This window comes from Lissotriton vulgaris, chromosome 1_1 (assembly GCF_964263255.1).
Source record: "Lissotriton vulgaris chromosome 1_1, aLisVul1.2, whole genome shotgun sequence".
Taxonomy (NCBI): domain Eukaryota; kingdom Metazoa; phylum Chordata; class Amphibia; order Caudata; family Salamandridae; genus Lissotriton; species Lissotriton vulgaris.
The window spans coordinates 1,655,940,185-1,656,985,273 of NC_141685.1; the positions used below are offsets into that span (position 1 = coordinate 1,655,940,185).

The window sequence follows — 1,045,089 nt, forward strand, 5'->3', positions numbered from 1 at the left end:
GTGATCGTCGGTTGAGTGCTGAAGCTGTTGTGTATGTCTGCGATCTTGTTGTGGAAGTAGGAGGCGAGGGAGTTGTAGAGGTCTTGCGAAGGGGTGATGTCGTTGTTTCCGGCGTTGGGGTTGGAGAGCTCTTTGACGATGTTGAAGAGTTCTTTGCTGTTGTGTGCGTTGTTATCCAGGCGTTCCTTTAATGCAGTTTTCTTGGTGGCGCGGATGAGTTGGTGGTGTTTTCGGGTGGCGAGCTTGAGGGCAGTCATGAGAGCACACCCTGTCCAACCCCGGGGAGAGGGGGCATGGGACCCAGCGACCCGCTCTTAACACAGGTCGTAATGTCTCCCTTTTTTAGGTCTCGCCTGAGCCAATGCGCTCACCCTCACACTCCCTCACCCTCACACTCCCCCACCCTCACAACCCCACACCCACACAACCCCTCACCCCCACACACCCCCTCACACCCCTTACCCACACACACCCTCACCTACACACACCCTCACCCACACACCCCCTCACCCCCCTCACCCACACACCCTCACCCTCACAACCCCACACCTTCACCCACCCTCACCTTCACACCCCTCACCCTCACACCCCCTCACATCACACCCCCATCACCCTCACCCGTCACCCTCACCCCCCTCACACCTTCACCCTCACAACCCCACAACCCCACACCCTCAAAACCCTCACGCCCCCTCACCCTCACACACCCACTCACCTCACACACCCTAACCCTCACACACCCTCACCCCCCTCACCCTCCCTCACACCCCCTCACCCTCACACCCTCTCACCCTCACACCCCCTCACCCTCACACCCCCTCACCCCCACACCCCTCACCCTCACACACCCTCACCCTCACACACCCTCACCAGCATAGCATAACAAACATAGCATAGCATAGCATAGCAAAACATAGCATAGCATAACAAAACATAGCATAGCATAACAAAACACAGCATAGCCTAGCATAACAAATCAAAGCATAGGATAGGAAAACATAGAATAGCATAGCATAACAAAACAAAACATAGGATAGCAAAACAAAACAAACCATAGCATAGCATACAGCATCACTCAGGGGCACCACAGCATCACTCAGGGGCACCACAGCATCACTCAGGGGCACCACAACATCACTATGCTCTACTACAGCATCACTTAACGCCACCGCATCACTCGTTCGCCATCACATCACTCACCCCCACCACAGCATCAATCTGTGCAACCACTCAGCAATAACTGGTTCAAATATGTTCTCTCAATGTTTTAAACTTTATTACAAATGTAACAAAAAGATGTTAATATTTCACTACTGTTCTTGGATGTTCGTCACAATAAAATACACTTAACATAATCTTCACAAACGTTATTTACAAAAGTTTAAGCTAGTGCCATTATAAATTACAATAACTTTCATTTAAGTATTCATTATTAAAAAAAAGTTAAAAGCCATTGTTATTTGTAATATCAATACATGTAAGTCACGTAAATACAACACATATTGCATTACAAATGCTATAGGTGTCACATTTGCAAAAGTTAAAACTATTGGCATTGTAAATGACAAAGCTATTAATTTCCCTATTTTCAAAATCAAAACATAAATAAAAAATGTGTAATTTACAATACCAATAGCTCAAACTTTCCTAATGTGAGACCTATTGCATTGCAAATGCTTGTTTAGTAAGAGCTATTTGCCTGAGGTAAGACCTGACTGTATTTAAACGTTTAAATGAATCATGAGCTGACTATGGAGCATCCTCATCAAGGACAGTCCCTGTAGGAAATGTAGTCTACTCCCTTTTCTTAAGGGAACTCTGTCTCCTATTTCAAGTTGCCAGTTACTGGTTTTAGTTTCTTGTGCGGAGATATGAGCATATTGGTACCAGGAGTTTGTGATCACCAGCATTTATGATTATCTGCCCCAGTTTCTCAGTTTGGAAGCAGTTGAGCTTAAAAATGTAATTCTCTGTGGAATGCATGCTGTTTGAATTTAGTGTATGTTTCCTCTGCAACTCCTTAAATGAACAGTGTAAATTCAATAGTGACTGCAAACCCCCTTTGCCAATAGCTACTGAATTTCCCCAGGTCGCACCAGGCAACCTAAGGGGCAAAAAAGTGCACACTATAAACAGAGGGCCGTTTATAGTTCGCAATTACAAAGACAGGTCAAAAAGCAAGGTGTTGCTGCATCCTGACTCCCCCTTTGAATTGCATTCAATTCTCAAATCCTGCACAGTATAAAGGGTCTGTTTGCAAAAAGTCATTTTTCATCCACCTCATAAAAATGTGTGACGCAGAATCAACTTATGGCACATTGTGAAAAGTTACAGATGCTGGGAAGGACAACATGGCAGATCTTCATCCCTGCATTCACCTTTGCAATAATCCTGCACTGCTGGGCTGTAGATGCCCTGTCCCCTCAAATACTCCGTATAAGCATTTGCTGGTTTTCCCAAGGAGTTACAAACCAATTCCTGCCGCATTAACATTAATAAGGTGGGCTGGTCGTGAAATTCTGGGAACAATAGTTTGCACTGCAAAGGATTCAAGTATTCCTCACTCTGCAAAGAGGAATTTGGTTACAGAGCAATGCAAATCACTGCGTTTCTACCAGCCTATTTTGTACTTGCGGCCTGAGGAAGTATGTAACACAACTCAGAAATTTGCAGTTTATCGACATAGAGCTTGGGATGAGTGAATACTGCTGGGGTTAAAATCTGTTACGTGATCATCGTGGAAGGATCTCAACACTTTGATCCATCTTATTGACTTCCAATATTTTTTCCATTACTGTATTTGAACACAAGCTGTGTACAAATAAAATATGTTTGAAAAGGTGCACTAACCTATTTATAAACGATCTATATAAGGATTTCCTTTGCTGCACTACATCTATGAGGTGACACAGTGAACAAATTAACACACATTTGAGAAAGGCACTTTGGCATTGGGTAATAACATATGCTCTACCCACCTAACAGAATGAGGAAGGGAAGGAATGTCTGGCGATAAGTATATGTATCAAGTACTTACCACCAGAATGTTTCAAGTTGTTTGTTCTTATGCAGACACATGGCATTCTTCTTCTTTTTCCTGATCCCTAACTGATGATTACCCTGGGCCTTCATGAAATTACCTGAGGGAATATGAGTAGCTGCAACTGGAATCTACGATATTGAGCAGCATTATGCAAAAAATGCAGCCAATCCCAAACTGCTAAACCGCTTGCCATCTGATGGTGAACAGAAGAATTCCCAGACATGGACCTCATAGGTAAAATTCATCTTTGGTCCCAAATGCAAATTCAAGCTTGGAAGGCAAGTATTGATCTATAAGGCTTAGGGCGAGGGAAACATAATTCACACAGCTGATGGATGGATAAACTTGAGTCAATCTATATCACTGGTATTTAATTTGGGCACAACCAATTTCCGTTATTTTTACTTGTCAGTGCAACTACAGATAGGGATAAACTATTTTCAAATCAGCCAGAACCTGGGTCCAGTAAGTGGCATACTAGACCAAACTGCATAGAAGGAATTGGAGCCAAGGCTACATTGTGGTAATAGGGCTTCTTGTTTTAACCATGATACTGTTTAACCAAGTAACGCTAATCTGTTGAATAAAAAAGGTGCCCCTATTTTTCTGCACACTGTTATAAATAATGAATTTCCTTACATTTGATAAATACGTTTTAGAGGGATTCCATTTGGAATGTCCGCAGAACTTTTTGGACATTTCCAATAGAAAAATCATATTTTAACAAAAGGTGTGTATCTTAAGTAAAACTGCAAGGTCTGTTCCTTTTAAGCAAGGAGCAGAGAGATGTGGGGGAGCTATATAAAGAGTGAGGTGACAAAAGAGGGAGAAAGAAAAGAGGAGATCGAAAAGAACTGGTGAAAGGTGAAGGGTTAAGTTTAGGAGCATGGACAGCTAGAGGGGGATGATGAAGTGGTACAGAGGTCAGGAATAAACTGGCCGATTCATAAAACTAATTTAAATCAAAATCCTAAACTTACTACTTTTGGTATTCACAGAAGGCATTTAGTAGTCTTAAATTAGGATTTTGTCTTAAGTTAGGATTTTGTCTTAAGTTAGGATTTTGTCTTAAATTGGGATTTTGTCCTAATTTAGGATTTTGTCTTGTTAGGATTTTGTCCGAAGATAAGATTTTGTCTTAAGTTAAACTTAAGACACACTTAAGTTAAACTTAAGTTGGAAATGGCCAGGATAAACTGCCCACTGGAATGCAAACATTGTTTAGGCACAAAAAGACAGACGTTTGTGGCTATAAAGTAAGAATCATTTCCGCGAATAGCCTGATGCACAATTGTAAGTAAGAGCTTTAAACAAAACTTTCTATTCTTTAGGTAACATGTTGTGGTGTTTAAGAAAAGGCACTATGTGCTCTCCACTAGAGATGCCTGAAATAAGCTGAGTAGTCACAATCTGCAAACAAAAATCAACAAGCATTTACAATGCAACGGTCTCGCCTTTGCAAAAGTTAGAGCTATTGGCATTGTTAATGACAACATTTTTATTTATGTGTTGGTTTTGAAAACAGTTAAATAAATGGCATTGTCATTTACAATGCTAATAGCTTACTATCGCAGCCTACACAATGGATACATTCTACGTACATCCTCCAGATGTGTCTGCTATGCATGCCTTCACACCACCCAGTACCACCTTCACACCCAAATCAATTCAACAGGTGAGCAACACGCCATCCAGAACTCTCTGCAAAGCTTCCTCACACCATCTAAAGCCATGTGCATACCCTCACCTTCACCAGAGGAGTACATCCCCCAGAAGCTTTGTACGGCCCCTCACACCTTCCAGTGCCCTGTGCACACTCTCTTACATACCCAACAAAGGATACAGCCTTCAGAACCCCGTGCGCGCCCAGTTCACAATATCTAGTGCACTTTGCGCGCACACACACACACTAGACCTGGGGTACAGCCCTCAGAACCCTTTGCATGGCCTACTCACACCATCTAGTGACATGCGCACACACACACCAGACGAGGGGCAAAGCCTCAAAAACTCACCACAGGGCACCCTGTACACACCCTCTCACGCGCCAGATGAGGGATAGACAGTGCTAAATTTGTAAAAGAAATAAGTTCCACAGCCTTCATCAGGAGGCCACTGCAGCTTGCACCTCCCGTTACCCCTGCCTGCTCTTTCAGTGACGGATAGGGAATGGGATCAAGTCTTAGCCAGCACTACGCACATACCACGCATTGCAGAGACTTGGGTTGATATGTTCAGAATTCTTACACGTTCCAACGCCACACTGCGAGCACCTCCTGCACAGCAGGCGGAACCTGCCGCCAGACGTGTCACCCAGACGTAGAGAGCACGCTATACCCATATGTTATCCTAACTATGACCGTTGTATTAGGCGCAGAACTCACGTTCCTTAAAGATACCACACAGTCGGAGCTCTTGTCACACGATACCCTAACGTCCTTGCAGTCGTATAGAACGCAGAAGTAGCGGCCCACATTCACTGTCTGCAACTTAGCCTACTCGTAACTACACCCAGATGACACGCCGGACATTACTTACATGCTCCCTCAGTCAAAGGATATCTCTTTTGTTTTGATATATGATTTGTCTTTATTAGTTGTGGTTGGATTGTTTTAAGGAAAGGTATCTAATAGGCAGATACGGCATTTACATATGTATTGCTTTTGTTTGCCTATGAAATGTTATATGTTGCAAGCTAACAGTTGAGTCACGCAAAAATAGCATACTTCTGTAAACATCAATGTATTAACACATTATCAACCACTGTTATGAAGGGGCGTATTTAGCGGACTCACTCTGGCCCCTGTTTGTAGATGACAGTATGTTCAGGCCATTGGTGCCTAAGGTGCTTTATAAATGCACGAGCAATCTTATACCACAGATGCGTATAATATCACGATTATGAGAAGGAAATGCTTGGAATCATATGCACAATGTCTTAGTACTAATGATGTTATTATAAATGCTGAAATGTATCGATGCTTGGAATTAATGTAATAAGAACGATAAAATGCAATAAAGATATATATTTTTTTTTAAATCAAAAACTCTGAAATATGCCACACTGAAAAGGACGCTTTCGCCTACACGCCACCATTTTACAACATACTCTTAGAATTTGAACTGGAGATTCAGAAAATGCTCTAGTAACTTACGCTCAAAATCACAAAACAAACTATAAATGGGTAACAAGAAGAGTGGGAGACCATGTCACAATGCAGAGAAGCTGGAAAGTGGTCAAGAGATTTAGGTGGGCCAGTGGTCCATGAAGGAGGATGTGTTCACTGGAGGCATGAGAAAATATATCTAAATCATTCAAACAAATATATGTCTCAAAGCTATCCTTTCCCCAAAGACGAGAATCATCATGGTCTACACAGTTTACAAGGCCCTTATAATGGGTGGTAAACGTCAAGAGTATAGAGTGGGAATACTTGTGACCAAAAGGAGCAAACAAATGAGAGACGGATGGAACAAGTGTCAAAAGATCAGAATACGTAAAACCAAACCCTACTTCAAGAAAAGAAGAGCAAGCATACAATGTGGTAAGTAAATTACTCTGTACTTCTCCTAGCAAAAGAGATCAATGACTGGGACTTCAGCAGTAAGAAACGATCACAAGAGAAGCCCATCCTAAACAAACGTAGTAGCACAAACAGCAGAAAGAGAGAAAGCCGAAAATTACAATGGGTCTACAAAACATGAACAAACAGTGGTCAATGGGCTGGAGGTAAATAAAGCGGATGTCTTGTTCACTAACAGATGTTTCTAATAAAAAAAGAAACTAACTAAATATGCAAGTATAACTGACTAGGCAATTTCTAATAGAAGTACCACATTTCCTCTGGTTTTAAAAACAGTCATGTCTTCCAGTCGCTGTTGGTGACGCTGCACCTTTCAGTCACATGAAAAACCAGTTACAAATCTACGTCTAAAAACATACCTTGGAAAACTTTAGAATACTCAAAACTGATGTGTTAGGCAAACGGGGGGAGGGGGGACAATGCATTTACCCACTAGTTTTTTTTTCCAATGAAAAATAGATATTAAATTAATTTTAATAAGAAACAGCCTTCTCGCCCTTAAATTGGCAAGTCACCAAAATGGAAAATGTTGTACCAAATAGGTCCGGAAACAGGAATTAGGTAATCTCATTTTACTGTCGATCAGGAAAACCATATTTTTTTCTGTACAACTTCCTCTGAGCCACCAAGTGACAGAAAACACTGAAGTAAAGGTGTTACTAAATGCACACCCATTATCCAAACCTTTGTGAGCAAGCTGGCTCTGCCGTGGACAAGGTTTGTATACGATCGGGGTTCTTTGATTTTCCAAAAGGAGGCCCCGTGTGCCTAATTGCTGCGATATCATGACTCAAACTGAAGTTTAAAAAAAATCAAATAGATACTGGTGGGAAGTGCACATGTTAAATGTAACTATAATACTAGGGTTCATTTTATTGTTAAGAATATTGGGTTTGAGTGAGGGGGTGGCGATTTGATTTAGCCCCCAGCCCGATATACTAAATATAATTGATCAAAGGTCTATTTCCAGTTAGATGAAATGTCTTTTAACTCTCTTCAAATAGTTATTGCTGTAACCGAGCAGCATTTCGTCAATGTGCTGGCAACTCGTGCGGTTTCTAGAAATTGTATTTTTCCAATTCTCAAGCCTGCTTTTCCCGGTCCTTTGTGTGCAGTTTTGCAACAGGGAAGGAAGCGTGAGGAGTTTCAGAGTACCGCAGGGGAGGGGAGCTGACCGGAAGGAAAGATTTCCGAGTAATGTCATCCCCAGCAGGGCACGCCTGCCATAGTGAGGGCAGAATGAGGCATCTCGATCCTAATTAATCCCTGCTCAGGATCCACCCACGCATGGTCCCACGCGACACAGGCAACGTGAGGGAGCGTGTGCAGCAGGATGGGGGAGTACGGAAATAATTTCGAGTGTTCCTGCCTCTTTTTACCTTACGATTATCAGACACCTTTTATTTTCATTTTACAACTTTACGTCTCCAGTCAAGCTGGGGCATCTTTATTTGTATGAAATATTCGCCAACAGCCACGTCACGCAGCATAAAGGCCGAATCTGGGGCCCGCTAATCGTTTCCAGAAGCGGATCGGGCAAACAATGAGGCGCACTTCTGCACAGCGACTGACAGGAAACACTATGCAGCCAGCCAGTTCCTCTGGGACGAGAGCACAAGAAACCCGGTCTCAGCAGCAGCCAGGACAACCGCAGCTGTACTCTCGGGCTACAGCGGCCACAGTGTGTAGAACGCAGAGTATATCGACGCACAAGGGGGTTTGTTTCTTAAAATAGACCCTCGCCTGTACCCGTAGCATCAACGGCTGTGCACGCCGCACCCCGGATCATCAGAGACCATCACAAAACAAGCTGAGGTGCTGTGACAGCGGGAGGGTGGGCGGGAACGTGCACACGAACAGCGGGAGGGGGTGGGAACGGGCACACGGACAGCGGGAGGGGGGCGGGAACTGGCACAGGCTGGTTCAAGACAGCACGGCGGAGCTTCTCAATTAAGCTACTGCCCAGCCGCCATCTTCGGACAAATGACCAAAACAAACCTTCAAAAAAATAAAATAAACCATCGCCCACCGCCGCAATGATGTTCACAAAGGGGCGGAAAGCGAAAAAAGCGCTGGAACGCCCACGAATCTGCTCGGGCAATGACTGACGCATCTCTGTTCCAATGGCTAGCCTCCATTTATGGAGCTAGCCAATGGAACAGAGAGGCGGGACAAAGCCCCATACTGATTCTCAAAAGATTTCGCCTGCGCGAACACTGCTTTGCAGTGCTATGCCAGGCGAAACCTAAAAAGGGGGAGTGAAGAGGTGGTGCTGGAAAGCACCAAGGTGGATGCACCCTCCTCCAGTCAATGGTATCATTGAACAACAAGATCCACCTCTAAGATGTCATTTGTGAGCCAAGGTGTAAGAGGCATACACAGTATTTGTTAAAATACCCCTCACACACCAAAAGGGCCCTTAGTGTCATGCTTCATCATCTGGGTCTTCCCGTCCCGCTGCGGGCGGGGCGTGCTACGACTAGCGACTATGCTGGCGCACTTAAATATTGTAAGTGCTATGTGAGGTGTACTTGAGTGAGTGCAAGTAGGGTCAGGGGTGAATGAAAAAGTGAGATTAAAAAATACCTGGCCTTATGGTAACAAAAACCTTTCATTGGTCATAGGCTGGTATTATTAAAAAGATGTGCGTCGGAGAAAAACAAAGCTAACAATGAGCTAGTTCTCCTGGTGATGTCAACATGTTTCGAGGCCTTGCATGCCTCTTTGTCAGGACGGAGTTAGATCCCTCTGTCACTCACTACGGTTGCCATCAAAATGTGCAAGTGTATATACAAGTGAAGAATACAAGTACAATACCTATGTGGTATGGAAGTAATTCTAGTTATAGCCCTGTCAGTATTTCTGTATCATGAGCCTATAAGATAAAATGAGAGCACAGTTACTCTCCGTGCACTTCCCAATGCGCGTATACACCTCACCTGCGGAAGGAAGAAAGTGGTGACATACGGTGACTTATTGATTTGAGAAAGTCATACCTTAACACTAAGTGCTGTGACCGGTTTAAGGAAGAAAGACACTACATGACAAAACACACACATAACAGAAAACACACACTCTATGTCGTGATGATCTGCATAAACAGTAGTGAGCTGCAAAAAGTTACGCAAGGTAACAGGTTATTATTTTCAATACATACTGAAAAAGAAAGGAGTCAGTGCCCCATGAGCCGGTCAGGACGAAGAGTAAAAGAAACTCTCATCTGTTGGTGTGGGAGAGAAGTAAGGTACAAAATATGGAAAGGGATTTAGTTCCGGTGGGATGAAAACCATAGGTCAGGACTATGACCAATAAAAAGTTTTTGTTACCATAAGGCCAGGTATTTTTAAACTCACTTTTTCATTCACCCCTGCCCCTACTTGCACTCACTCAAATACACCTCACATAGCACTTATAATATTTAAGTGCTCCAGCGTAGTCGCTAGTCGTAGCACGCCCGTCTAGCAGCGGGGCGGGAAGACCCCGATGATGAAGCATGACACCAAGGGTCCTTTTGGTGTGTGAGGGGTGTTTTAACAAATAATGTGTATGCCTCTTACACCTTGGCTCACAAATGACCTCTTAGAGGTGGATCTTGTTGTTTATTGGTAACAATCTGCACCAATTCAAGACGTTTGGTAAACTTATCAGGGAGACCCAAATAAAAGACATTACCATATTTCAGGCAGGACTGAATAAAGGCCAAAACTATGGTGAATGGACTTAAGACATGATGTGTGAGCTGACAGAAACATGTGCTGGCCACCATAGAATCATGGAAAGATGTGGGTCTAGATAGATACCCAGATTACATACAACTATTGATGGTATAAGACAATTGTCCCCTATATCGGGTCAAGTGATGAAGCTAAACCTAATGATTTCATTTTTGGTAATCAGCTTTTCAGGATTGAGCTTTAGAAAGTGGCTGCCATCCAGGGGTGAACTGAGGTGAACTGTCATTAAGGCGGAAGCAAGGGCACAGTAGGTAGGAGCAGAATCAGGTGGGTGTATAAAAAAGCTACAATTAACTGGGTATCATCTGCGTGCATAGATAGAATAGGATTTGCTTGTTCAGGGCTCATAGATAGATGTTAAATAACAGGGATAAAAGGACTGATCCCTAGGGTACCCGACAGCTGATTGACTTAGTTCCGGCTTTGAACTGTGGTAATAAATTTGTCTGTGTGTGGGAGGTGAGAAAGGTCTCAAACCATTTAATAGAAAGATGATCACAGCATGGAATGATCAAAGGTGTTGAAGGCTGTAGACAGGTCTAGCAAACACTTATGTGCTGGTGCCTCCATTATCAACAGTTTGTCTTAGAATATACAGAACAGAGGTGTCCTGTTTATTACTGTAACCTGGTCCAAAACTTGAGGCATTGACAAAATGCTGTAGTTGATTAAAAGCCAGCTTTTCAAAGACTTTCCAAGGCTGTGACTAAAATTGTAGTACTGAAATAGGTCGGAAATTGTTCAAGTCAGATGGAAAAGTATAGCCTTTTTAAACTAGGGTTTGATCATTGACTCTTTCCAGTAAGTGAGTGGTTGAACAGTACAGTTAAATTATTGGAGAGAAAGGGGACCAGTTGTTTCAAACTATTGGCAGGGCATATTTCCTTTAAAAAAATTGTTTTCTTTTTTCTTTTATGCCGTCAGGTACATCTTAAAAAAAACATACAGAAAGGATATTTACATTTCCTAAATTCATAGATTACATTACAGTATACTCTTGAAATTTTCACAAATCACAGGAAAGGAAAAGTAGAAAAAAAGGAAGAGGTATAAAACAAACACAAAACAAAAAATCAGCAAGCTTTAATTAACCCATTCTTATCCCGCTTGTCATCTCCCCTGATTTCCTTCAAGCCAGTCTGTCATAGGTGCCCAGATCTTACCCCCTTTCGCTTTAGCTCGGTGGCTCTTGTTTTTATAAAGTGCCATTTCAAGAGTATATATGCTCAATAAGCGATATAGCCAAGTTGTAAATACTGGGGGTTCCGAATCCTTCCATGCAGTAGCAACTAGTAGTCTTGCTACCGCGATAGAAACAAACACAAAATCCCGATGTATTGATGGTAATCCCATTTGGCTATTGTATCCAAATAACATCAGTGGTGCGCTAATACTAATTACATGGTTAATTGAGTTTTCCCAGAATTTCTCTATTCCCTTTTTCAATAAAGTCAAAGATTTACACGCATAAAACATATGTATAGTATCGGCTGGGCTATGCTGATATCTAGGGCATTGATCAGATTCTCGTTTCCCCCAGCTAAAAAGTTTGGCTGGTGTACAATATAGATTGAATAGGGTTTTATAATGTTGTGCTTTAAGGTTTGCTGCCCCAAAAATATTTTTCCCTAATTCTAATGACATATCTAAGTCTATATCATTATCCCTAATTTTTACTGCCCATCTTGACTCAGTTTTACATACATCATCAGATAATGTTTCCATCAGCATATTATAATAGTCCCCAATCCGTCCATCCCCCTGATATATCTCATCCATTAGGGGTATTAATTGAAAGTTGTCCCGTTTACCGGCTACATTTTTTAGCCAACCCCTTATTTGGATATATTTAAAATACGATCTGCTATTAATTCCAGGTTTTTGAGCTAATTCCAGGAATTATAGTATTTCCAAATGATCATTGATTAAGCTTGCCACTGGATGTATACCAGCCTGTGCCCAAGTTCTAGACCCAACATCCGATATTTCTGGAGGAAAAAACGAAGAGCCCCTTAAGGGGGTATATATATACTACATTTGGGGATCTTCATGATTGAGTTTACTCTAACCCATGCCCTTCTGGCTGATTTCACACACTTGAAGCATACCTTTTTATAGTAACTGTGCTTGATTTGTCTTAAAAAAAAGTCCAGTTGCTTCCTTTCCGATCGCCAGATGATATATTGATGGTAAGTCGTCCTACCATGTAGAACTTTCTACCCCAAGCAAAGCACCCATTTGTTGCAGACAGACTGCCCAATAGTAAAAAAGTAAGTTTGGAGCAGTCCAATCACCTCTCGCGGAAGGGTTAGCAATTTTAAAGCAACGTTTTTTGATAGCTCCATATAAAGATTGAAAAAATAGAGTTAATTCTCTGAAATGCATTACCGGGTAGTTCTAAGGGGATGGAGCGGAATAGATATAGAATTCTGGGAAAAATCTTCATTTTTAAAACATTTGTTCTCCCCACTATCGATAAATGCAGCTTATCCAACCTTCGGAGCTCTGAGGAGACCTCATCCAACACTAAAGTCAAGATTATTTGCCCACAGTGTATTTAAATCTGGACCTATCTTTACCCCTAGATATGTTCCTGAATGTATCCGTCACTGATCCCTTAAATTGCATTGTTCTGTGCTAATTATCTGAGTCTTTTCCTTGTTCAGGCAATAGCCTGACCTGCTCCCAAAGTTTTCCGCCATACCATCGAGTCTAATCTTGCCGTTATTGGGTTTGGTGTAACCACCGCGATATCGTCCGCGTATGCGAGTACCTTTGTCTCATAGCCATTTGTTTTGAAAGGTTCAATCACCGTGTTGTGGATTATCTGATTAATGAATGGGCCAGATATATGGCAAACAGAATAAGGGAGCACGGACATCCTTGTCTAGTGCCTCTTGCCACCGCTATTGGGTTTGATGTCTTCCCCATCACCTGTAGCTTTGCATACGGTTCACGATAAATCGCCTGAATAGCAGTAATTATTTTAGAGCCAAATCCTCTCTCCACTAAGGCTCCCACAAATATTGTCATGTCACTCTGTCAAAGGCTTTCTCGGCGTCCAAGAGGATGCCGGGTACGAAGCCATGTTGCGATTGCGAAACCAAACTGGCTATGAACCTCCGAAGCCGAGTCACTAAAATTTTAGAATACATCTTCTGATCTGAGTTTATCAGTGAAATGGGGCGGTCCGAACCAGGCAGTGTGCTTGATTTCCCCTTTTTATTAAATATTATTATATCGGTTTCCTGCCAAGATTTGGAAGGAAGTCCTCAATATTGAACATCTAAAAACAGGTCGTGCAGTATTATAGCCAGGTCAGCTTGGAGTATTTTATATAACTCCACTGGAATTTTGTCTGGGCCTTCAGCCTTATCAGAAGAGAGGGAGTTTAAATCCAACAGTTTCTTATAACGTGAACTCTTTTTCCAACTCAAAACATATAGCGGGGTCTAATCTACTAGGCTGCAAGTGCTCCTCTGTGGGTTCTAACTGATTAAGGCTAGGATCCGCCTGATACAAGTTATTGTAGAACTGCTAAAAAAACAAACAGTATTTTATTCGAATTTGTTTCCACCCCCTCTATCCCCCCTCAGCATTTTTAATTTCCGTTATAATATTACAGGAGACCTTTTGTCTAGTCCTAAGGGCCAAAAACCTACCCGTCTTTTCCCCATACTCATACAGCTCTCTGCGATGTGCTTGATATGCCTGCGCAACTTGTGTCTGGAAAAAGCTATTTAACTCAGTTTTTCGTAATATTTACCTGATCTTTAACCATAGTTAATCTATCTGTCTCTCCCAAATGTAGCAGCTTGATGTGTTTGTCTCTAGCTGAGCCAGCTGGGTCATAAGGGAAGTAATTTGACTCTTCCTCAAGTTCCGTTGCTGGCCTACATAGCTTAATATTTCCCCCCTTAAGCACCCATTATATGTATCCCACACAATCGTACGAGAAGCACTATATTGGTTAATTTCAAAGAATTGTCTAGACCAATTTTTTATATATTTAATAAAATCCTTGTCTATTAACAGCTTCCTATCAAAGGACCATGATCGAAGTTCCCTTTCTAAGCATTGACCCATTATTTCTAATAGAAGTGGGTTGTGGTCTGAAAAGATTTGAATCATCTTTGTTATCTCAACCAGCCCTAAAATACTTGCAGAAACCAACAAATAGTCTAAATGAACATACTTTTGATGGGGGCATGAAAAATATGTGTACCAAGGATCCAAATTGTGCTTGGCTGCCCAGACATCTACCAAACCATGGCTAGATTTAAAGGTATTTATGGCCCGGTTAACCTTGGGTTTTCTCCCCTTATACTTCGACCCAGTCTCACTTGAGACCCCGAAATGATTATTAAAGTCTCCACATATTATTAGGGGTGTTGGCCATGCAGCCAACTCCACCTCCAACTCTTCCCAAATCTCAGGATAATCCTGATTTGAAGCATATATTACCCCAACCGTCATCCCTGTATTTAAAGTGACAATTGCCCATCAACCCTATGTATATGCCAGAGTATGTTTAACAATTGCCACTTGTCGTTTGATAAAAATCGCTACTCCCCTGATCATGGACATCTGTGTGGAGCAAACTCCCAGGTATTATCCTGCTATCTGAAGGACACCCCTATTATTCCACGGGATGTGGGTCTACTGTAAACAGATGATTTCAGGATTGATAAAGTGCAAGATCTCAAACACCTTAGCTCTTTTTGGCCTGTCATTCAAGCCTGCCGCATTAACTGAACAAATCCGTAATTTATCCATACCCTTCTCCTAAAGTGGAGCATCTACTTAGCCTACTTTCCCATTTTTTATTAATTCTTTCCTTTCCTTTTTCTTTATTACTGAATCCCAACATTTTGATGCACCAAAACCGGCTTTTCTTACCCTTACTCGCAGTCCCGACCCACCCAGCCTTCCCCCACCTCCCCTCACCCCTTCCTGCTTCTCCCCCCCTTTACCCCACCTTTGAAAGATACGAGACCGATAGTCCAGGTCTGATGGTACAACTCTTAGCATGTTCCGTGAGTCCCCCCCTTAGTACATCCCAAAGTGACCACACTTCCCCTATCAATATAAAAATATACTTTACCCCACACTCCTATGCCGTATAGCATCTGCCACCCTACTGCCCACCATCACCAATACCAGTGTGAACTAAATAATGAAAAAAGAAAACAGGCAAACAAAAATTCCCCATCGGCGATATCTAAAAAAAAGAGAAAGGAAATCCCTTATCCGTCTCATAATCTCATAGTCAATTTCAGAAGCCTTCATAAATTTAACCTTCTTAGCCTTTCTTGTTTAGTTCATCCAGAAACTCTTTTGCTTTAACTTCTGACGTGAAGTAGCAAGCACTATCCCTAATTATAACTTTTAGCTTTGCTGGGTTCAAGAGGTAAGCCTGGGCCCCCCTTTCCTTAACCCCTTCGAAGCTAATGACGAGCTGGGCTCGTCATGGCGCTTACCTGTCGTGCGCGGATGACAAGGCCAGCTCGTCATGGTGTATAGGATTTATGTTTTTTTAGCGCAGGACGGGAAAACGCCTAGCAGCCATGTGGTTAAAAGAGTTTATCATCTGATGTAACCTCCTGTATCTTTCGATCGTCACATGACAGAAGTCAGGTCTTATGAAAAACTCAACATCATCCAGCGTCATTTATGATCAGGTCTAGCTTTCTCAAAGATAATCTGACTAAGGAGATAATTGCCAAAAAACACAAGAACTGCTCGAGGTCTGGTGTCTGCAACTGTTTGTTGTTTCCTCACCAAGGGGACCCGATGTGCTCGTTGAATTTCTTGGGCCCAATTTCAACCTTCAACCTCGGGGAATGCTTTGGCTAAAAGATCGATCATATAGCGTCGGATATCCGTACCACCTTTATCTTTAGGGATGCCCAAAAAATGCAGATTGTTTCTTCGTTGTCGATTTTCTTTCTCTTTGAGTTTCCACTGCACGTCTATGAGTCTAGCTTCATGTGACGTAGTTTGCAGCTGTGTTGATACCATTTCAGTTTCCATAATACCAGTTCTTGTTTCAAGATCAGTTAGATGATCTGAAATTTCACTGCATGTTTCGGCGATTTTCCGGACTGAGCCTTGAACTTTACGAATAGCGGTTTGAGAGCGCCTGCTACCTTGTCTAGCTTCCTAACAATGGGCCATAACTGATTGTAAAATTGCCTCCAGCATTGGTAAGGGCGCCAGTTCCATATTACAGGGAGATTTTGTTATATCTCCCACTAACAAGCTCCTTTCTTTGACCTTCGTATAGTCGCTGCGGAATCTCTCCCACTAGTTTTATGTGGGCTTTCACTTTCCTCCTCTTCCTCGCTACCACTTGTCGTAGATGCTGACCCTACTCTTGATTCGGTATCTTCAGATAGTGAATAATAATTGTTGTTTCTATGTCTGTTTCTTTTCCCAGCTGTTTTTTTTTAGTATGAGTTGTTTAGCCCGTGCATGTAATAGGCCGCCCCCATAGCACCTTTGCGTTGTTTTCTTTCCGCGCATAACATTTTCCGAGTCCTTATTTCTATTGGAGGTTTGCTTCTCTTTTTGGCTCGTATGTCCCTCTGTCTGGGTTATCTGGGCTGTGCTATCACTGTGCTGGTTTGGCGCGACCTCTAATTGCTGCACCAAGTCTCTTCCATCTTGCACACTCTTATCATTAGCATTAGTATCTTTCATGTTTTTCTCTACCTGATCACCCCAAGCAAGAACAGTCGCAGCGTCCTCCGTTAGGCCAAAGTTTGCAGGGTTAGTAACATTTGGAACCTCGGAAATATCAAGTCCCTCGGCCGCAGTAGGCAGTGTCAAAACATCCCCCCCTACCTCTTCCGCTACCTGCCCAGATTCAGCCGTAAGAAGTCTCTGGGGTCTTGTTGGGCTGCATCACCTTCTGCCGCCCCTGTCACATCATTCTCCAATGTTCCAGCCGTTGCAACCGGCATCTGTGCCTGCATTGGCTCCGGTTGATTCCTATGGCCCTTTGATCCAGCGAACATCTCCCTGAATGTCACGCTGGCCGGGTGTTGCTGGGGAGTCATTTTCCCTGGAAGATTCTTCCAGGTCGGATTTTGACCCCGCCGTCCAGGTGCTCGAGTTGCTCCTTCACCTCGATCCGTCATGCTTCAATTTCCCGCTGACCAGGACTTCCCAGGCGTTACAGCAGTGTCCCTCGAAAGCGGGCTCTCAGCAGCCTGATCCTGACCCTGAGTAGTTTTTGCCCGTCTGAGCCCCCTTCGGCTTTATCTCGCCTTGCACCCAGTATCACAAGCGTGGCTCAGTGCCCGCCAGATCGGCCAACAGGTTAGGGCTAATTCTTGTCATAGGTCTTCTCTCTCTAAGATGTAGGCTCTGTGCTTAGTCTTATCTTCTGTGGTTTTAAGCAGGTTCAGCATTGATAGAATCATTCTTGGGGCATTATCAGTGATGGTTAAAAGCATTTTCTTGGGGTGGCTCAGAAGATCACACCATTGAGCAGCTACAGCAGCCTAGCCTGCCGCCATCTCGCCGCCATCTTGCTTTCGTCCGAAGGCAGGGCAATTTCCAATGATGAGCCCAATGGTTTGGAGCTGGCGATAACTTGAACCCCTTCCAAAGCAGAGTTTCAAAAAGAAAATGTGTTGAGTGAAGCGGAGGAAGAGAAACTATTAGGGTTGAAATATCTGATTGACGAAGAGGGTATTTTATGATTGTAGCACTAATGTTGTTAGTTTTGTCATACAAGAAAAAGAGACCGTATCACAAATTTGTTGTTAGTCGGTTATTTGGTCCTGCTTGTCAGAAAAGCTCGTTGCTAGATTAACGGCTGTTCCAGATGAGTTAGGTTAGGGTTTTTTCATTAGACCCTGAAAGAAATTAGATCTACTTACTCTTTGGATTAAGTTACGGGCTTTAGAGATAATTCATTGATGCCATTTCCTTCATTTGTAAATTGCATTTGACACAGTGTAGTATAAGATATTGTCTGAGTTCCTTTGTGCATGTACAACCTTATATTTTATTTTAAAATGATTTCTTGAAAGATATTACTCTGCTCATATGGATATTTCCCTATTAGATCACTTATAGAGGTCGTTGTGGGAAAGTAGCCCTTACACAATGCTGCAACATAGTTCGACTGGCCAGCAAATGGGAGTGCAAGGTCAGCAGGCAGGCACCTACCTGGTGGGGAATCTTTCTAGGGTGAAGTGTCCCCTGCTTCACCGGTGAGGCCATGGAGAGGAAATTATCTGAGCCCCCACCAACCAGCGGTGAGTTTGTGTCGCCGTGACGTCACTGCTTGCTTGAAGTAATTTATTACAAGATTGATGACATAATTAGTGAAACGTTCTGATGTCGGAGATATCAGTTTCACACTTATTGTACTCAAATCTGTGGGTCATGCATATTGTTGTGAAAACTTATTAAAGAGATTCTATGACACTGAATCCTGGAAGGCAACCAGTTGGCTTCGATTCAGTAACAAACGAGGTCAAACCCAATTGTTTTGACTTTTGTAAGTACAGTTGCTCATGTTTGTTTATGATACACCGGCATTTGAAATCACTCCCATGCATGTTGTTCTTAGAAGGGACAGAAATCATCATGCTCACATTAACTAACTCTGCATTACATTACAGGATATTGCTTTAAAACAGTACAACATAAATACAATAGCAGATAGCTCTGATTACACTGCATTTAATAAAGAAGCACAGGCAAAGACAATAGATCAGGTTGTATAAGTGAAAGTACTTTTTAATTGACTGACAAGTGTGTATATTATCTTGTAAATCTGTCAGAATGGGTCAACGGGAGGGTGGATGGTTGGATGAGTGCAGAGCTTGGTGAATATACATTTCTTTTTAAAAATGGCCCCTGGGTCGCTGTGAATTTAATAAAAACAAATTCCCTGGCTCTAGTGGTCTTTTCGACCCACCCTGGGGCCAGAAACACAAAAAGAAATTGGGCAATCCGTAGAGAACACTTAATAAAACTCAAGGGGGTGAGATCTTCCCCAACTGCTTTCCCTGATGGTGGGGCAAACAGAGCCGCCTGTACTTCTTCAGGTAGTATAGCACCCGGTCAACGATCTCTCCTCATCAGTGATACCGCTCGGCTGACCCGAACTGTCTATGCAGCGCGGGGCAATAGTCGGGGGTACCCTTATATAAAGATCTGCCTAAAAGCCCTTGAAAGCATCTCTACTTTTGCCAGGATCTGTAAATATATTACCATGCATATTCCTTACTTTGTTGATACAAGCAGCAACACTCTGTTGCTGTGCCCTAGCTGAGAGGAAGCGCCCAATGCGCTCACTATACTCATAGAGGTCCTGATCTTTGGCCAGGTACTTCCCAGCTGTTTTGTCTGCAAATGTTCATTTAAGCGAGCCCTGGTAACAGCTATCTGGTTCAAAACAGGGGCAGGATCCTTTCCAGTTTCTACAACCATGCAAACATTCACCCCCAGTCACAAGGATCTGGGTTTAATCCATCATTCTTTTGCTCACCACACCAACCTAGTTTGGACCCAGCCATATGCACATCAGTCTTGACCCTGTTCCTTATGGGAACAGTCCAGCCCGAACTGCCAAGCCAGGTCCTCCCTGGACCAGAAACAAGCATCCTGGGACCGGTTTCGGGGCATCACCCTTCCAACAACCATGCTAGCTTCAATCCAGTGGTGGAGAGAGCAGGGGACCCACATCTGGGCAAACCCTTCCCGCTTAGGGCGACATATGCAAAAGAAACAATTGATGGATGGAATGCTGGACAATGCAAACATTCACCCCCAGTCACAAGGACCTGGGTTTAACCCATCATTCTTTTGCTCATAAACACCACCCCAGTTTGGACCCATCCATTTGCAAATCAGTCTTGGCCTTTTGCATATGGCTGGGTTCAAACTGGAAAGGCATTGGGAGCAAAAAACAATGAATTTATGTCCAGATATTTGTGCTGGGGTGAATGTATGACATTGTTCTGCATTCTGTTCATCAATGGTTGTTTTGCTTTTGTCACCCCGAGTGGGACGGGTATGCCCAGAGTGGGTCCTCTGATTTCCATGCCACTGCAGTCAAGCTATCCTGGCTGATGAGGGGTGAAACCCCAAAACTGGTCCTAGGATGCTTGTTTCCAGTCCAGGGTGGACCTGGCCTAGCAGTTCGGGCTGGACTGTTTCCATTGGGCACAGGGTCAAGACTGATTTGCATATGGCTGGGTTCAAACTGGAATGACAAGGGGAGCAAAAAAGATTGATTTAGGCTCAGATCTTTGTACTGGGATGAATGTATGACATTGTTCTACATTCTGTCCATCAATTGTTGTTCTTGCATTTCCTAAACTATTACAGCAGGTCGGCTTCCTCTATTCAGCTAAAAAAAACACGATCCCAGGTTATATATGTTGGACATAATCAGGATCCAACAGCAGTCCCTCTCAAAGGTCTATTTTCTAGGGACACTGTACGGCCCTGCTATAGAAAACTCAAAAATAATTGGGTTATATGGTCAGACACTGCTCTAGGGAATAATTCAACCTGAGCCCCAGTGACCAATATGGGTGATGTGGTGCGAAGGATCCTCTTTGGTATGTGGAAGGATATTCTCTCGTTGAGGTATTTGGATCCGATGTTGTTGAGGCATTTATAGGCGTGGGTGAGGAGTTTGAAGGTTACTCTCTTTTCGACGGGGAGCCAGTGGAGGTCTCGTAGGTGTTGGGTCATGTGTTCGTGGCGTGGAGTCCCGAGGACGAGTCTGGCGGCAGCGTTCTAGATTGTTGGGAGTCTGCATAGTAGAGTTCTGTTGATACCGGCGTATAGGGAGTTGCCGTAGTCCAATCTGCTGGTTATTAGTGCGTGGGTGACTCAGGGGTTCCATTTGAAGATCTTGCAGGGGATGTGCAGGTAGTTGAAGCTGGTGGAGGCAATGGCGTTGATCTGGCGGTTCATGGAGAGGGAGGAGTCGAGGATGATGCTGAGGTTACGTGCGTGGTCCGTGGGGGTGGGTGGCTTTTCTGAGGGCGGAGGGCCACCTGGAGTCGGCCCATCCAGTCTGCCACATTCTTCATCCCTTTCTGGAAGCAGAGTCTGGTGTCTTCTGGATTCTTCCTGAGTGAAAGGATGAGCTGGGTATCATCGGCATAGGATACAATGCTGAGTCCCTGCTTTCTGACGATGGCGGCGAGGGGGGCCATGTAGACGTTGAAGAGCATGGGGCTGATCCTTGCAGTTGATGTCGGTGGGTTTGTAGAGGAAGGGAGGGAGTCGGTTCCTCTGGGTTCTGCCGGAGAGAAAGGATTGGATCCAGTTGTGGGTGGCTTCTTGTATCCCTGCATCGTGAAGTCTGGCTGTGAGTGTGTGGTGAGAGACGGTGTTAAATGTTGCGGGGAGGTCCAGGAGGATGAAGGCCGCGGTGTGTCCCTGGTTTAGTAGTATGCGGATGTCGTCCGTGGCTGCGAGGAGGGCGGTCTCGGTGCTGTGGTTGCTGCTGAATCGAAACTGAGAGGTGTCTAGGATAGAGTTCTCTTCGATGAAGGTGGTCAGTTGGGCGTTCACGAGTCTCTCTGTAGTTTTTCAGGTCGGTAGGGTCGGCCGTGGGTTTCTTGAGGAAGGGTTTAACCTCCGCCCGCTGCCAGTCGTCTGGGAAGATGCTGGACATGAAAGAGGCATTGATGGTCTGACCTAGTTTTGGTGCAATGGTGGCGGTGGACCTGTGGAATATGTGTGGTGGGCAGGGGTCCGTAGGGCTCCTGAGTGGGTTTTCTTCATGGTGACATTGATGTGTTCGACGGTGGTGGGTTCCCAGGTGGTGATGGTTGGCATGTTGGTGGCATTGGGGAGGGGGGTGTAGTCCGTCAATGGTTCGTTGAAGTTGTCGTAGAGGTCCTTGATCTTCAGACGGAAGTAGGTGCTGAGTTTGTCACAGAGTTCCTGGGAAGGTGTGATGTCTGTGGCTTCGCTGGGGGGATTTGTGAACTGTTGTATGACGTTGAACAGCTCCTTGGCGTTGGTTGCATTGGTCTGGACTTTGTCTTTTATGAAGGTTTGTTTGGTGTCTCTAATGCGCTGGTGGAATTCTTTGAGGGCGCTCCTGTGGTTGTTCCGAGCTACTGTGGTTTTCTGGTTTCGCCTGGTTTTCTCTAGGCATCTGCAGGAGAGTCTGGCTTCTTTTAGTACAGTGGTGAACCAGGCAGCCTTTAGGGGGCGTTGCTTGGCGGCGTGTCAGAGGGGTGCGAGTTTGTCGGCGCAGCGGGAGATCCAGCTGTGGAATTCTGTGGCTGCGGATTTGGTGTTGGTTGTCTAGGAGGAGGGGGGTGCTGAGGGGTTCCCTTGAGACCTTGCTCCAGTTCCTTTTTGGTGGTTCTGGTGCGGGTGCGGGGGCGGTGTTGAAGGAGAAGTGGACGCAGTGGTGGTCTGTCCAGAGAGGTGTGGCTGAAGCTGATGTTTGTTCCTCCAGCGAAGATAGGGTTGAGGGTGTGTCCAGCTCTGTGAGTGGGCGTATTGGGCAGCCGCTTTAGCCCAATGTTGGCGAGATTGTCGAGGAGGGTGAAAGAGTCGGGGTCGTTGTAGTTGTCGAGGTGGAAGTTCAGGTCCCAGAGTAGAACGTAGTCCGTGGAAATGATTGCGTGGGGTGCGGCGAGCTCGGCACCTCCAATCCAAGAGTTCAGCATAGCCCTGTCCTTACTAGCAATGTGGGTTTCCTGTAGACAATACAAATCTGCTCTTAAAAAATGTAAGCCCTCCAGTACGCGCTTTTCTTTTGCTGTATCATTTAACCCACAAATGTTAATGGAGGCAATGCACAATCTAGCCATAACTCATAGAGACTGTCATAACTACCCGGTTATACCAACCCAATATAGGAGATACCATGCTGCTGCCCCAACTTATATTTTGTACAGGGTCTGCTTTATAATTGACTGTTGAACACATATTCTCCTGGTTAAATCCATATTCATAGTGCTGCCGTTCTTTTGATAAAGAAAAGTACATAATCACACTTACATCCACTTGCTGTTTATAGATTGTCACACCAACACTCAACCCGCCACCTCTCCCTCCCCAACTCCGTCCCCCTTCCTGACAAACCCCGGAAGCTCCCAAAACCCCAGCACCCCCACCCCCTCTCACCACCCCCCCCAACACTAGTGAAAGCTGCCAGGCCAAACAGGTGTGTGTGATGGAGACCGGTAGCAGACACCGTGGGCTCTCCCTGGCCCCTCTCAGATGTAACCCCCTGCTCCCGCCCCAGAATCGTGCGAAGAGGAAGAAAGAAAACAGAAACTAAAGGAGAGCTACGAAAAAAGGAAGACATTGTTAATATTACTGATATTAACAATAATCAAGCCAATTCGTAAGGAGAGCCCCAGCTGTATATATTTCTGCTGCCTGCCAAGACCTGGCCCAAATATTCCTTTGGTTGAATTTCTGATGCGAAGAATTTAACAGACCCTCTAACAATAGTTTTTAGTCTGGCAGGAGCAAATGCCACCTGCGTTTGACAGTTGTTTGGCAAACGTCCAGGCGCACAAAGAATGACGATTCTAGGTATTTCTGTCAATCAATCAATCAAACCATGTACAGAACGCGGGGGTGCTACTACTGTTCGAAAAGCCAGGTGTTGAGGTGTTCCCTGAAGGAGAGATGGTCCTGGGTCGTTCGTAGGTGTGCGGGGAGGGAGTTCCATGATTTGGCCGCCAGGTAGGAGAACGACCTTCCTCCGGTGGTGGTTCTGCGAATCCGTGGGACGGTGGCGAGGGTGAGGTTGGCGGAGTGGAGCTGGCGGTGGGAGTGTAGAACGAGTAGAATCTATAAGAAGCAATTCACCTGCTCATTTATTAAAGAAGCTCTTCCTGACTGCGAATGCGCCCGATTTAAAATTACAACTAGCCCACACTTCACAATGTCTGGTTTGTACATCTACCGCCCACCTGGCCCTGCTTCCAGGTTTATTGACGCCCTTCTCGAGTTGACTACCGCACTTGTGACCAAATCTGCCAATTTTACCATCCTGGGCGACCTCAACCTTCATTTTGACCTATCTAACGACCACACTATTAAAAATCTCCTTACGGATCTCTCTGCCCTACAGCTTAACTCCCTCATCCAGGCTCCCACCCACCTAGCTGGACATACTCTGGACCCGGTCTTTACCAACATCCATGAGGCCACTACAGAGATGCCCATACCTATGGGATGGACGGACCATTACCTCGTCAAATTGACTATCCTAGTCTCTGGACGACCGCAAAAAGTCGAATCTACCCGCCGCCTTAAAAGACCATGGCATAAACTATCCACCGCTGTTTTCCACGATACCCTAGGAGAATTCCACCGAGAAGCCAACCAAGACATTGATACGACCTATAACGCCTTTAATGACTGGATCACGGGTGGACTCGACACTCTTATTCCAGCTAAACTGTCCAAAGGACGCACCGCTCCGTCCAACCCTTGGTACAATGACACTCAAAGCCATGCGCAAGGAATGCAAAAGAGCTGAGCGTCTTTGGAGAAAAGACTTTGACTGTCAGGACAAAATCAACTATATATCAAAACTTAAATCATATCAAAAAGCCATCCGTACGGCCCGTGCGGCTTTCTATGCTGACAAAATCAGCTCAAGTCCAAATCCTGCTAAAATAATCTTCAAACTAGTCCAAGAACTTCAGAGCTCTAGGTCACCCTCTCCCAACATTGCATCCGCTGAACAGTGTGAACAACTCGCTACGTACTTTGTAGAGAAAGTCCAGAATATTTGCAAAACCTTCTCCCAGCACCCTCTCCACCCCATCAAACCCACCAATTTCACCTCCAATTTCACCCCCCTTACTCAAATCCCCGATATTTCTGCTGATGACCTAATCAAACTGTGCAGAAAGGTGAAATCAGGCTCCCCTGCGGATCCTATGAGCCCTACCCATTTCATGGACTCGCTTGACTTCTTCCTGCCCTCCATGATTGACATACTTAACCTCTCTTTCTCATCCGCTACTGTTCCGACAGCCTGGAAACAGGCATGGGTGTCACCCATTATTAAAAAACCCTCCCTGGATCCATTGAAACCGGAAAACTTCCGACCAATATCCTTACTCCCTGGGCTGTCTATAATTGCTGAGGCCCACGTTAACGGCATCCTCTCCAAACATGTGGACCTGAATGGCATCCTGGACCCATCTCAAAATGGTTTCAGACCAGGCCACAGCACGGAGTCTGCCCTTTTGGCCACCACCGAATATCTCCGGACGATCTTAGATTCCGGTCAGAGTGCTGCGCTGATCCTTCTAGATCTCAGCGCAGCCTTTGACACGGTATCCCATGACATTCTTCTTAAGCGTCTGGAGATGACCGGTGTGTCTGGCCTCGCTCTGACCTGGTTCCGCTCCTTCCTTAAGGACAGATCCTTCCGGGTGTCAGCCCCTCCTTTTCTTTCCAAACCCCATCCCATAACACAGGGAGTTCCTCAGGGCTCAGCGTTGAGACTTCCCTCTTCAACCTATACGTGCAGCCTCTTGCGGAGGTGGCCAAAGAGTGGGGGCTGACGCTGGTATCGTATGCCGACGACACCCAGTTGGTCATCACCCTCACTGAAAGCCCCTCCATCGCGGCCTCCAGGTTCAGAAATGGCCTGGCAGCAGTGGCACAATGGATGACGGACAATTACCTACAACTGAACGCGGGGAAAACCGAAGTGCTTCTCCTTGGCAGAAACACCAGCCTTTGGAACGAGCACTGGTGGCCGCCATCCCTTGGTTCCATCCCACTCCCTAAATCCCTTGTAAAAAATCTTGGAGTCTGGATGGACGCCACACTCAGATTCCAGACACACACCAAAAAGGTGGCCGCCACCTGTATAGGTCTTTTGAGAAACCTCAGCACTATACTTGGCTTTTTCGACCCGAAGGTCCGCCAGCTGATTGTCCAAGCGACTATCCTTTCTCGCTTGGACTACGCGAATGTCCTCCTCCTAGGCGCAAACAAAGCCGAAATTGCCAGACTTCAACGAGAGCAAAATGCGGCGGCAAGAACGTTGGTCGGTCTCCCCCGCAGATGCTCAGCCAGAGCTACCATCCGCAAACTCCACTGGTTGCCTGTTCAAAATCTTCAAACAGGGAAGTCCCACTCTTCTAGAAAATCTCATCAGCCCCTACGTTCCGGGGCGTGATCTGCGTTCCTCTAACCAGCTCCTCTTGAGTGTTCCCCGTTCAAAGCTTTGCCGCACTGGAGGTCGCTCCTTCAGGGTCCTGGGACCCAAGCTATGGAATGCTCTGCCCCCTCACATCCGTTCCCTAGACAGCCTTCCTACTGTCTGAAAAGCCATCAAGACCCTCCTATTTCCCTCCGGTTAGCTCTTCACTCCCCCCCTTCCCCTTCCTGGTAGGTTCTGTGACTCCTCTCAGCGCCGGGACGCCCCTTTGCTGGGGCAGCTGTCGCGCTTTACCAAACCCAGAATAGAATAGAATGTCGTGGAGTGCTGTGTGTGCGTGGGTGAGGAGCTTGAATGTGATCCTCTTGTTGACGGGGAGCCAGTGCAGGTTTCTCAGGTGGGCGGATATGTGACTGTGGCGAGGGATGTCGAGGATGAGTCGTGAGGAGGCGTTCTGTATGCGTTGTAGTCGTTTCTGAAGTTTGGCGGTGGTTCCTGCGTATAGGGCGTTTCTGTAGTCCACTCGGCTTGTGACGAGGGCCTGGGTGACCGTCTTTCTGGTTTTGGTGGGGATCCACTGGAAGATCTTTCGGAGAATGCGTAGGGTGTTGAAGCAAGATGACGAGACGGCGTTGACTTGCTTGGTCATCGTGTGGGACGAGTCCAGGATGAATCCCAGGTTGCATGCATGATCCGAGGGTGTTGGTGCGGTGCCCAGCGCCGTGGACTACCAGGAGTCGTCCCAGGCGGAAGGGGATTGTCCGAGGATGAGGACCTCCGTCTTGTCCGAGTTCAGCTTCAGGCGGCTGAGCTTCATCCATTCTGCGACGTCTTTCATTCCTTCCTGTAGGTTGGTTTTGGCGGTAGCTGGATCTTTGGTGAGGGAGAGTATCAGCTGGGTGTCATCGGTGTATTAGATGATGCTGATGTTGTGTTTGCGTGCGATGGCGGCGAGGGGGCTCATGTAGATATTGAAGAGGGTTGGGCTGAGCGAGGATCCCTGGGGTACACCGTAGATTATCTCAGTGGCTTCTGAGCGGAAGGGAGGGAGGGGGGAGGACTCTCTGGGTTCTGTTGGAGAGAAACGAGGTGATCCAGTCCAGGGCCTTTCCTTGGATCCCAGTGGTGAAGAGGCGGGTTATTAGGGTGCAATGGCATACGGTATCGAAGGCTGCTGAGAGGTCCAGGAGGATGAGTGCGGTTGTTTCTCGGTTGTCCATCAGGGTCCTGATGTCGTCGGTGACTGCGATGAGGGCGGTTTCTGTGCTGTGGTTGATCGAAATCCGGTCTAGTGAGTTGTTTGCCTCGAGGAAAGCAGTCAGCAGTTTACTGACGGTTTTCTCTATGACTTTGGCCGGGAAGGGAAGAAGTGAGATGGGGCGGAAGTTCTTCAGGTCTTTGGGGTCCGCTGTGGGTTTTTTCAGAAGGGCAGTGATTTCTGCATGCTTCCAGCTCTCGGGGAAGGTGGCTGATGTGAACGAGCTGTTTATGATGTTACGGAGATGGGGTGGAATGATGGTGTCGACTTTGTTGAAGATGTGATGGGGGCAAGGGTCTGAGGGGAACTGGAGTGGATGGAGTTCATGATGTTGGTGGTGTCTTCAGAGCTGATGGGGGCACAGGCGCTGAGGGTGGTGGTGGGGGTCGCTGGTTCGGTGACTGGAGGAAGAGTCTGGGGTCCGAAGTTGTTGTGTATATCTGCGATTTTTAGGTGGAAGAACGTGGCGAGGGAGTTGCAGAGTTCTTGTGACGGTGTGAAGTTGTTGTTGCTGGCGCTGGGGTTGGAGAGCTCTTTGACGATGTTGAAGAGTTCCTTGCTGTTGTGGGTGTTGTTGTCTAGTCGCTCTTTGAATGATGTCCTTTTGGTTATGCGGATCAGCTGGTGGTGTTCGCGGGTGGCGATCTTGAGGGCTGTCATGTTTTCTGTAGTTCGTTTGTTGCGCCAGGTTTTTTCAAGGGTTCGGCAGGATTTCTTTGATTCTTTGAGGGTGTCTCTGAAACATGAGGTTTTCCTGTTGCTGGTCACGCTTGGGGGGTTCTTTAGTGGTGCGAGGTTGTGGGCACAGTTGGTGATCCACTGTGTGAGGTTGTGGGCTGCATTGTTGGTGTCAGCGGTGTTGGCTGGTGGGTTCTGTCACAGCGATGAGAGGAGCTGGTCTGTGGTGATTTTGTTCCAGCATCTGCGGGGGATTTGCTGCCTGCAATGGTGGGAAGTATTCTTTTTGAAGGTGAAGTGGATGCATCTGTGGTCGGTCCAGTGTAGTCTGGAGTAGTGGCTGAAGGAGACGTGGTTGCTGGCGGAGAAGATGGGGTTGAGTGTGTGGCCAGCGATGTGGGTGGGGTGCTCACCAGTTGCTTGAGTCAGAGGTTGGCGAGGTTGGCGAGCAGGGTGGTGGTGTTGTTGTCGCTGTTTTTTTCAAGGTGGAAGTTCAGGTCCCCGAGGAGGATGTATTCTGGTGAGGCTAGGGCATGCGGGCTGATGAAGTCGGTAATGGTTTCGCTGAATTGTGTGCGTGGGCCCAGGGGTCTGTAGATGAGCGTTCCTCTAAGGGTGGTCTTGGGGTCGGTGTGAATCTGGAAGTGTAGGTGTTCGGCGGAAGAGAGTGTGTCTTCAGTGATGGTCGTGATGTTGATGGTGTTCCTGTAGACGATGGCGATTCCTCCTCCGGTTTGGTTGACGCGGTCTTTCCAGATGATCTTGTAGCCGTCCGGGATGGCTATGGCGATGTCTGGGGCCAAGGAAGCGTTCATCCAGGTTTCCGGGAGGAAGGCGACGTCTGGTGCTGTTGTGTCCAGGAGGTCCCATAGTTAGACGGCGTGCTTGTGGACGGAGAGTGTGTTGAGGAGGATGCACTTGAGGTGGTTGTTGTTGTTGCGAGGTCTGGTGGGTGGTCTGCAGGATCAGAGGCATGTGTATTTGCAGGCTTGACAGGTGAAGGGTCCATGGGTTCGCTTCGGGGTAGCTCGGTAGCATGCAGTTGTTTGTCCGGTGTTGAGTGCGTTGAGGGCGGCGAAGTCATATCTCAGTCGGGTGTTTTGGGTGCTGCGGGGGCTAGGGATTCTGGCGCTAGGCGCGGACGGGTGCAGACGGGCTTGCCTTTGGCGCATCTGCTGCGCTTCCGCGCGGCTTCCTCCATAAGAGGCTAAGTGAGTTGTAGGAGCAGCTGGGAGCGGGGCGGCCAATGGGCGAGGGAAGGGTTACAGAAAGCAAAAACGGGCGGGCCGCAGGGGAGCAGCGGCGGGAAGCGTGGTGCGGGGGGTCAAGGGGCGCAAGGAGAAGCCAAGGGAATCAGGAAGAGAACAACAGTGAACAGCACAATGAACCAGACAGAATACCAAACAAAATAATGCCACAACAGTTACAGAAATACCAGTCCCAGAGGAACACCAGCGGCGGGCTCCAGGCAGCAGGAGGGAGTCACGGGCGCACAGAGGGAGCCATGCGGTGTGTGGGGTGACCAGAGGTCAGGTCAGCGTCTGGGCGAGCTTTCTCAGAAATGGCCTGGCGAAGCAAAAAGTTACCAAAGAATACTAAAATAGCCCTTGGTTGTCTTGCTTCTCTGCTAGCCTGCACAGTGTTATTAGGGAAGCCAGAAACAGGTGTACTCTTTGAACTTCTGAGGCCTAGTCCCATCCTGACAGTTCAGGGAAGCCATTTTTTAAGAGAGCCAACATAAAAGAACGGATATTATCCCCCTGAAGGCCTTCGTCAATCCCCAGAACTAGAGGTTATTCCTGCGCTGTCGGTTTTCCATGTCCTCTAGCTTCCACTGCACATTGGTTAATTGGGACTCATGCAACTTGGCTTGCTCTTTCACCAAGGTGACCTCTGCCTCCAATGCTGTGGTCCTGTCCTTGAAGCAGATAAGGCGCTCCCCAATCTGCAAGCATGCCTTCCCCACCTTCTGGACGGCGCCTTCCACCTTTTTTGTAGCGTTTCTTGCCCTCTTACTGTCTACCCAGGTCTAAGCCCGATGCTCTTTAATAGATTCTAAGATTAAGTCTGACTTGGAATTTAAGGACAAATTCACTCTCGGCTGTACGGCGGATGAGGCTGTTTCATTCAGGGCTGGTGCTTCCTCCGGGGTCCCAACCAATTTTGTTTGGGAGTAATCCCATTTCAGGCTACTGTCAGCTAAGTTCTTCGTTCTCCTCCTCCGGGATTCTGGGTTGCCCTTAAGAGTCTTCTGGTGCTCTGAATGATTAAGAGCTGTCTCAGGTGTTTCCAATGTGCTGGCGCAGAAGTTGATGAATTAGTGCTGAGATATGAGTTAGAGGCCTCTGAGTCTGAACCCTCTGTAAGGGAGAAGAATGTATCCGCCCCGCCCATGGTGAGATATGTCACAGCCGTTGCTATACCCTTCCTTCCCAAGAGTAAAAGGCTGAGGAGTATAGTTAACTCTAGCAGCTTTGCAGAGAGAGACCTGCCCCACCACTAGGGAGTTACCCAGACAGTTACCCTGCTCTTCAATCTCCAAGTGTGAGGGTCGTTCGGATAGCATCAGCAGTATTCCCCCAGAGTTGGACTGGTCTCCTTCTGCAGCATTTGGCGCCGAGGCTCCCCCAGCTCATGCATAAGCGGTCAAGAAGGCACTAGGGTCTGACTTGCCCTGCTTCTCAGAGGAGCCCGGATTGCTTGTACCACCACCAGAGTTCTTAATGGAGAAAAATTCCGTTATTACAGGCTGTAGCTGTGGCAGAGCAGCCATAAAAAGACCCATAGACCCAACCTCCATGCCAGCATTTTTTATGTCTGCTTGGATCTTCCTTGTTCCTGCTCCTATGCCTTCCGCCATATCCCCACCACCCCTCTCCAAGCCTTGAGTCAGCTGGATTACCTGACCCTGCGCCAGCCTGCTTAAGAGTAGAATCCAGTTTGGACCCCAGAGTATGGGCGGCTAGTCTTGCTGATGAGGAGAGCACTTCTCCCCTGTCTTTTGTATTTTTTGCAGGCTTTGGGGGCATGTTGACAGGAGTAGCCAGCCAGGCAGTACCAATAAAGCGATTCCTCTAGTAAGCCCCGCCGAGAAAGGATCAGCATCGACGTGCAGCGAGCTCCAGCAAAGAGGAGCACCAGGCCGCAAGCCCGCCATCCCTGGAGCAAGAAATAAGGCCAGCATGCCAAGTCCTAATGGCAATTTCCATTCCATTTTCCCAAGATTTAATAAAACCTATATAAGTGCTCGAACTCTGGGAGCTCAGGAAATTCTTCTATGGCACTCCCTTCATAACCAACCTCCAACATTACTAACAGATCTTGAGATTCAACAAAGGGCTTAAGCAAACTCAAAACCACAAGTTATAAATAAACACAGATATTACCTCTGCAACCTCACTGGGTCTTAGTTAGTCGCATCATGTCATTTCAGTAATGTATTTTTCTATCTTGTAATGGAGAGAAAAATAAATAAACATGGCCAATAATAAGGATTAAAATGACCTTTGAACATAGTACTTGGGGTGGCTGGTGTGTTAGCCACTTCCGCTCAGTAAAAAGTTGTCAGTTTACAAATCTGTTATTACAATGAACTTTTCGCATGGAAAAAGCAGACTGTCAATTTTGAAAAAAAATAGGCAAAATATTAAGACAATTATGAAACAGCAAGGTTGGCATGAATGTGTCCATGTATATTTTTTCAAACTTCACTATTCATTTAAACACTCTTTATGACATATTTTCAAATTACATGTATATGACAGAATGTGTAGCATTAAATGTATAATGTTGTAGTTAATGACGACAGTCAATGTTAAACAGGGCAAGAGGACGTTACTGTGCTAAAAGAAATGAAAAAACTTTAAAGAATGGAAGCAGATTTAAAATGACCTAATAGTATAGTGTAGGGACTATGCAAAAATAAGTGGGGAGAGATGAGCAGGGGCTAAAGGAGGAACAACAAGCTCCTCAATCTTCAACTGTTGGCCTGTAAAGAAAATTGCCAATTTTCTCTTGACCCTTCACCCTCGCTCACTTCTTACGAGCCAAGTATTAAATTATTGTCTGAACTTCACTTATCACTGAGGTCAAAGGTTGTAACATTCACGGCTGATAGTAATTAAATATGCTAATTAGCCCTCACTACTAATAATTTTTAAAAATGCAGTGCTCTGGTTAAATATATTGTGTGAAAAAATAATATACACGATTGAAATGTGGAAAGATTGAAGACTTACAGCCGTGCAATAATGTTTTATAGAACAATCTTTACTGATACGATCATAGATACAAATTAAAGTGAAAGGTGTTCGGGGTTGGATCAAAATCACTGAATACATCATGAATATTCCGATACATAGTTTGTGTGGCTATAAATGAACGGTGTGGTTGAATACCAGCCTAGCAAAGCTTGTTTTTGTGAAACAGTACTTACTAACTTTCCAAATGACTATGAATATTTTATGTCCAAAATAGTGCAGCGCGAAAGAAGCTACGATACCTACACTTTATCGATAATGAGGATCGCCCTACTGCTAGTCTCATCGAAGCCACGCATTGAGAATACGCACACCAGTGGCTCCAACTAGGTAACTGAATGGAAGCGTTCGCTTCGCTCCTTCCTAATATGCCACTGTGGTCAAAGGTGTCTAAATGAACGAGGTGAGTGTGGTAGCCATCTTAAAGAAGCATCGCGGCATCAAATGCAATGCTAATATTGCCAAAATATAGAAAGCTAAACGTTTTCAAGTATAATGCCTAAAAAGATAATAATATGTATGTCACGGATAAGTACTATAAACGTACTGTAGATTAAAGTATTACGAAATTCATATTTTATTAAACCCCTGTGCATTAAATGTGTAGTTTTCTGTCTTGCAAAATGTAACGGTTTGCTGAAGCCTATTCCAAAACGTACTCGTTTTTATATTGTTATTGTAACGCCCTGTTCCGTATGAGCGAATTCTAAGATGACTACCACTATCCCAACTACTTCATTGTCCGTCTTTTGTCTCCAAAGCCATCATTGCTTGTCTTCTTCGTTCACCTACCGCAGCCATGTTTGTAAAGTCAGTCGAGCCCTTTTAGAAGGAAACCTACCGTGTTTTGAGATGGAGGTGCCCACCGTGGGCCCCGCCGGAACGGCTGGGGCAGGTCCACCGCAGGAGGATGACGATGACGATGATGAGGAAGAAGAGGTATGAATAGCACAGGCATGGTTGCCTCACAGTAATATTTTATGCTGGCAAGATGGCTTCCGTGAGTTAACGCAAGGCTAGTATTCCGTAGGTCATGAGTTCGAATCCCGAAAGCGCCCGTTTCTTCCCCTAATCCTCCAATTTAGTAGAATTGTGCATCGTTAAATAGGGATAATAACACCGTGTATATACAGCGCATATATGCGTTAGATAAAAATAAGTGTTATTACGCATAGTTCCTGGAAGCTCTCGAATTAAAAAAGAAATAGTTTAGTTATTTCTGTGCTTTTCCACAACGTAAGAAAGAAAAGTTATTTCTGTGCTTTTCCACAACGTCTCCTTGGTAAGGTGTCGTCCACCCCTTTCATACCGTACTCTAGAATAACACTCAGTTCATAAATAGGGGACCTACTATATAGCTATAAGAAGGACCTACTAATCCTCTGATCTGGTTCTGGGTCTCATACTTCAGCAACGAATAGACAAGGGAGCAAAGCTGATTAGCAGACCCACAATTCTAAGTAAAACAGGTTGAGATACTCACATATGGACGAGGGAAACTTGAAATCTGTGAGTGGAGTTCAAATGTCTTCCCAGATAGGGTCTAAATACATCCTGCCAAGTACCGCGCATTAGGGGTTAGACTAACACATTTTAGAGCTGGTGTCCGCATCACCGTTTTAAAATGCCTACGTCAAGCCAATATACCACCCCAGGGACCACCCACTAGGCGTGCTGTAACTAGGGGAGGCTGCAATACATATAGGCAGTATAAGCTCGATGTGCCGCCCAAATTTTCACAGTGAGAAAATTGAATACATTGCAAAACGCCCAGTCCCGGGAAATCACCCAGTTACTGAGGCGGTTTAATGAAGTGGGCCACACGGCTAGAGAGTACCAAGTGATCTCTCTCAGTTGTGAATAGAGACAATCTGGCTTTGGTCCCTCATGTGGAGTACAGCAAGGTGCCTGCCTCACTGTGACCATGCTATAGGATTGGCTGAGAGTAGTCACACTGAGGTGGCGGGCAACAGTTTTGTTTTTCTTTCCGTACCCAGTTTGCGGCCCGAATAGCGCCTCAAGGGATCCATGTGCAACACAAGAGGGTATCAACTCAGGAAGGTAGCGCTCATTGGTAACGAACACACGGTGGTCAGTTTTTTACTGGTCACCGCCAACTGATTACACCCAGCTGCCGGACCTCTTCCTCCCACAGAGAAGCCAATGAGCGATGCTGTAGTCTCCTTCTGGCCTGAAACGGGAGGTGCAGTAAAAGGGAGCACTGTTCCATCTGAAGCCAGGCAGGCAGCGCTGGGACCGGACTTTCTCATCTTCAGTACTGTAACACTCCAGGGCACTGCATGATCATCCCAGCCCTTTTGGCTGAATAAAAACACCTAAGCTCTACCTGGCAGCGAGTAACTGGGCTGGCTTTTATGACTTTTGACACAGGAAAGTTAAATGGGGCTGTGAATGGGATTAAAGTGAAACTGGGATAGACCAGTAGCGTTCCCACCTTTCCCAGAAAATAATACGCTAGTGGTTCTTATTTTAGGAATTAGCAAAGGCCTGAATGCCTGCAATGTACAGTACAGGGCCGCACTGCGGGGGTTAGAATGGCTTTGAAATGACTGGGCCAGCTCTGGTGGATTTAACGAGCATTAGAGCACCTCGAGTATGGGTAGATATGCTAGATGTGCAAAAGGTGTGAACACATTGGCTGGGTTTGCTTTTTCTGATACTTTTAATGGAGTTAGGAGGAACTGGGTTGGGTCATGCTTCTTCTTGGGTGTGTTAATGGGGTTAGAATGGACCATGTATTCAGGCTAGTGCTTCTCATTGCTTAAAGAGTGGTATTTTGTGATATGTAGGAATTTAAATGGACTTTATTGCTTGGTTTTGCTGGTAAGAAAGTGCCACTCGAGGTGTTGCACATTAGATAGTAGTATGGGACTCATGACAACACTGAACCTACGGAAATGTCACACATAAGCAATCTGAAAACTTGGCAGCTATGTACATATCCTCCTTCCTTACCCCTTTCCTCATTTTATGCATAGCTGCCAGGTTTTAGCTTTGGCTATGTGTGACATTTCTTTATTCTCAGTCTGCTTATGTCTAACTTATGTGTAACACTTTGAGTGGCACACTAGTGCCATTAGAATGAGTAGCATCCACATACAGAAATACATTTCAGAAATGAACCCTCATTTGTGAAATTCAGTGGGCTTAACTAATACCCACACTACTAACCAGAAAATATGAGTTTGACCCTTCCAATAACAATCTCTTCTAGCCATATCAGATACAGAATTTCACTCAGTAATAAGGTTTACTACCCTGCATAAATCCCCAGCACTACAACTGTGCAACTTATATAAACAATAAGGCGAAAAGGGACTAAAATATCTATACCTAGAAAATATCTTTGCAACACCACTGAGCTACAAATGGACCCTGACCCCTAATACAAAGGATATATTCCAAAATATCACATAGAAGCGTATTTCACCACCACTTTACAGCAAACTGTCATGGTATCATGTAAACACCTAAATAGATAGCTCTACACCCCACACATAACTGTTTGTTATACTTAGCATCCTTGGCCTGGTTTCCCCTAACCTTTTGCCTTTACCTCCTGTATTTTTGATGCTGTGCTGGATTGAATTGTTGCTGGCTTGGATGCTTTGGGCACTTTGCCACTGCTGATCAGTGTCAACTTGCAAGTGCTCCCTTTATAAATTGATTGTGGTTGTAATTGGTTATCCATGATTGACATATTTGATTTACTTGTAAGACCCTAGTGAAGTGCACTGAGTGTGCCAGGGCCTGTAAATCAAATGCTACTAGTGGGCCTTCAGCACTGATTGGGCCACAGGAGTAGCCCTGCAAAGGTATCTCAGACCTGCCACTGCAGTGTCTGTGCGCAGTTCTAAACTGCCATGTCGACCTGGCAAGTGCACCCACTTGCCAGGCCCTAACCTTCACATTTCTTACATGTAGTGGGAGTCTGCAGTGTCTCCTATGCACAATGCTGACTCCACTCCCTGTAGTGATGCTGCCCTGAAGAGGACAGAACTGGTTTGGACTGGGCTCAGAGACCCTTGACACAAAGAGAACAAAGACAAAATGGTTACAAGTAGTGGACCTTAATCCCCAGCTAATTAGATTACTTTTGGGTTCAAGAGGAACCTTTGCCAAGGAGAAGAGCCGGAGAGCTGAAGGAGGAGTACTGCCCCTTTGCTGTATGTGCTTTGCTGGGTTGGCCTGCTTCTGCCAAGGAAAGGACAAAGACTGGAACTTTGCAGTGAGCCTGCTTGAAGAAACCCAAAGGGCTTGTGTGAGCTCATCTCCTGTTCTGAAATCTCAGGGACATAAATAATTCACCACCAGCTCCGCTGAACTCAACTACTGGACGTTCTAAGCTGCAGGAGATGCCTATTCCTGTCATGGGCCTCGGGAGGTTATTCCTGATGTTGGGAGCTGGAAGGAACTTCAAGAAAGCAAGAAAAACAACTCATGTGGCGTCAGCGCCGCTGGCAGTGATGCAGCAACCTGCACCGAGGCTAGGGGCCCCACTTGTGAAGTGCACTACACACCACCCCACCTGCACTGCCTTGCTGCCGACTTTCCCGGCCCTGGACTCGAAATGTTGCCTGCTTGCGGACACAACGCCGAGCCGCTCCCGATTTCCCCCCCCCCCCCGTGGCAACCAGGGAACTCGTACCCGACGCATCACCTCCAAAACGCCATGCATCGTCCATAGACTTTGTTTCCTAGTTACTGTTTGGGAGTCCGTGTGACCCCTTGCCCGCCGCTGCGCACCTCGTGATCAGTGCCGTACTTTGGATCTATGCCTGTGATGGTGTTGTAATAGCCCCAGGTGGAACGATTTGTTTTCTTCAAGCTTTTTTGGGGGGAAAGAACAGTTTTTAAGTGCTATCTTGATGAGTGTATGCTGGATCTTTGTCGATTTGGTCTTGTTTGGTTCAGATATTTCTAAACTGGTGAGGTGTCAATTTGTGGTGTTTTCACTGTGTTACTGTGTGTTTTGAGTACAAATCCTTTACACATTGCCTTTGGGATAAGTTTATTTGCTCGTGCCAAGCTACCAAGGGGTTGAGCAGGGGTTATCTAAAGTGTGTATCTACCCCCTTACACTGACAATAAGCAAGTGTCCCTACAAAGGTACCTACCTCTGCCAACTAGAGACCTCCATCTCTAGCACTCTTGCTCACAGGTAATGGTGGATTAGTAATAGGGGTAATGTATGGCACCACACACATAATTTTCCAATGCCATTCAAAACACACTCAACATGCTTTAAGAAGCAAGAAAGAAGGTATATACCAAAAGGGTAATGCAATATTTTGCTATTCCAGAGTTAACTGCTACTGGGAGAGGTATTCTACATATGGCAGTAATAAAAGCTCAGGGAAAGTAAACAATTGCTGCCATAAGGGTAATTCTCAATACTTTAAACATGTACACCCTAGAGAAAATGTTAAGGGACACAACACAGAAATAAAGCAAGCGAGAACATAACAAGTATAACGATCATTTTATTTCAGATAAATTATAATAGTCCTCAAAGATAATGACTACATTATACTTCTGTTTAGAAAAAAAGAAAATTACTTGAAGGTACATGGACGATTGCACTCTGAAGCAGCTTACTGGCTTTCCGCAACTGTGCAGTCCAAAACCTCGGCACGCTGTTTTTTTGCTGTTATCTCGCAAAATAAAATGATCAAAAGCATCTCTGAATGGGTGGGGGAAGAAACCGCTCCGGCTTGGAGGGTAGTGTGGAAAGCCTCAGAGAGACAACATATCAGCCCCCCACCCTCCGTGCCAAAGACACGTCTGGTGTCAGAAAAATGCCAGGCGCCTTTCTTTCAGCCTTTCAAGTGCCCATGTGAACAAAAGAAGCCCAAGGCTTTAACTATCCATAGCAACCTCAATTTACCCCGCTCGAGCCATAAGCTGACAGTCACTGCTTTCTCACTGAGCAGCACTGTAATCTGATAACTCGTGCTGGCGCAACACCTCAAGTAATAAAACAAGGACTGGGGGATTGGCACTGAAATGCGTAATTTTAACCTGTGATGCGTGGCATTTGGCAGGACTGTTTACTCATGTGCATTCTCACATCCCAGATAGGGGACCGAGGGCATAGAAAGCAAAAAATGGGGGGGCGTCACTTAGAGCTTCACCAGGGGTCTGATTTGGCTCTAATAGCCAAAGGCAGAACGAGCCATCGTAAGTCTGGTAACAAATGTCATGACAGAATGTGTTAAAGACTTTAAAAGGAGAAGAATGTGTTTTTCAACATTCTGTGTCTCAATTAAGTGCATTTGTTTATATAACTGAATTTGACTGACATTTATTGAATTTTTTTAAAAATACGAAACAATCAAGAATACCTACTTCCCTAATGTTGTTGCCACTAGTTACCCAAACGCGTCAGTTTGTTATGTTCTCTATTTTTATAGCCTGTAATGATATCAAATGTGAAGGAAGATTATCTTGTATTAACCATTATATTCTAGTGCGTTTTTTGCATAGCACAGCTCCTCTACTGAATTACGTCAACATGCTCTCTAACATGTTGGTTAAGGGAAAAGGTATATATTGAAGTAAAATGGTAGGCCGTGGATTACTCAGTGTCAATGGGGTAGCTGGTATTCAAGCCCAGGATTCCTGATTTCACAACATGGAATTGAGTCAGCATGGTTACATCCTTCTCTCTTCCATTTAATACTAAAGGTCAGCGATTTGCTTTTAGTTATTCAATTATTGTTATACAGTTAGTGTTAGTATATGGTGTAAAAGAAATACACTTGTAACTCCTCAAACTGACACTGTACATACACATATACACATGCCTAGCCATAAGATTTAAAGGTGTGCTTTCCTGTTTGAAATGCTTCTGCAGACACTAGATCAAACAGTGGCAAAACAAACCTGTCTGAAATCTTGCAGAATATCGCAAGTTTCTGATTGAAGAGCTATACACTAAGGAGCTAACTCTTTGGGGTCCAAGACTTCTTTGACTTTTCTTAATTGCAGTCATTGAGGTGGTGAGCCTCTCCAAAAATGGTTGTTTTTCTCAAGTCAGGTTAGCCATCAGAGTCATCTATAACATTAGCATAAGATAGCTTTCCCTGCTTTCCCTCACTCTGCTGGCTCGCTTGGTTTGACAAATATACCACGTTTAGGAGAGGTCCAACACCTCAATTGCTGCAATTATATATTTAATAAAACCAAAAACAAAAAGCTCTGCATCCCTCACAGAGTTTGCTTCTCAGGTTACAGCATTTCAGGGAGACAGGCTATGTGCAGCATGGCTCCAGGGGGTTATATATTCTTTTTTAGGTCTCGACTATTCTATCCCGCAGGGATAAATAGACAAGAGTAATGTAGTTGAAACAAACTCTCTGACCAAGCAGATTCCATGCGGATTTCTCACAATGCATGTTAACTCTTGAAGCGTGACACTTCTCCAGCGCACGCTTGGCCTCGCACAGCATCAAAGGCTTCTGCTCCCCCTCACTCATACTCCATCCCCATATGCTCCTGTCCTCCCTCCCACTCACTGGCTACCCCGCCCCCCCACCAGGTTCTTGAAGAGCGACGCTTCACCAGTGTTTTCCTCCCACTCGCTCACTCCCCTTCTCCCCCGCCCCCTACCCCCATCCGACTTGTTTTTGGGAGTCGAACACTGTTTCCTACGCCAAAAGTCGGCAGCTCGCTTCTGCCCTTCTCTGCTCTTCAGGCCCAGATTGTTTTGGTTGACTCTTCACTTTTGGAGCTCACACACAGCATATGCATTTCTAGGTTTCCTGCTAATCCGACTCAGTCAGAGGACATTTCTAATCTAAGGTGGTTCCAGGGCTTTTTCCCATGCATCCCTGCACTTCCCCCTCCCGCTTTGGCTTTCAAGCAGCATTTGAATGTCTTTGATCAGGGCGGTTTCAGGGCGCCTGCTCTGTGCATTGCCCCAACCCTTGTTTTATTTTGCTCCAGAATGTTTGTTTACCGGATCCTGGTTGCCTTTAAATTTAATTATTACGTCTGCATTTTTAAAATAGAGCCGGCGGGACTCGAACACTGTTTCCCACGCCCAAAGTCGGCAGCTCGAGCTACATCCCTATACATGTATACTTGCAGCCAATCACAATATGGCCACTATTGACGGCCGATCCTTTCAACTCCTCTTTCCATGTCAATCATGTTGGTATTTATATGACGTCTGAGGTTTAAACAATCAGCCTCGGAGTTATCTACATTTTGTGTTTACTCTCGTACATGTCTTCAGTTTCTTACACTTCTGACGGGCCTAAGACAGGCGTTTTTCAAAGGTTGACAGAACTAGATCAGTGATGTGCTGCTCACTTGGGTTAACTCTTGGGTTCACATGTTAACTCTTGAAGCGTGACGCTTCTCCAGCGCGCGATTGGCCTCGCACACCACATCTAAGGCTTCTGCTCCCCCTCACTCACACCCCATCCCCATATGCTCCTTCCCTCCTTCCCACTCGCTGGCTCCCCCGCACCAGGCTCTTGAAGCGCGACGCCTCACTAACTAGATTATGTTGTATCCTGAAGAAATGATTGACACTGGCTGACCCTCCCACCCATCTAACTTGGAAAACCAGATATATACGCACTTTCTGTGACAGCTGCCCAAAGGCCAAATCATTTCTCATTGCTGGGTGTCTCTTTAACTCGCTCCTATATTCCGCACCCAGTGCTTTCCCCTCCGGTGCTGGCATCTGAGCTCCCCTTTAAATAAGAGAATCTAATTTTCATTCCTGTCTGACACTTATCTAGATGTCAATTACATGCAGCCTACCGACTCTCATTAGCTTCTCATCGAACGGCCTCTCTAGAGGGACGTGATGTAAACAATGTTATTTACGCCTCAAGCTCCCTCGGCCCATTTCCAAAGACTAAAAGCATATTTACAGCCAAATCATTTCTCATTGCTCTGTGTCTCTTTAACTCGCTCCTATATTCCGCACCCAGTGCTTTCCCCTCCGGTGCTGGCATCTGAGCTCCCCTTTAAATAAGAGAATCTAATTTCCCTTCCTGTCAGACACGTATCTAGATGTCCATTAAATGCAACCTACCGACTCTCATAAGCTTCTCATCGAACGGCCTCTCTAGAGGGACGTGATGTAAACAATGTTATTTCCGCCTCAAGCTCCCGCAGCCCATTTCCAAAGACTAAAAGCATATTTACAGCCAACATGATAACTTTCCACAATTTCCCACTACTGATCTTAAGCACTCCCAATAGCAGAGGCACAGGCATGCTTAAAAAACTCTTTTTTTATTTGGTTCGGAGCCTCTTGTTTTATATTGTCATATGACTATTGCAATTCTGGAAAGTTGGCATTTTCCTGCAAAATAACATTTGTGGCATGCTTTGAGGGGGAGCCGGCAGTGACTACTTTCAACACATTTTTAAGCATTCTAAGACATACAAAACATTATTCTTTACATTTAGGTTGCCACGTCACAAAAAATGGGAAGACGATCTAATTAATCTATAGGTGTCCACAGTCCGCTCCTGCGCAATTAAACCACTGGATATTTTCTCCAATAGAATACCTCCACATCTGTTTCCCACATGAACATATCTTGTTTTATTTATGTGTTCAGGCGCCACCCAAGATCCCCTCTCCGCACTGATGCATCTGTAAATTCAAACCCCCCCATTCCCTGCCAGGTTCTTCTCCCCTTTCACTTCTGGCCGCTTTTAATTATTTATTTAGTTGCACGCATTGCTTGTTTAGTGGAGCCAGCTTTTAAAACAAATTTGTTTGTGTTTGAGCGGCATCCAAGAGCACCTCGCCGCACTGCTGCATCTGTAAATTTAAACCACCCTTCCCTGCCAGGTTCTCCTCCACTCGTGTTTCCCGTGACTGCCCATAGTCCCTACAGCTATTAGCACTCCTACAATACGGCCACACAAGGCAAAACCTTCTTCAAACAAGCATTTACAATGCAATAGGTCTCACATTTACGCAAGTTTAAGCTATTGCCATTGTAAATGACAATGCCTTTTATTTATGTTTTACAAACAAAAACCTAAATAAAAGGCATTGTCATTTACAATGCAATAGCTGAAATCCGCATAATTGCGAGACCTACTGCATTGCATCACTGAACCCCACAGCACCACTCATCGCCACATCATCCCTCAACGCCAGAGCATCCCTCAACGCCAGAGCATCCCTCAACGCCAGAGCATCCCTCAACGCCAGAGCATCCCTCAACGCCACTGCATCCCTCAACGCCACAGCATCCCTCAACGCCACAGCATCCCTCAACGCCACAGCATCCCTCAACGCCACAGCATCCCTCAACGCCACAGCATCCCTCAACGCCACAGCATCCCTCAACGCCACAGCATCCCTCAACGCCACAGCATCCCTCAATGCCACAGCATCACTCAGCACCACTCAATGCCACAGCACCACTCAATGCCACAGCACCACTCAATGCCACAGCACCACTCAACGCCACAGCACCACTCAACGCCACAGCATCACTCAACGCCACAGCATCACTCAACGCCACAGCATCACTCAATGCCACAGCATCACTCAACGCCACAGCACCACTCAACGCCACAATCAATCAGTGCCACAGAATCACTCCGCACCACTGAATGCCACAGCACCCCTCAACGCCACAGCACCACTCAATGCCACAACACCACTCAACGACACAGCATTCCTCAATGCCACAGCATTCCTCAATGCCACAGCATCACTCAACGCCACAGCATCACTCAACGCCACAGCATCACTCAACGCCACAGCACCACTCAATGCCACAGCACCACTCATCGCCACAGCACCACTCATCGCCACAGCACCACTCAACGCCACAGCACCACTCATCGCCACAGCACCACTCATCGCCACAGCACCACTCATTGCCACAGCACCACTCAACGCCACAGCACCACTCAACGCCACAGCACCACTCAACGCCACAGCACCACTCAACGCCACAGCACCACTCAACGCCACAGCACCACTCAACACCACAGCACCACTCAACACCACAGCACCACTCAACACCACAGCATCACTCAGCGCCACAGAATCCCTTAGCACCACTCAACGCCACAGCACCACTCAACGCCACATGCCACAGCACCACTTAATGCCACAGCATCACTCAAAGCCACGGCATCACTCAAAGCCACGGCATCACTCAAAGCCACGGCATCACTCAATGCCACAGCATCACTCAATGCCACAGCATCACTCAATGCCACAGCATCACTCAATGCCACAGCATCACTCAATGCCACAGCATCACTCAATGCCACAGCATCACTCAATGCCACAGCATCACTCAATGCCACAGCATCACTCAATGCCACCCACAGCATCACTCAATGCCACAGCATCACTCCGCGCACAGCATCACTCAATGCCACAGCATCACTCAACGCCATAGCATCACTCAGCACCACTGAACGCCACAGCATTACCCAGCACCACTGAATGCCACAGCATCACTCAGCACCACTGAAAGTCACAGCATCACTCAGCACCACTGAAAGTCACAGCATCACTCAGCACCACTGAAGGCCACAGCATTACTCAGCACCACTGAAGGACACCGCATTACTCAGCACCACTGAAGGCCACAGCATCACTCGGCACCACTGAACGCCACAGCATCACTCTGTGCAACCATTCAACAACAACTGGTTCTAATATGTTCTCTCTATGTTTCAAGCTTTATTACAAATGTCACAAAAAGATTTTAATATTTCACTTCTGTTCTTGGATTTTCATCACAATAAAATACACTGAACATAATCTTCCCAAAAGTTATTTACAAAAGTTTAAGCTATTGCCATTATAAATTACAATAACTTTTATTTAATTATTAGCTATTAAAAAAAATAAAAGCCATTGTTATTTGTAATATTAATACATCTAAGTCTTGTGAATACAACACATATTGCATTACAAATGCTATAGGTGTCACGTTTGCGAAAGTTAAAACTATTGGCATTGTAAATGACAAAGCTATTAATTTCGCTATTTTCAAAACCAACACATAAATAAAAAATTTGTCATTTACAATTCCAATAGCTCAAACTTTCCTAATGCGAGACCTATTGCATTGCAAATGCTTGTTTAACTGGTTATTCTTCAGTTTCCACTTCATAACCTTGGGAGGGGAGAGGGGGGTGGGGGGGTATTAGCCCTTTATCCCCCGCTCCAGAAACTGGGAGATATACATCCTCCCTCTCCCCCTGGTTTATAAGACCATGCTGGAGACCCAAACTCTCTAAAGGGACCAGATTTTGACAATCGCAATCCTGTTGTTGGGTCAACAGATTTTGAAAAACAAAATATGGAACAATCCATGAACTTAGAAATAGGACTGTAATTTTGCATCAACTGAGGTGCACTAAATGACTTAATTGGGAACGCTCACCAATATAGAAAACACAGGCAGTGAGTTACCAAGGAAAATGATATGCATCGTGTGCACACTATATTGCTTTCTGCTATGGGCAGTTTAATAATTCTGCACTCAAACACATTAACTGTTTGGATGTTATTGACATGACCTCCACGTCAACAGCGGCCCAAGCTGGGTGCATTTGATATGGATACCATGTCAAAGGTCTAAGGTCAGGTAATCAATTCCCTTTGTAGGTCTCGCCTGAGCCAGCGCATGCGCTGCGATACATTTAGTTAGGGCTTTGAAAAGTGCTGCCACACTGCCTACCGCCTGCGTTCATGCACGCGCGCATCCGCCAGCTTTTAGCGCCCTGGTTTTCCTTTGTAGATTTCCTTTGCCACACAGGCTCACCTCCTGCTCCCCCTCCCGCCACAGAGCGCGTCTTGTTTTTTTTTTTACAGTAAGAGCCAACGAGCCGTCATGGCTCATTAAGTGCTTTCACGCGCACCACTTGTGTTCCACAAAACAAAACCGCACCCTTAATTTGCTTGTGCCTCGGAGTATGTGTTTTTCTTCCCCATAAGAGTATTTCAATCCTAGTGCCATACCCGGCTCCCCTCAAGTTGCTGGGAATTTTCTGTACATCTTGACTGCGAAAACCTGTGCCAGTCCATCCACTCCTTGTGGGGCTGCCATGGGTGTCTGCTCCTGTTCTGAAGGTGCCTGGGTGAACGGTGTCTACTGCTGTGGCATGACCTTTCTCGCCAGCCCTTGGCACAGGCCTACCCCTGGAGGTGTGAGCAATGACCACCCAGCTGTGAACCGCCCGGGTCGCCTCTGCTGCTGCAGTGGCAGACCCGGTGCGGCCTGTTTCGTTTTTTAGGAGGTCGGCCGAGTGCGTGACAGCAGCTCGTGCCTGTAGGCTCTTGACAGCAGCTCGTGACTGCAGGCTCCTGACAGCAGCTCGGCCTGCAGGCTCCTTACATCAGCTTGTGCCTATAGGCTCCTGACAGCAGCTTGTGCCTGCAGGCTCAGACGTGAGTCCCTTGCTCACTTTGCCACTGGATTCAAGCAAGCCGGGCTGAAGACGGATGGAATGCCAGAAACCAGTCCTCGGAAGCTTGTTTCCGGTCCAAGGAAGGCATGGCTTGGCAGTTCGGGCTGGACTGTTCCCATGAGGCACAGGGTCAGACTGATTTGCATATAGCTATGTCTGAACTGGGGTGGCAGAGTGGGCTAAAGAACGGTGATGGATTAAACCCAGATCTTTTGACTGGGTGTGAGTGTTTGATTGGTTCAGATGCTCCGTCCATTACCACACCCTTTTGCACCGCTTTTGGCCGTCATAAGTGTGGCAGGGTATGCTCAGACGTGAGTCCCTTGCTCACTTTGCCACTGGATTCAAGCAAGCCGGGCTGAAGACGGCTGGAATGCCAGAAACCGGTCCCCTGAAGCTTGTTTCCGGTCCAAGGAAGGCATGGCTTGGCACTTCAGCTGGACTGTTCCCATGAGGCACAGGGTCAGACTGATTTGCATATAGCCATGTCTGAACTGGAGTTGCAGAGTGGGCTAAAGAACGGTGATGGATTAAACCCAGATCTTTTGACTGGGTGTGAGTGTTTGATTGGTTCAGATGCTCCGTCCATTACCACCCCCTTTTGTACCGCTTTTGGCCGCCATAAGTGTGGCAGGGTATGCTCAGACGTGAGTCCCTTGCTCACTTTGCCACTGGATTCAAGCAAGCCGGCCTGAAGACGGCTGGAATGCCAGAAACCGGTCCTCGGAAGCTTGTTTCCGGTCCAAGGAAGGCATGGCTTGGCTGTTCGGGCTGGACTGTTCCCATGAGGCACAGGGTCAGACTGATTTGCATATAGCCATGTCTGAACTGGAGTTGCAGAGTGGGCTAAAGAACGGTGATGGATTAAACCCAGATCTTTTGACTGGGTGTGAGTGTTTGATTGGTTCAGATGCTCCGTCCATTAACACCCCCTTTTGTACCGCTTTTGGCCGCCATAAGTGTGGCAGGGTATGCTCAGACGTGAGTCCCTTGCTCACTTTGCCACTGGATTCAAGCAAGCCGGGCTGAAGACGGAATGCCAGAAACCGGTCCTCGGAAGCTTGTTTCTGGTCCAAGGAAGGCATGGCTTGGCAGTTCGGCTGGACTGTTCCCATGAGGCACAGGGTCAGACTGATTTGCATATAGCCATGTCTGAACTGGGGTGGCAGAGTGGGCTAAAGAACGGTGATGGATTAAACCCAGATCTTTTGACTGGGTGTGAGTGTTTGATTGGTTCAGATGCTCTGTCCATTACCACCTTCTTTTGTACCGTGTAGGCTCCTGACAGCAGCTTGTGCCTGTAGGCTCCTGACGGGTGCTTGTGCCTGACAGCAGCTCGTGCCTGTATGCTCCTGACAGCTGCTCGTGCCTGTAGGCTCCTGACAGCAGCTCATGCCTTTAGAGAGTGGCTCGCCCCTGTAGGCTCTTCTCTGATTGTATCTGGTCTTTTTTTCGGCTCCGGTTCCCTGGCTCTGTCCTTGGAGCAGCTTAGCCTGTACCGAGGCCCTTTCGCGACCTTACCGTTTTCATATCTGCCAGTGACACTAGCACTGCACTTATTGTTTGAGGGACAGGGTCCAGATCCTCCTCCTGCTCCAAGAGAGACGCGTCCCATTAAGTGCAGAAGATTTTACAAAATGTCACACAAGGCCTTTAGCTTGGCCTAACAGTCAAAAGGAGTACAAATGTCTGCCCGTTAGTGATGGAACGCGCGCATCTGCACTTAGATGGAAATGTCACCCTTTTCACTCTCTCTCTCTCTCACACACACACCTACACCTTTATACACGTCTCATAAATGCACACAAATGTTCTTCTATTACGCATAAATGAACACAGACATTCTGTTAAAATATCAAATGTACTTTTTGATCTGGAAACATGACGCCTTCTTTCCAAAAGAACGCGTTTCTCTTCTGAGGCACAAACGGCACTGGGTGCTAAAAGTCTGTTGATGTTACTTGTTGCAGGTCTGTAGTGCGTCCTCTCCTGATAATGCTGGACACACTCCTCACTTGGTTCCGGGGAATGAGGCCCCCCATGGACCACAGGACTGCGAGCTCTCCGCACTAGAAGTCCACATGCACGACTCGTGGTCCCAGGCTACCCAGCCCACGGTGCCTATTCTTCCATGCTTCTCACACCACCTATTCCAGTCAGTGTACCCCTAGATATCCACCCTCTGTACACACCAGTGCCCCAGCCCCTCACACTTAAAACCCCAGTGCGTTTCATATAGACCTGGTCAAGCTCACATCAATCTCTCCGGCAAGGAGGAATATTCTACTGAGAACATTTTTATTGTAGCAGGAGCATCAGAAGCACAAGGGGCTGTTCATGCGAGGGTTCGGTTGTTATCCAGTTTATGCATTAACATTATGTACCCTTTTGAAAGAACCAGGTGGAAGACGAAGGGCATTAATTATTACATTATTTAATTGTCTATTCCATACTTAAGCCATTTGTATAGCTACATAGTACCCTCAAAATCTAGCATCTGTTGATTCACCCCAAATAACCTTTTGCTGCACAAATTATAATTCAGATACTATTTCCCAACCTCTTCCCTCCTGTTGTTTATATATTCCTGCTGCCCAAAACAAAAAAAACCTATAACAACCATTTAGAAGAGGCAGGCAAAAGTTGGCAACATCCCGCCCCCCTCCAAAAAAAGACTGAGCATTTTTTTATATCAATAATTTTTTTAATAAGTTTGTTCACTTATACATAAACTCATCTTAATTATAGACAAAGTAACAAATTATTATTACACTTTTTGTATTATAACTTTGCAAGATGCTGCAGTCATGCCACACTACTCTAAAACATAGCTTAAACAGAATAGCAAAGCCAATATCTCTGGCTATGCACTTATGAGGTCCCAAAGGCGAGACCTATTGTTATGTTATGTTATGTTATGTTAGGTGAAACTTCTTAAGCGCACTAACACCAGAGGTTTCTTGGCGCTAACTGACAGAGCAAAAACAGAATCCCAAGGCAGAAACTTAACCGGTGCTGGAGAACAGAAAAGTTTTTAAAAGCTTCCTGAATTGGAGTAAGGAACCATTAGATTTAATGACTATGGGAAGAGAATTCCAGAATTTAGGTGCGAGGTGGGCGAAGCGACGGCCCCCAACCTTGCTGGTTTTGACTTTCGGAGTGACAAGTAGGTGATGATGAGCTGACCGAAGGTTACGTGCAGGTTGGTACGGAGTGATCAGTGAGTTAAGAAAGGCAGGACTGGTGCAGTGGAGGGATTTGAACGTAAGACAGCCCAACTTAAAGGCCGTCCTCCGTTCTACTGGCAGCCAATGGAGCTTATGGAGCAAGGGCTTCGCAGACTGCCATTTTGGGACTTTGAAAATAAGACGGGCTGCCTGGTTCTGCACAACCTGGAGACGGCCCACAAGAGAACATGGGAGTCCGTGATATAGAGAATTAGAAAAGTCCAGGCGGGAAAGAACCAGGGACATGACAACCTGGGCCAGTGCCGCATGTGGTAGTAGGTGCCTGATCTTCCGGATCTTTCGGAGCTGGAACATACATGAAGAGATCGTGGCACCTACTTGGGCTTTAAGCGAGAGCTCGGCATCGATTGTCACTCCAAGGCTCTTCACCGTCTTGGCCGGAGCAGGAGGGGGGCCGAGCTCAATGGGCCAGAACTGCGGACCCCAGTAAGCAGCACTGGAACCAGGGAGAAGGAGCTCAGTCTTCCCAGGATTAAGTTTTAGTTGGTTGTGATTCATCCACTGCTGAATGTGGGTCATAATTGAGTGAAAATTATTGACAGCTTGTGGGGAGTGAAGCGGGAGGACGATCTGCAGATCGTCCGCATAGTTGAAAACTGTAGCGTCCCAGCTTTGGAGTGAGTGAATGAGGGGGCGAAGGTACAAATTAAATAATAAAGGGGAAGGAGAGGAACCTTGGGGGACACCACAGGTGATGGGGGTTTTGGACGCAGTGAATGATCCCAAACGAACGGCTTGGGTTCTGCCGGTGAGGAATGACTCCACCCACCCAAGAGCGAGGCCCTGGATGCCAGCCTGTTCGACACGGTGGAGAAGGATGTTGTGATCCACTGTGTCGAACGCGGCAGATAGATCCAGAAGTACCAGGGCCTGAGGGCTTCCCGCATCAGCATTCCTCCTCAGGGTATCCAGAACAGCCAGGATTACAGCTTCCGTGGAGTGGGCCGGTCTAAAGCCCGCCTGATTGGGTTCAAGGAAGTGTGAACTCTCGATGAAATTAGAGAGACATCTGGTGACATGAGTTTCGATAAGTTTAGACAGGTAGGGCAACAGAGATATTGGGCGATAATTGATGAGTTCTGTAGGGTCCACGCCAGGCTTCTTCAAAAGGGGCACGAGAATGGCCTCCTTGAAGGAGCTGGGAACCATGCCACTGGAGAGAGATCTGTTCAGCAGGGGTAGTATACACTCAGGTAATTTTAGACAGATGTCTCGCAACACCGAAGGAGGGCAATGGTCACTCAGGGAGCCTGATTTTACCCGGATAGCCAGTTCCGCTAAGGTGGTGTGATCCAAGGCAGGGAACTGCGTGAAGGACAATGGGTTATTACAAGAAGTGTCAGGTGGTGGTGGCTGTGAAGGGGACATAATCGAATCTTTTATTTTAATAATTTTTTCAATGAAAAAAAGATTGAGGGCATCACAGGTCTCAATGGTAGGGGTTTGAGCTGGGAGGGTCCTATCGTCTGAGGTAAGCTCATTCAAGATCTTAAATACCTCTCTGGATTTGTTATTAGCAGAGAGAATTCTATGAGAAAAATGCTCAGATTTTGCTGAAAGGATGGCCTGCTTATACTCTTTGCGGGCAGCCACGTATCTCAGTCTGGATGCCACAGAATAATCGCGTCTCCATAAGCGTTCCCGCTGACGAACCTCAAGTTTGTACTTCCTGAGGTCGTCAGAGAACCACCTATGGGAATTGGGGTGTCTGGTGCTAGGAAATGTGATTAGGGGGGCGAACTGGTCACTGGCTGTCTTCAGCCAGTGGCCAACGTTAGCGTCCATCACATTAATATTGTCATGGGTGCAGATGGTAGGACGAGTATTTGCCAATGCTTGCTATTTTACAGGTCAGGCTCTAGGGAAGAGCTTACCCAGCAACCTGTGGCGGTGCTTTGTTTTTTTTTTAAATGATGAAAATACAAGTAAAATGACGCTACTGCTACTGGCTTATGTTATTCTTACTTGCATTGGTGCTCAGAGGCATATTCCAACCTCCCTCCCCCTCCTGAGCACCAATTTTGATGGTAGAGATATCGTTACAATGCTATAACTCTCTACTGGATTCATATTCGGGGATGGGAAGAGGGGAGAATTGGCGCACTAGAGCCTAGGGAGGGGTAAAGCGCCCCCCAGGCGCTGGCTCAGAATAAACAATCAGCCTTTCTGCCCCCTCTGGTGGCAATTGAGGGCGTTCTACCCATCGTCCATCCCAGGGGTCCAGAAAGCCCTAGACACCAGGGATTTTACCTGGCCAAAACTCAAAAAGGGTTTGGGCAGCCCATCCATGCATTTAAACCGTGCTCTAAGCCCTGAATGGCCACAACATTCTTTCTGCACTCCCTTCGGGGGTTCACTCCCAATCAGCCTTCTAAAGGGGCAGATAAAAACACTTGACACTAGGGAGAAAATAGGCCCCAAAAAAAGGTGTGATGGTGATCTAACCAGACTTCGGGCCGCCCCTCGTGGGCCAGGTTGATGGTTCCTTGTCCCAGTCGTTGAGGAATGACTATCCTCCCCCCTCTTAGCAAGAGACCATCCGTGCTGATTGACAATTCCTTCTGGACATGTCGGAATGCTACCAGTTCCTGGGCATCAACGGTTGTGTCTTGATGGTAGTCCCTGAGATGTCTCCATGAGTTGGTACGGATTTGGACCATAACGTCCTGAATAGTGGGGTCTTGACTAGATGCTTCACAAATGGCTTCCAGCGGTACTGCAGGAGGGCATGCACTGTCGATGACGAAGTGAATGTATTTTTCAGCTACGGAACATCGCTCCAGGGTATCCAATTGCGGGTGTTGTGACATATAGTCCGCTGGGTTCTCTGCTTTCCCAGGCTTATGGACAATGGTGTAGATATAGTCCTGCAATCGTAGGCCCCATCTTTTTATGCGCGGGGGTATCTTCGCTCGTGGGTTGCCAAAGATGGTGACAAGTGCTTGGTGGTCTGTGATGAGCGTAAAATGTTTCCCGTATACGAACAGGTGGAAGTGCTCGCAGGCCCATACAACCGCGAGGCTCTCTTTCTCGGGTTGCGAGTAAGCTTTCTCCGTGTCGGTGAGACTACGACTGGCATAGGCCACCACATGACGTTGGTCTGCTTCTTCGTCGTATTGTGCCAGGATGGCACCTTGTACAACCGGACTGGCATCCACTATGATTTCAGTTTTCCGTTTGGTGTCGAAATAGGCTAGGTTAATGGCAGATCTCACAGCTTTCTTGATTTTGTTGAATGTGTGTTTACACGCGGGTGACCATAGGAATTGTTGGCCTTGGCGGGTGAGTTCTCTGAGCGGGTAGCTGATGGTTGCGTAGTCTTTAATGTAGCGAGTGCAGTAACTCGCCATTCCCAAGAACGAGCGAAGGTCGCTGATGTCCTGTGGTTGTGGGGTGTCCGCAAGGGCCGACACCTTCTCAGGATCTGGTTTCATGCCATCTTTGGAAAAGATATGTCCATAGAATTTCAATGTGGACTTGTGGAATTCACATTTGGCTGAGTTCAGGGTGAGGTTGGCATTGAGTAATGCATGGCACACTCGGTCTAATGCTTTGTTGTGTTCTGTTTGATTTTCTCCGAAGACTAGAATATCGTCACTATAGTTAAAGGTATTTGGGATCCCTTGGATCACTTGTCGAATGGCTTCTTGAAATATCTCAGCAGCAAAGGATATTCCAAAGTTTAGGCGTTTGTAGCGGAACAGGCCTTGGTGAGTGGTGAAGGTGGTGATGTAGCGAGACTTCTCGTGCAGTTCTAGTTGGTGGTATCCCTTGTTGAGATCCAACTTCGAGAAGACGGTCGCTCCATTGAGGCGGGCAATTATATCGCTAATATGAGGTCCGGGATGTCGCTCTCTTTCAATGGCTGTATTTGGTGCGTGCATGTCCGCACACAGGCGCACCTTATTGTCTTGTCCTTTCTTGGGCACTTCCACTACGGGCGATACCCACGGAGTGGGCCCTGTGGACCGTTCAATGATGTCCGTCCTCAACAGGTCTTGTAGTTCGTCGTCCACTGCTTGTTGCAGGTGAAACAATACCTTTCTGTGGTGTTGTGCTATAGGTGACACTTGTTCGTCGATATGTAGCTTGACTTTGAACTGGTTGCATTTCCCAAGACCCTTGAAGAGGTTCGGGAACTTGCTGATGATGTCTGGGGAATCATCTACCATGTATAGAAGTTCGACAAGCTTGAGGTATTCTGCCGTCGGCAGACTGAGAAGACAATCTGCTGCATCCGGACCTTCAACCACATGGACGTAGGCTTGAATCTGTTGGTCTTTATAAGCTAGGGTCGTGCTGAACCGTCCCAGGCATGGTAGCAGTTTCTTGGACATCCAGGCATAGACTCTAACAGATGTTGGTTCCAGTTTCGGACGGGGTTTCATGCTTTGATATTCCAGGGCGCAGATGTAGTTCAGAGACGCTCCTGAGTCTAGTACAAACTTGGCAGGATGATTTCCTATTTGAATGTCCAGTTTCGGATATCTTTTCAGTCTGTCAGGATCTGACACCATGGATATGTATTTATCACTGTCCTGTGAGACATGCGTGGGAGATGATGATTCCCGGGATGTTGACCTCTGGGATCTGTATGAGCTGGCTGATTGGACGCTCGACCTCGACGAGCTAGGTGAGTGGCTTCCTCTTCCTTTTACCGCTCTGGCTTGGTGATGAGTGTCTGAGTTTGACTTGGTTGCCCTTATCGCTGATCTTCGTGTTTGACAGGTTGCTTCGAAATGGTTTTCTCTACCACAGCGGTGGCATTGTTGTCCGATGGCAGGGCACTGTCCTGAGTGGGGATAGTCTTGTCCGCACCTATAGCATTTCGAGGCTGGTCTGTTTGTCCGACTGCCTCGAGGTCAATTGCGCGAAGACGTTCCCTGGGAGGTCTGCGTGGATCTTCCTGACTTGCTGTGATCTGACCGGCGCTTCAGGTCGGTGTGAGACTGCATCCGGAATACTTGCTCTCTTTTCTCAGGCTTATTGGCTTCCATCTTCTTAGCGTGGTCTTCCGCTTGATCGTTTATGCGCGTTAGTTCATCTATTTCTTCAAGTGTGTAGTGTTTTTTTAACAACCGGCGGCGTAATGATTCTGACTGGCATCCTGCAATTATGCGTAGCGGCAGCGCGTCTTCTGTGTTGAATGTGTCGAATTCGCAATATCTGGCTAGGCGTCGAATGCGAGCAATGAAGTCACACATCGGTTCATCTTTTTCTTGCGACGCAAGGTTGAACGTGTACCGCTCGTAGTCCAAGTTTCACTTGTGCAGAAACTTCCGATCTAGAGCTCCTTTCACGTTGTCATATGAAGTGGCGCTGGCGGCAGGCAATTCTTTGATGATTTGTGCAATGTCCTTCCCTATCAGGTTTCGCAGCGCTATCAGCTTCTGCTTGGGGTCTTGCACTTGAGACCCTGTCATAAAGTCCTCAAAATCCTCAGCCCAACTCTTCCATTTGGGCCTCATGCTGTTCCCTGACGTCATCTCCAACGGTTCTGGCGGACGCAGATACGACACTCCCAGTAGCATTGGTTGTGGTTGCTGGGGTTGTATGTCTGATCTCATGGCTCCTGGGCGTGAAGTGTCAGGTTCTACTGACATTCTGGGCTCGGGTACACGCTTTCCAGGGCAGGCGGTGCTTTATTTGCTGAGATTCTGGTGATATTGAAGGTATTTTGGAGGTTGCTTGACTTAAAAATGGCCGCCGGATAACTGCCAATGTAGTTCTATGTATGGCGCCTGACTTCAAGATGGCCGCCAAAAGGGACAGGAGTATCTGTCTTTACTCTGGCTCCGGTTTCTTATTAGCCTATTTCTTCAAGGGTAATCAATACTTTAGACTTGGACTCGCCCTCTGGCAGCTCCAGTCTTCCTGGGATGGCACTCACACAGCGCTCGTCTCTCTTCGCAATTTCGATCGCGTTTTCGCGCTCTTTTTCCATTTTGGTGCTCTGAGAGGGTTGTTCTCTGGCTGCACGATCACAGCAGGGGGGCAGCAGCAGTGGGTGGACAGGATCCCACCTTCGTCGCCAGTGTAGTGGCCCCGTTAACCCCCAGAGAAGAGGTCGTGGCAGTGCATCCGGCATAGGACCATGACTCCAACTCCGAACAGACACCGCAGACTTTCTGTGTTCTTAAGGGGCGAATTGTGTAGTATACCGCAATCTGTTCAAACTGGGGAACTGGAAGGACGCTAAACACCAGGGGCAAGCGGCCCCAAAAAAAAGAATGAGCGAGGGCCTCTACACATCAGGCCGTGTTCCCACCTAGAAGGAGTGCAATAGTTTTTCTGCCAACCCAGGGACAGTTTAGGGAGTTTGCATCAATAGGGCCCTCCGACCCGTTGGGGCAGAAAGCTCACTAGACACAAGGGAGAAAAAGTTCAAAAACAGGAAGGGGATAGGGGCCCCCCATGCACAACAGGTACAACGGCCTAAGAGTTTAACATACTCCTGGAATTTAGCCATACTAATATTATTTTTCAACTTAGTGCCCAAAATTTCTGCGTGAAATCCTAGATAATCAATGACTATTTCAGAAGAAAATTTATAATCAACCCCAATCTTTTTTTGGGGCCATTAGCCATCGTGATAGTAACTTGTAGTGTATTGTGCTAATTTGAATACTATCATCTTTTTGTATGAAATCTCTAGTTTGCAAATACTTTGAGAATGTTTCTTTTGGACGGCTGTAGTTTTCCTGTAACTGCCAAATGGATATAGTGAATGATCAGTTTATATATGACCCAGTGGCTTAGTTCCAGACTGGTTCCAGATTTTGGTATAATCATCCAGAAAAATTGTAGGCAACGATGGAGAATTCCATAATGGGATTTAATATTTTTTATATTTTTGGAAGTTTAAACATCTCTTTCCAAATTTTCCATGTCTTAATATCAACTTGTACAACTTTAAAAAATACTTTTTTGTACTAGTTATTTTCCATAAGCTTAGTTAATAAAAAATACTCACCTTGCATAAGCTAATTCATAAATAGAGGGGAGTATTTATATAATTTTCCTATTAGTAGATTGCGATTAAAGAGCTCCTATGTTGAATTATGGCAGAGAAATAATAAAATCTGAAGATTGGAAATGTTCAGCTACCTCATGCTATCCGAAGTCTAAGATATTTCAGTGTCCCATCTGTGCGTCCATACTAACATAAAAAGTTGACACATATAGAATCATTTTTTTAAAACTAAATGGCATATAGATCAAGAGGTACTTCTTGAATTTTGGAAGTATCATTAAAATTAAATTACTTCAGCCAATCAAAGATGCATGTGGACTACTCCATCATTTTAAACTTATGTATACCCGATCATAATTCATTTTTTTTTACTCTTTTCACAATCAGCCATTAAATTCACCCCCAGACACAGTGCACTAACAATTTTCCTTGGATCTTGTTTTTTGCTTTACCCTGATATTAAGCCAAATCTAGATGCCTCAAATTCTATTGCTATGTGGTGACTTTGTAATAATAGCAACATCCTTTGTGTATGCAAGAAATTTTGAGGGGTGTCCATTATAAAGAATCAGGTTTATTAACTGATTCTTTAGAAGTATGAAAGTAAAGGGTTCCAGAGAGATAGCAAGCAAAAGTGTAGTGGAACAAAACCCTTGCTGAGTCCCACGCATCATCTTTGTATGTTCTGACTCCTTAACCAGCAAAGTGATATGGGCAAGATCAACTAATCTTAACAGGAACCCTGAATTTGGGGTAGGCAGGATGATCAGGGCATGCGCATGCAGCCGCGGCCTGTGCAGGTAAGAGCGGTGGGGTCATATGGGGCGGGGGGGAGGTCTTTCGATGGACGATGATTAGGGAAAATCAATTATTTAATTTTCCCTCATCACCTTCTGTCGAAATCCCGGCCCCACCACCCACCACTCTTACCTGCACAGGCCGCGGCTGTACACATGGTAGTCCAGCAATCTCGTGATCTGCGTGACTTTTTTCTCCTAAGGGATGGGTCCTTCTACGGAGGATCACTTGAGCACGGGGCGTTAAGGTTGGGGTGGGATACATCGCTATTGGAGGCTTGGTGGCTAGGAATGTAAAATGGGGTGTTCAGCAAATGAATACAGGGCTTGACAACCCATAATTAAATGGAAATCGAATCATGTTTATATATGTGATGTTAAGATTGGTAAGACACACAGAAGCAATGGCTACAGGTAAGGTTAAAATCCTTTCTTTGAGTATCAAAGGACTCAATGACAGGGGAAAAGGCTTGTTTTCACAAGAACATCAGCTCTTTTATTGTGATTTGATTTTCATTAAAGAAATACTTCGGCGACCGGCCTGTACAAGCCCTCCGGTGACCTTGTGGGACATTGTGGGACATTGGCTGCGGACTTTCCTTGATTACTGTGCCCCGGGAGCCGCCGGTGGTCTTGCCAACCCAGGCCGCCCTCCCTGGCCCCGCCCTGCTGCCATCTTGCCCCTGGAAAGCTGGCGCTGGCGACCTCCACCCGTACCTCTGGCGGGCGGGTGCTTACTTTTGCCTCGGCTCCCGGACTAACTTCCCGAGGGGAGCACTATGGAAAGACCCTGACTTTGGCCCCCGGTCGCCACCTTGGCTGGGTGCCGCGACTGGCTCTGCCCGGGCCGGACCGCCATTTTGTCGCTTGTGACGCAGCACCCCTGCTTTCGGTGCGGACTCCACATCTGGTGCCCACGGACGACTGGGCGCCTCTGCGGCGGCCGGACTTGAGCTTTGCCCACTGCAGCGGTCGAGATGGCTGGAAGAGGAGGCTCGAGGAAGGGGGACCGCACCCTGCCGGACATGCTTGGCAGGGCCCAGCAGCTTCGGGACAGAACACAACCGTCGCCGGGATCCTCCCGGGCCTCGGCAGACGCAACTGGAGGCGAACCGCCGGTCACGAGGTCCTTTATGGAGGAATTATTTAGCTCCCTCAAGGAAGACTTCCAGACCTTAAAGAAGGAAGTGGCCAGCGAGGTCCGCGAAGTGCGCAGGGAAGTAGAGGGCCTTGGCGAGCGAGTTGACACGGTGGAAACAGCGGGCCAGCGCCGAGATGAAGAGATAGTCCATCTTCAACAGGACGTTCTCCGCCTCCGGGCGCAATGTGTCGAGCTCCAGGCCCACTCCGAGGACCTCGAGAACAGGTCCAGACGGAACAACATCCGGGTGCGGGGTGTCCCGTCCGCAGACGAGGGGACCGACTTGGTGGCCTATCTACAGGACTTGTTCCGTGAGATCTTGGGGGAAGATACAGATTTCCCGATCTGCATCGACAGAGCGCATAGAGTGGGCCGACAGCGCCAGTCATCGGCGCCCCCCCCCGGACATCTTGGCGTTCTTGCCCGACTTTCCTTTGAAGGAGCGCATCATGGCAGAGGCCCGAAGGAAGCAGCCTTTGACTTTCAGGGAGCGGCCTGTGGCACTCTACCAAGATCTGTCCGCCATCACGCTGCAGAAGCGCAGGTCCTTCAGGATCGCCACTGACTTTCTACGTGAACACGAGACGCCCTACTCCTGGGGACACCCCTTCCGTCTGATCTTTAGATGGAACGGAGCGCTCCACCAGCTGCGCTCCCTACAAGACATTTGCGGAGTATTGGGACTCACAGCCACGGAGGAAGACGGAGCGACACCGTCGTGGAGGCGCCCAGAGAGACGGAGTCGACGGAGATCGACGAGGCGACAATCACCGGCGAGTGCGAGTCGCCCTGACTCCCCCACCATCAGGGCGGATATGGCGGAAGCTCTGAGAACGGTGGCGAGGAACTTACCTGACTCCGATGGCATGGCCTTGACGGCCTAACTTCACTCCGGGGGGAGAGATTCTTAGCCTCTACGATGCTGGGTTGGGGCCGGGGGTTGGGAGGGAGCGGCTAGAGGTAAGTGGCTGAACGTCCACTTGGTTGGTTTCTACGGACTTGCCCGTTCGGGCTTGGCTGAGACAATGGGGTGTTTCTGCTTGTTTTTGGTTTTGGCTAGTTGCCATGAGTATGTTTTGGGAGGGTGTAAGAGTTGTTTTGTTGTTGGGGGGGTCCCGTCCGATGTTGCCCGTGTACACGCTCGGCCTGTCTTGGCCTTTCCCGCGCGCCTGCCCCATGCGCCCCCCCCCGCTGATCCCTTGCTTGCTACATAGCGCTTCTGTTCCCCGGGTGGGATGCCATCCTTAAAGGTAGTGACCCTTAACGTTAAGGGTCTGAATAATCCTGTGAAACGCAGAGCGGTCCTATCCCTGTTGGAGGGGACGCAAGCGGACATATGCCTGCTGCAGGAGACTCATCTGCTGCCCAAGGATTGCCATAGGCTGCGCTCTGCCAAATTCCCCACCCAATTCTTCTCCTCCGCAACGACCAAGACTGCAGGCGTAGCCATTCTTTTAGCTAGCTCTTTCAGGGGCGAGGTGCTGTATAAATATGCCGAACAAAAGGGGAGGCTTCTAGCATACCGCATGCGACTTGGGGGAATTGCTTTCACGGTTGGCTCCGTTTATAGCCCGAATGATCACCAGGATCGCTTCCTGGATTCGGTGTTGGTGGACGTCACTGCCTCGCCCGATCGCCATGTTGTCCTGGGGGGAGACCTGAACATCGTCTTCGACTCGACTATGGACAGGTCTGCACAACGCTCCCCACAGACGGGGGAACTTTCCCGCGCGGTGCAAGACCGGATTGCAGAGCTGGATTTGCACGACCTCTGGCGCGCTATGCACCCCACCGATAGGGACTATTCCTATTTCTCCCATGCGCACCGCACTTACTCGTGGTTGGACTACCTCCTGGTGAGTGGCCCGCTACGCACTGCCGCCACGGCGGCGGACATCGGGGTTCTGTCCCTGTCCGACCATGCGCCGGTTTCCGGCGTTTTCGCATGGCCAGCGGCCCCCCCCTCTCGAGGGTTGTGGCGGCTTCGTGATACTCTTCTACATAAGAAGTCTGTGGTGAAGCGCGTGGGGGAGGTCATTCAGGATTATTTGGTCCACAATGGCAACTCCGACACGTCTCAGACGACTCAGTGGGCGGCCTTGAAGGCGGTCCTCCGAGGGGAATTTATCTCCATCTCCTCGGCCGAGAATAGGGAGCGGCAGCGTAAGAGGGACGAACTGACTGCGCAGGTCAGAGAACTTGAGCAGGTTCACCGCCGCACGGGGGCTCCTCGTGTGTGGAGGCAGCTGAAAGCGGCGAGGAAACTCCTGTCTGCACTGGACCTAGATCGGGCGGAATATACCGCTTTGCGCCTGAAGCATGCCTTTTACACGGGGGGAGACAGGTGTGGTAAGCTCCTGGCCCATCGGCTCAGGGTTGCTCAGCAGCGTAATGTGGTGAAGGAACTAGTGGGTGCGGACGGGGTTACTGTTTCCGGTGACGCGGAGGTGGCGGACTCCTTTCGTAGCTTCTATGAGGCATTATATGCCGCGGAGCCCTCTTCACCGAGGGACGCCGAGGACTATTTGGAGTCAATGGCCCTCCCGATGCTAGAGCCCGCCCAGGCGGACCACCTAGAGAGGGACATCCATGTGGAGGAAGTCATCTCCGCCATAGCCCGACTGAAGCACGGTAAGGCCCCGGGCCCGGATGGTTACACAGCCTTGTTCTATAAGACCTTCTGCTCCGCTGTAGCACCAATCCTGACTCGCCTGTTCAACTCCTTCTCCGAACCGGGCGCTATCCCACCGGACCTTCTTAACGCGACTGTGTCGGTCATCCCGAAACCCGGGAAGGATCGGACCTTGTGTGGTTCGTATAGGCCTATTTCACTCTTGAATGTTGACCTTAAGCTCTATACGGGGATTCTAGCGTCCAGGCTTGGACTACACATACCGGGCCTAGTGGAGGCGGACCAAGCTGGCTTTGTACCCGGTAGACAGACGGTTGACAACACCAAGAGAGTGACGCACATACTGGAAAAGGCTTCACGCGTCCCGGGGGAGCGGATGTTGCTGTCGGTTGATGCGGAGAAGGCCTTTGACAGAGTTCATTGGCCGTACCTTGAGCTGGTTCTCAGGAAACTGGGAATCGGCGAGAAGTTCCGCACCATGGTCTTCAACTGTTATAAAAGACCATCAGCGTTGGTACGGGTCAATGGGCACAGCTCTGGCAGTTTTGTCATCGAGCGCGGTACGAGACAAGGCTGCCCCCTCTCGCCGCTTTTGTTCGCCCTCTATATGGAGCCGTTTGCCCAGAGGATTCGCAATAATCCTGACGCTATTGGGGTTAAGATGGGTCAATATGTCCATACTGTCAGCCTCTACGCGGACGATGTCCTGCTGACCCTGGACGACCCCAGGAGGTCACTCCCTGCTTGCGTCCAGGAACTGGATGCCTTTGCACGTGTGGCCGGCTTTAAAATGAATATGGCCAAGTCGGCAGCACTGGACGTGTCGCTAACCGCGGACACCAGGAGAGACCTTCAGCGTCTTTTCCCCATGCAATGGTCCTCGTCTACGGTGCCATACCTGGGGATCCTGTTAGCGCCCTCGCTGCCTGAAATGGTTACAGCAAACTACTCTTCCCTCAGCAGGAAGATTAAAGAGGAACTCGGCCGATGGAGCAAGGGCCTGCTTTCGTGGCTGGGCCGTATCGCAGCGGTGAAGATGACGGTGCTGCCCCAGATCCTATACCTCTTTCGCGCTCTACCTCTCCAGCCCCCTGTGGGTTGGATACAGCAAGCGCAGGCTGACATCTCCCGCTTCGTTTGGCAGGGTCGCAAACCACGGATGAAGAGGGTTCTCTCCACGCTCGCTCCGGAGGCGGGGGGTCTTGGTATCCCGGATCTCCGGAAGTACTTTCAGGCAGCGCAACTCCGATATTTGGTGGAGTGGAGCAGGTGGGAATCCGACAGACACTGGCTCTTTCAGGACCAGGCGGTGGCGGGCCGTACTCTCCAGGAGGTTCCATTCCTGCGCCGTGCGCATCGCCCGGCTAATCTTTACGCCTCTTTTGTCACCCGGGTCCCCCTGCGGGTGTGGGACGCGGTCTGCGAGCCGCGTGAATTGACTACCTTCCCCTCACCGTTCACGCCCATCGTTGGTAACCCGGACTTCGCCCCGGGCTTAGAGCCGGGAGCTTTTTCCCACTGGGTGAGCGCAGGCTGCAGGGCACTTTTCCAGATTTACGGGCCGGAGGGCGTGATTCCCTACCAACAACTCCGACGGGAATTTGGCCTGACGGAGATGGACAGATTGCGCTACATGCAGGTCCGACACTGGGCTCTCCAACCCCAAGTGCATGACGTCGCTGCCCGTCAAATCACACCTTATGAGCGGTGGCTGGTGACCCGGGCCTCGGACGCCAAGCTCATTACCGACCTGTATAAATTCCTCCAACCCCCGACGTTTCACTATCACAACCCGGGAAGGGAGCGCTGGCATAGAGAACTGGGCAGGACGCTAAGCCACAAGGAGTGGGACAAGATCGCATATCGGGCGAGGCATTCTGCATACCACACTGGGCTTACGGAGACCTTTACTAAGGTGTCCACTTATTGGTATTACACCCCGGTGAGGCTATATGAAATGCACAAACACACAGACAAGGGATGCTGGCGGGGCTGCGGGCAGGAGGGTACCCTGTCGCACATTCTTTGGGCTTGCCCGGTGCTGACTGCTTATTGGAAGGAGGTCTTGGATGAGGTAGATAGGCATTTCGAGATTGAGCTGCCGCGCTTCCCAGCGTATGTTTTGTTGGGCCTTCCCAATGACCTAATGTACCAGTTGAAGTCCCGCAGGGGTAGACAGATTGCTATTGCGCTAGGCTCAGCGGTCCAAAATATCCTTGTCCACTGGCGCACCTCCACTGTCCCCTCCATTTCTGGTTGGCTACATAGACTCTGGCAGGTATTGGGTATGGAGAAGATGTCGCTTACAGTGGCTGGGAATGTAGATCAGTTCGAGGAACTATGGCAACCCTTCCTGGCACTACTGTCCACGGAATTCCGGGAACTCACCTGCCCGAGGTACCTTCGTCTTCTTCGGCTAACGCCACCGGCGGCCCCTGCGGATTAGGACAACTAGGGAATAGGGGATTAGGGGATTAGGGGACGGGGGTAGGCTGTTTGGGGCGGGTTATTCTACTACGGGCCATTGGATGGGGGTGTTGGGGTATTGTTTTTTTCTCTTTTTTCTTTTGGGGATGGGGGGCTCGGAGGGACTGAGTTGTGCTTTGTTGGATCGCTGCTAGCTACTTGCGCTCAGCTTTGGGTGGGGGGTTGGGGAACACGAGAGGGTTATGTGCATTGCCTTATTGCCTTACAATTGATATCTTCCCCTCCTGGACCTCTGCCCTCCCTTTGACCAGAACTGTTGACACACGCTTCTTTTTCTTTTCACTGTATTGTATGTAACCTTAACCTCCTACTCCCCTTCCCCATGTTCCTTTTGTTTCAATAAAAATGCTTTAAACCTAAATGCAGAAGGAAATCAGCCGATCAGTTTGGAAGATGGGCAATTGCTGATTAGTCTTCTGCAGCCAAGCGATGTTGTGGAGGTGGAGGGAACCAACAGGGAGGTAAAAAAGATAGATCATCCAGTAACATATCTGCGTAGCACTGAAGAGAGCTGCAACATAGGCCACATGCTTTATATTAATAGACATTGAGTGTTTAATCACTTGACCACATATGCAGCTGGGAGGGGGGGTGTTGGGGAATGTACGTTCAAATCTGTAAGGATATCATCCTGTGTTTCTGTACATATCATATGGTGACAATAATGGTTGTGAAGTATACTGTATTGAGATACTTATAAAAAATATATTAAAAAAAAAGTCTGCTGCAGCCACTTCTTTTATTCTATGTATGATGTATGGCCCTAATGCGGTGATCCTGAGGTACACGAGTATCTAAATCTGGAACTACACAGTTGCTCTCTCCATTAATTGTGTGTGGTGATTTTAATTTCAAGTATAGAGAATATTAGTATCTTTATGGGAAGAAATCCAAAAGTAAGAGATACTATACAATCACTTATGTTCACACATGGGTTAATAGAAAATTGGCCTGTCTTACATACTGCACAGTTGAAAAAATATCCAAAGATCATATCTGATCATAACCCCCCAGCTCTCTAAATATGTATTGGTAAGACAACTAGATTAATATCAAGATGGCATTTTAAGAGCACTCTTTTACTAGATCTCAAATTTATTAGGTTTATTGAGCAATGGATCTGAGATTTTTGGTTGTAAACGTTGATTCTGCCAAAGCACAAAATATATGGGACACATTTAAGGCTGCTATTCAAGGGATTACACTAAGCTACACAATTAAAAAAAAGCAAAAGGTGGCAAAAGCTTTGTTATAAAACCTCTATTTCCAATTAGCTGAGCTAGAAAGTAAACATATATGCGCTAGTCATAGAATTATCCAACTAAAAAGCAGTTACAAAATTAGATTACAGCTTTGAAAGTAGATTTAACGAAATTCTATTCCAAGGAATTGGCACAGTATTTTTTATATGAACAATTCAATTTAAAAAAACGTTATTCGTATTTTAGTTCCAACCATAAAAGTTACACAAAATAAACAATTTAAGCGACAATGCATAAGTTAAGATGGCAACCCAAACAGCAATCGAAATTAAATAATTAAAAAGCCTGAGGAAACAGTCTTTACAAATCCATATAACTCCTAGATTTAACAGTAGCTTTTAAAAACCTGAATATAAAAAATATACAGTCCTCTTTCAGTAGTTGCAAATACACCAATGCTGGGCGGGCCTGTCTAAAATTCATCCTTTTAAAAATTGGAACCAGATAGTGTTTGCGAAGAAATTCATATAATTTACATAAAATCATAAAATGCAGCAAGTCCTGCGGAGACTGTCCATCGCAGCCGCAGGGTGCTGCCACTTTACCACTAATAAAACCTTTAGGTCTGGCGAGCAAAAGGTGAAAAAGGTTTAGCCGAAACCTAGTTAACAGGAGCTTCTCATGTGTGGACAAAGACCCCATGAGGTATTGTTCTGGCCTTAGGATTGTTTTAAGCATTATATAGGTCCGCACACTAGGTTTCAGTACCTCCTTGGCTTCCCTTTCCATATTTCTTACTGACAAGAAGGCATCTTTAATCGCTTCCACATCAGTCTTTGAGATACTTTCAGGGTTGGTGAATAGGTCCCCCCGCCCTAACCCCTCAAAGCTTTTGTTTAACATAACTCTGCCACGAAATACGAGCCGAGTTCTCAAGAGACAGACAATCTCTTAGAATCAAGTGGGTAAGAGGGAGGTCTTTATTCAATCAGCATTTTAACCAAAAAGTCAAGGGACGCAAAGAAAGTGCATCATTTACATAGGGGACCGACCCCCAGCTCCTCATGGATCGCTAGATTGAATGTACCCCGAGGGACACATAGTAGGCGTTTCAAAAAGTCATTTTCCACAATCTGGAGGGTTTCTCCAACACTGCATCCCCATATTTCACTTCCATACGAGGCTATGGCCAGGCTTTTAGCCCGACACACTGTAGGTTTCGTCCCTAGTTTGGAAGCAAAATGAAATATTGCTGAGTTCACCCTAACCAGGTCCCCTTTTTTTCTGTAATAGGGGCCATTTGAGCTTATCATCAAGAGAACCCCTAAATAGGAAAACACATTTGTACGGGGAATTTTAAAGTCACCCACTCTAAATTGGAAATTCTTCTTCCCGGATGCCCTACTTGCATGACATATGATTTGGAGTTATTAAGTGCCAAATCCCTGTCTGACATAAATCTGAAAAATCCGGATAAAAGCGATTGTAACCCCACTTCAGTCCTGTATATGAGAACGGCATTGTCCGCATATAACAGAACGGGGATCCCTCGCTGTCCTACACTTGGGTAATCAACACCTGTTGCCCTTAATACGCTATCGAGTTCATTAATATAAAAATTAAATAAAAAAGGAGCCAGAATGCAGCCCTGCCTGACTCCCTTTTTAATGCTAGAATCTCTTGTGACCCGCAATTCCTGTGAGAACCTAACATTATCTTTAGGATGCATGTGCAGGTCCTCAAGGAAATTAACAACACTATTCTCCACTCCCATTGCCCTCATAGACTTTTGAAGCTTATTACTGTTAACACATGCAAATGCCGAAGACCGTCTCTGACAAAACCGATACTGAACTTCTGACATAAACAAATTGTCCTCTGCCCAGGATGATAGTCTCTGAAGGAAGACCCGTCCCATGACTTTTACCACTGAGTCAATAAGTGAGATATGTCTATAACAGTGGGTACTGTTTCTGTCACCTTTTTTAAAAACAGGAACTATGATAGAGGTTGCCCAAGACTGGGGACAACCATACTTTGCCGATGCATTAAAAACTGACTCCAGTATCGGAGCCCAAAAGGAGGGGTCTGACTTAAATAGATCTGGAGGGATCCTGTCAGGGCCGGGTGCTTTTCCAACAGATAATCCTATAATGCCTTCCATGATCTCGCCCCTCTCAAATATTATTTCTGGCTCCTTCATGTCATAGGACTTCCTGTAATTTGCTCCGGCGGACAATCAAACATAGTTTTAAAATGAAGCTCCCTCTCCTCCTCCGTGATCTGTGATTCAAGGCCCTCCTCATGATTGAAAAGGGGCCTGTTCACAACGCGCCAGAACTTCACGCTATTACTGAGAGTGCTGGAGTCGATCAGTTCCCTCCAAGCTTCATCCTTCAGTGCTCCCTTTCGTGTGGCAAGGGCTGCCTTATATTTCCTGCGACAAATGGAAACATCAGATTGAATTCTGGGTTTTATAGACAGGGTTTTTCCCTCAACCTCTTGGCTGCTTTAGAGTTAGGAGAGTCAAACCATGTAGGACCAGACAAAGATTGACCTCTGGCTGGAGCAGATAATAACTCAGCCACCTTTTGTGAAATAGACTGAAATGCGCCAAGGATCTCTGTTGGCGAGGACCGTTCCTTTATACATAGAGACAATTCATTGGCACATACTGTTTTAACCTTATTATGAAATGTCTCTAGGGATACTTGAGACCATTTTAGTCTGCGCTTTCCATCGGTTGGTCGCAGGAGGCCCTTCATTGTTGCATCCCCAAATTTTCCTGCCAATGGGCCTGTCATATAAAGTGTTAGGGGGTTATGGTCGCTAAATTCACTTACTATAATTTTAAAATTATCAATAGAAGATTGTAGGGAGGACGAGATTAGAATAAAATCAATAAACAGAGTTCAGAATTATGAATACAGTGAATGTTTTAGTAAAGACATGACGAAATGTTACTAGAAATAGAATAGATGCTTTATGCATTAAGGATGGTTTATTCTATTATTCAGGTATTTCAGATATGTTATCAGGACCTTTTTTTCAGAAAACAAGCATCCTCCCCTAGAGTTTACATACACCTAATTGTCTGATGTACGAATTTCCACTTAAAAAAACTAGTGATAAAGAGATGCTTTATGTGCCTACAACTATGCAAGGGTTAAAATACTCAATTGATAGTTTGGTACGAGAGAGGGTGGTAGGACCTGATGCAGTCTCTCTCAAGTTCTGAAAAACATTTTTTGTGTCATTTCAACAGTTTTACTCCTCTTAGTGAGGGATGTCCACCTGGATGGGCATATATACTACAATCATGAATATCAACTAATATTGTAGTTTTTTAAAAAGAAAAACATCACCCTACTGTTTTTGGACCACATCATCCTATCCCATTAATTAATTGTGACTCAAAGGCCTATTCTAAGCCTTCTTTCAGGATATCATTGTCACAGTAGCATCACCATAGCAACATATTTTCCCCCGCTAGAGGCACTGTTAATCAAACTGTTTATGGTACCCCCTTCTCAATGCTCCTGCTTGATGCAGAAAAGACCTTCAGCTTGGTCACATGGATGTACGTATGGGGAGCTATGTAAATAACTGAATTCGTGTTCTAATAAAGAAAAATCAATACAGAATCTTTATAATTATCTCGATGCTAAACTGCAAATCATCAGGGCAAAAAATAAAATACAGATTAAAACATTGTCACCAGTGATATTTTTTCCTATTTATTAACCTTATGTTTGAATTTCAATGGTTAGGAAACCCGTGAGCAGTCAGCACAAGTGACCCCCTGCTGGATTCAGAATGTTGTATATTTTTCAGAAATGTATAGCTTTATGGGTTCACCCATAAATTTCACACTTCGGTTGTAGAAGCTGCAAAAAAAAAAAATGCAAAAATGGTGATGGGCTGGGGTCCCTGTATGAGCAAACACGACGAGGTTTACATGTTACATGTCATATGTTGTATATGTGAAAAATACCAATAAAAATATTTTGGGGGAAAAAAACGTGTTTCCTTTTACAAGTCTGCTTTGTCCTGAAAGCTGGGAAGGAGGCGATCTTAGCATAGTAAACCTTTTTGTTGCTGCCATTTTTGCAGGGAAAGCATATGATTTCTTGCACAACACTTTCCCCATTTATCCAACAAAAAACACGCAATTTGCTATATTTTGTCTGTTTTCTCTGTTCCCTTCAAGGAGAATCCACTAACTTGGGGCACCTCCAAAAATTCCAGAATGCGGGGGGAAAAACACAAAATTGACCTTGGATAACTTCTGTGAAAAGAAGATATGGTAGCAAGGCGTAAGCCATAACTTCCCTAAACATCCAAAAACGGGCTAAGCACAAAGTGGGAAAGCCCTGGCAGTCAAGAGCCCTCTCTGTTTAGTCAAGCCACTTTAAAAAACAACTTGCTGAAATTAACAGGCACAGATGGTGGAAACCAGGACTGTACCTCTATACTTTTTGCTTGTTTTTAGTGGAAAGGTTTTATCGAGCTTCAAGAAGACATAGAACACATGTGCTATATGGGTGCCAGCTTCATTTACACACAGAACAAGTAGCATATGAGACGTGTTAGTGGTGCAAGCTTCTGCAGAGCTCTCAAAACAGACAGCACATGTACTTCTGGAGTAAACGCTTCCCTTTACACACAGAATGGGTATAGTAAACTTACCAACATTTGGAAGCATGGAAGTTGAATATTTTGAAAAATAAATCGGGAGAATTGATGTTCCTCATTTACTTGTATTGAAGCGGACAAAATATTAGGACGTTAATGACAAGGTACAACATGTATGGCTTTAAAGTTAGAAGTGCTGGAAATTAGACACAACTAGCACATGAAACACACACACACATGACACACACACATCCCCTGCCCAACACTACCCTGACACATACATCTTACAGCAGGCAGTTACAGGGCAGGCACTCACCCGAATGTTAATGCACAGCAGAATATGGTAAGGAACCTGCAGGTGGTGATACCACTATATGTAATTTGGCTGCAAAAATATGCAAATCAGGTAAGCATAGGCTGTAAACTGATAGTTTACTAGAAGTAATGTAACATAACATTGGACATACAGAATAATAATAGCTTCTGCCCCTATCATTCGCACCTTCTCCATCACCCACTAGGCAATGTGCTCAAGACAAGATAAGAGCACCTCCCTGGTCACTACACATTGCACCAAATGGCTTCCCACAATGGACTGCAACAAATACAATACCTTGCCAACCATGTAATCCTCACAAGTGTTGCAAGGTCCCGATCTGACAATCTGTTTTCGCTCCCCACAATTCTATATAAATGCTACAATACAATAAAGTACAATACTGAGTCTAATCTTTAAAGTTACTGGTTTTCATTGTAGTTCAGAGACCTTTCACTGTTAGTATCATGTTTGCCTGCTACATTTGTGCCTTTTGGCAGAATCTTTTCAGTTGGGGGAATCTTCTCCTCACTTCATGAGATGTTTGTTGTGCCTAGAACATTTTGCATTGACATTTTATGCAATACACCACATTTTTAGGCAGATGTTCAGAAATGTAATTTTGCATTTCCTAAATAGCCACTTCATTGGAATCGCGATTTAGGAAATGCAAAACGACGTGTATGAAATAACCGATTTCCTAATAGCGATTCCTACAGAGTAGGAATCGCTATTAGGATATCCCAATTGGGAAATCCCATGCCATTTGTACCAATGGGCTGGTCTTGCATTTCCTAAATAGTGATTTCTAATTATGAAATTGCTATTTAGGAAATGCTAAACCAAGGATGGCTATGGGCATAAGGCCCCCCGTAATGCACCCCAAAACTAATGTTGCACATGTAGAGCACACATATGCCTTAGGGGCATGTGCGGGATCTATTGCACTTTAAAAAATGCATCTTGAGGTGCTTTTTAGGTCTCGCCTGAGCCAGTGCATGCGGTGCACTGGCGAGACATGTAGTAAGTGGGCTTTAAAAAGTCCGACCACATGCTTTTGCTTGTGGCCTAAAGCTAGCGGTTACGCGCACAGCCGCCATCTGGCTTTCCTCTTCATGGCTCATTAAGCGCATTGCTCACAGGCAGCGCGCGATCACTTTCAGTTTCACTGCCACGCGGCCCTGTCACTTTCATGGCCGTGCAGCTAATGCTTGTTTCAAATACAGACTGTCCTATACTTATGAGGCGAAGCAATAAGTAGCGCCTCTTGTTCCCCAAAATGACACCATTAAAGTATCTTCCTCAGAGGTTGATATCTCGGCAGGCCAAGAATCCCACCCGTGGTACCAGAGCCCTGGCCGAACCCCAAACACAACAGGAGTATTCCTACGTAGCAGTGTAACCACTGAAACTACTCAAATGCAGGCTTGTTCTTCTGGCATTCATATTTAGTAGGTCACTCTCAAACCACAAAACCACCTACGCAGGCCGCTCTCCCATTGCACGCCAAGTTTCCAGGTCTCGCTCCTCTACGACGAATCAGGATTGCACAAGGAAGAGCAGGAAAATTGTTGCCATCTGACTACCAGAAACACTCACCTTCTCTAGACGTGCCCATCAGCTAGTCCAGCAACGGCCGCATCTAAGCCCGGGCCGACATCTTAGAAGGCTCACCAGCCCGGCCAAATCCGAACCTCTAAAAAACACTCCCGCTCGTAACTCCACAGAGGCCTACGGGTCTGTTCTGACATGGTTTTTGGCTCTATTTCTGAGTGATGAAGACTTTAAGCTTGCTAACATCTATAATCTGTATTCTTACCTTGTGTTGGCCCTTTTAAGCCCTTTTTCCAGACCTAGAAGAGGATAGCTGCTTTATATGATGATAGATCCCTTATTCTTGACTCTAATCCATCTATTGCTTATTGGCTTTGACATAATTATGTGTTCTTTGTAGTCCTGACTTTATATTACATATTGGTATGGTTTGTGTAGGTACTCTGACAGAGCTAAGGGTTATTTCATCCTTCTCAGGCCTACAAGGCCCAGAACTAGAGAGACTCCATTTTGCTTTCTATCCCTGCAGAGCTGAGATGCTTGTAGGGTAAAGGTAATATTTTAGTTTTGAGCTGTTGTTCGTCCTAAGCGAACCGGAGAGAACCGGCCAGAGCTGAATCTAATCAAGAAGTGTCCCTGGGCTCAGGTCTCTAGACGAAACAAGCAGTTGATCACTGTGGGAGCGTCTAGAGCAAGGAGCCTGGTGCATGGACCTGGTGGGAGGAGGCTGATGGCTGGAACTTTCCATGGGGAAACAGCATTCCATATTAGTGAAGTGCAGAGGCGGAGTTAGTTAGTTGAGCTGGAGTTGCAGAAAGAGCTTGAGCTGGAGAGAGTTCGAGCGAGAAAGAGTTGAGCTGGAGTTGCAGTTAGTTGAGTTGGAGGGGCGGAAAGAGTTCGAGCTGGAAAGAGTTTGAGCTGGAAGCAGTTGAGTTGGATTGAAGCAGAGGAGAGGAGTGGGGTTGCAGAAGGAGTGGAGAATCAGAAAGAGTTTATGTTGAATTGGAGCAGAGGAGAGGAGTGCAGTTGCAGGAGGAGAAGAGACAGAAGATGCTTGGAACAGAGAGAAGACAGACAGACAGTCAGTGAGCTGGAACTGAAGGAAGCAGTCAGAAGCAGTTACTTATCAGGAGGAGTTGTGAATAGCTGGAGTCTGAAGTAATGCCTTTTAGAAGAGACTGAAGTTATATCGTGGATTAATCTCTGGGAGCAGCTGGAGTGAATTGGACATTGGCATGGAGACAATCAGATAGAGTGACGAAGCTAGTGGAGCGAACCGTTATCAGAGCGGCAGAAACCATTAGACTGAAGTTGGAAGGTGGAGAGAGTTCGTGGGGGAGAGGAATCCAGTGCAGAGTGATCAGCGCAGATGTGTGTCCAAGAGTGCAGGAGAGGATCTAAGACGAGCTAAGGCACAGACGAGAGAGGAGCCCAGATGACAGCTAGAGCAAGACCTCACACCCCTCAGGTGATATCCTTCTGTATTTCCAAACATTAACCTTGTCCTTATACTGTATGTCTAATCCTTTTTAGGTCTCGCCTGTCGATGCGCATGCGCATCGAGCTTGCGAGACTATGGGGGCTTAAACAGTCTTTAACCAACTTGCAAGGAATCGTGGCGATTCCTTGCAGTGCCCGTGAAATTCAAGCTCAATGCGCATGCGCATTGAGCTTAAAAGCGCGTGCACATGCCCCCAGCCGCCTGCCTTGCATGTATTTTCCCTCAGGCGCACTCCTCCCACACCCCCGCTCCGCCCCCTCCCCTGCCTGCCGAGTCGCATTTCTCCTCCCCCCTCCCCTTCTGTGCCTTCCCTCCGTCTTGTCTCTTTTGGCCCCCCTCCTCCTCCTACTCTCCTCCCCCCTCCTCCTCCTACTCTCCTCCCCACTCTCTCTCTCACAGCCTCCCCCAGCTCCGCCCCCTCACTTCTTGGTTGCACGGCCGCTAGGCCGTGACTCCCCTACTCTCCTCCCCCCTCCCCCTCCTCCTCCTTCTCTCCTCCCCCTCCTCCTCCTACTCTCCTCCCCACTCTCTCTCTCCCAGCACAACCTTGTTTTATCTCACTTTTTCTCACCCAAGATGGCGCCCCTTGACACCTAGTTTGCGGTATAGTGCACAATCACGATCGTGTATAGGCACGGACAGCACACACACACCCCGTCAGTCGGGTTGATCGCTTGAGGCATACTGCGGCTTATCTGGTAAGCGTTCGTTGTTGTTGGCCCCCGAGAATTCCGTGAGGTTTTAACCAGTAATTGACCCTTCCTTATATGCCTTGCTTGTTTTTGCAGTGTATCAGCACACTGCGTGTGACCGTCTAGCAACATGAAGCATACAGTTCAGAATGGCATTGTTACACCGCTCCATTGAGAACAGTAACTCCTTATCTTGAAGCTTTAAATTGAGCGCACACTCGCAATTCTTCTGCGTTCATTTTATTCACTTAACTTCCACAAGGTAAATGCCTAACCTTGAATTTTAACCCCCTTCTTAGTGCCTGCACTAGTCCTCACTTTGAATGTGGCGCAGCACTGATTGACGAGTGCTGTTTGTAATTCCCGCCACTTTCGCCTGATACCTCCAAGTAATTGCGTACCGGTCTTCAGGTCTCTGTGAAGACCAGTTCAGTGACACGTTTCCATTGTTTTGCGGTCCGCCCACTGCCCGAGGTTTGTGCTCCATCCAGAATCCTTTACGCATGGTTGTCTACCACAGCACTGCCCGAACTCTTCTTGACACCAGCTCTTGCACATTTGTAACAATTTCTCGGCGTTATAAAGCGAACATTAGATCACTATCCTTTCACCACTCACAGCGGCAAGTTACCTTCACTCCTCATTCTACAGTTGTAAACAGTTTTTAAACCAACATCATCTGTTCACCACTCGCATCGGCTGGTTAACTACTGGCCTTGCAATCCGCGTATCACAGACTTGCCCAATTGAGCACTCAGTCTAACACTCTTCCCTAGACATTGTTGAGTCCTCACGCATGACACTAAGTGTGGCATGGCATAGATGTTTTCGTCGCCACAATGCCAATCTAATGTTGTCTTCCTTAACCTCTCCATTCCCCCACCCACATCCACCATGACATCCACCACATGTTCCACCGCATCCACCACCACCACATCCACCACCGCATCCACCACCACCACCGCATCCACCACCACATCCACCACATCCACCATCACCTCCACATCCACCATGACATCCACCACCACCACATCCACCACCACCACATCCACCACATGCACCACCACCACATCCACCACCACATCCACCACACCCACCACCACCACATCCACCACCAGGTGCAAATGCAATGTTCTTGGATTTTCGTCACAATAAAATACACTGAACAAAATATTTACAAAATTAATTTACAAACGTTTAAGCTATTGCCATTATAAATTACAATAAATTTTATTTAAGTATTAATTATTTACAAAATTAAAAGCCATTGTTATTTGCAATATCAATACATCTAAGTCACGTAAAGACAACACACATTGCATTACAAATGCTATAGGTGTCACATTTGCGAAAGTTAAAACTATTGACATTGTAACTGACAAAGCTATTACTTTTGCTATTTTCAAAACCAACACATAAATAAAAAAGTGTCCTTTACAATACCAATTGCTCAAACTTTCCTAATGCGAGACCTATTGCATTTCCAATGCTTGTTCTTTCAGTGGTGTGTTACAGTTCCTGTTAGTTACAGAGACCCCGCAGATCTGTGCATGTGTCTATTCCCATTTTATTGTTATTGTAATAAAGATACCCCATTTCTTAGTGAACCAGTGTGCATGTGTTGTCCTTATGATAGAGCTAACCTTTCTCAAAAGGAAATAAGAGCGTTTAAATCAGGGAATAACTCTTGCATACAGTGTGTGTCTCTTGTTCTTAAAGCACAGGTAACCTTTCCTTCTAGTCAGGGGTTACAGCCAAACAGATGCTGCCCCTGATCAGGTAAGTAGCCACTGAATAATTAGGGAGAGAGAGGAGCCCTTGAGCTAAAAGAATAGTTACACACTAAGTAATTCGGCCATTCCATAATATTATTGTAGTAGTGAACCTCTAGTGAATAGTGAGAGAAACTTCCCAACATAGAGAGAGAGAGCTGAAGGTATTCATAGGAGAGTGATCGTCATTGGTAAGCGGCGTTAATGAGAACACCAGGTGGGACACTGGTGCATAGATCCACCGGATTGTGGATCGGGCTGTGAGTTAGAGAGCACTAGGGCTGCAGACCAGTGTGTAGGCACGCAGGATTGCGGAGGTGCCGAGCGAGCACTGACTGTGGTCAGTGTGTAATGGTAAATAATCAGAACTGCCCCAGGGTAGATTAGTCTGGACCCATGTGGTCGCGAGACTATGAGGTATGAGTGTGGTGTAGGGCATGGACGTCCTTAGTAATCAGTGAGTATTCTTAGTAAGCCCTATAGATTTAGTGGTGTTTCTAATGATATGAGCTTGTATATTGCGAGTTCCCCATCCTCAGGTAGGTACCCAGGTGCCTGGATAGATGGGTCCTGAGGAGGGAGGTGGTTACGTTTTGGCCAGGTTGGTGGTGCTCTGGTGAGCTGGTTCTATCTGGTCTGAGAATCTGGTCATAACAGGGTCCAAACGGCGAGCAGAGAGGTAGAAATTCACATCAACATAAATGAAAGACTACTATTTCGAATTGCTGTGGAATAAAGTCCAGAACGCGTGGATACGGCAGCTACATTGGAATGGTACTTTGAGTTAAGACTCGAAATACAATTCAAGGTGTTGGGTATTTTCATCTTGGAACTATCATAACTGCTTAGTTGTTAAGTCAGACAAGTCAGAAAGATGTAAAACGATAATGAATGTAGCAGGAATAGAGACGCTTGATCATTACATTCCGTCAAACTTGAGTAGCACCCTTCAATTCTTCAATGAGGGCGTTTTGCTATATTTCAATTACCGTAGCGCAGACATGAATACGGCATCTTTATTATTTCACGATACATATTCCAAACTATAGAGGCGATAAAGGGACCATAAAAAGATTTAAGGGACCCCTCTACAAACGAGCCTCTACTTGGAAACGTATACGTGATAAAAATCATACACTGACTTAGAAGACGCAAACACGTCCATATACATTATAGGACTAAAATGATACATGTATTCTTTAATGTATTGAAGTTGTATTTATAGAACGCATATTACCCCTAAGGAGGTGTTCAAGCTTTTTATACTGAGCAGCTTACTGCTTCAGATCGTTGTGGTTAATTCAGCTGTTATAATTGATTATTGGGGTTAGTCTTCTGCTCTCAAGGAAACCTTTCCATTTGTGTGCTCCATTTTCCTTGTGGTAGATCAAATAATTCAGGGTTAGATGTAATAATGATATATATGCCAACATTTTGGAAGAGGAAAATATAGGAAGCATGATTTCTGTTGCAGTACCCCCCCCCCCCCGTCCCCTAAAACGCCTCCTAAATACTGCTGTGGAGGGGGACATTCTTGAACCAAGAAAGCAGAATCCCGCAACCTAAGAAGACAAGCATTGGCATAGCCAATAGGTCTTGCCTTTGGGACCTTATAAGTGTTTAGCCATGCAACATTTAATGTTGTTGCAGTAAGGATATTCTGCTGCATAACTAAATACTTATACGGTCCCAAAAGCGTGAATTATTTACTATGCCAATGCTTGTTTAAAATTGCACCTGGTTGCATTTAGGAAATACTTTGTACATGTGCTAAGAAATTGCAATTAGGAAATCTTTATTTGCAAATTCCTTGCAGGTAATCACTACTAGAAATTGCATTTTGTGATTCCTTAAAGTCCTTTGTACATAGAAAAGGCTGTTTTGCATTTCTTAACGGGCCGAAATTGTGATTTGGCCCATTAAGAAATGCGAAAGGCCTTTGTATATCTGGCCCTTAGTAGCTGCAAGTAATGTGACATTCTAGTGTCCAGCAGGATTAGTCAGTATTGAACGTTTTACTGTTTGTGGCGTGACAAGGGTTACTTATTTATTTATTAATTAAATACAAGTAATATTTGGAACAAAATAAATAAATAATAAAAACACAAATTTCTCCTCCTAGTCTACGACAAGTAGGGTTGTTCATATTCCACCAAACAGATTTTGTTGTTATTCCACCAAACATATTTTGAAACAGAAATCCAAAAAAGGAAGGGGTGATTACAAAAATAGTTTTGAAGCCAAGTAATAAGCCAGGTCCGATAGTTTTAAAAACATGGGTAATTCTAACTGTGTTTGAGATATGTATCACAGTTTGCGTAGGACAGCACGCGCTAGATTTTTAAGGCAGAATGGGCTGTTTGGAAAGCAAATTTGCTCGGCTGCAGAAATCAGTGGTACCTCTTTTTAAGTTAAAATTGCAATGAGCTTATTCTATTAATCGGAAAAAAGAACAATTGATGGACAGAATGCAGAAAAATGTCATACATTCTCCCCAGTTCAGAAATATGGGTCAAAATCCATTGTTTTTTTGCTCACTATGCCATTCCGATTTGGACCCAGCCATATGCAAATCAGTCTTGACCCTGCACCCAATGGGAACAGTCCTGCCCGAATTGCCAGGCCAGGTCCTCCCTGGATTGAAAGCAAGCATCCTAGGACTGGTTTCGGGGGTTCATCCCTCATCAACCAGGATAGCTTGACACCAGTGGCATGGAGAGCATGGGATCCACATCGGGGCATACCCATCACACTCAGGGTGACAAATGCAAAAAGAACAATTGGTGGACAGAATGCAGAATAATGCCATACATCCACCTCAGTACAGAGATCTGGGCCTAAATCCATCGTTTTTTTGCTCACCATGCCATTCTACTATGGACCCAGCCATATGCAAATCAGTCTTGACCCTGCACCCAATGGGAAAAGTTCAGCCCGAATTGCCAGGCCAGGTCCTCCCTGGACTGGAAACAAGCATCCTAGGACCGGTTTCGGGGTATCACCCCTCATCAGCCAGGATAGCTTGACTCCAATGGCATGGAGAGCACGGGACCCATGTCTGGGCATTCCCGTCCCACTCGGGGTGACAAATGCAAAAAGAACAATTGATGGACAGAATGCAGAACTATCTCATACATTCACCCCAGTACAGAGATCTGGGTGTAAATTGATCTCCTTGTGTTTGCTTTGATCGCCCTAAGTTGACAGGGTGTGCCCAGATGTGGGTCCCTTGCTCACTTTGATTCAAGCTAGCCTGGCTGATGATGGGTGTTATCCAGAAACCGGTCCCAGGATGCTTGTTTCCAGTTCAGGGAAGACTTGACTTGGCAGTTCGGGCTGGACTGTTCCCATGAGGCACAGGGTCAAGACTGATTTGCATATAGCTGAGTCTGAACTGAGGTGGCGAAGTGAGCTAAAGAATGATGATGGATACAACCCAGATCTGTGACTGGGGATGAGTGTCTGAAAAGTTTCAGTGCTCCGTCCATCGTCTCCTTGTGTTTGCTTTGTTCGCCCTAAGTTGGCAGGGTGTGCCCAGACGTGGGTCCCTTGCTCACTTTGATTCAAGCTAGCTTGGCTGATGATGGGTGTTATCCAGAAACCGGTCCCAGGATGCTTGTATCCGGTTCAGGGAAAACCTGGCTTGGCAGTTTGTGCTTGACTGTTCCCATGAGGCACACAGTCAAGACTGATTTGCATATAGCTGGGTCTGAACTGAGGTGGCGAAGTGAGCTAAAGAATGAAAAATGGATTCAACCCAGATCTCTGACTGGGGGTGAGTGTCTGAAAAGTTTCAGTGCTCCGTCCATCGTCTCCTTGTGTGTGCTTTATTCTATTAATTGGGGCACATTTTTGTTTTGGGAATTTTTGGCCACTAAGCACTTTCAAAAAGTTACACCAAAAACCTAAATTGAAGGAGAATTAAACGTAATTCTACTACATATTACTATTTTTTGAACAGTTAACACGTATACAAAACTTGGGCTAACCCACAGCAGGATGCATTTGTGTGAATCACATGACTACTGTTTTTTTTAACAATGTGTGATAAGAAAGAATGAAAGAAACAGGTGTCACAAGTATCAGGGATAGGGTTCAAACGATTGCAAGCACCACGATCAGTTATGGCATCACAAAGAAGTGAGTGTCCTAAAGAATTAGCCCATGAAGATGTTGCTAGTGGAGGCAGGATTGCTGTTAGTCCAACAATGATATTCAAAAGGAAAACTCCAATCGTGTTGTAGGACTGTATTATACAGTGGTTCTACCATCCAAGAGATGCATGATTCTGGTTGTCATTGAAATGAAAAGCAGTATGGTCATGGGTATTACTCCATGTTACATAAGATGTGGGTCTTCAGTGACTGAAACATACATACTCTAAGTGGTTGATTGTGAGAAGAATATAGGTTACCCCTTTTTTCCCAAATCATTTGCTGTCTTACATTAAGATTGTTAGAAGAAAGATTGCTCTATCATTTATCAATGACCAGGATACTTTATGTACCCCGAGCCCACATCAGCCATGTTCGTGTGCACAAAATAAATTGAGTCCTGCAAAAGATTTGAAGCAGAGGAGGTGATAACCGAGGTGGTATAAAAATATTTAGAGAGAGAATCCATTGTCACTAACTTTGAAAGTGGTTTGCATTGTTTCCCTGTCAGCTTTAATCCTTTTTGCAATTTCCCTTTCGCAGTATAACTGTTCTTCTTTTATAGCCACTCAGATTATTGTAGCTGTAAACATTTGATCCTTTACAGAATGTAGTACTAAAAGAAAATCACTCAGATTCATATCTTCACTTATTATCAACACATGCTTTTTTCACAATATTCAGACTAGATTGTGTCAGTCACGTTTGGAACAACTTCCCTTAACTATAGGTAGTTACTGTCAGAAGAGAAAGGGTCTGACTGGTGTCTTTAGACGGAAATCTGTACATACACATCAGTATCTATTGGCCATAACACTATTCCATCTAAAACAAACACTGTTAAATTCCATAAACAACGTTATAACCCTTTCATTTAATTCAATAACAGTAATGTTTTCTTTCCATTTTCTAATCTGTAATGTTTCAAATTGATTTTTGCGAGTGATCATTTTTTTTATATCTGAGAGGGACGTGAACCTCATGAAAGTTGTCTGCTCAACAGTATTATTTCACAGTATTATTTCTCTTGGAATAATACATGCTTTGAACAAGATATCAATGCTTTGAATCTGCCAATATTTAGTTCCTCAGAGGCTTTGTTCATTATTATTTTCCTTCCAATATGTATAACCTTGTTCTAGAAATGAATCGATAAATTGTGGTGAATAGATAAAACTAAGATTGGTATTCAAAATCCGTTTAAGATTTTCACATTTTTTTAAATAATAAAATGCAGGCAGGTCTGATCTGTCATTGCTATTAACATCGGAAAATCTTTTCTGAAAAAGTTTAGAGCTATTTTCAGGTCTGTAAGAAAAATAATGTGCAATTTCTTAACCATTGGAGATAGAGTTAAACTTTCAGAAAGATAGTGCCCATGCACCATTAGTAAAATCATATTCAACATTGTAAATTTGAAAAGGAATGACGATATTGCACCAAAAATCCAAATGTGGGTGGGTGGGTGTCTATACCTATCGCAGCCCTGCAAGAGTTAAGAATCCAGCCGTACAGTTGGCTAATTGTAAGAGTGAATGTTTCTTATAGAGGTGGAAGGAAAACTGCTCCCATTTCAAGCTAATTTCCAGATAGCAAATTTAAAAAAATCTGTATCAATTCAATAAACGGGTATTCTTTCAGTGGTGCACTTATGATTGTAGTTGCAGGTATAGTATTAGTTGCTGTGGTTGCATCAGGTTCACTTGTTGAAGATGATGCTTGCCCCATGTCCAGGCCAGCATTTGATGATGCATGTAAATCTGGAGACATCGGTCCTGTTTGCACTTTTGTCCAAGTTTACATTTGTTTTGGAATTCACAAAACTGCATTTTAAGTTTACAAGTACGGAGACTTCGCAGTTGGGGCAGAAAACTCAGCACATAAAAATTAAATTCAGTTTTGTGAATTCCAAAGCAAACATAAACTTAGCCAAACGTTTAAGTTTAGCTTTATGAATAAGGGCATAGTATGATTCTTCTTGAGGCATTTTCAGAATTCGTAAGCAAACTTGTTGGGAGAGTCTGGAGACCCTTTAGTGTTGGTGGGGGGCCACTGAACACAATTGGCACATAGTGCTTCTTGATGTGATCGATTTAGACCTTCCTATTTTTCTCAGGAAATGTTGGCAGGATTACAGTACATGCACCTTCTACCCCAAAAACTGGAACTCCTGGTCCGTAGGGTGATCTGAAGACTTGCTTATCAGGGATGTGTTCCTGAACTAGCAATCCGACTTTGAGCTAAGTGTCAGCAGCTTTATTTTCAGTGGTGAAGTCTTATTTAGTGGGGAGGGTCAACTTTTTAAATGTTCTGCGGTAAATCCAGTCAAAGCTTGCTTTAGCATGCCATTGATTTGCTAGAACCCGTTGTTTTATTTCAGGCAGAACGGGTACTGGTATACCAATGGTACTCTAAGAATAGATGTTGCATCTATAAACACCTTAGTGACGAACGCAGGGCCATTGTCTGAATGAAAAGTAGGAAATACTCCATTGTTTGCAAATCTGTTATCTAGAACACAAATTCCCTGCAACCTATATGTACTTTGTATTGCTTGACTATTGTCAATTTACCATCACGTTTGAGGAAAAATACATTGAAGCGTTTGCATATCATGAGAAGAGTAAGCAGTTGAATGCTTCATTATTTGCCAAAATTACATTGCACCTACTTTTTTGCCTTCTTAGATAAATATAGCGACCAGAATTGTTGCTGTAGAATTGAAACAGTAGCATTGATGCCAGCATGAGCCAAAGGGTTTACTTCATGAGCTTTCCCAATCATATCTAAACTACATTGCTCATTTGGTATAAAACCTATAGGCACATTGGGCCTTATTTAGAGTTTTGCAGATGGGATAATCTTATCACAAACGTGACAGATATCCCGGCCACCATATTACAAGTGCATCATATCATTTGGCACTTGCAATACAGCATACGGGATATAATGTTTGTGATGAGTATCCCATCGCCAAACTCTTAATCATGCCCATTGTCTTTGGTGAGGCTGTAAAAGTATTTGGAAGGGGAACTGTTGGACCCGGCCCTTTAGGCAGGTTCACCCCTAGACTTTTTGCTTTTTCCTAGCCTGTTTATGGAACCTGGTGTTGGTGATTTTAGGCCTCTGCGCACTTTTTCACTGTGGTACAGTGTACAGTGCTTGAGCTCTCTGTGTATGTGTGGTGAGTGACCTGCCCTCCCATAGGAATGAATGGGGAATATGTATGCCCATGGTAGTTCCTGATGTGTGGGGAGTGCAGGGTCGAGTTTGATATGTACGAACTCGTGAGATTGAATGCTGCGTAATGGTATATGCGGCATGAGTGTGTCGTCTAGAAGTACCACTTTTAGAAGTTGGCATATTTGTGTAAGTTGTTGCTGGCGTGTGATTAGCTGGTGAGCCTGGCCCAGAGTGCCTGGGCCTGGTTGTGGATTGACTGTCTGGGTTGAGGATGACAGGGTCTGCAGAGCCTCCAAGGGGTTATCTGAAACCAGTCCGTGGATGAAAGGCGGCATCTGCTGCCAGGGAAGTGGGAGGAAATCAATCAATCAGTCGCATCTGATAGTGCAGGGCTGTGCCTGCCTGACCACCCTGCTGGCTCCCCCTCCTGCTGGCCAACTGTCACCTCCGACCCTGATACTGACAGGCAGAAGGAAACCAGAAACACCGCAGTGCTCCAGCAACCCCAGAACTGGTTTAGACCGGGCTCAGGGCCCCCTTGCACAAAGACTTCAAAGGACTTCAAAGACTTTTCTGTGTATAAGAAGGGGCTGTGTCCCCTTCCAAAATGTTCTTGTTTCTGACTTGAATCTACCAGGGGCGGGCGCTGCCCAGCCCCTGGATGCCTGGAGGACTTCTGGGGGACCCCTCTGCCTGTCCTGGAAGGATGGGGGACCTTGCTGTATCCCCTGAAAGACTTTTGGCTGGACTTAGTGTGCCTTTAGCGCTGGGAGCGCTTTAATTTCACTTTTAGCGCTGGGAGTGCTTTACTTTCGCTGCTAAGCGCTGGGAGCGCTTCATTTCCTCTTTAAAGCACCTGGTAGAGCTGTTAGGGCCTTCGGCGGCTGCCCACGCCGCGTATTCGCTTTTTATTATTTTTATCGAGGGTGCCACCCCTCGGATCGTGATCACCCGCCTGCCTGCCTAAGGAGAAGGGCCGCTGCGCTGCCCGCAGCGACCCGGAAGTAGTTGGCCGGCCGGCCAATTGCAGCGCTGCCGGCCGGAGGTCCCGCCCCCGCAGCCCGAGGGAGAGAAAAGGTGGCGGGGAGAAGAGGCGGAGAGGAGTGATGGCCGCCCGGGGGCTCCAGTGAGCTGGGGAGTGCCCCCGGGGCCGCCAGGACCAAGTGCCGAATATCGCGGGGCTCCCATGACCAGGAGGGAGCCCCGGAGGAGAAGTGGAGCTGTGGCCGGTGACGGGGCTCCCGTGTGCGGAGGGAGCCCCGAGAGAGAAGGAAGCTGAGCTGCGCGAGTCCCGACGCCGTGCAGGGCCGCCGGGAAGCCAGAAGAGCAGGAGCTCTTGAGCTGAGCCCCGCCGCCCAGGACCGCCACCGGAGGAGTCAGGAAGCAACCGGTGAGTGCGGGAGGGCCGGGGGCTCAGTGGCGGTCAGAGCGGCCCCGGATGGCAGTGGGCCGCTCCAACGGTGTGTCGAGCCTGAGAGGCTCCAACGGTCTGAAGGGGTATTGCGTGTTTTAGAGCCCCGTGGGCTCTCCCGATGGCCCGTGTCCTGCCCTCTGTCTAGGGGGGCATAGTTGGTACCAGCAGGGCGGCCCCGGTTGGCAGTGGGTCGCCCCAACGTTGAGTAGAGCCCAAAGAGGCTCGTGGGGGCATATTCTTTGAGCCCTGAGAGGCTCCCTGCCCACGTGCTTGTTTTCAGAGCCTGAGGGCTCCATGGGGCCTATTTGTTTAAGAGCCTGTGTGGCTCCAGCGTTTGGCCATTTTCAGTTAGAGGGGGCGTCGGGGCACATTGCCGGTGCCCGCCCTCTCCTACCTGCGAGGAAAGTGTTTTAGAGCCTGTGTGGCTCCCACAGTGGGTGCAGTTTGCGCCCAAGGGTCAGTGAGGACCCTGTCGCAGTTTCTTTTATGATTCTCCAGCTGCCCAGCAATTAGTGGGCAGCTGCATCGTTTAGGCGCAATTTCAGGAGAGAGTCCCTATGTGGGACACAGAGGGCACAGTGGTGCCAGGCCTTCACAGCTGCGCAGCACTTAGTGCCAGCTGCTACGTTTAGGCTTGTTCTTGGACTGGCGCTGCATGGCAGCGCGCTCTGACATTGAGACTCAGGGCATCTGAGCCCCAACAAGGCCAGTTGGCCTAGGGACTGCCACAGGTGGTGGCTTATGTAAGTTGTGCGCAATGTGGTTATCTGATATGTCTAGGATGGTAACTGCCTACTGTGTGTTCTTGCGCTATTGTATTGTTCTGGCACCTCTGAATGTTTTTAGGCATCATGTGTCTTTCTTTCCATGCGCTGCACCTCTGAATGTTTTAGGCATCATTTGTCTTCTTGTGCTGCACCCCTGAATGTTTTTTAATGCATCATGTGCTTTATTCTTAACACCTCTGAATGTTTTAGGCATCATGTGTTTCTCTTTATTACTCCTCTGAATGTGTTTCATGCATCATGGGTAATGTGTTCTTGTGTATACCCCTAAATGTATTTTATTCTAAGGTGGTTGTTCTTTTTAGTACAGGTGGTCCTAGTGAGGTCCGGGTTCCCTGCGTGACATGCTCCTAAGGTGTTTAGGGTTGCGTAGTGTGTACTTACCTGTTCCCAGTAGTTACTGGATGTGATTCATAACTGTTACTTTGTGCTACAGTGATTTTATATTCTTTTATTCTAATTTCTGACAGTATTTCATTTCTACTAAGTGCTGATTATGACAGTGGCCCATGTGGCCCTGTCTTGTGAATAATCCCTTGTAAATATTGCCCGTGCCAGTTGGCACAATGTACCTGTGTGATTCTATCTAATGTGTTTTTGTAATACAAAAGTTATTTTTATAATAACCTTGTGTGGAGTCTCTTTTGTGGTGGGCCTAGTATGTTGTTGCTGTTGTGCGCTGGCGCAAATGCTTTACACATTGCCTCCGAGTTTAGCCTTACTGCTTGTGCCAAGCTACCAAGGGGGTGAGCAGGGGTTATCTTGGCGTGTGACTTCCTTGCCCTGACTAGAATGGTGGTTTCCGCCTGGCTTTGGCGTCAGCCTTAGCCTACCAGAAATAGCCAGTTCTAACAGGAACCATAAGGTCCTTTCAATGCTGCTTATAATGCCACCATTATGTCTGCATTCATCTTTGTCTGAAATAGAGTTACAGTAGCTACCTTAAAGGTTTGCACCAGTGCCTTTGCTGCTAAACCAGTCGCTCAGTTCTGTTTTACTAAATTACTTCATTTTTTTGGGCCATGAGCCCAAAGACGCTCTGCCTGTAAAGCAGCTACCTTTCCTAAAAGCTGCTTTGTTTATATCTTTTTGAATCTCTGAATCCATTCAGTCACCAATGTGGCAAGTCCGTTTTGTAACCCTGTACACAGAATGCTGAATCTGACAAAATGAGTGTGAGAACTGATGGATCAACCTTCTTCTGAAGGACAAGGAAGAGGGCATTTTGTTTTCAGCCATCTTTGCAATGGACTCACCTAAAAATTAAATTTGTTTATGTATCCCCTTCACTTTGGCATTGACAATAATTCCCTGCACTGCAGCGCAAGCAGTGGTTATTTTTCTTGGTCCAGATTGTAGGCTGCAATTTTATTGGTTCCGATTGTAGCCTGCACAGAGTTGTCCATGTAGAATACATTTGTGTACTTATGAATGGGTAAGATGTTCAGATTTTGTGAGATTGTTTGTACTGGAGAAATTCCTTACGTCCTAAGTGTAGGATCGTACTCAAATTTTATGTCAGTTGTATTTTGTGTCGCAACCCACTGCTCCCAACGAAGGTGTATCGTGCATGTACTGGAATTACTTGCTTTAGTAGCCACCACAATAGGGCATTACAGCTTTCTGCCTTAGCTAGAGGATGCTCCTTGAAGATGGCCATCAGCTCTGCCTTGAGAATTTTTGGAATGCCAGAAACCGGTCCTCGGAAGCTTGTTTCCGGTCCAGGGAAGACATGGCTTGGCAGTTCGGGCTGGACTGTTCCCATGAGGCACAGGGTCAGACTGATTTGCATATAGCCATGTCTGAACTGGGGTGACAGAGTGTGCTAAAGAACGGTGATGGATTAAACACAGATCTTTTGACTGGGTGTGAGTGTTTGATTGATTCAGATGCTCCGTTCAAACACCACCCCCTTTTGTAATGCTTTTGTCCGCCATAAGTGTGGCAGGGTATGCTCAGACGTGAGTCCCTTGCTCACTTTGCCACTGGATTCAAGCAAGCCGGGCTGAAGACGGCTGGAATGCCAGAAATCGGTCCTTGGAAGCTTGTTTCCAGTCCAGGGAAGACATGGCTTGGCAGTTCGGGCTGGACTGTTCCCATGAGGCACAGGGTCAGACTGATTTGCATATAGCCATGTCTGAACTGGGGTGGCAGAGTGGGCTAAAGAACGGTGATTGATTAAACCCAGATCTTTTGACTGGGTGTGAGTGTTTGATTGATTCAGATGCTCCGTCCATCACCACCCCCTATTGTACCGTTGAGAATTTTCCCAGCAGGACTGAATTGTTCCTCCACAGTAGTGTCATCTGTGAGCTACTGGGGTCACCTGTCCATCATGGTAACCTAATATGTGTAACCCGAAGTACTAGGAACAACCCTAATTACTAAGTTACTTGTCCAAGTCTGTAAGTATTTTGTCTTCAATAATTTAGTTTGAAGTCCAGGAAATATAGCAGTGTTCATGTTCATCCACTTTTTCTCAGAACTGTCACAGTAATTGGTTCATATAAGGGTTTCCCTTGCTAAGCATAACACAGCAAGTAAGTTGTTACAAAGTTCAAAAACCACACCTAGGCTTGCAACTTTATCACTGTGCTTGGAGGTGGTAAAGTAGCACACTTCTGTAGGAAGTCCGGTGCCAGTCCTTTTCCCTCAACAGATAATTTATACATAAGAAAGATCACATTAAGATATGCAATTTTAGTTGTCGGGCTGAAAGAGTCACTGTTCTGCCCACCCTATGTAAGTGCTCTATTTAATCATCATCTGTGATGTAGATATCATCAGATTTTTCTTGCGAGATCTACATATTTTTTGCTGCAAAACGCCATGGGCTATTCTTATATCCCATAAGCCATCACATATAGGCGTAATTAAATTTGCTGAATGAAAAAGCAGTTAGGTATTGTGATTCAGGTGCCACCATCTGTTTAAAGGACCTGTTTGAGATAACCCTAAGTTTGTTTTATATTTTGTCCTGAATGGGTTTGTCATAAGTCCAGTATTGTGAGCATTTTACACTGTGCGTGTGTGTGCATTTTAACTTCTATACTCTAACATGATTCTATATGAATCGTCGGGTTCCAACAGCAGAGAAAAAAAAGGTTCATAGTTTAATGATAAGGCAATATAACACCCTGATACTGTAGATGATCTAGTATGTTTTGATCAAATGGGGGAGAAAGAAGCTATGATCCATTCAGCTTCCATGCAATAATCGGGTAATCAGAGGAGAATGGATCACTTGTCCTGTTTTTACCAAGGTCTAGGGGTCTTTTCGTCTAAAAAAAAAACCCTTATAGATGAAATGCTCGTGATAGCGGATAATCTCCCATACCACTAATTTGGTTTCTAGAATTTACAAAGTCAGCATCAAAATTCAAGAAAAAAGTTCGCCCCAGGGGTAGACTAGCACCGCACATACATTTTCTGCTTGCATATTGAATCAGAAGAGCCATGGCTTCTTGCTGTTAAAATAGTATTGCAGGGGGAACGACAACCATTCTCACTGATAATTATCAACATTTATTTACAGTCGACACCTACTGAGAAGCAAAAGGCATTTCTTTACATTAACTCTTTAATAACAAAGTTAAAACAGGATATCTTGATATCTATCAGGTTTTCTTCTCTTTCTGGCGTGCTTCTGTCCATTCCTGCCCCCGTCACTGCTCGGCTCCGGCTCCAGCTCTGTTCCGTTCTACGAAGCAACTCCTGGCCGGGCAGCGGTCGATCCTCTGCATTCCTGATTATGCCTCCGAAGCCGCCAACGAAAGGAGCCGCGGCTGTCACAAAAACCCGCGTCTCCACAAGAAATGTTCCCGATGTAGAAGGGAAAGAATCCCTGGCTCCCTCCGGTAGTGGTACTGAAAAGTTGACGGCAACGAAATCAGCGTCTATTACCTCCTCAGCATCAAGGAAAGGTCAGACATTGCCGGATTTGTTTAATCGGCGAAACCTTAAGGAACAGGCTTTTGCTGCCGGTGAAAATTCGAAAGCTTCAGAGAAGCCGCGGGACTCTAAACAATCAAAAAGCTGTTGCTGGTAAGGAGGTGGCAGTGGCTCTTACTCCTTCAGCATCACAGTTGTTATCATCACCACAGTCAGTATATGGAAATTCTGACCTACAGACTAATATTGTGTTGTGCTCTTATAGTTTTGATACCATACAAACTGTTAATGACGATTCTGTTACTGGTGATGGGACTCTGTGTATTTCAACTGCACCACTATCTGCTAACTATTCCGGGATTGATGCCACTTCTCCCTCCCAATGCATGCTGGATGATGTAGTTCATCCGATTTCACAGTCAACCACTGCTTTATCACATAGTATTAATCCTGTGGCTCCATCTATAGATGCTGTTTCGGATGTAAGAGAGTCGGAGGTTACTGAAGCTACCGACAAATTTTACTCTATGTCAGACCATACATCGGATGATAAAATATAGTTGGAACGGTCTGAATATGACAGTGAATCTGGGGATTGGCGCCTTAGTGAGGCCTCTAAGGACCGAAGTGCTTCTGGTACTGTTCGTAAAGCTCTTCGACCTACAGCCATGTCTGTAGCTCCAACTGAGATGGACTCACACCACATATCTTTAGACCAATCTGCTCCCAATATTGAGCATGCACCTGGTAATTCTTTATCTACTACAACAAGAACGGCTGGTGAAATGACTCTCTCAACAATATATCATACTATTGTAATGCACAGGGAGCAAACACGGCAGGAAAATATACGAACTCAAGGTGCATGTTGTAGAATGCAGAATTCTTTACGAAGGGTAGTTAAAACATGTACGGACATCGCCTCCAGGATCGGAGAAGCAGAGGAGCGAATTTCTGCCCTTGAAGATGCAATAGCTGCTCAGAAGGGACTGTCAACCGAGATTAAGGAGCAAAGAGCAGATATCGTATGGAAGCTCACGGATTTAGAAAATTGTGCAAGAAGGAACAATCATAGAATTCTTGGTATTGACGAAGATAAGGAAGGCGATGACGTCCGACAATTAGTAGTTGAGTTATTTACTGAGGCCTTCCCGGATGTTTCACAATGGGACTGGAACTTGAAAATCCAGCGTGCACACCGATTCCCATTCAAGAAGCGCCAATCTCCATTGTCATCAGGTTAAAAAAATAACTTTCCACGGGCATTTTTGATCTGTTCTAATAATTTCTTGGCTCGTGAGAAAATATATGATTTAGCCAGACCTGATAAAAAACCAGTGGGGAAAGGCTGTCAATTCTTTGAAATATTTCGAATCTGAGGTGCTTGCTAAGGAATTTTTGGGCTCTATTTAGCTAGATCTGGTATAATTCATTTATCAACTCGGGATCGGGCCCGACGTTGCAATGTCTGTGTGCCATTAGTCAACCCGCATACTCTTTTTCTTTTAGAATTTTGTCACTGTTTAATCCCTTCCATGCTCATGACGAGCTCAGCTCGTCATGAGGCACAGTTGAGCTGTGCTGATGACGAGCTGAGCTCGTCATGAATATAGGAGAATAGCAATTTCCAGCACAGGGGGAAAAAAACCCAGCAGCGATGTGGTTAAATCTTGAGATGGGTTGCCTCGTAGTTTACATTTGGGGGGTTATCGAATCCAGGAGAGCGGTGGTACCACCAACCTAAACCGTCATAGGGACTACAGTCCTGCTGCGCTACAAGGAGGGTGAGGGGGGGGGGAGCTTGGGGGTGGGTTCCTGGGTGGTTGGGGGTAGGGTGGTGGGGGTTGTTTTGATGGTGTTGGGGGGTGTTTAGGAGGCATTATCTGTTGCAAGAATCATGCCTGAGTGGCGGAAACACATTTTTTATTGCATCAATGCATATATTCTTTGATTTCAGTGCTATAAAATCGAACTATCTTTGTATCATCAACATGTGTGCGTGCTGGTTTATACTATTTTTCAATTATGGGGGGTAGACTTCGACTTTGTACCTGGAACATCTGTGTTCTAAATGACGGGAAGAAACGTAGGATCTTCTTTAAAATCCTTCAAACTATCCAGGCTGATGTAATGTGTTTACAGGAGACCCACACTGCATGGCACAATCGTGTTTTTTAAGATTTTCTGGGTATGAGTTAGTCGCCTGTTCTCGACAAACTTCTACGATAAGGGGTGTTGCTATCTTGCTTAAGAATGGGGTTGGTTGTTGTAAAAGAGTCAAAGAGGATAAAGCAGGTCGGTGGGTGATTGCAGAATTATTGGTTAATTCTTGTCCTCTTTCTATCTGTTCTGTATATGGTTCTAATCTGGACGACCCTGAGGTATTTAGGAACTTGAATATAGAACTAGCGGCCTGGTCACACCCATTGGTATTTTGTGGCGACCTTAATATTAATTTGTCTAGTCAAATAGATCTGATAATTCATCGTAGCTATATTGGTCGTAAGCCCCGAGTGTTCAAAGCCTTGCAGACATTAGCTGTTGAACACGGTTTAATTGATGTATGGCATTATCATCATCAAAATCAGGAGGGGCATACATTTTATTCTATTCCGCACAGCAAAATGGTCTGTCTCGATTATATTTTGCTGTCTGATCACTGTCCTGGAGCTGCTAAAATTGAGATCGCTCCAAGGACGCTATCGGATCATAATCCCATAATTCTTGATTTGCCATGGGATCGTCCTACCAAATTAGTTAGGTCATGGACATTCGACAGGAAGCTGCTTTTAGACCAACAATACCAGCAACATATGAGTTCCTGGATCTTCGAGTTTATGGATATCAATCGGGGGACCGCCCAAGACTGCGTTGTCTGGGATGCATTTAAGGCCGCGTTACGTGGTGAAACAAAAAGCTTTGCATCTTATCGATGGAAGCTTGCCCAGTACCAGATTAAAAATAGGATGGATGAGTTAAGGATAGCAGAGCTTGAATTAAGTACTAATATTCGATTTATTATTATTATTATTATTATTATTAACAACAAATTTTATATAGCGCCTGGTTACCCTTGGGCATCCCCGCGCTCAACCAGAAGGATACGCTACCACAATGGGACAGGAACTAAACAGGGAATAGGTAAGTTTTTAAAAGTTTACGGAACCGAAGGAGACTCTCTTCCGAGCGTAAGTGCAGAGGGAGGGAATTCCACAGGGTGGCCACATTTATGGAGAACCTTCTGCCACCGGTTCTTGCCTTCCTCACCCTCCGGATTAGGGCATCCGTTGACACGGAGTCAGAAGGCGGTCGCTATATTGAAATCCAATTTGCTCGATCCATTTTATCAAGACTTGGCAGCTAAATACACACGTTCCGTACATCAATGTATGAATTTGGGGAAAATTCAGGCAGGGTCCTGGTGAAAAGATTGCAACAAAGGGCTATGGCAAATCAGATTATTCGGGTGAGGGACCATCAGGGTGACCTTCAGGAGACCCCAAACGGTGTCTTGGATGTCTTTGTGAGCTTCTACTCCAGCCTGCACACAGAGGAGCCCAGTATCATCCAAAATCAGGCCCGGCTAGACGAATTTTTAGATGCTGTAGATACTCCAACGGTAACAGAAGAAGAAAATCAGTCATTATCAGCACCTAACAGCTGGGAAGAATTTGAAAACGCTATTAAATCCCTGGCCAACGGCAAGGCCGCCGGCCCTGATCTCATCCACCTTGAGTTCTATAAGACCTTTTTGCCAATATTAAGACAAGATCTGCTCACTATTTTTCGGGCGGCTCAAGCTGGTGATATTCCAGATTCTTGGTGATATACTACCATTGTCTTATTTAAGAAGAAAGGAAAAGACGAGCTGAACCCTGCATCATATAGGCCAATAACGCTTATCAATACTGATAGCAAAATTTATTTAAGGATTTTAGCATTCAGATTGATTCAAATTATAACCCCTCTTGTTTCTAATCATCCACATGGGTTTATCCCTGGTAGGGATACAACTGATCATGTTTGTTGCGTTGTCACCCTTCTCGACTGGGCGCAGGTCACCGGGACTCCCCTCGGGGTGATCCTGTTAGACGCCGAGAAGGCGTTTGACAGGGTCTCCTGGGGGTTTTTATGGGCAGTATTGCATTGGAAAGGTTTAACTGATGGGTTTATCCATGCCCTTCAAGCGCTATATCTCTCTCCGATGGCAGCTATTCGCATATCAGGGAAAGAATCTGGGTATTTTAGCATTAGCAGAGGGCCTAGGCAAGGTTGCCCTTGCTCCCCTCTGCTATTTGCTTTATTCATCGAGCCCTTTTTAAGTATGATTGAAAACTGTCAGGATATCTCTTTAGCTACAGCTCAGGGGATGGATTATAAAGCATTGGCATATGCCGATGACATCGTCGTTTTAACGGATGATGTCGATTTCTCCTTTTCCGCCCTAGAGTCTTTGGCTGGGAAATTTGGTGCCATATCTGGCTATAAGCTTAACATCACAAAGACTCAAGTGATTCAATCCGCTGGTGTGTCTCCTTCATTCTCTTCAGCTGTTAGTGTGGCTACGTACCTAGGGGTGCAGATTACGCCGGAAGTGGACTAGATCCCTGACTTGAACTATCTTCCCGTAATTGACTCTCTCCATACCAAACTTGAGAGATTGGATCATTTACACCTATCACTTCACGGGCGCTGCAATATTTTGAAGATGATTGTTTTACCCAAATTTGTATACCTTTTCAGGTCTATTCCTCTTTTGATTCCCCAGGTAACCCTGGCCAGAGCCGAAAGAATATGCCAACGGTTCCTATGGGGATATCGTCAGGCAAGAAGAGCTCCCAAGTGGACTCACCTACCTCGGGATCGAGGTGGTTGGTCCGTTCCCAGTTTGTTGTATTATTATTGGGCAGCTATGATCCTACACTTTGGCTTGCCGTTGGTGGGCGATCAAGCTAATATCCCTTTGAGTTGCTCTCCCTCTGTTTATGATATTGTACTTGGTGATGCTGCTAAGGGAGTTTAAACGTGAGTTTTAGAACCAAGCTATTTTAGGAAAATTAAATTTAAGACTTGCTGGACCTTGTTTTCCATCTGGCATAAAATTTGTCGTCGCGTTGCTATTTCCAAGCTTAATTACTATACCCCACTTAGTACCTCTGGTTTGTCACCATTAATTTTTCAGGATGGGATAATGCTTAAATGGAGGTTGTCAGGCTTGAAGGAAATCGTGACTTTGCCCAAGATGGGCAAATGGCTTCTTTCTCCTTTCTTTTTTTTTTTTTTGTAATTTTTTTTTATTTTGCATAGAACAAAAGGAAACACAGGAAAGAGCACTGAGGTGCCGCATATTTCCCCACGCAGGGGGATCAATTCAAATTAAGATGATGGCGTCTTCATAGCGCAGAGATAGGTCTAGTTCGACAGCACTGGATATAATCAAGGAGTGGTAAGTCACTAGCTCAGGCAACCTACCATCGGTGCCATACAATGTAAACAAATTAAGTTCCAAAACGATCGGGCCCACGGACCTGCGTAGCCAAGTCAGATGTACCTACTGACATTGTCGTGCACCTCAGTAGCCCAAAAGAAATAGAAAGGTATAACTCCCATTCCCCCCTCCCCCCCTCCCATGGTGGTGACACACACATACCCACACTCATTCATAGGGCCGCACTAAACTTGGAAGAGATGTAGAGATCTCAAAGAAGCTGGGCACACAGCCGATGGTAAGCCCTTAGATAGAAAGGCAACCAAGGGTCCCCATATGAGTGTAAAGTTCTTAAAATTACCGAGGAAGATGTCCGCCATTCTTTCCAAGCTCAAGAGCTTCCACAATCGTGCGTGCCACAGAGAGATTGCTGGTGCCTCCTTCCGCTTCCATGCCGCCGCCAACGTTAGTTTGGCCGCCCCCAGGCAAAGCCACAGAATCTTTTTGTCAGCTCGCGTTTGATGTTCAAGGCCAGGATCTCGCAGGCCCAACAGTACCGAGGCTATAGAATCCTCTATAGGATATTGGAGGATATCCTTGATATGTGAGAGGATTTCCTCCCAATAGGGCCGGATCACTGGGCAGTCCCGCCAGATATGGCGAAAGTCCCCTAGGAGTCCACATCCCCTCCAGCATTTATCAGATGTCGCTGGGTATATGCGGTGGAGCCTGGTTGGGCATAGGTACCATTGCGTGAGAGTCTTCAAATGTGCTTCTCTCAGATGGAGCGAGTGATTAAATTGGGTCATGTCTCGCCAAAGCGCCGACCATTCATTATTGGTGATATCTCTCCCCACCATCTCTTCCCACTGTTCCATATAGCGTGGTCTAGGCGACATTTCCGATTTAAGCAACAATTGATAGAGGAAGGAGATAACGCCCTTCATGGCAGACGTCCGCAGCAAAAATGCTTCAAACGGCGTGGGGGGTCTCGTGGCTGCCTCCAGTATCCCCGGCGATGTGGCCCAGTGCAACAACTGTACATGCCGGTACCGATCGGATTGCGGTACCTGATAGTCCCGCACACAGTTAGCAAAAGTAAGGGGGTCTGGTCCATGAAACAGGTGAGTCAATGCCCTACAGCCACCCTCCCTCCAGGCATCAAAAGCCCCCTCTCTAAGCGCCGGTGGAAAGGCCGGATTGAAATGTAAAGGTGTAAATGGTGAGGGGAATGTTGTCCACCGCTCATCCGCGACCAAGGTATCCCAGACCTTCAACGTGGTACCCGTGGGGGTACTAATATAAGCATTCAAGGGTCGGTCCCTATTCGGCTTCCAGGCCAGGCCCCATATCGACCGGCCAGCCACACTCCGGTCCATGTGCAGCCAATGTTTTTTTGATAGCTGCTGCAACCATTCCACCAGAACCCTCAATTGGGCCGCCTTGTAGTAAAGTTGCAGATCCGGAAGCCCCACCCCGCCCTCTAATCTAGGCCGGCGTAGAACTGCAAAGGATAGACGAGCTCGGCCCCCCTGCCAAATAAATCGCAGTATCTGTGTCTTAAGTTGCCGAAAGTAATTGCTGTCTAGCGGGATGGGCAAAGCCTGGAATAAGTACAGATATTTAGGAAGAAGAACAATCTTAATTGCATGTATCCTGCCCAACCATGACAGGAATTTGGGTTTCCATCTCTCCAATTCAGCTCGAGTCTTCGCCAGAAGAGGTGGGAAGTTGGCCGAGAACAATTTGACCACCGTCGGAGTCAAGTGGACTCCCAGGTAAACAATTGAACCAGTGGCCCAGGCTAGAGGTGTCAGTGTCCGTACGTGGTCCACTTCCGCTTGCGAGAGAGTCAAGTTCAAAATATATGATTTGCTATAGTTCACCTTGAAGCCCGCCACTTCTTCATATTTTAGCAAGAGCTCCCTAATGCAGGGTAATGAATGTTCCGGGTCTGCTACAGAAAACAAGATGTCGTCCGCGAATAGCGTGATCTTGTGTTGCTCTCCTGTGAACGGTAAGCCTCGCACCCCCTCATGTTCTCTCACTGCCATCGCTAGAGGTTCAATGCTGAGCGCGAACAGCAAGGGAGAGAGGGGGCAGCCCTGCCTGGTGCCCCTCGAGTGCGGGAAAAATGCCGACATCTGGCCATTCACCACCACTCTCGATCTGGGACTGCAAAAATTTGCCCTCACCATGGTGATAAAGTTTCTCGAGAACCCAAAAGCCGATAGCGTGTTAAACAGGAAGCCCCAGTCCACCCGGTCAAAGGCCTTTTCCGCGTCCAGACCCACAAGCACTGCTGGGATGCGGAACCTGTCCGCCTTTTCAATTAAATTAACCACTCTGCGGGTGTTCTCGTGGGTCTGGCGCCCCTTGATAAATCCGGATTGGTCAGGGTGTATGATCGCCGGCATCAGATCTTGTAATCTGCGCGCCAGGATTGCTGAATATAATTTAGCGTCAATATTGAGCAATGCTATGGGGCGGAAGGTAGCACAGAGTGCGGAATCCTTCCCCGGCTTCGGCAGGACCGTGATCACCGCCTCCGCCAGAGACCCTGCAGAAGACCCGGACAGTGCCATATCGTTAAAAAGAGACACTAGGAAGTCACATATCTCGGCAGCGTACGATTTATAAAAAACAGCGGTATAACCATCCGGCCCCGGTGCCTTGTGTAACTTCAAATTTTTAATGGCTTCAAGGACCTCCTCCCTAGAGATTGGCGCCTCCAGCAACTCATTCCACTCTTTAGATATCTGGGGTAGGGGCAGGCGTCGCAAATACTCCCTTTGGGCTTCCGCTCCAAGACTATCTCCCGTGTAAAGCTCAGCATAGTAGCGGCCAAAAATGTCCGCCTTCGTTTCATCCTGATGCTGCAGTATTCCCGCGGCATCTCTAATGCCTCCTATATATTCTCGTTCCCTCCTATCACGTAATTGACGCGCCAGATGCCTGCCCACCTTGTTCCTACAGGAGTAGGACTGTCGCCCCAGTCTCAAGAGCGTGAGTTCGGCTCTGTTGGTGTAGTGAGCCCTCAGCTTCCCCCCCACCGCCGTCAATGGTCGGAGGGTCACTCTCGAGGGGTTGAGCTTGTGGGCCCGCTCGAGGCCAACCACCTCAGCCTCTAAGGCCTCACGGTCCTTCCGTCGCAGTCTGTTGAGTTGCGCATTGAGGCCTAGACACGTGCCCCTGATTGATGCCTTAAAGGCGTCCCACGTGTTCGAGAACGAGGTATCCGACGGGGGATTAAGCTCAAAGAATTCCTTAATGGCAAGCCGCAACGCTTTATTGGAGGTATCATCCCTGATCACCGATGCCGGGAAGTACCACTTCCGCTGTCCAGCACCGGACGGCGACCAACGGAGGCTAAGCACCAGCAAGCTGTGATCCGAAACGGATATCGGGAAGATGGTGGCATCCACGACATCTCCGCGCAGTGCTTGGCCGAGAAAAATGTGATCTAAACAGGAGTAGGAATGGTGTACATGGGAGAAAAATGTGTAGTCCTTTGAAGTAGGATGAAAAAACCGCCACCCATCAATCAGCCCCAGCTCCCCCACCACCTGCTGCGATGAAGTAGAGAACACTCCCTTGCCTGCCCTGTGACCCCCAGAGCTGTCCATCTCCTTATCCCACACCAAATTAAAGTCCCCCAATAGAAACAGGTTCCCCTCCGCAAAATCCCCAATTTTTTGCAACAAGCCTTGTAAAAATTTATTTTGACCAGAGTTGGGGAGATATACTACCACAAAGGTGCACAGCCACCCCTGAACGAGCCCCTTTACCATCAACAATCGGCCATCCTTATCATTGCGCACCTCTACAGGTTGGAAATGGAGTGCAGCGCGGAAAAGGAGGGCCACCCCTCTATGCTTCGTGGCAGCAGAGGATCTATATATAATGGGATATGCCCTATGCCGCAGGCGCAAATCATCCTTCCGTGCCAAATGAGTTTCTTGCTGGTGGTCAACCACATACTTCCATACCTTCTGCCTCTTTTGCGGTGAGTTCATACCCTTGACATTCCAAGTCCCTATGCTAACCGGCATAATACAATAGAACCCCGGGACTCTCAGCCGCCATCTCATGAGTTCCCTCCCCCGCACTCGGGAGCCCTCCAGTCGGAGGTAAAGTCAGTAGGCCAACCAAGTCTCTCCCCATGTATCCCCCAGCCCTCCCCAGCCTGTAACAGTCTTGACAACAACTCCTCCCAGACCACGCCCACCTAGAACATTCGCACACAACCTCATCCAACCATTCAACAGACCCCCCTCGACACCACCACGGAGCCCCCCCACACCCTTCACCCCAAAACCCCCAACTCCCGACCTCCCCTGTAAAGGAAGAAACAACAGGAAGAAAAAACTCAAAACACTAAAGTTGAAGAGAATACTCATCAGTTCCAGTAGTCCAATGTTCGTGAAGGACCCTCCGGACTGGAATTGGGGTAGGGGGACCAACTCGGTGACCCCCTCGGCCACGGTCCGGGGTGTCTCCTCCTAAAGTACATCCATACCCCCAGACCGAAGGGTCGACGCCCCTCCAACTCCAGGTGTCATGCCGCTCCGAAGCTTTGTTGGGAATCTGCCAAAGTTGCCGAGGCCACCCAAGCCACCGCATTACCCCTTTCCTGCAAGCTAGTATTGCGATCCGGCCGCCGCCGGTCCGGAGATGCGCCTACTCTGTGCCAGGAGGAAGAGCGACGGCGCCTCCGAGATGGGGATGTGCTCGCTCCCTGAGAGGGCGTGAGGTCGTTCAAACCCAGGAGGTCCTTCGCCACTTGGAGAGAGCGAATCTGTGCCAGCCGATTCTGCCATCGGAAGATGATCCGGAAGGGGTGACCCCAGGAGTAGGCGATGTTGCGTTCCCGCAGGAAGGAAGTCACTGGACGGAACTCCCTCCTCTTCTGTAGCGTAGAGGCTGCCAAATCCTGGTAAAGCTGAGGACGGTGGTCCCTGAACTGCAGTGATGTGATGGCCCTGGCTTTACGGAGGATGCGTTCTTTCACTTGGAAATCATGCACACAGACGAGGATGTCAGGAGGGGGCCCCCCTCCTCGCCTGGGCAACCCCACTCTATGTACTCTGTCCATCCTAATTTCCCGCACATCCTCCTCGTCCAAAATCTGCAAAAACAGCTCCTGAACGTAGCCGCGCAGGTCGCCCGCCTCACCATCCCACGGCACTGCTCGGATGCGGATGTTGTTCCTTCGGGACCGGTTTTCCAAGTCCTCAGCGTGGGTCTGCAAATCCAAGTTCTGTTCTGTGAGACGGATGATATCTTGCTGCAGCAGGTGTACATCATTAGCCACACTCAAATCATGGTCCTCTAGGGTCGCCACCCTCTCGCCAATTCCGTCCACATCTCTCCGTACTTCCCGGAGGTCCGACGCCAATTGTGCGCGGAGCTCAGAAATATCTTCCTTGATGGAGGCAAAAAGCTCAGACATAAAAGCCTTGGTTACAGGTGCCTCGTCGTCCGACTGCTTCGACGAGCCACTGGCCCCTGGGGATGCCGGTTGCTGTGAGGACTTAGATGCTCCATCCTTCCCTGGGTGCCCCTTGCGTAGCGTATTGGACATCGTGGCGGGCAGCACTCAGCCCGGGTGACCTTCACTCCCCACACACTCAAGGGCAGGTCCCTATGGGATCACCGGGTCCGCAGATGGGCAACGTCCCCCACTGATCAGTCCAAACGATCTCCTCCCCTCTATCCAGGAAGCCCTCAAAGCTTCCCCGCTCGTCTAATACCCAGGTGGCAGTTCTTTAGCGAGTATTCCGCACCAAAAGGTCAAGGAGCGCCCATCCCCGATATCCGTGCCCAGGAAGGCAGAGCGTGGAAAGACAATGCAGCTTCTTCCAACCCAGGTGCAGGCGATAGCCAACCAGTCACACCAGGGGAGGCCAGACAAAATGGCCCCGCGACGTTCCCTGCCGGGGTGCGCTCATATGGCGGTCGATGCAATGTCCCAGCGGCAGCAGCTTACTCCACCTCCTGCCCAAAGTCGGGGTCCGCGTTCTTCATGCCCCTTCGCCGCAATCTGCACTCCGAGGCATTACCGGCCCGCTCACGCGGCCCACGTGGTAGTGCAGGCGTCCGACCTCCTCGTGCCGTTATGCTTCCCAATGGCCGGCGCTAGTATCACCACGTTGATCTGCAGGCTGATGTTGGGCGGTCAAGATTACCGCAGCTATCACTCAGGCTACGTCCACGATGCGGGCAAAATCAGCGCTCGGCTCTGCCCACCCGCCGGGCCCTCTCCGCCGGCACCGGCACCTCTCTCCTCCTCCTGTGTCCAGTGCGGGGCCCCCACCAGTCGATCCGACTCACCCCAGCGGCCCCCGGCGTGTGCAGCCTCCGCGAGCACCCAGGCGCCTCCGACCACCCCCTCGGGTGAACACCGCGGTGTGTCTCTGCTCCGCCGCCTCTGGGTCCCTCTCCACGCCTCAGGCCAGCACCGCCGACTTCCCCCGAGGCAAACCGGTGCCCAGGTCTGCCTCTTCACCGGTAAGGCGCGCTCCTCCTCCCTCGTCCGGCGAAGGGGAGATCGAAGGCGGGCCCCTCCTCCTCAACAGCGGGTGCCGCAATCCTCCGAGCCGGCCTCTGAACCACGCGAGGCCGGCGCTTCTAGGCCTCAAAGCGCAGCTGCGCCTGCGGTCGCTGCAAGTGCCGCTCTGCTCCACCGACGGTACCGGACCTCTCCGCTATGCACCGGTGACCTCCGCCGCACTTTTGGAGCCAGTCCGCTCGCCCAGGACCTTGCTATTAGATGCTACGTTGGATCGGCGCCGGAGAGGCTCGGAGAAGCGTCCTACTCCGACGCCATCTTGGCTACGCCCCCCCCTTTCTCCTTTCTTAAGGAGAAATTTCAGCTTCATTCCAATCATTTCTTCAAGTATTTGCAAGTCAGAAGTTATTTGGATAAACAACTTTCTCAAAATACTAATATGTTTGTTAAGATTCCCCTTGTAGAATTGATCAAGAAAAAATCTAGTATAGGTGTTCTTTATCAATATATGCTATCCGAACTTCCGGATGACAAGGAGGCTCAGAATATCAAACTAGCTGCTGAATTTGATGTTCCAATAATAGATCTTACATTCCCACTTGAATTAGCCAGATCTGTTTTAACCTCTGGCCCTTTAAGAACTCAAAGCTATATGGCTTTGTTTGATCTTTATTACACCCCTTCCAAGATTGCGAGCTGGGGTGGTGCTAGAGGATCTGGGGCGACTCCTGCTCCAAATGTAAATTATTTGCTGCAGACGCAATTCATATGTTTTATGCATGTCCGGATCTGAATATATTTCTGAACGAAATTGAGGTTTTTCTTAATCAAGTACTTAAGATTCAGGTTCAGTTAACATCAGAGTTAATTATTACCGGATTTGAATATTGAAGTGGTATCGAAAGAACAAGATATACCCGTTCATTTTTGTTTATTGTAATGGCTATGATCAGACTATGTATAACATCACAGTGGTTAAGTCCTGAGGCTCCTACTTTTAGTCATTGGAAAGCTAGGATGCGTGCATGGTATAAATTAGAATCTTCTGTTTATTTGTTGAGGGGGATGAGAAGACGTAAAATTGCATCCAAGAATTGGGCCCCTTTTGAGGACTGGCTCTCACACTGAGATATAGTGTTTTTTATTTTTTTCACTGTCTTATTTGATTGTTCTTTTTCTTAAACTTATTTATTGATTTACATAATATGTTTATGTACCTATTTGATGTAATTTTGTGTTTCCTTAAACCTACTGTTTCTTTGTTTGCCTCCTATTAAATTGCAAAATAAAAAATAAAGTAAAAAAAAAACAAAGTTAAAACAGGCACATAGTGAATCCCACTTTATAATATCTGGAGACTTCAATATAAATCTGTTTAGGAATCACTTACAGATGAACAATCAGCAGAACAGGATCTACTATGGAATACACCTTTACAAGCAACTCCTCCAGTAAATCGGCATGATAAGTCTCAAGAAAAGCTCTCAGACAAATTCATTAATATAGGGTTCAGAATAGTAAATGGCAGGTTAAAGGACGATAAACCGCCAGCGTGGACATGCATCACATCTGCTTCTAAATCGATTGTTGATTATCTATTAGTTATCCTTTCTCTTTGGAGCCCCTTAAGGCAATTTCCGATATTTGCCTGAGCAGATAGCGACCACCTTTTGCAGAAGGTTGAACTATCTTTTGCAATGCCTTTGCTGGCAGCATCGAACTGTCCCCTGGTCTTTGCTCAAACTGAGCCATATTTGGATTTGTGTGGTGAAAGGCCTTTCCATGGCAGAGATGCTGCCATGGAAAGGCTGGCGGTGTATGGCTTTGGGGGCCCGTTGGGGGGTGCGCTTGGGGGGTACCCATGATACCCCCCTGCAGTTCACTGCACACGTGGTGCCTGCCACGTGGTGCAGGGAAATACTGTGCATGCCCTTCTGCCATTTCGGACTGCACTGCAGCCAGCAGCACCGTCCGCAATGTTAAAAGGGACGGATGGAGGGTGCATCCTAATTGGGCCGATGGGACCGCCACACGTCTGGCGGTCGCTCCCATCCCCAGTATCATAATGAGCCCCTAAATGTCTGAATTTTGCCACAATTAATCCAATAAAGCTCGGCTGTTTGTCATTTACACCTTTAATAAACCATAGCAAACCAATGCAGTTCGCCATAATAAAAGTAAATTAAACCAGGTATTGAAGGTGGTTGAGGAAAAATCAGTTGGACGAGAAACTCTCTCACAATGAAAAATGTCCTAGCTATTGTTACAGAAAGTTTCAATTCTGTTAAGGACATTGAGATGAGGATTATGCTGTACTTTCTTCACTTTTTATTACAGCAGGCAAGTAAAAAACCGAACAAGACTTCATTTCCCAAAACCCCTGGTATAAAAGTCTACTTAAGGTCCCTCCCCCTCCCTCACCTCCTGCGAACTCATCTGCCTCGATATTTCTAGCGAGGGCAAACCGGTATGCTCCCTTCATGTCATCTACCATCCACCCGGGGACAACCTCACCTTCTCCCAACAACTCATGGACACGATAACCACCAACGCCGGTCGACAGATCACTCAAATCTACTTGGGAGACTTCAACCTCCACTGGAACGACCAGAAAGACGCTGTGGTGAATAGCCTTAAGACTTTCCTCAACGCGCTTGACCTCACCCAAATCTGCAACCGTCCAACACATGAAAAAGGCTCTATCCTTGACCTTATCATCGCCAAAGAAGACTCTACCCAGCTGGAGGCAATCAAACCCTGTGACTGGTCAGACCACCACATCATCACCTTCTTCATCAACGAAAAGGTCAAACTTAACCCGGCTCAACCTTCCAAAACCAATATTTGTAAGAGGGACATGAAGAATCTTAATCCAAGCTCCTTGCCTGCCCACACAGGCAGTCTCCTTCTTCCCCCGACGGGCGTCTCTGATGTACATTCTCTGACCGACCTCTACCTAGACACTATGACTGCAATAATCAATGAAGCCGCACCCCTGCAAATGAAGAGAGTCGCCACCAAGAACTCGAACCCATGGTATGATGGTAGACTCAATGAAGACAGACGTGCTATGCGCATGGCAGAGCGCACATGGAGATCTGACCCCTCAGCACTGCACCTTAGAACGCTCAAGAGTAAGAGAAACGCCTACTTCAGAAAAATCAAACGCACAAAATCAGTCTTCTTTAGCCAACAGCTGGATCAAGCAAAAAACCGACCAAGAAAGCTGTTTGAGTTAGTCAAAATCCAAACCAAGACCCAACCTCTTCAACCTAACAGCTCAACAAAGGATATTCCAAGTTGTGAAGACTTTTCTGCTTTCTTCAAGCAAAAGACTGACAATATAAGAAGTGATCTCCTCAAGGATGTAAGTCGATACTCCTGCTCCACATGCATTACTAACACTCAACCTAAAAGCAACGCTTCACGGACGTCCTTCGACACGTATACTGAAGAATCAATTCCCAAGCTGCTCGGCACCTTGAAGCCCGCCAATCACCTCACAGACCCCCTACCTGCCAATGCTGTTAAAGCCTTCACCCCCCTGCTCCTCCCACTCTGGACTAAAATCATCAACTGTTCCCTTCAACAAGGACTCATCCCAGACTCCCTCAAGATAGGGCAAGTCACGCCTATACTCAAGAAACCCACAGCTGACCCGGCCGACCTAAACAATTACCGACCTATCACCAATATCCCCACTCTGGCCAAATTGCTAGAAAAATGCGTACAACTCCAACTGACAAAACACATTGATCAGTTTGACCTCCTCAACCCTCACCAATCAGGATTCAGAGCAAAACATAGCACAGAAACGGCTATGACACACATAATTGATGACGCCCTCCAAATCCTTGATCACAATGAGTCCTGCCTCCTCATTCTTCTTGATCTCTCCTCAGCATTTGATACAGTCAAACACGAGAATCTACTGGAGCTGTTAAATACCAGAATGGGCATATCCGGGACTGTTCTCAAATGGTTCACGTCCTTTCTGCACAACCGGTCTCAGAAGTTCGGGATCAACAACGCATTGTCCTCACCTGTGCCCGTAACACTAGGCGTCCCTCAAGGTTCCTCCCTATCCCCCACATTGTTCAACCTCGTCATGGAACCACTCACTACCTTGCTTCAAGCATCAAATGTACACTTCCATATGTACGCCGATGACACTCAACTCTACCTCAAGCTACAATCCCCTGAAGACATCAAACTTTTGAATGCCACACTAAGAAACACCCAAGCATGGCTGGCCGATAATCACCTCAAACTAAATGCTCTGAAAACTGAGTTCCTTCTGATCTCACCTCCTGCGAAAAAGGCCATCACCCAAACCTGGCTCAATCATCTAACCCCACTCAATGTCCAGCCCACCATCGTGGACTCGGCGAAATCCCTTGGCATCACACTTGACTCCAATCTCGACATGCAGCAGCATATTAGCAAAGCAACTAAGGGAGCCAACTTCCAAATCAACACGCTGAGAAAACTCAAACCCTTCCTACCGACCAAGGACTTCCAAACTGTTGTACAAGCCCTAGTCATTCCTCGCATAGACTACGGAATTGTGGCTCTCAGCGGGCTCCCCCTAACAACAACGGCACCCCTAAGAGCCTCCCTGAACGCGGCCGCGAGACTCATCACTGGTTCAAGAAAACACTCGCATATATCCCCTGACTTAAAAGCCCTGAACTGGCTGCCTTTTGAAGCCAAAGTTCAGCTGAAAATTGCCTGTATGACACACTCGGCCGTACACCACAAGTCACCCAACTACCTCACTCACAAGCTGACTATATCAGGAGGCTCTAGATCCAACAGAAGCACAAAAAATCTCCTCCTGAAACCTCGTAGATTCCGGAAGGAAAAAACATACAAACGCTCCTTCTCAGGAATGGCACCCAAGATCTGGAATGCACTCCCGCCAGAAACTAGGCTTATCCCCTCCACTGTACTCTTCAAGAAAGAGGTAAAAGCCATCCTTATGGCTAAGTTCACCTGAACCCCATTGCTACTGGAACAATGACATTACACGGCTCCTATATTATCGGCTACCTGAATGTTTATCTATGTTAGACTCTTTTTTGGTTGCTACTGGATCAAAATCATTGCACGGATGCTATATTATTGGTTTCCAGATTGTTTATTAGGGTTTACACTGTGATTTGAGTGCTCTACTAACTTGCAATTGACTTATTACTGACTACTATATTGTTTTCAACAGTGTGTTTACCCACCCTCTGGGGTGCTATAATATTATTCGATTCGACATTGCACGGCTTCTATATTATTGTTTCCTGATTGTTATTAGTGTGTATACTCTTGTGCGATTGCTACCCTACTTTGCAACTCACTCACTACCGAATATTATATTGTTTTCAAGTGTTTGTCTACCCTACCTCCTGCTTCTGTAAAGCGCTCTGATAGCTGCAAAGATCTTGTCCCCACTATATAAAACTTTTAAAATAAAATAAAATAAATAAAAGTCAAATAGCAACATTAATCATAGTCTAAGCAGTCTAGAGTTCCCTTGATAGTCCCTTGTCTCTGCAGCTGGCACCTCCTCTTTCTTCTTGCGACCGAAATCGAATGACAACGTCATCAGTTTTGTTTAGATTCGACGCATCCTGAAGAGTACATAAACAAAAGTCAGGGAACATCCATACTCTTAAGCCTCTCAAGCGAAGATATCAGTTCCAAACAGAGAGTTAAACATTTATGCGACAATCATTCTGTATATATATAATATAAATGTGTGTATATATATGTGTTTGTGTGTGTGTGTATATATATATATATATATATATATATATATATATATATATATATAATACATACACCCATATTTACGAACATTAGGTTGCCCTAGGAAGGGTGCAATCGTATGCCACTTGGGTGGGCTAATCCTCGCCTCCGTGTCCTTAATAGAGTTGAAATTTTCTGTTATGATAGCTAGAAAATGTTTGATTCTATATCAGAACCGTGGGCAAGAAGTATGCTGGTTTAAAACTTTTCGATAGCCAATGAAGCCATGTTTTGGACTGGTTTAAAGTAGAACCTTTTGAAGGTAGAATTTGACCACCAGTCTACAGCATTAAGAATATCTTCCAGACGAGCCCCAAGAGAGAAACCTTTGAAGCCATGGCCCCTTTAACTGAGTGGGTTCCAAATACCTTAGTATCAATTCAAGTTTCTTGCATAGTATCCCTCCGATCCACCGTCCACTCCGCTACTTCTTTGGGGGTCTGGAAGACGAAAGAATTTTAGGGTTAAAAAGTACCTTTAGTTTTGTCGTGTATAGGAGCACGTATCTCAGCAGCATGTCTTCGAGTTTCATTTTGACCTCATCAAAGGGCTTCCTTTGCTTTAACACCAGTCTAGTGTAGTCTAGAAAGAACATCACCTGTGCTTCACAGTGCATCACCTTGCCTGGTCTACGTGCAGCTCTCAGTATTGCCTTTATATCTGTAGTTAAGTAGTTTGACAATTAGAGTGTGTGGTGGGCAGCCGGGTGGGGGAGACCAGGGGTGGCTGCTCTGACTGTGCCTTCTGAGCCCTCACCATCTCAAAGCACTGGGACAGTTCATCTTTTGTGACTAGAGTACGGATCCAGTTGTCTATGAATTGTAGAAGCTTGGACCTTTCCAAGACCAGTCTCCCTGTCATGATCTCCTTTATTTCAATTGACCTCTTGGCCCCTTTATCCCCCAACCACCTCGAAAACATTGTCCTCCGGGTGTTCGGGGTGTTGGTCCTCCGGCCAGGGTCACTCAGTGGAGAACTGTTTAGCCTCTCTCCCTCTGGCGGAGAATGCCTTTTACCCCACTTGGTTCCGCACCATGTGTGCGCTGTTCTATTCCTTTTGGCCCATCCCACTGAGTGGAGAGGCGGAACATAGTGATATTCAGGGCATTCCATGGTCCCATTGTGCACAGCAAAAACATAATTTGCATCGTAATTGTTATTATTCAGACTTTTCACAGCCATTTCTAAATGCTGTACTAATTCACCAAGTAAACCTACATATGACGGCTAGGCAGTGGCTTTTCTCTTTTTTCTTTAGAGTACTTGTGGTGTATTGGAGTTGATTGAAAGATGCTAGACGTGTTGTCTATTCTTGTTCGTAAGAGAAACAAGCATTTGCAATATAATCGGTGTCTCCTTTGGGGCCGGGTATGTATTTAGCTATGAAGAACATTGCCCTGGGTGCTGAAACATCTACTGTTCTTTAACATGGAGGGAAAGTAGGCTCCAAACTGCATGACAGGCCAGGTATGGGAACACATGGAGAGAAATATTGCCTTTCACCTGGAAATGGTATAGTCCAAGGCTCTGTTTTTAATATAAAATCAGGGCCTTCCGTGGTCATATCACTGCACATACAAGATTTGAAAAAATATTATTATCTACGTGTGCACATGGAAGACAATTTCTATGGACTGGACTCTAGAGAATGCTAAAGTGAATCTGGTATTTTACTGACCTCTGCTGGTCGTTTTCTATCAAAAAAGTAAAATAGAGGCAGTTGCCAGAAAAATTAAAAAAAGAAAGTCCCTCAGCAGAAAGCAATTCTGCGAGTTTACTGACCTCTACTGGTCATTCTCTATGAAGACAGGTAAATAGAGGCAGTTCAACAAGCAAAAAGCAATTCTGGTATTTTACTGACCCTTCCTGGTAAAAAAAAAGTCACTAAGCAGAAGCAGACAAGTCCGAGGGCTGTTCTCCAGAGCCCACAAAATACATACACATATAAGTATATACTAAAGTATATACAAGAGGTCTAGAAAAAAGATGTTCGACCAATAGGATGAAACCAATAACTGACACAGAATTTGCAATCTTAAAAAGAGTTGGGGATACACATGAAAAAAGGCTGCAAACTGTGGAAGAGTACAGAAACGGAAAGCCCCTGTCATGGCTCTGGAGCGCTTGCTCCCCTGCACTGTTATTTCTTCTGTTTATGGAATCACTGTGGTATTCCTTTAGAGATACTGACATTCAAGCGTGCTGACAGTGCCACTGCTCTCTCTGCTTGCAGTGCTTTGGGGTCAAGATGGACACCCAAAGTGATAACTAAGGGAGTGACTACTCAGCCTAAATCAAGCTTTGTAGAACTTATATTGGTGCCGTGCTATTTTGAGTGAAAGACAGGACTTTTCTCTCGTCTGTTTGTAGAGGAAATGCCAACCGTACTCCCCTTTGCAAAAGGTCCTGCAGTTTTCTTTAACTGAGTATTTCACTTCCATCTGATTGAGTATGAGTAAAAGGTTTACGTATACTGTCTGTATGGTGTAAGACAAGTGTGAAACCTGGGTGCTTGTTTGTTAGAATGCAGGAGGGACCCTTTTTGGGTTATCTCTGTGTATGCATGGCAACGCTAAATGGTAGTGGGATTTCTGTAAGGCTACCTGTGTCTCCAGTGACCTGGGAGTCTGCACCCTTTACATGCCTTACAGGCTTGTGTAGGCGAGAGTGCCAGCCTCCTTGCTCCGAGTCCTGTCCCCACTTCCTGCCCGATCCATATTGTCAAAGGATTTGCTCTGCTGTCTGACCCATTAAACATATTTATATGGTTGGATACAGCATAGGAATCCCTCCTGGTGTCCATGGCTCTGGTGTGAGCTGATAATGCAATGGCTATACAACTTTAAATTGGAAGAGCTCCTTACAATTTCCAGCAATCCAAAACAACTGCTTGTTACCTTTGGTGATAACTACCAGCCAGCTTGATCAGTACTTTCCTCCCGGATCCTTGTTCAATCCAAGGCGGAACTGCACACCAGTGTAGCTAAGAGATTTGAGTTCCAGGAGCATCACTCTGCTGATGTCTGCTCTCCTTACTAAGCTGGGCTCAAGCTTGGACCGAAGACTATTCCTTGGAAGAGTTACTGTTGAACCGCTTTCCAAGGAAAAATGACCTGTTTGCTGTGTTAGGAATTGCTGGTGCTGCACCATGCAGTTAAGAGCCTACCTCGATAAGGAGTTTATCAACCTAGCAGACTGAGGACATTTTAATCTCTGTTGACTAGTCTGGTTCACCTCAGGAATTGAGGTCGCCAGATGATGTGTGGGAGGAAGATCACTAATGACTGTCTGTGCTCTTCATTGTTTAGTCAAAAGAACATGCCCTGTGTTTTGTTTGGTAAGCTTGCCTTTGTCCCTGACCTGACCAGCACCACAGGAATACCTGTATCTGGTCAATCTTGTCTTCTAGGGATATGGAGTTCCTCCTGGCATGGAGAGGTAGCTAGGTAAGGCATTATTGAATCCGTTACTGTAAACTGCGTTTAAATCCATTGAGGAGTTGCATTGATGTTAGCATTTGAAACCCTAGCCTGTCACTGTTTCTGTGTTGCTAAAATCTGGGTGTGTGGGTAAAATCAATCTGCACTGGAGATACTATGCTTTTAATTAGAATCTGTAAAAGAGTAGGGATTCCCATGGATGGGCAATGGAATCCTTTATAGTTCCTCAACATTAAGGACTCTTGTGAGCGATTCCTGGTCAATCACCATCTTACCATTGCTCTTCTAGTTGGGAGGGGAGCATTAATTCGAACCTGTACGGGTTTCCTGTGAAGTCAAAGAAATGTTGTAGCAGCTTATGACCCTTTGAAGTGTTGCACGATCCCCCAGTCAAATAAAACACAATAGTTCCCTCTTGAGATGTAGCAATCAGAACATGTTGCAGCTAAACTCTACCTAGTGAGAACTGACTGACCTTGCATGTTGTATTTTTGACTGTATGGTCTGCAATCTGTGAACTCCGTATTTGTGAGCACCATTGAAAAACATTTCCCTTTGACTAGATGCTAAAAAAAAACTAGCACTTAGCGCCTACCCTTTGTAATGGCATTTGGACATAGATATCTGGCTAGGAAGGTGCAAGAGAGTTCTGGTTTTCATTGGTTTTATATGTACTATTTCCTTTTGTGATATTACAGTATATTTCATTGTACAGAGTAAAGGTTTGCAAATAACATTACATTATTAAGAGATTTTGAGAGAGTTGTACTGTGTTCCGACACCACCTCCTCGAGGAAGTTTTGGAGTGCTATCCCTCATTACCATTTATAGTCCAGTACTAGAGAGTGGTACACTCCTCAAGTTTGAGTCCAGTAACCTCTCACTATTGTGGCACCCCAGGAATTAGGTCGTGTACATAATACTGTATTAGTGCTATTGCACCTTTTGAACAGTTCCGCAGCACTCTCAAGCATATAGATACTCTGGAGCTGTAACATTTGTCCCTCATGCCAACATTGAGGATATTTTATAGAAGAGTGGTTGTACTTACACAAAATAAGTTAACAACTTTGTTAAAGTACAGTCTTCGATCATAAAAAAAGTAAATGTTGAACCGAAATGAATTACTTATTTTGGGAAATGTGTCACAAGAAAATACATTAATCTTTTAGCAGTTGGGTAGAGTTTCTTATTGCTTTTTGTAGGCTAGGGTTTAATTATATGCATTTAAGGGGAGTGAATGTCCCTCGTTATACATATTGGAAAAGGGCGTATTGCAAATAAGCCCTGGATCCTTGTAAGAGCAAGACCTTATGTGCCTTACTTATGTTCTTGTTGCAGTCAAGATGCCATGTTTGTTTTTATTATACAAGATTGACTCTTTCATATATGCTTTTCTCCTCATTTCTTTTTCAGGAGCAATTGGTTTTGGTGGAGTTGTCCGGCATTCTCGATTCAGATTTTCTAGAAAAATGTGAAAATCGATGTAAGATATTGGTGAGTGTGATGAAGTGAAATATGATGCCATGAAATTCTACAGCATAAACATTTAGCAAAAGCCTTCAGAGTTTATATTCACTCTCTGGAGATCAATTCACATGGGTTGAAATCTGCAGTTGTTTATCATTGTAGACTAACACAATATTGCATATTATGCACCATAAAAAACCTTTTATTTAAAAGTATTACTTTAACATGGAGTATCATGTCTTTATAATTTAACAATGAGATTGTGGTTTGGTTCGAGTTGGAAACATTACCTTTCACCACAGCTGTTGATGTAGAGTATGACATTTAAAGACTGGTCTGCGCAACTTTGGAACTCGCTTCCCGGGTCAATCGGAACAATTCAGAACCATCTTGCGTTCCGGAAAGCCATCAAGACCTGGCTTTTTCCAGCATAAGGCTGGTTGTTGCGGTTAATGTCCAGGAGTTGTTGGTCTGCGCTGGGACACTCCGTTGCTGGGGCAGCCATGCGCGTTATAAATCTAACAAATAAATAAATAAATGGTCTACAAGTTGGCAGACAGATATCCCATCTACCTTATTTCAAGCGCATTGTATCCGGTGGCACTAACAATAAGTTGGACGGTATATCTAACACATTGTCATCGAGTAACCTGTGCACTCGAGTCCACGTAAAGCCCTTATACTTAAAATGACAGATTGCTAAATTATCAGCATGCATGAATGTGCCCCAACACAAACTTTGTGATATGCACCAAAAACTGTCTCCTGGATACACTAATTGATTAATTAAAATAGTAAATTATCTCAATCTTCCAATATCTGAGAAATTAGTTTGGCTAGATTGAAAGTTCAAAAGTACATCTTTTAAGTTTTATTAAAACATAATTACTTTTAATGAACGATATACATCACTTTTAATAAGTAATATAGGAGGAAATGTATTTCTTAAGTTAAACTTCAGAACAAAAAATTCATGTAATTCACATTAAAGGTTTAATCCAAATTTAAGTTCATACTGTTGTAGCATTTTTATTATTTTGATCTACATTTAAATTAAATGTACAAAGTTTACTTATAGTAATTTTTAGCATTACATTTGTTGTCGTTGTTTTTTAGTTTAAAAAATGTTTTACATTTTCCATATATGTTACCATGTGGAGATCACCGGCCCAACTGTGGAGCCCCCCTACGGTAACGTGCGCGGAAATCTTTACAATTTAATAATGTCAAAACAATTATATTCAAAATATTTGTATGATTTAATCTAATGTAAATACATTTTACTTATTTATTTTAAATGGAGAATTGAATAAAAAGTACTACTACACTATTGACTTCATTTGAATTAAATCTTTAATGAAAGTATAATACATTAAATTAAAATTATTTTTCTGAAGTTTAAATTAAAAAATGAACTCCCACATAAGTTTATAAATGTGTTTTTTATTATGCTTTAAAAGTATCCAAATGGATGTATATAATTAATTAAAAGTCATTTAAATATGTTTTATTATAATGTATTGTTGCATTAAGTTTTACCTGTAAAAAAAAGTTAGTAAAATATTATAATTAAATTACAATGGTCAAGTATTTCTATGAATCATTTTAACATATTTATTTATATTTTTAGCTACTTAAAATATTTTAAATTAATGTAACATTATTTCCGAAGGGGGATTTATTTTAAGTCCCTAATTCCTTATGTTCAATCCGAGACTGCTTGGCCATATGTGGAGCTAGACTTACTCCAGTTCTGAGTAAGTGTACTCTGCAACTATTTTGTGTCCTTTTTGGCTGTCGTAACTATAGAAGCGCAGTTTGTAAATAGCTATGAGCTTACTGTTTTGTGGGTGGGCTGACGTCCCAATACTCCCAAAACTCCTCCTTAATCCTCTCTACACCCCTCCCCCTTATTTGTACATTTTAACTAATTCTCAATTCACTCCTGTGTCCCTTCCACATTTACTTCTGAAATGTATACTAACGTGCAGTGATCACCTCACATATAGGTAGAGAAATGGCCGAGGCGTACATTCCGTACCTAGGTTTGTGAATAGCATATTGTGGTACGATTTGTAGTACTACACATCATACTCAAAATGCAGTTTGTTAATAGGCCCTAACTGCCTAACTTACAGATTTTTTAAACATTAAAAGATCTGTAAGTTAGGCAGTTAAGAATACGGGTGTTTTTTAGTAGGCAGTTCTCTGTTTTCTCTTAGACTTTATGAATATATTCAGTATCAGACTACCACTTTACAGAAAGCTAAAATATTAACTTTAGTCTTCCCAGGTTCTTCCTTCCCTTCTAAAATTATGAATGGCTCTTTCATAAGAGCAATGGATCAGTATTCATACAAGTACTCCCAGCATCAATGGTACTAACTATTACGATTATTTTTAATTTTGCCTAAGATACATTACTACAGTAAAGAGATTCTGAACTGCAACATAATTCTTCCGTAATGTGCACGGCTGTCTATTTACAGTCCTTGCCGTCTATGCCTTGGTCTCCATTTCTGTTGGTTTTATGAGATATGCAAGGCTTGTAGTTGTATGTTTTGCCCTGCATTTAGCATTGGACAAAAAGGAATGCCTTATTTACCTTAGCCTGTTGGTTTAGAGAGGATAATAAATCTCTAAACACGTCAGAAACAGAAGGATGATTTGCTCTGCATAATAAAAATAGCTGTCATTATATGCTGTCTGGCCCAATTCTCGAGGAAAATATTGCATCCACACCTAAATTTCATTCCCTGCTTTACAAATTCAGAATCTACAGAACATTCTGTGTGGAGATGTTACTTATATGTGCAGGATTTCCACAAGATGTGCAACCATGGAGTGGAAAAGTGGGTATTCCTGGGTAGTAGGCATTGCTAATGGGATAAAAATCCACAAAGACCTAAGGGCCTCTCGCAGTGACGCAGCAGTGGCGGTCCACCGTCTGCAGTATTATGACTCTCACTGTCGAACGGGCGATGGAACGCTGCCTGTGCCAGGGAACCATCGTTCCTTTGCACTAGTGTGGTGGAGGGACAATGTAATATGCTGAGCAGGACATGTGCAGTCCCACCCAGCATATTACAAATTCCTCCACCGCCTGCCTTTTCAGGTTATTGAGCCCGCCATGAAAAGGCTGGCATTGGGGAAACTTCATAGGGATACCTTCAGGGGTGCACAATATGTGTCCCCTGTCTGATTGCACTCCCCTGTTCCATCACGGCATGGACGTCACAGTCCATGGCATGTTGGAACATTTTTACTGTTCCCATTGCGGTGCCCTTTTTCAGGGCACTGTCGTGGTAAAGGCAAAAAGACTGTCTGCTTGCACAAGTTGAACTCGTGATCAGGTGGGCGGTCTTTGTCCGGCACAAATGCGCAAAAGTCGTAATTAGCACGTAGTTTCTTCATGCAACGAATCTTTGCAATACCTTTACAATCTTCCACTTCCAAACTTACTCTTCGAGTCAACCAACTGTGGAAAAGTGCAAGCAACAATCCTGTTTTGCGGGGTCTTCAGCAGAAGGGAAAGCTTTCGCATTCAAATGTATTTTCTTTGCGGAGAAAATAAATAGCTGAAATTTCACATTAATCAGTTATTATTTTCCACTATGGGGACAATCAGCAAGCTCTGTACATTGTCACGGTAACTATAATATAATAGTTTTCTCTGGCATACTCGGCTCCAGTTTGGTTTAATGCAATGATTGGTGTGTTTTGTAGACTATAACCTACACTGAGTCAGTGACCTAGAGCACTTTAGTTTTTAATAAATTAAATACATTTGCTTTATTGGCATACTTGTTATCAGCGCCATTCGTTTTCTTACATTTTATTGTGGTTTTGATGCCTTACTATTGCAACTGAAGACTACGATTGCTAGTATGTACACATTTATATTTCTTGTTCATCAGAATGCTTTATTGTGCGAAATGTTTGCATTGTTTTGTAAACTGAAAAGTCAAGTGAGTGGTTTTATGCATCAAAGGAGAGCGAAATAAATCTTAGAACTGCTTTTTAGATTTCTCTGTCACATTGAAGGGTCATCTTCGTAAAGTCACTGTGGCAGGAGATTGTACTAATTTTCGGATAGATAATGTGAAACCATCTCTTCTTTCTGATGGGTCTTGCACACTTGTGCCTCCGAGTAAGAGCCATGTACTGCTCTTTTATTTGCAGGGAATAGACACAGAAAAGCCCATCTTACAAGTTGACAAGTATGTCTTTGCTGGGGAGTATTCAGGTATGAGAAAATTACAAATGAAAAGGCCTCTCTGCCCTTCCAACCTCTTGTTTTTAAGACATTTTTTTAAATGATTTTCACAGAAAAGAGAAAGGTCATCACATGTGGCAGAATAGTAGGTAATATCTTGTAATTCACATTAGTTACGTCATTTACAGTCAGCAGCGCCGCAACAGGCGTGACTTGTGCAGCACGTTACGTTGCTAAATTCTTGGCTCCTCTCCCATGTCATACTGCAGCTGCACTTGTCAATGCAATGGTACTTCGCCCAAGGACACTTTACTGAATTTATCTGGATCCTCTCCAATTTTTTTACACTCCTAAAATAACTCCAAATGACATGTTTAAGGTCGTCACCATAATACATAATAAAAAATGGCTGTTCTTTGCCAAACCTGCTTGCTTGTCTCTGTTTAAGAACACCTTAGTGCACACAAATCATCAGTGTTGGAACATAGAGCAAGAAACTGATTTCCCCTTGAACTCACAGAAGAAATAATGTTTTTGGAATTTTTAAGTAATGTGAAACCTACCTATTTTCCCAACGAATTTAAGTTACTCACAGGTTGTCAGGAGTGTCTGATCAAGCGTCCTATTTAAGTGCTTTGGCTCATAATAATGTGTGTGCTCTACATTAAAAACTAGAGTTATTTGACGTCAACGTGCATAATTTGTGTAAAGTTGCTGTGTTCCCAAGTTTCTTGGATGCTTTTACAAATACGTGGGGTATAACTGATGCACATGTTTGAGTTGAATACCGACTTAAAAATAATAAAACATTTATGCTACGGTTTAAATTCCGCAGCTAAGGAGATCCAAAATATGTTTCCTGCCTCTTCAGTGAACTCTTGAGTTGGTGGTTGCCCCTTTTCCAAGTTGGGAGATACCCACTAAAACCTCAGTTGGCATACTTGTTAATCTGAGCAGAGGTTGCATTGGAATTATTTATGCATTTATTTGAGGAGTTTTATATAGCGCAAACATGACCCTTCAGGGTATCAGAGCGCTATACATATAGAGGCTGATTCCGATGCAGGTTGGAAAGCATTCCCACCCAGTGCCCAATTATGATGCGGTTAGGAACATGTGCTCCCATTGAAGTCAATGGGAGTCAAAACAAATCGTATCTGGAAGCATCCGGATGCATCGTACTTGGTCGGTCGGACTCTCCCGATTCGAGTGGGTGGGAACCATTTCCAACCCGATTCGGTCGGGAAGCATTTCCAACCCTCATCAGAATCAGCCCAATAGTAGTAAGGTCATACATACAAGGGAAACCCCAAAAAGGAATATGGAGCTTGATTTCCCCTCACACCTTAGAGTCACAATAAGAATGTGGACAAAATTTGCTCATTTTAAAAGAACAATTATTCTCCCTTCAGACTTTCATTCGTTTCTCATTCACTGGTGCTTATGTTCTTTTCACAGATACTCTAGGCACCTGTGTGATCTTTGAAGAAGATCCAGATCATGGTAAGCATCAGTTTTCATCTGAGTTTCACCGCCAGTAATGCCTTTGCCTTCACTCCTTTCAGTAGATATTAATGGTTACTCGTAAAAATAACATTAATAAATTACTTTTCTCACCATATTCTTGCAGCTGCATGCCGTTTTAATTAATGAGTGCCACCATTAAGCTTCCCAACGGTCCTCATTTTCCCATCTTTTAATTTGTTCCCATTTTTGCTTCCTTTTCAGTGGAGAATGAGGGCAGTGCACCCCAGTTGAAATACAAGTGTCACACTATGAAGAAGCTGAGCATGACACGGACATTCCTAGTGGAGAAGAAAGAAGGCGAAGAAAGCTCAGGTCTGCCTCTGTACCCAATAATATTTACTTTGATTAAAAAATTATGTTTGGCATGGACTGGGGTGTGAACTTGCTCAACGAGCGTTTAGTTGTCATTGGCATTAGGGTTGGCATTCTAATCGAGCTACAGACGAGGTCAGTCATTTATAGGGTACACTATTCATCCTCAATGCTTCTTAACATTCAAACAGAGCATTCAAACGGGGCTCTTGTGACAGCCAGCCGCAACCCCTGCCAGTTCCACCCACTGCACAGCAGCCTGAGTGCTACTCAGAGCCGTTGAGACAAGCTCAGATTAGAGCACTTAGGGCCATATGTAGGTAATCTACATTTACAGATTCTAAAATACCGAATTTTACAGATTCGTATTTTAGAATTGGTAAATGCTATGTAGGAAAAAATTCGGTACAGTTTACCGAATCGGTAACATTCGGTAATTACCGATTCGGTATTTACCGATTCGGTATTTCCCATTTATTCCTATGGGTCTGGAGGCCCATAGGAATGAATGAGAATTACTGATTCGGTAAATACCGAATCGGTTATAGGGGGAAGACTTACAAGGGTGGCAGGGTCTCACATTGGCACCCTGTTGCACCCCTGAATAGTGCATGGGTACACATGTGGCACACATACATGGCCTAAGGGCATGTATGTCTGCCACATGGCACTTTTGGAAAAGCACAAATTTGCTTTTTCAAAGGTTTTCGATATTTACCACCAATTTGTAATTGGTGGTAAATACCGAATCCTTAAATGAAAAATGCACTCACTTGAGTGCTCCCTACATTAAGGATTCGGTAATTTACAGATTCCTTAAATTACCGTTCTGTAAATTACCGAATCCTCAAACCTGCCTCCTACATCTCAAATGCCCAATACTGGTCGGTATGGCCGAAATTCGGTAATTTCGGCCGTTACCGCTGGGCTACTTACATCTGGCCCCAAATCGCTACTTGGCTTAAAGCAATAGTCGTTATGACTATAGAGTGGATACTCCTCATCTAAAATGGCAGCCAAGTCAACCTAATAACGCGCTGGCAGGTGTAGGAGCCTGCAAGGGAAATCCTTCCTCCAGAAGGGCGAGCACCACTCAATTATTCTTCAGTTTGTGGTAGTCTGAGAATGTGCAGCAAGTTCTCCAAGTATTATTGCACCCCTGTTTGTGCTGTCTTGTATGTGCTCACACTGCCTAGTGTGTCCCAAGTTACCTGGAGACACCATTTGAAGCAAGGGCGCTGAAGGCACTATGATGGTTCCTGACAGCTATATGCCAGAGCACTCAACAGTGTGCTAGGTGCATGCCCAAAGTCAGCGACTCCACTTCTTGATGTGACCCCCAGTATAAAGCCTTCAGCCAGCTACCGCCACGAAAAGGGAACTCTCAACCCATTGCTCCTGCCCTCCCACTGTGTAACCCATGGTAAATTACAAATAAGTTGTAAAGCATGTTTTCCTTTCAATTAGTAACTTCTCTTCTAGAGGAAAAATTCCCAGAATCTGTTGACGGAGCCTGTCCAAGAAAGTCTGCCGAGCCTACAGAAAAGATTTATAAAGGTTATGCTCTGAGATCAGATGTACTCATATCTAAGGCTCCTGTAATAATCAATAATGTAGTTCCTACAGAACACTTTTTTGTATCTTCAACAAGGGAAATTGATGTTGATACAAACAGACAATCTCACCACAGTGTTCTGTACCAGAAACTTAGAAAAACAATTTCCCCAGTCTTCTCAAAAGAAGCTATGATAATGCACCCTTTGTAGATGTTCGTACAGTAAAGTCACACTTTCCCGATGGTGGTATTGTTTGGTTTTAGGAAAGAAAAAGCAACTGAAACGCACAAACATGCAAGAATGATATTTAGGTCTGGCATGTCATCGCCTTTTTTTGATGCAGATGAATTTTAAGAGGAGATTGAGTAAAGAAAAACAGTGATGTTCCGCTGAAATTGGTGTACATCATAAATGTGTAATCGTTTTTCAATTAATTTTGCATCAGCTGAGAAGAAAGTGACTCCCAAAAACACAGTAGAAACAGAGACTGAGCTTTAGCAGAAGCTAGGAATCTCAGTATTAGATCACATGATCTTACAATGCTAACTCAAGACTATTGACTATAAAGTATTAATTAAGTCTAGGGAGTGACCAAAATCCCACAGTTCAAACTTATTTAGAACTATGTGGTTTTCAGGGCATCTCTGCCTTGAGTAAAGTTATTAATTGATGATTCTTATAGCACAAACTTTACAAGAAGTTTATGGTAAGATAACTGACTGAGTCAAGTGCTCGTTACTAACATCATTGTGTGGCCTGCAGGTCAACATCTGCAGAAGGCCAACTCAGACACTCATAATTAGAGCTCTCGGTTTTATGGTATTTATTTTTTTGACATTTATGTCTGTATTTATCCATATTTATCTATTGGCCATCTCTTTGGTATTGATCCATATTTATTCTGTGTATAATAGGATTGATAAAATTGTATATTTCTACATTTATTTAACTCTTAGACGTGCACTCATACATGGATGCCTGTCGCATTTAAGCAAATTAAACAGCCACATATAACAAAACAGTACACTCACAGGTACATATTAGCCTTATATTACAAATATATGTTAATGTGTGCCTGTATTTAAGGAAATCTCATGCTGTTATTAACTTCCCAGGCTGTCTATCAGCATATGCCTTGAATTCATGAAAGACAGCAGTGAGAATCTCTCACAAGAAGCCCCATTTTTGCTTTTAAAAATAAATACAGACAGGAAACACATTGTTTTCTGTCTGTATTTAAATGTAAAACTCTGTAAACACGGAAAATTGGGAGCCTTATTAATAAAGTCGATGAATTGAGTACCATTAAACTATAATAGTGATGGGATTTATAAACAGGGATCCGAAACTGCAAAACTGTGGCAATAAGTGCTATTTTAAAAAGCTATGATCATTAAGTAAACATTTCAAACAAAACAGTTTATTTATTTGAGTTTTTTATAATGCAAACTTGACTCGAAGGTATCAGAGAACTTTACAGAGTAAGCACCACAACAAAAAAATCTATATCACGTAATTGACCTGAAGGTATTATAGCGCCGCACAGAGAAAGCATAGGAACATGACATGAGGTACATATAGAATAGATAAAATATAAAGTAACTGTGAAAAGAATGAATGGTTTACAGTGGGATATGTGAGCAAATAGCAGCAAATACCAAGTTATGTAAAGCGTAGATAAAAATACAAAGCATGTGTAGACATTAGGGTGGGGAGAGTAGGTGCATAGTCCTCCCCGAGGTGGTGAACATGGCAGCTTAGCACTCACGATCAAGACATCTTAGCACTTTACAGAATAAGCACAACAACAATAACAGGAGGTACGTAGGGAGTAAATAAAAATATGTAATCACAGTAAAAAAGAGTAAACAACCTACGGTAGAATAAATAGACAGAATAGTAGCCAGAACCTGAGTTACATAAAGTGTCAATAAAAATACATATCAACAATAAAGAAAGAGGGGAAAAATATAGTGTAGTTAAGAGTCCGAAGTAGTTGTGGAGCGGGATGCAAGGGTAGGGAGAGTAGATGCACATTTTTTTCCAGAGGTAATGATGCATACATTTATGCTAGGGGTGTAGAGTACCACAGACCCAAGACTCAGGCTTGTTACAGTGTGGCTGGGGGCAGTGGACAGAATGGCCTATATTTCAATTATAAACTCTACATAACCTATCTATTGGCAGACATTAATAACATGCATTTTGGAGAAATAAATCCGATATCACAAGAGCAGCCAGAGGCCAAGAAATCTGTGAATGTTGTACTGTACAAATACCAGGGACATACTGGAAATATGAAAGCTCAGGCAAAAATACTCAGCAATGTTCTACATCACAGGATGCAGCAGCTAAAATGGGGCCACTGTGCTTTCACAGCAGGATAATGTTAGCTCTTTCAGCTCGTATAGGCACTGAGAAAATGCCAGAGTAACAGAAGGTCCAACCCTGACAAACACCATGCAACTCAATACATTTCAGCGTTTGTAGAAAAATCATTCCTCCTGCTTACTACAAAAACCAGTGTTGTACCAAACATTGTGCAACTGGATCATCAGCTTAATCCCTATTATACATTTTTGAAAGCATCCAAATCTCAGCCTAGGGAACCGTATCCTAGGGAAAATAAATATGAAGGTAAAGCCGAGATGGAAGGGAGACAAATTTCAAGAGGATGCGAATTTCAACAACAAACTCAAGATTAAACCAGCCGCCAGCACCACTACTTTACACTTTTCGCAGTATGATACACTGATTAGTTATTGCTGCGTCATTTTCCCTTGGTACATGCTGAGACTGGACGTGTACCAGTGAGTGTCCAAATGTACTATTGTCTGGATCCCTAATGCTGTTTTATTTTGTCAGAGGCGAACATAGATCATGCGTGCGCACCATAACATAGGCCTGTCTCACAGATTGTGGTTGTGTTGGACTAGGAGGAATTCCCGGGTGCTACCTTAATAGTGCTGGAAGGCTACCACCTTTACCAGGAGTTAAGCATCACAAGTGCAGTGGTGGCAGCATACCATGTAGTGATCAGTAGTAGTGAACAGGACCGTCGTACCAGTAGTGACTCTGTGTTGGCTGTTTGTGTGCCTGGTAAGGGAGCAGTACACGGATGGAGCAGTACTATGCAGTGCATGTGTGGTTAGTAAACATTCTAGCTGTATTTATGCCGGAGAGGAATACATGACATGAATGTAGTGCTGTGCAGTGCGTGCACATAGAAAGCATGTGGTGAAGTACAATAGATGGAGGGTGAAGTCTTGTGCAGCACTCACATAGTGAGTGTGTGTGCTGGCAGTATGTGTGTTTTAAAATAATAACGCCTGGTTTAAGAGAAAAGATTCAGTGCTGAACAGTGTGCACAGACTAAGTGTGTTTGCTGTGTGCATGTGTACACGTAAGGTATTAGTGCTGGACAGTACGTGTGCTATGAGTGTACATGGGGATCCTGGGTTCCATTTTGGGAAGGTCAGACCTACTTGGGTAAGACATGAGGCGGAAATGAATACCCCCAGACAGAGTTGTGGATTACTCATTAATGTGAGCTGGGTGAGGACTCACTGTAGGGAGAATGAAAAGACTTTTCTTTGATTCAATGATAGATCACAAGGAAGGAGCCTGAACACATCTCAGGAAAGGTGATGGAGCTGATAAGGGAATCATAAAGAGTAAGGCTGATGGTATGGGATTAACCTTTCGAAGTACATATAACTGTGACTGACATCCAAGCGTGAACTCTGGTCACTCTCTTCGGAGTCCTCCCGGCTGTGACCGATATCTTTCATGAAGAAAGATGAAAAGGATAAGTGCCCACTTGAAAAGAAGCAGAACCCCAGCATAAAACTTCAACGATCCAGACCCTAGATCACATTTGGTGTCGGGAAAAGGATTATAAGAAGGGGTAGTTGAGTCTTCAATCATTTGTCTTCTGTCAAGCACCCAGATGAGCTATGTGAGAAGGGGAAGCTTTGCAAGACTTCTGCCTGTGAATAGGACTGGACCCCATAGCCTGCTAGTCTCCCTGCTGAGTTAGGAGACATCACCCAGGGAAACCAAGACCACCTGCCCTGGAATGGCGCACCACCGCCTGCCTGCTTGCCAAGACCTGTGTGCCCTGTGAGGAAGAGGAGAGCATTGGAGGGAGCAAGGTTCAGTGGGGAGCCCTACTGTGAGGACACTCTGTGTGAAGTATGAGGATTCAACTGTGCACCCATCTGGCCACCACCCATGGTCAAGATTGTTTTTGGCGACCCCCCCCGTATGCCTGGAGAGGGTGGTCCTTGACCGAGTCGTGTGTTGAGTGCCATGCAGGTCGTGCTACACCTGTATCACCGCACTGCGGTAGCCCTGTATGCCAGAGGAGCCACCGGTAGAATGCCATTTCAAGGAGTGCCAAAACATGTGACCTTCTGGGCTAGGGTTTGAAGTGTCTGTGCCCATATCACCACATACCGTGGCACCCCTGTATGCGAGGAGGGGCGTCGCTACCAAAGTTACCAAAGGATTAGGACCACTGCCCAAAGGGGAGACTGAGGGTAAGGCTCGCAGGTTGTACACGCACTGCGAAGGAACTGCCCCTGACTCACTGCGAAGGCTGCCGGACATGCTGTGGATGACGTTGCATACTTGCTTACTCCAACCGGGAGCCGAAGAAAGGATTCCCACCCTGTTGAGCAAAGTCAACTTACTGTATCTTGCAGGCAGAGAGCTGCTTCTACATCTGAGAGACTTCTAGCAGCACCGCTCAAGATAGAGAGCCTGTGCCGCCGTGTGGGCCACGATCAGCCCGACTTTGCTGAATTGAGCAGGACTTGCAGTTGCACATTGAGAATGGGTAAGAGGTGAACAGGGCTAGTTGGGCCCTAGGGACACTCTGCTAATGGTGCTGCCACACCATAGACCCGTGGTTCCCAAACTGTGCGCCGCGGCGCCCCGGTGCGCCGTCATGAGGTGCCAGGGGCGCCGCGCTCACGTTGTGGGAAAGTGAAGTTTAGTGAACAGCTGCCCAGTGCAGCCCTCAGTGGCATCCTCCCCGCAACAACTGCCAGCAATGCAAATTCCAGGACTAAATGTGCCCATATGTCCAGCGAGCGCGAGTTAATCTTTAACACTCACTCCGTGGAGCCCGCCTTTTTACAGAACAATTATTAATCAAACGTCATCCCGATCTTCGCACAATTGTTTTACACCCGTATCACCAACATTATTGTTACAGTAACAATAATGTCGGTGATACGGGTGTAAAACAGAGGTTGTGCGAAGATCGGGATGACGTTTGATTAATAATTGTTCTGTAAAAAGGCGGGCTCCACGGAGTGAGTGTTTTAACTCGCGCTATCTGGACATAGTATTGGAATTTGCATTGCTGGCAGTTGTTGCGGGGAGGATGCCACTGAGGGCTGCACTGGGCAGCTGTTCACTAAACTTCGATTGTTTCGGATCCCGTGTAAGTGTGATGGGCCTTATCGTAAACTACAACACTGTGGTGACAAGTTAACCTCCCCAACACAGTAAAAACCCACGTGTGCCTGAATGAAGAAGTGGAATATTCGGAGTGCACATCCACAAGTTGCTGGGGAAGTAACCGGATTTTCTTTAATAAATCTATGCCGGCATTTGCAGAAAGTGTTTAAACTTTACGTTAATTGCCCCTCTGCTTCAAAGTACGTTGGTGTTGAAATTGCCATGGTAGGCTTGATGGAGTGGATGGGGGATGCACTCCGAGGTAGTTCGGCCACTAAAGTTCCGTCCACCGTTTAGGATTGTTTCCGACGACTAATACATTCGTCTTTTTGCCATTCCGTTTTATGTTACTTGTGGGCATCCAGTCTGTTACCTGTTTTAGACAGGAGTTCAGTTAGTTGGAGGTTTCCCTATTTCTGAAGAAAGAGATATGCTGATCTCGATGTAATCTGTGTAGGATACTAGTGCGACACCGAGTTCTCGCACAATCTCTGCTAAAGGGAATCACATATAAGCTAATGTGCACAGTTAAGAGTATAATTCAGAGAAGGGTTGTTGTGCAGAAGAAAGCTTAATTGAAAGGCATCTGTCTTAACTCTGAGCTTCACAGCACCTTGCATAGGCATCAATTCACCAAAATGCCTGCAGTTAGGTAAGTAACATCACACATCATTTGAGCTTTACTTTGAATCACACACACACAGACACGCACATGCCTAAACATACACCCACATTTTTCACATTCTCAGATAGACAACGTCACCTAAAAACATGCTTACAGCATACATTTAAAAGCATTAGTTCTTACCTTATCTGTCAGATGGCGTCATATTCCACCTAATTATACTCCATTTTTTTTATAATACTAATAATGAATGATATTATTAACTATTTGTGTAATAAACTTTTTGTCAGAAAACCATGAAAATGGAGCTCCAAACCACGTCCATTAGGGTGAGCTGCTTCTGTATTTCAGGCACTGAATTTGCCACCTATTTAGGCCAGGGGTTGAAAAGGCAGTGGCAGGGGTTTCAAAGGGCAAGACAGGGCTCGCAGCTGTGGCTTCTGGTGACCCCTAATTTCTTGACGGTGAATATAAATTCAACTTGAAAGACAGGTCTCTCTTCTATTTCTATGCTAATAAATTCTTTCCATACTCTCAATATGTTGCATCTGAGACTGTCGGTCCCTTCAAGTGGTTTCATTTCATGGTTGTGTTGTTTGAGCCTTTGAATTCTGTTTGACAACTAAAATCTGACAGCTCACCTCTACTTCTATCATCAAGTGTCCTGAGGAGTTTGTAATGGGTGTTGTTTTACATCTTTAACTGGGGGAAGTTGTAAGGCTTCAAAAACTCAACTTTTAGGCCTGGGTGCAATAGGAGTCTGTAACTTTTAAATAAATAAATAATGAAAGGTGAGTGCCCCCTTCTGATTCTGCTTCACGTGCAAACTGTCAGCAGAGCTGCCTCATACACACACCCCTAACTCATTTTACTCAGGTAGGACCAGACGAGCTTTTAGGCGCCTCAATGTCTGAAAATGACTGCACCTGAAGAAAGGGGGTGTGGATACAAAGGCTAGTATCATGACTGGTAAAAAAAAAAGGAAACTTGACTGAATTTACACACTAAAAATGAAACTAATCGTATATAAGAGTTCTGAAAGACGTAAACAATGTCCCATCGTCGGGCCCTTACTTCAAGGACATGGCTGCAGGCTGGAGAGTGTACATGAACTCTCTGGTGGTCCAGCGCATTGGATTTATGGCTTGCTAATTAGGGGTGATAAGGTGAAAAAGAGAAATAAACATCTTAATTCCAGTAGTACAGGCGTCACAGTCAGTTGTCACTTGGAGCCAGGGATCTATCCAATTAACATTCCCCCTACTCTGGGATACAGGCCATTTTACCAAAGGATGCTCACACATTCCAAAGATGCCTTCTTGGTTGTGAGATAGAAGAAGACACCTGCCACAAGCCTGCCACTATTATTTTTTTATTTTGTTACAAATATGATTATAATACCTTAATTGCATCCCAATTACTTTAGGAAGCTGACCGGAAGTACTCCAGAGGTCGTGCTTACACCCCCTCCCACCCACCGGTAAAAAAACGGTGGGGAGCCACGGCCAACTGCCAATTAGGTCAAGGGAGCCACGGGTCAAAAAAGTTTGGGAACCACTGCCATAGACCCTTATGACTGCATTCTAGAGTCACAGGGAGAACTCTTGAGTACGCCCTAATAGTTTACATTTCCTGATGCGGCTACCAATGAATGTGGAATAACCCTCAACACATTACATGAATAAGGGTGGGACAGGGATTCGCCTGACAATTACTAGAGCCCTGACCTCCAGGGGGTTTGTGTTGTTGCTTCTGAATGTCATACTTCATTGCATGCATAGAGTTAGAAATAAAATGCTACTGTGATGCTTCTAACTTTGCTTGAGTTGTACACTCCGACCCCCTATTGTGGTGTTTTCGGTTATTGAGATGCACCTTCTCCACTTCATGGTTGGTCCCAATTACCCACTATGTCGTCATCCTTTGGGTACACAGCTGCTGTTCCAGAATGGACCTGTCATGTTTCTTATATAAACATACCCAGTTGCCAGAAAATGTAAACACAATAATGTAGCTATAATAGGTAAATGTAAATGTGATTCCGTCTCTCACACACCTCTCCGCTATATGTCATACTTTAGTGGTGTTTACTGCTGTGTGGCAAATTTGGAGCACAATTCCAAGACTCGTGAAAACACCAATATTCTGGGCAGATACACACTACTCTACCAACTACGCCTGACCAACAGAGTAGATACTAAGCTGTTCAGAAAGCAATCTCATACTTGCTGGGAATAGGAAAGCTCTAAACGAATGGCAATTTCATGCAGTATAAATAGTGGGAGGTCATTTAGACTTAAGGGCAAAATTAATGAACAGAATCTCACTGGCACAAATACAATTCTCACCTTGTGATCTGAAAATTTGTTTGACCAAGTTAGCAGTTTTCTCACATTTTCAGCAATAAGATCTCAGTTTTACAACTTTATTATGGCTGGTAATAAAACTGATGTATAAACCCAAACTAAAGCAGTGAGCTTTCAGCTCCTAATTAGCAAAGAGCACTGCAAAACCCACTAAGTTCTGCATTTATAATGTAACTTCTGATATTGTTGGCTTTGCTAATGTTTGCTTGTAATGTATTGTTGAAAAAAGTATTTTAAAGAATAACTGCAAAATACTGGAGGAAAAGCTAGTACTTATTTTATAGTTTCCCAAAGCTATACTTTGAATTTAATGTTTTTATTCTTCTTGAATGGCTTTGTTTATTTCTCAAATATGTTTCACTGAGAAAACTCTAAAAAGAATTAAAAAAGAATAAGGAAGTGACGGGATGTAACACTTGCAAAGGCCTAATTTATTTTCTACAGGACTCATCCGTTTGGCATTCAGTAGCAGTGTATGGACCACCATGCGAAGTGTCACACAAGTTATGCCTCAGATGGCTGCTGTCTGAATGCAGTAGATGGCCCTTTCCCCAGCACAGTAAAACCTTTTGTGTGATAAAGCTTGTGATTCCATGCAATCTGTTAAATGCAGGATATAAAACAAAAACAACTCTTAAAGTTTGTTCTGTCACCATACCACAGCAAATACATTCCTGTTGCTGGTTATTTTCAGAGAAGCCAAGAAGGATCCGGAGCACCACAGAACAGAGAGAGGTTAGAGGGGGTCGTATTTGAGGATGTGAACAAACAGCACAAGAGGGACAGACCTAGAAAATACATGCACTTTCAAGGAATGATGAATGTAAAAAGAAAAATAGTGGATGCAGTCACTTAAAAGAATTGTTAAGAGGCAATGCTCCAGGAGATGGACAAACACAAGAAGAAAAATGCCAGCCATCTAATAGCAAGTTAGTTCACAAGAGTGACAATAAAGCCTATCAATGGTAAGCAATTGGTGGGTTGTAAGTCCACTGTAAGTACACGTTCTTCAGAGACAAAAAGTAAAGTTATACATCTATGCCTACGACATTCAGTTACTGTTTAACATCGATGACTCACCAGAATCCACTGAATTCTTCCCTAACTTCATGATCGTTATGCGTGACTGGATGAATTGCCATCAACTGAAATTGAACTCGGATACAACCGGGGTGGTGATGGTTAAAAACAACCTGTAATGTTGGAGTCCATCTTACGGGCCTCAGGGGTTGCCCCCCCAAACCCTCATCCGAAAAACAGCGGTCCAGAGCCTTGGCATACTTGTTGATGAAGACTTCTCAATGAAGCTGCACATTGGGGCAGTGACCTCTTATTGCTTTTTTCAGCTTTGTGAAATAAAAATCCGGAAATTCTTTTTTTTTTTTTTTAGGTCACCATCCAGTTTTCACAGGAAGAGATTGGGTGGAACCAGGTTTGCTGTGCTCACTCTTGGTGTTTGGAACTCAGCCCCTCTCAACTTGAGAAACGAAACCCCCTACAAGCATTTCAGAAACCTCTTAAAAAACTGGCTCTTTAGTCAAGCCCATGATTGATGCCTCTTCACTTTTCCTCTTGTTCTCTCAGCGCCATGAAACCTCTTTAGTGAACGTACACTTTAAAGCTCCTTGTAACATAACATAATAGTCAGTCTTTCGCAACCAGACAGCTGGCTTTGTCTGGTAGGCAAGACCTAAACAAGCATTAAAAATGCAATTGGTCTCGCCTTTCATTAAGTTAACGCCATTTGCTTCGCCATACACTACCATTAGCAAAGCAAATGGCTTTAACTTAATCAAAAGCGAGACCTATTGCATTTTCAATGCTTGTTTCTCAATGTCATCTCTCTAATTCACCTGTCCCCAACCTCTAGATAGTAGGGTACAAAATATTTTACAATTGCATTATTTCTCTTACTACCATTAACATTCTCTTTGTGAGTTATCATTAATTTAAGGGAGTATTGACAATCAATTGTGATCTAACTATTCTTGTAAATGTCTACTTACTTGTCCTAATGTACTCATATGGATGACATGCTGGGGTCATTACAGTCTGCACATATTGTATACACTTGGATGTTCTTTCATTGTTTTGTTCTTTCTTAAAACATTTTTTAATTCTTTTAAATGCCTCAGGATTCTCACACTAGGCGATATCATGCAGGGTCTCACCTCAAATCATTTCAACATCTGCAAAACGAGTTTCAGCAACACAAGTCGCAGTTCTACAAATATCTACAGATGAGGCACGCCCTGACCCCTCTGATTCATCCGCTGGACAAATTTCCAGAATTTCACCCCCTAGAGGGCCGTCTACTGATGAGAGACCTGGTAGCACAAAAAATACGACAAATATACAAGACCCTAACAACTCACACCCAAACCACATTACACAAGACCAGGGAGGCATGGCCGATAAATTTGCCAACCATGACGGATTATGACTGGACCGAGGCCCTTTCCAATCCCCGGAGTGCTGCTGTTTCCACACAATACTGCCTTATTCAGTTTAAATACCTTGACCGCGCATATTATACAGGGTTTAGTCTGTGAAGAATGGGTGTCATCCAGTCCCCCATATGCCTTAGATTTGGGGACGGAGAAGGCACATTCCTACATGTGGTCTGGAGCTGCGAGGCACTACAACCATATTGGCAGAAAATCTCGTCCTGCCTGGTCCGTGTCCTGTCCTGGGATCTCCAACTTGACCCCTGGCTGTTTTTACTCCACAGGACTGAGGAGATTGTTGGGAATCGCTCCAAACAACACTCACTGTTACTGGGCCTCACACTGGCCAAAAGGGACATCGCTCAGGCGTGGAAGGCGACCTCCCCACCGAGGGTGGGTGGGTGGAAGACGGCTATGGGCATATGTATAGAGGCCGAGATTCAAGTCTACCAGGCAAGGGGCTGCCTGCAGAAATACAGGAAGATATGGTCCGGCTGGGCGTCATATCGGGGTATTGATCTACTCCCTTTGCCATAAACTGACCCCTCGTAAATTCACCAGGTACCATGCCCTACTTTCTACTATGACGAGTTACTCTGGAGTTGATACACATACGTATGTCATTTGCGTATCAGTATCTTTTGTGATGATCTGTGCTTCATTTCAGTTGTTAGGCCAGCTGTAAGGCAGGCTAGTTTGTTGAGGTATTCACAAATATGGTACTTTCTACATCAAACTGTATTTGCAATGTTGCTTTGGGCATTGTCCATCCCGTACCTAGGAAAATGAATAAAAACTGTTTTGAAAAAAACTATTTGGAATCAAAAACAAACAATGAGGGATGAATATCATCATATCCCCCACAGACCTTTGCCCTCACCACATCTTCAACAAAGCTGACTCCATCATAGCACCGCACCTCCGAGACGTCATCAACTGCTCCCTCATCTCCGCCACCTTCCCGGAAAGCTGGAAACACGCAGAACTTAGCGCCCTTCTGAAAAAACCCACAGCGGACCCCACCGAACTCAAAAACTACCGCCCCATCTCGCTCCTTCCATTACCGGCCAAAGTCATTGAGAAAGCTGTCAACAACCAGCTCGCCGCCTTCCTTGAAACCAACAAATCCCTCGACTCCTCACAGTCCGGCTTCCGAGCCAAACACAGCACGGAGACCGCCCTCATCGCAGCAACAGACGACATTCGAACTCTACTGGACAACGGAGACACAGTCGCCCTCATCCTCCTTGACCTCTCCGCAGCCTTCGACACAGTCTGCCATAGCACCCTTCTACAGCGCCTCAGAAACATCGGAATCCAAGGAAAAGCACTGGAATGGATCACCTCGTTCCTCACCGGAAGAACCCAGAGAGTCCGCCTCCCACCATTCAAGTCAGAGGCCACTGAAGTCATCTGCGGCGTACCACAAGGATCCTCACTCAGCCCCACCCTCTTCAACGTATACATGAGCCCCCTCGCGGCCATCGCACGCCAACACAACCTCAACATCATCTCCTACGCCGACGACACTCAACTGATCCTCTCACTCACCAAAGACCCTAACACCGCCAAAACCAACCTACATGAAGGAATGAAAGCAGTGGCCGAGTGGATGAAGCACAGCCGTCTGAAACTAAACTCAGACAAAACAGAAGTCCTTATCTTAGGTACCTCCCCCTCCTCCTGGGATGACTCTTGGTGGCCAGAGGCCCTTGGAAAAGCACCCATCCCGACGGACCACGCACGGAACCTGGGCGTCATCATCGACTCCTCACTCTCTATGAACAGACAAGTCAACGCCGTTTCATCATCTTGCTTCAACATTCTTCGCATGCTCAAAAAAACATTTCGCTGGATCCCCACCGAAACCAGAAAAACGGTAACCCATGCACTGGTTACAAGCCGCCTGGACTACGGAAACACCCTTTACGCCGGTATCACCGCAAAACTCCAGAAAAAACTCCAACGCATTCAGAACGCATCAGCCAGACTCATACTAGACATCCCGCGTAAAGACCACATCTCTAGTCACCTGAAAGACCTTCACTGGCTTCCCGTCAATAAGAGGATCACTTTCCGCCTCCTAACCCACGCACACCAAGCACTTTACGAACTTGGACCCGAATGCCTCAACACACGACTTTCCTTCTACACCCCCTCCCGCCAGCTACGATCCTCCAACCAAGCCCTTGCTACCGTACCTCGCATCAACAAAACCACCATGGGAGGTAGATCTTTCTCCTACCTCGCAGCTAAAACCTGGAACTCACTCCCCACTCACCTTCGTCTCACTCAGAACCACCTAGCATTCAGAAAGCAACTTAAAACTTGGATATTCGACAAGTAATTCCCCACCCTCTTCAAGCGCCTTGAGACCCTCCGGGTATGTAGTGCGCTATATAAATCTTTTGACTTTGACTTTGACTTTGACTTTAGGATATGTATATATTAAAAAATATATGGTATGTTTCTACACAGCGCAGCAGTTGTATCTGTGAACAAAAGACAAGTACACTAAGCAGAGATTTTACCTGCTGCTGCTTTCCTAAGTTCTAAAACAAACTACACCCAATTTACTGCCTGTGGGCACCATGAAAACACCGAAAACCCATAATTCTCTGGTACATCCATGCTCAGGAAATCCAGAGGAACAAAGTTGTGTGTCAATCCTATAACATATGTCCTAGGTGGGTATCAGCCCACTAGTGCTGACAGAAGGTGAGGCGCTCCTGGAACTCATGTTGTCAATTGGTGCACTCATATTTAGGGGTGAGGGAGAGAATCCTACATTAGTGACAAACAATTCTGTTTGCTGGCCTTTAGGGGTGAGACAAGCTATACAGGGGCTAGGGACATAGTGGGAGTATTGTTATGGGCACTCTAGCATGCCCATTTTGGTTTAGTACTTTGTTGAATGGTCTACAGCTGGGGTACCAAGATTCCAGTGCGTGTTCAATAAGAGGATTGGCTGCATAACCTTCCTAAAAAGGTGATGTATTTTAATGTGATTATGATCTTTCGATAACTGTTTACTGTATTCCTGAATCTAAGCTATTCCATTGCAATTAGTGTGAAGATACACAGTATGATAAAGTATGAGGTTAAGGAGTGGTGTAGTTTGCATGGTAAATCAAAATAAGTTGAAAGCCCTGAGAGCAATGCATGTTTGCATGCTTGGAGGCATAAGAGAGGGCCTGCGGAGCATAAAATAAACATCCAGGACACAGATTGTATTCACTATTCAAACAAAGGGAAGCCAAGTGGATAAGCAATGTCTCTCAGCACTACAAGGAATCAGATACAGTTTTCATTTGAATTAAATTAAGAACTCTTTCGGATAACCTAGACTTAAATTAGAAACAAATCATATTTGATGCACCACCTTTTTCAATTATGTTATTGACCTTGGAATCCCCTTCTACTTCTGTCAGGAACGGATTACTGAGACGTATGCGATGGGATAACAGAGAGAGAATTCTGTCGCAACAGATCTACTTGTATAGCAGCGCACTTGCTCGATTGTGTACCCTCACGTGGGTAATTCTTACCCATTTAGCTTCAAGCGTTCACACATTTTGAGATCAGAAAGGGCAGTATGTGCTGTAAAGTTATTTCTGCTATGAACAAAACAAAATATGTGTCACATTGCACCTTGGGGTGAATGATGGAGCTTCGCGAAAAACAGGTCAGTTTGCGAGTTACTTATCTTCATGTTCATTGGACATCTGCCAGACCTCTGAGGTGCAACTTCAAGGGGTCGTTCGAACCCAGCTGTCATTGGGACATGCAGGGTATATATTTGTTCTGCTTTTCAAAGAAGAGCACTGTAAACATGTTCAAATTAAAATGTTCAGTTAAGCTCAATGGCATTTCTGCTTTTCAAGAACCGAGTATTTTATGTTGCAATCGCAGGCGAGGGCACAGTTACTTCACAAACTCCCTTTTCTCTTAACGAGTAAGCTTGAAAAAAGAAGTGAAAATCAATTAACAAAAAAAGTTGAGTTAAAACGTGACCTTAACTTGGGGTCCTGATGCCATCACATTTAGACAGTGGGGTGCTTAGGGGTAAGCCAAGTGTACTCATAACACACATATAGTTTATGACCACTCATGAAGAAGAAAAACAAATGCAATTTATTTCAACAACTTCGGGCATGGGCAGTCCGTTGCAGATCATCGGTAATGGTAAATGAACAGTTTCTGCTATGTTGCACCTTCAAACGATGGGGTTAATACGTTGTTATTGGTGGCGAAAATCAGTGCTGTGTGTCCAAAAAGAAGGCATGGAAGGACCTACATATACAAAAGTTTGCAATCCTGCCAGTGCAAATCGCACCACTTGGACCATTTCTACAGGGCACTGCTCCAGATGTATCCACCAGAGTACAGTTGTAAACCCCCACCTCTCCCATTTCACTAACAGAAACAGTTTGCAATTGTGTATGGATACCCGATATCCCTAATGATTAGAAGCAGAGTCATGTGTGCATTACATACATCTAAATTGCAGCGTTTGAAAATCTCCCATCGACCAAAGGAGACCCACTCTCATTGCTATGCCTGTTACTGCCATTGCTGTATGCGCAGTCTGCAATACTGAACAGAGCTTCTGCAAAAACGGTCGCCCTAAAAAGGTGTGATAAGGGAGAGACGATGTTGCGCGTACACTGGACACAGGTTCGGTGCTCAAGCAAGAGTACAGAATGAGAAGGGCCAGCAGTATTATTCAAATAATGCTTTTCAGAGACAGCATTTACAAACACCCAATACTTTTGGTGAAACTGCAGTGATGTGCATGTACTAGGTGCAGAACAAATTCAAAATTGCAACCAAAACATCCTTCGACTATTTAATGCCACTTGGAAATTTGCACACATTGATTATAAAATGACTGAGAGCCAGGGACGTTGATTCACTAGACAGAACATCACAGAAGGTGTGTATATAATAACAAGCACAAGACCTACCAGAAGAGCCCAAAACAAGAAAACGCTGGAGCACGCACACCGCAAGTCGGCCTGGAGCGCGCCTTGGAACAAACACGGTAGGACAGGAGCGTGACGCAGTGAGCATGCACGTTGGCGTTCCCTGCGGCACGCGCGTTTACAGACCGGTGTCTGCTCGTGCACCGGTCTATACCACTTGGGAGGCCTTCACAATGACAATAAGGCTCGCTAGCGGCAGCGCTTCGCGCTGCAACTCTAGGTGAGCCCTAAAAATGGGCACTTTTAATATATACTTAGCAAATAATCAGCAGTACTAAAGTGAACCACTGCCATGTGTTAAAGAAAATACTTTTTTGAAATGTTTTAATTTGAAAACATCTACCGTACTTTACCATAATATGATATTTGTTGCATGATTTACATGCCAGCTATTTTCAGGACTCAGCTCCTGCACAAGCTATGAGAGCCAGAGACCACCCTTTACTCAGCTGTCCCAGTTAATTTGTTGGCTCATCCATCTCTTTTTAATGGATGAGGAACACTTACTGTAAATCCTTTGCCTGGTCTTAGCCACACTTTTGAAAATATACATAGAACATATACATCATACATAGAAGGCTTTTGGTCATTCTCTCCATCCATTGGTTCGTTGCAGTCATCTACATTTTGATTCTGCCCACCGCATCATAGAACATAGCGCAATGAGTATGCCCACATCAGGTATTCACTCGCCTCACTGTGAATGATGGCATTCTGCACGTGTACATTGTGATTTTCCACATTTGTCTACCCGCCGGAATATAAAATAACTTGTCTCGCCGGTGAAAAACTGGCAAGGTGGAAAACCTAATGGTCAGCCATCTAAGAATAGAGCAACGAAAGCAAGCGTTGAACGAGCCAATAGGTCTACAGCCAACGTCCGGCCTATTAGCATTCCCTATACTTAACATAGCATATTTGCCTCTCTTTTAATGTAGAACGATTAAGACAGTCCTAAAATATTTCTAAGTGAATGTGGCACATATTTACTTTTCAGGTTTCGAAGAGAGGTAACAACCATCTTTTGCTAGTTTCCCAAAACTTTTAAAGGACGTCACATTACAGGCCAGGAACCAACTCAGCTCAATAAGCCAGAACACTGGCAGTTAGTTGCGCTTTGGTCATAAATGCTCGTGGTTTCACAGTAGCTGCACTTAACTCTGTAGCTGCCCCCTCCAGCTGAACATGGCAACTGCTAGGCTTACACCTGAAAGCTGATGGGTAGATTCGAGAATGATCACCTGAGTAGGAGCGTAGAGCAGGCACTTTCCAGGCAGCCATTTGAAGACGCGCCATCACAGGCGCCGGCGGAAAACTTAGTGGGACGACTCGCTGAAGGACAGATAACCGTCAGCTCGCCCCGCCACTCTCACAGCTGCGTCTCACATTGGTTGGTTGCTGCCGCCTCGCGGGAACGCGTGCGCGCTGCTGCAGTCAGGCACCAATTAAGGTTTGACGTGCCACGTGTGGACTAGAAAAACACTGTTCTCACAGGCGCCGTCAGTGCGTCGTTCCACTGATGTTGCTGCTCCTAAGCGTTTCCTTTGTGGAGAAAGAAGATGTTTCCTGTCACTACGATGTGATTCGTCTTTGATAAATTCCCGTTAGGAACTCCTTGCAACCCTTACGGGCACCCATCTCCGATTATCTTGGGGGAAGTGGATTTGCAGTCTCCTTCAAAGCAGCACTGGAAAAGAATAACAGCAAGGTACAATGGACATTTATTGGTGTTTTTTGTTTGAATGTCGTGTTGACAGTGCTGTGTACACTGGCGTGAGTTTTATGAATTAAGAAGGCACCAGGGTTGACGCCTCTTTCTTGTCAGACACTGAGACGGACATAAGAGTGTTCTTTCATACATTTCAACAGTTGTGATTTAGCCAGGAGAAAAACAAAGTTTGTAAGCCAAAAATTACTTTATTTTTGCTTTTTTATGCTCAAAACCTCCATTTCTTCAGAGTATAAGGGGAAATAGCTTTTCCTAATTTTAAAATCCCCATTTATTCTGTTCCTGATTGTTGCTATAAATGAACTCTGGTTCCTGGGGTGTAGTTATGGAACTGTTTAAACCATCTGCTTACAGTATTGTTCATGTTCTGGAGGGATAACGTTTAACTCTTGTGCTACTTCCCAGTGCTGAGCCCCTGTTCTTGATGTTAGGAGAACTTCTTGCTTAAGCCTAGACTGTTTTGTAGGAAACCATGATAATAGCCAAACTATAGCATCTGTTTTTGTGTAAAAGGTGTTTTATTCTTCTTTAAAGTGACATCCACAAAAAGTTTACTCTGTTAAGATTGCTCTTCCCTGGCGACTACATCGCCAATGTGCGAGACCTAACAAGAGCCCAGTGAGGTAAGAGAGAGGAGGGGTGTGTGTGCCTGCGTATGTGTGTGTGTGTGCTTCCATGAGTGTGGCTGTGTGTGCGCGCGTGAATGAGAGAGGCTGACGCTGTGAATGTGCAACAAGAGATGTGCTGAGGTAAGGGGGAGGAGGGGTGTGTGTGTGTGTGCCAGCGTGTGTGAGTGTGTGTGCGCGCGTGTGGGTGTGTGCTTCCATTAGTGTGGCTGTGTGTGCGAGCGTGATTGTGAGAGGCTGCCGCTGTGAATGTGGAGCAAGAGATGTGCACGGCGCCGGGCTGGACGTGCGCGTCCACACACCAGAATCGCCGCGCGTGCCCTGGTCTGTCTCCCTTGAGAGGCAACTCCACGACAATAGGTCTCGAGAGTGAGACCTAAAAATGGGCACAAGGCCTTCTAGCTCTAAATATGCCCCTGGCAATCGAATGCACATTTGTGCTAAATTTTATTTTGCCTTTTTAAGTAGTCTATCAGACAATGAGATATTAAAACATTTTAAGGACATCTTTCTAAAAATTATTATGACCACCTAAAAAGTCCCATTTATAAAACACTAACTGTTTCTCAATCTATTGTATTGTTTATTTCAGTGAATAATACAATGCTACAGAATTGACTTCTCAGTATCATAAGAACCAGTGATTTCACATTATTGTGACACCTTCGGACAGTTTTGCATTTTAAGCAAAAAGCATTATGAAGTCTCTCAAATGTACTATAAACTTTTCCAGAATAAGTATGGGCTACGAAGTTCCAAAATACAAACTGTTGTTAGCCAAAAAGCTAGAACTAGCAGGTGTCACTGACCATGGAGCTGCTGATTGTTATTCCCATTCACTAGTATCAGTCACAAATGTATGTAATTTTTCACGCACACACATGTATGTATATCTTAGTTTCTAAAGAGTGTTGGCATAACAAGAATTACAAAGTATGTCTCGAAATTTCAGAATATAATAGCTTTAAATGCATTCTTATGTTCGATGTAATTTGTTTACTGCTTGCAGGTGGTGTGGAATATATCCAAATCAAAGATAACGATTTCTCGCGGAGATCCAATTTGATTTGCAGCTTCATGCACCAGGAGAATGATGATGAAGCAACAGCATCACGTGCCTCAGATGATCAGGTGGACGATTCCCAGGACGGTATGGGGCAAGAGGGAAACTCTGACCTTAGTTTTGAACTCGAGAAACCAGACTTTGAAATGGAGGATGCTTCTTCTAACCAAGAAAGTTTGCTAGTTAAAACAGAGGATTCCGTTACCACTGAAAATGTGGCCAAAACTGCAGAAACGGCCTCTGAAGACTTAAGCTAGCATCATGGCAGAGAGATACATTTCTGACCTCTATGACTCCCGTAGACTGGAATGGAAGAGTCTGTTCTCTGAGCTGGACCAATCACGGATGGTTCTCATCTAAATGTTGTTGAGGCAGAGCACATAAATCACTGTTTCCCCTTTAGAAGGGAAGACAATCTTGGAAAACCTGACGAGAGTCAAAGGAACAAACACCAATGTATCTTCTGAAATTCCATGACTACAGGGAGACAAGATTTTTCACTTGAATTGTAGTATTGAATTTTTTATTTAATGTTTGTATCGAGTGTAATCTGTGGATAATTAAAATGGTATTTACATGATCTTTGAATGGGCCTCTATGCATTAATATTGTTTACCAAATGTCAACTTTGGAAAACACAAGGGCCTTTTTAAGCACTCTGCTCTCTCTGTGTGAATGGTTAGTGTTCGTCAAAAGCAGGGACCTCAAGTTGGCATGCGGCCTGGGGTGGGGACACGGATAAAACTCATAAAATTGCTTCTTTAAGAAACCCTGTTCAAAAATATCCCTTCGCATTATTTTTAAAGATTATACATAACTATGAGTCCGCTGAAGTTGCAACTTTGTATACCCTACTTTAAATCCCAACTGTTTCGTGCATAAACAAAGGTACTGGTTGAGTGTGCCTTAAACTTCACCAATTTTAATCGTTTTTTTAAAAAACCTCAACATATTGTATAATTTTCATGTACAAATATCAGGGAGGGAATTAACTCCCAACGTACTTGAGGCGTTATTGCTGGGGACCATGTCATCCAAAAGATATAGTCTCTACTATTGAGCTGTTAATAAAGATAAAGTATTGTGGCATAAATGTGTTTTATATCAGCAATTTTTGTGATCAAAGATATTTTTCAGCCCTCTTTTTCATTATGTAAACTTATGTCGCCCCCATAATAAGAAATAAGCAGTAGTTCTGAACTTAAACAAATGTTCTTCAAAAGAGAAAAGTTTGTATCTTTTTTGCATATCTGTGCATGTACATAGTCTCTGATTTGTTTGGATTTTCTAATCTGGTCAACTTCGAAACTCTAGGCTTAAGAGGTATTGGCAATGTAACATCCAATGCACCTTTCAGTAAGGTTCCTATCACACGTTTGCCTCTTACTGGTATGTAAACTGTTGGTCGGTGATAAGTAGTTCTCTTCATATGAATGGCTGATGGAATCATAGATTCCTGCTTGCCTTTCCTACTACAAGCTCTATTTCTTGCAAGTATCTAAATCCACAAGAAACCCAATGTTGAAGCAATGTTGTCTGCTCTCCGATTCCAAGATGGAGCAAATGGGAGTTGATTCAGCAGCGGAAGATATCATGTATAATTATGGCTTGGCAACATTGAGTGGATTCTTGTGATGTTAGCAAAGTCCAAATATTAACACAGGGTTGATTGTGCCAAAAACATTATTGATTAATTGATTTTAGTGAACATAGCTACTTAATGAAGGGAGGGTCTTGAAATTCTGTGGGCGATATCATAAAACTTCCTAAATGCTTCTTACACTTTGTCCTGTGCTGCTCTTATACAAGGGTATCAATGCCCACTTCTGTAATTATTCAGTATCAAAGGATTTCTTTGCAGATTAAATGCTAGTATCTACATTCTTGATTCTAAGAGTTTTATCAAATATTCGAGAATTTTGGAAGTCTGGGGATCAGTGAATCATCAAGAGAATATCCCAGAATCTTAGTTCATTTAAATATTCAACATTTCACCATTTATAAACTGTTCAGTAGCAGTTGAAAAGTCCAGTACCAGTTATATTAACTTCAGACTCACTGCACGTCCGCTGTTTTCACTGGGGGTTCTTTTGTGCGAAACCCCACAGTATGGCCAGTTTCCAGTTGACAGTGGTAATTAAAGTTTCAAAGCTAGTGTTTATATGTTAGGTATTCGTCATCATTGACAAAAGTAACAACTACCAGTGGTGTACAGTGAAGTGACACAAATCTTGCCCCAGTGTAGTGTTGTGCAAAGCAGAAACTTTAATGTCCACAAACCAGCCTCGAGTGAATATATTTTTCCAAAGGGCTAATGTTGTGCTCCAAAATATTTGGTAGCTGTTTTTTTAGGTTAGGTTGACAGCTCAGCAGTGAATATACCCTTTGCGTACAATGCATTTCCAGTAAACATATTGGGTGTGCGCCTTCAACGATCAGCTCGTTTGACCAGCCTCTTTCCGCCATTTACCTTAGACTTTATCAATCACATTTAGGGTTAGTCCAGAAGAGAACATCTTTTGGCAATTATGGTATATCTTTCTGCTCCAATGCAGTGCTTACATTAAACTGCATGAGGGACTACTTTACAACTATAGCCCTGTCTGACTGCACCTGATGGCTCTCTTGTTTCTTGCTGTTCCTGCTCTTTCTTCCACAGGATAGCCACCACCATTTCACATTCCCATCACCCCTTTCTCTTACCCTGTTTGCTTCTCGTTCTCCTGACTGCCACCCGCTCTTGATCCTCCCTCCAGCCTACCCTTCTGTCCCCATTGTGTATTTGTTCCCTGTCCCCGCGACCCTCATTCTCACAACCTCTCACGTTCTTCCTTATTGGTGTCGCTGGAACTATGTATTTCATTTTTTTCCTCGTTTTTTCATAGAGATGAAAGGTCTATATTGAAGGCTCCCATAATTTCAATACGGTCCTCTATTTTTTTCTATGTCACAATAGGATCGGTGGCAAGGGAGCCCCCATTGCAGTCCTTTCTTTCTGTCTGTCATATAAACTAAAGAAGGACTATAATGAAGACTCCTCTGCCATCTGATCTTTACTTGACTAATCAAAAAGCGGAACTGTATCAAAGACAATACAGTTAACTTTTCATTTTTTTGTTTGCCTATAATGTGCTTGGGTTGGCACATTAAAGACAGAACTATTCGCTTTGCCAGTGCTTGTTGCTCATTTTGTCTTGCATATTTAACAATCTACTCAGAGTATAAGAAGAAAGATACGCTTAAATAGTGCAACTTTCACTTGTCACCATAAAGGTAAAGTATAAGGCCATAAAAGTACTGAGGGGTAAAATTGTATTTTCCGAACGAGAAAAAATGACATCCGTTTCATTAGATCTTTCAGAAAATCTATCTTTGGTATCTCTGAAATGTGTGAATTCAACAAATGGTTTGAGTAAACACAAGAATGTATAGCACAGACAAAGGCCTCCTAGACAAGCCTGGGGGTAGGTAGTAAGCCTCACGCCCACATAAGGTGCATGCAAATGATGTTCTGTGGAAGCAAGGAACATCAGTGTGTGTGAATATATATATATATATATATATATATATACATATATTGTATGTGTTTATAGATTTATATGTATGTGTTCGGGTTTCCCTTGTTCAAAACCAGTGACATTCAGCAGGTGTAGTTAGCTGAGCTAACTATAACTTGGGTCCACGCAATGCATTGCTTATGACCTCACATATTACATCACTCATGATCTGGTCAGTGACATCACCAAAGACATCTCAAATGACATCACTGATGACATCATCCAGTGAATGTGAGTCTTTGTAAAAGGTTTATGATTGTTAAATATATATACACCAAGGTGTATTGGTGAATCAGTGGGTGTATATGTGCTTGTATGGATGATTCAGTGGGTGCATGACTGACTGTATAAGTGAGTGATTAGGTGTCTCAGTGAATGCCTGGTTGTGTGAATGTCTTATCAGTCTGTCAGTTGGGGTCTAAGTGGCTGTATGGCTGTGTTTGATTAGGTATGTGACTGGCTGTATGGGTTAGTGATTGGTTCCATGGGTACCTGTATGGTGTCTGAGTGTCTATGTGACTAGGTGAGCGAGTGTGTGACTGCCTGTATAGAAGAGGGTGAGTCAGTGGCTGTATGGGTTAGTGATTGTGTGTGTGTGGGTGAGGGGATGTGCCGTGGTATATGGGTAAGTAACTGGGTATGTGAAAGGCAGTATAGGTGAGTGATGGGTTTATGAATGACTGCATGGATGAGTGAATTAATGTGAGAGTGGCTGTATGGGTGAGTACGTGTTTGTGTCAGCAACTGTATAGGTGAGTGAGTACCTGTTAGTATCTGTGTAAGTGAGTGGGGGTGTGTGTATCTGTATCAGTGAATAAGTGGCTTTGTGATTACTGTATGGGTGAGTGACTAGGTGTGTGAGAAGCACCCCATCCCCCAGGTCCTATTTTGTTTTAATTTTTTTTTTTACACTAAAAAGGGAAAGAGGCTGACACTGACTCAATGTGTGAGTGTGTGTATGAGTGTACATGTCAATGGCTGTATTAGTGAGTGAGTGGCTGTATGGGTCAGTGAGTGGATGTGTGTGTAGATCTATGAATCAGTGAGTGGGTGTGTAACAACTGGTATGGGTCTGTGAATGGTTGTATGGGAGTAGGTGTGTGAAAGGTTCTATGCGGTGTGAGTGGGTGCATCAGGGATTCTGAGGATGTCATCAGAGATGTCATTTAAGATATTATCAGTGATGTCACTGATCAGGTCATGAGTGATATAATATGTGAGGTCATAAGCAGTGCATTGCGGGGCATGGGTTATAATTAGCTCAGCTGACTATAACTGGTGAATTTCACTGTTTTTTTATACAAATGAAACCTGAGCCTAACTAGAACTTCCCTGTAACCTCTGTTTTTTTCAGTGAATTTCTACGTTTTTTAAATTCCATTTCCTAACTTTAACGTCCCTGCAACCCAGGGGTACTCATAGTACGGCCCGCGGGCCAGCGGCGGCCCGGCAAGCCTTCCGCTGCGGCCCGCGGACCATGCAGACACCTGTAATACCCACTGTGTGTTGGACCCCTGGCCACCCTGCCGTGTGCACGATTATTATTTGTAGTGGTGTTCACGCGCCAAGCATTGCTAGATATGTGCCATTTATCGCTATAAAGTTCCACCCCATATGAAATTCAAAGTAATTTATTTAATTGAAGCCGGCTAGTAATTCATAACTTCTTGGCTGTTCTTGCAGTGAGTGTTACAGAAGCGAGCGAGACGCACAAGGGGTTGAAATGCGTGCACATTAAATGATTCGCATTTGCGTCGCCCTCCAAAAGCTGTATTTGTTTTACTCGGAGGCTGGAGCCTCGGCTGGCAGCAAGCCCCGTGGGACCTTTGAAAGCGCCCGGTGCCAGGGCCTCTTTCTGCCGAGCTGTGCCCTCGTGCTGGGCGGGGATTGACGGACCATTCCACCGTGTGTTTTTTTTTTAAATGTAAAAAGAGTGTCCACAAACACTGCGGTTGATGCAGCGCTCTATGGGGGCCGGAAGGTCAGAGTGGTAATGCAGGGGCCCTAAAAAGAGGCAAAATACAAAAAAGCCTCATTAACAAGTAAGTGGTCTATTAAAGACCTGTGAAGTAGGGCCGGCGAGCTGCCTCAGCCCTGGGTGACACACAAGCATGCCAGGTCAGGTGACAATGGGAGAGAGAGGGAGGGTGGGGGAGGAGAGAGAGGCAGAGGGAGGGAGACAGAGTTACTAGTGAATGTGGGTCTGCAAAACTCTGCCCAGCATCACATTCTTATTGTTTAATCATTTTAGATTGTACCTTACTCAGTGCTACAACACTAGGTCTTTCTAGATTCCAGTTGCTTCTAAACTCTGCTGTGCCAATGATTCCAGCAAGGAATTCATTTGAAAATGAGCATTTAGAGCCAATGCGATGCATGCCACCAGCATTACTATTCAGTTTCTTACTTTTCTCACTGTTAGAGATTGTGACTTGTAGTAAAGTAGAAACAACCATAGTCGCTCTGTTTAAGTTTAAACCTTTTCCATCGTTACATTGAGAGTTGCATCCAGAAAATTCGATATTTGCAAGGAATGCAGATGTGACTTTTTGACCGTGGTATTAAATCCAAGATTCAGTAGCAAAGTTTTTGAGCCAGTAAATGGCATTTTTGAGTTGTGCTCTCTTACACCAGCCATCTAATTATGGACTTGATATACATGGGCACTTTCACAATGTAAATGTGCCACAGCAACTACCAAACAATTTGTAAACACCCATGTAGTTGATATTATTCCGCAACGCAAAACTAAATTGGGGATATGTTCGCTTGCCACAAAAAGAAGATAAAACTGACAAATTAATGCACTGCAATGTGAAAATATGCATCATTTAAATCAGTGGTGGTCGTGAAGTCCCTCTCCTATCACCTTCAATACTGGATCACTTCCTGAAGGTCTATCATTTAGAAGTGTACTGTCTTTACATAAAGGTTTACTAGCCAGAAGTCTGTAAATTGAAACAGAGAGGGAGGGGGAGAGGGAGGGGGGGGGAGATAGAGAGGGAGGGGGAGACAGAGAGGGAGGGGGAGACAGAGAGGGAGGGGGAGACAGAGAGGGAGGGGGAAGACAGACGGAGTGAGGGAGGCAGACGGAGTGAGGGAGACAGACGGAGTGAGGGAGACAGACGGAGGGAGGGAGACAGACGGACAGAGGGAGGGAGGGAGGCAGAGGGAGGGAGAGAGACAGAGGGAGGGAAAGAGGCCGAGGGAGGGAGGGGGGAGACTGAGACGAGGGAGACTGAGACAAGGGAGTCTGAGACGAGGGAGACTGAGACGATGGAGACTGAGACGAGGGTGGGAGACAGGGAGGGAGACAGAGGGAGGGAGACAGAGGGAGGGAGACAGAGGGAGGGAGACAGAGGGAGAGAGACAGAGGGAGAGAGACAGAGGGAGAGAGACAGAGGGAGGGAGGCAGAGGGAGGGAGACAGAGGGAGGGAGACAGAGGGAGAGAGACAGAGGGAGGTTAAAGAGGGTGACAGGGAGAGAGACAGAGGGAGGTTAAAGAGGGTGACAGAGGGAGGTAAAAGAGGGAGACAGAGTGAGGAAGACAGAGGGAGGGAAGGAGACAGAGGGAGGGAAGGAGACAGAGGGAGGGAAGGAGAGAGAGGGAGACAGGGATAGAGACAGAGGTAGGTTGAAAGAGGGTGACAGACAGAGTGAGGGAGACAGACAGGGAGGGCGAGAGAGAGAGACAGAGTGAGGGTAGCAGAGGGTGAGAGAGAGAGAGGGAGTGAGACAGAGAGAGAGAGAGAGACAGTCAGAGTGAGAGAGACAGTCATAGTGAAGGTGACAGAGAGAGAGAGAGAAATGTGTATGTGCCGGGTCTTGTGACTCAGTGGACGAAGGCGTCCACTGCAGGGGCCTGTGTTCAACCTCATGGTCACAGTTTTTATTTTGCTCTAGACCCGCCCCCTCCCCCACTGACCCCGCCCCCACCAGTGCGGCCCTCGGCCACAAACCACACTGTAAATTTGGCCCCCGAGAGAAAGTTTGTGAGTACCCATGCTGTAACCTTTGGTTTTTTAAGTGAATTTCTAAGGTTATTTAACTAGTAGTCACGTTTGCAGAGTGGTGGAGAAAGGGGACGAGGCCTCCAACCAGTTCTCAGCAATCCCGCTATCTGGGACTTACTGTAGATATCTGAAGGGGTTCCAGGCCACCAAGGACCCTCAGCATCCAGGGGAACTTCATCCCCCAACCAGCAGTGCGCCAGGAGGCGTGTTTTCGGAGTGGTGTAAAAAGATAGCGTGGCTTCCAACAACCTCTCAGCAAACTCCCACTCTGGGAGTTACTGGAGGTAACAGGAGGGGTAGTTGGCCCCCAGGGACTCTCAGCAGCCAAGGTGACTTAATCCCCCAACCAGCAGTGCGCCAGGAGGTGCATTTGCAGAGTGGTCGAGAAAGGGGGCGAGGCCTCCAAAGACTTCTCAGCAATCCTGCAGTGTGGGACTTACTGGAGATAACAGGAGAGGTAGTTGGCCGCCAAGGACCCTTTGGAGCCAAGGGAACTTCATTCCCCAATCAGCAGTGCACCTGGAGGCACATTTATGGATTGGTGGAAAAACGGGGCGGGCCTCTGGCGACTTGCCGGTCTCTTGTTTTTTTAATTCATTTATTCAGGGAGGGGGTCGCGTGGTCCTCCTTACCTGGGACAATTTTGGCCCCAGAGACCCCATCCCCCGGGGCCAAGTCTATTTTGAATAGGGTAGGGGACTGCGTGCCCCCCATCTCTGGGTGATTTTGACCCCGGGCACCCCATCCCCCAGGTCCTATTTTTTTTATTTTTTATTTTTTACACTAAAAGGGAAAGAGGCTGAGCGGCCCCCCTCCTAGGCCGATTTTGGCCCCCAGGGACCCAATCACTGGGGCCCGGCCTCTTTAAAAAAAAATGTTTAATGAATAAATAATGCGAGGGGTGCTGCACGGCCTCCCCCTTCCGGGCCGATTTTGGCTCCGAAAACTCCATCTTCTGGGGTCCGGCCCCTAGTGTGTTACCCTTGTCCCACCAAGGGCACCCACTTTCTAGTGTTGGGGATAGCGGAGGAGTGAAGACAACAAGGACCCCCTGGGTAGTATATAGACTCCTAGGGCAGGGTAACAACTAGTGTGAGGAAAATCCCAGGACGTCTAATGTACACTGTGATCAATAATCAAGTAGGAAAATCAAAAAATCTTAACAATATCTATATAAAATATATATCTTTAATGAGTATTTGTTTAAAAACAACATGTAAAATATGACCACGAGGTCAAACCACATAATAAGAGTAAAAAAATATAATTCAATGACATACAGTTCTAATAATCAAACAACATAAAATTCATAATCAGTACATGAAAATTGGACACAAAAATGCATGTAGTACATAAAATATTAAAAAGGAACATAAGAACTCAAATGCATGTAGTATGTCAAATATTTACAAAGGAGCATAAGAACTCGACGCGCGTTTCGGCAGTAACCCGCCTTCTTCAGGAGACATAGAATAAATCCTGAAAATACATATATGAGAGAAAAATGTCTATTAAAATACAATCCACATATTAACACATCAAAACATGACATTCCTTACTATCATACTGACCCTCCATAACAATTTGTTCACTCAGTGGCAATGATTAGCTGAAAGATGTCTATTGATTGTACAGTACCTTTAGCTAGCTAGAACTGTTCATAGATTGATCCTTCATATCAGGCCTCAGCCTTACTCCTAGAGAGACATAACTTATAGCCTCTTTTTAGACTGCTATATATTAGCTATATTTAAACGTTACATTATTACACCCCATTGGTGGAGGTTGGAATTATAAAGTAGATTGATTCATCATATATAATATACAAATTGTGGACATACAATTATGCTTACAGTACATGAAAGATTACTTACAGACAGTGGACGCTCTATCCATGCAGTAACAATATTGGAAGGTGACACCTTCGTAGTTTGGATGGGATAAGTTTAATTTCAAGGAGAGGATTGTCCTGATAATATAAGAGGAAACATGATTTAAATAGGACAACACCTAAGATATAGTTATTTAACCTGCGATTGAATGGGTCAGACATACTACGCAAGACATGTGGGTAGTTCTATAATAATAAAGCCTGTAGTTGATGGCATAATAGGTTACTGGCTAATCTTATAGACTGTCGAGGATATATAATTATATATTCACCACGTTAGTGCATGGCAGTCAAAACAGATTCTAGACCAGATGTGGCTTAATAGAGTTTTCAAGTACAGTCATATAACTGGTGGACAAGTCGATACGAACAATATTGGAAAAAATATATATAAGGGGAATGGGTATATCGAAATTAGCCGTTCAGATTTATAGTTACATTTATATGCACAGTAGATAGTGTGTATTACTGATACCTTTGGTATTTATGCAATGCACCAGTTAAGGATAATACATATACTTCCAATGATGTCTCGCCTGTAGGAACCCCCGTTTCCTTGTTATATAGATACATGTCTGAATTACATATATACTCATAAATAACACTGCTATTGTCCTTAAAAACGAATAAATCCAAAATATATAAAGAACATTCCTAATAACATATTATAGTACCTCATAATATCAGGTTTCATGTTAATTATATATCCATTTAAAATGGAAACGCTACTATCTTGAAAAAGACTGCTAAACCTAAAGTAATCAAACAAACCCGATAGTATTTAGGCGCCATTTTGGATTGGGACGAGTTAAGTTCGTCTATCTCCTGAGTAGTCCTTCGTTTAGGTCTACGGAGACTAGTAACAACGCTGGGATTTTGGCGCCAAAATTACATTTAAATTGGATCCCAATTATCAGGCAGCTATCCTCGATTTCCGTGGAGGTCGGGTCCCCACAACACGAGCGTAGGAGCAGCACCATCCTGCTGCCCGCCCTTTGTCTATTTGCGTAAGGTAAGGAATCCGCCGCGTTGAGCTCTCTGGGCTCGCTAAGATCGCGTCCATTTAGCTATAGTATGGATTGAAATATAAACGTAACTGTGTCCCAACCGTTACTCCCTTCACAGAGACGGCTGATCTATTTTCTGTGTGGAGGTTGGATCCCCACCAAACGAGCGTTGGAACAGCACCACCCTGCTGCCAGCGTATTGTTCATGTTTTTAAGGTAAGAATTCAGGGCACCCTGTAATTACTATTACTCTATCACCTTAGCTGTTATTACGGACTAAGATGTAAACTTTACTGATCCCCAACCGTGACTCTTTTCACAGAGACGGCTGAGCTACATTTTATGTGGAAGTAGGACCCATACACCTCGAGCGTCGGAACAGCACTACATTGCTGTCCGTCCATTGTTTATTTATTTAAGGTAAGAATTTAGACTTACCAGGCACTCTAAACATTCCCGTAAATATTATGCTTCAACTCGGATTGCGGTTGTAACCGAGATTTAACCCGCATTCATAATTTTATCCCTAGAAACTACTTGTATCTGTCCTCGAGTCTACTAATATCGACCAAGAATCACCGGATCATAATTCTGGTGCATTGCATAAATACCAAAGGTAATTTAAACGCTTTGTAGTTTCTAATGTCAAATAAGTTCAACTAATAGATAAAGTCCTCAAGACCTATCCCAACTACAGTAATTATCAATCTCTTGTAAGCATTACAAACAATATTGGCTTTTTATACACGCTTCTATTCTCTGTCCCACCAGTATCAATTGTGATCATCGCTTTTAGAACCGCCTATATCTGCGCTACGTACATCGCCTACTTCACTGAAAATACTAAGGTATTTATGTGACGCACTTGTATGTAACTGTAGAACTGTATTAGGGTTTCAGTAATACACACTATCTACTGTGGATATAAATGTAACTATAATTCTGAACGGCTAATTGACGCACTTGTATGTAACTGTAGAACTGTATTAGGGTTTCAGTAATACACACTATCTACTGTGCATATAAATGTAACTATAAATCTGAACGGCTAATTTCGATATACCCATTCCCCTTATATATATTTTTTCCAATATTGTTCGTATCGACTTGTCCACCAGTTATATGACTGTACTTGAAAACTCTATTAAGCCACATCTGGTCTAGAATCTGTTTTGACTGCCATGCACTAACGTGGTGAATATATAATTATATATCCTCGACAGTCTATAAGATTAGCCAGTAACCTATTATGCCATCAACTACAGGCTTTATTATTATAGAACTACCCACATGTCTTGCGTAGTATGTCTGACCCATTCAATCGCAGGTTAAATAACTATATCTTAGGTGTTGTCCTATTTAAATCATGTTTCCTCTTATATTATCAGGACAATCCTCTCCTTGAAATTAAACTTATCCCATCCAAACTACGAAGGTGTCACCTTCCAATATTGTTACTGCATGGATAGAGCGTCCAATGTTTGTAAGTAATCTTTCATGTACTGTAAGCATAATTGTATGTCCACAATTTGTATATTATATATGATGAATCAATCTACTTTATAATTCCAACCTCCACCAATGGGGTGTAATAATGTAACGTTTAAATATAGCTAATATATAGCAGTCTAAAAAGAGGCTATAAGTTATGTCTCTCTAGGAGTAAGGCTGAGGCCTGATATGAAGGATCAATCTATGAACAGTTCTAGCTAGCTAAAGGTACTGTACAATCAATAGACATCTTTCAGCTAATCATTGCCTCTGAGTGAACAAATTGTTATGGAGGGTCAGTATGATAGTAAGGAATGTCATGTTTTGATGTGTTAATATGTGGATTGTATTTTAATAGACATTTTTCTCTCATATATGTATTTTCAGGATTTATTCTATGTCTCCTGAAGAAGGCGGGTTACTGCCGAAACGCGCGTCGAGTTCTTATGCTCCTTTGTAAATATTTGACATACTACATGCATTTGAGTTCTTATGTTCCTTTTTAATATTTTATGTACTACATGCATTTTTGTGTCCAATTTTCATGTACTGATTATGAATTTTATGTTGTTTGATTATTAGAACTGTATGTCATTGAATTATATTTTTTTACTCTTATTATGTGGTTTGACCTCGTGGTCATATTTTACATGTTGTTTTTAAACAAATACTCATTAAAGATATATATTTTATATAGATATTGTTAAGATTTTTTGATTTTCCTACTTGATTATTGATCCATCCCGAGTGTTCACAGTGTACATTAGACGTCCTGGGATTTTCCTCACACTAGGGGATAGCGGAGGAGCCTCAAGGCCCCTGCTGACCCTGCTGGTCCCTCCGGCGGGAGCCGGCATTGCTTTGTCACAGAGGGAGCTGCTAACATGCAGCTCCCTCTGTGTCAAAGCAAGTGTGCTCTGCTTTGAGCAAGTGTCAGTAAAATGCTCTTGCTTGCTCAAAGCGGAGCACAGTTTGCTATGGCTTTGCAAGAGCAGTAAAGCACCTGCCAAGTCATAGCAAACAGCAATGTCCCGGTGGTGGGCACCCCGGTATATAGCTGGAGCCGGCCCTGGGGGTGCAGTCCCCAGGGCCATCTAGGGCTCCAGGAGGGGGGTCTGTGGCCCACCTCCATTGCAGCTCACAGCTCTGGGGAGGTAGTGGTTCCCCAATTTTATTATTACCATTTGTCCCAGGAGGTAGCAGTCCTCGTGGTTGCTGTGGTGCCTGAGCCACCCCCACATTAATATTACATTTAACCCCAGGGAGTGGTGGTCCACAGGGCTGCAGGCTTGGCCCCCTGCATTTATGTCAAATGTCACCTCGGGAGGTGGCGGCCCCCCTGCATTAATACATCATTTGCCCAGGGGAGGTAGCAGTCCTCAAGGCACCGCTCCCATGAGAATCTGGAAGGTTTACTTCTACCTGACGTGACAGTTTTCTGAAAGTTGTTACATTCATGAGATGCCTACAAGGCGTGGTTCGGTGTTAAAAAAAGTCTCTCACCACACCGTGCTGTATCATTATTAAGAAATCCCTGAGCAACGATTTTATACAGATAGCTGCATCATACACCTGCCTAGCAATTATGCAAAATCCCAAGCAGTCAAAAGGACAATCAAGAATATCTGCCACTTAATAGCTTGGTAATATCGTAAACCTACCCAACAAAGAACACACAATTATTGTTTAGTATAACTGATAGCGCCAACGTTTATAAAGAGAAAAATAAACATTATAGAGAACACCCCTCCCTCTCCAAGCCCTCCCCTGTAGCTTCTGTCCAGTATCGTCACATATATCAAAAGGAGTAGGTTTTACTTTCCTTAAAATGAAATCTGCAATACATTCCACATAGAGATAAGAATACTTGGCGAATGTCTCATAGGCATTACAATGTACAGCGGTGGACAAATTACACATTTGCATTCCCTACATCTCATCGTCCGAACCATGGTCTGTAACAGTGGGGGTACATATATATCCTCTGTATTCATTCCATTTTGCCCCACACTCTCCCCCATTTATTGGGACACCCTCTGTGGACATATGTAGCTTTTTCAGCCAGCAAGATCAGATCCATGTCGTCACACCAGCCTGTCACTGTTGGGGTCTGCGCTGCTCCCCAGGATCGAGCTATGTTCCGTTTTGCTACCATCATCCCCGTAGTTGCCCACTGTCTGCATGGTTGAGGTCTGTCGGCTCCCATATGTTCAACAAGCAGCATTTGGGAGAGAGCGGAACTATGTTCCGGCTAACTTCCGTGAAGGTATCCATTACTGCTGTCCAGTACAATGTAATCCCCTGCACTCCCATAAAGTGTGATAAAATGTGCGGGCACCCTCACAGTCGCGCACACAGTACTGGTCCGAGGCCTTGCCCATCTTATGAGGAGTTCCCACTTCTGTTCACAGTTCTGGCGCTAGAATATATTTTGAATATAGTTTTTCACACGTTGAGGTGCACAGATTTATTCAATCAGGACCACTCTACACCTCACCCCCAAACTTCTCCCTCTTCAAAGCGGTTCTCCCCAACAGACTCCGCTATTGCTTGCGTCATTGGGCGCCAGTCTAACAGGGTATCTGTTGCCTTCACATCTCTGCGTGTTTTTCTCATATGTGCCTCTTCCACCCCGACCCACTCAATTAGGGGAGAGGATGTGGCCTAATGGTTAGAGCGGTTGACCTCGAAGCTGGGGAACCAGGTTTGAGACTTGGCCGGGATGCTCAACATCCTGTGATTCCAGCCAAATCACGTAATCTCCCTGTGCCTACCAAAATGAATGTGTCTGTCAGAGGCGCAACTAGAGCCAAATTTCAGGGGGGGGGGGGTGAGGGGCTAATTCTTCCAGCAATAGGCAGAGTGGAGATGCAGGAGCTCTAAGAAGGGGTGAAAAAACAACAAAGTCTCGTTAACAAGTAAATGGTCTTTTAAAGACCTGTGAAGTACTCAGTGCAGCTGCAATAAGAGGGACGGCAGACCAGCCAGCCCACAGCAGCTCAAAAACTGTCTGTGTGTGTTCCCGGGAAGCTGTCAGCCCAAACTGACACACACTGGGGGCTGAAGCCCTAATAGCCCTATGGACGTTGCACGCTTGCTGTCTGTAATGCAATTGTTGCCCATATAAGCTCTGATACTTTCGAGTCAAATTTGCTCTATATAAACTGCAACAAAAAAAGTATGTCTCTTTCCATGCCTCGGCCATCGAGGTTCGAGGACTCTGCCTGTTGATCGCTGTACACTGATTTAACACAGTAAGCCCCAATATCGTGTAGCGCCTACTCAGTGTCTTATTTGGCTGGTTGAGGATCAGTCCCAGGACATGCTGGGCAATCCGCCGGCGCACGTTTCAGCCAGGAGTGCGTTTGATATGGGACTGTACCTCATCCTATCGGGTATAGTAGCTGTACAGTACCACAACATATGTAGGAAATTGGCTACCACAGCTGGGACAACACTGCTCCCTAGTTGGGTAAATGGAATGCACTCTCTTAGGAGATATGTACACCATATGAACAATATTATACTGAATCTGTTTGAATAGGGCACAAACTGACACCCCTTGAACCCCAGCATGAATTTTGAGCCAAGCTTTGGGGGTGATCGGCTCATCACTAACGCGTTGCTAGGCCTCTTCTGTGAGTAGCAGCGCTAGCTGCTTATCTGCGCGCAGTGGCCAGTATACGTGTGTAAAGAGGCTACACCCACCCACCACAGACAGTAAAGTCACCAGTGTGTGTGATGGCTCGGGAGGAATATAGGCCTTTACATCACATGTGTTTATTAAGCATGCCATTACAATGCGGTCATTACGACTGCGTTGTTACATCGCAGAACCATTACAACGCAAGTCTTTACATCAACTTGCTGTAGGGCGACGCGCTGGACTTAGGAATAATATAATTTACTATTCCAACTCCAGTGTGCGTAACAGTAGGGAAGGTGTTGGAATAGTAAATTCTACTATTTCTTAGGTTAGCGCGCCCCCTACAGCAAGCCGATGTAACGACTTGCGTTTTAATGGTACTGCGATGTAACAACGCAGCCTTGTAACAACTGCGTTGTAATCGCATCCGTTGTAACACATCGGATGTGATGGCTGTTTCCCCTCAGGGAAGGTCGGCCATAGCTGGTGTACCACACCGCTTCTTGTGCCCGGTGAAGTTATGAAGTGTTAAGATTTGCACCGGGTTCTTGGGCGCCCCTTGGGATTTGATTGTTAAATGGACGTTGTTTGTATGTGAGATTTCAGCTGGAAGTAATGGAAGCACAGAGCGCCTAACCGTGGGGTGTATTGGAGAGTGTAAGAATAGATGCTGTCACACTTACAGGATCATAGTGGAGGGTATGAAATATTGAAGCTGCTGTTAACCTGAACTCCCTCATGTGTGTTCAAATGTGTACTGGTGTGCTGTGATGTCTTTTCTTACTCTTGTATGGAACCATTTCTGAAGTCCATTTTTCTCTTCTTATGATGTTCCTCACAGTTGTATTGCCCATTTCTGTACTACACGAAGAGAGACACTTTGCTATTGAGTCTGTCAACTGTTTTTCTCTGAACATGCCATTGTATGACGAGGATACCTCTGGATTTATCAGTATGTCAAGTCATCTACCTGGGAGTCACTAGAGGAAAACTAGAGGAAAACTACAGCAACATCTGTTCTCTGCCAGAAGCAAAAAGGCTGATCTTTTTTTATATATTTTTGTGTAAAAAAGCCAGTCGATTATGCTCCGATTACAGGTAGATTGTAGTATGTTATCTTGCCTCTTATCTATAATTCGATCAAGATTGGATCTTTTTATGGCAAAACAAAGATAATGATTGTACAGAATTGGGATTCAGTAAGTGAATAACTTCGATACATTGCAGAGTTACAGAATGTTAAAAATAATGTGTCGAAGGCCTCCAAGTATACTGGTTCACAGTCCTGGCCTCGCTTGACTCTCTGCAAGATACCCTTTATCCACCTCTGGGGCACAACTCAATACTTCATGCTTCCAAAATGAAGGCACAATGTTTTCGTTTCGCCTCACCAACATATTGACTTCTTTTTTTGTCATCTGAATTTCCTTGTCACTTATACTCCCAGAATTTTAAGCGAGAATGTATTGAGCCTTCCAGAGGAATCAGCTGAATGGGCCCTTCTGCTTTTCTCTCCGTGGGATAGGTCCTTATGCTTGTACGGGCTCTGTGCTCACTGCTGAGTTCTTGATACATCGAGTCAGCTACAAGCTAATTTGCGGCCACCACCTTGTTTGCAATGACCACCAAAGAACTGCCAACTAGAAAGGTATTTGTATTGCTATTGAACCGGTTCGATTTTGAACTGGATCTGCCAGAGGAAGGCTACAGAGTAGGGGTGTCCAACGCAGATCCCAAGCGGCTGAATCCATCTTTACCAGATTTTCAGGATAACCATAGGTTACAAAAATAAACTCCTTTAAGATTCGTATAATGTAAATGTGTTTTAAATGGATATCTGGCAAAACAGACATAGATTCTGCGCTCCCGAACCTAAGTGGAAATGCATGGTACAAAACCAAGCTGAATGTGCGTATCATACCTGTGTCTGGGCTCCCTCCTCCTGCACTCACACTTCGTAAAAGGCTTTATGAGTCTTGTTTGTGAACCCCTTGGTGACTGACACCTCCAGCTATTTTCCAGCAGAGCGCAAGTTCTCCCAGGGGCGAGCACCTTGGCAACATGACGGAGACGGGACTTTATTTCAGCAGCTCGCAGAGTAGGAAAAAAGAAAGTTGTTTGTTACTGGCCCCTTAGAGGGCAAGCAGAAGAAACACGTTAACAGGCGAACACCACGACACAAACAAAGCAGGTGACGTGTCCTGGGGATTTAGGGCCTGCCTGGCCAGAGGAAAGTCTGCAATGATGCTCCTTCTGTTGGACCAAATTAAACTACCCAGCAACAGACTATTGGTATTTCAGAAATGGCTTCTCTGCTAGTCTTTTCTTGGGTGTGCGGTGTGGGTGTGTACTCTTGCCTTTTCTATTTGAATTTCACCTCGAAGGCAAGTTCTATTCTTCTTCCAAAAACATTTAAACAACAGTCTTTCTCTTAATTAATAATCAATTAGTACGTTTGCACAGCACACTTTATAAATTGCCTCGTCTTAATTTGCTCTTACGCACAAATCATTACCCACATCAGTGGTACTCACGCTGTCCAGGTGATGGGATCATGGTGACATTTAAATGAAAGAAAATAAAAATGTAAATGTCTTTAACAATAGTTGTGTCGTAGTGCCACCCTAAGGCAGCATTTACCCTTTACATTGTTTAGGACTGGCGTGAAAAGGGAGCTGTCACCACACCTTATGCGCTCAACAAAAAAAAGCTTCAAGAAGCACTACTTGAGAGGGGTGTTGCCTCCTGCTACATGTTTGTTCCCTTAACCAGCCTTTGATTGGGCATACGTTGTGTGATTCCACTGAAATAGTGCTTGTATTCCACTACATGTCTTGTTTGGAAATCTTGTGCTCCATACAATAAGCCTGAATTTGATTGTGATGACAAGTCAATGATGCTGTTTGCCTGATGCCATAGGTCCAGTGTGTTATTTTGAAAAGTTATGACAAAGGTAGTAGGCCTGAATTAATTATGGTGAAAAGCAATGTTAAAGTGATTAGGCGTGTAAGAGAGAATGATTAATGCACTGTGCACAGGTGTTTGTTACGTGGATCTTTCAGATTAATGTAGGAGGCAAGGAGTTTGGTGTTGGTTACTCTTCCGGCAAATCTCTGGAGTAGGACATTTGCACTATGAGAATCTCTCCTAAGCCCTCTCAGGAGGGTTTATATGGTTTCGTAAACTCTAATGTTGTACATATTTTAAACGTCATGACTATATGCAAATGTTTCTTTGTTTGAAAGCCTTTGTTCAATACCGTAGGCCTATATTGTCTATGGTGGCAAACTAACTGTGAAGGTTGTAGGCCTGATTTATTCACTGGGAATAATGTAGTGAAATGCCATATGTCCTATCGGTTTATTGTGAATAAGGATGACTCCGTTATTGTAAAATGCATATGGTAAAGTCAATAGGCATGTTAGGATGGATTGTTGGTACATGAAATCTCACAGATTCCAATAGTAGACAAGGATTTTGGTGTGAGCTACCATTGCTTACAAACCCCTGGGGTACATGATTTTCATTTTGAGGATCCCTGTTAGACCCACTTAGGAGGGGTGTACATTGTATGGCAACTCGAATTTTGTATATATTTGTAATTTTATGAATGTATGCAACTGGTCGCCTTCAGGGAAAGCCTATGTTCCCCACAGTAGGCCTGAGTTGATTATGTTGACATGCCATTGATGAAGGCTATAGGCTTGGTTTGTTCATATGGGGTTAAGTTTCTCTGTCCTTGACCTGTTTATTTTGAAAAGTTACAAAGAAAGTAATAGCGCTGACCGATTTAAAGGGAAAGCAAAGATCAAAGATAATAGCCGTTTAAGAGTGGATTGTTATTTCACTGTGGTAAAACATAAAACAGGTATTTTGTTACATGAAATCTCACAGATTACTGAGGTGGTCCAGGATTTTGCTGCTGGTCAACCCTCACCCCGAGAAAACCTCATGGTAGAAGATTTGCTCTTTGACAATTTTAGTCAGGCCCACATAGGAGGCCTTGGATATTGTTTTGGCAATTGTAATTTTTTTACATACGTTTAATTATACACATGTATGCCTGGTGGCTGCCTTGTGGCAAAGCTAATAGTCAGCACAGTAGGCCAGCTTTGATAATGGCGACAAATCTCTTAAATCTCTTGAGCTGGTCCTGAAGATGACCTGAAATGTATGCAGGTCGAAACGCTGTAGACAGTACAGCATCGATCCGGGCGCAACTTTTGTGGTCCACCACAATCATTAATCTAATTTAATTTCTTTGTTAATGAATTGGAACCACAAAAAAAGTCATTTTGTATATAGTGACAACCTTGTCCTTCCTGCTCCATTTTTCGCTACATTTTACACTTGTTACTTGCGCCGTTCACGTTGTTTTGCACGATCACTATTGTGCACAAGACTGTACAGATTATATATACATTTAATGTATTAGAGTGTTATTATTGTCTTTTTTTAACCTAGCTTTGAATACAGATCACTCCTTACATTTAGTGACATAACAATGTATCCCTCCCCCTCTTGTTTTTTATGCAATTCTTGTGCATTTTGTTACAATTGCCTTACGTATTTCCTGTTGAGACGTTGTTTGCTATACTAATCACTCGGTCTCAACTGGATTTAAGGAAACCCTCCTGTAGCCTGTTCCTAGTCCCAGTTGGAACACAGATCCATTCTATAATGATGTGAATTAAGTAAAGGGACTAATCTTTCCACGTTGATTTCATGTTTGCATACCTGTGATAATGACGAAAGTCATACCTCAAAACATCTTTTTGAACTGGGTGATTGTGAGCTCTTCTATAGGTGGGCCATTCTTATTTCTCACATGGCCACTGCATTGGATCTATCCACTCTGACTGCTTTCTGAGCTCCCATTTTGAATTTAGATAACGTACCAAAAATACTATCAACCAAATCGGGGACACTGCCCTCTCTTTGCTAGAGACGAACATTCAGCCATGTTATTTACTAAGACACTGACCTCTATTCAATGAATTCGGACTTTCTTCATTTTCGAAATTGTGTGTAGAAGCAAATGATTGCCCAATTAGTATCAAAGCTCTTCTGTCCATACCTATGAAGTATTTACTTAAGGCTGGCCAAGAGCAACAGTGGAAGTGTAGGGCATTCCTTGGCGCTTCTGGCAAAGCAGAACTTCTTCTTGCCGGATGGAACTCCTGGAGAATAGGAGGACACCTTTCATAGCTGCTTAATCCGCAAAGGACGGAGCAGCTAGTACTGATACCATGTGGCACTGGAGAAAAGTGGGTAATCCAGGCATTGATGATGATTGTGGGCACATCATGCAACCTCCTGTTAGATGCTAAGCAGAGAGAGAATGTATAATGCCCCCATAAGTTTCGGGATCTCCTTGAATATACTTTGATATCACTAGTGGCGTAGCTAGTGGGTGAGGGGGGTGGGGGCGGTCCGCTCCGCCCCAGGCGGCACAATTTTGGGGGCGGGCGCGCGGCACTGGTGGCCCGTTGCGGCGGCCTTTATAATTTTTGGGGGGTTCCCAAATAAATTATATAGGCCGCCGCGGCCACAACTGGCCACCAGTGCCACACACGCGGCCCATTTTGAAAGTGCGTACTGCGCGCACTGACCTACTGCTGTTAATTATAACTGCTAGTGCGCCAGGTCACAGTTTTTCCAAAATTCTGGCCATGACGACCCGCGTTTGTATTTGCTCAGGCTCCGCTGCTCTTGACTGTTGGTCCGTCCCAGCCTCCAGGGCCATCAATCAATCTTGTAGCGCGCAAGCGCTACCAATGACGGCCCTTGGCGACATAAAAAAAAATATTTATTTTTGCCAGCCCTGCCCTCTTGGCGATTTGTTGGCTCTGGAGACTGTTCTGGCTGCAGAAACATCTACCCCTACCTGCCATAGAAACCCTGGAGCGAGTCACGAGTGAGGTAAGATTGGAGAGTTTTCAGAGGGGATATTTATTGAGTGGCAGCATAGCTGCCAACAGGGCCTTGAGTGGGATGAAAAAACTGTGGGGGGTCTCTCAAAGGGGGGTGGCCAATTTAAATAAGGGTGTGGCTTTAAAACACTTACGCTAAAAATCTGTATTTAGCAAAGTGTGTCGCCTGACTTCTATTTTGCTGTTTATGTCATTGCATCCAGATATGTGATACAACAAGTAACATCATACCTACAACCAGGCCTGGTTCTAGAGGGTGGGCCAGGCCCACCGAAGGATTGCCCTGGCCCACCCTAGGCCATTGTGAACTGGAAAATTAGCGTTTTTCATTCTAATGTCTCACAGTGGCTCGAAGCCCCATTGTGCCCTGCCGCGTTGTTTTATTCGATTATTAACCATTAACATGCTCTAGTTTCAGGCCTAGGCTCTAGTTTCAGGTGTGAAATCAGCAGGGATAGTAGCTGCTATGATGTGATAATGAACTGCACAGACATCCTAAACACTTTCACTCAATCACACTAAAGAGTAGTTGCAAAAAGTGATATAACATACGCTTTGCAAAGGATTTCCTTTTCCCCAAAAAGTTAGTGAAAATGTGTTTATAATTAGCATGTAGATTTACTTAGGTTTTTTTTATTTCTTCCTACTCTGAGGCCATTACTAACTTGCAGTATTACATACAAAATAAATTAATAGAAATAGTAAAACTAAAATATGTTTTATCTTTCCATTGGCTAAATGAAAAAAACATTCTATTCATCATTAATTCACCCCACAATAATTTGTATGTCGATTGTTACAAGTGATAGAATGATTCCTTGAGCAGGGACCTATGGGCAGGGCCACTGGAATTATGTGATTGTGCAGGTGTGGAGTTTTTCGCATAGCTATGGATTTGCTGCATTTGCCACATAATCCATTATCTTCTGCATAATCTGCAGATTTTTAAAGAGGTTGTTTTTAGCTCAAATGGTTCAAAAGGTATAACATTGCCATGTGGTGGCGCTGAGTGGCAGGTTCTTTCATAAGGTTGACTGGTCACCTTCTGATTGCTTATTGCTATATTCAGATGTTAAACTGGTCCCAATGAAGTGCAATCTATGTCTAGTGTTAGCAAGCGTAAAAATATCAAAATAATGAACTAATACTATCACATAATGTGCCACATTATGCTGCATAGTTTGCTTTTTCTTGTGACACAATATAGTCAACACTGCTGCATAATTTGACTCCTGCTTCAGCCTGAATTTTCCGCATCTACATTTTAAAGTTCTGACAAGCAAAGTCCTTCCCCTTTCCCAAAGTTATAGTTACAACAGAGAAAGCAAAGTCAGTAGCTCTTTGGTTGGTAGTTATTGTCTTAAAAATGTTGTTGGACTTGGCCCCTTTTCCCAAAATGTTTCGTTTTTCGCCCCCCTAATTTAGGATGTCTCCCCCATGGTAAAGTTTACTGAATAGGCCATGTGAGGTATGAGAAGCCCTGTGTAATGTTAAATGCAATGCAATGGTGTGTACATTTATTTTCCCCCATTGTAAACATGTATCCTGGTGAAATGCTGCATTTGTGTTTTGCAATTGAAATGGCTGCCATGGCTGTGCGTTGTGCCACCTTACTGCTGGAGGTTAGCAGTCTAGTTGTTAGGTACCCAGCCATCCAGCATTTGGAGGGAAAGTCTGGCACCCAGGGTGCTCTACTCCTCCCCCTGAGCCAGTTAGAACTAGTTCGCCTGCGAATTCTAGAGGCTTCCAGCCTTTCTGATATAGGTAGAGCAGTAGAGTTATCATGTGCTGAGACAGAGCACGGACATGAATGTAAGGGGACCTGCTGCCAGGGTATACCGCCATTTGGGCCTGTGTGCTGGGCCCTGCACCCATCTAGGACGCCCCTACTGTCCTCATGGCTTGTGAAGGAGGCTGTGTAGGAGGAGGGCCACGCTGCAGTGGAGGATGGTGTCAGCCTACCTCCCTGTTTTGATGAAGCCCCCACTGACTGTTGACCTGGCACAGTAGTGCCTGCTGCTCTGTCCCTCGGGCCCCTGAAGAAGGAGGGCCCCCATAGGTCCCTGAAGCTGCCGGGACCCTGCGCCACGCCAGCGCTGCGCAAAGAAGCGCCTAGAAGGGAAGGAGCATCTTGGACCCCCCCCAGGAGGTGAGGAGTGTTACCCTGGGGCTTGCTGCTGGAACTGCCCGCCCCCTTGCGCTGTGTGCCTGGAAGTGCTGGCCTGCAGAAGACTGCTTGTGTCCCAAGAGCGCTGTGACCAAGACTGCCCTGCTGATTGCCTGCCAAGCACTATAATCTGGGAAGCGCTGGCCTGTTAAAGAACTGAAATGCTGAGTGCCTGCTAAGCGCTATAATCGTGGAAGCGCTGTGCTGCAGCAGCCCTGGGTGGTCTGAAACTGCCTGAACTGTACTGCCTGCTGCTGGCCTGAGCACTGTCAGTGCTGTTAAGACTGCTCCCAAAGCGCCGCTGTGTACTCTAAGCGCTGTACCTGCTGAGCGCCGTGTTGGGAGGATTGTGCCCTCAAGGAGCTGTGGCGCCTATATGCAGAGTTGTTCAAGGAGGGAGCCCTCCCCTCATTGCCCCCGGGACTAGTGTTTGGCTGCAATGAGTCCGTCCTGCCCCCTGGAGACTGTAGTTGGGCCCCGTTGGCCCCTGGTAAACTGAAGCGGCCCGAAAGGAACTGAGGCTCCTGAGCTGGGCATCAATAGAACAGATGCCTAGGGTTGATGTATTAAATGGTGTACTCCCATCGAGGAGGATGCCCTGAGTTAAGCCTAGTGGTTGTATGCCACAAGGTTCATCTTCAGTACACCCCTGAGGTATAGGGAGATATATGCCCCAGGTGCTGATGTTGAGGTCCCTTGTTAAAGGTGTTTTAGGCCTGAGAGGTTTTTGATTTACCTCCTGTTGTTAACGCTGTTTATGCCATTCATATTTGCACAGTGTTGCTGGCCTTAGGAGTTTATCCACAAGGGGCTTCCATGACTAATGTTTATCTTTATGCAGAAGGCTGTTATATACAGCCTGATGTTACCTATGAGGTTAATATTTTACGCCTATTGATTGCTTGTATGATGATGCTATGCATGAGGGTCTTCACGCCTAATGATTTATTTTACGCTCCAGCCTTCTACCCAGGTGATGCTAAGGATTAATAGCTGTGTTGGCCCTGCGATATTGACCCTATGTTTATGCATTTGCTAACATCCTTTTCATTTCAGCTGGACACTAATGGATTTACTTACCTTTTATTCTTTTTCCCATTTTCTGCTTGTAAATAATCCCCCTGGTATACTTTGCTCTGGCGCCAGTTGGCGCCCCATTGTGATTACTGCTGTTATTGTGTTTTACCTTTGCGGGTTGGAGACAATACAAAATGTATTCTTTTTCCAACCAGAAGCAGTGTCGTGTTTCTTTTGTGGTGTGCCTGGTGTGTCGTCTGTGGGTACTGCGTGGATGCTTCACACATGTCCTCTGAAGTTTGGCCTGCCCGCTCTGCTCCATGCTACCCCCTGTAGAATTGGTAACCCCATTTCTAACAAATGTCACAAGAGGACAGATGCCAAACCCTAAATTATCGATTCTCTGAAATACTTACTGGAACCCATTTGTCTTCATGGCCAACCAATGCTTCTTTATTGCCTAAAAAATCCTAGAGCCGGGCCTGCCTACAACAAGTCAGGACTATTGGCTTTGTTAGTGGTTATTAGTTGCATAAGGTAAATAAGCTGCAACTATGGCTTGTTACGTTACATATAATATTGAAAAAGCTTCCACTTAAAGCCTTGGTGACAATACCACAATTTTGCAGCTCTTGCGTTTCAAAAAGAGAAGGGAAATCCAGAGAGAAAATTACTCTTTAAAGGATTTCCCTTCCCCCACAACGCTCATCTGGCATGACGTCATTCCGTAACTGCTCCACTAGTGAGAAGTGAGCAGTGTGAGCAGCACACATCAATGTGCTTACTGTCTCGAAATGGGTATCTATCGGGCTGTTTTGCACCCTAGCACTTTTTTCCGGACTGCAGTGACCGGAAACTGCTGTCACTGCACTCCGGAACACAACGGACTGCCTGTGCCAGGGCTCTAAACAGAGCCCGATAGAGACCCGTTTTGAGGCCCGCTTTAAAAAAATTCAGGTGCTCAGACATCATGAAACCCGGCCCGCTTACAGCTCTAGCTGCCAAGGTTTCAGATGTGTGACATGAAGTGCACGATTTTCTCAACCTAATATAAACTTCTTTTGACTTGTACTCAAGTGGTTGTCTATTTACTTACTTTTATACTTTCACGCAACTTCCTCTGAGGTGTCTGTAAAACGTACCTTTTGTCCCGAAGTTTTGTCCTGAATTTTTGTCCTGAATTTTGACCCTTTGTCCTGCAGTTTTTCACTTACTGTCCTGAATTTGCACCCATGCCAGTTGGTCACCCTACCCTGAAGTGATGTGGCTGCAGTTCGGGGTGAGGGCCATACCCTAGTCCTGAACCCCCGCTCCCCCTCTCCAAGATGCATGAAACTGGAGAGGGAGCTTGCACTGCTCTCGGCAGGCCGAGAGGAGGCGACAATGAGGCGGCGGGACTGCCAAATCCTCCTCGTGAGTAGTGGTCATGCAAGGTTACACTTTGGTCTTGGAGCAACAGAGATTGAAACGTGAAGCTGCTAAAGCGCTGGCGGAGGTAGTGACTGCCTCCAGTTCTCACGAGAGTGCTTGGGATGTGGTGGTCAAAGCTCCGGAACTGAGAGAGGCATGACTTTACCTTTGCCTTGGCAAATGCGGCTGATCCTCCAGCCTGGTACACCGCAGGGTGTTCACTGTACTGCAGGTGCACCTATTTGACTTTACCGACAGGATGCGAAGTCAAGGGGCCCCGAATGGCCCAGTCGAGGTGGACTGGTAAAATGGACCCCTTGTTCTGAGTGAGCACGTGCGAGTATGGGTATATGGATGGCATGTGCTGTATTTAACAGGGTGGACCACCTCTCATCCCCCGTAGTTTGTTAGCTTTTCTCGATTTGGGTTCTAGTTTTACTCTCTTTTTATTGGCAAGGGGACCGATTGACCTTGGTGTGTGTAGCAGGAAGCGATTGTATGTGCTGTCAGTGCAGGAGTGGGACAAAAGTTGTATAGGTGAGTGCGTGCAGGAGTGAGCTGCGCTCGGTGACAGCAACTATGGCTGCTGTCACTAGGCGCAGCGACCCCCTCCAATATTATTGAGTGTGTGGATTGCGTGCTGGCTGTGGGGGTTACCTGAGGGATCAGGACCTTGGTGTGGAGTAAGAACATTTCGTGGGGTGGGAGTAGTGGGGTTGAGATGCTTGTGGAGACATGTGTTATTCACTTGTGTTTATGAGGGATGCGTTGATTCCTGTTAGTTGTATTATGTGTTGCAGTGGTGGCTGTAAGGTGTATGACCGGGGTGCAGCTGGGCAGGGGTGCATGGAAAACTGTGTGATCTAGGAGTTACCATGGCTGCCCTATTTAAGGTGGTGACTTGGAATGTGCTCAACTCCTATGTCAAGCGGTTCAAGCATATCTCCACTGGCAAGCATTCATTTTGCACTGTTACTGGAGTCTCCACTGATGGAAAGTGAGGTACAGAAGGTGCAAAAGGAGTGAAAGGGGCAGTTGTACCCTGCCACGTATTCTAATTGCGCCTATGGGGGTAATATGAGTCGTCTTTCAGGTCCGCTTTCAGGTCCAGGGCTTTAAGGCAGATGTGGAAGGTAGATATCTATTACTGCATGGTTTCTTAGATGTGCCTACAGAACGTGTATGCGCCCAACACGGATGATGAGACATTCTACCCTGCCATAGAGAGAAATGTAAATGTAAATGTAATGTAAATTGATACTTGTATAGCGCACTACTCACCCGCAAGGGTCTCAAGGCGCTTGTACGAATACCGCTGTGGAACCCATCCTGGCTTTCCCTGTGAGGCGTCCACTCCTGGGCACCCCCAAGGTGGAGGCCAGGCATCCTTAGCATTGTGGGGGCCGTTGTGGAGATTAAGCAAGCTATTGCCCAGAGTTGCAGAGTGGGACTCCATGATTGGAATCGGCACCGAGGCGAGAATTATCAGGTCCGTGGAATTTTGAGCACAAAACCCACCGAGGCGGGGAATTGAACCCTGGTCCCAGGCTAGACCTCTGCATCAGAGTCTGCCACTCTAACCATTGAGCCACACTTCTCCGCCCTACACCGGGACTTCCTTGTGGGCGGGGGACTTCAATTGTGCATTTGATGGCGACCGGGATCGCTACCCCAATGGCCCAGCGCAAAACCAATAATGGTGGCCGCCTTAGAAGGGTTTGATGGAACACATGGGTTGCCTGGAAATTCAACACACCCTGAGGCCAAGGAATTCACATGCTATATGCCTGCTCGCGAGGCACACAGTTCCCTCAACAGGTTCCAGGTATCGGAGGATCTCACCACTGAGATCGTGGAAGTTCAAATATTGGGTGGGTTCTTCTCTGATCATGCCCCACTGCTCCTGGAGTGGAGAGTGTGGTGACAGACCCAGGGTGCCACTCTGGTGCCTGCGTCCTGAGGCGCTCAGGGACTCCCAGTTCTGCGAAGAACTCGGGCAATGATTGTCAGCTACATTGAGATCAATTGGTCAACAACGGCACGTAGGGAGGTGGAGTGGGATGCTCTGAAGGGGGTGACCCGGGGGAGTGCCTCTCCTGTATTTAGTGGTACTAAACGCCATCTAGAGGTGCAGCTAGTTGAGGAGAAGCGAAAGTTGGTGACCCTCCAATGGAATTCCCCCACTTTCGGTGAAAGGCGTAACACACTGCTGACTGCCCAGAGAGCACCTGGGATATACTGAACAGACTATTTAGACATGGTTATCGCCAACTACCACATATGGAAGATGATGAGTCTAGATGCATTCTAGTGTGGCTGCTCACTAGGGAACTACCACCTCGTGATACTCTTGCTGCAGCGTCAAGATGTCTCCATTGCTGGATCACAGGTCAGAGTCAATCTCCTCCTATGGGAACACCTCACAATGGTTTATAAAGAGGTGGGGGTTGACAGACTGCCAGAGGCCTGCAGGTTCTTGGGCCACCTGACACTCTCTCGCCTTACGGCGGAACATGAGGAGGAGCTGGAGGGGGAAATCCTGGTAGATGAGCTGCTGGAGGCAGTCTAGGACATGGCGCGCTGCTAGGCACCCAGTCCAGAAGGATTCACTGTGGAATACCACCAGAAATATTCGGGGCTACCCCTCCCCTGCCTGCTGGAATCCCCTTCAGGTGATACGACGAAAAGAGATACTGCTGTTGACTATTCTGGAAGCCCAGATAGTCATGCTTCCCAAACAAGGTAAAAACCTCTTGAACCCCGGCTCATATAGACCCCAGTCTATGCTAGGCATAGACACAAAAATACTTGAAAAAGCTCTTTTGACCACTCTGTGGGGTGGGGTTACTCACTTGGTGCACAGTGATCAATATGGATTCATGCCAGGTTGGAGGAACACAGATGAACTTGCAGAGACTATCTCATGTACTGCATTCGATCCCTGATGGGATGCTGAAGGCAGCGATAATCGCTTTAGACATTGAGAAGGTGCTTGATACCCTCAACTGGGACTACCTCTGGGAAGTTCTCCAGGCCAATCGGACTACGACCAGTCTTTATGTTGAGAGTGCGGCTGCTGTATGCTGGTCCAATTGAGGGCATCTGAACAGGATGTGTAGTGTTGGAGGGCTTTCCTATTGAGAGAGGCATGAGATCGGGATATCCTCTATCACTGCTCCTCTTTGCCTTAGCAATGGAGCCGCTGGCTAATTGGCTCCACCACGATATGGTCGAGTGGGTTTTGAAGTCAGTGGAGTTATTTACTTTGTCTAGCTTTATGCAGATGACGCGCTGGTCTACATCACACAAATGGAGTGATCGGTAGGAGAGTTGCTGCAAATCATGATTGACTTTGGTGCTGCTTCAGGCTTATGGGTCGTGTACCGTATTGTTCTTCCTGGCCGTATTGGCACATACTCAACCAGTTGAATTCCCTGCGACTGAGCTTCAGTGGGGTAGAGATCACTTGTTTGGTCTACACCAAGTCCAGTTTCTGCAATATGCTAAGATGTCCTGCACATTCCGTGAGATCTGGACAGATGAGGTTCTGCGGGAGGTCACAGAGATGCCAGTGGAGGCCTCTGTTAGCCACTGCCTACTCGCGGCACTGCTGACACCCAAACACGCCCAAGATGAATCACCGGTTTGTACTCCTGGATTTGTTGCTCACTAAGAGGTGGGTGGCTATCCATTGGATACAACTCACTGCACCGACGGTTCATAAATGGAAGGAGGATATGAATGAAAGGGGAATGGCAGAGGAGAGGCAACGGCATGCAGTATGCACAGATGATCATGCTGAGCACAATCTAGAAATCTGGGAGGACATGTTGAACAGTCTGACAAAGGTGGATTTGTCGATGGGAGGCCCGCGCTTGCAACTCAAGACTCAATACCGGTGGCCCCACGGGGAGTAATTTGAGAAGCTAGCAGCATCCATTTAGATAAGCCCTACCAGAGGGGCTCTTACATGGCGTCATGGGCACCCGGGGGGCTCTATGATCACCCCTCTCATTTCACCACACCCCGGTCCCGTTACACCACACTTACATGCTCTGACATCCCACCCTGTGTGGTGTGTGAGATTGTTAGGATCCTATACCATTAGTAGTCTGCTGATACGTCTACCTGCTGCCGCTGCTCACTGTTAAGTTTTCTTGTACTGCTTAAGTAGATTTTTATGGACTGCTTAGTATAAATAATTGGACACATTCCACAGGTATTTAGTTACCACTGAGATGAGAATGGACATTTCTCTGCTTTAATATAACCATATGTACTTTCCTACTGGGCCTTGCTTTATGTTGATTACAATAAAAACATTTTTTTTGAAAAGGCTCTTTTCTCCTTGAGGTTACCTTATGCTCCTAAGAACCTGGGTCAATAGCATAACATAAACAATGGGTCTGTCGGCTTAAAATGATTTTGATTGCATACACCTTCGAAGGGAATCCACCCAAGCAGATCTACCCAGCCACCCACTCCGGTTTTTAAAAAAAGATAGGGATGTAACATATACAAATAAACATCACAGTCATATTTCAACAAATGTATTGTCTTCATTTACAAGTTTACACCATGAAATGGCATGACTTAACAAGATACTCAATGAGTGGTGCATAGGAAATGCTTGTGCAGAGAAATGTGCATGTGATAAGAAAATAGTGATAGTTATAATGGTGACAATATTCAATCTGTCTACATGGCATTATACAATGGAATGGGCTAATCCATATCTCCAATCAGATCTTTTCAAGGTAGTGGTATAGACAGACATTCGACATTTCAACCCCAAAACTGCATGTGGGAACAACTGATCAACTAGGGACTTCTTCAGGACAAAAAGTGAAGGATAGCACCTTAAGGGCAAAAATGAAGTGGAGACATTACTGTGCGTATATGTTAGTCCTAGCATGAGTAGAGAAAATGCTCAAAAACAACTCACCCAATGAGGAGAAAATCAGGAGAAAAATGACAAAAGATTTCAACCGGTTCCCTATTGTGTGATACCTCTGTATCAAAAACAATCATAAAATATAAGCAAATGTTTAAATGCAGTGAAATCCACAAGAAGATGTGTAAGAGAGGAAAAAATAGCACTCACTTGTGCTGCAGCATTGGGGTTATCTTCCTCCAAAAACCAGTGTCATAAAGGCTCCAACCGGTAGCCTGTTGAGAGTAAAAAAGCAAAACTGACCTTAAAGTTCAATGAGTAAATTAAAAATTCCAGAAAATGTAGGGAAAAAACAGAGGGCGCAAAAGACTCCACTCACCACTCTAATGGGCATGATGCGTGTGCATTACATGTATATTTTTGCATTCACATGTACACATCGACTCTCTGAGTGAAAGACAAAAGTTGTGGTTGGAAAAACAAGTTCCAAGAGGCTGACAAAAGCTCACCTAAGGCTATTTCCCTCAGACCAGTCTTACCACCTTGGGCGCTTCTGCCTAACTGATTCCTCAAATGCCACTCCATTCCACTCTACACCACTCTACTCCACTATACTCTATGCCGCTCCACACCACTTCAATCAACTCCCCACTTAGCCGCTTCACTCTATTCTACTTCACTCCACTCTAGGCCGCCCGATTCTATGCCACTGCATGCCACCCCTCTCTACTCCTTTCTTCTCCTCTACGCCATTACTCTCAACTGCACTCTACGCCACTTGACTCTACACCACTTATGCCACTCCATTCTATTCTACTCTACTCCACTCCATTCTATGCCACTCCACGCCACCCTACTCTTTGCCACTCCACGCTTCACCACTCCATTCCACTCCACACTTTGCCACGCTACACCACACCACTACACTTCTTGACACTATTCTTTATGCCACTCTCCCGTCTATGCCATTGCACTCTACACTTTGCTACTCCACTCTACTCTAGAGTGGCACAGAGTAGAGTGGCATAGAGTGGAGACACCACTCTATGACACCCTACTCCACTCTATGCCACTCCACTCTATGCAACTCTCCTCTATGCAACTCTACACCCTACGATACTCAACTCTACTCTATGCAACTCTACTTTGCACCACTCCACTTCACTCTATGCCATTACACTCCACTCTGTGCCAGTCCGCTCTACTCTGTCCATGCCATTCCCCTTCATGCATGTCAATCTACTTCACTCCACTCTGCTCTACGTCATTCTACTGCATTCCACTCCACTCTATTCTACACCACTCCATGCCTCTCTATACTGCAGCACTCTTTTATATTATGTGCCTCTCTACTCTGTGCCCTCAATCTACCCTACTATAGTGTATACCACTCCACCCTACGCCCCTCCCCTCTACTCAACGCCATTCCATGCCACTCTATTTCACTCTCCACTATTCATTAGCAAAACAGAGGGGGGAGGGTCCTGGGGACAGTTTAACGACCCTACAGTGCTACTATCCCTATAAACAGTTTAACCAACAACAAATAGCAAGGGGTCGATTATTGTGCAATCCAAATTTCATTACTAGGAAAACGGAACCTCATTCCTATAACACGAAAAACTAATGATGTGCTGCTACAGTCACACAACGGGTCTCCCTCTTTGTGAAAAGATTCCCATCAGTCACCACTCGGATCCGCCCTTCATCATCTGGGATCCTTCACGCATGAAGGTAGAATGGCAAACCCACTGCGGACTGGCAGATGTTAAAGCCTAGACCTACACGTGGGACCCAGTCTATGTGTCCTAAACTCCCTTTTTTATCCAATTTCGAAATATAGAGCGGTGCTCCGTTTTACCTGAGCTGCAGCCAGGTGAGGTGGGGTTTTTCTCTCCTGTCACAAGGGTAAGTGAGCATCTGTAATAGATGTACGGTAGATTGATGTTAAAATATAACACATTAGTCTAATTTTGGAACACTGTATATATGAATCAATATTCAAATCAGTGATCCATATTTAATCATATGCGTTCCACGTTTCCTTTTATGTGTGTGTCCTTTTGGGAATGGATCCATATCCCGTTGAACTTTGAAGTCAGGAGAAGGATGCTATCACTGCATGTCAGGTGATATTTTACCTTTTATTCTTTCACAAAGCAGAAGCGTTATATGGTCCTGAGGAAGCAGCATGATACCATTTGGATCAAACTAGTCTGCAGAAACATTTCGACCTTTAACCATCAATAGTGGTTATTTGTTAGTCCACTACGCACTTTTTATTATCTTAGGATTGATGAGAAACACATTAAAATTCTTTTTTCTTCTTTACCTAATTTTATGATTATTCACATTCACGTGTTATCACTTTACATTTCACACTTAGAGCACTGCTTTCAGTCACCCTTGTCAATATTAGTCACAACTCCATCACTGGGTCCCACGTGTAGGTCTAGGCTTTAACATCTGCCAGTCCGCAGTGGGTTTGCCATTCTATCTTCATGCGTGAAGGATCGCAGATGATGAAGGGTGGATCCGAGTGGTGACTGATGGGAATCTTTTCACAAAGAGGGAGACCCGTTGTGTGACTGTAGCAGCACATCATTAGTTTTTCGTGTTACAGGAATGAGGTTCCATTTTCCTAGTAATGAAATTTGGATTGCACAATCATTGACCCCTTGCTATTTGTTGTTGATTAAACTCTCCACTATTCTACTCAACTCCACTGTACTCTGTACAACTCTACTTTGTGCCACTCTACTCCATGGCACTCCACTCTAAAGCATTCTACTCTATGCCACTACACTCCATGCCACATCACACCGTTCTACTATACACCACTCCACTCTACGCAACTCAACTCTATTCCAGTCTACTGTAAGCCACTATACTCCACACCACTCCACTTAATGCCACTCTACTCTATGCCACTCTAATATATGCCACTTCACTTTGTGCCACTCTACACACTTTACTGTATGCCACTCCACTCTATGCTCCTCCACTCTATGCCACTCCGCTCTATGCCACTCCACTCTGTGCCACTTTATGCCACTCCACTATATGCCACTCCACACCACGCGAATCTACTCCACATCACTTCATGTCTCTCTACTCTATGCAGCTCTACTTTACACAACTCTGTGCCACCTTAATCTACGCCCCTCCACTCTGCGGCACTCCAATCTATGCCATGCCATTCTACGCCGCTCTAATCTATGCCACTCCATTCCACTCTACCCCACTCTAAGGGACTCCACAGCACGGCTCTCCACCCAAATCTATGCCTCTCCACTCTATGCCACTCTACGCCACCCTGCTCTATACCACTCAACTCCACTCTACACCGCTACACTCTGTCACTTCACATCACTCCACTCTATGCTACTCCAATCAGCGCTACTCTACTCTCCACCATTGCACTCCACTCTTATCCACCCTATACCACTCTATGCCCGCCACTCTACTCTACGCCACTTAACTTTATGCCACTCTACTCTACCCACTTCATTCCACTCTTTGCTACTCTATGCCACTCCACGCCACTCCACTCTACAACACTGTACTCCATGCACTCTACGTCACGCTACTCTTCGCCACACTGCTGTACAATATGCCTAAAAGACATTGGCAAAGCTAGAAGCTTTTGCATAGGCAACACCTATTGGTTTTGCCAATGCTCGTTCCATCTGCAACAGAAGCTAAAACTTTACAAATGTCTCAATATCCATAAGCCTCAGACTTGTGTTAATTTAATGTCTCTGCGGAGACTACATATGGCTTAAGGGGTAGGTTTAAAGATAAGTTAAAACTTAGCGCCCATTTACTATGCATTGTAAATGTCAGCGAACGAGGTGCAAAAATGAGTAGCACCACACAAGCGACCGCGCATACATTGTTAAATCCATCCCTAAATATCTGAATTTAACCATGGGAACACCTCTGCTTCAGAACCCATTGGCTGTATTTACAGAGCGTATCTCACTCCTGTGTGGCGCCATTACTGTGCAAAGATCACACAGTGCGTAATGAAACAAAAATCATCTCCGCTCATAAGGGTGTCCAGTTTTACGCATCTCTGAGATCAGGTGCATCCGTACTGTACTGTATGACGTAGCCATCTGGTGAGTGGCTCGTTCAGTCACTCTGTTTCCTACCATTCAAGGTTTGTTTTCGATGAGAACTGGAGGTAAGGACACGTGCACGCATTCCTTTCCCTGGCTTCCGCGTGGTTGCTTGTTTATAAAGCTTTGCCTTTCTGAGATGCAAATATTATATTTGTTTTAACAGGCCTCTAAAATAGCCATTGCGTTTACCCGTGAATAACACGTGTGCTGTGGGGAAATTCACTGTGAAAGATCAACAACAGAACTTGTCCCTAAGTAGCGGGTGCAGCAAACTCAGCTACGGAAGATCTCTGTAGGGATAGTGTGTGGACCAGGTGTCTGGATGATGCAGGGCCTCGTGAAGAAGAATCCAGGATCTTTAACGACCCCCTGAAGTCTTAGAATCCACTATTCTACAGAAAACTGGCTATAAAATGCATTAGTTGCTCAGTTCAGGCATACGTCACAAAGCTAGTAACACTTGAACGTTTGTCTCACACATGCAAATGATCTTTTTACGAGTTTCAAAACTCTTACAATTCCCAAAAGTTGGATTTAGGCTTGAAAAATGATGTATCCATACAAAACTTTCATGTGAATAAATCTACTCCTAGGGCGGGACGGTAGGAGATTTAATCCTGTCAAGCACAAAAGTGAATCCTTTTGAGGGAGGAAATAGGAAGGGAGCTCTCCTAAAACGTGTGAGGCCGAATAGGAAGGGGGTTATCCCTGTGGAATACATAGTTTCCCAGTGAAGAAAATAAAGAACGGAAATATTGCAATGCACACACGTAAAGGTGAAGGCATTGCCCGTGCACAACTGCATTTTTTGAGGTGTCAATTACAAACAGAGGAGATAGTTAATAGGATTCAGTGCGCAGCAGAAATATAATTGATTGATCTTGCACTGGGTTTGGCATCCTCAAACTAGGCAGTGGAGTAAACAGATTTTCTCATTATAAACATTTACAGAAAAGATTAGACATAATCTGCAGCAAAATCAAATGAAACGAGCAGGAAACTAGCATAACAGTGTGGCGGTTATGTATAACCCATATGATTATAACAATGACCACATATTTAAACTGATGGATGACACCTCGCAATCAAGGATGCTGTCGAATGCTTTTGGTCGGTGGTATTGAAGTAAAATCATAGGGGAAGATTTACAAGAAAGTGACGCATCTGTAGAGATGCGCCACTTTCCCTGCGCCACCCTGAGAAACCCTTGCGCCACCATGGATGCGCCGTATTTATAATACAGCACACCATGGTGCAAGGATTGATAGATGCGTCAGAAATTCTGACGCATCTGTTGAGGTAAAAGTCATGCATTGCTGGAGTCGTGTCGCAAGCTTGATGCAACTCCAGCAATGCATTTTGAGGCCTATAGCCACTACACTGGCTCACTCATTACGGCTGCTTCAAGCAGGTGTAAGGTTTTGACGCAGTGGTGTCCTAGAATCTTGTAGATTTCACTGCGTCACTTTTACGAGGCTTTCCTGCATGTGAACGCCAACCCTGCATATAATATACCTGACGCAGGTATAATGTGACGCAGGGCTTTACGTGACGCAGCTACCTAGATGCATCACGTTGTAAATTGCCTGCATTTTTTACACCGCTGCTGCATCACAAAAGTGACGCACCGGTGGTGCAAAATTGTTGCAAGGGGCTTGTAAATATGCCCCATAGTTTGAGCTTCAGGGCTGGGAAACTGCTAGCCTGGAGGCCACCGGGCAATAGAGTGGAGTGGCCTGCCTTGGGACGCTCATTTGTTTTTGGATCTGTTTATTGTAGTTTTTCTTTTTTATCTTAAACATTTCCATACAACACAATAACAAGGTAATGGCAACTAACATCCCATATAATGACATCACAGCGCAATATGGTTGTATTGTCAACTATAAAATTGTGGCATGGAGTCTATTTGCATTCACTTGCCCATGTGGGGGAAAAACTTGGTGATGAGTTTCCCAGCATGACATGAGCTAGCGGTATGGACTTGCGTAGGCAAAGTAACTCCCTCATGGTAAACCTTGCGATAAAATACAGTACCATCGGGTGCCAGTGAAGCCATACCAGAAAGCAAAAAACAGAGCTATACATTTTTATAAATGTATTGTATCAAACCCAAACAGAACAATGTAACAATCCCCACGACTCAACAGCACAGCACCATCCCCCTGATACCCATCCTTGATAAAAAGTATGTAATGCAGCCATCCTCACAGTACTTGACAGATCAGGCAGCGGTGTACGCGAGGGGTATCAGTAGAAATACTATGAGCAATGCTGCCCTGGGACACTCATGATAGGAGCTAGTGATGATGTGCAGTGTTCACGCATATTTAAAATACACATTTTCAATGTGGTATTAGGACCTCACTAAAATGTCTTTTGGAGACAACTGGTGCAATACTGCGCATTTTTTAAAGAAGAAGATTTATGTAATCATTTGTGTCCTCAGAATGACGTGACCTTTGCCATTTTCGGAATAATATCTGTTCTCTGTGTCCATTTCTTGCATTACCATTTTTAGCCCTGGGTTTTGACAGCTCAGCTCTCAAACAGACTTCCTCTTTTTAATATACGTAAAGTGGAGGTTCCCCTTCTTCAACTGTTGGCTTCTTTTATCGAGCCTATTTAAGCAACTCGTTTGAGACTTTGTAAGTAATGTCTTAACTCAGCCCAGTGGAGTATTTCTGTCTCATAACCAAAATTTTCTGTCTCACAACCAAAATTCTCTTTGCTTTTTGGGTGTGTTCTTTTGCTTCCAACCAAGTGCTTGTATTGCACAGCATGATGGACTATTTTATATTTCAAAAGTAAACTCAGTACATCACATTGTTTATCACATTCAGATATGTGATCAGTTATTAGCCTAGCGCAGCGCGCATGCGCTGCACTAGGAGAGGGCCTCTTAGAAACATTCCACCCTTTCCTAAAGCTTGTGCGTGTGCTTTGCACATTCTTTTGGCCTTTGTGTGTGGCATTCAATAATGAAAGCACGCAAATGGCCAAAGACGGGTGCATGTCCCGCCTTTTCTGTAAAAGTTCACTCCCATGGCCTTTGGGTCTCTGGAGGGAGCAGCTGCAGGGCAGGGTGCCAGCTGCATTCTTTGCATTCTTGGATCATGTTACTAATTTACAGAGGCTTTCTTTTTTCTCAGCTTCCCCTTATCTTATACACTTGTGACCTCCGCTTCTTCTCTCCCCTCTACATAATGGGCCCCTTTCTCTGCCCTCTCTGGAAAATTGACCTTTTAGATCAACAACACGGGCGTAGAGTTCCTTTTTAAACTTCAATCAAAGTGCAGCTGGAGGGCGCTGCGGCCGCACTGTGACCGTGTTGTTAATCTAAAATGAGAACCATATGTTGTCTTTCGGTAAAAAAGTGACGGCGTTTCGTTTTGCAGATCATTCATCTGTAATCCAGCATATGTGACTTCTTGTACAAAAAATTATTATTACCATAAAATAAAGCCCCACAGCACACTCCTCGCAGCATTCGCTTCTCTGATTTAACCTCCAACCTAACTCCTGGCGGTCTCCCTGCTCAACATGGCACACATGTACACCTTGCACTTTGTAATTGCTAAACTCGTGGCACCCGCCTCAGCGCTGGTGCTTAGTCACCTATTTTGTTATTAGCAGACTCCTAATAGCTCCTCAGGACCGGTGCCTCTCCTCGCTTCAGCCCCCCACCCCCAGCCTCGGAGCGCACATTTCCTGTTCTCAGACACTCGCATCATGTTCATGTTATTTACCTTTAACACGTCTCTGCAATCCCTAATTCACCCCTGCCGTTGCTGCTCTGATGTTTATGTTGGTTCCCAGCAGTTTCCGCTTGCTTTCCCAGCCCACCCCGTCCAGCTTTAATTCCGACCAACATTTCTTCCCTCTCCCTCGTGTTGCTGATTACAGCTGGCACAGTAGTAATCACTGTAACAACACCAAAAGTAGAAAATGCATTTTTAGCCAATCTTTGAAAAAAATATGGGCAAACACAGCAACCTGTTAATTGTTTCTACCTTTTAATTAAATCACATTTTTAACATGAAGCATCAAGCAGAATATAATACAATTCATCTTTTTATAAGAAAACGAGGTCAGGTGAATAAAAACTCTCAAAACAAACATCTTCCACCTGCACAGGCAACCATTTTATGTTCTGCTTATAGGCTTTTCTTCTTGCTATTACTGCAGAGTGGCAGATCACCCAGGATAATGTGCAGCATGACTAACCACTTATACGGTCCCAAAGGCGAGACCTTTTTGCTATGCCAATGCTTGTTTTGTTTATTACTTTACAGAGTATCAAGCTTCTTTTATCACTTTTGCCAGTGCTCAGTTTTTAGCCTGACTGTCATGCCATTCAGTTGAGGGCTGTCTCGGATCTTAAAGCCAGTTCACGAGCCAAGCCCTGAAAATGTTTGCTATGTAAATCATACAACAAACATGGCGTAAAATATGATAAAGTCTGAAAAAGTGTATTTCTTGAACATGTGGAAGATTTGTCAGTAATAGGGCACATTATAGCACTACACTGAGAAGTACTTATTAAAAGTGATATCCTTGTACAACTGGAAGCCTTAACTTCTGTTTTTGAAAGTGCTTTCATACAATATAATGAAGTAAAAAGAGTTTTCCAGAAATAAATCATTTGCCTAAGATAACACAATTTAAGCAGAGAAGCCTCAATTTGTCCAGGTTTTCTGGTTTCACTTTGTGCAAATCAACCAATAAATGGGTATCTATTTGTGTTTCCTCATGCTGAAGCCTTGTTTTTAACTCTCAGTGCATTTTTCTGCATTTTTTAAAATGTAACGTAAACTCGACCAAAGGTGATTGGAGCATTTTACATGAGCATCGGTTATATTGCACATGGTCACATGCATCGTTTATAGGCACGGAGAGCTTAAATGATTTGCCCAGAATCACAGGATGCTGAGTCAACGCTGAGACTGTCAGCAACTCTGGCTTACAGTGCGCCAGATGAAAGCTCGGCTAGTTATGGGTTGGAGGTCCAACAAAACCTCGAGATGAGCCAGAGCCATGCTTCAGGCTCGAGTCTGGTTCGAGCTTTCATTGACTCACCCACCTCTACATAATATAGCGTGTGTTTGTAGAGTGCAGAGGTCTCTTGGAGCCTTTGACAGCTAACAGATCTGTATTATTACCCAATTCACTGATACTCATTTCATCAACCTCAGAGGGAAGAAAGGCTGGTGGATTCACCAGGGCTCGAACATGTGTTTGACCATGGGGGCAAACACGGATTGCTGGAGTGGACAAATTAACCCACAGAACCAGCAGATTAGGATTCTACCTGTCTTTACAACCTGCACAAGGGGCATGAGTTTACTGGACCTATCCACAAGTATTCCCTATGCCCAAAGCTCGCACCATCCATTCTAACCTGTTGCCACCACAATATTACTCTCCTCGATGATGAGGAGATAGCCAGTTTATTGAAACAGGATCCGTCCTTATATGTCATCACTCACAGAAACCCTCTGTTAATGAAACAGTTTTACATACGCAGTTTATGATTGACTCAGTCTTTTTTAGGTCTCGCCTAGCGATGCAGCGCATGCGGTGCTCGCTTGTCGAGATCTATTGTCGTCGATTTTTCTTCCGAAGGGGGACTGGAGATGTGCACGCGTACGGACAGGAGATGTGCACGCGCACAGCGTCTCTTCTCTAGCGATCTCAGCTGCTGCTTGTTACAGCAGACATGGCCACAGAACATGAGCTGCCTGTCTCTGTTTTTGCATGCGGTTGCCCAATTTTTGTCTGTTTGTTCACATCAATGACTTGTGGGGGTTATGTTTGCAGATTCCCAAATTGTCAATTTTTCTTGAAATATTACATTTCTCAGTCTGAGCGCAACATGCGAAAACATCAAAGCACGGCTCAGTCTTTATCGCTTCCAGTGGCTGATTTGAACAGCCTAATAGTCAGTTTGTGGAGTTCCATCGCCCTCTATTGGGGAGCGTTTCCTGTCCAACCGCTCCCAAAAGTGACACGTATACCAAGCGACCCAACCTTTATATTTTTTTTCAAGCTAGCAGACTGAGAGCAAAAATTAAGGATTTCATGCAGAGAAACAATGGATAGGACTTGAAAAGTGTTTTTATTGTAACTAGACTGTGTGTGAGTATTTGTGTATATAAATACATTGTTATGTATCATTTTAGGACCCTATTGTAAGTTTCCCGATTCATGCCCCTACATAGGTATAAATCACCATATCCTTATATAGGTATAGAAATCATAACCATATTTCGGCATAGCTCATGCAGTCCAAATACGGCAGGGCTACTTCCACTAGTTCCGAAAATCCACAACGATTTCTTGGAAAAACCCGCCTTCAGCAGTCGGGGACTTCCCCTTGCTTGAGTATTGATTTATCCAAGAACTCATGGGATTTTCAAAGAACTGAGACTCTTTGATGATGTTATTATGTCCAACTATACGTCAAAACGGGCACCTTCAAGGTATAAATATGTCCACACTCGCCCAAGCAAACACACAGTGGTTTGGAGCAGTTCGACTATCTACTTGCCTGACGCGCCCTGCTACAGCAAGTGCCGAAGGAAGCCGACCCTCCAGCAGACGCACTGAGAGAGACGCTGTCTTTTCTCCTGCCGAGAAATCCAGCTCCGGTGTTTCCAAGCTACCCTTGCGGGTTGTTGGGAAATCGAGTCCCAAGACCAGCCTTCTCCATTCTAAACTAAGGTACGAAGCTGATTAGACACTTAGAGAAATCTTTAGCAGATTCTTGGCAAAAGAAAACTACATTTATGCTACACCTCACTTACTTCCTCCCTCGTACTAAGCTTAGGTTAGGTACACCAGGGTAGGCGTATTTTAGAAGCACCAGTTGAGTACTTTTAGCTTCTGTTATTTATGAATGTATTTATATATGGTTTAGGAACCATACAATGCTCTTACAGTATTATTTTATTCTACTATTTATACTGTACGCATTATATTTTAAAAACAGTGTTACGATTGTAGCTGTTCATTTCTTATGCTTGAGAATGAAGACTGTTCAATAAAACCTTTTATTGAAAACGCCTGTCTTTCTACTTTCTCTGCACCTCTAGTGAAACGAAGCATGCATGATTAACTAAGTGAAATATCTATCTATTGTTTCCACGACTCTGAAGATAAGTTTCATCTTGGGGAAACAAAGTTGTCATGTTTATGCGGTTGTCAGAGACTAATCCCTTCTTGTGAATTCGAGAAAGTGTCTAGTGACCTCTGAGCTAGCTGGCACCCACAATTAAGTCTAGTATAATCAATAGAGACCTAGTCGACCTCAGTCCTACGTCTAATCTATAGGATATATTATTCCAATGCGCAGAGCCTATTGAGAATATAGGAACTACACTACAACATATTGCGCACACAACAGCAGAAAAGCATGCAATTATTAATTCCCTCGAATTGCTGTGAATACATTGGGTTATTTAAGAGCAATTTCATTAGTTTTAGCATCGGTGCCAAAACGTTTTAGTCACAATCCAGCATTTAACTTATCATTTAAATAAGAGAAAATAGCTCTCTGTTTAATTCCAATAGGGTTGAAGGGTTGCACTAAACCTGGCTGTTCCCTCATTCGGGGACTATCGGTATGTCATGTCACAGCTACTGAGGGACCCCATGTCACATATGACACCTGCAAGCCCATACAGCTTTTTAGCCAATGGGTCTTTGCGTTCTTGAACCTGTAGTTTTGTTCTTGCTATTACATGTATGGGCTCAGTCGGCAAAGAGGCACTGATAAGAAAGGCGTCACAAATGGCATGGGGCCACTTGACTGGTATATAATATGCTGCTTATTTGTCCAGTGCTTTATGCCACTATTAGAGTCCATAGTCACCTCAATACTGTCTCTCAAGTGACTCCGGTGCTTGTTTTGTACGATTCCTGCGTCTCTCAGATTTCACTTGCGCCTTTTCATACTAAAGTACATATTTTCCATAAGCTCTGATTGGAGCTAACAAGAAACAGAAGGAAGTCTTTTGAGAGAATGGTAATGGATGACCAGGGCATCCAGTGAGTCTTTTCCCCGTGAGCAGGGTGTGTCCACATGGGAAATCCAGAGATATCCCTTCATGTGCAGATGAATGAAGGACATTCTAGTGATGTCACTTCATGTGCAGATGGGTGATGGGAAATCCAATCCAGTATGGCAAGACAGGTACCTAGGACATGAATTTGGGGGGAGCATGCATGTCTTAAATTAGATTGTGACATAATACCTCTCACATGAGGTTCCTGCAAGGGTGTTGGACCTCTCCTTTGTTTGGTTAAATATTTGCATAGTCCAATGCTGAACAGATAACCAAATGTAAGACCAAGGGTTATTTAGGCTTCAGCATTGCACATTGTTTCAAATAAATTGGCCTCAATGCCTTTCTGGGTCTCAGCCACTTGCATCCTTTACATGGGTGTTTTTTATGTCCTCAGCAAGCACAATACCTGCCAGAATCTAGTCTAGCAAATGAAGAAATAACAGATCTCCCAAATATCTTCAAGAACTCATCTACCAGGCAGTAAAAGAAAGATTGATAGCTGGGATCAAGAAGACTATTACACCCTCTTCAGACAAGCTTCCTTCCCATCTAAAAGCCTGCAAGTTCAATGCATAGAATACATTTGCCTTGTAGATCGAGGTACATATTGTCCTGACCTTTCTTCCACATCACCACACCATTCCACCATAGGAAGTCATGCACTTTTACTGCTACTACAAAGACTGCCTGGCTAGGACTCCTTTCCCTTGATTGGCATTAAATTTAGAATGTATGACATTACAACGCATACATTTACAACGCATGCCTTTACAACACAGTTTTTACATCGCAACATCCTTTACAATGCACTCCATTACATCACATGACACTACATCGCATTTTTAGAAACTACCTTTACAAAGCATGCCATTACATCGCATTGTACCTTTACAACGCATACCATTACAATGCATACCATTACATAGCATGTAAGGTAAGTATTGGATAGTATAGGGATAAAAATTACTATTCTAACTCCAGGGGGTGCAACAGTAGGGTAAGTGTTGGATAGTATAGGGGTACTATGCGTTGTAACGGTATGCGTTGTAATGCCTGCATTGTAGTGACATGCAGTGTAGTGTCATGTGATGTAGTGTCATGCGGTGGAATGCCTGCGTTGTAGTGACATGCGTTGTAAATGATGTTGCGATGTAATGACTGCATTGTAAGTGCAGTGCGATGTAATGGTTGCGTTGTAAAGGATGTTTCCCTTGAATTTCATCCACCACATCTCAGCTCTTCTCTTTATTCTTGAATTGTCCTTAAACTTTGGAAAGCAAACCCTGACTTTGTCATAGATGATTTTTTTCTTTGTGAAAGTGAAGGACAGTCAGGTGGCAATTACTTTTTAATCTCTTAAGAGCGTGCTGGCTCTTGGTCATGCCTCGGACCATTTATCATCCCATTTCAAATGTTGGTACCAAAGAGAAAGTTCCAGAGAGCCTGTTCTAGTTATCCTCACTCTTCCCATAGAACATCACCCTACTTCTTTCCCTCCTATCTGCACTCAGGACCATTTCCTACTCCCTGCTTATCATTTAGAGCTGTCAGCCTCGTCGAGGTCCCACGTTTTTTAGGTCGAGTCTGGGCAGCGCATGCGCTGCTCTGCGAGGCATGCTGTATTCAGGTAGGGACTTGAAGCTTAGCCCACTCTCCACCCATATTTTCTACTGGCTTGTGTCATTGTCCACTATAAACTGTGGCCGTTCATTGGTCAACAGGCTTAATTGACACTCCTTAGTCCCCCCTTATCTCATTTTGTGACCTCTCATGGTACACCCCCTGTTAAGTGTGTTGCTACTCAGTAGACTTTAATTACAGCCTCTGAGCACTATTTTCACAAATAGCTTTGTTCTAGCTGCTGTTGGAGGTAGGACACGCTCACCTAATGCCAAAGATCTAGCATGGCGCGAGACGGAGCACTATAGCGAAGGAATTGAAGACTGCAGCAGAAATATTCCTGAGAAAAGGCGTGGTACTCGTGTTTTTTCTGTGACCCCCATATCGGTGCTGAGTGGCCCGCTTCTAATTGAGAGAGCGGCCAATTTCATATCTCTCGAGGCACGTTGATATTTACAAGGAATTTCCACAACAGGAGCCTCAGAACTTTTTCGCTGCCTTAAATCAGAACTAAGAAGACATCTGGGAATTACTTTTTAATAAGACCGTTGGAGTACACAGACTACCACGGATTTCCATTAGCCCTTGTCCTAACGAGGCCCGTATTCAATGGGATGAAATGCGTCAACATTTACGAGAAGACACCAGTTTAAAAAAAAAAACTTACGCTGTGTAAATAAAATCAAGAAGAAGGAGTATAATAAGTAGAGAGGTTGAAATAATATAGACCTTTTTTGCTCCTTTTTCATTTCTTGTTAGATCTTGTTTTTAGTAATGCTCAGCTGTATATGTATAAAGCATCCTTCTTTCAAAAATTTGGGCTAGCATACTTGAAAAAGATAAAAAACGTCAATGTATTAATGTATGTATATTGTGGATATATATATATATGTGTGTAAAAAGTGATGTACATATGTGTGTTTGTTTGTTTTTGTATTTAAAGATGTGTTTGAAAATCAACAAACCTTTTTGCTAAAACCTTTCTAATTGACGTAAAAATAAAATAGCTGGTAGAAATTTGTGTTATGCTTTGGATTGGGTGTGGAGTTCTATAAATGAGGTAGAATTTGTTTCGAGGATGTGATACATTTCTTACAGGAGGTGATAATTTATTTTTCTCTCGCCCCTTAAAAATAGATTATGTTAATTAGGCCCCAGGCATCATTTTTTGAATAGTATGTTATTTACTCAGATGCCATAGGCTTACCGCGTTCCCCCTTTTTTTGTGATAGTTAAAAAAAATTATAGCACAGGTGCCGAACGCATTTGCAATACAATAGGTCATGCTTTTGCAAGAGTTTAAACTATTACCGTTGTAAATGGCAATGCCTTTTATTTTTATCTGTTTTAAAAACAATACATAAATAAAAGAAATTGTAATTTACAATGCCTATAGCTCAAACACTCCTAAATGTGAGACCTATTGCATTTCAAATGCTTGTTCTCTCTATGCCTGGATAAACAGACCAGCAAAGGCAGTGTCCATAAAAAGTAAGCCATTTTAGACAATGTAGCCTGGTTTCAGCAACAGGTATACCATAAAAAAATATTCAGTTAAAACAATTACTTATTTTCATCTTAGAAGTCCTTTAATTTGTCAACAGGCCCATGGAAGAGATCTGGGTGTGCGCTGCACAGCATACAACTCGAATCCTAGCGGAGGTAACTCAGCCTTCCAGCCTACCAAGATTGATAAAATGAGTGCCACACTGTAATGGGCAATAGTCATACCTCCCAGGTACTGTAATCATAAAGTACAAGATAGTCAGCAAACCTTATCTCCTTCTGCCATCAATGTGTGCATTCAACCATCGAGAATTTCTATAATGTTTCCAACAACCGTTCTCGACCAAATGCTTGGTAATCTGAAGGGTACTCCAAGATGTGAACAGTTTCTGGTAAATGTAACAAAGAGCATCCTCACAATGTTTTTAGTCTGTTGTTGATGATTATGATCACTGTTAAAAACATGTGTGGACTTCAGAGATATTTTTGAGAAAGATCATGTTACAAAATTATGGCTTATTCCTTTTTTTAGCATACATAGCCTTTGAGGGCCTCACTCCCAAAAAGTATTTCTGTCAAAAAAGAGGATTTCGTACTCCATTTTTGTAGCTTGACTTGATACCGCAATTGTTGTCAGACCTTATTTTATAACATGAAAAATAGCTTAATGAGGTAGTACTGTGAGAGAGAGCTATAGGGTCCGATTACGACTTTGGCGCAGTTACTCTGGCTCTCCGTCGATACAGCTGTGCCAAAGCCACACAAGGACCGCCTGCATTATTACGAGTTGAACTTGTGTAAGGCGGACAGCCCTTTGTCTTTACTGTGGCAGTGCTTGGAAAACAGCACCACAATGGGAATGGCATAAAAATTCCAGCACAGCATGGACAGTGACATCCATGCTGTGCTGGGAATTTGGGGGAATACATGTTGTGCCCCCCTGAAAGTATCCCCATGGCAGGGGTGCAACGGGGCCCCCTTTGTTCCTCCACCGCCAGCCTTTTTATGATGGGCTCCCACCATGAAATGGCTGGCAGACTAATCGGGACTGCATCAGTCCCACTGAGCATGTTATATTTTGGTGTAGCTCTACCACCGCCCGGGAACGACTGTTCTCTGGCACAGCCGGTAAGCCTAAACGATTTTTGAAATCGTAATGAGGCGGATGGACGACTGCCACCTTGACTGCGGTGGTCGGAAGACCCTTAGCCTCTACACATGTGTTGTTCATCCTCCCTACAACTTAAGATTGGGCAGATAGTGTCTGCTTCCACTCAAAACAAGTGCTTGTAATGCACTTTTCCTGCTTTGTGGGAAAGCTTATTTTCAATATCATAGGTCAAGCCAGTTAACACAGCAGATGTGTTTATTATAAAATGTTATGAAAAAGGCAGTAAGCCTGACATTTTGAAAAGTATATGTTGAAGGGGATAGGTCTTTATGGGTGGATTGTTAATACATTGTGTTAAAATCTGTGAACTGGTGTTTCATTAAATGAATCTCACAGCTTGAAATTTTAGGCAGGGGGTTTGGTGCTGGATGCGCCCTCTGACAATCTGAATATAGAAGATTTGCACTGAGGTAATCAATGTCTGGCCATTTTAGGAACTATAGTATGTATTGTTTTGCTAACCACAGTTGTGTATATATTTGAGATTGTATGAATGTACATCTAGTAGTTGCTTTGGAATAGCCTATGATCAGTACAGTATACTTGAGTTTTTTATGGTGACAAGTCAATGATAAAGGCAAAATACCTAATTTTTGCATTAGGAATCATTATGTAGATGCCAGTGTATTGTGTTTAATATGAAAAATTATGAGACATTCAGTGAACCTGCAATATTTAGTGTGAAAAGCATTAGTTAAAACTATTAGGGCTTTAAAGGTGGATTAGTATTACATTGTGCATCCACTATGGACAATATCATTCCAAGATGGTTTATGGTGCTATGTTTAATGTTGTAGTTATGTATTGCAAGTACATGCACACCACGCTTATGAGAGGTTTTTTTCTTTTTTTATAATTAAATACTTCACATTTATCTGGCATGTGCTTGTTGAATTTATTGGTGTCATTGTGGATGGCTGAGTGGTAAATGCTAGAATGAGTCACTGAGTGGATGAATGGATCTATGAGTGAAACGATGAGAGACAGATTGCATATATGATGAGTAATTAAGTGCCTAAGCTCACCACTAGCTGAAAAGGCACTTACAGTTATAAGCCAGGCCTACTGGCATCGCCAAGACTTGTTTGCATGTGATGTTTATCCTGATTATTTTAATAATTAACAAACTGGGACCATCTTTTTTCTTCCTAGTTTCACTTTTTGTTTTAGTCGCTGAGATCGATTTTAATTTCTGAAGTAAAAAGATGCCAAGTACCAGCGTTGTAATAGAGAGGGGTCCAGCTAGATTCCAGATCTGAAAGCTATTTTTGAATCAGGTCCAGGATCTGGGCTGGTCCCAGTGATTCTTCCCATCAGTGTCCTGGTGAAGTAGTCGCACACGGGGACACAGCACAGCACACATTCACTGTCTGTTCCTCTTTGAGCAGCAGCAGTAGCCTGCGGTTTTATGCAAATGTCTTCCATATTACCTATCATCTGCTTTTATTCAGGCTCAGGGCTGGTGGAGCTCACACCGAGCAGAGCTGAAGCCTAATGCCTGCCCATTAAGGTTAACTGGGATATATCACAGTGTCACTAAACAAGATGCCAAGGGATTTTTTTAGATTTTATTATGTTCAGTATGTATGTAGGTTGATGCATGCTCTGGGACAGGTTGTATGACAGAGATACGAATGGCTAGAGCACGTGTACCTCTACAACGCTGCCCGAACAACGAATACATCTGAACAACGCATTCTTTTACCACGCATGCCTTTACCACGCAATTTTGTGATAAAGGCATGACTGGTAAAGGGATATGTGGTAAGATCACACCCAAGACCCCTGCCCTGAGTACTAAAAATTACCTGTCCCCCACAAGCCCTAAAAATGAACCTGCCCCCCCTTGAGTCCTACAAACTACCCCGACACCCCCTGCCCAAAAAGTACCCCAACCTCGTTGAGCCCTAAACACTACCCTGACCCCCCCCCCCCGCCTCCAGAGCCCTAACAACTACCTAACCCCTCCTGAGCCCTAAAAACGTCCCCGAGCCCTAAAAACTAACCCGACCCCCCTGAGTCCTAAAAACTACCCCTACCCCCCATTGAGCCCTAACAATTACCCAGACCCCCCAAGCCCTAGAGCTACCCCAATTCCCCCGAGCCCTAAAAACTACCCTACCCTCCTGAGCCATGAAAAGAACCCCGACCACCCCGAGCCCTAAAAATGACCCCCAACCCTAAGCCCTAAAAATTACCCCAACCCTTAAATACTACTCCCAGCCCCACTCTCCAGACCGTGTCCTCTCCTGATCCTTCTCCTGTGTCCGCCCATGTGTCCGCCCATCACAGCATCTAGACCGTGCACTGCTTTAACCACGCATGTGTGTGGTTAAGGCATATGCGCGGTTAAGGAAAGTGTGGTTCCGCTTGCAGGGAAACTGCATGCGTGGCTCAGCCCGCGTTGTAAAGGACGTTTCCCTCTGCCACAATGTCTTAGTTTGTAGACTGTGTTGCTACTGAGCATACTATACAAACTGAGGGTCCCTTTTTGAGTTTGATAGACTCCATCACAAAAACAATAGAGTACCTTGTTTGCCAAGCCCTCTGTCCGCCCGCTTTATTTTTTGTCAAGCAGACTGTTAGTTTTCCATTGGCAGTGCCCAAGCTGGCTCCGCCATTGAAAACTTAATCTGATGGCCCGACGGAGTAGGGGCCGTCCGAGTAAGGGCATCAGACCACCCACTGTATTTTTAATGTACAGTCATGTCACCTTGCTGAGCCGCTTATCGGACGTAGGAATAGTAGGCAGGGCACTGCAGTGGCTCGAATCATTCTTGAGCTCTAGGTCTTTCCAGATTTTTGATGGAGATACTGTCTCAACAAGCAGGCCATTGAACTGTGGAGTCCCGCAGGGCTCCTCCCTAAGCCCTGCGCTTTTTAATATCTATATGAAACCACTGGCTGAGGTTGTTAGTCCGTTTGGCATTAAAATCATCTCATACGCAGATGACACTCAGCTAGTGGTTTCTCTGGCGCAGGAGGATGGCCAATCATCTTCATCAGGACTATTGAAATGCTTGGAGGAAGTTAAGGGATGGATGACATCATCCTCCCTTAAACTCAATGGGGATAAAACGGAGCTGATGCTCCTGGGACCCACATCTCCGGTACACTTCAACTCTCTCTGGCCTCCCTGACTAGGCAACCCCCCAGCCCCCAAAGACAACATAAAGAGCCTGGGGGTCTGGCTGGATAAGGCTCTCTCCTTCAACACTCAGGCCACAAAACTGTTCCCAACCTGTTTTGGTCTTCTCCGGATGTTGAGGAAAGTCCTCCCTCTCCTGCCTATGGAGGCCAAACAGGTAGCCGTCCAGGGCCTGATTCAATCTCGGCTGGACTTCAATAAAGCCTTGTATCTCGGTGCTCTGGAACACAAATTACGAAAGCTGCAGATAGTGCAGAACTGCAGTGCCAGAACACTTCTCCAGCTGCCTCGCAGACAATCAGCCAAACCTGGCCTGAACAAGCTGCACTGGTTACCCGTACGACAAAGAATCGCCTTCAAGGCGATCTGCATCTCCCACCAGGCATTTTGGCGCACAGGTCCAGCAATTGGCCGCCAACTAATAACCCAGTACCACCCCACCAGAAATCTTAGATCATGTCAGTCTTTTCTGGCCTCAGTGCCCAGAATAAAAAGAGCAAGAGCTGGTGGCAGGATGTTCTCCCTCAATGCCGCCAAACAATGGAACTCCCTTCCCCTCCAACTCAGGTCCAACCCCAACCTCCTCTCGTTCCGGAAACAGCTGAAAACCCTCCTGTTCAATGCCCACCATTAATTCTCCTAGCAGAATCTCTTCTGTTCAGCAAATACACCTTCTATCAGTGCTTGGACGCCCCAGGGCAGCAACCGCGCTTTATAAATACATATTTCATTTTATTTCATTTTCTTTCTGTCCTTTACAAAAAGAAAAAAATCGAATAACTCCGCACACCCTGAGAGAAAATTCTCAGGGTTTGGAGGTTATTCGTTTTATGTTTTTTTGATGCAAACTCCACCGTTGGGCGTTTGTTTCTGAAAAACAAAAATGTTTGTTGCGCGGCCGCATACAAAATGGTCGATATGCATCAAACATTCAGTGCCTACAAGGAGCCGCCATGCTGATGGCTCCAGTGAACGCACAGAATTCACAGCTGCCAAACTCAAAACGTGTCAGTCTTCTGTCTGTGAGGGTGGTGGATGTAATATCCTCTTCCGCCCTGATAGATAAAGGAAAGATCAACTTGGCCTAAATCAGCCCCTAAGCTATTTTGGAACCAATTCATGTTTATACTAACAATAAGAGCCCAATTTTTCCCTCTTTGAATTAGAAAGACTCAGTTTGAAGGAGCAAGTTCAAAATATATGCAGATTGCATGGCCCTTTTGAAGCAGCCTGATTAATAATTCCACAGTTTTACAACAATTCGACCTACACTACCTTAGGATCACTGTAGGAACAGCACTGGGGCTAGGAGAGCCAGAAAAGAACCAGTGCCAGGAATAGCATCCCGAGCAGGAGGCGCATGACCAGAAGCCCCAAGACCAAGGGGTTCACCAGGATGACAAGGACCAAGAAAACCAGGGAAGGGAGAGCCAGGGCCATGAGGAACTTACCTCGGAGGACCATGACAAGGAAGATGAGGAAGAAGATGGCCAAGAGGACCAAGACTATGAGGATCAACTAGCTGGGACTCGAAAACAAAATCAGCCCTGGCAAAGAGGCCCAAATGAGCCTCACACTGCCAGAGAATAACTAGCACTAACAGAGGCAATAGTGGGGTCTTGGCAACCCACCCAGCTCTGGTGCCTGCATCCAACCAGGAAAATGCCACAGTGGCATAATGGCCAGTCCTGCTCGGAGACCAGTGCCAAGGGGACCAGGACAATCAGGAACATAAGGATGACAAACCGGACCAAGACCTGGAGGAAGACCAAAGCCAGAAGGCCCAGCTGCAAGAGGACTGGGCGGGCGGTACCAAGAGACTAGGACCTGGAGGACCAGAAACAGAAAGCAAAGAATTACTAGGAGGACCAGGAGGAACAAGAGGATCCTGAGCATGAGAACCTGAGGGCTCAAAAGCAGGAATACCAAACGGGCCATGGCCTGAAGGAAAGGTAAACCCGTAGGATTGGGTGTGCCAGGGCAAAGAAGATCAATTGAACTAGGGTCAGCTGAACTAGTGTTGGGAGTAATACAGCAAGGGGGACTAGGACCATGGGAACCGGCGCAGGGAGGTCCAACATCAGGAATGTTAGGACAAACAGGACCAGGAGAAACATGAGCAGCAGAACCAGGCCTGGACATGTCTGATGCATGACCAAGAGGAGAGAGAATCAGATCTGTACCTGAAGGACCTTGACAAGGAAGATCAAGGCCTGGAGGACCTGAACCAAAAGGATGAAAGGATCAGAAGGATCAGGCACTAGGAACAGGACAAGTGGACCAGTGAGAAGTGGATCATGGAGATCAGGAGAAAGAGATCCGGAAAAATGAGGACCAAGAGGACCACAACTATTGGAACCAGGTCCAGGATAACCAGGACTGGGAGAGGCAGTTGCAGGGTCAGGAGGACCAATAACAGAGCCAGAACCAGGAGGAGGACCAACATTAGAATGGCCTAGCAGACCGGGAGGCCCAGGACCAAGAAGACCAGAACCCCCTGAGCACCAGGATCTATTAACTCCTTGGACGCTCATGACGAGCTCAGCTCGTCATGATGTACACCTCCATACACTCATGACGAGCTGAGCTCGTCATGAACAATGGGAATCAAGAAAAGTCAGCATCCTGGAGGATTACCTTTAGCATTCAAGGTGTTAAAATGAGGAGGAATGGGAAGACCGGAACACAAAGGACCAGTTCAGGACCACATGGTGGAAACCAGGAAGAGGTTTGGAAGGTAAATGATGACCAGGATACAGATCAGAAAGAGGACCTGGGCCAGGAGTATGAAGACCAAAACGAGGAGAGGGTCAGAGCCAAGGGGACAATGACCCACAGGAACAGAACCAGAAGGATGAGGATCAGTACCTAAAGGACCAGGACCCAGAGGAGGACTAGGACTGTGACTATGCTCAGGAGGACCAGGACAAATAGGACCAATACAGGACCAGGACGCTGAGGAGGACCAGGAGGGGGAATAAGAGGAAAGTAAAGAGGAGAGGTGGACCGGGGGTAGGGAGATGAGGTGGACAGGATGTAAAACAAGCTTTTGCAATGCAATAGGTCTCGCAATTGTGAGATTTTGAGCTATTGGCATTTTAAATGACAATGCCTTTTATTTATGTGTTTAAAAAACCTGCAATAGTGAAAGGCATTGTGATTTACAATACCAATAGGTCAAAGTTTTTAAATTGCGAGACCTATTGCATTGTAAATGCTTGTTGTTTACAAGTGCCCCATGCTGCCCTTTCACAGTAATAGAGGCCACGCCCCTTTCTTTAGCCGACTGTATCTTAAGAAAGGTCAGTGGACGCTATTAAAGCAAAAGCGCATATGGGACGGTTTTGCTTTATTTGAAATTACCAACATTTACAAAACTGTTTGAAATGCTTTATCAGGAACTGCATGTCACTTTGCAGCGCCCAGTGCTCCCTAACGCACAGTTATTTTTCTCTGACATAATTGACAATATTTCAAAGCTACTGTTATCTATGTGAGTTGATTGAAATTACATTGCGCACTAAAGTACCTAAAGATCACAAGTTGCTGTTCTTTCTGCATACGTCTTTGTTACCGCATGTACTGGCCACATAGCTGATCTCTTCATCTTCGCATTCAAACTCCCTGACGTATCTGAAGTAGTTTGTGACCACGGCTTGCTTAATCAATTTTAGCCAAAAGGGCCACTGCCGGTCTTCACCAATTTGTGCATCCTTTTTTTCTGTCTCATATCTAAGCAACAGCACCATGTGTAATTTTTGGAAGAGGGCGCTGCAGATGCAGGCCGGCAGATGGCTCCTGTTTGTGTGTCTGCACCGCCTTGTAGCAGTGCGTGTGCGCTCCCACATCCCTTGCCTACTTCGACTGCGCTTTCGCTCCTTAGTACATAATAATGCATAAAAAATTAGATGATTGATTAGATCAGCTGTTCTGGGACTAACGATTCAGAATCTACGTCCCTCGCTGGAAGCGTGATTTTCACCTCTATGTGCCTCCTTGTGAAGATGGAGATCCATGCTTGTTACTGCCGCGGCAGCCGCAAAGTTGGGAGTCATGCTTTGAAATTAAAAATGTTTGTCAATCCAAAAATAGATATGATATATTTTTCTTTTTTAAAGGGAAATTGCAGTAACTAATGTCATGCGCATCTACAGACAATAGATAAATTACCCTTTTCCATAGGTCTATTTAGTTAACAAGGCGGAAGAGACGTCGTGCGCGAGCAAAAGAGATGCCGTGCGCAAGCTAAATCTCCAGTCCGGGTGGGCGAGTCGGAAAGGAGACAGGGAGGGGACCAAAAAGTCTCACTACAAATCTAGAGCACCCGTTTAACATAAAGTGTGACGTGCGCCAATGAGAGCTTCCACCTCACTTCCAAAAGAAACCCGACGACAATAGATCTTGCAGAGCGAGCAACACATGCGCTGCGCCGCTAGGTGAGACCTAAAAAGGAGACATAGCAGGATAAAGAGTAGCAGGAAGATTATTATGACAATGAGGAGAAGGATCAAGAGTGCGAGGCGAACCAGGAAGAAACTGAAGAATAGGCCCAGTAGAAGGTTGAAGCGGAGGCTAATGTGATTCTAGGCATTGCGCTTAAGGACATGCCTTTGGTTATTGAGGTTACACCTCTTATAAATGACTCTTCGTAACTCTTCCTAGGCCACAAGTTCCAGTGGCGGCTCATTCATAATGGGCTTTTGGACCTCGCCTCGCCAATTATGAACAGAAGGACTGAACAGATCTATGTAAAAAAACAGCCTGCTATTTTTAAATCTGTAAAAGGTAACCCTGCTATTTAAGCAAAGACTATAACCTTACACTCTTTGCTTAAGTGTGCAGCTGCTGATAACAAAAACGTTTTGTCTGCATGTGTCAGGGCTTTGTGGGGGGAACGATCTCTAAATAGAGAGACTGCCATGGAAAGGTCCAATGAAGAAGGGGCTTGGGCGAGTACCCCATGTATTCCCTGGGCCTTCTGTGCAACAGTCACCATGCCCACAGTTCTGTGGGCATGGTGTGGGGTTTCTGAGTGTACAGGAAGGTTGGCGCCTGTGCTGGTAGCGGTAATCGTAAGTTGAGGAAAAGTAATATTGGACGGTGCTACAAGTCAGAGGAGACCCCAAGAAACCTCTGCCGAGAGTGGCCATGGCCCACTCCATGAATGCAATACAACGAAAGTCTTGTGCACACGTTCTATCAAATACGTTTTGGAAGTCATCAAAGATACAAAACAGAGTAAAATGAAATGAAACAAGGTAGTCCCATATGTATGGTTTCTTTGCAAAAAGGAGTGTATTGACTCCTCCTTTCTGGAAGAGTGACTTGAACCAAAAACCAACAACCAGCCGACACATGTTTTCGTCAAGCGGGCACTTAGCCCGTGACTCTTCAGGGCTGTGTAATTCCAATGATACAGAGTTCACGTTGACGGTGATATTTCCAACCCGGCATTTATGGGTTAGCGGAGAGTACCATGGCGGATAATCTTGGTACAGGGTGAAGAACGGCGAGTGTAACCGTTTTCACGGCGATCTGGGTAGGCGCCTGGGAACGAGACGGGTAGTGTCTCCGGATGGAGTAGGCGCACGTAGGCCCACGTCAGACATGTCTGGAAAGCTTTTGAAATGGAGTATTCTTATTTTTCATGCTATGGTTTGGGTTTCATAAGGGTATCGTTTTGCTACCTTGCAATGAAGCTAAGATCCCATCACTTTCAAGGACCTGTTACGGCAGAAGATCAACTTTCAAGCTGGTAGCGGATCAGCACACCCCTCTGTGAATGGGTGAAACCGATCAGTTTTAGTTTTATTGATGACAGGGACATCTTAAGGATTTTGGGGGTCTCGGTCCAAATATATTTTGGGTCCCTGGTCCAGAACAGATTTATATTCATGATCCAATTTCAGCTCCTTCATGCCTTCTTTGACCAGGACACTGATAGTACAGGGGCACATTGGTCCAAATTCAAAATGTGTTTGCGTCTAATATTCAGGGATATGGACTAGTGATGTGTGCTTTCAATATTGTAAACACAGCAGCAGCTCACTAATATTTTTGTAAATTATCTCTGTGACCCCCTCTCATTTCTCCTATGTGAGGTCCTGTCCATGCTCTAAAGGAAACTTTTTATATGGATGTTGCATAAAAACATAAACACAACATTTCTCTACAAAATGTCTGTACTGGACTCTCACACATCACCCATATTGAAAGTTAATTAAAGAAAGATAGTATTTAAAACAATTTGTTGAAGAATTATTCAAGGTCATCAGGATATGACCCAGCAGAACCGAGCTGACTCTATCTGGAGGCCCCTTGAAATGTTGGGTGCATGGCTCACTTGGCCCATGCATTAAAACGCCTCTGATTGGTAAGCCAGGGAATTTGGAGGTCTGATGAGTGCTCATTTAGAGACCTGAGGAACTTGTTTGGATTGTTTTTCCACCGAGCAAATTGTGAACCTGGCCAGATTGCACTGACAAATAAGTAATCTCTCTTTACTAATTTGTAAACAAATGGGGGATGCTTGGCGCGTTTCAATTCTGATTTTACCTTCTGCAGGAAACACAATGAATGAATTCTTCATTTAATGTGATTTACAGTAGTTGTGATACAGCATATTTTTTACTCAATACTCACAATACTCAGGTGGGGCAATATTGTCAGACTGAGTGCACTGTTAAATGAAGAAATCCCTACATAGCACATCGGACCAAATGCCAATAGTCATTGTGTAATCCTGCTTTAAAAATAATGGTATCGAAATTCAACAAATGAAAATATCTGCGGGCAGTGGTCTGACAGTTGCAATCATTTCATCTCATCCACAAAATTGAGAAAACTGAGGGCAAAAATCCGATCGTATTTTTTTCAATTATAAGAGAATTCCAAAAACTAAAAGGCATATTTGCTTTCATTTCCTGGTGATTTATTTTATCCCCTGAATCCCGCATGCACACTTAACACTATTTTGAAGTTTTAATATTATTTAAATGAGCTTTTCGAGCTAAAGCTCAGCATCATTGTATTAGAAAGTTCCATCTAATAGGACTGTCGGCAAGACACAGATATCTCCAAACAATGGTCAACAATCACAGACAGGATTTGCCTTGCTTGACTTTTTTTTGTATAGGGCTTTCTTTTGATTCAACCGGGTTGGTAGTTTGCGTGCTGGCGAAGGGGGCTTTATTTGCGCTGGGGGTCACGTAGATAATGATGATTTGTTTTTATACATCACGTTTCTGGTCTTGCCAGTGTGTGGGGAGGGGGGCACGGACAGCCGCTGCACCTCTGAAGTTCACAATTGTGAGAAAGGAAGAGATTCTTAAGATGTTTAGCTAATCCTGTTCTGCAAAACATATCACTCTGCCCTCACGCGCCAGAATTAGAAGACTTGGCTCGGAGCCCTGCAAATATTTCTGGCAAAGGCACAGCACCTACCAATAACTTGCGACCTGGAACCCGACCGGCCTCGCTATACAAAAATTGACTGGAACTGCGGTTTTAATTCCCCCTTCGTGACGCCGCGGATTCTATTTGCTTTGTTGTTTAAGTTGAGATGTCTCTCATGGAAGGGAAGGCGTGCACTTGCTAATCTTGGCGCATTCTTGGCATGTCATTGGATTTCACTGATGGGGTGGGAACGCTGTTTACATGCTGTGTATGTGCCAGGCTCTGAGGGCAGAGCACTGCATCAAGAAGTGGGCAAGCAAGTGGGTGCTGCATGATACCCAGGTGTTAGCGAGCGAGTCTAAGATGGAAGTACCTTTAACTGCACTGTAATGCATTTTGCATGGGAGTTCAGGAGTTTTGGGTGGAAAGCTACTGGGAAGTTTTGGGTTTAGGTAATACATTAGGGCCCGTGCGTAACTATCAATGGTGCTTCAGGTGCAGGTGCACCTTTGCCCAAGGGTATGAGAGGCCCTCTCCACCCAAATTACGGCTATAAATGACTGCTTAGATGGTGGTAGAGCTGTGGGCATTTTTTTCTCGCTTGAATTAAGACCCTGGCTGGGGACAGGGACTATGCCACTGAACCGTGGAGTTTACACGGGTGGAATTCCAGTATATTTGGGTGCAGAATACAATATTGGTAATCCTCCATCATGAAATAGTTTAACCAAATAATGTCTGTTCTGATTGTAAAACATGCGCTCCAAACAAGTCATCAATTAACTCTTTCATGCTATACACTGTTAGAATAAAAAGATAATTTTCTATATAAAAAATTGTTACAAAGCTGATAATGTTTCAACATGCTACTTGTATATATGAACGGACTATATACTTGTCGAGTATATACCAAGCATGTTCAGTGGTAACAATTTTACATGCATTTAATGAAGACGTTTGTATTTACCGTGTGTATGAATCAACAAGTCTAATACATTTTACTAGACATGGAAATATGAATTTGACTTGAATGACAACTACAAACTGTAAGCATCAACTGATATGTCTACCAAAAAACACGAGTGATAGGGATCGGTAAATCAGCTTATGCCAGCGGTACCTCACACTAAGGAGCTAATTACGATGGGGTCCCGAAAGGCTCCGACCATCAGCCCCTGGTTTTACTTTCCGACCGCCGCATTACAATGCTAGCGGTCGGAAAGTAAACCGGACGGTCATTCCGGCTGGCTTCCGATGGGATCATGGAGCCTGTCGGCCAGTCGGAGCTGGCTCGTAATCCCAAAGGGTGGGCCTTTCCACCCTTGGAATTATGATGCACGGTTTCCAACATGGTTACAATGACAGCCTGTCCGACATGGTGTTTAGGAACCCCCAGCAGGGCCTCTTTGTGCATCCGGCTTCCGGTAGGGGACCGAGGGGCACCAAATTTTTACCTCAGCAGGCTCCACATCAATAAAAGGTTCGGAGAACACCCTGCTGGTGGAGTGGCGTCTCTATGCTCTGGGGTAACTTGGGAGAATATGTTACACGGCGGCCTCGGCCGTGGGAGATGCACCGCCTGATCAAACAAATGAAACAGGTCTGCGGAGCTGCACACAGGACGGCAGCCCGATTCCAGCACAGTGGGGAAAGAAATTTGAAACTGCACATCTTTCCTCAAAGCCCACTGGAGGGCTAGAAAAGAGACTTGCTTTTAACATTGGGGTGTTTTGGAATATCGGACAATGATGTGGAGCCTGCTGAGGTAAAAATTTGGTACTACAACCCCCAGCATGCTTTTCATTGGAGAGGGCATGCTTAGGGAAAGAGTAAGGCTGTGGTGCATTATCCACGTTTGTCTTCGAAGCCCCGCCCTATGATTAAGATGAATGATCATCGAAACGCGTCAGGGCAGCTTAAATGAACGAGCTAAAGGTGTGCTGCTTCTTGAAATAAAAGGCTCGGAGAACACCCTGCGGGTGGAGTGGCGTCTCTATGCTCTGGGGCAACTTGGGAGAATATATATATATATACATATATATATAACCTTATCCATCCCCAACACCTATACTCAACCACCCCTAAAACCTAAATATACCCTTACCACCCAATACCTCTGCCTGACCTAAACCCTAAAGATACCCTTACCACCCAATGCCCTTACCCACTCCTAAAACCTAAGAACCGCCTTACCACCCAATACCCCTACCCACCCTAAACTCTAAAAACATCCTTACTACCCAATACCCCTACCCACACTAAACCCTAAAAATGCCTTACCACCCATTACAGTGCAGTTAAAGTTATTTCCATCTTAGACTCACTCGCTAACACCTAGAAATCATGCAACACCCCTTGCTTGCCCTCTCTTGATGCAGAGTTCTGCCATCAAGAGCCTGGCACACCCAGCATATGCATGCAGCCTTATCACCCCATCACTGCAATTCAATGAGATGCCAGGAATCTGCCAAGATTAGCAAGTGCACGCCTTCCAGGTGAGACAGTGCAACTTAAACAACAAAGAAAATAGAATCCATGGCGTCACGAAGGGGGCATTAAAACTGTCCGGTCATTGAAGTTTCAATGTTTTTATAGCGAGGACGGTGATTGGGATCCAGGTGGCAAGCCATTGGTAAGTGATGTACCTTTGCTAGAAATATTTGTGTACAGCTCTGAGCCAAGCATTGTTCTAATTTTGGCATGTGAGGGCGGAGTGATATGTTTTGCATAACAGTATTAGCTAGCATTTTAAGAATCTCTTCCTTTCTCACAATTGTGAAATTCAGAGGCACAGCGGCTCTCCTGTGCACTCCTCCTCAGACACTGGCTTTGTCTTGTGGCAAGGCCAGAAATGGCTTCTTATGCTGAAAGTAGCAGAACTGTAGTAGCAAGTGATGTATGAAAACAAATCATCATCTACATGCCCCCCTCTGAAATAATCCCTCTTCGTCAGCACGCAAATCCCTACCCCGGTTCAGTCTTTCCAGCCACTGATATGGTCCCAGTCTTGCTTTGCGCTGGTCTATTTAGCCAGAAAATTTTCATCTTTTTTCTTTGAGCCTGTGGCGTTTCCAGAAGTGATTAAACTGGCGGGCCTCCTGCAAACAGCAATTGTCAAAAGTGAGTATTTTACCAAGTGACTGTCCCCCCGGGGTCAGTATAGTTTCCACAGTAAAGGCATTTATTTGTTTGCTAATATTTTTATCACGGTTTGACGGTGACAAATCTGCATGAAACAAAAAAAAAAGTTCAAACAAGTTAGCTGCTCCTTTCTGAAAAGTTTCAGGGTGATCTGTCAGCGGGGGCAGAGAAACAGGAAAATTAGACACAGCTACAGCCAAAACTGCTGCATGGAATTACACCAATTTTGCCAGAAAGCAAGATCATTTTGGTGTGAATACGTTCAGTAGTTTTTGAGAAGTTAAGGGTTAAAATGTACGTATATATCACACCACAGAGGATCCACAGAGTCAACAGATCTCTAGATAAGATGTAATTGCTTGCAACCACACCAGGAAAGATGTGGTCGCAGACATCTTAGGAAACGGAGACTCAGTCCCCTTTCCTAGAAAAAAATGAAAACAATATATAGGGGCCTCTTTGAGGCTCCACAAACCCCACCCTCAGGGCCAATGTTTTTTCAAGGGAGGGCTGCCGCTCCCCATCCCTGGCTGTAGATCAGCCCTCAGGGAACACAACTCCTGGTGCCTGATCCAAACAGTGTCCTGGGGACCCCATTGTCTGGAGCACTACTGTTTCCTTCCCTGGTGAATTTTGTTGGTCTTTTGAGTTTAAAATTTTATGTTTTATGCGTTGCAGCTCTTTGGCTGATAGGGCACTCTTGCTTTGGGGTGCTGGTTGCAGTGGCGGAGCCAACCATATTGTAGCTTAAAGTTCTGATGCTGCCATATAAACCATAATAATATGCATTTAATTAGAGCTGAATAATTTATTTTCAGTGTGTGACACAGTGTAAAACCCCCCTGAATACGTTTTGGCGTGGCGTGGAATTAATCACGGAAGCAAGGCCATGTCGGTCCGAAACGTATCACTTGCACCGCTGTGATGCTCTGCTTATGACCTCAATTTTAACATCACTGATGACATCTGAAACCTATGGCAGTTGAAGTTATTCTTGTGTCACTTATAAATACATGGACAATTTGCAAGTTTTTAGTTTTTTTATGCTGTAGTGCTTTTTCAGTGAATTTCTAAGTTTTTTTAACATAAGTTAAAATTTTACCACCTTCCTCACGTATAAGTCCACTTAAACCTTTGTATTTTTTCACTCTCCACATATATGTATATATATATATATATATATTCACTATAGTTATAGTTATAGTTATAGTTATAGTTAGGTTCAAAATTTACACAAATAAAACCAAGTTAGGTTCAGAATTTACACAAATAAACCATGGAAATTCAGCAGTTATAGTTATATCAAGAAACTACAAATCGCACACCCGCCATGCACAGTTTTATCATCAAAAATGTTATTGCAAATGGTTTGGGGAATACTTTAGAGCAAGGCGAACGTGCAGTAATGAGGAAGAGTTTGACAGAATAGAAAAAGAAATGACTCAGAGATTTATCCAAAGGGGATACCGTCAAGATGTTTTGAAAGGTGCATTAACCCCTTCCATGCTGATGACGAACCCCGGTCGTCATGCACTACGGTGCTCGTGTGCTGATGACGGCTGGGGTTCGTCACGGCCCGCCCCTGTTCGTGCTGTTTACAGCACACCAGGGGAATCGCGGCCGCATGGAAAGGGTTAAGTAAGGCTAAAAAACTGGAAAGACATAAAATACTATTTGAACCCTCTAGAACTAAACGACAACAAGAACAGAGGGAGAAATCAAAAGATCAGGTTAGCTCTAGATTTATAACAACCTTCAATGTAAAACATAAAGAAATTAGATCAATTCTGAGCAAAAACTGGCACCTGGTAAGAAATGATCCGGTGTTGGGTACCAGAGTTAAGAAAAACTCAGAGATTACATATAAATAATCTAAATCTCTAAAGGACTTGATTGTCAAGAGCGAATTCCAAGAAAGAGGGGTGCCCCCACTTGGCTACATCAGAAACCAGGTTTTAAAAAATGCACTAAATGCAAGGCATGCCAGAATGGCAAAAATCGCACTGATTTTAGAAAATGTTTTAATAAAACAGTAACCATTAGAAGTTTTCTGATTTGTAGAACCAGTTTTGTTGTTTATTTACTACAATGCTCCTGTCCAAAAATGTATATAGGAAGCACTACTCTGCCCGTTTATCAACAAATCCTCCAACACAGAGAGCGATTGTAAACCAAGACAGAACATATCCTATTGCTAGGCATTTTGAGTCCCACCACCAAAGTAACCCTATGAGCCTGCAGTACACATGTATAGCTGAGGTCCCAAAGAAAAGGAGAAGGGGGGACAGGGAAAGAGAACTCCGGAAATTAGAAACATACTTTATTCTGGAATTCAACTGCATGGAACCATATGGGCTTAATGTTGATGAAGACCTATATACCTGCCTGTCTTGATGATTATGATGAAGAGTTAAAATAGGAGAATCCGCACAAAAGACCATGAATTGATTGTTTTAAAATTTTTTTTTTGCAGTAGTGGATATTGAGATACATACAACATAGGATTGGTGTAATTAAATAGAGATGGGTAGCATATTCCGTTTGGATCATTATGCACTTGCACTTTTTGAGATCTTTTTACTGTATTTAAGTATGCCCAAATTGAGGAGAGTGATATGTTTACATAGAGAAGATTTATCTAGTTTACATATGCACTTGCACTTTTTTTTAGATCATTTGTACTGTATTCAAGTATGTTTACATTAAGGAGAGTAATATGTTTACACAGAGAAGTTTTCTCTAGTTTACATAAGCACTAGCACTTTATAAATGTCAGGTAACATTACTGTTAGAGGATATAATTAAGTAATGTTGTGCCTTTTACATTTTTTGAAATGTTTTTGATCTCTTGACATATATCTTCAGATAGATATAAGAAATGACCTGTTTTTTTAAATTATATACAGGCCATGAACAATTATATTTCTCTGTTTTTGCACTCTAAAGTGAAGCAATTGAAAGTTTAAATAATAATCATTGAACAATGCTTATTTGCACAATTGCACTTGCACTTTAAATTTGTCTGAATTTGCACCTAATATGAATAAGGCACTTGCCGCCATATTGTGTTATAAGCTGAAAATCCCCATTGCTCAATGCACTGGCACTTTGAAATTAGGAAATGCACTTTTTTGAAATTTTAATGATTTTTGTTTCAATATAAATGTGCAATGGAATGAGGAAAGTGAGGAACTAATATTCCTGAGCAATTTTAATGAATGATGGTTATAAACATCCAGGAATTCTAAATTTTATTCATAAATGAGTAATTGTGAGCATTTGGGAAAGATAGCTGAACCAGTATGTCTCTGAACACTAAGAGAAACATATTCAAATATGGCCGACACATTGAGATAAATAACGGTGATGGATCAAGCCCTGATCTTTGGACTGGGTAAGAGTGGTCTGCTCAATTCAGACACTCTGTTCATCACCACCCCCTTTTGTAAATCGATTTTGGCCACTATAGGTGTGGCAGGGTATACTCAGACATGAGTCCCTTTCTCACTGCTCCATCAGGATTCAAGCAAGCCGGGCCGAAGAGGCTGAAATGCCAGAAACCGGTCCCCGGTAGCTTGTCTCCTTTCTGGTAAAGAATTGGCTTGGTAGTTTAGTCTGCCCTGTTCCCATGATGCACTGGGCCAGGGACAGACTGATTTGCATTTAGCCAGGTTCTGAGCTGGGATGGGGCAGTGAGATAAATAACGGTGATGGATCAAGCCCTGATCTTTGGACTGGGTAAGAGTGGTCTGCTCAATTCAGACACTCTGTTCATCACCACCCCCTTTTGTAAATCGATTTTGGCCACTATAGGTGTGGCAGGGTATACTCAGACATGAGTCCCTTTCTCACTGCTCCATCAGGATTCAAGCAAGCCGGGCCGAAGAGGCTGAAATGCCAGAAACCGGTCCCCGGTAGCTTGTCTCCTTTCTGGTAAAGAATTGGCTTGGTAGTTTAGTCTGCCCTGTTCCCATGATGCACTGGGCCAGGGACAGACTGATTTGCATATAGCCAGGTTCTGAGCTGGGATGGGGCAGTGAGATAAATAACGGTGATGGATCAAGCCCTGATCTTTGGACTGGGTAAGAGTGGTCTGCTCAATTCAGACACTCTGTTCATCACCACCCCCTTTTGTAAATCGATTTTGGCCACTATAGGTGTGGCAGGGTATACTCAGACATGAGTCCCTTTCTCACTGCTCCATCAGGATTCAAGCAAGCCGGGCCGAAGAGGCTGAAATGCCAGAAACCGGTCCCCGGTAGCTTGTCTCCTTTCTGGTAAAGAATTGGCTTGGTAGTTTAGTCTGCCCTGTTCCCATGATGCACTGGGCCAGGGACAGACTGATTTGCATATAGCCAGGTTCTGAGCTGGGATGGGGCAGTGAGATAAATAACGGTGATGGATCAAGCCCTGATCTTTGGACTGGGTAAGAGTGGTCTGCTCAATTCAGACACTCTGTTCATCACCACCCCCTTTTGTAAATCGATTTTGGCCACTATAGGTGTGGCAGGGTATACTCAGACATGAGTCCCTTTCTCACTGCTCCATCAGGATTCAAGCAAGCCGGGCCGAAGAGGCTGAAATGCCAGAAACCGGTCCCCGGTAGCTTGTCTCCTTTCTGGTAAAGAATTGGCTTGGTAGTTTAGTCTGCCCTGTTCCCATGATGCACTGGGCCAGGGACAGACTGATTTGCATATAGCCAGGTTCTGAGCTGGGATGGGGCAGTGAGATAAATAACGGTGATGGATCAAGCCCTGATCTTTGGACTGGGTAAGAGTGGTCTGCTCAATTCAGACACTCTGTTCATCACCACCCCCTTTTGTAAATCGATTTTGGCCACTATAGGTGTGGCAGGGTATACTCAGACATGAGTCCCTTTCTCACTGCTCCATCAGGATTCAAGCAAGCCGGGCCGAAGAGGCTGAAATGCCAGAAACCGGTCCCCGGTAGCTTGTCTCCTTTCTGGTAAAGAATTGGCTTGGTAGTTTAGTCTGCCCTGTTCCCATGATGCACTGGGCCAGGGACAGACTGATTTGCATATAGCCAGGTTCTGAGCTGGGATGGGGCAGTGAGATAAATAACGGTGATGGATCAAGCCCTGATCTTTGGACTGGGTAAGAGTGGTCTGCTCAATTCAGACACTCTGTTCATCACCACCCCCTTTTGTAAATCGACACATTGAGTTAGGCAGAGTCCTACAGGTTCAATTTTGTGTCCTATGTTAGTTTCACCCACTACTGCAGAATGTATTTTAATTTGAAAAAAATTGTGTCTCGACATCGCGAACAAGGAAGCAGGAGACTTCCGAAACGCGTTGATGTGATTTCGTCAAATAAAACTAACTGAGTGCTTTTAAACCCTATCTCGGAGTGCCGGATGACTGTTTATTTAATACTCGATGGTCCTATATTCGATATATATTCACTAAAAAGGCCAAAGGTTAAAGGGACATTATAGGTAGGTTCAGAATTTACACATATAAAAACCAAGTTAGGTTCAGAATTTACACAAATAAACCATGGAAATTCAGCAGTTAGAGTTATGTCAAGAAACTACAAATCGCACACCTGCCATGCACAGTTTTATCATCAAAAATTTTATTGCAAATGGTTCAGTGATATTATCAATGATGTGAGATCAAAAATGACTAGCCTTTTTCTGAATTTACATAGACTCAAGACTGTAAGACAGGGTATAAACCCTTTTGGTTGTTCATTAAGCCCTCACCCACCAACCTGGTTGGTGGCATGCTTCATCATCGGGCCCACCGAGTGACACCGAGTGTGTCTCGGTGTGCTTCGATGCCTGAATACAGCGGAGCAGGTATGTTTCTGAGTGTGCAGTGCAGTGACGTACGCTTACGGAGAAAAGAAGTTCAGTAAATAATTACAGCTCAAAATTATTTCATTATGGATGTTCTGTTAAAAACATAACTTATTTTCCTTTTCTTTTTACTGTAACAATGGTATCAATCATTATATTATAATAGATTGTCCTATTGCTACAGAAGAGAAATGGGAGATTTTTCAGCGCCATCTGTAATATAATTATCAAATATTTTTAAAAACTTGATCAGATATTTTTATACATATTAAAATATAGCTATCATGAATACTTTGTTACTTTAAATATTTAATAAACCCTACATTTCTGAATGTTATTTTCTAATTTCTATTCTTATTTGCGATTCCTATTCACCTTCTCCCTAAAGGATATATAGGACCTGTACTATATATTATAAGAGTAACATTCTATATATTCTTTGGTGAGTATGTGATTTATTAGCGGAACAGTCTGCAACTTATAAACACTACGACAGCATGTTTCTGAATTGTACACAATACAAATTAAAAAAATAATAATGCATGCATTTCTATGTAATATGAAACAATTTAGATTTTAATGTTTTACTTGTTCTCTTGATCTGAGATAATGTAGTGCGGGAGTGTTTGTTGTAGCACTTCTATTCTACTTTATCTAAAAGTAACTGATGCCCTCTTACATCAGCAAGAATGTGGGGCAACACTTTAAAAACAATAGCACAAAAATGAACTATATAGCCACGCTTAAATGATATTTTATGAAATTCCATTTTTAATTATCACCCCTTTCATATATACTACGAGTTTCTGAAGAAGGTTTATTTGTATTTGCTTAATAAAAACTGTTTCAAACCTAGACTGAATTTTTTGCTGCGCAACCACACCTCCCCATCATGAAAGTAAACACCACATTATAATTAAATAGTAGTACTAAGAAGTATATCACCTACAAACTTGATAAAAGAAAACAGCGCAAAACACTGTCATTTTTCCGCCGTGATTTATACACCACACTGCAATTATATAAATGTCCCTTAAAACATATATAAAAAATTGTTTACCTCATAATTCCTCTCCACCACCTTATGGGCACTAAACACAGTTTATAGTTTTCCTAACCTACCCTCTACTACTTTCTTTTCCCATACTCCTTTGGAAAATGCATCACAATATCACTGACAACAGTGAACCGTTTCCACCCAATAAGGAGCAAACTTGTGTTCGGAACACTTTACCTAATAAAATGTCCATGTTCTCCAAAGACGAGCAAGGAACGACTGCTAAGCCTTCTACTTTTAATACTTTACAGCCAATGAACATTAAACTTCGTAAAGTCCTGCTGGGAGCACGTTACCCTAATACTCCCCTAACAGGAAGGAATCCTTAATAAAACTTTTCCACAAACTTCTTCTACGACTAACGGTTCCTATGAAAAAAATAAATATAAATCTCCAGCACAGTAAGTATTTCAAGTACCAACATATTGTGGTGAACTTCTAACCTCTGTACTCACACAACTGATCCATGAACTGTTACTATAGAAAAGTAATGGCTGTACAAAAAAACGTTATATTTCCCTTGGATCCTCTACAAGACAGAAACGAAACCAAAATACCTCATATGCAACACCTTTGCACAGTTATTTTTAATAAAAAGAGGCCCCGGAGGTGGGGAGGGGAGAGGGAATCGAGTACAGGAGAAAGCGGTCCTCGGAACTCCGGGGGCCATGAGTCTCCCTGCATACATATAGTTAAACATCCGGGGGGTAGCGATCCCCACACAGGGAAGACCGTCTAGGCCCCCCATTATGAAAAACAAATAGCCCCAGAGATTTGACCCCCCGGAGGCTAATTAACAATAAAGCGTGTTTCACGTTTTTTTTCTTTTTCACCCAAAACGCGTACCCTGCGTTTTTTTAATTAAAAAAAATATCCTGCGTGACGTCATATACGGCGCCCCGTAAACATACTCTATGTAAGATTCTAATTATTCATAAACATATATTTATGTATTTAATGTACATATTAAGAGAAGAAAATATCTGGGATAATCATAAAAATAGTTTTTTAAAACTGTAAAAAAGTGTATATTACTTTTAAAATCAATTACGGAAATATCGCACGTACATCGTAGGAGTAAAGATAGTTTGAAGACTTATACATTTTATAAAACAATATAGCACTGCACACTAAAGAAGAAAAGTCAACACAATTATTGACCCCTCTACCAACATTTAAAAGCCCCTGGGGGCGGTGATAAATGAATCGAGACTGAATACGTTAGTACAGGCCACTCTTACGCTACCAGAAAAACACAACAACAGTACAAAGCCCAGATTTCCATTATAGTGATTTGTTAGTTGCAGGTCTCGTTGTTAGATCGACACACATGCTCTCATGGCTGGTATACACCCACACCACACCTATCCAGCACGTCCGTCACTACACATGTGACCCTATGCATAAAAAAGACGGGCGCACGTGTTCTACGCCATTTTAGAGTTGTTCCCAAAGCACCAAACAAGGGGCCCACTACCACATGCGAGGCCTCTTTGGTCACTGAGTTAGTGGTGCCTGAAGCACTGAACGGGTGAAGAACCTGCGATGATGATGATGGGAGCACGAATATGTCGTTAGCCATAGAGATATCAAGACTCGGCACCATATATGAGACTTCTTTGTTGGAGATCGCAACTACCTCATGAAGAAGGTGTCTTCCACGAAAAGGTAAGTAGTGAGGCTTGAGTATGCATCCGAAGGAGTCAACGGGTTGTAGCTGAATACATACAAAAATGCGACTTAGTATTTTAGAAGAGTGCACTCCTACATAATGTATTATTTTATTTTTTTTCCCCAATAGCAGTAACGTTTTTATAATCGCTGAAATGTCCGGAATATATTCACAATACAAACAGTTCGTAGAAATCTGACAATCAAACGTCTATAAAAGTGCGATATTATCTAACTCCAAATTAATATAGCAAGAATTACCAATCATAACAGCTTTCTTTTAATATCTTTTAGATGTAGAGCTTCAGGATGGATTATGTAACACGGACAACGGCAATAGCACAAGGTGAGCAAAGAAGCTTGTTTCTGAAACAACGACAAGTTATCTGTCAAAGGAGAGAATATGAAGTATGCAGCAGGCGCAAAAAAAAATTGGGCTAACGGGGCTTCACCTAGGATGAGATAGCTTCCTGAGCCTACACACAGTCGCATCCCAGTATGTCACAGATCTTTTAACCTCTTCCACGCTCGTGACGGAACCCTTCCGTCACGAGCCACGGGTGGGCTGTGCTGGTGACGGAACGGTTCCGTCACTGCCCGCTCGCGGCGCCTGCGTGGTGCGAATTCTGCACCTGCGCTGAGCGTTCTGAAGAGCGGGTGGGGGCGGGACGGAACCATTCCGTCACAAGCACAGCTCACCCGTGAGCCGTGACGGAGCGGTTCCGTCACAAGCACGGAACCGCCGCGCAGCCGCCCCACCCCCTTAGCGCTCCGGCGGAATAGCCGCTGCAGCGGAGGGGTTAAAGACATTTTAGTTGTTAATAAGGCTTTGATAATCCCCCCCGCTTACAGCCCCTGCAGCTCCACTCTTCTTTTTGCTTGAACTAAACACCCACCACAAAGTTTTTTCTAGCCCCTCCCACCCCCTATATTTTTCACTGTGGTTGCGCCTCTGGCTTCACGTACCCCTCCCTTATCGTGTGTGTCTCTCCCACGTTTTAATGTCCTTTTTTCCCTTTCTTTTTCTTACTCTCACACATCATTTCTCTTTCTTTTTTAAAGATTTGGACGCTGCTATCTCCACTCTGCTCTATACAACCATATCTGAATTGAAATGATTAACTCTCATGATTAAAGTGAAAGCTTCTTCCACACGTAGAGCACCATCTTTCACTAACACCAATGGCACTAGGTGACAAAGAACTTTGCTTCCGAAACAAAAAATTATCTATGAAAGGAGTGAGTGGGTAGTGTGCACCAGCTTCACTGTGTAAAATATATAATTACTTCCCAGCAGTGACACAGATAGGTTACAACAGTCTGACGAACAGATCTACAAGCTGATTACACCACTTTTGTATCACTTTTAACATGGGAAAAGTGACGCAAACAGCTTGTAAATCTACATCTAACTTTTCATGAAAAAATCTCAACTCTAGAGTCTGCGAGACAGTTTTAATGTTGTTTTCTCTGTCTTTCTCTCTCTCACTCTCTATGACATCATTTCTCTTTCTCTTTTAAACTTATAGAAAATTCTATCTGCTTTGACCTGTAGAAGAAAATGTGTCTTCAAGTTGTGACTTCCACTGGCCACGGTGTTTGGACGCAGTGTTTATACAACGGTAAGCACAGAGGCCTAAATATACAATGCCTTCATTACAATGCATTAGAAATAAGTCGGTATATTTACAATCAGTTGAGCCACTTTTGTGTCAGTAACGCAGTAGGGACTTCCATATAGATACCACTTGAACGTGGCACTATAACAGAACTGAAATGTACTAGGCACACTGAACATGTAAAACTGTAGTGTTACCTTCATTTGTGAAAGAAGACAGTGGGTAGTGTGTAGCAGTTTCACTGTCTAAAATGTATAATTACCCCCAAGCAGTGACAACAGATAGGTTACAACAGTCTGACAAACAGATCTACAAGCTTATTACACCAGTTTTGTGTCACTTTTAACATGGGAAATGTGACGCAAGCAGCTTGTAAATCTACGTCTAACTTTTCAAGAAAAAATCTTAACTCCAGACTCTGCGAGACAGTTTTAATGTTGTTTTCTCTCTCTTTCTCTCTCTCACTCTCTATGACATCATTTCTCTTTCTCTTTTAAAGTAAATGCCGTCTGCTTTCACATGTAAAAGCAAAGAAGTCTTCAAGTTTTGAATTCCACTGGCCGCAGTGTTTATACAACAGTAAGCACAGAGGCCTAAACATACAATGCCTTCATTACAATGCAGTAGATATAAGTCGCCATATTTACAATCCCGTTGTGCCACTTTTGTGTCAGTGACGCAGTAGGCACTTCCATATAGACACCACTTGAACACGGCACTATAACAGAAGTAAAATGTACTAGGCACACTGCACACGTAAAATCGTACTGTTACCTTGACTTGTAATGCTTCATCTCATTGACTCACATCTACATAATTCTAAACTCTAATTTTCTTTTTTATTTTGCAGATTACCAATTCAACGTCCTTTGGAGTCCACTTCACAATTTGTTTATAATATTGTTTTTTTAAAGTTATTTTTCTAGTTCTTTATAATATAGTTATCATTAAGTTTCGTTTACAGTTATTCTTTTAATAAAAGTTAATAAACAAAACTACATACTTCTTTTTTTGTGGGGGGTTGACGGTCCACAATAAAAATAATATTTATAATGTTCAAGTACTATAGTAAGATGTTCAAGAGTAAGATTGAAAAGTACTGACTTATATTTTCTTTGGGTACACTACAACATGGTAAAGAAATGAAACTAATACGAAACAATGTGTACCACATTTACAAACCTCTTGCGACATTTTCCCATGCAAACCTACCACCCTACAAAATTAAGTGTGGGCCTCAATGACGCCCCTCAAACCACGGAAACAATCACCCCACAAAAATTTCTATATTGTATGAGAGGAACTGCGTGCCCTCCGCCTGGTGCCCGGGAGTCCACCACGCCCAGACCCAGTTCCTACAGTGTCCTGGGGGAAACAGCCATTACAAAGCGGTCATAACTAAGCATGGGCGGAAAATCCGTTCCGCTCGTGAATTTTGCGGATTTTCGGTAAATTCGCAATCCGCGAACGCTCGCAAATTTACCGAAAATCCGCAAATTCGCACGCAGCGGATTTTTTTTTCTAGGTGATACAATTTTGCGGCGTGCGGTGTAAGTTCGCAATTGCGAACATGTAGGCAGCAACAATCTCGCACTCGCGAAATTACAAAAATTGAAATTCTGCACAAGAAATCCACTAGCAAGCAGCATAGACCTTCTGAAAATGATGATTTTTATCAGAATAACTCCTCAGGTTGACATTTGCCTGCACTTTTTTGGATTTGAGGCCTTTTGACTTTCTTTGGATCACTTTTGGATTAGAAATCAACTTTCACAAGTAAGCTTGTTTGGGGCATTACAGTTGCTGTAATGCTGTTCTGCAGAAAAACGAGTTTTGCAAAAGTGAAAGCATTCAGCAGGTTCAAAAGTTCAAACTCATCATTAGTAACCATTCCCTGTCGTGCTTCCTGACTGGGGCCCCTCCAGAGTTCAGTTGCTAGTTGCAACAATTGTATGACCCTGCTCTGACCCTCACAGCAGGCTCATAGAATAGCTACAAGTAGGCCATAAAAGGTCCTGGAAAAAAAAATTGCACTGCAACAGAAAGCAAATTACAGATAAGGAAGCAGGTGCCAGACTGGAATTTTAAAACAGTGACACATTAATAAATCAACCCCAAATTAATTCATGTCAGTTGAAGCAGGGCAAGTGTGCTCGCTTTTTCCCCCCATAATCTACAGTGATGATGAACCAGAGGGTGGCATTGATGTACCAGAGGGTGGCATGGGTGAAACAGAGGGTGGCAGGGGTGAAACAGAGGGTGCTGGGAACCTGTGATGATGAACCAGACGTAGAAACAACATAATCGCGACCGTTGCGAGCCGACATGTAAGTTCGCAATTGCGAACTGGTACAAACCCTCGCGAACTGGTAGAAATCCTTGCGAACACAAAAAAAAAATCCGCAAATTCGCGAGAATACTCGGATTTTGCGGATTGCGAGTTCGCAAATTCGCAAAATTCGCGAACACCAGATTCTCAAAATTCGCTCATGCTTAGTCATAACCATGCGTGATTGTCACCACGAAGCCATTAGCCCGCGTATGGCTTTACCACACATGCTTTTACAACTAGTATGCATTTACCACGCATGTTAAACGCATAATCTTAATAATATCTTTGTGTTGATGAACACGAACATGGCTCTGGCTTACGTCCTTCAAAACAGTTTTTAGGTATACGTGTGACCGACTCATAAGATCGGAGGCCAAGGACAAACACCCTGGTGCTGTGCCAGGAAATCTCATGGATCTTAGAGAAGAAAAGCGGAGAGTAAAATGAAAGTAACAGGTATAATAAAAATAACGGAGAAAAACTTCTAAAATGGTGGTGGACAGAGTATGTAATCAACGTTTGGCGCCTCAACACTAAATTTCAAATAAACATAGATACAATATGTTTACTAATATATTACAAAAGCATAGCAGCGGATGACACACACGGCCCGGGAAAAGAAAGCGGCAAATTTAATACCTGAAATGAGCAGAGGTTTGTTTGGCGAACTTGAAGAAAAAGAAAAAAACGTGGGCTTGGAAACGAGGCTGCGCATGCGTAGAGAGTACAACTGGTGTACAAAAAAACCCGGAAAGTTTTACATACTATCATAGAAATATAGCTCTTTTTTTGACCAGTAAAGTTAGTTCTCAAAAAGAACTGTTTTTTTTTTTTACCCCAATGCCCCCACAATCGCAGACGGCTCCCCGTGTCCTTCATAAGCCCCCATTGCTTTATCAGAGACATCACCTTACATGCTGCTCTCTCTTTCGAAAAACAATCTGCTTTCTTGAAAGAGAGAACAGATTAACTTGCTCTCTTTTTCAAATAGGAAAGCGGTACCAAACAGCAGTATCCCGGAAGTACGCACCCGAGACACTGCAAGAACCGACCCTGGGAGATGGTGGACCCCAGGACCATCAAGGGTTCCAGTAAGGGGGCTGCGCGACCCCCTCCCAACGTTAAAAAACCCCGGGGAGTCCACGGACCCAGGGCTTGAAGGTCATTTAAATATTACTGCCCCAGGAAAGTGGCGGTCCCTGCAACGTGTACGGGGAGAGAGAGAGGGAGAGCTGAAAACACACTTTTTAAAAAAAATATTATATTTTTTAAAAAGCCTCGTCGGGGTGACGGTCCCCGAGACTGAGGGGAAGAGGATCAGAACCCCCCCCCGCATACTTCAAAATAAAACCACAGAGGGGTGGCATTCCCCGGTGCTCGGGGCACCTTACAAACCCCCACTATGAAAAACATTGCCCCCGAAATTTGACCCCCCGGGACCTAATGAATAAAACGTACTACTATTTTTTATTTCCCTTTTCCACCGCGTACGTATACCATATGCGTACCCCCCCCCCCCGATTTTTTTATTTAAAAAAAAAAAAAAAATTTCGCCTAAAGATCCATGTACGATCCCCTGAGCAACCCTAGAGAGTCAGGATGTTTCTACCCTGCCCCTTTTCCTTATTTCTCAACTTTGTTTTACTGTTTTCTTATGAGTCACTTCTAGCGACGAACATGATGGCTGCCAACACTTCCTGGTTTGGAGTTTTCATGCACAGTTGACAGCCAATCAGCATGCAGATCGTGCTCGTAATTGTACGCATTTCCATATGCGTGCTGTACTCTGTCTCTAGATATCGCTATGATTTTACTTGTAATTTTCCAAGGAATTTCTGAACGGATTTACACCATTTAACAATAAAGCACAATCTGCTAACCGAACTCTACCACTCTGCCAAATTTGGTGTAATTCCGTTCAGCCGTTCGGGCTGTAGCCCTGGCTAAAGGTCCTTATAGAAAATTGCCTGGGGAAAACACATTTTGGGACCCCCTTTTTTTCTTGGCCCCCACTTGACGAATCACCTCCAAACTTTCAGGGAAGGAGAGGCGCCGCGCAGGCCATTTTCTTGGAGAAATTCGTGAAGATTCGTCCACCGACGCAAAAGTTATTCCAAATAGAATGTTATGGATTTCCTATGGAAAGTAGGTCCTAACTATAACTATCTACTGGCGACCGCCAGTAGGTAATATATATATATATATATATATATATATATATATATATATATATATACTGAGAAAGCACAGTTAAAACTGATTTATGGTTCTACCCATCATTTTGCTCTTTATGAGGGCTATTTTTTGTTTTCACACCGTTGGCAAATTGCCGTTTGAGTGATAATCCAATATATATAGGAAATTTCTTTAGGTTTAACAAAAGTATGCAAATGCACTCTGGAGAAGACGGAATTAGACAAACACTGGTGTTTTGTGTCAAAGGCCTGAAAAATAATATTCCCACTAAATTGTGAGCCAAGAAGAACTTACTTTTTGAAGGTTATGAACTGCTGCTGTTTCTAGAGAATTGTATATCAGAATATTGAGAACAGAAATATTTCCCTACAAAAATATTGTGACCAAAATATTGAATACCAAAATATTGTGACTGCAGGTATATAAAGGTAAGCATAGATTTGCTTTTCACATCGATGTACCTGAAAGATACATATTTCATGAAGGTGCATTTATGTGTAGTTAAATTTAATAAACCTAATCTTACATATATATACTTCACTGCACAATATTTTGGTACTCCAAATTTTTGCCACAATATATTTGTAAGACAATATTTTTTCCATAATATTCTGATAGTATCCCTTTTAGACTGGTCTCTACATACCGTACATAAGCAACAAATGCTAAACCTGATTAAGTATAAATTCTTGGCTAAGGGTGTGAACGTGTGTTAGATGCAGCTTGTAAAGCTGAGCATCAAGAATGAGGGGACAAATTGTTTTTTTGGATTCCAAAAGGCTGGAGAACCTTTATGATGTGGTGTGTAGCTTAAAGATGGTAATAGTAGCACTGTTTCAGTGATCTCTGGTCTGCCCATTCACATATCAGTAGTTTCAGTACGTCTGTATTTTGCCTACTAATCACTGAACCAGTGCTGTTTTCTATTAAGAAGGGGAGTGTCAGTCTTATGCCGTGATTACAAGTTTGACAGAATTTTCAAACCCTTGGGAACCCCCTGTTTGCGTTGGGATCAAAATTCCAAGTTGGGTGGTACATACTAAATCTAGTAATTACCAGGTGTGTTAAATCTCACTGTTTGTTAAATTTCAGAAGGTCAAGTCTGCCAGAATTTTACAGGGAAAACACAAAGTTCCTTGCAAATTCGATTTTGGGGCAGTAAGCATCAAAAACTGCTTATTATTTCCCAATAACTCATAACAGATGTTATCTCACCCGATAAATAACATACCCCAGAGCATCGTTATTTATTGAGTGCAATACATAGCATCATCATTCCCACAAACTCATAACAGGGACCTTATTGTTTATCTAGCCTTGATAAATTATCTGTGAGTGTGGGATTATACATGGACCAAATATGTATATTTGTTGTTCATTCAAAATTCTTATGATGTGGACTGCAGCAGAGACTCCAATTCTACTAAAGATATTGTCCCTTGCCTGTGCTTATCTTACTAGATGCATGGAGCTGTGAGAGGAGGGTTTTGGACCCAATCCAAGATCTGTTGTTGCTTGGATGTTAGAGTAAAACAATAGAAAGAAAATCCAGGTATTTGCTTTAGTGATACTGTTTATACAGGGCAGGAGTATTCACCGTACGCAGTTTCAGAGTACTTGAAAGCCTGGAGGTGAATTTAAGGGGCATATATTTACGAGCCCCTACTACCACCAGAGCGTCACTTTTTGTGGCGCTGTGGTGACGCAAGTCACAAAATCATATCTATGATGCCACGCAAAGCCACTATGCGTGGCTTTGAATGGGCTCATAGATATGGAGTAAAGCTAGGCAGTGCAAATCGCTGCATTTCCTTACTCGGCACTCAGGAGGCATTCCATGGGTATTGCAGTGGGTTTTTCCACACAACACCCATAGATTGTGGCATTATTCCAGATTTTCGAAAGCATGTGAACCTGGGTAAGCATCAAAACATTGCACCTCCTAAGGTAAGGCACAACCTTGCTGTGGTGCCCTAAGCCAAAGTGAAATTCAGTGCATTCCTGTCCTTTCTGCCTGCACTTGCGCTATTTTGGCAGCCTAGTGCCAATGTAGGCACCCTTGCACCATGGTGCTAAGGTGCCTCCATTGCAGGCAGGATTGTCTTTGTGCAGGAAGGAGCACCTTTCTGCACAAAAACAGTCCTAAAAGGCATTTTCCTCTTTCTAGGTGTGCGGCAGTGCAGCCCACCCATATAAAGGGGAATAAAACTAAGAGAAATAAACATATTTATTCTCCTTACTACCCACCTCGGGAGGCCTACAGATTACACGCTTCCCCAGGTCTACATCACTTTGTAAATCTGGGGCAGCATCAAATTCCATGGGTGTTGCGTGGGAAACCTACTGCAACGCCCATGGAACGCCTCCCGGACACAGAGTAAGGCAACGCAGCGATTTGCGCTGCTTCGCCTTACTCATGATTTATGAGGTCACTCAGAGTCATGCAGGGTTGCTTTGCGTGGTTTCGGAAATCTTTATGAGAGCCCTGCGTCACACAGGCACTTCTTTACATTGTGCAAAAGTGATAGATAAGGCCCTATGTGTGCTGCATTCTGAAGCACAACTAGAGAGAGGAAAATGTCTCTTCGGATTGTTTCTGTGAAGGAAGGTGGCCCTTCCTGCACAAAAGCAATCCTGCGGCAACACAGGCACCCTTGCACCATGGTGCAAGGGTGCTGCGTTGGCACTAGGCTGCCGAACAGCGTCAGCTCAGGGGTAAAGGACAGGAAAGCACCCTATTGCATAAATACGGTGAATTCCTCTGCTACGCCAGATCCCCATAAATGAGGGCCCTAGAGTGCTGAAGAAGCATTTGTGGAAAGCCCTATAATGTGAGCAATGTACAACAGATATCCTACGTTGCTCCTTATCTTACCTACAAACATGGCTACGTGACTTCAGCAGGAAAGGAAGCTGCTCAGCTCAGACCGACACAGCACGTGCTGCCTCCATTCGGCTTTGACCTGCCCGGTGCGCTGTAGGTAATGGCAACCTAGGTGTTGGCTACTGCCGACCATTTTGGTCCCTTAACATAACATTGCGGCTGAACAGGCTCCGAATGGCAATGGATTTTGATCACTTTTGAGGTAAAACGACTGTGCTGGACCTCGGAGCCTTTCTCAAGCTGAAGCATTGCGTGTAAGCTAAGAGCTTAGTATAAAAAAGCTTTCATCTGATATTTTGTCATTGTGAATAGCTAGACCAATAGAGAATGAACGTCAGGAAGGCGAGATGCTCATGTGTGCACTCTCCGTGGATGCATTTATATGAGAGATGCCCTAGGGGTAAAACAAGTCCGTTGTTTCATGCACCTGCTGCTGAGAGAGCTCTATGGAGCCTGCAACATGATCGGCCCAAGGAAGACAAACATCTTTCGATGCTGGAGAAAAAAACATGATATTTATAGAACTATCTGCTATTTATAGAGCTATAACAGAGGAAGCACTTCATTTTTAAAAATATGATCTCACATGTTACCGAAGCATTTGCCTTTTAATATACTGTAACCCTGGTCCGAGATCTTTTTCATAAATGCTATATTTTGTGTGTATTCGGTCACCTACGCTGCTAGGGTCCCTGTGCTTCCTCGCCAGTATATTTCATTCTTCTGACAGTCACAGTAGGTGGCCGGGGGTAGACCTGGGTTATCCTGGTTGCACAACGAGGCAGATGGCTGGTTCCTATGCAGGCACTCGACTAATTTATTAATAACGGAACCGAGCTGGTAATCCGGTATTGTCCCCTAATATTTCCGCTGCCACATCTGTCGCACATTTAAGTCGCCCTTCTGGGAATTGTGCTTTTTATTCTGCAGAGATCAGCTTAGAGACGAGGCAGCCTTAGGCCTATCTGGTTGGCTGGTTTAGCCGACAGTGCTGTGTGCCTTTGTCGCGCTTCTCATCCGAAGGCTCGCGAGCACCCGGATGCAGGGCATGGCATCCATTTGCCATGATATGGCTAACGATCACCGATGACAGCAGACACTGGACTTTGCCTTATTTGTCACATGGCTACAGATCACCTGGGACCACAGTCCATTTAGAATCTATGGTTTCATATGGCCACGTGTCGCCTGTGACCGAAGATCACGCTCAGTCTTTAATGTGCTTTAAGTATTGCTTGACCATATGTCACATGTGACTACAGACCATATGGAATCTTAGCTTCACCCTTTAGATTATATGACTAATAATTACATCTGACTGTTAAAGATAAGCTAACCTGTTTTTCACTCTCAGAGGCTTTACTCTCAGGGGCGTAGCTAGAGCTTGTGGCGCCCGGGGCTACCCCTCAGGTTGCCGCCCCTGGTGGGGGGGTGCTGGGGAAGAAGGGCGGTGAGCACTTGAAAGATGTCAGAGTCTCCGAGGAGATACACGTAGTATTGCTGCTAACAGTTACCTCGATTATGCAAGTTACATTTATTTATTTATAAAGTTTTATATAGCGCAAACTTGATCCCGAAGGATATCGGAGCCCTTTACAGTGTGAGGCCTATCTTCCACATGGTGCGTCACACCTTACGTCTGCTTCATGCAGGCACAAGGTTTTGGCGCACGGTTGTCGGAAAAGTGACTGAGTGAAATCTTGTAGATTTCACTCAGGCACTTTTCCGAGGCGTTCCTGTCCTGGAACGCCCACCCTGCGCTGGTACGCCCACATGAAACCTGACGCAGGTTTCATGTGGCGCAGGGCTTTACAACGTGACGCATCTCCCAAGATGCATCATGTTGTAAATGCCCCGCAACATGGCGCTAGCTTTACGACGCCACTTCATCACAGAAGTGACGGAACGGCGGCGCAAATGTGGCGCTTGAGGCTTGTAAATCTGCCCCCATGAATGTACAGTCTGCCTTAGCATTCATTTTTAGGTGTCCCCTACCAGACACCACTGGTTGAGATATTTCACTTGTGAATTATCCATAAAAATTACAGTAGAATTTGAGCCCAGCGATTACTTGTATTTGTTGGCTTTATGGTCATTCTTATTTCTTTGCTTTTTAAGTCCGTGGATTTCCTTTATCTTCTGTTTGCCTCTCCCGTGGAGCATAGCTCTTTTACAATACATTTGATTTGATGGCCTGTTTTCTTGTGCTGATCATTTTTAGGGAAGTACTTGTTTCTATTTCTTTAAAAAATCCATGACAGTGAATGTGTTTTCCAGGTCTCCAAATCCCCATTCTCCCACCCTCTGTGTTTCTTGTAGCTCTCTTTCAGCTCTCTCCTGTATGCTTCTCTCCTATCAAATTCCCCCACGCTCAGTTTTGCTCTCTCACGCCTATGCTAATCATTCCCAATGTTATCCCTTCTCCCCCCACTCAACCCTAGTTTCATTTTTAGTTCATTCCCTTGTGACATCCTCTCGTACGCCTCTGTTGCTTGGCCACCCCTCGCAGTTCTTCAACTTTTAATTTATCTTATCATGTCTTGAAGGGGACGCCAGCTTTGCATTTTTGCCAGACTGCACCATTTGCTGAAATGTGGTTTAGCACAATCCAAAATGTATTGTTTTATTTATTATACCAAGTGACGTCCTCCATCTTGGATCAGAAAAAAAATGGTTGCTCCTAACAAGAATTTTAATCCCCAGCACTTATTGATTTATTTATTTATTTTTACAATGTCAGTATTGCGTAAACCATTCTTGTAGTCCCCCCCCTTCATCGCATTAGTATCCCTTACTGCCCTCCTTCGTGTACTGTTATGATACGCCAAACTGTCACATTATGGGTGCGGATTCGATGCCCCCCTTGGCTCAGCCAGACTACCATTTTCAATCTGATTCCGATTTTTTTTAATCGCTACTCCATTCTTACTCTTTGACCAAGAAATTGCCCTTTTACTGCCTACCCCCTGAGCATCTCAGATATCCCCAACAGGTACACTACTTTGATGATGATCAGGCCAGCAATCATCCTAGTCAGTCTTTCTTACATTAGGCCTAGTGTATGACCCTATCACATTAGCTTCTTAGCACCGGCACATCGAGGCATGCAAATGTGCTCAGACCCTCTATTCCAATCTACAAGCTGGCAGATGCCCCAGCGTAATGATTAGTCATTTGAGAGACTTTAATTCACGTCATCAGATAACAGCTTCTGCTAAAAGGTTAGGGAAACTGTCTGCTTTCACTAAACCCTCGCGGAGACCCCTTAAAACCTCGCTGCTTCACAGAGAGAGCCTGATTTCACTTTGACAAGTTTCCCCGAAGAATGAGCATCCTCACTGAATACAAGGAGGCCAGCTGCCAGGCGGGCCACGGCAGAGTGCAAAACGGGTCTGGGTGCGCCGGTGCGTGCGTTAGCGCTTCTTGTTGGAATTTATTTTGGAAATAAGACTCTGACTAAGAGTGTAACTTAGTGCCGTCGTGCAATCATTGTAATTGGGCCACCACCACGGACGGATTCTTTCTTTCTCTCAGTCTGTGACTGTCTCACCTTGAATTAAGCTGCACACTGCCAGCAAGTCACACTACAGAATGGTGGTCTCCGAGTCCATCGTCCACGCACTCCGACTCCAGCGAGGGGCGAGCGAGCCGAGCATAGGGGGCAGTGAGCGCGTAACGCGTCACACTGCTACGGTGCGGCGAGGGGGCTGGCCAAAAATGTCCTACAGGGCCGTCATTGGTTGCGCTCGCGCGCGCTGAGCTTGCTTCCACTGATTGACGGCCCTGGACTAGTGTAGCGAGGCTGGGGGGTTGGGGGGCGCGCCCAACAACGGCCGGGTTCACTTCAAAATGAATATTTGTGTGTGATGTTAACGACACAATTTGTTATAGTATTTGTTCCATATATATTCTGCAATCCCTAGAAATTGTCTACTCTGTGCTAACTCCGGCCGGGTTTATAATCAAAGTGAATGCCGGCCCGCCTCAGGAAAAGGTGCCGCCTCAAAAAAGGTGCCGCCTGGGGCGGACCGCCCCCCCCCGCCCCCCCCTAGCTACGCGGCTGTTTACTCTTACACACATTTTGCACCAGTTGATGCATCTGATTGTCTAGCTTGTTTGTCCAATCTCTGTTCCCTCTTTTCCAGGCTATGCACATGTGTACCCCTATTTATGGTTCAGACCATGCACTGTTTCATTAGATCACTGCTCCCTTTGCATTGTCCTGGTTGTCCATTTGGTGTGGCCTCTAAGGGTGGAGACAAAACTTTTAATGAGGTCTGAGTAATGGTTACCCTACATAATCTTATTCATTGTTATATTTACCCCATGAATCTTCAGTTTCAGATTGAGATACCGGCACCATCTCATTGCAGAAATTGGTCCTGGTGCAGGGGTTATATCCATACCAGTGCCTTGTTTGCTGCCTATAAGGTATAACCGTTTTTGCTCTTACAAAGACTTTGGAATATATATAACTTCCTGGTATAATGTAGTCCAGCAGTAAACTCATTAACCTGAGCCTGATGACACCTTTGGTAATCTCTGTGCTGTCCGTCAGGGTGGCAGAGCAGGGCCGGCTCTAGGCATGTGCAAGCTGTGCACCTGCACAGGGCCACCAAACCCCAGGGGCCACCACGCCAATATATATCCTTAATATATTAATCCTCTGAGGATGGATACATATTTGCGTGGTGGCCCCTGGCAGGGATTTGGCAGCCTCCGGCTCTGTTCCACTTCTAAACTCCCTGACCCCCTCCCCTCTTTACTGGCCTGCGCGCTCCGCCCCGCCCGGACCCCCTCTTCCGGGCCCCCTACCTACGCTCCCTGCCCAGGGCCACAATGAGCCTAGAGCCGGCCCTGGGCAGAGGACCTTATGGCTGCCATCATGACAGACAGAAGCCCACCATATTTTGAGATCACTGTCAGCCCAGCGCTGACCTCTGTGCGTTCACAGGATCGCTGCCATGGCGGCTCTTGTAAAGACATGGAACTTTTCTTGGATGGCCACTGTGTTATAGGAGGCAGCGAACCAAACTTTGCTGTTTTTCGGCAAGCAAAAACGAATGACACCCACACACCTTCTCCCAGGGTGGAGGGAGCTATTATTTTATTTTGTTCGTACAGAAAGAAATGGACATCACTCACCCTTTAACTTTCACTTTCACTTTCACTTGCACACACATTCTCACACATCCTTACACATTCACACATACATACACTCTCTCTCACATAAACACACCCTCACCCACAAGCACACACTACATGCATTTAAAAACATTTATCTTAGGAGGTGCAATGTTTTGACGCTTACCCAGGTTCACATGCTCTCGAAAATCTGGAAGAATGTCACAATCTATGACCTCAGCAGCCGGGGAAAGTCGTATTCCAGCTAACTATACTCGAATTATTTTTGCACTAATAATGTATAATTTAATTTTATTCACTATTAGTGTAATAAAACAATTGAAAGGAAACACGCAGAGATAAACCCCAGCCGATGTCCATATGGATGAGCCGCCCCTGTGTTCCTGGTATTAATTTTTCCACCTCTGGGGCCAGGGGCTCACAAAGGCAGTGCCAAGGGTCGCAGGAAGCAAGCAGCTGTGACCCCTGGCAACCCCCAAATCACGTTTATTGCCGCCATCAGAAAACTGACCATCCACCCAACTCAAAAGAGAATGGGTGGACCAAGGGTTTGGTGGACAGGGTACTCTGTAATATTTGTGATGGAGAACCTTATCCACCAAACTTTAAATTAGTCCTTCTAATAACTCCTGGATAGCTTCTTGTAAAAGCTAAGAACAAATATAACATTCGCACCTGATTCGTAAGTCTTTATAAGGTTCTACTTCTACCTGACGTTGAAACGCAATGGTGATTTTGCCTGACATTCATCTCATTCACTTAAGAATCAGGGGTATAGCTGTGATTTAGAGATCACCAGTGGTCACATTTTTCTCCCGTGATGTTTCAATAGTGATCTTCAGACATAAGTAACTCCCACCTTTCTAAAAATCTAGGCCCTCATTTATGAGGCTGTGCGTCACTTTTACGCCGCCGGTGCGTCACTTTTTGTGACGCACCAGTGTCGTAAAAAATGCGCCTTGTTGCGCCATATCTACAAAGTGACGCATCTAGGTAGATGCGTCACTTTGCAAACCCCTGCGCCACATTATACCTGCGCCAGGTATAATGTATGCAAGGGGGGCGTATTGACGCAAGGAAGGGTCGTAGAAGTGACGCAGTGAAATCTGTGAGATTTCACTGCGTCACTTTTAGGACACCGTTGCGTCAAAATCTTGCGCCTGCCTCACAGCAGGCGTAAGACTGACGCGGGCCCTTTCACATGGGGCTTGCCCCATGTGAAAGGACGCATTGCTGGAGTTGCGTCACTTTTGTGACACACTCCAGCAATGCGTCACTTTTGCGCTTACAGATACGTCGTTTAGGACTCTGTAGAGACCCTTGATCTAAGTCGCATATTGGAGTCCGCCTCACTTTGTATTAGTTATTTGCGCTCGTGCCTCCTCTACCACTTGCACTGTAAACCTCATTTCCATTTGCTCCTTTATAATCTGCTAAATGTTTAATACATGTAAATGTATCATTTGCTTACCAATTTTATAATGCTCATCCTGGGATTTCACTAGGGTCAAAGGCAACATGCTGTCTGATATGATGTTTTTTCCTGTGATTCAAAATGATCAAAGGGCATATGAGATCATTTTCGCCTGCATTGTGATGTTTTTGATAGTATGTGTTTGGTTTGTTTCCAGGAGGAAGTGTGTGTTAGTGTGACCACTTCTATAGTGCACATTTAACATTATGCAGTGCTCATGTAAAGCGATCCAATATCCTTGAGCTGATTTTGCTCTATAGAAAAAAAATGCAACACAGAGTGGGGGAGGAGTTGGGGTGGTCTGCAAAGAAATGGCCTCCTATGTATTGTATTTGTTAGACCTGGCATCCTTGGCGTGGTTTTCCCCTATCTTTTTGCCTCTACCTCCTGCATTTTTGATGCTGTGCTGGATTTCGTTTTTGCTGGTTTAGATGCTTTGGGCACTTTGCCACTGCTGTTCAGTGTCAAAGTGCAAGTGCTCCCTGTGTAAATTGTTATTGTGATTGGTTACCCATGATTGGCATATTTGTGTCACCAAGAGGTCATTAGTAAAGTGCACTGAGTGTGCCAGGGCTAGTGATAACACATGCTACTAGTGGGCCTGCAGCACTGATTGTGCCACCCACATGAGTAGCCCTAAAATGGTGTCTCAGGCCTGCCACAGCAATGCCTGTGTGCAGTCTGTGAACTGCCACGTCCTCCTGGTCAGTGTCCCCACTAGCCAGGCCTAACCCTTCCCTTTCTGTACACATTGGTCACCCCTATGGAAGGCCCAAGGTCCCCCCTTGGGCAGGGTGCAGTGTATGTGAAAGGTAGAGCATGTACTAGTGCAGGTGACATGCCCTGGTAGTGAATTACAGCCATTTTCATTTTTCACTATTGTAAGGCTATCTTTCCCCATAGGGTATCATGGGGAATGCTGGCTACAGTGGCTACCAGCATATCTTCCCATAGAAGCAAGCTAGGACATAAAAGTCTAGTATCCCTGAACTCAGAATTTAATAACACATCTTTTAGGAAAGGTTATTTTTAAATCCTGTGTTTGAGAACAGCACTTTTAGAAAGTTGCTGTTCTCTTGTCTGACCTTTCTGTGTGCCTTGGCCTGTTTGTGAATTGGCTGTCTGGTTTGAGAGTGACAGAGTCTGGGAGCCCCCAGGAGGGTGGCTGAGTCAGCCATAGGCTGAAAGACGGCATCTTCATCTTGAGTGGTGGGAGGGGATAGCACCTGGGCCTGAATAGGGGTGTGCCTGCCTCCCAAAATGCTGGCTCCACCTCCTGCTGGGCGGCTGACAACCCTGCCCCTCTCCCTGAAAAGAAAGGAGAGGCCAGGAAAACAAAGTGCTCAAGGAACACCCAGAACTGGTTCAGACTGGGCTCAGAGCCCTCCTGCACAAAGGGATCAAAGACTTTTAGGGGTATAAGTACAGAACCCCTGACTACAGAAAATTAGATCATCCTGGAATCAAGAAGGAACCTCTGCCAAGGAGAAAGCTGAAACTGAAGAAGGAAGACTGTCCTGCTTTTGCTCTGCTGGACTGACCTGCTGTTGCTTTGCTGCCAAGGAGAGAGGAAGGACTTTGCTTTGTGCTGGGTCCCCTTGCTTTAAGGAATCTGCAAGGGCCTGAGAAGAGCTGGCTCCCTGTTAAGAAGTCCCAGGAACTAAAGGACTTTACCCCCAGCTTCCCTGAACTCTGCTGAGAGAGTTCTGTCCTTCATAGAGTGCTTGGGCTAGTTGTGGTGCCTCTGGAAGTTGTACCTGTGTTGGGAAGCTGGAAACCAAGATTGTATAGACTTTCTGCAAGTTTTATCGCATTGCTTGCTTGCGGAGCGTATCCCCATCAGTGCGAGGAAATTCCCGCCGCTACGAAGGCCGAGATTGTCGCAGCGCCTGTTGCCACTGCCAGAGTCATCGCATCCTTCGTTTGCGGGACGCAGCAGTCCGTTGGGGGAAGATTACCATTGCTGCGAGTATTGTCGCAGAACCTGTCGTCACTGGGTGAGATCGTCGCACTGCTTACTAGTGGACCGCATCACATCGCTGCAAACATCGTCGCAGAGCCATCGCATCGAGGAGCTGCGAGAGGAAGATCGCCGCTGGACGGCGCTTCGTCGCCCTGGATATCTGCGCAGCCCCCAAAGATCATTGCATCGTGCCTTTGCGAGATTTTTCACTACGGAACCTCCGCACCGGAATCCATACAAGGTATCGCCTCCCTCCCCATACAGACCGGATTAGTCACAACACGCCCGCTACATCCAGCGGGGGTGTCGCATCGCCTCCCCAAGGTCTCAGGAGTGACGCATTGCTTGTTTTCCAACGCACCAGATTCTGTTTTGGAACTTTGTCGAATTTAAAGGTACTGTTGGCTAAACGAGACACAACTGTGAACTTTTCACGCAACTGTGGATTATTTTATCGCAACTTTAAGAACTCTTTTGAAACCATATTTTGAACTGTGTATGTTGGATTTTTGTCGTTTTCGTCTTGTGCAGTTTAGATTAAATACCTTTATTTTTCTAAAATGTTGTGGAGTCAGTTTGTGGTGTTTTCACTGTGTTACTGTTGGTACAAATACTTTACAATTTGCCTTTGATATGCCTTGCCTGCTCGTGCTAAGCTACCAAGGGGGTGAGCAGGGGTTATCTCAGAGGGTTTCCTCCTTACCCTGACTAGAAGCAAGAGTCCCTATTTGGACAGTGGTACCTACCTCTGCCAACTAGTGACCCCCAGTTCTAACATTGGTGGCAGCGGTGGGATTTAAACTTGTATTTGTACTAGACCCACAGTGATTGGTGTACATCACTAGTGAGTGCAGACCACTACGCCACCTCATACTATTGTTTTTTTTGTTGGTTCTGTTTTTTAATAACTCTGCAAAGCATCATGGCTCTGAGTGGAAAGGCACCCAGTGTGGAAGCAGAATTGGAGTTTGTCATTGAGGATTTGTATTCCTACAAAGTTGCACAGCTTAGACAATTCTGCAACAAGTTTGAATGCCCCATAAAGAACAGCCTCAGGAAGGAGGAGCTGCAGAGCATCTTGAAGGCCTATTGGGAGGCCCAAGAGGGAAATGATGCAAGTGGAAGGAATGGTTTTCAACCCCAAGATCTGCCTATGGGCGGACCAGGCTCAAGGCCTAGCAGTCACCATTCCAGTAGGGGTTTCAATCCATAAGAGTTAGAGGAGATTCAAAGAGTGAGAGAATATGACTTGGAAGTCATGAGGTTAAAGATGAAGCAATTGGAAATGGAGAAAGAAAAGGCGGCGCAGGAGAGCAAAAGTGCCCGCGCCTTAGAGAAAAAGAAATTGCTTTTGGCTCACATGCATGATAGAACTGGATCTCAAGGCCAAGCAGGGGGATTCCAGTTCAAATGGTGGTAGCGCACAGCCAGTACAGGGGGGTAAAGTATATATTCCCAAGGATCTGGTACAGAATTACCATAGGAGTGAGGATATTTATGCCTGGTTTACTTCTTATGAGATTGCATTGAGAATGAATGGTGTTCCTGAACAGCATTTGGGGGCGGGCCTGTGGAAACAATTTGAGGCTTCTAGGAGGAGTGCTTTAGAGCCCTTATAGTTAGCAGGTACCATGACCTACCCCAATATGAAGGAGGCCTTATGTCTCAGGTATGGACTTACCCCGGAGCAGTACAGACTGCAGTTTAGGAACTCTAAGAAGAGAGAGTATAAGACTTGGATGGAGTGTGTGAATTTGTACTCGAGTGCACTGGAAGGTTGGATGAAGGGCAGCAAAGTAATAGATTATAAGGGATTGTTGCATTTAATAATTTGGGAGCACTTGAGTAGTCTTTGTGTTCCGGAGCTGCGCCAGCATCTTTTAGACAGCAAGCTGACAGACCCCATTGAGCTTGCCAAGGAGGCGGACCGCCGGACCATTACCAGGGTCCACAGAGGAATTAAGGGTACCACAGCCAAAGGTGGGCAGGGTGCCCAGCAGAAGAGTGGGGGGGACAAGGGTAACCAAAAGGAGTTCTCTCAAGGACCCCAAAATAGTTCCCAGGGAAAGGAAACCCAACCCCGAGACCTAGACAGCCATGGCCCCCTAGGGGCAGGCTGGACAATAGAGAGAACCGGGACAACAGGGGTCCCCCTACCTGCTATCAATGCAATGAGGTGGGCCACTTTGCTACTAAATGTCCCAAAAAACCTCCAGCACCCACTGGTGCTCCAGCCCCAGGGTTAGCAAGTATAGCTTTGGGTGAGGATTTGATGTCCAGTGGGGAGGCGGGACTATCAGTTATGACCCTTGTCTCTTTAGGAGACCAAGAGATGGTCCAGGAAAGCTTACTGCCCCCTAACACTAAGAAATACGGGCAGAGGGTGATCATTAATGGGAGAGAGAAAGAGGCTCTGAGAGACACAGGAGCCAGCGTGACATCCGTGAGGTGTCAGTGGGTGTCTGAAGAGCAGGTCATTTCCAATGTACTCCACCCAGTAGTTGCAGCTGACAGCTCAGTGCGCTTCTGCAAATTGGCGCGTGTTCCCTTTGAGTGGAGGGGGGTCTCTGGTCTCTTGGAAGTTGTTGTCAGTTAAGACTTGCCTGTAGACTGTCTGCTAGGTAATGACCTGGAGAGTTCTCCATGGAAGGATGTGGAGCTCCAAGATCATCTGGAGATGTTGGGTTTGCCTGCGTGGTTCTGTGTGACCACGCGTGCTATGGCAGCCAGTAAGGGTAATTCAGCAGAACTGGAGCCTGAAACAGTGGCCCAGAGACCTGCCAGGAGAGGAAGAGACAGGGGGCACGGGAAACCAGCCCCAGCCGTTCCCATGGTCCAGGAAGGAGCAGAATCTGAGCGGGATGCCTTGGAACCTACAGGGGAACAGGTGGCCGAACTGGGCGACCTACCTGAGCTGACCCATTGGCAGCAAGAAGGTGGGCCCTCCAGGGAGGAATTTTGCAAGGCGCAGAAAGAGTGCCCTTCCCTCATTGGTGTGCGGCAACAGGCTGCAGACCTGGCAGCCGGTGGAGGGTCCAAAAATCATCTCATTTACTAGGAAGATGAGTTATTGTATAGTGAGCCTAGGTTTGCTGAGCCCGGTGCAGCCCGTGTGCTGGTGGTACCCGAGCGCTTCAGGAACTTCCTAATGGGTCTGGCTCATGACGTGCCTCTCACAGGACATCTGGGGCAAGACAAGACCTTCCAAAGGATTTTCACCCACTTCTACTGGCCCCAGATGAAGAAGCACGTCGGTATCTTTTGTAGAACTTGCCAAACATGTCAGGCCAGTGGCAAGAGCAGAGGGAAGTGCAAGGCACCCCTCCAACCTTTTCCTGTGCTGAGCACCCCTTTTGAGTGGGTGGGCATCGACATCGTGGGGCCCCTGGAACCCAAGAAAGCCATAGGCAACAGGTTCATCCTGGTCTTGGTAGACCATGCCACCCAGTACCCGGAAGCAGTCCCTCTCAGGACAATCACAGCACCGTGGTGGGCCGTGCATTGATGGGGATCTTTTCCTGTGTGGGGTTCCCCAGAAAGGTGGCTCCGACCGGGATACCAACTTCATCTCTAAATACATGAAGTCTCTGTGGGAGGAGTGTGAGGTAACTTATAAGTTTACCACCCCTTACCACCCTCAAGGGAATTGGGTTGGTTGAAAGGTTCAACCGTACCCTGAAAGGAATGATTATGGGCAAAGAGCGGAGCCCATGAGACAGAAGTGGGATGTCTTTCTACCATGCCTGTTTTTTGCCTACAGGGAGGTTCCTCAGAAGTGCTTAGGGTTCAGTCCCTTTGAACTCCTGTATGGCCACCCTGTTAGAGGACCTCTCACACTGGTGAAGGAGGGGTGGGAGAAATCCTGTGGGAAAACCCCTCAGGATGTGTTCAACTATGTGCTGCCTTCCGCAACCAGACACAACGCTTCAGGAAGCTCGCTCAGGAGAACCTAGAAGCTAGCCAGGAAGAAATGAAAAGATGATCCGACCAGAATACCACTCTGGTCGAATTTCAACCTTGGAAGAAAGTGTGGGTGATGGCGCCAGTGGAGCCTTGTGTGCTACAAGACAAGTGGACTGGGCCATATGAGGTGGTGGAGCGCAAGAGCGAAGTAACCTACCTGGTTAACTTGAAGACTCCCAGGCAGCCCCTGAGAGTCTTGCATGTGAACCGCCTCAAACCCCACTTTGGGAGGTCTGAAGTGACAATGCTCATGGCTACAGATGCTGGAAGGGAAGAGGATAGTGATCATCTCCCTGACCTCCTGGCAGCCCAAGAGAAAGACGGGTCAGTGGATGGTGTGGTCCTCTCGCCCACCCTGACTCCAGAACAGCAGAGGCACTGTCGCCAGGTGTTGGGTCAGTTTGCCTCCCTGTTCTCCCTGACCCCAGGTGTCACCAATTGGTGCGTCCATGATGTGGACACTGGAGATAGTCTGCCTGTGAAACAGACATTTTACAGGGTAGCTGACAAGATCAGGGCCAGCATCAAGGAAGAGGTTTTCAAGATGTTGGCGCTAGGGGTGATTGAGCCCTTCAGCAGCCCCTGGGCTAGCCCAGTGGTCTTAGCGCCAAAAGCTGCTGCACCCGGTGCCACTCCAGAATTCCAGTTTTGTGTGGACTAACGTGGGCTCAATGTGGTCACGAAGACTGACCCACACCCCATCCCCAGAGCTGATGAGCTTGTGGATCGGTTGAGAGCTGCCAAGTACCTCAGTATGTTTGAATTAACTTCTGGGTATTGGCAGATTGCCTTAACTGAGGGGGCCAAAGAGAGGTCTGCATTCTCAACGCCAGAGGGGCACTTCCAGTTCCGAGTCATGCCCTTTGGTTTGAAGAATGCCCCAGCCACATTCCAGAGTCTGGTTAACCAGGTACTGACCGGGCTGGAGGAATTCAGCGCCGCATACCTGGATGACATTGCTGGGAAGAACACTTGCAACACCTCTGTGAAGTGTTAAAAGCTCTGCAAAGGGCAGGCCTCACTATCAAGGCCAGAAAGTGCCAGATAGGGCAGGGATCTGTGGTGTATTTGGGACACCAGGATGGAGTGGCCAGGTGGCGCCCCTACAGGCAAAGGTTGATACCATTCTGGCTTGGGAGTCCCCCAAGACCCAGACAGAGGTGAGAGCCTTATTAGGTCTCACTGGGTATTACAGACAGTTTGTCAAGGGATATGGCACCATCGCTGAAACCCCTTGACAGAGCTGACTTCCAAGAAGCAGCCCAGGAAAGTGAATTGGACCGAAGCCTGCTAAACTGCTTTTGATGCCCTGAAGACTGCCATGTGCACAGCACTGGTGCTCAAGGCACCAGACTTCTCCAGTGAGTTCATAGTGAAGACAGACACTTCAGAGCATGGTGTGGGAACAGTACTCTCACAGATCAACGACGAGGGCTGGGACCAACCTGTAGCTTTCATTAGTAGGAGGCTACTCCCCAGAGAACAGAGGTGGAGTGCAATTGAATGGGAAGCTTTTGCTGTGGTCTGGGCTCTGAAGAAGCTGAGTCCCTACCTGTTTGGGACTCACTTCCTTGTTCAGACAGACCACAGGCGCCTCAGATGGTTAATGCAGATGAGGGGTGAGGCTTTGGTGCAGGTTTGGTGCAGGTTTTTCCGCCTTAGTGAAGAGAACTCCCAAGGGGGTGGGTAGTTCTCCCCACTTTCAGCTGAAGGGGACACGTGTTAGACCTGGCATCCTTGGTGTGGTTTCCCCCTATCTTTTTTCTTCTACCTCCTGTATTTTTGATGCTGTGCTGGATTTCGTTATCCCTAGTAAAGTGCACTGAGTGTGCCAATGCTAGTGATAACAAATGCTACTAGTGGGCCTGCAGCACTGATTGTGCCACCGACATGAGTAGCCCTAAAATGGTGTCTCAGACCTGCCACCGCAGTGCCTGTGTGCAGTCTGTGAACTGCTATGGCCTCCTGGTCAGTGTCCCCACTGGCCAGGCCTAACCCTTCCTTTTCTGTACACATTGGACACCTCTATGGAAGGCCCAAGGTACAGCCTTGGGCAGGGTGCACTGTATGTGAAAGGTAGAGCATGTACTAGTGCAGGTGACATGCTCTGGTAGTACCACAGGGCTCGGCGAACAGCCCAATTCTTTTTAACATTTACCTGCGCCCTCTATTCCCCATCATTAAATCTTATGGGGTAGACCTGGTCAACCATGCAGATGATACCCAACTGGTGTTCTCCCTAGAGGGGAAACAAGCGGTATCTATGGACACCTTTCAGGAGTGGATGCGCCAGACTGCTGGTTGGCTTGGGAAAAATTCCCTACAGTTTAATGGGGGGAAAACAGAGGTGGTGTACTGTCCTGCCACTAGAGTGTCTCGTCATCTATCGGTGGAGTTCAAACTTACCCCCATGGATGAACCATTGATCCCGGCTAAAGTGGAACGTAATCTGGGGGTTATGGTGGATGGAAATCTTCAAATGGTCTCGCAAGCCAATCAAACGGCTAGCGTTTGTTTCACCTTGCTGCGTATGCACTCGATCTAGGGACCCCTGGTTTTGTGGAGTACGGTTTGGGCGAGAAAGGTGGGGTATGGATGACATTAGTTCTGTTTTGAAGGTAGGACGCGATCCAGTCTAGAGCAGTTCCCTCTATGTCGGCTTCATAGAGTCTTTGTTTCAGAGTGTCATGGTCAACCATGTCAAAGGCAGCTGAGACGTCCAAGAGGACTAGTGCAACAACCCCGTTGCAGTCAACTGTATTTCTCAGGTCATCCCAGATGGCAAGGAGGGCAGATTCAGTGCCTCTTCCCGGTCGGAATCCTGTTTGGAAGTCTAAAAGTATGTCATTCTCTTCAATGAATTGTGACATCTGGGCGAACGCTGCTCTTTCTATCAGTTTGCCCAGGAAAGGTCCATTTGTAATGGGTTGTAGTTGTCAGGGTTCAATGGGTCCAAGTTTGTTTTCTTCAGTAAAGGGCATATGTATGACTTTTTGAGTTCTTCTGGAAATATTCCAGTAGTTAAGGAATCGTTGATGATTCTTCTTACTGGAGTGGCAGCAGAGGTTGTCAAAAGAATTGTCTTGAAAGTTTGTGGCGGACAGGGGTCAGAAGGGCTGCCGGCAGGCCTGCTTGCTTTGACCAGGTCCATAAATTCATTGTGTGAGATGTGTTGGAAGGAACGGAGGGGCTTGATTAGAGCAGTCTTGGACTGTTGTTTTGTACAAGAGTTAGTGCTGGTGCTTTGTTTCTGTTTTAAGTATGAGTCCAGCGTCTCTGCTTTGTCCGTGTAATGATTTGCCAGTTTGTCTATGAAATCTTGAGTAACAGGATGAGTTCCTTCTAGGCAATTTGGCTTGCAAAATTCATTGGGTATTTTATAGAATTCTTTATTTGCACATTTAGCGTTTTGAATTCTGTCTGAATAGTACCTTTTCTTAGCTTTTTTGATAGGCACTTGTATAATCAGTTAATTTTCTGTAGGTGAAATTTGTCTTGTTTGGCATTTGTTTTGAGCCAGGTACGATGCAGCTTTCTAATTTGTTGTTTTATGTCTTTTATTTCCATGTTTCTCCAAGGCACTCTTTTTCTTTAGTTATGTTGTGTGGTTTTGAGTGGTATCAGGATGTCAAAAGCTTCCTGTAGCCACTCATATAGATTCTGAACAAATTGAGTTAGGTAGATGGATGTAAGGTAGTTTTAGGTGAGTCGCTTAGTGTTGTTTTATGTTGGAAAGCAAGCAAGTGGTGGTCCAACCCTGTGACTGGAGTTATAGTTTGAATGATAACTAGTTCAGTGTTAGCAAAAATGACATCTAGGATATGTCCAGCTGTGTGTGTCGGATTGTGGACAATTTGATGCAGGTTCAATACATCTAGGCCAGTGAATATTGTTTTTGGATGGTTCATATTGGGCTTATCAAACCAAATGTTAAGGTCACCCAGAACGCATAGGTTGGAGTGTATTGTTATCAAGTTTGAAACTGTGTCTAGAAGTGCGTCTGGGAATTTTGCCTTGCTAGGTGGAGGTCTGTAAAGGAGCAGGAAGTTACAGGAGGAAGACAGTGTTGGATTGCATCTTGTTCAAAGAACCTCACAATTCTTTATGGAGATGTTGCTAATTTCAGTGATATGTATTGTTTGCCTGAATACAACAGCTAGACCACCTTCTTTTTTGGCTATACGATTTTGGGTGATTGTTTAATAGCCTAGAGGAATGGCCATGCAGGATTGGAGCCATATCCTCTCCCAACCATGATTCAGTTATGAATAGAATGTCTGGTTTTGCATCGGTGAGAAGGTCGTAGATGTGATGCTTGTTTTTAGAGAGGGGTCGAGCATTTATTAGTAGACAGTTTAGTGAGTGGCCTTTGGTGATAGTGGGACTTTGTTTTGTAGAAGAGTGATCAGTATTGTGTAGCAGGTGTGTTTTTAGCTCTGGTATTAGCTGTATTAGGATAGCAATCGTGTAGCTGTTCTGAATTGTGTTCCTCATCCAGCATGCAAAGAAGGCATTTTGATGGGCCTGCGTGTGTATGTGTATGGAGATGGTGTTTAAGAGTGAGTTGGAGTGCTGTGTTGCTTTTGTGGTGTAACATTGTTGTGAAGTAGACATGGGGAAGCAAAGTTCTGAGGTGTGGCATGTTGCTTATATTTTTTGCGTGTGTTTAAGGCGGAAGGTGTATGAGTCAGGGGAGGTGGTGCAGCATGTGGGTCATGTAGTAATGTTCTAAATTGTCCAATGGATGAGCGGCGGTTAGAAGAGAGTTGCTGTATTGCTGTATCTGTGTTAGGTATGGTGGAAGAGGGAAAGCTTGGCATTGGAGTTTGTTCCTTTGTGTGGTTTGAAAGGTGGGTATATGTTTGTATTTTGTGATGGTAAGTATTATGAGGTGTTGCGCTTAGTAGATCTTGTTGTGCTGGTGTGTTTGATATGTTTTGCTTTTGAGGAGTAGTGAAAAGGGGTGCTGATGTATATGTTTCAAGCAATGGATTTGGTTGTATAGTATTGTTTGTGAGAGGAGGTTGTGACGTAGAGTGGGTGGTGATGTGTTTATGAGTAGAGTGTATGTTGTGTGTAGGAGGGAATGAAGTAGAGGTGAGAGTGTTTATCTTAGACTGGTTTGTTGTAAGAGTGACAACGTGTGGTGGTGTGCAGTGGTTGTGTTGTGCATTAGTGTTATTATGGTAGAAGGGAGAGGAAGGTGTTTGTTAGACAACTGATGGAAGGAAGTAGGTCAGAGAGTGTGATCAGGGGAAGAACACTGGACAAGGAAGCCATACTTGGGGAATGCTCCAGGGGAGAAACAAACACTGGAAGAGGAAGTGAAGCCTAGACGCGCTGATCAAAGAGAAGCAAGGAAATGAGGATGACGATGAAGCTAACCAATGGTAAGCAATTGGTGGGTTCCAAGCCCCCTGTAAGTAAGGAAAGTTTCATGCAAGCAACAGAGCATGTGCTGTCTCAGGCTAGACCTAAAAATGCAACACATTATTGAGCTTATTTTATATTTTAAATATTTAATTATTTTTCATTTATTAGATTACATGAAAATTATTTTTCTTAAGATTTATTGTAAAAAATCCCACCTGAAATATAAATTGAATTTATATTTATTATGTAGTATACATTATTTAAAGTTAAAGTTATATACAGAATACATTTAAATTGATGTAATTAATTTTTAATTAGTTACGTTATTGTTTACATAAAAAATTAATATTTTTTATAATAAATGAATAAATATATATTTTGTATATGTGCATTCATTTTAATTAATAACACACAAAGAAACCCCTGGGTCTGATACAGAAAGGAAGGAGTGCTATCAAAGTAGTCCTTTTATAGGACTGTTTCCCTCACCCACCGGTAGGTGGCATGCTTCATCATAGGCTAACTTCCTTGCAATGTAAACCTAGTCACAAAGTGGGCTACAACCCCTTTACTGAGAATGTGGAGCACGGGATGTTTTGATAGACAGAGGTATACAAAATACCATGGATGAGCTGGGAATAGCAAGGGGTGCAAGCAAGAAAAATAGTGATCTAAAACTAGCTCCAACAAGCGCAAACAACTTTATTGGGGTGTTCCTGGGTCAGGATTAAAATTAAGCCTCAACAAGAGGGAATTCAACCTGTCATTGTGTGAAAAAATAGGTCATCTTTCAGCCTGATACCCCCACTCGAGGTATGGCGGGCTTCTTTAGGACCTAATAGAACATTCTGCAACAATGTGAAAAAATGAAGGCAGTGCTAAATACAAAACCATTGGTGAAGTGGTCTCCACTTAATCAGGGATCCACAGATTGATTTGATGTATCTGAAATAAACAAATATATCTGTATAACATTTGTCAGCATGAATTACTAACACTTAAGCATAGTACTTTTTCACTTTCTAAGAGTTGCTGCAGTTAACACTGATCGGCAAACTCACATAGCCATTTGCCAAAGAAGAAATATGTAATGCTATGACAAAAATAAAATATGTGCTTAACCGCAAACTTTGGCACAAACTCAAGGCAGTATAGCACCATGCAGTGATCAAAGGACATATGTGTATCAGCTGTCACAGGACATAAGTATGTCAGAGGACAGAAATTACAAAATCATGAACACGGTTGACTCAATCACAACCCTTCCCCCCATAGAGAATATGTGTGTATATGTCATTTTTGAAAAAAAAACTTAAAAAGAACACAGGTACAATAAATGACCCGAGGAGGGCTGCTAATGGACACATCTGAAATCAGAAATAGAACTTAACAAGATACTATATTTCCACCTCTCAGCATGCATCGTCACCTCTAAAAAGTCCCTCCTGACGTGAGTTGATGAGGCCTAAAATTGAGTTATCCTCCGTTTACCTTCTGCCGTCCTGCAATATCAATCAATAAGGTCTACTATTTGGAGTCTCTACGGTCATCAGCTATATAAAGTAACTCAAACAAACCCCCAACCTCAACTAACCCCACCTTCCTCATCCCGAGGCATGTCGCTGGGTTAATGATGTTATGCTGATGGATCTGTTAGTAGGACTGTGACGTTTTGTGTCTTATATATCCCAAACCTCAAGTTTCGGTGTCAGGGACAGATGCTTTCTCAGGGTCATCCCGCCCTATCTGCTCTTAGCTCTCTAATCTATGACTACCTCCCAAAGTCAGTCGTCGGCTGCAGGGTCCCTCCGCTCAGGAGTGCCAGCGGTGTTGGCCGTTGGGTGCTTCACCAGCTCCACTAATGCTACCCATGCGTGTGCTGTCTCTAGGGCCTTGTCGCTCCCAGTTCACCTGGCCATTCACAATCTGTAATTCCCCTCCGCCTCTGCCCATTTCACTAACTCCCTGGACCATCGCGCTACGCTGGGGCCATTCTTTGCCTTCCAGTGGCCGGTAATCTCCCTTTGGGCTAACACCAGCCCCAGGTCTATAAACTTGCTGGTGACTTTATTTATTTATTTATTTATTATTAAGATTTATAAAGCGCATACGTATGCCCGTGGGCGTCTTTGGTCTTAGCAGTATGTGGGAACCAATGTAATAAGCAACAGCCTGGTGTCAATGCCATCCCTCTCTCCGTCGCTGCCGCCAGTTCAGATGTCACTCCTCTCCAGTACTCTCCCAGATGTGGGCAGTCCCAAAGCATGTGGAGGAACCCCGCTCCCTCAAGTTAACACCGTGGAAATGCTGTCGAGCCCCCGAAGTATTCATTCACCTTGCCCGGGGTGAGGTACGCCCTATGCAACACACAGAAGTGGATCAGCTGGAAGCATGCATTCCTAGAGCACTTCCAGGCCCTTTTTTACCAAGTCCCCCCATGGCTTCTCCTCACTGGGTACACCCAAATTCTCTTCCCACTTGAGTTGCAGGGACGTCAGGGCTGTCTCATGCTGCAGGTGATCCTCCTGAAGAGGCACATGATCGCCTTAAAGGTTCCAGTCGCCATTACAACATGTTGGCAGGCCAGAGAAGTCTGAGGTTCTGCCATCCCCTCTCGCCAATGTTTTCTAATGGCTGCTGAAGAAAATCCCCCCGTGGCAGGTCGTAGCGCTCCAATAGGTCGTTAAAAGGTAGAAGGGTACCATCCTCAAACAGGTCCCTTATAGTAGTGATCCCTACATCTTCCCAGTCCCGCAGCCTGCCCCAGTCCCCATCGTGAGCTAAAACCTCACATATCGTCAGCCTGATCTCCGGAGCGTAGGGGGTACGCGTACGTGCTCTTCTAGCCAGTCAGTTTCAGCACTGGCGCACCGCCTGTAGGTCAGGCAGGACCATTCTATTACCCTTGGGCAAGCAGAGGAGCACCCGGGAGAGCAGCAACAAGGGAGGGTCCGGCCCATCAGGTTCCTCCCAGTGTCGGGTTAAGCTCGCCACCCATTTGGTGAACGATTGTAATTGTGCTGCGTGGTAGTAGGCCTCTAAGTCCGGCAAGGCAAAGCCCCCTCCCCTCTGGGCTGCTGCATGGTTACCAGAGCGACCCTACGTTGCCCCGCACCCCACAAGAATGCAGAAAGTAGTGTGTTGAGTTGCGCAAACCCCTTAGTTGGGATCCAGATCGGGAGAGTCACAAATTAATTAAGGAGTCTGGGTAGTGTGGCCATCTTCACCAAGGCAACCCTGACTGCCACCGACAGCGGGAGCTTTTCCCAAAACTCAAAGCAGTTCTTGACCTTACGTAGAGCCTGCCCTATATTGCCCTCCAGCATGTTGTCAGGGTCATGATATATCTGGGTTCCGAGGTAAGGCAAGCATCTAGTTTCCCATGGGACTTCCTCTGCCGGCTACATCCCATCCCTGTCTGGGTGTGCGGGAAAAAGACAGGATTTGGACCAGTTTACGCGAAGCCCAGCAGCCTCTCCCAAAGAGTGAAGCAGTCCCTTAGCTCCCCGGAGGGCTTCCCCTGAGTCAGCTAGAAACAAAAGGATATCGTTGGCATACAGTGCTATGTGTTGTAAGTGTCCCTCCACCATCAGCCCCTGGTAGTAACGGCCCGACCTGGCATGAACAGCCATTGGCACCATTGCCAGCGCGAAGAGCAGGGGTGACAGCGGGCAGCCCTGCCTTGTGTCCCGAACTACTTTGCAAGCACCAGAAATCAGCCCTCCCATTCTGATCCTGGTGGTGGAGTTGTTGTAAAAGATCGCCGTCCATTCCACAAAGCTGTCCCCCAGGCCAAACGCCCTCAGGACCGGGAAAAGATATGGCCACTCTAGGCTATCAAAGGTATTTTCGATATTGACTATAAAAATATAAGCCTCCTCCCTGCAATAAGTGTTTGCTCTCAAGATACGTAGTAGCCTCCGCACGTTCATTGCCGTGTTCCTAGTTGGGATAGATCCTGCTTGGTCCACGTGAACTAACGTCGACATGTGGGCCAATAGCCGACTAACCAGGATTCGACTCAATATCTTGTAGTCCAGATTAAGCATCGAAAGCGGCCTGTACCGTTCGGTCCCAGGCCGGCTTACACAGTATGAGGTTACAATGATTGCCTCTCTCGTGGGAACATGAAGACAACCTCCCCCAACGTGCTTTGTTATATAATATCACCAGTTTCGGGGCCAGGATCTCTACAAATTCAGAATAGAATTCTACTGGAAGTCCGTCCATCCCTGGTGTCTTGTTCCTTGCCATATGATTGATGGCGCTACGCACTTCTCCCACCTCAACGTCTTTACCAAGCTCCTTTGCCGCCTCGTTATTTATCTGGAGAAGCTCTATCTCCTCTAAAAAAAACATTTCATTGGCGCTCATGTATGTATATGTCATTATGTATTTGGACTTGGAAATCCCTTCATAGTCCATTTCCATATCCATTTGGTATTGTCAAGAAAAAGGACAAGAAGAAGAAAGGAGAAGGACCAACCAGGAACTGTGAAGTTAAACCCCCCCCCATCAGTAGGTTTTGGTAGGAAAATCACCCAGTGCTGGTGTACTCGAAGGGCCGTACACATGCACAAACGTTAACATAAATAACGACAGGGCTTAATTTGTGCCGGTGCTTGCCGGTGCTAAGCACCGGCACTTAATTATTAGGGCCGGGTCTACACGCATTTAGTGCACCACATGTAATTGATTTGATACGATAGTAATTAGTTGAGTGCTGCTCTACCGCGTAAGGTTAGAGTGTTACATACTGGTTACGTTGTGTAGTTTTGTTTTTTGACTGATGACTGATGTTGAAGTACTGACGAATTTCTTCACGAGTCACACACGTTCAAGTTAGTAACTCATTCTCTCACTTAGTAACTGTTCGTTCGTTCTTAATCACTGTTCAATCCAGTGGCACTGTGGCAGGCACTGGCGGCCGCGGCTCAGTGTTGCCGGCCCAGTGGGCGGGACACTAAGAGTTAAGCAGGGCAGGGCTAAGCCTTTGGTTGGTCTTCTGCGGGTGCGGGGGTTGACTTGGGGCTGTGCGGGCGGTTGTAATGCGCGCGCATTCACTGCTTTTTGCCATGCCCCAGCAAACCCACACCCGGACCGGCCGCACCTCACAGTCATCGTGGCACTGCGGCCGCTGCCGCCCTTAGCTTCAAAGTCTCTGAGTGAGAGGCTGATTACGATCTGGACGACGTTGACGGGTAGAGTACAGTAAATGGTTACAACAGCACCAGGTGAGGCACGGCCTGGTAGGCATAATTTATTTTAAATAAAGCTGCCCAATAAGAAGCACCAGGTGAGGCAGGGACCAAGCAGGCGCCGCGGCCTAATCAGTTAAAGAGGCTGCGCAGTGCGCAGCATAACAGTGACAGAATTCCGAGCCCAGTGAGTCAGGTGGTCCAGTCCTAGAGAACTCCCACAGTCCCATTTTACTGGTCCGGGTCCCGTCCCACATTAGTGTGTTGCGGGCACAGTGCACACTCAATATCTCAGACTGTTTATGATTATTAGACTGATTATATGTTGATTGACGGCGTGGCGATTATGATTATTCAATCGACTGATTATGATTGATGATGGCGTGGTGGCCGGCGGCTGCGGGCCCGCACAGCACTTAATTTGATGTTACGAGCCGGGCTGGATGGATTCAGTTACTTTTGGTTTTGGTTACACTTAGTTTCTGGTTCACAAAGGACAAATCTCATTCTGCAGGGGTTTGCCGTTGAGGCTGTGCGCGGCAAGCAGCGTGCGCAGATTTATTTTTATGGTAATGCGCGCACATTTGCTGCTTAACCACACCCCAGCATACCAGCAAGGCCTCACCTCGCTCTAGTCTAACCACCACCGAGTCATCATGGCCATTCACGTTCAAGTGCAACTTACAAGAACTGTTCAGCAGCGTCGGTTTCAGTTCTAACGTATCTGTGCAAAGTGAGCCAGCAGCAAGCACGAACGGCCAGGCGTGACGATGTGCATTGGCGACTTATTGGTGTTGAGGACTCAGAGTAGCCTGCACCCCCAGTGACGTAATCGCTGCCAGCAGTGAGTACTACTACTGGCCAGTCTGACTCTAGCTAGTGCCGCCCGCCAGTAACCGCACCAGGTGAGGCAAGGCCTAATCAGTTAAAATAAAGCTGTGCAGCAGCCTAAGTAAGGCTGCAGCCTGTGCACTACTGCAGTAGTCGGTGTGTGTGTGCATTCTGTCCCGAACCGACCAGTAACTTAAGTTTTAATTGACACACACTGTGACTGGCTGCACTGTTACAGTAAAGTAAGGTCCCTTAGCGAAGCTCTATTTCATTCTTTAATGTAACACTGTGGGGGCGTCAGTTTGCCACTATATTCTTGTTTTAAAAGCACCTCCTGCGGCCGAGTTCCTTCCTGGCCTCCGGGAATATTCAGGCATATATTAAAGTGTCAAGATAACTCTGATGCTTAATGGTCTTCCTGGAGAGAGCCAGGGGTTTTGTCTAGGGGAGGTTGTGACTGCTTGTAAGGTAGTACAGATGGTTAGTATACTTGCTGCAAAGAACGTTTACCATGCAGATCAAAAAGTGCATATAATGTAAAGTAGGTCGATGACTTACTCCTTCTGTCAGAGAGATCCTTTTGTTACATGCAGTTTGTAAGTTAAAATCTTATCATAGAACAGCAAGCTATTAACTGTCATTAAAGAGCTGCATGCAAACTGCAAGTTATATATTAGAGCTATATTTTTTTTTGTCCATTCTTTCATTATCCTAATCTTGCAAAAACGTTAATTTGGGTAGAAATCAATTCTTATTGGAGAGAACCCCTAACAATGCTGTTGTTTTAAATTCTGAATTTGCACTTCTCCAGACTTAGAACTCTTAAACTATATTTCTTACAATGACAATCATGGATGACGTGTGACTCCTATACCTCGTAGTCCTGTCTGGTGTAACATTCCTTATATACTGATTTTCACACGTAGGATTGTATCTATGCAGTGTGTATGATGATACAAAGTGCTCTGACACCTTACACTGGTATGAGAGATGATGTGCAAAAAAAAAACTTACAGGAGTCGGTCAGCCATCCCCCTCTCAGTGACTTTTAAGTGGGTGGAGCCAGTGGAGGAAGTGGGTGGAGCCAAAGAAAAGTAGGTGTGGCCTCCGACAAACATTTGAGCACCTGCACTTCATATTTTACAAATTAAGCACTGAATAACGAGAAAGAGAACCACCCACAACTATAAAGGTAATCCCTCCCCACCAGGTACAGGCAGGCAGAGCAGGCCAAGTGGATTGTACAAATGCACTGCCGGTAACAGAAAGTGACACACGATTAGCCGAGTGTAACACTAAGTTCAGCACTCACCCATAGGGATTAGTCAAGATGAACTCAACCAAATCCTAGACATGCGTGCATATTCGCACCCTCAGCACTGAGTACTTAACTTCCCCATCCTATTGACACCACCTACTCACAGCGGTTACCCTATGATGAAGCATGCCACCTACGGGTGGGTGGGGGAAACCATCCGTTAAAAGGACTACTTTGATAGTACTCATTCCTTTCGGATCCAGACCCAGGGGTTTCTTTGTGTGCTATTTTTCACTGAATAGGGGACTCAACCCCTGTGGGTCTTCAAAAACTTCCTCTAGCCCTTATAATGGTGTGATCATTTATTCTAATTCCATGCCTCCATTATCTATGGGGTATTGCAGTACCAGTGGATGGCCATATGTAATGCTGGCCATATTTGTAGTATCTTGTATTTTCCTTTAATTGTCTCGAGCTTGCATGCCTTCATTCTTTGTGTATCCTTTTAAATGCTGGTGTTCTGTGTTCTACAGAGCACTGTTAGAGTTCTGTAAAGTACCATGATGTCATTCTACAATCTGACACTGAAGTACATGGATGTGCTTTTCTTCATGGATTAAAGCTACCACTTATTCATTCTTCTTGAGGTATTAGTGAGTGACAGAGAATACTACAAATTGGCGACGAGGATGGGATAAAAAAAAAACAACCCTTTTGGATTCATAATACCAGCTCTTCATTTATTATTACCTGTTAATGATACTGATTCTTCTGATTATGATTCTGACTTCGATTCTCCGTCTACATCTGAAAAGTCTCAATGTAATATGGTGATATGTAGTGATAAGAGTGTTAAAAGCTACTGTTAAATATGGTGCATTGTTATAGATAGTGAAATTTTCCATCTGACTGGAGAAAAAAAATTGTTATGTTTTGTGGAACATAATCCAGAAATTTGTTTTTTTTGTTGTTTTTTTTGTTTTAGAAAAAGGAGGATGGTAGGTATTTGTCATTTCAGAAAAAGGGAGGATTTGTAGTATCTTGTATTTTCCTTTAATTGTCTCGAGCTTGCATGCCTTCTTCCTTTGTGTATCCTTTTAAATGCTGGTGTTCTGTGTTCTACAGAGCACTGTTAGAGTTCTGTAAAGTACCATGATGTCATTCTACAATCTGACACTGAAGTACATGGATGTGCTTTTCTTCATGGATTAAAGCTACCACTTAGTCATTCTTCTTGAGGTATTATTGAGTGACAGAGAATACTACAATATTCCAGCTCTGATGGACACTTTAGCTGTAGTAACTATAGAAGGGTAGTTTGTGAATTGTGATGGGCTTACTCTTTTGTGGGTGGGTGCAAGTCCCTCCCCAAACCAATCTCTACCCATCCTCTAACCCCTCATGAAACGCTTTCCATTTATGAGTAAGGATTCCTTATTCCCTGCCACTCCTCCCTGTCCTTCCCACATTTACCTCAAAAACATATGAATATGTGTGTGGAGATCTCAGCAGTCTGGGCGGAGATCTACGCACAGAAAAGATAGGAGTAGGCGAGGTGGGGCCCTTCGTATGGAGGTTTGTGAATTGCATGTTGTAGTACCTGAGCAGTACTATTGTAATACTATTAAACGTACTACAACATTCAGTTTGTGAATATGCCCCTATATATTAGGATATGTGCAGTGCTGTCTAATTACCAACCTTCTCATAACTCCGCATATTCAAATTTGTGGTCTGGGAGATTGTGTTTTATTTACAGGCTCTGGATTCATTTGCTGGTGAATACCCATTCTCATCATCTTTTTCTGGTGTGAGAAGGTTCTTAATTCTATTCTTTTAGGCTGTCCTTGTGAATTGCAGCAGATCAGGAGCCAAATGTACAAAAGCAGTTTGTATTTGTAAAGCGAGTAGCAATAAATTTTGGTCCTCGTTATATTTATGCTACAATATTTGAACATCAACATTTTTCACATGAAATTCAGGTGTTATATTATACACAGCCATCTCTCAGCCCAGCGGAAAGCACTGCACTGCCAGCAGGGTCTACATAAGTAGATCTCAGACTTGCTCAGCATGCTTAGTGAAAGTGCCTGGAGGTCATTTATTTTTACAGTATTGCACATTTTAAATAATCTGACATACTACCATGTTGGAGACTGTATGAACCATTCACATGCCTATGTGAAGTTTGCACAAGTTTACTCAGACAAATAGGCAAAGTGCAATATTGCTATGCAAAGAGGAAGCATGTTCCAAAGGGAGTAGCCATTACATTAAAATACCTCCCACTCTGAACCAAAGCTCTTATGGCACAATGCTAACAAATCAAGTCATCAAGATCCTCCTTAGAAGAGCTCTCGTGCCTCTTCGGCCCAAGCATCTATCCATTCATCATTCCACCCACCTGCTGATACCCACAATTCCATGTATATATGAGGACCCACTGCTACTGATATCATTCCGCGCGCAGGGGAATTATAATTGTACAAAACTAATCCCATGGCAACTACAGTCCTACTTAACAATATAGGAAGTTATTGCTAAAAGATACTAAGGAAAGGCTGAGGATGCAAATAAAATAACTTATAAAATACTTTTATTCTTACAAAATATCTAAAATTCTAAGATAGACCATGTCTGTAAAGTTACATGACAAGTTGAAAACAACATGCTTCACAATCCAAGTGTCTTTCACAGGGATAAAGGCAACATGATCAAAGATAATTAATGTAGTTTCAACAAGTGGCCTGATATTGTTTGATAGTTTGAAAACAATCATTGCAACTATGAAAACAATTTAAGATAAAGTCATAACTGCATCACAACATGATTAACAAGAATAACTATTTCATTCATTTAGTTGACAAAAAAAGGAAAATAATTTCCCCAATGAATATATCCTTGATGAGAGACACAAGGGTGGCTTTGGTATCCACAATTCCACCTTTATATTCTGTCATCCATTCAATCTTCCATTTGTCATTCAGTCTTTCACCATTTCGTACTTCGACCCATCCATATCAAAACCTATGCATCCATCTCCAAGCCTATCCATCCATGTATCTATCCATCCATCCACCCTTTCACTTATCCATCTTTCCATTAACCCATTCACTCATCAATCCTTCCTTTCTGTCATCCATCCTTGCACTCCATCCATCTGTCCTCCCTCTCACTCATCCACCCACCCACCCTTCCTTTCACTCAGTGATCCAATCATCCATCCTTTCACTCATCCTTCCACCCAACTACTCATCCATCCATCCCTTTCATCCATTCATCTACACACCCATCCATGCTTTCACTCAACAATCCATTCTTTCACTTATCCATCCATCCAAACCCCCTTTCATCCATCCACCCTCCCTTTCACTCAGCCATTATTTCACTCATCCATTCATCCACCCTTTCATCCTTCCATCCAACATCCCTTTCATTCATCCATCCATACCACTCTTTCATCCATCCATTCTTTCACTCATCCATACATCCCCCTTTTCATCCATCACCCGCCCTTTCACTCGTCCATTCTTTTATTCATCCATTCATCCCCCTTTCAACCTTCCAGCCTCTCTTTCATTCATCCATCCATCCACCCTTTCATTCATCCATTCTTTCACCCAACCAGCTATCCTTTCATCCATCCATCCACTCTTTCGATACATCCATCCATCCGTCCGCCCACCCTTTCACTTCATCCATCGGTCCATCCTCCCTTTCTCTTATCCCATCCATCAATGCATCCACCCTCTCACTCAGCCATCCATCCTTTCACTCACTCATCCATCCACCTTTCACTCATCCATCCATTCTTTCACGCATCCATCCAGCCTTTCATCTATCCATATACACTACCACTAATGCACCCATTCTTTCACTCATCCATTCTTTAAGTCATTCATCCATTATTTTTATTTATTTATTTAACTTGTAACGCGCAACAACTACCCACAGTGGGTTTCCCGGCGCTAGGGATAGACTCAAGAAGAAAGGAACATATCATCCATCTACCCATTGACCAGCCTTAAACTCATCCATTCACCCACCTCACTCATACATCCATCCTTTTACTCACTCACTCCCCTTTGAGGCCCATTAAAAACTCCACCCGGTGTAGCTTATAAATTTGGGGGTTCAGGGCATCCCAGCATCTATCCTTTCACCAATCGATCCATTCTTTTGCTCATCTATCTATCCATGCTTTCAATCATCCATTTATCCACCCTTTTTGCTCATCCATCTATCCTTTCACTAATCCATCCATCCTTTCTCATCCTTCACCTTTTCACTCATCCATGAATGGATTGGATGAGTGAAAAGGTCCACCCACCCTCCCTTTCATTCATTCATCCATTCTTTCACTTATCCATCAGTCCACATTTTTATCCATGAACCCACTTTCACTCATCCATTCATTATTTCACTCATCTATTCTTACATCCATCTTTGCACTCTTTCATTCATCCATCCATTGTTCCACTCACCCATCCACCCTTTCACTCACACATCTATCCATCAGTCCTTTGACTTACTCGCACAATCAACAATTCATCCTTTCATGTTAATTAGAGACTTTTTTCAGCCGATTTGCAGACAGAAGAGGCCCATCACGAACTCCACCCCCGCTTTAGCTGCTGAGGGGGTTGGGTGGGGGGAGGGTCGTGGTTCACGACCCCTCTGCATGTTCCCCTCTATAGCAGTGAGTATCTAATGCTAACCCCTCCCCAATTTGCATCCTTTTAGTAGGTTTTCTTCATACATTGTTTCAAAGGACAGTACATGGGACAGAAACCGAAACTGAGATTAGCAGGTGCACAGCTTTCTCGTGAGAAAAACGAAAAAGAACCTTGAAAAGGATGCAAGAAATGTAAACTTTCAGGCTGAATTAGTCATTTATGAATCCTCGCCTCGCCTCGAGTGAGGCTGACTAGGTCAGAAGTAATAGAGCATAAAAGGGTCCGTATGTCTGGGGCACAACACAAAAGTTTTCAGGTAATTCCTCAAAAGTCATACATTTTGTTCCTAATTCAGCATTTCTTACTTCTTAGAGAGTATGCTGCTTTTGCCACTACTGCACTTCTATTTTCCACTTGCAGTCACACATCCTGTGCGTCCTACAAAAGGTTTGTCACCTGCATCATGCTGAGTCAGGCCAGAGAGACTATTGTACCAGAAGCCATTATTGTTATTTCATCCTTTTCCTTGGGGCTTGATTCAACCATAACAGAATAAATTGAAAAATATAAAGAAACCTGTAAACGTTATATATTTTGCTACTTGGCTACAAACGTCCCAGTCACATATTATAAACCTCCAATCTCAGTGCCAAGAAGTGTTCGCCGGCACAGATCGGGGGTGGCGGGCAGGGGTGAATGGAATGTAAATAAAACAAGCATTTGCAATGCAATAGGTCTCGCATTATGAAAGTTTGAGCTATTGGTCTTGTAAATGACAATTTTTTTATTTATGTGTTGGTTTTGAAAATAGCTAAATTAATAGCTTTGTCATTTACAATGCCAATAGTTATAACTTTCGCAAATGTGACACCTAGAGCATTTGTAATGCAACATGTTTTGTATTTACGTGATTTAGATGTATTGATATTACAAATAACAATGGCTTTTAATTTTTTAAAATAATTAATACTTAAATAAAAGTGATTGTAATTTATAATGGCAATAGCTTAAACATTTGTAAATAACTTTTGTGAAGATTATGTTCAGTGTATTTTATTGTGACGAAAATCCAAGAACAGAAGTGAAATATTAACATCGTTTTGTGACATTTGTAATAAAGCTTGAAACATTAAGAGAACATATTTGAACCAGTTGTTGAATGGTTGCACAGATTGATGCTGTGATGGCGCGGTGTGATGTTGTGGTGGCGCTGAGTGATGTTGTGGTGGCGCTGAGTGATGTTGTGGTGGCGTGAGTGATGCTGTGGTGGTATTGAGTGGTGCTGGGTGGTGCTGTGGTGGTGCTGGGTGGTGCTGTGGTGGTGCTGAGTGGTACTGTGGTGGTGCTGCGTGGTGCTGTGGTGGTGCTGAGTGATAATGTGGTGGTGCTGAGTGGTGCTGTGGTGGTGCTGAGTGGTGCTGCTGAGTGGTGCTGTGGTGGTGCTGAGTGATGCTGTGGTGGTGCTGAGTGATGCTGTGGTGGTGCTGAGTGATGCTGTGGTGGCGCTGAGTGATGCTGTGGTGGCGCTGAGTGGTGCTGTGGTGGCGCTGAGTGGTGCTGTGGTGGCGCTGAGTGGTGCTGTGGTGGTGCTGAGTGATGCTGTTGTGGTGCTGAGTGGTGCTGAGTGGTGCTGTGGTGGAGCTGAGTGATGCTGTGGTGGTGCTGAGTGATAATGTGGTGGGCTGAGTGATAATGTGGTGGTGCTGAGTGGTGCTGTGGTGGTGCTGAGTGGTGCTGTGGTGGTGCTGAGTGGTGCTGTGGTGGTGCAGAGTGATAATGTGGTGGTGCAGAGTGATAATGTGGTGGTGCAGAGTGATGCTGTGGTGGTGCAGAGTGATGCTGTGGTGGTGCTGAGTGTTGCTGTGGTGGTGCTGAGTGTTGCTGTGGTGGTGCTGAGTGTTGCTGTGGTGGTGCTGAGTGTTGCTGTGGTGGTGCTGAGTGTTGCTGTGGTGGTGCTGAGTGTTGCTGTGGTGGTGCTGAGTGTTGCTGTGGTGGTGCTGAGTGATGTTGTAGTGGTGCTGAGTGATGCTGTAGTGGTGCTGAGTGATGCTGTTGTGTTCTTTTCCAGAGTGCTGAGTGATGCTGTGGTGGTGCTGAGTGATGCTGTGGTGGTGCTGAGTGGTGCTGTGGTGGTGCTGAGTGATAATGTGGTGGCGCTGAGTGATAATGTGGTGGCGCTGAGTGATGCTGGGGTTGTGCAGAGTGATGCTGGGGTTGTGCAGAGTGATGCTGGGGTTGCGCTGAGTGATGCTTGGGTAGTAGATGGCTTACCCTATTACCTAGCACTATTTTTTGACAAATAACTTGAGTTGCTTTCAAATAATGGATATTTTTACAAAACGTGAAGTTATTTACAAGTTAGAACTCATCTGCAGGCCCACTAGTATCATTTGAATCACCAGCCCTGGCACACTTAGTGCACTTTACTAGGGACTTCTTGGTAATAAAAATATGCCAATCATGGACAACCAATCACAATAACAATTTACACAGAGAGCATATGCACTTTAGCACTGATCAGCGGTGGTAAAGTGCCCAGAGTCCTATTGCCAACAACCACAGGTCAGGAAAAATAAAGGAGGAAATATCAAAAAGTTTGGGGATAACCCTGCAAAAAGGGCCATTTCCAACAGGGAGGTAGTGTGCGTAGTCAGCGCCACTATTCAGCTTTCTTCTAGGGTGACGTTTACGATTACCTGGTGTATCCTTTCTTGGGGAGTCAGTTCCAAGAGTCCTTCTATACCCTCTGGTGTACCCTTTCTTGGGGAGGTAGTGTGCATAGTCAGCGCCATTATTCCGTTTTCTCCTAGGGTGTATTTACTATTACCCTTTGGTGTACCCTGTCTGGAGGAGGTGGTATATGTCATCATCCTGCTAGTCACTATGCTCCAGACGAAGTCCACCTGCATGGAACTCGTGGCCAAGGGATTCACGCTCATGGGACTTTGTGTGAGAAACTGTCTACCGGAGTTTAGAGCTTTACCGTTACTTTTAACGGATCTCAATCTTACAACACTTGCTTTAATTTTTATGCATTTTCTGTTGCTTAGATTTCGGTGGTAGCATACCATTTACCATCCTCAGGGGAGTTTGTATGGTTGTCCGGGAGGGGGGGGGGTGAGTACCCCGCGTTGTACCGTAATCAGAGGAAGTTGCGTTCTTTTCCAGAGTGTTTTCTCTCTGATGCACTCTTCTTGGGGAGGTTGTTTTCCAGTTTCAAGTGCAAATACCCTCTGGAGTACTTTTTCTCCTTTGCTTTGGATTTTGTCCATCTAAATCTTTCCTTGTTCTCTCTCAATTTTCCCTAAGGGAGGAAGATGGGGCGTGTAGTTTTGATATTTTCAACTTTTAATGTTTTCAATTATTTTTGTATTTTTAATGCATTTCTGTTCATGACAGTGGTATTTCTGATACCTCATGTACTACAACATTTGATATTCGCATCTCATTGTTTTACCTTTCATGCTAAAGTTATTTCCGAGGTATCGTACTTGTCTTTCTCTTTATTTCTGCTGTCGTTCCCCAAGGAAGGAGGATGTGTGGTAAACTACTTCTCTACTATTTCCCACTGTACTGCTCTGATGGAATGTTCATGACATCATAGAATGCCTGAGTGCCTATCTGTGTCTTGAGTGTCAGTTGGTCATCTCAGGCTGAGCTGCTAGGCGCCTGCTCCCGGTGAGGCTACGCTTGTATCATCTATCTTCTCTTACTCTCCTATCCTGGAACCAAGTTACAATAAAGGATTACTCAACTATACAGCTGAACTCTGTATCATCCTTTTACCACATACAATATTACACAAAACATAAACTTAACTAATTTTGAAAATAATCCTAACGTGAAAAGATTATAAAAACTGCATCGCGTAAAGCAAATTATGCAAAATTATAAAATGGTACATTAGTATAAAGGACAATACAATCATAAAATGGTGGTGCTCACACAGTTACACAACAAACATTATAAGAACAATTGACAATGTAAACAAAAAAACTGTGGCTGAGGAAAAAGAGAGATTCAGATAAATACTGAGTGGACAAAACACAACATCTGATTATGTAACGCAGCAATGTTTACACAAACTAGATCCTACTAAATCGGAGACATGCCCGAAATGCAAGTCGATAGTGCGCACATACATACCAGGTGGTGGGAGTGCCCGGGGATACAGAAAGTTTGGAAAGAGGTAGCCACTACACTGTATAACCTCACCGGACTGCTGCTGCGCTACACAGTATAGTTGTACTTACTGGGATTGGTGCCATGCTCCAAAAACACTAAAGGTTGCTGAGCTAGGATTGGTTGAGGCTAAAAAGTGAATAGCAATAAAGTGGATAACTAGCTGACTTTCCACTAAGCTGCGGTGGGTGAGCGAACAAACCCGATGGGTGCAGGCAGAGTGTGGGGTACACCACAGACTGATCTAAGGGAATCCTGGCCAGGGTGGTGTCATGAAGTGAGACATGGTAGATATTAGCATACAGCAGGCAATGGAGAAATCGGATGGGGAAACTGACCCGCAACAGGATGTTGAAAAGACTGTTTGAGGAATATATGGATTGCTTTTGACATGCAAAGATTGTGTACAAAGATTCTGTAACTGCACGATAGCGTCTGCAATGATAGGGGCCAACTGTAATTTGTACACTACTGCTGTGAGCTCAACTGGTGGTTGGGTGGTGCACTTAAAGGGATGTTTTGTAAGGGTGGGCGTAGTTCGCGAAGTAGCGCTTTGCATAGCTACGCGAAGTGCACTTCGCACTACGCGAACTATACGTATCTATGCGAACTGCGTAGTGTGCACTGTGCAAAATGCTGTTCACACCGATTGCACAAGACCGGATGCTTGTCCGCACTGTGCAATCAACTGCATCTTGCTCAGTGCAAGCGGTCGTTTTCTGCCGCTCGAGTAGATTTCTACTCGAGCGGCAGCTTTCTCAACGCGTACTGGTAGTTTCTCATCGCGAGCGGTAGCGAGCATATGCGACCACTCGCAATGAGACACCTGACCTCCCCGCGTTGAGAATCTCACCGGGAGATTTACTTTCCACGCTCGCGATCTGCAACTTGATGTTGCTGATCGTGAACGAGGAAAAAGTCTTGCCAGGATGTCATTTTGCTTGCTCGCGGTCGCCAACTTGGCGTTGAGAACAGCAAGCAAGCAAAAAATGACCGCTGCACTACGCTACGCATGTTTACACTGTACTACATGCAAATCGCGTAGTGCGAAGTAGCGCAAACTTCGCAAACTACATGAGCGTAGCGTAGCGCTTTGCCCAGGGTTAGTGTTTTGTTTATGTTGAAACAATAAACAGATTTTTAAAAAACATGCAGCTTTCACCTTCTGCTAAAATGCCTCAAATGATCCTTAACATTTTGTATCAGTGCCTCCTTGGACAGGGCAGTCATTCCCATTGCATTTTGACTCTGCCAGCTCCCTGTATCTTGCTCTGCTTTTGCTGTGAGATGCCAGCTCTAAACAAAGCTGCAAAGCTCCCTTTTAAATCACAAATTACACAATCGCACCAGCGGGACATCGAAAATGCTGTATTGGCTGCTTGTAGAGGCTTGTACAAAAGTAATCTGCCTGTGCCCCATACCCCTCCTCCCCCCAAGGACTCTTCAGGACAAAAGTACCTTATATTTTAGGTTTACTGAGGGCACACTTTCTAAACAAGCCACCTCCAAGGAGTCCATGATTCTGCCAGGACAGGTTGGATGGATGGGCTCAATGTTTTTTTTAACGTTTGGCTCGGAGGTTGAGGAAGAGCCAGCTCGAGAGGATGATCACGGCCTCTCGTTCATTAAAACACAATAATGATGACGTAATTGCCTGTTTCCCTACCTTCATAAATCCATTTAGCCTTTTCTCACCATAGGCACTTTAAAGCAGCTGCAGGCCTGTCAGATGATTTAGTGCAAGGAAGAAAATGGCTGCATTTCGGCTGCAGTTTGAATCGTAAATTACAGCAATAATCAGAATTTGGAGGGCACCTCAAGTCTCTAGGCCCCGGTGCCACTGCACCTGCTTCACCAGTGAAACTACGCCCCTGATGCAGAGGAGCTCCTTGGCTTGACGTTCTACGCCGCTGTTAATTGTTTTAGAAAATTATTGTAAAGTGCATTTTCAAAAAAACTAACGCCTATACCATCTGGCTAATAGGGTCTCCATAAGGGTTGAATACTTTCACCAGTGCTCTTTTACAGGCGGGCGCTCGTTCTCGTTGTCATTCCATTCAGCCTTTTTTCTGTAGCGGGGAGCAAAGATTTCTATGAGAGTTAAAAAGGGAAATGTCCCTTTTTTAAGATATCTATTGGTATTTTTTTGGTAGATTACAACATAACTTATAATAGTGACAGAGTTTCTCCTTTGCATAGCTAGATCCCACATTGTTACAAACATTTCCATAAGTGGCTGTACAGAGGGGAGAGGGAGCATTCAACCCACATCTCTACCTATGGAGAGCCATGGGCCCCAGACTCTCTCCAATGTTTAGCCGCACAACCCCTCCATAAATACACCATTTTTTTCAGCTGTCTCACAATGGTTTATTCCACGGCATGAGCCTCTAAACGGGGGTGTGTTGATGTTACAAGAGAATCTGGTGATGTGTCTCTTCGCCACCATAAATCCCACACCTGCAAGAGTTCTCTGGGTCTCCCCTTTGCCCAACCATCCTTAATGCCAAGCAGTGCCATGTCAGGTGGGGTGCTCAGGATGCCGCCAATAAATACATCAAGGATCGCCTTCCAATATCTCTGAATAGGTGGACATTCCCATGTCACATGATAGAAAGTACCCAGGGCCTTCTTGCACCTCTCACAAAGGGGGTTACTGGCAAGGCCCTTTTCCAAAGCCGTTTAGGGGTGAAATGAATTAGGTTAGAGGTAATCATTAATATTCGAGAAGTCATCTTCACGTCCTGCTTTCATCATCATCCATTGCCCCCACATCTATTCCGCCGGCTGATCACGTAGGCTGTAGGGGATCTGGAGTCTTGTTATGTTATGTTAATTTAACTTAATTTAGTGCACAAATCACCCAAGGGCATCTTGGCGCTGTTGTGGAACAAAATCAGGCAGCGAAGAAGGAGTTTAAAATAAGTGAGCTTTGAGACGTTTCCTGAATCTACAGTAATTTGGACAAGAACTAACATGAAGGGGAAGCTTGTTCCAGTACACAGGGGCGAGATAGGAAAAAGCCTTTCCACCGCTACGGGTTAAACGAATGCGGGGGACCCACAACAAGGCTTTCGAGACGTATCTTAGATTACTGCAGGACGCATAGGCTTTTAATCTTTTCTGAAGATATGACAGGCTTTTGCCCTTTAAGGCATTGTATATGAGACAGCAGATTTTAAAATAAGCATGTTTCTTACCCTGGCTGCCAGTGTAGTTCTTTCAGCAGAGGCGCTGCTGAAGAGCCAGAAGGGCAGTTAAGGACAAGTCTAGCTGCCGTATTTTGAACTACCTGAAGTTTAGAGATCAGCGTTTCACTGACATCTGCCAAAAGGGCATTGTCATAGTCCAGTCTGCTTATTACAATGGCCTAGAGTTCTACGGGCAGAGATAGGGAAAAAATCTGCGTTTAACTAGGATAATCATGTCACCAAGGAATTTGACACTGTCACCAGCCACCCTCATGGATATAGATAACAAATGGTATTGAGCGAGACATGTATATGCATGTAGATGAACTTAGTCTAATTCACCACCACAACCGAAACTTCCCTATAATCTCAAACGTCCACATCATCTGCGGGAGGGAGGTTGTTAGATTCTGTAGGAAGACTAGGACATCATCTGAGTATAGGATTTCTGATTTTCCTGCCCTACTTGACCATCGAAAACTCATGAACTGCGCATCCCATCAGATCCACTATGCCAACGGTTCGATCACCAAGAAGAAGAGGAGCAGAAAGAGGAGACATCCCCATCGGGTACCTCCTGATATCGGAAACAAGTAGGAGAGAATCTTATTGACTAAGACCTGGGCAGCTGGGGCATGAAATAGGGCCTGCACCCAACCAAGGAACCTTTAAAGTATTGCAAACAGAAAAAGCCAACACTCGATTTAAAAACCTTCTTGTAGTCCACCAGAAGCAGAGCCGCCGGGTGCCGCTAACATGGTGCCCTAGCTAGTGCCGTAGGTGGCACATGGAGTTCCCATGTTTCTACTGCGCATGAGCCACTTTTAGTGTACACATACCAACGTTCGCACTACTTTTACCAGTCTAAAGGCAAGTAATGTGTCAAGAAGCTTTACATCCACATTATGCAGAGAGATGGGTAAATGCGACTCACAGTTCTCCCATGGTCTGTTTGGTTTTAGAACAGAGACAATTGTTGCCGCCTGGAGGACCCTCGAAAACAGTGTCTTAAACCCTGCATCTGTTAGAGCTATAAGAGATGTGCCGAGAGTAGCAAGGCAAACCTTTTAAAATTCCTACAGGTAGGCTGTTAGCACTAGGGTTTTTCCTAATGGCATCTCTGTTATGGCTTTTTGGATTTCCTCTACAGTAAAAGGCTGGTCGAGGTCCTCACTGTCCTCCCCATAAAGTGATCCAGTAGTCAGGTCATTGACTAAGGTGTGTGCTGTTTCTAGTTGAGGAGTAAGTTTTGCTCTGTAAAGTTTTCATATTAACTTGCGAAGATTCCTGCAAGCTATCGAATCATTTACCCTCTGGGCCAACTAATTGTGGAAAATTGGGCTTATGCAGACCAGCCGTTTGCTGTGTACCAGCCAGTAAAGCTATTTTGCTGCCTTGTTGCCCAGCTCATAATTTCAATATTAAGAAACAGTCCAAGCTGCCTTGGCTATGTCCATGATCTTTTGCTTCAGAGCCAGTCTGATCTGCTCCACTTGCCTTACATCTTACTCAGAGATCCGAGTCCCCTCCCTCTGTTCCAACGTTAGGAGTTGAGCGTCATATTTGGTAATCTCTCACTCCCTATCCATCTCTCTGCCTTACACATATTCACATGCTTTACTTCTAGGTACAGTTTTAAATTCCTCTCATAGCATAACATGTGACAATACTAAAAGGGTGTTAATCTAAACTATTACTCAACAGTATGATATAGACAGTCGTTGAAGATCTCATCCCTCAACCAACAAACATTATGTCACCATATACACCACATTTCAACTGGTGCATGGTCTGACAGGCCTCTAAGAAGAATCCAGGACCCAACGATGAGGTCAAGGTCAGTCAATGGCATAAGCATATAGTCTAACCGGGACTAACACCTGTGTGCCATGGAGTAATATATATACTGCCTCTCAGCTGGATGTCTTCCATGGAACACATCTGCCAGTCCCATGGAAGAAACCCACGTATTGAAAATAAGCGACCTATTACCAAAGGTTGATCTGTCCACATCTAGGGTTTGATTCTGAACTCTGTTAAAGTCTCCTCCAAGAATAAAAGTCCCTGTGAAACCAGCGAGGACCCATATTCCGCGTTTAGCATATCTCTTCCCAATGCATGCTACCAATTGTCAATGGGGTCCACATGCCCTCTACAATAGTGTAACTGCTCAGTTTATCCAGGTGGATCCCAGAGACCACCAAGGGAAGTACCTATGTAATAAGACAGCAATTCCACAGGATCCCCTGAAGAATTGGGCATAAAACATCCTCGAATACCCATAGCTGCCTAGGAATCCACATGTATTTCCCATCAAATGAGTCTCCTGTAGTAGCAGTATCTCTGGGGCTGAGTGCTTGGAATAGCCCATCACAGCTCCTTCTTTGATCTTGTCCAGGAAACCCTAACATTTTCAGGTCAGTAGCCGGCAACTCTACAGACATCCCACTCAAGGCTGAATGACACATTTCTCTTTCCACTTGTGGTCGATCCAGCCATGGTCCCGGCTCTTCTAAAGAAGTACTAGCTAGACAACCCCTAACTCCCTCACAGTTGCTCTCCTCCCATACTTCCTATCTAGAAGCATCTGTCGCCCTAAAAAAAAAAACAGGCTAAGCTACAGTACACTGCAGGCACACACCACTCCCCACTACAGTGCCCATCCAACTGTATCGCAGGCACACAACTAATAGCATTACAAAATGAGCTGACTTATTGAGTGGAGCCTCTCATCTAGGGGGGACCCAGTCCAATGCAAGGCAGATGGATCATTGGTGATATCAGTGTTCAATGAGAGTACTTCTATAGTTTCTCTCTCCCCCGCCGGTACCAATTCTGAATGAACCATCCAATTATTTTCTGACAGATGTCAGGTACAATGCTCTGTGTATGTAGATGCCATATTTTGGAGCTGGGTAGTTCCACTGCCCTACGTTTAAAAAATCAACTACATCAGGATCCCCATTTGATCATTGTCGTCCCTTCTCTTTATATTCCCTGGTTTTGGAGATAGGAGGCCAGGAGCAAAAAGAACTCTGTAAAACCTCTCTTTCTGCTGCAGCATTTCCTACTCAGTGGCAACAAGTGATACATGCCTACTGGCATTCTCTGAAGATCTTCAGAGCAACCTTCATTCTATGAGCCCTGAAAACACCATATGTCACAGTTTCACATAATGACTTGATTCAGAGATTGCATTGTATTTTTTTTTAATATTAGAGTCAGTGATCACTCCTGCTACCAATCAATTGGAAACAGCCGTCAGTAGGCATTACATCTAAATCTGTGCCAGTGTACCTGTAAGTGTCTCAACTGTGGTCTGCCAAATGGCTCCTCCGCCAGCCCTATGCTGTTCAATCTTTACATCTGTCTACTTATCACTTTAGTCAAGACTTCTGGCTTTTCCGTGAGGCCTTATCCAAATGATGTTCAAAATTCTCCCCAATAATTTTTGTTTTGACTTTAAAAAGACTCTATTCTGTAACTTGCAATCTGTTGTCGATATGACACCAAAAGACTCTATTCTGTAACATACATTTATCCAACACTGCCTTTGACATTGCTTGCTAGTATAAAAATCTTTAAATAAATAAATCATTGTGCTTTTAAATGATGGTCATCGGGGGCGTGGCCAAGATGGCGGGGTGAGCGGACGCTTCTTCCCGCAGCTCCTCTGGCCCGACTAGGCCCGAGCCCTTTATCGATAGCTTCTCTCCCCCCGCTGGAGCTCAGCGGCTGCGTGGAGGGTGGCGGAGACCTTGGTGTATGCCCAGGTGCTAAAATTAGGTCCCGAGTGCCGTTGTGGAAGACTACTTGAGCGATGGCGAATTGACTGCGGAGCGCCACCGAGCCGAGGCGGCACGAGTTGCCGGACGCAGGGTCCTGGGCGAGCCCCGACACGGGGGCTTCGGCTGAGCAGCGAGACGTCTGTCTGCCTCCTTGCAGTAATTCCGTGCTTTTGAGGCTGAAGCTAGTGACCCAGACGGACAACCTGCGAGAGACGCTGCTAGGAGGAGCGGCCGCTTCCCGGCATAGTGCCACTCGAGACCGCGGCTGCGGCTTGGTACGCCACGCGCTCCTCGGCCCCGTGTGAAGTTTGGAGAGAAGTACGGAACTAGGGGGCAGGACGCCCGGCCTCCAGCGGACCGAGGGGCTCCTGAGAGGACTTATGGTTGTGGCTCAGAGACTATATGCGACCCGCACAGTGGCCATTGGAGCCGGAGGGTCCTATTGAAGAAGCCTAGCCGCCATTTTGTCCCCAAGAAGACGACGGTAGCGAGCCCCTGAGGTAGCGGTTTGGGTTGCCACGTACGCCCCGGCCTCGGGCGGATCATCTAGCAAAGGTGCGGTTCGGTTGGTGGTGCCTCGGACCGGGAGATCACTGAGCTGGCCGTCGGTCTAGACATTGGTTGGAGAAGGAGGAGGGCCCTTTAAGCGGCACCCGGCAGCCATCTTGTTCTCGACGGTGGGGAACACTCGACGGCCTTGCCAGGACGGGACCCACCTTGATCGCACGTGGTCCTTGAGGGGAAACCCGGCAACACCGAGACCTGCTGTCTGCGGCCTGGAATTACATCTTCCATTGAGCAGCGTGCCCTGGTCCACAGTGTGCAAATGGCGGCCGGCCGGAACGTGAAGAAAGGGGATCGCACGCTCCTGGACATGCTTAGCAGGGCCCAACAACAGCGTGATAGAGTGCAGCCGTCCCCGAGCTCTTCCAGAAATTCGGGAGAACCGACTGGAGGGGAGCCCCCAGTCACGAGATCTTTCATGGAGGCCCTATTTAGCTTGCTTAAAGAAGACTTCCAGACACTGAAGCAGGAAGTGGCCAGCGAGGTGCGCGAGGTTCGCAGCGAGGTGGAGGGCCTTGGTGAGCGGATGGAAACGGTGGAGACAGCGGCCCATCGGAGAGATGAGGAGATCGCCCACCTACAACAGGAGGTACTCCGACTCAGAGAACAACATGTGGACCTCCAAGCGCACAATGAAGACCTCGAGAACAGGTCGAGACGAAACAACATACGGGTCCGGGGAGTCCCGTCCGATGAAGAGGGGACTGATGTTGCTGGCTACCTAAGAGACATGTTCAGGGAGATCCTGGGTGAGCCAGCGGACTTCCCGATCCGGATTGACAGGCCCACAGGGTCGGCCGCCAGCGTCAATCAGCGGCGCCCCCACCGGACATCTTGGCCTACCTTCCTGATTTCCTCGTAAAAGAGCGCATAATGGCGGAGGCCCGCAAGAAGCAACCACTAACCTTCCGTGGACGACCTGTCGCGCTGTTTCAAGACTTGTCTGCCATCACGCTGCAAAAACGCAGAGCCTTCAAGATTGCGACAGACTTTCTGAGGGAGCATGAAACACCATACTCCTGGGGGCATCCTTTCTGCCTTATCTTTCGCTGGAATGGTGTGTTGCACCAAATGCGCTCCTTGCAGGACGTCTGTGGAGTACTGGGCCTCACAGCTACGGAGGAGGAAGGGGCGACGCCGGGCCGGAGACGCTCAGAGCTCGGAGGACGACGGCAGACGGCGAGACGGAGGTCGGTGGCTAGCGCTGGGAATCCAGATTCACCTACCATCAGAGCGGAAATGGCCAACGCGTTGAGAGAGGCGGCCAGGGACTCTGCAGCCACGAACGGTGTTGCCTTGAAGGCGTAGCAACGCTGCGGGGGGAGAAGGACATAGCTTCTGAGGATAGCAGGTTTGGGGCCGGAGGGGGCTGGGGGGGAGGCGGGAAGGACGAGTGGCCGGACGTCCACTTTACGAACTTTCCACGGACTTGTCCGTTTTTGGGCATGACCGGGACATTGAGTTGTTTGGGTTGGGGGTTGGCCAGTTGCCATGGGGTTGGTTCGGTGGCACTTGGGGGAGGTTGGGGGAAGGGGGGAATCGTCCAGTGTCTTACATACTTTTGCCTTGTTTCACTTCAGCTTCCCTGCGCTGCCGCCCCGTGCCTTACCCTCCCAGATTGGGTGCCCGTTGCTTAGCGCACACTGGCCTTCAGGACTATGGCGTCACTTAAAGTAGTAACCCTTAATGTTAAGGGGTTGAACAATCCAATTAAACGGAGGGCAGTCTTATCTTTGTTGGAGGGGACACAAGCAGACATTTGTCTCCTGCAGGAAACTCACTTGTTAGCACAGGACTGTCATAGGCTACGCTCGCGCAAATTTCCCACACAGTTTTTCTCTTCCACTACTTCTAAGAAAGCGGGGGTGGCCATATTGATAGCCAGTTCCTTCAGGGGGGAGGTGCTGTACAAACTTGCAGAGGAAAAGGGGAGGCTGTTGGCGTACCGCCTTAGGCTGGGTGAGGTGACGTTCACTATTGGCTCTTTATACAGCCCGAACGACCACTAAGAGAGCTTTTTAGACTCGGCGCTGGTGGACGTGACTGCCTCCCCAGACAGACATGTTATTCTAGGGGGTGCCTTAAACATGGTTTTTGACTCCACACTCGATAGGTCCGCGCAGAGACATCCGCAAACTGGGGAACTTTCACAGGCAGGAAAGGCCCGGCTCGCTGATCTGGACCTACACGGCCTCTGGCGCACACTACACCCCACGAGTAGAGACTATTCTTACTTTTCACATGCACACCGGACATATGCGCGGTTGGACCACCTGTTGGTCAGCGGACTGATGTGTGCCGCCGCTATGACGGCGGACATAGGGGTCCTCTCGTTGTCCGATCACGCGCCGGTCACGGGTACATTTGTGCTTCCACCGGTCTCCCCCACCCGTGGTGTCTGGCGCCTTAGGGATACCCTCTTACATAAAAAGACTGTTGTGAAACACATTGAAGAGTCGATCCGGCAGTACCTAACACATAACGATAACTCAGATACCTCGCTAGCGAGACAGTGGGCGGCATTGAAGGCGGTCCTGAGAGGGGAGTTTATTTCTATCTCCTCGGCAGAGAATAGAGAGCGACCGCGCAAGAGGGAGGAGTTGACTTCTAAAGTTAGAGAGCTGGAGCACGTACATCTCCGTACGGGGGCCCCTAGGATATGAAAACAGTTGAAGGCTGCTAGAAAGCTCTTATCAGCGTTAGACATGGACCGAGCGGAATACGCGGCGCTCCGACTGAAGCACGCGTTTTACACGGGAGGGGATAGGTGTGGCAAACTCCTGGCGAATAGGCTTCACGTGGCGCATCAGCGTAACTTAGTTAAAGAGCTGCTAGATTCTGATGGGGTGGCGGTCTCTGACGACGCAGCTGTAGCGGAGGTGTTCCGTAGGTACTATGAGGACCTTTACACAGGGGAGCCCCCTTTGCCGCAAGATATAGCGGACTATCTGGAGTCGGTGGCCCTTCCGGCCCTGGATCCAGTGCAGGCGGAGTACCTGGAACGTAGTATTCACGTAGAGGAAGTAATAGCCGCGATCTCCAGGCTTAAACATGGGAAGGGCCCGGACGGTTACACGTCCTTGTTTTACAAGACCTTTTGCCCGGTTGTGGCACCTATCCTTGCTCGCTTATTCAACTCCTTCTCTGCACCGGGAGCCATTCCGCCGGACCTGTTGAGAGCAACGGTCTCGGTAATTCCGAAACCGGGAAAGGATCGAGCTCTCTGCGGCTCGTACAGGCCAATATCCCTCTTGAATGTTGACCTTAAGCTATATACAGGGATTCTGGCGGCCAGGCTGGCTTTACATTTGCCGGGACTGGTAGAGGCTGACCAGGCTGGATTTGTCTCAGGTCGACAAACAGTCGATAATACCAAGAGGGTGGTACACGTCTTGGAGAAGGCCTCACGGATCCCAGGAGAGAGAATGTTGCTGGCGGTGGACGCGGAGAAAGCATTTGACCGGGTTCACTGGCCCTATCTTGAACAGGTGCTTCGGAAGATGGGTATCGGAGAGAAGTTCTGTTCGATGATCTTTAACTGTTATAAGTCCCCTTCGGCTACGGTTCGAGTTAATGGCTGCAGCTCCCGCAGCTTCGAGATAGAAAGGGGCACGAGACAAGGGTGCCCTCTTTCCCCGCTTCTCTTTGCCCTCTATATGGAGCCGTTCGCTCAGAGGATTCGCCAGAACCCGGATGCGATAGGGGTTAAGATGGGACGATATGTCCATACGGTTAGTCTCTATGCGGACGATGTTCTATTGACCCTGGATGACTTGAAGCGGGCCCTCCCGGCATGCATTCGGGAACTGGAAGATTTCTCGAAGGTGGCGGGCTTCAAGATAACCATGGGCAAGTCAGCGGCCCTGGATGTGTCCCTGACAGCGGATACAAGGCGAGATCTGCAGAGGCTCTTTCCCATGCAGTGGTCGGCATCCCAGGTGCCGTACCTGGGGATCTTGTTAGCACCGACGTTGCCGGCAATGGTAACGGCCAATTACGCATCTCTGGGCAGGAAAATCAAGGAAGAATTAGCCCGCTGGGGTAAAGGAATTTTGTCCTGGCTCGGCAGAATAGCTGCGGTCAAGATGACGATCTTGCCCTAGATCCTGTACCTCTTTCGGGCCTTGCCACTCCACCCGCCCGCGGGATGGATTAGACAATCGCAAGCAGATATTGCACGGTTCATCTGGCAGGGTCGCAGGCCGAGAATGAAGAGGGTCCTATCCACACTGGCCCCGGAGGCGGGAGGCCTCGGCATCCCAGATCTCCGTAAATACTTTCAGGCTGCGCAGTTGCGCTACTTGGAAGAATGGAGCAGATGGGAATCTGATAAGCATTGGCTCTTTCAGGACCTGGCGGTGGCGGGGCGTCCCTTACAGGAGGTACCATTTTTGCGGCGGATCCACCGCCCTCTTAATCTATACGCTTCCTATGTCACGCGAGTCCCCCTGAGAGTATGGGACGCTGTTAATGAAGTTCATGACCTCACCACATTCCCCTTGCCTTTCACACCGATAGTGGAGAACCCTGATTTCTCCCCGGGTCTAGAACCGGGCGCGTTTACGCGCTGGAGAGCAGCTGGTTGCCGTGCGCTCTGCCAGATGTATGACTCGGAGGGAGTAGTTTCTTTTCAGCATCTGAAGCAAGAATTTCACCTGACTGAGGCAGAGAGGTTAAGATACATGCAGGTTAGGCATTGGGCGCTCCAGCCACAGGTACGAGACACTGCAGATCGCCAGATGAAGCCGTATGAGAAATGGTTAATAACTCGCACCTCTGACGCCAAGTTGATCACAGACCTCTACAAATTCCTGCAACCCCCCCCCCCCCATTTCACTTTCATAACCCTGGCAGGGAACGTTGGGATAGAGAGCTGGGGAGGACGCTCAGTCATAAGGAATGGGATCAGATTGCACACCGAGCGAGACACTCAGCATACCACACAGGACTCACAGAAACATTCACAAAGGTGTCCACGTACTGGTATTATACCCCGGAGAGGCTCCATGAAATGAATAGGAATATTGGAAAGGAGTGTTGGAGGGAATGTGGACAGATAGGGACTCTCACGCATGTGCTTTGGGACTGCCCCCTGTTGAAGGAATACTGGAAGGAGATCATTGACGAGATAGACGCTCACTTTGAAATAGAATTGCCACGCTTTCCGGCGTACGTTTTGTTGGGTCTCCCGAATGGGCTGATGTACCCGCTGAAATCCCGTAGAGGTCGACAAATAGTGATTGCACTGGGATCGGCGATACAGAACATATTGATACATTGGCGCACAACTACAGTCCCCTCCGTCACGGGCTGGCTCCATAGACTTTGGCATGTCCTAGGCATGGAAAAACTATCGCTTATGGTAGCAGGGGACGTAGAGCAATTCGATGAGCTGTGGCAATCTTTTCATGCGCTTTTAACCACAGAATTTAGGGAACTTACCTGCCCAAGGTACCTTAGACTCCTGAGACTAACACCTCCTATAGATCCAACCAACTAAACAGTCATGAGAGGGGGACTCATGGGTGGGGGGTGGGATGGGGCAGCAGAACGCGTCAATGCTTAAGCACTGGACGGGGGGAGGTGGGATGGGTGTTGGGGGGAGTTGGGGAGTTGGGGAAGGGTTCAGGGGGGAAGGGAGGGTTGGCTTCTTGCTTTTCTTTGCTTTAGCTCTTCAGCCTCACTGACAGTGGCGTACATGTTTAGCTTTTTCTCAACAGACTCTCATTTACAATTGCCACTGTACAATACCATGCTTTGATTACTTTCGCTCTGAACATTTACTTGTCTGTAATGTGCATAACCCCCCCCTCCTTGTCCCCTTCCCTCCTGTGTTCTGCCTTAATAAAAATGCTTTAAACCTAAATGATGGTCATCAAAAGATGAATCCTCTAAATTTTAAACCTACATGTCTGAAGTTGCTGAGTTAGTTGATCAATATTCTTTGAAAATGTGAGAAATTGGGCTACTGACAGTGGCAGCTCATCCGCTAAGGTGGAGGAGCATCTCCCCACTGCTTTAGAAGCAGTACAGCGGAAGAAATAACATGATAATAACCTGGTTATTATCATTTTATCTTTCACTAAGGGGTGAGTTAGGGGAGGTGTGGGGTTACGGGGAGGAGTGGTTTGGCCACTCCAAGTGCACATGACTGCTTGGCCAGCCCTCTTTGGCCGGCCAAACAGTAATGCACACTTTGCATCTTCCCCACCTGGCTTGCTTTACGCAGTCTGGCAAAGAATATGCAAAGCCTCCCAGCCCCCATCTGAAAGCCGAACCACGGTGCTCAGACCAATCACAACCCTGTATTGCAGCGTTGTGACTGGCTTAGGGGAGGGAGCCTGTGTGTTTCCTGCTTCCTTCCGCTACGGAAGCAGAGGAGACGGCGGCTGAGGGGACCGAAGGGGAGAGGCGGCCGGCCCCCCATCAGCAAAAGGTACGTGTTTTTTTTTGTCTCTCCACTCACCCTACTAACCCGCCCACCACCCTCGTTTCCTGCCATCCACCACTGGGTACTGTTTGACTGAGGTGTGAGCCCTGGTCAAGCAGCAACCATAATCTATGTCAGGGTAAGGCACAAGCAAACTCCAAATTAACCTGTGCTCATCCCCATGGTAGCTTGGTGCAGAGCAGTCAGGCTTAACTTAGAGGCAATGTGTAAAGTAATTGCGCAACACTTCAAACAGTAATAAAATTAAAATACCACACAAAATAGTATCCCACATCAATTTAGAAAACTAGAGTAAAATGTAATAAATAAAACAGGACCAAAACAACAAAAATTCAATCAATGGAACTAGAGTTATGAATTTTCAAAGAATACAGTGAAAAATAGAGCTTAAAAGTACAAAGCGCCATCCAATTCTTCATACTACACCAGGCTTCTTGGGGCTAAATGCAGTATGTTTGAGCCCGCCGGCTCCTCGTAGCTTCACATGCTCAGATCGTAGCGGGTCACGATCGTGACTAGGAACTTTCCGATCGCTTTGGCTGCATTGTTGATGACCTGTGGGTCAAGGTGTTTGGTGCGCTGTACAATGGTATTTACAACCAGCGCCCAAGTGTTTTACCTTTACTAGGGGGTATCAACTCCAGACAGTAGTTTGTGGGGTCAGCGTTGAGTGTATATGTCACTTTGTGCTCAGTCTGGAGCACAGGTGCAATATATATGAGGTGCTACGGGGCACAATAGCACAATGTAAACTACAATTGTGTATTTGTTTCTTCCATCCGCAGATAAAATATTTTTATTACAAATCAAGGGGCACACTTACGTCTGAAGTATCTAGGGTCCCTATTTGATACCGGAGTGGCTGGTATGCAAAGCTTTGCTGCTCCTGGGTAAATATTCCTCACATTACCACTCTGTACTTCCCTGCATAGTATGCCTCTGGCCAGCCTTGAGTCTACATGTTTTTAATTACGTACCTGTTCTCCATTGACAGCACGTTACAGAACTGAGTGTCCAAAAAGAGTGAAGTGGCAGCACTTGAGTGCAGCCCTGATGAAACTGCTCTACGCTATACAGCAGTGAAACATGTCGGCACTGTAGGTAATGGTATGCATGACTAGCAACCAGCCTTTTTAATAATCAAGAGCACGCGATCACCACCCTACGAATAAAAGTGGATAAGGGATTGGTGTATTGTGTGTGGTTTTAGGCACTCTACTATTATGTTTGTGTGTGTTTGTCACTAGCAGAGTTTTCTGCACTTCACTGTAGCACTTTATACGTTGTTTGTTTTGGACACGTCTTCTTTCCTTTCATCTTATTTTCCCCGAGGAGCGAGTGACCACCGATGATGAGACAGGGGCCTGTCTGGAAATTGCATACCAGTTACCCCGCTTGGTGGTGTTTCTGTGAGGGGTCACTTGCTTTTCGCACATTTTTCCTCTATTTAGAGTAAGGTCCAATGTGTGGTGTGGACTGTTGTGAACCACTACGATTTGGGTCACCCTGAGCGTTTCGTTCTGATGTGTTGTCTTGGAGAACAGATATTTTAAACAGGGCAGAGCACAGTGCATTATCTCATTATAATGTGGATAAGAGAGTAGTGGGGAGTAGGATGTGTTCAACCCCCCCTTGAGTCACTGATACATTAGCTCGCTATTTGGATTGGGTCTCATTGTGTATTATTGACTGTGAGTGGAAGGCGACCCTTTCCGTATTCCCTCTGAGCTCCATTATTGTTTGAGAGTTATATTTTCCCAGCTCAAATTAACAGATACTTTCTCCATACGGATGCGGCCTGCTCTCGTTGCCAGGAGTTATATACCGACATTCTCCATATGCTGTGGCATTGTCCTGTCCTGGCCGAATACTGGAGCACTGTGACGAGCACTCTGGCCGCATGCACGTCCTGCGCTGTTCCAACCAGATGAGAAGTACACATATTACATTTATTTAGCAGGAATAAAAAACACAGGGCTACCACCCGCCTCCTAGATTTGGGTCTATTAGCAGCAAAAGGCTTGATTACCAAGAGATGGAAATCCCCTCAGTCACCTCACACACTGGCCTGGTGTAGATCTTTACTTAACTGGGTCAGAGCGGAGGGAGTGGCGTGGCACAGGGAAGACCTGCTTGGTATCCGAAGGTTATCCGAAGGTACCCCCTGGCGCCTCAATGGGACACCATGGTGTCGAAATGACTGGAATTGATCACTAACACAGGGGAATCCCGAGAGGATACTCAAGACTGACAAACACAACCCATTCCCCTTTTAGTAGAGGTGGTGTGTAGCCCCGATTTCTAAAGCAATATGCCCCCCCTTTTTGTTTAGAATCCCATTGACTTTGAGTTCTGATAGAGTTGGCTTCCCAGGCTATACTAAGCACTGCAGCAGACCTCATGCAACTCCCTCATCCTTCCTTGCTTAAGTTGCCTCCTTTTTGATGTACCCTATGTCCACAGTTTGGCCTAAGATATACCATGTCTGAAATGTCCACAAGCCGCCCACGGGTAAGACTCTTAGGTGCTGCTACGCCTTCTATGCGGGTGCTGTCATGAGATTCCTTTTAGCCTCTGTTGCACAACTCCTCTGTCCCCATTCCTTTTGGATGGGTACTGGCTAATTGTAACACTTGCAAATAACTGCTCACGGTGTATAGGCATTGTTATGGTTGTATGCTGTAAAATGTGAAAAATGTTAATAAACAGATTTAACAAACAAAAATAAATTACAAAGCGCTAACCACAGCTATCCAGTTGTGCTGGACTGGGTCAAATTCAAGAGTTAAGGCTGACCGCGATGGAGAGCAGATTGGATACAGTCCCAGGTTTGTCCTGTTGAAGGTTTACCTTCTCAAGTTTTGTAGCAAGGTGTGCGTCGCGGTAGGCTGTCGGAGTGGCACAAAGAGCAGACCGGGTGTTGCGGATGGGAGGGCTGGAGCTTATTTTGGAGGTCCCCTGTGAGTGGTCGATGCTGCAGTGTGAAGAGATGGGCTGGTGGTGGCTCGCACTGTTTTTTTATGCCATAGGCCTGGTCTCAATGCAAACGAGCCCGTTCACGGTTGCAAAAAGCTCAAAAAAGCTTGATTTAAGCTCACTGAGCCACACTAAGGGTCCAGGACAAGTGGGGCACCACTGGGGGGTCAGGAACCTGCCGCAGCAGAGTCCAGGAGCTGATTGGGGAACCTTTCATGTTCTGATGCTCAGATCAGGAGGCCAGCAGACTAGCCGTTGAATCTCATTTTGGGATCCTGGGTTCAAAATGATGTTGCAGGTCCAGTGATTCTTCCCCAGGCAAAAGGGCAGCATCAGTGCTTAATTTATCAAACACTAAGTGCCAGGGCCCTTTTTGAAAGACCACTGCAGTGTGCACAATGCAATGCCCCAGGAAGTGCTGCCAATGGCAGTACCAACATAACACCTAACCATCACACTCCTACAAGTGTAACAATTCAAACTATTTAATGGCACACAAAGCTATAATAATGTCATTAGACAGACCCTCCAGCTTATCGCGATTTCGCGATTTGCAAAAAAATCGCGAAATCGGCCGATCTCGGGAAATGCCGCGATATTTGGCAAAAGGCCCGCGAAATTTGCCGTTTCCGCCCGTTCGCTGTCTTTCCGCCCGTTTCCGCTTTCATTGCCCCCCAGGATTGATTTGCGGCGAGAGAAGAGAAGGAGCCAGGAGGTCGAGGACGGCGGCCGAGCGAGGGAGAAGACCAGCACCACACCAGCAAGAGGGGGAGAGAGCAGGAAGCGGCAGCGACACACACGAAGACTCTTCCCCAGAGACAAGGGCTCGGAGCAGGAGGAAAGCCGGCCGGTGAACAGAGCACAGGTACGTCCGTCCTTCACGCTGGTGGGGGCCCGCCGCACACATAGGGGAGAGCGCTGCCCGGGTGGGAGGGGGGCAGTGGAGATGTGGCTGGCCGGCCCCGGACAGGGCTGCGTGTTTGTGCTGCAATATGTGTATCACACCCACATATTTAACAACTTTCTTTGCCAAACATTATGTTCCACCTGCAGGCCTTTGTTGCTTATCCTGTGCACATGAGTGCAGGAACAGCAGCCAGTGCGGCATGATTACATTCAAAAGATGGTCTGTATTGGGTCTACCTTAAGGAGGTGGGAGTGAAATTAATTCCCACGACCTCAGTTGGTGATTAAATGGGAACGTGACTTTTGATTACGTAGTCAAGCGCTAAATCGAGGTTTTCCCCACTTTACTCTTTCTCGAGTGAAATGAGCTTGCATCGTGTTGTTGAACTGCCAAGAATGATAGTTTTGCTTTCATAATGGGCGTGTGGGTCCCAGTGTCCTTATAGTGAATATTCGCTTCAGCATCTGTACATAACAAGGGCTGCTCGCTACTGAATAATACCAGCACGGTTTCTTTAGTCATTTTGTCACCTCTTCTGTGCACAAAGCTGCAATTCTACCCAATGCGCAGTGCTGTGAATTAACCGAAGTGCAACTTGCAGCCCTCTGTAAAAACCTCAAATAAATTAATACTAGCGAATTCAAGCTGAGCCGGCGGTAACATACATGTGTAGGCTGCCCCCTGCTGTCGCCCTCCAAAAAGGGACAGGCTGGGACTCCTGAAGGTGACTCTGGGCGAGTTATGCCTTCCTACAAAAGAGTGATGCAGTCTTCTTAACAAGGCTGGCAGCCTTGTGCTTCAGGGTCCATTCCTGTACTCCGCCAACCTCTTGTTCAATGATGTTTCCCAGGCCAGTGTGTGTGCTGGTGAAGTGACGGTCTTAAGCAAATTTAGCACACATTTCTGTAGAACTCAAAGTATAAAACATTGTGATGTATGTCATTCCATTATTAAAAAAAAATGGGTACCTAAAAAATGAAGGCATTTATTCATGACAAAATAGAATAAACGGGCAGCTCGAGGGGAGCAGCCCGTAAGTCTCTACAGTATAAATAAACCCCAGTTCAGAGATCTGGGCCAAAATCCATTGTTATTTTTTTTGCTCACATGCCATTCCAGTTTGAACCCACCCATATGCAAATCAGTCTTGACCCTGTGCCCCATGGGTACAGTCCAGCCCTAACTGCCAAGCCAAGTCCTCCCTGGACTGGAAACAAGCATCCAAGGACAGGTTTCGGGCTTTCAGCCCTCATCAGCCTGGATAGCTTGATTCCAGTGGCATGGAGAGCACGGAACTCACGTCTGAGCATACCCGTCCCACTCGCTCAGAGACCTGTCTCTGCCTCCAGCATGCCTAGTCTGAAACCTGTGGGGGCCTGCGGACCCCGGGGGGCCGTACATCGTTTTGTTTATGCTTTTTGTCACAGGGTTGACCACAGATGAATGCACTATTATATATGCCTTTTACCTAAAACAAATGGCCTGAATTGTAAATAAACAAAATGTACATAGCTCCATGTTGTCAAATAACTCAAACAGTAAGATATCTGTGTTTGGTGTTGCAAAAAACCCAAAATAAAATGCCGCTAAATTTTCATTTTTGTGCCGCTAAATTTTCATTTTTGTGCCGCTAAATTTGCCAATCCATGCCGCTATATCCTGGGGGGTCTGATTAGAGGCTGGTATTATTCATTTTCAATGCTTCTTGACTTAATAAACAAGGCTGTTGTGCTCATCTAAGACAGCGCCGCCATGTGGTGGGCTGTCACTAGAACCAGTGTTGACAATTAAGTGCTGGTTCCATGCACCAGAAACCACTGGCTCAAATTATGCACTGGGCAGCATGCAGCAGGTCAGCAGAGCAGAGCATCAATTACTTTAGAGCAGCAGTCCAGCAGAGTGGCAGTCCTTGTAGCAGCACATCAGTCCTTCTTCCTGGCAGAGTATCCACAGGTCCAGAAGTGTACTGATGAGCAGGTGTCTGAGTTCCTATATTTAGACACAGTTGTGCACTTGGAGTGGGGAGAAGCTTTTAGAAGCATGCACTTTAATTGCACAGATGACCTACCTCCCATGCCCTGGCTCCAAACTAACTACAGGGGGTATGCAGCCCTTTGTGTGGGGGCAGAACATAGCCTATTGAATATATAAGTAGGGCTGTGTCCAGCTCCTTCTGCCCACCATGCCAATGATGGCCCATCCAGTCACACCTAAGCTCCCAAGTGCATGTGGCTGTCTAGGAGGAATACAAAATGCCCAACTGCCAACTACACTCAGTCATGTGACTCTGAGATAGGCTGCAGGCACCAAATGGCTAAGGCAAGAAAATGGCAACTGTCTAAAAGTGGCATTTTAAAAATTGTAATTTAAAATCTGACTTCACCATGAATTAGGGGTTTAAATTGTTATTACAGAGACACTAAAAATGAACTGGTTATCTCTTACCATTTGGAAATTACACTTATAAAACGTAATAAGGCCACTCCTTTGTTATCCTATGGGAGGCATAGGCCTTTCAATAGTAAAAAACGAATCTAAGAGTTTTTTACTAGCAGAACATGTAAACCTTTAAAGTATATGTCCTGCTTTTTAAATCCATTGCACCCTGTCCTCTGGACTGTCCAGGGCCTACTGTAGGGTTGACTTATCTATATAAATAAAAACGAAAGTATGTCTATTTGTCCTTTATGCATTACTACACCATTTATCCGATCGCCATGAAACTTTGGGAAGTTGTTGAGTACACTCCTGCGAAGGTTTCTGGCAAAATATAAAATAAATAAATAAAAAATGTGTTAAAAGTTGTTGAGTACACTCCCACGAAGGTTTCTGGTAAAAAAAAAAAAATGTGTTAAATATCGCCCCCCCGGTCCCCCAGGGCCCTCATACTCTTTCCAATACTGAACGTTTACAGTTTACGGTGCGACTCGCTTTTGCAATGACCATCAACAAAGCACAAGGACAATCGCTGCAAGTGTGTGGACTAGATTTGGAGAATCCGTGCTTCTCACATGGACAACTGTATGTGGCCAGCTCACGTGTCGGAAAACCTTCTGATTTATTTGTGTACGCACCAGACGTGTAAAAAAAGGGGTTCGAAGACAACCAGTAACCAAAGACCCTTTTATGTTGCCCGGCGGTGTCGCCTCTATGACCCACCAATATTAATCAATGAAGAAGCAGGCGCTGGAGACTGGAAGGCAGGAAACGAGGATTTTATTCTCTCCGGAGGAGAACACATCAATTCAGACAGCAAGTATCATCACGAGGTGCTCTAACCACATTTCTGAGGCCTGGCCTCTTATACTAGGGTTTATGACCTTTATTGCACGTAACACATTCTCGCAACACTTTGATATTTGAAAGAACATCCTCGGAATCTCCCCTACAGGCCCGTTCCCACATACATTTACAGTTGAATTCCCCACCCCGGTCACAACAGGTGATGATTGTCGCGCAGCAGGGCATTCCGCCGATTCACGGAATGCATGGGGTTGATCGGATCTCATAGGGTGGGAGCTTTGATCGGCTCGAGGGTCTTTTGATGGGGAGGGGAAGCTTCCTACTGTACGGGGTAATAAACAGTATCCGCAGGGCCAGGTGGTGGCCTGGGAATAAGGAAGACAAACGGGGACACAGGAAAAGGGGGTTTGCATCAAAAGGATCTGAGACCATGAAAGGAATGAAGGGAGGTGTCGCGCTGGGAACAGGATGGGATTCTGTGGCGGAGCTGCGCTGAAGAGGGGTTTATGACCCAAGGCATGAGAGAGCGGGGGTTGTCAACGTGCGGGGGATGTTTGCGAGGTTAGGAGAGAGAGAGAGAGAGACGCGCTGGCTATCAGCGAGGGGCCGGGAGACCATGATGCTCAAAATGGCTGCTGCTTACGCGCACGAATGGGCTCGAAAGGGGCAAGATGGCGCCGATAATGTTGACGTTTGCAGTCTAATCTTTAACAGTCCTCCCTTTTCAACATATCTTAGCCAACTTGCTTACTCAATGTCAATCTTCATCAAATTCCTAACCTCGGCATCATATATTGCTCTCATATGTTCGTTCCCAAAGTCCACAGTCTTAGGGCAAATACAATTTACGCATAATGTACACAGAGGTGGCAGACATTGAATTCCTAAGCGTAGACCGCATATTACAACTATAGGAATCAGGATAATGGTGAATAGTCTCCAGCCCCAGTTCTTAACGGTGCTCCAGAACCAACCACCAAGCGACCATTCTTCTTGTTCTTGGTGGACTTCCGAAGAGAGCCTATGAAGATGTTCGATGGCTTTGTACACTGAGGGTGAGTTGTCCGGTATGTACGTACAGCAGCTGGACCCAATAATGCGGCATGCTCCACCACGATCCGCAAGAACCACATCTAGGACAAGGCGGTTCTGGAGGGCCACCAAGCGGACCGCTTGAAGTTCAGCGGTGTTGTTAGCAAGGATACCAGCCGTGATGTTCATTGTTGTCTCAACTGCTTGAGTCAGATGTCGGATGGCACGGCTGTTCGCCATCGGGCCCCAGAGGGGGACAAGTCCCTTCATAGCATCGAGGAACTGCGCTCCTGTTGAGTCGGCTTGTTCAATGTCTTTGGCTCGTTTTTGTCTGTGATGATTTGCTGGTGCCACATATGTCGGAGGAAGGATGAAGGAAATGAAACAAGTGCCCCCCCAGCCTTTGGGGAGCCAGGTGTAAGCCTTCGTGCCGCAGACGAAATACGTGTTTGGAGATGCCACAAAGGAAGGTGGGTCGGTGGAGTCCAGAGTTCTGGAAAACCGGCAAGCACTGTGGCCTACCAGCTGAGTCCCAAGCCCTTCCATGCACATGTGGCCGGTGACGTTGATGACTGACAGGGCCACAGTCAGAGTGGCAGCCGTTCGTTTTCGCAGGTAGGAGAAGGTGGCTCTGGTTGGATTATTGAACACTTGCATTTCGATTTGTTCTTTAGCCGGGATGTCCAAGTGGATTGTGTTGTTGGTGGTCTGCGGGCAGAAGTGTGTCTTTGTTCTGTTCCGCCAGGCCCCGTGGTAGAAATGCGTTACGGTTTTGCTGGAGGTGGCATTGTCCTTAAAGCTTTCTTGCAGAAGCATCAGCCAAGCAAGACAGGAGCCGTGAACTGAGAAAGGTGAAGGGATGAATGGTATCGAGTGTCCAGTGGCGTGGGGTAGCAACCCACAGATCCAACAGTTGGTGGCATTGGTGGCGAGGTTGTGCTGGTGAAGTAGTTGTACGAAAGAGTTATTCCAAAATTCCTTTCGCCTCTCTCTGAGTTGGGGAGAGAGCGAAATCAGATAATGTTCCTTCATGGTGGTAGGCTGAGCAGTGGTCAGGAATGTTTCGTGAGCAGGTGCATTTTCTTCCACAATCCAGAGTGTGGTCATGAGGAGAAAGCAGAAAAGGATTGTGATGAAGAGTGCAATTGTCTTTGAGCTGTGGAGTCTGTCTGCTTTTGGGTTTCTGTGGTGGATATTTCCTGTTGCCTTCATCATCTTCTTATTTGGTGCTTCCATCATCTTCTTATCTGGCGCTTCCATCATCTTCAAGGTGCTCGGTAGCGGGCAGAACCACAGATTTTGTTTTGCTTCTCTCCGGGTAACCCTTGGTAGTGTTTAGGTCACCGTTCTGAGATTTAACTCAGTCCGTGGTCTACTTAGCCGAGGCTCCCTCCTTTTGACGCAGGAAATACCCTTCTCTCGATGGCACAGTGGGATCAGAGAATTTTGAAAGTTCAAGCGTTTCGGTATCAGGATAGCAGGTTAGTGACGGTCGGTCCTTGTTCAGGAGCTCTTCTTGGTTGTCGATGTTTTCGGTCGAGGTCAGGGTCGAGGAGACCTTCTTACAGTGGTGTGCATGCAGCCAGTTGCGTTTTCCCTCCACTCGAAGTGCTGTTCGGGTGGTGATGAGGACTTGCCAGGGGCCCGTCCACCGGGGTTCCAGACTCTTGGCGCGCTGGAAGTTCCGGATCAGGACGAAATCCCCAGGCTGGATGGTGTGTCCGGGACCCCTGGAAGTGTCAGGGATGGCATGCAGCACCTGTTGATGGATAACAGACAGTGTTTTAGTCAACTGGCATAAGTAATCAGACATTAGGACGTCCGGGACGTCATGAATGGAAGTTGGTTTAGGTGCAGACCAGACATTCATAGGCCGGCCGAATACAACCTCGTATGGTGTCAAGTGGTGTTTGGTAGGGGTGGAACGCATTGAGAGCAATGCCAGGGGGAGTGCGTCTGGCCATTTCAGTCCTGTGGTAGCCACTATTTTGGCCAATTTTAGTTTCAGTGTGGCGTTATGTCGTTCAACTAGTCCGGCAGATTGGGGGTGGAAGACTGCGTGGAACTTTTGTTTTACACCCAACCCCTTCAAAATGAGTTGGATAACTTCGGCTACGAAGTGGGGGCCATTGTCGCTCCACAAAATTCGACAAAGGCCGTAACGGGGGAAAAACTCCTTTAACAGTACTTTTGCTGTGACCATAGCAGTGTTGTCACGGGTTGGGTATGCTTCCACCCATTTGCTAAATGCGCATACCACAACAAGTACATATTTCAGGCCTTGACATCTGTCTAGTTGGATGTAGTCCATCTGCAGGACTTCAAACGGGTGATTTGGGACCCCAAACCCTCCCCGGGATACTACAGTTCCTTTCCCGGGATTGTGTTGCAGGCATATCAAGCATTGTTGGACCAGGCGCTTGGCGGACTCTGTGATCTTATCATTGTGCCAAACTCTGGAGACAAGTTCAATCATGGGGGCTGATCCTATGTGGGCAGGGGAGTGTGCCATAGTCAGTATGGGAATCAGATACGAGTCAGGTAGCAACCATTTGTTTGTGTCTTTTGTCCGCCAGCAGCCTTCGTCATCTTTCAATCCCACCCGTGTCCATTCAGTCAGTTCGTGTTGTGTGCTAGCCATTTGAATGTCTCTAATAGTGTCCCTAGCGTCAGACCATTTTTCTGCTTGTGACCTGGTCGCGTACATGCGTGTTGTCGTCCTATTTTCAGCTGTCGTTCGGGCAGTGATGTCGGCTAGTGCATTTCCCTGTCCAATAATGTCTGTCACCCTTTTGTGTGCCTGGCATTTGATGACTGCAAGCTTTTTGGGGAGAAGGACGGCTTCGATCAAGGCGGAGACTAGATCCCCGTGCAAAATGGGGGTGCCGTGTGAGGTCAAGAATCCCCTCTCCCTCCAAAGGAGCCCAAAATGGTGAACCACCCCAAAGGCATACTGGCTGTCGGTGTAAATGTTTGCTGTGGTTCCTGCTGCTAGAATACAGGCCCGTGTCAGGGCAATCAGTTCCGCTGCCTGGGCAGATCGTTGCGTTATGCGGGCTGTCTCGACTACAGTTCGAGCCGTGGTGACTGCATAGGCAGCTGAAGTGGTGCCATCGGGGAGTTTGATGCAAGAACCGTCCACCCACAGCTCTCCGTCGGGGTCGGGAAAGGCCGTGTCTCTGAGGTCAACCCTACTTCTGGTCTGTTCGTCTGTGAGGGTCACACAGTCGTGTACAGGGTGCACATTGGGATCGTTTTCTGGTAAGGGCAGCAGGGTTGCTGGGTTCAGTGTGGTGCATCTCTTCAGAGTGATGTGGGGTGCGAGCAGAGTCAGTTCGTATCCAGTCAGTCGTGCACTCGTCAGGTGTTGCGTTTTGGTTTGGTTTAGGAGGGTGTCAACTGCATGGGGTACCAGTACTGTGAGGGAATTCGAGAGCACGATCCCCTCACTCTGTCGGATAGAGATCGCAGCAGCAGCTACGGCTCGAAGGCAAGCAGGCAGGGCTCTGGCTACAGGATCAAGGGTGGCTGAGAAGTAAGCGCATGGTCGTTGCTTTGAGCCGATGGACTGGGTCAGGACAGATAAAGCGCACCCCTCCCTTTCGTGAGTGTAAAGGGAGAAGGGCTTTGTGTAATCGGGGGTACCCAACACAGGGGCCGAGCAAAGGGCATCTCGTAGTTGCATGAAGGAAGCCTGACACTCAGGGGTCCAAGGGAGTGGGAAAGGGATATCCTTAGCTAGCAGTGAAAGCAGTGGTTTTACTACGAGGCTAAAGTTGGGTAACCACTGTCGGCAGAAGGAGGTGAGGCCTAGTAGGGAGCGGACCTGTTTCTGGGTCCTAGGGATGGGGGTGTCGAGAATGGTTTGGATTCGGTCAGGAGTCAGTTTCCTTCCGTCTTTGGACAAAAGGTGGCCTAGGTAAGTGACCTGGGGTTGGCAGAATTGCAACTTCTTCTTAGAGACCTTGTGGCCCTTTTCTGCAAGGAAGTGCAGGAGTTGAATGGTGGCTGTGACAGCTAGTGGAGTGGTGTCGGCTGCCAAGAGGATGTCATCGACATATTGCACTAACACCACTCCATCGGGTAACTGGACTTGATCCAGTTGTCTCTTGAGGGCTTGGCTGTAGATGCTAGGGCTTTCTGTGTAGCCCTGGGGTGCTCGGCAGAACCTATACGAGCGGGCTTTTAGGGTGAAACCGAAGAGATATCGGCTGTCTGGGTGGATGGGGATGGAAAAGAATGCGTTTTTGAGGTCAATGACAGTGAAGGTGGTGGCAGTGGAGGGAATCAAAGTCAGGATGGTGGTAATGTCCGAGACCACAGGGTACTGGGGTACCACCACTTTGTTGATCTCTCGAAGGTCAATGATGAAGCGGTATGCTTTCTCATCTCCTTCTCCCTGTTTCTTAATGATGGGCAAGATTGGGCTGTTGCAAACGTTGCTAACCACTTCCTCTACCACTCCTGCGTCTATCAGTGATTGGATGATTTCTACCAATGCCTTCTCGCCCTCGGGCGATATCCGATATTGTGGAAGTTTTGGGAGTGTTGCATCTGGTCGAACAGTAATGTGCACTGGGTCAATCATCATGCGCCCTACATCCGAATCCGTTTTGGCCCACAGATACGGAGGCAGAGTGTCAAGCAGGGAAGTGTCAGCGTCGGTGATGGAAAACATGTGTCTGGGAGGGCAATGTCTAAGCAGAACAGGATTGTCGTAAAGGAAAACTCGGACTCCATCTTGGGAACATCTAATCGTTGCTCGGAAGTGTTTCAATAAGTCGAGTCCCATAATTGCGTCAGGGCTGTTGGAGGAAAGCAAAAACGTAGTGTCAGTGGTGTTGTTTTCTAAGTCAAAGAGGATCGGGGCGGACAAAGGGTTAGTGGAGGGCGTTCCATCGAAACCTGTCGATGTTATTAGTGAGCCAGACAAGGGTGCCCTTGGAATCAGTCGTTTAGATAATGCACTACGTGTTGCGCCAGTGTCTACCAGGAATGGTGACTTTGTACCCAAGACCTTAGCAGTGACATAAGGGCCTTGCTGGTCAACATGGAGCTCGACTGGATCCCTCCCTTGCCCTAGGCAGTCCTATGCAAAGTCATGAACATCATCGTAGTCAGATTGCTGGCATTGGTTCTGTCGGGGTCGATCAAATGTGTTTGGCCTACTTGATCTATCATTAGTTGCGTTGTTTGGGGGCCCTCGCTGTGGTCCCCTATTTCTTGGTTCGCTTGCTGTATCTCTAGGATCTCTATTTCTGATGAGTTCCAAAAGAACTGGGCACTGAGATTTCCAGTGGCCCGTTCCTTTACAGAAAGCACACTGGTCCTCTCTAATGTCTGTACGTCCAATGTGGGGAGTCGAAGTATGGTCTTTGGGAGGTGCAGTTTTAGGGACGTTCATCTGATGGTTTCCCCGGTATTGGTCTCGTCCCAGAGTCACCCCTTGCAGTTGAGCCATCATCACCCTCTCTTTTAAATCTTTCTTCTTTCTCTCTGTTGTCCTATCGTTTTCGTTTTTCTGATGTTCATAATATTGGGCCATCTGGAGGATAGCCGTAGGTTTGGAGGCTGCCCAACTACTTTCGCTGGCCTGCAGTTTCTGCGAGACCTCCGGTGATAAACCCTTAACGTAATTCTGGACAAACAGATGGTGTCCGGTTGCAGTGGTCAGGTCCTGGCCGCTGTAATCGGAGAACACCGTTTCAAACCGGGAGAAGTATTCCGATACATCCTCCTGAGGTTTCTGGCGACAAGCCGTTACTATCGACCAGTCCACTTTCTTTTCTGGGATCAGGGTTTTTAATTTCTGTACGATTTTATCCGGGAGGTCTAAAATGGCTTTCAAAGGCTTTTGTCCGGGTTCTCGTTGTCTGTCTATGCCATCGAGTTGTGACCAGTTATGTCCAAACAGCTCAGAGTGGTCGACTTTCCGGATTTGTTTCCACACATCAGCTGGTAGACATAACCCGAAAAACAAGTCGATGTCAGCCAGAGTCATAATCGTCGATCCTAGGGCTGTACCCAACTCAGTATAGAAGGCAGTGGGGTTTTTACGTAGGTCAGGCAGAGATTTCCGGAAGGTCAGAATCTCTTGCCGGTCCCATGGTTGGTAGACCCAATTGTACACTACCCGTCCCTTTGCGTCTTTGTTGTTTGCGTCATCGTGAGTCCCTTCACCTCGTGGAGGAACCCAGTAAGGGGCAGCCTCTCGTATCGGCATCATGGTGTTAGATCGTTCAGTCTGTGGTTCGGTTGCTATGGATGTTGTGGATTCGATTTTCGGCTTTTGTTCAGTGAGGTGGCGGAAAACCTCAAGCGTACGCGTAAGGAGGTCCGTCACATCACTCTCACTCTCATCCCCGATATCGACCTTCCGGTACAGAGTCGTTAGGCTCTGGGGACCTTTTTCTTGATATCGGTCCTCGTATGCGTTTAAGACGTGGTAACACAGTTGTACAGTAAAGTGTCGTCTGTGACTCCCTGTATAAGAATTAAACACATCCGTGACGGACTCTTCATCTTCCCTCTTCTCTACCAGTATCTTTGCTATCTTGTCGACCCCTGCTCGCTCATTTTTGTTTAGTCTATATGTTCTTGCAGGACCAACCCTTCGGGCCTCTGGGTCGCCCAACGTTGTCGTTTGCGTAGCATCTAATACAAGGAGTTCAGCCGGCACAGAGGCCATGGGGGCTGAAGCCGTGGTGCTACTCTCGCTTGTACCTGGGGGTAGTGGGTGCTGTGCTAAGGGTTGGGAAGGGGCATATGGAGGGGGCATGTGGATGATCGGAGGACCTAGCAGCAGATCATCGTTGGTTCGCTGTTTCGAGTGTAATTCAGGGTAGAGCGTGGAGGGTGTTCTAACCAGACACTGGCTTGACGTTTCTATTTCTAGTTTCTGTTTGGTATCCTCTCTTTCTTTTATCTCTTTCTCTAGTTTCTGGGCCGCTAGGTGGGCTGCTTTCCGCAGCTCTTTTCCCAACCTACTCTCAGTTCTCTTTTTACGTTGTTCGGCTTCTTTTCGCCACATGCCGAAGCTGTCAAGCATAGTGGGCGTCGTCTTGTTTTTACCAAGGGCTGTTTCTAGTGCGTTTATTTTATCGTCTTCAAAGGATCCTACCAGTGGCCACTGACTTTCTCGATCCTTTTTCGTATATTTATGCCACAGCTGGCTATAGGCTATAGCGATTAATCCATGCTTCATGAACATGTCCTTATTAGGGGTGCCTTCCAGCGGAGCCGGATGGTTCATCCCTAATAAGCGGTCCGGGCTAAAAAGGCTACTAACCAGTGGGGAGAAGACAGGCATGACGGATCACAATGGGATAATAGTCAGCACTACCTATCTTATCACTGCTTGCAAAGACTAGACAGAATATTTCTATTCTACGTTGTTTGCAGGTAGTGAATACCTCATGAACCAATCTTGAACAATCAATGTTAGGTCAAAAATAAAAAATCAATATGGTCAATGGGGAGAATAAGTAGGCTCGCAAAGGTCCGCGTCACCTACCCTTTCACTATCTGCAAAGAGGGGACCTATTCTTCCCTGTTTGCAGACAGAGAATCTCCAGAAAACAATCTATAACAGTTAATCAATGGGGGAGGGGCAATTGTTCAGTGGGGGAGAAAGATAGGTCCGACGGATGCGTACCTATCCTTCGCTGTTTATAAAGGGAGAGCCTGTTGTTTCTCCGTTTGCAGACAGCGAATCTCCAAATAAATTAACAAAAAGTAATACTAGTATTTTCTCATCAATTATCAATCACTTTCAATTATCAATCACTTTCGCAATTCGTCGTGTTTACACGACCTTACCCGGACCGCTTGGACAGTTTCTTGTCTTCCGAATCCAGCGCCCGATCGTCCTCTTCTCTTCGTAATCCACGTGGCACTCCTGATGGTTCCCAGTCAGGACCGCAGATCACTCGAGAGAGGTCTGTTCGGAACCAGTGAAGTTCGGATGATCGGCTGTCAGACGAGGGTCTATCGGACAGGGTACCTTCCGATCGTTGCAGTCGTTCACTCTGTCGTCAGGACCTCTCCCACTGGATCCACGAGTCGCTGATGGGCCCCACGTTTGGGACGCCAATTGTAAAAAAAGGGGTTCGAAGACAACCAGTAACCAAAGACCCTTTTATGTTGCCCGGCGGTGTCGCCTCTATGACCCACCAATATTAATCAATGAAGAAGCAGGCGCTGGAGACTGGAAGGCAGGAAACGAGGATTTTATTCTCTCCGGAGGAGAACACATCAATTCAGACAGCAAGTATCATCACGAGGTGCTCTAACCACATTTCTGAGGCCTGGCCTCTTATACTAGGGTTTATGACCTTTATTGCACGTAACACATTCTCGCAACACTTTGATATTTGAAAGAACATCCTCAGAATCTCCCCTACAGGCCCGTTCCCACATACATTTACAGTTGAATTCCCCACCCCGGTCACAACAGGTGATGATTGTCGCGCAGCAGGGCATTCCGCCGATTCACGGAATGCATGGGGTTGATCGGATCTCATAGGGTGGGAGCTTTGATCGGCTCGAGGGTCTTTTGATGGGGAGGGGAAGCTTCCTACTGTACGGGGTAATAAACAGTATCCGCAGGGCCAGGTGGTGGCCTGGGAATAAGGAAGACAAACGGGGACACAGGAAAAGGGGGTTTGCATCAAAAGGATCTGAGACCATGAAAGGAATGAAGGGAGGTGTCGCGCTGGGAACAGGATGGGATTCTGTGGCGGAGCTGCGCTGAAGAGGGGTTTATGACCCAAGGCATGAGAGAGCGGGGGTTGTCAGCGTGCGGGGGATGTTTGCGAGGTTAGGAGAGAGAGAGAGAGAGACGCGCTGGCTATCAGCGAGGGGCCGGGAGACCATGATGCTCAAAATGGCTGCTGCTTACGCGCACGAATGGGCTCGAAAGGGGCAAGATGGCGCCGATAATGTTGACGTTTGCAGTCTAATCTTTAACAGACGGAAAAACAAAAAATACTGTGTATCCACAAGCACTCGAATAAATAAACTGAATTAAAATTACACTTTAAAATGTTTCCCATATTAAAATGAATGTTTCAATAAAAATGACACAATGTAAATTGAGTGTTATCATAACAAGTTTCCTTAAATTTCCTCTCTTCTGAGATTGCAGCAACACGCGACGGGTAAGCTAGTCTATATATATAAAAATGAAAGTATGTCCGTTTGTCCTTTATGCATTAGTACACCATTCATCTGATTGCCATGAAACTTTGGGAAGTTGTTGAGTACACTCCCACGAAGGTTTCTGGCTAAAACAAAAAAAAGTGTTAAAAGTTGTTGAGTACACTCCCGCGAAGGTTTCTGGCAAAAAAAAAAAAGAAAAATGTGTTAAATATCGGCCCCCAGGGCCCTCAAAATCTTTCCAATACTGAACGTTTACAGTTTGTGGTGCAACTTGCTTTTGCAATGACCATCAACAAAGCACAAGGACAATCGCTGCAAGTGTGTGGACTAGATTTGGAGAATCCGTGCTTCTCACATGGCCAACTGTATGTGGCCAGCTCACGCGTCAGAAAAACCTTCTGATTTATTTGTGTACGCACCAGACGGAAAAACAAAAAATACTGTGTATCCACAAGTACTCGAATAAATAAACAGAATTAAAACAACACTTTAAAATGTTTTCCATATTAAAATGAATATGTTTCAATAAAAATGACAATGTAAATTTAATGTTATCATAACAAGTTTCCTTAAATTTCCTTTCTTCTGAGATCGCAGCAACGTGCGACGGGTAAGCTAGCATGTATTAAAAAGGAAGGTGTGGGACTGTCAAAAGGTTTACATTTCAAGGTCGAAATGGCAGTTTAAAATTGCACACACAGGCACGGGAGAGGCAGGCCTGAGCCTTGTTTAAGGTGCTCCTTAAGTGGGTGACACAACCATTGCTGCAGACCCCCTTGTAGCATTTAATTTACAGGCACTGGGCACATGGAGTCCCACTTTGCTTACAAGTAAATTAAATATGCCAATTGGGTATAATAAGCCAATACTACTATGTTTTTGGGAAAGAGCACAATCACTTTAGCACTGATTAGCAGTGGTAAAGTGTGCAGAGTCCTAAGGCTAGCAAAAATAATGTCAGCAAAACAAGGCGTTTCTAAGGCAAAAAGTTCGAGGAAAACCATGCTTAGGATGGCAGGGCCAACATAAACTGAACAGTGACAAAACTGAAATTTGATCTTTGGAGGGCTCCCCTCATTTTGGTCCTCAGCGTGGTGGCCTCCGGAGTTGGTGTCTACCCTGTAGCCAGTGATCTCAGCCCACAACTTCTTCGTTACTTTTGACACATCAATAACATTCTCTGGCCATGTTACAAATGGTCAGTCTGTTGCTTTTTTTCTTATCGTATTCTTCAGAAAGTTAAAGCTCTCCTGTCACCTAACCATCACAAAACTGTTATTGTGTCGATTATCACAGCAAGAATTGCCTATTGCAATTTTTCAAATTCCTAGATCTGCCAAACTACAACAATCAGTGCCTCTTGAACCTACAGAAGGCTGCTGGTCGCCTGATCACTGATCTTCGTCATCTATCACAGACCATCTGCTCTGCCTACACTGGTTGCCAGTTGCCAAACGGCCAGTGTTCATGGCACATTGCCTTTGCCATATAGCCAGGTAAAGGACTGGCCCTTACTATCGTCAGTCCCTATTTTATTCTTTTATTTCACACTGTTGCCCATCAAGATTAGTGTTGTATATGGAAATATAGACGGGCAGGCAGCCACAATGCCCTGGTTGCTCCTAATGAGTGCAGGAACTCTTCCAATAAATGCATTGCAGTAGTGGTGAGAAGTGCAGGTACTCTCCCTCTAAAAGTAAAGACATGTAGAGATACTCAGTACCAGCTAGTACCTGACCATTTAAAGCACTGCTCCAGATTCCTCTGTTCAGCCGCAGCCAATAGTCTTGTGGTACCCAGGCTTTGGAGAGCTTGGGCTTTGGGACACATTATACTAAGTGCTCCCACAAGACACTGGAATTCTCTCACCCCAGACATTTCCGCCTTTTCAGCCCATCTTAGTCTCAGCAACAAACAAAAAGATAATAAAATCTGCTTTGTAAATTGTAATTACTAACCTATTTGTTCCCTGCCGTCGCCATGACTCCCTTTCTTAGGGTATCAGTGAACTGTATCACTATTTCTCATTCTGTAACATACTTAACTTAGGCACTTTACGAAGTAAAACGGACTCTTGAAAACGCAGTGCTTGATGCCGTGTGGACAAAAAACCTATGGCTAATCATAGCTTCTTTAATTGTGTGATCGTGGGCAATTTCCTCCGTTTAGCTGCACCCCAGCCTCCTCTCTAGCAAGACTAACAGCTTGGAAAAGGGCAAACCAGTGCTACTAAACGCTATATTTTATTTTATATATATTTACATCGTGTTGCATAAACTGTTTATTTCCTGAACACTGTTAAATATGCTCTTCGCAATTCTGCATGTTCACGCTGCCTCGAGAGGCCGAATGGTGACTTGTTGATACTACGTAGAGCTAATAAAGTTACCAAACCCCAGAGGGTGGGAACGTGCGACAGCCGCCGTGCATGCCCGAGTGCAGACCTTGAAGTCTGCCTCCGGACTCTCCAGCCCGCGTGCCTCCAGCCTGCACGTGGCCGCGCGCCCTCTCTTCAGAGAGCAATTAATGACACGTCCTGCTCCGTCGAGTTCCTCGCCCGTGTCGCGCGGCCACGGTCTGGAGTTCACTCTCAGGTGCAGCTCTGCTTTGTTTACCTCCCTGACACCTATTTCTGCTGCGGTGTGAGCTGTGGGTGGAGACCCAGCGTGACGCTGACTGCTTGTAAGCAAAAGAGGGCAGGGAAACTGCAAGTGTGCAAATTCCCCAGCTAGCTGCAGCTTACACGCAGAAGAGCCCAATCCTCTTTGGCAAACTGACGTTTGCAGCCCGGAGACTGAGAGGAGAGGAGAGGGGGCTTGGAAGCCAGGGCGAGCTGACAGCAGCCTCAGCCCTCCTCCTCGGCTGTTGAGGCTTCGTTCCCCTTCCGTCACAGACGCCCCTGGAGGAGGGCAGCGGAGGGCACTCTGGGTGGAGCAAGGGGGCCGACGTGCCCCCAGAGAGCAGGACCGGGTAAGAGTCCAATTTTCCTGGTGGAACTTTTTTTTTTTTGCAAAACATATTTACACAAGTTCGTCCCACCATCCTCCCCTCCCATAGCACACATTGCTTTACAATGAACTACAAACTTCGTGCAAGAAAAACAACAGGACTTCTGAGGATGATCACAGGAAAACGAATGTTCAACTAATATATCACAATATTTTAGGGGATTTGGAAATATTTTTTGAAGGAAGCTTGTGTTGGATTACGCCATTCCACCTGCAAAAAGTACACAGAAGTTTGCATTGCGCGTAGCTCAGTGGGCTATGGATGGGTATCGGTACAATCGCTTCCCCGCTAACCAAGAAGAGGAGCTGGCAGGGTCCCAGCAACGGATAGCGCCACAGTCGCTGTATGACTATCGCCTAATTGTTGGGGACGTTCAGGAGCCACCACCATTGTCACCCCCAGCACAGCCTTGTGTGCCTGCCCTGCACTGCTTCTCTCCATTGCACCCACATGGGCATGAAACTGCAGCCCAGCGGTACATTGCCACCCGCCTGCAGGCAGGCTATGAGCCTGAGAGGTAAGATATGATGCACTCAAACTTCAGAAGGAGGAGCCTGGTCTGGGTGTGATTGATGCATGAAGGCAAACATCTTGGGTTGATCATGGTTGGTGTCAGATGATATTAAATGAGCAGCCAAGATTTTCCTAGATGGACTCATTAGTCTCCCTGATTGGTAATAACATCCTTAATCTAATCTTTTGAAAGGAGAGGAACATAGGTAGCTTACAAGGTGCTTTATTCTGGGCATTTCAACTCCACTGTATCTGCATAAGTTCTAACCGTGATCTAGACTATTGATTGTTCAGACTGCTTCTTCACTTTAATTCAGTTTAGTCATCTTAACATGACATTTGATGGGTGTCCTAAGCCTGTGTGGGCACTACTATGTCATCAGCTCACAAAATATCCCCCATGGCGCACATTGGAATTGGGTTTTCTGTTTGTTCCTAAACTTTAACAGAGCCTTCATAGTATGCAGTCCAAGTGGTACATTATTCTAGACCACCGCGGACAGGGTTTAGTAGGAAGGATTCGTAAGAAAAATTGATAAAGTTGACTGGATCTTAGAGTCCCTTAGTCCACCAGGGAGTTTTAGATGCCATGTTAAAGGAGCAGGAGTAGCTAATTGCAGCCTCTTATGTGCAAGGAGGCTTTGTTAAAGAGCGTCTGAACCTCCGGAGCAGGTCAATGGAGTTCCATAAAGATGGAGGTACTGTGGTCAAGCTACGGGACACTTGGTTGGGAAGATCTCTACTTTCTCTTGTTAGGAAGGCACGCCATTCCAGGGTCTCTGAACCATACATGGAAGGGAAGCAATCTAAAATCACTTGAAGTTGCTAACTGTAATGTAAAGAATATGGCTGTTCCCTAGGAGGAGGTGAGACAGCTATCATCATCTGGCTGATCCATAGTTGGTATAAAAGCGTAATAATTTTTCATGCTAGTCCTACAACATTTTTCTGAAATAGATAAATTACTACCGCAAGCAAAGTTTTACTTCTTCTTTCCCGAGCAGGACAGGTTACCAATACAGTTGATGTCATCAGGACTATTGAAATAATGTTGTCCCTGCTAAAGCCCCAATTGTGTATTTCAGAATTATTCTGAAGATTTAGGGCCTGATTAGGAGTTCGGACCGCTGAACCTGTTTTGGCGGTCCGACCACGGCCGCACTGCGGGACCGCCTGCGTTAAAATGACTGTGGCAGTTGGCCTGCCACAGGACTGCTGTGGCTGGTAAGGATCCAGGATCCCACTGCGTTCGCGCAGCGGTCAGAGGCAGACATATGCTGAAGATGCCGCAGTGGGACCACCGAGCATATTTCGAGTTGCGATCGAGCCCGCCATGAAACAGGTGGCAATGAGACAACTAAGGAGGCCCTAAAAGGTCTGCCTCTGGGCCCAGGGGTCCATGCAGGGGGGCACATGTAGTGCCCCCTTGGATTTGCACCCTCAGTTCCTGCATGGTGTGGCATGTATACCACACCTTGTAGGAAGGTGTAGTCAGCGCTTTTGGAGCGGCGGTCTGCATCTTAGGCTCTTCTGTGAGCTAACAGACTGTTGCTGTCAGGCCGTACTCCAAACCAGGATTGAAGTCCTAATCTGGCAGGCGGTCACACCACAAGTTTGGCGTTCCTACAGCGGACGGTGCTTTGCACTGTCCGCGTTAGGACCACCATACTTATAATCAGGCTCTCAGTCATTTCTCATTCTCCTCTCATTCCCCTAGGTATTACTGTTGTACATGCTGATGTATATTCAAACATGGTACCTGATAAAAGCCAATAAATACAATAAACACAAAAAGTATCCCCTCGGGAACCAAAGCGGTACCTGTGGAAGAGAAAAAGGCTAAGGGATGGTTTGCACGCAAACCCGTTATTTTGGGTGGGAAGGAAAAGGGATCCTTTCCTTAATATAACCCTCACTCACTCTAATAGTGTCATGCTTCATCATCGGGTTCAACCCAACTCCTAAAGGTCTATGGGCTCAACCATATTTCAGGGAGCACTTATGCAGACTTGGTGTATGGGAGCGTAACCTTAAAGATAAAATTCTTCTCCCACTCCAAAAGTATCATTTATTCGTAGAGTGGGAGGGTAGATTAAAAAATATATGTAGGGCTATAAAAATGGGATCGTCCTATGACCCTAAAGCACCAACATGTTTTATCCCTTACCTAACGGCCTATCTTAGGTCCTGGGCTTTCGTCAGTGTGGGTAGTGAAAGAAGTCAATTCCCCCAAAGATGTGAATGATGTGTGCATGCAAGCAGGGGAGCAGAGTGAACAGTAGGTTGACCACAGGGAAGGGACTCTTGATGAATGTGTGACTACAGGGCCCCCGTGAAAGTAGATGCCCCTTTTAATACTGGGTAATTCCCTGAAAACGCTGTGGCAAGTATACAGCCTTCCTTAAATTAAAATGTTCTCACGTGCAAATTGTATGCACACATCATTCACCCTTAGCCTTTTTCTCTCCACAGGAACCGCTTTGGTTCCCGAGGGATACTTTTTGTGTTTATTGAATCTACGACAGGGAGGACATATCCCTTCCATCCTCTCCATTCGAGGACCTCTCTACCCTTCTAGGGTTCCCATTTGTGTATTAGCCTTGTGTATTAGGAAAGCCAATAAATAACCTGATGGGGTTGAAACGTCAACCACCTCTGGATTCCACATACCTTTCTAGTTTGTCTGCAAATGAAAAAAATTCTGTATCTAATCAGTGTTGCATGTATACCAGTAAGTTTGTTGTTCACAAACTTTGTGCATAGATATGTATAAAGTACTCTTTTTAACAAGTCTACTGCACATATATGTATATAGTATCCTTCTTAACAAGGCTACTGCTCTTATCATGGATCACAGCATTGCCTTTTACGTCCCCATTCAGCACACCTTACTGTCTGCCAAATTGTTATGAAATATTTAATATGTCATGCATTTTAATCATTTAAAATAAGAGTAAGTACGGTAAGACAGTTCTATAAGATGTAACTACTGAACTAGAAAGTCGTGTTTAGGGGAGACAGAAGGTGAGACGAGCTGCCAGAGGATGAACTGTCCCAAATCCTCCACGCTGTGCTCAGCTTGCAGACTAAACCCGGCTTATGTGTATGCCCTCGAGAGTGCCACCTGGCTGATTTTGTCCTGGACAGGTCAGGTGAGTTGTATTCGGATCAAAGGAAGAGCCATCTCTGAGAGAATGTAAGTTGTGCTTAGCTGATGAGAAAGCATATTCTGCGTTCAGGCGAAGGGAAAATGTGTCTTGAAACTGAAAATGTAATGGCACTGGAAACATACTTTCATCAATTGGCTCGGGTCATAGGCGGAAATCCTGTAAATGATTTTAACTGAAAATAATAAGCCAAGAAAGCTGAATGTCTTTAGAACTGAATCCATTTCGAAAGGCCTTATCTTTTTATTTTGTGTATCGTGTCTATTTCTGGAGACCACAGTTGGTGCATTAAGCCCACTTCTGAGTGTCCTAGCTAAAGCTTTCTGAACAATGTACCATTCTGGAGAACACTTGTTGGTCATATCACGTCTAATCTGCGTTGGGGTGAAAAAGGTGCATTCAATTCTGCATCATTTTAGGCTGATTCCTTTAAAAAAGTTTGATCAAACACATTTTGATCAATTTTTTGACCTAGCGAATATCTACACGTATTGTGGATACAACCTACTTCTACAGTTCCACTGCGACCCCCATCTGCTGCTAAATTAAAAAAACATGCATTTCCCAAGTAAAACCATGACAGAGGGCCCCTTAAACACTTTAGGAATACATGCAATGCAACAGCCTATTCCATGACCAGCAGTGAGGCGTTCAACCCTCTAGAGGAACGAATTCGTGCCCGAGGTACAAAGGCCTGCCAGTAACCTTTCTCTTCATTAGTTAACCTACTGACAGTGACATGACTGAACAGCCACAGTTTCCACCTCATTGATTGCTGGGGCAGGTCAGAGGATCAAACATGACCTGCAGAGGGTCTTATCCCTGTTGTCAAATCAGATCTATCAGATGCGAAGAATTCCAGAAAATCCGTCAGCAAAACAGCCACATGGGGGATCCACAGGGTTCCTGCTGCCTCTGTCCTTACAGCGTGTGGGAATGTGATGACTGGCCCAACTCTCCAAGATGTATTCCTAGGATGACCTGGTCCACCTACTGCTGGAGATTGAAACTGGGAATGAAATGAATATGACAGTTCTCTTCAGCAAGTCAACTTTGGAAGCAGGAACACTTCCTTTGTGTGAATGGAGTGAAAACAGAGGAATGTACACTTAGCAGAAAGTTTACTTGACACTTTACCCGTATATAGCAACATTCTCGTTTACAATCCTGATAGAACCATTTGGACAGTCATCTCTGGGCCCTTGAAAGCCTTTTGATGCCATACTAATGGCAGGTTGTGCACAATGCAAACACCAGTAAGACTTGTATACCAACAGGCATCTTCCTTGGTGTCAGCACTTTCTCTAGAGCACAAAACTAGAATTTTGTAAGCCTGGTTGTTTATAAACCCCTAGATGACTTTGGTGGTTAGAGGGATAAGCTTCCAACTCTCTAAGCAATAACCAATGTTGGCCCTGCTTCCAGTGAAAGACAGCTTTGGAATAGGCTAAATGTGGATCCTATTAAGTCTTAGTGAGAACGTGTGCCTTTCTCATCATACAAATGTCCATTTTATTTATTAGCTCTCATGCAATGAAAGAGTTCCTAACAAACTTGTGATAGGTGGCAAAAAAACAAAATCCCACCTTGAGAACCAACTCACATTCAGTTCCCGTGACAGCCTGACACGCGCTCACACAGCTCAAGAATATAAAATATTGTCTCACAGAAAACAAATTCCGGTACCTCGTGCCAAAATGCATCCTATTTGGTAGAGAAGGAGTGGCACACACTTGTCACATGCCTCCACAGTTTTAAGAAGGCTCCTTCCTTGGCTAAGATCAATTTGCTGCCTATAAGCGCAGACAGGCGGAAAAAAAACAAAAACTTTTGACTTTTACAAGGCCCTGATTACCACACATCCTTGTCGACAAGTTCACAATTTTCGGAGGTTCTCTCGCGGAGACAAGCTCCGCCTACACTTTACATATACAAAACTGTTAAGAAGAGAAGGCCCATGAAAGGTTCTACATGCATGCAATGAGAAACTGGGATGGCGTTCCCACCCTACAAATCCCCCTCACCAAGGCATGAACTCTTGGAATCATGACTTGACGAGGACCTCTGACCTCCCCACCTGTGTTCATCTCTCTGTCCCCATTATTCGTCCGGGTCCCCTCTCCAGCGATTTCACACTGGATACATACCCCCCCTTGCCTCTTTGGACCCGGGACTTACCCTAGCTTAACCTCCTTGAAGCTGTTGTCTAGCCACAGCTGTATCACTAGTCTGTACCGTGCTCCCCCTCCCCCCACCCTCCCCTACTGCCATGGTGCTGCATTGCTTCTGGGAGCTAGTTTTGTGTTTTACAAACACCTCTAGTCAGATAAACAAATACAAAAGGAGGACTCCTACTACTCGAAGTTGAACTGAAGGGCAGTGGGACAGACAACACATTACAAGAGCTCATAGCGGTCACAGACTAGCATTGGGGCATACTTATAGGGCCAAAGCTTCCAAGCTTCACAGACCCATGGGTGGGTATTTCATCTCGTCCAGTTTTTTTTTGTTGCTTTCTGGGACTTGTAGTTCTGACTTAATAATGGGTTGAATCAACGCTGTAGGCTGACTGGATGAACTACGGCTCCATAGATCTGGCAACCCATACCTCTGTAGAAGGCAGGCGACAGTAAAGCTACTGTCCTTCTCAATGTTGGCCAAGGCAACAGTGTATTCAGTTTAGGTTTCCAGGATAACCCCTCACCAGGTAAAAGTGGTTTGATTAAATTAATTGCATGTAACATGATCTTTTGTGGGTAATCTGGAAATCAGGCTTGAATCCGGACACCTTGTTGTAAGTCGGATACCCCTCAGACAGATTCCTAAATATTTTACTGTGACTTACTCCCATAGTATTCCGGGCTTACTCCTTAATTCAGAAGTAAGATGGAGTACTTCTAGAATACGCTGAACCTACTTATAACTAAATCTTTGTAAATCAGGCTGTGTTTTCTTTCTCCAGATTTCAAATATTTGGTAATGAGGTGCTTGTAAAAATATGTCTACCTTTGTCTTCTGGTGTGATAGTTTGTGAAGATCCTTGAGCTGCATGCCAAGGGAAATGAACCCTTGTATTCAAATCCTTCAGGATTTTGCCATCCCTCCAGCTGCTTATAAATGGTGCCACATGAGCATTTTTCAGATCCGTGAAACATTCCGATGTTTGATTTGCAAACAAATCCAGCACCACCTGCCCTAGACAGCTACCTGCATCCAACGGTCTCATCACGATGGGCTGAGCTGACCGCATGTTTTTATGGACCTGCAGTATATAAAGTGAGTCCATTTGTTATTTATTTTACACAATGCCCAGCTATGAAGCAACGGAGAGCTGTGCTTTAACTCAGAAATTTCGGGGTGACTTATACTCACTGAAAGCGCATAAAGCAGGAGTTCAGCTCTGTCTGGACTGGCTGTAGCGGGTACCGGGCGTTTCCCTGGTGGGCCGCCAGGGCGGGTGGGGGCGGGTTTTGGGTCCCTGAGAGGCCATTTTTGTTAAGGGGGCCGGCAATATCGGCCGCCTCTAACAAAATAGGCCGAAACCGGCCCTAGCAAACAACTCGGTCCCCACCTCACCCCTGGGGGACCGGCCGAGCAGTTTGTCAGGGCCGGTTTCGGTTCCCAGTCGGAGTGGAGCCCATCACGTACCGTACGTACCATGGAGGTCACATTCTCGAATCCCGGCCAGTGTATGCTCAATGTTTCATTTTTCTAAGATGAATACAATGTCAAGCTTTAATTTTGCAATTGTAACTTACAGCTGCAAGCGCTGAATAAAGAAATGTATAACTGATAAGGAGTGTCCTAGAGTGTAAGGTTGGTGCTCTGCCAGTCATTTTTAGTGCAAGTGTGCTCCTTGTCATTTTAGTGCACACCAACAAGCTTAGTACTCTAGATGTTCTAACCAGTTACTTTTCAAAATACATCATATTGGGCCAGATGTATCAAAGGGTTTTACCCATCTTTGTCTATGGGAAAATGTGTTTAAACATATGGCCCATAATAACTTGATGAATGTTTCCAAAGTTTGCCATGTATCTTGAGAGTCAGTGTGTGCAGTTGCCTGGGACATAAATAGATAGTGCTGTTCACATGGCCCTAGTCCTGACCTTGCAATAGGGACCTGACACTGAAATATTGAAACACCCCTTTTTCTTATCCAAATGCAGCACTTGGTGGTCCCGAGACGACTTAAACAGACTCCATTTGGATAACTGCTTCAGTGACAGGCTGGTATGTACAGAGGTGGGCGAGCCATTGAAAGCTCGATCAGGCCTCGTCCGACTCGAGCCTGAAGCCTTGCTCTGACTAAGCTCGACGACCTATGGAACCTGGAACTCATAACGAGCCGAGGTTTCATGTGGTTCCTCTTTGCCATTCCCACTCCACCCAGGATGTGGGATTACGGTCAGACCTCACACTAACTCTCCTCCTTACTTTTGCTTGAGGTTGCCAAAGGGAGTGGAAGCAGCCATGGACCCATGGGATGGGCAATTCAATGCCTCCCGGAGTCGTGGATGGCCACTGCCATCTTGTTCCTCACTCTCTCCATGCGCCTGTCCGGTAATCAACTCAAAAACTTGGCAGATACGGGCTGCAGGCAGCACATCAGGACTGCTGATATATTCTGATTGTGGTTATGGCAACAGGACAAGTCGCATAATCAATCCGTTGTGTTCCGTTTCCCTTAGGCTGCAGGCTGGGAGCCGAGCAGTCGACTTAAGCGGCCATCTTGCTCAGGCTCTAGCCATATAGTTAATATATACACACCAAACGACAATGCCGTAACTTTCTAGAAAGACATAGACAAACAACTCATCGAACTCCTGAATAACTTGAGTGTGAGTCTGGGTGGAGGTTTCAACCTCTCAATGGATGGGAACCTTGACGGGACCTCATCCACAAACATTTGTAGGTAACAGCTCTGACAAACAGATGAAACTCTGCTTTAACAACAGTAATCTAGTAGACATATGGTGCCTTTACAACCCCACAGGATCCGATTATGCCTTCTACTCATCCCCTCACGACTCTTTCTCGAGAATAGAATATATTCTAGTGAGCAAATCCCTTCTCTAACTTGCACACACCCCAAAAATTGAACTGACAGGGTTCTATGATCGTGCATGGTGACCGCGCAATTGTCCCTCAACAACCCAACACCCCCTCCCAGACAATGACACTTAAACGACCAACTACTAGATGATACTGACTCAAAAGTAGAAACTGCACAGGCATTGAAAACATCCTGAAAGCCTGAAAGATAACCCCCCCCAGCGACACATCCCCCACCATAAGATGGGATGCCCTCAAGGCTACCCTGAGAGGCACACTGATTCACCTTATGTCCACCAAAAACAAAGAAATATCTAATCACCTCAAGGCATTGGAGACAGAGACACGTACCCATACCTTACACAGCTCAGACATACCAGAGGCTCGGAGATCCTAAACAAACTCGGCTCAATTCAATTCGAGTACAATCAATTTCTTAGTAAAAGGGCGCAGGTTGACTTAATGAACACAGGTAAACTCTGCAATAGTAACAAAGTAGGGAAAACCTTGGCCAAAAACATAAAATATACCAAAAACAAAAGTCTCATAGCCGCAAACAAAATACCAATGGAGTGATTACATCGTCAAACCAAGGTATCCTTGTGACCTAGCAAGGTGGTGCGGTAGAGGTTGAAATAGAGTGAAGCAATAATTGCAATAGTGTAAGCGCATGTGGAGATTAAGTGACCTGCAGTATTGATACAATATAGTTTAGTATATTTCATTGTATGACAAGCTTTTCTAGACTTGACTATCTGGTGGTGGATGGTGTCAAAGGCTGCTGATATGTCTAAGAGTTGCAGTGTTGCCAGTCCTTTATTGGCCACTGTTAATTCATTGTCTTCCCAAATGGATATCAAGGAGGATTCAAGGCCTAGACCTGGGTGGGACCCAGCTTACCATCCAGTAGCTAATTGTTTTCTTTAACAGAGTTGAAGATCTGGGAGAGGATAGCTATTTCAATCTGTTCTCCATTAGAGATTGGCCTGAGTATCTGGTTTAGACTTATTGAGTTTTTTTAATGAGTGGCCTGATGAAGGAGGTCTTAGGATTTTAGGGCGAAAGATTCTGAATCATGGGAGTTTTCCAGTATGTTACTTTCCTCAGACATGTCTTTGATGCTGAGTAGGCTATTTTTGAAGATACTAACAGAAGCAGGGTCTGATAGAGATCCAGATGGCTTGTTTGCCTAAGTTTATTTATTTATTTGATTTCAATTTGTAAAGCACATGTGAAGAAAGTACCGTATTAAATGGTGGAGTTCTGCGACCTCACTGTGTAATACACTCAGAATACCTACTTGAGTCCAGTCAGATTTGTTTGTTAAACCTTAGCTCAACCCTGGGAAGCTGTGACTTTGAGCAGTGAGGCTTAAACAAAGGAACAAGTGTAAAGCATTTAGAAGCACCAAAACAACAAAATAAGAAAGTCATGTAACATGAAAGAAATCCCACACCAATTAATAAAAATAAATCTTATGGATGTTTATACATCAAAAATGAACAAAGTCAACCGAAGGGTTCCGGAGATATATATATTTTTAAGCAAATTACGAATCAATGCTTTGTAAGTAACATTTCCACAAGCACTGGTAGGCAGGAAGTTTGGAAACTTTGTAAAACTTTTATAAAGTCTTTTTCAACTATTCTGGCCCACTTTGGGCGACAAACTCCAGCATGGAGGAGTGAAAGGAGGTCAGTAAGGAATTGTAGAACAGTTACCCTGTCACCAAAGCAGTCTCAAGTCTAGCTCCAGGCTCTATGGGCGTACCGCCTTAGACTTTAATGGAGTGATCCTGATGAAAAAGATACAGGCTGCTTAAGATGCTGTAAGATGTTGAGGATGATGTGTGGTCTACAGGGGCCTCCTGGGGGTTATCCTCTGTCAACCGTCCAGGTGGGGAGACTTTGGCCGCAGGGGTCAGTGTCCCTAAAGTCACTTTGGTCCAGTAAAAGTCCAGTTGCCACTGGACTATTCGTCCCCAGTCACATCGAAACCAGCGGTTCTCTATGGTGAAGGCTACTGTCCGCCCTGGCAACCAAACTGCACTTTAACGACTCTCCCTGGTCAAGCACACTTGGGTGCAACTTTTGAGTGTTGGGACTTGGCGTCCCTGACTGTAAGTCGGTGGTCAGTGGCAACCAGGTGATTGTGGCTACTGACTGTCCAAGACGGCTTATTCAACTTTTGTTGCCCTGGTGTTGTAACTGGGAGTCAGCCAACTGACTCTTAGAGTTCACCTGTTCTGTCTGGGGCTTGGGAGCAATTTAATCAAGCTAGGCACCACAGGCACAGTCCTTCCTTGGTAGCCCAAGGATCAGCAGGTAAAGTCCAATGGTCGGTGCAGCTTCTCTTGCCAAGTCGATGGAACAAAAGAGCAGTCGTTCTTCGGTCCTCTCTCCAGTTCAGATATAAGGTGTGCCCTATTTATGTCCAGAGAGTGTCCTCAGGGGATGCAGCAGTTACTAGCCAATGAACTACTAGGATCTTTCCCATCTGATGACGACTTACTGTAATGTGAAGCATCTAGCTATCTGAAAGTGCTCTATTTTGCCCACTCCCAAGATGGCAGAACCCCTCTCTCTCTCTGTGGATTTTGGTAGCCCACCCTAGAGGTGTGACTAACTGGTGGCTACATACCATGGAAAAACGGTTTAGCAACTGGTCTTTGCTGTCTGTCCCAGATGCCAACTCGTCTACCTGCACAAAAGAGCAGCCTCGCTCATGTGTGTCCAATATTTGCCCTTCAAATGTGGCTTCCCCTATTGGACTCACGCCCTGTGTGGCTTCCTCCACGGAAAGGTAACACCTCTTTCAAAGGCACGTCTCTATTGAACCCTTTCCTGGGAGTCGTTTAAAGGATGTATTGTGGCCAGCGTCTGCAAATAGCCACTTGAACACTTGGGCAACAAAGTGACAATTTCTCTAAAAGTTACATTAAAATCGACTAGGAAATCAAGTTGGGTTTAATGTGACAATTATTTTGATAGCTTGAAGTATCAGCTTTAGTACTCTCATTCAGAAGTTAGCACAGCTGAGTTGTCAGCTTGTAACCCTGTACTCGCCAATGGGGCTACTAGATTTTCAGCAGTAAAAATGTAAATTTGGAACTTTTTAAGTTAGGACATATAACATACATGGCTTACTTTTTATTATACAGCACCCTGACTTAGCTCTCGATAGCCCTGCTGTAAGGTGACTTATATATATGAAAAAGGGAGGCTTAGGCTTTGCCTTAGATTAAATGGCAAATTCGAGTTAGCAGTTTAAAACTGCTCTGTCAGTCTGCACTGGCAGGCTGGGGGACATGTTTTCACATTGTCCCATCCAGGGTGGCACAATAAGTGCTGGAGCGTTGGTGGGACAATTTAACTTACAGGCCCTGGGAATCCCTGGCATCATATATCAGGGAATTATAAGTAAGTAACTTTTTTTCAATTGGGCATACGCCAATCAAACATATACTTTAAGGGTCGGAGCACTGACACTGAGGTCTGAATAATAGGCCTCAGTGCACTTTCAGATTTGAAAACCAGCAGTATCATTCCTAAACTTTGAGGGTGATCATGCAAAAAAATAAAACATTTCCTTACAGCATACAAACCTCCAGAGGCATCCTGGTGCTGCAGATTCAGTGCCAATTATTTGTATAGGCTAGTTGTTAAAAATCCAGGTCTTTAATCTGTTTGCGCAATAGAAGGTAATTAGAGATTAGTTTGATCTCTACTGACAGGAAGCTCCAAATGCATGCTGCCAGACAAGAGAAGGATTTTTGGCCTTTCTTGGAAAGTCTACTTTTGAGGATTGAGGCCAGAGCTTTAGTTAAAGAGCGGAAGGACTGAGAAAGCTGGTGTCTGGAAAACTTGTAAGTTCTCGCCTAAGGCAGTGCATTCTCTGTCTCTTGCAAGACCTTCTGTTATCTTACAGGGGGGGGGTTAGAGGCCGGCCAATGCTTACCATGCTTAGCTTCATTGAAACTCTCATTTGCTTGCTTCTTATTGGTCCGCTTCCATAGGCTTCCTTAATTTTTTTGTGTTTGTCCCTTCTCTGAAGCTTGGACACAATATTTGTGTTCTTCCACTGCACATTTTTTTCAGGCGCAATTTTCTTGTGTTTTTTAAACTATCCCACAGGGCGTGCATGCTTTTCGGTGGTCTCCCTCATGAACTTCTCCCACCTCCGTGCAACTCCCCTATTCCCTCCCACCCATCACCCCTCTGTTGTCTGTCTACTTGCCCCTGATCCCTCCTGATCACCTACCATTGTCTGTCTGCTTGCCCTCAGCCCCTCCAGATCACCTTAATTGTCTGTGTGCTGCCACAGCCCCTCTCGACCAATCTCCATTGTCCTTCTCTTGCCCACAGCCCCTGTCTCCTACCTTTCATTGTCTACAAGCTAGTCCATAGCCCCTCCTTCTCTTCCTCTGTTATCTGCCTGCTTATCCGCAGCCCCTTGTCTGTATGCTTGCCCCAACCCCTCCAGTTCACCTTCATTGGCTATGTGCCGGCCTTAAACCTAATGACCACCCACTTTTGTCTGCCTGCTTGTCCCCAGCCCCTCTCTTCCACACTTCCTTGTCTGTCTGCTTGTCCACAGCACCTTTATCCCACCCTCTGTTGTTTGTCTGCTTGCCTCAGCCCCTCCCATGCACCCTCCTTTGTCTGTTTGTTCTCTTCCTGCGGGTTTTCTGCGAACAACCCTTCCTCTGGGTTGCCTCCTGCCCTCCATCTCCAGTCCACGTTGCCTGTTTCCCTCAATCTCTTACTTTGTGTTTCCTCCCACCCTCTCTCCATGCTGCCCCCTCCCTCACTCGGTGTTGCCTCTGACCCTCCATCCATGTTGACTCAGTGGAACAATAAAAACAGAACTATAACGGGCCATGTCTTAGGGATTTTCTGTATTCTTTCCCCACCAGCGTCATTGTCTACCACCCTTTCTCTCTCTGTGTTGCCAACCCCGTGTTGCCTCAGGGAGCAATAAATAAAGCTCTATAACACAACCAGCATTGGCTGCTTCATATCGCTTTTTATAAGTACTTTTAGCCATGCTATACGTGTTGCTGTACAACATGGCTACAAAACATTGACTTCCATAGACAAGACATATTGACTTTACACATTATGCTTGTTTTTAAGGTAGGTGGGACCATAGTTGTTGAAAGCCCGAGGGACACAAGCTTGTTCAGGGAGACAGTGTAAAGTGTGCAGATGGCCAAACACAGAAGTGCACAGGGGTAGTTGAGAAGCAGTTTGGCAGCAACATTTTCTATAATTTGCAACCTATGCAACCACTAAGAATCGAGTCCAAGGTGAAAAGAGTTGGCGTAATCCAGATGAGACAGAATTAGAGCCTGGAATATGATCCTCTGGTAAACAGCTGGCAGCAAGGGAATGGAAATGACCTTCCCAAGTGTATGCAGCGGTAGGCAGCAAATGCATGCCACCGCTGGAAAAAGAGAGCTTATCATCAAAAGGAATTCCCAGGTTCTTCACATCTCTGACAGGATTAAGAAGAGAATCCGGCTCATTGGACCAGCAGTGAGGGTGAGTCCCAAAAATAGGAGGGTTTGCCTAGCAGGAGGATCTCTGCATTGTCCCCATTTCACTTCAGACAGGTCAGATGCATCCAGGTGACCACCCTGGACATACACTGGCAGAAAGTAGATTGGAAGAAAGTCTCATCCCTGGAAACAGAGGCAACTATCTGTGTACCGTAAGCATAAGTGTTGATTTTAAAACCAAACACCCAGATCAGCCAAAGGAGATGATTAAACATTAAAGAGAGTCGGGCTGAGGGAGGACCCTATGGGCACGCCAGAGTGGACTTGGCATTCTTGTCAGAGAACATGAAACTCTGGTGACTCTTTCCTATAAACTGGATATAACTTTTTGAGTGCATTTTTTCTGACCATGAAGTTTGAAAGACGCTTTAAGAGTATCTATTGATTCACTGTTAGAAATGGGGTCTCTAGTTGGCAGAGGTAGGGACCTTAGTCAGGGTAAGGGAGTTACACTCCTAACAAAAAACCTGCTCACCCCCTTGGTAGCTTGGCATGAGCAGCCAGGCTTATCTCCGAGGCACTATGTAAAGCATTTTCACATAACCAACAGTAATACAGTGAAAACACTACAAAAAGACACCACACCAGTTCAGAAAAATATCCAAAAGTTTTATATATCCAAAACAAGACCAAAATTATAAGAATGCAACATACAGTACTTAAAAATATATGCTCTTTGCAAGAATACTTTAAAAGCACAGTCCCTTTAAGTTGGTAGCTCCGTCCGCTGAAAACAACAGAATCCAACAGTTCCATCTGACCGCGTCGGTCAGGGGCATTCATCAGACTTGTAAACAGTACCTTTTGTGTTGCGGCCGGCACGTTGGTGTGGGCTGATCGTGGCAACCGTCGCAGTTGCGATGTGAAGCGGAGCAGAGCGGTGCGGTGTGCAGTGCCCTCCAGTCGTAGTGCAGGCAGTGGCTCAGTGATGGTTGTCCAGCGACATTGGTGAGACCAGGGCTGCAGTGCGGAGTGAAGGCGGTGCTCGTTGCAGTGCTGACAGATCATGGTGCAAGTGACAGAGCCGGTTGCGGGAAGATGGCGTCGGTCAGTCCGGACTGCAGTGTGGGATGGGGTGGTGCATTGTGTGACTTTACGAGCGGTGCCGCCAAGCCACGATACAGTCTTGGAAGTCACGGTAAGCGTGCAACGATGGCGTCGGTGAGGCCAGGATGGCGAAGTGAAGCAAGGCGGTGCAGAGTGCGGCGCCCACAGGTCACGGTGCAAGCAGCGGCGGCGACATCGGTTGTCGTCATCGGTGAGACCAGGATTGTGGTGCGAGATGCAGACGGTGCCCTCTGCGGTGCCTTCATGACACAGAGCCAGCGACGGAGTCGGTGACGGAGTCTGTTGCTTGTCCCTTCTCTGTGGCAACTGAAACAGTGGTTCCAGAAATGGTACCCAGAGATTGGTGACGTCTTTGCAGTCCCTGAAACTTCAGAGCAGGAGGCACGCTCTACTTCAAGCCCTTGGAGGCACTCAGCACAAGTAAAGAAAGTTCAGTCCAGTCCTTTCACTGCCCAAGGCACAAGCAGCAACTGCAGGCCAACCCAGCAAAGCAACAACAAAGCAAAGGGGCAGTACTCCTCCTGGCAGCTCTTCCAGCTCTTCTTCTTGGCAGGTTCCTTGATTCCAGCGAGTTCTAAAGTTCTGGGGTTTGGGCCCCAAAATGTATACTCAAAATCGATTTTTTTCTCTCAGGCAGAGAGTGTCTGTGCTTAGTCCAAACCAGTTCTGTCCTCTCTGGACCAGCTTCCCGGCAAGAGGTGGAGACAGTATTGCTCAAGGCAAACCAGGCCCATTCAGGTGCAAGGAAATCTCCTCCCACTACTCTACATGCAGCCCAGGTCCAATCAGCCCAGCCCTGACTCATCCGGGAAAGACAGGACACACCTGTCTTGCCCCGCTGTCTGAAGAGAATGCACATACTCAGCTCTGGTCATTCCAAAGCCAGTCAATCTAGAAACCCAGCAAAGGCGCACAGGATGGCTAAGCAAGACAATACCTACTTTCTAAAAGTGGTATTTTCAAACACAGAGCATAACAATCTTCTTTAATATAAGATGCATTTGTACATTCTGAGTCCAGGAATACTAAACTCCATCTCCCTTTCTTGTCCCAATGGGAAGTTAGGCTTATAAGATGTTATAAGTAAAACTCCCATTCAACCCTATGGGACAGATAGCCTTTCCATAGTGAAAAACAAAATGCACTGGAATTCGCTACCAGGGCAGGCCACACACATCAATACATGTCCTACCTTTAGCATACACAACACCCTGCCCACAGGGGTACCTTGGGCCTACCTTAGGGGTGATGTATATGTAAGAAAAGGGAAGATTAGGGCCTGCAAATGGGTGCACTTGCGAGGTCGACATTGCAGTTTACAAACTGCGCGCAAACTCTGCAGTGGCAGGTCTGAGTTACATTTCTAGTGCCGGGACACCCCCGCCGGAGGTAGCCGCGCGCTCTATAAGCTTCACAATAAATAAATAAATAAATAAATACCGGGCTACTTCTCTGGGTGGCACAATCAGTGCTGCAGGCCCAGTAGTAGCATTTGATTTACAGGCCCTGGCACTCTCAGTGCACTGTACTAAGGACTTACCAGTAAATCAAATATGCCAATCATGGAAACACCAATCCATAACACAATTTACAACAGGAGCACTTGCACTTTAACACTGAACAGCAGTAAAAAAGTGCGCAGTGACACTAAACCAGCAAAAACCGAGTCAAAACCAGGAGGTCAGAAAGCAAAAAGAAAGGGGAAACACGCCAAAAGGTGCCAGATCTAACATTCACCATATGATATGTAGCCGAGAGGACCAGGAGGACCTTGATCCAAGATGTTTCTGAGTTTGTTTGTGACAATTATTAAGGAAGATTCTGTTCTGAAGGCAAGTCTGAAACTGATTTGAGAATCATCTATCAATCCGTTTCCTTCAAGACAGGCAGATATATGATTGGTCACTGCTTTTTCTTGGATTTGGAAAGCAGAGGGAGGAAGGAAATGGGTCTAAAATTAAAGAGAAGTTTTGGGTCAGAGTTAGGCTTTTTTTTTAATAAGGTCTGACTATAATTTTTTCCCCACATAGTTGGTACTGTTGCAGAGGAAGGAGATGTGTTACAGAGTGAGGTAAGGAGGATAGGAGTGATGAGGTGCTGTAGTAGTTGAAAGATGTTCAGTGGTCAAGAGGGGAACCCAATTTGACTTTAACTAAAAGCTTTACAACAAGTCCTTGAGAGGGTGGTTTACATTCAGGAAGGGAAGTGCCCGTGGTCTTCTAAGTATTTTTGTTTAGCAGACTGTCAGTATTGGAAATGTGTGAGAATTCAAAGTTATTTTAAAGAATTTGTCGCAAAAATATTTCACCAAGTCATTACCAAAGATTGAGAGTGGGAAGTTATGGACCAAGTCGAAGTAGCATGAACTAAATGATTAACTTTGAAGAAGTGTTCAAATGCCAGACAGTTAGATTGAGCAACTGTGTTAGAGAAGTAATTGTCTTTGACAGCTGTTCTGCTCTGTAAGTTGAGGATGGCTTCTTAATAGATTAATCTGGCTTGTGAGTCATGTGAGATTCACTCCCTGGCCTCGTGTTCCTTACAAAATAGTTTTATCTTCTCTTAAATGGTAAGAGTACCATTCTAATCGGCTCCGGTCTGATAGTTGCGAATGGCTTCTTAATAGAATAATTTGGCTTGTGAGTCATGTAAGATTCTCTAACTGGCCTCGTGTTTCCTACAAATTATTTCAGCTGCTCTTAAATAGTCAGAATACAATTCTAATCTGCTCTGTTTAGTTGCGAATGGCTTCTTGATAAAATAATTTGGCTTGTAAATTGTGAAATTCTCCAACTACCCTCGTATTTCTTACATGGTCAGTATACCAGGGTGCACTTGGCTGGGGTCGATGTATGGCCTTCCCCCTGAAGGGGGCGATGGTGTCAAGAGCAGATGCAATCAAACACTGAAATTAGTGTCATTGGATTCAGTTTATTACAGTGATTTCCAGGTGTTCCGTTGCAGTGCTGTTCTTAGTTGTGTTACTTGGTCGTGGCCTAAGGGCGAAGGTAGATGGTATGGTGTTAGGAAGAGTGAGAAATCTTGGACTGAGTTAGTACCACAGCTTGGAGGTAAGGGTGATTTCAATTAAATAAGTTCATTGTTAGTGAATAATGTATCTCTTGTTTGTTCAGCTGAATGGGTGGGCGGAATTACTTTCTAGGTGAGACCAAGTATTGATGAGGTTCGTGTATCAGAATTAAGGTAATCATCACAGTAATACTTCAGGCCACCTAAGAGAATGAGTTAGCAACTTTCAAAACATAAGGTTTGAGGTATTGGGTAATAGATTTAGTGAAGTCAGTTTTGAGGCCAGTTGGAAGATATATAAGGGCCCCAGTTACTTAGACCGTGGGAAAGATACTGAGTTTGAAAATAAATCCCTCCACACTGGGAACATCCGTGTTAACAATAGAATCTTGTAACATAACAAAGGGTAACAACATTCCCGCCTCCCATTGTGGTGCATCTATCGTGGAGTATGATGGCATAGGTACAGAGAATGGCTTCCACTAAGTCAGGGCCAAAGGAGTTATTCAGCCCAGTCTCCACGATAAAAAGGATTTTAGGCTTTAAGGGTCAGATGTAGGTAAGTATATTTTACCGATTCATAAATACCGAATTTTACCGATTTGGTATTTAGGAATCAGTAAAAAGGGGGGAGATGTAGAAAGAATCGGTAATTGAATTACCGATTCTGTAAGAATCGATATTTACCGAATCGGTAAATACCGATTCGGTAATGCCCATTGATTCCTATGAAGCATTGAAGCCCATAGGAATCAATGGGCATTACCGAATCGGTATTTACCAATTTGGTAAATACCGAATTTTGCAAGGGTGCAGGGGGTGTCACTTTGACACCCTCTAGCACCCCGATTTAAGGCATGTGTGACATGTGGCACACAGACATGCCCTAAGGGCATGTCCGTCTGTCACATGCCATGGGTGTGCATGCACACCTGGAATTGGTATTTTACCACCCAATTGGATTGTGTGGTAAAATACCGATTCGGTAAGGCCTGTGGGACTCAGAAGAGTCCCACCTACATTTCAAAATTACCGAATCGGTAAAAATACCGATTCGGTATTTTACCGATTCGGTACATTTACCGATTTGGTAAATTTACCGAATCGGTAAAATAGCCCACCTACATCTAGAATAGCCATTTACCGGTCGGTAACGGCCGAATCGGCCGTTACCGGTCGGTAAATGTCAACCTACATCTGGCCCCTAGTTCTTAACACATTCATACACTGCCAGTTTCCGATTGGGCAAAGATCTAACATTAATGAAGAAGGCTGTTAATGAAGTCCATTTAGTATTAGGAGTCAGATTGCTGTTGTGATTCGGTATGCCCTCAGTAAGTGGTGCCCTAGGGAAGGACAAAGGTTTGATCTAAAAGGGCCACAGGAGACTACAAAGACATAAATAATGCTTCTCGTTGTGAAGGGGAGGGCACTGAGACTAAAACTATCTTGAGCGATTGATTTTCAAGTAGTCCTCAGTGCAACAGCAGATCTTTTCTGAGGCGGGAGAGACAATATTTCTGGTGCTGTGCATCGTCTGGGCTCAGATGGGCATGCCTTTGGAGTGCCTTTAGCGCGCCGCCAAGGCAACTGCTGGGCGCACGAGCAGTGTATGTCATAAAAATAGTCCACTTTAGGCGCATGAGTGTGTCTTCACAGAGCACTAGAGCGCATAGTCTAAAAAACTGTGTGGAAAAAGATAACCACTAACTAAAGCTAAGCAACTCCAGCCTCCAATGAAATGTACCCCTTTCCTTGAGGATACTGAGAAAAGAAGCCTAATTAAAATGGGGGTGCGTATCTATAAAACACGGAAAATAAGTGAAACTCCCAAGAATCGACGAATGAAGTAGGCAAGCGCTTTTTGAGCGGTCTCTCAGGGAGCTGGGCAGATTCAAATACAACGAAATCAGATCTTTGTGGAGAAAAGGTAATTCGTTGTAGAGCTTCCTGCTTTCAAAGAACTGACAGGCAGGCTGAATCTATTGCAGAAGCACAGTACTTGTCATAAATATGGCCGCCTTAAGAGGATTGGAAATTCTTCAGAGAGCGCTAGAGCGGTTAGTACCATAAATAATGTGAGCAAATTAAAACATTAACTGCTGCTCATCGACTCCAGCCTCCTAAATACGTTTATCACATGACTTAATGTCACCAAGGATGCAATGCTCTAGTAGTGGGAAACGTGTCTACAAATCATTGTTTTCAAGCCTGTTAGTCGAATCAGCTGAACAGAACCAGGAATAGAGCTCCCAGAATGCACAGGGTTGGTAAACAAAAATACATTACTCTGTCACTTTACCCTTGGTGATCTCTAGTCATCTGGTAACCTCACCCATAAAGATTCTTTTGCTGCATGACTGCCCAAAATTGAGGGTTCGGTTGAAACTGAAAAAAGGCCTGAGGACTAAATAAAATTGGTCCAAGTTGTGATTTGTGACTTACTGAAAAACTTTGCTTGGTTAGTAGGTAAAAGGGCCGATGATAATGCACAAAGTGTTCAAAAAGGGTAAGAGTGTGAGTAGGAGGGTTACCCAGGATGACTGAGGGTGTGCAGAAAATGAGTGAGGGAATGGAGCATAAATGAGGTTGTTGATGTAGATCAATTTTCAAAACTATATACGAGTGAGTAGCAAACCTGCGCACAAATAGCAATTATATTGAAACTTATATAGAGAGTGTGGCGGAAATTAGCAAACCAAAAAGTTATTTCCTTAACATCCTTCGATAGCATCCTTAAAAATGATCACTAGCAATTAGCAGTGCAAGGTTTAGCAAGCTACGTGTAGCTCACTTACCTCCTTACAAGAGGGTAGACAGGGAAATGCCACCCCATGACTTCGGCCATTCCCACCAGCTTTGCACAGGGACATCTCAACTCCACTTCAACTTAGTCACCCACTGTTTAGTGCCACCCGCTTGTCAAAGGACTGACCCCATCCTCTAAAACTCGGTGGTAACCTAAAATCAGCCAGAGAGGAGAGCTGGTGGTGTGAGACGTCTCGCAGTAGTGTTATTACCTTTATTTGAAGAAAATCTGGGCAAGATGGAATAGAAGTGAGGGGGGGTTGGGAAAGAAGGAACAACGTTATTGGGCAAGGTAGCGGGCAAGTATATCCCCCATGCAAAGTCAAGGCAGGAAGGCTTCTACACATACACCCTCTGCGTTTGGGCAAGATGGTGGTCGAGAAAAACATGTACCACCTAATCCTTGGGCAAGGCAGAGGCTAAAAGTTTCAATCATTTTTAGGAGTGGTGCATATCAGTTTGCAGTCTTTTAAAACTCTAAAAAAAGGGGTACAAAATGTATTGATAGATTTTCCCTCACTAGTTCTGCAACTCAAATCCCACTTGCAGGTCATGTTTGCTGTATCTGAGTGGTATGCAGCATGGCTGCATAGAGGGCACGAGGTTCAACACACACCTGTACCAAATATAGTCTGAAGTCAGAGGCTGCAGGTGGCCTTTAATAACAATTGTGCACTGGGGATCTTAGACATAGTCACTAAGTAGGCCATAGGTTTTTCAGTCTCAGTGCTTTCCACAGGACAAGCCCCATGTCTTGCAACAGTTTTTGAAATGCATTTGAAAATATTCATGTTACGGATTATCCAAAACTTAAATCCACTCTGCTGCATGAAACTTGTTTTATGTTAACTTGATTTCCTTTAGGCCATCGCTGTTTGTGGCGGGTAAACCTTATTTCAATTTGGTGTTCTTCACCACTGAACAGTTACTTGCCGTTTCTCTATTTTCCATTTTCATTTTACCCAGAAAGCCCCAAAAAGCCCCACTGTTTCTATATATGACCACAATAGGAGAACAAACAATGGTTTGTTTGTTGAGCATTGCTCTTTGCTGTTGATGAGGGAGACGTGTTTGTACTTGCATTGTTAACATTGTTGAACTGAATTTCTAGCTCTGACAATCAATCTGCATTCCTAGCCTCACCATGATTTTAGTGTCACTCAAAAATTTGCTGGGTTACCACTTTTAGGTTTCCATTGTGATTGAGTGGTAACATCTGCTGATCCTTCTTTTAACTATGAAATAGAAAATCAAACGCAATTAAACTGAGACCAAAAAATAGGTAAATTGTTGGGTTTTCTATCACCATAGTCTAACTGATATTATGTTATGTTATGTTATTGAAGTTTTATATCGCGCATAATTACTCGAGAGTATCCTGGCGCGCAAAGTTACCGTGACCTGGCGGGGCAAAGGAGTTTAAACTGGAAGATTGAAGAAGAAGGTTTTGAGTTGTTTTTTAAATAACCTAGAGTAATGGATGTCGCGTAATTCCAAGGGAAGAGAATTATATGCTTTAGCTGTTTTCACAGAGAGGGACTGACCTCCCAGCCGCATCCAACGGAATCTGGGAGTCACCAACTGGCATTGGGTGGATGAGCGCAGCGCCCTGCTCGTAGCATAGAAAGCAAAACGCTTCATAAGGTGCATTGGTCCAAGGCCGTGCAGGGCTCTGTGGGCCAGAGTGAGAGCTTTGAATTGCACTCTATGTGCCACAGGAAGCCAGTGTAGATCTCGCAGGTGCTGTCTTACGCTTGATCTTCTGGAGATATTAAACAGAAGTCTAGCCGCGGCATTCTGTATGGTCTGCAGCTTTTTAACCAGATAGCCTGGAATGCCGATGTACAGAGCATTGGCATTGTCAATGCGAGAAAGGATAAGAGCCCGAGCGACCGTTTCCCAAGCTGGCCTGGGAAGCAGAGGGAAGAATCGTCTTAGGGATTTAAGAGTGCCAAAGCACACTCCGGTGAGTTTCTTAATTTGCGTCGAGAAGCGAAGGTCTTTTCTAAACCATACCCCCCAATTCTTGGCTGGAGTGCCCACAGAATTTGGTTGGGGGAAGTCAGGAGTCCACAAAGATTCTCTAAAGGCAGGAGGGAACTGGTCATACAAAAGGACCTCCAACTTGTCCTCATTGCAGTTCAGTTGAGCAAGTGCAAGCCACTGAAACACCAACGCAAGACATTTCTGGGCCCCTTCGGTCGACAGGTCAGAGTCTTTCCAGGTGAAGAGCAGCTGGGTATCATCAGCATAGGCTATAGTTTTGCTCCCAGCTCCTCTGCCAGAAAAATCAACAGAGTCAGGTAAATATTAAAGGGCAAAGGACTCAAAGTGGAACCCTTTGGGACTCCCGTAGATACATTCCTGGCAACCGATGAAAAAGGTGGAATCCAGACCTGCTGGGTGCGTTCTTCCAGAAAACATTTCAGCCAATCCCAGGCAGGGCCCACGATGCCAATGTCTGAGAGCTGAGTGAGAAGTAGTTGGTGGGGCACCGTATCGAAGGCGGCAGAGAGATCGAGTAGCGCCAAAGCTGCTCTGCCGCCCGTGTCCAGACATTCCCTTATAGCCTCAGCCATTTCCACCAGTGCTGTCTTCATGCTATATGAGGCCCTAAAGTCAGATTGCGCCGGGTTTAAAACACCGGATGCTTCCACATATGCCTCAAGCTGTCGAAAAACCACCTTTTCACAAACCTTGGACAGTGCCGGGAGGAGAGAGATGGGGCAATAACTGGTAGGTTTAAGCGGATCCAAGGAGGTTTTTTTTAAAAGTGGTAAAAGCTTAGCCTGTTTCCAAGTCAGGGGTACAGTGGCAGTCTGTAGAGATAGAATAATAATCGTGGTAACCTCTGGAAAGACCACCTCAGCCACCCCAGCCAAAACTCTAGCTGGGCAAGGATCAGTTGGGGAACCCGACTTGAGAGATCCAAGAATGGCCAATGCATCAGACCCAGCTATGGGCATAAACTTCGTAATCACATTCTGCATCACATCTTAGTCTATCACCAATAATATGTAGCATTTTCAATGCTAAGCGTACTGATTAACTTATTTGCGTATTAATGAACCTATTTGCGTATTAATCCACCCATGCTTGAACATTCTGCCACAGTTAATCTGCCTTGAAGTCATATCTCAATACCTTTAAAGTGTGTACACTGCTGGGTATCGTAAGTGTCCCATTAAAGTTGTAGGAACCCTACAGAGAAGACCAGGGCACTTTTCACACTTCATACCAGCATGCCCTCTACCTAATTAGGAGGGTAAAATAGATTACAGACCCCATGTTTACACCATCCCATGTCCAGGGCGCGGAGACTACCAAAAAGTGAAAGAGCCCTCTTAAATTATCCCAGATAATAGTACCTTCCTCCTTGACACACAGTGATAGAGCGCGCAGTTCACCCGGGTCACTGGGTTTCCCGATTCTCACACGCACTGGGCCCTGGCGTGCGTATTTAGACCAATGACTCGCGTTTGGCGTGAACCGGGTGAGTTTCTACACGCTACTATCAGTAATCCGGGGGGTGACTTCACACCACTGCTGATCATGTACCTGACTTACCACAGGCACATTATTCCAGACGGATCAGGAGCTAGCAGGGAAAAGGTAACAGGGGTCCTAGAAGAAAATTACACTTTATAACCCAAAATACATATGTCCACACTATGCGCAAAAATGACCACAGACACCTGATAAATTTAGGAGTTTATATAAGAATTTCAAAGTGAATATGTCAGAATTAGCAAAATACAAAATAACACATCAAGCATTAAAATCACAACCAAAAGGTAGCCATGTATCAAAGCAAGAACCATTGAGTATACGTGAATACTAGGGGTAAGAATATTAAGAACCAACTAGTCACTGCGAGTTTATACTAGGACATGGGATATGAACGGGACCTATAACATCTATCTAGGCTATTATGCTAACTTACTAAGTTCACAGCAACCATACTAAGGGAAAGGGTGCAACGGGAACATGCTAAAATATGACAGTTTGATAATTTCCTATAGGTGGGGAGAAAAGTGGAACAATTCTAATAGACAATAGCATATAACTTGCTTTTCAAGATGATAGAGCAATATCATGGGCAAGAGTGCTTTATTAAGAAAAGAGAGAGAGAGAGAGAGAGAGAGAGAGAGAGAGAGAGAGAGAGAGAGAGAGAGAGAGACGCAAACCCACAGACTAATAATGACCTAATTCAGAATGAAGACCAACCCTGGCCACGGGTCAGTTTGGAAGGACGGGGACAAGGACCCTCAGAAAAAGGAATGCCAGAATGCGAGCAGGTACAGCTCACGGACGGTCAGGACAGGATACCCCTCAGGATTTGGGATCAGGACTGGGCTCACCAAGGTACGACCAACACCCACAGCTTCAGGAGCAACACCTGCGTTTTCCCTTTCTGCAAGCAATCCGCCAGTAACCCCGATTGGATTTTCGAATTTCCCAGCAAAGTGCTTCGCCAGCACTTAAGACTATTTCCACCCCTAGGAGTTTGTGGAAAGTATGGACAGAGTGCTCCGCAGCACTCAAGATTGGATCACCTATAGAGTTCGTAGGGTCAGTGACAGGTCTGCTACTCGGACAAGTCGGACAATTTTCCTAAGCTAAACTAGGGCAGTTATACTGTTTGGGGACCCTTAGACCACCCACCAATGTTGCAAGTGACAGTTTTCCACATTATGATTGGTCAGGAGAGGTGGCCTGGGCAATGTCACCTCCTAGAATTCAGAGTTCACATAATACATATTTAATTTTCATTATCCGCCCCTCGGGTTCACGTTCCCATCATAGAAAATACAGTACTACAGTGCAGTTCATAGTAGGTAGCAACAGTGTTGATTCTTTCAAGGTGAGATTCTGTCTCTCGGAGGAGTTTTCTCAGGCGCATTGGGCTTCAGGAGCCAGCTGGCTTGTTTCAGCTTCTGCGCCGTAGGGTTTCTCCCTGGTCACATGACGGTGCCCAGCAGAGCCTCAAGTATGGCTCCACTCCCGATTTCCCAGCCCCAGAGACGCGATACATGAAAAGTAAGCGAGAACAAATTAGAAACACATATAAAATGATCACACTGTATACCAAGCTAAAATTCAACACACCCCTTACTTTATAACTTCTATAGTATTAAGGTTTAGTGCGAAAAGACAGATAGGCGAAAGCAGCAGTAGCAAGCAGAGAGCATGGTGAGGCACAAGCGCCATTTTAGCATCAATGCGCATGAGCACAGATTCCCTCCAGAATGCGAGTGCGTCACATCACATGGGTATGACCGACGCATGCGCAGACTGAATTTCAGCGAAGCAGCCATTTCTTCTAGTGCAAGCTTTGTTAGTATGAAAAAGACACACAGGCAAGCCTCGTGGGGACACCCGCATGTGGGGAAAAATGCAAAATAAATGACGAACAGTTGGATTAATATGATTATATATTAAACGAGGTTCATGAGTGGGAGCAAGTCGCTTTTCGTGCGAATCCTTGCTCCATCAATCCCCTCTTTGATGATATTTACTATCATCACTACAAGGAAACAGATGCCAACTTTCATTCTTCCATATCATTCATTTCTATTTCGACGAACTTATTATTGATTTTTCTTTCAGCTTCTCTATGAGAGTGGCGATTCTTTACTTTTTTGTAGATTTCATTCCTTAATTCTTCTAATTCTAATTCATCAATGTTTCTCTTCACCCCTCTTTTGTTTACAGTTTTTCCTTAGCATTTTTTACATTTGCAGCAGATGAAAATTATCAACACAATCACACCTATTCCAAATATTGGCATCAGTGTTTTCCACAGGATGTTTCTACCTAGGTTAGAAAACCAATTACCTATAGAGGAGAGACCTCCAGTCAGTCTCGTCCAGGCACTGTCAACCTCTAATGGTTTGAGCTCTTTTTCCAAATTAGTAATGTTCTTCACATATTGTTTTAATTCGATACTTTTGTCAGGAATGTAGGTGCAACAATGTTGCGCCTTCAGCATTCTACAGACTCCGCCCTCTTTTGCCAATAAGGTATCAAGAGCAAGGCGATTTTGCAAAACCATTGATCTGATCGCAACCATTTCAGTATTGACCAGCAGGAATCCAGCAGCAGTGTCAGTAGATAACCGATCCACTACTGTAGATAATTTGCAGATTCTATGAGTGTTCAGAACTACCCCCATTCCAGGTATCAGTGCACTAAAGATATCACCTATAATTTCACCTACGCTTTCACGTTTTCTACGCACTGAGCCATTAGTGTCTTCATCATTGCTTCCAGCAGCATTATTCACATGGTATATTTTCGGGAAGACAATGCCAAAGTAGCAGCTTCCATACCAGTGATCCGGCAATTTGAAATAAGCCTTGTTCCCACATATATAATATATTCCGGGAAACACAGGTTCTGACCCATTTTGAAACCCCAACCTCCAATTACCTTATAATTATGTTCACACTCGCTGGAACCAATGAATACATTGTTATAATATTCTGTCCTTTCTCTATGGAGACAAAGTTTTCCTTTCCGTTCAAAATCCAGCAACAAAGCAGGATTAGCTTCGCCTTGAGAGGTGTTATCCATGTGCTCAGCCCACCTAGGGACTCTATCCTTTTCATCATTTGCTTTCTTCTGAAACTTTTCTCTTCTTCTATCTGCCATTTTTATGAACATATTTTCCTGCTCTTGTAAAGAACAGGTCAGATTTTCTTGTCGTGCTTCATCTAAGTCTATGTCACCTATAGTCAGGAAGTATTCTCCCATATAACGGGTTACGTCACTTTTAATATGTACAAGGTTCAGATGTCCTCTAATAGGGAGTTCAGAAAACACTATGTCAGCATTTGAATAGTAGTACTGTAAAGTGCTTCTATAAAACAAGCTAGCTAATATACTACAGGAAATTCCATAGGTTAGGGGCAAGTGGTGATATGTCACACCTTCAGCTACAGAGGTAGGTAGCTTCATGCAGACATAACAGTCTTCTATTTCCATAGCTTCTACATAATGCACTAGCAGGTTAGCAAAAACATTTAAATGCGTCCGGTTTCTCATCTTGTGAAAGTGCAGTTCACCCTCATCTGATGCTTCTAAATTCTGTCGTGCGTGTCTTTGCCTATCTAGAGTGTCATGTCGTCCTAAGCTCCGTGGAGTTTCTGCAGTCCGTGCAACGTCTGTGTCTAATATTTCAGGTTCTGTAGGGGACAGGTTTGGATTTTTACTTATCATAAAAGGTAAAAAGACGGTTAATCCTATCCACATTACTACTAGCATTGCTATGCTACACAAGCATATCTTACAGCAAGTTTTAAGACACCCACATCTGGATCTCCCAGTCACGCTTGAATCAGACATTTTAGCTTACAGGTGGCTTTTGCAACCCCTCTTCTCTCTATGCAAGGCTTCGCTCTGGTTTGTCTCAAGGAGGGTCTTCGTCCGAACTCTGATCAGTGACGGACTCCTCGTCACTTTTCCTACTGTGATTGGGCTCATCAATTTCTTCCAGCACCAGGTATGTCCATTCGGGGCTCCGATACAGTTTGTTCTGTTTCTTCAACCTGTCGCTTTTTCTCAGAAACTTGCCTCGGGCTGGTTTTCATTCACTTTCAGCCCTTTCACGGTCTTTCAGTTTTTTCTTCGACTGTTTTTAGACGGAGTCTTAGCCTCTTGACGTACCTGGGTGTACTTTTGTTTCTGTGACTCTTAGTAGTCGAGGACACTTGACCTTCCTCGTGCACTCTTTTATTTTTCTTCTGGTGCTTGACAGAGTCTATTTCCCTCCCTGTCTGACTAGTTCCAGGTCTTTCATCTATTTCTTCTGCCTGGTCCTCTAACTGGTCCTGTTCAGGTTCGCTTTGTAGGTTTTCTTTGCTGTTAGGTGAACTGGAGTCTGATTCCTGAACACGTTCATCTATTTCTATCTGTTCTGATTCATGCACTTCGTTCTCTTCATGTCTTCCGCATGAACCTCAGCCCTTACCACTATCTGTCCCTTTCCAGGCTCCTGAGTTTCAGGCGGAGCGTCGACGTCTGGATCTGTCCCTACTTGGCCTATTTCCTGATCAGGTGTGATGTGTGTCTGGTTGACCTGATCTTCTCCTTCTAGTTCTGTCTCACCTGGACTATCCCACTCACTGTCTAGGTAGGAATATTTCCTGGTTCGTATTGGATCATGAACCTGGTCGTCGGCGGGGTACCACTCAACGTCTCGACTTGTGCTTGGCAGTTCGATGTCAGCAAGATCCGGACTCTCCTCGGGAGTCTCCTCAGCGGTGCTGCCTTCAGCTTCAGTCGCGTTTTCTCCGGTTACCCGCTTTGTGTGGCTGGCATGGATCCACTTCGGTACACCAGCACACTTCACAGCAGTAGTGGTGACAAGAATCACTTGTCTCGGCTTTCCCCACTTTGGTCCAAGGCAACTCTTCCGGGTGTGTTTCTTTAACACCACCCAATCGCCTGGTCGTAGCTTATGTGCTGGAGTCTTGGGCCAGTCGTCTTCTGTCTCTCCGATCTGGTGGGAGATAGAACGCACTTGGTCACCCAGCTGCTTGCAGTATTCTAGCACCAAATCATCAGTAATGCTTAGCGGTTTGTTTCCAGGTACCCATGCTTGTCGCATCACTCTCCCCATTAGCACCTCATGGGGGCTCAGGCCAGTTTTTCGATTTGGAATACTTCTCAGACTCATCAGCACAAGGGGCAAAGCGTCTGTCCAGTTCATTTTGGTGGAATCACACATCTTCGCCAGTCTGGACTTTAGCGTGCCATTTATCTGTTCAACCACCCCAGATGCCTCGGGATGGTAGGCACAGTGCAGTCTTTGCTTCATTTTAAAGGCCTTACAGAGCTCTTCTAGGACGTTGTTGGCAAAATGCCCACCTTGGTCCGTTTCAATCGTTTATGGGATCCCAAACCTAGGTATCAACTCCCTGAGCAATAGCTTGGCTGTAGTTAGGGCATCATTTTTCTTCGCTGGGTAAGCCTCCACCCACCTGGAGAACAGGCAAACTATGACTAGGACATATCTATATCCCTTGCAGTTGGGCATGGTTATGAAGTCTGCCTGCATTCTAACAAAGGGACCTACTGCCTTACCGATGGTACTCTGCTCTACTACAGTCCTCTTTCCTGCATTGAATTGCTAACACACTAGGCACCTCTGGCAAAGCCTTTCCGCCTGGTTCCTGAACCTTGAATTATAGAACACCTTGTCAAACACACGACACATGGCATCCCTTCCCATATGTGTTGGTTCATGTATCATTCGGACCATGGGATCTATCAGACTGTCGGGTAGCACGGGCATTCCATTTTTATCTACCACCACACCGTCATTCCTCATTCTGCAGTCATTTTCACTCCATCTAGCCTTTTCTTCCCTGCCTGTTGACTGTTGTAAGTCTTTCAATTCATCCCACGTTGGCACATTATCAAACAACATCAGTTGGCAGCTGTGTCCACCCCACAACCCAATTTGGAGGGACATTCTGTGTCGGGCGCAAAATTGGGCAATTTGGTCAGCGTATCTATTTCCGGCTGTAACATCATCGTTTCCTGATCTGTGAGCCGCACACTTGACCACAGCCAATTCTTTGGGCAATTGAATAGCTTCCAATAATTCTTGTACCACCTTTCCGTTTCTGATAGGGGTACCTGAGGAAGTTATGAATTCTCTTTGTAACCACAGTTGGCCGAAGTCATGAACAACCCCGTAACAGTTCTGACTGTCGGTGTAAACAGTTATTCTTTTGTTCTTTCCCCTCTTACAGGCTCTGGTCAGGGCGATGAGCTCGGCTACTTGGGCCGATTTCACCTCGCATAGGTAAGATGCCTCTATGGTGTCAGTCAACGTGACAACAGCATAGGCAGCACACAGACCCCCACTCTCATGTCTTAAACACGAGCCGTCCACGAACATTGTAAGTTCCCCATCAAGCAATGCTACTTCTCTGATGTCTGGTCGGGGCTTAGTGCTGTATTCTGTTAGATCAATGCAATTATGTTCCATCTCACCTTCGTCATCTGTCTCCAGGGGAACAGGTAACAGAGTTGCTGGGTTTAGGACATTGCACCGAGAAATGGTTACATTCTCAGCACCAATCAAAATTCTCTCATACTTAGTCAGCCGACTAGGTGTGAGATACTGGGTTTTGGTTCTTGTCAGTAGAATTACAACAGAGTGTGGAACATACACAGTGACAGGATGTCCCATTACAATATTTTCACTCTGTTCCAGGCTGACACAAGTAGCAGCTACTGCTTTCAGGCATCCGGGCAGTCCAGCAGCCACCGGATCTAAAGTGGCTGAGAAATATGCTACAGGACGCCTGACCAGCCCATGCTCCTGGGTCAGGACCGAGAGTGCACAATTTTCTCTGGTGTCACAGAATAGCTCGAACCGCTTGGAATAGTCTGGCATACCTAATGCAGGTGCGGTGCATAGACAATTTCGCAAGGTTACCCATGCGGACATGCTTTCGCTGTCCCAACCGACTGGGTCTTCCACTCCTTTCTTGGTCATTTTTATCAAGGGTTTGGCTAGGTTTGCAAAACCCACAATCCACTGTCTGCAGTACCCAACAACTCCTAGAAACATCCTCACCTCTTTTTGAGTTCGGGGTAGGTCCATTGCTTTAATTATCTTGATCCTCTCTGTGGTGACTTTCCGGATCCCCTTTTCTATCTGGTGCCCCAGATATTTCACTGAGTTTTTACAGAACTGCAATTTGTCAGGGGATACTTTATGTCCTCCCTTTCCTAGGTGATTCAGCAAGGCGATGGTGTCGGTGACACAGTCATTTTGAGTTTTGGATGCCACTAAAAGGTCATCTATGTATTGTACCAAAACGGACTCTCCGGGCAATATTAGGGTCTCAAGACATTTCTTTAATATCTGGTTGAAAATCGAAGGACTTTCAGTGTACCCCTGGGGGACACGATTCCAGACATAGATATGGCTGTCAAATTCAAAACTGAAAAGGAACTTGCTTTCTGGATGCAATGGGATGGAAAAGAATGCATGGCACAGGTCAATGACAGTGAACCATTCTGCGTTCCACGGAATCTGATACAGGATCACTGCAGGGTTGGGCACAATGGGACAGCAAGGTACAACAATTTGGTTTACCTTGCGCAGGTCCTGCACTACTCGGTATTTCCCACTAGGCTTTTTAATCCCAATGATAGGTGAATTACAGGGACTGCTCATTACTTCTTCTATGATCTCTGCTTCGAGCAATCGGGTAATTTCGGTTGCGACTCCTGCCTTTACTTCTGCACTCATTTTGTACTGCCTTGTTTTGGGGTATATTGCATTTGTCTTAATTGCTATTTTAACTGGGTCCACATTTGCCATTAAGCCTACATCCCTTCCTGAGAAATCCCACACTTCTGGAACTACTCTTAACTGAAGCTCTTCAGGTAAGTCTTCAATGGACATCGTTTTAATATCAGCATCTGGTCGTACTAACATTAGTTTGTACAAACCATCTTCATCGGGGGTCTGAACTTCAACACCCTTTGGTGAACAAAAGATGGTGCAGTTCATTTTGCACAGCAAATCGCGACCTAACAGGTTCACGGGACTGGAATCACAGACCACAAATCTGTGCATTTCTTTAAAGTTTCCTATGGAGATTTCAATAGGCTCGGTTACTGGAGTACTTATTATCTGATTTGAGACACCCACTACTTGGATAGCTTCTCCCGAGAGGGGTAGGTTAGGAACATCCACTGTTCTCACAGTGGACCGGGTAGCACCAGTGTCCAACAGGAAGGTGATGTCTTTTCCCTCAACCTTCCCTTCAATGTATGGTCCAGTCTGGTCTACCGGTAAGGAGGCGCCAAGCACGCACTCCTTGTCCTCCCCCCTCAGGCCCCGTCAATCTTGTTCATCACAGAGGAAAGAATCACTCAACAGGTACTGTGGAATTGCTGCATTGCTTCCATTCTCTCCCTCCCATATTTCTGCCCTTTCATTCTGCTGGCCCTGGTTCTTATAATTCTGTCTAGGAGCGCGAGGTACTGGAGGTAGCTTTACCTGTTGCTGGTTCCTTTTCGTCCCCTCTTTCTGCACCTGTGGATTTAAACCATTTATAGGGGCATTACCGGCCTGCAGGTGTGGACACTCGTCTCTCCAATGCCCTAACTGGCCACACCCGTGGCAGGGGAACTTTTTCATAGCCTCTTCCCGACTTAATTTTGCCCGGGGCTTCCCTCCTCCCCCAGCAGTGGTATTTTGAGTATTATTATTGGAATTCAATTTACTTAACTGTTTCTCTTGCTGTTCAGCCAACTTTACTTGTGCCCACATCACTTTCTCCTTGAGTGCCTTCTTTTTATTTTCTATTTCATCTTCGCAGTATTTTGCGTATTTCAGGACATCATCTATGGGCTTTCCCTGCCAACTTATCTTATTGTCTCGAATCCATTGAGATATTTCAGGCCTTAATCCTAGCACGAATCTGTAACTGAAATGGGTCATGTCTTTCATGTCCACATTATCAATACCACTGTAAGTTTTGAATACTTGCAGTAACCTTTCATAAAAAGAATGGACAGTTTCATCACGTTCTTGGGTGGTTCTATCTATTCTGGTCCAATCTGTCTCCTTTGCGGGCACCTTTTTCTTGAGGTATTGTATGACTTGCTCATACTTCTTCATTACTTCAGGTGCGGGAGCTCCTGTTTTCTCATCTCTGGGAAATTCTTCACTGGGCCAATCAATTTCAATTTTACAATCGGTCCACAAATCTACAGGGACCACAATGTCGAAAAACCCATCCAGGTCTTTCAGAAGACATTTCTGAACCTTTATGAAGCGTTCAACCTGTCGGTACCAGTCGACAGGCTTTTCCCTTCATTTCGGGAAGTCATTAGTAAATGACACAATATCCTGTCGGGACCAAGGGACATGGACATATTTTCCTCCCGGGACCTCTCTCATGGGACATAATTTTTCTGTCGGGGTTACCTCTTTTAACACGAATTCTGAAGTCTGGGACTTAGCCCTGCTGTCTTCCTTTTTCTTTGCCCACCGGGTTCTCCATTTCCCTACCTCTCCCCATTTCTGCAGTAGTTTTAATAATTCTCTTATCTGGATCTGCTTTCCCCCCGTGTTCAAGTTTTCTAAGTCTTTGTCCGAAAAGTCTACTCTGTAGGGTTTCTGAAGGATTTTGGAGCGACTGACATCTATTCCCATTTCTGTGGCTGTGTCCATTATCCTTTCATGGAGCAATCTAGCATTTCGGGTAAGATTCTTACTGATAAACAGTAGCTCTTCTTCACTGTACGAGTTTAGGCGCTCTAATCCTACGTTTCCAGCCATCATTTCTTCTATTTCTATCCTTAATTTATAGATCTCTAACGGTCTGGATTGGGGAGTGGTCTCTTTCTCCAACTCTTTGGTCCATCTGTCTAATTCTTCTGGGGACACTACTGTGGCACTCCTAACCCCAGATGCACCTTCAATCAGCACTTCTTTTGGCCTAGTCTGACTTCTTACCCCCGACAAGCTAGTCCTAGGTTCCCTAATGGGCAAATCCATCAGAACCACTGACTCACATTCACTTTCTTGATCGTCATCTATGAATACCTCCTTTCTCGGAGGTGGAATGCTAGGAGTAGGCATTATTGGAGAGATAACAGGAGGATGAGGACTAACCAGGTTATCCCTATAGAGAGGAATAGCGGGTCCAATGGTCACTGGGATAGTCAGGGAATCTGGATGGGGATGTATCTGGGCTATGGTTCGGACTAAATCATCTCGCTGCCTGGCCAGGGCTTCCTTTTCTTGTTCTCGTAAAACCTTTTCTGCGGAATTATCATGCAATACTTGAGGTACCAAGGGGGGGTAAATACTTGGGGCAGTTGGAGTAACCAATCGTGGTGGCCCCTCTCCAAACGGCTGATAATTCGGGACCTTGGATTTTGGTCTGCAAAACCCATCCCCTTCACTGGTTTTACTGTCTGTACCCGTTCCATCTGTCTCGCTATCCCTCCGACATCTGGGATACTTGGCAAACGGGTTTGGTGAATTCAAAGGCTCAGACTCGGCTGCATAGGGAGGGGGGTTTTTCATCAATAAATCTTCTAGGTGCTCATCTTCTGAGTCCCCTACGGGCATTAAGTGATGGGTCTTTTCTGTGCTTTTTCCTTTTCTTTGTTCTAATACTCCCATCATTGGAAACAATCCCTCCGTCATCATGCTTTGTCTCCACTGTTTCATTTTCTGCTCTTTGGTTTCTTTATGGACCCTCGGATACCATTTACTCACTCCCTTGTCCATCCGGGGTCTATCTCTCTCCAAAGCCTCAATTTCCCACTCTTCTAAGGCTTCGTACTGGGTCAATCTGGGTCTGGGATGCAATTCATTCATGCGGGTCCTTAAGTTAAACAGGATCCTACCATTAAAGGTACCATCAATAGGGAATGCCAGAACTCCGTCATCTGCAGTATACTTTACCCAATTCTCTAGCCAAACACAGGTATGATACCCTTTTTCAAACATCATGAAGGAAGCAGGAGTATTTGGTGGAGGAATGATCACACCCTCTCTCGTTCTAATGGGTTTGTCTGTTTTAAAGAAATTCTTTATCTTGTCAGCGAATGACATCTTTCTCTTAATTCCGTACATCATGTGCGGTCTACCTCGTATAAGCTGTTCCTTATAGAAGCCTGAGTTCTGTGGATTAGGTAAGAACTCAGGGTACCACATGTGCCTTTCCAGGCTCGCTTCTAACTCGGCCTGATTAATTTTGTTTACTCGGGCACTTCCAATGCTAGCGCGACTTTTATTTTGTAGACACCAATCAACACTGTGAATACAAAAAATCCTTGTCCAATGGGTGCCCGGCCTTTCGCGAGACCAGGTCTCACGCTCCGGCACTCACCCCTCCCTTACAAATTCGGCTTCACTACACACCCGCTGTTCTGACCAATACCAGCGCGGCACGGAGTGACGTCAGAGCAGCCTTCCGCCCGACTCCCTCCTTCACAAGGTAACGGAAACTTTTAACTTTTCCTAAAGTGCGGGTGTAAAACTTAGTTACTAACACACAACGTCTGCCACTATGGTTGAGTGTTCTAAATAAGTAGAAAAACTTTCTCTCATTACAAGTAAACCACTTCTGTCTACTTTTCATTTACTCTGGATAGACTTCTTTGTCTGACCCTTCACACTAGTAATATAGAACCCGTTATTCTTCTGACTCATCCACCTTAGTCGGGGATATGTATTTAGCCAGGATTTCACCAGCGAACTATTTTACTTACCAGACAAGCCTCGGAGACCCTATTACTCCTCCCACATGTGACCCTTTCTAGGTGATATCACAAGGGAAGTTTTATACAAAGGACTGCGTGGCTATCAATTATACAGATACAAAAAGATCCTAATTAGTGCTTCCAGGTATTTATTCACCCTACACTAATGACTTCAAACCAGTGACTTTTCCAGCTGATCGGATTCTACTCACCGTCAGCTATATACTTCCCCGGGGATTCGGACTACACTGAACGCTTACAAACAATTCTTTGTTAATGCAACATGTAACCTTTATAGCAGCAATGCAAATTCATATATATAGACATATAAATCCTTAAAACATTTAAAAATTTTAAACCAATACAATAAATCTAGCAGCACATTTTTATTCTCACGGTTTGTTTATTAACTATCCTGTCTACCTAGTTTAACTAGTCCTAACCATCACCTCTGCTACCAGAAAATTACTGATAGAGCGCGCAGTTCACCCGGGTCACTGGGTTTCCCGATTCTCACACGCACTGGGCCCTGGCGTGCGTATTTAGACCAATGACTCGCGTTTGGCGTGAACCGGGTGAGTTTCTACACGCTACTATCAGTAATCCGGGGGGTGACTTCACACCACTGCTGATCATGTACCTGACTTACCACAGGCACATTATTCCAGACGGATCAGGAGCTAGCAGGGAAAAGGTAACAGGGGTCCTAGAAGAAAATTACACTTTATAACCCAAAATACATATGTCCACACTATGCTCAAAAATGACCACAGACACCTGATAAATTTAGGAGTTTATATAAGAATTTCAAAGTGAATATGTCAGAATTAGCAAAATACAAAATAACACATCAAGCATTAAAATCACAACCAAAAGGTAGCCATGTATCAAAGCAAGAACCATTGAGTATACGTGAATACTAGGGGTAAGAATATTAAGAACCAACTAGTCACTGCGAGTTTATACTAGGACATGGGATATGAACGGGACCTATAACATCTATCTAGGCTATTATGCTAACTTACTAAGTTCACAGCAACCATACTAAGGGAAAGGGTGCAACGGGAACATGCTAAAATATGACAGTTTGATAATTTCCTATAGGTGGGGAGAAAAGTGGAACAATTCTAATAGACAATAGCATATAACTTGCTTTTCAAGATGATAGAGCAATATCATGGGCAAGAGTGCTTTATTAAGAAAAGAGAGCGAGAGAGAGAGAGAGAGAGAGAGAGAGAGAGAGAGAGAGAGAGAGAGAGAGAGAGACGCAAACCCACAGACTAATAATGACCTAATTCAGAATGAAGACCAACCCTGGCCACGGGTCAGTTTGGAAGGACGGGGACAAGGACCCTCAGAAAAAGGAATGCCAGAATGCGAGCAGGTACAGCTCACGGACGGTCAGGACAGATACCCCTCAGGATTTGGGATCAGGACTGGGCTCACCAAGGTACGACCAACACCCACAGCTTCAGGAGCAACACCTGTGTTTTCCCTTTCTGCAAGCAATCCGCCAGTAACCCCGATTGGATTTTCGAATTCCCCAGCAAAGTGCTTCGCCAGCACTTAAGACTATTTCCACCCCTAGGAGTTTGTGGAAAGTATGGACAGAGTGCTCCGCAGCACTCAAGATTGGATCACCTATAGAGTTCGTAGGGTCAGTGACAGATCTGCTACTCGGACAAGTCGGACAATTTTCCTAAGCTAAACTAGGGCAGTTATACTGTTTGGGGACCCTTAGACCACCCACCAATGTTGCAAGTGATAGTTTTCCACATTATGATTGGTCAGGAGAGGTGGCCTGGGCAATGTCACCTCCTAGAATTCAGAGTTCACATAATACATATTTAATTTTCATTATCCGCCCCTCGGGTTCACGTTCCCATCATAGAAAATACAGTACTACAGTGCAGTTCATAGTAGGTAGCAACAGTGTTGATTCTTTCAAGGTGAGATTCTGTCTCTCGGAGGAGTTTTCTCAGGCGCATTGGGCTTCAGGAGCCAGCTGGCTTGTTTCAGCTTCTGCGCCGTAGGGTTTCTCCCTGGTCACATGACGGTGCCCAGCAGAGCCTCAAGTATGGCTCCACTCCCGATTTCCCAGCCCCAGAGACGCGATACATGAAAAGTAAGCGAGAACAAATTAGAAACACATATAAAATGATCACACTGTATACCAAGCTAAAATTCAACACACCCCTTACTTTATAACTTCTATAGTATTAAGGTTTAGTGCGAAAACACAGATAGGCGAAAGCAGCAGTAGCAAGCAGAGAGCATGGTGAGGCACAAGCGGCCATCTTAGCATCAATGCGCATGAGCACAGATTCCCTCCAGAATGCGAGTGCGTCACATCACATGGGTATGACCGACGCATGCGCAGACTGAATTTCTGCGAAGCAGCCATTTCTTCTAGTGCAAGCTTTGTTAGTATGAAAAAGACACACAGGCAAGCCTCGTGGGGACACCCGCGTGTGGGGAAAAATGCAAAATAAATGACGAACAGTTGGATTAATATGATTATATATTAAACGAGGTTCATGAGTGGGAGCAAGTCGCTTTTCGTGCGAATCCTTGCTCCATCAACAGCACATCTTCATACTCATTCCACCCAAGGTTTCCATTGTACAAAAGCAAGACGTACTGGTTTTGTCAATCCATGTTAAGAAATGCTCCTGCAGCAGAGCAGGCAACCCATCGAATTTAAACACAAAAAGTAGATAGTATTTAGAGTAAAAACCACGATGATCTGAGGTACATTTTGGGTGACTTATGTTTCTCGTAGTAACTATCAGCTGAGTACTCAGCTCTCTTTCATGTAGGAACAGAATGTTGCCAAACACAAAAAGGTGCCCGAGAGTGGTAGGCATAGGAGAGGCGGGGCTGGAAGATAGAAGATGCCAATTTTTCTTCCACTTTTTCTTCCACTGTTGGACCTAAGACTGGCCTTGGAAGCCTACGAACAAAGAGGTTTCAGCCACTCGACTTAGAATACTTTTCCAGCAGTTTCCTGCTCGGATAGCTGAAGATTGTTTCCTAGTGCCGAATATCAGTTACCTTTTCCTTTATCTCTTGTATTAATATGTATATGTATTACATTTATTAATTATTTTTATGCTCGCTATCCTCCCCCTTTAAATATTTCTCTAGGGCTAATCTGTCAGCTTGCAGAACATCAAAGAAGGTTTTGCGGGGGAGCCGGAATTTAGCTGAAAACTAGGTTGGACCTCCAGGCTCTACAAGGGGGATGGAAGCAGGCACGCTAAACATGCCTGAGGCCATTTTTTCTGCCAGGAGAAGCATATATGAACACACTCTCTGCTGCTAAAAATATCCCTTGAGGGTGGCCATTGTTGTAATGTTGGTTCTACCCAGTTCCCTTTGGGTATACAGGCTGATGTAGCTAATGAAGAATTGCAAATTTAATTTTAAAGCGATACAAAATTAAGGAACTATAATACATTATTTGAATTTGAATTTGCAAAATACTTTACTGTAACTCACAAAATATGTTTGTTTTATTTTTTTAATAAAGTCTGTACGTAATTTGTAAGTGTGTGTGTTACAGCAGTCATTAAGCACAGTGTACTGCTAATGAGTCTGTACTGAGCACAAGTCCTGCAAAAATAGTGATGCTAATAACTCTTCATCCATTGGTCTAATCGGTTATGCCTTCCACATTTGTCTTCCACCCACTACTACATCATAGGTTAATGGGTCAGTTCACATCTGCCATTGGCTAACTTCACCGTTAGTAATGGCATTCTTTCACAAGGACCACATCTGCACACAAGGTAGTTACCTTCAGTGTCATGATGACACCTTTGGCAATGTGTGCTTTTTGGGACCAAATTTAATTTGTTTGTATTTTGCACACAAATGTACACCAGCTTCTCCTCTAGTGACAAGGTTAAAGTCAGCCACATTACTCCACACACATGGAGCAACCATTTCACCGTCCAATTCAACATAAGAAAGAAATCAACCACCACTACAGAGTCTAACAACACCCCATGCCGTTGCTAGAAGAAAGTTACAGAAGCAGAATGGCTCAACGTCCTACACCTACAATACCTAGACCCCACCAATGCTTCAACTGGATCACCACCTGCATTAATATCCTGGCACCCCTGAAAAACACAAAACTCAAAAGATCCAACAAACAAGCAAGCTGGTACAACGCTGACCTCAGACAGTCCATGAGAGTTGCACTTAACTCGAAAGGAAATGGAGAACCACGCGAGGAACCACCTCAAGAAACACATATAAGTCTGCACCTAGACACTATCACAATCAAGGGAAAGAGACCAAGAAAAAGTCATTGACCCTGAGAATGAAATTTAGCTCCAACAACTGCAAGGAAGTTTTCACCATTGTCAAGGAATTTACCAGCTCAGCAGCTGCAACCAACACCATCACCCCTACACAAGAATTCTGCAACAACCTTTCGGACTTCTTCTACAAAAAAATCAACAAGATCTACAACAACTTTGAACCACAGCCACCACCCATCAGCCATCCTAGCCTGCTAACCTCTTCAACCAAAGACTACCAACTGACAGCATGGAACCCTCTATCCTTCGAGTACACAGCAGCAATAAGGAAGGCAGTCCACTCGGGGGCATCCACAGACAACCTGGAAAGAGCCACAATCAAATCACCCACAGGCAACCTAGGAAGAGCCACAATTAGCGCTGCACTCACTTCCTTCATCAACACCTCCCTCAAAACAGTCAAATGGCAGATAGCTCTAAAGACACTGAAGTCACTGCCCTCCTTAAAAAACCCTCAGCCGACCTTGAAGGACAGTGCAACTATCTTACATTGTGCTATGTTCTTTACTTGTATTGTGCTTTCCCTTTAATTCCTCCTGTATACTTTTAACCCTGGCACCTGCCATGCAGTTAGATGTGATTCCACTTGGAATTAGAATCCTTGTCATTATGCTGCTGGACTTGGACTGAATAGTACTGTGCCCCTTGCAAATACACCTCTTCAATCTTCACTTGGATTCTCTATTTTAATTATTTCAAGGACATTGCAAACTACCAACCAATCTCGCTACTCCTCCTCCCAGCTAAGATCATCAAGAAGACCATCAACAGACAACTCTCTGACCTCCTAGAACATCTCAAACTCTTGGACAACTTGCAATCAAGATTTCAAAACAATCACAGCACTGAAACATCCATCATCACTACCACAGATGACATACGAACCATCCTCGACCATGGACAGACCACTGACCTCATCATCCTCGACCTCTCTGATGTTTTTGACACTTTCTCTCACCACACACTCATCGCAAAACTACGCAAAATGGGAAAACAAGGACCAGCACTCAAATAGATAGCTTCCTTTGTCTTCGGAAGGACATGAAGAGTCAGGTTCAAGCAGTTCACATCAGTACCTAAGGACCTCATCTGCAGAGGCTCACAGGGATCATCACTCAGCCCCATTCTTTTCAACATATACAAGACTCCTCTGGCTAACATCATCAGATCCCATATAATCAACATCATCTCCTACACCGACGACACCCAGCTCATTCTTTTCCCTCTCGGGCGACACATCACCTCCAAGTCAAACTTAAAACAATGCATTACCAGCATGGCCAATTGGATGAAGGAGAACTTCCTCAGGCTCAACCACCACAAAACAACTGAAGTGCTGTTCTCCTCAAATAAGAGCTCACCATGGGACACTACATGGTGGCCTGCCCAACTCGGAGCCACACCCACCCCAGTCGACCATGCTAGACACCAACTCATGCTCATCCTGGACACCAACCTCACAATTAACTTCCAGGTCAACGCTGTTACCGCTGCATGCTTCCATTTTCTCTGCATATTACGTGAAATCTTTAAGTGGCTGCTACTGGACACCAGACGCACTATCATGCAGGCCCTAATGACAAAGAGATTGGACTATGGAAACGCACTCTACACCGGCAGCCCAACCCATCTTCTTCACAAACTTCAAACTATCCAAAACACCGCTCTCGGACTCATCCTTGACCTCCCTTGTCGATTCCACACGAGCTCCACTGGCTCCCATCCAGAAATGCTGCCAGTTGAAACTTCTTGCACACATATTCAAGTCACTGCACAATATGGGACTTGCATACCACTTCCACCAACCCACCAGACAAATTCTCTCAGCATCACTCTCACTTGCACACACACCCCGCATTCACAAAAGCAGAAGGGTAGGTCAATCTTTCTCCTACCATGCCGCCAAATCCTGGAACGACCTCCCCCAACACATCAGGGCCTCCTTCTCACTTCTTGAATTCCGCAAAAAGCTGAAGACCTGGCTTTCGATTAAGACTTCTTGCAGGACCATCAAGACAGCCTGTACTCTGGCCCAGCCTCACCACAAGCCTACTTTCACCTCCTCAGTGCCTGGATACCCTCACGGTTTTCAAGCAGCCCTCTAAAAATCCACATTACATTAAATTGGCCAATGTATTTATTGTTTGGGGGGTGGGTGTAGAGCCTAGCACATCTCCCAAAAGGAAGTTTTTCAAAACCTATGAAATAATAAAACAATCATTGACAAAGTCAAAAGGCTGGCAGCCAACACCAGACCTCTTGATCTTACCAATGCTTGTGTATTTTCTTTTCCTTGGATAGATACGAATAGAGGGTTTGGTGGGCACCATTTATAATATCCATCCTTTTTCCTGCTGTGTCTGAGCCCTGGCAGAACCTACTCCACTTATAGCCTGGTAGTGATATCGCAGGAAGTGATAGTACAAGACGTAATGTCACAGAAAGTAGAATTACAATCTTAGCACATCTCACATGTACAAGGGAATTAATATACCACTTTTTCAGTCAAATCTGAGTTACAGTCTATTATATATATATACATATATATGCCCTGCCCTGTCATTGCAAACACTGCTTTGCTTGTTGGAAGCGAGAGCAGGAAACCTGCTCTCGTTTCCAACAAGCAAAGCAGAATTGCTTTTGGGCAAGGGGAGCTGCCTGTTAGCAGCTCCCCTTGCCCTGAAGCAATGCCGGATCCCTCAGGAGCTGAGAAGCTGGCAGGGACCGGGGGGGCATTGGGGCTCCCCCCACAGTCCCCAATGTATGGCGAGGCCCCGGGGGATGGGATCACCGGGGCCAGAAATGGCCATGGGGAGGAGGGCATTGCGGCCCCTCCCTCCCCAATGAACGAAACATATTTTAAAAAAAGGCCAGGCCCCGGAGAATGGGGTCCCCGTGGCCAATAGTGGCCCAGGGAAAGTGAGCCACAAGGCCCTCCTTCCCAATAAATACATTTTAAAAAGGAGGACATGCCCCGGAGGATGGGGCACCTGGGGCCAATAGTGGCCTAGGGAAGGAGGGCCACGCGGCCCTCCTTCCCAATAAATACATTTAAAACAGAAGCTAGGCACCCGGGGATGGGATTCCCAGGGCCAATAGTGGCCTAGAGAAGAGGAGCAATGCGGCCCTCCTTCCCAATAAATACATTTACAGAAGGAGGCTATGCCCCGGGGGTTGGGGTCCCCAGGGCAGAAATTGTCCTCGGAAGCCGTTTATTTTGTTTTTAAAGGGGTCAGGCCCTGGGGGATAGGGTCCCCACGGCCTCACAAATACTGAAAGAAGGGGGGCCACACAGCCCCCTTCTAAAAAAATATTTTTTTAAAAAGCTGGCATCTCGCCAGAGGCCCCGCCCCCTTTATGCACCACTCTGGAAACGCGCCCCTATAGTGTGTTCTAAGTTGGGGTGTTACCCTTCATTCCTGAGGGTCCCTCGGGGCCAACTAGCCCACCAGGTACTTCTAGTAAGTGCCACACAGCTGGATTGGAGAGAGGTGGTCCGAGGCCATGCCCCTTTTTACAGCACTCTGCAAACACGCCTTTTGGCACACTGCTGGTGGACACAAGTGGACTTCATCCCCCGAGCAGCAGTGCGCCAGGAATCGCGTTTGCAGAGTGGTGTAAAAAGGGGGCTTGGCCTCAGACCACTCTCAGCAATCCAGCTGTGTGGGGCTTACTGGAGGTACCTGGTGGGCTAGTTGGCCCCCATGGACCCTCATGAGGAAAAGGGACTTCATCCACTGATCAAGAGCGTGCCAGGAGGCGTGTTTGCAGAGTGGTGGAAAAAGGGGGAGTGGCCTGTGTCCACCTCTCAGCAATCGCACTGTGTGGGGCTTACTGGAGGTAAGAGGTAAGCTAGTTGGCCCCTATGGACCCCCCAGCAGTGAAGGGGAATTCAAATGCCATCGGAGAGCACGCCAGGGAGTGCATTTGCAGAGTGGGGTAAAGAGGGCGTGGCCTGTTATGAGAACTTAGCAATCCTGCTGTGTGGTACTTACTGGAGGTAATAGGAGGGGTAGTTGGCCCCCAAGGATGTCCTTGGGGGCCAAGTACCCCTCTTGTTACCTCCAGTAAGTCACACACAGTAGGATTGCTAAGACGTCTTCAAAGGCCATGCCCCCTTTTTCCACCCCTCCTCAAACACGCCTCCTGGCAGACTATTGGATGGAGAATGAAGTCCACTTAACTCCTGAGGGACTTTTGGGTCTAGGAAACCCTCCTGGTACCTCCTGTAAGTCCTACGCAGCGGAATTTTTGAGCGCTGGGCGGAGGCCAAGCACCCTTTCTCTACCACTCTGCAAACGTGACTACTGGTTAAAATAGAATGTTTCTGCACCTTTGACTTAGAGGTAGTTATAATCCCCCTGCCTTATTATATACTAGGGCCTTAGAGGGGAGGTCATGCCAATCACAGGGGTATCCCAACCCATAGTGTACCCTAGTGTATGTAAGTGCTTTGACTGTATTCTAAGTGTCTTTTAGCATAGCACTGGCTCAAGAGTTGGTTAGTCAGAGTCAGTTAGTGCCAGTACCCATCAGCAAAAGGTTGGGAGCACAGGATGACTTTGCAACAAGGCCTCTTTCTGCACCTCTGTTTATTCTTTCTGCATATCTGTTGCTTCTTTGTGCACCGTTCTTTGTCTTTCTGGACTTCTGTTGCCTCTTTCTGCATTTCTCTTGCTTCTTTCTGCGCCTTTCTTCCTCTCTTTCTGCACATGTCCTACCTCTGTAGGCATAGTTAGAAATTAGCATTTAAAAAATCTTAGAAATTCACTGAAAAAAACACAGGTTTCAGAGACGCTATAGTTAGAAACTAGCATTTAAAAATCCTTAGAAATTCACTGAAAAAAAAATAGGTTTCAGGGATGTTGTAGTTAGAAATTAGCATTTAAAAAACCCTTGGAATTCACTGAAAAAACATAGGTTTCAGGGACATTATAGTTAGTTGGACATTTCACTGGTACAAAACCAGTCAAATTCGGCCGTTATAGTTAGTTCAGCTAACTATAACTCGCACACCCGCAATGCACTGCTGTTGACGTCACATATTACATCATTCATGACATGGTCAGTGCAATCACTGATGACATCTCTAATGACTTCTCAAATGACATCACTGATGACATCATCCATCTGATAATCAGATGCAACTCCTCACAACCCAATATAACCTTTGATACACCCAATGTAAAATACGGCCAGCATTTTCAAAATCATACACACACCAATACCAGTTACTACATACCCATTCACTGATTTCTAGGTCTACACACACATCCACTTATTCACCTATACAGTCACTTATACATGCAGTCGCTCATCAATACAGCACTATCATATGCACTTATACACCTATAGAGACACTCACACACCGCCACTCACCCATAGAGGTACTCACACACCTAGTCAGTCATGCAAAGAATCAATCACACTCCCATTTACTCACCTAAACAGATATACACACAGCACCTCACTTATTCATATATATACTGATACATACTTACTCTCTTATACAATCACTGATACAAGCACACACTCATCCAAACAGCCACTCTCACAATCACTCATTCACACATATAGTCATTCATATACTTCAACACTCACATATACTGCATTTCACATATGTAGATACTCACACATGTACCACTGAGACATCCATCCACTCACCAACACAGCCATACACACACTCACCCACCCATACAGACCCTCACAGACTCACTCTTGAACCCATACACCCATTGAATCACCCACTCACACATCCATGTAGGGAGTCATACACCCCCCACCCACACAGACACTCAGGCACCCATACAAATACTCAGACAAATCTCAGAACTAATGGTAACCAACCTAGAGATCTCTATCCTGCAAGCCCTGGATGAGATTATCCCTGAGACGAAGGTCAATGTGAAATCCGTTGCTTCCCCATGGTTCACCGCCGCTCTAAAAACTGACAAGCAATCTAGTCGAGCAGCTGAACGGCAATGGCGGAAAACAAAAAAAAAGGAGGATCATACGAATTATAAATTGCTGCACTCACTTTATGTAAAAACATCAAAATGGCTAAAAAGACCTATTTAACCGCGCGCATAAACAACGCAGCTAATTCAAGTAAAGAACTATTTAAAATATTAAAAGAATTTTCGTCACCCCGGGCCGAACAGCATCCGTTTGCACCCACCCAAGAATGGGTCGAGTCTATGTCCATTTTCTTTGATAATAAAATTCAATCAATTTATTCCTCCTTCTTGAACACTGACTCCAGCCCACTCCAGCAAAATAACCTCCCACCAATAAATTCCCTTTCTGCTAATTGCAAGGATATTCCTTGTTTGACTGAATTTGACCCTATCACCGTTACCGAAATACTTGAGGGCCTAAACAAGGTAAAATTTGGTTCCCCTCTAGACCTCTTCCCTCCCCGCCGCTGCATTAAAATTACCCCATTACTGGCTGACTCTCTCAAGGAAATTTTTAACACCTCACTAGAGCAAGCCATTGTGCCAACCAAATGGAAACATGCACAAGTTAAACCTATCCTAAAAAAAACCTCTACTGATCCCACATTACCAGTTCACTCTCGGCCCATTTCACTGCTACCCTATTTTGGGATAGTATTAGAACATCTAATCAACAGACGGCTTACGGCTTTCATCGAATCCCATGGGGTTCTAGACCTCTCACAATCCGGTTTCCGTGCCGCTCATGGCACGAAGACAGCAGTCATTGTGATCATAGATAACATCAGGCTAGCGGTGGATAGAGGCGATTCAGCTATTCTCATCCTTTTGGACCTATCCGCTGCTTTTGATACAATCTCCCACAGCATCTTGAAACATCGACTGTGGGAGATAGGTATCAGAGGAAGGGCCCTCGTTTGGATTGAAAACTATCTCACTGACCGCCTCACCACCGTGCGAATAGACACCCTGGTCTCAAGTAGCCGCCCGGTAACTGTGGGGGTACCCCAAGGATCGATTCTCAGCCCTCTACTATTCAATGTATATCTAACTCCGTTGGCGAAGAGCATCAATTCATACGGCTTTGTAACCGTATCGTACACCAACGATACCCAAATGCTTATCATATACGGTACAGACTACTCTGGTTCCCGCTCTCGTTTTAAAAACTGCATGATTGAGATTAGTAACTGGATGAATAACAACAAACTGCAATTGAATGCTAGTAAAACCGAAGTCATTCTGTTTGGCAATGCTGAAAAATCTTGGTCGCAAGACTGGTGGCCTCCTGAATTGGGAGCATGTCCTTCTCCAAAACCAGCTGTACGCAATCTGGGAATAACGATTGACCACGCTCTATCCATGAAAAACCATGTCAACCAGTTCACAGGAACCTGTTATGGTATCATACGCAATCTTCGGAAGATCTTTAAATGGCTTCCTATTGAAGCCAGAAAACCTCTGGTACAGGGCCTGATCATCAGCCATTTGGACTATGGCAATGCCCTGTACGCCACACTCAACGAGGACCTGCTCTCAAAGCTGCGGACCCTCCAGAATGCTGCAGCCAGATTAGTTCTGAATCTCCCTACCATAGTAGCTTCTGCTCCATGCTTGAAAAAGCTCCACTGGCTCCCTGTCCGTCCGAGAAGCCATTTTAAGATCCTTATTATGACACACACAACTCTGTACAACACCGGTCCCGAAAATCTTCGAAAAAACTCAACTGGTATGTACCCAAAAGACCCTTAAGGTCCAGTAACAAATCATTCTTGATTCAACCACGAGTCCGTACCTCTCGTTATGGCCATTGTTCCTTTTCCTATCTTGCTCCTTTGCTTTGGAACAAATTGCCTCCTCACCTGTTATTCATCACCGAACACAAACAATTCCGTAAAACTCTCAAAACCTGGCTGTTTCCTAAATAATCCTGACACATTCCTCAACAGCTATTAACTTTGTCTACCGGTTTGCTGCAAGCGCCTTGAGACCTCACGGTGAAAAGCTGCGCTATATAAAAACATGTGACATGACATGACAACCAATCAATAACCCATATAGACACTCATGTAGCTACTCACCAACCCATGGAGCCGCTTACACACCAATTGACAGACTGATACAGACATTTACACAGTTTAGTCACTAACCTATGCATCCACTAAGGCACGTTTAATCACTCACTACTGCAGACAGTCACACACCTACTAAATGATACATTCATACACTTATACACCCACTCATTCTTCACTACACCTTGGCATATTTATAAATCATATTTAAACTTTACAGAAACACACGGTCACTGGATGATGTCTTCAGTGATGTCATTTGAGATCTCATCAGTGATGTCACTGACCATGTCATGAAGGATGTAATATGTGACATCATCAGCAGTGCTTTGCGAGGGCATGAGTTATAGCTAGCTGAACTAACTATAACAGTCGAATTTCACTGGTTTTGTACGAGTGAAATGTCAAACTAACTATAATGTCCCTGAAACCTATGTTTTTTTCAGTGAATTGCAAAGGTTTTTTAAATGCTAATTTCTAACTATAATGTCCCTGAAACTTATGGTTTTTTTCAGTAAATACATACATATATATATATATATATATATATATATATATAGTACCTGAGATTCGTCCCCAACATATTTGTAGTAAGTAACTACAGATACACATAAATCATTATGAAGATTTGCCGTAGATAAACAGGTACTGCGCAGCAGTGTTTCAGAGTCAATGCTCGCTCCAACAACTGATTTGTCACAGTGCAAAGTCTCAGGCACAGATTATAGGACCCCCGTTGATTCAAAGCGGCATTGGCGCATTGGACACATAGAGAGAAGCACTGCTGAGACAAACACTAGTAGTATAGTCAGTGCGCATGCGTATGGCAGTGGTTTCGGGATATTCCCTGGTCTAGTTGCTGCAAGTTGCTCACGGCGGGAATAAACTCTGTGCCGTATTACGCACATCTATCGTGGTCAGACATATCTGATGCAACAGCCATTTTAAGAGTGTTGTTATTCAGCATCAGAAGCAGGCCATGCTATTTATCACAAGCTGATAACGTTGTGGCCAATTTGGCAAAATTTCAGTTAACCTGGTACAACTTATGAGGACGATGCCCATTGCTCAAGGACCCAGCACACAACGTGTTAATCTGTGCTAGTCGAGGTATAGTTGCCAACAGCAGTATTTATGCAGTGCACTGATGCGCACACCTTGATATGTGTGTTAAAGTGGTGCATTCACGGCCAGTTCACAGGGAGGTAACATGCACAGCTCAACGCGGTGATATGCACACCTCAGACTTTTTTTACCAATCAATTATTAGTTCGTCTCAGGCAACACTTTTTCATTTAAAATGTATATTTTTAGTTTTTTGCATTTTATATTCTTTAGCAGTTCTACAATTAGCATTTGCATGAGTACATTTGTGATGCTATCTAGTTTTATTGCAAAGTAACTATTGGCTATATTGTGCAGAAATGAAATGAAATAATGAAATGAAATACCAGTATTTGTAAAGCGCACAGCTACCTCTGAAGTGGTGTCCCGGCGCTGGGGGCCCTCGGGAAGATTAAGCAAGCTTTTGCCCAGAGACACATGGTGCTGGGCTAACCTGCTGCCGTCACCAGGGATTGAATCGTGAACCCTGTAGTCCGGAGTCAGGCACCCTGGCCGCTGCTTTCCATCTCTTCCACTAGAGTCTACAAATGCAGTCTGGTGCAGCACCCCCATCCTTCTTAGAGGTACTAGGCGTTCTACCTATTGCCTGGAAGAATTGGTACCATGCCATTGTTACTTACATAGGAGCAATAGAAGCGTTGTGGTGCAAGCCTGAGAGGAAAAAATATTTGTTACTTCATTCACTGGGTTTTGAGGGCAGATCAATTTTCAAACATTTTCAAACATTTACCACCATTGGTATGAGATCAAGGAGAGGAGGATATTGATAACTATGTGAAAACAGTAAAACAAAATTGGTTTTACGTTTTGATGTACAGCCAGTTTTGTAGTCATTTGCCACAACGTTTTCAAAATAGAACAGATGACAGGAGAAGATGAGGTTTCTGCACTCAGGAAATTAAGTGCAGACTGTCAATTGAAGGTGTTATGGAAAAGCTGGTCCGAGACCAATATATCTGTAAGAGTTCAGACAAAACGATATAATAGAAGTTGTTATCAATGGGGAACCCATCACTAAAGGAAACTATTCGGACTGCAAAAAGCATTGAGTTATCCAAAGTATCTGTGAAAGAGTTAGAGGAAATGAACAATGAGGCTGTTGGAGCAGTTAAGGTCAGAGACCTCAAACCTAAAGTTTTCTCACGTATAGAAATAAAAAATGGGGAGCTGCACAGCTGTGTGGAATTACACAGTGTGAATTGAATCATGTGGATCAGTTCTCTTCCCTTGCCTAAAATCACAGAATTGCTTACAACACAATGATAAATGAGTCAAAGTGGTTAACAGAATTAGAACTGGCCTCTGCTTACCATCAGGTGGTGTTGGACCCATTTTCCAGACATTCGATGGCATTTGTATCACCTATTGGTTCATACCAGTACTGTTGGATGCCATTTGGGCTAAAGAACAGTGATGGATTAAACCCAGATCTGTTGACTGGGTGTGAGTGTTTGATTGGTTCAGATGCTCTGTCCATCACCACCCCCTTTTGTACCGCTTTGTTCGCCATAAGTTGGCAGGGTATGCTCAGACGTGAGTTCCTTGCTCACTTTGCCACTGGATTCAAGCAAGCCTGGCTGAAGACGGATGTAATGCCAGAAACCAGTCCTAGGAAGCTTGTTTCCAGTCCAGGGAAGGCATGGCTTGGCAGTTCGGGCTGGACTGTTCCCATGAGGCACAGGCTCAGACTGATTTGCATATGGCCATGTCTGAACTGGGGTGGCAGAGTGGGCTAAAGAATGGTGATGGATTAAACCCAGTTCTGTTGACTGGGTGTGAGTGTTTGATTAGTTCAGATGCTCCGCCCATCACCACCCCCTTTTGTACCATTAGGGCTGGCGTCAGCATCAGCAGTTTTTCAAAGAATCATGAATCACATGTGGAGAGGAGACATTATCCAGGATGATGTGCTGATTTTTGGGGACACTCCAGAGAGTCATGACACTGATGAAAGTCTTGAGGATTATGCAGGACTAAGGTTATGTTCTTAAGAGCGAAAAGTGTCTTTTTCTAAAAGAGAGAGTAGAATACTTGTGACACGTGGTGTCAGAACATGGAGTTGAAGCAAAACCAGGTTTAGTTAAAGCTATAGTGGATGCTACTGCACCTGTTGATAAAGATGGTTTTAACTCCTTCATTGGTCTTTATGAACTCTACTCGTCATTTGTGCCAGACTATGTGTCCCCAGTAAAGCCACTCATTAACATGCTAAAAAAAAACGGGCCATTCCAAAGGGACACGAGCTGCCAGGATACGTTCGAATGAATTAAGTCTCAGTTAGTTGGACCTAAGATCCTTAAGCCCTTTGATCCGAAAATAAAATGCACCATCACTATTGATGCTAGTGAGCATGGTTTGGGGGCAATACTCACACAGGACAAGGGAGGTACTGAAGAAACATTAGGTTATGCCTCAAGGGTGTTGAGGGGAGCTGAAATAAATTTCTCAGTTGTTGAGAAAGAACTGTTGGCCTGTTGGTGGGATATCACAAAATTTCATCCCTATATCTGGGGAAGCCATTTTGTTCTGCGCAAGGATCATAGCCGTTAGTTTAAATATTTCTGGTGATCAGATTAAGGAACACACCCCAAGAATCACCAGGGTGTCCACTAAACTTTTGCAATATGATTTTGAGGTAGTGTATCTGCTTGGGAACAAGAACGGCAGTGTAGATTTTCTATCAAGATTCCCTTTTGAGGCTGGTATAGATTTAATGGAAGACGAACATCAGGATAATATATTTATTGGTCTCTTTCCAACTAGAAATTACAGAGGAGCTGAGAAAACCAAACGAAAGTCAAAAAAGAGCCACCTACCCTGACTGGTCTAAAGTCAACTCCCACATGCTGGTAGAGACATTGAAGTCTTCATACCCAATTCTGGATAGCGACTGTAACACAGCCTATACGCAATTTAATGACTGGCTTAAAACAGCAATCCAGACTTCAGTACCTCAAAAAAGAGTGACATTTAAAAGAAAATACCCTTTGCAACCCTGGTACTCAGACGCCTTGAAGACACAAAAACAGACCTGCAGAAGAGCAGAGAAAAAGTGGAAAACACATTATGACCCCAAACTAAGAAAAGACTATAAAAATGAACTGGCTACTTACAAAAATATGACTAGGGCAGAAAAAAGCAAATTCTTTGTACAGAAAATAAATGCATCAAAAAACTCAAGCAAAGACCTATTTGCAGTAGTCCAAAAACTTGCTAAAATTGAAAATAATAACCCTGAGGATATATCATCCGACTTCTGCAACACACTAGGCCACTTTTTTGTTAGTAAAGTGTCATCAGTCTATGAGCTGTTTAAAAATAATCAAGCAGAAAAAACTACTCAAGACCCCATTATTGCTGTAAAACCAACCAATCCATCCGTCTGCCCACCATCTTTTCATTGGGCCCTACCAACAGTGGAACAAATTAGCAAAGAAATAATGGTAACTAACTCGGGCAGCCCCTTAGACCCTTGTCCACCTAAGGTGATGCAAAGCTGTTCAGAGCAAATAGGACTGGTACTACAAAAACTGTTTGCTATAATTTTAGACACTAACACATTTCCAAACGATTGGAAAACTATATTGATCAGACCACTCCTGAAGAAACCCAACTTGGATTGTGAGGTCCCTAGCAACTATAGACCCATAGCTAGGATCCCTTTTGCCGCAAAAGTATTACAGCTATCACAATATCTATTGGACAATAATTGGCTTGACCATTCCCAATTCGGATTCCGTGAAGGGCACGGCACAGAGACAGCTCTCCTCACAGCAGTTGAAGAACTTAGGAAAGTACTGGACAATGGGGAGAAGGCCGCCTTGGTATTGTTGGATCTCTCGGCGGCCTTCGACACGGTCAGCCACGAGATTCTAATAAACCGCATTAGAGAAGCTAGAGCAAGCGAATCTACATGCAATCTCATCACATCATACCTGAAGGATAGAAAGTTTACAGTGGAACTAGGAAACTCAAAATCAGACTCCTTTGAGGTACCATGTGGTGTCCCGCAGGGCTCATCATTAAGCCCAACGCTTTTTAACTTGTACGTGGCCCCCCTTGCAGAAGTAATGAGGGAAAATGGCTTCACGCCAATGTCGTACGCAGACGATACCCAAATCGTCATATCCATAGATAAAGACACAAAGGTAACAGCCGACAAATTCCAACACTGCATGTTAAAAGTTAGTCATTGGATGCAACAAAATTGCCTTAAACTCAATGGAGAAAAGAGTGAGGTGATGTTTTTGGGAGGTAATGCAGACATCTGGTCCCCAGACTGGTGGCCTGACAAGCTGGGAACATGCCCAGACCCCTCGGAGAAGGTGAAAGATTTAGGATTCATGATAGACACCAAGCTAGCATACGAAGCCCAAGTAAACAAACTGGCATCTTCTTCTTTTTGGCTAATACTAAAAATGATAAAAAAAATACTACCATATTTGCCCCAAGATGCACGTAAAACGGTAGTCACAGCTCTAGCATTATCCCGCCTGGACTACGGAAATGCACTGTATGCAGGAGCCAGAATAAAAATCATAGATAAGATGCAGCGCCTTCAAAATGCTGCAGCAAGACTGATCCTGGACATACCAACGTTTCAGTCCGTCAGCCATAAATTAGCATCACTTCATTGGCTTCCAGTCGCCAAAAGAGTCAAATTTAAATCACTATGTTTGACCTATAAGGCCCTGCAGGGCAAAGGACCTCTTTTCATAAAGACGCAGTTGAGGAAATACGAACCATCCAGACTACTTAGATCTGGCCAACAAAAACTGATAGCAATACCCAAGTTCAAACGAGCGAACTGGGGGGGGAAGAAGTTTCTTCGTCCATGCAGCAAGGACATGGAATCAACTACCATTAGATATAAAAAACAGCCCATCTTTGGACTTGTTCAGAAAGCAAATTAAAACATGGTTGTTCACTGCATAAACCTAAGACCAGTTCAGGACTACGGACATGTCATAGCGCCAAGACGCCTCCGGGCATTCGTGCGCTTTAGAAATAGATAAATCAAATCAAAATCAAATCATATCCATTGATATCCGTCCATTGATGTGGAGAACATGTGTAGGGTGAAATGGAGTGGAGGAGTGAGGTGGCTAGATATGAGGTAATAGGACAAGTCATAAAGTATGTTAAGGAAGTCTGGCCAAAAGAAAAGAATGTAATGTACCAGTTCCAAACCTTCATGAAAGTATCACAAGATCTCTCTGCTGAAGATGGCATTTTGATACGTGGTGAAAGATTGATACCCCCTGAAAGTTTAAGAGCTAGAATAATAGCGCATGGAAAACACTGAAGCTTCTTTTGTTACAGTGGGCTGATATTGCAGCTATGCTGCAAAAACAGCCCCCAGTAGCAACATGGCCCCCCAGGGGTCCAAATACGGCCCCCACCCTGGCGGTCCACCGGGGAAACTTCAGGAGCCTTTGTGTGTCATCTGATTCCTTAATGTTTTAAGTAGAGTGACCATTTGACAGTTGGAGTGAGTATTGACTCATTAACACTGCTGCGCAGTACCTGTTTATCTACAATAAATCACAATGCTTTATGTGTATCATTACAATGAATGTTTTACAAAGCGAAATCCATTACAACGCATGATCCTTCACAACGCATTCCCCAAAGTAGCGCCCCAGCGGAGTTCGAATAGTAATTGTGTTGTAATGGATTATGCCTTGTAATGACATGCATTGTAAAAAAATGCATTGTAATGGATTTTGCGATGTAAAAAATGTGTAGTAATCACACGCGTTGTAACTCGTGCGTTGTAAATTGTCATATTCATTTGTAGTGGCTTACTATAGTATTCATATATTAACCAATTATATATGCACATCGACTCGTCTGCAAATGCAAGGCAATTAATTTTTATAAAATAGCTGAGTCCACAGTTAAAATGTAGCCCTTGAATTTATAAACATACTATCATTAATAAATGATGAGGTTATGAATATACATATGGTGTGCAAAAAATATACACCAAGGAACGTGAAACTCTGTGCTTTTACAGTTCTCCATTGAAATTTGCAACTCTTCAAGCTAATATCAATGATGAACTATGGAATCAAAAGCATTATTGGTGATAAGTTAAAATGCGACACATGCTTACAGAAACAACAAAGTCGCCCCGAAATGTGAAAAGAATATATTTGGACTTCAGCGTTACTTTTTAAAAATCACCTTTATGGTCTTTACACATCAACGCGTAACAGCTGAGAATTTAAGAAGACAACATTTTTAAACAGTGTTGTGGTTTTTGCTAATACCACTTAAATGTGTTCGCAGTTTAAATAAAACATACAGTGTGTATTTTAAAACAATGAATAGTTTGCAGTGAATATGTTTGTTTCCACATGATATTCAAATTTTAGTGCATAGTTCTCAGCATATGTCTTTACAATAAACCCCATCACAATAAATACACAGAAATATATACAAGTACATAAAAAAGCACTGGATATTGTTTAACCAGCTAAGCACAATAATGGTCCACACTCCCAGCTTGTTAAGCATTAACGCGTCAATCGAACGAACCTTCAGCTGCAATTAAGAGTTTGAAAGATAAACCCCTCGAGGGCCATCTGCAAAAATAAAGAGGACGCTGCCTGGGTATGAGGTCTTAAAAATATGCTGAGGGCCCATTGCAAGTGCCGACTTGAGTCTTGGAGGCAGAGCCAGGGGAGGACAGGCACTGAGTGGTAGTGCCTTAAGTGCGCATGTATGTTTGGCCGGCAGTCTCAGGATGGTCAAACTCACATGTGCACTGAAGTGGTCTTCAACCCGAGCTGCATTGCCTGGTTGGAGGCAGCAGGCACAAGCTTCCAGTCTCCCTGGGAGCACGAATCGAGGGTGCTCAGGCCAATCCTGACGCTACTTTCATGTTGTGAGAGCAGCGTAAGGATTGGCCGCAGAGGATTCTGGGAGCCTGTCTGCAGAGGAGTAGAAGAGCATGATGTGGCTGAAGGTAAGTTCTTATTTTCTTTTATAATAATTTTTCCGTCCTAGTCCCATTCCCCCCTTCTTCCCTGCCTCGCCACCCTGCCCTGCCACTAGCCGCCACTGGCACCCACTCTCTAAAAATAGGGGGTGACTCAGTCCACTCCCATGCACTTTTGAAGTTTGTTCTTTTTAGGGGGAGTGATACTATAAAGGAGTTGGAGGGAGGAGTTTAAAAGAGCTGCCTAATCTGTTTGTGCCAGAGATTGGCCTAAGGAAGTGAGTTTTAAATCAGTACTACTGGAGTGGTGTACTATTAGGCTTTCCAAAAAGGTGCAGTTGAAGCTGTGGGTGAGGGTGACTGATAAGAAAAGGTTGTTGATTTCACCTATCGGCGCAGGTAGTAACACCTAGCTTTTGAGTGGACGTATTGATGAGCCATTACCGCAGCCATTTGAAGATCAGGCAATCTACCTTGAATCAAAGCAAGCATCCTCTTGTTCTCTGAGGTGTGCTCCAGTTTTCGACGCCAGCATTTTTGATGGACTCGAGTCCTCTGCAGCAAGTAAGCAAGAAAGGTCCTGGAAGATCAACTATTTTTTTCCAAATACTTAAATGATGTATGGCTTCTACACGTTCTTTGACTTTTTCGACCCTTAAGAATCCCCTCATGTAATTCTATTAAACGTCTACTCATAACATGCAAAGTGCTCGGATACCTTCGGGTCTAGCTAGCACTATTTAAAACTTAATAAATGAATAAATAAATCAACTATGATTCCACGTGCAACAATACACTTCGGATAAAATATTGTTTTACATTATTTACCACCAGTTCCGAAGATTTATAGTGGTGCAATTAATAACCGTGTTATATTGTGATGGCCATTACGAACACAGTAGTCTAAATCTTGCCAATATGAGGGTAAGAATTGTCAGCTGGCCCCATTACAGCCCCTAAATCCAAGTTCTTAGTGGATAACTTAGCATAGCCTCAAGTATAAAGGAACAACCAAGTTTGGCAATTGTTTAACCATATCTCTGTTTCCTGAAATGGCCACTCTTTACATGCCCTGATGATGTTTGCACAGCAAGCAACGTTTAATCAGTAATGCAAATTATCATTTTTGGAGTCCTGTATGGAGCCTCTTTGCTGTCTATCTGTAATTCCGTGCTTTGGTTTGCTTTACTGCCCTCTGTTGTGGAGTTAAGGGAGGTTCAGTGTCAATAACCACAAGGAATAAGAGGTACTTGTCACTGCAAATTTAGTTCGTTTCCTAGGGGCCAGTTGCAATAAGCATTGTAACTGTCAGAAAATCTCAAATTCAAAATTTGCAGCTGTTAAGTTATTTCTCCTATGGAGGAACCCCAATTTAGCTGAGAGAAAGGGTTTTTCAAATCCTACCATGGTATTCTTCATGGATTACGAATTATTATCTAGTAGGGGCATGTTGTAGGCATGCCTTCGAAATACTGGATTGGTATCTTATGTATTAATGATTTGCGACTGAAATCTTCAAAATTTATAGACACTTTAAAGAAGTTGGTAATCCATCCACAAAAGGGAACTGGTTTACTTGGGATTGAGCCCCCTTCTCCTTTGTGAATATAACAACAAAAGTTGTAGAGTAAGCAGTGGTCTAAGAGACCCCCGCCAAACTTAAAGCAAGCTTAAAAAGGAAAAAAGTCAGCCCCTTTTCCTTTAAGGAAAAAGTGCTGCATTTAAAAGAAAAGTTTACCTTATTGGAAGTGGATCACAGACCTGGTGGCCTGCTGACCCTTGCAGGCCCCAGCCCTGTGACTGTGGCCAATCTGACTCAGTCTCAATTTGCCTCCTACCTAATAAATATTGATTAGTTGGGGTGGTTTATAACTTAATCCAAATCTTTTTTTTAAGGAATCAGCCTAAAGGCACATAGGTCAGTTCATACATTTGTAACCAGAATGTTGCAACACGTAAATATTACTACTGGCCCCTAGTCCCCACTTTCTGTCTACATGGTGCTCCCTTATTTTTATCTTCATCTGCTGTCCTGAGGATTTTAGAGCACCTTAGTGTGTGTCAGCCCAAGCTGTAGCATGGTACTGTCAAGATTCCACTAACCTGAAAGCCAGGGGTAGCGGAAAAGATGATAGTCCTCCCTCTCACATCCAGACCAACCCTCCACACTAATTACGTAGCACGGGCGGTTGATTCCAAAGGCAAAAGGAAGTGGGAGGGATGCCACAAACTTGGGAGAAGTCGTCAGTTCCGTAGGACCACAGGCACGCTCATAGAAAGGGCCAGGATTCGGGATGGGGTTGGTCTCACGTCTTTGAAACTGAGGGCGTCGCCATTGTCTGGAAAACACAATACACCCAGGAAACAGGTGAGTAACAGGAAAGCCTAAAACACATGGAAGAACAAGCATTTACAATGCAACGGTCTCGCCTTTGCAAAAGTTAGAGCTATTGGCATTGTAAATGACAACATTTTCATTTATGTGTTGGTTTTGAAAACAGAAAAATAAATGGCATTGTCATTTACAATGCCAATAGCTTAATCTCTTGCAAATGCCACACAAAAACACATAGACCCACACACACCCAGAGCCCCCCACACACCCAGAGCCCCCCACACACACAGAGCCACACACACACACTCAGAGTCACACACACACTCAGAGCCACACACACACTCAGAGCCACACACACACACTCAGAGCCACACATCCACACTCAGAGCTACACACACACTCAGAGCTACACACAGAGCCACATACAAACATAGAGCCACACACACACACACTTGCCCCCAACATTAGAGTTGCCTGCGCACTTGCAGGGCAACTCGAAAGCACAGAGCTGTGGTATACTTTGAATCATACTAATAAGAGAGTGAAAGGAATGATTGAAATATTAAAGTAGACTTAACACAATTAAAACCAAGAGGGACGAGATGGCAGAGTAATAGAAATGATGACGAGGGGAAAACATTAAGGCTTGGAATTATAGTGTTATGGGAGGCTTTATGGGGGTAGAGCAGCCGCGAACAAATTTGTAGTGTAATGAAAGCTTTGGCAAAGGTAGAGCAGACGGGCCCGAAGCTGTAGTTAAATGAGAGACTCCACAAGGGAAAAAGAGAAGCACAGAGGTATAGTTGAATGAGGCCATAAGAAGTAGACAACAGGGGCACGGACGAAGTGCATAAAATAAAAAAAAGAACCATGACATACCAAATCGAACAGCATACACAATAGGCAAAAGCAGTGATTGTCACAGGGGCACGCCAATAGGAAAAGCATACACAGCGCTAGTAAGACGGCCGCCATTTGCTGTTTGTTTCTAACAGTGGACACGGGTACGGACCTGTAGTTTGATAACGCTTAACACGGTTAGAATATACAGGCAGCAAATTGGTATTTAACGTGATCAATTTGCAATTTGATGGGGAATGTGTTATGGGAGGTTTAATGGGGGTAGAGCAGCCGCAAACAAATATATAGTGTAATTTATTTATAAAGTTTCAGGAGTTTTGGCAAAGGCAGAGCAAACGGGCACAAAACTATAGTTAAATGAGAAGCTCCACAAGGGTAGAAGAGAGGCACGGAGTAAAAGTTGAATGAGAGGCATGGCAAAAATATACGACAGGGGCAAAGACATACACAACACGCCAGAGCAGTTATTTCCACGGAGGCACGTTAATCGAAATACCATACATGGCGGTAGTAAGACAGGCGCCGCACGCGGTTTGTGTTAACAGTGGGAACAGGTATGAACCTGTAGTTTAATAAGAAGGTTTATAAGAGGCTCCACAAAAGCAGAAGAAAGGCACGTACTTGTAGTTTAATGGGGGGCATAAGAAGTAGACGACAGGGGCACTTGCCTTGGGGAGCCCCGCAACACTTCGGCCATCGGTCCCAGCCCTCGCGGGCCTCATTTCCATTTCCGTCTGCAGGCACGGCCAACAACCAGGCGGGCCGCGGGCAGTACGCCAATAGGAAAAGCATACACGGCGCTAGTTAGGCGGCCGCCATTTGCTGTTTGTTTCTAACAGTGGACACGGGTACGGACCTGTAGTTTGATAACGCTTAACAAGGTTAGAAAATAACCAGGCAGCAAATTGGTATTTAACGTAAGAGATAACGGGAGGGTATAGCACCCCGTGATCGACTTGCAATTTGATGGGGAATGTGTTATGGGAGGTTTAATGGGGGTAGAGCAGCCACGAACAAATATATAGTGTAATGGGAGTTCTGGCAAAGGCAGAGCAGACAGGCACGAAACTATAGTTAAATGAGAAGCTCCACAAGGGTAGAAGAGAGGCACGGACTAATAGTTGAATGAGAGGCATGGCAAAAATATACGACAGGGGCAAAGGCATACACAACACGCCAAAACAATTATTTCCACGGAGGCACGTTAATCGAAATAGCATACAGTGCGGTAGTAAGACAGGCGCCACACGCTGTTTGTGTTACCAGTGGGAACAGGTACAAACCTGTAATTACGTGCTGGAGGCATTACACGGCCATGAACCTCGGACCACGCCATGAACACCACCATGTTTCTCCGAGGTCCAGCAGAAATGGATCGGAGAAACCCCCCGTCATTTTCAGACTGGGGACGTGTTTTTCTTTCTTTCCTCTTCCATTGGCTGGAATGTAAAATTCAACCCAATGGGAAGAGGATAGTAAGAAACTAAAAAACACACCCCTCAGTCCGAAAAAGACAGGGCTTAAATGGAAAGACAAACCTCTTCTCCAATGGCTGGCCTCCGTTTAGGAAGCCAGCCAATGGAGAAGAGGGGCGGGTTTAAGCCCCATACTCTAGAAACATAAAATCTCACCAGCGAGACTGCGCAAGCACAGCCTACGCAGGCCGAGACCTAAACAGTAGTGTTTCCTATTATAACCCCTCTATTCCATCCCTTTTCTTTCTATGATAAAAGAGACTACTGACCAGCTAATCATTCAGGGAAGGTAAAGGGGCGAGTAGGGGACTTCCCCTATTGCACATCATAGGGGACAGGTGCCCAAAGCAGAAAAGAAGTAGAGACAGCGAGAGTTCCAGAGAGTGACCAACACCGCACTTGTGGCAGATCTTTGGTAGCTCCCACAAAAGAAAAATAATACCTCACTATAATGTAGGTCTAATAGTCCAAAGGGCAGTGTTCTGACCCAAATAAACCTATAAATAAATAAAGGCACCTACTGCTTGAGGAAGGACCATTGGTATCATGAGAGAACAAAAATAGATCACCAATCTTGGAGCGTAGACCTGATCTATTTAGGGCATCCAATCAGGATCTGCAAATGGTGATGAACGGATATGCGCCAGCTCACAAGAGGTATCAAGACAGAACTACTCCGGTAATTCCAACAGATGAAGAGATTGAAAATTATGAGGGAACCACTCCTGTGGTTTTCTTCTGCTCCTGGAAGCAAGCTTAGCCAAAATGCAGAGTTCTCGCAGTCCTCACAAAGGCAAACCCAGAGTGCCTCGCGGAACGCCGAGAGCATGTGAAGAAGAGCCGCAAGTAACTGCTTCTGCGGTTACCTGCGAGGCAGAATGGTGAGCACGGCTGATTGCAGACTCATTAGCTGCTAATTAAAGAGGCACTGCTCCTTTGGTCCTCACACGAGAGGTGTGGCACAACAAAAGTCAAACAAGGAAACTGAATCCAAAAGAAAACCACTCCAGTGTTTTTTTGACAAGAAGTAGGATAAACACGGTCGATTACCGCTCCCCCCGAAGCCTGGAAACCTTTTTTGGTCGCTCTCCAAGACCCGGAAGGAAATCATGTAAGCCAAGCAGCTGGTGATAGGAGATGCGCGTTTTTATATGCGTGCATCTCCCCTGTGGCAGTGAGGAGGGGGCGTGTAGCTGGAAAAGGAAATGCTGTACACTCACAAAAGTACGAGTGTTCGGCAAGAAGGAAGGGGGAGAAAGAAGACAAGGAAGGGCGCAAGAATCGCCCCAGCTACGGTAGGTAACCCTGGGTATACCCGCTACACTACTGCATCCCACCTATGAGAGAATCATATGTTAGGGGACTGCCGTGACTCTTATAGGCTCCTGGAACCTGCGCTCCGGGTGGTAACAGGTACCTACTGGCACCATTGGCTTTTTATATCCGTGACGTGATCCTTAGTGAGTTCTCTGCGTTGACCTTTGGACAGACATACTGCAATTGATTGGGATCTCGGGGTCGCTCATCCCATTCTGTAGGCAGAGACCATGATATCACATTATAATACTGAACTCATTGCAAATAAAAATCACAGCTTTAGGATTACCTGACCCATCATAGTTTCTACTATTTACCAAAGAGGTTCAACTGAAGTTCAAAATCCGCATGGGCCTGATTTGACTAGAAAGTGCAAGGTTTCTAAGGTGCATGGCTACCCGTTGGATTCCCTGCGCAGGCTAAGACATAGCGTTGCTTCGGGACAAGTGGAGAAATAAAAAGGGCTATTAATTTGGATATAGACATGCTTTTAGCCTTTTTCTGAACTAGGATTCGTTGTTTAGGCATCTTAATTCTAAGGGAAATGTGTTCCAGAGTTTGAGGATGAGATATGAAAAGAACCTACCACCCCATATGGCCTTGTGAATTCTAGGTACCTTCAAGAATCGACAGATAGAGGATCTTAAATCTCTACTGGATGAGTAGGGGGTCAAGAGTGCCCTTATCATAGTGGGTCCTTTGGCGTTATGCCCTCTATGTGCCAGACAGAGTGTTTTACATTTTATCTTTGCCTCAGTGGGGAGCCAGTACAAAGAAACTAGAACACTGTTTGCTGAGAAAAAAATTAAGACCTTGTATAGGATCTTTGCTGCCGCATTTTGGACAACCTGGAGCCTTTTGATAACTTATTTGGGGGAGACTATGTACAGAGAGTTCCTGTAGTCCAACCGGAGAGAGAACAAGAAATTGGTACAATTCTTCTGGCCCCCTCTGGATAATGTCTAGGATTTTATTAAATGTTCTGAGGGTGCCGAAACAAGTCAACATGTGTTTTTTGGCCTGTGTATCCATGGAAAGTGACTTGGCCAGCCATATCCCAAGGCTTTTGATAGGGAAGGAGGGGATAGGTTGCTTCCCCTCACATGCCCTCTCAAATGGTTTTAACAGCAACAGATTCTTAGGGACCTAAATGAACTCATGAAGAGATTAATCAATCCTCACACATGTTGCTTTAGTTCAGTTATATCACCAATATATGTATTATTATTATGGTATTTATTATTGAAAAGTCAGCTGTAACGTGTTGCCTTCCAGCCACTTCATAGCATTGTGTTGCAATTAAGTAACATCTTAATGTCAAATTTTAAAGTTTAAAAGGTAACTCTGCTATGGTTTTTATGGTGTTATTGATCTTGATGTAGCAACTGTGAGTAGAAGAGAAAGTGGGGGCGTTTACAAGGGGGGGGTTGGGGATAACTGATTGTCTGCCACCTAATTGCTCATAACTGATTAAGTCTGGCACCAAGGTTACTCAGTTTCGGGTTTGGCTATATATTGTACTTCAAAAGCTATCATAGATTCCTTAATTTTAAAGAAAACCAAGATGTCAGATGTCATATGCAAACTATCCCTCTCGCCGCCCTCTCAACCCCTCCCAAACGCTGCCTAGTGTCAAAGAAAGCTTCAGTTGTGTTCTGCATTAAAATGGGTCTTCAAAATGCATTTATCATAAAGAAAGAGGGATCACATAAATATTTGACAAAAGTCTCTTTGGCAGTTGCACAGAAGCAGAGCTTCCATAGGGGGGGAGAGCATCACCCACATTTATACTCAGCTTGAGACGTTTTTAGAGTAAGGTCACATGTGTAGATTTTGCTCTTTGAGGAGAAGTCGGAAGCATTATGTAATGGGAACAGAATTTATGCTTCAGGGGCGAAGTTACAAATTCCTTTTAGCTGTGAAGCAATAACTTCCTGTTAACAAAGTATCTAAGATGGCTATGACATGTTAACTATTGTGTCAGGATGCACTAACTGTTCGTAAGATCCATTGGGAGCGATGCTATTTTCTGTCTCTCACTATCCTCACTAGTGACCATATACATAGGAATATGAGGTACAGTGGAGGAAGCAGGAAAAGTGGAATGAACAAGAGAGAAAACAGAGACAGAGGCCTTCACCACTTTGGCTCGTCCCTCCTGTTGATCAAGGATGTCTGTAGGGACCTCACACAAGCCGAACAATCATGGGCAACAATGGGGTGGGGAATAGCGAAGCGAAACATAGCTCAAAAGTGGGGTAGAGATACCCTACCGCTGCTGAGAGACTGGGCAAAAGATATGGATCACGCCATGATCGCTGAAAAAACTGTTTATAAAGATAAGGAATGTCCACGCAAGTGGGATCACAAGTGGGGGCGCTGGAATAAATATAGGGGGGAGATATGTATCTCTGCGACAGTTGAATTAAGAAGGGAAAGACTCCTGGTGTTGCAAGAAGAAGTAGGTGATAGCACGGCACATAGGGTGGGCAATCAGAATTAAGTGGACATGGGTGAAGTCTCCTGATCCGAGAACATAAACTTGACCATTCCCGGATAGTCCTGTAATTGTTAGAATGTGCTTCCCCGGATCTCTGCTGAATAATATTGTGAAGATAGTGTTGTAATCTCTTGAACATCTTAACTTAATCTGTCGATGTTATGCCTTTATTGCTGCTCTGGTATTCTAATAAAGATTGTTTAAAAAAAGGATGTCTATAAGAAGTAGTAGATATCTGATATCTGGTTGACGTTATGCTGGACGTTGACTGTGTACAGCACTTCATTGCCTTTTGGCTAGGTTTGCACTATATAAATACCACACAAATACATATCTTTAAGTAACGAATATGTGATGTAACAACGCAATCAAAATGATCGCGGTATGTCACATCTCAGTTTTTGCGCTGGAGGGCGCTGGACTTAGGAATAGTAAGATTTACTATTCCAACACCAGTCTACGTACGATAGAGAAGGTGTTGGAATAGTAAATCTTACTATTCCTTAGGTTATAGCGCCATCCAGTGCAAATCCATGTAAGGACTTGCGTTGTAACGGCTGCTTTGCAACTGCATCGCGGTGTACTCACCGCGATGTAATGGATGTTTCCCTTAAGTAACCCGCCATGTAGGTTTCTATGCTTATCTGTAATAGTGATGATTGTACATGATTCCATCAGTGACAACACTGATCACATCACATACAGCATCACAAACTACTTCATTCATTTTCACATACAGGCACATCCTCAGGATACGAATGTATGTGCTGGGTCAGTCTTGCCCTGCCACATAGTTGGGGCAAAGAGTAAAGGATACTCAAAGAAAGGAAGTGATGGACTGAGCACGGTACTCTCTCATCAGCACATTTACTCACAATGATCCCCAGTGGTGTATGCATCTGCCAGATCTATAATGGTCAGAAAATCCCCAAGGGAGGTCATGGGGATGACATATTGTAGGCTATTGTTCGAACTTACCTACTTGACATTTATAAGAAGCCAGAAGGCAACTGACGGTTTAAAGACTCAAAAAAAAGTTGAGAATAACCCACAATCCACTCTTCCGGCACCACAAGGATTAATGTACTCTCTTTAGTGGAATTTAGAATCACTTGTGAAGAGATAGATTTTTCACCCTGCTTTTAGGTCAAGGAACCAGTATTATGCCAGAGTACTGTGAGACTGATAGGAACTCTATGGTACAGCCTTCTCTTCTCTGATCACTTCAACTACCCAGGCATCTGAAATACATGCCTCCCTAGCTGAAGCTCTGTCAATGCACTACTAAAGCCAGGTTTCTAGTTCTTAGCATCTAGGGGGGTTCTCTGTGATTTTAGCCGAGAACAGTACGTTATGAACAAAGGGTTAAAAATGAAACACTCTAGGGGATAGAAACCGCAGATGCTGCTTGCACATCCTTTCATTCAGATGCTGTTGACCTTGTTTCATCACTGAAGTAAGATGGGGCCTTTCCTTTCCATGAACCAATTAGATCAAGACAAGAACCTGACTAACAAATCTATTATTCCAGTGCCACACTGGTCCCAGGTGTGCACCTCAGAGCACAGAGCTGTTATCCCAGGGAGACTGCGCAAAGCCAAGCAATGTATGCGCAGAGCCAGGGACGTAGGAGGTTACAAAATATATAATCACATCACAGGACATAACAACAACCATCAAAAGATTTTTGCATCTTCTTCAGTCCCGAACATCAGTGTTAGATTTTTAAGGATTTTACTAGGATGTCTGTCTCCTTAAGCAAAGTGGAATGTCTCTGCCCCCGTAATGACCTTACGACCACATTAAAGAAGGGTTTAAAGGAAGTCTTTAATCTGCCTCAGTCAGAGGAAGGCGTCATGTCCCTTTTATCAGAATTAGCCACTCTAATCAAACAAGATTATCACTCATCCAACTAAGTGTTTTCTCCAAATAGATTTTGCACAGAAACACGGCCAAACCTATGTGCTGCTGGCCTACGGCCGTACCCAGATCTAATAAATGCACTTTTATGTATGAATTATTTATTCTTGCATTTTTCACACTGAAAGTTGAACTGCTTTAAAGTGTTTTCTTCTTGTGTCAGGCATGGGATCAGAGGCAAAGGCAGAGTAAGGACCTCATTTAGCCCTTTAGATCTCTGTCCTCCCCTCCAGCCTGTCGCACGAAATGTTTCACGCGGGGCTTTAAAGCTTTAATGCTTTGCCCCCCACCACCTGAAGTGGCTCCAAAGCGCCATGGTGTATCTGTCAAAGATGTTTTTCGGAAGACTGAGCCTCTTCAGGATAAACAGATACTATTCATGGTACGCTAGCAGTTTTATCCCAGTGCATGTGGGATGTGTGTGCACTATTCCAGTCCAGAGCAGCCATGGTATACATGGTGCATCCAGAAAGAGGGCATGGTGTTGGAAGGGCCACCTTTTACAAGGCCCTATTGATCCCACACACATCATCAGCAGCCCCCAGGAGGGTGTTCCTGATGGTGGAGCTGGGGGTGACTCTGCTTTGCAATAACTGCTGCCCACTGCACTCTAAGGGCCATATGTATCATACTTCCGTTTTGCGAATTTTAAATAGCGAATCTTAAGGAATCGCTATTTAGAATTCTCAAAACGGTATGTATGTAGGTAATCTAGGAATTTTAGCGATTCCTTACTATTCCTAATTTGCGAATTCGCAAAATGCGAATTCGCAAATAAGGAATACTTCCCATTCATTTCTATGGGCCAGGAGGCCCATAGGTATGATGGGGAAATTTGCTAATCGCAATTTGCTAATCGCAAATTGTGCGAATTTTCAAGGGTGCAGGGGGTGTCTCAAGAACACCCTGCTGCACCCCTGAAAATGACATGTGTGCGCATATGGCGCACATACATGCCCTAAGGGCATGCATGTGCGTTACATGCCACAATGAAAAATGCCAATTTGTGCTTATTGAAAAGGAATCGCAATTTACCACCAACTTTCAGTTGGTGGTAAATTGCGAATTCCTTAAACCAAATTCGCAAGAGAAAAAAGCTTCTTACATAGCAATTAAGGAATCGCAAAATTGCGATTCCTTAAATGCTATGGCAAAATAAGGAATCGCAAAATTTTGCAATTCCTTATTTTGCTACTTTTTCATACATTGCAAATGTGCAAAAATGGCCGTTTCCGATTCGCAAAGGCCGAAATTCGGCGAATTTCGGCCTTTGCGAATCGAAAATAGCTTCATACATATGGCCCTAAATGAAGCAGGGGGGGTGAAAGATAGATGAACCGCACAACTCCATTTAAGTGTCAGCTGTCCTGTTACTGCCCACTTGTAAAAGAGGGGGTTAACGGTTTCCCAAGGAAATCACAATTTGATCATTTGCAGAAATAGGAATTCAAAGCGAAGTCTGTGGGTTTCACATTAAGCTAAGTGGCCACTATACAATCAATTACAATACAGTACAGCACAATGCAACACAATGCATGCAATACAAAATAATACAATACAGTACAATGCAATACAACACAAGACAGTAAATTACAATGCAATATAACACAAAACAATACAATATAGTACAGTATAAAACAATACAGTGCAATACAATACAATACAGTACAATGCAATAAAACACAATACAGTGCAATGCAAAACAATACAATACCAGATCCCAAGACAGACGTAACCTCACATATGTGCAAGACACTGGGGAGACCACACAGTATGTCGAGTGGATACGTCATCTCCAATCTGCGGAAATGTTTAGCGGCACATCCTGTTTCACTACACACCACTCACCTTTCCACCTTCTTTCAAAATACCACCTCAACACCAATGAACCGCTCCTCCCATTTCACTAGATACCGTCGCCAGACTCCACCTTATGGCATCTCCTGCAAGACACAATAGCTCCTTCTCCACTGGGGCACACATCTTTCCTAGATGCTATGGGCCATGGTGTTTTTGCGTGTGTGTGTGCTCGTGTGTGTGCGCTCGTGTGTGTGCGTGTGTGTGTGAAGTTACAATTCAGAACAGTGTTCTGCTTCATCTGAGCAATAAAACCTCTGTTGGGCACGCCTGGCAAGTCCTCCCTGCATCCTTGCCCTCCATGGGTTCTGTGTGAGTGTGAACAGTCTATAAGCTTACCACTTCCATGCTTAAGAAATGCATATTGTCATTCAGAAGCGAGCAGTTCTGTGCCCTCTTCCTGCTCCTTTAGGCATCCCTGTTTAAGAAACAGAGTGAGCTCGTCAATTCAAAGTTGTCTTTGCAATACATTTTATAAAACGCACTTCCTTTTGTGCAAGACCCAATGTACACCCCATGAACCCATGACCAGTACCAGTGTCAGCTTTAACATAATAAACAGAAAAATTAAATACACATCAACATGAGTACAAACATGAACCTGTCTCCTAGAAGGAAAATATCTCCTGTGCCTTTTCCCTACTGACGATGACTAGATACAAGTGTGGTGCCCTAGTTACACATGCAAGCACTGATAATGAAAGAATGAGGGAGCGGTGCTTCAGCTGCACATGCACACACAGAGTAAATGACAGCCCTGCCAAGAACACGCTTCAGGAGTTAGACTAACGCATTTCAGTGTGGTGATCCGCATCACTGCACTTAAATGTAAAGTCACACATATTAGGCATAGCACCTGCCTAGGCTGTCAAGCCCTAGCGCTGCTATGTTGACTGAAACTGTTAAGTTTGAGTGGCAGCGCGCTGTGGCGAGTATGCTGCTCCATGCAGGCTTGATGTTGAGCTGCTAACTCTCTACAGTGTATCAATATAGGAAGGTCGGGATTACCGTGGCACGTCTGACTCGGCGCTGTCAGGAGAGACAGTGTCTAATGACTACTAAAGAGACATCAGCTGACCGAGTCAGGTTGTGTGTGACACAGTGGTATGTGCAGGACCGTGGACGTCACGTTCTGCTGCTGCGTGTGGTGACGCGAGAGGGTGGCTGCAGTTTTGAAAGGAGGCTGTGGGACTGCAGTGCTGTGGCAGCAGCAATGTCACTGCTCGCACCACCGCGCAGTAATTAAAATGTAAGATCCCTGGCGTGACCGCCGGACCCAGCCCCACGTGGAGCCGAACACAGGGCGGTGTGTTTCCCAAGGTAGTCGTTCATTGCAGCCTGGAGGACTAGGAGGCAGGTGGCTCTATGTAGTCTGGTCAATGTCACACTGTTTTCACGAGTGGCTACACAATGTATTTGAAATGATACAGCTCGCCCAGCTCACTCTGTCACCTGGCTATGGTAAACACCCTTTACAACGAAACTTTTACAACGCACTACCGTTACAACGCGGTCATTACAACGCAAACCATTACAACGCATTGCGCTGGGGGGCGCTCTAGGATAGGGAATAAGTTTAATTTTCTATCCAACACCTTCCCTAGTGTCCACAGAGACTGGAGTTGGAATAGAAAATTAAACTTTTCACTATCCAGCACCTCTAAGCGCTATGCGTTGTAAAGGTATGCGATGTAAAAACCTCGTTGTAAAGGCAGGCGTTGTAATAGCCTGCGTTGTAACATCATACATCCCCAGGCTATGTGTGTGCCTCAGTCTCTTGCCCTCAATCAATGCCCTCGGTGGCGGCTGACAAGTGCATGAGTAAGTGTGTTGACTCATTACTTTGGCAGCTCATTTGGGCCACTGACTGTGGGCTGGACTGCAGGTAGCGACACGCCAACCTGGGCGGACCGCTTTGAGTTAATTTATTATTAGGGTTGATATACTCTTAGCGCCCTGACTGTAAGAAGCAGTTTTGAGTTGTCTCACCATATAGTACGGCAGAGGGTTACATGCCTACACCAAAGAACGTTTATCTTGACATCACCGAACTGTACTTCATGTAGCTAGGTCAGAAGGTTATTGCTTTTGCCACAGAGATCCTTTTGTTACTTGTGTTTTAGCCGCACCGGCAGCTGAGCTTGGGGAGGGGGTAATGTGCTTAGACATAACTTATAGGTCTAAAAGCTCCTGCTGAAGAGTAACTTCTTTAGTAGCATTTTTGACTCATCATAAAGGAGTGCAGAGGGTTAAAATGTATGCTGCAAAGATCAGTTGCTTTGCATCAGTTTCAAAATCTTCTTAGAGTTTCTGTTGCTCAAATGAGTGTAATTTCTGAAATGTATCTGTTTCCCTCGTCATCATTACTTGATTTTGCTTCTGAGAAAGTGTCACTCATAGTCTTTGAAATGTCACTCATAATTACACTGAAATTATGAAAATGTAACACATAGCAATCTGAAACCTTGGCAGCTATGAAATGAACGGAGGGGTGCTAACTGCGATCAGTGCAACATAGACAAATGAATGGACGTGCGATGCTCCGAATGTCAAGACAATGAATTGAGTTTAGCTAAGTTCCAAATGCAATCACATACAATGGAGGAGGCGTGTTGTCTGCTGTAAGTGCTAAAACAAACAATGAGTGGCCTTGTGCTAATTAGGTTCCACACAGAAACACAATAAACGACTGGAGGAATGGTATCTCAGTATCAAGGTAGTCGCAGAGATCTGACAGGTGATGCCTATCCCTGATGCACTGAAGGGCGACCTCTTCCTGGCACACCACCAGCAGCAGAAGACATCACAGCCAGGTCATAAGCTGCTGGCTGGGCTCCCTCCCTCCAGGCCCGGACTGGCCGTTGCGGGCACCGGGCAATCCCCCGGTCGGCCGCATGGGTGGCGGCCGGTTTTGGGCCCCCGGGGGCCGTTTTTGTTACAGGGCCGTTTTTTGCAGCATAGCTGCAAAAACGGCCCTGTAACAAAAACGGCCGAAAACCGGCCCTGGCAATGAGTGCGGTCGCACCCCCAACCACCCCCCCCCCTCTCCCCGGGGAGGGGGGGCCGGCCGAGCACTTTGCCAGGGCCGGTTTCGGTTCCCAGTCCGGCCCTGCCTCCCTCCCTGCCCCTAAGAAGCTTTAGACCGTCCCGCCTGGCATGTGGCTTTCGCCCACGGATCTGCGGGCCAGGGAGATGATTTCAGAGCCGGATGGACCTGCCAATCATCTCTGGGAAAGGTTTACCCTTCATCACTTGTCGTCACTGTGCAGGAGGCAGCTCGCGCCCTGGGTGACCAACTTCTGCAGATAGCGCTTTCGCTTCGCTACTAGAGACAGTCTGGGAGGCAGCCATGTCTGTAATCAGTGCTGAGTGCTTTCACTTTCATCCTAGTAACATGGTTTCTGTGTTCAAATCTTTTGCAACTACAGCACAGTCTGTAAAGTAACAATGTTAAACATAGCAACTAGGATTTTTTAACTCCTGTTTTGTTCTATTTGTAGTTCAGCAATGTGGCATTTAAGCCTGATATAAATTACTGCCACTCAGTACCTCAAAGGAAGGCAAGTATGACTGCCTCCATGGTACATCTGCCACTCCAGTAGAGGCAGATGTGACAGCAGGCTTTGTGTGAAATTAGGTAGAGGGTGGGTGCTAGTATGTGAACAGCACAATACTGAGGTGTATTAGGTATGTGTTGCAGCATGCACCAATCCAAGTGAAATAGTGTGTGTGTGTATGTGTGTGTGTGTGCACGCACACTGGTCCGGCTAATTACAACACCTGTTTGCCGGAATGCTAAGAGCCACTGCCCTCCTACACTGTGTCACACTATACTGCCTCTGATTACAACTGTTCTGACCCCAATCACCCCTGCCCTGCACACACTGAATTGAGACACAGCTATGAGACATACACAACATGTTATTTGTGTGTGTCTATGAGTGTATAGGAGCCATGCTCTGTACACATTAGAAATGTGTGAGATTTTGCATGGTGCGTTGTCGGTGGCACACTTTGGGTGTGTGTCGGAGTGTGAACAAATCAAGAGTATACAGAGTGACTCAACATTGTTTATAATATGCACAAAGGATGTACTGACCTGTCCCAGCTCTACAGTGACTGGGGTATGAGTGGCGATTGAGTGTGCACAGTAGCTGTACAATGTCCAAATTTAAAGTAACTTTCAGGCAGCAGGAAGAACCGACTCTTTTTCTGGATGAATGATTGTAGATGAGCGGTGAAGGGTAGGTGCTGCCAGTGGCTACCTCAAACAGGTCTCCCAGCCACCCCCTTCAGCCTCAAGACTTCTGCATTTTTCACCTCCCACTAAAATCTGTCCTCCTTCCATACACTAGACCAGCAATAGGAGCTCCAGCTTTTTTTTACATGTGTTTGCCACAAAAATAAGCTAGAAAAAGAGTAGCTGACAGAAGCAAGCGACTGAGATATTTTGGTTATAATTGGTGGCGAATGACTGGGAGTCCACCACATCAAACACCTTTGCCTTTGCCAATCACACACCATCCACATCATGACACAGTGTGAATGTTTTATGAATTCAAAGTGCAGTCTAAGAACACCTGGGTCAAGTAAATACTTTTAACCTGTCAGTCACCTCCATAATCCAGGGCTCACCATACAGGTAATATAATCAGGAAAAAGGTTATGCACCGTTTAGTCTAGTAAATATATGATCAAGTCATGCTCTCATGATGCCAAACACAAGTCTGAGCGTGACGTCAACCAAACCGATTGAAAATTTGTAGACCAGGGAACAGGGTTCTCAATTTTCAATGTAAGCTCTTCTCTTCATATAAACTAAATTGAAAGCTTAGGAGAACATGCTGTAGTGTTAAATATGTATGTCCAGCTAGGAGAAAAAGATCATAACATCCAACTAAGATACCCAGTCTAAAATGACACCACCACAAAGAAAGGACAATCAGCGTTCCAAAGGGGCACACTTCCCATTGAAACACTGCTATGCATACATACACTAAAAGCTGGTTTGAATAGCTGCGTGAAAAAATCCTTGAAACACTCCTTTAGCTTCTTTGGATACAGAAAAAAGAAAGCAGCAATGTGTTTCTGACTTGGAATAAAGAAGAATCTGAGCTGCAATTTGTTGTAATCTATTTGTGTTAGACCTGGCATCATTGGCGTGAGTCTCTCTTCCATTTTTACTGATTGTCTCCTCTATTTTTGATATGTTTTGCTGGTTATATACTTTGGGCACTGTGCCACTGCTATTCAGTGCTACAGTGCAAGTGCCCCCTATGTTAAATTGATGTACTAATTAGTGATACCATGATTGGGTTATTTGATTTACTTGTCAGACCCTAGTACAGTGCACCCTGTGTGCCCAGGGTTTGTAAATCAAATGCTGCTGGTGGGCTTGCAGCACTGGTTGTGCCACCCACGGAAGCAGCATGTAAAGTGTGTCTCAGGCCTGCCATTGCAAGGCCTGTGTGCAGTCTGTGACTGCCATGTCGACTTGGCAAGTGCACCCACTTGCCAGTCCCTAAACCTTCCATTTTCATCATATCAGACACCCCTATGGTAGGCCCAAGGGCAGGGTACATGGTAAGTATAAGGTAGGACATGCCCTGGTGTGTGTAGCATGTCCTAATAGGGAATTACAGCAATTATCGTTTTTCACTATTGCAAGGCTACCTGTTCTCCATAGGCCAGCATGGGCAGTTAGATTATTACATTTTATAATCCTAACTGACTCAGGGAACATGGTAGAAATTCAAATTTAGTATGCCTGAACTCAGAATGATAAAATACATCTTTAAGTAAAGTTGGTTTTAACATTCTGTGTTTGAAAATACCACTTTTAGAAAGTAGGTATTTTCTTGTCTAACTATCCAAAGCCTGTCTCTGCTAGGCTGTGTATTCCTTGTTTGGAGTTTGAGTGACAGGGCTGGGGGATTCCAGGAGACAGTATGAGTCAGTCCAGTGGTGAATAACGAGATCTGCATCTAGATGGGAGGGAGGAGTTGCACCTGGGACCTGAATAGGGCTGGGCCTTCCCTCCACAATGCTAGCTCCACCCCCTGGGGTGTGGCTGCTGTCTCTGCCCTGCACTGTGAAAGAAGAGAAGGAATCATGTCAACAAAGTGCTCCAGGGCTGTGCTTTCCCTCCACAATGCTGGCTCAACCTCCTGTGGGGTGTCTGATGTTTCTGCCCTGCACGGTGAAAGGAAAGAAGGAGTCCTGTAAACAAAGTAATCAAGAACTGGTTTGGACTAGGCAGAGGCCTCTCTGCCTTCAGAGAACAAAGAGAAAAGTAGTATAAATATTGGGACCCAGAACCAAGGACTTTAGATCACTTCCTGGGAACAAGATGAACCTTTTGCCAAGGAGAAGAACCAAGGAAGCTGCAGGATTTTGGGCTGCGCCTCTGCCAGTGTGCTCTTTGCTGGGTTGGCCTGCAGTGGTTTCTTCATTGCCAAGGAAAGGAGAAGGAAATTTTTAAGGACCTTCATCATCTTGCAGAATATTACTCCAAGGTCTTGAACTTGTGCTTGCCTCCTGCTGAAGTCTCAGGAACAAAAGACTTCATCTCCAGCTCCCCTCTGAATTTCCCTGCTGGGTATTCTAACTGCAGAAGCCTGCGTGTCGCTGGGAGCTGGAAGCGCGACGCACCAAGAAGAAGCGTGACGCCGCCGCAGCTGTAGTTGTTGCATCACCGGAGAAGCGTGCCGCTGCTGCATCTCCCAGGAAGCGTGTCTTCGTCGAAGTTGCCTGCTGTCGCATCATCGGAGAAGCGTGATGCCATCAAGATGGTCGCCATCGCATCGCCGGAGAAGCACGTCGCTGGGCCTTTCGTGGCTCCAAAGTACAGAGTCGTCGCAAGGCTGCCAGGGCGTAAACGCATCGCCATCGCATTAAGAGCGCCATCTTCTCTCATCGGACCAGGATTGTCGCAATCTAATCGAGGCGCCATCTTGCGCATCGCAACCGGGCCGCAGGCTGAGAACCTACGCATCACTCCCGCATCGGTAAGGATCACAACGCATCCCCTACTCTGCTCAGGCATTGAGGCGCAACGCATCATCTCCCCCAGAGCACGGAACCAACGCATCTGCCTTTGCAAGCCTTTTGTTTATTTTGCGTTATGCATCCAGGTACTTTGTTGAGAACTGTGTCGCATTTATCACCAACTTGAACTAAGCAACTTTTACCATCTTTTAAGTCAATCTTAAGTACAGTATTGTGGATTTTTGTCATTTATGGTATCATGTTAAGTCTGTATAAAGAATACTTATTTTATAAAACCTGTGTTGTGTCCATCTGTAGTGTTTTCACTGTATTACTGTGTATATTCACAAATGCTTAACACACTGCCTCTGAAATAATACTGTCTGCTCGTACCAAGTTACCCAGGGGGTGAGCAGGGGTTATCCAGGAGTGTAATTCCCTTATCCTGACTTAGAAGCAAGGGTCCCTATTTGGACAAAGGTGTATACCATTGCCAACTAGAGTCCCCCAGATCTAAATATTTGCTAATATAATTCATCCTCCCGGTTGCTGTTCTCTGCCTTGCTGTTCAGCCAGGTGTAAGGTCATTAGAATGCTGAGAGTGTGCCTGAAGAAGGATCAGTTGAAGTGTATGGGCTGAGCAGCAGGGTGGCTGCTTCTGGGGGGGCATCACATGGAACTTTCCATCTTCCTGTAACCTGTAACTGAAGATACAACTTGAAGAATAAATATATAACCTTTTTCTACATAACATGTCTATGTAGCATACTTCATTTTAAGACTATTATTGTGATCTCATCTTGCCATGTTAGATGACACCTAAGGTACTTTCCTAATATCTGTAATTTGTGAGAAGGTTTTACTGTTTCCGTGAAAGCTCTCATGGCGGCCTTGTACGCTGGATATGATTTTACTCTACCACAGGTCAGTATCCAAAAATAAAACAATATTAGATGGATACTGAAAATGATGCGTTGCACTTTGACTCTAACCTGGATCCTGGAAGTTCCTCCCCTTCTACTCACCAGTTAAGAGCTAATCTGTAGCCCACGTCCACCCTTTTCCTTTCCTCCATTGTCCTCTTTTGCTATGCCTCCTCTCCGCTGCTGGTGATAAGTTAGTTGGAAGCCTCATTTGTAATGAAGGGCTGTTGATTTTTCCCTTAATGACAGCCATTTTATAATATTCGTATTTCTTAAATGTGCAGCATATTCCCAGCACTTTCTCCGCTCCTCGAAACTTGCACGGACCCGCTGACATGTGACTCCTTCCAGATCTCGTGCTGTGTCATGGGGCAGCACACCACATCCACGACAGCTTCAACTCTGACACCCCCGCACCAACCACCAAGACCACCACCCCTGCGACCACCACCCGCACCAGCCGCCTGACCGCCTGGTCCAACGTCAGCGACTAAGACACCATCAAAACCATGAACTCCATCCACTCTGGATCCCTATCTGACCCCTGCCCTCACCACGTCTTCAACAAAGCCAGCACAACCATCGCGCCCTACCTCCAAAAAAAAATCAACAGTTCCTTCGAGACAGCAACCTTCCCGGAAAGCTGGAAGCATGCTGAGATCAACGCCCTTCTGAAGAAGCCCAAGGCGGACCCCAAGGACCCCAAGAACTTCCGGCCCATCTCCCTGCTCCCATTCCCGGCAAAAGTGACAGAGAAGATTGTCAACAAACAGCTAACCCGCTACCTCGAAGACAACAACATCTTGGACCCCTCCCAATCCGGTTTTCGCAGCAACCACAGCACCAAGACCGTCCTCATCGCTGCCACTGATTACATCAGGATCCTGATGGACAAAGGAGAAACAGCCGCCCTCATCCTCCTGGACCTATCAGCAGCCTTTGACACAGTCTGCCACCGCACCCTATCAGCACGCCTCCATGACGCCGGAATTCAGGAGAAGGTCTTGGCCTGGACCACATCCTTCCTCTCCGGCAGAACCCAGTGCGTCCGCCTCCCACCCTTCCGCTCGAAATCCACATAGATCATCTGCGGCGTCCCACAGGGATCCTCCCCCAGCCAGAAGCTGTTCAATATCTACATGGCACCGCACGCCCACGTCGCCCGACAACATAACCTCAACATCATCCCCTATGCCGACGACACCCAGCTGATCATATCCCTCACCGAAGACCCCCACACCGCCAAAGCCAACCTCCACAGAGGAATGAAGGCCGTAGCTGACTGGATGAAGGACAGCTGACTGAAGCTGATCTCAGACAAGATGGAGGTCCTCATTCTCGGACCCACCCCATCAGCCTGGGACGACTCTTGGTGGGCCACATCGCTAGGCACAGCCCCGGAACCCACAGACCACGCACGCAACCTGGGGGTCATCCTCGACTCCACCCTCTCCATGACCAGGCAACTCAACGCCGTCTCCTCGTCCTGCTTCAACACCCTCCGCATGCTCCGCAGGATCTTCAAATGGATCCCTCCCGACACGAGAAAAACCTGTCACTCAGGCACTCATCACCAGCAGACTCGACTACGGAAACGCCTTCTACTCAGGAACAACAACCAAGCTCCTGAGATGACTACAGCGAATCCAGAACGCCTCAGCACGACTGATCCTCAACGTCCCCCGGCGCAGCCATATCACACCCCACCTGAGAGGCCTGCACTGGCTCCCCGTGAACAAGAGGATCACCTTCAAACTCCTCATCCATGCACACAAAGCCCTACACAACACCGGACTTACATACCTCAACAACTGACTTAGCTTCCACACCCCCACCCGAAGCCTCCGCTCAGCCAACCTCGCCCTCGCCACAGTCCCTCGTATACGGAAAACCACCGCCGGCGGCAGATCCTTCTACCTCCCCGCCAAGACCTGGAACGCTCTCCCCATCAGCCTACGACAGACTCAGTACCTGCTGGCCTTCAGAAAACGGGAAACAACCTTTACAACGCAACTTTTACAACGCACTACCATTACCAACGCAACTTTTACAACGCACTACCATTACAACAAAACTTTTACAACGCAACATCCATTACAACACATGCCATTACAACGCAACCATTACAACGCATGACACTACAATGCATACCACTACAACTCATGTCATTATAACGTAGTCATTACAACGCATACCATTACAACGCATAGCATTACAACACATAGTACCCTTACACTATCCAACACTTACCCTACTGTTGCACCCCCTGGAGTTAGAATAGTTATTTTTACCCCTACACTATCCAACACTTACCCTACTGTTGCACCCCCCTGGAGTTAGAATAGTAATTTTTACCACTACACTATCCAATACTTACCTTAAATGCAATGTAATGTTATTCGTTGTAATGGTATGCGTTGTAAAGGTAGTATGCGATGTAATGGAATGCGTTGTAAAGGTAGTTTTAAAAAATTCGTTGTAATGGCATGCGTTGTAATGGAATGCGTTGTGATGGATGTTGCGTTGTAAAAAATGCGTTGAAAAGTCATGCGTTGTAAAAGTATGCGTTGTAACGTCATACATCCTCAGAAAACTCCTCAAGACCTGGCTCTTCGATCAGTAGCGGCCCCCCTCCCCCCAGCACCTTGAGACCCTCACGGGTATGTAGCGCGCTTTATAAATGCAGTGATTGATTGATTGACCACATTAACTTAATGCAAGGAATACTGTTATATTTTTTTAGGTAAAATACAGTGTCATTGGCCTTTCAATATGAAGTGACAGAAATTATTTTAGAGTGTTTTCTGTGCCCTTTTAGGAATTGCATGGACTTACTGAGAAATTTAATATTTTTCATGTTCTTCGGGCTCTATCCTGTGATTTGATAATACTTTCTGGAGGGTGCTAGTATCTATCTAGCTTTTATAAGATGGAGATTGTTTGGTGTTGATTGCTGTACGGATATCCTCAATGACCATCCATCAACCTTGTATAATGCTTGAATAGTACACGTGTCTAGGCCCGCTGCTATTCTGATCATACTCTTCTTGGAATGTAGTTAGCTACACGAGTGTTGGGAGGCCAAGGTAGGCCACCAAAGCTGTCCCAGGTTGTCAGACTCAGAAAAACTATGATGATCAATCCAAAGAGGTATTGCCTAGACGGGCTCTGCATTCACCACCTGCAGCATTTATGAACAGGCTAGCTGAACTGCAGCTCAGGAAGGGAGAAGACAAGGACTGGGACATGCAGATTACTGCCATATGAGCCAAGAGATGCTGACTGCAGTATGGACTACATGTACATGAGATTTGAGAACTGGATAAATGCACTTCACAGATGCTATGATCCAGAGTACCAACAAGCAGAAATGGTTCTAAAGGATTAAAGGACGTCTTTTTTGTGGCTAAAACCCGACTAGACAAGATCAGCGATTTTGCATATTTTGAAGCAGAAGCAAAAAACGTAATTCAGTTCCAAATGCAACCAATAATGAATTACTAAGTCTCTGATACAGTGCACTGCATGTGCCCAGGGCCTGAAATCAAATGCTGCTAGTGGGGCTGCAGCAGTGATTGTGCTACCCACACAAGCAGCCTTTCAAAGGGTTTCTTTAAGAAACTGACGCAGCACCTGCCCGCGGCTGAGGAAACCGCTGCATGCTGAGTCTCATACACTGATCTCTAAAGTCCAAGATCACCGTCCGACTCTGACGCAGGCACTGCTGTGCGGCTGCAAGAACTGATGCATTGGGGGGCCGTGGTTGAAGAGATCGACGCACCGCTGTTTCTGCTGCCGCATCGAGAGCTGCCATCTCCCAAAACCCCACGTATTGCACCGGGCACCAAGTCTACAACAACTCAGTGCTGCAGTACGAAACCAACGCACCAACCTTCACGCACAGTAAGAAACCAACGCATCACCTCCTCCTCAGTAAGGAACCAACTTATCACCTCCCCTGCGTGGCAGTAAGGAACTGACTCATCACCTTCCTGGAGCAAGGAACCGACAAATCACCTTCCCTGTGCATAAGGAACTGATGCCTCATCTTCCCTGCGGCTGTTTTTGCTTATGATTTTGACGCAGCCAAGGACTTTGTGTTGAAAGTGTTGCATCTATTGTTTGCTATGGACAGAACTGTTTTTACCTTTTAAAAGTCATATCTTGATAACTGTATTTTGGATTTTTGTTGTGTTGTTTGGTTTAGATAAAAAATACTATTTTCTAAACTGGTGTGGTGTCTATTTGCAGTGTTTTCACTATATTACTGTATGTGTGCACAAATGCTTTACACACTGCCACTGAGATAGCCTGTCTGCTCATGCCAAGCTACCAAGAGGGTGAGCAGGGGTTGTCTAAAGGCGTAAATCCCTTATCCTGACTAGAAGCAATGGTCCCTACTTGGACAAAGGTGCAAACCATTGCCAACGAGAGACCCCCCCCCATTTCTAACATGAATGCGATCAAAATAATATAAACACAGCAATTTATGGAGTCAATAAGAAAGAGAGACACAAATAAGGCAGATAATGTTTCTCTCAGATTCTGCACCAGCATTGAAAGTTGCTGACGACGCTGTGAAGTCTTAGTGAAATATACAGAGAGGGTTTTGTTCATAATATCAGGTTAAACAACCACAGTTGATAATTTGGAGGGAATACAAGTGGTAATAAATGCCTGTCATGCTAATGGGTAATTTTAAATTGTTCCTAGTCTCATAAGAAAACAAATTGATCTTAGTGATTATTATCTGCATGTCTCAGCAAGACAACAATATCTCAGGCCGCACTTGTCAAGCATGCTCTTGTAAGGTGAGTATAGGACATTCGTCCTCAGAACAAAACACTTCACACTGGGAGCGTGGCTTGGCCGGCTGCAAGATGGCCGCACTGTAAGTTGGCTCTGCCAGCCAAGCTCCAATTTCCGGCAGTATCCAGCAGGCATCGCTGTCTCACCCGCATCACACCACGATTTCCCAACACCAGGAGCCCCTGGGCATCTGTTGGCCCGACCCCAGTCTCGCTACGTGCCATAGCAGTGGAGATACAGCTCCCGGGTCTGGCGCCGCAGACCCTCGCCGGAGGCCTGCTCCTGACACGCCCGAGGATCCCTGGTATGCGCTGTGGCCTGCGGCGGAGACAACCTGTGTACAGCCTTCCGTCCTGGTGAGTGGCGCATCCGGTGTGGGAACTACCGGCGAGGTTGGGGGCCGTCCGCTGCGCTGTCCGGGTCGCGGCCGCCGCGGCCTAGTTGCGGCCTACTGCATCCCTCCGGCCTGACGTATCTGCCACGGAGCTCGGGCCGGGCTGTGGGAGCGGCGGTCCCCCTTGCATCCTCCGCTGGTGGCATCCCCCTTGGGGGCGCGCTTGCGGCAGCCTCCGGTGCACCCCCTGCCATCGCCCGGTGGAAGGGCCTTACCATCGGCTTGCCCAGGCCTCACCAGCCCCTACCTCGGCCCCGGGCCTGCTGGGGTCCCCGGCTCCTGTTCTGGCGTCGCTGCCTCGGCCACAACGTGGGGGCCTGCTGCTGTCCCGCGATTTCCTTCGAGAGAGGCCCCAGCCCTGCTCGGACTCATCCCACCCACTGGGCCCGGCATCACCCTTCTCCGCATTGTGCGGATCCTCCCTCTCCAGCGGACTGTCCTCCACGTGTCCCCTGGAGTTTGCCTGCCTTTCTCCCCGCGCTCTGCCTCACTGGATCTCCTCTGGGCCCTTCCCGCACCGCCATCTTCCTGCTGATCTCCAGGGCCTTTTGGCGTCTTACCTGCGGCCAGCATGGGACATCGCTCCGCCGGCCACCGTTCTTCTCTTCAGGCCGAGACCACCCTGCTGAGAACCTTGGCCCCCTCTTTGGCAGTGGGCGCTTTCTCCCTCATCAGTTGTCGTTGCTGCACCTACTGCGCACTGCTCCTGTTGGGACCCTGGATGCACTTGCCCGACCTTCCCTGACTGAGGTGCCTGGCACTGCTCCCCTCTTGGGGGGCACCTTCTGCAGACGCTTGAGGGGTGGACTAGGCTGGGGGCTGCCTGCCTACTGTGCTGGATCTCTAGCTGCATTTTGCGCTGTGTGCCTTTCCATAGACTTTTGGGACAGAGGGTCCTGCTGGTAGCCACTTCCCACCCTCTGTGGACGTCCCTACTCTGATCTGGTTGCTCCCGGCACCCCCTTCACCCCCTCCCGACTCCCCCTCTCCCGCAGGGCTGCTGGGACCTTCTGGAGCGCACATTGCAATGGGGAAGAATGATCCCAAGCAGCCTAAGATCGCTTTTGACCCGTGAAGGTCTTCGCGCAGGACAGCATTGGCTCAGAGGGAACCGACTCTGCTGCCTCTATGGTGGCGGACCTGAAGGCGATCATGCTGGAGGTGAAATCAACGGTCACTGGCATTGCGCCCCAGCTCGACCAATTATCGGCCCGTCTCAACTCGGTGAAGGCTGGGGTGGAATCCCACGATAACCGTCTGCTCCATCTTGAATCTCGGGTGTCGGATGCGGAAGATGCTTCTACTTAGGACAGGCCGAAGCTCCTTCAGATGGACAAAATCCTTGCGGTCATTCGTGAAAAGAACGAGGAATGGGTGGATTGCTCAGCCTGATTGGGGGGTTGGAGTGGGCAACCCCATGTGTGGGGTTGCGGGGTTTTCTGTTGCCTAGGGGTGTTCTGTATGGCTTGGGGTGGAGAGGGTGGGGGGTCGGCTGCTCTGTGGGCTTTGCGCAGCAATGGGTCTGTTGAGAACGGGTGGCAGGGGGTGGTTCTGTTTCTTTTGTGGGGTGGTGGCTCGGTTTTGCTGCCTTTCTGTTGAATCTGATTTTCTATATTTGCTCCTTTATAGATGCTGTGCTATGCTCAGTGCCATGTTTCTTTGACTTTCGTGCTAGGTGCTCCAGTCTATGCCTTGGCTTTTGCTCACTGCTGTGGCTCTATTTCCTTCCCAATATGTCAACTGCATTACGATGGCGCGTATGTGGCACCCTTAGTCCTCCTTATCCCTGGTGCGCGAGGCCTCTCTTCCTGGGTTGGCTTATGTTCCCCTGGGATTCTGCGGTCATACACCTCCCAATAGGTCTCCTGACCTCCCCGCTGTGACCGGGTGTTGGACACGATTGTGTCCCCTGCGGCATGCCCCGCGCTGCGCTGCTCTTCTTCTCACCTCTTATGGCTAATCTAACTTGCTAGACATGGAATGTCCGTGGCCTGAATGATTACCGCAAGGCTCGCTTGACCCATGCCCATTTACAGCGCCATAGCGTGGACATTTGTCTTCTACAAGAAACCCACCTGCTTCCCAGCTCGGTTTCTAGGCTCTACGCGCGTTACTGGGGGGAATCCCACTCCTCCACTTATTCCTCCTATGCCAGAGGGCTCTCTATTCTGCTGCGCCGTGGCCTCCCCTGGCAGACTTCCAGTGCCCTTACAGAACCGGAGGCTAGATATGTGATCTTGCACGGTCTCTTGCTGGCTCAGCCTGTCACCATTGCCACGGTGTATGGCCCGAACTCCAATGATCCAGATTTCTTCCACCGCTTCTGGCATCTGATTTCTTCCTGTGGTCCCGCTGCCGTGACCTGGGGTGGGGATTTTAACGTTTCCCTTTCCACGACGCTGGATTGATCGGGCTCTCACCTATCTCACCCGCGGGCCGCTACTGCTCTTTCCTCCATCTTGGCCGACAATTCACTCTTTGACGTTTGGTGTCATCTTCGCCCTGAGGCCCTGGAGGGAACTTGCGTTACGGGTGCGAGAGGCTGCTAGTCGAGAATCAACCTCTGGATCGCCTCGCCGGACGTCCTGTCATGGACCGTTGATGCCACCCATATGGCCCGCACGCTTTCCGATCATGCGCCAGGCCGGCTTCTTATTCGACCCCCCCTGTTCTCAGCGACGGGCCTTCTTTTGGCGTCTTTCCCCCCAACGCCCTTAGGGACTCTGTCTTTTGTGACGAAATCCAGACCGACATCACTAACTATTTTGAGCTTAATGTGGGTTCCGTTGACTCTGCCTCTACCCTTTCGGAGAGCTTTAAGGTATTTTTTCGGGTGAGTGCATCTCTAAACAATTGGGCGTTCTCCGGTCTATTCGCTCCGCGCTAGCCAGATTGGAGGGAGAGATTCGTGAGCTGGATGCTGCTCTAGTGAATGGCCCTAGTCATGACGCGCTGGCGCTCCTGCGACAAAAACATTCCGAAATCTCGGACGCGGCTGGCCGCGAGCTGTCCTTTTTGGGCAGGGAGGGCCGAGCTCGCCGTTTCGGGGAGGGGGACCGCCCGGGGCGTACCCTTGCTAACTTATTGCGCCCGCCGCGTGCTGCTTCTTACATCACTGATTCAGAAAAGGGGGTGGTGATGAACAGAGTGTCTGAATTAAGCAGACCACTCTTACCCAGTCCAAAGATCAGGGCTTGATCCATCACCGTTTTTTAGCTCACTGCACCATCCCAGCTCAGAACTTGGCTATATGCAAATTAGTCTGACCCTGGCCCAGTGCATCATGGGAACAGGGCAGACCAAACTTCCAAGCCAATTCTTATACTGGGAAGGAAGCAAGCTTCCGGGGACCGGTTTCTGGCATTTCAGCCGTCGTCGGCCCGGCTTGCTTGTTCATCACCACCCCCTTTTCTGAATCGTTTTTGGCCACCACAAGTGTGGCAGGGTATACTCAGACATAAGTCCCTTGCTCACTGCACCACCAGGATTCAAGGAAGCCGGGCCGACTACGGCTGAAATGCCAGAAACCGGTCCCCGGAAGCTTGTCTCCTTTCCGGTGAAGAATTGGCTTGGTAGTTTGGTCTGCCCTGTTCCCATGAGGCACTGGGTCAGACTAATTTGCATATAGCCAGGTTCAGAACTGGGGTGATGCAGTGAGCTAAATAACGGTGATGGATCAAGCCCTGATCTCTTGACTGGGTAAGAGTGGTCTGCTTAATTCAGACACTCTGTTCATCACCACCCCCTTTTTGAATCGTTTTTGGCCACCACAAGTGTGGCAGGGTATACTCAGACATGAGTCCCTTTCTCACTGCACCACCAGGATTCAAGCAAGCCGGGCCAACGACGGCTGAAATGCCAGAAACCGGTCCCCGGAAACTTGTCTCCTTTCCGGTGAAGAATTGGCTTGGTAGTTTGGTCTGCCCTGTTCCCATGAGGCACTGGGTCAGACTAATTTGCATATAGCCAGGTTCTGAACTGGGGTGATGCAGTGAGCTAAATAACGGTGATGGATCAAGCCCTGATCTCTTGACTGGGTAAGAGTGGTCTGCTTAATTCAGACACTCTGTTCATCACCACCCCCTTTTTTTTTTTTTTTTTTTTTAATTTTTGAAAACCTTTATTGTGCATAAGAAAAATTACAAATACGGGCCTACAACCAACCGGCCGGCCACGAACAGCTGGGTAGCACAACGGCATACTTTATGGCGACACAGTACTGTAGCAGAATTGCAAACGATTAACGGAAGAAGACTGAAGGGTATCACCACATCGTGTCACAGGATGACTGTAGGTTTAATTTTAAAGTTTTTTTTTATGCAACTATCAAATCAGGTCGTAGTGTTCCATACTAATAAAGAAGATAAGAGCAAGGTCCATGTAGACGGGACTTGACTTTAGCGCCTGTGTCAAGCAAGTCTCAAATCGGAAACCAAGTCCCCGCCAGGCAGGATGGCCACACAATAGTTATGTCACATAGCAACACCCATAATCTAATCGCCTAACCACTGCCACCCTACACCCAGCACTCTCATACATGGACAAGAAAGTGAAAATCATAGAAGAAACAAAACAGGTCCCATAGAAACTAACAAAAAATGAATGATAACCCCCCACCCTACACACATGCAGAGGCTATGTCCTACCCCCCCCCCCTAGCAGCGTGCCTGTCGCCCCATAAACCCGAAATTTAGAAAGAAGAAAAGTCGGAAAAAGGAGAAAGAACAGCAAGAAGTGCAGATTAAGAAAGAAAGGAGACGAAAGGAAGAAGAAAAAGAAAAGGAAAAACATCACTCATGACATTCAGGGAGGGAGAAAAGAACAAGCTAATCTACCGCTCCCCGAAAGGAAAAAGGTGGGGGGAGGAGCCCACTAAACATCAGAATTCCCGGGATCCCAGCCGTCCACTGCGTACCCACACTGAGACCTCCCATTCCAAAAGCGGCTGCGCTGTATTTAATTGCAACGACAGGAGTGAAGGAAGAAATCAGTACACGATATGTGCACCCAACACACATAAAAGCTGCCTCCATCCCCGGCCAACCCGCACAAAAAGCATAGCGTCAATAATTACCCCAAGAACGACATGATAGCGGGCGCACATCAAGGCTGGGCATTAATGATTACCCTTTAGTCCCCGGGCCCGGACATAACCTCCCTTCCACCACCAAATATCACACCAATACAGGATAGACACAAGTTAAATCGGGAAGGAGGCTGCAATTACCAATCAGTCAGTATTACAAAACGAAAAACAGTCCAGGTCACTGCCAGCCGATTAATCTAGCCGAGATGAGGGTCCCCATCAACCCTGGCCCGATCGACGAAACATCTCCAGGCATGACCAGTTCAATGGAAACCCGTCCGGCAGAACAAAGGAGCAAAATGGCCGCTCCCGCCGGGAAAGGTGCAGAAGAGAGGAAGATGAGCGTCCCCGGTCTCCAATTAAGTCAGTGTCCAGGATGACGAGCCCCCCCTGCCATGTAGGATGTCGCTCACTTCGGCGATACTGGAAGGGGGCTACGCCCGCTAGGGGGGCAAACAACTGAGAGGGCACCAAGCGAAGCCCCGCTTTCAATCGGTCCGGCAGAATCAAAGGAACCGGTGTGAGGGAAAACTGCGTAGCAGTAGCAGCATCGGCAGGGAGGCGCGCAACATTGTAGCCAGGATTGTAACTGTCTTCCACACGCTCTTGTAGCAACACTGTAGTCGTTGAAAAATCACACACAGGCAATAGAGAGACAAGCAGCCTCGGCCGCTGTAAGGAACTCACAGCTTCATCGATCTTATCCCCCAGTTCCTGAGCAGTGCGCCGCCATGTTGCTCGTAGGTCAGCAAGGGCGTCGAGAACATTGCCATAGGTCGGGTCACCCTGCCACAGCAACCGATCTTCACTACCCAGCGCCGCCTCCGAATCCTCGCCCGGGTCAATTGCAGGCAGGTCCGCGCAGGCTGGGAACAAGGAACCAGCTCTCCGTTCCCGCTGGAGAACGAGCGCCATTGTTGTCTCTCCCACGAAGTCACACTGGAGGGAGAGGGGGCGACTCCGTTATGGAGGGCAGCCGTCGTATCCCGGGGGGGCAAGCAGCTCTCAGCGCGGAGGGTCCTGCACAGTGAGAACCCACTCAACAATCAGGGGCACCCACAGCGCGCGACCAGAGGGGCGCCACAAGATGGAGACCGCTCAGGCTAGAGGCAGTGCAGGAACGGAGAGCGAAGAACAAAAGGATCTCGTCTCCCCGGCACACACTCGTCAGCCGGCTGGAGTCGCTCCTCACAGGACAGGAGGAATTCTTTCCGCCACTCATAGGCGGGTCAGTCCCATACGCCGGTACCTCCACAGTCCGGCCGCCCGACAAAGAGCCCCAATGACCTGCAGCAGCAATCGGTTTGAGGGTCGCGGGCAGCCCCGGTGAGTGGCTGATCCCGAAATCCTCGTCCAAAACGGCCGGCGATGGTCGCAAATGAAAGCGACTGTCCACAGCGCACACAAATCGTCGTCCCAGCGCGGAACAAGCAAGGATTGGTGCCAGGATATCCAAGTGGAGCAGACGGCCTCGGGAGCCGGGCGCTCACACGTCCGTCCCGTCCGCCATCTTGGCTCCTCCCCCGCACCACCCCCTTTTTGAATCGTTTTTGGCCACCACAAGTGTGGCAGGGTATACTCAGACATGAGTCCCTTGCTCACTGCACCACCAGGATTCAAGCAAGCCGGGCCGACGACGGCTGAAATGCCAGAAACCGGTCCTCGGAAGCTTGTCTCCTTTCCAGTGAAGAATTGGCTTGGTAGTTTGGTCTGCCCTGTTCCCATGAGGCACTGGGTCAGACTAATTTGCATATAGGCAGGTTCTGAACTGGGGTGATGCAGTGAGCTAAATAACGGTGATGGATCAAGCCCTGATCTCTTGACTGGGTAAGAGTGGTCTGCTTAATTCAGACACTCTGTTCATCACCACCCCCTTTTTGAATCGTTTTTGGCCACCACAAGTGTGGCAGGGTATACTCAGACATGAGTCCCTTGCTCACTGCACCACCAGGATTCAAGCAAGCCGGGCCGACGACGGCTGAAATGCCAGAAACCGGTCCCCGGAAGCTTGTCTCCTTTCTGGTGAAGAATTGGCTTGGTAGTTTGGTCTGCCCTGTTCCCATGAGGCACTGGGTCAGACTAATTTGCATATAGCCAGGTTCTGAACTGGGGTGATGCAGTGAGCTAAATAACGGTGATGGATCAAGCCCTGATCTCTTGACTGGGTAAGAGTGGTCTGCTTAATTCAGACACTCTGTTCATCACCACCCCCTTTTTGAATCGTTTTTGGCCACCACAAGTGTGGCAGGGTGTACTCAGACATGAGTCCCTTGCTCACTGCACCACCAGGATTCAAGCAAGCCGGGCCGACGACGGCTGAAATGCCAGAAACCGGTCACCAGAAGCTTGTCTCCTTTCCGGTGAAGAATTGGCTTGGTAGTTTGGTCTGCCCTGTTCCCATGAGGCACTGGGTCAGACTAATTTGCATATAGCCAGGTTCTGAACTGGGGTGATGCAGTGAGCTAAATAACGGTGATGGATCAAGCCCTGATCTCTTGACTGGGTAAGAGTGGTCTGCTTAATTCAGACACTCTGTTCATCACCACCCCCTTTTTGAATCGTTTTTGGCCACCACAAGTGTGGCAGGGTATACTCAGACATGAGTCCCTTGCTCACTGCACCACCAGGATTCAAGCAAGCCGGGCCGACGACGGCTGAAATGCCAGAAACCGGTCACCAGAAGCTTGTCTCCTTTCCGGTGAAGAATTGGCTTGGTAGTTTGGTCTGCCCTGTTCCCATGAGGCACTGGGTCAGACTAATTTGCATATAGCCAGGTTCTGAACTGGGGTGATGCAGTGAGCTAAATAACGGTGATGGATCAAGCCCTGATCTCTTGACTGGGTAAGAGTGGTCTGCTTAATTCAGACACTCTGTTCATCACCACCCCCTTTTTGAATCGTTTTTGGCCACCACAAGTGTGGCAGGGTATACTCAGACGTGAGTCCCTTGCTCACTGCACCACCAGGATTCAAGCAAGCCGGGCCGACGACGGCTGAAATGCCAGAAACCGGTCCCCGGAAGCTTGTCTCCTTTCCGGTGAAGAATTTATTTATTTATTTATTTTCTAAACTTCTAGAGAGCGAACAAATACCACGAATGGTGTCTCGGCGCTGGGCAGACAGAGAGGCACTTCCTGTGCATTATTGAGTGAATAACCAGGTCTTCACTTGCTTTCTGAAGAGCAGCAGTGAAGAGCTGTTTTTTATGTGATGGAGCAAGGAGTTCCAGAGCCTCGAGGCGGCCACCAAGAAGCGTCTGTCTCCCCAAGTGACTGTTCTCACTCGTTGAATGCATAGGGATGCGGATGAGGCAGATCTTAACGCTCTCTTGGGAACATACAGCTGCAGTGATTCCCTAAAAAAGTCGGGTCCTTGGCTATTCAGTGCCTTGTATATAATACACAAAGCCTTGAATTTTGTTCTTTTTTTTACTGGGAGCCAGTGCAGTTGGTAAACGACGGATGAGATAGGCGCGAACTTGGGAGTTTTGGTCAAAATTCGTGCAGCGGCGTTCTGCACCATATGTAACTTTTTGAAGACCTGCTCCTGAGCATTAAGCAGAAGCCCATTACAGTAGTGCACCTTGGATAACACCAAGGAGGACATCAGGGTTTTCCCTGCAGACAGGGGAAGGTAAGGTAGTAGCTTTTTCACTTTACATAGCGTAAAAAAGGAAGAGGAGACTACTGCATTGGCATGATTAGTGAAACTTAGTTTGTTGTCAAACAACACTCCTAGGTTTCTGACCTTTGAGACTGGGATGGGTGGATTGCCCATTTCCGGTGGCCACCAGATCGGAGACCAAGATGGTTTTAGGTCTCCAAACACCATTACCTCGGTCTTATCGGTGTTTAGTTTTAGACAATTACTGTCCATCCAATGACTGATGGCTCTCATGCCCGTCTGAAAGTTGGCTGCCACTTCGATCCCGTTTTTATGCACTGCCAACACCAACTGAGTATCGTCGGCGTACGAAGTCACTCCCATTCCATAGGTTTTAATGACCCTCGCCAAGTCCGACACATAGATGTTAAAAAGTGTCGGACTCAGCGAGGATCCCTGGGGGACTCCGCAAGGCAGCACAAACGTTGGTGAATAGAAGTTCCCCATCTTTACTGACTGTTCTCTGTTAGCCAAGAAAGAGGCCAGAAGCTCCGCAGCCTTGCCCTTTATGCCCATGGCTGTGACACGGTCGATCAAGATGTTGTGATCGACCGTGTCAAAGGCCGCTGAGAGATCAAGCAAGATCAGAACAGCCGAGCCACCCTGGTCCATGATCTGTCTGATCTCTTCAGAAGCCTTGATGAGCGCCGTCTCCGTTCCATGTCCTCTCCTGAACCCAAACTGGGTGTTATCTAACAGGTTGTTATGATCAATGTAGCTAGCCAACTGTTTGTTTATAACTTTTTCAAGTATTCTTGATGGATAAGGAAGGGCTGCTATAGGGCGATAACTTTTTAATTCCAAGGTGTTAAGGGTGGGTTTCTTTAGAAGTGGCTTTATTATAGCAGTTTTCCAACTTTGAGGATAATTTCCTGATTCACAGATGGTACTGCAGATGTTCTCCAGGATTGGTGCTACCACATCAGATGTTAGTTTGATGATGGTTGGTGGGCAAGGATCCAGAGGGGAACCTGACATAGTTGTTTTAATGAGATCTTTTATTTCTGATAGTGATGGAGGCAGAAATTCATTCAGAGAGGAGGATGTGAGTTGTACGTTCTGATGGTATTGCACGATTTAACCGCACTCTCTTTAGAGGCGCTACTTGATTAAAGGTGTCTGTAAGCCATTGGTTGTAATTATTTGCTGCTAGTTGAGGGTCTGACACTTTGGATGGTTTAGTATTTTCAAGATTCGCGTCTAGTGTATTCATATCTATGTTTTTCCAATCCCTACTGGGCCTCTGTTGCTTTTTTGCCGAGGGTTGATTTTTGTGTTTCTTGACACAGGCGTAGAAAACCACCACTGCATGATCTGACCATACAATGGGAGTAACAGTAGGGGGGGTAATGGCCGGGTTATTCGTGAACAGTCCGTCAAGAACGTGACCTGCTTTGTGCGTGGGTGAGGTAACCAACTGGTTTAGGCCAACGGCCTTGAAATCCTCAATCAGGCTCAGAGTATCTTTGTCTAATGTGTTTTCTAAATGAAAGTTAAAATCTCCAAGTATTGTGAAGTCAGAGACTTCTGGCACTGTTTCTAATAAAGTGCTAATGGATTGGAGAAAAGGTGTTCGGGCCGCTGGGGGACGATAGAGCAGAACTCCATTGAACATTTGGGTGGGGGAAAGCGTGATAGAAAAGGATAATGTTTCAGCAGGGATGGTATCTGAGGTTCCGGTTTTTACTGCTAGGTTTAGCCGTAGAATTATGGCAAGGCCGCCCCCTTTTTTTCCAGCCGGTCTATCTTGTCTGACAATATAATAGCCCTCAGGGACGGCTGTCACAAGATCGGGGTCGGTAGCCAAGTCGGCCCATGTCTCTGTTATAAACAGAATATCCAGTTTGTGTGCTGATATTAATTCGGCCACCTCTTCTCTATGTTTACACATAGATCTAGCGTTCACAAGTGCGCACTTAATGCGTGTTGTCTCATTACATGGTGCCCCTGGAATTAGAGGTATCTGAGTAAGGGAATTATTGAGTTTAAAATTGCATTTAGGGCAGGCTATATGAATCACGTTGGAATACTCGTCTAAGTTAAGATGTGGGCAGTCCTGCCAAAGCATGGTGTTTTTAATCTCTAACAGATCGGAGGAAGAGTATTTCATTGACTTACTAGGATGGTGTGGTGGCTGGCTAGGAATTTGGGCCCTGGGCGCGGGTCCGGCGCGGACTGGCGCAGACTGGCACCCCTTTGGCGCGGCTTTGGCGCGCCATCGTCGCGCCCGCTGCGCCCATCCGCTGCGCTTCCGGCAAGGACTCATGGTTTTATAGTAGGAGCTTGGGTGTCGGAGGGGGGTGTGGCCAACAGAGATGGGCGTGTCTCTAGGCTCCTCGCTCGTGGAAATGGCGGCAGAGAAACGAGCGTTTTTGCCGATTCCAGCAAGTAAATCAGCTGATCGGCGTAGCTGAGGTGGGTGTCAGGATTTGATAAATGAGTAAAGCAGTTTTAAAATCACAGCATACAATTTTTAAAAATACAATAGTTTCTGTTCTAGGGCTCCCGGCTTCCGCCAAGAATTGGCTTGGTAGTTTGGTCTGCCCTGTTCCCATGAGGCACTGGGTCAGACTAATTTGCATATAGGCAGGTTCTGAACTGGGGTGATGCAGTGAGCTAAATAACGGTGATGGATCAAGCCCTGATCTCTTGACTGGGTAAGAGTGGTCTGCTTAATTCAGACACTCTGTTCATCACCACCCCCTTTTTGAATCGTTTTTGGCCACCACAAGTGTGGCAGGGTATACTCAGACATGAGTCCCTTGCTCACTGCACCACCAGGATTCAAGCAAGCCGGGCCGACAACGGCTGAAATGCCAGAAACCGGTCCCCAGAAGCTTGTCTCCTTTCCGGTGAAGAATTGGCTTGGTAGTTTGGTCTGCCCTGTTCCCATGAGGCACAGGGTCAGACTAATTTGCATATAGCCAGGTTCAGAACTGGGGTGATGCAGTGAGCTAAATAACGGTGATGGATCAAGCCCTGATCTCTTGACTGGGTAAGAGTGGTCTGCTTAATTCAGACACTCTGTTCATCACCACCCCCTTTTTGAATCGTTTTTGGCCACCACAAGTGTGGCAGGGTATACTCAGACATGAGTCCCTTGCTCACTGCACCACCAGGATTCAAGCAAGCCGGGCCGACGACGGCTGAAATGCCAGAAACCGGTCCCCGGAAGCTTGTCTCCTTTCCGGTGAAGAATTGGCTTGGTAGTTTGGTCTGCCCTGTTCCCATGAGGCACTGAGTCAGACTAATTTGCATATAGCCAGGTTCTGAACTGGGGTGATGCAGTGAGCTAAATAACGGTGATGGATCAAGCCCTGATCTCATGACTGGGTAAGAGTGGTCTGCTTAATTCTGACACTCTGTTCATCACCACCCCCTTTTTGAATCGTTTTTGGCCACCACAAGTGTGGCAGGGTATACTCAGACATGAGTCCCTTGCTCACTGCACCACCAGGATTCAAGCAAGCCGGGCCGACGACGGCTGAAATGCCAGAAACCGGTCCCCGGAAGCTTGTCTCCTTTCCGGTGAAGAATTGGCTTGGTAGTTTGGTCTGCCCTGTTCCCATGAGGCACTGGGTCAGACTAATTTGCATATAGCCAGGTTCTGAACTGGGGTGATGCAGTGAGCTAAATAACGGTGATGGATCAAGCCCTGATCTCTTGACTGGGTAAGAGTGGTCTGCTTAATTCAGACACTCTGTTCATCACCACCCCCTTTTTGAATCGCTTCTTACATCACGGCCCTCAGTGATGGGGGTCCAGATCGCACCACATCCTCGGAGGAAATCAAGGCCTGCTTCGTTGCCTTCTATTCCAGTCTCAACTCCGCGGGTTCTCCTCCCTTTTAGGTGGAGTTTGACCGATACTTTGAGTCGATCGCCCTGGTCTGGCTGGCGGATTATCGTCGTAAATTCCTCGACGAGCCCTTTTCAAAAGAGGAGATACTGGCAGCTATTAGCAGCCTCTTGAGCGACAAGGCACCTGGCCTAGACGGCCTGCCTGCCTCCTTTTATAAAACGTTTGCCTCTCTCCTGGTCCCACATCTGGCTGCCATGTTCAACGAATCCTTCGATACGGGCATGCTGCCGCCATCTCTCCGCGAGGCCTCGCTGACTTTGCTTCTTAAGCCCGAAAAACCTGCTGATCGATGTGAATCCTATCGCCCCCTCTCCCTTATTAACATAGATAATAAGATCTTCGCAAAGCTGATTGCCTCTCGCCTTTTATTACTAATGCCCACCATCGCCCTCCCGATCAGTCTGGCTTCATCCCCAGCAGAGCCACCTCCCATAATCTCCGCACCATTTTTTCTGTATTACACCAAATTAACCCTGATCTTCCAGCCGTGGCGGAACTGCTTGACGCCACGAAGGCGTTTGACACCCTGGAATAGCCCTTCCTTTTTTATGTCCTCTCGTATGGGTTTTAGCACCCATTGTTTGCGGAACATTCGACTCCTAACACTGACCCCACAGCTCAGCTTCGTATAAATGGACTGGTGTCTGATCCCATTGGCATCTCTCGCGGAACCAGGCAGGGGTGTCCATTATCGCCCATGCTTTTCGCCATCGCCATGGAGCCCCTAGCGGCCCGGCTGCAGCAGCACCACACCCACAGGGGTATTGGCTTTTCATCACGCTCCCTCCTGGTCTCCATGTATGCTGATGACATCACTCTTTATGTTCCCCATCCCCAGGACAATCTCAGCCCTCTGGTGCGGGAGGTTATTCGATTTGGCAGGCTCTCGGGCGTTCAGATCAACTGGGGTAAGTCCGTGCTCTTTCCCTTAACGGACGCCACTCACCCGTTTGCGCCTGACTTTCCTTTTGAATGGGCATCTGGCCCCACGCGATACTTGGGCATTTGGCTGAGCAGGGACCCGGACAAGCTCTGGAGATCCAACTTTGGCCGCTCTGTGGATTGGTTCGAGTCTAAAATCCCTCATTGGAGTCGATTGCTGCTATCCTTGGCTGGTCGTATTGCCATAGCCAAGATGGTGGTTCTCCCCAAATTCCTTTATCTCTTCTCTAACATATCTATCCCCCTCACCTCTTATTTTTTCTGTCGGCTCCGCTGGTGGTCTCGCTGGTGTGGGCCAGGCGACAGCCCAGGATTCACTACGACATCCTAACCCTGCCTATGTCGGCTGGAGGGCTGGGTGCGCCGGATTTTCGTCTGTACGCTCTTTGCGCTCAGGCTAGTTTTCTTCACTTTTGGCTGCATCCTACCCCTTACCAACCCCACGTCGCGGTGGAATCGGATGTTGCCTCCCCCTGGCCCTTGTTCACGGCATTGTTCGCTCCTGCGGTGCGGCCCTGGGCGGAGGTAAATACTGTGGAGACTCTGCGCTGGGCATGGTCATATCTGCGCCGCCTTTCAGGTCTTTCTTTTTTGTGTGCCAACGCCGTACCCATTGTTGACCACCCGGATTTTCCGCCCCTTCAATCAACTAGTATGTCTCTGCATGCGGCGTTGCGGGGTCTCAAGACCGTTGCGGATCTGTACCCGGATAACTCCTTCTACTCCCTTCCCGAGTCCCCTTCCTTAATGGACACTCTCCTATTTTATCAGCTGCGTGCTACCTGCTGGAAATTACACCCGACCTTTCCGCAACCTCCGCCCACTTTCCCGGCGCTGGACTTCGTGTACACTTCTGCGACCCCATACAAGCTTGTTACCAGATTGTATGCCTTCGCTTTGGTGGCCTCTCCCATCTCTTCTACTCGGGCACGCGAGGCGTGAAGTGCGGACCTCGGCGTGGATATCTCGGACGCCGACTGGCTTTACTGCTGCGGCCAAACTACGAATCTTTCCCCGAACTATCGGCTCCATTTGATTCACTTCAAGTTTTTGCACAGGTTCTATCGCACTCCATTGTATCTTCATCGCTTGGGGCTAATTCCGGAGGACTTCTGTACTCGATGCTCTGCACCAGCTGCGGACTTTGCCCATCTGTCCTGGCTCTGCCCTAGGGTGCAGGTGTTCTGGCTGGAGGTATGTTCCATTATCCCTGAATTTACAGGAGCAGCTGTGCTTCCGGACCCCCTTCTCTGTCTCCTTGGCTTTGTCAATCTGTGTCCTGACGCTTCACGCCAGCTGATCTCAATGCACCTGGTACTGGCGAGACGCACGGTTGCTATGTGCTGGGCCGTCGGCCCACCCCAGTGGTTGCGAGCTGGCTGGAGGATGCCTCATGTTGTCAGACGCTGCTGTATGAGTTTTGGGACCTGATTCCTGCTAGTTCTCGACCGGTCGACATTTGGGACCCCCTGGTCGCTTACCTTCTTTCCCGCTCCTCTCGGAGCCACCTCCCTTGCGCTCCCTGCCGGCCCTGGGCCCGCGGCGGCCGCGATGTTGGCCGATGCCTGATTCCCCTTTCTGCTCCTGTCCGGTGACTGCGATGCCCGCAGATCCCTCCCGGTGTTGCCTCCCCGCGCTCCCTGCCGGTCCTTGGCCCGCGGCGGCCGCTGGTGCTGGTTCATGCCAAGGCCCGACTATTTTATTCCTGACTGTTTCCGCGCCTCTGCTCCTGGGGCTCCCTCTTCCCATGCTAGCCCGCCTAAGTGACTTTCTTCCTAAGAAGCACTGTGCTGCCACATCAATGTTTCAAGATTTGACTGCCGCCTTTTGGGCATGTATTGTACTGAATACGAATATGATAGAATGTGACCTAAAAAAAAAAAACACTTCACACTGTAACGCCACCATTTTGAAATCAGGGACGACTTACAAAGCAATGGTAGCTGATCTCCACAGCTTTAGCAGCTCAACTCTCCACAACACCTGTAGGACTTCCACTCTATTTACAAAACTGGTGAAACTTGCCTACCCTAAATTTTCCCAGAGGAAGCAATGAATAAATGGTTCTGCCCGTAAGGTAAACGTTAAAGTAAGACAGATGTGGGTAAAATCTCACCAAAAGGAGCTATTCAAACCCTGAACTCCAGCCACAGCCATCATTAATTTAATTTTATGTCCCATAAACTTTTAATAAACTCCTCTGATGTCGATATTATGTCAGCCACAGATCTTCCTGTACCAAACACAGCTAATGTGATGATAACAGGCAGGAGAAGCTGTGTCTTCTAGAAGCCCAGGTGAATAGAAAACCAGTGATTGTGTGGACGTATCACAAGAAACTTCTTTACATCATATCAATAAACTGTGCTAATGCAAGACATGCAAGAAGGTCACTGTTTTTCTTGGTGTCTAGTATTAGACTACATATTGATCTGGAAACCACTAAGGAAGGTAGTACATGACCATATCACAACAGAATTAATTTCTAGCATTTTTACCATCTCCAATCCTTGGGAGCATGTACTGGATACCTTCCTCTCTAAGATCAAGGAAAGCGATCACTAAATAAATCAAGAAGCCGGGCTGTAAGAAGAGTCAGTTTCAAGACGCAGAGTAAACATTTTGTTGTTTCATAAAAATGACTTGTTGGTTTCTAAGAAAGATTTGCAACAACAAGAACTGGAAGGGTGTCATTACACACCTGTATTATGACGTACAGGCAAAGGGAAGATAAAAGAGCTTGTAACCTGATCCTTCTGATGGTTCAAGTTAAGGATGTCCATTAATAATTCTATAGGGCAGTGTGTCAAGGTTGTTGAGGCCAAGAGTTCACACACAAAACCTGAAAAACTGTTACAACTGTTGACCACTTCTCAACAACCATGGACCACGATTTTGATGAATATATTGTACAGCATCGTTATTCTCATAGGTATCCCGCTTTGCATCACATAAACAATCGTAGGCAATTTGCTGTTTCTATGTGTGCTGCACAAAGCAGCACACACGGAAACAGCAAAAAAGAGGAGAAATAAAGCGTTTCTCCTCATTTCGCCTGTTTAAGACCAGGTCTTCGCTGGTCTAAATGTTGGTGCTGCCTCCTATTTACGCTGCCCTTGTAAATAGGAGGCAGCGTCAAAATCAATGGGTGTTGCAGTAGAACGCCCACCACAACACCCATCGACCTCCCCTTTCACGCTAAATACTACAAGAAAGTATGCCTACCCCGTTAAGTGGCTTAACGTTGCCTTGTAAATAAAGACGTGGCCCCTATCGCCATCACAACGCCACTGAAAGTGACGTTGTGGTGGCGATAGGGGCTTGTAAATATGTCCCCGAGTTTGGCTGTTCCCAAGATTTCTATGGCTCACAGGCATATGTAGAAAACTCACCTCTAAGTTTATAGAACTCTATCAAGATATTAGAAGGGGTAGGAGCAGTGATAGTCACAGTAAAATTCTCTGAGAAACCGAAAATTGTTCATGTCTTAGGGGTTCAACCAGCAGGATCTATTGAAGATAATGCACCTCCTCCCATGATAGCAGATGGGGTACAGGAGTATGAGGTATAATCTCTAGTGGATTCTTAAATAAGACACGGTGAACTGCAGTATTTATGGGCATGGAAGGGGTATAATGTCTTAAAAGCGTTCTTAAGAACCTGATTCCTTCCTTTGTGCATGCCCTCATTTCATTGGAGAATTTCATGTCAGACATCCGGATAAACCAAAGTGCGCCAATTGTAATTTAGAGTTTACAAACCGCTGATACTGTGATCAAACAAAATAAGTATTGCCTAAAATAATTTGCTAAGGAAAGTGCATCTTGTGTCAATATCAAATTCAATGCGGTATTATTATTTTACCAATATGGAAAAGTCTTCATCAGTTGCAGAACTAAACACACAAGGGGCTTATTTATGAGCCCATGCGTCACTTTTGCGCTGCTGGTGTGTCACTTTTTGTGACGCACCAGCGGCCTAAAAAATTAGTCTTGTTGCAACATATTTACAAAGTGACGCATCTAGGTAGATGCGTCACTTTGTAAAGTCCTGCACCACATTATACCTGCGCCAGGTATAATGTATGCATGAGCGGCGTTCCGACGCAAGAAAGGGTCATAGAAGTGACGCAGTGAAATCTGTAAGATTTCACTGCGCCACTTCTAGGACACAAATGTGTCAATATCTTACGCCTGCCCTCATGGCAGGCGTAAGACTGACGCAGGCACATTTCACATGGGCCTGGCGTATTCTCGTGGATAGTGGCGTCCATCCACCTTGGAGGACGGCGCACCAGTTATCCGGCCTTATCTTTCCGACCACTACGCAGTATGGAGATGAACCCCCTCTGTAGACCCCCTATGCATCAGAAGAGGGACTTGCCGGCCCTATAGAAAATACTCCTCTATGAGTGGTAGCCTTTAGGGAACTTACAGATACCAGTCTCCTCGAGTTTGAACTTTATCCTCCTGTGATCTTCACGAGCCTTCCCATTCTGGTGCTCCTTCATAGAAGCATTCCTGATACTCCCGTCTACAGAAAAAACATAGAATTGAGACCTATCAGTGAAAAGATCTGGAGATTACGCGACACTGTTTGCTAGGCTCCTGATAGAAAACATCCATTTAAGAGAGCCACCCTAAACTAAACCTGCAAAAGATGGCCAGGGTTTTTCCTGAATTCTTTCTGAGTAAATAAAGATACTCGGTTCCCCCCCTCCTCTCCCTGCCCTGTGGTTCATCATCGCCCTGACGAAGGTGTGGCCTGGTTGGGCCTGTACACCGAAACGCGCGTTGGCATGGTTCCTGCGGGCAACAGTATTGTTTAATGCATCATCAATCCCCTCTTTTGTTGTTTGTTGCCCAGCATCCCTTTGTTTTATGAATGGAAATTACATCTCTACCGATTCATGTAATGGCGTCTGTGCATCAGTGGGAGTATGCCTGTTTTGAATTATGAAAGAATGGTTGTATGATTGTGTATAGAGTATGTGGAAGAGTGAGTATGAGAGTGGTCTGGGTTTTGTGGGACTGTATATATGGCATTGAACCATATATATTTTAATTGATATTTGAGAGATGAACTAATATTTATTTGTATTTTGTTATATCAATATATGAGATTTTGAAAATATAAAAATAAACAATAAATATAAAGTGTATGATGTATTGCTCTGAATTTTGGCTCTAGGGGACAGTGCTGGCTCCATAGGTAACCTAGGATCCCTGTGCAGGACCTTATCTTAAATCCCTAGGCAGGGTTTCTTGTTCTTATTTTTCTGGCATCTAGGTAGATGCGTCACTTTGTAAACCCCTGCACCACATTATACCTGCGCCAGGTATAATGTGGTGCAAACTCCCCGAGCTGAGCAGAGTTCACCGCCCAGACTTAGTAAGAATCCAGTTGTGGAATTACTAAAACCAGGGGCCTCATTTATGAAAAGTGACGCATCGTTGCATGAAAACAGCGATGCGTCACTTTTCATTGCGCCCTCCTTGCGACACCAATGATGCGTCATATTTACAGTATGACGCATCATTGCGCAAGGAGTTACAGATATGTCAATACTTCTGACGTATCTGTATGGCGCAAAAGTGAAGCATTGCTGGAGTGTGTCACAAAAGTGATGCAACTCCAGCAATGCGTCCTTTCACATGGGGCAAGCCCCATGTGAAAGGGCCTGCGTCAGCCTTACGCCTGCTGTGAGGCAGGCGTAAGATATTGACGCATTTGCATCCTAGAAGTGGCGCAGTGAAATCTTATAGATTTCACTGCGTCACTTCTACGTCCCTTTCTTGCGTCAATACGCCCCCCTTGCATACATTATACCTGGTGCAGGTATAATGTGGCGCAGGGGTTTACAAAGTGACGCATCGTTGCATGAAAACAGCGATGCGTCACTTTTCATTGCGCCCTCCTTGCGACACCAATGATGCGTCATATTTACAGTATGACGCATCATTGCGCAAGGAGTTACAGATATGTCAATACTTCTGGCGTATCTGTATGGCGCAAAAGTGAAGCATTGCTGGAGTGTGTCACAAAAGTGATGCAACTCCAGCAATGCGTCCTTTCACATGGGGCAAGCCCCATGTGAAAGGGCCTGCGTCAGCCTTACGCCTGCTGTGAGGCAGGCGTAAGATATTGACGCATTTGCATCCTAGAAGTGGCGCAGTGAAATCTTATAGATGTCACTGCGTCACTTCTACGTCCCTTTCTTGCGTCAATACGCCCCCCTTGCATACATTATACCTGGCGCAGGCCTAATGTGGCGGAGGGGTTTACAAAGTGACGCATCTACCTAGATGCGTCACTTTGTAAATATGGTGTAACAAGGCGCATCTTTTATGCCACATGTGCGTCACAAAAAGTGACGCACCGGCGGCGTAAAAGTGACGCACAGCCTCATAAATGAGGCCCCAGGTATATTATCTGAAATGTATTATCTGTTGCTAATTTTGACATGCGTGTTAACTGGCAATAGGAAAAATAATACAAATTGAGATTGAGAATTGGTTGCAAGACATAATGAAGCATTTGGGAATCATTTCTCAATTTCAAACAGGGACATTATCCTATCACATGATATATTTCATGAGCAGAGGCGGCTCGTGAAGTTTCAAGGTGGTGGGCGTTAGATGCACCATGAATTTGCTTGAGAGAGTGCAGCGACTGAGCATATCTCTCCTCAGGGTGGTGCTGGGGGTCTTTTCCCTGAGGAACAAAAATAAAAATGGAACAAAATGGTGCTATTTTCAACACAATTTCTTTAATAAAATGACCTACATTTGTTTTCACAGGAACACTTGGGATCACCCCCATAAAACTTTAGTAAAAATGTGTTATCATACTCCATGTGTGTGCAGATTAAGTGACGTGAGGCTAAGGGGAGCTGGTCAGATAGGCCAGGGCTGCTCACTGAATTAGTGAGTTGCACAAATAGGCCAGAGTTGCCTAAAGTGCAAGCGAAGTGAGAGAGAAAAATGACTTTTAGGCTAGTTCTAAAGATTCTGTCCATATTTATTGCAATAATTACAGATACCACCTTGACAAGTCTCTGAAGAACTACATTGCTATGCCAGATTACGCGTTGTTGCAAACTACATAGACATATGTGCAGTGGGTTAATTAATTCTCTTGAGCAATCCTCAATCCTTGAATCCTAAACTACGGCAGAGAACAGAACAGAAAAATAAAATACACATGAACATGAATGAACCTGTCTCCTTGAAGGAAAAAATCTCATGTGCCTTTCCGTGCTGACGATAAATAAATGCAAGTGTTGGGCCCCAGTTACATTTGCAAGCGCTGGTAATGAACGAACGGTTGCACATCACAGAGTGAGTGAACGGAGGGCTGTTATCTGTTATCAGTGCAAACAGACAAATGAGCGGACACACGACGCTCCGAATGACAAGACAATGAATGGAGTTTTGCTAAGTTCCAAATGCAATCACATACAATGGATGAGGCGTGTTGTCTGCTGTAAGTGCTAACACGAACAATGAGTGGCCTTGTGCTAATTGAGTTGCCACAGAAACACAATGAACGACTGGAGGAATGGTATCTCAGTATCAAGGTAGTCGCAGTGATCTGACAGGTGATGCTTATCCCTGATGCACTGAAGGGCGACCTCTTCCTGGCACACCACCAGCAGCAGAAGGCATCACAGCCAGGTCATAAGCTGCTGGCTGGGCTCCCTCCCTCCCTGCCCCTAAGAAGCTTTAGACCGTACCGCCTGGCATTGTGGCTTTCGCCCACGGATCTGCGGGTCAGGGAGATGATTTCAGAGCCGGATGGACCTGCCAATCTGCTCTGTGAAAGGTTTCCCCTTTAAACACTTGTCGTCACTGTGAGGGTGGCAGCTCGCACCCTGGGTGACCAACTTCTGCACATAGCGCTTTCACTTTGCTGCTGCTCTGGAGGCAGTCTGAGGGGCAGCCATACCTGTAATCGGTGCTGCGTGCTTTCACTTTCTTCCTAGTAACATGGTTTCTGTGTTCGAATCTTCTGCAACTATAACATAGCATGTAGAGGAGCAATGTTAAACATAGCAACTAGGATGTTTTTAGCTCCAGTTTCGTTCTGTTTGTAGTTCAGCAATGCAGCTTTTATGCCTGGTGCCAGGTTGACCATGTTTACTGTTATTCGTGAGCATATTTGTGGTCACCCTGGTTGCCAACGTCATGCAGACCAGGAGACATGGTGTATTTGTAGACACTCAAAGCTCACTTGTTGACATAATCTTCATACTATGTAACGTTAAAAACGGAACAAATTTCTACATTGTGTTTGAGTGTCAGCGCTTTTAAGAAAAACTGTTTTATGCTCAGCAAAGAAGTCCCAAAGCAAAGATTGCTATACATTAATGCCACTCAGCTATTCCAGTAACACAAAGGAAGGAAAGTGTGACTGCCTCCATGGCGCATCTGCCACTCAAAAAGGCTTTATGTAAAACACAAATATTGTCATGTGATGGAGACAGATAAGGCAGCATGCTTTGTGTGAAAATAAGTAGAGGATCTATTCACATAAGTGTGTGCTAGTGTATGGACAGCACAAATACTGAGATGTATTAGGTGTGTGTTTCAGCACGCACCCATCCAAGTGAAATAGTGTGTGTGTGTGTGTATGTATGTGTGTGTGCGCATACACTAGTCCGGATGATCACAACACCTGTGTGCCGGAGTGCTACGTGGCCCTGCCCTCCAACGCTGTGTCACAGGGTGCACATAGTAAAGAGAGCTGCACATACTGTGTGAGTTAACAATAGTCTGTACCTGATCACACCTGTTGTGGGCCTAAACACCCCTGCCCTGCACACACACTGAGTGGAGACACACTCACGAGACATGCACAAAATGTTATTTGTGTGTGTCTATGAGCCATACCCTGCACACATTGGAAATGTGTGTGAATGTGCGTGGTGCCAGAGAGGTGGCACACTTTGGGTGTGTGTCTGAGTTTGTACAGATCCAGAATGTACAGTGACTAAACATTGCTCACAATATGTGCGAAGGAAGTACTGCCCTGTCCCAGCTCTACAAAGGCTGGGGTATAAGTGGCGATTGAGTGTGCAGAGTAGCTGTACATTACACACATTTAACGTAACTTACAGGCAGAAGGAAGGACCAACTCTTTTTCTGGATGAATAGCTGTAGGTAAGCAGAAAAGTGTAGATCCTGCAATTAGCTACCTCAATCAGGTCTCTCAACCACCACCCCTTTCAGCCCCAAGTCTTTTGCACCGTTCACCTCCCACTAAGATCTCAGTCCTCCTTCCATACACTAGACCTGCAATAAGAGATCTTTTTTTTTTTTTGTTGGCCACAAATGTTACGTAGAAAGAGAGTAACTGACAGAAGCAACACACTAAGATATACTATCACAATCTAGTTATATTTGGTGGCAATTGACTGGGAGTCCACCACATCCGACACCTTAGCCAGGGCCATTCACACACCATCCGCACCATGACACAGTATGAATATTTTTTTAATCCAAAGTGCCGTCTAAGACCACCCTAATCAATTATAAACTTTCAACCTGTCAGTCACCCCCATAATTTGAGGCTCAGCATAGGTATTCAGATAATATTCTCAGGAAAAAAGGCATGCACCACTTTATTCTAGTATGTATAAAATTTAGAAATGCTCTCAAAAATGTCAAACAGAAGTCTCACATCTGAGCCCGACTTCATCCAGACCGATTGGCTGAAAACTTGAGTGTACTCCGGGTTTAGAAAAGTACAGGCCCCTTCCTATACAGAGCCGGGCTAGGAACCCAAAGCAGCCATGGCAAATGTTGTCAGACCCGGCCCCATACTGTGCATAGTGAGCACGGCGTGCAAGCCTGACCATTACAAGGAGTGTTTGGGGGAGTTTTGCCCCAAGAAAATTTGGCATAAATGGTACATTCTACATAAAATGTTTCATTACATATTGTGGCGGGGTTGAAGGGGAGAATGAGGGGCACGGAGACTAGATCGTGGTATATAGGGCTTTATTTTTATAAAGGTTTTCTTTCTTCTCAGGGAAGTTCTTTCTCTTCCCAGAATCGCAGGGTTGACTCCTTTGCTTCCTGACTTGGGATGTGGAGTGCTGCTTTCTTGGTCTGGGTCCAGGTCGTCATCGGTTGCTCCACCGAAGTTCATGCGGGACCGTAAAGAAATTAAATGGAGGACTAACGTTAGGACAAAGGAACTAAAGCGTGCTTCCCATTAGGGATACCAGGGGGTGCAGGGATCACCGTGATGAGTGCCACGTACTCTAGTGTGCAGGGTGCCGGTATAATTATGCTTGCAGAACGTCCTGACTACGCGTTGTCTGCCCGCCTCCCAAACCACCCAGTAACCCGCTGCCGTTCCTGGTGTAGCCACACTCCCTGGTGAGTGTGGCTGGGCGGCTCGCGATGTCGTTGGCCTCCTGGCTTCTCTCCTGGCGCGGTCGCGGGCTGGATCCTCTCTCCGTCGTCCTCCTCGGTGCTGAGTGCACCGCTTTCCGCTTCAGCTTCTTCTCTGTTCGTTTTCTCCTCCGTCCACTTCCACCCGAGCTGTCTTCTCTCTCCGACCGGCATTCGGTGACGTCACACGCCGACTTTTCTGCTTCCTCCCTTTTCACCAATCCTGTGGTGAACACGTGAGACTGGGGCAGGGCCTCTTCCATCACTGACTCCCAGTTAAAGGACCCGTCCCTGGCGTTGTCATCTGGCCAGAGATACCGCGATTCATTGTCCTGGTGTGGGGAACAAGAGGGAGGGTCATCTACGTCAGAAATCCACCAGTCTATTATGTGAGTTCCTTCTAGTGGAGGTACGCTCTCCCCGCTACACACCTCCCCCTCTGGCTTCTCCCGATCGGGGAGAACACTAGCACGGGAAAGATAGTCAGCATTTCCGTGGTCGCGTCCCTTTCTGTGTCTTACCTCAAAGGAGAAGGTTTGTAGGAACAGAAACCATCTAAGGACACGGGGGTTTACTGTTTTGTTCCTATGCATCCACTGTAGTGGACCATGATCTGTAAGAAGGATAAATTGGCGGCCCTCTAGGTAATATCTGAGTTTCTCTTTTGCCCACCTTATGGCTAATCCCTCTCTTTCAACTGTAGGGTATTTTGTCTCTCGTGGGTTTAGTTTTCCGCTAATGAATAGTACTGGATGTTCCATCTCATCTGGTCCTATTTGGGACAACACTGCTCCAATCCCTGTGTTTGAGGCATCTGTGGCTAAATAGAAAGTTTTAGTGAAGTCGGGGGCTATGAGAATTGGACTGGTGGTAATTGCTCTCTTAAAGTCTTCGAATGCTTGTTTTGCTGTATTAGAGGGTTTCTGTATTTGGTGGGGCCAAGTTTCCTTTTTCAGCAAGTCTGTCAGTGGAGATGCAGCTTCTGCAAAGCTGGGTATAAACCGGGGGTAATATCCTATCAGCCCTAGGAAAGCTCTAAGGTCTTTTTTGTTGGTAGGGAAGGGAGTATTCATTATGGCTTTCACTTTCTCCTCCTGGGGAGCTATTACCCCGTTTCCTAGCAGAAATCCCAAGTACTTTACTGTGGAGCAGGCGGCCCTCGATTTTTTTGCATTGATGTGCAACACTGCTGACTCCAGGGCTTGGAGTATTGTTTGGAAGTGTTTCAAGTGCTCCGGCCAGGTTTTGCTGAATATCGCAATATCATCCAAATACACAGAGCAAAACGCTTTATGGGGGTGTAAAACATCATTCATCAAACGTTGGAACGTGGCCGGGGACCATGAAGCCCAAAAGGTAGCACATTAAATTCGAACAGGCCCTCATCTGTAACAAAAGATGTTTTGCATCTGTCTTCCTCTCGTAACGGCACCTGCCAATAACCCTTAGTTAAGTCCAGTGTGGTTATGTAGCGGGCTTCCCCAATTCTCTCCACTTATTCATCCACCCGAGGAATAGGGTAGGCATCAAAGGAGGATATTGCATTTAGAGCTCGAAAGTCCATGCAAAACCGGGTTGAGCCGTCTGGTTTTGGGATCACCACTATAGGAGAAGACCAATTGCTCCTAGATGGTTGTATAACTCCAAGACGTAGCATTTCTTGTACTTCTCTTTTAACATCCTGTCGCCTTGCCTCGGGTATTCTATAGGGTCTTATGCTAATTTGTTTTCCTGGTACAGTGTCTATTGTATGTTCAATCCTGTTGGTGAGCCCAGGAATGTCTGAAAAGCTGTTCTCAAAGGGCTTTAACATGGTCATCAACTCATCTTTCATGTTTTGTGACAGTTCGCTATTTATCGGTAACTGCTCCAAAGTCGTGGGACAGGGGGCTGTGGGTACGCCAAAGTGATCATTTTTAGGGATGGGGCCTAGCCACTTTTTCAGGAGGTTTATATGGAAACATTGTTTCCTGGTGGGAGATACTTGTACTCGGTAGGTAGTGTTGCCTATTACTTCAGTGACTGGATAAGGACCCAACCATTCGCTTTGAAATTTATGGGTGGAAGAGGGCAAAAGCACTAAGGCCCAGTCACCTACTGCTAACTTCCTCCACTTCTTTCCCTTATCGTACTGCACTTTTTGTCTCTGTTGACCCCTGTAAAGGAGCAGGAGTAGTGGGAGTAACCGAGTCCGAGACTTTGATCAGTGATTTTAAAGAAGGTTTTATTTTTATATAAGCTCTCCGGCTTCTACTGGTAAGTCTTTCCCTAGCAAACACTGCAGGATCCGTTCTGGTGTTCTTAATAGGCTCCAGGATGTCTTCTCCTGTCAGGATCCGGTTTCGAGATGGCCCAGTGGTCCGGAAAGGCAATCGACATGTAACAAAAGGGAACACAAGGAAATGGTCACTGGGACGTTCACTTCACGTCAGGCAGTGGGGCCGGGGGTGAGGGATAACCAAGTGCTCAAGTGACAGGTTTATACTGCGATGCCGAGTGCTCTGGTGCTCGTGAAAGGGAGGGGGTTTTGCATCGACTGTACAATATTTACACTAGCGCTCGGTTTTTACTCTGGAGGGTGCAGACGCCGTCCCACCCAACCCGCTACCTTGCCCCGTACCTCTGAAAGCCACACTCCTCCCCCGGGAGCGTGGCGGGGCGGCTCGTGGGGTCGTTGGCCTCCTGGCTTGCTGGTGTCGCCGGGGCTCGTCTCGTCTCCTCCGTCCAGGCTCTCCTCCCGACTCAAAGGTAGCACTCTCCTTCTCCGGTCTCCGATTCCGACTCCTTCTTCCTCCGGGGATACGCCGTCCGTCCACTTCCTGGGTTGTCCTTCTTTTGGCTCGGCAGGATCCGCTACGTCATCAAGGGGAGGAGTCTCGGCAATCTGAGAGGCGCAGTTAAAGGCGCCCGGTCCTTTAATGTTCTCCTCGTCCCAACTGTACCCGTAGTCTTTCGATAGCCAATCGTCCTCCTGACAGGGGGTTTCGCGCTGTTGAAAGGGGAGAGACATGGGTGTCAAGGGCGTCTCAGTCCACCACTCCCGGTCCTCCCCGTCACACACCTCCCCCCCTGGAGTCTCCCGATCGGGGAGAGGAAAGACCCTCGACAAATAATCCGCATTCCCATTCTCCACACCCTTTTTATGCTGTACAGTGAATGTGTAGGGCTGCAAGGACAAGAACCACCTGAGGATTCTAGGGTTGCGACTTTGGTTCTGGTACATCCATTTCAATGGAGCATGGTCCGTTTGAAGGATGAACGGCCGACCCTCCAGATAATATTGCAGCTTGTCAATGGCCCATTTTATTGCTAAACACTCCCGCTCCACCGTGGAGTACTTGCACTCTCTGGGGAATAGTTTCCGACTTGTGAAGAGGATGGGGTGTTCAACGCCGTCATCCCCCAGCTGAGACAGGACGGCCCCTATCCCAACGTCTGAAGCATCAGTAGCCAATGTGAACTTTTTCCGGAAGTTCGGGGATTCAAGGACAGGAGCCGATGTGATGATGGTTTTGAGATCCTCGAATGCTTTGATGGCCATTGGTGACGGGGATTGGATTTCACGGGGTTTTACATCTTTTCTGAGGAGATTGGTGAGGGGGGTGGCAACCTCCGCGAATCGGGGAATGAAGCGTCTATAATAGCCAACCAGCCCTAGGAAAGCTCTTAACTCTTTCTTGCAAGTCGGAAAGGCTGTGTTCTTGATGGCTTTTACCTTTTCCGCCTGAGGGGATATGGTTCCATCCCCCAAAACGAATCCCAAGTATTTTACCCGGTTGAAGGCAGCCCGCGACTTCTTTGAATTGATGTGAAGCCCGGCATCTCGTAGTGCCGTAAGTATGGTCTGCAGGTGCTCCAGATGTTCCTGCCACGTTTGGCTATAAATCACAATATCGTCCAGGTATGCTGAACTGAAGGTGGGAAAAGGTTTCAATACATGGTTCATCAGCCGCTGGAACGTGGCAGGCGCCCCGTGCAAGCCGAAGGGAAGGACCGTGAATTCGTACAAACCTTCGTCTGTGATGAAGGCGGTCTTCTTTCGATCTTCTTCACGGAGGGGCACCTGCCAGTACCCTTTCGTAAGGTCGAGGGTGGTGATGTATACCGCGTCTCCGAGCTTTTCCACCAGTTCGTCGACCCGAGGAATGGGGTAGGCATTGAAAGTAGAGATGTTATTGAGGGCTCTGAAGTCCATGCAGAAACGCTTGGATCCGTCAGGTTTGGGTACCATGACAATCGGGGAAGCCCAATTACTTTTGGACGGGCGGATGACCCCGAGACGTAACATCTCCCTAACTTCTTTCCTTACTGCCTCTCTTCTGGCTGCAGGAATTCGATACGGCCTTTGTTTTATTGTTTGCCCTGGAAGGGTCTCAATATGATGCTCCACCAGATTAGTCTTCCCTGGGAGATCCGAAAAGATCCTGGCAAAGGGGCGTAATACTGTGTTCAATTCCTCCTTTTCTTGCCCTGAGAGAGCGTCATTAATAACCAGGTGTTGTAGGGTAGACGACTGCTCTGCATTCGTGGGGACGGTCAGGTTGTTCCCCTTTGGTATGGGACCGATCCATTTTTTAAGGAGGTTAATATGATAACATTGGGTCTTATTGGGGGACACCTTAAGTCTATAGGTGGTCTTCCCTATAGTATCCAGTATCTCGTAAGGTCCTGTCCACTCGTTTTTCTTGGAGACAGAAGGGAGGAGTACCAATGCCCAGTCACCGACTTGGAGTCGCCTCATTTTCTTTCCTCTGTCGTAGTATTTCTTCTGTTTCAATTTCTGTTGCTCCAAATTGGTATACGCTAAGCTTCTGAGCTTGCCCAACTTAGTCCTCAGCTGTAAGGTGTATTCAAGCAGGGACTTCTGTTCCTGTTCATCTTCTGTCTCCCAGGCATCCTTAGTCATTTCCAACAACGACCTCGGAAGTCGGCCATACAGCAGTTCAAAGGCTGAACAGCCGAGACTGCTTTGTTTTTGTGCCCTGAGGACATACAGGGCCAGTGGCAGCAAGCGGTCCCAGTCGGGACCCTCTATGGACAACATTTTCTTCAGCGTGGCCTTTAAAGTCTGATTATATCTTTCCACTAGTCCGTCGGTCTGGGGGTGGTAGACCGACGTCCTAATATGCCGAATGTCCAAGGACTTGCATACTTCTTTCATCAACCGGGAGGTAAACGGGGTGCCCTGGTCGGTTAGGACCTCTTTGGGGAATCCAACGCGTGAAAATAACTCCAAGAACTTCTCGGCAATGTTGGTGGTTGTAGGTGTTCTTAGAGGAAACGCTTCAATAAACCTCGTGGCATAATCCACAATCACTCGCGCATATAAGTTTCCTCTCGAGGACTTGGGTAGTGGGCCTATTAAGTCCATTCCCACACGTTCGAAAGGAACCCCGATGATGGGCATCGGCTGCAGGGGTGCTGCTGGTGGGAGGTGGGTGTTCCTCCTCTGGCAGATCTCGCACTTAGCGCAATATGTCTGTACGTCTTTGTAGACTCCTGGCCAGTAAAAATGGCGTAAGATGCTGTCGGTAGTCTTTTCTTTTCCAGAGTGACCAGCAGTGAGATGGGCATGTGCAAAAAATAGCACCTGTTCACGGAAAGACACAGGGACTACCAATTGGAGACGACCCCCTTCTTCAGCTTCTCTGTACAAAAGGTCTTTTTGAATCACAAAGCGGGGACATCTCTGGGGCTGAGAGCTATGATGTACGTGGGCATTTTCCCAGGCGTTGTATAGGGTCCTATCATCCGTCTGGGCAAACCTAAAACTACGGTCTAGGACCCATGGTTCTGGGGTTAAGAGAGTCGCTTTGGGTCCCCCTTCTGCCTGGAGCTGCTCCTCTAGGGTTTTTTTAAACAAGTCAAGGAACTCGGGATTGTCCACCCCCAATATAACGTCCTCGGGAAGGGAGTCAACCACCCCTACTCTCACTACACAGGAGTCTTTCTGGTTTGGGCTTAAGGAGACTTGAGCTAGGGGGTATGGCTTGACATCCCCATGTACACACCTGATGTACACCAGAGACTCGGGGATGTATTGGCTGGGATGTATGAAGCGCTCTTGGACCACTGACTGTTTACACCCTGAATCTAGGAGGGCTTTGACCACATAGCCATTCATCCACATACTCACATAAAAAGAGGACCCCAATTCGGCGGAATAGAACACTGTCTTGGGCAGATACCCTACTTCCATGGGTTCTTCGGTGGTACGTTTCTTGGGACATAAACGAGCGATATGCCCCCATTCGCCACAGTCAAAACACTGTGGCCCACGCATCACAGGGGATTCCATCCTCGGTGGTCGTGGTCTAAATGGTTCCATCAGGGGTTTCGGTTTCTTCTCCCGTTTGAGAGGGGGCAGGTTCTTATTGGTTTTCTTGTGGTCCCACCCTGTGATCCGGGGCTGGGCCCGTGCATAATTCGCTGCCATTTCTATGGCCTGTTCGATGGTAAGTCCCGAGTGTTGGCGTAGCCACCTTTGAGAGCCATAGGGTAGAGCATCCATAAATTGCTCCAAATATATTTTCGCCATCACTTCTTTTTTGGTGCTAGACTCGGGTTTCAGCCATTTGTCGGCAGCCATCTTGAGTCTAAAAAACAAAGTCTTGGGGTTCTCATTGGGGCTTCCCTTTTCCTTACGGAAACGCACCCTGTAGGCCTCTGGATCTAAGCCCAAATGATCTAGGATGACGTTTTTCACCATCGTGTAGGGGGCATTGCCCATGGGGTTGGCCACCTGATACGCGAACTGTGCCTCACCTGTCAGCAGTGGAGCCAGAAAAAAGGGCCATTTTTCCTCTGGCCACCCCAATGCCCGAGCGGCTCGCTCGAAGTTCATCAGGAATGCATCGGGATCTTCCCCTTGGACGTATTTCTGCAAAGCAATCCCAGAGGGGTTTGGGACATGACTCCTGCCCTCGACAGGTGCAGCAACGATTGAGGGTGGCGGGGTTTTCTGCAGGCCTTCCATATGAGCCGCAATGGTATTTTGGAACATTTCGCGGTCGGCCTGGGCTGAGGTGAGTTGTTGCTGTACAGCCCACTCGAGTTTCTCCTGCCCCTTAATGATGTGTTGAATTAGGGCGTCCATCTCGGTTTCACAGATGGGCTGCGGTGTTAATCCCACTTCTGACACCAGTTGTAAAGGAGCAGGAGTAGTGGGAGTAACCGAGTCCGAGACTTTGATCAGTGATTTTAAAGAAGGTTTTATTTTTATATAAGCTCTCCGGCTTCTACTGGTAAGTCTTTCCCTAGCAAACACTGCAGGATCCGTTCTGGTGTTCTTAATAGGCTCCAGGATGTCTTCTCCTGTCAGGATCCGGTTTCAAGATGGCCCAGTGGTCCGGAAAGGCAATCGACATGTAACAAAAGGGAACACAAGGAAATGGTCACTGGGACGTTCACTTCACGTCAGGCAGTGGGGCCGGGGGTGAGGGATAACCAAGTGCTCAAGTGACAGGTTTATACTGCGATGCCGAGTGCTCTGGTGCTCGTGAAAGGGAGGGGGTTTCGCATCGACTGTACAATATTTACACTAGCGCTCGGTTTTTACTCTGGAGGGTGCAGACGCCGTCCCACCCAACCCGCTACCTTGCCCCGTACCTCTGAAAGCCACACTCCTCCCCCGGGAGCGTGGCGGGGCGGCTCGTGGGGTCGTTGGCCTCCTGGCTTGCTGGTGTCGCCGGGGCTCGTCTCGTCTCCTCCGTCCAGGCTCTCCTCCCGACTCAAAGGTAGCACTCTCCTTCTCCGGTCTCCGATTCCGACTCCTTCTTCCACCGGGGATACGCCGTCCGTCCACTTCCTGGGTTGTCCTTCTTTTGGCTCGGCAGGATCCGCTACGTCATCAAGGGGAGGAGTCTCGGCAATCTGAGAGGCGCAGTTAAAGGCGCCCGGTCCTTTAATGTTCTCCTCGTCCCAACTGTACCCGTAGTCTTTCGATAGCCAATCGTCCTCCTGACAGGGGGTTTCGCGCTGTTGAAAGGGGAGAGACATGGGTGTCAAGGGCGTCTCAGTCCACCACTCCCGGTCCTCCCCGTCACAACCCCTTTCTAAATTGGAGTATGCTAGGTCCCTTAGCTTCCCTATCTTACTTTTCAATTGCTGTGTGTATTCCAAGAGTGACTTAGTGGCGTTCACCTCTTCTTTTTCCCAGGCCTCTCTCATGATTTCCAGTAGCGACCTTGGCTGTCTCCCGTATAAGAGTTCCAAAGCCGAATATCCTGTGCTACTTTGGACCTGTGCTCTTAGAACATACAGAGCTAAAGGCAACAGGAGGTCCCATTCCTTATGCTCCACTAATAACATTTTTCTTAAGGTGGCTTTCAGAGTACGGTTGTATCGTTCCACCAGCCCATCCGTCTGAGGGTGGTAGGCGGAAGTTCGTTTCTGGTGTACACCCAACATTTTACAGACTTCTTTTATAAGTCTGGACACAAAAGGGGGCCCCTGGTCTGTTAATATCTCTTTGGGGAACCTGCCTCTTGAGAAGAGTTCCAAAAACTTTTCCGCAATGACTTTCGACGTAGGTGCCCGGAGGGCGAAGACCTCTGGAAACCTAGTCGTATAATCGACTATCACTAAGGCGTATGTGTTCCCTTTTGCTGTTTTGGGCAAAGGTCCTATTAGATCCATACCCACCCTCTCAAATGGGTTACTGATTACTGGTAAAGGTTGTAGGGGAACAGCTGCGGGTTTATACAGGTTCTTTTTTTGGCATACGTCACATGTCCGGCAGTAGTCAGTGGCCTCTTTATAAATGCTGGGCCAGTAGAACCACTTGAGAATATTTTGTAAAGTCTTTTCTGAACCCATATGTCCAGCTGTTAGGTGAGAGTGGGCATAAAAAAGAACCTGTTCTCTAAAGGACTGAGGTACCAATAATTGTTTTGGTTCTCCTGGTTTCCCTTCTTTATATAACAAATCGTTGTCAATAAGTAACCTAGGATACGGTGTATCTGACCTGTTGGCGGTTCTGTGGGCCGTCTCCCAAGCGTTAAAGAGGGTGGAGTCATTGGCTTGGGCGAACTTAAAGTTTCTGTCCAGTACCCATGGCTCTGAAGTGGTTAAGGCTGACTTGGGACTTCCCCTACCTTCCTTCCTAATTTCTGCCTCGAATACAGCTAAGAAATCTGGGTTGTCCACCCCAATAATGAGGTCTTCTGGTAGTGATTCTATCACTCCTACTCTGACAGTGCAGGGAGATCTTCCTTCAGGATGTATGAGTATGTCTGCTATGGGGTAAGGCTTTACGTCCCCGTGAACACACCGTATGTGTACTTCGCTATTAGGTAGCAACTGTTCAGGGCTTAGCAGGGATCGTTGTATTACTGACTGACGACACCCTGAGTCTAATAACGCTCTAATCATCTTGCTGTTAAGCAATACACGTACATAGAAGGAGGGTCCCATCTCAGCTGTATACATCACAGTTCGGGGTATATGCCCCACTTCCATCGGTTCTTCTGTCTGTTTTCTTTAGGACATAGGCGAGCAATATGGCCCCACTCCCCACAGTCGAAACATTGTGGTCCTTTCATTAGGGGAAACTTAAGTTCTTTGTCTGGAGGCCGTAGTTTTACCGGTTCAGGACCCTGCTTAAACTTTTTCTCAGTCTTTTGTCCAGCCGCCTGTCTAGGTTTCTCAGTGTCCCAAGGAAACGTTCGAGGCTAAGCCCTGGAATAATTGGCGGCCATTTCTATGGCTTGTGCCGGTGTTAAACCTGAATGCTGTTTCAGCCACCTTTGCGTTCCATAAGGTAATGCCTCCATGAACTGCTCTAAATAGATACACTCCATGATCTCTTGTTTGGTTTTGTTTTCTGGTTTTATCCATTTGTCTGCAGCAGCTTTTAAGCGGAAGTATAAAGTCTTAGGGTTTTCCCCGGGGGTTCCTCTCTCTTTCCTAAATCTGACTCTATATGCTTCCGCATCCATCCCTAGGTGGTCCAGAATTATCATTTTAATGTCCTGATAGGGTGTTACACCGTTATCTTTGGCTACTTGGTAAGCTGATTGAGCTTCCCCCGTGAGTAAAGGAGCCAGGAAAAATGGCCACTTGTCTTCTGGCCATCCACACGCCCTTGCTGCCCTTTCAAAGTTCGTTAAGAAAGCGTCCGGATCTTCTCCTGGGACATATTTCTGTAGCGCTATTCCCGAGGGATGGGGCACGTGAGGTCTTCTATCTGACACAGCTATGGCCCCTGGCTCTTTCATCGCTTTTTTGTAATCCGTCTAACTGTGCTGCCATCGCGTTTTTGAACACTTTACGGTCTTCATGGGCCGAAGTCATCTGGCGCTCTACCGCCCACTCCAACTTCTCCTGTCCTTTTAATAGATGTTGTATTACTTGCTCCATCTCGATTGCTGAGATAAGGGGAGGGAATCCCACTTCTGACACCAGTTGTGGAGGGGTTGAAGGGGGAGAATGAGGGGCATAGAGACTAGATCGTGGTATATAGGGCTTTATTTTTATAAAGGTTTTCTTTCTTCTCAGGGAAGTTCTTTCTCTTGCCAGAATCGCAGGGTTGACTCCTTTGCTTCCTGACTTGGGATGTGGAGTGCTGCTTACTTTGTCTGGGTCCAGGTCGTCATCGGTTGCTCCACCGAAGTTCATGCGGGACCATAAAGAAATGAAAAGGAGGACTAACGTTAGGACAAAGGAACTAAAGCGTGCTTCCCATTAGGGATACCAGGGGGTGCAGGGATCACCGTGATGAGTGCCACGTACTCTAGTGTGCAGGGTGCCGGTATAATTATGCTAGCAGAACGTCCTGACTACGCGTTGTCTGCCCGCCTCCCAAACCACCCAGTAACGCGCTGCCGTTCCTGGTGTAGCCACACTCCCTGGTGAGTGTGGCTGGGCGGCTCGCGATGTTGTTGGCCTCCTGGCTTCTCTCCTGGCGCGGTCGCGGGCTGGATCCTCTCCGTCGTCCTCCTCGGTGCTGAGTGCACCGCTTTCCGCTTCAGCTTCTTCTCTGTTCGTTATCTCCTCCGTCCACTACCACCCGAGCTGTCCTTCTCTCTCCGACCGGCATTCGGTGACGTCACACGCCGACTTCTCTGCTTCCTCCCTTTTCACCAATCCTGTGGTGAACACATCAGACTGGGCGGGGCCTCTTCCATCACTGACTCCCAGTTAAATCTGGCCAGAGATACCGCGATTCATTGTCCTGGTGTGGGGAACAAGAGGGAGGGTCATCTACGTCAGAAGTCCACCAGTCTATTATGTGAGTTCCTTCCAGTGGAGGTACGCTCTCCCCGCTACACATATTCAATTATATTAGCTTTTAAAGCATAGTAAATGATGACACCAGCGTACACCAGGAATCAACAATCTTTGTTGGGGCTCTTCAATGATTCTCTTACTATTACTCTCCCAACAAGGCCTCTCATCTTTCCACAGCCCCTCTTTCACATGTATTTCACTTGTTTTACAGCACCTCTCATACCAGTGTAGGGTGTCGGAGCACTTTACATCACACACAGATACAGAGATAATAAATCATACGTGTGTAAATCAGTGTATAGAAAATGTTACATTAGACAAAGTGGACTACAAGGTGTAGGATGCATGTCATCTATTCTGGTAGGCATTTTTTAAAGACTGCGTGGTCAGGAGAAAAACAAACTCAGGATTTAGAATGTAACACAGTGGTTAGGGTTGGCTTTACTAATAAGAATTTATTTATACTCAAACAAACCCTTTTTAGCAACATCAGGATAATGAAAGACTCATAAAACACATAACTTTCTAACCTACATCATGTAGTTTGCATGCAGCTCTTTGATGACACTTATAGCTCACTGTGCTAGATTATGAGTAACTTATGAACTGCACACTAACAAAAGGGCCTTTCTGTCAAAAGCAATAACCCACTAAGCTATGCACATTCTGGGATCTGCATAGTAAACTTCCTCTGCAGCAAGCATTTTAACCCTCTCTTTAACCTTAGATGAGTCAAAACTGCCACCAGACAAAACTAAGAGCTCTCTCCGGCAGGTACACTAATCACCAGAGTTATATTGACACTGTTATTGTTGCCTGAAACTACTGGATATACGTACACTGGAGCACACTCCTGCGAGATACCTCGCTATTGAACCCATATAGTGATGTTTTTGAATTGATGAAATTGCCCAGAACAGGGCAGGCAGCCACAACACTAGATCTGGATATTGGAACTTAGCAATTGCTGCAAACACGCCGTGTCTTGGATCACATTTGATAATACTGTTAGCCCTGAGGAAGTCAGTGGTATACTTGCCACAGACGAAACATGTGTTGGCTACATGTTTGTTCTGGATGTATTGGATTAAGAAAAATGGAAAATAAATTGGAAGAATATATCTATATCATAATATGTGGAGATTTTTGGAACGGAGCTCAGGATTTTTTGCGTGTGATTAATGGGCAATTCGTGTCTTCTATTTTAAAGTGCGAGTGGCTGCCTCACATCCCTTGAGAACCATTTGGACTTACTGTGCTTTGGAACTTTGAATGCGATTGTGTGCAAGAGCCACCCTGCCACTCAAATTGTCTCTGTTGGATATACAAGGAACTCTGCAGTGGGTGCTTTCAAAACTCCTCCACTGTTTGTTTACTGCTGTCGCAAATCTTTGGTAACTATTTCATAGAATTGGATATGGTTTTGAATGTTGCATTGCATTGAAATTAGTACATTTTGGAAGACGTTGCACAGTTCTGTAAAAAGCACCAAAGCCCTGGGAGTCCCCCCTGCTCTTGTGCAAAATTGTCTTTAGGTCAGAGAGAGAAATTATATAGAGACTGACATTTGTGTTGCCAGCCTTGACCCTAATTCAGCTGAAATGCCTGGCATTGCGGCTACACCTGCTGACTCAGGTACTGGAGAATTGGCTCTAATCCTGACCTTGGCTCAACATCCTGTGATTCTAGGCAAGTCACTTACTCTTCCCAAGCTGAAAAGAAATATGCAACAAATCCCAGTGCTCATATAAAGCACCCTAATGACTTCTGGTTGGGTTCAGGCTATTTAAAACCGCAAAAGAAATAAAAAAATAAAAGTCTCATCAAACTATGCTGAAAGGGAAGCAAAATCACCAAAGATCCCAAAGAAAGAAATGTTGCAGGCTCATGCAGGGAAGCCCCACACGGCTGTTTAAAGAGGGTCTTGCAAACACTGTTCTTGCCTTCGTCATCCAATCAGAGAGTTCAGAAAGCGCATTTAGGCGCTCCAAATCGCGATACTCCTGTTTGAGGCCAAATGCCATTTGGGGCACATAGGCCCCTGTTTGTACCTGAGGGGCTTACAGGAGCACTGTCACTATGCAGTGCAGCATCCCGACAGAAGTGGCTCTCTAACCCCAAAGGGCCTTCATGACCACTCTGACCATCATCTGTTGATGTTGACACTATTGTGACAGCCATTTGTAAGTTTGACTAGTGCTATCGCAAGTAGTGTTGGGTAGACTGCACTCTCTTCAGATCGCTGACACTGCTTCCCTGCTACAAGCAAATGACCGTTTTTCGTGCTGGTCGCTCATTTTAACTCTCGACCAACCTAAAAGAGCCTCTACGTGGTTCCGCAACACAAAAAAACATTGATCTTGGGACTCTAAGTGATTCTGCTATGCGTTCACTTCCTTAGTCTAGACCACATTATGGATGTCAACGATCTCACTCCCCATTGCCTCTCAATTCTTGCTGTCGAAATCGACAAGGTTGCTCCACTCCAAAGCAAAAGGAAAAGACCCATCCCATCAGTACCTTGGTTCAATAAAGCTCTCTATGACGAAAGGAAAAATCTTAGAATCTTGGAGAAGCACTGGAGACATTCTCCATCCACCTCCAACCTCTCCCTTTTTTTTGTAAAATTTTTATTTGTAGTTTGCAAAGTTGAAAGTAGAAAAAGAGAGGAATAGAAAGAAAGAACAAGAAGAAGGAAAAGGAGAAAAATGGAACAGGCGACATTCTGCCATATAACCCCACACAGGGGGTGCTGAAGTACATTATTGCAAAAGAAACCCAAAAGTACAGCAAAAGGGACGGCATCCAGCAGAGTCAATAGGAGTGCTAATGATATGGAACTTCAGTCTACATTGTCCGAAATGCGCACCCATGTCTCAGCAGCTAGTGCAAAGTTCTCAGAAGAAGAAGGGTGTTCCAATCTCGACCATAATCATAGACGAAAAAAAAAAAAAAAAGGGGCCAGGCCGTCCGCCTGTAGAGGTGCATCGGGTCGCAACTAAGAGAAGAACAACAACCCCAACTCAACACCCCGCTCCCCCCCTCCTCCCCCCTGCCTCCCACCCCCCCCCCAGTGGCGGCGACCAACATGCATTCAGAACGTCATCATGCACACAGGTGGTTAAATCTGAAAGAGATGAAGCGCACGTAACGCCGAAGGGCAAACTGCGGACGGCAAACCACGTGACAAAAACCTAACCAAGGGGCCCCAATTGAACATGAAGTTTTTAAAGTTCCCTAGGAAGATATCTGAAAGTCGCTCCATACTCAGTAGTCGCCATAGCCGTGCATGCCATAAAGAAATGGCAGGGGCAGTCGGGCTTTTCCAAGCGGCTGCCAAAGTCAGCTTGGCCGCTCCCAGACACAGCCACATAATGCGCTTATCAGCTCTAGTTTGATGTTCAAGCTGCGGATCCCTGAGGCCCAACAAGACAAAGTCCATTGAGTCCGGGAGTGGGTATCCCAGCACATCTTTGATGTGGGAGAGGATCTCGGACCAAAATGGCCGGATGGTGGGGCAGTCCCACCAGATGTGGCTGAAGTCACCCAACATCCCGCAGCCTCGCCAACACTTATCTGAGGTAGTCGGGAATATTCGGTGCAACTTGGACGGATACAAATACCAATCGAATATAAGCTTCATATGAGCCTCTCTGAGATCAGTAGAGTGATTATGTTCCGTCACATCCCGCCATAAGCTCCTCCAGTCACTGTCGGAAATGTCCCTCCCAAGTGTACTCTCCCAGTGATCCATATATCGGGGTCGAGGGGACATCGCAGTGTCCAATAGCAACCCATACAAAAAAGAAATCGCCCCCTTCATGGTGGATGTGCGAAGAATAAAGGTTTCAAATTTCGTCAAAGTTCTAGTAGCTGCATCCATCACTCCAGGGGACGTCGCCCAATGAAGGAGCTGAAGATGACGAAAACGTTTGGTTGGCAGAACACCGTAGTCCCTCATACAATTATGGAAAGTAAGGGGTGTGGCACCGTGGAACAGATGAGTGAGGGCCTTACAGCCACCCTCCCTACAGACACCAAAGGGTCCCTCCGTCAATGCCGGAGGGAAGGCCGGGTTGAAATGGATAGGGGTGAACGGGGACGGGAATGTAGTCCACCGATCATCGCTACTGACCGTGTCCCAGACCTTTAACACCGTGCTGGTGGGGGTGCTAATGTACGCGTTTCTGGGCCGGTCCACCTTAGGTATCCAAGCTAGATCCCAGATGGATCGCCCCGCAACGCTCCGATCCATATGGAGCCAGTGCTTCTCCCAAAGCTGCTGGGACCATTCCACCAGGACTCTCAATTGGGCAGCCTTGTAATACAAGTGCATGTCCGGGAACCCCACCCCCCCCCCTCCATTCGTGGGCGTCGGAGAACCGCATATGAAAGTCGCGCCCGACCACCTTGCCAAACGTATTTCAACATCAAGGTCTTAAGCCGACTGAAGAAATCTACTCCTATCGGAATGGGTAGGGCTTGGAAGAGGTACAGGAATTTAGGCAGGAGGACCATTTTAAGCGCATGAATCCTACCCAACCACGAGATATAATTCGGTTTCCATCGTTCCGATTCCGCACGTACCGACGCCAGCATCGGAGGGAAGTTGGCCTGAAATAGTGCGCCTATGGTAGAGGTGAGCCGTACACCCAAATATAGCAGGGAGGAGGTCGACCACGAGAGTGGGGTAAGCGACCGGATCCGGTGTACCTCTCCAGGCGGTGGGGTTAAGTTAAAAATGTATGATTTAACAAAGTTAACTTTGAACCCCGCCACTGTTTCAAACTCAGAGAGCACTGCATGGATATGGGATAACGACAGCGCCGGATCCCGAATCGACAGTAATACGTCATCAGCGAAGAGTGAAATCTTATGCTGCTCACCCATAAAGGGGAGGCCCAAGATCCACTCGTTCTCCCGAATCGCTAACGCCAACGGTTCTATGCTAAGCGCAAAGAGAAGTGGCGAGAGTGGACAGCCCTGACGTGTTCCACGGGAGTGGTGGAAACTCCCGGACCTGTGACCGTTAACCAGTACCCGAGAGGTGGGACTGCTGTAATTGGCCTCAATCATTCTTATGAAACAGGATGAGAACCCGAAGGCTACCAACGTGCGGTGTAAGAAACCCCAATCAACGCGATCAAAGGCTTTTTCCGCGTCAAGCCCTACCAACACCGCCGGTATATGAAACCGCTCAGCCTTCTCAATCAAATGGATTACGCGCCGCAAGTTGTCGTGAGTCTGTCGACCTTTTATAAACCCGGACTGGTCCGGGTGGATCAGAGCCGGCATCAAGTCCTGCAGCCTGCTAGCAAGAATAGATGAGTACAACTTAGCGTCCAGGTTAAGGAGCGCTATCGGCCGATAAGATGCGCAGTTGGTAAGATCCTTCCCTGGTTTGGGGATAATAGTGATCAGGGCCTCGGCCATGGTGTCCGAGGTTCTTCCCTCAGTAGCCATCGCGTTGAAAAGGGAAACCAGGTAGTCGCAGATGTCTGACGCGAATGTTTTATAAAACAGGGCTGTGTAACCATCAGGACCGGGGGCCTTGTGTAGTTTCAGAGCCTTAATGGCGTCCAGTACCTCCTCCCTAGAAACGGGGGAAGCCAGCAACTCGTTCCATTCCCTGGAGACCTGTGGGATAGGAAGACCACCCAGAAACGCAGACTGGGCCTCTGGATCCAGGGCGTCGCTCGAGTAGAGATCCGCGTAGAAGCGACCAAAAATGGCAGCCTTGTCTACATCCTTATGTCGAATAGAACCTGTATGGTCCTGTATGCCCCCGATGTAGTCCCTCTCGCGCTTATCTCGCAGCTGCCGGGCAAGGTGGCGCCCAACCTTATTCCCCTGGGAGTAGGAGACGCGTCTGAGACGCAGGAGGGTAAATTCAGCCCGGTTGTTGTAGTGGGCTTTCAATTTCCCTCGTACCGCCGTAAGCGGGCGGAGGGTCACCCTAGAGGGGTTCGACTTATGCGCCTGCTCCAGGGCCGCAAGTTCCGACTCCAGAGCCTCCCGTTCCTTCCGCCGAAGCTTATTAAGATTCGCGTTAAGGGCGAGGCACGTACCCCGTATTGAGGCCTTGCACGCATCCCATGTGGTATACACTGACGTATCAGAAGGTGGGTTAAGAGCAAAAAAGTCCCCTATAGCCTTTCGCAGCTTCTTACAGGACACCTCATCCCGTACCAACGCAGCCGGGAAGTACCACTTCCGCCAGCCGTCCCCCCCTACAGACCAATGCAGCCCAAGCACCACTAAACTATGGTCCGACAAGGAGAGCGGGAAGATGTCAGCCATTCGAATATCTCCCCTGAGGGCCTGGCTAACAAAAATGTGATCTATGCGGGAGTACGAGTGGTGGACGTGAGAAAAAAAAGTATAATCCTTGGCCTTAGCGTGCACGAAGCGCCAGCTATCCACCAGTCCCAATTCGCCTACTTGACGTTGCGTTTCCTCCGAAAAGATACCAGTATCAGCCCTGCGCGCCCCCGAGCTATCCAAATCCCTGTCCCACACCATGTTGAAATCCCCCAGCAGTATCAAGTGTACATCCACAAAGTCTCCCATCTTGTCCATCAAGCATTGCAAAAACCTATTTTGGCCCGCATTCGGAGCATAAACCACAACAAATGTACACAGGCGGCCATATAATGACCCCTTCACCATTAGCCAACGGCCCTCCTTATCACCGCTCACCCCCAGGGGTTGAAAGTGGAGAGAGGCCCGAAAGAGGAGGGCCACCCCTCTATGCTTCGTGGGCGCAGATGCCCTGTAGATAAGGGGGAAATTCCTATGACGGAGTCTCAGTTCGTCTCTCCTGGCCAAGTGGGTCTCCTGGAGGGCAACTACATCTAGATGGTGGTCTGAAAGATACTTCCAGAGCTTCTGGCGTTTCTGCGGGGAGTTGAGACCCTTCACGTTCCAGGTACCTATACTAACTGGCATGATGACGACATGAGACTCCGTTCTATGCGTTTGCTAAGGTACCCAGAGTCCAACCTCCGAGCCCCACCATTCAGCAGTCCACACTCCCCTGGATCAGGGCCCCCCCCCCAACAGTCCCCCCGCATTCTGGGCCATCCCTCCCACCTCAGTAACTCCAACGTACCACACCTCCGAGCCTCCCTGGCAAGACGACAGGCTAAATTCTGTATACTGAAAGCAATTGTACAAAGACAGCAAGGGTAAAGCCCCAAGTATCCTCCGGTCATGGGAGACCGCATACACCCCTCTCCAGCGTCCCAGAGAGGCCCCACCCGTAAATCATAAGAAATGGAAAGAGCACATTGTAGTGTAAGATAAGCCGTGCAAAGAAAAACACCACTAGTGCCAACAACTTCACATTCACACCATCTTTGGTCGCCACCACGCCCCCCTCCCCCCAAACCCAAAAGTTCCCTTGCAGTACCAACCCCCAGAACTCCCTCCTTCCCACCCCCCCCCCCCAGCAAACAAAAAAAACAAGAAGACAGAGCTCAAGGCACTAAACCTGAATCAAGCACTCAGCAGTTCCAATGGGCCACAGGCCACAAGGTCCACATCAGACTGGAATCGGGGTGGGGGCACCAGTTCAAGGGCCCCCAGGACCACGGCCCGGGGTGTCTTCTCCAAAAGTACCATAGTACCCCGGGACCTTAGGGCCAGAGATCCTCCGGCGCCCAACCATCAAGTAAGTCGGGGATCATGCTGCTCCAGAGCTCTGCTGAGTATCTGCTAGCATGGCCGAAGCCACCGATGCTACCGCAGCTCCCATCTCTTGCAAGCTAGCAGTGCGGTCCGGATGCCCCCGGTCCGGGGAAGAGCCAATTCGATGCCATGAGGAAGATCGATGCCGTCGCCTAGATGGGGAGGGATGCGCCGCCTGAGAGGAGGGAATGTCTTCCAGCCCCAGAAGATCCTTTGCGGCCTGCAGGGAGCGGATTTGCACCAGCCTGTTCTGCCATCGGAATATTATACGGAAGGGGTGGCCCCAGGAGTACGAGATGTTACTCTCCCGCAAGAAAGCAGTTACTGGGCGGAATTCTCTCCTCTTTTGAAGCGTAGATGCCGCTAAGTCCTGGTAGAGTTGCGGACGGTGGTCTCTGAATTGTAAGGAGGTGATGGCTCTAGCTTTCCGTAGGATACGCTCCTTCGTTTGAAAGTCATGCACACACACAAGGATGTCCGGGGGGGGCCACCCCCTCGTCTAGGCAGGCCGACTCTGTGCACCCTCAGGGCCTGGACATACTCTCGCAAGTCCCCAGCTTCACCGTCCCAAGGGACCGCCCGAATACGAATATTGTTTCTCCTGGAACGATTCTCCAAGTCCTCCGCGTGGGCCTGCAGGTCCAAATTCTGTTCCGTAAGGCGAATAATATCCTGTTGTAGTTGGTGCACATCATTCGCCACACTCAAGTTGTGATCTTCCAGGGTCGCCACTCGTTCACCAATGCCATCGACATCCCTCCGCACCTCCCGGAGATCCGACGCCAGCTGGGCTCGAAGCTCAGAAATGTCCTCCTTGATAGAGGCAAACAGCTCCGTCATGAAGGCCTTGGTGGCGGGTGCCTCCTCGTCCGACTGCCTAGACGAACCACTGGCCACCGGGGAAGACGGCTGCTGTGACGATTTGGAGACCCCGTCCTTAACCGTCCTTCCTTTGCGTGGTAGATTAGACATCCCGGAGGTCCGGTTGTGCAGTGGGGTCAAGGCTATCGTACCCTCACCGGGGACGAGGAGTGCCCAGGCGTAGCGTAAGGATTCACTAGGAATGCAGGCCTACCCGCCGCCGCGCAACTGCGCCACGGGCAGCAGCCGCCTGATCAAGATGGCGGCGCAGAAGCCAGAGTCCAAGAAGCAATGCAGGGACAGTGTCGTCCGGCAATCGGTCCCGGGGTCTCCTCCTCTGTAACTCGGGCCCACAAAGGCAGGCCCCCTGCTTCAGCCACGTGCCCCCGCCGATCCTCCAAATGACGCTGTGGCCGCCGGTGAGGGGACAACGCGGGCCAGACAGTCAGCTCGCAGGGCAGAATAGGCCTCTAGTCCCGTTCACACGTCGGGCCGGGGCCCACAGCGCAGGGCCAGTACCTTCGGTTCGTAGCTTCACGCCATGGGCTCCACTTCAGGGTGTTAGGCTGCTCGCAGGGGCGAAGAGGACACCCCGCTGCATCAGTGGTCGCAAATAGCCTTCTCTGCGCCGTCCAGCAATAGCCGCTCCCGGGTGCACACAGCTCCGCTGATAGTCCGAGGTACACCCTCCACGTGGCCGGTCGTCCGTCGGGGTCCTCGGGTCCGTTGCAACAGAGCGCCCAATACCGCCTCAGTGCTTCGATAGTGCGCAGCAATACTGGCAGCGATAAGAAGGCAGTAGTGGTCCGCTGCTCCGTGATGCCACGCCCAGCCGGCGTCGGCTCCTCTGCACTCACAGGCCGGCCTCTCCCTCACGCAAGACCGATGCTTTGTAGGCCGGGCGATGACCCTCCCGCAGTGGCGCTCTCCGGTCTCCTATGGCCTCGCCGGGGGCTCCGGACCCCTCCACTCGATGCCGGTGATCTCTGCGGGTACCTCGGAGTCGATTGGCACCCCGTAGGCGATGCTATACAATGCTTAGCAGGTCGGGCGCCGGAGCGACTCGTGAGCACGTCTTACTCCGACGCCATCTTGGCCACGCCCCCCAACCTCTCCCTTTTACGTTCAGTAAGATCCAAATACCACAAGCACATCTTCCAGGAAAAAACATCTCCCTCAATTCAGCTAAAAACAGACCACAAAAACGTTTCGACCTATTCAAAAACCCAAATTGCTCTCCCCAAACCATCAAGCCTGAGGATGCCTCAAAGAAAGCAACTGAGTTTGCTTTATTCTTCGATCAAAAGGTAAAATCTCTGGTGGAACAGGTCACCCATCTCACCCCCATTGAGGAGCGAAAATCCTTAGTCGCTTGGCAGAACTTTGCCGCCATCTTGGAGGATGATCTCCTCAAATGCATCTGCAAAACCAAACCCTCCAACCATTCTTCTGACCCCATACCCAGTGGCATCGCCATTGATTTCTATACTAACACTCTCTCCTACTGGACCAGACTAGTCGATGTCTTCCTCAGTCAAGGATCCCTCCCAGTTGTCCTCAAAACAGGACAGGTTACCCCCCTTCTAAAAAAAAACTCTGAAGATGCAAACAACCTCAATAACTTCCGCCCCATCACCCATCTCCCTTTTCTTTCAAAGATCACAGAAAAATGCGTTGCAAAACAACTTTCCCAACACATTATGGACAATAATCTCCTCGACATGTTCCAATCTGGCTTTATTCAAAATTGCAGCACTGAAATAGTCCTGCTGCGAGTTATCGATGATGCGCTGCATATTCTCGATTCGGGGGAATCATGCCTTCTGATTCTTCTTGACCTCTCTGCAGCTTTTGACACGATCAACCACAACACCCTCCTTAACATTCTTCAACAGAGAATGGGAGTGGATGGCAGAGTACTCAAATGGTTTGCCTCTTTCCTCTCGGACAGATCCCAAATGATCAAGATTGAGATCAGTCTCTCGGCTCCACTGGTGATTGGTCAAGGCGTCCCTCAAGGTTCTATCCTTGCTCCCATTCTGTTTAAACTCTATCTGGAACCATTAGGGAACCTTCTAAGCAAATCTGGAATCCTCTATCATCTCTATGCGGATGACACCCAAATCTACCTCAAGGTGTCTTCCCCTCATGATCTCTCATTACTCAAATCTACTCTCAACTCTATTCACAACTGGATGTTAGTTCACCAACTCATTCTCAATTCCTCCAAAACGGAAATCCTCCTCTTATCTAGCTCTCTCTCCCCGCCTCCTGTTTAATCCTGGATGGATCAGTTGAAATTACTCAACAGTAAATCCATCATTGTGGACTGCACTAAATCCTTTGGTGTCATACTTGACAAAAGACTCAACCTAATCTCACACATCAATTCCATTGCCAAGAGCGCACGTTTTCTGCTGCGCCTTCTATGGGGGATTCGTCTGATCTTCCTGGAGAATTACCTAAAATTCTTGGCCCAATCGCTAGTTCTCTCTAGACTGGATTATTGTAATTCTCTTCTGACTGGCCTTCCCAAATCTCACCAATCCCCCCCTCAAATCAGTCCTCCACTCAGCAGCTCGCTTCATTTCAGGGTCCAAACGAAGTGATCACATCACTCCTATCCTGTCTTCACTCTGATGGCTTCCCATCGAGGCTAGAGCTATCTACAAAAACGGCGTACATCACCCACAAAGCTTTGCACTCTTCCTCCCCTCGCTATCTGGCAAATAAACTGAAATTGCCTGGAGGCTCAAGTCCTTCTCAGAATGCGGAAAAGTTCCTTCTTGAGCCCCCCTCCTTCAAAAGGGAAAAATTGATGACACAATCATTCTCAGGTAATGCGGTGAGAATCTGGAACTCGCTTCCTCCTTCGCTCCGTGCCATCACCTCCATCCAGATCTTTAAAGCGGACCTCAAATCTCTTCTATTCCAAAGACACTTTCAAAACTAATTCCCTCCTTCTCAGACCCCACCAGGAAGTTCTTTAGTCATTGTAAATTTGTCATATATATTTATATTTTGTTTGTACATTCTGTGCTTGCGGTGTTTGATATTGTGTTCCTTTTGCCTGCGTTATTTTGATTCTATGGCCTGCTACTTTTGTTTTGTTCCATTCCTATAACAGTTCTCTCATGTAACGTAACTGGTTCTATTGTACAGTGCTCTGACACCTCCAGGTAAAGTCCGCGCTTTATAAAAATGCATCAAATAAATAAATAAATAAATAAATAAATAAATAAATAAATAAACAAAATTAAAAGCAGCTTCGTGAAACGGTCTCTCGCAGGATGTGATGCACAGTGAAGTGTGTGCGTGCTTCACACGAGACACTGCACGCTTGGGTTAGCATTTGCGCGTGCTAACCTGCTAACCTTACAGGGAACAATGCTCCTCTTCTACTCCAGTTAAGGGCTTATCTGTTCCCAAACAGACAAGGGCTGTGTGGCTTCAAGGTTCTGTAGCCCATTTCCAGCCTTTTCCTTTCCTAATTGTCCGCGCTTGCTATGCCCCTTCTACGCTGCTTGTGAAGTCATGTTTGTAATTGAAAGGCTGCTGATTTTTCCCTTAATGGCAGCCATTTCATAATATTCGTACTTCTTAAATGTGCAGCGTATTCGGGTCATTTGCTCCACTCCTTAAAACTTGCAAGGATCCTCTGACATTTTACCCCTTCCCGTTCCCGTGCTGTGTCATGTGTCAGAATTCCACATTAATGTAATGCACACTACTGTCATATTTGAGGTAAAATCAGCCTTTTGAAGCAACTAGAAATTTTTTGGAGTGTTTCCTGTGCCTTTTTAGGAATTGCATTGACCTACTGAGGAATTTGATATTGTCCATGTTCTTCTAGTTGGGCTCTATCCTGTGATTTGATAATACTCTCTGGAGGGCGCTAAAATGTATCCAGCTCATCTAAGATGGCGGTCTTGTGGTGTTGTGCAATGTGGAGAATTCCTCAGAGTACCGTGGACCGTCCATCAGCACTGTATTATGTGTGAGTAGTACACTTGTCTAGGCCCACTGCCATTCTTGTCATACTCTTCTTGGAATGTAGTTAGCTACACGAGTGTTGGGAGGCCAAGGTAGGCCACCAAAGCTGTCCCAGGTTGTCACACTCAGCTAAACTATGATGATCGATCCAAAGAGGTGTTGCCTAGACAGGCTCTGCATTCACCGTCTGCATCATTTATGAACAGGCTAGCTGAACTGCAGCTCAGGACTGGAGGCCAGGCCACAAGGACTGGGACATGCAGATTATTGCCATAGGAGCCAATAGATGCTCACTGCAGCATGGACTATATGTACAGGAGATTTGAGAACTAGGTAAATGCACTTCAAAACTGCTATGACGAAGAGTAACAACAAGCAAACATTGTTTCATAGGATTCAAGGGCGAATGTCTGTTGGTAAACCATACTAGACTAGATTAACAATCCTGAATATGTTGAAGCAGAAGCAAAAAACATAATTCAGTTCCAAATGCAACCGATAATCAATGCAATTGAAATAATATAAAGACAGCAACCTATGTAGAAACAAGCAAGGGAGACACAAATATGGCAGAAATTGAGAATGTTTCTTTCATAATCTGCACCCGCATTGAAAGTTGCTGATGACGCAGTGCAGTCTGAGTGAAGATTTTGTGCATAGTATCAGGTGTAACAACCACAGTTGAAATATCTGGAGGGAAGTGGCAGTAAATGTCTGGCATGCTATTGGGTCATTTTAAATTGTTCTTTGTCTCGTAGGAAACACGTCGATTTTAGTGATTATTATCTGCATATTTCAGCAAGACACAAATATGTCAAGCACACTGCCCTTGTTGACTGCTGGCTAAAAGCTTATCCTGAACACGCACATAGCATTAGAGATCGGTCCAAAGGTTAGCTAGGTCCAGAAATGGCCACTGCTACAGCGTTTAAACATACAAAGAAAGACAATCGTTTATCTTGAATAGTGCAACTGGATAGCCGACACAAGGTGACAACTTGCAAAAGAAGGACCACTTGGGAATTAGAAGGTCACTCCATGAAAATGCTGTGTCCATTCACTAAAGAAGCAGCCACTTTGAATACCAGCAGATACATTATTTTCCTCTTTCACTGCTTTTGTTTTCGTTCACTCTATTTCCCTTATAAAGAGTATTAAAAGATCGATGAACCTGGAAAATTGATGTGATTGTTACAGATATATACTTAGGTGGACCAGTGACTTTTTCCAGGGGGGTGTCCACCTCGCAGCTGGAAGGATGCCACACCTGTCAAGCGTGCTCCAGCAAGATAAGCAAGAACCGAGCCTCACAGAATGTCTTTAGATTTAGGGAACCCAGGCTATTCGTTCTCAGAACACAACACTTCACGCCGTGGGGCTACCATTTTGAAATCAGGAATGACATACAGATCAATGGCAGCTGGGGTCCACAGCTTCAGCAGCTCATCTCACCACAATACCTGTAGGATTTCTACTGTATTTCCAAACTTGGCGAGACTGGCCTACCCTAAATTTTCCCAGAGGAAGCACCGAGAGGATGGATCTGCTTGCATGGTAAAAGTGAAAGTAAAAATGGGGGTGAGCAAAATCACACTAGAAGGAGCTCTTCAGATCCCGAACTCCAGCCACAGCCACAATGTATTTAATTGTATGCACTGTAAAGTTAAAATAAACTCCTCTTGTGCCGACATCATGTCAGCCACAGATCTTCCTGTACAGCTAATGTGATGATAACAGGTAGGAGAGACTGTGCCTTCTGAGAGCCCAAGTGAAGAGAAGACAAGTGACTACACAAGAATCTTCTCTACATCATGTCAATGAACGGTGCTAATGCAAGACAGGCAAGGCGGCACTGTTTTTCTTGGTTTCCAGTATAGGACCACATATCGATCAGGAAACCACTAAGGAAAGGCAGGTGCTTTATCTTGGCTAGTGAATGATTTTATAACAGCAGAAATAGTTCCTAGCATTTTTACCATCTCCAATCCATGAGAGGAAGTACTGGATACCTTCCTCTCTATGTGCAAGGAAAGCTATCAGGAAATGGATCGAGAAGCCTTTGTTTGAAGACACAGAGCAAACACTTTGTTGTTTCATGAAGACGCCTTGTAGGTTTCTAAGAAAGATTTGCAACAACAAGAACTGGGATGGCGTTATAACACTCCTGTGATAGGACATACAGGGCAAAGGCAGATATAAGAGAGCTTGTAATCCAATCCTTCTGCTGGTCCAAGATGAAAATGTTCATTAATATTTATACAGAGCAAGGTGTCATGCGCAAATCCTGTAAGACTGTTACAACTGTGATCACTTTACAGCAATCAAAAGTCACGATTTTGATTGATTGTATTGTAGAGCATCCTGATTCTTATAAACATGCAGCCTTGTTGAAAGATAGCTTCTCCAAACTAAAACAATGTGTCCCTCTGAGAATACTGCGCACAGCCCTTGAATTCTTTTCAGGTCTCATGGTCTCCCAGTCATTGTTATCACAGACTATGGTTCTCCATTTGTGGCCAATTTCTGTAGAAAGGTAATGGAAAACATGGATTGTTCGCTATAAATCCACAAGTTACCATCCACAAACTGACAGAGAGACTAAGAGGCTCAATCAGTCAATTGAGCAATATTTGAGATGTTTCCTTATAGATCATGCAGCAGAATAGAGCAGATGGATTGCATTGGTGGGATTCTCTTACTATACTGCTCTACATTCCTCCATGGGTACATCTCCATTCTTTTGTATTACTACATCTACAGTTCTCTGAGTCTCCCATGTTTTGCAATGCATTCAACACATCAGGTATTACAGACATTTACTGCCCACCAAGACAGCTTACAAGAGAACTGCAGAGAGACATAGACAGGTTCCTTCACAGGACAAAGTAGGAGACCACGTTTGGCTGTTCGCAAGATGTCTATGACTCCCAGGCATGTATAGAAAAGTCACCTTTAAATTTATAGGACCCTTTCAGATATTAGAATTGGTATGGGTACAGGCAGTCAGACTAAAATTGCCTAGAAAATTGAGAATTGTTCATGTCTTAGGACTTAGGGGTTAAACTGGCAGGAGCAGTTAAAGATAATGCACCTCCTCTCATGATGGTACATGGGGTAAAATGGAAGGGGTATAATGTCGCTGAGCGTACTTGAGAACCTGCTTCCTTTGTGTATGCCCACGTTTGATTGGAGAACTTTATTTCAGACATCCAGATAAACCAGGACCAGCAAAACATCCTGGGCAGGGTGTCTAAGGAGGATACTGTCAGGATTACAAAAAAGAAGCTCATAAGGCCCAGATAGACAGTCTGCATGACCAATGAGATATCAAGTGTAAAGAAAAACGCAAAAGCAAATAAGACTACAAGTCTGAAGACCATCTGCACATAAGCGGTGGTGAGAGTTTAATGGCAATGGAGAATGGGTTAGTGGAAACTAGGGAGGAGAGCTGAATCACTAACCTCGAAGCACACTCAATTCTGGGTTAGATCCTCTAGTTCCAGGGCTTGTTAGCTAGAAAGAGTCAAAAGCTCAAGGATAGCATGCAAATGCTAAATGGATACTTTTTGGATTGTTTTATGGCTCCCCCTTTATATATTTAAAAATATATATTGTTAGTAAACATGTTCTGATAATTATACACACTTCACATAGGCGAAAGAAGGGATACGTGGCAGTATTCTCCAAGTATTTTACTAATCTCACCATTGTCAAATACAATAGTTTTACCACATCATTGTCCAAGAAGCTCTCAATTAAGAGGGAAGAAGGGGGGGAGGGGGGAGGGGAGAAGAGGCGGGGTAAAAATTTTCCCTCCACATACATTCCATTTTTCCCATTATTTTTTCGGGCATCCTCTTCACACATACACTGTTTTTTCCTTGAACATGCACCAGCCCATGTCTGTTTTCCATGCACTCAGTGCTGGTGCGTCCTGTGAGCCCCATAGCCTGGCAATATTTCTTTTGGAAACCATCTGGCTCAGTGTCACCCATATTTTGTCTTTATTACCTAGATCCGTTGGTTTCCAAATATTTAGCAGGCAGCGTTTGGCCCAGGGTGTCCTCCATAGTCAGTGAATTTCTATCCAATATCTATGGGGTGCAGCGGCAGCACTGCTGAGGTAGAACCGCCAAACTCATAATCAGGCCCGAAGTGTGTGCATTGTATGGTAGTGCTTAGGAAAATTAGGATTGGCATGTGAAGGTTGAGCCTAGGGTGTGCGCGTCTGTGCCTGAACACTTAAAGCTCTTTTTAAGAGGATGGTGGCTGCAGGTGGTCTTTGATGGCATTTCCGCTTGTCACCGCTGATGGCTTTTTTCTGGTTGCACTGCTGAAACATCATCAAAGAAGCCTAGTAAAAATGTGGCGGATGGCTAAAGTACAATTTTATCTACTTTTGTATATGTTTGTTGTTTTTCATTATCACTTATTGTAGTATTTATTTTTCATTTCACTGATATCACTTTTGTTAATGACAACAGTGTCAATGACTTCCTGTGACATCACCAGGGTCAAAGGTCAAATATGTCACTTTCTATGATGTCACGAGTTTCAAAGGCCATCCAATGTCACTTCCCCTACCCCAGGCCTTTTGGTGAACCAACATCCATAAATAATACTGCTTACACTTGTGCCACATAATTTGCCTTTTCTTGCTGTATAAATTAGTTACCAATACTATGTAATTCGGTGCTCTACCGACACATAAATTCAGAAGGCCTACTTACCAGTGACATCGTGGCATTTTGGCTGTAACGCTTGCTTATTGGGAGGAGTGCCGTAGTGGCAGGCTGTCTGTTGCACTTGTTGCTTAAGCAGCTTTTGGAGCTAGTCCTGTTGCACGCTTGTGTGGATTATTCCCTTTTCACTGGAATAGAGATTTGACAGCTGTAATCCTGCCGTTCCTGCTACAGCTAATTCCATGCAGTGAGCCCCAACGAAAGACTAGCGCAAAGGGTATGCCATTTTTTTTGCAACATATAGTCAGACATTATGATTTCCCTTCCACAATAGAGGTGGGAATGAAAAGGCCTTCACACAGCCTCAAAGAGGTGCTCTTTTTGACTTGATAGGATCAAATGGTTGTATTTTGTTTCTCGTTGCATGCGTCTAAAAATAGGCATTGAATGGAGTTGTTGATTTACAAGCAATCAATTAGGCAGCATAACAATAAGGAGTGCAATTGTAAGAGTGGTATAAAGAGGAAAAGTGCGGAGACTTTTATCTCCAGTGCCAAGCCTTTTTTTAGGTCTGGTCTATAGACAGCCAGTCACTGCTGGCATGATTCGCTGGCCGGTGGTGGTGGGTCAAGGGTTCGCGTGGGGAGGGAGTCATGTGGGGGGTTTAATTTGAAAGATATTTTTAAAAAAATGTTAACTTACCTTTGCGGTCCAGTCCGGTCCGGTCCGGTCCTCTCCTACACATAGAAGCAGGCAGACTCCCTCCCCTCCTCTAAGCCAATCATAACACTGCAATGGCAGCAATGTGATTGGCTGGGACGCCAACCCCACAGGCGTCTATGGGGAGGCCATTTTCTCCATGTAGGCTGGAGAAAAGGGCAGAGTGCGTATGGCTGGTTTGGTCGGCCCTGGGGCCGACCAAACAATCAGCGCCCTCAGACTGGGCAAGCCACTCCTCCCCTGGAGCAGGACCACCCACCCACCTGTCCCCAACCAAACTCTTCAGCTTTCTCGCAGTGTGAGAAGCAGAAACATAAAATTGTATTTATAATACCATTTTATGTTTCTGCTTCTCGCACTGCGAGAAAGCAGTGGGGCGACGCTCCTCAGCCCACATTGAGGAGCAGCCCCTGCTTTAGCTGTCTTGCCAGCCTCATGTTTTCCAAAACAAATCATAGTAAAAATATATACTTGTCTATATACAAAGTGGCTCCCACTGGACACCAGACGTACTATCGCGCAGGCCCTAATCACAAGCAGATTTGACGTCCTACACAGAACCCACACACCCACCACTCCTCAGGAAGCTCCACTGGTTCCCCATCTAGAAGCAGTCTTCTCACACACACATTCAAGTCACTACACATCACGGGACCCACATACCTCAATCACTTTGCTCAGCATCATTCGCACACACACCCAGCATTCACAGAAGCAGAATGGGAGGGCAATCATTCTCCTTCCAAGCAAGAAGCTGAATAACTGGATATTCAATTTGTCATCTTGCTGGACCATCAAGACTGAATGTATTCAGGCCCAGCCTCACCACAAGCCTACGCTCACTGACTCAGCACCTGGATACCCCGACGGGTGACGAGCAGCACTCTAAAGATCTACCTTACAACACATTGCAAGGGATTTCAGCCAGCCATCCTCACCTATTGATCTGTTCAACTGTCATTCACAGTTTGTTTCCACCAGGGCTGGACTGGCCTTAGCGGGCACCGGGCATTTGCCCGGTGGGCTGGAGGGGTGGGGCCGGTTTTGTGCCAGGGGGGCTGTTTTGTCACTGGGGGCTGGTTTTGCAGCAGTGCTGCAATATCGGCCCTGTGTAACAAAAGTGGGAGCAGCACTTTTCCTAGCACCCCTACTCCCCAGGCTCCCAGGGCCGGTCGAACAGCAATCTGCCAGGGCTGGTTGCTGTTTCTAGTCCGGCCCTGGTTTCCACCCTCCACAGCATACAGTAATAAGGTAGTGGACCAGCACACTTTAACAGCTTATTGTCTTTGATTGTGAGTGATGGCATTTTGTCAAATTACATGGGCACATCCAACCGAAAATTAGTGCACTTCGATTCGCACTTTCTCTGAAGGGACTGTTGCATGTTGCACTGGTGGTGAGGAGCTTGCATTGTAGAAAGAATTAAAATGCAGGATACATTTTTATTTTGAGCATCCTAAATAGCATTATATAGACGGCACAGTGAAGCACTGATTACTGACCACGTTGCTGACCTAATGTTCCTGACAGAAACTTGGGCATCTGATGCCTCAGGCCCCGACTGGAATGTTGCAGCCCCTGAAGGCTACTCTGTAGAATATGTAAACAGATTAGGAGCGCTGGGTGGTGGAATTGGGATAATCTACAAATCCCACCTAAAAGTATTTGCTCTCCCCCAACAGGACCTGGAGGCCGAAGCCATGAGCTTTAAAATTAAAGATAATAACTGCTTGATATTCTCGGGCCTGCTCGTGTACCGCCCCCCCGGTCTAAGAGCCCCTTTTATAAGAGCATTACAAACTTACCTAGAAACTACCTCTGATTCAACCACCTACACTGTTTTCGGTGATTTTAATTTCTATCTAGAAGCGAATAACGACTCTGACTCGACCACATTAATTGATAACTTTCTTAGCTTTGGCATGAATAAATTAATTTCGAATCCCACTCACACGGCAGGACATACCCTTGATGGAATTTTCACGAACAACGATCATATTAAAATTATTTCGATCCAACCTGTTCCTTGGTTCGACCATAATGCTATCCTTTTCAATTTGCAATTAAATAACCTCGTAAATCATCGAAAAGGTCTTACGCTCCCCGAAAAAATACGCTCTTGGAAGAAGCTTGAACCCAGTCTTTTAGCTAACATACTTGCTAAGGATCCCCCAGTATTTGAGCTTGGTAACATTGAAAATGGAGCGATTAAATTCCATAATTGGATTAGCCATGCAGTCGATGAGCTTCTGCAGAGGTGAAATTAATAAAACTGAAATGCCGGCGACTGGAGCGGTTGTGGCGTTCAGACTACAGTCATCAAAATAAACTAGAATACACCAAAGCCTTGCATGAATACAAGTCAGCAATAGTTCAGGCCAAATCAGCCTATTTCACAAATAGAATTCAAGTAGCCTCCAACACCGCCAGAGAATTATTTAAAACAGTCACCCATTTGACAAAGAGCCCCTGTGATACAATCTTTAGTCCCAACCAGAACTTTGTGACAAGCATCGCTACCTTCTTCCAACAGAAGGTCCAGGCAGTTTATGATGACCTTAGCACCCTAGCAGCAGATTCAATTACTGACAACAGTGAGAATACCACTCTGGCTGCCTCCAGATACTCTTGCTTCCCTCCATTAGAGGAGACGCAGGTTGTGGACCTACTCACACAGATGAAATCAGGATCCCTGTTAGAACCCTGTCCACCCCATCTACTGCATATGATTCCAGAGACTGTAACAGCTGTCCTGACACCCCTGTTAAACGAGGTTATCAACGTAGGTGAATTCCCCAGTAGCTGGAAGAAAGCCTGTATCCGGCCCATCCTTAAGAAGGACACTCTGGATCCTACTGAACCCAAGCAATATCGGCCCACATCCTGTCTGCCCTTACAAGCTAAGATTCTGGAGAAAGCCATGAATCGAGAGATAATGAGATATGTAGACCATAATAAGCTACTAGACCCTTCACAACACGGATTTGGACCCGCTCACTCAACAGAGTCTGCCTTGATCATGGCAACGGAAAACATACGCAGGACAATGGATGAGGGTGGTAGAACGGCCCTGATTTTATTAAACCTAACAGCGGCGTTCGACACCGTTAACCATTCGGCCTGTTAAACAGACTAAGAACCTTAGGCTTCACCGGTACGGCTCTGGCCCTTTTAACATCTTTTCTGGATTCTCGAATTCAACAAGTGCATTGGGAAGGTCTTCTATCTGACGAATTCTCCCTCCCGGGAGGGGTTCCCCAGGGCTCGGCACTTCGCCTACATTGTTTAATCTATATGTCACTCCTTTAGCCGCCTTAATTCAATCTCATGGCCTGAGATTAGTGTTGTATGCCGACGACACACAAATAGTAGTGTCGGTATCCCAGTCAATTGAAGCTACAGCAGAACGCTTCAGGAACTGCCTCCTTGGTGTAAAAAGCTGGATGAGTCGTAACTTTCTAAAGTTAAACACGGGTAAGACCGAAGTAATTGAGTTCGGCCAGAAACCTTCCGTTTGGAGCGACCGCTGGTGGCCTCCTGAGGCGGGTTCCTGCCCCAGTCCAGCAGATAAGGTTAGGAATCTTGGTTTTTTGTTAGATAAAGACCTCTCCTGTAAAGCGCAAATCAACCAGGTGACCTCCGTCTGCTTCTACACCATCAAGGTCCTTAGAAAAATCTTACCATACATCCCGCCAAAACACTAAAAAAGACGGTGATGGGAGCCCTGGAAATGTCCCGAGTGGACTATTGCAATTCACTCTACCTGGGCACGGGAGAAAAACAACTGACCAAGCTACATGCAATCCAAAATGCCGCAGCTAGGGTCCTGCTGAACCTACCAACGCGTCACCCAACCTCTAAAGTCATACGCGAACTTCATTGGCTCCCAATTAGGCGCAGAATACAGTTCAAGGCCCTTTGCCTGATCCACAAGTCCTTGCATGGCAAGGGACCTGACGACCTTACCAAACTCCTTCCTCAATATACACCATCACGAACCTTGAGATCAGCCAATCAGGACTTAGTATGTCAGCCAAGAATAAGGAGAGCCCGATGGGGTGGAAAATCTTTTTCCTACCAAGCCTCCAAATCATGGAACGCGCTGCCCCCCACGTTGCGCTCACAAAAATCCAAAATATGCTTTAGAAAGGCATTGAAAACCTGGCTTTTCTCCCTGCAGTAAACCTGCTCTCACCGTCTCTTCTGTACTATAGCGCCAAGACGCTGCGGCATTCGAACGCTTTAAAAATATTTCAGTCAGTCAGTCAACTCCATTGCCATAAGTATTTTCTTCTTAATTCAAAATGGTCGCTGTCCTCTTCCTCTTGCGAGATTACAGGGCGAATCACAGGCTCAAACGGAAGTGCTATGAGGCTTGAGATAATCTTGTTATAACTCAAAGCCTTATTTTGCATGTTTTTCACCATTTTATTCATGCATAGCAAATGCTATTCAAATGTACACAGAACCGAGTCATCTTTTCAACTTGGTCCTTGCATCCACGCTCTCTCTCCTGTATGCCCAGCCAATAACGATCAATGGACAGGTGGTACCCTGCAAAGCTATAAACTGCCGTCTTGGATTTACCTATCTACATTGGGCAATTACTCAGATAAAAGACATATAAATACAACATATTTCGCCATGTATTTTAATTCATGTCATTTAACCATATGCCGTTTTACCTAATTATTTAAAAACATCTGTACACAAATAAAAATAACTTTGAGTCCTAAAAACCTTATTAGTGTTTATCAAGTAATATTTACCAATTGCATGATAAAATCCACTTTTAATTTTTAAGAGCTGCAAAGAATTGTCTTCTCACTGGCACGATGTCGGTAAATATCTCCATTCAAAGATGCAGATGAAGGCAGAAAGGGAGTGCTCTGATGAAGTGCTTTACTTTCAAGTTTTTTAGGTCTCGCCTAGGCAGTGCATGCGCTGTCTCGTCGAGAGATGCTGTATACAGTATAGAGGGGGAAGCCCCGCCCACTTTCCAGCCTTATTTTTGATTGGCTTGAATCATAATTTCGGCATTTAGGTTGGTGCTTGGCTAGGTAATCCCGACTCTTGGCGGGCATGTCATCATTTCTTTCCATCCGAGGCTATCGGCCAATTTACTGTAAAAACAGTTTGGTTCCCCTGCCTCTCTCTGTTCCCTCCCATAGTCTGTGACTTTTTCAACCACCACCACCCCTCCCACCCACTCCTGTTCGTGCCTTCTTTAATGCCAGCATCTCACGTTAATGCGAGCCCTATTGCATTTTAAATGCTTGTTTGTCCTCTGATTGGCGGGTACACATTTGCAGATGTTTTTTGTTTTGCATGCGTGCGATACCTCTGGGACTGCGCCTGCGCCGAACACACCGTGTTGCATGATTTAGAAGGAGACCCGGGAGGAGAGCGTTGTCAGTGCATTAGCCTAACTAAGAGTGATGAGAGGCAGCGACGAAAAACTCAGAGCGGCCAACTTGCTTACTTTCAGTGTTCCCCCGTTCATGCCTCATCACCGCACGCAGTGTGGGAACCTCTTGCTGACCCTGCCCCAAACCTGAGTTGCGGGAGCTGCTCGTGAGCCAGCCTATAATACCCGGGAGAGACGGAAGAGGCGAGGGCAAAAGAATGGAATACAAACCCGTCAGCCAGCAAGACCCAAAACTAAACTGGACCAGGTGAGTTAGTCCACGCTTCCTTTCCCGCTCTGAAGATTAGCCTCAGCACCGGAGCAGCCGGCACGCAGCCAGCATCAATGTGGTACGGACACAGGATGATGCTGGTAAGTGCTGGCCTCCTCTGCAAATGCATGTTAAATTTCTAATGAATGGCATCCGAAATATGTGTTTCATGACAAATTGCAGCTGCTAGAGCACAAGAAAATGAATTATTTGTTTTGCAAGGGCTTTCACTTTTAATTTACAGAGCTGTGAGTGGCAGAGCTGAATGCTGAGCACAAGAAGTGAGAGCTCGCCTTGTTTTTATTAACACATCAGGATTCACGTCCGAGACACCCCCTCACCTCCACTTCCCTCACTTGCCTCACATCTCCCAGCACTGAAAGTACAGCTAGGGCCCAGCCCCCTTCCTGTTGTGCTCATCCTTGTACTTCGCTCCACTGCCTGCACCCACCCTCCCCCATGTTGCTTTCACTTTAATCCACACACTGTCACTCGTATTGCTTCAACCTGGCCCCGTTACTCTCCTCTACCATCAACCGCCTACGCTCCCTATTGGTTCAGGAACACTGAATTGCTGTTGGAATCAAATATTGTAAATAATAAAAGGAAATGGTGATCTAAATTAACCTTTTGGCTGCAAGGCATTGCGTTATTTAATCCTTTATTTAATTACAGCTAAAATGTCATTTTTGTTCCTAAAAGCACGTGTATGTCATCCAACAAGTGTGACTTAGCATGAATATTTTAACTTTATTTCTTTTACGGGAGATAGTCGGTACTGCGCTTCTGTGAATCCTCTGCCAGCTGTAATACCAGTTTTCTTAAATTCTGGCCAGCTTGTTTCTCTGTCCGTGCCTACCTTTCCCTACTGCTGGTGGCTCCACGGCATGAACCGCGGAAAAAAGTTAATGAAACACTATACATGCACTTTATTTATTTATTTTATTTACCATATTTGTAGAGCGCACAGCTACTCAGAAGAGTGTCCCGGCGCTAGCGGAAACAGAGCGATAGAAGGAGGCGGACGCACGGTGCGGAGCCAGAATTACTGCTGAAACAGCCATGTCTTTAGTAGTTTCCTGAAGTGCAGAATGTCTGGGGCTTGTCTGATTGCTATAGGGAGTTCATTCCAAAGGTGAGCAACCCGGACTTGAAAGGAGCACCCTCCTAGGCGGGCGCGATCGAATTTATGCACACTCATCCGATGTTGGTGAGATGATCTGAGGGCTCTACCAGGTGTGTAGTAGCTCACTCTTCTCCTAATATAAGTGGCCCCAATACCCTGTAAGGCCTTAAAGGTGATGGACAGGGCTTTGAACTAGATTCTGCGGCGGATGGGAAGCCAGTGTAGCTTCTTGAGGTGGGGCGAGATGTGGACTCTAGGGCTCAACATAAGGATGGTTCTGGTGGCCGAGTTCTGCACGACTTGGAGTTTATTGAGGAGGCATTCTGGGAGACCCAGATAGAGGACATTAGCGTAGTACAACCTGGAGGTGATAAGGGCCTGAACCACAGTCCTTCTGTGGGAGAGGGACAGAAGGGGAAGAAATTTCCGGAGCATTTTCAGGGTTCCGTAACAAGTACCGACCACTGATTGAACTTGGGTCTTCATGTTCAGTGAGTTGTCCAGTTTAACCCCTAAGTTTTGGCTACTCCCACAGAGGTCTGCGGGGGGGGGACATATCAGGCGGCCACCACTGTCTCCAGACTTCCTTGTCCGAAGCTCCGAAAAGAATTACTTCTGATTTAGCGGAGTTACACTGAAGCTGATTGTGACTAAACCAGGAAAAGACCAGTTCCTGATTTTGTCCCCATCCAGAGCCTCTCCCAGAGCGATCCAGAGCACTCAGTATCTTAAAAGAAACATCCAAATAAGGACAACATATAATAGAGGGAAAAAAAATTGAGCAGATAATTACTCGAGCTACACACCACATACGTACACTCCATAACCCATAGGTAAAAGACATTGCCATGTACAATGCCAATAGCTCTAACTCACACAAATGCGAGACCGATTGCATTTCCAATGCTTGTTTGTAATGTTACTGCCTCCCGGTTTCTGGATCGAACAGACTTCACCTAGTGAGAACTATCACACTGCTTCGAGAGCAGTTAACAGGACACCAGGCACAGAACGAAGAATAGAGCTGTGGTTTGTTCGCTTGGCATTTTATGTTTACCCTTCATCCCTTTTTAGCCTTTGTGTTCATCCGTTTTTTCTCTTCCCTTTCTTCCACGTATGCTACTTTTCTTTGAGGGTTTTAAAGTCTTTCTTCGTAGTTCTCCTTCCTACTATTTAATGCTTAATTTACAATTTCTCTTCTCCTTTATTCAAGGTTTCCTTCTCACATCATCACCATAGCTGCTGAAGGTGTGAGCCCAACTAACTGCAGTTCTGGCTTTATTATTTTACACAACTGCGCTGCTCCTCTATTCAGTTACCTTGGTCCACTAGTCTGTTGAATACCTTCGGGAAGTGGACGTTAAGGTTTCGAGTCACAGCCTCAAGCCTTGCACTTGCTATTGAAACTAAAAAGTAGAAAGCCATCCCTTTCATCTTGTTAGTGGTCCTTGCCCTGCGTGTACCTTCTGTCAGCTGTACTCATCGGTAATATGATTTATCGGAGAGATACTACAGGGGAGGAAAAGTCTTTAATGCTTCATGCACAGTATAGACTATAGAGGGACCGGTGGGAAAAGCTAACCTCGAATCAATCTAACTTAGTTTGGCATTCTCTGCGGCAGGGGCCGAATTTTCTATTGTATTCAGACAGCCAATGTTAAAGAACTTTAGGAAATGCGTTTGAAACATCTGAATAAACACACTTTCTTTCCGATACAAAGCTTGTTTCCAACCTTAATAATTTGCACAGTGTCTTAATACCTTTTGTAAAGTTCACTTGCTTTTAAAAAGGGGCATTAGCTTAATTTTAAGCATTCCTAATTGCCCTGGTAAGTGTTTTATTTTCTCAGGGTCACACACTACAGTCAAGTGGAATCTAAGATTAACATAACAGCTAGGTCTCTTTGTTCTGCAATCAATTTATAAATAGTAGCCCACATCGCCTGTTGCAGTGCTGTGCACGGCAATACATTTTTCATTGGAAGCAGAGCTTAATTTGAGCCGGTGGTTTCCAGTGCTCGGAACAGACAGTTAATTGCCAAAACCAGAACTTGTGACAGTCTGACACAGTGGTGCTGACAGGCTAATTTAGAGATGACCACAACAACAGTCAATTATTAACTCAATATACATTAAAAATGACTGTTACTTGCCGCCCAAGCCATTCTCATAGATTTGGGGGCCTGAAATAGTCTGAATTGTCCAACTTGTAGGAGTGTGATGATTAGTAGTTGTGTTTTTACTATCAATGGGTGCATGGCAGGGGCAATGTGTGGTGCACGTTGCAGTGGCCTTCTAACGATAGCCCTGGCACTTTTATTTTTCAAATTAAGCACTGCTTGTAAGCATATGTCCACTATGCAAAATTGTCTCTTTTTTACTATTATGCTTTTTCATTTATCTAGTAAATGCTTGCATAAATAAAAAAATAAAAAATATTACACAAAATAAATGACATAGGTCAGGTCTATTGGCTTTGCCAATGGTTGTTGAATGTGGGGAAGTTCTAAGGCTTCATGCCATTTTCCACAAAAGGTATCTAGGCCAAAATTGTATCTTTTTTGATTTTGCCTTTAACCCTTTAAATGCGGCAGAAATTTTATATCCTGCGTGCGCTAACCAGACGGCTCCCGGCCATCCGACGCACACGCCACCCGTGACGTTGGACGGCCGGGGGTCATCTGACGCATCCAAAGGGTTAAGACATCTCTAGCTCTTGTTTCTTACGAACGATAATACATAATTAGGGCTCCCAGTTTTATGGAATTTTTTTTTTTACATTTCTGTCTGTATTTATCCATATTTCTTTTTTGCTCATTTTTTCGGTATTTATCCACTTTTATTTTCTGTTTTCAGATTGAATGAAGCTGCAATGGGTATTTTTCCACATTTATTTGACTGATAAATGCATATTCACATTTGAATGTCTAAAAGGTTTCAGCGGTATACAGTGTAATAGTGTTATCTGAAAACACATGCATTGTAGAAAAGCATAAATAACTGTAGATCTACACTTAATAAAGCTTAATTATGAAATCCATTGAATTTTTTAATCTCCCCTACCTCTCAATCTGTACACCTACTGACTGGCATTTATGATTGACAGTCGAAAAAAGCATCCAAAGAAGACCTATTTTCCGTATTTTCGTGTATTTAAAAATAAATACAGACAAGAAAATAAATAGTTTTCTGTCTGTATTTATCTGTAAAAATCAGCAAAAACGGAAAACTGGGAGCCCTATACATAATATACAAACATAGAAGAGCTTTTGGTCAGCATGAGTCATCTTTTGGTCTGTTAAATTGTAATTCAAATTTTGCATCTACAAACCACAGCATACGACATTAGGAAGTGGGTCAGCCCATTTTACATTTGGCTTCCCTAACTTTGATTGACTGCACACAGCTGGTGCACATTGCTCACATCTGCCTAAAATAGTTCTTTTCACTTCAGTTCCAACTCTACTTCAAAGTGTGATTTTTGTTTGTTTTTTATTAACTTTAAATGCAGGTGAATTATTTTGCCTACACTCCTTTTTAAAGTTTGTTTTAAAGTGTTTAAGTGGCATTGTAACATTGCAGCTGCATTGATTAGGTGATCTGTTCTTGTCTGAAACACAAATAATGATAACGTGTATCACAACTGAAAGGTTTTTTGAAAAAAATCACTAGTAAAACATCAGGGAATGTCTTAGGATTTACATTTTTATTTCAAGTAGGCGGGGCTAACCGTTAGGCAACCATTTTTCTTTTTATTTTGTCCCATATGCTTGCCATCATATAATATAAAAATGAACCTTCATCGTGGCCTAATGGCTTTGCCAATCATTTTTTTCTCACATGTTCATGGGTTAAATCTTCTAAAGATACCCAGGGTTTGTGGATTTTCCTGGAGGGAACCAGACACATTAATAAAATGTAATCTTTTTTATATTTTGACAAATGGGAAAAGCCCTGTGAAAGAAAGTGAGTATTTTGTTTCTAACAATGGACCTAGAAATGGTCTGTTGTGCTGATTTCATCCTTCTCCCAGTTCAGTTTTCAGAACACTGTAGAATTGAAAAAAACATGTTTTTCATTAGACTTTACTCTTTTCTAAGTGGTTGCCAATATTTTCATTTTTGTGGTTTACACCTATTTGCATTTTGTAGGGAAACAGAGGTGTGAAACACATGGATGGACCCAGAAAGCTGTGTATTTCTGAAAATTTGACAAAAGTCTGAATTAAGGAAGGGGTCATTAGTGTAGATCACTCATAGTTTATCTAAAACACTTAATATTTGAAATTTTAAAAAACAATGACAGTAAGTAGAAAAAATAGAAGTTGGTGACAATGTTTACATCTGTATTTTTACCCCAATGGCTCAGTTACAAAAGTAACATAACATTACGCCAAGATCTGAGACCAGGAAGAACCCGCATTACTTAAAACCCTTTGTGCACTGTTAATCCTTGGTGTCTGGTGTGATTCTGCACCCCCAGAGGGCAGGCTGGGAGTAAATCCCTCAATCTGCCCAACCCAGGGGTACATAAAAGCTGTTGTGGAATCAGGGAGGGGAGGGTGTAGACCAGTGCCAGTAGAGGTCAGCCACCACCCACTGTGTTTATTATATAAAAATGTATCCCTGCAACCAGTGGAGCACCGATTGTGGGTAAATTCACCAATCTGCCTACACCATAAGGCAAAAAGACTATTGGTACTTTAGGGTGGGGGTGCAGCATGATGACAGGATGCACCAGCCGTCCTCTATACCATTTTATTTAAATAAAAAATGATTCTTGGTGTCTACCGTGCTTTCCACCCATCGGGGAGGTGGGCAGAAAGACTGTGCTTTGGTGATCGGGGATATTTCCCACTGCCTGGCCGGACCTGCCCACACCTCAGGGATTTCATCCGTTTAGTTGGCTGGTGGGTCAGTGCAGAGGATGTAAACGGCTCGTCATACACACTAAAGCAATTAACGAAAAAACAAATGGAAATGGAAATAAACCAGAGCGTGACAAAATTTATATTTTTTCAACATTTTATTGTTCTGTATTATAGAGATATTGAATACACTCCCCTAGGGATGTCACATAGGTTATGCTCACCACATATTTATGTTTACTGCACATTAATAATAATAATAATAATCATAGTTAATTTTGTAAAGCTTCTGGTTACGCCATGTCGGCGTGTCCCCCCGCTAGGATAGGTGGGAGAGGCAGAGCCACAGTATCTAAGATGGCATCAAAGCATAGCTATTATTGTGAGAACAGGTACGTTTGGAGATCCTTCCTAAACTTCATCTCAGATGCCTCCAACCGGGAGGTTAAGAGGGAGTCTATTCCAGCTCTGGGCCGCCAAAAGCCGAAAGGACCTACCACCCATCCTTGCCTTCTTGACCTTCGGGACTAACAACAGGCCAGTTCCGCTAGATCTAAGAGGCCATGCAGGCGTATATGAGGTGAGGAGACTGCGCAGATACACGAGGCCAGTGCCCTGGATAATGCGATGGCACGTGCAGAGACTTTAAACAGCACTCTCTTCCTAACAGGAAGCCAGTGAAGCATGTTTAAGGCACTTTTGGAGGCAGCCCTCCTGGGTGGCATGAGGACTAACCGTGCCGCAGCATTCTGCAGCACCTGAAGTCTGTTTACACATTTAGCAATGGCGCCAAGATAAAGTGTATTGCCATAATCCATACGCGAAGTAACAAGTGCATGCACCAGCGTCTTCCTGGCCTCAATGAGGAGAAGATCCATGGTTTTCCGTAGGCTCTTGAGGACTCCAAAACACGTCCCCACTACACGTCTAGTATGTGGTTCAAAGGTAAGGTCAGAATCCAACCATACACCAAGGTTCTTCGCCTGGGTGCATGGTATAGGGATAGGGCCCAGACTTGACGGCCACCTTGCTGACGACCACACTGACGGACCACCTCCTAGCACAAGCACCTCGGTTTTAGCTCCATTAATTTTCAGGCAGTTGTTTGCCATCCAGGAGGCAAGCTCCTGCATGTATGCCCTGAAATTGGAAGCTACCGAATCTGGGGCCTGCGATAGGGAGATCACCAGCTGTGTATCGTCGGCGTATGACACGACCCTGATTCCAAAACCCTCCACTATTTCCGCCAGGGGCGATACATAAAGATGAAATAGGGTGGGACTCAGAGCAGAGCCCTGTGGCACACCCTGTTCCAATTTAAAGACCTTGGAGTAGTGGACGCCCTGTCTGATCTGAAAACTGCGCTCCACCAGGAAGGCTTGCAGCCATTTTAGAGCTGGGCCTGAGACGCCGCCCTTATTCAGACACTGCAGCAAGGTGTAGTGTGCCACAGTATCAAAGGCGGCGCTCAGGTCCAGGAGAATTAGAGCCATTGTTTGCCCTTCATCTGCTCCCTGTCTAATGGCCTCCTTGGCCATAAGTAAGGCGGACTCAGTAGAATGTAGAGCCCGAAATCGAAATTGAGAGGGATGTAGGAGACCGGCCTCTTCCACATGACCCATAAGCTGTTGATTTACTACCTTCTCTGCCACTTTGGCCAGGTACGGCAACAGCGAGATAGGTCGTAAGTTGTCAAGCTTCTCAGCGCTGATATTAGGTTTCTTCTGTAGTGGAAGAACAATTGCATTTTTCCAACTAACAGGTACCGTATGTGTACTAAAAGATACCTCCAAGAGATATCTTGTATATGGCTCAAGGATGCCAATACTCTCGCCAAGCAATTTAGGTGAGGCAGGGTCTCTGGGCGAGCCAGACTTAATGCTTAGGCAGATTCTACTAAGCAGCTCGGGGGAAGGGATAGTGAAACTGTCAAGTCTCCTACTTTCCCCGGCTCCTCCAATCTGCTCCACAAATTCTGTGCCCTTCTTTACAGTCCCAGGAAAGGAGGAATACATTTTCGCTACCTTTCTGAGAAAAAGGTTGCAATGCGGTCACATGATTCCACCGATCCCTCCATTGGAGCGACAGACGCTGCCAAGGAAGAGATCTCCTTATAGATCCTAAAAAGTTCTTTTAGTGGAATTTCCTGCTGCACTTATTCTGTCCACATAGTGCGCGGCTTTGGTCCGTCTAATAAGCCCATGATACTTTTTATGTTTATACAGGTATTCTAACTTCCCTCGATTTAAAAAACCCTTTCTCCATTGTTTTAACCCCATTGCGTGTGGGGCGTATTTTCGCGCTGTGAGGGCGATTTGAATAGTGGGCGGGATTCGGACAGCCCCCGGCCATATTCCGCACACGCCCACCGTGACGCATGATGGCCTTCCCGAGCATGCAAGGGGTTAAAATATAAGTAATTGTTTACTGCAGCCAATGAATTAAATCACAAGTTATTTATCGTAAAAAACTATTTTTGTCAAACATCCATCCACAATTAATCATTCATTTTCCAAACAGTCAAAAAAATATTTTTGGTCCTCTAAAATCTTTCCTACTTTCTCAATTTCAAACATACCAGTTATATATCGCCAGAGAAAATCTTCTCTTCGCCTCAATCCTCAAATCATCAAAGATTTAAAGGAGCTCTGCTAGGGAGAGTCAGGCTCACTTGTTTCACTTGCATGCTGACATCAGTGCTTTCATGCAGAGTTGGTGGTATTAACATTTTCTGGCTTCTCCCCTGAGTTCCATGCTCACTGGAAATAAAGGAAGGACTATTTTGCTGCCTTTCATTGCTCAGACAGAGACCAGGGGGCAGTGCAGGAGGTGGCAAAGAGTCCCAGTCCATTGAAATAAGTGCAGGTGGTGCCCAAAGGAAACCACCAACACAAAATAGCGACTGGCAGTCATAGCACAATTTCACTGGTCAAATCAGGGTCTGCTCTGTGATGGAAACCCCAGAATAATTTGGAAATTCACAGCCGGGCTGCCAAAAGTGTCATAATACCATACCAATGACAGGTAAGGCACCATACAAATGCCAATAACATAACATTAGGGACTTTTTTAGAAGCCAGGTGGTGCTGGCTGCTTACATAACGAATGATCTCTATTCGGCGTCTTTTTACTTATTCTTGAGTTCATTAAATAAAGTTTTAAAAGAAGCGTTGATGCTGAAGTGCTAGTCTGTGCAACACCGTGCACTGAACAGTATTCTTTCACCTGGAAATTGCCAGTGTACTTCCTGATGTCATGGAGTCTTGTCCTCGCGTGTCTACCGGAAACGCCACAAAAGGGAGTGTGCCACATGGCGTGCTATGTAAACCCCCAAACACGAAACACTACGTAGCATAGCAAAGAATAGATAACAAAGAAAAAGCAAAACAAGACACTACATAATCGAGCATAGCATAGCATCGTGTGCAATGGAATAGAAAAACATGGCATATCAAAATATAGCAACATAACATGCAATAAAAACATACAAGTGAAGGCTTGATACCATATAACATAGTAACAACTGATCGATGGAACACATGTTTAGAGACCACTCGAAGTAGTTGACAACAGATTTCTAATTAGCAGATCCATGCAATGAATCAACTAATTCTTGATAATAAAGTTTGGATCTGTGGTGATTACTAAAAAAAAAAGATAAACTATTTTTTTCATATCTTCGGTAGCTGAACAAACAGTTATCAATGAAACAGAAAATGTCCCGCCATCCTGGACCACTTCCTAAATGGATGCTCACCAGCTTTACCTCATATTGTGGAAGTCTATTTTTTGCCGGTGATTTTTAATGTTACCTGTCTTCTCCACTTTTGTCCTTTGCTGAGATCCCCCAGTGTAGAGCGCCGCATTGTCTTTTAGCAGTTACTAACGGATACAATTACTTCGTGACATTAATTGAATGGCCTCTACATGGCCAAATACTAGGTTGGTCCTCATGGTGAAAAATATTGTTCTGCAGTTTACACATAAATCTGTGCAGTTGGCGCTCGACCCACTAAGCTAGTCTAACGGCCAAAACAAATGGTAACGACCATTCTTGTCACTTGTGTGAACGGGAGATGCCGTCCTGTCGTCTCCCGTCTCCTCTGCTGCTTGGATATTCCCAGATGTTGGCAGGTTTGTGTGTAATGTCCTTGAGGGCTGTGGGAAGAAGTCAGGAGGCATTCATTGTCCAGGGACAGTCAAAACAAGCAGCCTTTTCTCGGTCCTTGTTCAGACGCAAAATGGGCGGCAGATAAAAACAAAAAAAGGCCGTGATAAGACCTAAAATTGAAAACACAGCTGAGCCCTGCTGCTGCTTGGAAAAAGAAAGTGGGAACAGAAATGTGTTATGTAGTCTGTGCCAGTTGAAATAATCTGGAGTGCGAAAAGAAGTGAGTAGTAATATGTGCGTACCTGCACGAGCCACGTCTGACTCAGGAACCTTGACACGTGGGAAAGGGTTGGCATCCAGTCATCGTCAGGGCGACAGCAACTTCTACTGCTGGCTTTCTCGTGGAACCCCGGGCACTGCCCTCGCTTACCTACTATAAGATAAATATTAGATATCCAGATGCTACTTTTTTGATTTGTGAAGAGACACACGGTATACAATTTAAAAGGTGCATTATCTCATAGCTTTTAATACTTGTAGAATTTGATCAGCTTCCATAGCCAAAGACTCACGATTCACACCTAGCCTCTGAGGTGCAGAACAGTGAGCAGTGGAAACAGAATGTGGCACATCACCAGCACTTGTGAGGCAGTGTGAGCGATGGCCTCCAGTCATCCATTCCCACCTTATGTTACCAGGAAAAGCAATATCAATCGTGAGAAGCTCGGGGTGCAGTAGATTTTACCCCTTACTTCTTTGGTGCTTCTGTGAGGTGTGGTTCATAAAGCAAGATTCCTTTACTATCTCTACACACCTGGACTAGGAGACCACGCTGGGTGTCCATACGAGACGACTGCAGAGCGAGGTAGGCCGTAGCCATGATAATTACTGGAATATACGGTTTCCGCCACATTCTTCTGAACTTTTTATGATCTGACTTTACCAGACACTTATGGGAGCATCACTAAACGGAACTTAGGCTCTGCCCAAATGTTGGGAGCCAGTAGTACATGTTTTGATGGGGCAGAAGTTGTCTGCTTCAACATAAAAGTGCTTGCACTCCACACAGCTGTGATCCTTTTGTTTATTTATCCAGCTGCCTGAACTTGAAGTTTCAGAGACACACACATAACATTGTAATGCTATTAAAGTGTCATAGATACCTAGATCATTAATGGATTTTTTTTCTGGCAGCAGCACAGATGGGAGTAGGACAGTCATTAACCTTAAAGGATGTTTAGGTCTGGCTTGACAGTGCATATGTACCTTACCTTTTACCCTACATAATAGTATTTAACAGTCCTTTGCTTCCACAGAAAAACATATCCATTCCCATGCTATTTACTTGTACTGCTTTCACATTACCATACGACAATCTTTTCAAACCAGACCTAATGGCATTGCCAGTGCTTGTTGATGTTATTACTACCCTTGCTGCCCATGGAGTCAGGTGTCCAGAAGGCAGCAGGGGCATAGCTTGGTCAGTAAGATTGGGGGAAGGGGGTTGTGAGCTCCAGAATTCCCAGCAATCACACTGGCATATTGTGTTAAAATTCATTGAGAAGCAAAGTGTCATGGTCCCAACCAGAGGGTTCTCTTTTGTGTGTGTGGTGGGTTCCGATATCTGGAGCACAACACCGCAGGTCAGCGGTCTAGTGCTCGAAACACAAAGAATCACTTCCGGGGAGACCGCATATTGCCGCGGTGCTTATTCCCGTCAGTGCTTCCAGTACTGAACCCTAGCTGCTGCCTGCCGCTTTCACCCGCACCTCGGATCTTCGCCGGCAGCTCCTCTTGCATTCTTGACCAGTGCTGACGCGCGGAAGCGTTGACCTTTGGGACAGACTCCCTCAGGAGCACTATTGCAGGTTTGTGACCGCGACACGCCTTGGGAAGCGTGGTCGCAGCTTTTGCCCGATTTCTTCACGCCGCCGATACTGCTATCTGCAGCATGCCTTGGGAAGCGTGGTCGCGATCCACTCCTGTTCCTTCTCGGCGCAGGATCGCCTAAAAGCCTGATTTGAAGCGTGATCACGGATATTCCTTGTTCTTTCTCGACACAAGAGCTCCTAAAAGCCTGTTTCTCCCAGTGACATGCACAGGAAGCGTGATTACGGATATTTCTTGTTCTTTTCCCGCTCAGGAGTGCCTGAACACCTTGTTTTTTATGACACGCAAAGGGAAGCGTGGTCACGATTCATTAATATTTCTTTCTCGGCGCAGGAGCGCCTGTACATCTTGTTGTCCGTGACACGCACAGGGAAGCATGCTCACGGTTAGTTCTTGTTCTTTCCCGGCACGGAGCTCTTGAACACCTTGTTTTTTGTGACACCCAAAAGGAAGCATGGTCACGGTTTCCCTTGCTTAGTAATCATCGCGCAGGAGCACTCTTGTTTTTCTTCACTGCCTACTGCCGTCATGCAAGTATGCGTGACATTCCTTCACCTTATTAACAAAAGACGTTGGGAGTCCTGATACAGCCCTCTTCCTGAGAGACCTCCTATTGGAGCATAACCTTCATGTGCCAGGTGACTATTGAATCTTGATATCAACTCTCCATACTGTATGGTTGTTGCGTATGTATGTATGCTCCAGTAAGAAGGGAGGGCAGATGCACTAATTGCTTATTGTTCCTCTGTTTAGCTGGCGATACCCAAGAGAGCGTCCTCAGTCTAGTGAGATTCCTCACCTGGTCTTCTCCGGCGACGTCCTTTCCCAAAACCATTAGGCACCTTCCCCTGGTTCCATCCTTACCTGGGTCTGTATTTTCACCTTAATCAGGTAGGGAGAGAAACATTGGAGGTTGTTCACGTCGTCCCTGCAAGATAGCTCCACGAGTAAACCAGGTAAGACTTGTGGGGTCCTGGCACAGGGCATGGGGATTGGGCGCTTCAGAGGCAGTGTAAAGAGAGGGGGTGGATTGTTAGGGGTACTTAAAACACATTAGTTTTCGAACTAACCATGTTTAAGACATACCAGAGAGGGAGAGTGTGGTTTTGTCAGCGTGGGCATGTAAAAATCGAGGGTAAAATCCAACAGACACCTTACTATACCCAACTGAAAGCATCTGCATCCAACTAACCAACTATTTGCTACAGAATAAATGTTTTATGGTGTGTAACACCCCAAATCCCTCCCTGAAGCTATGCCCTTGGAAGGCAGCGCGCAGAACAGAAAGTAATCAGGCCTGTTTATTGTTTCCATCCGTTGTCCTTCTTCTAGAACGCAGCAGCAAAGCTGTTAAGTCGCTACGTTTGCAGCCAGGAGCTGTGTGATGTCATCCTAGGACAAACTGTGTATCTTGCACATCTGCTGTCCAGACATGTTTTTAAGTTGACATCAATTCTTCCAATTGTTCTTGACTAAGTGGTATTCGCCTGTTAATCTCCTAAGTAGATTTCATAAGGGCAAGGGTGTGACAGATCTTAGATTTTCAGTCAACCGGAATGATAATGGGTTGCCACATTTCCCTTATGCAGCTGATCACCCATGTTATCATTTGTTTAATCCGTGGTAGCCGACACACAGCATTCTTGCCTTTTGGAGGCAGCAAAAACTAAAAAAATCTTGAAAGCGCTTGACCTCAGTTGACATAGTCCTGAATATTTAAGGATGAAGACTCGGGACTGACGACCTACCCTTCCTGCTCACATGAAACACAGCATGACAGTAGCAGCCCTTCAGCCTGAAGTGACTCTTGTTAACATAATGTGGTTAACGCCCACATGATTTTGGTGCTGTCACGGCATATGAACTCAATTTAATACCCATACTTTGGGGCATATGGAACTATATGACAGAAGTCTTCATGCACAGCAAACCATTTCCAGTTCAATGGGCTGCCTGTCCTCACAATCTTATCCAGTAACACTGAGTCTTATGACCTGGCAATGCCTAAAGCCGCTACCACATAACTTCCAACTGATGAATATCTTAAAACTAGGACCACTGGAATGAAGCAACCTTGTTGTTTGCTGCATAATTACGAATTTACCATTTTTGCCACATAGTCCATAAAAATTATTTATAGTTCAGATGGATCAAAAGTTGCTAAAAACGCATCAACCGGTGTTGTCACACAGTTTATGTCCTTTTGCAAAGGTTGACTGTCGCTTTTTCTGTTGCCTATTGCTGTATTTGGGGGTTAAACTTTTACAGCTTTTACCTTTGTAAAAATGTCAGAATAAGGGTGTAATACTCTCACAAAATCTGCCGTATTAGGCTGCATAATTTGCCTTTTCTTGACCCATAATTTAGGCAACCCTGCTGCATAATTTGGTCAGATAACTCCAGTTTCCCAGCTTAGAACCATTTCCTACTGGTACATGCTGTATTCTTTTGCCTAGTGTAAATGTATCAAACAGTCTCATGCTAAGCCAACATTATGACTGGTAAAACTCCTTGAAGTAAGCATCAAGTTGGCGATCTGCGCAGAAAAACCTGCTACAATATTTATACTTTTGCTCCCTTCTGTCCTTCTTCCTTGTACATGCTTTCATATCCCTTCCTTCCCACTTCACTCTTTCAAGTCCTTTCATCCCCTCCCTTGTGACTGCCCTCTCACATGCGCCCTACTTTCTTCTTTCATGTACATTTTCTCATCCCTTGTATTCTCCTGTCACTAAAACCTTCACATACCTGAGCAGTCTTTTGGGGCTGCAAATCATCGACAAGAAGCCTGCAACATGAAGTGCCTTTCCTTTTCCTCCATTCAATCATACTTGCACTCCCTCCTTCCCTTATCCCTCTTTCTATCTTCTGACCCTTCTTCCTAGCTCAGGGGACACTTTAAAGTGGTCCCTTTCATGCGATGTTATATAATGTTAAATTTATTTGTGAGATCATGTTCGCAGAAGCCTTTTGGCGCTATAGAATAAAACTTCACTATGTAGGCTAAAAGAAAATAGGGAACCTAGAACACAGATAAAGTAACACATCTACTGATTAAAATCCAGGATTTCAGAAGTTTCCTAAGGGATGTTAACAAGGATCCATGCAAAGGAAAAGGACCAGTATTATTTTAAAACAACCTGATTATGTTTGTAGCGTGACAAGACTTTTAACCTGCCATTGCTTGTTTGCACAATTGTATTCCTTGCACAGAGGACGACAGCGAGTTAGGCTGCTCCTCCTATTTTTAGACTTTCATTGTATTTCTTGTCTCACGCTGCTTACTGGCTCATATTCACGAGGAAGTCAGCGAGTTAGGCTGCTCCTCTGATTCATCAGCTACTCTGGTCGCCGAATCCCGAGCTTTGGTCCACCACGGCTGGGTGCCGATTGAGTGGAGAGCTCATGGGGAGGTAGGCGGACCAATCAGGGTCATTACAGCAAGCCGGAGGGCGGAGACAGGTGACCGCGCCTCCCGCTACCCTTATTTTTTTCTATTTATCGGCATGTGCTGGTGGGGGCGCAGCGGGCGGGCGCAGCGGGCGCGCCGAATGCGCGCCGAAGTCGCGCATAAGTCAAGCCCGTCCGCGCCTGGACCTTGCCCAGTGCCGGTCCGGCTGCCCTTTCTCCCTTAGACATCTTGAGTCCCCTGTCTTATAGTCGCGACACCCTGATCTCCTTGAACCCTGGCTCTCATGTGGATCTGCAGAGGTGTTCGCTGAGCTCCGACACTATATGGGACTGCAAGGTCTGTAATTTCCACCTCCCTTCCTGCCTATCTCATTCTTCTCCCAAGAACCAGAGTGAGCATCCTATCAAGGCAGCTCTCATAAATGCCCGTTCTATGGTGAAACATGCAGAGAATGTATTCGAGCTCATTACAGACAATATCCTAGACATTCTGTTCATCACAGAAACGTGGCTAAGCGATTCATGTGCCCCTGTGGTTGCGCTAGCAGTCCCAAGTGGATATCGCCTGGCTAGAGCCGATCGCTCCTCAGGTAGAGGGGGCGGCACTGCTGTTATATTTAGAGAAACATGGGCTTTCTCCTGTGACAAATCGTTGAGTGTGCTGGACGGTGAAGCCCTTGATTTCTCCTTTACGCTCTCTCCCCATTTTACTCTGGGAGGGACCTTGATCTACAGACCGCCGGGGCCGATCGGCTCCTTCCTGATCTCCTTGGGTGACACCTTAACGGACCGTGCTTTACGGTTCCCAAAGTTTCTCCTTTTAGGAGATTTTAACATTCATTTAGACTCCATTAGTTCCTCGGACACATTGGGTCTGCAAGATCTGCTGGCCATAACGCACCTAACTCAGTGGGTCTCTAAGCCGACGCACTCACTGGGACACGTGTTGGACTTGGTTTGTTCCAACTTTGCTTTGGTTCTCAAAGATCCCCAGCCTGTTACCTGGTCCGACCATGCTGTGATTATTTTCTCTTGGTTTGTGACACTGTCATCTCGCCACCTTCCTACCCAGTCAGGCCCTTCAGCACGAAAAATTAATATTCCTGGACTGGTGGAAGCCCTCACGCACTCCCAAATTGACCGGTCCACCAACCTAGAGAGCCAAGTGGATCTTTTCAACAGTTGGGTCAGTCGGGGGGTTGAGAATGCTTCCAAACCGGCTCGGAACACTTCCCAACGCGGGCTACCTTCCCAACCCTGGTACACGCCAGCATTAAAAGAACTAAAAAGGTCGTGTAAAAAATTTGAACGACTTTGGCGGGTTGCATACTCCCCGCAAACTAAAGCAGACCTTCGTGTAGCCCAAAGAGAGTACTACACTGCAGTCAAGACTGCGAAAGGAGCTTATTTTGCGGCTAGGATCCTAAAAGCAGATAACAATGATAAGGAAATCTTTGCCATAGTTCAAAGTTTTCTTTCACCTATGGCGGAGCATAAAAAGATCCCGGTTTCTGCCGAATGGTGTGAGGAGCTCTCTTCCTTCTTTATCAACAAAATCAGGCTTATTGAGGAGGGATTAGCTATGAGCACTGCTGCCTCACACCCCCCGGAGCTGGCTCCTGGCTCCCCCGCTAGTAGCTGCCTTACCAAATTCACTATGGTGGATCAACTGGACATCCTAACGCTTCTAAAATCTTTAAAATCAGGCTCCCCCTCGGATCCTTGCCCTGCAAGAGTTCTGGCGGGAGTAGCAGACTGTGTAGGTTCTGAGGTCACTACTCTGATCAATTGGTCTTTACAATCAGCAGTGGTACCTAAGCAGTGGAAGCAAGCCAAACTCCTGCCTCTCCTGAAGAAACCTTCGGCAGACCCCGCCACTGCAGCCAACTACCGCCCCATCTCCCTGCTCCCTGCACTGGCGAAGGTCTGCAAAAAGGTTGTCTTTCGGCAGCTGAACGCCTTTGTGGAGGAGTCTGGTGCGCTACATCCAGCCCAGTCGGGCTTTAGGTCATCCTTCAGCACTGAGACAGCTTTGGTGGAGGTGGTGGAAGCCATTAGGGAGTGCACGGACAAGGGTGGCAGGGCGGCGCTAATTTTATTGGACCTCTCTGCCGCCTTTGATACGGTTCCTCACCAACTCCTCCTGGCCCGCCTCACTGAGATAGGCATCACTGGGGCTGTGTGGTCCTGGCTGGAATCCTTCCTGGACTCCCGCTATCAGCAAGTCTGGATGCCCCCGTACTCCTCCTCGGCCAGGCTTGTTCAGACCGGGGTCCCACAGGGCTCTACTTTGAGCCCACTTCTTTTTAACATCTACATGACCCCGCTGATCTACCTGGCCGAGGAGCTGGGTGCAAAAATTATGGCCTACGCCGATGACACCCAGCTCCTGTTTACATGGGGCAACTCGACATTAGAAACTGATGTCGCACAAAAATGCCTGGCAGCCGTTTTCACCTGGTTAGCTCATGCAAAACTCAAATGCAATGAGGGAAAATCAGAGATTTTACTATACGGTCAATTTCCATGCCAATTCACTGAATTAATTTGGCCACCTGATTTTCCCCGTCCCCTTTCTGAAGGTGGCCCAGCTAAGAACTTGGGCATATGGTTTAACGCAGATCTGAGGTTTGCAGAGCAGATCAAGCGATTGACGGGTGCCTGCTTCGGAACCCTCAGATCTCTGAGTAGATTCTTTCCTCTCTTACCCCAGCCAGCTAAAGAAACGGTCGCTAGGGCCCTTATATTGTCCCGCCTGGACTATGCCAACGCTTTGTATCTGGGTTCCCCTTCCTTTCTGGTTAATAAACTTCAGCTTATCCAGAATGCTGCCGCAAGACTCCTGCTGGGTATCTCTAGACGAAACAGCATAACACATCAATTGGCTACTCTTCACTGGCTGCCGGTGGCCCAAAGAGTCCAATTCAAGGTCCTGGTACTCACGCATCGTGCCCTTCATGATACTGGTCCTGCCTACCTCAGGAAAAGAGTGACTTTTCATGTCCCAAGCCGCCACCTAAGGTCGGCTTCCCAACGAAGGATGGTAGTTCCCCGCTTCCGGCAAACCAGACTGGGCGGTCAATCCTTTTCGTTCAAAGCCGCTGCCCTCTGGAACTCCCTCCCTTTCACTCTCAGGGACACCAGAGACCTTGGTTGCTTTAAGAAGCTCCTTAAGACCCATCTTTTTAACATAGCCTATTAAAATTGCTTGTTCGGCTGTTCAGCGCTCGATTTCTCTGTGGTTATGTTTCGCGCCAGGATACTCTTGAGTAATTGTGCGCGCAATAAATATCCTTATAACATAACATTATAACATAACTTGTGTTGAAAATCCTGGGTGCAAGGTTGGAAAGGATCCTTATGAAAAATTGTCACAGTCAAAAAGATGGTTCGGCTAGACCGCATTGCTGCAGCCCAAACGGGGTACAATAAGGGTATTTATTTCTGGCATGTGATGACATGATTCCATAAATATAAGGAAAAACAACGATTCCTGTGGATTGATAAGATACCTTTGTAATAAAGGAGGCAAAATTGCAATATTTTAAAGGGTACCTCAATGACAGAGGGTGAAAGAAACACTAACACAGGAGAATTAATGTAACATTTTATACATTTTTGGACCAAAAGCAATATAAACATAATTTGAAAATCAAAAAACATTAGTGCATTGTGTCCCAAGTGAGAACGGGAACCCAAAGTTAAGTGACAGTGTGAATTTCTATATACTAGGTTTCCACAATTTTTTAAGTCGACCATTAACAAGAATAATCTCTATGTAGACAGCAGAAATATGCAATGACATGCGCTGTGTAATGGTTCCCTTCTTCTGTGTGTCGACGGGGTTTCGACCCTATAGTCAGCGTAGAATCTCTTCAGGACTAACAATGAAGGGACATCTGAGGATGTAACTGGGCAGTTTCGTGAATTGTGTGCCATACGTGGAAAACTAGAAGAAAAGAAGTTATTCACATGAGAACCCGTCCGGGTACTCAATATGAGGAAAAACTGCCAGTAAAATGATTGGAATGTGGCCAGATTGGCTCAGGGCGTACTTTGCTACAGCTGTGTCTGGTCACTGTACCTCACAAGGCTGACGGAAGCAGCCTTGCTACTCGAAAAGGCGGAGCGCTGTCCCACAGGATATTTATCTACATTCTGGTTACAGTGCATTGTCACTGGTTATCATTTACCAAAGGGATTTCCCCCGCTACGGCTGTTGCGAAGTATGAGTATGGGAAAATAGTGTGAATTGCAATGATTTGGAACAGCTTATTGTATTTTATTGCTCCTTTCTACCTGATTTTCTTTCTCTTGGAATACCCCCAAATTTCGTGGTATGGTGTACGGGAGCAGCTTTTACATGGCAGCAAATAATGTATTCCCCCCCACCCACCCTCTCCCTCCCCCCCCCCCCTGGAAAGAAGCATTTCATATGTAACTGACGCAGGTTCCAACACTTCTAGTGGGAATGTTGGTGAATTCCCAAAAGTCCATAGGAGTACATCTACATCTATTGGTATAACTGTAGGAATTTGTTTTGTGAATCTGGCCTTATATGTAGAGATAAACTTCTCTTGAATTATGCTTGAAGTATCCTGAAGTATGTTGTTTTGCGTTTGATATTTTGACTGTGTTTATATATACATTTTCAAAACGATGTGACATTTTGTTGTTTAGTTGTGGTGATTCTATGCATCTTTACCATTTGCAGAGTCGAGTTGTCTGCAACAATCAGCAAGCTGAATGTATTTAGGAAATAGTCTGCACTGAATACTATCAGCCATTTTTACTGGTTACCATCAGTGCATTTAGACTGCTCACTTCGCCTCTGTCTTTCACCTGGATCATGGTTGGATCTGTGCCTTATCCACACAGTTTCTAACAGACTCGAACCAAGATTCCTTATTTAATGCACTATGCGTATTCTCATTGGATACATTTCTTGCTATTGCACATTCTAGAAGACTAGAACTAGAGGTATGGTCTTAGCTCCATTGCCCTTAAATGCAGTTGTGAGCCTCTTTCCATCCATTTCACATTGCACCACCTTAACTAAAAAAAATGCTTACAACCTGGTTAATCAGTATATCATTTTGACAAATATATAGGCTGTTCCAAAAGTAAGAGACCACAAATGTATTCATGTGCGCTAGAAAAACTATAAAATGATCCAGTGCAAAATAACTTTACATAAAATACTATTTTTAATTAAAAAGGGATTTAACAAAGAACATGTAGCATTTGTCTCAATCCCGTGCTGGCAATTAAAATTATAACATATCATGAAGGCAAATTGGAGTATTGAAACTGGAGTCTGGAGTATTCATCTCCTAATAAGACACTGTTATAATGCACATACAAATATACACTTTTTATTTGATCAAATTCTAATTTAATGTAAATAAATCTCTTGCAAGCAAATGGGAGTCATTATTAATGGTCACAACTTTAAGATAATTTCAACATCATTCAGTTGAATCAACAATTTGTCCTGGATTATATTAATTCACAGAGTGGGGACTTCTGGGGGTGGGTGGTCTTGGTATTTATTCAAGATTCAGATTCAGGCTTTAAAAATAGAAGTTTCCATTTGTATATGAGCTCTACTATCTGACCTGTTGTCCGTGCCAATCCCACAGGGTGCACAACTCATCAGATCCTCCCACATAGGTACACTTGAAGCAACCTCCAGAGTAATCCTGTACTGAAGAACCAATGCTTGCTCTAAAATACTAATTTATTAGTGAAGAAACATATTTTCTATGTTGGTTGCACTAAGAACATCCAGATGTATATTAAATTATTGAAAGGCTTCATGTACAGGATTTATCTAGAATTATACTATGGGGTTCAAAAACATTGTTCAAATACCTCATGCCATTGGGATATATTAAGCATGTCTGAGAGGTTACTAGCAATTTATTTACTTTGGATTGAATTGCAATTCCTTTTCTATTTTAATTACTGCCCTCGTCCTCAGAGGGTTGAAAATCTGAGTTGATCTCACTTGGATGCACACATATGATCTGATTGCTTCATGGACTAATACATGCACTGCAGGGATCTGTGTTTGACTTATGATCATAGGTTCAAATACTTCCAGGGGAGAGAAGCATTTCAGCCTCAGTGAGTACCCCTGAGCTGAATAACATTAAACATCTGTTATCCAGCCTCAAGTTACCAATGTGTGAACATGCATTCTATGTTAAGTGATGTTATGTTATACACAGACGTGTAGTAGGCGTTTAATCCACTTATCTGCATTACCAAAATCAAAACACAGTGATCGTGCTGCTGCTTGTAGTCAACTCCAACAACGAAAGAGAGGCATGAATTCATTCTGCTGCAGCCGGGGTCCGTATTTTTGTTTGTGTAAAATCATCTGCAAGCATGAATTCACATGGACAGGTAAAGCCATCTGCAGGGATACACTCCACTCCTCTGATGAAGGAAACCTCTCTACGCGGTGAACTCTTCCATAGAGGTAACGGTGTAGGCACTAATGTCAGAGTATTTTCACCTACAAGAGTTTAAACTCTTCTGAAGTATACAGTTTTCATAGTGGTCCTATTTCAATACAAAGAACCTCATCTTGAAATGATGGCTCTCCAATTTGCTTTATGGTGAATGTACTAATGGAGATGGTGATGAGTGCCACGTACTGTATTGGGGAATATAAAAAAAGATTAATATTGGGGAATATAAAAACATCAAGTGCATATAAGATTTTTCAATGGCACTAAGTTTTTAGGTCTCGCCTGTCGATGCGCATGCGCATCGAGCAAGCGAGAGTATTGCGACTTATCCACTCTTTATCCACACTGCAAGGAATCGTGGCGATTCCTTGCAGTGCCCGTGACTTTTAAGCTCAATGCGCATGCGCATTGAGCTTATGCGCATGCGCATTGAGCTTAAAAGCGCGTGCACGTCCGTCTTTGTTTACCCGCTCCGCCCCCTCCCCTTCCCGCCGTGTCGCATTTCTCCTCCCCCTCCCCTCTCTTCCCTCCGTCTTGTTTGCCAATGTGATCCATTTCAAGATGTCCGCTATGTTTGGCCTCGTCGCTCGCCATTTTCAGACCTACCCCAGCTGCAGTACGGAACCGGGCCCTTTCATTGCCAGGTGTGCAGTCCGTCAGCGTTATTTCATCAGCCCTCCCCTTCCCGCCGTGTCGCATTTCTCCTCCCCCTCCCCTCTCTTCCCTCCGTCTTGTTTGCCAATGTGATCCATTTCAAGATGTCCGCTATGTTTGGCCTCGTCGCTCGCCATTTTCAGACCTACCCCAGCTGCAGTACGGAACCGGGCCCTTTCATTGCCAGGTGTGCAGTCCGTCAGCGTTATTTCATCAGCCCTCCCCTTCCCGCCGTGTCGCATTTCTCCTCCCCCTCCCCTCTCTTCCCTCCGTCTTGTTTGCCAATGTGATCCATTTCAAGATGTCCGCTATGCTGCTGTGCGTCCCGAGGGGGCGGTGCGCTCCAAGAGTCCTCTCTCCACCTTCCTATGTTTGGCCACGTCGCTCGTCGCTCGCCATTTTCAGACCTACCCCAGCTGCAGTACGGAACCGGGCCCTTTCATTGCCAGGTGTGCAGTCCGTCAGCGTTATTTCATCAGGGCCCCGGTCGCAGCAACCCCCTCAGCATGAACGTCTTCAGACTTACTGGAGATCTGTCTCACCTGGCGGCTATTATCATCCTTCTGCTCAAAATATGGAAGACCCGGTCTTGCGCAGGTAAGAGGGGCCAGCAGGTGCAGACAGTATTACTTCGCAGATCCATAGGACCTTCCCAACCTGCAGTGCCTGACAGTTCCAGGGAACTCCAGCGCTGCAGGATATTCCCTTCCAGGAACCTCATTACTCTACACTCCCTGCAGCATCCAGGAAATCCTCGCGGCTATTATCATCCTTCTGCTCAAAATATGGAAGACCCGGTCTTGCGCAGGTAAGAGGGGCCAGCAGGTGCAGACAGTATTACTTCGCAGATCCATAGGACCTTCCCAACCTGCAGTGCCTGACAGTTCCAGGGAACTCCAGCGCTGCAGGATATTCCCTTCCAGGAACCTCATTACTCTACACTCCCTGCAGCATCCAGGAAATCTCCAACACTTAACAGTTTTGTGCAGCCCCAGACTGCACTGCCTGCTACGAAAAGTATAACCATGTCTTTTTCGTAGGGCATTTGGATGCCCCAGCCTGTTTTTTTCTGCTAAATTAAGGACACAGCAACTTGCTTTACCTGCCAGATACCTGAGCCACCCAGTCAGTGTCCGTTGTGTGCAAAATGTCTTGCCAACTTGGATTAAGAAGTAAGACACTATCTTTCAGACTGCTTGACTGTATGCCAAATACCATCTGGAGATTCCCACCAGTGCCTGTCAGGTTCTTAGATTCGATCCATCACTGCACAGCATCTTTTTGTTTCAGCGTAACCACCCGAGACGTGGGTGTGTTAAAATTCTGAGATCCCCCTTGCCTGTAGACTTCCAGGAATGTGTATCATGACCTACAACTTACATCACCTTAACCCTTTCGCTGCTGATGACGAGCTCAGCTCGTCATCACCCACGGGTGTCGTGTGCTGATGACGAGCTGAGCTCGTCATAACTGCAGCAAAAGTGCAATCTGCAGCACAGGGGAAAAATCCCCACAGCAGCCATGTGGTTAACTACCTTTTTTATTACACCCTGCTTTTACTCTACGTAGTCTGTCTGGTACTCCTGCCTCTCCCATTGCGGAAGTTTCCTACTTGTGACCGGTATCCAAAAGATTGCCTCTCTCTTGGAAATAATTGTGAGATTCAGAATGTACAAGATGAACTGATTCCTTTTGTGTACATGCATCCGGCTCAGGCAGGATTGGGGTCACGCCTGGTTGAAGTGGGAACCACACCTATTTTAAGATGTCAGAGCCACTCCTATGCTGATTGTAGTGCTCCTGTTGTGTTAAGATATTGTGTGACTCCCGTTATTTAATCAGAACACAATAGCTGACCCTAGACAGTTCTGCGGGGCGCTGTTTAAAATTTCAAGTTTCCAGTTCTATGCAGGGGTTGCGCATTCATTCTATTTTTGCTTTGCATTCTGGGACTTGTAGTGCAAGTTTTACCATTGTGATCAACAAGACTAGAAGACCCAGGATGTAAAGTAAAACCCTGAACTGTATGAATTACCTTTTTAATACTTCCCAAAGTGTGACACAGCACTCACCCTCAACCCCTCACCCTCACTCACCCTCAACCCCTCACCCTCAACCCCTCACCCTCAACCCCTCACCCTCAACCCCTCACCCTCACTCACCCTCACTCACCCTCAACCCCTCACCCTCACTCACCCTCACTCACCCTCACTCACCCTCACTCACCCTCACTCTCACTCATCCTCAACCTCCCACCCTCACCCTCACTCACCCTCAACCCCTCACCCTAACTCACCCTCAACCCCTCACCCTAACTCACCCTCACTCACCCTCACCCTCACTCACCCTCACTCACCCTCACCCTCACTCACCCTCAACCCCTCAACATCAACCCCTCACCCTCACTCACCCTCACCCTCACTCACCCTCCCCCTCACTCACTCACCCTCACCCACCCTCACTCACCCTCACCCTCACTCACCATCACCCTCACTCACCCTCACCCTCACTCACCCTCACTCACCCTCACCCTCACTCACCCTCATCCTCACTCACCCTCACCCTCACTCACACTCACCCTCACTCACACTCACCCTCACTCACCCTCACTCACCCTCACCCTCACTCACCCTCACCCTCACTCACCCTCACCCTCACTCACCCTCACTCACCCTCACTCACCCTCACCCTCACTCACCCTCACTCACCCTCACTCACCCTCACCCACCCTCACCCTCACCCTCACTCACCCTCACTCACCCTCACCCACCCTCACCCTCACTCACCCTCACCCTCACTCACCCTCACTCACCCTCAACCCCTCACCCTCACTCACCCTCAACCCCTCACCCTCAACCCCTCACTCACCCTCACTCACCCTCACTCACCCTCACTCACCCTCAACCCCCCACCCTCACCCTCACTCACCCTCAACCCCTCACCCTAACTCACCCTCACCCTCACTCACCCTCAACCCCTCACTCACCCTCACTCACCCTCACCCTCACTCACCCTCAACCCCTCACTCACCCTCACTCACCCTCAACCCCTCAACATCAACCCCTCACCCTAACTCACCCTCACCCTCACTCACCCTCAACCCCTCACTCACCCTCACTCACCTTCACTCACCCTCAACCCCTCACTCACCCTCAACCCCTCAACATCAACCCCTCACCCTCACCCTCACTCACCCTCAACCCCTCACTCACCCTCACTCACCCTCAACCCCTCAACATCAACCCCTCACCCTCACTCACCCTCACCCTCACTCACCCTCACTCACACTCACCCTCACCCTCACTCACCCTCACTCACCCTCACCCACTCTCACCCTCACTCTCACTCACTCTCACTCCCCCTCACTCACCCTCACTCACCCTCACTCACCCTCACCCTCACTCTCACTCACCCTCACTCTCACTCACCCTCAACCCCTCACTCACCCTCACTCACCCTCAACCCCTCAACATCAACCCCTCACCCTCACTCACCCTCACTCACCCTCACTCACCCTCACTCACCCTCACTCACCCTCACCCTCACTCACCCTCACTCACCCTCACCCTCACTCACCCTCACCCTCACTCACTCACCCTCACCCTCACCCTCACTCACCCTCACCCACCCTCAACCCCTCAACATCAACCCCTCACCCTCACTCACCCTCACTCACCCTCACTCACCCTCACTCACCCTCACTCACCCTCACTCACCCTCACTCACCCTCACCCTCACTCACCCTCACTCACCCTCACCCTCAACCCCTCACCCTCACACAGTGCAATAGGTCTCGGAGCATTTGAGTTAGAGCTTTTAGAAATGTTTATGGCTTTTTTTTTTTATTCTTTAGCATTGGCTACAGGAAACAAAAATGCTAAAGATTTACAAAAAAACCCATAAACAATTCTAAAAGCACTAACTCTAATGCTGCGAGACCTATTGCATTTCCAATGCTTGTTAAACTTTATTGTATGAACTTCATTGTAGTGGATGGATTTTACTGATGTGCATAACATGGTTATAAATTCCGTCTAAGTACGTAAGTAAACATGACTCCCTTTCTCAATCTTCAGTGTCTCTCCCAAAAACAAATATCACATAAAGAATGCTGTCCACTGGAACCTAAGATCAGCAAGCACAAGATGAAGCAAGACAGAGGCTTTATCATCAGGCTTGGGTGTGCTGGATTGGACTAGATGGTGGGGTTGATGTCAGATTATCAAGCATGAAAAACAGAATGTAGCCAAAATACCAAGGCCTAAATATCAAGGACCAAAATGTTGTGAAGGTAAGTGCATAGAGGCAAGTGGAGATTTACTATTCTTAACCCCACATCTACTTACATTGGAGAAATATGTATGTATTGACAAAGTACATATATTTGAAGTTAAGTATGGTAAATCTATACTTATCTTCATAATATTTTGGTTCTCAATATGCTGGCCTCGATATTATAGCCCGCAATATTTTGTAGTCAAAATTGTGGTGGAATATGGAAAAATGTCATTTTGGTCTTCAGGTTTAGGGATGCTGCACAGAATAAGATCCAGCCATCTATAGTAGAGAGCTATTAGTAAGGGAGATAAAAGAAATAATTCAGGAGCTAGGCACATGCCGGCTCACAAAGCACATCAAAAGAGTTGTGACAAAATGAGGCACAATTCTTCCATTACTTATGCATATGTAGGACAGGATGCCTGCCAGGCAGGCTCAAAAGCAACCAAGAAGTATTTGCCTGTGCATGGTTCAGAAACGGGTCTTACCGCCATGATAGTGTGGAGGAATTTCAGTGAACAATGGAATAAAGCATTACACGTCGTAAACTATATATTCTCTGCCACTCTCAGAGATGCCAGCAGTCCAAGCACCAATGCCTGAAGACCTTTCTGAACAGTAGAACCAGAGAAGGGCGATGCTGGTCAGCCCAAGTGCTCAGTGTAATTTCGCAGGTTTTGATTTCAGGGCAAGTGTGTGGGTGTTTCGCCATTCACCTGAGAGTATAAGGAGGAGGGGTGGTTGAAATCTAACCGTAATAACACACAAAGGCCCTGATTATGAGAGGGCCGGAGATTTCTGACCCGTTTTCAGAATTTCTCGCTGTGCAGGGTTTACTGCACCAGGTAATTACCAGGACAAATTAAGTTTGCACCTTTCATTACACTTCTGTTGGTCTAACCTGCTAGAAATTAACAGGGGAAAAGAGTGCAGTATGCAGTTTGACATTTGAGCTTTTGTGTGGAAGGTACGAAAGTCTGCGTGTTATTCCGAAAAAACTTGAAACAGGTGTAATTTATTGCACCCAACAAATTGTGAACTCCAAGGGAGTCGGATTTAAATGGGTTTGTTTAGGATTTTATTGCATGAAATAAATAGCACCTCACCCTCTGGGCACTGGTAATCAAGTCCAAGGACTCCCAAGCGCACGTGCGCACACACACGCACGCACATACACATTCACTATATACTCTACTCCCCCGGTTGTCCACAACACGCATGCCAGGCTAACCTCCTCAATGGATGGAAACAAGCTGGAACGACAACACCTTCCGATTTCCAAGCAGAACTCCTGTTAAAAATGATTTGACCTTCCCCACCTAGCAGTTCATCGAATGAGGCTCTGATTTGGTACTTCTATTAAGTGACACCCACACTGTCTTCTCTGATCATTAGACTATGTTTCCTCTTGCACTGACTGTAATTTGATTGTAAGGTATATTCTTTCCTCTGTTGCCTAAGTAAAAATGATGGCGCCCCCTGCAGAACAGGCCCAGTCCCAGGAATTTGTATTTCGATGGGCCAGGGGTGTGTTTGGGTAAGACAATGTGTTCTCAATTTTTGACAATTCTGGAGGCAGCCCACAAGCGCGAGAATTACATTATATGTTCTTCCAAGCCGTCATACATAGCTCGTGGGGAGTTATTTGAGATTAAAAACTGATGTGTATACTCGTCGGGTTCAACATCATAATTTCCAGCTGGGCAGGCTTCTTTATAAGCACCTGAATACCAAGCAGATTGCGATGGTAGTTCACATTTAAGGAGGTCCCTGTAACCACAGCCAAGCCATGGCATCTTTGCACTCAGAAGACTGGCTAGTTACTTCTTGCACTTTACCCAACACCTATTTCTTTGCACACTGTGATCTGTGTAAATGTTTATTTTCATGTCATTCTTGTGCTTTCTTCGATAAAAAAAGTTTTTTAAAAAAACAGTAACACATTTGGAACACAACAAAGCAGTATTTTTTTTATACCTGAGAGCAGTTTTCATGCCTGGAAATTGTAAAACTGGTAATTGCAGTCAAATAGGCAACCTTCTGGGACGTATCACACAACACCAGACATGCAACAGCCGCTTTGTGCGCCCTGGGGTACTATAGTGTGACAGAAGGGGGCACTTGTGCAGCCACTTCTGTAATACTAATAGTGCTGGTGCAGATGTTAGGCTAGGTTATGATTTCTAAAGCGCACGGCTGCCCTGGAAGGGTACTCCGGGCGCTAGCCACAGGAGAGGCAGGGCAGCAGCCGGGCAGTGAGATCATCAGCCTAGCTGGACAACAGCCAGGTTTTCCGTCGATTCTGGAATTGCATCAGGGAGTTAAGGCTAAATGCTCCTTGCTTATATAGGATTTTGTGGGAGATGTAAAGTGCCTTGAATTTAGTGCAATTTCAAATGGGTAGCAAGTGCAGCCTGACTAAAAGATGGAAGGCAGAGCTGAATTTAGGGAGGGGGAAGAGAAGTCTGGCGACGGTGTTTTGGACAACCTGCAAGTTATTCAGAACATATTTATCTGAGCCCAGATATAGGATGTTGCAATAGTCTAGATGAAAGATGACCAAGGATTGTGCAATCAGTTGGCGTACTTGCTGGGGAGAGTCCCAACATTGACTTGAGGTTCCTTATGATGCCAAAACAGTGACCTACCAGCAACTTGACTTGGGTTTCGAAGTATGAAGAATTAACCATCCATATCGCAAAGTTTTCACAACTGATTTTCGGGGGGGGGGGGGGGAGGGGGCGGAGGGAGACTTAATATTTTCAGCCACCAATGGTTACTTCAAAAATGGGTATGCCTACCCAACAAGAGGATCTCCATTTTATTGGCGTTAAGTTTTAAGCAGGTGTTGTGCATCTATCCAGCAACTACTGTTAGGCAGTTTTTAACCACATGGCTGCTGCGGGGATTTTTTCCCTGTGCTGCAGATTTATTAATACCATTATTCATGACGAGCTCAGCTCGTCATCAGCACACGACACCCGTGGGTGATGACGAGCTGAGCTCGTCATCAGCAGCGAAAGGTTTAAAGCTTGCAAACCTGCTGGTCGATTCTTCACACAGGGAGATTTGCAGCTGAGTGTCGTCAGCATATGACACTGGTGACATTCTAAAGGATTTCACTGCCTCAGCCAGAAGTCTAATGTAAATGTTAAAAAGGTTAGTGCTGAGGGCTGGACCCTGGGGGACGCCATGTACCAGTGCCCTTTTGGACGTGAAAGGTGGGGATATAACTTGAAAATACTGCTCTCTTTTAGAAAGGAGGCAAACCAGATCAGAAGTGGAGAAGTGTGGCTCAATGGTTACGAGCGGCAGACCCTGATGCAGAGGTCTAGCCCGGGCCAGGGTTCAATTCCCCGCCTCGGCTGGTCTTGGGCTCAATAATTCCACCGACTTGATAATTCTCGCCTCGGTGCCTATTCCAATCATGGAGTGCAACTCTGGGCAATAGATTGCTTAATCTCCACAACGGCCCCCACAACGCTAAGGATGCCTGGCCTCCACCTTGGGGCTGCCCAGGATTGGACGCCTCACAGGGAAAGCCAGGATGGGTTCCACAGCGGTATTCGTACAAGCGCCTTGAGACCCTTGCGGGTGAGTAGTGCGCTATACAAGTATCAATTTACATTTACAACTTTGCCCTGTACACCCAGTTCAGTGAGGCGAGATAGTAAAACTGTATGTAAATGTATCAAAGGCCTTACTTAAATCTAGGAGTATCAGAGCCTGGAATTTGCCAGCATCTGCAGAGCTGAAAAGGGCTTTGGTGACTGTTTAGAAGAGCAGTTTCGGTGCTGTGTGATGGTCTGAATCCATTTGAAGAAACATCAAGTATTTCATTCTGTTAAAAAAAAAAATAGTTAGGAGATTATTTGCATGTTTCTCCACAACCTTAGATAAAATGTCAAAAGGGAGATTGGACAATAGTTTTCTGGCTGAGTGGCATCAATCAATCAATCAATCATAGAAATTTGTGTAGCGCGCTACTCACCCATAAGGGTCTCAAGGCGCTGCGGGGGGGGGGGTCGCTACTGCTCGAACAGCCAGGTCTTGAGTAATTTCCTGAAGGAGAGGTGATCCTGGGTCAGCCGTAGGGGAGTGGGGAGGGAGTTCCATGTCTTGGCGTTCAGGTAGGAGAAGGATCTTCCTCCGACTGTGGATTTCCGAATTCTTGGGACGGAGGCGAGGGCTGGCTGGCGGATCGGAGCTGGCGGGTGGGTGTGTAGAAGGTGAGGCGGCTGTTGAGGTACTTCGGGCCCAAGTCGTGGAGAGCCTTGTGTGCGTGGGTGAGGAGTCTGAACGTGATCATCTTGTTGACGGGGAGCCAGTGCAGGTGTTTCAGGTGGGCAGAGATGTGGCTGCGGCTCGGGATGTCCAGGATGAGTCGTGCTGAGGCGTTCTGGATGCGCTGGAGTCTTTTCTGGAGTTTGGCCGTGGTTCCAGCGTAGAGGGTGTTTCCATAGTCCAGACGGCTGGTGAAGAGGGCCTGGGTGACCGTCTTCTTTGGTTTCGGTGGGGATCCATCGGAAGATCTTTCGGAGCGTGCGCAAGGTGTTGAAACAGGATGATGAGACTGCGTTCACTTGCTTGGTCATCACGAGGGAGGAGTCCAGGATGACGCCCAGGTTGCGTGCGTGGTCCGTTGGTTTGGGTGCGCTGCCCAGGGCAGGCGGCCACCAGGAGTCGTCCCAGGCGGAGGGTGATGATCCCAGGATGAGGACTTCCGTCTTGTCTGAGTTCAGTTTCAGGCGGCTGTTCTTCATCCACTCGGCGACGTCTTTCATCCCTTCGTGTAGGCTGGTTCTGGCGGTGGCGGGGTCGTTGGTGAGGGATAAGATCAGCTGGGTGTCGTCGGCGTAGGAGATGATGTTGAGGTTGTGTCTGCGTGCGATGGCTGCGAGAGGGCTCATGTAGACGTTGAAGAGGGTTGGGCAGAGTGATGATCCTTGTGGTACGCCGCAGATGACTTCGGTGGCCTCTGATCTGAACGGGGAGAGGTGGACTCTCGGGGTTCTACCCACGGGAACGAGATGATCCACTCCAGTGCCTTCTCTTGGACTCTGATGTTGCTGAGGCGCTGCACTAGGGTGCGGTGGCAGACAGTGTTGAACGCTGCAGAGAGGTCCAGGAGGATGAGGGCCACTGTTTCCCCATTGTCGAGCAGGGATCTGATGTCGTCAGTGGCTGCGATGAGGGCGGTCTTGGTGCTGTGGTTGGCTCGGAAACCGGACTGCGAGGGGTCGAGGGACCAGTTCGTCTCGAGGAAGGCGGCAACCTGTCTGTTGACGGTCTTCTCGATGACTTTGGCGGGAAAAGGGAGGTGCGAGTTGGAGCGGTAGTTCTTGAGTTCGGTGGGGTCCGCTGTTGGTTTCTTCAGGAGGGCGCTGAGCTCGGCGTGCTTCCAGATCTCCGGGAAGGTGGCGGTGTTGAAGGAGGTGTTGATGATGTCCCGGAGTTGGGGTGCGATGATGGAGTCGGCCCTGTTGAAGACGTGGTGGGGGCAGGGGTCGGTTGGTGATCTGGAGTGGATGGTGTTCATCGTGCGGGTGGTGTCTTCGGTGCTGATCGGGGTCCAGGCGCAGAGGGTGGTGGTGGGGGGCGTTGGTTCGGTGGTCGGGTGCGTGGTAGGTGCGCCGAAGCTGTTGTGTATATCGGCGATCTTGCGGTGGAAGAACGAGGCGAGTGAGTCGCAGAGGTCTTGCGAGGGGGTGATGTCGTTGTTTCCGGCGCTGGGGTTGGAGAGCTCTTTGACGATGCTGAAGAGTTCCTTGCTGTTGTGGGCGTTGTTGTCTAGTCGTTCTGTGAATGCTGTCTTCTTGGTGGTGTGGATCAGCTGGTGGTGTTTGCGGGTGGCGTGCTTGAGGGCAGTGATGTTGTCTGTGGTCTGGTCGTGACACCAGGCTTTCTCGAGGGTGCGGCAGTTCTTCTTGGAGTTCTTGAGTTTGTCGGTTAACCAGGAGGTTTTCTTGCTGCTGGGTCTGCTGGGAGGGTTCTTCAGTGGTGCGAGGTCGTTTGCGCAGTTGGTGAGCCACTGTGTGAGGTTGCTGGCTGCTTTGTTAGGGTCCGTTGTGCTGGTGGGAGGGTTCTGGCGGAGGGAGGTGGTGAGCTGCTCGGTGGTGATCTTGCTCCAGCTCCTGCGAGGAATCTGTTGTGGGTGGTGGTGGGTCGTTGTTCTTCTGAAGCTGAAGTGGATGCAGCTGTGGTCAGTCCAGTGGAGTCCGGTGGAGTGGCTGAAGGAGATGTGCTTGCTGGAGGAGAAGACTGGGTCAAGCGTGTGGCCGGCGTAGTGGGTGGGGGTGTTCACCAGTTGCTTGAGTCCGAGGTTGCCGAGGTTGTCCAGCAGGGTGGTGGTGTTGCTGTCCTTGTTGTTCTCCAGGTGGAAGTTAAGGTCCCCTAGGAGGATGTAGTCAGCGGAGGGGAGGGCGTGCGGGCTGATGAAGTCTGCGATGTCTTCGCTGAATTGTGTCCGTGGTCCCGGGGGTCTGTAGATGAGGGTGCCTCTGAGGGTGGTCTTGGGATCGGTGTGTATCTGGAAGTGGAGTTGTTCGGCGGCGGTGAACGTGTCGTCGGGGTTGGTCATGATGTCGATGATGTTCTTGTGTACGATGGCGATGCCTCCTCCAGTCTGGTTTACACGGTCCTTCCGGCTGATCTTGTATCCGTCCGGGATGGCTATGGCGATGTCAGGCGCTGAGGAAGCGTTCATTCAGGTTTCTGTGAGGAAGGCGACGTCCGGCGATGTAGTGTCGAGCAGGTTCCAGAGTTCGATGGCGTGCCTGTCGACGGAGCGGGTGTTGAGCACGATGCACTTGAGGTGGTTGCTGCTGGTACTCAGTTTGTCGGGTGCGGTACAGGTCCGGAGGCAGGTGAATTTGCAGGCTTGGCAGGGGAAGGGTCCGTGAGTGTGTTTCGGGGTGGCTCGGTAGCAGGCGGCGTTCCGGCCGGCGTTGAGTGCATGGAAGGTGGCGGCATCGTAGGTCCTTAGGGAGGGTTGGCGTTGACATGGACCAGGGGTCCTGGCGCTGGGAGCGGTCCTGGCGTAGACGGGCTTGCCTATGGCGCGCCTTCGGCGCACAATCGGCGCACGCGCTGCGCGTGACCGCTGCGCGTACGCGCGGGCTCCATATAAGGCGAAGTGGGAGGGAGGAGCAGCTGGGAGGCGGGAGCGGGGCGGTCAACGGGGACACAGAAATAAAAGGGGGCGGGGCCGCGAGGGAGCAGCGGCGGGAAGCGGGGAGCGGAGGGGGGGTCACAACAGGGGAACAATACCGGCAGAATCGCTGAGAAACACTACGAATCCAACACTACTCTGAGACAGGGATGAAATACAAATGAAGGCACAGATGGGGGAGGTAAAAAACGAAGTACTAATGAAGGCACAGAAGGGGGAAATACAATGAGGCACAGATGGGGGCAGCAGCGGTAGGGAAAGCAAGCAGCAGCGAGGGGACGCCTACAGCTGGTGGGTCGTGCGGCGTGGGGGTGTCCTGAGGTCGAGACACCTAACATCTAACGAAGGCTTTTTAGAAGAGGAATAACCTTAGCGTGTATCCATGACATTGGTACTTCTGCAGTACTCTGCAAGAGGTTGGCTACTTCAAGAAAGATGGCAGTGATATTGTCCTGATATTTTAAAATGTAGTCAGGTTTTAGTGGGCCGTCCAGGTATCCAGATATTATTTGGCGCATTAAGGTGGAAATATTATCTATGTCAAGCAGAGCCAATTGGTCAAGGGGTGCCCATGGCATGTGCCACATGTAAAGCCAGCGCTATCTTCAGAGCGCATCCTCTCATTTTCACGGGAGCATGGCCCCATGTGAATGAGGATATGACTTTGCCTCTGTGCCCGCCCCATATCATGGATGCAGGTTTAGGGCCATAGAGACCCCAGGATGAGCACTGACAATGTGCCACAAAAAAGTGGTGCACAGTCTATGTGCCTCCTTAAGCAAACCTTCTGGAGGATGCAAAGGGGCTACCATGGACCCCTGAGACATCGGCCTGCAGGCAGATGCAGTCATTAACTGCACTTGCCTGCAAGGGGATCTTTCTCCCCTCTTTAAATTGAATTGCTCTGATAGTGTTGTAACCGTTGTGAGAAGTTGGCCTGGTATATGGTGTTCACTATTCTAGTGATCACCTTGCACCAGTCCAAACAACCCTTATGGTGATGGTTGTAAGTCAACCTTATAGACCAGCTATCCTAGTGGTAGCGTGGACAGAACAGCCTTAGGCTATAAGACTCTTGAGGGCGTGTAAAGCCAGCTGTTTTACCATATGTAATCCCTTAAATATCAAATGAAAGGACACCACACAGGATATATATAAAATATATATGTATTTATTTCTAACACACTCCTCTGAACTCTTTATGAGGTCAGAGGCCAAAGCACATAACAAGACACTTAGTTAATATACGTTAAGTTGCACAAGTTACGGTTAGGCCCTAGGAGCGAAGCAAACCATATACTAAGAAAGTGGTATAAGTACCACGTCACGAGAAAAGGAAAGGCCTAGGGCCTAGGGAATTGCTGGGGCTACACTGTCTTAACAATAGCTTAGAAGTAGGAGGCCCACAGGCGGCGCGTGCAGTGTCTTTACACACACACGGGAGTCAATGCAAAGTCAATGGGAACTTAGAAGTTAGATTTAGAAGGATTTAGGACACTTCCGGTTTGGCTAGGAGGAAACAACTAGAGACTTAGACACTTGGATAGTCAATACCCTTGGGAGCACCGAAGTACTCGCGTTACCTCACCCACGGACGGCGGGTGCATAGGTGTGAAGATGTGTCGGGTTTCGTCGTTGAAGCCTTTGGAGACCTGAAGAAAGATGCTGCAGGCGACCAGGAGGAAGATGTCCGGGTGGATCGAGGATGGAGAGGACCTGAAAGCAGAGGGGACAGAGTCTGGGTCACTATCCAGTGACCGGGTGGAACCAGGAAGGAACCAGACGACGTCAAGGAGGAATCAGGTGCTATCTTGAAGTTTGTATTGGTAGCCACGTGGACCAGGAGGCGTCGACGATGACCAGGTGCTGGAGACGGGCTGTCCCACGAAGGATCTCGCAGATGGAGGGGTTGACTTTCGGATTGGAGTCAACAAGCCTTGGCAAAGGCAACCCACACAGGATACAACAAAGGCTTCTGGTGCAGACCAGCAAGGTCTGAGGTGCTTCACCTTTGCGGGGAAGCAAGGGCCAGTCTGGAGCAACCAGACCAGCGAGGTGGTTCAAAAGGATTGTCGTCACAGAGGCTGCTAGCCAATGGGCCAGCAACCGGACAACGCGTCGAGCAGAACAAAAGCAGAAGGGCCCCACGCAGAACTCGTGGAGAGTGGGGGCTGATCTTCGTCGCAGATGGAGCTCGGGATCGGGGCTTCTCAACCCCCAGTGCACAGCTTTGAGGGTGCCTCAGGAGCTGCACAGGTAGCAGGTTGCAGGCTTTTCAAGATCTCCGGTCCCACGTGTCTTGTCGCCTCCACCGATCTCAGCTGTGCTACAGTCGTGAAGAGAGGGTCAGAGAGGTCTGGAAGTCTGGAAGTCTGGGTCTTGTCAGGCTCTGTGCTCGAATTCCGGCGGGAACGTCGACAAAGCAAGCCGTTGATTTGTTGGATGGTGCCTGGTTGCCCAGGGTGGTCACTCCTTGGCGACAAGGGAGATTCTTCAGTCTTCAGCTTCAGCAGAATGTCGAAGGTCCAGAGTTTCGTTTCGGGTTTCAGTCAGGATCAAAATCTAAAGTCTCAGGACTCGGCTCCAACCTTTATACAACTAAAAGGGGCTGGATTACTGACTAGGTCCCTCCTGGTGGGACCAGGAAGGGGGGTGGTTACACCCCCTCTCCTTTGTCCAGTTTCGCACCAGAGCTGGGGCTGGAGTGCCCCAGCAACCCGTTTGAACTGGGGTATGCATGGAGTACCTAGTGTGCCCCAGGCAGTGTCTCATTCTATTCAGCCCTCCCTGTCCCAATACACAAAGTCCTGTCTGGGGTGGTGCTCGCACCTCCCTAGGCAGGAAACCTATTGTCCAAACCTCCGTGACTGGAAGGACTCCCAGCAGCAGGAGGTCAGACTTGTGTCGGTGGCAGCAGCGTCCATTTTGTGACGCTGGGGCTCTGGTTAACTTTAACCGGGATAGTCAGCAACAACATGTCTTCTCCCTCTAGTAGGGTGAAATGCTACCCCTGTTGCCAGAATTGGCAAGGGGCTAGTATTCCAAAGCGTATGACACCTTACACGACATGTTTGGATAAAGCCAAACCAAAGTTAGCATTTAACCGCGAGGATTATAATGCACTTAAGAGTATATGGTATGGTGATATCATAGAACAGCTATAAGGACATGGTTACGAAAGCTGCAGACAGGCTCAGCTCATGCTAGAGCACCATCTCACACATAACCAAGCACTCTGCCTCCAGGATTGTTAAGGCCTGCCATAGGAGTGACTTATCGGTTACTATGTGTCTATATATAAGTAGGTATAGGAATACTATACCTAAGCAAGGGGTGATTACACGGCCTTGCCCCAGCTGAGTGATCAGCCAGTTGTGTCAGTTTGGATGGCCAGCCAGGGGTGGCATAATACATGCTGCAGTCCCTGGTAGGCCTTGGATGCACCTATGCCCTGGGTACCTATAGTACACTGTACAGGGGCTCATAAGGTGACCCAATATCCAAATGGAGATGTACCTAAAGTACATGGAGTCCATTTTACAGTGAGAGCAGATAGCCTGGGGCCCTGATTAGCAGGATCCCAGGCCAACTAAGTCGAAAACCAGCTAAACATTAGGCAAAAAATCTGGGGTAACCATAGTCAGGTATCCACCTTCCTACAACCATTCTTGATGTAAATACTGACAACTTAATGCAACAGTGCCAGTTGTTAAAATGTTTTTTTAAACTACATGAAGGATGAAAAAAATACTGAGAGGCTGCAGATAAAGACTGAGAGTGGGGCGCACTGCCTGTTACACATTATATTAAGGGTGCAAGTAATGTTAACCTAGAGGAAACTCTAATGCAGTTACCGGGTTTAAACCTAGGTACCAGCCAGCCACTCTTGACGTGTTCTACAATGGCAATCTACAATGTGAAGTAAAATATTACAATTATTAGGGCACAATGAAAGAGGGTGGGTGAGGGAAGAGCAGCTGTATGGCACAGGGTCACAGGAAATGTCAATAAGTTTAACTTCCATCTTTTCTCTCTTCCTCACTTTTATCCACATGCATTATTCCCTTCCTCTCTTTAATTAAAGAGTGTAGCAGATTCTTCCTCAATTCACCAGTTTACCCTTCCTTTAAGGTTGAAAACACAACACACACACTCAAATCCTACATTGTAGTGTGTTTAGATGGATTTAATGGATAGTTTAGAGAGTAATTTAAGTGGAATATCGAAAAGAATCACTGGGAAAAGTTATACGAATCCGTCTTTTCTAGAGAGCAGTGGTGAGAGCAGCAGAAACGTCACCACTCCTTTTCTGATGTTGCTGTGACTATGGTTGCTACAGTTGACAAAACTAGTGACTTTTTACATAAAGCACACCATGAACTGAAATGTCTCTTGGTTTTAAAATACTGGGTCTTTCCATTGTCTAGCGCATTAGTACCCACTTAACTGTCTTCAAATGATGTAAGGCTGAGTTGGCCCTACTAAAGTCCAGTCCCCTGACCTCTAGTTTGCACACAAGCACTTACATCACTCAGTAATTTTGCAAAGTTGTTTCTATAGATTATTCGCCCTGAACTGGGCCACCAGTTTTACTCATAGGGGAAAGATTTGCTGTCTGAAGTATGCCTGCTTGTATCTATTGCTTTTTGTCCAAAACACTCCATGTGCCGTGTGACTGGGTCAGATTATGCAATAGAGCCAAAGAAGATTTGTAGGAGAGGATGGCCATCAATGTCTTAGCCAGTCTCTGTGCTCCACTGACAAATTATCCTACTCTAGGTAGCCACGCAGAAGGGAGCTAGCTGATCTTATATCCCCCCGTGAGAGGGTGTAAACAGTGAGATCCTGAAGAAGTGCTACATTACTGGATGATAAGAAGTTATCCTCTTTCAATGAGGGCATGTGTGAGCCAAGACCTAGGAAGTAAGCAAGCGTATATTTGGAGACCATGTACAATAAACAGATAAGCAGGGATTTGGGGATCACCAGATAGTTAGCAGGGGAGTCGGGGAACTGAGAGTGAGGCCACAGCCATGAGGACTTGAGGGTAAGCTGGAGCCTTGGACAATTGAATTGAATATGGCCACTGCTGGGAACCTAAAAGGAGGCTGTAGAACTTAGGGACATGCAGGAGCTTTTGGAGATCTGGTGATGAATGGGAATGTCAAGGCCCCAGTGTGGGCAGAGCATCAGGGAATCTCCTGTTGAACATGGAATTCGCTTTCTTGAGTGTGAGCAGGGCTCTGGGTAACAATAGTAAGCAAGAGCAAGAGACACAGGTCCAAATTATGAACATGGATAGAAGGTTACCAGAGGGTGAGCAGGATTGAACAGGATGAGGAGTGTACAGTAGCCTCTGGAGATAGTATGACCAGGAGTTTTAGGGATTTGCGTCTTTGTAGGAGCCTCAAGGGACCTGAGAGTGGAAATGAGAATAAGGGTCCTGAGGGAGAATGGGTAGTTTGTGAATGACTAACGATGAGCAAGAGCCTCGCTGTCTTAGGATACGCAGAGCATCCAGGTCATTGAGAGTAAATAGAAGCCAGACCAACAGGTAAACATGATCATCTGAGGACCTGTTGGCCAATGGACAGTAAGAATCCCGATGAGCTTGTGCAAAGCTTCAGTGCATCCTGGATGGGAGGGGACTCAGGGATCTGAGGGTGAGCAAGGTTTAGGAATTTGAGAAACCTGACCTATGAATGAGTGTAGACGAATAATGGTGTTCCAGACAAGACCAAAGTTACTGACCCTACAAGTCATAAATTGATTTGTGTACCACAAATTTCCAACAAAGTTAGCTCTAGCACTAATCAAACAATACTTCGCAAAAGGTTGCAATCCGTACATGTGGGCCACTGTTTTTGGGTGTTTTGGTCCCAATCAGACTTTGGAGGAGCCTACATTACACCCGTACCTGTACCATGCCCTCTCCAACTATCCTTCACACAAAACCTTCACCTCTGGGAAAGATGCGACCCTTTTAGTCCTAGCTTTTGCAGAGAAGCCAGTGACATAGTGGACAAAGCTTCACAATTACATTCTCACCAGCTTTGTTTTATGTGAGTGGTTTGAAAGTGTGAGAATTGCGAATGCAATCTCAAACTCATACTGATGGGAGGCGGCAGTGCTGTCGCTCTCAGGTGTAGAGCTCTACAGCGCCTTTCATTTTCTCCCAACAGGTCACTCGTGGATTTACACATCATATCGTCTCTGGCTTCCCTCTGACCCGCAATTTTATGCCTTTGTACAAAGTTCCTGAATTTTCTTTAACCCCCTTCACATCAATACATTTGTAGACGTTGCTTCAAAGAATGTACAAAAACAAAACTTGATGTTTACCAAAAGTAAACTGACAAGAGTCACAGCTGTGCGACATAAAAGATTATCATGATAGAAGTGAAATTAAAAGAAAATCGACCTGTGCTTTTAAGAAAAGGAGGCCGTGTCTCCCCATCATGTGAGAAAATTGTAGGAGAAGCCAGTCTCCATTTTTTTATTTTACATATAAACGGAGAAGTGACCTGGCTTCCTCTGACCCATAACAAGAACAAAGATATTCAAAGGTTTTTTTTTTAAATGCGGCAAGTTATGGAAGCACGAGGCAGGCCCTCGTGTTCGTGCGTGTGGGATCAATGTGTTACGCCTATCGGAACCAGAAAGACACGAGAGCAGATGATGTCATGGCAAATGTTTCACTTAAAAAAAATAAAAGCGCGTGGGAGCCAGGGTCGTAGTCTGGATGTCACGGGCCCTAAAGCAAGAGAGAAACTTGGGTCCCGTGATCCTGCTCACCAATCAAGGCAGCATTCAAATAAAAGTGTAACTCAGCACTGTGGCCCCTCAAGCACCCATGCATCGGTGTCATTGCTCTTGCTGCCCTAATGATGGCTGTGGGCGTTCGAGTTCCTCATTCTGTCTGCTTTTCTCCTCCGTCTTTTCTTCCCTCTCGCCTCTCTTCTCACTATTCCCTACTTCTGTCTATCTGTTCCCCATGTTCTGTATCTCGCTCATATTCTTATGGCCTTCCTCCCTTTTCTCCGTGACATCCTTATTTATTGCTCCTTTCTATTTCCTTGCCCTTATGCTCTTCCTTATCTCTTTCCTCTTTCTTTTTCATTTGCCCCTTCTCACATTCTGTCTTTTTATTTTCTCCTTCCTATTTTTCTCCATCTTCTTTTCACTGCTTTCCTGTCTCTTCGTCATTTTCCTCTTAACCTGTACTCTGCCCTACCACACACTTGCCTTAACATAAACAAGAAGGTTCCGTGTTTAATAAAACATCTGAGAAAAAGGCTACTGTAATAACCGCACTGGTGCAGGGATGTCTATGTTCCCATCCCACTCATGGGCCCAGGTCCTACGGCGCGGGCAGCACCAGTGATGGATACCTTCCTGGTGGGAACTTGACCTTGAGACTTCGCCTTGATAAAGGTTGCAACATGTCCCTCTATGATGGCGACACCCCTTTCCTCTCACGACATAGAGAGTAAGATATAACCTTCTTTCTTTCAAAAACTCACTTTGCTCTATGTACACCTGATGCAATATAAATGTATGCTAATCTTTAATTCTAAAATACAATGTTACATTTATAGCAATGGACTGAATGTATTTGAATGAATTCTTCACATGCCCACTTGTGAAATGTTAGGTCCCTGGATAATGTAAGTGTCTCTCAAGCTCTTCTCTTGAAACCCTTACTTTGACTGGACTAAATGATGGATTCTCCACATGTTCCTCACATCAGCACTAAGAAAGTAGCATTTATATAGGATTTATGACCCATGTTTTCCTTTCAAAGTGCTGCAAACAGCAGGTGTTTATATCCAGTAAATTGTTCTCATTTTATTAGCCTTGCAAGAGTAGCCCAGTGTGCACCAAACGTGTAACCCATGTTTGTCTTTTGGTGCACTATATAGCCCCCCTTGGCAGTACTCCCACTGCAGCACAGATTAACGTTAACCTGCATAGGAGCAGGCACACATTCTAATATTCTTGTAAGGTGTACAACAGCGACATAATATGATAAAAAGTACACTGATAGTTCCTTCCCTCTCACTGTGGGTCCCGGAAACCCTACATCTTAGGCCCCCACAACCTTAAGGTGTCCCTGGGGTGAAGACATGGAAGTATAGTAAATTTACACTCGTAAATCGTGAACAGCCAAAAGTAGTAAATTTACCACAAAGTGTAAGAGTAAATTTACATGGGTAGGTTTACTCACATGTAAATGTACCTTTATGAATAGGCCTAAATTATTATCAATGCATAATGGGTGCATGGTTCACTCTACACTACTAACTTTTTCTGTACAGCTAAATACCCACATAGTACAACTTTTGAAAAGAAATAAAGGGTTGTATTATATACGCATTTTGCTTTAAATTAAAAATCTTGAGCTTCAGAACGGTACATTTAGGTCTAATACATTTACCACGTAAAATATTCCATTTAATAGAAGTGGAATGTACACTCTTCGTGCAGTAGGGTATCAGTAGAGGTTCTTTGCTACTTTCAAGGATCCGATTTAGAATGCAATCTTTACAAACATGCACTTAGGCACATGGTCAGGGGGGCTGCATGGGAAATTACTCCCCTCTAACAAATGCATTCTCTCGTTTGTAGCCAGGTTTCTGGACTCCACTCCAGTAAGGCAGAGTCTGTTGAGTTACACCTGGGACCAAAAGTGCTCAAAGCGCAGAAAGACATACCCCTGAAATGTTGAAGTGTTTATTTAGTTCAACACTCTTTAACACTGCAACTCATCAAAAAGAAGGGGAGTACAATGCGACCTGATGACTCAGTAACAGATGATCTTGAGAAATCTGTGAATTTTGACACTATGCTTCTAACACTTTCTACATTGAGAAAATGTTACTTTTGTTTCTTTTTTAACGATTACATGGAGCTTCGCAGAAACCCTCAAAATTCTATTCTCCTAATATATTTCACAACCATCCTTCTACTCTTTTGTCATACCTTCATGTTTATGTTGAGACACCGCAGTTCAGACGTGCACCTCTGCAGTTTTATGCCCTGATTAAGCAGATATCCATGCAACATATTCCTCTGTGTCCCAGATTACCTACTGTATTAGTATTTTTAGTGTGGCTGTCATCTGTGTAATGGCACATGAAGAATCCCTCAAAGAATCTCACCCATAAAAGAATTGAGTTGCGCAGTTTGGCGGTAATACTTTTGCGGTCTCACATAGCTGGGGAAAGAATTGAGGCTCTGGGGAAATCCACTCATGTCTTAAAACCCTTTAACAGGGGCTTATAAAGTAGATGCTCTTGCTTGTAGAAACTACTTCTCTGCAGTACGCCTTTGTTTATATTAACTATTACAAAATACTAGGGTAACCCACAAAAATCTGAAGGACCTGGGTACAATGCGATACAAAAAAACAATGGTCCTAACGGACAGCAAGGATAGAACAATTCAATTGGACTATCCTGAATCAATTATTGAGTGAATACACAATAACAGGGAGCGAGCATATAAGTTTTAAAAAAATCATCACAACAGACGCAGTATTATTCCAAAACATAAAATTCAGTTTATATTGATGCTAAACATCTACTATTTACACACAACGATTGTTCCTGGAACCATAAAAATGTGCTCAGGAGGAAGTGCTTGTGCATCAAAAATAGAAAAGAATAGAAAGGGAAAGACCCATAACATTTACAAATGTATTTCAACAGTACCTGTTCGTAAATATTTCATACACTCAAAATATATATCCACTCAAAGGAGGTCATTGTGTTCAATCATCATTCCTTCTCTGTCGCAAAATTAAACAATCCAGGCAGTTAAGAACATGTCAAAGTTTCGAACTGAAGTGGGAGGGAAGGAGCTAGTCTAAGCCTCAATAGCGGGTCTTCTTCAGGATAGGGTAAACAAATAAGACAGGAGCAACCTAAGGGCCAATATCAAACAGCTGATGAACACAATGATTCATACTTATATAGGGGAAGGTCCAAATGGTATCTTCTCACTAAAGAAACCTCATTCTTTGATTCAAAGAAGATAGACTATACAAGAAAAATGGGCCAGAATCGAAGGACTGGGTCCACTCACAAGCACAGAATTAATCTGTACAGATTAGTGAATCAAAGGGTGGAGAGCCCTGAAATGAATGAATCAAAAATGATCTGCACAGTTGTAAAGTATTATGGCAAACTTGTTCGCAGGCGATCCCGCTGCTTAAATTGACTGATACATTGTTGCACCGAAGAGCCCCGGCATTGATTTCGTCAAAGATATTGCCACAGTAGTTTGGAATCAGAGCTGTCCTTGATGGACTTTGCCTCTCTGGCTTCGGCTTGCTTGTCTGTGAACGAGTTTGCAATGATACTTTGTAACTCTTCAGATCATTTCTGATTCATTCTTTAAGGGGTTGATGGGTTATTTAAAACCATTGCGATAAATTATAATATTAAAACACATATTACAATTTTGTTGCGTTAAAATAGACTTAGGTTAGGTTCTAAATCTTGTTTGAAATTGCTAAGTGACAACTTTAAAACTTTAGTCAAATCAATAGTAAGAACCAAAATAAAAACCTGTGTGCAAAACAGATTTTAAATTGACATTAATAAGTAATATTAAAACTGATATGAAATTCCATGGTTCACATCAGTCTCATTGGTCCCACGTGAAGGTCAGTATTTCCTAAATAGTACAGTGAGGTAAAGTGCAAGAGGCACATCAGTATTATATTAAGTTACATTAGTTTCGGGCTTTAAAAAGGGTAGCTCAGTTTTAATCCTTCAATTGTGTTTGTCTCAGCAAGCCTGACGTGTTACAATGCAGCCTTTCTTCCGCCTTCAACAAAAATTTGACAATCAGCAATTCAGCTGGGTATCCCCTGGGATAAAACAAGCCAGAACTGCATGCCTTCTTGTGATTTTTACCCTTTGGTTGAAGGCTCTTTTCAGTAGCTGACTCCTTTCACCCTATCCTGTTTTGCAAGTGCCGACTAGGTGGAGGAGATCTTCCTTCCCAACTCAGCATAGATGACAGGTGTCGGGGAGATTATCTCGTTGCCAGGAGGAAGGTGATCTCTTGTAGGTAGTCAGCACAGCCAGTATTCTTAAAAACTGCAGTATCAAGTGTCAAAATATTTGAGGGGGAGGAGGCAAGGTTTTTGTAGTTGTTTAACATTATCTAACTGTGCGTTCCGTTTGATAACAAGGCCTTATCATCTATAACATAGCAGATTTTTAGGGCCTTCCAGGCCATCCGCTTCAATACATGGTGGCTCGTGGGAGTATACCATGGTTGTGTGAGACCTGAGAATTCAAGTGATTCTTGAAGGTAGGCCCTTGCCGGTGACGAGTCATGCTCCTGTAGCTCATTCCATAGCATGTGGTTCAGTGTGTTGGGTTCTGCTCTTCTACGCAGCTACAAGATAATCCACCTATACAGAACTGTTAAAACAGGTGGTAGGGTGTGCATTATTTGTAAAGAATCATTATCCTGCACACTGATAAATACCCTCTCAGTTATGAACTACCAATCTTTTACTGTTTACTTTTGTACTGCAACATCCTATAAAGCTAAAATACACAGTTTATCACACTCCTGGAGGAATAAAACATTTCCAGAATTTATAGACTTCATGACAACTCAACTACTGTTAACCTGAAAGCAATTTTTTTAAATAGAGATTTCAACCTCCCTTGGGACAAACTGGCACTCACATCAATTTACTTATTTCCTTTACGTGAATGATGACCAACACAATACTGCAACTTTCTCAAGCACAACAAAGTTACTATTCTCGACCTAATGATTTCTTAACAGGCTACATCAGTGATAGTGTCATACACATTGGCTGGTCAGACCACTCTCTCATCCTTTTCAACATTTTTGATTTAGCTGTTCTCTGCCAAGTCGAGAATGAGAAGGTACTAACAACATTCAGAGATGTAAAAGATGTGTTTAATTTGCCAAAAACACAGTTTGTCCTGGTGTCCCAAAGTTTTGAACTTGAAACTTTTGGGGCCATCACAGGAAATGTAAAGTATAAACAGACATAATTGCAGAGTGCAGCTAAAATGTGCAATTGTAAGGGTCATGAGCACTAACATTAAATATAAATGGGGCATATGCAATGTTTTTTACTGCAGTCGATCTTGTAGTTTTATGATGACTACCAGTTGGAAACTGGAATCCCATTTGTCTACCTTTACATCTTATTTAGGCTGTTGAGACCACTTTGTACAAATGTGCTCCCACCAAGGTTCTAAAAAGTTACACCTGAAATCGTATTTTCAAAACAAGCTTTTGTTTTAGGAGTGTCCACACAGGTGAACTTATACAAGCATTGCTAAGGCGACAGTTTTTTAAGACAGCATTCTCGCATTTCAGTAAGGCATAGATAGGTAGCAGTTGAAGAGCAATATTATCTTCTCTCATTCACATAAAATGTGTACTCCGTGGCCAAAAACAAGATCTGTTTTTCTTTCCCATCTGATCGCTACAGTAGTACTTTAACCCTGATTTCCCCTCCCTCTACATCTTTCACTTCTCAGCACTCTGCAGTCCAGGAGCCTGAATACGTGTCACTGAGTAAGGACGTAGCTCCTTCTCTATTGCAGTGGGGATGGCTTGCATATCTAACGAGCTGGACCCACTATTAAATTGTTGAACATATACAAATATATACATGCAAGTAATAAGCATATATCTACATTGACAATGTCTCCGTTGAAATGAATCCATCTGTACAAATGACACATAGGTGCTCCAAGTTAACAGCGCAGTGATGGTGACGTTTAAATATCCCAAGAAAGTAGTCTCAGCTGTTCAATAAAGAGATGACCACTAAGAGAACGATATTATTTGCCCATGTAAGTAGATAGAAAAATTCTCTTCTACCTCCAAACTCGCATCCCTAAGTAAGGAAAGAAAAACTTACATAAACCCCCTTAAGCAGTCGAAGTCATAATTTTTTGCCTCAAATTGCAGAAGGATTATAGAGGATTTCAAAATCATACATGAACAGACACCTGAAGACATGACTCCTCCACCTAAGGTTCCTAACTTCAATGACCTAGCCTAACACTTTACACAGAAAATTAAGATGATCAGACTTGATACTGAATGCCTTGCGCTGTGAACTAACTGATCTCACCAGAAAAGCACTAATAGCGTTGTGGTCCTTCTCAAGTCTGGTGGGAGGGCGGGCTCGATAAACAGGCGAGGAGGCTGTATATATTTTCCAAAAGGGCTTGGTTTATTAGCAGTACACAAGTAATCCTCTGATACAGAGTGTCTCTCTTCCTGGTCGTCTCCAGAAGCACCGATTTGTGAGCCGAAGGGATTTGTTGTTGACGATGTTTCGGGCTACTCTTTGCTCTTGGCTGGGTCACCCCGGAGGCTCATGGAAGGAGAGATAAAACAGAGCCGTCAGACACTCTGCTTTAAAGTGTTTAACTCTCTACCAGTCACCACACCTGGAAGTGAGGGAAAGGACGGTCGGGGAAAAAGTGCCCAGTAAAGAATAGTCCAACAGAATAAACCACGGGGAAAAAGATAAAGAAAATAACCCCTATCTAGTAATAATGCGGCGATGGTACGTGTCGCAATTGGGGCTGGAAGTGAGGTGGGGAAACCAAGAAGGGAAAGGAAACTGAAAACATTGGTGCTCTGTGAATTTATGCTAGGCAGTATTGTATTTCACATGCGGCAAAGTGAAGCATTCACAATATGTATGTGACTGCAAGGTAAGGCCCTCAATATGCACAAGCGACCATGTATTAACCCACCTATCCTCTTCTCAACACTCCACCCGCCTCCCGCTACCCTCTCCCGAATTCCCGGTGGCGTACCCACTCACCGGCTCCGCCGCAACTCTCCTGAGTTGAGGCCGCTCTCCAGCCTCCTCCGGCGGACACCACCAATCCTCCGTCCACTGCTCCTCAGTATCCTCGTCTGCTTCTTGACTGACTTCAGGTCCTGTGCACTCCTGGAGTCCCGCGTTGTCCTCCTCCGGTTTCCTTCGGTCTTCGGCGTCTCTTCTCTGCACTCCTTCGTCCGCTTCGCTGGTCAAATACAAGTGCTTCCTGGGGTCTCCTCATTTCATTGGACTGGCGCTTCCACTTCCTATGTTAACCCTGCCCACTTCCGGGGTGTTGACTGGTTCGCGCTGTGGGGAAACATCATACGGGGAGAATGAACGTCCTTCCTCCAAGTCCCAGGTTGCATCGGGCCTTTGTTGGTCCATGGAAAGTTCATCACAAGATGATTTAAAGGGGAAACATCACTTACAACGCATTTATTACAACGCACTACCATTACAACGCAACCATTACAACGCAAACCATTACAACGCATTGCGCTGGGGGGCGCTCTAGGATAGGGAATATATTTAATTTACTATCCAACACCTTCCCTACTATCCACGGGGACTGGAATTGGAATGGTAAATTAAATAAATCACTATCCAGCACTTAAAAGCACTATGCGTTGTAGTGGTATGCGATGTAAAAACCGCGTTGTAACAGCAGGCGTTGTAATAGCCTGCGTTGTAACGACACCAATCCGATTTAAAGGTATGAGTAGCGTCCTCTCCCTCACATCCCCTTTCCCTTGCTGTCTTTCTACTAGGGGTCTGGCTATGGGGAAATCTGGAGAGGTAATCCACATTCCCTTGTTCGCTACCTTTCCTATGTCTGGTTTGAAACCTATAGAGTTGTAGGGACAAAACCCACCTTAATACCCTCTCATTACTTCCTTTGTTTCGTGCTAACCACTCTAAAGGAGCATGATCTGTATAAAGCGTAAACTCCCGCCCTTCAAGATAATATCTTAACGTGTCTATGGCCCACTTAATGGCCAATGCCTCTTTCTCTATGGTGGCATAATTCTTTTCTCTGGGGAAGAGTTTACGGCTTATGTATAGAATAGGTTTCTCTCCCAGTGGTGTTTCTTGCGATAGAACTGCTCCTATCCCCTGGTCTGAGGCGTCCGTCTGGAGGACAAAGGGCAGAGAGTAATATGGGCTTATAAGAACAGTGTCTGCCGTGAGGGAGGCTTTCAAGGTTGTGAAGGCTTGTATTATATCAGCCGCAGGGCACCTCAGTTTTTCTTTTGTTTTAACAGACTTTTGGAGTAAGTTGGTCAAAGGAGCTGCGATCTGGGAAAACCTCGGAATAACTCTCCGATAATATCCAAGTAACCCAGGAAGGCCCGGAGGTCTTTTTTTGTTTGTGGTAAAGGTATGGCTGAGATGGCGCTCAATTTAGATGTTTGTGGTCTTATTACCCCTTCACCTAATAGATATCCAGGATACCGTAACGTTTGAGCTGCGAGATGACTCTTTGCAGGGTTAATTTTCAAACTGTATTGTCCTAGGGATGTTATAACCTGAAACAGATGTAATAGGTGTTGTTCCCATGAGTCACTATAGATTATTATGTCATCAATATATGCTCCTGCATATCTCTCATGTGGTTGTAAAATCACATTCATGGCCCTCTGAAATGTAGCTGGAGCACCATGTAACCCAAAGGGTAATACTTTAAATTGGTACAGTCCATCAGGAGTAGAAAAAGCTGTTTTTTCCCTATCTTACTTCCGTAGGGGTATCTGCCAGTAGCCTTTACATAAGTCTAATGTACTAATGTATTTAGCCTTTCCTATTCTTTCGACCATTTCGTCCACCCTGGGAAGGGGATACGTGTTGAACTCAGAAATTTTGTTGACCTCTCTAAAGTCTATACAAAAACGGACCGAGCCATCCGGCTTCAGCACCAGGACAATGGGTGAGTTCCACTCACTTACAGAGGGCTCAATAATGTCCATTTGTAGCATCTTTTGTATCTCCTCTTTAATGGTTTGACGCCGGGCTTCTGGTATGCCGTATGGTCTAAGGCGCACTCGTCTCCCGGGAGGGGTTTTTATGGCATGTTCCACTAAAGTGGTTCTACCCGGGGACAGAGAAAATGTCTGTTGGAGTGGCTCTAGTGTTTTTACCAATCCCTTCCAGAGGTCAGAGGGAAGTTCGGCGTCTATACATTGATAGAACAAAGGAGTTGAGGATTCTGCTGTGTTCACATTTACAGGTACCGGCCCCTCCCATTTATTTAATAAGTTCACACATAGTGAACACAGACGATATCAGTGACTCGCCATTGGAACTGGGAGTTGAATTTTGGGAGCCTCTCTGATGCGACTTGATTGTACCAACACCCGAATTTATTCATAAAGAATAGGGTGCACTCCAATTACGTACTCAAAGGACTAAGAGCAGCAATCACAATAGCTCTGAAAAAGCGTTTTTATCTCAAGAGGGAAACAAATTGGCTGTCGATTCAGCACATTTAAAAAGGTCCTCTGATATAAAGAATTAACTTTTATGGACACAAGCTTAAAGACTATTCTTTTTCTGAGCAGTTGAATAATCATGAATCGAAAATGGGAAGAAAATATTTACAATTATGCTACGTACAGTTGACAAACTATAATCTAAAGGCGAGGGAGAACATACTGTTACTATACTGCCTCTCCAGTTTGTATATTTCTGTATGTGTCAGCTGTAACCAACCAGCCCATGGAGGTGGGCATCAGTTGTACAAAACTGTGGGACCTAATTGGATAATTTTTTTACTCTTCATATAGAAATGATACCAACGCAGTATTCATCAGTATAAGGGCATTACCCCATCCCACTAGAATTGCAAAGTGTTCAAAGGCAAATGTGTGTTCATTTGAATAAATCTCCATTTTTAAATCCACAACGGCATAATAACCATCTTTCTCTTGCACAAGTGGTCACATAGGCAAGCTGTTGCAATCAGCTTAAACGCTTAACAAATCCAATGGGGTAGGCTACTGCCTTTATAATGATGATTTCTGCATTGGTATGAATTTGTATAAGGAGAGTAAAAAACCTTTTTGGTTAAAAAAAATTGGGACGCTAATGGTAATTAGAATAATGTATTGGTCCTGATGAAGTGAGGTAAATGTTGTGAAACATGTGCTGGCCCCTTTTCTATTGAAGCTTAAAAATAAAACTGAGATATTTGAATCAAAAAGGATTTCGTCTTCTGTTGTTCTCTTAAAATTGAAGAACTGAACACTTGAGTTAACCACTGTTTCTGTATATGGAAATAACTAAATATTAATCTTGACAGATTTAATAATACTGAAATACAAATTTTCTGCTGACCTCGGACTAAGTTTTATAGAGGCAGAAAAAGTTACATGGTCTGATATACACATGTATCTTGTGGTATAATATACATTTTTTTCTTGTACTAAAGTATCTTTCCTATAACAAAAAGCATAGTTCAATATACAATAACACATGTATAACAACAACCTCATATCCATACCCTGAGACGCATAGATTGTCATGTCTAAGTATACATTCACTGGCTCTATATATATATATATATATATATATATATATATATATATATATATATATATATATAAAACCTGCAATAGGCCAACAGCGCGATGAATAACAGGTACGGACCACTCGAGGGACTCAAATAAATGTTCTCAGTGTTTTTATTGATGGCATCCAGTCACTCCTGGCCAGTGCCCCAGCATGACGCGTTTCGACAGACCCAGTCTGTCTTGATCACATGACACAAGTCTTGTGATACTTAAATAGTGCAACTATAGATGTTACGGGCAAATACAATGCACATGAGGCAACTCCTCAATCTTACTATCACATGGTCATAGACACTAAAAAGATACTATTCATGTATGTACATTGATATTATGCAGATATGCTTCACACAATTCGAGTTTTGAAATTTAAATACATAAATACGTAAATAAATATTGTAGATAAAAACAATAAATAATAACTCACACATATAATATAAAAACATGAAAGGACATCATAATAAATCGTGAAGAAAAATAACCATTTCCACTATGGTGTAAATAGCACTTGATAAATCCTCATGTTTAAATATGTGCAAATGAAGCAAAATATCTGTAAACATATGTCACATGTGCAAAGACGTATCTTCAAAGATCCAAAAATAGATCAAACGCATGTGCAAATATTGCCCAAAAAAAGTGCAAAAGTGCTATCTAATAATAAAGTGCAAAATGTGCAAATACAAACATCTGTTTATACACAGAAAAAATATAGGGATTAGCAGCAGTAACAAATGGTTCCCGGAGCCCCGGGAATCCAGCCTAAAGATAAAAAAAAATGATATGTCATAGCAGCAGCTACCCAATGATAAATAGAGAAAACCATAATGACAAAATTGATAAAAAATGAATTTAAATAAGATTAAACGATGTTGGACCAGTGCCCAAAAACTGAAATCATCACCACATTAAGGAACTCTCTGAAGAAAATGGCTAAACCCTAAAAGTAACATCAAATTCAAAAAAGCTATGTAAAAAAACAAATGGAGTCAGCATGTAAAATCATATATGTTATGTGAATGCAGAGAGATATATTCATGTAACAAGGTGGTAAAGGGAAGACAAAGGACTGATTTTATAAAAAAAGTTATGTAGATCCTCCCCCATGTTGAGCCTGTTTGGCATTTTTGTATCGAGCTCTAGGATGAATCTACTCTCTATTTGTCTGAGCTGGCGCTCACGGTTTCCTCCTCTAATGTTTTTAGGACCCGCCCCTATCACAAAATAGTCCAGATCTTTTAAATTGTTAATATGGGCTAAATTAAGATGCCTGGCTACAGGATAACTTGGTTCCGAGTTGACTACTGCCCTCAAATGTTGGAGTATGCGGTTGTAGGCTTGCAATTTAGTGCTGCCAACATATATTAAATTGCCTCAAAAGGGAGTCCAATATTCAGTAGTACTAGTTCCGAATTTGCTAGCCCTGCAGGAATTGCATTTCACAAACCCATTTTTGTGTGTCAGCCAAGAACTTAAAATCTTAACTTCTGGACTAGTTCTTACCAAATCGTCTCGCATGGCCCTAGACTTTCTAAAAGTTAGTACAGGTGCACTAGGTAATAACTGCGAAAGTGTTAAGTCCGTCTTTATAATGGGCCAATTTTTCTGCATTATTTGTCTTATCTGTTTATGTTGTTTAGAATAGGTTGTAACAAGCCTTACAGATTGTGTTTGTGTGTTAGCTGAATTACTGACTTCAGTAGATGTCTCAGTGCGGACGTGCTTCTCCCACCAGCCTACATGTAAACATGCATAGCTGAGGAAAAAGCACGCCCCCATGGCCACACCCCGAAGCTGCTAATACACTTTGTTGTTAGATAAAAAATAGTTATTGGTGAGGCAAATCTTGATCATGGCTAACAACATTTTGTTATGTTCTATTTGTCCAATGCCACGTTCGCCCAAATAGTATGCAACAGTGTTCATTCTATCGTCATGATTTATGCTAGTGTACAAGGACGTAATGTTTATAACTACAAGCAGGTAGTCACTATTCCATTCAACAGTTTTCAATTTTTTGAGAAAGTCCCCAGTATCTTTTTTGAGAAAGTCCCCAGTATCTTTTAAGAATGATGGTAGATTGCTCATGTGTTCCTGTAAAAAGTAATCAACAAATTTAGATATGGATTCCAACAGGCTATTTTGGGCAGAAATTATTGGTCTACCCGGAATAAGAACAATTTGTTTGTGGACCTTGGGAATCAAATACAAGGTTGGTGTGATGGGGTGATCTTTTTTCAAATACAAAAACTCATTTTTACTTATAAGGCCTTGTCTTTTCCATTGAAACAGTTCCTTGAGCACCATATCTTTGATTTTATTCAGATCTGTAAATGAAGCCTCCTTATAGCATACAGAGTCATTCAGGTGGACCATTGCCTCAGTCATATATTACTCATGTGCCCAGATGACAATGTTACCACCTTTGTCTGCCTTATTTATGATCAGATCTTTATCCTTTTTCAGTTTTTGCATTAGATTGTAGTATTGCAGCTCTGTATGTTTCATCTTGTAGTTTTTGTTTCCGATAGACTTGTGAAGTTTTTTCAAGTCTTCTGTCACCATATCACTGAAAAAGGGCAGTGGCATCTTTTGGCGTAATTGGCAAAAATGTTGATGAAGGGCCAAATGGGCTTCTGTCAGGGCTTACCGATGGAACCCCAGTGTCTTTTAGGATTTCCTGAGTTGAATGTACCTCTGCCTCTGTGTTGGTAGCCAAACCATGTAAGGTTTTTAACATTTCAGAATCAGACTCTTGCAGATTAGTGCCTGGATTCCCAGATTGGTCACTCACAATAGATGTTGATTTCTTAAGTTGAAAATATTTCATAAGTTTAAGTTTTCTTATACACGTCAATATTTATATATATATATATATATATATATATATATATATATATATATATATATATAGAGAGAGAGAGAGAGAATGTAGAATTTTTGTATATGTACATATATTTAATACTTTCTTATAATTAGATTTACATACGGTGTCATATGTGATTTCATAAAAGAGGCATAAAACATACACACACTCTTCCACTTATATGTTATGTAAGTAAGATGTATTTATTATGTACATATATATGTAATGCAAAACACATACATTTATGTTTACAAAGAATTATTTTGTCCTTGTTGCTATAAGAAAAAATAAATGTATACAGACTTACCCACGTATTTAAATCTAACTGTAAATAGTAATATATAACAAAACCGCATAAAAGCATTATAATTTTTAAGATTTATCTACAAGGAATAAACCCATACAATCTGCATCCAACGCATATATACATGCTTCCAATATTAGTTACACGTTCAGACATACGCATGTATGTTGTGCATATATAAAGACAGTATACACTTTTTAAAATATTTTTTCTGCTACAAATGGAAACAAAAACGTGTCTATATAAATAGAACAGTCTGCACGAGTTCCGAAAATATACTATTGCCAAATCTGGTAGTGACGTCACACTATTCAAGTTTTTAAAAACCTACTACATTTTAAAACCTGCCCCCGTTCCAGGTCTGCCCAAAGCAGCGATTCATTTTAAAGTCACTCAGCACACATTGCATCCAACTGTCAACGTTTAGCATGAGGCTGTCCAGAACACGTGCCTCGTGAAGAAGGGAAATGCTAGCGCGCAATGTTTTATTTAAGGGCAGGGTATTTTCGAAAGGCAAAAAGTTCCGCCCCTGCCTCCGTGGTCTGAAGTTACCGAATGCTGTTGGCACCTAGCTCCGCCACTCAGTGTGGATAGTGGCTGCTTCTCCCAGACGCTGCGTGGGGTGGAGTCAACCACAGTCTGGGTCTGCCACTGCTTCTTTCCTTATCGCTTCTGAGACAGCTTGAGACTGTGCGTCCACCAGGCGCGCATGCGCTATCCTCGAGGCACGTCTGTTCCTTGCGCAAGCCTGTTGTTGAGGCACACGTTGCTCAGTTCCCCAGTGCGCATGTGCAGTGTGCGTGAGCTAGCCCATTGTGCCGCCTCCTGTCGCACTTTGCGTGCCGGCGCGCGTTCAATCGTTTCTCGCCTGACTTGGGGTCTCGTGGAGCCTTCCTTCGCCGCATAAATTGTGCTCCTTGTGATCGCCGCCGGCAGTAGTTCCGTAGCACCAGCAGCGAGGTAAGGGGCCGAACCTCGGTAGTGAACGGTGGGGTGGTGGTATAGCCTGTTTATGTTGAACTCGCAGCATTGGTCTGAGGATGTCACCTGGCACCTCGGGACCCACGGAAGTGAAGACCTCGTGAGTGAGACTAGGCTGAGATCACGGCGGATCCAGGGCACCCGAGGCCGAAGGGATGCGAAAGTGAAGGCGTAAATCACATAGCATCACGTGTAGAATCCTGGGGAACTGGTTCAGCAGTAGGACACCACTGGGGAGGTTGCATAGGGTGGGTGGTTTAAGCAGGTGGGTTCTAGGCTCTTCAGAAGTGCGGAATACGTTTTTACCCTGCTTTAGCACCGCTCCACACTACTCAAAATTAATACACCATCTGTGTGCGGGTGCAGAGGTGTCAGTGGCCCAGCATCGGCCATTGTAACAGCCACTTGATGAGATCATTAAAACAACGTGGGTGACACTACTAGAGCTTTGGACCTACTGCCTGTCACATATTATTTAAAGTTGTCGTTACTCGAGTAGTAAAAGCCTTACTTTTCAACGTCGGAGTTGGAGCGCAGTGATTACTTAGTTGATTCACCCAGATGGCTCCTGCAGCCTCCGACAAGTCTGGCGTCGTTTGTGATTTGGCTCCCCTTTTCTTTTTGGGGATACTGTATTGTAGCCCGCCCTGTTAAGCTCGATGACCCATGCACCTGGGAATGTTGGTGAGGCTGTTTTCATGCACAGACCCTCCTGGAATAGTATGGGCTGAAGGTACGATACTCTGCTTTAAGAACGAATGTACTGTTAATGGAATGTGGCCTTCGATGGGTTAAAATATTTCAGCTACATTTTCGTACGCCGTAGGGTAATGGTAGAGGGGGGAAGGTCTCTTAGTCATGCTCCTCTTGGTAATTCTAAAGAAAGTATTTGGACAGCCCGTTTTGCTTATTGTTAACCTTCTGCGAGTTAGTTGTTGGTACCAATGTATATGCTTCCCCTTTAGCACTGCTCCTCTAACCTAGGGACTATATGCCTTTGAAATGTCACTTGAGATATCTAGGTCTGTGGATCGTTTCTTGTGATGGTCACATTTAATGAGCCTCTGGGGTCTTAAAAGCGATCATGATATTACTTAATTCCCAATGCAAGAGAGTGTGTAAGTACTGCAGTTATCTTTTTAAATTTTGACTTTCTTCCTCAAGGCCAGTCCAAATTTTCCTTTGCATACCATGTCAAAAGTTTTCAGTCTCCAGCTGAAAGGTACAGACAAGAATTTTGTTGAAAATGACCTAATAAATACAGCACGCTGCACGTAAATGCCATCCAACAGCCCTTGACTCCTATTCCAGCAGCTTCTTATTTATTCACTAATCCAATTCTCTTGTCCTTTTTCTGCAGTATGGCAGACTATCTCATCAGCGGCGGAACGGGCTACGTCCCTGAGGATGGTCTTACTGCCCAACAGCTATTTGCCATCGCAGACGGCCTCACTTACAAGTAAGAAGCATGCTTTTTATTCCCTGTATTATATTTCTCAGTTGATTTTAATCCACAGTGAGCTTCACCCACAGAACTGTCCTGTCATTGTGTGGCCACTTGCTTCTATGTTGATGTTTAACTTGTAAAGAATTGTGAGGGTGCATTACCTTCCAACCGTTCGACAGGTTATTTCAAGCCTTTACTTCCTTATGAGTAACAGTCTTATTTTGTTAGTGTTTTAAACCTCATGTGGTCATAAGTGAGCTGTTTCTGGACCTTTCACTGACAGTGGCTTTATTTATATACCTCTCCAAACTTATTCAAAACTGTCGTTGATCTCTCTTCTGAATATTGGTTTGGGGGCTAGTGTTGAATGGGGAGAGTTCATGCACGCCTATCAGTTTGTAAAACGCAGCAGCAGCGTGTTATTTAAGGTATACACTGTTTAGCCTCGTACATGAGAATAGGTTAGCTTATGCAGTTGTGGTTGATGAGCTGGCTATCAGTAACACATGTTAGAGGTCTCTTGTCAGTGTGTCAGATAGCACTTTGTAAAAATACAATTTTGCTTTCCCTCGGACTCTCCAGTCTTCTTTCCCCTTGTAGATAGTGTTTCTGGTTCAAGGGACTATAAACAAATGGACACTAGACCCTATTCTAACTTAAGATGTCATTAATTCCCTCGAAAGTGCAAGGATGAGTGGAAACTAAGGTCACGCTTCGTCTGTTATGGAAGTTATTCTGATAATGTGCTCTGCTGAAACTCCCTTTCGTCAGAGTTCTGTAGGGCTCTGAAAACTGTGTATAACTTTGCAGTTGTAAAACTTAACAGAAAAAAACAATAATGTGGTTTGTTAGAATGGTGCTTAATATGACCAGTATAACGAAGTGACTTAAGAATGGTTTAGGTAAAGCTGTTTTTCTCTAATGAATGCTGGATATGCAGTGCATGAGCTATTTCTGGGTTCTATACGTTTCCATGGCAGAGCAGCAGTTCATTTGTGTATCTTTGAAATTAGGGCAGAAAAGTTGGCTTTGATGATTTGTGCCCGACTCGCTTTGCATTCAGTTTCCAATCATAACATATGATAATTAGTCTAGAGATTGTTTGATAATTAATATTATAAATACGGTTATTGTTTGTCTTCTCAAAAGATCTAAAGGTAGCCAATGTATTAATCACAGGTTTCGCCATTCTGTTTTATCTTTCATGTAGGCGTTTTATGCAAGCATAACATATCTGGAGCTTATTTGTGGCTGAAGGGCCTGCAGATTTGTGGGCCAGCTGAGAACTAGAACTGTCTTACTTTAACCGCATGCTTTAAACAGCAAGGCTCCACCTTCTTCCCAGTGTGATCTTGATTTCCCGTTCTAGTCCACTGGCTGCAAAGCTTTATTTAGTTGGATGCAATGGAGGGCGAACTCGATCCTTGTGTTTGGCCTCCAATTGAAGCAGGAATTTGGGGAAATCAAGACTGGCAAGTGCATCTGTTTCTTTTCCTTTAATGTAATTTCGAATGTAAAGTACGTATTTTTCTTAACACATTCAGAAAGTGTACCTGACCTGTGATTTGAGGCTTTAAGGTTACCTGGCAGTCCTTTTTTTGTATTGAAGATTTGTATAGCACGTACTACGGTGTTGAAGTCTTAAACACATGGGTAGTGCACTACACCTTCTGAGTGTGCGGTTGGAAGAATGTTGTATTTGCTTTTAGCCTCTGTGAAGTGTTTACATGTTGTGCATGATGACCACTTGGGTGCAGTTACACTTGTTTGGGAAGCATTGCTTATTAGTGTGATGTATGAGGATATGTTTTTCTTTTTTCTCTAATTTTGTTTTATTTGCACTGCTCCGATTAGCTCTTGAGGTCCCTTTATTGTCAGTTTTTTTCTTTTTTGTTTTAAATCGGATTTCTTTTGCTGGCTGTGGCAGGAGGTTGTCTATTATTTGATCTTATCGATTAGGAGTTGTGCGGTTTACAAATGTAGCTCAAGAAAGGGAATAAGAGATCTATCTGCCCGCATAGCGTGTTACAGTCTTTCTTTAATGTTAGCAATTATGAGACATAAAATTATGACGTTTTTCACGGTGCACTGCATTGTCGTCCTCCCTATAGTCTTTCTAGGATGCTGTGCTCGGACTGGGACCAGTTTGGACCTTACATGGTGGATTCTGTTGGAGTTCTCCATTGACCAGCAATTTGTAGGAGATCTCTATGGGCGTAGTAAGCCTGTCTAGATATTATTGAGTTGTTTGTTATGCAGTTTGTGCTGTTCCTAGGTTCCACAATCCTTTCATACATTATGTCTGTTCCACTGACAATAATTTTTAATTAAATATTATATAACTTAGTTCCCCTCCAAAACTACATACCATGCCTGAAGGAACTCTGCCTATCTAAGGAAATCCTGTGTCCTCTGCTAAAGAGACAGTAGACACTGATGTGCCCTTTAGAGTTGAAATTGTAATTGTTTGGTTTTTGGAAGGTTTTGGGTTGAGTCCTTTACGAAGATAAATGTATAGAAACATTTACCTCTTTCATTGTATGCCAGAACACTAAGTTAATATGTGGCATGTGAGCTGTTCACTCTCAGTACAGCTTATTGATTATTTATTTCCACCCCATTTCATTTGAAATGGCGACCCAGTTACCCTGGCATTGTCTGCAGTTATGTGCTGCTATTTTAACCTGGAAAGCTGTTCAACACACTTAATTGCAATTACAATACACAGTGAAAAGAACCTGCATTTGGGAGCTTTTGTCCTTTCATGAGGCATGGTGGGTGAGGCTTCACTTTTGCCTGTCCTTTTATCTACGGTTGTTGTCAATTTACTGATTATTTTAGACAGAACCCTCCAGGCCTAGACAGTTCAATTCAGAAAGAGTAGATAACTAGTTCAGGCATGGGCTGTAATAATGAGTTTGTGTCAAGCTACATATCATCTGGGTACTAAACCGTATAAAAGTGAAACTTTATTACATCGCTTGATTATCAATCCATTTGATGCCTGGATTTAAACGGTGACATGCTTGTTAAACATTTTTTACCAGCAAGTGCATTGACAACCGTAGCTTTTTATCTGGTTTTCTTGTAAACCTGATGCTTTCAAGGATAAACTTTAAAAAAACACCAGCGGATCGTCAAACAATGCATTTGGTGTTGTATGATTTTGTATCTGCATCACTTCACACACCTGCAGGCTCATTCATTGGCAGTTGTTCTGCCTCTGCTCTCAGGGCTCAGCATTTTACTTACGTTGGCTTGCCTATCAGTGTAAAAAATCATACTGTTAAACAATATTGAGCGAGCTCTTCAAAGCATGTTACTCATATTCAAATGCTAAAGCTAACAAACAACTTCATTGTCTGTTGCATGGATATATCGCCCTCCTGGGCCGGCAGGTAACGGTTGATCCCGTATCCTAAAAGTTCTCTTCTTTTACGTTGAAGTATGCTAATTTTATTGTGTTACGTGATTTTAACATTAATTTCAGCAATGCACCTACTAAAATAGCCTCCTCCCCTATGGAGCATTTTAGGGCCATAGACATTAATCTTATAAATAGTCTCCCTATGCTTGTCACAGGACACTTTCTTGGCCCACTATTCTCCAATCTGAATGATTTCCAGACAATGCCCAATTCCTTTAGTTTGGTCAGATCATCTAGCCATTCCATTCACTATGTCAACCCCCAGTATGCCTTGAGCTCCGATGCACAGGCCAGTCTCCCTCTATAAGAACTGATCGAAGCTTAATACCTCTACTCTGTACTCTACAATAAAGACACATTCTCTGGCTTTGACCTACTCCGTGAAGGCCGATTCTTCTTGACTTGATAACTGATTTGGATTCTCACTTGACTCTCTCACTTGACTCTCTACTACCTATCAAACATATTATCCATCGTAGATCTCTTCCTCCAGCTCCTTGGTTTAATAATGCCCTGAGCAGAAATAAAAGGAACTGTAAGCATTTAGAATACTACTTAGTGCTGTGAAACCCTATTCAGGGTAGCCCTGCGCTCTACGAAACTTTAATGATAAAGCAATGTTAGGATGTGACATTACTTCTACCGAAGCATCAACATTGGTTTGAAGAACAAATTATATTATGTAAGTTATGCTAGTTTTGTTGGTTCCTTAAACCGGTGAAAATACATATTTTGAATATTTTAGTTCATTCTCTCTTCAGATATACTTGAATACCTGCGTTAATATCTGTATTATTTGTTTGCTTTTGGCTTCTGTATAATCCTGCACAGAAAAATTCATTTGCTATCAGAACGCCTCAGGCTGCATTGATAAGTTATGTAACTTAGTTTCAGAAACTATTCTCTATTTTACATTTTTATATATAGCCATAGCTAATTACCACTGATTAAATACCGGAAACCTTTGATCCTGGCAGATAAAATCGTAATTATCTAGACGTAAAAAATAAAATAAAACCTATTAATATAGTTCAGCCTCCGTTAGTAATTTATTAATTCCATGGACGTGTTGTAATTGTGGTTCCTTTTTGACAGGCTGTGCTTTACTAATAGCAATAACCATGGGGATTGAGGGTATTTGCCACTGGTTTCCGGTAGGGCCGTTCTACTGTTGCTTTACATAGTGGGCAAGTGCAGTCTTTTCCAAACGTTACTGTCAGTGTAGCGAGGGTGAGCATTCACAGGGCTCTCAGGGAGGTACTGTATGGGGGGAGCAAGATATTGGATCTCAATGGACACAGTAGCTTAATGTCCATGTGTGAGAAAGTGAGTTTCTGTTGCAGTACCCCCCACTTTTTGCCTGTTACCTGATGCACTTTTCCTTGGTGTGCCCTGGGTCCCTGCCAATCAGGTACCCAGGGCCTGTGTTCCTTCCCTAAAAACTGTACTAAAGCCTAAACCCAATTGGCATCTCTGGCAACATGTTAGCCTCTAGTAAATGGTACCCTAGGTACCCAGTGCATTGTGACCAGAGAAGACCCCTAAGGGCTGCAGCTCTTATTGTGCCACCCTTAGGTGCCCTGTATACACATACACACACACACATACACACACACACACATACACACACACACACACATACACACACACATACACACATACATACACACATACATACACACACATACACACATACATACACACACACACACACACACACACACACACACCCACACACACACACACACACACACACACACACACACACACACCCCCCCCCCCTTTTTTTTTTTTTGCAGGCTGAGTGTCCTGGTTTCAGAACTAAACAAAGAGTCGACATGACACACATCCCTGTGTGCCATGCCCACAAACCCACTGCCCTGGCATACATCAGCCACCCTTCTCTTTGGGTGCCCTATGCCAGTTGTGTGGGCACAGGTGCCTGAGCCCTGTGCCCCTACAGTAGCCAGGGCCATCCCATGGCACTGTACGTGCAGTGATGCCATTAAGAGAATATGGTGCTGGGAGGTTGTCATTAAGAACTCCATAACACCATAATGGCAACACTAAAGGCTGACACGTTTGATATCAAACTTCTCAGAACATTAAACCCACACTGATGCCAGTGTTGGATTTAATGTAAAATGCACTAAAGAGGGCATCGTAGAGATGCCCCCTGAAACCTAAACTACAATCCACGTCTTGTCTGAGAGGCTGCCTAGGCCGCCACACAGCAGACATGTTGTTGGACCCCTAGGTGGAGAGCCCCCGCTCTCCTGGGCCTGCAACAATGCACATCTGGGGATGAGGTGCCAAGCCTCCTCCCCCAGAATGGGCAGGGGAAGTTTCAAAGCCATTCCGCCTTTGTGAGCTTCTCCAGACCACTTGCTGTACTCAGCAACTGGTCCCTCCAGTTCTGACCCCCATTCTGGCTGGAAGGCTGGCGGGAAACCCTACGTCAGAAAGGGGTGTGCCAGCCTGTGCCAAGTCCACCCCTCAGGTGGGAGAGAGGAGAGGTGATGCATGACCCCGGGCTCTAGCCATCTTGAAGATGGGGAGCCTTGCCCAATCACAGCTAGGCTCCTGCCCCCCTCCCACAGGAGAGAAGCAGGCTAGGGTTGTACCCACCTCAGGACAGGGACCGATTGGTCCCTGCCCTTGCCCTACCTGTAACGCCCCTAAATTTAGTATTTAGGGGCACCCTGAACCTTTTTCCTCAGATCCAGGTTATGAAACAAGAAAGAAGAACAAGGAACAAGAAGACCTGCCGTGCAGCTGCTAAAAAGAGGAAGACACCAACTGATTTGGCCCCAGCGCTACCGGCCTGTCGACCCTTGAACCTGCTCCTGCTAAACCCTGGCGTCTCCAGTGGTCAGCAACCTCAAAAACCTCGGAGGACCTGACTGCCTTGTGACTCTGACTACCTGGGTCTCCCTCGAGCAGTGGTACTGCTCAAAGCAAGTAACAAGCCCTGGCATCAGCCCGGAATCGCGAACCCTGCACACTCTGCACCTGCCTGGCCTGTGCTGGAGTGAATCAAGACCCTGAGGACGTCCCCCCAGCGATTCAGACCTGGAATCCAGTGCCCAAGGACCCTCCTCGACGACCCAGACGACAAGGGACCCCTCCAACCGCAACCAGCAGGGGGTAAAATTTCGCGACCTCAAAAGACACCCCAGCGCCCCACGGCCCCCTGTGCCCAACTCCTGGGTGCCTACCTATCCTCCAAGATCCCAGCTTACCCTTCTAAGGGTTGGTCGCTCCAGAAGATCCTCCGTCCCGAGCCTGCAGCCTTTGTTCCCTTTTCAAGATCTCCATTGAAAAACATTGATCGCCTGACGACTCAAAAGCACCCTGCACCCAGTCGCCCGAGTGCCCCTGGCAGTCCAACCTTTGTCCTTATCTACTTCCTCATTTGCCCTGAGCAAGTGACCAGGAGCCCAGCGCCCACAGCCGTGTGGCCTGCTAGCCAGGAGCCACCAACCGAAGGCCCCCTGCCTCGCATTGGATAACATTGGGCCTAACTACCTCTGCACCCGGCTGCCCCTGTGCCGCTGAGGGTGTACCAACTATACGTACCTGACCCTGGGGGATCCCTGAGTCTATGCCCAGAACCTTTTTTTTTTTTTAATTTTTTTTATTTTTTTTGGGGTTCAAATCTGCTTTATTGTATAAGATGAATTGCAATACACAGCTTGTTTTGCCCACAACCCGGAGGCCGGCAGCAGAGTAGTATGGTCAGTACACAGCCATGTAGCCGGCATCCCGGGGGCCCGGCGGCACGGCATACATACAGGTAAAACTAGTTCCGCAGCTGGTGTTGTAGGACAGGCAAGGATGAGCAGCAGTTGAACAAAGTTTTTTTGAGAGAAGATTCTCTTCTTTTTGTTGAAGGTCAGAACAGTAAACAAAACACCCCAACTAGGCAGCAACTAAGAGGCATTTCACGACTGTGTAGTAGGATAGGTGATAGTGTTCCGGCGTGGCAACCTAGGCAAGCAGAGGTGTGTATGATATCTCGTTTCCAGGACATCTGCCCTAACACAAAATAAACCAGCAAGGGCTGGTTGTAGGAAGGTGTATAATGCCCTGGAGTGTCACCCGCAGGAGATGTAAGAGCGTGCAGTGGGTATGGCACAGGGTATACATGTACAGATAAGGGGGAGCGATAGGCCAGCCAAGGCGGGACAGTCTTAAATGTCAATTACCGTGTGGGGGCACAGGGGGGTGTGGACGAAGGAGCCCTTGTATCTAAGCAGTGACTTTAGGTTAGGTCTAGAACAGAACACGGGGCCCTAAGTTATGACAAGTTGACTTTCCGACTGAGCGCTGTTGTCCGGGCGTGTGAGCAGATAGCGCACCAGCGGATCCCAGATGTCGCTGGGACGACACGAGGGAGGCAGTAGTTCAGCAAAAGTAGTATGCTGATCTTGGCAGTATATCAAATCTGTAAGCCAGTCCTTGAATTTGGGCGCCCTTCCTCTGCCCCATCGGCACGCGACTCGCCGCTTGGCCAAGAGTAGGGCAGTGTCAATGAATTTCCTGCAATCTCAAGGCATCTGCATCGTATACCCAAGGAGGGCCATCAAAGGGTCCGCAGGGACCGCCTCCCCCACCATCTCCGCAAGAGCCTCCGTCACTTGCCGCCAGTAGTGAGCCACCTGGGGACATTCCCACGTCAGATGAAGAAAATCGGCATGGTCGGCACGACAGCGCTCACATCGGGCGTCATCGGTCAGCCCGAATCTACGTTTCCGCACCGGCGTGTAGTACACCCGCTGAAGGAATTTATAGTGGATCATTTTTAATCTGCTACTGGCAGGGATGCGGGAAGTGAGTGCACAGCAATGGTGCCATTGTTCGTCTGATACCTCAGTGGCAAGCTCAGCAGACCAGCGCAGTCGAGCATTGGATTCCGGCTCTGGAGCAGCACCGCGAAGCTGACGGTAGAGTCCAGAGACCAAGTGTGTCCCGTCCTGCGAGCCCAATAGGAAGTGTAGTGGAGGCAGGACCTCGGGGTACTCGGGTATGATGTCCCTCATCCCCGCACGCAAACGTATGTAATAAAAGAGCTCGAGGGGAGTACGCTCATGCGTTTTGAAGAACAGGTCTGCCGATTTGAAGTGACCATCAAGGAACAAATCACCCCAGCAAGTGACATGGAGTTTATCACAGAGGTGTCGGAAACCTGGTTCCGACAAGAGGGTAAGTTTTGGGTGATAGGCAAGCGGGAACCTGGGTGAGTAGAGTAGGGGGCACGACAAGCTTTTAGTTATGCGGCGCCACGCATCCAAGGTGCAGGAAACTGAGGTATTCGGCGTGGTTATGGACGACTCAGGACAGTGCATCAGCCCGTTGAGCGGGAGTGGGTGTACTATCCAGTCCTCTACCGCTATGTGCGGCATGAAGGGGGTAGGAGCCATCCAGTGGTAGGCAAAATGCGCCTGTGCACACTGGTAGTATGCCTCAAAATCAGGGACATCGAATCCCCCCCTGTCATAGGGAAGGGTCAACGTCGACCACTTAAGCCGGGGGCTCCTGCTCCCCAGAAAAGCCTGCGCAACTCCTTCCGTAGCGTCTTGAAAAAGAAGGCGCCAGGGAAATAAGGAATATTGAGGAAAAGATATAGAAAGCGGGGTAATACCACCATTTTTATGAGCGAGGCTCTTCCGGCCATGGAAAGTGGCAGCGTGATCCATCTGTCTACGGAGGCTGTCAATTTGGTTATGGCCACTCCATAATTGGATCGCAGTGTCTCGTCCTTATCACGAGAGATGCGTATTCCCAAATAGCGAAGATCCGTACGACACCACTCCAATGGGTAATCGAGAGGGAAGTCATGTACCGCATCTGTTAAGGGGAAAAATTGTGACTTGGTCCAGTTGATGTGGACTCCTGACACCCCGCCAAACATAATAAATTCTCGAAGTAGGGGATTGAGATGCGTCTCAGGATACTTAACGTACAGTGTGATGTCATCCGCATAAAGGGATACGTCAATTTGTCGCTGCAGGCACTGCACTGCCCCAGTTCGATGCAACTGACGTAAGCGACAGGCGAGAGGCTCAACCGCAATGGCAAATAACAGGGGAGAGAGCGGGCATCCCTGACGGGTGCCTCTTGTGAGTGCGATAGGTTGTGACAGGCGTCCGTTAATTAGCACCCTTGCCGTGGGATCCGTATAGAGGAGGCGGACCCAAGATAGAAACAATTTAGGGAACCTTATGCTGGCAAGAACCGAAAAGAGGTAAGGCCACTCGATCGAGTCGAATGCCTTGGTGGCATCGAGGAATACAGCTGCCACAGGAGTGTCAGGGTGAACCGTGCGGAGCAAGGAGAAGAGGGTGCGAAGGTTATGGGAAGTAGATCTGCCTGCTACAAAGCCAGACTGGTCAGGCAATACAAGTCTGGCCATTAATAGCGATAGCCGGGTGGCCAGTACCTTAGCAAGTATTTTAACATCGCAGTTTAAGAGGGAGAGTGGACGGTAAGAGTCGCATGATGTGGGATCTTTATCTGGTTTTAAGAGGGAGGTGATCACTACTAAAACTCGGCAGGTATGCCATCGAGTCCCGGAGCCTGGCCATTCTTAAGGGACATGATGGCCTCGCGAACCTCATCTAGCTCAAAAGGCGCCGCAAGAAATTCCCTGTCCCCATCGCTGAGCCAGCATAATGCCACATCGTTGACGTATGCAGCATATGGCGCGTCTGTCTCCGCTGTGGAGATGTAAAGTGAGGAGTAGTGTGCTGTGAATGTGTGCAGTATCGCATCCGAGTCTCTGACAGTGGAGCCGGAGGCATCAGTGAGTTCTAGTACGGTATTATGCACTCGTGAAGGTTGCGTGAGTGTAGCAAGCACCCTCCGGGGCCTATCGCCTTCACAGTATTTACGGGCTGTCCAATGTTTACCCCGGTATTTCGCCTCCCTGGCAGTCTCCTCCTCATACCATGACAGTGTCTTCCTAAAGGTAGCATGCAGTTCAGGGTCAGTTTCAGATATCATGCGGAGATCCAGAGCCCGCAGTTCCTTTTCCAGTGTGCTAATCGAATGTAAAATATCACGTAGTACCCCGTGGCTCTTAAATGCAGTACCCCCTGATAGTGACCTTGAACGCCTCCCATATGTATTCGACTGACTCAACCGACCCCTTATTTCTAGGAAAGAAATCCGCTATCTCCTCCCCCAGCTCAGTGCGAAACAGGTTGTCAAGAAGGACGTCAGGGCGTAGTCTCCACTGCGGTCGCGGAGTGTCCCACCCAGGAGTACGGAACCGCAAAAACACAGGGCTGTGATCAGAATAGGTTCTTGGTAGATGATCCACCCCTACCAGCTCTGTAGCAATACCCCTGGTGATCAAAAAGTAGTCCAAGCGTGCCCATGTCCCGGTGTGAGGTGAAGTGTGTACCCTCCCTTCCATGAGGATGCAAGTGTCTCCAGGCATCTAAAAGACCACCCTCCTCCTCAACTCCCTCCAATGCCTCTCTGGCCCTAGGCTTATAGGAGCTAACACCATCCGCTCTGTCTAATGAGGGCATCAGCGCCAGGTTGAAATCCCCACCCCAAACTACATGCCGTGCCCCAACAGCCACAATCTTTCCCCATAGAGTGGTAAAAAAGGCAGGTGTATCGACATTAGGTGCATATATGGACACAAACAGGTATAGGTCGCGGCCTATTCTGCCCCACAACAGAGCATAACGGCCCTCTGTCAACCACTTTCCCAAATCTTTGGAAAGGCACATTTCGGGCGATGAGAATTACAACACCTCTAGCATAAGTCGAGTACGAGGAGAAAGTACGGTTTCCGGCCCACCTGCTCGCAAAAGTGGCACTACTCTGTGCGGGCAGATGTGTCTCCTGCAACATGGCAACCTGTATATGATGTCTATCGAGGTAGGCAATAACATTTCGACATTTCTTAGCATTATTCAATCCCCGGACATTCCAAGATAAGCATGTCAGTTGCGCAGTCGTATTCAAAGCAGCCATGAATAGAGCAACAATGAATATGGCGGTGCCCGAGAGGGCCGCATAGTGTGTCCACCTCCGCCCTGCCAGTGCCAGAGCATACACCAGGTTATTGTACACATACATAGTCTAGTCAATGAAAGCCTCTCAAAGCCCACCCTCCCCCCACCCACCCCAGCATCCCAATCATGCCAGTGGCCGCACAGTCCCCCCCCCAACAGTCCCCCCCCCCCCCCCCCCCCCCCCCCCCCCCCCCCCCCCCAACTGTAGTAGCACGATCAACAAAAACAGTAACATGACCATGGGGATCACCCAGTAGGGGTAAAACATAGAGTGGCGCACAGCCACTTCCCGGTCCTTAGCTCCAGAACTGTACCGCCCTCGGTGGAGACTAGGGCCGAGAGAGTGGTCCTTGGTGTACATTACCACAGGGGTGCAGAGTCCATGCAGGTTCATCGTTCATGAATCACCCCAACGTCTGCAGTCCGATCCGTAGGGTGAGTGCCAGCCGGCGTAGAGAAGACACGACTTGTAGTTCATATGGACAGCTAGTCGTCGTGTGACGCTGGTGATAGGTCGGCATCCTCCTGCTCATCTGCAGCAGCACGGTCTTCTCTGCGTGCCCTTCGTATCGATTTCAGGAAGTCCTCTACTTTTTGCGGGTTAGTGAAAAATCTTTGCTTACCCTGATGGGTAACTCGAAGCTTCGCAGGGTACAAAAGAGCATAGTCTATCTGGGCCTCCCGTAACTTTTTCTTCACCGGCAGAAACTTGCGCCGTTCCTCCTGAACCATCGGCGTGAAGTCTGGGTAGACAGAGAAGGTGACCCAGTTATACTGCAGCGATCTCTGAGTTCGGGCCGCTCTGAGGGCAGTGTCACGATCGCGGTAGTTCAAGAGCCGAGCAATGATGGGCCTTGGTGGAAGGCCAGGCTTAGGCACAGGCGCCAGGGAGCGGTGGGCCCTCTCCACAATAAATTGAGGCGAAAAAGCATCCTCCCCGATCGAGCCTTTAAGCAGTTTCTCAACGTACAATTCCATCCTACCCTTATCTGTGGATTCCGGCACATTGGTGATGCGTATGTTGTTCCGGCGGCTGCGTGCTTCCAAGTCCTCGTTCTTTGCCGCTATGATCCGGAGTAAATTATCCATCCTAGCCAGTTGCGCCGTATGGGTCGAGGTGACATCGGAGTTATCGGATATTCGTTGCTCCGCGGTCGTGATTCGCTCCTCATGTCGGTCGACCTTGTGTACCAGAGCATCCAGCCGTGCTGTGACACCATCCACCTTCTTGACAACAGTGGCGAAACCCTGTCTCATCTCTTGAACCAGGTTGGTAAGGTCCACATCATTAGTAGGAGGTGGGGTAGCTTGCGGAGAAGATGCGCTAGGCCCAGGAGTCATCTGCGTCGATTTAGCACCTTTTTTCACGCTGTCAAAGCTCAGCTTAGGTTGGCGATTCTCAGTCCGTCCCATGGCGGTGTCCGGGGGCGGCTTCCAGGCTATGAAGCGTAATGTTAGTACAGCCTGCTTCTGTGGGACGTAGGAGTACAATCCTCCCGAAGAGGGCACAGCTGACAGCGGGCAGGAGAGAGCAAACGCGGTGCCACCGAGGGGATTGCAAGGGGGACGCAGTTTGTAAGCAGGTACGCGCGTCTTCCAAGCGCTATGATGGTGAAGGGGGCAAACAAAGAATGCCAGGCAAATGTGGTACTAGACGCCTCCCGCTCAGCGCCGGCAGGGAAACGGCCTGGTTACGTTGTGCCACCACAACAAGTAGAGTCCAGTCTAGTAGGGCAAGGGATGGCGATTTCCCCACTAGGTAGAGCCTTGCAGGGGGTTGCGTCTCACAGGGGGGCAGTCCAGGGCCTCTCCGCGTGGCGTCCACGCACAAATGAGGCAAGCGATAGCTCTCCCCAATCTTCAGATAGCGCAGGGGCGTCGCATCGGCAAAAGTGGCGCGTAATGGTGGCGCCAGGTACAGAGGGGCCAGTCCTAACCCCCGGTCTGTTGGCCCGACAACCCGCGCTGCTCGACCAGGAGCGCCAGTCAGGCGGAGGGCCGTTAGGAGAGCTCGGGGGGGGCGCTCGGCCCTGCAGCCCCCTCCGCCGTGTGGGGAGCAGACCCTTCCTCAGCGCCGGTGACGGGAACTTGCAACAGCAGGGGGGGGCGGGGAGGGGGGTTCTCGCAGCAGAGAGATCGGCAGCCGCCTACCTCCGTTCCGGCCCCCAAGCGATGTCCTCACAGGATAACAGCGGCCGCGCTGTGCTGCGGCCCAAAGCCTCGTGGCAATCCCCAGGTTCGCGTAGGCAGCAGCGGCCGGCCACACGCTCACGCCAGCTCCAGAGCGAATACCGGGCAAGTTTCAGCAGCCCGTATCTCCGGCCTCTGAGCACGTAGAGTCTTCAGAGTTGGGACGATCGTGGGTAGCAATGACCTGCAGCAGATTCTGAAATGTGGAGGCGATAAAGCACCCGTGGCGTAGGATTCATGAAGGATTATCTACCAAGGAGCGGGAGCTACGCACCTAGGCAGCCATTCCGCAAGTGCGCCCTCTAGCGCCCCCCGTCTATGCCCAGAACCTTAACGTCACCAATAGAGTACTCACCTGAAAACCGATAAATCACTTTCCTTCCGTAGAATAACATTGACTGGTTTGACTCGAAAAATCTTCCAAGTGTGAAGTTTTGAAACTTAAAAATATTCATCTAAAATCAGCCGAATAACAAATTCCGAAGTACTCACCTGTGATCAGGAGAAAAGCCAGTCCTGTACCTTTTTAGCCCAGTATTGAACCGCAAAAGTAATCCTAACAGTGTTTACTAGTAACCTGAATTTTCTTCCATAGGAAACCATTGACTGTTTTTCTGTGAAATTTCTTCTATTTTTGCAAACTACAAATATTCTTTAAAAATCATACCAACCACTAAAACGTAATTACTTACCTGTCTTAGGTAGAGACCCCAGTGCTGAACCTAGGAGTCTAGTACTGGATTACAAAAGTAACGAGAACCTACTTTACCTGTGACTTGAATTTCCTTCCATAGGATAACATTGCTAGTTTTTCACTGAAATGTTTCTGTGTCAACTTCGAAAATACATTTATATTCTTTAAAAATCACTGCAATGACAAACGTTTTTACTAAACTGTTTTCAGCTTATATCCCAGGACTGAATCTAGGATCCAGTCCTGGAGTTACAAAAGTAATCTATAAAGTAATCCACTGCATTTATGTAGAAAAACCCATTGAGCTCCATGTTAAATTGTGCTTAGAATTGTATTGCCTACTGCAACCGCTGTACCTATTGTGCTTACAAAGTTTATTGCCTCTCTGCAAAGTAGTTCCCTGAGAGTGCTCATATTGAGAAAAGTATATTTTGATACCTGTTGGTTCTAAAAATAAAACAACTATATCTTTTGATATAAAAACAATTGGCCTAGAGTTCAGTTCTTGAGTGTGTGAAACCTTTTGCTGACTGTGTACGACAAATGCTTTGCACTGTCCTCTAGTACTGCCTTACTGCTTGACCAAGCTACCACTTTAGAGAGTAAGGTCACACCTGACTTTAACCTCTGTTATACCTCTGGGGATTGTGGACTCTATACACACTGTACCTTACTTTGGTCCAGTATATATAGAGCCACTTTCTCACACCATTGAAGTGCTCCTCATTTATGGAAAAACAAAACTTCACACAGCAAAACGAAATAGTATACAGCACTATTGAGAGTGTTATACGTAGTTGTAATTAGTTGCAACGAACAGTTAAGTGCCCCCCCCCCCCCCCCAAATAAAAACTCCACCCTCCAGCCCCATGATTGTTGGAAATACATTTCCACTAGCTGAGGAAGTTCTCCTCACCTTTTATCTTCTGCCATGCTAAACCAAGGGTATCCCAAAATGGTTTCTACTGGCCTCAGAACACAGACTCACACAACTCGGTCCTACAACCAAACAGGTGCTACATATTCTTTCTCGCTTTCCCCCTAGGATGTCCGCTCTGGGTTTCACTTAAGAATGGAGCAAAATGTAAGGGTCACTGAAACCGAGAAAGTTCTGGCTACACTACAGATACATAACATTCTACCCTGCCACCACTTTAAATGAGGTGCCCAGGACAGGCACAGTAGTCATAGTGCAGGTTCTGGGCCTGTCATTATCAGGGATGGGCATAGGCCTCCCTTCAAACACTAGATTAGGGTGACACGAGGGCCAACATAAATGTCCAGATACTATTTGCACATGCAATTTGGCTCTCCAAGTTGTGTATACACCCGTTTACCACAAAGGGTGTGTTCCCATCCCAGCATTGGTTAAACCATGCTTTCCTATGGTTGGTGTAACTACTTATAATTAATTTCAATGTTGCATGTTACAGGAAGATTCACATTTGCCACTTGGCTGCAAATGGTGCACCCATTGCAGTGCACATTGCTGTAAGTGTGATCTGAAGACATAGTGTAAACACAAAATTAACAAGAATAAGAAGGAATATAAAAAATTGAAAGAAGGCAGTGGCAAAGAAAAGCATTGGCCCGCCAGTCCCAGCACTGGCGTGCCCTTATCTTCAGGCAAATGTGCATGTGATCTTGAAAAATTCCACCACGCACAGTGCAAGAGTCAACTGTTAAAGTAATTTAACCCATGCTGTAATAGATTAGAGTGAAACATGAATGCCCGTTTCTCAGAATAGTGGGTGAAGAAGGTGTATGTATATCTTGTGGAGTGGTGTGGCTCACTGGTTAGAGGCGGCGGACCCGGAAGCAGAGGACGGCCCGGGACCAGGGTTCAATCCCCGACGCGGCAGGGTCCTGAAGCAGGGTCAGCGGACTCTATAATTCTCGCCTCGGTGCCTACTCTAACCAGGGATCACACTTGGCAACTCTGGGCATTAGCTTGCCTCATTTCCACAAAGGCCCCCCACAAACGCCGGGGATGCCTGGTTTCACCGTGGAGATACCCAGGAGGGAACATCTCACAGGGAAAGCCAGACGGGTTCCCCAGCGGTCTATAGCGCCAGGACGCCTCCGGGTAGCAGTGCGCTTTACAAGACACACACACCTATCTTTATCTGTATCTCAAATATATGTATATAGTGGCTGTCACCACTGGTTAGTTATAATTAGGTCAACCTTTCCAATCTGGGTCTGGTGGCTCAGTGGACTAATGCGTTCACTGTGGGGGCCTGTGTTCGACCTCATGGTAAAGGGTTCAAATCCTGGTGGGTCCACTCAGCCTTTCATCTTTCTGAGGTCGATTAAAATGAGTACCATTGTGTTGGGTAACAATAGACCTCAAGATACCCGTCTGGGTGAATGTGCGCTTTTCAAATACACGTTTGTTCTTTTTCCCCAAAGGAAATGCTATTTTTGTTTTGCTAATAACTATGGCACCATTTGACGACTCTTCACAAAACTTTCCAAAACACAGCATTTGTATTGCCTTGGTTGTGCATGAAAAGTTTTCGGATGATTTGTCCAGTGACGGTTGAGAAAAAGTGAGAGTTTCAAACTGCAGTATCCCCATGCTTTTACCCTAGACTTTTTTTTTTTTTTTAGACTGCTACCGCAAAAACTGCTCAATGGAATAACACCAAGTTTAGCGGTAAGCTAGATCTTGGTCCAGAAAATGTGCTTTTTTTATTTTGTATACATCTGTTGATTAGTTTTTGAGATAAGAGTTATAAAACATATTTTGTGCATGTTTACTATGCCGGACTATTTTGATGCATGCATTTCTTATCACCTAACTTTATTTCTTAGTAGCTATAATAAACTCAGGAGGTAGATAATCCATCCCGAGTCCCATATAACAAATATGTAGTCAACTGCAAAATAGACCTGTCTAAGTGCTCTCGGAAATGCAATACTTTATTTTTCAGTTCTGTCCAGCTAACTTTACTTTTATATTGCACAGCTAGGTAATGCATAGTTTTATTACTTAACTTTTTTTATTTTATTTTACAGAGTGACCCATTCTTTAGATCTCCCCCCCCCCCCCCCCCCCCCCAACTTAATTCATACTATGCCTTCTGATGACCAGTTTACTTTTCCGGCCCCTCTTTTCTAACCATCTCACCCTGCACTCCGAGGTTTAAAGCGACATTAGGTTTACACACAGCACTATATAAATATGCTCCAGATCAGCTTCGTTATTTAAGTTCCCATCGCTCATTTATGCCTCCGTTACAGAGGCCGGTCACATTTGTAAGATAACGTTCAAAACCCTCACTGCCGAGAGAGGCTCTCTGGTGAGTTAGTACATTAAAATGTGTAATGGTTCAACTTTTTGATTCCTGTTTTTTTCTAAGTGGGATGTAGGTGCTGCTCAACCGCTCACATATTATGGGTGTGCGACTATGTCACCAAACTGGTGTAATACCTTATTACATGGAGCAATTTTTATAAAAAAATGCATTATTTTTGCTTTCGTTATAAAACGGAGGTTTAGAGTGGCAAATGGCACTGATTTTGGTAGCTTCTCGCTGCGTTTGTATAAATAGTCATTTTCTTGCTGCATATGGCGGCAGCACACAGGCCTTATGCCCCTGCACACAGTGGAAAACAATTATAGGGAACCTTGCAGATGACCTGTTCTATACCTCATTGATAACGTTACTGCAATATTTGAAATAATCTCAAATTCAAATTCAAAAAGCTTTATTTGATATTCAAGAATGAATTCATAAAAGCATACAAGTTAAGAGAAAACATACAATCGCAACATATGTAAATGTAAATGTATTGCGATTTATATAGCGCACGTATCACCCGAAGGCATCAAGGCGCTTGCCTTGGGAACCCGTCCTGGTATTCCCCTGTGAGATAACCCCAGCAGGGTATCCACAAGGTGAAAGCCAGGCATAACATATCACAGAAATACAAAAAGATAAAATCGTTTTTGATTAAAAAGCGGGCAAGTCCGGTTAGATGAAGACAAAATATTTTAAAAACTATGAGTGTACAAGATTAAAAAGCTTTACATAGAGTTTCTGGACCTAATCAATAATTTTAAAAAACTAGATATAGCCTGAGCCACAGAAACATTTTCCAACTGTTGCAATGTAACATAGGCTATTCTGCAAGAGCGGTGGCCCCATGCAAGTCATTTAGCTTTTATTCGAGATTCACTCATAAAAGCATTGAGATTTACAAGCATTTAAAAATACAGATATAAAAATAAGAATAAAATATGATTTAAAATACAAGTTAAAATACAATCCAAAAAAGTAAAATACATCTCAATTGCTATTTACATGTGACGTGTAAATTACGAGCACTCGTTTAATGCATTGACTAACAAATCTAAAAATATTTTACAGACCGAGGCAATCATCATTCAGTATCTAAAAGCTTAAGTCTAACCACCCATGCCCAACCTAAATATTTGGCAGTAGCTACAAAGATCAGTGGTAAAGTGCAAGTGCATATTATTCTAAGGGCTACAGTACTGCTGGTAGTGCCAAAAGACTTACATAATGGAATTAGCCAGGCTCGCCTTGGCGATTCATATACCGGGCAAGCAAATAGAAAGTGGCCAATAGTCTCTTTGTGATCGCTGTACGCGGGGCAATTACTACTGGCTCGATTGCCCCACCTACCAGTCGGAGACCTAAGGGGAAGGGAACCAGCTCTAAGTTGGAAAAAAAGCTTCCTGTCCCCTGGTTTGTTAATTACATCCCAATATGGCTCTAAACATGGGATAAGTTTTGCCTCTAAGAATTTTCCAGCCATAGAAGTGGAGTCTACATCATTCCAATCTCGGAGAGCCTCCTTTTCCCAGTAAATTTCCGTGATAGTTGTTTTAGATGGAAATTCTGCATTCGCCGGGTTTTCCCATAAGATTTGCAGGCCTAGGGCAACCAAGGTGTCTCTAAGTTCATTCAGCCACCTTACTTTATGGAAGACATCAGATTTAATAATGTCCAGGAAGCCTGTCTCATAATGGAGGCGCTCCGGAGTACTCCATGGTGGCCCCATTCTTTGAGGATAGGTTTCAGAATGATCCTCCGTGGGACAACATAAAATTTACAAAATAAAATACAATGTAAGTTTGATTGAGGGGATAAATCATCACAGGGGCAGGTGGGCAAATCCCTCGACCAAGTATTACAAGATGGGAAAGTAATGATACGAAAGAAAGTTCCAAACCTGAACCGTGTTAATAACATTCTTGAGTAACAGGTTAGATCACTTAAGAGATACACTTGGGGCCCTGGATTAATAGTAATTTCCTGAAAGGCCAAAACTGTGTTTTCAAGTTTTTCTGTGGACCATCTTTTGTTGGCTAGATGATTCATGGCCAGTTGTTTCAATGATTTTCTAGTGATCGTTTCCATACTAGGTGGTCTAGAGAAAAACTCAGGATGGCCAAGCTCGATCATCAGAGCTTGCACGTGGGACAACTATTTAATATTTCTGACACCATCCAGGGTAAGACAGCCAGAAATTAGTTTACGATTAAAAGCTGTCCCCGGGGTAGCCCACACCTGTGCCATAAAAGGATGGGTGCAATTTTTATGGTGTCAGAAATAAAAGGCAGACCTAGTTTAATATAGGTAAGGTAATTTGCTGAGGGTTTAGGAGCCCCCAACAGATATCTGAGATATTGATTTTCAATTAGTTGAATAGATGTTATGTTTTCAATACCCCAGATACCTGAACCATAGATGGCCGTGGTTATACCTTTAGCCTGATATAATGTAATTAGTTCCTTAACGGGTCTCCCGCCAAGTTTCGCCGCAAAGTTGTGGAGTGCACCGACCTCCCTTGAGAAGGCTAATTTTCTTGCTTTAACTGCTGTATGCCAGGTGCATTTCCTATCAAAGGATATTCCAAGGTAGGGAAAGTGGTCAATAGTCTCTATCCTCCTGCCCTCAAGATATATGGGACAGGGTGCTTTCTTGGTGCCATGCCCACAAGCCATAGTATATGTTTTAGTAGTGTTGACGTTTAGCCCCTTATCTTTCATATAGGTGTTAAATTTTTTTTTTTTGTTTAAATTTTTTGAAAACCTTTTATTTGTGTAAATGGTTGCATACAAATACGGGCCTACAACCCAGAGGCCGGCCACAGAACAAACTGGAGAGCACCAATGTCAATAAAAATACGGAGTGGTTACGCAATATTACACAATGCTGCGAGTCCTTAATGCTAACTGAGTGTAACCCCCCGGTACAGGATCACAGAAGGTTAATTTTTATGTTAAAGAATAAAGGATTGGTTGTATAATAAGCGTCCTGGTGTACATGTCGGGGAACAGAACCAACAACATTATAAAAGGGAATCCATAAATCTGTCATCAGAATAGTTCAAAGCGTTCAAGGCATAGATGCCCTTGCAATTCTTCTTCGTCAGTGTCCACCCGCAACCTCCTGTGCCCAAAGACATGCAAAACAACACTCACATGATAATTAAATTATCAGCGAGACGGATAGAATTACAATCATTATACAGCCCAACCCGGAGAGTAAAAGAAAATGAAAATATTAGAAAAGAGGAAAAGGGGACTCCACGTTACTGTACCCGCCCCACGGCGATAATGGCGATCAACAATCCAGACAGCAAACGTTCTTTGGGGCGGGCGGCTAAGTCAGGATAAGCAGAACCTGAAAGTACCATATTGTATCGGAGTACCCAAACCTCCCCCCCCCCCCCCCCCCCCCCCCCCCCCTAGGCACTCACCCCGCGGGAATAACGCACAGTCATGGAGACCCAGGAAAAGAACACAAACAGCCATAGAAACAAGTAACTATCTAATAGACCCCAATCCACCCGCCCCATCCTGCACCCCTGCAGAAGGCTATGGCCTACCCCTCCCAGCAGCGTGCTTGTCGCCCTAAATATGAACCCGAAATATAGAATGAGATAATATAGGGAAAGGGAAAGAAAACAGATAAAAAGGGAAAAAGGAAAGCCAGGGAGGAGGATACCATGTAACAAGGCGCACGGCCCCCACCCCCCCGCCCATACAAACAATTAATGCAGCCCAAAACGAAACTGGCAAATTTTCAGGTAGCCATACATAGTAAGGATTCAACAAATTATCTCAATTTGGGGCAGTCCATAACTCCGTACACCGAACAGCAGTCCTCCGGATTAAAAACCGGGTTCACCCCAGTCCTTTCTTAGCTATCGCCACGATGTATGTCGAAGTAGCGGGCATAAAACAAAGCGGTGAGAATGGCAGTGGAACAGCCGCCGAACGGCCAATGGAAGCAACCCATGAGATCTCCTTCGCCGACGGTAATGCAAAAGCTGTTTACGGCAGTCATGTACATCAGTGTCAATGATCCCCAGCAAATCTTCCCGCATGCGAACCAAGGCATCGCTACCCCCACCAAAATACGGGAAACAAACAGCTACCACCTCGGGCCCATCCGCACCTCTGAGGGACGGCCCGGAAACAATGGCAGGTACCACATTGTCTTGCACACAAGAATCCCGGGTCAAGGTCACTTGCCAAATCTTCAGCGCTCGCAGGACGTCGCCAATCGTGGGTTCACGCTCCCCAGTGCAGGCCCCAGCACAGTACTCGGGTACAGCATCGGCTTCCCTGGGCAGTCCACAGCACACGGCATCAGCCGCCATTTTGCGAGTACAGCGCCGTCTTTACGGAACCAACTCCTGGGGCGGGCTCACAGGTAGGGCCCCTGCGGGATCCCCCTCAAGCCTCCAAACAGCAATCTCGATGCAGGAATGAGGACCACCAAATGAGGGGGACCCACCGGCACCACCGCTCCGCTGGAGCCACTCTCCGCCACTGAACGATGAAATTCGGAATGGCCGGGCAAGGCAACGAAGGGGGGAGCCACCAACACGGCGTCCCCCACACACAACTTGCTGCACCTCACCTCTGGATCACCAGACGGTAGTCCCAGGCGCGTTCAGTTGCCTCCGGCTATTTCGCACAACGGCCTTCTCCGGCCGGCCTCAACCCTCCACCCAAGGCCGCCGCCGACACCGTCTCGCCGGCTACTCGCTGAAGGCAAGGCCCCGGTCTCCAAGCCACGGAGGCCGCACTTCATGGGAGGACGCCCCTGCAGACCCACTGGACGCCGGAGCCACCAGGACGGGTGGTAAGTATCAGCAGACCTTCATCTACAAAATGTTATCGTTTTTGGGCAGGATGGGCGGCAGGATAAATGAGCTTGGGCTGGGAGGCCGGCTGAGCCTAGCTACCGTGCGGCCATCACAATGTCGAGCTTGGCTCCTCCTAGGTGTTAAATTTTGAAATAATCTCATTAAGGAGAAGACTTGCATGGTAAGGAAGAAGTTACCTTAGAGCTTTAGTTAGCAAGAGTACCCCCTATTCCCAGTTTATCTCCCCCCCCCCTCCCTACCAGCCCCATATCTTAGTCCCAGCTCTTCCAGAATATCCATATGTCATATCTGTTTCTTATTTGACGTTTTGTTACTGTCTGTGGAATGCTATTAATGTGGGGTGTTCGTGTTGGGTGTTGCCATTTATGTCTGCACATCCTAATGTCTTCTAACATTACCGACAATGCACTTATGTCGTCATCCAGTTTTTCGTCATGTTTGACCCTTTTCATACTTAATGCTGCCGTCCATTCACCTACGTCACTCAGCCATATCTGTATGCGGGGTGGGTTGGGACTCCTCCACGATATGGCGATTCGTCTTTTTGCCAATACATGCCCCAGCATTACAGATTTCCTACTTTGTTTTTTATTTTTGTGGGTGGGTGGGTAATAGTCCTGGCAGCACTGTACGTATCTCTTTGGGGACCACCCATCCCGTGGCTTTCAAAATTTATCTGAGATTTCGATCCGGAATGCAAGCATGACTGGACAAGACCACACCATGTGTACAAAAATCCGCCTCTGGAGCTCTACAGCGGGGCACTCATCAGACCGAGTCGGCAATATTTTACTTAACGTTTTAGGGGAGAGATAGGTTTGGTGTATAAAATTATATTGGACCAATTTAAACCGTGCACTTCTTTGACCCCTTTGTGTACTGTGATCCATTCCTGCTCCGATAGGGGCCCTCCCATGGCTTCTTCCCAGCTCGCCTGAACCGGCAAAGTTAGGACTATTAGATCTTCCAATAGTGGTCAATATTAGTGCGAAATGAAGCGTCCTCCCTGCGGCATCTACAGCATAACTTGGAGCACATTTGTTACCGGTGTCTCCTTTTGGAAGGACACCCATTGTTCTCTGGTCACCTGTGATATCTTCCTGTATTGTACAAATTGCCCTCTTCCAAACTCAAACATAGCTTCTGCGTTTTCACGGGTGATAAAATGTTTGTTTGAGAAAAGGTCTCCCATTGTCAGACAACCGCCTTCTTTCCATTTATGGACTGACATGGAGTCCGCTATTTTTGCAAAAGGTTGTTGTACCCAGAGCGGCATATACGGGGCATGACCTATCACTTTAACTGTGCGTTCCCATATCCGTGCCATATGTTGAATTATGTAGGAGCAGGCGTGAGAAACTCCTGCTCCGTCATTAAGAGTCCCGCTAGAGCCTCCCGCAAAGATTCCTGCAAGGAGCCTTTTTTCCCAGTTATCTTTTTCATCTAGCCAGTGAATTGCGTGTTGAAGCTGGGAAGCCATATAGTATATTGCCAGATGGGGAACTTCCAGCCCCCCTTTTTGCCCCGCTCTCTTCAGTGTTGTTAATCTCACCCTTTTGCGTTTAGATCCCCATAGCAGTTCCAATATCAGCCTATTCAGTGTTTAAAAAAAGTGGTTAGAGATCTCATAGACTCCTATTACAAGTGTTGTAGCACGTATAAACACTGTGGTAGAATGATCATTTTTATAATAACAATTCTACCCATAAGTGATTGCGGTAACCGCTGCCAAAAGCAGAGCTGAGCCTCACACCCTCCACCACTCTCCCTATGTTTAGTTTCAAATGCCTCCCGGGGGAACCTGCTAATCTAACTCCCAGAAATTTTGGGTCAGTTACCGCCCATTGGAGTCCCACTGCCAGTAGTGATTCCCATGGCGCTTGGGCTAGTTGCCCTATCAGTAGTAATGTTGATTTATTTTTAGTCTGAACATTTTGCCGCATTTACGCAATATCTCTAATAATTTAGGGACCGCTTGTGTTGGTTGTCGAATATATATATATTAAGTATTGTCTGCATACATAGAAACCACATGATTAGTGTCCCCCAGTTTAATCCCCCAGACCTCCAATTGTTGTCACGGACTCAGCAAGTGGTTCCATTGCCGCAACAAAAAGGAGAGGTGACAAAGGGCATCCCTGTCTGGTGCCTCTTTGCAGTGTGAAGCCCCTTGAAATTAGTTCCTCCATACGCAACCGGGCTTGAGGGGCTGTGTTTAACAATTGTAGCCATCCGAGAAATCCGCCCCCACTCCCATTACCATCAGTGTCGCCCATATATATGACCAATCTACCAAATCAAAAACCTGCTCTGTCAATCAACGCCAGGGCGTGGTCCTCTCCTTCTATGGGTGGGGGGTGCCCTACTGTGTTAACCGTGTTAAATTATGGGCAGTGCTGCGCTTGGGGATGAACCGTAATTGATTGGAGTGTATCGGATACAGCATATGGGGGGTAAAAGTCGATTAGTCTGCCCCCCACTCAGAATTTTGATGTCCAGGTTTAAAAGTGAAATCAGTCTTTATGATATCAGCTTTTGTGGATTCCTATCTGGTTTAGGAATCGTAATCACCAAGGCCTCCCTCATAGGGGCCGGTTGGGATTGCAGCTTCAGAGCCTCATTATATACTTATAACAAGCAATCGACTAACGTTGGTGCAAACGTCTTCTGAAACTCCGACAGGAAAACGTCGCTGCCTTAACTTTTGTGGCTTGGTTTTAGTCTCTTGATGGTTTCTAATATTTCCTTTCTTGTAATCCAGGCATCTAAGCTCTCATTCATCTCCTTCTCTAGCTGGGGGAGACCGAGGGAGTCCAGAAATGTTCCCATCACTTCCAGGGAAGGGGATAATTGTTTTACGTAAAGCCCAGCCATGTGCTCCATTAGAACGTCTAGAATTCCCATTTGATTATACATCCCGGTCCCTTCACTTGTCTCCATCTGTACTGTAGGCGATCAGGGGTGTGGAATTTTTTTAAATAAATACTTGTCCATGGGGCAGGTTGCTTCATAATGCTACATGTCCTGTAACAAAATCCACTTGTCCCTTTGGTGCCATGTAGTGCGGCGACAAATTATGGCAGCAATCTCATTATATAAGAGCTCTTTTATAGTCTCTCTGATTATGCCAGGGCTCATACCATAATAGTGGTTGAAGACTGGCAATCCCTTTGTTGCCACGTTTTGGCAGATCTACATACTGGGACTGAAGGTAGTGGTAAGCATAGTCCAGGGTTGGAATGCCCTTTTGAGTCTGTGCAAACCTACTAACCTGCATGTTTTAAGGGTTTTCAACAACTCTGCTCCAGTATTTTCCAATGCTGAGAAATGTTGGAAATGTACTCCTGATAATGGCAGACGTAACCTTCTTCCAGAGTTGGGGAAAAAAGTGGTTGGAGGGAAATTTAACTTGCAAATACTCAGGTTTTCGCATAAGCAAATCTACACATGCATATCTCTCTCTCTGTCTCTCTCTCTGTCTCTCTCTCTGTCTCTCTCTCTGTCTCTCTCTCTGTCTCTCTCTCTGTCTCTCTCTCTGTCTCTCTCTCTGTCTCTCTCTCTGTCTCTCTCTCTGTCTCTCTCTCTCTCTGTCTCTCTCTCTCTGTCTCTCTCTCTCTGTCTCTCTCTCTCTGTCTCTCTCTCTCTCTGTCTCTCTCTCTCTGTCTCTCTCTCTCTGTCTCTCTCTCTGTCTCTCTCTCTGTCTCTCTCTCTGTCTCTCTCTCTGTCTCTCTCTCTGTCTGTCTCTCTGTCTGTCTCTCTCTCTCTCTGTCTCTCTCTCTGTCTGTCTCTCTCTCTCTGTCTCTCTCTCTCTGTCTCTCTCTCTCTCTGTCTCTCTCTCTCTGTCTCTCTCTCTCTGTCTCTCTCTCTCTGTCTCTCTCTCTCTCTGTCTCTGTCTCTCTCTCTCTCTGTCTCTCTCTCTCTCTGTCTCTCTCTGTCTCTCTCTCTCTCTGTCTCTCTCTGTGTCTCTCTCTCTCTCTCTCTCTGTCTGTGTCTCTCTCTGTCTCTCTCTCTCTCTCTCTCTGTCTGTGTCTCTCTCTCTCTCTCTGTCTGTGTCTCTCTCTCTCTCTCTGTCTGTGTCTCTCTCTGTCTCTGTCTCTCTCTCTCTCTCTGACAGCATTCTGCTCTTTCACAAGGAGCATATCTGCACACAACGTAATTTTGTTCAGGGCCAATAACTAATGTGGCAATGTGTGCTTTTTGAGACCAAAAACAATATTTGCTTTTGCCAATGTTTGTTATAATGGTGAGGGCCCGGCAGCTCTCACATCAATAAGATTGTACAAAAACCATGCCAAAATAAGTCATGCATTGCCAAAACTAAAAATCTGACCACCAATTTCAGAGCTTCTGGCTTTGCCAATGCTTGTTTATTTCTATGTTTCCCATAATCTTATTGAAACTGGTTAAACTGTTTTTCCAATATGAATATATTTGGGAACTACTAGCAGGCATCAACACATTTTACTAAATGATGCTGCAAAGAAATGGTACCTGAAATGTTACAGTAGTTTAGCAAAATAATTTTTTCCCTACTTTCATAGTTTTTTAGCAACATTTTATATTGAAAGCTAAGATTCATTAATCTTGCTTTCAAGCTTCTGCAAATATTTGCATCTAAGCGTAGAGCATTCTGGGAGCATTATGCATAGCCTCATATTGCTAAACTTTGAAACCGTGTGTACATATTTTTATACTGGAACCACTGTCAGTAGTGCAGTCATAATTTACATTTACTTAAAGCGCTCACCTAATAATAAAGGCTTTAAATTAATGAACCATAAATACAAATTTGAACAGCATTAACATATGCACACAAATATTAACTGAACTGCAGGCAGTGCCCTTACCTGGCCCTTAATGTGGTACTGCAAACTGGCAGCGAAAGGGTTTGTGCTGCAGGGGGTTGGGCCTACTTGTACCAATGACAAAATACACATTAAAACTTGTTGCCCTTGACCCCAAACAATGTCTTGTGCGTCTGGCTATAGGAATTCCACATTCCTGGGCGATACTGGTTTCTCATTTCTTATTAACTTAGCTAGCAGAGCCCCTGATCTATCCCCCTCCATGTGTAAGTGTTGTCTATAGATTACATAATTACAGTTCTCCAGGTGGTGTAGGGACTCCAATAGGTTTTTACGGACAGTGCACCATTCCTCAATACGCTGGGGGTTTGTGTTGAGATGCAGCTGTACTCCCTCTAATTTCTTCTCCTGTGATTTTATATCTCTCTAAAGGTGTTTATGCAGACCCCTCTAACCACTGCCTTCATTGCCTCCCATTCTGTCACCCATGTGTTCGCGCCCCCCCCCCCAGCCCCCCTCCAGTTTTCCACGAAAGTACCTAGAGAAGGGTGGATCCGATAGCGCCTCAACCTGCAACCTCCATGTAGGTATTGCCGGTCTAGGGCGTCTGGCACCAAGTGTGAACAACTCCGGGAAGATATCCGAACGGTGTCTGGGTAAGTAGGTTATGTCCACTACATCAGGAGCCAGGGCGCTTGATAGTAAACACTGGCCCAATCGACTAACTGTATTAGTAGCCAGTGTAGGACGGGAAAAGGATCTTTTAGCTGGGTTCCTCATCCTCCATATATCCCATAACTCCGTTCCTGTTAAAGTATCTCAAAGTGTCCCTGTCCGTCTCGGTTTAGTGTTTTGTCGGGGGGGGAGGGGGTTGGGGGTTCCCTGTCCAAGGTTCTATCTAGAACACATTTGATGTCTCACATCATAATCACTCCCGCACCCAAATATGGTGTTGCCGCAGCTACCATGGCAGGGAAGCAGTCTGAGTTTGGAGCATATACATTGATGAGGCATACTTCACCTCCACCTATCCTGGCATGCAGAATCACATATCGTCCCTCACGATCGGTTACATGATGAAGGTGCTGGAATGGAACTCCAGATAAGGGCCCCCCGAGCAAACCCGGAACAGGACGTGGGATAAATCTGCCCCCTCCATCTGAGTCTTATGCATGGTAATGTATCTCCCCAGAAAGGAGTTTCCTGCAGACATGCTATCAATATTCTATATCTCTTTAGATAGGCAAACACCTGTCTCCTTTTTTCAAACATTGCTATTCCCTGTACATACAAGGGGTGTAATTGCATCACAGGGAACCATGCTAACCATCTGATAAGAAATTCCTCTTGTTCCAATCGCTCTTCCCGTGACTTAAATAAATGCTGTAACGCTGGGTCAATTTTCCAGAGGCCTCTAGAGCTGAAAACAAGAACAGAGTCTTGCCATTGTGTTCAATCCTTTATTTGGCCAGGAATTAAAGTCTGTACTTAAACCCATTTTCCCCGAACCCTTCTCTTGACTACCATGTATGTTCTTTGCTGATCTTGTATTATTTGCGTGTAGTCGGGATAAATTGCAGCGCAGTGGCCCTCATATAATGGCTTCTCTATTACAAGTGGCCTGCAAGATTACATCCCTGTCACAGTAGTTAAAGAAGCAAGCTATAATGGCTCGTGGTGGAGCCCCAGGTTGAGTAGGTGGTAACTACGCTCTGTGCACCCTTTCAATGTTGAAGAACTTTGATAGTCTCTTGGGGGCAAGAATCGTAGTAATCCAGTCCACACGAAACTATTCCGCTGAAGGGCCTTCCACACGTTCTGGGAAGCCTATGACTCTCAGATTATTTCTTTTGGCCTGCTCCTATTGTTCTTCTACCGAGTGTGGCACTCTTTTTAGGTCTCGCCTAGCGATGCAGCGCATGCGCTGCTCGCCTTGGCGAGATCTATTGTTGTCGGTTTCTTGGTTGAAGGGGGATCAGACATGTGCACGCGTGTGGAAGATAGGAGATGTGCACACGTACGGCTGGCGGCGTTGGTGCGTACGTAGGGAAAGGAGATGTGCACGCGTAGGGAAAGGAGATGTGCACGCGTACGGCAAGGAGATGTGCACGCGTACGGCTTGCCCAACCCGCGCATGGCGAGCTTTTCCAGAGGCGTAGAGCAAAGTTATTTGGAACTTATGCTACCGCGCCTTTTTATTTCTCGTAGCTTTATTTGGAGCTTATGCTGCCACACCTTTTATTTCTCTGGCGCGGCTTCTATAATGAGGCAGCGCAACGCAGTAGCACCGGCTCTCCGCCTCCCAACTGCAGCCGCCTGCTTCTGCAGCCCATCCCAACCACGGTCCACTTCCTGCTCAAATGAGAAGGTGGGCACCCTCACCTGCTTAAACCATTACTCTCTGCCTCAGTGGGCAGCAACACCGAGCCAGACAGCGGCGTTAGTCCCTGCAACAGCCCTCCAATCTTTGGCACGAAAAGTGGCAGTCCCACCAACTCGGAGCTCGTAGGCGGCAGTAGAACCCCTGGTCAGACGCGGAGGTCTCCACTGGACAGCGGCAGGAGGAGCAGGTCCCCGATGCCTGGCATGGCTTGTTGAAGTAAGTGCTAACACACCCTCATTAAACCTCCCGAGCTCCCCCTCTTGCCCTCACCTCGGTTCACTGTCTATCCCGCACAGAACACACAGTGGCCCCCTTGCCTCTAATGTATGAGGAATTTCAAGTCTCCCTGTAGAATGGGGCTCCACTGTGAAGGCATTACTATCAAGGGTCTGCATTCTATCACCCAAACTACAAGCCGTCCCTTACTCTCATTGCTCTTTTTCCACGTCTGCGCGTCAACCGCCTGCTCTAGTACATTTTCCTGCTGTAGACTTGTCATTTGGTTGCCAAAACTATCCTACATTTCTGGCTGTTAGAAGGGACTCTTGGTAGCCCGTCCCTCCTTAAGATAAACATTAATTTATTCTCGACCAGTAGCTCCACGGCTTCCAAGAAGTTGTGGACATGGTTCTTAAATATGCGGTGCTTGAAAAACCGCTTTACACACAGGTCTTTGCGCTGAGATCCACCCCGCCCCCCCTGCTCCCACAAGCAAAATGTTTTTAAGTCCGTACCCCTGCCAAAACTTTATGGCAAGGATTGGCGGAGTGGGGGTGGAAGGGCTCGGCACCGAGAGAGGGGCGTATGAGTTCATTTCAGGGGTACTTTTTCTATTGATCATAATTCACGTTAATTGTGAAATTTTAAATGCATCAAACAAAAAACTGAAAAAACACTCCACCATAACCGACATGAGCTCCTCACACTCCTGGGTGCCAATGCAACTTGACCTGGTGCGCCAATGACCGCATCAGCTCTGAGGAGTAGGGCGTCTCCGGTACCTCACTCACTCTTTGCCCACCATGCTTTGCCATCTTTCCATTCTTGAAATGCGTCCTATGCCCCTTTAAGAAAGTAAACAAACCCCCCCATCTTGCTCCCCTTTTGCAGCAAGGGTGCTTTTGGCCCCAATGTGAGCAAGGAATAGGAGTCCCCATGCACCCATCTAAAGTAAAGCAGTGATAACTGTGATGTAGTGGGCCGCTCACACCCCTGAGCCCAAGTGCCGCAGCTCCTGCTTCACTAATGATGGCTACTACCGTGCGAAGTGGGCTCTCTGTGCCTTTTAAATAAAAACAAAAAAAGGCCACCTTCTTGCTTCACCTGCTCCTCAGCAACTCTCTAGGGTCCAGACTAAGGTGTCTCCTCAGGGTCAATTTTCCCCTCCTTTGAGTCATTTGCTCTCAGGCCCAAAGCAAAGCTTTGGCACAGAAAGGGTGCCCTTGGCCGCAATAAAAGCAAGAAAGGATAATAAAATGGCCGTAATAGGGGTTTAGTTGACCACTCGCACCACTGGGGTCCTGGTGCCACTGCACCTTCAGCACCCTTGATACTTACTGCCCTGTCTCCTGTGCCCACTCTACTGGCCATCACTCGTAGCCCTGAGGCCCAAAACTGGATGTCTGCGCGTTTGTGTATTTAAAAACAAAAAAAGGGACAAAAGCTCCACATCTCACCCCTGTTTCTTGGGTCCTCTTCACTGCACATTAAATGGGACCTAGACCCTAATCCTAGCAAGAACAGTGGAAACCCAGTTCCCTTTTTGGTAATAAACAGCCATAAATAGGGTACAGTGACTCTTCCTACCCCTGACCCCAGTGCCACTGCACCCGCTGCACTAATAGTATCATGACTCTTTAAAAAAACATAAGGCCCTTTGACTGTATCCTTTCCTCCTTCTCCTGGGCCATTACTTTGTTTACAGGGGACCGTACTGGACATTCATGGGTTTGTATATGAATGCAACCCGGCTGTCCTCACCCCTGCCACCCCATCGTCTTACCTGACAGGACATCTGCATGTAATTACAAGTTCTTGTACTTTTTGTATCTGGACAGTGAACATAGACCTAGAGGTGCTGCTGGGTGAAAAAGGAGAGTTATATCTCATGTGTTGTGAAGCCCACCGAGGGACATAAAGCTAAAGAGTCGGGCCTTATCACCAGAGTGCTTGATGCTTAAAAGCAATGTAAATGTGTGTAATTGGTTGATCAATGCAGAGGCTGCTTGGGATTCTAAAAACATTAACTGATGGAGTCACTTGAAGAGTCAGTGTGAAAAGATTTATTTTATTCATTTTTAGAGGTAATGTAAAGAAAGGGGTTATCAGCTGGGTTCTGTACTTCATAGTTTTAACAACCACCTACCAAAAATGTTCACACCAGATACTATCTGTTTACCTATTGATAAAATATAAAGCATGAAAGCAATTGTTTTATCTTAATCACAAAATCATATTGCAGCCTGTCTTGCATTGTGTGTAATACCGTTTCAAAATAGTGACACGCATATCAACAGTGCTTTCATTTGCAGGCTGAGGTCTCTTACCACTATAAATACACAAGTCACTTTTTCTGACTGAATCAACCAGGATTCCGTTCTGTTGCTCTATGGTGGCACACACAGACCTCTGCAGTGGTTAAATTAACCAATTGAAGTTCCATACAAGACTAAGAGTGGAATTGACTTGAAGCTCCACCCACTCCCCCCCATATTTTTAATTGGCTTGTCATTGTCCACTATAAACTGTGGCTGTCCATTCGTCGAAAGGCTTAGTAGTCCCTCCATATTACCACCTTTTAACCTCCCATGGAAACACCCCCTGTTTCGTTTGTTATTTGGTAGGCTTTAATTACAGTCTCCAAGCATTATTTTCTCAAATAGTTTTGTCCTGCTTGCTGCTGCTTTCAGGACGACCTTTCTCCTAACGCTTTAAAACAATGTTTATAGCACGAGCCGAATGCAGTTGCAATGCAATAGGTCTCGCATTTGAAAATGTTTCATTGGCATTGTAAATGACAATGCCTTTTATTTATCTGTGTTAAAAACACAAAAATAAAAGGCATTGTCATTTACGCCAATAGCTCAAGCTCTCGTAAATGCGAGACCCATTGCATTGTAAATGCTTGTTTTTTGTAGGTCCCAGACCGTCTCCCGCAAGGAGTACTCGCTTTTGTTAATTCGTGGTGACCCTGTCCTTTACTTTGGGTAGGTCACATTTCAGCAAATTGACATCGATGACCAGCGCATCTATCCGATTTACCATGTTGCTCCTGGTTGATTGGATCGCCAGCATGATATCTGCCAAAGAAGGTTCCGGTTTGTATCCTCCTCACCTTGTTCTCCTTCATTCACTGCCTGGCAACCTGGTTCCTGGGGGCAGGGTTGCACATAATTTGATTTCTTGTTTGCTTGCACTCAGTTACCTTTATCTTTTACCATGATAATGTGAGGCTTACATGTGTTTGCGATTCTTGTACAGTCCCACACTGGGTTGGGATCTCCCTTCTATCAGCGTGCCAAGCAACCACTGTGTTCCACCTGGGGGATTCCCTGTCCCTCAAGCCTGTTACTTTTATTCACTAGGTCTCCACTTCTCTGATATTGGTCCAGTATATTTTTTCTTCAGCCACCAATTTTCTTGGTCACTCTCTCTTGGGCTTCATAGGTCACTAATAGCTCTCTTTTTGCCGTGTGCTGTGCTCATTAGCAGTGCTCCACTCATTGGCTCACTGTGTCAACGGTAACCAGGTTAGCAAGCTCAGTTTCCCAGGTCAGCAAGCTCTAAATCGCCGTTGCCGTGGGCCCTCGCGCAGCTGGTCTTACTGCACTATTCAGGTACCGGCCAATCTAACCATACCTGGTGGTTTAAGTGTGGTTGTGCTGTATCGCAGGTGGGTCGTCTGGGTTTAATAGGACCTTGTTTCCCCCTTCAGTAGAGCCTACCAATCCTCCACCTCCGTGCTTATCCGTTGCGTGCAATCAGGTCGAGGTGGGCCGCAGCCTGAGTCGTCCGCACCTGCCTGCAGTTTCGGGCCCAGGGCGCACAACGCCTCTCTATCACCAGGCTCCCAGCTAGTTCCAGGATTCTAGTTGGGTTGCTTCACATGACACCGGGCATTAATTCCCCTCGCGCCGCTCACCTCTAGCTTCCTCGTCACCTCCCTGTCGTTGCCGCCTCGGCCGTCACTTTTCCTGATTTTGATCGAAGTGGGTTCAACCCTCGACCTGTTTCCAGAGTCCCGTCAGACCTGGACTCCTTTCGACTTCCCTGTTTCTGTGCACGATCGAGGCCAGAGGCGACCAGTCAGAGCGGTGCTCAATTCTCCATTCAAGCCTCCAGAGCTCACAGTCTCTCCTCCACTGACGGGACGGCTGTGGTCGCTGTGCCCAAGATGGCGCCGTCTCACCGGAGCCGCAATGTGGTTTTTGTTGTTGTTGTTGTTGTTGTTGTTGTTGCCCGGTGTCTGGGATAGTTGATTCCCTGGTCTTAATTCGACCGACTGACACCCCTTGATCAGGACCTGTTTTTGTGGGTTTGGTGTGGAATATTCACCACCGGATTCTGCCGGTTTGCCCCGACGCCAGCGGGTGCACCGAAGTTTGCATCTATTCAGCCAGCTTCCCAGGCCACGCCCCCTCATCATTTTACTTTATTTGGCAAATATAACCATAAAAGGTACCTCAATAAAAACATACCGTTAAAAGTATGAATATTTCAAAAAGTGCGACTATAAAACAAACGAACACTCTAAAGAGCCCAATGAAGCTTACAATAGAAGTAGTGCCACTCTATAACAAACTGCTTCCGATTCATTACCAATTATGGGAAGAATCGCATATCTAAAATATACGGGAACAGAGCGTCCTCGACAACTACGGATAATCTCATTCCTATCCCCTCACACATTGTAAATTATATTAAGTTCTGTCATAGACTCCTGTATTGCAGTTAAAAAATCTTCCTATTGCACATATAATATTTAAAAATCTCATATTTACCAACAGATTAAGAGCTTGATCCCTATTAATAATTGTATACATAATATAAGGGAGATTTAAAACTTCTTCTGTACTTCTAGGAACCACAAACAGTCCAGCAAGATGTGTGAGCCACTGCATTTTACATTTAGCCCACATGTACACAAAACAAACCCAGTTCATTTCTCATCGCAGTTTTTATCTTCCTATCTACATTACATGGGTTCAAGTCAACTCTTAAATTTCAATATCTCATTTCTAATCTTAGGACTAGGCAAGGCATCAATGTAGGGGAACATATGATCATTGCCTCATCCTTTTTACCAGTAACTGAGTGGCCGATTTGCTCTCTAGATAAAATAGTTCTTCTGTTCAATCCTTTTTGGCTATGATGGCCCGTACCTCCTGTTTGGGGATCTGCTGCCCTAGTTGCTATTGGTCTGGTTCTAAAAATAGTTTAGCACAAATCTTACCTAGTGTATGTCTAACTTGGGATGCCCAGTTTAGTTCACTTTCCTCTATTTATCGTTTACAAAGGTGTGATATTTTGGGGGTGGTCCCTTGTCTACTCAGTCTCTGCCAAATAATGACTGTTGCTTGCAATCCCTGATAATTCCAGGCCGTAAGTTGACATTCTACTCTCGCAGCCTGGATCATAGTTGATGCCGGGATAGTAAGGAGCTGCTTCACACTTTTACCCTCCTCCAGATTCCAAACCACCTAAAGATAGAATCTCCACTCCATACTGGAATTGTGGACGGACCATTGCATTAAAGCCTGATTTAATTGGTCGCAGAGACTGGCCTCCATATTTCTTCTTAACCTGCTTTAGGCCTCATTCTGAAGAGAGCCTTTGCTTTAAGTGAATCTCCACGGTCCCTCCAGTTTAGTTTGGTATCGAACCACATGCCCAAGTATTTATATTCATGTCAAAGCTTTCACATGTTAAAGAAATACCCTTTTTAATTTTTAAGACTTTATCATATTTTATGTGATGTTTGCTGTATGATGTACATGGCAAATCTGTTCAGGGCTCGGCTTGTGCACGGGCTGTAAGATCTGGACTAGACCCCCGACTCCATGTTAAGTTGTTGGCTCTCCTATCCTCTGATTAAAAACATAGTAGATGGTGCCCCTGCACCACCATGATCCACAAACCTAGAAGTAAAGGGCCCTTGCAGGGCATTTTGGGGACACAAATTCTCTGGAATAGTGAATAATAAACGAGCGGCTCTTGCCTCTTATTAATTATTCACTTTCTTCTTTATATCTATTTGGGTGCCCACCCAGGGCACCAACACCTATTTTTATTAAAGTTGAGGGTTGCTTGTGGAGCCCCCGCTGCCCCTGCTGGATCCCCCAGCTGCCACCCATCGTGGGTGCTGGTAGGAGGCGGCATTATGTTTTTTTAACAGTGGTTGCTCTGGTGCCTCCCTGGTCACCCACAATACAACTGTTTGACGTAAGGGGGACGAGGTGGAGTCCAAAGACCCCATGGTCCTTGCCAGCTCCCCTGGTGGGAACCAGCCCCTTACTTTACTTATGGGTACCATGCTGCACACCCCGGCACCCACAATATATCCTTCATTGAGGGCCGGCAGGGTGGAGGGGAATGCCTCCATGGCCCCTTCGGGCTCCATGGTCAGCGCCATACTGAGTGATGACTGGAGCCAACTCCATTACTTTGTTCACTCCCGGGAGAGGCTTTTTTTTCCCTCTTTCTGCTCCTGTTTGGGCTGGAGGAAAATTGTGTTCTCTGCCCGGGAGAGGATGGGCAGGGAACTGCGGTGTCCCTGGGATGGGGATCCTCTGGACAGTACTGGACCAGGCTCTGGGTGATGGTGTAAAAACAACTAGTGATGGACAGAATGCAGAACAATGTCATACATTCACCCTAGTACAGAGATCTGTGCCTAAATCCATAGTTTCTTGGCTCACCATGACATTCCAGTTTGGACCCACCCATATTCAAATCAGTCTTGACCCTGCCCCCAATGGGAACAGTTCAGCCCGAACTGCCAGGCCAACTCCTCCCTGGACTGGAAACAAGCATCCTAGGTACAGCGCTGAAGTCATTTCTCTCCAATTGGGTTCTATCGGTAGAGATGGATGCCTTCTCGTCTGACCAATTCAGACTACCGTGTGGGCTACTGCTGGGCTCATCCCTGAGCCCTACACTTTTTTTTTTGTCTGCCACTCCTTTGGCTAAAATCATTAGTCTCAGTTGTCTCTTATGCAGATGATATTCAGCTTGTGGTCTCGGTCTCCAGCAGTCTGGAAGACACTACAGATCGCTTTAACAAATGTCTGTCTCCGGTAAATCAGTGGACAAATGTCTGTCTCAGGTAAATCAGTGGATAAGTTCTAATTGTTTAAAACTTAATGGCGAAAAAACAGAGGTTCTCCTCCTGGGCGGAGACTCCTCTTTCTGGTCACCAGCACCAGGGAAGAAGGTGAAAAACCTAGGCATCATCTTTGATGATAAGCTGATCAGCACTCTAACTTCCGCAATTTCTTTATCCCAAAGATAAGAAATATTCGACCTTTTTAATACCCATAATCCTGCAAAAGATACTGGTGACAGCACTAGCCCTTTCCTGATTGGATATTCACATACAGAGCATTTCCATAGTCCAATCACAGTACCTTCAAAAGCTACATCAGCTTCAAAACGCTGCAGCTTGTCTGCTGCTACACATCCCAAAATTTCAGTCAGTCACCGATGGTTTAATAACACTGCACTGGCTCCCAGTCGGTAAAGGGGTAAAATTCAAATCCCTATGTCTTGTTTACAAGGCATTGCATGGATCTGGTCCACACTATTTGAAGAATCACCTGATCTAGTACGCACCTCCCAGAAACTTAAGGTCTTCGCACAATAAACTGCTACAGATTTAACAGAGCACACTGGGGAGGAAGGAGTTTCATTGTAGGAAGGGTCAAAGCATGGAATTCGCTCCCAATAGATATAAAAAACGGTCCTAACTTACTATCCTTCAGAAAATCTTTAAAAACTGGCTTCTTAACAACTAGAGCACACTCCATGACTCAGCTGTAGCCTTCTGGTTCCTGCTTGCAGCAGCGCCAAGACGCCCTCTGGCATTCATGCTGTGTACAAATGTATAAATCAAATCAAACTATTAGTGTCCACAACACGAAAAGCCCCAAAACGTATTGTGGAAACATCAACCTTTCCTGTCAAACTAACCTGATTTGGCAATGGGGGTAGCTGTGTTAACTGGAGCTTGGCTCGGCCGCCACCTAGGGAATCGCAAAAAAAAACCATACATTTTTTAAAAAGTCATTGGGGAAGTCTAGGGTGATGTGCTTCACACAGATCCTGTGAGGGTTTCTTACCCACAATGCCCCAAAAGCATCAAACTGTATCTAAAATCACAAATTTGCCTTGCATTTCTGTGATGGAAACGTCTGAAATCAGGAGGAATCCATAACATGCCTACCACCCAGCGTCAATCTCAATTGTGTCAATAAAAATGCTGTGCCAATTGTGTGGCTGGGCCTAGTGCTGTGACGGGAATGGATCAAACCGAGGTCAATGGGAGTCTCTTCTCAAGGGCTTCCCTTGACCTTGGTTTGATACTCTACATATTTCACCATATGAATTGGTCTATACCATGTCCACAAATAAACTATTGTAAGGTAAAGCTCAGTTGTTGGCTCTGGGTACCTTGGGTTCTTGGAGAACCTACATATACTATCCAGCCCCAAAACCTGAAGGTTCTAGCAGATATGTAATGATATAATGCTTTTGTACATTGAGCCAAGAAGTTGCAGATAAAAATGTCCCAAATACTGTTTTTAATTTTCAATTTTTCTAGTTTCTTAACCCCTTTGCTGCGGCGGCAATTCCGCCGCAGTGCTGGGGGCGGGGGAGGGGGGCGAGCGGCGCTCGCATGCTCGTGACGGAGCCGCTCCGTCACGAGCCGCGGTTGCGCTGTGCTCATGACGGAGCGGTTCTGTCATGGCCCCGCCCGCTCAATAGAACGCGCCGCGCAGGTGCGGCGGCAGGGCCATGATGGAACCGCTCCGTCATGAGCACAGCTCAGCCGATGCTCATGACGGAGCGGCTCCGTCATGAGCATGGGAGGGGTTAAAGAAATCCTTCAGGGTTCTAAACATATGATCTCTGCCTGAGTTCTGAATTTTGTTTACTTTTCAGAAATCTATAGCCTTCCAGGGTCACCCATGGGTTTTACACTGGTTTCCACCACAAACTGCAATAGGTAGAGAGCACAAACAAATAGGAAAGGGGTTTATGTTTTGTGTTATGTTCCCAACTGTGCCATTTGTTGCATTAATTCTAAACAACAAATCACAACAAAGTACAGGCAGGAAGACAAAATTCTAAATGCCTAAGATGGAACACAACTTTGCAATGGAATCCTGATATTTCTAACCTAGTAAAATCGATGAAGAACTTGCTAAAATGCTGTATGTGTTTTATTCCCATATTTGTACCTTTTCATTTTGAAAACTAAACTTGTTTATTATTTCCTGTGATTTGTCAGTGTCTTCTTTGTCATAATCCTCGATATGGGTAACTTCCTCTAATCCAGTAATGCATTGCAGGAGGTAGGGCAGCTACAGCAAACATTTAATGTGTAGTGGCGCTTGCCTCCCGTAGTGCAGGGGGTACTTTGTCCCTGAAAGCCAGATGGCTTTACAAATATATTTATCTCCATGTTTGTTTCCCGCATTTCGATTCTGGATCTGTTATGTAACCCATTTCGTCCATTTATTTTTTTTAAAGCCCTGCACCTTCAACAGCGTTTTAACTTGGATTTGCTCAATAAAATATACAAGTTCTAGATTTGTTTTTCTTTGCACACTGTCACAAACTCATATCCATTCTTATTTATGACATTTATCAAATAAAGGAGAAGTGTGCTGCCCTGAATGAAGCCTTGCTGTGAAGTATTTCAGCCCTGACTTAAGACTTAAGTACTGTAGTCGTAAGAAGAAACTTTAAAAAAATCTTTTTTCGCATTTTAATGTGATATAAACACAAATTACTTAAAACCTCGAGGAAATTCCCCGAACCATAAATTAACAAACCAAAACAAAATTTGCTGCAAGAAAGTGATACCCCAACAGCGAAGGAACTTAAAAGAATTACCCATTCCTCACACCTTCCATGTTCTACTTATGCTCCTCAACCCAGCTGCATGTGCTCTTTAGGTTTTGCCTAGCCAATGCGTACGAAGTACGCATGTGCTAGGAAAAATCCTAATGAGTATAGTATGGGGGCTGGGAATCTGCCCCCGTCTTTCATTGGCTAGCTCCATAAATGGAGGCTAGCCATTGAAAGACGGCTCTGTCCGTCAATCCCGGACCAGATTCGGTGGCGTTCCCGAGAATTTGTGGCTTTTGGCGACGTCACACTACGTCAGCCGAAAGCCGGGAACACCCCTGAATCTGGTCCGGCATTGCCGGCACCTGCCTTCCTGCTCTGGACGATTGTACAAAAGTCGCTCGATAGCCCCTCCCTCCCGCTCCGTGGCAGCCCGTCTCCCTCCCTCTCCTCAGGCCGGCCAGCCAAAGGAAGCAGTCGTCCGCCTCCAGCCAGGGCCGCGCTGGGATTGGCCCAGCCGGCCGAGCCTCCGCCACGTCATCGGGAGGAGGAGTGGAGAGCAGGAAGCAAGAGATCTGCCGGAAGATGTCCAGGTGAGTGCTTTGTTTTTTTGTTTGTTGCTTTGTCCGTGTGTGTCTGTTCCCGCCCCCCCTCCCCCTCCCGCTGTCAGTGTGTGGCCGTTCCCGACCCCCCCCTCCCGCTCTCCGTGCGTTTCCGCCCCCCCCCCTCTGTTTACCTCGTGTCATATTCAAACAGGGTTGTTAGCCAGGTTGTGTCACCGAAACAATAAGGGCTTTCCTTTCATGGATGCCTGACGGAGTCCCCTCTCATTCACCACGGATTGGACACGCACAGCAGGCCGGGGACCCCCATTTGCCAAGATTGAAAAGAAAAAACTGTTTACTCCGCACCGCTGGGGGCTAGGAGGCAACCAACGTGGCGGGGAGCCCCGGCCAAGTTAATAATCTCCGCCGAGGGCCGCCTGAGGTAATTCCAGTCAGGAAATAAATTCACGTCTGAAGCATGCCCTCAGTGGAGGGTCGACGGGGTTTGCCTGGCGGCAATGCTAATTCACCTGTTTTTATTTCTCTTTTTCTGCCGCAGCCCCCCCCCCACCACCCTGTCCCGCGAGGCCTTGGCCCCGCCCCTCTGCGAAACCCTAATGCGGAATCAACGGCCAAATAAAACCAATTGTACACAGCAATCAAATTAATGAGAGGTTACTGCGCTGCTCGGAGGCATGTGCAATGAATATGCGGACAGCGCCGCTAATTTCCCCTAACGAGGCGCTTCTGCCATTAAAAAGAACAGGTTGGCAAAGATTTTGCGCCCATTCTCCTGGTAGCGTGCTCCTTTCTCCGCACGGAGGTTGGGTTGTGTATTAGGGACGGATACACACAGCCCGCGGAACGCCCAGAATTTGCCATCCCTAACTTCCCGGGTTTCAGGGTCCACAGAGCCGATAAGGTTACAGGTTTCGTGTGAAAACGTAGGCCCTCATAACATGTTATGCAGACGAGTGAGTTGGGAATGCCGTACCGGTAATTACCATACAAAATTGTACTTACGTAACAGGTTCTGGATTTGGGCACCGTGGGTTTTCACCTACGGAAAGGGGAATATTATTAAGAATCGGTGTTTGTGCAGAAGTTTCTATAGGGATTCCCATATTCCGTGCACTTTTCCTCAGATATATTCCATCAGGCTTTTACTGACGAAAAATGTCAGCGGAAAATATCTGAACTGCAGGTTTTTCTGCAGAACTTCCGGCGCTATGGGTCTCCTCAACCGCAATTGTGGCTTTATTTCACTACCAAACCATGGACAAGATTCCTTCCCTTGCCTGTATTAGAACCCAGGGCATCTGTGCTATCCACTGGTCCTTGTTTATGCATTTGCATAAGTAAGTTTTTCCTCTTCCGGTCTACCTTCTCACTACAGTGCCCATCAACCTGGACTATAGCTAGAAGCAGACACTTTTCTACCAAGCTACATTGCAATAAGAGCTAGCTTGGTCACAGAGTCCCACTCTCTCCAGAAGTTATTCTTAGTACCTCTTATCCCAGTATTCTATTTTAATCTATTCTTTAAAAAAAATGGGACCAGAACCTTAAGTGCACAGCACAACTTCCTATATAGATTTGCTGAACAACATATATTTTATGAGTAGATTCAAAGGAATCCATGAAATATTCAAATAGCTGGGTACCCTGGAACATTCTTACTCTCCCGCAATGATTCATTTCTGTCTCTATAAGAAAATTGTGTGCTGCTCCATCAGGGGGTCTTTTTAGGGATGATGGACTAGACTAGAGCCTAGCTGAACAAGCCCTTAAAGAAACCCGCTATCCTAGCAGACCAGGGCCAAGGGTCTCTGTGTCCCTATGACCAGTGAAGCCCTGCCATCCGATCTACTTATTTTGATGCATGAATTTAAATTATGTCTTTGGTATTTATTTGAATTTTGTGGAGCGTACCTGAGCCAACAGTTGTAGTAGAACGCTTTACAATAAACATACCATCAACATCAGCGAGTAATCTTTGTTCTTACAATGCATACAATATATTTGTCCTGCCGGTTTCTTTACTGCCCTCTCCGCAAACAGGTTTTGGAAGTCCCATATAAACCCGAGTGATTAATAGCAAACGATTTCTGTGTCTGTTGTGTGTGCATTATTACCCCATTTTGCATGCCTATTCTTGTAGTTCCCACCAGAAAAAAGAAAAAATATGAACACACTTTGGCTTCGGCTCCTAAACATCAATATCAGTTTTTCTTCGCTATATTGCCAGAGTTTGAACGACCCATTTGATGTCTAAATAATCTCTTTATTTCACATAATTGCACATTTCATTTTCCTTGCTGTACATGATTCCAATATTGCAGCTATAATGTCTTAACTAACATCTACTAACATAACTTTAGAGAGAGAGCGGTGAAGTGGAACTCTAAACAGGGCAGGCTTGTTTTGTTGAACAAATTCTATTGATCTAAGATTTTTTTTAACATTCTGGGTTACTTCCCGGGAATTCTCTTCCTCTAGACCCCAGTCAGACTTGAAAAATACTTTCATAAATCAAAAATGTCCTGAAAAACAGTAAGGAGTGCTCTGTGTCCAGCCGGCTACTCCACTGCCCCTCTTCTCCCAATCAAGCTGTCCTACCTGTCAGACAAGTAAGACCAGCTGTTGTCTCGATAGTCCAGTTCTGAGGACATTGATTTAATTAACGTAGGCTTTTACACACCTTGATGTTTTGAATGACACAATCCCTTTGCTGGCTGTTGAGTTCCTTTACCCTCAGAACATGAACCTCCAGCACTCCTACTTGAAGCATGCAGAGAATACAGCATACTGACCAGCTTCCTGTAACAAAAGTCCCAGCTAAAAGAAACCCACTCCTCCTGCCCAGGCTTTGAAACATCTTAAAAATCACATCAGACATACAGGTAAATATCTACTGCAGAAGGGAACTGATCTCAACAATACGTTTTAACATGTGATATTTCCATTTATTGAGCTGTATGTTCCAAATTGGGTCAATAAGTAGTTGAACACTAAGCATTTTTCATTTCATGGTAAAGTACCAGAGAAGGACATATTAATCCACTGGAGAAATAGAGCTATTTATAACCAGAAAAACCAGCTTCAAAGCAAAACTCCCCAACTTGACCAAATCTTTTATTCTTATCCAAATCTCCCAGCCTGCCCACTCCCAGCCTGTCCCCTCCCTGTCCTCTTCCAGCCTGCCCTCTCCCAGCCTGTCCCCTTCATGACCTTTCCCAGCCTGTCCTCTCCCAGCTTGTCCACTTCCAGCCTGCCCTCTCCCTCCCTGCCCTCTCCCAGCCTGTCCCCTCCCTGCCCTCTCCCAGCCTGTCCCCTCCCTGCCTGTTGTCGTGTCCCGGTGGCAGCAGGCAAGAGCGTGCACTGCGTCCCCGAAGTAACAGTCCTAAAGCAAGCAAGAAGTACGCCCCCCTCCCATCAATCCCTGTTAGGTAGTGGAAACTGTCCAAACTGGGGTGCAGACAGCCCCTCTCACCTTTCGGCCTGGTACCACTGCACCAGCCGCACTACTTCCCTACGGACCGTTCTCCACTTCAGCCCCGTCTAAATTACAATTCCTGCTTGTGACTCTTTTGCCTGCTTGTGCTTGTTTTCGTGACCCTGTTGCCTGCTTGTGCCTCCGTGTGCCCCTGTTGCCTGCTTGTGCCTCCGTGTGCCCCTGTTGCCTGCTTGTGCCTCCGTGTGCCCCTGTTGCCTGCTTGTGCCTCCGTGTGCCCCTGTTGCCTGCTTGTGCCTCCGTGTGCCCCTGTTGCCTGCTTGTGCCTCCGTGTGCCCCTGTTGCCTGCTTGTGCCTCCGTTTTCGTGCCCGTCGCCTGCTGGTGCCTCTGCGTGCCCCTGTTTCCTGCTTGTGCCTCCGTGTGCCCCTGTTGCCTGCTTGTGCCTCCGTGTGCCCCTGTTGCCTGCTTGTGCCTCCGTGTGCCCCTGTTGCCTGCTTGTGCCTCCGTGTGCCCCTGTTGCCTGCTTGTGCCTCCGTGGGCCCCTGTTGCCTGCTTGTGCCTCCGTGGGCCCCTGTTGCCTACTTGTGCCTCCGAGTGCCCCTGTTGCCTGCTTGTGCCTCCGTGTGCCCCTGTTGCCTGCTTGTGCTGTGTGGGTGTCTGTGGAAGGCTCTGTGTGGCTGTGTGTGTGGGGGGCTCTGTGTGGCTGTGTGTGTGGGGGGCTCTGTGTGGCTGTGTGTGTGGGGGGCTCTGTGTGGCTGTGTGTGTGGGGGGCTCTGTGTGGCTGTGTGTGTGGGGGCTCTGTGTGTGTTTGTGTGTGTCATTTGCGAGAGATCAAGCTAGTGGCATTGTAAATGACAATGCCATTTATTTATGTTAAAAAAAAAACATAAATAAAAATGTCAAGAGCAATGCCAATAGCTCTAACTTTAACAAAGGCAAAACCATTGCATTGTAAATGCTTGTTCACTATACAAGTGCCGTAGAAATAGAGGTTGGCAGTGCTTGTCGTTTGAGGTTGTACTTAAAGACAGTCTAGACTTTTAGTTTGTATTGACCTATGTGCATAGTTCATTTACACAAAATGTATATGTGGTTTGGGGGTCGGAGTACGCGTTTCTCATTTACATTCCTATTTATTTTTTCTTAGAACTCAATACACATGCCCTCACCAGATGTGCTACTGAAGTGCTCAGCATGGTAGTGTGAAAATGACATAGCACCCTGCGAGTTTAAATTGTGGACTAGTTAGAGCGGCGCAGAGTGACCTACAATGCTCCTAACCTGAGCATTGTTGCCTTGTTTTACACATCCGTGGGGGAGCGGATGTGGGTTGGCATGTAAACACTCGGACGTTGAAGGGCGAACTTCAGAGGATATTGAGTGGTCTAGTCGTCTAATCAAGTCGTGTTTACAGCCACAGTGCACACAGCTCAGGGCAAATTATTGTATTTAAGCAGATTTTCAGAGCAAAATAGGCTTATTCTTGTCTGCATCGCTTTTGCAGCTATATTTAATGCAGCCCATTCTTCTTTAGAAAACGTATTTATATGCAACTAACTGCCAGTTTCCTTTGGATGGGGGTGGGGAGGGCGGGGGGAGAAGAGAAATCAATGTCGCCCTTCGGTCAGGTAGAAACTAGGAAAAATATGACGACCTGCATGGATTTGGAGGTTTTCTTTCCTCAATAAGGGGGTTTTGGCAATCCAAACATACATACGCTTCCCAGGACGTGCACATGGAATGTAAGGGTAAATGTGTAAAATGGGACACCGCCGAATAGCGAAGGAACCCAGCAGAGTTGAATAGTTTCATGGTGAGTGTGTAGCTGCCTCAGTGCCGCGACATTACTCAGTTTCTTGTGGATTGTACTTGGGGGAACGCTAATGTTTTGTGTTCACTAACGTGTGATGATGTGTTTAACCTCGTTAGAGCTGTTTTTTCCCCAGTCCATCATGACATCCATAAGACACCACTACCTATGGGTTATTTTTTCCCGTTAGCCACAGAACTGTTTGATAAGTGAAGTCACACGCTAACTTCCGTTAAGGGCTGCAGCGCCGTGGCTTATTAGGCGACTAGCAGCCGCCCCGACATAGCAGCCCGTCCCGTAATGAGTGTTCAGGTCCCCCGCCTGCCCCGTCCACCGCCTGCCCCGTCCACCGCCTGCCCGACACCCGCCTGCCCCGACATTGTCCGTGGGTTCCCCGGAGCCTTACCTCGGCCGTCGCTCCTCCCCCGCGCTCCTCAGTTCACCACGCTCCTCAGTTCACCACGCTCCTCAGTTCGCCGCTCGTCACCGCTCCTCCCGCCTGTCCGTCGCTCCTCCACGCTTGTCCGCCGCTCCTTCCCGCGCCATGTCCGCCGCTCCTCCTCGCGCTCCTGGACGCCGCTCCTCCCCGCGCTCCTGACGTCAGCACGCAGGTCGCGGCCGGCGCTTCTTCCACGGGACTACTTTTTTTTTCCCCGTGATATTTTTTAAATAACGTATTTTTTTTAACTTTATATAGCCTATGTCCATCTGCACACCCTGACGATTACAACAATGTATCGGGTGTGTGGATTGGCGCTGTCGTTCCCGAGTTTACCCACCTCAAAGGTTCAAAGTTCTTCCCTTATAATAGTAGTATAGATATACGAATGTCAGTAATATGAAACCAGCCCGAACTAATGTCTACACATTTACCCCATTAAATCCCACCTTTATTTTGCTGCAACGCAATTCCATGCTTGCACACACCAGTGACGAGTGAATGCAGCTTGCATATGGCTTGTACTAAACCAGCAGCTGCTGCCAATTGCGTAAAATAGCACGTTCCTGGTGCTTTTGTGCTGGTACACACACTAATACTCGTGATTGCATTTGCCCATTCTTGTGTAATTGAACCGTCTCATTCAGTGCATTATGATTTTAGGTCTGCGTTCAACCGTTTCTGTTGGTTTCAAGCGATCTGTTAGATGCTGGAGATGTTTCTCTTGAGTCAGTCATTCTTTAGCATGGCGGTGCGGAATGCTGTTGCATCTGTAAATGGGAATGTCACGTTCTTCTCTGCTGACAAGACGGCTATTGAAGCGTAGCTAAAGCAATATGTGGTCTATCTAGACTACTGGGTGGAGTCTCACAGCAGACAGACGGCTACCAGTCCTTGACCGTCACATGACCTGACCACTCTATATTTGTGTTCTGTTGGCCTTTGGTTTGTTATCTCTCTCCACCAGCAGTGTTTGTTTCATATCTGTATTGAGCTTCAGCAAACTCTTGACATACAGACGTCATTCTACAGCAAATGACTGCAGCAGAAGATTCAGGTGTGCCACTTCCTTCCAGCTCTTAAGGGAGTGCTGGTGACCTCGCTGCTTGAGTGGAATTACACTCTGGCCTTGTTAGTCTCTCTCAATCCTCATTGTATGCCCAGACTCATTGGAGGTGTAATCTCAACAAAACCAACCAACTCATTTTTAGGTTTCGTCTGCACGTCGCTTGCGCTCTGCTTGTCGAATCTCTTGTATTTAATATATCTTGAAAAAAGGCTCTTATTAGTTCCCGTAGCCAGAAGTACTGTTCATTCGCTTTTGTGTTGAACTTTTTTTTTTTGTTAACTTCCCTTGCCTGCACACATATACGATACTTCTACTAAAGCTGTTCACACTGTTTAAGCCCCATTTACTGATAAAATATCTTACCACAGAAAAGGCAGACCGATCTAACAGTATTCTGGACTGCTTTCTTTTTATCACTTAGCCTTGTAAAGCAGATGCTTTAGCCATCGAATGCTTGTGCCATTTCCTACTCCTGCATCAGTACCTTTCTTTGCACTTTTCTGGCATTATCAGATTTATTTTCAATCTATATGGTCATTATTATCACATTCTTTATGTTGTAATAAACATTGCAAGCTAAAAATAAAGTTAGTAAGTATACAAGAGCCTTGCTATATTTTACTACTTAACACGAAGCCACAAGTGCAGTTACATTGCAGACAACAGGGTCATGATTAGAATGGTGCAGCAGGGGCAGTGGCACCGGGGCCAAAAGCTCTATGGATCCCACAAAAAGCAGATTATTGCTAAAATGTCAAAATAATCTGGCAGTCACAAGTGCAGTTACCTTGCAGACAACAGGGTCATGATTTCAATAGTGAAGCCAAAAGCTCTAGGCACCCCACTAAATACTTAATATGGCTATATTCTACAACTAAACAGGCAGTGACAAGTGCAGTTATCTGGCAGGCAACCGGTTAATTATTTGAATGGTGCAGCAGGTGCAGTGGCACTGGGGCCAAAAGCTCTAGGGATACCACTACACCCAGATGATTGTTACATTTTTACTACTAAACAGGACAGTCTTAGGTGCATTTATGTAGCAGCCAATAGGGCCATGATTTGAATGGTGCAGAAGCACCAGGACCATAAGCACTAGGCATCCCACTAAACCCAATACAACTATATTTTACTACTAAACAGGCAACCACAAGTGCAGTTAACTTACAGACAACAGGGTACTGATTTGAATGGTGCAGTGGAACTGGGGCTTAAAGCTCCAGGGACCCCACTAAACACAGAATATTGAATGGTGAAGCAGGTGCAGTGGCATATGGCCAAAAGTTGTGAAAACTCATCTAAACACCAAATATTGCTATTTTTACTACTAAATAGGCAGTCACAAATGCAGTTATCTTGTAGGCACTTGGGGCATGGTTTGACTGGTGCAGCAGATCCAGCGGCCTTGGACCAAAAATTGTCAGAACTCCCCTAAACACATACTATTGGTACTGCACATCATTTTATTTTATAAAAAAGTGCAATTACTTACCCAGACTATACCACTAATAACAGCACAATATATTGCCTTTTTATACATAAACAAGTCATAGCACTTTAACGGACTTTCTGTAATTTATATTGTACAACTACGCAGCAACTTACAATAAACAAGCATTTGCAATGCAATAGGTCTCATTAGGAAAGTTTGAGCTATTGGTATTGTAAATGACATATTTTTTATTTATGTGTTGGTTTTGAAAATAGCGAAATTAACCTCATAGCTGCGGCGCAATTCCCTCCCCAGTGCTGCGCTGTCCATTCGAACTAGTGCTGAATGGACGTTCAATGGTCGTGCGCAGCACTGGGGAGGTAGTGCTGCCGTCGGCCAACGCACTGAGGCAGCACTTAAGGGGTTAATAGCTTTGTCATTTACAATACCAATAGTTGTAACTTTCGCAAATGTGGCACCTATAGCATTTGTATTGCAGTATGTGTTGTATTTACGGGACTTACATGTATTGATATTACAAAGAACAATGGCTTTTATTTTTTGTTAATAATTAATACTTAAATAAGTTATTGTAATTTATAATGGCAATAGCTTAAACTTTTGAAAAGAACTTTTGTGAAGATTATGTTCAGTGTATTTTATTGTGACGAAAATCCAAGAAGAGATGTGAAATATTAACATCTTTTTGTGACATTTGTAATAAAGCTTGAAACATTAAGAGAACATATTTGAACCAGTTGTTGTTGAATGGTTGCACAGATTGATGCTGTGGTGGCGCTGAGTGATGATGTTGTGATGCGATAGATATAGTGAGGGCGATAGATATAGTGAGGGCGATAGATAGTGAGGGCGATAGATATAGTGAGGGCGATAGAAAGTGAGGGCGATAGATAGTGAGGGCGATAGATAGATAGTGAGGGCGATAGAAAGTGAGGGCGATAGAAAGTGAGGGCGATAGAAAGTGAGGGCGATAGATAGTGAGGGCGATAGATAGATAGTGAGGGCGATAGATAGATAGTGAGGGCGATAGATAGATAGTGAGGGCGATAGATAGATAGTGAGGGCGATAGATAGATAGTGAGGGCGATAGATAGATAGTGAGGGCGATAGATAGATAGTGAGGGCGATAGATAGATAGTGAGGGCGATAGATAGATAGACAGATGGATAGATAGAGTGAGGGCGACGGGGATAAGAAAAGTCAGTGAGCTCTGGAGGTGATCACACGAGGAGCTATGAAAGGTCAAACAGTGACCGTTCTAAACTGACTTCTCCAAGGGACCAGAGATGTCAGGGGATGTATTTTTCTGTTCTATTTAGTGCCTATCATCTTCGAGCTCTGCCTTCCACCTGCTCTTTGTCAATGCCAAGTCCCGTGAATGACGCAAAGCATATAATTTAGCACAAATTTTTAAAACCATACTTACTTCCCAAAAGATCTGATTTTATCACCTAAATTATTTGAAAATATAGGATCCGATGTTAATCACTGCAAAATGAAGAATCCGAATTAAGGCAAGTGATAAATACACCCAGTGTAATCACACTGAACACATCAGAAAATATATCACCAGTACAGCAGGGTTTTGTGCAAGCCCAACAGAGGTCAAAATATCCAAAAGCGGTATCCGGTTTCAGCAAGAAAAAGCAGTAGTGTGCCAATACTTCAGACACGTACAATACTGAGAGACTGCATGGGGAACAGGAGCATGAGACCGCAACTAAGGGACACGACAGCAGATGGGCTCTGTGCAGGCAGGGGTACAGGATGAAATGCAGGGCAGGCTCCTAGCAGGGCACATTGGTGGCTCTCTGTGTAGATCAGCCGCTGCTCGGTCCGACGTCGTCCAGCACTCTGTAGCCCTTTGCAGGGTTGTCATTCACTATGCAGGCAGACGTTCTCTTTGCTGCTCACGGCTGGGTTCTGTGCAGAGGAGACACAGATAAAGCCAGCAGGGCGCCTGTCGTGGCTCCGTGCAGGTCCAAATCGCGGCACTGTGTGGGAGGCCATCACGGCACTGTGTGGGAGGCCATCACGGCACTGTGTGGGAGGCCATCACGGCACTGTGGGGGAGGCCGTACAAAAGGGGGTGGTAATGGACGGAGCATCTGAACCAGTCAAACACTCTCACCCAGTCAAAATAACTGGGTTTAATCCATCACCGTTCTTGAGCCCACTTTGCCACCCCAGTTCAGACATGGCTATGCAAATCAGTCTGACCCTGTACCTCATGGGAACAGTCCAGCCCAAACTGCCAAGCCATGCCTTCCCTGGACCGGAAACAAGCATCCTGGGGTGGTGGAGTGAGCTAAAGAATGGTGATGGATTAAACCTAGATCAGTTGACTGGGGGTGAAAGTTTGATTTGCTCAAACGCTCCATCCATCATCCCCTTTGGTATCGCATTGTTCGCCTTAAGTTGGCAGGGTATGCCCAGACGTGGGTCCCTTGCTCTCACTACCACTGGATTCAAGATAGCCTTGCTGATGAGAATTATGAATCCGAAACCGGTCCCAGGATGCTTGTTTCCGGTCCAGGGAAGACATGGCTTGGCAGTTCGGGCTGGACTGTTCCCTTGAGGCACAGGGTCAGACTGATTTGCATATGGCCACATCTGAACTGGGGTGGTGGAGTGAGCTAAAGAATGGTGATGGATTAAACCCAGATCAGTTGACTGGGGGTGAGCGTTTGATTTGCTCAAACGCTCCATCCATCATCCCCTTTGGTATGGTTAAGTATTTATACAGCACACAAACCGTAAAAGTGAAATACATCCTAAGAAAAATCCCACACCAATTTAGAAAATTAGAGAACAAATCATAAATAATTTCACACAAAAACTAATTAAATCCAATCAGTAGAACCAGTTATGAATTTTTTGTTTTTTGTGTGAAAAACAGTGCTTAAAAGATCAAATCACCAACCGCAGGCATATGGTCGCATGAGAACGGGGCACGGTCAAAAGTTATGGCCGACCGCGATGGAGCATATGGTCGATTGGGTCTGGTCTTTGCTTAGACTTGGATGAATTTTTAAAGAAAAATGTCTGAGAAGATAAAGTGGGCAAGCCAGCTAGCTTTGTCCGAAGAGGTGTTTTCATTAGGGAGCTACTAGACTAAGTCGCAGTGAACATTTATATGTTCCAAGTCTAAAATCTCCAGCAGGAAGAAGTTGCAGGCTGTTGCCGGCAAGGACTTAATGAGGCAGTGGAATCAACTACATGGAAGAGGTTTTTAGACCCAAGCAGAAAAGCATTCCCTTGTGAGACGAGATTCTTTTGATAATGAACAGCTCACTTTGTCTGTGTGGACTATGATGTCCCTTTTGGGGACTTTGACAACTTTCTAATTCCTGAAACTAGACATTGGAGACCACAGGAATGCCTGGTTCTCCGGTGCAGTGTAAACTTTCAGGGAATTGTGAAGAGAACCACTGCATTTTTAGTTCTTCGTTAATTTCTTTGTCCTCCTGTATGTTGGGTAACATTTTAGGCCATTCCCCTTTTGAGGGTCTGGCTAACATTACAACTGTTCTTCCCACTTTTGTATCCAGAATTTGGGGAGCTTATGTCTGTGACGGAGAAGGTAGTCCGTTGCAGTTTTGATTGAGTCTAAGGGATGACAAAGTGAAGATGCTTTTGAAGTCCTTTGTAAATAGGTGGTGAATCAATTAAATTAGAACGTGATGAAAGCTACATTTCCCCCCATTAAATTGACTGGTTATCTGAGCTACATTTGTCACACCATATATGGTATGTTACGTGCATTTCACCTTTAAATGTGTGGCCTCCTAAATAAACCCATATTGGAAGGTACTTGGTGATTAATTTCTCTTTGTAAGTAATTACATTGCGAAATTCAACTACATCTCTGTATAGGCATATTTAGAGTGCTCTATGGAGAAAAAAAAGCAACTCTTCAAATGGAAATCAGATATGTCTGTTTGAGCTGATCCGTGACCGGACCAGTAGCTCTGTGCCGTAAGCACGCTTGGTAGTAACAAAGTTGTAGAATAGGAATGTTTTTCCCTTCTGCACAGGCCTGAAAACAAAATATGTAAGTCTTTGTGTGAAGGGACATCCTCTCCCATGTACCGTGGACCGAGTAATATAATGTATTTTTGTTTTTTCACCAAAATGCATTAACTCATCATGGCTGCAAACGCAAAGCATTCTGGGAGCCCATGGCAATTAAAGTAGGTTGTTTTTAGGTCTCACCTGATACAGCGATGTGCTGTCGATTGCAAGACATTTTATTTGCTTACAGACGCTAACACTGGCACACTACCTCCACTGCTGTTTCACGAACTGCGCCAACACTCTTGCCCCTCTGAAGAAAGCCACAGGACGACCCATCAAGAAAGAAATCTGGTTCACCTCTTCACTCAAAGAATCCAAGAGCTCCTGCCGACGACTCAAAGACATGGAGGTACAACAGAACCCCAGAAACCTGCACCGCCTACAGAGCAGCCACCACAGCACATCACCAACTCATCAAATCCGCAAAAAAGAAATTCCTCCCAAGACAGAATCCTCATGTACGATCACAACACCAAATAACTATTCTCCATCATCAACAAATTTGCCAAACCCCGCAGCGAAACAGACATCCCACCCTCCCAAAACCTCCACAACAGACTCTGCACCTTTCTTCACCTCCAGATTAAGATGATCCATGACAACTTTGACAACAAAGAACTCCGCACTGCTCCAGCTCCCAACCCCAGCAACACCAAGTAACAGACCCTGATCACTTGGACCCCGCTCACTACCGAAGACACCTTAAAGACCATGAGGAGCATCCACTCTGGAGCACCCTCAGACCCCTGCTCATCCCACATCTTCCACAGATTCGCCAATGCACTCAACCTATGCCGGACTATCAACTGCTCCCTCAAAACCATCACATTCCCCGATGACTGGAAACAGTCAACCCTCTCTTCAAGAAACCATCCGCAGACCCGACGGACCTCAAACTTCAGGCCCAATTTCCTGCTTCCTTTCGCAGCCAAGGTCATCGAAAAGGCTGTTAACACCCGGCTAGAAAGCTTCACAGAAGCCAACACCCATATTGGCAACTCTCTGGCTACATGCAAGTCCCTTGTAAAAGGTACTGTAGGTACCAAAGGCACTGTGACCAGGGAAGGTCTCTGAGGGCTGCATCACTATTGGTGCCACCCTTAGAAGCCCTGTATTCATTTATTCATACAGACACGCACACACACCTGTTTTGGTGCAGATCAAAGTGAAGAGTTGGAATGGCACACATGTGCCATGTCTACCATCCACTACCTATGGCATAGGTCAGCCACCCCTCTAGCTGGGTGTGCAATGCTACTGGTGGGACACAGGTGTATGAGCCCTGTATCCCTACAGTGTCTAAGTCCATTCTTAGACATTGTAATTGCAGTAATGCCATAAAGAGTATATGGTCTGGGAGTTTGCCATTATGAACTCCACAACTCTCCGCCAAGACATGGAACTCCCTCCCACTGAGCCTACGACAGACCCAAGACCTGCTGATCTTCAGGAGGACACTCAAGACCTGGCTGTTCGATCAGTAGCCCCCCCACCCCCCAAGCGCCTTGAGACCCTTTCGGGTATGTAGTGCGCTTTATAAATGACTGCATGATTGATTGATAACTGGTAAGATTGACGTTAAACTTCTCAGCACATTAAACCCACTCTGATGCCAGTTTGGGATTTAATGAACAATGCACCCAGAGGTCATCTTGGAGATGCCCCCTAAAAACGACCAGACTCTAGTGGCTGGTAGTCAGCTGCCACCACCAGACATGTTTCTGTACCCCTGGGTTGAGACCCTGCCGCTCTCTGGGTCCTGGAACAAAGCGCATCCTGGGTCGAGGTGCCAAGCACCCCTCCCCAGGATGGGCAGAGTCCACGAAAGGGAAGCTTGAAAGGCTTTCTGCCTTTGTAAGCTGATCAAGCCCTTTCCGGCTTCCAGCAACTGGACCCCAACGGTTCTGACCCCGCTTTGTGTCTGAGAATCGACGGGAAAAGCAAGATAGGAGGACATGTGTGCTCACCTATGCCTACCCCACCCCTCAGGTGGGGGAGGCGAGGTGAAGCACAACTCTCAGTCCCTGCCATCTTGAAGATGGGGGGGACCCAGCCAACCAGAGTGAGGCCTTTGTCACCCTCCCACTGCAGAGTGGCACAACAGGGCGTGGACCCACCCCTCAGAAGGGACCCATTGGTCCCGAACTTTACCTACCTGAAACACCCCTACATGTAGTATTTAGGGGCAACCCTGAACCTTGTCTCCTCAGACAAGAAGCAAAAAGTAGGACTGAAAAGCTGTGCTGAAGGAAGAAGAGGACACCAACTGACTTGGCCCCAGCCTACCGGCCTCTCCTGATCTCTACCTGCTCTAGTGAAATCTCTGTGTTTTATGTAGTCGAAGAACCTGCCCTGCCTTCCCCAACCAGACTTTGTGTCCCATGATCACCAGATTTGCTCACCAACAGACTCTAGCTCCGGCCAAATCTGCGAGTCTGCATACCTCTGGACCCGACGGCCATGGTCTTGGGTGACCCTGTGTCCCAGCATCCCCTCTACATCTCAACTTGCCTCTCCAACTGGTGATCACCTCCGGAAGATCTTCTTCCCCGAACCTGCAGTGTTTGTTACAACTGGAGAATCCCTGTAAAAACAGGGCACCCGATGCCAAAACTGCACCCAGCCCTACCTGTGCCGCTGTGGATGCACTTTGTGTGCTAAACCGGATACCCCTTTGCTCTGGGCTAAACCCTAGGAGCTTTGCTCCCACAACCTTGCGGCCTGCTTGTAAGCAGACACCAACGGAGGTCCCCTATCCCCCATTGGATAACGTTTGACCTCAGCACTCTGCACCCGGCCTCCCTAGTGCCCTTGTACTAACCCCAGAAAACCAACTCCTAAAAACGTAGTACTTACAGTTAAACCGATAACTATTTCCTCCCATAGGATTGCCTTGACTGCTTTTCTGTGAAAAATGCTCTAAGTGTGGAGTTGGAAATCTTATGAAAAGTCTTACAAGCAGTGCTTTAAATGGGCAAGTACTGTCTGGTACGGAGAGAACTGTAATACTTTTAATTGGAGAGTACCTGCACTTCCCAGTAACAAGCAGGTACTCTAGTACTGCAGACAAGTGTTATGATAACAAATTGCATTACTTACCTTTATCCAGGAAATTTCCAAGTGTGGTAGTTGGGTATACCACACTGTGTAAGAAAAGTAATCCAACAAACTACTCACAAAGTAACTGTATAGTAATATCAACTGTTTATTAACATTTGTTCTAGTTACTTGAGCTAGCTAAACTGTTGAATTGTAGTGGTTTTGTACGTTTAAGACTGTTTTGACTTACATTTTCATCTAACTATATAATTCCTTTAACCTTTGTTTTCCCCCTTAGGGCCTTTGTAGGCTGTGGGGGTGGGGAACCCCACCATTGGCCCACAGGAACAAGATGGTCCAAGGGTTAAAAAGGCCCCATGGGTCAATCAGATGGGAGTCCCTTGAACCAAACCGTCCAGGTATACCAGTATTTTTGGAGCTTAATAGCTCCAAAACTACTGAACGGTTTTACACCACATCAAAAAAGCCTTCTTTCTGGACCAAGATCAAGGTTCCTGCAAATTTTGAAGTTCTGGTCGGCAGGTTTTGCAGTAATACTGTCCCAAAAAGTCTATGGAAAATACATGGTGATTTTGCTTTTTGGGTGGTCTCTTTTTTCTCTGCCCCTGCTTGATGAATCGCCCCAAAACCTTCCAGGAAGGAGCTGAGGTGGATGACCTTTTTTTGGAAAAGTTTTATGAAGAATTGTCAAAAGAGGCCAAAGGTATTAGTAAACCAAAACGTCACTGATATATCTATATATTATATATATTTCCTTTGCATTGGTGTACAAACAGAGCTGATCATCTTAAATGTTACATTTAGACCTGGACTTTTGCAACCCATCAAAAATTGGCTCATAATTCACTAATGAGTCTTGACCCACGTTTTGGGGAACACTGTTCTAAGCTGTGCTTGTGAGTCACAGACAATTTGGATTGTCAGCTGTTCACTGGCAGAGAGCGGTACAAAAGGGGGTGGTAATGGACGGAGCATCTGAACCAATCAAACACTCGCACCCAGTCAAAAGATCTGGGTTTAATCCATCACCTTTCTTTAGCCCACTCTGCCACCCCAGTTCAGACATGGCTATATGCAAATCAGTCTGACCCTGTGCCTCATGGGAACAGTCAAGCCCGAACTGCCAAGCCATGCCTTCCCTGGACTGGAAACAAGCTTCTGAGGACAGGTTTCTGGCATTCCAGCCGTCTTCAGCCCGGCTTGCTTGAATCCAGTGGCAAAGTGAGCAAGGGACTCACGTCTGAGCATACCCTGCCACACTTATGGCAGCCAAAAGCGGTACAAAAGGGGGTGGTAATGGACAGAGCATCTGAACCAATCAAACATTCACACCCAGTCAAAAGATCTGGGTTTAATCCATCACCGTTCTTTAGCCCACTCTGCCACCCCAGTTCAGACATGGCTATATGCAAATCAGTCTGACCCTGTGCCTCATGCTGGAATGCCAGAAACCAGTCCTCTGAAGCTTTTTTGACTGGGTGTGAGTGTTTGATTCAGATGCTCCGTCCATCACCACCCGCTTTTGTACCGCTTTTGGCCGCCATAGGTGTGGCAGGGTATGCTCAGATGTGAGTCCCTTGCTCACTTTGCCACTGGAATCAAGCAAGCCGGGCTGAAGACGGCTGGAATGCCGGAAACCGGTCCTCGGAAGCTTGTTTCCGGTCCAGGGAAGACATGGCTTGGCAATTCGGGATGGACTGTTCCCATGAGGCATAGGGTCAGACTGATTTGCATATAGCCATGTCTGAACTGGGGTGGCAGAGTGGGCTAAAGAACGGTGATGGATTAAATCCAAATCTTTTATTTATTTATTTATTTATTTATTCAAAGTTTTATATAGCGCGAACAGGATCCTTACAGATATCAGAGCGCTTCACAAAGACAGGGAAGGGGCAATAGGAGTAAACAGAGATAATGGGAACAGTATAATAGTCAGTGTCATGGTAATAACATGGATGATAAAAACAAACATAAAACCAATCCATATATGATCAGGTAAATAACATGGTAACATGGTAATAACATGGTAATAACATGGTAAGTAACATGGTAATAACATGGATGATAAAAACAAACATAAAACCAATCCATATATGATAAGGTAAGGGAGTAGTATAGAGCAGCACAGGTCATTGATCCGACTACAATGGCGTACAGGTGGATCAGTAAACCAACGTGTATCATATCTTGGTCGGTAGTAAGAGAGTAGCGTAATAGTGCCCCCAACAAGTCGAGTATAGTGCCAGGGGATAGGCAGAGCAGCGGTACAAGCAATGCAGAGTCTCTGACCCAACATCTGTAGCGATCAGGAGATCTTGGCCAGAAGCATTGTTTTCACCTCTTTCTTGAAGAGTGCAGTGGAGGTGATTAGCCTTGTTTCAGGAGGGAGCGCATTCCAGATCCTGGGTGCCATTCCTGAGAAGGAGCGTTTGTAAGTTTTCGCTTTCCGAAATCTACGAGGTTTCAGGAGTAGATTTTTAGTACTCCTATTGGATCTCGAACCTCCTGATATAGACAGCTTTTGAGCGAGGTAGTTGGGTGCCTTGTGGTGCACGGCCGCGTGTGTCATAGTTGCAATTTTTAGCTGTATTCTGGCTTCAAAAGGCAGCCATTTTAGAGACTTTAGGTCTGGGGATATGTGCGAGTGCTTTCTAGAGCCAGTAATGAGTCTCGCGGCAGCGTTCAGGGAGGCTCTTAAGGGTGCTGTTGTGGATTGTGGGAGACCGCTGAGGGTCGCAATTCCGTAGTCTATTCGAGGGATGACTAGAGCTTGTACAGCAGTTTGGAAGTCTTTGGCCGGGAGGAAGGGTTTAATTTTCCTTAACGTGTTAATTTGGAAATTAGCTGCTTTTGTGGCTTTGCTGACGTGCTGCTGCATGTCGAGCTTGGCGTCGAGTGTGATGCCTAGGGATTTCGCCGAGTCCACGATGGTAGGTTGGACATTGAGTGCTGTTAGGTTGTTGAGCCAGGTTTGGGTGGTGGAGATTTTCGCCGGAGGTGAGATGAGTAGGAACTCAGTTTTTAGAGCATTCAGTTTGAGGTGATTATCGGCCAGCCACGATTGGGTGTTAATAAGCGTGGAATTCAGCTGTTTGATATCTTCCGGGGACTGTAACTTTAGGTAGAGTTGTGTGTCATCAGCGTACATATGGAATTGAACATTGGATGCTTGAAGCAAGGTGGCGAGGGGTTCCATAACGAGGTTGAACAGTGTAGGAGAGAGGGTGGATCCTTGTGGAACCCCTAGATCTGCAGGCACAGGTGTAGATAGTACATTGTCGATCTTGAACCTCTGAGACCGGTTGTGAAGGAAAGACGAAAACCATTTGAGAACAGTTCCCGATAGCCCCATCCTAGTACTTAGCAGCTCCAACAAGTTCTCATGTTTGACCGTGTCAAATGCTGACGAGAGATCAAGAAGGATGAGGAGGCAGGACTCATTCCGATCCAGAATTTGGAGGGCGTCATCAATTATGTGTGTCATAGCTGTTTCCGTGCTATGTTTCGCTCTGAAACCTGATTGATGAGGGTTGAGGAGGTCAAATTGATCAATGTGTTTTGTTAGTTGGAGTTGGACACATTTCTCCAACAGTTTGGCTAGGGTGGGGATATTGGTGATGGGCCGATAATTGTTTAGGTCAGACGGATCAGCTGTAGGTTTCTTGAGTATAGGCGTGACTTGCCCCACCTTAAGGGAGTCTGGAATGTGTCCTTGTTGCAAAGAGCTGTTAATGATCTTGGTCCAGAGAGGGAGGAGCAAGGGGATAAAGTCTTTTACAGCATTAGCAGGTAGAGGGTCTGTGAGGTGATTAGAGGGCTTCAAAGTGCAGAGCAGTTTGTGTATAGCTTCTTCCGAATAGGTGTCGAAGTACTGCCAGGATGCCTTGTTTTTAGGTTGAGTGTCAGCCATTCTGGTGTAGTTGGAGTATCGATTTACATCCATGATGAGGTCATTTCTTATGTTGTCAGTCTTATGTTTAAAGAAAGCAGAGAAGGCTTCACAGTGTGGAGTGTCCTTTGTTGTGCTATTTGATTGTGTGGGTTGTGCCTTTGTTTGGGTCTTGATTAGCTCGAACAGTTTTCTTGGCCTATTCTTCGCTTGGTCCAACTGGCGGCTGAAGAAGTCCGACTTTGTGCGCTTTATTTTCCTAAAGTAGGCATTTCTCTTGTTCTTGAGCTTTTTGAGATGCAGTGCTGAAGGGTCCGATCTCCAGGTGCGCTCTGCCATTCGCATATTACGCCTTTCGTCATTGAGACTGTCATCATACCAGGGGTTAGAAATTTTGGTGGAGACTCTTCAGTTGCAGAGGGGCGACTTCATTGACTATTGTATTCATAGAGTCAAGGTAGTGGTCAGTCAGTGATTGAACATCTGAGGCACCTGAAGGGGGAAGGAGGAGGTTGCCGATGTGGGGAGGTAGGGTGGAGGGGTTAAGATTCTTCAAATCCCTTTTCCATGTTTTGGATTTGATTGGTTGAGTAGGGTTAGGTTTAACTTTTTCGTTGATAAAGAAGGTGATAATGTGGTGATCTGACCAATCGCAGGGTAGAATCGCTTCCAGTTGAATAGCGTTCTCTTTGGCAATGATGAGATCGAGTATCGCGCCTTTGTCGTGTGTTGGTTTATCGCATAATTGGGTGAGGTCAAGCGCATTGAGGAAAGTTTTTAGACTATTCACTGAAGTGTCTTTCTGATCGTTCCAGTGGAGATTGAAGTCACCCAGGTAGACTTGAGTGGTCTGCCGACCGGCGTTGGAAGTGATCAGGTCCATGACTTGTTGGGTGAATATGAGATTGTCACCAGGCGGGTGATAAATGAGATGTAGAGTACATACTTGTTTGCCCTCACTGATGATGTCTAGGCAGAGGAGTTCACAGGAGGAGAGGGAGGGTGAGGTGACTTGAGTAACGGAGAGGTTGCTCTTAACAATGCATGCAATTCCCCCGCCCGTCTTGCCAGGAGACCTGTCCAGCCTAATGATGTGATAATTGGGGGGGACTAGTATGTCCATAATCGGGGTAGAGGCTTCAGTGAGCCACGTTTCCGTTAGAAAGGCTAGGTCTAGCTCCCTATTTGAGACAAGATCCGCGATGTCGGAGGAATGTCTCTGGGCCGATCTGCAGTTTAGTAGGATGCATTTGAGTTTGGGAGAGAGAAGGGTGGTCGAGCTTTCTAGTGTGAGGGGAACTTTCCTGAGGTTGTTAGGGACGGAGCCTCTGTTGTTGAGTGTTGGGAGCCTCAGAGCGTTTGTGGGTATGGGGATGTGCGAATTGGAAAAACCTTTTACCGGACCTGGGCCATAAGAGCGTAGGAGAGAGCAAAGGTCGAGGTCCGACAAGGGGCTGAGAACACGACGGGGGCGATGGGAGTTATTGCGAACGGGGATAGTGGACCATTGCTGGTGTCGTCGGGGGCGAGTGTATGTAGGAAGGGTGCGTCGTTTGTAGGGTAGTGGGATGGTGGGAGGTAGACTGGGCTGTGAGGAGAGAAGGTCTTTGATTGCGTGGATGTCTTTTTTGATTTGTAAAATTTCCTCCTTGACTTGTTGGAGTGTGGATAAGGTCAAGTCAGGAGGGTTGATGAGGTGTTCCGCGGGCTAATGGGTGGGATGGTATTCAAGGTGTGGACGTGTTTGTGGGCGAGGGGTGTGAGTGGTGAAGGTGAGGCAGGCGGAGGGTGGGAAGCATAGATAGTGACTTCAGTGGGAGACGGTACAGGTGAGTAGAAGAGTGAGTGAAGGTTGAAGACAGTGGGGGAGACAGGAGGGTAGTGAGGGCTAAGAATAGGAGGTGGGGGAGAGGGGGGTGCTAGGGTAAGGGAGGAGGTATGTTCTGTATCTTGTGTTGGGAGGGGGATGACGTTAAGAGTGGGAGTGGGGAGGGAGCGGGGAAGGGAGAGGTGTCTGCCATGGGGTGGTTGGGTGGATAAACTCCGAGTGATGGTGTGTGCAGATGTAGGCGTGTTGTGGGTGGGAGTTGTTGTGTCGGGTGTGAGAGACACGTGGGTGGGAGTGGAGAGAGAGATGGGGAGGGAGAGGTGTCTGTCGAGGGGGGAATGGGAGGGGGTGGATAAACTTTGGGCGGTGGCTTGTTCAAATGGTGGAGTGTTGTGGGTGGGGGATCTGTCCGAGGGGAGAGGGATGGAGGGGGTGTGTGTGGGGATAAGAAGAGTCATGTTGGAGGGGCTACTAGTATGTGCGGTGGGGATATTCGTGACTGTCCTTGGGGAGTGGCGTGCGTTAACAGCAGGTGGGCCATTTACTGGGGTACTGGTGGTAGAGGTGTAGTAGGTGGTGGCTACGAGGTCAGGGGGGATAGTGCTGGCGGACTTCTGGGTTCGGGTCCGCAGCTTGGAGAGGTGCTCTTTGAACTTGGGGAACAGGTTGTCTAGTAGTTCCAGGTTCTTGTCCGTGGCTTGGATCAGGACAATCCCGGTATTATAGATTGTAATGGTAGACCTGCCAGGAAAGAGGTGGGAAGGTGTGATGGTGAGAGTTGAGCCATGGGTTGTTTTCTTGGTGGTGGAGACTGTGAGTAGAGATAGGAAAGTTTTTCTCCATTGGGCTCTGCGTGAGGTGTGGAAGATGAAATCAGTATTCAGGGCTCCATTGCCCGATGAGAAGTAGGTGTCAGCAAAGGGTGTTTCCGGGTGCGCCCTCAAGAAGTTGTGTTTGAAACGTTTAGTGGGACTTTTGGAAAGAGGGGTGGAGGGGTAGTTAATTCTAAAAGTGTGCTTGCCGTTGAGCTCCATTTTAGAGAGGCTGTGGTGTTAGGTGTCTGAACTAGGGCGATAGTACACGCTGTCAGCCGCTAGTTACAGGGCCAAGGAGGACACTAGTGAGTGAGCACAGATATAGGGGGTGGAAGTCAGTGTGATCCCCGAACATCCAGTGCGTGGGAGCATCTTATCAGATGTATCCTATATACAAGGTAGCAGTCAGCTTACACCGTGTGACCAGCTATGCGAGGTAAGGCCTATTAGGTGGAGGCTAAGTTACATATCAGAATGTACAAGGTAGCAGCAATGTAGTCTAGGCTTAGAAAGTGGCTGGGCGCAGTTTGCCTGACAGAGAGAGTTGGATGAGGTAGTAATAATCAGTGCAATATCGTGACGTAGCTTACAATGAAAACCCAATAAGAAAATAAATAAATGCGGAAGCGGACAGCGAATGATGGGGATAAAGGTGAGATATGTGCAGCTTGCTGCATATAAAATACAGGCTAGAATAGAGCTAAACTACTAATGAGTTACTAAATCCCATAAATGTGCATACATATTGCAGTAATAACAATATAGCACTACAATAAAAATACCATAAAATACAGGCTAGAATAGGGCTAAACTACTAATGAGTTACTAAGTCCCATAAATGTGCATATATATTGCAGCAATAACAATATAACACTAGAATATACGATGGCAGTGTGAAAGCAATGCATACAGTGTAGTAATCCAGTAATAAGACAATAAGATAAAATAATTAAAATAAAATAAAATTAGAGCCTGCAGTAAAAGGCAATGACTAGTCCGTGATGGCCGCTGAGTAGAGAGAGAGGTCAGTCTTAAATGGCCGCCATGTAGGGGGACTGGAGACGCTAGTCCTTTATTTGTTGTTATTGCTTGTGAGCAGGGTGGAGAGGTTCCAGGTTCCGTTTGAAGTAAGCCCAGTTCCAAGCTGGGTGTGAGGTAGCGTTCGTTGTGACACAGGTGAAGGAAAGGAAGTTACGGAGACAGTGCCAAATACGATTAGAGATAGCCTGAGGAGACCAGATCTTAGTACATAAGGTGCAAAAGAATGATTAGCCACGATGGTGGTCCGAGGGGGGAGACTGTGTCAAAATGGCCACCACATATGGGGAGAAGAGACATTAGTCCACTATTTATTTCCATGCTTTGTGAGCAGTGAGATCAGACATTTAGTCCTCTTTTTATTTCCATGCTTGTGAGCAATGAGATCAGTTTCGTTTCTCCCTCTGTGGGGGAGACTCATCCCGATGGACTCTCGTGGGCACAGTAGGTGATTTATGGCCTTAGGTTCTTGTTTTTCCGACCCCCGCCATTTTGTACAAGTACAACAAAGTTCAGAACCAAAGAAAATGTACATAAATACCTTCTCTTGTAGTTAAGGACTGTGTCCGCTGCACGCTCATGTGCTCCACCAGTGACTGCAAACTATTTCCATGCCGGCGTCCGCTGCTCCTCTCAGCCCTCCAGTCCGTTGGTGTTCCTTTACTGCGGGGCGGGTGGGAGAGTTCCTTTACTGCGGGGAGGGAGGGTGCTGTCCTCATCCCGGTGTGCAATTGGTGACTTCTGGGTGGGGGGGGAGGTCCGTTGTTTCGGCGGCTACGGCGGCTTCTGGGGGGGGGGTCCGTTGCAATCGGCGGCTTCTGGGTGGAGGGGGGGTCCGTTGTTTCAGCTCGTGAGTGGAGGCGGGGTCCGGTGTTCGTCCCGCGGTGCTCCCCTGCTGCGCGTGTTGTCCGTTGTACCCCTGTAGCGGCCAGCATCTGCCAATTTAGAGAAGGGGGGGGGATGGGTCCGGTGCTCGGTCCACCTTGGTCCCGGTGCAGCTGGGCTGGTCTGTTGTTTCCGCTATTCCGCGCGGAGAGTGTGGTGTTTCTGGATTCCTCTGCTGTGGCGGTGCTGGCTCGGGACCCTCCGCCGAGCCGACTCAGCGGTACCCCGGGGCTTCAGCTGCGCCGCGATGTGGTGTTTCTGAAGGCACGGGTCTGGTGGCCGGTTGCGATAGCTCCGCAGTCCGAGTGTCGGCTCAGCAGGTCTTGCCTCCTTCAGGTCAGACTCTGTCTCAGTGGGTGTTGTCCGTTGTTGGGGCGAGGGCTTGAATCCCAGCCCGTTCACGCAGTTTCAGGGCAATCCAGTTACTTCCCAATTCAGTTACATGCTCCAGTTACTTTTCTGCTACAAGATCCGGCGAGCTGGTATGTGCTAAGCAGGGATAAAGCCCAAGGGAATCCCCAGCACCAGGAGCTCTTCACGGGAGCTCCTGCCAGGCGGCCATCTTCCATCTTCCAAATTCCTGTAAGCCTGGGTGTGAGTGTTTGATTGATTCAGATGCTCCATCCATCACCACCCCCTTTTGTACCGTTCACTGGCAGAGATGCACAGCAAAGACAGCAATTGCACTCAGCAGGGGGCTATTGCGCAACTGTGTACTATAGTTCTACTCCTAAATTTTGCAACAGACCCCAGAAGGGGCATTTCGCAGATTGACTGTTTTTAATCTGTGCAGGCTAAACCATTTGAATCTTAAAATAGGTTCTTATTCTTTGTTGCCTCCCAGGTAGGTTTGCACTATATATTCTCAGAATCTTCAATACAGACTTGCTATAAAGTTATTTGATCCCAATTGGACTTACTTTACTAACTATGCTCTATTTTATGCTTGGTGGAATGCTTGAATTATTTGAGTTGGTGGTAATTACTTGTTGGATCAGTCTGTCTTTTTTTGCACAGAATACCACTCAAGGTAACACTGAACAGGGCAACCCAATCTTCCCTCAGGAGATGGATACGTAATGCAAACAGAAACTCCTGAACAAATTGTTTTAGAAAACAAGGTCTTGCTATTATATCCCGCAGGGATTAATAGCGAGTATATAGGAGGCGAAACAAACTCTTGACCTAGTGCGGATTTCATGCAGTTCATGTGATGCGCGTCCACGTCAAACCCATCAGCCTCGCACCCATTAGCTCCCCGAGCCAGGCATCAAACTTGAAAGGAATACTTTCCGCGTGCCCCCCCCCCCCCCCCACACCAGCCACGTCACAAACCACCATTTGTCGCATCATCGCATCAGACCCGCCACAGCAATGCCGACAGCTTCAGACTTCAAGAAATGCTCTCCCCGCCCCCCCACAGCAATGCCAAGAGCTTGTTTACTTTAACACCCTTTCCTCGTCTTTCTCGCTCTCATATCTCCTTTCTCTTATCCCTCCTCTCTGCTCTACACAAGAAACGCCATACTTTGATGAATCCGAGCCTGCTCATAATATCGGCACAGCCATTATATGATCTATTCATCCAGGTAGTTTGCAGGCCGTATCATAAGCCTCTTGACTTCGACCTGCAGATAAATAACTCTCTTATGCAGAAAGAGGCTCAAATGAGGCTTTTTTTTCCAGGTGGTCACCGGAATCCCGGAATGTCGTATTTCTGTTGATTTTGCTAAAGTTAGCAGTGAAATATTAAAAGGGCCCTGCTTAGCGCGGAGGTCTATCTTCAGTCTAAATTTTTTATAACAAAAGTTCAGCGGACTCTCTGTTCGCATGTCAGGCCAATCTACTGTGCAGGCGCCGAGTTCTTCATATTGCGTGCGAAAGATAACCTTGATGGGTTACACTTATCGGAAGCAGAAAAGAGTGTTTATTTTGTCTTCGTTCCTAGAAAAAAGTCTTACTTTAATATTCCACCTGTTTGCTTCTGAAGCACATTCTGCAATAACACGAGAAGACCAATGCAATAGCATCACCCGTATCTGAGTTCCTATTTCAAAGACCGTGTGAGTGAACGGTGATAGAAGTCTACATTGCAGGGGGATTATGTAATCGCTCATTGTTTCTCTGTCTCCCGATTTGATTCACCCCATGAAGACAGCGGAGTGGCATTTATTCTATAAATTCGTGTTTAATTAGCGTGTGCGCCTTCTTCAGAGGCACCTCAAAAACCCACCCACTGCTTGTTCGTTTTCTTTTTGAGGCACCCGCTCCGCAGCCAGGAGTGTTAAACGTGACCGGCAACAACCGTGTCCATCCGCCTCCGCTGCTATTCACACACACACACCGCACCTCCTCCTTTTCTGCGTGAGGCTACTCGTGGACAAATCTCGAATGCGATCTGAGGAAGGGAGGACATTGGATATTTTGGGTTCTTTATGACATCCAGCCTCTTTATTTCGTTCCTTCTTCTCCTTTGCAAGAACATTTTGTGCAGTCTATTGACAAGGAATGTCTAGGAACGCACACGTCCGTTTTAATTTGTGTTTTTTATTTTTTCATAATGAATCCGAAGGGAATTTTTGGTGTGCAGAAAAGTCGAAGGGCAAAAGCGCTCTTAACTATATTTAATCCTTGCGAGTATAACTGATTTTAATTTACACAAAAATGAAGAACCGGAGTAGGAAGTGGAATTGTAGTTAACAAACAGGAATCATTTTTCCGCAAAAGCAACAGTCTAAGCACACTCGAATTCACAGACTAATACCTCGATTTATGCTGTCAGCGTCCGGCCCGTCCAATTACATCTGGTTTTAAAAACGAAGCTGTCCAGGTTAGTGCTGAACGTGAATTTTTGTTCTATTGGCTCATAAAAGTTCGTATTGTAGTAAAACTAAACATAGGCAGGTCCCTGCCACTGACCACAACTGAACCCCGGTGAATACGTTTTATATAATTTCAGATCCATATTTCAAGTATGTTGACATGAAGCCGCTTCGTAGCGCTAAGTTTCTCTTTGCTATCATTAAGAGGCGGGGTGACTGAAAGTTCTGGCATTGTTAAATACATTATATTTTACTACAAAAGCGCTGTTATTGACAGAGAAATGAGCAAAACTGTGGTACGAAGCGCTATAAAACCATGTAAATACTATTGTTCCCGTTTCCAATAAAACACAATATTACAGAGGAATATTAAATCTGGGATTTTTTTCTGCGACCTTCAGTTACACTCACATCTCATACACTTTATGGGGCTTTTGTGTGCCTGGGGTAAGCGCGTAAAAATAAACATTTTAACTCCCATAAATATAACGGGAAAAGCAAATGTTTTAGACTCAAAATATTAGTGCCACAATAAAATACTTTAAGACACTGAAATAGAAGCGAGACACTGCGGATTATATAGCTAAATACATTCACGATAATTTTCCAGACAGATTTTTTTGTAATAAACACAGAGTTAACACAATGGTTCTTTTTTTGTTAAACGCCTGGCCGTAGGGGATTCCTCTCTCAGGGATTTAAACATTAATATTACTTACATCGGAGGTAAATAATAGCCCAGAACAGGAAGAGCACCCTGCTATTTGCATTAAATGAGGCTCGGGTTGGTTTCTGCTGTTATAAATCTGAGGCTGTTCGGTAAAAGGTCTCCTAGGCCACGCGGTGAGGTATGTGAGCCGAGCCCTGTCACGGAAATGTGTACAAGCACAGAACGGAGCGCTTCTGCTCATTAGAGGCGCTTTATCTTATGATCAGGGGCCGCTACTACGTTTCATACTTTCAATGGTTACCTTTTTAGGCGGTATGTGCTTCACTTTGTGTGGAAAAAGATAATACGATAAGTTTTAAGAAATAAGCACATGCATATATATAATTTTTGGTTTAGATTGGTCTCCACACCTTACCACTTTAATGCGAGTAACGCTGCCTTTAACCTGCTCACTATACATAAAGAACTACCCAGAATTGCCAAGAGTGGGGTTACACCCATCCCAGGATGCTGGCTTTACTTGCTAGTAGCTGCCCCAAATACACTGAGAGATTGCACTTTATTACAGGAAATGTGCAGGCAGACTCCACTCGATCCTCTAGGAAGCATCGCTGGAGCACTTAAAACAGCCTTTTGATGCACCGCTATTTTACGATCTATTGTGAAGTTCTAAAGCCACAAAGTTCCTTTCCTGTGTTTCTTACAGTTCTAACCACGAATGTAGTAGCTGGGAAGATTAATTGATAGAATTAATGCATGCATAAATAAGTTGTTGCTTGCAAGTCACTGCTAGCGTATCTTCCGCTCCTGTCTTTATTTTGAGCTCTTCTTGTCCTTACTTTAAAACCCACCCATACTCCTCACACCATAATATTATTGCTGGCAGCTGCTACGCATTACCCCATATTCCTTCCACAAACCAAGCTTCTTCTCTTATTCTTATTTGCTTTCTATAACCTTCCTCTATTTTTGCTTCCTTTTTAGAACCCTATGCTCCAATCCTTTCTTAGTTTAACTGCCCTCTTCAGCCCTACTTTTTTCACTGTTCTGCGTGCCTTTCCCTCCTTGCTATCTTCTGATCCAGTATTTTTACTCTCTCCTTGTCCTTACTTTATAACACAACTGCACATCTCACACCATAGTATCTTTGCTGGCAGCAGCGGTTATAAGATTGTTAACTGTGTAGCTCATATTGAATACAACTTTTACACAATCACTCTAGCTATCTATCGCCCTCACTCTAGCTATCTATCGCCCTCACTCTAGCTATCTATCGCCCTCACTCTAGCTATCTATCGCCCTCACTCTAGCTATCTATCTATCGCCCTCACTCTAGCTATCTATCTATCGCCCTCACTCTAGCTATCTATCTATCGATCGCCCTCACTCTAGCTATCTATCTATCGCCCTCACTCTAGCTATCTATCTATCGCCCTCACTCTAGCTATCTATCTATCGCCCTCACTCTAGCTATCTATCTATCGCCCTCACTCTAGCTATCTATCTATCTATCGCCCTCACTCTAGCTATCTATCTATCTATCGCCCTCACTCTAGCTATCTATCTATCTATCGCCCTCACTCTAGCTATCTATCGCCCTCACTCTAGCTATCTATCTATCGCCCTCACTCTAGCTATCTATCGCCCTCACTCTAGCTATCTATCTATCGCCCTCACTCTAGCTATCTATCTATCGCCCTCACTCTAGCTATCTATCTATCGCCCTCACTCTAGCTATCTATCTATCGCCCTCACTCTAGCTATCTATCTATCTATCGCCCTCACTCTAGCTATCTATCTATCTATCGCCCTCACTCTAGCTATCTATCTATCTATCGCCCTCACTCTAGCTATCTATCTATCTATCGCCCTCACTCTAGCTATCTATCTATCTATCGCCCTCACTCTAGCTATCTATCTATCTATCGCCCTCACTCTAGCTATCTCTCTATCTATCGCCCTCACTCTAGCTCTCTCTCTATCGCCCTCACTCTAGCTCTCTCTCTATCGCCCTCACTCTAGCTATCTATCTATCTATCGCCCTCACTCTAGCTATCTATCTATCTATCGCCCTCACTCTAGCTATCTATCTATCTATCGCCCTCACTCTAGCTATCTATCTATCTATCGCCCTCACTCTAGCTATCTATCTATCTATCGCCCTCACTCTAGCTATCTATCTATCTATCGCCCTCACTCTAGCTATCTATCTATCTATCGCCCTCACTCTAGCTATCTATCGCCCTCACTCTAGCTATCTATCGCCCTCACTCTAGCTATCTATCTATCGCCCTCACTCTAGCTATCTATCTATCGCCCTCACTCTAGCTATCTATCTATCGCCCTCACTCTAGCTATCTATCTATCGCCCTCACTCTAGCTATCTATCTATCTATCGCCCTCACTCTAGCTATCTATCTATCTATCGCCCTCACTCTAGCTATCTATCTATCTATCGCCCTCACTCTAGCTATCTATCTATCGCCCTCACTCTAGCTATCTATCTATCTATCGCCCTCACTCTAGCTATCTCTCTATCTATCGCCCTCACTCTAGCTCTCTCTCTATCGCCCTCACTCTAGCTATCTATCTATCTATCGCCCTCACTCTAGCTATCTATCTATCTATCGCCCTCACTCTAGCTATCTATCTATCTATCGCCCTCACTCTAGCTATCTATCTATCTATCGCCCTCACTCTAGCTATCTATCTATCTATCGCCCTCACTCTAGCTATCTATCTATCTATCGCCCTCACTCTAGCTATCTATCTATCTATCGCCCTCACTCTAGCTATCTATCGCCCTCACTCTAGCTATCTATCTATCGCCCTCACTCTAGCTATCTATCTATCGCCCTCACTCTAGCTATCTATCTATCGCCCTCACTCTAGCTATCTATCTATCGCCCTCACTCTAGCTATCTATCTATCTATCGCCCTCACTCTAGCTATCTATCTATCTATCGCCCTCACTCTAGCTATCTATCTATCTATCGCCCTCACTCTAGCTATCTATCTATCTATCGCCCTCACTCTAGCTATCTATCTATCTATCGCCCTCACTCTAGCTATCTATCTATCTATCTATCGCCTTCACTCTAGCTATCTATCTATCTATCGCCCTCACTCTATCTATCTATCGCCCTCACTCTAGCTATCTATCTATCGCCCTCACTCTAGCTATCTATCTATCGCCCTCACTCTAGCTATCTATCTATCTATCGCCCTCACTCTAGCTATCTATCTATCTATCGCCCTCACTCTAGCTATCTATCTATCTATCTATCGCCTTCACTCTAGCTATCTATCTATCTATCGCCCTCACTCTATCTATCTATCGCCCTCACTCTAGCTATCTATCTATCTATCGCCCTCACTCTAGCTATCTATCTATCTATCGCCCTCACTCTAGCTATCTATCTATCTATCGCCCTCACTCTAGCTATCTATCTATCTATCTATCGCCTTCACTCTAGCTATCTATCTATCTATCGCCCTCACTCTATCTATCTATCGCCCTCACTCTAGCTATCTATCTATCTATCGCCCTCACTCTAGCTATCTCTCTATCTATCGCCCTCACTCTAGCTCTCTCTCTATCGCCCTCACTCTAGCTCTCTCTCTATCTATCGCCCTCACTCTAGCTCTCTCTCTATCTATCGCCCTCACTCTAGCTCTCTCTCTATCTATCGCCCTCACTCTAGCTCTCTCTCTATCGATCGCCCTCACTCTAGCTCTCTCTCTATCTATCGCCCTCACTCTAGCTCTCTCTCTATCTATCGCCCTCACTCTAGCTCTCTCTCTATCTATCGCCCTCACTCTAGCTCTCTCTCTATCTATCGCCCTCACTCTAGCTCTCTCTCTATCTATCGCCCTCACTCTAGCTATCTATCTATCGCCCTCACTCTAGCTATCTATCTATCGCCCTCACTCTAGCTATCTATCTATCGCCCTCACTCTAGCTATCTATATATCGCCCTCACTCTAGCTCTCTCTATCGCCCTCACTCTAGCTATCTATATATCGCCCTCACTCTAGCTATCTATCTATCTATCGCCCTCACTCTAGCTATCTATCTATCTATCGCCCTCACTCTAGCTCTCTCTCTATCTATCGCCCTCACTCTAGCTCTCTCTCTATCTATCGCCCTCACTCTAGCTCTCTCTCTATCTATCGCCCTCACTCTAGCTCTCTCTCTATCTATCGCCCTCACTCTAGCTATCTATCTATCTATCGCCCTCACTCTATCTATCTATCGCCCTCACTCTATCTATCTATCGCCCTCACTCTATCTATCTATCGCCCTCACTCTAGCTATCTATCTATCGCCCTCACTCTAGCTATCTATCTATCGCCCTCACTCTAGCTATCTATCTATCGCCCTCACTCTAGCTATCTATCTATCGCCCTCACTCTAGCTATCTATCTATCTATCGCCCTCACTCTATCTATCTATCGCCCTCACTCTAGCTATCTATCTATCTATCGCCCTCACTCTAGCTCTCTCTCTATCTATCGCCCTCACTCTAGCTCTCTCTCTATCTATCGCCCTCACTCTAGCTCTCTCTCTATCTATCGCCCTCACTCTAGCTCTCTCTCTATCTATCGCCCTCACTCTAGCTATCTATCTATCTATCGCCCTCACTCTAGCTCTCTCTCTATCTATCGCCCTCACTCTAGCTCTCTCTCTATCTATCGCCCTCACTCTAGCTCTCTCTCTATCTATCGCCCTCACTCTAGCTCTCTCTCTATCTATCGCCCTCACTCTAGCTCTCTCTCTATCTATCGCCCTCACTCTAGCTCTCTCTCTATCTATCGCCCTCACTCTAGCTCTCTCTCTATCTATCGCCCTCACTCTAGCTCTCTCTCTATCTATCGCCCTCACTCTAGCTCTCTCTCTATCTATCGCCCTCACTCTAGCTATCTATCTATCGCCCTCACTCTAGCTATCTATCTATCTATCTATCGCCCTCACTCTAGCTCTCTCTCTATCTATCTATCGCCCTCACTCTAGCTCTCTCTCTCTCTATCTATCGCCCTCACTCTAGCTCTCTCTCTATCTATCGCCCTCACTCTAGCTCTCTCTCTATCTATCGCCCTCACTCTAGCTCTCTCTCTATCTATCGCCCTCACTCTAGCTCTCTCTCTATCTATCGCCCTCACTCTAGCTCTCTCTCTATCTATCTATCGCCCTCACTCTAGCTATCTAGCTATCTATCTATCGCCCTCACTCTAGCTATCTATCTATCGCCCTCACTCTAGCTATCTATCTATCGCCCTCACTCTAGCTATCTATCTATCGCCCTCACTCTAGCTATCTATCTATCGCCCTCACTCTAGCTATCTATCTATCGCCCTCACTCTAGCTATCTATCTATCGCCCTCACTCTAGCTATCTATATATCGCCCTCACTCTAGCTATCTATATATCGCCCTCACTCTAGCTCTCTATATATCGCCCTCACTCTAGCTATCTATCTATCTATCTATCGCCCTCACTCTAGCTATCTATCTATCTATCGCCCTCACTCTAGCTCTCTCTCTATCTATCGCCCTCACTCTAGCTCTCTCTCTATCTATCGCCCTCACTCTAGCTCTCTCTCTATCTATCGCCCTCACTCTAGCTCTCTCTCTATCTATCGCCCTCACTCTAGCTCTCTCTCTATCTATCGCCCTCACTCTAGCTCTCTCTCTATCGCCCTCACTCTAGCTCTCTCTCGCCCTCACTCTAGCTCTCTGTCTATCGCCCTCACTCTAGCTCTCTGTCTATCGCCCTCACTCTAGCTATCTATCTATCGCCCTCACTCTAGCTATCTATCTATCGCCCTCACTCTAGCTATCTATCTATCGCCCTCACTCTAGCTATCTATCTATCGCCCTCACTCTAGCTATCTATATATCGCCCTCACTCTAGCTCTCTATATATCGCCCTCACTCTAGCTATCTATCTATCTATCTATCGCCCTCACTCTAGCTATCTATCTATCTATCGCCCTCACTCTAGCTCTCTCTCTATCTATCGCCCTCACTCTAGCTCTCTCTCTATCTATCGCCCTCACTCTAGCTCTCTCTCTATCTATCGCCCTCACTCTAGCTCTCTCTCTATCTATCGCCCTCACTCTAGCTCTCTCTCTATCTATCGCCCTCACTCTAGCTCTCTCTCTATCGCCCTCACTCTAGCTCTCTCTCTATCGCCCTCACTCTAGCTCTCTGTCTATCGCCCTCACTCTAGCTATCTATCTATCGCCCTCACTCTAGCTATCTATCTATCGCCCTCACTCTAGCTCTCTCTCTATCTATCGCCCTCACTCTAGCTCTCTCTCTATCTATCGCCCTCACTCTAGCTCTCTCTCTATCTATCGCCCTCACTCTAGCTCTCTCTCTATCTATCGCCCTCACTCTAGCTCTCTCTCTATCTATCGCCCTCACTCTAGCTCTCTCTCTATCGCCCTCACTCTAGCTATCTATCTATCGCCCTCACTCTAGCTATCTATCTATCTATCGCCCTCACTCTATCTATCTATCGCCCTCACTCTAGCTATCTATCTATCTATCGCCCTCACTCTAGCTATCTCTCTATCTATCGCCCTCACTCTAGCTCTCTCTCTATCGCCCTCACTCTAGCTCTCTCTCTATCTATCGCCCTCACTCTAGCTCTCTCTCTATCTATCGCCCTCACTCTAGCTCTCTCTCTATCTATCGCCCTCACTCTAGCTATCTATCTATCTATCGCCCTCACTCTAGCTCTCTCTCTATCGATCGCCCTCACTCTAGCTCTCTCTCTCTCTATCGCCCTCACTCTAGCTCTCTCTCTATCTATCGCCCTCACTCTAGCTCTCTCTCTATCTATCGCCCTCACTCTAGCTCTCTCTCTATCTATCGCCCTCACTCTAGCTATCTATCTATCGCCCTCACTCTAGCTCTCTCTCTATCTATCGCCCTCACTCTAGCTATCTATCTATCTATCGCCCTCACTCTAGCTCTCTATCTATCTATCGCCCTCACTCTAGCTCTCTCTCTATCGCCCTCACTCTAGCTCTCTCTCTATCGCCCTCACTCTAGCTCTCTCTCTATCGCCCTCACTCTAGCTCTCTCTCTATCTATCGCCCTCACTCTAGCTCTCTCTCTATCTATCGCCCTCACTCTAGCTCTCTCTCTATCTATCGCCCTCACTCTAGCTCTCTCTCTATCTATCGCCCTCACTCTAGCTCTCTCTCTATCTATCGCCCTCACTCTAGCTATCTATCTATCTATCGCCCTCACTCTAGCTCTCTCTCTATCTTTCGCCCTCACTCTAGCTCTCTCTCTATCTATCGCCCTCACTCTAGCTCTCTCTCTATCTATCGCCCTCACTCTAGCTCTCTCTCTATCTATCGCCCTCACTCTAGCTCTCTCTCTATCTATCGCCCTCACTCTAGCTCTCTCTCTATCTATCGCCCTCACTCTAGCTCTCTCTCTATCTATCGCCCTCACTCTAGCTCTCTCTATCTATCGCCCTCACTCTAGCTCTCTCTCTATCTATCGCCCTCACTCTAGCTCTCTCTCTATCTATCGCCCTCACTCTAGCTCTCTCTCTATCTATCGCCCTCACTCTAGCTCTCTCTCTATCTATCGCCCTCACTCTAGCTCTCTCTCTATCTATCGCCCTCACTCTAGCTCTCTCTCTATCTATCGCCCTCACTCTAGCTATCTATCTATCGCCCTCACTCTAGCTATCTATCTATCGCCCTCACTCTAGCTATCTATCTATCGCCCTCACTCTAGCTATCTATCTATCGCCCTCACTCTAGCTATCTATATATCGCCCTCACTCTAGCTATCTATATATCGCCCTCACTCTAGCTATCTATCTATCTATCGCCCTCACTCTAGCTCTCTCTCTATCTATCGCCCTCACTCTAGCTCTCTCTCTATCTATCGCCCTCACTCTAGCTCTCTCTCTATCTATCGCCCTCACTCTAGCTCTCTCTCTATCTATCGCCCTCACTCTAGCTCTCTCTCTATCTATCGCCCTCACTCTAGCTCTCTCTCTATCTATCGCCCTCACTCTAGCTCTCTCTCTATCTATCGCCCTCACTCTAGCTCTCTCTCTATCGCCCTCACTCTAGCTCTCTCTCTATCGCCCTCACTCTAGCTCTCTCTCTATCGCCCTCACTCTAGCTCTCTCTCTATCGCCCTCACTCTAGCTCTCTCTCTATCGCCCTCACTCTAGCTATCTATCTATCGCCCTCACTCTAGCTATCTATCTATCGCCCTCACTCTAGCTCTCTCTCTATCTATCGCCCTCACTCTAGCTCTCTCTCTATCTATCGCCCTCACTCTAGCTCTCTCTATCTATCGCCCTCACTCTAGCTCTCTCTCTATCTATCGCCCTCACTCTAGCTCTCTCTCTATCTATCGCCCTCACTCTAGCTCTCTCTCTATCTATCGCCCTCACTCTAGCTCTCTCTCTATCTATCGCCCTCACTCTAGCTCTCTCTCTATCTATCGCCCTCACTCTAGCTCTCTCTCTATCGCCCTCACTCTAGCTCTCTCTCTATCGCCCTCACTCTAGCTCTCTCTCTATCTATCGCCCTCACTCTAGCTATCTATCTATCGCCCTCACTCTAGCTATCTATCTATCGCCCTCACTCTAGCTATCTATCTATCTATCGCCCTCACTCTAGCTATCTATCTATCTATCGCCCTCACTCTAGCTATCTATCTATCTATCGCCCTCACTCTAGCTCTCTCTCTATCTATCGCCCTCACTCTAGCTCTCTCTCTATCTATCGCCCTCACTCTAGCTATCTATCTATCTATCTATCGCCTTCACTCTAGCTATCTATCTATCTATCGCCCTCACTCTAGCTCTCTCTCTATCTATCGCCCTCACTCTAGCTCTCTCTATCTATCGCCCTCACTCTAGCTCTCTCTCTATCTATCGCCCTCACTCTAGCTCTCTCTCTATCTATCGCCCTCACTCTAGCTCTCTCTCTATCGCCCTCACTCTAGCTCTCTCTCTATCGCCCTCACTCTAGCTCTCTCTCTATCGCCCTCACTCTAGCTCTCTCTCTATCGCCCTCACTCTAGCTCTCTCTCTATCGCCCTCACTCTAGCTATCTATCTATCGCCCTCACTCTAGCTATCTATCTATCGCCCTCACTCTAGCTCTCTCTCTATCTATCGCCCTCACTCTAGCTCTCTCTCTATCTATCGCCCTCACTCTAGCTCTCTCTATCTATCGCCCTCACTCTAGCTCTCTCTCTATCTATCGCCCTCACTCTAGCTCTCTCTCTATCTATCGCCCTCACTCTAGCTCTCTATCTATCGCCCTCACTCTAGCTCTCTCTCTATCTATCGCCCTCACTCTAGCTCTCTCTCTATCTATCGCCCTCACTCTAGCTATCTATCTATCGCCCTCACTCTAGCTCTCTCTCTATCTATCGCCCTCACTCTAGCTATCTATCTATCTATCGCCCTCACTCTAGCTCTCTATCTATCTATCGCCCTCACTCTAGCTCTCTCTCTATCGCCCTCACTCTAGCTCTCTCTCTATCGCCCTCACTCTAGCTCTCTCTCTATCTATCGCCCTCACTCTAGCTCTCTCTCTATCTATCGCCCTCACTCTAGCTCTCTCTCTATCTATCGCCCTCACTCTAGCTATCTATCTATCGCCCTCACTCTAGCTCTCTCTCTATCTATCGCCCTCACTCTAGCTATCTATCTATCTATCGCCCTCACTCTAGCTATCTATCTATCTATCGCCCTCACTCTAGCTCTCTCTCTATCTATCGCCCTCACTCTAGCTCTCTCTCTCTCTATCGCCCTCACCCTCTCTCTCTCTATCGCCCTCGCCCTCTCTCTCTCTCTCTATCGCCCTCGCCCTCTCTCTCTCTCTCTATCGCCCTCGCCCTCTCTCTCTCTCTCTATCGCCCTCGCCCTCTCTCTCTCTCTCTATCGCCCTCGCCCTCGCCCTCTCTCTCTATCGCCCTCGCCCTCGCCCTCTCTCTCTATCGCCCTCGCCCTCTCTCTCTATCGCCCTCGCCCTCTCTCTCTATCGCCCTCGCCCTCTCTCTCTATCGCCCTCGCCCTCTCTCTCTATCGCCCTCGCCCTCTCTCTCTATCGCCCTCGCCCTCTCTCTCTATCGCCCTCGCCCTCTCTCTCTATCGCCCTCGCCCTCTCTCTCTATCGCCCTCGCCCTCTCTCTCTATCGCCCTCGCCCTCTCTCTCTATCGCCCTCGCCCTAGCTCTCTATCGCACCACCACAGCATCACTCAGCGCCACCACAGCATCAATCTGTGCAACCATTCAACAACTGGTTCAAATGTGTTCTCTCAATGTTTCAAGCTTTATTACAAATGTCACAAAAAGATGTTAATATTTCACTTCTGTTCTACCGCCCATCTCGCTCCTCCCATTCCCTGCCAAAGTCATTGAGAAAGCTGTCAACAGTCAACTTGCCGCCTTCCTCGAATCCAACAAATCCCTCGAACCTTCACAGTCCGGCTTCCGAGCCAAACACAGCACCGAGACCGCCCTCATCGCAGCAACAGACGACATTCGAACACTTCTGGACAACGGGGAAACTGTCGCCCTCATCCTACTTGACCTCTCCGCAGCCTTCGACACAGTCTGTCATAACACCCTTATTAAACGCCTAAGCAACGTCGGAATACAAGGAAAAGCATTGGACTGGATCATCTCGTTCCTCGCAGGAAGAACCCAGAGAGTCCACCTCCCCCCTTTCAGATCAGAGGCCACCGAAGTCATCTGCGGCGTACCACAAGGATCATCTCTCAGTCCCACCCTCTTCAACGTATACATGAGTCCCCTCGCATCCATCGCGCGCCAACACAACCTCAACATCATCTCCTACGCCGATGACACACAGCTGATCCTCTCCCTCACCAAAGACCCAAACACCGCCAAAACCAACCTACACGAAGGAATGAAAGCAGTAGCCGAGTGGATGAAGAACAGCCATCTAAAACTGAACTCGGACAAAACGGAAGTCCTCCTCTTAGGTTCATCCCCCTCCGCCTGGGACGACTCATGGTGGCCACCGGCCCTGGGAAGCGCACCCATACCTATGGACCACGCACGTAGCCTGGGCTTCATTCTGGACTCCTCCCTCTCGATGACCAGACAAGTCAACGCCGTCGTCATTGTGCTTAAACATCCTATGCATGCTCAAAAAAAATCTTCCGTTGGATCCCCGATGAAACGAGAAAAACGGTCACCCACGCACTGGTCACTAGCCGACTGGACTACGGAAACACCCTCTACGCCGGAACCACAGCCAAACTACAGAAAAAACTCCAACGCTTCCAAAACGCCTCAGCCAGACTCCTACTAGACATCCCACACCAAGCTCACATCTCCGGTCACCTGAAAGACCTCCACTGGCTCCCCGTCAACAAGAGCATAACATTCCGTCTCCTCACCCACGCACACAAAGCTCTCTACGACCTAGGACCCGATTGCCTCAACACGCGCCTGTCCTTTTACACCCCCACCCGCCAACTACGATCATCCACTCAAGCCCTCGCCGCAATTCCACGCATCCACAAATCCACCATGGGGGGGAAGATCCTTCTCCTACTTAGCGGCCAAAACCTGGAATTCTCTCCCCACCCACCTCCGCCTTGCACAGAACCATCTCTCCTTCAGAAAACAACTGAAAACTTGGATATTCGATTAGTGAAGCACCTCCCTCCCTCAAGCGCCTTGAGACCCTCTCGGTATATAGGGCGCTATACAAATGGCAAACTTGAACTTGTTCTTGGATTTTCGTCACAATAAAATACACTGAACATAATCTTCACAAAAGTTATTTACAAAAGTTTAAGCTATTGCCATTTATAAATTACAATAACTTTTATTTAAGTATTATTTAAAAAAATTAAAAGCCATTGTTATTTGTAATATCAATACATCTAAGTCACGTAAATACAAAACAGGTTGCATTACCAATGCTATAGGTGTCACATTTGCAAAAGTTAAAAAGTATTGGCATTGTAAATGACAAAGCTATTAATGTCGCTATTTTCAAAACCAACACATAAATAAAAAATTGCCATTTACAAGACCAATAGCTCAAACTTTCCTAATGCGAAACCTATTGCATTGCAAATGCTTGTTTAAATTGCACTCCTTGTAACAAAGATGCTAAAATGCATTAAATTAATGAATATTCCTGTTTGCTTCTCTTTCAGTGATTTCTTGATTTTGCCTGGGTTTATTGACTTTACAGCGGATGAAGTGGTGAGTAAAATTTGCGCTGTATTCTATGTTTTTTTCGCTGGCTTCTTGCACATGCTGACACCAAGGGGGCCGTGATTCCATTTCTAGGGTGTCACAAATGCTTCTGCAGGTGTTCTAAATGAAGATGGCCTGGAAATGCGTCCTTGTCGATTTGGCACGTCACCAGGCTGTCTTATTTACATGCAGAGATTGAGTGCATAAAAAGTGTAGAACTGTAATCCGAAGTGTTCTGTCGGGCATGAGGTGGTGGGATCATAAAGTAGGCTAAAAAAAACAAAAAATAATCAGTAGCTATTGTCATTTTTGACCTTCTGGTAATTGAATATAAAAAGAAAAGCATACACATCTTAAATGAAAGTAACTGCAAGTTAAACAAAATGGCGGAAAATGTACTATTTTTTATTATAAAAAATGAAATCTCAGTTAGCTAATGTGTCTGTGCAGATATCGATTTAGAACCAGGCTGTCACAGACTTGAATCCTGCTTGCTGTAGTGGTGAATGACTTGTGTATTTATTGTGCTACGAGGTCCAGCCTGTGGCAAAAAAGCACCGTGCATATGTAAATCATTATGCAGATCTAGATATTTTAGTAATAAGTAACCCGGCTATACGTAGAAGAGTTTTTAAATGTGCCCATTAAAAGGACATTCTCAAACTCTACTTGTAACACCTTTACATTACCTCTAAAGAAGAATACATCTTTGTCTCAGTTGAGCGCCAAGTGATAACATCACTTGAAGCCTGTATTAGTTCCCAAGCAGCCTTTGTTTGGTGCTTAACCATTGCACTGTTTTATGATCCTTCCTTGCATGACGGTCCAGTGCACACTTGCTGGGCCGTGGTTGCTTTGGTCTTCAGAGCAATGGCCCATGGTAGGGGCAAATGAAACGGAGGAGACACCTTGTTTTGGGTCACGGAGAGATTGCAACGAGGGGGGTGGGGGTGGGGGGGGGGGGGAGGAGAGATGGGGGTCCATGTTTTTAACTTGTAAACAGCCCACTTTGCAAGATATTTGCATATTAGTTAAGCAAGGTCCACTTGAGTCATGCATTACTAAATTCATGGACCTCTGATTAATTGTAATTTAAGCACAATTTATGCACTATTCTGTCAAACCATGTTACATGACCAGATTAACGCAATATACGCCCAACTAGAACACTTCGTGTTAAGTTCGCCATGATGAAACATTAAGCACTTATTTCACTACAAGATAATCTGCGTCCTGGTTTTCCTAGGTTCATGAGCAAAACTAAATTGTAGGTCAGTCAAGCACGCTCTAGATTGCTCTTACTAGAAAAAGTTTTTTTTTTGGCTATGATTAATGTACAGTATTGGTTTTGATAGAACTATTTGGTTAGATAGTTTTTCACTACTTTCAATAGTAAGTTCATTTGCAGTTCATGGGCTTCAAAGTATGGATCCAAGACAGACGTTGTACTTCAAAATCTTTATTTTCAAACACATTAAAAGTTTTCCAGCTTGCACCGCCGACACGTGTTTCGTCTCTTAGAGACTTTTTCAAGGCAATAAATATTCTTATCAGATGTTATGGTCGGAAGGGTCTTATTCATTAAAGTGATGGTAGGTGGAGTAAATGGTGCTGCAGTTAATATGTATCCAAGTGGATTCGAAAAGAAGATCGGATCCTAGGGTAAAAGTCACCCTACACGTCTTGTAGTATAGTGTCCAAAGTATACATCCCTGTACAGAAGACTGTCATAGAAATTGGTCTTTATCAAATTGAGCGACTTGCTTCATGGAGATTATTCAAATGTTCCCACAGTCATATTCATGGACCTTGATAAGTCTCATGTACACCGGCATCGGGGGAGAATCTCCACTGCTAGCAAACACGTGTCGGCGGTGCAAGCTGGAAAACTTTTAATGCGTTTGAAAATAAAGATTTTGAAGTAAGTCTGTCTTGGATCTATACTTTGAAGCCCATGAACTGCAAATGAACTTACTATTGAAAGTAGTGAAAAACTATCATCTAACCAAATAGTTCAATCAAAACCAATACTGTACATTAATCATAGCCCAAAAAACCTTTTCTAGTAAGAGCAATCTAGAGAGTGCTTGACTGACCTGGTTTTCCTAGGTTCTTGATATTAGCACTTGTTGCTTTGTTCAACACCCCTGGTGGTGGGTGTTTATCAGGTTTTCAGTGCACCTCTTATGATACTATTTATACTATTGCCTCATCAATATTTCACGAAAAAAAAAATTCGAGTGAGAATCGGTATTTACAGCATGTGCGGACGTTTTCTCGTCTAGAGAAACACTACCACCAATCTTTTGTATATAGTTTTGCTCATAAAGGAAAAGTTGATTTATCTGAAAATGTTCTCATTCATCGAAGTTGATTTTGGAGGAAGAAGAACTGAAATGGCATGTTGAAAAGAAATTTATATTGTTTGAGACCCTGATGAAGCGACATGTATGTCGTGAAACATGTGTCGGCCAGTTTGTGGTGTTGATAAAGAATAGACATTTCTCCTGAGAAAATAATTCTTACTGATTTAACAGTTTTTTTTAACCTCAAACCCAGTCCATTTGTGTTTAGTTACTGTATTGTTCAGGTGTTGTCCCCGTGAATAGTCCCTTTCAACCGCATCCGTTTTTTGTTGTTATTCTCCCATATTATGTGACGTCATGGAGGGAATTTTCATCTTAGAATTACTCTCATACCACATGTCAGGTTTCAACGGTTTCCAGATCAACTGCTAGCTTGGGTGGCTGATATTTATCAATCGTCAACTGTAAATGCACAGCATGTTCTATACTGTTTTCTCATTGAGGCATTGTTTGAGTCTGAGTAAGACCCATGTTTTAAAATATTTGAACATGTATGTAGTAGGACGATGCTTTGCTTAAATTGTCCGCTGCAACAATTTGTTGTAATACTTCATCCAGTAATTGAGTGTTTGTGTGCTAGAAAGCTTCTGCATGCTCTGTCAGTTTCATTTTAAAATGGTGAAAAACAAATCTTAATGGTAAGAGAATGTAAGCTACGGGATTTAAATTACATGCCCCAGAAGCATGGAGAGGCCTGGTGTCGGCGATGTGCTGTTTCATCCAAGGCACATGTACAATTTGTTCCTTGCCTGATGCCAGTTTTCAGGGCATGACCCTATTCTGTCGGTGCTTAGATAATTGCGATACTGTTATCATTCAGAAACCAGCCCATCAGCCTGTCTGTGCCGTTTTTTCCCTTTAAATAACTTGATCTAAGTGACGTGCAGCCCTTTCATTCAGGGGGCCTCAGGTGTTCTCGCTGCCAGTGCAGGTGTTACCTCAGTTGACCTAAATACTTTTTTCTTGTAAAGTTGGGTAAACACATTGAGAACTAAGTGCTGAGCAGGACGGGAAATGTTATTGCGACAGGGCGTGGGTCCAAATCCTAGTCCCAGGATGAGTAAACCAGTGTATGTATACATGTGATGTTTTTAAGTTGGTAAAAACAGCAACTGAATACCTTTTTAGGTCTCGCCTGTCGATGCGCATGCGCATCGAGCAAGGCGAGAGTATTGCGAGTTATCCACTCTTTATCCACACTGCAAGGAATCGTGGCGGTTCCTTGCAGTGCCCGTGACTTTTAAGGTCAATGCGCATGCGCATTGAGCTTATGCGCATGCGCATTGACCTTAAAAGCGCGTGCGCGTGCACGTCCGTCTTTGTTTACCCCTCCGCCCCCTCCCGCCGTGTCGCATTTCTCCTCCCCCTCCCCTCTCTTCCTTCCGTCTTCCTGCCGTGTCGCACCTCTCCCCTCTCCGCCCCCTCCCCTGCCCGCCCCCTCCCGCCGTGTCGCATTTCTCCTCCCCCTCCCCTCTCTTCCTTCCGTCTTCCTGCCGTGTCGCACCTCTCCCCTCTCCGCCCCCTCCCCTGCCCGCCCCCTCCCCTGCCCGCCGTGTTACGGTGAAAGGCTTGTTGTTTTACAGATGCTATGATGCTCATTCCACATTCTTTCTTGGCCCAGACGGCTTGATCTGCTACCACAAAGTGGACAAGGTGAGGCAGGGCATGCTTTAGACTATAAATAGATTGTTGTGCGAGAGTCTCTGTTCTCTAAAATTGGCAGGAGGAAAAATCAGAAAGTGAATCTCATTTATCCACAACTTGCTCTCCAGCTCTGTGCCTCTTCCCTTCCGTGGGCTCCATCTCTAAGCTTTGACTTTAGAAGGAATGACAGGGTGCAGAAAAGAGACTGTACTTTACATCTTCCTGTCCCTTCCCTACTTTTCCGAGGCCCTCCACACCATTCCCTCCCCATCTGTGCGCGCCCCTCTCTCCCTGGGGTTCCACCTCCAAGACTTGCCCCCGCAGAGAAGAGAGTGATGAGGAATTAAGACTGAGCATCACCGCTCCCTGCCTTTCCCGCACTACACCGGGCCCTCCCCGCCCCCTCACAACTATGCCCTCTTCCCCCTCCCACCGGCTTTACCCCCAGGACTTGTCGCTGCATGGAGTGGTGTAGTGCAAAAAGCAGACTAAACGTTCTAGCTCTATTCACCAGGCCCTACCGTTCTCCTATCCCTCAGCTCTTTCCTCCCTTCATTGGGGCTGCACCTCCAAGACAAGTCCCTCAGAGAAGGAAAAGAGTGTATGTAATACTGTTCCGTGCACCCGTTGGCGACCACCCCTCACCACTGCCTTCCCTCCGAGGGGCTCCACCTCCGAGCCGCGTCTCTGCAAGGAAATATTTAGTGCAGGAGCAAACCGAGCATTACAGCTTCCCACCCTCCCCCATCCTTTCAGTAGACCCGCTCCGTGATACAGCGGCAGCTATATTTCAATCTGTCCATCAATTATGGATGGTAACAAATAAGAGGCAATTTAGTGTGCTCTAGTTGCAATGGCAGCAATAGCCCGCTCCAGGCTGTGTCTGGCCAGGAGAGCCGTGCTTTGTTGGAGTGTAACGCGGCAAAACATTTTTTTGTCTCACCGCTGGAGAAACTGGAGCTGGGTTTGCATTGATTAGAATGGGTTGGCAGGCGCTTTATAATTAATACACACTGACTGCAAGCGAAAGGTCACCCAGGTACTTCGCGGAGGGTATTACTGCAGCCAGAAGGGGCCCTTTCAGGCTCGGTGAAGTTGCGGCTTGTATTGTCTCGTTACCATGTAAAGCTGGTAACTAGATGGGTATATTTCTGGAATCATTAGTGGCGCAAGCAGCCTCGCCTTCCCAAGACGTGCCCTTCAGGTGAGCTTTCTCAGATTAAAATGAACTAGTTCTTGGTTTAAAAAAACATTGCTCCTCTCGAAAAGCACAGAAACATTCACACACTGTTGAGACTAATATTGACTATATCAATAAGTACCATTTCGTGTTATTGTATCTAAATGCATTTTATGTGACCGTCTTAAACTCTGGTATTGAACTGCCCCGCTGGCACTTACAATACAGGAACTTCATAAGGGGAGATGTTCATCTGAGGACAGCGAAGAGCGTCCTGGTAACTCAGGGTGGTTTTTCTGTTTTCCTGTTCGATATATCCTGTCATAGCACGCTTTTTTGTAACTCATTTACAGATCTTAATGTTGGGACCTTGATAGATCCCGCCTGTTGGGTACTAGCTGCTAAAATCCTTTTTGATTTGTAGGTAGGTTTTTTATAGAGCATATGTAATTATGCGGTGGTTGTGCATGGTTTCTCATAGGTGATTTGTTGCCAGTCTTTCTCGTGTGGCTCACAGGGCTCTCAGTATGAGGCCGTGCTGCCCCCCCTGTGCTGGGGAGAACAGACGCCCCTTTCTTTCTCTCTAAACACAACCTTCGTGGTGATTTACCGTTAATTCCGTACATGGCATTTGCGTGCGAGCGGGGCTGAGTTTAATTGCCATGGGTGTTAGGTTTGGTGCAATTTATCACATAAACATTTGCTCCAGTTTTCCGAATTGAAACCGCAGCCCAGCTTGGCTGCTCCAGTAGCAGAACACAAAACTTCCCGAGCCCCGTTCAGCTGCAGGCCGCATCAGAGTCCAGGCATTGGCTTTGTAAGCGGTGTAGATGAAACCTGGCAGAAAACTGCAGCCCCGGGCATCAGAACCTGTTATGTGTCAGGAAGTGCACCCTTTGTCTGCATGTGTGGCTGTGTACCTCGCCCCTCCCCTTTTTGCGTCCCCGGCTGCCCGCTGGCGATGGAAATGCCCTCACTCACTCATCCTCACTCACCCTCAACCCCTCACCCACCCTCACCCTCAAACCCTCACCCTCACTCACTCACTCACCCTCAACCCCTCACCCTCAACCCCTCACTCACCCTCACCCACCCTCAACCCCTCACTCACCCTCACTCACCCTCACTCACCCTCAACCCCTCACCCTCACTCACCCTCACTCACCCTCAACCCCTCACCCTCAACCCCTCACCCTCAAACCCTCACCCTCAACCCCTCACTCACCCTCACTCTCACTCATCCTCACTCACCCTCAACCCCTCACCCACCCTCACTCACCCTCAACCCCTCACCCTCACTCACTCACCACCCCTCACTCACCCTCACTCTCACTCAGCCTCAACTACTCCCCCTCACTCACCCAAAACCCCTCACCCTCACTCACCCTCACCCTCACTCACCCTCAACACCTCACTCACCCTCACTCGCCCTCACCCTCACTCACCCTCACCCTCACCCTCAACACCTCACTCACCCTCACTCGCCCTCACCCTCACTCACCCTCACTCGCCCTCACTCGCCCTCACCCTCACTCACCCTCACTCACCCTCAACACCTCAACCTCACCCTCACTCACCCTCACTCACCCTCAACCCCTCACCCTCACTCACCCTCACTCACACTCAACCCCACTCACACTCAACCCCTCACTCACCCTCACCCTCACTCACCCTCACCCTCACTCACCCTCACTCACCCTCCCTCACCCTCACTCACCCTCCCTCACCCTCACTCACCCTCAACCCCTCACTCACCCTCACTCTCACTCATCCTCACTCACCCTCAACCCCTCACCCTCAACCCCTCACCCTAACTCACCCTCACCCTCACTCACCCTCAACCCCTCACTCACCCTCTCACCCTCAACCCCTCAACCCCTCACCCTCACTCACCCTCACTCACCCTCACTCACCCTCACTCACCCTCACCCTCACCCACCCTCACCCTCACCCTCACTCACCCTCACTCACCCTCACCCTCACTCACTCTCACCCTCACTCACCCTCACTCTCACTCACCCTCAACCCCTCACCCTCAACCCCTCACTCACCCTCAACCCCTCACTCACCCTCACTCACCCTCACCCACCCTCACTCACCCTCAACCCCTCACCCTCACACAGTGCAATAGGTCTCGGAGCATTTGAGTTAGAGCTTTTAGAAATGTTTATGGCTTTTTTTTTTAATTCTTTAGCATTGGCTACAGGAAACAAAAATGCTAAAGACTTACACAAAAACCCATAAACAATTCTAAAAGCACTAACTCTAATGCTGCGAGACCTATTGCATTTCCAATGCTTGTTTAGCATGAGCTGCGCTGTTTTGAGCTCACTGAGCATGGAGACAGCAAGCTTTAAAACTACAAGCTGTCCTTGTGTTGCAAATGTTCATTATTAAGGTTTTTAGTTCAGTGGTTGTGTGCTCTTTGGCTTAAGCTTGCTTAGCTTGGCAACACCAGAAATGAAGCTTCTGATTATTCCTACTAGAGATCCTTCTGTCCTAAGAGCGCTGATAAAGTTCTACCCCCAGTTAAGAAAATGGTCTACACTCTCAAGGGATAGAAAAGAGAATTACCATGTTCCAACCCGATCTCTTCGTTACTCTCATCAGAACTTCTTGGCTGTGCCTCGCACTAGAACAGTCACATGGGGCGACAGGCGTTTCCTGGTTGCCGCCCCTAAACTCTGGAACACCCTTCCTGCACATATCCGAGCAAGTCCCTCCCTGTTCATATTCCGCAAACGGCTAAAGACGTGGTTATTTGACCAATAGCCTTGTATATCTTCTTTACCCCAGTTGCTGATCTATGCCCTTAATTAGCACCGAGACGCCCACGGGTATTCGCCGCGCTCTATAAATGTCAATAAATAAAGGGCAGTGTTCGGTGCTTCATCTTGCAACAAAAATATAAGGCGCAAACATCCATAGTGCACCAGTGTGGCTTCATTGGTGAAGCAAGTACAAAAGCTCAATTTTCAAATCATGAGCAGATGTAATTTACTCCTAGAAATCCAGGAGTAATTTACTCCTAGAAATGCAGGAGTAATTCACAACTAAGTCAGGAATAGCTCAGGTTTTCAGGAAAAATGTTATCGTTCAGATCCTAAGTGTTTAAATGGGTAAAAAGAAAGTGCAGTTCAAACTAAGTTGAACAATCTTGATAAATTCATTTTTTAATGGCTGGCCCAATCCTAAGAACATGCACATTAAAAAGGGAAACTCAAGTGAGCCTGTGAACCAAAATTTACCCACCACAGTGCCCTAGTGCCCTCCCTTTCTGTTCATATTGGGGGTAATCAATTTCTTTCTGTCGTTACGGCAAATGGATGAAGATCCACTAAAAGGATCTGCTGGTTCTGCTGTTTTTTTAAATAACATGTACTACCGAAAGCCAGTCTCTTCCTGGCCCCTTTCCCTGCTGATGGTACCTGTGAAGGCCACTATTTCAAAATGGGGTTGGACGGATGTGAATGCCAAGAGTCTGCACTGATGTTATTGGTCCCTTTACATCACTTTTCTGGATGAAGCATCAGACTGCTCAGGGCAGTTCTACTCTCTGCTTTCTTGCTACACATAAGGGTAGCTCCTTCGCTTAAAGGGAAGCTTTTTATTCACCTAAGCCAGTCTGGCTAGGCACCCCTCGTACAGTAAAATATCTGTTTAGTACTCTGGCTAATCACCATCCTCATTCGCTCTCTTGCTGTTGTCCTGTATTTTAAGTGGGTCTATTTCGAAAAGGGGCTCTTTTGGGTACTGTTTCCACAGTTTTAGAATTGGTTACCTACGCCCTTTACCATAGTACAAATTTTGTATTTTTCACAGGGCTCTCAAGACTGATCTCTTTTAATGAAGATCCTTTTTTCCTTGTAGCATTTGGGCAGCTCCTTTGCCACAATGCCTTTTTGAGAACACTTGCACTCTGTTTCTTTTTTTCTTTTTTAAAACAGATTTTATTTGTCACATGTCACATATATTGCATAGCTCCGCAAACCGGAAACTACTGCACACATCAATGGATCAACAATAATGCCGTTGACTTTTAAAACCAAACCAACCGCCCTCCCAACGATTGAGTTTATGCCGCCACTAACAAAGGTTTACATGTGTGGAGTAGCTCACTGAGTCCGTCAAACACCCTGCAGATCCCACACTCCACCCACCTATCAGACTGGCAAGAGAGCGACCCCCTCAGGCGGCGGGTCAAGTTCCAGCCCACGGTTATCTGCCCATCTTTTCCAAATCTTAAAATGTTTACCGGGGCATCCCCTGGCAATAAAGATCGGCAGCTCGAGCCCCATACAAAAGTCCATCCCATTCCTCCATGCAGCCAATGGGGGGCCTGGGGCGCCTTCCATGCCCTGGCTGTCCCTCTTTGCCAGCGTGAGACCCAGCAGCAACAGATGATGCTTATGTCTATTGCCCCCAATACCCTCCATCACATGCAGCAAAGCCAATCGCGGCGTGCGCGGAAGCTCCCATGCCAACACCTCCAACGGGCAGGAGAACACCCCCCTCCAATATCGATGCAGTGCATGGAACCCCCAGACTGTATGTAGATACGTGCCCTCATCCGTCCCACAGTGGAGACACTCAGGGGAGCCAATCATTTCTGCCCTCCACAGGCGCACTCTGGTGAAGTATATACAGTGTAAGTATTTGAACTGTAGGCGTGTAGTTATTGCTGCCCTCCGCGAGCTCGCCAGTGCTTCCACCCAGTCCTCTTCCTCGAGGTCGCCCACATCCCCTTCCCATGCAGTCCTGAGCCTCTGAACGTCAGTGGAACAATGATGAACTAACGTCTGATAAATGCGAGAGATCTTGCGATCAGGTAGTTCCCCCATAAACACCTTAGCCACTTTTGGACTAAAGTCTGGAAGGGACTCCCGACCTTCCAGGTGAGGTGTCAGTGCGTGCCTAAACTGCAGGTATTTGAAGAACTGAGACCGTGGCATCCCATATTCGTCTCGAAGATCTTGAAAGGATTTGAGTGTCAGGTCTGTCATCACGTCTCCTAGGGACGAGATTCCGATAGTCCCAGCCCTGGAAACCCTGTAGCGCTGCCATACGGTGCAGTCGCCCATTTCCCCAAAGAGAAGTCTCCCGGGTAAGAATATTCCACCACCCCATCCGACTCTGAGCCCGCCTCCAGACATAAAACACTACCTGTGTAGCCGAGGGAAGGCACTTTCGTAATGACGCAGAATATAGCAGCGTGTGTAGAGACCTAGTACCCATCAGGTGTCGCTCGACCGCATAAGCCGAATCCCTTCTGTCCCCGTACCACCACTCACTAAGAATAAGTAATTGTGCCGCCGATAATAGCAAGCCCCCCAGTGTATGTGGATAGGAAACCGGTGCGCAGGGCCACACAAACTGCACCCCCCTCCCATAGAATCCCACCCAGCGCCGAATTAACCTGCTGGAACCAGCTGGGCGAAATCTGGTAGGGGTGGTTTTGCAATTGATATAAAAGACGGGGAAGCGCTACCATTTTGAAAATGGCCGACCTGCCATTTATAGTCAGGGGCATGCGGAACCACACCTTCAGATCCTCACGTGTACGCTCCCACATCAGGGCCAGATTACGGTCTCTAGATAAGGCTGATGTATCAGACAGGTAGACCCCTAGGTACTTCATCCCCCGTCCCCCCCCCCCCCTCCCCCGACGCCAGTTGGAGGGCCAAGGCCCAGTCTCCCACCTGCCGTCCACGGCCCAGGACCAACAGTGTAGATTTGCCCGGATTATTATAGAGCCCGGAGGTCTCACCAAAGCTCTGCAGAATACATAGCAATCTCGGCCCGACATATCTAAATCTGTAAGAAAGTACAGGAGATCGTCCGCATAGAGTGCTATCTTATCAGTGAGACCTGGCGCCCACCTAAACTCCCTGAGCTGAGCATCAATGCGCACCCATGCCGCCAATGGCTCCATGGCGAGCGCGGAACGGTAGGGGGAGAGGGGGCAGCCCTGTCGGGTGCCCCGCTGGACCTGAAAGGAGCGAGAAACTGCCCCCCACGCACTGACGCCGTAAGGTCTGTATACAACAGCTGCAGGTAGGCCAGAAAACGCGGGCAGAAGTTAAGACGCCGCAACAAGGCAAACGGGTACACCCAACTCAGGGAATCGAAGGCCCTATCCATGTCTGCTAACAGTAATGCTGCCGGCTCCCCAAGCTGCTCCCAGGCCGATATCTCGACATGCGCACGCCTAATGTTATGGAGGGTCACCCTCTGAGGCATGAATCCGGCCTGGTTTGGATGAACCAAGTCTGTGATGTGCGGCTTAAGCCTGTTGGCCAAAGCCTTGGCCAGAACCGTGGCTTCTATATTGAGAAGGGATATAGGACGGTAAGACGCATGCCTCTCTGGGGGTCTGCCCGGCTATAGAAACACCACCAGCTCTGTGTGTCTCCAATCCGGGGGAAGCGAGGCGCTCTCACGCGCCTCCTCCACCACCGGTCTAAAACGTGGGCCCAGCTGCACGAAAAACCGTTAAAAAAATTTGCAAGGAAAGCCATTCAGGCCCGGAGCCTTCCCGGGATTCAGCTCCCCCAGGGCCGTGCCCAGTTCGTCATCTGACAGGGGTCTATCTAACTGCTCCCGCACATGTCTGAAACGGTCCGGGGGGGAAGGTCATCGATAAATCTTTGAATAGTCTCCTCTGCGAGACATTCCTTGGGCGCATTCAGGTCCTCATAATATGCCGCAAAACTATCCACAAGTGCTAGAGTCTCGAGGATAAGCGCCCCCTCCTTGCTAGTACTCTGGGCAATGGCTGGGCGTGCAGGGTACCTTGGCACAGGCGGTGGAGCATCTTGCTTGATTTATCCCCCATTGATATACCAGACTACGCGTGGCAAGCCAGGTCTGTCATGCTTCGTCCATCAGTATCACAGTGTACTGCTGCTGAGCCAGCACCAGCTGTCTTCTAGCTGAGCCACCATCTGCCTCCCGACCCCAGCGCTCTAGCGCCTCCATGTCGACCTCCCGACGCACCAAGTCTTGTTGCCGCACCCTCCGTGCCGCCACACACCAAGAAATATCTATGCATTGCAGCGTGGGATTTAATGCCTCCCAAAGATTAGCTGGTGATTCCACTGACCCTACATTAGTCCCTAGGAAGTTATCTATTTCCTTGGTCAAGTGCTCCCTGTACTCCTCCTTCTGCAATTGCCACCCTGACATTCGCCACCTAAGTGGCTGCCTGCCCGGTCCTAACCGGAACGTAAGCGCTACGGGCGAGTGATCGGACAGGGCTCTGGGCAGAATAGTTGCCGACATTATCCTATGTGTGAGCCCCCTAGGAACAAAGATGTAATCTAACCTGGAAAACGAGTCGTGTATTGTAGAAAAGTAGGTGTATTCCCGGCGAGGGCCATGCATGTGTCTCCACACATCTATCCAGTCAAGTCCTGTAGCTAGGGAGTAGTTTAGTAAATGGGCCACCCGCCCCGCTAGCCTCCCCGCTCCTCCACCTGTCTAGTCCCAGCTCCATCACGTTGTTCCAGTCCCCTCCCACCACAGAGAGAGTATACGGCATGCCTCCCCAGAGTGTTAAGAGCCGTTCCACCAGGGACCACTGTAGCGGTGGTGGAGCATAAACACTGCCCAGCGTCACCCTCTACCCTACTTTGTATAATAATATACCTACCCTGTGTATCTGACCAGAGCTTCTCATGCACATATGGGACCCCTACGATGAACCAGGATCGCAACACCCCGCGAGCCCTGTGTGAACCCCAAGTGGAATACTTGGTGATACCCAAACCGCTGCAGACCTTAAGCTTTCATGCCTAGTAAGTGTGTTTCCTGGAGCAGGAGCACATCGGTCCCGGCCCTCTTGGCAAACTGAAGGATTGCCCCTCGCTTCGCTTTATCTAGCGCCCCGCGCACATTCCAACTAACTATGCGCAGGAAGCCAGGGACTATCCACCTTCCCCTCTTCGCGCCAGACATGGCGAAGAATCTCCGCCATCACTACGGGTGTCCACGACCCAGCATGCAGAAAACGTGGCAAGCAAGCAGCACAAATACGCAATCAAACAAACCCCCAACCCCCATCCCCCCGCCAACCTCTCCTCCCCACACCTCACAAACATGAGCGGTCGGATCATAGCCAAGTCCCCAACCGGGGGGACAAGAACCACCCCCTCCAATGGATCCCCAAGTAACTACTCACAACTTTTGGGCCCCACCCCTACCCGCCCGCCTCCGCGTGGCCAGGTTCCCAGCCCTGAATAAAGATGAGCCTAACTAGACATCCAGCCACAAAATGCAGAGTCCCATATTCTGTTGGGCCCAAGAGTCATTCTGCCAACCTTTGCTTCCCCAGCGACGGACCCTTCTGCCGGAGAGTGGAGCCAGATCGAGATCTACGCCTGGACCGCAACCTCCTACTACATCCTCGCTGGCCCTGGAGGCCCCCTCGGGCCACCTCACTCAACTAGGAGTCAGAATCCTTACCCGGTGGAGTGTGGACTCGCACCCTCACAGTTTCATCAGTCCACTTAAAGACTTCCTCTAGAAAGTCAAAGAACAGGGTACGAGACCTGTAGATGACTCTCAGCCGGGCTGGATACACATACTGAAGCTTAAGATCCCGGAGGCACGCTTTGGCCGCCAGGAAGGATTGTCTCTGCTGCTGAACCAGGCGTGTGTAATCTGGGAAGATAAGGATGTTCACATTATCACAGGTGAGCGAGGGCTTGGCCCTGGCCTGCTTCAGGATGGTATCTCGGTCTATAGTTTAGGAATTTGGCGATGTTTGGCTGCGGGCGAGCTCCCTGGGGAGGCTTCTACATAAGAGCTCTGTGGGCCCGCTCCACCACAAAGCAGCGAGAGAGCGCATCCGGGGGGAGCCAGCCCTCCAGCCACTGAGTGGGAATCACTCCACGTGGTCTCCCTCGCATCCTTCTGGGAATGGCACAAAGCGTACGTTATTTCGCCGAGCCCGCCTTTCGGCATCCTCGACACGCATGGCCAGACCTTTCTGTATCTTCTCCATGGCTGCGACTTTCTTTGTTAGGGTCGTGACGTCATCTTCTACCTCCAAAATGCGGGTCTCCGTCCCGGTGATACGCTCAACTGCATTCCTCAAGTCCTGTCGCAACAGAATTCCTCAAGTCCTGTCGCAACAACATGACTTCCGATCCCACGGCCCGATCTTGGCGTCCAGCATGTCCCTGGACTAGGTAATAGCCGCCATGAGCGCTGCGTTGTCAGGGACCTGGCTCTGCGACCCCGCTGTCCCGGCCGCAGCACTCGCCCCCGTAAACTTGTCGATGGTGCCCTGCTTGGTGTGCCCTGCTTGGTGTGACCTCCACCACTTTTATCCCGTGTCATCGTAATGCAGTGGGTATCCCCGAGCTCTGGGGCCAACACCCCAGTGGGCCAAACGTGGAAAGCGGCGCAGGGACCAATCAACGAGTCTTCTAGTTCAGTAGTTGCTTTCCCAAGAGCCCCAGGTGGGCCTTGTCTGTCACGCGGGGGGGGGGGTCCTCAAAAGCAATCGCCTCTGCCTCAGTCCCGGAGGGTCGCACCTCACTCCGCTATGGCTCGACCTGACCACTGACGTGTGGGAATGGCCCAAGCAAGGAGCAATGCACGGCTCGTGGCCCCTAGCACACTGTTGAAAGGCCTGGCTGCGTCCTCCTCGGGCCCCACCAGAGTTGCCGCCCCATAGTAGATACCACTATGACCAGGCCACCTGGATGTCTACCGCAACACCACCTGAGGTGCTGACCGACTGTGGGACGATGGGGCCCTTCCACTCCCCACCACCACAGCGGCCCGACCTGGCCGCCGAGCTCACCCAGGGCAGGGGCTGATGCCATCCAGGAAAGGAACATATCGGGTGGGGGGAAGGGGGGGGGGGCGTCCCCCACTCCTCGCTGGCTCACTCCTGCCTACCACACCACACCGGAGTCCAGTTAACGCACCGCGGCCGCCTAGGGCTCCACAAAATGGCTGCAGCTCTCCCAAAGCCTCCCTGCCCAGAGAAGCAGTCACCGCAGCCTGGCCATCACCAGTCCCTTCATTTTCTGCCCTCGGGCCGCTGCAGCTAAGCTCCCTTTAGCTCCTCTGTATCGAGGGGGGAAAACACCAACACTGGCGCTGTACGGCCGAGCGCTCCGCCCCCACCGGCCACACTACGCCAGTCGCGCCGGACCACCAGGCACACGTTGCCGGCCAGATAAAGTACGGGAGTCCCCGCCGTCTCCCGCTGGGCCACCACTCCGCACCTGGCTTCCACCAGCAGCGCCGCTGCAGTTTCCGTGCTCCGACTGCTATCTGAGAGTTACCTAGGTGATCGGTGGACTCTTCGGGATTAGGCTCGCCACTCAGGATGTCTAGAGGCAGGATAGATTCAAAGCATTTTAGTTGGCTGGTCGGAGCGCACCTACAACACTACCACCATCATCACTGGCCAAGCCACGCCCCAATGTTTCTCATTTACTCTGGTAGGGGAGAGGGGCCCGGAGAGAGAATTTTTCCAGGTAAAAATAGGAGCAGGCTTCCTGAAGATCTTTGTGACTAGATCAATTCCTTGTGGTCAGGACTTTAACAGATGTAGGTGCGCACTAAGTTACTCCTCTGAGTCTATAAAATCTAGGGAGGATTTATACTGCTTTACTGTGACAGTGCTTTTCACTACTCATGGCAAAGCTCTTTCTTATGTCATCACTGGGTTTTCATTCATTCTTCTTTTTATATGCCTGGTGGGGGAATCCCTTAAATAGTTTGATTTCTGCAATGTAAAAATAATATATTCTTTGGTTTACTCGCCTACCTGGATCAATGTATGGGAGATCTTGTTTCCACATTCAATATACTTTAAGTAATGCTTAACCTCCATCCTGATGAGTATTTTGTACGTTTACATATACATCTGAATGCTCTGTTCTCCAACCAGACTTTCCAGTGTTCTATAGAGAAGGCATTTGCAACTGGACTAATCCAGATGAAGTTTAACTGCTGATGCTAACAGCGGCAAAAGATTTGCTTTCCAGCTAGCTATTTCTTATCTCTTCCCCACCAAGGCGTCACATTGTTTAACCACTTAATTCAGCAGATAGAAGGGATTGGGATTATCTGTCCTCAAAACCCATTTTTGACTTTGAATTTCTGCCATTCGTTTGGGATGTTTTTATCAATAGATTCAGCATCTTCTGCTCTTCTGTTTGTTACAGTGCAAGCTTCTTCATAGTGTAGTCTGTTGCTCATGCTTATGTTTTTTTTTAATTTAACCTTATAAGCTTTACCCTTTTTAGGTGCTAGCTGAAGACCACTTTAGAGTGGGCTTTTGGTCAGCCCTTTGCTAACGATTGGATGGCATTGTTGCCTATCTTGCTTCCTGGCTCGTGAGTCGATGACTTTCCTCACTGTTGTTGGTTTCTCTCCCCTGGAAGGATGCGCTGTGGATGCACATGCCTTTGTGGCAGCTATCTAGCACAGCAACAGGATAGCAGCAAACCATGGCCAAGCAAAAACAGCTTCACAACAGAGACCTATTGGCTTTGCCAGTGATTGTTCTTAATTGCAGCTGTATGTTGCTCGGTGTTAATAGAAGTACCCTGATGTTCCGGCTTATTTTTAAGCTTTACATGCACACACTATATTCTTTATGACAGTACTGGCTTCAGTAAACTTTACTGTTTTGAATATGGGAGTGGCTGCCTTTTCTTTGTTACTATAATCATTGCTTATAGTTGTAACAAGGCCGATCTTCACTTGCTGTAGGACAGATGTAATTCAGAGGGTGTTAAGGTAATTGAGGTGGTTAGATACATATATAGGGGAAAAGGAACTGCCTTCAATGTCCTGAGCCCATAGTCTTGGAGTGCAGAATTTTCATGGATGTCACTTCCCTGAATGTAGAGAGTCGTAGTTAAAGAGGTGGATGTAAGCGGATGGTTTTGCTGGAATGGGAGGAAATTTCTTGCTGGGTCACTAAACACTTCAAAATTAAATTATCTTAATTTTTCTGCCTGTGAAGACCATTATCAGCATCAATAATAGGTATTTATAAATGCCTTTGTTCACATGAGGCACAGGGTCAGACTGATTTGCATATGGCCATGTCTGAACTAGGGTGGCAGAGTGTGCTAAAGAACAGTGATGGATTAAACCCAGATCTGTTGACTGGGTGTGAGTGTTTGATTGATTCAGATGCTCCGTCCATCACCACCCCCTTTTGTACTGCTTTGTAAACCAATAACAGGAGGCATGTAACCATCCCATTGACAAGGTGATTTAAAAAGGCCCCATATTACTTAGGTTTTTTTTTTCTCGTTCTGGTTGACACTTTGTTTTGATTTACTGACTTTGTTGGGATTTTTCCCCACTCCATGAACAGTGACCAACATTGATGGGTCAAAAAGTACTGATCTAGCTGGCCAAATCAGTCTCTCTTCATACTCTGTCTGATTTTACCTTACTTTGCAATAATTTGTACATGGCTTCAACTTGTGGTCCTCAAAGGAGCTCAGGAGAATGGCTCCTGGACAAGAATAAGGGCATGCATATTTTTCGTAGTTGTCGAATACAGTGCACCCTAATCGTATTTCATTTAGTTGGGATACAAACCTCTTGTACTGGAGGTTTGACTTTTCATTGAATTGGCAACGAACGGATTCAGTTGGGCTGGGCTGATAAATGTTTATTAAAATAGGTGGAAATCTGTTGTAGGTATTGATTTACCTAATTTAAATTGTATATATTTTTATGTTGGGTGTATTGATATTCGTGATATTTCTTGATTTTACAGCTCTCCAAACATTAGTTTGTGGGACTGTCTGAATAAAAAAAAAAAAGCCAAGAGCATGGCCTGTGAAATCACCCATCACTCATTTACCTCCTCTATCTTTGGGACTCTCAGTTAAGTTTCATTTTAGTGACTTTGAGGCAGGGGCCATCATTACTTCAAATACTTTCGATTTTGCAAATAGAAATTATGATATATTTTTGGGAGGAAAAGGGCAGTTGGTGGGAAAAGTGGGGATGCAGAATCAAGGACAAAAAATAGAAAAAAATATTTAACCATTCACAGCCCCAATAGAGCAGTCGTGCTGGTGTTCTTCTACCATCTGCACTGAGCTGCCATTAGCTGCCCCTCTTTCGCAACAGAATCGACCATAGAACATTCTTCCCCTAAATGTATCGTCCCTATATATAATTGAGCTCTCCCATCAAACTGTGCCACGAGATGGTGACGCCTAAAACTTTACTGTCAAGGTGTCTAGTAATACGTGTTAATTAAGCCAGTTCAAGACCGAAATGGAAAACCGTAAGAAGAATGGCACTAGAAAAACATTGTAAATTTACCTTACCCATTGGAATAAAATATCATAGTAACTGCTGTGGCTTCGCTTCTGGAAGAACGAAATGCTTATGATCATATATTTCATAGTCTGAAATAAAAATCACTTTTTTTTTAAAATCTCATTTTGTTTGAATGGTTATGGGCTTGTGCTTGCTAGTGCATGCGGCAGAGACACAGCATTACGGAAAATGTTCTGCCCCTCCAATGTGCCTGGGAGTACACTCTTGCATTCTACGGGGCCATTCTAAACAATTGTCAATGTGACTGGATTCTTTAAATTTTGAGCTTTAAGAATAGCTCCTTTAGGCAGGGGTTTGGCTAGATTACTCTTCAATTTAAGGAACCTCGTTTGAGTTGTAGAAAAAGGCTGTCTGGTTGATGTGTATTCCTGACCAACATTTGGACATGGTTGGGGCTGGCAAATGCTTTTTTAGGTAGCAGCCTACCAGACCCTGCTGCTGTCTGGTTTGCTTAAGACATCTTGGGGACCTAGGAATGCATTCCGCCCGCAGCTTGCCATTGGCTCTGGGGTTTGTAACTTATGCTTTCTTGCTTTCCATTAGCTGGTTTCTTTGTTCTATGCTGTCCAGCTTGAGATCTTACCTTCCCTCGCCCAAACCTTAATTACAGTATCCTTCTGAGTGCCTCCTCTCTGTAAACAGGCCTGTAAATCTTGTTCTCCAGTATTGGGGTGTCTTTCATAGATTCACATGCTTGAATATTCCCCGTCGTCGAAGTGGGAGCCCACGGTAAATGAGTTCTCCCCCTCAGAGTCTTACTACTCCTGTTACGCCCTCGAGATTTGACTCTCAGGCGTCTAAGACTCCGTTTACGCAGTTTTTTCCTCAGGAACTGCTATCCTCGTCGACTATTCCATCATCTCTGCCCCCGTCGACGAGAGCGGCCGTCGTCGAGTCTAGGCCGACGACATCATCATCTATGAGGACGGCTTTGATCTTGTCCTCTGCATCTTCGCCGTCGACGGTGGGATCAGTAAGGGTGAGACGTATATCCGTGATGGCTTAGTCGACGGCGGCGGCTCTATCGGCGGCGGCTCTTGGCGGCGGTGGCGGCGGTGGCTTTAGTTCCCCTGAAGTCCTCAAGTTCTCTTCTTCAACAGCGCCATTCTTCTTTAGAAGATTTACTGCCGATTCAAACACCTTCTCAACCTCCAGCAGTATTATTTTCTTCAGATGATGAAGATTCTGATGATGACGAGCGATTCAGAGCGGCTCGATGTCCTTCCGCATTGCTGATAAAATGTTGTGACTCAGATGAAGACCTAGAGGAGGATGAAGAGGAAGAAAATGAAGATTACTCACTTGTGGGACACACCCTGAGCCTGAGCCTCTCATGACACAAATTCTCCTGACTCTTATTTCTAATCTGCAATATATGCTAGATGACTACAATCGCCGGTTTCCAAGATCGGTACAAGCCTATCCAGCACCTCAACCAGCTAGTCAAGTCGCTAAGAACCCAGTAGTGTTACCTTCGGATTCTGCAACAAGGTCTCAACAACAGATCCCTCCAGTGGTAATTGAAGACGACGATGATAATAATGATGATGAATGTGGGAGAGAGGAAGGGGAGCTGGAAGATAGATCCATACTTTCAGAATGGGACAACTATCAAATTCAAACGCCATCCCCTCCTCCAGCTCCTGTAGATTCCCCACCAGTTGGCATAGGCACTTTTCATGCGCTCATGGAAAGAGCAGCTAAAAGATTTCAACTTCCCATGACCGTAACTGAAGAAGAGTGCTTCTTATATGATTTTAAAGAGCAGCCCCAAAAGCAAGTTCCAATCATTGATTTTATCTGGCAAGAAGGATTAAAAATTATGCAAAATCCTAATTCTATTCCAGCCGTTTTACAGAGACTGGACAAGAAGTATAAGGCTCCAACAAATACACCTGCATGTTTGATTTCGCAGACAAAGCCCGATTCCATAATTACTCAGGTGGCACAACTGCGATCAAGAAACCCTTCGCCTCCAATATCTTCACCACCTGACCGTGAAGGTAGGCGTCTCGATGTCATAGGCAAAAAATTCTCAACAATGGCTGCAACAACGGTCCGTCCAGCCAATTCAATGGCCATACTTGCCAGGTACGGTCGACAAATGTGGTCGGACATTTCTGCTCTAGTGCAATTGATACTGGAGTCTTCAAAACCAGAGGCATTAAAGATCCTGCATGAGGGTGAAAAGATTTCTTCTGAGATGATTGACTGTTGCATCGATATCTCTTCTACTGGTTTCCGCCTTTTGGCGGGTGCTGCAGGTCTCAGAAGGCAGGGGTGGCTCAAAGCGACATCTTTCCATCAGGAAGTTCAAGAAAAGATATTAGATATGCCTTATGACGGGGAATATTTGTTTGGCCAACATATAGATGATGCCCTCCAAACAACAAAAAAGGACTTCAACACGGCTCGTGCTCTTGGGACTCAATAATTTAAAAGGCTAACTTTTCGAGGAGCACGAGGGTGTGGTTCCTCGTCCTCTTTTCGTGGCTCGTCCAATCAATATAATCAAGGTCGGCTGCGATACTCCTCCCAGACTCAACAATCGTACAGGCAGCACTCTTCATCATACAGGCAGTACAGAGGTAAATCCTCTTACAGAGGAAAGGATTCTTCCAAGAAAACATGGCTTTCATCTTCAACCCTTAATGACCCCACCCCAGTGTCCACGGGTTGAAGGTCGAATCTCGCACTTTTATTCAAAATGGTCACAAATAACTACAGACCAGCGGGTCTTGGATATTGTACGAAAAGGGCATGCATTAGAATTACTAAAGATTCCTCCCAACTCTCCCCCAAGAGGTCCTCCTCCCATCTCAAAGAACTTTTAAACCAGCTCTCAGTTCTATTAAGAAAAGGTGCGATCGAAATGGTACCAAAACTCCAAAGAGGCAGGGGTTTTTATTCGAGGTTTTTTCTCATTCAGAAAAAATCGGGAGAATGGCGTCCTATTCTGGACCAGCGTGCCCTAAACAAATACATCAAAAGACAGACGTTTCGCATGTTGTCCCTTCAGGAAGTACTCCTGTTAGTCGCCCAAGGAGAATTTATGACCACATTAGATCTCCAAGATGCCTATTTTCATCTTCCCATTCTTCAAAGGCACAGGAAATTTCTCAGATTCAGGATAGCCGGGAAAGACTTTCAATTCAAAGATCTCCCTTTTCGGGTTTCGTTCTGCTCCCTGTGTGTTCACCAAGGTTCTCGCGCCGGTGGCAGCTTACCTTCGCCTGCAAGGAGTACAAATTTTTCCGTACCTAGACTACTGTCTGCTAAAGGCACGATCATTCAAGCAGGCTTCCGAACACACTCAAATCTGCATGCCCCTCTTTCAATACCTGGGCCTCACATTCAACATGGAAAATCTCAATTTCTCCCTGCTCAAAACAGAATATTCTTGCGAGCCATTCTGGACACCAATCAAGCAAAAGTTTTTTTGTCGCAAGAAAGACGTTTGCATCTCCACTAATTAGCATCCTCCCTCCTGTTAAAGTCCGCTTCTGTCCGACAGTTGAAATCTTTCCAAGGTATGTTATCCACTTGCATCCCTCTTGTCCCTCACTGCCGGTTAAAGATGAGACCCATTCAGGAAGAGTTGGACAAACAATGGGCTCAAGTTTCGGGAACCTTCAACGATATAGTCAACATCACCTCTCGAATGAAAGAAGGTCTCAAGTTGTAGAGTCTCGAAAGGAACGTCTCGTCAGGCCGTTCATTCCTGGTCGACGCTCTGAGCTTCACTCACAACAGACGCATCTCTAGAGGGCTGGGGTGCCCACCTTCAAGGATTAAGAGTAAAAGGAAAGTGGAATTTTCAACAAAAGACCTGGCACATCAATCTATTGGAGTTACTGGCCATCTATTTAGCACTAAAGGCGTTCCGTCCTATCATTCAGGGAGCATCAGTATTAGTTCGAACGGACAACACAACGTGCATGCACTCCATAAACAAGCAGGGGGGCACAAGATCCATCTGACTATTCCGTCAGGCTCAACTGATTTGGGAGTGGGCTATTAAGCATCCGGTCGCCCTTTCAGCAGTGCATGTTCCGGGAGCAACAAACAATCTTGCGGATTCTCTGAGCAGGTCTTCTACAACGATTCACGAATGGGAGTAAACATACCCATACTGGATAACATTTTTCGGGTATGGGGTCACCCGAATCTAGATCTTTTTGCAACACACCTGAACCGCAAATGCCTGTCCTGCGCAAGTTGGCTTCCCCAACCAGAGTCATGCGGAAATGCCTTTTTGATGAATTGGTCGACAATATATGCCTACGCTTTTCCACCAATACCTCTAGTTCCCAGAGTTCTTCGAAAAATGAGGTAAGAACCCTGTCACATTATTCTAAGTGCTCCCAGATGGCCGAGACAGATATGGTTCACTGAACTCCTGCTTCTGTCCCTGTGCGACCCGATCATCCTACGCCCTATTCAGAATCTCCTGACCATGGATCAGGGCCAAGTTTGCCATCTCGACCCAGCATCTCTACGCTTAGCGGCTTGGAACCTGAGCACTATGAATTTCTGAATTTAGACATTCCGAAGGATTGTAGGGAGGTCCTAGCAAAGGCAAGAGCACCTTCAACTGTAAAAACAAACAAACTTAAATGGAAAAGATTCTGTCAGTGGTGCCCAAGTGCACCCTATACATTCCACTCCTAAGCAACTTTTGCCTTTCTTTTTGCAATTGGCAAAATCAGGCCTCTCGTTTGCCACCTTAAAAGTTTTTCTAGCAGCAATCTCACGTTTCCGTCAGGATGGCTCTAAGCTCTCTTTACTCTTCCAGAATCATCCAACAATTTTTTTAAGGTTTTTCCAGATGTTCCCACCAATTCGTAGACCACCTCCTCCTTGGCTTTTAAACATTGTCTTGGCGCAACTAATGAGACACCCTTTTGAGCCGATTCATACAGCTGATGTTAAATACATTACCTGGAAGACTTCTCTGCTGCTGGCTCTTACTTCCTCACGTCGAGTCAGTGACATTCAGGCGTTTACTACTAAACCGCCTTTTCTTCAGTTTACTAAGGACTTGGTCTTACTACGCACCAATCCAAATTTCATCCCTAAGGTGCCGTCTGACTTCTACCTCAATGAACCAGTTATTTTAAAGTAATTTTTCCCTAATCCTCAGACACCAGCAGAGAGAGCACTTCATTCTTAAAATTTTAGACACCTTTAAATATCCAATCTTCAAAAGACAGCGTCTATACGTAAGTCTGACCAGCTTTTTATGGCCTATGGGAAGATGCAGAAAGGACATCCAGTCACCAAACAAACAATTGCACGCTGGATATCTCTTGCCATCCACAAGCGGGAAAACCACTTCCTGCATCGGTCAGAGCGCATTCTACTAGAAAAGTTTCCACGTCTACGGCGCTGTTTGCTGGTGTGCCGCTTCATCACATTTACAGAGCTGCAACATGGTCCAGCAGGCACACCTTTACGAAGCACTACTGCCTAGATGCTGCGGACAACGCTTATTCAGCTATGGGACAAGCAGTACTTCGAAATTTCTTTAAATAAGGTGAGCCTCTGTTGCTTCCCTCCTCCTATATACAAGGTACTTTCTTTTTCTTTGTTATATACTTCAGTCCTTTGTACTGTGCATGATTATGGTTTTCATTACATTATTATTATCAAGATGATTGTATTTTTCTAATTCTACTGCTCACTACTCTTATTCAAGCATGTGAATCTATGAAAGACACCCCAATACTGGAGAAGAACAAAAGTTACTTCCCTGTAAACTGTGGTTCTTCAGTATTGGTGTCTTTCATAGATTCACATGCGACCCACCCTCCTCCCCTCAGAGGCTCTCTCTCTTTATCTCCTCGCTCTATGTTACTCTGTGCTTCGAAAATCTGAGGGCCTGAGCCTCTGGGGAGAACATTCTAAGAGGGTGCTGGCGCCTGATTGGCCGGAATTTGGACCAAAACATAATGACAAAGACCTATCATAGAAGTGATATGTTGTCTATCTAGGAAAAACTCTATGGTTTCTGTTTTCTCTATGTATATATGCCTGTTATGACAACATTGCTGTGTTATTTACCGTGGGACTCCGACTTCGACGACTGGGAATATTCAAGCATGTGAATCTATGAAAGATACCAATACTGGAGAACCACAGTTTACAGGTAAGTAACTTTTGTTCTTATCTCGTCACATTTGCTGTGCATTCAAAGATCAAGGTCAAATGTCAGACGCTGTCTTCTGAGCAATTGTTTACTTTTGTTCTGAACAAAAGAGAAAAATGGCAGCGATGGATAATTAACGCTGCACTAACCAGCTGTACACTATTTTTTAAGAAACACAGATTTGCTGTTGCCCACCTCCAAGATCCACTGCCAATGAACCGCCCTACTGTAATACAAGAAAAAGTACAGAGAGGCAACACAGAAGTTGAAAAGCACAAATGCTCGACAAAACAAGATCTATCCGGACTCTTCAGCGACGTTTGTCAAGTTTTAAAACCTGTTTTGCTTGAATCGCAAAAGCGAAGTGCTGATGCAGCCAACGCGTTTCACCCTGAATAGGGCTTTCTCAAGGCTGCAAACATAACATGAATACAGTCAAACAACAGTAGGTGACAAAACCTACAAATCACACATACATAACATTCCTAGACCTGCCTAGATTCTTATACATTCATAAGTAGAAAAATATATCTTTGCTCAATATTCTTGGACAGGAACATTTACATATTCAAAACGAAGTACAAACTCTCTAAGCCATAAATTCAACTTATAAAAAGTATAATTAGACGAAGAGCCGGAAAAAAGAAAGAGGAAACCGACCACCAAACATAATCTTGGAGGATTCCAAGGAAAAGCGACAACAGGAAACCCAAGTTGAGACGAAGAAAAGTCCTAAAGTCAGATCCACCAGATACAGTGAGCTATTTCAAAATGATTTAAGAATCAAATGTGTCATCAACTGCACACTCTAGTGTGTTTTACACTACTACATGTGTCCGCCACCATGACAAAAACACTGCTCTAAGATCGCTCCTCACCAATGAAAAAACGGACCGCGTTTTGTAGTGTGTTCTCAGTAGTACGTAGATGGTGAAGAAATCCATGATGCCTATAAAGACACACCCAATGTCAATGATATGACCTACCTCTGCAAAATAATTCAACAGAATGTGGTGGAATGCACACCATACTGCGATTAGTTGATATTAGGGTTAGTATGCAACTCAAAGGTAACACTGATTATATAATATGGAAACAGTGGCATATGCAAAAATAGTGAATGTTTGTTTAGCCTGGGATGCCCGAAATACATGCTTTGAACAAATCATGCATTCTTATCGTGTTCTTGAACGAGGCCAGTGGGCACAACTTGAACATTAGAAGCATAAGAAATAGCATGATACCAAAACATGTGGATTAATTTTCAAGAATTATAAAAACGTGGATAAACATTGGTGAAACATGGAGTTAAACGTGGCTGATATAAAGTATTGCTGAAAACCTTTATCAAGCTGGGCGACTGGGTTGGGGTGACAGTCGCCTCACACTACTTGATATCTACCTCTGCAAAAGACACAACACAATTGTTTTGAGACACGCATTTAGGCGTGGACAAGAAACCGCGAAAGACAATGCTTGTCATTACCTCAAATCGATGAAGTTCATTTACAGAATAAAAATGTTCACTATGGTAAGTTGAACATTCAAAACTGAAAGACAAAGATTTTTTTCAACTATATGAAGTACCAAAGATAATGTAACATTATACTAAATAAAATTGGGTAGGAAACAACAATACTACATCCACTGTGTAGCGCTTCCCCGACCCATTAAATAGCGTCTCAAAACTGGCTCTAATGGCATAACGCCAATCATGTTAAATTTGTGGCGTTAATCAAGTATATTGAATGTTAAAATTGTTACATTTCTTGGAAGTCGGCTAGTTATGGACATCCACTGGTTCTTGTAAACAAAAATACCTTGAAGTCAAAAGGCACAAAGCATTCTTGCTAATGTGCGTGCACAGGCTCATTGGGCGACCTTACTAGAACTAACACCGAAACCGTACAAGACGATAAAATCCCATATTTTCTTCAAAACCATAGTATAATAAATGTGCGCACTCATATAAGATGCCCTGTATGCATCTACCCCAAGTTCCTCACAATCTTATATTCCAGTTATAGATTAACATAAACATGTGCGCTCACAAAGAGTCATGCGGGCGTCAAGCAAATTTAAGTTAAGGCCCCATGTTTAGCTCAAGCCAAGCAGCGCTGATCCAAGCGCACACACACACATCCATCAGGGCACAAAACAGAGCTCCCTTAATAGTTTTCCAAATTAGATAATACCGGCAATGCCACTTAGTATCCTTATCCGCCCGGTTAACAAATCAAATATACATTTTGTGAGCATCTACTTGCGTTCGTTTACTTAGTTCACGAAGCGCCGTGAGCAAATTTCGTGGGATGCGGAGTCTTGTGCTCCCAAAATCCTAGTAATAGTTAGAAACAGCCGCCATGTTTCACATGGCTTATTTAAGCATATCAATCCTTGCTACCTCATTACATGAGCAAAGCACGTCCATGAACCGGAAGTGACACTTTGTGAAAACTTTATTGATATTCACAGTAGTTTGCTCTCAACCACGCATGCCCTAATGAACAGTACCATACTGATTCTTAATGCAATGTTCCGTATTTGACACCACAGCGTCAAATAGTCGTGAGTAGCTGCAGCCTCAATCTACATCCATGTCCTAGACTCATCCTATCGTACACAAGATTTCTTTATTTTATTTTTTTTATTATTAAATTGCAGCGTGCTCTTAAGTACTCCCATCTCCACGTGCCTGGCCACATGTTGCCACAATACCCTTTAAGCCGATCCGTTTTAAAACATCACTGTTCGTTTAGCCTCCTCTACTTGAGCCTTCACTACACAACGAGCATTACCATCTATATGCGTCTTCCCCAATGTCGCCTCAAAGAACTTCATTGATCCGATCCATATTAGAGCATCACATTGCGTTATTTAGCCTCCCATAGTCTCGCCTTCATTACACAAAGCGCATTGCCATTAAAACACTTGGAACAAAATACGGCCACAGCCAATTAAGAACCTTCAGAATTTCCCCCGGTTCTGAACACATATAGAGACTTCCCCAATCTCTTTTGGTATACAATCTGTTCGAACAGTATGCGATGTTATCATTATGTGTGTTATAAACAAACATCACTACATAGCGAGTACCTCACAATGTTATCCTTGTGTGAAGTGAACATACATCACTGTATGATACTTGCCATTAATCAAACCCAATTACTAATTTCATAAAAGGATTTTTTTTCAAACTACTGAATATGAATCCAATTAATTGTTATTCCTACAGCCATATCACTACATGACTCACTGCCCAGCTTTGTTTCAACAGAAAGAAGAAAAAGAGACACCAGAGTGTGAGAACCAGAATTAGCCTACTAAAATAGTATCGATAAAGTGCTATATTTGCACTGATATAAATTCACTGACATCTCATTACACATTAAAATTGATGCACAAACTTGGGTCCTAGTGTTCCTATATTTTTCTAAAACCATACAGTACTTTTTTTTTATTTTATTCAAACATATCCCAAAAATACTGTTCAGTTACAAAATAAATAGCAATCGACAGTCAGATCATAAAACAATACTGTACAAAAGGATAGCAGTAGCTAAAATCATAAAATCGTTAGTACAGACAGCTTTACAAGAGAGCTAGAGCAATTATACCTAATATCATCATACAGGGCAGTTGAACAATTCATTATATCCGGCCCAGATTTTTTTTTTTGAAAAACTTTATTGTGCAAAAATACCATTACAGGTATGGGCCTACAACCACAAGGGCCGGCCGCTAGAACATGTGAGGCATTTATGTTAATTCACAAAGCAGTGACTGCTCTTCCGTGGTCCAACTTAACACAGGATACCTTTTCGGCAACACAGGATGTAGGCAGGATATAGAAATTTTTAATTTTTTAGAAAAAGAACAAAAAAGGAAAACAAAGGGAAGAGACTTAAGGCGAGAGGCGTTATAGACCATGTCAAGCTCCGATGGGGTGGACCCACAGTACCAAATAACGAATCAGGAGGGCATGTAAGATGATCGAGGGGGGGTGGGGGGAGGCAGTGGGGAAGTCAGACAATAGGAGAAAAGGAATAAATCGTTCCAGGAACCTCCGGATCAGGGGAAAGTGGAATGTCCAAAGTGTCTTCGAAGGGGGGTGTGCAGATGTTCCCTCGGTAGGCGTTCCACTGACCCCAAATTTTGCTCCACGCCCTAGGCTTGCCCCTAGCCAAATATACCGTCTTCTCTCTAAACATGTACCAGTCCATATTCTCCTTCCATGCCGACACGGTGGGAGGCCGTGGGGAACCCCACAACTGCGCAATATCTCTTTTTGCAATCATGTTCCCCAGTGCCGCTCACCGGGCCTTGGCAATGTTGTAATCATTCGGCTCCCACACATTCAACAGACATCTACGAGCCTCAGGCAGCAGAGCAACCCCGGTTACACACTCCATGACCGCATGCACCCGCAGCCAATACGCCGCCACCTCCCGGCACTCCCAGAGGATGTGTAGAAAGGTAGCACTCTATCCGGCCCAGATTTAATATTCCTATATAAGCCCCCTGGTCAGACAGTAATCCGACTTAAAAATAGCATTGGGATACAGCAAGCCTCTAAAAAAGCCTCACGCTGAATCTCACTGAGTCCTCTATGGATGCTCTGCTCCAATCAGAGATATATGCCCATATCTTCTTTCCCCAAATTTTGGCCTGCCTACCACTACAGGCATATATAGCTATCTCTTGATTATACGCTCCCAGGAGCCTGGCAAGTCACATATGGAATGTTGGTGGTTCTACATCTTTCTATCTTGCGGCTAGCAATATCCTGAATATCACAGCACCCAAAAACAGGCAGTATTCTTGTGCGTTAGTAAGGCCCTAGGAACTATCATACCCCAGAATCAACAGCGTAGGGGTCGGTTGCAATCTAAAACCAAATAATTCCTCCCAAAAGCCAAGCAACCCTTCCTTCAATGCGTACAGCTGATCGCAATCATACAGCATATAGATCAGTGTGGCTGGTCCTGTCCCACATCTAAGACATTCATCATCAGACCTTTTTCCCCACATAAATAGCCTGGAGGGTGTAAAATATAAATTAAATGTAGTTTTGTACAGTTAAGCCTTTAAGCTTGAGTATTAAAGTATTTTGGCTGTTAGGGATAGGCTCATGTATATATCTACGTCAGGATTTCTTAATTTCATTGCCGAGCTTGTTTCCATTCTTTCTAAATCTGGTACTTTTTCAAGTAGCAAGCTGTAAATATTCCTGATTCTGCTAGATTTCCTGGTGATAACTTTAATCAATTGGATCTTGTCTTTGTTAATCCTTGGTTTACTCAGGATAAGAATACTACTGATCTGGACGTATTTAAAATATTGATTATCTGGTATTCCAAACACTAGCTGAAGCTTGGAGAATTGAAAATCTTGCTCTCCCCCACAGAAATCCCCAATTGTTCCTACCCCATAGTTTCCCATTTCTTCCCCATAGCATCATTAACCTGGGCTGGGATTACTGATAAACGCCACAAGGGGGTATATCTACAGATTCTCGGAATTGCCATAAATTTAGTGACCTGTTGCCAGATTCTCCATGAACTGTAAATTACTTTGAAGCGTACCTTATAATAGCTCTGCTACAGTTGTCTTACAAGCAACCCAGGTGCTTCTTTCCCTATAGCAAGTTTGTAAATAGTAGATATTCTCAGTCTTTGCTCTAGATCCTTATTTCTATCCACTAAAAACAGGGAGACCATCTGATGGAGGGCCGCACAATAGTATAAGGTAGTATTAGGAATTGCAAGACCGCCTCTATCTTGTGGTAAAGCCAAATATTTTAAAGCCCTCCTAACCTTCCAATACTGCCATATAAAATTTTAAAAAGTTGACTCTGAGCTCGCAATATATTGTCTTCCACTACTAGAGGTATCTCACGAAACAGATATAGAATTTTCGGTGCTTAAATCAACGAGAGAGAGAGAGGACTATATAAGCTAGACCGTATCCCCTGGATTATATATGTATATCAATAAGGACTAGGTAGTTTAAGGGAAGTAGAAGACTCAGGTTTGTACGTCAAATAAGGAGAACGTTGTTTTCCTTATAAAGCCCTCACCCACCGACCTAGTCGGTGGCATGCTTCATCATCGGGCCCACCACAGTGGCACCGAATGTGCCCCGCGTGTGCTTCAACGCCAGGTGACTGCGGAGCTGGTATGTTGCTGAGTGTGCAGTGAATAGGGTGAGAAAGGTGAAGTTTAAAAGCCATACAGTAGGTCCCAGCACCCGAGGGTAAATTATTTTAATGAACTGGGCCTCTGTTAGCAGATAAAAGGCAGGTAGACGTAGATTGGAGTGCTAATTATGACCTCCAGCGTCTAGTGTGGTCTACATTTTTCAGCCAGTGCCTTGTAGATTTTAAGCTGGCTTTCCTCAGGACCGTTTTTATATGTGAAAAACGTGCAGTTTAAATAATAAAAATAATAAATTTAAGTGATTGTGTTGTCTTTTGGCTAAGTGAAGCGCACACTAAGGCGCTATAACTGTTAGAGGGGGATTCCCTCAAGCTTGACTACAGATAACACAAAGGACAAAGACAAGACGTACATGGTAGAGTCATATTAGTTTGGTTTTTTGATATACCACAATATGCCAGCTTATAAGGTGGTGTGCGACCTATAATCGGCTATTGTGGGTTCATGCCATGGGCACGAAGCTGATGAGGGTTTTAAGTGAAACCGTTAGTGTTGGTGGTGGGCTAGAGAGCGTATTTACAAGGTGAGGTACAGGTAAGTATAATACTATGTCCTCACTCTATTTTGTCTTGTAAAAAGCTTCATGGGTCGCCTGGCAGAGAAAGAGACCCTGTTGGAATAATAACTTGTTCATAATATGTCCAACCTGTAGGGAGAAAGAGTAGTGGCTTACCCCATTTGTAGCTGTAGCGGTTCTTTTGTACTCACGAGTATTGCAGTCTAGTTCCTCCTTGGACCTATTCGTCCTTCCGCGGCGCCCGTTGTGAGAGGAGGGCTGCCCGGTCTCTTATTTGTAGTGTTTAGTTGATTGGTTTCACCTGTATCTGGTGGAAAGAGAGGGAGGGGTGCGCGCTGTTTGCCGTGTCATGGTTGCCCTTTCTGCGCATGCGCTGGAGAGTAGCGGAAGATCTGCGCATGCGTGGCTGTCTGGCGCATGCGTGTTGCGCAGAATGAAGTTTACTATTGGCAAAGATATGGGCGGATCAAGTTAGCGGCTCACGTTGTGCTTTATACTGTCATGTAGTATGACACATTTGAGGTCGGTCAGAGATATAACTTCGAATCATGATATTTTATCAATAAGACAATGGGGGGTATTTCCATAATGGGCGATGGTCCCAACATGAGTTTAGCCAAACACGGGGGTAAGCGATGGCTGTTCATGAGTGCACAGAGTGCAACAGGGACATGCAATTGAGGGCACCCATAAGGGGTACACTAGGGAGGGGGGAGAGAGGACAGATGGGGGCGCTCATGCAGTGATGTCCTGGCACAGATATCGCTGCGGTGTGTGGGTTATCTTCTACATCAGAGAGTTTATACAGTTAGAGAGATTACACAGCTAAAGAGTTCCATGGTATGGCATCGTTGAGGCCTTGGATATGTGTGGATAAACGATATATCCAGCGCTGTTCCTTTTGTAGGAGAAGTTTTTCATTGATAGTGGTATCAAATTGTTCTATGACAGTCCAGGAAAAGTCATTGGGGGTGTGGTTGTGGGTTAGGAAGTGGTCTGTCAGTTTACTAATGTTGTTTTTACCACACCGTATGGTACTCCTGTGCTCTGTCATTCTTGTCCGGACTTTCCAGGTGGTCATACCATACCAATGTATCTTAGACCACATCGGCAGGTTATTAAGTACACCAAATTAGCAGAGTTGCAGTTCGTGAACTGCTGTTGTGTCCAGGTTTTTCCTGGTTCTAGGTTCAGTGTTTTTGAAGGTGATGTCAGATGGCACACGCTGCAATTGTTGCAAGGTTGGTGGCCAGTGATCTTAGGCAGGACCCATGCGTTAAGAATGGTGTTGTCAGTACTGCGTGCAGTTGGGCGGGGCCTGGTGTTCACTAGTTGGTCTTTGAGGTTAGTTGCCCTTTTGTAAGCGAAACGTGGTTTGTCCCATTTCCTTGTTCCGGAGTTGATGATTTTCCAATTTCTTTGTATGAAGTTGGCTACCTGGTTTGACGCCGTGTTGTAAGTGGTCACACAGGTCAGTGTAGGTTCTTCCTGTGGTCTTTCAAAAGTTTCCAAGAGTGCCTCTCTGTTCTGGTTCCTTGCTCTTTTACAAGTTTTGTTTATTATTTTCGATGAGTAGCCACGATCCTTAAGTTTGTGAATCAGGTCGTTAGATTGCAGTTTGTAGTCCTGAATATTGCTGCAGTTACGTCTGATGCATAAGAACTGCCCGTAAGGCAGATTTTCCCTCAGGTGTCGGGGGTGAAAACTGTCAAATCTTAGCAGGGAGTTTCTTGCTGTGGGCTTGTAGAAAGTGGTAGTTGTGAGGCTTCCATTGTCTGGTTTGATATTCAGGTCAAGGAAAGCTAGTTCGGTGGAACTGCTAGTACTTGTAAAACGTAAGTAGGAGTCTTGGTGGTTGATCCAGAGCATGAAGTTGTCCAGTTGTTCTTGGTTTCCTTCCCATATGAGGAGGATGTAGTCAATATATCGACGCCACATTTTTATATTGGTGGAGTAAGGATTGGTGGCTTGTTGTATGTAGGTATGTTCGAAGTGTGCCACGTACAGGCCTGCCACGCTGGGGGCAAAAACGCTGCCCATGGATGTACCATTGGTCTGCAGGTAGTAGGTTCCTTCGTATTCGAAATAGTTCTCCTTGAGAGCCAAGGTAGCGCAGTCCAATATGAAACTGCGGGGAGTGTTGTATTCCCAAGGACTTGCCATAAGGACATAGCTTAAAATCTACAAGGCACTGGCTGAAACATGTAGACCACACTAGACGCTGGAGGTCATAATTAGCACTCCAATCTACGTCTACCTGCCTTTTATCTGCTAACAGAGGCCCAGTTCATTAAAATAATTTGCCCTCGGGTGCTGGGACCTACTGTATAGCTTTTAAACTTCACCTTTCTCACCCTATTCACTGCACACTCGGCAACATACCAGCTCCGCAGTCACCTGGCGTTGAAGCACACCCGGGGCACATTCGGTGCCACTGTGGTGGGCCCGATGATGAAGCATGCCACCGACTAGGTCGGTGGGTGAGGGCTTTATAAGGAAAACAACGTTCTCCTTATTTGACGTACAAACCTGAGTCTTCTACTTCCCTTAAACTAGCTAGTACTTATTGATATACATATATAATCCAGGGGATACGGTCTAGCTTATCTAGTCCTCTTTCTCTCGTTGATGTAAGCATTACTAAGCAGCGCGCAGCTGCGAGAGCCCTACCCACTCCCAAATATGGCCGAAAATATTGGCCTCACCTTCACAGCTGAGGATGTCAGCGAAATACTATCTGACCCCTCCCTCCTGGCAGATTTCAACATCTCCGCCACCGTAGCCCAATCAACAGACTGGGATTCACTAACGGAGAAGAAGAGGAACAGGATCCGGACTGTTCTGCACGGTGTTATACTGGCACAATATCTACGCACCAACACTGCCCCCACTGGCCTCTTGGTCACGAATGCCCCTAGGATTTTCCTGGACGATGCCGCATTCCGCTAAGATTGGGCCCAGATCGCCTGGCACTGCACCAGGGACTGGTTAGTCCTCATTATAAAAACTGCGAAATGCCTATCAGATGCCATCATGATAGAGATCCAAGCAACAGAGTCACACTTCAAAACTACCCTGACGGGGTTTAAGAAAAAACTTGATGACCAAAATCGCGAAATAGCCGAATATAAGGATTACCTATCTCAGACCAAAATTAAAAAGTTTGAGAAGGATCTGAAAAGATTTAGCTACTCAAAGATTTACCCTTATGCAGATGATGATTACACTCCCCCAAAAAAATCCTCCGAGAACTCTGATAATAGCTCTGTCTCAAGCAACTCCAGCTCAGGATCAAACAAATCCAGAGGCATGGGACGACGAGGACAACACTGGCAACAACCATGGCAAGGTCCCCCTCAAAACCATAATTTTGGCCCACCGACACCCCATTTCGGTCATCTACCACCTCCGTACTTTGGCTACCCCCAGATGTACCCTCCAGGAAATATGCCCTTTTTCCAAGGAAACCAGAACCAAAGATATCCTTTTTTATCCCAGGGCAGGAGAGGAAGGGGCAAGAGGCTGAACCCGGGGCACGTACAATGGGCACCGGAAGAAGAACCAGTGAGCTCCAACACCAGGAACAAAACAAGGGAACAACCGGGAACAAGCAAATAAGACCCCCATGTCCACTTGTATTCAACTTGTCTGACACACAATTAACCACTGAGGAAACAGAAGTACTCAAAGGCCTCTCGTTCGTCCCCACCACCAGACTGGATACCTTCAGATTACATGTAGAACTCGCTGAGTTCTTCAGGAAACTCTAACTAAAAGCATTCTTTGAGAAAAAAGATAACACCAACAATGACAGTGAGGACACACCGAACTAAACAGGCCTCAGACCAAAATCCACTTTCATTCCTCCACCGGGAAGTATCCCGGTTGAAATTCTAACATTTGAACAGGCAGTATATACAGAAGTAGAACAACTACAACACAAGGAGACATTCAACAACCTATCTAATAAAGACATGACCACTATTCAACGTCTACAAAATGACCCAACCCTCATCATCAAACCCGCGGACAAAGGGGGCGGTATAGTCCTCATGAACAAAACTGACTATGACCAAGAGTGCAAAAGACTCTCAAGTGATACTAGGAACTACAAACGCCTCAACAGGGACCCAACTGAGCAACCACAAAACACCATTAATCTTCTGGTTAAAAATGCCAAAGACACGGAGAAGATCTCCAAACAAGAGGCGGACTACCTATGTCCTAAAAATGCGAAGACTCAGTATTTCTATACAGTCCCAAAGATACACAAGGGTATCACCCCACCCCCCGGCAGACCCATCTTGTCTGGAATAAAGTCACTATTAGAACCCCTGTCGCGTTTCTGTGACTTCTTCCTCAATCCTTTGGTTTAAAAACTCCCTCCTACATCAAGGATACCAAACACCTCTTGAGTGTAATCAAAGACATCAACTTCAACCCTACCTGTGAACTACTAGTAGGACTAGACATAGAGAGCCTATATACCAGCTTACCACAGGATGCAACATTAAAGGTACTACACGATGTCCTTATGGCAAGTCCTTGGGAATACAACACTCCCCGCAGTTTCATATTGGACTGCGCTACCTTGACTCTCAAGGAGAACTATTTCGAATATGGGCAGCGTTTTTGCCCCCAGCGTGGCAGGCCTGTACGTGGCACACTTCGAACATACCGACCTACAACAAGCCACCAATCCTTACTCCACCAATATAAAAATGTGGCGTCGATATATTGACGACATCCTCCTCATATGGGAAGGAAACCAAGAACAACTGGACAACTTCATGCTCTGGATCAACCACCAAGACTTACGTTTTACAAGTACTAGCAGTTCCACCGAACTAGCTTTCCTTGACCTGAATATCAAACCAGACAATGAAAGCCTCACAACTACCACTTTCTACAAGCCCACAGCAAGGAACTCCCTGCTAAGATTTGACAGTTTTCACCCCCGACACCTGAGGGAAAATCTGCCTTACGGGCAATTCTTATGCATCAGACGTAACTGCAGCAATACTCAGGACTACAAACTGCAATCTAACGACCTGATTCATAAACTTAACCCCTTCGCTGCTGGCCCGTTTCCGCCGCTGTGCGGTAAACAAATGAACAGGGGCGGGCCATGACGAACCCCAGCCGTCATCAGCACACGAGCACCGTAGTGCATGACGGCTGGGGTTCGTCATCAGCATACAAGGGGTTAAGGATCGTAGCTACCCATCGAAAATAATAAACAAAACTTGTAAAAGAGCAAGGAACCAGAACAGAGAGGCACTCTTGGAAACTTTTGAAAGACCACAGGAAGAACCTACACTGACCTGTGTGACCACTTACAACACGGCGTCAAACCAGGTAGCCAACATCATACAAAGAAAATGGATAATCATCAACTCCGGAACAAGGAAATGGGACAAACCACGTTTTTTTTACAAAAGGGCAACTAACGTCAAAGACCAACTAGTGAACACCAACTGCACGCAGTACTGACAACACCATTCTTAACGCATGGGGCCTGCCTAAGATCACTGGCCACCAACCTTGCAACAATTGCAGCGTGTGCCATCTGACATCACCTTCAAAAACACTGAACCTAGAACCAGGAAAAACCTGGACACAACAGCAGTTCACGAACTGCAACTCTGCTAATTTGGTGTACTTAATAACCTGCTGATGTGGTCTAAGATACATTGGTATGGTATGACCACCTGGAAAGTCCGGACAAGAATGACAGAGCACAGGAGTACCATACAGTGTGGTAAAAACATTAGTAAACTGACAGACCACTTCCTAACCCACAACCACACCCCCAATGACTTTTCCTGGACTGTCATAGAACAATTTGATACCACTATCAATGAAAAACTTCTCCTACAAAAGGAACAGCGCTGGATATATCGTTTATCCACACATATCCAAGGCCTCAACGATGCCATACCATGGAACTCTTTAGCTGTGTAATCTCTCTAACTGTATAAACTCTCTGATGTAGAAGATAACCCACACACCGCAGCGATATCTGTGCCAGGACATCACTGCATGAGTGCCCCATCTGTCCTCTCTCCCCCCCCTCCCTAGTGTACCCCTTATGGGTGCCCTCAATTGCATGTCCCTGTTGCACTCTGTGCACTCATGAACAGCCATCACTTACCCCCGTGTTTGGCTAAACTCATGTTGGGACTATCGCCCATTATGGAAATACCCACCATTGTCTTATTGATAAAATATCATGATTCGAAGTTATATCTCTGACCGACCTCGAATGTGTCATACTACATGACAGTATAAAGCACAACGTGAGCCGCTAACTTGATCCACCCATATCTTTGCCAATAGTAAACTTCATTCTGCGCAACACGCATGCGCCAGACAGCCGCGCATGCGCAGATCTTCCGCTACTCTCCAGCGCATGCGCAGAAAGGGCAACCATGACACGGCAAACAGCGCGCACCCCTCCCTCTCTTTCCACCAGATACAGGTGAAACCAATCAACTAAACACTACAAATAAGAGACCGGGCAGCCCTCCTCTCTCACAACGGGCGCCGCGGAAGGACGAATAGGTCCAAGGAGGAACTAGACTGCAATACTCGTGAGTACAAAAGAACCGCTACAGCTACAAATGGGGTAAGCCACTACTCTTTCTCCCTACAGGTTGGACATATTATGAACAAGTTATTATTCCAACAGGGTCTCTTTCTCTGCCAGGCGACCCATGAAGCTTTTTACAAGACAAAACAGAGTGAGGACATAGTATTATACTTACCTGTACCTCACCTTGTAAATACGCTCTCTAGCCCACCACCAACACTAACGGTTTCACTTAAAACCCTCACCAGCTTCGTGCCCATGGCATGAACCCACAATAGCCGATTATATGTCGCACACCACCTTATAAGCCGGCATGTTGTGGTATATCAAAAAAACAAACTAATATGACTCTACCATGTACGTCTTGTCTTTGTCCTTTGTGTTATCTGTAGTCAAGCTTGAGGGAATCCCCCTCTAACAGTTATAGCGCCTTAGTGTGCGCTTCACTTAGCCAAAAGACAACACAATCACTTAAATTTATTATTTTTATTATTTAAACTGCACGTTTTTCACATATCAAAACGGTCCTGAGGCAAGCCAGCTTAAAATCTACAAGACACTGGCTGAAACATGTAGACCACACTAGACGCTGGAGGTCATAATTAGCACTCCAATCTACGTCTACCTGCCTTTTATCTGCTAACAGAGGCCCAGTTCATTAAAATAAATGACCCTCGAGTGCTGGGACCTACTGTATAGCTTTTAAACTTCACCTTTCTCACCCTATTCACTGCACACTCGGCAACATACCAGCTCCGCAGTCACCTGGCGTTGAAGCACACCCGGGGCACATTCGGTGCCACTGTGGTGGGCCCGATGATGAAGCATGCCACCGACTAGGTCGGTGGGTGAGGGCTTTATAAGGAAAACAACATTCTCCTTATTTGACGTACAAACCTGAGTCTTCTACTTCCCTTAAACTAGCTAGTCCTTATTGATATACATATAGAATTTTCGGTAACATGGTCATTTTTAAAAAGTTCCCTCTTCCTATAAAAGACAAATGTAGTCCTTCGACTCTCCTTAGATCCGTAACTATTGATTTGAGCAGAGGTTCAAAGTTACACTTAACAATCTCACCCACCTTAGCGCTAACTCTGACCCCTAAATACACTGCTGAATCTGCTCGCCTCAAATCATTAAAATCTACGTTATCTGTGAATAAAACAATTGTTTTCGCCTTGTTCAATGTAGAGCCAGAAAGGCGCCCATAACTCTTAGCAGTCCTTACTATTTCCTCGATTGCCTCTGGTGGATTCGTAGTGAGTACTGCCACATCGTCGGCGTATGCCAATACCGTAGTCTCGTAGACCTGAGTTGCTATCGGTTTGATCTTCCCAGTCTGTAGGAGTTTAGCCATTAGTGGATTGATCTATAAAGCAAATAAAATGGGGGAGCAAGGGCACCCTTGCCTGGTCCCCCATGTTATAATTATATTGCTAGATTCCTTCCCCATGAGTTGTAATAAAGTTCTTGGTTGACAATACATTGCGCATGATCCCCCCCCACAAAAACTCCCAAGACACCCGATCGAAAGCCTTTTCGGCATTGAGGAGGATCATAGCCATCCCTTTTTTGGGGAAGATTATGATATCAGTTTCTTTCCACGATTCCGGGGGGCTTCCACTATATTGTACACCCCATAACAGATCTGCAAAGAGGGGTGTAATAGTTGTACCTAAGATCTTCTTCTAAACCTCCACCGGTATTTTGTCAGGACCAGCGGCTTTCCCTAATGCTATTCCATGCAGTGCTATGTGGACTTCCTCCAGAGTGATTTCTTCTTCAAGTTTTTCTTTTATTGGCCTCTCCAGGCCCCCACTGATTTCAATACCAGTCACTAACCGCAATATCTCCTGTGTGACTGCAGGAGTACCTTTATTAATATCATCTTAATATAGGGTTTGATAGTAATCCTGAAACCCTTTAACCGCATCAATGCGGCGGTTATTTTTCGGCTATGCGGCTTTTTTCTAAAAGCCGCGTTAGATGACGAGCTCAGCTCGTCATCCGCACACGCCCCCCGTGGCTGATGACGAGCTGAGCTAGTCATCAGCATCGAAGGGGTTAATGATATCTTCTGGGTCGCTATAAGCTTGTCCGTTTATTTTAATAGAGACTATTAAATTCATGGATATCTTCTGCCCAGTGCCTAGGGCTAGCCGCCTACCTACTTGCTCTCCGTTTTCATAAGACTCATTCTGTTGGCAATGGTATTCATCTGCAGAGCTTTGTGACACCCATTTATTTAGTTTTGCTTTTAAAGTAATTATCCGAAACATCGTTTGAGCCCCTTCTAATCCCTGTACTATTATCAAGGTATGTGCCTCTTCTGCCTTGGTCAAATCCCACATTCATTGTTGATTTTTGATCACCCCCTGAGTCTTAGCCCTAGCAACAAAACTAATGGTTTCACCCATAAGAGCAGCCTTAAGAGTCCCAGACAAACCCCCCTGCCAGCACTAAATCTATTTATATCGAAAAATTCTTGTGAACAACTCTTTATGTATGCAATATATTCATTATTCACTAACAATTTTCAGTCCGATGTCCATTTGTCCATTTGCTCCGTGGTTTCTTAAAATTTGCTATTTCAAATTCTAAAATTAAAGGGTTGTGATCGGATATTATCTTTGGACGTTTCTTAATACCAGCCCTGTCTAATACATCCCTTGTCCCATACCAATAATCAGTCCTGACATTTTTTATGCAGAAAAGAGTAATATGTATACCCAGGGTTGTTCGGCTATTCTTAAGAGAAGAAAAAGCCCTGTAAGCTTCCGACCACAATATCCCCCTTGAGTCTGCTGATCCAAAGATATATTGAGATCTCCACATAATATTAAAGGATTAGGCCACGTGGCAAGTTCTATTTCGAAATTTTCACAAATGTGGGGATCATCTTGATTTGATCCATAGATCGTGCACACAGCGCCTCCCACTGCGGGTTCTACTATAGCCCACCTCCCCAATATATCCATTGCTGAACGTTTGGCCAGACCAAGAAAGGTCTTTGCAACAATAGCCACCCCTCGAAAATTTGAACTCTGTGGTATAGGCCAAGATATTCTATCCACCAACCCTCAGTACTTCTCTTTTCCCCAAGGAATGTGAGTCTCCTGTATGCATAGTATCTCCAAAGCATGCATCCTCATGAATTCAGCTAGTCTTGCCCTCTTTTCCCTATCATTCACCCCGAAACGTTCCATGAGCCAATGGTTATCCTCCCCATCCCAATTTGGTTGCGGTTTCCCATATAGCTCCTTTTAGTAATCTTTCGCTCTTTTTCATTACCATCTTTAGTTTCATGATCTGCTTTCTATTTTCCTCCTTTAGCTGTATACATGCTTCATTATTGTTATTGTTTCTGGATATTTTTTTTTATTCTCCCATTTATTTGTCCCCGCCCCCACCTCCTCCCCTGTGCCCCCACCTCCCCACTCGAGTCCTAGTGCTCATATCTTCCTCATCTTTTAACATAATGCTGCCAAAAAAAAGAAAAAAACACCAAAAACCCTGATTCCCAGCTTTCTCTCCAGGAAGGAAAAATTTAAGTGACCCCCCCTAACCCCCTTCACCACGATTCCTCACCCCACGCAGGTTCCTCAAACCACCAAGTTATTCTTCTTTTATATGTGTTTATTTGTTGCCGTTTTTCGTTTTTTTTTCTTTTTCCTCCCTTTTTGCTTTTTAAACTTGCTTTAATTCCTTCCACCTCTCCCCCAACTTACCATTCTTACCCATGCTCAGATCCTTTTTAAAAGGTTGAGTACTAGATTAGACTTAGCCCGACAAGCCATCTAAGTACTCCTTCGCTTTAAGTCGTGCTGGGTTATTCAAAAAGGCTTGAGCGTTTCTGTCCTGAAAGGATTTAATCACCTTGCCGCAACCTTCACCGCCTTTCAACGGTGGAGTGGCAAAAATCAGGACAGACAAAATAAGAAATCTCATTCCTATTTCTTTTTGCTTCTGGCCTGGCTTTTTCAAAAACCGCTTGGAGCAGCAAAAAATTGCCAAAATGGCATATGGAAGCGCCCCTGCCCTCGTTGGCTGTTTCTGTGCAAAGGGAACGCGATGTGCTCGTTGCGGATTGCAACTGGGCATTAGAGGTGCAAGTCCAGGTAGCGTATCTCGTAATAGATTGATTACAAATGAATGGATATCAGCCCCCTCGACCTCTTTGGGGACCCCAAGCACCCGCAGGTTGTTTCTTCGCTGGTGGTTCTCAAACTCCTCCAGTTGATGTCGGCTAGCTGTGCCTCGTGTGAATTAGCTAAGGATTGGTTTGTTACAAGGTCTGTCTCTACAGAGACTATCCTGGACTCAAGGTCTGTCAGCCGTTCCCCAAATACACTTCAAGTCATGGCCCGTTTCCGTACCACTCCTTGCACCTTTCGCATCGCTGGCTGGGTGTTATGTCCATCCTAACGCGTCTCCTCACGGTGCATCGATATGGCCTTAAAGATAGCTTTTAGAGTTGGAGGGGTGGGCCCAGCTGGATCGGAAACCAGATGGCTATCAGACGAGGGATTAGTGAGCTGGATTATAGGAGTATAGTCCCATGTAAGATCCTTGCCAACCTGTCTCTCTTTCTTCTTCCTCAGGCCGGTTCTAGCCTTACCGCCCTCATCCAATTCACTAGTGCTCAAATCTGTAGCGTTAATGGACGAGATCTCCGACCATTCGCCTCCATCAGACACAGAAAAAAATATTGCTGTGTTCCACATCTGGATCCCTATCTGTATTGCCATTGTTGCCATCTTTGGTCTCATCGCCCCTAACGCCGCCTTGAGGCCGACTAGTACACAAAGCGCTTGATAGGTCCTCCTGACAAGGTAAGTTCAAGGTGTCCTGCAGGGGAGCCGGTTCACCCCCTACCCATAGCTAGCTCACCAGGGTTTCCATGTTGAGCCATGCTGACATTCGGAAAATCAGCCTCCTTCACCCCGGTGTTAGCTCCAGAGTGAGGGGGTGCGTCCCGTGGCCTACCTTTAGTCTCAGCGGGAAGTACTTTGTAAGCTATAACTGGTTCTGTCGACTCCTCTCGTGGTTGTTCCTCTGCCGAACCTGCCATCCCAGGTTATGCCTTGCTTTGTCCCTACTCCTCGAGACCTGGAACTGTTTTTCCGGCATGGCCTCTCAGTAGTTCAACCACAGTAGGGCCGGCCGGGCGACTCTTCTGTGCAGCCCCGCCTCTTCCTTTCTTCTTCAGGTGCAAATCGACCACCGCTCTCCTCAGCCCGTGTCATGGGGTCTGTGCCGGTGATCCCTCTGCAGCCGCCGACCAGGCTTCCGCGCTCGAATCACCAGCATCCGATTGCCTTCTCAAACCCAACCGGGCCGTCCTGGCCTTCTTGGCACCTACAGCTGTCTTGGGTCTCATCTCGGTGACTCCGGCCACAGCCTTCACGGAGCCCGCTGCAGCCAGGTACGTTCCGCTGTGGTTTGTGGTAACCTCAGCTTTTACTTTACTGAACTGCTGGAGAACTGCCAGCCCTATGAGAGTGCCTAGTAGATGAAGATAGCTCCCGCAGGTTCTTGGGGGGGTGCTGTGGTTCCACACTGCAATTTGCTGGGTTCATCATTCCATATTAATTAACGCAGCATTTGATAGTTTAGACTCTGGCTGGTCTGTGCACAAATACGGTCTCAAGCGACCGCCATCTTGCCTCAACAATCCTCCTACAATACAGTACTTTCATAAGTTACATATACACATTTATACAACACACATGTGCATCAATTAGTTTAGAAGGAAGCAACAGAGGGAGAAAACAATTTAGATTGTTTTTTTAAAGTAAACATTTATTTTCATGCGTAACATATGTACCCCATCATGAAAGCACATAATGGTAAATTCAATAAACAGATTACACTCTCAGGATTACAGTTTACTACCTGGTCTATTTGGAAACAGACACACCAGATTGAGTTCCCTACATGGTTTATCTAATAGTTTCAGTAATTTGTATATGAGCAAGAGAAACCACCACTGACTCCCTAATGGTAGCTATGCTGGTATAGACGTCACAGAGCAATATGCTAGCTTCATAACAAAAAAGGCAATTCATTATTCGATTTCAATCCAGATAAGGCTGCTCTTAATTTACAAATCTAAAGAGCCTCCAGCTGTCTCAGGCATAACTCTCTATTGCCCCCCCCCCCCCATCTGCAGAGAGACAGTCGATGGCATGGAACTTAAAGTTAGCTTTGGGGACACTAGAACGCATCTATGGGAACCCAGCGCGTTGGTACTGTCATTACTTAAACACGTTCTCCGATGTTCTTGGATATGTGTTCATAGTTGCCTGACCGTACTGCCAACATACATTTTATCACAATTGCAGATGATGACGTAGACCACAAACATTGATTGGCAATTCATAAACTGTTTTATCTCATGTAGCCACTTATTATTTTATGAGAAAGGCGAGGTTTTATTCAAACCCATATGGCATACATTACAGTTTCCACATGTAAAATACCCTTAGGGAGTCTCAGCCAGTTACCAACAGCCGTTGGTCTGGTCGCTCTATAACTTGGACACAGTGCTTCCCTCAATGTTCCTGATCTTTTATAAGGGATTAAAGGTTTATCACAAAGTAGAAAACCCACACATTGTGCCCCCATGAGAATTTGCCAATGTCTGTGTAAGATTTTAAACCGGTTCTGGCACCTTTTGTACTCCATCAAGACACCCGCCCTGTGGGCGTGGCCGCTCGCACAGCACCCTGGTATCTGTAGTGCCGTAGTATTACTCCAGTGAGTTATTGTGCATTCCAACAAACGTTAGTCATTAAAAACCCAAGTGGGTAGCTGTGTCAGCGCGTTGCACTCAGTGCAACTTATTTGCGCTTCTATTAACCGCTCCTATCCCGTTCTTTGGTTTCGCCGGTTCGCGTTCCCTCTGGTCTGACTTAGCGGGGCTCCAACTCACTGGAGTAAGACTATGGCACTACCGATACCAGGGTGCCGTGCGAGCTGCCACGCCCATAGGGCGGGTGTCTTGATGGAGTGCAAATGGTGCCACATAAATCATTGTTGCAAGCCAATAGCTCAAGCCTTTGAAGAAGTGCGACGGCACAAAACGCGTACGGTTGGACATTTCATGGCTGATTATATCCTGGTTCTCTAATGCGGCAAGCTTCCATTAAAAACGATTAGCAAATCATCCCTATGCGGGCACTTCTCTTTGTGTGTAACCTCTTCTGTGGAGATATATATTCATTGGTTCTGCTTAACAAATGTACATATTACTGATAGTTACATTACTCTGTTTTTAACGTGTATATAAGTGACTGCATAAATAAATAAGTATTTTTATCAATCATTATCTACAATTGCTTCGCTATTGATCTACAAAAAATATATTTAAATAAAACTAGTTTAAAGTACAACACTTGAAAGCCTGAGGTTATTTAATTCATCTTTAAACTGCATATACTTCCTTCCTTTATGCATCTATATACCTTCCATGTACTTATGGATCTTTATCTTTATTACTTTTGCATCTATGTATTTATTACTTTTACTTATTTATTACTTTTCTTCAAATTTAGCACATCCAATGCACTACCCTTTTTTCACCATAACCCGCTCTCAATATATCCTCTATAACTATATAACTCTGACTCATGTCAAACCACTTTCTACTACTCTTTCCTATGCCCTACCCTATTTCTCACCCAATTCCCCTATCATTGTATCCATTATCTCCATTCTCTCATTCATCCCAAACCTCATACCACTATGATCCCCAAAATAACCCTGTCACAACTCTTCCGTACTCCACCCATCCTTGCATCATCTCGTGCCTTTTTACTATTCCGATCCCCCAAAACAAACTTTTCTAAACCCTCCCTCTTACCCTTCCCCCTCCCTTTTGCTCATCCCAAACCTCCTCCTACTGCTATGAGCTTTAAAACAAACCAAAAAGAACTTTGAAATCCTTCCCTTCTATCCCTCCACTATCCTTTTCAATCCAGATAAGACTAACATATCCGCAACTCAAATTACTTGCATATTTTCACTATACTAATTCCCCACTAATCCTTTATAGGTTCCGAAGTAGTGTGCTACCTCCTGGAAAAGCGCTTCAACACCACATCAGGGGGAGCAAGCGCTATGTAAATGCAAACCTTTTTCCGTCTTCTATCCCACCACTAACCTTCTCAATGCAAATAGCTGACTAACATATCTACCACTCAAATAACTTTTATATATTCACTGTACTAATTCACCCCTAATCCTTTATGGGTTTCAGAGTAGCGTGCTACTTGCCAATAAATTGCTTCGACGCCTCGTCTGGAGTAGTAAGCGCTTTACAAATGCAATTACAATTAATGACCGCAAACGCACATTTATAAACATAACTTTTCCTAAAGTTAGTTGTTTACTTGAAACTTGTGACAGCTGCTAAAAAAACTGAAATGCCATATCGAATTCTGTTCTCAATTTCTCATAATCTCTTTAGCATGTCATGCTAAAACGTATGCCTCATTTATATACTTTTTTTTTTGCTGAGATGCTTTGTTTTGCCCATGCAAATTTAGTTATTCCGTATGAGCAGATAATGGGTTTTCGCAGTATTTGTGGGAAGGCACATCTTTAAGTAAAATGTGGTTTCTTTGCATTACAGCCGCCTACACCTAGTCTGTGGATTGTTTCTGCAACTAGTGCTCAAAGCAGTAACCATGCTAGCACGCAAGCTTAATTTTTAGGTCGAGCTTGACCGACCTGTTATCTCTATGGGATTTGGCACACCCTTCAGTTGCCATTGGCTGTTCTCTGGGTCAATTTCAAATGCTGGCGTGTTACTGGTGCATTTGCTTACATGTCCCTCCTTTGTGGGCTTAGCTCCCTCGCTGGCGATTTCACTAAAAGATTGTTTTGTTAGGCCATCACACTGTAGCGTGTGATGACCCTTCATATTCTCTATTTTACTTTTAGTTCAGGTTCAGAATAGATCTTCACAAATGCAATTGTGGCTACTGCTGTGAGTTCTGTATTTTAAAAGTTGACCCCCCTGGAGTATAACCGGAGGAAGAGCAACCACGCACACGCAATCCCTGACTTTCCTTTTACAGTGCGATGCAGGTCTTTGGCATTGCGCTGATGTAGTGTGTTATGCACAAGCAGGGACGCACTAGAGGGTTCCTGTATTAGCACGCTATAACCCCCCCCCCCCCCCCCCCCCGGGTATAACCAGGCATCTACTCCAGTGCACCTTTTGTTGTTTAGAAACACGTGTGCTGAGAGGGTTCCCTGTGACGGCGTGTTTTCCAAGGAATCCCGCTCCAGCGATGGTGCGTGCTGAGTCCTCCATGATCAACGCTGCATTCGGGAAAAGTTTTTAGGTTTCGCCTGGCGTCCACTGCGCAGCAGTGTTCGCGCAGGCGAAATCTTATGTTAGACAGTACGGGGCTTTGTCCCGCCTCTCTCTTTCATTGGCTAGCTCCATAAATGGAGGCTAGCCATTGGAAGAGATGGTTGTCAATCACTTTCGCCCCGTCACAACGCGATTCGTGGGCGTTTCTGTCTCTTTTTTTTTTAAGTCCCGCCCCCCACACCCTCCCTCTCGCCGAGGAGTTATCCCGCCCTCCTCCTGCCGTCAGCGATCCATTTGTTCCTGCCTCCTCCCTGTTGTGTGCAATGACAACAGACGCAACGTTTTCCTCTCGTAATTGCCAGTGTGAAAGGAGCCCCGGCCTGAGAGGGAGCTCTCGCTCTGACTTGGTGTCTGCGGAGTGGATGAATAGGAGACTGCTCGTGCCGGCGTGAATATTTTCCTGCTACCTCAGTCTCCGCATTTCCACCGTGACTACCCGCCACCGTCTCAGAAGAGACTCAGAACCGAACTGAAGCGTCCCCCCTCCGATTTTCTTTGAGTGCATTGGAATCTCACTGCCCCGTTCTTACAGAAATGGTGACTGTCCGTTTTGACACGCATTTTATCCTCGTGTTTTCCCTTGCCAAGTACAGCTGCTTTGAAGCAATTATACACGATCTATGGGAGCAGAGGATAAACAGCATTATCAGCTCTGGTTCGGGGTCTCTGCGCACAAGCCAGAAGCGCTCCCTCTGTCAGGTAGGCCAGTTTACTCCCACCCCCCTTGTTAAAGCAATCACCCAGGCTCCTGTCTGCTGGGGCCTGCAGTAATGGGCAGTAATGCTGAAGTTACACAGCCCTGCTAAGCAATTGCTGATTCACCCTATTCGTTGCTAATACTTTAGCTGATACCACAGGGTGCAGTATGTACAAGTGCGTTTTTAGTGCGCTGCACCTCTTGACAACAAACGCTGTATATTCCCCTCGTTCCCAGGTGCCAAAATCTAAATGTTGCTGTTTTTTCCTACACAAACGCCACCTGTGAACATGATTCAAGGGAAATAAACCAGTGGAGTTTGAATAATGGCAGTATCCTGGCTTGGTGTAAACTCCTTCCCGAGTCACAGTGAAGCAGGAGTATCTTGGTACCCTTCTTTACACTGCATTCTCTGTAAACATATGTACCCGTGTGCACGTTTTCACCAGGAGACCCCCGGCGAGGCGCTCTCACAGTGCACGATAAGTCAAAGCACTGTACAGGAGTAGTGAACAGGCTCAGCTTCCCTTGTGACGTGTTTCCACTGACTGAGAGAGTGTCCCTTACCTAATGAATGAGTGCTAAAATATTAATTGTGCACAAATGTATCCCGGACGTTCCTATGGCAACGGACCAGAATGAACAGGCAAGGCAACAGACTGTTATGCTGGCTCATAAGTGTTTCGTTATTAGCCAACAGTGTGAAGTCCAACATTATCAAGTACAAAAATTGTATTTTACAGCATGCAGTTGACATATTATCCTTAATATATAAAAGGGCTACATGAGAAAAAATATCAAATGTGCAGCTCACAATGTAATGTCCCAGTCCTGCCATATACACGTGCACACACACCCACTTACATCCTAGTCCGGTCATATACACGTGCACACACATACCCAATTACATCCCAGTCCAGCCATATTCGCATACATAAATATACACACACTGATGCATACGCACACCCATATAGGCCTGTACATGCACACGCAGACACCGTGGCACAAATCCACGAACAGTCTGTACTCGTACAAAGCATATATCCCTACACTCAGATTCATAGAGACACAAATACGTGCACGCACTCAAACACACATGTAACATATGCACACATATACACACAAACAAGCTCTTTATTAAAAAATCGGCACCCACTATGCGCTTCGATGTTATTTTCGTGAAATGAGTCAATATGGTTTTGAATTTTCGATCTTGTAAGGGTACATTTGTTGTTCTTGTGGTGAATGCCTCAAAGTGTCTATTTTCGAAAATGATACCATCTAATTTTTGATTGCCTCAGGTTTGGTTTTGGCAGCGCTCCTGTGATGAGCAAGTTTCAACTGTCCGGATGCGGTGTGTAGTGGAGGGTACCTTAAACTGCAGGCATCTGCCAGAAGAGGTGTACCGGCTCCTAGTGGTGTGCACAGACGTTATGTGAAGCTGCTTGATTCCCTAACAGATCATAGTTTACTTGGGAATGTCTGCATGTTGAATCATGGGAACTGAGATGATTACATTCTGAAGAAGGGTTTTTACAGATTTTCTTGGCGTTTCCTAGGTAGTAACAACACTACTTCCTCTGAAGGCCAAGCAGTCCGTCCACAAACTGTACGTCCGGAGGTAATATGTCATTACCTCACACACTATTTCGTTGTTTTGATAGTCTTTTCAGAAGAGTCATGTTGGCTGCTCGGTTGCATATAAACTGTTAACAATTCTCAATAAATGCTTACGAAGATTGGGAGAACTTAGTTGAGCCTTACCAACAAAATGCCAACCATAAATTGCATTATTAACTAGCTAGTGTAGCGTGCTCCTCAGCGGCTGAACCACATGTGCAGGGACACATGGCAAGCCTTTCTCTTTCTGACCGCGTGTTATAAAATTGCCCTGTCATGATGTTAAAGTGTTCCGCAGCCAGTAAGGGCAAATAGGAGATACTAGCCCGATCGCAACTAGCAATTTCACCGTGATGTCTCATCTGCTTCTACTGGCTCTCACGGTGGGTGCTGTATGTCCCACGAGTGACAAACAGCTGCATCGTGGTGGTCGATTACCAATTCTGTCCCTACTTCTATACGACAGGGCGTAAACGTTGTAACCAAATATGTATCATTAGATGTCTAAGTAGTGGGATGAAGTGTAGCTGTTAGATTTAGGCGGTACACTGTATTGCAGTGGGTCATCTGTTTAATTGATTTACCACATCTTGGGTTATTGTTCATCCACTTTATTGATTAGACACCATTACTAGTGGTCCCCACAACCCTCTGTTCTGACCCTTTGTCGGCTAAGTTCCTTCTGTGAAATGCACCTGATATCATTTTTGGGTTGTTTTATTTGGTTTCCTTTATTAGGTTTCACCTGCACAATCCCTTGCCTGTGCTTGAGAAATCTATTATTTTCAATATAACCTTGAAAGGGACCTACATCCCTCCTCCTCTCTTTCCTGGTTTCTCATGCTCTCCCCCTCTCTGTTAGTAGATCTCCCTGCCTCCATTTCACTCTGGCGTGTGTCTGTGTGTCCCCGCGTGTGTCTGTGTGTGTGTCCCCGCGTGTGTCTGTGTGTGTGTCCCCGCGTGTGTCTGTGTGTGTGTCCCCGCGTGTGTCTGTGTGTGTGTGGCTCTGTGTGTGTGTTTGTGTGTGTGGATCTGTGTGTGTGTGTGTGTGTGTGTGTGTGGCTCTGTGTGTGTGTGTGGCTCTGTGTGGCTCTGTGTGTGTGTGTGGCTCTGTGTGGCTCTGTGTGTGTGTGTGGCTCTGTGTGGCTCTGTGTGTGGCTCTGTGTGTGTGTGTGTGGCTCTGTGTGTGGCTCTGTGTGTGTGTGTGTGTGTGTGGCTCTGTGTGTGTGTGTGTGTGTGGCTCTGTGTGTGTGGCTCTGTGTGTGTGGGGCTCTGTGTGTGTGGGGCTCTGTGTGTGTGGGGCTCTGTGTGTGTGGGGCTCTGTGTGTGTGTGGAGCTCTGTGTGTGTGTGTAGCTCTGTGTGTGTGTGTGTGGAGCTCTGTGTGTGTGTGTGTGGAGCTCTGTGTGTGTGTGTGGGGCTCTGTGTGTGTGTGGAGCTCTGTGTGTGTGTGTGGGGCTCTGTGTGTGTGTGGGGCTCTGTGTGTGTGTGGGTGGGGCTCTGTGTGTGTGTGTGGGGCTCTCTCTGTGTGTGTGTGTGTGTGGCTCTCTCTGTGTGTGTGTGTGTGTGTGGCTCTGTGTGTGGCTCTGTGTGTGTGTGTGGGGCTCTGTGCGTGTGTGTGTGTGTGTGTGTGTGTGTGTGTGTGGCTCTGTGCGTGTGTGTGTGTGTGGCTCTGTGCGTGTGTGTGTGTGGGGCTCTCTGTGTGTGTGTGTGTGGGGGGGGCTCTCTGTGTGTGTGTGGGGGGGCTCTCTGTGTGTGTGTGGGGGGGCTCTCTGTGTGTGTGGGGGGGGGCTCTCTGTGTGTGTGTGTGTGGGGGCTCTGTGTGTGTGTGTGTGTGGGGGGGGGCTCTCTGTGTGTGTGTGGGGCTCTGTGTGTGTGGGGGGGGGCTCTGTGTGTGTGTGGGGGGGGGGCTCTGTGTGTGTGTGTGTGTGGGTGGGGCTCTGTGTGTGTGTGGGGCTCTGTGTGTGTGTGTGGGGCTCTGTGTGTGTGTGGGGCTCTGTGTGTGTGTGTGGGGGGGGCTCTCTGTCTGTGTGTGTGGGGGGCTCTGTGTGTGTCCCCGCGTGTCTCTGTGTGTGTGTGTGTGTGTGTGTGTGGGGCTCTGTGTGTGTCCCCGCGTGTCTCTGTGTGTGGGGCTCTGTGTGTGTGTGTGTGTGTGGGGCTCTGTGTGTGTGTGGGGCTCTGTGTGTGTGTGTGTGTGTGTGTGTGTGTGTGTGTGTGGGGGGGGGCTCTGTGTGTGTGTGATATGTGCTGGAAACCCACATCCCACAACCCACACCTGCAGTGTGAGAAACAGCAGTGTGTGTGAGAGAGACAGCAGTGTGAGAAGACATGCCGGGACCTGAGCCCTATTTTCTTCTATTTTGGTTAACCTGGCATGAATTACAGCGGTTTTCCGCAGATTGTGAGGTTTTTAGATCTCGAATCTCTACCAGGATTTAGAATCCCATTGCATGGAGAATGAGAGAATGATCTATTGACTTGAGAGGCATTATCTTAAGTTAGATCTGGCCTGGTGTCAGACTGCAAAACCTGTGGGTCCAAGGATATAGCCTCTGCTAATGGTGTCAGGGCACCTTCCGCAGAAGTAGGAAGCTCCGCTAAGCTCCCCCCAAGGGAAGGCAAAAGCAAAGAGGCAGACTAAGTGAGAGAATGACTAGCCTCTGTGGGACCCCTAAGATTCCGATCTTCACATAAAGCTATAGGGATATCCACTAACGGGGTTCCATTCCCTGCCGCCTCCTGTGTCACTGATGACGAGCAGGGCTTAGGCATGAAGAGTAAAAGATGTTTTTTAAGATCCTTTGTCTCCCCAGCTGAATCCGCCAATGTGACGGACTTTAACTTGAATAGATCTGAAGTGCCTGCCCTGGGAGAGTCAAAAGATAAGGGACTAATGCTGGCGCTTGATTCTGAGTCTACAGACACCCCTCCAGAACGATCTTGTTTGACCGCCTCGGAGCTTGCCATCTCAGCAGTTTCCGGATTCAGATGTATAGCTTTCCTTGAAACCACAGCGCGGTTTGCTCGAGCAGCAGCCTGGCTGACTCGTTTTTAAACCCTTTGGCACAAGCTTGGAGTGTCAGCCTGAGGTGTTACAGTGCCTCTAGCGCTTTTGGGGAGATTTCGTATACTGCAATTTTCGAGTGGGTCAAGTATAGTAAAAAATAAAATAAAAAAACGGACAAATGTAATGCCTGTGAGCCCCCCCCCCCCCCCCCCCCACCACCACCACCATCCCCTACCCCTCCCTAGCGACCCTAATACAAGTGGTGTAGGGAGCCTCCATACACCAATAGGGAAACATGCGAATAATACGTGCACTTACCCTCTCTTGGAGAGAAACCTAGGGGTCCCAATAGCCGAGAAAAAAACTGTCCCACCAAATGAGTGAAGTGCAAAGTGCTTGCATCAGGCTGCACCTAGAGATTGTCGAGGATCGTGAAATACGAAGAATTGCTGGTGATTCTCCTCAGGTGCACATGGTGCCAGACTGATAAACATGTTGATTACACTTTAGGCAAAATGAACACTTCCAAATCTGGCTCTAATCCTTGAATCGGGGCTACACTGCCCTGTAAAAAAAACTAAAAAACCTTTTATTTAAATATTTATCTTCGCAGTGACTCTAGTTGTGCACCTACCCGATTAGCAAAGCAATTAGTTAAACCTTAGGGGAGAAGTATTGGCATTGCCAGTGCTTGTTTGGCTCTATAATTTGAGCTCACAAATATTTGTGTCCAGCATGCAAACAGTCCTTTATGTTGCAATGTGGATAATGTTAAATCGGAGTATGAAATGAATGGATATTTGAGACTAGAAATGTCTGAACAGACGTTAATCCACTTCTCATGTTTATTGCAGGATTTAACCTCTGCTCTCACTCGAAAGATCACCCTGAAAACCCCTCTAATCTCATCGCCCATGGACACTGTCACAGAATCTGATATGGCTATTGCAATGGCGGTAAGTCAGCAGCAACATCTTTTACTTACAACATATGTTAGAGGCTCAAAGATGAGTATTCAGTGGGGGCCTGGGTGTTCACAGATATATATGATGTCAGTTCGACCGTAACCTATGTGAAAAATGGCAACAAAGTGTAAAGAAATACAAGGGAAATTGTTTATAAATAACTGTAGTCCCTACATTACTGTGCTCTTTGAGAATGGGAAAGCATCTGTCCATGATCACATATTGGGGTTCTCCACTGTAACAAGATGAGCAACATCGCAGGTGGACTTTTCTAGATGTTGCGGTACACTGGTGGTGGGGTGGGAGGGGGCAGATCGTGGTTTCTTTTATTAGGTATGTGATTTTTTAAAATATAAACAGTCTTTAAAGGTGTTCCCATTAAGCCTGCTTTGCCTCTTTCACTTGCCATTATAATGGAGTAGAATGTCTTATAGACATGTGGCATAATTTTATAGTATTCTCCTTTTAGACTTAATGACAATGCTTTTCTTTTGAATGTATGGTGAAACTATAATCTTTGTTCAAGTCAGTGTAAGGCGAAAGAGCACTGCCTAGCTTGATGGTGACAATCACTCAAATATCTCCAGCACTGTTGCCTTGAGCCTTTTCTTAAATAACTTATTGAATGCATTGTGGACTTAATTATTGACTTACTTTGCTGCTTGAACTATTCAGATTCCTGTCTGGAGCCTCTTGTCCAGTGTTAGTTGTGTACACGCAGAGAATTATAATATGCACACCCTTGCTTTTACTCTTTATACTTGCATAGGAGCCCTCCTTGGTTTCCAGTAATTTGTGTAGCAAAGGCAAATCAGCAATAACATAAGTCTGTATTCTTTTTGGGCTTGTTGTCCCATGTTTATATCCATTCAACCCCTTAACGTTTCAAGTGCCCCACCTGTCCACATTCTGTTAGTTATATGGTTTACCTGTAGATGCTATCTACGTTGTGACTGCTGAAATCATGGTAGGCGAGTCGAACTTCCATTGCCGTGGCTTCGTAAGAAATGCACTGTAGCCCTGGAAATCTTTGTTTGCATTCTCTCCTCTCATTTAAATCTTACCAACCAACCCAGCATTAGAAAATCAAAAAAACTATACTTTAAATCCAACCTTTTCCTAGCTGTTACTGCTCGCGTTTTATTAAGCACCAATATATCAATCTTTTTTATTTTATTAACCATCAATCAAAATAAGGAACGTAAAACCAAAAAAGCAAGAAGTGAAATTGAGATAAATAAGTAATTTCACCACAAGAACAGGCTTGAGGTATGGCCATACAAGAACATATGCTGTATAATGACACTAAACCTTAAAGAAGTTATGGCATCCTCCTTAATGATCACAATTCTTATTCATATGCTAAATTATTCTGCTCTAAACCCTGGCCTACGATTAAAAATCCCTAAATTATAAACTTTCAGTTTGATTAGCAATGTATTGTAGTGCCCTTCATCATCTGCATCTGTGCATTACTTCGGAGCCTTTCCTGGGTCCCAACTGTTTCTCTTGGTTGTTTCCTGTGGCTTCTGCTTTGCATGGTCTACACTGGAAAATTGTACCTCTGGAATGGTGATGTGGTGGGTTTTTTTTAAAATTTATAAAGTTTTCAGTTAATAACAACAATAGTCAGAATTCATTCAGCAGCACATAAATCAGAATACACGGTAGCAGTACATGACAACAATATGACAGTCAATTATGTCCCAAATTCATACAGTGAGATGACAAATTATACATCAGTAGAATTGGAGGTAGTAAACAAGAACACATTAGGCACCCGTGGAGTGAGCTAATACATATAGAGTGAAGGGGCCCCAAAAGTCACGCGGTCTGGAGGCTTGTGGCAATTCTTCCCCATAACATATCAATTGATCACGACTATAAGCAACATCTTTAAGCCATTGAGCCATCAGGGGCGCAGGGCTACCATCCCAGTGGATCGATACTCTGCGTCTCGCCAACAGTAGGCCCATTGCAACCAGTTTGCGATTAGCAGACCTAAGCTTCAAGACACACTTCCCAGGAGGCATACAAACATACCACAGGGTACAGGCTCCCACAGAGCCTTTGTAACTTTGACCCAGAAGTCTGACACTCTCGGACAATTCCAGGCCAGATTACCGAAATCAGCACTTTCCGCCCCACAACGTCTACAGCAGGGCGAGGCCCTAAGCCCATATTGATGGAGCTGCAATGGCGTATAATATATATGATGAAGATACTTATAATGGATTAGTCTCAGATTGCCATTAGAGGCATATTGACCTGTTAACCTGCAGCAGGACTCCCATTCATCCTCTGTGATTCGTTGAGGCAGCACAACATTCCATCTACTCATAGTCGCCAATGCAACAGTCGCCTCATCAGCCTGCAAAGCATTGTAAATCCTGGTAATCAGTTTAGTTCAAAGAGGTGAGGAATACAGTATCTGCAAAGCTGTCAAAGTGGGGGGTTCATCAGGAAACTCAGGATATAATGCTCTAATCGCAGCTATCAAGCGGGTGTATATAAACGCCGCCATGAAATGCCTAATGTCCCCACCCACAAATGTCTGTATGTCAATAAACTTGCCAGCAGCGTATACATCCCTCCCCCAAAGTATGTATCCCTGCCTCATGCAATACCGTGAGCGAGCCAGGTTCCCTAGATACTGATATCCCATCATGGTGCAGAAGTGGCATGGATGGTGCATAAAGTGGTAGCCTCGCAGCACGTTTCCCAAGCTCCCTCCGAGCCTGTGCTGTGTATTGCACGGTATCTATTTCGCCATCTTCAAAAACTGAGGTGCTATTAACAATCATCGCCTGCAATGGTACCGTCCGCACCGCACCAGCTTCAGCCGCGACATGCGGCGTAAAGGGAGGCGCACTCTGCCAAATAAAAGCGTACTGCGCTTGTGCACATAAGTAATATAGATGCTTGTCAGACACCTTAAAGCCTCCTCTCTCATAGGGGCGTGTCAGGACATCCCAGCTAACGTGCGATTTCGCCCCCCCCCCCTGCCCTCCCCCCCCCAAACCAGAGTGATCATTAAGCCAAGCAGCTTGTTAAAAAAGTGAGACTTCAGCACTATGGTTATAGTAGCGAAGTAATATAAGAATGTGGGTAGTACTACCATTTTAAGCAAGGCTACTCGGTCCTAAAAAGTCAGGGGCAGACGTATCCAACGAGTAACCTGTTCCTCAAGCCGGGTAATTGCAGTGCCATAGTTTTCGCTGAGTACACACTCCGGATCCCTGTGTATCCATACACATAAATATTTGACAGGATCTTCACTCCACACCAAAGGGAACTATAACTCAAAGCGCTGCGTGGGCTCTGTCAACGAGAACACCACTGATTTATCCCTAAACCTGAGTGCCATTCAAATCTTAGGTGTTCCCTGATAAGCTGCTCTAAGCACACTGCTGGCTCCTTTCACATATAAAACCATAACATCAGCATACATAGACCCGCTAATGGTCTCTGATAAAAGCGCAACGCCGCCTTGGCATGTCGTCGTAATATAAAAGCCAAAGGCTCCAGCACTATTGCAAAAAGTAAAGGCAACAGCGGACAGCCCTGTTGTGTCTCCCGTCTAATTGGGTAGGAGTCCGACGTCCTACCATTCACTCTCACCCGAGTCACAGGTTGTTCATACAGTAACTTAATCCAGTTATTGTATACGTAAGGGACCCCCATACGATGCAGTACCGCTATCATATACCGCCAGGAGACAGAATCAAAAGCCTTCGTGGCGTGTAAAAGGACAGCCGCAGCAGGTAGTGTAGGCTCTAGGAGATGCAAAACCGCAAATAGCGTATGCAGGTTGTGGGCTGTGGATCGCGCTGGAACAAAACCTGACTGGTCCGGCAATACCATGACAGGCAACAACAACTGCAACCTCGTGGCCAGGACCTTTGCAAGTACTTTAACATCCGTATTCATTAAGGATAACAGGCGGTAGGACTCACACTTGTCAGAGTCCTTGCCTGGCTTCAACAAGGCAACAATCAATGCCTCCAGAAGTGTGCCTGGCAATATCTGTTGCTCATAGGCATCTTCGAACATGGCATGTAATAGCGGCACCAGTAGGTCCGCAAACTCTTTATAAAACTCCGCGGGGAGTCCATCCGTACCTGTAGCTTTTCCGTTGGGCAAAGCACTGATCGCATCTTGGATTTCTCCAGGCGTGATAGGATGCATTAAAAAGTTCTGTTGCCCCTTGGAAAGCCACACCAAGGCAATGTCTTCAAGATATTTAGCTATCTCCTCTTCCCCCGCTGTAGGCCTAGCTTGATACATGCCTGTATAATATTGTACAAAGGTTGCAAGGATAGCCTCCGTATCGCAGTGCCTATCCTCCCCATCAACAATAGTTTGTATTACTCTGCTTTTGGCCCAGGGTCCTTTGGTTTTTTTCTGCCAGTGCCCTGCCTGGCCGCCGACCCTCGCCATAATATCTGGCCGTCCAACGACGCAATAAGTGCTTAATCTCTGAGTCTGCAAGGTCGTTTTACTCCGTAACTTTCAGCCTGATTGACGCCAGGATCTGAGCATCAGACGTTGTGTCGTATTGACGTTCAAGAGTGATCAGGTCCTGCTCCAAGCGCTTCATAGACCCCCGTATCGATTTTAATACTCCTGCCTGCAATCCTATACACACCCCCCGAAGCGTAACCTTTAACGCTTTCCATAGCGTGCATATACTATCAACTGAGCCAGTGTTTTCTTCAAAAAAATTAACCATAGCTTCACGCACCCCCTCCCGAAACACCTGATCTTGCAATGCTGAGTACTGTAGCCTCCACTGAAACTGTTGCATCGTGTAAGTAGGTATAATCATTTGAATCGGGGATGGGGAATGATCAGAGAGCGTCCTGGGCTGATGGCAGGCTTTAGTGATAAGGGAATTCACCTCTTCTGTAACTAACCAATAGTCCAGCCGTGACCAAGACTGCTGCGCATAAGAATGACACGTACCCTCCCTCTGCACTGGATACCTCAGCCGCCAGAAATCTATAAGAGACAGTGTCTGCATACCATTTATAACTGGCAGTGAACCTTTCTTGACTTCCGGGTCCACCTTGGATTGACGATCTAAAACCACATTAAGATCCCCCCCCCCACACATACAATGGGAGCTAGCAGCAATCGGTAGACCTTATTCCAGACCTCCTCATAAAAACCAGGCTCATCAACATTAGGACCGATTATGTTAAGGAGGCAAGATGGCGGTCGTGCTCTAGACCGCAGTGCAGCATAGACTGAGGCTCCAGCAATGAGAAGCTAGGATATCGAGCTAAGAACGCGAGCCAGTCCCCCTTTACCAGCCAATACCACATTCTTTGATTCTTATGAATTGTGGGATGAAAACGAAGTACGCAGAAGATTGAGAATGCACGCATATATATATATTCTATTAGTACCTACATTGGACTTACGGTATTTCGTGTTCTTATGAGCAGAGCCTACCCCTCGACAGATCTAATCCACGCTAGAGAATCTCAAGAAAAAACTAACCCAAGCACTCACCCTTACTGGACACGCGATCCTGACAACCCCTGCAGCAGCCTGAAGCATTCCACCATGGCTCCTAAGATAATAGCGACTCCAAAAACAACAACGAAACCAGTGGCGGCGATCCCCGCGCCAGTGTCTGCGGCCGCCAAAGCCAGGGCGGCGAAATTGGCGAAGCAGGAAGATGTCTTGGGTGTAAGCTCAGGTTCTTTGAAAGCTCCTCCACCCGATCCCCCAAGCCTCAGGAAAAAGGGCGCCGTTCCCCGCAATACCGGCCCTATTGTTGCGGATCTTTTCCGGGAAGCAGGAAAGCCGACTCTTGTTCGGGGCACCATCAGCAGAGTGAGCTGGCTCCCGCGGTGGGTATACAGAATGGAATGGTTCCGGGACACCAGCGGCAGAATGAGCCAGGTCCCGCAGCAGCGGGAATGCAGAATGAAGCCGCCGCGTTTGTGGAACCTGAGCCAGAGATACCAGTACTCAGCCAGGAGGACGCTGTTGCCGATGGTAATTCGTCAACGACCCCAGAGATGAGAGCGGAGAATATTCTGATAATACCCAAGACTAATTGCAAAGTAAATACGATGGCAACAAACCCATATACTAAAGGTGAGCCATCTGTTGACAATAATATAGCAGCTTGCCCTCCTGAGAGGTCGGGTATAGCCGGTGACATGTTGCAAGTGGGGGGGGGGGGGCATCAAGCAGGGAGCCTCAACCCACAGGCTTAATGGAAGAGGAAGGCTTGTTCGCTTTAGTGGATCCTGAGGCTGAAAAGATCCAAGCGACTTTTTTTCATTTTCTGAGAGGGATGAATGGTCGGATAATGAGGATGATATTTCCGCTACTACCGATGAAAGTCCCAGCGATTAATCAGACGCCCCAAACTCTAGAGCTAAAACGGTTTTAAGAAAAAGAGCCAAAAGACAGGGCTCGAGAGAGCTAGCATGGGATCATTCAATTAATCCACTTAACACTCCACTTGAAACTCTTTCGAATGATCAAGCGGGGCCAGAACTTCAATCGCATATATCATCAGCCTCGGCAGTAGGTACTATTCTTCAGGCTATTGCTACACATCGAGAAGAAACGCGGCATGATGCGCGTAAAAACCAAGCCGCAATGCGCAAGATGCAGGGGGTAGTTCGCAAGCTGGCCAAAACATGTAGCTCTTTTGGGGATAGGCTTACAGAAGTGGAGTCTCGTATTGTGACTAATGAAACAGAGTTGGCCACCCATCAGGGCCACGTTGATTCCCATGAAGAGCAATTGGCGGATATTAAGTGGAAGCTGGAAGAGTTTGAAAACCGGCAGCGAAGAAATAACTTACGAGTTTTAGGGGTCCCGGAAGGGGAAGAAGGGGGGATGCCCGACTGTATGTTATTGATCTTACGTGACTCCCTTCCCGAACTAACTGGCTGGAATTGGGCGGCTGAGGTCCAGAGAGCTCATCGGGTACCTCTCACGATGAAACAACCACAGAAACCCGGGGGGTACCCTCGGGCCATTTTGGTTTATTTTGGAAACTTTCTGTTACGTCAATTAGTTTTTGAGAAAGCCTGACCCGAGGCCAAAAGAGTCAGGAATGAGGTCATATGTTGTCCACCCGGACTTCTGCCACACTACATTGGAAAGATGCTGGAGGCTACGCCAGATTATCAAGCCGTTTCAGGATATAAAGGCCCAAGCATACCTCAACAATCCCGCTCGACTCAAAGTGATTTGGGCAGGACAGTCTAAGTTTTTTTACATCGGAAATAAAAGCAAAAGAATTTCTGGATGAAATATCATCCAAACGTTAATAGTGGTCAACCTCCAGGCTTTAACTAAGTTCATGTCATCTAGATTAGGCTGTAGGTATCATAAGTAAGATGCTTGATAGACCTACTGAGTATCACATTCAGGGGGTATGGTGGATATATACGGATTATTGAAAGGGTGGTGGCTTACTATGGGGTTTTTGATGTTCTAAATGGAATATAGGAGGGTGGACTAGTTAGCGATTTGATTCCTACAAGTTTTTTTTTCTTATTGGTAAATGTGTAGCTCTGCATCTGTTTGAATTATTATGATATGATAAAGGAGCCTGAGTCGCACGCTGCATGCTCATCATTACGGACTCTTACAGAGTCTGTTGTCTCATTTGGGTGGGAAGGGTAGAGAGGGGGTGGGATGGAGGGGTGGCTGTCTTGAGGGAGGGAGGAAGGGGGAAGGAAAAATCAAAAAAAATGTCAGCATCACTATTAAATTAACAGTTACATGTTTCAAGTTAGCAGTAAGAGAATTACTAAATTTATGGAACCCAACCGAAAGCTGCAATAAGATCAGGTTAGAAAGACTATTTAAAATGTCAGAGGGTTGTATAGAATATTCTCCTAAACAGCGATGGGGAAGTTAACAATATGCTAATGGAACGTGGCAGGTTTGAACGATAAAACTAAGCCGATTCGTTTGAGCGAGATTATTAGGCAAGGTTCCTTTGACATAATCTGCCTACAAGAGACCCATCTTCCTTGGGATAAGAGATCTTTTCAAATTGTTTGGTTATAATCTGTGTCTCCACATCTCAAACATCTAATACTCGTGGAGTTGCGATTATTATCAAATTATACCTAGGGGAGCCTCAAGGAAGATGGGTTATTGCAACCCTATCTTCTGGCATAACCATTTGTTCAATTTATGGCTCGAACTATGATGAACCTGCAATTATCGAAAAATTAGAGATGGAGCTTGCCTCTTGGTCTAAAACGCTCATAGTATGTGGTGACTTGAATATTTCATTAGGGACAGGTTGTAGAAACTTTGGGCAAGATACTTATGTTGGTCGAAAACCCAAGGTATTTAGAGCCATTAACCAGTTGATGCAGAGCCATGATTTGACGGATATGTGGGATCTAAAGAATTATAACGATCCTGGCTACACATATTTCTCATATCCCCATAACAGATATGTGAGATTAGACTACTTCTTAGTAGTACGGGGTTTGACAAATAGAGCTGAGATCAAAAAACTCCCAAAGATCCTTTCAGATCATAATCCGCTAGTTTTAACATTGGATATATTCAATTTTGTTAGACCAGTTACTAAATGGACTTTTGATAGGAAACTTTTGGTCGATGAAGGATATGTGAGTTTAATCAAGAAATGGGTAGAAGGTTTTTTTGATATGAATCAATACAGTGCTTCTAGATTGGCTGTATGGGATTGCTTTAAGGCAGCACTCAGAGGTGAAACTATAAGCTACGTTTCTCGTACTAAGAAATTGCGAGAAGCCAAAAACTTAGTTAACCCGTGATTTGATTCAAGCCGAAGAAGAACATGTTTTAGCAATATCCCAGGGTATAGAAGGAAAACCTATCCTTCACCGGATAATTATTCTCAAAACTGAAATGAATAATTGGGTTAACTAAGGGGGTGGTGTGATTGAGCATCTGGTCTCCCCCTGGCAACACGGTTTCATTCCTGGTAAGGGTACGACCGATCATATCCGTAGAGCCATTGCGCTATTTGATTTCGTGTCTGCAGAGGGGGGCCAGATGTCAATGATCCTCCTCGATGCCGAAAAGGCCTTTGATCGGGTATCATGGGAGTTTTTGTGGACTATTCTTCGCTTAAAGAATTTCTGAGGCAACTTTATCCGATCTTTTAAGCTATTTCCTGTCAACCTAGAGCCAGGCTTCAGATTATGGGGAAGGAATCAAAGGCAATAAAGGTGTCTAGGGGGACAAGGCAGGGGTGTCCCTGTTCTCCGATTCTTTTCGCTTTATATATTAATCCTCTAATCAGGAAATTACTTCATAATAGCGATATTAAACCCATCTCTATAGGTAATTTTGATGCGAAGGTTCTAGCTTATGCCGATGTGGCAATTGTAACACCTGATCCCGCGGAGGCAATTGAACAAATTGAAGCAATAACTCAACAATTCGGTTCATTTTCAGGTTATTCACTAAATAAAGCCAAAACAATTATTATTTGCACTGAGAATAAAAGCTATAATGATTCTAGGAGAGTAGAAAAGGCCACATATTTAGGGATGTGCTTAACACCTAAAGTTGAAATGATTAATAATTTGAATTTTAATCCGTTAATTAAAACTATAGGAAAAGATCTTAAGAGAGTAGACAGTTTACATTTATCGATTATTGGCAGGGGTAATTTTGTAAAAATGAATATTTTCCCAAAACTTTTGTTTCGAGCGATACCGTTAGTAGTGGAGGACAGTACTCTCAAAGCGATAGACTCATTAATTTCATCTTTTATGTGGCAATACGGGAAAATTAGGAGGTCTCTTAAGTATTTATCATTACCACAGCATTGAGGAGGCTTAGCCCTTCCTAATATTCTGCTGTATCACTGGGCGGTCTTTCTTCAACAAATGGCTCCCATGCTTAATACAAAAACGCCAGATTCCAGAACGATGGCACCAGCAGTACCCTCCATATATGAATTGCTACTTGGGAATAAACATCAAGGTCTCCTATTGAAACAAATAGAGCCAAGCTATTTAAAAAAAAAAATCAAAATAATTATGAGTTCTCGGAAAGTCTGGGTAAAGATCTCAAAATTCTTATCAATCCCGAAACATAATAGATATATTCCCCTTTGGGACTCCTTCCTTCTTCCCCGGTTAGTAAATGATGATCTGGCCAAGAAATGGAACAGAGCAGGTATAAGCGCAATCTCGGATCTATGCGAGAATGTTGCAGACCTTCAATTTTCTTATATTCAGAAGAAATATGATATCCCTAATAGTCACCAATTTAAATTTTATCAGATTAAAGCGATCCTGAAAGCAAAAATTCCTGAGATCTCATTTGAAACAATACCTATTCTGAATATATTAACTATTAAAACAGCAGAAATAGGGAAAATATATGATTTACTCCTAGAAAGAACAAAAGATGATATAGAACATACGGAATCATCATGGGCGACTAGACTAAATGATCCAAATGTTGATATTTATTATAGTTTGTTATTAACATCTAAGATAATTATGTCTTCAAACTTGAAAGCTCAGACATATAAAACGATTTTCAATTTATATTTTACTCCAGCAAAATTGTTTAAATGGGGTAAAAGATCCGATTATCTCCAAGATGCGTGCAGGGCCCCGCTGATCTAATTCATATGTTTTATGGATGCCGGGTGTTAACTCCACTTAAAAATGATTTGAATAAATTCTGGGAAGAACTATTTGGACAACAGCTCCCGGTGTCAGCTATGCTATTCATGTTGGGCTCTGATAATACACTTGGATTGAATAAAACTCAGGAATCATGTCTATGTATTGGTGTAACTGTATATACAATTTTATTAGCGGCTAGTTGGAAGGATGCAGATCCCCCAACCTTCCAAATGTGGCTGGCAAGGTTTTTGGCTATTTATAATCAAGAAACAGCAATATACGCAGTTAAAGGAACGTGTTCTCGAAAGCGGGGTCAGAAAATTTGGGAACCGGTTGAAAGATGGATGCACGGGGCAAAGGGTTGAACTACTTAACTGTCAGTCATATTGTTTAGTAAGAAATCTACCTAACCAAGTTGTGTATATAGGTAAAATTATCGTGTTTATAAGTAGTGTTATACTGCCTTCTGATTCGTTTCGTTTTTTTTATTTTTCTATCTCTGGATCCTGTATTTGCTTTCTGTTTTGTATAAATTTGAAGCTGCTTATATGGATGATTATGTTATAGTATTCATGACTGTAATCTATATGTGATGCTGTTTAATAAATACATTTAAAAAGGACCGATATGTTAAGCAGAGTCAGGGACATGCCACATAGCTTCCCCTGCACAATAAGATACCTGCCATTATCGTCTACCTCCACATGAGTCGCTAAGAATGGGTAACCTTTCCTTATTAAAATCATGACACCCCTTGCATAGGATGAATAACAGGAAGCCCACTTACCTCAGCCCACTTTGTAGCCACCTTTTCGGCTGTCTGCTTAGTCGGATGGATCTCCTGTAGAAAGGCCACTTGTACATAATGCCTATCTAAGTAAGCGAACACCTGCCTCGTTTTCTTCGGATTATTAAGGCCCCTGACGATCCACGTTATCCATGTAAGCTTGTCTGCCTCAGCCATCACACATATTAGTCTCCGCTAACATATTGCATCGTGCCATTGTATGCAATCTGTATACCACATTGTACCTGATAGGTTGCATTCTGAATCGCATAGAGATGCAAATAAACAAACATCCATACAACCCCCACCCCCCACCCAGGCATCCCAATTATGCCCAGCAGTCCCATCATAAAAACAAGGGAACAAACCCCACCTCCCCCGCCCACCATAAGCAGCCAACCTGCTGCTACCCTAGGAACAAAAGTGTAATTGCTTTGGGAATTCTCGTATGGAGACCACTAGTAGCCCACTTGCCCCCACAATGGTATGCAGGGGGGGCAGGTCCATAATTAAAGCCCCCTTCTGTCTAGCAAACTGTAATATACCATATCAAAACTGTAGTATATGCAAAAAACACAAGCATTGGAAATGCAATAGGTCTCGCAGCATTAGAGTTAGTGCTTTTAGAATTGTTTATGGTTTTTTTTTGTAAATCTTTAGCATTTTTGTTTCCTGTAGCCAATGCTAAAGAATTACAAATAAAAAAAGCCATAAACAAATCTAAAAGCTCTAACTCAAATGCTCCGAGACCTATTGCACTGTGTGAGGGGTTGAGGGGTTGAGGGTGAGTGAGGGTGAGTGAGGGTGAGGGGTTGAGGGTGAGTGAGGGTGAGGGCGAGTGAGGTGTTGAGGGTGAGTGAGGGTGATGCTGAGGGGTTGAGGGTGAGTGAGGGTGATGCTGAGGGGTTGAGGGTGAGTGAGGGTGAGGGGTTGAGGGTGAGTGAGGGTGAGGGGTTGAGGGTGAGTGAGGGTGAGGGATTGAGGATGAGTGAGGGTGAGGGGTTGAGGGTGAGTGAGGGTGAGGGGTTGAGGGTGAGTGAGTGAGGGTGAGTGAGGGTGAGGGGTTGAGGGCGAGTGAGGGTGAGTGAGGGTGAGGGGTTGAGGGTATGTTACCCTTGATAATTATTATTTCTTTGCCTCGAGATTTTTTTTAAATCCCTTCTTTATTTCGGTTATGCTGTAACGCACTTTATAACTAGCCAAAATGCAGGTAGTATGTTCTGAGTGATGACCTTCTGTTATGGTTCACTGTTGCATTCCCCTTCGTGCTAGCTGCTTTCTGGTCATAGCGGGAGCTCATCACATTGGTTTCTTTCAGGGGACCCCTACAAATGCTGGGGCTCCCCTGTTTGCTCATGTGCAGCTGCACGTTGTAAGAAAATGAACGGAGGCTATACATTTAAACTCTAGGGCATGTACAAATGTTGATGACTTTATCGGGAAATGTGCTCAGATATTGGAGCACGTGATCATGGAAGTGATTTGGCATCTCTTTTGCAACTGTGGGAGGGGCAGTGAAGTTCATTCCAAGCGCGTGTTTCCTGGTGACTCAAAGGGAAAGTGATAGTGGATTTTTCTTAGTTACGGTCACTGGAAGTAGCATTTGAGAGCATTCTTTCTGACTTGCAGTTAGAGCGGCCGTAATACAGTAACAGGAAGGTAAGATAGAACCTCCTTTGTGTTTTAAACGGCACAATCTTGACGCGACATGCTACTGCTTGCAAATTCTTTTATTCTTTAAGAAGCCGGAGGGAAGAGAGGGGAGGGGGGAGGAGAGCGAAAGGATCGGCGACACGGCGGGTAAAATAAACAAAAAGCCGGAGGGAAGAGAGGGGAGGGGGGAGGAGAGCGAAAGGATCGGAGACACGGCGGGTAAAATAAACAAAAAAAGAAGCCGGAGGGAAGAGAGGGGAGGGGGGAGGAGAAATGCGACACGGCGGGAAGGGGAGGGGGCGGAGCGGGTCAAATAAACAAAAAACAAGCTGGAGGGAAGAGAGCGGAGGGGGGAGGAGAAATGCGACACGGCGGGAAGGGGAGGGGGCGGAGCGGGTAAACAAAGACGGACGTGCACGCGCTTTTAAGGTCAATGCGCATGCGCATAAGCTCAATGCGCATGCGCATTGACCTTAAAAGTTACGGGCACTGCAAGGAATCGCCACGATTCCTTGCAGTGTGGATAAAGAGTGGATAAGTCGCAATACTCTCGCCTTGCTCGATGCGCATGCGCATCGACAGGCGAGACCTAAAAAACCCTACGGCATTCATTATCAGTCCACAGTCAATTGTAATGTGTCCATGTGTCCAAGTTCTACAGTCCATAACCTGTAGAACATCAGCTGGGCACACATCAAAGGCAACATTGCAATATCAACAAAACAACCTGTGTATCCAGGAGTAACGGATATCATCTATGGTGTAGAACTGGATCAACTAAAAAAAGAAAAGTTGAAAGAGAGGCTAGGTCCAACCCTTATTGTTACTTACGATCCTAGAGTCACGGGTGCAGGTCCCAGCTAGTCAATTGTGACTTAACATAGGGCCACGCCACTGCTTATATCTACAATATAGAACAACAATGAAAGTTTGCATATTCTAGCCGCTGCCTCTTACTCCAAAGTGCTGCATATCCAGACTATCGATGTAGTCCACGAGGCCCTGCAGCTTTCTCAATCCTCATTGTCCGCCTTTCCACCCTCTGCCATCGCTGAGACTTTGTGCTCAAGTTGCTTGACGAAGTGCATAGCGTCCTTTGGAGTCGTGAATATTCTCTGTTTGCTTCCATGCTGTATCTTGAGTCGGGCCGGGTAGAGCATCCCGTATTGAATTTCAAGTGCCTGCTGCTTCTTTTTAACCGTCTGAAACTCCCGTCTGGCCTGCTGGATTGGTGTCGTGAAATCCAGAAAGAGTTGTATCTCCGTGCCCTGATATTTGGTGGTGCCCATTTCCCTCTCCATCCAGAGCACCACATCCTGATCTCTAGATTTGAGGAGTTTAGCTATGATCGGGCGGGGAGGAGCCCCCGAGACCGGGCGGGGCACAAGGGACCACAGAACGTCTTAATGTGCCCGCTCCACCACCAGCATGTTGGAAAAACTTTCCACACCAAACAGTGTCTTGAGCATGTCCTCCACATACAGCTCCATTTTCACGATATTTGTGGACTCTTCGTTTTTGGCATTGATCACCGCAATGAGCTTCTCCATCTGTGCGCATGATTTGTGATGCCCTCCACCCTGTCTTCTGAGTCGGAGATTCGTTGCTCGGCTTCAGTGAGGCGCGCCGCATGTTTGTCGAGCTTAGAAGCCACATTGTCCATAAGCAAATTGAGCATGTCGATTTTGCCATCTATGCCTCGCCAGCATCAGCCGCTCAAGTTTGCCGGTTCCAGCAGCCTCCACATCTGTTTCAGTGTCCGACATGACCTACAGGGCAGTTTTCTTTTAGGCGCTTTGATTCAAATGACAACTTAGACTGCCACTGCTTATCAGGCTTACCCATTTGTGCAATGAGATATGGTATAGGTGGCGGGAAAAAAAAGTAACCGTGCAAGCACACCAGGACTGAGCCCCCCACAAGCCCTACACAGCGTTGAGTCAGAAAGACAAAATGCAGCGGCGTTATGAGTAGTGGAAAGTAAGTAAGAGAGGCAGTTCCATCAGTCAAGTCTATACGAGGCGCTGCAATCAGTAATGGAGGTGCAAGTTCGTACTCAGTCCAGTCCCAGAATCAGCCACCAGGTTAGACCATACACCTTTGGAGGCTCTGCACACACCTTGGCAATGAGGCTATTTTCGGAGGTAAAATGGCGTCCATCACTACAATTTTTAAACTGGATGACAAACAAAGCACATATCCAGTGCAGCACTGCTGTCAAGCCCCAAATCGCAAGAATCGTTTCCCCCGCATTCCCGGCACAGCAGGCGTTCTTGCAAGGATGCAAAATGCCGTTGGTTACGTTCTGCGCCACTTCTCAAAATCCGGGCACAAAATGACGAGCTCTCCGCATCAACGTGAACTATCAGCACTATCAGCCGCTTCAGCCGCACTGAACTGATCTCCTTCTTTACTTTTTTTTGTTGTTGATTATTTTGTGCTTTATCAGCAGCCGGGCGGGCGCTCAGTTAGCCGAAGGTCCGTCCCGGGGGGCAGCGCCAGCACCCTGCATAGCTGCTCGTATTCACGGGCTGCGTGGCAGCCCAGCGCCCACCGCAGCTGCACGGCACGTCAGCAGCAGGGCCGCTCCGCTGCACACTCACCCGCTGCACCAGGGCTGCAACCGAGGCGTCAAGGCAGTCTCCTGCTCCGCAGTGTGAGGCTGTTCACACAAACTGCTCCCGCGCTCCCTCCGATAATTCACACTGCAAGCCAAAGGTAGGCGCTCCACCACCCGCCAGGCAGCAGTGAGATTCGCTGGAGCACTGATGCTGGCTCAGAAACTTACGGCGCCATTATTGATTGTATCGGAGGCCCAAGTCCGATCCTCGCAAGGTCAGTAAGTGCACTTAGGGTGTATCAACTCTGAAAAGAGATACAGCAAGCGAGTCCTCTCAGTCAGGGAGGACTTTTCCACCACAGCAAAGCACAGGATGTATCCAAAAAAGGCAGGATAATACAAGGATTGTTGGCCCTGCCCAGCAGAGCTGCACTAATGTGCGGCCATCTTGCTCCGGGCTCTCTACCGCCCCCGATGTGATGTAATATGATGCTTGTATTGCTCATTGTTGGGAGTTCAGTTCCGAGGAGAAACATCCTTTTGCATTTCATTTTGCAACTGACTAACTCATTTGTTTGAATCGCTGTTCTTTGCTTACTGCGCTTGTGAAATTTAACATCCATATGAGCAGTCTTGTGTGTTCCTGAAAGTCCAAAAAGAGCTTTAGGGTCTCAGCTGCTCAAGGTATTGGTGTCGATCACTCAGAGTTCCTCTTACTCTTCGTTTATAGCTCTATCAACTTGTAGGCATTCTCTCAGTTGTGGAATAGTGTGCTAGCTGCCACATTATGTTGGTCTACACAGATCTATCCATTACAGGTACCACCCTATATGCCTATACAGAATTGTATGCTCCATTTCTGTAGTTTGGGAAAATTAACGTTTTTGCCAATCCTTTTAAAGGGGAAATTGTGCCCCAGGTTTGTAATGTTCTGGTAGCTCCTCCACTACCACAACCTTGTTCTCCTGGTGCCGATGAAGGTAGCTTTTTTATAAGTATGTGTTCGAGGCATGTGGGCTGCTGAATTCATATCTGTGCATAGATCGCCGCCTAGTGTTGGGTCCGGATGATTGCACCTTGTTGTCCTGGAAGAGTCTTCGAAGTATCACAAGATAGGTGGCTCCTCCCCTGGACTACAGTGCGCATGGGCATCCTCTCCATCCTCAGATTGTTTTTTCCCGCCATTGGGTTCGGACGTGATTTCCAACTCGGAGTTCGGAATCGATTAAAAACTTTTCTAAAAGGCCAAAAGGCCTTCGGGGGCGTCGGTATTGTTATTCGATCGGTGCAGACCACTTTCTTTCTGTAGTTTTCTACTCAGAACGTCGAATCAGGCCGCGTGGCCTTATCGACACCAAGGGACCGATCCTCGATGGAACGAAGTCCATTCAAAAGATGCCCCAGCTGTAACTCGAAATTTCCACACATAGATAAACACCCTGTGTGTAACAAGTGTTTATCTCCGGAACACAATGAAGCAGACTGCTTAGCTTGTGCAAAGTTTCGATCAAAGAAGACACTTTGGATTCGAAGAGCAGCGAGGCAGACGATGCAGAATCCAGCGCCTGACCCGGAGAACATCTTTAAAGACGACTAAGAGGTCGTCGAAGCTGAGGACTCAGACCAACAGTCGGAGCAGGGGTCGGAACATGACTCCAACTACTACGTCGACGAAGAAGACTACATCGTCGAGGTAGGGGACGACGATCCAGGCATAGGAGCCGTCGAGGACGACTCCGGCGAGGACACGGGGCCAACCGTGAGTACGGAGCCCAGTTCATTTACTGATACGCTTCAAGAGGCTCAGGTCGCGGCATCGCCGGAAGGCCTTAGCCAAGATCCTAACATCGATTCTATAGCCCCGCAATTCAGCCCGGCTAAGAATATAAGACCAGATCCATCAGTGCAACATTACCATTCCTTGGTAATATCGAAACCAAAAGTGAAGGAAGCAAAACAGAAACCGAAACTGATAGACTTTACAGTCTTCGGACCGAAAGGTGCGGATCCATCGGCGCCGACCAAACACAAAATGGCCGTCGACCTGGCTGGGTCGCATATGAGGGTTGTCGAGCCGAGAGCCAGTACACCCAGAGACATGCCTAAGCTAAAGGCCGTCGAACTGACAAGATCGATGTCGACGCCAGGCAACACAAACAAAGGACTCCCGCAGAAGATGGTTGTCAAACCGAAACAGAAAGTTGACAAGCCAAAGCGGTGCCAACAAAAACACTCGAGCCGAAGGCAAGGATCGAAGCAAAGGGGTCAGTCGAGCCGAGGCAGCAAATCATCGCTCCGAAGCAGCAGGCTTCGAAGACGACACAAGGCCAAAAAGTGGTTATCGAACAAAAGAAAACGGTCGGATCGATAACAATTCCGGCACCGAAGAAGTTCATTCAGCCGAAAAAGGCCTCGGACCAATAAAATTTGGACTTCCAAATGACATGAGGGAAAAAACGGTCGACCCAACAACGGAAATCGAACAGACACAAACAAGAAAGGCTATAACGGGGAGAAGAGCTCAAGCACATGAAGAGCAAGAGCCCTCGACAGAAGAACAATCAAAACTGTACGTTGACCCCGATACTGGCAGATTTACCCTATTAAAAAGGAAAATCAGACCAGACACTTAAGCTGAGACCTATAAAACACCACTAAAGAAGAAAAGACTCTTCTACATCTCCTACTCTCTTTGAGCCTATCAGACCACATGTGCAAGAGACCTATTCTCCCACACGCACAGATGAGGATGTGGAATATGAGGATAATAAACTTTATAATAATCGTGTGGACAATGACCAGGACAACAACACTCAACCATGGTCTGACCCTGTAGATCCTGTAGACTCTCAGCCCATTCAAGACAATACTGCATACCCTGTTAAAACTTCGCCTACAGAGGACACAGCTGCGTTCAATGCATTGCTAGAAAGAGCAGCATACAACCACCACGTTGAAATGCATGCAGACCCCATTGAGGAAGACTTCCTCTTTGATACTTTCAACACCTCTGAAAGATCAGTCAAAACATTACCAATGTTAAAGGGGGTGCTTAAACACGCAGGGGACATATTTAAGGAAACAACCAGGGCACGAGTCATTAACCCCTGAATAGAGAAGAAATATAGGCCAGCACCAGTGGACCCTACCTACATTAAAGGACAGCTACCTTTAGACTCTTTGGTAGTATCCAATGCACGTAAACGTGCAAATTCTCAGACTACTGGCGAGGCTCCACCTCCAGACAAGGAGTCTAAAATTCTGTAGGCCTCGGGCAAAAGGGTAGCTGCTCAAGCAGCTAACATATGGAGAATTTCAAACACACAAGCCCTGTTAGCCAGGTATGACAGGGCCTACTACGACACACTAGAGCAAATTCTCCAGCTTCTACCTGACCTTTATAAGGAACATGCAGATTACCTAATACAAGAGGGAAAGCTCATATCGAACACCTCCATCAAGTGTGCGCTAGATGCGGCAGACACAGCAGCCAGGGCTACAATACCAGTGTCATGCTTAGACGACATGCGTGGCTCCGCATATCTGGGTTTAAAAATGAGGTTCAGAGCACTTTACTCAATCAACCTGTGAACCCTGATTATTTGTTTGGCCCTAATGTGGACACAATATTAGACAAAATGAAGAAGGATCCCGAGACAGCCAAATCTATGGGAGACTTGCAGTCACAACAATACAGAGGTGGCTCCTTTCGTCGCTCCGGCAACAGAGGAGCTGCAAGAGCAGGCTCAACACAGCAAACATCATTCAACTAGGGGAACACGCAAAACACCTATAACAAAAACAGTAGAGGTAGATACCGTGACAATAACAGCAAGGGTAGAGGACGAGGGAATAACACCACCAGATCCTCTACCAATACCAAACAGTGACTTCTTGTCACTACCCCCAGACCATGTAACACCGGTCGGTGGCAGATTACAGCAGTTCCTGCAAGCCTGGGAAAACATAACCACAGACAAGTGGGTGAGGCAAATTATCCAGCATGGCTATTGCCTAGAATTAACTTCCACACCACCCAACATTCCCCCAAGACACCGTCCTATGTCCGCAGAACACCTACACTTATTGCAGCAGGAAGTCATCAGCATGCTACAAAAAGGGGCCATAGAACTAGTACCCTTAGAACACCAGGGTACAGTGGTGTACTCACTGTACTTCCTAATCCCCAAAAAGGACAGGTCTCTTAGGCCAATTTTGGACCTCAGGCCCCTAAACCAATACATTTTATCAGAGCATTTCCACATGCTCACTCTACAGCAGGTGTTATCACTGTTGCGTCAAGGAGACTTCCTCGCAACACTAGACCTCAAAGACGCATATTTCCATATACCAGTACACCCAGCACACAGGAAATATCTCAGATTTACAATACAAAATCAGCACTACCAATTCAAAGTCCTTCCTTTTGGGGTGACAACAGCCCCAAGAGTTTTCACCAAGTGCCTAGCGACAGTAGCTGCACACCTGAGAAGACAGCATATTCATGTCTATCCGTATCTGGACGACTGGCTCATACAAGCACAGTCAGCCCAGCAATGTGCCAGCCACATGTCACGCACTATTCACCTCCTGCACAGTTTAGGTTTCTCGCTGAACTATCCAAAGTCCCATCTTCAGCCGGCCCACGTACAACAATACCTGCGAGCGACTATAGGCACTCTGGCAGGGAAAGCACAGCCAAATTCTGTCAGAATAAACAGCATTCAGACGCTAATCCAAAGGTTCAGGCCCCAACAATCGCTCCCAGCCCGAGTGTTTATGCAACTAATAGGCATGATGGCCTCCTGCATTTTCATAGTCCCTCACGCAAGACTACACATGCGTCCGCTGCAGGAGTGCCTAGCATGTCAGTGAAACCAGGCTCAAGGACAATTAAACAACCTAGTGTTGGTGACCAGTCGTGCATACAACTCTCTGCATTGGTGGAATCCACAAAACCTTTGCAAGGCACGACTGTTCCAAGAGCCTGTACCACAAATAGTCTTAACGACGGACGCATCCCTGATAGGGTGGGGAGCCCATGTCCTCCACCACACAGTGCAGGGCTTATGGACCACGCAGCATAAGAAAATGCACATCAACCTACTGGAGCTGATGGCAATTTTTATGGCGATGAAAGCTTTCAAAGTACATCTGTGCAACAAGACCGTGTTGATCCGGACGGACAACATGACTGCGATGTACTACATACAGAAACAGGGAGGAACACACTCTCCACAGCTATCACATCTAGCTCAGAGCATGTGGAAGTGGGCCATTCAAAGAAACATTTTTCTCATGGCAGAACACCTCCCAGGCAAGGACAATCAAATGGCGGATCTGCTCAGCAGACACAGCCAACAGGTGCACGAGTGGGAGATTCATCCCACAGTGCTTCAACCATACTTCCAACAGTAGGGACAACCAGAGATAGACCTGTTCGCCACAAAAGAAAACGCAAAATGCCTGTACTTCGCCGCAAGGTTCCCACACCCGCAGTCTCAGGGCAATGCGATATGGATGAACTGGTCAGGCAAATTTGCCTACGCTTTTCCACCATCGCCGTTGATACCGCTAGTGGCACGCAAACTGCGCCAGCACTCCATGACGCTAATCCTGGTTGCTCCAACATGGGCGATACAAAAGGGGGTGGTGATGGACGGAGCATCTGAATCAATCAAAACACTCACACCCAGTCAAAATATCTGGGTTTAATCCATCACCGTTCTTTACCCCACTCTGCCACCCCAGTTCAGACATGGCTATATGCAAATCAGTCTGACCCTGTGCCTCATGGGAACAGTCCAGCCCGAACTGCCAAGCCATAAGTGTGGCAGGGTATGCTCAGACGTGAGTCCCTTGCTCACTTTGCCACTGGATTCAAGCAAGCCGGGCTGAAGACGGCTGGAATGCCAGAAACCGGTCCTCGGAAGCTTGTTTCCGGTCCAGGGAAGACATGGCTTGACAAACCCTAAATTCATGCCAAAAGTGGTATCCCACTTCCACATCAATCAAACAATAGAACTTCCAGTGTTCTTCCCAAATCCACAGTCAGTTCCTGAAAGGGCTCTACGCACACTAGATGTTAAGAGGGCTCTCCTATATTACATAGACAGGACAAAAGATTTCAGGAAGACAAAACAGTTGTTTGTTGCTTTTTCACCACAACACAAAGGAAACTCCATTTCTAAATCTGGCCTAGCCAGATGGATAGTTAAGTGCATTCAAATATGTTATCTTAAGGCAAAACGCACTTTAACAGTTCCCCCAAGAGCGCATTCTACACGCAAAATGGGGGCATCCATGGCTTTCCTAGGTAACATTCCTCTAGAAGAAATATGTAAAGCAGCCACATGGACAACCATACATACTTTCACAAAACACTATTGTGTTGATGTACATTCCAAACAGCAAGCTGCTGTAGGACAGGCTGTTCTAAAAACTCTTTGTTTCAGACTGCTGCAGCTGGCACAGGTAGCCACCGCTAAGGGAGAGACTGCTATACATTCTATGCACAGATATGAATTCAGCAGCCCACATGCCTCGAACGGAATATGCTACTTACCAGTATGCATCTGTTCTTGGCATGTAGGGCTGCTGACATTCATATTGCCCACCCTCCTCCCCGGTGCCTGTCGCAGCTGTAGCATTCATTCTAACTGTCACTTTCTTGCATGGACATCTTACTGTACAACACTCCATCTCTGCCACAATGGCGAAAAACAATCTAAGGATGGAGAGGATGCCCATGCGCACTGTAGTCCAGGGGAGGAGCCACCTATCTCGTGATACTTCGAAGACTCTTCCAGGACAACAATGTGCAATCATCCGGACCCAACACAAGGCGGCGATCTATGCACAGATATGAATGTCAGCAGCCCTACATGCCAAGAACAGATGCATACTGGTAAGTAGCATATTCCTTCATGATATGATGAACAACTATTTAATTTATTTGGGCTTAAAAATGCAGGTGCTCGATCTTAAACCCACTGGTATTTTGGACATTATTCCACCTGACCCGCTGAACCATCAGCATACATATAATGTGGCTAGTGTTGCAGATGTCATGATTTAATGCAGTGTAGTCATTTAGGAGTCGTGTGAAACTTTTTGAATCCGATTTTATTCAATATTGCAACTGACCGAAGTAGTCCGTTCAGCCCAGCCAACGCGTTTCTCCCCCTTAGGACTTCATCAGGGTTGTAAATTTTTCAGTGTCAGTTTATTACGAGGTGTTTGATCATCTCCTTATTCCACTTTTCTTCATAGTTAGAATTTCATGCTAACGGGTGGTATGTCCCCAGTTTTATTTTCATCCTTTCTGCGTCCCGGTCGAAATGCAATGGCATTTCGACCGGAAAGCATGAAGGATGAAGATAAGACTGGAGGACACTGTTTGCGTTGTACACTCTTTCTCTTTTAAGTCTTTAAAATGAAAATTTGCAAACCTTAATTGTGTCCTTTTTTACAGCTAATGGGTGGAATTGGAATTATTCACCATAACTGTACCCCTGAGTTCCAGGCCAATGAAGTCCGTAAAGCCAAGGTGAGCTTTCTAAACCTCTTGGATGATGTGAAGTAGAATTATAATGGTTAAATGGGCCTTGAAATACATTTTCACTGGGTAGCGTCTGTATATCATAGCACTACTTGATTGTAATAGTGGGCAATGCAGTGCTAAATATTGTAACAGACTTATTTTTGACCATACAATGTGTTGATAAACCGTTTTGTACTATGAAATACAGTAACAGTGGCTGCTACCATATTGGTTAGACTTTGAAGGGCCAGCCCTATTGATAAGGTCGGTCGTCCTTCTGACCTAGCAGTGCCACCTGATGGTGGCACTGCTAGAGATGACCAATAAGAACAGTTATCTTGTTCTGTCAGACTTACTCTTATCTCCTGTCTTACTTTGGACTGCTCATTGAAGTCTCACCGATCTTCTAGATACCAGGAGCTTGAATGCTTATATCTGTGAATTTTAGTTGTTTCAATATTTGCGACTACCGTCACTTCCGTCCCTTTCTCTTCTACTATCCCTTTTTGTCATTCATTGAGGAGCTCAGAAGTTGGGAGGATGTGGCCTAATGGGCTAGGGCAGTCTATCTCAAATCTGGGGTTCGAGTCTCTGCAATGAAGCTGAACATCCTGTGGTTGTGGGCAAATCACTTAAATTCCCTGTGCCTAACAAAAATGAATGTGACCTTGTGTAATGTAACTGGTGTTCATGTAAAGCTCTTTGATACCGGATACCTTTGGGTTAAGTTTGCGCTATATAAAACTCTGTAAAAAAAAAAAAAAAAAAGTACCCTGCCCTTTACACATGATGCCGAATATATTACCAATTAAAAAGTAACAATTGACTTCTGACAGTGCAATTGTTCTTATCTGTTAGTAGTGTATACTGTTATTGTGCACACTTAACAGTTCTTCAGTGCTGTATTTCCTGACTGCTAAAACCATAAGAGGTAGGGGAATGTGTATATGAGAGCTGAACCATCAGACAAGCTATTTGAATCCAACACATTTGTTGCCCATACAGTAACCATTAGATTGTTCCACTTTACACATTCCGTGTAACATTGAGCATCTGTCTACTACACAACTAGAACATTTGCAAAGACCAGTATGGTTAATCGATCCTGATTTGAAAAGAGGATGATTTTCGAGCAGTTACTAACCTGTCATTTTTCTTTAAGGTATGCAGTCACGAAGAATGTTATGACCCATCGGGTCATTAAATTATAGAACATTTGTGATGCGCTGAGATGTGTAGCTTATTCTGCAGTGAGAATGAACATGAGTGCAATTAGTTTTCACCAGTTTCAGCTGAAGTAAACGGGATCGCTGTCTTTCTAATAATTATTGCATATAAAAATGTGGTTTAATTTGATGTTCTGCTGGAAAAATGTAGATCTCACTGCAGACATAGCTTTTTGGCGAACCTAAATCCACCTGTGGAATAAAGTTGTTGATTTTATATTTTTGTATTCCTCAAACTATACAAATGATTGTTGCTCTTTCTTCTTGCTCGAGTTCAGCTGTAATATTCTAGCAAGAAATGAGATTTTTTTTTTTACATCACTGGAAGCTTCTGTTGGAATGCAGGCTAATAGGAGTCTTACTAAGACACTCTTAACAATTTGTTAAAAACAAAAATGTCCAAGTTTAATCTTGAGATTAATCTGCTACTTCACATTGCCTGATTAAAACTCCTCTCTGAAAAGGCTTTGCTTATTATGGTTCCTGTAGCCAATTGTGTCTAAAGGCTTGGAAAAACATGTACATTTCATTTACAATCTGATGCACTCTTTGGTGTGAAGGAGCAGCACCTCAAGGTAAATAGTGCATTGTTCCCTCAACACAGTGGCCATAATGTTGGGTGGTGCTTTCAATGTCATAAGGCACAGTAATAGCCAATGCATACATGAAATGAACTCAAACTTGAGGGATATTTTGAAGATGCTGTAGTCTGCTTCTGACTTGTGTTTGTATGAGACAAGTGGCGTTGAGACAGTATGGCTTTCCCATAGGTAAAACTTGAAAACCAATATGAAAACGTTTTTTTGTGAATTTGTTGATTGTAACAGTTGAAGCGTATAAGAGAGGAAGAAGATCTATATCATAATGGACATTAATGACCTTATATTGACACTATTATGTGGCTTTTAGCCAACCGTCCTTATTCTGTTCCTCTGGTCATGCAGAAATTCGAGCAGGGATTCATCACAGACCCAGTGGTGATGAGCCCTATGCACACAGTGGGAGATGTCTTCGAAGCAAAAACCCGCCATGGATTTTCAGGTATCCCAATCACAGAAACTGGAAAGATGGGAAGCAAACTTGTGGGAATCGTGACCTCGAGAGACATCGACTTCTTAACTGAAAAAGACTACACGACGTACCTGAGCGAGGTAGACTACAAACTCCCATTTGCCATAAATCTGTAAGCAAAACATGTTAAATACTCACTTTACTGATCCATCTTCTGTTATTTCTTTTTTTATATGAGCTTTAGTTGCAGACTCTAAAGGTGTCTTCTATAATAGATGGATTAGCATGATTACTCAGATTAAATTATAATTTTAATTTCTGGCATCAAGGTCCACTGTAGTGGGAATTCTTTGTTGTGCATATGTTTCGTGAGTGCCACACAGACATCTTGAAATAAATATCCTGCAAGTTGACATAACCTGTGCTTTTTTTCCCTCTTGCACTCTTCAGGTGATGACAAAACGAGATGACTTGGTTGTTGCGCTTGCCGGTATCACATTGAACGAAGCTAATGAAATCCTACAACGCAGCAAGAAAGGTACACTTGAAGTTTAACATCTCTGCATCACATGAAAACTAAGTGTTGCTCTCTTGATTTATATGCACCCCCCTTCCCTCACACCTCAGCATCTGCATGAAGATGGCGTTGAATCCGCACAAGTTTTTCATTGCTAATGCAACTCCTTATTTCACGTTCCATTGTGAAGATGCGTTTCTAGGACTTATGATTGATGTTTACATGCACCTTTTACAAAGTTGAGTAGCCCCAGAAAAGTACACATCTCTGCTCAGCCAGTATTTGTCTTTTGTGGACACAGGTGCCTTTATTTCTTCTCTTTTTCTCTGAAGTAATACATTTAGCATGCCTGTCAAACAAGCATTCGCAAAGCACTTTTTACCCATTTGTTCGGCTTTAAGAGCAATGCTGCACAGCATCCTCTATGCTGTGCAGCATGGCTAGAGAACCTTTTTTAATTTTATTTTCTTGATATTTTTTTTATACTTTGCCGCATATCGTATACACACACTCTATTACAAAATGATGCCAGTGTTTTTTTGTGTTCTGGAAAACTGTTTTTGATAATTTTTTTAAAACAGATGGGAGTAGAACCAGGATTGGGGGCAGACAAAAGGGGCTTATGTGTGGGGGCGGGGGAGGCGTAAGCATCACGAGGGCATGGGTGGGTGAAGTAGAAGCAATAGGTGTAAAAAGGTGGAGCAGATGGAGAGAAGCACACCATCAAGTAAGCATCAGAGGAAGTAAATTAGAATATGAGCGCAATATATTGGAGGCGGGGAGAAGCACAAGGATGACAGAGCAACACCGAGTGCAGAGGGAGAAGAGTACACAAAGAGAAGTCTGGATAAAATCTCTCATGAAGTGCTTAACCAAAAACAAAGTAGTGATTGCAACACAACCAGTGGAAGCATAGACGCCAGCCTATCAAACGTGGTGATAAAGAAGCAATGCTGCATGGGAGGGACAAAGGCAAGATTGACAAACTGGGACCCAAATAAGAAGTATACAAAGGAAGGGGACCTGAAAGCCAACTAATGGTAAGAGATGGGCCGGCTCCTACCTCCAGTCTGTTCTTGGGAAGCCCCCAATATGGCTTGTAGCAGACAGCATATGTACTGTCTAGTAGGCAAGATCTAAAACACGGAAGCAACGTTAATGAATTTGACCCCGAGGCGGTCTGTAGTGTAATTATACAATTAAACGGGCACTTTGAAAACTCTGAAGGGTTTGAATACAGTACTTGCTATTAAAGTATCTTTTTAACAATAAAATTAAAAACCTGTCGGTATCGAGAGAGAGCAGGTTCAGTTTTTTAGTGCATGGAACATGCTCACATTTATGGAAAATAAGGGAACTGGGGCACAGTGGGATGAAGTGGTTTGCCACGACAAACTCACTTTTTGGTCATGTGGAGAAGGTCAAACTGTGAGCGGTCATGTTATTCCTCAGTTGGCGATCTGTGCACTGGACTGCACGTAACAGTCCAGTGATGTTTTATGAAATTATGAACATCTTAAAAGTAAATTGGTGTCATTTGCAAGAGGCTGCCTCAGACACTAAAGTGAGATCTATACCGATGGCACATTTAAAACATTTCCTTAACTTTAGAATAGTTTCTATTTAGCAAGGCTTTGATTACGCCCCCGTTTTTTTTATTTAACAGACTTTGTACATACCAGGGCTCTCTTGAAGTTAAGTTTTGGGATATTCAGAAGCTTAGCACACGCAGAGCATGTCTAAATGACCTCTGTTAGGACCATCTTAATTACCAGACATTTAGCAAATGCTAGCACTTTAAATAAGCTATAGTTATGATTCTGGCATCATTTGAGCTATGGCGTAATCAGAGTGGATGTTATCAGAGCTTTGCTGCAATGAGACTGTTGCCATAACTTGTCACCTTACTGTACAGCAGAAAAAAGGGAAAATATATGCTTTTTACAGTACAGGCAGACTAGAACCATCTCGCCTGAGGGATGAGTAGAATCTGCAAAAGGTTCTGTGACCAATTCCGCTCTTCTTTAGGGCACTTTTGCTGTTAATGGTGTTTAAATATGTTCTCCTTAAAATCATTAAAGCAACCTGCTCTCAGTCACCGCATCAACCAATTCTTCAGATTCGCAGGTACGTTTGCATAGTCCTTCCTCGGTGTACAGGACTTCAAGAAGGGTAGTGGTAAAATATGGGCACCCTAGTCCGTTACACAGACCATATGAACGGTACACATGTGAGCAGATGGTCTCCAACTCAGGTACCATCTGCCCCATACTATTTACTGGCCTACCCTACAGAATTTTCAGCTGGAAGGACTAGCTGCTGGGCTGGCGATCTGTTGCTGTTACCTGGCTCAAGGGACCACCTTTCGTGACCAGTGACCACAGACCACAGCACACACAGTTCGCCTCAATCCCACTATGCTTCCAGGCAATGAGTAAGGTTCCTGGCACAGATACCTTGTGCTAACCCTCCATTTAAAGAGGGGAAGGAAGGCATACTCCCATGCAAGGCAACAGCCATGTATCAGATTCCTACAGAGTGGCGGGAGAGTGGCACGGGCAGCATCGGGGACCTAGGTCCCTCTCCTGAATGGCGACAGAGAAAACGAGGGTCGCAGATGCTAACTACTCCCTTCACCATCTACTCACCATATTTTATTTAACTCCGTTATAAAATACAAAGCAAAATGTCCGCACCCAAGAGACTACCCCCTAATGCTCCAACCACCTGCTGGGTGACACCTCTTGTATTGGGGAACTTGTGCTGTTGGAGAGTGTGTTCTCCACATGAGAAGTAAAGCTCCTCTCTGTACGGGCAAAGATGCTCACACAATGCTACGGATACCGTAACGGGGGCCACCACAAGGTCCGGCCCACGAAGAATGATGTGGAAAGGTGATCACAAATCAGCCTGGCACTACCAGCGAGGCTGAGCCTTCAGCCGCAGGGGCAGTCACAAAGTCGGGGAGCCTCGCTCAGTCAAAGTGGATGACCCGAACGAACAACACATGAGTACAAGCGCTTAATTTTAAAGGTTAAATTTTTGTTTTAATCCAAGAATGGGCACCGGATAGCGCGAGAGTCAGATCAGCGTGCTGCGAGGCGCATACATTGCTCAATAATAACCAGTACTGAAATGAACAGAATGCAGCGAGGGGCAGGTACCCCTGAGCTGGAAGTATAGAAAGCACCTTTCAAGGAGGCAGTCTGGCTTTCGCTCACAGTGCGCTGTCAGGGTGAGCATGTGAGGAGCTGTGAGGTAGGCATTTGAGGTGCTAAAATAGGCTGCGAGTTGCGCCACTGATGCAGCACAGAGAGGGGTGAAGGCAATACCAGGCTCAGAATGTTACTGTGTGAACTGTGAGGGAGAAGACGTCGCAGGTGGGAGGCCAGAAGGGAGCGTAGGGGTGTCTGCCATAGATGGGGAGGAGGGGGTGGCAAGCACCAGAGGTTGCGAGATAATGTGAACTGAAGTGTGGGGGGTTCTAAGGTGAGAGAGAGTTCGACTGAGAAGAGTGTGAGGTGGTGTGGCGAGACGTATGCGTGAGGGTTCCCTCAGCTGAGTATCACAGCGAAAAAGGTAGGTAATATAGCCAGATTAGAGCTAGTGGGTGTCTAAGCTTCAAGGCGGACTGGGTTTGCATGTAGAAGTGAGGATTTTGAAGTGAGGGGATGTTCGACCTAGTCACATAGAGTACAGACATGAGGAGGAGAAGGGTTCCAGAGCGGAGGAGCATAAAAAAGTGACTGGGATATATTGTAACCAGTGGATGTCCGAGCTGCGAGACATAAGTTGTTTACACATGGGACGAGCTGGTGTAGGTTGAAGTTAGGGGATGTCGGATCTAGTAACGTAGAAAAGGCAGAGACATGAGGAGAGGGGCATAAAAAACAAGGCCGGAATAACTGTTCACTGGTGCCTCCCCTTCTTTAGTAGGGTAGCCCAGAGCTCTGGCCCAGCCCTGCTACCCTCCCACACATCAATGACCCGCAGGAGGGGCATGGGGCAGCAGTGATGCCAGACATTTCTGCTGACAGCTTTTCCATTGTGAACCTGGGAGAAGAGACTTTGGGTGCACTGGTAATGTGAAATCACTGCGACAAAACATGGCTGATACAGGGAGTGTGGGGAAGGAAGGCAGTGGCTGGGGATAAATAAATGAAGATGTCCGCTGCTTTTAGTGCCTCTGCCGGCAGGATGTACAACGCAATGTAGTCCCGAAACAAAGCCTCACATTGGCTGCTGCGTATGGTTCAAAGAAGTTGGGCGGTGCGCTTGGGGAGGGCTAAACACCAGAAGCAGCATGACGAATGCATGTCCTTGACAAATGGGGCGACAATGGTGCCAGCAAATAGCAAGTTATTGTTGCAAATTAAAAAAGACCACTGAAATTCTCAAGTTGTGGTTAGAAGCATAATATAACTTGCACAGCAGCCATGTAAACCACAACTCACGCTTCAAAGTCAAATCTCATGACCTCACCATCAAAGAAACAGGTGCAATTACGAATGTTATAAATCGTCTTGCAGATGAGATTTCTAAACAGATGTTATAACCATTGCTAATCATAACTTCACTTTAACCTCTGCAATACAACATTCAAGAGCTCTGAGTGAGCCCACTCCTCCTTTTTCTTGGCCTTCCTGATTATCTGGTCCAGCGCCTTCAGGTGGTGCAGAACTCTGCCGCCCGGGCGATCTTTGGTCTAGGGAGACGAGCTCGAGCGTCTGGGCTGCTCCAGTCGCTCCATTGGCTCCCCATTAGGAAGAGGATCCAGTTTAAATCCTTGACCCTGATGCACAAAGCTCTGCATGGTTCAGGAGCGGGATATCTGCAGAGGAGACTGACTTTTTATCGTCCAGCTCGTTCCCTCTGTTCGGAAGCTCTTTGCAGAGCGGTGGTTCCACGGGTGAGGAAGGCCCGTGCGGGAGGGCGGTCTTTTGGCTACAGAGCCCCCCAGCTTTGGAATCTGCTTCCATTTTCTCTGCGGAGTATTGTTAATTTGCTCCAGTTTAGGAGGGGCCTGAAGACCTGGCTTTTTAACTCTTAGTTTGTTTTTACTGCCCATTGTCTTTTTTTTTGTTCTGTTCTGTTGCCTGTTTTTAGCTGTGTTGTGTTATTTCAATATGAGTTGAGGGTGGAAAGCGTCGGGACACTCCCTGTGAGTAGCTGCACGCTATACAAAAGCTCAATAACATAACATAACATAACATAACAACCCCACATGGATTTTGGCAGAGAGGGATGACCAGAAGCCCTGACCCCACGTCCAGTAATTTGCGGGGATGTGCTAAGTACGATTGGCTACCTGCCCTTGCCTCTGTTGGTGGCCAACCCCACATGGATTTTGGCAGAGAGGGATGGCCAGAAGCCCTGACCCCACGTCCAGTAATTTGCGGGGATGTGCTAAGTAAGATTGGCTACCTACCCTTGCCGCCAGTGCACTATGTTGGGTAATGGCAGCATTAATGGAAATGTTTATGTGATGGCCAACCGAACAGAGTGCGGCAGATTCGCGAATACAAAGCTGAATTCGTGAATATGCAATGCACAAAGGTCCCTAATTGGTGAAGAGAGTAATCCCATTAAAGTAATTGGAGAAAAAAATACTTGCTTGCAGGATTTCAAGTTTTGAAAGTTGGACGCCCCATCAAAAATTAAGGAGACTTATTTGTGAAGCAGGTGAATATAATTATATGGCATAAGTGAGCTAGTTGTCCAGTATGCAGTAAGTGCTGCACATTGTCTAAGGTTGTGTTTCTCATTAGTTCTTAGCTTCTAGAAGACTGATGCAGGTGTGGCTTAGTGACTAACCCTTGCTCAACAAGTTATTTGGCAATTGTTGCAACAATTATGATGGCATCATTGATGACATCATTGAAGTCATGCGTGATTTTAATATTTGCGGTCCTAAGTGGTGAATCACAGGGGGGAATGTTAGTGATTAGTTTACTGACCCATAACTGGCATATTTCATTGGATTTTAGGTTTTGAATTGTAACAATAACTGCACCTCCTCCGTGACCTTCAGTGGTGTATTTAAACGTGTGCTTTGATTATTTCAGGAAACTACACTAGCTTTCACATTTTTTTAGGGCTCGCAAAGCGAAGTGAAACGAAAAGCCCTTTTGCATGGGGTTTAAAAATGGACCTTGAAATTCCACACATCTCGTGCGTGTGCATTTCCAAGGTCCATTTTGTTTGGGCTTTGCGTGCGTGCTGTTTTTTAACAGAACACGCAATAGGCCATAGGCGGTCGCGTAGCTCCGCCCATGGCCTATTGGTGTCTGTTACGTGCACCAAAGCCCATATGTCTCCAATTATCGCGGCCAGACAGGTCGCGATAATTGAATACATATGCTAGCGAGCTTTATTTTTTTTTACATTTATTTATTTGTTTATTTATTTTATCCATTTCACGGCGAAGCACGGGCTGGAGGGTGTGAATGTCATTAAATAAAACAGCCGCCTGGACAGGGGTTCCTGCAGAGTTGACAGTGATGCGGTGCAGGCGATGAGTAGTGCTCTCACTAGCACAGATTCAGGGGTGAGCACCCTAGTGACTCCCTGCACCACAAGCCCCTCAGACATAGAGGGTAATCGCGCCTCCTCTGCCCCGGTTGCTTCTGTGTTTTGCCGGCGCGTTGGGTGCCAGAGTTAAGGCGGCGCTGCCAGGAGCCCGCTCCGCTGTCCATGGCGCGGGCCTGTGCGGCTGGAAGGTTCGTGCAGTTGAGCTGGGCTCCGTTGGCGGCATCCGTCAAGTGCCTACCGGCAGCGAGGCGCCCATCCGTCTCCGTGCGCGCCTCCTCCTGGGGATTGAAGCCTTTTTATCAGCTGTGTCGGGTTCATTATTCAGGAGGGGTTTAGTAACAGCCAGTGCTGTTTAAGCCATTTATCTGCTCGAACCCCAGCCCGCGCCCCCTCCCTCCCCTCCACCCTCAAGTCCAAGTCTCAGGGGGGAGAAAAAGAACCACAGGGAAACAATTCATTGACACATGCTCCTGACGCCAAGACGAAGTTTTAATATTAAGTTTTAATACCTGTCTCAGCGGAATGCAGCGGAGAGTGATGAGTCCATTACCGGCCTCCTCGGTGGGAGATTCCTAATAATAAGGCGGGTGATGCCAGCCTGCTCGTTTCCACAGAGCTGCGCCCTGTCACTCAGCGGCATCCTTCCCTAGAGAGCCCCGCATCCCAGTCACCGGGGCTAGGGCCTGCACCGCTGATTCAATAGGATACCAAAATGCAGGTGCTGCCATGATGCGTGTTTCAAATTGTGTGCCATGCCCTCTACCCATCTCCTGCTTGACTTTCAGTTGTGAGGCGCAACGCTGGATTATAGGCCGGCTCCAGGATCGATTTTCAAGATGGCAATAATCCAATATCTGCAGTGACATCTACATGAGAATCATGTAGAGACCTTGTTCACTCTCAAAATCTGGCGTGGATCTAACATTTACGGATCGCACCCACAGGCACACACACAACCACACACACCACCACATACACACCACCACACACACCACCTCACACACAACCTCACACACAACCACACAGAACCAACCGTCAGTGCACACTTTCACCAAGCACAGAACACCAGTCATCAGTGAACGCTTTCACCGGGCACAAACACCACCGGGCGTCAGTGCAGGCTCCCACCAGGCACACACCACCAGCCGTCAGTGCACGCTTTCACCAGGCACACACACACCACCAGCCGTCAGTGCACGCTTTCACCAAGCGCACACACACTCACACTCACCAGCCATCAGTGCACACATTCATCAGACAGACACCACCAGCTGTCAGTGCACGCTTTCACCAGGCACAAACACCACCAGCCGGCAGTGCACACTTCCACCAGGCACACACACTAGCAGCCATCAGTGCACAATTCCTACAGACACACACCACCAGCCATCAGTGCACACATCAATTGTTAACGCATCCACAATTAACTATTGTAACAATAGCAGTATGGCGCACTTTACTTTTAAACATATTCATTTGAAGCGCAGCATGCTACCATTGCTACAAAAATAAATACAAATTTTTTTGGCCTACAATTTAGAGACTTTTGTTGCAATTGGTGTTGCAATATTTAGCAATGCCAATAGGTCAAACTTAATTAATGCGAGACCTATTGCTGTAAATGCTTGTTTTCTTCTGTGAATGTCAAGGGTGTTTGATTATATTCTGAAAGCTCCTGTTTTTGTTGCTTGACGTCTGTCAAGCAAATCTTTAGTGCACACAAACTTTCACTGCATGCATTCAGAAGGGTTGCAGGTAGATAAATTCTGGGCAGCTTACGTGCAGCATTAGGTATCCAGAGTACACGTAAGCTAATGAGAATATTGTACAGCAATGTCCAATTCTTGAACCAGTATTCTGATGCGCTGAGCAAGTTCAGGAACCAGATATTGTATACTGCGGGGGACTGTTAGTATGCAGTGGAAGAAAATTCAGTTTGAAATGAAATGCAGTTTAATGCAACAAAAACATGCGCCACTGATGGCACATAGCTGAAGGGTAGACAACAGACCATTGTAGGCCATGTCCTTATTCTCAACATCTGTCGGTCTGTTTTTGTTATGTATAAAAAGAGGGTGAGCGCACATTGTGATTTCGCGGTGCACCTTGCAGCATGTTTTTATAGGTTTCCATGTGTCACTTTGGATGAGCTTTGGTTGTGTTTACAGAGGATGAGACCAAGGAAAGTAAATTCTATTAACTGAAAGAATGTGGTACAGGACTTGTGACATGGGACGCTTTACTATGTATGACTTTGTCATAGTAAACAACCTTCCAGTTTGTGCAGCATATGTGGGTCATAGGATGTAACTTCTAGGGAATATTATGAAGAAGTGTGACCAAGCTGAGGTGAGTACACTTTCATTTTTTTTTCTTCGTTTATAGTCGTCCAGTTTACACTTCCACAGAACTCCTCTTAATTAGACCGTTTTTCAGGATTAGATGTTCTGTTTCATGTTGTCTGCATTACTTTTACACTTCATGTTTTTTTTTGATTATGGACAAGCTACCCAAATTTATTGCAAAAAGAAAGAGGAACTACTAAGGGGTGCCAATTAAATGTGATAAGAAATGGAACATCATTAAATCATCGTGTAGCCCTCTCCAAGATGGCCATAGAAATTGTAGTTCTTTCCTGTTGAAGTCTCATTTGTTAAAATATCTTCCAAAAGGACGTGTAAGCATTACATTCTCCAGAGGTGCCTCATGCCCACTGCACACTGACTATGTACCTGCCTCTGCTCGTGTTAAGTGTTCGTGTTTTGTTTACTTTGTGCGTCGATTTGATGGAAGATTTGCAGACGTGCTTGATCTTTCTTCACGGCCGCCGTGCTCTCTTGAGCTGTGTTATTGTTTGGTTACTTTGGGCACCAGGTTCAGATAAGAAAGGCGTGCAGCCGTTTTATTTGCTGCGCACCCACCTTGCTTGTTTAGGACGTGTGCCTTGCTCATATGTAAACTGAAAACCAGGCAAAGATAAGTTACCACGAGGGTATGAAGGGCGTCATGGGCTAATACTTCTAGCAACGCTATTTCTGCAAAGCGCCTAGTCCCCTGCACTCCGCTCTCACAACAGCAATCCAGCCTTTACAGCGTTAAAAAATTCACTTCCTGAGGCTCCATCCCACACGTCCGTCCCTAACTAGAACCTCGCGAAAGCAACAAGAAATGTCATCTTGAGAGGCTTTTGCCATTGTGTCAGGCTGTCAGTGTTACCACCCGTTCATTTACTTAACCTTCAAAAGCCCAGCATGAGGGCTTCCTCCTTACCCCTCATTACCTATGCCACCCGCAGCACAAATGTTCATTCAGAGATCCATGAAGTGAGTAAATTAAAAGCGCAGCCACAGCAGAAGAACAAATGCTCAAAAGACTGTGCACTCTTTGTCAGTCTTCACTACTGCCGCCGCCGCGCCCTCCTCCTTCTCCTCTGCTGGTGTGCCTCATCAGTGAGCCGGGCGCACAGGTCTTCACCTCCCACTCTGAGATCTGGGCGCTTATGTGACAGGTGTCACTTGCAGGGTGAGTGTTGAGGTTTTTGTTTTGTAAACCTGGCAGGTTCCCTTGGTTCCAGGATAGTTTATGGAGCGTTTAAATCACTGAAAATGTGTTGGCACCCATGTACACTGTATACAATCGTAGCCAGAATTGCGGAACAGCATCCAGGATAATGTGCTGCATAGCTAAAAACGTATAAGGTCCCAAAGGTGAGACCTATGGCTATGCCAATGCTTGTTGGAACACAGTCACTTAGTTCCTTCCTCTTGCCATATAAAGAAGGAGCAGGGTCTGTGCCTCAGCAAAGAGCCAGATGCTGTTGGGATTTTTTCCTTCTCCGAAGAAAATAAATTTCCTATTTTTGTCCTACATAACTATTTTCACTTTACGGGGGAAATAGGTGTGAACCCCATGGGAGAGCCCAGAAAGCTATAAATTGCTGAAAAACAGGCAAATCCATAATTCAGAAAGTCGCCATTTGTACATATTGCTCAAGGATTTTCAAAAGCAACTAATTGTCATGATCAGACATTTTGTGACTAGAATGAGTATAAAATTGTTAACAAGGTTTTTCACCTGTAGCTTTTTGCGCCAGAAGCTATCAGCAAAAAAATTTGAATTAGGTCTGTTAAACTCTTCCATACTTGAGCATCTTGGGTTTTTAGTTCAAAAACCCACGATACCCAGATAAACAGTAGATCTCTAAACTTTTTTAAAGTTCTTTTGTGGACATTGTCTTTCAGAAATCTAAAAGTTAAGAAAAGATCAATTGATCATAGTCTACCCCAATGTTCTAGGATCCTGCTTTCCCATACGTCTGATGTAAATGAGGATACACTTGTCTTTGGGGACAGGAAAGTCCCAAGAATACAGCCATGGTAAGCGCATGAAAGAAGCTTGGTATTAGGTCAATTTTCGAGGTGGGGTAGCTAAGGTATTTCGACCTAGAGTGAGAACCTAGGGAAACCTTCCAATTCCAGACACTGAACTCCATACCTGGGGAGAGTCCTCACTGCTCTGGCTTGCAGGAGTGCCCGAAGGCCCTGCAAATGTCGCACTATTATTAAAAAAACAGAATATCTTCACATTTCCTTGAAAAAAAGTCACAACTTTATGGGGAACAGCAAATGTCCCATGACGCAGTAGTCCAACATGTCTACCCAAAAAAAAGTCTGTACCCTATCAATGTGGTCTTCACACTGCCAGTGTTTTAATCTATATCTGTCCCTTGCTGTAGGCACACCCACAACTATGTTAATGTGTTTAGCTAGAGGGATGCGGGAACACTGGATTGGCAGACTTTTAGTTGATCATCTGTGTGTTTTTTTTGGAGTCAAAGTGAAGGAAGAAATTGTGATTAACCCCACCCCCCCCCCCCCCCCCCCCCGCCCCCACCGCCCCCCACCCCCACTCCTCCGTTTGATAATTTGCAGGGGATTCCAGCTTCTGATCTAGCGTCCTTTAGGAAGGGACTTAAGCATGGCTCTTTACTCTGTAAATCTGTCCAAGCATAGGAAATCAATTGTTTCAGTGTGCTCTTTGTGCTCATTCTGCAAGTGCCTAGACGCCCTCGGGTAGTAGTGCGCTATATAAATAAAATGAATAAAAATATATCAAACATGCTGCTAAATCACCCTGGATTTCTTTGGGCTTTCTATTTATATGCTCTGGGTTTGGTAGATTTTACTTAGTAGCAGACAACCCAAGGCCAAATACTGCAGACAACACCCACGGATGCTCACCGGCCAAAAGCATTATTTAGTGGCTTGTGTATGGATCCCTGTTCAAACACATTTGAAACTCGTGCATTTCTAGTACCCCCAGTCTAAGTACTGGGATATCTTCCTATTTGAAGAACCATAAAGGCAATTATCATGTTTCGGGAAATACATGCTGAAAATATAACAATCTTCATGTTGAATGCATTGCCCTAAACATCTAATCATGACGAAGGAGGTCTGTCATGCAGTGTTGGAAGTCTTAAGATGCATCGCTATTTAATAATATATGGCTGTAGTAGATTTAAAAATAGCACAGGTGTGATGCCTGCGACTTAAAGACATACCCAAAATCTGCATTACGCTTTCTGTTCCTTTCCAATTTTTCCAAATGCACTGTACCCAGTTTATCATTTGTGGGCACCATGAACCCATAGACATCCATACTTGTCTCGTACCTATATGCTCTGAAGACCCTGAGGAAGAATGTTGGATATCACGTCTTGAAAGAGACATGTTCCTGCTGGAGGAAGACTAGGGAATTGCCAGATTACAATAAAAAAATCCTGTCTAATTTCAACATGGTCTGCTGACTAGCCAGTTTGGGAGAGTAAAGACAGGCAACCAACAATAGAAACCTTATGATGAGTACATATTGGAAATGTGTTCCATACAGCCCAGTGGTGATACTTTGAGACTAAAACACAGGTACTGTAAACCGGCATTTTGCTTTCGGTTGTATTCTAATTGTATCAAATACATTGTACCCATTTTATCGCCTGCGGACACCCTGAGCCATATGTCAGCTACCTCCTTGTCTTATTTTATCAGAATATGTAAATTCGAGACCATTGTCATGCAATTTGATTACAGTGCAATTTCGAACCTGTGTGCTCCAACCCACAAGTGCAAGAATGACTTATGCACTGGTTGTTGAATGCAAAAATTACTTTTCGCCCTAGACTGCCAGTGCAAAGTTGTGTGGCACCAGTGATTTGACATTAACTAGAATCTCCATTGGTATGATTATTTTGAGGATAATGAGCATGAAAGCTAGTAAATGTTTGCAAATTTTTAACAAGCTCTTTCCTCTTAAAGTCCACACTGCTTTCTGTTCTTCGTTGACTCTCTTCACAATTTATAGGGCTTTGGTGCAGTAATAACTGTGACCCTAGCGACTGCTCTTGCCATGGTACTATGGAGAAAATACCATCGATGAAAGGTATACCTGGATTGATGAAGGTACCCTTTTAGCGTGTGGCAGGACGCTGGACCTCTGGCTTCAGAACCTATTCTCAAGTGCCATGCTTTTGTTTTGTTACTATTCTTTCGGCTAACAGCACAGTCTACTAACTGCTTCATTTTTCATAAAGTCTGAGGGGAAATATTGCGGATATTGAAAGCAGCTATCTAGCTTTCCCTCCATGTAATCTCTGTTGCCAAGAAATAATGTATTACCTTTATATTGGACCTTGGGGTATTTGGGTTTCATCTCTCTCCATTTTTTCTAATAGTAATAGACATATATTTGTTCCCTGGTGACTTATTGCCTTTTTATTATCCACCACTTAAGTCTATTTTGTTACACTTTACACAGTCCACAGACTGTAGCAGCATGATGGAACAAGGTGTGCTCTCTTAATATTGTATCCAGAATCAGCTGGAAAACCACATTCATCCCAAAAATATGGCCTCATTCTAGAGGTAACATCCGATTTAAAACCTGTTCATGCTAATCAATACATAGTGCAAGTATTTGTATCATGTAAGGAAACTGGGCTTGTGAGTACCAGGGTGGATAGCGGGCCCTACTGAGTATTTAACCCCCAACAGTAGTCTGTTTTCTGGTGGTGAATGCATTGAGTGTCTGACCTGCTTCGATATCTCATTGTTTCCCTGCAGACCTTATACGAAATGTACTGTTTTGGAAGAGTGACCTTAACGAGCTCCGCTGCTAATCCCCGGAGTGATGGGCTCCTCCTCCGTGATGAGTTTTCCTCTTGCCTCATCTCTTACAGGAAAGCTCCCCATTGTGAATGACAGTGACGAGCTGATTGCCATCATTGCCCGGACAGATCTGAAAAAGAACCGCGACTTCCCACTTGCATCAAAGGACTCCCGAAAGCAGCTGCTGTGCGGGGCTGCCATTGGGACCCGTGAGGATGACAAGTATCGCCTCGACCTGCTAGTGCAGGCTGGAGTGGATGTAGTGGTTCTGGTGAGTTCATGTTTCTTCCCTTGTTTTCACTTAACATACCCTCTAACTTCAGAGGGGTAAAAAGCTGGGAGATGTTTGGAATCTTAAAGATTGAATTTGATAAGGGAGTCATTCACATCGAATTTCATGCCTAGATTGCGTTTTACATTTTTTACATCTGGTAGCAGTTTGATAATCTCCCAATTTAAAAATGAGCCTTTGTTGGTAGCCTCTTCAGAGATGCGGAAGCTTGGAAACTGTACCTCATGATGATCTTGAGATTGTTACAAACTTGTTTGTGTGGAGGCTGTAGGCTGGAACACATTTATCCAAACGGTCCACCACAATTAAAAAGTATCTCTATTTTGTCTTTCTTTAGTCCCTCCTATTTTTTTCCGGTATAGAAGTATGGTTAAACCAGCAAATTTGACTATAGTCTTCATTGAGTTGGTAGACATTGTGCCAGTATTCTTCTGATCGCTTGTTCCTGGCTTCTTTCCACTCTCAACCTTGTGGGAATTCCTGCTGCCTTGTGGTGGTACCAGAAAATGTGTCTATAGCGGTTTAAAATACAATTTGTAGCCTGATAGTATTTATATAAGCATTAGAACATCATAAAACTCGCCCCTCCATCCCTGGACATAGGCCTGCCCTCACCAGGTTCCGACCCCCCAATTTTTCTCTACATCTCATTTTATGGGTTGGGTAGCTAATACTGCAGCTCTTCTGCAAGTAAAGTGTTTTCAGCAGCTGACTAACGCTACTTCTGTATTGTCTGTAGGACTGTTGAAATGGGCAGGATGAAGCTCTTGTGGCAGACTGGCTCTGAAGGTGACCCATGACATCTCTAAAGTCTTAAGATTCATTTCCTAGCTCCATTGTCCCTGGCTTAACGGTACATGACCTGTAGAATTCTTTCTAGGGGGAGATTTATGTAAAATCAGATTGTCCGGATTTATTTCAATGTCTGTCTGTTCCTAAAGGTTTCTGCAGACAATTTTTCTAACATGAGGAAAGTCAGCCTGAGAAAAACAGGCTGCCAAAACTGCGTTAGAGAAATGTCAAAATGACGGAATTACTTTATTTCTGCAAAAACGGTTTAAATGACAAAGGCATAGAAGGGAGGGTGTGTCAGATAGGGAAACTAAAATGAAGTAGGGGTAAGTAGTAAACGTAAAATATGAGTTATGTGGGAGGATACAATATGTATTGGTATTAACCACTTAGACGCGCGTATAATTCCCCCGCGGTATGGGCAAATTCCACACGTGTGCAATTCGGACGGCCCCCGTGCTGTCGTAAGGACGGGGGCTGTCTATTTTGACATTTCTCCAACGCAGTTTTGGCAGCATGTTTTTCCTCATGTTAGAAAAATTGTCTGCAGAAACATTTAGGAACAGACAGACATTGAAATAAATTCTGACACAATCTGATTTTACATAAATCTCCCCCTAGAAAGAATTCTACAGGTTTTTAATTGCTAATTAGCGCCCAACTCACTGTACACTCCTGGCGCATAGAAAGGGTTAAAGAAAAGGGAGCTGGATTTGGGGGGGAAAGATTTGTCATAAAACGTTACACAAGAGTCATCTGAACCAATTTCTTTAAGTATCCAATCTTATTGAAGGGAGGGGGCGTAGATGGGACTGGGGAAGTGATTAAGGTTTACTGAAAAAGGAGTAAAGCTGAAAGGGTAGACTATGGGTATTAAACAAAGGTAACCGGAGGTAAACAAATAGAAGGGAGTAACCAGGGAAGCTGTTTAGGATGGAGAACAAGTAAATGGGTGGAAGAAGTAAAAGAGTAAATTGGGAGGGGTACAAGGCATGGTATTAATGAGGAGGAAGTAAAGGGATAAGGTAACAGGAGAAGGGTGTTTTGGATTGGGGAAATATAAATAGGTAGGGAGAAGCAATGAAAGTAAAATGAATTAAAAAAATTACAGCTGGAGGGTATGTGGATATTAAAGAAACTAGAGGCAAAATGGGTTAAGGGGGAACCCCCTTAAAGGGGTGGAAAAGGGGAGATGAAACCCCTTAAAACATTGTGTGTAAACTGGATACAACCTTTAATAAAGAAAAAAGTGTCTAATAGGTTTGAATAGAAAAAATATCAGAACCACTTTCTTTTAGTATGTAATAAAGTCTAAAACTGTTCTGGCATTTAGCTCTAACTGCATCAACAATTGCAATAGTGGGGAAGTTTGTGATAATTTACCCTGATATTTATCTATCTATACCTAATATGGTGTTTTCTGTAAAATAAACTAATGGCAGAAATATAACATTTTAGGAGAGGACTTGGCAGAAAGGTATTGGCAGAAGGATATTGGCAGTGAATAGGAGAGACTGACAGTGTTGTTCACTGGTTCTCCCCTAGCATTCCAATCAACACCAGTTCATTCACATGGGCATTGACTGGTTCCAGATTACTCTGATCTGCAGAGTCCTCTAGGGTTCTGTCCTGTCCATCATCTTCACCTTTGCATGTAGCCCCTTGAGGTTCTACTCAGATAACCGCATCAGAACTCACCAATATGCGGGCCCTTAATAATTTATGCTTGAAAGTCTCCTTTGCTCCAGACAACCTACATCACAAACACTGACTGCTTCTCATCCAGACCTACAAGTTCAAAACCACCATCAAGACGGAATTCCTTTCACCTATTTAATGCCAGGTCACTTGGATTCATCCTGGGCATCTCTCTTACCCTCAAGGAACACTTTGCCAAAAAAACAGACATTACTCCCAGAAAACAAGTTCCGCTCTCCTAGCACTTGTACTCTCGTTTCTGGATGTTGGAAACACCCTGCTCAATGGCCTTCCTTGCTCCACACTGGTCCCCCTTAAATGGCATCGTACATGTTGCAGCAGATTTCATCCAGAGCTGAAGAAGTATTATCACATCAATACCATCCTAATGGAACGCCACTGCCTCCCCTTTGCCTGCTCATGGTACATTTAAAACCAGTTGCCTCATTTACAAAGCCGTCACACTCCACCACAGCCTATTGAGCGTACAAGATATATATATATAGTGGCTCTCATCACACCTACAGGGAGGACAGTGGATAGAGAAGTGTAAAAAAGAAGCCAGCATTATCAAAGCAGATAGGTCTCACCTTTTGGTACCTATTGGCTTTGTCAATGTGTATGGTGCTGGCTCTTTTTACACTAGATATCTCCTTTTGATATATCCTATAGAGTCCAGGGGTTCACTTATGAGTGGACAAGGGGCTTGCTATGCCAATCCCAAGGTTCTCTTTTAGGGGGTAGTGTGGCCAAGCAGCCTTAAGCTTATCACAGAGGAGTGCAAGACCTCTCCAAATATACACTAGTCAATGATACACACAACTCTAAGAAGATCCACACCGGTTTATAAAAATAACTATCTTTATATATGCATTGAGACCAGAATCAATTCATTCAGGTAAGTACGTGTTCTAATAGAAATATTTTACAATTCAAAATGTTGACACTTTTCAGAGGCTGCAATGTTTTCCTATGGGAGGAAAATTCAATGCGAAATTCAGGTACAGTGCAGCAACTTACGAGGCCAATCCTCCAAGACTTAAGGAACCACCAGCAAAACACCACCAGAGACACTAGGGTGGCCGGGTGCATAGGGCAAACCAGCGCCATGTGCCCCGTGTTATTCTATGAAGAATCTATCTTAGTGTAAGAGGTTTCAGGCTTGGACTGGAGGACCAGTCGGGTTGAACTACTGAAGGGGGGCCGGGGTGGGGGGTTAAGGCCTTATGATGCTCGGGGACGTGGCGGCACTTTTTGTCCTCTTCGCAATGGGCCAAGGGCGACTGGTGCAGAGGTGTCCTTGGGCGACTAGTTATCTTCCAGAAAACAGTTGTGGTAGAGGGGGGCCTGCGTGCAGAGGCTGCAGGCGACGTTGGGGAGTCCACGATATGCGACACCACACTGAACTCTATCTTTGGAGGGCTTGGGGACACCGCTGACACTTTTGGCCCACTTCAACTCTGGCTTGGAGAGACAGGTGTAGTGATTGCTTTAGGCCTCAGTATTCTGCGGTCACTGAGTCCTTACAGGAGTTTTTGGATGCCTGCAGGATGCAGTGAAACGGGTCCATTACTTCTCTGCTGGTCTTGGTTCCTGGGTATGGTGCTAGCAGGTCTCCCTGGCTTTGGGGGACGCAGCAGCTGCAGGACAAGTTGACTTTTGGTGCAACTGGTGAAGGCAGCAGGCTGGCCAGCAGGGTTGGCGCCAGGTCAGTTGCCGGATCTTCAGTTCTTGCAGGATGCAACTCCTTACACGTCTGTTGTCTTTCAGGTTGGCAGGATCTGATTCTCTGGTGCCAGGGGCTTCTTAACACCTGAATGTAGTGGTGTTAGAGGAGTTTAGGGTAGTAGCCAATGGGCTGCGTACCCCTGGGGTCACTACGCCCCCTATATCACCACTTCCTGTGGGAACTGGGCATAACCATGTCCCAGAATTCCTAAGTGTGCCAACACAAAGATTGCCACTTCTGAAAAGTTGTACCCGCATCAGGTTAGGCCACCTTAGTGGTGGCACTAGCCTGGAGGTGGTCAAGCCTACCTGACTGGCATCCAAGTAGGCATCAGGCAAATTAGCTAAAGGGCTCTGGGCAAAGTGGGTTGGCCTCCTCACCTGTGAGGGGAGCCAAATTCGTATTTCAAAGGCGGGGCTTCTTTGGAGCTTGCAGACCTAGGAGCGCTATTCATCAGGTCCTCCTGTGGGTTGGTGTCATAAACTCTTCCTGGACAGGCATTTGTTTTGGGCCTCCTGAGATCAAAGCCCATACCCTAGGAGGTCAGAACAGCGTCTCTGGTGGCTGGCAGAGACCAGCCTGTAGGTTTTCAGGAGGAACCTCTAAGGTGCCCTCTGGGTGCATATATTAATCAATCCTACACTGGAATCTGCTTCAAAGGGCTGCCGCCTTTGGATTGCAAATCTGGCTCCACTTACAGGAGACAAGCCGCCCTTCTTAGTCCAGGACCCCCTTGGCACGTGGACAGGTGGTAAAATTAGTCCGGTAGGCATACCACCCCTAGGCTAGTACCACCCCTAAGGTGGGGTAGAACTGAGGGGAACACGATTTTTCATAAGTATTACTTTTTGTAATGGCATACATAGGAATTCTAGGACAGAGTTATCCCCACTTCCCACAGGAAGTGGTCATATAGATGACATAGTGACCCAAGGGTCAGTAGCCGTTAGCTACTACCCTATACTTCCCTAATGCCCTTAAATGGAGTGTCTAGGGGAGTCCCTAGCACCAGCGAAGCAGATCAGGATGTCCTGAAGAAGAATGACAAGAAGTCGCACCCTTGCAAGAACAGAAGATCAAGCAATTGACTTGGTGCTAACGCTGCTAGCTTTACTGCTGCCTTTGCCAATTGCACCAAAAGTCAACTAGTCCCACAACTGCAGAGTCCCCAAAGCCCGGGAGACGTGCCTGCGCTTCACTTCAGAACCAAGACTTCCTGTGAACAGCGGACCTGTTATGAAGAAACTCCTAAAGCAAAGTCTCGGAAGTCTCCGAAACAGTCAAGCCAGACACCTGAACCTACCACTGCACCAGTCTCCTCTGGCCTAAGTTGAAGTGAGCCACTGGTGCCAACAAGGTTTTCCAGCCCTACAGAGCTTGAGTCCAGCATGGTCTCACCCCTCCTGGACTCCCAGGCGCCTGCAGCCTCCGCACACAGCCCCCCTCGACTGTGACTGGTCTTGTAAAGAAAAGTCCGATGCCTAAGGACACTACAGCATTAGTCATCCCTGAGCTTTGGAGAAGATGACCAAAGGTGCCCCCTCTTTAGCCCACTTGCTGGTTCAGCCCAACTGGTTTCCTGGCGAGAGCCTGCAGCCTCTTTTTAGTGACCGATTCTTGTTGAAATGTATTGGGCTCCTGTCTAGTTGGCGCCCACACCTGGCTGCCCTTGTACCGCTGGTGCTGTACTGTTGCTGCTGCCTTGGACCTTGCCCACTACTCACCATAACTCCTGGAGATTGGTCCTGTAAGTAGATGTACTGTACCTTTTTGCAGAACTTGTTCTTCCTTCCATAGTAAAACATTGCAGAACTTTGAAATTGCGATGTCTAATTTTGAAACTGAATTGATTTTTTTTTATCTAAAAACTTACTTTCCTGAACAATTTCTCTCTGATGCCTAAACATATTTATAAATATACTAGCTATGTTTATAAAGTGGTGTGGCTCTCCTCCTTCAGTTATTATTTATTGATCATTGTGTGTATTTTGCAAATGTCTTGCATTCCCCTGTGTTAAGCCTAGGATTGCCCAACCACACTACACCCTAATAGAGCTTTTTGGGATTGAATAGCAAGCCCCTGCCCACTCATAAGGGAACCACAGGTCTCCCTACATTGTTTATCGAGCTATTGATATATCACATAAAGATCCAGCTTCCTACAGTTAATTTTAAAAAAACAAAGAAAAATAAGTAGTTCAAAAGCGATTATTGGAAACAAATATATAAAGGGGTATGGGTGCAGCAGAGAAGTAGATGGAGAAAGCAACAGGTAGTGGACAAGAGAGGGGAAATTCAGCCCCCCAGGCAGGGCAGTACTGGGTGAGGGAGAAGCACACAAGCGAGAACGCAACATCGCCCAGTGAAGACAGGGAGTTTGGCGGGCAAATTACATAAGAGGATGTTTTCAACTCAGTGGAGACTGCAACTCTGAGCACAGGCGCAGGTATTTGGCAGAGGGGGGATGAAGAACATGAGGAAGAAAGCTGGAAAACACATGCGCTCTCATGGAGTATTTCAGCAAAAAGAAAAAAGTAGTGCCATTAAAGTGAGCAGTGGAAGAATAGAAGCCAGTCTGTCAGACGGTAAAGAGGCAGTGCTACAGGAGAGGAACAAATACTAGGTAGACCAGACTGAACCAGGAAAGCCATTAAATAAGAAGTAAGAAAATCAGAGTCACAAAGGCAACCATTGTTGATGAATGTGCGGTCTGTAAGCCCCTTTAAGTTCTTGTTAAGCCCTCAATAGACTTTCTAGTACGTTCGACCTTAAAAGCAAGGCACCATGCCAATTTGAGGCATGTGTGGCTGTAGATCTACATGGTTAACATAAGTCTGCCATTTAGTGTTGGGCTCGGGTGATTGCAAGTTGTTTTTGTTCAAAGAAGTTTTTTGAATCGCGAAGCTGTTTGACTCCTTCTTTTGGTGATACTGCGCATGGGCATCGACTCCATTGTTAGATTTTTTTTTTCTCTGACTGGTTTGAATGTACTCTCTCGTGCTCCGGTTCTAGATCGTCTCTACAGTATATCCCCTAGCTCTACGGTACAGTCTTGATCACATAGTCATTCCTCCATTCCGAGCAAAGGAACATTTTGTGGGTCAGGTCCTTCAACTTGCCTAGACTGCCATAGGAACACGCTCGGCTGCGCCCTTTTCACATCCGACACCTCCAAACGAAAAATGAGCTGCTGATGGAACTCACTCCGTTCCTCTTTTGTCTTAACTGACATTTAAAAAACCCTTGCCCGACCAACACTCTGTCTGTAACTTTTGCCTCTCGCTCGACCATCTGGATGATACCTGTGAGGCTGCAGGTCATTTCGGTTTTAAGAGACCCTTTGGGACCGATGTGCATGGTGCCTAGAAGTGCAGCACAGAGCTACACACCAGATATCTTTGGCTAATCAGACGATGAGGAAGAAGAGGCTTCGGCAGCCGCAGAGGAGTCAGTCTCCATCCAAGACTCCGGATGAGAGTTGGAAACCGAACAAGATCCAGTCCACCTGGAGTCTTCCTAAAATCGTCAGATAGTGAGTACAAGTGTCTGTGATCCGAAACCTCCCAAAAATCTGCTCCAACCGCTAAAACTGGCTTGGCACCAAAACTTTGGCCTACAGCAGTGGCTTCCACCATTAAGAAATAAGCCTCGGAATAGACACATTGAACCATAGTCTCGGTACAGAAACCGTTTCCAGCACTTAAATTTTACACCTTTGGCCTAAAAAATCCCCTTGAGCCGATCCTTGACACTATGCAAGAGTGGCTCGATCAGAGGCAAAAAACATTAGATTCAGTGCGGAGCAGAGAAAATTATTCAGCCGGCAGCGCCTTAACTCTCTAAGACAATTGTCTTTCTAAAACACAATTGCCCTCCTATTCAGCATTGCAAGAAGACCAAAAAGGACATGGCCACAAGCCCTTTACATGTTCTTATCCCTACCTCTGCAACCCCAACATCCACTCCTCTCCCACAGCAGTGTGAGGAAGGCATCATTTCACCTTCCTCACATTTACCCATCAGGGAGGATAATGATGCCATAGGAGAGGACACACATCCTAGGAACCCATTAGACGCCTATGACCTAGACCATAAGGGGAATTCAGACCCAGACTTCTACCCTGCATGCCCGTTCCCACCAGATGACGCTTCAGCTTATCAAGGCTTAATTGCTTGAGCTGCAGCATATCACCAGGTACCCTTGTACAAGGACCCTATTGAGGATGACTTCCTCTTTGAAACCCTCCCTACTGCACAGTGAAGCTTTTTTTTTTTTTTACCAATGCTTGAAGGAGTGCTACATCACTCTGATGTATTTAAAGATCCTGTAAGTGCACTAATTATCACACTAAGAATCAATAAAAAAAATACAAGGCAGCACCATCTGACCCAACTTGCATTAGCATGCAGTTAACCCCCAGCTAGTTTGTAATAGCCATTGCAAGAAAAAGCTAACTCCCAAAGAACGGGGATGCAAATCCTCCAGACAAAGAATCAAAAATCATTGACACAGCCGTATAAAGGGCTGCTGACCAGTCTGCTAATCATTGGCTAATTGCCAACAGTGAAGCCCTTCTAGCACGTTATGACTGGGCCCACTGGAATGAGATAGAGGGGCTCCTCCAGCATCTCCCAGAGGAATATAAAAAGTAGAGGTATGAATTAGTCTAAGCGGGTCAACTAATTGCAAATAATTCCCTCAAATGTGCACTAGACACCACTGACACTGGAGCTAGAGGCATAAACACAAGCATTCTCTTGTGTAAACCCGCATGGCTCCGTGTCTCAGGGTTTAAAACAGAATTCCTGCAAGCAGTCTTTAATCTTCCTTTTGACAAAGAGCACCTTTTTAGTAAACACGGCCATGTAAAAAATTAAAAGGGACCCATAGATGTTGCCTGCCAAATTCCCACCTATCGTGGGTCCTTTCTTTGCTCCACTTCACTTCAAACAGGGCACCAGATCTGCATCTAGGGACCCCTCGGGGTCCTCGTATACAGGGACGGACTGGGAACAGAAACCGGATGTGGCAAACTCCTCAGTCGGCCCCCCTGGGGTGAGTTCAGCCGAGCAGTTTGCAAGGGCTGGTTTCGGCCGATTTTGTTACGGGGGCCAATATTGCGGACTCCATGTAACCAAAATGCCCCCCCCCCTCCCCCCCCCCCCCCCAAGGGGGCCCACAACCAGCCCCCAACCCTAGCGGTCTACCTGGGAAACACCCGGTGCCCGCGATGGCTGGGCCAGTCCGGCCCTGCTCATATAAAAACCAAAATTGCAAAAAACACAGATGATGGACAGAATGCAGAACAATGTCTTACATTCACCCCAGTACAAAGATCTGGGCCTAAATCCATCGTTTTTTTGCACTCCACACCACCCTAGGTCAGACACTGGTTATATGCAAATCAGCCTTGACCCTGTGCCTCATGGGAACAGTCCAGCCCGAACTACCAAGCCATGTCTTTCCTAGACCGGAATCAAGCATCCAAGGACCGGTTTCTGGCCATCAGCCTTCTTCAGCCTGGATAGCTTGACTCCAGTGATGTGGAGAGCCTGGGACTCGCGTCTGAGCATACCCAGCCCACTCGGGGTGAAAATTGCAAAAAACACAGATGATGGACAGAATGCAGAACAATGTCTTACATTCACCCCAGTACAAAGATCTGGGCAGTTCGGGCTGGACTGTTCCCTTGAGGCACAGGGTCAGACTGATTTGCATATAGCCATGTCTGAACTGGGGTGGCAGAGTGGGCTAAAGAACGTTGATGGATTCAACCCAGATCTTTTGACTGGGTGTGGGTGTTTGATTGATTCAGATGCTCCGTCCATCACCACCCCCTTTTGTACCACTTTTGGCCGCCGTAAGTGTGGCAGGGTATGCTCAGACGTGAGTCCCTTGCTCACTTTGCCACTGGATTCAAGCAAGCCGGGCTGAAGACTGCTGGAATGCCAGAAACCGGTCCTCGGAAGCTTGTTTCCGGTCCAGGGAAGACCTGGCTTGGCAGTTCGGGCTGGACTGTTCCCTTGAGGCACAGGGTCAGACTGATTTGCATATAGCCATGTCTGAACTGGGGTGGCAGAGTGGGCTAAAGAACGGTGATGGATTCAACCCAGATCTTTTGACTGGGTGTGAGTGTTTGATTCAGATGCTCCGTCCATCACCACCCCCTTTTGTACCACTTTTGGCCGCCATAAGTGTGGCAGGGTATGCTCAGACGTGAGTCCCTTGCTCACTTTGCCTCTGGATTCAAGCAAACCGGGCTGAAGACGGCTAGAATGCCAGAAACCGGTCCTCGGAAGCTTGTTTCCGGTCCAGGGAAGACATGGCTTGGCAGTTCGGGCTGGACTGTTCCCTTGAGGCACAGGGTCAGACTGATTTGCATATAGCCATGTCTGAACTGGGGTGGCAGAGTGGGCTTAAGAACGGTGATGGATTCAACCCAGATCTTTTGACTGGGTGTGAGTGTTTGATTGATTCAGATGCTCCGTCCATCACCACCCCCTTTTGTACCGCATATAAAAACCAAGGCCAGCCATTAACCTCTAGAGGATTCTGCTGGGGCACATATAGGGGAAATAATTTCATATGCTGCAGATAATGAAATGCTACCCTTACCGCAGCTACTACCTCCAAACAGTGACTTCCTCAATATTCCCCCTGATCATCGAGCATCTGTCTAGACGTCAACAAAACTTCTTCCCAGAATGGCAATACATTTACGACAGATCAATGGGTGTTGGACATTACGCAACATGTTTACTGTCTGGAGCTATTCACAACTCCAAATATTCCACCCCGCAAGCACAAACTTTCCATACAGCATCAAGCACTGCTCAAACAAGATATAATAGTTCTCTTACTCAAAGGAGCCATAGAGCCATTCCAATCAACATCAAGAAACTGAGTATATTCACTATATTTTCTCATTTCCAAAACGGACTTCCCACTGCGACCCATCCTCTACTTTAGGTCCCTAAATCACTACATCCCAACAGAACACTTCCACATGGTCACCCTTCAGGAAGTAATACCATTGCTACAAAAAGGCGATTTCATGTCCACAGTAGACCTAAAAGATGCCTACTTTCATATAACCATACATCTGGCTCACCACAAATACCTACAGTTTGTCTTCCAGGAACAGCTGTATTGATTCAAAGTGCTTCCCTTCAGTCGCCACCGCCCCACGGGTATTCACAAAATGCTTGCAGTGGTAACGGCACATCTGCATCTTTGCAGCACATCTGCACCGGCAAAACATTCACTCACTTCCTTACTTGGACGATTGGCTTATAAAAACCAACGGCTCCCCCGTTTGCAACCAATATACACAAAAAACACTCACTGTACTGCATTGTCTAGGATTTACCATAAACGTGCAAAGATCGTACCTCAAACCGTTACAGATTCAACTGTATTTAGGAGCCATACTTAATGTGCAATTGAGGTTAGCATACCTAATACAGCCAGAATACAAAACATTAAAACACTAGCCCAACATTTTCAAACCGGGCTACTAATCAGTCTGGACAGTCCTGCTAGTTTTAGGCCTGATGGCATCCTGCATCGCGGTAGTCCCATATGCCTGTCTACATATGAGACTGCTGCAGGAATGTCTCACATCAATGGACACACATGGTCAACTACATGATCTAGTGTTGATAGACAGCCACACACATCACTCTGCCGTGGCAAAACTCAAAATCCTGTCCAAGTGGTAGCTGTTTTTAGACTCTGTTCCCTCTGCCTTTCTTACAGCGGATGCTTCCCTGACTGGTTGGGGGAGGCCTCACCTTCAAGATTTTAAGATTCAAGGTATATGGGATCCCAAAAACCAAGGTCTCCATATCTATTACCTAGACCTACAAGCTGTTCAACTATCATTGAAAGCATTCCTAACTGACCTAATAAACAAGGTTGTCCTGGTCCAGACAGACCACCATGTACTATCTTCAGAAACTGGGAGGGACTCATTCTCTACAATTATCTTGCCTAGCCCATACCATCTGGCACTTTGATTTACATCACAACCTTCATCTCCTAGCAGAACACGTACCAGGGACAAGCAATCAAGTTGCAGACTTCCTCAGCCGGATGCAGCAACAAGTCTTTCAAAGGGAATTCCACCCTCAAAGTCCTCCTACCATACTTTCACAAGTGGGGTTTTCCCAAATAGACCTGTATGCAACACCACAAAAAGGCCAACTTCACGCCCAGGTTCCCACAACCACTATCCAAGAGAAATGCTCTATGAATGAACTATTCCAGGATATTTGCCTACGCTTTTCCACTACTTCCATTTATGGTCAGAAAGCTCAGGCAAATCACCCTCTCCCTAATAATAGCTCCAACCTGGGCTCGTCAACCATTGTTCACCACACTATAGGAACTCTCACAAGTTCCCCACAAGAAACTTTCCCCCAACTTAGTCCTTCTCACACACAACCATGACTAAATCAGACATCCTAATCCCAAGGAAATGAACCTTGACATATGGCTCCTGAAGTCATAGAATTTGGGCATCTAACCCTTCCACAGCAGCGTCTGGATAGTCTTAAAGAAGCTCGTAGGCCTACAACTAGTAAATGCTACGCTGCCAAATTGAAACGATTTGTCCTTTACTGCCAGCGCCAAAAACGTAACTATTATATGAGCCAATACAAACTGTCATAGGTTATCTCCTGCATTTTACAAACTGATGGCTGGCCTGCACTTCAATACACTTACATCTTGCAGCCATTGCAGCCTGTCTACAAACCCGACAACATGTATCTTTATTTAAAATACCAGTCATTAAAGCGTTTATGGACAGACTTGAGGGTAATTCCCCATACACTTGCACCAGCTTGGAATCTCGAGGCTCATTGGGACACAATTTGATCCACTACATTCCTGCCAACTCCAATACTTGGCATTTAAAAAAGCTACTTTTCAAGATATCTCTTCACTCCGATGCATCCGTGAGCTCCAGGCACTAACGTTAGATGAACCATTCTTTCAACTTCACAGGAACAAAGTAGTGCTCAGAACAAACAAAGTTCCTTCCTAAAGTAGTTTCCGCTTTCCATATTAACCAATCAATTGAATTGCCTGTCTTTCTGCTACCTGAAACCGTTGCGGAGAGAGCTCTTCATACTCTAGATGTTTAAAGAGCTTTAACTTACTATATTGACAGAACAAAAACATTTAGAAAAACCAATTAATTGGTTGCTTTCTCACCTCTCCACACTGGAAACCCAATTTCAAAACTTGGGATTTCAAGATGGATCGTCAAATGCATTTAAATGTGTTATGCTAAAGCTAAAAGACATTTACCTGTTCCTCCTAGGGCTGACTCAACTGGAAAAATAGGGGCCTCTATGGCATTCCTAGGGAATATACCCATTGCTGACATTTACAAAGCAGCAACATGGTCCACATCACACACTTTCGCAAAACATTTCTGTGTGGATGTATTAGCACGTCAACAATCTATTGTTGGACAAGCAGTGCTATGTACTCTTTTTCAAACTACTGCAACCCCCACAAGCTAGCTACCGCTTTTGGAGAAGGACTGCTTTACAGTCTATGCTAAGCATGTGTATTTACAGCTACAAAAGCCTTCAACAAAATGTTACTTGTCCTGTAAGCATCTGTTCTTGGCAGGTAGTGCTGTTGATTCACATGCTCCCGCCATCCTCTGGACATTTGTGTAGGTCTCCTTACTTTTATATTTACCATAATTCACATTGCATGCATGGACATCACATTACTGACACTTAATCTAACTCAATTCTCACCCGCCTGCGGCAAAACAATCTAACCATGGAGTTGATGCCTATGCTCAGTATCATCAAAAGAAGGCATCTCACTTTTTGGTATGTCATACAAAGAGCCAGCTTCCTACAATGAGTGCTGGTGCCAGGGTTGGACTGAACGAGTGCTGCACACCACTTAAGTTACCTGCCTGATTTGGACAGGCAAAAAGTCCTAAAAAGAAGTGGGGGCACTTACCAAGTTGGGCAGTGTGCTAGTGACCTCAGTGCATGACTTCCCAACGCATGACATTGCACATGGTATCACAGAATGGGAACTCACAAGAAATGACATCATATGAAGTGACATCCAATATTAAGACTTCACACATGCTTATCAGGTACATTTAAGCTCATGGAGATGTAACAAATGAGAATTAGCGTTGGTTGTGCCAAAGAAGTGACACAACCCCAATGCAAAATCTGGGCCTCAAATAAAATATATATATATATATATATATATATATATATATATATATTTTTTTTTTTTTTTTTAACTCTGCCTCAATGAAATTGGCAACAAGGAGAAGCAAAGTAGTAGATATGTTGTGCTTAGTTGATTGGAAAGTCTGCATTTTGAAATATTTTTCTGGGTTAAGGCATCTTCTGCAAAGGTGCCCAGTAAATCTCTGGGAATAATCCGAATGGTGAGGACTCTGGAGGTTAACACATTTGTTGGAGGGATCTGTGTTTGTGTAGTCCCAAATTTGATTCAAAGTAGTATAGAAAGTTAACGCGCCTCCTTCAAACCACATAAAGTCACATGAGAGATTTTTGTTTTATGTAGCTAGGGAAGTGAGTTACTGCTTTTAACACAGATCCTTTTGTTACTTACAGTTCATAAAATGAAATCCTTCTAATATAGCACAATGAGTTATGACATGAGACTCCTACACCTTGTATCCCTCACTGCCGCATATAACATCTTGTACATTGATTTACACACTTACATGATTTATTGTGTTACGTAAAATGCTCTGACACCCTGCATTGGGATGAGTAGTGCTATACAAGAAACAAAATAGCTCTATTTAAATGGTTATTTGTGTAAATAATGGGATAGACCACACATCTGACATTTTTACAGTGCATGCACGTATGTATACACCGGGATTGAGCAAAGTCAAAAGGATCTCTTTAGTTGGTCTGAAGAAAAGTCATTGTGAAGTTCCAAGCCGCTTCTACTCAGAATACTCCATGAAAAGGAGGCCTGATGGCCTCTCGACTTTGGCCTTTATCTTTGCCTCAGGCGGGGGCGGATAGACCTCACAGGGCGTTTTAGGGTCGGTGCCTCCTAACCACCTAAGATCGTGGCGTTATTTGTGCAAGTGCTGCATGCTTACAGCCATCAATTGCAGCCGCAGCAGTTTCTACAACAAAGGACACATGTCCAGCCCGTTTCCTTTTTTTTCCCGGTTCAAACAGGTAAAACTATTGTCTTTTCCATGAGTCTTATTAGATCACTTTAGGTTTAACCATAGAAACCTTGTTCAGGTGAGAACGGCCCGGCGTTGACCTTTGGTTTAATATACGCAGGTCATCACGTACCTTATTGGGTGCTTGCCATCTCCTCTATTAGAGTACACGTGCCACCCCAGCTGCCGACATTTGCCAAGAGGCCCAGGATTTGATCTGTTGCAATACTAAATGTCTTAAGGCGAACGGCACAATAGCGTCCTACCTCATATGCTTAAAACGTCTTTAAACAAAGCACTTGAGTGCTCTGTAGATCGTGTTGCTTCCGGCAATACTGAGTTTGCAGCTTTTCATCTGTCAGTCACATGCATGCTGCCCAGGCAGCCTATGAAGTAAAGATGCTGGGAGACAATGTACTGATTGCATAAGGCGGACGCTTCATAAAACATTCCGAAGAATGGTTTGACTAAAAGCCTTAGATTGCTTCCTGTCCGCGTCATCAGACTCTGCCTCCTAGCGTTCCGATTGTCATTACAGACTGGTGTAAGTAATTTAACTATTCGGGATTGAACCACTAGATGGCAGAAGAATACAAACTATGCCATCTGATGATTCGTTACAAATATGGTTGGTTTCTAACATGCTCGTATGCACTGGTTTGGGAAGTGTGTCGTAAGGCGCCGTGTTCACCCGTTACGTGCCCTCTTGGCACCTACATGTTGAAGTAGGACTAATCTAGACTCGCCAATAAACCGCGTAAACAGTAAACGAGTTTGCTAAGAATGACAGGAAACTTGATGCAGCGGTTTCCCGTGTGTTTCATCCGGCTGCTCTCCCACCCTGTGGTAAATGATTCGGCGACACACGTCTGTATGTCTAGAAACGATTCCATTGCTCCCGAGACCGGAGATCTTCTTAATGAAGCTAAAGACTGGCTGAGCGAAGTACAGCGTACTCAACACCCTTCGAAACCTCGAGCTACTATTACACCTGCTGCCAATGCTCCTAGTTTCCTCGCTACCTGGAAGTGGCTAAACTAGAAACGATGTCTAGATATGGAACATAAGGCTTTTTAACATCTTAAACGTTGTAGGTGTCGCCGATATCTAAAGAACTGAGATTGGAACTTTTGATTGATAAACCACTTGAATGTTTCAAGTATGAAGATTATGATTATTTTGAAGCTACTTCCCTTAGCAGGAATGTCTGCCTGTTGAAATAGTTTACCTCTTGTGTAGCCTTCATGCCCCCCTGCTTTCTTAAAGAATAGCAAGGAGGAATACGAATATGGTGGCTGTCGTGTATTTCAGCTGCTGAAGTTCGGGAGAAGTGCGCGGAGCTACCTTTGAGGGGGGAAAAGTTGTATGATTCTGGAATTGCATGAGGTTGGCCATTAACTGCGAAGTGTTTTAAGTGGAATTTCCCGGTGGATACTGATGAGGGAGACATTGGTTACAAATTATTTACCCACAATTTTCTGAAGTCCTTTCTCAGAACTGTTTTACAGTTAAGATTTGATGACGTTTCTCATCTGTATTGTTCTCAATTCTGTTCACTCTCATGCTTCGTACCCAGCCTTTGCTTTTGTGATCGCCTACCTGCAAGTTTTTTTTTAAATTATATAAATCTTCTTCTGACACTGCTTGATATTGACCACCCATTTGATTGGGGCTTAGTGTGTCTACTCTTTTTCTTCAAACTTTATTAAAGCCGAAGTTCTGGTTCACTTGCAAGAGATTTCTGTTTACCCTTTGGTCAGGCTTCCCCATTTTTTTTCTTTTAGAAGGCGCGATAATATTCGCTTGCGACACTTTTTATTGATGTCCACCATGTTTGTTTGTCTGTCTACTGGATTTAATTAAAGCAGTGCAAGATGCATTTATTTCCTTTTTAGAGATCCACTCCGGGTGCAGCTTGTTGAGTTTCAGAGGTCTGGTCCTTTATGTAGTAAAGTGTTTGTTCTGATAAATAGTCTACATTTTAGGTGACTTTCCTAAGCTTTACAACTTGTGTTTTTTTTTTGTTTTTTTTTTGCTACCTTGGAGGCATTGTGCTTAGTAAAAAAAAAAAAGAGGGGTGAAGGGTACATTGTCTTTTTTTTTTTTCCTGTAGTACGTGTCGGCACGATGGGCATTTGGCTGTACACTGGTGATGCAGTATGCCATTTGTGGAGGTTGGGTGGTAGAAATGGTAACAAAAAAAGTTAATGATCTCTATGCTCAATCTCAGTATTAAGTTGTCAGTCAATAACTCCTCATCTCTACATTGTTAAACTTGATTTATTTTTCATTCTAACTTTCATATTTTTGCCATTTTTTCAGGACTCATCTCAGGGAAATTCAGTGTATCAGATTAACATGATCCATTACATCAAACAGAAATACCCTGAGCTACAGGTGGTTGGTGGGAATGGTGAGTGTCTGGGGAATCTACTTCCACCAACAGTCTTTGATATCATTGTGCGTTTCTTGCATTTGCTTTGGGTAGAAAATAACTTAAATTGGCAATAAAAAACAGTATTTTGTGTAACAAACCATGTTTCACTTTGTAGTTCACATCTTATATAAAGATATGAATTAGTCTAACCAGAGCTGGGTATTGGACACTGAAAGTGTGCGTGTCTGTGTAAGAGTCCGCCTGTCTGTTTACTTCTCACATGGGCAGGCCCCTGGTGGTTAGTGGGGAAGCTTCCTGTGGAATTTGTAATGGTATCTGAAATGTAAGCGGTCTTAGCAAAGTGTGCTGATAGGACTAGAAGATTCTTTCACACCCTAGGACAAGCTGCTGCAATTGGCATATTTCATTAATTTACATTTTTATAGAAAGTGTTTGACATGCTTGCAAGTAACAATGATATAAAAGAACATGCTTAAAGTTAGTGATCTATTTGTGCATGCTATTATCCTTATTTCAAAATTTATGATCAAGCATGTGAAACAGGAGCCACTCAATGAAAGGTACTCCCAATGATGCTCCATAAGCTGTCCTAAACGTAGCCTTCTCTAAAATTATTTTGATGTGAAAAGTAAAGTATACTTTCAATGTTGGTGTGTAATGGAAGGGAGTGGGCTGTTGCATATGCAGATTTATTGTGTTCAGTGTAGTACATTCAGAGTATTACCTAGATATGCAGGGGTTGCTTAACTGCACACATTTTTATTTTTGAGTGTTCTGGATCCAAGTAGTTTTGTTGTTGGGAGGGGCTATAAATATTGAAGGATAACTGCCTTTACTACGCAATTATAATAACGTAATGCCTTACCACACATGTTTTTACCACACGCATATGCCTTTAGGCTTTACCACGCATGCCTTTGCAACAAAATGGTAAGCATATATAAGGCAAGTGTGTGTGTGTGTGTGTGTGTGTGTGTGTGCATCAGATTAAAGTAAGGATGTTTTTTGGGTGGGTGTGGGATCAGGTTGGTAAGGGTGATTTTAGGGTTTAAGGGTGGCTGAGGGAATTGGGCGGTAAGGGTGTTTTTAGCGTTTAAGTCTGGGTAATGGAATTGGGTGGAGAGGGGGTTCTTTTTAGGGTTTAGGGATGGGTGAGGGAATTGGTTGTTAAACTTGTTTTTAAGGATAGGTAAGGGTATAGAGTGGTAAAGGCATATCCTTTAACATGCATATGTACCTCAGATATCGCAAACTAAGGGTGTTTTGAGGGTTTAGGTGTGGGTGTAGGTAAGGGTGATTTTAGGGATCTGATAGACTTCTAGCTGCAGATTCCTTACCTTTGAATTTCCCAGGCGTCCGGCTAGATCCGTAAACTTTTGCAGAGCATACCCCTTGCGCATGACATTGGGTGTCTCCATTCAGCTCACCGTGACGTCTGAGTTGGTTGACGTTGCAGTGCCTATGTAGGCATCACCCAGGTGCACAGATGTCCGTTATATTCTTTGTGCACCAGTTAAGTACCGATCCGAGAAGAGATTCCCCCCTGCTGCTTTTTGGCAGGATTTCTGTTCACTTTTGTCGAAATTTGGGATTTTTCCCGACTTTGTGTGCAAGGGAATTGAGTAGTAAGGGTCTTTTTTAGGGCTTAGGAGTGGGAAATTGAATTGGGGGGTGAGGGAGATCTTGGGGTTAAGGGGTGGCTGAAACTTGGGTGGTGAGGGTGTTTTAGGGTTTAGGGATGAGTGAGGAAACAGGGTGGTAGGGTTGTTATTAGGGGTGGGTAAGGGAATAGAGTATTACCGTTGTTTTTAGGCTTTAGGCAAGGGTAAGGATATAGGGTGCTAAGGGTGTTTTTAGGACTAAGGGATGGGTGAGGAAGTGGGTTGGTAAGTGTGTTTTTAGGGCTTAGGGATGGGTAAGAGTAGAGGGTGGTAAAGGTGTTTTTAGGGGTGGCTAATAAATGGGGTGGTAAGGGTGTTTTTTAGGGTTTATGGATGGGTAAGGAAATTGGGTTCCTCAATAAAAAAAATATATATATATATCTATATTTCTGATAGATACATCTGCCGTGTGGATTCCTCACCTTGTGAATATCCCCTTGCGTCAGCAACATTCGGAAATTCTTTTTGTAGCTTCGCGCCGACGTGGATCCGGACGTCACAGAGGCACGGCTCCGCTCGCGACTCCGCTGACGTCACCGACGCCAATAACAGGCCCACGCCGGCGTGATGACATCAGTTCCCTTTTTTCCGCGTCGTCGCTAACGGTTTTCAGGGATCGTACTGTAGCTTTACAGTAACTTTGTTACTATTATCCTGTTATTCTGTTTATCTTTATATTCTTCGAAATGTCGTCGAAGAAAACTGGTTTTAAGGCTTGCGGCGAATGTGGCAAGACTATGTCTATCACCGATCCTCATGAATGCTGTGTTTGGTGTTTAAGTTCCGACCATGACGTCGAGGACTGTCCTTGCTGCAAGAAGATTACTCCGAAGGCGCTAAGAGAAAAAGAGACGAAACTCCTTGTGGCAAAACTTAAAAATAAGAAAGTTAAGAAGTCTCGAACTCGTCGGTCGAGATCGAGGTCACGCTCTGAGTCGTCTTCGGCTCACGCTTCGAAGTCTTCGAGGAAGAAACATAAAAAGAGGAGCCATGAGTCACGTCATCACTCCGGAAAGGACTCTAGTTCGAGACCGAAGTCCCAGGTCAAACTTCTGAGTAAGGAAGTGGAGGTTTCGGAGTCGGAACATAACTCTGTTGGTGAGGCTTCACATCCGGATTCACCCGAATCTCAGAAGCAGGTCCATTCTCCAGTTCCATCCAATCCTTCTGGTCAGGAGGATGAAGGTGAGGAGCAGGGGGCTGGTGAAGTCGAGGTTCCGGTGCCTGCGGGTTCGTCGACCCCGGTTCCTGGACTCTGTGAAGAGGTCGACGTCGTTTCGACTCCACCTCCTCAGGAACGACCCAGAGAGCCATATCCTGAATTTCCAGCTCCAGGTCAGGATCCTTCTCAGTTCCTGAACGCCATGTTTGGTGTCTATTCTAGGGCAATGTTCCCGTCTGGTGCACCTGTTGGTCCCACGGGTCCTATGGCATTCAACTTGGGTGTTCCCCAGGCTTACGCCCCTGCGCCCTTCATGTCTTTTATGCCGGCTATACCACCGCATTGGCATTTTCCGACATCACCGGTGTCGTCGACGCCGAAGCGCACGACGCCGACTCCGTCGACGCCAGTCTCCTCGACGCCGATGCCTACGACTCCGAGGCAGGATTGTGTCCAACCTCGTATTGAGAAGCCTCGTCCGACTTCGGGTTCGACGCCGGCACCGACCCAGTCTGAGTCGATTCCGAACCCTTTGGCTTCTGCTGTGAAGGAAAGATCTCGGAGAAAGGCCCAGAGACTTCTGGAAGAGGAAAGGTATCAATATTCAGATACTGAAGAAGGGGAGTTACAGGATTCTGAAGATCCTTTTGAAGACTTGTGTGAGGCCAGTGGGCTTGAACTGTCGCCTGAGTGGGAATTGGCTTCAGTGTCAAATGTACCATCGAAGGATGTGGTGCCTTATCACACCGTTATAAAAAAAGCAGCGAGTCTATTGACTATTACTCTGCCCACTGCTGATTATAAACCTAATATTTTGACTGAAGTACTTCATTCACCCTCGTCAGTTATTGAACCTATGTTACCCTTCAACGAGGCCTTGTCTGAGCCCATCTATGAGGTTTGGAAGAAACCGTTATCTGCTCCTGCAGTTTCAAGAACAGTGGCGAGGAGATACAGAGCTGCACCTGAGGACCCTGCGTTTTTATCAACTCATCCCTTGCCTGAGAGTTTGGTGGTGCAAGCAGCCTGCTCAAAGAAATCTGCTGGTGCATTTCCACAGGTTCCTGGGGATAAAGAATCCAGAAAGCAAGATCAGAGTGCCAAGAAGGTTTTCTCATCAGCCAGTATGGCGTTAAAGTCAACCAACGCAACGTGTCTGATGGGAAGGTATATCCATGCCTTGATGGATTCTGTCAAGCAGCTGATTCCGAAAATTCCTGAGGATGACAGGAAGGATTTTCAGGAAGTGATATCAGACACTCAAGCAGCTGCGAGACAGGTGATTCAGAGTGGTCTGGACACTGCTGAATCGGTGGCAAGGGTCATGGGTTCCTCCGTGGCCACTAGGAGGGCTGCCTGGCTTAAAACATCGGAGTTCTCTGCAGACGTCCAGTCTGTTTTGATGGACTTGCCTTTTGATGGCTCAGGATTGTTTGGCAAGAAGGCTGATGCTGCCTTGGAACGTTTTAAGGACAGTAGGGCCACTGCAAAATCTTTGGGTCTTCAGTCCAGAGGTACTACTGGTAGACGCTTCAGAGGGTTTGGAAGATCTTCCTTTCGTTCTTACAGACCATCCCAGCAGCAGCCTCAACAGCAGCAAAATACGCTGTACAAGTCATACAGGGGCAGGCAAAGATCCCGCCCTAGAGGTCGTCAAACTTCCTCCTCCTCCTCCTCCTCCTCTCCTTCCCAACCCCCGGCCAACGCAGCAAAGCAGCCCTAGATCCGCCATTCCGGATCATGTGGGCCCAGTAGGGGGTCGGCTTACTCATTTTCTACAAGATTGGGAATTAATAACATCGGATCTGTGGGTTCTCAATCTTGTAGAGAATGGGTATGCACTTCCTTTCCAGGATTTCCCTCCCAATTACCCTCCTTGCCAGGGTTATTGTTAGGAGGACCACCTGCTTCTCCTGCCGGAAGAAGTCCTGGCTCTGTTCCGAAGAGGTGCGATAGAGGTGGTTCCAGAGCAGGAAAGGGGTCAGGGGTGCTACTCCCGGTATTTCCTGATCCCCAAGAAAGATGGCAGGCTTCGGCCAATCCTGGATCTCAGGATCTTGAACCTTTACCTCAAACAGGAAAAGTTCAAGATGCTCACTCTTGCACAGGTTCTTCAAGCGCTGCTGGAAGAGGACTGGATGGTGTCGATCGACTTGCAGGATGCGTATTTTCATATTCCCATCTTAAAGTCGCACAGAAAGTATCTCCGTTTTACGGTTGGGTCACACTACCAGTTTGTGGTCCTTCCGTTTGGTCTTACTACTGCGCCTCGAGTCTTCACCAAGGTGATGGCAGTGGTGGCAGCTCATCTCAGGAGAACGGGGATTCATGTGTTTCCGTATCTAGACGACTGGCTGATCAAAGCGGAGTCGCCGGAGAAGGTGCTCCATCATCTGCAAGTGACAACTCAGTTGTTGCACAGGTTGGGTTTTTCGATAAATGTACCCAAGTCTCACCTGGTTCCCTCACAGCGCAACCTGTTCATAGGCACGGTACTGGACACTACTGTGTGTCGTGCATTCCCTCCCCCTCAAAGGATTCGCGACATACAGGAGATGATTCCTTTGTTTTACAATGGAGCGGTCGTTCCAGTCCTGAAGGTCCTTCGCCTTCTCGGTCTGATGGCTTCATGCATTCTGTTGGTCAACCATGCACGCTGGCATATGAGGGCGCTCCAGTGGTGCCTCCGCAGGCAGTGGTATCAGCACAACGGAGATATCAGGGAGTCGGTGAAGATCTCCGGAGAAACTGCAGCGGATCTGTCTTGGTGGAGCGTGGAAGGCAATCTGTCTCAAGGGAAGCCTTTTCCGATTCCTCCATCTGTTGCCACAGTAATATCGGATGCGTCCACTCTCGGGTGGGGTGCTCATCTGGGGGACCTGGAGGTCAAAGGTCTTTGGTCTCCAGAGGAAAGGTTGCTTCATATCAACCTTCTAGAGTTGCGGGGGATACGTCTGGCGCTCAAGGCCTTCCTCCCTTCCCTTCGCGGTCAGTCTGTTCAGGTCCTGACAGACAACACTACCGCGATGTGGTACATCAACAAGCAGGGAGGAGTAGGGTCGCAGTGTCTCTGCAGAGAGGCTCTGCGTCTCTGGTCCTGGGTTCAGGACCATCAGATTTGTCTGATGGCAAATCATCTGGCCGGGGTTCAGAACGTTTGTGCAGACAGTCTCAGTCGGCAGTTCTCTGCCGATCACGAGTGGAGGCTCCATCCAGAGGTAGTTCACGACATCTTTCGGATGTGGGGGACTCCTCGGGTGGACCTGTTCGCCACTCACGAGAATGCTCACTGCCTGTCATTCTGCAGTCTCCAGTATCCGATGCAAGGAGCCTTGGGGGACGCGTTTCAGTTGAGTTGGAGCTCGCAACTCCTTTACGCGTTTCCTCCCATACCCTTGATTCCTCGGGTTCTGAGGAAAATTCGCCAAGACCGGGCCCGAGTCATATTGATTGCCCCGGATTGGCCAAGAAGGGTGTGGTACTCAGACCTTCTCCACCTCTCCTCTCACCCGCTGCTCCGTCTCCCTCTCAGGGCAGATCTCCTCTCAGATGGAGGGGCAGGTTCTACACCCCCACCTCCAGACATTACACCTTCATGCCTGGAGATTGAACGGGGCAACCTGATTTCTTTTTCTCTCCCTCACGATGTGGTGGATGTCCTTTTATCAGCCAGGCGTGACTCCACTAAGTCCATCTATTCTTATAGGTGGTCTAAGTTTGTTGTTTGGTGCAGGGAGAAGTCCATAGACCCTTTGAGGGCCCATTTATCTGATGTTCTCCAGTTTGCCCTTTCTCTGGCACAACAGGGGCTTGCTGTTGCCACGGTGAAGGGTTATCTGTCAGCGCTGTCGGGGTTTATCTGTTTGCCTGACCAGCCTTCTCTGTTTAAATCTCCTATAGTTTTGAGGTTTTTGAAGGGCCTCACTAATAAGTTCCCTCCTATCCCTTTTATTGTGCCTCAGTGGGATTTGAATTTAGTTTTGACATTTTTAATGGGTGCTCCTTTTGAGCCTCTTCACAAATGTCCAATGAGGCTCCTGACTTTCAAAACAGTTTTCCTCGTTGCAATAACCTCGGCAAGGAGGGTAAGTGAGCTTCAAGCTCTTAGTTCCAAGCCCCCATTCCTGTCCATTCATGCTGATCGAATGGTTCTTAGGACCAGGGCTGCTTTTCTGCCAAAGGTGGTAACTCCTTTCCACCTTGGTCAATCTGTTACCCTCCCTACCTTTTATCCTCCCCCACGCCCTTCCAAGGAGGAGGAGAGATTGCACCGTCTTGACCCCAAGAGGGCGGTGTCTTTTTACTTGGACAGGACTAAAGACTGTCGCTTGGATGACCAGCTCTTTATTGGCTTTGCTGGCTGTAAGAAAGGAAGAGCGGTCCATAAGAGGACTTTGTCGAGATGGATCGTCCTCTGCATTAAGATCTGCTACTCTTTGGCCTATAAGGAACCACCAGAGGGTATAAGGGCTCATTCTACTAGAGCGAAGTCTTCGACCTCTGCATTGGCTAGAGGTGTGCCTGTAGAGGATATTTGTAGAGCGGCAACTTGGTCTTCCCTCCACACTTTCGCGAAGCATTACTGCTTGGATTCCGAAGTGAGGAGGGACGGCCATTTCGCGCTCTGTCCTCCAAGATTTCTTGGTATAGCAGAGTGGACACCCTCCTCCGGGAGTGGGGACTGCTGTGGGACTCTAGTCACAAGGTGAGGAATCCACACGGCAGATGTATCTATCAGAAGAACAAGTTACTTACCTTCGGTAACGCTTTTTCTGGTAGATACAATATCTGCCTGTGGAGTCCTCACTGACCCACCCGCCTCCCCGTTGTCCACTCTTCTATGCCAGAGTTTCTTTAATGTATTATTTTATTGTCAAGGAGTTGTTTATTTCAAATGTTTTATTGCATTTGCTTCACACTGTGTGTGTTACCTTGATTTCTATACTGCGTATACTGTGTATGTCTACTGTCATCGGTCCGTCCGTGTGCCTCGAAGGCACGGAAAAAAGGGCGGAACTGATGTCATCACGCCGGCGTGGGCCTGTTATAGGCGTCGGTGACGTCAGCGGAGTCTCGGGCGGAGCTGCGAGCGGAGCCGTGCCTCTGTGACGTCCGGATCCACGTCGGCGCGAAGCTACAAAAAGAATTTCCGAATGTTGCTGACGCAAGGGGATATTCACAAGGTGAGGAATCCACAGGCAGATATTGTATCTACCAGAAAAAGCCTTACCGAAGGTAAGTAACTTGTTCATCCGGCAGTAGTGACACCCCTGTTAAAAATAAAACCCTCGCCAGACCCTAAGACTCCAGCGAATTTTAGACCCATCTCCCTCAAAATCTTGGAAAAGCAGTTAGCAAAAGACTCTCATGTTATCTGGAACATAACCATCTGTTGGAAAGGGACCAATTTGGGTTTCGCCCAGGTCACGGTCCTGAGACCGCTCTGGCTACCGTATTAGACAACCTACGAATGCGTGCTGACAATGGGAATGATGCCATCCTAGTACTACTAGATATGTCAGCCGCATTCGATACGGTGAGCCACGCAGTACTGGTGGAAAGACTGGAGAGGATAGGGGTGTCAGGACGGGCCTTACAATGGCTACAGTCCTACCTATCCGGAAGACAACAGATGGTGACAATGACACCTTTTATCTCCAGTAAGTCTCCAGTACATCATAGGGTACCGCAGGGCTCTGCGATCAGGCCCATTCTGTTTAATATCTATTTACAGCCCCTGTTCTCCATTATTAAATCTTTTGGCATTGACCTGGTCAACTACGCTGACGACACTCAACTGGTGTTTTCCCTGGAGGGGTAGCAAGCGGTATCCATGGATACGTTCCAGGAGTGCATGCGTCAGACTGCTGGATGGCTTAGGAGAAACTCTGTTCGAGGCATATGAGCTGTAGATTGTACACCTTAGCATTAGTCCGCCACCTGGTGTTGGGCTCGGATGATTGCAGGTTGTTGTTGTCTTGTAAGAAGTCTTTGTAGTCATGAGATAGGTGACTCTTCCCTTGGACAACCGTGCGCATGGTCATCGACTCCATCCTTTTTTTTTTTTTTTTTTTTAACTTTATTTTATTTTCCATTCACAAATACAACCCCGCAGCCCCACCTCCCCCCCACCCCCTACAGGCATAAAACCTGTGAGCACAGATCGATAGACTCATTACAGCACTTTACAGGTGTGGACAACATCAGGAACAGCAAAAAGAGTCAGCACGGAAGTCCAAGTAATAATCGTAGCATTAATCCAAGTATTGTGGACAGCATGAGGGTAAACGGTCAGGCCACATGTCGCACCTGCTACAGGCATCCCCTCAGCACTCCCCCTTCAGACTCTGACCCTGGTGCAGAGAACAGTTCGCCACTGGTCCCATCCGAGTCAGTATGTGATGTTTGTTTGTCAGTATTTAATGCCTCAGTACACATTATACGCCATGCTAACAGATCATCCTGCAATTTCTCGTCCTTCCGAGTGGCCTGCATGTGCGTTTCCTCCGAGTCTCCATTCCCTCACGTCCCTAAGCCAAGCATCCATCCCGGGGGCCCTCTGTCCCATCAAAGTTATGGCCACTCGAGGTCGAGCCAGCACTAACATTAAATGCAATAGTGTAAACAGAAGTTTCTTTTTTCTTGGCTTGGGCACCAGTCCCAACAGGCAGTGTAGGGGGGACAGTTCAAGTCGAAGGCCCGTCGTGGTCGATATACGACTTACTACCGCTGTCCAGAAGCTCCCCACCAGCGGACATTCCCAAGCTAGGTGTAGGAATCCCGCAGCTCTTACTTCACACCTGGGGCAATTGTCTCTCCTGTCTCCCGCATAACGACTCACCGACTGCGAGGTAAGGTAGGTGCGGTGCATAAAGTTGAAATGGATGAGCTTGAAGCGAGCGTTGCAAGACACCCGCCGAGTCAAAAGCCCTATGCGCTTACGTTGTCCCTGGTCCAGGGGAGCCCTCAAGTCCGCCTCCCAGGCCGCCAATGCAGGCGGAACCGGGGGAGCGGAGTCGCGTCTCATGGCAGCATAAAGCAAGGTGATCAACCTGCGTCCTCTGCCACAGGATAACAGGATATGTAACGTGTGGGTCATCGCGGCCAAATAGAGCGCACTATTGAGCGCAGTCTCTGATAGTGTAAATATCGACCCCTCCCAAGGGCGAACGACTCCTCTGCCTGTTCGTAAGTCAGAAAGCTCTCAAAGGGGTACAGATCGGCGAGGATCTCGCATCCCCCGTCCCTCCACGCCTGGAAGGACATATGCTGCTCCAAGTCCCTCATAGGCGCCAAGATCCAGATCGGCAGCTCCCTATGAAATGGGGCCCTGCGCAGGACCCTTTCGATGAAGCGCTGCCAGATAGCTGCGACCTGCCTCACCACATAAGGGAGTGCAGTGTCCGCTCCAGATCCTCGTATCAACGCCACCCGGAGCTCCGGCGCCGAGGCCCTCCCCGCGAGCAGCTGCGTCTCCCATGTGTCCGCATCGGCAAACCACCTAGCTGCCGGGAGGAGCTGCGCCGCATAATAGTAGAGATCAAAACGCGGGGCTTCTAGCCCTTCCTCCTCAAAGGAGCGTACAACGGTGCTTAGGGCCACTTTACTGCGCCGCCCTGCCCAGAGCAGGGAAGTGAGCTACGAATTCAGGGTCCGGAAAACCCTAGGGGGAAGGGGGTACAAGGAGTTCTGGAGGACATATCAGCATCACCATTTTGGCGATCGCTAGCCGCCCCATGAGGGACGGGCAAGGTGTTACAGAATAATATGGAGTTCCGGAGGGACACGAGCACCCTGTCCACATTGCGGGCGAGGGACAGTTCCTCCGATGAGGTCACCTGGATTCCCAAATATCGGAAACTGGTAAATTCCCATCTCAGTCCGAGCTCCGGTAAGTCCTCCAGTGGCACCGCTTCGAAGCCAGATAACGGGAAAATGAGGGGCTTATCCCGGTTAAGGCGAAGGCCTGACACGTCACCAAACTGATCCAGGAGGCGCAGCAACCTCGGGAGAGCCTCCCTGGGGGCCCTCAGGTAAAACAGCGCATCATCCGCGTATAATGAGAGAACATTGCAGGTGTCGCCCACCCGAATGCCCCATTGTGGCAGTTCCCCGCGAACCCGGACCGCAAAAGGCTCCATGGCCAGGGTAAAGAGCAGCGGCGAGAGGGGGCACCCCTGTCTCGTGCCCCAACCCAACCGCCACTCCTCGGACCTAGCACCCCCAGACGCACCCGCGCCCTAGGGGAACTATAGAGGATTCCGATCCATCGCGCAAAGTCGGGCCCAAAGCCCATCGCCCGGAGAACCTCTTGCAAGTATCCCCAGTCGGTGGTGTCGAAAGCCTTGGCAAGGTCTATCGAGACCAAGACCGTCTGTTCTTCCCTGTCCCTCACCTCATGTTGGATGTGTACCAGCCTCCGCAGGTTCATTGCCGTATTGCGCCCGGGTATAAAGCCACATTGAAATTGGTGTACTAGGTGCGCCATGTGGGGGGCCAGCCTGGCGGGCAAAAATTTCGTGAGGATTTTGATATCTGAATTTATCATTGTGATCGGCCTATATGAGGGGGGATCAAGCTTGTCCCCCACTCCCCCCCCCCCCCCTCTCCCCCCTCCCGGTTTAAGGAGCAGAGAGATGTCCCCTTGGGCCATACTCTGCGGTAGTTCTTCTATTTCGAACACCTCCAGGAATACCTGTAGGAGGATTGGGGCTAAGGTCTCCCTGAATTCTTGGTAAAATTCTGCAGGAAACCCATCGCTTCCTGGGGATTTGGCGCCCGGTAGGCGGGCCAACGCCCCACAAACCTCTGGCAAAGTGAGGCCTGCGTCTAAATCCTCTCTATCCGAGTCCGAGAGTGTATACCTGCTGCAGGTGGGAGTGGAGAACCCCCAGGAGTGCCTGCTCAGAGTGGACCAGTTCGCCGCCGCTGTCCCTAAGGGCCACGAGACGTTCGGGGGTCTGTTCCCATTTCAAGATCCAAGCCAAGAGCCTCCCTGACTTGTCCCCCTCTCTGTGGAGACGCTGCCGATACTGACCTAGGGTGTATTTGTTGAGCCTATCTAAGGTATCGTGAAGTTGCGTCCGGGCGGTCTGTTCCTCCCGCCTTTGCAATTCGTTGGGGTCTACCACTTGTTGGGCGCCCAGGAGGGCACTCTCCGCCTCCTGAAGATCGCGGAGCAGCTGCTTCCGGACCCCGTTGGTCAGTCCGCCTTTAGGGCCTCTCACTTGGTGGCCAGGGAAAGATTTCCCTGCCCCCAATTAATCTCAATGTAGTCTTCAATGGCTTTATCCACGTGAACTTTTCCCACCTGGTCCCGGAGGATGTCCACCGGAAGCCTCCAGGTCCGGGGGCGGACAACCCCGACCCCCATTGCACCATGCAAGCCACTGGGGAGTGGTCATAGAGGAAACTGGTTTGATGCGTTATGTCTACTGTCATGGCGGGATCGGCGTTTGCTATCAATTCCCTGTCCAGGCGACTGTGTGTGTGTTATGTTTGAGAGAGAAGCACGTGTATACTTTCTGTGTCTGGTGTCTGAGGCGCCAGGCATCCACCGCCCCCACATTTTCCATCACCTCTTTAAGCTGTTTCGTCATCCTGGGTTTAGTGCCCGCCCGGGGTGGGAATCTATCCAGGTCTGGATCAAGGATGCAGTTGAAGTCCTGAAACCAAAGCAACGGGGTGCCCAGGTTGTGAGTCAGAGCATTCTGCAGAGACCCGTAAAACATTGGGTCGTCTATGTTGGGTGCATAGGAATTCAAAATCACCAGATCCCTACCATCCAGTTTGGCTCTAATAAGCAGGTAACGACCCTGAACGTCTGCCTCCACATATTGGATCTCGAACGGTACCCCGGGCGCCACCCAGACCAGGACCCCTCTAGCATATGTGGATAAGGACGAATGAAATAGCTGGCCACGCCATTTCTTCCCTAGTTTCTGTGCCCCGTGCTCCCCCAGGTGGGTTTCCTGCAAGCAGGCTATGGATACCTTGTGTCGCCTAAGAAAGTAGAGGACTCTATATCGTTTAGTACATGTGTCCAACCTCCTCACATTCCAACTCATGAACTTGTACCCCATGATGTCCTGCAGAAACCACTCCTACCTAGTGCATCGGCTCCATCCTTAGATTGGTTTTTTCCGCCACTGGGTTCGGATGAAAGTTCCTCCGCTCCGGCCAGAAAAAGATTTTTCAGTAACTTCGAAGCGCAGAATTTCCACAAACTTCAAGAAACTACCTTAGACATCGAAGACCAGGCTTTTCAACGACATAAATTCCATTCCGGTCATCGAAGTGGGCCACTAGGCCTATCGACGCCCTGCGGCCTACACCACATGGAAAGAACTCTGTTAAAGAAATGCCTGAAATGCCAGGCAAAATTCCCACATAGCGATCACCACGAGGACTGCAACCTCTGTCTATCGCCGGAATAAGACGAGTCGACCTGCACAGCTTGTGCGTCCTTCCGATCGAAGAAAACCATCCGGGATCAGAGGGCCCGTCAACACGAGATGAGGAGATCAACCCCAGCACCGGAGGATATCTTCGAAGAGGTCCGCTTCCTTCCCGAAGAAGACTCTTCTGATCTCCAGATCGTATCAGGAGGAGGAGGCAGACGACTCGGATGACTCCTTTCCATCGGGTCAGAGTGTGAGTACTACTGCCCCTGCACCACATACTATGCCCAAACCGAAGGCAAAGGTCAGCACTCCGCTCAAGGGGCCCAGTCGAGGCCGAAAATTCACTTCGACAGCCTCGCCATCGAGCCCGGCTCAGAAGAAACCAGCAAAGCCTTCTAGTGCCTCGACACCGAGTAAAACTTGCCCGTCAGCACCGAAACATAAAGACATCTCGGCGCCGAAGGCAAAAGACCCTTCGGTACCGAAGCCAAAAATCGTACCAGTACCGAAACCGAAAGAAGCACCGGCTCCGAAGCCGTCCACTTCTACATCGGTGCCGAAGACAAAAAAGCCTGATTCCGAGGTGCCCAAATCCTTGAACATGCCTATAAAGCTGAAAACAACTCCTTCGGCACCGGAAACTATGCCACGGGATGTTACAACACCTACCAATGCTAAAGAAAGACCACAACCTCCGTCGGAGCCGAAAAAAATCTAAGCCCAGGAAGGTTGTAGAAGAGGAGGAACTTTTTACACCAGTTCCTCAACAAAAGAGAATCTATATAGACCCAAAGACAGGACGTGTGGGTACTACACCTCAAAAGAAGAGACCAGCAGATACACCACCCACACCTGGGGTGCCTGCAAAGAAGGACTGTGCAACATCTCCTATGCACCCTTCCTCTCCTACACCTCTTCTTCCTCCTTCTCCTGTACCTCCTCACACATCACCTCCGATATCTCCTGCACATTCTCCAGTATCCTCACATTCCTCACAGCAAAATGATGATGAATATAACTTAGAGGGAGGGCAGGATGAGGAAGAGCCTAGCTCATATCACATAGATGAGGGTATATGGGATTATTCAAACCCAAAATATGTACCCATATATGACTTTCCAAACCCACAGACATTCCAGAACCGCACTCATACCCATCAAAGCCTTCCCCTCCAGAAGACCCAAAAATGGGTAATTTCCTACTCTTTAAGTTAAAGCGAATAAAGCCCCAACAGATTGACAAAACGTATGCATCAATATGCTGCGCAGGGATCCACCTGCATTTAGATTCGAACATGGTTCTCAAGTATGGAAAGTTGGTAACCCGCTCAATACGCCTGTCCTTGATTCAGAAGCAACCCTCTTTGATCACTCTAAAACCACATACCATTTACTTAGTTTTAGAGCTATTAGTTTCTAAATTTAGATCGCCCACAAAGGCTACAAAACTGCTGATTAAAGACCTCGGATGATTTGGGGTACGAGACATCAGAACCGCATCATATGCGTAAAGCAGAGCAGTTATTAAAGTTGACTTAATCTTTGGAAATTCCTTCCCTGAGGTTTGCAGACATTTATTTAAGCCGTTAATATAAAGGAGAAATAGGATGGGTTCCAGGACACAACCCTGGTGCACTCCTCGCTGTAAATAAAAAATCAGTGCATTCACCTCCTGACCCGTATATAACGGTTGCGCAAACTCTGCAATGTAAGACCTGAAGAAAGACTCCAGATCACCATCTAGCCCCAGGTCAGACAAGATTTTCCAAAGCTTCCTGCAGTTGACTCGGTTGAAGACATTGCTTAGATCCATAAAGGAAAGCAGCAGCATTTCCACTACTTTGGCAAACCTATACTTGTTAATGATTAAATGGAGATTGACGCATTGATTTATGGTGCTAAGCCCTTCTCTAAATTCAAATTGCAAGGGGGATAAGGTTGAGGCCGGCCTAACTCCCAATCCTACTCAAGACGAGATGCCTTGGAACTCGGACCATGGAGTGTAATAAAGAGATTGACCTGTAACATCAGGGGTCTTCTCTGAAACCTCTTTTGTAAATAGGAAAGATCACAGCTGTTTGCCAAGAGCGTGAAAGACTACTGATGGCGGCACGATTAGCCACATTGGTAATAACAGGTGCCCAAAACTGTTCTTTGTAGTGGTCCATCAGGACCGCGTGAGGTCCAGGTGCCTTCGTCGATGGGCTTGCGCTATTAACCTCCCACACCTCTTTTAAGTCAAATCTAATGGACAATGGAAACGACTGGGGTGAGTCATGTGGACTGGGTCTCTTGGAGTCAGAATAGGAATAGATAGCTTTAAAATGATTGATCCAAAGCTCAGCACTAATGGTTTTTTACATTTTTTATAAACATTTTTATTTGCATTTTATCATAGTTCAACATTACAGACACATCATATTCGGTCATCACTCCCATCCCGACCACCCCCACCCTCCCAGCATCACATCATGCGGCCCATCCCTTTCAAACAACCCAGATACAGTTTGTATAGTTATCCAGTATTATGGGTGTCTTTCATAAATTCACATGCTTGAATCTTTCCCCGTTGTCGAGATGGGAGTCTCCGGTGTATAGAAAAGCAATGTCCCATGGACATGTATAGAGAAAAGTAGGCCTAAGGGCCTCACCTTAGTAGCCTATCTGTGTCCTTATGTAAAAAGGACCAAACTCCTGAAGAGAGCCAATCAGCTAACACCTCCCTCTAGAACCTTCCTGTCAGGAGCCTCAGTCTCTGATTTTCTACAGCACGTTGTGCTAGGGAGTCTCCACCCGAGTTCTCCTCAGGTTTACTTGTTTTAAGTTAATTTCTTCACAAATTTGGATTACTTTCATCAGTCTGACTATGGCTGACCCTCAGAAGAGGGGTCTCTTGTAATAATAAGAGATTACATATTGAGGATCAGCACAAGACATGCCTATACTGTCTGTATCCGGATCATTCACCAAAGGGGCGCAAAATTTGTAGAACATTCTCTACAAAAACGCTTAAGGACAGAGAAGGACGACTTTTAATCTGGCTGAACAAACTTAAGACCAGAGACACGTTGGAGTCTTCAGAGGACGGTGAGATTGCTTCCGTCTCCTCTAAATTATCCTTGAAGAGGCCAAGGGTTGCTTCCCCTAGCCCTACAGACGCTCCTCCTAAGAAGGCTGCTAAAAAGTAGTCGGAGGCTAAATCTTCAGTGTCTGACAAGGAAGTTCCTGCCTCCAGGAAGCTAGCGCCGTCGTCAACGATGACATCGTCAACGCTATCGTCGGCGCAAAAGAAGGCTGTGTCTCCTGTCCATGTTTCCACTTCGACGGCGTCGTCTGCATATTCATTGTCGTCGACGGGTAAGCCTGTGTCGTCGATTTATTCTCATAAAAAACCAGTAGTCGACGCTTAAGATCTCGCCCACGATGTCTGTGTCGACGACGACGCCAAGGACATCGACGCCTTTGCCGTCGACGAGGATTCTCTCGTCGACGGGTGTGCCGTCGACTAAGACATCAACGAAGAAGACACCATCGACGGTGGCGCCGTCAACAAAGGTTGCATCGGTGCAGTGATCGTCGATGAGGGCGCCGACGACGACATCGTCGACGATACTGTGGAAGCAGTCAGGGATGGTTCCACCATCGACGAAGTGTGGCTGCTATGCCGTCGACGACCCTACCGTCGTCTGTTCCGGTTTTGACAGATGAGGATGGTCTACAACAAACCTCTCAAAGAGTAAAGATCGTAAAAAAGGCGCTTACACCAGACTTAACGTCTCCGAGTAGGGTGCAAAAATTGAAATTGCCACCATCTTGTCTTCTACAGGATGAAGACTCAGATGAGGAACAGGACATGCAGGATACGAGTCCATCTCACCTGGTGGTGAAGTGCCAAAGCACTGACGATGAGGTCGATGAGGTGGAAATTACTCAAGAACATACTGTTCAATCACAGGTCCAGACGCAAATCAGACCAATGGTATGTCTACCAGCGTCCATAGTATCAGACTTAAGGTTTTTGATCCAGGACTACAAACAATGGTTTCCAGATTCTTTCACCCCACAGGCAGCGGGACCGGTTTCATCAACAACTAGCGTGACTGTGTCTCAACGTGCTAGACCACCACCCTTAATGTCCCGTCAGGAAAGGGAGCCAGTACAAGATCTTCCGTCGTCTGACGATGACGAGGTAGAACAAGAAGAGGGTGAGGTCCAATCCGATCACGGGGACGATGTGGAATATATAGCTTCTTCTCCAGCCTCGCCTGAACCCGCAAGCTCGGATTCACCACCTGCTGACATAGGAAGGTTCCACAATCTGGTAGAGAGAGCGGCCAAAAGGTTCCATATGACTATGGAATCTCAAGACACGGACTGTTTTCTTTATGATTTTAAGGACCCGATTAAGAAGACAACCAGATCCATTCCCATTATCGAGCACATATGGGAGCAGGGTCTGCAATTAATGCAAACAGCCTCAGTATCGGCGGTTGTGCCAAAGCTGGATAAGAAGTACAAAGCCCCAACAACGGCACCAGTTTGCCTTACAGGTCACCCCAAGCCGGATTCGGTGGTCACTCAGGCGGCGCAGAAAAATGCTAGGAACCCATCCTCGCAGGTGACGGCTCCACCAGACAAGGAGGGCAGGAAGCTGGACAGCATTGGAAAACTGTTCTCTACCACCTCAGCCATGACAGTGAAAGTGGCAAACTCAATTGCACTGTTAGGAAGGTATAATAGGCAGTTGTGGGCTGACATTGCTCCGTATCTATCCGAGCTACCAGACGACACAAAAGAGGAGGTTCAATCCCTACTCAAAGAGGGTCAAACATAGGCTTCTGAACTGATCGACTGTGCTATGGATATAGCAATGACTGGTTTTAGGCAGCTGGCAGGGGCAGCATTATTGGGAAGGCAGGGGTGGCTCAAAGCTACCTCATTTCGGCAGTAGGTACAATCTAAAGTCCTCGACATGCCTTACGACGGCCAACACCTATTTGGGGAAAAAATTGATGAGGCCCTGCAAGCGATAAAAAAGGATACGGACACGGCAAGAGCACTTGGCACACTGCAATTCAGAAATCAGTCCTTTCGAGGGAACAAGGGCAGAGGCCAATCCTCTTACAGAGGAAACTATCAAAACAGGTCCTCATATTCCTATAATCAAGGCCGGTCACAATTCCAGTCGCGACAGCAGCAGCAAGGTCGGCAGACCTCTTATGGAAAATCCAACTATAGAGGGAAAAACCAAAAGAAAACCACTGGCGGACGCCAATGACCTTTTCCAGCAGCCAGTCCCTCCACCATCTCATTCTTTCAAAATTGGAGGAAACCTGACTCACTACCTCCACAATTGGAAAGCAATTACAACCGACCGATGGGTGCTGCAATTGATACGATTTGGACACTCCATAGAATTCAAAACAATTCCCCTGACAACCCCTCGTATAATGCAACACAACAACATGCGATTGCTTCTTCAAGAAATCTCCTCTGTCCAAGAAAGGGGCAATAGAGCGAGTACCATCAGCTCACAAAGGAAAGGGATTTTACTCCCGCTTCTTCCTGATTCAAAAGGAGAAGAAATGGAGGCCCATATTGGATCTCAGGGCACTCAACGCATTCTTGAAGAGTCAATCGTTTCGCATGGTGACGATCCAGGAGATATTGGGACTCTTAGAGGAAGGAGGGGGATTTCATGACGTCCTTAGATCTACAAGACGCATACTTTCACATCCCTATCCACAAACGACACAGGAAATTCCTCAGATTTGCAGTGGCAGGTCAGCACTACCAATTCTGTGTCCTACCGTTTGGCCTCAAGTCTGCACCCAGGATTTTCACCAAATGCCTCTCCCCGGTTGCAGCATTCCTCAGGCAGCACGGACACCAAGTCTTCCCATATTTGGACGACTGGCTGGTAAAGGCACCATCTCTGGCAGACGCAACCGCATCCTCCAACGCCTGTCTGAATCTCTTGAGGCATTTGTGTCTGACACTCAACCACGAGAAATCTACTTTGCAGCCCTCTCGTGATTACCTTTTTCGGGGCAACATTGGATACGGAAAATGCGAAGGCTTTCCCATCTCTGGAGAGATCTCTGTAAGACTTTACCAGTCCGTACCTTCAAATCACTCTTAGGGATGATGTCCTCGTGCATCCTGCTTATACCGCACTGTCGCCTCAGGATGCATCCGCTGCAAGAGGCTCTGTTCAGTCAGTGGACTCAATGCTCGGGATCCTTCGAGGACCGCATTGCGATCACACAGCAAATGACCAAAGGCATTGCAGTAGTGGAGGTCGCTCAAGAACCTCTCACAGGGGTTGCCGTTTCTTCTCCCTGCAGCTCCACACGTAATAACAACGGATGCTTCTCTGAGTTGGGGAGCAGTCCTTCAGGAATTGCAGATCAGTGGCAAGTGGACGAACCAGGAAAAACAGCTTCATATCAACCTCCTGGAGCTGAGAGCGGTTCTCCTAGCCCTGCAGGCTTTCCTACCACGGATCAAGAACTCCCCAGTGCTCGTCAGGACCGACAACACTACGACGATGCACTACTTGAACAAACAGGGAGGAACGCGTTCGCTCACACTCTCGCGAATCGCAGAAGATCTGGAATTGGCTTCTTCTCCACAACATCTCGTTAAAAGCGGAGTACGTCCCAGGCAAGGACAATGTCATAGCAGATGCACTGAGCAGGCAGCGGTCTCTGTCCCACGAATGGGAACTCGACATGGAAATGGTAGCTTACATCTTTTCGGCGTGGGGAACACCGCAGATCGACCTGTTTGCGACCAGGGAGAAAGCCAAATGCCAAAACTTCGCAAGTTGGCATCCCCAGTCAAGGTCCCTCGGAAATGCATTTTCCATCGCATGGCACAACGTATTTGCGTACGCATTTCCGCCATTTCCAATGATTCCCAGGGTCCTCAGGAAGATTAAGGCGGAGCCTTGCACTTTGATTCTGATTGCCTCATTCTGGCCGAGACAGCACTGGTTCATGGACCTCTCACTACAGCCGCCAATCCGTCTGCATCAACATCCATCTCTGCTCACGATGAGCAACAAGCAGGTTCAACATCCGGATCTGTAATCTCTCAGGTTATCGGCTTGGCTCCTGAGTACCGAGAGTTCAGTAAGCTGAGCATTCCGCAGGAGTGTAAAGACGTCCTAGCCAAGGCAAGAGCGGCCCACACTAACGAGACCTATTCCCTGAAGTGGAAACACTTTTGTATATGGTGTGCGGACAACAGTCTACGTCCCTTCCGCACCTCTCTGGAACAAATATTACCCTATCTGCTACATCTGGCGCAGTTGGGCTTGGCCCATGCATCCCTTAGAGTTCATTTGGCTGCGATTTCAAGATTTAAAAGAACATTGAAAGGACCCTCCCTCTCGTATAATTGATCGATTAAACAGTTCCTTTAAAGGCCTTTACAGATCCTTTCCTCGACCACGAATAATTCCTCCAACATGGCATCTCAATGTGGTCCTTAACCAATTGATGCAACACCCTTTTGAACCCATCCATAGGGCGGATATCAAATATATTTTGTGGAAGACAGCCCTTCTACTAGCGCTTACCTCAGCAAGGAGGGTCAGTGAATTACAGGCTCTTTCCATACAAGACCCCTTCATGCAGTTTAAGGGTGACCGAGTGGTTCTCAGAACTAATCCTCGGTTTATTCCTAAAGTCCTGTCGGACTTTCACTTAAATGAGCCAGTGATCCTCAGGTCATTTTTCCCAAATCCCAGCACTGCAGCCGAAAGATCTCTGCACTCATTGGACCTTAGGAGGTGTCTGAAGTTTTATATCGACAAAACCAACAATTTCACGAAATCAACTTCGCTATTCATAGCCTTCAGTAGACCACGGAAGGGTATGCCGCTTTCCAAACAAAGTATTTCAAGATGGATATCTTCGGCAATTGCCTTTTGTCATGACAGAGCTGGACGGCCATTGCCAGCAAAAGTCAGGGCTCACTCTACAAGATCCATGTCCACTTCTGCGGCACTATTTGCAGGGGTGCCAGTTATTGATAACATGGAAGTCGCCGCATACCTTCACCAGGCACTACTGCCTGGATACAGAGCTGATGAAGGATGCTGTCGTGGGGCAAGCAGTGTTGCACCATCTGTTTCAGTAAGGTGAGCCTTCCTCTATCCCTCCATCCTTTGCTGGTATGCACATTTTATTATAATGCTTCTGGTTAATGGGTATTGATGATTCACAGTCGCATGATATGTATTATCTGATGACTCGTATATGATATTCCACCAGAAATGTGCACAATGTATTGCTTGCTACTCTGATTCAGGCATGTGAATCTATGAAAGACACCCATAATACTGGATAAGGAATGTGTTACTTACCTGTAACTGCAGTTATCCAGTATGTGTGTCTTTCATAGATTCACATGCAACCCTCCCGCCTCCCCTGGAAGGACTCCCCTATCTCTCTATCAGTATTACGCCTATCTAGCTTGGTGCGTACGAAAATCTGAGAGACTGAGGCTCCTGACAGGAAGGTTCTAGAGGGAGGTGTTAGCTGATTGGCTCTCTTCAGAAGTTTGGTCCTTTTTACATAAGGACACAGATAGGCTACTAAGGTGAGGCCCTTAGGCCTACTTTTCTCTATACATGTCCATGGGACATTGCTTTTCTATATACCGGAGACTCCCGTCTCGACGACTGGGAAAGATTCAGGCTTGTGAATTTATGAAAGACACCAATACTGGATAACTGCAGTTACAGGTAAGTAACGCATTCCTTCTGCGCCAGATCAAGTCCTCACGTCCCCTATATTTCCCCACTCAATATATTTCTTCCTTCGTATCCCACCTTCCCTTGTGTCCTAGTTCATAGCCCCCACCCAATCCAGGATATCATCTCCATTTACCCCAAACTCTACCAAACTTCTTGGGACATCCCCTCGCCTTATAGGTGACCCTTTCCGCTGCCATATAGGTATCCAACCCTCTCCTCCATTCGTCTAGTTTTGGCGGTGCCTCCGCTCCCCAGTACCTGGCTATATCTCTTAGCTACAACCAGGGCCAAGCCCAAGAAGATTAGTAGGGGGTGGGCAAGATCTACATCATTTGTCATTCCTAGCAGCACCAACTTGGGATCCATCTGTAGGGGGGTCTCAAGAATCTCTCCCAGCTCACCGAGCACCTCCTCCCAGTAGGTCTGGATCGTAGGGCAGGACCAGATGGTATGGTAGAAGTCTCCTCCAATACTGCCACATCTCAGTCATCGTGTGTCTCCTATCCTACCCATTTTATGTAGACGCACCCTATCGTAATACGTCCTACGTAGAACATTGTATTGGATGAGCCGTAACCTGGACTTCGTAGCCACCTCACTAGGGTGCATCAATACCGTGTCCCAGTCAACATTGTCCATTTCCCCTACTTCATCTTCCCATTTCCTCCTGAGGTTACCCATGTCGTCTGTCATATTATTCATCAATGTTCTGTACGTGAGAGATACTGCCTGTTCCGGGATTTGTTCCTGAAGCAGCCTGCCCTCAAGGGGTGCATATTCCCGAAGTGTATCCAGCTAGATCTTTGCTCGCCACGCATGGCGTAGTTGTACATATTTAAAATATTGCGTGCGGTGCAGCCCGAATTCTTTCCTTAATGCTTGGAAGGGCTTCAGTTCCCCCCTAGTTATCACATCCCCTCGCGTTGACATCCCTGTCGTCCCACGTCCTCGGCACTAATGTTTGATCCTAAACCATCAGTCAGGGCTTCTGTGATTTTCGGGCGATTTTAATACATTTCCAGAAGCCACTTGTGTCCTTTGCTGCAATCAACATTTCCTGTTTGACTGCACTCTTTCTGTCCCTGATCTGATTTGTAAGCACTCGTGCGGCCAACAATTTGGACCTATCCCTAGGGACAGACTTGATGGAAATTGACAATCTTTGGAAGATCAAGGGCAAGCTCAGTGGAATCGTGGAGCTAAAAGCACTTGCTGAAATGGCCACTGAAAGCCTTAACCTAGCCGTAAGGGTAGAAACCAGAAAAAGAATCAATGGTTGAAACCCATTCCCTCCCAATGAAGGTGGAGATAGCAGAGTTGATACCCCTGTGTCGCTACATAACATTCTTTAACTTAAGGTCCAGTATATACTTTAAAAACTTGGCTCCCCTACAATTAGAGCACCCTGATGTACAATCCTTCTAATAAGCCTGTAATGGCTGAAGCACAGAACAGTTTTAACCCAGATTTGCATTAAAAAAAACCTCCGACCCCCAATTTGAAGAGGGATAAAAATATTCTGGGGAGACATTGCACAATAAAAAAAACAATTCCTCTATATTGCAATTGTTGCTAGAGGGACCCAAAGCATTACAGACATTAATAATACAAAAGTTGAATTGGTAACTGTGAACCACCCATCAACTTTGTATCCCTGCATGCTTTGTAGGTACTGGAAAGACAATAGTCGCACGTTGTGCGAATAAAAAGCTTTGATCCCTGGAAGTTTTACTGACTGGCACACACAAAACTCATAACCATCCTAGATGATGTGTTCTAAACACCAAGTTTCTTCTAGCAAACTAGTAAAGCAGGTAAACTAGTCCATCATTCAACTTGGGCAACACGCCAGACATGTTCCAACAAATTAGATTCAACAGTTGGCCTGAGCAACCACTCCCAACAGGACTAGAAATGGTAGTGTCAGTAACTGGGTTTGCAGGCACAGGATCTCTGATAACCTTGTTACAAAGAGAAGTTGAGACAGAACTTGTACCCTCTGACAGGGAAAAGTTGGGTATACCCCAGGAAGGTTCTATTTACCAATAGGTACAGTCTGGCTACCAAATTGCTGATGACGGCAACCCATATCATTAAGATCCATCAGGAGTGCAAAACTTTTCTTACTGGGGATGTTTGGGCCTTCAGCCTGAACTGGAGTTTGTGCTCAGATTACAGGGATCAGAACCAGGCCTTTTGCTATCTGTCTCTAAAATAACATTAAGAAACCTTGGCGGTAGCGTTCATATGTTTCCTTCTGTGATCATGAGGTGTTGATGATTGAAAAGAACATGCCTTGCTAGATGCGGATGGCAAAAGTTTGATTACACAATCAGACTTTGTAGTGGACCTGATCCAGTCTACTCGATGAACCATCAATATGTTTTTGTAGTCCTGCACAGAAAAGTTACAGTGGCCTGCTTACAGCAGCATAGTTTGTTTTTTAATTGATTAGAAGCTTCTGCTCAATGATCTTCTAGTTTTGGCATGTTTGCCAAAATTACAACAAAAGGATTCAGGGGGTAGGCTTATATGTGTTAAAGTATTAGGACAATGAACAAGTTCAGGACAAGGATGTGGGAAATTGCAAGTTGAAGAAATGAAGTTACCTCGTAGATGGAGTTTTAGAAAAAAAATTGGCAGGATCTAAAGACCTTTGAGACATCGGTGTCCATTTTGGCGAGTTTTTCAATTAAAGGCACAAGGATCTATCTATCTATCTATCTATCTATCTATCTATCTATCTATCTATCTATCTATCTATCTTTCACTGGCTCTCCCCCACAGATGACTAGAAAAGCAGTTTTCAGGTGGAACATATTTATTCAATTTCAAAGTCCCGCCCTTGTGGGCGTTGCAAAGCAGGGCATGCTGGTCTCTAGTCCTGCCCATCGCTGCTGACTTGTAGTTCCCTCCAAAACCCGATTGGGTACTGATTTGCCAAAGGAGAGTTCACATAGTATTACCCAAGTGGGCGCAGCCAGGCCCCCTTCAATTCCAACAGCGCTCGGCATGTAGAGCGCCACAGATCCACGAAGTTAAGCGGCGGGGCCTCCTCGCGGCAAGGCTGCCGCTATACACAAAAACCACCAGTTGCTCAGAATGAGGAGGTCACACAAAGAAGGGGTCACGCACACAACCGCTGGCAGCAGACCCTTCAGCCAGCCATCCATCTCATGCAGCGTGACTGCCAAATGCGTTTCGAGCAAGTGATGCTCACAAGGGCGGGACTTTGAAATTGAATAAATATGTTCCACCTGAACTGCTTTTCCAGTCATCTGGGGGAGAGCCAGTGAACGAGAGCATCACTTGCTCGAAACGCGTTTGGCAGTCACGCTACATGAGATGTGTGCATGACCCCTTCTTTGTGTGACCTCCTAATTTTGGGCAACTGGTGGTTTATATATATATATATATATATATATATATCTCGCACACATATGATATATATGTGTTCGAGGCATATGAGCTGCAGATTGCACACTATGCATTGATCGCCACCTAGTGTTGGGCCCGGGTGTTTGCAGTTTGTTGTTGTCCTGAAAAGTTCTTTGGAAGTCACGAGATAGGTGACTCCTCCTTAGGACCACATTGCGCAAGGGCATTGGCTCCATCCCCAGATTGTTTTTTTCCGCCATCGGGCTCGGATGTGTTTCCTGCGCTCCAGTTTGGAACCGATTTTTCCTTCGGCGTGCGATCTTCACCCAGTTCGACGGTATTGTTTCAATCGCGCTACATCGACTCGATTCTCTATCACTTCGAAGTCTTCGATTCCGGTCGTCGACGAAGGCCTTCAGGCCTACCTAGGCCCTACTTTCTGGCCAAAGACTGTTCGGCGTGTGCCTCATTCCGCTCCAAGAAAACCATTCGGGACCGACGAGCCCGGAGAACTATGGCTCGCTTGTCAGCTTCGATCCCAGACGACATCTTCGAAGAAGGCGTTGACGTGCCAGAACACCAGCACGTCGAAGAGAGTATTGAATCCTCAGATGCCGAAGACTCCGACGTCGAGGACATCACTCCAGTTCAACGGGTCGTAAGTAAGACCGTCGACCCCAACCCTTCCTCGACACCCTCAAAAAAGGCTTTGGTCACACCCTCACCTTCCGGCCCGGGTGCACACCGAGACACTGCTTCCCACGCCCCACCTTCGGGCCCGCCAAAGAAGCCCACTAAGCCTTCAGGCGGCGGGGGCTCGAGCCAGCCTATTTCCGTGCCAATCCTATACTGATACCGAAGAAGAAGCCATCTTCCTCTACTACGCCGACCGTTGCTCCGACACCTAAGCACACGGCGCCGAAGACTGGCAGCGGCTCATCGATGCCGAAGCTGCACTCGGAGCTGAGTAAAAAACCGCCCAAAGCCCATATTCACACGCTTCGGAGCCAAAAAAACACCCGGAACCGAAAAAACAGGTTCCGGTAAGACATTACAAAAGGGCACACTCCTAAGCCAAAAGACTCAACACCAGCTACCGACTCTGTGCCGAAAAAACCTACGGAGCCGAAAAAGTCGACGCCAAAGGATTTGCCCCACTCAAAAGAAGATTTTACACCAGAGCCCAATCAGAAAACTCTTGTAAAGGATCCTAAAACTGGGCAATTGACTCTCCGCTCCAAGAAGAGACCACTTCAAACGCCAGCACCTCCTCCCCCTCCAAAGAAGGACATTGCAACCTCTCCATTAAGGGTCCCTTCTCCACCACCTCCCCATATTGTTCCTCCTCCTACACCTCCTCCACAACATAATTCACCTACACCATCTACTAATCCAGACGATGATGTAGACACCGATTCTGACGACCTAGGTGGGGGTGCACACGACCCAGCAGGCACCAATAGTCCCCCCTCAGTCACCTAATCCATGGGATGATTAAAACACCCCTGATGTGCCTTACGTCCCACAAGATGTATACCCTTCCAAACCTTCCCCACCAGAGGACACTATAGAGTTTAATCTACTCGTCCAAAGGGCTGCACAATATCATGGGGTGGACTTGCACACCGATGCAGTGGAGGAAGATTTCCTACTAGACACTTTTGATAACACACAATGGTCTACTGCCATTTTACCAATGCTTAACCACTTGGATGCTAATGACAAGGGTAACTTGTCATGCACTGCCCATTCATTTCAATGTAAATCTCATTATATGGGCCTGATTCCCTTAGCGTCCAAGTGGTTAAGGGTGTTATCAAGCACTCAACAGAGGTTTTCAAGGATCTTGTCAGGGCTCGGGTCCTCAATCCTCGCATTGAGAAAAAATATAAAGCTGCCCCTGCAAACCCAGTTTATATTAAATGTCCAGCACAATTAGATTCCCTAGTAGTGTGTAATGCACGTAAACGTGCTAATTCCCAGACATCAGGTGAGGCCTCACCACCAGACAAAGAATCTAAGCTCCCCGACGCCTCCGGCAAGTGAACAGCGGCACAAGCAGCTAACATCTGGCGCATTGCCAACACCCAATCGTTGCTGGCAAGTTATGACAGGGCACATTACGATGAACTAGAGTCCATAATGCAGGACCTACCAGACCAGTACAAAAACGGGTCTAATGAAATTATACAGTAAGGTAAAAATATCACTAATACTTCCATTCGTTGTGCCCTAGACGCTGCAGATACCGCCTCCAGGGCAATCAATACCAGCACCCTACTACGTAGACCTGCTGGCTACGTATTTCAGGTTTTAAACCTGAGGTACAAAACTCCATCCTTTAATCAGCCATTTAATGAGCCACATTTATTTGGCCCAAATGTTGACGTGTCTTTAGAGAAAATCTATGGGAGCCTTGCAGCAAGCTCCCAGACGTTCCTTTTGTCGCTCATCATACAGAGGCAACACAAGAGGCTACTCCTCAGAAAGTCCTTCCACTTCCTTCAAAACCACTGGTCAATCCGCATTCACTAAGGGCTACCAGAGAGGGGGTTACAGGGGTAACGCCAACAAAGGCAGCGGCAAAAACAACAACTCCCGCTCTGCCTCTACCCCTACCCAATGACTTTCTTCCCCCCCCCCCCAACATTCCACTCCTGTGGGGGGAAGACTTCAACAATTCCTGCCTGCCTGGATCAACATCACATCAGACAGGTGGGTGCGACAAATTATTCAGTTAGGTTACTGTCTAGAACGAACATCTACCCCCAAACATACCACCTAAACAGCGTCCAATGTCACAAGAACATCTATCACTGTTAAAGCAAGAAGTAGTATCCCTGCTAGAAAAAGGTGCAATAGAACCAGTTCCTCTCCACCAACAAAACAAGGGGGTTTACTCTCTATATTTTCTGATTCCAAAGAAGGCAGCTCTCTAAGGCTTATTTTAGACCTCAGACGCTAAACATATACATACAGTCACAACCATTTTCACATGGTCACACTCCAACAAGTCCTTCCGCTCCTGCTGCAAAACGCCTGGCTACTCTAGATCTCAAGGACGCATACTTCCACATTCCCATTCACAAGGCTCACAGGAAGTATCTCAGATTTGTAATAGACAGGCAGCACTATCAATTCAAAGTACTCCCAATCGGAGTCACAACAGCACCAAGAGTATTCACCAAGTGCTTAGCAGTAGTTGCAGCGCATCCACGAAGACAGCACATCCATGTCTTCCTGTACCTGGACGACTGGCTCATAAAAGCCAGCTCATACAATCAATGCTTGGAACACACTAATGCCACCATAACTGCTCCACAACTTTGGGTTCACAATAAACCACACCAAGTCTCACCAAAGTACAACAGTACCTCAGTGCCACAATAACCGCCTCAACAGCGCTAGCTTACCCTACTCCAGCAAGGATAGCCAGCATGCAAACTCTTCTAACAAAGTGTTTGAGGCATGTGGGCTGCTGAATTCATATCTGTGCATAGATCGCCGCCTAGTGTTGGGTCCAGATGATTGCACATTGTTGTCCTGGAAGAGTCTTCGAAGTATCACAAGATAGGTGGCTCCTCCCCCGGACTACAATGCGCATGGGCATCCTCTCCATCCTCAGATTGTTTTTTTCCGCCATTGGGTTCGGATGTACTTTTCTGTACTCCAGTTCGGAAACTTCTAATGGCCAAAAGGCCTTCGGGGTCGTCGGTATTGTTTCGATCGGTGCCGAGTTCTTGTTCCAGTTTACTTGAGCAGGACGTCTAGGAGCCGCGTGGCCTTTTCGACACCGGAAGAAGGTCTGTCTGTCTAAGGAGCCACCGATAAAATTCGGACTACTACCACCATCTGCACGCCCCAAGGCGCTCGATCCGAAACCTAGGGTCGAAACCCCTAAACAAGTGTCATTGGGGAAACTGAGTCATCCTTCAGGAGAGGACGTTATGTACCAGGAGCCCTCATATGATGACCAGTCCAAGTTACATATAGACTCAGAATCTGGTAAACTCACTATTTATACTTTGGAATCATACAAAAAGAAAGGGGATTCTGCAACTTCACCTGTCCTTTTTGCGACTGTGCGGTACTATTGCCAGGACACTTCGGCATATTCACCCACACCCACTACAGAGGATATTGGTTATGATGATGAGGAACAATATCATTATCCTGTGGACACTGATCAGGATGACCAGACTCAGACCTGGGCAGACCCTGCTGACCAGGGAGAATCGCAAACTATTCCTGATACTCCATCTTATCCTGTGAAAACTTCACCAACGGAAGATACAGCTGCGTTCAACGCTTTGATTAAAAGGGAAGCATTAAATCATGATGTGGACATGCATGCTGACCCTGTTGAAGAGGATTTCCTGTTTGACACTTTCTCCTCTTCAGAGAAATCTGTAAACCATTTGCCAATGCTAAAGGGTTTCCTTAAACATGCTGGGGACATCTTCAAGGAAACCACTAGAGCAAGGGTTATTAACCCCAGGATTGAAAGGAAATACAGACCGGCGCCTGTGGACCCTACATATATTAAGGGACAGCTGCCGTTAGACTCCTTGATGGTCTCCAATGCATGTAAGCGTGCAAATTCACAGACTACGGGTGATGTTCCTCCTCCAGACAAAGAATCTAAAGTACTGGAAGCTTCTGGGAAAAGGGTGGCTGCTCAAGCAGCTAATATCTGTAGGATTTCAAATACACAGGCCCTATTAGCCAGATACGATAGGGCACATTATGACATTCTGGAGTAACTGCTACAGCATTTGCCTGAGGCCTACAAAGAGGGAGCAGAGATGCTTATACAGGAGGGTAAACTCATTACCAACGCATCCATTAAGTGTGCGCTAGACTTATCAGACACTGCAGCCAGGGCCATCAACACAAGCGTCATGATCAGGAGGCATGCTTGGTTGCGCATCTCTGGATTCAAACCTGAGATCCAGACCACATTACTGAACCAGCATGTGAACCCAGATTTTCTTTTTGGTCCTTATGTGGACACAATCTTAGAAAAGATTAAAAAAGACACGGACACGGCCAAATCCATGGGTGACCTCCAGTCCCAACAATTTAGAGGAGGTTCCTTTCGTCGCTCTGGTAAGGAGCTACACGAGGCCAGCCATCACAACAGACCCCATACAATAAAGGGAGCACGCAGACCACCTAAAATAAGAATAATAGAGGTGGATACCGTGGCAACAGCAGCAAAGGCAGAGGACGGGGGAATAACAACACCAGATCCTCCGCCAATACTAAACAGTGACGCCTTGTCACTGCCCCCGGACCATGTAACACCAGTCGGGGGGGGCGATTACAACAGTTCCTGCCAGTCTGGGAGAGCATTACCACAGACAGGTGGATGAGACAACTTATTCAGTACAGCTATTGTCTAGAGCTCACCTCCACTCCACCCAACATACCCCCAAGACACCGTCCTATGTCCGCAGAGCACATAGACTTATTGCAGCAAGAAGTCATCAGCATGCTGCAAAAAGGGGCCATAGAACTAGTCCCTATACAGGAACAAGGTACAGGGGTATACTCGCTGTAAGGTCTCTCAGGCCAATACTGGACCTCAGGCCCCTAAACCAATACATCTTGTCAGAACACTTTCACATGCTCACTTTACAGCAGGTTCTACCATTGCTCAGTCAGGTAGATTTCCTTGCAACGCTAGACCTAAAGGACGCGTACTTCCACATACCAGTACATCCTGCACACAGGAAGTATCTCAGGTTCACCATACAAAACCAGCACTACCAGTTCAAGGTCCTACCCTTTGGGGTGACAACAGCACCCAGGGTATTTACCAAGTGCTTGGCGACAGTGGCGGCGCACCTGAGGAGAAACCATGTCCACGTCTACCCCTATCTGGACGACTGGCTCATACAGGCAAAGTCGGCCCAGCAATGTGCCAGCCACATGTCGCGCACTATTCACCTCCTACACAGCCTAGGATTCTCACTAAACGGCGCAAAGTCTCATCTCCAACCCGCTCACGTACAACAGTAACTAGGAGCGACTATAGACACTCTGGTAGCAAAAGCACAGCCAAACTCCGCAAGAATCAGTGTTATTCAGTTGCTGATTCAAAAGTTCAGGCCCCAACACTCGCTCTCAGCACAGGTGTTCATGCAGTTTATAGGTATGATGGCCTCCTGCATCTTCATAGTCGCTCACGCGAGGCAACACATGCGTCCGCTTCAGGAATGCAGTCCGCTTCAGGAATGCAGTCCGCTTCAGGAATGCAGTCCGCTTCAGGAATGCAGTCCGCTTCAGGAATGCAGTCCGCTGCAGGAATGCAATCCACTGCAGTGGAACCAGGCTCAAGGACAGTTGAAAGACCTAGTGTTGGTGACCGATCGTGCATACCACTCTCTGCATTGGTGGAACCCACAAAACCTTTGCAGGGGACGACCATTCCAAGAGCCTGTACCGCAAATAGTGCTGATGACGGAAGCATCTCTGCTGGGCTGGGGAGCGCATGTCCTCTATTACACAGTGCAGGGACTATGGACGACACAGCAAAGGAAGATGCATATCAACTTGCTGGAATTGATGGCGATCTTCATGGCGATGAAGGCCTTCAAAGTACACCTGTGCAACAAAGTCATGTTTATCCGGACGGACAACATGACTGCCATGTACTACATTCAGAAGCAGGGAGGGACACACTCTCCACAGTTGTCACATCTAGAGCAAAGCATGTGGAAGTGGGCCATTCAGAGGAACATCCTCATGGCGGAACACCTCCCGGGCAGAGACAACCAGATGGCGGATCTGCTCAGCAGACACAGCCAGCAGATTCACGAGTGGGAGATTCATCCCTCAGTGCTGCAACCGTACTTCCTTTTTTTTTGGGGGGAAAACAGATGCCAACCCCACCACTTCTCAAATGCTCTCTACTACGAGCAAACAAATCAAAATGAATTTCAGATTTGTTCGGTATATTTATTTTTACCTTTTACTTCAGAAATTTCAACATATAAGCTCAGGCGGATTGTCTGAGAAAGGCACTCAACATGTAACAACTACTGTACAATAATACAACAAAAAGGAATATAAATCACAGGAGAAATTACAAAACACACAATTATATAATACACCTTTCGGATAGTGAGTGGTCGTATTGGAACATTCAAAGAACCAATGAATCTCTGCAAATCTTGGAACATTCAATAAACCAAAATCAATATATCAACTCAATGAAAGAGACACACGTTCAAGGAAAACAATGGAAGAATATAAACAAATTAATCAGTAAGACTCAGAAATAAATTCTGTATCCTTCGCATATTCCTCCAATGATGCCGACGCGTTTCGAGTCCGTGAGTCAGGTTGACGGACTCTCATCAGGGCTCAATCAATGTAGTTCTAAAAGGTGTTTATGTTAAAAAGAAAGACAAAAGGAGAGCAACATGTCACCAAACGTTCTTAATACCAGGGTGACTGCCCCCAATGCCCCTCATGGCCCTTTTAGTACCTGACAGTGACTCCGAAGGCCTTATCTCGGGGGTCTGTTAGCACCAATGCTTGTAGCGGGACCTTGTTATCTGTAAGATAACATCAAGCTTTGAATGTAAAAAAGCAATATAGTTTGTTTGTGCACACGCGGGTGAACCCGCGAAACAAAAAGGAAAAAAATTTCAGATTCATATCTCGGACAGTAGCAAGTGTTTTCTCCCTGTCCCTTTCTAGTTCAGATATCCTGTGGTTCCTTATTTAACCTGTAAGGTGCCAACCAAAGTCGCCACATTAGAATTTACATCGGCTCACGCATTTAAAATACCAACATGACTCAACGATCATAGGTTTTGAAAAGCATACCTGGAGACAGAACGTTTTCTCAACGGTCTCAGGTTTCAGGCATGCTGGTCAATCTGGTAAGGGGGCAAAGAGCATAGCATAGTTTTAGAGCCTGCTCAAAAGACAGACTGTTTGCGCTAAAGACTGCAGCGCGATAGATTCGTGTGTGAATTACCTTAGCTTGCGCGTCTCGGAATCGCGATCAAGCTGCTGTCAATACATGCACCACGGTAAAGCGGTATTCGGGTTGAACCGCACTGTTTACTATTCCTCGGCTTACAGCCTGTCAAACAAAAACGGGACACTTGTAAGTTGTAGGCTCCGTTTACGAGTGCCAGACAATTATGCGGAGCTATTATGCGGAGCACTCACCGATTCAGTAGGCGCTCCGTTGTGCAACTGCCAGGTCCAATTCAGAAAACACCAGCGCCATCTTTGGGGCGGGGATATGAACATTCAATGGACGCATGGAACTCTGGGACATGTAGTTCAGAACAGGTAGAGCTATATTTAAAAGTAACAGGATTAAAGCCTTGATACCTCGGACATTCTATTAAGTCCGGTTTGGGCACTATTAAATCTCATGATCAAGTAGGCCTCCTTGCGCAGCAGGGTTTCCTCAATATCGACACCACCTTTTTTGGTGGGCAATGTGTACAATACTGTCCAAGAAAAATCAGTTTCTGCATGTGATTTATCAACAAAGTGTTGGACCATTGGCGCGCTGAGCACTTTATTTTTGATGGGGGATCGATGTTGTTATCCTAGTGTTCACTTGCTGGTTAGTCTTCCCTATATACAGTTTAGGGCAACCACAGATGATGGCGTACACAACATTTTTGGTCCTACAATTGGAGAACCCTTTGTTAGTCCATTTCACCTGCTTATGTTGGAATTCACAGCCCTCCAGACGGGACCCACAGGACACACAGTTCCCACACTTGTGTTGCCCCTCAACAGGTTTGAGACCCCATTTGGATAGAAGGTCTTCTTTGGGTCTGGGTGTGGCAATATCGGCACGTACTAAGTGTTGGCCGATACTCCTATTTCTTCTGTAGGCGAAAATGGGCCTAGGGAAGGGGCACTCCAGTTCTTCCAACAGATGCCAATTCTTTAGGACCATTTGTCTGACCCGATGTGTATCTGGCCCAAAGGTCGTGACGCACACCATTTGTTCAAGGTCTTGTTTTGTTTTATTCTGCAGTAAACATTCTCTTGGCGTGTAGCGAGCCCTTTTATACGAGTGTTTTAACATCTTCTTGGGGTACCCACGGGTGATCATCTCATCGCAGAACTTGTCCGCGTGGTGGTCAAAGTCCTCCAGACTAGAGCAATTTCTGCGGATCCGGAGTAGTTGGCCGTAAGGTAAATTGCTTTTCAAGTTCCGCGGATGAGCACTCCGGTGGTGGAGGATGGTGTTTTTGTCTGTCTTTTTGCGGTAGAGAGAAGATTTGAGGTGCCCCTCTGAGCAAGTAATTTGGACGTCTAGAAAAGTCATACCAGTTTTACTCTGTTCAAGGGAGAATTTAATGTCCTGGTGTTTATTATTAAGCCACTGGTGGAAGGACATCAACTCGGTGTGGCTCCCCTGCCACAGGAGCCACACGTCGTCGATGTACTGTAGCCATTGCTTAATGTGTTTCTGAAAGGGATTGTTATTTTCAATGAACATTTGTTCATATTGTGCCATGTACAAAATGGCTACCTCCGGAGCATAGGGACAGCCCATGGCCGTACCTTTGATTTGCATATAAAATTGATCATTAAATCGGAAATAATTCTTTTTTAATGTCAATTCTGCCAGTTGTACAATAAATTTGGTCGGTACTCTATGCGGTCTCTCTCTGGTGTCCAAATACATCTCTATCACCTCAAGCGCCTCGTCTTGAGGGATCTGTGTATATAAGGACGTCACGTCCATTGTGACCATGATTTCAGATTCAGGATCAAATTCCATCCCCTCCACTTTTACTAGGAAATCCGTAGTATCCTTTAGGTAGGACCTTACTCCACTGACAAAAGGTTTTAAAAAGAAATCAATGTATTTGGAGATAGGCTCCAAACACGAATCACACCCTGAGACTATTGGTCGTCCCGGGGGATCAGTCAGGTTTTTGTGGATTTTTGGGAGAAGGTACAACACTGGGGTTCGAGGGAACTTCTTTACTAGATATTCACTTTCCTTTTCACCTACAAACCCACTGTATTTGCCCTCCTGGATTACTTGCATTATCATTTCCTGAATTTCCTTAACTGGGTCTCCCTGCAGTTTCCTATACCATGTCACATTATCAACCTGCAATTGGCCTTCCATTATGTATTTGTCTTTGGGCCACAATACCACGGCCCCGCCTTTATCGGCTGGTTTTATCAGGACGGAATGGTCCTCTTGTAAGTTCCTGAGTGCTTGTCTTTGTCCCTTGCTCACATTGGATTGGACATATTTTTTGTTTTTCTCAAATTTGTTGATGGAGGACAATAGTACTTGCTCATATGCAAGGATTTGCTTAGGAATATTTTGGTTTGGAATGAAATTCGACTTATTTCTCAAACCAGTTGTTTCAATATTTAAGCTAGGTGGCTGGTTTGCAAAGAATGCTCGCAATCGTATCTTGCGGCAAAAAGCAATCCTCTCCATCTTAAGTTTGGTGTAATCAGTTTGTTGGCTGGGAACAAATTTGAGCCCTAAATTAAGCACAGACTCCTCGTCCTGAGTAAGTTGTTTAGCAGATAAATTTACAATATTGGTTGTAGCCGCTATGATTGATAGTGGTTCCTGCGCGTGCGCATTTCCCACGGGACTTTGTATCTTGTCTTGCCCTGTTGGTTTTTGTCTAAAAAAGAAACCTGCTTTTTGTTAGGATTAGCCTTTTGATCAGACCCAGAGGCGTCAGATGAGGAGGATGTTTCTGAAAAGGTCTTGAAACGATTACGTGACCGACCCTGAAATTTGTAAAGTGCTCCACGCGAGTCAGCCTGAGTATAATAGTCGTCCTTCAGGAAAGGATATGCCTTTTCTAAACTGAAGGATTTGGCGTCTTTCTCGTATTGTGAGGTTTTATTGTTAATCGTAATATCCCGAAAGGCCAAAATGTCCTTTTCTGTTTTTTCAATCAATGTTTTAGCATCAGGAACCACAGTACTGTCCAAAATGCTTTTAGTAAGTTCTTGAATCTCTTCTAATTCCTTCTGACACAAGCGTTGTGCGGTCTCAATGGTGTGGACCTTCGGAGTCACTGTCAGGTACTAAAAGGGCCATGAGGGGCATTGGGGGCAGTCACCCTGGTATTAAGAACGTTTGGTGACATGTTGCTCTCCTTTTGTCTTTCTTTTTAACATAAACACCTTTTAGAACTACATTGATTGAGCCCTGATGAGAGTCCGTCAACCTGACTCACTGACTCGAAACGCGTCGGCATCATTGGAGGAATATGCGAAGGATACAGAATTTATTTCTGAGTCTTACTGATTAATTTGTTTATATTCTTCCATTGTTTTCCTTGAACGTGTGTCTCTTTCATTGAGTTGATATATTGATTTTGGTTTATTGAATGTTCCAAGATTTGCAGAGATTCATTGGTTCTTTGAATGTTCCAATACGACCACTCACTATCCGAAAGGTGTATTATATAATTGTGTGTTTTGTAATTTCTCCTGTGATTTATATTCCTTTTTGTTGTATTATTGTACAGTAGTTGTTACATGTTGAGTGCCTTTCTCAGACAATCCGCCTGAGCTTATATGTTGAAATTTCTGAAGTAAAAGGTAAAAATAAATATACCGAACAAATCTGAAATTCATTTTGATTTGTTTGCTCGTAGTAGAGAGCATTTGAGAAGTGGTGGGGTTGGCATCTGTTTTCCCAAAATTTTGTATGGTCCAGCCTACCCTACGTCCCGGGACCTATCTCCTTAACTACGCAACCGTACTTCCAGCAGTGCGGTCACCCAGAGATGGACGTCTTCGCCACAAGGGCAAACGCAAAATGCCAAAGCTTTGCCGCCAGGTTTCCACATCCGCAGTCACAGGGCAATGCGATATAGATGAACTGGTCGGGCAGGTTTGCGTACGCTTTTCCCCCAGCCCCTCTCATACCACTCGTGGCACGCAAACTGCGAACACACTACATGACCCTCATCCTAGTTGCTCCAACGTGGGCGAGGCAACCGTGGTACACCACGTTCCTAGAACTTTCCGTGGTGCCTCATCAAAGGCTGCGATTAACACCCCGTCTTTTAACGCAGAGCCATGGAGACATTCAGCACCCAGATCCGCAACAGTTGAACCTTGCGATCTGGCTCCTGAAGTCATAGTTTGGTTACCTGAACTTGCCTCCTGACTGTATGAACATTATCAAGGAGGCAAGGAGACCTACAACCAGAGCTTGCCATGCTGCGAAATGGAAACGGTTTGTCATATATTGTACCAATAATTACATAAATCCGCTAGATGCATCTACTCAAAACATCATATGTTACCTGTTACATTTGCATAGATGCAATCTAGCCTATAGCTCCATCCGTATACACTTAGCTGCGGTGGCAGCTTATCTTCAGAACAAGCAACACCTTTCACTCTTCAGGGTACCTGCTATTACAGCTTTTATGGAGGGACTCAAACGCGTGATTTCTCCAAGACACCCACCTTCACCTGTCTGGAACTTAAACATGGTTCTAACCAGACTAATGGGACCACCTTTTGAACCTCTACACTCATGTGAGATACAGTTCCTAACGTGGAAAGTGGCTTTCCTAGTGGCAATTACATCACTTAGAAGGGTTAGTGAGCTACAAGCCCTAACTATTCAGGAGCCATTCATACAAATTCATGCAAATAGAGTTGTACTGCGTACAAACCCTAAGTTTATGCTGAAAGTAGTATCCCAATTTCACATCTATCAAACTATCGAACTGCCAGTGTTCTTCCCAAATCCAGATTCAGTGGCAGAAAGAGCTCTACATACCCTAGACGTTAAAAGAGCTCTCCTGTACCATATAGACAGGACAAAACCTTTCAGGAAAACTAAACAACTGTTTGTTGCCTTCTCACCACAGCACAAAGGCAACCCCATTTCCAAACCAGGTATAGCCAGATGGATTGTTAAGTGCTTACAAATTTGTTATCAGAAAGCTAAATGCACATTAACAGTTCCCCCAAGAGCGCATTCCACATTCAAGTTAGGGGCATCCATGGCTTTCCTGGGAAACATTCCTCTAGAAGACATATGTAAAGCAGCCACATGGACTACCATACATACATTTACCAAACAGTACTGCGTAGAAGTACACTCCAAACAGCAAGCAGCTGTAGGACAGGCTGTACTCAGGACTCTTTTTCAGGCTGCTGCAGCTGGCACAGGCAACCACCGCTAGGGGGGACGCTGCTATACATTCTATGCACAGATATGAATTCAGCAGCCCACATGCCTCGAACGGAAAGTGCTACTTACCAGTATGCATCTGTTCTTGGCATGTAGGGCTGCTGACATTCATATCGCACTCCCTCCTCCCCGGTGCCTGTCGCAGCTGTAGCACTCAGAATTATTCTTAGCATGGACATCACTTACTGTATCATACTCCATCCCTACCACAATGGCGAAAAACAATCTGAGGATGGAGAGGATGCCCATGCGCACTGTAGTCCGGGGGAGGAGCCACCTATCTCGTGATACTTCGAAGACTCTTCCAGGACAACAATGTGCAATCATCCGGACCCAACACTAGGCGGCAATCTATGCACAGATATGAATGTCAGCAGCCCTACATGCCAAGAACAGATGCATACTGGTAAGCAGCATATTCCTGCGGCTACAACACTCCCTCCCAGCACAAGTGTTCATGCAACTCATAGGAGTGATGGCCTCTTGCATCTTCATAGTATCCCATGCAAGACTTCAGATGCGTCCGCTACAAGAGTGCTTATCACGTCAATGGAACCAGGCTCAAGGTCACTTAACAGACCTAGTGTTGGTAGACGGTCAGACTCCTCGCTCTCTGCAGTGGTGGAAAACCAAAAACCTTTCCAAGGGACGACCATTCCTAGAACCAGGTCCTCTGATAATCTTGACTGCGGACGCATCATTTCCGGCTGGGAAGCCCACCTACTGCAACACACCATGCAAGGCAGGTGGACACCGCAACAAAAATTACTCCACATCAATCATCTGGAGTTACTACCACTATTCCTAGCACTAAAAGCTTTCCAGAAGCAAGTAGCAAACAAAGCTGTGTTAGTCCGCACAGACAACATGACAGCAATGTACTACATACAAAAGCAGGGAGGCACACACTCCCTGCAACTCTCAACTAACACAGGACATATGGAGGTGGGCTATACCTCAAAAGATATTCCTCCTAGCCCAGCATGTTCCAGGAGTACAAAATACTATAGTGGATCTGTTAAGTCGTCAAACGCAACAGACCCACGAGTGGGAACTTCATATGCAAGTTCTTCAACCATTCTTTCAGATGTGGGGACAACCTCAAATAGACCTATTTGCCACCCACGAAAACGCTAAATGCCCAAGCTTCTCCACCAGATATCCACACCCACTGTCCAAAGGCAATGCATTATGGATGAATTGGTCAAACAGATTTGCGTATGCTTTTCCACCTCTACCACTCATGCCACTATTAGTACACAAACTACAGCAGCATTCTCTGACCCTCATCCTAGTTGCTCCAACGTGGGCCAGACAACCGTGGTACACCACACTGCTACAACTGTCTGTAGTACCGCACCAAAAACTGCCCCGGTCTCCACACCTCTTAACACAGAACCGTGGAGAGATCAAACACCCGGACACAGCTCAGCTCAACCTTGCGATCTGGTTCCTGAAGTCCTAGAATTTGGATATCTGAACCTTCCTCCAGACTGCATGAATGTCATTAAAGAAGCTAGACGTCCAACCACTAGGGCATGTTACGAGGCCAAGTGGAAACGATATGTGATATGTTGTCACACCAACAATATTGATCCCCTAAATGTGTCTATTCAACACATCATAGGATACTTACTGCATCTCCAAAGATGTAACTTAGCCTATACGTCTATTAGACTACATCTTGCTACAATAGCAGCATATCTGCAAAACAGACATCTATCTCTGTTCAAAGTGCCTTCCATTAAAGCCTTTATGGAAGGCCTTAAAAGAATAATTTCTCCCAGAGTACCACCTTCGCCTGTGTGGAATTTAAATGTTTTTCTCACACGGTTAATGGGACCTCCCTTTGAACCTTTACACAGATGTGAATTACAATTTTGAACATGGAAAGTTGCTTTCCTATTGATATACTGGGAGGGTTTGAGGTATTCCAGAATAGGACAGGCGCACTCCCTAGTGGCCGCACATTATCGTGTTACAGAGTGTAAGATTCCAGGCAAGGGGGCGGGCGGTAATCCCTCTTAACCGCTCAAAGGTGGATTACAAATCCACACTAATTCGTACAAAAAACAACAAATGCCCCTGCTCTAGGAGAAAATTATAAAGACTCGGTAAGTTCAGGTTGTGATACAGCAGTAAATTGCGCACATCAATGGAGTTTCAGAATCCACAGTAAGAAAGTTCAAAGGGGTAGAGTCTTTGTTATAGAAAACAAATTTATTGTTCCTCTTGTTCTGGCCAACACGTGTTTCATCGCAGGGAAACAGACTGCAAATCTTCAGGGCTGGGTATAGATACAAAAGATACATTTGTATGGTTGATTTAAAATGAGTGAAAAGGTGATTGGTGATCATTGGTGACATAGGGCGGGCATGCCATTGGGTGACATTGTCTAATTAGAAATGTGACTAAATATCTACGTTGTTTGTGACTGTGAGAGGTAGTGATTTTTAATCGTGGCTATTCCGATTGTGTGGATGTGATCTTTAAAAATTGGCGTATTTCTAAAGTTTATGAATGTTTATAGAAGCAGACACACTAACCAGTATGCGTGAATAATATTGCAATCAAAGAGGAAAGTTAAGATACGGGAATATGGCAAAATGTGACAACCGAGTGAAGAGGTGTCCGTGCTTGTAGGCGAGTGCATGCCTCATTGTGACTAGTAGTGACTTTTTAGTGATATAATTCTGTCAATTATATTTACAAAAAGAAGGTTTAACAAATAAAAATGTTGACAATTCCATATAATACATCATGTAGGAGCGAATAGTGTTATTCTATGTGCAGAAGGCGATGTGTTAGTCTGTTTTAATCTCAGTTAATGGATTTTTTGAAAATTGCACCATGAAATTTAAAGGGTAATCGAGCCTTACTGCTCGTTCCCATGTTAGATGGGTATCCCCAGTATCTCTTGCGAAATTGTGCTAAGAAAACGTTCGTGAGAAGCGTCACTGGTTAGTGTGAGCGCCAGACTTGCACAAAAGGAGGGTAATAATTTTGGGGAGTTTGCTTGGAAAAAGCACTTGTGTTTTCAAGGTTAGAACACCGAAAACGAATTACCTCGTGTTTGACACGTACATGCATTTAAGACGTTACAGAGGATGAATTATGGGATATGATCGTTGTGAGGCTGAATATAAATCTAATCCTAAAAAAATATATATCCAAAACATCGGTATGTAACTCACCCTTTGGATAGCAAAACCGGAAGTAGTGTATAGGCCAAGAGTATTAATATTGCGCTAAATAAGCGTGGTCAGGTGATTCCTACAGGAAAACATAATTTGAATCAGAGACGTTTAAGAAAAGTGATGGTCATGTATACCATGTCACTTAAACACCTTATGGGGGCTAATGTTGTATAGACAAACCAATGCTAAGTATCCATACCTTAGAACGTTTGATAGGAAAGACCTTGCCCGGGAGGAGAAGAGTTTTAAAGCGATGCGCTGAAAAACGGGTATTTAAGGCGGGTACACCTGTAAAGCGAAAAAAGAAAAGAAAAACACGAGTGGTGTAATCTTTTCTCAATGTAATGCGGTATGTTACCGGAAATGGAAGAAAATTATTAGTATCAGAGGCGAGTTGTCTTACCTCAGAAAATTAGATCTCCCTCCTGTAGTTCCCGGCGCCGTTCTTCGTAAAACGGCCACCTGACAGGAAGTGAGGATCTCTATTTAAGCTTACTTCCGGAACTTGCTCTTTCAGTCTTAGAGACACTAGAACGGTAACGTGTCGTTTATTAAGACGAAACGTTGGCTGATTTTAGAAAAAATACTGCATTCTAGAATCGGGTTGGGTGAGTCAATAGAAAAGAATTTGTTTAAGGTAAAAGAAATTTGAGCCTCGGCGTTCTAATGGTTGGAGTGGAAATATGAAAAACCAAGAATCAGCTAATATGTCGATTAAAGCAAGGTGAATGAGAAAGGGAGCACACATTCAAAAGCGAGTTCGCTTAGCCAGTTAAAACCAGGAGTCAGCCCGGTTGGCATCCAGTAGAATGAGAGTATTAGGAGCAGGAAAAATTATATTAATTATTTGTGCTGATACTTGGTCTTGATAATGGTAGTGTTTAGTGTTGTGTATGTGATATTAAACAGACGATTGCAACAGCAAAATACATATTAGAAGTTATAAAAGGTAATAATCCTGTGAGTATATACAGTTACATACTTTCTGACAAGTAACAAAAAGAAAAAGGCGTCTGCTCCTAATACTCTCATTCTACTGGATGCCAACCGGGCTGACTCCTGGTTTTAACTGGCTAAGCGAACTCGCTTTTGAATGTGTGCTCCCTTTCTCATTCACCTTGCTTTAATCGACATATTAGCTGATTCTTGGTTTTTCATATTTCCACTCCAACCATTAGAACGCCGAGGCTCAAATTTCTTTTACCTTAAACAAATTCTTTTCTATTGACTCACCCAACCCGATTCTAGAATGCAGTATTTTTTCTAAAATCGGCCAACGTTTCGTCTTAATAAACGACACGTTACCGTTCTAGTGTCTCTAAGACTGAAAGAGCAAGTTCCGGAAGTAAGCTTAAATAGAGATCCTCACTTCCTGTCAGGTGACCGTTTTACGAAGAACGGCGCCGGGAACTACAGGAGGGAGATCTAATTTTCTGAGGTAAGACAACTCGCCTCCGATACTAATAATTTTCTTCCATTTCCGGTAACATACCGCATTACATTGAGAAAAGATTACACCACTCGTGTTTTTCTTTTCTTTTTTCGCTTTACAGGTGTACCCGCCTTAAATACCCGTTTTTCAGCGCATCGCTTTAAAACTCTTCTCCTCCCGGGCAAGGTCTTTCCTATCAAACGTTCTAAGGTATGGATACTTAGCATTGGTTTGTCTATACAACATTAGCCCCCATAAGGTGTTTAAGTGACATGGTATACATGACCATCACTTTTCTTAAACGTCTCTGATTCAAATTATGTTTTCCTGTAGGAATCACCTGACCACGCTTATTTAGCGCAATATTAATACTCTTGGCCTATACACTACTTCCGGTTTTGCTATCCAAAGGGTGAGTTACATACCGATGTTTTGGATATATATTTTTTTAGGATTAGATTTATATTCAGCCTCACAACGATCATATCCCATAATTCATCCTCTGTAACGTCTTAAATGCATGTACGTGTCAAACACGAGGTAATTCGTTTTTAGGTCGAGGGACTGTAGGCTTGGCCGAAGGCCAAGACCGGAAGTCAGGAGAATTATTGCTACTTAGAGTGGCTCCTTTATCCCACCCAGTGCTTAATTTGTGCCGGTGCTTTCCGGTGCTTAGCACCGGCACCTAATTATCAGGGCCGGGTCTAAGCATGTCACAGCTTGATGTTTTATAAAATTTACATTACTATACTCAGCGCGTGATTTTCACGTCTCCCGAGTAACTAACGGCGGATAACAGTGTTGCGGGCGGCTGTGAGACTTCTTAGTCACTTAGCCTGCCTGTGGCTGTGCTCAAGAGAAGAGTCATATAAATAAATAATATTAAATAATAAGTTGAACATGGCGGCCGCGGCCCTTAGTTCAAATCAGTCAGCGTTGCACTGTTGCCACTTGCAGGTGGGCGGGCAGGCAGGACACACACACTGACTGACATTGATTTATTTGGTTCTGATGGGGGCAGGGGCTGTGTGCGTGGTAGCTTGCTTGCGCAGATTTTTTTTTACATTGCCACGCCCCAGCATCGTCGTTCAAGTCAGCCCGGTACCGACCCGACCGAACGACGACATAGAGGGCAGGGCAGCCTGTGCTGTGCGGGCATCGATCAGGCACAGCAGTACAGTACTGTTTGGTGGTAGCAAGCACCAGGCCGCCTAATCCTTATCACTTAGGTAAGAAGTTAAGGAGTATAATATGCCATGCCTGACGTTGCAAAACCAATGCTGTTTTTTGTGCGAGTGGTGGCGTGACGGCCCGGTTGTCAGATCACCGGAGTGGTGTGAGGCAGGCAGGCAGCTTGCCTCCGGCGGCTCCATAAGATGTTATTCATACCAGATACGAGTGCCCTTAGCTGTACACTGACCTATGTAACTGGAGGATATCTCGATAGGGTTAGCGCCACAGTACTGGCCTGCCGGGTTTAAGTTAAAAGACCCCTGGCAGGACCACTGAATTGTCCAAACATGGCGCGCAGCCACACACGAATTCGGTTCCCACAGTTTGGTTTCACTTTCTCAGGTATGGTCACCATCGTCTCACAGTTAAGTCAACAAACTGCTAAGAGTAACTCCGAGCGTTGTCTAAAGGATAGGCAAGCAGATGCATTCCCTCTAACTTCCATCAAGGTACCGACAAACACTTATGTATAGTATGCCTCGTTACTAAAATCAAATCATTAACTGTAAAAAACGCTCCGTCTGAATGTCTGAGGCGTCACGTCACACACATTGACTGCTGCAATAATCAACTCGAGCGCATCCAAAATAATTTTATTAATGAATAGTTTACCCTCACTCGCAATTCGCTCAAATGCTTGGTGGCATCCTGATTCCTGGCAGTTCTCCTGACCGGTCATATTCTAGACTTAATAGTTGAACACTTGTGCAAGGACAGTGCACGCACCAGCAGTCTGACATCCCATCGTTGTGAAAGCACTTCTTCCAAAACGTTTGTAAGCATGGGACTGACGGAGCATGGATGAAATGCAGCACAGACACAGTACTGGTGCAACAGCAACTATTGTGAGTACACAGCAGCAGAATGCACTCCGTGGCTAAGTATCTTTGCAGTGGAGCTCATACTAGAGAGTTTAGCAATGTTAGCATGCATATTTTAGCAATATTTAACGTGGAAAGCTGATCTCATGAACGGGTTTATAAAACAATTTGACAAATGATACACGTCAGTGCAAGAAAGGCAGGTTCTTCAAAATGTGAAACTGGTGAAAATAAAATGTCTACAGAGAAAGTAATCCATTTAAAAAATGTGTGTAATGAAAATGAACAGTCTTATAAAGGTTTGACAGGTGTTGAGTCTTTGTGAGTTTGTAAGTGGCCCTCCCATGATTATTTGCTACGAACACTTATTTTATGTTAAATGTCCATTTTCAAGAATATCACACTGGATTACCAACGATCCCATTAAATGGTCTAATAAGAAAGTTAGGGAGTTTCTAGTGCACACGGGGCACAGCCTTGGCACCTTGGAACGTTTTGAAGAATGCATTTCAAAGGAGCAAATGCACTCTTTTGAGAGTTTTCTAGTCCGTTTGTAGGGAAAAAAAATAGTTTCTATTGACAAGCTGCCTGCAGGCCATACTCCTGTCCATGCTCACTAGTTCTCGCCCACAGACCGCAATTCCACTGTGCCACGAGACCTAAGTAGGCAGAGGCCAACTTGCAATAATGGGGCCAAATTTCATCAATTTGAGACAGTAATGTATTATTATCTGTATCACACTGATCAGTTTTCCTTTCCAAAATGATGTTTTCCCCACATCATAAGTTCATATCCCGGACCAATTCCATGCCATCCAGTACATGTGCCATCATCCAGTCTCGCTGCTCTGGCAGTCCTGGCTGGAATGCCCACTATCGGGAAAGGCACAGACAGGAAATTAGAAACTCTAACTGTGGGTGATGGGTGACGACCATGGCTCCATTGCCTGATATTTGAGCAGTTGATAGCTTTAGTATGAATCCACATATTTAGATTCTTGTATTAAAACATCAGTGAGAGGCCTGTAGACTAACGGATGGAGGTTCCTGCTTGTACTGCCTTGGAAGACTTTTAGCTCCAGCTTCCTTGAGTATCATGAAAAGCAGGATGTTAGATTAACTGGTTGCCTTTTTTTCTACCAGTAAGTAAGTAGTTGCACACCTAATGAATGAGCCCATAGTCTTAAAGGCTCTTTAAGTGTGCAGTGTGCCATGGTTTGTGCTTGTAAATTTGTAATGTAATTGTGCCGTGCCTTAAGTATGTATTAAAGATTATGTGCAAAAACAAGTGACAAAGGTAGGTCAGCATCAGTCGCCCTCGCAGTATCCTCCATTAATTGAATTCGAACTTCGAAACAATCTATTTTGTGCTTCGCGCATAACCTAAGCATTTGATTAAAACAGGCGGCCCGTCCAGTAGACTCTTCATGCCACTGGCTTTCTTGAGTAGTTTGTGCGGATTTAGTTTTCCTAAGAATTGTTTGCTTGTATTTATTGCGGAGATCGGCAGACCTGCAGTATGTGTCTACTAAGGGAATACCTTGGGCTTAATGATGTTTATTTATGCTTCTACTTTCTTCACTTCATTATTACTACCAGCCGCACAATCATGGTAGCAAGAGGGAGATGAGGTGAAGAATAACTTCGAAGAGGGTAGGGAGGAAAGGGTAGGCAGCAGAGAGAGACACAAGTAAAGAGGGGTGAACCGCGAGGTCAGATACCAAGAGAGAGAGAGATGACGGAGCAAGAGATGGGTGAGGAGAGAAGGAAAGATACATAGGAAGACATGGTGTTGAGGGAGAAATAGGTAGAGAGAAAGTAAAGACAATCCGTGTTAAAGGTAGATAGAGGGTGTGGGGGTTAGAGAGAAAAATAGAAGCAAAAAGAGAGTGGAAGAATACAGAACGTTACACGTCTGTGATTGTTCAACAACTTTGAGCGATGTTTGTAATGTTTAGGACAACAAGGTTGTGGTGAAAATGGACTCTGTTTTGCTGCACAGAAAAAATATTACTCTAGTGTGGCCTGCAACAAAACTCTAATCCAAATTATCTATAATACTTTAGGCCTTGGATTCCCCCTCCCGAATGTCATTACATTGAAGTTTATTTTTCAAATGTGCAAGTTTGATGTGTTAAATTAGTCTGCACAGGTGCTCATGCCCAAACATAGATGTAAAGTTATCCCTCACTGAGACACACCTAATAGTAGCTACAACACACAGCTGTTGCAGGAGGCTCAGCAAAGAATCCCTGCCAGCACTGCATCTCTGGGATAGGCTCAGGAATCGGGATAGCTTGCAGTTTCACTCTTCTTATCATTAAACACAGGCCTGGCCAACATGCTGCCTGCAAAGTGCCCTTGAGGTCTCCCAAGGCATGGGTCTGCTTTTCTGATCTGGGTAAGTGAGGTTTCCCCATTTCGAGGGAGGCCAGCTGAGCTCACCTCGCCAGTCCATTCCTGTGATTGCTTGAAGTTTAAGTACGAAGCCCTAGAGGTACCAAAGTAAATATACCGAATGTGACAGCAGTAGTAGGGTCCCTATACAACCTGCCTTGCTCACAGGACTAACGTTGCTTCATTTCTGTTTCATAGAGCTAGCCTATTCCTACATGCATATCATTAACAAATATCAACTAGCGATATCTGGTAGCTACTCAGCTGTCTAAAGCATCAGCCGATATGTTGGAATTCTACCACAGCACTGGCTAGAAAAGGATGTTGAGGCACTTGGGGTTGGTGAGTTTAGGATTGTGCAGCGATTTGGTTCATACAGTTCACCAACACCACAACAAGCAGTGGGCTTCAAAATGCTCAACTGCAACATACCACACTCTCACCCCCCCTGCCTGAATGGGCAAGGCTAATTTGCTATGTTTGTCTTTAGTGTGATGTTTAGATTTTTCACAATCTTATGATTTCTTCAGTGATGTAACATTGAGGGCAGCACCAACACTCTGAAAATTGTTCCAGTGCTACAGGCTTGGGTGCCTTTCTTTGACATTTTCATGCTTTCTGGCCTGGGTGCCTTTGTGCGACGTTTCCATGCTTCCTTGTCTTGAGTATTTATGTGAGATTTCTATGCTTTCTGGCATGGGTGCTTATGTGTGACATTTCCATGGTTTATGGCCTGGAATGAATGCTTTTGTGTGACACACACATTTTCATGGTTTATCGCCTGGGTGCTTATGTGTGACATTTCCATGCTTTCTGGCCTGGGCCCCCGTTCTGAAATTCAGATCAGGTATTACATCAGACTTTTAGCAGTGCCAGTGGAAGATGTGGGTGGAGCTAATATAGTAAGAGGGTGGAGCCAGTTGAGGGGGTGGGTGGAGCCAGAGAAACGTAGGTGTGGCCTCCGACAAACATTTCAGCACCTGCACTTCATATTTTACAAATTAAGCACTGATCCCACCTCCCTTTTCGTCTCATCTCCCATTGGCTGGCTTCCTAAAAGGAGGCCAGCCATTGAAGGAGGGACCCGTCCCTCCAAAGAAGCTCCGTCTCTTTCGGATTCGGGGGCGTGATTTTTTGCATTCTTTAGCCCTGTGACGTTGTCTGTCACTCAGGGCGCAAAAACACGCCCCCGAATCCGAAAATGGCCGTGCGTTTCTCCGAGGCATTGTCTCCTTGCCTCGGAGAGACGTGGTCGTGTTTTCGTAGCTGCTCGCCTCCCTTCCCTGCTGCTTTTAGGAGCTGCTTGGCTCCGCTCGCCTCCCCCCTCCCTCTGCCCTCCTCCGTCGTGCTCTCGCCTCCCCCCCCCCCCTCCCTCTGCTGCAGCTCTCCTCCGTCGTGCTCTGCCGCTCCCCGGCCCCCACCCCTCCCTCCCGCATTCGTAATCGTGATTAGGCCACGGCAAGGCTGAAGACAGAATGCATTGCTACAATGTGATCTATTAATGTGAAAACTTCCACATGTTACAGAAATACACGTTTTTAAAGAGACTTTTCCATTGTTTACGCGATTGTTGTTGAATGAGTTCTATTGTAAATGTTTTCAGGGCTCGGCAAGTACACGGACTGTCTCTAAGAACCAAGCCGGACCCCAACTCTGACTCGGCTTTCCCTATTTATTTGCTAGCTCCCCACCTCTAGACTTTAAGCTGTGTGGGACGTGCCCTGCACAACAGGGACCTGGGTTGCTTACGATTCGGGCAACTCAGGGAATGACGTGACAAACAGTAAAGGGGTCGCGTTGCTAAGGGTCATTTCTCTAACGGGTAGTCGTTTCCCTTTAACGGTGAGACGAACTTATGTGACGTAAGACGTCTCGTTGCGTGCATGTCGCGTAGAGACGCAGTAGCCGGTTGTGTGAACTCTGATGGGAGCTGTCGTTCTTTGAGTTAAAGACACAAAGATCGCTATGGCGGCTCCTATAGATATGGAGCTGAAAAAGGTATCGTACTGCTATTTAACTCTGTTTTAATTACAGATTCGAACGACCGAAAGTATATTCAAGTTTAAGTACCAGTACCTTAACCTTGTTCCAGGCACAAGATGTCTTGTATTTAGCCATCTTTCATACCGAAACCGCATATAGCAAATTCTTTAGTTTGATATACGTTAACCCAGCGACGATGTATACAGCACGTATTTTTCGTTAAGCCCCCCTCCCCATCGTTCAACCAAGAAGCATCTCGCTGTGCCCCACGTCTCTGTGTTTTATATATATATATATATATATTCATACATCCCACGTCCCCAATTCCCTGTTGAGCCTGAAAGAAGGCACACGAACTAACTGATGGACGCGTTCTGGTTTTCTTTCAACTCGGAAATCGTGCGTGGAACCACTCTTAATTACTCACGCGTGTTTGCCAGTGTGCCACTGCCTCGTATGTTAATCTTAGTTAGTTGTCTCCACCCAACAGGCAAGACTAAATACCTTTGGTGCACTCCCGTTTCCTTCATATGGCCAGTATGCAGTGGGGTGAACTCCAAGGCCTGGCGCAATTCAAGACCCCCAGACCCAGAGTGGAGGTGGAGCTCTGTAGGAATGGAGCTGCTCTGAAGCCAGACTACCCATGTTCCTGATTCTTTTGTTTTAGTTCTTAATTGTGTGAGAGGTTTATCATGCTGAAAGCTCCCTTTTTTTCCAGTCAATGAGACTATATTAATTGGTATTAAGTACTTTCAGTATCTGTATTTTCTCGTTTTAGAGGGTTGACTCAATTAGCTTTTCAGTGTAGACCTAAAAATCACTCCTGACAGTCCTAATATAGCTGGTTATTAGCAAGTGTACTCAGTCCTCGAAAAATCCTGAAAATGTTACTAGATCTGCAGGTCTAGTGACTTAATCTACTTGACCTATTTGTAACGCTCTCGACCCATAATCTGGCTTCAAATGATGTGATCGAGGGCAAATCATTTAATTAATTGAGCCGCCATTTTGACATATGATCGCACCTTCAAATGCTGTCTGCTTTTACCAAAAGTTCTTTAATTTGATTTCGTAGACCTAAACTTTTTTCCATATCTAATACACATCTAGCCACATATACGATACACATTAACAACATTTTTATGAGGGTGGGGGCAGGAATATTTCTCAAATCATGGTTAAAAACTATCACTTTTAATAAATAAATAACTAAAGCATGAAGGGGTGGGCCCACTGTCGTTTGTAATCAGACGATTTTAAATTGAAATGACCACAAACTTTCCCACTGACATGCAGCTTTAATGCAAAGGTGCTGATGTTTCTAACCTCGAAAGGATGATGCACTAAGTAAGCCCACCAGCCATTCCAATAAATGACCTACAAGTTTCACAGAGATTTCAACAGCCTGCTGTGTTTTTTGCCATGCTGCTTCCCACAGCCTGAAAGCTCAATGCTGGCTAACATGTTCTCTTCAAACTGGGTTGGCTGTAAAATCCTCCACTCAACCAACTTTCTGAACTAGTCGACACATTTCATGTCACTGGTTAGGCAAATCTGAAAACAAAATCTTAAGCTAGGCCTTTGATAAACTCCTTATATCACCACCCTCCCTGGCAACTCTTTTGTACTGTGCCCTGAAAACTCATTTTCAAACAATTTAGCATATGCCCGTACCATTTCACCTATTTCCTGTCTTCTCCTGCTACCTCAAATTGGCTTTGTCCTACTTGTTGTAATTAAGCTACTGCATTCCTTTATCCTCTCTATTAAATACATCATGTATTTCTTTAATGTGGACCCATTAATCATGTATTTCTTTAATGTGGACCCATTATTCTTATGTGTGAACAATGAAAATGTTGATAATTGTGCACTCTGGTGACGTCGTCACTATGCTGAAATTATTGATGATTGTCCGCTCGAGTGACTGCTGTCTAGTGAGTGTGTTGTAAGCGTGTACTGGGATGAAAACGTTGGAAACTGAGCACTCTGATGGTTTTGTTGGTAAGTATTCACTATGCTGAAATAGTTGATGATTGCCCATTCCTGTGACTGTATTAGTAACCGGCACAGCAGCACTCTGGTGAATATGATAATGTGCATTCACTATGCTGAAATTGATAATGATTGGCCGTTCCAGTGATTGTATTAGTGACCCGCACTCCGGTGAATGTATTGGTAAGTGTGCACTCTGATGCTTGTGCTAGTAAGCATCCACTATGCCGAAATTGTTGATGATTGGCTGTTCCAGTGATTGTATTAGAGACCCGCACTCTGGTGAATTTGTTACCGAGTTTGCATTGCGGAGTTGGCACACAAGTGAATCATATTGTGGCGTGTGTGCACTTGGGTGAATGCTTGTTGGAGCTTTCAGTATGGTGAATGTATAATCTGGTTAAATATGTCTGTGAATGTGCACTTTGTTGAATCTGCTGCCGAGTGCGCAACGTTTAGTTGCTCAGCTTAGAGCCCCGTGTCTTGGTGGGGGCACCTCGCTCCCGTCAATTTTAAACACAAAATGGGCACCGCCGCACATGCCCCGGAGTATGCATGGCGCCCAGCGGGGTTTCATGTTTCAAAACGGGACCTCGAGCCCTACCACGCATCATGCCCTCCCTCTCCATCATGCCCTCCCTCTACCTCCTGCCCTCCCTCTCCATATCTCTATCCATCCTGCCCTCCCTCTCCCTCCTGCCCACCCTCTCCCTCCTGCCCCCTCTCTCTCAATCTCTCTCTCTCTCCTGCCCTCCCTCCTGCCCTCTCGCCATCCTGCCCCCCCTCTCCCTCCTGCCCTCCCTCTCCCTCCTGCCCCCCCTCTCCCTCCTGCCCACCCTCTCCATTCTGCCCTCCCTCTCTATCCTGCCCTTACTCTCCATCCTGCCCTCCCTCTCCAGCCTGCCCTCACTCCATCCTGCCCTCCCACTCCCTCCTGCCCTCCCACTCCCTCCTGCCCTCCCACTCCCTCCTGCCCTCCCACTCCCTCCTGCCCTCCCACTCCCTCCTGCCCTCCCACTCCCTCCTGCCCTCCCACTCCCTCCTGCCCTCCCACTCCCTCCTGCCCTCACTCTCCATCCTGCCCTCACTCTCCATCCTGCCCTCACTCTCCCTCCTGCCCACCCTTTCCTCCTGCCCTCTCTCTCCCTCCTGCCCTCTCTCTCCCTCCTGCCCTCTCTCTCCCTCCTGCCCTCTCTCTCCCTCCTGCCCTCTCTCCATCGCTCTCTCCATCTCTCTCCATCGCTCTCCATCGCTCTCTCCCTCCTGCCCTCCCTCTCAATCTCTCTCCCTCATGCCCTCTCTCTCCCTCCTGCCCTCCCTCTCCCTCCTGCCCACCCTCTCCCTCCTGCCCTCCCTCTACCTCCTGCCCTCCCTCTCCTTCCTGCCCTCCCTCTCTCTTCTGCCCTCCATCTCCCTTCTGCCCTCCATCTCCCTTCTGCCCTCCATCTCCCTTCTGCCCTCCATCTCCCTTCTGCCCTCCCTCTCCCATCTGCCTTCCCTCTCCCTTCTGCCCTTTCCTCCTGCCCACCCTTTCCTCCTGCCCACCCTTTCCTCCTGCCCTCCCTCTCCATCTCTCTCCCGCCTGCCCTCTCTCTCCTTCCTGCCCCCTCTCTCCCTCCTGCCCTCCCTCTATCCCTCCTGCCCTCCCTCTACCTCCTGCCCTCCCTCTCCATATCTCTATCCATCCTGCCCTCCCTCTCCCTCCTGCCCTCCCTCTCCCTCCTGCCCACCCTCTCCCTCCTGCCCCCTCTCTCTCAATCTCTCTCTCTCTCCTGCCCTCCCTCCTGCCCTCTCGCCATCCTGCCCTCCCTCTCCCTCCTGCCCTCCCTCTCCCTCCTGCCCTCCCTCTCCCTCCTGCCCTCCCTCTCCCTCCTGCCCTCCCTCTCCCTCCTGCCCCCCTCTCCCTCCTGCCCACCCTCTCCATTCTGCCCACCCTCTCCATTCTGCCCTCCCTCTCTATCCTGCCCTCTCTCTCCCTCCTGCCCTCCCACTCCCTCCTGCCCTCCCACTCCCTCCTGCCCTCCCACTCCCTCCTGCCCTCCCTCGTGCCCTCCCACTCCCTCCTGCCCTCCCTCTCCCTCCTGCCCTCACTCTCCCTCCTGCCCTCACTCTCCCTCATGCCCTCTCTCTCATGCCCTCTCTCTCCCTCCTGCCCACCCTCTCCCTCCTGCCCACCCTCTACCTCCTGCCCTCCCTCTCCTTCCTGCCCTCCCTCTCTCTTCTGCCCTCCATCTCCCTTCTGCCCTCCATCTCCCTTCTGCACTCCCTCTCCCATCTGCCTTCCCTCTCCCTTCTGCCCTTTCCTCCTGCCCACCCTTTCCTCCTGCCCACCCTTTCCTCCTGCCCTCCCTCTCCATCTCTCTCTCCCGCCTGCCCTCTCTCTCCTTCCTGCCCCCTCTCTCCCTCCTGCCCTCCCTCTCTATCCTGCCCTCACTCTCCATCCTGCCCTCACTCTCCATCCTGCCCTCCCTCTCCAGCCTGCCCTCACTCCATCCTGCCCACCCTTTCCTCCTGCCCCCCCTCTCCATCTCTCTCTCCCTCCTGCCCTCTCTCTCCCTCCTGCCCTCTCTCTCCCTCCTGCCCTCTCTCTCCCTCCTGCCCTCTCTCTCCCTCCTGCCCTCTCTCTCCCTCCTGCCCTCTCTCTCCCTCCTGCCCTCTCTCTCCCTCCTGCCCTCTCTCTCCCTCCTGCCCTCTCTCTCCCTCCTGCCCTCCCACTCCCTCCTGCCCTCCCACTCCCTCCTGCCCTCCCACTCCCTCCTGCCCTCCTGCCCTCCCTCTCCCTCCTGCCCTCACTCTCCCTCCTGCCCTCACTCTCCCTCCTGCCCCTGCCCTCACTCTCCCTCCTGCCCTCACTCTCCCTCCTGCCCTCACTCTCCCTCCTGCCCTCACTCTCCCTCCTGCCCTCACTCTCCCTCCTGCCCTCACTCTCCCTCCTGCCCTCACTCTCCATCCTGCCCTCTCTCTCCCTCCTGCCCTCTCTCTCCCTCCTGCCCTCTCTCCATCTCTCTCTCCATCTCTCTCTCCCTCATGCCCTCCCTCTCAATCTCTCTCCCTCCTGCCCTCCCTCTCCCTCCTGCCCTCCCTCTCCCTCCTGCCCTCCCTCTCCCTCCTGCCCTCTCTCTCCCTTCTGCCCTCCCTCTCCCTCCTGCCCTCCCACTCCCTCCTGCCCTCCCACTCCCTCCTGCCCTCCTGCCCTCCCTCTCCCTCCTGCCCTCACTCTCCCTCCTGCCCTCACTCTCCCTCCTGCCCTCACTCTCCCTCCTGCCCTCACTCTCCCTCCTGCCCTCACTCTCCCTCCTGCCCTCACTCTCCCTCCTGCCCTCACTCTCCATCCTGCCCTCTCTCTCCCTCCTGCCCTCTCTCTCCCTCCTGCCCTCTCTCCATCTCTCTCTCCATCTCTCTCTCCCTCATGCCCTCCCTCTCAATCTCTCTCCCTCCTGCCCTCCCTCTCCCTCCTGCCCTCCCTCTCCCTCCTGCCCTCCCTCTCCCTCCTGCCCTCCCTCTCCCTCCTGCCCTCCCTCTCCCTTCTGCCCTCCCTCTCCCTTCTACCCTCCCTCTCCCTCCTGCCCTCCCTCTCCCTCCTGCCCTCCCTCTCCCTCCTGCCCTCCCTCTCCCTCCTGCCCACCCTCCCTCTCCCTCCTGCCCTCCCTTCTGCCCTCACTCTCTCTTCTGCCCTCACTCTCTCTTCTGCCCTCACTCTCCCTTCTGCCCTTTCCTCCTGCCCACCCTTTCCTCCTGCCCACCCTTTCCTCCTGGCCACCCTTTCCTCCTGCCCTCCCTCTCCATCTCTCTCTCCCGCCTGCCCTCTCTCTCCTTCCTGCCCCCTCTCTCCCTCCTGCCCTCTCTCTCCCCTCCCTCTCCCTCCCCCTCTGTCATCTCACTGTGTGTGTGTCTGTCTGTCTGTGTCAGCCTTCAGCTTCCTCAGCGCACACACCCAGACAGCCGCACCAAAGTACTTAGCAGGTCTTTAAAAGACCATTTACATGTTATTGAGGCTTTGTTGTAGCGCCCCTGCATCTCCACTCTGACCATCACCTCTCGCCCGGCCCCACAGAGCAGAGGCTTTGTCGTATTTCACCTCTTAGCGCCACCTAAAAGGTTAGGTTAATCTCAATATGTGAACCATGATTAGTGAGAACAATAAATAGATCTTAGAGCACTCACCCAGCCCCCTCTAAACATAGTGGTGTAACACAGGCCCGCACAGGCCCCGTGGTGCTGCGGCCCGCAAGCTGCAGGGGGCCCACTCAGCACAATACTCTAGCCTGCGAGCTCTGGGGTGCACACAACATAAAAGAAAATAGCTACTAGCTTTTTTTAAACATACTTTTATTGGTTTTATTCAGGTTATCATTACAATCGAGCATGGCATTATTATAGGTTTCAGGAATCATCAACATAATACACAGTACACAGTTGGTCTTCCAATCTTACATTCAGTGACATATGACTTTTCCATTGTACTTGCTATAGTCAAACAGTTTATGTATGTATTTTATGTATGTATTTGGTGTATTTCAATGTAGCTTTCCAATATAGGATGGCTGTTTTGAGCAACAAGGGTATTTTAGAGACAGGCAAAAGCAGTCTGTGCTTGCTCCCATACCCCCTGGCTGTGCTTGCTTTCCCGCCCCCTGGCTGTGCTTGCTTCCCCGCCCCCTGGCTGTGCTTGCTTCCCCGCCCCCTGGCTGTGCTTGCTTCCCCGCCCCCTGGCTGTGCTTGCTTCCCCGCCCCCTGGCTGTGCTTGCTTCCCCGCCCCCTGGCTGTGCTTGCTTCCCCGCCCCCTGGCTGTGCTTGCTTCCCCGCCCCCTGGCTGTGCTTGCTTCCCCGCCCCCTGGCTGTGCTTGCTCCCCCGCCCCCTGGCTGTGCTTGCTCCCCCGTGTGTGTGTGTGTGTGTGTGTGTGGCTCTGGGTGTGTGTGTGTAAATGCAATAGGTCATGCATTTGCGAGCGATTAACCTATTGGCATTGCAAATGACAATGCCATTTATTTAACGAGTAAGCTATTGGCGGTGTAAATGACAATGACGTTTATTGAAGATTAAAAAAATAAAAAAAATGTCATGAGCAATGCCAATAGCTCTACCTTTAATAATGCCGAGACCATTGCATTGTAAATGCTTGTTGGTGTTCTAACCTTGAAAACACAAGTGCTTTTTCCAAGCAAACTCCCCAAAATTATTACCCTCCTTTTGTGCAAGTCTGGCGCTCACACTAACCAGTGACGCTTCTCACGAACGTTTTCTTAGCACAATTTCGCAAGAGATACTGGGGATACCTATCTAACATGGGAACGAGCAGTAAGGCTCGATTACCCTTTAAATTTCATGGTGCAATTTTCAAAAAATCCATTAACTGAGATTCAAACAGACTAACACATCGCCTTCTGCACATAGAATAACACTATTCGCTCCTACATGATGTATTATATGGAATTGTCAACATTTTTATTTGTTAAACCTTCTTTTTGTAAATATAATTGACAGAATTATATCACTAAAAAGTCACTACTAGTCACAATGAGGCATGCACTCGCCTACAAGCACGGACACCTCTTCACTCGGTTGTCACATTTTGCCATATTCCCGTATCTTAACTTTCCTCTTTGATTGCAATATTATTCACGCATACTGGTTAGTGTGTCTGCTTCTATAAACATTCATAAACTTTAGAAATACGCCAATTTTTAAAGATCACATCCACACAATCGGAATAGCCACGATTAAAAATCACTACCTCTCACAGTCACAAACAACGTAGATATTTAGTCACATTTCTAATTAGACAATGTCACCCAATGGCATGCCCGCCCTATGTCACCAATGATCACCAATCACCTTTTCACTCATTTTAAATCAACCATACAAATGTATCTTTTGTATCTATACCCAGCCCTGAAGATTCGCAGTCTGTTTCCCTGCGATGAAACACGTGTTGGCCAGAACAAGAGGAACAATAAATTTGTTTTCTATAACAAAGACTCTACCCCTTTGAACTTTCTTACTGTGGATTCTGAAACTCCATTGATGTGCGCAATTTACTGCTGTATCACAACCTGAACTTACCGAGTCTTTATAATTTTCTCCTAGAGCAGGGGCATTTGTTGTTTTTTTATGGAAAGTTGCTTTCCTAGTAGCTATTACTTCTCTGCGGAGAGTTAATGAACTACAAGCACTAACCATCCAAGAACCCTTCTTGCAAATGCATCAAAATAAGGTAGTTCTACGTACTAATCCAAAATTCCTGCCCAAAGTCATTTCTTCATTCCATTACAATCAATCTGTGGAACTGCCCGTTTTCTTCTCGCAACCACAATCACTAGCAGAAAGAGCTCTTCACACATTAGATGTTAAAAGAGCATTGCTATACTACATAGAAAGGACACAACCTTTTCGTAAGACAAAACAACTTTTTGTGTCTTTCTCACCACCACACAAGGGTAATCCCATTTCAAAATCTGGACATGATTATATCCACCCTCCTACAAGTCAAAGAAGATCTTCACACCATCAAAGAACTTCTTTTCACACACCCTAGACACCCCCTACCCACCACCACTTCCTCGCCCAACAAGCTCTCCACACTCCCCACAGACCCTCTCACTCAATACTCCCCGCGTTGGCCCTCTATCCCCGTTCACAATCAAACCTACCTCCCCCGTCGCGCCCTTAATCCCCTTTTGGACCACGACATTCACACCCTCCTCCGCTCATATGTCCCAGGTCCCTTAAATCACACAACCACCACACACCTCCCCATATCCACGATTCTCTCAAATCCCCTTAGGCCCCCCACACAAAGCAACAGAAGCTCCATCCCCAATAATCTCAAAAAAGTCCCCCGCTCTCTAGAACACCCAACCACCACTCTCACCCCCAGACTCAAATGCATCCTACTCAACTGCAGATCGGCCCGAGACACTCCTCCGACATCGCGGATCTCATCATAACAATGGACCTTGACCTAGCCATTCTGACTGAAACCTGACTAACTAAATCCTCTACACCTATAATGGACATTCTAGTCCCCCCCCCCAACTACCACATCATTAGACTCGACAGGACCGGCAAGACGGGCGGGGGAATCGCATGCATTTTTAGGAGCAACCTCTCTGTTACTAAAGTCACCTTCCCCACCCTCTCCTCCTGTGAACTCATCTGCCTCAATATCACCAGCAAGGGCAAACCTGTATGCTCTTTACATGTCATCTACCACCCGCCCGGGGACTACCTCTCCTTCACCCAACAACTCATGGACACGATTTCATCCAATGCCGGACGGCAGATCACTCAAATCTACCTGGGGGACTTCAATCTCCACTGGAACGATCAGAATGACGCAGTGGTGAATAGTCTCAAAACCTTCCTTAATGCGCTTGACCTCACCCAAATCTGCAACAGCCCGACACATGACAAAGGCTCTACCCTCGACCTTATCATCGCTGAAGATGACTCTACCCAACTGGAGGCAATCCAACCCTGTGACTGGTCAGACCACCACATTATCACATTCTTCATCAACGAAATAGTTAAACCTTACCCGGCTCAACCCACCAAATCCAAGTCTGGAAAAGGGACCTGAAGAAACTTAACCCCAACTCCTTGCCTTCCCACACTTGCAGTCTCCTCCTTCCCCCTTCGGACGCCTCTGACGTACAATCTCTGACCGACTTCTACCTCGACACTATGACCTCAATAATCAACGAAGCCGCCCCCCTGCAACTGAAGAGAGTCTCCATCAAGAACTCGAACCCATGGTATGATGGTAGACTCAATGAAGACAGGCATGCCATGCGAATGGCAAAGCGCACCTGGAGATCAGACCCCTCAGCACTGCACCTTAAAACTCTAAAGAATAAGAGAAGTGCCTACTATAGGAAAATCAAACGCTCGAAATCTGACTTCTTTAGCCTCCAGCTGGACCAAGCAAAAAACCGACCAAGAAAACTGTTCGAACTAGTCAAAAATCAAACCAAGGTGCAACCTTTACAATCAAACAGCACAACAAGCGATATACCATCCTGTGAAGGCTTTTCTGCTTTCTTTAAGCTAAAGACTGACAATATAAGAAGTGATCTCCTCAATGATGTAAGCCGATACTTCAGCCCCATCAGCATCACTACCACTCAACCCAAAAACAACGCGGCATGGTCGTCCTTCGACACCTACTCTGAAGAATCAATTTACAAACTGCTCAGCACCTTGAAACCCTCTAATCACCTCTCAGACCCCTTACCTGCTAATGCTGTAAAAGACTTCACCCCCCTGCTCCTCCCACTCTGGACTAAAATCATTAACAGTTCCCTTCAACAAGGACTCATCTCAGACTCCCTCAAGGTTGGGCAAGTCACGCCTATACTCTAGAAACCTACAGCTGACCCGGCTGACCTAAACAATTACCGCCCTATTACCAATATCCCCACCCTGGCCAAACTGCTGGAAAAATGCGTACAACTCCAACTGACAAAACACAGTGATCAGTTTGACCTCCTCAACCCCCATCAATCAGGCTTCCGAGCAAAACACAGTACGGAAACGGCTATGACGCACATAATTGATGGCGCCCTCCAAATCCTTGATCACAACGATTCCTGCCTCCTCATCCTACTTGATCTCTCCTCAGCATTTGACACTGTCAAACACGAGAACCTACTGGAGCTGTTAAACACCAGAATGGGTTTATCCGGGACTGTGCTCAAATGGTTCACTTCCTTCCTACATAACCGGGCTCAAAAGTTCAAGATCAACAACGTGCTGTCCTCATCTGTGCTTTTAACATTAGGCATCCCACAAGGATCTTCCCTATCCCCCACTTTGTTCAACCTAGTCCTGGAACCACTCACCACCTTGCTTCAAGCTTCTAATGTACACTTTCACATGTACGCCAATGACACTCAACTTTACCTCAAACTACAATCCCCGTATGACATCAAACTTCTGAACTCCACGCTCAGAAACACACAATCATGGTTGGCAGATAATCACCTCAAACTAAATGCTCTGAAAACTGAGTTCCTGCTGATCTCACCTCCTGCGAAAATCGCCCAAACCTAGCTCCAGCCCCTAACTGCACTCAATGTCCAACCCACCATCGTGGACTCCGCGAAATCCTTAGGCATCACACTTGACACCAATCTCAACATGCAGCAACACATTAGCAAAGCTACTAAAGGAGCTAATTTCCAAATCAACACTTTGAGGAAACTTAAGCCCTTCTTCCCAGCTAAGGGCTTCCAAACTGCTGTACAAGCCCTAGTCATCCCTCGCATAGACTACGGAATTGTGGCTCTCAGCGGACTCCCCCTATCAACAACCGCACCCCTAAGAGCCTCCTTGAACGCTGCAGCGAGACTTATCACTGGATCAAGAAAACATTCTCATATATCCCCTGACTTAAAATCCCTGAACTGGCTGCCTTTTGGAGCCAGAATACAGTTGAAAATTGCCTATTGACACACTTGGCCATACACCACAAGTCACCTAATTACCTCACTCAAAAGCTGACTATATCAGGAGGCACAAAAGCACAAAAAATCTCCTCCTGAAACCTCGAAGATTCCGGAAGGAAAAAACATACAAACGCTCCTTCTCAGGGATGGCACCCAGGATCTGGAATGCACTCCCTCCTGAAACCAGACTTATCTCATCCACTGCATTTTTTAAGAAAGAGGTAAAAGCCATCCTTATGGCTAAATTCACTTGAACTCTATTTTTGTTGGATCAAAGACTTTGCACCTTTTTGTATTACTGGTTACCTTATTGTCTATCTGTTTTAAGTTTTTATCTGACTGCTATCCTATGTTGTTACTCGCGTACTACCGACTACTATATTGTACCTAATAGTTTGTTTAAACACCCTCTTGTTTGCCCCTACCCCTTGTTTCTGTAAAGCGCTCTGATATCGGCAAAGATCTTGTTCGCGCTATATAAAACTTTGAAATAAATAAATAGATTGTCAAATGCATACAGATTTGTTACCACAAAGCTAAACGTACGTGATCTGTTCCTCCTAAAGCCCACTCTACAAGGAAAATAGGGGCTTCAATGGCATTTTTTGGGAACATTCCCCTAGATGACATCTGCAGAGCAGCTACATGGTGTACACCGCACACATTCACAAAACACTATTGTGTAGATGTGCCAACAAAGCCACAAGCTAATGTGGGCCAGGCTGTTCTCAAAACATTATTCAAAACTACTGCAACAGATAGGTGTGGTCGCCGCTGAGTGGGTACTGCTATACCTTCTATGCATAGTGTGCAATCTGCAGCTCGTATGCCTCGAACAGAAAATGCTACTTACCAGTATGCATCTGTTCTTGGCATGTAGAGCTGCAGAGTTTCACACGCCCACCCGCCTCCCCGGCTACCCTTGTCTATTCCAGTATTATCTTAATTAGATACAAATTACATGGGCACCCTTCCTTTTCTTGCAAAGCTCCATCATTTCCCTAATGGCGAAAAACAATCTGGGGATGGAGCAGATGCCCATGCACAATGTGGTCCTAAGGAAGAGTCCCCTATCTCGTGACTTCCAAAGAACTTTTCAGGACAACTACAAACTGCAAACATCCGGGCCCAACACTAGGTGGCGATCTATGCATAGTGTGCAACTCTGCAGCTCTACATGCCAAGAACAGATGCATACTGGTAAGTAGCATTTTCCATCATATGGGTATCACTTACCTCCATATACTTATCTTGCGTGGTAAATGCAATGCTTAGTAAGGTATTGTTTTGCAAGTGATGCTTGGTAAAGGCATGTGTTTTAAATGCATGCGTGCTAAAGTCGTACAACCAATATTGAAATACTTATCTTGCAAATCATTCTTAAGATTTCTGTTTTATTTAATTTTTTGTGTCCACAGTTGTAACTGCTGCTCAGGCCAAAAATCTGATTGATGCTGGTGTGGATGCCCTTCGTGTAGGGATGGGTTGTGGGTCTATTTGCATCACGCAGGAAGGTGAGGACACTCGGCTACGTGGTTAAGTGCATTTTTTTTCCTATTCTTTATATTGGGGTGCAAGCTTTTAAAAAGATTAAGCATCAGTTTAACTTTTCTCCTCGCTAGTTCAAGAAGTACACATTCTTTGTCTCTTTCTTATGTTTGCGTTAAGTAGCTCCACTGTTTTTAATAGTTTGCTCCTGCTGAAAGCAACATAAGATGTATGTTTTCCAGATATCTATTGAAATATGTAGATGCAAATCAAAGTTGGGCATTTTAAATGAGCAGTGTCAATTTAAAATGCGATACTTGCTCTGCTGGATTGTTTTTGAATCATTTATTGTCACTTGTGCACAAGGAAACTGTCATAAAGTGGATGACAAGACTGTACCAAGTGAGTATTAAACCAAGAAACTTCTTTGAATGCACTTTGCCTACTATTTTCCCATGACATTTAGGGTATGGTTGTACCTTCCCCTCCTCCAGTGCTCAGGACGGTAATTAATCTTCGGCAGTTGTATATGTGCCTATTTGTAAACGTTTTGCGAAAAATTATAATGGTTGCTAAAGTAATGTTTTATTTTCTCATAGCATGCTTTCTGTAAAGTACTGTTATACTTGCCTCCATGGGGGTTCTTTCATTATGTTAAAACCAGCTTACATGATATAAACTGTGGTGAAGAAGGTAGAAATTGAAGTGGCTGTAGGAGGAGTTTCAAGGGCAGCTTTCCTTTTGTTCCTATTTTAAAGGATATTGAAATTTTTAAAAAACATGAGTTGTCAGAAGTGGTACTTTTCGTTCAGTCCAGCAAAGTACTTAACACTTGAAAGCAGTACAAGATTAGGCAGTGGGTGATTTAGCCATTCCACAGAAGACGTATCTGGGTTACACTGAATAATTACTGAAAGGTTTCCAACTAATTTAACTTGTCAAACAGAAGACTCCAGTAGTAGGGCATATAGAGTTTTAAACACCAGAAAAACATCACATGATACATCATTGAGGAGGCAGTACCTACACAATGGTATCCTCTTAAAAATGCTTTGTCAAGAAGAAAGAGGTAGATCAAAGGCATTCCAAAGTCAAGAGCGCCTGAGTTGGGGTACTGCCTGCATGAGAAGTCTAATTCAAAGTTATAGGTGCATTGGAAAAAGGTCTGCAAGTAATCGGTTATCGTAGACATTTACTTATGTCTCTAGTGCTATTACAGTGGAGGAAATTAACATATTGTGCTGGAGGCGAGTTGAGATGAAGGGATCATATAATTATTTGTCAAATGAGACTCCAGCCTATAAGAAGTTTTCATGCCGGGCTGCAAATGTATTGATTCATCTTACAACTGTATTGGAGGAATCCTATGATTAATTGTAATTTAAAGTCCTGGGACAGACACTGGGTACTTATCCTATTGTAAGAGTAAACTCTGAAGACTACAGTCTGAGGGACCGTCTACATGTCCCTGTTAGGTCTTTCCTGCTATCATTCGAGAAATTGCCACTGGTACTATAGTATAGATGCCTATTGTGGTGCAGGAAGGGGGTTTTCTTGTACACTTTTTTTTATCCCTTGGGCACCTCATAATGCAGGTGGTTTTGTTCTTCCTTTCAGTGATGGCATGTGGCAGGCCGCAGGGCACGGCGGTCTATAAAGTGGCAGAATACGCACGCAGGTTTGGCGTACCTGTGATTGCAGATGGCGGAATCCAGACTGTGGGCCATGTAGTAAAAGCTTTAGCCCTAGGTGCATCAACAGGTACATCTTAAGTGCCGTCATTTTTTGAACTATTGATAAAAATATTGTTGCTGATTGCTACATATTAATTAGAAAATACTTCAAACTGTAAACTCTACAAAATGTTGTTTGCATCTCAGAAGGCTTTAAGGACAATTTATCCTTTCATTTTTTCGGTTTTACTCTGGATTTCTCGCAGAATAAAAATGTTGCACTGTTCATTAGCCTTGCCTAATTCATTAACCCTGTCATTTTTCATCTAACAAAACTGTCTCGATTTAAAAAGAAATTCAATGGAGTTTCCAACAATAAATCAAAGCTCGTATTTGAATTTGTTTTTCCCTTTGAGGTGGTTTATTAGATCTCCATTTTATAATCCTTATTTATGCTCCATTATTGTGGTGTCCTTTTCGTAATTTAACCCTGTACACACTCTTGGGATCATTGCAACCTAACATCTTGTAAGCCTCATCATTTCATACTGCACTTTCATCCAACAATACCAATAACCACTTTATCCTTGGTTTTGCAATTGTATAAAAACATAATAAATCGTATTGATAGGTCATGCTCCCATAGAAGAATCACGGTGTTATACTCTCAATGTCAAGGTGTACATCCCCCATGCTCCCAGCTCCGCCACTTTGACATATTTTCAAAAATACTGGTTCAATCATGACATAAATACATTTCTGCTCCTACATGTTAGATAATTTGGTACTATCTCACAAAAGATAACCATATATACTTTGCAATCTACAATCTGTGAATGATTGTTTGGACTTTTGGCTAAGGTGCACATTTTCAGAATTTTAGCCTGATTATAATAATCTTGGAAATCAACTATCGACACAACAGTTAACCAAATAAGAGTTTTACAAAGTTTAACCTGCATTGGAGTAGCAAACAAAATCCCTTGAATATTTGTTTTACAGTGACAAATTTGTCGTATGAAGTTAAGGGTTACTATCATTTGAAATTCTCATAAATGAGATTTCTTGAATCAATATGATTTATTGTAGTTCTTCTCATGCTGTGTTTGATATAAAACTGATTCTAAAAGCTGTGTAATTAATCATGTTATTTTAACATTTCAAAGTGGTCAGCTGTCTCTTCTAATAACATCTCTTCAACATCAGCTGAGAGTTTTGAGATGGCAGCCATTTCTTTGTATCCATCCCTGTGACTTGGCCTTGAATGTCATGGCAAAGTTAGATTTAAAAATAAAAAGTAAATGGCATGGAACCCAATTCCTCATTTGTGTCCTTAAGGTCTAGGGCTATAAGAGTGCTAACCTCATTTTGGAAATGGAATTCAAATGGGAGGAATAAGCTTTTGAAGGTGTGCTCAGTAACGTTTACAAAAATATTGAGCCAATAAAATTCATGAATGAACCAAGGGGGCGCACATGTAGTAGAGTTTGTGTTTATTATGGAGAGAGCTCTGAATTCTGTAGATGGTGTATTTTGCCAAAAGAACCATTCTAATGTGTTTGTTTCCTCTCTACTTGCATCTTCAAACAAGTAATGATGGGTTCATTGCTGGCGGCCACCACCGAGGCACCCGGAGAGTATTTCTTCTCTGATGGAGTACGGCTAAAAAAATACAGAGGCATGGGGTCCCTGGATGCTATGGAAAAGAGCACCAGCAGCCAAAAGCGATACTTCAGGTGAGGTGTAGACCACTTTATCTGTTGTTTGTGGGGCTTTGTTTATACCAGAATGATGTCAAGCAGCAAGAGATCCTTAATGAGCCAGGCATGAGTGACCCGAGCACCTGAGCTGTCCAACCGTTGTTTAAAAATTCAATTTGTTATAGATTTTTCATTTTCTACTAGGTCACAGCAAACCATGGTTTACTATAGAAGTATATTAGTTACATGTCCACAACCTGCAAATCTAGCATGTTTTAATCTAAGTGTAGAGTTAAGAGACACCTAACACATTAATATTCCACTTGATAAATTATTCCTTCCTGGGCTGATTGTCGCTTAAATGACTATTCTATTTTCGGACATCCTGGATACCTTCTAATGAAGCAAAAACTTCTCTTTCTAGGGTGACCCCACCTTTTCTTAACTGGCATTTTTTATTTTTTTTGTAACTATTCCTGGCTGTGTAATAACTCCACATGCAGGAAGTTGAACCAGTTGCGTATTAAAGTACTACATTATTGAAAACCCACTACTTCCTGTTTGGGAGCACACTAATCAGTGACATTGCTATTAGGTACACACTTAGTTGCATATGTTTGACCTGGGCTTGTTGCTCTTGACTGTGAATATCTCGTTTTCATTTTCAAGGAATTTTGAGCTTGGATCTGCAAGCGTAAAGCTTTTAATTGCTAACTTGTGCACGGACAAAAGCTCTATGGTAAGACGACCGTTCTGTATAAGAAAAGTATATGACAACTGCTGCAGGCTGGCCTCTTATATGCATCTGCCAAGTTCACTGCTCTCTTAACTGTCTACTTGAGGGTTGCATTAGCATTTTGGTGAGACGAATTAATCTGGCAGTTTTAGAATACTCTTTGGCCAAAATGACCACTTTAAATGCCAGAATTTGAACAATTTAATTAGTTTTGACAGGGTAGGGGTTTGCTAAAAAAATATTAAGTGGCTAATATTGAGACATGAGTAATATTTTCTGTAACCTTTTTTCTGGCACATGCTTTTTTAAAGGTGAAAACATAATGATAAAATTTTGGATGAAAGTAAACTGTAATACAAATAATTGTTGCAAAATTGGACAAGTCGCCTACCATTTAAATGCATGTCCTGCATTCTACAAATGGTGCCTGTGTCTAAAAATGTATATACATAACAGGGGGCATGGTGCTGGAGTCCAGCTGATGAAATAATTTGGAAGCACTCCGTATGGTTAATAACCATTATTCTGTCTAATGATTTAATAGTCTAGTTTAGGAGAATACCTTAAAACTGTAATTTTAAAGAATTGGTATTCATTTAAACATCTTGAAAATGTAATTTCCACAACTGTGCTGAATTGTTTTTCTTCTAACAATGTTTGTTCTCTTTTCTTTTCAGTGAGGGAGATAAGGTCAGAGTAGCACAGGGTGTCTCTGGCTCCATTCAAGACAAGGGCTCAATTCACAAGTTTGCTCCTTACCTGATAGCAGGTATTCAACATGGCTGCCAAGACATTGGGGCCAAGAGCCTCTCCATTTTACGGTAAGGGGTTAATTTTCCCTAAATTTCACATTGGAATTTGTTTAATGCATTCCTATTAAGCAACATTGGTGGAAATTGCCCTTTCCCTAGTTTCTCCAGAATTCTGGGGCCACTGTTTGACTTTTGCAAATATACAACCCCCCCCCCACCCCCCGTCGAGTATCTTGCATTTTTTTTTTTTTTTTAAACAAAGCGGACACTCCTCCACTGTTTGCATACAGGTTGGGAGGTCTTTTTCTGATTTTTCCTTTTCAACAGACGAGTTAGTGGCTTGACAAAGGGTGATAGAATGTAGATAAAAATTCATTAAAAATTCCAAAAATGATGGAGCAGCAGTCCTGTTAAACTTTTATCAAAAGTCTATCTTCATAAAGATTATCCTCTCTGAGCATTATGGAATGCTTTTAAAGCTGACTCCTCTAGAGGAGCAGTATTTTTCACACTGTCTGCTGCTTATTCAGCTCCATACCTTTGTTTCTTTCCCAGTTTTCTATGGGTAAAGGTTGTACCCATTTGTTGTTCCACATAGTCATTGCTCGTTTTCCTACACTCCGCACGCGCTACCCTCCGCAGTGGTGCAGCTGTTTTAGCCCCATGCCGCACTCTGTGCTGCCACAGTGCGACAGCCCAGGCAGTAGAAGCCATTCTTCAGTTTTTGTTTTTTTTAAAAAACATTTTTATAAAAAAAAAAAAAGTCATTCTTCTGCCCACAGACAAGGCTCAAATGGGGAGTTGGAGAAGATGCACCCTGGACCCTTCTAGAGGACCGTGGCTGTAGGCCAGATTGCTGCAGCAATGAGAGCACTCACCAGATCGGAGTGGTACGCTGAACTGACAAGAGGCAGCCATGTTATCAGCTGAGCCAGGCCTTAGGGTTCACATTCTTAACAGCTAAAAAAAAGTGGTCGAGGCATATGAGCTGCAGATTGCACACTGTTGCATAGGTCACCATCTAGTGTTGGGCCCGTATGTTTGCACTTCTTTTTGTCCTGAAAAGTCTTTGGAAGTCACGAGATAGGTGACTCCTCCTTTGGATCACATTGCGCATGGGCGTCCGCTCCATCCTTAGATTGCTTTTTTCTGCCATCGGGCTCCGATGTGTTTCCTGCGCTCCGGTTTGGAATGGATTCTTCTTCGGCGCGCAGTCCTTCACCCTTTCAGACGGTATTGTCTCGAACGTGTTTCCCAATCAACGCGAGTCTCAACAACTTCGAAGTCTCCGACCGTCGACGAAGACCTTCGGGCCTACCTGGGCCTTATACTCCGGCTCATAGAAAGGACGCCATTCAAGAAGTGTTCTCAATGTGAGTCGAAGTTTCCCCACACCGATCTCCATGAGGTGTGCAACCTCTGCCTCTCACCGGAGCACGAGGCCAGAGACTGTTCAGCTTGCGCCTCCTTCCGCTCCAAAAAGGCAATTCCGGACCGACGAGCTCGAATGACCATGGCTCGCTTGTCATGTTTGATCCCCGATGACATCTTTCAAGAGGGCGTCGATGTGCCAGAACAAGAGCCGGTCGAACAAGGCACCGGCAGCGACTCCGAAGCAGAGGTCTCGGATGTCGAGGACATCACTTCGGCACAGCGGGTCGTAAGTACATTTGTCGACCCCGACCCTTCCTTGACACCCTCGAAAAAGGCTATGGTCACACCTTCACCGTCTGGCCCAGGTGCACACTGAGAGACTGCTTCCCATGCCCTGCCTTCGGGCCCGTTAAAGAAGCTTACTAAGCCTTCAGGCGTCTTGGGCTTGAGTCAGTCTACCCCTGGTACCGACACACACCTACCGGCACCGAAAAAGAAGCCGTCCTCTTCCTCATCCACGCCGACAGCTGCTTCCACATCCAAGCACTCGGTGCCGAAAACTGGCACCGGCTCCTCCACACCGAAAACACACTCGGAGCCAAACAAAAAACTGCCACCAAAGGGCCCGACTCCCATGCCACGGAGCCGAAAAAGGCCTCAGAACCGAGGAAACACGTTCCACCGGCCAACGGCACTTCAAAAGGTCACGGTTCAAAGCCAAAAAAACATAAAACCGCTACTGAGTCTGTGCCAAAAAAGCCTATGGAACCAAAGACCTCGGCACCGAAGGGTCTATGTTCCACAGAAGAACTATTCCGACAAGATCCTTCCCAAAAAACTCTTGTAAAGGATCCCAAAACTGGTCACTTGACTCTTAGCTCCAAGAAACGACCACTAGATGCGCCTGCATCAGCTCCTCCTCCTAAAAAGGACATTGCAACCTCTCCAGAAGATTTTCTCATGGACACTTTTGACCGCACACAAGTCCACCTCAATTCTACCCATGCTTAAGAGGGTCATTAAGCATTCACCAGAGGTGTTCAAAGATCTAGTCAGGACTCTAATCATTAAACCCCGGATAGAGAAAGTATAAGGCTGCCCCTAAAGATCCAGTCTACATTAAAGGCCCCGCACCAGTAGACTCCCTTGTAGTCTCCAATGCGCGAAAAAGGGCCAATTCGTAAACATCAGGTGAGGCCGCCCCACCAGATAAGGAGCGTAAGCTTCTGGACGCCTCTGGCAAACGAACGGCGTCACAGGCAGCATACATATGGCGCATCGCCAATACTCAAGCACTATTAGCGAGGTACGGCAGGGCACATTAAGATGAATCCATAATGCAGCACCTCCCAGATAAATATAAAAATAGGTCCAATGAACTAAGTCAAGAAGGTAAAACTATCACCAATTCCTCCATCCGTTGTGCCCTAGATGTGGTTAATTGCCCTGCTTCAAGGGCAATTAACACCAGTGTCATTTTGTGTAGGCATGCCTGGCTACGCATTTCAGGTTTCAAACCGGAAGTCCAGAGTTCCATCCTCAATCAACCATTCGATGAGCAACACCTATTTGGCCCTAATGTTGACGTATCCCTTGAGAAAATGAAAAAGGATACCGACACAGCTAAATCTACGGGAGCCTTGCAGACGCAAGCTCCCAGACGCTCCTTTTGTCGCTCATCCTACAGAAGCACCACCAGAGGCTACTCCTCAGATAGCCCCTCCACTTCTTACAAAACCCCCACCCAATCCACCTTCACTAGAGGCTACCAAAGAGGTGGTTACAGGGGTAACCATAACAAAGGCAGAGGCAAGACTAACACCTCCCGTTCTGCCTCCACCCCTACCCAATCACTTCCCCCACAACATTCCACTCCAGTTGGGGGAAGACTCCAACAATTCCTTCCTGTCTGGGCCAACATCACATCAGACAGGTGGGTGCAACAGATAATTCAATCCGGTTACTGTCTCGAACCAACATCTACTCCCCCCAAACATACCATCCAAACAGCGTCCAATGTCACAAGAACATTTTTTACTGCTAAAGCAAGAGGTAATATCCCTCTTACAAAAAAGTGCAATAGAACCAGTACCCTTGCACCAACAAAATAAAGGAGTTTACTCCCTGTATTTTCTTATCCCAAAGAAGGACGGCTCTCTAAGGCTTTTTTCTAGACCTCAGACCCCTAAACCTGTACATACAATTAGACCATTTCCACATGGTCACACTCCAGCAGGTCCTTCCTCTTCTTTAACAAAACAACTTCCTTGCTACCATAGATCTCAAGGACGCCTATTTCCACATTCCCATTCACACCCCTCACAGAAAAGATCTCAAATTTGTAGTGGACCGTCAGCACTACCAATTCAAGGTACTCCCATTCGGAGTCGCAACAGCACCGTGAGTGTTTACCAAGTGCCTAGCGGTGGTAACAGCACACTTAAGAAGCCAACACATTCACGTCTTCCCATATCTCGACGACTAGCTCATAAAAGCCAGCTCATACAGCCAGTGTGTGCAACACACCCACACCACTATCCAACTACTACACAACCTGGGGTGCACAGTAAACAACACCAAGTCCCATCTGCAACCGTTCCACATACAACAATACCTCGGGGCTACAATAAACACCTCAACACCTCAACAGCGCTAGCTTATCCCTCTCCTGCCAGAATAGCAAACATGCAAGCTCTTCTAACAAAATTTCAACCGGAACACTCTCTTCCAGCTCGCGTGTTCATGCAACTCATAGGGATGATGGCCTCTTACATATTCATGGTGCCTCATGAAAGTCTCCAGATGCGTCTTCTTCAAGAGTGCTTAGCACGCCAATGGAACCAGGCTCAAGTTCAATTAACCCCTTCGATCCTCATGACGGAATGGTTCCGTCATGAGCATCGGTTGAGCTGTGCTCATGACGGAACCATTCCGTCATGACCACACCCATTAACATTGGGGCCCAGCACTGGTGATAAATCTGGGCAGCAGTCAAGGTGTTAACAGATCTAGTGTTTGTGGCCGGTCGTACTCCCCGCTCTCTGCAAAGGTGGAACACCAAAAACCTTTCCAAGTGCGACCATTCCTGAAGCCAATTCCTCAAATAGTCATGACCGCGGACGCATCACTCTCCGGCTGGGGAGCTCACCTACTGCAACACACCATTCAGGGAAGGTGGACACCACAACAAAAGTTACTCCACATCAACCACCTAGAGTTACTAGCCATATTCCTAGCCTGAAAGGCATTCCAAAAGCAATTATCCAGTATTAGGGGTATCTTTCATAAATTCACATGCCTGAATCATTCCCCGTCATCTGGGTGGGAGTCCCCGGTACATAAAGAGTAATGTCATGAAGACTTATACATAGTAATAGGCCAGAGGCCTCTCATTAGTAACATATCCATGTCCTTTTGTAAAAAAGGACCAAACTTTGGCCAAGAGCCAATCAGCTATTACCACCCTCTAGAACCTTCCTGGAAGGAGCCCTAGTCCATCAGATTTTCTACTGCACGTCGTGCTAAGGGAGTCTCCACTGAGCTCTGCTCAGCTTTCCTGTATTTCTGGATTTTTTCCACAAATTTTCTCTCAGAATTATTTTTCTGTGAGGGGTTTTCAGTTCACCATGGCTTTTTAGACCTTGTGCCTCTTGTGGCAAAAAGAGGCTTCATGTAGATGACGGGCATGAGGACTACCTTTATTGTCTCTACCCTGACCACTCTGCAAAGGATTGCAAAGTCTGCCGCACTTTTTCGGCTAAAACTCTCAAGGACATAGAGGGCCGCCTGTTGATATGGCTTCAGAGACTGAAAGACAAGGACCAGGCAGTCTCTTCAGGTGAGAGTGAGTGTTCCATCAGGAGTGCACATTCCTCTCCCAAAAGGCCTAGAACGTCATCCCGAGGACCATCTTTGGAGCCACCTCAAAAGAAGACGCCCAAGTCTTCAGAGGTTCGTTCAAAGACCATGGCTGTGAAGGTTTCTCTTCAGGATCCTACCTTCAAGAAACCTTTCACGACGTCTTCAGCTCTGCCTGTGACGGCGTCGACAGCAACTATCTCCACGTCGGTGGCGTCATACTTGTCGTCCACGTCGAGGACCACTACATCCTCGTCGTCGACGGGTAGGTCTGTTTCATCTATTATTGTGATCAAGAAATCGTCGACGACGCCACAGTCGACGAGCGCTTCCTCGTCGACAAAATCCTCATCGACGATAAAGGCTCCATCGACAACTTCATCGTCGACTAAGTCGTCAACGAGATTTTCGACGTCGACACCAGCGTTGACTAAGCCGTCGACGACGGCTTCTAGATTGATTGTCGACGTTCCCCCGTCGACGACCACCCCGTCGACGGGCTCGACGACGATAGCGTCTCCTCCTTTGAAGTATGCATATACGCACTTCAAGATTACTAAGCGTACTCTGACGCCGTAATTGACCTCTCCGAGCAGAGTCCAGGCACTACCACCTCCTCATCTTCTGGACACTGAAGACTCTGATGAGGGCTCTATGTTTCAAACAGCAACCAGCCCATCTGAATTACACGTAAAACTTCATGAAAGTTCAGATTGTGAAGACCAAGAACAGGATGAAGTGGAATACCAGGAGGAATACCAGCCTCCTCCTCCTCCTCCTCCTCCTTCTTCACAGCCTATGCTGTGTCTCCCAGCATCCATAGTGACAGATCTGCAGTTTTCGATTGCTGACTACAAACAGAGGTTTTCTTCCACTCCTCCTCCACCGCCAGTAGTGTCACCTCCACCTAGACCTCTGCCTCCACCTCTAGTGCTTCAACCAAACCCTGCTCCTTCGCGTCCTCCTCCATCCTCAGATGAGGAAGAAGAAAAAGAAGAGCAACAACGTGACTTCAGGACACACAGGACGAATGGGATGACTACGTTATTCCATGTCCCGCATCCTCTGTACTACCACAAGCAGATTCGCCCCAGAAGACATTGGAGGATTCCATAATATCCTAGAAAGGGCGGCGTTGTGTTTTAAAATCCAAATGACCACAGAACAGGACTGCTTCCTTTACGATTTTAAGGAACCATTCAAAAAGGCTGTTCGGGCCATTCCCATCATTGAATATGTTTGGGACCAAGGGGTGAAAATAATGCAAAACCCTTCATCTTTGCCTCCAGTTCTGCCCAGACTGGACAAAAAATATAGGGCTCAGGAAACTGCTCCAGCTTGCTTTACTGACCATCCAAAGCTGGACTCGGTCATTACTCAGTCAGCGCAGCGCAAATCAAAACATCCATCTGCTGCGCTGACGGAGCCGCCAGATAAGGAGGGCAGAAAACTTGACAAAATTGGAAACGGTTTTCCTCTATGTCAGCACTAACAGTGCGTGCAGCAAACTCTTTGGCACTGTTAGGACGATACAACCGTCAGATGTGGGCTGATATCGCCACATATTTGGGATCACTGTCAGAAGAACAGAAGGAAGAGGCAAAAAAGATTCTCCTTGAAGGCGAACGTTCAGCCTCAGAGATGATTGATGTTGCAATGGATATCGCATCCACGGGGTTCCGTCAGCTGGCAGGAGCTGCAGTCCTGAGGCGACAAGGTTGGCTCAAAGCAACATCTTTCCGACCTGAAGTGCAGACTAAAGTATTAGACATGCCGTATGATGGCCAACTTCTGTTTGGACAACACATCGATGAGATGCTTCAAGGTATCTAAAAAGATACTAATACCGCAAAGGCACTAGGTACCCTCCAGTATAAAAATCCTCCAAAAGGGCAAGGGATTCTACTCCTGATTCTTCTTAATTCGTGAGAAGGAGAAAAAATGGAGACCTATATTGGACTTAAGAGATCTCAAAAAATTCCTCAAGAAACGGTCATTTCGTATGGTGTCCATCCAGGAGGTGCTGCAACTCCTCAATGCGAACAACTTTATGTTGTTGTCTTTAGACCTTCAAGACGCTTACTTTCATATACCGATCCACAGAAACCACAAGCAAGTCCTCAGGTTCGCTGTGGCTGGCAAACACTACCAGTTTCGGGTATTGCCCTTCGGCCTTAAGTCGGCACCACGCATTTTTACAAAATGCCTGTCTCCAGTAGCAGCGTACCTCCGCCAACATCACCAGGTCTTCCCGTACTTAGACGACTGGCTCGTCAAGGCACCTACTTTCGCAGGCGTGACCAAGTCCTCCAACGCCTGTCTTCAACTCTTCAACGACCTGGGACTTACTCTCAACCAAGAGAAATCTGTCCTTCAGCCGTCCCAGCGCCTCCCTTTCCTTGGTGCTGTCCTAGATACAGCCCAGAAAAAGGCTTTTCCTTCACAGGAGCGTCAAGTCGAGATGATGTCCTTGGCTGCCCGGATTCAGGCCAAAAAGACCATCACGGTGCGCCTCACAAATCCTTGTTAGGAATGATGTCCTCGAACATCCTGTTAGTTCCATACTGCTGCCTTCGTATGCGTCCACTTCAGGAGGCGCTATCCACTCAGTGGATCCAATGTACAGGATCTTTCGACGATGTGAACCGGATAACTCCTTCCATTGTCCAAGCTCTACACTGGTGGCTTTACCCACAGAATCTTATGCAGGGTCTTCCGTTCCTTCTTCCAGTTTCGCCACATGTGATAACCACAGATGCGTCCTTAGAAGGATGGGGCGCGTTCCTTCAGGAACTCCAGATCAACGGGCAGTGGTCCCCTGCAGAGAAACAACTGCACATAAACCTTCTCGAGTTAAGAGCAGTCTACCTTGCGCTCAGAGCGTTCTTGCCCCGGATCAAGGATTCCCCAGTGCTTGTGAGAACAGACAACACCACCACAATGCACTATCTAAACAAACAGGGTGGAACTCGCTCTTTGACGTTGTCTCAAGAATCTCAACAGATTTGGAAATGGCTACTTCAAAACAACATTTCCCTTCGGGCACAGTACGTCCCAGGGCTGGACAATATCCTGGCGGACTCTGAGCAGACAAGGCTCTGTATGCCACGAGTGGGAGCTGGATCAACAACTTCTCAACTCTATATTCTCCCGATGGGGCAGGCCTCACCGGAATCTGTTTGCAACCAAACACAACGCAAAATGCCAACATTACGCAAGCTGGCATCCCCAGAAGGGATCTCTAGGCAATGCATTTTCGATCGCATGGTGCAACGTCTTTGCATACGCATTTCCCCTAACTCCCAGGGTCCTCCGGAAACTGAAGGCAGAGCATTGCACCCTGATCTTGGTAGCCCCAGCGTGGCCGCGCCAACACTGGTTTACGGAGCTTCATCTCCTATCACTGGAACTGCTGATCCCATTCAGACCATGCCCAACTCTCCTCACGATGAACCACGGGCAAGTCCAGCATCCGGATCCAGCATCTCTCAAATTATCGGCTTGGCTCCTGAGTTCAGAGAATTCCAGAACTTAGACATTCCTCAGGAATGCAGGGAGGTCTTAGCTCAGGCTCGGGCCGACAGTACCAACAAGACGTATTCCCTGAAATGGAAAAGGTTCTGTATATGGTGTAAAGCAAACCACATACACCCTTTTTCGTCATCACCTGCACAAATTCTGCCTTACCGTCTCCATTTGGCAAACTCAGGATTGGCCCATGCTTCAATAAAGGTTCACCTGGCGGCCAGGTCTCGTTTCAGGCGTTCTTCATCTGGTGCTTCCCTCTGGTCCAATAGACTTGTTAAACAGTTTCTGAAAGGCCTGTTCAGAACGTTTCCTCCGGTGAGAGCTTTACCACCTACCTGGCAACTAAACATTGTGCTTGCTCAATTGATGAAACATCCCTTTGAGCCAATACACAGAGCCAACATCAAATACCTTTCTTGGAAAAGGCGAGTAAGTGAACTTCAAGCCTTCTCCATTCAAGATCCTTTCCTGCAGTTCAAACAGGACAGAGTGATTCTAAGGACCAACCCTAAATTCATTCCTAAGGTTCCATCCTTTCTTCCCAAATCCACTTTCCGCAGCAGAAAGCTATCCACTCTCTAGACCTTAAACTTTGTCTGAAGTTCTACATCCACAGAACAGAACAATTTCGAAAATGCAACCAACTATTCGTTGCCTTTAGCAGACCCAGAAAATGTCTTCCATTGATTAAGCAGAGCATTTCACGTTGGATCTCTGCAGCCATTGCTTTCTGCCATCAACAAGCAGGACATCCTCTGCATTCCAAAGTTCGGGCTTATTCCACTAGAGCGGTCTCAACCTCAATGGCGCTTTTTGCAGGAGTACCCATTGTTGACATATGCAGAGCGGAGACATGGAAGACGCCGCATACGTTCACCAGGCACTACTGCTTGGATACCTAACTTATGAAAGATGCAGCAGTGTGACAAGCTGTGCTCCGTCATTTATTTCACTAGAGGTGAGCCTTCTCTTTCATCCCACCTTCCTACTGTCTGCTTGCACATTTCTCTTTTATATGGTATTTTGGTACTTGCTATATTTCACAATTGATATGTTATTATCAAGAGATTTTACATGTTGTACCATTCGAAATGTGCTGATGATTGCTTGCTACTCTGATTCAGGCATGTGAAACTATGAAAGATACCCCTAATACTGGATAAGAAATGCGTTACTTACCTGTAACTGCAGTTATCCAGTATTGGTATCTTTCATAGATTCACATGCAACCCACCCACCTCTCCTGGAAGGGCTCACCTTGGTTCTCTCAGTAGGTACTACTTAGCACTGTTCTTACGAAAATCTGAGGGACTAGGGCTCCTTCCAGGAAGGTTCTAGAGGGTGGTGATAGCTGATTGGCTCTTGGCCAAAGTTTGGTCCTTTTTAGTTTGGTCCTTTTTTTACAAAAGGACAAGGATATGCTACTAATGAGAGGCCTCTGGCCTATTACTATGTATATGTCTTTATGACATTACTCTTTTTATTTACCGGGGACTCCCACCCTGACGGGGAATGATTCAGGCATGTGAATCTATGAAAGATACCAATAATGGATAACTGCAGTTACAGGTAAGTAATGCATTTCATATCAGGCAAGGCTGTCTTAGTCCGCACGGACAACATGACAGCCATGTACTACATACAAAAACAAAGCGGGACACACTCTCTGCAACTCTGTTAGCTAGCACAGAGCATATGGATTTGGGCTATACCTCAGAACATCTTTCTCTTAGCCCAACATGTTCCAGGGGAACAAAACCTAGCCGATCTGTTGAGCCGTCAAACACAACAGATCCACGAGTGAGAACTTAATCCACAAGTTCTTCAACCGTTCTTTCAAATGTGAGGACAACCTCAGATAGACCTCTTCGCCACCCACGAAAAACGCCAAATGCCCAAGCTTCGCCGCCAGATATCAACGCCCACTATCCAAAGGCAATGCGATATGGATGAACTGGTCAGGCAGATTTGCGTACGCTTTTCCACCTCTCCCACACATTCCACTAGTGATGCGCAAAATACAGCAACATTCCCTAACTCTCATTCTAGTTGCTCCAACTTGGGCCAGACAACCCTGGTACACCAGATTGCTACAACTTTCAGTAGTACCGCACCAAAAGCTATATCTATCTCCACGCCTCAACCCAGAACCATGGAGAGATCAGACACACAGCTCAGCTCAACCTTGCGATCTGGGTCCTGAGGTCCTAGAATTCGGTTAGCTTAACCTTCCCCCTGACCGTATGAACATTATTGAAGAAGCTAGACGTCCCACCACTAGGGCATGCTATGCAGCCAAGTGGAAACGTTTTGCAATTTATTGCCTTAACAACATCATCCCCTAGATGTGTCTATTCAACACATAATAGGTTACTTACTACACCTCCCAAGATGTAACTTAGCCTACACGTCTATTAGCCTGCATCTTGCTGCCATGGCAGCATATCTACAAAATAGACTGCATCTATCACTTTTCAAAGTGCCTGCCATAAAAAGCCTTTATGGAAGGCTTTAAAAGAATAATTCCTCCCAGAGCACCACCTTCACCTGTTTGGAATTTAAATGTTTTTTTCACATGGCTAATGGGACCTCCCTTTGAACCTTTACATAAATGTGAGCTACAATTTTTAGCATGGAAAATTGCTTTCATAGTTACTATTACTTCTCTACAAAGAGTTAGTGAACTACAAGCACTAAGGATTCAGGAACCTTTTCCGCAGATGCATCATAATAAGGTTGTTCTCCAAACTAATCCTAAATTTCTTCGTAAAGTCCTTTCTCCCTTCCACCTCAACCAATCTGTTGAGCTGCCTGTTTTCTTCACGCAGCAACAAACAGTTGCGGAAAGAGCTCTTCATACCTTAGATGCCAAAAGAGAATTGCTTTACTACATCGAGCGAACACAACCCTTACGTAAGACCAAACAACTTTATGTGTCTTTCTCACCACCACACAAAGGCAACCCATATCAAAATGTGGAATGGCTAGGTGGATTGTCAAATGCATACAAATTTGCTACCACAAAGCTAAACGTACGTTATCTGTTCCTCCTAAAGCTCACTCCACAAGAAAGATAGGGGCTTCAATGGCTTTTTTAGGGAACATTCCCTTGGGTATCTGTAAAGCAGCTACATGGTCTACACCGCACACATTCACAAAACACTATTGTGTAGATGTGCAAACTATACACAAGCTACTGTGGGCCAGGCTGTACTCAAAACACTATTTCAAATTACTGCAAGAGATACTGGTGGTCGCCGCTAAGAGGGGGTACTGCTATATAATCTATGCAACAGTGTGTAATCTTAATCTCAAATGCCTCGAATGGAAAATGCTACTTACCAGTATGCATCTGTTCTTGGCATGTAGAGCTGCAGAGTTGCACACGCCCACCCGCCTACCTTTATCTGTTCCAGTATTATCTTAATTAGATACAGCTTACATGAGCATCCTTCCTGTTTCTTACAAAGCTCCATCATTTCCCTTCTGGCGAAGAACAATCTAAGGATAGAGCGGATGCCCATGCACAATGTGATCCAAAGGAGGAGTCTCCTTTCTTGTGACTTCCAAAGACTTTTCAGGACAAAAACAAGTGCAAACATCCGGGCCCAACACTAGATGGCAATCTATGCAACAATGTGTAACTCTGCAGCTCTACATGCCAAGAACACATTTTCTGTTCTTTTCTCATCAGCTGAGATGCTCCATTACATATATAAAAAAGTTTTACAACTGGGCAGAAAGAGGCACCTCAAATAAAGTGAGAATTTAAACTAGTGCAACTTTTAAGTCTATACTTCTAAAAACCTTTGAGTTTCTCTCTGTCGATGTGAACAAAGTGATCACGTCACAGCATGGACGTATTTGGCTTGGTCTGTGTTCCAATTTTTTCCTTCACTGGAGTTCATGCACTTTTTGTTTCACTCGTTTTCATGCATCTGTGAGTAGTATAATAGTCTGCAATTATAGATCAAGTGAAATAAAGCTAGCATTGTGTTTCAAATCTAAAGATTTGAAACATAAATCCTCCCCAAGCCATCTCGAGTGAATGACCGGCAAAAGAAAACCATCTGCCACGCTGACTAATAAAAGCCATAGAAATGAGGGCGACAAGAAAGCCAACAAATGGTAATTAATTAGAGGGCTCCAAGCCCTTTTTAGACCGACATAGTAGATCTTAAGCGACAGCACATGCGTTGCCTCAGGTAAGACCTAAAAACGACTTTGCATACATATTTAAATGATAATGGATCACTTGCAAGGTCGGAACTAGTCAGTGCTTGGCTGTCCATGAAAGGTCTTCGAATTAGGGTTATTTTCTACCTTTACATCAAATGAAGATAAGGAACACATGCTTCCAGTGAAACATTCTGCACCTAGAGTTCAGGTTTTATCTTTCAGCCGCCAATCAGGAGCAAGGTTTTTTTTTGGCGCTAGTGTAAAAGCTCACTTTAGAAGGGAATGATGGCATGTACACCAATACATGGGCTACTATAGTAATGGAGCAGGTGTGAGTGCCTTTCAAGCTAAAGGCAAAATAGACTTGCTGTGTTGGTGAATTGGATGTGCAGTCTTGGGTTGTCAGTAAATCAAATTACAATCGCACTCACAGAACCAAATGCAGTTTCTGCAGCAGGCCTTTATTTGTATGGCACAGGAATTGATGATGCCATCGCCAAGCAGGTGTTTTTCGTATCTGAACCGTTGAGAAAATTCTCAACCATGTAGGCATGTACAATTATTTTTTTCTTCCTTTCTGAGGTTGATTTCTTCTTATAGACTGACCATTTCAAGTAATTCAGTAGTCCGTGAAGTTAAACCACTGAAATGTATTTCAGCGATATCAAGCCTTCATACATTTGTTATGTATGTGAAAAAACCACTCTGTCTACTAAAGTGCCCCCCATCGCAGTCACCCAGCCTCCTTCCCCGTTCACTCGGACTTCAGTCAATAGTGGTGGCACAGAACTGCCACCATAGATTCAATAAATCTTTCGTTCTGGAGGCCCAACCTGAATGGGCTTGTTAGTGAGAACTCAAATTGCAACTACTTGTCTCCAACATGGATCACCATCAATCCCTGGAGAAAGCCTTCTCAGTTTGTTGGTACAGCAGATAGCTTGAAGGCAGTGGCGGCTGCCTCTGAACGGGTGGGGGGTAAGCAGAAGGGGAGGGGGGGGGGGCGTGCAAAGGGGGTATTCATTTTTTTCCCTGCTTTTCCTCACCACACGCCTCTCCTCAATCTTGCCTTCTTGGGATTGTTCTCCTAGGGGCTATGTAGCACAGCCCAACGGAGAACATGCCAACTGCGCATAAATGTTTGGCCGGCCCGAGAGGGCATGTGAAAGAGTCATGCGCAAGTAGGGAGGGAGTGCAAACCACTCCTGCTCCCTCGGCGGCGGCAAGCCAGCCCCGCCCACCCTGAGCCGCAAAGGAAAATAAAACGATAACTTCTTGTTGTTATGATTTTATTTTTATTTTTCGCTGTTCAACAAGCAGTGGGGCTATTATTTTATTTTTATTTTCCACTGTTCAACAAGCAGTGGGACTACTGCTTGAAGGTTTTCCTGCTCCTGATTGAAGACGTTTTTAGTAGATTTGCATTACGCTTGAACTAGTTGGTTGACTTTTGTAAAGTAGTTGAAGAAAATAAGTAGGAGTATCCTGTTCTTCTATTTCAGTGTATTTTATTATGTACTGAAAACCAATTAAACTCATCACTGCAGTAAATGTGTTCTGTGCTCAATACATTTTCCGTACAGAACACAATATACTCGTGGTCTTGATCTTGGTTTCAAGATCAGTTGTTATCCAGAACAGAGCTTAAACAAGCAATTTCCTCCAAATAGTTAATGTCTGATGTACAAATGAGTGCTCAGTGGGCTCTGATCCGCTTTCTACAGACATTTCTGAAGTCATTTGCGTTAGTGCTTGTGCTGTGTTGCAGCGCAGCACTGCTGCACCCACAAAGAATTTCTTTACTGTTCACTCTAAATGTAAGAACACTTTGTACTCCTGGTGGTGATACACAATCTTCTTGAAAATGTATGTTCGAGGCATATGAGCTGCAGATTGCACACTATGCATAGATTGCCACCTAGTGTTGGGCCCGGATGTTTGCAGTTTGTTTTGTTGTAGAAAAGTCTTTGGAAGTCACGGGATAGGTGACTCCTCCTGTGGATGATACTGCGCATGGGCATCGGCTCCATCCCCAGATTGTTTTTTTCCGCCACCGGGCTCGGATGTGTTTCCAGCGCTCCGTGTTGAAACCGATTTCCTTCGGTGCGCAATCCTCACCAACTTACAGGAAATAAGTTTCTAATGCTTTTTCACAAGACGCTATTCTTCAACATCGAATACTTTGATTCCGGTCGTCGTCGAAAGCCTTCGGGCCTAGCTAGGCCTAAACTCCAGCTCATGGAAAGGACGCCATTTAAAAAGTGTCCTCAATGTGGGTCGAAGTTTCCCCACACCGACCTTCATGAAGTGTGTAACCTGTGCCTCTCCCCGGAACACGAGGCCTGAAGACGGTTCCGCTTGTGCCTCTTTCCGCTCCAAAAAGACTATCCGGGACCGAAGAGCGAGAAGAACAATGGCTCGATCTTCAACTTCCATTCCGGATGACATCTTTGAGGAAGGCGTCAACGTCACAGAACAACACGACGTCGAGAGCGGTTCCGAAGAAGAAGAAGATGTAGATTCCGACGTCGAGGACATCACTCCAGCGCAGCGGGTCGTAAGTAAGACCGTCGACCCCAACCCTTCCTCGACACACCCAAAGAAGGCCCCGGTCACACCCTCGCTCTCTGGCTCGGGTGCACACAGACACTCTGCTTCTACTGCCCTACATTCGGGCCCGGCTAAGAAGCCAATTAAGGCTTCAGGCGACTCAAGCTCGAGTCAGCCTTCCCATGGTGCTGGCGCCAACTTACCGGCATCGAAAAAGACAACGACACCGGCTACGGCGACGTCCAAACCATTGGCGCCAAAACCCACTACTCCTTGGGCACCGCAACCCAGGTCGGAACCAAGCAATGCCGCTTCGGATTCCAAAAAACCCCCGGAACCGAAAAAACATCCGGAACCAAAGAAACCGTCAGATCCAAAAACAATACCGGACCCGAAAAAAGCTTCCGAGCCGAAAAAAGCTTCCGAGCCGAAAAAGACTTCTGTTTCCCAGACAAAGGACATTGTCAAAAAACAAAAACAACCCGCTTCGGTGCCGAAACCTTCACCCGCACCAAAAGATCGGACTCCAGCAGAAGACTTATCTTACCCAGACCCTGCTCAATCACTGGATTTTGGCCTCAAAGAAGCGACCACTGGACAAACCAGCTCCAGCTCTGCATGCAAAGAAGGACATGGCTACCTCGCCTTTAAGACTGCTTTCCCCTTCTCCTCCACCTATGCCATCACCACATGCTCCCACACCACAGTATTCCCCAGCATCCTCTATAGTACAAGATGATGATAACAGGGATGATATGGGGGGGGATGGGGTAACATACCTTATCCAGCCACGCCTACAGTATCACCTGACCCATGGGATGATTATACCACCCCAGATGTCCCAAATGTCCCTGAGGATGACTTGTACCCCTCAAGGCCTTCCCAACCAGAAGACACTATAGGGTTTAATGAATTAATACACAGGGCTGCACAATATCATGGTGTAGACATCCATACAGACCCTGTAGAGGAAGAATATCTAATGGATTCCTTTGATAATGCACAAAGGTCCACATCCATTTTACCAATGCTTAAGGGAGTGATTAAGCACGCTTCTGAAGTCTTCAAAGACCCAGTCAGAACTCTGGTCATTAACCCTCGTATAGAAAAAAAATATAAAGCTGCCCCTTCAGACCCGGCATACAACTAGACTCACTTGTAGTGAGTCTAGTGGTACCGGCCCTTTAATGTACCCAAGAGAGCAAACTCGCAAACATCGGGTGATGCCGCACCACCAAATAAAGAGTCTTAAGTTACTTAACGCATCAGGTAAAAGAACTGCGTCTCAAGCAGCAAACATGTGGCGTATTGCCAATACACAGGCATTGTTAGCCAGATATGATATTGCACATTATGAGGAGTTAGTCACTAATGAGACACCTCCCTGACAGGTACAAGGATAGAGCTAACAAACTCATCCAAGAGGGTAAAAACATTACAAACACCTCCATTAGGTGTGCCCTGGATGCAGCAGATACTGTGTCTAGGGCTGTTAACACCAGCGTTTTACTACGCAGACACGTATATCTGGTTTCAAACCTGAGGTACAAAGTTGCATTCTTAATCAACCACTTGATGAGCAACACCTATTCGAACCCAATGTCGATGTATCTCTTGAAAAAAGTAAGAAAGATACAGACACCGCCAAATCTATGGAAGCCCTGCAGTCGCAGGCTCCCAGACGTCCATTTTGTCGCTCATCCTATAGAGGTGCCACTAGAGGATATTCCTCAGACACAGCTTCTACCTCATACAATGAATGAATGAAACAGTTCTTATATTGCGCAAACTTAGCCCAGTGGGCGTCAAGGCGCCTAAGTCAAATGCAGAAGCTAGCACCCTCCCAAAGTCCTATTCTCTCATAGGTAGGCCCTCTTAAAGAAGCAGGTTTTGAGAGCCTTTTTAAACGACTCGATTGAAGGGAGAGTTTTTATTTCAATGGGGATGGAATTCCAAAGCTGCGGAGCAACCACGGAGCAACCACGGAGAAAGCTCTGGCTCCCCATCTAGCAAGTTTGACACGGGGAACAACCAGTTGACAGAGTCCCGCAGAGCGCAGGCTTCTTGTGGGGACATGACGCATTAGAAGAGAACCGATAGCACTAGAGGGACCATCCTTCAATGCTCTGTGGGCTAAACACAGAATTTTAAAGGCGATTCTGTGCTGCACCGGAAGCCAATGGAGCTCCTTCCTGGCTAAGGTGGCAGAAGAGGCTATCGGAAGATCCAAGACAAAGCGTGCTGCATTATTCTGCACAATCTGCAGACGGTGTATCAGGCTTTTATTGGCTTCCATGTACAGGGAGTTGCAGTAATCTAGCCTCGAGCCAACCAGGGCGACTGCAACCTGTTTGCGCGACTGGGGGGAGAGGTAGCCGCAGATTTTATTAAGTATCCTGATCACACCCCAGCAGGTGGCCACGGTCCTGTTAACTTGTAGGGACATAGAAAGCGAGGTGTCAAATAGTACACCGAGATTTCTGGCAGATTGGGAGGGAGTGGGGCAGATGCCAAGAGAGGAGGGCCACCACTCACTCGACCACAAATCTTGGTCCTTCCCAAAGATCAACACCTCCGTTTTTTAGCTGTTCAGTTTGAGGGAATTTATAGTCATCCAGTCTGCCACATACTGCATGCATACCCTGAAACTGGCGGCAGATGTGCCAACAGAGGTGTGAGCTAGTGATACCATGATCTGGGTGTCATCTGCGTAGGATACCACCTCCATCCCCTGAGATTTAACTAGTCTTGCCAGGGGGGCCACATAGATGTTAAACAGGGTCGGACTTAAGGCCGACCCTTGTGGCACCCCACACTGCAGTGACTTGGCAGGGGAGAGGTGGTTCCCAAGCATCACTCTCTGCTCCCTTTCAGACAAGAAGGAATTTAGGAGGCTCAGGGCCGGTCCTGTGACACCAGCTTCCCTCAGCCGAGATGTAAGAATGGCGGGGGACAGGGTGTCGAACGCGGCCGTGAGGTTCAACAGAACCAAAACCGTTGTTTGGCCAGAGTCCACTTTGCGTCGGATGTTATCGACCACACAAGTGAGAGCGGACTCTGTGCTGTGGGGTTTTCTGAAACCATGCTGGGTGTTATCCAGGTATTCAGAGGAGTTGAGGAAGGAGGACAGATGAAAGTTCAGATGCGCCTCGAGCATCTTCGCGGGAGCTGGAAGAAGGGAGATCGGCCTAAAGTTTTTCAATATGGCCGGATCAAGGGACGGTTTCTTTAGAAGAGGTTTCACAATTGCCTTCTTCCATATCAGGGGGAAAGATCCTTGACTAATAGCCTTGTTCAGAACCTCAAGCATGGGGGGAAGAAGGCTATTTCTGCATTCCCTCAGTTTTTTAAGAGGTATCAGATCAAGGGGAGAAGCCGATTTGGTCCTGTCCAGTAGTAGGTTCAATGCTTCAAGAGATAGAGATGGAAATTCCATGAGTAGGCGGGATGGATCTTTGCCTAGCGAATCGAGACTGGATATGGCAGGTGGAATATTTTGATCAAGAGCAAGGCAGTGGGCTTCCAGAGAGACATGTATGTCATGAATTTGTTATGAAAGAAGTCAGAGATATCATTGCAAAGTTCTTGCGCGCTAACTATGGGGTCAGGGAGTTGCAAGGAGCATAAGGAGTCGGCGATTTTAAAGAGCTCCCTAGAAGAGGAGAGCGAGCTGGTAAGATTGGAGAAGTATTCCTGTTTCTCTATTATCACTCTCTGTTTGTAAGCACGCAGTGCAGATTTATGAGCCTCTCTATCATTGAGGTCCCAAGATTTCCTCCAATTTCTCTCACTGCTCCTACAGCCTTGTCTCAAAAGTCTCAGCTGATCGGAAAACCAAGGTGCCGTAGGCTCCATAGCGCAAGGATGAGGGGGCAAGTTGTTCCACTGCGTTAATAATGGAGTCCGTCAGAGTTTGGGCTGCCTCTGCTGCGTCACTTAGAGCTAAAGATTCAGGAGTGGGGACCAAAGGGGCTAGGACCTCATCCGAGATATTCCTTAAGTTTCTCCTGAGGGTGAAAGGGGAGGTTGTCCGGTTAGTGGAACAGGGGATAGGAACAAAGAGTTCCAATGGCACGGCAAAATGATCAGTCCAGACCACCAGTAGCGGAGGGCCGGTGGAGAGCCTGTCGTCGTTAGAGAAGACCCCGTCAAGGATATGTCCAGCCTTGTGAGTAGTACTTTTTACAAGCTGGACGAGGTCACAGGCGCCTAGCGTTTCGACAAGAGAGATTGTGTCTTTTGAGTTGGTCTCATCTAGGTGAAAATTAAAATCACCCAGGATGGTAAAGGCCGTTTTTCCGAAGTAAGGTTCAAGGATGGTCATTAGTTCAGAAGGGAAACTGGCCCTAGAGCCTGGGGGTCTGTAGATCAGAATCCCGGAGAAGGAGGCTGATGGAGAAAGGGTAATGCAAAAATAAAGTGATTCTAAGCGAGATGGAGGAATCGGTATTGGTTTGATCACACAGAGAAAGAAGGATTTCACAAGAATGGCAATGCCACCGCCTCTGCGCAAGAGTCTATCCTGCCTATAGAGAGAGTAGCCGTCAGGAATGGCCATGAGCAGATCGTGTCCAGAAGTGTCGGAGGCCCAGGTCTCCGTGATGAACACCCAGTCCGGCTGTCGGTTATCAACGAAGTCGTGAAAGGCGACATTGTGCTTGATAAGCGAACGAGCATTAATTAGGAAGCCGGATCTCCGCTGCGGAGTAGGCTGTGTGGGCGGAAGGTGTACACTTAGAGCGACAGCCCTAGAAGATACGAAGGTACACTTAGAGCGACAGCCCTAGAAGATACAAAGCCCCCACACAGTCCACTTATGGCAAGGGCTACCAAAGGGGTGGTTACAGGGGTAACAATAACAAGGGCAGAGGTAAAAATAACAACTCACGCTCTACCCCTGCCCAATGACTCCCTTCCCCCGTCCCATTCCACTCCTGTCGGGGGAAGACTCCAACAATACCTGCCAGCATGGGAAAACCTCACATCAGACAGGTGGGTGTTAAAAATAATTCAATCAGGTTACTGTCTGGAACTAAAGTCTACCCCCCCCAAACATACCACCCAGGCAGCGTCCAATGTCACAGGAACACTTAACATTGCTCAGACAAGAGGTAATATCCCTCCTGCAGAAAAATGCAATAGAAATAGTTCCAGAGCATCAGAAAAACAAAGGAGTATACTTGCTATATTTCCCGAATACCAAAAAAGGACGGATCTCTAAGACCCATCCTAGACCTCAGACCTCTAAACATTTACATACAGTCTGACCATTTCCATATAGTCCCACTCCAACAGGGTCCTTCCACTACTGGTACTAAATTACTTCCTTGTCACTCTAGATCTCAAGGACGACTACTTTCATATTCCCATTCACGCAGCGCACAGAAAATATCTCCGATTCGTGCTAGACGGGCAGCACTACCAGTTCAAAGTGCTCCCATTCGGAGTCACAACAGCTCCAAGGGTGTTTACCGAATGCCTAGCAGTAGTAGCAGCACACTTAAGAAGACAACATATTCATGTCTTCCCGTATCTGGACGACTGGCTCATAAAAGCCACCTCATACAGCCAGTGTATACAACACACGCACGCTAACATTTAACTGCTTCACAACCTTGGATTCACAGTAAATCACACCAAGTCGCATCTACAACCCTCACACATACAACAGTGTCTTGGCGCTACAATAAACACCCAACTAACACTAGCTTATCCCTCTCCAGGATAACAAGTGTACAAAGTCTCGAACAAAATTCAAACCACAACACTTGCTGCCAGCTCGAGTGTTCATGCAGCTCAGAGGAATGATGGCATCTTGCATATTTATAGTACCTCATGCAATATTGCAAATGCGCCCACTGTAAGAGTGCCTAGCACGACAATGGAATCAGGCTCAAGGTCAACTGACAGACCTAGTGTTGGTAGATGGTCGGACTCCTCGTTGTCTGCAATGGTGGAACACCAAAAACCTTTCCAAAGGGCGACTGTTTCTAGAGCCAGTTCCTCAAATAGTCATGACAGCGGACGCATCGCTCTCTGGGTAGGGAGCTCACCTACTGCATCACACCATGCAAGGCAGGTAGACACCGCAACAAAAGCTACTCCACATCAACCACTTAGAGTTGCTAGCTGTGTTTCTAGCCCTAAAAGCTTTTCAAACTCAAGTGTCGGGCAAAGCTGTCTTAGTCCACACAGACAATATGACCGCTATGTACTACATAAACAAGCAAGGAGGGACACACTCACTGCAGCTCTGTTAGCACAGCAGATATGGAGATGGGCTCTACCACTAAAGATCTTCCTTTTAGCCCAACACGTCCCAGGAGTACAAAACACTATGGCAGATCTGCTAAGTCGACAAACACAGCAAATCCACGAGTGGGAACTTCATCCACAAGTTCTTCATCCGTTCTTTCAAATGTAGGGACAACCTCAAATAGACCTCTTTGCCACCTACAAAAATGCAAAATGCCTAAACTTTGCCACCAGATACCCACACCCATTGTCCAAAGGCAATGCGATCTGGATGAACTGGTCGAAACTATTTGCGTATGCTTTTCCTCCTCTCCAACTACTTCCATTAGTGGTACTCAAGCTACAGCAAAATTCCCTAACGCTCATCCTGATCGCTCCAACTTGGGCCAGACAACTGTGGTACCCCACGCTGTTACAAATGTCTGTAGTACCACACCAAAAACGAAACCTATCTCCACGCCTTTTAACACAGAAACATGGAGAGATCAGACACCCGGACCCAGCTCAGCTCAACCTAGCGATCTGGCTCCTGAGATCATAGAGTTTGGTTACCTCAACCTTCCCCAAGAATGTATGAACGTTATCAAGTAAGCTAGACGCCCCACTACTAGAGCATGTTATGCTGCTAAGTGGAAAAGGTTTGTCATATACTGCCAAAACAACCAAATTAATCCTTTAGACGTGTCTATTCAACATATCATCGGATATTTATTACACCTTCAAAAGTGTAATTTAGCCTACACGTCTATTAGGTTATACCTTGCAGCCATTGCGGCATACTTGCAAAATAGGCAACATCTAACTCTTTTTAGAGTACCAGCTATTAAAGCTTTCATTGAAGGACTCAAAATAATAATTCCTCCCAGAACACCACCTGCACCAGTGTGGAATTTAAATGTGGTTCTCACAAGGTAATGGGACCTCCCTTTGAACCATTACATAAATGTGAATTGCAATTTCTAACCTGGAAAGTAGCTTTCCTACTAGCCATTACTTCCCTCAAGAGGGTTAGTGAACTACAAGCATTTACCATTCAAGAACCCTTTCTACAAATGCATCATAACAAAGTGGTTCTTCGTACTAATCCAAAATTCTTTCCAAAAGTCATGTCACCATTTCATATATATCAATCTGTTGAGCCCCCTTAGAAAGCTGTTAAAAACCCACCTGTTCAGAGAAACTCTGACATCTGCTTAATCCTCCGTCCGGCAGTAATGTAGTGCCCTGCTCCTTCTTTTAAGTGCTTAGAGACCAGTGGTAATTTGCGCTATATAAACATAACATAACATAACAGCTGCCCGTATTTTTCTCGCAGCCTCAAACCGTCGCAGAAAGAGCTCTAGACACTTTAGATGTCGAGAGCATTACTGTACTACATTGAAAGGACACAAGCTTTTCGTAAGACAAAACAACTTTTTGTGTCCTTCTCAACGCCACATAAAGGCAATCCCATATCAAAATCGGGGATTGCTAGGTGAATTGTTAAATGTATACAAATATGTTATCAAAAAGCCAAGCGTACATTAACAATCCCACCAAAAGCCCATTCTACCAGGAAGATAGGGGCTTCAATGGCATTCTTAGGGAACATCTCCCTAGATGATATATGCAAAGCAGCTACATGGTCTACACCGCACACATTTACAAAGCACTACTGTGTAGATGTGCAAACTAAACAACAAGCCACTGTGGACCAGGCTGTACTAAAAACTCTGTTTCAAACAACTGCAACAGATACTGGTGGTCGCCGCTAGGTGTGGGAACTGCTATGTAATCTATGCATAGTGTGCAATCTGCAGCTCATATGCCTCGAACGGAAAATGCTACTTGCCAGTATGCATCTGTTCTTGGCATGTAGAACTGGAGAGTTGCGCACACGCCCACCCGCCTCCCGGGCTACCTTTATCTCTTCCAGTATTATCTTACTTGGATACATATCACCTGGACATCACTATCTCTTATACAGCTCCATCACTTCCCTAATGGCGAAAAGCAATCTGGGGATGGAGCCGATGCCGTGACTTCCAAAGACTTTTCTACAACAAAACAAACTGCTAACATCCGGGCCCAACACTAGGTGGCAATCTATGCATAGTGTGCAACTCTGCAGCTCTACATGCCAAGAACAGATGCATACTGGTAAGTAGCATTTTCCTCTCATACCTTCCATGAAGACTAAACAAATCTTGCGAAAAATGTCTGCATCTTTAAATCAGTCTGAGGGTATGCCTTGCTCTTCTCAGAAAAATCAGAGAATAATATGACCCATGCTATCTGCACTTTGAAGCCTGGCTCCTGAGTCCATAGGATACAGACTCCTGAAGGTGCATGTAGAATCCCCGACCTGCTCAGGCAGTTTCTAAGATATGTACTTGTACCACTTTTTTTTCCCCATGTTGCGTCATTTTAAAAAATGTTTCACTTCATATACATGTTACAGCTTGTGAAGAGCGTATTACAACTGCCATTGCATAATATGTGTATCAACTTCCAAGTGCAGAAAAATTCAGTAGTGCATTAATATTAATATTTTGGCCTGTTAAATACTTTATCAGATGTTTCCACAGTATATAGGCCCTCTTCCTTGTGTGAGGTAGACACAGTTGAGGCAGGGTTGAGGTCTGTACATTTTGAACCTTCACATAGTTGTATTTTCAGTTCAAAATGTTTTATTGGATAATAGCAAAAAATGCACCAGAACATCAAGTTACGAAGCAAAATGTTGAAGGGGGTGGGGGGCAACCCCTCCCCTAAGTACAGACACTGGTAAGGGTTATAGCATCATCAATGTTGTTGAAATGTGCAAATAGATGTCATACGTGAAATAGTTTTAAAACAAGGTAGTAGGGACAAGGAGTGGAGAGGATAGGAAGCTGGGAAAGATACAGGAGTAAGAAGCGAGAGAGAGCAGAAAAAAACTGGGGAGAGTAAGAGAATAGATTGAGAAAAAAAAGTAGACTTAGCCATGGAGGTTGTATAAAAGTAAAGCGCATTATAAGACAAAAAGAATGCAGAGTAGAGAAATAACTGGGGATTAGGGAGAGATGTAGGAAATTTTATGGTAGAAGACAAGGGTAAAGTAGGGGGAATGAGATCTTGGGGGTCTTTCTATTTAAGAAACAGTGGAAGACCAGAGTTTCCTGGACGAGTGAGTTTCACGAGATGCACTTAGACAAATTGCACCTCGACAGATTGCACCTCTGGTGAAAGTAAGCCAATTCCCAAAAGTTAAATCAGAGATTTTGCAATAACTTTTCCATTCGTAAAGGATCAATTTAACACCCTAGGCAAGCATCAGATCAAGTAACCTCACAACTGGGAGAGGGGGGAGAAGGTGTAAACACCAAGAATAGCCGTGGAGGGGGACAAGGTGACTGATCAAAAATGGATCTGGGAGATCTTTAATAGAATTTCAGACCACAGTGAAAAGTCAAAATTACATTTGAAAAACATGAGGTTGGAGAGCCTCTTTACATTTCCAGCCAGTATCAGATGTGGATAGACTCAGTTTAAAGATCCATGATGGAGTCCAGTAGGCCCTGTGAATGGACCAAACATTGGAAGGCTGAAGACCAAATTTTACTAACATCGAATAAAGTAGATGAAGGATTGTTGGGTGGAGGGGGAGTAGGTTAAGCCTGGATTTACAGGGAAAAGGCCATATCTGATAGAGACTATTAGCCGCAGATTCCTTCATGGTAGAATTATCCCCAGGTGTGCGACTGGATCCGGAAACTTTTTTTTACTACTGCATCCCTGCACGCCTGGGGCGGGGGCAACATCACGCGACTCCGCCCAGGCATCGTACTTGACGTCAGCGAGGTCACATAAGCCCCACCCCAGCGCGCCTAAGTCCAGTTTTCCTTTTCTGCCTGCAACACGGATCCGGTCTTGCTGCGGGCCTGTTTTGGGCCCTTTTTTCTTCACCATTCTTTTCTCTGGTGGAACAATGTGCAAATGCATTCGGGCTTCAAAACTTGCACGTCGCGTGGGCGTCTTATGTCGGCGATGGACCCTCACCTCATTTGTATGTTGTGTTTGGGGGAGGATCACGGCACCGCTGATTGTGAGGCATGTCAACAGTTGAAGCCAAAGTTGCGGCTAGAGCGCCGAATGAAACTTCTATCGGCGCGTCTCTCCAGGTCAATCTTCTCCCCTCGATCAGCTTCGGCAGACGGCTTCAGATACGGCTGTGGTAGTCATCCTCGCCCTTCTCCGATGTCGCGAGAGCGTCGCTCCCCGATGGCAAGTGTCTCAGTTTGCCCCCAAGGACATAGGCTCTCTGCGGGTGATGCGTCCCCATGTGTCATCCTCCTATCCACCGTTTCCCGGTGAGGGGGCGTTGAGAGACCAGATGGAGACATATACAGCAGCTTTGCGGGCCTCGCCAGTGTCTCCTCCTCCTGGGGCGTCGACGGATCCCTTACCTCGCACGGGGCCCTCTGCAGCGCCTCCGGCGGCTCCGGCGCCGACTGGTTTAGATCCAGGCTTTGAGGATGTGGTGCTGTTAGGTTACGGCCCTTCTGGAGTCCCTCCAACAGGCCACGGGGCCTCTGCCTCGCTGCAAACTCCTGCGGGAGTCCCTGTTGTGTCACGGGAGGTCGCCGGGCCTCGGTCGCATCCCTGAGCCCCGCTCGGCTCTCTGGGCAGGCGAAGGCCTCCTCCAAGGCTGAGCTGACGCCACTAAGGCGCCGGTGTCTGCTTTGGGCAGCGCCACAGGGGTCGGTGGCCTCTCCTCATCCCGCTCTGGGTCGAGTGGGGTGGGGGACTCCTCGTCCCCCTCCGGGCCCTTCTCGTTCCTTCCCGGCGGGCGGCTGCCTCGTCTGAGGGCGAGTGGGAGGTTGATTCAACCCCGGCGCCACCGCATGGGTTGCCCGACCGCCTCCGTGGCATTCTGGGGCAAAGCTGGCGGAGGATTTCAGGTCACTCTCGTCCCTTCACGCAGGCGGCTGCCTCAGCGGAGTTAGAGTTGGCGCCGGTCCGGCGCCGCCCCTTGGCCACTTCAGCCCCACTCTGGTCCCCGATGCGGTATGACTTGGAGGAGCCCTATCTGGTCTCTCCCTCGGCGCCGGATGGTTCTAGCGTCGTACCTCAGGGTGCGGACTCCACGGCTCCACAGAGAGGTCGTGCAGCGGATTCATCTTCGGACGCTACCTCTTCTCCGGAGCCTGGCTGCATTTTGGTGACCTCTACCTGGAGACTGGCCTCCGTGTGGTGTCTTTTTCGCTGGCGTCATCGAAGGGTGGCTCCCCGCCTTTTCTGAGGCAGAGGTGCGCATCGGAGGAGCGGCAGGTCCCCCATTCTTCAGTGCCTTCTGGTCTCCAGGATTGGCCTTTGCCTGTCCCGCTTGGCTTTGGGGACGGCCGACTTAGTCTGCAGCCGTCACTCACGGAAGAACTGCTTTCTTCTCCATAGGGACCTACGGAGGCGGGTGCGGCCTTCGCTCATGCTGTGTCTACGGCTGTGGGCATTCTGCGCATGGGGGACCAGATTGCTCATTTTCTGGCGGACCATCTCCTGGAGGTTCTCCACCAGGGCGCTGGTGGGAGGGAGATCTTGTTCCCCTTTGAGTATTTTGCTCCTTTCTTCCCTACTGGAGCTTGGAGGTATCCTGCCTCGGGGGATCCAGTGCCTCAACACCTTCTGCACCGACACCTTCTGGCCCCATGTGACCCGGTATGCCTCTCTCCCCACCCCTCTGCTGCTAGTTCGCTTTTGAGGACCGCCTTCCCCTCCCTGCCGCCACTGACTCCGGGAGGCCCGCTGGCTGGACTCTTGGGGGCACAACAGGTTTCCCTCAACAGGTGTTGCCATATGGGCCCTTAACACCCTGTGTGTATTGGCGAGGGCCTTGTCTTGTTTGTGGGACTCAGCTGAGTCTCTGGGCTCCGCGGCTTCCCAGGAGACTGTTCAGGTGGACTTACGGCATCATGCTTTGGATGGCCGGGAGGTGGCGGCGTTTATTCTCCGCTCCGCTCTGAACATCTCGGAGGTGCTGGGCCGGGCCATGGCTTCCTCCTCTTACTCTTCAACTTCCTCTTCCCGTATCCCCCCCTCCCCCATTGAGTCGTCCTTGATGGGACTTTGTCGTTGTTGGCTGCTGGACAGCCCTTGTTGCCTGTGTGTGTTTTTACTGGAGTAGTTACACAGACACTTGGCCCTGAAATTAGGCATTCTGGAACAATGTGCGATGCCTTCGGGCTTTAATTCTTGTGAGACCTGTGCACATCAGTTGTCCATGACGGACCCGCACGCCATCTGTATGTGGTGCCTCGAGGTGAACCACAACTCTAAAGAGTGCGACGATTGTCAGCGGATGAAACCTAAGTCCTTACGGGAGAGTCTGATGAAATTGTTGGCTGCACTGTTGGCAGGTCCTACTCCTTCGTGTCGCCGGTCTCCCTCTCTGGATCGAGCCCACTCCCGAGGTCATTCCCTCAGACGTCGTTCGGAGGGTAAACACAAATGTAAGTCCAGGAGATTTCCCCCCCTACATGTGATGCTGGTGCCTGCTCTTCTCGCTCCCTGCCGAAAGACAGGCTTCCTGCGATCTTCACCACGTACCACCCCTTTCCGGGTGCCAGAGGACACAAGCCCAAATGGAGGCTTATTCTGAAGCACTCCGATCTTATTTTGGGTCACCGGCTCTCCCTGGTGTGTCTTCGGGTCCCATGGAGGAGGAAGGCACTCATGTCTTCGCCGGAGGATTCGTCCTCTGCTCCCGCTGTGTGCATCAACTCAAATTCTAGGGCTGATTCGACGCCGATGGGACTCGGCCCAGTGGGTCCTCCCAGTCGTCCGTCTAGCCACCCCGTCAGTCTCTGTATAGCGCTGAGCGACTCCCTGCGTCTGTCTGAGGCGGCGCCGGGCTCTACGCCCTGTTCCCCACATGTTGCAGTGGGGTCGACGTCAGACTGCGCCCAGCCCAAGACCCCCTTGGAGGTCGTTGACGTCCAGATACCTCCGGCTCGTCGCCTGTATTGACGCCGGTGCTAGCGCCCTCGTCTCCTCTATTTTAGGAGGTTGATATTCCCATCTCCTCGGACGTCCATGCGACTCCCACGCAGCGTTGGTCGATGCCTGCGCCTTCTCTTATGCCACACGCTGACGCTCTTCTGGACTCCCCTGATCTGCGGCCTTTTCAGCCCATGGTGCAGGTACCTTGTGTGGCGTGGACTCTGGTGGTTTCTCTGCCTTCTGATCCTCTGTTGGATCTTCTCCATATAGAGCCAGTTGAAGTGGAGCCTTTGCTGCCCCTTGGGGCATCCTTGTTTGACATCATGGTGGGCACATGGCTAGGCATTCCTCGGGTGACCCTATTGATAGGGTCATAGCTCGCTGTCAACGTCCTGTCCCTAATGATCCGCTCTGTCTGTCCCTTCATTTAAGGGCTCAGGCCTCGTTGTTCAGGCATAAGAAAAACATTGCCTATGCCTCTAGTGACTTCACAACACTTATTCTATGAAGTAAGATGAACGCAAACGAATACGTTTGCCTTAGCAGTGATTTCTGCCTTTTATTTCATTATTTTTTTTTATTAATATCTTTGATCACAAAAAAAACATAGTCAACTAAAAAAATACCATATTAGTACTTACACAGTGAAAATGAACAATGTGAAAATGTGTTTTGACATACAATTACAAATAAACTCATAATAATCAAACATCAATACAAACGAATGAAATGTCACAAAGAACAATCAGTATATGCACAATACGAAATACAAAGTTGTCATACAAATTGGTAAATTAGACAACTAGCACCCTTATATTTAGGATAAATCAATTCCTCTGAAATATCAGGGACACAAGGGGGTGTATTTGCAATATTTAACCAAGGAGTTGAGTTCCTTTGTCTGCCGACGCGTTTCGAGTGCCGGTTAAATCAATTGCCGCACTCATCAGGGCTGGATTAGTCTTTCTAACGAACAGACTGTTTGTGACAAAAAAGGGGGAGAGGGGTTTGAGTTTTTATTAAAGAAGGCGCTTCCCAAAACCCTAATTCTTTCTCTATCTGAACAAATTAGTGGTCACATACCTGCATTATGCCGGTTTGATGTGACCATCAGCAATATGTAACAAGCAGTGGTTGCCAATCTGCAATAAAATCCATTATGAATGATTTAGTTCATGGGGTGTAATTCTTTTGTCTGATAGCTATGTATGGGGGGAAGGTGGGAGAAAGTTACCTGGTTTTCAATATTGTGTGGCCAAGACAATTTGTGAACAATAGACAGCAATTGCAGGTCTTTACTTCTGCAAGAGAAATAGTACATGTGATTTCGCGGTGTCTGTTTATATAAGTTTGAAACGTGACAACTGAGCGCAAGTTATTTACTTACTCGGGGAGGGGGGCCCAAAGGCGTGGCCCCACAGAGGAAGTGTTGTAACAATTGACAGTCCTTCACTCTCTTTAAAAATGGTTCGTGGCTGCAGGGGCAAAAATGTAAAGGATTTGTAAAAATCACTTTTGGCTGGAAGCACTTAGATGCAAGTGCAAAATGGGTGTTGCTCACCTAATAAAGCTTAAGGTTTCAAGTGGGGATCTGCCTCCATTGTTGCTAGCAGCTCGCCGAGCAGATTCACACGTCATGTGATGGTGCATCAGTGTCACATGATGCGTTTCTGACCAATCACGGGAGGGGATGATCAAATTGCATTCACAATGACTTCTGGGAGATGTAGTTCATTGAAGTCATGTATTTCAATTCGTTTGCCCAAAGTGACCATTTCAATTTCACAGGTCGGTTGTGTTTTCCCAACATATCGATATTGATCCCATATATACTTTATTAGAGAGACACAAGACCTGAAGCTGACAGAAGCGCCATATATTTGATTGCAGCTCATGAGACTTCTAAGCTCTATTTAGCTCGCTCATGCAGTTGAGGCCCTGGTTGATGCTATCGAATTTCATAATTAAATATGCCTCTTTCCGCAGTAGAGTGGTCTCAATAAATGTAGTTTTTGGGTCAATCCATGCAAGAACTGTCCAACGCAGTTCATTTTCGCTGTGCTCAACAGCTAAAAAGTGTTCTACCATAGGCGCTGTCAGGAATTTTCTCCTAATTCAAGATTTATGCTGTGTGCTGTGTGATTCTCACATTAACCTGTTGGTTTGTCTTTCCGATATATATTTTATTGCAAGGGCATACCACTGCATAAATGACGTTCTTAGTCTTACAATTTGTGAAACTTTCATGTCTCCATTTCACTCCATTATGTTCAAATGAACTTCCTTCTATAGTAGCGGGGCAGGCCACGCAGTTCCCACACTTGTGGTGCCCACAAATGGGTTTTAAATTCCACTTGGTGATCAAGTCGCTCTTTGGTTTAGGGATGTAGCTGTCTGCTCTTATTATCTGCTGGCCAATGCTGGGATTCTTGCGCATGGCGAAAATGGGTTTAGCTAAGGGATGTTCCAAATTTTCAAGCAAATTCCAGTTCCTTTAGATAATTGGTCTGAATTTGTTGGTTTGGGCCCCATATGTTGTGACACATACGAGTTTATCCATTTCTGTCTTTTCCTTTTTCTGTAACAAATTTTCCCTAGGGGTAAACCTTGCTCTTTTTTTTTTAATGTTTAAGGAGTTTCTTGGGGTAACCTCTCTTTTCCATTTCCTTACAGAATGACATTGCGTGGTCCTCAAACTCTGCCAGATCTGTACAATTTCTCCTAATCCGTAAAAGCTGCCCATAAGGGAGGTTCTCCTTTAGACACTGTGGATGCGAACTTGTGAAGTGTAGTGTTCCTGTCTGTCTTTTTTATAAAGACTAGTTGTCAATTTTTGGTTATAGGGACTTACTGCAACATCAAGGCAGCCTTCAACGTGGTCTTCCTCCACCCTGCCTTTGTTGCCTCTCACCAGTGAGTCTAGGTACTTAGACGCATGTGGTCGCCAGCTTTTCGCCTCTGCCAGTGCTGGCATTCGCGCCTTGAATACGGCTTGCGTGTTCGCATGCAAACCCTCTTCCCTTTGGGATTTGGTTGAGGCTCTTCTACCTTCAATTCCAGAGGGCCTGCAGGTTGATTTAATCCGCCTTTTGCATGATGGCACGGAAATGGCGCAATTCTCCCTCCACCCGTCTCTTGACGTCTCTGGCTCGGTGGGACGAGCTCTTGCTCGGTCGGTGGCTTTGCGCAGCCATGCTTGGCTGCGCGACAGTCGTTCCCCGGACAATGAGCAGGATGCTCTAAGGGATCTGCTTTTTAATGGTGTGGACCTTTTTGATAGCCACGCAGATTCATCGGTCTCCCGCCTCCTGCCAGGGCTACCGTGACTCTTGCGAAACGCCCTTTTTGCCTTATCAGTATTCTTTTATTCTGCATAGGCGAGGTTTCCTTGTTGGTCTGATATTGTTCATGTCCTGGTACTCTGCGTAGCGCCCGGATTTTTGTAGGCGGTGGTTCTGCCATCTCAGTATTCTTTACATGCAGGCGGACGGCTGGTTCTGTCTTTACTTTCTGTCCTCTGAATGTGCTTTGCCCAAGAGGACTCTCCCCTCGCAGGGATTAGCCCTTATCCTATGTGGGGGATTTATAGGCTATTCGGTGACTGCCTTGGTAGGCTCCTATGGAGTTTTTCACCACAATCTTGCTGTGGGCTTCTTTTTTTTATACTGTTCTGCATCACTCCATTGCACCTTCGGTGCAGTTGGTTCTGGTAATCCTTCACTGCTTCGGTATGGGTTCCATACCGTAGGGCTTCTGCCTCGCCTGTATTCACAGGGGCGTTTTTCAGCATTGCTGTAATCCTCTTGCCCTTGATGGCTGCTCTTCTTTTGCCAGTCACTATCTTAGGGCCTTATTCTGTTCAGTTTAGGCGCAGTTCTCGCACCCTATCCTCTTTTTGCTCCACGATACAACCGTTATATGGTACGCTTCTTAGTGTTGATGCACCTGGGAATGCTCCCTGGTATGATTGCTACCATAGGGTGTTTGCGTTGATTCTTCCACTACTGTGGTGCTGGTTCTCCCCTCCCCTTTAAGGGCTGGGGTCAACAAAATATTGTACTTCAGCCCTCACTGGGCTCGTCTTTCCAGGTGGTGGTTTCGCCCTGTCCCTATCTACTGTACCTTGCCTTCTGCCCTGGTTTTCGGGGCACTTTTCCAACAGGAGTTTTTCCACATTTTCCCTGTTTCTTTCCGCACAGGTGTTTTTACACACTTTTGCTTGGATTCCTGCTGTACCACTCTCGAGGGGAGTGTTCTCTTTAGGATACTCTCTTTTGAGTCCTTGGACCATTGCATTGGTCCTGACTGTTTCCGACTGTCGTGTCTAGCTCCGTCTCCTCCTCTATCTTGCGGTGGACTGTTGCTCCTCCCGGATAAGGGGCTGGTCTGCCTTACTAGGCTAGACATTGTTCTGCCCACTTCTGCTTCATCATAACTGTTGGTACTTTTCGCGTCCTGTGTGTTACGCTTCGTTTCTAGTCATTTCTTAGCCTCCATATCTGCTGTGCTTTTACACAGCTAAATCGTTCCTTCATTCGGTGTCAGCGGTCATTGACCCGGTCTGCTTTTGTGAGTTCTCTTATATGGGTGTCCAGTTGGCTTGGAGCCCTTTTTTGCGGTTGCCTTCTTGCGATTGCATCTCTCGCATCTGGGCTAATCATGCAACCCCACAGGAGGGTTCTTGTTCTACTTCGTTTGGTTCTTCCATCCCCACGGTATGCTTCTGTTTCGTCCAACGGTGTGTCTGTTTCTGCTACTACTGGCACTTAATGTTCATGCGTTGGCATCCTGCCAATACTGTCCTACGTGTTTGGCTGGTACAGGTTTCAACAGTGTTTTTTCCACTGATGTGCATACTGAACTGGTGTGTGTTGGCTCTGTCATACCATTTGTCTTCGCTCTGGGTTTTATTTACGGTCAGCATGTCGGATGCTGCAGGTCCAGCAGTCCCTGGGTTCATTTCCACTTCTTGCGAAGTCATGAACTTTCCCTTTCACACAGACATATCTAGCGTATGTTTTCTTTGTCTCACCCAGTATGCATACGGGGGTTTTTATGGCGTTCTTTGACGGCTTGTATTAAGTTTGCCTCCCAATGTTTTTTTGCTCTTTCTGAGCTTCATGGTCTGGTGTGGCTGTGCTGGTTGCAGCGCCCCGGGTCGTCACCTTGTTGACTGCTATTTTGCCTCGGCAAAATTATTGGGGTTCAGTCGCAGACCCGCCTCCTCTGAGTATGGCTTTGGTATCTATTCTAATATAAGGAATCTGCGGCTAGACGTCTCTATCAGATGAACGAGATACTTACCTTCGGTAATGATGCATCTGGTAGAGACAGTGAAGCTGCAGATTCCTTAACGCCTGCCCGTCCTCCCTGTTATGCCCAGGTTGGGCTTTCTACGCTAGCCTTTTTTCCAGTTGGCTTCATCCGGTTGGCTTCATCCTTTTGCAGGGTGACGCTTTCTCTTCACTCCAACACAGGATACTGATACTTCATTCTGTTTTCATAGCTCTATTCCACCCAGGCTCAGTATTGGGCGATATGCCCATGTGTCATGTAACCTTTCGAACCCTACGCTCTGGGTTGTACAGTGTGGGTTCTATTCGTATTTTTTCCCACCCCGCTCTTCCCTTTTCTATCGCCTTGGGGTCTCTTACCACCCTTATGCTCTATTGGTTAGAAATCTATTGGCTCTACCACAATTTAGAGATCTGTTCGTGGGGATACAACTTCTTTCTTCTGGTCAATTGTCCTGGCTTCTGTGTTCCGGATTTGTTGTCCTTCCCAGTTATACATTAAGGTTGCGGTCTTTCTGTTTGCCATGATGTTGTTTACATCTTCATTACCTCCAAGGGTGGTTGGCCTTCATTTTTGCAGGGTTGCTTCCCAGAGAGGTGCTCTGCTCTTTTCCTTTACTAGTTTGCAATATACAGTTCTCTTCCAGGGGATCCTCATCAATAGTCATAAGCACTGAATATTCCCGCCCATGTGCGGGACCCCGGAAACAATATAAAAATATATATGTAAAAAACACATATATCTCGCTCCACATATATGTATGTACATACATCATTTATCTCACACCAATGCAGCTCCAAAACTGAGACTAAAACAATGTAAACACATATACATGTACTGCAATTAGTAAGGAAACAAAAAATAACCCTTGAACTTTATGTTTTAATGAGTCAAACCACTCATAAATCCTGAAAATTGCTTATAAATAGACATTGTTAGCCCTCAGGCTGCATTGTAAAACAATAGCATAGAAAATGAAACCATTTTCAACAAAACTGGCACCGTGCCTTTAAGGCAGCCATGACCCCAGGCTTCCCATCATGCCTCAGGGGTGACAGTTAGGTCAGTTGTTCTTTCCGGCTCCTTCAGTCAGGACCCTGGTGAAACAGCTCCCTTTCTTTTTGACTTTTTGTAAAAAAATATTCTTGATAATCTACTATTTTTGATTTCACTCGACGTCTTTTAGTCCTAGGGTGCTACTACTACCTTTTTTAGGCTTAAAAAAAGTGTTTTTCCTTCCCTTTTTGACAAATGCCCATCATGTGGAAGGAAGATGGCCAAGACTGACACTCATTCAGTGTGTATCCTGTGCCTACCAGACTCTCATTCTTCGAAAACCTGTGAACACTGCCAGGTTTTAACATCCAGAACTCTCAAAGATCGAGAGAGAATTTGAGTTTATGGACTTTCTGAGAGAGGAAGATCTCCCAAGAAGCAGAAAAGTCGGGGGGCGCGGTCGACGTCGAAAGAAGCCCCGACTTGTTCACCTTCGGCGTCTGGATCGGCATCGAAGAAGCAGTCGACGAAGAAGACGTCTTCAGCGACAACATCCAAGGTACCTCCACTACAGACCGCGTCGAGGGATAGGTTACCGTCGAAGCAGAAGAGCTCGACGGCGAGCCAACCGATGTCGAAGCAGCATCGTCCTGCTGTGACGTCGAGGCATTCTCCGTCGAGGCCTGGTCATCTGCGTACGGCGTCGAGGCATCCTCAGTCGACGACTGGTCGTAGAAGTTCGGCGTCGAGGGAGCCTCTGCCGACACATCGACGTCGAAGCAGCCCACGTCGACACCCTCTCAATGGCATTCGACGCCGAGGCAGCCTCCGTCGCATTCACAATCGACGTCGAGGCACCCGCCGCCAGAGCATCGGCGGTCGGCGTCTAAGCAGCCTCCGTCATCGTCGAGCAGGCATCCTTCATCGGCGAGACGCTCTATGTCGAAGGACAGTCATCGACACTCTAGGTAGGCGTCGAGGAGGTCAAGGTCGACGCCGAGGGAGCCTCTATCTGCTCTGTGCTTGTCGTCGAAGCAGCCACCGTCGACGGATCAACGGAGATCCAGAGAGCGAAGAGTCTCGCAGCCAGTGAATACATCTCCTTCAAGATCACAGGAGAGAGCACCTGTGAGGCAGGTGGTGCATGAGATGGAGAGTTAACCTTTGGACCAGACTCCAGTCATAAGGTCTCAGCTGGGTTCCCCAGGATCAGCATCGGCCGCGGAGGTGGAGAAATCACCATTACGGGATCCACCTGCCAAAAGGAGGGTTTCAGAAGAGGGAGGTCGGTCGAGGTCTTCCTCTAGACGATCTGTAGTGAGCCTGTCCTCGTCCTCCTCAGCATCTCGAAGTGGCAGATCCTCGGATGAGGAAAACAGTCATTCGGATAGGGACAGGTCAAAGTCCCCTGCAAGGTCGCAGCAAGATCGAACGGATCAGCCTCCTCCACGTTCACGTTCGCCAGTGCAGGAGCGCGCCCAAAAATCTCCTCCTGTTTGTCTTTCCCCAAGGTGGTATAGACCTATTCACCACTGGGCCAAGGACAAGGAGACGGCGGATCGGTTGAGGGCGTATCGAGATCAGACCTCCCGCCGCAAGGAACGGTCTCGTTCTAGAGGACACTCAAGTAGAAGATCGAGTCACAGGGAGCGATCTCATTCTAGAACGGGCTCAAGTAAGAGAAGATCTAGGTCCAGGCGGACTAATATTTCTTCGAGTTCATCGAGGACCAGATCGCATAGGAATTACTCTCCGACCCTAACAAACAGTCCACGCTCGAGAATATCTCCAACAGAGGATATTTTCTCGTTCTAAGACATCCTGGGCAGGGGGCCCTGAAGTTAGGAGTTCCTATGACCGCTCCGCAGATCAAGACAACGATCATCTTTGAAACCCTGCAGCACAGAACCGCACCCAAACCCTTATTGCCGTTGGTCCATTGTATCATGGACCCGGTGAATGAAGTTTTCCTGACTCCAGCTACGTTAAAGTCAGTCCCAGCAAAGATTCTCAAAAAGTATCGTCCTCCTGAAGAGGATCTTCTGTTCCTCAAGTCCGATCCACCGCCAGATTTGGTAATCATTGCGGCGGCTAAAAAATCCAATGCGGTGGCCTCCTCATCCACGGTACCGCCGGATAAGGACAGCAAGCTACAAGACTCATGGGGGAGAAGTGTATGTAACACCTCAGCTTCTTTCCTAAAAGTTTCCAACGCAGAAGCTCTGCTGGGCAGATATGATAGATCTCTGTGGGACTCGCTTCAGAGGTTTTCTGCAAAACTTCCTCAGGAAGACAGAAAGGACTTCAAAAGAAAGAAAGTCAAGTCTCCAATCAGATTATAAGGGCGGCTGCAGATGGAGCAACGCTGGCTGCGCATGGTTATGTGCATGGTATCACAGCGAGGAGATCCTCGTGGTTGCGCCTTACAGCATTGAAACCCGAGGCTCAGGCCAGAATACTAAATCTTCCCGTCTCAGGTACATCTCTCTTTGGGGCCAGCGCCGATGAGGAGATGCAAAGGATGAAGACTGATTTAGACACCCTTAAAGCAGTGGGGCTTGAAAAGAAAAAAGAATTCCGAAAGAAATTCCGTTCGGACAACAAGGGCTCCTCGAAGCAGAGGGTTCAAACCCCTCACTGGCAGAAGGGCCAGAACCAGCAAGGCCAACAAAAGTCGCAATATAAAGGAAAGCGCAATTCCAAAGGAAACGGAAATCAGCGCCAAGGCAACAGCTTCAATAAGCCTCAGCAGAAGCAATGAGTCTTCACTTCCCCCAGCGCCGTTGTCCACTCCAGTGGGGGGAAGCATTGCGCATCACAGGACAGAGTGGCAGGCCATTACAAAAGACCAATGGGTGTTGTCTACGCTGCAGAATGGGTACTGTCTTCGTTTCCATCGTCTACCTCCATCCGTTCCTCCGAAGTCAACGTCAAGTCATCAGCTACAAATGTTAAAGAAAGAAGTAGCGACACTCCTCGAAAAATCAGCCATCGAGAGGGTGCCGGTGGCTCAAAGGGGGAAAGGAGTATATTCGAGGTATTTTCTGGTCAGAAAAAAGGGCCAAAAGGCGGAATACAGGCCCATTCTGGACTTGAGAACACTCAATCTACATGTCAGAAAAGAAAAGTTTTGCATGTTGGCGCTTCACCAAATATATCCACATCTCAGGAAGGGGGATTGGATGTGTTCGATGGACCTTCAAGATGCGTACTTTCATGTCCCGATACGGCCCGATCACAGGAGATTCCTTCGATTCCGGGTGGGGACCTCCTACTACCAGTTCAAAGTTCTGCAGTTTGGGTTGAAGTCGGCCCCCAGGGTGTTCACGAAGTGTGTCGCAGTGGTGGCGGCAGCTCTACAGCGCAGGGGGGTCTTCCTATACCCATACTTAGATGATTGGCTGTTGAAAGGTCCTTCTCCGGTCAACGTAAGGAATCAATTCCAGACATGCGTAGAACTCTGTCAGCGTCTAGGCCTGCATGTCAACTACAGCAAGTCTGTCTCCCAACCCACTCAGAAGATTCACTTCCTAGGAGCTCTGCTAGACTCCGAGGTAGGAAAAGTGTTTCCTTCGGAGGAGAGACAGTTTTCGATAACACTCAAGTGTCAGCAAATTCTTCACAGCAGGACTCAGAAAGTGCGAAAGATAGCCTCCCTCTTAGGGTCGATGGCTTCACGCATCTTCTTAGTACCGAACGCCAGACCTCGGATGCGTCCTCTTCAGCAGGATCTGGAGGACAAATGGGACCAACAATCAGATTGCTGGGACGATCAGATAACTTTGTCGGAGGTGGCTCAATCTTCCATCCTTTGGTGGACAGAGAAGCGAAACATGCAGGTGGGAGTTCTCTTCCATCAACCCCCTCCTGCACAAACGATCATCACAGACGCGTCTTTACAAGGCTGGGGGGCGAACATAGGGCCTCTCCAAGTGCAAGGTCTGTGGTCGTCCAAAGAAAGCACCTACCACATCAACTTGCTGGAATTGAGAGCAGTCCACCTGGCTCTCAAAGCGTTCCTTCCCTCGCTTCAGGAGAAAATGATTCTAGTACAAACGGACAACACCACCACGATGTACTATTTGAACAAGCATGGAGGAACATGCTCAGGGACTCTATCACTGGAAGCTCAGCGCATCTGGCATTGGCTTCTGGCTCGCAAGTTGTCTGTTCAAGCAGTTCATCTCCCAGGAGAGCAGAACGTGAGGGCGGACGCACTAAGTCGGCACTTCGAGGACAGAGAGGACTGGGTTCTCAACGACGAAGTGCTAGACATTTTCCAGTCTTGGGGTCGTCCTTCCATAGATCTCTTCGCGGACGACGTAAACAGCAAATTCCCAAGCTTCGCCTCAAGGTTCTACCGACCAGGAACGAGAGGGAATGCTCTTTTGATCGACTGGTCAGGGGAATTTGTGTACGCTTTTCCACCCCTTCCTCTGATCCCGAAGGTGGTGAGCAAGCTGAGTCACTCATGCACAACAATGATCCTGATTGCCCCCGACTGGCCGAGGCAATGGTGGTACACGGACCTACTTCACCTGTCAGTCTCCTCACAAGAGGCTTCCATGTAGGCCGGACCTATTATCGAAGATGAACGAGAAGAACATGACTTTGATGAGGATACCCCTGGAAGAGAACTAGGATTACAGGTAAGTAACCTATCCTGCCTGGCACTTTCCTCTATGTTGCTGTTTTTCACCATTCCATTTCCTTTCATCATTTTCGCACACTGTTCCCATATTCTAACAGTTTTTTGGTGGTGACTGCGTTGCAGCACGGAAAAGTTTCTCCGACGAAAACTGAAGTCAGCGGGTGGGGGCATATATGGCTCTGCTGACATCACGGCCGTGGATGACGTCTGGGCGGAGCTATGTAGCGCCGTTCCCGGCCCGCAGAGGTGCTGCTGCGGAAAGTTTTCCGGATCCAGTCTTCGCTTGGGGATATTCTAAGTTAAGGAATCTGCAGCTAGACTGTCTCTACCAGATACATCGTTACTGAAGGTAAGTAACTCGTTCAACCTGCATTGTGATAACTCATTCAAGTGAGCAACATAGCTATACTTAAGGTGAACAAAGCAACCTAGACAAGCAAGTTGTAGCTGTATTGCAACAACAGAGTAATCTACTGTATATAATAGTAGTTGGCAATGTGAATAGCCTAGTGTTCCCAAGAGTTCAGATAACCCTAACCTCACACTATTAACAGAACAAATGGAAATAAATGGTACCAAGTGACATAGAAGAAACCTCAGTATTACATTTTTGTACAACTATAGAAGCAGCTATTACTACTAGATGATTTACAGTAAACCTGTTTAGTAGTAAGCGTAAGAAGAAACAACTAATATGCATGTTGAAATTTGAATCATGAGGTGAAAAACTATTGTTTGTAGGTGGAGTTAAGAACCCTAAAATTGAAGCAATATAAAAATCTAGATCAGCCATAAAAGCAGAGTCTGCTCTATTACAAAAAAGTGACTTGAGATTAAGCCTGTGCGGAGTTTCCGGAGTTGCGCTATACGGAACTCTGCGAAGTAGCAAAAAAACTCTGCCACGCTACACGGAGCTCTGCCAGCGGCGGAGTTACATAGAAAAATGCAGTTTGCGGTGATTGCACAGTGCGGATGCTTCTCTGCACTGTGCAATCATCGCAAACGGCACCTTGCACAGCGCAAGCGGTCCCTTCTTTCCCTTTTCTGCCGCTCGAGTAGATTTTTACTGGAGCGGCAGCTTTCTCAATATGAACAAGCAGGTTCTCATTGCAAGCATACGCGACCACTCGCAATGAGAAACCGGACCACCCCGCATTGAGAAATCTCGCCAGATATTAATTTTCCACGCCCGCGCTCGCCAACTTGATATTGACGATCACAACAAGGGAATATTTCGCCGGTAGGTTGGTTTTCCTCACTCGCGGTCGCTAACTTGACGTTGACTATCGCGAGCGAGGGGAAAAACACTCCTGTCCGTGAAGCAGGGATTGCGGAGCGTAGTTCACCGCCCAGTGTTACTTGAGATAAACAGGCTTGGAGTTTTAACACCAAGAACATTGTAGTTGGGTAAGTACTGTTCAAGTTATCAATTCTTACAGTTAGGCAAAAATGTTGCACAAATGTGCTTTTACGCTGTAATGATTTCCTATGAAAAAATAAACATGTACTATATGCAGGTATTTTCAATCTTATTCTGGAGGTTCCCTTTAAGACTTAAGGTGTTAGGGGGGCGGGGGGGTGTCAAGGTCCCAGGAACCACCAGCAATTTGAGATTACCTGCCCTGGAGTCTCTGGGCACAGAGATAGCCTTTCTTGCTACACTGTTGACAAGGATAAGGGCACCTAGAAACAGGCTGCCGAGGGGGGCTTTGGCACAAATCCAGGAGCTCCCAAAGGGGGACTCAGTTTGTGAGGATCTTAGGAACAGAGGGTCTCAACCGTTGTTCATGGACATGGACCTGGGCTGGGGTGCTCAGTGCAGAGGGTTTTGGTTGTCTGTTCCCATGCATCATAGGCACTTGCGGTTTTAGCCAAACATGACAGCTGGGCCACTGTCGGTGCTGGCTTCTGCGATGCTGACGTCCCTTGGTGGCTGGTCGGTCTTTGCGGTGTTGGAGATCTGTATTGGTGCAGGGGTCCTGGCATTTCCAAACTTGGGAAGGAGATGAATCTAACCTCCTGGAGCATGGTGACCAGCTCCTGAGCGTTGAAGGACCTGGTGGTCAGCAGGTTGGTAAACTGGTCATTGCCGTGGGTGCCTGCAGACTGCAGGGAAGTGGCTTCTCCACTTCAAGGGAGATCTTTCCCGGTTGTTGAGGTACTGGACAGTCCTCCATCGGTTTGGGGAAGGTGTGCAGCTCTTTCTGAAGTCCGCTTTTGCCAAGAGCAAGCAGCCTGGCTGGGTTTGTCGCCAATCTTTGATACAAGTCTTCTGTTCTCGCGCCGTGGGTTCTTTGTCTTCCTCGGTTCCCAGTAGTCTTAATTTGATCTATTTTCCTGGTGTCCGGCAAACCCCTAAATACTCCATTCAGGGGCATTAAGGGGAGTGAACGGTAGTTCCCAATGGGCTACTTTCCCTTGGGGGGGTCACAATACCCCCATATATATATGACAGTTCCTTTGGGAGTGGGCATAACTTTGTCGCAGAGTACCTAATTTCACCAAAAAAAAGACTGTGGAATCCTTCTTTCTGTGTTCACTTCAGGCAGCCCACCATAGAGGTGTAACTAGCCTGAAAAAGAACACACCTTCCGGCCTAGCTAATTTTCCCGCCTGTCATGGTGCCAAATGGGCCTCAGAGCAAGAGGTGGCATCTCTCTTGTCTGGGGGAAGCTGTGGTCGCATAATATGGTGGCTTTGAAGCCTCTGGCCTTGGTATGCAGATTCACTATCCATCCTGCTGCAGGACGTGTAAATACCTCCTGCCAAAGCAGGCATTTTTTCTGACCTCTGTTCACATGGGCTCTCACCTCTAGGGGGGTCAGATTTGTCTGTGGTGGCAGGCTGATCGATACCAGTCAGCCAGCACACCAGAGACTGGTAGGTTTTTCAGAGGGCACCTCTAAGATGACCTCTGGGTTCATGTTAAAGTAAATCTATCGCTATCATCTGTACAGATTTATTTAGAAAAGGTGTTTGATACCAAACAGCATAGATTTCATTGCCGCCATCATGTAGCGGGGGAACTCTTAATGACAGTGCCCAGTGCATATGCTCAACATGGCTTCAGTGTTCACTTGTACCATCTAGTAATGGAACTAGAGAGCCCAGCGGCATATCTGCTTAAGCATATATTGCACCCTGCCTTAGGGCTACCATACCTACTGGGGTGACTTGCATATATTACAGGCACAGGGAGTGTGTGTGAAATTGTTCTAATTCATGGTTTGCATCATGTCACACAGTCGACAATGGCAGCTTGCATGCAATTTGTGTTGGGGTCCCTTAGTGTGGTATAAGACATGCTGCAGCTCTTAGGGACCCTCTTTAGTACCCATGCCTTAGGCACTAGGGGTACCATTTAATAGGGATTTGCAAGTGTGCTAAAGTAAATGCCATTTTTTTTTGCGGAAAGCACTGGCATTAGGTCTGGTCAGCAAGCCTCAGTGCACTGTCAGTCATAAACCAGCATCTTGAAGCCACAACTGGGGCAAACAGTGGGGGGCAACTGCAACAAAATTCCAGTTTTCTACACCCCTAGGTGTTGGACCCATGACAAAAGTCAAAGTGTACTCTGTTCCTCCTGCAAGTTTAGATTTACTTGTCTACAAATAACCACTGCAACCAGGAGGTCGGTTGACCAGTTGCAACTGGACCTTCTCTGGACTCTACTGGCACCTCGTGGAAGATTGAGTCCCAAGGCTGGGAACACACCCTGATGTTCGTGGACCGAAGGGTCACACATCTTCAGCATCTTGTCTGCTCTGCATCAACCAACATTCAGCCTACTTCTTTTCTGGATTACGTTCAAGAATCAAGATACATTGTGGACCCTAAGACTGTTGTGCCTAACAGGTAACAGTCTCTCTGGACCTCAGTGATCCCTGTGACTAGCTACCAATCCATTGTGGTCTGTTTAAGAGTGTTTTAGTAGCCATTGTAAACTGCTTGTTCAAAACCGATGAGCTAAGACTTTTTCCTTTTGAGCCTGTGCCACATGTTCACAGGACTGAGCTAAAGGTTTTCTTAAAGAATCTAACTGTACCGAATAGACTGACATTATTATCCTAAGCACACCACATAATCCACTGTCCCTCAGTTATCTATATAAAGTTGAAACAAAACCAAAGCAGCACTGTCTGACAGAATAACTTCTCACTACAGAAATAACAATTTTGCACGAGTAGCGCAGGGCGTATTCATGAATGTGTTGTAACACAGTTGCATCGTAACCACTACCTGAGCAGAAATAGATGTGGTACAGGTGGTGCTGAGGAATTTATTGTAGTAAAAATGATGCCCAAGCTTCACCCTTTCTTTGACCAGTGCAGCTTGCTGCTCTATTTCAAAGTCTGCATCTCTGACGGGCCCAATGCTGTGGTAGAGAGTTACTTTTCATCATCAGAGTTCTTCAGCATTGTTATCTTTTATAGATTCATATAAAACTAGCCTTCCTCTCTGTGAATCTGTTAGAGAATAGGATTGTACATTTGCAGGGATTTTTAAAAAATGACAGTGCTGTCTGAGGCAACTGTTTAGTGTGTGGACCTCTTACAAATTCAAGATGCAGGCTCCTACGAAGAGAACTGACACAATTTTCCATTCAGAGATTCCTACAGAAGAACAGCAGCTACTTTCCCACATCTGAAGGTCGAGTGTTGAACGCCATGTGTTTTTTGGACAGAAATGGCTATTGTCAAACCCTGGGACCTTTCACAATGCAGTGGAAAATGGTAATCAACTAGCTAAAATACAACAACCACTGGTTCCCATTGTATACCCCAATTCAAGTGCAGCAATGATCTTTGAAAGAGCTGCCAAACAATTAACTTTTCCACAGACCTCTGACTAAACATAGCAGTGTACAACATGTGTTCACTAAACCACCATATGCCTCCTTTTGCCACAAAGCTCATTCTCATACTTGAAGGGTTTCTCTCACACACTTTCTCCAGCTGACACTCGACTCAGCCCACCAAGGTCTGGGTTGGGGTAGAGGATGTGGCCTTACCGCTAGTGCGGTCGCCCTCGAAGCTGGGGAACCTGTGGACAAATCACTTAATCGCCCCATGCCTTGAAAAAATTAATGTGTCCGTCTGTGAAGCAACAGGTGCTCATGTAAAGCATTCCAGTACATGATATCATCGGGTCGAGTTTGCGCTATATAAAAATCTTTTAAAAAATAAATAAATAACTGGCAGAGCAATCCTCAGTGAGACGTTGGTTATCCGTATGAGGCTTCACTTTGTGGAACTTCGTTCCCAAGCTCGTCAATTTAGAAAGATCCTAAAAATATAAAGCTCTCCCATACGGCATTTGCAAATGAACCGCAACAGTATCCATCTGTTTGTGTTTTTCAGTATGTCTCCAGCTCTTTTAACCCCTTGCATGCTCATGACGGCCCCCGGACTTCATGCGTCATGGTGGGCGTGTGCGGAGAAGGGCCAGGGGCCGTCCGAATCCCGACCACTATTCAAATCGCCGGCACAACGCGAAATATGCACCGCATGCAAGGGGTTAAAGGTCATTGTACATGACTGTGTGCCATGACACATTCATGACAGAGGGACTTGAAAATTCAGGCAAATTTTGCCGTGCCCAAGCCGCATGTGATTACTATTTTGGTATGTGTGCTAGAATTCTAGAGTGCTGTATCACAATGTTTTTATGTTAACTGTGCATTTGTGGAAAAGTTGTACGATGCATGGATTTAGGGAATTTTGTGTCTGATTTACATTGTGTGCATGTTTTTGTGGTGATGATGTATGGATGACTGGACTGAAGGTAAAGTTGTGAGACTGGCAACTATAAAAAGCATGTTCACACTGCTGGTTCTTTCTTGCAGCTCCATGATGTACTCCGGGGAGTTGAAGTTGGAAAAGCGGACTATGTCGGCCCAGGTAGAAGGAGGTGTCCATGGGCTTCATTCGTAAGTATACAACAGTTTAATACTTCGTAGTGCTCCATGCCAACTGTATAGCCTGAGATCTTTTTGTTAATCTATTTTCTTCTGGTTTCCATCATCTAGTATCTACTCCTTTACCATATAGCCAAAGGCTGTGTGAAATTACGGAGTTTTTAAGTGCCAAAATTAGAGATGCTTTAATCCGATAATGTGAAGGATAGTCTTGTATATTAAATGGTAACTGATTGCCCATCCTGCTTAACGCTGGCTGTTGTAAATCTAGAATCCGCCAATAAAAATGTAGAGATTGCTGGTAAACAATTCCTACTAAAAGTTAACATGGTATTTTAAATGTGTTTTATTTTGAGAAATGAGTTGCACTGTGCAAGTGAAATTCTTATCTAAAAGGATATGTAAAGATGTTTACTGTCCGAGTTTTCATCTAAACCTCACTTTCATCCTGCCAATTAACTGGTTTACATTTCATTGATAGTTTGGGATAGTCTTGTATATTAAATGGTAACTGATTGCACATCCTTCTTAACGCTGGCTGTTGTAAATCTAGAATCCTCCAATAAAAATGTAGAGATTGCTGGTAAACAATTCCTACTAAAAGTTAACATGGTATTTTAAATGTGTTTTATTTTGAGAAATGAGTTGCACTGTGCAAGTGAAATTCCTATCTAAAAGGATATGTAAAGATGTTTACTGTCCTAGTTTCCATCTAAACCTCAATTTCATCCTGCCAATTAACTGGTTTACATTTCATTGATAGTTTGGGACGTGGATTGCTATTTTTATTTATTGATTTACAGGGCGTCAAAAATCTGAACTAGATAATTAAGCACACTGAATAATGGTGCAAAATATTCTTAGATTTGAGAGACAATTTGTAACTTAATGAATCTTGTTGCCTTTATTTTAAATAGTCACATACATGTGTAAACTGGTGCATTAAAGACCACTGTCTTAAGAGCACATCTTTCCAAATCAATTCTTTATTGCCCACAAAGCTGTAGTCAAGGGACATTGTTTAGATTTGGAAGGGCAGGAGTTTTAATACTTGATAAAAAGGTAACCAAGCACACGAAGCAAAGCCATGCACCAGAAAGTTTAATAGGTTAAAAAATGGCTCAGTCACTTTCTTTTAAACATCCGCTCATGATAAAGTTAATTTAGTAAAAATTAAGTAAGGGTCATCCATTGAATGATCTTGCCAGAGGTTTCAAAACCTAAACCGGAATCACCAAACAAAGGAACTATCTGGAAATTCTATCACTGGCGATTGTTATCAATGCAGGATGGAGTAATGTGAGCTGTTTTTACTGCATTGGATTGCGCTATTAATACCCACTCTTAACACAGAAACCCGATGTGAGATCTGTGGAATAGGACCTCGTTCTCTTCATTCCACTGCACTTTTGAGATTATGTTGCATATATCGTCATCGTGGAGTTGATTTGATGCACCATTATTTTAGTGGTTTACTTCAGATAGATCAATATAGATGGAAATTATAAGTAGGTGACTTCAGCTTTTACCGTGAAGAGAAGTTCCCAAAATCATAATATAACTTGCAGCACAGTTCTGCATATTTATTATCATGTCTGCATAGCTTACCTCTGTCTAGCTAATTTGAGACAAAGAGAATGATCAGTTAATTACAAACTTAATACAACCTTGGTTATTAATAGCCTGGTAGAAGGCTGGACCAAATTTCCAAATGTGATATAGGCACAAATCAAGTCTTCACTCAGTAGTGCCAATATGCTGTGCAACATTATTCATATGCAAGATATTTCGATGCAAATCTAAAGGGAGCCACCAGATATTCATTTTACTCCTTCCATCAGTGCTTTATTCTAGTATGCCCCGTAAGTCATAGATTTAAGGTAAAGCAATGGTTTGATTTCAATTGGGGGTTTTCTACTTTAATGCATACCTTCTTTGTTAAATAGGACCCTTTCCTCCATACCTTTTTCTAGTTGTGATGTCCCTCTTTTAAGTGTTCAAGAGAATTTGCATCATGTACTCTGTAGTTGCTGTGTTATACACTTTAGCAGTGAGTACCTGAAAGCTCAAGGCACAAGCACTGTCGTGGATGAAAATAAGAAGGACCTTATTTGGGGGGCCCAGTCTTTAAGAGGAGGTTATTTGGGGGTTTGGAAAGGAGAGCAGTCTAAAGAGTAATAATCTCAGAAGGTGTTTGTGTCATCCTAAGATGGGGAGAAGATGTGGCTAACTGCTAGGACGATCGACCTTAAATCTGGGGAACCGGGTTCGAGTCTCTGCAACAACGCTCAACATCCTGTGATTCTGGGCAAATCACTTAATCTCCCTTTGTCTAGCAAAAATGAATGTGCTCTTATGTATTGCAACTGGCGCTCATGTAAAGCTCTCTGATACCTTTGGGACAAGTTTGCACAATAGAACCCCCGTCACCAGCCCCCTCCAGCTCCAAAAAAAGTTCAGATAGTGAGATCTTTCAAGTAGGGTTGGGCGTAACTCATGTAAGTTGCTGTAGTGTAATTGCGCGAAATTGCAGCTGAATTGCTCGGATTTGCACAAGGAGCATAACTCAGCATTTTTGCACTATTTTCTTAGCTTAAAATGCACCCTTGCGTCCAAAATGGACTAGATGCATTTTGCGCTAACTAATTAGATCTAAAAGCAGCAGAACACGAACAGCAGCAGCGTGCCACATAGGCTTGCTAAATTTGTTGTTCCTGTGGTGGGACTTTTATGCCAGATGACTCCTAATCATGCGAACGGGCGAAATTGTGTAATTTTCAGTAGCTTTTCATCGAAACAGTAACACAAAATTGCCAAAATTACTCCTGCATAATGAAAATTTTCTACCAGACCTACTGTCAAGGCCATATGCTGTGAGACTAATGGTTGTACCTGCTTTCATTGGCCAGTGAAGAGAAGGAACAGGACCCAACAGAAATGTGGAACTGCAATAATAGTCCATTATCTAAATTAAAACATGTTACACCTTTCATTTAGTTTTATTTATACGTTTTAATTCAGAATGATTTGTTACCAGTATCTCTTATGGGGCTTTCTGTTAATGGTTGTCTTCAAATGGAGTTTTGAGTCAATGCATCTGTTTATCAAATGCTTTGTTGTAATATATTTTTCTTTTCTATCTGCTAAGCTATGCTTCTGAAATAGAAATAAAAAAACTAGTTTGCTAGTCTGAGCTGACTTGAATGTTTCTGGAGATGTGGTTTGGTGATGGGCCTGTTGCAAGTGTCTCTGCAGTTACAGGCAGGCATCGTCGATCCGCAGGCTGTGAGCAGACAATAGTATTTTGCTCTGTGCCGGTTAGGGTGACAACTGTCCCCTCCCCAAAATAGGCCACGTGTTATTATCACAAGAGTAGAGCCTAAACTACACAGATCACGTGCATTAATCTTGAACTCTAAAATGGTAATTTCCGGATGTTAACGTTGCCTCCATCTTTCCCCCCCCCCCCCCCTCCCCGGTAAGGCTAACTACGTATTAGTGAGATGGCAATGCGTACATTAACGGGACGACGGTACAGTGCTAAAGGCCTTAACAGGCCCATGCAGCTTCACCGCTGAAGACACATGGAAGACAACTGGGTTGGGCTAAAAACAAAAAAGCTGGTTTTTTCCTTTTCTATACTTCTGCCTCTGAAAGAAGGCATCCCTCCGCCTCGAAGTCAACTGGCTAATACAACGCATCAACATTTGTCTTGAAGTATGTCTCCTTGTCTTGCACTTCGACCTCTAAAAAAGTGGTATAAAGCTCTGTATAAATAATATAATAGCTCCGTCTCCTCGTCGACAGCACTGAGCTCGCAAACTTGTCGGAGTGTCTTGGTCAGGCGGTGGTTTCTCTAAAATGACAAAACCACAACTATAAAGACCAGAATGCAAAGAAACTAAATATACTCTTCTACATTTTGAGGCATTTTCTCACGGTTTTCTAAACTACAAGTCCCAGCATGCTTAGCAATGCGGCCTGATAAACCAGGGCTTGCTGACTGTCACCCTCACGATGGGTGATCAGCTGCCTGTTTATGTGGTGCTTCTTTACAACTACAAGTGTATCTTCTCATCCAAGTTAAGAAACTATGGCCCATGGTTTTCACCAGTCCCTAGACCTAGAATGTAACATCTGGCAGAAGGGGACTGGATATTGCCAGATGTTAGAACTTGTCAGCTTTAGGTTAGTGTTCCCTCAACCTTTTTGCCTAACTCCTGCTATCTTTTCTGAGCTTGCTGTAGGACGCTGCACACTTTACCACTGCTGATCAGTGCTAAAGTGTTTGCGATCTCTGCTATAAGCATGGTAAAATTGGCTTACACCCAATTGGCACATCTGGTTTACTTGTAAGTCCCCAGTAAAGTGATACTACATGTACCAGTGACTTGTAAATTAAATGCTACTAGTGAGCCTGCAGTACTCCTTGTGCCACCCACTTAAGTAGGTTTTTAACATATGTCCCAGGCCTCTCATTACAGCCTCTGTGTGCGGTTTCAAACTACCATTTGCCAGACCTAAACCCACTTTGAATACATACGTCACCACCAGGGTAGGCCCTTAACAGCCCGTAGGACATGGTGCAGTGTATTTAAAACGTTGGACATTTAAGTTTTAAGTTTTACCTGTCATTGTAGCGAAAAACTCATACATTTGTTTTTCACTACTTTAAGGCCTTTTCCCCCACAGGATAACATTGTGTTACTTTATTACATTTAATAGGTGCTACCTTTTGATAGGGAGCAGGTAGGAAAGTCTTGTTTGGTGTCTTAGGAATTGTAATTTTAAACCGCTCCTTAGTGATTTTAAATAATAATTCTGAAAATGCCAGTTTTAGAAAATGCTACGCAAACAAATGATAGACAGATTTCTGAATAAATTATACATTCACCCCCATCCAAGAGATCTTGGTTAAATCCATCATTCTTTTGCTCACCAAGTGATTTCAATACCTTAAAAACTGTGGCTATCAGTGGTTACACATTTCTGCGCCATTAAAAAAAAATAAACTGAGTTTTTCCAGTGTTTATGGAACATTTTGCATTTATTATTGCTTGCTTTCTGCACTGATAGTGCATTGTATATAGACAGTGTACATACAGTGTATGAGGTCCAAATACATTTTTACAAATCTAACTTATTGTAGTACACCATACAATACTTCAGTGAGTCTTTGGTCATGCACGCTCACTCTTTCCTTCCCCTGTAAACTTTTATCTGTGAAAAAGCACTCTCAACATTGGCACTTGAGGAGGCAATCACAAAACAGCCAGTACACAATTTACGAACTCTGGCCACTGATATAGCTTTCCATGCAAATACTGGTGCACCTAAAGATAGTGATTCTCTAGGACAGGTTCTGTAACAAATGTGTTGGACTGGGCGCATAAGCCCTCAGAGTTATTGAAGCTTTCAAAAATGAAGCTGTACTTTTGATAGTCCAAAGAAAATTCCCCTTTACAGAAGTGATCTAGAACTTATGTACCACAGTGAGGCTTCATTGACTTCAAATGCCATGGTTGATGTAGGAACATTTCTATGCATCATTGAAAAGCATTTTTCATACATTGTAAAATAAAATTGCCTGAATTGCTCCTCAACATTTCTTTGCTTACCAAGTGCCAAGCACTCGAACATGTTGCAGTGCCAAAGTCACTTAAAGTGTCACCGAGCCTACTCTAAAGGAGTTGTTTCACATCTACACCAATTATGCTGAATACTTGGTAGACGAGAGTGTTTTCAGACTCTAGTTTTTGTATGTCCACTACAGCAGTTGTGTTTTCCTGTAAAAATCTAAGAATGCAGTAGATTTTTTTTTCACATCACTATAAATATGCAACCGAAGATCCTCACATTTGTTGCCTGTAAACAGTTGTCACATGGATAATATATCATTCATGGCCTCTAGGACTGAGAACCATAAGCAAAATGACACAATTTGATGCCACACAAAGCACAACATTAAAAATATTTGTGTTTTATTTTCCCACGCATAACAAAACAGTGCACCAGAATGGACTGAAAAGTCAAAGCATTCTTCATTAACTGCAGATTTAAAAGATGCTTTCAGCATACCATCTAGAAAGTGAAAAGGATCTCTTACAGGGAAGACCTTCAGCTTACGTATCTATTTTGACAGGTCATAACACAACTTTTCCATATACGTTGCAGAATCATGGCAAACAATATTACTCCAATCTTTGTTGAATTTGTTAAGAACTTTTTGCAGCAGCATTCGAAGTGTTCCACGTTTTCCAAACATCTGGTGTCATATTTTCAGCACTATCTCAGATGCTTGGTGACCGCACACTTTTCGCATATACCGATCACCGCACTTTGCATTGAATGTTTAAAGCCTGAGTTGTTTGGCAATTCACCTACAATCAATACTAACTCGCTAGTAAAGGGAGCTGATGTATCAATGTTTTACCCATTCTCTGTGTGCAAATGCAATGGTACATATTGGGAAAGATTCTTAAGAAACCAGCCATTTTAAATATCCGTGAAAAAAATCAAACTTAGTCAAAATATCAAACATGATTTTGATATTTCCGAATTCTCTACAGTTTATAAAAATAATTAAACAAGACCTAAAATATGCTTCTAAACCCTGCATCATTGGACTAAAGACCACAAAACTTAAAAAAACAAAAGGAAGAAACCATAATTTAGTGACGTACCTAAACAGCAAAACTCAAGCAGAATAATGTTAGTCCAGTCTTTCTTGCTACAACCTTTTATAATAAAGTTACATTGTATTGGTCCCTTCAGGAAGAAATAAAAATGATTCACTCTCCGTTTCCTTTCTTTTGATGGCATTTAGGTTGTGGTTGTACAGGTGCTCTTTCAGTGTTTATATATCTACACTGGTGATGGCTATTTCCCTTTCGGTGGCGTTTTATCAGTTAGTATAGGTTTAAACCTAAAACAGGAAAGCCTACAAATAATTTATAAAATGTTAATCTTTTTTTTCTAAATTAGTGCGATTTTTCTTTTGTTGTTTTCACTTTAGTACAATGTATTTGCTACGTAAATATTTTACACACTGCCTCTAAGTTTATCCTTACTGCTTTTGTAGCAAGCTTCCAGAGGGGTAAGCATGGGGTAATTTAGTGACTTGTGGTTTACGCTGACCCGGATTGTGACTGTTGCTTGAGCAGGGTTCACACCTACCCTCTTCTCCCCCTCCCCTTCCCCCACCCCCCCATCCAATAACCAAATTTCTCACACCAAACATGCACATGGTCTTGAATTGTTTGAGAAACCACCAACTGATCCTTGAAGAGAAAAACTTGCCTCTAGTGGAAATTAACTTGAAGATTATCAAGTTGCTAAGAAAAGATGCTGTAAAGGAAGTGTCAGCCTCTATGAATAGTCTTTTTTCATATTAAAGAATTCTGTATAAAGGCGCCTGTGCTGGATCTAAGGCTTCTCAATCAATCTCTCAAAAACCTATTAATTTGCATGATCATGTTACAGACCTATTTCTGTTCCTCAAAAAAGGTAATTTCTTGACATCATTGCATCTAGAAGGCTCCAATTTCTATATTCTGATTCATGGACAACACAGGAATTTCCTTCAGGTGATGGTTAAGAGGGCTGCCATTTCCAGTCACGGATGCAGCTGTTTAAATTAAAGTCTGTGCCTCGAGTTTTCACCAAGTGGTTGTAACTGGTAGAAACTTGTGTTCGAAGAGAGGACTGCATATCTGGGCGATGTTAATTAGGATGCCCTTTCTCCAGGAATACTTGGCTATGTCAATGACTGCGGAGACTCCTACCACTTTAGGCCTGGCAATCACTGTAAAGAATTAATTTCTAAAGCCATCAAATGACTTATTTCTAGGAGGAAAAATCTGCTCAAGGAAAGTCATGGAGAGTTTTATTCTCCGGAGCGATACAATTTTGCCAATGTGACTAGCTTTTCTTATACTGTCAAAGTAAAGCACAGCAGCCAGAACTGTTAAAGTATTGCTGAAGACCATGTCAGCAGGTATACTACTGCTGCCTCGATGTCATCTGTGCATGAAAACAATAAAATAATATTGTTAAACCTTCATTTGGGAGCAACAAATAGAAAACTGGGACGACAGTGATTGTTGAACCCTTTAGGTGTCAGGCTACCTCATCAGGACTTAGTATTTGATCTTTGAAACTTGCCTGTGGACGGATCCTCAGAGCAGCTAGAACACGTTTCACAATCAAAACCCACTGTTTAAAAGGTAAGTGGTTTATGTTATGTGTAAAAAAGGACAGCCTAAATCTGTTGTCCCTTTCCCTTTAGTACCTTATCAGATTGGCTAAATCTTGTCTAAGATATACTTCAAGTAAAGTACTCCGGGCAGCAGTCTCATGGGACACAGAAAATGCATATAAGCTTTACTTCTTTCCATCAAGACTGATTAATGACTTCATGAACCAATTATTCAGATCTTGTCCTCCAAATGCTACACTAGCTCCTTCTTGTGAGCTCAACACTCTATTGACAGCTTTGAAACCCCCTTTGAGTCAATTCATGAGATTTCTTTACAGTATCTTAATTGGAACACTGCTTTTTTGCTTAGGTACACGCTTTGTGTAAGGAGCCATACGTATGAGCTATCCAATGACAAGATGCCTTTCGCTACAAATCCTAGGTTGCTACTAAAGTTCCAGTGGTTTTTCTTTTAAATGAAAATGTCTTTGCCACCATTTTAATTTTTAAAAAACTTTAGACTGCTGGGGAAAGGCTCTGTTCATTTGTCTTAAATAACGTTGGTCTGTCAGACCAACTCTTCTTTTCCTGAGGTCCTTTAAAAAAGGGTAACCTCCTTACAAAATAAACTCAAGTCAGAAGGATTGTCTCATATGTAACTTTGACCCATACATCCACGGACAGCTCACTTTCTGCGACTGCCAGAGCGAATTATATGAGTAAAATGTTAGCTGTCTTTGCTGAAGTCTTGCATAAAGAAACCTGTAAAGCAGTGACGTGCAGAATGGCACACACTTCCTCAAAACATTACTGCTTTGATATCAAAGCTGGGAAGGAAGCAGCAGTGGGATAATTGGTTCTCCAGATCCACTTATCATAAGGTAAGCCTCATTTTCCATCTTTTGTCTGTGGTAAAGTTTAGATAAACTTGATTCAGTCGTGTGAATCTATGAAATATCCAAAGCTGGGGAATAAATGGAGTTACTTACCTGTAACTTCAGCTCCTCAGCATTGTTTGTTTTCATAGATTCACATGCGAGCATCCCTCCTCCTATTTCAAGTGAATCTTGCTTAATTTTTTTGCCCCGTTTCAAGTCAGAAAATCTGGCAGTTGCAAGCCTCTTTCCTGGTCCCTGATTGGTTGAGGTTGAGTCGCACAATACATTGGACTAGTTCTATGGAGTTTCTGATATTTAACATGGTATGTAATGACTGTAGAGACCATGTTGTCATCATTCTGTCTTAAGCCATTATTACATGAAAGCCAGACCTTTTGGGTTTGCCTGTCCGTGTTTTAGTTTTAATCTGCTGGATTGTGCACCCTTGTGAATGTCCACGTGTAGCTGTGCATGTATGTATGCTATACACACAATTCCTGATACAAACATGCATAAATGAGATTAAAAAAGTAATGTGCTATTAGTCCATACTTTTTTGAAATGTAAAATAGAATAGGATAAGTGATACAGCCAATATCATGAAGTAAGAGAGAAATACTCTGCTGAGTGAACCCAAAACATATTGTCTGCAGACGCTGCCCTTTCAAGCCAGACCTAAAGAAAGATGCATTAAGTCAGAGACAAAAAAATACAACTTATCCAGTCGGAACCAAAGTAAAGGAGTTATTCTGCAGAAGCTAACACAACAGGCATTTTTAATGCAATAGGGCTCGCATTTGCGAGAGTTTAAGCTATTGTCATAGTAAATGACCATGCTTTTATTTGTGTTTTTAAAAGCAACACCTATATAAAAAGGTATTGTCATTTCTAATGCCAATAGCTCAAACTCTTGCAAATGCGAGACCTCTTTAATTGTGGCTGCACCCCTTTCTTTAGACGCTGATTGCTGTATTCATGTTACAGTGAGCAGCATCTAAAGAAAGAGACGCAGCAACATTAACCCCTTCCATGCTCATGACGAGCTCAGCTCGTCATGAGGCACGGTTGAGCTGTGCTGATGACGAGCTGAGCTCGTCATGAATAATGGGGTTCATCCAGGATAAGCACAGGAGGGGAAAACACCTAGCAGCCAAGGTGTTGAGGTGAAAGCGAGGTATGGGGCGCTTTTACCCAACAAAGAGGTTCTGTAGCGCAGCCGCTAAAGTGAAAGCAGACCGCACCGTAAATTAAATAAATAAGCGAGGCTGTTCTAGTTGAAGCGGACCACGCTGTGCATTAAATACAAATATTAATAACAATATAAAAGCGTGCGGCGTGCTGCGACATCGTGGGTGGAATAAGGGAAGATCATGAAAGAAAATCATGCTCACAGACTACATAAAGCAGACAGTGTAACAACACAAGTAAAAAGTCTAGTCCTTATGGGAGGTTACAAATGCAGACAAGGCGGTACCAAGGAGGGACTCCTAAGCTTATTCAAGAATGAAAGGCAACAATTGAGCGAGTCATGAAGGCCTTCCAGTCGTGAGTGAGGGGCTTGCCTAAGACCTAGACAGGAGAGCATGCTTATCCTAGTGACCACAGAATTGCCTCATTAGCCCTAGAAGTCGATTTATTTTAAATCTTCTGCAGGTTTGGTTTAAGTAAAACTGAATTACTGCAGTCTGTGCTTGCTGTCAAGTATGGAATACTGAACAGCACTTTGCATGAAATTTGTCATGCTTAAAAGGGCGTCTGTTCTGGACTACTCCTGTGGTAGACTTTATCAGAGGCTTGTTTGAATCCAAGCAGATTTTACTGTCTCAAGAACCTACATAATAACTTTGTGATTTTGCCCTTTTGGGCCATATATCAAATGTGATATCTTCCCCAAGATACTAGTGTTAGGCTGGAATGATGCTCATTCAGACATTTTAGCAGCTTTATTTGCAAGGAACTGGATGTTTTTATAGCTTGGGTGGAGACACAGACATTCCTATGATATACCTTTTGCAGCGTGAATCTTTCTGGATGCACTATGCTGTGCAGTATTCCGCCATCTAATGCCTGCTGTAATTACAGATGTTATAATTATTGCTAGTACTGAGAATGCTTCAAATAATTTAGTGGTTTGGCAGTATCTTGTCAAGGGGACGACAGATTTTAAAGTATTTAGTGTCTTGGCTTTTTCACACTTGTTCATAAACCACTTTTTCATGATCAACACATAATCTATCCAACGTTTTCATTGAAGTAAACTCTTATACGGCTCAATGAAACAACTAAATGTAGCTACTGTAATGTATTTAGGTAGCAGTAACCATAAAATAAATAAATCAAAATATGTTGAATTTTTTTTGTGGTTTAAATCATTTTTATTGCATTTCAAGAAATAAACACAAAACCAGGCAGGCCGTGCACATCTCGGGGAGCATACCCATCTCTGAATCTCGCCCCTCCCCCCAGCGCTGTGTAAGCCGGGAAACGTGGTATGTCCGTGTCAAAGTATTTATCTACGTCCCTAAGTATTTGTTCCCAAAATTCCTGAACCTCTACGCAGTCCCAGAGTATGTGGGTTAAAGTGCCCTCTTGTCCGCAGCCTCTCCAGCACAGAGGATCCCGACGAGGATTACTCTGGTGCAGCCTTGCTGGCGTCAGGTGCCAATAATAAGCTATCTTGACTGCCGACTCCTTGCTAGCTACATTCCTCGCAGTATGGTGGGCTCTATAATATATATCCTGCCATTCCTTATCGGTGAGGGATCGACCTAGTTCCTGCTCCCATCTTTTTTGACCCGCCAAGCGCGTAGCGGGGAGTGGTGGACACAGCATTTTGTACAGATCTGTTATTGCTTGCCTATCTGTCTTCTTGGTGTGGAGCCATTTTTCAAAGGGCGTGAGGTGTCGACTGACCTGCGGCAACACGTCTCTGCTCGTGAGCCAGTGACAGATTTGAAAGTATTGGAAGCGCGGGATCTGCGGAAGCCCATATGTCTCCTGCAGGGTTTGCAGCGGCATAAATCCCCCCCGGATCAAAAAGGTGACCAGCCGACCTGCAGTCCGAAGACCTCCAGTCAGGGAAGGAGCCATGGACCGCGCCCGGCTCTAAAGCTGGGTTATTGCACAACGGTGTCATTGGCGAAGGATAAGTAGTTAGGCCCCTGGTTATCGCGACCCTGTCTGACACCTGCAAAATAGTGCACATGATAGGAGATTTCTTCATGTATGCGGGCCGGTCTTGACGCCTCAGGAACGGGACTCTCCACAGTGACATTTGGGCCATTGCGCGGTCCTGGAATAGCCATCTCTTTTCAGATTCGGAGCGGTGCCATTCCAGTAGATATCTATGTTGCGCCGCCTGAAAATATCTCTGGAGGTCTGGGACCCCCAGCCCGCCGAGCGACGTGGCTTGTCCGGTGAGGTCTCTACCTAGCCGTGGTAGTTTCCCGGCCCAGACAAACTGACGGATGGCATCCTGATGGTTATTAAGCAAGCCCCTCGGGGGTGTGACCGGCAACATCTGGAATAAATACAGGACCCTCGGCAGCAGAGACATTTTTATGGCTGCGATCCGCCCCAGCCAAGATAGTGAGTGTTGGCGCCTCTTTGCCATGTCGTCCAGAAGCCGACCAAGAAGATCCGAATAGTTCTGTTCCACTCTTTGCACAGTGCCAGGTGTCAGGGCTATGCCCAGGTAGGGCACCGACATGCTAGTGGTGAGCCCCCCCCAGGTTTCGCAGGAGCTTGCTAGACGCACGGGTATTGCGCCCCAGTGGGAGTACCAGGGACTTTCCGATGTTCATCCTAAATCCCGAGACCTTTCCGAACGCCTCCATTTCCTTTAAGAACGCCGGGATCGACCTGTGGGGCACCTCCACCGCTACTAGGATGTCATCCGCGTAGAGGCTTATGGTCTGCGCTTCCCCTCCAGGGATAACCCAGCGATCGCCGGAGTCACATTTGACCTTTTGTGCGAATGGCTCGATGTATAGAGCATAGAGTAATGGGGAGAGTGGGCACCCTTGTCTGGTCCCTCGTTGGATGTCAAATGATTTGGAACACACCCCATTAACCCGAATGACCGCTTGCGGGGCAGTGTAGCAGCTGGCGACCCAGGCACGGAAGCGTTCTCCCATCTCAAAGCGTGCCAGGGTGGAGTCCAGGTATCCACAGTAGACCCTGTCAAACGCTTTTTCGGCGTCGACCAAGACAAGGGCTGCGTCCGAGTCATTGAAGTGGGCCTTGTCAATGACGTGCAGCAGACGTTTTGTGTTGTCCGCACATTGCCTATTCGGGATGAATCTTGCCTGATCAGGTTCAAAGATGCCAGGCAGCCATGGGCCCAGCCTTGTGGCCAGCACGCCAGTGAACAGCTTTAGGTCCAGATTGAGCAGCGATATGGGTCTATATGCCGCGCAATTGGCCTTGTCTTTCCCTGGTTTCGGCAGGACAATGACGTCAGCCTCCAGCATGTCTCGCGGAATGGAGCCTGGGCCTTGGAAGGAGTTAAATAATCATGTTAGGATCGGGGCTAGAAGATGGCAAAATGTTTTATAGAAACCCGCCGAGAAGCCGTTAGGGCCCGGCGACTTGAGCGGCTTGGGGCGCGCAATTGCCGCGATGACCTCATCTGTTCTTATCGGTGCATCGAGAGAGAGAGAGCGGACGTCTCATTGAGGGCTGTGACCGATGACTTCTTCAGATATAAGTCTGCCTCACCTTTGTTCAGACCGGGGTCTGCCGCGTATAGTGATGCGTAAAACGCCCAAAACGACTCAGCGATCTGATCGTCTTCCAGTAGCTCTCGCCCGGTGCCATCTCGAATGGCCTTGATCTTGGAGTGTTGGACCTTGGCCTTGAGTCTACTGGCGAGCAAGCGGCCTGTTCTGTCTCGCAGCGCCGCGTATTCAGCTCTGTCCAGATCGAGGCTCGCCAGCTCGGCCCTTGCCGCTTTAAGCTTTTGCCATATTCTAGGGGCCCCTGACCTGCTATGGACTCGCTCCAACTCAAGCAGTTGGTCGGACAGTGCCTGGCGTTTGTCACGACGTTCCCTTGCTTCCGCGGTCGCTATTGCGATCGTTTCTCTCCGCACCACCGCCTTCAAAGCCCCCCACAGTGCTGTTAGTGGAATGTCTGCCGTGTCATTCGTGGCTAAGTAATCAGTGATGCGCTTGGTGAGCTGTTGCGTGACCCCTTTACGATGCAAGAGTTTCCTTGAGGCTCCATCTACCCTTCTGTGTCTTGGCTCTGGGAACCCGTATGTGTATTGCCAGTGCGTCGTGGTCGGAAAGTGCTGCTGGGATGACTTCAATGTCCGTGGTCAGGGATGCTACTTCCAGGGACCCTAGAAAGTAGTCTGTGTGCGTACATGTGGTGTACGTGTTAGTAGAAGGTGTATCCCGGGGTGTTAGGGTGTGTCCTCCTCCAGAGATCCACAAATCCTCTATCCGCTAACCATTGCCCCCCTTCCTTGGATATCGCCCCCGTAGCCCCATGCCTCTGGCCCGACCTGTCTTTCGCGGGGTCCATTACAAGGTTTATATCGCCTCCCACTAGCGTTGAGTTGATGTTGTGGGACAGTGTGTCCGCCAGGGCCCCTGTGAGAGAGGTTTCTTGTCTGGTATTGGGTGAATAAATTGAGCCGATGACAGCTGACCACCCCCTATTTGTATTTTATAGGCCAGGAGCCTCCCTCTTATGTCCGCGACTTTGTCTCCCACCCGTCCCCTAAAATGGTGCGCAAACAGAATGGCCACCCCTGCTTTCTTCTCTGTGGTGGACAAATAGTATTGTGTTGGGAATGACCTGGAGCGCATACAATGCCAGTCCTTGGGTAGGAGATGTGTTTCCTGCAGAAGACATATCTCCGCCCTGGAGTTTTCTAGAAGGGATAAGACAGCCCTGCGTTTAATGGGGTTAATAAGCCCCTTGACGTTAAGGGAAATGATCTGCAGAGTGGGTTCAGTCGCGCGTGCACTGTAGGTAGAGTTCTCTTCACCACCGGTCATTTCCGTCCAGACAACCAATTCTGCGCTGCCTGCGTTGCACCACACCGGAGCCCCCCCTTATCAACCGGAACCCATCCCCCCTGTCCCAACACAACTCCCCCCCATCCCCCCCGAACCCCCCAACCCAACCTTCCCCCTTCCAAACCCCCCAACAGTGAAAGATCAATGTCCCAGACCTGCCAGTCCATCGCAGGGCTGTGGTAACGGTACCTGATGGAGCGGTTCCAAGTGACGGCCATCATGCCCCCCCCCCGTCGTGTGTGCATTGTAAATGAGTTGAATCGTCCCCCCAGGCTATAACTTATTCAGAGGTCGACGTTTCCTTGGCCACCTCTCGAATGGCAGTGGCCATCGCCTGTGAGATGTCGTGGGCCTCGGGCTTCGAATGTAGCTTTAGTGTCCGCCTGCGTCCGACTGTCCGCCATCCGTCCGAGGTATGCCCCTGCGGCAGGTGCTTGGGTGAATCGTCATCTGGATGCTCTAGCCCCAAAAGTGCGCAAGTGTCCTGAAGTGAGCGTAGTTGTTGCAAGGTTCCATTCCACTTAAAGATCAACCTAAACGGGTGGCCCCACGAGTATGGGATCCCCTCCTTCCTCAAAAAGTCTGTTGCTATCCTGAAGGACTTCCGCTTCTGGAGGGTAATGGCCGAGAGATCCTGATACAGAGCTACCGGGCAGTCGCGGAACCGGAGGGGTTGTTTCTGTCTCGCTTCCTTTAGGATCCTTTCCTTAAGAGGAAGTCCGGCAAGAATGCTAGTATGTCGGGGGGAGGAGCAGGTGCACGCCTAGGGAGACTAACTCTGTGTGCTCTGTCGATCCGTATTTCAAAGTCCGATGCTTCCCCCTAGAATGTCGCGGAACAGAGCTTGTGAATAGCCTGTGACATCAGACCCCTCTTCCTTCAGTGGGACCCCCCGGACCCGTATGTTCCGGCGGGAACGGTTTTCCAGGTCCTCCGCGTGTTCAGGGAGATCCAGCTGTTGGTCCTTCAAACGGATGACCTCTTGTTGTAATTGTTCTACCTCCTCACTCCTGGCCTGGCCCTTCTCTTCAATGGCCGCCACCCGTTCTCCGAGACCGTCCACCTCCCGCCGGATCTCCTTGACCTCTCCCGCCACTTCCTGTTGTAGCGTCTTGAAGTCGTCCCTGAGGGAATTAAATAAAGTTTCTAGAAATGACCTAGTGATCGGAGCATCTGCACCGGGGGAGTTAGACTGTTGTTTCGCGGGTTCTGGCGAGGGTGGTCCTTTGTCTGTCTCTGTTTGGCCCTTCGCCAGCCTCTCTGGGAGCGTACGGTCCCCTTTCCTGCGCTGGCCCGCCATGATGCCCCCGCCTCGCCGTGGGTCTCCTCAATAGGCCCACGGGGTTTCCGGGTGGTCGGGTCCGACTTAAGGGATGTAGGGTGGGCCACTTAAGGGATGTAGGGTGGGCCACCTGTCTTGTGGGGGGGGGGTCCCGCCCGTCGCGGGTCTGGGGCTATCGCTCTGCTGGGGGCTTCCGCAGGCAGGGGGAACAGGAGGAGTGTCCGTCCCAATGTGCCTCTAGGCCCAGAGGCAGGAAGCAGCGGCGACGGGCCCCGCGGCGCAATTCCTCCGCTTCCTTCGATTGATAGCTATGTGAGTCCTTCTCCTGTGGGGTCTGGCCCCTCAACACTTTGCTGGGGTGCTGCTCTCCGGGTCCTCTCTGCCCGTCGCTCTTGGGTAAACGGATTGAGGCCTGGTGGTGGGGGCCTACGCAACCTCCGGGGCCCAGCAGGCCGGATGTCTGGCTCAAGGCCGTGGCGCCGTCTCCCCTGCAGGCGCTGCCGGCCGTGCGTAAGCGCGTTCTCTGCAGCGGCTCAGGACCGGCACAGGCGGCTATCTGTGGGTCTTCTGGCCCCCGCCTCCGCACCCCCGCCTCCTCACCCTCTCCTCACCTTCACGCTTCAGTGGCTCTTGTTGTCGGGGGGGGGGGGGGTGCACGAATCCGCTGCAATCACGTCTAGGCCCCCCGCTATTTGGAGCTGGGCCCCAGGTGTCCGCGAGCCCCCCAGTGGGTCTGGGCCTCCAACGGTTGCCTCTGCGTCACGGTCAGCGAGCCGCGTCCTCGGATCGCTGGTATGGGGCTCGCCAGGCGCTGCCGCTGTGTCCCCCAGCTTCCCGGGGGAATCTGGTCGCCGAGAATGACTATTGTAGGGGGGCACTGTGCTGGAAAGCAGGTACTGGGGGCGACGGGCCGGGAAACTCACGGGATCCTCGTCCGACTACACCGCCATCTTGGCCACGCCCCTCAATATGTTGAATTTTAAGAAATAATTACCATACAATTCGAATATTTATTTTCAGAAATGGCAGTAAATTTTGAGATACTTTTCAGACATTGATAAATTGGCTCAATGATAATGTGAAGCAGTACCTTGTACCGCTTCTGTCTGTTGGAGTAATTCAGAGATACTTATACCGAGTTTCAGGAGCCTCACTTAAATATCTATACAAAAAGAAATGTCTGAGAATTATGTTCATTTCACTTTGCTCCATCAGCCCTGTCTATCTGATTATGAACTTAAGTGTATAGCTGTCAGTTTCAGTAACCCCATGAGCATCATTTTGCATAAATTCAGCTTGCTGCTTTACATTTTACATTGCTTTCCTGGACATACTGATTTTATATGAAAAAAGCAATGTATTCACCTGAGCAGCTAAAACAGGTTTCTTCCTTTGTTTTCATTGGGTTGGGGCTTTTTGTCTTAAACACACATGCACATTTTCTTTCGGGAAAGAAGGTAACCAATGATAAGCGGGTTTCCTGGCGAGTACCAGTCAGTTTTCCCCTATGGTGTTGCTACCGTGAGGTGCCTTCTTTCCTTTTCACATTTTTTCTGTGGATGAAAGGTCTGTGGATGGTAGTTTGTTTCCTTCTCTTTTTTTAGAAATTAGATACACCACAGCAAAGTGACCAATTTATTGAATCGGTCACTGTAGGTGAGGTCGCAAAGAAATTGACCCTCTTGGGCTATGATTTGAAAAATATTTATGGTGCATCAATCCAGGGACAGCCACATTTTGATAGTAAACTCGTTGAGTGGGGGGCTGCTTGTCCCGTTGTTTCCCCTTGAAACTCCTATTGCATTGCTGGACATTGTGTGTTTTGTGTTCAGCATAATATAAGTGCCTAATTCTGTGTTGTTCTTTGTAAACGAGGGGTGGGTGGTAAAACTCAGCAGAGCAGAATGAGGGGTAAAAATCGCACGGGAGAGAGCAAGAAAACATATGGACTCCCATGGAGTGTTGCATTATAAAGAAACATAGTTCTGTACCGTCAGCCATGAAAGGATAGATGTCATCCAATCAAAATGATGGTAAAAAAATGCCATGCTCTGGGGAAGCGACCGATACAAGAGGAAGCAAAGACCTTGTAGAAGCTAGCAAAAAAGTGATGAAAGAGCCGACCAATGGTAAGCAGTGGGCTGGCACGAAGCCCACTGTACCTTTTTGGTATGGTTCACAAGAGGTTTTTTTTTTTAACAACCAACAGTTCAGGGATGTGTGTAGGTGAGACCTAAAATGCAGTTTAAAGTGACAGAGGAAATAAATAGAATACACTTTTCACCCCTTGCATGCTTTTCGTATGATGAAGCTTAATCATTTCACTACAGATACCGTTCTTGTGGACAATTGGAGGATTTTTTTTTCCTACTTGCAAAAAGCTCTTCAAAGTACAACCACTTATTTCAACAATGTGTGCTTTGTTTAGTGGCTGTCCCCCACCATAATCATATATGAAGCTTTACCAAAAAAGAATTCAAGTTTAAAATCAGATTGCTTCCTGTTACAAATTCATCGGTCCAGTACCTGTAGAGATTTACAAATAAGCATGTCATTGTTTTAATGTGTATCCTTCAGTATTCATCATTCTATGTTTGACTGAGCATTGAGTCTTTCAAATCGTAGTAGCAGGCACTTTTATGCCGTTTAAGCACTGCAAATTCGTACAAAAATGAGTACAGATCCAAATATGTAAAATACTAAAAGCAGTTTGATTCTATAGAACACAGAAAATTCTTCTTTAATCACAATTTTCTGACATTTAATTCCCATCCCCGCCCACATAAATTCTATCTCCTCCTATGTAGCCACCCAACCTTGAATTAGTCCAGTGCATTGGCCCGAGTACTGTAGTCTGTTTCTCCGAACTTCAAATGCATATCTCCACTGTATAGCCAGCCAAGTGAGATGTGCCTCAATTTAAGCACGTAAACGTGTGATGTTATCCTTTCCCCTGCTGTAGGCCTCCATTGAATTTCCATTTCTGTAAACTCTTCCGCACCTCACAAAAGGCTTAATAAGCTGCCTCATTCCTGCCATATGTGAAGGGTTTATAAGCTAGAATAGGGAGAAGGAACGCAACTGTGTACTCCTAAATCTGATTTGGAATATGCATTCCAACGCTCCTGTCCTAGTTTAGGCCCACCGGTGATCTGCATTACCCTTTCGATATCTATCTTTCAACCAATTGCATTTTATGTACATTTGTTAGCTACTCTCCCGAGCACCTGTCTGTACAGGAACTGTTTTAAACATTTCCACTAAAAAGTTCCCAAGCGAATCAGTGTCTTAAATATTCAAATATACCTTGTTAAAATAAGTCCCTTTTTTCTGTCGGGTTGGCGGTAGAGGTGAGCTTTTAGGACAGACCGCTTGACCCCTGATTAGAAGTTTATTCACATTATGAACCTGATTTTTCATCACTGGTATTTACCTCCTTAAAATGTCTTCATCTCATCGTTATACCAAGATATGTCTTTCACTTTTTTCCACTCTGTCTCTTTATTTTCACAGTTGCTCAGCTAACAAGCGTGAATTTGCTTATGAAGCCAGTGCCTTGTTGATTGTGCTGGTCACGCTATGGTTGCTCGTTTAAAGGGGTAGTAGTAGATGCTGATTTGCCATGTATTGTACTGGCAGCTTAGCAGTCACAAAGAAGTGAATTTGGTGTGTATGTGGTTCTGGTGCCACGAAGGAGGGGTGATTATATATGGGGATTGTTCAGTGGAGGTGGCCTGCATCTAGCTATTTATTGTAGCCGTTTTGTTTGATGTTGGTAGTGGTGATGGAAGATGTTCCATGTCCTGTGATCACAAAAAATATCAACTTGTAATCTTGTCTTTTCTTTCTGCCCATGCATCCATTCTACTCTAGCTATACATTTCTGCCATGTAAGTAGACGTCATCCTTTATTTCTTTCTTTGATGGTTGTCAGTAAGGCACTACATGAACCCGTCTCTGTTTTAAGATAAAACCTCATCATCCATATACGATCACTTCCAAGGCTTGTTGCATTAAATGCAATGCGCATCAAGCTAGAGATCCTTTATTGGACCACAGTCATCTCGAGCAGATCCCTCAGCCTCACACTGAGGCATGATGTAGTTCAGTCATGGGGATATTTTCAATGCGAATGTTTGTAGTCTGCTTAGGAAGGGTGGCATTTTGCATCATTTATTAATAGATCCATTCATTAACAAGACACATTTGCGAGATTGCTATAAGCCTTTGAATGTATATGTCCTCTGACCATTCCCTAGAGATGAACATCATTTAGATCTAGTTCTACTGTGGAGAAGCCGCCAGAAGGCTAGTTCACCTAGGGGCAATTCCATAAGCGTGATTATTTTGATTTTTGGTTGCAACGGTGAACATTTTCATTATCCTGTGCTGATGCTTAGAACTTTTAAAGCAAAAAGTGGTAGTTCTCTGGGAAACACACGCACACTGTTTTCCCCAACTTAAGTTTGTAAAGTCCTACTCCCATGTAAGATTTGTTATGTGTGACTAATTATGACAATATTTTTTCAAATGCTCGTTATAAAGTGTATTGTTTGTCCTCATCACAATATCAAAATTCTGTTCATATCGTACACTGTTGGGTTATTCTGATCCAGCTTTGGTAATAGTATAATCTGCTGGTTCTGACACTTGATACATAACAGGTGTTAATGTTACCCGGTCAATGGTGCATGTTTTACCCACTTCGCAAGAATGGGAGACTGTGTGATCATGCTAGCGTTTAAGCTCGTAGTCTGTAAACCAGTACGTTTCAAAGGCAGTTGGGCTTACTCAGCCATTTTTCCAGCTTCTAACTGCAGCATGGTGGTTTCGGGGTCGCAGCTATCAGTTCAGCAGATGCAGTGGCCCTGAGGGACCATTGCAGTCTTTTACTGTAAGACTGGGGGACCTATTTTCTTATCTTGCCTTGGAACTCAAGGCACACTGATATGCCAATGTCTGGTTTTTAACATAAAAAGTGTAGGTCCTCTGCATCTTTCGAAAATGTCACGGTTTGGCTGAAAATGCTATTAGCAGGGCTGTGGGTTTTGGTATTTCTCCACCCTCTTACTTTGACCAATTAGAACACCAGTGTGAATTCAATAAAGAAAAATGCCTACCCACAAACATTGCTTGTGCCTTGAGTCTAGGGTGAAACAATTTTCCCAAAGAGCTACCGGGGAGAAGTTGTCATCTCTGTGTTATATTTTTAGCTTTCTCGGTTTGTAATAGTTTTACTCTTAGACAGCTCATAGCTTACGAAAAATCCAACTCCAAACTAAATAAATGTTCATGCTGCCAATTTTGAGACCTTCTTCTCTTTTCAGGATAAGGATTTAATCTATCGGGTAGTTCGGATGTTTGGTAGTTGAAGTGGGAGTTCTCATTGACACCAAATGCCATTTCATGCAAATTATCACATATATTAACAGAGCTGTAATGTCCCAGTATCTATGATCTCACTAGAACTTAAGTGAAAGAGCAAAGTTTGTCGCAGGCACAAGAAATAGTTTATCAGATATTATTAACGCCAATTGCGCCTAGTAGAATGATAGGTTGTGTTTACAAATGGAATTTATTTGTGCTCTTAATGGCTCCTTTCTTTTTTCTCTTATCTAGTTATGAGAAGCGGCTATACTGAACCAGGGGGGAGAAGTAGTTTACGAGGACCGCCGAACATTCCAACTCCAGTAGCAACCAAACACACCTGACTGCTTTGCTAAGAGCGCATTCCACGCCCCGCCCCTCCTTTCAGGGAACTTGCCCTAAAAATGTTTACTGACTCACAATGTGAATGGACTTGCACTAAGCAACACCACTGTGTTGGCGCAACAATATGGACACTCATAACCCTTGTCTTAGTGAAAATACTGCCACTGTTCTGTATCCCTCCGTTATTGTAAAAAACCAACAGGTGCATACAAAAATGATGTTTTCTGTTTTTTAACTTTATTGTATATAGAGGAAAAAAAAAATCAATTTGTGTTTTGCAAGGATTGTGGTTCAAACAGCTTGCTTGGAATAAACAAGGAAAAATCTAATGCTCGCCCTTGAAGGGGACATTTGTAGCTGTAAACGTATTTATCTTCAAAGCAGTTTGAAGCAGGGTTGCTGTTCGTTTTCAACATGGTTACTATGATGGTTCCTTACTTGACCATTCCCAAATCTTGATTTTTCGAAGCTGTTAGGAGTAACTCCTTCAAGATGCACATAAATGTTGCTTTAATAATTAAAACTGCCATGTCCCCTTCAGGAATCTGCTTATTCAAATGTGTCTTGTGTGGAACGTTAAGGCAGAGGTTTTCTGCATCATTACTGCTAGGTGGATGGCACATGCAGACCCCTTCAGCTCCCTTTAAGTGTATCTGTCAATTGCTTTTGCACATTTTCTTTTATTCTGATAGTAGGCAGTTATTCGTGTTTTTAAGCAGCATTTCCTCCACTGCCTTCCAACTACCTTTCTCTTGCTGCCATAGTTTTGTTTTACTAAACGTGCTGGGATTGATTTTAGTTATGCCCAAAGACATTCCTCCAGGGCAGAGGAAATGGCAGCTGTTGTCTGTCATGTGTGCGGGTAACTCTGTGGTTGGCATATCGGTGGGGGCACAGCACGTTCACTGCTGTCAATTTAACTATGAATAGCCGGCATTGCGAGATTTATTGTCTTGTTTATAATGCTGCAATTTGTGTACATTCTGCAATTGAGAAGTGGAGTTGACAATTGTTGGGAGAGGATGATGGTGGGCTACTACCGTAAATATGTAGCATCTTCGCCCAACATGCATTGTTCACTTTTTTGCACACGAGTAAGACTTTCAGTGCTTCAGGTTACTTTCTGTTTTATTACAGGTCTTCACACATTATTGGTCCCTCAGGCACCAGTGGTATTGTGTGCCCCTAACATGAATTCTCCCTTTAGAAATAATATGCAGTAACCATTCCAGCCCTCTTGAAATTCTTCTTGCTCGCCATACACCCACACAGTGACTGTTGCCAAGAGTGTTCCATTGTATAGCAAGAATTGTATTCACCTATAGTTTACGCAAAAAACCTGCCTATCTCAGGCATTGTAATGAAATCCAGACATATGAATTTTCTTTTCAGAGTGGATTTCACAAGAATACCGCAAAAGTTTACCTTTTCAAGCAAAGTATTTTGTGTGCTGTAGATGAAGTGTATTATAAAGATTACATGTGCTTTAATGTATTTTATAAAGTTGTATAGACTTTTTGATCACACCATTTTGGACATTGGTTGCCGCATAAACAATGGAGTAGTATGAGCGGTTCATCCGCTGTTATTGTATAGATAAAATTGGAACCACTGGTCTTCTCTGGTGGCAGAATATTCCTTCCACGATGGTGTTAAGTAGCTTCCTTCAGTACCTCGTGGTCATGTTCTTTGTTGCCTGTAACCTATGGCCTTACTTGTGTATAGACTCCCTTCTCTTAGCTAGTTTCACCTGATTTCACGTTTGACATGCTTCGTAAAAGTGTCAGTCAGTTATTGTCCTAATAAGGCCCTTAAAGATTAAGACGCAGAGTGCAACTCTGAACTGAATCACCATGACTCTTGGGACTGAAGAAGAGATTGTTACAGTAGTCACAACCAGCTGACAGTGGAACTGGATGTGGCCGAAGTAAAAGCTCCACGTCTTTGATGTGTTCCCTGAAGTGGCATTCTTTGACCTGGCCAGTGTGAGATATTCAGTCTGTTCATTGAAAGCGCAAACATTTTGAATTACCAATGCTACAAACCCAAAACCTTTTTACCGGAAACACAGCTCAGTAAATAATGTTGAAGATCATTTTATATATTGCATAAATATATATGTATTAGCATCTTGTTTTAACTGTTACCTTGAATAAAAAAAAGCATACTTAAAAATTGAATACACTGGCCTTGTCTGTTAAGTTTCTTATCAATAAAATGCTAGGGCAACTGTTGTAATGTTTTATAACAGTTACCTTGTCTCGATTTTTTTTGTGGTTCTAGAAATGTGTACACGTTTGACACTAGAAGATATTTAACGTTATCCAGTATTGGGGTATCTTTAATAGATTCACATGCTTGAATCATTCCCCTTTGTCGAAGTGGGTGTCCTATAGTAATATAAATAAAGCAGTAATTTAAAAAAACTTTCATAGGCTATCATGGAGGCAGCCATGCATTTAATTGCCTATCTACCTCTTTTACAAAAAAAGGATCAAACCTAAATACATCCGATCGGTAAGCTGCACCCTCTAGAACCTTCCCAAGAGAGGCTGAATCACTCAGATTTTCACTGCACGTTGTGTGTGAAGGGTGTCTCCCTGAGCCCTGCTAAATTCTTCAACATTTCTCTCATAAGTCATTTTCTTCTGGATATTATAATGTCTGACAGGAATGGCTATTTCGCCCTTGTAAATCCTGTGGGAAGAAGAGGGTTCATATTGATGATGCCCACAAGGATTGCATCTATTTCCTCTATCCTCATCATGAGGTAAAACAATGCAAGATCTGCCACACTTTTTCATCTAAGACTCAGAGATAAAAAGGGCAGATGTGTGTTGTGGCTGAAGAAGACACAGGGAGCATCTTCTGACGAGGAGAGCGACACTTCCTCTAAATCCCATAAGCGGCCCAGGTCGCCTGAGGGTCAGTCTGAGGAAGTCAAGTAAACACCCGTAACCCTCTCATCAGACTACAGAAGCTGGAAAAAAAAGAGAAAGAACCGTAAGTCTACTCAGAGGTAGTCTTGTCACATAATTCAGGGACTTCTAAAGCTAAACTGGAATCTGCCACCTCTTCAGGGCCTTCCATGCATAAATCCAGCCACAGATCTCTCTCGGCATCGGTTTCACCATCGACGCTTGCTTCTTCAACGACGACTACTCTCTCGTCGTTGTGACGGTCTACGACGCCTACGACATCAGCGGGCATCAACGCCCCGGTACTGTTGCCACTATCTTTACCTTCTCTGAAGACCTCAGTGATGAGGTTGCCACTGTTGACTGTATATTGAAGACGACCTCGATTTTGCAGGCGACTAGAAGATCGGACCACCGGCTGTCCCATCGTTGACGGATCTGTCGACGCCTCTCCCGTCGACTAAGTCACTGCAAATGCATTCCACACCATCCAGATTATCCAAAATATCTCTACAGCCCGATTTCCAATCGACAGGCAAGATTTCATCTTTCCCCCAAGCCACCTTCTGGACAGAGGAAACATGATGATGGTCTCTTTGGGGCTGGTCATAGTCCTTCTTAACTCAATGTCAAGTGTCAGGAGGAAGATGAGGACTATGACGAGGAGCAGTACTACCAACACAAATATTTAGCTCCTTCTAAACAACTTCAACATTTCAGGTATTATGTTGATTCACCAAGGCAAGAACCTGCCCAATTACCTTCTTCTCTAATGCATGATTTACAGGCCATGCTCACGGACTACAGAAAAAGGTTCCCGCCCCAAAAGGAACACTTTACTGTGCTGCTGCCTCCACCAGCACCACCTGTGGTGCTGCTTACTGGCTCCTCCTTCTACTATTAGGATGACGCCACGACCCATCATCCCTGTTACTCCTACAGAAGATCCATCCTCTTTGGAAGGAGAGGCTGAAACTAAATAATGCACGATACTCATCCACCCAGTGATAAATGGGATAACTATTTAATACCCACACCATCCCCTCCGCCTTGTCATCCTTTTGACTCGCCTCCAAAGGACATTGGAGGTTTTCATAATCTGATGGACAGGACTACGTCCAGATTACATCTGCCCACAATAGTCAAGCATTCAGATTGTTTCCTTTTATGACTTTAAAGAGCTATCAAGAAAGTCTGTAAGATCTATACCAATTATAGACCATGTATGTCTATAATTGTAGTGCCAGTACTGCCAAGACTAGGCAAAAAATACTGGGTGCCTGAGGATTCCCCCGCATGCCGTACGGGTCATTTCAAACTGAACTCTGTAATTTCCCAAGTGGCTGAGGAGATGAAAACAATCCTTCCTCTCCCATCACGTCTCCACCAGACCAGTAAAGATTGCGTTTGTATTCCATTGGAAAGAGATTCGCATCCATGCCCACAATCTTGTCAGGGCTGCTAATGCACTAGCCTTTCCGGGCTGCTACGATCGGCAAATGTGGTCCGATATCTGGGCGATGCTGGAATTTATACCCGAGGAAAATAAACAGGAATTTTGTAAAGGCCTGGCTGAGGGTGAGCGCCCAGCTGCCAGGGATAGCTTAGGGCCATGTCTTTTCATCAAGAAGTGCAATCAAAGATACTGGACATGGCTTAACGATGGAGACCGTATATTTGGAAAACATATGGACGAAGCTCTACTAGCCTTCAAAACTGATAGACAAGCCAAAGCGTTGGGTACACTACAGTATCGTAAAGTGCCCTTTTGGAGAGCACAAGTACATAGATTTCTGATAGATACATCTGCCGTGTGGATTCCTCACCTTGTGAATATCCCCCTTGCGCCAGCAACATTCGGAAATTCTTTTTCATAGCCTCGCGCCGACGTGGATAGGACGTCACAGAGACACGGCTCCGCTCGCGACTCCGCTGACGTCACCGACGCCTATAACAGGCCCACGCCGGCGTGATGACATCAGTTCCCTTTTTTCCGCGTCGTCGACGCTAACGGTTATCGGGAATCTCTGTAGCCTTCTGGTACATTGTTGCCATTTTGTTGGTTAATTCTGCTTCTCTGTATCCAGTTTCTTCGAAAATGTCATCTAAGAAGACCGGCTTCAAGCCCTGCAGGGAGTGCGGTAAAATGATGTCCATTACCGACCCCCATGAAGACTGCATCTGGTGCTTAAGTTCCGACCATGATGTGGAGGATTGTTCTTCATGTCGGAAGATGAATCCGAAGGCCCTGAGGGAGAGAGAAGCCAAACTTCTGGTTGCGAAGGTGAAAGCTGGAAAGGAGAAGTCGTCGAGGTCTCGTTCACGAAGGGCGAGGTCGAAGTCCAGGGCGAGGTCGAGATCTGCTTCTCGAGAGAGGTCGTCTTCGAAGTCGGCGTCGGATCATGTTTCGAAGTCGAAGAAAAAGCACAAGAAGAGGAGACATGAGTCCCGACGCCGGTCTGGTAAGGAGTCGGGCTCGAGGTCGAGGTCACCGAAGAAGGTACGTTCGAAGGTGGTTACCCTCGAAGTCTCCGAGCATGAAGGTGAGGCCTCGCCATCTGAGTCGCGTGGGCGATCTCCATCTCCGGCTCCGAAAGCTTCTCCGGTTCCGAGTCCGTCTCCGGCGCCGTCCCCGGCCCGTGAAGAGGAAGAGGCCCGGGAGGATGTGGATTCCGCGCCTGTCGTAGAGCCGAATCCGATCCCTCTTCAGGACCGGCCTGATGGTTTTCAGCCGCCCTTTCCTGCTCCAGGCCAGGATTCTTCTGCGTTTCTTAACGCAATGTATGGTGTCTTCTCAAGGGCATGGTACCCCTCTGGTGCGCCTTCGGGCCCCACGGGTCCATTGGCATTCAGCCTGGGAGTTCCTCACTCCTATCCTCCGGCTCCGTTTATGCCCTACATGCCGGCTCCGGCGCCGCATTGGCATTTCCCGGCTCCGCCGAAGTCGTCGACGCCGATTCCGGCGTCGCCTGCTCCTGATCATCCTCGAGGGCATTCTTCTGTGCCGTCGGATTCGATACCGGCGCCGGCCCCGAATCCGTCGAAGCCGCTGGTGGATCCGGCTGCGAGGCGTGTTAAGGAGAGATCCAGAAGAGAAGCACAACGCCTTCTGGAGGAGCAGAGTTATATGGGCTCTCAGTCTGACGTTGAAGAAGGTGAGCTAGAGGAGAGCTGTTTTGAGGAATTGGCGGATTCTGGGACCCTTGATTTCTCTCCAGAGTGGGAGTTGCCCTCAGGCTCAGGTGCTCCATCTAAGGATATCCAGCCTTACCATCTAGTAATGAGAAAAGCTGCTGAGCTTCTTCAATTGACTCTGCCTACAGTGGAGTTCAAGTCTAACCTCCTCACAGAAGTCTTGCATTCTCCTAATTCGGTGGTTAAGCCTTTACTTCCATTCAATGATGCCTTGACTGATCCTATTATGGAAGTCTGGAAGAAACCCTTGTCTGCTCCTGCGGTATCAAAGAGTGTTGCAAGGAGGTACAGGGCCGCTCCTGAGGACCCGGCTTTTCTCTCTTCACATCCTTTGCCGGAGAGCCTGGTCATTCAGGCTGCCTGTTCGAAGAAGAGTCTTAGTGCCTTTCCGCAGGTTCCTTGTGAGAAGGAGGCAAAGAAACGGGACCAGGTGGCAAAGAAGACCTTTTCATCGGCTAGTATGGCCTTAAAGTCAACTAATGCCACATGCCTAATGGGGAGGTATGTTCATGCCCTGATGGACTCCTTACGTATCCTGGCCCCTAAAATTCCTGACGCAAACCGAAAGGATTTTGAGGAGGTGATTAATGACACTCAGGCAGCTGCCCGCCAGGTAATTCAAAGTGGTCTGGACACTGCTGACTCTGTGGCTCGAATTATGGGCACCGCTGTTGCGACAAGGAGATCTGCCTGGTTGAAGTCATCGGACTTTTCGGCTGATGTTCAGGCGACTCTGCTTGATCTCCCCTTTGATGGCTCAGGTCTCTTTGGGAAAAAGGCGGATGCTGCTCTTGAGCGGTTCAAGGATTGCAGGGCAACAGCAAAGTCTTTGGGCCTCCAGATCAGGGGCGCTTCTTCCGGCAGAAGGTTCAGGGGCTTTGGTCGCTCCTTTCGGAATTTCCGGCAAGGCCAACAGCAGCAGCAGCAACAGCAGCAGCAGCAAAATTCAATGTACAGATCGTACAGGGGAAAGCAAAGAGCGCGTCCTCGTGGACGTCAGCCCTCCTCTTCCTCCACCTCTTCCAACCCCCCTGCCGCAGAAAAGCAGCCCTAGATCCGCTATTCAGGATCATGTGGGTCCGGTTGGGGGTCGGCTTACCCATTTTCTACAGGATTGGGAATCGGTTACGTCAGATCTTTGGGTTCTCAATCTTGTAGAAAATGGGTATGCCCTTCCCTTTCGGGAATTCCCCCCTGTTTACCCTCCTTGTCAAGGTTTTTGCACCCAGGAACATCTGTCTCTTCTGCAGGAGGAGGTTCTAACTCTGTTACGAAAGGGTGCGATAGAGGTGGTCCCAGAGCAGGAAAGGGGTCAGGGATGCTACTCCCGGTATTTCCTGATCCCCAAGAAGGATGGCAGGCTTCGTCCTATCCTGGACCTCAGGATCTTGAATCTCTATCTGAAGCAGGAGAAATTCAAGATGCTCACCCTTGTTCAGGTTCTTCAAGCGTTGATGGAAGGAGACTGGATAGTGTCGCTCGACTTGCAGGATGAGTATTTCCACATCCCAATCCTGAAGTCGCACAGGAAGTATCTCCGTTTCACGGTTGGGTCACAGCACTACCAGTTTGCGGTCCTTCCGTTTGGTCTTACTACTGCGCCTCGAGTCTTCACCAAGGTGATGGCGGTGGTGGCAGCTCATCTCAGGAGATCGGGGATACCTGTGTTTCCGTATCTAGACGACTGGCTGATCAAAGCGGAGTCGTCGGAGAAGGTGCTCCATCATCTGCAGGAGACAACTCAGTTGTTGTTCAGGTTGGGTTTTTCGATAAATGTACCCAAGTCTCACCTGGTGCCCTCCCAGCGCAACCTGTTCATAGGTGCCGTACTGGACACTACTGTTTGTCGTGCATTCCCTCCTCCTCAAAGGATTCGCGACATACAGGAAATGATTCCTTTGTTTTACCCTGGAGCGGTCGTTCCAGTCCTGAAGGTCCTTCGCCTGCTCGGTCTGATGGCTTCTTGCATTCTCCTTGTCAACCATGCACGCTGGCACATGAGGGCACTCCAGTGGTGTCTCCGCAGGCAGTGGTATCAGCACAACGGAGATCTCGGGGAGTCGGTGAAGATCTCCAGAGAAACTGCAGCGGATCTGTCTTGGTGGAGCGTGGAAGGCAACCTGTCGCAAGGGAAGCCTTTCCATCTACCTCCATCGGTGGCCACGGTGATTACGGATGCATCCACTCTAGGGTGGGGTGCTCATCTGGGGGATCTGGAGGTCAAGGGTCTTTGGTCTCCAGAGGAAAGGTTGCTTCACATCAACCTTCTAGAGTTGCGGGCGATACGTTTGGCGCTCAAGGCCTTCCTTCCTCCCTTCCCTTCGCGGTCAGTCGATCCAAGTCCTGACGGACAACACGACCGCGATGTGGTACATAAACAAGCAGGGAGGAGTGGGGTCGCAGTGTCTCTGCAGAGAGGCTCTGCGTCTCTGGTCCTGGGTTCAGGACCACCAGATTTGCCTGATGGCAAATCATCTGGCCGGAGTTCTGAACGTACGTGCGGACAGTCTCAGCCGGCAGTTCTCTGCCGACCACGAGTGGAGGCTTCATCCAGAGGTGGTTCGTCACGTCTTTCGGACGTGGGGGACCCCTCGGGTGGACCTGTTTGCCACTCGCGAGAATGCTCACTGCCCGTCATTCTGCAGTCTCCAGTATCCGATGCAAGGAGCCTTGGGGGACGCGTTTCAGTTGTGTTGGGGAAGTCAACTCCTTTACGCGTTTCCTCCCATACCCTTGATTCCTCGGGTTCTGAGGAAAATTCGCCAAGACCGGGCCAAAGTTATATTGGTCGCCCCAGATTGGCCAAGAAGGGTGTGGTATACAGATCTACTCCACCTCTCCTCTCACCCGCCGCTCCGTCTCCCTCTCAGGGCAGACCTCCTCTCTCAGATGGAGGGGCAGGTTCTACACCCCCACCTCCAGACATTGCACCTTCATGCCTGGAGATTGAACGGGGCAACCTGATTTCCTATTCTCTCACACCTGATGTGGTGGATGTCATTTTGTCTGCTAGACGTGACTCCACTAAGACTGTCTATTCTTATAGATGGTCTAGCTTTGTTGTTTGGTGTGGTGAGAATGATATTGACCCGTTGAGAGCCCATTTATCAGATGTGCTCCGGTTTGCTCTCTCTTTGGCTCAACAGGGGCTGGCAGTTGCCACAGTTAAGGGCTATCTTTCGGCACTGTCAGCTTTTATTTGTTTGCCTGATCAGCCCTCTCTTTTTAAGTCACCTGTTGTCTTGAGATTTTTGAAGGGTCTTGTAAATAAGTTTCCTCCTACCCCTTTTATTGTACCTCAGTGGGACTTGAATCTTGTTCTGACTTTTCTGATGGGCTCTCCCTTTGAGCCTCTTCATAAATGTCCTATGAGGCTTTTAACCTTTAAGGCAGTTTTCCTAGTTGCAATTACCTCGGCAAGGAGGGTGAGTGAGCTTCAAGCTCTTAGTTCCAAGCCCCCGTTCCTGACTATACATGCTGATCGGATGGTTCTAAGGACCAGGGCTGCTTTTCTTCCTAAGGTGGTGACTCCTTTCCACCTTGGTCAATCCATTACCCTCCCTACCTTTTATCCTCCCCCACACCCTTCCAAGGAGGAGGAGAGGTTGCACCGTCTGGACCCTAAGAGGGCGGTGTCTTTTTATTTGGACAGAACTAGAGACTGTCGCTTGGACGATCAACTCTTCATTGGCTTTGCTGGCTGCAAGAAGGGAAGAGCGGTCCATAAAAGGACTTTATCAAGATGGATCGTTCTGTGCATAAAGATCTGCTACTCTTTGGCCGGTAAGGAGCCTCCGGAGGGTATTAGAGCTCATTCCACTAGAGCTAAGTCTTCTACCTCTGCTTTAGCTAGAGGTGTTCCTGTGGAGGACATTTGTAGGGCGGCAACCTGGTCTTCCCTCCATACTTTCGCGAAGCATTACTGCTTGGATACGGAAGTCAGGAGGGACGGCCACTTTGCGCGCTCTGTCCTTCAGGATTTCCTGGTTTAGAAGAGTGGACACCCTCCTCCGGGAGTGGGGACTGCTGTGGGACTCTATTCACAAGGTGAGGAATCCACACGGCAGATGTATCTATCAGAAGAACAAGTTACTTACCTTCGGTAACGCTTTTTCTGGTAGATACTATATCTGCCTGTGGATTTCTCACTGACCCACCCGCCTCCCCGTTGTCCACTCTTCTATGCCAGAGTTATTGTACTGTAATGTATATTTGTTTTGATGTCAAGGAAATGTTTCATTTGCTTCCTGCATTTGCTTTACACTGTGTGTTTTGCCTTGACTATTGTATACTGTGTATGCTTTGTATATATCTACTGTCATTGGTCCGTCCGTGTGCCTCGATGGCACGGAAAAAAGGCGGAACTGATGTCATCACGCCGGCGTGGGCCTGTTATAGGCGTCGGTGACGTCAGCGGAGTCGCGAGCGGAGCCGTGTCTCTGTGACGTCCTATCCACGTCGGCGCGAGGCTACGAAAAAGAATTTCCGAATGTTGCTGGCGCAAGGGGGATATTCACAAGGTGAGGAATCCACAGGCAGATATAGTATCTACCAGAAAAAGCGTTACCGAAGGTAAGTAACTTGTTCTTTCTGGCTATAGAGGTACTTTCCACCGCACCCAAAACTATCAGTTCCTTCAACCGCAATATCATCAGGGTTACCAGCAGCAATCCTATCGACAGCCAACAGCAGCTGGTTTCCCCAAGCAAGGCTCACGCATGAAATCCACGTCGCAAGTACGCGACTCAGGTCGCAAGCAGTGACCACATCAGGGTACCAGCTACTACTTTTCTCTCCAACTGATGGGAACGTTTCCAGTCATTTCCATCAGTGGCGTGATTTTAGAACTTACAGATGGGTCTTTGACTTGATATCTTTTGGCCACACTCTAGAATTTATCAAGCGCCCACCAAACACTCCATCCAGGGGGTCCCACCCCCCTTGTCTTCACTTACTCAAACAGGAAGCGAGGATTATGCTACTGAAAGGGGCAGTAGAGCTGGTTCCAGTAGCACAATGAAGAAAAGACTTTTATTCCTGTTTCTTCCTGATACGCAAGAAATCGGGAGAGTGGAGACCTAATTCGGACCGCAGACGACTAAACCAATTCCTCCAAAATCAGACCTTCAGAATGGTTACAAACTCAGACATCCTGCAGCGCCTCAACAGTGGGGACTACATGACATCGCTGGATTTGGAGGATGCTTATTTCCATGTTCCTATACACCCCAAACACAAAGTTCCTCTGATTCACAGTGGCTGGTACCCATGATCAGTTCTGAGCCCTACCTTTCGTCCTCAAATCTGCTCCACAGATTTCCACCAAGTTTCTGGCCCCAATGGCGGCTGCCTTGCGGAACAATGGTCACCAAAATTTTCCATATTTGGACGATTGGCTCCTGAAAGCTCCATCGGCTCGTCTAGCTGCTGCAGCTATAAGTGATAGCAAAGATCTGTTCCGCAAATTAAGCCTTACTATAAACCAACGAAAATCATCGTTTTTTCCAAGTCAGACAATGCCGTTACTAGGGACGATCTTTACACCAGAACAAAGCTTTCCTCTTGCAGAAAAGGTGGGAACCGTTACACACCTTGGCTCTCAGACTATCAAAAAGGTGTACTTCAGTGAGGACATACAAATCTCTACTGGGCATGCTGTCCTCAGCGATCAACCTACTGCCACTAGCTCATCTTCACATGAGGCCATTGCAAGAGGAACTCCAATGCCAATGGATTCAAACAATGGCATCCTTTGACGTAATAACTATCCCTCACACATGGAGGAGGCATTCAAATGGTGGACTTTGAAGTCACACCTCTTTCAGGGCCTCTCTTTTCTGCCTCGGAACCCGAAATTGATAGTCTCCACTGATTTTTCCATGGAGGGTTGATGAGGTCCTCTTCAAGACCTTCAGATTCGGGGAAAATTCTTCTCTCCCCATCGCTGGATGCATATCAACAAGCTAGAGTTCAAGGGCATTATTCTCGCCCTCCAGGCTTTCCTCCCACAGATAACGGGTTCATCGGTTTTGGTCTGTACAGACAACACCACAAGCATGTTTTATGTCAACAAACGAGGAGGAACCACATTTTTTACTCTCTCACGACGCCCAGCAGCCCTGGAGCTGGCTCACATTTCATGGAATATCCCTATAAATCAAACATGTTAGGCCTTCGAAATACTCTGGCAGACCCTCTCAGCAGGACCAGAGAAAACTGTCGCGAGTGGGAGCTCGAACAAGACCAAGTGGACACAATTTTTTCACAGTGGGGGAAACCAGCGCTAGACCTGTTTGCGACCTACACCAATTCCAAATGCCGGTTCTTCGCAAGCAGATTCCCTCTCCCAAACTCTAGCGGAATGCCCTTTCAATGCATTGGTCCGAAATATATGCTTACGCCTTTCCGTCCATTCCACTGATAACCAACTTCCTTACAAAAATGAAAATGGAACACTGCCGCCTTCTTTTTATAACACTCTGATGGCCCAGGCAGCACTGATTCACTGAGCTTCTCTCCTTTTCTGAAGTCCAGCCCATCCGTCTGCTTGCGACACCAACTCTGTTGACCAGGAACCGAGCCCAGATGTGTCGTCTGGACCCAGCATCTCTCCGATTGCATGCGTGGCTCCTGAATTCTTTGAATTTAAGGATTTGATTATTGGGCAGGATTGTCAAGACATAATTGCCAGATCTCGTGCAGATAACACCAACAAGACGTACAGACTGAAAGGAAAGCAATTCTGCCTTTGGTGCCATAAAACAAGCTACATCCGTATCTCTCTGCTCCAGAGCAAATCCTACCGTACTTACTGTCATTGGCAAAATCTGGGCTGGTATACTCTTCAATTAAAGTTCATCTCACAGATATCTCTCCATACTGACTCTCCCCAAAACGTCTATCCCTCTGTTCTACCAGAGTTGTACAGCAGTTCATGAAAGGCCTGTTTCGTACTTATCCACCTGTTCAAGCTCCACCCCCTGATTTGCACTTAAATGTAGTCCTTTCGCAATTGATGAAGCAATCCTTTGAACCCATCCATAGGGCGAACGTCCAATACCTGGCGGGGAAAGTGCTCGTCCTAACATCAACTGGAAGGATTAGCGAAATACGAGCTTTCACCATAAAACATCTTTTTCTTCCTTTTACAGATGAAATTGTTATCCTCAGGACAAATCCCTAATTCATCCCGAAGGTTCCTTCGCAGTTCCGCTTAAGTGAACCTGTCATTCTCAGGACTTTCTTCCCTGATCTTTCTACACCGGCCGATCGAACACTACACACTAGACCTCAAGAGGTGTCTTAATTTCTACCTGCCAAAGACTAAATCTATCCGCAAACCAGATCAACTATTCGTAGCCAATGAACTAAATCGTCTGGGCACTGCGGTTTCTAAATCTACCATTGAAAGCAACCACAATTCACTTTTGCCATGGTAAGGAAGGCTCGCCTTTGTCAAAGATGGTGAAAGCGGACTCCACAAGAGCAGTCTCTACATTGGCTGCCATGTTCGCTGGGGTGCCACTGGACAAAATCTAAATTGCTGCGATGGGGAAGACGACGCACACGTTCATGCAGCACTACTGCCTGAAGTCAACACAGCGTGCTGATGCAGCCGTGGGACAGGCAGTACGACGTCATTTATTTCTGTAAGGTGAGCCTCTGTAATTTGAGATTTCTATTCTGTTGTCAGTATTGGTCCACATTTGAAAATGTATCTTTATTGGTTATCGAAGACTGTATACTTGTCTAAGCTGATATGCATTTAATTTCACACCAGTACTTTCACTCTTGTGAATACACTGTGAAATAATATTGGCACTACCGACCGTCCACTAAGGGTGCTTATTTGTTTTACATTACTGCTTGCTATTCTGATTCAAGCATGTGAATCTATGAAACATACCCCAATACTGGCTAAGAAATAAGTTACTTGCCTGTAACTGCAGTTGTCCAGTATTAGTATCTTTCATAGATTCACATGCGATCGACCCTCCTCCCCGGAGAGGCTCTCCTTGCACGCCAGTATGACTATCCACACTTGTGCTGAGAAATCTGAGGGATTCAGCCTCTCTTGGGAAGGTTCTAGAGGGTGTATTTAATGTGGTCCTTTTTTTTTAGAAAAGGAGGTAGCCAGGCTATTAAATTATTTCTTTCTTCCAAGATAGCCTATGGAAGTTTTTAATTACTGCTTTATTTATATTACCGTGGGATTTCCTCTTCGATGACGGGGAATGATTCAAGCATGTGAATATATTAAAGATCCAAATACTGGATAACTGCAGTTATAGGTAAGTAACTTATTTCTTATGCCCGCTTCGAGAAGACACGCTCCTAAACATTTACATAATGTACATTATCTAGAAATATGAGTCCTTGCTCGGTTTTCTTTCCGGCCCGCTGTTCCGTGTTCCTCGAAGTCACAGGGTCCGGCCTGACGTCGTCGACGCCCAGAGGCCTCCATGGCTCCGGCCGTGGCTCCCCGTTCTTGCCGGTGGACCCTGTACCACCCCCAAAGACGCCGATGATGGCGCAGCAGCGACCGGCGCTCATGCCGACTTCCTTTTCGACGTCGGCAAGGTGCCTGAGGAGTGTCTCCCGACGCTGATCTCAACGCCGATAGGGGATTTTTAACCTTTCATTCACCCACATCCTCGTCCACTTGTGAAGGAAGGCGAGGGCAGGGAAGGGTTTGAAGACTCTCTCGCGGCACAGTGCGTGTCTGTCCCGACTGGGATGAGGATGCGGAGGCCGGTGGCCCAGATTATACTCCAGCGCCTGGTTCACCATCTCCTTCTGCTACCATGGAGGAGAGTGGTACCTTTTCAACAGTGTTGCGTAGGACGGCCGTGGCTCGTAACCTCGAGCTCCCTACAGTGGCTGTCAGGACCAACCTACAAACAGAAGTGCTTCGGCCACTTTCTACAGAACCGCTGTTGCCGTTTAATGATACACTCACTAATGTGCTTCTGGGCACTTGGTCCAGGCCCAACACCGGGGCCCCTGTGGACAAGGGTGTGGGCCGATGCTATCGCACGGCCCCGGGCGACCCTGCCTTCCTCACCCAGCGCCCTACACCTGAGTTTGGTGGTTCAAGCCTCAACGTCCAGCTCCGCCAGACAAGGAATCCAAGAAGATGGAGCAGTTTGGGAAGAAAATGTATTCTTCTGCAAGTTCTGGACTGCGGTCTGTGAACACTGCCTGTCTCTTGGGCCGCTATTCCCGTTCTGTATGGGATGCGGTTGCACAGGTGCTACCTCACTGTCCGGAGGGGGCCTGGACAGTTCTCTCTCGTGCTATTATGGAGGGAAGAGATGCGGCTAAGTTCAAGAAACATTGTGGTCTTGCAAATGAGGAATCACCCTCTTGAAGATGGCGCAGGTGCTTTAAGTGCACCAGCGCTATTGGTATTAGAGAAGTAGCTTCACAATTGTTCGTGGCCCCTTCTGTAGTACCAAAGTGCCCCGGGTGTGCAAAGTGGGCACAATTGCCCATTGTGACTCTGGGCACTTTATGTAACACAGCCCCTGGTAGCCAGGCTAGAGAGAGAACCTGCTTTGAGAGTAATGTTTTCAGTTTATTAACATAAGGGATATAAGGATAAAGCAGAAAGTGATCAAAGTGATATCTGTATCCATCCTGGTACCAGACACCTCAGCTTAAAATACCGAACAAAAATGACAGTGATCTACTCCAGTACTACAGGTGCCAACCTAAACTTTTATACCACCTTCTTGCAGAATCATGCAGGTTTCTGTGGAATAGTTAATTCCTTCCTCAAAACTTTGTACTGCAACCTCCCCTCTTGTTGACAAATGTCTGGGTGCTTAGGTGTGCGTTTTGAACACGTACCACCACACCACTCTTAACACAAGTTTTTCCTTCAGTTTGGTGAAAGTAGGGACTTTTTTACTTCACTTGTGCCCTCTGGAGAAGAGGGGTTGGTTGGCATATTTGAGAATTGTCCAGGAATACTGCAGAGGTAGTAACAGCCACCATAATTTCAGTCTACAGAAGAACTAGCTCTTCATCAAAAGCCTCAATTACAACGTATGATACAGAGCAAGGGAAAATGTAGTTAGACTCTCATCCACTTACTCGCACATATTCAAATATGTTTGGACTGAATTCATTGTGCCTGGATATGAAAACCGGTCTCTATACATAAAGTTGCAAGGGAGACACTAGTTATCTACTTCTGATCCTAGATCTGTTTTAACTCCTTAAATCACACAAGCACTTAATAGCCAAGAGGCTGGTTTTGAAGCTTATGTTCACTGGTGCACTGTCTATTCTCTACTGACCCTGGTCTAAATAGCAGAATCCTCGTACTAGAGGCTACTCTGGTTATGTTTTACTGGGAAGCAAACACAAGGAGATGATGGAAAGAGCGCTGAAACTTTTCAGACACTCACACCCAGACACAGATCTAGGTTGAATCCATCTTCATTCTTTAGCTCACTTCGCCACCTTAGTTCAGACTCCACCATATGCAAATCATTCTGCGCCTCCTTATGTTTGCTATGTTTTCCTGGGAACCTTGTATATATTTTATTGTATGGTTATTTATACAGCACTTCATATCCCTAACGAGGCCTAAAATTCTTTCATACTATTGAGGAGGCGGTTTTGCTTTTGGCATTTTTATAGTGTCTCATAGCACTGAGAGGTCTTTGGAGCTTGCTAATTTTCACTGAGTTCCTGGATGCCCTTAAGATTCATGTTGAAGACCGTGCTAGTTGCAGATATATCTATATCTACTATTTAGAAGGGGATATGAAGATCATGTCCTATGGACCAACTGCCCGTCTAGCTGACTATATTGATACCCACATAATTTGAGATGGAGCTCCTTCTAATCGTATTAGAATATCACCTTGTGGCTAATGTGTGCACATTGTATTGCAATTGCATTTATCTAGCACATACTACCCTGACGATTAATTGAAATGCTTTATGGCGGGTAGTACGCAACTCTGTAATTGATTAACCCAGTGGTTCTTGTTGTATGTTGGTTATTGAGGTATTTTGGTGCTGTGATGAAACTGTTTGTAGGGTTTCCTCCAGTGTTTATTTGTGGATTAAGGTGAAACTAGTTGGGTGCGACTATTCGAGTGATTTCATGCAAGTGGAACAATGGTTTGTTAGCAGAAGTGTGGTAGAGAGCGTGACAGTAGGGTACACTAAGGCAGGCAGAGAATGGAGATTAAAGCTAATCATTCAAATTAAAAGGTAGGAGAGAGAATAAACATACTTCTGAAGCGAACTGCAGACCCTTACCTTGTGAATATTACCCAGATATCAGATTGGATGTGAAAACTTTCAAAACCGTTCTCCTTGCCTGCCTGTAGGTGGAATTATTTGGCTCCATGCTGATGTCATTCTGCTTCAGAAGTGGCAAGCAGATCTGCATATAAGCTTCACCTATGCGCGCTGACGTCCGTTCCTTTCTTTCCACGCCTCAAGATGCAGATCCGGAGCTCCTCCTACGTTTTTTTGACCAAATCTTTTCTACAAAATTACACCAGTGTGCAAGGGAAATGTCATCTCCTTAAAACAATGGGGATTAAATTGTGTAGGGACTGTTGCAAGCACATGTCAGTTTGTGGTGCCTGGGGGTTGAAGCATGATTCCAAGAACTGCAGCTACTGCACCCAGATGAAACCAAAGGCCATACAGGACTGTGAGGCCAACCTTTACATCGCCCGACACAATAATTCTCCATGCCACATGGGGCAAAGTCAAAAGGACAGTCCTGTTTCTGCTCCCAAAGTGATTCTCTCAACAGATCATAGTTATGGTCAAAGTATTCAAGTAAATCCAACAATAAGCACTATAGGTCAAAGTCTAAATTAGCCCCTTCCCGCTACTCTTGGACTCCAGAGAGGGCATCATGGTGCTTCCTGATCTCACTCCCGATCTCCATTGGAGCAGATTCTGTGTTTTCTGGCGCACCCTGAATTCCCCTGTCCCTTGGCACATTTACAGCACGTATTATGTGCCCGGGTTAGGCCCAAGTAACAAAGCTGTACATTTTCTTACATTGTCCTAACTTGCAAATTAACTTTTCTGCTGTGACCTTTTACACATATGCACGTGCATGACCATGTTGGATTAGGTTATCTATACACATATACCTTCTCATAACATTATCACAATGCCTCAAACAACATGTACAAGGCTTTTTTTATGCACAATGTACAAATGTTCTATCTTCATCCATGGGGTGACAGGACTATCTATATATCCATAACATTGCTACTCTATACGTACATCACAAAGATGCTTTCTATTCTAAATAATGTACATCCCAAAAGATTAGCAGAGGAGACACTTCAGCTGAGATGAGGGTCCCTGTATGCTGAGACTTTACCACACAGCGGTCTGGCATCCCCGTGAAGGGGTGTCCAGTTTGTGACCAAGACGGGCTCCTGCATTCTCTCCCGCCAGGTAATGGGGTTGGATCATCCCTTTAAGGGATTCCTGGCTCTTCACCCACAAACACATTTTAGATACACTCACTCAGAGTAGGGTTCACATAGTAGGAGTATGCCTGATTACTACTTCATAATTAATGCCTGCATATATGCACTGTTTTAGCACCATGGAAAAACTGTATCTACTATTTACTCTTTTGATGCTTGTAATCACTTTCATCTGCTTCGGTCTACTGATTATCGCAGCACATGTATTCTATACAAGAATAACGTTTGTTCAATAAATATATTGAAAATGTCCCACTGTGTATTCTCTGTAGATTTCTCTGAGCACAAATAAGCACGAGTTAGTGAGCAAAAGGTTCTGAAAAACCATTCGCTCCCTGGTAGGGTTAAGAGGGCTTATGGTGGCACTGTGAGCTAGCTGGTCTCTAGGCCAACATATCCTAAGGAGTTGCCTGGAGTCAGTCTAAGCACCTCACCCAAAGTTTGTTGTCCAACAAATGCGCAGGTCCTAAGGATTAGTAGGAACTACACAACATGGGGTTGCCAACGTTGGTTGGGTTCTTATTTAAAGGTCTGAGTAGTTCAGTTGTGCTTTTCTCAGAGACCCGTTCTAACCTGTAAACCAGAGACTACCGTGGTTGTAGGGAAATCCACCTCAGCTGAGTAGGTATACCCGAAGTATTGGCTGTTTGTTAGTCATGCTCGTAGAATAACATTTTCCCACATTGTTCATTCCCTATCTCCATAAATTCACTTAAGAATTTCCTTCTTTAAGAAAAAATGTCGGAACACAGAGATAATTGAGATAACAATGGAGTCGAAGTAGTCATTCAATATTACAGAAAATTGCAGACATGCAGTTACTATGAAATTACTACAAAATGGTCTCCCGGCAATGGGTGGAAACATTACCTTCATGGTCAAGGCATACGAAGCATTCAGAACAGAGGTATTCTACACTTGGGTTACATTCCTGGCTGCGGATGCACACACAATTGTTTCACGCATACATTTTAGATGAAACACAAGAGGAATACTTTCCATATGTGGTCATAGGCATTCCATTAACTTACCAAGAACACACAAATAGGTTTAAAGGCACCCTCACACATACCCCAGAAAACGTGACACTTGGTCCGCTCAGTAACGGAAGGACTTAGCCAGTCTTAGCTGCTTATACACCGCATCCTAATATTGATAATTTAAGATTCAGCAGAATTAACAACACTATACGAAGATCTGGAAAAGATTTACAGAAGTCTTGCACAGTTCATAATGCGAACACTGAAAACCCTGCGCTAACTGCTCAGGCTGTGCAACCTCAATTGGATACTACAGGTATTAGCTAGCAAACGCTGAAATCTGTAATGGGAAAGATTCCCAACAGTGGGGAACACATTCTGTTCTGGATACCACAAAAAACAAGCCAGTTTTGGAGCGGTTTTTCCCCATACGGGCCCGCAAGAAAAACAAACTATTAAAAATGTGCTTGCTAATGGGGATGGCTCCCCCAGCGGAGGATTGCGCCACTTTGGGTACAGTCTTCGCTGCCGTTTATACCAGAACTCATGGCACCTCTTCACTGGCTGTCTTTCCTGATGTATTGAAACAGTTTATGAATGAGTAAGGGGAAGCACCTGCCCTGGCTTCAGGATGAAACTGATGAATAATGTTGTCCCATTATCCGCCATTATGTTGAGCAACATAAAAGGGGAGGCAGCAGAGTTAGTTACACACCGAACTTGAGGGAGTTTAGTCCTGCCCAGCAGGTGCGGGAATTCCCTAAAATTATCGAAGAAACCTATGCTAAGCAAGGTAGAGATAATTTGGGAGGCAAACCTGGGAAACCACCAGTTAAGAGTAATTCTGAAAAGGGATAACTCTAAGCAAGCACTCGATTCTTCCACGAAGTAATGTGACAAAACAGAAAAAAACAAAACAAGAAATCATCGTGTAGTGGGTCTCCTCAACAGGAAGCCACTGAAAAGCAGTATAATCTGAGAAACTGTGATATTAGAAAGCCTGACGGGTATCCGGATACTCATACAGGTTTCTCTTGTTCCTTTTAGTATTCATCCGATACACATTCGGAGAGAGGTAAGCGGTCAGAGCTAAGATCTGAAGAGCACGTGAAACGGAAGAGGGAAACTCATCACACTTCAAACTACATCATTAAAAAGGAAGACAAACAAACTCCTAAACCTCAATTCCAAAAGAAGATTGCTGGGATTAAAATAAGACATGCCCAGGCTACTGGGGACTGCTTCTGAACAGAGAATCAGCAGTGACAATGCGGGACAGCGCGGCAGAAGTCATAATAGCTCACCGGAACCTGATGGTTTATCTGCTGGTAGTAGTGTTGAGTGAGCACATCACTGTGGAAACACCTGATACATGTGTGGACGTGTCCCCCATCATTTATACGAAATAATCCAGTTGGAGGGGGACATACCCAGGAACAGGACATACCCATGAACATTAAGGCTCTCTTTTGGGAGAACTTGACATATGGTTATGATGTTCTTTTGGCTGAAAAGGATTTGCCACCCGAGTTCATAGTGGAGTGCCTAATGGGGGAACAGTAATTTTACTGGCTTATTCTGACCTAGTTCCAGAATTTATTAGACATTGATACACCAAGGAGTGGGCATTAGCGCTATCTCCTGCATTATGCTGCAGTCATATTGGGTGGGAAGATGAGTCGCTGCATCCCAAAATCCCATTAAAATCAGTTCCTCAACCACAGAGACAGAACCCAATAAACAAAGAAGCTAAAAAACAAGATTGAGAAATCCTAGAACAACTTGAATACAAAGGTGTAACAACAAATTGCACCTCTTCTATGAATAATCCCTTGTTTCCTGTGAGGAAACCGGGCAATTCATACCGTCTAGTCTTAAACTACAGACATTTACACACATTATGCACATTTGCAGTACAAAATGCGTACTGTGCCGCGCTAATGAATAACATTGTGCAACAAAAATACAAAATATTAGAGATCTCAAAATATTTTTCTGCCAAATAAAGCGCCTGAAAGCAGGTTTTTGCACAACATTTTCAACGCTAGGTTTGCAATGATAATTTTGCCTTTTACCTCCGGTATAGGAGTAATCCTGAGTTGTTCTGTGACAGTTACTTCAGAATTTTGATGAGGAGGCAATGTCCTATGTAGATATTTATCTGATGGATAATGAATTAATGGAACTCTTAGCCAGAGTAGACCGCACAATTGTGGGATTTGTTCACTCGTGCTACAAATTGAATGCCAAAAAATCGTAAATTGCCCATCACAATGTCCTGTATCTGACCGAGACGTTTAGCCGCAGATTCCTTAACTCAGAATATCCCCAGGCATCAGACTGGATCCGGAAGACTTTCCGCAGCATCTCTGCGTGCCGGGAGCGTCTCTGTACGGCTCCGCCCTGATGTCATCCCTGGGCGTGATGTCCGCGGAGCCATATATGCCCCTCCCGGCGCACTTACGTCCGTTTCCTTCGCTTCCACGTCCCAACGCGGATCCTGGAAAACCAGCGGTTCCTTGACCTGTTTTTCGGGTCTTCTCGACTCTGTTGGCGTCCTGGAACAGTGTGAAATTCATTCGGGCTTTAAGGCATGTGAGACCTGTGCACGTCAGATGTCAGTGACGGACCCGCACGCCATCTGTATGTGGTGCCTCGGGGTGCACCACGAGTCCAAAGAGTGTGACGATTGTCGGATGAAACCTAAGTCCTTACAAGAGCGTTGGATGAAATTGCTGGCCGCACGGCTGTCCGGTCCTACACCTTTGCGTCCCCGCACTCCCTCTCTGGATCGAGCCCACTCCTGAGGTCATTCCTGCAGACCTCGTTCAGAGGGTAAACACAAACGGAAGTCCAGGAGGTCTTCCTCCCCTACCCGGGACGCTGACGCCTGCTCTTGTCGCTCCCTGCGGGGAATAGGTGTCCAACAGTCGTCTCCTCCCTACTCCCTTTCTGGGTACCGGAGCAACACAAGCCCAAATGGAGGCTTATTCTGAAGCACTCCACTCTTATTTTGGGTCACCCCCTCTCCCTGGTGCGCCTCCGGGTCCCATAGAGGTGGAAGGCACTCAAGTAGAGTCTTCGCCAGCAGCTTCGTCCTCTGCTCTGGCTGTGTGCATCGCCTCCGGTTCTGGAGTCGATTCGACGCAGACGGGACAAAGCCCAGTGGGTCCTCCCAGTTGTCCATCTAGCACACCCTGTTAGTCTCCGCATAACCCTGAGCGGCTCCCTGCATCGGCGACAGTGACGGGCTCGTCGCCCTGTTCCCCACATGTTGCACCCCACATGTTGCAGTGGGGTCGACGTCGGACGGCGCCCAGCCAGAGTCCCCCTTGGAGGTTGTTGACGACTCCGGCTCGACGTCTCTCAACACCGGTGCCGACGTCCACGTCTCCTCTATTTTAAGAGGTTGATATTCCACCGACTCCTCGGACGTCGATGCAACTCCCACGTTGTACTGGCGCCTACGTCTCCTCTTCTGCCATATGCTGACGCTCTTCTGTACTTCCCTGATCTGTGGCTGTGTTGGAACATGGTGCAGGTACCTTGTGTGGCATGGACTCTGGATCAGCCCCCGGCTCCTCCACTGTTGCTGTCTAGTGGAAGAGTGAGTCTCCAACCATCACCTACGGATGGGTTATTGTCACCTTTCTGGATGGCAACGGAGGCTAGTGCTGCCTAGGCACGGGCTATTCACTGTGCGGCTGCTATTTTTTGTTTTCAGCCCCCTGTGGTTTCTCTGCCTTCTGATCCTTTCTTGTATCTTCTCCATATGGAGCCGGTTGAAGGGGAGCCTTTGCTGCCCCTTGGGGCATCCTTGTTTGACATCATGCTGGGCACATGGGCAAGGCCTTCCTTGGGTGACCCTGTTGATCGGGCCATAGCTCATTGACACCGTCCTGCCCCTAATAATCCGCTCTATCTGCCTCCGCCCTGCTTCTGTTGCCTCCCACCACGGAGTCTAGGTGGTTAGACGCATGTGGTAGCCAGCTTTTCACCTCTGCCAGTGCTGGCCTCTGCGCCTTAAATACAGCTTGTGTGCTCGCACGTGCATCCTCTACCCTCTGGGACTTGATCGTGGCTCTTCTACCTTCAATTCCAGAAGGCCCGCGGGTTGAATTAATACGCCCTATGCATGATGGCAGGGGAATGGCGCAATTCTCCTTCCGCTCTTCTCTTGATGCCACTGACTCCGTGGGACGAGCTCTTGCTCTGTCGGTGGCTTTGTGCCGCCATGCTTGACTGCGCGCGCGACAGTAGTTTACCGGACAACGTTCAGGATGCTCCTAGGGATCTGCCTTTCAATGGCAAGGATCTTTTTGATAGCCACGCAGATTCAGCGGTCTCCCGCCTCATCTCATGGCTACCGTGACTCTTGGGGCACGGCCTTTTTGCCTTATCAGTATTCTTTTTTTCTGCGTAGGTGAGGTTGCCTTGTTGGTCTGATTTCATTCATATCCCGGTACTCTGCGTAGCACCCGGATAGTGTAGGCGATGGTTCCGCCATCTCAGTATTCTTTACGTGCAGCCGGATGGCTGGTTCTGTCTTTCCTTTCAGTCCTTTGAATGTGTGCTTTGCCCAAGATGACCCTCCCACCCCGCCCCCCCTTCCTCCCTCGCAGGGGTTGGCACTCAACCTATGTGAGGTATTCATAGTCTATCTGGGACTGCCTTACCCTTGGTACGCTCCTATGGAGTTTTTACGCCCCAATCTTGCTGTGGGCCTCTCTTTTATGCTGTTCTGCGTCTATTGCACCTTCGGTGCAGTTGGCTCTGGTAATCCTTCTCTGCCTCGGTATGGGTTCCTTACCGTATGGCTTCTGCCTCTCCTGTATTCACGGGGCGTTTTTCAGCATCACTGTGATCCTCTTTCCCTTGATGGTTGCTCTTTTGCCAGTCACTTTCTTAGGGCCTTGTTCTTTTCAGTTCAGGCGCAGTTCTCACCACTGATGCTCTCTTCTTTTTGCCCCACAATACAACAATTGTGTGGTAATCTTAGTGTTGGCGCAACCTGGGAATGCAACCCGGTATATTGCTATCATAGGGATTTGTGTCGATTCTTCCACTTCTGTGGTGCTGGTTCTCCCCTCCCCTCCGCTGTAAGGGTTGGGGTAAACACAATTTTCATACTTCAGCCCTTACTGACTTGTCTTTGAAGGTGCCTTGCGCCCTCGTTTTCGTGGCACTCTCTCAAAAGGGATTTTTACACATTTCCCTGCCGCTTTCCGCACAGGTGTTTTACACACTTCAGTTTGAATTCCTGCTGTACCACTCTCAAGGGGAGTGTTCTCTTTAGGATACTCGCTCCTTGAGTCATTGGACCATTCGATTGGTCCTGACTGTTTCCGGCTGTCATGTCTAGCTCAGTCTCCTCCTCCATCTTGCGGGGGACCATTGTTCCTCCTGGCTAAGAGGCTAATATGGCTTACTAGTCTGGACGTTGATCTGTCCACTTCTGCTTCATCATGACTGTTGGTTCTTCTTGCGTCCTCTGTGTTACGTTTTCTTTCTGGGCATATTTATTTGCCTCTATATCTGCTGTGCTGTTACGCAGAAAAATCTTGCTGTCAATGTTCCTTCATTTGGTGACCGTGGTCGTTGACCCCGTCTGCTCGCCTAAATGCTTTTATGTAGATTTCAAGCTTGCTTAGTGCCCCTTTTTGTTGGTTGCCTTCTTGCTATTACGTCTCTCCCATCTAGGCTGCTCACGCAACCCTACAGGAGGGTTCTTCTACTTTGTGTGGTTCTGCCGTCTGCATGGTATGCTTCTGTTTCCTCCAGTCTTCCACTTGACTATCATTCTTACTGTAGTCCTGTTTTGGGTGCTTCATAAGAGAGTGACTCTCCAACAGCGTGTCTTTTGTTTCTACTACTACTACTGGCACTTTCTGTTCATGGATCGGCATCATGCCAATACTGTCCTACGTATTTGGCTGGTACAGGATTCAACAGTGTTTTTTTCCACTGTTGTGCATACTGGACTGGTATGTGTTGACTCTGTCATACCAGTAGTCTTCACTCTGGTTTTATTTACGGTCAGCACGTCCAATGCTGCGGATCCATCAGTCCCTGGGTTCAGTTCCATTTCTTGTGAAGTCATGAACTTTCCCTTTCACACTGACATATCTAAAGTATGTTTCTTTCTCTCACCTGATATACATATGGGGACTCTCATGCTGTTCTTTGACAGCTTGTGGTACCTTTGCCTCAATGTTTTTCGTTCTTTCTGAGCTTCATGATCTGGTGTGGCTGTGCTAGTTTGCGGTCCCCACCATGGGTCGTCACCTTGTTGATGGCTATGTTGCCTCTGCAACTTATTGAGGTTCAGTCGCAGACCCGCCGCCTCTATGGGTATGGCTTTGAAATTTATTCTAAGTTATGGAATCTACGGCTAGACGTCTCCATCAGATGTTTCTTACCTTCTGTAACAAAGTATTTGGTAGAGACATAGTCTAGCTGCAGTTTCCTTAACGCCCGCCCTCCCCATTCTGCAAGGACCTTTTCAGGTTGGGCTTTCTACGCTCGCCTCCTGGTGGCTTGATCTTTCTGCAGGTTGACTCTTTCATTTCACTCCAACACAGAATACTGATACTTCATTCTGTTTTCATAGCTCTACTCCTCCCAGGCTCCTAACTGGACGGTATGTTCATGTGTTACCTTTCCAACCCTACGTTCTGAGTTGTACAGTGTGGGTTCTAATTATGTGTCCTGTGCCCTTTCCAACCCTATGTTTTTGGTTGTACAGTGTGGGTTCTAATCGTGTTTTTTCCCACCCCCTTGCCTCCCCCCTTTTCTATCACCTTGAGGTCTCTTACCACCCCTGTGCTCCATTGGTTTGAAGTCTTTATAGTTTTCTTATTGGGGATACAATGTCTCTTTCTGGTGATGTCTTGTGGTCAATTGTACTGGCTTCTGTGTTCCGGACTTGTTGTCCTTCAAGGTTATACATTGAGGTTGCGGACTTTGTCGTCTGGCATGATGTTGTTTACATCTTCATTACCTCCAAAGGGGGTTGGCCTCCCTTTCTGTGGGATTTCTTCTCAGAGCTGGCACTTTCCCTTATGGTGCTGTTTTTCACCTTTCCATGTCTTCATCATTTTCGCACACTGTTCCCATATTCTAACAGTTTTTTGGTGGTGGCTCAGCGTTGTGGCGCAGAAAAGTTTCTCCGACGAAAACTGACGTCAGCGCGCCATGAGCGGCATATATGGCTCTGCTGACGTCACGTCTGGGGATAACGTCAGGGCGGAGCCGTGTGGCGCCACCCCCCAGTACACAGAGGTGCTGCTGCGGAAAGTTTTCCAGATCCAGTCTGACGCCTGGAGATATTTGCAGTTAAGGAATCTGCGGCTAGACTATGTCTCTACCAGATGCTATGCTATGCTATGGTGACTTGTATAGCGCACGGCTGCCTCAGCAAAGGGGCGTCCCGGCGCTGCGGAAGGACAGTGTACAGTGAGGTGGAGACGCTAAGGATGAAACTATTGTTGAAAGAGGTGTGTTTTGATAGCCTTTCTGAAGACTAGGAGATCTTGTATCCCACGGATAGCTTCAGGGAGACTATTCCATAGCTTGGCCGCTAGGAAACTGAAAGAGCGGCCGCCCACTCTGGCCAGTCTGGTGCGGGGGATGATCGCAAGATGCTGCCCCTCTGACCGGAGCGATCTCCTAGGGATGTACTCTGACAGGAGTGGGCGAAGCATTGGGGGGAGGAGTTTTTGAGGATTTTGAAAGCGAGGCACAATGCTTTGAACTGGACCCTTTTGCCCACCGGGAGCCAGTGCAGTTTCTTCAAGGTTCCCGATACGGAGGAATGGCGCGGGAGACCAACCAGAGCCCTGGCGGCCGCATTCTGAACTCTTTGCAGTCTAGTAATTTCAGCTAGATTAGCCCCCAATAGAAGGGAGCTCGCATAGTCCAGTCTGGAAAGAATGGTCGCCTGGACGATAAGTTGGCGAGTGCGGCAGTCAAAGAACTTCAGAATGGGCCTGATGTTACGCAGGACGCCAAAGCATGTGGCGGCAACTTTTTTGGTGTGGTGCGTGAACTTTAAAGCAGAGTCCACCCAGACTCCCAGGTTTTTGACACATTCCTTAGGCGTAGGGGGTGGGCCTAGCACATCCGGCCACCAGTTGTCACCCCAGGACGAAGTGTTTTTGCCCAGGAGGAGAATCTCCGTTTTCCCGGCATTTAATTGAAGAAAATTCGCCGTCATCCAGTTGGTGATGTCAGTGAGTGTCTGTTTGAAGTGTTGAGCCTCCAGACCACTGTTGTCATTAAGTGCCACCACCAACTGGGTATCGTCAGCGTAGGATACCAGGGCAAGTCCATTTCTTCTAGCTACCTCTGCCAGGGGACGGATACATCGTTACCGAAGGGAAGTAACTCGTTCTTCTGGGATATGAGCGGTCAAGTGAAGACAAAAGCGTGGCGGCACATTTTTTAGAAAAATGCGCTTTGCTCCAATCTCCAACAACGCTGAAAGGACTACAATTCATTTTAGGATTTTTTAATTTTGGCAGAACATACATTTTAGAATAAGCAGGACGAGTAAAGCCATTTTACTATTTAATCAGGCCTGATTTCTCAATCAACCATTGGACACAGGAATACACAAACATTTTATGTTCCGTACAAGCTGATACAGCTTCCAAGCATTTACACACGTGTAAACACAACCAACTTGGTGATCCGTGTAGTTGCTGGACCAACCATGTACACCTATATTTCAGTACCTACTGCATACAAATCGCAATTGTACACAAATGCTTAAAATGTGATTAGCACCCACTGAAATAAGTCTCTCAGCAGTACAGCGTGTTTCTGATAGATACATCTGCCGTGTGGATTCCTCACCTTGTGAATATCCCCCTTGCGTCGGCAACATTTGGAAATTCTTTTTGTAGCCTCGCGCCGACTTGGACGTCATAGAGACATGGCATCGCACGCGACTCTGCTGACGTCACCGACGCCTACAATAGGCCCACGCCGGCGTGATGACATCAGTTCCCTTTTTTCCGTGTCGTCGACGCTAACTGTTTTGGGATACTCTGTAGCTTCTAGTTACTCTGTTGCTGTATTTCTTCGTTTCTCTGTACTCTTGCCACTTTGTTCGATAATATGTCGACAAAGAAGACGGGTTTTAAGCCCTGCAGGGAATGTGGAAAGATGATGTTCGTTACGGACCCACACCAGGACTGTATTTGGTGTTTGAGCTCCGGCCACGACGTGGATGGGTGTTCGTCGTGTCAAAAATGAATCCAAAGGCCCTGCGAGAAAGGGAGTCTAAGCTTCTTGTGGCAAAACTGAAGGCCGATAAAGTTAGGATGTCTTCGAAATCCCATTCGAAGAAGTCGAGATCGAGGTCTCGGGAGGCGTCTGCTTCGAGGTCACGTAAGAAGCATAAGAAGAGGAGACATGAGTCTCGACGTCACTCGGGTGATAAGTCTGGCTCGAGGTCGAGATCACCCAAGAAGGTTAGATCTAAAGTAATTCCTCCACAAGAGGTTTCGGATCAAGAGGGCGAGGCCTCGCCTTCGGAGTCGCAAGTTCATTCTCCGGCACCATCTCCGGCTCAAGAAGAGGTCGATGAAGTTCCTGTGGAGGTTGAGGGATTGACTCCTGTTGTTGAGACAGATTCGAATCTACCTCTACCTGAGCATCCACCTTTTCCAGCTCCAGGTCAGGATCCTTCAGCGTTTCTCAACGCTATGTATGATGTTTTCTCAAGGTCTTGGTACCCCTCTGGAGCACCTTCGGGTCCCATGGGTCCAATGGCATTTAATTTGGGGGTGCCTCATTCATATGCCCCGGCACCTTTCATGCCGTTTTTGCCGGCTCCGACCCCGCTGTGGCAGTACCAGGCTCCACCGAGGTCGACGCCGGCTCGTCCGAAGTCGACGACTTCAGCACCGGCGTCGCCCGCTCCAAGCAAATCTCTGGAACATCCTTCTAAGCCTTCGGATTCGATTCCGACGTCGGCTCCTGCGCCGTCTGAGTCGACAGTGGATCCGGCTGCACTCCGTGTTAAGCAGAGATCTAGGAGAGAGGGTCAACGTTTACTGGAAGAGCAGAGTTATTGTGAGCCTCATTCTGACTTGGAAGAAGGTGAGCTGGATGAAAATTATTTCGAGGATCTAGCAGAGGCTAGTGGTCTTGAGTTTTCTCCAGAGTGGGTCTTGCCATCAGGTTCTAATGTACCGCCTAAAGATGTTCAGCCATATCATGTGGTGATGAAAAAAGCAGCGGGACTTTTAGGTTTAAAATTGCCAACTGAGGAATTTAAATCGAATCTGCTTACTGAGGTTCTTCATTCTCCGAGCTCAGCTGTGGAGCCATTGCTCCCTTTTAATGATGCTTTGACTGATCCCATTATGGAGGTGTGGAAGAAGCCTCTTTCTGCTCCTGCTGTCTCGAAAGGTGTGGCTCTGAGGTATAGAGTGGCTCCTGAGGACCCTGCCTTTTTGTCGCCTCACCCTTCTCCTGAAAGTTTGGTGATTCAGGCGGCATGTTCTAAGAAGTCAGTAGGTGCTTTTCTCCAAGTTCCTGGTGACAAGGAAGCTAAAAAGCAGGATCAAGTGGCCAAGAAAACTTTCTCTTCCGCGAGTATGGCGTTAAAATCAACAAATGCCACTTGCCTTATGGGAAGATATATCCACGCTCTTATGGACTCTGTACGTACTTTGATCCCTAAGGTTCCTGAGGACTGCAGAGGTGACTTTGAGGAAGTTTTATCTGACACTCAAGCGGCAGCTCGTCAGGTTCTTCATAGCGGCCTTGATACTGCAGATTCTGTGGCAAGGATCATGGGAACTGCTGTTGCCACGAGGTGTTCAGCTTGGTTAAAATCCTCAGATTTTTCTGCTGATGTGCCGTCTGCTTTGTTAGATCTGCCTTTTGATGGTGAAGGACTCTTTGGCAAGAAGGCAGATTCGGCCTTGGAGAGGTTTAAGGATATCAGGGCGACTGCTAGATCTCTTGGTCTACAAGTAAGAGGTTCTACAGCCAGGAAATTCAGAGGCTTTGGTCGCTCTTCTTTTCGTACATTTAGACAAATTCAGCAGCAGCATCAACAGCAGCAGCAGCAGCAGCAAAATACCCTGTATAAGTCGTACAGGGGAAGGCAAAGGGCACGTCCACGAGGGCGTCAGGCCTCTTCCTCCTCCACCTCCTCCAACCCCCCCGCCACAGAAAAGCAGCCCTAGATCCGCCATTCAGGATCATGTGGGTCCGGTGGGGGGTCGGCTTACTCACTTTCTACGGGATTGGGAATCAGTAACATCAGATCTTTGGATTCTCAATCTCGTAGAAAATGGGTATGCCCTTCCCTTTTGGGAATTCCCTCCTTGCCAGGGATTTTGCACAGAGGAACATCTGTTACTCCTACAGGAGGAAGTTCAAACTCTGTTGAGAAAGGGTGCGATAGAGGTGGTCCCGGAGCAGGAAAAAGGTCAGGGATGCTACTCCCGGTATTTTCTGATCCCCAAGAAGGATGGCAGGCTTCGTCTTATCTTGGATCTCAGGATCTTGAATTTTTATCTGAAACAAGAGAAATTCAAGATGCTCACCCTTGCTCAGGTTCTTCAGGCTCTGCTGGAAGAAGACTGGATGGTGTCGCTCGACTTGCAGGATGCGTACTTTCACATCCCCATCCTGAAGTCGCACAGGTAGTATCTCCGTTTTACGGTGGGATCGCAGCACTACCAGTTTGCGGTCGTTCCGTTTGGGCTTACTACTGCGCCTCGAATCTTCACCAAGGTGATGGCAGTGGTGGCGGCGCATCTCAGAAGGTCGGGGATTCCTGTGTTCCCTTATTTGGACGACTGGCTGATCAAAGCAGAGTCGCCTGAGAGAGTGCTCCATCATCTGCAGGAGACAACCCAGTTGTTATACAGGTTGGGTTTTTCAATAAATGTACCCAAATCTCACCTGGTGACCTCCCAGCGCAACCTGTTCATAGGTGCAGTACTGGACACAACTGTTTGTCGTGCATTCCCTCCTCCACAAAGGATTCGCGACATACAGGAAATGATTCCTTTATTTTTCAATGGAGCGGTCGTTCCAGTCCTGAAGGTCCTTCGCCTGCTCGGTCTGATGGCTTCTTGCATTCTGTTGGTCAACCATGCACGCTGGCACATGAGGGCGCTCCAGTGGTGCCTCCGCATGCAGTGGTATCAGCACAACGGAGATCTCAGGGAGTCAGTGAGGATCTCCAGAGAAGCTGCGGCGGATGTGTCTTGGTGGGGCGTGGAAGGCAACCTGTCTCAGGGGAAGCCTTTTCAGTTGCCTCCTCCAGTGGCCACAGTGATTACGGATGCATCCACTCTAGGGTGGGGTGCTCATCTGGGGGATCTTGAGGTCAAGGGTCTTTGGTCTCCAGAGGAAAGGTTGCTTCATATCAACCTTCTAGAATTGCGGGCGATACGTCTGGCGCTCAAGGCCATCCTCCCTTCCCTTCCCTTCGCGGTCGGTCGATCGAAGTCCTGACGGACAACACGACCGCGATGTGGTACATCAACAAGCAGGGAGGAGTGGGGTCGCAGTGTCTCTGCAAAGAGGCTCTGCGTCTCTGGTCCTGGGTTCAGGACCACCAGATTTGTCTGATGGCAAATCATCTGGCCGGAGTTCTGAACGTGCGTGCAGACAGTCTCAGTCGGCAGTTCTCTGCCGACCACGAGTGGAGGCTTCACCCGGAGGTGATACGTCACGTCTTTCGGACGTGGGGGACTCCTCAGGTGGACCTGTTTGCAACTCGCGAGAATGCTCACTGCCCGTCCTTCTGCAGTCTCCAGTATCCGATGCAAGGAGCCTTGGGGGACGCGTTTCAGTTGAGTTGGGGAAGTCAACTCCTTTACGCGTTTCCTCCCATACCTTTGATTCCTCGGGTTCTGAGGAAGATTCGCCAAGACCGGGCCTATGTTATATTGGTCGCCCCGGACTGGCCAAGAAGGGTGTGGTATACAGATCTTCTCCACCTCTCCTCTCACCCGCTGCTCTGTCTCCCTCTCAGGGCAGACCTCCTCTCTCAGATGGAGGGGCAGGTTCTACACCCCGACCTCCAGACATTGCACCTTCATGCCTGGAGATTGAATGGGGCAACCTGATTTCCTTTTCTCTCACACCTGACGTGGTGGAGGTCATCTTGTTATCCAGACGTGACTCCACTAAATCTGTCTATTCATATAGATGGTCAAAATTTGTCACTTGGTGTGGTGGGAATTCTATTGACCCTTTGAGAGCCCGTTTGTCTGATGTTCTCCAGTTTGCCCTTTCTCTGGCGCAGCAAGGACTTGCTGTTGCCACGGTTAAGGGCTATCTTTTGGCGCTGTCGGCTTTTCTCTGTTTGCCTGACCAGCCATCTCTTTTTAAGTCTCCTGTAGTTTTAAGGTTTTTGAAGGACCTCACAAATAAGTTCCCTCCTACTCCTTTTGTGCCTCAGTGGGACTTAAATCTTGTCTTGACCTTTCTGATGGGTGCTCCCTTTGAGCCTCTTCATAAATGTCCTATGAGGCTTTTAACTCTTAAGGCAGTCTTCCTCGTTGCAATAACCTCAGCAAGGAGGGTAAGTGAGCTTCAAGCTCTTAGTTCCAAGCCCCCTTTCTTGACCATTCATGCTGATCGAATGGTTCTTAGGACCAGGGCTGCTTTTCTTCCTAAGGTGGTGACTCCTTTCCACCTTAGTCAATCCATTACCTTCCCTACCTTTTATCCTCCCCCACACCCTTCCAAGGAGGAGGAGAAGTTACACCGTCTGGACCCTAGGAGGGCGGTGTTTTTTTACTTGGACAGGACTAAAGACTGTCGTTTGGATGACCAGCTCTTCGTTGGGTTTGCTGTCTGCAAAAGAGGAAGGGCGGTCCATAAAAGAACATTGTCAAGATGGATAGTCCTCTGTATAAAGATCTGCTACTCTTTGGCCGGTAAGGATCCTCCAGAGGGTATAAGGGCTCATTCTACTAGAGCTAAGTAGTCTACCTCAGCATTGGCTAGAGGTGTTCCTGTTGAGGACATTTGTACGGCGGCAACTTGGTCTTCCCTCCACACGTTCGCGAAGCATTACTGCTTGGATACTGAAGTGAGGAGGGACGGCCACTTTGCGCGCTCTGTCCTTCAGGATTTCCTGGTTTAGAAGAGTGGACACCCTCCTCCGGGAGTGGGGACTGCTGTGGGACTCTATTCACAAGGTGAGGAATCCACACGGCAGATGTATCTATCAGAAGAACAAGTTACTTACCTTCGTTACGCTTTTTCTGGTAGATACTATATCTGCCTGTGGATTTCTCACTGACCCACCCACCTCCCCGTTGTCCACTTTTCTTTACCAGAGTTACTGTAATGTATTGTTTATATATTGTAATGTTAAGGAGTTGTTTCCATTGCTTTCTTGCGCTTGCTTCACACTATGTGTGTTTCTCCTTGGCTATCGTGTATACTATGTACATTTCTACTGTCATTGGTCCGCCTGTGTGCCTTGATGGCACGGAAAAAAGGGCGGAACTGATGTCATCACGCCGGCGTGGGCCTATTGTAGGCGCCGGTGACGTCAGCGGAGTCGCGTGCGATGCCGTGTCTCTGAAGTCCAAGTCCACGTCGGCGCGAGGCTACAAAAATAATTTCCGAATGTTGCTGACGCAAGGGGGATATTCACAAGGTGAGGAATCCACAGGCAGATATAGTATCTACCAGAAAAAGCGTTACCGAAGGTAAGTAACTTGTTCTTTAGTGCAAGAGAACACTAGCTCAGGAAAAATGCGTAATTGTTGTGACCCCAGTACCGACTTTAGAGGCCGTTAAAAAAGTGACTGTTGCAAATGCCAAAGCTTTACATCCATGCTGGATACAATGGGCTAACTCTCACTGCAACAGATGTAGATTACATATTCGATTCTACATTACAAACCCAAGAATATCCACTCCGAATGAAATAACGCCTCTAGATCGATATGATTATATCATCTACACTGATGGATCTGCAACAGCCTGCCATAGGGACAAGACACCAGTATTCAACGGCATGCGCTGAATGGCGTTAAGTTCCATCCTGAAAAAACACACTCTGTCCCTAGGGAACTGTACAGCACAGCTGGCAGAGCTCAAAGCCCTCATACTGGCACTACAAAGTACAGGTCACAAATTGCCCACATGTATTGTGTGTGATTCTTATTACTGTGTCCAATCCTATAATTTATACCTTCACTATTTTGTTTACATTTCTTTATGTTTCTGGGGTAATAACAAGTGAGTGTCTTGTATACTTTTACATTAACAAGCTTTGAGCCTTGGATAATAAAGCGTCTAAATGGTCAAGCAACATTGCATATTACAAACTCCAGCTTTATCCAGGACCTGCACTGTAGGGGCCCTTGTTACGAATCGGTGCAAGGCATACAGGGACAGTTACTACATTGAATGTCAATGGCTCTTGCATCTGCTTAAGGCATGGAGAGGGGGGAAGAGGAGGAGGGTGGGGGAGGAGAAGGAGGGTGGGGGAGGGTCAGGTCAGGCTATGAACCAGTAAACTTGCCCAACCCGGGTCTCTGTCGCGCCCCAAGACTACTGTTTCTCCGAGAGCACGTGGAATGTCTATCTACCTTTCTTAATGATAGATGTGTTCCACCAAGGGGCATGACAATGAGAGGTGCTCCAGCAACTTGTCCACCAGGCACCCAGGGCATCCCTGCTATGTCCCATCACTGATCTCCACAGATGTCCCCTCCAGATCCTCGGTCGGTGCCTGGGGCTCTTCATCTGAAATCCAGGTGCCACACAGTTCCTGGAGCACTAGATCCCGCGCAGCAGCCAATAACTTGCGGAGTCCCAGTGTGTCTTCACAACAGAGAGCAACACTCTACTTTTACCCAATTGGTGAGCTGAGCCACGCCACCACAGGCTGTGGCTCTGGTCGCTTCCAGCATCTGGTAATAAAACGCTTGACCCTGATGAATCCTAGATCAATAAATCTAGAATGCACCTTGTACCACTTGGCTCTGTCTTAGAGGCCCAACACGCTTATAAATAAATAAATAGTCTCCCAGGTGCATTCCACCACTCGCCCAGTGAAGCTGGACAGGCGAGCGACTATGAACCACCAGTAAACAGAGCGCTGTGCAGCTCCACAGCATGTGCTGAATAGCTGCGTCTACCAGGTGGCTTCTGGGACAGCGGTGTGCCCGAAGTACCAATTAATTCTGGCCAGTGTTGGTTATGCCCTGTGTATTATATAGTATTGTATGAGCCGGAACTTGGCATTTCTGGGATGAGCGCGGGTCCCTCCAGTTTTGCCTCCCATTCTCGTTCTGTGCATGGTCTGAGAAGGTCCACGTCCCAGTGTCATCTGAGGGGATCCAGCCATCATGCCACCTACAAGTCAGCAAATCATTTTGTGAGGTGTCTCCCCATGCCCATCACATGTTTGTACTGTATGATAAAGTGCACTGCGGGTTCCTGTATTATGCCTCCCCACATCGCCCGTAGTGTCGCGATCAATGTTGTATGCATGGTGAACTGGCATCGCTGCTAACTGTCCTCATCCACTAGGACGTCGAATGGTGCCAGCTGGCCGTCTCAATAGAGATAATCCACCGTTTGTAGCCCCACCATGCTCTAGGCGGAGACTTCTGCCTTGGTGTCGGCCTGTTGTCCCCTTGGAATGCCTTGTAAAAGCAGTACCGGCACGTAGGGAACTGTCTCATGAGTCACAGGCCCCAAAGAAAGCATTTGTGTGCCACTCCCAGCATCATGTGAACAGGCGTCGCTCCTCGCTGTCCAGGATGAAACAGCCCAAGGATTGACGAGTGTGTCACACAGTGGCAAATGCATAAGTGTCCTCCAGATTCCGGCTGCTGGCCCATCCGGTCACCCACTAGCTGTGTCAACAGATAATAGTAGTCCATATTAGGGACCGCGAGGCCACCGACCAGTCGGAAGGTATAGCTTGGATAGAGGTGAAGAAGTCCAATAGTCCGGGTAGCACTACTATTTTAAGAAAAGGTATGCGATCCTTGACCTTTCGAGGCAGGCTCAGCCACAAGTGCATCTGAGACTTGACAGCGGAAATCATTTGCAAGAGGTTCCACTTCAGTAGTTTCTCAGGTTGATAGTAAATCCATACCCCCTAGATACCTAAAGACAGATGGCTGCCACTGCACGCTCATGTCACTATCAACCAGCCTAGGATTGAACTGATACAGAGACTACTTCATCCAATTCACCCGCATACCGGATAGAAGCGCATATGTGGCGAGCGTCCTCGCTAGATCATTGCATGGTTCTCTTATGTCCCTGACATAGAGTAGCAGGTCTTCTGCGTAGAGGGAAGTTGCGTGCACTCCGTCACCCAAGGGTGTCCCCACCCTGTGTCACTATAGTACCACTGCAAGTGGCTCTATAGCCAGCGAGAACAAGAGCGTCAACAATGGGCTGCCCTGCCTGGTGCCACGGCCAATGGCCACAATTACTGGACATCAATGGGCTCCTCCGGACTCTGGCAGTTTACAGGGTATATAAGAGCCGGACAAGGCGTAGGAAAGGTGTTCCCAGCCAATATCTGAAGAGGGCGAAGAATAAAAATACCCCCTCCAAGGTGTCGAACGCCTTCTCTAGATCGAGTACCAGACACCCTGAGCATGGCCAGCGTCCTGTCGAATACCTGGCCACCTGAAAGAAGCTGGCGCAAGTTGAACGATGTGTTGTGAGATGGAACAAACCCATTTTGGTCAGCGTGTACCAGGAGAGAGACCATGGGAGCCAGGCGATCAGCCAGTATTTTAGCCAGGATTTTATAATCGGTATTTAGAAGTGCCAGCAGCCGGTATGAGCCCAGCATGCCAGATGTCTCCAATGATGGGTCATAAAGGGCCAACAGGCGAGGGGCTAGCGCTGTAGCGTATGTTTTGTAGTAGTCGGCTGGTAGGCTGTCCAGTTCAGGTGCCTTCCCTGTGGCCACCACCCTGATGGCTAATTGGACCACAGAAAGTGTGATTGGTTCTGCAAGTTCTTCCCTCTGTTACTGTGTGATGAAGGGCAGGAGATAGTAGTGAAGAAAGATGCCAGTGCAGATGGTTCCGCCCTGACAACAGATTTGTATAGCGCTGTGTAGTGCCTGGTCAGTTCCAGGTGTATCTCCCACTGATTGTGCAGTAGCTGGCCCGACGTTGATCACAAGGACAGGATCGGGTGCTGTAACTGCTCCTGACTAATCTGCCATGCCAGTAGGGGACCCGCTTGGTCCGCTGTAGCATGAGTGCGAGCAGAGTGAGTCACATGGTTGAGGCAGCACAGTTGCTGCAGCAGCTCAGTATGTTCCCGCCACACCTCATCCAACCGCCGCTTTCGCTCCAAATCCTCCACCACTGCCAACTCCAGCAGAAGGAGCGACCACTCAAAAGTGTCCCACTCCACCCCTTTCTTAGTGACTGAGCCCATATTGTCCTCAAAGTAGGTGTGGATGGCAGCTCCCAGTGATGCCCGAAAGGATGAGTCCTCAAGTTCTGCTGACTGAAGACGCCCAATGTGTGGTCTGCCCTGCTCCCTCCCTGGCCAGTTGGAGAATTTGGGGACTGCGAACCGTGTGTTTGCCCTATGTTATCTGTATGATGACAGATGGAAAGTAAGGCCGCCAAACCCACAAAGTGGTTGATGTGGATGTGGAGGTCATGTGGTGTGGAGTAGAAAGAGTATACCCCTATGTTGGTATTTTGTGCCCTCCATATGTCTGTCAAGCACCAATAGTGTAGCCATTCCCCCAAGGCTCGGGCATTAGTGGGGGTAGCTGTGCGCGAGAGTGGCAGGAAAGAATCAGTCTAGTGTGGTGTTGAGGACCGTATTAAAATCCACGCTATGAGCCAAGTAAGGTCACTCAAGCGCGCCAACATTCCTGTTAGCGCGTGGCAGACGTCCGCCTGCTTCGTGTTGGGGTGGATACAGACTGAAGCAGCAAACTCCTCTCTTTGAGCCGCCCATTCACGAAACGAACATATATTTGCCACTAGGATCCACCTCTGTCTCATCCACCGCAAAGGGAACCTCTGGCCTCACTCAGATGAGTCCTCCCTCATACGAGGAATATCTGGTTGGAAACACCTGCCCATGTGCCATCTGCGCTGCAACCTGCAAATCTCAGGCGATGCAAGGTGTGTCTCCTATAGCATTACTATGTGGGCTGATCTGTTTTTAAGGTATGAGTATTTGGTGTAGCGACGTGCGGAGGTATGTATACTCCCTACATTTCAGGTGAATATGTTAATGGCTGACATCTTTGTGCGGACGAGGACTATACTTTGTGTGGGCATCACAGCGTTTGGGAGCGTACCAGAGGCCCAAAATTACAGGAGGGGGACCATGCCTGCCATTCTGCATACTGGTCAACTAAATTGAGTAACATCTATAAAAATGAGGTTCTCTGGCCAGTGCCACCATCTGGATCGCAGACAAATGGAGTGCTCTTCAGGTTTGTCACCTCTGCTGTCCCTTGCTTTTGTCAGGCTTCCAAGGCGCCGCTGCTTCCACACAATCCGGCATTCATTTTGTCTGTTTGGTGAGCCCCGGCCCACTCACCATGGAGGCTCGGGTCCTAGGCTCTCTGTCCTAGGCTCCTAGGCTGTTAGTCGTCCTCTGGCAGATGGACAGCACCACAGCAATCCTTGGCTGCCAGCAGGATATCCAGTCCCTGCGTGAGCTTGGATGGCACCGTGGGCTAGTCTATTTTGGTGGATAATTGTGTCAAGCCGTGGAGCCTCTCTTCAATGCGTCTGCCATCTTGGCCATCTAGCCATGCCCCCACCATGAATACCTTCACTACTGGGATCAGAATGGACTTTGAGATGTTATGAGTTGCACAATCGGCACAAGGGGGGGCGTGGCTTGAGGCGTCAAGATGGCGGTCGCACTCTGAGTGCTCCGGACCCTTCCGTTATCCGCCTTTGATCCGACCCTCATCGGCACTCATTCGAACGTCCTACCTACATTGGAGTAGTCCCTGATACTGCAGCATCTTCCTCCAGGTCCGGCGTTCCGGTGCGGAGTCCGTGGAGGCAGTGGTGACCGGTGGCCCGTCGCCGCCTGCTCGTCCTGCAGGAGTGGCCATTACGTGCTGGAGCGGGCCGGAGCTCTACCGGCAGTGGCAGTCAAGACCCCGTGGCCACCCTGACCTTGGTGCCGGAGTGTTGGAAACTGTGGAGACCCCAGGGCCCCCAGAGGTCCGATCGCCTGTGGGGCTGGTGAAGGTGACGGCGAACCGCACTTCCGTGCTCAAATGATCGGCCGGCGCCTCCGGCTGGCGTAAGTTGTAGTGCGGGCGCCAAGTGTCCTGGACACGGACTGGCCTTGGGCTACAGCTGCAGCTCCTGATCCCGGTAGTGAGTGAGGCGGCGGCCGGGTGTCAGCTCGGGCAGCGGTGCAAGCGGACGCTTTCCTTTCCCCCTTTCTCGATCCTGGCCCGGTGCGGTGATTCCCAGATCTTTCGGCTGCGTCCTTGACCCCCCGGGTGAGGGGGGGGATCGGCTGTCAGCCCGGGCAGCATCATGCGCGGGGGACACGCCCCCACTTCCGCCCCCCCCCGCAGGCCCAAAGCCTGCATCTACACTAGAGAGGAGTTTGCCCCGACAAGTCCTGCCGCTCCCATTAGGTGAGGAGCAGAGATATTCACATTGAGGCCTGCGGGGGGAGTTTAGCTGGCCCTGAAGATTGAATGCACTGGCGCCCGCCATCCTGAGACCAAGGATTCCCCCCTGTGGAGGCTGCGGTAGTTCTTGTCCCCGGGGGTGAGAAGGGTTCGGCTGTTATCCCGAGCAGCTGCACGCGAGGTTTCGCGTGCCCCCCTCCTCGGGCCTTGAGCCACCTTACACTCATTGAGAGGCGGCGACCTCTGGACCTGGTGGGCCCTGGCGGTATCCGACGCTCCCGTTGGGTAGGGCAGGGGTGCCCACATCGCGACCCGTTGTGGGAGTGCAGCTGGCCCTGAAGGCCGACCGACCCTACAGCCATCATCCAGTGTTCGCGCCCTCCGCCATCTTGGGGCGCTGGAGGACCTGTGGTGGCGGCGGGAGGGCTGCCTGCGGCATTTTCGAACTGTATTCCTCTTGCGCTGGAAGCAGGGAGATGCAGCCAGCAGACCCGGCAAAGAAGTGCGCTGCTGCCTTTATTCATCTGGGTGCTAGAGAGGGGGAGTGCCTGACTTTGGGGGCCCGCCGGGTTCCCTGGCCTGCCCTGACCTGCCCTGACGCACGGACTGAAGTGTCCCCCTTTCCCCCTCCACTGGACTGCATGTTGAAGGACGCGCTGCGATTTGGAGAGGGGCAGATCGGCCGCTGAGTCGGGTGGCACACGTGTGTGTCTGTTATGTTAAGTTATGCTGCATTTCTAAAGCGCTCAGCTACTCAGAGTATCACGGCGCTGCTACCCTAAACCCTTACCACCAGCTGAACAGAAAAATAGGCTTAAAATAGTAATGTTTTTAGGTTCTTTTTGAAGACAGCCAGATCCGCAATCCTCCTAAGAGCAAGAGGACGCTCATTCCAAGCTAAACCAGCCTTACGGGTGAAAGAGCAGCCCCCAAGCCTCTGGCGTAAAAAGCACGGGTTCTGAATAAGAAGTTGGTCCGAAGACCGCAAGGTCCGGGAAGGAACATAAAAAGAAAAGCGCTTCTGTAGATATAGTGGGCCCAAACCATACAAGGCCCGTGGACAATCACCAGCATTTTAAATTTCAAACAGGCCTCGACAGGGAGCCAGTGAAGGTGTCGGAGAAGGGCCCGCACGCTCTGCCTGGAAGAAAGACCACGTAGGAGACGTGCAGACGCATTTTGGACTACCTGTAATTTTTTTATCAGATAGCCTGGACATCCCACTAAAAGCGCGTTGGAGTAGTCTAGCCGGGAGAGGATCGATGCTCGGACTACAGTTTCTTTAGCCTCATCCGGGAGAAGAGTGAGGAATTTACGCAAGGTTTTAAGTATTCCAAAACAAGTCCCTGTCAGTTTTTTAACATGTGCCGCGAAATTCAAATTTTCCTCGAATCAGACACCAACGTTTTTTGCAAGGCCCTTGTCTGATTGTGGAGGTGGAAAGTCAGTAGGCCACAGTCTGGTTCGAATACCCGCAGGAAAAGCTCCAAACAGGAGCACCGACTTTTCCTCATTGCACTTAAGTTGTGCATTGGCCAACCAGCGAAACACCGCAGAGAGACAGCGCTGAGCCGTGTCGACTGAGTTCTTGCCCCTTCTCCAGGTAAACAGTAACTGCGTGTCATCCGCATAGGCCATCACCCTAGCCCCCAGTGACTCCGCCAGATAGACCAGGGGGTGCCTGCCCCCCTCTTCCCACCTGGGGGCCTGGGATCTTGGGGTTGTGACCGGTGGAGGGGTCCTGGGCCTATTGGGGTTGCCCCGAGGGCTGACGTCACCTGAGCGAGGAGTGTCACCCTGGTGGACGGCCGCCTTCCTCCGTCCGGGGAGTGGAAGAGGCATCGGCCGCCATACCGGGCGGCGAGACCGCGGCATAAGCGCTGCTGCATACCCCCCCTCCCCACCCCAGTCGAGCGCCTGCACCTGACTCTCCGGGAACATGGGGAAGAACCGCACTTCTCAGGCTCCTGGCCCCTCAACTCAAACTACAATGGACAAATTCACCAGGCCTGATCGCGACCCAGCGGCCGGGTTTGCGGCGACACCTGAGGCGGCCGGGGGAGACCTCTCTACTATCCTGCAGGCGATCAGTGCATCGCAGGCGTCGGTGGAAACCAAGATTGGGGAAGTGCGGGTTGATGTGGCACTGATCCGACAAGACCTTCGTAATGCCACGGCCCGGAGGACGACATGGCCACTCTTAAATCCCAGGTGACCCGCCTACAGGCACAAACCGCGGAGCTACACCTTAGGGTTGAAGACGCAGAAAATAAGGCCCAGAGAAACAACCTGCGTCTCCTGGGTTTTCCGGAGGGAGTGGAGAAGTGACGCACTGACCTTCATCGAGGCCTGGGTCCGGTCCTGGATCCCCAAGGAGAAAATCTCCCCCTGGTTCGCTGTGGAGCGAACTCACCGCTCCCTGGCTCCTGAACCCCCTCCCGGAGCTCCCGCTCACCCCATTATCCTTTGAGTCTTCAACTTCCGGGACAGGGATGCGATTCTGGAGGGTGCAAGGTCCAGTGCATTTCCAAAATGCCAAAATCATGGTCTTCCCGGACTACTGTAGGGAGGTGCAAACACAGCGCAGGTCCTATGATGAGGTCAAGCAGAAACTCAGGGCCATGGGTCTTCGTTATGGGCTCCTCTTCCCGGCTCACCTTTAAGGTGTTTTTCCAGGACAAAACGTTTTTCTTTGACACCCCACAGGCGGCATGGACCTGGCTTACGGAGGAGCCGGCCCTCCTACCTGGTGCGACCCCCAGCCCCTGTCCCAAAACAGACGACCCAACCCGGCTGGGGAGCGCCCAAGACGCAACAACGCCGAACTGGATCTAGACGACGAGGCGCCCGCCGGGGCAGGAACTCTCGGTCGCCGGGGATGCGATCTCGGCGCTCCCCGAGTCAGGCCTCGAGTCAGAGGGCCTCCTCCCCTACCATGGTGTCTTCCCTGATAGACATGGGTAGCGCCCCTAAACCAGATGTTAGCCGGCAAAGGGCCATGTCTGACTCAGATCTATCTGGGAGCCCTGTGATCCGTGGCTCTGGGGGGGGAGGAGGGGGGTGTGATTAGTGCTCCCAGTTGTATGCCTTTGCTCTATCCTTCTACACCAGTAATGGCGAACCTATCTCCGACCCCGTGAACGGGGCTCTCCCTTGGCTCTGCTGGACGACTCGACCAGGGTTTCCCTTCACGCTACCATCCTGGACTTTAATCATCTTGTGCCTTTTGCTATCCACTCCATGTGTCTCCATTGTTGGCATGCATCCGTATATTTACGGAGGGGGGGTCCGACTCGGCGATGCTCCTAACTTATTGTAACTAACCGTTTTAGAGTAGTGAATCACCTTTTTGTGGAGTAGTTAAAAGTTGGGGTTTTGGGGCGACAGATGCTTCCACTTCAGTAGTGTAGGGTGGGAGGAGTTGGGGGACTGGGTGGGACGGGGGACCATTGTCCCTCGACAGTTTGTTTGTTATTTTTAGCTGCCTACGGGCCGCTGGTTGCAGTTTTCCTTAGTAGCCTTCTTTCATGGGTGGGTCCACAACTGGCACGCAGCTCATTGCCTCCACCAGTTTGTTATTTTCGGCCGCCTACGGGCCGCCATCGGGAACGGCTGCTGGCGATCGTTCCCCCCTCCTCTCTTTGGGTCTCCACCATTGAAGATTATATCACCAGTTCCAAGGCCCCCTCCCTGAGCCTCCATTGGACGGATACCCTCCTTTGGCTGGGGGTGGTCCCCTGTGGTTCTCCGTCCCTCCCCATCCCTTCCGATGACATACATTTTCACTAGGCCCGTCCACATCCTCTTCCGGAATGTCAACGGCCTCCTAGACCACATCAAACGTACGGCTGTCCTCCGCGCTGCCCACCGCCACACACCGGACATCCTCTTCCTCCAAGACACACACCTCTTAGGAACACAATGTAACTTCCTAGCCTGCTACAGCTTTGACACGGTCTGACACTCCGGCTTCACGCGGGGCTCCCGGGGGTGGCTATCTTACTTAGGAAAGGCCTTCCCTTTACCCTGGCTGCCGCAGAGACAGATGTACAGGGCCATTATGTGGTGGTCTCGGGTACTATGGAGGGACGTACCCTAAAACTCCTGAGCCTTTATATTCCCCCTGCCCTCCTGTCTCTAACACTCCGCCACCTTACCCGTGTGCTTTCCTCCATCCCGCAGGGTTTTATGGTGGTCGGGGGGGACGTCAATGCTGTTCTGCAGCCCCTGCTTGATACGACGGGGACCCCGTCCGAGGCCCGTGTCACCTCTGCTAAATCCCTGTCAAGCTGGACCTCGGCCCTGGGTCTCTGTGCCATGTGGCGGGTCTGGAACCTCCCCGCCAATCAGTACACCCATATGTCGGCGTCCCACCTTACTCACTCCTGCATTGACCTTCTCCTGATGCCGGCCACCGACTGTCAGCTGGTCTCAGGCGCCGCGATCCAGCCCAGGGGGATTTCTCCTATCTCCCTTCGACTCTGGTTATCCTCGACGGGCCCACGAGCGGTCTGGCGGTTGAATGCCTGGTTCTTACAAGACTCGGAGTTGGTGGAATCACTCTGCAAGGAACTCAATCACTATTTTTCCACCAATGCGGGCTCGGTCCACTCACCGGGCACGCTGTGGGAGACAGGCAAGGCCGTTGTCCGAGGACTGGCCAGGGGATTGGTCCACGCGAAGCGATCGGAACAGATGGCCCAGCTCACACAGCTTGAATCCCAAGCGACACAGCTGGAAGCTGCCCAACTCTCTGGTGATTCAGAAAAGGGGGTGGTGATGAACAGAGTGTCTGAATTAAGCAGACCACTCTTACCCAGTCAAGAGATCAGGGCTGAATCCATCACCGTTATTTAGCTCACTGCATCACCCCAGTTCAGAACCTGGCTATATGCAAATTAGTCTGACCCAGTGCCTCATGGGAACAGGGCAGACCAAACTACCAAGCCAATTCTTCACCGGAAAGGAGACAAGCTTCCGGGGACCGGTTTCTGGCATTTCAGCCATCGTCGGCCCGGCTTGCTTGAATCCTGGTGGTGCAATGAGCAAGGGACTCATGTCTGAGTATACCCTGCCACACCTGTAGTGGCCAAAAACGATTCAGAAAAGGGGGTGGTGATGAACAGAGTGTCTGAATTAAGCAGACCACTCTTACCCAGTCAAGAGATCAGGGCTGAATCCATCACCGTTATTTAGCTCACTGCATCACCCCAGTTCAGAACCTGGCTATATGCAAATTAGTCTGACCCAGTGCCTCATGGGAACAGGGCAGACCAAACTACCAAGCCAATTCTTCACCGGAAAGGAGACTAGCTTCCGGGGACCGGTTTCTGGCATTTCAGCCATCGTCGGCCCGGCTTGCTTGAATCCTGGTGGTGCAGTGAGCAAGGGACTCATGTCTGAGTATACCCTGCCACACCTGTAGTGGCCAAAAACGATTCAGAAAAGGGGGTGGTGATGAACAGAGATCATTCGCAAGGACCGCACCAGCCACACAGGAGGAGGCATCGCTATCGTTCATAAGAAATCCATCCGCATCTCTACCAGCTCAGACGTCAATCTCGCCAACTCTGAACACCTTCACTTCCAGATCCACATCGACCCCAAGACCACACTCAGAGGCACCCTCCTTTACAGGCCACCAGGACCCCGCGCACAATTTAGTGAAGACATCACGGACTTCATCACTCCACACGCGCTCCCCTCCGAGGACTACATCCTTTTGGGAGACCTCAACTTTCACCTTGATAAGAACAATGACCGCAACACCACCACCCTTTTGGACAACCTCTCAAACCTCGGACTTCAACAACTCGTCACTACCCCCACCCACATCGCTGGTCACACACTCGACCCCATCTTCACCTCCAGCAAGCATGTTTCCTTCAGCCACACCACAACACTCCTTTGGACTGACCACAGCTGCGTTCACTTCACCTACAACAAGCCTACATCCAACAACCACACCCGACCCACACTGCAAAGAAACTGGAACAAAATCACCATCGACCAGATCTCCTCATCGCTTCTTCAAAAAACCCCCGCCCAATCCTCTAACCCCGACCAAGCAGCCACCAACCTCACCCAATGGCTATCCAACAGCGCCGACATCCTAGCACCACTGAAAAAACGACAAATCAAACTAGGCAGCAAGAAGGCCTCCTGGTTCAACGATGACCTTAAGAAATCCAAGAAATTCTGTCACTCCCTCGAGAAGGCCTGGAAAAAAGACCCAACCACCAGCACCAAGGACGGCTTCAAAAACGCCACCCGCTTACACCACCAACTAATCCGAAATGCAAAGAAAGCAGCCTTCAAGGACCGTCTAGATAACAACGCCCACAACAGCAAGGAATTATTCAACATCGTCAAGGAATTTACCAACCCATCAGCCAACTCCAACGACATCACCCCCTCTCAAGCCCTCTGCAACTCCCTAGCTTCATTCTTCCACAACAAGATCGCAGACATCCACAACAGCTTTGACAACCAACCCGAAGACCAACACACCCAACCCTCTGCAGGACCTCCAACCCCCTTGAACATCCTCAATGACTGGAAGCCAATCTCTACAGAGGACACCATCCGCCTGATGAACTCTATCCACTCAGGATCCCCCACAGACCCTTGCCCTCACTACATCTTTAACAAAGCAGACTCCATTATTGCACCGCACCTCCGAGACGTCATCAACTGCTCCCTCAACTCCGCAACCTTCCCGGAAAGTTGGAAACATGCCGAACTCCGCGCCCTCCTGAAGAAACCCACAGCTGACCCCACCGAACTCAAAAACTATCGCCCTATCTCACTCCTTCCATTCCCGGCCAAAGTCATCGAGAAAGCTGTCAACAACCAGCTCGCCACCTTCCTCGAAACCAACAAATCCCTCGACTCCTCACAATCCGGCTTCCGAGCCAAGCACAGCACCAAAACCGCCCTCATCGCAGCAACAGACGACATTCGGACTCTACCGGACAATGGAGACAGTCGCCCTCATCCTCCTCGACCTCTCCGCAGCCTTCGACACAGTCTGTCATAGCACCCTTTTACAGCGCCTCAGAAACGTCGGAATCCAAGGAAAAGCACTGGAATGGATCACCTCGTTCCTCACCGGAAGAACCCAGAGAGTCCGCCTTCCACCATTCAAGTCAGAGGCTACTGAAGTCATCTGCGGCGTACCTCAAGGGTCCTCACTCAGTCCCACCCTCTTCAACGTTTACATGAGCCCCCTCGCGACCATCGCACGCCAACATAACCTCAACATCATCTCCTACGCCGACGACACTCAACTGATCCTATCACTCACCAGAGACCCTAACACAGCCAAAACCAACCTACACGAAGGAATGAAAGAAGTAGCCGAATGGATGAAGCACAGCCGTCTGAAACTGAACTCGGACAAAACAGAAGTCCTCATCTTAGGTACCTCCCCTCCGCCTGGGACGACTCTTGGTGGCCAGAGGCCCTTGGAAAAGCACCCATCCCGACGGACCACGCACGGAACCTGGGCGTCATCCTGGATTCCTCACTCTCGATGAACAGACAAGTCAACGCCGTCTCTTCATCTTGCTTCAACATTCTTCGCATGTTAAAAAAAACATTTCGCTGGATTCCTACCGAAACTAGAAAAACAGTCACTCACGCTCTGGTCACAAGCCGACTGGACTACGGAAACACCCTCTACGCCGGCACCACCGCAAAACTCCAGAAAAAACTACAACGCATCCAGAACGCCTCAGCCAGGCTCATATTAGACATCCCGCGTAAAGAACACATCTCTGATCACCTAAAAAACCTCCACTGGCTCCCCGTCAATAAGAGAATCACTTTCCGGCTCCTAACCCACGCACACAAAGCACTCTACGAAATCGGACCCGAATGCCTCAACACACGACTATCCTTCTACACCCCCTCCCGCCAGCTACGATCCTCCAACCAAGCCCTTGCCACTGTACCTCGCATCAACAAAACCACCATGGGAGGTAGATCCTTTTCCTACCTAGCAGCTAAAACTTGGAACTCACTTCCCACTCACCTTCGCCTTACTCAGAACCACCTAGCATTCAGAAAGCAACTCAAAACATGGATATTCGACAAGTAACTCCCCTCCCTTCTTCAAGCGCCTTGAGACCCTCTGGGTATGTAGCGCGCTATACAAATCTTTAACTTGACTTAACTTGACTTGACTTGAATTAAGCAGACCACTCTTACCCAGTCAAGAGATCAGGGCTGAATCCATCACCGTTATTTAGCTCACTGCATCACCCCAGTTCAGAACCTGGCTATATGCAAATTAGTCTGACCCAGTGCCTCATGGGAACAGGGCAGACCAAACTACCAAGCCAATTCTTCACCGGAAAGGAGACAAGCTTCCGGGGACCGGTCTCTGGCATTTCAGACGTCGTTGGCCCAGCTTGCTTGAATCCTGGTGGTGCAGTGAGCAAGGGACTCCTGTCTGAGTATACCCTGCCACACCTGTAGTGGCCAAAAATGATTCAGAAAAGGGGGTGGTGATGAACAGAGTGTCTGAATTAAGCAGACCACTCTTACCCAGTCAAGAGATCAGGGCTGAATCCATCACCGTTATTTAGCTCACTGCATCACCCCAGTTCAGAACCTGGCTATATGCAAATTAGTCTGACCCAGTGCCTCATGGGAACAGGTCAGACCAAACTACCAAGCCAATTCTTCACCGGAAAGGAGACAAGCTTCCGGGGACCGGTTTCTGGCATTTCAGACGTCGTCGGCCCGGCTTGCTTGAATCCTGGTGGTGCAGTGAGCAAGGGACTCATGTCTGAGTATACCCTGCCACACCTGTAGTGGCCAAAAACGATTCAGAAAAGGGGGTGGTGATGAACAGAGTGTCTGAATTAAGCAGACCACTCTTACCCAGTCAAGAGATCAGGGCTGAATCCGTCACCGTTATTTAGCTCACTGCATCACCCCAGTTCAGAACCTGGCTATATGCAAATTAGTCCGACCCAGGGCCTCTGATGGGCAGGAAGATTCTTCCCGGCAACTAGCAGCGGTTCGCGAAGAGATCCCCCGAATCTTGCTGGAATCGGCCAAGATGCTCTGGCGCTCGTCAGTAGCTCGGGTTTACGGGTGGGGGGATAAGAAAGGCAAACTCCTCCACAATCTTGTGTCTTACCCCAAAGCCAACCGTATTATTTCTGAGATCCGCTCAAATGATGGAACCCTCCAAGTGACTCCGCGGCCATAGCACACACCTTAGCTACCTTCTATGCGCACCTCTACAATGATCGGCCCTCGGGCGCTCTTCTGGCCGCTCTGATGGACGAAACTGGTACCGGACTGCCTTCTATCTCTCAAGACACAGCGGACACTCTGGACTGCCCCTTTACACTGGAGGAGGTCCAGGATGCCATCTCCCGCCTACACCCAGTAAAACGCCTGGTCCCGACTGGTACCCTCAGGAGTACTACGCGGCCTTTCGAGATACTTTGGCCCCCACCCTGCTGGATCTTTTCCACCATGTGGCAGAGACCGGCACATTCCCCCCTGAGTTGGACTTGGCCACGATAGTGGTTATTCCGAAGACGCAGCCGCCGTCCCTGAGTTGTGCGGATTACCGCCCGATCTCGCTTATCAACACGGAGATTAAGCTCTTCACCACCGTCTTGGCTCAGAGACTCCGACCCCTCCTGCAGGACCTGGTCCACCCCGACCAATGCGGGTTCATGCCCGCTAGAGGCACCCGCCACTGTATTCGCCGCCTCCATCTGGTCCTGGCCCACCGTGATCGACTAACCCCATACCTAGCCCTCCTTTTCATAGACTTCAAAAAGGCCTTCAACACGTTGAATTGGAACTACCTGCAGGATGTGCTGGACAGGATGGGTTTCGGTCCCTCATTCCCCCATCTCATCAGAGTCCTCTACACCAACCCCCGAGCCGTGTACTCATTAACGGAGAGCTCGCCGAGGCCTTCCCGATCCACAGGGGCACACGTCAGGGGTGCCCTCTCTCGCCACTCTTGTTCGCGTTGGCAATGAAGCCCCTAGCGGCGCTCATCCGACAGGACCCACAATTTTGGGGCTGGGCCTGGGACTCGAGCCAAGTGGACAAGATAGCCCTATATGTGGACGACGTGCTGCTATTTCTGGCGGATCCTGAAAGTTCTGGCCCCAGGTGTTTGAAGGTCCTCTCGGCTTTTGAGGAGATCTCTGGACTTCGTCTCAACGCGGCCAAGTCCACTCTGGTCCCACTGCATCCCTCCAGGGAGTGTTACGACTGGCAGTCGACTATCCCCCTTAGGAGGAACTCGGTCAAATACCTTGGCGCCTGGGTAGCTCTTCTACCGGAGCTTGAATGGGCCCTGAACATCACGCCCTTGGTCGTCAGGATGAAGGCGAACCTCAAGAAGTGGCAGACCCTGCCCCTGAACCCCCTGGGCAGAAGTGTGCTCTTCAAAATGATGGTCCTCCCCGTTTCCTTTACATACTGCAGAACATCACGGTCCACCTTCCTGGTAGTTGGTTCCGCAAGCTTGACGAGGTCCTCACCCGGTTTCTCTGGGGAGGCAGGAGGTCGTGCATGTCCCTGGCACACTGCCGCATTCCCCTCTTTGACGGGGGTATGGGGATGACCAATCTACTACCTGGCCACGAAACTTATCATCATACACGATTGGTATGCGGGCGGCTGGTCCGACCCTGCCTATCGTGTGGAACTCACTGCGTTGGACTTTACACAGGTCCAGGCGCTTCTGTATGGTAGTCCTGTGCCACAGGTGATGGCCCCGGTCACTAGGACGGTGTTTCAGGCCTGGCACACGGCCCTAAGGCTCGTGGGGTGGGATCGAAAACTCACTCGACAGACGCCACTCTGGCATGGGTCTTGGATGCGGGGGGGGGGGTCTCGCCCCTGCAGGGGTTCCGTAGGTGGGACCTCATAGGTGTTTCGGTGCTCGGAGATGTCTGGGTGGGGGTTCACATCCTCTCTTTCGCAGACCTACAGCAACGTCATGCTCTTCCTCACTCCCAACTCTATCAGTACTTGCAACTAAGACACGCCCTCTACACGCATGTCTCGCCTCCTGTCTCCCTTCCAGAGTTCAGCCCATTGGAGCCTCAGGTGATGATGGGGAACCTGGGCAGGGGGGGGGGGGGGGGGGTGTCCCGCATCTATCGATCCCTGGGGAATAATGTTCCCGCTTCTCTAGACCGGCTCAGGGCCTGCTGGGAGGATTGGCTAGGACCCCTGGAAGAGGCAGTCTGGAGGGATGCCCTCATGGCACCCAAAACCTTGACCACGTCCTCCAGGCTGCGCTTGGTCCAATGATACAACCTCCATGCGGCATACCTCACCCTGGCACGTCTGTTCCAGGCCTGGTTGAGGCCCCCCTCACCATGCCCGCGATGTGCCTCAGCTCCTGCCGATTTCTATCACATGGTATGGCGTTGTCCGGGGCTGGCGCCGTTCTGGAGGGGGATGGAGCTGGAGCTGGAGCTTATGCAGGCCTTGGGATGGGAGGTTCCACACGACCCAATGCGTATGCTGTTGGGGGTATTTGATGGCCTAGATGGTTCTAGGATAGACAAGCGCCTCTTGGGGACAACTGTGGCAGTGGCCAAGAGGGACATAGCAGCGCAGTGGGCACAGGCTAAGTAAGGCACCTACTGTGCAGAGATGGAGGAAGGGAGTGGAATGGCGTGGGATCCAGGAGGAAGCCCTATTTGAGGCTCGAGGATGTCCGGACTTATTTAACAAGGTGTGAGGTAAATGGTTTAATATGCTGCCACCATGATAATCTGTCTTCTTTTACTCTGTGTCACACTGTAACAATCATCCGGAATGCTGTGTTAGACTCTGATGGACCGACCCTATTTGTATCATCAATCACCCATGTCATGTTCCCTTTGATGTTTACTGAACTGCAACCAATGAATTCTCACTGTTCTTACAAAACCAATAAAGTTGATTATCAAAAAAAAATATTTAAAAAAAAAGGGGTTGCACAATCAAGCACAAACTGCTTTGGGAGCAGGTGGCAAAGCTGAAAGAATACTTTCAATGGTCCCATGTTATCCATACAATGAATCATCAACATGTTGGCGTTCATGTCGCAGGGAATTCCATGGCTAGAGAAGCTACTAAGGCAATAGTTTGCACTGCTGCCATTACTACAATCCCTCGTTCTAGCACGAGATTGAACAGACATCATGGTGGCTGTCCGTGCTGCTTGCAATGACACACATCTGCTGAAAGGCTTTCCACTCAAGTATTCCTACAAGTTAGATGCACAAAACATTCCATATGCTCAGATTCCAGAAGTGGGGGATAGAGTAATACCAGACACTGATTGCAGATTGATATTAATACTAACTTCACATGTGCGTCTGGGGCCAGCCCACGCAGGGGTTACTGCTACAGGCTTGCTACTGAAGTGGCATTCGTGGTGGCCAGGTCTAACTAAACAAGCCAAGGACATTTGTCCTTAAATGTGACATCTGACAGCAGATAAAAAGCTCAACAGTATAGTGTCCACCTCAGACACTTCTATTGATCCCAGACAAGGCTCTAGCAGTTATTTATTAAGATCACGGCTGCCCTTTACACTCAGACGGGACTTACAAGTACATGTTGGTGGCAGTGAATTCATGCTCCAGATTCCTATGGGTTTCGCTGCAGTGCTCAGCTAACGCTCTAACTGGTATAAAGGATGTGTGAGTCTTCATTGGGACATACGCAATTGACACACTACATTCTGGCCAGGGCCTGGTGTTTAGCTCTCGGGCTTACAACAATGCCATGAAAGGTTTGAATGTGGCCTTGCAGTACTCCTCCCCTGTATTATCCAGAGGGAAATTCAGTAGTCGAGAGGACAAACCATGTCTTAAAGCACAGCTTTCCAAACTGTGTGGCGCGACACAGTAACCCATACGTAGTTGTGTCACGCTTGTTAGGGCTGCAGGGAAGGGGGGGTTGTCTTAAAGCATGAATGCGCTGTTTATCTGCCCATTGACGTGCTGATGTTTCCTTTAGCACGTGTTTGGAGCTCACGCTGCGATTGTAATCACTGTAATCTCGGGAACAAGCATTTCACTTAGCCGAGAGGGTGGCAAGGCGCTGTCTGCTGCAACACTGGCGATCTGTCTTGTTTGAGCCCTGGACAGGACAAACAGAAGAGGAGCATAAACCAGTCTGGTCATCTCAAAGATTTCCTCTTCACAGAAATAATGCCTTGGCCTTCGCTATTACAAGTTACGGGAGCAAATCTATATGTATTTGTCACGGTTTGGCATGAGCAAGTCTTAGTTTCTCGTTTACATACCATTTGCATGTTTACTGCCGAGCTTTCTCATCTTGAGCTGGGATGCTTGACATTTAACGGATTGGTGAGAAGTGATCTCATTAGAAACCGGCACCAGACGGCAGAAAGCACTTAGCTTCAGTTACAGCTTGCTTTTTCATTTTTCTTACGAATAGAACTTTTATGTAAAAAGAAACATTCTGAACTGAAGGCAAATGAGGTCAGTTTTAAGTAGTATCTGCCTTTTACCAATGAAGTAATATTTAAATGTCTAATTTCGTTCCCTTGGTGCCCAACTTTAAAGTGAGTAAGCCCAGTTATACATGACCCAGACGTCAGAAGTCCAATAGTTTTAGTCTGCTATCTAATTTGAGTGCTGTATTTTGGACTTTTTTTTATGTGTTTGGGACATGGTGTGAAACAGTGGCTAAAGGGAAACAATATATCTGCTGTGAGATCAATGTGAATCTCATCCTCTCTTGCTTCCTGTTTTATATTATCAATAGGATTTAAGACATAACATTCTACCATCTGAGATCGTCCTATGTCCTCATTCTACCCCTGACCTATGACCAATCTTGTCACATATTCTTGGGTATTGGAACAGGAACACAGTCAAGCCCTTGTAGCTATATGTCCCAAACATCCATTATGTTTTTTGTTACGAAGTAAATGTACAGATTATATTGTGTCTGGACTTTTTTCACTTTTTCATCCAAGTTTGATCCCACAGCTTTTTTTCCATCAATTCCTTGAGCCACGAAGCCCCGTTTTTCATCAGGGCACTTTTGGACCATTCGGGTACAATTCTAAATTGGACTGCTTCACAGTATTTTAACAAGTCAGTCCCACTCCTCCTGGACTTTTCCTGGCATTAGTGTTGTCCTGGGCAACCTTAGCCACCTCTGCAAATGTTACCAATATACTGGAGAAATCGGGTGATCTGGAACTTTTGGTTTTAATTCCAGCTCTGGCACTTGACTTTAAAATGTGTGATTCTGGGCGAATGAGTTGACCTCACTGTGCATAAAATTGTAAATATGCGTGGAATGTATCGTGATTGTAAATATATAATATGTAATATCACAAATGTGCAAATGTCCTGTTCATGCTCTGTTACGAACCATGTGTGTTTTCTTCAGTTCCATTCAAAACATACGTACATTATCGGGGTTTTGTGTGTGGGGTTGTGTGTGTGTGTGAGGTTGTGTGTGTGTGTGAGGTTGTGTGTGTGTGGGGTTGTGTGTGTGTGGGGTTGTGTGGTTGTGTATGTGTGTGGGGGGTTGTGTGTGTGGGGGTTTTGTGTGGGGGGGGTTGTGTGTGAGTGTGTGTGGGGTTGTCTGTGTGTATGGGGTTGTGTGTGGTTGTGGTTGTGTCTGGGGTTGTGTCTGGGGTTGTGTGTGTGTGTGGGGAGGTGTGTGTGTGTGTGGGGTTGTGTGTGTGTGGGGTGTTGTTTGTGTGTGGGTGTGGGTGGGTGTGGGGTTGTGTGTGTGGGGGTGTGTGAGGTTGTGCGTGGGTTTGTAGGTGGTTCCGGCTAGCTCGCTGCGCTCGCGTTACCGTGTCCCTGAAATTTTTTTCACAAACAGGTGTGTCACCAACATGAAAAGTTTGGAAAGTTGTGTCTTAAAGTAATCCTTAACAGCAAGGGGATTAGGCACAGGTTGCAGTTGCGTCAGTCACCTATATGGGATCCATACGGCACTCTATAACATGCCGAGAAATTCCCTGGGGAGTCTTACTCCATATGAAATACTGTTTGGTGTACGATTGTGACTAGCAGACCCCAATGCATGAGGATGAGGGTTCCTTCTTTTGGAATATAGGGCCCTCACACACCCAGCAAGGTGTTATGCTTCATCATATGGGCTGCTTCTCATCTGGTTGGCGCCGCAACTCCTGACGGGCTCCCTATAAGGGCCTCTTTGGTGGAGATCATTTATTCCAAATGCCTTTTGGTGCCGTGAGGGTGAGGGGCCTAATTAGCGTAGATGAAAGTGTGGAGGTGTATAACCTCAAAGACATTTAAAAACGGGTAAGGGAGTACCAGCAACAACAATTTTAATCAATGGGTCTCCCACCCTGATTAAAAGAACCAAAGGCGTATGCCTGAGATTGTCTCGGGTAGAGCGCTCTATTGTGCAGTATGATTGATTACTATTCATGGTCCTCTGAATTGATTTGGTGACCATCTTTTTCCTACTTCTGAATGGACACTATCTCCCAGAAAGCTCTGCAGCACAACCTGTTAACTTGGTTCTTCAATCAATCAATCAATTCCGGAAGGCATAGTGTGGGACAGGTATTGTATGAGGTGTAGGGTCCTACTATACATCAGCCAAGGAAACATTTGATCTCCAGGTTGCAAGGTCCTCGTCTGAGATACAGATACTACCCATAGTAACTTCCCACTGCATTTTGGGGAGCTGGTCCACCCTATCTTTAATATGTCTAATACAAAAGGAATAGCAAACTTTTTTTTAAATGTATTGACTCTTGACTGGTAAGCACCTTTCATAAAATTTTCGAGGTTACATAATCTTTCATACACTCAGTATTGGGAAGTGTTTTTGAAGGTCTCCCGCTTGTCCTGCTACTTGTGCCAGGTACCTTGATTTACATTTTTCTGCTCCACAATGGATATCCCAGTTCAACCCCGAATGGAGACTGCACTGGCTGTGCTACTATGCTGTGAGCACCTGAGACAATGCTTCCGCACTCCTTGGCTTTGAGAACTGAATGAGCACTGGTTCTCATCTTTCAGGCCTGTTTGGCTTCACTGCGTACAACCTCTATTCCGCTGCCTGCTTTGCAGCCATGAATGCATATTGGATCTATGCCTCGGATCACAATCGGTTGCGCCACTGGACGTTAAAGTACTGATGCTCCTCTTAAAGGCCCCATTGGTATTGTTATCCCCAGCATATTCCATTGCTGATGAATGCATTCTTTGAGCGACGCTGGGATGCTCTGGCTCATAGTGAACTGGATGCCGGCTCTGCGATATACTTATAGGATGCAGTCCCTCCCTCAGCGTCGGCTGTGGGAACTAGATGAAATGACCTTTGCTCCATAAACATGCTTTGAGGTGCGCCCTTGGGAGCGACGTCTGCGGTTGTCTGACAACAATGTTGCAACTACTACTCGGAACACATAATCATTTGGCATTTCCAAGTGATGGCAAGGATTTGACCCATTTTGTAAACACAATGATTCAAACAATATTCTGCTGCTTTTCTAGGCACCATGGCTTTCTGAGTGCTTGGAGTTTTAACTCCTTACATGCTAGTGACAGAACCACTCTGTCACGAGCCACGGGCGTGCTGTGCTCATGACGGAGTGGTTCCGTCATGCCACGCCCGCTCTGCCCACGTGGCACTGATTCCCCGCCTGTGCGGGCGAATTAGTGAGTGTGCGGGGCCTTGACGGGACCATTCCGTCATAAGCACAGCGGGCTCGTGGCTCGTGACGGAGTGGTTCGGTCACAAGCATGGCGGCGCCGCTCGACCCCCCTCCCCCAGAATTACCGCCGCGGCCAAGGGGTTAAACAGTATGATGACTTTTAAATGGCTTTTATGAATGTTTTACCTGGAAGCTTTGTTTTAGATGCTTTTAAACTGTGGCTTTGGACTTTTTTAATTGCATTCCTTTATGGCATGCTGCCTTTTTTTAGATAGCTTTTATATATTGACCATTAGTACGAGGGTAGATGCTTTGTACCCGGGATAGACCCAAGAAACAAAGCTGCACATTTTCTTACTTTGTCCTAATTTGCGCAATAACATTTCTGCTGTGAACTTTTGCACATATTCACATGCGTGACAATGTTGGATTTGTTTCTCTGAAACTACTTCTGTTTACACGTGTAGCTTTGCATAACACCATGATGCCTCGAACACCATGTACAAGGCCTTTTTAAGCACAATGTGCAAATGTCATTCTATCTTCATCCACGGGACCACAGGGCTATCTACACATCCATACCATTGCTAATCTATACGTACATCACAAGGATGCTTTCTATTATAAATCAGGAGCATCCTAAAAGGTTAGCAGAGGAGGCACTTCAGCTGACACTGAGGGTCCCTGCATGCTGATACTTAATCATGCAGCGGTCTGACATCTCCGTGAGGCGGTGCCCAGTTCGGGACCAAGATGGGCTCCTACATTCTCTCATGTCAGGTTATAGGGTTGGATTGCCCCTTGCGGCGATTCTTGGCTCTGCATCTATACATCATCCACAATAAGGAGCATAAGAGGGAATACTACAATCAGGTAGCCCTCCACTCAAAAGCAAGCAATATACTGAATAGACCTGACTGTTTTGGACATACAACAACTTTCTTGGATCCTGGAAGCAGGATACTAATATCTCCAACCTAACGCTGGCTTTTAACAAATGCCAATCGCGTCCAAAACTGAATGTCTCATTTTTTAAAATGTATTATTCATCAGTCCACCCCATTTTTACCCCCATTTGATAATGTGTACAAAAGAAAGAATGAATGTGTGAAAGGTCAGAAAGTACCTCACGTAAGCATCACCAAGGGAGCTGATGGTAGGTACTCACCATTTTGCTCACGTTTCTCATAATTTATGACTTTCTTGACCATGAAAAGATAAATCGAGTGTCTAATATATAATAAAATGTGAAGAAAAAATAAAAGGTATGTAAAGAATTGCACAAGAAGTTCTTGTGTCAAACTAGACCCCATGGTGCGAATTAAAACTCACATGCACGTGACCCTACTTTTATTAAATGCTGTGAGCCCACTCAAGATTAAAAACGAACAGCATGTTTCAGCCCACTTTAGGATAGGCCAAATCCTATTTTTTCTTTCGTTTGTACACATTATTAAATGGGGTACACAGTGGCATAACAAAACTTGAAGGGGCCCCCCTGCAAAGTACATGCAGGGGGCACCAACACTCCTGATCAAGTCGGAAGCTCTCAGGCCACGGGCCTGCCAGTGCTGGAGGGACAGCCGCGGGGCTCGTGGTCCTTGTATACCGCGGGGGCTGAAGGGGCCTTTGTTATGCCACTGCTTTTCACCATTGTCATATTATGGATGTGGGTGCAGCAGAAAAAGGAAACTGGTAGCCACATTGAATATGTGCCCCAAATGAAGGTTTATTGGGCTACTTTTTTTTATTTGTCCTCAGGCATTCCGTATGAGTTCTTGTGTTTACAGTCCGTCTCCCATATCACCATCCATGTAGCTTTTATTCCCTGCCATCAGTTCCCCTTTCATGTTGCTTCTTTTCCCTCCTACCCCCTACCAAGTACTTTACTACTCCACTCTATGCCACTTAGCTCTTCTCTGCACCATTCCAGTCTATGCCACTGCACTTGACGTTCCATGCCACTACTCTGCACCACTCTATGCCACTTCACTTTATGCCACTGTACTCTACATCACTATACTCTACACTATGCACTCTATGCCACAGCACTGTACACTTCGATGCTCTATGCCACTGCACTTTATACCACTGCATTCTGTGACTCTAGTCTGCACCACTGTACTTTATTTCACTGCGCTCTGTGCCACTCCACACCACTTCATTTTACTCCACTGCACTTCGGGCTAGCACACTCCATGGCACTCTACTCTGCACCAATCTACTCTACACGCCACTCTACACCACTTTACTACACATCACTGCACTCTATGCCACTGCATTCTACACCAAGCACTTTATGCCACTCTACTCTGCACCACAGCAGCAGAGGCCACTGCCCTCAATGTCACTGCACTATACTCTGCACCACTATATACCACTGCACTCTACATCCCTGTATTCCACTAGGCACCACTCTACACCTACTGCACTCTACACCACATCACTCTTTACCACTGCACTCTACTTTACACTACTCCATTCTATGCCTGCCAATCTACTCAGCACCACTCAACTCTATGTACTGCACTCTATGCTGCTGCACTCTAAGCCACTCTTCTTTGCACCACTCTTCTCTATGTCACTGAAGTCTACGCAGCTACACTCTAAACAACTGCACTCTATGCCACTGCAGTCTACTCTGTGTCACTGCACTCTACAGCACTGCTCTGTTCACCACTCTATTCTATGCCTCTGACCTCTATGTCACTCTACTGTACTCTGCACCACTCAATGCCACTGCACTCTACACCACTGCCCTCTACTCTGTACTACTCCACTATACGACACTCTAGTCTACCCACTCCACTGTATGCCACTCTACACCACTCTACTCTACTGTATGCCACTCTACTCCTGTCCACTCCACTCCATTCCACTTTACTTTATGGCACTCCACACTACACTACACCACACCATTCCACTCCACTCTATGCCACTCCACTCTGTTCTACAACACTCCACTCTATTCCATTTCACTCTACGTCACTCCAAGCCACTCTATGCCACTCCAAGCTAATCTATTCCACTCCACTTTATGCCAATCCACTCCATGCCACTCCGCACCTCTCTACGCCACTCCACTCTAGTCCACTTCATACTGCTGTAGAAGATGGCTAAAACACTGGCAAAGCCAATAGCTTTTGCATAGGCGAAACCTATTGGCTTTGCCAACGTTTGTTTTTGTTATTTGGTGATTTTTCCTGGTCTAATACAGGCACACCGGAAGAAAGCCTGGTGCTCACTGGGTCCATTAGCTATTTTATATGCCATGACCCCTGTCGTCGCACGTAGGCTGGCAGGTACATTCATTTCAGCTATCTACATTTCTAGAGAAGGCATTTTGTCTCCAGGGTGTAACAAAATGCTGTACTTGAGTTGGATTTTTCACCAATTAAAAAATTTAAAGGAAATGGAATTATCCAGCTCCCATATTTTCCCTGGGGTCTTTCATCTGGATGCTTATATAAAACTGTTCCCCAGTACTATTCACACCGAAACCTCCATTCTGCTAGCTCTATGCTATTGAAATCTTAAAATCAAAAATGATTCAGCTTTGAGAGAAAATATTAGGTTACGCAGTTCCATTCTGTGGAAGAATATGCAATATAAACGTTATTTGATTGAGGTGGTGGATAGTTGTATTCAGAAGCTGGAAATCGTTCAGTACCTGTGCCAACAGTAGAGCCTGTCATTGTTTCAGAGGGATGCAGCGCTATAGAAATATGGAATCTGGTACATTTTCTATGGCTTCAAGGTTTGCAGTATAAGTGAGGGACTGCTCTGAATGAACCTACCATCAACCACTTGTCTGTTAAACATAGCAGAGGTTTCTAATTGATGGCTAGATGGACTGGCCTGATACTGGCCTATTTAGTGCATTCCTGCGCTCATACGCCTTACTTGGAAGTCCTATTATGAATACTCACAGCCCTATGCAGTGAGCATATTAAAGTGCTAGCATCTTTCCTTCTTGGCCCCTAGTAAAAGAAAGGACTATGGGTGGTTTGCTGTGGGGAGGTGGAGAGAGGAAGCAATACCCAGCCAAAAGTGTGATGTATATTTAAACTAATAAGAGCTTACGGTTTAGTGAGTCTAATTGTTGATTGTTTATTTCATGCTACATGAAACTGCATTACTTTACAGCACAGTGCGTTTTCCATTTAAACTGCCTCTTGATGGTACAGCTGTATCTGATGTCTACAAAAAATGATGAGTGGAATGCTTGAATTAATCTCAGCTGCTGGTAATTACTTGAGGCCGAATCCCAGGACCATTTTTCATCCTTATTAGGACTCATATGAGCTAGTTCTAGTAGCAAATTTTTCACTGGACCATTGTCTGAGCATACCTGTCCTACATATGGCATCCCATGGAAGCATACAAAAACACTGATGAATAGAATGGTTGAATTAATCTCTGCCACTGCTAATTGCTTGGGGTTGTATCTCAGTCCATTGTCCATCATTAATTTGCACACCGTGCCACCTCAGTTTGACCCTACTCCAGTGTTAACAGTTCAGCCCGAACTGCCAGGCTCGGTCCTCCCTGAACTGGAATACAAGCAATCCAGGACTGGTTTTGCCAATATTGTGGTTGTCTCTGGTGTCAGAGTGTTGTTTGCTTATTGTGAATTTTCCTACGGATTCTGAACTTTCTCAGATTTCCTTCCTTCAATGTGATATAAAAACTGAATATGTCATATTCGATATCAGTACAGTGGCGGACTTATTTGGAGAGGAGACGCTGCTGGATCATGATACTTTCAAAAATGAGGCCGGTGCCCCGGCACAACTATATCTAACAAGCGCAGCATTGAGTCGGTAAATAAAAACGCACTGGGCCCCACAGAGGAGGGCACCCCCCAATAACGAATTGGTCAAATTGGTATACTACATGAGAAGAGGGCGAAACTTGATTAGATGGTTATACGCTGGTATTAGCTCCCACACAAGAGCATCCTTAAATGCGCTGAAGGCTATTTGGGAGGTAGACATAGGCAAAGACCTGACGGACAAAGAATGGTCAATAGTACCTGAGCACCCTCGGAAAGTCTCAAGGAACGCCAAGTTCAAATTTATCCAGACAATGGTCCTACATCGTGCGTACCTAACGCCGACCAGGCTGGATAAGATGTTTCCCCAGACACAACACTCATGCCCGAGGTGTATGCTAGAAGGGGCCGGCTTATTGCACATGTTATGGGAATGCTCGAAGATAAGGGGATACTGGGATCCGATTAGAAGAATGACTTGGGCGGCCGCACACCTTGTCATCGCTGACACAATAGAGGAATGCATTTTAGGTCACCATGTTCATATATCCAAACACAAGGTACAATACCGGTTCATAGATCTTGCACTAATACTGGCTATCAGGACCATCACCATGAGATGGAAATCACGTAAACCCCCTGAAGCTTGGTATACAGAAATACTGCGTTGGGGTGGCGCGGAGGGCGCTGCGTTGCTCAGAGAAGAGATTAGAGGGCTACGTAAAACGCCGATTTCTCTCGAATGGGAAGTTATATTAAAAGAAATAAGGTCACATAGCACAGATTCAGAAGATTAAAATATTATACACTTCACAGAGCAGAAGCCCATGCCACGAGAATGTTGCAGGTCACATGTAATTTAGTACCTCTGTATGCGCTGATTATGTTAATGTGCTGGCGGGACAGGCTAATATGTATATAATATATGCAATAAACAGGTAGAGACTGGGGTTTGTGGGGTGGGGGGACGTTGGAAAAAATGTTCAGTTGTTTATGTATATCATTGGAAAACACGACAGATCCGAACAATATCGCAGGGAAAAGTGTATAGCCTGCGCTTGGAAACACAAGTATTATTGTCCACGGGAGATATACACATTGTGCTCTGTAACACTGTGTATTGGCATGTATAAACAGATTGTCAGTAACTAACTATATGCCATATTTTGCAAAAACTCAATAAAATATGTTTAAAAAAGAATAAATGACATATTCGATATCACCAGAGATACAGACCAGTCACTGGACAGGAGATGGGTTCGATATAGTGAATTATCTGATGATTGGGAAATACTTTTATCCAATCATGGTCAATCTCTGCAATTAACTTTTGTGGACAAAGATTACACCCTAGGATTACTCCAAGAGGAATGTATGATGATACATCGCCAACCGTAACAAAGCATGCAATTACCACGCTGTTTTTAAATCGTCGAAGGCATTACATCGCACGCATTCATTGCGCATGCTGTTGCCACGCGATTGTAGTGTCTCTGCTGCTTTGGGGCATTACAACGCAGGTCACCAAATCGACTGCGGTTACATCGTTCTTTGCACTGAGTTGAAGTCACTAATGTACAAGAGAGTGCAAAAGATAGCCGGGGGCTGCACACACTAGGTGTGGTGTGTGGGTGGCGGGGTGCCCAGTGTGACAAGCTGCAAGCGGAGTAGCTGCGGGCGGCAGTGTGAGCGTGCTTACAGCCGTGGCCGAGGAGAGTCAGCAGCCCGTGAGAGGGAGGTTAATGGGCACAAGGAAGAAGGCAAAAAAGCAAGGGGACATAATGAGAGAAGGTGAAGGAGCAGGAGTGGGAAGAAATTTTGGAAATATGTCTGTCTAATCGAGTAGGCATGAGTTTGTATGTCTGCCTGGTTTGATTACTGGTGTTTGCTTGTCTCTACCTGCCATCAGCTCTACTTTTACCCGATATCTAGATCTTAGAAGCAAGCCTGCCTGTTCGTTTGCTTCAACTCCATAATTGCAAGCGTCTCTACCTAATGTAATAAGTGCATATATGCGTGGCTGTTTTTAGTTTTATCCAATGTGCGCGCTTGACTCTAGTCACAAGCATACCATTGTTTGCCTGTTTTTACCCCACGCTGTACATGCTTCCTCGTTACTTAATTTGAAAATGTAGTAGAATACGATTCTGCTCCAGGGACAGGTGTGATTGTCCATCTGCCGGTCTCTGTATTTGTCTGTATCTGCCTGTGTGTGCATTCCTCTCTCTGTCACATGCTTCATTTTTATGTGCCTTCCATCCATCCCATTCACAATGCCTGTTAGTTACAAGCTTGAAGCTGCTGTCTCTGGTGTATAAGAGGGCGCTCATATTTCTTTCTGAGCGTGTCCATAACAATAGCACAAGGCACATTTCGTATTTTGTTCACTACCTGTGGACCATTGCCACGTAAGAAGACTTAGTGACACTTAACCTGTCATGTCAGAAACGTTGGCGAGGCTGGAATGAAATAAAACTTTTTGGGTGCCTTAAAGAGTGTCCTTTCACACACGTTGTCACATCATGCATCCATCCATCCACCACCCAGCCACCCACTCATCCATCCACCCATCCATCCACCCATCCATCCATCATGCATCCATCCACCATGCATCCATCCACCCATCATGCATCCACCCATCATGCATGCATCCATCATGCATCCATCCACCCATCACGCATCCATCCACCACCCAGCCACCCACCCACCCATCCATCATTCATGCATCCCTTCATGCATCCATTGTGCACCCACCCACATCATGCATTCATCCATCCATCCATCCACCACCCAGCCACCCAACCATCCATCCATCATTCATGCATCTATCCATCATGCATTCATCCATCCACCCATCACGCATCCATCTATGAACCACCCAGCCACCCACCAGGGTTGGATTAAAAAATATCGAGGGTTGAATTAAGAAATATAGCCACTCGTGAGTGTCATAAAAAAGCTTTAGCTAGATACGAGGCTCGAACCTTGTTTTCCAGCACCAAGGTCGGCCGCGCTAGCCGTCAGACCACACCCTCTCCCCTTTTGTGTGGCCGCGCAGTTTTCACATCTTATGATTCAGCCTCGATATTTCAATATATAGCCGCTGTTTCTGCATGGCTGCAGACTTATTACAGACTTATTACACGATATTCTTTAGAATAACTTGTTATTGCGAGGCTGTTATTGTCCTGTCATACACGTTGCCATCGCTAGCGATGTATATGTCAATGCAATCGGATAGCATGCGCCCCGATAGCATGCGTTGCGAAGCATTCCGCGATGTAATAGTCGTGTTGCGATGGCATTGCGATGCAATCCATTCGTTGTAACGGGTGTTTCCCCTCCAAGAGCAGCTATAAACCCATTCCTGGTCTCAGAGTGGCGCTAAAGTAGTTCCAACTATTTGTAGGTGGTGCCTCTGCCTGATTGGTGTCAAGCACCCACCTTTCTGAACAAACCACTATCCAAGGTCTGCTGAAAGTAAGCAATGGCAAATTTGACAGATTCCTCAGATGTCTTTCACTTACCTAGACCTAAAACACTTCACATCATTGATTATCCCTTAATTTTGATCTCCTTTGCAGTACCTTTCCAGTCACATTATGGGAGAATGAGGTTGCGTGTTCCATTTTAAGGGAGAAAATAGGATCGGCATTTAGATGAGACCACCAGTAACATATAATTAGAGTATTTTTCTGTTGGGATTCTTTTTCTGCATTAGAGATGACAAATGGGTTATTGATTGTGTTGTAGAAGGAGCATCATATAGGTGGCAGGTGACTGATGTAGTGCTACAGATGTAAGGGGTCTGCAGAGGGGTCAGCTGGGTGCCTTGAGGTACAACGTCCAGCTTTAAACTCAGTGTGGTGAGATAAAGTAAAAGTGGCACACAGTAGGTATTGCATAAACTCTAGTAAACACCACATATGCAAACTACATGTACAAGTGGCAGCCTCATGCTACGGCATTCTCAGACAACTTCGGAAAATACTGACCCTGCTCCCAGACACAGCACACAGAATATTGGTTCAATCCCTGGTGCTGACAAGCTTAGACTACTGTAACTCCGTAAATCTGGGGGGCCTCCAAGTCTACCGTCAGCAAGCTGCAGGTGGTTCAGAACTGTGCCGCAAGTCTCCTACACAATGGTCCTAGAAATGTATCAGCTAAACCGGCGCTGAAGAAACTGCATTGGCTAACCATTACAGAACACATAAAATTCAAATCTCTATGTATAGCACATAAATCTCTGTGGGGCACTGGTCTCAAAATACAAAAAAAAACCTGATATTGTTCTACTGTCCCTCTCGGACATTGAGAACTTCAATTAAACTCCAAGCTAAAGTCCCCAAGATTAAGAGGACCAGAATGCGCAGCTGCCTGTTCTCTTTCAACGCATCCACTCTATGGAACTCGCTTCCCACCAAAATTTGTGAAGTGACTAATCAACTTGAATTTAGGAAGAAACTGAAAACTTGGTTCTTTCAGCACTTGTAGTAAGATTGGATAACATCAGTGGCGGCTCCGAGCGTTGGGATGCCTACGGGTAGCCATGCGCTATATCAAGAAATAAATAATAATAATAAATAATAATACACACCTTTGTGAGATGGACAACAGCCATGAAGTTTCAACTTTTATATCCCAGCTTTACAGTTGATCGATAAAAATCGCATATTCCAACCAGCCTAAGACCAAATTGATGTAATTTCTGAAATCAACAAATACATTCCTTTGCTGATGGCCAGCGTGCAGGTGAAGTCTGGGAAATGAATGATCCTAAGAATCTGTGCTTTGGTTTTACATAAGGAATGTGGGACATTGTGCTATTGTGAATTGCAGCTTTTGGGAAAAGCTGATATACTTTGATAGGGTGTGACATCCCTGATAAAGTGAAGTGCAGGTCCGGACTGGGAACCCAAGTAGCCATGGCAATTTCTCAGCCCAGTTCTTGGGGAAGCACTGCCTGACTCCAGGAGGCTGGAAACGCTTGCTTACCTCTTTTGTTACTGGGGGCTGATATTGCAGCACCGCTGCAAAACTGGCCCCCAGTAACAAAACCAGTCCCCTCCTCTGAATAACCGATCCCCACCCTTCCAGCCTCCCGGGGAAACGCCTGATGTCCGGTACGGCCAGTCCATCCTTGTTGAAGTGGGTCTCTTGCAGGCAGCAAAATGTGGTCAATTTTAATTGTAGTACATGGATTATCTAGATAAGAATCCTCAATTTCACTACAAATATATGCAGAGGGATATTCCAAGGGTATGCCGATTTCAGAAACTAAGGCAGCACTGGGGCACGATAAGGTCAACTCATATTCGAAATGTTAAAACCTTACCAAAGTAAAAGACTGAATAAATGATGGACCCTTCCTAGAGTCAGCACCTGACTAGCTTTCCCCCGTAAGGTACCTTAACCCTTAAGTTAATCAAGGGGGTTGTGTGCACACTGAATGGCACCCATCATCACCGTGCCTATTCCCTAGGGAATTTTAATTCAAATCAAACAACCGCAAAGGTGCACCACAAAACATGAAACAGTAAGTGCAAATGGTGTTCAAGCACAATAAGGAGATATTCCTCAGAGATGTTGAAGTTCTTCTTTAAATCTTTATTTTCAAAAAGCAGTGAAACACATACAGCCGACGCGTTTCGTCCCAAACTGGGACTTCTTCAGGGCTGTCGGTAAAAACATATATACATATAATCAGTTTTTATGTACAAAGATCAACTTTCAATCTAAAAACATTTACAATAACAAAACATATTAAAAACATTACTACGATAGACGTGGAGCTTATGCATACGTTTGATGTTGAGGCGTTAGCCCACTGCCAATCTATCAGCAGGGTAATGAAAATTGGCCTAAGGGTATGTACACGTGTGTAAACATTATTTACAGTTAAAATATACATAGTTAGGATATACACATACATCATGCGATTTCAAGAAATAGGAAGCAGATGTGTACAAACGGCATGCGGTGTGTACTAGGCCTATGTGTCTGACCATGACACAAAGAAAGGACTAGACTGAGAGAAAGATACATGTATATGTTTAAGGAGAACACAGTAAAGAACAGACAACCCATTTTGGGGTTAGGCTACTTCCATGATGGAAGCTTAGTGTTGTTGATTAACACTGGAGCATGCTTCAACATATACTGAGAGTAGGAGACCAAAAGGATTTATGATCCCATTATACCTAGTATGACATACCACTGGTGCATAGAGCCCAATACTCATTTACCTTTCAATTAATGGGACGTCGCTTATGGGGAAAAGTGTGAAAGGAATCGGGGTCCAAGGGTCACCTTCCCGGCTACTGTAATCCTGTTATGTATTGGTTCAATCAAAAGTTGATTTTGCAAGCATGGACCTTAACGGGGACACGAAAAATGAAAAAGATATCTATGTAACCATACAGAACTCTGTTATTGTGTTGTTAGACAGCAAAGTCGGCAGTGCTTAATAAACATTGCAGCATGTGGCAGGGGGCGTTAGGCTCCCTGTCCAAAAGTTTAGTCAATCTTGAGTAATAACTACTTACTATAAGCATGCTAGTGGGCAACAAAGAAAATGTGTTCTCGGAGTTCCTCGGTGGTGTAGAAAGTCTTGCCACCTTAATAATATGACTGTCTCAGTCCGTTTGCTGGAAGACATGAAAAGCGAAAAGCCAGCTTATACCCTATGCGAGGACTTGTTACATTAATGCGCGAAGAAATTGAAAAGCAAATGGCCAAGGAACAAGAACAGGAAATCAATAGCTGCGAAATATTAATTACCTGAGTCAAATATAGAACTGGTGGTGGACTGAGGGTCCTATTAGTCCAATGGAGGAGGGTGTGGGCACTGTATCCCAGTAGGCCTGTTAATTAAAAGTAAGTAGATTGCTGTTTTAAAGTCGGGTCTAACTACTAGAGCATGAAAAAACACAATTCTGCGTGGATTTGTATAGTTAAGTGTGACCATTGTGAACATGGTCACAAAATATTCCGCCCCAGGTTTTGAGTCCAAATGCAAGTACCATATTCCAAAAAATTCGTGATTAGCAGGCTATTATTATTTATCAAATTAGGGTCATTGAAAAGGTAGAGAAATTCCAGGGTGTGCAGAGCCCCTTAACTAAGATGCTGTGATGAATAATGGTAGCCAAAGTCTGTACCAGGGACTAATTCTAGTGTGGAAAACTACTTTCTACATGATTTGACATGGTACCACCAACCACAAGGGGCCGCCATGGGTTCCAAATTTGCCCCCGCTTACGCCGGCCTTTTCATGGGCTGGTTTGAGCGGGAGCATGCATGGGGTCGCCACGCAGCCGCATGGATGAACAACATAATTTTCTGGGGTAGGTACATCGATGATGTGATCATGATCTGGGATGGACCTACCCCGGATCTTTTGGATTACTTTGGCTACCTCAATGACAACCCGTTCAATGTTCGCTTCACGATGACACACAATCAGAAAGCAATTGACTTTCTGGATGTGAAACTTTTTGTAGAGAACAACAAGATCCAGAGCTGCACTCATCGCAAGGCGACAGCCTGCAATAGCATTTTACATTATGAGAGCGCACATCCCCGACATGTCATTGAGAATATCCCCTATGGGGAAATGATCCGGATGCGCCGCAATTGCAGCACGGAGGACTCTTTTCAACACAATATACAGGCAACGGAAAAACGGTTCCTTGAAAGGGGCTATCCCAGAAAGACCCTTGATAAAGCTAATAAAAAAGTCCAAAATATGTCAAGATCAAGCACCTTGGCCCCCAAAAATAGGCCATCAGATACTAGCAGACCCCTCTCATTTAACACACAGTACTCTGATCAAAGCAGCAGAATTTTTAACATCTTAAGAAAACATTGGCATCTGATTGCGGATATACCGAGTCTTCAGGATTCGATTACCAGGACACCTAAAATATGCTATAGGAGAGGAAGAAACCTTCGTAATATCCTCTGCCCCAGCTATATAGAATCCAAAAAGCGGACCAACTGGCTAACTACTCCCGCTAAAGGTTTCTTCACATGCAGCGAGTGCAACATGTGTGCACTAGGCAGAAATAGAACCAAGGAATTCCGTTTCAATACCAACAAAACCTATACAATAGATCACTTGATCAATTGCAATACAAAATACGTTGTTTATATCTTGGGTTGCGGCTGCAATAAGATTTATGTTGGTAGCACCAAGACAGCCTTAAAGATCCGCATCCAAGAACATGTCCGTGCAAGACGTAATGGTGACATGAGATATCCCTTGACCTTTCATATGCAGGAACACCATAAAGACACAGACAACATGTGGTTCATGGGCATTGATCACCAACCTATACACCCAAGGGGAGGTAATAGGGAACTAGCGTTAAGACAACGGGAGGCGGGCTGGATATGTAGACTACGATGTACAGAACTCGGCCTTAATACCGAGGATGAGCTACATTATTTCCTGGAGTAACCCGCCCTAACTGATCACTCTCTGTTCTGCTCTGGTTCACCACACAGATCACTCAAGATTTGAATCATATCCAGTATGACACTTCTTTACAACTTGACATCAAAAATGGTCTGTCCGCTTGTAAATAGTGTATTTGTATATATCTCTTTCCCTTCTTGAAGTATATTTGTAAATACTTAATAACTTAGTTTGTTGTATATCACCTGGAGTACTTTCGCACACTTTTGCAGGCGCCCATGAGGTCTCGAATACCATTGCACATTATTGACTCATTTTTCTGTCACTTTGCACCTTGTTGTCTGGAATAGCGTTACTTCTATACATATTAGACGCTCTTCATTTGCCCGACCTTTAGGGCCACAAACTAAGCAGGCTAAAGAGTTTAGTCAACTCATTCGGATCAGATGCAAACAATCCGACACCCCAAAACAGGTCCAAAGGGACTCCTTTACAAGACACGCCCGCATGTCTCTCCCCAGGGTTCTTTAATAGCCCAGCATTATAACTCCCACAGTATTATCCACTTCCATCTTTCAAGCGGATACTCTGACAAAGATGGCCGCCGCCTTTACATCGTTTTTCCCATACATTGCACTACATTTGTTGTAGTGCACTCTTCCATAACATGCCCTTGCTCTCTAAGTTATCAATAATAAGATTTTCGTCCTCCACCTTAAACTAGCCGGTCGTTTATAATTACGTGCGACCGTCTTTGGATTTTATCTTATTTACCCTTCTATGTCGTTTTCACACGTTATATTGTTTATAATACTCATGGCTGTTTACATTAGTCAGCCAGGTACTGGGGGCATTGCATAGGTTGAACACCCATAATAAATCGGGCTCCAGGCTCAAACCTATGAATACTAACACACTCCCCCCAGACACTCTAAGATGGCCGCCACTTTCATATAGATATAGACCGCGAACTATAATAGATGTCCCTCTCGCATCACATGCCCATACCCTCTTTTCACTACAAATCAGGTTTCCGATCTTTTGCTTAATTAAACAGATGACCTAGCGATACGTGCGACCGCATCCTCTGTCCGCTCCAAGCATTGTTTGTTTATCGGTCTTTTACGTTAATGCGGTCATAATATTTAGGGATATTGACATTAAATAACAAGCTACACTGGGCAATACGGAGGACGGAATACACATAGTAGATTAGGCACTGGGCATTGAGGAACGTATACACAAGTGCTCCTCTTAGACATTCTAAGATGGCCGCCTCCCTCACACAAGTCGGTATCGCGCTTTGCCTTTGCCATTGCTCAGCGCTTCTACGCGTTGGCGGGAGTTCTAACAGGTGCAGACCCTTAACCCAATTACTCCTGCTATAAAATGAACAGGATGGGCTCACAACATCTGAACACGACGTCGCTGCGGGTGTTTCGTCAGGACGAGGGCTGTGGATGGGCGCCGGCCGCTTTACCTAGAACGGTGAGTTTGACTGCCTACCTGCAACCGGTTGATCCTCTCTGTTAGTTCCAGACATAATATTGGTCCCCAGCTTAGGTCCGGTTTTGGCTTATTTTCCACACTAGAATTAGTCCCTGGTACAGACTTTGGCTACCATTATTCATCACAGCATCTTAGTTAAGGGGCTCTGCACACCCTGGAATTTCTCTACCTTTTCAATGACCCTAATTTGATAAATAATAATAGCCTGCTAATCACGAATTTTTTGGAATATGGTACTTGCATTTGGACTCAAAACCTGGGGCGGAATATTTTGTGACCATGTTCACACTTAACTATACAAATCCACGCAGAATTGTGTTTTTTCATGCTCTAGTAGTTAGACCCGACTTTAAAACAGCAATCTACTTACTTTTAATTAACAGGCCTACTGGGATACAGTGCCCACACCCTCCTCCATTGGACTAATAGGACCCTCAGTCCACCACCAGTTCTATATTTGACTCAGGTAATTAATATTTCGCAGCTATTGATTTCCTGTTCTTGTTCCTTGGCCATTTGCTTTTCAATTTCTTCGCGCATTAATGTAACAAGTCCTCGCATAGGGTATAAGCTGGCTTTTCGCTTTTCATGTCTTCCAGCAAACGGACTGAGACAGTCATATTATTAAGGTGGCAAGACTTTCTACACCACCGAGGAACTCCGAGAACACATTTTCTTTGTTGCCCACTAGCATGCTAATAGTAAGTAGTTATTACTCAAGATTGACTAAACTTTTGGACAGGGAGCCTAACGCCCCCTGCCACATGCTGCAATGTTTATTAAGCACTGCCGACTTTGCTGTCTAACAACACAATAACAGAGTTCTGTATGGTTACATAGATATCTTTTTCATTTTTCATGTCCCCGTTAAGGTCCATGCTTGCAAAATCAACTTTTGATTGAACCAATACATAACAGGATTACAGTAGCCGGGAAGGTGACCCTTGGACCCCGATTCCTTTCACACTTTTCCCCATAAGCGACGTCCCATTAATTGAAAGGTAAATGAGTATTGGGCTCTATGCACCAGTGGTATGTCATACTAGGTATAATGGGATCATAAATCCTTTTGGTCTCCTACTCTCAGTATATGTTGAAGCATGCTCCAGTGTTAATCAACAACACTAAGCTTCCATCATGGAAGTAGCCTAACCCCAAAATGGGTTGTCTGCTCTTTACTGTGTTCTCCTTAAACATATACATGTATCTTTCTCTCAGTCTAGTCCTTTCTTTGTGTCATGGTCAGACACATAGGCCTAGTACACACCGCATGCCGTTTGTACACATCTGCTTCCTATTTCTTGAAATCGCATGATGTATGTGTATATCCTAACTATGTATATTTTAACTGTAAATAATGTTTACACACGTGTACATACCCTTAGGCCAATTTTCATTACCCTGCTGATAGATTGGCAGTGGGCTAACGCCTCAACATCAAACGTATGCATAAGCTCCACGTCTATCGTAGTAATGTTTTTAATATGTTTTGTTATTGTAAATGTTTTTAGATTGAAAGTTGATCTTTGTACATAAAAACTGATTATATGTATATATGTTTTTACCGACAGCCCTGAAGAAGTCCCAGTTTGGGACGAAACGCGTCGGCTGTATGTGTTTCACTGCTTTTTGAAAATAAAGATTTAAAGAAGAACTTCAACATCTCTGAGGAATATCTCCTTATTGTGCTTGAACACCATTTGCACTTACTGTTTCATGTTTTGTGGTGCACCTTTGCGGTTGTTTGATTTGTTAAAACCTTACCATTTAGAAAATCCAGAGACCCCAAATGGCAAACAAAATCTCACGGGACGACTTGTGTTAATCCAGAGGCAAGAAAGTAATCTCTCTCCGATAACTGTATTTAAAATCAAAATTCTGAGCTTAAGGCAAGTAATTAGTAAGGCACTCCTGACAGCTAGTTCCCAACTTTATGCTCCATTGCTGACACCCTGAGAAAGCGCATGTCTGAAGGATCAATAAAGGGAAAAATATTTGTGCTGGGACAGACTACCCTATGCATTCCATTTGTCTACAGCACTTCCCTATGTTCGAATAGGAGGGTGGAGATTCATCTATCAATGGACCACCCAATTCACATAGTGTTCAACATATGTCTCAATGCAATCAAAGAGCATTGAGCCTTAAAAAAGGGCAGTTCCATCAAGGAAAAGGCACCTCCTTCTCCAAGGGAGGGCTTTGTCCTGCAGCAGATTGTTGATGCTTGTTCAACAGACTTTCGGGCCTGGGTACAGACCATAAAAAACATCTAGAACAAAGGATCCAATTTCATACAAATTACTTAAAACTAAAATTGGAGTTTTAGCAAAACCAGACGGTTTTTGTTCCTAGCCAAGTTTCTTGACTCTATTTTAATTGATTTTTTTGCTTGTTGGATGCGTTCCTTGCTTGTATTTGTTGTAATCTACTCCCACCCAGGCCTGGATCCCCTCAAGGCCTTACTATGTGGGAGGGCTCCGACCAGAGGGTACGGTGTTCTGAATCTAGTGTTCATGACCTCGCCCATCCTCAAGTTGCCTCTCATGAAAAGCCTTTCTGTCCAGCATAGCGCCACCGTTCTACTTTAAGGCACATGCCTTATTTGAAACACCTCATTATTCCATTCACCCAGCATCTTTCCATTATATCACATCCTCTCTTCCAAACAGAGACCTATCTTACATCACCTCTTTTTTAAGTGCCACTCGACTTTAAACCGAATTTCTATTAAACACCCCTTTCCTGTAGCGCCTCATTTAAAGCGCCCCCCTTTTCATTTCTTCCGTGAAATGTCTTTCACTTAAATTGCCTTCCTTCCTTAAACCTTCTGTCTTTCCCTTAAATGACTTCTCCCACTTCAGTAAAGCGCCTCTGCCCTGTAAAGCGCCTCTGTCCTTGCCATGCGCTCACACAGTTTGCATACACAGATTGCCTCTGGGCAACGCTGGCCCTACGAGGTTGTACTGAATGGAGTATCGAGCATCAAGAGGCCCACTTTGGACACTGCCTGTGGCTAAATGAGTCCCGTAGCTTTAATAACTCGGGAAATAAACCAGGGCAGCCCCTCCCTCCTCGGTGGCTGCCACCAAACCCTAATCTGGGCCACACTCGAGTGACCTGCCAAGGAGGCGCGTGCAGAGGGTTTGAGCTGCCAGTGCCTTGAAGACCATAGTTTGTTCTGCGGCCCATCTCCAAAGCCCACTGCCCCACAGACCAAGCAAGTGCAGGACAAATCAGAGTCTCCTCCAGTACTGACCTGCTGGGCTGGCAGAGGCCGTGCACAACGCTGCATGCAGACAGGGGCCATCAGATGCCACATTTTCTTTCACAGACCTGCTCCGGTGGAGACCACTGCGCTCCATCTAATTAAGCGGAAGCCTCAGAGGCCCGGCCGGGCCCGGGAGCGCGCATGTGCACCAACCATCTAATAAATGAAGAGGCTTGCTGGCTCCGCCGAGTGAGGGGGCCCCTGGAGCGCGGGCCCCCGCACCGCTGGGGCTGCGGGGGCCTGTGTCACGCCCCTGGGGTTGCAAATGGGGTAGACTGATAAATAATACCTAACATTTTTTGGGAGATTCAGGATTGGAAGCGACCGGCATTTGTTAAAAGCCAGCGTTAGGGCAGAGATATTAGTACCCTGCCTTCAGGATCTAAGAAAGTTGTTGTATGTCCAAAACAGTAGTCCGGTCTATTCAGTATATTGTCTGCAACTATACACACTAGAGGTTCACTCAAAGTAGGGTCCGCATAGTAGGAGTGTGCCTGAGAACTACCTTGTACTCTATGCCTGCATATATACTGTTTTAGCACAAAGGTAGAACTGTATCTACTATTTACTATTTTGGTGCTTGTAATCACTTTCATCTGCTTCTGTCTACTGATTATCGCAGCACATGTATTCTATACAAGAATAACATTGGTTCAGTAAATTTATTGAAAACGTCTCAATGTGAATTCTCTGTATATTTCTCTGAGCACAAGTAAGCATGAGTGACTGAGCAAAAGGTTCTGATCTGTTACCACGATCCTTCAGAGGTCTGCTTTGTTATGATCAGTAGTTGCCAGAAACCATTTGCTCCCTGGTAGGGTTGGGGGGGTTGCTTATGGTGGCACTCTGAGCTAGCTGGTCTCAATGCCAACATATTTATTTATTTATTTATTTCAAGAGTTTTATATAGCGCTGGCTAGACCCAGAGGTATCAGAGCGCTTTACATGAGAATAAACAATGTAACAGAAAAAGTTCAACAATTACACAATAAATCCCAAAAAAAGAATAGGCAATACAATTAGGAGAGGGGAGAAAGGAGAGAGAGAGGTAGTGGAGGGGGCAGGGGAGGTGCGAAAGGTAGGATAAGGGAAGAGACAATATGGAGAGACAAAAAGAGATCTGTCTAAGGACCGACAGGGTAAGGTGAAGACCAAGGAGAGAATCCACGGCCCATCGCACCTATAGCTAAACCAGGTAGCTCCATCAGGCATCAGACAAAAAAAAGTTCAGTCTTAATACATTGAGAGAGGGGAGAGGAGAGACATAAATAGAGGGAGGATGCGGGAGGAGACAGCAGGAGGGACGAAAGGAAGTGCAACAATGTGGTTTAACAGTATAACAGAACAAGATCAACAATTATACCTTACAACGAACAGTCAGCAATACGTTAGGAGAGGAGAGAAAGGAGAGAGAAAAGAAGTGGGGGGTAGGTGAGGTGAGAAAGGGAGGATAAGGGAAGAGACAACTGCAGAGACGAGAGGTAGTCTGTCTAAAGACCAACTGGGTAGGTGACGACCAAGGAGGGAATCCACGTTCCGTCTCCCTTATAGCTAAACCAGGTAGCTCCATCGGGCATCAGACAAAGTAGTTCGGTCTCAGGTGTTGAGGGAAGAGGTTCACAGAAAAACAGGATGGGAGGGGGGTACGGCAGAAAGACGAAGGAAAGTCTGCCCAAAGACCGGCTGGGTAGGTGACGGTCGAGGGGGAATCCCAAAACCCATCTCCTCTATAGCTATCTGGTAGCTCCATCGGGCTTTGGCCAAATAGCTAGGTCTCAATAAGAAACAATTTAAGGAACATGGATGGCAACATAAATGGAGCGGGAGGGGACAGGGAAGGTGAGAAAGGGAGGATAGGGGAAGAGACAACAAGGAGAGACGAAATGAAAACTGTCTAAAGGCCGACTGGGTAGGTGACGACCAAGGAGGGAGTCCACGGCCCATCTCCCCTATAGCTAAACCAGGTAGCTCCATCGGGCATCAGACAGAAAAGTTCAGTCTCAATACATTGAGAGAGGAGAGAAGTATTGATAATATAGGGTTGAAGCGGGAAGAGACGACAGGAGAGATGCAAGGAAGTCTGGCTAAAGACCGACTGGGTAAGTGACGTCCAAGGAGGGAATCCCCGACCTGTCTCCCCTATAGCGAAACCAGGTAGCTCCATCGGGCATCAAGCAGAATAGCTAGCTCTCAAATGACGCAGGAAAAATTCACAGGTAAACAGGGTGGGGACTACGGCCAAGACAGGTAAGGGCAGAAATCAGTAGCAGGAAAGTGGAGAGGAATAGAGCGGGGAGGGGTAGGGGGTAGGTAGTTCAGTAAGAGTTACATGATTATAAACAGATACTGGATGTCTTGGCTGAGGTCTTCCCGAAGTTTTGTCTTAAAGTCCCTAAACATGCTCAGAAAAACGTCTTTCGTCAGGGCCATGTTATCCGCTACCTCCGCAGGGTTCGGCGAGGGACGCTTTTCCGCAGGGTTCGGCGAGGGGTGCATTTCCGCCGGTGCGAAAAAGTTCGAGACCATGTTGGGTGCATCTCTGGGGGCTCTCGATACACCTGCAGCCAGGACACCTTCACACTGTTGAAGCGGGAGTCGCCTCTGTAGCTCCGCAATGATGATGACCAGCCAGGGAGGAAATAGTTAATGCTGGACAAAGCCTCCGGCGTGAGTGTCAACGTGCTGCTCCTACCCTGCGGGTGTCCAGAATCAGTTTAGGAACCTCACCCAAAGTTTGTTGTCCAACAAATGTGCAGGCCCTATGGATTAGTGGGAACTACACAACCATATAGGCCTTTTGAGAGGCCATGCTGCAGATATTTTGTACTTTAGCAGCTCCCCGGGGGCACCTTTGGGCCCTAAGGATCCATAGAGACCTCCATATGGACTCCCACCGGTGTGTCAGTCCCCTATGCCAGCTGTTTCTCTTGGATCCACTTTGGGTTGTCCACCATCTCCGATGCTGGTGTATTCCGGTACATCGTCTGCACTGGGGCCTTGCGCATGGATTCCAACTCCAGAGGAGGCTGTGCTGCCTATATTGCTATCAGAATCCACCACAAGCTCAACTGATATCGCACCCACTCTGACTGGAACGCAGAATTTTGGCAACCCTCCAGATACCGGTACTTTGCCCTTAAAATAGGGATGAATATGTTCCCAGATAATTGCCTGGTCTCACTCGTCTCCCCCTCATCCTGCCACAGAGGAAATGGCCTATTTTGTTGTGATACAGAGGGCGGCAGAGGTTCCAGAATTACCATTACTCACCCTGGAAGTAAAAACGAATGTTTCACAGTGATATTTCAACCCAGTCAGACTCCCACAGAGCCACTGTGACAAACTGATGAGACCTTTACGGATAACTCTCTTGGACACTTGGTTAAAACCTTGTTCATCTCGACCTGTTAACAGGCAGGTTGTTGCCATTTCCCTGCTCTGCGTGGCCCATCCTTTCTCCAAATAGCCTGATGTTCATGCATCTACCAGCAAAGTTTATTTTAAAAGTTTCCCCCGCTACTACTCCTGATTCTCAATTCAAATGCAGAGAGACATTTGGGAATCAGATTATTTCGTACCACAGTCTGGCCCTCAGATCTCTGAATGACGGCTGTCTTCCGGTGTTCTATTTGCATGCCCTCTGGAATACTGTAGCACAGGTCTTGGTGGCTGTTCCAGATGACCTATGGGCATCCCTTATCCTGGCTATTCAGGCGAGTCGCGATGTGGCAGAATTTGTCATTTGTTCTGGATTGGACGCAGCCAACTTTTTAGGGGGAGCAGTGGGTACTAGTGTGGCCCTTTGTAGTCCCTTCTGGATGAAGTCTACAAGCTTTTCCGAGGATGTCCAAGCATCCTTAATGGAAATGATGTTTGACGGCTCTTACCTTTTTGGCAAATGAACACATTCTGCCTTAGAATGGGTCAAGGAGAGCAGAGCCACAGCACGCTCCTACACAACCATTCCACCAGCAATTTTACCCTCTCAGAGGCTACACCAGAGGTTTTTTATCTCCCCAACAACAGACTCCTCGCCCAGCAGGCCTTCCAGCCCTTTTGTGGTCAGGACTGCAGTTATTTTAGACTGCATGTTGGACTGCAGGGGCAATGTACAGCTCAGTGCCCTTGCCTTCCAGCAGCTGCAAAACAACTTTAGCTAGCACACAACCATCCTTCCAGAGGCTGTATACCTGTCATTAACTCAGACAATTAGATCCTCCAATTGTATTTAGGCACACCTTCCCTTTTCTTTCTATCCCACCATCGCTTCGATGGCCATCAGGTTGGCATAGGACTGCCTGGAAATTTTGCAGCGGAAAATGCAGGCCCATTTGGCCAAAAGGGGTCATAGAGAGGGTTCCAGCCTCAGAAGTAGGCACTGGGTGAACGTCTGCTACTTCCTTTGGCCAAAGGATGGAAGCTTTTATACTAATGTAGATCTCCACCCTCTCAATGCCTTCCTGCAAAGGACCGTGTCAAGATGCTCACACTAGCCTAGGTTCTGTTTGCCCTAGACCCTGAACACTGGATGGTGGCACTGGACCTGTTGGATGCTTATTTTCATATTCCTTTCCTGCCGGTCCACATGCGCTACCAGTGTTTAACTGTAGGTCAGAAGCATTTTCAGTTTGCAGTGTTCGCTTTTGGAATCACCAATGCTCTTCGGGTGTTCACGAAAGTGATGGTGGTGGTCGCAGCACATCCTCAAAGGTTGAGGTACTAGTGTTCCCCTACCTCGAAGATTGGCTGCTCGCAATCCTCAATCACCACCAGATGACAGTGGACCTCTTAACATTGTTGGGCTCACTATCAGTGTGACAATGTCACACTCCCATTTACCGGAGCTATTCTGAATATAGTATTGTTTTATGCCTTTCCCCCAGGGTGAAGATTCCAGGACATTCAGGGTAAGATCCTGATGTTTCCTGGATCCCATTTTGGATGATTCTGAGGCTGTTAGGGCTGGTGGCCTCTTGCATCCTGCTGCCCAAATATACAAGATGAGACATGCATGCTCTGAAGTGGGACAGGCACAAGGTTATGGAAGTCTATCGGAGAGGAGACTGCAAAAGAGCTTCAATAGTTGCTGCTGGACCACATTTGGGTAAATGGCAAGTCCCTCTTCTTACCCAAAGCTGATGGTGGTCACGGATGCATTACTACTTGGGGACATGGGAGAGGTGAAGATCAGAGGTTTCTGGTGTCCAACAGAGTCTGAACTCCACGTTAATTTGTGGGAAGTAAGGGCAATTGACTTGGCGCTGAAGTCCTTTCTGCCCACTGTCAAGGGAAAGCTGGTGCAAGGGCTCATGAAAAGCACCCGACATGCAACAAGCAAGTGGGGTAGGATGTTGGTTTGTGTCCCGAGGCTCTACCCCTCTGGAAGTAGCTGGTCCACCATGGAATTTCTCTGGTGATAAACCACCTGGCAGGATCTTTAAATACTAGGACGGATGATCTCAGCTGCAGATGCTTAGCGGTACCCGAATGGTAGTTAAACCCAAAGATGACGCCTCAACTCTTCCAGCAATGGGGAGAACGCTGTCTCAATCTTTTCTACAACGACAAGAAGGTGCAATGTCAGCACTTTAATGTGTTGGATTGTCCAAGGCTGTTCTCTCTCGAAGATGCCTTCCAGCTAGAGTGGAGGTCAGGACTCCTGTATAGCTTTTCGCTGCTGCTGGCCCGAGTTCCAAAGGTTAAGAACGACTGGGCCCAATTCATGCTAGTGGCACCAGATTGGAACAGGAGAGTGTGGTTCCTGGATCACCTGGCTATTATCATATATTGTCCATTCAAGCTGCCTCTTCAGGACTATCTTCTGTCACAGCAGCAGGGCAGGGTACAGTACCTGGACTTGTACAATTTATATCTCCATGCTTGGAGATTAAACTGTGATCGTTTACCTGCTTCGTCCTTTCCTCTGAAGTCAGTGATGCCATCTTGGTGATGAGGCATTTCTCCACAAAATCTGTTTACACCAGCTGTTGGGACAAATTTCAGTTTTTGTGTGGCACCCAACAAATTGACCCAGAATAGGCTAGGTTATCTGGAGTTTTATTTTTTTCTCTCCCTGACCCAGCAACAACTTGCTTTGGTCACCGTTAAGGACTTGTCATTGGCTCCTTTATCTTTTTTTGCAGTTGCCGGATCTGCCTTTGTTATTATGTAAATCTCCCGCTGTGATGCGATTTTTGAAATGTTTGCTGCATTTTATTTTACATAACCCCTTTGTGATGCTCCAGAGAGGCATGAACTTGGTCCTCACCTTTTTTTATTTGCACCCCATTTGAGCCGTTCCACTGTTGTCCATTGAAACTTCTGACGTTAAAGATGGTCTTTCTCCTGAGCAGTACAAACACTCACTGAAGAGATAACATATGATTGAAGAGAGAGCACATCACAAGAGACTAGTACCTACCAGGATAGGAATTAGCGGGGGCAGCGCTCAGACTCATTAGGAAGGGGCAATCTTTAAGAGTGTGACAGTGACAAGCAACAAGCTTCATAGTTCAGTTCCCCTGATAAGGAAGAGTTTTAATGCTTCTGCTATTGTGTCATCCTTCGTGCTGGCCTTAGTGTTATTCTGTATATCTTAACTAAAAAAGATCACATGGATGCAGACTTTATACACATGTATACCCTAAAGGATGGGGAGATGTCACATACCTCAGTTGTTGCTTGCGTGTGAGCAAAATGGTTATCCAGCTGTGGGTATAAATGTAGCATCTATTAATATGCTTGCGTGCTTTTACAAACCATACACAGCGCTGTTATGACCATGTCTGAAGAGATTCTGGGAAAAAAATACTATTTCTCATCGCGATAACATCAGCTAAGCTTGTGAACGAGCTGAAGACTTTCTGTCAAACAACCTTATACAACTTTCTTTCTGAACACGTTGATGTTTTGGAGCCGCGCTTCCTTTCTACTGGAAGTGGTAACTCAGTTTCATGTTGTTAGGCTATCACTCTTCCAACATTCTGTGGTCTACTTCGTCCCTCTAAGGAGGAAGAGAGGCTCCAAAGTTTGGACCCTAAGAGAGCACTGGGTTTTAATGGAGCACGGAACACCCCAGGGTGTGCATGATGATGATGGTGGTGATAGAGATGGCCTCCGCCACCCTCACTATTCTGATAGTGCCTTATGGATGGTTTTTCAAAATGCTTTTTGCCCAGACACTTCAGATAGAGCTTGAGTCGCCAATTGGGCCACTGACGCACTAGAGTACTGCCTTTGCGGTGGTGGTCCAAAGGGCAGTTGAGGCACTAGAGTTGTAGCTACACCCAGTTGACACAAAAACACATGTTCTAACACAGATGTTTCAGCATGGGCTAGCTACTTCCGAGCCAATACTCCCTGTTAAAAATTCCTCATTGATACTTTGATGGCTGCCTGGTCGAAGTTAGATGTTTGCATGCCAGTAAATAGGCAGGTGGCCAGGTGGTTTAGACCAGCGCATGGTGACCCAGATTTGATCACCAAGCAGTCCACTCTGGATTCTCTTATTGTACAGGTTTCAACCAGCAAAGTGAATCCCAACTCTTTTCCAACCACTCCTTTGGTTAGAGAATCCAGCAAGATTAAGGGTTTTGATAAGTGAATGTTTTTGTCCTCCAGTCTAGCATTGTGACCTTTAAATACTGTTTGTTTACTTGGCTGTTACACACATGTCCTGTGGGATCTTGACCACAGTCTCAGAAGACTTTAAGGCTTGTTTGGCCCTGATGATGTTCGTGATGGCCAGGACGTGGCACTATAATTATCCATGCTGGTTTGGATACTCTGGATTGCCTTGGAGGGCAGTTGGCACCAGAGTTGACCTTCAAGAATGTGTGGATGCTTTCCACAGGGTTCATTGGTGATAAACAGCCTTCCCTCATGCATATGCCTTTTGATGTTTCCTTCCTTTTTGGTGAAAAGGCAGACTCTACATTTGAGCACTTTAAACATAGCAGAGCCTTCTAGCTGAAGATTCCTCGTCTTTTGAATATTCCCCAGGTGTCAGACTCGATCATGAAACTTTTTATGTAGTAAATCTGCGCGCCGAAGCAGGGTGCCATGCAGCTCTGCACAGATGATGTTCCACTCCGGAAATAATGTATGGGACCTATAAAGGCTCCACTTCTGCATGCTGACATCAGTACCTTTCTTTCCACACCTCTGGACGCCGATTTAGAGCTTTTAATCAGCTATTTCTCCAAATTATCAACATTGTACAAAGGATGTTACCCCCAAAGATGACCTGTATTTAGCCCGGAAAGGACTGTCGTAGATGGATGTCTGTGACAGATCCCTAACAGGTTTGTCTTTGGTGTCTGGGGTCGGACCATGACTCCAAGCCCTGTGGGGATTGTTCATCGATAAACACGAAGGTCATCATGGAATGAGAGGCAAAACTGTCGGCAAACACAAAAAGTTGCTGCACCTGGACCACTTCAAGTCCAAAGCTTATTCCCTGTCCCGCTCACTTTCCTGGAGTCAATGGAGCTGCCTGTCCTTGTGGCGCTCCAAATCCTCAGGTAAGCATAAAAAACATCAGAAGTCAACTTGAAGTTCCATTCCCTTGTACAACTCCCAATCCTGTGACAAGTTAGGTGGGTTGGCTGACTTCGGAGCAGATTCCACAACTAATTCCAGCACGACCCGTGTTTCCAGGGTCTTCTGCCACGCCTCACCAAATCGAAGAGTTTCACTCAGCCATGTTTCGGCTCATTGGTTCTTTACCGATTTCCTCTGGTGCAACTATGGGACCCACAGATTCGTGAGGCCTACCATCTAGATTACCACCGGCAAGTTTGTCCCTTTGACCCGCTTTCACTCTGCTCCAGTATCAACGCTTCCCTTGGTGCCTTTACCTAATGCAAGCCTGTTAAGATAGATGCTGACTCAACTTCACTGCCAAAGAGGTGGCTCCAGTGGTCCTTTCTGATGCCAACTTGATGCTTTTTCAAATTTGACCGATGCCCTAACCAAATCAGACAGAGGTTTTTGCTCACACATTACTACCAGCCAGACCGCATTCTCTTTTTGATACAGACCACAACAACAATTCTGATTGGGGTGATGAGTTCGCTCAGCTCTGTGCTGATAATTGTTAAGAGGACTTGCAAGATGCTAGTGGGCTAGACATCTCCCCTGAGCCAGCCCTTTTCTCCACTCCTGGCCCAGCCATGGAAGAATCTGCATTCTATGCCATGGTTATTTGTAGGGCGGCAGAGGTCCTTGCCTTCCAGCTTCCCACTATGGAGGTGAAAACTACCATCTTGAATTCCTGCCGCCTAGTCAGGCTGCTTCTGAGTCTCTCCTACCTTTTAATGTGGCTTTGGCAGATACCCTACTATGGACTTGGGCTAAACCTTGTACCGGCCCCCTGGGTAATTGGCAAATTGCCAGACACCATCTGCCTGCTCCAGGTGACCCGGTCTTTTTGCCACAGCGCACTTCTGAGAGCCTTGCGGTGCAGACCTCCACCAACTGAACGAACCCCACCAATTTTCTTACCGTTCCCCCTGACAGGGAGTAAAAGAACATAGAGACCTGACTCCTTCTCAGACACTACCTTGCATCAGAGCCATTCTGGACATGGTTCAGTTTTGGGCCATTTCTCTGGTTAAGGGAGTCCAGGACATTCCGGCTATGGTCCTGATCTTTCAGCCTTAGTCTTGGATTTCAGTGAAGTTGACTCTGAGGCTGCTGGGACTGATGGCTCCCAGAATCCTGCTGGTCGAGCACACCAGGCCTATGCAGACTAATTGGGAGTAGCCAGTCAACATGCTTTTGGTAATGGGTTACAACACTGGCACTGAGGTCGGGTTAGCAGGCTTCAGTGCACTCTGAGTCAAAAAAACTAGCTGCATCAATCCAAGTGATCATTCAAAAAGAGGACTTTCCCTACATGCCCCTCCAGACTAAACGTTATGGGCAACTTACCCTTATACTGGTATTTCTCATATGTGTGGAGGAGTCTGGAAAGGCCATCAGCACTTGCATGGTCAGAGCTAGCTTTAGCCCTATGGGAGAATCATTTGTGGGGCCCCCTCCTCATGACCTCCTCCTTGGATTCCCTCACTACCACCAGGCAAAAATGCCACTCATCTGTCTGTAGGCCCTCTCTCGTATATATTTAATTTGTTTTAAAGCACTGATAAAAAGGCTGGCTTTAACAATAAGAATGTATACCTCCCAAACGAACCCCTTTTCGCAACATTCAGAATAGATAATGAAAGAACTGGGGAAAAACAAAGTCCTAAATATTTAATGCAATTTGCATGCAGCTCTTTGACAGTTTGTAACAGTCATTGTTCTATATTAGGGTTGTATCTTATGAACTGCAGTAACAAAAGGATCTCTGTTACAAAAGCAGTAATCCACTGAGCTATCCAGACAAAGTACAGATCAGTGATCTGCATGGCATGCGTTCCTTGCAGCAGGCATATTAACCCCTTATGCTACTTTATGCCACCAGACAAAACTCCGAACTCAATCTGTAGCAAGAACATTAATCACAAGAGTTAGCTTGACATTTTTATTGCTGCCCGAAAGCTGGATGCACAAGGAATTCTGCAAAGGTGTTTTAAATTGTTAGTTGTTGCTTAACACAGTACCCTGTATGAGGTAATCCCCCCTCCCCAGTTCAGCTCCCAGTGTGGCTGCACCAGTCACACTGCCTAAAGCCAGCCCTGGGCCTGGTCAGTCCCAGATCTGTCTTCCACTGTAAAGTCCATACCCTGTAGGGAAGTGGATCACTTCAACAATTTGGGGTTTTCTCCTCATCTGCAACCTTGAGAGGTCTCTGGTCAGTTTGAAATCTGAGGTGAGTCACAAGTAAGTAGAGTCTTTGTTTCGTCAGGAACCCAACCATAGCAAAGGCTTCCCTCTCAATGACCCTCCAATGCTGCTCTCTGTGGAAAAGTCGCATATTGACAAAGTTAACTCGCTGATCCTGACCCTGGTCATTCTGCTGTGACAACAATGCTCCAATCTCATGTTCTGAAGCATGAGTCTAGACCACAAACCCTGCAATAAAATCAAGTGCCTTTAGCTGGTGCTGAGCACAAAGCTTCATTTGGGGTGTCAAGGGACCATTTGACATTGGTCAGTGCTGTTTCTTGGAGGTTAGCTCTGTCAAAGGTGCTACTATGGTACCATACCCTTAGACAAATCATCTGTAATACCCAGTCAAACCAAGTGAGGCTGTGGCTTAGGTTTGTGTCTTAGGAGCTTCCCAGGCAAGAATTGCCAGATTTTTGGGCTGGAGGATAGTACATGGCCTCCATGTACTAGGTGGCTCAGGTACGCAACAGAAACTTCTCCTATATGGTATTTGCTTGTCTTGATAGTCAGCCCTGTCTGTTGTAGGGCTTGAAGCACCTCCCTGAGGTGGACCAGGTGATCCTCCCAGGTGGCAGTCCCAACTCTAGCATCTTTGCAACTTCACCTTTGATGCTAGTTTTGACCTGGTCTGAAATCTGTCGTTTTTATGTTTGAGGCAAGCTGTACACCATGTTGTCAGACCTGGGGTCAAGGAAAAAAAGACTAGAAAACTGACTGAGCTGGTTGGAACATTCTGTCTGCTGTCCCTATGTTAACGGGGAAGTGAGGACTACTCTCTCCACTGAGTCATCTTTGACATTGGTGGAAAGGTCAGAGAGTGGTTCACTTTCTTCCTCTCCCCTCTCCCCCCATTTGCCACCATGGGCAGTTTAATATCTGCTCTGTCTTGTGGGAGCTTGACCCTATTCACACGTATCACCTTGTGAGGATGTCTGGGTGTCCCTAAGCCCACCAGATACATGACTTCACCCTTCTTTTCCAAGATAGGGTAAGGCCCAGTCCATTTGCCATAGAAGGCCCTAGGGGGAGTCACAGGCTCTAAGACCCACACCAAGTGTCCAGGTTGGTAGTCCGCCATGGAGGACTTCTGGTTAAACCTGTGCTTGACAAACTCCTGGCTGGCCTCCACGTTTCTGTTTGCTTTCTTCATGTACTGAGCCATTCTGGAGCGAAGGCACATAGTCCAATGTATCTTGTTTGCGTTCTTTGAGAGCTCTCTCCCAGTCTTCTCTCCCCAAACTCAAGGAACCTCTTACAGGGTGCCCAAAGAGTAGTTCAAATTGACTGAAACCTACTCCTTTTTGAGAAACCTCCCTGTAAGCAAGGAGTAGGCATGGCAGGAGAACATCCAATCTCCTGATTTAATTAATTTATAAGCCACTCCGCACTTATCCAACATGGCTTTCAGATAAACAGACCTAAGTCGTGCCCCTATCTGAAATTACCTCCTTAGCAAACCCTACCCTGGTGAAAATGCCAAGTGTAGGGCTCTAGCTACTGCAGGAGCAGTATCTGTCCTAAGGGGACTAGCTTTAGGGTATCCAGTGGCAAGGTCCACTGCCTTCAAGATGAAGCAATTGCTGAGGCAGTAGGAGGGTCTAGGAGACTGACAATATCAATCCCCACTCTTTCAAAAGGAGTTACTACTACTTTCAGTGGCATAAGGGGAGCCTTTGGTTTGCCACCTGCCTTGCCACTGGCTTGACCGGTGACACAGGTGCCACAAAACTCCTTCACTTTTTCTGACATTTGCCGCCAGTACAAGTGATTGCGCAGCCTTTCCCAGCTCTTGGTCTGCCCCAGATAGCCAGCTAAGGGGATGACTTGGGCCAGGTTAAGGACTAATATAGCAGCACGTTCTGCCATATATGTTAAAGTGGTTTGGGGTCGTGGGCAAGTCTGGGGTGAAGATGGCTGGCCATGAGTGGAGCAGAAGACAAAATGCATTCATGAAGGCATCAGTGTATGGCTTAATCACATTTCACGTATATAAACAGAAATTGGTAAGTACACCAGTTTCCCACTCCAGGTAGCCTGCGTGCAGCACATGCACAGGTCTTGAACTCTGCGGCTTCTTGGGCTTCATGGAGTTTTTATGCATCTCCACGGAATTCCGTTGATAAAACTCCACGAGTTCCACCCACCCTTAGTGGAAACTTCCAGAGAGGTCCTTAGCCAAGGCCAAAAGACTTTTCCCACTCTTGAGTGGCCGGAGATAACTGACTGCCAACAGTAGGAAGATTTCATCACTGAAACCCATATGACATTCTGGGAGAAAGGAATCCTGTATAGTGAGGCAAGGGACCCCAAACCAGGGGCAACCAGGAGGGTGGTGGTCCCCAAACAGTAGAGAGAATGCAAGAAGTATGGGACCTCTTTGAAAGCTGACTAACCCTTCCAGAGGTGTGCCCCTCTCCTTGTGAACTGCTCTCATCCAAGAGCAAACCAGGAATGTGCATTGTTCTCCTATTTGTCAACTGCTGCTCCTAAATTGCAAAGACACACACAAACAGTTGCACACAATTACCCATCCCATAAAGTCAGACAGTTGGAGAGGTTGGCCCGTGGGGCCTGCAGTTTTTGTATGTATCATGCACTGCAGTGTTTAGAAGCAAGTGACTCGATGTGCAGAGCTATACATGTTACTGTTAATTAAGATTGGGTACGATGTCCGTATGTGTGACAGTTTTACGGCCTAGTGTAAACTATTCAGTCTTCTTGAGTTGAGAGGACGCTGCAAATGTAAGGGGATGCCACCTGCAATGGGAACGTGAAAGTAACTGTTATAAATAACAGTAACATGTTTTTATATAGCACTGTTTCCCTGCTTTTTAGGTCTTGCCTATGCAGCGCGCATGCGCTGCATAGGAAAAAGACCTTTAGCCATTGATTCAGTTTGTGTCCCAAAAGCGTGCATGCGTTGCATTGCTTTTAATGGCAATGCATGCACGTTTGGCGATTCCCTTATGGGAGCGAGCTTTGACACCATATGTTTGTAATTAACTTGCAAACACATGGTGCCCCTGGCTCGCTCCCGCAAGGGAAACGCTTTGTGTGCTCTCGGCCGCACTCCCCTCAACCCTCCCACTTTTAGCCCTAGGCACTCTCTCGGCGAATCCTCCTTATCTTCTCATCTGATGAACTATAACACTGTCACGGTCACTACCGGTGAAGCAAAAATGAAGCATCTAAAACAATAAACCCACTTGAGCAAGGCGCGTTGGTCTCTTTAATAAACTTGCCTAGCCGCTCGATGAAGAGAGCATACCGAGTGCGAGCAAGAAAACTCTCTCCATTTAACAACTACATTTGTCAGCCATGTTGAGTGGGTGCGGACTGTGCTGCCCTTCTATATTATGAGACGGGCTTACTCCAAGAGTGGGTGTGTGAAGAGGACAGTAGAGGCAAGGAGGGAAGAGAGGGCACACCAGCACAAAAACAGAAGAGAGCTGGGGACAAAAAGCAGCGCTCTGACCTCTTTTCCGTGCCCTCCGCCTCGCCCGGATCCAGCCCGCAGCCTTGCTCTCCCTCCTTCCCAGTCCTAGAGAGCGGCCACTTTGCTTCCTTCTGCTCCCTCTCCAAGCCGGGCTCGCCTCCCACATCAATATTCATAAGGCGGGCCGCCTGACGTCTGTGCCCAGCCGGAGCCACGGCGATGCGGCTCCCCTCTCCCGGAGCTGGACGTGTCTGGCATGGGGAGAGGGTAAGGGCAGCCCTGGCAGGCTGGGTGTGCGTTCGCGAGTTGTGCCCTGCCTGGGGAGAGTAAAATCACTTCCCCATCCGGGCCTTCCCACACAAAGCTGGCTCGCTGCTTCTTTTTTTCTAATTGTTTTCTCTCTGTTCAGTTCCATACAATAGTAAAAGTGCTGGCAGAGGGCTGCCTGGAAGCGGTGGAGTGGAGTCTCGAGAGCACGGGCTGGGTTGCCACTGTCTTTGATTGCTGTCTGCGCTGCACTTCTGGAGTTTGTTCGAAAGGGATTAATTTTGTCTAATATGATTAGCTCATTCTTCCAATATCCAGGTGTTTGTCTCTTCCTGCACAGATGTGATTTTATTTCATACTAACCGACTAGAACACCTTACTATACATTCATGTACGACTACTGTGCGTGGAGGGGCCGAGTAATTTATGTTCACTCGGACACCTTGGTTTCCTGACATTCTGCTGTGCAGCTGTCAGTGGCCTCATGAACTTATTAGGAGTGCTGGGTTAGAAAGGGAATGCTAGGCCACTCTAATTTGCAAGCAACCATACGTCACAAGATATGACATCACAGGAAGTGCCACCAATTGACTTCTGACATTAATAAAGTGTCTTTGCAAGAATAAACTTTCCTAATAAGGCATCAGTTAACTAAAAATATACAATTTTAGATTGGTAACAGTGAATTATGGAATTTATTTTCATTAAGGGGTTCTGAGTGACATTAAATAGACATCAAGAGTGAAGGTCGAGTTCTCTATGATGTCACTCTGAACCCTGAGGTGGAAAACATCCCCGTAATTCACTTCTTCTCCATCTATAATTTTAGGTATTGTGTTTTGATTGCTTCCACCCCCAATCATCTGCCCTTGCTTTCATCTGCTACAGGAGAGTAATGTGGTAGCCATACATAACATGACATCTCCTTCTCAACCCCAATATGAACAAGCAAACCAGCATTGGCATAGCCAATAGGTCTCGCCTTTGGGACCTTATAAGTGTTTAGCCATGCAACAGTTGATGTTGTTGCATCAAGGATTTTGTACTGCCTAACGAAATACTTATAAGGTTCCAAAGGCGAGACCTAATGGCTATGCCAATGCTTGTTGTATTTTCTAAGCACTGTAAATAACCTGCCAGCCTTTATGTTCCAGAGACGTCTCCCTTCACCTGCAGGCCTCTAGCGTGCAAACATTTCTCTTACTGAACACTCCGACCATGCCCACTCCAATTGGCTCCTGTCTCTTGCTGCCTGTTTCCTGCTGTGTCATTTATGACATCCCTATCTCACATACATTTTCTGAGAAACCCCTTTACCGAGTCCACATTTCAAACTTTTATGCCCTCGGGTTCCTCCCACAAAGACTGCCTTATACTGGCTGCTGCCTGCCTTGCATGGGCACTGTTAGAAATGGGATCCCTGGCTGGCCAGGGCTTGCGCCAAAGTCAGTCAGAGACCACCACTCCTAAGTCAGGGCATGGGAGTTACACGCCAAGATAACCCCTGCTCACCCTCTAGGTAACGTGGCGCGAGCAGCAAGGCTAAACTTGGAGGCTATGTGAGTTAAGTATTTGCGCACGCACCCCAGCAACAACACTCAAGGCCCACCACAAAGGAAACTCCACACAAGGTTATATATAAAAATAGCCTTTGTATTATACCAAAACACATTAGATAAAACACACACTTTACAATGTGCCAACAGGCAGAATTTACAGGGGATATGTACAAGACAGGGCCACATGGACCACTGTCAGGAATCAGCACTTTTAGAACTTGAAATACTGTTAGAAATAGCACTTAGAACATAGAGTATAAATTAGGGGTGGGCGGCCAGCTACGCTCCGTGCACGGAGTGTGCGTAGTGCCGCCTACTCCGCATTTTGCGGAGCGGGCGTAGCCAGGCGGCACTACGCACGCTCCGCAGACGGAGCGTAAATGGCCGCCACCCGCCTCCCTCCCGCCCTCCCTAAATACTTTAAATTAAAGGAATAAATTAATTTAAAACGCACTTACCTTGCCCGCCGCTGCCCGCCGCGTCCCCGGGGCTCGCTAGCTTCCGTCTTCCGTCTTCTTTACTTACGATTTTCTCGTGAGAAATGCGCGGCCGCCCGCGCATGCGCATTAGTAAAGAAGACGGAAGATAGCGAGCCCCGGGGACGCGGCGGGCAGCGGCGGGCAAGGTAAGTGCGTTTTAAATTAATTTATTCCTTTAATTTAAAGTATTTAGGGAGGGCGGGAGGGAGGCGGGAGGCGGGTGGCGGGGCTGGCGGCCAGTGGTGTTTGCGGAGTGGGGCTACGCGGAGTGCGGAGGTGGGCGTAGTTTCTCGCCCACTTCGCGTAGCTCCGCAAAGCCCCACTCCGCCAACTCCGCCCAGGGTTAGTATAAATCACTGTAGCACAAAATAGAACATAAAGCACACAACCAGTATCTACTGGTAACCTGTAGGTACCACCTACGCAATCCTAACCACCTTAGGAACAGGTCACGCAGGGAACCAGGACCTCACGAGCACCACCTGTACTAGCAAGAACAACCACCTAAGTATCACAATACAAGTAGGGGCATAGACCCATTACACATGATGCATCACAACACATTCAGAGGTGTAGGGAAGGAAAACACATGATGCATAACATACATTCAGCGGTGTAAGAACATGGCACATGACTCATTAAAACACATTCAGAGGTGCAGGGAAGGAAAACACATGATGCCTAAAAACATTCAGAGGTGTATCAAAGAACAATGGCGCCAACTCACATAAGTCACCACCTGTGACTGTCCCTAGGACCTCTGGCCTTGTTGGGGCTAGGACACCCTGTGTCCCAGTGTCAGGGGCCTAAACATAGCAGCTGCCCACGAAGTGCTGGGCAGCTGTGCAGACAATGATGGGCCAACTCTGGAGCCTCGCAGGCTCTGGACAACTGACTGTCACCTGAGACCCTCTGGCTCAACCAACAAGAAATGCCCCCCACGCGGGAGTCCCCCTCCTGGGGACTCAAAGGGCACAATGGCCGGAAATCGTAGGAGTCCCCCCCTGGGGACTCGGAATGAAGATAGGGCCCCGGGGCCCTTGTGGGCCTCGCGAACAAATGGGGCGGTTTTGAGCCTCTCAGGGCTCCAGGAACTAATGGCGCCTTGAGCCTCTCGTGGGCTCATCAACAACTTTGGGCGGGGAGCCTCGCAGGGCTCAACAAATATGCCCCCCAGGAGCCTCGGGGGTGGAAACAGATTGCAGCCTTGCTGGAGCCTCTGAAGTAGTGCCCCTGCCGTTGGAGTCCCGCTTGGGGGACTCGTGATAAGACTGTGCCTCCCTGAGGAACGCAGGATCCCGCCCATAGCTCCCCCCAGCCCGTGTCACTCACCGGGCTGTTCTCTCCGGGGACTCGCTTCTCTCTCGGTGGCTTCACGAGAGCTCCCCCTCCTCGGGGGCTCTCTCCACACTTCTCCCTCTCTCTCAGGGGCTCTCCCTCGCTCTTGGGAGCCCCGGGGGGAGACCTGGCACCGGCTCTCTCTTCACCGGAGCGCGGCCTGGGCTCCCGTCCGCTTCCGGTTTCAGGCGGCAACACTTCCGGGTCGCGCTGCAGCCAATAGCAGCGCGGCACTGGGGGAATGGAAGTGGGACTTCCGGGTCACCGTAGGCAGCGCGGCGGCCCGGCAGGATCTCCTGGGCTGCGGCGGTGATTCCAACACGGGGTGGGCTCCCGTGTTAATTAAATATAAAGCGAGGTGGGCACTCGCTGTGGGGGCCAAAGAAATAACGGCAATGTCCCTGGCGGGGTGGGCACCTGCCAAGGGACTTTAAAATCGGCAACAAGCGGCCATTAAGCGGGGTGAGCTCCTGCACCGCAAATTGGCAAAAACGGAGATCCCCACGCCGGGGAATCCCTTGAGGGCGGCAATTAGGCAGGCAAATGCCGGGTGGGCACCGGCAGAGAAGATACAGGGCTCCCAAGCGCTATAATAGCACATAAAGCACTTCCAGGCGCTTAGAGGTGAAGACAGCGCTCCCAAGCGCTACAGGGGAAAGATAAAGTGCTCCCAGGCGCTAGGACAAAAGTGAAGGTCCACAAGTCCATGACATCAACAGTCCAGGGGCTGGGCAGGGCCCAGGGAGGCAAGCCTTCCCCCGGGCCACAGCAGCAGCATGTCCCTGGTAGGATTCAAGTTGGGAACAAGAACCTTTTAGAAGAGGTCACAGCCTCTTTTTATACACGAAATTCCTTTGTCTAAAGGTGCAGAGTGGGGGAAAAACCAGGCGCAGCTTGTTTGGGAGCACTCTTGATGTGCTCAGCCCCTCACTCTATTCACTGACAGGGCTAGGGTCATTAGACACACCACAGGGGGCGGAGCCAGCATTGTGTGGGGAAAGCCCAGCCCTATTCAGGAGCCAGGTGCACTCCTCCCCAGCCATCAGCATGCCAATCTCCATACTCACCACCGGGCAGACCCATCATGACTCATGGAGCCTGGCATCCCAGCCAGCTCCAGCCAATCACACGCCAGCACCTTTACAGCACACGCACAGCCATGTCTAGAAGTGGCACTTCCACACTAGACACATACACGCCGCATACATCATTTCACAGCATTCAATCACACGAGTCCGCACATACCAGACTGGAGCCTGTACACCCCACGCATCAGGAACTACCAGGGACACATACATTTCCCATGCATTCCTATGGGAGGGCAGGCCATTCTCACACACGCACTCAGAGAGAGCTCGCACTTTACAATGCACCACAGTGCTAAAGTGCACAAACACCAGAAATCACAACCACTTGGTCACTAGTACAAAGCAAAAAGTTTAGGGGTGAACCTGCCAGAAGGGCCAAATCCAACACAATCCCCTTCCAGCCAAAACGCAGGGGAGACCAATCACCACCGTGATGGACTTCCCTGCTTGGGGCGATAGAACACGGACGCGGGCCCGCACTGCAAGGTCACCCTCCGGTTCTAAGCCACGTTGATCCATAACACAAACACATACTTTAAAAAAAACAGGCCCAACCAGGCTACCCCACTGGTACTCCTTAGTTGTCCACGGCTAGGACCAGGCCCCAGGCCACCCAGATACCACTGGTCCCTGCCAATCCACAGAGTGGGGGGTAGTAACCCCTGGCCTACACTAGCCACTCTCCACTCCCTTTCTCAGTGTAGTTCCAAACTACCACTGATCCTTCAACCTAGGGTCTGCACCCTCAGGCTGACCAGAGGTCACGGGCAAGAATGCCCCACCCTACCTCTACTTCTGAAGCACCCTCCAGAACACAACTCTCCCACCAGTTTAGGACCTTACTTCCTCAGCAGCAGTGACCGCAGTCAGACCACCACAAGAATGGTGTAGCGAGGCGTTGCACGTTGCGGTACCCTCCAGTTGCGGTGCAGCCTATGGCTCGTTGACGGCATCGAGACGGCGTCGGTGAGCGCAGAGGCGGCGTTGCTCGAGGGGGACGTTGCTCAGTGCGGTGCCTACAGGACACCAGGGTGGTCATGATGGAGTCACCGCTCCCTTAACTGGTTTACCACATGGGATTCAAATTCACCGGATGCACGGGGGTCAGACTCCCTCTGACCCCCTTCCAGAGTTCTGCACCCTCCCACTGTAGAACAGGGTCCCTCCACTTAAGGTAGGCCCCACCTGCTCTCAGGGTAGTACCACAACACTCAGCCAAGAACCCTAAAGATCCCTGCTAGGCCTGTACCACCCCTTCTGGGAAACACAGGGTCTCTTCACTTAAGATGAGCCCCACCTGTGTTCACAGGGGTACCCCTAGAAGACAAACCGGCCAGGACACTGGCTACAGTCGCCCTGCCGTCCAGGAGAGGCAAACACCGGAACCTGGCTCCCTAACCTAGGGACGCTACCCTTTGGTTAGATGCCTGGCGCACCAGGACTTCTACACGTTAAAAACAAAAATCTAAGACTTTCTCTCCTCCTTCAGCAGCAAGGCAACCACTGCAGGTCAATCCCCCATACAGCTTACCCGGTTCCTTCTCTTCAGGCAGGAGTTCCTTCTTGTAACTTCAGGACACTACGTACAGTTGCCCTTACGTCCAGATCCAGACACACCTGCTACTGGCTCCCCAACCGAGGGACGCACCCCTTTGGTCAGATGCCTGGCACACCGGGACTTTCTTGAGGGTGACACATAACTAATGTGTCGTGTACAAGTCTGCCTGACACTCAGGACAGAAGTGGCATCACCATGGTCACTCCCTGGCGGCACAGCACTTCTGGCTGGCCCCTGACCCACTGGTTCTTCCACTGGGGAACCTATTCCCCCTTGCACCCCTCTATCTGGACTTCTGCACCCTCCCAACTGGAGCGGTACTGCCAGACACCAGGACTAATGGAGCTCTGCTTACAAACACTCCTCGTCCTTCAGACACTGGGAGCTCCCCCTCAAAGGATGCTCCATACGGACATGCTAGGCTCCCTCACCTGGTGTTCCCCCAAAAAAAACACCCAGACTACGGAGACCGGGCTTGTGCTCCTCTGAGCCACTTCCACCACCGGGCTGGAGGACCAGAACTTTCCTTAGGGTCACTCCCCAACAAATAACACAATGGCACAGGGGCAAGGGAAACTCCCTTGAGCTTCAGGCCCACCCCTGAAATCCTGTTCACTGATGTTCTACGTTCTTCAAACACTCTGGGAGATCTTCCTCAAATGACCTAATGGGACAGCCTAGGCCCCCGACCTGACGTTTCCTTCAGAAACATTCCAGGCCCTGAGACTGGGTTTCGGGCACCTGGAGACACGCAGTACCATCCACTCCTTCTCCTCTGAGACAGGACGTGAGCCCCTACACCAAGACCTAGCTGGGCTACACTAAACCTCTTCCACCACACTGGGCTGGAAGACACCGCAGGCACTCTTTTTGTAATCACTCCATCCCCCATGTCTCCCTCCTCCCAGAACATTATCAACTCCAAAATTCAGTCTCTGAACAGACCACAGAAATCAAAAGCAGGCTCCACTGTCTGCAGACGTTCTTGGGAAAAGTTTAACACACAGAACTTAGGTATCTGAGCAAAACAAGAGGACACAAGTATTCAGCAAGCTCCCCATCCAGAGGACTCACACCATTCATTCACACACGGCCCCCCCCAGACTGGTAAGGCAGTTTCTACCACCCCTGATTTCTCAACCTGACCACACGTGACACAGGTACCATTACTCCAGGACAGGGACGGGGGACACATGCACTGAACACATTTATGCTGCCACCACTGGATCCCACAGTCCTGGTGAATCCAGAAAACACACTGCACTTAGGGGGATGATCTACCCTCCCGAGCTAGGGACACCTAACTTACAGTGCACAAGAAACACATTTCCACAGAAATGACAATTTTAGCAAACTTCATACAATAATCCCCAAAATGTGATTTATCTAAAATGCAGAGTTTGTGGTGCAGCCAGCTGCTACTGTGGTACAGCGCAAACACAAATCCTTATCCTTTCCGCTGCCGCCAATGTTAGAAATGGGATCCCTGGCTGGCCAGGGCTTGCGCCAAAGTCAGTCAGAGACCACCACTCCTAAGTCAGGGGAAGGGAGTTACACGCCAAGATAACCCCTGCTCACCCTCGAGGTAACGTGGAGCAAGCAGCAAGGCTAAACTTGGAGGCTATGTGAGTTAAGTATTTGCGCACGCACCCCAGCAACAACACTCAAGGCCCACCACAAAGGAAACTCCACACAAGGTTATATATAAAAATAGCCTTTGTATTATACCAAAACACATTAGATAAAACACACACTTTACAATGTGCCAACAGGCACAGGCAGAATTTACAGGGGATATGTACAAGACAGGGCCACATGGACCACTGTCAGGAATCAGCACTTTTAGAACTTGAAATACTGTTAGAAATAGCACTTAGAACATAGAGTATAAATTGCTGTAGCACAAAATAGAACATAAAGCACACAACTAGTAACTACTGGTAACCGGTAGGTACCACCTACGCAATCCTAACCACCTTAGGGACAGGTCACGCAGGGAACCAGGACCTCACTAGCACCACCTGTACTAGCAAGAACAACCACCTAAGTATCACAATACAAGTAGGGGCATAGGCACATTACACATAATGCATCACAAAACATTCAGAGGTGTAGGGAAGGAAAACACATGATGCATAACATACATTCAGCGGTGTAAGAACATGGCACATGATGCATTAAAACACATTCAGAGGTGCAGGGAAGGAAAACACATGATGCCTAAAAACATTCAGAGGTGTATCAAAGAACAATTGCGCCAACTCACATAAGTCACCACCTGTGACTGTCCCTAGGCCCTCTGGCCTTGTTGGGGCTAGGACGCCCTGTGTCCCAGTGTCAGGGGCCTAAACGTAGCAGCTGCCCACGAAGTGCTGGGCAGCTGTGCAGACAATGATGGGCCAATGCTGGAGCCTCGCAGGCTCTGGACAACTGACTGTCTCCTGAGCCCCTCTGGCTCAACCAACAAGAAATGCCTCCAACCCGGGAGTCCCCCTCCTGGGGACTCAAAAGGGACAATGGCTGGAAATCGTAGGAGTCCCCCTTGGGGACTCGGGAATGAAGATAGGGCCCCGGGTCCCTCGTGGCCCGCGCAAACAAATGGGGCGCTTTTGAGCCTCTCAGGGCTCCAGGAACTAATGGCGCTTTGAGCCTCTCGTGGGCTCATCAACAACTTTGGGCGGGGAGCCTCGCAGGGCTCAACAAATATGCCCCCCAGGAGCCTCAGGACTCGAAACAGATTGCAGCCTTGCCAGAGCCTCTGAAGTAGTGCCCCTGCTGTCGTAGTCCCGCTCGGGGGACTCGAGATAAGACTGTGCCTCCCTGAGGCACTCAGGATCCCGCCCATAGCTCCCCCCAGCCCGTGTCTGTTCTCTCCGGTGACTCGCTTCTCTCCCGGCAGCTTCACGAGAGCTCCCGCTCCTCGGGGGCTCTCTCCACACTTCTCCCTCTCTCTCCGGGGCTCTCCCTCGCTCTTGGGAGCCCCGGGGGGGAGACCTGGCGCCGGCTCTCTCTTCACCGGAGCGCAGGGTGGGCTCCCGTCCACTTCCGGTTTCAGGCGGCAACACTTCCGGGTCACACTGCAGCCAATAGCAGCGCTGCACTGGGGGAATGGAGGCTGGACTTCCGGGTCGCCGTAGGCAGCGCGGCGGCCCAGCAAGATCTCCTGGGCTGCGGCGGTGATTCCAACACGGGTTGGGCTCCCGTGTTAATTAACTATAAAGCGAGGTGGGCACTCACTGTGGGGGCCAAAGAAATAACGGCAATGTTTCTGGCGGGGTGGGCCCCTGCCAGGGGACTTTAAAATCGGCAACAAGCGGCTATTAAGCGGGGTGAGCTCCTGCGCCGCAAATTGGCAAAAAGGGGGATCCCCACGCCGGGGAATCCCTCAAGGGCGGCAATTAGGCAGGCAAATGCCGGCTGGGCCCCGGCAGAGAAGAACAGCGCTCCCAAGCCCTATAATAGCACATACAGCACTTCCAGGCGCTTAGAGGTGAAGACAGCGCTCCCAAGCGCTACAGGGGAAAGATAAAGCGCTCCCAGGCGCTAGGACAAAAATGAAGGTCCACAAGTCCATGACATCAACAGTCCAGGGGCTGGGCAGGGCCCAGGGAGGCAAGCCTTTCCCCGGGCCACAGCAGGAGCACGCTCCTGTTAGGATTCAAGTTGGGAACAAGAACATTTTAGAAGAGGCCACAGTCTCTTTTTATACACGAAATTCCTTTGTCTAAAGGTGCAGGGTGGGGGAATAACCAGGCGCAGCTTGTTTGGGAGCACTCTTGATGTGCTCAGCCCCTCACTCTATTCACTGGCAGGGCTAGGGTCATTAGACGCACCACAGGGGGCGGAGCCAGCATTGCGTGGGGAAAGCCCAGCCCTATTCAGGAATGAGGTGCACTCCTCCCCAGCCATCAGCATGCTAATCTCCACACTCACCACCGGGCAGACCCATCATGACTCATGGAGCCTGGCATCCCAGCCAGCTCCAGCCAATCACACGCCAGCACACGCACAGCCATGTCTAAATGTGGCACTTCCACACTAGACACATACACGCCGCATACATCATTTCGCAGCATTCAATCACACGAGTCTGCACACACCAGACTCGAGCCTGTACACCCCATGCATCAGGAACTACCAGGGACACATACATTCCCCATGCATTCCTATAGGAGGGCAGGCCATTCTCACACACGCACTCAAAGAGCGCTCGCACTTTACACTGCGCCACAGTGCTAAAGTGCACAAACACCAGAAATCACAACTACTGGGTCACTAGTACAAAGCAAAAAGTTTAGGGGTGAACCTGCCAGAAGGGCCAAGTCCAACAGGCACACTATGCTTGCAAGAGCCACCTCGCCTCTAATGAAAGATAAGTGACAGGCGCCCGGGTAATCCAGGAGACACTCTGTTAGAATTGGGGGTCTCTGGTTGGTGCAAGTATTCAGTTGTGACAAACAGAGACCCTCTCCTCTAAGTCAGGGCGAAGGATGACCCCTTAGAATTACCCTTGCTCACCCTCTAGGTGCGTGGCGTGAGCAGCCAAGGCTAATCTTCAGGCGTTATTGGGTTAAGCATTTGTAATCGCACACACAGTAAATATACCAATCCCCCCACAAATGGACACCAGGCTGTGGATATGTAAAAATACGTCTTCTTTATATAAAAATATATATATGCAGCTATGGCTTTATCACAAGAACAATATAACGTTGTAAGCTAAGCCACAGGTTTGGAAAATAATGGCAAGTTCTCTTTTGGTTGGTATGCTGCTTCCTTCTAGGCTCTTTCACTTAAAAATAGTTCTTTTACTTCATTGGGCTGCTTCTTCTATACTTTTAGCACGCCAGCGTTAGTTTCTCTGTGCTGTACGTCTCTTTCCTGGGCGCTCCTCAGCGCCTGCACCGGCTGTGCGCGTCGTTCTAGGCTAGCCCCTCTCCACCTCACGTGCCTCGCGGACACGGACGTCCAAGGCGCGCTTCCACTTACGAGGCGTACTGGGGGTGGCAGGGGAGGCGAACAGCGTCGGCAGCGTACGAGGCGTACTCGTCAGAAGCTCCTCGCAGTACGGCTACAACGGCACCCACAGGCGGTGCGAAATGGTACGCTTCGTGCGTACGCTACCAGTGCACTCGGACGGCTCGGAAAGGGTACGCTACAAGCGTACACGGCACACGGAACTGGATATGCAAGTCGTATGGGGAAAACAGAACGGTGCGGGCCCCAAGTCCGTTGTAGACTTCTTGGCGTGTATCCAGTATTTTAGGGGGAAGCAGGGATGACTCGTACTCCTTCAGTCCGTGTCGTAGGGACCTTCGGATTCTCAGCAGGCGGTGGCTTCCATGAGGCAAGTGCAGCCCAGGTCCTCCAGTACGGTCCGTACTGGGGGCGCTTCAGGGGGCGGCACGGCCTCTTTCCAGGTCGGAGGGCGAAGCGGGGCAGCCGGGTACGGTGAGACGTACGGCAGCCGTTCGAGACGTAGATCGCGCTCTGGATGGAGATTCCGGCAGAAGGGGGCGAGTGAGGACACACAACACGCTCCAGTTGCAGGCAGGGAAGGGGAGCAGGCGACCTGGTCCAAGGTGAAGAGAGCGACTCTGCACGAGCGGGGCTGTCACAGGACACGGGCGGCCAGGCTGCTGGGTGTCACAGCCCTAGGAGGGGCAAAGGGGCACAAAAACTCAGCTCCAGCGGGAGAAAGCACACGGTTCAGTTGAGGGCAAGCGAAGGCACCAAGAACCCACTAGTCTTGGGGTTCAGATCAGGGGGCAAGCTCAATCAAGCCCTTGGAGAAAGTTTCAAGCACAAGTCAGCAAAGTCTTTTCAATAAGTCTTCTCCTCTCCTTCCTCAGCAAGGCAGACAGCAGGCCAGTCCTTCCAGCTTCTTCTTCTCCTTCTAGTTGGGCAGAGGTTCGTTGTGGGAAACAGGATCTAGTTTCTTGGGAGCAGAGCTCCTATATTTATACTCAGTTTATTTTGTTCTTTCAGGCCAGGGGGGCCTTTGCATAGCCTAATTCAGTTTTGACACTCTGTTGTGCTGTTCCTGGCTTTTCCTTTCAGTGTGAGGGGCAGGCACATCAGACGCTCCGCAGGAGGTGGAGCCAGCATTCAGATGACAAGTACAGCCAGGAGTACCTTGTTGACAGTCTTCCCTCTTCCTGGGCCAGGTGTCGGGCAGAGTCATCAGTCGCTCCCCAGGGGGCGGAGCCAGCATTGTGGTGGCAGAGCACAGCCCTATTCAGAGTCCAGGGGCACTCCCACCCCCACTAAGGTGTAATCCTTGTATTCACCACCTGTCATCCCCCAGCCCTGTCACTCACACAACCCAGACAGCAGATACACATCCTAGCAGAGGCGGGCTGAAATGGTTATAAACTTTACTAAAATAAGTATTTTATTATTCTGAGTTCAGGCATACTAAACTTGACTTTCTACCATGTTCCCTGAGCCTGCTGGGATTATAGGGTGTAATAATTCCAGCAGCCCATCTTGGCCTAAGAGAACAGGTAGCCTTACAATAGTGGAAAACTAAATTGGCTGTAATTCACTATTAGGACATGCCACACACATCAGGGCTTGTCCTACCTTACACTTACAATGCACCCTGCCCTAGGGCCTACCATAGGGATGACTAATATGAAGCAAAGGGAAGGTTTCGAGGCTGGCAAATGTGTGCACTTGCCCAGCCAGCATGACAGTACCAGACTGCACACAGGTTCTGCAATGGCAGACCCTAGACACATTTGAAAAGGCTGCTTCTGTGGGTGGCGCAACCAGCGCTGCAGGCCCACTAGCAATATTGGCATTTACAAGCCCTGGCACTCCTGGTGCACTTTACTGGGGACTTACAGTAAATCCAATGAGCCAATCATTGAAATCAATCACATATACCTTTTACATTGGGAGCACTTTCACTGCGGCACGGATTGGCCGTGGCGCAGTGCCCTGAGCGGCGGACACCAGCAAAAACATCTGAGGCACATCAGCAAAAAGTGGAAGGGAACCTCACGCCAAGGTGCCAGGTCTAACATGTGTCCCCTCCAGCTGAAATGTGGGGAGAATTACCCTTCCCCAGGGAGTTCCTCATCACTAAGGCGGAAAAACCTGGACAGACCGTCAGCATTGGCGTGATCTGTGCCAGGGCAATGTTCCACCGTGAAGTCCATACCCTGTAGGGAGATGGACCACCTCAACAGTTTTGTGTTCTCACCCATTATTTGGATCAACCATCTGAGGGGCCTGTGGTCTGTCTGAACCCGGAAGTGAGACCCAAACAAGTAGGGTCTTAGCTTCTTCAGTGGCCAGACCACAGGAAATGCTTCTCGCTCAATTGCACTCCACCTACATTCCTGTGGAAGTAACCTCTGACTGATGAAGGCTACAGGTTGGTCCCAGCCCTCCTCAGTCATCTGTGAGAGAACAGACCCTACACCATGCTCTGAAGCGTATGTTTGCACTAGAAATTCCATGGAGAAATCAGGGGCCAAGAGCACGGGCGCCGTGCACATGGCAGTTTTCAGGGTGTCAAAAGCCTTCTGACAGGTGCCAGTCCAGATCACATTCCTGGGCTGCTTCTTAGAAGTCAGCTCTGTCAAGGGGGCAACAATGGTGCCATATCCCTTGACAAACCTCCTGCAGTACCCAGTGAGCCCCAGGAAGGCTCTCACTGCAGTCTGGGTCGTGGGGGGTTCCCAAGCCAGGATGGTTTCGATTTTGGGTTGCAAGGGTGCCACCTTGCCACTCCCCACTTGGTGTCCCAAGTACACCACCGAGCCCTGCCCGATCTGGCACTTGTTTTCCTTGATCGTGAGGCCTGCCTTGCGCAGGGCCATCAGCACTTCCCAGAGGTGTCGCAGGTGTTCTTCCCATGTGCTGCTGAACACTGCGATGTCATCCAGGTAGGCGGCGCTGAACTCAGCCAGTCCCGCCAACACCTGGTTGGCAGTCTCTGGAAGGTGGCAGGGGCATTCTTCATTCCAAATGGCATAACCCGGAACTGGAAATACCCATCTGGTGTGGAGAATGCTGACCTCCCTTTTGCCCCATCGGTCAAGGAGATCTGCCAGTACCCAGACGTTAAATCAAACGTGCTGAGGAACCGGGCAGCCCCTAGCTGATCAATGAGCTCATCAGCTCTGGGGATGGGGTGCGCGTCAGTCTTGGTGACTGAATTGAGTCCTCTGTAGTCCACACAGAACCGGAGTTCAGGTGTGGCTCCCGGCCAGCAGCCTTGGGGACCAAGACCACGGGGCTGGACCAAGGACTGCTGAATGACTCAACCACCCCAAGAGCAAGCATTTTGGAGTCCTCCTCCTTGATGCAGGCTCTGACCCTGTCAGTTACTCTGTAGGCCTTATGCCTCACAGGTAAGCTGTCTCCCGTGTCCACAACATGGACGCACTAATCTGTGACACCAGGAACCAGGGAGAACAGATCTGGAAACTTCCCCAGCAATTGGCGGCAGTCATCCTGTTGTTCAGGCGTCAGGGTGGGTGAGAGGTTAACTCCATCCACTGACCCATCTTTCTCAGAGGCTACCAAGAGGTCAGGAAGAGGCTTAGTCTCCTACTCCATTCCATCATCAGTTGCCAACAACATGCCCACTGCGGACCTCTGTAAGTGGGGCTTAAGGTGGTTAACATGTGGGACCCTCAAAGGGTTCCTGGGAGACTACATGTCCACCAAGTAGGTGAGAGGACTCTTGCGCTCCACAACCTCAAATGGACCTGTCCACTTATCCTGAAGTGCACACGGCTCCACTGGGGCCAAGACCCACACCTTTTGTCCAGGTTGAAGCTCTACCAGAGTGGCATTCTGGTCGTACCACCGCTTCATCTCTTCCTGGCTGGCTTCCAGATTTGCCTCAGAAAGTTGCCTGAATCACCTGGTCTGGTTTCTGAAGGCCAGCATGTAACTGTATACATTCTGGGGAGGTTGCCTGGGAGATTGCTCCCAGCCTTCCTTCACCAAACTCAGAGGTCCTCTCACTGGGTGACCATACAGCAGCTCAAAGGGGCTGAACCCTAGGGACTTCTGTGGCACCTCACGGTATGCAAAGAGAAGGCATGGCAAGAGGATGTCCCACTTACGCCTCATTGGATCTTCCAGGCCCATGATCATGCCTTTTAGGGTTCAGTTGAATCTCTCAACCAACCCATTTCCTTGGGGGTGGTAAGGGGTGGTGAACTTGTATGTTACACCACACTCTTGCCAAAGGGATTTCGTATACTTGGATATGAAATTTGTGCCCCTGTCACTCACCACCTCTAGAGGGAATCCCACTCGTGAAAAAATTCCCATCAGTGCCCGTCCCACCACGGGGGCCGTCACTGTCCTCAGAGGGATGGCTTCAGGGTACCGGGTGGCATGGTCCACCAAGACCAGGATGAACCTGTTGCTCATGGCCGTCTTGGGGTCCAGAGGCCCAACAATGTCAAAACCCACTCGCTGGAATGGAGTACTGACCACGGGGAAGGGTTGCAGAGGAGCCTTGTGCTTTCCTCCGCTCTTACCACTTCCCTGGCAAGTCTGACATGATCTACAGTAAGCATCTGAGCTCCTGTGCATTTGGGGCCAATAAAAGTGGGTGACAAGCCTGTCATAGGTCTTATCCATCCCCAAATGTCCTGCTAAAGGCACATCATGAGCCAGCCCCAGTAGGAAGGCTCTGAACTTCTGGGGTACCACCAGCGCACGGGCTGACCCAGGTTCAGCAACCTTAGGCTCCGAATATAGGAGGTCATTCTCCCAGTACACATAATGTGTTCCAGACTGAGCACCATTGGCCTGGTCTGCAGCCTGATGCCGCATACCCACGAGAGAAGGGCATTCTTTCTGCTCCCTGCAGAATTCCTCCCTGGAGGGGCCTCCTTCTTGCTGCCAATGGGTCAGCTCAGGCAGGGCCCCCAGTTCAGCAATCTGTTCCCCTGTAGGCTCCAGGGCATCCCCCTCAAGGTCTGCTTCCTCCTGGACCGTGGGAACTCCAGAGGTCGGTTTCCCGCGCCCCCTGCGCCTTCTCTCTAAGGCCGGTTCCTGGGCCTCTCTTTCAGGCCCCAGGATCTCTCGAGCACCCCTACTGGCTGTCATTGACCGGGTGGTCACGCACGCCCAGTCAGGCAGGCTCACCATCCTCAGGTGAGCTGTTTTCTCCACCTTTTCCCAAGGGGAGTTCTCCAGATCATTCCCTAGCAAACAATTAATGAAAGAAGGGGGTTCCCCGGTGGGCTTTTAAGGATGTAGGCAGGCCGTGAGGGGGAGAAAACTGAAAAATAGAACAAGGAACGTGACCCCGCCTAATGATTTGATGGTCCTAAAATAGGATCCAACTATAAATGTTTGTTAAAATGTGTCAAATAGTGGAAAAAGTACATGTTTGAACATGTTATGACTGTATTTTTATAGAACTAAAAAAACTAAGACATTGTTTTTTATTTCCAGAACTTTTTTCTTTCCTCTCCCAGTCAACAATCCCCATCCCTGACGAAGGTGTGGCCTATCTGGCCTGTCACCGAAACGCGCGTCGGCTTGTGTTTCCAGAAATACGGCACACTGCTTTATATTCATTAAGAGCCGTATTAATGTCATCTGTCTGGAGTAACATTCTGATTTATGCAACAGACTTACCATCTTTGTGTTGCATACACCAGGTCGATAGGAATGCATGGAAGAATGAAAGTTGAATGATAGAATATTAGAAACTTGTGAGTATGAGAGTATGATTGAAGTATGAATTGTTACTGGGGGGGTCCCTAAATAGGATGAATTTCTCTTATTTTTCTCTTCTTTTTTTGCACTAATGTATGTTGTTTGATGCCCTAAAAATATACTGTGGATCTAATATGTTATCTATTTTTGTACGATCTTTTTTATATCAATTCGAAGAATATACCAAAGAATAAAAATATATATATATTTGCTAAATACTTGTTTTTGAGTATATTTGGATAGACTGCGTTTTGTCATGTGCATTGCTAAACTCCTAGGTTAATCACCCCATTTATAGTTGGATCCTATTTTAGGACCATCAAATCATTAGGAGGGGTCACGTTCCTTGTTCTATTTTTCATTCCCTAGCAAACAGTCTACAGGCATGGGCGTTCTCACACAAACCTGCAGAGTCCCAGAGACCCCCCCCACTCAAAGGGAACTTTAGCCATCGGACACTGACTCTGAGTTGTCAGTGTTGACAACCCTACAGTAGGCATGGGGTACAACCTGCTCTTGAGACACCAGGTGCTGCCTCACTGCAGTCACACTGTCTCCTGTATCTCTAAGAGTCTCTGCTTTCTTACCATTGATGGTCACCACCAGCTGCCCATATTTCTAAGTGTTAGGGGGCAGGTAGTTCTCAGGGACCATCTCACTGTCTCCTAAAGAGACTAGGGTCATCTGGACGTGATCTCCACCCCCGGGGACTACTACTTCTTCCCCCAAATTAACACTAGCCATTTGCCGGGGTGGAGCACCAGTGGGTGCTGGTTTACCAAACAGGAGACACTTAGGGTCAGTGGCAATGTGACCCGGGTCACAACATCTGTAACAATTGAAGGGCCCTCTTGGAACAGGTCTACCTGTCGGGCCCCGGTCTGCTTCGGGGGTGGGGGAGGCTGAGAAGCTCTCTGCTGGTTCCCTTGGGGATTACTTTGTGGGCCTTTATGGAACCCTTTTTGTTTACCCCTGTCCCCCCACTCTTCTGCTGGGGACCCTGCCCACCTCTGGCTGAGCCTCCCACTGGACCCTTGTGGACCCTGGTGCTGAGCCAGCGGTCCGCCTCCTCAGCAAGCTTCCTCGGGTTGGACAGCTTGCTATCTATCAAGTGCTGGCGTAGCTCAGGAAAACAATTCTGCGACAAGTGCTCCCATGCCATTAAATCAAGAAGCACTTGAAAATCGTTCACCTTACTACCCTTCACCCAACCATCCAGTGCTCTGCAGAAAAAGGTTACATACTCCACATACGTTTTCCCAGGAAGTTTTTCACACCCCCTGAACCTCTGTCTATACATTTCAGGAGTTAACCCAAACCTGGTCATTAAGGCATCTTTCATGCGGAAATAGGAATTGTGTTCTTCAGGGGGTAAATCTAGGAGGGTGTCCTGCCCTTCGCTAAGGAACCTCCCCCACAACCCCGCTCCCCAATCCTTTTCAGGGACCCGGTGGGAGGACAAGGGTACTTCATAAGCCCTAAACCACTGTCCTATGTCATCCCCCTTAAACTATTCCTTAACCACATCTTTGGGTATGTACACCCTGGACTCTACCTGCACCGGCGTTGTGCTGCCACCAGGAGGAGTTGTTTCCAAACTTTTTGCTCTCAGCTCCAACTCCTTCAATCTCATGTCATGATCCATTTGGCGTTGTTGCGCTTCTATTGCCAATTTTTGCTTCTCCATTTCCATTTGTCCCGCTAACTTTGCCATCTCCATTGCATGTGCCCTGTCTGCTGCCCTGTCCGCCAGCTCCGCTGGTGACAGGCCTCTGCTGGGATCCACAATGCCATCTGGTGGTATGATTTCCACCGCATTCTGTGGCTCTCTTGATTCCTTCCAGGCTCTCAGCGCCATGATGTATTGGGCTTTCTTTTTGCACCCTGCGTGTGCAACTCTGAACTTTACACAGTAGCCTCTCAATTGCTCTACTTTGTAGCCCTCAGTCCTCCGTGTTCCCAATCTACATCTTCAATTCCAGAGATCTCAGAGGGTGCTCTTTCAGCAGGGAGTGAGCCAGGCATGACTTCCAAGAAATGGGAGATCTCTCAACAAAGTTTTAAAAAATGGAAATCCGTGGGTGCGTTATAGGTCTGCTCTCACTATGTGGTGATCAATAATTCACTGTATGTCAACTACAAATGCAAATTCACAAATCCCACCGCTGCCACCAATGTCAGAATTATGGCTTTCTGGTTGGCGCAAGTATTCACTTGTGACAAGCAGGGACCCTCTCCTCTAAGTCAGGGCGAAGGATGACCCCTTAGAATTACCCTTGCTCACCCTCTAGGTGCGTGGCGTGTGCAGCCAAGGCTAATCTTCAGGCGTTATTGGGTTAAACATTTGTAATCACACACACAGTAAATATACCAATCCCCCCACAAATGGACACCAGGCTGTGGATATGTAAAAATACGTCTTCTTTATATAAAAATATATATATGCAGGTAAGTCTTTATCACAAGACCAATATAACGTTGTTAGCTAAGCCACAGGTTTGGAAAATAATGGCAAGTTCTCTTTTGGTTGGTATGCTGCTTCCTTCTAGTCTCTTTCACTTAAAGATAGTTATTTTACTTCATTGGGCTGCTTCTTCTATACTTTTAGCACGTTAGTTTCTCTGTGCTGTACGTCTTTTTCATGGGCGCTCCTCAGCGCCTGCACCGGGTGTACGCGTCGTTCTAGGCTAAAACCTCTACACCTCACGCGCCTCACGGACACGGACGTCCAAGGCGTGCTTCCACTTACGAGGCGTACTGGGGGTGGCAGGGGAGGCGAACAGCGCCGGCAGCGTACGAGGCGTACTCGTCAGGAGCTCCTCGCAGTACGGCTCCAACGGCACCAACAAGCGGTGCAAAATGGTATGCTTCGTGCGTACGCTACCAGTGCACTCAGACGGCTCGGAAAGGGTACACTACAAGCGTACATGGCACACGGAACTGGATATGCAAGTCGTATGGGGAAAACAGAACGGTGCGGACCCCAAGTCCGTTGTAGACTTCGTGGCGTGTATCCAGTATTTTAGGGGGAAGCAGGGATGACTCGTACTCCTTCAGTCCGTGTCGTAGGGACCTTCGGATTCTCAGCAGGCGGTGGCTTCCATGAGGGAGGTGCGGCCCAGGTCCTCCAGTACGGTACGTACTGGGGGCGCTTCAGGGGACGGCACGGCCTCTTTCCAGGTCGGAGGGCGAAGCGGGGGGGCCGGTTACGGTGAGACATACGGCGTCCGTCCGAGGCGTAGATCGCGCTTTGGAAGGAAATTCCGGCAGGAGGGGGCGAGTGAGGACACACAACTCGCTCCAGTGGCAGGCAGGCGACAGGGGAGCAGGCGGCCTGGTCCAAGGCGAAGAGAGCGACTCTGCACGAGCGGGGCTCTCACAGGACACGGGCGGCCAGGCTCCTGGGTGTCACGGCCCTAGGAGGGGCAAAGGGGCACAAAAACTCAGCTCCAGCGGGAGAAAGCACCCGGTTCAGTTGAGTGCGAGTGAAGGCACCAAGAACCCACTAGTCCTGGAGTTCAGATCAGGGGGCAAGCTCAATCAAGCCCTTGGAGAAAGTTTAAAGCAAAAGTCAGCAAAGTCTTTTCAATAAGTCTTCTCCTCTCCTTCCTCATCAAGGCAGACAGCAGGCCAGTCCTTCCAGCTTCTTCTTCTCCTTCTAGTTGGGCAGAGGTTCGTTGTGGGAAACAGGATCTAGTTTCTTGGGAGCAGAGCTCCTATATTTATACTCAGTTTCTTTTGTTCTTTCAGGCCAGGGGGGCCTTTGCATAGCCCAATTCAGTTTTGAAGCACTCTGTTGTGCTGTTCCTGGCTTTTCAGTGTGAGGGGCAGGCACATCAGACGCTCCACAGGAGGTGGAGCCAGCATTCAGATGACAAGTACAGCCAGAAGTACCTTGTTGACAGTCTTCCCTCTTCCTGGGCCAGGTGTCGGGCAGAGTCATCAGTCGCTCCCCAGGGGGCGGAGCCAGCATTGTGGTGGCAGAGCACAGCCCTATTCAGAGTCCAGGGGCACTCCCACCTCCCACTAAGGTGTAATCCTTGCATTCACCACCTGTCATCCCCTAGCCCTGTCACTCACATAACCCAGACAGCAGATACACATCCTAGCAGAGGCGGGCTGAAATGGTTAGGCAAGCAAATGCTAACTTTCTAAAAGTAGCATTTGCAAACACAGGATATTAAAATAAACTTTACTAAAAGAAGTATTTTATTATTCTGAGTTCAGGCGTACTAAACTTGACTTTCTACCATGTTGCCTGAGCCTGCTGGGATTATAGGGTGTAATAATTCCAGCAGCCCATCTTGGCCTAAGAGAACAGGTAGCCTAACAATAGTGGAAAACGAAATTAGCTGTAATTCACTATTAGGACATGCCACACACATCAGGGCTTGTCCTACCTTACACTTACAATGCACCCTGCCCTAGGGCCTACCATAGGGGTGACTAATATGAAGCAAAGGGAAGGTTTCGAGGCTGGCAAGTGTGTGCACTTGCCCTCGCCAGCATGACAGTACCAGACTGCACGCAGGTTCTGCAATGGCAGACCCTGGACACATTTTAAAAGGCTGCTTCTGTGGGTGGCGCAACCAGCGCTGCAGGCCCACTAGCAGTATTGGCATTTACAAGCCCTGGCACTCCTGGTGCACTTTACTGGGGACTGACAGTAAATCCAATGAGCCAATGATGGAAATTAATCACATATACCTTTTACATTGGGAGCACTTGCACTGCGGCACGGATTGGCCGTGGCGCAGTGCCCTGAGCGGCGGACACCAGCAAAAACATCTGAGGCACATCACCAAAAGTGAAAGGGAAACTCACGCCAAGGTGCCAGGTCTAACACACTCGTTTACAGCAGCACAGCAGCCTCCTGCCTACAGAGATCAAATAAAATACCTACACCAATGTCTTGCTTACAGTCTAGGAACTCATGCAGTACCCCACTCGCTTGCCTACAGACTGACCACGCCCCCAATCTCCTACCCACAAATACAAGAGCAGCCAGGCTCCTACTCACACACTAGAGAAAAATACTGTGCCCGTGCTGGTGTGTAACAAAAGTTGAAGGGCCACCCCCCTGCAAGGTACATGGAAGTGCCCCTGCTCCGGAATAAATCTGGAGCTCTCAGGCCTGAGTACTGTGCTTAGGGGGACCCCTGCAGCTCGCTCCCGCACCGCGGGGGCTGCAGGGGCCTATGTTACGCCCACATACTGCTTGAAGACACTCACTGATGTGTACCGTACACTAGGCGCACAGCGCCCATAGGGCTAAAAGGGCTTAGCCCCCCCCCCACCTGGTGTCTCAGCCCAGGCTCCTACAGCTCAAGCTGCTGTGGGCTTGGCTGGACAGTGTCTGGAGTCTTATTTCCGGCCCGCCTGAGTTTTTCACAAGTCTTTAACCGCTTTGCTGCAGCCGAATTACCCCGCCGTGCTGGAAAATTCCACAAGTGCACGGTTTGGCTGGCTCCTGGCCGTTCTCCGCACATGTCCACTGTGACGTCAGACAGCCGGGGTCGTCCGATGCACCGTAGCGGTTAAAGACCATTTGCATATTTACATACCTTTGTAAACAGGTTACCAAGGCTTATTTTTTTTTCTAGTTCCAGTATCTCCTGGACCCACACTCTGCCTATTCCTCACGTTTGTATTTTACATTTACTGCTGTTGTGTGAGAATGCGTTTTATTAAAAGAAATATTAAGTAGTGTTGCCAAAAAAATGTCAGCTATGTGTTGTTTAAAGAGGCTGCAAAGACCTTGTCTTGACACTAAATAGGGTTATAAATTAGGTATGTATTATTTGTAATGTGACTTCTCAGTCTTTATTCCCTTTATCAGTCATGGATCATCCAGGCAGCCCTAGAACACAATTGTTAGACTTGGCATCTTTTGGCGTGTTTCCCCAGAGTTTTTGCTTTCTGCCCTCCCGGTTTTGACTCTGTTGTGGCTGGTATAACGTTTCTGCGTGCTTTTCTCACTGCTGATCAATGGTAAAGCGCTGGTGCTCCTGTGGTAAATTGTGTTATGATTGGATGTGTAACTTACTTGTCAGTCCCCAGTAAAGGGCACTGCGGGTGCTGGGGCTTGTGAGTCAACCGCTACTCATGGGCCTGCAGCGCGGATTGTGCCACCCACGTACGTAGCTCGAAAAAGGTATAAGTGAATGAAGTTCGGTATGCCTGAACTCAGCGTCTAAAGACGCAGCCTTTAGCAAGGGTGCCTTTTTCAGTTCATAGAACTCACTTTTAGAAAGTGGGTATTATTGTGCTCAATCCTCTCGTGTGCCTCTGCTGGAATATGGATTGCCTGTCTGATTTTTGGACGACAGATGGCTAGGAGCAGGGTGGCTCCCAATAGTCTAGGTAGGTCACGAAAGGGCTAAACAGACCTGGGTTATAATGGAGGGAGGAGATTTCCTTGCACCTCAAAAGGCTTGGTCTGCCTCTGACAAAGCCATCTCCACCTCCTGCCAGGAATTCACGCCAGAGAAGGCCCAACTGGTTCTGGCCGAACACCGACACCCTCTGCCTGGAAGATCAAAGGATTTTTGTGTACAAATACTGGGTCCCAGACCACTGAACTTTAGAATTCATCTGGATCAAGAAAACTGCACAGAAGAAGAGCCTGAGAAGCTGCTAAAAGGAACGACTGCTTTGCTGCGTGCTTTGCTGGGCTGACCTGCAGTGGCTGCTTCTGTCTGGGCAGTGAAAGGCCTGGACTGGACTTTCTGCAACCGAATTGGTGAGACTCTCCAAAGGCTTGAGATAGAGCTTGCCCCCTGTTCGCAAAGTTTCAGGAACAGCAAAGACTTCAGGTTCTTCGGCCTGTAGCACTGGGGAATGTGTGTTTTGTGCTGCTCCCCGAAGAACGCCACTTGACGACGTCTACGACTACCCTGCCGAACCTGTGTCCTGAAGGCAATGCAGAGAGTAGCGCCGCCACGCGACCCTGGTCTCACGATGCCGCCTGCTGACGCCATCACCTAGCTGCTGCTCGCACCATGACCTGTGGGCCCGCATTCTGCACCACCTCACTACACGACGACGCTGTGGCCCTCTTGACGCCGCCACTTCCTGCCGAAATTGGTGCCTCTGCTTGGACCGTGGTTTGAGGGCCCTGCTCGTAAGTCACATGATGCACCGCCCTCATCCCGCACCGCAGCCTTGGCCTACCGACGCCAGTGCCATCAACTCCCGTTCGTCAGCTGACGATAGCGCTTCAGCAATGACAATGCTGCTGTTTGCACCGTGACATGCTAGCATTGTGATCAGCACCGCCTCCATCTCGTACCAAGACCCTGATCTCCCCGACAATGCCATCTGACGCCGCCACAAAGATGCTGCAAGCACCGTGACCTGGGGGCACTGCACGCCCCACTGCTGCTCTTCACACCGCAACACCCGACGCCTGTGGGCGCCAGCTCTCCGGATCCCATCAGAAAGGAGCTCGACCTGCAACACGAGTGACTTCAAGAGCCCCATCGCACTGCATCTCTGAAAGATACTGTTTGCGGGTCTTCCCAACACCGTAGTTGGCCTGCAACCCCGCGGTCAGCCAGAACTGTTTTTGGATTTGTGTGCTCACGAAGCCTTGGAAGCCTGGACGGAGCTATCCACACAAGGAACTCTTTTTTATCAATGTATTTTTGAACTGTGAACTTTTAAGTATAGTATTGTGGGTTTTCATCGTTTTTGGTCTTATTTTAATTATACAAAAATATTGGATATTTTTCTAAACTTGTGTGGTGTCCTTTTGTGGTGCGTACACTGTCTTATTGTTGGTTATGTGCGAATGCTTTACACACTGCCTCTAAGATAAGCCTGGCTGCTCGTGCTAAGCTACCAAGGGGGTGAGCAGGGGTTATTTTAGATGTGTAACTCCCTTATACTGACTAGAGTGATGGTTTTTGCCTGGGTTTGGCCCGCACCCTATCCTACTAAAAATCCCATTTCTAACAACAATTAAAAGTGCTTTCTATTTATATTTGCTGTTCGAAGTATGCACAGTTAAGTGCTGAAAATATGGCTTTCGGTGACTGCTTATGTTTGTACCATCTGGGACATTAAAATAATGAGCTGGCAACCCTAATCATAAGACTGGAAGTTTGTTGCAGGATCAGCACATTATTTATTTCCTACACCCTTGATCCCTGATTAATGCCATAACAGCAGGGCTTTAAGTGGGCCGGGGCCCTGCCGGTGCCCCGCACTGACACTTCTTAAAAGCAGGTGCTGAGACGGGTCGCTTTCTGGCTCTCCATTTTCACCCTCGCACTCTGAATGGGAAAAAAAATCTTGACTCTGCAGCAGTTCACTGTTTTGATGTAACTTATTTTTTTGCAGTAATGTATGGCTAAACTCGAAGTGCTTTACATGAGGCCCAACAAGGACATCCTCATTTATTTTTGGGTGTTAAAAAAGGTACTATTACTAGTGACCTGATATTCTACACTAAAATAAGAGCTCAATGGAGATCTATGTTGCACGAGCTAATGCCACTATATCCATCTAAAACAATGGGACTATTCTTATTCAGGCCACCGATCACAGCCTTGACATCTTTGATGACAGGTTTGCTCTCTTTAAAAGACCCCTGGTCCCTAGCAACCCCCCCACTCAACCCAGGTATGTTCATTCCTGTACCCCCTCTCAGGAGGTCCCTGATCCCGTCCTTATCGCACCACATTCTGAGGACGACCTCTCCTTCCCCGATCAACTCCCTTCTGCCCATAGCCTCCCCAACACCAGGCTTCCCTAAGTCACCCGTCGCGCCATGACCTGACCAGACTGTAACCTATACTCATGGTGCTCTTGCTCTTCCTCGATCCGACCACCTCTCTGATACACCCTAAGTATGGGCGAAATTTGCGAATTCACGATCCGCGAATTCGTGCAAAAGCGAACTCGCAATTCGCAAAATTTGCGAATTCGTGCAAATTTGCGAATATGCTGTTTTTGCCAGTTCGCGAGGGTTTTGTACAAGTTCGGGAACGCGAACTTACTTGTGTGGTCACAATGGTCATGACCATGTTGTTTCTACGTGTCCAGCCTGTTTGCGACCCTGTGGTTCATCGCGGCCACCCTCCGGTTCATCACTGCCACCCTCTGGTTCACCAATGCCACCCTCTGGTTTGCCACTGCCACCCTCTGGATCACCACTGCCACCCTCTGGTTCACCACTGCCACCCTCTGGTTCATCACTGCTATCCTCTGGTTCATTACTGCCACCCTTTGGTTCGCCACTGCCACCCTCTGGATCATCACTGCCACCCTCTGGTTCATCACTGCCACCCTCTGGTTTGCCACTGCCACCCTCTGGATCATCACTGCCACCCTCTGGTTCATCCCTGCCACCCTCTGGTTCATCACTGCCACCCTCTGGTTCATCACTGCCACCCTCTGGTTCATCACTGCCACCCTCTGGTTCATCCCTGCCATCCTCTGGTTCATCCCTGCCACCCTCTGGTTCATCACTGCCACCCTCTGGTTTGCCACTGCCACCCTCTGGATCATCACTGTCCCCCTATGGTTTATCACAGCAACCTCTGGTTCATCACTGCCACCCTCTGGTTGATCACTGCAATCCTCTGGTTCATCCCTGCCACCCTCTGGTTCATCACTGCCACCCTCTGGTTCATCACTGCCACCCTCTGGTTCATCACTGCCACCCTCTGGTTCATCACTGCCACCCTCTGGTTTGCCACTGCCACCCTCTGGATCATCACTGTCCCCCTATGGTTTATCACAGCACCCTCTGGTTCATCACTGCCACCCTCTGGTTGATCACTGCCATCCTCTGGTTCATCCCTGCCACCCTCTGGTTGATCACTGCCATCCTCTGGTTCATCACAGTGCAGGAAGGTGGATACCTGACTATGGTTACCCCAGATTTTTTTTTGCCTAGTGTTTAGCTGGTTTTCGACTTAGTTGGCCTGGGATCCTGCTAATCAGGGCCCCAGGCCATCTGCTCTCTCTGTAAAATTCATATCCATGTACTTCAGGTACATTACCAATTGGGATTGGATCACCTTATCAGCCCCTGTACAGAGTACTATAGGTACCCAGGGCATAGGTGCATCCAAGGCCTACCGGGGGCTGCAGCATATCTCTTGCCACCCCTGGCTGGCTATCCAAACTGACACAACTGGCTGATCACTCAGCTGGGGCAAGATGGTGTAATCACCCCTTGCTTAGATATAGTATACCTATATCTAACACTATATCTGGAGACATATGCACCTATAAGTCACTCCTATGGCAGGCCTTAACAATCCTGGAGGCAGAGTGCTTGGTTTTATGTGAGATGGTGCTCTAGCATGAGCTGAGCCTGTCTGCAGCTTTCGGAACCATGTCCTTTAGCTGTTCTGGGATATTGCCATACCATATACTCTTAAGTGCATTATAATCCTCGCGGTTACTTGCTAACTTTGGAATACTACCCCCTCGCCAGTTCTGGCGACGGGGGTAGCATTCCACCCTTCTAGAGGGAGAAGACATGTTAGTTTGCTTAAACGCGGTTAAATCTAACCAGAGCCTCAGCATCACAAAATGGATGCTGCTGCCACAGACACAAGTCTGGCCTCCTGCTGCTGACCGAAACTCTGGCAGGAGAGGTCTGGAGAATAGGTTTCCTGTCGCAGGGAGGTGTTACACCTCCCCAGACAGGAGATAGTGGATTGGGGAAGGGAGGGCTGAATGAAACTAAACACTGCCTGGGGCACACAAGGTGTCCCATGCAAAGTCCAGTTCAAACTGGTGCTGGGGCTATCCAGCCCCAGCTCTGGCACTAAACTGGACAAAGGGAAAGGGGTGTAACCACCCCCTTCCTGGGTCCCACCCATAGGAGGGACCTAGCAGGAGATCCAGACCCTAGATTTGGAATAAAGGTAGGAGCTGTGCTAATGCAAACCAGATCATCCTGACTGAAACTTTGAAATGAAACTCTGGACCCTTCGACATCCCACTCAACATTGAAGACTGAAGAATCTCCTTTGTGGTCAAGGAGTGGCCACCCTGTGCAAGCAGGCACCATCAGCGCATCAAGACTTTCTTTGCCGTTGCTCCCGCCGGAGCTCGAACGACAGAGATCGACAAGATCTAGACTCCCAGACATCCAACAGCCCGATCCACAGTCCTGGCAAAGCTGAGACCCATGGAGGTGACGAGAGACGTGGGACCGGCCATCTTGAAAAGTCAACAAAGCGCTTCCTGTGCAGCTCCCGAGTCACCCTCGACACTGTGCTTTGGGGTTTGAGAAGCCCCAGCCCCGAGCCGCCTGTGCTCCAAAGATCATGCCTCCACACTCACCGAGTGCTGCGTGGGGCCCTTTTGCACTTTTCCTGCTTGACGCGTTGTCTGGTCGCTTGCCCGTTGGCTAGTGGCCTCTGTGACGACGATCCATCAAAACTACACTGCTGGTCTGGTTGCTCCAGACTGGCCTCAGCTCCCCTGAAAAGGAGCCATCGATCTGACCTTCCCAGTCCGATCCAGAAGACATCTTCGAGTCCTGCTTGGGATGCATTTGCCAAGGTTTGGTGACTCCAATTCGAGAACCAACACCGCCGACAGCAAGAGCCTTTGTGGGACAGCTTCTGTCCACCAGCTGGTCATCTTCGATCCTTCCTGGTCCACGACGCAGCGGAGACAAACTACTCGACAGCACCTGATCGCAACCCGACACTGCCTGGTTCCGTCCTGGTTCCATTGTGGTCACTGGCTAGTGACCTAGACTCTGTCCCCTCTGCTTTCAGGAACTCTACATCTTAGATCCACCCTTGGATCCAACCGGACTCTTCTCTCCTGGCCGCCTGCAGCATCTTTACCTCCAGGCTCCATAGAACTCCACGAAGAAACGCAACGCACTTTGGCACCTATGCACCCGCTTCCTGTGGGTGAGGTAATGAGATTACACCGGTGCTCCTATAGTGGTTTACACCTCTAGTGTCCTAGTTTTTAGTGGCTAAGTTCTGGTCAGTCGGAAGACTCCTAAACCTATAACTTTCTGATTTTTACGCACCATTGACTTGTATGGTAAACGCGGTTGCCTATAGACACTGCACCCGCATCCTGTGGGCCTCCTATGTCCTAACCTTCATTAGTCCAGTGTAGGCCCAGCAGTTCCCTAGGCCATAGGCCTGTTCATTGTGTGTGACGTGGTACTTATACCTCTTTCTTAATATATGGTTTGAGTGGCCACCTGACCTATCCATAATTGTGCATCTTATTGTATGTTATACTGTGTTCTTTGTTTAACGCTTGTGCTCCTGTGCTCATAAATAGTCAAGTGGATTATTCTAGAAATAAATACATATATTTTATAATATATAACTTGTGTGGTGTCCTTTCATTTGGTATTTAAAGGATTGCATATGGTAAAACAGCTGGCTTCACATGCCCTCTTGAGTTTAGCCTAAGACTTATTTTGTCCATGCTACCACTAGGATAGCTGGTCTATAAGGTTGACTTACAACCAATCACCATAAGGGTCGTTTGGACTGGTGCAAGGTGCTCACTAGAATAGTGATCATCATATACCAGGCCAACTTCTCACACACAGCACCCTCTGGTTCGCCACTGCCACCCTCTGGTTAATCACTGCCACCCTCTGGTTCATCACTGCCACCCTCTGGTTTGCTACTGCCACCCTCTGGATCAGCACTGCCCCCCTCTTGTTTATCGCAGCACCCTCTGGTTGATCACTGCCATCCTCTGGTTCATCCCTGCCACCCTCTGGTTCATCACTGCCACCCCCTGGTTTGCCACTTCCACCCTCTGGATCATCACTGCCACCCTCTGCTTCACCAGTGCCACCCTCTGGTTGATCACTGCCACCCTTTGGTTCAAGGCTGCCACCCTCTGGTTGATCACTGCCATCCTCTGGTTCATCCCTGCCACCCTCTGATTCATCACTGCCACCCTCTGGTTTATCACTGCCATCCTCTGGTTCATCCCTGCCACCCTCTGGTTCATCACTGCCACCCTCTGCTTCACCAGTGCCACCCTCTGGTTGATCACTGCCACCCTCTGGTTCAAGGCTGCCACCCTCTGGCTGATCACTGCCATCCTCTGGTTCATCCCTGCCACCCTCTGGTTCATCACTGCCACCCTCTGGTTCATCACTGCCATCCTCTGGTTCATCCATGCCACCCTCTGGTTCATCACTGCCACCCTCTGGTTCATCACTGCCACCCTCTGGTTGATCACTGCCATCCTCTGGTCCATCCCTGCCACCCTCTAGTTCATCCCTGCCACCCTCCGGTTCATCACTGCCACCCTCTGGTTCATCCCTGCCACCCTCTGGTTCATCACTGCCACTCTCTGGTTTGCCACTGCCACCCTCTGGATCCTCACTGTCCCCCTCTGGTTTATCACAGCACCCTCTGGTTCACCACTACCACCCTCTTGTTCACCACTGTAGAATATGGGGGGAAAGCAAAGCACACCTTCCCAGCCTCAACTGAGATGAATTCATTTGGGGCTGGTTAATGTGTCACTGAATTTGAGCTTCAAGTCTGGCACCTGCTTCCTTAGCTGTAAGTGCTTCCTGTTGCAGTTTAATTTTCTTTTACAGGAGCATTGTGCCGTACTTGTAACTATTCTATGACCCTGCTCTGAGGGTCAGAGCAGGGTCAGAGACTAGTTGCAAGTAGGCAACTGAACTTTGGAGGGGCCCCTCAGGAAGCACTACAGGGAATGGTTACAAATTAGCTTGAACTTTTGTACCTGCTAAGTGCTTTCAGTTTTGCAAAATTAGTTTTTCTGCAATTTCCCGAGATTCGCGGGGTGCGCAATCGCGCTAAATCGAACTCGCAATCCGCGAATTCGTGCAAAATAGCAGGTTTTTTTTGCATGTTCGCTGGGTTTTTTGCGTCTTTGCAAGCCGCTTGCAGCGCACCGACCGCGAAGTTACCCATGCGGTCGTACATGGGCGCAGCCATCTAGTGTGCGTTGCGTATTTCTGGTTCCCGGAGCTATTGGCAATCTCGCATTGTGTGCGGCGCGCTATTACGAGTTCGCCTGTGTTTTTGCGTGCTCGCGGGGAAAATATTGCGCAAACGTACCCACGCGGTCTTCAATGGGCGCGGCCATCTTGTTTTTCATTCATTGCTATGGTTTTTGGGCATGCTACCTTTCTATCCATCTTACATCTTTGTAATCCTCTGTTTTTCTGAACTTTGTTTTTTTTTTTGCTTATTATCTATCTCTACAATGTCCTACATCTTTATTTTGTGTTTTTTTTTTTACTTTTTGTTACTTTATTACCTACTTTATTTCTTTCGCTCTCTCTCTCGTTTTTTTCACACCTATTCTTCTTTCTTTTTTCTTGTGCCCAGGACCATGGCAAAGGGGGGAGCTAGTCCAGGCCAGGGAGATCTTCTCTGTGGTGGAGGTTGCCGCCTTGCTGGTTTTTGTACAAGTCCACCTCCCTAAGACCGTGGCAGCAGGTGGGCGGATTGCTTCCGGCTACCGCCTCCGGGAGCGTCGCCAGCTGTGGGAGAAGGTGTGCCGGCGCATGCGGAAGGAGTCTGGGGTCCGGCGCACCTACCAGCAAGCGACGCACCGGTGGAGTGACATCCTGGACCGGGAGCATGACATGCTCGACCTGCTAGGATTGGAGCTCCCTGGCCTTGGTAAGTAGCTATTTAATAACTACTTTTTTTTCTTTTGCTCTGTTATATTGCTGATCTATTTCTTTCCTGAAGAGTACGAATGCTGCTGTTTCGATTACATTGCAGGTAAATTAATCTTTAAATAGCTTCTGTCATTGCAGGTGCTCGCCTGGTTATTGGCGTTGCTACTATGCTTACTTGTTTGCAACTTTTTACTCATTTGAGAGCATTACTGCGTAATGGTAGAGACAGTAGACTCAAGTATAGTCCTTCTTTGTACTCCTGCTGCTGCCACTTTGAAGAGATAGTGGTGGATTGATACGTTGAGTATATTATTTATTACTTGTTATAGGACAATTGTTAGTGGTCTGCAATCATGATGACGGACTGTGTCTCTCACGCGACGTCCCGTGATGCTGAGTGATGGCATTCGTACTAGAACCTTTTTGTTGTTGGTGTAGTTAGTGAATTACATAACTTTCCTATTAGACGGTCTGCGAATCCTGCAATACTGTACTACTATCCTCCTAGTTGACCAGATCAGATGCAATTGTTGTTAATTTGTTTCCCCGACATAATTTTAGATTGTGTTCAAAGAAATCAAATATTTCCCAAAAAACAATCATCCATGTTGTGTTTCTTTATTTCATGTTCACCAGAAGCTCCCAGGGGCAAGGCAGCAACGGCGACTGAGACTCCGGTGGAAGAAGGTGGACAGGATCAGTCCCTTGCACGTTCTTCTGCTGGCCCCAGTAAGTTGTTCTATTGTTATATTAATACTTATACTTCCCTAACTTTTACAGCTCCTATTCATTACAAACTGTTTCCTAATAATTCTATGTCTTACAAAATAGTCTTTGATCTTCTTCTAATGTAGACTACTTTCTACATTCTTATCCTGCCTCTACAATCACTCTCTGTACTACTACTATTTACGATTATGAGTCGGTCTGTGTAGGTAGCTAAGCTTGCCCAGTCGGCAAAGGGTGTGAAACAAAACTCTGATCCAGCAATAGCTCTAGGCACTGAGTGCAGTCCTGTGGGTTGCCCTTGCTGTCTATTCAAGTCTTCTTAATGTAAGTGCTTTGACAATTTCCAACAACAAAATGTCATTGTTTACATCAAGTAAAAGGTAGCAGTTGCCTTTTTGATTTGAGAGGAGCACATCCCATACCGCTAGTGTTTCAGGGACTATTCTGCACACAAAGAAGTATGGACAAGAGAAATAGGACATTGTTGATGATAGGTGCAGTTCGACTTTCGAGATAGCTCAGTCCGAACAGAAGTTGAACCCCCAATCCCCTGACCGACTATGTAGTGTGTCTGACCAATGATTTTACGACCCAGAAGAACAGAAGAAGACTACCGCCGAGTCCCGGCCTATCTGAGTCACTGAAACATGACTGCCAAGTGCAATAGTTCAAACCCTTCCGCTCATTCACTCGTGAACAAAAACCACACAGTGTTTGTTAGTTTTAAAGTTTTATTTTCAATTAAGAAATGAAAACATTATTTCTTTATTTTTAATAGCGTAGTATTCTTTGCGAGCAATGGTGATGGATGAAGACGACGTTAAAGTTTAAACAACATTACCATGAATTAAATTACTATGACTCAAACTTAATAATAGTTACCAGACACATGAAATTATTAGAATACCTTTGCTGGAGCCCCCACCTTCTTTAAAGTACTTAATGTACTGCTGGTGATGACTCAGCGAGAACCTCCACAGTACCCGGTAGCCGGGTCGGAATAAGAACCGGCTGATAGCACATAGCCATTGTGGCAATAGCTTTGGAACCACTGCCCGCGTGAGCCCGGATGAAGTCGTGGGCTACTAGCCCTGACGAAACATTTGTTGGCTGGGCGTGGTGAATAAAATCTGAATTGAAGAAAAACTTCTATCAAGACTACTTCCACATTGTTTGTCTATTGGTTGTGTTGTTTGATTACCTACAGCATTTCCTCTGTAAAAGGCGATGTGTGCACAGATACCTGTTGTATCAATTATGTTTGGATCTTGGTCCTAATTGGAGGTTTAGGTTCTTCCTCCTATCTGGGGCACCCTCAAAATAGTGGTTAGAAATTATAAATAACGTCACACATGGGAGGCGCCAGTTGTGGATCGACAATCAAAAAAAACCTGGTCCGTTATCTTCAAAATTTTATACTGTGTTTGCTACTTGCTGGTGTTACTGATGCTGGTGTTACTGAGTGTCAACTTTCCGTTGAATTATTTTGACTTTATGTTAAAGACTATTGGCTACAGTATTTTTCTTTCTTTCTTCATAGATTCTACTCCAAAAAAGATGGCAGTCCGGGCCAGGGCCCGTAAGCTGGAGGCTATTTGTGCCGAGTATCGCCGGTTGTGGGCTCGGGAGCATGAGGACACTACAACAACCAGTACATCCTCCTCCAGTGCCCCCGGGTCCACCAGCCATAAGCCTCCAGCCAAACGGAGCCGTGGCCTGACAGCCTCCCGCCGCCGCCGCACAGCAGCAAAAACAACAGCTGCCTCCCCCAGAGCCTGGATGGTACATCAGCGCCGCCTCCGAAAGCGAGTGGACTACCTGGAGTGGTTGGCCGAAAAACATCAGCACCAGCTCCGGGACCTCCGCAAAGAGCTGCGGGACGTGCAGCACCAGCTATCCACACTACACCACCGGAGGAAGTGACTGTCCCCTGCCCCTTTTTTAAAGACTGTTGGGGGGGGTATTGGGTTTTTGGGAAAGGGGACTTTTTGATTTTTGGACATTGGTTTGGTTAGGGAGGGGGGTTGAGTTGGGGTAATTTATCTTATTTTTGTGACAACAACATCCATAATTTATATTTCTTAATAATTATATTTTTCATTCCAAAACACAGTATACGCGCTCATATTATTTTGTGTGGGGGTTGGCGGTGGTTACTGGACGTTTTTCAAACTTACCAGCATGAATGAAACATCTTGTCCTGAAATGTACCAAAATGCAAGTAACCGAGTTAGTCAATTCAGTAGCCCTACTACTGTACTTTACTAGTAGTACTGTCAGTCTCTGCTCTCCTCCCAACTTAGTCCTAGCCCATTATTCTAATACCTCTCCAATATGCTTATCTTACCTGTGATTCGTGAATCACGGTTGGTGAATAAGGTTGGTTGTTGACTTGAATCCTCGACGGATTCAATATCATTGTTGTGCTGGTAGCAGTAGTGGTACATACTGGCAGTATCACCATATGAAAAAAAAGGAAATGAAACATTGAGTGGGCTGAGCGTAGCATTAGAAACAGTACATTAGATAGTACGGTAGAGAACAGTGCCCTAAATTGTAGCCTAAGCAGTGTTAAATTAATGTAAATATAAGAAGTAGTTGTGTGGAGTTGGACTGCTATAAGAAATTAAGGCAAAGGACATGTCATCAACGTAACTTAAGCATTAAGCATTTGATTGTTCACGTCATGTAGGAGGAGGATGTTCTTATCAATCCACGATGGCGCACATGAACTTCTGATTGTAATGATTTTGGCTGCTTTGACCTTATCCTCCCCAGCAAGTGTGTGGAATTTATTGTTGTTGTCAGTCACACCACAATGAAATACCACACAGCCGGGGAAAGAGGGTTAGGGTTTGAAAATTGGATAGGAATGGGGTTTTTTGGGAAAGTTTGGTAGAGAGGAAAAAAAACACAGCATGGACAGTCAAACAACAAATGAAGAGAAACACATTTTTGGATTTGAACTACGAAGAAACAAGTTGAGAGTACAGGGCTGCAGTCATTACGCAATTTCACTTGCCTCTCTGCCCTCAGAGAGAATAAACACTTAGAAAATTAAATTACTATTAAACATAGCAAATTTAGAAGCAGAGAGAAAAGAAATGCAGATTCACACTCATAGAAGTTCACAGCAATAACATTACTTAAAAGATAAGTAGAAATGAATGAATACTGTTACTGTATGTTGTCGTAATTGTCCTGTTGAATTTGGGAAGTTGCATGCATCAAGCCATTCCAAGTTATTTGCGGTACTCCTCCGTTCCATCTGACGCTCTGTCGATCAATGTTGGTGACCAGAAGACACCCTGTCCACTGCATGCCTAGCGGATGCTGAATTGCGTGTCGCTAATGTGAAGCCTGACTTCATCCTTTTTTCCATTGCACAGGGTGAAAGCCACCCTGTAAATGTTGATGCAAAAACAGGAAGTGATATTAAAACACCACTGAGAAAAAAATATAAGGTACGTACGCTGTGTAGTGCAAAAAGTCACACTTTCAGTTTCAGAATCGACAGTACAATAGTTTCGAAAGGGCGTACTCTGAGTCTCCTTTTGAAGGATAAATAAGTATGGGTGAATTTTGCGGATCTTTCCCCTCAAGCTAGGTGTAGTATAAACTACGATTTTAGAACAAAATTAGACCTTCCCAGCAGTGCTCCCTAACCCTTAAACAACGACGCTAAAATGTAGATTACCCCCAATCAGACCACAAAAAACGTGCGATACTGCTACCTGTCTGAGGCCTAGTGGAAAATGGTGACAAAACGTACTTTGAAAGTAAAGTAGGCCCAAATCCCCCCTTTCCCACCATGGATTTTCTTCAAACCACTTTCAACCAAAATTAGACATTTCTAGACAAGTGCTCAAAGAGTAGACCGCAGAACCCAGTTGCCAAAATCTCGAACTCCCCCAAACACCTGCAATACTGCTAACCCTAACGAGCCCTAAGTTAAAAATAGTGTCAAAGGCTTTCTTCTACTAGGCCCTAACTCCACTTTGCCACCATGGATTTTCTTCAAACCTCTGGCAATCAAAAATATCCATACCCAGCGTTGGTCCAAGACCCCAAAACCCACCCACAAACACCAGGACCCCCCCCCCTAACAGCCCCCTGAAAACGCTAAAGTGAGCAAAATGCTTGAAAATGGAAAAACGTTTTCACCTCCGATTTTCTCCAAACCACTTTTATCCGATATTAGACCTTCACAGCAATGCCCCCAGACCCGTCAACCTAGGCGAAAACAAGTTTAACCCCCCCAAACAGCCAAAAATGGAAAAATGGGCACTTAGAAATATTTAGCCCTAGTTCCAAAATCACTCCGTGCACGCTCTGCAGCAAGGCCCTAACTCCCCTGTTCCACCATGGATTTCCGTCAAACCTCTTTCAATCGAAAGTATCCATACCCAGTGTTGCTCCAAGACCCCAAAACCCACCCACAAACACCAGGAACCCCCCCAAGCAGGCCCCCAAAAACACAAAAGTGAGCGAAAACTCTGAAAAGTTTAAAACTTTTTCACCTCCGATTTTATCCAAAACACTTTTATCCGGTATTAGACCTTCACAGCAATGCCCCCAGACCCGTCAACCCAGGCGGAAACAAGTTTAACACCCCCAAACAGGCAAAAAGCAAAAGTACAAAAACGGGGACTTAGAAATATTTTGCTCTACTTCCAAAATCTCTCTGTGCGCGCTCTGCAGCTAGGCCCTAATTCCCCTTTGCCACCATGGATTTCCGTTAAACCTCTTGTAATCAAAAGTATCCATACCCAGCATTGCTCCAAGACCCCAAAACCCATCCACAAACACCAGGAACCCCCCCAAACAGCCCCCCGAAAACGCTAAAGTGGGCGAAATTCCTGAAAATGAAAAAACTTTTTCACCTCCGATTTTCTCCAAACCACTTTTATCCGGTATTGGACCTTGACAGCAATGCTCCCAGACCAGTCAACCCAGGCAAAAACAAGTTTAACCCCCCCCCCCCAAACAGGCAAAAAGCAAAAATGGGCCTACTACCTTCAATTCAGTCCAAATACGCTGTGCAGCTAGGCCCTAACTCCCCTTTTCCACCATGGATTTCCTGAAAAACAAATGCAATCAACATTAGACTGTGCCAGCAGTGCTCCCAGACCCCAAAACCCACCCACAAAATCCTGGAAGCCCCCCAAACAGCACCCCAAACACAGGCAAGTGAGCAAAAACGCAAAAAAAAATTCACAGTGGATTTGGTCCAAAACACTTGATTCCAATATTAGACCTTCCGAGCTATGCCCCCAGACCCCTGCAGCCACCCACAAAAAAGCAGAACACCCCCAAACAGGCAAAAAGCAAAAATGTGCCTACTACCTTCAATTCAGTCCAAATACGCTGTGCAGCTAGGCCCTAACTCACCTTTTCCACCATGGATTTCCTGAAAAACAAATGCAATCAACATTAGACTTTGCCAGCAGTGCTCCCAGACCCCAAACCCCACCCACAAAAACCCGGAAGCCCCCCAAACAGCACCCCAAAGACAGGCAAGTGAGCAAAAACGCAAAAAAAATTCACTCTGGATTTGGTCCAAAACACTTGATTCCGATATTAGACCTTCCGAGCTATGTCCCCAGACCCCTGCAGCCACCCTCAAAAAATCAAAACACCCCGAAACAGGCAAAAAGCAAAAATGGGCCAACTACCTTCAATTCAGTCCAAATACGCTGTGCAGCTAGGCCTTAACTCCCCTTTTCCACCATCGATTTCCTAAAAAACAAATGCAATCAACATTATATGTTACCTGTAGTGCTCGCACACCCCAAAACCCACCCACAAAAACCTGGAAGCCCCCCAAACAGCACCCCAAAGACAGGCAAGTGAGCAAAAACGCAAAACATTTTTACCATGTAATTTGGTCCAAAACACTTGATTCCGATATTAGACCTTCCGAGCTATGCCCCAGACCCCTGCAGCCACCCGCAAAAAAAGCAGAACACCCCCAAACAGGCAAAAAGCAAAAATGGGCCTACTACCTTCAATTCAGTCCAAATACGCTGTGCAGCTAGGCCCTAACTCCCCTTTTCCACCATGGATTTCCTGAAAAACAAATGCAATCAACATTAGACTGTGCCAGCAGTGCTCCCAGACCCCAAAACCCACCCACAAAAACATGGAAGCCCCCCAAACAGCACCCCAAAGACAGGCATTGCTGTCCAGTGCATGCCATCTTCTCAATTATTCATTACCTGTTCTACTTTTTGTCCGCATCTTCTTCGGAAAGTGAGGGCCCACAGGGCAGCCTCTCCTGTCAATATCAAAAGTAACTCTGTCAGCAATCAGCAAGCATGTAGTCAGTCAGTAATTTCAGTCCCACTTGAGGGGACTCGTCGTAATCCATCTATCTGCCTTGAGGGAAATGGATAAGGGGAGTCTGGAGGAGGAGGAGTATGAAGGAGAATGATTGAGTTGTGAACTTGTGAACCTCAGGAATTCAGACTGCTGCACCTTCAAATCAATAAGGAATATAAGATGAAGACAGTGCTGCTGATGAACTTGTTGTGATTATGTGATTAGAGTTTTGTTGTGGTAAATGTTGCAAAACAAAGAAAGACACACAGGAATAAAAGTGAATAAGGACGAAAAAAAGGAAGTAATTTTCAGGGCTCGGTGTCAGGGAAGTAGAGCTTGTCCTTCAACTCCATGATTTGAGACGGGAGTAGATCAGGTAACAGAGAAGAACTTCTGTCACCTAAGTCGGTGTCTTCTTCTTCCTGCGTGCATTCACGTACTTTGTAATCTGGTGGTATCAAGTGCTGATTCATCTTGATCAGTGTTAACCTCTCCACATTTTTTTGACGAGAGCCGGGACCTTTTTGAAGTTACAATGGCACCAGCAGCACTGAAACCACGTTCAGAAGACACGCTTGCGAGTGGGCAAGATAAATACTTTAGAGCCAGGTTGGCGATCAGTGGCCATAGAGACATTTTCCTGTACCAATACAGCAATGGGTTCATGTGAACAAATACCTGTGTTGGCTCATCCAGATAGGCCTGCACCATCAACTCAAGGTTCTCCACGGTTGCTCCACTTTGCGTACCATCTGTGGCCTTCTCAGCACTGGAACGAACAAACCCTTGATGAGTTAGCCAATCCGCTTCCGACAATATTATGGCTGGGCCTGGTGCAGGTGAGGATGATGATAGGGTTACTGCTGGTGTCGTTAACGGCTGTGAGGGAAAGTGACTCCCTTCGGCCACAGATTCAGAAGTGGAACTTGACGCTGGATCGCCTGCTGATTCAGTTGGACTTCTGACGGCTCCTTGAATTCTCTGCCGATCTTTTTCGAACCGTCTGGCTGACACAGCTATCCAATGTTTGTACTTTGAAACATCTGCCTCATCAAAAGGAATGAATGCTTTGCTGGCCACTGCCTTTTTGTACGGTGGATCCAGAATAGTGGCACAAATGTAATGTTGTTCTGTATGTATCTTTTGAAGCCTTTCATTGGCAACTAGGCGGCTTAATAAGTTCTCCGCCAACAGATATGCAGCTTGTTTTCCACCATCATCTCTCAACGTTGAAGACACCGCCTTCAGTTGGTGCTCTAGCATGCGCAACAATGGGATAGCTTTGCTCAAAGAACAGTCCTCCCTGCTGACTTCACGCGTGAAGATCTCAAAAGGACGAAGCATGTCTGTCAGGATTTTAACTAGCTGCCATTCCTCCAACTCTAGCCTCAGGTCAATAGAACCTACTGTAAAGATATAGTCATTGATTACCATGCACTGATCATACAGACGCTCAAGCATGTAAAAGGTTGAGTTCCAGCGTGTTGCCACCTCCTGGATGAGTCCTTTGACTGGCACTTTACATGCATGTTGAATGCTCCTCAGCTCCTTCCGGGCCTTAAAAGAATGGCTGAAATGTGTGCAGATTCTTCGACACATAGACAGTAACTTCTTGACTTGGGTTTCATTTTTCAAAAAATCTTGAACAACCAGGTTTATACAGTGCGCCAAACACGGCACTCTGAAATAGTCACCGTCCTGCATGGCCCTAACTATATTACTGCCATTATTATTATTATTATTTAAAATTTTATATAGCGCGCAGTTACCCTTGGGCATCCCAGCGCTTTTCCAGACACCATCAGATAGTAAACACGGCCAGTTTAAAGCACTCAAGCGGGAAACAAAAAGGTTTTAAGACCTTTGCGAAAACGCAGTGTGCAGGTCTCGGCGCGTAATTTTACAGGGAGCGAGTTCCACAGCTTCGCCGTGTTGAATGAGAATCTTCTCCCGCCCGTGCGGGCCCTTTTAACTCTAGGGACTAAAAGAAGGTGTTTTTGATCCGATCGCAATGTTCTGCTTGCTTTGTATGGGATCGCTAAGTTCTTTAAAATGAGGGGACCTTTCCCTAAAAGGATTTTGTGGGCTGTACAAAGTGCCTTAAATATCACTCTCTCCCGCACTGGAAGCCAGTGCAGCGCCTTCAAGGCAGGTTTCGCTGATTGCGTCCTCGGGACGTCCATAAGCAGCCTTGCCGCTGCATTTTGGACCTGCTGAAGAGTCTTGAGGGTGGATTCAGGGGCGCCCAGAAAGATGGCGTTACTGTAATCCAATCTGGATGTTATCAGGCCCTGAATCAACAACTTCCTCGATGTTACCGGTAGAAGGGGGAACATTTTACGAACAGACCGTAACAGGGCGAAACACACTCCTGCGGTTTTCTTAGCTTGGGTCCGAAATGACAAGTCTTGTTCTAACCAGACTCCCAAGCTCTTAATCACCTCTTTGGGGTCCGGGAGGTCTCCCATACAGCTCGGCCAGCTGGTCAAAGGAAGGAGAGGAGTTTTGCTCCCTAGCAGCATTATTTCCGTCTTCGAGCCGTTCAGCTTGAGGGAAGATTCTTCCATCCAGGTGTGGACGTCCGACAGACAGGAGCGCAGAGTATCCGGATTCTCAGCCAGTTGGGATAAAGAAACCACCAACTGCGTGTCGTCCGCATAACTAACAATCTTGATGTCATACGGGGACACTATGTCCTCCAGGGGGGCCATATAAACATTAAATAATGTGGGGCTAAAGGAAGAGCCCTGTGGCACTCCACAGTGGAGGGGGATCGATTTAGAACGCTCACCGCCGTCCCAGACCTGGTATGTTCGTCCAGTAAGAAATGATTTCAGCCACTGCAGGGCCATCCCGGACACCCCTACCTCAGCCAGCCGCCGAATCAACACCTGATGGTTCACGGTGTCAAACGCCGCACTGAGGTCCAGGAGGATCACTGCCACTGACCCTCCTGAATCCAGAATACGCCTGGTTTCATCGACGACCGCCAAGAGAGCAGTGTCGGTACCCTGACCTGGGCGAAAACCGGTTTGCGAAACACGGAGCAGGCCATTGGACTCCAAGAAGGCTGACAATTGTTGGTTGACCAGCCGTTCAGCAATTTTGCCGAGACCAGGCAGCAGAGAGATGGGCCTAAAGTTAGACAGGTCCGAGGGATCCAAATTGGGCTTCTTTAAAAGAGCCTTAACAACAGCAGTTTTCCAATTAGGTGGCACCAGACCCTGGACAAAGGAGGCGTTCATTAGGTCTGTCACAGGAGCCACAATGGAAGCTGCTGCTTGTTTAAGGAACTTCATAGGGACCGGGTCCATAGGGGAGCCACTTTTCAGGGATGCTAAGGCTTTGGCTAAGGCTATCCGTGGAAACATAACCAACTATGCGATTTCTTGGTTGTAGCCATTCCGAGACCTTACTTTTAAACTCATCCAACATGTTTTTTGCAGTATGACTTTTCTCCATGGCAAACATGGCTAATGTTGCATGTTTCCGAGAAGCTTGAAAAACTGTGTCCAGGTCAACAACTGCACTTGACTTGTTCTCTAACCCCTGCAAAAGACCCTGCAAAAGAGACCCTGTGTGCAGTGATGCACATGTAATCAAGGGCTTGGCAACTGGTCCACATGTCTGTTGTCAAGTGGATAGTGTGAACAGCACTCTTCTGCAAAGCTGCCCCAATCACCTCCAGCACATCTTGATGTAGTGCTGGAACCGCAACTCTGGCAAAATAGGACCGGCTAGGAACCTTCTATTTAGGGCAGACTGTTGCCACTAATTCTAGAAACCCACCCCTTCCACGAAAGAAAAAGGGAGAAGGTCCAGCGCTATCATTTTAGCCAGCTTTGCGTTATACAGACGTACCGTTGAGTGGTTGCGTTCAAATGGCGCTTCCGACCAGAACATTCCGCTAATGGTGGGCTGGATCATTTTTACGTGATGATGATGATGATGACCTCTTCAAACCAGTTAGGCCCATTGATGTAGTTTTTCGCGTTGGTGTCTCTCCAACTCTCTTAGTGTGCCTTATAGATGTTGCAGGGGTAGAGGGTGTGGGCGATACCACTGCAGTGCTGCTGCCAGGGGTACTGGGTGTACCAGAAAAAATGTCTGTTGCTTCTTCACTTCCCCCCTGCACAATCAGATTCTCGTCATCATCAGATTCAGTATCAATGGATACATTTGGATTTGTTTTTCTTATGCCTTCCTTGATCTTCCTCATGTGTGTTTCCCAAATGATAGTGTGGTGTTTCTTGAGATGACCTCTCTGGCCTCCGGTACCATAGTTGGTACCAAGCTTACCCCGACTAACTGATGTTTTACAAATCAAACAAATGACCACGTTTTCCGCCTTTGCGCTAACAGTAAAAAAGTCCCAAACTGCGGACTGGTGATGTCTGCTGGTGGTGGAGGTGCTACTTTGACTTTCAATGCCAGATGAAGTGGAGGATGGGCGTGGCTGAATTCGTTTCTGTTGTTCACTTACAGCACCACTACTTGAAGTCGAGCTGGATGGAGGTCCATGTCGGCCCTTCTGACTAAAAATGATGGAAGCTGTAGGTCGTGTTGGTGTTGTAGTTAACGCTGGTGGTACCAGTGCCACGCCGCCCATATCCCGCTCAGCAGCCATTCGGGCTAGGGTTAAAATGTCTGTCTGCTGCATGCCTGCTGGGGCTGGAGTGACGACGGTGATGACTGCGTCATATTATAATGTTAGGCACAAGAAGTGGTTTGATATAGGTTATCTGGCGCCACCTAGACAGTCTCACAGTTGATTTGAGTTCAAGATTTATATCTAACGGTGCTAAAAGGTAGAAGGAACCACTTTAATCCTTCCAAAATGCGGCAGAAGCCTATGAAAGCTATAACACTCCTTAGCACACGTATATCACAATAATGTTATATATACAGGTGTTTCCACATTCTGATACAATCACAAAGAGTAGTTGTCATTGGTACATCAGTTCGTATTTATTCTTGTTCACTGGAAACTTTCCACACAGCTGACACGTGTTTCGTCGTATTTAGGAATGTAACCCACGACTTTTTCAAGGCTATTTCCAGATCTGTTCTCTTTTAATCAGTATGCGGTGATACTTCCAACCAGCATGGGGGTTCTACGGGGTCCTTTGCTGTCTAATATTCCGCATTTATTGTCCACATTACTTCAGGTATCAGTCTCTACATGAAGGCTTTCGCCCGCTGTTTTCTTTAACGTGAAGGGTTCCCCGTTCATAATCAGTGTGTTCGCTCGATTCTGCGTCATTGTCAGACTGTTCATCAGCAGCAGAAGATACCACTTCTTGTTCGTCGTCATCACCCATAAGTGGAAGCTTTGCGGGAGCCTTCCTTTTAGGCTTAGCTACCTTTGTCAGCTCATCATGGGGTGACTCACTCTCAGACTGCATTGGTGGGTTCCAATCAACATCAACATCATCAGAAGGAAGGGGGCTTGAAAAAGAACTTCTAGTGTCCCTCCTTGACCTTTTTCTTGCTGGGGATCTGGAAGACAATGGATAATCATCATCAGGAGGAGTGGCTTCCTCGGATACCTCCTCTTGAATAGCGATTTCCTGATGTGCCCCTACTTCTGGAGGACAAAAATGATTCAGAAAAGGGGGTGGTGATGAACAGAGTGTCTGAATTAAGCAGACCACTCTTACCCAGTCCAAAGATCAGGGGCTTGATCCATCACCGTTTTTTAGCTCACTGCACCATCCCAGCTCAGAACTTGGCTATATGCAAATTAGTCTGACCCTGGCCCAGTGCATCATGGGAACAGGGCAGACCAAACTACCAAGCCAATTCTTATACTGGGAAGGAAACAAGCTACCGGGGACCGGTTTCTGGCATTTCAGCCGTCTTCAGCCCGGCTTGCTTGGATCCTGATGGTGCAATGAGCTAGGGACTCACATCTGAGTATACCCTTCCACGCTTATGGTGGACAAAAATGATTCAGAAAAGGGGGTGGTGATGAACAGAGTGTCTGAATTAAGCAGACCACTCTTACCCAGTCCAAAGATCAGGGCTTGATCCATCACCGTTTTTTAGCTCACTGCACCATCCCAGCTCAGAACTTGGCTATATGCAAATTAGTCTGACCCTGGCCCAGTGCATCATGGGAACAGGGCAGACCAAACTACCAAGCCAATTCTTATACTGGGAAGGAAACAAGCTACCGGGGACCGGTTTCTGACATTTCAGCCGTCTTCGGCCCGGCTTGCTTGGATCCTGATGGTGCAATGAGCTAGGGACTCACATCTGAGTATACCCTTCCACGCTTATGGTGGACAAAAATGATTCAGAAAAGGGGGTGGTGATGAACAGAGTGTCTGAATTAAGCAGACCACTCTTACCCAGTCCAAAGATCAGGGCTTGATCCATCACCGTCCAGAGGACTAAAAGGACACAAGTCTCAAATATTTACTTCTATAGCAACGTTGTATATGAGGACAAATGTTAAGCATACAGTGTATATAATGAATATTTACATAGTGCGCTCAAGGTGACATGGAAAAGGAGACAGTTGGGTAGGTTGGGGGTGAATGGGTAGAGGTGAGGACTGGGTAAAGGGTGTTGTGATTTTAAACAATCACAGTGATTCAAAGTGCAACCTTTACAGACTAATTATGTTCATTAGTTCCATTCATTTCTTTAACATAGGGTACGTGTTACTCAATGGGTTGCTTCCTATGTTAAGAAGGTCGGATGAAATCAAGTCTACGTTTCGACCCCTGAGTAATGGGTTGATTGGAACCTCAGGCTGGGGTCTTCTTCAGGACGGGTAGGAGCAGGAGCGCTTCATATAGGGCCGTCCAGTGGCCTATTGAAAATGGACCTGCGTCGGTTCCATAGTGGTGTAGGAAGCTGGGGCGTCGATGGGTATCCAATCAAAATTATACAATTTCAGATCAAGTTGCGTCCGGGTATAATTGATAAATCTTCTCTGTATTTCAATTTTGGTTAGTCCTCGGAGCTGCCTCAGGAGAGTCACTCGTTGCAGCGCTGCCCGGTCGCGAGTCAAGTTGACTCGCGACCGGGCAGCGCTGCAACGAGTGACTCTCCTGAGGCAGCTCCGAGGACTAACCAAAATTGAAATACAGAGAAGATTTATCAATTATACCCGGACGCAACTTGATCTGAAATTGTATAATTTTGATTGGATACCCATCGACGCCCCAGCTTCCTACACCACTATGGAACCGACGCAGGTCCATTTTCAATAGGCCACTGGACGGCCCTATATGAAGCGCTCCTGCTCCTACCCGTCCTGAAGAAGACCCCAGCCTGAGGTTCCAATCAACCCATTACTCAGGGGTCGAAACGTAGACTTGATTTCATCCGACCTTCTTAACATAGGAAGCAACCCATTGAGTAACACGTACCCTATGTTAAAGAAATGAATGGAACTAATGAACATAATTAGTCTGTAAAGGTTGCACTTTGAATCACTGTGATTGTTTAAAATCACAACACCCTTTACCCAGTCCTCACCTCTACCCATTCACCCCCAACCTACCCAACTGTCTCCTTTTCCATGTCACCTTGAGCGCACTATGTAAATATTCATTATATACACTGTATGCTTAACATTTGTCCTCATATACAACGTTGCTATAGAAGTAAATATTTGAGACTTGTGTCCTTTTAGTCCTCTTTTGATCCAATGAAGTAATTGGTCCTTCTTTAGCTTTCACGTTTTCTAAATGCTTTCGTGTTAATCATAAACCTACAACAATGTTGAAATAAATTTGTTTTGTGTACTACACCTTGGGACTGTATGTTAAATAATTCCTTTTGCAATAAGTAATTTATGATCCTGTTCCCATGATGCACTGGGCCAGGGACAGACTGATTTGCATATAGCCAGGTTCTGAGCTGGGATGGTGCAGTGAGATAAATAACGGTGATGGATCAAGCCCTGATCTTTGGACTGGGTAAGAGTGGTCTGCTTAATTCAGACACTCTGTTCATCACCACCCCCTTTTCTGAATCCTACTTCTGGAGGAACAAGCGTTGTAGGCAGTTGTGCCGCTCCATGAACCTCTAGTTGCAACTCTCCATGCACCTGTCCATGCGCCTCTCCTTGCGGCTCTACTTGCGCCTCTCCTTGCGGCTCTACTTGCGGCTCTACTTGCGCCTCTCCATGCGCCTCTCCATGCGCCTCTCCTTGCGCCTCTCCTTGCCCATGTACTTGCGCTTGTACTAGTTGCACCTGTGGTTGTCGTTGCGGCTGTGGTTGTTGAACACTCGTCAGCTGAGTTACACCCGGCGTTGATTGGATGGTACTTTCTTGTGATGAGCCAAGATCACTGGTCGATGGTGATTCAACAACCAAAGTGGCTGCCGCAGCAGCACTCAAGGTGGTCTTGGACCTAACTTGGCGTGGTGGCACTGAGCCCAATGAAGCGGAGGTGCTGCTTCCAGCTTGGTCCCCGGCGGACACCACTGCTGCTGCAGGCATAGGTTTTTTTTCCCCAAAAAAGGTGTTGGGGGCACACCAGTCTCCTTGGTAGGTGGTGCCACTTGCTTCTTCTGCTCCTTCTTACAGGCAGTGGCACTGGCGACTTTTTCGCTGAGGCGCTACGGCCAACTATCTTTGTGGCCATCTTCTTGAGATGTCAGAAAAGCAGGCGGCAGTTGCACGAGTTGCAAAGTTGTTTTGTCTGTGGCCACACGTGAGGTCACGTGACGTTGTGCTGCACACACCGCTGCAGGACTTCCTCCTGGCACTGGTGTTTCTCTTGTGCACCTAAAAGCAAAGGAAGCCAGAGGAACATCAGTTATACACCACAAAAAGTCGAAAAACACTCAAAAATCCCCACAATCCCATACCATCTATGCCCTCAATGATGTTTAAATTCAAGACACCCCAGAGAAAGACTAGGCCCATGCACCACTGAGTATCCATGAGCATAATGGTTGAAAGCAAGGCAAAGTGGGTGCAGGCCTGAGCACACTGCCTGTCTTCAAAATGGCCCCTTGACCCCCACCACATGGCCAGGCCCTGCCTGTCCCAGGCCTCAAAATGGCCCCCACCCACATGGCCAGGCCCCAACAACACCCTAAAAAGTCGAAAAACACTCAAAAATCACCACAATCCTATGCCATCCATGCCCTCAATGATGTTTAAATTCAAGACACCCAACAGAAAGACTAGGCCCATGCACCACTGAGTACCCCTGGGCATAATGGTTGAAAGCAAGCCAAAGTGGGTGCAGGCCTGAGCACACTGCCTGGCTTCAAAATGGCACCTTGACCCCCACCACATGGCCAGGCCCTGCCTGTACCAGGCCTCAAAATGGCCCCCACCCACATGGCCAGGCCCCAACACACCCCAAAAAGTCGATAAACACTCAAAAATCACCACAATCCCATGCCATCCATGCCCTCAATGATGTTTAAATTCAAGAAACCCCAGAGAAAGACTAGGCCCATGCACCACTGAGTACTCCTGGGCATAATGGGTGAAAGCAAGGCAAAGTGGGTGCAGGCCTGAAAACACTGCCTGGCTTCAAAATGGCCCCTTGAACACCACCACATGGCCAGGCCCTGCCTGTCCCAGGCCTCAAAATGGCCCCCACCCTCATGGCCAGGCCCCAACAACTACCCAAAAAGTCGAAAAACACTCAAAAATCACCACAATCCTATGCCATCCATGGCCTCAATGATGTTTAAATTCAAGACACCCCAGAGAAAGACTAGGCCCATGCACCACTGAGTACCCCTGGGCATAATGGTTGAAAGCAAGGCAAAGTGGGTGCAGGCCTCGGCACACTGTCTGGCTTAAAAATGGCCACTTGACCCCCACCACATGGCCAGGCCCAGCCTGTTCCAGGCCTCACAAAAGCCCCCACCCACATGGCCAGGCCCCAACACCACCCCATAAAGTTGAAAAACACTCAAAAATCACCACAATCCTATGCCATCCATGCCCTCAATGATGTTTAAATTCAAGACACCCCACAGAAAGACTAGGCCCATGCACCACTGAGTAGCCCTGGGCATAATGGTTGAAAGCAAGGCAAAGTGGGTGCAGGCCTGAGCACATTGCCTGTCTTCAAAATGGCCCCTTGACCCCCAACACATGGCCAGGCCCTGCCTGTCCCAGGCCTCAAAATGGCCCCCACCCACATGGCCAGGCCCCAACAACTCCCCAAAAAGTCGAAAAACATTCAAAAATCACCACAATCCTATGCCATCCATGGCCTCAATGATGTGTAAATTCAAGACACCCCACAGAAAGACTAGGCCCATGCACCACTGAGTACCCCTGGGCATAATGGTTGAAAGCAAGGCAAAGTGGGTGCAGGCCTGAGCACACTGCCTGGCTTCAAAATGGCCCCTTGACCCCCGCCACATGGCCAGGCCCTGCCTGTCCCAGGCCTCAAAATGGCCCCCACCCACATGGCCAGGCCCCAACAACAACCTAAAAAGTCAAAAAACACTCAAAAATCACCACAATCCTATGCCATCCTTGCCCTCAATGATGTTTACATTCAAGACACCCCACAGAAAGACTAGGCCCATGCACCACTGAGTACCCCTGGGCATAATGGTTGAAAGCAGGGCAAAGTGGGTGCAGGCCTGAGCACACTGCCTGGCTTCAAAATGGCCCCTTGACCCCCACCACATGGCCAGGCCCTGCCTGTGTACCAGGCCTCAAAATGGCCCCCACCGAAATGGCCAGGCCCCAACACCACCCCAAAAAGTCGAAAAACACTCAAAAATCACCACAATCCCATGCCATCCATGCCCTCAATGATGTTTAAATTCAAGACACCCCAGAGAAAGACTAGGCCCATGCACCACTGAGTACCCCTGGGCATAATGGTTGAAAGCAAGGTAAAGTGGGTGCAGGCCTGAGCATACTGCCTGGCTTCAAAATGGCCCCTTGACCCCCACCACATGGCCAGGCCCTGCCTGTCCCAGGCCTCAAAATGGCCCCCACCCACATGGCCAGGCCCCAACAACTCCCCAAAAAGTAAAAAAACACTCAAAAATCACCACAATCCTATGCCATTCATGGCCTCAATGTTGTTTAAATTCAAGACACCCCACAGAAAGACTAGGCCCATGCACCACTGAGTACCCCATGGCATAATGGTTAAAAGCAAGGCAAAGTGGGTGCAGGCCTGAGCATACTGCCTGGCTTCAAAATGGCACCTTGACCCCCACCACATGGCCAGGCGCTGCCTGTACCAGGCCTCAAAATGGCCCCCACCCACATGGCCAGGCCCCAACACACCCCAAAAAGTCGAAAAACACTCATAAATCACCACAATCCCATGCCATCCATGCCCACAATGATGTTTAAATTCAAGACACCCCAGAGAAAGACTAGGCCCATGCACCACTGAGTACTCCTGGGCATAATGGGTGAAAGCAAGGCAAAGTGGGTGCAGGCCTGAAAACACTGCCTGGCTTCAAAATGGCCCCTTGAACCCCACCACATGGCCAGGCCCTGCCTGTCCCAGGCCTCAAAATGGCCCCCACCCACATGACCAGGCCCCAACAACTCCCCAAAAAGTCAAAAAACACTCAAAAATCACCACAATCCTATGCCATCCATGGCCTCAATGATGTTTAAATTCAAGACACCCCAGAGAAAGACTAGGCCCATGCACCACTGAGTACCCCTGGGCATAATGGTTGAAAGCAAGGTAAAGTGGGTGCAGGCCTGAGCATACTGCCTGGCTTCAAAATGGCCCCTTGGCCCCCACCACATGGCCAGGCCCTGCCTGTCCCAGGCCTCAAAATGGCCCCCACCCACATGGCCAGGCCCCAACAACTCCCCAAAAAGTCAAAAAACACTCAAAAATCACCACAATCCTATGCCATTCATGGCCTCAATGTTGTTTAAATTCAAGACACCCCACAGAAAGACTAGGCCCATGCACCACTGAGTACCCCTGGACATAATGGTTAAAAGCAAGGCAAAGTGGGTGCAGGCCTGAGCATACTGCCTGGCTTCAAAATGGCACCTTGACCCCCACCACATGGCCAGGCCCTGCCTGTACCAGGCCTCAAAATGGCCCCCACCCACATGGCCAGGCCCCAACACACCCCAAAAAGTCGAAAAATACTCATAAATCACCACGATCCCATGCCATCCATGCCCACAATGATGTTTAAATTCAAGACACCCCAGAGAAAGACTAGGCCCATGCACCACTGAGTACTCCTGGGCATAATGGGTGAAAGCAAGGCAAAGTGGGTGCAGGCCTGAAAACACTGCCTGGCTTCAAAATGGCCCCTTGAACCCCACCACATGGCCAGGCCCTGCCTGTCCCAGGCCTCAAAATGGCCCCCACCCACATGACCAGGCCCCAACAACTCCCCAAAAAGTCAAAAAACACTCAAAAATCACCACAATCCTATGCCATCCATGGCCTCAATGATGTTTAAATTCAAGACACCCCAGAGAAAGACTAGGCCCATGCACCACTGAGTACCCCTGGGCATAATGGTTGAAAGCAAGGCAAAGTGGGTACAGGCCTCAGCACACTGTCTGGCTTAAAAATGGCCCCTTGACCCCCACCACATGGCCAGGCCCTGCCTGTCCCAGGCCTCAAAATGGCCCCCACCCACATGGCCAGGCCCCAACACCACCCCAAAAAGTTGAAAAACACTCAAAAATCACCACAATCCTATGCCATCCATGCCCTCAATGATGTTTAAATTCAAGACACCCCACAGAAAGACTAGGCCCATGCACCACTGAGTAGCCCTGGGCATAATGGTTGAAAGCAAGGCAAAGTGGGTGCAGGCCTGAGCACACTGCCTGTCTTCAAAATGGCCCCTTGACCCCCACCACATGGCCAGGCCCTGCCTGTCCCAGGCCTCAAAATGGCCCCCACCCACATGGCCAGGCCCCAAGAACTCCCCAAAAAGTCGAAAAACACTCAAAAATCACCACAATCCTATGCCATCCATGGCCTCAAGGATGTTTAAATTCAAGACACCCCACAGAAAGACTAGGCCCATGCACCACTGAGTACCCATGGGCATAATGGTTGAAAGCAAGGCAAAGTGGGTGCAGGCCTGAGCACACTGCCTGGCTTCAAAATGGCCCCTTGACCCCCACCACATGGCCAGGCCCTGCCTGTCCCAGGCCTCAAAATGGCCCCCACCCACATGGCCAGGCCCCAAAAACTCCCCAAAAAGTCGAAAAACATTCAAAAATCACCACAATCCGATGCCATCCATGGACTCAATGATGTTTAAATTCAAGACACCCCACAGAAAGACTAGGCCCATGCACCACTGAGTACCCCTGGGCATAATGGTTGAAAGCAAGGCAAAGTGGGTGCAGGCCTGAGCACACTGCCTGGCTTCAAAATTGCCCCTTGACCCCCACCACATGGCCAGGCCCTACCTGTACCAGGCCTCAAAATGGCCCCCACCGAAATGGCCAGGCCCCAACACCACCCCAAAAAGTCGAAAAACACTCAAAAATCACCACAATCCCATGCCATCCATGCCCTCAATGATGTTTAAATTCAAGACACCCCAGAGAAAGACTAGGCCCATGCACCACTGGGTACCCCTGGGCATAATGGTTGAAAGCAAGGCAAACTGGGTGCATGCCTCAGCACACTATCTGGCTTAAAAATGGCCCCTTGACCCCCACCACATGGCCAGGCCCTGCCTATCCCAGGCCTCAAAATGGCCCCCACACACATGGCCAGGCCCCAACACCACCCCAAAAAGTCGAAAAACACTAAAAAATCACCACAATCCTATGCCATCCATGGCCTCAATGATGTTTAAATTCAAGACACCCCAGAGAAAGACTAGGCCCATACACCACTGAGTACCCCTGGGCATAATGGTTGAAAACAAGGCAAAGTGGGTGCAGGCCTGAGCACACCGCCTGGCTTCAAAACGGCCCCTTGACTCCCACCACATGACCAGGCCCTGCTTGTACCAGGCCTCAAAATGGCCCCCACCCACATGGCCAGGCCCAACACCACCCCAAACAGTCGAAAAACACTCACAAATCACCACAATCCCATCCATCCATGCCCTCAATGATGTTTAAATTCAAGACAGCCCACAGAAAGACTAGGCCCATGCACCACTCACTACACCTGGGCCTACTGGCTAGTGAGGCTTTACAGGCACACCAAAATGTAAAAAAAAATCAACATATAACAGTGAGCTAAAATTCCATGACATAAATGAGAATTAAGTTAAAAAACAAATCACAGAAACAGTTGTATCATGCACCCATGACTAACCCTGGGCCTACTGAATACTGTGGCTACCCACCACAATATATATTTTGTTAAAGTTGTGAAAAAAGTTTTAGAACTGTAGTTGCCTCAACTGCAATGCCCCAAACAAACAGCACCAACTTACTTGTAAAATCTCAAGTACAAAAGTGATCCAAACTCCAAAGTCTAAAAAGTCCTCAAATACAAATCCAGCAGCAGTCACAGAAAGTAATCCTTCCAGCTCAACAGCCAAATGAAAAGTTACCAGTACATGCACAAAGCACTGGGAGGAGCCTGCTGGACAGTAACAGGAAGTTGGAGACTCTGAGGCACTTCCTTCCTCCCACTCCACCCCAAAAAATTGACTCCTGCACCAAAAAGTGCAGTCAAAAAGTCAAGAGTTATTCTGATCAAAATCATCATTTTCACAAGGTTCATGCTTCCTGCGGTGGATTTCTTGTGCAATTTCGGGAATGCGAGCTGTTCGAATCTCCCGCCGGAAGTCAGCTGCGCACCGTTGCGGGCTTTTATGACGTACTTGCGTTGTCAAACTCTCGTCGTGCAAGATGGCAGCCGCGATAACGTAATTGCGTTCGAAAAACTCTCGCGCGATCACGCAGCAAGATCGAAAATGGCGCCGCACACGCAAAACCTGAAGAAAAACAATTCGGCGGACTCAGAATCACGGTAAGACAACGCTGCGCGCGCGATATTGTATTTTTCAAGCGCGACCAAGCAAAATAATTCGTAGCTTGCGAATTTGCGGATTATTGGGTAAATTCGCGGATCGCAAAATCGTCAAAAATCCGCAAATTCGCCTGCGAAACTGATTTTACGCCACACGCTTAATACACCCCACACTCCCTCTCCCACTAGCCTTTCCAACAGGATCTCAATCAACCTCCCCTCGCCTGTCCCCGCGTACACCACCCACTCGCCTCGTGCGACAACACCCCAGAGGGGGAATTCACCATCAGGGGGCTTCCCTCACCCCTCCCGCACACTGGCCCATATCTCCCCCCAGCCCGCCCTACCCTCCGACCCTTCTCCTCCCCCCCTTCATGCGAACCATGAGCTACTCTCTGATCCTGCCTCCAATCTCGGGGCAATTAACCTTGAACTGCTAACTCTCAAAATTGCCATACTTAAACTCATCATGGCCACCGAAGAGCTAGCGCTTGATCTCTCTCCCAACATGTCCATTCTCGAGATCCCCCATCGCTCTTTCACCAGGCCAACACTTGAGAGCCCACAGACGAGCCCCCCTAATCCCTCCTCCCAAAATTCGAACACCACCCCCTACCCTAACGCCCCTTCTAGACCCGTCAGATCTTTTAATCCTTATCCAGAACCTGATATTCGCTCCCTCCTCCTTGAATACACCTCCCCCTCTGCAAATATCTCTTGCCCTGCTATATGCTCAGGTACAGCTCCACTAATTGCACTTAAATCAACACTCACTAACCATGATACTGCGGATCCCATACCATCCATCCCCCTAACCCCCTTAGAGCGCCCAGACTCAATCCCAACTCCATAAACTTCAGTAACCTTCTGCAGATCCCCACTTCACAACCTGCGCCCACTGACGGCATGCACAAATCACACCTGAAATGCATGCTACTTAACTGTAGATCAGCGGTGAAACATTCCACTGACCTTACTGATCTTATCCTAGCCCAATATTTGGACCTCCTTATCCTCACAGAAACATGGCTCAAAGACTCCTCTGGCCCTATCCTTGACCTATTAGTCCCTCCTAGTCACAACATTATCAGACTCGACCGAGTTAAGAAACTAGGAGGTGGCATTGCTTGTATCTTCCCCAACTCTCTCACAGCAAAACAATCCCACTCAGCTAATCTCTCTTCCTGTGAATACCTTTGCATAGATATCACCAGCACACACAGACCCTTATGCAGCCTTCACATCTTCTATCACCCCCAGGTGATAACCTCCAACTAATCGAACAAGTTATGGAAACCATCTCCTCCAACCTGGGGCGTCCCTCCCCCCAGATCTTTCTAGGTGACTTCAATTTCCGCCTGAATAACCCCACTTGATCAGGCTGCTACAACCCTTAAAAACGTATTTACCAACCTTTCTCTCACTCAATTCTGTGACAGCCCCACTCAGAACCTGACCCGAATGATAATATACTTTTATTTGATTTATAAAAATCATAATCTTACCACCATACAAACAGCATGTACATCGTAAAATCGGCATAAAAAACAGCAATAAAATCACAGAAAAGGGGAAAGAAGCATTATCTTAACAAACTTACGCAAGTATACAATCACAGTGTAAAGTTTTAAGGAAATGGCTAGGGGGGGATATGACTATCTCATAGGAACTGCAAAACGACTGATGATTGTTCTAAGAAAAAGTGCAAATACTTTGGAGAATAAGTGAGTTCGGTGGGAGATACACATTTTGACTCAGATTAGAGAACACAGCCTGAAAAAGTGAAAATAAGGGGATGTCCATTAAGAAGAGAAATGGGGGTCCAGGGGCAGCCATGATAAGGCCGGTTGGTCAAGATTGTTTTTAATTACTTCCATGTTTTCTAGCTCTTCTGCGGCATGAGCCAGAAATTTTATAGTTTTGCAGGTTAGTTGTATCCGGGTCCGGCTGAGGCATTCTATCGTAGCCGCCCTGCAAGTTCGTACATGTGCTTCTCTTAGAAGGGGTAGCAAAAGCATTTTCCTTTGTTTATGCAGTGCCGGGCATATGCATATTAAGTGCAATAAAGACTCTATGGCGTTGCCACAGAGGCGACAGGCGGAGGTTGACCAGGACCGTTGCCACTTGGGGGTGAGGTACTTACTTGGGAAGCTTCCCAACCTCAGAAGGCTTAATTTCCTCTTATAGTGGTCCCTAAAACAATCTTGCAGGCATGGCTGAGGTTTCAGATTTTTGTAAGTTGGCAACACAATCCAGGCATGGCTTTTTCCTGCCACTGCGGCTTTGTCCATTAGCAGCGATGCTTCTTTGATGGCTTTATTGGTAAGATGTTTAAAAGCGTTGTATGATACAGGTAAGAGCCAGGATTCTTCCAGCTTTAGTGAAACGAGCGCTTGCCTTAGGGATTTATTTGTTGAATTGGAGGACCCGGCCTGTTTTTCGACCTCTAGCCAGCAAAAATGGGCTAGGGTGTTATCTTCAGCGTCCCTCATGCGCCAGTAGTACTTGGCCAGAGCGCCTTGTCTAGCCGGAGTCTGATTGGTTAGTCCATATTCCAAACGTATTTGGGCTTGTGACATGTGTCTCGGGATCAAAAAAAGACTTTTAAACAGTCTGGATTGGGCTAGATTTAGCACTGTGGAGTCCCTGGTTGCCATAATTTCCGAGCCATATGTGAGCGATGGCAAAAATTTGGCGGCTACGATCTTTAATATATGGCTGGTAGAACTACCTCTTAGGTGTGTTTGTATTGTTTTAAAAGCGAATTGAAGCTGTTTGGCTTTTGATTTCCCCAGTTCTGAATGGTGGTTGAACTTTAATTGATGGTCGAGTGAGATGCCCAAATATTTATATTTGTCCACCTGTGTCAATGTAGAAGAATTTATCCCCCATACAAATTTAGGTTTTTTCTTTCCGGAGCTGGAGAAGCATAAGATGTTTGATTTTTTAAGGTTTATTGTTAATTGTGCTTTGGTGATGTATAACGCGAATTTGGAAATCAAACGTTGTAAACCGATCTGGGTTTTTGAGAGGAGCACTATGTCGTCTGCATATTGTAGACTGACTATAGGTGTTTGGGCCAATTTTGGTGGGTCTCCCTGGATTGTACGTAGCTCACTATCTAGGTCTGCAGTGTAGATGTTGAAGAGGCTGGGGGCCAACACGCAGCCTTGTTTTAGGCCGTTCAAAGTTGTGAATTTCACAACCTGACTCAACACTGGATCTCATCATCTCCAACCCCAACTCCAGTGTTCTCAAATCCATTCTCCCCTGTGACTGGTCTGACCATCACTTTATCAACTTCCTGATTCCGGAAAGGTGGAACCACAAATCTGCTCAAGCACTCAAACTTAAACAATGGAAAAGACCGCTCCATAACACTAGCGTTAATGAGCTCATAGATCAATGCAATCTCTCCCTTCCGCAGCCCTCTAACATGTCTGACGTCCATGACCTCACCGACCATTATAACAACGCCATGCTATCTGTCCTGAATGATACGGACCCTCTTCAACTTAAAAAGAATACCCACAAAAGACTCCAAACCTTGGTTCAATGAAAGTCTTAATGAGGTCAGATGCAATCTTAGACTAGCTGAACGCAAATGGAGAGCCTCTCCCTCCACAGATCGGCTAAACTCTCTAAGATCCCAAAGAAGCAGATACAACAAACTTATTAAAACGGTGAAAGCCAATTTCTTCAAGCACCAACTTGACTCAGCCAAAAACCGCCCGAAACGTCTTTTTTAGCTCATTAAATCATAAGCCAACAACACCTCCACCCAATCTCAGCACACCACTCTCCTGCAACCAAACTGTGATGCGGTGGCTGAATTCTTCCTTGTAAAGATGAATAAAATCGAATCAGACCTTAGGTCTGCTGCATTCACCCTCTCTCCCTCACCTGAGGCCGCGGTCTCCACACTCTTGCCCTCGCCTCGGGATGTCTCACTCAAAAACAATGCCTCCTGGTCTCATTTCACTCCCCTCAATGACAGCACCATCCTCAACATTCTCTCTACCCTTAAACCCTCAAATCACTTCAATGACCCACTCCCCGCTAACTTCTTTAAAGAAATGATAGGCTCACTAGCACCTCTTTGGTCGAAATCAGCCATGCCTCACTTCTTCAAGGTGAGATCCTGATCTGTCTGAAGGCATGCCTAGTGATCCCGATTCTAAAAAAAAAAAAAAAAACCCTTGGCTGACCCTACTGACCTGAACAACTACCGCCCAATTACAAACATACCGACCCTGGCGAAACTTCTGGAGAAATGCGTTCATGAACAACTACGCAAACACATTGAGCAATTCCAGCTTCTCGACCAATTCCAATTGGGTTTCCGCACTGGGTACAGCACTGGAACGGCCATCACACACATTGTGGACGATGTTTCACTTTAGTTGACCAAAATGAAACCTGCCTTTTAATCCTACTCGATCTATCATCGGCTTTTGACACTGTCAAACATGACAATCTACTCTTCCTTTTAGAACTCAGAATGGGGCTCTCGGGCACGATCCTTAAATGGTTTGCCTCTTTCCTCAACAACTGATCATAAAGGGTCAAATCCAACCAGTCTCTCTCCAACCTGAGTCCCTGCACTCTGGGTGTTTCCCAGGGCTCCTCCCTCTCCCCCACTCTCTCCAACCTCTTCCTTGAACCACTGACTGTAATCCTTAAATACTCCAACATCCAATATCACATGTATGCGGGCGATACCCAACTATACATGAAAATCTCCTCCCCTGATGACATCAAATCTCTCAATGGAACCCTTCTCAAAACCCTTAACTGGCTTACCTCCAACCATCTCAAATTAAACGCCCTCAAGACTGAATTCCTCCTCATTTCACCCTCTAAGCAAACTTCTACTGTTTTGAAATTTCTCGGTAACCTCACCACCCTCAACTGTACTCTGCACATCGTTGACTCCACTAAATCACTGGGAGTTGTGCTAGACAAAAACTTAAACATGCAAGATCATATCAGTTCATCAACCAAAGGAGCAAACTTTCAACCTTCATCCTAAGGAAACTCAACCCCTATCTTCCCCAGGATGACTTTAAATCGGCAGTGCAAGCACTTGTCATTTCCAGACTATAATACTGCAATGCGACTCTTTGCCGTCTGCCTAAACTCAGCTTAGCATCCATCAGAGCACCTCTAAATGCTGTAACTAGACTTATCACAGGCTCTAAGAAGACCAATCACATCTCACTGGACCTCAAATTGCTCAATTGACTTCCCTTTGAAGCCAGGATACAACTTAAGATTGCGTGTATGACCCATAGAGCATTACATTTCGACACCCCAAACTACCTGATAAAAAAACTGGAACTTTCGGGTGGCTCCAGATCCAAAAGGAGTACTGGCACTCTGCTGCTGAAGCCCAAGAAATTTAAGAAGCTTAAAACCTACAAACGTTCATTCTCTGGCATCGCCCCGAGAATCTGGAACTCCCTCCCAGTGAATACAAGACTAATTCCCTCTACTCTTGCCTTCAAAAGGGAAGTCAAAAAGCTACTTTTAAGCAAACTGCTCTAATGATCTATGTGCTAAGCTGAACTTGCTGCAGGGCTCATATTTCCTCTAAGTGATTGTTTATTTTAACTTTATGTTTGATTGGCTCTTTATGTATATTGCCCTCCTTTTTCGCTATCAGCCTCCTGCTTCCTTTCCCGACCAATCTCTGCTTGCCCCAATTGGAAAAGATGGGCCTAAACATATAAAGTCTGATACTTCCAAAGAGTCTTCAAAAGATGCTCATGGGGGGGGAGCCCAGACCCATGACCCATTTAAATGTGAGAGGTTAGCTGGGTATGAAGTTAGACCCTACAACGGCTGGGATGTGCTAGGACTGTAAACAGCCAGGGAACAAGAAGGGAGATACTGTGTGCAACAAAAAGTCCCCTACTGGTGACCATCCCAAAGGCATTGCGAGTAGAGGCATGGGGCTTGAAGTTGTCCCTGGGGATTGCAAAGGATACCTCTTTTGCAATCAGTTCCCACAAAAGGAATACATAATGCTGGGCCTACACCCTTCTAATCCTGAGAGCCCTCTCATAAGCTGATACCCATTTGTCTAAATCACCACCCTCAATACACTTTGGCACAATACCCTTGGACAACCTAGGGTCATAGGCAACAACTGCATTTACCTCTGTTTTTGTTCGTACCACCATGTCATTAGGACTTGATTCTTAGCTTGACCCTTCTTTCCTCTCTAGCCAGTTTTCTTTTTTCTAGGGCTAGCTTCCTCTCTTGTATCTCTAAGAGGCTAAGCTGGGCCTCTAGGTCTTTGTGCCTCCTCACAGAAGTAGAACTCTTCTCACTCCCAGATGTGGAGGCATGCCTTGAACAAACTATGGGGTCCACGTTCTCATTTTCTCCTCCGCTGCTTCGACAAAGGGATCTCTGCCATCATCTTGATCCCCACTGTCAGGGGTGATCTCCTCTGCAAGTTAGGGTTAAGCTCTCCTGGCTTCCTCCCAAACTTTAAGGTCCTTTTCCAGGTCCTCTTCTTTTGGCAGTGATGCCTAGAATTATTTTCCTGTCTGCACAGCACCCTCAAATTGTTGATTTTCAGTGTGGGCAGGATGGCAAAGTCGATTTCCATGTTTTCCAAACTTTGGAGACTCAGCAAAAGCGTTTACCAAACACTTTGGCGAGTTTGTGACCTTTTGTTGCAAGGATCCTAGGACATCAGCGAATTGTGGTGTGCCAGAAACTCACCTCAGTACCTAGAAAAAACCCCAACCAGCTAGCATCAGTGTCACATTACCTCTTTGTCCTATAGCAAAGTAACCATTGATTAGACAACCTAGAACATGTGACTTAGTACAAACTCAGGAAAGCGATGACACTCTTTCGCTATACTCTCATACCAGTCCACAACAGGAGTAAATAAGAGACACAGTAAGGTTAAAATATTTATTTTAACACCGTGATCACGCAAGATTTGGTGCCATTACATTACAAGAACCGTGCAATTGCAGATTTCTACAGACTGAGTGATCTGGTGTGGATGTGCAGTCTTCACCTTTTAAATAAACTTCCTTTCCTTCCCTCAAACACCTATATGTAAACTGGAGTTTCCAGACTTCATGAAGATAAGCACCACCTAAAGGTTCAAATCTACCTATCGCATAGTGTTTTATGCATGACTCAAATTTAAACAGAGGAAAAGGTAGAGTTATTAACTCATGGATGAGCCTAACTGCTGAATTCGACTCATCCACTGAAAATGGTAACGGTTCCAGTTTTTCAATATGCAGCAGTGAAAACGTGGCATCTCATTTACATAAATTGTTGTTTAACAGTCAAATTAAAAGGCAAAAATAGGGGGGAGGAGCTACGTCAGCAAGCAAGATGGCTGCTTAGGCTCCCGGCTCCGTCGACCTCCGTAACCCGCCACAATATCCTGTACGCTATCCTGATTTACGCCCAGTCTCTGTGTGTATGAGCTGATCCACACTCCGATGGTGAAATCCGGACATTTCTATCGGCTTGTTGGACAAAGTTCCATCGAGTTGAAGTTTGCGGCCTACACCATCTTTTGCTTGTGACTCTCTATCTTCTTTGTGGTCATCTTCTCCTTTCCTGGTGACGCTGCGACTCCTGTGCAATATACAATGGATCTATTCCACTAGGAGGGAGAGTTCGTCTACGTCTACAGCTCCTGTGGACTCACTGCCTACTGGTAGCCATGAACTGCTTTCTGATGACTCCCTGCCTCTTTATTGCTTCTTTTTGGGCTTTTGGGTCTCGCTGGGAGGGTCTCGCATCCTGGTTCGGAGGGGCCAAGGTTGATACCGACTGGATCGGGAATGGTTGGCATGGTGTTTACACATGTTGGACTCGTAATTGTTTGCTCTGAGAGGCTGGGCGGTGTTACACGGTACCCTCTACTTTCATTTATATTGTCGTTTTAAACCTGTTTTTATAAAGATAGGGGGTGGCGGTCTCGGTCGGGGGGTCTAAAGGGGCCGGGAACCTACACAGAAATGCCCTCCTCTGTTTCTTCTCCTACCTTTGGGGTTTTAGTTTTTAGGGGCGACAGGCACGCTGCTAGTGGGGTTAGACTATAGCCATTTGCAGGGGTGCAGGGTGGGGGGTTGGAGGTTTTTTATTTTGCCTTTTTTATTTTCTATGGCCTTTCTTTCTTTCTTTTTTCTTTTCCCCCTTTCTTAAGGATCAGTATAGCTATGAATCATCTAGACTCTTACTGTGTGCTCGTATTTTGTGCTGACGTTTTATGATATCCTGACTTTTGGGTGGGTGGGCTCGGAGTGCCGGAGCAATATGGAATGTGACTCTTGTTGTCTTTCGTACAGGTCTTAATGCTCTGGTGCCACTTTTCTATCATAGTGGTTATTTCATGCAAATCCTGTTTTTACCCTGTCCCCCGCATTCTGTTTGATTGTATAGCACCTGATCCTCCCGTATAAAATATAAAATGGAACCTTTGTCTCATCCTGTAACCCGTCTGTGCATTCCTAAATACAACTCTTATCCTGTATCGCCGCCGGACCCCGGGATTGTCGGCCGATGCGCCGCTTTGTACATTGCTATTGGAGATTTTACGTTTTTTCGCGGCCGGCCCTCGTGGTTGTAGGCCCGTACTTGTATTTTTTATTGAATGCTACAATAAAGGTCCCAGATTTCAATGTTTGAAGAGTCCATGCAAACTGCATAATAGAACGCAATTGATTTTGTCCATGGTACAGAACTGCAACGTCTTCTTGTACAATATGTTGAGAACAACAATGACAACAACTCCACAACCCTGATCGATAACCTCGCCAACCTCGGACTGAGACAACTCATCACAAGGCTCACCCACTCCACCAGCCACATGCTCGACCCCGTCTTCTCCTCAAGCCCTCACGTCTCCGTCAGCCACACTACCGAACTCCTCTGGACCGACCACCGCTGCATCCACTTTACCTTTCAGAAACCCACCACACACCACCGCACCCAACAGATCCCCCGCCGCTGCTGGAGCAAAATCACCGAAGACCAACTACATGCAAACCTCGCTCTCTGCCCACCCACCGAACCCTCCAACACTGACGTCGCTGCCCACAACTTCAGACGCTGGATCGAGGACTGCCCCAACACCCTCGCCCCGCTGAAGAAACCCCTCACAGAGACAACAGCAAGAGGGCCAGCTGGTTCACAGCAGAACTCCTAGATTCCAAGCAAGCCTGCTGGAAACTAGAGAAGAAATGGCACAGTGAACAAACTCCGGACAGCCACGCAGCACACAAGGACACCGTCCGCAACCACCACCACCTCATCAGGGTTACCAAGAAGACCTCCTTCAAACAAAGACCGCCTCGACAACAACGCACATGACAGCAAGGAGCTCTTCAACATCGTGAAGGAACTCTCTAACCCCAGCTCCAACACCAACGACATCCCACCGTCGCAAGCCCTGTGCGACTCTCTCGCCACCTTCTTCCATCGCAAGATAGCAGACATCCACGACAGCTTCAACACCCAGACCGCCCCAACAGACAGCAACACAACAGACCCTCCGCACACCATCGACCACGTCCCTCTTACTAGCCTGGACCTGCGTGAGCGTCGATGACACCATCAAGACCATGAGCACAATCCACTCCGGCTTTCCGTCAGACCCATTCCCGCACCACGTCTTCAACAAAGCAAGCAGCTCCATCGCACCCCACCTACGCAACATCATCAATCTCTCCCTTGGAACCACGACCTTCCCAGAGAGCTGGAAACATGCCAAGATCAACGCCCTACTCAAAAAACCCAAGGCAGACCCAAGAGACCTCAAGAACTTCCGACCCATCTCTCTGCTCCCCTTCCCAGCCAAGGTCATCGAGAAAATCGTTAACAGACAGCTAACCCGATACCTCCAAGAGAACGGAATCCTGGACCCTTCCCAGTCAGGGTTCTGCAGCAACCACAGCACCTAGACCGCCCTCATTGCCGCCACCGACGACATCAGGACCCTGCAAGACAACAGGGAGACTGCAGCCCCCATCCTCCTAGACCTCTCTGCCGCCTTCGAAACTGTCTGCCACCGCACACTACGCGCATGCCTCCATGCCGCAGGGATCAGAGACAAGGCTCTGGAATGGACCCCCTCCTTCCTCTCCGGCAGAACCCAGAGCGTCCGCCTCCCCCGTTCCATTCCAAAGCCTCCGAGATCATCTGCGGCGTACCCCAAGGCTCCTCCCTCAGCCCAACAGTGTTCAACATTTACATGGCCCCGCTTGCACACGTTGCCCGACAGCACGACCTCAACATAATCTCCTACGCCGCCGACACTCAACTGATCCTCTCCCTCACCAAGGACCCCATCACCGCCAAAGCCAACCTATACGACTGAATGAAGGCCGTCGCTGACTGGATGAAAATCAGCCGTCTGAAGCTGAACTCGGACAAGACTGAGGTCCTCATCCTCGGCTCCAACCCGTCAGCCTGGGACGACTCCTGGTGGCCAACAGCACTGGAGGCAGCCCCGACCCCTACCGACCACACAGGCAACCAGGGAATCATCCTCGACTCAACGCTCTCAATGACCAAGTAAGTCAACGCCGTCTCCTCATCCTGATTCAACACCCTCCGCATGCTCCACAAGATCTACAGATGGATCCCGACAGATACAAGAAAGACACTCACCAAGGCCCTCGTCAGCAGCAGACTCGACTACGGAAACGCCCTGTACACGGGAGCCCTGACCAAGCTCATCAATCGACTACAACGCATCCAAAACGCCTCGGCACGACTGATCCTCGATGTACCACGACACGGCCACATCACCCCCCACCTCAGAAACCTGCACTGGCTCCCCGTCAACAAGAGGATATCCTTCAAGCTCCTCATCCACACACACAAGGCACTCCACAAGACCGGCCCAGCCTACCTCAACAGATGGCTCTCCTTCCACACCCACAACCGCCAGCTCCGCTCCGCCGACCTCTCACTCGCCACCGTCCCGCGCATCTGAAGAACAACCAACGGTGGGAGATCCTTCTCCCACCTTGCCGCCAAGACATGAAACACCCTCCCACTGACCCTACGACAGACCCAAGTCCTGCTGACCTTCAGGAGGACACTAAAGACCAGGCTGTTCGATCAGTAGCGGCCCCCACCTCTCCCTCCCCCAGCGCCTTGAGACCCTCACAGGTATGTAAGGCGCTTAACAAATGATTGATTGATTGATTGAATGTCCACAACAGATGAAACAATACTATCTAACGTGTAAATATGGAAAGAAAGGGTGTTAATGCTATTATCTACAACTGCAAGCACTTTTTCTAAATTGGCCTGATCAATAGCTCTGAGCCTAGAAGCAGCTTCAACATGGGACAGTTTCCATACTTCTTTATAAACAGCATATACCCATCTTTTCGATCGGCCTGTCGCAGGACCTTTTACAAAATCATTTAAATCAACGGCGTCAGTCAGTTTAGACAAATGCAACTTAACTGACGCTAAGGTAGAGTGTTTGAGCCAACTCTGACACAATTTGCCTATAGAATAGGTGGTGACCGAATTATGGTTCTGAAAATGGGGATCTACTCTAACCTAATCTGTATAGCCAGGGGTCAGACCCAGAAAACGGTGTTGGCAGGAATCTGCACTTTTTTGCCATAGCAACCAGCCCTCGGGATTAGTGCTGGAGACATTAAAAGAGGAATTTCTCAACAGGGCTTGAAAATCACTTACGGAAAAACTTGTGTAATTATTCCAATGGGGAAATTCACCCAAATCAGGAAATGAAGGAGCATTACATTTTTTAGAAGTAGCCAATCCAAAGCAGGTCGTTTGTGAAATAGAAGCATTCAAAAACAACATATGGTTCGGGATGAGGCATGCACGATGCAAAGCCTCAGTGCCTTGCACTTGCCAACTTTAAGAACCCCCAACAGATTTAAGATCAACAGTATCTTTCCACAGTTCATAGCCCCCAACAGCCAACTGGTCAATAAAGGACTTTGAATACAGTAATTTCGCGTGGATAAGTCTAACCTTGGAATAGGACTTCTCAGTCATCTTAAAATAAAATGCATCAGGGTTTGATTGATCAAAATCAGTCAAATTAGAAAACTTCAAAAGGGTCTTGGAGCTGCCTTCAACAGGTGAGGGACAATGTTCCCACTGTGTGTAGTTAACGACATTTCTAAATGTATTTGTCTTATGCAGAAAGTGATTGCCAAAATGCTGGTAACAGAATAAATCACCATCGTTCGCAGACTTTAGGTATACATTTTCAGCATCAAAAGCAGCATAATATTTCAAATCAGAAAATAAAGCCTCTACTGCTTGGACGTCCCAACCATCAGAGCGGATATTTTGTTTAACCACATCCCTCATAGAAACACGGAGTACATTGGGAACATTAATAACCTCTGTGGGCCCATGAATCTGGAACTTAACAGTATCCCATCTAAAACGGGCCAAGCAGTTATATTCACAAACGTCTGGTCCCTCTTCATGATGTGTGAAGAGGAGTGGGGAGCCAAAGTTCCATCAATAGGTCTAATTGAAGGTCAGCACCAACCAAATACAAGTGCAAGGGGGAATCAAAAAATATTTTTTAAACCAGGTAACAAAAATCAAAACTTTTGAAGGGGACTTTGATGTGGTCGAGCCTGTGTCAAATGAAAAACGTGATTGATTAGCCACACGGGTATCCAAATCAGGCATTGACAAGTCCGTGGGGTAAGTATATTCAGTATCATTAAGAGGATCACCAGCAGGTGGGTTCAATAAAGGATTCGCAACTGTATTCATTTCAATGGCGACATCAGGCCCGATGGCAGGATCCGAGGCCAAAACAGAGTGTTGCACCACTGCGGGACACGAGACCACAGGTGTCATACTAAGAAGAATCGGCCACCCTGTGTAGTCTGACATTGTCAATGCAAATGTACCTGTTCCTCTTTCGCCCAGGAAGAAGAGGTAAAATGACTGTTCTTGTACCCTGCACGCCAAGCACAGGAACTGGAGCTCGATAGGATGGAGCAAATTCCTTCTTGTTCTCGATCTTCTCTCGGACCAGTTCGCCAACTTGGGGTAGCCAGCCAACTACCGGAATCTGCAATTCAGCATCAGATGTGGAGGGCAAATGTTCCTTTGCAAGACTGTTTCTGGTCTTTTGTAGGTTCTGTAAAACATTAGAATATTCATCTACATCAAAGGATGCGGCGGCTGCCGCCATGTCTAGACCCTCAAGGTCCGGAACAAACATTTTGATGCCAAAGAGCATTTCGTATGCGGTCCGCCCACCCAGAGACCTTCTAGGAAGATTATTTAGTGCACGTTGTATGCTACTGAGGTGGGTCAGCCAGTCTCAGCCAGTACCTAATATCTTAGCTGTCAAGGATTGCTTTAAGTCAGGGTTAATTCGCTCCACAACACTATTACCCTCAGGCCGATATGGAGACGAAAATTTAACCTGGACCCCCAAAGAACTCATGGCATCCTTGTATGCCTTTGAGGCAAATGCTGGACCCTGGTCCGAATGGAAGGTACCACATGCAAAAATTCCCACAAAGACACGCAAATCCCTTACAACTGTTCTGGAATCAGCACTGCGTTGTGGCCACAACTACACAAAGAGTGTCCACGAGTCAACTGCAACTAAGATGTACTTATACGCAGTATCTGATGAGAAAGGACCGCAGTGATCTAAATAAACACACACAAGCGGTTTATTAGATATGTACAACTGAGTTTTGGGCGGGCGTGCAGCAGTAGAAGGTTTAATTTGCTGACAAATGTCATATTGAAGGACATAATCACGCGTTTGTTTGTACAAACCCCGCCACCAATATCGCTGCTGGAGAAGAGATACAGTAGCTGACACGCCGGCATGCGATGAGGCCATCCCAGCACGGGCTGCTGTAATCAAAGTCTAACTGCGGTCCGAGTTGGAAATTAACATGTCACCAACGTCGTTAATTCTCACATAAGGAACTTTATCAGGACTTAAATGATAAGAGTATTTAGAAGGGAAACCTCTAGGGTAATTACCTCCCTTCTCTGTTGCGGTAATACCTGCCAAGATGTCATCTTCAATCTTTCTTTTGGAACGTTTAACTGCTGCTACTGCATATGTTGCAACTGCAGTCTTAGCGGCTTCATCGGCGAGACAATTGCCAACAGCGTGAACTCCAACAAGCTGGTGAACCAGAGTAGGAATTACAAAGACAAGTGGCAGCCATTCTTTAAGTTCAGCCACTTGAACCCAGATTATTTTATGTTTTATTGTGTGTCCCTTGGAGTCATGATAATCATTTTGAGTCCAAAAGGGCAGATTGTCATTGTATGATTGAACACAGTAGTAGGAGTCACTTACGATAAGAGTAGTCACACTTGGATCTGCGTACTCCAATGCAAGCATCAGAGCACAAAGCTCTGCCAATTGGGCGGTACAGTCCCATAATGTCTGTGTATGCACAACATCGGACTTGAATTCACCATCCACCATAGTACCAACCACAATTGCGTAGGCCGGAGAATATGCATGCTTTTAACTCGTAGCCGCTTGCGAGGTTCCGTCAGTGTAAATGATACAACGGAAATCCTCAAGTGGGCGCATGTTCAGAGGAGCAGGATTAAATTCATACTGCAAGAACTCTTGAGTCTGCAGAGAGAAATGAACGTAACATTCCGGGGATGTCAAGGACGTGGCCCATTGTATCCACCTCGGGTGGAAAGCTTTGGAATTTAGTACACTGGCTTTAGTCACTGCCTCCAAGGCAGGATACGGAGTAACAACCAAAATGCGTTTTCCCTGCGACTGTGCATGCTCTTAAGAATCGCCATTTGTAAGTATGGGCAAATTTTGCTGATCTGTGATCCGCAAATTCGCACGAAATCGGCAAAAAAATCTGCGAGTTCGCGCGAAAATCCGCGAACTCGCGGATTTGTGACCACGTGTGTCTGTAACTTTGCCACTGCGCCCATAGGCGCCGAGGTCCCTCGAGTGAGCTGTCGCGAAGACGATGCATACCCTAGTGTGTGTGGGGCAGGGCCATACGTCAGGGCTTCTATGCGAGTTCACATGCCTCTTGTTTATAAAGGGTCAAACCGATCAGAGCAGCAGATGAGAAGAAAGCAGCTTCCTGGTCACAGAAAGATCACAGGAGATTGCGCTCGAGAAACTCGTGGATGCAAAGAACTCCATCAAGGATTACATCTAATTGGCGGTAGATATGGGGAGGAAGCACACCTGCCTAGCCTCGCCCGTGCTCACTATTTTGGGCTGATTATAGTGTGTTACTGAATTTGAGCTTCAACTCGGCACCTGCTTTATTTTATATCTGTAAGTGCTTACTGTTGAGGTTTTTTGAGACAGGAGCATCATGCCAGTATGAATACTGCCTGCATATTTATCCACAAAGATGCCCCATGTTGTGCCATACCTCTACTCAACTGGAGTACTTTCTAGTGGCTAATCAGTAAGTGCTACCTAGTTGGGTAAATGTATAGTGCTTTTGCTAGACAACAGCTGCGTAAAGAGTTGTCTCCAGTGACCACGTGTGTCTGTAACTTTGGCACCACGCTGAAAGGCGCCTAGGTCCCTCGAGTGAGCTGTCCATCATAGTGAGGAAAGGGCGCGAAGACGTTGCATACCCTAGTGTGTGTGGGGCAGGGCCAAATGCCAGGGCTTCTATGCGAGTTCACATGCCTCTTGTTTGTGAAGGGTCAGACCGATCAGAGCAGCAGATGAGAAGAAAGCAGCCTCCTGGTCACAGGAAGTACACAGGGATTGCGCTCGAGAAACTCGTGGATGCAAAGACCTCCATCAAAGATTACATCTAATTGGCGGTAGATATGGGGAGGAAGCACACCTGCCTAGCCTCACCCGTGCTCACTATTTTGGGCTGATTATAATGCGTTACTGAATGTGAGCTTCAACCTGGCACCTGCTTTATTTTATATCGGTAAGTGCTTACTGTTGAGGTTTTTTGTGACAGGAGCATCGTGCCAGAATGAATCCTGCCTGCATATTTATCCACGAAGATGCCACCGTGTTGTGCCATACCTCTACTCAACTGGAGTACTTTCTACTGGCTAATCAGTAAGTGCTACCTCGTTGGGTAAATAAATCTGTATGTAAAAAAACAAAAACGCTCGCAAATTTGCGAATTTTCGGCAATTTCGCTAGATTCGCGAATCGTAAAATTGCCGAAAATCCGCAAATTTCGCAAGCGTAACGGACTTTTGGCCCATACTTAGCCATTTGCACTGCTGTCAAAACTTTTTCCACTGTGGAAAACTGCAACTCAGCCGAAGTGCACAAGTGTGACTTGTAAGCGATAGGGACTGTGTCACCCTCATTAAAAGTGAGGTACGTGAAACCCACCGCACCTGGCACGATTCTTATCACCAGGTTGGTGTGGTTATCACGAGTCAACAAGAATTTAGATGCTAGAAGATCAGCCTGCAAAGATTGCAAGATGGCTGAATGTTCAGGCAGTCAGCACGATTTGAAGAAAGTAGGTTGTATCAAGCCGTAAAGTGGCTTGATATGTCTGGCATATTCGGGAATGTAGGTACGCCCGAAATTCAAAAAACCCAGTAAAGATTGTAGTTTCTTCAGTGTTGTGGGAGCTCGCAAAAGTACACATTTCTCCAGGAAGTGAGGAGCTAAACCGCGACCTTCATTGTTGAGCTTGTAGCCCAGGAACAACACTGCATACTCTGCAATGTGACTTTTTGCAAAGTTGAACTCATAGCCAAAATCCGCCAAACGGTAAATTATGCGGTCTACACGGCACTTATGTGGTCATAATTCGTCATCTGTGAGATAGATGTCATCCACATATGAACATGCATCTGAGTGGAGTCCCTTCAAGAGAGAGACAATGCGGGCGGCAAAGATGCCTGGACTGTTCTTATAGCCCATAGCCAAACGGCGAAATTGGCGATGTTTGCCACCACTGGTAAAAGCTGTCCATTGACTACTAATAGAGTACAGGTTATGTGCGAAAAAGCCATTGGATATGTCAAGTGTGGTTTTAAGGGCAGAACTGTGAGTATTTTGGACCGCACACATACGACTATGTGAATTAAGGTGGCGGTAATCCACTACCAAACGGTAAGAGCCGTCAGGCTTAGTCACAGTAAAAAGAGGGTTAATCATTGGAGACAGACACATTTCAATTACACCTTGATATTCCAACTGTTCAAGGATTTCTGCCACGGAAGCTTTCTCTTCACGTCACATGGGGTATTGGGGTTGAGCCTGTGGCAAAGACCGTAAAGGAATCTCATGTCTGGAGGAAAATGTATCCCATTCACAATGAGTACGGTACAAAGCTGGCGCTAGCGCCCTAGCCCAATTTTCTGCAAAATGTAGAGCCTGCTCCTTTGGTACGGTGTGTGCAAAACTGGGGAGGATTACCTCCTCCCTTTGGGGAGCAACTAAGACAAAGGGTGGGGGCCAGTTGACCTCCGCCAACAAAATGTCATAAGTAGTAGTCAGATTTCCCCCCCAAAAAACTTTTATAGTACACTGTATGTCCCCTTCAATAAAAGGTGAATTTCAAAAAGCAGGGGGAGCCACTCTAGTGTCAGCTGTCTCAACTACAATGAAGTTGTCAGTCACTGTCACCTTCAGCAGTGGACGCAGCGCCTCTCGAACTATGGTAATCTCCGCTGCGCTGTCCAACAGCGTCAGTGCCCATGTCAGATTCCGAAGCTGCATTCTCACTATCTGTGGCATATCTCGCTGTTAAGGCAGCAACTTTCTTCTTTTGAAACTGAGGCCTTTGACGTGGTGAGTCATCCTGCTTGCCTTTTTCGTCAGCCTTACGAGGCTGTTCACAGCTCTGTTGGGCATCTTGTCCTCTGTCGGCGCCTCCTCCACTGGTGGGCGAGACCGATGTTTCCTGCAAAGAGCGAAGAGAACGTTGTTCAGGAACCTGAAATCTATCAGGTGTCTTAATCGTAGTGCAGTCACGCAACTCATAAGTACGCTCAGTAGAGGCAGGTGTAGGTGAAGCAGGACGGGACCCCTGTTTCTGCTGCTGTTTCCCCTGTTTTTTATTCTTACTCCAATTTTGTTTCGGAACTTTGGCGATCATCTTTATCAGAAGATGCCTGCTGAGTTTGCTGCTGTGCCTGTTTTTTAGCAAACGGCTTAACACCTAAACTATTACGGCCAATGGTCTTATAAGCCTCCGTAATAATTTTCGGTAACTGACGGGGTTTCTCGGCCTCAGGAACATCGTGCAAAGCATTAGACACTTGGAAACTTACCGCTTCTCCTTTGACATTTGCAAGGACGAGATCGCGAACCATGTCAAACGCTCCCACAAGGCGTATTCCCAATTCTACAGCCAGCTCCGGTCCGTGTTCATCCTGAACACGCTTAATGACTGAGGGCAGGACTGCCATTGACGGGGAGCCAAAGCTCCTAGTATAGACTCCTTTTCCACAGGAGTGGTATTTGGGAATACTGCCTCCAGTTGGTCAAATTTCTCGGCAAGCCAGAAAGGCATTTCATCCTTGTCTTGGTGACGCTTGCCCATAACTGCATTAACGTAACGGGACTTAGCTTCAGCCCGCTTGGCCCAACTGGATGTGCCGCATGCTGCCAAACAGAAATTGGACCTTCCTGTATCCGATACGGAGCATATTCTACAGGCACGGCAGCCGGAGTGTAAGTGTGAAAAACACCAGTATTAGCATCAACCGCAGGAAACGTGACCCATGAGTAAAACAACTCAAATGGGTATACTGCGTCAGCAGATACAACAAAAACTACTGCCATGCCCTTTAAAGAGATCTGGAAATCCTGCAAATGATTGCGCACAGCCAATCGGCTGTGTACCGGGATATCAACCGCAGCCATATCGACACAGTGTAAGAGAAGTACAATGCAATATAGAAGCACAACTGGGTAGTAATTCAGTAGAAAACCGTTTTATATTATCAAGCTTGAAAAGACCTATGTAACTATAGGTAGGTTTATCTGTCATCACTGTCAACTGGAAACAATAGTGAGGGGGCCGTGGACCCAGTACCTAAAAAAAACCCCAACCAGCTAGCATCAGTGTCACATTAGCTCTTCGTCCGATAGCAAAGTAACCAATGATTAGACAACCTAGAACATGCAACTTAGTACAAACTCAGGAATGGTGGGAAGTAAGGACACTCTTTTGTTATGCTCTCATACCAGTCCACAAGAGGAGTAAATAAGAGACACAGTAAGGTTAAAATATTTATTTTAACAACGTGATCTCAGGTGCAGTATCTTAGCCAACATAAGCAGACATATGATTAGAAATAATATGGTCAGCATTGTTACAATTCCATAAAATACATAAGGAGAAATCATATTACAATGATGGTGAAAACAGGTCTTATAGCGCCTAGTTTTAACACCCTCCCTATATCGGAACTATGTTTATAAACTAAAGAAGGTCTCTTAGGCTTGTTTGGGGGACCCCATTACCTTTCTGTTCAGTAAGAGTAAATCACACCAGGATCAGCTAAAGCTCTCTGCATCCCTGGAAACAGAAAATCTTCCAAGTGTGTGAAATCATGGCAACTGTGCAATAATAAGGGCCCCAGAAACTCAGTTGGCTCACAGCTGCCAAATTGTTGTGTATAAAAATCGATACTCGAGCATGTCGAACAACAGCTACCATGTTATGATAACCTTGACAGCTTTAGCACTCACTGTGCAGACTAGGGGCACGATGTAAGTCTAGGGATGTCGAAAACAAACCTTTTCTCATGTGTAGACCTTCAGGAAGCATAACTTACAAAAATAGCTATATGCAGTGTTGTGTGCAAAAGCGGCAAAAGGTAAAATGGCGTTTAAACTTCTAATAAGCCATGCTAACATAACATGCATGCAAAGCAGGCCTAAGGCCACGCTACACCCTCCCTTGATCAGAGAATGCACAATAAAGGGGGCAAGATTCATTGAATGCAGAGTTCAAGTTCGAATGAGACAGAACCAAGTTCAGAAATGTTGCCAAACTTGATAATTGGGAGTAAAAATCCGAATTAAAAAATAACCAAGTCAGTGAAAACTTCCACGGGTGGCCATGTTGTGTGCAAAAGTGGCAAAAGGTAAAATGGCCTTTAAACTTCTAATAAGCCATGCTAACATAACATGCATGCAAAGCAGGCCTTAGGCCATGCTACACTTTTACTGTGCTTTGGTGTAGGAGGCTGGCTTAGTATATGGTGCACACTCATTTAAGTGGAACACCTTGCACTAATCCAGGCAAACCTTATGCTGATTTTAGTGGTCTAAAACAACTTTAGGAAGCTCTCTAATTGGCAGCTGTGGAGAACAGCCTTTCAGGCTTAGTCCAGAATGAATGTGAAGCAGCTAGTTTTACCAGTAGTAGTCACATAGTATGGGTTAAACGAAAGAGAGCCACACAGTGTAGTTATAAAAATGTTATTTATTATATACACTCACCAACACTTGGTATATCTCCTGCCTGGAGATAATAACACAATACACACAATGTTTCAATACGAGAACAAGTAAGTAGCACAAATACACAGTGGTCGCCAGAGGACCCTGAAGAAACCCAGTTGAAGATGTAAGGTTGGAGAGTCATCCAACCCGTGGATACTCTGGGAGCCAGGAGACCTACACCAGGGAAGCCCGGTGCTAGGTGCAAAGTGATGTTGGGAACCGCCATAGACTAGAATGGAGGACTTCAGAAAAGATGCCGCCGGCGAAGAAGGTGAAAGAGTGCTGTGGAATCCAAGGGTGGATTCAAAAAAGAGGTACCTGCAAGCAGAGGGTACAGAGTCTATGCCACTCAGGAGTAACCAGGAGGCATGAAAGACGAATGCCCACCAATGTCGGAAGATGCAGGAGAATTGACGGTGACCATGGTGCTGTAGCTGTGCCGACCAGGTGATGCTTTGGAAGACCAAGAGCTGTTCATGAGCTGTCCCACGTCGGTTGTCAAGAGCCAGGGGTTCGGTGTCCGGTGAAAGCACCCACCCTAGCCCAATACACTAAGACCTGTCTGGGAGGTGGTCACACCTCCTGTGACAGGAAACCTATTGTCCTACCTTCCCTTGCTTGAGCTTGGCTCAGCAGCAGGAGGGCAGAATCGTGTCTGCAGCCATAGCTTGCTATCAGACGCTGGAAGACAGGTGCTGGGAGCATGGAGGGCTTCCCTGAGTAGCCCTACAGTGCATGGAATCATACCCCAATACTGCTTATGGTGTTGGGGTATAATTCCAACAGGTTTGATGCCATCACAGCCAGTTTATAGTTAGCCATCACGTAATGACACATGGCCACTATATGTATTGTAATGGCTGACACACTTACAGCGCATGGAGAATGGACTCCAGGGTTTGTAGGGGTATCCTTCTCATGCAGGGGCACCCTCTCACTTATAACCAAGCACCCTACCTTCAGGATTAAAAGGCCTACCTGAGGAGTGACTTATAAGTTTAAGTGTAATGAGCTCAGATATAGGAAAACCTATATCTGTTGTAAGTGGTGCTAGCATAAGCTTACCCTGCCTGCAGATGCAAGCCTGTAGTCACAATTTGAGTGATCTCCCATGAGTGGCATAACATATGCTTATGTCCATGGGGGTCCCTTGGTGTACCTATGCCCTGGGTACCTCAGTACCATATACTAGGGAATTACAAGGGTACACCAGAAGACAATCTGAGAGGTACCTAAGTACTCACCATGGTCCAATTTAGGAAAGAAGCACCGACTGGGAACCTGATTCAGGATGCCAGTCAGACTAGTCAGAAAACAGAATGGCATCAGAAAAGAGTGGGGTAACCATGAAAAGAGATCTCGCTCTCCTACACTTGGATTTACAGAACTTAGCAAATAAATTAAAACTTTTTGCCATTGTCAACCTGGTGGATTTTCAGTGGTTACTAATTTATTAATCGACTGGTACAGCTAAACTCAAGTTCTGGATCTCCGCATTGCCACCAATCTCAGGATTTCGGTGTATTGTATGGTTGTGTGACCTTATTGTGCAAAACGGTCTTGGGCACAGTCAGGTTTATTTGTGAAACCTTTTTCTCAACCCTAGGTACTTGTGGCTTTGAGCAGCATGGCTTAAACAAAGGAGCTAGTGTAAAGCATTTAAAAGCCCCAAACAATGAAATAAGAAACTCAGTCAACATAAAAGGAATCTGACACCAATGTATAAAAATGTATTATATTTTAATGAATTTTTAGACACCTAGATGAGCAAGATTCACCAGAGTATTGGCAACTGTTAGACCTGGCACCATTGGCGTGGGTCTCCCTTCCATTTTTGCTGTTGCCTCATGTCTTTTTGCTGGTGTTAGATGCTTTGGGCACTGTGCCACTGCTGTTCAGTGCCACAGTACAAGTACTCCCTACTGTAATAATATATTAATCAGTGGTTCCATGATTGGCTGGTTTGGTTTACCTGTCAGACCCTAGTACAGTGCACTAGGAGTGCCCAGGGTTTGTAAACCAAATGCTGGTGGTGGGCTTGTAGCACTGGTTGTGCCACCCACAGAAGAAGCCTGTAAAAGTGTGTCTAAGGGCTGCCATTGCAGAGCCTGTGTGCAGTCTGGTACTGCCATGCTGACTGGGCAAGTGCCCCCACTTGCCAGTCCCTAAACCCTTCCTTCTTTTCTTCATATCAGACACCCCTATGGTAGGCCCAAGGGCAGGGTGCATAGTAAGTATAAGGTAGGACATGCCCTGGTGTGTGTGGCATGTCCTAATAGTGAATTACAACAATTTTCATTTTTCACTATTGCAAGGCAACCTGTTCTCCATAGGCCAGAATGTGCAGTTAGATTATTACATTTTATAATCCTACCTAACTCAGGGAACATGGTAGAAATTCGAGTTTAGTATGCCTGAACTCAGGATGATAAAATACATCTGTTAGTGAAGCTGGTTTTAACATTCTGTGTTTGAAAATACCTCTTTTAGAAAGCAGGTATTTTCTTGTCTAACCTTCCAAGCCTGCCTCTGCTAGGTTGTGTATTCCTTGTCTGGAGTTTGTGAGAGACAGGGCTGGGGATTCCAGGACACAGAATGAGTCAGCCCAGTGGTGAATAGAGAGATCTGCATCTAGATGGGAGGGAGGAGTTGCACCTGGGACCTGAATAGGGCTGTGCCTGCCTTCCACAATGCTGGCTTCACCTCCTGTGGTGCGGCTGATGTCTCTGCCCTGTACACTGAAAGAAGAGAAGGAATCATGTCAACAAAGGACTCCAGGGCTGTGCTTTACCTCCACAATGCTGGCTCCACCTCCTGTGGGGCGTCTGATGTTTCTGCTCTGCACTGTGAAAGGAAAGAAGGAGTCATGTAAACAGAGTGCTCCAGAACTGGTTTGGACTGGGCAAAGGCCCCTCTGCCCTCAGAGGACAAAGGATTTGGGGGTATGAATATTGGGACCCTGATCCCAAGAAATTAGATCACTTTTGGACTACAAGCAGAAACCTTTGCTGAGGAGCGGAAACTTAAGAAGAGGAGGAGAAACTATCCCTAAGCTGAAGTGCTGCTTGGGGGATTGGCCTGCAGTGGTTGCCTGGCTGCCAAAGAAAGGAGAAAGAACTTTGTATGCTTTATTTTCAACTTGTGAAGGATCTCCAAGGGCTTGGAACAGAGCTTGCCTCCTGCTGAAGTCTCAGGGATAACAGACTTCAACCCCCAGCTCCCCAGAGTTCTTTGGAAGTGCCTGCTGCTGTTTTGGGCCTTCTGAGGGACTGCGTGTCGCAAGGAGCTAGAAGCGCGAATCAAGAGGAAGAAGCGTGTCGCCATCGCTGCTGCTGCCGTCGCATTGTGGATGTCGCCGCTGTAGCTGTCGCACTGGACTGCATCGAGAGAAGCGTCTTGCAATGAAGAGGAAGCGTATCGCTGTCGGTGCTGCTGCCATCGCATCTTGGATGTCGCTGCGGTAGCTGTCGTATTGCATCTCGCAATGAGGAAGAAGCATGTCGCCGTAGCATGCGACTCGGCAGAGCACCCAGGGACCACAGACACTACGGAGGCACTGCCTCCCACTGACTCGTTTTGAGTATTACCGGACCCAACAGGCCAATCCCCTCCGCAAGATAACTTTGCCCTAACGGAAATGAGGTGGACATAACGGAACGACCTGTACTAAACAGGCGAATATCAAAACGAGGACTCATTTATTAAAATTCCCTGAAACCCCCCGACCCATATGGGCGGTTGTGTGGTTAACTTTTTATACCAGGCAAGCAAATGTATGTATTGTTAGTCCTGATGATGGTCCCGCAACATTGAGCATATGGGATCGAAACGTCGACTTGTTTTAAGTGTTTTCACAGCCCTACTATTATGTCTGATTTACGCTGTGTCTAGCACTTTTATTGGCAATACTTTCAATGTCTACTGAATTATAAGTGGCCAATCATGCTCCTTCTTGCCTAAAAAACTCCCCTTGTTTGTTCCTGAAAACGGTACAGGATTGTGCCCTTCCACACTCTAGTAATTGTTTAATTGTTTCATTGAAAAATAAACTACCCTGTCCGGCTGGACAGTGGCCAACATAGTTCCCATTGTGGACTATTGTTTATCTGATTTTGAACTTATATACTCTTGGGGACCACTGTTGTTTCTAGGCCGTAGCTGCTGCTGCCGTCGCATCGTGGATGTCGCCGCTGTAGCTGTCGCACTGCATCACCTCGAGAAAAGCGCCTCGCACCCACAGAGAAGCGTGCCGCCGTCGGAGCTGCTGCCGTCGCATCTTGGATGTCGCCACTGTAGTTGTCGCATTGTGCGGAAGCATCTCGCAAACGTCTGAGAAGAATGCTGCAGCCGAGTCTGTTGCTGTTGCATCGCTGAACAAGGGTGTCGCCGCTGCAGTTGACGCATCAAACCGAGACTTCTTGCATCATCAGAGAAGCGTGCCACATATGGTAGATTTTCGCATCTTTATTTCTTTGCACCAGAACTTTACCGCATTTCCATCGCTACAATACTTTTGTTGTGGAAGCGTCACACAATATAAGGTACATTGACTTAAAGTGTTGCATATTAAGAACTGAACTGAACTAAGCTAAAACTACCATCATACTTATTTTTTATATAAACCTGTGTGGTTTCCATCTGTAGTGTTGTCACTTGATTACTGTATGTGGTCACAAATGCTTTACACACTGCCTTTGAGATAAGCCTGTCTGTTTGTGCCAAGCTACCAAGGGGGTGAGCAGGGGATATTTTAGGAGTGTACCCCTTACCCTGACTAGAGGCAAGAGTCCCTATTTGTCACAAGTACCTACCTGTGCCTACTAGAGACCCCAAATCTAACAGTAACCATAGAGTTTCGAAACTCTTGAAAAGTTTGAAAGTTGTGCTCAGCTACTTCAGCCCAAGTTGGACGAACAATTCTGGCAGAGAAAAGGTTGATGAAACCAATAAGGAGTATTTGGACAGTTACCTGGTCACTAATGTAGTCTCAAGTCCAGTTCCACACTTTACATCAAGACCGTCAAAGACTTCAATGGAGTGGTCATTATACAGAATGCTGAAACATGCTCTGGGTCCTGTACAGTCGAATGGGATGTCCTTGCAGTTATTTGTCAGTCCATGGGTAAGGTGGGGTGACTTTGGCCACAATGGGTCGGCGTCCCTCAAAGTCCACTTTGAACTAGTAGAAGGTGAGCTGCATCTAGGCTACTGATCTCTGTACACAGAAGGTCCTGCGGTATACTTTGGTGAGGGCTAGGGTCCATCTTTGGTGACCAGTCTGGACTCAAACATACATGGGTCCAGCAGTCTCGAGTGCAACTTTTGGCTGTGGTGGGTCGGTCTCATAAATTGACCAGAGGCGGTCAGCGGTAATTTGAAATATGTGGCTGACTTGATGGAATAGTCTACTTAACTTTGATGGCACTTGTCCTGGTTCCAGGGAGTCAGCCGACTGACCCTTGGAGTCACGTCTTAGGTCCAGGGCCCGGGAGTGACTTATTTACGAGCCAGGAACCACAGGAAAAATCCTGTCTGCTAGCCAAAGGGTCTTCACGTGCAGTCCAGCAGTTGATGCAGCCTTTCTTGCCTGGTCCTGGGGTCAGCAAGGCAGTCCTTCGGTCACTGCAGGGTGCCATATTTATGCCTAAAAAGTGCCCTGTGTGATGTGGTCTCTAGCCAATGGGCTACCATGATCTCAACCACCTTGTGACAACTTCCGGCTATGTGTGTCATCTAGCAATCCCAGAGTGCACTATTCTGCCCACTCGCAAAACCTCTGATCCTCTCCTTGCATGTTAGGAGCTTGGTAGCCCACCTTAGAGGTGTGGCTATCTGTGGGCTACATGCCAATCGGAAAAAAGGTTTGGCCTCTGGTTTACCCTCTCTGTTCCCACTGCCAGCCCATCTACCTGAACAAAGAGGCAGCCATACTTGGGTGTGATGACCATTTGCTCACTGAAGGCTGATTTTCCTTTTGGACCAACACCCTTTGTGGCTTCCTGCTGGGGAGATGGAGCACATCCATCTGTAGCAGGTTTCATTTGTTCCTGAGCCTGGGAGTTGTTTACACTACACCCCAGGAGGGCCGATGGCTGTTTGTTGGCCAGCAACCATGTGAGGCCACTGGGCAACAGAGTGTCAACTTTCTAAAAGTTGCTTTACCTTAAAAGTGACACTGAATTCAACTTGGGCACCAAGTCAGGATTAATGCCACGATTAAGTTGATACCTTGAAGTACCCATTTTAGCAGTTCCATTCAGAGGTTAGCTGAACTGAGAGGTCAGCCGGTAACTCTGTGTTAGCCAATCGGGCTACTAACCTTTTCACAGCAAAAACGTCAATTTGGAAGTTTGGCTGCTGTTCAAAGTATATTATACAGTTTTGTGACTTAGGGCCCTATAGGCCTTCCTTACGGGAGACTTTCATATATTGTTAAGGGAAGTTAGGGGTTTACAATTGGTTTAAATGTCGAAGTTGAACAAGCAGTTTTAAAGTGCTCTGCCAAGCTGGGAGCCATTACGTACCTTGTCAAAAACAAGGTAGCCGTCTCAGTGATGCAGCACTCCTACTTACAAGCCCTGGGTACCCGTTAGTACCATATACTGGGGACATCTAAGTAAGCGTGTGCCAATTAGGGGTAGCCAATTCAACATACATTTATAAGTCAGTTAGAACGCTGGCACTGAGGTCTAGTTAGCAGGCCTCAGTCCACTCTGAGTTGGAAAAAAAAGCAGCATAATTCCAAAACTTTGGGGTTGATTATGCAAAAAGAGGCATTTTCTTACAGGTGGGATCTGAAATCCCAGAGGGCCCAACATCAAGGCGATCTCTATGACCACATCCAGATCTCGGAGCAGACTGCGAAAGATCTGCAGTGGTGGCCACTGGACCGTGATTGGGTGAGCTAGACCTCTTCTCCTTCCCCACCTAGAACTGACAGTGGTGATGAATGCATCACTTCTGGGTTCGGGCGCCAATTTGGGCATGGTGGAGATCAGTGGCCTCTGGTCACTGGTGGCATCCCAGCTCCACATCAACCGTGTACAGCCAAGGACCATCAATTTGGCACTAAAAGCCTTCCTGCCATCCATCAAAGGGGAGACTGGTACAGGTGCTCACAGACAACACCACTGACATGTGGGACTGCAACAAACAGGGTAGGGTCACAAACACTGTGCAAGGAGGCCTGCACCTCTGGAAATTGCTGGATCACAAAGGAATTTTCCTGGTGGGGCACCACATGGCAGGCTCTTTGAATTCCAGAATGGGCAATCTCAACCATTGATGCCTGGTGGCTTACTAATGCAAGCTATAAATGGAGGTCTTTACTGTGATTGGGGAAAACGTTGACTCAATCTGTTTGCCACCGCTGAGAATGCGCAATGTCAGCAATTATGCATGAGTTTTCTAGAAGATCAGACAGACAGGGCCTAACTCATCATGACTGGGCATGAAGAGTGTGATATGCAGAACTCCTGCATTGAGCATCTGAGCATGTCTGCGCCTGTCCGCATCCGGACTGCACCTGGTACCCGGACCCCTGATCCTGTCGACCCAGTAATGCCCCCAGTCATTGGGTACTCCAGAGTCCTTTTACTGAGATTACGAGGAAGGGTGAGAATGCCTCTTGCATGCCTTTTTTCTTTATTGATTTGTATGACCTAAGACTTCGCAGCCGGAGTACTTGTGGCTTCAAGGCCTGTTATTCGCCTGATACGGTCTAACATAATTCGGAGATTAATGTAACAACTGCTCCAACTTGAGATTAAAGTAGGGGGAACCAGAGTTGGCGACCCAGTGATTTAGGTTAAAGAGTTTTTTAATGCAAGGTCTCTGGTAAAACACAGAGTGGAATTTGCTGATTTCCTTGCTGTGATGACCCAGATTGGGTATTTAATACAGAATCATGGGCCAATGAAGCTTCTGGCCTGGACCTAGTCTATACTGTTTCGACAGGTTTTTTCCATCCTAAGACGAGATGGAGTGGGTAGGCTACGAGGGGGTCTGGCAGTAGTTTTTCAAACCCATTATCAGTGACATCTAGAATCTGATTTAGGCACTAGTTCTTATGAAGCTTTAAGCAGTTCCTTTTAAGCTTAAACGATCTGCTACCAGTTCTTTCGCTGAGATTCTGGTCAATAGGGCCCCTGGTCCTAGAACTACCTTTTCAACTGAGTTACCAAATCTTAAAGAACAGTTTATGGTAAACAGTGGTTTGATCATTCTGGGGGATTTTAATTTTCATCTTGAAGAGAGTACTAACAAGGCTGCATAGCACTGAATGAGACCCAGATGGGTTTGTGGCTGTTCTAGTTGGCCACATATCCACTCATGTTGCAGGGCATACCATAAATGCTATCTTCATGAAGGATCCTCGGTTGTCATTCCTGTCCGTTTTTCCACTGAGTTGGTCAGATCATTGAGCTGTTTCATTTTTACTCACACTTCTTTCCTTATGTGGCAGATGTTCAGTGTCTAATGTCAAAGTCTGCAGGAGGAACCTGCAGAAGCTTTGGTCACAGCTCTAGGCAGTATACCCTTTGAGATTCAGGATAAGGTGGACAAGGAGACAGAAGACTTTTCAGCCTGGCTGGTTGAGTCAGCTGGTATGGTAGCCTTATAGAGGAAATTAAGCTGAGAAGGAATTCCCGTTCGGCCCGTGGTTCAACAAGAGGTTGAGGGCTCTTAGGAACTCATGTAACAACCAAGAGCATGTATGAAGGAAGAACTACGAGGAGAAAGAAAAAGTTGTTTACAAGAGTAGGATTAGGGAATATAAATTAGCTCTCAAAGAGAAAAAATCTGCTAAATCCTCTAAAGAACAAAATAATATGCTGTGTTCCCTAAGCAGTGAGCTTCACCTGAAACATCCTAATACCCCTGAGTTTACGGACCGAGAGGCCAACTTGCTCATGATCTTTCCTACGCTTACCCCTGAAATGGTGGAACAGCATATCCTCCATACACAGTCGGACTCGCCCCATGAACCATGTGGCCCTGCAACATTGCACATGGTGGCTACTATTGTTGCATGCCCTCTTGCATCCTTAATGAATAAAGATGTATTTTCTGGCTGTTTTCCATGGCTATGGAAGGAGGCAGTGGTCAGTCCTCTTCTTAAAAAGCCCAATCTTGACAACAAATATCCTAAAAACTATTGTCCGATTTTGCTACTTCCATTACCTGCTAAGATTCTAGAGATACACTTAAACGGCCACTTGATGGAGTTTGTGGAAGATCAAGGATGGTTAGACATATCTCAGTTTGGTTTTCGGAAACATCATTGGTGTGTGCTATGGACTGTATTAGGCGGCTAGTGGATGAAGGGCAAGGCACTGCTCTGATCCTATTCATGCTGTCCACAGCCTTTGACACCATCCCCCCTTCTCTTCTGATTGACAGCCTACAGGAAATGGGCATTACAGCTAGAGCCTTGGCACTGTTGTCATCCTTGCTGAAGGATCACTCTCAGAGGGTGATGCTGAATTCGTACCACTCTGATGACTTTTCTTTGCCATGTGTAGTTCGCAGGGCTCGAGCCCTACACTATTTAATCTCTATGTTTCTCCACTTGCCACCATCATCCTCACCTATGAGCTAGGTGCGATATTATATGCTGTTGGCACCCAGATCATTGTGTCGATCCCGAAGAACCGGTCGGCTACTGCACCTAATTTTTCACATTGTATGTCTGCCGTAGAAGGATGGAAGGAAATGAATTTCCTGACACTTAAAGGGGAAAAAACCGAGGTGTTAATCTTCGGGATAGAAGCCTAGATTTGAAAAAACAACTGGTGGCCATTCACTGTAGGCACCATGCCCATTCCAGCAGAAAAGGGCAAAAACCTTGAGGTGATCCTTCATAGTGAACTCTCAATGAACAGGCTAATTGTACAGCTGCAACTTGCTTGTGGCTCATAAGAAGGTTGAAGAAAATGTTCCCCTTGATTCCTTACACACCACAGAAGCAGGTCTCTCTGGTGCTGGGTCTGTCTAGAATTGATTATTGGAATACGCTTTATCTGGATTCTAATGTCAGCACCCAGGAAAAATTACAGGTAGCGTAGAACGCTCTTGCTAGGGCGATTCTTGACATTCTCAAGTGCCAGTCAGGGTCTGTGGGATGTGTGAGTTAGATTGGCTCCCTATCAGAAAGTGTATCATGTTTAAGGCCATTTGTATTGTACATAAGTAGGCTTTCCTGTTTTCAGTTTCTATTTTTGATAAATTCAGTTTTTTTCCAGTGTTTTCAAGTGATTTCAATAACTTTAAAAAACAGTGGTTATCAGTGGTTACACATTTTCATGCCATTGTAAACAACAGAAACAGTGTTTTTCCAGTGTTTATGGAACGTTTCGCTTTTATTATTACTTGCTTTCTGCACTGGTAGTGCATGGTATAAAGACAGTGTATGTACATACAAGGTTCAAATACATTTTTCACATCAAACTTATTGTAGTACACCATACAATACTTCTTCAGTGAGTCTTTGGTCATGTGCGCTCGCTCTTTCCTTCTCATGTAAACTTTTTTCAGTAAAAAGGCCCTCTCTACATTGGCACTTGAGACAGACAATGCCACAACAGCCAGTACACAATTCGCTAACTCATGCCACTGACCTGGCTGTCCATGCCAATACTGGTGCTCTTGAAGATTGCGATTCTCTGGGCAGGTTCTGCAACATTCGCATTAAACTGGGCGCTTATGCCCTCAGACTTATTGAAGCAGTCAAAATGAAGCAGCACGTTTGAAACTACGGAGAAGATTCCCTTTACGGAAGGGATGTAGAACTTGTATAGAGTACCACAGTGAGGTGTCATTGGCTTCAAATGCCATGGTTGGTGAAGGGACATTTCTATGCATCATTGCAAACCATTTCTCATACATTGTAAAATAAAAGCTCCTGAATCGCTCTTCAATGTTGCTTTGCTTACCAAGTGGCAAGGCTCTAACATGGAACATGTTACAGTGCCAAATTCACTAAAGGTGTTGCCCAGCCTACTATCAAGGAGATGTTTCACATCTACACCCATTATGCTCAACACTTGGCAGACCAGAGTGCTTATCAGACTCTAATTATTTTATTATACCCACTACAGCAGTTATGTTTTCCTGTAAAAATCTAAGAATGCAGTAGAGTTTTCTTTTCACATCACTATCAATCTGTGACCAAAGATCCTCACATTTCTTGCCTGTGGCATCATTACTCCTCAAAAAGTCTGTAAACGTTTTCCGAATTAATAATATAGCATTCACAGCCCCTTCCCTTGGACTGAGAACCATCAGCTAAGTGTAAGTGACACAGTTGGGATGACTCTTTCTTTGATGCCACACAAAGCACAAAATGAGAAATATTTGCGTTTTAGTTCCCGCGCAAAACAGTGCATACAAATTGACCAAAAAGTCAAAAGCATTCTTCATTATCTCTGAAGATTGTAAGGATGCTTTCAGCATATCATCTAACAAGTGGCAGGGATCTCATACAGGGAAGCACTTTAGCTCAGGTCTCAGTTTTGACAGGTCATCAAACAACTTTTTCATATTTGTAGCTGAATCATTGCAAATACAAACAATATCACTCCAATCTTTGTTCTACTTGGAAAGCACCTTTTTGCAGTGGCATTTCAAGTGACACTGTGTTTCATGTTTTCCAAAAGTCTGGTGTCATTTTTTTTTTTTGTAAATAGATTTTTATTGATTTTTCAAGGTGACATCATAGGAAAAACAGCTCGGAAGGCACAACAAATGATCATGCAGTCCAGTACAGGTGTTTCCCCGCTCATTTTGGTAAGGTCCTCCTTCCCCTCTCAGCGTCGAGACTCCCATCGGATAGGCAACAGGTAGGTCTGCTCGCTAGTCCACCTCACCTCCCCGTGTTGGGCTGCGTATAAGTGTCACAGAGCTCCTCCCAGAATGAGCATCCCAGTGATATTCCATGTGCAAATTCCACCCGCCATCCCACTCCCCCTTCCCAAAGTCCCCAGGAAACGCCCACCAGCCCACCCCCCTCAGGCTCCCTCAGTAAAGTGCCCGTTTCTGGCCACCCAGTGCATCCACCATTTTCCATGTCCCTCACATCCCGGACCGCAGGGGTCAATATCATGGAGAAATTGAGAGGGAGCCTGTAGCTGTTCCCTCCCAGGCCCCATACTATGTCCAAGTATACGGGGAATTGCTGGACTCAAACACTCAGTGCCTCGCCCCTCTCCCCAGCGCGCCTTCTGCATCCTCAAGCAGTTTCACCAGGTCCAAAAGTGCCATTCAGGCATGCTCCATTTCCATCAACCTTTCATTCCCAGTGTGCGTAGCCATTCGTAGCCTGCAGGTCCTTTACTCTCCGCCCATTTCACTAGTTCCCTATTCCATCTCAGAAGGTTTGGGGCATTCTTTGACTTCCAGTGGGTAGTAAGCTCCCTCTTTGCCAATACTAACTCCAAGTCGATAAATTTACTAGTAACTTTTGTCTTAGCAGTATGTGGGAACGAATGCAACAGACAACAACCAGGCGTCAATGCTACTCCTCTCTCTGTCACTGTGACCAGTCCAGTCGTCACCCATCTCCAGTGTTCTCCCAGGCATGGGTACTCCCAAACCATGTGTAAGAACCCTGCCCCCTCCAGGTTACAACTTGGACAGGTGGACGATACCCCAAAGTACTCTTAGATTTTTCCTAGTGTAAGTTAGGCCCTGTGCAGTACATAGAAGTGAATGAACTGAAAGCATGTATTCCTGGTGCCCTTCCAGACCCGTTCTTGTATCTCTCCCCATGGGTTCTCCTCAATGGTCTTCCAAAAGCCTGGTGTCATGTTTTCATCACTATCACAGATGCTTGATGATAGCACTCTTTTCACATATACTTGTCACTATACCTTGCATTGAATGTTTAAAGACTGAGATGTTGGCAATTCATCTACTATCAATACTGACTCACTAGAAAATGGGGGTTGATGTATCAAGGGTTTTTACCCACTCTCTGTGGGTAAATGTGATGGCACATATTGGGAAAGATTCTTATGAAACCAGCCATTTTATCTATCGGTGAAAGAATCAACCACAGCCAAAATATCAAAAATAATTTTGATATTTCCTGATTCTATCCAGTTTATAAAATAATTAAACAAGACCTAAAACATGCTTCTAAACCCTGCAACTTTAGACCACGGACCCCAAAACTGGAAAAATCAAAAGGAAGAAGAAACAATATTTTAGTGACATCCCTAAATAACAAAACTCAAGCAGAATAATGTTAGCCCAGTCTTTCTTGCTACTACCTTGTATAAAAAAAGTTACATTGTATTGGGCCCTTCAGGAAGAATAAACATAATTCTTTCACTCTCCTTTTCCTTTCTTTGAATAACATTTAATTTGTGGTTGTGAAGGTGTTTTTTCAGTGCTTATATATTTACGCTGGTGAGAGCTATTACCCTCTCGGTGAAGTTTTATCACTTATTATAGGTTTAAACCTAAAACTGGACAGCCTATACATGAGGCTCTCCATCAAGCTAATCCAGCTGGGATTAGGGAGATGTTCCACTGGTACATTCCAGGCAGAACTCTCTGTTCAGTCCATCAAAATGTGGTTACCCATCCTGGAGTCCAGAAGAAGAGATGGGGTGTCAGAGCTTTCTTAGTTGCTGCAGCCAGATTCTGGAACTCACTTCCCCACTCTTTGACTTTGGTTACAGGGCACTTGCCCATCAGAAAATTATTAAAAACCTGGATGTATACTATATAGGCAGACCCTTTAGTATGCTAAGTGTTTAATTAGCCGCTAAACTGAAGCAAATTGATGTGACTACAGTTCCTTGATGCCTGAAGGCAATTGTCATGCTTTATAAACCCTGTTAAAATATGTCCTCTGATCAGTCTACCAAGGAGTATCTGCTGTCAGAGCAGAACTTTTCAGTTCTCTACCCTAGCCTTCGCAATCTCCACCTTCATTCATGGGGATTGAGCGGCAACAGCTGAACACCTTCAACCTTTCTTTCGATGTGGTTGATGTCATCTTAGCATCCAGGTGTCCTTTGACAAAAACTGTGTACACTTGTCATAGGGACATATTTGTGGTATGGTAAGGCGCTCCCCATATTGACCCCCTCCATGCCAAACTGTCTGATGTTTTATTATTTGTGCTGTCTCTTACCTGGCAATGCCTTGCTCTGGGCACATTTGAAGGATATCTTTCTCCCCTCTCTGCCTTCTTGCGATTTCCTGGTCAGTCCTCTCTATTTAAATCACCTGTTGTGAGGCAATTTTTGAAAGGGCTGAAACATAATGTAACTCCTGTCTCCATTTGTGATGCTCCAATGGGCCCTCAATTGTGACCTTAATTATCTGATGTGTACTCTATTTGAGCCACTCCACAGTTGTCCTTTATGGCTACTCACCATCAAAACTCTGTACTTAGTCACCAACACTTCAGCACGGTATGTGAGTGAGCTTCAGGCTTTGTGTGTTCATTCTCCATACTGTGCCTTCTTTCCCAACAAGTTGGTTCTGAGTATTAGGACATCCTTTCTCCTAAAAGGTGTGACGCCATTCCACATTGGCCAATCCACCACTCTGCTGGCGTTCTATGCACTCTATGTCTCTATGAGGAGAGGCTTCATCACTTGTACCCTAAAAGAGCACTCAACTTCTACATTCATTGCATCAAAGACCACCAGGTGGATGATCCGCCTTTTATGGGGTTCGCCGTATGGAAAAAAGCCAAGGCTATACAGAAAGGTATCCTTTCCCACTGGATTGTGCTCTGCATTAAGATCTGTTACGCAATGGCAAATAATCAGCTTCTGTAAGGATGGGTGCCCATCCCACAAGGGCTAAAGCTACTACCACTGTGTTAGCAAAATAAGTCCCTGTCCCTATCTGCCAGGCAGTTACATGGCCGTCCATCTATAGGTTCACAAAGCACTATTGTCTCGACAGCCAAGTCCCCCCGAGAAGGTCACTTTGCCCGCTCAGCCCTGCAGGACGTTCTAGTTTGAGTCCATCCACAGCCCACTTCCCTTGGGTACTGTTTAGGTATATATTCAAAAGGTGAGGAATTTGCAGGTAGAAGTCTATCAAAAGAAGAAGTTTCTTACATTTGGTAACACTCTTTCTGGTTAAGACTCTATCTAGCTGCAGATTCTTCACTGACCCTTCTATCCTCCCGTTCTGTGGTTGGCCTCTGTTCTTTAATAAGATCCCACAGCTAGTACTCTGCACACTGTGATATACTGATTTGCTTTTAGGGCTCGACTTCATGCTGCTTTGGCTTTCTTGAAAGCAACTAACTTCAGCATGTGGAAGTGGTGCCTTCATCGGCCCTGCAAGTAATTTCCTTAGTGTAATGGCATCAGTGCGGAGCCACACAGTGCAACCTTCGGGCGCTCAGAGGAAATATGAAGAAAGTTTCCAGATTCAGTGTGATAGTGAGTATTCTGCAGCTAAAGAGAGTCTATAACCGAAAGAGTGTTACCGAAAGTAAGTAACTTGTTGTTTGGGACTACTGGCCCCTACTTTACACATCAGTTCAAAATGTTTAGAGGCCATTCTAGGGGGCTAGCGCATAGACTGAGACAGCTTTCCCAACCAACACAACAGGTATTAGTCCTGTTGAGGTCATGGATATCGGTCTGTCAGGCAGCATTAGCAACAACCCTACAACTCCTCTTTCCCTGCTTCCACAGTCACCAAGCCACTTAAGTTTGTCTTTAGTGGTGCATGCCCAACCAGTGGAGAGCAGGGTTTAACATTTCCTCCCAGTTTTGGGATCAATCTGGTCTGACTGATGGGTCCTACTGATCGTTCAAAATGGCTATGCTCTACCTTTTCTTTCTGCCCCATCCACTGTTCCTCCCACGCAAGTGTGAATTTCAGAGGAGCAGTTACACAGTCTGTTACAGGAGGTACAGCTGTTACTCTTCAGGAGTGCTTTCAAGTTGGTTCCAAACTCTGAAAGAGTAAAGGGTTGTTACACTTGTTATTTTCTCATGACAAGGGAACACTAGGGGCTCAGGCCTGTTCTGGACCTACGACTTCTGAATGCTTTCCATGGAGGGACACATTCCTAATGCTCACACTGGCACAGATTCCATCTGCTGTGAACCTGGGCGACTTCATAATGTCTTTGGACACACAGGATACATATTTTCATGTATCTGTTCTGCAGCCCCACAGATGTTATCTGAGATTCAAGAAAGGCCAGGAGTGCTTTCAATTTGCTGTGATTCCTGTGGGTCTCACCATCCCCCTGCTGGCATTCACAAAAGTGAGGGCAGTGGTCACTGTTCATCTGGTTGTTGAATGTGGGCGCAACTCAGTCATTTGTGGACTGCCTCCAGACGTCGAATCGCATGACGTGCACTATCAACAAGGAAAGATCCTACTTGACACATTCGCAGAGGCTTCTATTCTTTGGCGAAATCCTAAACATCAAAGTTCTGGGTTTTTCCTCTAATGCAACAAGTCGAGGACATTTGGGCTGTGATCCAGATGTTTCAGGTTTGATCCTGGATCATGGTGAGTGTAGCTCTGAGGCTTTCTGACCTCTGGGCCACCTGCATCATCCTCCTTCTCAACTATGCCAGGTGGAACATGTGGGCTCTGCAGTAGAATTTGAAATTCCAATTGGCCCGGCATTGAGGGAGTCTGACAGATGCCAAACAAGTATTGCAGGAGACAGTTAGAAATCAGTAGTTGCTCTTCAAAAGCAATTGATCAAGCAGCAGGCCTAGCTCCATTCCTTACCGAGAGCTGACAGTGATGATTGATGTGAACCTGCTTAGCTGGAGAGGTCATCTGTTGGAGGTGGAGATCAGAGGACTCTGCTCTTAGAAGGAAAGCTAGGTCTACCACATCAGTTTAGAATTGTGGGCCATTCATCTGTCTCTGAAGGCCTCCCAACTGTTCATCAAGAGGCGGCTGGTGCTGGTTATCACTGACAACACCACCTCTTGTGGAGTGGTGTGGCTCACTGGTTAGAGGCGGCAGACCCGGAATCAGAGAACGGCCCGGGACCAGGGTTCAATTCCCGACGCGGCAGGGTCGTGGACCAGGGTCAGCGGACTCGATAATTCTCGCCTCGGTGCCTACTCTAACCAGGGATCACACTCGGCAACTCTGGGCATTAGCTTGCCTCATCTCTACAACGGCCCCCACATTCGCCGGGGATGCCTGGTTTCACCTTGGCGATACCCTGTAGGGACCATCTCACAGGGATAGCCAGGACGGGTTCCCCAGCGGTCTACAGCGCCACAACGCCTCAGGGCAGCAGTGCGCTTTACAAGACACATACATTACATTACATTGTGGTACTGTAACAAGCAGAGTGGAGTGAGGTTCTCCTGTATCAAGAGGCTCTGCGCCTCTGGAGGTGGATGGAGTTCCATAAAAGTTTCCTGATTGTGATACATCTGGTAGGGTTCCTGAATGCTAGGGCAGGTAGGCTGGGAACGTGACATCTAGCAGGTCACGAGAGACGTATACATCTCAAGGTGGAACAGGAAATCTTCCAGCAGTGGGGAGAACCCTGGCTAGATATTTTCACCACTGTCAAATGTGCAGTGTCAAAAGTAAGGTTTGTGCCTTGTTTTTGTAAGAACCCTCTTTCATTCGCTACGATACCATATCTCACCACATCTTGATCAATAGACTCAATATCTTAATTCAGGGAGACTTCCTTAAATGGATTTACTCATACCTAACTGGAAGAACACAGAATCCATCTCCCACCATTCACCTCGGAGCCCAAGGAGATCATCTGAGATGTCTCACAAGGATCATCCCTCAGCCCCACCCTATTCAACATGAATATGACACCCCTGGCCAACAGAGTAAGATCGCACAAGCTCAACATAATCTCGTATGCAGACAACACTCAGCTGTCAGAAGACCCTTCTACCACTAGAACCAACTTCCACAGATGTATGATCAACGTCGCTGACTGGATGAAGGACAACTGGCTCAAGCTAAATTCGGACAAGATAAAAGTCCTTATCTTTGGGAACAATATCTCGCCATGGAACAACTCTTGGTGGTCTGCTGAACCCGGCCCTTCTCCCGCCACAACAGTCCATACACGCACCCTCAACATCATCTTGGAGAGCAAGTTATTTATGCAGAACCAGGTAAATGCACTCTTGCCTGCCTGCCTCCACACCTTGCTTATACTCCATAAGATTTTCAGGTGGCTCCCAATCATCACAAGAAGGACAGTCACACAAGCCCTTGTCCCGAGCAGACTAGACTATGGTAACACTCTTAATGTAGGAAGCACTGCATGCCTCCTGAAGGGTTGTATGACGATCCATCGGAAACAAAGACCGCGTGGGAGTTTTCATCGCGGTCATAACATCGCAACGGCAGTCACATCGGCAATTTTGTCATCGCACATTGTTGCGACGCAAATGCAGGCATTTAATTGGTTAGCGTGTCACATCGGCGACTTTACATCGCGCGACATGACAACGCGATGTTTGAGCCCACACGTTTAAAATATTGTCATCCAATGCGTTATGTTTCTGCCCTCTGTTTCAATTGTTTTCCCCTTTTTTACGTGCCCTTCTGCCCTGTTTCCCCTGTTTTTCGTGCCCTTCTGCCCTCTGTTGCACTCATTTTTCGTGCCCTTCTGCCCTGTTTCCCTCGTTTTTCGTGCCCTTTAGCTCTCTGTTTGCCTCGTTTTTTCGTGCCTTTCTGCCCTCTGTTGCACTCGTTTTTCGTGTCCTTCTGCCCTCTGTTGCACTCGTTTTTCATGGCCTTCTGCCCTCTGTTTCAATTGTTTTCCGCTTTTTTTTCGTGCCCTTCTGCCCTGTTTCCCTTGTTTTTCGTGCCCTTCTGCCCTCTGTTGCACTTGTTTTTCGTGCCCTTTAGCCCTTTGTTTCCCTCGTTTTTTGTGCCCTTCTGCCCTCTGTTGCACTTGTTTTTCGTGGCCTTCTGCCCTGTTTCCCTCTTTTTTCATGTCCTCCTGCCCTCTGTTGCACTCGTTTTTCATGTCCTTCTGCCCTCTGTTGCACTCGTTTTTCGTGGCCTTCTGCCCTATTTCCCTCGTTTTTCGTGCCCTTCTGCCCTCTGTTGCACTCGTTTTTCGTGTCCTTCTGCCCTCTGTTTCCCTCGTTTTTCGTGCCCTTTAGCCCTCTGTTTCCCTCGTTTTTCGTGCCCTTCTGCCCTCTGTTGCACTCGTTTTTCGTGTCCTTCTGGCCTCTGTTTTTTGTTGTTGTTTTTTGTTGTTTTTAAAAAAAAAATTGTTTTTATTGTTGCATCATGGAACATGGGAACAGTGTGAATCATCTGCTGGCGCGGCGTCAACATTCAGCCATGGTCAGCCAGGCGCGCAACATTTCTTTATATAACTGGTATAATTAGGTACTTCCTCCATTAAACAGTACAGATCAATCAAATAGGTCTTCAGGCTGGGATACAGTAAACGTGCTCCGTAAGGGGGACGGAAAATAACAGTGGGCATGTGAGTTCCCGCCTCGAGGGCGTAGGATCGGGGTGTGCACAGTTTGCATAGCAGTGCTACCAGATAACGGGGGGGACGAAACTGTGGGGGGGGAAGCATAGAGGCGCTAGCAGGGTCATGGTAGAGGGATACTGGTGTCGGGCGTCGGGGGGCAAGGGGTTCCCCAGTATGCACTCACAGTGATGAAGGACGGTCAGGGGGTGGATGTATCCCACGCATGTGAGTAGTGGGACGGGTGATACGGCAGCTGGGCGTTGACGAGGAAGTGTGAAGCACCGGAATTAGACACTGGGATGACGGGCACCAGTCAAAGACTATGGGCCCTCTTGGGCGGGGGAGGGGGGGTGTGGGTGGGTCTTCTGTATGCAAGGACTGCCGGAAGCTATGAAGGAGCATGGCCCATTCCATGGAGATGGGAGTTTTACGCGCGCCCCTGGCTTCCTCCTCCCTAAGAGCATCCTCCTCCGCTGCCGCCCATTTACAGACCGCCCCTGTCCATGCTGCTATGGGGAGGCCCTCCGGGGACCGCCAGTGCATGGCTATGCATCTTTTCGCCAGCAGTAGCGCTAAGGACACAAAGCGTTTATGCACCGGTTCTTGCTTTGTTACATGAAAAATGCCTAGTGCGCTGGACTCCCAGGAGGCTAGTGTTGTGAGCCTGTGAGATCCGTCAGTGTGTCGTGCACTATTCGCCACAGGGAGTGGAGGTCGGGACAACTCCAAAACATGTGGCGAAAATCTGCATCGGGGGAGCAACATCTGGGGCAAAGAAATGGTGTGGAGAGATAGAACTTTTGCAGGTGCGCCGGGGTGAGGTATGCCCTGTGCAGTATATAGTATTGAATGTTTTTGAAGCGGGCATTCCTAGAGATGCGCTTTGTGGCCTCGAGTGCTTTGGTCCACTCTGAGTTGTGTAGTGTGCGACCTATGTCCTCCTCCCATGTGGTCCGTAGGGTCGTCAGGGGAGTGTGCGAGAGTTCCCGGATCGATTTATATAGCCAGGTGACCAAGTGGCGTCCCACTCGCATATGTAGGATAGTATGTATTACTGGATGCGTGTCCGGCTCGCCAGTTCGGAGATTATAGTAGGGACGGAATCCTTCGAGCAACTGTCGGTATCTGAGGAATTGACCTGGGGGGAGTTCGAGCTCAGCGACCAGTCGGTCGAGTGGTTTCAGCTGACCTTCTTCAAAGAGCGACTCCATGTCTGTGATGGCACAGTGCGTCCATTCAGCTAGCACTGGAGCCGTGAAATAAGAGTCCTGCCTGGGGCAGCCTATCAACGGTAGTAGCGGGGAGTATGGGGGTCTACTGGGGGACATCCGGTGGATCCGCATCATGCACTGGCGCGCTATCGCTACCTGAAGGGGGTATGTTCGCCGTGGTTTGGTGCCCGGGAGGAGAAGACGGGTGAGTTCCGGGGTTGTGACTCTGCCAGTCGGGGTAAAAGTCTCCTGGGTGTAACGGTCCGCCGTCCAATATGACAGCCATTGGAGCTGCGCCGCCAGGAAATAAGATTCAAAGGAGGGAGCTCCGAGCCCGCCTTGTGTTGTGGAAAGTTGGAGGGTTTTCAGGGCAACCCTGTGTCGGCCTGCGCCCCAAATAAGGGTACCTAGGAGGGAGTCGAGGTCCCGGAAGAAGGACCTGGGTGGCACTACCGGTAAATTAGTGAAGTGGTAGAGGAGTCGGGGAAGCATCACCATTTTAGCCAGGGCTATCCGTCCTATTGGGGCTAGTGGGAGCTTATTCCAGAAGGCAACAGTTGGGCGTAGGCCAGCAAGTGTTTTACGGTCGTTACCCTCAAAGATGTCTGCCGGAGAGTGGTACAGGCGGACACCGAGGTACCGGGGGGCTTCCGCGGACCATGAGAGTTTATGGGGTCCGAGCTCAACGTCCCGGGGTGGTAGGCTCAGGTGGAAGGGGTAGACTGTGGACTTGTCCCAGTTCACCTGGAGTCCTGAGGCGTCTGCAAATTCAGCCAGCGTTACCCCTATGAGGTCAGGTCAGTCTCGATGTCTCGGACGTATATGAGGAGGTCGTCTGCGTACATAGAGACGCAATGCGTACCGTCCGCGAGCGGGATGCCCCAATGCATACCCTCCTGGCGTAGTCGAACCACCAGCGGTTCGACGGCCAGGGCGAATAAGAGAGGTGACAGGGGGCACCCCTGTCTCGTGCCTCGCTGAACCTCAAACGCAGATGAGATGTGTTTCCCGATACGTACACGCGTTGTCAGATCGGTGTACAGAAGGCGTGTGTATGCCATGAGCGTCGGGCCGATGTTGAGGCGACGCAGGACCGAGAAGAGAAATGGCCAGGTGAGGGTGTTGAACGCCTTCTCCAGGTCCATAATGAGGCAGGCGGCGCGGGGGAATCTGTCCCGCACCTGATCTTGGACATGGTAGACTCGGCGGAGGTTCTGTGAGGTGTTCCTTCCCGGAACGAAGCCACATTGGTCAGGGTGGATTAGCGGGCGTATGACCTGTGCATATCTGTCAGCGAGGATTTTCCCAAGAATCTTACAGTCAGCCGACAGGAGCGTGATAGGGTGGTACGATCCCATGTGGAGTGGATCCCTGTGGGGTTTGGGAAAGGTGACAATCACGGATTCTCGCAGTGACTGGGGTAGCTTCCCCAGATGAAGGGACCCCCGAACATCCGAGTCAATCGGGGGACCACCAGGGGAGAAAACGTCAAGTAGTATTCTAGTGGGAAGCCGTCTAGTCCCGGTGCTTTATTCCGAGACATGGCACGTAACGCTTGGGTGATATCTGAGGGTGCTATCTTGGCGTCAAGCGTGCGTTTATCAGCATCCGATATCGTGGGTAGCGTCAGTGGATCTAAGAAGCGATCCACAAAAGACGGGGTGTACCTGGTCGGGGCTCCGTATACCTGTGCGTAATAGCGTTGGAACGCCAGGAGGATCTCGACTTGCGATCGCACCAGCACACCATCCGGGTTGATAATATCCGTGATCGGATTGATTTCTGTGTCCTGCCTCGCCATCCAGGCTAGCAGTGCACCCGTTTTGTCTCTGTCTTTATGAACTCTAGAGGCATAGGCCCTGAAATTGTATTTTCGGAGTTCAGCACAGGCAGTTTGATGTATTGTCTTTGCCTCGGCCGTGAGCACGGCGTGTTCCTCCGAGTCATCGGGCTGTTTAGTGAGTGCAGCTAAACGCTGTTCTGAGGTTAGGAGTGTCTGTTCCAATGTGCGGCGAACCCCTGCTATCTGTTTGATGCATTCCCCCCTTGCCACTACTTTAAATGCATCCCACTCCACCAGTGTCGATGATGCTGTGTTCGTGTTGTGTGAGAAGTAATCTTGTATGCTGGTTTTGTGTGTGTCTCTAAAGACCAGGTCTGATAGGCAATCTCTAGGGAGACGCCAAGTGGGGACTGGTGGGTGTGGGGGGCGCCAGGTCAAGCGCAAAATGTGGGTGTCATGATCCGAGAGGATCCGACCTAGGTAATCCGAAGATGTTATCTTAGGAAGGATTGGTGCAGAGCATAAGAATCTGTCTAGGCGGACCCGAAGGTTGTGTGGAATCGAGTGGAATGAGTAAATGCGAGCCAGTGGATGTAAGTGCCGCCATGCGTCTGTGAGCGCCCAGTGTGTGGTCCAAGCCCTAAAGAGTTCCGCTTGCAGAGGGACTGGGGAATGTGCGGGGGGGTGTGATCGGTCCAGAGTGGGGTCTAGCGTGCAGTTATAGTCACCTCCTAACACCCATGGAACTGTAGTGAACTGGGCTAAGATTCCTGTGAGGTGGTCCCAGAATTTGTCCTGCTCTGTATTAGGGGCGTAAATGCTGCCCAGGAGAATCCCTTGTCCGTCTAATATTCCCTCCAGAAGTGCATATCTGCCCTCTCTGTCCACCACCCGTCTGAGCACTCAGAAGGGAGTGCCCGGTCTAACCCAAATTAAGGCGCCGCGCGCAAATGCTGAGTATTGCGTTGCACAAAAGGTCCCTCGCCACTTGGCCTGTAATCGGCTTAGTTCGGTAGCGTTAATGTGCGTCTCTTGCAGAAGTGCAATACTAGCTGACATACGCTTAATGTAGGAGTAAACAGAGTAGCGTTTGCTGGGTGTGTGTAGGCCCCGTACATTCAGTGTAAGGACGATAACATCCGACTGTGGGACCGCCATTACTAAGGTGTCGTGCTTGGGGAAGGGGCCCCCTTGCAGTTCCCGAGGGCAACAGGGTCTTGTGTTTCGTGTGTGCTACTGCGGGCCATGCTTCCATAAGTGTGGGGGAGGAACTGATGGGGTTAACAGGTAGAACCTTGGACGGGTAACAGTCCCAATACTGAGGATATATCACCGGTGGTGGCATATCCAAACTAGTGTCCCACTAGGGGAGAAATACAACAGGATTCTGCGGGGGTGGCAGCATGTGTCACTGCCAGGCTTCTGCGCGGGTCGGGCTCTTGTAGGAGAGATGTCTATCGCACGCAAGCGCATATAGTTATCTGGTTATGTAATCATGGCTCCTAGACATCGCGCAGTATATTAGGCAACCATGAGAAGGATATAGTAGCTGACTGTCCATCCATCACGAAGAGGCGTTAGGTTGGCTGGCTAGGGTAGCGTCCAATGTGTGCGCTGCAACGAGGGGGGAAGAGAGTGAGCCAAACCCCGACATTGTGCCATCACTGTCCCGGTCTTTCTCAGGGGTGAACACGTGCGGTTGACATTCCAGATCTGATGCAGGGGGTGATGTGTGCAGTTCAGTCACCGCTCGTAGGGCGTCACGCCTCTCCTGCATGATTTGCGTGAGGTCGGGTGAGCCCGTGGGGGAGGATGCTTGGCTTTTGGGGGGGCCTGTCTGGGTTTGGCTCGTGCCTCGTCTTCTGGACCGTCTTGAGTCGTTGTTGCGTGTCCTCTGGGGTCCGGGTTTAGGGATTAGCGGGCAATGAAACTCAGTCCAATCCTGTGCCTCCTCCGCCGTGTTGAAAATATGGCCTTCCCTTTGTAGAGCACTTTGAGGCGGGCTGGGAACAACAAGGAGTACTGAAGATCATTTGCGCGGAGGCGCCTTTTAACTTCCAGAAAGGTAGATCGTTGCTGCTGGACTTCTCGGGCATAATCTGGGAACACCATGACCTGTTGGTCTTCCACTTGTAGAGGGCCTGCCGTCGGGCTGCACGGAGTACGGCATCGCGGTCTCGGAAGTGCAGAAATTTAGCCAGCATGGGACGCGGAGGAAGGCCTGGCTTGGGTTTCCGGGCAGGGACCCTGTGGGCTCTTTCAATGGAGAAGTATGCTGAGCGTTCCGACTCGGGGGTGAACGATCTGGTCCATGATTCCATGTAGGTCAGAGGGTCCGAGTTTTCAATCCCCTCCGGTAGACCCAGGACACGGATGTTACACCGTCTCGAGCGTCCCTCCAAATCCACCGTGCTTTCTTCGAGGGCCGCCACGTGACGCAAGACCTCCTTCATGTCTGCCTCCTGCATTTTCACCGCGGGTTGCAGCGTGGCCACGATCCGTTCCCCCTCCTTCACTCTGTCCGCCAGCTTACGATGGTCGTCGCGAATCAGGCTGATGTCCGTCGTCAGGACGCCCAATCGTTCCTCCATTGAGAGTCGGGACAGTTCAATTGCCGCCAACACCTGGTCCAGTTTCGCCGATAGGGTGGGGTCAGTATGCGGCGTGTTGGCTTGCGTCCAGGTCCTTGTGTGTGGCATCTTCTTGATGGCCGTTTCAGGGACAGCCGTCACCTGCGAGCCCCTCGGTTTCCCCATGGGCCCTGGTAGGAGGGCACCGCTCTCTTGTAGATTCCGGGATCGGCGGGCCGCCGCTTCTCAGTTCACCGGGGTAGGTGGTAGCCCAGTGTGGGCTGGTCACTCAGTACTCGTTGGTTCTGAGGCAATTACGGGTTCATCCTGGGGCCCCTCAGGTCCGGAGCGTGCCGGTGGCCCGCAGCCGCCAGTGATTTCAGTGGCGCAGCGGAAGGCCGCGCGAGTGTCCACGGGTGTGCACCACCGGAGGGGTCCTCCCCCACTGCCCGAGCTCTGCAAGAGAAGGGGGCACCCCGAGGGTTGGCCGATTCCTGCCCCCGCCCCCTTCGGTGTACGATGTAGTCTCTATGCCGGTCGTTGGGGTCGGGGGTCAGGTAGTAGGGACCTGGGGGTCTGGGGTAGTGGCAGGTCGTCTCTGGTGTGGCGCGTGGCCGCCGTAAATGTGGGGGAGCACCTCTGCTCCTTGAGTGAGATCCGCGGTGATTACGGCGCCCGGGTCTCCGTGGGCGCCATTTTGGGGTCAGGCACTCTGGTCTGCAGAATTGTCTCGGCCCCTCCGGCCGGGGGACTATGTGGTGTGTGTCCTCTTGTGGGTCCCAGAGGAGGTAGAAGATCGCTGGGGTGCTGGTGTTGGGGTCCCCGGAGGGGGGAGGGGGGGAAAGGCAGGCACTCACCGCCCCAAGCAGAGGTCACAGATGTCCGGAGGGTGCCGCGCTACTCTCGGATGCCCCACGAGCTGCGGTGGCAGGCTAGGCTGGTGTTGAGGTCGGATCAGGCTCCCGTCCGGTCCTGAGCGCTGGTGCAGCGGAGCTCCGGGGTGACGGCCGCCATCTTGCGTGCCGGAGTGTGGCCGGGGGTGAAAGTCCGGTACGAGGCACACCCCCGTGGGCCGGTCTCACTGTTCCCTGGGGATCTCTCATTGTCACCGACTAGCCGCGTCTCCTAGGACCTCCGCTCATGAAGCTGGGCCCCGGCGATGCAGGAATCCGTGGACCGGGGCCGCGCCCGCCATTTTGGGACTCCACGCCCGGCTCCGGTGAGAGACGTTTCGGCGTGTGACGCTCACCAACACTCCTTGCGGCTCACCTGGGGGATGCCTCAAAGCGGGGGGGCATCACAGGTGTGTTTGTCGAGGAATGAGGCTCCCGGCGATCTCAGGAGCTGGGCAGGATGCTAGCCCGATCGCGGAGCCTCAGCAGGACACAGCCGCCATCGTGGCTTGCAAAACCCCCTCCTTCTGCCCTCTGTTGCACTTGTTTTTCATGGCCTTCTGCCCTCTGTTTCAATTTTTTTCCCCTTTTCTTTCTTGCCCTTCTGCCCTGTTTCCCTTGTTTTTCGTGCCCTTCTGCCCTCTGTTTCACTCGTTTTTTGGGCCCTTCTGCCCTCTGTTTCTCTTGTTTTTCGTGCCCTTTAGCCCTCTGTTTGCCTCGTTTTTCATGCCCTTCTGCCCTCTGTTGCACTCGTTTTTCGTGCCCTTCTGCCCTCTTTCCCTCGTTTTTCGGGTCCTTCTGCCCTCTGTTGCACCCGTTTATTGTGGCCTTCTGCCCTCTGTTTCAATTGTTTTCCCCTTTTTTTTCATGTCCTTCTGCCCTGTTTCCCTCATTTTTCGTGCCCTTCTGCCCTCTGTTGCACTCATTTTTCGTGCCCTTCTGCCCTCTGTTTCCCTAGTTTTTCGTGCCCTTTAGCCCTCTGTTTCCCTCATTTTTTGTGCCCTTCTGCCCTCTGTTGCACTCGTTTTTCATGCCCTTTAGCCCTCTATTTTCTTCGTTTTTCGTGCCCTTCTGCCCTCTGTTGCACTTGTTTTTCGTGGCCTTCTGCCCTGTTTCCCTCTTTTTTTGTGTCCTTCTGCCCTCTGTTGCACTTGTTTTTCGTGTCCTTCTGCCCTCTGTTGCACTCGCTTTTCGTGGCCTTCTGCCCTGTTTCCCTCATTTTTCGTGCCCTTCTGCGCTCTGTTGCACTCGTTTTTCGTGTCTTTCTGCCCAAGGTTTCCCTCGTTTTTCGTGCCCTTCTTCCCTCTGTTGCACTCGTTTTCGTGTCCTTCTGCCCTCTGTTTCAATTGTTTTCCCCTTTTTTTCATGCCCTTCTGCCCTCTGTTCCACTCGTTTTTCGTGTCCTTCTGCCCTCTGTTGCACTTGTTTTTCGTGCCCTTCTGCCCTCTGTTTCTATTGTTTTCCCCTTTTTTCGTGATAATTACGCATCACAAGGCCCGAGACAGAGAATGCTTTGTCTCCTTTGACCTTGCTACAGTGGATGCCTAGTAGCATTTTATTTTGAAGCCTTAATTCTTCGCTTGCACAGTTAGGAAAAACCGGATAAGCCAGCTAGTGGGGATAATGGTGGAGGACAAACCATTAATGTGCTTTTACATCTAGCAACTAAGTTTAGGTCCATTTATGTCCCGAATGTGGAGTCAGTGAACATATCTCCTGAAATATGATATGTTATGGAAAATCAATATAATTAATTGATCTGCAGCATCTCAAGCCCATTGGAAGCAATTTAGTTGAGTGGTTGCCAAACACGAATACGGTAAGCTGCCGGTTAAATTAGAAAAAGATGTTTGCACTGGAAAAAACTCCAGCTCTCTCTTTCAAGTAAGGCCATGCTTACCCTGCTGAGGTTTGTCTATGTATTGCATAAGACACCATATGAGGTACCGGGTATGTTCTTTGAAGAAGCTAGGTCACAGAACGCGTTCCCTATTATACAACAATGCAGCACCCAGGACTGATCCATCCACCCATACAACCATCCATGCATCCATCCATATAGCCATCCATCCGCCATCCATTCATCCACCCATCCATGCATACAGCCATCCATTCATCCATCCGGCATCCATTCATCCACCCACCCATGCATCCACCCATACAGCCATCCACCCATCCATCCGCCATCCATTCATCCACCCATCCATGCATCCATCCATACAGCCATCCATGCATCCATCCACCTATCCATGCATCCATCCATATAGCCAGCCATGCATCCATCCACCTATCCATGCATCCATCCAGCCAGCCATACACCCATCCATGAATCCATCCGCCATCCATTCATCCATCCGCCATCCATTCATCCATCCGCCATCCATTCATCCATCCGCCATCCACCCATCCATGCATCCATCGATAGAGCCATCCATTCATCCATCCGCCATCCATTCATCCACCCATCCATGCATCCATCCATACAGCCATACATTCATCCATCCGACATCCATTCATCCATCCATCCACCCACCCACTCACCACACACACATCCTTCCTCCCAGCCTTCATCCATTCATCCATCCATACAGGCATCCATTCATCCATCCGCCATCCATTCATCTACCCATCCATCCATACAGCCATCCATTCATCCATCCACCATCCATTCATCCATCCATCCACCCACCCACTCACCACACACACATCCTTTGACCCAGCCTTCATTCATGCATCCATCCACCCTGCCATCCGCCACCCATTCATTAAATCTGACATCTGTGCCATTATAACATATCTAGCGCTGCGTGGCTTTTCCGCATCCATGCATCCATCCAGCACCTATCCATGCATCCATCCACCCACCACACAATCCATCCACCCATACACCCATCCATACAGCCATCCATCCATCCATCCATCCACCTATACATGCATCCATCCACCCATACACCCATCCATGCATCCATCCATACAGTAATAAAAATGTAATGTAGCGCTGCACTTTTAATTTTGGCGAGTTGATAGAAGGCTCGAACCCTGTTTGACAACACCAAAGTCGGCAGAGCTATCCGTCAGGCCACATCCTCTCACTGTCATCGATGTGGTCATTCAAAGATATATGTTAGCCCGTTTTTAGTAAAAGGCCATTTGCTTCTGTTCTCCTTTTTTAAAAGTTTTGTGTCACCCCTTTTCCGTTTTGTATATATAATATTTATTAGCCCGTTTGTTACTGTTTCCGTTTAGTATAATTGTAAATTATTGTAATTGAAAAGTTTTGTGTCACCCCTTTTCCGTTTTGTGTATATAATATTTATTAGCCCGTTTGTTACTGTTTCCGTTTTGTATAATTGTTAATTATTGTAATTTTAACATAAATGTTAGCCCGTTTCTGTTTGCATCCTTAAACCAGTTTCAGTTCTGTTTTTAGGAAAGTCTCATTTTCTTGCGTTGTAATGGCATGTTAACATCGCATGCGTTGTATTTGCATGCGATGCACTAAAAGGCTACGATGCCAACGACAATGCGATGTGATGTAATGGGTGTTTCCCCTCCTGAAGAGACTACTGACAATACAAAATGCAGTAGGGAGACTCATCCTTGACCTCCCGGACGGACTCACATCACCCCTCACCCCAAGAAGCTACGCTGGCTCCTGATCCAGAAGAGATGCCTATTCAAGCTGCTGAGCCACGCATGCAAAGCCCTACACAACGAAGGACCAGCATACATCAACCAATTAATGACCTTCCACCAACCGACTAGACACCTGCAATCTGCCTCCCTTTTCTGTTGATCCACCAGCGGAGGTCGCTCCGTCTCTCAACTAGTGGCCAAAGCCTAGAACAACCATCCCCTGCACCTCAGGGATGCCTCATCGCTCCGGGAATTCAAGAGAGGACTTAAGACCTTGCTGTTCAAATGAACAGAGCACAATGAAGCAGCTAGCCACTACAGAGCCTTGAGACCCTCACAGGGGGTTTGCTGCGCTTTATAAATCCTGATTGATTGACTCCTTATGAGATGCGTATTGGCTGGAATGGGAGACAAAACTCCTGTATCCATTCCCATCCCTGTTTCTTTTGTCCTGACTTCTGAAGATCATGAACTACTGCGTTCAAGACATCCTAGAGGCACTGCAGTGAATCACAAGGGTGTGGAACCTCACCCTTTTGGTCATGAGTAGGCTACCACTTCAGAAGGGCTTTCTGTCTTCGCAACAGGGCTGTTGGATGTCCTTTTGCTTGATTTATCTTTGACCCAGCAAGGTGTTGTGATGGGCAATATAAAAGGTTATTTATCTTGCTTTTCAGCCTTTCTGTGTTTGCCAGACCAGCTGTCTTTGTTTAAAACACCTGTTGTAATGAGATGTCTCGAAAATAAGTTCCAGACCAAACGTTGGGGGCACCATGTTGCAGGGATTCTGCTCATGCACAGAACTATGAGCAGGAAACCAGGACCTCGGTGTATTGTGCTGTACCAAAAAACCCACCTCAGTGCCTAGAACCCTAATCTGACTAGCATTATTGTCTCATTCGTTCTCAGTACTACAGCGAAGCTACCAATGATTAGACAACTTAGAACATGCGACTTAGTAAACTCTCAGAAATAGTGGGAAACAAGAACACTCTTTCGTTCTAACTCTCATACCTGTCCCCAGAGTGAGTAATCAGAGATACAGTAGAGTTTGCAATGTTTATTTAACTAACGTGCTCTAAGATGCAGTACTTTCGCCAATACTAACAAAAAGATGCATAAGAATAATACAATAAGCATTGTTACAATTCCATAAAACACAAAAGGGGAAAACATGTTATAAATGACAGTGGAAACAGGATTATAGCGCTGTTACCTCCCTCCCCGTGCTTGGAGCTAGTTTTAATTATAATAATAGAAGAAGACCTCTAGGCTTTGACGGGTACCCCATACCTCCAAGATCAGATGGAATGAATCACATCCCAGGACTAGCACAGCTCCTCGATGTTGGAAAGGTTGTATCCAAGTGCCTTCTCATACATGCAATGCAATATTAAAAGCACCCAAGTTTGAGTTTGAGCAGCTGCGTTTTCTGTTATGTCTAATGTGCATGGGACTGATCAACATGAATTAACAGCATACATTGTTATTCAACCTTGGACGCGCTGTGCAGACTGAGGGCAGAGAGCGCGCCTAGGTTTGTGAAAAACAGACAGTTCTCATGTGAAAGAACACAAGCAGGTTATTTACGAGAGCCATATAGTTTTGTGTGCAAAAGCTGCAAAAGCAGCAAAATGGAGTTTAATTATATACCTCACTTATGCTAACATAGCAATGTCTGCAGTTGATCCCGTATCCTCACTACAGGGCTGCAGAGATATTTTGGACAATCTGGAAGGTGTGGACTGCATTTGCAGTGACTTCGTCGACGGGAGCGGCGTCGACGGATCCGTCAATGATGGTACAGTCGGTGGCCCGATCTTCTCGTTGACTGCAAAATTGGGGTAGTCGTCGTCGATATAGATGCCGTCGACAGTGTGCTCATCGACAGTGGAGCTGTCGACTGTGATGGTGTTGTCTCTGTGGGAGTCAACGAATGCAACCTTGTCAATGAGGTCTTCAGAGACGGTACAGATAGTGGCAACGGTACTGGGGCGTTGATGCCCGCCGATGTCGTAGGCGTCATTGATGGTCTCGACAACGAGAGAGTAGTCGTCGTTGTTGAAGAAGTGGGCGTCGATGCCGAGAGGGATCTGTGGCTGGACTTATGCCTGGAAGGCCCTGAAGAGATGGCAGATTCTAGTTTAGCTTTAGAAGTCCCTGAATTATGTGACACGACTAGCTCTGAGGAGACTTTAGGTTCTTTCTCTTTTTTTCAAGCTTCTGTAGTCTGATGAGAGGTTTTAGGGTGTTTTCTTGACTTCCTCAGACTGACCCTCAGGCGACCTGGGACTCTTATGGGATTTAGAGGAAGTGTTGCTCTCCTTGTCAGAAGATGCTCCCAGTGTCTTCTTCAGCCTCAACAAACGCCTGCCCTTTGTATCTCTAAGAGTCTTAGATGAGAAAGTGTGGCAGGTCTTGCCTTGTTTTGACTCATGATGAGGATAGAGATGCAATCCTTGTCTAAGTCTATCATGTCTCATGCAATCGAACAAGGAGCTAAGATCCACAAAGGCTAAAAATAGCCTTCTTTCCTTGGCCTGGGTATATTTGCCTCTCACAAGGCTTAAGTTTAGCCCCTGTTCTATAGTCCCCAGGCCCTGGTGGAAGCCATATTGCAGATTAGAGACAACGCCTGTATCTTCCGCCCAAGTCTGTAACCTATTTAAAATGACTTGCCCTTGCGGGATATGGGGATGGCCCGACGACGGGCGCTCCAGATCTTGGACTGCGCTGGGAACAGGAGGCTTTTCGGTATCTGGGTATTCAGGTGGCCTGGACAGATTTGCAGCTGCTGGAACGGAACATGGGCCGGATACTTACCTCCCTGCAGAGTTCGATAACTTTCTGGAATACGTTGCCGCTCTCTCTTATGGGTCAGCTCGCTGTTGCAAAAATGGTGATGCTTCCCAGGACACTATATGTCCTTCAGAATTCACTCTGCCCTATCCCACCGCGAATGTTTCACACCCTTAACACCTTTTGACATCGCTGCTCTGGGCAGGCCGTCGCAGCCGGGTGGCGTTACACACCCTGGTCCGGAGCTGGGAGGAAGGTGGTCTGGAGGCTCCGAGGTTTGAATTATACTATTATGCAGCACAATTGTCGCCGGCAGCGAGGTGGGTCGCAGATGCGGAGGGGTGGGAGATGCAGCTGCTGGCCGGGAGAGCCACCAGACAGATGCTACAAGTGGCGTTGATGAAGGGGAGGGGAGCGGACGCGACTCTTCCTTATGTGGTGCGGCATGCGGCTGTACTCTGGCAGAGATGTGTGGAGTGGGTTCTGCGGTGGGCCCCCTTCCATAGGGAGTTGTCAGTCTGGATACTGGCGCCTATTGTAGCCATGGAGGAACATATGTATTTTTGAGAGTGGAGGGCTGGAGGCTGCGATACTCTGGCGGACCTGTATCCGGGCGATTCATTTGTCTCCTACGAGGAGGCTGTGGAGGCCTTTGCCCTAGGGGGTGGACAATATTTACATTACCGTGGCCTGCAGGAGGTGGTGAAAGAGATGTGGCCCCAATGTCCAGAGGCGCCTAAGACCTCTTACACCTTGAACATCATCCTCACCTGTGGTAGAGGTCGCAGGTTGATTTCCTTGCTTTACTCCGCACTCCGTCAGGACTCGGAGCCACCTGCCCAGCCCGCGTGGAGTGCCTGGGAGACGGACGTGGGGGAGACACTGGATGCCGGGCAGCGCAGGCGTGTAGGGGGTCTCACACGTAAGGTCTCTTGTAACGCACGGTTTAAGCTCACACACTTCAATTTTATGCATCGCACATACTTGACGCCGGTATCTCTACAGCGCATTGCGCCAGACAGGTAGGACACTTGCCCTAGGTGCGGTGCTGAGGGAGCGGGGTTTCTCCACTTGGCCTGGGAGTGCGCCTTGATGCGGGTCTTTTGGACGGAGGTGGTCAGACGGATAGCCGGCGCTACTGGCCTTAGCATAACCTTGACACCGCTCCACTGTTTGCTAGCACTGGTCCCCTGGCCTCGGAGGAAGAAGGTCCCCTATAAACTATTACAGCTGATGTTGGTACTGGCTCGGCGCATTACCTGGATGGGGCGGAGGGCCCCTGATGTTTCTGCATGGCTGCGGGATGTCCGGGAGTGGTTGTTGGCGGAAGAGACTCATATGCAATGTACGCGTAGAGACGAGAAGTTGCAGGAAGACCTGTTGGCATGGAGAGTGATGTGCACTGCTGGTTTGACCTTGAGTGACTCTGAGGGGAATAGCTCAGAACTGTTCACCTCTGAGGGATCGGGGACCGAGGGTGAGGGGGAGGGAAATGGGGTTGATTAGTCTCGGACTGTCTTGGTGCGCTCGTCGCTGCCTTAAACTCACAGTTGCCACGAAATGATCGTACTGTAAGGATGCTTTTACAAGCCCAAGAGCCTAACTGATGATCAGCAGCGATTTGGTCCCTAATGTGCCTTAATGAGGTTGTCGTACTGTATGCAACAGTTCTGTATGATGCCACAATTGGGGGGGAATGTTTATGTTTTTGCTTGCATAACCAAAAATAAAGTTTAAAAAAAAAAAAATGACATGCCCTGCCACTTTAAGAAAAGAGTCCAAAAGGGAGATCGGACAATAACATGTAGGCTCATTGCGATCTCCTTTTTTGAATATCGGGACCACTATCGAATCAGACCAAGATGGGGTAAGACCCTGATGGCAGCAAGCTAGTAATGGGCCCCAAAGCGGGAGGTTAGATTTGCACATGTCCACAGGGACACCATCCGGGCCTGGAGCTTTCCCGTTGCACTGGCATTTATGGCACATATAACTTTGTCTAGAGAAAAACATAAATCCATAGGAAATGTACAAAGCTGATCATTCTGTAAAGGAAAGTCTGATTCTGCAAGGAGCATGGCCTGGTTATCATCATTATATAAAGTAGTGAAATGCTCCACCCATGTTTCCTCAACATTGCTATTTCGATTGACTGTGAGTCTCAAGGAGCTAGGAAAGGTGCATTGACTGCCTTCCAGAAGCTGTTATCTCTACATAGACAAACTTGATGCAGGGCCCGCCAGGCACCTTCTCTTAATGTCTCCTTGCGCTCTTTTAATGTGCACCTGTAGACACTTCTAGCTCATTTTATTTCTAGTGACTGCTATCCTGCTTATGTAGCACTTTCTTTAAATTTGTGTGAGCTTTAGTACATGCCAGGTCGAACCCCCCTGCTCCTTATGCTGTCTATTCTTAAATTCAACAGTTAGGCACTTCATAATCTGAGCAGAAATAAGACAGAATGAGTCCAGAACCTCTTATTAGCAGCGAGCTCATTAAGACAAACTGTGAAGGCCTCATTGCATTTAGTTATTAGTTGCTTAGCAAGCACAGTCGCATCGACTTTGGACCAACTCAAAGAGTACCCATTACATCTATTAAGGGAGATGTTGAATTCAAATTGATCCAACAAATCCCCCATACCAGACGCAGAGCTCAATAAGTGGAAAGAAATGCTCATTGGGAAGTGATCACTCATTGCATTTGAATGAGTTACGAAGTTAAGCACCCCACTTGAGTGACGGTTTGTGACTAGGATAAAAGCAATTATCGAACAACATCCTCTGCCATTAAATGTGCTCCTAAATGGGACTCTTGGGTGCATAATTCATTTGCGAACCGCATATCGAACTGGAACACAAGAGAATTCGACAGGTCCCCTGATGTTTTGTGTGGAAAATGCGCCTGTTCAATATTTCTTTCGTTACTTAGAGCACAAATGCCCTGCATAATACATGTATGGAAATGTATTTCTGTATTGATTTCAGCGAACCCTGATGAAGAGCACTTGATGCTCGAAATGCATTGGTTTTAATAAACGCTGTTTTTGGATGAACCCCCTGCATCTGTCATGTTTATGCAAGAGGCCTGGATGGGCACAGCATGTACATTGGAATCTAGAAAATGGCATAATTACCCGTCTGTGGACTAATGGACAAAGTTGTAGTTTTGAGATTAAAAGCATGATGAATAGTTTGATAATGGAAATAATTGGATTATACTAGTATGGTGAACAATTTGACTGCCAAAAGGCATTAAGTAACAGTGCGGCCGGTGGAGCATTGAGTTGCTTCCTTTCAATGTCTTATTCACATGTGCCTTTTGGGTTTGGCACTATACCGACCTGCACGCTCATGTGGAACAAGGAAAAAACGTCTGAGAATGTTGAAACTCGGAGTGCACCCCACACCCCCCAATTTCTGCATAATACATTGACACAAAACATGATTAAAATCCCCACTCCAAATAATCCACGTATCTTTTTGTGTGTCATCCTGTAGGTTAGAGAGATAGGGGCACATGCATCAATATTGCATTTTGCGATTCCTTAATTGCGAAAAATAAGGAATCGCAATTAGGGAATTGCAAACTGCAATGCATCAAGAAATCGTTAAAAAAATAGCGATTTCTTAAAATTCCTTAATTGCGATTCTCTAATTGAGAATCGCAATTGAGGAATACCTCCCCATCCATTCCTATGGGCCTAGAGGCCCATAGGAATGAATGGGAAGACACTTAATTTGCGATTCACCATTAGAAATTTGCAAATTGAGAATGCAATTTCAAGGGTGCAGGGGTGTCCAAAGGACACCCTTTTGCACCCCTGAAATCTGCCTATAAGTACATTTTGCACACACACATGCCCCAAGGCCATGTGTGTGTGTAAAATGGAACATTGAAAAATGCACTTTAGTGCATTTTTCAAAGTTTTCGCAAATTACCATGAAGGTCAACTTCATGGTAATTTGCTCCCTTTATTTGCGAATTCGCAAATTTTTAACGTTTGATGCATTGCATTTAAGGAATCTCAATTTGAGATTCCTTAAATGCAATCGCAATTTAAGAAATCGCAATTTTGCGATTTCTTTGATTGCGAAAATTACAAAAATGATAATGCATCCCAAAAATTGGAATTGCATTCACAAACGGCCAAATTTTGCGATTCGCACCATTTGCGAATGCAATTTCCATTGCTGCATGTGCCAGATAGTTCTGTAATTTGGTCAGTACACACCCTGTCTGCTCTTTAGGAATATTTTTGTAAACATTTAACAGAGTGACACAGTACTTCTTTTCCACATATAGTAAATCAATCTGATAATAGGTGGCCGAAATCTTAAAAGTTATCTTATTGACATTAACACGGTTAGATACATAAATACACAATCCACGCTTATTTCTCCCATGGACCGAAATTACAGCTGGTGAGTGAACGTTTTTGTAGCCATTAATATGTAATTCATTCTCCAGCCAGGTCTGTTGCAAACACAGTGTAGCGAAATTTTCAACAAAGGTTACCCATTGCAGATCACTTACTTTCGAACGCAACCTTGCAACATTCCAGAATAGTATATTACATCCAGGCAGCCTTTTCACTAGTTCTACCCTCTGTGTTGCTGCTGAAGTATTACTGTCAATTTCATTTTTATTGGTAGTCCAGCTCAGTGAGTCTATGAAGGTTACAGAAGACCCACTTGGAGCGGGGACCCCCAGACCAGCGGGAAAATTAGCTGAAGTATTTTTAGAACACCTCCCTGTTTGAACACAAGATGCCTCGGGGGTGATCGGTCAATCAATACCCTCAAGTGTGGGTAGGATAGCAAAACGATTGGAAACCGGCACATTATAAAAGCAGGGAGGAATAACCTGAGGACCCCTATTCTGGGTTCTATGTTGAGTAAAAGAGTAAGGCTGGTAAAAATACCCCAAAGGCAAAATGTTGATGCCCACATGTGTTATATTTAAATTCCCTGCCCTAGATAGAATTGCCTGTGATCAATGTGGGTCACTAAACGTCAATGCTACGCAGTCACCCGCCAATGATTTATAATCTCGACCAACCCAAGGAACCCGTCTTGCCGTCTTAAATTTTGCAAATGGAGCTTCAGTTAACCCAGGCTGGGAAATTGGCTAAAACTATTGTGTAGGGAGTAACTGCAGGGGGTAGATCAAGCGTGTTTATGTTCTTATTCAACTTTGTTTGAGATGCAGGAATCAACTGCTCATAAGCCCTATTGTCATGCAGAGCAGGGACCCTCCTATAAGAATCAGCCACATGAGTTGCTGGGGCCCTATTATAAGAAGGTGGAATCGGGCACGTAGCCTGAGGAACTAAATTTATAGGAGAAATTTAAACCATCCTTTCTTGTGAGGTAACACGTGGAGTTTGGATAACAGGCTGTAAGGGCAGGTCCTCTATATAACAAGTTTCAGAGATGGTTTTTGCAGGGTGGTTTTGCCGAATTTTATTTTTCAAATATCCTCAATAGTCCCCACCCTGTGCATTAATTTAATTAATTATTCAGTTACATATTTATGTAAATTGTCTATTTTTTTATGATCTTGCTAATTAATTAATTAATTGTGGGTTTGTAATGCGCTAGAATCGACTCCCGAAGGAGTATCTCTGCGCAGTAGACCGCTGGGGAACCTGTCCTGGCTTTCCCTGTGAGATGGTCCCTACTGGGTATCTCCAAGGTGAAACCAGGCATCCCCGGCGTATGTGGGGGGCTGTTGTGGAGATGAGGCAAGCTAATGCCCAGGGTTGCCGAGTGTGATCCCTGGTTAGAGTAGGCACCGAGATGAGAATTATCGAGTCCGCTGACCCTGGTCCACGACCCTGCCTCGTCAGGAATTGAACCCTGGTCCCGGGCCGTCCTCTGCTCTCGGGTCTGCTGTCTCTAACCAGTGAGCCACACCACTCCACTAAGCTCGGCCGACTGGCCTACAATTAGAGCATTAGTAGAGGAAGAAGCCCTCCTACCTTCATCAGTTTTACCCTGTCTGCTCTTATTTTTCAGTTTTTTCCTGATGTCTTTCTTACTCGGTGGGGGGGGGGGGGGGGGTAGATTTTGCTCCCTAAACAGGGCCTTAGGGTTTCTAGGTCGCTTAGATGGTGGCTATAGGTCGCAATCCAAATCGCTCACGTAAGAATGACCAGATGTTTCTTGGACACACCCATTGGGGGGGGGGGTAGCTGATCTATCGCTCCCTCCCCTTGAATAATTGCAGGGGCGTTGTGTGTGTTAACCCTGGGGTTTTTTGCTGCCATCACACAAATCTTCCCTTGTGTCAGAGATGAGGCCTGGGTGGTGAACTTCGCTCTGTTTGCTGAGTTTGCAGAGTTTTCTGCACTTTGCACTCAGCGGAGTTCGCAGAGTGAAGAAAACTCGCTCGGGTAGGAATACCTGCACAAACTGCAGTTCGCACTGCACTCCGCCACTTGCAGAACTTTGCAGAGATTTTTGTAACTTCGTGGAGTTTCATGTAGCAAAACTCCGCGGAGTACGCCCAGGCCTGTCAGAGACTCTTCAACGGTTTATTTGTTGTTCAATAGCCCCCATCGCCCCAGTCAAATAGTTAATCAAATATTGCTGTCCACCCACTGCTGAATTGGTGATGGTTCCCGCCTTTATTTTACCCATCCTACTCCTCCGCACGTAGGTAAATATCAGCTAGTTAGAAGTACTGTACTTAACGTACACACTACTTATAAAGTATAATGAAGAACACGGTCTCTCAATGCGGTATACACCAGAGGTTATGAACCCTCTTCTAGATCCAAAATGTCTGTACAATACAGTACGATATCAGACCTCCTTCATATTTAATCATGCCGGGTAGCAAATAACGTGGCTTGTACCTAGTTTATAGTCACTGAGAGCCACTTTTAATCTATGAATAGTTTCTGTAGATGACCCAAGAATAAATAGATCATGGGACTCACCCCCACGCACCTCAGTCAGCCTTTTAAAGATCTTTTCAGGGGGTGGCCCAGCCCGGCCTCCTCTGGTCTCTGACAGGCTAAGACTGGCCTGTCTTGGCCTGGTCTTAGCCCGGGCCGAGTCCAGGCACGCTCTGCATGCGTCCCGCGCAGCTGGAGTGCCGTGCTGCTTTTACGGCGTCCTCCGCCGGTGTCCCCTCCTCCTCTCAGCAAGGGGCCGGTGTAAAGTGCGCTGTGCTGGCCAAAGACAAAAAACCAGGGTCCAAGGCAAAGTGGCGTGTGCAGGTATCCCACGCAGCGAGAGTGCCGCTCTGCTTTTACCGCCTTCTCCATAGGTGTCCCCATCTCCTCTCAACAAGGGGCCAGTGTAAAGTGCGCTGTGCTAGCCAAACACAAAAAAACAGGGTCCAAGGCAAAGTGGCATGTGCAGGTATCCCGCGCTGTGCTGCTTTTATGGTGTTCTCCGCCGGTGTCCCCTCCTCCTCTCAGCAAGGGACCGGTGTAAAGTGCGATGTGCTTGTCAAAGACAAAAAAACAGGGTCCAAGACAAAGTGGCGTGTACAGGTATCCCAGGCTGCTTTTACGGCATTCTCTGCCGGTGTCCTCTCCTACTGGGCAAGGGGCCGGTATAAAGTGCGCTATGCGGGCCAAAGACAAAAAACCAGAGTCCATGGCAAAGTGGTGTGTGCAGGTATTCCCTGTCATTTGATGTACAATGTCTTGATTAGAACCATTTTGGACAGCCCACTCAACATGTCGCACAACACAAAGGTCAGCTTCCTCCAATTTTCTATTACCTTCTTAAACAATATAGCCTTTACCTTTTGAATGTATCTCTGCAGGCATCAAATTATCATTGACAATAATTTCACTAGTTGCAATAATTAGAAATTCAGTGTTTACTGAAGCATCTGCAATGTTTTGGCGAGTTAACATCTCCAAGTTCATTTTGTTCCATGTTGATGACCAGAATTTATCAAGTGGCGCAGTTATAGGTGTTGAATTGTTGATTAAGGCAAGGTCGTTTATTCCACTTGTAGACATTCATGTGATTCTCTCACATTATTTGACAGATAGTTCAAGATAACTGTCAAAGACAATGTGCACGTCTTGCAAGGTGCACACTGACTTTGATATCTGTAGATTAGTCTGAATAACCTCTACCAAATTTTCAATGGATGAAATCTTGACCAATTGCAATTGTGACATATAGTCCACAACAACAGCAGTTTTCAATGAGGACACCTTTTCGAATTGAAATTCTGAAGATTAAAGTTTTTCTTCGAGCTCTTGTACAAGTTTGTGCTTCACTGGTTTGATTGCAGCATCTCTATCAATTAGTGCTTTTGCTGGAAGAAGATCATGCAACGGAATGTCCTTGATAAATTCACCCCTTTCTTTTGCTACATCCCTTTCTCTATGTGCTTGTGAAAGGTGTTTTTTGTAACCTGTTTTGTAGTAGCTGGTTGGATAACACTTACTATGGCACAATGTGGAGGTTTAGCTTTAGTGATCATGTCAAACTGTTTTTTCTCTTTCAATACAAATCTCTTCGGCTTCAGTTCTGCACATAGTGTCTATCCATACTCCAGGACTTCTAATAGATGTGTCTTTATATCGTTTTACACATATTGTTTGGTCACAACGTTGAGTAATTGTACCGGCTCAGTCATTTCAAAGGGGTTTCCTTGCTGCTGCCTAAAATGAAGAAGGCTATTATCATGTTTATTGAAACGTTCCCTTCTCTACCCCACAAGTTTGTGGTGAAGAAGATTCACGATGGTCCATTAATTTAGAATTTGTCATCCCTCTTAAAACATTGCAAATAGAAAAAACTGCATGGTAAACTAGCTGCCATTGAGCTACATATTCCCTTTTATATGTCTGATCAACAATTCCCTTAGAGATTTTCTGTGATCTATGGATCGTCTGTTCCAGTTTCATATGTGCAGCCACAGCATTGAACCTTCCTACTCTGCCTTTCACAACAAAATGTCTTTGGACACATTTTCTATAAAGATGTGTTTTTTCCACCTCTAGGTTCTCCACTCTTTCCAAATACCAAGATCTATATCTCAGATAGTTATTGCAATCGAGTTCACAAAACACAGTAATCAGTGACTCCAAGTTAGCTCCCAGTCCCCTTCCAGATCAGCGTGTACCAATTTTTTCACAAGAGCTATCATGTGTAAAACATTTCCCCAGTACTTGCAAAGTTCTGATTTTTCTACACATTCTTTGACAAACTCTACAAACATGGTTTTCAGGTTTTCTGATGATGAACTGAGTGTTTTGAACATTGCCTGGCTTTGCATTATGTCTTTTGAATGAAGTGCACCCTGTGCCTTGTTCACTTCTGAGATAAGATTTACAAAACCTAATTTGTTATTCTTGCTCCAGAAAGCATTCCAACACAAGGTTTCTATCGCCTCAGATATGATGAGCATGCCTTGTGACCAATGAACATAGTGAGTTACGCTCAATACTGACTGGACAGTTTGCTTCCAAAGATTTGAGATTTCATAAGTGCATTGTCTGCCACAAATCCACTGAGATAACTTCTGGCACGCCCCAATACAACTTTTACCATGTGGAAAACGCCTATCATTGGATGAAGATCATCAAATACTATGGGATTGCTCATCAAAAAGTCAGCTACAATAAGGAAAACACCTTCATCACAGAAAATTGGCAGGATAGGCTGGTCTTCAAGCTGAGCATGCATGTCTTGGAATTTTTTTAGAGCTGTATATACTATTGCGTAGTTTGTCACTGGAGATGGTATTACTATGTAAATTCCAACCTTCTTCAGTGGGACAGTATTCTGGGAGATCAGCGCATGAATTCCAGCTCACGGAGGAACTGGATTTTCTTCGTCCTTCAGTCTGCACCGCATAAGCGATATGATAAATTCAGTTAAATTAGCTTTGCGGACCACAGCATCAGGTAAAAGAAGATCCATGACCTCAGCCACTTTGAAACTTTCTGGTAGACTGGGATGTGTTGATGGCTTGTAGTGATTTTGCACACCTTGGCAAGGCAGCTGAGATATAAGTTTCCAGCTTCGTTTGTTTATGCCTACAGCTGTCACAGCTTGTTTTCTAGCAGCTACTTTATTGGTACCATCTTGAAAAAGCACCATGGCACTGTCATGTGTGCTGGATGTTCCGGACAAAGAAGATCTGTCTTCAAAATCAAAATTATCAAGAGCAGCGATTATAAATCCTTTCCTGGTAAAGTGACTTGGAAGTTATGTGCTGTTGGTTTCACAAGATTTTACAGCATGAGCTGCTAGCTAGTTTCTGCGCTGTACTTTATCATTATAACTTGTTGATACAGCGATTCTATTCATTGAAGTGATTAGCTTTCTACTTTTGCACTTGTCATAGATTGTGTGGGCAGTCATCATGTGTCGGGAAGTTTTATTTTTGCTGTGATGTAATTCATAAAGCATGATTTGGAAAAGACAGTATATTTACACATCATAAGCCTATCGGTTCATAAGATTGCCTTCCACTCTTCGCTTATATCTTCAAAGCCATCATCAATGTTATCGGCTTCTGTTCCGAACTCAAGAACTTTTGTTTGTAACAGTTTTGCTTTGCTGATATTAAACAATGATGTAAAAAATGTTAAGACAACATCAGGCATTCTTGTTGACTCCCATGATTTGCAGAAATCTGGGTTATCAAAAAATGTATCATTAAATTCAAAATATCTTTTAGGTACTTTCTTAAAATGGTTCCTGCTGATTTTACTGCATCCTGTTCTTTTATTTTGGTAGCAAGAACTTCAGGAGTCAAAACAGCTGAGAACACATAAGTGTCCTATTCTTTTTGTTAGGCTGACAAAAACGAATTCGGTCATTGCAAATTCTCACCAGAAAAATCTTAATTTCATTATTATGGATCAATACAGTTTCACCAATGTTAACCATTATTTCTCTGTTCTCCCTGAGTGTGAACCCGTAGCCAACACTCAAAATTGGCTTCATTTGCTGTTTCAAAGAGTGCAAACGTAACTGAAGTCTGTTGGTTACGCTGCAGTTGTGAGCACATTGTAATTTCATATTTTCAAATGTATGCATGCATGCAGTTCAGGTGGGCATAACAATCTGCTGCAAACACATTCACCTTGCTGTTTAGATCAGCTACTTGGCTGAAAACTTCCTCTTGAAAGAAACTAGCTGCAGATAAAAACATGTTTGCCCAGTCAGACTCACATACTCTGTGCTTTATTCTTTCATCAATCCCTTTGGCCCTTGTTCTGGCTAACCACTGATAATACATTGAAGATCCTCTGATCAGTTGTTGGAGGTGGATGAGGGATAGCCATCGTTCTTCTAAATGGATGGGCATTGGGTTTGGTTGTCGTCGCCTTCTAAGAACACTCAAATTCTTGTTGTGATTCACTGGTTTCTGCTATTTTTTGACAATTCATTTTTTCCAGGCTTTTTTCTCATTGTATACAACGTATAGCACTTGTTGTTACAATGATAAAATATTTGATCCTCTTCACCCATCTGTTTCAGCCTTTTGTGAACTTCATCTTGCCGTATTTCTGCAGCATCTCAAACTCTGTACTGTCCAGCCGCAGTTGATGTTAGATTTTTTTCAGATTAGTTTGACATATGACACATTTTTCTTTGTTGAAGGAGTCCTAGGATTTTGTAGTTAGCAGCACTCTGTCGGGAGGTAAAAATCCTCTGCTGCCACCTGCTCTGCTCATGTTTATGAATTTAAATCGACGGAAAACCTGAAACAAAAACAATATTAAAATAAATTACCAAAATGATAGCTAAAACACATCATTATAGAGCCGCTGTTTTGGTAAATGGTCGAAGGGTTGCTCTGAGAAGTTATTTTCTCTCTCTATAAGAATACTTGACCCCCAAAACCTATGTCTTGACACCAAAATGAAGTATATAGGTATCATGGTTGCTGAAATATTACAGCATCACTGCAACACATCTGCAAGTTTTAAAAATCTCGTCCAGAAAAATCTGGCCTGGATTAGCGATGTCTAGATAAGCTGAATTACTTCTGTAATGATACAAAAAAACAAATAAAAAATGAAAATTTCTGCACGGCAGGACTTGCAATCTTTAAAGGGTTCCCAAGAGCCACCAACCATTTTGAGCCTCTCAGATGCAATTGCTTTAACTTGGTTATTTGATGTACTTTGTTTTTTCTAAAATTTTGCTGAAAACTGATTTTAAAGGAACACGTTTGACCTTCTACTTTTTCTGGAGTTTCCCCTATCAGGTGCATGAAAGCAAGCTGTTTTGTTAGTTTTTAAATCAAATGTAACCGTTTTTTTTATTTTTATATTAAATATGTCAGGATTGGAATCCTTTGCCAGGAATACCAAATCTTATACAGTGGCATGTGCTCCACTTAACCCCTTCAATGCTTTTATAACTTGGGTACATACTTGTCATTACAGAGAATCCTGGTGGGGGTGGGCAGGGTAATACAGGGGGACACTCCCCTAATTATCTCGCAGCTGTCTGGCTCTTTTCATTCATTATCAGTTGAGATATAATGTCCTCTGTTTGCTGCACTGATCTCTCCAATGCTGTGATTTTATCATCACTCTATTGCTCTCTATGTAGGGGAACACATGTAAGCTTATTTACCTCTCCTCCCTCAAATCAGAGACTCGTTTCTTTGGAGAATAGTTGTGATTTTATTTGTGTGAAAAACATTTTTGATTGATAAAAGTTTGTCCTGCTGCCTTCATCTTTTTTCTGTCTGCCTGATTTTGGAAACTTCCATTTGCATATTGGTATTTGATAGCTGTCCACCATGCTCTTCTCCTGCACTTCAGGCCTATTTAAGGGCTATTTCAAAGCTAATTTGCCAACTATAATTCCGTAATCAAATAGGTTTCTAGGAAGTGGACTCTTAATCATTTAAACACAGATTCGAAGAAAAGCTGGTTATACCACTACTCTCTGAAGGTAGACTTGCCTTATTCCTCTTATGATCTCTCCTTTGATTCGGAATTTTAAGTGCATCTGTATGTGTTTTTAGTTCTTCTGTTTCTAGTCCTAATGCACTAGAATCTAGAAAGTTATTTTGCTTTTGTATCTGCTACGGTATTTTTCCTTTTTTATTTTATTTTTAGCTTGGTTCAGCTTAAAATACATTTCCTGATATAGGGACAGCTCTCTTTTTTTCTAATACAAAATAAATGCGTATTGCTTTATCATTATATTAACAAATGATTCATTAAATATCAGACATCAGTTCGTAGCAGTTAAATTATATATACTTTTCTGAAAAAAAAGTCCACGTCTTATTCAGTTTATACACTGCCCCAACACGCTTTGCATACTTTTCTCCTTCTTATATACAGTGCTGATTCTAATCACCTATTGGTTAAAAGAGGGGTGTTCTGCAATTGCCATTAAGCAGTCATGAGAGATTTGGCTATCAATATAGCTGTGAACCACCCTCATCTAGCCCCTTTAGATGCTAATCCTAAAAACCTAGAAATTGCATCTGATGAAATTTAAGAAGATAAACTATTGCTTATAGCATCCAAAATCCTAGAAGTCTTATAAACATTGACAGGTAAAGACCAAATGCAACTATGTTCCTTTTACAATACATCCTGGACATTTTGTGAGATATCTGGGTTACGTTTATCTAGAAATACTAGGGTACATAATATACTGGCATTACGCATACATCTACCTACATTTGAAATTGTCTTGCCACTGTTCGGAATAATCAAATCTACTTATTTCTTTCCAATAAAATGGCCCAATCTGTGAAAAGGTTTCCTTTTGCCATTGTTTTGTAACTTGTTCATATATAGGGGGCGATTCCAATCCGGAAAAAAAATCCGCCGTAAGATTCGTATTCATAGCCGAATCCGCACGAATGGGAAAGTACCATAGGACCTGCGTAGTATGATTCATTACCGTCGATTACCGTACGAAAATCATCACACCGTACGAATCAAAGTCGGTGACCCGTACGAATTAGAATCAGAAACCCTTCCGTACGATTACTAAACATGCCGTACAACAACACTAGTACGATCCGGTGCGGAAAGCCTGTACACGATTCGTACGAGCCAAAGTAGTCGCGCATGAAAACTGATTCGTACGGAAACATACCAACCGTGTACCCCTCGATGAAGCAAACGCGACCCCCAACGGCCCGTACAAGTCACCCGCATGCACACCACACGCACACCCCCCCTCAAGCGAACGCGACCCCAACACCCCCAATGGACCGTATAGTCACCCGCACGCACACACACCACACGCACACCCCCCCTCAAGCGAACGTGACCCCAAACGGGCCGTACAAGTCACCCGCACGCACGCACACCACACGCACACCCACCTCAAGCAAACGCGCCCCCAACGGCCCGTACAAATTGCACGCACGCACGCACACCACACGCACACCCCCCTCAAGCAAACGCGACCCCAAACACCCTCAACGGCCCGTACAAGTCACCCGTAAGCACGCACACCACACGCACCCCCCCCCTCAAGTGAACGCGACCCCCAACTCCCCGTACAAGTCACCCGCACGCACGCACACCACACGCACACCCCCCTCAAGCGAACGCGACCCCCAACACCCCCAACGGCCCGTACAAGTCACCCGCACACACACACACCACATGCACACCCCCCCTCAAGCGAACGCGACCCCCAATACCCCCAACGGCCCGTACAAGTCACCCGCACGCACGCACACCACACGCACACCTCCCCTCAAGCGAACGCGACCCCCAACGGCCCGTACAAGTCACCCGCATGCACGCACACCACACGCACACCCCCCTCAAGTGAACGCGACCACCAACGGCCCGTACAAGTCACCCGCATGCACGCACACCACACGCAAACCCCCCTCAAGTGAACGCGACCCCCAACGGTTCGTACAAGTCACCCGCACGCACGCACACCACACGCACACCCCCCTCAAGCGAACACGACCCCCAACACCCCCAACGGCCCGTACAATTCACCCGCACGCACGCACACTACACGCACACCCCCCTCAAGCGAACGCGACCCCCAATGGCCCGTACAAGTCACATGCACGCACACCCCCCTCAAGCGAACGTGACCCCCAACACCCCCAACGGCCCGTACAAGTCACCCGCATGCACGCACACCACACACACACCCCCCTCAAGCGAACACGACCCCCAACGGCTCGTACAAGTCACCCACATGCACGCACACCACACGCACACCCCCCTCAAGCGAACGCGACCCCCACGTACGCACACCCCCCCTCAAGCAAACGCAACCCCCAACACCCCCAACGGCCATACAAGTCACCCGCACGCACACCACACGCACACCCCCTCCTCAAACGAACGCAACCCCCAACACCCCCAATGGCCCGTACAACTCACCCGCACGCACGCACACCACACGCACACCCCCCTCAAGCGAACGTGACCCCCAACGGCCCGTACAAGTTAACCGCACGCAAGCACACCACACGCACACACCCCCCTCAAGCGAACGCCACCCCCAACGGCCCGTACAAGTCACCCGCACGCACGCACACCACACGCACACACAACGAAAACCCCAAAACCAGTACAAGGACAATTCAAACTAGTCGCACAACAACACCAAACATGTCTCCTGTGTACACACCATTGACAAACAAAGTTCTGGCCACAGCCAAACAGAGGGCACAAGTCTCACCCCCCCCCATATAACACACACCCCACCAATTCAAACTAAGCCCACCCACAAATGGACCAATAAAAGTGGACACACATACAACCCAACATCCCTTGCAATATACCTACTTGCAAAAAGAAGAGCCTGCCAGCACATCACCAACTGCACCCATTAATCTTCACACATACAACCTATTACATATACACCCACACCACCCCCTTCACAATCAGACATACACACCCTCTTACATACACACCATCACCCTCTCAATCACACACACCCCACACCATGACCACACAAAAGAATCCAAAGTTCACCAACCCGGAAAATTAGATCCTTGTAAATGAAGTCATCCGAGTCGAGCCCCAGCTGTTTGGCGCATTGGTCAGACAGACCATCATTGCTGACAAAACTCACATGTGGGAGAGGATCGTTGACAAGGTCAATGCTGTTGCACCCATCAGGCGCACCAAGGCGGAATGCCAGTCCAGGTGGTATGATCTGCAGAGGATTGTCAAGAAGAAGATGGACCAGGACTACGCCAATGCACACCACACTGGAGGTGGTGGTCCCCGCAGACCTCCAGTATACCATCCCTGGGAGGAGACAGTCATGACCCTGCTGCCACCGGTGGGAGTACACGGAATAGAAGGAGTCATTGAGCCTGGTGAGTACACAACAAACACATGTAATATGGTGGAGCTCAACACAGTGCACAGCAGTATGGGGGTGGGTGGCCATGAGTCACAGCTCTGCAAAACTGTATGGGGGTAGTTGCAAGGGGGAGGCAGAAAGGGAGTAAGTCATAGGGTAGGAGGCTGCTCCCATCCCATATGACCCAGGTACACACACAAGCGCCATGCTGAATGCACAGGGAGTGTGAAAGTACAGACAAGACAGCACACCACACAAAACTATTATTTTCCATGTCCTTGAGACATGCTTTGTAGACGCATCAGTTGGTGACACAGTAAGGCAGTGTAGCAAGTGAGTGAGGCCAAACCACCTGTCTCCATCCCTCTGTTGCCCTCTTACATCTGTCTGTCTCCCTCCCTCCGACAGTCTCCCTGTGTCTGGCAACCTCTGTCTCCGTCCCTCTGTCTCCGCCCCCTCTGACTCCGTCCCCCTCTTACTCCATCCCCCTCACTCTCCCTCTGTCTGTCTCCCTACCTAGGTCTGGATTACACACCCTGTCACCCTCCTCCCTCTGTATTACACCTTCAGTTATCCTCCCACGGTCAACTCACCCCAGTGACCTGGGCACACACAGTCACACCCCAGCACTTCATAGGTCCATTAAAGAACATACACCAGATTGTCGAGGGATGTTACTCAATTACCAGCAGTAATGTGCCAACTGCCTGAGACACACCCAGCATTTGCAGGTAACACAGTACTGTTACAGGACACAGAGTCTGTATAGCTCTGTAGTAGAGAATGGGCCCTGGTGTAGTCAGAACAAGGCACTCCTGTGAACATTGCAAACAAAAACTCCAGGACAAGGTCAGACATCCTGTGTAGGAACCCTCAACCACGATCAAGGTAGCATGTCTCATGAGGGCACAGCCAAACCACAAAAAATATGTAAGATTGCTACTGACATACCAACTACTACCATGGCGCGTCACACACCCCGTACAGAAAGTAATCCCATGGGGACAGGCAAAGGAGTGCTACACTGTCACATTGGTCATGTACCACAACTAAACAGTTTCAGATATGAATACACATACAACAATAACATGCACAGTGCAGATGCTCAAGTCCATTGTAGCTCTCATACAATGCACTTGGCCCATCATATGAACGTTGTGCATGCACTTTAGTCCCAACATGGACATGCGTATTGCCAAGGTGATGCCTCTAGGACAAGTGCCACGTCCTAACGCCATGATGCAGAAGTGGGTGTGCTGGTCCTGGGGGGTTGGCATTGCTTGGCCATCATGGAACAGCAACAGCTATCCAAAGTACTGGAATGTATCAGTAAGAAATAAGCTCTGTCTCTTACAAGAACCTGCTGCATCTGAACTCTGTGCATGCCTGACGCAGCCATAAGGATTGACACTGTATCCTGAATGTAGCATGAAACAGCGCAATGCTGTATATGTGTTGTGGTGGTAAGACAAGACACAGCAATAGCTGTGTCACTCATTGTCAAGAGAATGGAAGAAGGAAAAAAACTTAACTACATGTCACAACTGAACAATGACAGCAATGTCAAGCTTGTGGAACAGTGATGCTAATAATGGATAAAAAATAAATATGTTTCCTGATAGTGCATTAACTGTGTCTGTCTCTCACACACAGGGCAACGTGTGGATACCACCCCCAACCAGGGGGGAGAAGGATCCCAGTCCCAGGCTGAGTAGGACTCCCACCCCACCGACAGCAACTCCACTCAACGCACTGTGGATGACCCCAACCAACCTGGCCCCTCTGGATCCCAAACCCCTGCAGCAACTGTACCAGCTACATCCGTGCCAACTACCAGACCCATTCCCACCACATCCCAGCAGACAGGTCAGAGCCCTGCCCATGATCCAACAGACAGCCAGTCTGAAACTGAGGGACATTCTTTGACGGATACCCTTGAGGTGGCAGACAACATCCACCCTGCCAGCACTTGGGGGTCCCGTCGATCGGATGTGCCCACAAGCGCAGGCAGTGCTCGTTTGGGTCAGGGTGGTGAGAGTGGTGCAAGGCGGAGGCGAGATTCTGGCCAGTCAGCTGCAGCGACCGGTCTGACTGAACTGACTACCATTCTGGAGGCATACCGGCGGGACACCAGGGAGGTTAGCCAGGTAGCGGTGGCCCTCACCGAACTCAAACAACAGCAGGCTGAGCAACATGCCAGGCAAGAACAACATTATGGACGGGTGGAGGCAACACTGGCTGAGCTCTTGACGGTGCATCAGGACATGAGCCAATCACTACGTCGGATTGCTGGCAACATGCAGTACCCTCCCTGTGTCACCAGGCCAGGAAAATCAAGGCAAAGTGCAACACCAGCCACAGGGAGGGAGGAGGAGGAGGAGGAACTGTCTGACGTAGCGTCCCATGCATCGCCCAGGCCTGCACCTGAGGGTCCCCCAAGGAAGAAGGGTCGTCCACGGCTAAGACGTTGAGAGGCAGTAGGTCATGCACACAACTCCCAGGACACCTGACCTGGCATATTGGCCTTGGGTGCAACAACATCACCCATCAGACTCTCCCACATGGACTTGCTGGTCACAATCTGCCCAATGATGCCAAGCACTGTCTGCTGGACTCTGTTGACTTTAAGGGCAAGGCATCTCATCCCCAGCAGTGAACTTTGGATTCCCCCCCTTTCTGTACAGCACCTACTCACGTTTGCTGCACAAGATCACCTAATAAATCAAATTTTCATCACACGCATTTGTGTAGTTATCCTGTAACCACAGTATGAAGAATATGTGTGTGCAAATGTATGAAATGCAAGAGTACGCAACAAACTGTAGCCATCCACACACTTGGATATGAGTCTGGATGAGGACACACATAGGTAACACTATTCCAACAACTAGAAACATGGATGGAAATACACACCTGTGATGGTTTGTAAATGCTGGTGGGTGGTTTGCCTCACAAAACTGATGTCAATGACAGGCACAGGAAAGTAATTTGGAGGTGTATAGATCAGGGCTATAAAGCTAGGTGTCCACGTTGGTAGTACCCACAACTCCCACGCTCCCTGGCCACCTGGTATCGTAGCGCTACTGCTCACTGCCGCCAATACTTAATTGTGCTCTGCTCACATTGTGTGGAATTTTAGTTGTGCCTAATTAACAGCGTACCGCTATATTGCATAGCCCACATTGCCTGTATTTAGCGCTATATCGCATATTTTGCATTGCTAGTAAAATAATTGGTGCCAAAGTTCGCATTGCTGGTTAAATTATTTGGAGCTGATTGTGCCGGTGCCACTGCCCACATCACAGCGATATTCCTAACTTGTGCCCCAATCTCGCCCTGTTTCGCTTTTTGTTTTTGCTGCCATTTTGTTGTTGTGCCTCCCAGCCCGTCTCTCCACCCCGCTCCCGCCTCCCAGCTGACCCTCCCTCGCACCGCCCCCCCACTACCTACTTATGTCAGAGCAACACACGCGCAGCGTCCACGCTCAGCGGACGCGCCCTATGCGCGCCGAAGGTGCGCCAAAGGTAAGCCCGTCTATGCGCCTTCGCGCCTGGACCGCGCCTAGCGCCAAACCCCCTGGCCCCCGCAAAATCCACTCCACCCGCGTAACGTACGACGCCGCAACCCTCTCAGCACTCAACCCCGGACGTCTCCCAGACTGCTACCTAGCCGCCCCAGGACATACCCATGGACCCTTCACTTGCCACTCCTGCAAGTTCGACTGCATCAGGAACCACACCAAAGCCACAAACTCCAAACAGTGCTCCGACACTAACCACCTGAAGTGTATCCTGCTCAATACCCGCTCGGTTCACAAACACGCAACTGAACTATGGAACCTACTTGACACCACATCGCCGGACGTCGCCTTTCTCACAGAAACCTGGATGAACGCCTCATCAGCGCCCGACATCGCCATAGCCATCCCGGACAGCTACAAGATCATCCGAAAGGACCGCATCAACCAAACAGGAGGAGGCATCGCCATCGTCCATAAGAACACCATCCGCATCACGACCAGTTCCGGCGATAACCTCGCAGCCGCCGAACACCTTCACTTCCAGATACACACCGACCCCAAGACCACACTCAGAGGCACCCTCATCTACAGGCCACCAGGACCCCGCACACAATTCAGCGTAGACATCACTGACTTCATCAGCCCACACGCCCTCCCCTCCGAGGACTACATTCTACTGGGAGACCTCAACTTCCACCTGGAAAAGAACAACGACTGCAACACCACCACCCTTCTGGACAACCTCGCCAATCTCGGACTCAAACAACTTGTAGACACCCCCACCCACTATGCCGGGCACACGCTTGACCCAATCTTCTCCTCCAGCAAGCACATCTCCTTCAACCACGCCACAGGACTTCATTGGACTGACCACAGCTGCGTTCACTTCAACTACAAAAAGACCACGACCCACAACCACCCACAACCATTTCCCCGCAGAAACTGGAACAAAATTACCACCGACCAGCTCTTCACAACGCTTCACCAAAACCCTCCTGCCAAATCATCGGATCCAAACCAAGCAGCCATCAACCTCACACAATGGATCACCCACAGCGCCGACGAATTAGCACCCTTGAAAAACCATCAAATCAAGCAAGGTAGCATAAAAGCCCCCTGGTTCAATGATGACCTTAAGAAATCCAAAAAGATCTGTTGCACCCTCGAGAAAGCCTGGCGAAAAAACCCAACTACTGACAACTTGGCCACCTTCAAGAACGCCACCCGCAAACACCACCAACTAATCCGATCCACCAAGAAATCAGCATTCAAGGATCGACTCGACAACAACGCCCACAACAGCAAGGAACTATTCAAGATCGTCAAAGAGTTTACCAACCCCACCGCCGGCACCAACGACATCACTCCCTCTCAAGACCTCTGCGACTCTCTAGCCTCGTTCTTCTACAACAATATCACTGACATACATAACAGCTTTGGCGACCAGTCCAGCCCACCGCCTCCGAACCTAAACCCCCCTCCAACAACCTTTGCACCTGGAACCCAATCACCACTGAAGACACCATCCGCTTGATGAACTCCATCCACTCAGGATCGCCAACCGACCCATGTCCCCACCACATTTTCAACAAAGCAGACTCCATTATCTCCCCCCATCTCCGAGATATCATCAACTGCTCCCTCAACTCCGCTACCTTCCCGGAAAGCTGGAAACATGCCGAACTCAGTGCCCTCCTGAAGAAACCACAGCAGACCCCACTGAACTTAAGAACTACCGCCCTATTTCGCTCCTCCCATTCCCTGCCAAAGTCATTGAGAAAACCGTCAACAGTCAGCTCGCTGCCTTCCTCGAATCCAACGGCTCCCTCGACCCATCACAGTCCGGCTTCCGAGCCAAACACAGCACCGAGACCGCCCTCATCGCAGCAACAGATGACATTCGTACTCTACTGGACAACGGAGAAACAGCTGCCCTCATCCTACTTGACCTCTCCGCAGCCTTCGACACAGTCTGTCATAGCACCCTTATACAACACCTCAGCAACGTCAGAATACAAGGAAAAGCATTGAACTGGATCATCTCGTTCCTCGCCGGAAGAACCCAGAGAGTCCGCCTCCCCCCTTTCAAATCGGAAGCCACTGAAGTCATCTGCGGCGTTCCACAAGGATCATCACTCAGTCCCACCCTCTTCATCGTATACATGAGTCCCCTCGCATCCATCGCGCGCCAGCACAACCTCAACATCATCTCCTACGCAGACGACACCCAGCTGATCCTCTCCCTCACCAAAGACCCAAACTCCGCCAAAACCAACCTACACGATGGGATGAAAGAAGTGGCAGAGTGGATGAAGAACAGCCGTTCAAAAACTGAACTCGGAAAAAACTGAAGTCCTCATCTTAGGATCATCCCCCTCCGCTTGGGACGACTCATGGTGGCCACCGGCCCTGGGAAACGCACCCAAACCAACGGACCACGCACGTAACCTGGGCTTCATCCTGGACTCCTCCCTCTCGATGACCAAACAAGTCAATGCCGTCTCATCATCATGCTTCAACATCCTACGTATGCTCAAAAAAATCTTCAGTTGGATCCCCACCGAAACAAGAAAGACGGTCACCCATGCACTGGTCACTAGCCGTCTGGACTACGAAAACACCCTTTACGCCGGAACCACAGCCAAACTACAGAATAAACTTCAACGCATCCAGAGCGCCTCAGCCAGACTCGTCCTAGACATCCCCCGCCAAGCTCACATTTCCGGTCACCTGAAAGACCTCCACTTGCTCCCCGTCAACAAGAGAATAACGTTCCGTCTCCTCACCCACGCACACAAATCCCTTTACAACCTAGGACCCAAATACCTCAACACACGCCTGAACTTTTACACCCCCACCCGACAACTACGATCGTCCAATCAAGCCCTCGCCGCGATTCCACGCATCCAAAGATCCACCATGGGACGAAGATCCTTCTCCTACTTAGCGGCCAAGACCTGGAATTCTCTCCCCACCCACCTCCGCCTAACACAGAACCACCTCTCCTTCAGAAAACAACTAAAAACTTGGATATTCGATAAGTAACGTACACCCCCTCCCTCAAGCGCCTTGAGACCCTCTGGGTGAGTAGTGCGCTATACAAATTTTGACTTGACTTGACTTGAACTATCATCAGCATGCTGCTGTATTGTGGATGTGATGAATGGTGCACAGGCAAAGGGTGGCAGCATAGACTGTGGCCTATGGTCTGTATCAGTCTACACAAGCTCACCTGATCACGTGACCTCCCCCTATGGAGTTACAAGTACACAACTGATGTGATGTGTGCAACGCCTACAGAACACCTAGCCGCGTGTGACAATTATCCTCACCAGAACGGCCACATCACACCACACCCATGAGACGTGGTAATGGTGTGTGTACCTGATGGCTAATCCACTGGCTGTGAGGGAAATGTAGAATATGTCTGCCAAGAGAGTGTACCGCCACGTTACTGTAAGGAAGGTAAGGTGTGTTGCTGTGGTGCTGACAAGGTAACACTGTCCATATTTTGGTTGAAGGAAGGTGTGTTTGCCCTACGAGGCACATTACCTGGATGCACGTCGAAACACTGTCATGTGTCTCTGCATAGTCTTGCCAGTATGAGTTGCACACACAGGCAGATGATCCGTCATGGGTGAGGTTGAGGTCTTCAGATACCAGGTGGATGATTGTCTGGTGTTCCCTGTGTGCAGGATGGCTGGAGCATGCTCTCCTAATGGCTTGAAGGAGGGGTAATCTGTAGGCGTGTGTGGTCCTGGATCTGGGTAGTGTGCGCAACATAGTGGCTGTGTATGCAGCAGCAGTAATGAGTGAAGAGATTACGGCTGAATGTGTATGTCAACTTCCAAAACAAGCACATACCACAAGGGCATTTTCAATCCACTAACTCACATGTGTATGTGGAAGCAGGAGTGTCTGCGTCACTCAGGGTCACTGCATATTAAATTACACAGTAATCAGTAAAGATAACAGTCACAGGACCTGGCCCCATTAGGGACAAGTGGGGCACAGGACACACACCATTAGCAAGTGTAGTCTACATGTACTGTGTCCAAAGCAAAACAGCAGCTACACACCCATCTACCTCACACACAATACTGTACTTAAGCCTCAACCTACACCATCCATGTTGTCACAGTACACGTAAACACCTATCATCAATGATCCTAATATAGTTCATATATTATACATGCACATTAGAAGGACATGTGCATTGACATCAAGGATGCACAATATTCGATGGTACTGACATGTCATGCACTACATGATGAATTACCTTGTGAGGCCATGGAGCAAAATCCAACATACATGGTCAGTGCCATTAATCAGTAGACAAAATAAGTCATTGAATGATCTCACCTTGAAAGCAGCTGAAACATTCGCCACTCGACTGCCAGGGGCTGGCCGCACCTTACTCCATCAGAGTGGTGTGATGCTCAAAGGGTTCCACCTCCAAATAGCCCCTTGGTCTGAGTACAAATGACAGACACAAAAGGGTGATCAGGCGAGGGAAGGAGAGGATGGGAACTGCAGGGAGGGAGACCTGAAACAGAGGCACACAAGCACTAGGAGTACAATCTCATTTCACAGACACTACAAATACCACATGAGATTCACTGTACCAGTCACACCTGTGAAGTGTACCGACTGTAGCCAATTATAGACCAGTCATCATGCTATCACATAAGAGCAGATGCCGTAACACGGACACATGAAACCTAGGACAGCCTGTCACCTATTTCAGTCTTGGTTCAAGGTCACAAGTCTGCTACGATGCAATGAGATTTGTGTTCACAAATAATCATTCACTATGTATGCTGATGTGTCCCCTGCAAACACAGGTAAACATATGGAAGTGGTAATTACGCAAAGTGTAACATCTGTATATGTTCATGTGTACCCGTAAGGGCCATGAGGGCAGACTGTACATCACCCACAACTGCTGTCAGCATTACATAGGATGTGGAAGATAATCACCCAATTGCAATACAGGCACTCTGTAGCAGGTTTTTTGCTATAGTAACTGAGCCTCAACATGGTAAACATGACAAGCTGGTGGAATAATAGTCAACAACAATCAATGAGGAGCCAAGCCACATAAAGACCCCGACCGTCACACATAAATGCTGCACGGGAAAAGAGATTCATGGGAATTACCCCACCCCACTGGTGGCAAAGAATATTGAACATGTGCATCAGCACACCATTGTGATGTCATCAGCCCAACATACATGGCATGAGGTCAATGTAGACAGAACTCATACTCACAGTGAAGGCTGGTGTAGCGGTAGTCACAACCTGCAGTGAGGTAACGACACAACAGCGACATGACATACTGCAACAAGGGGTGATGCATCCATGCGAACAGAATCAAAGGACAGTTGTCTTAACAAGTGGAACTTTCACTGGGCAACACCTACACAACATGGTTGTTATGTACCAAACTGGACTGGTCAACAAGTTGGAGGTGATGATCTTGATACATTGTAATGCACACAGTGAGGCTGCAATCCCCCACAGAGTCTGTGGTTGAGACCTCCCACACAATGTCAAACCATGGTATATTAACTGAGGATTGCGCTGGCACTCTACAATGCCAGTGTCACATAGGGCACAGACTGTTGTGTGCTGAGCTTGTCAGCGAAGTTATGGACAATAAAGTTTTCAACAAAAGCTGTTTTTTGGTTCAACACTCTTTAGTATTTTATTCATACTTGTTGAAAGTTGTTATTTGCCAGTTTCATGAATTTTTTCAATCAGTCGGTATATTTGCTCAACAATTGTATTTATATCCAACTTATATTTCAAAAGAATACATTCCATCTATTCCAATGCATTTCGGCCTGCTTGGCCTTCATCGGGGAAGTCTGTGAAACAAAGATAGTATCTATCACTATACAATACGGGTAATTACATATACAATATACAAAAAGATGCAACACCGGTGGTCAAATTTTGAAACACAATGCATTAAATACAGTGTCTAAACACAATTTACAGGAACATGTTTTATGATGCCTGATTGATTGGTACCCCTAAAATTTACGCGCTAAGCTTGTTAGTTTATTACTATTCTCTACTTGATTTCTGATCCCAAACATACTACCAATGTCATATTCACATACCCATTATTATCGCATGTCCCGCAGGATTCGTATAAGATTTTAAGGAACAGCGTTCGTGTAGTTAGCTATAAGCGTTCTAAAACGCTTTTTAGAGTGAATATTTTACGCGCGGTCAAAGGTCTTACCGGGAATGTTCTAATGCCTGGATTACAAGCTGCGCTGGAGGCGACTGCTCTCTTCGCGGAAAAGTTGGCGTTTGACGTATGTGGGTGGGGCTTCATTTATACTGATGCGCGCGCATTAGTTAAAGGGCCAGGCTATGAATTGTCGGGGTGTAGCAATATATCACAATGTATAATGGTATAAAATCTTACAAGCATGCAGCACTATAATTACACGATTTACGAATCACATATAGCAACTAAATTCTGTCCGTTCATTAATGCCAAATGGGCGTAGAGTCTGTAAATAGAATATCCAATGATTTTCACGTTTCAACAAGGCTTTTCTGTTGTCTGTTTCTTCATTCTTTTCTACAACTTCCAAAATGCATGCTTTGATTTGGTTAATCTGGTGGTTGTGCTCGATGAAATGTGTGGCAACGGCTGACTTTAACATTTTTGTCCTTATATTACTTTTGTGTTCTGTTAGCCTAGTCTTGAGTTTGCGCTCAGTTTGTCCAACATAGGCCTTGCCACATGGGCATTTCATCATGTATATAATGTTTTTTGTATCACAAGTACCATTAACATTTAACTTGATCTTGTTACCCCTCATGGGGTGGGTGATGGTGTTACCCTCCATACTGTTATTGCAATTACTACAATTTCTGCATGGGATGGTTCCTTTGAATGTTGTTCGTAGTTTCATGGCCTTGGGTTTTTTGATGATTTCTCCTATGTTTTTAGCTCTTGAAAATGCAAACAATGGTTCCTCACCGAATATGTTATTAAAGTCAGGTTCAGTTTGTAACATACCCCAATGTTTTTTGATAATTTTCTTGAATTGGGGACTGGCTGTGGAATATTTACTTACGCATGTGATTCTGTCAGTCTTTTTGCTTTTTTGAGAAGAAAGTAAAGTTTTTCTATCTTTCGATGTCGCTCTTTCTAGGGCTCCTTGTAGTACCTCGTTAGGATATCCTCTTTTTTTGAATTTATTCAACATGATTTGCATTTGTGTCTTTGATTCTTCAGGGTCTGAGACAATTCTTTTCACCCGGAGGAGTTGTGAGTACGGGAGGTGTTGTTTGAGGGGGGTTGGGTGGAAGCTCTGGTAGGCCAGAAAATTATTGCGATCTGTAGTCTTAGTGTAGAGCGTAGTTTCAAATTTATCACCTATTTTGTTAACTGTTACATCCAGGTAATTGATTTGGCTCTCATGAATTGCATAGGTGAATTGTATTCTTTGGTCGATGCAATTGAGTTGTTGGATGTTAGTGATTAAGCGTTCTCTGGTATCTTTCCACAAAATGAAGATGTCGTCAATATAACGTAAGTATAGACGTAGCCCTAGTTGCCATTGATCTTTTTGTAAAATGTGGTTATTCTCATATTGATGCATAAAGATGTTCGCGTATGCTGGGGCTGCCGGATTTTCCATGGCAGTTCCCGACTTTTGTAAGAACCACTTGTCCTCCCATTTAAAATAACTATGTATCAAAGTAAAGTTGAGTAATTCCAGAAGAAATACTTTCATGTTTTCCTCATATTCCATGTGCAAAAGAGCTTCTTCTACTGCCTCTAACCCCAATAAATGGGGTATAGAGGTATACAGCGCTTGAACGTCGATGGTACACATAAGTATTTCTTCATTAGGTTCAAGTTTGATGTTATCTAGCTTGGTCAAAAAATCAGTGGTGTCTTTGATGTAAGAATTCATAGTGATGACATAAGGTTGAAGGTATTTGTCAATCAGTTTACCCACTGGTTCTTGGATGCTCCCACAGGTGGATACTATGGGGCGACAAGGAGGTTGACTGGGGTCTTTGTGGATTTTTGGTGTTAGGTAGAAGTTTGGTATTTTAGGGTGATCCGTGGAGAGGTATTTTTTCATTCGATCATCTACACATCCTTTCTTGATGCCCTCTGATATTATGGTTTCAAGTACCGCCTGAATTTCCTTAGTGGGGTTGGTGTTGAGTTCCATGTACGTATTCTCATCTTGGAGATGCACTAAGGCTTGTGAGTTATAGTAGTCCTTGTTCATGATGACCAGAGCGCCACCCTTATCCGCTCTCTGACAAATGATTTTGGGGTTGTCTGCTATATTTTTAAGAATAGCGTATTCCTTTTGAGTAAGATTCTTGGATTTGGTTTTTCTTCGATAATTGATTTTACTTAAATCTTGTTTGACTAGTTGTTCAAACAGATCCAGCGTCTTGTGGCTAATAGGAGCCATGTAGGTACTTGTGGTAGTTAGGCCTTTCAAAGAGTCTTCCTTGTTATCTTGATTATCCTGCTGCTCAGTGACGATGTTAGAAAAGAAGTGTCTAAGTCTAAGTTTTCTCATAAGTTTGAATAAGCTGATGTTGACTTCTAAATGATTGGTATGAGCAGTTGGTACAAATGATGTCCCCTTCTGGAGAGTTGTAATCTGTAACTTAGTGAGATTGACGTCTGAGATGTTGATTACCAGATTATCTATCTGTTCTTCTTCTTGTCTTTCTTGGTCGTTGCATTCCGGGTTTGAGGGGGGTCTTTCTCCTTCACTTGTCCTTGATCTTCTACTGGACCTCCTGGGTCGTCTCCTTCGTTGGGGCTTACTCCTAAAAAAGGCTGAGCAGATGTACTAGCGGTGGCTGTGGTTGTTGGTCTTGGAGGTCTTTTTCTTGAAGCGTCTGATGCGCCATCTGTGTCTGAGGAGGATGTATCCGTCTGTTGTGTATATGGGCGATTTTGTCTTTTTTTGGCGTATACTTCAGCCCAATTATATACTTCGCCCAATTTATAATCAATGGTATCTCAACGGTATTTACGTCATTTCCTTTCATTGACTTCCTCTGAATGTTTTGCCAATTGGGTTTTGATGTCCTCTAATATTTTATTCAATTCTTCAGGTGTCATCATTTTACTTAGATCTTCTTTCACAATGGTTATGTCTTTCTCTAATTCTTCAAGTATTTGGGACAATTCCTCGATAATCAACAGGATAAGGTCTAAAGAACACTTATTTAAGATTGCATACCATTTATCAGTGAATTTTTTGGAATGTTTGCACAAGGATGGTTTTAATAATATTCTCAGTCCCCTTGGAATTCTAGACGCTTTGTGGTATCGAATCATAGTGCTGGCGTGTAGCCGTTGGTTAATGATTTTGCGTGATAGATACAAAAGTTGTTTCACTTTTTGATCTTTGGATTTAGTTGTAGTATATTCAATAGTTTCTTCTTGAATAAGTGAATATATTTTTGGAAGATTCTTCACTGGAGTATGCAAATGTATCTGCTTTGGTTTCCGTGAGTTTCGTGATCTCATCATATTGCATGTTTCTTCACCACTGATTTTTTGAGCAAGCTAGATAACATCAAACTTGAACCTAATGAAGAAATACTTATGTGTACCATCGACGTTCAAGCGCTGTATACCTCTATACCCCATTTATTGGGGTTAGAGGCAGTAGAAGAAGCTCTTTTGCACATGGAATATGAGGAAAACATGAAAGTATTTCTTCTGGAATTACTCAACTTTACTTTGATGCATAGTTATTTTAAATGGGAGGACAAGTGGTTCTTACAAAAGTCGGGAACTGCCATGGGAAATCCGGCAGCCCCAGCATACGCGAACATCTTTATGCATCAATATGAGAATAACCACATTTTACAAAAAGATCAATGGCAACTAGGGCTACGTCTATACTTACGTTATATTGACGACATCTTCATTTTGTGGAAAGATACCAGAGAACGCTTAATCACTAACATCCAACAACTCAATTGCATCGACCAAAGAATACAATTCACCTATGCAATTCATGAGAGCCAAATCAATTACCTGGATGTAACAGTTAACAAAATAGGTGATAAATTTGAAACTACGCTCTACACTAAGACTACAGATCGCAATATTCTTCTGGCCTACCAGAGATTCCACCCAACCCCCCTCAAACAACACCTCCCGTACTCACAACTCCTCCGGGTGAAAAGAATTGTCTCAGACCCTGAAGAATAAATTCAAAAAAAGAGGATATCCTAACGAGGTACTACAAGGAGCCCTAGAAAGAGCGACATCGAAGGATAGAAAAACTTTACTTTCTTCTCAAAAAAGCAAAAAGACTGACAGAATCACATGCGTAAGTAAATATTCCACAGCCAGTCCCCAATTCAAGGAAATTATCAAAAAACATTGGCGTATGTTACAAACTGAACCTGACTTTAATAACATATTCGGTGAGGAACCAATGTTTGCATTTTCAAGAGCTAAAAACATAGGAGAAATCATCAAAAAACCCAAGGCCATGAAACTACGAACAACATTCAAAGGAACCATCCCATGCAGAAATTGTAGTAATTGCAATAACATTATGGAGGGTAACACCATCACCCACCCCATGAGGGGTAACAAGATCAAGTTAAATGTTAATGGTACTTGTGATACAAAAAACATTATATACATGATGAAATGCCCATGTGGCAAGGCCTATGTTGGACAAACTGAGCGCAAACTCAAGACTAGGTTAACCGAACACAAAAGTAATATAAGGACAAAAATGTTAAAGTCAGCCGTTGCCACACATTTCATCGAGCACAACCACCAGATTAACCAAATCAAAGCATGCATTTTGGAAGTTGTAGAAAAGAATGAAGAAACAGACAACAGAAAAGCCTTGTTAAAACGTGAAAATCATTGGATATTCTATTTACAGACTCTACGCCCATTTGGCATTAATGAACGGACAGAATTTAGTTGCTATTTGTGATTCGCAAATCGTGTAATTATAGTGCTGCATGCTTGTAAGATTTTATACCATTATACATTGTGATATATTGCTACACCCCGACAATTCATAGCCTGGCCCTTTAACTAATGCGCGCGCATCAGTATAAATGAAGCCCCACCCACATACGTCACACGCCAACTTTTCCGCGAAGAGAGCAGTCGCCTCCAGCGCAGCTTGTAATCCAGTCATTAGAACATTCCCGGTAAGACCGTTGACCGCGCGTAAAATATTCACTCTAAAAAGCGTTTTAGAACGCTTATAGCTAACTACACGAACGCTGTTCCTTAAAATCTTATACGAATCCTTCGGGACATGCGATAATAATGGGTATGTGAATATGACATTGGTAGTATGTTTGGGATCAGAAATCAAGTAGAGAATAGTAATAAACTAACAAGCTTAGCGCGTAAATTTTAGGGGTACCAATCAATCAGGCATCATAAAACATGTTCCTGTAAATTGTGTTTAGACACTGTATTTAATGCATTGTGTTTCAAAATTTGACCACCGGTGTTGCATCTTTTTGTATATTGTATATGTAATTACCCGTATTGTATAGTGATAGATACTATCTTTGTTTCACAGACTTCCCCGATGAAGGCCAAGCAGGCCGAAATGCATTGGAATAGATGGAATGTATTCTTTTGAAATATAAGTTGGATATAAATACAATTGTTGAGCAAATATACCGACTGATTGAAAAAATTCATGAAACTGGCAAATAACAACTTTCAACAAGTATGAATAAAATACTAAAGAGTGTTGAACCAAAAAACAGCTTTAGTTGAAAACTTTATTGCCCATAACTTCGCTGACAAGCTCAGCACACAACAGTCTGTGCCCTATGTGACACTGGCATTGTAGAGTGCCAGCGCAATCCTCAGTTAATTTCGTACTCCCGAGCGGGGGGTATACATAGGAGCACGACCCACGCCTTAATCCAAATATAAACTGAAGTGCAGTGCACGGCTATTATCCAAAACCATGGTATATGCAATGTCTCAGTGTCAATGTCAACCCACATTGATGCTGCCATCAGAGTGTAAAACAAGTACAGATGACTGTCAGGTGGGGTGACTATCCTGTCATGGGAGTGGGCCTACATGTGATAGGAAACATGACGTGGTTACATGTATGTATGGTCATACAACATGCGCAAGAACATGTACCACACTATAGAAAACATACCAACGCTAAACAGCCTTATATTAGTCCTTACCCAAAAAGACTTTTCCACATGTCCATGCCTGCTCCCTTGATTCGGCTGACGTTGCAATCATGATGAGCAATAGCAGGATGACCAAGATGGCACCAGCGGACAACAGGCAGGGCGAGCTGGGGATGAGAGGCACACAAGGGGTCAAGTCCTGTAGAATGTCATTCTGACATTCTCATGGTAATTACCCTGATGTTGTAGTACACTTGTACATTCCAACTACACACATTGCACATATGTGTGTTGCATGACATCTGCACCTGTGTGACACTGCACATCAAACATAAAAATGACATTGCATACAGTCAGCTGCATACACAGCATGCTACCCATGCAACACTGAAGTTGAGTTCTGGACAATATTCAACTATGACTCACCATCATGAAAGGAAGTTGCGGATGAGGTGACTCCGGATATCATCTTCAACCTACTCGTCACTTGCATCCTGGGCAAGGCCTTCATCCTCAACGGGCGGATGTTCCAGCTCATCAGGATCGAGGATGAGTGGCACAGCCTTCTCCACTGCCATGTTGTGCAGCATGCAGCAAACAATAAAGATGTTACACACCTTGAGTGGGGTGTATTGGAGTGCACCGCCTGTCTTGTCCAGGCACCTGAACCTGCTCTTCAGGAGTCCAAATGTACGCTCAATCACCCACCTGGTCTTCCCATGAGCATTGTTGTACTGCTGGTCTGCAGCTGTCCTGGGATTGCGTAGGGGAGTCATTAGCCACGGCATGTTTGGATATCCTGTGTCTCCTGCAAATTGACATCATGGAAATGAGTGTGTAATATGATGCCGTTCATGAAGTAATGACATACTGACATACATGGCTAACAGAGTACACCCACCAACTAGACATGCCCGATGGTTGTGCAGCTGCAGCATCATCTGTGGTATCCTGCTACGCCTCATGATGAAAGCATCGTGGCACAATAGTGGAAAGGGAGCACAAACATGTGAGATAAGCATGTTGGCAAGACACACCACCAGGGCATTTATCGAGTGGTAGTGTTCCCTGTTGCGGTACACTTGCTCCTGAGCCTGTGGTGGCACCAGACTAGCATGTGTACCATCAATTGCACCAATTACATGTGGCATGCGTCCCAGGGCATAGAATTCCCCCTTGACATCTGTCAACTGTTCAGGAGTAGGGAATGTGATGAATTCATCAATGTGCAGCAACATTGCATCCAATACATCACCTAATACCCGGCTGAACATTGTCTGTGACATCCCTCCCACATCAGCTATGGTAAATTGGAACGTACCTGTGGCAAAGAAATGTAGTGCCGCCATCACCTTTACCTTGGGTGTCAGCGCAGTCGGATACCTATGTCGTGGTAGCAGGTGTGCTTCCAGTCTGTCCGTCAGGTCCTAAATCAACTGTGCTGGGAAGCGGTAACGCCGTATGCAATCACGTTCCCTCATGGCATCCAAGTCTGGCAACGGCCTTGGCAGAGGGGGTGCCCTGCAAAACATTTACCAGTGAAAAATTGTGTACAACTGTCAGACAAAGAAAATTACAATGTACATGGCACAAGCGACAATGCTCACCACATTAATACAATTGTGAGTGTGGCGTGGGCTATACACACAGGAAACAAGTGACAGCTCCAAGCCACTCCTACATGTAAAGTACAAGACCTGTGGTTTGTGGAATGGATATGACATGCATACAAATGATCTGATGGGAAGGTCTGAGTGAGCGTGACAATGTATCTGGTCAGTCACACACGTCACGTGATTTGCATTAGGAGGTTGTCTGCACCTCCAGACAGCTGACAGCAATGCACACACCCACAACACATGTCCCATAATTAGCAATGATCATACATATTCTCTTTGCGGTGTGACATTTGCAATAGTCAAACATAGGCATCATCAGACAGCCTAAATATATATCTTATTGACTATTTGTGTATGATGCCATCACACATATGGATCATTGGCACAAGTGGCATGTTGTGCGTACATGGGACACACTCTCATCACAGCAAGGACACATCATCTATGCTCCTACAGCAGATATACTTAACAGTTTGAACAAGTTACTTACCTTTTGTAACGATTCATCTGTAAGTAACAGTAGTCTGCATCAGATTCCTACCTTGGAAAACATACCCCAGCAAGACCAATGCATGTGGTGGGTTTTTAAAAAAAATAATCACACAAGAAAATCCAGGAGGAAGGAGCGGCCAAATAAGACATCCCTCCGGACTTGGCTGTCCAGGCAGTAGTGTTTTCCAACCGTGTGCATTGAGGCCCACGTAGCTGCCTGACAAATTTCCTGCAAGGGGACTCCCCGACCCAGGGCAGTAGTAGCCACCGTGTCCCAAGTGGAATGGGCCCTCAGCCCAACAAGGGTCTACGTATTTGGGAAGGGGTACCAAGCCTTCATACACCAGACAACACACAGTGAGATGGTCTGCTCGTGTACCGGCCTTCACTTTACAGCATACACGTGACAGACTAAAAGGTGTTCATCCACCAGGAACTGTTGTGTGCGATCCACATAGTATGTGAGCACACATTTTGGGTCCAGACGGTGTAGGTGCTCCATCTCCTTTGGGGGAATGCGTAGGCGGGAATAAGGTGTACAAGGTGAAAGAGTGGCCGATGTGGAAGTCCGTGTCAAACTAGTGCTGGAAATAGGGTGTATTCTGAAACGCAAACTTTTCCGGCTGGACTGAAAGGTGAGGAGGTTATGTACAAAGAGCCTGAAGCTCACTCACTCTCCTGGCAGTGTTAATGGCAAAGAGAAAAGCAGTCTTCGGAGTAAGAAGGTGGAGAAGAAAATTGTGCTGTTGCTCAAAGGGAGCACACTACAGAAATGTAAGAACCATGTTGTAGTCCCACTGAGTCATCCCATACGGAACATGATGACACGTGTGTCTGATGCCTTACAGAAAACAACTCACAATAGGGGACTAGTACAAAGAAGGTTGATCAGTCAGCCTTAGTATGGATGTGAGGCCATGAACGTAGCCCTTGACAGTGGCCAGAGCAGAGCCCTGCTGGGCATCAGGAAGATGGAAGAGATGAAATTCATGAAGAGGTGCAGAATGAGGGTCACAGCCTTTGGTGTGCACCATGCCACTAATCTTGTCCACCTGCAGGAGTATTCCAACTTTGTGGAGTGACACCTGCCAGCATGGATGAAATTACAGACTTGAGGATGAAAGTCAAATGGCCTCTACAGGCGCAGCTCAATCTCCAAGCATGGAGGTGGAGACTGTACAGGTACGGGTGGTAGACTGTCCTCTGATGCTGCAACATAGGGTCCTCCAGGAGAGGCAGGTGAACCGGCAGGTCAACTGACATACTGAGAACTCTGGATACCAGTACCGATATGTACATCCGTGTTGCGCAGCTAAGGCCAAAGTGCAGCTGGGAAACTGTAAGTGCATGTGGCCTAACGTGAACCACAGGGAGTGCCGGTGGGCCGGCAGGATGGGGATGTAGAAATATACATCCTGGAAGTCCACCGCTACCATCCGGTCTCCTTGGTCCAGGGCAGGTAGGACCTGGGCCACTATCAGCATTTTGAGCGTCTACTTCCGGAGGAAGCCATTGTCATTACATGTGTCCAAGATAGTGGGTACGCCCCCATTGGCATTCTTGGGTAGCAGTAAGTAGTCAGAGTAGCAGATACACCCTATTTTGGGCCCAGGAATGGGGATGTTAGCCCCCTTGGCCAAGAGGGCTGTAACTCCTGCGTGTTGCAGTTGCCAATGATCTCCAGATATGCTTTTGGATAGCGGTGGCATGGCTTCAGTGGTTGCATCAAGGGTGAGGGAATAGCCGCTTAGGATGATTTTCTGCACCCACCTGTCAAATGTGACAGTGCGCCAGTGGTGGAGGTGTTGGTGAACCATGCCCCCCACTGGTGTCACATGGCCATGAAAGAACAGAGATGGGGTGTGTGTAGGCAGATGTTACAGGGGAGGTGTGGACTGACCTCCCGTTGTCCACGAATGCCGCCACAGCGGTTACCTCCGCCGCCACTGCATTGGATGTTAGTCAGCGTTGTGTGGCTGCCAGCACATGTGTGTGTGTCACTTCCTTGGCCACAAAAAGAGCAAGAGGTATCAGTTTGCTGGTGCAGGGGCACCAGGCCCAAGGACCTGCCCGTAGCCCTGGAGTCCTTAATGTGCTCCAGCGCATGGTCTGCCTTGTTGCCAGAAAGACAACTTACACCAAACGGCATGTCCAGGAGTGTACTCTGGACATCGGGTACAAATTGTTTGACTTCAACCAGGCTTTGCTACAAATTTCCTCCGTGGTTGCGATCGACCTGCCCAGTGAGTTGATGCGATCCAGCCCACACCGGATCAAATGCCATGCCGCAGCTTGGCCTTCCACAAGGGCTTGGTCAAGTTTTGCCCGTACCGACAACGGGCAGCAGTTCCGCAACCGTGTCCCGCAAAGAGTGGGTGTAGCGGACACAGAGGCATGTGATGTTGGAAGACTGCAGTTCCAGATTCAGGGAGGATGATACCATCTTGCCGTACTGCTCATACCTCTTGGATACCCTGTCCGGCAGGGCAGATGGGAATGCGGTCTGTGAATTGGAGGCCTGGATGCCCAGGCTCTCTGGGGTGGGGTCGGAGGACAGGACACATGGGTAGTCCTGTGGAGGGTGTTGGCATCTGCCCACGTGCCTATCCACAGCCATACCTGCATCGGGCCTGGACCCAGTGCCCGAAATAGCGTCAGGCAATGCCTCGTGACACGGCTGCAGAGGCTCAGCCGAGCCTGACTGCACTTTAGGAACCTCAGTGAGGAGGTTGGTCCTCACAGCCACGACAGGGAGACGAAGGGGCAAGGCTTTGGCCGCCCGCGTCAACACCACACTGTAGGTTGGGCCCTCCTCCGAAGCCACGGTTGGATTTGTGACAAAACCGGTGTCTGACGAGGTGTGCAGACCACTCGCATCCCCCAGTCCACCTGTCCATTCGTCTTGGGATTGACACTCACGTGTCAGTGGGTCTTTAGACCAATCACAATACTCCTTATCACCCATTCCATGATTATCAGGGTTGTCGAGAGATGTGGCCGGCTCGTCTAATTTATACTCCCCATGCGGCATCTAAGGTGCCGTTTGGCTGCGCCTTTCCTGCGCCAGAGCCGTTTAGAGTGTGGTATTGTGGACGGCACCACCCGATGACGGCACCAAGGGTGAAACCTGGGGGACTCTAGACGGTGAGTGAGTGAGGTCAACCAGCGAGGTTACTAGGAAAGGTGGAGATCCCCCACCTTTAGAGGTCTTTTGCACTCTTCAACATTGGCCTGAAAAGGTCATTCCAAAATTCTTCATTTATTCATTTCAAACACATTTCTCAAATAAATTCATCCAAGTCATCATTTGATTGTTCATTTCTTGTGATTATTTATTTTGTTATACTTGGTGTTATCATCTTGGTTAAATCATATTCACTTCTCATTTACCCAATGCATTTCGGGTCAGGGACCCTCTTCTGGGGTCTCTATAAGGAAAAACAAGGACTTTTACGAGCCACCCTTACATATCTCTTATCTCAATGCATAAACAATAGAAAAAACTTTAAAGCATTTCTATAAGCAAACTATTCAATCAATGGGTGTATCAAATCGCTTTACCATACCCTGTATAATCAAAATAGTCTCGACATTTCACGTAAAACATTAACTTAAACAATCATGGTATAAAAAATCTGAAATAAACTACATTGTTTGTTATACTCGCTAAGATAGTTTACTGCGCAAAGTTTTTAAGCCTAAACTCGCTGTTGGTACTCACGGAAGTGAAAATCCGCATCAGCTTCGTAGTATAGCCAATCCTAGACGTGCTAGCTGTTAAGCTGCATGTCTCGTTTAAAACCAGTGTGGTGATTGGGTCACGTGTGGATCACATGATCGCAACTTGATAATTCTCAGATTTAAATGCGAAACTAAATGCTGATAAAACAAATAAATATTAATTGTGAAAGAAATAGTAAACGAACTGGGATCTGGAAAGTTGAATTATTAAACTACGGTTACAAAGTTGTGTGACTAGATCGTTACGCGCTGGCGTTCCACTGCGTATAATAATACTGAAAAACTCTCCAATGATTGGATACTATGTGAATCACGTGATCGCAACCTGTGTATGTGAATTAACTAAGAATACGATCAAAAATGTGTACATAACCTGACAAGGTATATAATGTATCGGTGACAACATCTGAACCATAATGCAAAACAGTCCCAAAAATATATAATTAATCCATGAAAAATGAACCCATGAAAAAATTATAATTGTTCTGTGAAAAAATTATTTACGCAGTCACAGGGAATTACCCAAGAGCTAAAGAGTATAATCTAAAGAAAAAATGCTATTGCAATCCTAAAACATGAACTAAATCACAGAAATGTTGGCCATCTTAAATTGGGAAGTAGTAAGCAGAAACAACAGTCAGTAATGTACATTAAAGAAAACAGGATAATTCAATCCTGTCATTTAGTCCTTGTGGTTGTAAACTACACATTTTGCGAATTCAGAAATATTCAGCTCTTAATCTTTTCTTGTGAATGTCAATGTCTTCTTCTGTTGTGATCACTTCAAGTATAGTAAAACGAAGTTGAGAAATGTTATGTTTAGCCTCCAACCAATGAACCGCTATAGATGACTTCTGATTCCTTTGTCTAATGTTACTCTTGTGTTCTGTTATTCTAACTTTGATTTTTCGTTCGGTTTGGCCTATGTACAGTTTACCACACGGGCATTTAATACCATAAATAACATTTTTTGTGTCACAAGTACTTGAATGGAGTAGAGGAATCAGTTTTCCTGTCATCGGATGAGTGAATACACTTCCCAATATCACATTATTACAATGTACGCAGTTCATACATTTCTGCATACCTTTATGATTTCCTGTTGTGCTTTTCAATTCCTTTCTTTTTAACAGTTCTTTAATGTTTCTTGATCTATTAAAAGCAAATGTAATCTGTTCAGCAAATAGTGGTTGGAGATCTGGAGCAGGAGGCGAGTGGGAGTGTTGCCCCGCTGCCCAGGGAGCTGCTGTGGTGGAGCGGGGCAAGCTGGAATCAAGCGTCGTCGCCTGGCGAGGCGGGAAGGGCTGCGGATCAAGAGCTCTGACCACCCTACGGGTGGCAGCGGACTGGGTGAACTACAGACACTGGGGGATCGAGGCTCCCCAGGCGTGCATGGAGGCTTGATGGAGCCAGATGCTAAAGTCATCCGCGAGAGCTAAGCATACTCTAAGCTCAAATAAGGTTTTTATTTGAATTTGCCAGTACTCATTTTTAAATCTCCATTGTTCAAAATGGCGGGGGCCCAAAAGCTAAGGCAATAAATCGCCTCCTGTGCCCACGAGGCTCCTGCAAGATAAGACTCCCACACAGCAACTTAGAAGCTGGGCTAGCATGACAGTGAAACTGCCCTCCCTGCTCACAAAGCATCCACAATAAACAGAGGACTACTGACTCTTTCCCACCTATGTGGCGGCCATTTTTGTCCAGTCTCTCTCTCGGGTGGCCATCTTGGACTAGTCATTGTCGCTGGACTGTTCATTAATTCTCACTATATGAACTGACACTAAGAACTCACCACCCTAGACCAAGCTCAACTACCGTATTTTGGTACACACCTATCTGTCTCATGTAACTGATTGTTTTGCATCTGTATCCTGCTCTTATATTTTATCAGAATTATACCTCCAATTGTATTCTGCACTACTCTACACAACTCTGCAACCTGCACCCATTTCTCACTTTCCTCTCCTGTAATTTACCGACTGCTACCTCAAGTATTTTGGTCGCTCACTAGTGTCACGTAGGCGCACTAGTGTCACGTTGGCGCCCTAGGGGCACTTTGGAGCCGTATAACTTGGTGTTAGCATTTGTAGCGTGCATTCAG

At 46.4% G+C, this 1,045,089-nt stretch overlaps 2 protein-coding genes across 10 annotated transcripts; both read left to right on the forward strand.

Moving 5' to 3' along the window:
- The first annotated feature begins 33,491 nt into the window (after positions 1–33,491).
- On the forward strand, positions 33,492–139,191 carry GTF3C6 (general transcription factor IIIC subunit 6). The gene is made up of 6 exons (XM_086918877.1): positions 33,492–33,642; positions 111,124–111,204; positions 115,360–115,423; positions 116,852–116,896; positions 117,122–117,232; positions 138,045–139,191. The coding sequence occupies exons 1-6, from the start codon at positions 33,556–33,558 to the stop codon at positions 138,353–138,355; spliced, it is 699 nt and encodes a 232-aa protein (XP_086775003.1). The 5' UTR covers positions 33,492–33,555; the 3' UTR covers positions 138,356–139,191.
- A 145,696-nt stretch (positions 139,192–284,887) lies between these two features.
- Positions 284,888–811,879, forward strand: IMPDH1 (inosine monophosphate dehydrogenase 1). 9 transcript variants are annotated; one of them, XM_086918878.1, is made up of 16 exons: positions 285,388–285,784; positions 483,252–483,350; positions 563,152–563,200; positions 616,765–616,866; positions 639,984–640,058; positions 642,223–642,429; positions 642,740–642,827; positions 655,698–655,775; positions 656,572–656,771; positions 674,544–674,634; positions 737,111–737,227; positions 738,798–738,941; positions 740,445–740,589; positions 741,967–742,110; positions 787,530–787,613; positions 809,607–811,879. In XM_086918878.1, exons 1-16 carry the CDS (start codon positions 285,525–285,527, stop codon positions 809,626–809,628), a joined length of 1,905 nt encoding a protein of 634 aa, XP_086775004.1. In that variant the 5' UTR covers positions 285,388–285,524; the 3' UTR covers positions 809,629–811,879. The 9 variants fall into 9 exon arrangements, with proteins under 9 accessions (XP_086775007.1, XP_086775004.1, XP_086775005.1 ...); XM_086918879.1 differs by having other exon boundaries at positions 285,389–285,784; positions 737,111–737,206; XM_086918882.1 differs by lacking the exon at positions 285,388–285,784 and adding an exon at positions 481,676–481,870.
- The last annotated feature ends 233,210 nt before the right edge of the window (positions 811,880–1,045,089 follow it).

Excerpts from the sequence above, each read along its gene's own strand:
- GTF3C6 (XM_086918877.1), top strand. The coding sequence starts at position 33,556 with ATGGAGGTGCCCACCGTGGGCCCCGCCGGAACGGCTGGGGCAGGTCCA. Across the intron at positions 116,897-117,121 it reads TGAAGAAGATCCAGATCATG|TGGAGAATGAGGGCAGTGCA; the intron begins GTAAGCATCAGT and ends CTTCCTTTTCAG. Across the intron at positions 117,233-138,044 it reads AGAAGGCGAAGAAAGCTCAG|GTGGTGTGGAATATATCCAA; the intron begins GTCTGCCTCTGT and ends TACTGCTTGCAG.
- IMPDH1 (XM_086918878.1), top strand. The coding sequence starts at position 285,525 with ATGGATGGGTATCGGTACAATCGCTTCCCCGCTAACCAAGAAGAGGAG. Across the intron at positions 642,828-655,697 it reads CCTACAACGCAGCAAGAAAG|GGCTTTGGTGCAGTAATAAC; the intron begins GTACACTTGAAG and ends CACAATTTATAG. Across the intron at positions 656,772-674,543 it reads GAGTGGATGTAGTGGTTCTG|GACTCATCTCAGGGAAATTC; the intron begins GTGAGTTCATGT and ends CCATTTTTTCAG.